The sequence below is a fragment of the Musca autumnalis genome, unplaced genomic scaffold (assembly GCF_047663935.1).
Source record: "Musca autumnalis isolate F117 unplaced genomic scaffold, ASM4766393v1 scaffold_1, whole genome shotgun sequence".
Classification (NCBI taxonomy): domain Eukaryota; kingdom Metazoa; phylum Arthropoda; class Insecta; order Diptera; family Muscidae; genus Musca; species Musca autumnalis.
In genome coordinates, this window is record NW_027411644.1 from 193128345 (window position 1) to 194116018 (window position 987674).

At 35.6% G+C, this 987674-nt stretch overlaps 12 protein-coding genes, 1 long non-coding RNA gene and 1 other non-coding gene across 20 annotated transcripts; 8 read left to right on the forward strand and 6 right to left on the reverse strand.

Moving 5' to 3' along the window:
- The first annotated feature begins 16919 nt into the window (after positions 1-16919).
- On the forward strand, positions 16920-504099 carry pnt (ETS transcription factor pointed). 4 transcript variants are annotated; one of them, XM_073959416.1, is made up of 10 exons: positions 16920-17764; positions 17826-18063; positions 86835-87198; positions 113416-113518; positions 335661-335777; positions 341313-341513; positions 351017-351541; positions 501267-502177; positions 502256-502413; positions 503240-504099. In XM_073959416.1, the coding sequence occupies exons 3-10, from the start codon at positions 86851-86853 to the stop codon at positions 503301-503303; spliced, it is 2427 nt and encodes an 808-aa protein (XP_073815517.1). In that variant the 5' UTR covers positions 16920-17764; positions 17826-18063; positions 86835-86850; the 3' UTR covers positions 503304-504099. The 4 variants fall into 4 exon arrangements, with proteins under 4 accessions (XP_073815517.1, XP_073815519.1, XP_073815520.1 ...); XM_073959418.1 differs by lacking the exons at positions 16920-17764; positions 17826-18063; positions 86835-87198; positions 113416-113518 and adding exons at positions 324986-325299; positions 335108-335548; XM_073959419.1 differs by lacking the exons at positions 16920-17764; positions 17826-18063; positions 86835-87198; positions 113416-113518 and adding exons at positions 324986-325299; positions 335210-335548.
- LOC141388870 (uncharacterized) lies at positions 325556-331494 on the reverse strand. The gene is made up of 3 exons (XR_012408954.1): positions 331442-331494; positions 325768-325846; positions 325556-325708 (listed from the first exon to the last, which is right to left on the reverse strand). It is a non-coding gene; the product is annotated as an uncharacterized lncRNA (long non-coding RNA).
- A 4395-nt stretch (positions 504100-508494) lies between the features above and the next one.
- TRNAL-CAG (transfer RNA leucine (anticodon CAG)) lies at positions 508495-508577 on the reverse strand. Its single transcript has one exon. It is a non-coding gene; the product is annotated as a tRNA-Leu (tRNA).
- A 16265-nt stretch (positions 508578-524842) lies between these two features.
- bb8 (big bubble 8) lies at positions 524843-526795 on the forward strand. Its single transcript, XM_073963934.1, has 5 exons — positions 524843-525304; positions 525365-525652; positions 525707-526011; positions 526069-526464; positions 526520-526795. Exons 1-5 carry the CDS (start codon positions 524920-524922, stop codon positions 526742-526744), a joined length of 1599 nt encoding a protein of 532 aa, XP_073820035.1. The 5' UTR covers positions 524843-524919; the 3' UTR covers positions 526745-526795.
- A 4556-nt stretch (positions 526796-531351) lies between these two features.
- Positions 531352-533212, forward strand: wam (wampa). Its single transcript, XM_073963935.1, has one exon. It carries the CDS (start codon positions 531439-531441, stop codon positions 533092-533094), a length of 1656 nt encoding a protein of 551 aa, XP_073820036.1. The 5' UTR covers positions 531352-531438; the 3' UTR covers positions 533095-533212.
- Positions 533213-542954: 9742 nt separating this feature from the next.
- LOC141391019 (zinc metalloproteinase nas-4-like) lies at positions 542955-543925 on the reverse strand. The gene is made up of 2 exons (XM_073963936.1): positions 543220-543925; positions 542955-543145 (listed from the first exon to the last, which is right to left on the reverse strand). The coding sequence occupies exons 1-2, from the start codon at positions 543820-543822 to the stop codon at positions 542984-542986; spliced, it is 765 nt and encodes a 254-aa protein (XP_073820037.1). The 5' UTR covers positions 543823-543925; the 3' UTR covers positions 542955-542983.
- Positions 543926-550904: 6979 nt separating this feature from the next.
- Positions 550905-552355, reverse strand: LOC141391020 (hatching enzyme 1.2-like). The gene is made up of 2 exons (XM_073963937.1): positions 551401-552355; positions 550905-551212 (listed from the first exon to the last, which is right to left on the reverse strand). Exons 1-2 carry the CDS (start codon positions 552250-552252, stop codon positions 551009-551011), a joined length of 1056 nt encoding a protein of 351 aa, XP_073820038.1. The 5' UTR covers positions 552253-552355; the 3' UTR covers positions 550905-551008.
- A 29223-nt stretch (positions 552356-581578) lies between these two features.
- Positions 581579-582800, forward strand: LOC141390112 (hatching enzyme 1.2-like). Its single transcript, XM_073962688.1, has 2 exons — positions 581579-582406; positions 582468-582800. Exons 1-2 carry the CDS (start codon positions 581579-581581, stop codon positions 582798-582800), a joined length of 1161 nt encoding a protein of 386 aa, XP_073818789.1.
- A 6678-nt stretch (positions 582801-589478) lies between these two features.
- On the forward strand, positions 589479-590612 carry LOC141390115 (high choriolytic enzyme 1-like). The gene is made up of 2 exons (XM_073962703.1): positions 589479-590316; positions 590379-590612. The coding sequence occupies exons 1-2, from the start codon at positions 589495-589497 to the stop codon at positions 590610-590612; spliced, it is 1056 nt and encodes a 351-aa protein (XP_073818804.1). The 5' UTR covers positions 589479-589494.
- A 138-nt stretch (positions 590613-590750) lies between these two features.
- On the reverse strand, positions 590751-598953 carry Cdc16 (cell division cycle protein 16). Of its 2 annotated transcripts, none has more exons than XM_073959420.1 (10): positions 598296-598953; positions 598066-598228; positions 596957-597072; positions 596722-596897; positions 596233-596493; positions 596067-596146; positions 595789-595994; positions 591617-591810; positions 591382-591550; positions 590751-591316 (listed from the first exon to the last, which is right to left on the reverse strand). In XM_073959420.1, exons 1-10 carry the CDS (start codon positions 598752-598754, stop codon positions 590921-590923), a joined length of 2220 nt encoding a protein of 739 aa, XP_073815521.1. In that variant the 5' UTR covers positions 598755-598953; the 3' UTR covers positions 590751-590920. The 2 variants fall into 2 exon arrangements, with proteins under 2 accessions (XP_073815521.1, XP_073815522.1); XM_073959421.1 differs by having other exon boundaries at positions 596728-596897; positions 598296-598937.
- A 30648-nt stretch (positions 598954-629601) lies between these two features.
- Positions 629602-910378, forward strand: orb (polyadenylation element binding protein orb). 3 transcript variants are annotated; one of them, XM_073959425.1, is made up of 12 exons: positions 629602-630765; positions 693843-695399; positions 825825-826158; positions 861075-861463; positions 874821-874975; positions 875220-875382; positions 881160-881601; positions 881656-881854; positions 881911-882097; positions 882160-882325; positions 882394-882613; positions 908827-910378. In XM_073959425.1, the coding sequence occupies exons 2-12, from the start codon at positions 695382-695384 to the stop codon at positions 909215-909217; spliced, it is 2664 nt and encodes an 887-aa protein (XP_073815526.1). In that variant the 5' UTR covers positions 629602-630765; positions 693843-695381; the 3' UTR covers positions 909218-910378. The 3 variants fall into 3 exon arrangements, with proteins under 3 accessions (XP_073815526.1, XP_073815523.1, XP_073815524.1); XM_073959422.1 differs by having other exon boundaries at positions 629602-629626; positions 629887-630765; positions 881160-881854; XM_073959423.1 differs by having other exon boundaries at positions 881160-881854.
- Positions 726391-727953, forward strand: LOC141391021 (hexokinase type 2-like). The gene has a single exon (XM_073963938.1). The coding sequence runs from the start codon at positions 726489-726491 to the stop codon at positions 727926-727928; it is 1440 nt and encodes a 479-aa protein (XP_073820039.1). The 5' UTR covers positions 726391-726488; the 3' UTR covers positions 727929-727953.
- Positions 910379-958199: 47821 nt separating the features above from the next.
- Positions 958200-969878, reverse strand: Pex11c (peroxisomal biogenesis factor 11c). The gene is made up of 5 exons (XM_073959426.1): positions 969659-969878; positions 959144-959326; positions 958905-959086; positions 958778-958837; positions 958200-958711 (listed from the first exon to the last, which is right to left on the reverse strand). The coding sequence occupies exons 1-5, from the start codon at positions 969722-969724 to the stop codon at positions 958495-958497; spliced, it is 708 nt and encodes a 235-aa protein (XP_073815527.1). The 5' UTR covers positions 969725-969878; the 3' UTR covers positions 958200-958494.
- Positions 969879-977702: 7824 nt separating this feature from the next.
- Positions 977703-981011, forward strand: wda (will decrease acetylation). The gene is made up of 7 exons (XM_073959427.1): positions 977703-978007; positions 978075-978241; positions 978310-979149; positions 979598-979876; positions 979942-980242; positions 980308-980654; positions 980721-981011. The coding sequence occupies exons 1-7, from the start codon at positions 977882-977884 to the stop codon at positions 980848-980850; spliced, it is 2190 nt and encodes a 729-aa protein (XP_073815528.1). The 5' UTR covers positions 977703-977881; the 3' UTR covers positions 980851-981011.
- The last annotated feature ends 6663 nt before the right edge of the window (positions 981012-987674 follow it).

Consider the following 987674-nt stretch of genomic DNA (forward strand, 5'->3'; position numbering starts at 1 on the left):
TACTGTTTATATAACATGTCACCTTTTAGTAGATCTGGCAACCCCCTGATCTAATTATTCTGTAGGTAATATTTATTGTAATTGATGACAGTCCATCCTGGTGAACTAAAAAAACTCATAAAACGCCTTCGTTTTCAGATATTCCCGGTATAAGACCTATAGACCCTGTTTACATGTAATATGACCTGGTACTCCCTTGGTCCATATGGTAACCCTCCTAGTAGGGATATTCTATGCCTAATATTGTTGATACTTGCTAGTAGTTAACCCTTTTTAAGAATAACATTCATAAAATATCCTGATTTTCAAGAATTTACCAAAAATATGGATTATTTTGGAACCTGCATTAAATTTCGAAAACATTTGACAGCTTGAATTATATGCAGTTATGGGTTTTCGTTATTTTTTGTTGGACTACGTTGGTAAATTTTTTATTTATGTATATGTACATCCTGTCTTGTCTTTAATAAGTCTACCAACTATTTTTTTTGCAACAAACCCGACATTTTTATCCCAATTATCAGTCATTTTTCATAAATTAATACAGAAAATGTTAGTTTTCTTGGTTCGAAAACAATTACTTGACAAACTGTATACAGAAGCTGTCTCTGTAAAGAAAACTTAGTCTCCCATTCATTTTTCGCGTTTTTAGTTAATGATCCAAAATATCAAATAAACAGTACAACCTGTTGCATATTCAGTAATGGTAATTCTGACAGAATAAGCAAATATACCCAGGCCTTGTTTTTCACCTGACCTTTCCAAATTATTGTACCATGGGTATAACTGTATATACACTAGCGGTCATCTGAATAGGTTTGAATTTTTTTCTTTTTATATGTTAAGGTAACTTCTGATGTGTTCGTATTGCAGATCCCTACTATTTACTTTTTGAGAGTCTTATACTATGCCAGCCATGCACGCGTCTTTACGAAAAAGTTAACTACAACACTCTTTCCCATACAAAAACCCAAAATAGCATTCACTTCTTGTGCACCATTGTACTATGCCAACATTCCCAAGAAAAACCTTGACGCTGTTGCCATATTTTCGGAAAATATCCCAATTATAATAAAAAATGTACGAAAAAGTGTCCAATTTTTGCGATCATCAGAATAGGTTTGAAGCAAATAAAATTGAAAAATTGTACTACCCATGCAAATATTGCGCAGTTTTTATACCCTCCACCATAGGATGGGGGTATATTAAGTTTGTCACTACGTTTGTAACTACTCGAAATAATCATTGTAGACCCCAAAAAGTATATATATTCTTGATCAGCGTGCAATTCTATATCGATATAGCCATGTCCGTCCGTCTGTCCGTCTGTCTGTCTGTCCGTCTGTGGAAATCACTCTAGCGTCCGAACATATTGACGTAGGTTGATGAAATTTTGGGAAAATATATTATATGTACGTAGGACTTTTGGTATTGAAAGCGGGCTATGTAGGTCCACGCTTTCGTATAGCCCCCATACAAAATGACGCGTGACGCGTCGTTGTTTTAAGGAATTTTTAAGATATTTGTCCCATTTTACCACCGAATTGGTTGTAATTTGGTACTTTGTGTCTCCAGAAGCCAAAAAACATTCCTACCAAAGATGGGTTATGTAGGTCCACGTTTTGGTATAGCCCCCATACAAGGCCCCATATAAAGGACGCGTCATTTTAGTATATTTTGAATGTATTTGACCCATTTGACCACCGAATTGGTTGTAATTTGGTACTTTGTGTCTCCAGAGGCCAAAAAACATTCCTACCAAAGTTGGGTTATATAGGTCCACGTTTTGGTATAGCCCCCATATAAGGCACCATATAAAGTAAGCGTCATTTTAATATATTTTGAACGTATTAGACCCATTTGACCGCGGAATTGGTTGTAATTTGGTACTTTGTGTCTTCAGAGGCCAGAAAACATTCCTACCAAAGTTGGGTTATATAGGTCCACGTTTTGGTATAGCCCCCACATAAGGCCCCTTATAAAGTACGCGTCATTTTAATATATTTTGAATGTATCAGAATGTATTCCAGAGCCTAAGAAACATTTCTACCATAAAATTTTTATATAGGTCCACGTGTTGATATAACCCCCATAATACGATATCTCCCGATTTTCGATATTTTGAAGGTTTTAGCCTCATTATCACACCGAGATGGCTGAAATTTGGTATTTAGTCTTCTTTAGGCTTATAAAACTTTCCCTCAGAAATTGTTAGGTATAGGTCCACGCCATCATATAGACCCCATAGATCGGTACCTTCCGGATTTCGGTTTTTTGAAGGTTGTGCTCACATTAATCCACCGAAATGGCTGAAATTTGTGGTGGAGGGTATAAAAAGTTCGCCCCGGCCGAACTTAACGATTTTCTTACTTGTTTTGGTGTAGTTTAGTAAAATGGAACATTCTGATAAATCCTACAACAAATTTGACCCGCTTTATTTGGAACGTGGGTTCAATTCTCAACATCGAAAAGTTACCAAGAACTTTCAGATAAAATCAAGAAATATTCAAACAAAAACGTTTTATAAACTTGCTTTAAATGACTTTTTGATTTCGTTGGATTTCTTCTGAGCTTCGAAAATGATCTGAAAGCAAATACCAAGTGTAGTCATATTATTAGGATCCATAAATTAGAAAGGTCATTGAAAATATTTGGTATTTTAGTTCAAGTTTCTTTTTTTAACTATCCTTGCAATACAAATTTAAGTATTATCATGCTCCCAAATCCACCATAGTTCACCACATGTATCATAAATGTTCGAAAACTGGTCTGGAAGAATGTTAGTCCCAATTTACATTAGGCGAGTTTACTTGCGGCAATTGTCAGTTTGTAGGTGAGAGAGGGTGCTGAGAGGCAAAGGGTTACCATATGCCTCACCTCTCTCTCCTACAAAATGACAATTGCCGCAAATAAACTCGCCCAATGTAAATTGGGACTTTCTTCGACGACAATAAAGTAGAAAATTGTAATTCAAATTTACATATCTCAAAGGGGCATGATATCGCCGACTTTTATAGTGCTGTATAGCCTCAGCAGTTCATTCTTTTGTACTTATTCGTGTTGGTTTTATGACTTGTGAACAGAAAAAAAACTTTTTGACCTGACTATATAGATATTACAGCACTATAAAAGTCGGCGATATCATGCCCCTTTGAGATATGTAAATTTGAATTACAATTTTCTACTTTATTGTCGTCGAAGAAACATTCATTCTTCCAGACTAGTTTTCGAACATGTATGATACATGTGGTGAACTATGGTGGATTTGGGAGCATGATAATACTTAAATTTGTATTGCAAGGATAGTTAAAAAATGAAACTTGAACTAAAATACCAAATATTTTCAATGAACTTTCTAATTTATCGATCCTAATAATATGGCTACACTTGGTATTTGCTTTCAGATAATTTTCGAAGCTCAGAAGAAATCTAACGAAATCAAAAAGTCATTTAAAGCAAGTTTATAAAACGTTTCTGTTTGAATATTTCTTGATTTTATCTGAAAGTTCTTGGTAACTTTTCGATGTTGAGAATTGAATCCACGTTCCAAATAAAGCGGGTCAAATTTGTTGTAGGATTTATCAGAATATTCCATTTTACTAAACTAAACCAAAAAACTGCGCAATGTTTGCATGGGTAGTACAATTTTTCAATTTTATTTCATTCAAACCTATTCTGATGATCGCAAAAATTGGACACTTTTTCGTACATTTTTTATTATAATTGGGATATTTTCCAACACCGTCAAGTTTTTTCTTGGGAATGTTGGCATAGTATAGGACTCTCAAAAAGTAAATAGTATAGATCTGCAATACGAACACATCAGAAGTTACCTTAACATATAAAAAGAAAAAAATTCAAACCTATTCAGATGACCGCTAGTGTATGTCAAAAACATTTTTAAATCAATTTAATTTTTAATCAATTGTTTAATCACAAAAAAGGATGAATATCGAAAGATGTCTCGTCTGCGGCGCTGGAGTAGCTGGACGCTACTATGGTGTAAGATGTTGCCTGGCGTGCAAGGAATTTTTCGGGAGATGGTTGAAGCACCAATTCAATTACGAATGCTATAGCGGTTCAGGCAAGTGCAACATTACAAAGGACAGAAAGTATGTAGATTTTGCAGACTAAAAAAATGTTTCGAAAGCGGAATGCGAAAACCTCAAAAAGCTACATCGCGTCCAATGCTAAATCCACCAGAAGATTCAAATGATGTACTACTGCAATTTCAGATGGGCCAACCACATCAACATCTGTAAGTTATTTTTTTGTCTTCCTATCTTATATGTATATACAATATATGTATAAAATACGCGAACAAATACATATTTAATATTTTCATATTTCAGGGATCGCGTATATTATATTTGGTGGAATTTGCCAACAATAAATGGATGGTACAACAAAAACAACAACAAGGGCCACAATAGTATGCAATGGCATTTCAATGGAACCTTTTCACAAACCCAAAGAAATACATAGATACACTCGTGATCTTTGTTTTGAGGGAATATTTTTCTAAGATGCCCTTCAAAGGCATTAAACTTGCCAAAAGGTTATTCCAACAAAAAAAAAGATACGTTGTGTTTTTGTTATATTAACCCCCAGTTTTTGTAAAAAAATTTATTCTTCTCACGCGAATTGTCAAATTTTGTAGATCGATTTACTCGCTTTAGCGCAAATGTAGAGCGCTGATTTTTAAATGAGAAATTCTTAGCTGTATATGGAACGGGTATACGAAAAATTAGGTATGTATGTCTTCTGGGGGTTGAGCTATAGATGCCTAAATTATAACGAATATAGACGAACGAACAAAAATAAGTTACAAAAACAGGGGGTAATACTTATATTTTATTTAAAATTATAAATACATAATAACATTTATATGAAGTCAAAATATAATTCAAATGTTATTTCTAATATAAATATACAGTGAATCACAGTCAAGAGCATCCACTTCACTTTTTTTCATTAAAACTGCGATTTCTAAGAGTTAATTAATGATAGCGATTTCATTCTTTTTTATATTGTTACATTAGTGTCTTAACTTAAATATTATAAAATAAAAATTACAAAATTCAGCTAAGTTTAGATAAAAAAATAAAAATTGTTAAACAACATCGATTTCTACCTCACAGTGAAAAGTATCCACTCTAAAAGTTTCATGAAACAAAAAGGATTTTTTATGGTTTCAGCCCTTGGTATGACATCCTTTGTTATCCTTTACAGCTTTTAGCCTTTTTGGCAAAAATTTAACTAAATTTTCGGTGCACGATATCTGAATTTTTCCCCATCCTTCCTGCAAGGCATTTTCAGGGTTCCTATACTGATGTTACGATTTTTTATATTTGTCTCCAAAATACTCTATAAATTATCTATAGGATTCAAATCCGGGGATAGGGGAGGTTTTAGGTGTTTAGGGTCCAAGGCGGTATTTGCCATGACATACCTTAACAAAACATGTTTTGGTCATATGGACCAATTAAGGTATGTCACAGGGCAAATACCGCCTTGGACCCTAAACACACAATTTCAAAAGTAAAGCACAGAGGAGACTCTGTTGTGGTATGGCGTTGTATGAGTGCTTCCGGCGTAGGAAATCGTGTCTTTTTACCGAAGGAATTAAGGAAAAGATGTATTATTTAAACATTCTGAAAGGGTAATTTGAAATTTAGGCGCTGAAAAAATGGGATTTGGAACAACATTCCAATTTTATCAATATATGAGCCCGAGCACAAGTCACATATTTTTCCAAAATGGATGCTATGTAACTGTCCAAAAGTGATTCAAACACCTCCCCGATCCCCGGATTTGAATCCTATAGATAATTTATAGAGTATTTTGGAGAAAAATATAAAAATCGTAACATCTAAAGTATAGGATAGGACTCGGCGCGATCTATTTCAAGAAAATTAAGGGAGGTTTAGCCGTCATTTTTCAGGAGATTCCTCTATCTTCCCTCCTAGTCCTTGGTTTTGGCTGGCTTATGTGTTTCCCCAAATAGATTATTTCTATATTTTCGTGACTTTTGCACACTATTTCCACTATGAAATATGACCAGTTTTCTCTTTTCTGGGATAACGTTTTTCCTTAGCGCTAAATTTTAATAAATTGCTATAAGATATAACACTTTTGGACACAGGAACAAAGATTCTGTTCGCAATTGTTAAAATGTATACTAATATTGCAGAAAAAGTTCGATAAAGACCAGTTTTTTGGCAAAATATTTAACAAAAGTTACAAGAACCGAATATTTTTGACGCATAGAAAACAGGGTTAACAACGTTTTCTCTGTTATTCTCGCTTATAGGGTTGCCATGGATCCATGCTAAACACACTTTTTAATTGCCACAGGACCAACATTTTTTTAAGTACATATTTGGTTTTTTGGATATTGGGTATGGGCTTCTAAAATACTGAGGTGTTATTATTGGTGAAATTGAAAACCGAATATTCTTGACACTCACTGTATGTAACTGTCCAAAAGTGATTCAAACACCATGTTGTTTAACCATTTTTATTTTTTTATCTAAATTTACCTAAATTTCGTTAATTTTATGTTATTATATTTAAGTTAAGACACTAATGTAAAAATATAAAAAGGAATGAAATAGCGATTTCATTTCAACCAATTCTTAGCAATCGCAGTTTTAATGAAAGAAACTGAAGTGGATACTTTTGACTGTGATTCACTGTATATAAAAAAGAATAAAATCATTTTCTTTAATTTATTCTTAGCAATCGCAGTTTTAGTGAAGGAAACTGAAGTGGATATTTTTGACTGTGACTCACTGTATGTTCGAAGTAGAATGTACAAGTTTTGTACGTTTTCCCATTGTTTCCCATCTCTATCAAAAATAATAAGAGAGTATAATAAGTTGGGGACATAACATTCTCTTAACTGTGCTGCGATCTCATATGATACATATAAAGAGAACGCGAAATCAGCCGGTACATGTGGGGGAATTTAAAAAAAAAATAGCACAGATCAACAGATTTTCAACGACAAACATGAATAGTCAAAGGATTTGCCGATAATTAGAACGAACTTTATACGGTGAAGGAAAAGATACAGTTAAAGAAGAAAATATAAATTTTTAAAAAAGCTGTGCTAACCTTCCAATCCCACAATAGAGATACTGTTTAGTTTTGCAAATCACAAAAAAACACTCGCACTTTTCATTGTTGTTATCAGCAGCGCAACGATGAACAACAATAAAGAAGGGTTAACAACAACAAAACGAAGAAGCTAAGAACAACATTGGTAGTGTTCTGCCCCACCAAGGGGCACGCTCAGAGTGAAAATACCCACCCAGCAAACACAATGTCGGACGTCCGACACGTCTGCTCAAAGTCGGAAGTTTTTTCCGACACGTCTGACCGAATTCGGTCCGAACTCTGTCCGATTAGTCTGACGAACTTTTTCCCTCTCTCTCTCTCTCTGAAGGGATTTTTCTTATTTTTTCTCTTGTGCTGCTTTGGCTATATTCATTGTAAATAAGCAGAGAAAAAAGAATTGTACATGTTGCGCTCGCACATGTTGGGCAAATTGTGTGTATTTCTTGATGTGCCGATGAAGTGCGAACGAAAAAATGAGTGCTCGGGTTTTAATTTCTGTGACGGAGAACCAATTTGGTTTATTTTTGTTATGCGTGTTGATGCATGATAGTGTTTAAAGATCATTCATAGTAAACCGTTGTATACACATATGTTTATTTTTATAAAGTTAATGAAAGTAAATATTTTTTCGTCAAACTTCAACGCTATTTCGTGGAAAGTCATATGTTTTATAAATATTGCCAAAGTTAAGTTTCTTTATACTTTCATGTATATCAACTTTTGTATGTGAAGACATGTATTTTTTCATATATTAATAAAATGGTTTTACATATGTATTTCACAGATCCTGTTGATAAATTTGTTGTTCCCACTGCTGGTGGGGACGTACGGATTTAAGAAAACCACTGGGTTTCGAATATCAATTCCGTAAGGTCAAATAAGTCCTCATAGACAAGGTTAACCTTGCAAAAATCTATAATATAAACAGGCTATAAGATGATATTAAAACCCTTCATATGTTTATAGTAGGTGAACAAACATTTAAATTTAAGGATTTTAAGTTTTCATGAATTAACTGTGTACATTTTACACTTTTAAATAATAAAAACAAATTCTGTGCGAACGGCGGTAAATAAATCAGAAATTCATACAATAGTTCATCAGACTTCGGGCCGTATTCGGTCCGAAAGTCGTCCAAAACTTCCGAATTTCATAAGATTTTTCTTCCGAATTCGGACCGATATCTGTCCGAACGTCGGTTAATAAATCAGAAATTCATACGACAGTTCATCAGAATTCGGACCGAATTCGGTCCGAAAGTCTGCAAAAACTTCCGATTTTCATCCGAATTTCGGTCAGAGAACACGTCAACCACGCCATATGACTTTCGGTCAGAGTTCGGACCGAATTCGCATCCGAACTCGGATGTTTTTTCCGACTTTCGGATCGAATTCGGTCCGAATTCGGATGTTTATTCCGATTTTGGTTTGCTGGGCACGTACGTTTATGCAAATCACATTTATGTACGTATGTACATATGTATGTGTGCAATTATAAACCGAACCGAATAGTGCGAAATGTAAAACAAACAAAATAAAAATTAAAAGATATTCATAAAAAATATATAAAAATAAACTTTGGCTCGACAATTTTGGCGAGCGGGCTGAGCCAGTGTGCAAGTGTTTGTTTTCCTGCTTGGCATATGTTGTTATGGCGTTGCCAGATAAAATTCGGAACATATCTGGTAGTATTTTAAAATTGCCTAAAGGCCTCGTCACATAAGAGGATTTGTGGCTTGATTCATTAAGTTGCATGTTCCTTCGGCTTTAAGTCAAAAGTCAAAGCATACGAAAATCGTGTCTCAGCACACCTTGAGATGCGGCAACTCTACACGGCTGAATGCGTGCTGAAACACGATTTTCGTATGCTTTGACTAAAAGCCGGAAGAACATGCAACTTAATGAATTAAGCCAGAAATACTTTTATGTGACGAGGCCTTGTAGCCGGAAGGAAGCTTTAAAGGCCTCGGTGCATAAGCACCTTGGGATTGGTGCTTAAGCCCATCTCTGTTAACAGACTAAAAGAGAACGGCAAAGTAGTTTGAATTTGGCTCGGTTTTCTTTTATCACAAATGACTCAAGCAAGACTACTGTATGTATAATGATCTCGGGTACGGACCATGCAGAAATACAAGGTGTTGCTCAATGGACAACTGCAGGTGCATTTCATCAATCAACGCATCACAACCATTATATCAATATGCAATCCCACGACGGCAGGTTATATGCACCGGATTCACCATTGCAGATGCAATATATCCCGGAATGGTTGATCCGAGCTCTTTTGGTTAGTGCTGGGATAGAAAAGAACCCCGGGCCGTGAATCTGGTCCTTTTGCCAGATCCGCATACGCCAAATGTCAGCTTCGGTGATATGTAATGGATGTGGGGAATGGGTTCACTTCAGAGGCTGATCAGATCTTAGTTGGATTACTGCGATAGGAGTTATGTTGTTGCTTGCTGCGTCAGAACATCTACCAGCGTATCTTCAACTTCATCGTCGTCGCAGTCTCCCCAACAACAATAAACGCAGCATCTGTTGTTCAGCGTTCCGGAAATGCATAATTTCCGCAATTGAAAGCGAAATAGTAGACTTTATGAGTTGTAGAAACTTCATGGTCGCCGTGATCCAGGAAACAAAGCTTAACGTTACCAGTAGCTTGCAACGTTGTGATGGTTACAATGTTTTGCGGAAGCATCGTATAAGAAGCGGAGGAGGAGTACTTATACACCAGTTTGTCCAGTACAGTCCTATCTCACTTGACTCTAGTGCCGAATTAGAGGTGCTGAATGTATACGTACCGCCGATAAATAGCTGTGCCTTGCATTAGATCAGAGTTTGGCAGAGAAATTTTTTGGATCTCCTTTGTGCTCTCAATGAGCGTAAATTTGTTGTTGCTCGCAACGTGTTAGCATCTACACAGGCTGTGAGCGATAACCAATTTACGCTCACTTAGAGCACATGGGCTCTCTTGTGAGTCACAATGCCTTCCCCTGCATTATATCCTTGACATTACTTTGCTATTAAGATACTAAAGTAAAGATATTAAAAAGAATAAAATCATTTTCTTTAATTTACTCTTAACAATCGCAGTTTTAGTGAAAGAAACTGAAGTGGATATTTTTGACTGTGACTCACTGTATGTTCGAAGTACAATGTACAAGTTTTCCCATTGTGTTTGTACGTTTTGCATCGTTAATTTTCTATTGTGTTTGGGGACATCAGTGATCATCATGAGCTTTGGCCTTCCGTCCTATACAATGGCCAGTGGGATAGAGCGCTGGCCGAGCAAATTGATAGCTCCACATTTTGCACGGTGAATGAAGAAGTTCTTACGATGACATGAGGAGATTGCCACAACTTGCCAGACCACATCATTGTGGCATCCGGTCTGATAAATGACGCATCCTCGAAACCCATAATTTCCCTTGGTTTAGCGATCATCGTCTCCGTAAACAAATCACCCGACCTCAATGCCAATTAGATTTCCTCATGGTTCAGAAAAGTATGCCGGTTAGACCGCCGTACTTTTCTGAACCATGGGGAAGCTGATTAGCATGAGTTCAGAAAATTTACCAATCATCGCTTCAGAGAGCTGCTCATTCCCTCAGATCCAGATCCTGGGGTAGCTGAGAAAATTTTCCGTGACATTAATAGACCACCCGGAGAATGATAGGGCGAAGAGATGCGTACAAGAGCTCTCTCAGCCGAGGAGGCACCACCACAATTTACGATGAGCGATGTTGCAGATGCCATCTAAAACGCGCAATCATCCAATGCGTTGGGCCCACATGGGATCTCAATCGTAATGTTTAAGCAACTCCGGATGAGCCCGGAGTTGAGTATCTGACAAGTGTGCTCAATTTATTGTTACCTACCCATATTGCACCAGAAGTCTCGAAAGTTGGCATGTTGATGCCGCTACTGAAGCCAGACAAGTATGCCAGCAGAGGTGAATCGTACAAGGTGATCTCCCTCTTGTCGCCAGTAGCAAAAGTTCTAGAGGCACTATGCAACCTCAGCATGGACTCCGGAAAATGTACAGCACCAATATAGCGGGATGATATCTTCGGAACTGTTTATGCCAGTCGTTTGTGGAATTCAGAAACAAGAAGTCAAAAACCCGTGGATTGGAAGATTTTCCCATGGCAGGGTGATATCTCCGGAACTGTTTAAATTTCTAAAATTCCACACCTCCGGACGTCATAGAGATTGTAATTTATGCGGATAATTTTACGATCTTGGCGTCGAGTCCTGTAGTTGATGACAAATCTGAAAGGTTAAATGCCTACATAGCTGACTTAGTGCAGTTCTTCCATCTGAGTAATACAAAAATATTCCTACGGCGGAAATGAGACTCACCCTGAAATTAATAGTCGATGGTACTCTGATTCCGACCACTAACAACCGCAAAATATTGAGTATAACTTTCGACAGGTTGTCCATCAGGTCGTCCGCTCAAGTCACAGCTCTTTGCTACAAAATCAAAACTAAGCCCGATTTCAGGAATTTTCAAGCTTTTAGCTAACCGAAATAGCTAAAATTTGGAATTTCGGGGTCCAAATCGTCCCCCAACAGCAGCCGCACACGCAGCTCTTAACACTAGTTGCAATTTTATTGCAACGGACTCCGAGGAAATAGTGGATTTCAAGGTGGCGGCGGTTCAGAACAAGCTCAACAACATCTGCAGTTTACAGCGTTGTGATGGTTACAACGTTCTAAGAAAATTTCGCACCAAAAGTGGAGTTGGGGGAGCAACCTCTCCCGGTGCACCAGTCTCTTGAGTACAGACCTATGTTGTTTGAGCCTGGCTCTATTGACATGAACATGGAATGTATAGGGGTAGCAGTCAGGTGTGGAACTACCGAGGTAGAGTTGCTGAACTTATACATCCCGCCGATAAATAGCTGTACTCCTTATTATAGGCCCAACATTAGCCGGCTTTTGGAAGGTCATAACCGTCTGGTCTTGGGGGAATTTAATGCTCGCCATGAGTAGTGACATTCGATACTCGGAAACGCCCAATTTCATAACCACTGAACGCCGCACTTTCGTCAATCACGGGAAAGCTTATTACCCGAGATGCAGAGAATTGAGTAATTACCGCTTCAGAGATCTGTCCCACCCTTCTGATGTTCGGGTAGCAGAAAGGACGTTCACTGCTGCAGCCGTTCGACATATACCTGCTGGTCAAATACCCGAAGTGCCACCAAACTTCCCAGCAGAGGTGAGGGGATTAACAAATGAGCGTGATGAGCTTCGTCGTGTCAACACCAGAGTCTGGGAGCTGACACAGGTAGTTAAAGGGTTGGTCAGTGAGCATAAGCGGAACAAGTGGTTAATTCATCTGAAGAGATGCAACATTGGGATAAGTGAATTGTGGGTAATGGTTAAGTCACTCTCTAACGCCGGCAAGAAGAAAATACGACCTCAGTCACGCTTGGCGACGTTACGCTGACTGATCCGAAGAGGTGCCCAACAGACAGAGCGAAGAGAAGAAAACTACGTCGCATTAGATCTCTTCCTGCCGAGGATGAACCACAACAATTTTCAATAGATCAGGAACGCTAAGTCACCAAAAGCTTTGGGCCCTGATCGAATCTCCATGGTAAGGCTGAAACAGCTGGTTGTGCCGGGAGTCGATTATCTTACCAAAGTGATCAACCTGTCGCTAGCCACCCACATCCTTCCTATGTCCGGAAAGTGGGAAGGGTGGTCCCGTTACTGAAGCCAGGCAAGGATACCAGGAAATGTGAATTGTACAGACCGATTTCGCTTTTGTCGCCCGTAGCAAAGACCTTTGAGGTTTTGCTTCCCGATCATCAGCATCGGTTCCGCAAGCAGCAGAGCACGACAACAGCGCTACACGTAATTTCCACACATATTAGTCGAGGATTAAACCAGAGCAAGCAGTGTGATAGTAGCGCTTGATGGTTTGATGGTGGCGCTTGCCTTATCCTTTGATACTGTCAAACACTCCACGCTGTTTGAGGACATCGAGAAGACAACCCTCCGGCCAAATTTGAAACATTGAATAATCATTTATATGTGTGGACGCCAGGTTAAGTCAGGAAAAAGAAGTCCAAGGCCCGTAGAGTGAAACAAGGAGTACCCAGGGTGGGGTGATATCTCCGGAACTGTTTAATCTCTACCTCTGCTGTATTCCGCCACCTTTAGACAGCAATGAAATCGTAACGTTTGCGGATAGTTGTACGATCTTGGCGTCAGGTACCTTCTCTGATATCATGTGTGAAAGGCTGAACTCCTATTTGACTGATCTTACCACCTTTTTCCACGCGAGGAATATCTACGGCCACTCTATTCACCACATGGCGTCAGGTACCTTCTCTGACATCATGTGTGATAGGCTGAACTCCTATTTGACTGATCTTGCCACCATTTTCCACGCGAGGAATATGCAAATATCCGCCATTAAATCTACGGCCACTCTATTCACCACATGGATGGCAGAGGTTAGAATTGAGTTGAATGTCATGGTTGATGTTAGCAGAATTCCGACCACAAACTACCCCAAAAATTTAAGGGGCCACATTCGACAGCATGTTCATGTCATCCGCTCATTCTACAGCTATCTGCGACATGCTGAGATGTAGTATCAAGATCACTAGCCGGCAGCACTTAGGGTGCAGATAAGCTATGCAGCGCCAGTTTGGTTCCCGAATAAAAGTGCAACGCGGTGAAAACATATTCAAACCTGTCAGAATGCCGCCCCGCGAACTGCAGCAGGATACCTCATCATGTCTTCTGTGGACCATCTATATGAGGTGACAAATATTCTTCCAGTACAGCAACACAACGAGATGCTTTCGTCGCAGTACTTGAACGGGTGTTGCCGTGAGAGCCAACCCAATCACCATATGCTGTATAGGACCCCCCCCACTCCGGCATGCCAGGAGGGATCTTTATGATCTAGAAAAAGAGGTCCAACGTTACAAGAGAGATCTCCTAGATCAACAAGCCTATCAAGTGGGTTTAAATATCATTCACACGGATGCATTCGCAGATGCCAAAAACAACGATCGTGTGAATGCGGTTCTGGGAGAACATCCCCCATCTACCGCATCTGAGATGCGCCAGTTGCCACGATACACCAGAGTAGTTTTAGCTGAATTGTTTTTGAAACTCGGGATGGTTTCTGGAACACTGTCTGAACATGAATTGCTCCCTCCCAGACACGTGGAGCTTGCCGCAGTTGCGGGAGGATTTGGTTGCTTCTTTCATGTTTTGGTGACAAAATTCGTCAGGATTTGTTCTTTGCACAAGGAAGAGCTTAGAGAGCCTGGCACTCAACAACATCTAAGCGCGAGCGTAAAGCGGGGTACACAGGATCAGTTTTGACTGTTGATTTTTCGGAAATATCGATAAGTGTCAAACTGTCCAGCAACCACAAAATATTTTGTGGTTGCCTGATGACTGACAAAAATGAACGATCACACTGGCAAGCAACCGATTATTTAAGCAAAACTGATCGTGTGTACCCCGCTTAAACTTCTTGGAAGCCTGTGGGGGCCACCGTTGACCTATATGGGCTCAACCGCTGCCATCCGTACTGACTTGTCCGCCATAACAACGCAGCCAACTCGAAGTATTTGGGGAATAGGGTCTACAGATACCCTATTCCCCCAAGTACTTCGAGTTGGCTCTTACAGGTATTTTGGTAGTGCTGCAGGTATTTCTTCCATGCATCAAATTAGAGTTATCGGTCGTAAGACCTCATTTCCGCGAACGGAGGACACCAAGTCACTAGTAGACAGAGGGTGAGGTTGCCGCTCGAAGAGAATTGGCGCTATGCTCCTCAAGCAGTTAAGCGGAATAAAGAAGACGCTTGGAAGGATGCAGCCGTGTGAATTTCTATAGGGCAATCTATTTCTATAGCATCAAAACAGCCACATTCCTAGGACTGGCGATAGACCCAGAGCCACCCTGTAGGAAATGTCAATAGTGAATCTATACTGACTTACTACTGACATTGTCAACAGTACTACTGACAAACTGTAGACAACTAATGTAATTTCCTATAGACATTTTGTATGAACGTGTCATTCGAAAGTCAGTACTGACAATGGAACTAGTATGTCAATATGTAGTAAGTCAGTAGTTCCTGAGGAACCATGTGTTGACATTGGAGGTAGTGAGTCAGTATAGACATTGGAGGTAGTAAGTCAGTATAGACATTGGAGGTAGTGAGTCAGTATAGACAATGGAGGTAGTGCGTCAATAGTACCAGATTTTCAATACTAAATTTTTTAGCTTATTTGGAACTTTTCATAGACAAAACAGCTATATAGTACGTTTAATAAGAAGATGAAGCTCCACATTTGTTTAAATACTATATTTCATTAAAGAATAAAACAAATAATATTCAAAATGCTAAAAATGTACAAATTGCGTATTACAGTATTTTTATCTTTTTAAATGCCTAAGCCAAAGATTCCACATAAGTAAAAATTAGTAAATAAAGACAATGTTTTCAAGGCTGCCTAAACATTTTAACATATAAATAATAGCTCTGTTCCTTTACATGCCTGAGGTTACCATTTCTTACCATTTTTAACCTGCAAAGTGTTCCTTTACTTTAACAAGCATACAATTTATATGATAGCAGATAACCACTTTTACCATTTTTGCCACTGTTACCATTTTTTAAAGTAAAGGAACAGACCAAATAAAAAACGTTTTCATTTTATTTTCTTGGCCAAGTCTCACCAATGACTTGTCTGCTTAAAATAGTTCTTCTTCTGTTGCACTTAACGTTTTATCAGGCGATTTGCTGAATGTTGATGATCTAGGAATTGAAAGGAATAAACATATATAAATAAACATAAATAAACAATATGTCCTCAAATTTGCTTGCCTATTACAGCTGTATAACATTGGAAAAATCTCACAATCGATTTTTGCCAAATAATTCTCCAACATTGTAATTCATTATTATGTTTAGTTGCATTCAGCATTTCCAGCGAGGCGGGACAATATATACATCAGGCTCCACAATCTTCTCTAAGGGTTCCACATAATGTCTAATTGTCGAGATTTCACCACAAATGTTGTTAGTCGCCTCAGAATTCGTACTTTGCTATAGAATTGTTTATTTTTCACATGTCTTTTATATTTTCTTTTGCTCATACTTGTTATTGAAATTATATGCTTTAAGTTGTCACGATATTTTATTGATTTTTACAAAAACACTTTTTTCACCAACCGCAAAAATTATTTTACGCCAAACAATTAAGAAAATTAAAAAAAGATGCCTTCATCTGTCAATACACACAATGCTTCTTCTTATTAAGGTAAAGGTATCAATAGTTGACAACCTGGTGACAAAGTGTTGACTTTGTCACCATATTAGTAGACAAAGTGGCGACATGTCAACACATGACCCCACACTTCCTACAGGGCATATTATGCAGAAAAAGAACATACAAACATATAAAATACTGTTACAACAACAACTGCAATTTTCAGTACATCAACATACCCCATCTGTAAATTTCAATATTTAAAAATGTTAACGGATTTTTTGGATTTCCCAACATCAAATTTCGTCCACAAACGTACACTGCAGCAACATGTGGCATCTTTGTTTGTTTTATCAGAATGAAAATAAGAGTGCCACACGGATTGTGTGAGAGCGCGAACATGCGAGCAACGCAATGAAGAGCTGGCTTTTGTTGTTGTTGGGAATGTTTTGGTTCTCTTCGAGCAATTGTTGTTTTGTTTTTTACGAGGTTCACAACTAAACGCTGAGAGGGTAATAAAATCAGTTGATTATGAAACTCTCACAACGTTGAATGTGAGGATTGACGAAGGCGCTTCGATTGCTTTGCTTTTTTGTTTGTTGATAACAAAAGAAAATAACCAAAAATTAAAAAAAAAAACGGACGACAAGAGATTTTCGGGAGCAATTGTTTTGAAAAAATATATGTATAATGCCGATATTATGGTTTTGCCAAAATCAAAATAGAAAAAGATCGATATCAAAATCATATTGAAATAATTGCAACAAGTGCATTACAGAGTCGCAAGAAGAAGAAGCAGAGAAAAAAACATCAGTGGTGGGCATTTGTTTTAATTGTTGTGCGTGTGCGTTGTCTGTTTAGGCGGCCGGTCGTCGGGGGCTAAAATAAAACAGAAAGTGTTAAAGAAATTGCAAAAGATAAATAATTGTGGGAAAAAGAAACAACAACGACAACAACAATTTGTTCAGTGTTTTGTATAGAATATTTTGAAGAAAGAGAGAAAAAGAAGAATAAAGAAAATTATTCAAAATTTCTGAAAGAAAATAAGAATTTAAAATAAATAGTGCAATATTGTGATATTTAAGTGTGCCTTAATTTGGAAAATGCCATAATTTTCGTTTGCCAATAATTCATAAATTTAAATGGTAATTTTCTTTTCATTTTGAAAACAAAAAAATAACCGCCTGTGCTTATCGGCCCACAATTGAAAAAATATTAGCAAGAATAAAAATAAAGGGGCTTTTTCATTTTATTTTGAAAAATCACAAAAACAACAACGTCAAAATCGCATACAACCACGCAGTTTTTATTTTGTTTGGTTTCAATTTTATCTATGACGGTGACAGCAGCAGCAACAAAACAAACCGTAGAGAAGTGGCAATTGTAATGATTTTCCACCATTATTTGATTTAAAAAAATATTAAAAACTAATTTTTTTGAACAGATTAACTGGTGAGCAAAAGAAGTTAATCTGTTTTGAAAAATACCAACAATAACAAGTTTTGGATATCAAATTTTCAAAGTTCTTGTTTGAAATTTTAAACAACAACAACACAAGCTGCTGAAGATCTTGGCAAAGAAGTCCGTCAGCCAACCAACCAAGTCAATTGGTCAAACCCTGCAGCGTTATTGTCGTATCTGGTGTCTGCTCGACTAAGTCGACCAAACGGTTTTAAACGCAGGTAGGTAAAACAACAACCCACAAACCTTTTTATTTTTGGATAGAAAACACACAACCAAAAACAAAACATACTGGACAGACATGCCTATTATGAATTTTTAGTTTTGTATTAGCCACAAGTCTTCAGCACTTGCAACGCTGCCAAACTCCTCACACACATGAAACCTACACTCGTTCTTTCAAACACTTGTTCCTTCTTTGTCTTCTGCTCCAGTTTTTTGAAAATATTTTTGAAATAAGGGACCTTTGCTTTTATGATTTAATTACAGCTTTGTAAAATTTGTATTTTTGAAGCTGTCATTAAATCTTAATAAGTTGGATTAACATTTAGTAGGGTAAAAAATGTTTGAAAATTAGAAATAGAATTTTGAGAGTTGCATTTAAAAGGGCTAACTCCTCTTTTCAGCAATGCCTGTAGGTCAGCAACAGAGAAAACTATTGGACTCAAGAATGGGAAAATAAACTATCGATTAGACTCAGAACATGGGAAGTGATCGAACAAAGGAACTAATAAACAAACAAATTCCCCAGTAAAGCTTATAAAAAGCAACAAAATATGGAAACTGAAAAACAAGTCAAGAAATTGGCAAAGGAAGACAAAAATAATTACGTAAACGGGGCACAGTGGAAAAAAATACCGATCTAGCGCGCCAAAAGTCAAAAAAATCACATACGCCAATTTAAAAATGATTGTTGCAGTATTAATCTTAGGTGTCCACAGAATGCAACTGCATTTAAAATAATTTGTTTTGCATCAGCCTAAGCGGAATAACGGTCCGTTTTTGGTTGACATTTTTTAACTAGTTTTCATAATATAGTTTAGTAGTAAATTTGTGATCGTCGCATGCACTCTTCCTACAAAGTAATTTTAAAGGTTTATTGAATTTAACATTTCGTGAAGCAGGTGATTTAAAAAATGTTGAATATAAGATGTTATTTATTGCAACTCGGATTTTACACTTAAAACATGTGGCATCCGTTTTTTCCAAATTGAGCACTTTGTTAAAGCTATTACTAAGGAGTGTCGCGGGATGGCGCGTAGATTTTTTATTTTATTTTTAGTACACATAGTTCTTAACTAATTTGTAAAATTTTAGCTGCAACAAACTGCAACATTTTATTTTATTACTATTTTTATTAATATCATTTTTTATGTAAAAATGCTGAAATTAGAGCGGTACCTTTCTATGGGGGCCATATCAATGCGTGTTCCTGCGCCGAAAATTCTCCGTCGGAATATTTTATACTACCAACGAAGACTACATGTCAACTTTCAGCTAAATCGGTTGGATAATATGGCTAAAACCTCCAAAATTACCGAAATCGGTGGTACCGGTCTATGGGGGCTATATGAAAACATGGTCCTATACCGAAAATGTTTATAGGAGTGTATGCATAACCCCCACGGAGACTAAATACCAAATCCTAGCCGTTTCGGTTGGATAATGTGGTACAAATCTTTAAAATACCGAAAGTCGATAGGTACCATTCTACGTTAAAAATACAAATTTACCAAATATATTAATAAATGAAGTAAAATTGTCAATTTATAGCTGTTCATATCGAATTTATTGACAAACATACAATAAAACATAGACTTTTACTTTTACTTTGGTACTTTTTTCCACTGTGCGGGGTAGCAACAGATACTGAAACCTCGGCTCGACGTAACAATCTGAGGGGAGTTTATACTGCAATGAAACAAATCAAAATCTCCCCTAAACGGCAAAATTTCAAAAAATAAAAAAACAGGCTGAGCCCATTTTGGATTTGAACCCACGTCCTTGAAAACATACATATCAAAAAATGTTGTCACGGCGTGTTAGCGTTCAAAGCCAAAACTCATAACTTCAAAGGCAGCGGAAAGAAGCGTTTGTCGTGGTAAATGTATAAAACACATTTGCATTTGAAAAACGAAAAGTTCTAGGACAGAGAAGCCACTACATAGTCGATACGTCCGAAGATCTGTTTTACCACCAGTGAAACCAGGTAACGTAATTTGGTGACTATGTGGGTTCGAGTCCTTAGCTTTCCTTTTTCACTTGCAAATAATTTCCGATCATCAAGCTTAACTTTAAACGAGAAAATTAATAAAAAATCATTAAAAATGATCTTCGCCCTAAAAGGCAAAATTTCAAAAAAGCCATATATATACCACCCTTGACGACAAGATCGGATTCCCTCTTACATCAATTGAGCAAGAACTTATGCGCTGGACTGAATTTTATAAACAATTGAATTACAACAAAATATGGACTCAAGCTGAAATAAACACAAAGATGTAAAATTCTGCAGTCCAACAATAAACAAGTAAGAAAAGCGTTAAGTTCGGTCGGGCCGAACTTTTTATACCCTCCACCACAAATTTCAGCCATTTCGGTGGATTAATGTGGCCACAACCTTCAAAATACCGAAATTCGGAAGGTACCCTTATGGGGGCTATATGATGGCGTGGACCTATACCTACAAATTTCTGGGGGAAAGTTTTATACACCTAAAGAAGACTAAATACCAAATTTCAGCCATCTCGGTGTGATAATGGGGCTAAAACGTTCAAAATACCGAAAATCGGGAGATATCGTCCTATGGGGGCTATATCAAAACGTGGACCTATATAAACATTTTATGGTAGAAATGTTTCTTAGCCTCTGGAAACACAAAATACAATGTTACAACCGATTCTTTGGTCAAATGGGTCTAATACATTCAAAATATATTAAAATAACGCGTACTTTATAAGGGGTCTTATGTGGGGACTATACCAAAACGTGGACCTATATAACCCAACTTTGGTAGGAATGTTTTCTGGCCTCTGAGGACACAAAATACCAAATTACAACCAATTCTGTGGTCAAATGGGTCTAATACATTCAAAATATATTAAAATGACGCGTACTTTATATGGGGCCTTATATGGGGGCTATACCAAAACGTGGACCTATATAACCCAACTTTGGTAGGAATATTTTTTGGCCTCTGGAGACACAAAGTACCAAATTACAACCAATTCGGTAGTAAAATGGGCCAAATATCTTAAAAAATTCCTTAAAACGACGACGCGTCACGCGTCATTTTGTATGGGGGCTATACGAAAGCGTGGACCTACATAGCCCGCTTTCAATACCAAAAGTCCTACGTAAATATAACATATTTTCCCAAAATTTCATCAACCTACGTCAATCCGTTCGGACGCTAGAGTGATTTCCACAGACGGACAGATGGACGGACATGGCTATATCGATGTAGAATTGCACGCTGATCAAGAATATATATATACTTTGTGGGGTCTACAATGATTATTTCGAGTAGTTACAAACGTAGTGACAAACTTAATATACCCCCATCCTATGGTGGAGGGTATAAAAACGCCAACAACAATTATAGGCAATGCAAAAACAACTTTCTTGTTGTTTTTACCCCGCTTATTGAAGCAACATTTCTATGTTCGTATTCTTTGCGAAGCAAAGACGACATAAAAACAGTGGTGGATATGAAATTCTCTAGTTCGACTCAAATTGTAGGGTAAACAGCTTTAGGGCCATACAGCAAATTTCTCATTTTATTTAATTTGCTAGATGGCTTTATTGACCTGTTTATCGATACAGAGTCGGCGAAAAAGGGAACTGATGAAGTTGTTTGGTGACAACTGAAACTATAGTATTCCCTGCCCTTCGCCCGCAACTAATCAATTTCATATCCACTTTAAAATATTTTGTTGTTATTCAAACAATTGAATTACAACAAAATATGGACTCAAGCTGAAATAAACACAAAGATGAAGAAGATGTCAACGACCCCGACCAGTATCAGTCCACGGTAGAGTTGGGCAATCCAGTTCCGGGACCGGATCGATCTTTCCTTTTCCCAAAAGGAACTAGTTCCTTAAAGTAGTTTCATAGTTCCAAATAGTTCCGAGATCGATATAGTTCAACGAATCTTTCATCATTCTTTTCATTGCAAATATTTCCGAGACCGAATTAGTTCAACGAATCTATATCTTTCGTCGCTCTTTTCGTTCCGAGTTCCGAGACCAAATGTGTTCATTGTTTGGTGGATGAATTGACATAAGAATAAATTGCAGCGAACAAATAGCAACAACGAAAGATCGACGTAGGCGTTATATTGAAAGAATGAGAAAAACGAAAGGAACTATAGGAACTATATAAACGCAAGAGCTGAATATAGTTCCTATAGTTCCTTGTCCGGAATAGTTCCTTGGAACTAGTTCGTTCCGGAACGACACAAAACTAGTCCACAGAACACAACATAAATGTAGAACGACTAACGAGTGCGATTGGAAAATTCAAAAGTCATAAAGCTCCAGGACCTGGCAATTTAATCTTTTAAAATATGCCGCATATGTCAAAAGCCCAATACTATACCATCGAAATGGAAAGAAGGTGTCATTATCACAATCCCAAAAAAGGAGATCTAAGCTCACGTGGAAACTGGATGGGAATCACTCTTCAAAACAACATCCAATAGGTTCTCGCTTTTTTAATACCTGACCGCATCACCCCAGTATTAAACCCACAATTGAGGCGCGAACAAAACGTTCCCGACCACAGAGATCATGCACTGACCACATAAACACACTCCGAACCGTTGTGAAACAATCCGTATAATTCAGGTCCCCCTATATCTACTATTTGTGGACTTTGAATGGGCATTCGATAATCTCAATAGAGACACAATGTGGGATATTCTAAATGAATATGGGCTCCCCACTAAAATCATAGACATCATTTGTGAGCTCTACGCAAGGGCAGAATGTAGCGTGCGCTTTAAACAAAGGACATTCGACATTCGCAAAAGAAATACAGAAATCAAAGATGGAATACAATGGCGTCCACATGAAAAGCTAAGTGAACTGGGTTAACTAATGCTAAAGCGATTGGACTCAAAATCAACATGAGAAAACCAAACGCACGCGTCAAGAAACTCAAAACGCACAGCCTTTGACTGTAATGATGGATAGCACGCCAACTGTCGTGTATGACGTCGACAGCTTCTGTTATTTGGGGAGTATAATTACAAAGACGGGGGCGCCGATGCAAACGTGAAAAACCGTCTAAATAAAGCTAGAATCACTTTCCACAATATGACAAACATGGACATTTCCCAACATCAGTAGACGTACCAAGCTGCGACTATTCAACACAAGCATCACACCAATATTGATTTACAGTTCCTAAACTTGAAAGGTGTCTAAAACCATTAACCAAAGTCTGCAAGTATGTATTTATAAACAAATGATTACAATGAATATGCAACATCTTCTGACTAATCACAATATCCAACTCAGACCTTCTGCAACTTACGTTATCAGAACCTATAAAAAGGGAAATAAATATGGTACAAATGGGGATGGGTAGCTCATACGCTCAGAAAAGACGACACACACCAAACAAAATGACCTTCGAATGGAATCCCCAGGGTACAAGGAGCAGAGGGCGTCCCAAACTGACTTGGGAAATTCGGATAGAAAGAAAAAACTTTGCCACATGCTCAGAAATACGAAGTATCGCACAAAATAGACAACGTTGAAACGAACTAGTTTCAAGCTGCGTCCCGCTGCGGTGTACCCCAAAAAGAAACCTACTATGTACAAAGGCTGTTATAAGGGTTTATACGTTCGTTCGTGTATTATTTCAGTTATCAAGTTCTGGTTCCTCTGTATCCAGCTTCAAGAATTCTGCAACCTGGACTGGTTGCGTCCATAAAGAATCATGAAAGAGGAGGCGAGTGGGGTAAGCTGGGCAGCTGAAGAAAGGCAGTGTGCCTTGAGGTCCCAATCCACATACCGGGCACGTGTTGGGTATCGTGGCAACAATTCGGGCCCAATACGAATCGATGCGGCTGCATCGTCCGGATGTTAAATGGGCTAAAACCACTCGTGTTTGCCTTGGCAGCTGGCGTTCTTCTGCTGCAATGGATGGAGGGTGTTCTCCAAGTACGGCATACATTCTGTATCTATCTATGCCTGCGCAACCATGTCTGAGAATGCTATCCAAGCCTGCCTGAAAGGCTCGTTGATCTAGAGCAGAATGCGGCACCTCTTTACTCGCGAGCAAGCAGAGAGAGCTTCTCTCTCCACTCACTAATTGAAAAACCATGCACTGACAACAGTGTTTGCTCAAATTGTTGTTGTTGTGTGCCGAATGCTGATCTAGAGCAATGCCGTTCTTTGGTATTGTTGAAGTTACGAAGTTTTTCGGCAATTCACACACACACGACCCGATGGCAACGAAAGAGCACACAAAAGAGAGCAAATGTTTTGATTTGTTTTTGTTTTGCAGCATGCGTGCATACAACCTTACTAACACACTGTCAAAAGATGCCAATATTTAGAATTTTGTGTGCCCTCTTCTTGGTCGGCAGTGATCTAGAGCAATGCTGAGCAAAATAGGATAAGAGAAAATTTAAGGGAGAATTAATATTTAATTTTTCTTGTTGTTTCATTACATATTTAAACATTTTTAAGCACTAATGTTACCTAAAATCGTGCTACAAATGAATTCTTAAAGAATTATTACAAAAAATACTTAAACGCCCAAGTGTTGTTGAATTAATTAAATTTACAGAAACCACCAGTGGATGGCCGTGCACACCATTGATCTAGAGGTTCTCTTTTATGCCTTTGGACCTCTCTCTCTAGATAATGAAAATTTCTCCTGACGTGCCCGGTTGGGGGAAGCCTTTCTTTTATATCGTGACAGGGATGCTCACTGCGACAACACCCAAGCAGGTACTGTATCGACAACATCTTGTTGTGTTGTCGCACGGGTAAACCTTCGCCACTTTATGAAGATGGTCCACTGGTGTCATGAAGTGGTACTCTGTTGCAGTCCTCAGTGCGGCATTCTGGCAGGTTTGAATCTTCTTCTACCGCGTTGCCCTAGTATTTGCATACCACGCTGGCACCGCACAGCTTACAACAGACCGGCCTATTGCGTTATCAGATGTCAACAAGCTTTCATTGTCAGCACCCCAAGTGCTGCCGGCCAGCGACTTGAGGACCTTGTTCCTACTTCTGATATTATCGCAAATAGTTGTGGCTTGCGCGGACGACTTAAACATGCTATCGAACGTTACACCCGATATTTTGTGATAGTTAGTGGTCGGAATTAGTACATCATCGACCAATATGTTTAATTGGAGCCTCATTTCTGCCGTCTAAGTTGTGAGGTTAAACAGTTCCGGATAAATAACCCTTCCTTGAGGAACTCCCTGTTTCACTCTACGGGGTTTGGACTTATTGCCTCTGAATTCCACAAACGACTGGCGTCCGCGAACGTAGTTGATCACCCAATGTTTCAAACATGGCTGGAGAGTAGTCTTCTCTATATCCTCGAACAGCTTGGCATGGTTGACAATATCGAAGGCTTTCGATAGGTCAAGAGCCACCATAACTGTTCGGTCGCACGGCCTGTTCTGGTTCAGTCCTCTATTGATATTTGTGGATATGGCGTCTAATGCTGTTGTTGTACTATGCATTTTCCGAAATCCATGTTGATTTTGGGCAACTGGAAAACTGCTTCTCATCGTGGGGAGGAGTAGTGCCTCTAGGATCTTTGCTACTGGCGACAGGAGTGAAATCGGCCTGTATGATTCCCCTCTGCTGGCATCCTTGCCAGGCTTCAGTTGCCGGACCATCCTGCCAACTTTCCAGGCTTCTGGTAGAGTATGGGTGGCTAAAGATAGGTTGAGGACACTTATTAAATACTGAACTCCGGGTTCATCCAGTTGCTTCGATATTCGGTGTGGGCCCAACACTTTAGATGATTTCGCGTTCGTAAATTGTGCTGGTACCTTCTCGGCTGGGAGGGCTCTTCTTATACGGCGTAGCACACTCCCCTTTGCCCTATTACTCTCGGGGTGCTCTATGAACTGCCGGTTAAAATAACACGCGCACATCTTTGGGTCAGTTACTGTCACGCCGTTGAAAGTAACATCCGTTCTGTCATACTTTTCCGGATTCGAGAGTGATTTAACCGTTGCCAACAATTTACTTGATCCCGTACCAATGTTGCATTGCTTCAGGTGATCAATCCACTTTTCCGCTTAGGTTCGCCTACTAAACTGTTGACTTCAAGAGTAAGCTCTTTACGAGTAACTCTCGCATCTTCAGGGTTCGTACGACGAAGCTCATCACATTCATTTGCTAGTACCTTCGCCCCTGCTGGGAAATTTGGTCTTATTTTTGGGTATTCAAACAGCAGGGATGTAGCGAGCGGCTGCTGCAGTGATGTCCCGGAAAGTTTCATCAGCTACCCGAGGATCTGAAACGGTGATTGGTAAAATCACTGAACCCTTGCCAATCAGCTTTCCTATGGTTCAGGAAAGTACGGCGTTCCAGGTTATGAAATCGGGTGGTCTATTTACGGAGACGGGTTGCCTGGATACGTCATTTATCAGACCTGATGATATATGGCGACTTGTGGCAATCTCCTCTAATCCTCGTAGGAGCATCTTCATTCTCCGTGCAAAACGTGGAGCTATGAATTTGCTCGGCCAGCGCTGTGCCCCTCTGGTCATTACCTAGGACGGAATGTCAATGCTCATGATAGGCATTGAAGTCCCCTAGCACCAGACGGTTATTGCCCTCTAAAAGCGAACTAATATTGGGCATATAACGCCGGGCACAGCTATTCATCGGCGGTATGTACACATTTAGCTTCTCTATCTCGGCAGAACCACACTTTAATGCTACACCCATATATTCATGTATGGGGCAATAGGGTCAAGCTCAAGCGAGATAGGCCTGTACTGCACACACATTGTAACCATCACAACGTTGCAAGCTACAGGTGGCGGTGAGTTTTGTTTCGTGGATCGCGGCGACCATGATGTTTTTTCGACTTATAAAATCCACAATTTCGCTGACCTTATTGCGGAGACCGTTGCAATTGAATTGCAGGATTGATGCATTTCCGGACCGTTGAACAACAACGTATGGTGTTAGATTCTGCGTTTGTTGTTGTTGGGGAGACTGCGGGGGCGTCTCGTATTCCGACGACGACGATCTCGAAGACACGCTGGGCGATGTTCTGGCGCAGAAAGCAGCAACATACCTGTCGCTGTGATCCCGGGTGCGACTAAGGCCAGAGCACCCTCTTCGATAATGTAGTTTCTTGTAATGATGTTTTGCGAACTCTCAGGACTCAAAATGTTAAATTAACAAGTAAAAAAGTAAAAAATTATCAGTCGGCAGAGAGCCTGTATATATTGAAACAATTTTTCCCAAAAAACGTATGTATTTAGGGGTTTTTAAAAATTTGAACCGACAAAAATGTTCATTAGGATTATAGATCAAAAGTTTTGCGGAGGAGATACTAAAAGGAATGGATCTACATTGACCATTATTAAGGTGGATCTCCAGCACAAAAATATGGTGCCATAGGGGGTTTTTACACCCTTCGGGATGTTTGCTCAAGAAGTATGGACTTACCCCTGAAAAAACTTTTACCATCGTAATTGAGGCAGCGAATGCAAGTTGCTTCAAAAAAAATCAAAGTGATTCGATATCAGGTCTAAAGGTGAACTTATCCGAAATTTTGTGTGGGAGGTACCGGATGGAGTGGACAAATATAGTCCATATTTGAACCTGATCTATATCTTGTATATATATTAGGATGTGTACAGTATGGACCAATTCGGCCGCTCCTTCAAAAGTTACCGTATGAACAAATTTTCCGAACATTTTTGAACTTTTGTGGGGGAGGTACCTGAAGGAGTGGACCGATATGGCTTATCTTCAAACTTAAACTATGTTTGGACAAAATATTACTAAGGCCTAATTTTGGACCATATCGGCAGATCCGTTCTAGAGTTATCTTGCGCTCCAACCACCTCATACGGTGTCGTAGGGGTTTTTTGCAACTTTCAGGCTATTTACTCAGGAAGTATGGACTTACCCCTGATGAAACTTATACCGTCGTATGGAGGGCAGCGTATAAAATTTGCTAAAACAAAAATCAGAGCGATTCGAGAGATGGCCCTAAACTGAACTTTTCCGAAATTTTGTGTGGGAGGTACACGAAGGAGTGTGCCGATTGAGTCTATATTGATACATTATCCCAGTTTGGTACACATTTTACGATATGCAATGTATGGACCAAATCGGTTACTCCCTGCAAGAGTTATCGTGCGCACAAATTTTCCGAACACTTTCGAATTTTTGTGGGGGAGGTACCGGAAGGAGTGGACCAATATAGCCCATCTTCGAACTTAAACTAAGTTTGGGCAAAATATTACGAAAGCCAAAATTTAAACCAAATCGGTTCATCCGTTCGAGAGTTATCGTGCGCTCCAGCCAGCCAGACAGACAGACGGACGGACATTGCTCAATCGACTCCAAATTGTCTGAAACACATTTCGTCCAAACATACTTGGGGTCTAAAACCGTTATTTCGATGAGGCACATTTTGCCCGTGTGAAAGTGTATATACCCTCGTTAGCATAAATGCTGAGGGTATAAAAAGTATCAGTCGGATTTGACGACAGAGATATAACCTCAGCATATGTGAATTGAAACTTTCGTTTACGGACAAATCGAATGTATTTAGGGTCTTTTCAGAATTTTTAGGGCCTTTTTGAACTTACAGACAAAATGTGGATTAGGATTAAAAAGTGTTGCGGAGGAGGTACTTGAAGGAATTATGAAAGTCCATTATGAAAGTGAATATTATTTTGGGAGTCATATCTTTTCGATAGATATCTCACCCACCAGTCATTTCAGTGGGTCATCGCATAACATTTGTACCAGTATGCCAGGAAGCGTATACTTGTCCACGAATACATAATATCGCTGTTAACAGGACCACAACGAATAGCATTGGTTTACATTTTCAAAGGATCTTCGAACAGATCTTAAACTGCACTTAGAGGTACCCTAAGTAGAGGAACGACATGGGTAATTTTAGAAGTTAAACTAAATTTGGACAAAATATTAGGAGATCCAAAGTTTGGACCGAATTGGTTGCCCCGTTCAAGAGATATCGTGCATACCATTTAAGTGACATTTTTTAAATATTAGGGGGAAGTACCGGAATTTGTGGACCGGTATTTTGGACCAAATCAGTTGTGAGTGGTCAGTTCGAGAGTTATCGTGCTCTCCAGCCACTAAATATGGTGACATAGGATTTTGTTTGCAATTTTCAGGCTATTTTCTCAGGAAGTTTGGACTTGCCCCTTATGAAACTTGTACCGTTGTCCGAAACTTTGTGTGGGAGGTACCCGAAGTAGTGGACCGATTAAGTCCATACCTGAACCTCATCAAAGTCCGGTAGAAATTTAGCGATGCGCAAAGTATGGACCAAATAGGTTACTCCCTTCATGAGTTATAGTGCGCACAAATTTTTCGAACATTTTCAAGCTTATGGGGGGAGGGGGGGGGAGATACCGGTAGAAGTGGACCGATATAACCCATCTTCGAACTTGAACTAAGTTTGGACAAAATATTACGAAAGCCAAATTTTGGACCAAATTGGTTCATCCGTTCGAGAGACAGACAGACAGACGGACGGACATTGCTAAATCGACTCCAAATTGTCTGAAACGGATTTCGTCCTAACATACTTGGGGTCTAAAACCATTATTTCGTTAGCATAAATGTTCAGGGTATAATAACTTGTGGTTAATATGACTACTGTAAATTTGGTCCTTCTAGCATATTATCTGTAAAGATTTGGTCCTTCGACTAGCTTCATTGAGAAATACTCTCAATACTTAGTAACCATGTCATTTTACATTTTGGTGGAAAATTCTTAAATATTCCCCTACTCACAAATCTTCCCCTCGTTAATATCACGACATTGTCAACACCAATATCATGAAACAAATCATGAAAACAAAAGAATAATTTCTCTCCCTCTGAAGAGAAAAAACAACACTCAACAAGCAGCGATACAATGATCTTCATCACATTACACAACACTTCAGAAGAAATATCTGTAACATTGTCGCTACTACATACTACTTCTTGATCCCCTCTTTCACCCCGATGACAGACAAACAACTCTTGATAACAATAACAACTGACCGGCCGTAAGAAAATGATAAATAAAATTCAAATTTGTTTACCTTTCGGCTTACAACACCTAGATGTACCGAAAGAAATATTCAAACAAAAATCTACATACAACAAATGAGAAGTGGATTTCTATTTAATTCATAAAAAAATCCTGTTTTGAGATTTCATGAATGATGTCTGTCTGTCTGGCCATAGTCGTATCATTGATTCTCAGCATCATCATCATAATTATTATCATCATGGTCATTATTCTGGACATTATCTATACTTATAAAAGAGTTCAGTAATGATGACTCACTGACTCCCTGATTCACTGACTCACTGATTCACTGACTCACTGACTGACTGACTGATAATCAACGCCCAGTCTAAACGGCTGGAGCTAGAATCTTGAAATTTTGGGTGAGGGTCACTCATGGTCCGAATAGGTCAGATAAGGCTCGGTTTTTGGAAATTCGAACTAGAACAGTACGAAAAGTACTAAAAGGTACTAAATATGGTACCCTTAGTATTAGGCAAACGCGAAGAGCTAGAATTCTGAAATTTGGAATGAGGTTCACTGATGGAGAGTTAGAAAGGTGTACCAAAGGGTTTTTGGAAATTCGAACTATAAGTGTACGAAAAGTAATAAAAGTTACTAAATTTAGTACCATTTGGTATAACGTGAAGGGTCAGAGCTAAAATCTTGAAATTTGGAATGAAAATCAAGGTTTAGAAGATAAGTTGATATTAGGAGGTGGTTTTGAAAATGTGTACTCATTTGTACGAATAGTACTAAATAGTACTAAATTTGGTAAAATGTGAATTTGGGCGAACCGATAAAGTTGGAATTCTGAAATTTGGAATTACTATTACTGTTGGAGTGTAGGTTTGAGATATGGAGGTAGTTTTCGAAATTCGTACATATGGGTACGGAAGGTACTAAATAGTACCAAATAAGGTACAATTTGGATTTGGGGGAACGGATGGACCTGGAATCCTGAAATTTAGAATTAGGATTACTGTCGGAGTGTAGGATAGAGGTATTTTGGAAATTCATACTTTTGGGTACGAAAAGTACTAAATGGTACCAAATTTGGTACAATATGAATTTAAGTGATCGGATAGAGCTGGAATAGTGAAATTTGGAATTAAGATTACTATTGGAGTGTGGGATTGGTATACTTTTGGAAATTCGTACTTATGGCAACGAAAAGTACTAAATGGTACCAAATTTGGTACAATTTGGATTTGGGTGATCAGATACATTTGGAATCCTGAAATTCGAAATTAAGATTACTTTTGGAGTGTTGGATAGAGGTAGGTTTGGAAATTCGGACCTATGGGAACAAAAAGCACTAAATGGTACTAAACTTGGTACAATTTGGATTATGGTGATCTGATGCAGCTGTAATTCTGAAATTTGGAATTAAGATTACTGTTGGCGTGTAGGCGTGAGGTAGTTGTGGATATTCGTACTCTTGGGTACGAATAGTACTAAATAGTACCAAATTTGGTACAATTTGGGTTTGGGTGAACGGATATAGCTGAAATTCCGAGATTTGGAATAAGGAGTACTATTGGAGTGTAGGATTGATAAAGTTTTGGAAATTTTTAGTTATGGGTAGGAAAAGTACTAAATAGTACTAAATTTGTTACAATTTAGATTTCAATGTTGGGATACATTTGGAATCGTGAAATTCGGAATTAAAATTGCTGTTGGAGTGTTGATAGAGGTAGGTTTGGAAATTCGTACTTTGGATACGAATAGTACTAAATGGTACCAAATTTGGATTTGAGTTATCGGATGTATCTGGAATTCTGAAATTCGGAATTAAGCTTATTGTTTGAACATAGCACTGAGGTAGTTTTGAAAATTGGTACTTATGTGTACGAAAAGTACTAAATGGTACCAAATCTGGTACAATTTGGATTTGGGTGAACGGATATAGCTGGAATCCCGAGATTCGGAATAAGGATTACTGTTGGTAAGTAGGATTTATGAAGTTTTTGAAATTTTTGGTTATGGGTACGAAAAGTACTAAATGGTACCAAATTTTAATTTATGTGATCGGACACATTTGGAATCCTGAAATTCGGAATTATTGTTGGAGTGTTGAAAGAGGAAGGTTTGGAAATTCGTACTTTGGATACGAAAAGTACTAAATGGTATCAAATTTGGTACAATTTGGATTACGGTGATCGGATGCAGCTGTAATCCTGAAATTTGGAATTAAGATTACTGTTGGCGTGTAGGATTGAGGTAGTTGTAGAAATTCGTACTTATGGGTACAAAAGTACTAAATGGTACCAAATTTGATACAGTTTGCATTTGGGTGAACAGATATTTTATTTTAATTTATGTGATGTTGATGTTGGAGTGTTGATAGATGTAGGTTTAGAAATTCGTACTATGGATACGAATAGTACTAAATGGTACCAAATTTGGATTTGAGTTATCGGATATATCTAGAATCCTGAAATTCGGAATTAAGCTTATTGTTTGAACATAGCACTGAGGTAGTTTTGAAAATTTGTACTTATGGGTGCGAAAAGTACTAAATGGTACTAAATTTGGTACAATTTGGATTTCGGTGATCTGATGTAGCTGCCATACTCAAGTTTGGAATTAAAATACCTGTTGAATTGTAGGATTGATAAAATTTTGAAAATTTTTAGTTGTGGGTAGGAAATGTACTAAATAGTACTAAATTTGGTACAATTTGGATTTGAGCGAACGGATAGAGTTGAAATCAAGAAATTTGGAATTAAGATTACTGTTGGAGTGTAGGATTGAGATATGGAAGTAGTTTTTGAAATTCGTACTTATGAGTACGAAAAGAACTACATTTTGTACAATTTGGGTGAAATTATAGCGCTCGAATCCTAAAATGTGGAATTAGGTACACTTAGGGGTACGAAATGGTTCCATGTGTGGTACAATTTTGTATTGGTTGAACGGATAGATCTAGATTCGTGAGATTTGGAATTAAGATTACTGTTATCATTTGCATATAACGTCCGATTTACACAGGATTTGGTACAATTTGTTATTGTGTGAAGGGAATTTAGGAGGAGGTTTGTATTTATGCTGGATAGAGCTGGAAATGAGGATGGCCGTTAGTAGAGGGGTAATGCCGATTCCAGATCAGTAATTTGATACCTTTTTACCTCCTGTCTGTGTGTGTGTGTGTGTGTGAGAGAGTGTGTGTGTGTGTGTGTGTGAGAGAGAGAGAGAGAGAGAGAAGGAGAGAGAGAGAGTGTGTGTGTGTGTGAGAGAGAGAGAGTATTTGGAGAGCGAGGGTTAAATTTAACTGCACAGTGGGTCAAAACAACAAAAAATTACAAGAAATATGATAGGCTAAGCCACCTATATGAACGGATGAGGGGGAGAGAGCCCGAGAATTTGAGAGAGACCCACATTTTTTCGATAATATAATCAAGAATACATACATACATATGTAAGCGTTTAAATATAAGCGAGGCAAAATATGAAACAATGTTGCATATTTTACCTCCTGTATGTGTGAAGCAAAATATGAAACAATGTTGCATATTTTACCTCTTGTATGTGTGAAGCAAAATATGAAACAATGTTGCATATTTTACCTCTTGTATGTGTGAAGCAAAATATGAAACAATGTTGCATATTTTACCTCCTGTATGTGTGAAGCAAAATATGAAACAAAGTTGCAAATTTTACCTCCTGTATGTGTGAAGCAAAATATGAAACAAAGTTGCATATTTTACCTCTTGTATGTGTGAAGCAAAATATGAAACAATGTTGCATATTTTACCTCCTGTATATGTGCTACAGAGAGCGAGACCGAGATTTGAGGAGAGAACCACATTTAACCTGTATATGTGTGGGAGGGAGCCAGACCGAGAAGTTGAGAGAGAACCACATTTGATCGCTAATGTAAACAAAATACATTTCAATATATGTCTGTCCGTAAGCATGTCGAATCATGATCGTAATCAATGTGGATTTTTCCGTCCGTCCGCCAGTCTCTCTGTGAGCATGTTCATTCATGTTCATAACTTAACATATGTATACCCAATTAATTTCACAATATTGTGAAATTCATGTTTTAGCATACTACAGTTTTCGTATAAAAAGCAAATAATCTTAAATAAGATTCAATGTATACCCAATTAATTTCACAAGTTTGTGAAATTATTGATGATGGTCAGGTTCGTTCGTCTTTTGAATTTCATAATGCTATGAGTTGAGATGAATGTCAGAGTTTCTCATATTGCAACAAAAACCCAAGAGTAAACATTAAGTGGCCATGAAATGATTCGTACAAATTCTTTCCATTGTTTTACTCCATGTTAGCGTACTGGTGATCGATACATTGACCAAAAATTTGATTTTTGTCAACGAGCATTAGGTCATTTGTTTACATTTAACAAATGTAAACAAATCTGCAGTATTCTATGCTACAAGAATATTTCTTTGTTCGTAGGAATTCTTGCCCTTTGTGGGTATTACACAGTTTGAGTCTGCAATGCATGTGTTTATGTTGACCATCATGTGGAGGGGGATAGGGGGTCAAGTGTGATGTGGGGATTAGGTTGAAGGCGGATTTTGATTCTGGAATACAATCAATACTTTGATTCATTCAAATAATTATATATTGATGGGAATTGTTGAGAACATCATCAGTACTTAACAAGTCACGGATTATTCAACATCGCATTCCAAAATTCTAATTGCTTTTAAAAATGGCTAAATATACTTGCATTTATTGTGCTACTACTTTCAATGTTAAACGCGAGTTTTTAAAACACGTAAAAATGCATTGTAAAAATTGTGGTCAACTGTTTAGTAATTGTTATCAACTAAAATTTCACCAACTGACAAAACATGCCCAATCAAGTGAAACAAATATACAATTCATTAATCAACATCAAGTTTTAAGTGTTACCCAACAACAACAACCAACTGAATCATTTATTCAAAGCTCAGAACTTCAACAACATCAACAAGTTTATACTGGTATCCAACAACAACCAACTATTGCATCTAATCAAATCTCACAAATTCAACAACAACAAGCTTTAACTCTTTCTCAACAACAACCAACTGTAACATCTAATCAGAAACCAAAACAACAAGAACAACCAACTGTATCGCAGATGAATGCACCTAAAATAGACAAAATTAATCGGGCCGATAAGCTATGTGAAGAGTGCAACGTTACAGTGAAGAATATGATATCTCATATTCGAAGTGAGAATCATCGCGGTGTTGTTAGAAAAAATTTGGAAAAAAATATAAAAATTATAAAAAGTGCGTTTAATCAAAACATCACATGTTATGAAGTGGAAAATACTAAAGACATAATATTACCCCGTGATTTTCTAAGAGACGCTAAAGACTCAATAATAAAATGTTTAAACTTTGAGTTGATTGAAAAAAATTGTATCAAAGTCAATATGGAGCTGCAGGGACAATATGTGAAGCCCACCGCTGTAAAAGAGAATCAGTCAAAATCTACAGAGTCGATAGAAACAGAACAAGTGTTTAATCACATATCAAAGACTGTAATCCTTTCCCTAGGTGATGATCTAGATGAAATCTTTACCAACCAAGAGAATGAACTTGTCGACAAATCAGACGAGTTTCAAGAAAGAGGTTCTGGATGGGCCTTGGAAAAACTTATAAAAATTGACATCAATATTAACAAAGTCAATTTAACTCGTGGGTCACAATACATCCAAACGCCAGCATCATTGAGAACAAAAGGCGCATGCATAAACATAAAAAACAATGATGAATACTGCTTTAAGCTGTGTATGGTAGCGGCACTAAGTTTCCCGAGAACAATGAATGTCGATAGACCATCTACATATAAAGTCGATGTCAAGCAGGATGTCATCCGTCTCGATTCAGGAATAACATTAAACTTTATGGGTTTAAGTTTTCCATTGGCTCTAAAGGATGTAAAACAATTTGAAAAAGCCAACCCCGAAATCAGTGTAAATGTTTACGGATATGAGCGATATTCCATTGAAGGGCCATACTACCTTACAAAAGAGGAAAAGAGACATCATGTTAACCTGATTTTACTCAACGATGGGGAAAAATTCCATTACATATGGATTAAGAACATGTCACGGTAATATATCAACATTTAATAATGCTCAAATCATTAACTTATTAATTGTATATTTCCGTTAATTTCAGACTTCTATCAGCTCAAATATCAAAACATGGACACGCGGTATATATCTGTAACGGATGCGTTCAACATTTTCATAAGGAGAAGGACCTCGATGTTCACAAAAAGCAATGTGGAGGTGTAGTTTGCAGCATGCCCAAGACAAAGAAGGACGCGATACTCAAATTTGGAAACTACAAAAAGATGCTGAGGGTGGGTATTAGTATATATGCTGATGCTGAGAGCGTATTGAAACATAAGGAGCAGGAACCCAATAACAGCGGAAAAACAGAGCAAGTAAAAGAGCACGTACCATGTGCTTTTAGTTATAATATAAAATGTAGTTTTGACTCTAGTTTAGATAAGTTCTTTACTTATACTGGCCCTGACGCGCCTAAAGTTTTCTTAGAAAATTTAATTAATGATTGCAAGTTCTTTTATAATAACTATTTGTCAAAAGTTAAACCAATGATTACATTAACACCCGAAGAAGAATTACACTTTAAAACAAGTGTCAGATGCCACATATGCGATGAACCGTTAGGTGGTGATAGAGTTCGTGATCATTGCCACCTAACTGGTAAATATCGCGGGCCTGCACATAATCGTTGTAATCTGCAGTATCAAATACCTAAATTCATCCCAATTTTTTTCCATAACTTCTCATCTTATGACTGTCACCTTTTTATTAAAGAATTATCTAATTTTGGTGGAGATATAAAAGTAATTCCTCAAAATAAGGAACTTTATATATCCATGTCTTATTTCATTAATATGAAAGATGATGAGTCGAATAACACTACTAGCTCCAATAGTAGTGTTGTTGTAGGAGAAGAGGATGAAGAAGAATGGAGTGATGAGGGAGAGGATTCAGAGGAAGAAGATGTAGGGGAGGAAAGACAATGTGAAAAAGACAAGAAGAAAAAGAAGAGACAAAACAGACTTGAACTACGTTTCCTGGACAGTTTTAGATTCATGCCTACAAGTTTAGACAAATTGGCAAAGAATCTGCCTAAAGACGATTTTCATGCGGTGAAATCATATTTCCCTAAGGAGAAAGATTTTACGCTCTTGACAAGGAAAGGTGTTTTTCCTTATGATTATCTTTCATCATTTGAAAAACTAAAAGATACCCAACTACCACCCATAGAAGAATTTTACAATAAAATGACAGATTCTGAATGTTCAGTAGAGGACTACAACCATGCAAAACAAGTTTGGTCACATTTTCGTTGTCAGACTTTGCAAGATTATATGGAGTTGTACCTGAAAACAGATGTCCTCTTACTAACAGACGTCTTTGAAAATTTTCGAGATGTCTGTATGAATATTCACAAATTAGACCCCTGTCAATACTTTACGGCCCCATCTCTATCTTGGGATGCAATGCTACTATGCACAAAGGTTGAACTTGAGCTTTTTACAGATATAAATATGTACAATTTCTGTAAAAATGCTATTAGAGGTGGACTAACCCAGTGCTCAAATAGACATGCTGTAGCCAATAATGAAGATGTCCCCAATTATGACAAAAGCAAGCCAGAAGTAAACATATATTATTTGGACGTTAATAATTTATATGGAACAGCAATGACAAAACCTCTCCCAGAAAAAAATTTCAAGTGGGAAGAGGACTTGGAAATATTTAATGATCCTAATGTGATACAATTAATTCCAGATGATAATATAACTGGCTACATATTAGAGGTTGATCTCGATTACCCTCAGCATCTTCATGACAAACATAATGACTTACCCTTTTGTCCAGAAAACAAATGTGTTGGGGGGTCTAAAACTAAAAAGTTAATTGCGGACTTGACAGACAAAAAATCGTACACAATTCATTATTCTGCTTTAAAACAATGTTTGCAACATGGACTGATTCTTAAGAAAGTACATAGAGTTTTGTCATTTACACAACGTGCCTGGTTAGCTCCCTATATATTAAAGAATAATATGCATCGAGAAAATGCTAAAAATGCATTTGAAAAAGATTTTTTCAAATTGCTGAATAACTCGGTATACGGTAAGACTATGGAAAATATAGACAAGAGGAAAACTGTTAAAATTGTAACAGAGTGGGAGGACAAGAATAACAAGAAGAAAAGAAATGTAGCTAGCAAGCTAATTGCTAAACCCAATTTCCATAGTCTTTCTATATTTTCTGAAAATATGGTAGCTATCCAGATGCAAAACGTAAAAGTAAAATATGATAAACCATTATATTTAGGCTTTTGCGTGCTAGAAATATCAAAGCTGTTAATGTATGCTTTCCTTTATGACTTTCTGAAAGCAAAATTTGGCGACGCCTTTATTTTAAATTATATGGACACGGACTCTTTCATCATAACATTTAAAGGACTTAATCTATATAGGGTATTGACTTTGAAAGAAATAGAGGAAAGGTTTGACACATCAGACTTCTCACCCAACAATAAGTATGGTATTCCTCTCATTAATAAAAAGAAATTGGGTATGATGAAGGATGAAAATAACGGAAAAACCATGATTGAGTTTGTAGGTCTTCGTCCTAAAGTCTATGCTATCAAAGTAGTTGATAGCGACGATGTGAAGAAATCTAAGGGTGTTAAAAAATCCGTAATAAAAAAGTATACAATAGATACATATAGAGAATGTTTATATGATAAAAAGGTTTTGTATGATACAATGTATACATTTAGGTCAAGACAGCATACTATAACCACAGACAAAATTACAAAAATATCTCTAAGCCATCAAGACGATAAAAGATTTATTCGAGAAGATGGTATAAGTACATATGCTTGGGGCCACTATAAACTAAACAATATAAATGAGGATTTAAACACGGATAATTTAGATTCACCTGTCCCAATGGACATTGATTAAAATGTAAATATATTAAATTAAGGAATAAAATCTAATGTATAAATATTGGTTATTAATTGCCTTACTGCTAGTATTTCAACATATTATCATTAAAATTTCAGCATTATTTTCATGTTACTTTTTAGAAATTACACATGGTATTTGTATTAATCTTTTTTAACAATGTTTTACTAATTAACAATATATTATTAATAATACTAACTTTACACATAAAAACCATTATTTTTACTAATTATCTATGTACTATTACAAACTACATACATTTATAACGTTTTTTGAAAAAAATAAAACAATACTTTTTTATAATTGAAATTACAAAACAATGTGTTTTATTTCATTATTGAGTTTACATGATATAAAGGTAAGTATGCAAAGAACTTATACTATTTTTCGAACGATTCCAGTCAATGGAACATACTCCACCAGACGATCATGGATAATTAAGCAATATGCTGAGGTATTTTGAGGAATTGGTGTATTGGTTTCAAATTGAATTTTTAAATCGATGGGTCCATTCTTCACAGTTTCGTTTTGATTGCTGATGTCAATAACGGCAATGGGGTTGTCTTTAAAACTTGCATATGTGAGAAGTGGTTGTGGTTCCCTCATATAATACGATTGTTGAAACTTGGCATACATGTCATAGAGTACTGCATAACGATTTTCTCCAAACTTTAGATTCAAATCATCATATGGATAAGTTTCAGAGTTCAAGTGAACTTTAATGTTTTGAAGTTCACAGTGTTGTAGCTTGTTGTCTCTTTCAAATATCAAAGCAACGTATCGAGGTCTTTCATGATTGGCAGACAATTTAACACTCCAGCTGTGTTGTCTTCCACCAGCAAAAGTTGGATTAAAGTAGCAATCCCAGCTGCGGAAAGCTATCGGTAAAGTTTTTCCATCCTTGATTGTTTTCAAGAAACTGATTTTTCTATAGTCTGACAAATGAATGTGTTGTACTTTCCAAACAATGTTTGTAATGGTGAGTTGAATTTCTTCGTTTTCAGTAGTTGAATAACATACATTTTTATCGTTGGCGCTTCTCAAGAGAATCAGGTCATGTTTGCTGTTGCAAATTACTTTATTAAAGTCCTCTGCAAAGCCCAGTAGACGATTCAAGGGAACACAAAAATTGAATGAGCTTGTATTTACGTCACCATCTGGATTCCAGCCTGCATTACTCATAACCTTGCTTTCGGATTCACTTAGAGAAATCCAATTTTTAACTTTTGTTGTGGTACCCAGATAACGAGTACGATCAATTTCAATTCCATTTAGTTCATAGCGAATTTCATCAAACATGTAACACACACAGTTATTCCTTAGTTTAGCATTCTGCGAAACACCCCCCTTTGAGTTTTTCAAATTTCCTTCAATGTATAGATAGCTCTCCGATGGTAGTATGTAAAGATCTTGATTTTGTATACTTATACGAATTTCATCGTTATTTTTAAATGATTGAATATATGGAACATAGCTATGGTAGTCTCTCTTCACAATATTCTCGTCAGAGAGTGGGCGCTCATTAATGTCGAGTATTTCAGACATTTGGTTTGACTTTTAATTTTATAAGCTTTAAAAATTCTTTATTTTCCTTGCTGAGAGGAGGTCTTGACGGTTTGGCTCCTTGATGATGAATGTGTTTTGGTGTTTGTTTATGGGTGTATTTATTGTAAATAATCATGGCTGTCTGGGTCTTATATGAATTCGTAGCGTAATTTCTTCTCCTCTAAAGTTTATCAAGCGACCTTCTTGATCTAATATGAGTATCTCCAGATGACTTATTTCTTTGACGTTCACCGGCAAATAAATGAGATTCATCGGTCTCTCCGCCAATTTATAGCCTGGAGGGACGTCAAGAGCGAATTCGTGTAGAATATGAGCAGGCGACCCATTCATGAATGATCCGGTAACAATATTGCAATGTATTTGTATGGCATTGACCTTTAAAATGTTAACTGGAAGGTTTGAAGTATGCTTTTTGCCAGGTTCTAAAAATTTTTCGGTAAAACCAAAGAGTTTTGCAATGGATTTTTCTTTATCAAAGTATATGGGATCATGAGAGGATAAGATCTCTATCTGTAGCGTATTATTGTTGGCTTTAATCTCAATAGATCTGTTAATGTGGATTGCTCTATACTGTGTCTCCAAGTAGTGAGCAATGTCTTGTAGTTCATATGATCCTATGGGTATCTTTATAATTTTGTCTCCGATATGGAAGAGATTGTTATCATTGTCCACATTTGGAATGGAATTGTAGGATTGAAAATCTATTAAACAGCACTCATAACTACCCTCTCCCAATTCAATAGGAGGTGAATAGTTTGAGTGTAAAATTGATGATTTACCCGTCAAAGTAAACGTTGTTGACATTGTAAGATTCTTTCTAGTAATAAGTAAAACATCAAATATACATATGTTTATATAAGGTTTTTATTTATTTTATTAAAATTATTTAAATGTGTTAAGTTTACAATACATTTGTCTTATCTATCCAGGAATTATGCTTGTTTGAAAATCCCAGCCATTTAACAAAGACTTTATCACCCTTTGTTTTTAATATTTTTTCTACTAAGTATGTGTTGGGATATTTTGTGGGTAAAAGTTCTTCTTTATAGAAACATCCATGTATGGGATTTCCTTCGTAGTCTTCTAGTAAATAAGTAGCAGGGTTGGTTAATCGTATTCCTCTTATTTTAAATATTTCTGTAGTCCAATTTGGCGTATACCCCTTTTCAAATTGATGTTTATATTTGCTGATGCGAACATGATCACCAGCACGAAGATTTTGCCTCTTAAAGATTTTTATGTGGTTATATACAGTTTTTAACAACATCTGCTCATTCGATGAGTTTACTTGAATAGGTGCCATTTTTATTGTTCGATGACGAGTTTTGTTGTATTGATCAACCAGGTCTCTATAAATATCAATCCATTGATAATTTCCATTGTAGCTAAACTCCTTCCACATCATGCCTTTTAGAGTTCTATTGAAGCGTTCAACAATTGAGGCTTTCAAGACACTGTATGTAGAGTAGTGGTTTATTGAATGTTTCTGCATTAATTTTTTAAATTCCTTGTTGAAAAATTCTTTTCCATCATCGGTTTGCAAATTCTTTGGAATTCTTCCATCTTTCAAAATTTTTTCAAATGCTTTATATACTTCCGTTGCTGTTTTTGTTTTAAGTGCTTCACACCAGGCAAATTTCGAAAAGGTGTCGATAACAGTAAGCATAAATCTATATCCCCTGTTTGTTTTGGAATAGTTGCCCATTTCAACTAAATCAGCTTGCCAAAGATCATCGATCCCCTTTGTAATAACCCTTCGTCTTTTAAAATTTCTTCGTGCTTGAGAGTGGAGTTCGTTCACCAATCCTCGCTTTTCCATTATTCAAGTTTTGGGGGGTATATTAGAGCAATTGAGTTGAATGGGGGTTGAGATAAGACTTTAAAAATTTCCTTATGTGATTGTTTGAGATGGGATATTTCTTCTCTTAGTTGAGTACACTCCTGAATGATATTTTGGTTTAATACTTCTTGTATGTGCTTGATTTGTGAATGTATGTATGCTTGGTTGACCGCATCCGTTCCTTCTGTTGGGGGTGCAACGTTCCTAATTTTTTTATTTTGCACGTCAAGGTTGTTATCTTCGTCAATATTAATTCCCAGTATTCTCGAAACATTTTCTCTTACTTCTATTGAGTGGGTTTTTGGATTATAATGATGACCAAACTTGTCAACAGTCATAGGTTGTTTGTTTCCTTTAAAGTTTACTTAATAGATTATGTTGCCTTCTCGCAGTTCTTCGATAATCGAAACAATCTCATTAGTATGATTATTGTTTCCGGCTTGTTGTGATGCCATCAACAGCTTTAATCGTTCTACCAACTCGTTGGGATCGTCCCAGTATATATAGTTGGGTTTACTAGGATTTAGTGTCATTAAGCCTTTGCCACTGTGAGTATTCCCCATTAACTTTTTAATTATCCGCTTATATTTTTGTCCTTTGTTCCCCTTGATTCTACCATTAGGGTCATAGTTTATTTTAAATGCATTTGAGTCCAACAAGATTGTTTTATATATGTCGAGTTCTGTAGGATCATATTTTTTGGGGTTTTGATAAAATAAGAGTTCAAATAGTCCTGGTGTAAATGCCCAATTTTTATTTCCAATCGTAATCTTTTCATCGCTGATTTTTAGTTGTTTATCTCCAAACATCCATTCACCATTTTCATCTTTATGCGGTCCATATACTGTATCTAGTTTTTTATTTTTCTTCAAGAGTGTTAGACTAATTGGATCGTATACATCATCCTCATTTTCTGAATAAAATGTGTCATCTTTTGAGGTATTGTAAGTATCATCATTTTGTGAATAATCTCCATTATCCTCTTTCCCCTCCAATATACTTGGCTCAAGCTTAATCTCCGGTTTATATTTTTTAAAGGGTGTACTCGCAACAAAAGATTCTCTAAATGAATCCATATTCTCCTTCTTGGGTGCAATCATTTTGCTTGCATTCTCAGTTGAAAGCTTTAGTAGTTTGTTTATGGGTTCTGTTAATGGTTTAAAAGTATTTGTCAATTCAGTAGTTTTAGCATCTTCGCCCATTTTAATGCTTTGAAATTTTCTTTTCAAAACATTTTTGGACTTTACAAGTCGTTTCAACATTGCTTCCTCCATGGTTGCAGGTGTACTAATGTAAATATACTATATAACATCTTTTAAATAATATTATGGTTGAATAAATGTATGAAAGCCTTTTCGATATCTCCCAGAGTGAATTTCATCATCTTTAGAAATCGTTAGAAATCCATATTTTTCTTTCCAGCATTCATGACACATGTCTTTGAAGATATCAAAACTCATGTCACATCCAACATGATCGTTGTATATGTGTTTTAAATTCAGATCGTCTTGTTTAAACATGATTATCATATTGGCATTATCACGCAACAAATGCTTTGGGATACGGGTGTATGTTTGACATAAGTAAAATGAGTCAACATTCTTATGTCGACCCATACTAAAGTAGTTTTTAATATTGTTCTGTTTATCACACGCTACATCGTCAAAAATCATGATTGAGTTTGGTTTTATTTCATCTGGTTGTATAACATCATCATTATTGGTGAATGTAAACAACCCCATCCCTTTTACAGAGGAAATCAGTTTCTTTAGGTACTCATATGACGGTTGATATAGCGATTTTGAATAAATGTAAACATTTTCAAATTTTAATCCATTTGGGCTTTCAATCAAACTAAGCATAACATTCGTCTTTCCACAGTTTGATGGACCCACTATTAATGCTCGTATAGTATTGGGTAACAAAGTACTATGTCGAGGGGTTTTCTTTTGTATAAAGTCCCCATTTCGTACTGTAATTTTAGCTTGTTGCTCAACTAATCTCATGTTTACAACTAATGACTAGTATAAGAACACATGACTATTTATAATATATATAATCGATTTACATATATATTTTGTTTAGCACATGTGAAAAAGTATAAAATGATTGTTTACAACGCAAATCGATTTATTAGAAAGAAAGCCGTTAAAGGAGGAGGACTTGTAAATAAGTTGATCAACTCTCTTCCAGTCGAACTTCATCTACCAGGTTACCAATTTTGTGGACCAGGTACAAAGCTAAGAAAACGCATACAAAGAGGAGATCAAGGCGTTAATCCACTGGATGCTGCTTGTAGAAAACACGATATTGCTTATTCACAGAACAAAGATATAGAACAACGACATATTGCTGATCGTGAACTAACTGAACGAGCTTGGGAACGAGTAAAATCAAAGGATAGTAGCATTGGAGAAAAAATAAACGCATATCTTGTAACTAATATAATGAAGGCAAAGACAAAGCTTGGAATGGGGATGGGTAATAAGAAACCCAAACAAATACTTGGTCAACAAATATTTAAAAATGCTATAAAGAATGCAACAGATTCTCTTAAAAGCGTTAAACCAACTGATATTAATGCTGCCATCAAAATAGCAAGGAAAGAAATACAAAAGACATTCCGAGGAAAAAAGTCAAAGGTGGTCATACCAAGAGTAATAAGGGTACCCAAAAGGGGAGGATTTCTTCCTCTCATACCTATTCTAACTGGGTTGGGAGCATTGGGTGCATTAGCTTCGGGCAGTTCAGCGATAACCAATGCAGTTTTGAATGCTAAAAAAGCCAAAGAAGAGTTGCAAGAGCAAACCAGACACAACAAAACCATAGAAGCTATAGCTATGGGTAAAGGTCTCTATCTCAAACCATACAAAAAAGGCTATGGAATTTATGTTGATGAAAATGAAACGCCAAAAAACTAATAAAACAGCTGCCCAAAGGTCCACTTGCCGATACACATATAAATACCTTTGGAAAAAAATACATACCTCACTTTAGAGGTGTTTATATGCGAGATAAACTACCTAAAAAGCCTTATCGAATCGAATGTGGTGTCGTAAATTTGGATATTGACAGTGGGCCTGGCACACATTGGGTGGCATATTATAAGAATAATAACATCATCGACTATTACGATAGTTTTGGGAACCTTCAACCTCCAGCTGAAATTCTACGTTACTTGGGATCAGATACAACATATAATTATAAACGAGATCAACGTTTCAATACATACAACTGTGGTCATCTTTGCTTAAAATTTTTGTTGCAAATGAGCAAGATTTTATAAATAAAATACACCAACAACAAAATTACTCACTACAGTCTAATACAACTTATCCAAGATGTCGTACCTAATCCAAAGATCGGATGTCGCATTTGCCGACTTTCAATATTGTCATGGAAATGATAAAACCATTTTCATGAAGGAGCTATCATTTATGTGTGGAACTTCTGTTATTCCGAATCATTTTTTGTTTCGACCACCTTATAGTGCAAAGGAGCTTGATGGAGAAGCACTCAGAACAATCAACTACACCAAAGCACATGTGAATGGATTAGACTGGACCGATGGAGAAATCTGCTACAATGATATCGAGGATGTTCTCTCACCATTAAACAACTATCAATACGTTTTTGTAAATGGGAAAGAAAAGAAATGCTTTTTGGAAAACTATCTTCAAACTAATATTGTTAATTTAGAAAGTAATATGAATCTTAGAACTCGTCAAGATTATTTCACCAACTGTCCAATACATATAGATTCTAAGTATAAATGTGCTGTTAATAATGTATTTAAGATATTTGTTTTCATTGAACAGAAATGGTATTATATTCGTGATATAATACAAGATGGATTGTAAAAACCAAAACATAAAATAAAGATTATAAATAAAACAACAAAGATTTGAGTGTTTTAATTTTTCTCAAATTTTATTCATAGAAGTGCAAGCAATGAATGTGAACAATAATACTAATATTGTTTAAAACTCTCTGGTGCCGCAAACATCTAGACCAATTTCAGGGAGGATATCATCTAAAATATCTTGATTGATGGGAATATTGTTTGTATAAAGTCTTCTCATTAGCGGACAGCTGTATGACATTCGTAAATGCTCTGCAACAGGACAGTCAGCTTCTTCCCATTGATGAATAACTAATTCACAAAAATAACATCTGGTCAAATCTCCTATACCAATATAATAAAATCCAACTGCAGCCATCGTCTTTGTATCTGGATACGGTAATGGCCAACCATTGAAGGTTTTTAAACGCTCGTCTTCCCTATTAAGCGCAGACATCTTTATAACTAAAGTACTATTTTCATACTGAAACCTCTATCCCCCCAAATTTAAATAAGAAGCCACAGAAACTTTAAATTTTATAAAAATTCTTTATTTTTGTTTAATACGGTGGATAATAAAATGTTGGAATTTCCAATTGTTTTAACTTTAATTTATATACATCTGCTCCGCTGGAATCTTTCAGGGTAGATTTTGTGATAGCATATCCTCCACCAGCTAATTGTTTCACATGTTCGTCTCCTAGTGAAAGAAATCTTGTTGGCAAGTAAAGAATAGAGTCATTTATCCTCAATACAATTCTCTCCCCATATTTTGTTTTGCTCTTGAATGCTCCGGTGATGATGTAATCCTTGTTGTCCTCCATATCCTTCAAAGGAATTATTGATTTGATGTTGAAGGAATTGAAGAAAGTAATTAAATCTCCGCTCGCCATGTCTTCACTTGTACTTTAACTTTTATACTGTGAATCTTATTTAAGATTTTTTGCTTTTTATACCAAAACTGTAGTATGCTAAAACATGAATTTCACAATATTGTGAAATTAATTGGGCATACATATGTTAAGTTATGAACATGATTGAACATGCTCACAGAGAGACTGGCGGACGGACGGAAAAATCCACTTTGATTACGATCATGATTCGGCATGCTTACGGACAGACATATATTGAAATGTATTTTGTTTACATTAGCGATCAAATGTGGTTCTCTCTCAACTTCTCGGTCTGGCTCCTTCCCACACATATACAGGTTAAATGTGGTTCTCTCTCAACTTCTCGGTCTCGCTCTCTGTAGCACATATACAGGAGGTAAAATATGCAACATTGTTTCATATTTTGCTTCACACATACAGGAGGTAAAATATGCAACATTGTTTCATATTTTGCTTCACACATACAAGAGGTAAAATATGCAACTTTGTTTCATATTTTGCTTCACACATACAGGAGGTAAAAATATGCAACATTGTTTCATATTTTGCTTCACACATACAGGAGGTAAAAATATGCAACATTGTTTCATATTTTGCTTCACACATACAGGAGGTAAAATATGCAACATTGTTTCATATTTTGCTTCACACATACAAGAGGTAAAATATGCAACTTTGTTTCATATTTTGCTTCACACATACAAGAGGTAAAATTTGCAACTTTGTTTCATATTTTGCTTCACACATACAGGAGGTAAAATATGCAACATTGTTTCATATTTTGCCTCGCTTATATTTAAACGCTTACATATGTATGTATGTATTCTTGATTATATTATCGAAAAAATGTGGGTCTCTCTCAAATTCTCGGGCTCTCTCCCCCTCATCCGTTCATATAGGTGGCTTAGCCTATCATATTTCTTGTAATTTTTTGTTGTTTTGACCCACTGTGCAGTTAAATTTAACCCTCGCTCTCCAAATACTCTCTCTCTCACACACACACACACACACTTTATCTCTCCTTCTCTCTCTCTCTCTCTCACACACACACACACACACACACACACACTCTCTCTCTCACACACACACACACAGACAGGAGGTAAAAAGGTATCAAATTACTGATCTGGAATCGGCATTACCCCTCTACTGCCGTTGTTGTTAAAATATCTCAAACAATGTGGACTGCTCTTGATGTGTAGGCGTGACGAAAAATCGGACTAAAGTGGTACGTATTAGTACACAAAATGTTTCCACCATTCTATATTAGATATTGTTTATTTGTTTTGTATATTTAACGCATACGAAGTAGCGGGCACTTTGCTAGTGTATGATATAGTAATGAATTGGGTGATCTACGATATTTTATATGCCTTGATTTTAATTACAAACAAAATATTGAATGGCTTTTTGGATTTAACCTTTTTTTGGTTTTACATTTTATTTACCAACAAGCGGGCTACCGTGGCAGAACTAGTCCAAAACGATCATACACTTGACAAGCCTTTTTCATAAAAGAACCAACCAACAACCACTTGATCATCATCATCATCAAATGTGTTATTATTTGTTGTGGCCGATGCCACAGTTGTTGTAGCTTCTGTTCAGCAGCAATAAGTCTTGAGGATGGCAATAAGAAGATGATCATAAAGCAGATGATGAGCGCAGCAGACCTTCTTTTATTTCTTGTGTATTGCTTTAGTTGATGTTGCGTACCTTGTCCTCCCCTCCTCACTCGTTTCTTGTTCATCTTCTAATACATGTTTCAGATCAAGTTTTATGCCTCTTTTTGTTTTGTCCAAACTCCTTTCATTGCTAGATCAAGATAAAGTTTATTTTTAACTAATTTTAGGTTATAATTAATTATATTATCTTAATAACATCTGATATAGAGTTCTTTTTTCTTTCATCTCCTTCATATTACCCTCATTGAAATCTTTCCGATACCTGTAAGTTAGTTACATACACATTACGCTCTTGGGGAATTAAGTAATTTTATGGTTAGCATAAAAATTAAAAGTCGTAAAATTACTTTGAGGAAGTAGGAGGTAAGTTAATGTTATATATTAATGTGACGTAGATGATGGTAGATACCAATGAACGGTCCTGATCCGCTTTAACATGGCAAAGCCCAGGATTTATCTTGGTCCCTCTTTCATCTCAAGTGGACACTGACCTCCCCGTGGTGTCACCTGGGGAGCTGCCTTCAGCACCCGTTATAGGTAGTGAGCTAACATGTGCCGCGCGTTCACCCATAAGAACGGTAAAAACTTGGGGTTGGGCGTCGGGTTAGTAACCCTCCCCTAGAAAAAGCAGCCTACTATGAAAAAACGAAAGAAAATAAAAACAAACCCCTCTAAAGATGACGAACCCCGCAAACGTTTTAAGGACCATGGTCTGCGAATCTGCACATGGAATGTTCGCACTCTTTATACAGAAGGTGCTGCGTCACAACAACACCTAAAGGTTACGCACTGTATTGTAGCTGCCATGACACAAATCATGAGTTTGGTTGCGGATTTGTAGTTGGTTGGTCTCCAGCTTCACCCCAGTGAATGAAAGACTCGCTGCAATTCGATTAAAAGCAAAATTCTTCAATATCAGCTTTATTTGCTCTCATGCTCCCACTGAAGACAAGGACGAACATACCAAAGATATATTTTACGAGCGCTTAGAAGAAATGTATGACCGTTGCCCTGCTCATAACATTAAAATTATTCTAGGCGATTTTAATGCCAACATTTGAAAGGAGAATGCCTTGGGCCCAACAGTAGGAAAATTCCGTGTACACAGTGAAACATCTGACAATGGTATGAGACTGATAGACTTTGCAGCTGCAAAAAACATGGTAGTTAGCAGTACCAGATTTAAGCATATCGATATTCATAAGGGTACCTGGCTGTCTCCAGATCAAAGAACAAGTAATCAAATTGATCATGTTGTGATAGATGGAAGACATTCATCGAGCGTGTTGGATGTACGATCGTTCCGAAGAGCAAACATAGATTTGGGCCACTACCTTGTTGCAGCAATGGTACGTACCCGTCTAAACGTTGCAAACAAAGTGCGAACAGATACAACACGGAAGTGGGACATCGGTAAGCTGCAATCACAACAGATAGCCACAGCATATTCCACTCAACTGGCCCAACTGCTTAAGCAAAGGACTCCTCGTCCCGATAACATATCAGGACAATGGGAAAACATTGCCCACTCCATTCAAACAGCCGCAAAATCCATACTTGGATACCAGAGACCTCCACCAAGGAATGCATGGTATGACCAGGAGTGTCGTGCCATTTCATTCATTTCTGTTCTTTCCAAAACGTAGACCAATATTTACAATTTTCCGAATTGAGCGAAATACATAAAATTGGGCAATTAAATATCATCCGTGTCGATGGGGTATTGATGACACAACCTTCAAACTACCGAAAATCGGGAAGTACGCTTCTATGGGGGTTTTTGAAGAAAAGGGCTTTTACTGATAATTCTCTTCTGCAATATTTTATATACTCATGGCATGAATACTAAATTTCAGTCATATATTTTTACAAGGGCATGTCGCACTATATATAACTAGTTATTCTGTGGCCACTAGAAGTTGAAAAGTAAGTTGAAAAAAATTTTATTTTTAGAACACTTGATGTGGAGAATTTGTTTTTAATTTTAACACACTTCTTACTTTCATTTTACTTTATTTTATTTCGCTCGCTGTGCGAGTTGAACACACGAACCCTCTGATTTCTAGCCAAAGACACTACATACTATGCCACGCACACGAACATTAAGGATTGCTTATCGAAATAATGGTTTTAGACCCCAAGTATGTTTGGACGAAATGTGTTTCAGACTATTTGGAGTCGATTGAGCAATGTCCGTCCGTCTGTCTGTCTGGCTGGCTGGAGCGCACGATAACTCTCCAACGGATAAACCGATTCGGTTCAAATTTTGGCTTCCCTAATATTTTACCCAAACTTAGTTTAAGTTCGAAGATGGGCTATATCGGTCCACTCCTTCCGGTACCTCCCCCACAAAAGTTCGAAAATGTTCGGAAAATTTGTGCGCATGATAACTCTTGAAGGGAGTAACCGATTTGGTCCATACTTTGCCCATCGTGAAACGTGTACCAGACTTAAATAAGGTTTCAATATGTACTCAATCGGTCCACTCCTTCGGGTACCACCCACACAAAATTTCGGAAAAGTTCAGTTTAGGGCCATCTCTCGAATCGCTTTGATTTTTGTTTTAGCAACTTGTATTCACTGCCCTCCATATGACGGTACAATTTTCATCAGGGGCAAGTCCATACATCCTGAGACAATAGCCTGAAAGTTGCAAAAAACGCCTATGACGCCATGTGAGGTGGTTGGAGCGCAAGATAACTCTCGAACGGATCTGTCAATTCGGTCCAAAATTTGGCCTTAGTAATATTTTGTCCAAACATAGTTTAAGTATATCGGTCCACTCCTTCAGGTACCTCCCCCACAAAAGTTCAAAAATGTTCGGAAAAATTGTTCGTACGGTAACTCCTGAAGGGAGTGCCCGAATTGGTCTATACTTTACACATCCTAATATCTACCAGATATAGATCAGGTTTAAATGTGGACTATATTTGTCCAATCCATCCGGTACCACCCACACAAAATTTCGGATAAGTTCACTTTAAGACCTGATATCGAATCACTTTGATTTTTGTTGCAGCTACTTGCATTCGCTACCTCAATTACGATGGTAAAATTTTTGTAAGGGGCAAGTCCATACCTCTTGAGCAAACAGCCCGAAGAGTGTAAAAAACCCCTATGGCACCATATGTTGTGGCTGGAGATCCACTTCCATAACGGTCAATGTCGATCCATTCCTTTTAGTATCTCCTCCGCAAAAGTTTTGATCTTTAATCCTAATCAAACATTTTTGTCGGTTCAAACGCCCAAAATTTTTAAAACCCCCTAAATACATACATACGTATTTATGGAAAAAATTGTTTCAATATACACAGGCTGAGAGTATATCTCTGTCGGCAAAGACGACTGATACTTTTTTACTTGTTATCTCTTCATCCACTTGTTTGCGCCATCTATTCTTTGGCCTGCCAATACTGCGTACACCGCCATGTGGGTCGAATTTATACGCCTTTTTAGCGGGTTCATCATCGCTCATTCTTATTATATGGCCTTATCAGCGTGTCGCCTCCGGTTTTAAACAGCTCGGCTGGTAGGCCATCAGCTCCTGCTGCTTTATTATTCTTCAGCCGGTTTATTGCTGTCTTTACCTCATCTTGGCCTCCTCAATACCATCTTCTGGAATTGGATTTTTGGTATCTTCGTCGACTTCGCTACTATTGGATACCAACAGTTTGGAAAATGCTCTTTCCATCCTTATCTTTAGCACACTATCTGTATCAGTTACCAGATTACCTTTCTGGTATCTGCAGGAGGATGTGCCAGTTCCAAAGCCATCAGATTGATGTTTCACTCTTTGGCAGAATTTTCGGACTTCATTCTGTCTCCTGTACATCTCGATTTGTTCACACTCCCGCTTTTCCCTCTCTCTCTTTTTCCTGCGGAAAATACGTTTCTCCTTTTCTCCCGATACCTCTCTCGTGCGCTACGCGTTGCTACTGATTGTAAAGTAGCCCTATATGCCGCATTTTTCTCTTCGGTAGCAGCACGACACTCCTGGTCATACCATGGAATCCTTGGTGGAGGTTTCTAGTATCCAAGTGCTGATTTTGCGGCTGTTTGGATGGAGTGGACAATGTTTTGCCATTGTCCTGGTATGTTATAGGGACGAGGAGTGCTTTGATTAAGCAGTTGGGCCATTTGAGTGGAATATGCTGTGGCTATCTGTTGCGATTGCAGCTTACCGATGTCCAACTTCCGTGTTGTGTCTGTTCGCACTTTGTTTGCTACGTTTAATGTGGTACGTACCCTTGCTGCAACAAGGTAGTGGTCCGAGTCTATATTTGCACCTCGGAACGATCGTACATCCAACACGCTTGATGAATGTCTTCCCTCTATCACAACGTGATCAATTTGATTTCTTGTTCCTTGATTTGGCGACAGCCAGGTACCCTTATAAATATCGAGATGCTTAAATCTGGTACTACTAACCACCATGTTTCTTGCTGCTGCAAAGCCTATCAGCCTCATACCATTGTCAGATGTTTCACTGTGGAGACTGAATTTCCCGACTGTTGGGCCATAGATATTTCCTTTCCAATTTTGGCATTAAAATCGCCTAGTATAATTTTAATGTCATGGGCAGGGCAACGGTCATAAGTTTCTTCTAAGCGCTCGTAAAATATATCTTTAGTCTGTTCGTCCTTGTCTTCAGTGGGAGCATGAGCGCAAATAAAGCTGATGTTAAAGAATTTTGCTTTTAATTGAATTGCAGCGAGTCTTTCATTCACTGGGACGAAACTGGAGGCCAGATGTTTTAACCTCCGACCAACTACAAATCTGCAACCAAACTCATGCTTTGTGTCATGGCAGCTATAATACAGTGCGTCACCTTTAGGTGTTGTTGTGACGCCTTTCCCAATCCATCGTATTTCCTGTATGGCAGTAATGTGGGACTTGTACTTTTCAAGTACATCTGCCAATGGGTAAACTGCACCTTCCCTATAAAGATTGCGAACATTCCAGGTGCAGATTCGCTGATTAAGGTCCTTAAAACGTTTGCGGGGTTCGTCAACTTTAGAGGGATTTGTTTTTCTTTTCTTTCGTTTTTTCATAGTAGGCAGTTTTTTCTAGGGGAGGGTTACTAACCCGATGCCCAAACCCATGTTTTAAACGTTCTGATGGGTGAACGCGCGGCACATGTTAGCTCACTACCTTTAACGGGAGTTAAAGGCAGTTCCCCAGGTGACACCACGGGGAGGTCAGTGTCCACTTGAGATGAAAGAGGGAGCAAGTTAAATCCTGGGTTTTGCCATATTAAAGCCGGTCAGGACCGTTCCTTGGTATCTTCCATCCCCTACGTCACCCAATTTGTATGTACATACATATATGACCCAAAATGAAGGTTGGTCCTTCAAGCTTGTGTAATTTGTATGAACATATAAAATTCCATTAATATTTCAGACCTAATAAACTGTTAATGGTTACGTTGGTCCTGCGGTTAGATACAAGGAAGGTGAAATACGATCTTTTGATTGAATTTTAATCGTCTTAAATACTCAAAAGAGATATTTTGGTCCTTGCCTATATGAAATTAAAACTTTTATTTAATTCTCTATTTTCCGTATTTGAATTTTATTCTCCTAGGAAAAGATCTACTTGATCTGATTATGTGTCCTATTCGTTGTCGTTATGAAAACAAAATGATAAACTCATCATTTACCAAATTATTATACCTCCACCACAATATACTGAGCTCTTTTCACATTTGTTTCTTGCGAAGAGGGTGAGCCGTGCCCTGTTGTATTTTGTTCTTCTAGCGAACAAAATTCATTTACAATGAAAAGAGTTTTATTAAGGGCTAATGGTATGCAACAAATGCAGGCCAACACACAACTCAGGTTACGTGTTTAAACAGAAGATGTAACAGATTTTGTCTTTTTTAAAAGAAAATCTTTTTACATTTAGAAGAAATTTACAAAAAATGATATGTTTATGAAACGAGATTAGTGTCATCACCCAGAGATTATTAATTTGATAATAATGATGTTAACGATAGTAATTATGTTAATATTTCAGTGGAGCGAATTTATGTAAATGAAACAAACGAAAAGGAGGAGAGAGACAGCCATACAACAAAAGATCATAAATAAAATCCTTATAACAGAATCAAAAGATACGTTTAACATTTATTTTGCTGGTGGGTCCAATCGTCTGTATTGCATATTTATCTCACTTCTTTCATTTTATAGTTTTTCCAAAAAACAAAAAAAATGCTAAAAACTTGTATGAAGTCTCTCTGCTTCCCAGGAATATATCGCTCATGTACTCAAAGAGTGGCATAACTCAAAAAATGCGTTTTCTGAGTTAGCAATTTCTATTTTTTCTACGACTTCCATTTTATTTTGTGTCAAATTTTCATGTCGATATCTCTAAAACTCAACGAGTTGCAGCTCATTTACTACGAGATTGGCATAGTTCAACCAAAAGGTTCTTTGAGTTTATGAAGCACTAAAACACTTCAAATCATGCTTGATCTTGCACAGAAAATTAGTTGTTATATCTGACTAGCTGTTTACAAAATATGGTCCAAGTAGTTTTTTTAGTTTTTGTGTAATGATCTTCTTAACATGGGAAGTCAAATTTCAATCGCCAACTTAAAACGCGTTTTTCTCGAAACTAGATTTTTTGAGATGTGCCACTCTTTGAGTAAATGAGCGATATCATCGGCGTAAAGATTGTTTTTTTATGTTTCATTCATCCATTTATTGGACTGTGTCTTTTGCATTTTGTTGGTTGTCAGTTTCTTCTGAGTGATGGACAATGAGTTGCCCCCTCTTTTTGCCATGAAATCTTTGTGAAGGCCATTCAGTCACATACAATGTTTTAATTTTTTGCAAGTGTTTATGTTTGTCGTATTCCTTATCATGATGTTCTCTGGCAAATATACATATAAAGAGTGTTAACTGTTAATGTATGCGAAATATACACATATCGTTCACTCACTGAATGTCACATCTCAAAAAACGCAGGCGTTTTAACATGCCGATTGAAAATTGACTTTCAAACTTAAAAATATTTTTGCACAATAAATAACTACTTGGACCATCTTTTGTAAAGAGCGAGTTAGATATCAGTGCTAAATACCTGTGCAAGCATAATTTGAAGTTCTTTAGTGCTTCTAAAACTCACAAAATTGTTTTGTTGATTTAGAAAATAATCTGTAGCTCATTTGGTTTTAAAGATATCAACATGTAAACGCATTTTTTGAGTTGCATCACTCTTTGAGTAAATGTACGACACCCAGCAAAATGTTCGATGCCAAAGATGCCATTCAATCATGGGTGAAAGTGACCTGGCATGTTATCTTTTTAGCATCTTCATCGATGAATTTTATATGAGCGTGGACCCCAAAAGATGCTATTCCTTTTTGGATCCAAAGCATGTCATTTACACCCATATTTTGACATGTCATTTTCACCAATGCTTTGGCATGTCATTTCCACCAATGCTTTGGAATGTTATTTTCACCAACCCTTTGCAATGACATTATGAATACGACGAGAGTTTTGACAACGTTGTTTGTGATTTGGAGTCTCCGATAAATAAAAACACGAAATTCATATCTATTGAATCGATGGAATGGGTTCAAATGTTCATGAAAAGATCGGATTTTTCACGACTTCCTTTGCATGGGTTCAAATGCTGATGAAAAGATCGGATCTTTCACGACTTCCTTTGAATTAATGCAAAAGATGCCATGAAATCAAGTCATCACATAGAACCCCATTCTTAAAATTTTGCTGGGTATATACATATGTATGTATGTAACTACATACATACCAAGCAAACCAAACTGTCGCAGATCTGATTGATTTCGTGAAAGTTGGAATAAACTCCGAATTTCGAATGTGACCAATTGCCGATTTATTACAGAGTGTCAAATGGAATGGTTGACCGAAGGGTCAATGTGTGCCGTTGTTATGTATATGTTATGAATTTTGGAGGAGGTCGGGTACCTTCTCCACGCCTTTCTTTTAAACGCTATATGTATAAGCCAAACTTATGATTATATCGGTTTCACCATAAATTTTCGGAGGTAATGGGGTTGTGTGTACATATTTGGATCCAAAATACCGGACCACACCCACTTTTTATACCCTCCACCATAATATGGAGGGTATAATTAAATTTGTCATTCTGTTTGTAACACATGGAAATATTCATCACCCTATAAAGTCAATTTAACCATGTCCGTCTGTTGAAATCACGATACAGCGCCCAATTTTTAAGATACAGCTTTGTAATTTGGTATAGGAGTTTCTATTACTCCTAGGATGTTTGGTATTGCAAATGGGCTATATCGGTCCACGTTTAAAGGAGTTTTTAAACGTTTTTCAAAAAAGGGACCAAAAAGACCCCTTTAGTGACTCGCATGAGGGTTGGTTTTTTCATAAAAAGATACCCCGCATTGTTGTCAGTAATATTGCCAAAGACACTTTATACCTAAAATGCAAGGATTCCAAGGAATCTGATGTCGAATATTTCAAAACCAGTAGAAATGGGCGGAACTTGCCACGCCTATTTAGGTTACTTCCCGACGTAAACTTTCAAAACGCCGATACACGTGTCTTTTTGGTCCTATTTCATAATCTGTGCGGGGTTTCTTGTAATTTTTAAAAAAGTTCGATTTTGTTATTTGTTATGGTCCATATTATGAGATCGTGGCTAGAACACTACAATCAACAGAAATATGAGGCGCTCAGCGCCAAAACGGCCTAACCCACATTTTCAAAAAAATCAAACTGACTATGCTGATCGAACCGGAACCTTTTGTAATATATACTAAAAATTCCCCAATTTCATAGGTTAACCCTATGTTATTCTACATGCCGAAAACTGTTTTTCCTTTACTGAAAGTTTGAAAAAATGTGGACGCCAAAATGGCCTAAGCCAAATCGAATAAAATACGTGTGGGTTAGGCCAAAAACGCATGTTACGTTTTAGTCAGGTGTATATTTGAAAAATAATATAAAAATAATTTTTCGAGAAGAATTTGTAAGTAAAAACCAAAGGTTAAGTAATAAAGTTGACTTGCGCCCTGGCGTCAATGTAGAATGTAAGATGTTAATAATGTATAGCGATCAATATGTTGGCCAAACCGTAACATAAGAATGAACATTATTTGCACATAAATGGTCAATAATTCGACCTTCTCATTAGAACGGATAAACTGCAAATTTTTAGTGTCTTGCCATTCATGCCTACAATGCGATAAAGATTTTGGTTACATTGAAAAGGAAAAAAATATTATAGGGGCATTTCTACACCTGATGATTGGGATCTTGTAATCCTCACGGCAAAAAGGGAAGGGTAAAGATGACGACAGATGAAATAAAAAGCATATCCTCAATTGAGAAACTAGTATCAAACCGAAAAATCTCCGAAGACAAGACTTCAAAAGTTGAATCTTAAGCTTAAGATTCAGTGTCTTCGATTCCAAAATACGAAGCCATTTATAATTCAATACAAACATTCAAATGACATAAATGTTTTATTTCTAGAATTTGATATTTCAAAAATGAACTCCAGCAAGTACGTAAATTTTGAATTCGAGCCGCTTTATCCGGGTGGAAGGTTCGTTGAAGCTGCAAAGTTTAAGGATTTACAGAGTCTTTATCTATGTAAACTTATACCTAATGATTAACCTAAAACAAATATTACAACTAATATGTATTTATGATTATTAAATAAATTATAAAAATTTTTTAAAAACTTGTTTTCTTTCAACTTCGTTTTTCTCAGAATCATTTCTATGTGGGTTAGGCCGTTTTGGCGCTGAGCGCCTCATATATGCATATGGTATAAAATATATTTATAGTTCGCAATTTATTAAATGCTAAACCTCAACTTCAACGATTGTAAAATTTTTTGGAATATTACCATATACCTTCTGATAATATACCTTGGATTCCAGTATCATTTTATATTACCGTGAAAGGTAGAACTCTACTCGATTTTTGGAAATGTTATTATTTGTTGGACTTTTGTATGTTGTGTGTCTTGTATCTTATCAGATAATTATAGGCTTATAGACTAATACGAAACATAAATAAAATAAAAAATCGACATATACATACATTCAGAACGTGAATATTTATGGTGGAGTGCGAAATGAGTCATCATATAGTTCAATTGTTTTCGAAACTTGTATGGTTTCCCTATTCATCCATGATATGTGGATGATTTATAATCAGTTTGATATATTATATACATATGCACCAATTTGAAATGGGGAATATCTAAAAACTTCAAATTCTATATCAAAAATCAAACGACTTCCTTGTCAATGTAAACTTATCTGGGACTCTGAATCAACAGCGAGAAAGTATATGTATGTTCACTATATAGACATATCTGTTGTTACGTGAACATAAATTATGGTGTCACGAAATAAAATATATATGGTAGCAGCAATAATATATATTTTTACACAATTGATTTTGTTCCTAAAATATTATTCCTGTTACCCCTTGATTTCCCTCTTTGAAGTGGTTAGATTATCCTTGCCTTGATTTCAATATAAGCGACCATGAAAAACATTTCCCTTGGAATCGATGTTAATAACAAAATTGTCGTCCTTTTCTTAAACTGTTTATTATTAATTATGAAATTGAAAAAAAAAAAACGAAAGAAGTTGTCGAACAATTGTCAACATATTGTGATAGAAACATTTTTTCCGCTATATTGTTTACTTGTAAGATGTTGCAGCATGTTTTACTTATCTCTTAGGCGTCTGCTGCGATAAAGAACAAATAAACAAGTAATGTTTTGTTGGTCGGCAAGGAACGATGTGATATATATATATAATATACAGACATTTGTTATACATTATTAATGGAAACCAAAGAAAAAATGGTTTCAGTTCTTAAAATAATTTTATTTTCAAATGTACTTTTTAGGCAATAAAAAGGCAATAAATAAGAATGTTAGAAAATCAGAAAAAGAAGGGATTTTATGAATCCGTTAAACATAGGGAAATCAGTTTTCACACCATACGTTTATAAGTGATTTACGAAAACAAGGCTGAAAGACATTCATCATTGTCAAAGAAGTCAGATATATTTTTTTATTTTTAATAATTGCCAAAAGAACTTATAAAAATCCTTTTAAGATAGACCAACTTTGTTTTTATGTAGTACAAATAGTATCGACCTTACCCTCTGCCTGTGACAAAAACAAAACAAGCTAACCTCCAAATCTCTAAAATCAAATCATTTTCTCCTGACTATATTTATACACTTTCATACGGGCAAAATGTGCCTCATCGAAATAATGATTTTAGACCCCAAGTATATTTGAACGAAATCCGGAGTTGATTTACCCATGTCCGTCCGTCTGTCTCGAACGGCTTTCGTAATATTTGGTCCAAACTTTGTTTAAGTTCGAAGATGGGTTATATCGGTCTACTCCTTCCGGTACCTCCCCCACAAAAGTTCGAAAATGTTCGGAAAATTTGTGCGCACGTTAGCTCTTGAAGGGGGTAACCGATTTGGTCCATACTTTGCACATCGTGAAATTTATACCAGACTTAGATGAGGTTCCAATATGGACTCAATCGCTCCACTCCTTCGGTTACCTCTCACACAAAATTTCGGAATAGTTCAGTTTAGGACCTGCTCTCGAGTCGCTTAGATTTTTGTTGTAAGAACTTGTATTCACTGTCCCGCTTACGACGGTACATGTTTCATCAGGGGCAAGTCCATACTTCCTAAGAATATAGCCTGAAAGTTGCAAAAAATCTCTGACATCGTGTGTAATGGTTGGAGCGCAAGATAACTTTCGAACGGATCTGTCGATTCGGTTCAAAAATTGGCCAAACTTAGTTTAGGTTCAGGTACCTCCCCCACAAAAGTTCAAAAATGATCGGAAAACTTCTGCGCACGATAACTCTGGAGGAGAGTATCCGATTTGGTCCATACTTTGCACATCGTGAAATTTCTATTGGTCGAAACTATAGTCGTCCCGGACATACCTCTTGGCGATCAATGCCAAATTATCTTCACTAATATGTTAGTTGTTTTAAAATAATAAAACAGCAATGGGATTAAGGCTGACTATATTGAAAAACAAGTAAGAAAAGCGTTAAGTTCGGTCGGGCCGAACTTTTTATACCCTCCACCACAAATTTCAGCCATTTCGGTGGATTAATGTGGCCACAACCTTCAAAATACCGAAATTCGGAAGGTACCGTTCTATGGGGGCTATATGATGGCGTGGACCTATACCTACAAATTTCTGGGGGAAAGTTTTATATGCCTAAATAAGACTAAATACCAAATTTCAGCCATATCGGTGTGATAATGAGGCTAAAAAGTTCAAAATATCGAAAATTGGGAGATATTGTATTATGGGGGCTATATCAACACGTGGACCTATATAAACATTTTATGGTAGAAATGTTTCTTAGCATCTGGAAACACAAAATACAAAGTTACAACCGATTTTTTGGTCAAATGGGTCTAATACATTCAAAATATATTAAAATGACGCGTACTTTATAAGGGCTCTTATGTGGGGACTATACCAAAACGTGGTAGGAATGTTTTCTGGCCTCTGAAGACACAAAATACCAAATTACAACCAATTCTGTGGTCAAATGGGTCTAATACATTCAAAATATATTAAAATGACGCGTACTTTATATGGGGCCTTATGTGAGGGCTATACCAAAACGTGGGCCTATATAACCCAACTTTGGTAGGAATATTTTTTGGCCTCTGGAGACACAAAGTACCAAATTACAACCAATTCGGTGGTAAAATGGGCCAAATATCTTAAAAATTCCTTAAAACGACGACGCGTCACGCGTCATTTTCTATGGGGGCTATACGAAAGCGTAGACCTACATAGCCCGCTTTCAATACCAAAAGTCCTAAGTAAATATAACATATTTTCCCAAAATTTCATCAACCTACGTCAATCCGTTCGGACGCTAGAGTGATTTCCACAGACGGACAGACAGACAGACGGACGGACATGGCTATATCGATGTAGAATTGCACGCTGATCAAGAATATATATACTTTGTGGGGTCTACAATGATTATTTCGAGTAGTTACAAACGTAGTGACAAACTTAATATACCCCATCCTATGGTGGAGGGTATAAAAATGTTACAGCTATTACAATAAAAACGCCACCAATGTTTTATTTTCGAAATAAAACATTACAAAAACATATTACTCCCTTAGAGAAATTCATGCCAGATTCTTAACAGAAAGTGCAAAAATGGAATCTGCTAATACCCTTCGATTTGTGCTGTGGTAGATAATTTTGATGATGATGATGTAGCAAGTGTTTCATTGTATTTACTGTAACCCCTCGATTTATTTTCATTCTTTTATTCTCTTTACTCCTGTGGCATTTTGACACACACACACTAATAAAACAAGAAACACAAGAAAAGAGTAATAACAATATCAGGACAAAAAACAAGAAGACCACAGGGATACCTATTTTTTGTTTGTTTTAAAATAAAGGGGTCTTAGAGCCTAAAACAAAACGAAGACTAAACGAAAAAAGAATGAAGGGATCACTCTGACACTAAAAACAAAAAGACCACAACAAAAAAATGATAAAGATATAACAACGATGCAAAAGATATACAAAATATCCACTAGTTACTCATATGTGGTATCAAAAGGAACCCTTCTTCAGTATTGCTGCTGATGCCGCTGCTGCTTCTTTCTGACACTGACACTGTTCTGATCGTATATAACATAAAATATTATTATCGATTTTTTCGACAACATATCTACCGTTAACTTGTGTACAAAACAAGAAGAACCCCAAACCCTTAACTAAAATCCAAAACAACAAACAAGAACAACAATAAACACGTATTCAAAACATAATTGAGCATAAATTATCACATTTCAAACTCTGCTGTGTGCTGTTGTGCGCATGCGCAAAGGGGCGTTTTTTTATTTGTGAAAACAAAAGGGGAGAGGGAGATATAACTTTAATAGTATTAGTTACATATTTAGGTGGTTCGAAACAGAATTCATTCTCATAACGTATCTTTCATTCTCCTTAATATGAGTCTATTAAATGTCTAATTGATAAGAGGCTACGAAGGCTCTTTAATAGGAGCCTATAAAGGTTGACAGGAGCCTCTAAAGGCTTCTTGGTTCCTTTACAGGCTTTAGAGGATCCGTTATAAGAGCCAAAAAGGCACCTTGATAATCCATAAAAACTCCTTGACAGTAGCCTCCTCCTTGTTAGGAGCCCATAAGGGCTCCTTGATAGGAGCATATAAAGGTTCCTTTATAGGAACCCATAAAGGGTCCTTGATACGTTCCTTTATAGGAGCTTATAAAGGCTATTTTATAGGACAGTAGCCTCCAAAGACTCCTTCTTAGGAGACCATAAAGGCTCCTTGATAGGAGCATATTAAGGTTCCTTTATAGGAACCCATAATGGGTCCCTGAAAGGTTTCTTGAAAGGTAGCCTATAAAGGCCATTTTTAATAGGAGCCTATAAAGGCTCCTTATAGGAGCATATAAAAGCTCCTTTGTAGGAGCCTATAAGACCTCCTTTATAGGAGCCTAAAAGGGCTCCTTTATAGAAGCCTATAAAGGCTCCTTTATAGGAGCCTATAAAGGCGCCTTTATAGGAGCGTATAAAGGGGCTCCTTTACAGGAGCCTTTAAGGGCTCCTTAATAGGAGCCTATAAGGGCTCTTTTATAGGAGCCTATAAGGGCTCCTTTATAGGAGCCTATAAGGGCTCCTATATAGGAGCCCATAAGGTCTCCTTTATAGGAGCCTATAAGGTCTCCTTTATAGGAGCCTTAACGGCTTCTTTATAGGAGCCTACAAAGACTCTTTTATAGGAGCCCATAAAGGCTCCTTTATAGGAGCCTATAAAGGCTACTTTATAGGAACCTGTAAAGGCTCCTTTATAGGAACCTGTACATGCTCCTTTATAGGAGCCCATAAATGAAGGCTCCTTCATAGGAGCATATGAAGGTTCCTTTATAGGAGGCTATGAAGGCTCCTTTATGGGAGCCTATAAAGGCTCCTTTATAGCAGCCTGTAAAGGCTCCTTTATAGGAGTCTATAAAGGCTCCAATGAAAACTCCTTTATAGGAGCCTACAAAGGCTCTATAGGAGGACACACACAAACGTGGATTTTTTTTAAAAATTTAGGTGACCTTTCAAAGCTCCCCAAACATGATTTTTTTAAATAATTTTAGAGCACCTTTCAATGAATTTTTTAAATAATTTTAGGTGGGCTTTCAAAGCTGCACAGACGTGGATTTTTTAAATAATTTTAGAGCTCCCTTTCAAAGCTCCCCAAACATGGGGAGCAACTTGTAAAGCTTCACAAACGTGTGGATTTTTTAATACTCTTAGATGATCTTCCAAAGCTCCACAAACGCGGATTTTTTCAGTAATTTTAGGTGACCTTTCAAAGCTCCACAAACATGGATTTTTTTCAATAATTTTAGGTGACCTTTCAAAGCTCCACAAACGTGGATTTTTCAATAATTTAATGTGATTTTAATTTAAATAATTTTTGGATTTTTTAAATAATTTTTGGTAGCTTTAAAATAATTTTAAAAAATTTTTGGATTTTTTAAATAATTTTAGGTGACTTTAAATTATTTAAAAAATCCACGTTTGTAAAGCTTTGGAGGGCCCTTCAAAATTATTTAAAAAATCCACGTTTATAAAGCTTTGGAGGGCCCTTCAAAATAATTTAAAAAATCCACGTTTGTAAACCTTTGGAGGGCCCTTCAAAATTATTTAAAAAATCCACGTTTGTAAAGCTTTGGAGGGCCCTTCAAAATTATTAAAAAAAATCCACGTTTGTAATGCTTTGGAGGGCCCTTCAAAATTATTTAAAAAATCCACGTTTGTAAAGCTTTGGAAGGTCCTTCAAAATTATTTAAAAAATCCACGTTTGTAAAGCTTTGGAAGCTCCTTTAAAATTATTTAAAAAATCCACGTTTGTAAAGCTCTGGAAGGTCCTTCAAAATTATTTAAAAAATCCGCGTTTGTAAAGCTTTGGAAGGTCCTTTAAAATTGTTTAAAAAATCCACGTTTGTAAAGTTTTGGAAGGTCCTTTAATTGTTTAGAAAATCCACGTTTGCAAAGTTTTGGAAGGTCCTTCAAAATTATTTAAAAAATCCACGTTTGTAAAGCTTTGGAAGGTCCTTTCAAATTATTTAAAAAATCCACGTTTGTAAAGCTTTGGAAGGTCATTTGAAATTATTTAAAAAATCCACGTTTGTAGAGCTTTGAAAGGTCTTTTAAAATTGTTTAGAAAATCCAAGTTGGTAGAGCTTTGAAAGGTCTTTTAAAATTATTTAAAAAATCCACGTTTGAAGAGCTTTGGAAATCTGTTAAAATTATTTAAAAAATCCACGTTTGTAGAGCTTTGAAAATCTTTTAAAATTATTTAAAAAATCCACGTTTGTAGAGCTTTGAAAGGTCTTTTAAAATTGTTTAGAAAATCCACGTTTGTAGAGCTTTGAAAGGTCTTTTAAAATAATTTAAAAAAAAAAATCCACGATTGTAGAGCTTTGAAAGGTATTTTAAAATTATTTAAAAATCCACGTTTGTAAAGGTTTGGAAGTTCCTTTAAAATTATTTAAAAATCCACGTTTGTAAAGGTTTGGAAGTTCCTTTAAAATTATTTAAAAAATTCACGTTCGTAAAGCTTTGAAAGGTCCTACAAAATTATTTAAAAAATCCACGTTTGTGAAGCTTTGGAAGGTTATTTAAATTCATTTAAAAAATCCACGTTTGTAAAGCTTTGGAAGGTCCTTAACAATTATTAAAAAAATCCACGTATGTAAAGCTTTGAAAGGTCCTTTAAAATTATTTAAAAATACACGTTTCTAAATTTTTGGAAGGTCATTTAAAATTATTTAATAAATCAACGTTTGCAAAGATTTGGAAGTTCCTTTAAAATTATTTAAAAAATCCTCGTTTGTAAAACTTTGTTTGTAAAGTTTTGTTTGTAAAGCTTAACATTATTTTAAAAATTCATGTTTGTAAAGCTTTGGAAAGTCCTTTAAAATTATTTTAAAAAATCCAAGTTGTAGAGCTTGGAAGGCCCTTTAAAATTGTCATCAGCCCTAGATATCGTCATACGCACCTTATCTGCTCCTGATGATAACAAAACCATTCTAACCACACTTTCTGACTAAAATCATACCACGAAAATGAAACTTTTACTATAGATACAATTTTTTTTATTTAGTCATCCTCCGGAGCGGCATTTATTCATTCACTTATTCTTAACTAAATAGTCTGAAGTCTTTTATTATTAGTTTATGATTCTTTCGATTGAATTTATCACCAAAGTGCAAAGTATGAATAAATAGAGAGAAACAGCAACAACAACAAAGATTACTATGTAAAGCTACGACGACTACGACAACAATTATGATAATTCGAAAGAGATGCATTTTGTGTGTGATGTGGGTGGGTGTTTATCAAAAAAACTACTTGATATCGTTGTTGCATTCTGTCAGTCAGTCATTTTATGCCTGGTCATGGAATGGCATATGGGCACAGGCAACCGAAGACACATCTGAAAAGGCGCATGGTGCGCTGCTGTTGCATTTTATGATCAACTTTAGTTTGAAAGAATTTTAAGTGAGTGTATGTGTGTGTGCGTGTTTTTGATAATATTATTTGAGGAGGAGTAGAAGAACTGGAAAACAGCGTGGGCTCTACCACAGCACAATCTAAGTGCTGCTGCATTCAATTGCAGCATTTCAATACAAAAAAAAAACAAGAACAACGAAAACATAAAATAATAATAATAAGAACATTAGCCTCAGAATTGGCCTAAGTCCACAAACATAAAAACCAGCGTGATTTTGTTATTTTTTTATTTGACTATAGGAGTGTGTGTGTTGCGAGATTGTGACAGGTCCAGTCAGGCCAGTTAGCCCCCAAAGCAAGTGATCTTAGTTTTGAATAAGAAAGAATATGTGCATGTGTGTGTGTGTGTGCAAGCAAGATTGTCATAGATCATAAAAATTGTGTTTTTATGTGACAAATGTTGTTTTTTCTTCATTTGTTTGCTGATAAGTTCCATATGGTGGAGGTCGAATTTGTGTGTGAGTGTTTTTTGCTAACGATAAAATTATGAATGAAGAAGATTTTTGTATGTTTTTATGACCACTTTAAATGCCGTAAAGTATTGGTAATAATTTTCAATATTTTTTTGAAGTTTTATATGCTATGGGAGATTTAGTTTGGGAGATAAATTTCTTAATTATACCCTTCAGAGATAAGTTATCGGATTCCTTAATGGCAACACTTGAATTAATATAAAATATGTAAACAAAATTTAGGAAAACCGATATCTACGAAGAAATTAACACTTTATACGAGAAACAAAGTAAACGGAATTTCGGTGGGATATGTGGGGGACTTTACTAGATATAATTTTTCAAATACAACTCTAGATCATGACAGTTCAAGGAAGGCTGGTATAGGCTGGTATCAGGCCTTTATAGGATCCTATTATGGACTTTTTATGGGCTCCTATCAAGAAAGCTTTATGGGATCCTCCTTGATAGGAGCCTATAAGGACCCCAACAACGAGCCATTAATTGCTCCTCTTAAGGTTCTTAAGTTTCTCTTAAGGCTCCTATCAAGGAGCCTTTATAGGCTCCTATCAAGGAGCCTTTATAGGCTCCTATCAAGGAGCCTTTATAGGCTCCTATCAAGGAGCCTTTATAGGCTCCTATCAAGGAGCCTTTATAGGCTCTTATCAAGGAGCCTTTATAGGCTCTTATCAAGGAGCCTTTATAGGCTCCTATCAAGGAACCTTTATAGGCTCCTATCAAGGAACCTTTATAGGCTCCTATCAAGGAGCCTTTATAGGCTCCTATCAAGGAACCTTTATAGGCTCCTATCAAGGAACCTTTATAGGCTCCTATCAAGGAGCCTTTATAGGCTCCTATCAAGGAACCTTTATAGGCTCCTATCAAGGAGCCTTTATAGGCTCCTATCAGAGGGGCTTTATAGGCTCCTATCAAGGAGGATTTATAGGCTCCTATCAAGGAGGCTTTATAGGCTCCTATCAAGGAGGCTTTATAGGCTCCTATCAAGGAGCCTTTATAGGCTCCTATCAAGGAGCCTTTATAGGCTCCTATCAAGGAGCCTTTATAGGCTCCTATCAAGGAGCCTTTATAGGCTCCTATCAAGGAGCCTTTATAGACTCCTATCAAGGAGCCTTTATAGGCTCCTATCAAGGAGCCTTTATAGGCTATTATCAAGGGCCTTTATAAACTCGTGTAAAGCAGTCGTTATAAGCTCTCATAAACAAGTCTTTATAGACATCTAAGAAGGACCCATATGCTCCTTAATAGGAACATGTCGGAGATTTTGTAGGCTCCTATCTAGGACCCTTTATAGGCTCTTATGAAAGAATATTTATAGGCTCATACCATGGAGCCTTTATAGGTTCCTATCAAAAAGACTTTACAGGCTCCCATCCAGGAGCCTCAATGTACTCCTAAGAAGGAGCCTTTTTAAGTTTCCACGAAGAAGCTTCTTTAGGACTTAACATTGAGCCTTTAGACTTCTAGTAAGGAACCAAGATGCTTTATAGGCTCCTATAAATATGTCTTTATTAAAAGGAAACTTTGCAGGCTCACATAATAATTTTAGAAGAAATTTCAAAGCTCCTCAAATGTGAATTCTTTAAATAATTTGAGAGGATCTTCTAAAGCTCCATAAACGTGGATTTTTTAAATAATTTTAGAGCAACCTATAAAGCTCCACAAACGTGGATTTTTTAAATAATTTTAGAGCAACCTATAAAGCTCCACAAACGTGGATTTTTTAAATAATTTTAGAGCAACCTATAAAGCTCCACAAACGTGGATTTTTTAAATAATTTTAGAGCAACCTATAAATCTCCACAAACGTGGATTTTTTTAAATAATTTTAGAGCAGCCTTTAAAGCTCCAAAAGCGTGGATTTTTTAAATAATTTTAAAGCACCTTTCAAAGCTACACAAACGTGGATTTTTTAAATAATTTTAAAGCACCTTTCAAAGCTACACAAACGTGGATTTTTTAAATAATTTTAAAGCACCTTTCAAAGCTACACAAACGTGGATTTTTTAAATAATTTTAGAGCAACTTTTAAAGCTCCACAAACTTGGAATTTTTAAAGCTTCACAAACGTGGATTATTTAAACAATTTTAGAGGATATTTCAAAGCTCCATAAACGTCAATTTTTTAAATAATTTTAGAGCGACTGGTAAAGCTCGAAAAACGTGGATTTTTTAAATAATTTTAGAGCGACTTGTAAAGCTCCAAAAACGTGGATTGTTTAAATAATTTTAGAGCAGCCTTTAAAGCTCCACAAACGTGGATTTTTTAAATAATCTTATACCAAACTTTAAAGCCCCACAAACGTGTATTTTTTAAATAATTTTAGAGCAACCTATAAAGCTCCATAAACGTGGATATTTTAAATAATTTTAGAGCAACCTTTAAAGCTCCACAACCTTGGATTTTTAAAATAATTATAGAGCAACCTTTAAACTCCACAAACGTGGAATTTTTAAAGCTCCAGAAACCTGGAATTTTTTTAGCAATTTTAGAGGATCTTTCAAAGCTCCACAAACGTGGATTATTTAAATAATTTTCAGTGTCCCATAACTTCGTTCTCCACCTTTCTATGTCAATGATTATTTGGAACATTGCAAAACCCATTGTTTTTTTTTACTCAAAGAACGCTTAACTCTGCAGCATTCTTTGACTGATAAGATAACCAAATGAACAGCAGCAGCTGAAAGTCAAGCAAAAATTAATTTCACTTGTTTTTGTTTACCAACTTTATTTTGTTGTTGTTGTTAGCTGGCATATAAATATTCATAAACCTAAATTAGATCTTTAGAGTAAGTAGTTCCAATATAATCATCATTAGCCTCTGCACCATCATTCGCATGCCCATCATTATCGCGGTTTTATCTCTGTGGCGTTGTTACAATTTAAAAGAAAATTACAAATGTTGTGTGTTGTTTTGCACTACAAAACAAAAACAACAAAAACAAAATTGAAAACATTACGCCAAGAATTGATACGAAGGTCATTTTGATTGCATTTTTGTTGTTGCTGTCTGTGGCTGTGTTGTCTGTTCTTTTTTTGTGGCCCAAAGTAGTTAAATCGCTTAAATCTCGCTCTCTATGTGTGTCTGGAAAACTTATCTGCATTAACAAGTCAGTCAGTACGTTAGTCAGTCACTCAGTTAGCCAGTATAACGACGTTATGTAGCTCAAAATGTATAACAATTCGTCACTTTGCTGTTCGTTCAGAATACAATGCGGCAGCATGTAGAATGTGTGTTTCGATGGATGGACTGTGGTTGCGTCTGTCATGATTTGGCTTAAGTGGAAAATACCGCAAATCATACAGTTTTGTGATTTAAATTTATGAACTTTCAGCATTTTGTATGCAAAATAAAGCAGTGCAAAATAAATAACAACAAACGAGTCACAATCACTTTTTTGTTGGTTTTTTTTTGTTTATTTGATTCAATTCACTTTTCCAACAAATTTAACATATGCCACCAGCTTGTGAACAGTGTGAGTGAAAAGTAAAGAATCATCAGAATATAAATGTCAAATTGTTTAAAACGTCGGATTTTTAAATAATTATAGAACAAGCTTTAAAGCTCCACAAATGTAGATTTTTTAAATAATTTTAGAACACCCTGGGCCCAAAAACGTAGATTGTTTATCTAATTTTAGAGCAATCTTTAAGGTTCCACAAACGTGGATTTTTTAAAGAATTTTAGGGCACCCTTTAAAGCTCCACAAACGTGGATTTTTTAAAGAATTTTAGGGCACCCTTTAAAGCGCCACAAACCTGGATTTTTTAAATAACTTTAGAACACCCTTTAGGGCTCCACAAACGTGGATTTTTAAACTAATTTTAGAGCAACCTTTAAGGCTCCAACAAACGTGAATTTTTTAAAGAATTTTAGAGCACCCGTTAAGGCTCCACAAACGTGGATATTATAAATAATTTTAGGCTCCACAAACGTGGATTTTTTAAATAATTTTAGGCTCCACAAATGTGAATTTTTCAAATAATGTTAGGCTCCAAAAACGGGGATTTTTTAAATAATTTTAGAGCACCCTTTAATTCTCTACAAACGTTGATGTTTTAAATAATTTTAGAGTACCCTTAAAGGCTCCGCAAACGTGGCTTTTTTAAATAAGGCTCCACAAACGTGGATTTTTTAAATAATTTGAAGCACTCTTTAAGGCTCCACAAACGTGGATTTTTTAAAATAATTTTAGATCATCCTTTAAGTCTCTACAAACGTGGATATTTTAAATAATTTTAGGCCCAACAATTGTGAATTTTTTAAATAATTTTAGGATCTACAAATGTGGATTTTTTAAATAATTTTAGACCACCCATTAGCGCTCTACAAACGTGGATGGATTTTTTAAATAATTTTAGGGCACCCTTAAAGCCTTCACAAACGTGGATTTTTTAAATAATTTTAGGGCACCCTTAAAGCCTTCACAAACGTGGATTTTTTAAATAATTTTAGAGCCCCGTTTTAAGGCTCCACAAATGTGGATTTTTTTAATAATTTTAGAGCCCCCTTTTAGGCTCCACAAACGTGGGTTTTTTAAATAATTTTAGGCTCCACAAATGTGAATTTTTCAAATAATGTTAGGCTCCAAAAACGGGGATTTTTTAAATAATTTTAGAGCACCCTTTAATTCTCTACAAACGTTGATGTTTTAAATAATTTTAGAGTACCCTTAAAGGCTCCGCAAACGTGGCTTTTTTAAATAAGGCTCCACAAACGTGGATTTTTTAAATAATTTGAAGCACTCTTTAAGGCTCCACAAACGTGGATTTTTTAAAATAATTTTAGATCATCCTTTAAGTCTCTACAAACGTGGATATTTTAAATAATTTTAGGCCCAACAATTGTGAATTTTTTAAATAATTTTAGGATCTACAAATGTGGATTTTTTAAATAATTTTAGACCACCCATTAGCGCTCTACAAACGTGGATATTTTAAATAATTTTAAGCTCCACAAACGTGAATTTTGTAAATAATTTTAAAGTACCTTTAAGGCTCTTCAAACGTGGATTTTTTAAATAATTTTAGGGCACCCTTAAAGCCTTCACAAACGTGGATTTTTTAAATAATTTTAGGGCACCCTTAAAGCCTTCACAAACGTGGATTTTTTAAATAATTTTAGAGCACCCTTAAAGCCTTCACAAACGCGGATTTTTTAAATAATTTTAGAGCACCCTTAAAGCCTTCACAAACGCGGATTTTTTAAATAATTTTAGAGCACCCTTAAAGCCTTCACAAACGCGGATTTTTTAAATAATTTTAGAGCACCCTTAAAGCTTTCACAAACGTGGATTTTTTAAATAATTTTAGAGCACCCTTAAAGCCTTCACAAACGTGGATTTTTTAAATAATTTTAGAGCACCCTTAAAGCCTTCACAAACGTGGATTTTTTAAATAGTTTTAGAGCACCCTTAAAGCCTTCACAAACGTGGATTTTTTAAATAATTTTAGAGCACCCTTAAAGCCTTCATAAACGCGGATTTTTTAAATAATTTTAGAGCACCCTTAAAGCCTTCACAAACGCGGATTTTTTAAATAATTTTAGAGCACCCTTAAAGCCTTCACAAACGTGGATTTTTTAAATAATTTTAGAGCACCTTTTAAAACTCCACCTACGGAGTATCGTTCTGGGATATTATGTAGGATTTGATTCAGGATTTTAGAATAATAGTATAAATTTGTTACTACTTTGTGTGCACTTTTGCCCACTACTGTATCACCGCTTGCTGACTTTTTTTGCAATTGTATTTGTAGGCATTTTTTTCGGTATTTTATCACCGGAAGTTGTTTTGGTCTACATATTCAAACATATTTTTTTGTTTATCCGACAAACAAACACATCCGAATTTAAGAAAACAAAAACAAAGATGTCACATGTTTGTGGCTGTGAATGTGTGTTTATGCATAAAATGTTTTATTAAACATTTCGTTTTTTTTTGTTGTGAAATAATTGGCCGTTCAGATACGGCGTTCGCCTTTTTTGAAAGAGAGAAAAAAAGAAAAACTACAATAACAAAATCTCATGAAAGTGACATTTAAATTATTAAATCCCCCGACTGCTCGCTGCACATGTGACAATCCTCTGCAATCTCATCACTGATTTGCATGACATAATTTCACTTTTCATTCACTTTGCAAATTGTCGTTCCTTTTTTTCTGCGTTTTTTTTTTTTGAAAAGATTTATGAATGAAAGAGATTTTATGGTTCTCTGCAGTGTGGTTTTTGTTTTATGATGTAAATTTCTTTCAATTAAATGTTTGTTGTTTTTAGATTTTGCTTCAAATACAATAACAAAGTAGTGTCTTAATTATATGGTACTTAAGAACACGTCATATTCTAAAAATATTTCGTCCAATATCTAGAATATGTTATCAGCCTTTTTTCTTTGAGAATTTAGGTAAATAAATCTGTCTCTTTTTGTTGTGCGAACAATTTCGAAACCGAATTCGATAAGCTTTATGCAAAGCAATTAGTCATTTTTTAAGTTCTAGAGGTTTCGTTGTTTGTTTTATTGTTAACCAGACAGAAGGTCTTTATGCGGAATTCTATAGGTATAATACTTTTATGAGGTCTTCTAAGGACAGAATTATTAAAAAAATCAACTTTTGGGGCCTTTAAAGGGCCCTCTTAAATTATTTCAAAAATCAACGTTTGTGGAGCTTTAAAGGGCCCTCTAAAACTATTTGTGGAGCTTTAAAGGGCCCTCTAAAATTATTTCAAAACTTCACGTTTGTGGAGCTTTAAAGAGCCCTCTAAAATTATTTCAAAACTCCACGTTTGGGGAGCTTTAAAGGACCCTCTAAAATTATTTCGATAATCTACGTTTGTGGAACTTTAAAGGGTCCTCTAAAATTATTTCAAAACTCCACGCTTGTGGAGCTTTATAGGACCCTCTGAAATTATTTCAAAATTCCACATTTGGAGCTTTAAAGGACCATCTAAAATTATTTCGAAAATCCACGTTTGTGGAGCTTTAAAGGGCCCTCTAAAACTATTTAAAAATCCGCGTTTGTGGAGCTTTAAAGGGCCCTCTAAAATTATTTCAAAACTTCACGTTTGTGGAGCTTTAAAGAGCCCTCTAAAATTATTTCAAAACTCCACGTTTGGGGAGCTTTAAAGGACCCTCTAAAATTATTTCGATAATCTACGTTTGTGGAGCTTTATAGGACCCTCTGAAATTATTTCAAAATTCCACATTTGGAGCTTTAAAGGACCATCTAAAATTATTTCGAAAATCCACGTTTGTGGAGCTTTAAAGGACCCTCTAAAATTATATCAAAAATCCACGTTTGTGGAGCTTTATAGGGCCCTCTAAAACTATTTAAAAATCCGCGTTTGTGGAGCTTTAAAGGGCCCTCTAAAATTATTTCAAAACTTCACGTTTGTGGAGCTTTAAAGGGCCCTCTAAAATTATTTCAAAACTTCACGTTTGTGGAGCTTTAAAGGACCCTATAAAATTATTTCAAAAATCCATGTTTGTGGAGCTTTAAAGGGTCCTCTAAAACTATTTAAAAAATCCGCGTTTGTGAAGCTTAAAAGAGCCCTCTACAATTATTTCAAAAATCCAAGTTTGTGGAGCTTTAAAGCGTCTTTTAGGATAATTAAAAAATTCACGTTTGTGTAGCTTTTAAAGGGTGTTCTAAAATTATTTAAAAAATCCACGTTTGTGTAGCTTTTAAAGGGTGTTCTAAAATTATTTAAAAAATCCACGTTTGTGTAGCTTTTAAAGGGTGTTCTAAAATTATTTAAAAAATCCACGTTTGTGGAGCTTTATAGGTTGCTCTAAAATTATTTTAAAGGTACCACGTTTGTGGAGCTTTATAGGTTGCTCTAAAATTATTTAAAAAAATCCACGTTTGTGGAGCTTTATAGGTTGCTCTAAAATGATTTAAAAAACCCACATTTGTGGAGCTTTATAGGTTGCTCTAAAATTATTTAAAAAATCCACGTTTGTGGAGCTTTATAGGTTGCTCTAAAATTATTTAAAAGACCCACATTTGTGGAGCTTTATAGGTTGCTCTAAAATTATTTAAAAAATCCACGTTTGTGGAGCTTTATAGGTTGCTCTAAAATTATTTAAAAGACCCACATTTGTGGAGCTTTATAGGTTGCTCTAAAATTATTTAAAAAATCCACGTTTGTGGAACTTTATAGGTTGCTCTAAAATTATTTAAAAAATCCACGTTTGTGGAGCTTTATAGGTTGCTCTAAAATTATTTTAAAGGTACCACGTTTGTGGAGCTTTATAGGTTGCTCTAAAATTATTTAAAAAAAATCCACGTTTGTGGAGCTTTATAGGTTGCTCTAAAATTATTTAAAAAACCCACATTTGTGGAGCTTTATAGGTTGCTCTAAAATTATTTAAAAAATCCACGTTTGTGGAGCTTTATAGGTTGCTCTAAAATTATTTAAAAAACCCACATTTGTGGAGCTTTATAGGTTGCTCTAAAATTATTTAAAAAATCCACGTTTGTGGAGCTTTATAGGTTGCTCTAAAATTATTTAAAAGACCCACATTTGTGGAGCTTTATAGGTTGCTCTAAAATTATTTAAAAAATCCACGTTTGTGGAGCTTTATAGGTTGCTCTAAAATTATTTAAAAAATCCACGTTTGTGGAGCTTTATAGGTTGCTCTAAAATTATTTAAAAAATCCACGTTTGTGGAGCTTTATAGGTTGCTCTAAAATTATTTAAAAAATCCACGTTTGTGGAGCTTTATAGGTTGCTCTAAAATTATTTAAAAAATCCACGTTTGTGGAGCTTTATAGGTTGCTCTAAAATTATTTAAAAAATCCACGTTTGTGGAGCTTTATAGGTTGCTCTAAAATTATTTAAAAAATCCACGTTTGTGGAGCTTTATAGGTTGCTCTAAAATTATTTAAAAAATCCACGTTTGTGGAGCTTTATAGGTTGCTCTAAAATTATTTAAAAAATCCACGTTTGTGGAGCTTTATAGGTTGCTCTAAAATTATTTAAAAAACCCACATTTGTGGAGCTTTATAGGTTGCTCTAAAATTATTTAAAAAATCCACGTTTGTGGAGCTTTATAGGTTGCTCTAAAATTATTTAAAAGACCCACATTTGTGGAGCTTTATAGGTTGCTCTAAAATTATTTAAAAAATCCACGTTTGTGGAGCTTTATAGGTTGCTCTAAAATTATTTAAAAAATCCACGTTTGTGGAGCTTTATAGGTTGCTCTAAAATTATTTAAAAAATCCACGTTTGTGGAGCTTTATAGGTTGCTCTAAAATTATTTAAAAAACCCACATTTGTGGAGCTTTATAGGTTGCTCTAAAATTATTTAAAAAATCCACGTTTGTGGAGCTTTATAGGTTGCTCTAAAATTATTTAAAAGACCCACATTTGTGGAGCTTTATAGGTTGCTCTAAAATTATTTAAAAAATCCACGTTTGTGGAGCTTTATAGGTTGCTCTAAAATTATTTAAAAAATCCACGTTTGTGGAGCTTTATAGGTTGCTCTAAAATTATTTAAAAAATCCACGTTTGTGGAGCTTTATAGGTTGCTCTAAAATTATTTAAAAAATCCACGTTTGTGGAGCTTTATAGGTTGCTCTAAAATTATTTAAAAAATCCACGTTTGTGGAGCTTTATAGGTTGCTCTAAAATTATTTAAAAAATCCACGTTTGTGGAGCTTTATAGGTTGCTCTAAAATTATTTAAAAAACCCACATTTGTGGAGCTTTATAGGTTGCTCTAAAATTATTTAAAAAATCCACGTTTGTGGAGCTTTATAGGTTGCTCTAAAATTATTTAAAAGACCCACATTTGTGGAGCTTTATAGGTTGCTCTAAAATTATTTAAAAAATCCACGTTTGTGGAGCTTTATAGGTTGCTCTAAAATTATTTAAAAAATCCACGTTTGTGGAGCTTTATAGGTTGCTCTAAAATTATTTAAAAAACCCACATTTGTGGAGCTTTATAGGTTGCTCTAAAATTATTTAAAAAATCCACGTTTGTGGAGCTTTATAGGTTGCTCTAAAATTATTTAAAAAACCCACATTTGTGGAACTTTATAGGTTGCTCTAAAATTATTTAAAAAAATCCACGTTTGTGGAGCTTTATAGGTTGCTCTAAAATTATTTAAAAAATCCACATTTGTGGAGCTTTATAGGTTGCTCTAAAATTATTTTAAAAAATCCACGTTTGTGGAGCTTTATAGATTGCTCTAAAATTATTTAAAAAACCCACATTTGTGGAGCTTCATAGGTTGCTCTAAAATTATTTAAAACATCCACGTTTGTGGAGCTTTATAGGTTGCTCTAAAATTGTTTAAAAAACCCACATTTGTGGTGCTTTATAGGTTGCTCTAAAATTATTTAAAACATCCACGTTTGTGGAGCTTTATAGGTTGCTCTAAAATTATTTAAAAAACCCACATTTGTGGAGCTTTATAGGTTGCTCTAAAATTATTTAAAAAATCCACGTTTGTGGAGCTTTATAGGTTGCTCTAAAATTATTTAAAAAATCCACATTTGTGGAGCTTTATAGGTTGCTCTAAAATTATTTAAAAAAATCCACGTTTGTGGAGCTTTATAGGTTGCTCTAAAATTATTTAAAAAACCCACATTTGTGGAGCTTTATAGGTTGCTCTAAAATTATTTAAAAAATCCACGTTTGTGGAGCTTTATAGGTTGCTCTAAAATTATTTAAAAAATCCACATTTGTGGAGCTTTATAGGTTGCGCCTTTTAAAATTACTTAAAAATCTGCGCTTGTGTAGCTTTAAAGGGTTTTTTGAAATTATTTAAGAAATCCGCGTTTGTGTAGCTTTCAAAGGGCCCTCTAAAATTATTTCAAAAATCCACACTTGTAGAGCTTTAAAGGGCCCTCTAAAGTTTTTAAAAAAATCCAAGTGTGTGGAGCTTTATGGGACCCTCTAAAATTATTTCAAATATACACGCTTGTAAAGGGTATTTTAAAATTATTTAAAAAAAAAACACTTTTATGTAGCTTTAAGGGTCTTTTAAAATTGTTTAAAAAATCCACGTTTGTGTAGCTTTAAAGAGTATTTTAAAAAATTTTAAAAAAATATATATTTGTGTTACTTTAAAGGGTCTTTCAAAATTATTAAAAAAATCCGTGTTTGTGTAGCTTTCAAAGGACCCTCTAAAATTATTTCAAAAATCCACATTTGTAGAGCTTTAAAGGGCCCTCTAAAGTTTTTTAAAAAATCCAAGTGTGTGGAGATTTATAGGGCCCTCTAAAATTATTTCAAATATACACGCTTGTAAAGGGTCTTTTAAAATTATTTAAAAAATTCATTTTTTTGTAGCTTTAAAGAGTCTTTTAAAATTATTTAAAAAATCCACGTTTGTGTAGCTTTAAAGGGTGCTTTAAAATTATTTAAAAAATTCACGTTTGTGTAGCTTTTAAAACTATTTAAAAAATCCAAGTTTGTGTAGCTTAAAAGGATCTTTAAAAATTATTTTAAAACTCCACGTTTGTGCAGCTTTAAAGGGTCTTTTAAAATTATTTAAAAAAAACCAAGTTTGCGTAGCTTTAAAGGGTCTTTTAAAAGATTTTAAAAAATCCATGCTTGTGTAGCTATAAACGGTCTTTTAAAATTATTTAAAAAATACACGTTTGTGGAGCTTTAAAGGGTCTTTTAAAATTATTTAAAAAAAATCCAGGCTTGCGTAGCTTTAAAGGGGCTTTTAAAATTATTTAAAAATCCATGTTTGAAAGGTCGTCTAAAATTAGTGAAATATTCACGTTTGCGGAGCTTTGAATGATCTTCTAAGATTTAAAAAAAATCCACGTTTGATGGTCTCTTCTTTAGTTAGAAAAGATCTTCTAGACAAATGGTATTCCAGACATAAAGTCTATTGAGATTTCGTAGATAGAAAGCGAAGATATAATTTATGTTTAATTTGTACTTAAATTTCCCCGAATTTCAACTTTTAAAAAATCATAAAAATGTACACCTTTTTCCCATTCATAAATAATGAATGTATGAAGCAGTGAAACTATCATCAATATATGGGATGGGAAAACGGGAAGACACCAATATGTGCGGCATCTTCTAAATGCTATGGTATATTTTTGTGTTTCTTAAAGATAAAAAATGAAAACCAAAAAAATAATAAAACAAAAACAACAAACAGAAAAGAAAATCATGTACAGATAATGCTACATGTTCTTCCCCTTACCCCACCTTCTCAACACCTTTCAAAGAGCAGTGCTTACCTTTTGATGTTAAGCGTTCTATGTTTACCAAGATTCACAATTCAAATAAAACCACTCGATAATTCCCATTGATGAAGAAGATGGGGGTAAGGAAAAGAAGAAGAGTAAGAAAAAAAAACACAAAACTATTTACATGAGATCAATATTTACATGAAAACACGGTTACGAGGAAGTGTGCATTTACAGCCAAAATTTTTGGAGCATTTTATAGATTGCGTTTTTGGGCTTAACGGAAGATGTGCCCTTTTTCGAAAGGTAATTGTCGCTTTTTGATCATCATCTTCAATTTAATGATGATGCATATTTTGGAAATAAATAAAAAAAAAACATTCGAAAAATCATAAAAAATATTAACATTTTCATTCATGATTTTTATTCAGTTTCCCATACGTGCTGTTTTGGCGCGTTGGCCCAAAGTATCTCCACAATGTCTGCCATTAGGCTTTTGGTAGTGAATTTCTTGGGATGAGCTGAAACAATTTTCATAAACAAACACATTCATTTCATACACATGTTCGAAGAAATGTTCAATGAAAACCTATAAATTGAGGTACACTGGCGTTGATGGAGAAACAAATTCCCATATTTTGTTGTTTTTTTTTGTTTTCTGAAAAGTAAACAAAATTAATAGCTTATTTGCAAATAATAAACACAGTTGTAAACAACGAAAGCATGGGCCATGGCTCTCAAGCGCCAAATAAGAGAGTCGAAATTGCATTAATTGCAGGCAGGTACACTGAGAAAAAAACACAACAATATATAATTAAAAAAATCCACGTTTGTTGAGCTTTAAAGGGTCCCAAAATATTATTTAAAAAATCCACGTTTGTGGAGCTTTAAATTGCCCCCAAATATTATTTAAAAAATCCACGTTTGTGGAGCTTTAAATTGCCCCCAAATATTATTTAAAAAATCCACGTTTGTGGAGCTTTAAATTGCCCCCAAATATTATTTAAAAAATCCACGTTTGTGGAGCTTTAAATTGCCCCCAAATATTATTTAAAAAATCCACGTTTGTGGAGCTTTAAATTGCCCCCAAATATTATTTAAAAAATCCACGTTTGTGGAGCTTTAAATTGCCCCCAAATATTATTTAAAAAATCCACGTTTGTGGAGCTTTAAATTGCCCCCAAATATTATTTAAAAAATCCACGTTTGTGGAGCTTTAAATTGCCCCCAAATATTATTTAAAAAATCCACGTTTGTGGAGCTTTAAATTGCCCCCAAATATTATTTAAAAAATCCACGTTTGTGGAGCTTTAAATTGCCCCCAAATATTATTTAAAAAATCCACGTTTGTGGAGCTTTAAATTGCCCCCAAATATTATTTAAAAAATCCACGTTTGTGGAGCTTTAAATTGCCCCCAAATATTATTTAAAAAATCCACGTTTGTGGAGCTTTAAATTGCCCCCAAATATTATTTAAAAAATCCACGTTTGTGGAGCTTTAAATTGCCCCCAAATATTATTTAAAAAATCCACGTTTGTGGAGCTTTAAATTGCCCCCAAATATTATTTAAAAAATCCACGTTTGTGGAGCTTTAAATTGCCCCCAAATATTATTTAAAAAATCCACGTTTGTGGAGCTTTAAATTGCCCCCAAATATTATTTAAAAAATCCACGTTTGTGGAGCTTTAAATTGCCCCCAAATATTATTTAAAAAATCCACGTTTGTGGAGCTTTAAATTGCCCCCAAATATTATTTAAAAAATCCACGTTTGTGGAGCTTTAAATTGCCCCCAAATATTATTTAAAAAATCCACGTTTGTGGAGCTTTAAATTGCCCCCAAATATTATTTAAAAAATCCACGTTTGTGGAGCTTTAAATTGCCCCCAAATATTATTTAAAAAATCCACGTTTGTGGAGCTTTAAATTGCCCCCAAATATTATTTAAAAAATCCACGTTTGTGGAGCTTTAAATTGCCCCCAAATATTATTTAAAAAATCCACGTTTGTGGAGCTTTAAATTGCCCCCAAATATTATTTAAAAAATCCACGTTTGTGGAGCTTTAAATTGCCCCCAAATATTATTTAAAAAATCCACGTTTGTGGAGCTTTAAATTGCCCCCAAATATTATTTAAAAAATCCACGTTTGTGGAGCTTTAAATTGCCCCCAAATATTATTTAAAAAATCCACGTTTGTGGAGCTTTAAATTGCCCCCAAATATTATTTAAAAAATCCACGTTTGTGGAGCTTTAAATTGCCCCCAAATATTATTTAAAAAATCCACGTTTGTGGAGCTTTAAATTGCCCCCAAATATTATTTAAAAAATCCACGTTTGTGGAGCTTTAAATTGCCCCCAAATATTATTTAAAAAATCCACGTTTGTGGAGCTTTAAATTGCCCCCAAATATTATTTAAAAAATCCACGTTTGTGGAGCTTTAAATTGCCCCCAAATATTATTTAAAAAATCCACGTTTGTGGAGCTTTAAATTGCCCCCAAATATTATTTAAAAAATCCACGTTTGTGGAGCTTTAAATTGCCCCCAAATATTATTTAAAAAATCCACGTTTGTGGAGCTTTAAATTGCCCCCAAATATTATTTAAAAAATCCACGTTTGTGGAGCTTTAAATTGCCCCCAAATATTATTTAAAAAATCCACGTTTGTGGAGCTTTAAATTGCCCCCAAATATTATTTAAAAAATCCACGTTTGTGGAGCTTTAAATTGCCCCCAAATATTATTTAAAAAATCCACGTTTGTGGAGCTTTAAATTGCCCCCAAATATTATTTAAAAAATCCACGTTTGTGGAGCTTTAAATTGCCCCCAAATATTATTTAAAAAATCCACGTTTGTGGAGCTTTAAATTGCCCCCAAATATTATTTAAAAAATCCACGTTTGTGGAGCTTTAAATTGCCCCCAAATATTATTTAAAAAATCCACGTTTGTGGAGCTTTAAATTGCCCCCAAATATTATTTAAAAAATCCACGTTTGTGGAGCTTTAAATTGCCCCCAAATATTATTTAAAAAATCCACGTTTGTGGAGCTTTAAATTGCCCCCAAATATTATTTAAAAAATCCACGTTTGTGGAGCTTTAAATTGCCCCCAAATATTATTTAAAAAATCCACGTTTGTGGAGCTTTAAATTGCCCCCAAATATTATTTAAAAAATCCACGTTTGTGGAGCTTTAAATTGCCCCCAAATATTATTTAAAAAATCCACGTTTGTGGAGCTTTAAATTGCCCCCAAATATTATTTAAAAAATCCACGTTTGTGGAGCTTTAAATTGCCCCCAAATATTATTTAAAAAATCCACGTTTGTGGAGCTTTAAATTGCCCCCAAATATTATTTAAAAAATCCACGTTTGTGGAGCTTTAAATTGCCCCCAAATATTATTTAAAAAATCCACGTTTGTGGAGCTTTAAATTGCCCCCAAATATTATTTAAAAAATCCACGTTTGTGGAGCTTTAAATTGCCCCCAAATATTATTTAAAAAATCCACGTTTGTGGAGCTTTAAATTGCCCCCAAATATTATTTAAAAAATCCACGTTTGTGGAGCTTTAAATTGCCCCCAAATATTATTTAAAAAATCCACGTTTGTGGAGCTTTAAATTGCCCCCAAATATTATTTAAAAAATCCACGTTTGTGGAGCTTTAAATTGCCCCCAAATATTATTTAAAAAATCCACGTTTGTGGAGCTTTAAATTGCCCCCAAATATTATTTAAAAAATCCACGTTTGTGGAGCTTTAAATTGCCCCCAAATATTATTTAAAAAATCCACGTTTGTGGAGCTTTAAATTGCCCCCAAATATTATTTAAAAAATCCACGTTTGTGGAGCTTTAAATTGCCCCCAAATATTATTTAAAAAATCCACGTTTGTGGAGCTTTAAATTGCCCCCAAATATTATTTAAAAAATCCACGTTTGTGGAGCTTTAAATTGCCCCCAAATATTATTTAAAAAATCCACGTTTGTGGAGCTTTAAATTGCCCCCAAATATTATTTAAAAAATCCACGTTTGTGGAGCTTTAAATTGCCCCCAAATATTATTTAAAAAATCCACGTTTGTGGAGCTTTAAATTGCCCCCAAATATTATTTAAAAAATCCACGTTTGTGGAGCTTTAAATTGCCCCCAAATATTATTTAAAAAATCCACGTTTGTGGAGCTTTAAATTGCCCCCAAATATTATTTAAAAAATCCACGTTTGTGGAGCTTTAAATTGCCCCCAAATATTATTTAAAAAATCCACGTTTGTGGAGCTTTAAATTGCCCCCAAATATTATTTAAAAAATCCACGTTTGTGGAGCTTTAAATTGCCCCCAAATATTATTTAAAAAATCCACGTTTGTGGAGCTTTAAATTGCCCCCAAATATTATTTAAAAAATCCACGTTTGTGGAGCTTTAAATTGCCCCCAAATATTATTTAAAAAATCCACGTTTGTGGAGCTTTAAATTGCCCCCAAATATTATTTAAAAAATCCACGTTTGTGGAGCTTTAAATTGCCCCCAAATATTATTTAAAAAATCCACGTTTGTGGAGCTTTAAATTGCCCCCAAATATTATTTAAAAAATCCACGTTTGTGGAGCTTTAAATTGCCCCCAAATATTATTTAAAAAATCCACGTTTGTGGAGCTTTAAATTGCCCCCAAATATTATTTAAAAAATCCACGTTTGTGGAGCTTTAAATTGCCCCCAAATATTATTTAAAAAATCCACGTTTGTGGAGCTTTAAATTGCCCCCAAATATTATTTAAAAAATCCACGTTTGTGGAGCTTTAAATTGCCCCCAAATATTATTTAAAAAATCCACGTTTGTGGAGCTTTAAATTGCCCCCAAATATTATTTAAAAAAATCCACGTTTGTGGAGCTTTAAATTGCCCCCAAATATTATTTAAAAAATCCACGTTTGTGGAGCTTTAAATTGCCCCCAAATATTATTTAAAAAATCCACGTTTGTGGAGCTTTAAATTGCCCCCAAATATTATTTAAAAAATCCACGTTTGTGGAGCTTTAAATTGCCCCCAAATATTATTTAAAAAATCCACGTTTGTGGAGCTTTAAATTGCCCCCAAATATTATTTAAAAAATCCACGTTTGTGGAGCTTTAAATTGCCCCCAAATATTATTTAAAAAATCCACGTTTGTGGAGCTTTAAATTTCCCCCAAATATTATTTAAAAAATCCACGTTTGTGGAGCTTTAAATTGCCCCCAAATATTATTTAAAAAATCCACGTTTGTGGAGCTTTAAATTGCCCCCAAATATTATTTAAAAAATCCACGTTTGTTGAGCTTTAAATTGCCCCCAAATATTATTTAAAAAATCCACGTTTGTGGACCTTTAAATTGCCCCCAAATATTATTTAAAAAATCCACGTTTGTGGAGCTTTAAATTGCCCCCAAATATTATTTAAAAAATCCACGTTTGTGGAGCTTTAAATTGCCCCCAAATATTATTTAAAAAATCCACGTTTGTGGAGCTTTAAATTGCCCCCAAATATTATTTAAAAAATCCACGTTTGTGGAGCTTTAAATTGCCCCCAAATATTATTTAAAAAATCCACGTTTGTGGAGTTTTAAATTGCCCCCAAATATTATTTAAAAAATCCACGTTTGTGGAGCTTTAAAGAGTCCCCAAATATTATTTAAAATATCCACGTTTGTGGAGCTTTAAATTGCCCCCAAATATTATTTAAAAAATCCACGTTTGTGGAGCTTTAAATTGCCCCCAAATATTATTTAAAAAATCCACGTTTGTGGAGCTTTAAATTGCCCCCAAATATTATTTAAAAAATCCACGTTTGTGGAGCTTTAAATTGCCCCCAAATATTATTTAAAAAATCCACGTTTGTGGGGCTTTAAATTGCCCCCAAATATTATTTAAAAAATCCACGTTTGTGGAGCTTTAAATTGCCCCCAAATATTATTTAAAAAATCCACGTTTGTGGAGCTTTAAATTGCCCCCAAATATTATTTAAAAAATCCACGTTTGTGGAGCTTTAAATTGCCCCCAAATATTATTTAAAAAATCCACGTTTGTGGAGCTTTAAATTGCCCCCAAATATTATTTAAAAAATCCACGTTTGTGGAGCTTTAAATTGCCCCCAAATATTATTTAAAAAATCCACGTTTGTGGAGCTTTAAATTGCCCCCAAATATTATTTAAAAAATCCACGTTTGTGGAGCTTTAAATTGCCCCCAAATATTATTTAAAAAATCCACGTTTGTGGAGCTTTAAAGAGTCCCCAAATATTATTTAAAAAATCCACGTTTGTGGAGCTTTAAATTGCCCCCAAATATTATTTAAAAAATCCACGTTTGTGGAGCTTTAAATTGCCCCCAAATATTATTTAAAAAATCCACGTTTGTGGAGCTTTAAATTGCCCCCAAATATTATTTAAAAAATCCACGTTTGTGGAGCTTTAAATTGCCCCCAAATATTATTTAAAAAATCCACGTTTGTGGAGCTTTAAATTGCCCCCAAATATTATTTAAAAAATCCACGTTTGTGGAGCTTTAAAGAGTCCCCAAATATTATTTAAAAAATCCACGTTTGTGGAGCTTTAAATTGCCCCCAAATATTATTTAAAAAATCCACGTTTGTGGAGCTTTAAAAGGTCCCCAAATATTATTTAAAAAATCCACGTTTGTGGAGCTTTAAAGGGTCCCCAAATATTATTTAAAAAATCCACGTTTGTGGAGCTTTAAAGGGTCCCCAAATATTATTTAAAAAATCCACGTTTGTGGAGCTTTAAAGGGTCCCCAAATATTATTTAAAAAATCCACGTTTGTGGAGCTTTAAAGGGTCCCCAAATATTATTTAAAAAATCCACGTTTGTGGAGCTTTAAAGGGTCCCCAAATATTATTTAAAAAATCCACGTTTGTGGAGCATTAAAGGGTCCCCAAATATTATTTAAAAAATCCACGTTTGTGGAGCTTTAAAGGGTCCCCAAATATTATTTAAAAAATCCACGTTTGTGGAGCTTTAAAGGGTCCCCAAATATTATTTAAAAAATCCACGTTTGTGGAGCTTTAAAGGGTCCCCAAATATTATTTAAAAAATCCACGTTTGTGGAGCTTTAAAGGGTCCCCAAATATTATTTAAAAAATCCACGTTTGTGGAGCTTTAAAGGGTCCCCAAATATTATTTAAAAAATCCACGTTTGTGGAGCTTTAAAGGGTCCCCAAATATTATTTAAAAAATCCACGTTTGTGGAGCTTTAAAGGGTCCCCAAATATTATTTAAAAAATCCACGTTTGTGGAGCTTTAAAGGGTCCCCAAATATTATTTAAAAAATCCACGTTTGTGGAGCTTTAAAGGGTCCCCAAATATTATTTAAAAAATCCACGTTTGTGATGCTTTTAAGGGTCCCCAAATATTATATAAAAAACCACATGTGTGGAGCTTTAAAGGGTCCCCAAATATTATTTTAAAAAATTTCGTTTGTGGAGCTTTAATGGGTCTCAAATAGTTTTTTTAAGTCCACGTTTGTGGAGCTTTTTAAAAGGTGGTCTTTTTGCTATAGAAGACCTCATTAATTCCACCTGTTTGCCTTATCCTGAAAATCTTCCATCTATTTAAATCTCTCCTTAGTTTCAAAAAAGACTAAATGTTATTTTTTCTTCTTTTCCAGATGTCTTCCCATAAATATGGAATTGGGGATATGTAAAACGGAATTACCACCGACGACAAAATTTATGTTGCCCACAACATCACCGGCGGCTTCATTCTTTGAGAAATCTCATCATTCGTCTCACCACCACCATCATCATTTGGATACCAGCAACTTTAGTGATATTTTAAATTTTCCCAATAATTATTTATTTAATAAGGCCAACAACAATAGTAACAACAACATTACAACAAATTGTGATAATACAAATTCCACGTCACAATCACAACTGTCTTCCAATTCCAGCAGTACCACCAACTCCACCATCAGTACAATGCGTCTAAAAAAGAATCGCAAAGTAACATTTCTTCCCAATTTAATTGAGGTAAGTCGAGTTTTTTTATTTATTTTTTTATTTTTAGTTTTATATATTAGGAATTACTTTTTTATTTATAATTTATTTATGGTTTTAGATTTTTATCTAGAAATGTTTTACGGTTGTTATTGCCAGTTTGATGGCCATGTTTTGTTTTGTATCATTTGTTGTTGTTGTCGTAGTTTAAAATTGTAATTGTCATCACGTTTACAAGTTAAGGTGCAATTTCCATATACAAGCTGACAGTAGTGTTAAACGATGATCGAATTGATTGACATTGTCAATAAATGTCGGATTGAATGGTTTTTTGTACTTGTTTAATTTGTTTAATGGTTTTTCAAAACCTAAGGATAATTTTACAACATTTTTCTATTCTCTCCTCATATTCATACATTAGGTTTTTAGTAGAGAGGGAGAAGAAAATAATAGGGTGGTTAAATGACCGTACAGAAACGTGGGTATCAAACTACCGCCAAAAGCGGTCAAAAAATGTTTTCGATAACACTGTGTGTAATTTTTTGAGTCATGGAAAATTAACCATATTCTGACACCGCAGCGTGATAGAGGACGAAGAACCGTTCCTAGAATGTTCATATGCTTTACAAATTGTTTACTGAGATCTTCGGTAAATTGTTGTAGTTGTTAGTGTTCTTGAATTTTGAACGGTTCGGTATCTATTGACCAGAATTGGAGAAAACTCTATAAAAATCGAATATTTTCTAAAGTTTTTTGCTATTTTGACCTTTAAGAACCGTTCATCGAGATTTCAGATGTTCCTGAAAGTTTTTTACCGAAATCTTTGCATTATCTTAAATTATTCTGGTTGATTGTATTCTTGAATTTTGAATGGTTTAGTTTCTATGGAGCAGAAATCGAAAAAAGATGATAAAAATAGCATTTATTTTCCTATTTTGACCTTAAGAGCCATTTCTACACAGTTCGATTTTATAGTTGGTTTTTTGATTCAATTTTGATCGGTTTGATATCTGTAGAACAAAATCCGAGAAAAAATATGAGCCTGACGAAATTATCCCTTTTACCATCAAGGCCTGAGGTCTTTGGGGGCCCATAACCGCGAAAGTCGAAGTAACAGGAAAAAACGCCGGGACACGAGTCTTCTTATTTTTCATCTTCTATCACGCTGCAGTGTCAGAATATGGTTAATTTTTTTCATGTTGCACAGTGTAAATGTTGATCTTAAATTGTTCAATTTCAAAGGAATAAGAAGTATTGAAGAATTGCATGAAAAATCAATAACATGAGTGGTGGACCTGAATATCCTATGAACAGATCACAGATCGACAAAAGAAGTTTAAGAAGTTTCCATTTAGGTCGGCTTGGTATAGAAGGAAGTTAAAACCTGCGTCGGCGGGTGTATGATGGAGTGGTCGAGGTATATGAAGGAGTGGTTTACATAATCGTATATCTCAGGGACTATATCTATGTACGTATTGGCTTCCCCTGAAAAAATTATACTGACTAACCGCTATTAAAATTTTTTTTTTAGAGCTTTCAGGATATTAGGTCAGGTTGTTGTAACAGTGTTTCTATTATATGGTCTGTTCCTTTACTTTAAAAACTGGTAACAGTGGCAAAAAATGGTAAAAGTGGTGAACTAGTCTCATATAAATTGTATGCTTGTTAAAGTAAAGGAACGCTTTGCAGGTTAAAAATGGTAACCTCAGGCAGGTAAAGGAACAGAGCTATACTTTTGTTCGTTCGTTTCCTGCTTAATCTGACTCTGGGTCTATCTCCAGTTGTAGGAATGTGGATGTTTCTATGGGATGTAGCCACAGATCTACTGGAGTTAGTCGAGTATGTTTGGCAGGCAGTTGAGGTTTGGCAGGGCAGTGTGTCGTGCAGGACTGTGCTACATGCTGGGCAGATGTTTTGCACAGAGTCATCGATCATTGCCCTACGGGAATTGGTACGGCTGCATCATTGTTGTTGCGCCAAAGCAACTCTGGTTTGTCTTGGCAGTTGACGCTCCTCGGTTGCGATAGATGCGGGATGTTCTAGGCGGACCGCCTTCACACGATAGTTGTGTATGGCCTCTGCTACTGCACCCGTTTGAATGCTATTTAAAACTGCTTGATAGGCTTGTTGCACTAGGGGTTCTCTCTTGTAACGCTGGACATCTCTTTCTTGACCATGAAGATCCCTCCTGAGCGGTCCTATCCACCATGTGGGGATTAGGAGGGCTCTCACGGTAGCACCTGAGCAAGTACTGCAATGAAAGTATGACATTGTGTTGCTGTAGTAGAAGAATCATTGCCTCCTCATGTAGATGGTCCACTGAAGACATGAGGAGGCACCCTGTTGCAGTTCTCAGGGCGGCATTCAGACAGGTTTGAATATTTTCCCATCGCTTTGCACTTATATTCGCTGACCAAACAGACTCCACATAGCTTACCACAGACCAACCAATCGCGTTATATGCGGTGAACAAGGTTTCTTCAGCTGCACCCCAATGCTGCCGGCTAGGGACTTTAGGATCTTGTTCCTATCTCTCAGCTTGTCGCAGATAGCTGTGGCAAGCGTGGAAGACGTGAACATACTGTCGTATGTGACCCCTAGAAATTTGGGGTAGTTTGTGGTCGGAATTTCCCTCCCATCAAGCAAGGCATTTAACTCCTTTCTCACCTCTATCGGCCATGTGGTGAATAGAGTGGCCGTAGATTATGTGGCGGATATTTAGTTGCATATTCCTTTCGTGGGAAAAGGTGGTAAGATCAGTCAAATAAGAGTTCAGCCTTTCACAAATGACATCAGGGAAGGTACCTCACGCCAAAAGCGCACAATCAGGCGCATGCGTTACGATCTCAATGCCGTATGGGTGGGTGGAATACAGGAGAAATGGTGGTTAAACAGTACCGGAAATATTATTTCACCTTGGGGAACTTCCTGTTTTACTCTACGGGGCTTGGACTTCTCAAACAGCAGATAAGTCAAGAGCCACAACACTGTCCTATGGCACGGCTTGCTCTAGTTGAGTCCTCGACCAATACTTGTGGGAATGACGTGAAGCGCTGTTGTCATGCTGTGCTCCTTACGGAACCCATGCTGATGATAGGCAACTGGATAGCTGTTTCTTACGCTGGCGAGGACTAAAGCCTCAAATCTACGGGCGACCTGTACGATTCACCATTGCTGGCATGAATGCCTGGCTTCAACCTGCCCATTTTCCAGACTTCGGGGACGAGGTGGGTGGCTAGCGACAGGTTTGGAACTTAAGTGAGTATTATCATGGATATTCCATCAGGGCTTTGGACGATTTAGGGTTCCTGATGAAATTAGCAACATCAGCCATTGTAAATTGTAGTGGTTCATCCTTGGAAGGACCGACCATAGGCGGTATAATCCTAATCCGTTGCACGTAAGAAATATCTGCAACACTACCAAACTATCGGTAAGAGCCAACTCGAAGTACTTTTGGAATAGGGTCTACAGATATCTGCGTTGTTATGGCAGCGGATGAGCCCAAATAGGGCAGCGGTGGCGTCCACACGCTTCCAATCTTATAAGCTCTAAGCTTCTCTAAGCTCTTCCTTGTGCCCACAAGCAAAGAAGAAATCCTGTCAAATTTTGTCATCAAAAACATGGAAGAAATAACCAAAAGAAATATTAATCTCCCAGGAGCTCACAGGGATGTGTCAAATCCTCACGCAGCTGCGGCAAGCTCCATGTGTCTGGGAGGGAGGACTTCATGTTTAGACAGTATTTCAGAAACCTCTACAGAGGCCCTATGCTCCTCAAGGAGTTAAGCGGAAAAGAAAAAGATCCTCGGCAGGAAGATATCTTATGTGACGTCGTACTCTTCTCTTCGCCCTGTTACTCCGGGGATGTTAGAAAAACTGTCGTTTAAAATAACTTACGCACCTCTTCGAATCAGAAGTTGCCAAACGTGACTGATGTCATATCTGTCTTTTTTCCAGGGTTCGTAGTGACTTAACAGGTGCCCACAATTCATTTTTTCTGTTCCAACATTGCAACTTTTCAGATGATTAACCACTGACCAACTCACCGACCAACCTGTTAACTTCCAGTGTCACCTCATTGTCTCTGGGGTCAATGGGGTTGACAGGACGGAGCTCATCACGCTAGTCCCGTTCCCTCTGCTGGGAAGTTTGGTCTCAGTTCGGGTATTCGACCAGCAATTCCTTTCTGCTACTCGAACATGAGAAGGGTTGGGCAGATCTCTGAAGAGAGGATTAGTGAACTCTGAAACTTGGATATTTAGCTTTCCCATGACTGATGAAAGTGCGACGTTGATGGAGAAAACTATGGGGAGATGGTCTGATCCAAGAAAAACCACTGGTTACCAGGGAGTCATTTGTCAGACAAGGTGACACAATGGTTATGCCTGGCTAACTGTGACTCTCTCCTCTAATTCTGGTTGGGGTGTCCTCATTGACCGTGTAAAACGTAGAGGTATCAATCAGCTCAGTCAGTAATGGTAGTTTTCGAGAACCGAATGCCACAACTCGTGATGAGCATTGAGGTCCCCCAAGACCAGACGGTTATGGCCTCCCAAAGCGAGCAAATGTTGGGCCTATAACCTGGAGTACAGCTATGTATCGGCGGTATGTATACGTTCAGCAATTCTACCTTGGCATTTCCACACCTGACTGCTCCCCTCATGTACTGGCCATAAGAGCGAGTAGTGCGATTCTCTAACTCATTTTTTGAGTTACCGACAATTGTCGGTAAAATTAAATTGCTTATAATTTCGGTAATTACCGCTATTTTTCGTTAAGTTAGCTGCGAATAAAAAGCAATCGTAAAGTTCTACCGATAGTAAGAGTGTTGTCAACCTTTATTTGAACTTTTCATTCATAATTTTGCGTTTTAATTTTACCGATTTTTGTCGGTAACTCCAAAAATGTGTTAGAGAATCTCACTACAGGTCTGTGAGATAGGTCTGTATTGAACAGACTGGTGCAACAAAGCGCCCACCTTCACTCCTGGTGCGATCCTTCCTCAGTACGTTGTAACAACGCCGTAAGCTGCAGTTGTTGCTAAGCTTGGTTTCCTGCACTGTCCAGTGGTGCAGAAATCGATTTTCCCGGCCAAACCCCCCATTTTTTGTTGTCACCGATTGTTAATTTCTATATGGGATTCGATAGTAAACATATTGAAACTAAGGAAAGCCAAATATTACTTCAAAATATTGGCAGGTGTCGGCGTGGCGTACTCTTAAAAATGAAAATTTGGTCCCAATTTTGGAAAATATGTAATTTTTGCAAATGTCTGGGGGAAAAACAGCTATTTCTCAGACACAATAACAGATATTGTGTTCATTGTTTTTTTTTTGTTAGGTAGGTAGGATTGTTGCCTTTAAGATCAGTTTTAATAAATTACCGTAGCGTTTACAGCAAGTGAGCTACTTTTTTCCTTAGGTACTAAATTTTAATGAAATTTCAAGTTGAGTAGACTAGAACGTTTAGGGAACAGCCTGGAACAAAGTTCCGTTTTCACAGAATGATGCCCGAGAGTGTCCTCTTTCAGCCCCTACATACGTTTGTACACTTTGCTTCGACGTAGGTGATAATGATCACATTTTAAAGGCTTATCGCGGTTGTAAAAACTCACTGATAAATTATTCCAATTTATTGATAAATGACCCCAAGAAACACATTGACATTTCGACCAAACCGAAAGTTCATCATAACATCATTGTGGACAGCAGTTTGAAACACAAGATAAGGACATAAGGACAAAAGAGGAGATACACGAAATTCTACTGAACTCTTTAAAGGAAGTAATTTAACCGCAACAGACTCTTCGTTTTCTTGTTTTGACTTGTTTTAACCAAAGTATAAAATTAAAAATTTTCTTAACCTAGATTAAATTACCAATTAAGGCCTTTGCTACCACAGAAAACTCCAAACGTTGAACCTTCAAAAAAGCCATGAGGTACATAAACTCCAAATCAAAAAGAGAAAGGTAAAGGTTCACTAAACTCTAAAGGTTTGAACTCCCAATGGGGAATTTCTTCATGTTGTCAACGAGACACAATATGTTATCCTTTTCCAAAAGAAAAAAAAACTCCAACAACAACGAAATCCTAAAAAATGAGTAGCCAACTTTTTATCCTTGGATATCAATTTACCGGATGGTTATGGTCTACGGTGCTATAGATATTCAATTACAGTCTCCAAGCAAAACCAACATGAAACAAAAATCGTTGGCTGAACAAAAGAAGTTGACGTTCGTTAAAGCCAAATTGAGTAAATTTGCGTAAAGAAAAAGTCATCCTTATAACGAAACGAAAGATTTTTCAAACATTCTTTTTTTAGTTTTGTTGTCATCATCATGTCGTTGTGCCTTGGCGTTGCTGATGTTTTTTTCTCATATTTGGAAAGCCATATAAGGATCTTGCCACTATATTTATGCGTTCCATATGTTAATTATTATTTTTATAGAAGCTTGACTTTTTTCTCCCATTGCGAAGATTGATTCCTTCTTTCTCTTCTCCATGCTATGTGTCCGTCTGTTCCAGTGTGAAACATGATTCTAAAGTCATCATGTGTTGCTGTGTTGCCCCGATGGTTGCATGCGGCCTTTTAATGGACATATTTGTGAATTTTGAATTTTTTATGCAAAAAATAATGAAAAAAAAAAACACATATTGACTATTCTTCTATTCGTTGTGTGTAATGAATATTAATGTGAGAACTTGGCTGCACCATGCAAGGCAAGTTATGAAACATTTTTTTTTATTTTTACTGTGCGCAAATTATTGTATTGATGGGAAACAATAACGAAAAGTTGTGAGCCATAACAATACTTAAGACACACTTTTGAAGCCCAAGAATCCCTAAGAACCTTCTTTCTAAAACCCAAACTCTGAGCCAACTTCCAAAATAGGCTTAATAAATCATCATCGTCCCAACAAAAATACCAATCCTCAAGACACACTTCTAAGGCCCAAGATTATAACAAGAATCCCTAAGAACCTTCTTCTAAAACCCATACTCTGAGCCAACTTCCATAATAGACTTAATAGCTCTTCATCATCATTCCAACAAAAATCTAAGTCAACAGCTCGTAAAAATGTCATAATTTACTATTTATAACTGTCACAGATTATCATGATCATCATTAACGTAGTCGTCGTCACCATCATCATAGGCCATTATCATCTATGGACTGACTGGACAAGCTCAAAACGCTTCTCTGTCTCATTTCGTCAGAGTGTTGAAAAATTATTGAATTTGTTCATGCTTTTTCATTTTACGCTGGACTCGGTTTCATTATAAACCAAATGATTGGCCCGGTCGCATCTGCATACATGCTAATGAGATTCCGCTGCTATTGCGCTTCGTTCTTGTCACTTTGTCTACGACAAACAAGCAAAAGGCGGACTATTTATAAAAACAAAAACTCAATTCTATGATACACTTTTACCCAATTAAATAAATGGATTGCAACAACAACATACAGACAACAACAAAAAAACGACAAACACAGAAACACACATTTTATGAGTAAGGCTAGAAAATATGAGGCTTCAAGTCTAGTGGGAATCTATGAATCTATGACACAGTGGTTTTGATAAGCGCTAAAAGAACCATAGTTGGGGATTTGATTTATTTAAAGAATATTTGTATAGGCCATCAGACAAAGAAAAGAGGGTTTTTATGACCACCAGGCGTGGAATTTTTAAGAATATTTCAGACTATTAGGAGTCGATTTAGCAATGTCCGTCTGTCTGGCTGTCTAATGCGGACTATAATTCTCGAACGGATTGTTCCAAACTTTGCCACTCTTAGTAATATTTTGTCCAAACTTAGTTTAAGTTCGAATATGGTGCTTATCGGTCCACTCCTCCCAGTACCTCCCCTACAATAGCTAAAAATTCTTCGCTAAAATTGCACTGAATTTGGCACACCTTTGCATATTGTAATATTACTTGCAGGCATAGATTAAGTTTGAATATGGACTAAATCCGTATACTCCTACGGGTACCACCCACACAAAATTGGTGTTGATTTTTTTGCAACAAGTTCTGTTAGGACGGGCCATGTTACTGCGCCGTCGTAACAGTCTTTCCATACTTCCTGAGGTAATGGCCAAAAGCTCAAAAAAAGCATGCCCCCACCAACTTAACTGGGTAGTACGTAAGATAACCCTCGAAGGGTATTATTTCTTACAGACACGGATTATGTCCGAATGTTGAACACATCGATCCACTCCTTCGGCTTCTTTTCTCACCAAACAATAAACCAGTATAAACCCAAATTGCTTTAAAAATGTTCACAGTACGTTGCCACGAGGCCCCTAGTATTTTTTTTCGGTTAAAACCGATACTTCCTAAGATAATGAACCAAAAAACCTAAAAACCCCTCTTGGCACCAACTTAAATGACGGATGAACTCTATAACTTACGGATTGAATATCCGATTTGGCCGAAACTTTGCAGAACCAAGTGTATATCAAGTTCCAAGAAGATCTATATCGGATAAGATATTCGGATACTTCCCTCCCAAGAGATTAATATTATCGCTTAAGTGCAGTTTTTATGGATTTTTTTCCCGAAGGTACTCCTTGTGATCCTGTCTACGACTGAAATAACGAAAAGAAGGTCCATGGCAAGTCCATGCATGCTTTCTGATACAATGGTCCCGCTGAGACGTTGTTAAGCCAAGCGCCAGCAACACAGTTCTATTTACATATCGCTCATTTACTCAAAGAGTGACACAATTCAAACAAGTCAGAAAAGGCTATAGTCGGTACTGGGCCGACTATGTGATACCCTACACCACTACCTCTGTGCATAATCTTTTCACTCGAAAACATTTCTTTTAGGGAGATGCGAAAGTTTTCACTTATCTGGCTTTTATACCAAATGAATTAAGGCGAACTGAACCAAAATAATTAATATTTAATTTTATATCGGACTACTATCGACATCACCATCATCAATATGCTTCTATCTCTGTGAGACAATTTCGTGATGATCCGATCAAAATTCCGACCTGCAGTGTGATTGCAGAAAAAGTGGAAAAAAGGGATGTATTACCGACTATTGCGATATCTCTATTATTTGACCACCTAAGCCAACCTACTTTGCATAATTTTAAAGATGGGATTTTCTACTTTCTTAGTCGCGCTTTGCTTTTAGATGGTCTCCAACCAAAGGTGTGATATGCGTCATTATAACTAAAATCGCAAAAATTAAAAGTTGGGTTCTATTAGCGACTATTGCAATATATTCGTTGTGTGACCGCCTACGACAACCTACGTTACATCATTTCAAAGGCGATATTTTCTACTTTCATTGCCAAGTTTTGCTTTTTATATTCCCCTTATAGACGCTGAGATATTTGCTTTGGAATAAAATGTAGACTTTTTCTCCAAATAACTTTTTTGCTCATTCCGACCCCTAATTATTATCCGACCATCACCAAAATCAATAGGCTTCTTCCCCTCCGGGACCCCCATCAACACCAAAAATTTCGTAACGATCCGATCAAAATTGCGACCTGTAGCGTGATTTCCAAAAAAGTGGAAAAATGGGATGTATTACCGACTATTGCAATATCTCCGTTATTTGGTCACCTACGCCGACCTAGTTTGCATCATTGTAAAGATGGGGTCTTCTACTTTCATAGTCAGGCTTTGCTTTTGGAAAGTCCCTAAGCAAAGCTGTGATATTCGTCATTATAATTAAAATCGCAAGAATGAAAATTGGGGTTTTATTTGCCACTATTGTAATATCTCCGTTGTTTGATCACCTACGAAAACTTACTTTACATCATTAGAAAGGTGATATTTTCTACTTTTATTGTCAGGTCTTGCTTTTGGTATACCCCAAACGTTGTCTTTTTATCCACATAAGTTTTTTGCCCATTCCGACCCCTGAACATTATCCGACCATCACCAAAATCAATAGGCTTCTTCCCCTCCGGGACCCTCATCAACTCCCAAAATTTCGTGACGATCTGATCAAAATTGCGACCTGTAGCGTGATTACAAGGTTTAGATGGACAGACGGACTGACGGACGGACACACATAGCCAGATCGACTCAGCTCGTCGAGACATTCATTTGGGCAAAACCAACTTATAATACCCTCCCCACATAGTGGTGTAGGGTATAAAAATGAGTTTTCTGAGTTAGCAATTTCTATTTTTTCTACGACTTCTACTTTATCTTGTGTCAAATTTTCATACTGATATCTCTTAAACTCGACGAGTTTTTTGAGTTTATGAAGCATTAAAACACTTCAAATCATGCTTCATCATGCACAGAAACTTAGCACTGATATCTGGCTATCTGGTTGCAAAGTATGGTCCAAGTAGTTAGTTTAGTTTTAATGTAATAATCTTTTTAAGTTGGGAAGTCAAATTTCAATCGCCAACTTCAAACGCGTTTTTCTCCAAACTTGATTTTTCGAGATGTGTCACTCTTTGAGTAAATGAGCGATGTGTGAAGATGCCTTGCAGTGCTGTTTGTGTATTTTTCTGCCTTCGGGATTCAAGTTGATGATCGGCAATCGTGTTTGCCTTGATGTGCGTGAAGATAAAATCGGTTTTAACTAGCGGAGACAAAAACCGCTTTGGTGGTGGTATAACAGTATAACAGTTGTATAACAGATTCGTACGAAGGTAAAAACGATTTTGAAAAACGATTTTCAAGGACATATGTTTTAGGCTATTGCTCAGGATATAGAAAAGATATGTGCACACGGAAACAGATTCGATGATTGTATAAATTTTGAAATATTTGCTGTTTATGAAAAGACTCCATATATGTCGGTGGACCTATTGAGGGCCCCCCTAGGAAAAATTTAAGCGTTGTGCGGATATAGGTCTGGCACATTTAAATAGGGTATTGGGACCACTATAAGAGTATACTAATTTTGGTACATGATGATTGTATAGATTTTGAAATATTGGCCGTTTATGAAAATACTCTATATATAAGGGTGGACCTGCCGTTGTTCTGCTGCGATGGAGGGGTGGTCTCGAGTACGACATTTACACTCTACCTTGGTAATGCCTGTGCAGCTGCATCAGTGTGAATGCTATTCTTTCTCCCTCCAGATGCTGAAGATCTCTTCTCATGTGCCTGGGTTGGAAAGCCTGTCCATTAGATCGTGACAGTGATGCTCACTGCGATAACACCCAAACAGGTACTGCATCAACAACATCCTGCACCTTCGCTTACTCATGAAGATGATCAACTGGTGTCATAAGGAGGTACCCTGTTGCAGTCCTCAGGGCGGCATTCTGGCAGGTTTGAATATTTTTCCATGGCGTCTCACAGTTTACCACAGACCGGCATGTTGCTTTGAAAGAGGTCAATAAGGTTTCTGTATGAAACCTCAAGTAATACTGACCAGCGGCATGAGGACATTGTTCCTAATTCTGACCTTGTCCCAAATAGTTGTGCCTAGCTGGCGTCCACACATACAGTTGATTATCCAACTTTCCAAACACGGCTGAAGGAAAGTCTTCCCTATGTCCTCGAAAAGCTTGGCATGTTTGACGGTGTCGAAGGCCTTCCATAGTCTGTTTTGGTTCAGTACTCGATTGATAGGTATGGATATACATTTTCCGAAATCCATGCTGACGTTGGGCAACTGGGAAACTGCTTCTCATCTTGGGAAGGAATAGTGTCTCTAGAATTTTCCCTACTTGCGACAAGAGGAAAATCGGCCCTATGATTCGTTATTTTTGCCTGATTTCAGTAGCGAAACCATCCTGCCAACTTCCTAGGCTTCTGGTACCTTACGTGTGGTTAACGATGGATTGCGGACACTTGTGAAATACTCAAATCTGGGTTCAGCCTGTTGCTTAAAGATTACGATTTAGACTCCGTGTAGGCTAAACTTTTGGATGATTTCGCGTTTCGGATGACATCTGCAACATCGCACATTATAACTTGTGGTGCTCTCTCCTCGGCTGAGAGAGCTCTTATACGGCGCAGTACACTCCTCTTCGCCCTCAACAAATTGTCAGTTAAAATAATGCGCACACCTCTTCGGATGAATAACTGTCACGCCGTGGAAAGTAACAACCGTTATATCATCCTTCTTTCCCGGATTCGAGAGTGACTTAACAGTTGCCCAGAATTTCCGAGGTTATGAAGTCGTATGGTCTGCTAATAGAGTCAATGATAGGAATGTGGTCTGGGCCAAGGAGAATTACAGGTTGCCAGAACGTTTTATTTATCAGACCGGGTGCCACAGTGGTTATGTCTGGTGAGCTGTGGCTATCTCCGTAGGAGGGTCCTACGAGGATAGAAGGAGATAGTCACACGTTCATCGTGCAAAATGTGGAGTTATCAATTTGCGACTGCATCCGTGTGAATACTATGCTTGATATGCTTGTTGATCTAGAGGTTCTCTCTTGTAACGTTCGTTCTCACTTTCTAGATCCTATCCACGATATGGTGACTAATATGGCTCTCACTATAACCCCCGGGCAAGCACTGCAAAGAAAATCATGTCATTGTGTTGTCTCCTCATGTAGATGGTCCACTGAAGACATAAGGAGGCACTCTGTAACAGTTCTCAGGGCGGCATTCTGATTGTTTTTTTTTATCGCGTTGCTCTTATCGCGAACCAAAGTGGCACCGCACAGTTACCACAGATCGACCTATTGCATTATATATGGTCACCAAGGTTTCTTTATCTGCATAACAAGTGCTGCCGATTAGGGACTTCAGGACCTTGTTGCTGCATCTCAGCTTGTCACAGATACTTACTTATCCGGCCCATTACAGAACATTCAGAACATTTGGTCCGTAAGCTGAACTAAGACAAGATATCCAATTCTCTCTATTTGTTGCTTCGCTTTTTGGAATACCGCGCCTTGTCATCTCTTCTTCCACTTGTTTGCTCCATCGAAGCCTTGGCCTGGCAGTTCTGCATGCACCACCACGTGAAACGTGTTTATAGGCCTTTTTAGCGGGTTCATCAACGCTCATTCGTATGACATGGCTTAACCAACGTAATCGTTGCATTTCGATGCGTTTATCTGTACTGGTGTCGTTGTATAGCAGATACAGCTCGTGGTTCATACGACGTGGATATTCACCGTCAACGCAGCTTGGTCCGCAGATCTTTCAAAGAATTTTTCTCTCGAACACACCAAGCATTGTCTTGTCTGCTTCCGCAAGTACCCAGGCTTCGGAACCATACATCAGTACGGGTACTATTAGTGTTTTGTAAAGCGCTATTTTTGTTTAGTGGAGATGTGGCTTTGTTTTTAAACTGCTTACTTAAGCCAAAGTAGCATCTGTAGGCCAATACAATTCTTCTTTTTATTTTACAACTGATGTTGTTAGTTGTGTTTACGGCGGTGCCGAGGTGACGAAGTCTTTTACTACCTCAAAATTATAGGAGCCAACTTCAACAGTTGGTCCGAGTTCTATGGACTTGGTCTTCTCGCCGTTTACCGCCAGGCCCCCTTTAGCAGATTCCCCTTCGACCTTCATAAAGGTATCAGTTAACTTATTTTACTAATCAACCCATTATGTCTATATTATCAGCATAAGCAAGTAACATGTGGCTATTGATTTAGATTGTGCCACTTCTTTTCACCTTAGCGTTTCGTATGACCTTTTCCCGCAGAATGTTGAAGAGATCACACAAAAGGTTGTCTCCTTGCCTGAAACCTCTTTTGGTACACAACTTTTCGGAGAGGTTCTTTCCTATTTTAACTGAGGATCGGGTGTCAGTTAAAGTCATTTTACAAAGCCGAATGAGCTTTTCGGGGATACCAAATTCAGACATGGCCAGAAGGCTGCTTTATAATCGACAAAAAGGTGGTAGCTGTCGATCTGCATCTCTTGGGTCTTCTCCAGGATTTGCCGCAGGCTAAATATCTGGTCAATGGTGGACTTGCCAGGTCTAAAGTTGCATTGGTATGGTCCAACTTTTTCGTTTACCATAGGCTAGGTGTGTAAAAACTACCTTCTGGTCGCTAAGGAGGATTTCACTGTTCGTCTATAAATACTTCTTACTGATCTCTTTTAGTCGTCAATAAAGACTTGCTTCTGGTCGTTTATAAAAATTTTCTGTGGTTTTCTATAAAGAACTCATTGCGGTCTTCTGTAAAGTCTCCCTTCTGGTCGTGACTTACTTCTGGTCTTCTACAAAGAATTCCTCATAGTCGTCTAGAAAGACTCCATTCTGGTCGTCTATAAAGACTCGCTTCTGCTTAGAAGTATCACAGCTATAATCGATTTTTTTCGTAGGTCCATCTACCCTTTAACCTTAAAGTCGCTTTAGAATGTATGCTCTTCATGTAACCACTGTTTAACATCTCGTTTAAGAGAAAATTGACATTATTTACCCACGTTGATCAAACTTCAAACACATTGAAAGTTCAACTATGTTGTGAACTGATAGAATTGTTCCGATTCTCAGTCTGATAAACATAACAGCAGCCACCAACAAACTCAGCAATACCACATTCACAATTGTATGATCATATAGAAGCGGAGGAGGAGGAGGAGAAGGTGCGAATGAGGAGGAAAGGTACCCTCTTTATGCCTTCAGCAAACCATTTATAGAGGGCGGACAATCCGACAAACAAATTCAACGACTGATGACATTCATGACTTTTTATTATTTGGGGGGACTGTAAATCCAATTGTATCTTTGACTCGTTTAATATTATGGATGGATGAATGAGTGAGCGAATGGAGTGAATGGATGCCACCAACATATGGATGGAGGATGGGATGTTTGTTTACTTGTGTGTTTGTCTGGTGGTTTTTGAAAAATTACAGAAAAAGCAGAGTGGATTCAGTTTAATTTTTTCTATGGAACACGTCTCACAATAAGGGGTTGATGTGACAGTAAAACGTATGTACTTTGTTTTCATAGATGAAGGAATGCTATTCCACATGTTGATCGTAATTGTGCTGTTCTCTTCTCTTTATTTAGGGGGTAATATTTGAACACACTACTAACGATCTTGTCATTTATTATGATAATGGAGGTCAAAATAGTCAAATAAATGTTTCACAAATATCACAATTATCAATTCAATAAACAAATAAAGAATGGCTTGTTCTCTTTTTTAATTCTTTTTCTTTCTTCTAATTCTTTGTTTATTTCTTCACGTTCCATTTATATTCCCCCGCTTTTATTCAAGGTCTGGACACGATTTCGGGAGAAATATGTTGAGATTTGTGTACTGATTTATTATGTTTGTTATTGCTAAATATGTTTGTATTTGAATGGCTCATAAAATGGATTTGAAAATGTGCCTCCACAGTTGACGGAATGTTTGTAGTTTATGAATGAATTATTTTGACATTCAAAATGGGATTTAAATGGTTATAAAGTGTTACGGTTTTAGAAAAAATATGTGACTCAGGGGACGCAAAGGATGATATTTACGAAAGAACGACCCTAATCGCAGTCAAAAAATCCACGAGCCTTTTGAAGCTGCTAAAATTATTATTAAAAAATCCACGAGCCTTCTGAAGCTGCTAAAAAATGTTATTAGAAAATCACGAGCCTACTGAAACTGCTAAAAAATGTTATTAAAAAATCCACGAGCCTTCTAAAGCCGCTAAAAATATTATTAAAAAATCAACGAGCTTTCTGATGAAGCTTCTTAAAATATTTTTAAAAAAATCCAGGAGCCTTCTTCTGAAGAAGCTCCTAAAAATATTTTTAAAAAATCAACGAGCTTTCTGATGAAGCTTCTTAAAATATTTTTAAAAAAATCCAGGAGCCTTCTTCTGAAGAAGCTCCTAAAAATATTTTTAAAAAAATCCAGGAGCCTTCTTCTGAAGAAGCTCCTAAAAATATTTTTAAAAAATCCACGAGCTTTGTGATTAAGCTCCTACAAAATTTTTAAAAAAATCCAGGGTCGTTCTGATGATGCTCCTAAAAAAGTTTTAACAAATTCATGAGCTTTGTGATTAAGCTCCTGAAAAAGTTTTAACAAATTCATGAGCTTTGTGATTAAGCTCCTAAAAAAGTTTTAACAAATTCATGAGCTTTGTGATTAAGCTCCTAAAAATATTTTTAAAAAATCCACGAGCTTTGTGATTTATCTCCTAAAAATATTTTTAAAAAATCCACGAGCTTTGTGATTAGGCTCCTAAAAATATTTTTAAAAAATCCACGAGCTTTGTGATTAGGCTCCTAAAAATATTTTTAAAAAATCCACGAGCGTTGTGATTAGGCTCCTAAAAATATTTTTAAAAAATCCACGAGCTTTGTGATTAGGCTCCTAAAAATATTTTTAAAAAATCCACGAGCTTTGTGATTAAGCTCCTAAAAAAGTTTTAACAAATTCATGAGCTTTGTGATTAAGCTCCTAAAAAAGTTTTAACAAATTCATGAGCTTTGTGATTAAGTTCCTAAAAATATTTTTAAAAAATCCACGAGCTTTGTGATTTATCTCCTAAAAATATTTTTAAAAAATCCACGAGCTTTGTGATTAGGCTCCAAAAAATATTTTTAAAAAATCCACGAGCTTTGTGATTAGGCTCCTAAAAATATTTTTAAAAAATCCACGAGCTTTGTGATTAGGCTCCTAAAAATATTTTTAAAAAATCCACGAGCTTTGTGATTAAGTTCCTAAAAATATTTTTAAAAAATCCACGAGCTTTGTGATTAAGCTCCTAAAAATATTTTTAAAAAATCCACGAGCTTTGTGATTAAGTTCCTAAAAATATTTTTAAAAAATCCACGAGCTTTGTGATTAAGTTCCTAAAAATATTTTTAAAAAATCCACGAGCTTTGTGATTAAGCTCCTAAAAATATTTTTAAGAAATCCACGAGCTTTGTGATTAAGCTCCTAAAAATATTTTTAAGAAATCCACGAGCTTTGTGATTATGCTCCTAAAAATATTTTTAAGAAATCCACGAGCTTTGTGATTAAGCTCCTAAAAATATTTGTAAAAAATCCACGAGCTTTGTGATTAAGCTCCTAAAAATATTTTTAAAAAATCCACGAGCTTTGTGATTATGCTCCCAAAAATATTTTTAAGAAATCCACGAGCTTTGTGATTAAGCTCCTAAAAATATTTTTAAAAAATCCACGAGCTTTGTGATTATGCTCCTAAAAATATTTTTAAAAAATCCACGAGCTTTGTGATTATGCTCCTAAAAATATTTTTAAAAAATCCACGAGCTTTGTTATTAAGCTCCTAAAAATATTTTTAAAAAATCCACGAGCTTTGTTATTAAGCTCCTAAAAATATTTTTAAAAAATCCACGAGCTTTGCGATGAAGCTTCTAAAAATATTTTTAAAAAATCTACGAGCTTTGCGATGAAGCTTCTAAAAATATTTTTAAAAAATCCACGAGCTTTGCGATGAAGCTTCTAAAAATATTTTTAAAAAATCCACGAGCTTTGTGATTAAGCTCCTAAAAATATTTTTAAAAAATCCACGAGCTTTGTGATTATGCTCCTAAAAATATTTTTAAAAAATCCACGAGCTTTGTGATTATGCTCCTAAAAATATTTTTAAAAAATCCACGAGCTTTGTTATTAAGCTCCTAAAAATATTTTTAAAAAATCCACGAGCTTTGTGATTAAGCTCCTAAAAATATTTTAAAAAAATACACGAGCTTTGTGATTAAGCTCCTAAAAATATTTTAAAAAAATCCACGAGCTTTGTGATTAAGCTCCTAAAAATATTTTTAAAAAATCCACGAGCTTTGTGATTAAGCTCCTAAAAATATTTTTAAAAAATCCACGAGCTTTGTGATTAAGCTTTGTGAATAAGCTCCTAAAAATATGTTTAAAAAATCCACGAGCTTTGTGATTAAGCTCCTAAAAATATTTTTAAAAAATCCACGAGCTTTGTGATTAAGCTCCAAAAAATATGTTTAAAAAATTCAGGAGCTTTATGATTAAGCTCCTAAAAATATGTTTAAAAAATCCACGAGCTTTGTGATTAAGCTCCTAAAAATATTTGTAAAAAATCCACGAGCTTTGTGATTAAGCTCCTAAAAATATTTGTAAAAAATCCACGAGCTTTGTGATTAAGCTTCTAAAAATATTTGTAAAAAATCCACGATCATTGTGATTATGCTCCTAAAAATATTTTTAAAAAATCCACGAGCTTCGTAATTAAGCTCCTAAAAATATTTTTAAAAAATCCACGAGCTTTGTGATTAAGCTCCTAAAAATATTTTTAAAAAATCCACGGGCTTTGTGATTTAGCTCCTAAAAAAATTTTTAAAAAATCCACGAGCTTTGCGATGAAGCTTCTAAAAATATTTTTAAAAAATCCACGAGCTTTGTGATTAAGCTCCTAAAAATTTTTTTTAAAAAATCCACGAGCTTTGTGATTAAGCTCCTAAAAATATTTTTAAAAAATCCACGAGCTTTGTGATTAAGCTCCTAAAAATATTTTTAAAAAATCCACAAGCTTTGTGATTAAGCTCCTAAAAATATTTGTAAAAAATCCACGAGCTTTGTGATTAAGCTCCTAAAAATATTTTTAAAAAATCCACGAGCTTTGTGATTAAGCTCCTAAAAATATTTTTAAAAAATCCACGAGCTTTGTGATTTAGCTCCTAAAAATATTTTTAAAAAATCCACGAGCTTTGTGATTAAGCTCCTAAAAATATTTTTAAAAAATCCACGAGCTTTGTGATTAAGCTCCTAAAAATATTTTTAAAAAATCCACGAGCTTTGTGATTAAGCTCCTAAAAATATTTGTAAAAAATCCACGAGCTTTGTGATTAAGCTCCTAAAAATATTTTTAAAAAAATCCACGAGCTTTGTGATTAAGCTCCTAAAAATATTTGTAAAAAATCCACGAGCTTTGTGATTAAGCTCCTAAAAATATTTGTAAAAAAATCCACGAGCTTTGTGATTAAGCTCCTAAAAATGTTTTTAAAAAATCCACGAGCTTTGTGATTAGGCTCCTAAAATATTTTTAAAAAATCCACGAGCTTTGTGATTAGGCTCCTAACATATTTTTAAAAAATCCACGAGATTTGTGATTAAGCTGCTAAAAATATTTTTAAAAAATCCACGAGCTTTGTGATTAAGCTGCTAAAAATATTTTTAAAAAATCCACGAGCTTTGTGATTAAACTCCTAAAAATATTTTTAAAAAATCCACGAGCTTTGTGATTAAACTCCTAAAAATATTTTTAAAAAATCCACGAGCTTTGTAATTAAGCTCCTAAAAATATTTTTAAAAAATCCACGAGCTTTGTGATTAAGCTCCTTAACATATTTTTAAAAAATCAACGAGCTTTGTGATTAAGCTCCTAAAAATATTTTTAAAAAATCCACGAGCTTTGTAATTAAGCTCCTAAAAATATTTTTAAAAAATCCACGAGCTTTGTAATTAAGCTCCTAAAAATATTTTTAAAAAATCCACGAGCTTTGTGATTAAGCTCCTAAAAATATTTGTAAAAAATCCACGAGCTTTGTGATTAAGCTCCTAAAAATATTTGTAAAAAATCCACGAGCTTTGTGATTAAGCTCCTAAAAATATTTTTAAAAAATCCACGAGCTTTGTGATTTAGCTCCTAAAAATATTTTTAAAAAATCCACGAGCTTTGTGATTAAACTCCTAAAAATATTTTTAAAAAATCCACGAGCTTTGTGATTAAGCTCCTAAAAATATTTTTAAAAAATCCACGAGCTTTGTGATTAAGCTCCTAAAAATATTTTTAAAAAATCCACGAGCTTTGTAATTAAGCTCCTAAAAATATTTTTAAAAAATCCACAAGCTTTGTGATTAAGCTCCTAAAAATATTTTTAAAAAATCCACAAGCTTTGTGATTAAGCTCCTAAAAATTTTTGTAAAAAATCCACGAGCTTTGTGATTAAGCTCCTAAAAATATTTTTAAAAAATCCACGAGCTTTGTGATTAAGCTCCTAAAAATATTTTTAAAAAATCCACGAGCTTTGTGATTAAGCTCCTAAAAATATTTTTAAAAAATCCACGAGCTTTGTGATTAAGCTCCTAAAAATATTTTTAAAAAATCCACGAGCTTTGTGATTAAGCTCCTAAAAATATTTTTAAAAAATCCACGAGCTTTGTGATTAAGCTCCTAAAAATATTTTTAAAAAATCCACGAGCTTTGTGATTAAGCTCCTAAAAATATTTTTAAAAAATCCACGAGCTTTGTGATTAAGCTCCTAAAAATATTTTTAAAAAATCCACGAGCTTTGTGATTAAGCTCCTAAAAATATTTTTAAAAAATCCACGAGCTTTGTGATTAAGCTCCTAAAAATATTTTTAAAAAATCCACGAGCTTTGTGATTAAGCTCCTAAAAATATTTTTAAAAAAATCCACGAGCTTTGTGATTAAGCTTCTGAAAATATTTTTAAAAAATCCACGAGCTTTGTGATTAAGCTCCTAAAAATATTTTTAAAAAATCCACGAGCTTTGTGACTAAGCTCCTAAAAATATTTTTAAAAAATCCACGAGCTTTGTGATTAAGCTCCTAAAAATATTTTTAAAAAATCCACGAGCTTTGTGATTAAGCTCCTAAAAATATTTTTAAAAAATCCACGAGCTTTGTGATTAAGCTCCTAAAAATATTTTTAAAAAATCCACGAGCTTTGTGATTAAGCTCCTAAAAATATTTTTAAAAAAATCCACGAGCTTTGTGATTAAGCTCCTAAAAACATTTTTAAAAAATCCACGAGCTTTGTGATTAAGCTCCTAAAAATATTTTTAAAAATCCACGAGCCTATTGATGAAGCTCCTAAAAATATTTTTAAAAAATCCACGAGCTTTGTGATTAAGCTCCTAAAAATATTTTTAAAAAATCCATGAGCTTTGCGATTTAGCTCCTAAAATAGTTTTAACAAATCCATGAGCTTTGTGATTTAGCTCCTAAAATAGTTTTAACAAATCCACGAGCTTTGTGATTAAGCTCCTAAAAATATTTTTAAAAAATCCACGAGCTTTGTGATTAAGCTCCTAAAAATATTTTTAAAAAATCCACGAGCTCCTAAAAATATTTTTAAAAAATCCACGAGCTCCTAAAAATATTTTTAAAAAATCCACGAGCTCCTAAAAATATTTTTAAAAAATCCACGAGCTCCTAAAAATGTTTTTAAAAAATCCACGAGCTCCTAAAATGTTTTTAAAAAATCCACGAGCTCCTAAAAATATTTTTAAAAAATCCACGAGCTCCTAAAAATATTTTTAAAAAATCCACTAGCTCCTAAAAATATTTTTAAAAAATCCACGAGCTCCTAAAAATATTTTTAAAAAATCCACGAGCTCCTAAAAATATTTTTAAAAAATCCACGAGCTCCTAAAAATATTTTTAAAAAATCCACGAGCTCCTAAAAATGTTTTTAAAAAATCCACGAGCTCCTAAAAATATTTTCAAAAAATTCACGAGCTTCTAAAAATATTTTTAACAAATCCACGAGCTCCTAAAAATATTTTTAAAAAATCCACGAGCTCCTAAAAATATTTTTAAAAAATCCACGAGCTCCTAAAAATATTTTTAAAAAATCCACGAGCTCCTAAAAATGTTTTTAAAAAATCCACGAGCTCCTAAAAATATTTTTAAAAAATCCACGAGCTCCTAAAAATATTTTTAAAAAATCCACGAGCTCCTAAAAATATTTTTAAAAAATCCACGAGCTCCTAAAAATATTTTTAAAAAATCCACGAGCTTTGTGATTATGCTCCTAAAAATATTTTTAAAAAATCCACGAGCTTTGTGATTATGCTCCTAAAAATATTTTTAAAAAATCCACGAGCTTTGTGATTATGCTCCTAAAAATATTTTTAAAAAATCCACGAGCTTTGTGATTAAGCTCCTAAAAATATTTTAAAAAAATACACGAGCTTTGTGATTAAGCTCCTAAAAATATTTTAAAAAAATCCACGAGCTTTGTGATTAAGCTCCTAAAAATATTTTTAAAAAATCCACGAGCTTTGTGATTAAGCTCCTAAAAATATTTTTAAAAAATCCACGAGCTTTGTGATTAAGCTTTGTGAATAAGCTCCTAAAAATATGTTTAAAAAATCCACGAGCTTTGTGATTAAGCTCCTAAAAATATTTTTAAAAAATCCACGAGCTTTGTGATTAAGCTCCAAAAAATATGTTTAAAAAATTCAGGAGCTTTATGATTAAGCTCCTAAAAATATGTTTAAAAAATCCACGAGCTTTGTGATTAAGCTCCTAAAAATATTTGTAAAAAATCCACGAGCTTTGTGATTAAGCTCCTAAAAATATTTGTAAAAAATCCACGAGCTTTGTGATTAAGCTTCTAAAAATATTTGTAAAAAATCCACGATCATTGTGATTATGCTCCTAAAAATATTTTTAAAAAATCCACGAGCTTCGTAATTAAGCTCCTAAAAATATTTTTAAAAAATCCACGAGCTTTGTGATTAAGCTCCTAAAAATATTTTTAAAAAATCCACGGGCTTTGTGATTTAGCTCCTAAAAAAATTTTTAAAAAATCCACGAGCTTTGCGATGAAGCTTCTAAAAATATTTTTAAAAAATCCACGAGCTTTGTGATTAAGCTCCTAAAAATTTTTTTTAAAAAATCCACGAGCTTTGTGATTAAGCTCCTAAAAATATTTTTAAAAAATCCACGAGCTTTGTGATTAAGCTCCTAAAAATATTTTTAAAAAATCCACAAGCTTTGTGATTAAGCTCCTAAAAATATTTGTAAAAAATCCACGAGCTTTGTGATTAAGCTCCTAAAAATATTTTTAAAAAATCCACGAGCTTTGTGATTAAGCTCCTAAAAATATTTTTAAAAAATCCACGAGCTTTGTGATTTAGCTCCTAAAAATATTTTTAAAAAATCCACGAGCTTTGTGATTAAGCTCCTAAAAATATTTTTAAAAAATCCACGAGCTTTGTGATTAAGCTCCTAAAAATATTTTTAAAAAATCCACGAGCTTTGTGATTAAGCTCCTAAAAATATTTGTAAAAAATCCACGAGCTTTGTGATTAAGCTCCTAAAAATATTTTTAAAAAAATCCACGAGCTTTGTGATTAAGCTCCTAAAAATATTTGTAAAAAATCCACGAGCTTTGTGATTAAGCTCCTAAAAATATTTGTAAAAAAATCCACGAGCTTTGTGATTAAGCTCCTAAAAATGTTTTTAAAAAATCCACGAGCTTTGTGATTAGGCTCCTAAAATATTTTTAAAAAATCCACGAGCTTTGTGATTAGGCTCCTAACATATTTTTAAAAAATCCACGAGATTTGTGATTAAGCTGCTAAAAATATTTTTAAAAAATCCACGAGCTTTGTGATTAAGCTGCTAAAAATATTTTTAAAAAATCCACGAGCTTTGTGATTAAACTCCTAAAAATATTTTTAAAAAATCCACGAGCTTTGTGATTAAACTCCTAAAAATATTTTTAAAAAATCCACGAGCTTTGTAATTAAGCTCCTAAAAATATTTTTAAAAAATCCACGAGCTTTGTGATTAAGCTCCTTAACATATTTTTAAAAAATCAACGAGCTTTGTGATTAAGCTCCTAAAAATATTTTTAAAAAATCCACGAGCTTTGTAATTAAGCTCCTAAAAATATTTTTAAAAAATCCACGAGCTTTGTGATTAAGCTCCTAAAAATATTTGTAAAAAATCCACGAGCTTTGTGATTAAGCTCCTAAAAATATTTGTAAAAAATCCACGAGCTTTGTGATTAAGCTCCTAAAAATATTTTTAAAAAATCCACGAGCTTTGTGATTTAGCTCCTAAAAATATTTTTAAAAAATCCACGAGCTTTGTGATTAAACTCCTAAAAATATTTTTAAAAAATCCACGAGCTTTGTGATTAAGCTCCTAAAAATATTTTTAAAAAATCCACGAGCTTTGTGATTAAGCTCCTAAAAATATTTTTAAAAAATCCACGAGCTTTGTAATTAAGCTCCTAAAAATATTTTTAAAAAATCCACAAGCTTTGTGATTAAGCTCCTAAAAATATTTTTAAAAAATCCACAAGCTTTGTGATTAAGCTCCTAAAAATATTTTTAAAAAATCCACGAGCTTTGTGATTAAGCACCTAAAAATATTTTTAAAAAATCCACGAGCTTTGTGATTAAGCTCCTAAAAATATTTTTAAAAAATCCACGAGCTTTGTGATTAAGCTCCTAAAAATATTTTTAAAAAATCCACGAGCTTTGTGATTAAGCTCCTAAAAATATTTTTAAAAAATCCACGAGCTTTGTGATTAAGCTCCTAAAAATATTTTTAAAAAATCCACGAGCTTTGTGATTAAGCTCCTAAAAATATTTTTAAAAAATCCACGAGCTTTGTGATTAAGCTCCTAAAAATATTTTTAAAAAATCCACGAGCTTTGTGATTAAGCTCCTAAAAATATTTTTAAAAAATCCACGAGCTTTGTGATTAAGCTCCTAAAAATATTTTTAAAAAATCCACGAGCTTTGTGATTAAGCTCCTAAAAATATTTTTAAAAAATCCACGAGCTTTGTGATTAAGCTCCTAAAAATATTTTTAAAAAATCCACGAGCTTTGTGATTAAGCTCCTAAAAATATTTTTAAAAAATCCACGAGCTTTGTGATTAAGCTCCTAAAAATATTTTTAAAAAATCCACGAGCTTTGTGATTAAGCTCCTAAAAATATTTTTAAAAAATCCACGAGCTTTGTGATTAAGCTCCTAAAAATATTTTTAAAAAAATCCACGAGCTTTGTGATTAAGCTTCTGAAAATATTTTTAAAAAATCCACGAGCTTTGTGATTAAGCTCCTAAAAATATTTTTAAAAAATCCACGAGCTTTGTGACTAAGCTCCTAAAAATATTTTTAAAAAATCCACGAGCTTTGTGATTAAGCTCCTAAAAATATTTTTAAAAAATCCACGAGCTTTGTGATTAAGCTCCTAAAATAGTTTTAACAAATCCATGAGCTTTGTGATTTAGCTCCTAAAATAGTTTTAACAAATCCACGAGCTTTGTGATTAAGCTCCTAAAAATATTTTTAAAAAATCCACGAGCTTTGTGATTAAGCTCCTAAAAATATTTTTAAAAAATCCATGAGCTTTGTGATTTAGCTCCTAAAATAGTTTTAACAAATCCACGAGCTTTGTGATTAAGCTCCTAAAAATATTTTTAAAAAATCCACGAGCTTTGTGATTAAGCTCCTAAAAATATTTTTAAAAAATCCACGAGCTCCTAAAAATATTTTTAAAAAATCCACGAGCTCCTAAAAATATTTTTAAAAAATCCACTAGCTCCTAAAAATATTTTTAAAAAATCCACGAGCTCCTAAAAATATTTTTAAAAAATCCACGAGCTCCTAAAAATATTTTTAAAAAATCCACGAGCTCCTAAAAATATTTTTAAAAAATCCACGAGCTCCTAAAAATGTTTTTAAAAAATCCACGAGCTCCTAAAATGTTTTTAAAAAATCCACGAGCTCCTAAAAATATTTTTAAAAAGTACGCGAGCTCCTAAAAATATTTTTAAAAAATCCACGAGCTCCTAAAAATATTTTTAAAAAATCCACGAGCTCCTAAAAATATTTTTAAAAAATCCACGAGCTCCTAAAAATATTTTTAAAAAATCCACGAGCTCCTAAAAATGTTTTTAAAAAATCCACGAGCTCCTAAAAATATTTTCAAAAAATTCACGAGCTTCTAAAAATATTTTTAACAAATCCACGAGCTCCTAAAAATATTTTTAAAAAATCCACGAGCTCCTAAAAATATTTTTAAAAAATCCACGAGCTCCTAAAAATATTTTTAAAAAATCCACGAGCTCCTAAAAATGGTTTTAAAAAATCCACGAGCTCCTAAAAATATTTTTAAAAAATCCACGAGCTCCTAAAAATATTTTTAAAAAATCCACGAGCTCCTAAAAATATTTTTAAAAAATCCACGAGCTCCTAAAAATGTTTTTAAAAAATCCACGAGCTCCTAAAAATATTTTTAAAAAATCCACGAGCTCCTAAAAATATTTTTAAAAATCCACGAGCTCCTAAAAATATTTTTAAAAAATTCACGAGCTCCTAAAAATATTTTTAAAAAATCCACGAGCTCCTAAAAATATTTTTAAAAAATCCACGAGCTTTGTGATTACGCTCCTAAATAATAAAATAAAAATATTTTAAAAAAAAAATCCACGAGCCTTCTGATGAAGATCCTAAAAGTATTTTGTACAAAATCCGCGAGCCCACATGACGAAGCTCCTAAAAATATTTTTAAAATTCCATGAACTGTGTGTGCTCCTTTCAAGACCCCCTTTTGGTCGTCTATAAAATCTACTTTGAATTCTTATTAATGTCCCTTTTCATTTTTTCCTATTTTTTTCTTACAGAGTAAAAACATATTCATCAAAGAGGAGCCAATTGATGGCCTTAAAGATTTGCCACCACCCATATGCAGTATATCGGATATATCAGATCATGAAGCGTCATTAGGTAAGTGTCTATTGAACAGTTGTTGAATAAAACGTAGAGAGCTTTTAATGAACCGCCGTTTTTGTAAACACAAAATTTCTTTGTGAATATTTTTTTTATTATTTATTCGATGCGTTTTTTTATAGTCATTCGCCAGATTGCAAATTTTTTTTTTTTGCTTTTGTCGTGTTACCTTTCCGATAACACTCGAAGCAAAAATAGCATTAATTTTGAAAACAATTAAAAATACATCGAAAAAACATATAGAAATGAGTGATAACAGTGTGAATTTGCTGCTACATAGTGGTGGAGGGAAGTGGGTGGTACAGTGGTTGGGTGAAATGGTTAACAGAGGTCGTTCGTTAGCTGAGCAAGGGGAAGGTGGATATGTGTTTTATCAAAGTTCTTGGAATTCCATTTGCTATATTTTTTTTGCACGCGCAAAGTCTAATTAAGTCAAATATCGTCAAATAAATCATTGCTTGGTAATTTTTGTCTTGGTGGGAGGGTACGAGGTGTGGTTTATTGGTCTCATGTGAACCAAAAAAATTCCTATATAATGTGGGGAAAGTTGCTACATTTATGTAAGTAGCCTCTGTTAAAGAGGCCCTAAGGCATAGATGAACAATATGATTATCTATCGCCTTTACGTTTTCGTACAATTAACCATACAAATGTTCTCTTCGTGCTGACCATTGCCTTAAGATGATTCCTGCACTTTGCCAAGAAAATGAACAATCAGATCCGTTGCTTGGTATCTAGAATATACTGCATTGCCACCTATATATTGAAAGGCTATATAGACCACCAACGTTTAAAACGTATGGATAAACAAAATCAAGTTTTTATAGACGACTAAATTGGGTAATTGTACCGCTACATGTTAAATTTCCCAACCACCCTCGTCAAAATAAATAATGCAGTAAACAATTAACATTGAAGTTTTATGTTATTTTGTTGTGCCATTCTTTCTTTGCTTCAGTTTTTTTCTTTTTGGTTCAAAATAAAACACAACTATCTGTTGGAAAGTAAATACATTTTCAATCGAATATTTCATTACATTTGCCTCACTTTTTTGTTTTGTTTTGCGTTTCAACAAAACAAAATAACTCTGCGACAACACCAAACATCACCAGTGGAGAACAACGGACTGATAAGATAAGAAGACAGACATTTTAATACCCATTCGTTTTTGTTTCGTTTTGTCTTTTTTGCTAACAAAAAATACATTTTTCTTTTTGTTATGACAATTGTGGGAGCGTAATATTTTTTTGGTCGACTTGAGAATTTGTTAGAATACGTTAAAAAGTATACTGCCGACTCTATAGAAGACCTTGAAAGGACCCCTGCCTGCTATAGAAGACCATTAAAGGTCTTCTGTCTACTATAGAAGACCTTAAAAAGTCTGCTAAGGACCTTACTGAAGAAGACCTTTAAGGGCCTTCTGTCTACTAAGAAAGACCTTAAAAGGTCTTCTGTCTACTAGGGAAGGCCTTAAAAGGTATTTTGTCTACTAGAGAATACCCTAAAATATATTCCGTCTACCAGAAAATACCTTAAAAGGTCTTTTGTCTACTAGGGATTACCATAAAAGGTCTTCTGTCTACTAGAGAATACCTTAAAAGGGTTTCTGTCTAGTAGAGAATACCTTAAAAGGTTTTCTTTCGACTAGAAAAGACCTTAAAAGACCTTCGATCTACTATAGAAGTCCTTAAAAGGTCTTCTGTCTACTACAGAATACTACAAAAGGTCTACCGTCCACTAGAGATTACCTTAAAAAGTCTTCCGTCTACTAGGGAATGTCATAATAGGCTTTCTGTCTATCTAGAGAATAATTAATAAGGTCTTCTGTCTTCTAGGGAATACCATAAAAGGTCTTCTGTGTCATATAACGTCTTCTGTCTACTAGGGAATGTGATAAAAAGTCTTCTGTCTACTAGATAATGCCATTAAATGTATCCTGTCTTCTAGAAAATATCATAAAAGGTCTTCTGTCTACTAGAGAATTCCTTAAAATGCCTTCATTCGACTAGAGAAGACCTTAAAAGGTCTTCAGTCTACTATAGAATACCAAAAAACGTCTTCTGTCCCCTAGAGAATATCATAACAGGTGTTCTCTCTACTAGAGAAGACCTTAAATGTTTTTTGTCTATTAGAGAATTGCATAAAAGGTGTTCTGTCTACTAGATATCACTTTAAAAAGAAACTTTAAAAGATCTTCTACTAGAAAATACCATAAAAGGTATTCTATCTACTAGGGAAACCCTTAAAAAGTCTTCTGTCTACTAGCGAATACCATAAAATGTCTTCTGTCTTCTAGAGAATATCTTACTACGGAATACCTTTAACGGTCTTCTGTCTACTTGAGAACACCATAAAAGGTCTTCCGTCTACTAGGGAGTTCTAGAGAAGACCTCATGGGCCTTCTATATCTAGAGAATACCTTAAAATATCTGCTGTCTACTAGAGGCACAAAAAAATCTTCGGTCTATTATATAAGACCTTTAAAGGCCTTTCGTGTACTATAGAAGACCTTAAACGCTCTTCTGTCCACTAGAGATGATCTTAAAAGGTTTTTTGTCTACTAGGGAATGCCATAACAGGTTTTCTGTCTACTATAGAAGACTTTAAAAGGTATTTTGTCTAAAAGGCAAGATCTTAGAAGGTATTCTGTCTACTATAGAAGACCTTAAGAAGCCTTCAGTCTTCTAAAGAATACCTTAGAGAAGACCTAAAAGGTCTTCGGTCTACTATAGAGGGCCTTAGAAGGTCTATTGTCTGCTAGAGAAGACCTTAAAAGGTCTTTTTTCTACGTGAGGATTCCATAGAAGGTCTTCTGTCTACTAGAATACCTAAAAAGGTCTTCGGTCTGCTAGAGAATGCCTTAAAAAGTTTTCTGTCTACTATGGAATGCCATAAAAGGTCTTCTGTCTACTAGAGAATACCTTTAAATTTCCTCTCTCTGCTGTCTGCTAGAGAATATCACAAAATGTCTTCAACCTATAAGAGAAGACTTTAAAAGGTCTTCGGTCTACAAGTAAATACTTTAAGGGGTCTTGTGTCCACTTTGGAAACCCTAAAAGGCCTTCTGTCTACTAGACAATACAATACAAGGTATTCCAATCCCACGGCGGTCGGTTCTATGCACCGGATTGACTCGGACGAATCATCGACCAGGGGCCGTCACCTCAAGAATTATGTGTGTGTGTTCGTGTATTTTTTCACCATGGGAGCGGCAATTTATACCTGCTCCGTGCCGGGATAGAGATGAATACTGGGTCAGTATGTATCTGTTCCATTTGCCAAATCTACATTTACTACATGTTGAAAATGGTGAGATGTAATGGATATAGGGAATAGGTATACTTCCGAGAGAGCTCTGGCCTTAGTCGCACCCAGAATTAGTGTGATATGTATGTTCCTGCTTGCTACTCCAAAACAATGTGTATCCAACTTCGTCGTCGTCGTCGGAATACGAGACGTCCCAGCATCTCCCAAACAACAACAAACGCAGCACCTAACACGACAAGTTGCTGTTCAGCGTCCCGTAAATGCATCATTTCTGCAATTCAATTGCAGCGCAATTTTCGATTATGAGTCGGAAAAAACATCATCAGGAAACAAAGCTCATCTGTAGCTTGCAACGTTACAACGGTTAGAACGTATTGCGGAAGTAACGTACAAGAAGCGAAAGAGAAGGAGAGGATTTGCCTTCCCTATACAACAGTTTGTCCAGTACAGATCTATTTCGCTTGAGCTTAATTTTAGTGACCCATATACATATGATTGTAAAATGTGGAATAGCCGAGGTAGAGTTGCTCAATGTGTACAATCCGTCGACAAATAGCTATGACCTGCGTTATATGTCTGATATAAGTTTGCTTTTAAAGGGTAATAACCATCTGGTGCAAAGGGACTTCAATGGCCATCATGGGTTTGGGCATTCCGTCCTAGGAGAGGTATAACGAGGGCCGAGCAAATTGATAGCTCCACGTTTTGTACGGTGAATGAAGAATATCCTACGAGGATAAGAGGAGATTGCCCCAATTCACCAGATATCACCATTGTAGCACCAGGTCTGATAAGTAACGTATCCTGACAACCCTCAGGGAAGGTGATCCCGTAAATATACCACCCGACTTCATAACCTCTGATTGCAGCACTTTTCTGAACGATTTGCAAGCTGATTGGCAAGGGTTCAGAGAATTAACCAATCACCGCTTCAGAGAGCTGCCCATTCCCTCAAATCCTCGGATAGCTGAGAGAACTTTCCGGGATATCATCACATCAGCAGCCGCTACCTACATACCTGCTGGTCGAATACCCGAAATCAGAACAAATTTCGCAGCAGAGGCGATGTGTCTAGCAAATGAGCGTGATGAGCTTAGTCGTACAAATCCTGAAGACCCAAAGGTTTGAGAACTTAATCTTGAAGTCAACAAGCTAGTTGGCGAACATAAGCGGAAAAAGTAGCTAGACCACCTGAAACAATGCAACATGGGTACAGGATTCAGAAAATTGTGGCCAACGGTTAAATCAATCTCGAATCTGAGAAAGAAGGATGATAGAACGGTTGTTGCTTTCAGCGGTGTGTCAGTAACTGATCGGAAAAGGTGCGCCTGTTATTTTAACCGGTAGTTTATAGAGCATGCCGAGAGTGATAGGGCGTAGAGAAGGAAGTACCGCGACAGTTTACGATGGGCGATGTTGCAGACGTCATCAGAAACGCGAAATCATCAAAAGCAAGTGTCCTTAACCTATCATTTTACCAGAATCCTGGAAAGTTGGCAGGTTGGTCCAGCTACTGAAGTCTGTGTGCCTAACCTATCATTGTACCAGAAGCCTGGAAATTTGGCAGGGTGGTCCAGCTGCTGACAAGGATGACAGCAGGGGGTGAATCGTACAGAATCGATTTTACTCCTATCGCCAGTAGCAAAGATTCTAAAGGCTCTATTCCTACCAACGATGTGAAGCTGTTTTCCAGTTGCCCAACGTCAACATATCAGTAGAGGACTGATTCAGAGCATGCCGTGCTACCGAAAAGTCGTTTTGGCACTTGACCTTGAAGGCCTTCGATACCGTGAATCATGCCAAGCTGTTCGAGGATATAGTGGAAATAAGAAAAAATAAAACCAAACCCGTAGAGAGAAACAGGGAGTTCCCCAAGGCGGGAAGATATTTTCGTAACTGTTTAACGTACACCTTTCTAAAATTCCACACCCTCCAGACGGCATAGAGATGGTAATGTATGCAGATGATTGTACGATCTTGACGTGGTCGATGGTGCACGGATTCCGACCACTAACTGTCCCAAAAGCCACAGATATTTGGGATAATATGATGATGAGGAATATGAAAATATCCGCCGCTAAGTCCACTGCCACACTGTTTATCACTTGGACGGCTGAAATGAGGCTCCCACTGAACATAGTGGCCGATGGTGCACGGATTCCGACCACTAACTGTTCCAAAAGCCACAGATATTTGAGATAAGATCAGAAGTATTAACAAGGTCCTCAAGTCGCTGGCCGGGTCCTGACAAAGAAAGTTTGTTGACCTCTTTCAAAGCAATTGGCCGGTCTGTGGTCAGAAGTAGGAACAAGGTCCTCAAGTCGCTGGCCGGCAGCACTTGGGGTCCTGACAAAGAAAGTTTGTTGACCTCTTACAAAGCAATTGGCCGGTCTGTGGTAAGCTATGCGACGCCAGCGTGGTATGCAAATGTTAGAGCTACCCAGTGGAATAATACTCAAAACTTCCAGAATGCCGCCCTGAAGATTGTAACAGGGTTCCTCCATGACACCATCGTCATGAGGAGACGAAGGTTTTGCCGGTGCATCAGCACAACAGGATGTTGTCGATGCAGAACCTGCTTGGATGTTACCGCCGTGAGCATCCCTGTCACGATTTAAAGGTCAGGCTTCCCCCACCCAAGCACGTCAGGAAAGGTCCAAATGTAAAAACGAGAACCTCTAGACCAGCGATCCTATCAAGCAGGCTTGGATTGCAATCACACTGATGCAGTGGCGCAGGCAGTACATAGATACCGTGTGAATGCCGTAGGGCCACCCCATCTATCGCAGCAGAAGAACGTTAGCTTCGAAGGCAAACACGAGTGGTTTTTGCCCAATTAAGTTCCGGTCGATGCAGCCGCCTCAAGTAATATTGGGCTCGAATTGATGCCAAATGCCTAGCATGCGTATTGGGACCACACGAAACGCTGCATTTGTTTAGCTGCCCAGCTAACCCAACTAATATGTCTCCTGATTCTTTATGGACGTAATCAGTCTAGGTTGCAAAATTTTTGAGTCTACATTCTAGACTCTAGATACGGAGGAAACCGATCCTGATAACTGAAATAATATACAATACCCCCTGAAAGTTTTTTTGTCTACAAGGGTCTTCTGTTTACTTTAGAAGACCTGAAAATGCATTTTGTCTATCTGAGAACACCTAGGAAGGTATTGTAATATTTGTTCCTTAACTAAATTAACACACTGATTCGGAGGAGAGATTTTCGCTTATTAAAAATAATGTATAAGGTGCAGAGAATTACTTTTCCTTCTATTTAATTACCATCAACACCTGACGATCGATTTTAAGAATATATTGTTCTCTGTAAAAAAAAGTAATTACCGGCTGAGGAACGCGTGTGTGCAGATATTAATTTCTTTTATCATTCAAATATGACACACGTATTTATATGCATGTCCAAAAATGTCAAATCTGTCATTTGCTGTTTACTGAAAAATGAAGGTTACGAAGGTTTGTTTACTTATCAACGAACATTTTCAAGAAATCCATCCGACCCCCTACAAATGAAATCTAAAATCAAAACGAAAAGTTCAAAAATTTGTTATGCAAAATGCACAACATTAGCTGTGGATGGATGAATGGATGGATGAATGATTGTTCGGTTGGCTGGTTGGGCGGGTGGTCATCGAATTTTATGGGAACGTGGCGTGGCGGTCACCAACAATGTTTTTTTTTTTGTTGGGCCTGCACATGGAGAGCCAAAGGCAAAAATGATTAGCCATGTTTTCAATTTAATCAAAAATTCCCAGATTTTTTCATGGATATTTCTTGAGCGAGCATTCGGAGGCGATCGTATAACTTTTCATCAAATAAAAGTCACGTCGTTTATTTCCGGTCAAATAAGCAACAATCACACAACAATTACAAAAACAACAGTAGCAGCAATCCAAAGCAACAACGACCATATCAAACAAATAAAATGTGTGGAATAAAATAAAAAAAAATTATGAACAAATCACAAAAAGAGCAAATGAAGAAAAAAATATATGCCCGCGCCTAGAAGAACCTTATTTGCATGCCAGCCCATAATGAGCAGTAAGTAGCTGCCAGCAAAAAATTACAAACAAAAACTAAACACCACAAATGATTTGTTATTGTTTTTTTGTTGTTGCTGTTTGTTTGAGGATTCTCCTCTCAAAGAATCGTTTGGTGTGTGACTTCTAGTCTTAAGTACACTGCAGCAGTTGTTGTGTTCATATCCAAATAGTAGTGGGACGGACAGACAGCCCTGCAAGTTGCAACTCCTCCAAATGCATTGGCATTCGTATATTTGTATAGTTGCTGTATTTGTTTTCTTTGAGTTTCGCAGTTCTGCACGCCTTTATTGCCCACCACCCCCATCCAAGAGTTCTTTTCCTCACCTAGAAGGTTCGTTGGTATATTGCTGCTTTCTTCCTTATCGTATCGTAAGCAACCATTTGTAACCATATTGTAATTTATTTGGTATCTTTAAGTTTGTTTGTTTTTGTTGTTTTTTTCGGTCTTGTTGTAACTTCTTGCGCCTAGAAGATAGGCCAGGCAAAAAAACGACGCACTCAATCGTTTTGCGCTCACTCAGAAACAAAAATAGAAATTATGAATGGCATAAAAATGATTGAATTGTATTTCCCCACACACTGCACCACGCGCAGATGGTTAGGCCCATTACATTGCCGGGCTGACTAAGCGATAGCGATGCGTTTGTTATGCAGTGGTGGGCAAATAAATAGTAAAAAATCCTTTTTTGTCTTTGAAGACCAGAACGTCTTCTCATAGAAGACCAGAAGACCTTGTCATGGATAACGAGAAGGACTTCTCAAAGAAGACCAGAAGGTATTCTCATAGATAACCAGAAGGCTTTCTTATAGTCTGGTCTTCTTTGAAGACATTCTGGTCTTTTTCTATGCGAAGACCTTCTGATCTTCTATGAGAATACCTTCAGGTCTTCTATGAGAATACCTTCAGGTCTTCTACGAGACCTTCTTGTCTTCTATGAGAAGACCTTCTGGTCTTCTATGAGAAGACCTTCCGGTCTTCTATGAAAAGACCTTCTGGTCTTCTATGAGAAGACCTTCCGGTCTTCTATGAAAAGACCTTCTGGTCTTCTATGAGAAGACCTGCTGGTCTTCTATGAGAATACCTTCTGGTCTTTTATGAGAAGACCTTTTGGTCTTTTATGAGAAGACCTTCTGGTCTTCTATGAGAAGACCGTCTGGTCTTCTATAAGAAGACTCTGGTGTTCTATGAGAAGACCTCCTGGTCTTCTATGAGAATACCTTCTGGTCTTTTAAGAGAAGACGTTCTGGTCTTCTTCTATGAGAATACCTTCTGGTCTTCTTCTATGAGAATACCTTCTGGTATTCTATGAGAGACCTTCTGGTCTTCTATGAGAAGGCCTTCTTGTCTTCTATGAGAATACCTTCAGGTCTTCTATGAGAAGACCTTTTGATCTTCTATGAGAAGACCTTCTGGTGTTCTATGAGAAGACCTTCTGGTCTTCTATGAGAATACATTCGGGTCTTCTATGAGAAGACCTTTTGATCTTCTATGAGAAGACCTTCTGGTCTTCTATGAGAAGACCTTCTGGTCTTCTATGAGAAGACCTTCTGGTCTTCTATGAGCAGACCCTCTGGTCTTCTATGAGAAGACGTTCTGGTCTTCTTCTATGAGAATACTAGCTGGTCTTCTATGAGAGTCTTTGTGAGAAGACATTCTGGTCTTCTATGAGAGTCTTTGTGAGAAGACCTTCTGGTCTTCTATGAGAATACCTTCAGGTCTTCTATGGGAAGATCTTTTGGTCTTCTATGGGAAGACCTTCTGGTCTTCTATGAGAAAACCTTCTGGTCTTCTATGAGAATACCTTCAGGTCTTCTATGAGAAGACTTTCTGGTCTTTTCTGAGAAGACCTTTTGCTCTTCTATGGGAAGACCTTCTGGTCTTCTATGGGAAGACCTTCTGGTCTTCTATGAGAAGACCTTCTGGTCTTCTATGAGAAGACCTTCTGGTCTTCTGTGAGAAGACCTTCTGGTCTTCTATGAGAATACTTTCTGGTCTTTTCTGAGAATACCTTCTGGTCTTTTATGAGAAGACCTTTTGGTCTTCTATGGGAAGACCTTCTGGTCTTCTATGGGAAGACCTTCTGGTCTTCTATGAGAAGACTTTCTGGTCTTTTCTGAGAAGACCTTTTGCTCTTCTATGGGAAGACCTTCTGGTCTTCTATGGGAAGACCTTCTGGTCTTCTATGGGAAGACCTTCTGGTCTTCTATGAGAAGACCTTCTGGTCTTCTGTGAGAAGACCTTCTGGTCTTCTATGAGAATACTTTCTGGTCTTTTCTGAGAATACCTTCTGGTCTTTTATGAGAAGACCTTTTGGTCTTCTATGGGAAGACCTTCTGGTCTTCTATGGGAAGACCTTCTGGTCTTCTATGAGAAGACCTTCTGGTCTTCAATGAGAAAACCTTCTGGTCTTCTATGAGAAGACTTTTTGGTCTTCTATGAGAAGACCTTCTTTTCTTTTATGAGAAAACTTTCTTGTCTTCTATGAGAAGACCTTCTTTTCTTTTATGAGAAGACTTTCTTGTCTTCTATGGGAAGATTTTCTGGTCTTCTATAAAAAGAAATTTTGGTGTTCTATAATAAGACATTCCGGTCTATTATAAGAAGACCTTTTGGTCTTCTATGAGAAGACATACTGGTCTTCCTATGTGAAGACTTTCTATGAGAAGACCTTCTGCTCTTTAATAAGAAAACCTTCTGGTCTTCTATGAGACGACCGTCTGGTCTTCAATGAGAAAAACTTCTGGGCTTCTATGAGAAGAAGAATATTTATGGAAAGTCCATCTGGTCTTCAATGATAAGACCATCTGGTGATGTTTGAGAAGACCTTCTGGCCTCCTATGACAAGATCTTCTGGTCTTTTATGAGAGGACCTTCTGGTCTTATCTAAAGAAACTTTCAGGTCTTCTAGGACAAATCCTTCTGGTCTTGTATAAGAAGACTTTCTGGTCTTATTTGGTGTTCTCCAAGTACGGCATTCACACTTCACCTTTGTACCGCCCGAGTAACTGAATCAGTGTGAAAGCTATTCAAGCCTGTATGATAGGCTCCCTCCCCAGATCATGAAATTCTATCCTAATGTGCTTGGGTGGAGGAAGCCTGTCCAATAGATCTTGACAGCGAAACTCACGGCGGTACTACCGTATTACACCCAAAATCTAGCTGTGGCTTGCCCGGACGACTTAAACGTGCTGTCGAACGTTATGCTGGGAATGTTGGTGTTCGGAATCAGGATACCATATACCAATAGGTTCAGCGGGAGACCCACTTCAGCCATCTAGGTGTTGAATAGTATGGCAGTGGATTTGGCGGCGAATATTTTCATATTCCTCAGATGGAAGAACTGTACTAAGTTAGCTAAGTAGACATTTAATCTATCACATATGTACCGACGCCAATATCGTACAATCATCCGCATGCATTACAATCTCTATTTCGTCTGGAGGGTGTATAATTTCAGAAAGATAGAGGTTAGACAGTTCCGAAGAACTCCCTGTTTCACTCTTCGGGTCTTCGACTTGTTATTTCTAATTTCCACAAACGAATGAAGCCAACACATAAAGTTGACTATCTAACGCTTCATGCACGGCTGGAGCGAAGTTTTCTCTACATCAGCTTTCTCACATAGTTGAAGGCAACGAAGGCCTTTGATAGGTCAAGAGCCACCGGTCGTATGGTCTGTTCTGGTGCAGTCCACGACTGATATGTGTGGATATGGCGTGTGATGCTGATGTGGTGCTGTACATTTCCGGAATCAATGCTGATGCAGGGCAACTGGGAAACTGATTCTTTTCATCATTTGGAGAAGTAGTGCCTCTAGAATCTTTGCTACTGGCGGCAAGAGGGAAATCGGCGGCCAGTACGATTCACCTTTGCTGGCATCCATGCCTGGCTTCAGTAGCGGTCCAACCTGCCAACATTCCAGACTTCTGATACAATATGGGTGGGAGGACATTTGTTAAATACTCATTCCCGGGTTCACTCAGTTGCGTAAGCATTTCCATTAAAATTCCGTGTGGCCCACCGCTTTGGGTGATTTCGAGTTTCGGATGACGACTGCAACTTCGCACTCCTATTCGCCCTATCACTTTGGGGGTGCTCTGTAAATTGTCCGTTAAAATAACACTAACTGACACGCCGTGGAAAGGAACAGCCGTTCCATTCTCGAATCTGGGAATGAAAGATGATATTCTTTTTCGAATTCAAGAATGATTTAACTGTTGCCCTCAATTTACTTAATCCTGTACCCATTGCTTCAGGTGGTCTAGCAGCTTTTCCGATTATGTTCGCCTCCTAGCTTGTTGACTTCAGGAGTAAGATCTCTAACCCTCGAGTCATCAGGGTTCTTACGACGAAGACCATTACGCTCATTTGTTTGTACAGTCGCATCTGCTGGAAAATTTGGTCTGATTTCGTTTATTCTACCAGCAGGTATGTGGTGAGCGACTGCAGCTGTGATGATGTCCCGAAAAGATTCCTCCGCTGTCTAAGGATCTGAAGGAATGGACATCTCTCTGACCTACCACACCCATGACGCTCATTTGCTAGTCGCGTGGCCTCTGATGGAAATCTGGTCTGATTTCGGCGGCTATTCAACTTGCAGTTATGTGGCGAGCTGATGTCCCGGAAAATTCTCTCAGCTAGCTGAGGATCTAAAGCAGGGATTGGTAAATTCTCTAAACCCTTGCCAATCAACTTTTCCATGGTTCAGAAAAGTACGGTGGTCAGAGGTTGTGAAGTCGAGTGGTCTGTTAACGGAGACGATGATCGGAAGAAAGTCTGAGCCAAGGGGAACTACGGTTTTCCAAGACACGTCATTTATCAGACCCGGTGTCACAATGGTAATATCTGACGAGCATTTTATCATCGTAGTAGCGTCTTCGTTCACCTTGCATGTGGAGCTAGCTATCAATTTTCTTGGCCAGGTCGGTCCTATGGTCATAACATATGATGGAACGACAAACCTCATGGTGAACTTTGAAAGCCCCTAGCAGCAGACGGTTACTGCCTTCCAAAAGCGGATTTTTACCAAACATATAATGCAGGGCACAAATATTGGTACATATTGAGCTCTACCTCCACAGTCCTTCACTTTTCTGTGTGGGTCAATAGAGTCAAGCTCAAGCGTTATAGACTGGTGTATAAGGAAGACATGTCATCTTTTTCCTCCGCTATTTGTACAACCCTTCCGCAAAACTGTGTTGTTGAACTGGATCGTTTCCTGGATCGCGGCTACTCATAAAGGCTTCTATTTCGCTGACTCTGTTGCGGTGATCGATGTAATTGAGTTGCAGGAACGACACATTTTCAGGGCGCTGAACAACAGTTATAAGCTGGGTTTGTTGTTGTTGGGAGTGTTGTGGGGGTGTTTCGTTTTTCGACGACGACAATCAATCTGACAATGAAGTTGGAGGCAAACTGGGAGATGATCTGGGTGGTTACTCTGTATTGCGATGCGTTTGCGTTTTGGTATTTTGTTAGCGCAAGATATTTGCGTTAACACACGATTTTGACATATGCTTTTGTATTACAGATTGCGGCGGTGCCAGAAAGGAAAAAAGGAACAGAAATAATGGCGAAAGGAGATACTAAAACGTATTAGAAACGCATTTAATTTCCTTACGCATCGCATTTTCCAGCAGCAAGCAGCAACAACACTCCTATATTCGTACCTGTATTTCTGGAGGCGGCTAAGGTCAGACCAGCCTCGGAATTGCATCCATGTTGACATGTGATGGTTGCGGATCTGAAAAACGAAACAGATCCTTGGCCCAAGGTTTTGCTTTATCACGAGACGGACCAAACGAGCTCAGAGCAGGCAGTCTTGGAAAATGGCGAAAAAAATATTCAAACACATAATTGTTGAGGTGATTGGCCCCTGGTCGAAGATTCCTCCGAGCAATCCAGTGCATAGAAGCGGCCGCCGTGTATTTACTTTGCCCTGCCTTACGCATTGTTTCTTTTTTTGGAAATTTTGGACCAAGTTTCTATTATATGAATATAAATAAATATTTAAAAGAAATATTTAACTTTTTCGGAACATGTGCTACATAGCATAGCATGACTGTGCGCAGGATTATTTTGTTGTTGGCAATCAAATGGAGGCCTCTTTGTCTGACGACAACACCACCACGCACATGAAAATTGCACTTTAATAAAGTTTATTTTCTTTCTATCATTTCTTGATTTCATTGATACCACCTTGCCATCCACCATCTTTACCCCCCTCTCATTCGCAATTTCTCTTGCGAACTTCTTTACATAATTTTTTTTATTATTAAATATTGTTTTTGTGGCTTTGCTGATAATTTTTATTTTAAATGGTACTATGGTGGGTTGCCCCCACCATCCATGTGACACACAGTCATTCATTGGATTAATGAATGGTTGTGGATGGATGACTAGTCGGTTGGTTGGATGGTTGGATAGATAGATGGATGGATGGTTTCTATGGTGTGGTGTGCCGCCGAACCGCGTTGTAACTGAAAAGTAGGTGTGTTTTTGATTGAAATTAACCAAGTGTCAGAAAATTTTCTTTTAATAAATCTTTTTTTTTTCTTTTTCTTTCTTGGCAAAATTTTTACAGTTTGCTTGCATTTTCCAATAGTATTTGCATACACTGACATACACACACACACGCTCAAAGTTATTAATAGTCAAATGTTAATGAACTATGCAAATACAAATGTAAACTGAATGGCGGCGTAAAATAAAATTATTTATTCATTTTCTATAATGAATAATTTCATGGCATATGAATGGATGGATAGAACAAATTGAAAAGTCAAAACAATAAAATGCATTTAATTATAACATTTTATTTAAAAGAATAAAACAAAAGCCTGATTGGAATTTCTATTTGTCCATGATTGTGGACAATAATTTTCTCTATATAATCTATATGTAAATGCACTAAAACGACCCAAACTAATTTTGTTTACGAACACAAAGAAATAATTGTTGGGGTGCTGGCCCCTGGTCGAAGATTCCTCCAAGTCAATCTGGTGCATAGAACCGGCCGCGGTGGGATTGGAAAATTAGTTCGCTATTGGAGGGCAATAACCGTCTGATACTAGGAGATTTCAATGCTTATTATGAGCTTTGGCATACCGTCCTAGGCAGTGGTCAGAGAGGTACAGTGTTGACCGAGGAAATTTATAGCTCCTCATTTTGCATAGTAAACGAAGACTCTCTTACGAGGATAAGACTATATTGCCACAGCTCTTCAGACATCACCATTGTGGCACCTGGTCTGATAAATGACGTGGCATGGTAACCCGTTATTTCCCTTGGCTCAGACCCTCTTCCGATTTTCGCCTCCGTTAACAGATCACCCGTCTTCATAACCTCTGACCGCCGTATTTTTCTGAAGCATGGTAACGATGATTGGCAAAAGTTCGAAGAATACTTGGAGACAGTCGGGCCCTTAGTTGTTTAAGTAGTTTTGCACGTCAAGTGTTTGATATGAGAAGGACTAGACTTAGTGGAGGAGAGTTGGTGTTGGTGCGGCATCGTGTTCATTGTTGGTGGTCCTGTTTTGTCCGATCCGGGGCTGTTTGGATTCCAACTGGTAGTAGTCTTTGGCTACGAAGCTTGACCGGAGGCTATATTCTGGTTCCGCGAGTGCCAGGTACCCTAGGTCCTCGATGTGGCCTAGCAGTTGGTGTTGCCCCCTTGTGGTTAGAGCTTTGCTCGTATGTGGAGTTGCATTATCAACCGGGTGCCTGGCCTAAAGAAAGGCAGGAGATTAGATAGGATCTGCTTCGCAATCACGTGTGGGCGAATTGGTACTCGTGCATTTTTTGCGTGGTCGTTGGTTGTTGTTGTAACAGTGTTTATTATTATGTTTGTATCTTCGTTCTTCTGTTCAATCTGGATCTGGGTCTATCTCCAGTTCAAGGAAAGTGGCTGCTTCGATGGGATGTAACCACAGCTACACTGAAGTTAGATAAGTGTGTTTGGCGGGGCAGTTGAAAAGGTGTTTTGTGTCGTGCGGGCCCATGCCGCATACTGGACAGATGTCTTGCACGACGAGGTCGATTTCTGTCCAATAAGAATTTAGGCGACTGCAATATCCCGAGCGTAGTTGAGCCAAAACTACTCTAGTTTGTCGTGACAGCTGACGCTCCTCAGCTTCGATAGATGGAGGATGTACTCCTATGACTTTATTCACATTATATTTGCTTACGGCCTTAGCAACTGCATCCGTGTTCAGTGGTCGTGGTAGACTCAATGTATTCACGCGGTGTTAACAGTTCTGTGAGGCAGACCGCAAGGTAGGTACTCACATAAAACACACTTAGATCCTCGGGTAGCTGAGAGAATTTTTTAGAACATCATCACCGCTGCAGCCGCTCGCTATACCTGCTGGTCAAATACCCGAAATCAGACCAAATTTCCCAGCAGAGGCGACGGTACTAGCAAATGAGCATGATGAGCTTCTTCGTGCTAACCCTGAAGACCTAATAGAGACTTACTGTTGAAGTACTTAAAAAAGCGTGGCTAGATAACCGGGAACAATGCCAAATTTATACGGATGGTACCGTTGTGGGCCATTGTGGTCGAATCTTTCTCGAATCCGGGAGAGAAGGACAATACTGTTACTTTCAACGGTGTGACAGTAACTGATCGGAAAAGGTGCGAGTGTTATTTAACCAGCAGTTTATAGAGCACCCCGAGAGTGATGGGGCGAAGAGAAATGTGCTACGACATATAAAAAGAGCCCTCCCAGCAAATGAAGTACAATCACGATGTTGCAACCGTCATCCGAAATCATCCAAAGCGTTGGACCCGAGCGGAATCTCATTGGTAATGCTTAAGCAACGAACCCGGGGTTGAGTGTTTAACAAGTGTCCTCAATCTATCTTTAGCCACCATATTGTACCGGAATCCTGAAAAGTAGACTGGGTGGTACCGCTATTGAAGGCAGGTTAGGATGCCAGCAGAGGAGAATCGTACAGACTGTCGATCTCCTCTCCATGATAAAAGGAATCAGTTTCCCAGTAGCCCAATACCGGCGTTGATTTCGGAAAATGCAGAGCACCACAACTGCATTATACGCCACACATATGTATTAGTCAAGGATTGAACTAGAGCAGGCCATGCAAACGTCCAGTTGTGCTCTTGACCTATCGAAAGTGTTCGATACCGTCAACCATGCAAAGCTGTTCGAGGATATAGACATGTCTTCTCTCCAGCGGTGTTTGAAACGTTGGATAATCAATTACTGTGTTAGAGCGAAACAAGGCGGGATGATATCTTCGGAACTGTTTAACATCTACAATAATATTCTCTCATATCAATGAGTGCACCCCTATTTATAGTAGTTCAATGATTTGGGACCTACTGTTTATCGTCGAGTCCGAACGGCGTGTCTTACGACACCACTTGTAGAGAAGTTCTTACACTGAGACTTATTTTGCCACCGTTGACGTTGCTTGACCTGGAAATCGAACCACATACCATGGATATACCATTGACCACGGTGGCAGCCACTGTTTAACATCTACCTTTCTGAAATTCCACACCCTCCAGACGACATAGAGATCTTAATGTATGCGAATGCTTGTGATAGGTTAAATGTCTAAATAGCTGATTTAGTGTAGTTTTTCATCTGAGGAATACGAAGATATCTGCCGCTAAATCCACTGCAACACTATTCACCACCTGGACGGCTGAAATGAGGCTCCCCCTGAAGCGAGTGGCAGATGCTGTGCTTATACCCCAAAATGTTGGGTGTAAGTGCAGCGCGATTGAAAAATATTCAAATCTGCCAGAATGCAGCCCTGACAACTGCAGCAGGGTGCCTTCTCAGGTCTTCAATGGACCATCTACATGAGGAGACAAATATTCTTTCAGTACAGCAACACAATGGCATGCTTTCGTTGCAGTACTGGTTTTGGTGTTACCGCCGGAGCCACCTTAATCACCATATGGTTGGTAGACCCGCACCCATTCAGGGATGTCAGAATAGATATTCATGATCTAGAAAGAGAGGTACAATGTTACAAAAGACAAACTCTAGATGAACAAGCTTATCAAGCAAACCTAGCATTCACACGGCTACATGAAGTCGAGGGGGTTTTACATGATTCTCGCCTTGACGGCTCTACACAATTTCTTTAAGAAATTTATTCACTCACTTTACCGTCTTTTTCTTCAGTTCTCTAAATACAATCGTTAAGTAAGATTGTTTTTATAGAACTGAAAAAAATAACAACATAATTAATATCATTTTTTCTTTTCCTCTTCGCTTGCTGGTTAACAACAACAAAGCACGAAATACACGTGTTTGACCGCAAAGCTTCTGCGTCTCCTACTACACCATACACTATTGGTGCTCGCGCCCTTACGCTACCGTAATGCATGATTCGTTAATTTGTCAATCTAGCAACACTTAAACACTTTTAAAAAATCAAGAAAAACGACATTGCGGGTTTCTCTTAAATGCAATTGTGAGCACCCCTGCCATACACACAGCTCTTTATTGTAAAACAACATTCCGCAGCCGCGAGAGCCCTGTTGTTACTTTCTTTGACAAAAATCCTCTCTTCACTCATTGGTACCCAAAGAAATAAAATTGAGATATGTTACAAAATGTTGCAAACATATATTTGTTTGGACATAAACAAATTACGTTTGGATCCAAACATATATTTGTTTGGACATAAACAAATTACGTTTGGATCCAAACATATATTTGTTTGCAACCAGTCCCAAACAAATATTTGTTTGGATCCAAACATATTTCTAACATATATTTTACTGCGTGTGGACATCGACCCAGAGTACTCGAGCAGTCCTTAAACTACACTTAGACGAAAAATTTAAACTTTTGTGAGAGAGGTGCCCGAAGGTGCTGTCCGATATAGACCTTTTTGTAACACGATATTCAAGGTTTCCACCAAATTGGATATTCAATTCGTCAGTTAACGTACTCATTACTTTACTTGGTGCTTGCAGGTTTTTAGCGCTCTTATGCCATTATTTCAGAAAGGTTAATATGCACTCGAAAAAAATGTACCGTCATAATAGTGGCCGCTAGTACAACCCGTGGCAAAGAAACTAAAACGATATAGAACAGCCCTTAATCAGTCCTTTGCTAGAAATTTTGAACTTTTGTGGGAGAGGTACCCGAAGGAGTGTAGCGATATGGCTCATCTTCGAATTTGATTATAGTTTGAGCAAAATAAACTTTTGTGTAGTAGTTATTCAGAACTACATATAGTTCTTCAAAATCTTCAGCTCGGAACAATTGACTACTAAACTAATGACCCATTGCTAAGATATGAATAAACAGATTTTACGCAACCTGGGCTAGAATAGCACCAGAGTTCTAGTATGCATTGCCTTTTATGGCGAAGATTATTTAATATTAATTCCTCCTTGGAGTTGAGCTGAATGATCGAAAACTCTTTGCATATGAAAAAGGAAACTCGAAAATATTCATATACCAAAAAATCTTCGATCATTCAGCTCAACTCCAACCAGAAATGAATGGATTTCGAACTATCCATGAGTACTTATGTTTTTTTGGGTTGCTGGTTTCATTTTTCATATTTTTTTGTTGGTCCTTTTTTCCAAAAATCTTCGAAATCTCTCAATTGTTAACTCGAAAAATGCCTTCATTATGTTGTGATGAGCGATATGTATAACAATGCTTCACTTTTTATGTTAGTCTTTTCTGTTATTCCGCAAGCAATAAATTATAATTTGTATGACATTAAAAAATCTATCTTATCAGTTCCTAAAAATCTGCAATTCAATGTCACATTGTCTTTTGATTGTTTGCTTTTCTATCTACTCCTCCTACAACCTATTGTTTGTATTTATTTTTATAATTTAATGGTATTTTGTTGTTATGTATGAGGTCTCACATAATTGTCAACACGGTGACAGATTTTTTTTTATAAAATGACAAATGTCATTGCCGAGGTACTTCTAAATTTTCTAGTCAATGATAAATTATTTGATATAATGCAAGGCGAAATTAACCAGGTGGCAGGGGAGACGAATTCAGTCTTCTCTTGCTACACCTATCCCTAAATACGCTCGTACGCCTGAAGCGTTTTTCATCATAAAATGTATTCTTATGAATAGTACCGAAATGCGTAGAGCGTACAAACTCGAAAGTTGAACATTTTCAACGTTGACACAACATTTAAATAAGCTTTTTTCTGCAATTTTGATTTTTAAATGAGATTTCGATGAGTATTATGTATAGCAGTAATTCTTTTAAAATATGAATTGAAAGGTAATTTCATTATGAAAATTTTCATTTGAAAATTTTAAGCTTTCTATGAATTCATTTCACATTTTCACAGAACAAGAATTCAACCGCAGACTGTGCCATCTTATTTATTTCCCAATGATATAATGTTTATCGAATTAAAATTCAAATTGTAAACTATTTGACATTTTTCAACCTAATAAATTAGCCATTATTAAATCCTGTCATCCATTATTTTCAATTGATATCCCTCATAATTTGTATCAATCTAAGAGAAAAAGTCCACATATTTTCTCTTTAGTATTTTCAAAAATTCTCAATGCAAAACACAACAATATTGAATTATTCTCCTGAGAGAAAGATCCATCTCCTAGTCCCATTTGTGAAATATACATTTTTAGTTTTATTTTTGTTTTCTTTATCTGTTCTGTTGGATTCTGTAGAAAACAACATCCAACCAACCAACCATCCATTCATTCATTCTTTCGTTTTCAATCGTTCATTGAGTGGTGTTTCTTTCATAGAAAAAGTCAAATGGCGAAACAACCGATCGCCTTCTATACAATGGACGAAGTAAAAGAAAAGCGAAAAGATCAAATCATTGAGGAAAATAAAAATGCGAAAAAAGGAATCATCGTATTTTTTTTGCAAAAAATCCCGATTGCTCTTGCAGCCAACAACATTGTTTTTTTTTCTTTCATGGTGTCAGTGTATTCGTTTTGGGATTTCTTGAACATATTTGGTAGAACGTTTTTTAATTTCAAATTTGGTCGGTTCAAAGGACCATTTTTATTGTATAGGCTTTAGAAAGACAGAAAATTATGAAAGAAAGCCATGGTGTAAGAAAGAAGGTGATACAATAATAGCAACCTATGTCTTCATTTACTGTCAAAACATATATTTAATCAAAAATAAATAACAAATATTTCGCTTCTATAAAAAATATCTGTGTACAACATCTTTGTTAAAGCTTCGCGAATAATATTTTAACGTTTTCTTCTAATTTTTGTGGATATTTCGCGCAAAAAAAATTTGACAGCAAATGAAGACTACAACCTAACGTCAACTATTGGATCACCTTGTTAAATTCGCCTTGAAAGAAAGCCAAATTTATAACTACCGAAGGCTGCGAAAAAAAGCAATTGTCTTGGAAGCCATGCAGGGTGAATTTGAAAAAGCTCATCACTGCAAAATAATGCATTTGAAAAATATTGCAGTTCGGTATAAGTACACTCAGAAAAATATATGTTAGAAATATGTTTGGATCCAAACAAATATTTGTTTGGGACTGATTGCAAACAAATATATGTTTGGATCCAAACATAATTTGTTTATGGCCAAATAAATATATTTTTGCAACGTTTTGTAACATATCTCAATTTTATTTGTTTGGGTACCAACATATTTTTTATGTTAGAACATATTTTTTATGGGTGGAGAGGATTTTTGTCAAAGAGAGTAACAACAGGACTGCTGTTTTATAATGAAGAGCTGTGTGTATGGTGTAATAAAAGACACAATAACCAACGGAGCAAGCGAAGAGGAAAAGAAAAAAATTCCATTAATTATTTTTTTCTTTTTTCTTCAGTTATCTAAATACAATCGTTGAGTAAAGACAGTAAAGTGAGTGAATACACCAGAGTTTTGTCTTTTCTTAAAGGAATTGTGCTTTTTAGTAAATTAAATGCCCAATACATTTTATAATTGAATCGAAAATGTGAATGGAAATATTTTATTGGACAAGGAAGAAATCAAATTTAATATTGGTAATTACCTCATTTAATATTGGTAATTACCCGTCCGAGAGGGAGACGAGAAATAACATGGATCAAAAACATTCAGGAATGGACAGGACACCAAGATGAAACAAGCCTTTTAAGCGCCGCCAGAAATAGAGATCTAGCTATAATTGAATGAAATATTTTTTTTTATTTTATTATACATATACAATCAAACAACTCTGTAATAATCAACATTGTATGATCGCTAATATCCGAATACGGATTTGCAAATAAAGAAGAAGAATTACCTCAATACATTGTTCATATATGTACATACATATGTATATTTGAAATATGGATGTACCTATTTATTACATTATGTAATCATTTGATTCCACATGTCGATTTCCCGCTGATGATTTCAACTTTGAGGAAGATGTGGTTTATCTCACAACTAAGGCGAAGCGTTCAACGATGTTTCTATATAATTTTTTCTTTTTAAAAGTGCGACTTTTTATAAATTATTTCATTCAGTTTTTTTATTAAAGTCTGATATACATTTCTTTGGAATATTTTATGTACCTATGTCTCTTTTTGGGCTTTTGCTTTTTTTTCTACGCCTTTCAATAAACCACCACCATTTATAAATGTATGTATATGTTTGAGATAGCCAGTGAGCGCTTACTGAGAGCAAGTGTGCATACATTTCAATGTCATTCACATTGAAATTTACGCTCCCTTGCTCTCAGAAAGCGCCCACTGGTGCATGTGTTGTTTTTTTTGTGGCTTTTTGGTTTGTTTCCACCCAATCATATAATTTGTTTGCACCCAAATATATAATTTGTTTGCATCCAAACATATAATTTGTTTGCAGGGCCCAAACATATGTTATGTTTGGGACTGATTGAAAACAAATATATGTTTGCTGCAAAATATGTTTGGGACATACGAGTATGTTAGAGAGGCGTTTTTTTCCTCCGTGTATGAGCTTCGAAGCATTGCCAGAGAATCCCCTCCACGATATGTCTGATGAGCTGCGTAACTAACAGCGAAATCGGTTACATAATTTGGTGGTTGTGTGGGTTCGAATCATCGGCATTCCCTTTTCACTTGCAAAAAAATCTTCGATCATTCAGCTCAATTCCAACGAGAAATTTGTTGAAAAGAAAGACTTCGTCGTTTGCCATATTTGTCATTTTGATTATAAACACTCACGAAAAAATCACAAAATAGAAAGAATGGTTTAGGCAAGTAGCCTATCCAGTATCAGGATACTATTAGCCTCATCATAGAGTGATTAAAGCTGACATCCAATCTTCGAATAAAATTAGAGTTAATTATGTATATGTTTTACGTAGGTCCTATTCTCCAGAGAGATTTATTAAGTCTTGTGCAAATACATGAACAAATGTGTGCTATTAAGTGTCGGAGAATGATGAAATTGAAGATTGGGTTTCAAATACGGTAGGTGACCTTTGGTATAATTTGTGGACAACGCAAAGAATTTGATTATTCGAATGACACTCTACTTCTTCGTACTCACAGTGTTTCAGAAGCAATATTAGTCCGTAAACGGGGATTTTGAGTACTGCGGGACTCGAATTGAGGAAATGGACCTACAATTCTGCAAGTATTTCCAGGAAGTGTAACTATGGGTCATCTATTGAGCGATATTTTTAGTGTCTCGATGATATAAATACGGCCAAAACTATTGGAGCGCGCTCTGGATTTTGTAACAAAAACGATTATCAACCAGGTATCTTATACAAAGAGAGAGGTTTTATCAATAATTGCCAGACTCTTCCTAAAAGAGACAAGGGAAACTTCTCTGAAAGAAATCAGAGAAAGAACGAATTTTTGGCTAATATAATGGAAATGCACGTAATATTCGATGTGACAGAAAAGAAAACATTTAACGTTCACCGCAAACGTATAAACGAGTTGATCTTTTTTCTAGATGTTCTCCAATTTGGAATAACATGGCATGTGAAATCATCTTTAGCCTGATCTTTCCAAAAGAGGTATTTCCCTGTAGTGGTTGCTGTCCATGCTAGATAGGTGTTGCTCTATAGGTGGTGCTGTTTTCCAGTCATTTATACAATCTCTTTCTTTTCATAGCAGTATATGAATTCTAATCTATACTATACTGACCTAGAATCATTTGAAATTTATTCTGTGATATCTTTATTGCCGCTTATATAACGTACCAGAACCTAACGAAAGTTAACTTTACAGATCATCAGCACACGATTCAATTTTAAGCTATTTGATGTGACACTACTTTGGAACATATAGAACGATATCACTTAAACAGAAATCATTTTAACGGGTTCTTCTTTATAATTTTGTGCATTCTTCCAGATTTTAAGAGATATAAAATTTGACATACAAGAAAGGATTTAATTTGCCGCAGATGGTGTTCGAACCAGCAAAAATAAAAATCTTTTGTAAATAATGGGTTTTTATAGTACATGTTGGTAGTCGTAACTACTTACAAAACCCCCTGCTAAACCATTATTTTAACAAGGGCATGTCGTTCTGAATAACTAGTTATTCTATAACCACGAGAATAACTGGTTATTCCATGGCCACTAGAACTTGAAAAATAAGCTAAAAAACTTGTTCTATTTTTAAAACTTTTGAGGTGGAATTTGTTTTCAATTTCAGCACAGTTCATATATTTATTTTATTTCGCTCTCTGCTGGATTTGATCATGCGAACTTTTGATTTGTAGCCGAACACATTAAGGTTTGTTTAAACGCTTACATATCCGTCACCATCTGTTCGGGTGCCGACGGTGAGCATTGAACACACAACCCTAGGATTTGTAGTCGGGCACACTCGCTCTGTGCCACGGTACTCATTATTTAGTGGGTAGTGCAGTAAGTAGTTTTAATTTGTTAATCTTTTGTTTTCTTGTGTCTCAGAGCATGAATATGCTCTCTCCCTCATATGAATATGGACTCTCTTTTACGGAATTGCCATATTGAAATACCTAAATGCAATTTAAATTCAGTTTGATTTTGTGTATTAAGAATGTGGATAATGCACGAATAAATTTGAATTAAGGCAGTTGATGCAAATTAAAGCTTTCGTCCGTCTAGGGTTTTAGCCTAGATCATGTTTTATGCATCGCTAAGAAAGAAACAACTAATCTGTACTGAAATTGTTAAAATCCAACTAAAAGTAGGAACTTCTTAATATTTTTACGAACAACAAATTACGATAGCACAATGATTAGGAGGGGTTTTGGTATGAGAAACCCCAGAAAGATGAGATGTTTTTCTGCTTACAAAGGCGTGAATTTAGTCATTTTCCAGCGCTATGGAAAGCATTGGCAAATGTCACCGGCAGATGGCCAAGAATGTGATTGAAAGCCACCTATCGTTGGCATTTAAACAGTTTTTTGATTTTATTTTTAAGGCAGTTGATGCAAATTAATGCTTCCGTCTGTCTAGGGTATTAGCCTAGATCCTGTTTTAGGCAAGGCACTACTTAATGTCACATATAGATGGCATACCAATGTGGTTTAGTTTCATTTATCGCTGGCTAGTACCGTTGACATAATTTTTACATGTAGGTAGGGGTTCTCATTGCTCTAAAACCAGTAGATCTTTACTTATGTAAATTATCTTATTTTCCCAAGTAGTTGTGTTTTGTCATGGCTAAGAAAGAAACAACTAATCTGTACTGAAATTGTTAAAATCCAACTAAAAGTAGGAACTTCTTAATATTTTTACGAACAACAAATTAGGATAGCGCAATAATGAGGAGGCGTTTTGGTATGAGAGACCACAGAATGATGAGATGTTTTTCTGCTTACAATGGCGTGAATTTTAGTAATTTTCCCGTGCTACGGATAGCATTGGCAAATGTCACCGGCAGATGGCCAAGAATGTGATTGAAAGCCACCTATCGTTGGCATTTAAGCAGTACTGTGTTTTTATTTTGCAGAGCAGATCGGGTTGCTCATGTGTGTTAAACACCGCGGCGTTTGTATTAGAGCATTTTGCCGGGTTAGCCTTAGCTTTGTTCCTTTACGTTAAAGTTTATTAAAGTTTTTCCATTTTTAACGCGGAAAGAGTTCCTTAACCCAAAACGTAGCTAAACTTGAAGCAAAATTCAAGAGAGAGCATGCCAAAATGGCTTTTTCTTTTACTACTTTCTGCTCTACAAATTTCGTGGTGTAAAATCTGTCAAACTGCTCATTTACAATTAAGGGAAAAGAAACCAAGGCGCACTGTCAAAGCAGAATAAAAAGAAATAAAATAAATAATACAAAATTTAAACCAGTGAAATACAAAATAAAAATCAGTGAAATTTATTTTGTTTGTTTTTTTTTAAGCAGCCATATTTGTTTACTTTTGTGCTAAACTGTTACGTGAGAGCAATTTTTGACAGTTCTCTCTTGTGCTAAGTAAAGGAACAAAGCTCTTCTTTATGAGGAATTATTTGACGTTTGCGCTAAGGAATTGACATTTGAAATCCAGTGGTTTTATTAAATCCGGCTAAATGCAAACGGGGTACTAGTCTATCTGCGGCCTTCTGTAATACATTGCTCAGTGCCAGATATAGATGGCGCCCATTTAAATGTTAGTATGTAGTTTCTTTCAATTCCCTAATTTTTTAGGGTTTAGAGATGCATGAGTTTTAGAAGTTTCCGGTCATATTCAAGGTCTTATCAACTTCAGTTATTTGTGAAGAAAATCCATATCCAGATATAGAACAATTCCATGTGCAGAAGATGAAGAAGTCCTTCCACTTATAGCCAATAAACGGTCCTCTAAGCTAGAATACTTTGTCTAGGAAAACCTCTAGAACATAATACTTTGAATAGTGGAGATTATTTTAATACAAAAAAAAATGATTTTTGTATTGATTTACTTAGTTCGATTTTTAGGAAATTTCTGGTAGAAAACAATAGCAACTAGATGGCAGCACTGTTTATAATTTTTTCGCGGTATCGCCGTCTATGTGTCGTTGTTTATTAAAAGCCAGCGGCGATGAATGACTACTACGAACGTTCATTTTCATTCATACATTTGTTTGTATGAACGAGCATGGGGCGTGCACATATACACATACTTACATATATTTGGATCTTGATATATCCCCCGATAAGTGCACAAACAATGATATATACCGTGTATGTGTGTAGAAGCTAAACGAAGTCATCGTTTCGGGTTTTTTTTTGCGTGCCGTATTTCGTCGTTGTTTTTTTTTCTGTTGCTGTATTTTATTATTTGCAAAAGTTTCGTTTAATATTCTGATTTTCTGATGAGGGGGTATATTCTCTTTCTCTGGGTTTTGGTGGATACCTTTATGACTTGTTGTTGTTTTGATTACATTTGTTGTTGCTGCTGTGCTTTGGCAATTTAATTTCGTTGGACCCTCCTGTGTTGTGTGTGAATATTGTTATGCTGCTGATGCTGCCGTGGGGATCAATGGTTGTGGCGAATGTCATTTGATTCATTCATTCTTCGGTTGCGTTTGCTCGTTCGCAGATTCTTTATTCTTTTATTCATTCATGATTTTGTTATTTTTGTTTCTCTTGAAAAGTGGTTTTTTGTAGGAATGTTTTTTTCTGTTATTTCTTCTTTAAGTTTCCTTTGTGCTACATTTTTGCATCATTAATTCGATCCATATGGATATTTGTTCTGTGAAAGGAAGGAAGGAAGAACAATTCGCAAAAGATGACTTTTAGCTTTGTTTGTTGTTTCTTTTTCTCTTAGGTTCTTTTGGGCAAGATAATCGATCAGTGTTTTTTTATTGTGGGGGGTTTTATTTCTGTTTGTGCTTTTAAAAAAGGGTTGAATATGGGATGAAGAAGAGGGGGGAATGAATCGAGTGTTTTTATTGATGCTGCAAATATGGAAGGGGAAACTAGAAGACGTAGTTGTGTTTTTTCATGTGGAAAGGTCTTGTATAGAATTTGTTTCTAATGTAGATCTGTAAATAAACCCTATTTTTGTTCTATGCATGGCAAATCTTTAAAATATCATCAATCAATAGAAGACCTTTGTTAGGTTATTAATCGATAGATTATAGCTTTGCTCCCGTACTTTTTAATAGTAAAACTTGTAAAAGAGAAAAATTGTTCTCACACAAAAGTTTTTTCAAAAAGTTCGGGAGCGCGTAAATGGAAAAAACGTCAAAATGGCTGGAACAAATGTCAAAGTCGGCGTACCAGCCAATCAGACGCCGGCAACCATGTTACTATTTTTTACGCGCTCAAATTTGTCGAGTAAAAAGTTTTTAAAGAGAGTGTCATTATGCGCCATTTTTGTTTAAAGAGAAGTGAACATTTTACAACTGTTTTGTGTACGGGAACTGGTTTTCGGGTAAAATGTGTAAAAGTCGTAAACATTTTAAAAACTTTTTAGTTCTGGAACAAAGCTAATATTTTTAATGTCCTGTTTCCATAGAATACCTTTTGATAGTCTTTAATCCACACACGAGCCTCAAAAGTTATTCTTCCATAGAAAGAAATCTCCTAGATAGTCCTTCAAAGGACATTCAACCAAAGCAGGAAAAGATCGTCGCTTCGGTCGAAAATTCTTCCGCCTTACGAAGACTTTTAGAAAGTCGTCTGTCAATGGAATATCTTCTATACATGGAAGGCTTTAAGAGGATTTTTAATCCACAGAAGACCTTTAGAAGGCCTTCATTAAATAGAAGGTCTTTAGGCCTTCTATCCACATAATACTCTTAGAAAGAACTTTTAAATGTCTAGTGTCCATGAAAGACATATAAAGGATCTTCAATTCGTAGTAGACATTGGAAGATCTTTTACCTTAATATGACATTTAAAAGGTCTGGTACACATTGTGACCTTTTGAATTTCCTCTAAACGGCCTTCTATCCACAGAAAAAATAAAAAACCTTTTAGAATGCCCTCTATCCGTAGTAGACATTAAAAAGGCATTGTATACAAGTAAGACCATTAAAAAGTGTCCATTTAAAGCTTAATTTCATCCATAGAAGATCGTTGGAAGACCCTCTACCCATAGAAGGCCTTTAAAAGTTCTTCAATCATAGTTTTTCAAACCAGGGGCCTTCCTCTAAAATGTCTCCTATCCACAGGAACATTTTCTATCAATAAGAAACCATTTAAAGGTCTACTATCCATAAAATACCCTTCGAAGGTTCTTTATCCACAGAAGATATCTATAAGGTAATTTGTCAAACCCCCGGCGGCCGGTTCTATGCATCAGATTCACTCGGATGAATCTTCGACCGTCACCTCAACAATGATGTGTTTGTGTTCGTGTAGAAGATATCTATAAGGTAATTTGTCAAACCCCCGGCGGCCGGTTTTATGCATCAGATTCACTCGGATGAATCATCGACCGTCACCTCAACATTGATGTGTTTGTGTTCGTGTATAAGGTTATTTGTCTTTTAAAATTCTTTAGCAGGGTTGTATCCCTAAAACACCTTTAAAATTTCTTCAAACCATAGAAAAACGTTTCTTGTAAAAGGCCTTTAGATGGTGTTCCTCACAAGGAAAACGATTAGAGGGGTTTCCATTGATGAAAGACCCTTTAGAAAGGTTACTGACAAGAGATCTTATTTACGAAATATTCCTTTAGAGAACCTGCTATACATGAAAGGTCTCTATTTGTAGACCTTTTAAAGGATCTCTATTCATAGACCTCAAGAAAGTCTTCCATTTATATTCATAGAGTGCCTTAAAAAAGCGGGGACAATTTCACAAGGAAAATTTGCCATTCCATAACCATTATTGAACCCCTCTTCATGTTGATTGCTTCAGAATTTATGCAACCACAATAATATGGCCAAGTTTTCCATACTATAGCAATTGAAACTTCTTTTTTGGTCCCATATATGAATTTTTTCTCAAAACAGAGATTTCTTATACAGGCCCTGAAGGTTTACAACATTTTATGGAAAACCACGAAAGATCTTATCAAAGCTTGCATTTTCAGAATCAGCATTTTTCTCTGTAATATAAATTTTAATTTTCCAATCAGCAACGCCAACTTCTGGATAAAAAACTAAGCAAAGGCCGTAACCACTGTAAGTTAAAGGAGAAGTGTTGCAAAAATATAGAACTGTAAAGATTAGACATAGTGCATAATGCAGTTCAATTTTACTAATTAACCATAGATGGTGTTTGTGTATAACAGACAATTAACAGAACACGACGGCAACAAAAACAAGTATAACATAAACTCATGTCACCATATTGTAAATTAACATTACGTTAGACCTCCAGCGCCATCTGCCGATGTGTAGTACCAATGGAAATGTCCCATCTTGGTATATTTTATGTCTTTGAGTGTTGCTCTATAGAACGACAGATGTCACACCATCATCTTGCCTTTTTTTAGATTTCTTGTGAAATGGTTATTGCCAGACTTTCTTTCATGTCAAAATCTTCGGAAAGGGAATTTTTGTAAGCAGAGAATTGAAGCATTTCATTATGCATGCTATAGAAGGATTTGTATTTACATAAAAGAGTTTTCTGTTAAGGATCTCTTGACTACTGAAAAACGTACATTTCTTCTGAATAAAATGACAGCAAAACTGAAGGATATAGTTTCGTCTTTTTATAATAAAAAAAATTATGTCCAAACACATCTTTATTTAAAACTTCCCTTCACAGAAAATAAAATTTTTTCAACTTTTTGTTTGTGGTCTGAAATATATGTTGAATATTCTAATCAGAAACGGCATCTACTGGAGAAAAAAAGAAAAATTTTAGCAAAGACCCTAACCACTGTATGCTAACAGAGAAGTGTTGCTCTATAGAACGACAGATGTCATACCATCATCTTGTGTGGCAGAAACGGCAAGACGCTAGCCTTTTTTTAGATTTCTTGTGAGTTGGTTATTGCCAGACTTTCTTTCATGTCAAAATCTTCGGAAAGCAGAGAGTTGAAGCAGTCCACTATGCATACTATAGAAGGATGGGTAATTACATAAAAGAGTTTTCTCTTTAGGATCTCTTGATACTGAAAAACGTATATTTCTTCTGAGTAAAATGACATCAAAACTGAAGGATATAGTTTTGTCTTTTTATAATAAAAAATTATGTCCAAACACATCTTTATCTAAAACTTCCATTCACAGACAAAAAAATTTCAACTTTTTGTTTGTAGTCTGAAATATATGTTGAATATTCTAATCAGCAACGGCATCTACTGGAGAAAAAGAAAATTTTTAGCAAAGACCCTAACCACTGTAAGCTAACATATAAGTTTGGTTTTTATAGATTTACCGATGTCACACCACGATATTGTGGGACAAAAGCTACAGGACGAATGTCCCTAGTTAGATTTTTTGCAATTTGGATAACAAGTTCAAGTGACAAGTTCACTGACATAACTTGTCGCCCAGTGAGGCAACTTGATACTTCATATGTATATAACGAAGATTTTCACCATATGATGAAGTTTTGGCTTTTAAGATTTGTGAGACCTTATAACAGACCTTTATGTCTAAACAAATTTCTATTTAAATATTTAATTTCAGACAAAATATTTCTTAACTTCCACTTTGCTATCTAAAATGTAGAATATTATAATCAGCAACGACATCTATTGGAGAAAAGAATAAGTAGCAAAGATTCTAACCACTGTAAGCTAACATAGAAAATTTGTTTATGTAGAGCGATAGCCCTTTTCAGATTTCTTGTGATTTATTAACTGTCGCACTTTGAAGGCTATGATAAAACAATTATAATCTAACACACCCAGGGATTTTGTGCAACAAACTCGTTTCCCATACATACCCTAAATGCAATGTATTTATTATTTAATACTATGGGAAAATTTAATAAATCGTATTTGATCTTCATTTATTTCAGAATTATCGATTGCAATATTACGATTACAGATGGAATTGTATGTTAAATCAACAACTCCAACTACTGGGGAAACACTAAGTTAAAACTAAGAAACCTTAAGTTAATTAAAGACCCTAACCACTACACAGTTATAGTAGATACGCTTATTTATGGAATCGTAGATGTCACTCATCATTAAAAAAATGGCAGCAGTAGATATTGAATTTGTCTGATAAATAATTCTGTGATTTAGTAAAGACACTAACCACTTGTACAACTTATGAATAATGGTTGATTTTGGGGATTGATAGATGTCTCTTCATTAAGCAGCATGATTGTGGTTTTTAATGTTCTTCTCATAAGAAACGGATTCGTTTCACATTCCTCAGGTATGATAACTGTCCGACTCTTTAAAAAATTATATTTTCATATGGAATAGCTCCTTTCTATTCCAGCAGCAGTGAATATTGAATTTAGCACTTTCTGAAAAATACTTCAGTGATTTAGTGGAGACAATACAGCTTATGAATAATCGTTAATTCTAGCGAATGATAGATGCCTCTCCAATTTACAGCATGATTGTGGTTTTTAATGCTCCTCTCATAAGAAAGCAATTCATTTCATATTCACTCCACCATAAGTTGCCTTACATGATGGATGGACCACATCCCGTCAAAGTGTGGTTGCATATCGATGTTTGTCGTTTCGTAAGCCTATTACAATCTGACGCGAAGAGATAAGGAACCATACCGGGAAGGCGTAGAAGACAATTGTTCTGATCGCCTGTTTGTAGATCAGTAGCGCTATTCTACAACTCATTACTTTGGTTATCGACAAAAATCTGGGAAATTGAAATGCTTATAATTTTTTAAGGGCATAAATTTTCAAGGAAATTTTTCGGTAAGTTAGCCACCAAAATAAAGTTATCGCTGAAACCCAACCGATAGCAACAGTGGTGTCATTGTACTTTTCATTCATAAATGAGTTACAAAATTTCACTCCAGGAGCTTTATTCCATTAGAAAAACCACCAGTATGCCAAAGGACATCTTGGTAGGCAAAGTAAATTCGTTTGATTCTTTCAAAAATCCATGTGCCTATAAACTTAAAATGTTCGCTAAACAATACTCCCAAGTCCCTAATTTTATAGTGGCTTTACAATGCATGCAAAATAAAACATTAAAAACGATTTATAAGTTGCCTCTAAGATACCCAACAAGTTCACAGTTTAAGGATATAGCACCAAAAATATTGCCAGTGTATGGACAACATGTTTTTCAAACTCTTATATATGTTTTCAAAAATGTTAAACAAATTGGCCACCACACAATATCTATACCGCAAAACCAAAGTAGTATTCAAACAAGAAATGAAAGCAATCTTAGAATGGCAAGATGTCGACTAGAAAAGACGAAACAAAGAATTGATTATATGGGCAGTAAAAGATTTAATGAACTGCCTTCACATATAAAATCCTTGCAAACACTTTCAAATTTTAAATCAGCTTGCAAGAATTACTTGTGTTCTAGAAAAGAAACACTTCTAATATAAAGAACTACATAATAATTTGCTTATAATAATTTGTTTTTCATACTTTTTTTACACAAGTTTTATCCAATGATAATATTTTTTCTGCTGTTATTATAAGAATTTAAAATGTTGTCAACTGCCTCAATAATGCCTTTTTGGCGCTGAGGCGTCACTTAAAATGAATTAATAAAAAACATTTGAAAAAAAAATTACCACCTTATTTTAGGATCGTGTAGAAACACATAAAATTCGTTTTGGACAAGAACCGCGTCCACACAGTTGGGTAGAACAACCCAGGCTTGATTCCAGCTATCGATGCTATCAATTGCTGAACAGTTGGTTGTAAAGGAGCACGAGAATGTTTGAAAATACGACAGTCATCGATTCCACGGTTCTGTTTCCAGGGCCAGTTTATCAGCGGAACCAAAAGCGTTCTGCAAACAATCAGCTAAAGTTTCAGCCTTAGCAGTGTCTTCAGCAATATTTCTGTCCTCTGAGTCAGTCATTTCACTAACTAGTTACTTGGATACCACTCATGCTGCAGCCTTGACCTTAACAACCTTTCTATTATCTACTCGAATGCCTTCCAAGAAGTTCGGGAAACGCATTTGATTGAAAATGCGGATTGAATCACCTATAACGAAAATCTCGAAAATATATATTTTGCAAATACATTCACAAACATAATAATATCAAAATAATGAGTCAAAAAATTTTAGCTTTACAACTCAAGGTGGCCCACAATCGACGAACCATTTAAGAGAAACACAAGATTTCCTCCTCGTATGTAAGGTTTCTCAGCCCATATTTGGGGTTTAAACTTGGGAATTATTTAATACAATGACAATCGTGGTTTTTAATGCAGATGCATACGACCACAATTTTTTGTTGCAGTCCAAATGTAGTGTTTAAACAATGGCATGGAAGCAAATCTAGTATAGGTATGTCAGGAAGTTTTTTCATGATGCGCAGCGCCATCTTCCAGTCAAACGCTAACACCAGCAAAAACTCGAACCATTATGAACTACCATATCAGACAAACACTAATATCAGCAAAGACTCTAACCATTGCCAACTAATATAGATGTATTGCTTCTGGTCAATGATAGAGGTCACCTCACCACGCTGAGTAGTAGGAATACATTCATACATCGCATCTTTTCGACTTTTAATATCTACTTTTGAAGATTTTTTTGGATTGGCATCATCTGTTGAAAAAAATATTCATGGAAAAAGTCTCAGCCCATATTTGGGGTTTAAACTTGGGAATTATTTAATACAATGACAATCGTGGTTTCTAATGCAGATGCATACGACCACAATTTTTTGTTGCAGTCCAAATGTAGTGTTTAAACAATGGCATGGAAGCAAATCTAGTATAGGTATGTCAGGAAGTTTTTTCATGATGCGCAGCGCCATCTTCCAGTCAAACGCTAACACCAGCAAAAACTCGAACCATTATGAACTACCATATCAGACAAACACTAATATTAGCAAAGACTCTAACCATTGCCAACTAAGTTAGATGTATTGCTTCTGGTCAATGATAGAGGTCACCTCACCACGCTGAGTAGTAGGAATACATTACATACATATATCGCATCTTTTCGATTTTTAATATCTACTTTTGAAGATTTTTTTGGATTAGCATCATCTGTTGAAAAAATATTCATGGAAAACCTCGTAGAGAGACCAAGCAGTTGATTTTCGTCGAAAAAATAGTCTGGCTTAATCCCATTGTTGTTGTTTTAATATTTTAAAACAACTAATTTATTAGTGGAGAAAGTTTGGCATTGTTCGCCAAGGGGTAAGGCAGGGAAGACTAGTTTCGATCCTCGCCACATGATCTCAGCAGTTTCCTTGTTTCTTGTTTGTGGATATTCTCCACCGTCGTTATTTTTCAATAATTTCTTCAACAAAAAACTTTTTATGCCCAAAACACCAATCGTCAGCTCGAAGTACAAAGGTGAACAAAGAAAAAACTTCAATGAGAAGTTTGTGTTTGGCAACCTCACACAACCCCGACGAAAGTGTTTGCAAAACAAACCAAACCTCCTCCACTGTTATGCGTCGTTGATTTACAACGAAGTCAACATAACAAAATGTTGTTGGTAGCTTATTACAGCCATAACCAACCATACAAACCGTGCCAGTGTTTCTCAAATAGAACATTGGTGGCGTTTTTGATTAAAATATTTGATTAAAATATGAATGTATAAGAAAATACGACCTGAGGTATTAGTGGAGTTGGTGTTTAAGAGCCGATGAATGGACATATCATATAGCGAACTTGAAAACGAAGGAAAAATTCCAAATCCAATGTTTTTTTTTTTAATTTTTTATTATAATTGTTTTTGAAAAACGTTCAGTTCTACCTCACACAATTCCTAGCCTCGCTTGAGGTGTACTAAATGCAATTCGAAGTTCCTTAATAAATATTTCCTAACCAAAGACCTTTATATAAAAAGGCAACATCTTCAGTGAAACGATAGGTAGATTCTCACAAGGACAACATTACTGACCAATGGCAATTTAGTTAGTTCGTAGTACCCCAATTCAGCTCAACCTGATGTTTAACTTTGCAATTTGTTTTAGTGTTGTTTTAATTTGATGTAAAAATAACTTCTGTTCTTCTTGTTGTTGTTTTTTTTTTTTTGTTCTTTGGCCCCAAGAAGTAGAAGAGGCCAAACCTTTGCTTCAAATGCGTGGCGCGGAGTTGGATGTGTTCTGTATGCAATGCGTAACTCCTGGCTGGCATGGCTGGCAAGTGCCTTTGCTTTACTTCACATTTTTTAAGTTTCATTTTCAACGGCCGTGTTTTTTCTTCAAATTGAAAGAAACCGGCTTTTTGAAGTGTTGGGGAGGCTATGACTGCTGCTACGGCTGTTGTTGTTAATGTCTTTAGCAACTTCTTAACCTAGGGCTAAACATTTAAACTCAACTTGTCTGGCAAGCTAGGCAACATCATGCCTCTTTGTATGAATGAGCAAACGTATGAATGAATGACTAGAGTCTTATAGATAGATTATAGTAAGAAGAATTTGTGTTGGCTGGCTGGATGGATGGCTGCAGCATACCACGTACCACGTTTGTGAGGCATTCAAAAACTGAAAAATCATGGATGAGGTTGAAAACAAAATGCATGGGCCTAAGTATGTTGTTTTTGTTCTTGGTTTGATAATTGCCGTTGCAAGCAGCTCTCTCCCAATGACTCCCCTGCCCTAAAAGCTCCGGGGCAGCGTTTAAGTTGTGCATCTGGTTGTTATTGACCGTGGGCGCGTTGAAAATCTGAATAACTGAAATCTCTGAATAGACTGAACGGCACAGCACCATACCTCCACCACCAGCAAGCTCTACCATCAACTTGTTTGTTATCGTCGTCTATTCTGGATTTATGAATGCTCGCCGTCCGTTGAGCGACATGTAAATATCCAACAGAAGTAAATGTACACTAAAGCGAGAAAGTAGGTGTCCTAAACACAAGAGGTGGATATATTATCCACTTTTGTGGATAAATTATCCAAGTTGGTGAATAATTATAATTCACGTTGGTGGATAAATTATCCAGTTTGGGGGATAAGTCATCCACGTTGGTATATAAATTATTATTTACATTGGCGGATAAAATATCCACATTGATGAATAAAGTGTCCGTGTCGGTGGAAAAGTTTTTCCACGTTGCGTTGGTAGATATATTATCCACATTGGTGTATAGTTTTTAGACACGTTGGTGGATAAATTTTCTATGTTGGTGAATAATTATTATCCACGTTGGTGAATAAATTATCACCGGTGGTGGATAAATTATCCACGTTGGTGAATAATTATTATCCACGTTGGTGGATAAATTATCTTGGTGGATAAATTATCCACGTTGGTGAATAATTATTATCCAAATTAGTGGATAAATTATCCACATGGGTGGATAAATTATGAATAATTATAATCCACGTTGGTGAAAAATTATTATTATCCACGTTGCTGAATAATTATTATCCACGTTGCTTGACAAATATTCCACGTTGGTGAAGAATTGTTATCCATGTCGATGGATCAATTATCCACGTTGGTGGATAAATTATCACAGATGGTGGATAAGTTTTTCACGTTGATGAATAATTATTATCTACGTTAGTGAATAAACATTTTCCACGTTGGTGAATAATTTTTATCCATGTTGGTGGATAAATTATCCATGTTGGGGAATAATTATTATCCAAGTTGGTGGATAACTATTTCCATGTTGGTGGATAAATTATTCACGTTGGTGTAGAATTATTATCCATATTTGTGCATATATTATCCAAGTTGGTGAATAATTAGTATTCATGTGCATAGTTATTATCCACGTTGGTGGAGAAATTATCCACGTTGATGGATAATTATCCTGGTTGATGGATAAATTATTCAATTTGGTGGTTATATTATCCACGTTGGTGAATAATTGTAATCGACGTTGGTGAGTAATTACTATCCATGTTGGTGAATAATCATTATCCACGTTGGTGGATAAATTATCCACGTTAGTGGATAAATAATCCACGTTGGTGAATTATTATCCACGTTGGTGAATAAATTGTCCACGTTGGTGAATAAAATATCCACGTTGGTGAATAAATTGTCCGCGTTGGTGGATAAACTATCCACATTGATGGATAATTATCTTTGTTGTTGGATAAATAATCAACGTTGGTGAATTTTTATCCACGTTGGTGGAGAAATTATCCACGTTTATGGATAATTATCCTGGTTGATGGATAAATTATTCAATTTGGTGGTTATATTATCCACGTTGGTGAATAAATGTAATCGACGTTGGTGAGTAATTACTATCCATGTTGGTGAATAATCATTATCCACGTTGGTGGATAAATTATCCACGTTAGTGGATAAATAATCCACGTTGGTGAATTATTATCCACGTTGGTGGATAAATTATCCACATTGATGGATAATTATCCTCGTTGTTGGATAAATATTCCACGTTGGTGAATTTTTATCCACGTTGGTGGATAAATTATCCACGTTGATGTATAATTATCCTGGTTGATGGATAAATTATTCAATTTGGTGGTTATATTATCCGCGTTGGTGGATAAATTATCCACGTTAGTGGATAATAATCCACGTTGGTGAATTATTATCCACGTTGGTGAATAAATTGTCCACGTTGGTGGATAAAATATCCACATTGATGGATAATTATCCTAGTTGATGGATAAATTATTCAATTTGGTGATTATATTATCCACCTTGGTGAATAATTGTTATCGACGTTGGTGAATAATTATTATCCATGTTGGTGAATAATCATCCACGTTGGTGGATAAATTATCCCCGTTAGTGGATAAATAATCCACGTTGGTGAATTATTATCCACGTTGGTGAATAAATTGTCCACATTGGTGAATAAATTATCCACGTTGGTGAATAAATTATCCAAGTTGGTGAATAAATTGTCCACTTTGGTGAATAAATTATACACATTGATAGATAATTATCCTCGTTGTTGGATAAACAATCCACGTTGGTGAATTTTTATCCACGTTGGTGGATAATTATTATCCATGTTGGTGAATAATCATTATCCACATTGGTGGATAAATTATCCACGTTAGTGGATAAATAATCGACGTTGGTGAATTATTATCCACGTTGGTGAATAAATTGTCCACGTTGTTGAATAAATTGTCCATGTTGGTGGATAAACTATCCACGTTGATGGATAATTATCCTGGTTGATGGATAAATTATTCCATTTGGTGGTTATATTATCCACGTTGGTGAATAATTGTTATCGACGTTGGTGAATAATTATTATCCATGTTGGTGAATAATCATTATCCACATTGGTGGATAAATTATCCACGTTAGTGGATAAATAATCGACGTTGGTGAATTATTATCCACGTTGGTGAATAAATTGTCCACGTTGTTGAATAAATTGTCCATGTTGGTGGATAAACTATCCACGTTGATGGATAATTATCCTGGTTGATGGATAAATTATTCCATTTGGTGGTTATATTATCCACGTTGGTGAATAATTGTTATCGACGTTGGTGAATAATTATTGTCCATGTTGGTGAATAATCATTATCCACATTGGTGGATAAATTATCCACGTTAGTGGATAAATTATCCACGTTAGTGGATAAATAATCGACGTTGGTTAATTATTATCCACATTGGTGAATTATTATCCACGTTGGTGGATAAATAATCCACGTTGGTGAATTATTATCCACGTTGGTGGATAAATAATCCACGCTGGTGAATTATTATCCACGTTGGTGGATAAATTATCCACGTTAGTGGATAAATAATCGACGTTGGTTAATTATTATCCACGTTGGTGAATTATTATCCACGTTGGTGGATAAATAATCCACGTTGGTGAATTATTATCCACGTTGGTGGATAAATAATCCACGCTGGTGAATTATTATCCACGTTGGTGGATAAACTGTCCACGTTGGTGAATAAATTATCCACGTTGGTGAATAAGTTGTCCACGTTGATGGATAATTATCCTGGTTGTTGGGTAAATAATCCACGTTGGTGAATTTTTATCCACGTTGGTGGATAAATTATCCACGTTGATGGATAATTATCCTGGTTGATGGATAAATTATTCAATTTGGTGGTTATATTATCCAATTTGGTGAATAATAATTATCCACGTTGGTGGATAAATAATCCATGTTGGTAAATTATTATCCACCTTGGTGGATAAATTATCCACGTTGGTGGATACGTTATCCATGTTAGTGAATAATTATTATCCACGTTAATGAATAATTATTGTTATAAATTATCCACGTTGAAGGATAATTATTATCGACATTGCCGGATAAATTATCCATATTAGATAAATTATCCATATCATCCGCGTTTGTGGATACATTTTACACATTGGATAAATATAAATATAAAACATAAATTGCCCACATTACTGGATAAGTTATAAACTTTGCTGGATAAATTATCCAATTTCTACGTTGTTGGTGGATACTTCTTTTAACTAGTGTAACTTTATTCTCTGCTGTGGTAGTAGATCATTTTTTTTTTTCATTCCTTACCTCTCTCACTTTCTGGTCCGTTGTTGCCCAAAGTCTCTTCCTACAACCCTAAATTGTCTTACCAAAGTTGCGGCGGCTGCGTTATCGTTCGATCACATCATTCATTTATTCATTCATTCATGTTCGATAGGCCCCCATTCAATCGAAGAGGCACACACACACCACGCACACACCCAGAGTCCAAAAACTGGTTATGCTCTGTTACCATTCATTCACTAGCAAGCACGATTCAACAAACCGGCAACAAAATCGTGGTAGGCGAGCCCCACTTATGCATGGCGGAGACATGCAGCATCCAAGTGTTTAGGTGGTTCTGAAATGATGTGCAACACTTGCACATATCTATCCCCCTCCTTGACGTCACCTCTATTACATCCAAAATACTCTTACTTTATCCACAACATAATCTTCACTCTCTTTCGTATTATCCTCCCTGTCAATTGCAGGCAAACAAGGCTTTGTTTAGCAAAAGAATCGATAATTTGTTTAACTGTTGCATTGTTTTCTTCCCCCAATTATTCGCAGGGTTCACTTGGCGAGTGAGAAGTGCAAAGTGAAACATAAGTCACGGCAGAGATGGAAAGTTCATAACTATAAAAACTAGAAAAGTATTTAAAAAATACCCACTGAAGAATTATTGAAACAAAGGTGTTAATATGAGTTGTTCTTCCACAGGGGTACCTGTTTTCAGAGATGGGAATATTAATTTTAAATTTCCCATCTCTGCTTACAACTCTTGTTCTTCATTAGAACTGACCGTTACCATTATCATTGTTGTGGTTATTGTAATTCACATTGGCGTGGGGGTTATGTGGGGTGTGTGTAATAATTGTAATAAGTTCGATTGACTGAAGCGAGTATGGGCTTGCTGCTCATGTGTAGTTAATGTTAGCTGCTGTTGGTTTTGTTTTTCTATAACAACAACAACATGTGAGTGAGCTCTCATGTGTTTTCTGTTGTGGTTTTAAAATTCGTATGTTGATTGGTTTTGCTTTTTTGCCATTACTGACTGACTGACTGTTGCCTTAAATTGCTGTGTTAACATTTTTATGTTTTTTTTTCTCTGTTTTCATTCAGTCAGCCAGCTTGCCAGTCAGTCAGTTCATTCATAAAAATGCTCGCTTGTTAAAGTTTTATTTTATAATCGTATTGTTGTTGTTTCACCGTTCATTTCCATTCATTCATTTATTCTGTCCACACATCGAATCTCTGAGTTGTTGTACTGTTGTGGTTTTTGCTGTTGTTGTCTCGTTGCCCATTCATAAAATTCAATTCATTCATAATTTCCACTTTTTAACTTGATAGGTATTTACGTTACCTGTATTCTGGTGCTGCCGCTGCTGTAGTTGTTGCACTTGTATTTGTTGTAATTGTGGGTTCGTTCGTTAGTAGTTTGCTTAGAAGGAGCAAACAAATTGTTTTTGTATTTTTTCTGTTATTTTGGCAAATTTGTTTAATTGGCAATTACGTAGTCCATAAAATTGGAACAATTTAAACTTTTTTTAGACGGCCTAGTAACAAAAAACTGTAGTTGATATGCAAATGCATTCATTGTGTGATATACAAAAAAAAAAAAAAAAAAAAAACACCACAATTGTAATGTAATGAATAATATTGAATGATTGGGGAAGCAAGAAATACCCTCAGAATCTGTAAAGAAAAAATACTTGGCACCCAAGGCCAAATTGCTTCAACTCTTCACGATAAGGAGTGACTGTGGAACAAGTTGAGTTAACACTAAACATTAACTTCGATTCGGAATTTTGCCATACCAAAACGCTATACTATGTTGTAAAGAAGGATTTCTGCGGACTGGGAACCCAAGAAATTGATATTACCTTTCTGTTTCACAATGAGATACATACCTACGGTCTGTATGACAGTTTTTCAGTAATTAGAAGTTTTTTATACCTTCCACCATAAGATGTAGGGTATATTAACCCACATAAAACCACTGGTCATTTTTGTGGGTTTTTATACCCTACACAACTATGTGGGGAGAGTATTATAAGTTGGTTTTGGCCAAAAAGTTTGTAACGCATCGAAATAATGGTCGTAGACCCATACTTATATATATCAAAATGAATGTCTCGACGAGCTGAGTCGATCTGGCTATGTGTGTCCGTCCGTCCGTCCGTCTGTCCATCTAAACCTTGTAATCACGCTACAGGTCGCAATTTTGATTGGATCGTCACGAAATTTTTGTTGATGGGGGTCCCGGAGGGAAAGAAGGCTATTGATTTTGGTGATGGTCGGATAATATTTAGGGGTCGGAATGGGCAAAAAACGTATGTGGATAAAAAGACAACGTTTTCTTCCAAAGCGAATATCTCAGCTTCTATATAAAGTATACCAAAAGAAAAACCTGACAATGAAAGTAGAAAATATCACCTTTCTAATGATGTAAAGTAGGTTCTTGTAGGTGATCAAACAACGAAGATAACACAATAGTCGCAAATACACCCCAAATTTTCATGTTTGCGATTTTAGTTATAATGACGAATATCACAGCTTTGGCTAGGGACTTTCCAAAAGCAACGCCTGACTATGAAAGTAGAAGATTCCACCTTTACAATGCTGTAAACTAGGTCGGCGTAGGTGACCAAATAGCGGAGATATCACAATAGTCGGTAATTCATCCCATTTTTCCATTTTTTTGGAAATCACGCTACAGGCCGCAATTTTGATCGGATCGTCACGAAATTTTGAGAGTTAATGGGGATCTCAAAGAGGAAGAAGCCTATTGATTTTGGTGAGGGTCGAATAATATTTAGGGGTCGGAATGGGCAAAAAACTTATTAGGATAAAAAGACAACGTTTTTTTCCAAAGCTAATACCTCAGCTTCTATAAGGGGTATACCAAAAGCCGCAATTTTGATCGGATCGTCACGAAATTTTGAGAGTTAATGGGGATCTCAAAGAGGAAGAAGCCTATTGATTTTGGTGAGGGTCGAATAATATTTAGAGGTCGGAATGGGCAAAAAACTTATTTGGATAAAAATACAACGTTTTTTTCCAAAGCTAATATCTCAGCTTCTATAAGGGGTATACCAAAAGCAAAACCTGACAATGAAAGTAGAAAATATCACCTTTCTAACGATGTAAAGTAGGTTCTCGTGGGTGATCAAACAACGAAGATATCACAATAGTCGCAAATAAACCCTAAATTTGCATGTTTGCGATTTTAGTTATAATGACGAATATCACAGCTTTGGCTGGGGACTTTCCAAAATCAAAGCCTTACTATGAAAGTAGAAGATCCCATATTTACAATGATGCAAACTAGGTCGGCGTAGGTGACCAAATAACGGAGATATCGCAATATTCGATAATACATCCCATTTTTTTGAAAATCACGCTACTGGGCGCAATTTTGATCGGATCGTCACGAAATTTCGAGGGTTAATGAGGGTCTCACAGAGGAAGACGCATATTGGTTTTGATGATGGTCGGATAATATTTAGGGGTCGGAATGAGCAAAAACTTTATTTGGAGAAAAAGACAACACTTTATTCCAAAGCAAATATCTCAGCGTCTATAAGGGGTCTACAAAACGCAAAACCTGGCAATGAAAGCATAAAATATCATCTTTACAACAATGTAACGTAGGTTGTAGTAAGTGGTCTAACAACGAAGATATCGCAATAGTCGCTAATAAAGCCCAACTTCTCATTTTTGCGATTTTAATAATAATGACGGATATCACTCCTTTGGTTCTGGGACCTTCTACAATCAAAAACCAAGGGATTGGAATATGAGAATACACCTATATTACCCTCCAAAGTTTTTGGTACTTTTAAAAGAAGGCCAGACAAAACTCTGCGTTTTATAGAAAGAAGTTATTTTATAAAAATGCTCAAAAATATCATTTTCATAAACAAATTTAAGTTTTCCCACAAAAAACTTCTCTGCGCTAAGTAGTTACATTTGTCATCGAAGTATTCGCCGGAGACCCTACAAAATATCTTGATAAGGGATACGTAATCACAGTCAAAAGTCGACTTTTCGATTTTACGATTTTTTAAGTTAGAAGCTCTCTATTGGTATTTTCACTACATATCACCAGGGGCCTTTGTTCGCAAAGTTCGGATCGCAGAGGGGCCTCCCTTCCTTAGGTATTCTTTACAAACCCTCCAAGAAACTATGTTCGCTTACGGCGGGTAGGCGGGTGATATTTCCAATTATTACCCTACAAATCTTCTTGGTGTCTATGTTAGTGTTGGGCAATCTCGTTCATTGAGCGGATCGATCTTTTTCATTCCGTTCACCAAAAAGATCCGGGTCGTTTAGTTCGTTCGTTGGCTCTTTTTCGTTCAACAATACATTTGACTGTGTTATTTTCTTTTGAAGTCGTTCGTTCTCCGCTGCATATGACTCCGTCGTACTTTTCACCGAATCGTTCTTTTGAAAATGTTCGTTCACGAATGACACAACTCTTATGTTACGTGCTTGTTTGTATGCTAATGGGGGTGGTTTTGTTTCTGAACGTAGTGGTGGTGGTTTTGATATGAAAGAACCAGATGAACGAATGATGCAAAAGAAAGATATGACCGAGATGTGCTACTGAATGAGGTGAGTTACTGAGCGAGAGTAGCTCTCTGAATCATTGTTTGTTTTGTGTGGAAATTTGTGCTGTTTGTGCTAACGCAACGTTTGTTTAGCGTTTGACTGCAAAACCAATGATGCTAATTTTGTAAGCAGCAATGACTCGTCCATCGGGGATCTAAATGAACGATATAAAAGAATGAGCTGGATACGGATCCGTTCGTTCTTTTCACGGAATCGTTCCTTTGAGCCGGTTCGTTCATGAACGACACAACTCTAGTCTATGTTCGCTCAGTGCGGATCGTAGAGAGTACTCTCTTGGTAGTGGAATTTCTCTGTATTTTCTCCTTGGAACTATGTTTGCTCAGTTCAGATCGTATTGAGAGCTTTCCAATAAGCAGTTATTGTCTCAGTCTTGCTTCACTTTCTGTATATACCCTCAGCCTTTAGGCCAACGAGGGTATGTACACTTTGATATGACCAAAAATTTGTCTAACCGAAATTATGGTTTTAGAACCCAAGTATGTTTGGATGAAACTCGTTTCAGACAATTTGGAGTGGATTTTCTCTCTTGCTGGTGCGCACGATAACTTTCGAACGGATCGACCTATATGAACCACACAAAATTCGGAAAAAGTTACGCTTAAGTACTCGTCTTGGATCCGACATAAGTCCATCCTTCCTGATATAATGGTCCAAAAGCTCCAAAAAACCTTGTCGGTACGTACTAAAATGGCAAATCCGCAAGATAACTCTCGCAGGGAGTTTTTGATTGGTCCAAGCATTCTTCATCGTATTATGTCATCTAGCCATGTACACTCCGGTTCATCTGAATAGAACCAACCAATATTTGCCTACAAATATTGTTCTATCTGACGATAGGAGATAAATTGTAAATTATATTTTTGTGTACATGTACACGCAGAGAAAAAAATATGTTTGATCCAACAATATTCCAAGAGCAAAATATGTATTGTTAACATATTGTTGGATTCCTTATGTAGTATTGTGCATCCAACAGTCGTTTTTGTTAAATCCAAAAATAGTTTGTGTCAATTGAACAATATTTCTCTCTTTTCTTCGAAAATTTTTTTCTCTTCTCTCGCTATTCGATGCCGTGTTGAAAAAACAATTTTGGTGAGTTGTGTTTTGTTTGACATGCTGCCTTTATCTTTGTTTTTGTGTGTATGTATACCAACATTGAGACTCTTGTTTAATTTGTTTCTGTTTTGTTTCATTCTTCTTTCCTTTTCATGTTTGTTATGGTGTTTAACTATTCCTTATGTTGTGGTGGCTGCTTGCGGCTTTTTGTTTGTATTTTTTGTCAGCTATAGTAGCAAACCATGTATTGCGTTCATCAATGCTCGTAATATTATACGCGATATTTATATCAAAGTTGTGTGGAAAGTGGATATGAGAAGTATATACACTCAAATCAAAAAAAATTGTATCTGGTTTTCCGGGCTGACAATATGTTTTGTAACAAATTTAGATTATGATTGTTCCTACAATCGGTATTGTCAACGATTTTTACAATATTGCGGAAATTCGAAAGTTGTTTTTGTTTTCTATGTTCGGAACAAAAGATGGTATTTTTGGATTTGGATTACAATGTTTGTACAAAACAAACACATTTTTGGAAACAAAATAGATATTTTTGTTCCAACAAAACCGAAAAATATTTTTTCTCTGCGTGTAAAGTATTTAGTAGCATATATTTTTAATACCTAACATGTTTCACATATGCGTTATAACAGTAGGTTTTACTTATGAAAAATGTCAAAAAAAATTAGCATGTTTTAATGGTTCACCAGGATAGAACCACCCTAGGAACTTACACAAGTCCTTTATCAGATGTGTTAAACTTTAACAAACAAGTTAAAAAGTATCAGTCGGCTTTGCCGACAGAGATATACCCTCAGCCTGCGTGGATTGAAATACTTTTTTCCCCCAAAAAACTTTTGTATTTAGGGGGGTTGTAAATAATGTCATTGTAAACATGGCTATTAGAAAAACCTTCGGTAAAAATGTCCAAAGGATCCTCGAACCACACAACAATTTTGAACATTTGTGTGGGTGGTACCACAAAGATTGGACAGATAGAGCCCAAATTTGAAAATAAACCAAGTTTCGACAATATTTAGAAATCCAAATATTGGACCAAATCAGTTGCTACGTCTATGGAAAATCGCGCGTACCATTTTTGCAAATATCTTCGAACTTTTGTTAGGAAGGTACCGGAAGGAGTGGACCTATAAACACCCCCTTCGAATTTCATCTAATATTCGAAGAAATATTACAATATCCAAAGTGTGCACGAACGCAGTATTCGGTTCAAGCCCAGCCACTACTTATGGTGCCATAGGGGTTTTTTACAACTTTCGGGTTGTTTTCTCAAGAAGTATGGACTTCCCCTGAAAACAATTTTACTGCCGTAATTGAGGCAGCGATTGCAAGTTGCTTTAACAAAAACCAAAGTGATTCGAAAGCAGGTTTTAAAGTGAATTTATCCAAAATTGTGTGTGAGAGGAGTGGACAAAGATAGACCATATTCGAATCTGATGTATGTCTGGTAGATATATTAGGATGTGTAAAGTATGGACCAAATCGGTCACTCCCATCAAGAGTTATCGTGCGCACAATTTTTCCGAACAGTTTTGAAGGAACCTGAAGGAGTGGACCGATATGGCTTATCTTCTAACTTAAACTAAGTTTGGACAAAATATTACGAATGCCAAATACTGGACCGAATCGGCAGATCCGTTCGGGAGTTATCTTGCGATCCAACCACTACACATAGGGGGCTTTTGCTCCTTTCAGGCTATTTTGTCAGGAAGTATGGACTTGCTCCAAATAAAACTACCGTCGTATGGGGACCGATTGAGTTTATATTAGAACCTCATCTATCTGGTAGAAATTTCACGATGTGCAATGTATGGACTAAATTGGTTACTCCCTTCAAGAGTTATCGCGCACAAAAATTTTCCGAACATTTTCGAACTTTTGTGGGGGAGGTACCCGAAGAAGTGGAGTCATATGGCCCATCTTCGAACTTAAACTAAGTTTAGGCAAAATATTACGATACCCAAAATTTGGTTCGAATCGGTTGATCCGTTCGAGAGTGATCGTGCGCCCCAGCCAGCCAGACATACAGATCGATGGACATTTGCTAAATCGACACCGAATTGCCTGAAACGGATTTCGTCCAAACATACTTGGGGTCTAAAACCATTATTTCGATGAGGCACATTTTGCCCGTATGAAAGTGTATATACCCTCGTTAGCATAAATGCTGATGGTATAAAAAGTGTACATACAGCCCAAAGAAAATATGGATACTACCGTAACATTTATGGAATAAGCAGTAAAAGTTGTCTTTAGGCAAAGTAAAAACATATTTGTGGGTTAATTCCCGGCATTTAAAGTCAAAATTTGCTCATAACTCGTTAAAGCTGGCCCTTGCAGATTTTTTTGAGTTTTTCAGTCTGCTACGTTATAAAACCCCATAAAATACGATGGGACTGAAGATTCTGAGATCCTAGAGCGCGTTAAAATTGTCTTCGTGGCTAATATATCCTCCTGAGCGTCACTCAGCATTCCAAAGCGCAAATTATATGCAGAGGCCTTAGAATTGCCTTGTAATATGGTCTGGTACAATCCTCGAGTATCCATTGAATCAGAAATGTACAATTATCCGACATCTATAGCCATTTTAGTGACCCTAACGATCATAATGCGTAAACGTAGTAGTTCACAGTAAAAATTTCATACAAATTGCATACATTCTTTGATGGTGTCTTTATTTTGATTATTTTGCAGCTTTATGAGCAGGTTTGTATAATAATATTTTACATTTCTGATTGAGTAAAGGTCCAAACATTATATCAGACCTTATTTTGAGGCAATTCCAAGTTTTCTGCATATAAACATCTCCAAAATACCTTGTTGGCACATACTTAAATGGCAAATCCGCAACATAACACTCGCAGGGAGTTTCTGATTGGTCTAAACTTTGTACATCGTACTATATCATCTAGTCATGTATCTGGTTGGAATATGGACTATATCGGTCCACTCTTTCGGGTACCTTCCAACAGTGGTAAATATTCTCTAAAATGTATGGGAATGACTTATGCGTAAAATATACGACTCTAGGAGACAGTACGCTTCCAAAAATAAACTTGTTGACAGAAATATGCAAGATTTGTTAGGCATTACACCTGATTATTTAAAGAATCCTTGCCAAATCAGGATATACGGATGTATCCTTAATCAGGAGGGATATCCTTTTACTAAATAGTACTGAAAGTACTTCGTTTTCAATATAGAGTGAATATGCATCGCTATTCTAACACAATCTGCATTCCCAAGTTTTAAAAGGGGGTTCTATTCAAATGAGCCAAATTTTTTACTCCAATTTTTGACTTAATTTAGTATTTCTTGTATAATTCTTATATAAATTGGATTTTAATGCAAATGAATGACTAAGTTTACTCCAAACACATGACGCAAAATATAATAAAAGTTAAAAACTTCCTATCTTGTATAATTCGGAAAAAATGGAGGTTGAATAAAATTTTGCAGGGGGGTTCTATTCAAGTGGGCGGAAGTGTATAAGACTGACGCTGAAATAATTTTGCAGAAAATTATTGCTAATCTTTAATTTACTAGGTGAATGTTGGCAAAGTGTCTTCTTCTCCGTCGAACTATAACTCCACAGTCATAGGTGTTATAGTCAGTTTAGGAGTTATAGTACCTCACAATATCTGAAAGGCCATTAAATATATTGACATTTTATTTGTCAAGTAAATCCGCCTGTTTGACTTGCATCTTCTCTGTAAAGAGACCAGAAGTTCTTGGTGCAGCTTATGAACCTTCAAACAATTGCAGGAGTAATCAAATTTGGGACGTTCATTCACCTTTTTCTTTATTAGTTTTCTTGGTAGGTTGTGTATTTTGTGTATTATTTTTACCACTGGCGTTTTACTTCCATTTAGTTATTTTTAAACGATTACATAAGTTCGTGTATATCTCACATATGCTAAATTGTGTTTAATTCGTTTATCTAAAAAAAACTAAGCGATAGAAATAGAAACGGATATCTCTAAATTAACAGCATCCGTACCCAATATGAAAAACGTTTTGTTGATCGGTCGGTCAGTGGCTCGCTCGTTTACTCGTTCCACATAAATAAATGATATCAAATGTATAGTTGTTGCACAAAAAATCATAATCTGTTGCATTGTAAAAAAAGAAAGTGCAGCTTGTGAAAATTTGCAACTAGAGGTTGCGGCATTAATAACAAAACGACATAATGACTAAGTAAAATTAAAGTGAGCAATTAATTAATGTTATTGTATACATAATTTTGTTATGATTTCATTTATGTTAATGATTTTGTTATGTTATGATGTCAAATGTTAAATAACATTTGAAAACCATAACATAGCACATGTTCACAACATACGGTTGTTAACAGTTTTTAGCTGGTGTGTGACTTTGCTAAGTGCTGAATTGTAATAGATTTCTGCTAGAATGGTTGGTGGTTACACTACAAACAAGTTGATTTTTATTGATTTGAAATGTATTGCCTACTTTAGGGAGTTGTTAATGTATGTTAAGTTAACAGATTTTTTAATGCTCAGAGAAGATATTAAAATGAAATGTTAAACTGTAGCTGCATTTAGTCTTGTTTAGGATACTTGTAACAGTACAAGTTTAAATAAAAAATGGAGAAAATACCTTGTTAATTTTCATTTAGTTTGTTATTGGTTCCGTAAATGTACTTTCTAATGAACAATGAAAAATATTCTTTAACAAAATTAAAAAGTACACAAATTTTTCCCTTATGGTGATCGATGAAAAAATATTCTTTAAAAACTTCACGTTTCGTCCATTAATTTTTTTTTAAAAAACTCAAAGCTTCTTGCCCTAATGATCGATTAACAAAATTCTTTAAAAAGTGCACGTTTCTTTTTATGATCTATGAAAAAATATTCTTTAAAAATCCACGTTTCTTTTTCAGATAGTCGATAAAAATATATTCTTCAAACAATTTCTTGTTATGATGACCCATGAAAAATATTCTCTAAAACGTTTCTTGTTCTGATGGTCGATGAAAAATATTCTTTAGAAATCCACGATTTTTTATCTGATGGTCGATGAAAACATATTCATGTTCTTATGACCCATGAAAAATATTCTTTAAAAAATTCACGTTTCTTATTCTGATGGTCGATGAAAAATGTTCTTCAAAAAATCCGCGCTTTTTGTACTGAGGGCCCAGTAAACACTTTCTTTAAAAAATTCACGTTTCTTATTCTGATGGTCGATGAAAAATGTTCTTCAAAAAATTCGGGTTTTTTGTTCTGATGACCCATGAAAAATATTCTTCAAAAAATTCGGGTTTTTTGTTCTGATGACCCATGAAAAATATTCTTCAAAAAATCCATGTTTCTTGTTCTGATGACCCATGAAAAATATTCTTTAAAAAATCAACGTTTCTTTGTCTGATGTCAATAAAAGCATATTCTTTAAAAATCCACGTTTCTTGTTCTGATGACCCGTGAAAAATATTCTTTAAAAAATCCACGTTTCTTTGTCAGATGTCAATAAAAGCATATTCTTTAAAAAAATCCACGTTTCTTTGTCTGATGTCAATAAAAGCATATTCTTTAAAAAAAAATCCACGTTTCTTTGTCGGATGTTAATGAAAGCATATTCTTTAAAACATCTACGTTTCTTTGTCTGATGTCAATGAAATCATATTCTTTAAAAAATCCACTTTTTTTGTTCTAGTAACCCATGAAAAATATTCTTTAAAAATCCACTTTTTTTGTTCTGGTAACCCATGAAAAATATTCTTTAAAAAATCCACTTTTTTGTTCTGGTAACCCATGAAAAATATTCTTTAAAAAATCCACTTTTTTTGTTCTGGTAAACCATGAAAAATATTCTTTAAAAAATCCACGTTTTTTGTTCTGGTGACCCATGAAAAATATTCTTTAAAAAATCCACGTTTCTTGTTCTGATGACCCATGAAAAATATTCTTTAAAAAATCCACGTTTCTTTGTCTGATGTCAATAAAAGCATATCATTTAAAAATCCACATTTCTTGTTCTGATGTCAATAAAAGCATATCATTTAAAAATCCACATTTCTTGTTCTGATGACCCGTGAAAAATATTCTTTAAAAAATCCACGTTTCTTTGTCTGATGTCAATAAAAGCATATTCTTTAAAAAATCCACGTTTCTTTTTCTGATGACCCATGAAAAATATTCTTTAAAAAATCCACGTTTCTTTGTCTGATGTCAATAAAAGCATATCATTTAAAAATCCACATTTCTTGTTCTGATGTCAATAAAAGCATATCATTTAAAAATCCACATTTCTTGTTCTGATGACCCGTGAAAAATATTCTTTAAAAAATCCACGTTTCTTTGTCTGATGTCAATAAAAGCATATTCTTTAAAAAATCCACGTTTCTTTTTCTGATGACCCATGAAAAATATTCTTTAAAAATCCACGTTTCGTTTTCTGATGACCCAAGAAAAATATTCTTTAAAAAAATCCTCGTTTCATGTTCTGATGACCCATGAAAAAATATTCTTTAAAAAATCCTCGGTTCTTGTTCCGATGACCCATAAAAAATATTCTTTAAAAAATCCATGTTTCTTGATCTTATGACCCATGAAAAAATATTCTTTGAAAATCCACGTTTCTTGCTCTGATGTCCCATGGAAAATATTCTTTAAAGAATCCACGTTTCTTGTTGTGATGACCCATGACAAAATATTCTTTAAAAAATCCACGTTTTTTGTTCTGATGACCCAGAAAAATGTTCTTCAAAAAATCCACGTTTCTTGCTCTGATGACCTATGAAAAATATTCTTTAAAAAATCCACTTTTCATGTTCTGATGACCCATGAAAAAATATTCTTTGAAAAATCAACGTTTCTTGTTCTGATGACCCATGAAAAATATTCTTTTCTGGTTTCTCGGTATCCAGACTAAAAATTCTGCAACTTGAACTGGTTTCGTCGATAAAGAATCAAAAGACAGGAGGGTGGGGTTCACTGGGCAGCTAAACAAATGAGGCGTATCGTGTGGTCCTAATCCTTTTGCATGGCATCAAATCGGGTCCAATATGATTTAAGGTGACTGTATCGTCCGGATCTTAACTGGGCTAAAACCCCTCGTTGTTGCCTTGGCAGCAGACGTCTTTCCGATCCCATGGATGAGGGTGGTCTCCAAACACGACATTGACACTGTATCTCCGTACTGCCTGCATGACTGCATCAGTGTGAATGCTATCCAAGCCTTGCCTGATAGGCTCGTTGGTCTAGAGGTTCTCGTTTGTACCATTGGATCTCTCGCTCAGATCATGAAGATCTCCCTGACATGCCTGGATGGGGAAAGCCTGACCACTAGATCGTGAAAGGGATACTGACTGCTATAACACCCAAGCAGGTACTGCATCGACAACATACTGTTGTGCTGATGTAGCTGTAAAACCTTCGTCTCCTCGTGAAAATGGTCCTCTGGTGTAATGAGGAGGTAACCTGTTGCAGTTCTCAGGTTGACATTCTGTCTGATTTGAATAAAATTCCACTGCGTTGCGCTAACATTTACAAACCACGCTGGTGCCACATCGCTTATCTCAGACCGGTCCTTTGCTTTGTAAGAGGCGCTGCCGGCTTGAGGACCTTGTTCCTACCTCTGATCATATCGCAAATAGCTGTGGCTTGCGTGGACGACTTAAACATGCTATCGAACGTTACACCCAATATTTTGGGGTAGTTAGTTGTCGGAATCAGGACACCATCGAGCAAAAGGTTCAGTGGGAGCCTGATTTTAGTCATCTAAGTAGTGAAAAGTGTGGCAGTGGATTTAGCGGCGGATATTTTCATATTGAAAGACCTTAGTAAGCTATGTAGACATTTACAGCCTGTTTCACTATGTCGAACGAAAATGAAAACGGAATTAAAACTACTAAACTCGTGTATGATTTTCAAATTTTGTAGTTGTTGCGAAGCAAAAACAAAGTCAATATTACCATGAAAAGCTAAGTTTAGTTGTTTTTCGTTCGCATTCATTTTCTTTCGACATAGTGAAACAGGCCCTTAATCTATTACATATGTCATTGACAATAGGACACAACGCCAAGATCGTACAATCATCCGCATACTTTACGATATCTTTGCCATCTGGGGTGTGTGGAATTTAAGTAAGGTAGAGGTTAAAGAGTTCCGGAGACAGTTCCTAGGGAGATATCTCTGTTTTATTCATTCCAACGCTCCAAATACGGCTTGAGGGTAGTCTTCTCTATATCTTCAAACAGCTTTGCATGGTTGACGGTATCGAAGACCTTCCATAGGTCCGTAGCTCTATAAACTACCAATTAAGATAACACGCGCTCCTATTCGCGTCAGTTACTGTCACGCCGTTGAAAGTAACAGCCGTTCTATTATCCTTCTTCCGGATTTGAGAGTGATTTAACCGTTGCCCATAATTTACTTAATCCTGTACCACTATTGCATTGCTTCCTGTGGTCTAGCCACTTATTCCGTTTATGTTCGCCTACTAGCCTGTTGACTTCCAAAGTAAGTTGTCTAACTTTTAGCGATGATAGGAAGATCGTCAGAGCCAAGTTCTTTGAGACTCGGATTATGTCGGACCACACTTTCGCGTACCTTCCATATAATGTTAGAAAAGAGTACAGTTTAAGGACTCGTCCGGTTGTATATGCCTTTTCGAGCGCAAGTCCATACTTCCTGAGAAATTGGGCCAAAAGCTCAACAAAAAACTATAGACGTCAGAAATATTGTTTTTTACTTCTTTTCTTTATATCCGAGGCTGAGGGTTTATCTCCGTCACAGCTGACTGATGCTTTTTTACTTGTTTTCTGTTTACTTCTTTAACTAACCCGGCGCCCAACCCAAATTTGTTATCGTTCTTATTGTCGAACGAAGCACTTTCAGCGGGTCTTTAAGGCTGTTCTCCAGCAAGTGACACCATGGGCAGGTCAGTGACTACTTGAGATGATGATATGGATATATGCCAAGATAAGTCCTGAGGCAGTTCAATTTTATGGTATTATGCATACCTCTTTCATTTCATTAAAATAAAACGCTTCTGGTTCAGTGTGAAATTTTCGTCGATAACTTCTTAAAAAATCCAACGCTAGTATAACATGTGTGTACAGTTAACAACAGATTTTAATGTTCCACTACTTGACACACAATCTGATTTGATTTGTTTACCTATTGTTTTGAAGATAAGCCACCTGTAAAGCAGCTTTTAATTACAGCTTACCCATTGTCATCTCTACCGTAAAAATGGTTCCATTTTTCCTCTTCATCTCCTCTTAATCTTTCAAAAGAAAGTTGTTAACAAATTGGCTATTAAATTGTTAAGGAAAATAACAAATAACGCCATTTGCTGGAGACTCTGGCATTTTCCCGTCAGATCTTATCTCAGGTTACAAATTTATTTTGATTGATCCAAATTTTATACGTCATGCATCCGTTGGTGAAACACTTTCAACAAAAGTAACCAAATCAGGGCATGTCTATTTAGGCGCCCTAAACTTAGCAGGTAGCCAGCGAGACAGCCTGCCGTGGGTCGTCAAGTCACTCAACCAGATTGATGAAATCATTTGTAATATGAAATCAATTCAACGACCACTTGCCGAGCGATAAGAATAACCCACAAATTTTATCCACAACCCACCAGCATCCGTTAACGGCACCACAATCAAAAATGGGGTGCTGCTGCTCTATTGTCATTATTTTTGTCTATAACATTTAACACTCTTGGAAGATATTCGATTCGTTTTGTGATTGGCTACCGCATGGGCTTTTTTCAAAAGACAAATTGATACTTGTCACACAGGTGAATATTTAATGAATATATCTCTCGGTCTAATAGCTGTATCAATATCACCACAACAGCAAAACAATAGCTTTTAAATTAATAGGCAGAATTTAAAAATTAATTTTCAAATCTAGTTCCACAAACACATGTGACACCAACTATGTATGTTATTGGGATGATGAGGATGACGGTTGTTGTTTGTCCATCCAGCTGTTTGGCTACTGCTGTGCGACGCAGTGCAGTGTTAAATGAAGGCGGTGACAACAAATATTAATTAACTTAATGGGAAAACTCATTTAGATTGTTTGGAGATAAAATTGTAAAGTTACGATTTTCTTAATTTATGTGAGATCAGCCGACATAAAAATTATATTAAATGGATTTTTTAAACAATATTTTTTTATCGACCATCAGACCAACCAACGTGGATTTTTTATAGAATAATTTTTCATCGACCATCAGACCAACAAAAGTTGCTTTTTTAAACTATATTTTTCCTAAACTATCACAGCAATAAACGTGGATTTTTTAAAGAACATTTTTTCATGGGTCATCACAGCAAAAACGTGGATTTTTTAAGGAACAGATTTTTAAAAGAATATTTTTCCTAGACTATCACATCAATAAACGTGAATTTTTTTCGTTGGCCTACATAACAAGAAGCGTGGATTTTTTAAAGAATATTTTTTCATGGACCATCACAACAAGAAACATGAATTTTTTAAAAAATATTTTCCATGGGCCTTCATAACAAGATTTTTTAAAGAATATTTTTTCATGGGCCATCACAACAAGAAACATGAATTTTTTAAAGAATATTTTCCATGGGCCTTCTTAACAAGAAACGCGGATTTTTTAAAGGATATTTTTTACATGTGCTTTCATAACAAGAAAAGTGGATTTTTAAATAGTATTTTTTCATGGGCCATCACAGCAAGAAATGTGGATTTTTTAAAGAATCACATCACAACAAAAAAACGTGGATTTTTAAAGAATATTTTTCCTAGACCATCACAGCAAGAAACGTGGATTTTTAAAGAATATTTTTCCTAGAACATCACAGCAAGAAACGTGGATTTTTAAAGAATATTTTTCCTAGACCATCACAACAAGAACGTAGATTTTTAAAAAATATTTTTCCTAGACATGAAACGTGGACACAGCATGAAACGTGGATTTTTAAAGAATATTTTTCCTAGACATGAAACGTGGACACAGCATGAAACGTGGATTTTTAACGAATATTTTTCCTAGACCATCACAGCAAAAAACGTGGACACAGCATGAAACGTGGATTTTTAAAGAATATTTTTCCTAGACCATCACAGCAAGAAACGTGGATTTTTAAAGAATATTTTTCCTAGACCATCACAGCAAGAAACGTGGATTTTTAAAGAATATTTTTCCTAGACCATCACAGCAAGAAACGTGGATTTTTAAAGAATATTTTTCCTAGACCATCACAGCAAGAAACGTGGATTTTTAAAGAATATTTTTCCTAGACCATCACAGCAAGAAACGTGGATTTTTAAAGAATATTTTTCCTAGACCATCACAGCAAGAAACGTGGATTTTTAAAGAATATTTTTCCTAGACCATCACAGCAAGAAACGTGGATTTTTAAAGAATATTTTTCCTAGACCATCACAGCAAGAAACGTGGATTTTTAAAGAATATTTTTCCTAGACCATCACAGCAAGAAACGTGGATTTTTAAAGAATATTTTTCCTAGACCATCACAGCAAGAAACGTGGATTTTTAAAGAATATTTTTCCTAGACCATCACAGCAAGAAACGTGGATTTTTAAAGAATATTTTTCCTAGACCATCACAGCAAGAAACGTGGATTTTTAAAGAATATTTTTCCTAGACCATCACAGCAAGAAACGTGGATTTTTAAAGAATATTTTTCCTAGACCATCACAGCAAGAAACGTGGATTTTTAAAGAATATTTTTCCTAGACCATCACAGCAAGAAACGTGGATTTTTAAAGAATATTTTTCCTAGACCATCACAGCAAGAAACGTGGATTTTTAAAGAATATTTTTCCTAGACCATCACAGCAAGAAACGTGGATTTTTAAAGAATATTTTTCCTAGACCATCACAGCAAGAAACGTGGATTTTTAAAGAATATTTTTCCTAGACCATCACAGCAAGAAACGTGGATTTTTAAAGAATATTTTTCCTAGACCATCACAGCAAGAAACGTGGATTTTTAAAGAATATTTTTCCTAGACCATCACAGCAAGAAACGTGGATTTTTAAAGAATATTTTTCCTAGACCATCACAGCAAGAAACGTGGATTTTTAAAGAATATTTTTCCTAGACCATCACAGCAAGAAACGTGGATTTTTAAAGAATATTTTTCCTAGACCATCACAGCAAGAAACGTGGATTTTTAAAGAATATTTTTCCTAGACCATCACAGCAAGAAACGTGGATTTTTAAAGAATATTTTTTCATGGGTCATCACAACAAGAAACGTGGAATTTTTAAAGAATATTTTTTCATGGGTCATCGCAACAAGAAACGTGGAATTTTTAAAGAATATCTGAGTCCACTGGATGACTTGCCAAATTTTGCTTACCCAATTCGACTGAATCCTATTTTTTATCTTTTCATCCAATGTACATATGTCTGCTCATCTTTTTAACCTCCTCCATACATACATTTTCAAATCAATAATTTATCTATATCAACAATTTGATAATATTAAACACTCCATTAAACTTCCCAGTTTAAATTGAATATCATTAATCACCCATGAGGAGATAAAGGAAAAGTAAGAAAATAATCTCCCTCTCTCCCCTGCTCCCATTGGCAGTTCGAGAGAGATCCTGAAAATAATCACCGCGTAACAAGTTTTTATTTTTCAAATCTTTTTTCAATCTTTCGCTCTAAATCAAAGTTCGTGCAGATGACTGTTAAAAAAGTAGTTGAAGTTGTTGTTATTATTACAGTTGTTGTAGCTTTTGGTTTGACTATTATAATTATTATTAGTTTATATCTGCACAAAAACACATGCATTCGAAAAAAAACTGCTACACTTTTAATGACTATTGGCCAAGTTGGCTGGCTGTTTGCATAAGCAGATGATAGTGTAAAGACGACGGTAGCACTGCCAGCAGTAGTAAGTAACAGCATCTTTCGCCACTACTGTGATTACAACCATTTCATTAAGTAATGAAAGAAATGCAATGCAATTTGGCCATGTTCATGAGTTGGTTGTTGTTTGCTGGTTGCATTCATAATAAAAACAGGAGCAAAAATAAAAATTCATTGTAAAACAGCGGCAATAATGGTAGCTAGCCAGCCGCCTGCTTGGTTGGCTGCTCAGAGCCTGTAAAGTACTACTTACCATTTTATAAATTGCTAATACTTTCAATGCAGACGTACATACGTAGATATGCAGAGGACAATGTGTAAAATACACTCGAAAAAAATTCAGGTTTCTTGTTATGAAGGCTTATGAAAAAATATTCTTTAAAAAATCCACGTTTCTTGTCATGAAGGCCCATGAAAAAATATTCCTTAAAAAATCCACGTTTCTTGTTATGAAGGCTTATGAAAAAATATTCTTTAAAAAATCCACGTTTATTGTAATGAAGGCTTATGAAAAAATATTCTTTAAAAAATCTACGTTTATTGTAATGAATGCTTATGAAAAAATATTCTTTAAAAAATCCACGTTTATTGTAATGAATGCTTATGAAAAAATATTCTTTAAAAAATCCACGTTTATTGTAATGAAGGCTTATGAAAAAATATTCTTTAAAAAATCCACGTTTATTGTAATGAAGGCTTATGAAAAAATATTCTTTAAAAAATCCACGTTTATTGTAATGAAGGCTTATGAAAAAATATTCTTTAAAAAATCCACGTTTATTGTAATGAAGGCTTATGAAAAAATATTCTTTAAAAAATCCACGTTTATTGTAATGAAGGCTTATGAAAAAATATTCTTTAAAAAATCCACGTTTATTGTAATGAAGGCTTATGAAAAAATATTCTTTAAAAAATCCACGTTTATTGTAATGAAGGCTTATGAAAAAATATTCTTTAAAAAATCCACGTTTATTGTAATGAAGGCTTATGAAAAAATATTCTTTAAAAAATCCACGTTTATTGTAATGAAGGCTTATGAAAAAATATTCTTTAAAAAATCCACGTTTATTGTAATGAAGGCTTATGAAAAAATATTCTTTAAAAAATCCACGTTTATTGTAATGAAGGCTTATGAAAAAATATTCTTTAAAAAATCCACGTTTATTGTAATGAAGGCTTATGAAAAAATATTCTTTAAAAAATCCACGTTTATTGTAATGAAGGCTTATGAAAAAATATTCTTTAAAAAATCCACGTTTATTGTAATGAAGGCTTATGAAAAAATATTCTTTAAAAAATCCACGTTTATTGTAATGAAGGCTTATGAAAAAATATTCTTTAAAAAATCCACATTTATTGTAATGAAGGCTTATGAAAAAATATTCTTTAAAAAATCCACGTTTATTGTAATGAAGGCTTATGAAAAAATATTCTTTAAAAAATCCACGTTTATTGTAATGAAGGCTTATGAAAAAATATTCTTTAAAAAATCCACGTTTATTGTAATGAAGGCTTATGAAAAAATATTCTTTAAAAAATCCACGTTTATTGTAATGAAGGCTTATGAAAAAATATTCTTTAAAAAATCCACGTTTATTGTAATGAAGGCTTATGAAAAAATATTCTTTAAAAAATCCACGTTTATTGTAATGAAGGCTTATGAAAAAATATTCTTTAAAAAATCCACGTTTATTGTAATGAAGGCTTATGAAAAAATATTCTTTAAAAAATCCACGTTTATTGTAATGAAGGCTTATGAAAAAATATTCTTTAAAAAATCCACGTTTATTGTAATGAAGGCTTATGAAAAAATATTCTTTAAAAAATCCACGTTTATTGTAATGAAGGCTTATGAAAAAATATTCTTTAAAAAATCCACGTTTATTGTAATGAAGGCTTATGAAAAAATATTCTTTAAAAAATCCACGTTTATTGTAATGAAGGCTTATGAAAAAATATTCTTTAAAAAATCCACGTTTATTGTAATGAAGGCTTATGAAAAAATATTCTTTAAAAAATCCACGTTTATTGTAATGAAGGCTTATGAAAAAATATTCTTTAAAAAATCCACGTTTATTGTAATGAAGGCTTATGAAAAAATATTCTTTAAAAAATCCACGTTTATTGTAATGAAGGCTTATGAAAAAATATTCTTTAAAAAATCCACGTTTATTGTAATGAAGGCTTATGAAAAAATATTCTTTAAAAAATCCACGTTTATTGTAATGAAGGCTTATGAAAAAATATTCTTTAAAAAATCCACGTTTATTGTAATGAAGGCTTATGAAAAAATATTCTTTAAAAAATCCACGTTTATTGTAATGAAGGCTTATGAAAAAATATTCTTTAAAAAATCCACGTTTATTGTAATGAAGGCTTATGAAAAAATATTCTTTAAAAAATCCACGTTTATTGTAATGAAGGCTTATGAAAAAATATTCTTTAAAAAATCCACGTTTATTGTAATGAAGGCTTATGAAAAAATATTCTTTAAAAAATCCACGTTTATTGTAATGAAGGCTTATGAAAAAATATTCTTTAAAAAATCCACGTTTATTGTAATGAAGGCTTATGAAAAAATATTCTTTAAAAAATCCACGTTTATTGTAATGAAGGCTTATGAAAAAATATTCTTTAAAAAATCCACGTTTATTGTAATGAAGGCTTATGAAAAAATATTCTTTAAAAAATCCACGTTTATTGTAATGAAGGCTTATGAAAAAATATTCTTTAAAAAATCCACGTTTATTGTAATGAAGGCTTATGAAAAAATATTCTTTAAAAAATCCACGTTTATTGTAATGAAGGCTTATGAAAAAATATTCTTTAAAAAATCCACGTTTATTGTAATGAAGGCTTATGAAAAAAATTCTTTAAAAAATCCACGTTTATTGTAATGAAGGCTTATGAAAAAATATTCTTTAAAAAATCCACGTTTATTGTAATGAAGGCTTATGAAAAAATATTCTTTAAAAAATCCACGTTTATTGTAATGAACGCTTATGAAAAAATATTCTTTAAAAAATCCACGTTTATTGTAATGAAGGCTTATGAAAAAATATTCTTTAAAAAATCCACGTTTATTGTAATGAAGGCTTATGAAAAAATATTCTTTAAAAAATCCACGTTTATTGTAATGAAGGCTTATGAAAAAATATTCTTTAAAAAATCCACGTTTATTGTAATGAAGGCTTATGAAAAAATATTCTTTAAAAAATCCACGTTTATTGTAATGAAGGCTTATGAAAAAATATTCTTTAAAAAATCCACGTTTATTGTAAGGAAGGATTATGAAAAAATATTCTTTAAAAAATCCACGTTTATTGTAATGAAGGCTTATGAAAAAATATTCTTTAAAAAATCCACGTTTATTGTAATGAAGGCTTATGAAAAAATATTCTTTAAAAAATCCACGTTTATTGTAATGAAGGCTTATGAAAAAATATTCTTTAAAAAATCCACGTTTATTGTAATGAAGGCTTATGAAAAAATATTCTTTAAAAAATCCACGTTTATTGTAATGAAGGCTTATGAAAAAATATTCTTTAAAAAATCCACGTTTATTGTAATGAAGGCTTATGAAAAAATATTCTTTAAAAAATCCACGTTTATTGTAATGAAGGCTTATGAAAAAATATTCTTTAAAAAATCCACGTTTATTGTAATGAAGGCTTATGAAAAAATATTCTTTAAAAAAACCACGTTTATTGTAATGAAGGCTTATGAAAAAATATTCTTTAAAAAATCCACGTTTATTGTAATGAAGGCTTATGAAAAAATATTCTTTAAAAAATCCACGTTTATTGTAATGAAGGCTTATGAAAAAATATTCTTTAAAAAATCCACGTTTATTGTAATGAAGGCTTATGAAAAAATATTCTTTAAAAAATCCACGTTTATTGTAATGAAGGCTTATGAAAAAATATTCTTTAAAAAATCCACGTTTATTGTAATGAAGGCTTATGAAAAAATATTCTTTAAAAAATCCACGTTTATTGTAATGAAGGCTTATGAAAAAATATTCTTTAAAAAATCCACGTTTATTGTAATGAAGGCTTATGAAAAAATATTCTTTAAAAAATCCACGTTTATTGTAATGAAGGCTTATGAAAAAATATTCTTTAAAAAATCCACGTTTATTGTAATGAAGGCTTATGAAAAAATATTCTTTAAAAAATCCACGTTTATTGTAATGAAGGCTTATGAAAAAATATTCTTTAAAAAATCCACGTTTATTGTAATGAAGGCTTATGAAAAAATATTCTTTAAAAAATCCACGTTTATTGTAATGAAGGCTTATGAAAAAATATTCTTTAAAAAATCCACGTTTATTGTAATGAAGGCTTATGAAAAAATATTCTTTAAAAAATCCACGTTTATTGTAATGAAGGCTTATGAAAAAATATTCTTTAAAAAAACCACGTTTGTTGTTATGAAGGGCCATGACAAAATATTCTTTAAAAATCCACGTTTCTTGTTATGAAGGCCCATGAAAAAATATTCTTTACAAAATCCACGTTTCTTGTTATGAATGCTTATGAAAAAATATTCTTTAAAAAATCCACGTTTCTTGTTATGAAGGCTTATGAAAAAATATTCTTTAAAAAATCCACGTTTCTTGTTATGAAGGCTTATGAAAAAATATTCTTTAAAAAATCCATGTTTCTTGTGAAGAAGTCTCCTGAAAAAATATTTTTAAAAACAATCCACGTTTCTTGTTTTGATGGACCATGAAAAATATTCTTAAATAATCCACGATTCTTGGAGTGAATAGAATTTTTATTTCGGGTGTATAATACCTACTTGACTTCTGATTTGCCTAGGGATAAATAGATCAGGCAGCATTGACCATTGTATATTACTTACCGCTTATTTTAGTTTTACTTCATTTTGCCTTTAAGCAATCTTTGCTGCTGTTTTAGTTACTATTATTCTCAAGTGCAAAAATTGCCTCTGCAGTCCAGAGTCTATTTTACAGCCTATCATAGAATATGCTTAACTGGCCTGACCTGACGACTGCTGCCTCTACTGCCAATATGTGCAATAATAATAGAATCACAATACGAATTGTGGTGGTGGAGTGTGTCTATACATCTGGCCTACGATCTCTTTTTTTTTGTAGCATTTTAGCCTACCAGAAAATCATGGCTATGAAGAAGAAAAAAACGAAACACTAAAAATTAAAAAAATGAGCAGGTGAAACTTTTTACAACTATCAACGTTGGTTGGTGGTTCATTCGTTTGGTCATAACAGTTACCAAGTTTGCAAAGAACTGCATTTTGCACTGTAAGTGCTATTATATGTTCGATGAGGAGTATGTGTTAGACAAGAAGTTTTTGTTTTTTTATTTTGTTTGACTAAGCAGCTGACTGTTGCTGTTACATATTGCACTAACCAGACCACTTTTATTTTGGCCCCCACTCAACATGACTCCTCTATTTTGCCTGATGATGACTATTATCATTCGAGAAGCATATCATTTTTGAATTCGTGGCTCTTGTGGTCTGATTTCAATTTTTGTTTGATTTGTTTGTATGCAGTCATTGCTATGATTGAGGGGTTCAAAGTATTTCAATGTATCAGATAATTTTTTGTACTAACACCAGAGGTACAACAGAGGTTATCCAGTCGCTTAGATTTCGTTAATATGACATATTTTGCAATAATGTTTTTATGTATTCCAAAATCTCGCATTATTCCGTATCTTCATAATATTTTATTCGCTAGTTATGATTATTGAAATATTCCGCCTAAAAGTATGCAATTTTAATAACATTTGTCAAACAACATTCCTAGTAACACTGGTAAATTTGAAATGTAGGTGGCGGTATTAGTTGTGAAGAATAATTTTGCAATTTTCTTACCTTTCTAGAAGGATGTTTCAACATTTCAGCCTTAATCTTTACTTCGATAGTGACACCCTTATGAAATAGCAAAATTATATGTCACCTAAGAAATAAACATTTTTACAGTTTGAAAAACAAAATTAATTCTATTTTTTTCTCTTTTTTCAGGTATGTTAAATTAAAATTAATTACGCGATCTAAGGTAAAACACATTATAACATAATTTTAAAATATAACCTGATACAAGTGTAGTACCTTGTGTAAAATATGAATATCAAACAGAGGTGAGGTATGCGGGTCGATTAAAACCTACAACAAATTCCGATTTGTAACTTTTGTTATGCGAATGACTCTTTATTTTAAACCTGAAAACAAAATCCAGGGATCAGAGATAACGAGATAGCCTACTCTTTAGTACTTACTACGGTAAACCTAAACAATTCTATATCCCTTAAATGCCGCGTGTCTAGAGTTACATATGGGCAAAAATTATAATCGAAAGTGATATTGTGAAGAGATAGGGAAAAACACAGCCAAAAAGAATAGAATTATTCTTTGGTTTTTGTTTGTTTTTTTTTCATTTGTTGTCTTTGGGTTTTATTACCCCTTTTGTTTTCTTTTCTGCCTTCTTATGATTTTTAATTATTCCTTATGTTGTTGGTGTTTAGTTATACTGCTCTCTCATTCACTTTGTTGTCTTTCTAGTTAAACTCCGCAAAACCTGTGCATGCGTTGTGTTTGTCAATTCTCATAATATAATGAGTGACATTTCAAAGTTCTGTCGAAAGTGTATATGAGAATTATATACAACCAAATCAAAAATGTCAGTGACAATCATCTGTTGCTCTCCCAGAAGAGTATTCTATTATTCTCTAGGGCGATCAATTGAAAAATCTAAGAAAAAATGTAAACGATCGTCCAGTGACCGCCGTTGGGAATCACAGAAGGTTAATATGAGCGAACAATCTTCCACAATTTGGAGAAATGTTTGCAGGGAGTAAAGAGTGAAACTCTTTTCCAATTCGAGCAAGTTGAGGGGGGCATGTTGCCCCTGCCCACAACCAAACTAAAACTTACCCCACCCGCAAATAAACGCCCACCAAAAAAAATTTACCACATTCCCCCAAATTTTCACTTGCGAGTAAATTGGAGCTCTGGCAATAACCGCCTGGTGCTAGGTAAATTCAATGTTCATCATAAGCTTTGGCATTCCGCCCTTGGCAATGACAAGAGATGTACAGCGCTGGTCGAGCTCCACATTTTGCACCGTGAACGAAGACGCTCCTACGAGGATAAGATGTAATCGCCAGACATCACCGGTGTGGCAACCGGTCGGGTAAATGACATGTCCTGCCAACAAATTATTTCCCTTAGCTCAGGCCATATTCCGATCATTGCCTCCGTTAAAACACCACCCGACTTTGAAACGTCTGAACCCCATATTTTTTCTGAACCATGAAAAAGCTGGTTGGCAATGACATAGAGCTGCCCATTGCCTCACATCCTCGGGTAGATGAGAGAATTCTCGGGGACATCATCAAAACTGCAGCCGTTCGCTTCATACCTGCTGGGCACATACCCGAAATCAGACTAAATTTCCCAGCAGAGGCGAAATGAGCGTTATGACCTTTGTCACGCGAACCCTGAAGACCCAAGAGTTAGAGAACTTACTTTTGAAGTCGACAGACTAGTATGCGAGAATAAGCGGAAAAAGAGACTAGACCACAGGATTGTGGAAATTGTGGGAAAGGGTTAAATAACTCTCGAATCCGGGAACGAAGGATGAAGGAACGGCTGTTACTTTTAACGGCGTGGCAGTAGCTGATCCGAAGAGGTGCACGTGTTATTTTAACGGGCGATTTATAGTGATAGGGCGAAGGCGAGTGTACTACGCCGTATAAGAGCCCTCTCAGTCGAGGAGGTATCAGCACAATTTATGATGTTGTTTTGGTAGTGTTTTTTATTGTATGTTTGTTCTTATGCACAATCTGGCTCTGGGTCTATCTCCAGTTCCAGGAAAGTGGCTGCTTCGATGGGATGTAACCACAGATCTACTGGAGTTAGATGAGTAGGTTTGGCAGGGCAGTTGAAAGGATGCTGTGTGTTGTCAGGGCCCATGCCGCATACTGGGCAGATGTTTTGCACGGTGCTATCGATACGTGCCCAATAGGAATTTAAGCGACTGCAATATCCTGAGCGTAGTTGAGCCAAAAATACTCCGGTTTGTCGGGGCAGCTGATGATCCTCATCTGCGATATATGGGGGATGTACTCCGAGGACTTTATTCGCACTATATTTGCTTATGGCTTTAGCAACTGCGTCTGAGTGAATGTTATTTAAGCCTGCTTGATATGCCTGTTGATCTAGGGGTTCTCTCCTGTATCGTTGGACCTCTTCCTCCCGATCGTGGATATTCTCTTTGATTTGCCTGTACACGTGTTTGTATTTGTACAATTTATGAGGAGCGATGTTGCAGACGTCAACCGTGAAACGTGAAATCACCCAAAACGTTGAACCCCCACAGAATTTCAATGGTAATGCTTAAGCACTGTATGAACCCGGGGTAGAGTATTTAACAAGTGTCCTCAATCTATCGTTAGTCAACCATATTGTACCTGAAGCTGCAAAATTCACTGCCACACTGATCACCAACTGGACGGCTGAAATGAGGCTCCACCAGAACATATTGGTTGAAGGTTTTCTGATTCCAACCACTAACCAACCCAAAATGTTGGATGTAACCTTTGATAGCATGTTTAAGTCGTCCGCGCAAGCCACAGCTATTTGCTATTAGAAGTAGGAACCACGTCATCAAGTCGCTGGCCAGTTACATTTGGGGTGCTGACAAAGACCACTTACAAAGCAATAGGCCGGTCTGTGGTAAGCTATGCGGCGTGGTATGCAAATGCTAGCTCTACGCAGTGGAAGAATATTCAAACCTGCCAGAATACCGACCTGAGGACTGCGACAGTGTGCCTCCTCAAGACACCCGTGGACCATCTGCATGAGGGTCGAACGTTTTGCCGGTGAATCAACACCACATGACGTGGTTGATGCAGTAGGGTGTTATCGCAGTGAGCATCCTTGTCAAGAGTTAATGAACAGTCTGGAGAAATCTTCATGACCTAGAGAGAAATAGAGAAGTCCAAAGGTATAAACGGGAACCTCTAGACCAACGAGCCCAGGCTTGGATATTATTAACACTGATGCAGTCGCGCAGCCAGTACAGTGTGAATGTTGTATTTGAGACCACCCCATTCATCGCAGCAAAAGAACGGAGCTGCCATGGCAAACACTAGTGGTTTTTATCCATGTTAAGATCCGGACGATATATATTTCCTTTATGGATAAAAAGTTACAGGTTTAAAATAAACTTGTAAATTATATAAAAGTTCACGAGGAACATAGGGCGTCTACAAATTCTCTCCATCTTTGTCGATTGTTAACCAGAATATTTGCTTGGTTCCAGGTTAAAATACAAGAGAGACATTCCTTCTTCACAACGCGGATCCATGTATTTCGAGGTCTACCAGGGTTCCAATCTAGAACTTGCCTTGAGAGGAGGAGGAGGATGTTTCTTCAAAATGTGGCCAATCTATGTGCATTTGCGTAGGCGGATTTCATGTTATATTGGATTGCGGTTCACCATCATTTAAGTTGTTTATTAGTTCGTAGGATTTGCTTCAGGCATCTATTGTAAAAGGCTGGAATCTTCCTAAGGGAGACCTGTGTTGTACTCCAGGTACTGCAACCATACAAAAAGACGGATTTTACACAGCTATTGAAAGCTTTGCTTTTGTGGATATGTTGTTTGCTCTCCAGATTTTGTGTAGAGAGTGGAAAGCTGTCCGTTGATTTGCATTGTTGATTCTGTCGGCAATATCGGCATTTGAACCTCCGTCTTTGCAGATTGTGCTTCCTAGGTAAGAGAAGCAGTCAACATCCTCGATGAGCTGTACATGCAGCGATAACTGAGCTGTATTATTAGAATCGATCCGCATTAGTTTGGGTTTCTTGGCATTTATCTTCTGGCCAAATTAATTCGCAATAGCTGACAGTCCCTCTAATTTTTGTGCGATATCGTCGAAGCGATGTGCAAAAAAGCAGATATCGTCAGCGTAGTCGACGTCATGAAGAAAGTCGTTTACGGACCAACGTATTCTCAGTGGAGCCTCGGTGTTAGTTTGTTGGAGTTCAAAGGTCAGGCTTTCTTCGCCTTTAAAACGTACTCTGGACTTCGCATCTGTATATAACTCGCGAATGGGGCTTATAATTTTATCTGGGATTCCCTTAGAGCTCAGTGCATCCCACAGTGCTGGTCTGTATACTGTGTCGAAAGCTCGCTCAAAGTCTACAAAAAGAAGGTATAATCTGCTGTTAAATTCGATAGACCGCTCGATGATAATGCGTACTGTGTGTATGTGGTCTGTACAAGATCTCCCTTGTCTGAAGCCTGCTTGATCTTTCTTTAGTATGTTATCCAAGGCAGGGGAAATGCGTTGTAAAATCATCGAAGCAATAATTTTATTGACTGCATTTAATAAGGTGATGCCTCTTCAATTACTGCATAGTCTCAGATCTCCCTTTTTTGGCATTGTTGCGACTACTCCCTCCTTCCAGCAACCCGGAATAGTCTCATGTTCCCAGATACTTTTAATAATTGGCGTGAGAGCGTTTGCGATGGGTTCGCCACCATATTTCAATAATTATGCAGGTATGCCATCTAGGCCCGGCGCTTTAGAGTTCTTCAGTTTAGATAGTGTTTGAAGTACTTCTGCAAAATTAGCTGTGGCACTAGAGATTTCTCTTCTAGGCATGTGCCTATTTTCATTCTAGACGTAACCCTGCACATCGGTGGAGACTGCGACAGAGCTCGGTTCGGAGAAGAAATCACGCCAGCGTAGCTGTTGCTCCTTTGTGTTGGTCATTTCCATCTTTGAGTATGTCTGTGGTACGTGATTGTTTGCCACTCAGCTGTTTAATAGCAGCATGTACTTACTTATTTAGCTGGCCCATTACAGAACATTTGTTCCATAGACCGAACTAAGAAAAGATCTCTAATTCTCTCTGTTTAGTGCTTCGCTTTTTGGAATACCGCGCCTTGTCATATCTTCATCCACTTGTTTGCGCCATCTATTCTTTGGGCCGCCAATTCTCCGTGCACCGCCATGTGGCTCGAATTTATACACCTTTTTAGCGGGTTCATCATCGCTCATTCTTATGATATGGCCTAGCCAACGCAATCGCTGCATCTCGATACGTTTAACTATATTGATGTCGTTGTATAGCAGATACAGCTCGTGGTACATACGACGTCGATATTCACCGTCAACGCAGATAGGTCGGTAGATCTTTCGAAGAATTTTTCTCTCAAACACACCAAGCACTGCCATGTCTGCTTGCGCAAGCCTCCAGGCTTCGGAGCCATACATCAGCACGGGTAGTATCAGTGTTTTGTAGAGCGTTATTTTTGTTTGACGAGATGTGGCTTTGTTTTTAAACCGCTAACTTAAACCAAAGTAGCATCTGTTGGCCAATACAATTCTTCTTTTTATTTCACAACTGATGTCGTTTGTTGTGTTTACGGAGGTGTCGAGGTAGACGAAGTCTTTTACTACCTCAAAATTATAGTTGGTCCGAGCTCAATGGACGCATTGCGCATCGACACCATCAACTTGGTCTTCTCACCGTTTACAGCCAGACCCACTTTAGCAGATTCTCCTTCGACCTTCATAGAGGTATTAGTTACTTCTTTTACTGATCGTCCCGTGATGTCTATATTATCAGCATAAGCAAGTAACATGTGGCTATTGGTGTAGATTGTGCCACTTCTTTGACGTTTGCCTGTCGTATAACCTTTTCTAGCAGGATTTTGAAAAGATCGCACGAAAGGCTGTATCCTTGCCTGAAACCTCTTTTGGTATCAAACTCTTCGTAGAGGTTCTTTCCTATTTTAACTGAAGATCTTGTGTCAGAGTCATTTTACAAAGCCGAATGAGCTTTGCGGGGATACGAAATTCAGACATGGCTTGGAATACCCTTGAACGTAGCGGGCTGTCGAAGGCTGTTTTATAACCGACAAAAAGGTGGTAGGAGTCGATCTGCATCTTTTGGGTCTTCTCCAGGATTTGCCGCAGGGTAAATATCGATAGGGAGAAGTTGGAGCATAAAGTCTTATCTCCTTTCTTATGGACGGGACACAGGATGCTCAGGTTCCAATCGTCGGGTACGCGTTCTTCCTGCCAGATGGAGCTAACTAGCTGATGCATACACCTTATCAGCGTGTCGCCTCCGGTTTTAAACAGCTCGGCTGGTAGGCCATCAGTTCCTGTTGCCTTATTATTCTTCAGCCGGTGTATTGCTATCTTTACCTCATCTTGGCTGGGTGGTATACATTCAATACCATCTTCTGGAATTGGATTTTTGGTATCTTCGTCGACTTCGCTACTATTGGATACCAACAGTTTGGAAAATGCTCTTTCCATCCTTATCCTTAGCACACTATCTGTATCAGTTACCTTATTACCTTGCTGGTCTCTACAGGAGGATGAGCCAGTTCCAAAGCCATCATTTTGATATTTCACTCTTTGGTAGAATTTTCGGACTTCATTCTGTCTCCTGTACATCTCGATTTGTTCACACTCCCGCTTTTCCATCCCTGTCCTTTTCCGTTTGCGGAAAATACGTTTCTCCTCTCTCCCTTTTTTCCGATACCACTCCTGTGCGCTACGCGTTGCTACTGATTGTAAAGTAGCCCTATATGCCGCATTTTTCTCTTCGGTAGCAGTACGACACTCCTGGTCACACCATGGATTCCTTGGTGGAGGTCTCTGGTATCCAAGTACTGATTTTGCGGCTATTTGCATGGAGTGGACAATGTTTTGCCATTGTCCTGATATGTTATCGGGACGAGTAGTACTTTGATTAAGCAGTTGGGCCAGTTGAGTGGAATATGCTGTGGCTATCTGTTGTGATTGCAGCTTACCGATGTCCAACTTCCGTGTTGTGTCTGTTCGCACTTTGTTTGCTACGTTTGATCTCTTACGTACCTTTGCTGCAACAAGGTAGTGGTCCGAGTCTATGTTTGCTCCTCGGAACGATCGTACATCCAACACGCTCGATGAATGTCTTCCATCTATCACAACGTGATCAATTTGATTACTTGTTCTTTGATCTGGAGACAGCCAGGTGCCCTTATGAATATCAAGATGCTTAAATCTGGTACTGCTAACTACCATGTTTTTTGCAGCTGCAAAGTCTATCAGCCTCATACCATTGTCAGATGTTTCATTGTGTAGACGGAATTGCCCGACTGTTGGGCCATAGATATTCTCCTTTCAAATTTTGGCATTAAAATCGCCTATAACAATTTTAATGTCATGGGCAGGACAACGGTCATATGTTTCTTCTAAGCGCTCGTAAAATATATCTTTGGTCTGTTCGTCCTTGTCTTCATTGGGAGCATGAGCGCAAATAAAGCTGATGTTGAAAAATTTTGCTTTTAGTCGAATTGCAGCGAGCTGGAGACCAGATGTTTTAACCTCCGACCAACTACAAATCCGCCACCAAACTCTTGCTTTGTGTCATGGCAGCTATAATACAGTGCGTCACCTTTAGGTGTTGTTGTGACGTATTTCCCAATCCATCTTATTTCCTATATGGCTGTTATGTGGGCCTTGTACTTTTCAAGTACGTCTGCCAATGCGTATACTGCACCTTCTCTATAAAGTGTGCGAACATTCCAGGTCCAGATTCGCAGATCATGGTCCTTAAAACGTTTGCGTAGTTCGTCAACTTTAGAGGGGTGTGTTTTTCTTTTCTTTCGTTTTTGAATAGTAGGCTGTTTTTTTTTTTCTAGGGGAGGGATACTAACCCGACGCCCAAACCCAAGTCTTTAACGTTCTTATGGGTGAACGCCCGGCACATGTTAGCTCACTACCTTTAACGGGTGTTAAAGGCAGTTCCCCAGGTCACACCACGGGGAGGTCAGTGTCCACTTGGGATGGAAGAGGGACCAAGATAAATCCTGGGCCTTGCCATGTTAAAGCCGGTCAGGACCGTTCTTTGGTATCTTCCATCCCCTACGTCACCCAATAGCAGCATGTAAATCTCTTATGTTACCAATTGATGATGCAATTTCTGCTGATTCTGCGATGGTACTATAATAAACTTTTCTATCTCTCCTTGCCATATATGTAACTTTGGCGGCCAATCCGAACGATGCAGCCGCCTTAATTCGTACCGGGCCCGCACGACGCGCTTCATTTGTTTAGCTGCCAAGCTAACGCCACTTACCCGTCTCCTGATTCTTTATGTCCAAGTTGCAGAATTTTATAGTCCGGTATCAGAGGAACTGGAACCGGAAATAATACACGATCGAATATATTTGCGTTGCTACAACATAAACTTATTCACCCTATACCACCACGTGGCGCCAAAAATTTTAAGATTGAAAATACTTATGCGTCAAAAATGAGAAGAACATTTTGTACTTAAGTTCAGAAAATGTTCTTTGGTCCAGATGTGGATTTTGAGATGAGGTTAGCTTTATATACTTACATCAAGTTTTGATTTAGCTTAAAAATCTCGGAGATTTGACTACACGAAGACAGATCTTAAAAAAAAAAACAATTTTTTGGACAACCATTTTCTAGTGAACATAACTTTTGCAGTGGCCATACATTTTAGTAAAATAACGTGATTTTAATTATGACAAGTCTGTATGGTGATGGTACCTGAAATTATATATCTTCCTATAGCCCTATGGACTTCAAGCAAAAGCACTAAAACTTCGAATAAAGCAGGACCTATTGTGGCAGTTAGTTTCTCAGTTATATTCTCAAAAAATATCCCTATTTTCACATAAAGTCGATACTCTACAAAAAAAAATATACCAACTGAAACTAAATTCATTTCGAAGATTCTTTTCGATGCCGCACTTGCATTTATTTGAAATTTATTGCCCCATTTCCGTAATGCAGAAGACAGTTTTATAATCTGCTAAAATGTTTACATCTCAATGATAAACGGGATGACGAGAACGTTGGTGCATTGTTTGGTTTTAGTATCCGATATTTGTTTTGGTAGCTTAACAATTTGTATTGAAATTTATTAGATTTTTTTCTAAACATGGATGAAAATGTAATATTAGATTATTTACAAAACAACAACAACAACGACAACAAAGAGAAATTAAAGTTTATTTTTTTGTAATGTTTGTTGTTCTTTTTAAGTGGCATAAGGCCAAGTAACCGACAAAAACACACACATTAAACATTCACTTACCACACCAATCAACCAACCAATTTGGCTTAAGGTGAATTGTCTAGTGTTGAGTGGGTGGATGGGGAGGCAGGGAGGTGGTGTAGGTGGTGGTAGCGGTGCACTGAAAAGTTTATGTTTGTTTTGTTGCTACTCTTTTTGTGTGCCATACTGGCTGCCGTGTAAATATCGTGTGGCGCTTTTGTGTCTGTTGCTGCCGACAAAGGTATATTCAGTTCTTTTTTTTTGTTGGTTCGGTTTATTCTTGTTATTGTTGCGGTTTCCAATGTGGCCTACAAAGTAGCAACAATTAGAAAAAAATAAAACGCTTACAAAACTGGCATGCAAGAACCACAAAACACATAGACAATATGCACAAGTTGGTAAAAATTTTTGTTTGATGCGCAAATACCTACTTTTAATTTTTCTCTAAAATATTAAAATTCTTAACTCCCCAACCTTAGTTCCAGAAACAGTTTTCCCCCGAAGAAAAATTAATCGGACCTTATGTAAGGGCCTATTTTAAAGCAAAAATCATTCCAATTTCCAAATTTATGCATTTTTTTATAACACCTGTCGTTCCCCAAAACATGGGACAAGTGGCTTCTGCTGTTGCGGGAAAATATCCCCCAATTTATAGATTTTCAATATCAGCTTTTACATACAAATTCACCAGTTGCCTTCCACATACCACTTGCCGCATGCCATACTGGTTAACAAAACAAAAAGTGTGTGTGTCTCTACTATTCTCTCTGAACCCCACCCACCTCCTACTGTTCCTTCTTTCCATGCTAAGCGCCACTTACTCCATGGGATACCCATGGACATAAGTAGATTTTCAATAAATTTTCTATGCGTTCGGGATTCCTTCTTTGGTTTTGTTTTGGGTGGCTGCTCTGCATGTAAAACAATTTTTTATCAGTTTTTATTATGGGCGCTATCTTTGAAGCGCACTCAACAACAAAAATAACCAAACAAACAAAAAAAAGCACACACACGATCTCTACACGAGAGTCATATCGCTAGATATCACACAAGATGTGGAAGTTGGGGGAGGGAGAATTCGGAGGATCACATGGTCTTAGGTGAATTATTGCCTTTTATTTTGTTTATACATTTCTACAAATCTGTGTAATAGCCTCATGTTCTTTTCATATCATGAACACCACACCACAATGCTGTTTACAACTTGTTATTGATACCAAAAAAAACTAGCCAATGAATTACAACAACAATAACACCAACCACACAATATCGAACTTTATTGATTTTGACCATAACACCATTTCAATATCGTTTGTCTTTCCATTAATGGGCGCATTCTATTTCCCATGAGCGTTAAGATGTGTGCTTTGCAGTTTTAGTCTAGATATTAATCTGTTATCCACACCACTAATCTTATCTCCTCATTGGTGTTAGTTAGATGGTGGAGCGATATATGTGTTCATGGAGAAGATGTAAAATTAGGTTTTGAGATTAAAATCGTAAATTTTATATTTTAATGGAAAGAAATTAATTATTTTCAAATTCATAAATTATTTTAATCTCTTCAATGGTGGTGTATAATTAAAAAAATATAATCTCACAAATTTGTTTAAATATTGTATATATGTACATATGTATGTCCAAATATCATTAATGGTGGGATGGGAGAGGATGTGACTACTTGCAGATCAAATTGTCAGCTGTATATTTTAACCGGTGAATGATGATAATGTCACCAGAATTAGTGGAAGGTACCACAGTTAGCAAATCATTGTCATCGTTTGGCATAGGCAAAGCCAGCTACCCTACTTTAATAAACATTTTCAATTTTTTTAATGAGCGGAAAGTAGGTAGAAATTTCCTGCACATCATCCTTGTTTTATCCGTTCGCTTTTTAATTGTTGATCGCACACCAGACACAAAAACTATTATCCACCGACATTTCCCGAAGACACAAACGGAGAATTCTGTCATATGGACCCATTCCTTCGGGTACCTCCTTCAAAAAAGTTCAAAAATGTTTCGCTCAAATAGGTGGGAGTATCAGATTTGGTCCATACTTTACATATTGTAATATTTTAGGTTCGAATATGGACCATATAAGTCAATTCCTTACGGTTGCTCCCACATGGAATTTAAAAAATTTTACCCAGAAGTGAAGTTTAAGACTAGCTTTCGGATTGTTCAGAATTTGTTGCCAATATGTTGTCCTCGGGGTCCCTATTACTACGCCACAATTTTTTTCGGGTGCATGTCATTATTTATTAAGATCATGGCCTGAAAGCTCCACAACAACCCTGCCGAGACCAACTAAAATAACATATGGATTCAGTATTCGATTTTGGTCGCAAAATTTCTTTCAAACGTATGTCAAGTTCCAAGAAGGTCTATATCGGGTACCTCACCCACTGATTAAACGCCGTACTTTTTGAAACCATGGGAAAGCTGATTGGAAAGGGTTCAGAGAATTAAGCAGTCACCGTTTAAGAGAGCTGCCCACTCCCTCAGCTGAGAGAACTCGCTACATACCTGGTCGTCGAATACCCGAAATCAGATCAAATTTCCCAGCAGAGGCGTCGTCGTACGAACCCTGAAGAGCCAAGAGTTAGAGAATTTACTCTTGAAGTCAACAGGTTAGTAGGAGAACATAAGCGGAAAAAGTGGCTAGACCACCTGAAGCAATGCAACATTGGTACAGGGTTAAGTAAATTGTGGGCATCGGTTAAATCACTCTCGAATCTCGGAAATAAGGATGATAGAACGGATGTTACTTTCAACGGCGTGACAATAACTGATGTAAAGAGGTGCTCGAGTTATTTAAACTGGCTGTTTATAAAGCACCCCGAGAGTACTAGGGTGAAGAGGAGTGTGTTATGCTGTATAAGAAGAACCCTCACAGCCGAGGAGGTAGCACCACAATTTACGATGGGCGATGTTGCAGACGTCATCTGAAACGCGAAATCAACGGTTATGCTTAAGCAACTTGATGAACCCGCTGTTGAGTTTTTAACAAGTGTCCTCAACCTATCGTTAGCCACTCTTATTATACCAAATGCCTAGAATGTTGACATGGTGGTCCCGCTACTACAGGTAAATCGTACAGATTCCATCCGGCAGCAGTTATGTAGCTGACCAGGTAAGCCAACTCACCTGTCTCCTGATTCTTTATGGACGCAACTGAAATAGTTATTGCACAGGATAACTCTTGAAGAGAGTATCCGCTTTTGGTTAAAACTTATATCTAATTCGAAGAGGTGCTGCTTCCGGCATCTCTCCCTACAAAAGTTACAACATTTTGGTTGCAGTACAGGTTGAGACCTGTTCGTGGATAAATCTTAAAGTTTATTTCATGGTGACGTAGGGGATGGAAGATACCAAGGAACGGTCCTGACCGGCTTTAACATGGCAAAGCCCAGGATTTATCTTGGTCCCTCTTTCATCTCAAGTGGACACTGACCTCCCCGTGGTGTCACCTGGGGAGCTGCCTTTAACACCCGTTAATGGTAGTGAGCTAACATGTGCCGCGCGTTCACCCATAAGAACGTTAAAAACTTGGGTTTGGGCGTCGGGTTAGTAACCTTCCCCCAGAAAAAGCAGCCTACTATGAAAAAACGAAAGGAAAGAAAAACAAACCCTTCAAAAGTTGACGAATCCGCAAACGTTTTAAGGACCATGATCTGCGAATCTGCACCTGGAATATTCGCACTCTTTATAGAGAAGGTGCAGTTTACGCATTGGCAGATGTACTTGAAAAGTACAAGACCGACATTACTGCCATAAATAAATATGGATTGGGAAATAAGATGGATTGGGAAATGCGTCACAACAACACCTAAAGGTGACGCACTGTATTATAGCTGCCATGACACAAAGCAAGAGTTTGGTTTCGGATTTGTAGTTGGTCGGAGATTAAAACATCTGGTCTCCAGCTTCACCCCAGTGAATGAAAGAATTGCTGCAATTCGATTAAAAGCAACATTCTTTAACATCAGCTTTATTTGCGCTCATGCTTCCACTGTGGACAAGGACGAACAGACCAAATATATATTTTACGAGCGCTTTACCGTTGCCCTGCCCATGACATTAAAATTATTCTAGGCGATTTTAATGCCAAAATTGGAAAGAAGAATATCTTTTGCCCAACAGTGGGGAAATGCAGTCTCCACAGTGAAACATCTGACAATGTTATGAGGCTGATAGACTTTGCAGCTGCAAAAAACATGGTAGTTAGCAGTACCCGATTAAATCATCTCGATATTCATAAGGGCAACTGCCTGTCTCCAGATCAAAGAATTTTGCATGTTGTGATAGATGGAAGACATTCATCGAGCGTGATGGATGTACGATCGTTCCGAGGAGCAAACATAGATTCGGACCATTACCTTTTTGCAGCAAAGGTACGTACCCGTCTTAACGTTGCAAATAAAGAACGAACAGATACAGCGCCGAAGTTGGATATCGGTAAGCTGCAAACACAACAGATAGCCACAGCATATTCCACTCAACTAGCCCAATTACTTAATGAAAGCACTCCTCGTCCTGATAAAATATAAGCACAATGGCAAAATATTGTCCACTCCATACAAACAGCCGCAAAATCCATACTTGGATACCAGAGACATCCACCAAGGAATCCATGGTATGACCAGGAGTGTCGTGCTGCTACCGAGGAGAAAAATGCGGGCTACTCTACAATCAGTAGCAACGCGTAGCGCACAAGGTAGGTATCGGGAGAAAAGGAGAGAGGAGAAACGTATTTTCCGCAGGAAAAAGAGAGAAATGGAAAGACGGAAGTGTGAAAAAATCGAGATGTACTTCAGCCAGAATGAAGTCCGAAAGTTCTACCAAAGAGTGAAACATCAAACTGGTACAGGCACATCCTCCTGTAGAGACCAGCAAGTTAATTTGGTAACTGATACAGATAGTGTGCTTAGGATATGGAAAGAACATTTCTCCAAACTGTTGGTATCCGATAGTAGCGATGACGGCGAATATACCACAGATCCCATCACAGAAGATGATATTGAATGTATACCGCCCAGCCAGGATGAGGTACAGACAGCAATAAACCGGCTGAAGAATAATAAGGCAGCAGGAGCCGATGCCTTGCCAGCCGAGCTGTTCAAAACCGAAGGCGACACGCTGATAAGGTGTATACATCAGCTAGTTGGTACCATCTGGCAGGAAGAACGCGTACCCGACGATTGGAGATAAGACTGTATGCTCTAACTATAGGGGCACAAGTCTTCTCCCTATTGCCTACAAGATAGTGTCAGGGTAATGTGCGAACGACAAAAGCCATGATCAATGAAATATTTGGGCCATACCAATGCGGCTTTAGACCTGGCAAATCCACCATTGACAAGATATTTACCCTGGGGCAAATCCTGGAGAAGACCCAGGAGATGCCTATTGACCTTCGACAGCCCCCTACGTTCAAAGGTATTCCAAGCCATGTCAGAATTTGGTATCCCTGCAAAGCTCATCCGGCTTTGTAGAATGACATTAACTGATACTCGATCGTCAGTTAAAATAAGAAAGAACCTCTCCGAAGAGTTTGGTACTAAAAGAGGTTTCAGGCAAGGTGATGGCCTCTCGTGTGATCTTTTCAACTGCTGGAAAAGTTTGTACGAGATGCGAAGGTGAAAAGAAGTGGCTCGCTATATACAAACAGCCATACGTTACTTGCTTATGCCGATGACATTGACATCATAGGTCGATCGGTAAAGGAAGAAACTGATACCTTTGAAAAAGTCGAAAAGGGAATCTGCTAAAGTGGGTCTGACGGTAAACGGCGAGAAGACAAAGTTAATGGTGTCTTCGCGCAATGCGTCCATAGAGGTCGGGCCAACTGCTGACGTTGGTTCCTATAATTTTGAGGTAGTAAGGGAGTTCGGCACCGCCGTAAACACAACCAACAACATCAGTTGTGAAATACGAAGAAGAATAGTGTTGGCCAACAGATGCTACTTCGGGCTGAGTAAGCAGTTTAGGAATAAAGCCACATCTGGTCAAACAAAAACAACGCTTTACAAAACACTGGTACTACCCGTGCTGATGTATGGTTCAGAAGCCTAGGTACGCGCAAAGAGACAAGGCAGTGCTTGGTGTGTTTGAGAGAGAAATTCTTCGAAAGATCTATGGACCAATCTGCGTTGACGGTGAATATCGACGTCGTATGAACCACGAGCTGCGATTCCGTTGGCTAGGCCATATCATAAGAATGAGCGATGATGAACCTGGTAAAAAGGCGTATAAATACATGCCACATGGCGGTGCATGCAGAATTGGAAGGCCTAAGCTTAGCTGGAGCAAACAAGTAGATGAAGAGATGAAAAGGCGCGGTATTCCAGAAAGCGAAGCAGTAAACAGAGAGAGTTGGAGATCTTTTCTTAGTTCGGCGTATGGAATAAATGTTCTGTAATGGGTCAGCTAAGTATGTAAGTAAAAGTATGCACCGGTTTTCTGCATTCCATACTTTTCAGCAGTGTAAGGTAGATACCGGCATCATAATTTCTGTTGCATAATTTAGGGAGCTGTTATTGTGTGTACATAGTTTTTGCAATGAGTTTGATTGTGTGTAGATCAGCGTCAGACGCTGATTTAACGTTGCTCTCTCCACACACACAATTCAACCCATTGAAAAAGCATGCACTCACACAATGACACGCCGTAAAGTATGCAATAGAAAAGTGTGGTGCCTGACGCTGGTGTAGATCAGGGGAAGGCATTGTGACTCACAAGAGAGCCCATGTGCTCTAAGTGAGCGTAAATTTGTTATCGCTCACAGCCTGTGTAGATGCTATCACGTTGTGAACAACAACAAATTTACGCTCATTGAGAACACAAGAGAGACTCAAAAATGTTCTCTGCCTCATTCTGGTGTAGATGGAAAAGCTCTCTCTCTCTCTCTCTGAATGCACACATGCCCTTGTTGCCGGTGTAAGGCAAAGTCTCTTACGCTTGCTGTCAGTACTCTTTATTCCAGGTATCGGCACTAATACAAATGCATTGTTTGCGCTCTCTCCACAAACAACGTGTGCGTTAATAAATTGCTAAAATTAATAACCATTGAAACAAGCGACAGCAGAACCTTCTTCATTGACTTCTGAAAGAAAACTGAGTGGTGGTTGTTCTGTTGTTATTCTCATCAAGGGCACGTGTGCCCCTTTTTAACATTACTAATTAAAAACATGCAGTTATACCAAGCGAGCTCCTAAATATATGCTTATTTTGCTTCTCCCTTCTTTACACTTACTTTAACGATATCTCTGTACCAACATGTCCATTTCCCAGCAAAATGTTCGATACCAAAGATGTCATTCAATCATGGGTGAAAGTGATCTGGCATGTCATCTTTTTAGCATCTTCATGGATGAATTTTATATGAGCGTGTACCCCAAAAGATGCTATTCATTTTTGGATCCAAAGCATGTCATTTACACCAATGCATTGACATGCCATTTTCACCAATGCTTTGGCATGTCATTTTCACCACCGACAAAATCAAGCCTATTGTAAATAATTAATCTTATATATTTAGAAAAATGTGTATAAATAAAAACACAAAATATCTATCGGATTGATGGAATGGTTTCAAATGCTAATGAAAAGATCGGATCTTTCACGACTTCCTTTACATTTGTTCAAATGCTAATGAAAAGATCGGATTTTTAGGACTTCGTTTGAACCAATGCAAAAGATGCCATGAAATCACGTCCTCGCATGGAACCCCTTCCCTCAAATTTTGCTGGGTTGGTATTCACATTTCTCTGATCTGATTAGTTATTCGGTAACTGAAGTCCGGTTAAAAATTTGTGAATTTGTGATATTTGATCTGGTCGTAAACAAAACAGAAGCCATAGGGTATGATTAAAAACGCGAACCATATGTTAACGTATATGTCAACATTTGTAATGTACCGAAGACCCAAAAAGAAAAGAAGAACAAAATCAAATGATATACTTGGCACCAGAGCACCAGGTGAGATGTGTTTTTTTCATGCACAATTGTAACGATCTACAAAATACAGGCTAATAACAGATTTGATTCTCTAGTTTCACCATTGGTAATGGTCATCATAGCTCTCTAAAGTGGCTATTGAACGAAAAGAAAAATCAATACCTGACCGCAGATATCAAAATAGTGGATAAAAGCATAGCAAGAAGCGTTTATCACAGCATTCAGTGTTGCATTCATGCGTAATGCATTTAAATCAAAACGCTAAAACCAATTGTAAAGTGTGCTTCGTTGTGGTGTTCATTCTGCAGTAGAAGCAGATGATGATGCCATTGAAGAAGACAAGGTTGAAATTAAATTAAATGAAAACTTGATCAATAAAATGCTAACAACTGCCACAATGCAGTAATAACAACAACAAAAGCTAGCAATGCTGTAGCTTCATCTGCGTGCTTTGGTAACATTCTAGTCAAACACCCATATCGATTCTCCTCTTCGTTATATTCTTCTTTTCTACATTCTCATTTCTTGGCCCCAATTGATCCAAAGATGTTCGTAGGCTTTTCTTGTGATCTGCTCTGCAATGAATATGAAATTGATATTATGAAAAGCGCGTTGTTTGGCGCAAAGACCCAAAGACTAACGCATTGTGGAAAATGCACCTGCGTTGTGTAAATAATGCCAAGTTCAAACACAATTTTCCCGTTTCCAGTTTCACTCATCATAACAAAGTTATTCATACGTTTGTTGCCACAGAGGTTCTAACAATTCATTGAGGCTTTTCATCTCATGCAAGCTGGCGATTGATCCCCCTCTACTATTTGCCAGCTTTTCATTGACAAGATGATGGCAATGTGGCTGGCACCCCAGTCTAACACACAATCAATGGTAATTTAAAGTATGGCAAAGGCTCATGCGCCGCATATCATCAACGATCAACGCCGTATTTGAATGACTCTGACCGATCGTCGAGAATGATGTTTTTCTAGTCTTTCGTTTCAATGTGAAATGAGAGCCAATGCCAATGAGTTGGAAAATGGTTTGTAAAGCGAAACTGGAAAGCAAAGTAAAGAATTGAAAGGAGTCAATAAAACAAATGAAGCGTAGTGGTTACTGACTGCCACAATTCGTTGCTTTGCTGCATTTTTTTTTGTATTTGAGCCGGAAAAAAAGTTGTTAAAACAAATATTAAATGAAGCCATGCATCACTCAAAAGAAACTACCATCGACACCACCACCTTTTCATTGCATATCAATGGACGGACAATATGATACTTTTAGAGTTTTAAGCGCTTGATATTGTTAGGCATTCAAAATTTCCTGCAAAAATTATTGGTAGATGAATTATTAAATATTTTATGGCTGATTTGTAGGGGGTTAATATGTAATACAAAGTTTACTTTTCACAGCTGTTCACTGCGTGCCTAAAGGTATGCAACACACGTAGATTTATAAAATCGTCTAGGAAATATTTGCGGTAATTGTCAGTTCAGAGGGTGTTTAGAGGCAAATGGTTACCATATACCTCACCTCTCTCTTCATCAAACTGACAATTGCCGCAAGGAAAATTGCCTAATGTAAATATGGACATATCAATGGACTATTTGATAGCGCTTGTGTCAAACTTTGCTTATGGCCTAAAACTGATGCATACTTTTAGGCAAACCAATAATGAATACCCTTCAGCTTTCAATTTTTTTCCAATTTAAAAAATTGTTTGGTGTAATTTGAATTTTTGTGTTCGCAGAAAATGACAAATAGCTCTTGGTAACTCCCACACAGGTATTCCAACAATATATATATTATTATGGTGACCATCTCAATTGATGGTCCACTGATGGCGATTTGAACATTAAATCGAATGTGATCCCGAGGAAGTGATTGATTCTACAGTGGACGTTCAGTTTCCTGTCTACTGTCCAAATGTGGACGTAGGCGTTAAATTCTTTATTAGTAGACAGCGGAATTTTATGCAACCCCTATTTTTTGTCCGATTCATGTCAAATTTTGGGACTGGGCATATTTTTGGCTTCTGATTACATTGCAATCGAAACATATGACATATGCAAAGTTATGCAAAATGCATAAATTTTTGCATATGCAAAATTTATGCATTTTACATATTTTCTTATGCAACAAATATTTCAATAATAGGTACAGAAATGTCTATGTGTACAATTTTTCTGTTTAAAATTCTCTTCAGACAAGTCAATAAAATAGAGAAATGTATAACCACAGCCACAACCTTCAAAATACCGAAAATCGGGAGGTATCGTTCTATGGGGGCTATATGAAGGCCTGAACCTAAGCCGACAAATTTTAGGTGGAAAGTTTTATACCCCCAACGAAGACTTAATATCGAATTTCAGCCATTTTGGAGGGATTTTGAGGGCACATCCTTCAAGATACCAGAAATCGGGAGGTACCATTCTATGGGGGCTATATGAAGACGTGGACCTATGCCGACAAATTTCAGGTGGAATGTTTTATACCCCCAACGAAGACTAAATACAAATTTTCAGTCATTTCGGTGGGATATTGAGGCCACAACCTTCAAAATGCCGAAAATCGGGAGGTACCGTTCTATGGGGGCTATATAAAGACGTGGACCTATGCCGACAAATTTAACGTGGAATGTTTTATACCCCCAACGAAGACTAAATACCAATTTTCAGTCATTTTGGTGGGATATTAAGGCTACAATTTTCAAAATACCGAATATCTGTAGGTACCGTTCTATGGGGGCTATATGAAGACGTGGACCTATACCGAGAAATTTCTTGTGGGAAGTTGTATACCCCCAACGAAACCCAAATACCAAATTTTAGTCATTTCGGTGGGATATTGAGGCCACAACCTTCAAAATACTGAAAATCGGGAGGTCCCATTCTATGGGGGCTATATGAAGACGTGGACATATGCCGACAAATTTCAGGTGGAGTGTTTTATACCCCCAACGAAGACTAAGTACCAATTTTCAGTCATTTCGGTGGCATATTGAGGCTACAACTTTCAAAATACCGAATATCGGTAGGTGCCGTTCCATGGGGCCTATATAAAGACGTGGACCTATGCGGACAGATTTCAGTTGTAAAGTTGCATACCCCTAACAAAGACTTAATACCAAATTTCAGCCATTTTGGTGGGATATTTAGACCACAAATCCTTGAATATATTTTTGCATATGGTTTTGCATATGCTCTTTTTATGCAGATATGTACAAATATGTCAAAATATGCACGATATGCAGAATATGCAAAATATGCAAAAATTTCTGGGCCTAATTCGTTTTATTTTCTAATAAAACGAGTTTCTGTCTAATCAGATTTTCTCTACGACCATCCTAACCATATATGCATTTGCATAGGATTCCGCAGTCTATTTATTAGTGACATCAACAATAGGAGCCTACAAAACGATGGTGTAATACGTAGAATTTAAACTGTTCCGAACATACCACACATACCGTTTTACTTCACACAGTTTTGAAATCTTGATACCATCTTAATTTAGAATTTAAATTTTCACGCAAGCAATGACTCGACGTCCTCAAATAGTGTAAAGTGACTGCTGTTTGTAGAAATCATTCTGATGGTTGCCAACTGTGTAACTACTTCTGAAATGGGAAGGGGTAAAGCCTCAGACTGGTGCTAAAAGCAGAGCTCCGATTTGCTCGTTTTTACTCGCGAGTGGGAGTACTCGAGGAGTACTAGTTTTAAAATAAGTTTACTTTTCACTATTTTGTTTTATTTGAGTGGAGTGGAGGCAAGTTGTGGGGGGTATGTTGAGCGGGGCAAGTTGAGGGGGACTAGTCGAGGGCGGGGAAGTTGAGACGGATAAGTTGAGGGGGGGGGGGGGGGTGCAATTGTTTGTCCCAACTCAACATGACCCCCCAATATGCCCCCCTCAACTTCGCCCCTTAACATGACCCTTTCAACTTCTCCGACCTCTACTTGACCCCCCAACTTACCCCCCAACTACCTCAAACAATACAAAAAAAAAAAATCAAAAATATACCAATTCTTTTTTAATCGATTTTACTCTTCGAGTAAACTCGTACCCTGTTTCGAGCACTTTCACCCCCACTCGTTTTTTCTTGCAAAATTCGTACTCTTCAAGTACTCGTAGTCGCAAACACTTTTCACTCGCGAGGAATATCGAGCAAGTCTGAAATATGCTTCGCGAGTGAAAATAGAAGTATACTCGAATTATTTGTTCTACTCGCTGAGTACTCCCTCACGAACTCGAGCGAGTATTTCGGGGCTCTGGTTAAAAGTGTCCTCGGTATATACGATCCTTTTCCGGTTTCAGCGCCTATTGGAAGGATAATATTTGTCTATGCCAGTACCACATGTACACCATGGTCCGCTGCTGCAGCTGCGGCAGTGTTCGTTATGAGGTTGTTGTTGTAAGTATGTTCAATTGTCTGCTTAATTCGGTGCCGGTTGTATTTTCAGGTCTAGGAATGGGACTGCTTCTCTTAGATGTATCCAAAAAGCTACTGGAGTTAGTTCAGTAGATTTGGGGCAGGGTAGTTGAAAAGGTGTAGGGCCTACACCGCATGCTGGTTAGATGTATTGCACGCAGTCGTCAATCCTTGCGCTATAGGAATTTGGACGGCTGAACAATCCTGAACGTAATTGAGCCAAAGCTACTCTGGTTCAGCTGCGATAGATGGGGGATGGACTCCGAGGACCACATTCAAACGGTATTTGTTTATGGCATCTGCGACTGCATCTGGGTGAAAGCTATTTAAACCTACTTGGGTGAATGCTATCTAAACCTGCTTGATATGCTTGCTGATGTAGGTGTTCCATCTTGTAACGTTGAATTTGGTTCTCCAGACAATGAAGATCCCTCCTGACATACCTGGTCTCATCCACCATTCGGCTATTTGTATGACACTCACGGTAACACCCGATAAAGTACTGCAGCGAGAGCATGTCTTTGTGATGCCGTACTGAATCTTCGACTACTCCACTGATGACATAAGGAGGTACCCTGTTGCAGTTCTCAGGGAAACGTCTTGAATGGTTTGAATACTATTCCATCGTGATGCATTCATGTTCGCGGACCACATTGGTCTCGCAAAGCTTACCCCATACCCACCTAACGCGTTGTATGTGGACAAAAAGGTTTCCAAGTGCTGTCGTCTAGTGTTTCAAGGACATTCTTCCTACAACACAACTTGTTGCAGATAGCTGGGGCATGTTGTTGACGACAAACAAATCTGTCGAACGTTATACCTATGAATGCCTCTATATTGAAGTCTGTGCTTATCTCAGCAATAAATGTGGTGAACAAAGTGGCCGCGGACTTAGTGGCCGATATTTTCATATTCCTCGCGCGCAAACTACATCAGGGAAGGTAACCGACACCAAGATCGTACAATCATCCTTATGCGTAATGATCTCAAAGCAGGAAATACAAGAAATTTAGAAGTGAAACAGTTTGGGAGATATCACCCCACCTTGTGGAATTCCCAATTCCACTCTACAGAGTTTCGACTTCTTGTTTCTCAATTCCACACACATCAATTATTTTCCAACGTTTGATACATGGTCAGCGGGTAGTCTGCTCAAAGTCCTCAAACTACAAGCAGTGCTTGGCACTATCAAAGGCTTTTTTATAAGTCAAGCGCCACCAACACTGTCCTATCGCACGTTTTTATAATGCTATTCTCCTTATGCAGCTCGTGTTGATGATCATCAACTACATAGCTATTTGTAATACTGGGGGAAGAGTAAAACCTCAAAAGCGTAGCTTGCGAGTGAAGCTCTTTTCGAATTCGAGCAAGTTGAGGAGGGCAACTTGCCTCCTCCCCCAACAAACAAAAACTTACCCCACCATCAAATAAACTTGCCCCACCCACACCAAAAAAATACACCCCAAAAAAAAACTTACCACCTCCCCCCAATTTTAACTCGCGAGTAAATCGGAGCTCTGCTCAAGAGTCTTTGTTTGCTGACATCCACGCCTGGTTTCAGTAGCTGGGCCGCTCTATCCACGCTTTGGACACGATGTGAGTGGCTATAGATACTCTACTTCCGACGCTGGATGCGTCTTAGTATTCTCATAGTATTCTCATAGCGATTCCCTCAGGTCCTAATGGCTTCGATGATTTAGCATTCCTAAAGGCATTTGCAACATCATCCATTGTAAATTGTCGTGGTTGCTCCTCGGCAGGAAGAGATCTAATGGGACACAGTATCCTTCTCTTCGCCCTGTCACTCCCATGGCGATCTACAAATTGTCGATTAAAATATTTTGCGCACCTCTTTGGACCAGTCAGCGGAACGCGGTCTGAGGTCATATCTACCTTCTTTCCTGGGTTCGAGAGTGACTTAATCGTTGCCCAAAATTCACTAATTAGGACTGCAATGTTGCAACGTTTCTGATGATCTACCCACTCGTTCCGTTTGTGCTCACCGACGAACCTATTTACTTCCAGTGTCAGCTTCCTCTCTCTGGGGACACTTGGCTCGATGAAGATTATCACTCTTATTTGCTTGTCCCTCCGCATCTGCTGGATATTCGGGTATTCGACCAGCAGGTATATAGCGATCGGCTTCATATGTAATGATGTCCCGAAACATCATTTTTGCTAATCGAACATCTGAAGGTTGGGACAGTTTGCTGAAGCGGTGATCTCTCTACGCCAATTAGCTGTCCCATGATTTGTAAAAGAGTGACGTTAAAAGGTAATGAAATCGGGCGATCTGCTTATGGAGACGACTATAGGAAAATGGTCTGACCCAAGGGAAACAATTGGTTGCCAGATAATGTCATATATCAGAACAGGTGACTCGATGGTTATGTCCAGCTATTGCACTTTTAGCTAATTGTGGTAAGAACTTTCTCATTGACCACGTAAAACTAACAATCTGCTCAGCCAGCACTGTATCCCTCTGGTCATTGCGAACTATGACACTCTCCGATAATTTTTGACCACCTAACGTATAGCTAACAATCTGCTTAGTCCGCATTACACGCTTCTGCATCGGCTTCACGCTTCTACCTCGGCAGTTTCACACCTGACTGCTACCATCCCATGTACGGGTCATTAGATAATGGCTCAAGCCAGATAGGTCTGTATTGAACAGTACGTTGACCATGACATTCTTCCGATTATAAAATTCACTATTTCCTCGAACTTACCTAGGAGTTCATTACAAATAAATTGCATGGATTTTTAAAACATCAACGACTGGTGTTAAGTTCTGCGTGTGTGGTTGCTGTTTGGGGACTGGCCAGATGACGACGATGAATCACTAGGAGCTGTTTTCTCGCGACCTGCATCAACATGCTAATCCTTGTAGTCGTTCACTTATACGAATCTAAAGCAACCCTTAAGAACCATCCACTCCCGACATCTATTGATCCCAACGAAGTTTTAGTATGGTGTATGCGGACCAACGGAATTGGTCCAAAATTGGGAAATTCGATGCGGTACACATCACATCTAAATTCCAAATCGATTCAAAATTCATCATATACCTGACTGATCGAGGTTCGAATACGTACTATATCGGTCCACTCCTTAGCTTGCCTCCCACACAAGTCTAATAGCTTTCGTTGGATCGTTTCTTTCAGCAGGTTGTCCTTGCGGCATCTATTACGACGGTAAAATTTTTTTTCCATTAAACCCTGACGGCACCAACTAAAATGGCAAATCCGCTAGATAATTGTCGCAGGGAGTTTCTGATTGGTTCAAACTTTGCACACCTTATTATTTAATCCAGTCATGTATCAGGTTGGATTATGGACTATATCGGGCCCGTCCTTCGGGTACCTCCCACACAAAATTTGGGAAAAGTGCAGTCGGAGGACTCGTCTCGGATTAGTTTGACATTTTTTGCAGAAGCTAATTTTCAAGGTCCTTGCTACAAAAATGTATTGAAAATTTGTTGCGAAGGCATTTCCCACCTTTTTAGGCAACCGGCATTTATGCTAACGAGGGTATATACACTTTCATACGGACAAAATGTGCCTCATCAAAATAATGGTTTTAGACCCAAGTATGTTTGGACGAAATCCTTTTCAGACAATTTGGAATCGATTTAGCAATGTCCGTCCGTCTGCCTGTCTGGCTGGTGCGCACGATAACTCTCGAATGGATGAACCGATTTGGTCTTCGTAATATTTTGTCCTAACTTAGTTTAAGTTCGAAGATGGGCCATATTGGTCCACTCCTTCAGGTACCTCCCCCACAAAAGTACGAAAATGTTCGAAAAAATTGTGCGAACGATAACTCTTAAAAGTAGTAACCGATGTAGTACATACCTTACACATCGTGTAATTTATATCAGACATAGATGAGGTTCCAATATGGACTCAATCGGTCCACTCTTTCGGGTACCTCCCACACAAAATTTCGGAAAAGTTCAGTTTTGGACCTGCTCTCGAATCACATTGAGTTTTGTTTTAACAACTTGTATTTGCTGACCGCATCACAACGGTACATGTTTTTCAGGGGCAAGTCCATACTTCCTGGGGAAATGGCCCTAAAGCTGAAAACCCCGGTAAGGCACTTTGTGTAGTGGATGCAGCGCACGATAACTCTCCAACGGATAAACCAAGTCGATCCAAAATTTGGCAATCGTAATATTTTGTGCGGACTTAAATCATGTTCTATAAGAGACCATGTGGATACACTTCTTGGGTACGTCCCCCACAACAGTTCAGGATTTTCGCTAAAGTGATATGCACGATAACTCTCGAAGGCAGTAACCGGCAGATTCTTGCACACCGTGATATTTCTATAAGACATAGATCAGGTTGTAATATGGACTATATATGTCAACTCGTTCGGGTACCTCCCGCACAAAATTTCGGAAAAGTGCAGTTTAGGACCTCCTCTCGAATCGTCCGGATTTTTCTTGCAACAGGTTGCATTCAAGATCTCTATTACGATGGTGTAAGTTTTATAAGTGGCAAGTCGACACTTCTTGAGAAAATGACCCGAAAGCTGTAAAAACCCCAGCAAGTGTAGTGTCTGGTCCAATCTTTGTGTCCAAACATAGCACGGTGCTCGTGTAGTAACTTTAAATGAAAGGTGCTTACACCTGGGATGTTTTTTCGGATTCTGAAACTACAACGTTCATAGATGAGAAAAATAAAGAAATCGCCGTCAAAGTTCACATTTTTAGGGTTTTTTTAGGTTTTCATGATTTTGCTTGGAAACCGCAAGTCTTATCGAAATGATGTCAGAGAAAATATTGTTGCTTTGAATTTTTTTTAACAAGATTGACCTTTATAATATTTTCGTAGGTTTTACCATTTTTGAGATATAGAAGCTCAAATTGGGACAATGCACTGACTGTATCACCTCCTTATACAAACCATGTCATGTACTGTGCGCCTTAACTAAGTTTACATGAAAACAGCATACACCTGCGAAGTTTTTGCGGATTCTGAAACAGCAGTGTTCATAGATGAGAAAAATCCAAAAACAGGAAAAAATATTTGCAATTTTTTTTTCTTTGTGGACAGCTGATTAGATTTTCCTAAAAGTATGCATCACATTTAACTCTTTTTACACATATGCATCATGCAGTCGATTTAATTCTTGTTACTTTTCTTTGATGCATTTCAAATTTAATGGATTTAAAGTTAATATCATGAAAGCCGATATAAAAAACGATACCAACAAAAGTATTCAGTCAGTCAGTGATGGTGGTAGGGGGGTTTATTTGAATGGTTGTTGGAAAATATCAAGAAGAATTTTAAAACTAAAATTGTTTAGCAATTTCACGCATCATTTGTTTCTTAAAACTATACGTTTGCAGCTCACATTTAAATGTTGTTGTCGGTTGAGTTCAGTTGTCGTGGCTGGTGGTGGGTTGCATTTTCCATTTGTTGTTGCTGCAATAAGTGCAATAGCAGTCAACAAAGATAAACAAATTAAAAGGTGCGCATGCGCAACTTTTATCATTAGTTATGGAATCGATTTGAAAATGTGTGTACTGAAAATGTTTATCTGTCCACTACGTCAGTTAGCCAGTGAACCATACATATTCCTATGTAAGAATTCATTGAAGCGTTGCACTTTTTTAATTTTATGACCACTCTGCTCTGTTCAGTCGTTGTCTTTTATTGTTTATTACATAAATTGCAAGTCATTTTGCTTTGGCGTCTTTTTCGTTATTATTTTTGGAATTTTCTGTCTCTTGTTGATGGGTGGTGGTCATAAAATGAGACAATTTGAATGCATTTTTAATGTAATTTTTCACACTCACTCAAATGCGATTTGTTATGCTTTTGTGATAAAAATTAAATTAAAATGAATGAACTGTTTTAGATTAGCGATATATGAAAGCGTTTTGTTTGAAGTTAATAGACGCTGTTTTTTTTTAATTTTTGTTATGTCACCGAAATTAAAAGCCTAGTTTTAATTCAATGGGATACCCTGACCAATGTAACGGAAATAAAATATTTGTAATATCGAAACTAATATCGTCAAGGCTTTGACCATTCTGAACCTATTAATTAATATTTATGAATTTAATGCTTGCAATCCTGCAGTACCAAACAAGGATGGCGCTTCGGATATTATTGGAGTCCCATAATTTTTAGCTTATGCAGGGTATATTACATCTCAGACAATGCATTCAGATATAAACTTAAAATTCCTATTTTAAAACCCAATATTAATGTTCTGATAATTCTTAAACAATCCTCTAAAACTCCACGATAGTAGCACTGATTCCTCCAAGGCCACTTTTTCACCTCACATGAAAACTGAATCAATTTCTTTCTAACATTGTTTTGCTAATCGAAGGAAAATCCTACTTTGAAATCTCTCCGCACACACCTGCTATTATAATTCTTCTAGCGAGCTGTCAAAATGTTAACTTAAACTTGGTTATCTGCATTTTAATTCAATGTCATTTAAACATTTGCATACATTTTAAATGAATTAATTACCGCAATCAGTTGTGGCATTTCTATGTTGCCAACATCATTGTTGTTGCTGTACAACACAACAAAACCACAAACTATGCAGATTCACATGTTCAATCGCTGAATATGACATTTTAAGTGGAAAATGAAGATATCATCTTGGATAGAGACAACGTGGAAACTGGTATTAGAAGGAACCACAACGAACACTTACCCTGTCAACTGATAGAAAAAGTCTGATGCTGAGCATTAAACAGATCAACAGATGTTAAGGATAATTCTCATGGCAATAAAGATGTACGATGATCTTCTTTGGATGGTGATAATACAAATAAAACTATTGCATCTGACCAGCCAACCAGGTTTGCTGATCTGGATAAAGATATGATTTGATGGTTTAAAAAATAATTGTAACGATAAACGGGGGCCTATCACAATTTTTATAATTGTGGCTTTAACTTCTTTCACCCACCCTCTCTTCTCCGTGTTAAAGATTAAAATATTCTTTGAGAGTATCCATTTGTTATTTAAAATATACCCCCCTGTTCAGAATTGAGATCAATGGACATAAACATGAAATGAACTAAGAAAAATAACAACAACAGAAAATGCTACATCGCAGCACAACAATACCAAGAGGAAGAAGACAAGTAACAAATTAAAGCTTAATACTAGTAGCCAAACAACCGAATCATAATCACAACAACAACAGCATTAGCAGTAGCAGTAGCAACCATAACTGGAGTACTTCTTGGCCAACCGACCAAAGGTAGACCAACAAAATAAAGTCGAGTAGCTAAAAAAGAATCATCATCATTATAATAATTATAATGATCACTGTTGTTGTTGTTGTTACTGGAATGGCAAACAACAACAAAACAATCTCAACATGGATCATCAGCAGTAGAAAACCCCAACAAGCCAACATTGAAGGTATCACCTTCATTGGCAAAGAACAGCAAACATCTGAATCCTCAACCTCATTTTGATGCCTTAGATCAGCAGCTCAGCATCATAAAAAATAAACAGCTGGAATCGAGGGTAACGTTGCTGGCTGCCGATAATAGATTTTCACTGTTGTACTTGTAGTAGTAATGGTAATTGTAAATGAATGAATAAAAGAAACAACAACAACAGCGGCAGCGGCAGCAATAGTAGTAAAACTAATCACTGGAAAGGCAATGACCAAGCTTTGGGGAACTACATACATACATACGCACAGGGTACTATGCTATGAATGGTCATCGTGGATAAACCTACAGTGCGTTTGAGGAGATTTCGCGATAACAACTTTTTTATATAGAAATAGTGCAGTAACTTAATTTTCTATGGGAAACCATTTCGATAGAAAATTGTCTACAGAAAAAGTAGTCGATAACAAACCTTCGAGACAAAAAATGTTCAACAGCTACATTTTTCGATAACAATATTTTCTCGAGAAACATTTATCGATAAGGGCCCGTTCTATTAGAGTTGGCAAACTATCGATATTCCCAATTTATTAGATATTTTCGATATCTAATTATTCAATAAATATTTCGATATCTATTTATTAGTAGCTATCGATATTATCGCTAATTTGTCATCACCATTAATTTAGGAATAAAAATGGCGCAAATCTCTATGCTTTTGATGCCATTTTGCACAAGTACTTTAAGTGGGGTACGCACGATCAGTTTTGACTGTCAGCTTTGCTTAAATAATCGGTTGCTTGCCAGTGTGGCCGCTAATTTTTGTCAGTCATCAGGCAACCTCAAAATATTTTGTGGTTGCTGGACAGTTTAACATTTATCGATATTTCCGAAAAATCGACAGTCAAAACTGATCGTGTATACCCCGTTTTACAGAAATATAATGGAGAATAAAGCAATTGCTTTATTTAATAAAAATACACAAAAATACAATTTACTTTTCCGAAAAAAATTTGTGCTACGGACTTACTTTCTCTCATCCACAACATCGAAAATCCTTAAAATTTCCATTCATTTTAATACATTTTAGATTAGGGGTTTTAATCCGATAATATCGATACACAAAACTATCTATCGATATTGAATTTTAAGAAAATAATCGATACTATCAATAGTGCCATCGATTTTTTGCCACCTCTATTTTCTATAGGAATCTAGAACGTTATCATCATTTTCTAAAGAAAATTGATAATTTTTGGATAATTTGTTCGAAAACAGGGTTTTCGCTCTTTCTAGTTCCTTTTTCCAAAAGGAACTAGATCCTTAAAATAGTTCCAAATAGTTCCGAAACCGACATAGTTGAAGAATTTTTTTCCTTCAACGTTCTTTTCGTTCCAAATAGTTCCGTGACCGAAATAGTTCACCGAAGTTTTTTCTTTCATCGCTCTTTTTGGTTCCTTCGTTCCAATTAGTTCCGAAAACGAAATGATTTCATGGTTTGGGGGATGAATTGACATACAAATAAATAAATTGTAGAGAATAAACAGCAACGACGAAAGATCGACGTAGCCTTAAATTGAAGAGTGGAGAAGAACGAAAGGAACTAAAGGAACTATATAAACGCAAGAGCTGGATATAGTTCCAATGGTTTCTTGTCCGGAATAACTCTAGTTTTCTGTAGAACAGATCGATAGCAAACTTTTCTACAGAAATTTTCTGTAGAAAATCGATGTTAATCGATAACAACTTTTTCTATATAAAATTTTTCATAACAAAATGTTCTGTAGAAATTTGATAGCAAAATTTTCCGAAGAAAAGTTGTTAGACGACAAAAAACGATAAAATAAATTTCTACAGAAATTTTCTGCAATAACACTCATCGATAACAACTATAGAAAACATTTTTCGATAACAAAATTTTTTGTAGAAATTTGAAAGCGATAGCAAAGTTTTCCGAAAAAAAGTTTTTAGGCAACAAGAAAATTTGCACAACTTGCTAGGTAACTTAGTTGTTACATAACAACATTTTCCAAATAATAATTGTTCGATAACAAGTTTTTCTATAGAAAAGGTTTCTTTAGAAGATGGTTTAGGTAACAACAGTTTCTGTAGAAAGTTTGTTATGGAAAAACTGTTACTATAGATACTTGTTCGATAACAACTATTGTTGTTGCTCCATAATGACTTTTTCTATACAAAAATTGTTCGATAACAGGTATTTCTATAGAAAAGTTGTTCGATAACAACTCTTTCTACAGAAATGACGTTCAATAACAATTTTTTCTATAGACAAAAATTGTTTGATAATAACTTTTTCTATAGCAAAGTTGTTCAACAACAAAATTTTTTATAGGAAAGTTGTTCGATAACAACTTTTAACAGAATATTGAATTGTTTCTTTAGAAAAAGTTGATATCGAAAACCTTGCTGTAGAAAAAGTTGTTATTCAACATTTTTTAAAAAAGATTCGTATGGAACTCCTTGTCTTATGAAATAGACAAAGTTGTTTTCGAATAATTTTTTTAGGAAAAGTGGTTATCGATATTTTTTCCTAGAATAAGTTGTTATCGAACAACTTTCCTAAAAAAACTTTGAAAGATTCTTATCGAACGATTTCACTTTAGAAATAGCGTCATCGAATAATTTGTTTCTAGATAAAGTTGTTATCGAAAATTTTTTTCTAGAAAATGTTCTTATCGAACAACTTTTTTTTAGAGAAAAAGTAGTTATGGGAATAAATTTCTCTGATAGTTGCTATCGAATAATTTTTTTCTAGAACAAGTTTTTATCAAATAATTTATTTCTAGAATAAGTTATTATCGAACAATTTTTCTAACAAAATTTTTATCGAACTACTTTTCTGTAATAAAAGTTGCTATAGAACACCTTTTGTCCCTAAAAAAATGGTTATCGAACAACATTTCTCGAGAAAAAAAAAACATATTGAATATTTTTTTTAGAAAAAGTTGTTATCGAATATTTCTCTGGAAAATTAATATTTCCTACAAAAGTTTGTGATCAAAAAACTTTTCCTTAGAAAAAGTTGTTATCGAACCACTTTTCTTTAGAAAAAACAGTTATTGAATTATTTTTCTCTAGAAAAAGAAGTTATCGACTACATTTTTTGCTAGAACAAGCTGTTATCGAACAAGAAAGAAATTTATTTCTGGATCAAATAATTTATTTCTGGAATAAGTTATTATCGAACAATTTTTCTAAAGATTTTTTAAATTTTTTGCCAATAAAATTTGTTATCGAACTACTTTTCTCTAGAAAATGTTGTTATCGAATTTTCTGTCGAAAACCAATTTTTCCTACACAAGTTTGTGATCAAACAACTTTTCCTTAGAGAACTTTGTTATCGAACATTTTTCTTTAGGAAAAGTTGTTATCGAATAATTTTTTCTAGAAAAAGTAGTTATCCAACTACTACTAAATTTGTTATCGAACAACATCATTCTAGAAAAAGTTGTTATCGAACATCATTTCTCTGGAGAACTAATTTTTCCTAAAAAAGTTTGTGATCAAACAACTTTCCTTAGAGAACATTGTTCTTTAGAAAAATTTGTTATCGAACCACATTTCTTTAGAAAAAAGTAGGTATTGTATAATTTTTTTCTAGAAAATGTAGTAATCGAACTACTTTTCTCTGGAAAATTTTGTTATCGAACAACATCGTTCTAGAAAAAGTTGTTATCGAACATCATTTCTCTTGTAAACTAATTTTCTTTCAAAAGTTTGTGATCAAACAACTTTTCTTTAGGGAAGGTTGTTATCGAACAATTATTTTGTAGAAAAAGTTTTTATCGAACAACTTTTCGCTATAAAAAGTATTTATAGATTTTTTTTTTTAGCCGATAGCCTTAGATGCTAGTGCTATTTTTTATATAATTTTATTGTAATTTTTTATTATAATAAATATTTGAAATAAATAAATAAATAAAGATTTTTTTTATAAAAGAGTTATTGAATAATTTGTCTTTCGAAAAAGATTTTAACGAACGATTTCATTCTAGAAAAAGTTGTACGAACGTTGTATTATCAAAAAATTTTTCTCTAGAAAAAGTTGTCATCGAACAATTTTTCTCTACAAAACGCAGTTATCGAATATTTTTTCTCTAGAAGAAGTAGTTATGAAATAATTTTTTTTTATAGAAAAACTAGTTATCGAACTACTCTCCTCTAGAAAATGTAGTTATCGAAGAACATTTCTCTAGAAAAAGTTGTTACTGTTACTTGTAAATGTTGTTATAAAACACATTTGGTCTGTTCCAGAACTGCAAGAATCTACTAATTTTTACTATTTTTTCCGATAACATAAAGGAAAAAATGCTATCGTAGTAAAAAGTAGTAGCTTCTTGCAGGTTCTGGAACAAAGCAATTTTCTTTAGAAAAAAGTTTGTTATCGTAAAACTTTTTGATAAGAAATTTTGTTACCGAACAACTTTTCTCTGGAAAGAGTTGTTATCAAACAAAGTAGCTTTAGAAGTAGCTGTTATCGATTAACTTTTCAGTTGTTCCATAAAACATTTTTTTACAGAATGGTTGTTATTGAACAATTTTCTATATAAAAAATGTTATAGAACAAGTTGTCTATTGAAAAATTTATCATCGAAAAACTTTTATATAGATAAAGCTGTTATCGAAAAATTTGCAATAGAAAAACTTGTTTTAGAAAAGATTCTTATCGAAAGAATTGTCTTTAGAAATAGCGTTATCGTTTTTTTCCTAGAAGAAATTGTTATCGAATATTTTTTTCTAGAATAATTTGTTATCGAACAACCTCCCTAAAGAAAAACTTGTTATCGAACTACTTTTTTCTAATAAAATTTTCTATCGAACATCCTTTCTCTAGAAAAAGTAGTTACCAAATAAATTTTTGCTACAAAATGCACTTATCGAACTACTTTTTTCTAGAGAAAGTTGTTATAGAACAACATTGTGTTGAAACTGTTGTTCTTGAAAAAATTTTTCTTAAGTGGGGTACACATGATCAGTTTTGCTCAAATAATCGGTTGGTTGTCAGTGTGGCCGCTCAATTCTGTCAGTCATCAGGCAACCACAAAATATTTTGTGGTTGCTGGACTGTTTGACAGTAATCGATAATTCCGAAAAATCGGCAGCCAAAACTGATCGTGTGTACCCCGCTTTAGAAACTGTTGCTATCCAACATCTTTTCCATAGCAAAAGTTGTTATCGAACAACTTTTCTCTGGAAAAAGTTGTTATCGAAAAACCCTCCTTTGGACAAAGTTGTTGTTGTGTATAAAAGTATTATAACATTTGGTTCCACTCTAATATACAATGGTCACCACCAATTGTACTACATACATGTAGTACGTGCACGACCACCACCACTATTCTCATCATTGTCATTAACGCTCATTGAAGATCAGTTCAGATGCTGCTGATGCTGCTGCATTCATCTCCCTCTCCATCGATCTGGACCCTCAGTAGGTTTGCTTTTGACAAACGTATGCCGTCATAGTTGGATAAAATGACATGCCATGGATGGCATAGATGTGATATTCTGTCATTCATGTTGCATGAGCTCAGCCTCTTAATGCTACGCCGTGTATGCGTGCGTGAATGAGTGTGTGTGTGGTGATGTTCGGTGGGGAGAACTTCTTCATCGACTGACCACTGGTGTGGTGTATCCATTCTTGTTGCTTCTTACTCGTTTTTTTTTTAGATTCTGAAACGTTGTTATTTGAGTTTTATTTTGATTTTCATCGAAGTTAAATGCGCGCATACACTTACAGTTCAATGTGTTGTCGTGGTCGTTGTTGTTGGTGTTTTTTCGGTTAGTAAACCGGATGTTCCTAATCATGGCTAGTTTGCCTCAAATTAAATACACTACTGTTCACTATTCAGCTTCCATAAGTTATGCCGCTAAAATTTGCTTCTTACCGCCATAAAAACAAACCTCTCCCTTTTGATCATCACTTTCTTACAGAAGTTACTTCGCGATGGCGAGCGATTCATTCATACAGCCGTTCGTTTGGTCGTTCATTCATTCAACCATCCCAACTATAGAAGTCTATGGATTTTTATGTAAAAAAACAACGAATTAACTTCTGTACTATAAAACGATTTAAAGGAGGGAGGGGAAGGAGGGGGATACTGTGATGGGGGTATTCTTACTTATTCGAGATTTAATTTTATACATTTGACTACTGTTTGTTGTTGTTGATTATTTGAATTTTCCATTTGTATTTTCTCTGTATAATTTTAAAATTTTATTTAAATTTATCCAAACAAACGTTTTGAAGAGAGTCGTATACAACGCTTATTGCGTTCTTTTATCTATCGTAATGAAATACATTTAGCTTGAAAAGGTTTTCAAACATGACGATAACATGAATTGAATTTTAGCTTTGTTTGAAATGTTGTTATTTGAGATCGTTTCGTCATCAGCGGAGGATTTTTAAAAATAAGTTTGCAACAAAATCGCTGGCCTTTCGGTGTTTGTTATCACCAATTTTGTATTTTCCAGTGTGGCAGGGATTTTCGGCATTAAGATTTGAAAAGTTTTTCCTATCGTTTGCTATGTTTGGAGAACATTACCCGAGCATAGCCTTTATTAACTATAAAAGGATTATATTGTAATTTTTAAGAATTATTTGGTCATGAGAAAAACAAAATAGGGTTTCTCTACAGAAGAGTCGCAAATAGTATCAGCGGAACTTCTCCTCAAAATACCATCTCAACATTGTATTTATAATAGCCATCCATATGGATAATTTTCTTGATGGTTGATATTATGATGGTGTTGTTGCTTTGGAGGGTGAGGGCGAGGGCTATTGTGATGGACATGTTAAACAATATCCCAACAATTTTACATTATTTATCAATAAAGCACAATGGATCAATGCTGATGTATGGTCGGACAGACTTCATGTGGATAATCATAATAGCCGCGAATGAGCCAATACCTAAATGCTACTCTTCAATCAGCTTGGATCATATATCAGTCAACCAACCATAACGTTCATAAATATTGAAAATAAATTGCAAGTTCAGACATGTAAATACAAAACGGACAAGCTTGAGGGTCTATTCGTTGGTCTTCCATTGTCGTCGCGTCTACATTGTCTGAGAACTGTGAATTGTTTAATTGTTTGTCATGCGAATAAATTTACAATTAAAACAACAGCAACAACAACAATAACTGAAAACAAATATAATTTATTGATGTAAATTAATGTGTAATTAGTAATTGATGATGGATAGATGTATCGACAATGCATGAGCCATGCCAATGATCATTGGCAGTTATCCTAGACGTGACTGACCATTGATGTAGAGTTGTTAGGTTGATTGCCGAGATGTTCTTTTAAGAAGAAAATGAGAGAATTAGGGTATGATAAACTAAATTGGAAACTATTATTTAAACCTCCACTGTTTGTTTTTCTAGGCCTTCCAATAGAAAATCTGTAATGGATTTTCCTATAAAAGACCAGATGCTTGTTTTCAAGAAAAGCAGTATTAGGTTATCCTACGAAAGTATTATGTAGATATACATACTACAAATAGGCCTTCCTATATAAAAGCCCATTAGGTACCATATAAGTCCTAATGGGCTATAAGGTATAGAAGGCAATTATGTATTCTTATAGAGAACCAATAGGGCTTCTTAAAGAAAACCAATAGGTCTAAGAAAAGAAACAGGTATTTTTATAGAGGACAGTTAGGTCTTCTTAAAGAAGACTAATTGGTGTTCTTATACAAGATTTTGTTATAGAAGACAATATAATATAATTAGGTCTTCTTATAGAAGACCATTCGGTATACTTATAGATTTTTTTAGAAGAGCATTAGGTCTTCTTATAGAAGATTTTTTATGGTCTTCTTATATAAGTTTTTATTATAGAAACTTTATAGAAGACCATTAGGTCCTGTTATAGAAGCTTCCCTTACAAAAGACCATTTGGTTTTCTTCTAGAAGAGTTTCTTATAAAATATCGTTGGGTGTTCTTCGGGAACATTTCCATTACATCTTTGTACAGAACATTTTCATATAGATGGTCATTCGGTCTTATAATGGAAGGTTTTCTTATAGAAGACCATTATGTGTTCTTACAGAAGTTTTTCTTACAGAAGATCGTTAGGCATTCTTATAGAGATTTTCCTATAATAGATCTTCCTATAGAAGATTACCAGAACTCCTTTTAGAAGAACACAAGACTACAAGGTCTTCGTAGAGGAGATAACAAGGTATTCCTATAGAAGACCACCAATTCTTCATATAGAAGACCACGAAGTCTCCCTATAGAAGACCACGAGGTCTTCATATAGAAGGCCACCAAGTCTTCCTATAGAAGACAACCAGGTATTCCTATAGAAGAGCATCAGGTCTTTCTATAAAATACCACCAATTGGTCCCCCAAAATGTTTCTATCGTATACAACCAGGTCTTCTTATAGAAGACCATCAGGTTTTCCTATAGAAGACCATCAGGTCTTCATATAGAAGAACACAAAACTGCAACGCCTTCTTAAAGGAGACAAGGACTTCCCAAAGAAGAGATCAAAGTCTATCCAAATATGACCACAAGGCCTTCCTATAGAAGACCACCAGATCTGCCTATAGAAGACCACAAGAAATCATATAGAGATCTACATGGTCCTCCTTATAGACCACAAACTCTTTGTATAGAACCACAAGGTTTTCTTTTAGAAGTCCATTAGGTATTCTTATATCAAACTATAACGTGGATATGGGTTCTGCGTAATTTGGATAACGTGAATAAAGATTCTATGTTATTTGGATATTGCGGGAAAGTTTTCTATGTTATTTGGATAACGTGCATAAGGCTACGATGTTATTTGGACAACGTGGATAATGTTTCTATATTATTTAAACAATATGGATAAGGCTTTTATGTTATTTGGATAAAGTGGATAAGTTTTCTATGCTATTTGGAATACGTGGATAAGGACTCTATGCTATTTGGATAATTTGTATAAGGTTTCTATGTCATTTAGACTATATGTATAAGGTTTATATGTTATTTGGATAAAGTGGATAAGTTTTCTACGCTATTTGGAATACGTGGATAAGTTTTCTATGTTATTTGAATAACATTTATAAGGATATTTGTCAGTTGGATAACTAGGATACGGTTTCTATGTTATTTGGATAACGAGGATACATTTTCTATGTTATTTGGATAACGTGGATAAGCATACCATGTCATCTGGATAACGTCGATAAGGTTTATATGTTTTTTTGATAACTTCATAAGTTTTCTATGTTATTTTGATAACATACATAAGGATATTATGTTATTTGTATAACGCGGATAACATTTCTATGTTATTTATACAACATGGATTAGGTTTCTATGCTATTTGGATAACATGCATAAGGATACTTTGTTATTTGAATAACGTGGATAACATTTCTATGTTATTTATACAACATGGATAACGATTCTATGATCTTTGGATAACATGGATAAGTTTATTATGCTATTTGGATAACGTGGATAAGGTTTCTATGTTAATTGGACAATACAGATAAGGTTTCTATGTTATTTTGATAACGTGGATAAGTTTTCTATGCTATTTTGACAACGTGGATAAGAATTCTATGCTATTTGGATAACGTGAATGAGTTTTCTATGGTATTTGGAAAACGTGGATAAGTTTTCTATGTTATTTGGATAACGTGGATAAAGATATTATGTCATTTGGATAACGTGGATAAAGTTTCTATGTTATTTGGATAACGTGGATAAAGTTTCTGTGTTATTTGGATAACGTGGATAAAGTTTCTATGTTAATTAGACAACATGGACAAGGTTTCTATGTTAATTAGACAACAGGGATAAGCCTTCTAGTTATTTGGATAACGTGGATAAGGATACCATGTCATCTGGATAAATTTTATAAGGTTTCTATGTTATTTAGGTAACGAGGATAAATTTTCTATGTTATTTGGATAACGTGGATAAGGATACTATGTTATTTGGATATCACGTAAAAGTTTTCAATGTTATTTGGATAACGTGGGTAAGGTTTCTATGTTAATTAGACAACATGGATAAGGCTTCTTTGTTATTTGGATAGTGTGGATAAGTTATCTATGTTATTTGGATAACGTGGATAAGAATTCTATGCTATTTGGATAGCGTGGATGAGTTCTCTATGGTATTTGGATAACGTGGATAAGTTTTCTATGTTACTTGGATAACGTGGATAAGAATATTATGTCATTTGAATAACATGGATAAGGTTTCTATATTATTTGGATAACGAGGATAAAGTTTCTGTGTTATTTGGATAACGTGGGTAAGGTTTCTATGTTAATTAGACAACATGGATAAGGCTTCTATGTTATTTGGATAGTGTGGATAAGTTATCTATGTTGTTTGGATAACGTGGATAAGTTTTCTATGTTATTTGGATAACCTGGATAAGGATACCATGTCATCTGGATAACTTTTATTAGGTTTCTATGTTATTTAGATAACGAGGATACATTTTCTATGTTATTTGGATAACGTGGATATGGATACCACGTTATCTGGATAACGTGGATAAGTTTTCTATGCTATTTGGACAACGTGGATAAGTTTCCTATGTTATTTGGATAACGTGGATAAGGTTTCTATGTCATTTTGATAACGTGGATAAGGTTTCTATGTAATTTGGATAACGTGGACAAGGTATCTATGTTATTTGGATAACGTGGATAAGATTTCTATGTCATTTTTATAACGTGGATAAGGTTTCTATGTCATTTTGATAACGTGGATAAGGTTTCTATGTAATTTGGATAACGTGGATAAGGTTTCTATGTTGTTTGGATAACGTGGATAAGGATACAATATTATTTGGATAGCGTCTTCCTGTATAAGATCTCAAGTTCTTCCTTTAAACGACAAAAGCTCATCATAGAACCACAAGGTTTTCCTCTAGAAGACCACAAGGCCTTCGTATAGAAGGCGAAGGGTTACTTTTATAGAAAACCTGTAGGTAGTCCAATGGAAGACCACAGCGAGTTTCTATAAAGAATCACGAGGTCTTCCACAGATGATCATAAAGACAGCAATGTCTTCGTGTCGATGACCACAAAGTTTCCGTTTAGAAGACCACAAGGTCTTCTTATAGAAGACCATAAAATCTTTATATAGAAGACCACAAGATTTTCGTTTAGAAGACCAAAAGGTTTACAAGGTCTTCCTACTGAAGACCACAAGACCATCACATTCCACTAGTTGTACTTTTTACACTGCGTTGTAATAACATTTGGAAACCACGTTCCCACCGCATATTGCCTTGTTTACCTCATGTAAAATCTGTCGACTTCCAGGACCTTGGCTTGAGTACACAATAACTTTTTCCTTTTCTGTACATAGAGGGCGTTAGTTTTTCCTCCTCTATTTTCATAGACAGACTTTTTCATGGGTGCTTACATTGCCATGTCGGTTTCAAATGGAAACGAAAGAGAGACCAAGCTATGTCCTGACTTTCCCATGTCAAAAACAATCAAAATCAGTGTTTTGTAGTTGTCAACATCTATATCGCCCTTTAATTTTGTATACGAATGGATTTGATATTTTCTTTGAAAGTGCGCTTTAATTTTCACCCAAATTCCCAGCCACTTCTTAATCATTTACACATCCCTACTTTCTTACATTACCTTCACTTCCTCTCCATTGCAAGCCGTAATGTGTTTTAAATAACCTTTTAATGGAAAATACAATGATTTTCTTTGGCCATTTTCCCACTAATTAAAACCACAGCTTGATACTACTTGGTTATCGTGACTTTAATAACCAACCAACTGGGTAGCAGGCTGGCTGTTAGGCTAACTAACTGGTTACCACTGGAGATGATAGTAAAATAAGGTAACAGCAACAACAAAAAACTTGTTCTTGCGGAAATGTATCCTGATTTGTATAACCCCCTTTTTTTCTTAAAGTGGCAAAAGGCTTAACATGCTTGTGGTGAAAAAAAACCGACACACGCATCGACTACTATTTGCCTAGCATATTAACTGTTTCTTGGGAACTTCCGCAGCATCGTTACACTTCTTTTTGTCGCCTTTACCCTTTCCTCTGCAACATCAAGCTGGGGCGAAAAAGGAAACGAAATAAAGTCATTGTTAGATTATGAACGTTATTGGTTTAAGACAACAACCGAGTTTAATGGGGGAAGACGTGTGTGTAAATCTCTAAAGCAAACATTGTCAGCAGCAAGAAGAAGACATCAGGTCGTCTCGGTCGTTTGGTCAGTCAGTTTAGTTTAACACATTCACGCCACATTTGAAGCGCCACAAGATTTGAACATCCTCGATTTCCTTGGCTTCTATTTTTTTTTGTATTTTTCTTCTTATTTTTCTAACAGTTTTTGTTGTTGTTGTTGATGTTTCAAGTGCTGGACCATGTTTCAGGTTGTCATTTGGTTGTTTTTAGCCAGACAGATGTGTTGGCTAAAACGGATGCAGATTTTTTTCTATTACCCATCCAAGAAGTAGAAGAGGAAGCAACAAAACGCAAAAAAACTTCTAACTGGGTTGATGTATTTATCTCTTGGCTTGCTGAGACTTTGACTTTTGTTTTACACACCAACTTATCGGTCGATCGATCTTCTTTGACCGCCTGGACACATAGCATCATACCTCTGTAGACATGACCATGTACAACTATGATGCTAGATTATGGTTTGAAGATAGTAATAATAAAAAAAATAAGAGGGTTTTGTTGGAAATGTTTGTAAAGGAATAACGTTGATAAGGTTTCTATGTTATTTGGATAACGTGGCTAAGGATTATATGTTATTTGAATAGCGTTGAGAAGGATACTATGTTTTTTGGATAACATGGATAAGGTTTCTATATTATTTGGATGACGTGGATACATTTTCTATGTTATTTGGATAACGTGGATAAGGACACTATGTTATTTGGATAACAGGGATAATGTTTCTATGTAATTTGGATAACGTGGATAAAGTTTATATGTTATTTGGATAACGTGGATAAGGATTCTATGTTATTTGGATAGCATGCATAAGGTTCTATGTTATTTGGATAACGTGGATAAGGATAGTATGTTAATTAGATAACGTGGATAAGTTTTCTATGATATTCGGATAACTTGGATAAGCTTTCCATGTTATTTGGATAACGTGGATAAGGATAGTATGTTAATTAGATAACATGGATAAGTTTTCTATGATATTTGGACAACGTGGATAAGTTTTCTCTGTTATTTGGATAACGTGGATAAGGTTTCTATATTATTTGGATAACATGGATACATTTTTCTATGTTATTTGGGTAAAGTGGATAAGGATAGTATGTTAATTAGATAACATGGATGAGTTTTGTATGATATTTGGATAACGTGGGTAAGTTTTCCATGTTATTTGGATAACGTGGATAAGGATTCTATGTTATTTGGATAACGTCGATAATTTTTCTATGTTATTTGGGTAACGTGGATAATGTTTCTATGTAATTTGGATAACGTGGATAAAGTTTATATGTTATTTGGATAACGTGGATACGGATTCTTTGTTATTTGGATAACATAGATAAGGATTCTATGTTATATGGATAACGTGGATAAGGATTCTATATTATGTGGATAACGTGAATAAAGATTCTATGTTATTTGGATAACGTGGATAAGAATAGTATGTTAATTACATAACGTGGGTAAGTTTTCCATGTTATTTGGGTAACGTGAATAAAGATTCTATGTTATTTGGATAACGTGGATAAGGATAGTATGTTAATTAGATAACGTGGATAAGTTTTCTATGCTATTTGGACAAAGTGGATAAGGTTTCTATGTTATTTGGATAAGGTGGATAAGGATACTATGTTATTTGGATAACGTGAATAAGGTTTCTATATTATTTGGATAACGTCGATAAGTTTTCTATGTTATTTGGGTAACGTGGATAATGTTTCTATGTAATTTGGATAACGGGGATAAGGTTTATATGTTATTTGGATAACGTGGATAAGGATTCTATGTTATATGGATAACGTGGATAAGGATTCTATGTTATTTGGATAACATAGATAAGGATTCTATGTTATATGGATAACGTGGATAAGGATTCTATGTTATTTGGATAACGTGGATAAGAATAGTATGTTAATTACATAACGTGGATAAGTTTTCCATGTTATTTGGATAACGTGGATAAGGATTCTATGTTATTTGGATAACGTGGATAAGGATTCTATGTTATTTGGATAACGTGGATAATTAGTATGTTAATTACATAACGTGGATAAGTTTTCCATGTTATTTGGATAACGTGGATATGGTTTCTATGTTATATGGACAACGTGGATAAGGTTTCTATATTATTTGGATAACGTGGATAAGGATACCATGTTATTTGGATAACGTGGATAAGGTTTCTATATTATGTGAATAACTTAGATAAGTTTTCTATGTTATTTGGATAACGTGGTTAAGTTTTCTATATTATTTGGATAACGTGGATAAGGATACTATGTTATTTGGATAACGTGGATAAGGATACTATGTTATTTGGACATCCATGTTGTCCTATAGAGGACTCTGGAGGTCCTCCATAGGCGACAAAATACCTCTTGAGGTCTCCTATAGGCGACAGAAGACATTTTGAGCTCTTCCATAGGCAACAGCAGGCATCTTTAGGTCATCTAGGTAACAGAAGACCTGTTGAGGTACTCTATAGGCGTCAGCAGACCCCTTGAGGTTCTTTATAAGCGAGAGAAAATCTCCTGAGGCCCTCTATGGGCGACAGAAGACCTCTTGAAGTCTGCTATAGGCAACATAAAACACCTCGAGGTCTTCCAGAGGCAATATAATACCTTTTGAAGTATTCTGTGGGCAACAGAAGACCTACTGATGTCTCCTATGGGAAACAGGTAAAATCTCTATGTCATCTATAGGCAACAGAAGCCACTTTCGGTCTTCTATAGCCGACAGAACACCTGTTAAGGTCCTCTATATGTGTCAGAAGACTATGTGAGATCATTTTTGGGCAACAGAAGACATTTTGAGGTCTTCTATTGGCAACAGAATACCTTTTGGGGCCTTCTTTAGGCAACAGAAGACCTCTTGTGGTCCTCTATAGGTGATAGAAGATCTTGTGAGGTCGTCTATAGGCACACAAGACTTCTTGAGGTTGTCTGTAGGCTACAAAAGACCTCTGGAGGTCCTTATTTGTTTTATGCATAACGTTTATAATGTGAATTATGTTCTTAGCTGGTTTGGATAACGTTTTGGTCTCATTTGGATAACCATATAATTACCTATTCTACCCTCCCTCGTTCAACAAAATCTCTTAGAACACACAAAACTACACCCCATTGCTGCTGATTGCCGTTGAAACAAGAAGCAGCACCAGTCGACCAGCACCTTTCGGGCAACGAAGAAGTTTGTGCAGTAAACCTGTTGGTGAAATTACAACGCCATAGACTTTGATGTATGCTCCGCTTCACATCAGCTTAACAAATGGATTTTCAATAATCAAACAACAAACTGATGTTACCAATCCGGCTTAAGACGGACGACCCCCAAACAAAAGTTAGTTTGGTAACTAAAGTGTTGATCACATTAGAGCCCGTTGCAATCTCGTCTTCTCCTTTATCTTAAGGAGCTAAAAGACAACTTTGAAATTTGCTATTTTTTCCGCATAGATTCTTAACGCATAACTAATTTTTACTTGTTCTCTCAGCCTATCGACGTTTGTTTCTACATTTTTTGTTTACAGTTTCTATGAGGGTCCATTGCCTTTAACTGGTCTTCGTAGTTAGTTTCGGCTTGTTTGTTAAAGCAATTGCTTGTCTATTTTTACTTAGATCATTTATTCCCACTGATGGACCGACCGGTAACCGGATGGGCAGCTGTTTTGTTGGCCTGCTGCTGCTGCTGCATAGATTTTCGAGGATGAAAAAGCAGCAACAACAAAAACAGCAACAGACAAAACTAATACAACAATCTGCACTTTGAGAAACTTATATTTTACTACATTCAATGCCTTAACTAATCACTAAGCCATACCATACTATACCATATCATGTCAGGAGTGGGCAAACTTTCGTACAAAAAAAATCGGAAAGTGTGCTTCTGAAGATTTTTTCTGAAAGAAAGGGTGCTTCTGAAGATCTTTCTGAAAGAAAGGGTGCTTCTGAAGATCCTTTCTGAAAGGAAGGGTGCTTCTGAAGATCCTTTCTGAAAGAAAGGGTGCAATATGGACTCTTTCTTAAAGAAAATGTGCTTCGACAGGCCCTTTCTGAAAGAAAAGGGTGCTTCCGTAGACCCTTTCTGAAAGAAAGGATGCATCGATGGCACGTTTTTGATAGACCTTTTCTGAAAGAAAAGGGTGCTTCCATAGACCCTTTCTGAAAGAAACGTTGCCTCGATAGACTCTTAGTTGTTTTAGTTTGGACATCCTGGTTGCTCATCTTGGCCAAATAGATAAGCCATCTAGTTTTGCGTATAACCGAAACACATTAAAACCAGTTTCATTGAGAAAAATATAACCAACAAAATTGTGAATTAAATATAATACTCGCACAGGCTTCTCTCTTACACATATAGGTGAAGCCAAGCCCCCTCCCCTTTTTCTTTCCATCCACGAAATAAAGAAAAAACTGAAATGATTGTTTAAAAACTGCACTGCAAACTAAGAGCTAAAAACAATGTGGTATATAACCGTTTTGGGGGCCAATATGATCACGCTTAGATGTGCCTCCTCTTCACCCAAAGGAGGCAGTTCATTCTTACGCTCAGCTTAGTAGTGGTTTAAATATACCACCATTCATTCCATGCCATTCACTCCTAAGATTTAATACCCCCTGGTTTTTTATGAATGAAATTTGTTGTTGGTTGTCTCGTTGCTGGCGGTTGCGGTTGTCGATCACAAAACGACGATAGACAGGCCAAAGTATTTCTTTATATTTGTTTTACGTTTTCTGCCTCATTTGGCATTTTTACGTTAGATGAATTGCTAAAAAGTTTAAACGTAGTGTGGCGGTAAAGGTGGCCTCATTGAATGAACGAACGAGCGAGAGCGCATGAATGAATGACTAGCAGCAGCAGCAGCACCTCAGCTTTGTGGTTGTTGCTATTTGATTTTCATTCATTCAATAATCTTGGCGGACGTTGTTTTTTGCACTTTTAGGGGGGATTTTGGGGGCCTTCGACCAAAAGAAAGAGGAGGAGGGGGATTTCTAACAATTGATCTATTATCTATTTGTTGAAATTCAAATGTATGAATGAAATGGCTTTTTACAACAGTTTGCGTGCTTTTTGTTTCAGGAAAGATTGCTTAGAGACAGCGGATTTGTTACGTTTCATTAAAAAAGTGCCAAGGAAACATATATTTTTTTTTTCAATTAATATTTGATTTAGAGATAAAATTTTAATGTACATATGTGTAGATTATTTATGTACATATATGTAAGTAGGTTGAAAAATCTGAGGGAGATTTGGCGTTCCGCCAGCTAGGTTATGTGGAATAAAAAGAATCCATAGGAAGTCCTTGTAAAGATGCCAACATACTTGTACATACCCTAAGGCAATAGTTGTAATTTTGAATGACATTGGAAACCAAACTAGCGACTTTACATCACAAAATGTAAGTGTCATTGGTACCAATAGCTGAATAGCTAAAATATATTAAAGACACATATGCCTCTACGCTACTCCTACAATTTGTGAAATTTCGAAATTTGATTCCCATTTTTATTTTTCCATGAGAGGAGCGTCTTCATCTATGTCCATTACATATGTAATTGTTGTAAAATTGTAATTCCTACAAACATGGGCTGGGTATTGGTCTCTAAGAAAATACAATCAAAAAAAAAAAAAAAAACGAACCCATCTGTGAATCTGCACCTTGAATGTTCACATTCTTTATAGAGAAGGTTCAGTTTTCACATTGGCGAAAATTAAAAACAAATTTTTTTTGGAACAAAATTTTTAATTTTTTTTTTCATATAACTCTTATAAAAACTCATATATTAAAAAATATAAATTTTTGTAAAATATCTATAATTTATATGGGAAACGGTATGAAAAAAACAACAATTTTTACCAATGTAATTTCAAAAAATTTTAAAAACTGTTTAACGGACGGACCGGGACGGATGCAAAAGTATCTATGGGCTAGAAGAAGACACTCTCGGACATCTTTTTGTAAAAATGAAACATTGTTCAAGGTGTTCAAGTTCTAGTCCACTAAATTTGAAATTGCACTAAAATTTAGTAACTGAGGAAAAATAAAAAAGCTCGCTTCGTGCAAACGCTACGGTAATTTATTGAGACAAAAATCCTACCTACCTGACAAAACAAAAATGGAAACAATATCTGTTATAGTTTCCGAGAACTAGCTATTTTTTCTCCAGAAATTTGAAAAAATGTCGTATTTTTCAAAATTGCGAACAGCACTACACGCCCTTACCTTCCAATATGTTGACTTAATTGCGCATTGGAACATATGTGAGTGCTCCCGAGAACATAGACGAACACTGGAGTCGGGGAAGTGATGATTGGAGCAAAGTTCCCGAGAAACATATCACACAATGTCGCGAGTTCATATTAACTGTGGCCAAAAATAGGAGTTATCGCAGGTGCATCAATTTTGATACACGTACTTATTGTTGCCTTACAATCTCGAGGACAAACAAGTGAGCAAAGGCGGGACAGGGCCGACCATGTGATACCCTACACCACTACCCCTGTGCATAAGCTTTTCACTGGTAAACATTTCTTTCAGGGAACACAATCCGACTACCACCAAACCTAATATGCCTCTTTCTCTCCCCCCCATAAGCAACCAAAATTTCGAGACCATCCGATCACAATTACCACCTGTAGCGTGATTGCAAAAAAATTGAAGAATTGGATGCATTACCGACTATTGTGGTATCTCCCTTGTTTGACCACCTTCGCCAATCTACTTTACACCAATGTAAAGGTAATATTTTCTTCTTCCATTGACAGGCTTTGCCGTTGGAATATTCACAAAGACTAAAACTTTGAATTTGTCTCCACATGAGTTTTTCCCCATTCCGACCCCTAATATTATCCGACTATCACCAAAATCAGTAGGCTTCTTCCTCTGTGGCCCCATCTACCCCCAAAACTTCGTGACTATCCGATCAAAATTCCAACCTGTAGCGTGATTACAAAAAATTGACAAATTGGATATATTACTGACTTTTGCAGTATCTCGGTTGTTTGCCCGCTTACGCCAACATATTTTGCATCAATATAAAGAAGATATTTTCTTCTTCCATTGACGGGCTTTCCTTTTGGAATACTCCCACCAGAAGCGGAGATATTCGCATAAGAAACAAACGTTGACTTTTCTCCACATAAGCTTTTTGCTTATTCCGACTCCTGAATATTATCCGACTATCACCAAACTTAATAGGCTTCTTCATCTGAGGGACCCGCATCAACTCCCAAAAAATTCTTGACGATCCGATCAAAATTGCGACCTGTAGCGTGATTACAAAAAAATCGGAAAATGGGACGCATTACCGACTATTGCGATATCTCTGTTGTTTGACCACCTACGACAACCTACTTTACATCGTTGTAAAGGTGATATTTTTAAATGGTTTTATTTAGCTCACCCCGTTTGTTTTATTATTTATTCTTGGGTCAAATTTAGTAATTCAAATTTCACCCTCTTCCTGTCAACCGATTAATCTGAAATTTTGTATACACTTTGGATTTTGGTGACAATACAATTATGTTTATTCATTATCATTATAAATTCAAGATGGCCGCCGCTACAAAATGGCGGATAACGTAGGTTTTATCAATCCCATCAATATGGGTATCAAATGAAAGGGCTCAACAAACAGAATACAATGTACTATAAAAAATTGAAATCCAAGATGGCGGCCGCTACAAAATGGCGGATAACGTAGGTTTTATCAATCTCATCAATATGGGTATCAAATGAAAGTGCTCAACCAGTAGAATACAATGTACTATATAAAATTAAAATCCAAGATGGCGGCCTCTACAAAATGGCGGATAACTTAGGTTTTATCAATCCCATCAACATGGGTATCAAATGAAAGGTCTCAACAAGTAGAATACAATTACTATGCAAAATTGAAATCTAAGATGGCCGCCGCTACCAAATGGCTGATAAAAATTTTTTATCAATCCCACCAATATGGGTATCAAATAAAAGGGCTTGACAAGAAGAATACAGTGCACTATACAACCTCAATATTTAAGATGGGCGCAGCCACTAAATGGCGTATAATTAAGATTTAAATTTAGAAATTGAATCTGTAATTTAGGTATCTGATTAATCCAGCCTGAATCCACCACCCAAGTCAAGATTTTTTTTATCGTCGTTAGCGGTACACCACCCAATTTAAGGTGAAAGGTTAAAACGCGCCGAGAACTGTATGGCATTAGGATGGAGAAAAATGATATGTCGTTAGCGTTTTCCCCTCAAGACTCAGGCGCATCTTGTTGTACATAGCCTTGCCCCTTTATTGGACCTCTGGGGGGTCGACCGTTTAAATGTCCATTACTCGTGGGAATAAAATGGTAAAAATATATATAAAAATACAAACACAAATAAAACAGAAACTGCAACACAACGTAAACGAAGGCTTCAAAAAGCGAACGAAAAGTATAAAGCAAAACGAGCTAAAGAAAGTGAAGGTGATAGAAATAGTCGATTACAGAAACGACGGGAACAGTTAGCGTCAAAAATACCTGAGCAATATGAGGCCAGGTTAAAAAAGCAACGTCAGCGATATACACAAATGGCGGCATCATAAACGCCTGAAGAATATGAAGCCAGGTTAACAAAGCAACGTGAGCGATACACACAGATGATAGCGTCAGAAACGCCTGAAGAATATGAAGCCAGGTTAACAAAACAACGGGAGCGATACACACAGATGTGTGTTGCCTTTAATACTATCATGGGCTTCTACAATACATAAAATGCAGGCCATCACTGTGGATCACGCAGTCGTATACTTAGGTGCGAAACTGTTTGAAGAAGGTCAAGCCTACGTGGCTCTTAGTAGAGTAAGATCTTTGCAGGGACTACGTATAGAGGAGTTGGACTGCAATAAACTAACGGGCAAGAAACCTTGCAATAATGAAGCACTAAAAGAATTAAACAGAATGCGAAATAAAAACTAAAAACTAGAAAATAAAAATAGGTAAAAAAACTTTTTAAGTTAAACGGTTTTATGTTAAACATACATTGCAATGTTTAAGATAAATGTACTAAAAACCAAAAAATAATAAAATAGATATAGTCGTGGGAATTATAAACATATGCATAGACTAGACTTAAATAAAACAGTGGGGCACGTCGATTGTCTACAATCGTTGATTAAAATGTTTGTTTTGTAATGTTACACTATAATTAGGCAGTTGTTCAACTGACAACAATGGACGTGTGATAAGTAGGGCTAGAATGTGGAAACAAGCTAGCAAGCTCGATTATAAGCGAGTTTTAGGGTTTCATAGTGGTGAGCGAGTAGTACTTTGTCGATTAAAGACAAACTACGAGCAGTGAAACGATTCCTCGCCAGCTAGCAGTGTGAATGTCCAACGATAAACTAGTTGAAACATCTCTTTTATTTACATGGAGTGTATAACTATTGGAATTTCCATGAGCAAGAAAATAGTAAGTAATTTCCTCACCGTCTACGGGCCAACTGCCTAACGACGAATTAAACGATTCTTCTATCGCACATTAAGTCGATAATTTGTAGGCAATTGACGTGCCCCACGGTTTTATTTAAGTCTAGTCTATGCATATGTTTATAATTCCCACGACTGTATCTATTTTATTATTTTTTGGTTTTTAGTACATTTATCTTAAACATTGCAATGTATGTTTAACATAAAACCGTTTAACTTAAAAATTTTTTTTACCTATTTTTATTTACTTTCATTAGCAGGTTTTGCTTTTGATATACCGCTTATAGATGCGGAGATATGCGCTTTGAAATAAAACGTTGACTTTTTCCGCAAATAAGTTTTTTGCCCATTCCGACCCCTGAATATTATCCGACCATCACCAAAATCAATAGGTTTCTTCCCCTCCGGGATCCTCATCAACACCCAAAATTTGGTGACGATCCGATCAAAATTGCGATCTGTAGCGTTATTACAAGGTTTAGATGGACAGGCGGACAGACGGACGGACGCTCAGCTTGTCGAGACATTCATTTTGGTATATAAATAAATAAATAAATAAATATAAATAAATAATTAAAAACTGAGATGTTCGGTCCACGTTTTGATATAGTCCCTATAGTACCGTACCTCCCGATTATCGGTATTTTGAAAATTTTAGTCAAAATAACCAACCGAAATGATTGAAATTTGGTGTTTAGTCTTCGGCAGAGGTATGAAACATTCCAACAGAGAATTGTGGGTGTAAGTCTACGTTGTGATATAGCCCCCATATAACGGCACCTCCCAATTTTCGGTATTTTGAAGATTTTAGCCTCATTATCACACCGAAATTGCTGAAATTTTGTATTTATTCTTTGTTGGGGGTATATAACTCTCCACTTGGAATCTGTCATATAGCCCCCATGGAACCGTACCTATCCACCCGAAATGTCTAAAATTTGGTGTCTTCAAAAATGAGATTTTTTTAAAGACTTTTTTGACCGATTAGTGCTCAAAAACGGCCATTTTTCTTTTGTTAAAATCCAATGTTTACTTCGGCTGTTCAACATTTTTTTTTAAAGAAATTATATTTTTAAAAGCCTCTCGTCCAAAAGCAAGATTTTTAGGTACTTAATAAGCCCACAAAAATATATGAGGATAGGTCCATTCGTTGTTGTTGTTGTTGTTGTTGTAGCAGCATGTAACCTACGTAGAAGCAAAGGTTTGATGCTGGGTTGGCAGCCGCTGGCCGAAACACTATGGTTTCGTGTCAATCCGGTACGAAAGAACCCGCTGCCATTCGTTTTCTAGCTTTAGTGGACACCGCAAAACATTTATATAAAAAGGGGGTAACTCTCTAATGAGGTGGTCACCGAAAAAAGAGAAATAACATGTTCGTCTGCAAACCTCTGCAGCTGGCACCTTTATACATTTGAAGTACTCACTTTTCACAACTCAAACAGCAAATAATATCGATATACGCTTTTATACAATTTTTTCCTACTCCACTAATTTTCAAATTTGCTATACAAAATTACTTTAAATATGAAAATATTGGAGCATAATAAAAGTTATTAATTTTAGTAAAATAAGGACAAAAATGTGTGTCACACTGTGACAGTCACAGCCAGTGTTCCTAGCTGTTTTGCGCCTAAAAGTATGCCCGTTAATATAACATTTTCCAAAAATAGTCATTCGTCGTGTAGCGGTGTAATATAAAACAATATCAACAGTCTTTTTTAACTTTAAGGACCCTTCCAGAACATAAAGCTCGCGAAAATCTTAAAAATCATAGTTTTTGTCATTTGATTCTTGGGGTTGAGAACCATATACATGTAAGACATTTTAGATTTCCCACCACCATAGACTATTTTCTTCAGTATCTAAAGAATAGTTAACAACACAAGACGCTTGTGCTAGACCACAAAAACAAAAAAAACTGAAACCCTAATAACGATTTATTTCATTTTCCCACACTATTGTTTTAATCAAAATGTATTACCATGGCTGTTTTTGTAGTGTTTTAATTAATCTCTATCTATCGACAAAGTTGTTTTTTTTCTTTGTTTCAAATGGCCATTGTAGAAACAAACTCTATCGGAAACGATAATTAATTATAATCTTTATCGCCAACTTTGATTATAATAAAATCAAATCTAATACCTGAAACATTGGAAAAACGAAAAGCTTTAAACACACAAATTCACACACTCACATCACAATAGATACGAATGGATGGATGAATGAATGACCGTTCCGACAGACAGACAACAATATCTATGTTGGCCAATGGCTGAGAGGCAACATTTGAGAAATAAATCTATATAATTTGCAAAACAAGTTTATTACTCCTCAATGAAATACGAAAAAAAAAAAACTCGAAACACGAAACACGAAAGAAGAAAATCATTCATTCACACGAATCGAGGTAGATGGACGGACTTCTCTCATAGATTCATATGTATGTATGTTTAGAGTTTTGTGAATGTTTCGAAAGAAAACAACTTTCATTCATGATTTCAACAATATTGAAAGATGAAGAAACAAATCAAATCATAGCCAAGTAAAAAAATAGTTTTGATGGATTTTATTTGCATGAATCGTGTAATTGAATCGAGTGCGATTTATTGCAGGTAAACAAAATGAAGATCATAACGGTCAATTCCGTTGCTGATTGATCCGAGACAACGATGATGTTTCCTTCAATGGCTGTCGTTTCAGTATGATATGATACATTTTTCTAAATTGGTTGCCTTTGGAGAGGCATATTCCGGAGCAAGAGTTGCGTACCATCGATAGTAGTTTCAATAGTTGACATGGGCCACAAAAAAATAACAAAAATAAATATAAAAATAATAAAAAAAATAAAAAAATATTCTTTAAAATATCCACGTTTAATGCCGTGATGGTCTAGGAAAAAATATTGCTTAAAAAATCCACGTTTATTGTAGTGATGGTCTAGGAAAAAATATTGCTTAAAAAATCCATATTTATTGTTGTGATGGTCTAGGAAAAATATTGTTTATAAAATCGGCGTTTATTCCTGTGATGATGGATGAAAAAATATTCTTAAAAAATCCACGTAATTGTGTGATGGTCTGGGGAAAATGTTCTTTAAAAAATCCACGTAATTGAGTGATGGTCTGGGGAAAATGTTCTTTAAAAAATCCACGTATTTGTGTGATATTCTGGGAAAAATGTTCTTTAAACAAGTAAAAAAGTATCAATCGGCTTTGCCAACAGAGATATACCCTCAGCCTGTGTATATTGAAACAATTTTTTTCCCCAAAATACGTATGTATTTAGGGGGCTTTAAAGTTTTTGGGCGTTTGAACCGACAAAAATGTTGATTAGGATTAAGGATCAAAAGTTTTGCGGATGAGATACTAAAAGGAATGGATCGACATTGACCGTTATGGAAGTGGATCTCCAGCCACAACATATGGCGCCATAGGGGGTTTTTACACTATATATAGTCCATATTTGAACCTGATCTATATCTGGTAGATATATTAGAATGTGTATAGTATAGACCAACTCGGCCACTCCGTTCAAGAGTTACCGTACGAACAATTTTTTCGAACATTTTTGAACTTTTGTGGGGGAGGTACCTGAAGGAGTGGACCGATATGGCTTATCTTCAACTTAAACTATGTTTGGACTAAATATAACTCAGGCCATATTTTGGACCGAATCTGCAGATCCGTTCGAGAGTTATCTTGCGCTCCAACCACCTCACACGGTGTCGTAGGGTTTTTTTTTTCAACTTTCATGCTATTTTCTCAGGAAGTATGGACTTGCCCCTGATGAAACTTTTACCGTCGTATGGAGGGCAGTGAATACAAGTTGCTAAAACAAAAATCAACGCGATTCGAGAGATAGTCCTAAACTGAACTTTTCCGAAATTTTGTGTGGGAGGTACCCGAAGGAGTGGACCTATTGAGACCATATTGGAACCTCATATTACTCTGGTAGAAAGTTTACGCTATACAAGGTATGGACCAAATCGGTTACTCCCTTCAAGAGTTATCGTGCGCACAAACTTTCCGAACATTTTCGAACTTTTGTGGGGGAGATACCGGAAGGAGTGGACCGACGTAGCTCATCTTCGAACTTAAACTAAGTTTGGGCAAAACATTACGTAAGCCAAAATTTGAACCGAATCGGTTCATCCGTTCGAGAGTTATCGCGCGCTCCAGCCAGCAGGACAGACAGACAAACAGACAGTCGGGCGGACATGGCTAGATCGACTCAAAATTGCCTGAAACAAATTTCGTTCAAACATAATTGTGGTCTAAAACCATTATTTCGATGAGGCACATTTTCATCGTATCAAAGTGTATATACCCTCCTTAGCCTAAAGGCTGAGGGTATAAAAATCGGCGTTTATTCCTGTGCTGATAGAGAAAAAATATTCTTCAAAAAATCGGCGTTTATTCCTGTGATGATGGATGAAAAAATATTCTTTAAAAATCCACGTTTATTGCCGTGATGGTCTAGGAAAAAATATTGTTTAAAAAATACACGTTTATTGCCGAGATGGTCTAGGAAAAAATATTGTTTAAAAAACCCACGTTTATTGCTGTGATGGCTTAGAAAAAATATTGTTTAAAAAGTCTACGTTTATTGCTGTGATGGCCTAGAAAAAATATTGTTTAACAAGTCTACGTTTATTGCTGTGATGCTGTAGGAAAAATATTCTTTAAAAAATCCACGTTTATTGCTGTGATGGTCTGGGAAAAAATATTCTTTAAAAAATCCACGTTCATTGCTGTGATGGTCTAGGAAAAAATATTCTTTAAAAATCCACGTTTATTGTTGGGATGGTCTAGGAAAAAATATTGTTTAAAAAATCCACGTTTATTGCTGTGATGGTCTGGGAAAAAATATTGTTTAAAAAATCCACGTTTATTGCTGTGATGGTCTGGGAAAAAATATTGTTTAAAAAATCCACGTTTATTGCTGTGATGGTCTGGGAAAAAATATTGTTTAAAAAATCCACGTTTATTGCTGTGATGGTCTGGGAAAAAATATTGTTTAAAAAATCCACGTTTATTGCTTTGATGGTCTGGGAAAAAATATTGTTTAAAAAATCCACGTTTATTGCTGTGATGGTCTGGGAAAAAGAATTGTTTAAAAAATCCACGTTTATTGCTGTGATGGTCTGGGAAAAAATATTGTTTAAAAAATCCACGTTTATTGCTGTGATGGTCTGGGAAAAAATATTGTTTAAAAAATCCACGTTTATTGCAGTGATGGTCTGGGAAAAAATATTGTTTAAAAAATCCACGTTTATTGCTGTGATGGTCTGGGAAAAAATATTGTTTAAAAAATCCACGTTTATTGCTGTGATGGTCTGGGAAAAAATATTGTTTAAAAAATCCACGTTTATTGCTGTGATGGTCTGGGAAAAAATATTGTTTAAAAAATCGACGTTTGTTGCTGTGATGTTGTAGGAAAAAAATTTTCTTTAAAAAATTCACGATTGTTGCCGTGATGTTGTAGGAGAAATATTCTTTAAAAAATCCACGATTGTTGCCGTGATGTTGTAGGAGAAATATTCTTTAAAAAATCCACGTTTGCTGCTGTGATGTAGTAGGAAAAATATTCTTTAAAAAATCCACGTTTGTTGCTGTGATGTTGTAGGAAAAAATATTCTTTAAAAAATCCACGTTTGTTGCTGTGATGTTGTAGGAAAAAATATTCTTTAAAAAATCCACGTTTGTTGCTGTGATGTTGTAGGAAAAAATATTCTTTAAAAAATCCACGTTTGTTGCTGTGATGTTGTAGGAAAAAATATTCTTTAAAAAATCCACGTTTGTTGCTGTGATGTTGTAGGAAAAAATATTCTTTAAAAAATCCACGTTTGTTGCTGTGATGTTGTAGGAAAAAATATTCTTTAAAAAATCCACGTTTGTTGCTGTGATGTTGTAGGAAAAAATATTCTTTAAAAAATCCACGTTTGTTGCTGTGATGTTGTAGGAAAAAATATTCTTTAAAAAATCCACGTTTGTTGCTGTGATGTTGTAGGAAAAAATATTCTTTAAAAAATCCACGTTTGTTGCTGTGATGTTGTAGGAAAAAATATTCTTTAAAAAATCCACGTTTGTTGCTGTGATGTTGTAGGAAAAAATATTCTTTAAAAAATCCACGTTTGTTGATGTGATGTTGTAGGAACAAATATTCTTTAAAAAATCCATGTTTGTTGCTGTGATGTTGTAGGAAAAAATATTCTTTAAAAAATCCACGTTTGTTGCTGTGATGTTGTAGGAAAAGATATTCGTTAAAAAATTCACGTTTGTTGCTGTGAAGTTGTAGGAAAAAATATTCTTTAAAAAATCCACGTTTGTTGCTGTGATGGTCTATGTGAAAATATTCTTTAAAAAATCCACGTTTGTTGCTGTGATGGTCTATGTGAAAATATTCTTTAAAAAATCCACGTTTGTTGCTGTGATGGTCTATGTGAAAATATTCTTTAAAAAATCCACGTTTGTTGCTGTGATGTTGTAGGAAAAAATATTCTCTAAAAAATCCACGTTTATTGCTGTGATGGCCTAGGAAAAAATATTCTTTAAAAAATCCACGTTTGTTGGTGTGATGTTGTAGGAAATAATATTCTTTAAAAAATCCACGTTTGTTGGTGTGATGTTGTAGGAAAAAATATTCTTTAAAAAATCCACGTTTGTTGCTGTTATGTTGTAGAAAAAATATTCTTTAAAAAATCCACGTTTGTTGGTGTGATGTTGTAGGAAAAAATATTCTTTAAAAAATCCACGTTTGTTGCTGTTATGTTGTAGAAAAAATATTCTTTAAAAAATCCACGTTTATTGCTGTGATGGTCTAGGAAAAAATATTCCTTAAAAAATCCACGTTTATTGCTGTGATGGCCTAGGAAAAAATATTCTTTAAAAAATCCACGTTTGTTGGTGTGATGTTGTAGGAAAAAATATTCTTTAAAAAATCCACGTTTGTTGCTGTGATGTTGTAGGAAAAAATATTCTCTAAATAATCCACGTTTATTGCTGTGATGGCCTAGGAAAAAATATTCTTTAAAAAATCCACGTTCATTGCTGTGATGGTCTTGGAAAAAATATTGCTTAAAAAATCCACGTTTATTGCTTTGATGGTCTATTAACAACTATTGTTTAAAAAATCCACTTTTATCGCTGTGATGGTCTAGGAAAAATATTCTTTAAAAAAATCCACGTTTGTTGCTGTGATATTCTAGGAAAAATGTTGTTTAAAAAATCCACTTTTATTGCTGTGATGGTCTAGGAAAAATATTCTTTAAAAAATCCACGTTTGTTGCTGTGATGGTCTAGGAATAAATGTTGTTTAACAAATCCATGATTATTTCTATGATTGTCTAGGAAAAAAATATGGTTTAAAAATCCACGTTTATTGCTGTGACGGTCTAGGAAAAATATTGTTTAAAAAAGCCACGTTTATTGCTGTGATGGGTTAGGAAAAAATATTGTTTAAAAAATCAGCGTTTATATATTAACATTTCTAATATTGTATTTTCTTTTATTTTTAGGTAAGTCCACCTCCCAACTACCATAAAATCTCTTTTGGGGTAGTCAAAGGTATTTATTTCGAATTTTTATTATTTTAAAATTTAACATTTGATTCCTCCATTCCATTTGAATAAGATAATTTTTTGCAATTATAGCCTTCAATCAATACAAATCGATTTTAGTACGACTCATAATGATGCCAAAATGTCTTCCACAATATTTACTACTTGCCCCATTGTGGCAAATAAAGAAACATCATTTTCTTTGATATTGAAAACAAAAAAGAACAATTCGAAAAATCAGAAAAATAGAAAATCAAATTAAATGGAAAATTATGGTTTTATAAACAAAATGCCAAAGAAAACAAGAGTGCTAACAACTCGTTATAAATAACAACGAAGAAAACTGAAGCATTCACAAATCGGCTCGTTAAGTTTGCCAGTTGAACGCTCAATAGATAGCAGCATAAGATGAGTATAAGTTGATGGGAAAATGTTGTGAATTGATAGAATTTTCTAATAGAATTTCAAATGAATTTTAATTTGAATGCTGTTTTGTTTTTGTGGCTTTTCTCATTGACCCCCATACAGCCAGCAACATTTGTTGGTTGGCGGTTAAAGGTAATCGTCATAATCATGATGATCTTCATTATCACTATTTTGATGTTAAGCTTATCATTTCAAAGTTGATGTTTCTTATTTCTTTCGTTTTTTTTCCATCATTCGATTGATATTTTCTTCGACTCGTTTTATTTTTGAAGATCCGTTCTTCGTTCATTGATGATGTCTTATTTATGATCGTGTAAATTTCTGTTTGATCATCAATTTTTATTGGTTTTCCTACATTCAACGGATGAGACCATGCTGATGATAATGATATTGTTGTTGTTGTTGATGAGCTGAAATGATTTTAATGTTGTTGCTGCCGTTTTGGTTGATGATGGCGCTGCTGCTAGTTCTGATGTGTTCTTGATGAAGATGAGTCTTTCGTACAGCGCTACTTGCTCAATTTGTTTATCATGTGTGATGTGTGTAGTGTACGTTACACCACCAACAACAAGAACAATATATTGGGGTATTGGATACTTTTTAGGGATTCAATGGTTTGCCTAAAACAATTTTTAGGAGTTTGAATAGAAATGAATTTCTATCCGACACAATAATCTAGGAAAAAATATTCTTTAAAAAAATCCATGTTTATTGCTGTGATGGTCTAGGAAAAAATATTCTTTAAAAAATCCATGTTTATTGCAGTGATGGTCTAGGAAAAAATATTCTTTAAAAAATCCACGTTTATTGCTGTGATGGCCTAGCAATAAAATATTCTTTAAAGAATCCACGTTTATTGCTGTGATGGCCTGGAAAAAATATTCTTTAAAAAATCCACGTTTATTGCTGTGATGGCCTAGGAAAAAATATTCTTTAAAAAATCCACATTTATTGCTGTGATGGCCCAGGAAAAAATATTCTTTAAAAAATCCACGTTTATTGCTGTGATGGCCTAGCAATAAAATATTCTTAAAAAATCCACGTTTATTGCTGTGAGAGCCTAGGAAAAAATATTCTTTAAAAAATCCACGTTTATTGCTGTGATGGTCTAGGAAAAAATATTCTTTAAATAATCCACGTTTATTGCTGTGATGGCCTAGGAAAGTATATTCTTTAAAAATATCCACGTTTATTGCTGTGATGGCCTAGGAAAGTATATTCTTTAAAAAAATCACGTTTATTGCTGTGAGGGTCTAGGAAAAATATTCTTTAAAAAATCCACGTTTATTGCTGTGATGGCCTAGGAAAAAATATTCTTTAAAAAAATCCACGTTTATTGCTGTGTGTGGCCTAGGAAAAAATATTCTTTAAAAAATCCACGTTTATTGCTGTGATGGCCCAGGAAAAAATATTCTTTAAAAAATCCACGTTTATTGCTGTGTTGGTCTAGGAGAAAATATTCTTTAAAAAAATCCACGTTTATTGCTGTAATGGCCTAGGAAAAAATAATCTTTAAAAAATCCACATTTATTGCTGTGATGGCCTAGGAAAAAATATTCTTTAAAAAATCCACGTTTATTGCTGTGATAGCCTAGGAAAAAATATTCTTTAAAAAATCCACGTTTATTGCTGCGATGGCCTAGGAAAAATATTCTTTAAAAAATCCACGTTTATTGCTGTGATGGTCTAGGAAAAAATATTCTTTAAAAAATCTACGTTTATTGCTGTGATGGCCTAGTAAAAAAATATTCTTTAAAAAAATCCACGTTTATTGCTGCGATGGCCTAGGAAAAAATATTCTTTAAAAAATCCACGTTTATTGCTGCGATGGCCTAGGACAAATTTTCTTAAAAAATCCACGTTTATTGCTGTGATGTTGTAGGAAAAATATTGTTTTTATTGTTTATTGCTGTGATGGCCTAGTAAAAAATATTCTTTAAAAAACCCACGTTTACGTGATGGCCTAAGAAAAAATATTCTTTAAAAAATCCACGTTTATTGCTGTGTAGGAAAAATATTGGTTAAAAATCCAAGTTTATTCCTGTGATGGTGCAGGAAAAACATATTCTTTAAAAAATTAACGTTTATTGCTGTGATGGCCTTGAAAAAAATATTCTTAAAAAATCCACTAGGCCTTCTTCTATCTTCATTTTCATGTAGTAATCTCTTTTTATTCCCTTCTTTATTCGTATATTTCTTATTTAATTTTCTGGCTGTGGTAAAAAGTTTATTTAAATTTGTTTGTTGCTTTTTGTTTTTTATGTTGTTGTATTAAATTCCCAACTGAAGAAAACTAATAAAGTTTTATGATGAGAATTTTATTTGATACCCGAAAGACTACCAGTTAGTTATCAGGTAGTTTGTTATATGTACTGAAGAAACTTTTGATCAATGTAGGCCAATTTTATTAGCCTGGGAATAGAAAGAAAAACAACTTAATTTCAATAAGAAAAAAGTTTATTGTTAATTTATTAACCATAAAATGATTTATTTGTTTGTTGAGATGTGCTGTGATTAGTTGGTGATGACGCTAGGGGTTATTGCTGTCTTCAAATATAGAAATAAATCATATACAAAATAGAACTTGTTGTGGAAATAAAACAGAAATAAATTTTAAGAATGTAATTTCGACTTTGTAAATTCATTCACAATGTTTAGAACAATTATACGAACTTGAATAGCATACATACATACATTTTCGAGTTAGGGCTCTCTTTGATTACATGAACAAATTCCTATTTTTGTTTTTATATTATAACATGTGCCACATGCATGTGGTTTACAAGAAGAAGTCCCCTAATGGAGATGTTAATTAAAATTTAAATTAATTTAGCAACTTCAATTCTAAAAAAATACAGATTCCAATAATTTAAATTTATTCAAAAGAAGATTCTCCTTATCTTTTTATGTACATATCTCCCTCCAACGACATCCCACACAAAAAAAAACATAATTTATGCTTGACAAAACTAAAATTAACTACACAATTAGTGAGAAGCAGCAGGAGAATCTTACCAGGGATGGGGGCAATTAAGCATAAGAACGTGCCATCATTTAATTGATATAGAGAAAAAACTTGCAATCCAAAAGAAGATGATTATTAAATCTAATTAAAGTCAAGACCACATTCAGTCATTCATTCAACAAAAACCGCAGCAGTAGCAGCAGCCAATCAGTTAAGTTAGTCAGCCGACAAATCATTGGACAACGTTGACTTTAACAAATCCTTAATTATTTAAAAACATTAAAAAAAGAACTTATGATTGCTGTTTTTGCAGCTGGCTAGATGACTGTTGTCACAGCAACAACAACAATATGTTAAAAAGCAACAGATTTCTCTATGTCTGTATATCTTCTTCAATTGCATCTGTATAAATGCTTAACCCTTTCGCGCTTCCCGCACCACTTCAATGTATTAAATTCAATAGAAAATTAAATGCAATTACAACGCTTAATATGGCCGAACAATTTACCGACGACCCACTACAATCAAAGGAAATAAAAACGATGCAACTGAATTGAACAGGGACAGTGTCGCCGGCCTACCCAACAACCAACAAACGCCCACTTAAGTGGACAACAATTAAGCTATGCGAAAAATATGAAACAGCTTATGACAAAATCATGAATGAATCAGACAATGAAAAATCGGCAACTTGTGAATGAATCGTTAGAGTCCAAGAAAGTTTTTCAAAAAAAAATAGAAGACCTGAGGTCCTCTATATGGATACCTAAGGTCTTCTATATTAAGACGTGAGGACTTCTATAAGAAGACCTGGGTCTTCTATATGAAGACCTGGGTCTTCTATATGAAGACCTGGGTCTTCTATATGAAGACCTGGGTCTTCTATATGAAGACCTATATAAACTCCTGAGGTCTTCTATATGAAGACCAGAGGTCATCTATATGAAGACCTGAGATCTTCTAAACGAAGACCTGAGGTCTTCTATATTGAGACCTGAGGTCCTCTATATGGAGACCTGAGGTCTTCGATATGAAGACCTGAGGTCTTCTATATGGAGACCTGAGGTCTTCTATATAAAGACCTGAGGTCTTGTATATAAAGACCTGAGGTCTTCTATATGGAGACCTGAGGTCTTCTATATAAAGACCTGAGGTCTTCTAAACGAAGACCTGAGGTCTTCTAAACGAAGACCTGAGGTCTTCTATATGGAGACCTGAGGTCTTCTATATGAAGACCTGAGGTCTTCTATATGAATTACAGAGGTCTTCTATATGAAGACCTGAGGTTTTCTATTCGACGTGATGTCTTCTATATGAAGACCAGAGGTGTTCTATACGAAGACCTGAGATCTTCTAAACGAAGACCTGAGGTCTTTTATATGGAGACCTGAGGTCTTCTATATGAAGACCTGAGGTCTTTTATATGGAGACCTGAGGTCTTCTATATGAAGACCTGAGGTCTTCTATATGGAGACCTCAGGTCTTCTATATAAAGACCTGAGGTCTTCTATATAAAGACCTGAGGTCTTCTATATAAAGACCTGAGGTCTTCTATATGGAGACCTGAGGTCTTCTATATAAAGACCTGAGGTCGTCTATAGGAAAACCTGAGGTCTCCTATATGAAGACCAGAGGTCTTCTATATGAAGGACAGAGGTCTTCTATATGAAGGCCAGAGGACTTTCATATGAAGATCTCTATATGAAGGACAGAGGTCTTCTATATGAAGACCTGGGGTCTTCTATATGAAGACCTGGGGTCTTCTATATGAAGACCTGGGGTCTTCTATATGAAGACCTGGGGTGTTCTATATGAAGACCTGAGGTCTTCTATATGAAGACATCAGGTCTTCTATATGACGACCTGAGGTCTTCTATATGACGACCTGAGGTCTTCTATATGACGACCTGAGGTCTTCTATATGAGGACCTGAGGTCTTCTATATGAGGACCTGAGGTCTTCTATATGAGGACCTGGGGTCTTCTATATGAAGACCAGAGGTCTTCTATATGAAGCCCAGAGGTCTTCTATATGAAGCCCAGAGGTCTTCTATATGAAGCCCAGAGGTCTTCTATATGAAGACCAGAGGTTTTCTATGTGAAGACCAGAGGTCTTCTATGTGAAGACCAGAGGTCTTCTATATGAAGAGGTCTTCTATATGAAGACCTGAGGTCTTCTATATGAAGACCAGAGGCCTTCTATATGAAGACCAGAGGCCTTCTATATGAAGACCAGAGGTCTTCTATATGAAGACCAGAGGTCTTCTATATGAAGACCAGAGGTCTTCTATATGAATACCTGAGGTCTTCTATATGAAGACCAGAGGCCTTCTATATGAAGACCAGAGGTCTTCTATATGAATACCTGAGGTCTTCTATATGAATACCTGAGGTCTTCTATACGAAGACCTGAGGTCTTCTATATGAAGGCCTGAGGTCTTCTATATGAAGAGCTGAGGTTTTCTATATGAAGACCTGATGTCTTCTGTACGAAAACCTGATGTCTTTTGTTTTTCTATATGAAGACTTGATGTATTTTACATGAAGACTTGAGGTCTTCTATATGATGATTTGAGGTCTTCTATATAAAGACCTGAGGTCTTCTATATGAAGACCTGAGGTCTTCTATATGAAGACCTGAGGTCTTCTATATGAAGACTTGATGTCTTCTATATGAAGACCTGAGGTCTTTTATATGAAGACCTGAGGTATTCTATATGAAGACCTATGGTCTTCTATATGAAGACCTGAGGTCTTCTATATGAAGGCCAGAGCTCTTCTATATGAAGACCTGAGACATTTGTTCCTTTTGATGAAGACTTGTTGTCTTCTATATGAGGACCTGTGATCTTCTAAGAAAGACATGTTCTGCTTTATTTGCACATCATCGGATTCCTCATTTCATTAATCATTTTAAAACCTATCCCATTAACGCCATCAAATATTGCAAAATAAATCCATCAAAAACATATCTTATGACTTTACTTTGTTAAAACAATAAATTAAAGCCCTTGAGCCTTACCACAACCTTATTAGCATTTTGCCTCTGGGACACTATCGATTCCTTTTTCTTGAATTCCTTCAATAACCTGCCGTACATTCTGTTATTATCAATTTGTTGCATTGTCAAGTCTAGACTTTTAAGTGATATTGACAAAAATACATAGCGTTGTTTCTTTTTTTCTACAAAAACAAAACAGAAGAAAAAATTGACAAGGGAAATAAAGACAACAAACGCTAATTGACTGTTTACAACAAATGAACCAAGACGGCCAGCATAGGCCACGCAGTTTGTATGCCCATCTATGGATTGCCGCCACCACCGCGCATTTTTCTGCTAAATAATGGCAGAATGTCACGGCGCGTGTTTTTAGTTAGCTATGCTGCACTTTTACCACACCACTATGATGACTTCTAATGGCATTTTGATGGACAAGAAGAAGAAGATGAAGTATAGAAACAAAATTGAGCTAAAGTAACAACAAATCAAATAAAAAGAAAAGAAACAAATGACCATATAGCGAGACCATGCAACAATATCGGCTATTTGTACAGCTTCCTTATGGAGAGAGTAAAGTAGAAAAAATTATGGAGAGTTTTGGATGGGAGGATAAGGGAAGAACATAACGATTCGTACAAAGTACCAACTTGTTGTCATACGATTCATTGTGTTGTTATGTTAATAAAAAATTCTTAATAATACAAAATATGTCCCACCAAAACTATAGGAGGACTTATCTTATGTGAAGGTGTACAGTCCCATTTTATTTAAGGTAAATTATTTAGGTCCAAATTTTGTTATGTCCTGACTGAAACGAACTCACCTTGCAGGGATGTTCTACATAACTGAAATACTTACGAACTTCGAGATATAATTATAAGTAGGATTTTAATTTTCACTGACGTTGTGTTGCCAGAACAAATATTAAAAAAATCCGGTCTAACGGTCTATAGTCCTTGGAATAATATTTAAAAAAATCCACGCATGTTTATATTCTTCGGAAAAATATTTAAAAAATCCACGCCTGTTATATATTCCTTGGAAAAATATTTAAAAAAATCCACGCCTGTTATATATTCCTTGGAAAAATATTTAAAAAAATCCACGCCTGTTTATAGTCCTTGGAAAAATATTTAAAAAAAATCCACGCCTGTTTATAGTCCTTGGAAAAATATTTAAAAAAAATCCACGCCTGTTATATATTCCTTGGAAAAATATTTAAAAAAATCCACGCCTGTTTATAGTCCTTGGAAAAATATTTAAAAAAATTCAACGCCTGTTTATAGTCCTTGGAAAAATATTTAAAAAATTCAACGCCTGTTTATAGTCCTTGGAAAAATATTTAAAAAAAATCCACGCCTGTTTATAGTCCTTGGAAAAATATTTAAAAAAATCCACGCCTGTTTATAGTCTTTGGAAAAATATTTAAAAAAATCCACGCCTGTTTATAGTCCTTGGAAAAATATTTAAAAAAATCCACGCCTGTTTATAGTCTTTGGAAAAATATTAAAAAAAATCCACGCCTGTTTATAGTCCTTGGAAAAATATTTTAAAAAAATCCACGCCTGTTTATAGTCCTTGGAAAAATATTTAAAAAAATCCACGCCTGTTTATAGTCCTTGGAAAAATATTTAAAAAAATCCACGCCTGTTTATAGTCCTTGGAAAAATATTTAAAAAAATCCACGCCTGTTTATAGTCCTTGGAGAAATATTTAAAAAAATCCACGCCTGTTTATAGTCCTTGGAAAAATATTTAAAAAAATCCACGCCTGTTTATAGTCCTTGGAAAAATATTTAAAAAAATCCACGCCTGTTTATAGTCCTTGGAAAATATTTAAAAAAATCCACGCCTGTTTATAGTCCTTGGAAAAATATTTAAAAAAATCCACGCCTGTTTATAGTCCTTGGAAAAATATTTAAAAAAATCCACGCCTGTTTATAGTCCTTGGAAAAATATTTAAAAAAATCCACGCCTGTTTATAGTCCTTGGAAAAATATTTAAAAAAATCCACGCCTGTTTATAGTCCTTGGAAAAATATTTAAAAAAATCCACGCCTGTTTATAGTCCTTGGAAAAATATTTAAAAAAATCCACGCCTGTTTATAGTCCTTGGAAAAATATTTAAAAAAATCCACGCCTGTTTATAGTCCTTGGAAAAATATTTAAAAAAATCCACGCCTGTTTATAGTCCTTGGAAAAATATTTAAAAAAATCCACGCCTGTTTATAGTCCTTGGAAAAATATTTAAAAAAATCCACGCCTGTTTATAGTCCTTGGAAAAATATTTAAAAAAATCCACGCCTGTTTATAGTCCTTGGAAAAATATTTAAAAAAATCCACGCCTGTTTATAGTCCTTGGAAAAATATTTAAAAAAATCCACGCCTGTTTATAGTCCTTGGAAAAATATTTAAAAAAATCCACGCCTGTTTATAGTCCTTGGAAAAATATTTAAATGTTTATAGTCCTTGGAAAAATATTTAAAAAAATCCACGCCTGTTTATAGTCCTTGGAAAAATATTTAAAAAAATCCACGCCTGTTTATAGTCCTTGGAAAAATATTTAAAAAAATCCACGCCTGTTTATAGTCCTTGGAAAAATATTTAAAAAAATCCACGCCTGTTTATAGTCCTTGGAAAAATATTTAAAAAAATCCACGCCTGTTTATAGTCCTTGGAAAAATATTTAAAAAAATCCACGCCTGTTTATAGTCCTTGGAAAAATATTTAAAAAAATCCACGCCTGTTTATAGTCCTTGAAAAAATATTTAAAAAAATCCACGCCTGTTTATAGTCCTTGGAAAAATATTTAAAAAGGACCAAGGAATATAAATCCACGACTATAAAGTCCTTGGAAAAATACTAAGAAGATTCCACGCCTGTTTATAGTCCTTGGAAAAATATTTTTAAAAAATTCCACTCTTGTTTATAGTCCTTGGAAAAGTATTTAAAAAAATCCACCCCTGTTTAAAGTCCTTGGAAAAATATTAAGAAAAATCCACGCCTGTTTATAGTCCTTGGAAAAATATTAAGAAAAATCCACGCCTGTTTATAGTCCTTGGAAAAATATTAAGAAAATCCACGCCTGTTTATAGTCCTTGGAAAAATATTAAGAAAAATCCACGCCTGTTCATAGTCCTTGAAAAAATATTAAGAAAAATCCACGCCTGTTCATAGTCCTTGAAAAAATATTTAAAAAAATCCACGCCTGTTTAAAGTCCTTGGAAAAATATTTAAAAAAATCCACGCCTGTTTATAGTCCTTGGAGAAATATTTTTAAAAAAATCCCCGCCTGTTTATAGTCGTTGGAAAAATATTTAAAAAAATCCCCGCCTGCTTATAGTCCTTAACAAAATATTTAAAAAAAAAAATCCACGCCTGTCTATATTTTATAGTCCATGTGTAAATATTTTTAAAAAAATTCCACGCCAGTCAATAGTCTTGGAAAAATATTTTTAAAAAAATTCCACAGCTGTTTATAGTCCTTAGGAAAATATTTTTGAAAAATACACGCCTGTTTATAGTCCTTGGAAAAATATTTAAAAAAATCCACGCCTGTTTATAGTCCTTGGAAAAATATTTAAAAAGGACCAAGGACTATAAATACACGACTATAAAGTCCTTGGAAAAATACTAAGAAAATTACACGCCTGTTTATAGTCCTTGGAAAAATATTTTTAAAAAATTCCACTCCTGTTTATAGTCCTTGGAAAAGTATTTAAAAAATCCACCCCTGTTTAAAGTCCTTGGAAAAATATTAAGAAAAATCCACGCCTGTTTATAGTCCTTGGAAAAATATTAAGAAAAATCCACGCCTGTTTATAGTCCTTGGAAAAATATTAAGAAAAATCCACGCCTGTTTATAGTCCTTGGAAAAATATTAAGAAAAATCCACGCCTGTTCATAGTCCTTGAAAAAATATTTAAAAAAATCCACGCCTGTTTAAAGTCCTTGGAAAAATATTTAAAAAAATCCACGCCTGTTTATAGTCCTTGGAAAAATATTTAAAAAAATCCACGCCTGTTTATAGTCCTTGGAGAAATATTTTTAAAAAAATCCCCGCCTGTTTATAGTCGTTGGAAAAATATTTAAAAAAATCCCCGCCTGCTTATAGTCCTTAACAAAATATTTTAAAAAAAATCCACGCCTGTCTATATTTTATAGTCCATGTGTAAATATTTTTAAAAAAATTCCACGCCAGTCAATAGTCTTGGAAAAATATTTTTAAAAAAATTCCACAGCTGTTTATAGTCCTTAGGAAAATATTTTTGAAAAATACACGCCTTTTTATAGTCCTTGGAAAACTATTTTGAAAAAATCCACGCATGTTTGTAATCCTTGGAAAAATATTTAAAATAAATCCACGCTTGTTTATAGTCCTTGGAAAAATATTACAAAAATCCACGCCTGTTTATAGTCCTTGGAAAAATATTACAAAAATCCACGCCTGTTTATAGTCCTTGGAAAAATATTACAAAAATCCACGCCTGTTTATAGTCCTTGGAAAAATATTACAAAAATCCACGCCTGTTTATAGTCCTTGGAAAAATATTTCAAAAATCCACGCCTGTTTATAGTCCTTGGAAAAATATTACAAAAATCCACGCCTGTTTATAGTCCTTGGAAAAATATTACAAAAATCCACGCCTGTTTATAGTCCTTGGAAAAATATTACAAAAATCCACGCCTGTTTATAGTCCTTGGAAAAATATTACAAAAATCCACGCCTGTTTATAGTCCTTGGAAAAATATTACAAATATCCACGCCTGTTTATAGTCCTTGGAAAAATATTACAAAAATCCACGCCTGTTTATAATCCTTGGAAAAATATTACAAAAATCCACGCCTGTTTATAGTCCTTAGAAAAATATTACAAAAATCCACACCTGTTTATAGTCCTTGGAAAAATATTTAAAAAAATCCACGCCTGTTTATAGTCCTTGGAAAAATATTTTTAAAAAAATCCACGGCTGTTTATAGTCCTTGGAAAATATTTTAAGAAAATCCACGCCTGTTTATAGTCCTTGGAAAAATATTTTTAAAAAATCCACGCCTGTTTATAGTCCTTCGAAAATATTTCAAATTAATCCACGCCTTTTGATAGTCCCTGAAAAAATATTTAAAAAAATACGACTGTTTATAGTCATTGGAAAAATATTTAAAAAAATCCACGCCTATTTATAGTCCTTGGAAAAATATGTAAAAAAATCCACGCCTGTTTATAGTCCTTGGAAAAATATTTAAAAAAATCCACGCCTGTTTATAGTCCTTGGAAAAATATGTAAAAAAATCCACGCCTGTTTATAGTCCTTGGAAAAATATGTAAAAAAATCCACGCCTGTTTATAGTCCTTGGAAAAATATTTAAAAAAATCCACGCCTGTTTATAGTCCTTGGAAAAATATTTAAAAAAATCCACGCCTGTTTATAGTCCTTGGAAAAATATTTAAAAAAAAACCCACGCCTGTTTATAGTGCTTGGAAAAATATTTAAAAAAAATCCACGCCTGTTTACAGTCCTTGGAAAAATATTTAAAAAAATCCACGCCTGTTTATAGTCCTTGGAAAATATTTAAAAAAATCCACGCCTGTTTATAGTCCTTGGAAAAATATTTAAAAAAATTCACGCCTGTTTATAGTCCTTGGAAAAATATTTAAAAAAATCCACGCCTGTTTATAGTCCTTGGAAAAATATTTAAAAAATCCACGCCTGTTTATAGTCCTTGGAAAAATATTTAAAAAAATCCACGCCTGTTTATAGTCCTTGGAAAAATATTTAAAAAAAATCCACGCCTGTATATAGTCCTTGGAAAAATATTTAAAAAAAAAATTCCACGCCTGTTTATAGTCCTTGGAAAAATATTTAAAAAAAAAAATTCCACGCCTGTTTATAGTCCTTGAAAAAATATTTAAAAAAATCCACGCCTGTTTATAGTCCTTGGAAAAATATTTAAAAAAATCCACGCCTGTTTATAGTCCTTGGAAAAATATTTAAAAAAATCCACGCCTGTTTATAGTCCTTGGAAAAATATTTAAAAAAATCCACGCCTGTTTATAGTCCTTGGAAAAATATTTAAAAAAAAAATTCCACGTCTGTTTATAGTCCTTGGAAAAATATTTAAAAAAAAAAATCCACGCCTGTTTATAGTCCTTGGAAAAATATTAAAAAAAAAAACCCACGCCTGTTTATAGTCCTTGGAAAAATATTTAAAAAAATTCACGCCTGTTTATAGTCCTTGGAAAAATATTTAAAAAAATCCACGCCTGTTTATAGTCCTTGGAAAAATATTTAAAAAATCCACGCCTGTTTATAGTCCTTGGAAAAATATTTAAAAAAATCCACGCCTGTTTATAGTCCTTGGAAAAATATTTAAAAAAAATCCACGCCTGTATATAGTCCTTGGAAAAATATTTAAAAAAAAAATTCCACGCCTGTTTATAGTCCTTGGAAAAATATTTAAAAAAAAAAATTCCACGCCTGTTTATAGTCCTTGAAAAAATATTTAAAAAATTCCACTCCTGTTTATAGTCCTTGGAAAAGTATTTAAAAAATCCACCCCTGTTTAAAGTCCTTGGAAAAATATTAAGAAAAATCCACGCCTGTTTATAGTCCTTGGAAAAATATTAAGAAAAATCCACGCCTGTTTATAGTCCTTGGAAAAATATTAAGAAAAATCCACGCCTGTTTATAGTCCTTGGAAAAATATTAAGAAAAATCCACGCCTGTTCATAGTCCTTGAAAAAATATTTAAAAAAATCCACGCCTGTTTAAAGTCCTTGGAAAAATATTTAAAAAAATCCACGCCTGTTTATAGTCCTTGGAAAAATATTTAAAAAAATCCACGCCTGTTTATAGTCCTTGGAGAAATATTTTTAAAAAAATCCCCGCCTGTTTATAGTCGTTGGAAAAATATTTAAAAAAATCCCCGCCTGCTTATAGTCCTTAACAAAATATTTTAAAAAAAATCCACGCCTGTCTATATTTTATAGTCCATGTGTAAATATTTTTAAAAAAATTCCACGCCAGTCAATAGTCTTGGAAAAATATTTTTAAAAAAATTCCACAGCTGTTTATAGTCCTTAGGAAAATATTTTTGAAAAATACACGCCTTTTTATAGTCCTTGGAAAACTATTTTGAAAAAATCCACGCATGTTTGTAATCCTTGGAAAAATATTTAAAATAAATCCACGCTTGTTTATAGTCCTTGGAAAAATATTACAAAAATCCACGCCTGTTTATAGTCCTTGGAAAAATATTACAAAAATCCACGCCTGTTTATAGTCCTTGGAAAAATATTACAAAAATCCACGCCTGTTTATAGTCCTTGGAAAAATATTACAAAAATCCACGCCTGTTTATAGTCCTTGGAAAAATATTTCAAAAATCCACGCCTGTTTATAGTCCTTGGAAAAATATTACAAAAATCCACGCCTGTTTATAGTCCTTGGAAAAATATTACAAAAATCCACGCCTGTTTATAGTCCTTGGAAAAATATTACAAAAATCCACGCCTGTTTATAGTCCTTGGAAAAATATTACAAAAATCCACGCCTGTTTATAGTCCTTGGAAAAATATTACAAATATCCACGCCTGTTTATAGTCCTTGGAAAAATATTACAAAAATCCACGCCTGTTTATAATCCTTGGAAAAATATTACAAAAATCCACGCCTGTTTATAGTCCTTGGAAAAATATTACAAAAATCCACACCTGTTTATAGTCCTTGGAAAAATATTTAAAAAAATCCACGCCTGTTTATAGTCCTTGGAAAAATATTTTTAAAAAAATCCACGGCTGTTTATAGTCCTTGGAAAATATTTTAAGAAAATCCACGCCTGTTTATAGTCCTTGGAAAAATATTTTTAAAAAATCCACGCCTGTTTATAGTCCTTCGAAAATATTTCAAATTAATCCACGCCTTTTGATAGTCCCTGAAAAAATATTTAAAAAAATACGACTGTTTATAGTCATTGGAAAAATATTTAAAAAAATCCACGCCTATTTATAGTCCTTGGAAAAATATGTAAAAAAATCCACGCCTGTTTATAGTCCTTGGAAAAATATTTAAAAAAATCCACGCCTGTTTATAGTCCTTGGAAAAATATGTAAAAAAATCCACGCCTGTTTATAGTCCTTGGAAAAATATGTAAAAAAATCCACGCCTGTTTATAGTCCTTGGAAAAATATTTAAAAAAATCCACGCCTGTTTATAGTCCTTGGAAAAATATTTAAAAAAATCCACGCCTGTTTATAGTCCTTGGAAAAATATTTAAAAAAAAACCCACGCCTGTTTATAGTGCTTGGAAAAATATTTAAAAAAAATCCACGCCTGTTTACAGTCCTTGGAAAAATATTTAAAAAAATCCACGCCTGTTTATAGTCCTTGGAAAATATTTAAAAAAATCCACGCCTGTTTATAGTCCTTGGAAAAATATTTAAAAAAATTCACGCCTGTTTATAGTCCTTGGAAAAATATTTAAAAAAATCCACGCCTGTTTATAGTCCTTGGAAAAATATTTAAAAAATCCACGCCTGTTTATAGTCCTTGGAAAAATATTTAAAAAAATCCACGCCTGTTTATAGTCCTTGGAAAAATATTTAAAAAAAATCCACGCCTGTATATAGTCCTTGGAAAAATATTTAAAAAAAAAATTCCACGCCTGTTTATAGTCCTTGGAAAAATATTTAAAAAAAAAAATTCCACGCCTGTTTATAGTCCTTGAAAAAATATTTAAAAAAATCCACGCCTGTTTATAGTCCTTGGAAAAATATTTAAAAAAATCCACGCCTGTTTATAGTCCTTGGAAAAATATTTAAAAAAATCCACGCCTGTTTATAGTCCTTGGAAAAATATTTAAAAAAATCCACGCCTGTTTATAGTCCTTGGAAAAATATTTAAAAAAAAAATTCCACGTCTGTTTATAGTCCTTGGAAAAATATTTAAAAAAAAAAATCCACGCCTGTTTATAGTCCTTGGAAAAATATTAAAAAAAAAAACCCACGCCTGTTTATAGTCCTTGGAAAAATATTTAAAAAAATCCACGCCTGTTTATAGTCCTTGGAAAAATATTTAAAAAAATCCACGCCTGTTTATAGTCCTTGGAAAAATATTTAAAAAAATCCACGCCTGTTTATAGTCCTTGGAAAAATATTTAAAAAAATCCACGCCTGTTTATAGTCCTTGGAAAAATATTTAAAAAAATCCACGCCTGTTTATAGTCCTTGGAAAAATATTTAAAAAAATCCACGCCTGTTTATAGTCCTTGGAAAAATATTTAAAAAAATCCACGCCTGTTTATAGTCCTTGGAAAAATATTTAAAAAAATCCACGCCTGTTTATAGTCCTTGGAAAAATATTTAAAAAAATCCACGCCTGTTTATAGTCCTTGGAAAAATATTTAAAAAAATCCACGCCTGTTTATAGTCCTTGGAAAAATATTTAAAAAAATCCACGCCTGTTTATAGTCCTTGGAAAAATATTTAAAAAAATCCACGCCTGTTTATAGTCCTTGGAAAAATATTTAAAAAAATCCACGCCTGTTTATAGTCCTTGGAAAAATATTTAAAAAAATCCACGCCTGTTTATAGTCCTTGGAAAAATATTTAAAAAAATCCACGCCTGTTTATAGTCCTTGGAAAAATATTTAAAAAAATCCACGCCTGTTTATAGTCCTTGGAAAAATATTTAAAAAAATCCACGCCTGTTTATAGTCCTTGGAAAAATATTTAAAAAAATCCACGCCTGTTTATAGTCCTTGGAAAAATATTTAAAAAAATCCACGCCTGTTTATAGTCCTTGGAAAAATATTTAAAAAAATCCACGCCTGTTTATAGTCCTTGGAAAAATATTTAAAAAAATCCACGCCTGTTTATAGTCCTTGGAAAAATATTTAAAAAAATCCACGCCTGTTTATAGTCCTTGGAAAAATATTTAAAAAAATCCACGCCTGTTTATAGTCCTTGGAAAAATATTTAAAAAAATCCACGCCTGTTTATAGTCCTTGGAAAAATATTTAAAAAAATCCACGCCTGTTTATAGTCCTTGGAAAAAATATTTAAAAAAATCCACGCCTGTTTATAGTCCTTGGAAAAATATTTAAAAAAATCCACGCCTGTTTATAGTCCTTGGAAAAATATTTAAAAAAATCCACGCCTGTTTATAGTCCTTGGAAAAATATTTAAAAAAATCCACGCCTGTTTATAGTCCTTGGAAAAATATTATGAAAAATCCACTCCTGCTTACAGTCCTTGAAAAAGATTTAAAAAAATCCACTGCTGTTTATAGTCATTGGAAAAATATTAAGAAATATCTACGCCTGTTTATAGTCCTTGGAAAAATATTTAAAAAAATCCACGCCTGTTTTTTGTCCTTGGAAAAATATTAAAGAAAAACCCAGGACTGTTTATAGTCCTTGGAAAAATATTTGAAAAAAAATCCACACCTGTTTATAGTCCTTGGACAAATATTTCCAAAATCCACGCCCGTTTATAGTCCTTTGAAAAATGTTTAAAAAATGCACGAGGGTTTATAGTTATTGTAGTCCTTGGAAAAATATTAAAAAAAAATCCACGCCTGTTTATAGTCCTTGGAAAAATATTTTAAAAAATCCACGCCTGTTTATAGTCCTTGGAAAAATATTTTAAAAAATCCACGCCTGTTTATAGTCCTTGGAAAAATATTTAAAAAAATCCACGCCTGTAAACTAAGCATATTATTCCATTTTACAATGATCTCACTTGAATACGTCACCTCATTTTTTTTAGATGTTTCAAAAATTCCTCAAGTAGTCAGTCCCCTGTAAATAATTCAGATCTTCAACTACTGAAAATCAACAATACAACCAAAATCACTTACCACAAATGTTCAAATATGGAATTTAATAAAATTGATAATTTATTGCAACACTTAAGCAAATCCTTCACTTTAGCTTTCCTTCACACATTTTTTTCTTTTTTTTTTGCTTATAAAGAAGTGCAGTGCCGAAGAGGAAAGTTTATTTTGAAAATCAAACATCACAACACTTTGTTGTTTAAACACTTCATAATCACTTCTAAAATGCATCCAATGATACACCACCAGCACCACCTCCACCATTTAGTTGCAGCAAATGCAACAGATGATGTTGCTACAGCGGCGGCAATTGATTTGATTAGAAGTTGCTCTCAACTCAAAATACAATTCCTTTGATCTATGATAAAAAGAAGAAGAAGCACAATAAAAAATTGCATTAGCCTCCATCCATAAGTTGTTTATGATGATGAGGCGGTATAGGATCGATGAACATGCATACAAACATATCCACAAACTGGGAGGATGAGACCATGTACATTTTCTAAGTGAGTGCGAGGATTATGAGTTGTAATTGTTAAGAAAATGCTTTTAAATCTTCTTTTAAGCAAATCAACAATATCCCGTTGCTGTTGTTGTTATTGCCGTTGCTGCATGTTAACCAGCACCATGCACTTGATTCATAAATAAATTATCCATGTTTATGACCATCATTAGTTATTTCGAATTGAATCTCAATTCAATTGGTATCAACAAATGAAGATGACGATGATGTGATGCACTTTTCCTTCTATTTGGAGATTTTATTTTCTTTTTTTTTAATTTTTGAGGGGAAATAAATATTTATTTTTCCAAAAACAGAAATCATCATCATAATTCAATCACATAATCACAAAATATTTTTGTTGTTGTTTCTGAATTTTTTCAATATACAAAAATTCAATTGATTTGCCGATAACATCCACAATTTTCCAATCCGAATTGTTTATTGGTATCAATCAAACGTTTTAATGGCACTTTTGATGCTTTTTTCTTTTTTTTTTTTTTTTGGAAATTTGTTAAAAATTAAGATCGAGAAGGAAATGGACATCGCTAAGAGAATCGTCAACTTAAGCGAATGATAAACGATGAAATAACCAAAATTTAAACCATCTTAGATGGGCTAATAAGTAGGTAATAAGGAAAACGTTAATATGCAAACAAGGTAAAGAAGAATTATTTCTTTTGGGGAGAGAAGTTATTGTAACACATAATTTGGCGATATTTTATTTGAATGGTTATTGGGATATGAAAATAAAAATTGGAAAACCAAACAAATTGTCTAATAAGTCTTCTATAAGCAGAAGACTTTTAATGTGTGAACTCTAAATGATATTTAGAAGTGAATAAAATGTATGGGGAATTCTGAGTGATTTTTGATTTCCTTTATTGTTTGCTGTGTTTATGCTGCTCCCCAGCAAAACAATTGACTATATTTTCAGATTTTTTACTAATGGTTCCAGAGATATCGCGTTTAGAAAAAGTCGAATTCTGTAAAAAACTACATATGTATATGCAAAGAAGTACTCATAACTTCTGTAATATTGGTACAAATAGAAAAAAATCTTCCTTTGTATTTTTTATCAGTTATCTAATAAAAAATAGAAAAAATATTTAAAATCAATTTTTATCAATGATTTTACTCTTCGAATTTCTTGTATAAAATTTTTATTGATCATAAAAATGTTAAGTCCCATTTGGTAGTGGGATTCAAATAAACACTAATTTTTCTTAGATTCAGAGATTCTTGATTTCAGAGATTCTTGCTGTAAGGATGACAGTAGAAGTGGTTAAACGACTTGAAACCAGTCTCACTAGACCTGTGACCATATATGTCGATAGTCGGTCTAGACCATAAACTCTGATAATGACATATCGTTAAATTTTGCTGGGCTCCAGGAATAGATACTTTTTCATATCTACCTTCAAAAACAACGTTATGCAACCTGAATGCAAGTCATCCAAATTAATCTGGCCTGCCATCTCTCAACATGAAACGATTTCCCTACTTTCATTCCATATGCTACTTATGTTCCGAGGTCTTAACACTCATGCTCTCTCTGTCTTTTCCAGTACAAACCACCGATCAACTGCACAGAAATATCCCAAAAACTTCTTCATCTTGATTCAACAAGCAATCATTATCATCTTCAAAACAATCCCGGATGAACACAATGGACCCAAGGTCTCCGAGTAAAGCGATCACTATATTATTTGAAGGCTGCGCATCCTTAAACCCAACCTAAACCATCAATGTAAGGCTTTCTTTATGTCTTCTATAGATAAAGAACTTCTACTATAGAGACAGATCCACCAAACCTCATTTTCAAGGTCAAAATCGCCAAGGTCAAACCCCTAGAAAAAGTTACAGAAGATGTGGTTTGGTGGATTTCATGTGTCCAGAATTTATATTCTTTATGACAAGAGCTACAACTTTGCCTCCATGAACAAATTAAAATTCTTCGCGGTTTAGAAGATATGCGCATGCCAAATTGCTCACTTTTGACTTAATTTTTCAAGGAAATTTTTGATGTCCTTTTTAACCTGGAATGCAATAATTTATAATTATTATATAAAGCCTATACTCTCCTCTTTAATATGACACCAATACCAGCATCGTACGACGAGTACAAGTATTTAAAATATTTTTTTGAAAAATGTTGACCTTTGAAATTTGTTTGACCTCTAAAAGGTCAAAACGATGAGAAAACGAAAAATTACAAATGCCATTTTACTCTACTTTGCCTATATTTTCAAACGTATTTAGTCCGGTTCAAGTGTAATTTTGGCTGTCGGACAGTGTTATATGGCCTAGCCAACGCAATCGCTGCATCTCGATACGTTTAACTTATTGATGTCGTTGTATAGCAGATACAGCTCGTGGTTCATGCGACGTCGATATTCACCGTCAACGCAGATTGGTCCGTAGATCTTTCGAAGAATTTTTCTCTCAAACACACCAAGCACTGCCTTATCTGCTTGCGCAAGTACCCAGGCTTCGGAACCATACATCAGCACGGGTTTGACAAGTTGTGGCTTTGTTTTTAAAGTGCTTACTTAAGCCAAAGTAGCATCTGTTGGCCAATACAATTCTTCTTTTTATTTGACAACTGATGTCGTTTGTTGTGTTTAAGGCGTTGCCGAGGTATACGAAGTCTTTTACAACCTCAAAATTATAGGAACCAACTTCAACAGTTGGTCCGATCTCAATTGACGCATTGCGCGTCGACACCATCAGCTTGATATTCTTGCCGTTTACCGCCAGACCCACTTTAGCAGATTCTCCTTCAACCTTCATAAATGTATCGGTTACTTCTTTTACTGATCGTCCCATGATGTCTATATCATCAGCAAAAGAAAGTAACATGTGGCTATTGGTGTAGATTGTGCCACTACTTTTGACGTTTGCCTCTCGTATAACCTCACGCAGAGAAAAAATATTTTTCGCTTTTGTTGGAACAAAAATATATGTTTTGGTTCCAAAAATGTATTTGTTTTGTTCAAACATTGTAATCCAAATCCAAAAATACCATCTTTTGTTCCAAACATAGAAAACAAAAACAACTTTCGAATTTCCGCAATATTGTTAAAATCGTTAACAATACCGATTGTAGGAACTATCATAATCTAATTTTGTTTACAAAAAGTATTGTCAATACAGAAAACCAGCCCAGAAATTTTTGATTTGAGTGCATATACTTCTCATATACACTTTTCGCATAACTTGGATATAAATGTCGCGTATAATATTGCAATCATTGATGAACACAATACATGGTTTGCTGCATTGGATGACAACAAAGACAAACAAAAAGCCACAAGAACCCACCACAACATAAGGAATAATTAAACACCATAACAAACATGAAAAGGAAAGAAGAATGAAACAAAACAGAAACAAATAAAAACAAGAGTCTCACAAGTACATACACACAAAAACAAAGGTAAAGGCAGCATGTCATACAAACACATCACAACTCACCAAAATTGTTTTTTCAACACGGCATCGAATAGCGAGAGAAGAGAAACAAATTTTCGAAGAAAAGAGAGAAATATTGTTCAGTTGACACAAACTATTTTTGGATTTACAATACTACATGAGGAATCCAACAATATGTTAACAATACATATTTTGCTCTTGGAATATTGTTGGATCAAACATATTTTTTTCTCTGCGTGCTTTTCTAGCAGGATGTTGAAAAGATCACACGATAGGCTATCCCCTTGCCTGAAACCTCTTTTGATACAAAACTCTTCGGAGAGGCTCTTTCTTATTTTAACTGAAGATCTTGTGTCAGTTAGAGTCATTTTACGAAGCCGAATGAGCTTTGCGGGGATACCAAATTCAGACATGGCTTGGAATACCTTTGAACGTAGCGGGCTGTCGAAGGCTGCTTTATAATCGACAAAAAGGTGGTAGATGTCGATCTGCATCTCTTGGGTCTTCTCCAGGATTTGCCGCAGGGTATATATCTGGTCAATGGTGGACTTGCCAGGTCTAAAGCCGCATTGGTATGGCCCAAATATCTCGTTGACCATAGGCTTTAGTCGTTCGTACAATATCCCTGACACGATTTTGTAGGCAATCGGGAGTAGACTTATGCCCCTATAGTTAGAGCATACATTCTTATCTCCTCTCTTGTCGACAGGACACAGGATATTCAGGTTCCAATCGTCGGGTACTCGTTCTTACTCCTGCCAGATGGTGATAACTTTTTGATGAATACACCTTAACAGCGCGTCGCCTCCGGTTTTGAACAGCTCGGCTGGTAAGCCATCGGCTCCTGCTGCCTTATTATTTTTCAGCCGGTTTATTGCTGTCTTTACCTCATCTTGGCTAGGCGGTATACATTCAATACCATCTTCTGGGATTGAATCTGTGGTATCTTCGTCGTTTTCGCTGGATACCAACAGGTTTGAGAAATGCTCTTTCCATATCCTGAGCACACTATCTGTATCAGTTATCAAATTACCTTGCTGGTCTCTACAGGAGGAGGTGCCTGTACCAAAGCCATCAGTTTGATGCTTCACTCTTTGGTAGAATTTTCGAACTTCATTCTGTCTCCTGTACATCTCGATTTGTTCACACTACCGCTTTTCCATCTCTCTCTTTTTCCTGCGGAAAAGACGTTTCTCCTTTCTCCCTTTCTCCCGATGCCTCTCTCGTGCGCTACGCGTTGCTACTGATTGTAAAGTAGCCCTATATGCCGCATTTTTATCTTCGGTAGCAGCACGACACTCCTGGTCATACGATGGATTCCTTGGTTGAGGTCTCTGGTATCCAAGTACTGATTTTGCGGCTGTTTGCATGGAGTGGGCAATGTTTTGCCATTGTCCTGATATGTTATCGGGACGAGGAGTGCTTTGATTAAGCAGTTTGGCCAGTTGAGTGGAATATGCTGTGGCTATCTGTTGTGATTGCAGCTTACCGATGTCCAACATCCGTGTTGTGTCTGTTGGCACTTTGTTTACTACGTTTAATCTGGTACGTACCTTTGCTGCAACAAGGTAGTGGTCCGAGTCTATGTTTGCAACTCGGAACTATCGTAGATCCAACACGCTTGATGCATGTCTTCCATCTATCACAACATGATTGATCAATTTGAGTTCTTTTTCTTTTATCTGGCGACAGCAAGGTGTCTTTATAAATATCGAGATGCTTAAATCTTGTACTGCTAACTACCATGTTTCTTGCAGCTGCAAAGTCTATCAGCCTCATACCATTGTCAGATGTTTGACTGTGGAGACTGAATTTCCCGACTGTTGGGCCAAAGATATTCTCCTTTCCAATTTTGGCATTAAAATCGCCTAGTATCATTTTAATGTCATGGGCAGGGCAACTGTCATAAGTTTCTTTTAAGCGCTCGTAAAATATATCATTGGTCTGTTCGTCCTTGTCTTCAGTGGGAGCATGAGCGCAAATAAAGCTGATGTTGAAGAATATTGCTTTTTATCGAATTGCAGCGAGTCTTTCATTCACTGGGGTGAAGCTGGAGACCAGATGTTTTAACCTCCGACCAACTACAAATCCACAACCAAACTCATGCTTTGTGTCATGGCAGCTATAATACAGTGCGTCACCTTTAGGTGTTGTTGTGACTCCTTTCCCGTCCCATCGCATTTCCTATGTGACAGTAATGTCGGCCTTGTACTTTTCAAGTACATCTGCCAATGCGTAAACTGCACCTTATCTATAAAGAGTGCGAACATTCCAGGTGCAGTTTCCAGATCATGGTCCTTAAAACGTTTGCGGTGGTCGTCAACTTTTGAGGGATTTGTTTTTCTTTTTTATCGTTTTTATACCCTACACCACTATGTGGGGAGGGTATTATAAGTTGGTTTTGGCCAAAAAGTTTGTAACGCATCGAAATAATGGTCGTAGACCCATACTTATATATATCAAAATGAATGTCTCGACGAGCTGAGTCGATCTGGCTATGTGTGTCCGTCCGTCAGTCCGTCCGTCCGTCCGTCTGTCCGTCTGTCCATCTAAACCTTGTAATCACGCTACAGGTCGCAATTTTGATCGGATCGTCACGAAATTTTGGATGTTGATGGGGGTCCCGGAGGGGAAGAAGCCTATTGATTTTGGTGATGGTCGGATAATATTTGGGGGTCGGAAAGGGCATAAAACTTAGGTGGGTAAAAAGACAACGTTTTTTTCCAAAGCCAATATCTCAGTTTCTGTATGGGGTATACCAAAAGCAAAACCTGACAATGAAAGCAGAAAATATCACCTTACTAATGATGTAAAGTAGGTGCTCGTAGGTGATCAAACAACGAAGATATCGCAATAGTCGCAAATAAAACCCCAATTTTCATTTTTTCGATTTTAATTATATTGACAAATATCACAGCTTTGGTTGAAAAATTTCCAAAAGCAAAGCCTGACTATGAAAGTAGAAGATCCCGTCTTTACAATGATGCAAACTAGGTCGGCGTAGGTAACCAAATAACGGAGATATCGCAATAGGCGGTAATACATCCCATTTTTCTATTTTTTTGGAAATCACGCTACAGGTCGCAATATTGATCGGATCATCACGAAAATTTCAGGGTTAATGGGGGTCTCACAGATGAAAAGCATATTGATTTTGGTGATGGTCGGATAATATTTAGGGGTCGGAATGGGCAAACACTTATTTGGAGAAAAGTCAACATTTTATTTCAAAGCCAATATCTCTGTTTCTTTAAGAGGTATATCAAAAGCAAAACCTGGAAAGGAAAGTAGAAAATATCATATTTACAACGATGTAAATTAGGTTGTCATAGGTGGTCAAATAGCAGAGATATGGCAATAGTCGATAATGCATCCCATTTCCGATTTTTTTGTAATCACGCCACAGGTCGCAATTTTGATCGGATCGTCACGAAGATTTAGGGGTTAATGGGGGTCCCACAGAGGAAGAAGCCTACTGATTTTAATGATGGTCGGGTAATATTTAGGGGTCGGAATGGGCAAACACTTATTTGGAGAAAAGTCAACATTTTATTTCAAAGCCAATATCTCTGTTTCTTTAAGAGGTATATCAAAAGCAAAACATGGAAAGGAAAGTAGAAAATATCACCTTTACAACGATGTAAATTAGGTTGTCGTAGGTGGTCAAATAGCAGAGATATGGCAATAGTCGATAATGCATCCCATTTCCGATTTTTTTGTAATCACGCTACAGGTCGCAATTTTAATCGGATCGTCACGAATTTTTTGGGAGTTGATGCGGGTCCCACATAGGAAGAAGCCTAAAAGAAATGTTTACCAGTGAAAAGCTTATGCACAGGGGTAGTGGTGTAGGGTATCACATGGTCGGCCCCGTCCCGACTATAGCCTTTGCTCACTTGTTTTCATAGTAGGCTGTTTTTTCTAGGGGAAGGTTACTAACCCGACACCCAAAACCAAGTTATTAACGGGTGTTGCCCAGTTGCCCAGGTGACACCAAGGGGAGGTCAGTGTCCACTTGAGATGAAAGAGGGACCAAATTAAATCCTGGACTTTGCCATGTTAAAGCCGGTCAGGACCGTTCCTTGGTATCCCCTACGTCATCCGGGGGGTATTTTGCCACCGTTGAAAATTTGATATTCCCTAGCCGGGGAATCGAACCCACGATCTTCTGTAGAGAAGTTTCACATGAATGCCTTCTTTAGGTTTTTTGTAGAATAAGAGATAAACCATAATCTATAGATCCCCTATAGATAGAATGTCTTCTGTAGGTATTTTATTGAAGGTCTTTTTTGGTATTCTATAGATAAAATACCCTCCTTAGCACTTCTATAGTTGCAATAACTCTTTATAATTTAATATATAACTTCTTAGGTATACTATAGATAGAAGACCTTATGTATGTCTTTCGCGATACAAGACCTTCTTTAGGTCTAGATATAACTACTATGTACTTTCTTCAAGTATTTGATAAATAAAACATAATTAAAAACAAGTAAGCAAAGGCTATAGTCGGACGGGCCGACCATGTGATACCCTACACCACAACTTCTAGGAATTAGGTATGTGCAACCACTTTGCACGCTTTTCAGCGATGGCATAATACCCCTTTGTAATGCTGCCGATATTTCCTGAGTATTTCAGCCATGAAAAACTTATCTACAAGTGGCAACTTAGGACATGCCTTTCGTATTCGGTGATAAAAAATATGTAACATATCAATGACATAACATGAATCCATTGGTATAATATAAGCCTCCCTTGTCCCTACTGAGATATTTGTGGAACAATTATATAAATTATACATTTCTAAACAATATGCCAAAATTGGAAAATTCACATTGATTGTGGGTTTATTGAAGATCTATCGTCCTCACATGTGCTTGGTAATGCACGCAGTTTTGTGATTTTCAGGCCATTTCGAAAATAGTTCATTGTGGTTATAGACACATTTTATTCCGATAGAAATAACTAATTATGAATAGAAATCAAATAATTTGCATGCAAACAAATTTATAAATCCCAAAATTATTCATATTCAAGTAAGATAGTATAAGTCAGCTCCGCTAACGGTGATATACCCTCAGCATTTGACCAAAAAGGAAACAAACACAATAATTATGCCGTAAAAAAAATATATATTTTGTATTTTGTAGGTATCGGAATGTAAGGCTATACCAAAACAATTGTAGTAAGCTAACTTCTGATTTTTGAAAAAGTTTGAGAATTATTTTTTGGAAATTTTGGACCATTATCTCAGAAAGTATGGACTTACTCCGGAAAAATAGGTACCGTGAAAAGAACCTTCTTCAAAAAATTCAAATAGATCAGGGACTGGAACTCAAATACGGGACCGATATAGTCCATATTCCAACCTGATACATTACTGGATGAAATTATAGGATGTGCACAGTTTGGACCAATCAGAAAATCCCCTTGAGAGTTATTTTGCGGATTTGCCATTTTAGTTAGTTTCCTTGTTTGTTTTTCAGGGTTTCTTCGACCTTTTCGGCCATAATCTCTGGAGGTATGGACTTGCTATTGCAATTGTACCATCGTAAAGGGGGCCGCAAGGACAATCTGCTGAAAAATCAAATCGATTCGATAGTACTCTTAAATTTCACTTTTCTAAACTTTGTGTGGGAGGTACTCGAAGGTGTGGACCGATATAGCCTTACCCGATCTATATCTGGAAGGAATAATAATATATATGAAAAGTTTGGACTAAATCGATTTCGTGCTTCGAGAGTTATCGTTCACACAATTTTTCAGAAAAATGTTGAGCTTTTATGGGGTATGTGCCCGAAGGAGTGAACCAATATAGCCCATATTCGAAATTAAACTAAGTTTGGGCAAAAACTTACGAAGTGCAAAATTTGGTTCGAATCGGTAGACCCGTTCGGGAGTTTTCATGCGGACCAACCAGCTAGACAGTAAGAGAGACAGATGAACGGACAGGGCTAAATCGACTCCAAACTGTTTGAAACGAATTTCGTCCAAACACACTTGGGGTCTAAAACCATTTTTTCGATGGGCACATCTTTGGTCGTATTTTGTATATTTTGTATTAACCTAAAGGCTGAGGGTATAAAATAGGTGGCGAAGCGACCCCATGCTGCAATATTTGTATAAAACTTCAATTGGACAACTGAACTGAAAATTTCTCTATCATGATTGAAACAATTTGTAGTATGAGAAGAAATTGTGGTTCTCTACACAAAACCCATTATATATTAGGCAGTAGGCCCGTTATCTTGCAGACACATTATTGCAATTTGCATCAGGGGAAATATCAGTATTTATTTTTCCATATGTAGGCTACTTTGCCGGTATATGCCATCCAGGAATAAAAATATGGACCAAAAATAAAATTTGTATATTTTTCATACAAAAGTAATGGTCCATTTCACCCATCATCATCCAAAATTGTAGGCATCTTTTTCGACCTAAACCTTTACCTCGTGCAAATTTTCGTGACTATTGAGATATAATTGCGACCTCTAGTGTGCTTATGATTACACTTCAAGCAAAAAACTGGATATATTAGGCTGTAGCTCTGTTATCTGACCGCGTAAATCAATATAATTGGCATCAATGGAAAGGGCAAGTGTTGGTCATTCAAATATTATTTACGTGGGCGGAATGTTTCTTCCAGGAATAAAGATATAACCGGTATATAAAAAAATGTCACAATTTTCACACAAAAGTTATGGTCTATTTAACCCTCTAAACATCACCCGATCACCATCTCAAATTGCAAGCATATTCTTTGTCATATACTGTTACCTTGTTCGAATTTTCGAGGCCATCGGGCTATTATTGCGACCTACAGAGCAGCTACAAAATCGGATAAAAATTATGTTTTTGTTCCATTTCACCCGCTAAATATTTCACGATCATCACCAATTGAAATAGCGATCTATTCTGATGTGAAGCCGACCTCCATACCAAATTTCGTGACCATAGGTTCATAATTGCGGCCTGGAGTTTGATTACAATTTATAATGGACAGACGGACACACGGACGGACGGACGGACACACATCTCAAAATCGCTTTATCTCGCAGAGATATGAAGATTGGTATACCACATTGGGGGTCTCCGACGAATATTTCGCGGTGTTACATGATTTTTTTCCAAAACAAACTTATAATACCCTTTCCACATAGTGGTGTAGGGTATAAAAATCAAAAGTCAATTTGTAGTGTAAATTTATTTATCTTTGCCTACAATTTATTTCAACTTTCCAAAAAATATAATACTCAAAATATTTATCCCAACAAATTTCACTTTATTTAAATATTTATAATCTGAAAAATATTCCACAATTTATCACATCTTATATATTATCTTGGTAATGACCTTTGATGCATTAATTTCTGACCTTCAAAGCAAATGCAAAAACAGACAAAAATGTACTCCCTCCGACATCAAATTAACAAACCAACAATTAATTATAAATATAAAGAATACAACAATTGTTCAGATGAAAAAAAATTATATAAATTCCATAGAAATGGAAAAAATTCTCACGCCTTTTTTAACAACAACAATAATAAATGCAACAACACTAAATTCATTGTGGGACTACTTATTCGCCACGGTGTCGTCAACAACTTCACATGATCTTGACGACGACGATGATGATTATGGCGATGATCATAATGAAGACGACGACGACAGCAATGATGTGCTGACGTTTTCTTTTCTTGTCATGGTTTGTTTTGTTGTAGGTAGCCGAAGCAAGGATTTCAATAGATCTCAATCGCGCAAAACAACAACAAAAACTCTATATACAAAACCATATGTGTTGCCCAGTCTTCACATGCTTCTGCTACACATGTCCTTTTGCAGTTGCTGTTGTTGTTTTGTGTGCCCCCGCTTTCATACATAGTTTGTTTATTAAACAACAAACTAAATCTTTTAAAACAGTCCCAGCAGAAGAAGAAGCAAAAAAACTACTCAAATTACCGCCTCGCCAAACAAAAATAAAACAACAAATATTGTGTACAAATAATATCAGCCAACCCAGTCAAATCAATCGCATACAAAAGACGTATGAAGAGGTAGCATAAGTCGTTCCTCTGGTGTCTGGAAAAAAGTAAATCAAGAAGAAGAATGAAAAGCAAGTACGTCACAAAAGTACCTGAAACTCAATTGAGATCTGAATTAAATTGCCAACTCTCTTCCCACATACATATGTATGTACATATCAGCAAACAGGTCAGGAGGACATTGACAATGAATTTTGCAGGGCATAATTTTTAGGAGAGGTTGTAAACGAGAAGGCCTCAAATGATCGCAATATGATTCGGGAATTTTCATCCTTGGCAACATTTTGAGGCTGCATTTCCTATGGCCATACACGTGACGCAGTGCAGGCCTGGATATATTTTTTAATGCAGAAAGTGACTTTGTATAACAAAAAACTATTTCCCATGACCATCACTGAAGATATAGGGTATAGCGATAGGGTATATCGAAGCACCCTTTCTTTCAGATAGGGTCTATCGAAGCACACTTTCTTTCAGAATGAGTCTACCGAAGCACCCTTTCTTTCAGATAGGGTCTATCGAAGCATGCTTTCGTTCAGAAATCGTTTATCGAAGCACTCTTTCTTTCATAAAGGGTCTATTGAAGCACTCTTCCTTTCAGAAAGGGTCTATCGAAGCACAATTTCTTTCAAAAAGGGCCTAAAAGGGTCTATTGAAGCACTCTTCCTTTCAGAAAGGGTCTATCGAAGCACCATTTCTTTCAAAAAGGGCCTATCGGAGCACCCTTTCTTTCAAAAAGGGTCGATCGAAGAAAGAAAGGGTCGATCGCAGCATTCTTTCTTTCAGAAAGAGTCTATCGAAGCACCCTCTCTTTAAAAAAGGATCTATCGAAGCACACTTTCGTTCAGAAATCGTTTATCGAAACACTCTTTCTTTCAGATAGGGTCTATCGAAGCACTCTTCCATTCAGAAAGGGTCTATCGAAGCACCCTTTCTTTCAAAAAGGGTCCATCGAAGCACCCTTTTTTTCAAAAAGGGTCGATCGAAGAAAAGAAAAGGTCGATCGCAGCATTCTTTCTTTCAGAAACAGAATATCGAAGCACCTTTTTGTCAGAAAGGGCCTATCGAAGCACCCTTTCTATAAAAAAGAGTCTATCGAATCACCCTTCTATCAGAAAGGGTCTATCGAAGGACCCTTTCTTTCAGATAGGGTCTATCGAAACACCCTTTCTTTCAAAAAGGGTCTATCGAAGGACCCTTTCTTTCAGATAGGGTCTATCGAAGCATCCTTTCTTTCAGATAGGGTCTATCGAAGTACCTTTTCTTTCAAAAAGGGCCTATCGAAGCACCCTTTCTTTCAGAAAGAGTCTATCGGAGCACCCTTCTATTCAGAAAGGGTCTATCGAAGCCGCTCTCTTTCATAAAATGTCTATCGATGCATCCTTTCTTTCATAAAGGGTCTATCGATGCATCCTTTCTTTCAAAAAGGCTCTATCGAAGCACACTTTCTTTCAGAAAAAGTCTATCGAAGCACCCTTTCTTTCAGATAGGGTCTATCGAAGCACCCTTTCTTTCAGATAGGGTCTATCGAAGCACCCTTTCTTTCAGATAGGGTCTATCGAAGCACCCTTTTTCAGAAATGGTCTATCGAAGCACACTTTCTTTCAGATAGGGTTTATCGAAGCACACTTTCTTTCAGATAGGGTTTATCGAAGCACACTTTCTTTCAGATAGGGTTTATCGAAGCATTCTTTCTTGCAGAAAGAGCCTATCGATGCACCCTTTCTTTCAGATAGGGTATATCGAAGCACCCTTTCTTTCAGAAAAGTCTATCGAAGCACTCTTCCTTTCAGAAAGGGTCTATCGAAGTACCCTTTCTTTCAAAAAGCCACTTCCTTTCAAAAAGGGCCTACATTCTTTCAGAAAGAATCTATCGGAGCACCTTCCTTTCAGAAAGGGTCTACCGAAGCACCCTCTCTTTCAGAAGGAGCCTATCGGAGCTCACTTTCTTTGAAAAAGGATCTATCATAGCACCCTTTCTTTCGGAAAGGGTCTATCGAAGAACACTTTCTTTTGGAAAGCGTCTATCAAAGCACCATTCCTTCCGGAAAGGGTCTATCGAAGCACCCTTTATTGCGAAAGGGTCTATCGCTTTTTCTTTTAGATAGGATATATCGGAGCACTCATTCTTTCAGAAAGGGTCTATCGAAGCACCCTTTATTGCAGAAAGGATCTATCGAAGCACTCTTTCATTCAGAAAGGGTCTATCGAAAGGGTCTTTCAGAAAGGGTCTATCGCTTTTTCTTTTAGATAGGATATATCGGAGCAACCATTCTTTCAGAAAGGGTCTATCGAAGCACCCTTTATTGCAGAAAGGGTCTATCGAAGCACTCTTTATTTAAGAAATGGTCTATCGAAGCACTCTTTCATTCAAAAAGGGTCTATCGAAGCACCATTTCTTTTAGAAAGGTTCCATCGAAGCACCCTTTCGTTTAGAAAGGTTCCATCGTAGCACCCTTTCTTTTAGAAGGGCCTATCAAAGCACCCTTTCTTTCCAGAAGCGCCTATTGAAGCCCGCTTTCTTTCAGATAGGGTTCATCGAAGCAACTTTTCTTTCAAAAGGTGTCTATAGAAGCACACTTTCTTTGATAAAGGGTGTACAGAATAACCTTTTCTTTCAGAAATGGTCCATAGAAGCCGCCAAGGGATTGTATCAGGACGTTCTCTATAGGTCTTGTTTCGGCCTTCTAGTGTTAGAAACCCTTCTTTCGGACATTCATCCGCAACCTGTGGAAGCTTTTAGTACCGATTTTTGGCTTCTTAAATTCAAGGCCCCTTAAATACACATTCTTTTTATTTCCAATCTACACCCTTCCTCTTAAAATCAAATCATTCATCCTTTTTTTTTGTGTTTTGTGATATGAATCAATGTAAGCCAACCGGGCCAAAAAACGATCTGTGTGAACTTTTTTCTTAAAGAAAATTTCTTTAAAAAAATATTTAAGAAGTAAAACTTTGCTGGTGGAAACAAAATCCAGACAAGTGCTTCAATACACTGCACAATTGATGGATGTATGAATTAAAACTTGGACTAAACAAAGAAAGGTGGAGGGAAATCCCACGTCTGCTGGATTTTTATGCAAACCCACTGCAGTATTTTCTTGGTTTATTTGAAAGCAAAAACAAAAACCCTACAAAGAATAAAACTAAACCCGTTTTAATTTGTTTTAAATGCAGCAGCAGCAATAAAGAAGATATCTCTTTTCTTCTTTTTCGTTTTTGAAACAACTTCAAGATCATCTTTTGGCCTGTGTGTAGGTATGTTGTTGTTTGTGAATGGCGACAACAGAATCAACGGCAAACATTGTTCGTTCGTCGTCCCTTGTCTGACCATTTAGTGTCCAGCCTGCTGTTTGGGGTCTTTAACTACTGCTACGGCTGCGTAGCCGTGGGAATTTTCTGCTGTTATGTGATTTTTGTTTTAGATGCGCCAAAATCTCTCCACCATGGAGCTTTTTTTTGTTAAAGTGGTCTGATTTTCTTTATTCTCAATCACCTTCGTTTTTTAAATACTTTTTTGTGTTGCAGACTGACCTAACAAATGGGGGAACAATTGTTGATCTGTAAATGCTGAATACGGTCTCCTGTAAATGCGTTTTCGTTTTTTTTGCTTTGGTGTACCACCATCACCATTCATTTATTGTCCTACTAACCGATGTGTGTACTCCCAGCATGACGATTTTGGACTACACAGGGTAACAGTTTTGTTTCAAGATGAGGATGGGCAAACCTTAAATACCGATAATCGAGAGGTACCATTATGTGGACACTATATGACAATTTTTATAATAATCTATTTTGACAATTTTTAGTGGTGCAGTTTTTTTGTGACCCCTGGGAACCTCAAATGTAAAATAGTAGGTATAATCCTCAAAATATCGACATTCGGAAGGTACTGTTATATCGAGACTATAGCAAAGCATGGATCTATATGGACAATTTGTGGTGCAAAAGTTTTGTGATAATTCTCAGCTTATATGTCAAATGACAGGTAGTTTCACAAAAAAACTGTAGCTAAAACATTCAAAGTACCGAAATCATTTTTTACTAAAGAAGTTTTTTGACCTCTGGGAACCTCAAATGTCAAATTACAGCTAAGTTGGTAAAAAAAAAAATGAACCTAAAACCATCCTAATACCTAAAATCGGGAGTTATTGTTATGAGGGGCTATATAAAAGTGTGGGCCTATGTCAAGTTTCCGAGATATCGCGTGATTAATGGTTTAATTTTGGCCCCCTTATTTGTGAAAAATCTCGTCTTGTTGTACTTTTACTACGGTTCAAACAATAAAGGACGAAGAGGACAAAGGACATTGAGTTAGAGGGATGAAATATTCTACAAAAAGATTCACCATTCGATTTGACTAAAGACATGTGATCTCAAAATGACGCTTAACAGAGATATAAAGCTATTTTCTCATAGATTAAGGGGCCAAAATTAAACCATTAATCACGCGATATCTCGGTAACTTGACCTATGGTGAAAATTTCCTTTTGGGTTCTTAGTACACTCACTAAGAGCTTTCATCACCACAAGGAATTTTCCACCCACTGACTTTGAGCCCCATTTTGTACGAGTAGCACAATGTCATTTATCGATATTTTACGAAAAATGTGCACCTTCTCGAGGCCATAACTACCTGAAGGAGCTTTCCAATGCTTTTGCGATGTACTAGAGAGTTCTTAGTTATTGTCTGGGCTACAATTGTTGTCTATGTGTTGGATCGAAAATCTCAGTGGTTTGGTTGTTATATGCCAAAATATCCAAAAATCCTTGAAAAAACTTCAAGTCAAAATCCGGGGGCTCGATTTTCACCGTAGACATATGGTCTAGTTGAAGAATCAAAAACTCCAGGCGCCCGCTAACACTTTTTTCCTTCCATACAAATCGCCCCGGCCTAATATACATATATTCTTGATCAGGGTAAAATTCTAAGTCGATATAACCATGTCAGTCTGATAGACCTCGCAGTTTTTGAGATAGAGCTTTGTAATTTGGTATAGACGTTTCTATTACTCCTAGGATGTTTGGTATTGCAAATGGGTTATATCGGTCCACGTTTTGATATAGCCCGCATAGAACGGTACCTCCCGATTTTCGGTTTTTTAAGGTTTTAGCTTCTTTATCACACCGAAATGGCTGAAATTTGGTACTTAGTCTTGGTTGGGGGTATACAACTTTCCCCCAGATTTTTGTCGGTATAGGACCATGCCCCAATAGAACGGTACCTCCCGATTTTCGTTATTTTGAAGGTTATGGCCACAAGAATCCATTGAAATGGCTGAAATTTTTTATTTAGTCTTCGTTGGGGGTATTCGATTTTCCCCTTTTAATTTGTGAGTATAGGTCTACGCCTTCATACAATTTCCCACCAGAATTTTGTTGGTATGGCCTTCATATAGCCCCCAAAGAACTGTACCTCCCGATTTTCGGTATTTTGAAGGTTGTGTATTTAGTCCTCATTTGAGATATAAAACATTCCATATGAAACTTGTCGGTATGGGTCCACGCCTTAAAATAGCCCCCATAGAACGGTACCTCAGGAGATACCGTTATAATGGTGGCTATACCAAAACGTGGACCAAAGTAGCCCATCTACGAATGAAAGAAGATTTAGAATCACAAGAGAGTTCCAGCATACATTGCAGATGTTTGGCATTTCCTTAAACCTTATAAGTGGCATCTCACTTCCCTCAGTGAAGTGACGGAAGAGAAACTTGATGTCGTCTCTGCACCCTCCGGTTTCCTTAATCTTAGATTTACCATTGCTTAAGCTGCACTTCAATTAAGCATAATCAAATACACATATCAAATTCTGAGTATATCTCCAGTTCTAGGAATGTGGCGGCTTCGATGAGATGTAACTGGAGTTAGTTGAGTAGATGTTTCAAGGCTGTTGAGAAGGTGCAGTGTATCGTGCGGACCTGTGCCGTATGCTTGGCAGATCTTTTGTACGGTGTCATAAAAATTTAGGTGGCTGCATCATTCCGAGCGAAGTTGAGCCAAAACTCCTCTGGTTTGTCGTGGAAACTGACGCTTCTCAGCTGCGATAGATATCCGAGGGCCGCATTTTTACGATAGTTGCTTATGGAATCAGCTATTGCATTCGTGTGAATACAATTTAAACCTGCTTTACCGTTGGACCTCTCTTCCTAGATCATGAAGATCCCTCCTGACATGCCTGGGTGGGGGACCTTTCCACCATAAGGTGATTAAGATGCAAGCAGATACAGCAACAAAAACATGCCATTGTGTTGCTGTACTGAGATAATCTTTGTCTCCTCATGTATATGGTCTGTCCACTGAAGACATGAGGAGGCAAGATGTCGCAGTTCTCGGGGCGGCATTCTGACAGGTTTGAATACTTTTCCATCGCCGACTTATCGCGTTTGCAACAAAGTTTATCCGCACTCAATGCACTGCCGGCTAGGGACTTGAGGACCTTGTTCCTACATCTCACCTTGTTGCAGATATATAGCTGTCACATGCGCGGACGACGTGAACATAGTGTCGAGTGTTACCCCTAGAATTGTGGGGAAGTTACTGGTCGGTATTCTGTTACCATCGACCATAACATTCAACTCTGTTCTCACCTCTGCCGTCCATGTGGTGACGTAGATTTAGTGGCAGGTCTTTGTGTATTCTTCCCGTGGAAAAGGATGGTAATATCGATCAAAAAGGGGTGCAGCCTTTCTCAAATGACAACAGGGAAAGTGTCTGACACCAAGGTCGTACAATCATCAATCATTTGGGGAACTTCCTATTTCACTCTACGGGGCTTGGACTTATTATTCTTGAATTCCGCGTACGACTGTCGTCCACACTTATAATTGATTATCCAAAGTTTCAAACTTGCCGAAGGGTTGCCTGCTCGATGTCCTTAAACAGCGTGCAATTCTTGACAGTATCAAAGAATTTTGATAAATCAGGCACCACCATCACTGTTCTATCACACGGCTCGCTCTGGTTGAGTACTCGACTAATATGTGTTGAGATGACGTGCAGCGCTTTTGTCGTGTTGTGCTGTTTACGGAACCCATGCTGACGATCGGCAACTGGATAGCTATTTCTAACGTTGGGGAGCACTTAGACCTCCAGGGTCTTTGCTACGGGCGACAAAAGCGAAATCGGTCTGCAGGATTTCCACGGCGGCGGGTTCTTCGTTATCGGATTGACCTGGAAACAAACAATCGACCAGCGGCTGCCACCTCAGTGTACAGATGTCAGTACACGATGGTTGGTGCCTTACACAGAAAAAATAATTACTGCATTTCAGGTGTGCTCATAAAGTCTTGCCAAGGTTCAAATGTCTGAATTTCATGAACGCCTTTCATAAAGCAAAAAATACTGTTTTTTTCTGAGAGATTAAAAAAAACAATTTTGGCGAGTTGTTGTTTATTATTGACTAACAACCACCACACACCACCAAACAAACTACAGACAAATTTTGCTGCTTTTTAATAATTGATGCTTTTATTTTGTATTCTTGTAATTTACTGTTTCTTCTAATGGATTTTCACTTTAGTTGTTATCGTCTTGTGAACATAGCAGAACAATACGAAGCGTATGTACATACTCGTACATGTCCAGTCTGTCAGCACTAGGTTGATGTATTAGATGTTGCCTTTCTATTAAAGAAATTAAAAATTTGTAGTTGGGAACTACACTTTGTTTTTTGACACCAAACGCACTGTAGTTGTTTGGTTTGTCAGTTAACTAACAACAAAATTGTTGCGACGTACAGTGGTAGTTTAGGTATGTTGTTGTGGTGTGGTTTGTTGGTACATTGTCAATACGATGGTGAGACGACGAGACCATTCAAAAGAAAGCGAGAACAAAGTTGAGAGCATTTACCAAACAAGAGAGGAAATATGAGAGCAAATAGTGGAATATAGGGAAAAATAGGAAAGTGATTTTGCATATCACGAATGAAAATAAGAAACTTCACATGTATCTTATGTGTGGTACCTGCACAGTTATCGAACTACATAACGAACGAAAATATGTAAAAATTCTTGAAATATTTTTTTCTGTGTAGTCGACCCATGGAGCTCGCCGTCTTCGACAACACGAATAACGGTATCCAGCAAATGGTGCTGACCTTTCTCTTCCAATATTTGCTGCAGTCGAACTACAATGCCTGTCATTTAGCTGGTATTCACGCTTGTTGTATCAGCAACACACATTCTGGTACCCTTCAGCGATTGTTTGTGCTTTTCCATCTTTCAATATGAGCGTTCGCGGCCAACTTAATTCTTATCGATTCATTCTTAAGGACCATGGTCTGATATGCTTCCGTTTGCTCGTCGATGCTGTTGTTAAGGCAATTTCCAATAGATAGGTTGGTTGTTAAGAACATTTCCAAAGAAAATCCTGCTTTTTAAGATCCTTTCCGTTAAATAGAGCTTTAAATATTGGCCGCTCATAGGTGTGGTTTCTTTTAAAAAGTCTTCCATGTTTGAGATAAAGGCCAGGAAGAGGTAAATTGTGGGGAAGTTAGTGGTCGGAATTCAGCCATGACATTCAACTCTGTTCTCACCTCTGCCGTCCAAGTCGTGAACAGAATGGACGTAGATTTAGTGGCGGGAAACTTCCTGTTTCACTCTACAGGGCTTGGATTTCTTATTCTTGAATTCCGCGTACGACTGGCGTTCACACGTATAATTGATTATCCAAAGTTTCAAACTTGCCGGAGAGTTGTCTGCTCGATCTCCTTAAACAGCGTGCAATTCTTGACAGTATCAAAGAATTTTGATAAGTCAGGCGCCACCATCACAGTTCTACTACACGGCACGTTCTGGTTGAGTCCTCGACTAATATGTGTGGAAATGACGTGCAGCGCTGTTGTCGTGTTGTTCTGTTTACGGAACCCATGCTGACGATCGGCAACTGGATAGCTATTTCTAACGTTGGGGAGGACTAAAACCTCCAGGGTCTTTGGTGCTGACCTTTCTCTTCCAATATTTGCTCCAGTCGAACTACAATACCTGTCATTTAGCTGGTATTCACGCTTGCTGTATCAGCAACACACATTCTGGTATCCTTCAGCGATTGTTTGTGCTTTGCCATCTTTGAATACGAGCGTGCGCGGCCAACTTAATTCTTATCGATTCATTCTTAAGGACCATGGTCTGATATGCTTCCGTTTGCTCGTAGATGCTGTTGTTAAGGCAATTTCCAATGGATAGGTTGGTTGTTAAGAACATTTCCAAAGAAAATCCTGCTTTTTAAGATCCTTTCCGTTAAATAGAGCTTTAAATATTGGCCGCTCATAGGTGTGGTTTCTTTTAAAAAGTCTTCCATGTTTGAGATAAAGGCCAGGAAGAGGTAAATACAGCAAAAAACCGGCCGAAAAAATAGGGCCGCCAAAGCCGATTACGCTCCCGCCGAACTGTTGAAGACTGTAGGTGACACGCTTGGAAGGTGTATACAACATTGACCAGATACTTATCTTGCGGTAAATCCTGAAAAGGACCCAAAATATGCCGATCGAAACTTTCAATCGGTTTGTCCATTATAAAGCAGCCTTCGACAGCCATATACCTCCATAGATATTTCAATCCATGTATTTGGTATTCCTGCAAAGCTCATTCGGCTTTGTATGATGTTATTACCTTCAGTCTTTAGTTAAAATAGGAAAGAATCTCTCCAAACAATTAAGCACCTGAAGAGGTTTCAGAGACAGAGTCAGACTTTCATGTGATCTCTTCAACATTCTGCTGGAAAGGCTGCATGTTACTTGCTTATCTTAGAAGTGTCTGAAACCACTAAAAATGTCTAAAGATAATCTGATAAAGTGGGTCTGACCGTAAACGGCGTCCACAGCATATGGACCAACTGTGGATGCTGGTACCTACAATTTTGACGTTGATAAAGACTTCGGCACCCCCATAAACAGAACAAACAAAATCAATTGTGAAATAATAAGTATAAAACTGAAAATACATCCAACGTTTGAGTAAAGTTTTGTGTTGGGCGTTGAGAAAAAACAACAACAGGGCGACGCCGACACCAAAGTCTAGCGTTGATATGTTTGCCGGCATATATTTTAAATGAATTTGAATTTTTCGGCATCATGCCGAACAGTGTAAAAACGGCCAAAACGACACAAAACTTTACCCAAACGTTGGATGTGTTTTCAGCTTAATTCCATTGTTGGTCAACAGATGCTACTTTGACTTATGTCCAAAAACAAAACTAAAATGAGAGAAAAATCCTTCAAGAGATCTACGGACCATTCTGCGTCCAAAATTGGCCAACAAATAGAGTTTGTCTAATTGGACAATTTTTGTTCCGTGGACCAAGTAAGGCTATGGAAGTAAGTATATTGTTATATAACACATTATGCGTATACAAAAAGTGTTATACAACATGCTTCCTATATGAAAATAGGTTATGAAACTCGTTTTGCGTATACAAAAAGTGTTATACAACATGCTTATGAAACTCGTTTTGTATATGAATTGTGCTAAAAATGTTATCTGTGGAAATATATTATTTATTTTATACATTTTTTATATAAAATCCATTATATACAATATATTTGTATTCGAACATTTACAGTATAAAATATGTTATAAGACATGTTTCTGTAGAAAAATGTGTTATACATAATTTCCTATAAGAAAATCTGTTATGTAACATACAAACAGCTGTACTGATTTGTTCCTCCCTGTAGTGTTATTCTGAGTTGCCTAAAAGCATGCAGCAGATTTCGTTTTTGCTAAATTCAATATTTTTGGTACCCTGTGTTAGCCTTGTGGTTTTCTGTTTTATTTTGTGGTTTTTCAATTTGATATACTTTACGTTGTCATTAATTGATGGCATGACATGAACGATTTTTTGTGATATTTTCACAAAAAAAAAGAAAAAAACAGGAATGCATTTGATAGCCTATTTATAGCCTTTTTACAACTTTTAGTAGAAACAACTACAATTTAAACAAATAAGATAAATATAGTTATGTGGTTTTTATAATAAAGAATCCCGTGCCTTTTTCCTTAACTTTTACGAATCATTTATTGTTGCTGGTTTACGTGATTTTCAAATGTATTTTCAAAATAGCAAATTGTATAAACAAAAATACATTTTCTATTGCATTTCAACATTTTTTGGGGTTTTTTGCTTAAAAATACGTTGAGGTCTATAAAAATTTCCAAAATAAATTAGCACGTCTTGTAACGGATGTTCTTCAGTGTAAATTTGTCATCACTACGTGTATCATTATGCAATAATGTTGAGTTTTTTTCGAATCGAATTTTATTCAACTTGCTATTATTCCAGATGTGTAATTTTTATTGAAATATTCTACCAAAACAATGTGGGTGGTCTTAATGTTTATGTCATTTTTGCCATTGCAACAAATTATTTTAATTTCTAGGAATTTTGAAATTCGTAACAGTGGGACAGAGGAAATTGTAAGCGAAAAGGTTTTATGTAAGCAGATTTCAGGGGAATATTTTTTAGAAAAAAAATGCAAATGAAATATGAAATCTTCTCTACGAAAACTTTTCAATACGAAAAGTCATCGCCGATGAACTTTTCTATAGGAAAAGTCATCGCCGATGAACTTTTCTATAGGAAAAGTCATCGCCGATGAACTTTTCTATAGGAAAAGTCATCGCCGATGAACTTTTCTATAGGAAAAGTCATCGCCGATGAACTTTTCTATAGGAAAAGTCATCGCCGATGAACTTTTCTATAGGAAAAGTCATCGCCGAAGAACTTTTCTATAGGAAAAGTCATCGCCGATGAACATTTCTACAAGAAAACTTTTCTATATCAAAAGTCATCGCCGATGAACTTTTCTATTGGAAATGTCATCGCCGATGAACTTTTCTATAGGAAAAGGCATCGCCGATGAACTTTTCTATAGGAAAAGTCATCGCCCATGAACTTTTCTGTAGGAAAAGGCATCGCCGATGAACTTTTCTAGACGAAAAGTCATCGCCGATGAACTTTTCTAGACGAAAAGTCATCGCCGATGAACTTTTCTATAGGAAAAGGCATCGCCGATGAACTTTTCTATAGGAAAAGGCATCGCCGATGAACTTTTCTATAGGAAAAGTCATCGCCGATGAACTTTTCTATAGGAAAAGTCATCGCCGATGAACTTTTCTATAGGAAAAGTCATCGCCGATGAACTTTTCTATAGGAAAAGTCATCGCCGATGAACTTTTCTATAGGAAAAGTCATCGCCGATGAACTTTTCTAGACGAAAAGTCATCACCGATGAACTTTTCTACAAGAAAACTTTTCTATATCAAAAGTCATCGCCGATGAACTTTTCTATAGGAAAAGGCATCGCCGATGAACTTTTCTATAGGAAAAGTCATCGCCGATGAACTTTTCTATAGGAAAAGTCATCGCCGATGAACTTTTCTATAGGAAAAGTCATCGCCGATGAACTTTTCTATAGGAAAAGTCATCTATTGGAAAAGGCATCGCCGATGAACTTTTCTATAGGAAAAGTCATCGCCCATGAACTTTTCTGTAGGAAAAGGCATCGCCGATGAACTTTTCTAGACGAAAAGTCATCGCCGATGAACTTTTCTATAGGAAAAGGCATCGCCGATGAACTTTTCTATAGGAATAGGCATCGCCGATGAACTTTTCTATAGGAAAAGTCATCGCCCATGAACTTTTCTATTGGAAAAGTCATCGCCCATGAACTTTTCTATTGGAAAAGTCATCGCCGATGAACTTTTCTATAGGAAAAGGCATCGCCGATGAACTTTTCTATAGGAAAAGTCATCGCCGATGAACTTTTCTATAGGAAAAGTCATCGCCGATGAACTTTTCTATAGGAAAAGTCATCGCCGATGAACTTTTCTATAGGAAAAGTCATCGCCGATGAACTTTTCTATAGGAAAAGTCATCGCCCATGAACTTTTCTATTGGAAAAGTCATCGCCGATGAACTTTTCTAGACGAAAAGTCATCACCGATGAACTTTTCTATACGAAAAATCATCGCCGATGAACTTTTCTATACGAAAAGTCATCGCCGATGAACTTTTCTATTGGAAAAGTCATCGCCCATGAACTTTTCTATACGAAAAGTCATCGCCCATGAACTTTTCTATACGAAAAGTCATCGCCGATGAACTTTTCTATACGAAAAGAACTTTATTATAGAAGAGTTCATCAAGTTCAAATATGACTTTTCCTATAGAAAAGTTCAGCGGCGATTACTCTTCTTATAGAAAAGTTCATCGGCGATGACTCTTCGTATAGAAAAGTTCATCGGCAATGACTTTTCGTATAGAAAAGGTTATCGGCGATGACTTTTCGTATAAAAAAGTTCATCGGCAATGACTTTTCGTATAGAAAAGTTCATCCGCGATGACTTTTCATATACAAAAGTTCATCGGCGATGACTTTTCATATATAGAAGTTCATCGACGATGACTTCGTATAGAAAAGTTCATCGGCGATGACTTTTCGTATAGAATAGTTCATAGGCGATGAATTTTCGTATAGAATAGTTCATCGGCGATGACTTTTCATATAGAAAAGTTCATCGGCGTAGACTTTTCGTATTGAAAAGTTTATCGGCGATGATTTTTCGTATAGAAAATTTTATCGGCGGTGACTTTTTGTATAAAAAGTTCATCGGAGGTGACTTTTCGTATAGAAAAAATCATCGGAGATGACTTTTCGTATTGAAAAAATCATCGGAGATGATTTTTCTTATAGCAAAGTTCATTTAAAATGACGTTTCATATTAAAAAAAATCTGTAAATTGATATGTGGACCCCGGTGCCTCAATGGCGCCAGATAGCTGAAAATATTTTGTTTTAAGACTGTGCTCCACATTATTAATGACGTATGTGGCTCTACACGTATTAAGTACTTATGTAAATTTTCCAATAAACTCTGATAACCTTGCTGCGGAGAATATAAGCCCAGATTTTCTCAACCAGCTACAACCAAAATCTTTCGAAAAATTTTCTCTGCGTTTTTAGCAGGTGTTTTACGTCAAATCCTTTTGATATATTCACACACAGTTTAGCTGTTTTTACAACATGTGTGTGAACCTAAACTGCCACAGCTTCATATTCACTAAGGAAAACACCTCTATTTTTTCGTTTCTTTCCATCTTCGTTCACTTAACAAGTATTCAATTAAATTTCAATTAATATTTCAAAATGTCATAAATACTTTAATAATGTCACACATGGATTTTTACACGTTGTTTATTTTTGTTGTTCTCCACAACGTTCACACACACACACATTTAACATGTTATGAAAATTATGATATTTAGCTACTACAGCATATGATGCGTTTCTGGTGATGCGTTTCTTTTTCCAAATTGCAGCAAAAACTAAAAACAACGAACACCGCATCTAAAAAGGCAGCAAACAGAATATGGGAGAGAAAATACCCATAAATACATTAAACATCTCTCTGTAATATTGTTGTCATACTTGTCATTTAGAGTAGGTTAAATTATGGTCCATTGTAATGCACAGTGGGATCCGAAAATAACTCCATATTCTTGTTATGATGGTCCATGAAAAAATATTCTTTCAAAATTCCACGTTTGGTGGTCTGATGGTCTATGAAAAAATATTCTTTCAAAAATCCATGGTTGGTAGTCTGATGGTCCATGAAAAAATATTCTTTAAAAAATCCATGGTTGGTGGTCTGCTGGTCCATGAAAAAATATTCTTTAAAAAATCTACGTTTGGTGGTCTGATGGTCCATGGAGAATATTCATCAAAAACCCACGTTTGGTGGTCTGATGGTCCATGGAGAATATTCATCAAAAACCCACGTGTGGTGGTCTGATGGTCCATTAGAAAATATTATTTGAAAAATCCACGCTAAGTGGCCTGATGGCCCATGAAAAAATATTCTTTAAAAATCCACGTTTCGTGGTCTGATGGTCCATTAAAATATATTCTTAAAAAAATCCACGTTTGGTGGTCTGATGGTCCATGAAAAAATATTCTTTAAAAAATCCACGTTTGGTGGTCTGATGGTCCATGAAAAAATATTCTTTAAAAAATCCAAGTTTGGTGGTCTGATGACCCATGAAAAAATATTCTTAAAAAAATCCACGTTTAGTGGTCTGATGAAAAATATTCTTTAAAAAATCCACGCTTGGTGGTCTGATGAAAAATATTCTTTAAAAAATCCACGTTTGGTGGTCTGATGGTCGATGACAAAAATTTCTTTAAAAATCCACGTTTGGTGGCCTGATGGTCTATGAAAAAATATTCTTTATAAAATCCACGTTTGGTGGTCCATGAAAAAAATATTCTTTAAAAAATCCACGTTTCGTGGTCTGATGGCCCATGAAAAAATATTCTTTAAAAAATCCACGTTTCGTGGTCTGATGGTCCATGAAAAAATATTCTTTAAAAAATCCACGTTTCGTGGTCTGATGGTCCATGAAAAAATATTCTTTAAAAAATCCACGTTTCGTGGTCTGATGGTCCATGAAAAAATATTCTTTAAAAAATCCACGTTTCGTGGTCTGATGGTCCATGAAAAAATATTCTTTAAAAAATCCACGTTTCGTGGTCTGATGGTCCATGAAAAAATATTCTTTAAAAAATCCACGTTTCGTGGTCTTGGTCCATGAAAAAATATTTTTTAAAAAATCCACGTTTGGTGGTCTGATGGTCCATGAAAAAATATTCTTTAAAAAATCCAAGTTTCGTGGTCTGATGGTCCATGAAAAAATATTCTTTAAAAAATCCACGTTTGGTGGTCTGATGGTCCATGAAAAATATTCTGCAAAACATCCACGTTTGGTGGTCTGATGGTCCATGAAAAAATATTCTTTAAAAAATCCACGTTTGGTGGTCTGATGGTCTATGAAAAAATATTATTTGAAAAATCCATGGTTGGTGGTCTGATGGTCCATGAAAAAATATTCTTTAAGAAATCCACGTTTGGTGGTCCGATGGTCCATGAAAAATTTTTCTTTAAAAAATTCACGTTTTTTGGTCTGATGGTCCATGAAAAATATTCTGCAAAACATCCACGTTTGGTGGTCCGAAGGTCTATGAAAAAAATTTTCTTTAAAAAAATCCACGTTTGTTGGTCTGCTGGTCCATGAAAAAATATTCTTTAAAAAATCCAGGTTTGTTGGTCTGCTGGTCCATGAAAAAATATTCTTTAAAAAATCCAGGTTTGTTGGTCTGCTGGTCCATGAAAAAATATTCTTTAAAAAATCCACGTTTGGTGGTCTGCTGTTCCATGAAAAAATATTCTTTCAAAAATCCACGTTGGCATTTTTTCTAAATCACCTCTTCCTCTCACTGTGCAACATCGACAAAAACCCAAAAACAACAACAATGATGACATCAATAAACAAGGGACCAACTAAATAAGCAACCAGCCAACAAGTGCAACCATCATTCAATAATAAACAGACAACAACAAACAAAGAAAACAAACAAAACTTCAATAAGTGAATGCTGCTGCAAGTGCTGCATGCAACATATTCAACATCCATTATTAAAGGGAACACCTAATGCAATAACCAAGCCGTCATATCTTCCACATTTGACACAACCACAATTTAATAAACACACACACACATACATATCTATGTCCCCCAATGCATCATCTTTGTCATGACCACATCTTTCATGTGTGAATTGCATGTGCTGCATGCAGCATCACACATCACAAGTAGCAACTACAGCATCAGGCTGCATGCAACACCATTATAATGTTCAATCAATCGTTCCATTCATCGTTAATTTTGAAAAAAAAAACATGCTAAATTTATATGTGAATGTATGAACGAAGAAACTCAATATAATTGCAATATGTTTTTCTCTGTAGAGAAATTTTGCGGTGTAATGTAGGAAAATTTGCCAAAGTGTGATGGACGGCGGCAGCAGCAGAGTTGTGGTGGATGATTAAAGATTCATTCATTCATTGGCTTCTAAACCTGGAAAAAAGTAAGCTTGAAATTTACAGCTGATGTTGTTAAGATATGAATGTATTTTGTTGGTTAGAGCTCGGAATAAACACAAATGAATAAATACGTCAAACACACACACTTGTTCTCTTGCACACACATTTCAAGTGTTGAGTATGTAATTTTATATTTCCGGTGTAAAAAATTCTCGCATATCCACCAACTAAATGACTGAGAATAACATTGCAACAACAATAAGAACAACACTTGGCTGCAGTAGCAAATAGCCAGGCAGAAACAGCCAGCTATCATTTATTTTGGACTTTAACTAAATATTTATAGCTTAAACAGTTGTGAACATTTAGATAGCAGCTGTGATATTGTCACCCAATAAATTATGTTTGAGAAGACCTGTTGGTCTTCTATAAAAAGAACTATTTTTCTACTATAAGAAGACCTTGTAGGTTTTCTATAAGAAGCCCTACTGGTCTTCTATGAATTGACATTTTATGAATTGCCATTTTGGCCTTCTATGAAATGGTCTTATGGACTGCTATGAGACGGCTAATTGGTCTAATATGAGAAGCTCGGTTGGATTTCTATTGGAAATTTGATGTCGCTTGGCCTGGAAATCGAACCGCAGACCTTCTGAGGGCAAGGCGGGTGTGCATACCAGTGCACCACGGTGGCACCCACAATTTTTGTATTAAGGGTGCTAATTGACATTTTCATTGCTATATTTTTACACCCACCTGTTTATAAAATTGTACCCACAATTTCTTTCGTTTGGTATATTTTGGTACCATTTTTCCATTGGTTTGCACAACTTTCTAAGTGGCTGGCAAATGTCAGTTTTGTTTACCATGGTGTAGCCTGTTGCTGCTGTTTCAGCTGTAATTTTGAAGTTTCGGCATATCTTTGTCCTTGTTCATGTCCACACAAAAAAAAAGAGCAAATAACCACTATAACGCCGCCGATGAAATATCAAAAAAATCATCAACGACATCAGCGTTACCACCCCCTCTCAATTGAACCGCAACACCTGTCGCTTTGTGTATTTTGATATGTTTGTAGGAACATGTGTGTTGTTGTTTGCAGTTAATGCAGTGGCAGTTCAATTTTTCTGTCCTTGTTTCAATAATTATGTACATTTCAATGTCATAGTAAATGGAAATAAGTACATATGGTTTCAGTAATAACCCAAAATAAAAAAAATCGGTATAGGTTAAGTTTCGGAAATGAGGATTTTTAATGAAATGGCGGTTTATCTCTCTGTGCAGCACATTTTTTAGATAACATTTCTTCGACCAAATCATTCTCGCAACAGATAATCATTTTTTGAGAAAAAAGGTCAAGAAGTCGTCATAACCCTAGTATATTCACATTCACACGGGAAAAATGTGCCTCATCGAAATAATTGTTGGACGAAATTACTTTCAGACAATTTGGTCTCGACTTAGCTATGTTCGAATTAATTCTCTTTCGAGTTGAGCTGTTATGACCTAGAGGTACACTTAAAAATTAGGAATCAACCGAAGTCCCACACATTTAACCATTTCACAGTGGTTGTAACGTGGTTTTCTCGTCGGCTGGGGTAAGTCCAGTTGCGTCCAGGGTCTCCATAAGGACCCACTAAACCTTACGAAATAAAAGACTAGGTTTATCCCTTCTAGGGGTTCAATCGGATGTTTATTGATCTAAATATGTACTAGTATGTTCTAATTCAATGAAATGCGATATTGATAGGCTTGAGAAGGCTTGTAGTAAGACCGGTGATAAGGGTGACTAACTGCTAGGTTGATTGATGTTTTAGTATCGACGATGTTCGTTAATGACGAACTGCGTTGATGATCGGGAACGACGAGCCTGATTGATAAACGGTTTCTGCGCTTGTTGTGGAGACGAAGCTGGTTGGAGTTCGGGTTCTACGATTTAACGGTGATCGGGAACATGTTGATTGCTGATCATTCGGCTGAAGACGATATGATGCAATTCGGAAACTCGGCTGACGATGATCGTGAACTCGGCGATGATCGATGACTGCTGTCGATGAACGGGGACGAAGTTGGTTCTATGGTGTGAGACAGGAATCCGAAGTCTCTGTGTGGGACGGAAACCCGAAGCTTCCGTGTGGAACAGAAAGCCGAAGACTCTGTGTGGGACAGGAAACCGAAGTCTCTGTGAGGGACAATAAACAAGGATTCACTGTGTGCAATGTATTAGTGGGACAGCCACAATGGGTAGCCCCTTCCAAAATTTGCAAACGCAACAAGCCACCCAGGAATTGCCTTGGTGGATAGCAAGTAGCAAGCTACCTTCAACGGAGAAAACTGGAATACTAAAGGCCCAACAAGAATGAGGTGAATGCGAATTATTGTGCATTGATTACGTCAAGCAAATGACTTCAATGCATGACTGGCGTAGATGGAGGTGCTATTGATGGTAGGGGAAGACCGTAGGTGTTGTTGTATGTATGTATGTGACTCTTGTCACGTTACATGGTTCCGCCCGTGGACAAATATCGAAAAATGTATGGCAACAAATTTGATTGCGATTGATATAAATATTTTTTAAACATATCAAATTGTTAATATCCAGTACAATTTTTGACAATATGTCAAGTTAAGTGGAAAATGATTCAATTTGTATGTGGTGCCTTAAAATCGTAAAATATATCCGCAAAGTATTCGCAGCACATGGATGAAATTATAAAAAATGAGGTAAATCTACAATTTCTAGATTGATACTTATAGTTGATGGCATTGACAATGTTTTTACGGAAAAACATATTCATAAACAGTTTAACTTCCTTAAAAATAAATTCTTTTTAAATGATTTTTCTTGTATTTTTAATATCTTACTTGCTTACTTAGCTGGCCCATTACAGAACATTTGTTCCATAGACCGAACTAAGAAAAGATCTCCAATTTTCTCTGTTTTCCGCTTCGCTTTCTGGAATAGCGCGCCTTTTCAATTCTTCATCCACTTGTATGCTCCATTACGCCTTTTTAGCGGGTTCATCATCGCTCATTCCTATGATATGGCCTAGCCAACGCAATCGTTGCATCACGATACGTTTAACTATATTCATGTCCTTATATAGCTGATATAGCTCGTGGTTCATACGACGTCTATATTCACCGTTAACGCAAATCTGCCCGTAGAATTTTCCTCTCAAACACACCAAGCACTGCCTTATCTGCTTGCGAAAGTACCCATGCTTCGGAGCCATACTTTAGCACGGGTAGTATCAGCGTTTTGTGTAGTGTTATTTTTGTTTGACGAGATGTGGCTTTGTTTTTAAATTGCCTACTTAAACCATAGTAGCATCTGTTGGCCAATACAATTATTCTTATTTCACAACTGATGTTGTTTGTTGTGTTTATGGCAGTACCGAGGTAGACGAAGTCTTTAACTACCTCAAAATTATAGGTACCAACTTTCACAGTTGGTCCGAACTCTATGGACGCTTTGCGCGTCGACACCATCAATTTGATCTTATCGCCGTTTACCGCCAGACCCACTTTCGCAGATTCTGCTTCGACCTTCATAAAGGTATCAGTTACTTCCTTTACTGATCGTCCCATGATGTCTATGTCATCAGCATAGGCAAGTAACATGTGGCTATTGGTGTAAATTGTGTCATTTCTTTTGACATTTGCATCTCGTATTACCTTTTCCAGCAAAATGTTGAATAGTTCACACGAAAGGCTGTCTCCTTGTCTGAAACCTCTTTTGGAGGAGAGAAGAGATTCTTTCTAATTTTAACTGAGGACCTAGTATCAGTTAAAGTCATCTTACAAAGCCTGATGAGCTTCGCGGGGATACCAAATTCAGACATTGCATGGAATACCTTTGAACGTCCCCTCCGTCGAATACTGCTTTATAATCGACAAAAAGGTTATATGTGTCTATCTGCATCTCTTGGGTCTTCTCCAGGATTTGCCGCAGGGTAAATATCTGGTCAATGGTGGACTTGCCAGGTCTAAAGCCACATTGGTATGGTCCAATTATTTCGTTGACCTTTGGCTTTAGTCGTTCGCACAATATTCCTGACACTATCCTATAGGCAATAGGGAGAAGACTTATGCCCCTATAGTTTGAGCATACAGTCTTATCTCCTTTCTTGTGGACGGGTCACAGTTATATTTTGTTATGTGTTGTTATGTTATCGGGACAAGGAGTGCTCTCATTAAGCAATTGGGCTAGTTGAGTGGAATATGCTGTGGCTATCTGTTGTGTTTGCAGCCTGTCGATGTCCAACTTCCGCGTTGTGTCTGTTCGTGCTTTATTTGCAACGTTTAGACGGGTACGTACCTTTGCTGCAACAAGGTAGTGGTCCGAATCAATGTTTCGCCTCGGAACGATCGTACATCCAACACGCTCGATGATGTCTTCCATCTATCACAACATGATCAATTTGATTACTTGTTCTTTGATCTGGAGACAGCCAGGTGCTTGATGATTAAATCTGGTACTACTGCTAACTACCGTGTTTTTTGCAGCTGCAAAGTCTATCGGCCTCATACCATTGTCAGATGTTTCACTGTGGAGACTGAAATTCCCGACTGTTGGGGCAAAGATATTCTCCTTTCCAATTTTGGCATTAAAATCACCTAGAATAATTTTAATGTCATGGGCAGGGCAACGGTCATATGTTTTTCTAAGCGCTCGTAAATATATATTTGGTCTGTTTGTCCTTTTCTTCAGTGGGATCATGAGCGCAAATAAAGCTGATGTTGAAGAATTTAGCTTTTATTCGAATTGCAGCAAGTCTTTCATTCACTGGGGTGAAGCTGGATACCAGATGTGTTAGTCTCCGACTAACTACAAATCCGCAACCAAACTCATGCTTTACGTCACGGCAGCTATAATACAGTGTGTCACCTTTGGGTATTGTTGTGACGCCTTTCCCAATCCATCGTATTTCCTGTATGTCAGTAATATCGGCCTTGTACTTTTCAAGTACGTCTGTCAATGCGAAGACTGCACCTTCTCTATAAAGAGTGCGAACATTCCAGGTGCAGATTCGCAGATGATGGTCCTTAAAACGTTTGCGGGGTTCGTCAACTTTAGAGGGGTTCGTTTTTCGTTTCTTTCGTTTTTTAATAGTAGGCTGTTTTTTCTAGGGGAGGGTTACTAACCCAACGCCCAACCCAAGTTTTTAACGTTCTTATGGGTGAACGCGCGGCACATGTTAGCTCACTACCTTTAACGGGTGTTAAAGGCAGTTTCCCAGGTGACACAACGGGGAGGTCAGTGTCCACTTGAGACGAAAGAGGGACCAAGATAAATCCTGGGCTTTGCCATGTTAAAAACGTTCCTTGGTATCTTCCATCCCTACGTCACCCATTTTTAATATCAGTACTATAAATTTATGTTGAGTTTTACTAATATGGGAGGATTTGGGAGACTCCATATTTTTTTTAATACAGGGGAAAGATTCCAGTTTCTGATTTAAAAAATCCAGCTGCCCCCGGTAAGTTTTTCACCTTATTAAGTTAAAAATTCCGAAAATCGAGCGGTACCTTAATATGGGGGCTATACCTAAGTTAGACCTTTATTAAATATATAGTCCCGACAAATCCCGCAGTCCCGAAATTGCCCCAAAAATCCCGAAAATCCGCAATAAGGAATTTTGAAATCCCCAATCCAGGGATTTTTGGAAACCTGTCCCATTCGACATCCCTACTCCAGACATAGATTAGCTTCGAATATGAGAAAATGACCCGAAAACTGCAAATGACCCCTTCGTTCATCATTTGTAGTGGCTGGTGTGCTCCACAATTTTCGAATCGGATACTGTGTTGGTCCAAACTTGAATATCGTAATTTTTCTGTGAATCTTAGATACAGCTCGAAGATTGTGCTTATCGGTCCACACCTCCCTCACAAAAGTTAAATTTTTTTATTAATTTGGTACGGGCGATATCTCATTAACGGAGCAACCGATTTCCACATTTTTATACTCTACACCACTATGTGGGGAGGGTATTATAAGTTGGTTTTGGCCAAAAAGTTTGTAACGCATCGAAATAATGGTCGTAGACCCATACTTATATTTACCAAAATGAATGTCTCGACGAGCTGAGTCGATCTGGCTATGTGTGTCCTTCCGTCAGTCCGTCCGTCCGTCTGTCCATCTAAACCTTGTAATCACGCTACAGGTCGCAATTTTGATCGGATCGTCACGAAATTTCGGATGTTGATGGGGGTCCCGGAGGGGAAGAAGCCTATTGATTTTGGTGATGGTCGGATAATATTTAGGGGTCGGAATGGGCAAAAAACTTATGTGGATAAAAAGACAACGTTTTTTTCCAAAGCGAATATCTCAGCTTTTATAAGGGGTACACCAAAAGCAGAACCTGACAATGAAACTAGAAAATATCAACTTTCTAATGACGTTAAGCAGGTACTCTTAGCTGATCAAACAAACAAGATATCAAAATAGTCGCAAATAAAACCCAATTTTTTTTAATAATGACGGATGTCACACCTTTGGTTGGGGACCATCTAAAAGCAAAGCCTGACTGAGAAAGTAGAAAATCCCATCTTTAAAATTATGCAAAGTAGGTTGGCGTAGGTGGTCAAATAATAGAGATATCGCAATAGTCGGTAATACATCCCTTTTTTTCACTTTTTGTGCAATCACACTACAGGTCGGAATTTTGATCGGATCATCACGAAATTTTCTCACAGAGATAGAAGCATATTGATGTTGGTGATGTCGATAGTAGTCAAATATAAAATTAAATATTAATTATTTTGGTTCAGTTCGCCTTATGTCATTTTGTATAAAAGCCAGATAGGTGAAAACTTTAATATCTCCCTAAAAGAAATGTTTTCGAGTGAAAAGATAATGCACAGAGGTAGTGGTGTAGGGTATCACATAGTCGGCCCCGTACAGATTATAGCCTTTTCTCACTTGTTGTTTATGGGCAGTATAAGGTCTGTTTGAGTATCCTTTGAAAATGTTCACCGAAGGTACTCCTTGTGATTCTGTTTGCACCAATATTATGTTTTTCATGGTCAAATCCATGCTTCCTGACATAATGGTCTAATTTATACGATCACCAACGGGTGGGGTATTGATAGATAGAAAGGTATAAGATCCACTTCCAAAATGTACTATGCCGGTATCTTCCTTCGGGTACCTCCTCTGTAATACTTTGTAGCTTTTACGAAACAATAAATTGTTATAGGGAAGCTGTGATATGTTTCAATATTATATTATAACAAAATAAATAATAAAAAAAAAACATTCCCAATTTCCCATTACCATTTGACTCACCTTGTACCTAATCGGAAAAAGAGAGACATATTGTCTGCCACGAAAAAAGTCTTCCTTTAAGTATTTCTTTCATTTCATTGCTGCAATTTCCCTCCATGCTTAGATGAAATGTTCAATTTTTCAACACTCCACGCTTATTATTGCTAAACATTTTCAAGGGGTCATTTTGTTGTTGTTATTTACATACAATTTGTTAAACATGATTTATTTCTTTTTGAACATGTCTTTTCGTTATAGATCACGCTCTCCTCACCTGTTCTGCTGTCATCGTATTGTTTTTCCATAGAATTTTGGTTGTTTTCTTAGCATAGCTTTTGATTAGCTAGCGCTGCTGCCACTAAACTGCTGAATTGCCCATCTTTGAGTTTCAAGTGAATTTTCATTTCGTGGAACTTTTTAAAATTTCCACAAAAATAAAATTTAAATTTTATTGCGTGTTTGTGTGTCTGTGAACGATGACATTGATTTTCACTTCTCTGTTTCGGTTTTGGCCATGATTAATTTATTTGTTTAAGATTTATTTCATTTGCTTAATTCTTGGTGCTTTTGTTTCGTTAAAAAAATTTAGAAGAGATGAAGAAGAAGACGCGTCTTTGATTGATTTTTAAACAATCACAATTTGTTTAAATAAAGTTTCCGAATGTTTTAATTGCTGCTCATAAAAATGTCAGCAACAATGATTAATGACCAAAGCAACCAATCCACCGCTACCATCACCACCACCACCGTGCAATGGTGGACTTGATGTGTTTAACCACCAAATGATGAAGTACCATGGCCATGATTTTTTATGATTTCGGAAAAGTTTTCCTCACGTCTGCAATTTGTAGAGGAAGTATTCTTAATGCCTATTGTGTGTGTGGCTGTGCGTGTGGGGAAACTTATTTGATGTTCACCTGTTGATAAAGATTTTTCGGAAGTTACAATGAAAAATACTTCCATGGGTAATAAAAAGTTTTCAAATTTTTATTAAGTGTTAAAGGAGGATTCATTAGATGGCGGTTTTCTTTTTTGACAAAAAAAAGTTTTGAGTGGGGTAATTGATAGTTTAGGGTTAGTTGTCAAGCACCAAGAGACCTATAAATGGGTATTTTTTAAAGAATATGTTCCTGGTACCACTTAAACTGTAGACGACGGTGGTGCAATGGTTAGCACGTCCGCATTGCAGGCGGAATTATGGGTTCGAATCCCAGGTTAGACAACATCAGAACAATTTATCTGTGCTCGCAAAATCCTCTCAGCCTGGCTTCAAATTAATGAGTATTTTGTAGCCATGTAACATTTCTCAGCAAATGTTGTCGTAACACTCGCCGTTCAGACTCGGCTATAATAAGGAGGTCCCATTTAAATGATTTAAATATCGAATCGGTCTGCACTCAGTGATGTGAAAGGAGACTTCTTTCATCCTTGTCCTTCAGAGATGTTCGTGGAAAAAGAATTGTTTTTGTCATCACTAGAATTACAAATATGAAGCTTATGAAATTGGCTTTCTGGACAAATTTTAAATTTCAAACAGACATTAGTCTTGCAAGGTCGGGGAGGTTGTTGATTTTCCAATGTTTAAACTAATCTATACCCCTCAGCAATGTTGGCGACATTTCCTGAGTATTTCAGCCTTGTAAAAACTTCTCTACAAGTGATGTCTTAGACACGCCGTTCGGACTCATGGAGCTAATATGAATCGGGGTGCACTCATTGATATGAGAGAAGTCTCCCTTGTCCCTTCTGGGATGTTTGTGGAACAATTATTATTATATATATAGATGATAGAAATAATATTTACAATTCTAAAAATTCAATTCTCAATATGATTTCACAAAGTTCCAATGCAATTCACTTCATAACCTGCAACCACTCTAAATAAACTATTTAGGTGTCGCCTACAGAGGGACAGTGTAAAGAAGAAAACTGCAAATCACCGTCATCCAGCCATTATTTCCACAATAATAATTTTATTTGTTGTGAACATTAACAATGTAATAAAATTCTTTGTTTTAATGGGTAAATTTTTCTAACTTTTAACAATTTACTAACGAGAACAACAGCAGCAGCAGTAGCATAACTGCAATAAAACAATAGGGTAACCAAGACCTAAGGTATGCACAGGGAAGGAAGGCCAATCGATGTAAATGAATAACTTCCGTTTAATAAATAATTTTCTCTATAAAAAATTATAAACAAACAACCATTAAATTATTATGTGTGTGGAGGACACACGCATTGCTTTTGGTGGCGGTCGGTAGTTAGGTCCATTGCTCTCTTTTCTAACACCAACACCGCAAGGCTATCTTTGATGACCGCCACCGGTAACTGCATTATTAGTTTCCCATATGAAATTCCAAAAAAAAAGTTTTCTCCTATGAGAGTTAACCACTGGCACTGGAGTAGTTGGGTATCATCAGCGGCTATTTTATGATAGAAGTGTCATTACTGCCAGGAATAGCTACTGCTACTGTTTGTTGTATCCTCTCTTTCCCTCTTAGATGGCGGCAGCATCACTTGATTCTAACAAATAATTAGCGTGAAGAAACTATGTAATTAGTATCTGTCTCGGGAGAGGGTTTAAGGAATTATTATTGTAGCATGTACATAATTCTCTCGTGTCACAATTGTTTGTCGAACATAATTATTTGTTAGTTTTATCAATGAAACTGTTGACTGACTGATGGGTGCTTTAACTGTTCGGCAACCTTTGTAACCCAGTCAAACACTGAAGGACAGTTGTGAAAAGGACGCAATACAACTAACTATCATTACCCGCTCTGTAATTTTCTCAATGGATTTTACTGGCGCTACTTTTGTAGGGAAGAAATGGTATTTAAGGATTAATAGTTAACGATCAATAAAACAGAATTATTCTCCTGGAAGCTATTGAACAGACGTTGGCCGTTATAACATATCTTCGAAATTGACCTTCTTGCAAACAGTACAAAATTTTAGAGTCCTATCTTGCGATTGCTTAAGTCTGGAGTATTCCCCCATTAGCTTATCTTTATATTACTCTCTATTATAAAAGTAACGTTTTTCTTATCTTAATTTGTATGGATCCTCGGACGGCGAACATACATAGATCGACTCACAGTTCACTACAATATGACTACTTTAAAGCGTTACAAACGGAAAAAATATGTTCACTCCATACTAATTAGCGACTATTATCCCATCTCTGTTCTTTGACCACGTACTTTGCAGCGTTGTAATAGGGAGATTTTCTTCTTTCATTGTCAGCGTGTTTTGTTTTACAATACCTTCAATAGAAGCGGCGATATTCGCATAAGAATAAAAAGTTCACTACTTCCCTACAGATTTTTCCCTGAATACAGATAGCCGGGCGGACACACATAGGATGATCGTTTCAGCTTGCCTAGACATTCATTTTGGTATTTATAAGGTAGGTCTACGACCATTATTTATATATGTTACAAACTGTTGAGCCAAAACATACTTATAACAAACTACCTGTCGATGATGGGAAAATTTTCTCTTGTCCGTTCGAGGAACATATATAGAAATGATCACCAGAACTACTCGGTAGAAAAAATTCTACGCGATGGTAAATGTGCTCCATTATTAAAATTTGAAAAAAGTGTTGAATTTTTATACATGACGCAATGGGCCGAAATAGTCCCAGTTTACACTTTACTTAAGTTTGTATTATCGCCTTTAGTGCTTTCGGGGTATTACTTAAGGAAACAACCTTATATGTTTGTAATCAGGACAAGAAGATCTACCTTCGGCAAAAATTCCAAAACTATCTTCGAACTGCCTTCAAACTGCACTTATGCGGACATTTTTGAAGTTTGTTCGCTATAATGGGAGTTGTTCGACCTAATTCATTTTCAAATTTTAAGTTTGAGATAAATATAATGATGTGCCAAGTCAATCACTCTATTCCATAGTTATCGAGCCACTTACGAGGGTTACTACATAAATTTCTAGCCTAATAATGAAAACGCGATTATTTGTTTTATTGTTTTTCAACGATTTTCCAGCATGATTTATGCACTTTTCATGTGTGGAAATAAAAACAAGTCATTGAGGCCAAGTCAGGGCCGTGCAGCGGATGAATGAATTCCACATCAAAAAGTCGCTTGTTTCAGCCGGTGCGTTAGATCTCCCTTTGTCATTGTGCAAAATGTTTCGACTTCCCTTTCTCATTTTTCGAATTTCTCCAAACACTTCAGTTAAAAAAAATGTTGTGGTGTACCACTCAGATTTGACCGTCTTAAATTGGACGCCAATTGACCGACGAAACAGGCGATAATTTGCTTCTTCCATGAACAACTTTCGTTGGATTTGGTTCGTATTCGAAGACCTACAGGGTCTATTGCTGTTTTGTTTTGGGTTCATAGATCTATGATTCGTCACAGTGGATTTTTTTTTTCAACAATAAAACTTGGATTTTTAAACTATTTTTTCAACAAATTTTTTCCAACAAAAAATTTTTTTGTTTCATCCATCCATATTAAAACTTGTATTATTTAAACGAACCTAAAACTTGGATTTTTTAAACTATTTTTTCAACCACACACAGACTTTAAAATTTGGATTTTTAACCAATTTTTTCAATCACCCACAGATCATAAAATTTGATTTTTTTACACAATCAACGACCATAAAAAGTAGATTTTTTAAACAAATGGTTATTTTATACATATTTTTTTTAATAATCAACCGTGTTTTCTAAAACAGTTTTTTCTACCACAAACAGACCCTTAATCGTGGTCATTTTTAAAATTTTTTTAACCACCAACAGACCCTCAGATGTAGATTTTTAAACATTTTTTTCAACCACCAACGTGGATTTTTTAAACAATTTTTTGAACCACTAATAGACCTTTAAGCGTGGATTTTAAATAATTTTTTCAATCACCAACAGACCCTTAATAGTGGATTTTTTAAACAATTTTTGAATCACTAATAGACCCTTAATCGTGGATTTTTAAACAATTCTTTGGACCACTAACAGACCTTTAGGCGTGAATTTTTTAAACAATTTTTTCAATCACCAACAGACCCTTAATAGTGGATTTTTTAAACAATTTTTGAATCACTAATAGACCCTTAATCGTGGATTTTTAAACAATTTTTTGAACCATTAACAGACCTTTAAGCGTGGATTTTTTAAACAATTTTTAAATCACTAACATTTTTTAAACAATTTTTTGAACCACTAACAGACCTTTAAGCGTGGATTTTTTAAACAATTTTTGAACCACTAACAGATCCTTAAGCGTGGATTTTTTAAACAATTTTTTGAACCACTAACAGACCTTTAAGCGTGGATTTTTTAAACAATTTTTTGAACCACTAACAGACCTTTAAGCGTGGATTTTTTAAACAATTTTTTGAACCACTAACAGACCTTTAAGCGTGGATTTTTTAAACAATTTTTTGAACCACTAACAGACCTTTAAGCGTGGATTTTTTAAACAATTTTTTGAACCACTAACAGACCTTTAAGCGTTGATTTTTTAAACAATTTTTTGAACCACTAACAGACCTTTAAGCGTGGATTTTTTAAACAATTTTTTGAACCACTAACAGACCTTTAAGCGTGGATTTTTTAAACAATTTTTTGAACCACTAACAGACCTTTAAGCGTGGATTTTTTAAACAATTTTTTGAACCACTAACAGACCTTTAAGCGTGGATTTTTTAAACAATTTTTTGAACCACTAACAGACCTTTAAGCGTGGATTTTTTAAACAATTTTTTGAACCACTAACAGACCTTTAAGCGTGGATTTTTTAAACAATTTTTTGAACCACTAACAGACCTTTAAGCGTGGATTTTTTAAACAATTTTTTGAACCACTAACAGACCTTTAAGCGTGGATTTTTTAAACAATTTTTTGAACCACTAACAGACCTTTAAGCGTGGATTTTTTAAACAATTTTTTGAACCACTAACAGACCTTTAAGCGTGGATTTTTTAAACAATTTTTTGAACCACTAACAGACCTTTAAGCGTGGATTTTTTAAACAATTTTTTGAACCACTAACAGACCTTTAAGCGTGGATTTTTTAAACAATTTTTTGAACCACTAACAGACCTTTAAGCGTGGATTTTTTAAACAATTTTTTGAACCACTAACAGACCTTTAAGCGTGGATTTTTTAAACAATTTTTTGAACCACTAACAGACCTTTAAGCGTGGATTTTTTAAACAATTTTTTGAACCACTAACAGACCTTTAAGCGTGGATTTTTTAAACAATTTTTTGAACCACTAACAGACCTTTAAGCGTGGATTTTTTAAACAATTTTTTGAACCACTAACAGACCTTTAAGCGTGGATTTTTTAAACAATTTTTTGAACCACTAACAGACCTTTAAGCGTGGATTTTTTAAACAATTTTTTGAACCACTAACAGACCTTTAAGCGTGGATTTTTTAAACAATTTTTTGAACCACTAACAGACCTTTAAGCGTGGATTTTTTAAACAATTTTTTGAACCACTAACAGACCTTTAAGCGTGGATTTTTTAAACAATTTTTTGAACCACTAACAGACCTTTAAGCGTGGATTTTTTAAACAATTTTTTGAACCACTAACAGACCTTTAAGCGTGGATTTTTTAAACAATTTTTTGAACCACTAACAGACCTTTAAGCGTGGATTTTTTAAACAATTTTTTGAACCACTAACAGACCTTTAAGCGTGGATTTTTTAAACAATTTTTTGAACCACTAACAGACCTTTAAGCGTGGATTTTTTAAACAATTTTTTGAACCACTAACAGACCTTTAAGCGTGGATTTTTTAAACAATTTTTTGAACCACTAACAGACCTTTAAGCGTGGATTTTTTAAACAATTTTTTGAACCACTAACAGACCTTTAAGCGTGGATTTTTTAAACAATTTTTTGAACCACTAACAGACCTTTAAGCGTGGATTTTTTAAACAATTTTTTGAACCACTAACAGACCTTTAAGCGTGGATTTTTTAAACAATTTTTTGAACCACTAACAGACCTTTAAGCGTGGATTTTTTAAACAATTTTTTGAACCACTAACAGACCTTTAAGCGTGGATTTTTTAAACAATTTTTTGAACCACTAACAGACCTTTAAGCGTGGATTTTTTAAACAATTTTTTGAACCACTAACAGACCTTTAAGCGTGGATTTTTTAAACAATTTTTTGAACCACTAACAGACCTTTAAGCGTGGATTTTTTAAACAATTTTTTGAACCACTAACAGACCTTTAAGCGTGGATTTTTTAAACAATTTTTTGAACCACTAACAGACCTTTAAGCGTGGATTTTTTAAACAATTTTTTGAACCACTAACAGACCTTTAAGCGTGGATTTTATAAACAATTTTTTGAACCACTAACAGACCTTTAAGCGTGGATTTTTTAAACAATTTTTTGAACCACTAACAGACCTTTAAGCGTGGATTTTTTAAACAATTTTTTGAACCACTAACAGACCTTTAAGCGTGGATTTTTTAAACAATTTTTTGAACCACTAACAGACCTTTAAGCGTGGATTTTTTAAACAATTTTTTGAACCACTAACAGACCTTTAAGCGTGGATTTTTTAAACAATTTTTTGAACCACTAACAGACCTTTAAGCGTGGATTTTTTAAACAATTTTTGAACCACTAACAGACCTTTAAGCGTGGATTTTTTAAACAATTTTTTGAACCACTAACAGACCTTTAAGCGTGGATTTTTTAAACAATTTTTTGAACCACTAACAGACCTTTAAGCGTGGATTTTTTAAACAATTTTTTGAACCACTAACAGACCTTTAAGCGTGGATTTTATAAACAATTTTTTGAACCACTAACAGACCTTTAAGCGTGGATTTTATAAACAATTTTTTGAACCACTAACAGACCTTTAAGCGTGGATTTTTTAAACAATTTTTTGAACCACTAACAGACCTTTAAGCGTGGATTTTTTAAACAATTTTTTGAACCACTAACAGACCTTTAAGCGTGGATTTTTTAAACAATTTTTTGAACCACTAACAGACCTTTAAGCGTGGATTTTTTAAACAATTTTTTGAACCACTAACAGACCTTTAAGCGTGGATTTTTTAAACAATTTTTTGAACCACTAACAGACCTTTAAGCGTGGATTTTTTAAACAATTTTTTGAACCACTAACAGACCTTTAAGCGTGGATTTTTTAAACAATTTTTTGAACCACTAACAGACCTTTAAGCGTGGATTTTTTAAACAATTTTTTGAACCACTAACAGACCTTTAAGCGTGGATTTTTTAAACAATTTTTTGAACCACTAACAGACCTTTAAGCGTGGATTTTTTAAACAATTTTTTGAACCACTAACAGACCTTTAAGCGTGGATTTTTTAAACAATTTTTTGAACCACTAACAGACCTTTAAGCGTGGATTTTTTAAACAATTTTTTGAACCACTAACAGACCTTTAAGCGTGGATTTTTTAAACAATTTTTTGAACCACTAACAGACCTTTAAGCGTGGATTTTTTAAACAATTTTTTGAACCACTAACAGACCTTTAAGCGTGGATTTTTTAAACAATTTTTTGAACCACTAACAGACCTTTAAGCGTGGATTTTTTAAACAATTTTTTGAACCACTAACAGACCTTTAAGCGTGGATTTTTTAAACAATTTTTTGAACCACTAACAGACCTTTAAGCGTGGATTTTTTAAACAATTTTTTGAACCACTAACAGACCTTTAAGCGTGGATTTTTTAAACAATTTTTTGAACCACTAACAGACCTTTAAGCGTGGATTTTTTAAACAATTTTTTGAACCACTAACAGACCTTTAAGCGTGGATTTTTTAAACAATTTTTTGAACCACTAACAGACCTTTAAGCGTGGATTTTTTAAACAATTTTTTGAACCACTAACAGACCTTTAAGCGTGGATTTTTTAAACAATTTTTTGAACCACTAACAGACCTTTAAGCGTGGATTTTTTAAACAATTTTTTGAACCACTAACAGACCTTTAAGCGTGGATTTTTTAAACAATTTTTTGAACCACTAACAGACCTTTAAGCGTGGATTTTTTAAACAATTTTTTGAACCACTAACAGACCTTTAAGCGTGGATTTTTTAAACAATTTTTTGAACCACTAACAGACCTTTAAGCGTGGATTTTTTAAACAATTTTTTGAACCACTAACAGACCTTTAAGCGTGGATTTTTTAAACAATTTTTTGAACCACTAACAGACCTTTAAGCGTGGATTTTTTAAACAATTTTTTGAACCACTAACAGACCTTTAAGCGTGGATTTTTTAAACAATTTTTTGAACCACTAACAGACCTTTAAGCGTGGATTTTTTAAACAATTTTTTGAACCACTAACAGACCTTTAAGCGTGGATTTTTTAAACAATTTTTTGAACCACTAACAGACCTTTAAGCGTGGATTTTTTAAACAATTTTTTGAACCACTAACAGACCTTTAAGCGTGGATTTTTTAAACAATTTTTTGAACCACTAACAGACCTTTAAGCGTGGATTTTTTAAACAATTTTTTGAACCACTAACAGACCTTTAAGCGTGGATTTTTTAAACAATTTTTTGAACCACTAACAGACCTTTAAGCGTGGATTTTTTAAACAATTTTTTGAACCACTAACAGACCTTTAAGCGTGGATTTTTTAAACAATTTTTTGAACCACTAACAGACCTTTAAGCGTGGATTTTTTAAACAATTTTTTGAACCACTAACAGACCTTTAAGCGTGGATTTTTTAAACAATTTTTTGAACCACTAACAGACCTTTAAGCGTGGATTTTTTAAACAATTTTTTGAACCACTAACAGACCTTTAAGCGTGGATTTTTTAAACAATTTTTTGAACCACTAACAGACCTTTAAGCGTGGATTTTTTAAACAATTTTTTGAACCACTAACAGACCTTTAAGCGTGGATTTTTTAAACAATTTTTTGAACCACTAACAGACCTTTAAGCGTGGATTTTTTAAACAATTTTTTGAACCACTAACAGACCTTTAAGCGTGGATTTTTTAAACAATTTTTTGAACCACTAACAGACCTTTAAGCGTGGATTTTTTAAACAATTTTTTGAACCACTAACAGACCTTTAAGCGTGGATTTTTTAAACAATTTTTTGAACCACTAACAGACCTTTAAGCGTGGATTTTTTAAACAATTTTTTGAACCACTAACAGACCTTTAAGCGTGGATTTTTTAAACAATTTTTTGAACCACTAACAGACCTTTAAGCGTGGATTTTTTAAACAATTTTTTGAACCACTAACAGACCTTTAAGCGTGGATTTTTTAAACAATTTTTTGAACCACTAACAGACCTTTAAGCGTGGATTTTTTAAACAATTTTTTGAACCACTAACAGACCTTTAAGCGTGGATTTTTTAAACAATTTTTTGAACCACTAACAGACCTTTAAGCGTGGATTTTTTAAACAATTTTTTGAACCACTAACAGACCTTTAAGCGTGGATTTTTTAAACAATTTTTTGAACCACTAACAGACCTTTAAGCGTGGATTTTTTAAACAATTTTTTGAACCACTAACAGACCTTTAAGCGTGGATTTTTTAAACAATTTTTTGAACCACTAACAGACCTTTAAGCGTGGATTTTTTAAACAATTTTTTGAACCACTAACAGACCTTTAAGCGTGGATTTTTTAAACAATTTTTTGAACCACTAACAGACCTTTAAGCGTGGATTTTTTAAACAATTTTTTGAACCACTAACAGACCTTTAAGCGTGGATTTTTTAAACAATTTTTTGAACCACTAACAGACCTTTAAGCGTGGATTTTTTAAACAATTTTTTGAACCACTAACAGACCTTTAAGCGTGGATTTTTTAAACAATTTTTTGAACCACTAACAGACCTTTAAGCGTGGATTTTTTAAACAATTTTTTGAACCACTAACAGACCTTTAAGCGTGGATTTTTTAAACAATTTTTTGAACCACTAACAGACCTTTAAGCGTGGATTTTTTAAACAATTTTTTGAACCACTAACAGACCTTTAAGCGTGGATTTTTTAAACAATTTTTTGAACCACTAACAGACCTTTAAGCGTGGATTTTTTAAACAATTTTTTGAACCACTAACAGACCTTTAAGCGTGGATTTTTTAAACAATTTTTTGAACCACTAACAGACCTTTAAGCGTGGATTTTTTAAACAATTTTTTGAACCACTAACAGACCTTTAAGCGTGGATTTTTTAAACAATTTTTTGAACCACTAACAGACCTTTAAGCGTGGATTTTTTAAACAATTTTTTGAACCACTAACAGACCTTTAAGCGTGGATTTTTTAAACAATTTTTTGAACCACTAACAGACCTTTAAGCGTGGATTTTTTAAACAATTTTTTGAACCACTAACAGACCTTTAAGCGTGGATTTTTTAAACAATTTTTTGAACCACTAACAGACCTTTAAGCGTGGATTTTTTAAACAATTTTTTGAACCACTAACAGACCTTTAAGCGTGGATTTTTTAAACAATTTTTTGAACCACTAACAGACCTTTAAGCGTGGATTTTTTAAACAATTTTTTGAACCACTAACAGACCTTTAAGCGTGGATTTTTTAAACAATTTTTTGAACCACTAACAGACCTTTAAGCGTGGATTTTTTAAACAATTTTTTGAACCACTAACAGACCTTTAAGCGTGGATTTTTTAAACAATTTTTTGAACCACTAACAGACCTTTAAGCGTGGATTTTTTAAACAATTTTTTGAACCACTAACAGACCTTTAAGCGTGGATTTTTTAAACAATTTTTTGAACCACTAACAGACCTTTAAGCGTGGATTTTTTAAACAATTTTTTGAACCACTAACAGACCTTTAAGCGTGGATTTTTTAAACAATTTTTTGAACCACTAACAGACCTTTAAGCGTGGATTTTTTAAACAATTTTTTGAACCACTAACAGACCTTTAAGCGTGGATTTTTTAAACAATTTTTTGAACCACTAACAGACCTTTAAGCGTGGATTTTTTAAACAATTTTTTGAACCACTAACAGACCTTTAAGCGTGGATTTTTTAAACAATTTTTTGAACCACTAACAGACCTTTAAGCGTGGATTTTTTAAACAATTTTTTGAACCACTAACAGACCTTTAAGCGTGGATTTTTTAAACAATTTTTTGAACCACTAACAGACCTTTAAGCGTGGATTTTTTAAACAATTTTTTGAACCACTAACAGACCTTTAAGCGTGGATTTTTTAAACAATTTTTTGAACCACTAACAGACCTTTAAGCGTGGATTTTTTAAACAATTTTTTGAACCACTAACAGACCTTTAAGCGTGGATTTTTTAAACAATTTTTTGAACCACTAACAGACCTTTAAGCGTGGATTTTTTAAACAATTTTTTGAACCACTAACAGACCTTTAAGCGTGGATTTTTTAAACAATTTTTTGAACCACTAACAGACCTTTAAGCGTGGATTTTTTAAACAATTTTTTGAACCACTAACAGACCTTTAAGCGTGGATTTTTTAAACAATTTTTTGAACCACTAACAGACTTTTAAGCGTGGATTTTTTAAACAATTTTTTGAACCACTAACAGACCTTTAAGCGTGGATTTTTTAAACAATTTTTTGAACCACTAACCGACCTTTAAGCGTGGATTTTTTAAACAATTTTTTGAACCACTAACAGACCTTTAAGCGTGGATTTTTAAACAATTTTTGAACCACTAACAAACCCATAAGCGTGGATTTTTTAAACAATTTTTTGAATCACTAACATACCCTTAAGCGTGGATTTTTTAAACAATTATTTGAACCACTAACAGACCCTTAAGCGTGGATTTTTTAAACTATTTTTTCAATCACCAACAGACCCTTAAGCGTGGATTTTTTAAACAATTATTTGAACCACTAACAGACCCTTAAGCGTGGATTTTTTAAACTATTTTTTCAATCACCAACAGACCCTTAAGCGTGAATTTTTTAAACAATTATTTGAACCACTAACAGACCCTTAAGCGTGGATTTTTTTAAACAATTATTTGAACCACTAACAGACCCTTAAGCGTGGATTTTTTAAACAATTATTTGAACCACTAACAGACCCTTAAGCGTGGATTTTTAAACTATTTTTTTCAATCACAAACAGACCCTTAAGCGTGGATTTTTAAACTATTTTTTTCAATCACAAACAGATCCTTAAGCTTGGATTTTTAAACTATTTTTTTCAATCACAAACAGAAACTTAAGCGAGGATTTTTAAACAATTTTTTGAACCACTAACAGACCCTTAAGCGTGGATTTTTTAAACAATTATTTGAACCACTAACAGACCCTTAAGCGTGGATTTTTTAAACAATTTTTTGCACCACTAACAGACCCTTAAGCGTGGATTTTTAAACAATTTTTTGCACCACTAACAGACCCTTAAGCGTGTTTTTTTAAACATTTTTTTGAATCTTTACAGACCCTTAAGCGTGGATATTTTAAACAATTTTTTCAATCACCAACAGACCCTTAAGCGTGGATATTTAAAACAATTTTTCAATCACCAACTGACCCGTAAGCGTGGATTTTTAAAGAATTTTCGTTACGAATTTTCTCGTTAATAATTGTTGTAATTGTTGTAATAATTGTGCACCACGGTAACACATAGTTGCAATAGTAAACAGAATAGTCCTTACATAAAAAATAAAGTTAATATTAAGACATATTGCCTTGATCTAATGAGGTCATAACCTTGCATATGCCTTGGCTTGGTTATATAGATTCCAAAGTGAAACGTATTTGTTCATGAACTATATTTGTATGTATATTAGTTCAGACAGACATACATACATATGGGGAACGTAAGCCCCAAAAAGATCATGACCACACATACTTTTATTTGGAAAATTAACAAAAAGCATTACACGCCATCCCATCCCTTTAATTCATTCAAGAAATTGTATTTCTTTTGTATTGTGTCGTCTGAGTTTTCGGAATATCAAAAAACAAAAACAGAAAAATCAGATAACCTCTAATAGCCTAACACTTCTACGAAACTTTAACGGTTTACGTTGTGTGTAACGCTCAGGTAAGTGTGTATCTAAAAATAAGTAAGCGTTTAAATGGGGGGATAATAGTAGAGAGACTGGCTAGATTATCCAGGTAGCATACAGCAGCCCGCTACAATAATAAACACTACAAAACAAAATTCCATCCAAATGGTGATTTTATGAATGAAGAAGCTAAGAATGAATGAAAGAAGACTGTTGGATAGTTATGAATGAATGAACGTTAAGAAGAAATCTGGTTTCTCTAATGTATGAATGACTCGACTGGACTAGTGGTTAAACGAACTAACGAAACGAATAGCCAAAGGAATGAATGAAATGATGTTACGTGTCTTAAACTATGGTCAGAAGGAAATGACCAATAATAATTACCACACAACGTGTTGTTGTTGCTGTCTGTTGAATCATCATCTTTGGAGAACCAGTAGCACTTGGTTAAAGTTGCTTTGCCGGCCTGTTTGCTTCCAAAGGAGTTAATGAAAAGACCTGGTAGAAGAAGTAATAACCAGAAAATCGTCCAAACTCTTTTACACACAAGAAACAGTAACATCAGCAGTATCAGCAAATACAACCACAACATCATCATTATCGTTTTAAACTACATAATTGTAGTCATGCAACAGTAACACCAACAACAAAAGAAGGAATAAGAAACTCTGCGCAGTCTGAAATCTGAAGCCTGAAATATAGATGAACTTTGAAAGTGGAGGAGGTAAATTGGTCTTCTATAATAATTAATAAGTTTTCTATGAGAAGACATCTTTGCCTTCCCTGAGAAAACCATTTGATGAGATGACAATACGAGAAGACTTCTTGGTCTTCTATGAGAATACCTCTTGGGCTTCTATGAGAAGACATCTTTGGCTTCTATGAGAAGATTTATTGGTCTTCTTTAAGGAGTCCCATTGATCTTCTATGGGATTACACCTTGTTTTTTTTTTTTCTTTGGAAAGGGTCTTAAGAAGCACCATTTCCTTTGGAAAGGGTCCTAAGAAGCACCGTTTCCTTTGGAAATGGTCTTAAGAAGCACCCTTTTCTTTGGAAAGCGTCTTAAGAAGCACCATTTCCTTTGGATATGGTCTTTATAAGAACCCTTTCGTTTGGAAAGGGTCTTAAGAAGCACCCTTTCCTCTAGAAAGGGTCTTTCCTTAGGAAAGGATCTTAAGAAGCACCCTTTCCTTGGGAAAGGGTCTTAAGAAGCACCCTTTCCTTTGGAAAGGGTCTTAAGAAGCACCCTTTCCTCTAGAAAGGGTCTTTCCTTAGGAAAGGATCTTAAGAAGCACCCTTTCCTTGGGAAAGGGTCTTAAGAAGCACCCTTTCCTTGGGAAAGGGTCTTAAGAAGCACCCTTTCCTTGGGAAAGGGTCTTAAGAAGCACCCTTTCCTTGGGAAAGGGTCTTAAGAAGCACCCTTTCCTTTGGAAAGGGTCTTAAGAAGCACCCTTTCCTTTGGAAAGGGTCTTAAGAAGCACCCTTTCCTTTGGAAAGGGTCTTAAGAAGCACCCTTTCCTTTGGAAGCACCCTTTCCTTTGGAAAGGGTCTTAAGAAGCACCCTTTCCTTTGGAAAGGGTCTTAAGAAGCACCCTTTCCTTTGGAAAGGGTCTTAAGAAGCACCCTTTCCTTTGGAAAGGGTCTTAAGAAGCACCCTTTCCTTTGGAAAGGGTCTTAAGAAGCACCCTTTCCTTTGGAAAGGGTCTTAAGAAGCACCCTTTCCTTTGGAAAGGGTCTTAAGAAGCACCCTTTCCTTTGGAAGCACCCTTTCCTTTGGAAGCACCCTTTCCTTGGGAAAGGGTCTTAAGAAGCACCCTTTCCTTTGGAAAGGGTCTTAAGAAGCACCCTTTCCTTTGGAAAGGGTCTTAAGAAACACCCTTTCCTTTGGAAAGGGTCTTAAGAAGCACCCTTTCCTTTGGAAAGGGTCTTAAGAAGCACCCTTTCCTTTGGAAAGGGTCTTAAGAAGCACCCTTTCCTTTGGAAAGGGTCTTAAGAAGCACCCTTTCCTTTGGAAAGGGTCTTAATAAGCACGCTTTCCTTTGGAAAGGGTCTTAAGAAGCACCCTTTCCTTTGGAAAGGGTCTTAAGAAGCACCCTTTCCTTTGGAAAGGGTCTTAAGAAGCACCCTTTCCTTTGGAAAGGGTCTTAAGAAGCGCCCTTTCCTTTGGAAAGGGTCTTAAGCACAATTTCCTTTGGAAAGGGTCTTTCCTCTAGAAAGGGTCTTAAGAACAACCTTTCCTCTCGAAAGGATCTTAAGAACAACCTTTCCTCTAGAAAGGGTCTTTCCTTAGGAAAGGGTCTTAAGAAGCACCCTTTCCTTTGGAAAGGGTCTTTCCTCTAGAAAGGGTCTTAAGAACAACCTTTGCTCTCGAAAGGATCTTAAGAACAACCTTTCCTCTAGAAAGGGTCTTTCCTTTGGAAAGGGTCTTAAGAAGCACAATTTCCTTTGGAAAGGGTCTTAAGAAGCACCCTTTCCTTTGGAAAGGGTTTTAAGCACAATTTCCTTTGGAAAGGGTCTTAAGCACAATTTCCTTTGGAAAGGGTCTTTCCTCTAGAAAGGGTCTTAAGAACAACCTTTCCTCTAGAAAGTATCTTAAGAACAACCTTTCCTCTAGAAAGTATCTTAAGAACAACCTTTCCTCTAGAAAGGGTCTTTCCTTTGGAAAGGGTCTTAAGAAGCACCCTTTCCTTTGGAAAGGGTCTTAAGAAGCACCCTTTCCTTTGGAAAGGGTCTTAAGAAGCACCCTTTCCTTTGGAAAGGGTCTTAAGAAGCACCCTTTCCTTTGGAAAGGGTCTTAAGAAGCACCCTTTCCTTTGGAAAGGGTCTTAAGAACAACCTTTCCTCTAGAAAGGGTCTTAAGAACAACCTTTCCTCTAGAAAGGGTCTTAAGAAGCACCCTGTCCTATGGAAATGGTCTTAAGAAGCACCCTTTCCTTTGGAAATGGTCTTAAGAAGCACCCTTTCCTTTGGAAATGGTCTTTATAAGCACCCTTTCGTTTAGGAAAGGGTCTTAAGAAGCACCCTTTCCTTTGGAAAGAGTCTTAAGCACAATTTCCTTTGGAAAGGGTCTTAAGAACAACCTTTCCTCTAGAAAGGGTCTTAAGAAGCACCATTTCATTTGAAAAGGGTCTTAAGAAGCACCCTTTCCTTTGGAAAGGGTCTTAAGAAGCACCCTTTCCTTTGGAAATGGTCTTAAGAAGCACCCTTTTCTTTGAAAGCGTCTTAAGAAGCACCCTTTCCTTTGGAAATGGTCTTTACAAGCACCCTTTCGTTTAGGAAAGGGTCTTAAGAAGCACCCTTTCCTTTGGAAAGGGTCTTAAGCACAATTTCCTTTGGAAAGGGTCTTAAGAACAACCTTTCCTCTAGAAAGGGTCTTAAGAAGAACCTTTCCTCTAGAAAGGGTCTTAAAACAACCTTTCCTCTAGAAAGGGTCTTAAGAACAACCTTTCCTCTAGAAAGGGTCTTAAGAACAACCTTTCCTCTAGAAAGGGTCTTAAGAACAACATTTCCTCTAGAAAGGGTCTTAAGAACAACCTTGCCTCTAGAAAGGGTCTTAAGAACAACCTTTCCTCTAGAAAGGGTCTTAAGAACAACCTTTCCTCTAGAAATGGTCTTAGGAACAACCTTTCCTCTAGAAAGGGTCTTAAGAACAACCTTTCCTTTGGAAAGCGTCTTAAGAAGCACCATTTCCTTTGGAAAGGGTCTTAAGAAGCACCATTTCCTTTGGAAAGGGTCTTAAGAAGCACCATTTCCTTTGGAAAGGGTCTTAAGAAGCACCCTTTCCTTTGGAAAGGGTCTTAAGAAGCACCCTTTCCTTTGGAAAGGGTCTTAAGAAGCACCCTTTCCTTTGGAAACGGTCTTAAGAAGCACCCTTTCCTTTGGAAAGGGTCTTAAGAAGCACCCTTTCCTTTGGAAACGGTCTTAAGAAGCACCCTTTCCTTTGGAAAGGGTCTTAAGAAGCACCCTTTCCTTTGAAAATGGTCTTAAGAAGCACCCTTTTCTTTGGAAAGCGTCTTAAGAAGCACCCTTTCCTTTGGAAATGGTCTTTATAAGCACCCTTTCGTTTAGGAAAGGGTCTTAAGAAGCACCCTTTCCTTTGGAAAGGGTCTTAAGAACAACCTTTCCTCTAGAAAGGGTCTTAAGAAGCACCCTTTCCTTTGGAAAGGGTCTTAAGAAGTACCCTTTCCTTTGGAAAGGGTCTTAAGAACAACCTTTCCTCTAGAAAGGGTCTTAAGAGAAGACTTCTTAAACCTCTGTGAAAAAAACATTTTGGCTTTCAATGAGAAGAAATTTCTATGAGAAGACCACTTAGCTTTTTATGAGAAGCCTTCTTGGTCTTCCATGAGAAGATCTATTTGTCTTCTATGAGAGACCTTTTGTGTTCTAAAATCTTTTGCTTCGAATATCAACCTGCAATCCGTGTATAGTACCACTAGAATACCCTAATCCCTAACATGTGATCCGTTCAAATTGACCCACCACAACTTCTTTGCTCTTTATATTGGCCTTGTTAACGAAATTTGATGGTAATGTGAATGCATTTTGCCAATGAATTACAATTTATGAATGAATGAAGGAATGAATTGTGGTGACATTGTTACTTCATGAGGGTTGGTGGGAAAGATACTCGCATTACATGTCCTCCCGAAAAAACACAAAAAACGCTCACACAAGAAGCTATAGAGTAAAACACGAGCAAACAACAACTTGTAAAACATACCGGGGATACTCAGATTACCGCAACTGAATGATGGTTGCTTCTCAAAACCAACGAAAAAAAAGTGATACCGTGTCTCATAACTCTGAGAATTCAGAAGCCATGTCTGTCCATATGTTGATCCATTTGCCAAGTGTTGAATGAGTAACAACAAAACAAAAACTGCCAGTTGTTGTAGTTGTTACTGTTAAATTATAGAGCAAAGGCAGCAGCAACATCATTGTAAAACTATCTGCAAGAAAATGTTGCTGGTTTTGTTGTTGTTGTGTTGGGGACGTAAATTGATCGTTGTATTATGAATGAGTATCTCAGGGGCTAGAGGAGGGGGGACATTCCAAACAAGCAAAAAAAACACAACTCAGTTTTATGAATGAATTTCTCATGTTGCCTTTATACGATTTTTCGTTTCATACATCAAACACAATCCAAATTCGTATATATGTACGTATGGAAGGTCCACTAACACAAACAAACTTGTTTTCCTGAAACTCACGCCAGTGTGGAACACGAAAAAAATCATACAATCATGTCTAGTACACATGTTCCAAGTTCCGAGTACCTACTCTCACATGGTCACATGGATTACAACCTCATAATGAGCTTGACTGCAGCATTTAATGATGATGACGACACGAGTAGCAGTAGTAGTAGTAGTGGTGGTGGTAGAGCTGGATGCCTTTGGCCATGATCTCCATCCACTATGGTGTTGTTATACATACTTTGTCTGCCACCGTTAATAATGCTGAGGATGATCACATCATCCACAAGATACTTGATGCCCAATATTGTGGTTATTATTATGTTCTCCAATCTCACCCCTCCATGCCTCCTCCTATCGTACTCCCTTCCATCACCACCAACACCAGACAATATCTTTCCCTCACGCAACGACCTGCTAAACCACTATGATTGCGGTCGTTGTCAATGATGATGATGCTGATGACGATATTGTGGTAGTTGTTGTTGTCACAGCTTCCGCTGCTTCCGTTTACTATGCTATTATCAAACCATCAATGAATGAGTGAAGGAATGAATGAATGGATGGAGGCTTTTAAAAAAATGTGAGGGAATTTGGTTTGTCGCTTCTATTTCTATTTACTTGGCCTTTTTTGCTGGCCAGCCGCTAATTTCTTCTATTGATTTTATGTTTGTTGGCTGTTGTTTTTATTATACATATGTCCCCACCTATATACATATGTATGTACACATGTTTTTATTGAATGTCCAACATTCTTGGGCGTAAGTTAGGTTGGTTAGTTTCAAGAAATTCAAAAAGGTAGCATTCCAACCAGATGTTTGAAAGAAGAAAAAACGAACATGACCGCGACACATCATCAGCTTCATTGTCATGTGAAGAACATCTTACCGCTTGCTTAACTAATGACATGGCTATAATTGTCATTACTGAATTGTTGTAGAACTAAACTAGAACGAGTAAAATAATCTCTCCATGTGTTGAAGGGTAAGGGGTTGGACTATAAATTTGTCAAATTTATCCTGGCACACACACGACGAACAGGCCGTGGCAAGAGCACACCGATCGCCTTAGTCCAATATAAAAACTTAATATTCTCCCGGTGGGTGTAATTTGATTTTAGTTTTGAAGATTGTTCCACTCAAACAAACGGCATTGTCGGATATCAAACTCTATTGAACCTTTTTAAAAAAATTTTCGGCGTCTTTTCCAAAGAGATAATTAAAAGGCGCTTAATATTCAAACCTAGTTATTAATTCACCCTCTTTTCAACATAACCTAACTTAAAATTGAAACGATTATTGTGTTTGAGAGGTTACATCCGAAATAAAAGGCGGTATCACTGATATGCTTAAGAAATCATTTTGTTGTAACCTTGAAATATATCCTCGCCAGACATTAATTATAGTGTACCTGCAGACTAACCGAGACAACTACAAACAGTAGCATTTTTGTTTAGTTTTTTATTTCAACTCCAGAAGTTAACAGTTATGTGCTGGAAATCGATTCAATACGATTTTATGAATCTAATTCACAGAGTTGTAAATACCCAGCAAAAAAATCATTACCAAATAATGGGTTTTTATAGTACTTTTTGGTAGCAGTAACTATTTACAAAACACCCTACTAACGCCTTATTTTAACAAGGGCACGTCGCAATGAATAACTAGTTATTCTATGGCCACTAGAAGTTTAAAAAAGCTTAACACATGTTCTATTTTTAGAACGGTTGAGGTGAAATTCGTTTTCAATTTCATATTTTTGTTTTATTTTATTTCGCTCTCTGCTGAATTTGCACATGCGGACTTCTGATTTGTAGCCTAACTCACTGTGCCACGCTTACGAACATTAAGGGTTGGTTAAACGCTCACATGTGCACCACCAACTGTTCCTTTTTTCCCTAAAAAAATATTTATTTAAGGGGGTTTTAGGAATTTTTCCGAAAAAAAAAAATTAAGAAAAAAATAGTAATCATTCGAATCCCACTACCAAATAGGACTTAAACTTTTTGTAATTGATCGTCACGGTGCTCTTAAATCAAATTTAAATGGAAGGTGCTTACACCTGGGAAGTTTTTGCGGATTCTGAAACTACAATGTTCATAGATGAGAAAAATCAAAAAACAAAAAAAAAAAAAAAGTCGCCGGAGAGCTTTTTAAAAAAATCGCGATTCACGTTGACATTTTTAGGGGTTGTTTAGGTTTCACAATTTTGCTTAGAAACCGCAAATCCTATTAAAATGAGACTGAAGAAAATGTTGTAGCTATGAAAATTACAAGATTGACCTTTACTGTATTTTCGTAGGTTTTACCATTTTTGAGATATTGAAGTTCAAATTGGGACAATGCACTGACTGTATCACCCCTTGTAAAACAATGTCATGAAGGGTGCGCCTTAAGTAACTGTTAATGAAAACCGCTTACACAAGGGAAGTTTTTGTGAATTCTAAAACAGCAATATTCATAGATGAGAAAAATCCAAAAAACAAGAAAAAATCGCTGTAGGGATTTTTAAATAAATCGCGGTCAAAATTCACATTTTAGGTGTTCTTTAGGTTTTCACGAAATGGAGCTAAAGAAAATGTTGTAGCTGTGAAAATTCTCTACAGGATTGATGTTTATGATTCGTTCTCAGGCTGTACCATTTTTGAGATAAAGAAGCTCAGTTTACATTTTTAAGTTTTTTTGTTAGGGTTTCGAGATTTTGCTTGAATACGGCAAGTCTTATCGGCATGGGGCCTTAGAAAATTGTATAGCTGTGAAAATTCTCTACAAGACTGGCTTATGTAATTTTTCCTAAGTTGTACCATTTCTTTAGATATATAAGTTTAAGTTGGGAAATTGTAGTCATGACATTATTTTATAAGGAAACGATACAGAATTGAATTGAATTTGAATTGTCCCAATTTCAACTTCTATACCTCAAAAGTTGTTAAACCTACGAAAATATCATTAAGGTCAATCTTGTAGATAATTTTGATAGCTATAACAATTCTTGATTCCCATTTTGATAGGACTCGCGGTTTTCAAGCAAAATCGCAAAAACCTAAACAACCCCTAAAAATGTCAACTTGAATCGCGATTTATTTAAAAAGCGCTCCGGCGATATTTTTTGTTTTTTGATTTTTCTCATCTATGAACATTGTAGTTTCAGAATCCGCAAAAACTTCCCAGGTGTAAGCACCTTCCATTTAAATTTGATTCAAGAGCACCGTGTCGTAGTTAAATACAAAAAAAATCAAGAAAATCGAAAATTGATTTTAAATATTTAATCGCGAAAATTGCATCCAAGCCCACTGCACAATTTCTTTTCTGATAAAATAACAAAACATACAAAAGAGTTTTTCAAATTGGACCAATATTAAAGAAGTTATGAGGCAAGGCGCGATATCTCTGGAACCGTTAGTCAAAAAACTTTCTATACCCTCCACCATAAAATACTCTGAGCTAATATGGAATTGTTAGTTATCTTTCTGTTGCGAAAGTGCCTAGGCTTACAATTTTAGGAGGAAAAGTTACTTGAGCACTAGAAACCCTAAACCAAATTATTGCTAATTCGGCCAGAAAATGTAGCTAAAATCGTCAAAAGACCTGAAATCGGGCGGTGCCGTCATATGGGGGCTATAAGAAAAGGTGGACGTATGTCCATAATTTCTGGTGAAGAAGTTTAATGTCAAATTATAGTTAATTCGGTCAGAAAATTTAGCTAAAAACATCAAAATAGCTGAAATCGGGTGGTACGCCTATATGGGAGTTGTATCAAGCCGTAGACCTATGACCATAATTTTTTGTGGAGAAGTTTCTTGATCACTAAGAACCCTAAATGTCAAATTGTAACCAATTCGGCCAGAACGTGTAGCTAAAAACGTCAAAATACTGGAAATCGGGCGGTACCGCTATATGGGGGCTATAAGAAAACGTGGACCTATGTCCATAATTTTTGCTGGAGAAGTTTCTTGGTCACTGGGAACCCTAAACATCAAATTATAGCTAATTTGGTCTGAAAATATGGAAAAAAACGTCAAAATATCTGAAATCGGGCGGTACCGTTATATGGGGGCTATACCAAACCGTGGACCGATATAGCCCATCTTCGAACTTAATCTAAGTTCAGACCAAAACACATGTGTACGAAATTTCAGCCCTGTAGCTCAACTCATTCGGAAGATAGCGTGATTAAAACAGATGGATGGATGGATGAAACAGATGGATAGCGTTAGATCGACTTAGAATTTTATGCTGATCAAGAATATATACATATGTATATACTTTATCGGGTCGCAAATGATTATTTCGATGGGTTACAAACGGAATGACAAACTTAATATACCCTCCATATTATGGTGGAGGGTAAAAAAACATTTTAAGAACAAATAAAAAAGTATCGGTTAAGCCTGTGTGATTTGAAATTTTTTCCGAAAATTGAAATACAGATCTAGCGTGCAGAAAATAAAAGACAATGTTTTATTGTATGTTTATCAATAATTTGGATAATAATAGATTTATATTGACAATTTTACTTTATTTATTGATATGTTGGGTAAATTTTTATTAAATATTTATTTTTGGAAATGTTCCCATATAACGGTACCTCCCGATTTTCGATATTTTGATGATTTGCAAATCGATTAGCAAATCGAAGCTCTGGCTGATATTCACGCCTAAATAAAAAAATTTCCCACATAAATTTGTTAAAAAATAAGGGAACGGAAGATGGCTTTTTTCTACCCATCCAGGATTTGATCATGCGAACTTCTGATTTCTAGCCTAACACACTACACACTGTGCCACTCGTACGAACATTAATGGTTGGTAAAACGCTCTCATGTGCACCACCAACTGTTCTATATTTTGTGAGCAAAAAAACTCGCGTGTCGAAGGTGAGCGTTGAACACAAAACCCTCGGATTTGTAGTCGGACACACACACTGTGCCGTACTCATTACTTAGTAAGTAGTAAAGCAAGTAGTTTTTATACCCTCAGCATTTATGCTAACGAGGGTATATACACTTTCATACGGGCAAAATGTGCCTCATCGAAGTAATGGTTTTAGACCCCAAGTATGTTTGGACGAAATGTGTTTCAGACAATTTGGAGTTGATTTAGCCATGTCCATCCGTCGGTCTGGCTGGTGCGCACGATAACCCTCGAATGGATCAACCGATTCGGTCCAAAATTTGGCTTTCGTAATATTTTGTCCAAACTTAGTACGAAGATGGATTATATCGTTCCACTCCTTCCGGTATCTCCCCCACAAATGTTCGATAATGTTCGAAAAATTAGTGTTCACGATAACTCTTGAAGGGAGTAACCGATTTTGTCCATACTTTAACATGGTTGAGGCTTAGATGAGGTTTCAATATGGACTCAATCGGTCCACTCCTTCGGATACCTCCCACACACATTTTCGGATAAGTTCACTTTAAGACCTGCTCTCGAATACCTTTTTGTTGTAACTACTTGTGCTCACTGCCCCCCATACGACGGTACAAGTTTCATCAGGGGTAAGTCCATACTTCCTGAGAAAATAGCATGAAAGTTGCACAAAAACCCTACGACACCGTATGTAGTGGTTGAAGCGCAAGATAACTCTCGAACGGATATGTCGATTCGATCCAAAATTTGGCCTTCATAATATTTTGTCCAAACTTAGTTTAAGTTCGAAGATAAGCCATATCGGTTCACTCCTTCAAGTAAAAGTTCAAAAATGTTCGAAAAAATTTTGCACACGATAACTCTTGAAGGGACGGACCGATTTGTTCCATACTTTACACATCCTAATATATCTACCAGATATAGATCAGGTTTGAATATGGACTATATTTGCCCATTCCTTCGGGTACAAGTCCATGCTTCCTGGCATACTGGTCCAACATGTGTACGATAACCCACTGAAATGACTAGTGGACGCGAGATCTATCGAAAAGATATTACTCTCAAAATAAGATCCACTTCCGTAATGCATTATGTCGGTCCATTCCCGCCTCCGCAAAACTTTTGAACTTTAATCCCAATCCACATTGTTATCGGCAAGTTCAAATGTCCAAAAAGTGCCACTAAATTCTGAAAAGGCCCTAAATACATTCGATCTGTCCGTAGATGAAAGTTCCAATTCACATAGGCTGAGGGTATATCTCTATCGGCAAATCCGACTTATACTTTTTTACTTGTTTTTTTTTTTTTAATTTCAAATTTTGTTTATTAAAATCTGAATTCCTTATTTTTGTTTTCCAATAATAAATATATAAATAGATAAATTTATAACTTTGTTTTCTTAAAAAAATGATCAACTAAAGGGGGTGCTTTAGTTTTGGCCGGCACTGTATTAGTTATCTATTAAAAGAGCAATTCATCTGGCATCAGAAGATCTGTTGATATTATATAAAAGGCACGACATATGCGGCAGAGTGATATAGGGCTGATTGACATTCTAAATGATCTCCTAGTCATTTATGTGGAAAAATATTTCTATTCATAAAGAAACCCTATTTTAAAAGACCTACTGATACTCTATAAGAAAATCTGCTGGAGAAATTCAATAGGCTTGGTTTTCCGCCAGACGACTAGCTGTTTTATTTATTAGAAGACCTACTTCTCTTATATCAACTACCCTTCCATAAGAATACACAATGGCGTTCTCTCATAGAGTTCAAATAGTCTTGGAAAATCAAATTTGTTATCCACTTATGTTATTTTCAGTTCGTGGCAGAGTAATAAGGTTCTTATTAAAAAACCAAATTATATAATATTAAATTGTTTTAATTTAAATTGTTTTTCAACAAAATAATGTTAACATTGAAAATATTTCAATTTCCAATCACGTTCTGACTTTGCAGACGACAGATACAACAACAGAATTTTATGGCGAAAAATAATAGGATTTCCAAAAAAGGACATTAAACAAAAAGCCACTACCAAACATGAGAGCTAAGCCGGCTCTATTGGCATAACTGGCTGGCACTGGAGGAGTAGTTAACAATTCTAATATCGTTCGCTTGGGCGACTAATACAGCGCTCCTAAAAGCCGGCTTAATGAATATTAATAACAATAATTAGACAATTGAAATCATGTATGGCGGCTAGTCGGGACTTGGGCGAGGAGATCTATAAAAAAGGCGCCAAAATCTAATAAAAAAAATTGGTCGGCATAACAAAGGTCATGGCAAGAGTTTAAGATGAGACGAAAACGAAATTATATAACCCACAAAACAACAAAAGGGTGATAGGCAATAAGAAACAAACAAAAAATGCGGCAACAGTAGCTTTATCCGTGTAATTGGTCATTGGCAGGTATTATTATTCCGTGGTACTGACAACATAATTATCTCAAGACAATTTTTTGGCTTTCTCATGGTTTTTGTTTGGAGAAAGATTTGAAAAAGGCAGGTTTTGAAAGGCAGTGGATTAATGTAATATGGATGATGGTGCAAGCCTTAGAGCCAGTCGTAACTTGGCCAACTGCATCGCCCGAGCAATGGCTTGCGGTATAATGATGATCATATTGAGTATTGGTATATAAAATGAGATGTGATGTTAATGTTAATGGCTGTTGGCTTGGCTGCTTAGCTGGCTAAGTGACTGACACACAGAATGCTGTCTGTTGATGTCTTGGCTGAGATGTTTGTCTACCAACAACAAAAACGATAATAATAATATTTTTTCTTCACGCTTATAATGCATTTTACTCACGCATCAGCGTTTTGTTACTTGTTGTTATTTGTTATTATTTCTGCTATTGTTGTTGTTGTTCTTGTCGATTCATTCATAAGTAATTTGCTGCTGTTGCTATTGATGATGATGTTGTTAGTTTAAAAATGGCCTACAAGAACTTTTAACTGAATGAAAGAGTAACATCGCCATCGACAACAACAAGTCACACATGATCAAAGGCCTCTAAGACTGTTAAAACAATTCATATCGACAAAAGATCTTTCACAATTTTACACTTTCAGCAACAATAAGAAGAAGAAAAAATATGATGCTGACAAATGGACTAATGGCTACAGCGAAGCCATGACATGACACATCAATTTCAATGAAAACCCATACTCAGGTTAACAGGAAATTTCCTGAAAACAAGAAAAAAGAAAGGGGAAACAAGAAAAATTATAGAAAGATTTATGAATCGAAGTTAAACGAACGCCAGCTATTGTCCTGTCCTGTCAAAATTCCAATTCACGGTTTTCCAAATAAGGTGACTAAAGTGCTAAAGAATGGTTAGAAGATTTTTGGAGGCACGAAAATTTACAGCACATATTCTCTTCTCCTACAGGTTGTCCATATGATGAACCGGTCTTCTAGGTGATCTATAAGAAGACTTACTGGTCTACTTCTTATATGAAGAAATCTAGGTCTTCTATAAGAAGACCTCCTCCAGATGTTCTATAAGAAGAACTCCAGGTGCTCTATAGGAAGACCTACTGGTCTTGTATTGGACACCTAGAGTTCTGTAATAAGATAAACTTCTGATCTTCTATAAAAAGACCTCCTGGTCTTCTATCAGAAGTCTTTCAGGTCTTCCATCAGAAGACGTCCAGGTCTTCTATAAGGAAACCTCCATGTCTACTATAGGAAGACCTCCAGGTCTTCTATAGGAAGACCTCCAGGTCTACTATAGGAAGACATCCAGGTCTACTATAGGAAGACTTCCAGGTCTTCTATAGGAAGACCTCCAGGTCTTCTATAAGAATACATCCAGGTCTTCTATAGGAAGACCACCAGGTCTTCTATAGGAAGACCTCCAGGTCTTTCATCAGAAGAAGACCTCCATGTCTACTATAGGAAGACCTCCATGTCTTCTATAGGAAGACCTCCATGTCTTCTATAGGAAGACCTCCAGGTCTACTATAGGAAGACATCCAGATCTACTATAGGAAGACCTCCAGGTCTTCTATAGGAAGACCTCCATGTCTTCTATAGGAAGACCTCCATGTCTTCTATAGGAAGACCTCCATGTCTTCTATAGGAAGACCTCCATGTCTTCTATAGGAAGACTTCCAGGTCTTCTATAGGAAGACCTCCAGGTCTTCTATAAGAAGACCTCTAAGTCTTCTATAAGAAGACCTCCAGGTCTTCTATAAGAAGAGCTCCAGGTCTTCTATAAGAAGATCTCCAGGTCTTCTTTAAGAAGACTTCCAGGTCTTCTAAAAGAAGACCACCTGATCTTCTAAAAGAAGACCTCAAGGTCTCCTAAAAGAAGACCTCCAGGTCTTCTATAAGAAGACCTCCATGTCTTCTATAAGAAGACCTCCAGGTCTTCTATAAGAAGACTTACAGGTAATCTATAAGAAGACCTCCAGGTCTTCTATAAGAAGACCTTGAGGTCTTCTCTAAGAAGATCTCCAGGTCTTCTAGAAGAAGATCTCCAGGTCTTCTAGAAGAAGATCTCCAGGTCTTCTATAAGAAGACTTCCAAGTCTTCTCAGGTTTTCTAAAATAAGACCTACAGGTCTTCTATAAGAAGAAAAATCTTCTTTATGAAGACCTCTAGATCTTCTACAAGAAGTCCTACAGGTGTTCTATAAGCAGACCTACAGGTCTTCCATGAGCAGACCTACAGGTCTTCTATAAGAAGACCTACAGGTCTCCTATAAGAAGACCTACAGGTCTTCCATAACAAAACCTACAGGTCTCCTATAAGAAGACCTACAGGACTTCCATAAGAAGACCTACAGGTCTTCCATAAGAAGACCTACAGGTCATCCATAAGAAGACCTACAGGTCTTCCATAAGAAGACCTACAGGTCTTCCATAAGAAGACCTACAGGTTCGGGTCTTTTATAAGAAGTCCTCCCAGTCTTCTATAAGAAGACCTCCCAGCCTTCCATAAGAAGACCTCCCTGTCTTCTATAAAAATACCTCCCAGTCTTCTATAAGAAGACCGTCAGGTCTTCTATAAGAAGACTTCCAGGTCTTCTATAAGAAGACTTACAGGTAATCTATAAGAAGACCTCCAGGTCTACTATAAGAAGACCTTGAGGTCTTCTCTAAGAAGATCTCCAGGTCTTCTAGAAGAAAATCTCCAGGTCTTCTATAAGAAGACTTCCAAGTCTTCTCAGGTTTTCTAAAATAAGACCTACAGGTCTTCTATAAGAAGAAAAATCTTCTTTATGAAGACCTCCAGATCTTCTACAAGAAGTCCTACAGGTGTTCTATAAGCAGACCTACAGGTCTTCCATGAACAGACCTACAGGTCTTCCATAAGAAGACCTACAGGTCTCCTATAAGAAGACCTACAGGTCTCCTATAAGAAGACCTACAGGTCTTCCATAACAAAACCTACAGGTCTCCTATAAGAAGACCTACAGGTCTTCCATAAGAAGACCTACAGGTCTTCCATAAGAAGACCTACAGGTCTTCCATAAGAAGACCTACAGGTCTTCCATAAGGAGACCTACAGGTCTTCCATAAGAAGACCTTCGGGTCTTCCATAAGAAGACCTACAGGTCTTCCATAAGAAGACCTACAGGTCTTTCATAAGCAGATCTCCAGGTCTTCTATAAGAAGACATTCAGGTCTTCTATAAGAAGACCTCCAGGTATTATAGAAGAAGACCTCCAGGTCTTATATAAGAAGACCTCCAGGTCTTCTATAAGAAGATCTCCATGTCTTCTATAAGAAGATCTCCATGTCTTCTATAAGAAGACCTCCAAGTGTTCGATAAGCAGACCTCCAGGTCTTCTATAAGAAGACCATATCTTCTATAAGAAGACCATATCTTCTATTAGACCACTGGTGTTCTATAAAAAGACCTACTGATCTTCTATAAAAAATCATAGTGGTCTTCGATAATAGAACCTACTTGTCTCCTATAAGAATACCTACTGCTTGAAAAAACCAGTAGGTGGTAGTTTTTGTTTATTTATAAAAATCCGCATAATTTCTTCCAAAGTGTAGCGTTGCTATTTACTTCGACACACCCCAATATATTTCACAAATAAAAAACAAAACTTTAAGATTAATTGATTTAAAATACGTGGGGATATGTGTGCGGAATACTAATCGCATTTTTCCCACTTGTGAGTTGCATTATAATTGGAAATCGAATTTACGTTTTTTCTGCCACTGATGATTGCTGCAAATCTGTGAGTGATGATCATCATCTGTGTGTGTGTGTGAAGCGTGTGATACTCATTTTCGTATCGAATCAATGAATGAAAAAAAATCTGAATGAATGTTAGCCTGCCATGCCAGCCTGTCGTCGTTGACGTTATGAATGAATTCTCTGCGACGTCCACTAGTTCCGTTCATAGTTTTTTTTCTGCGCCTTTGTTATGGGGTACTTAAAACGATTTGCATATACAATATTTGCCTTTCAACATGATTGCTCTTTACACACAACACCGATCCGATCGTCGGACCGACACACACCCTGTTTTGCAATCAGATTTTTTTCTGTGTTATTTTTTGTTGTGTAAAAAAGAATTATTGTGTTTTTTCGTTTGATTTACTTTTTTATTTTCATGTTTTTTTAGTTGTGTGGACGAAAAAAATAAAAAAATGCTATGAAAAAAAACAAAATAAAATAAATAACAACAACATATTGTTTGTTGTATGGTGCTACGTTCGTTGTATAGAGTATGTCGACAACGACGACGATGATGATGGCCGTTTCCGTTTTCAGATGGATGGCTGCATGGAAGTTTTTCGTTCATTCATTCATGCGTTTGGTTGTTTAGTGACGATTAGCCACTTTGTAAGATAACTAACCAAGAAATCTCTTAAAACATGATCACCATAACTCTCTTTGCTCACATATGAGGAAAATGTTGCCAACAGTTTGTCATGGAAAGTCGTCATAATTAAAGGGATTTGCAAATTTACATAAAACAGCGCACGCTGCCGATCACTGACCTAAAAACATTAATAAAAGTCTACTTAACAGGTTTGCAGACGCAAATTCAGAGAGGTGTAAAAAAGGGGCTCACAGTTATTTTGCTTCAGCTTACTATAATATAAACGTCCGCGAACCTGTTAAAACAAGTGAAAAGGCGTTTAGTCCTACTGATCCGATCATTTCCGATATAGCCAAAAATATAATAATACCTGAAATCAAGATGTAATACATAGTATGGGGCAAAAAGTGAATTTTCACGAACATTTTCTAACAGTTCAATCGAAGAAAAAACTTTACCAGTTTATTGTTGTAGCTAAAAAAACGAATCCTACAAAAATTTGATAAAGTCGGATGGGATTTTGATATAATTATATAGGGCTCAATATGCATATTGGAGCTTTATCAAAATCCAATCCGATTATAACAATAATCTACAGTGTGATTCTCAAACACATATTTTGAGTTACCGACAAAAATCGGTAAAATTAAAACGCTTATAAATTCGGTAATTAACTATATTTTTCGGTACGTTAGCGACCAAAAGAAAGTAGTCGTAAAGTTCTAGCGATAGCAACAGTCTTGTCAACCTTTATTTGAACTTTCTACTCATAATTTTGCGTTTTAATTTTGCCGACATTTGTCGCTAACTCAAAAAATGAGTTAGAGAATCGCACTACTTGTACAGGTTTTACATCAATTGGATAATTGAAAATGGTCGAAATCCAATATTTGTACCATATATGATAATTATATATTCGTACGGTATTAAACGCTTAATCGAAAATGATGCGTAGAACCAATGGGCAGATCAGCCGTCTATGGTACCAAAATATGTTTTTAATTAAATGGACAGTGTACTTTTTGAATATCAAAATGTATATGAGTGTAATCAGGATCTTTTGACCTACGTGCGATAAAAAATTCAAATTCAATTCAAGCAATCAAAGATCAGGGCCCTTTTCCACGAAACAACTTATCAACTTTTCATTTTGCACTTTTTTGACAATTCGCAAATTTTTGCGTTCCACAGAACCCTTATTTTTGATAAGTGATAAGTTGCTAATGATAAGTTGAGTTTGCTAAGTTTTCAAACAATTATTGCTCTCTTTTTTATTTCTGTTCCACAAACGTCCTCTTCTTCTAAGTGAAAAGTTGTAACTGCAAAGTGTATCTTGCTAAGATTTTGCAGAATGTGTGTTCTTTCGTTCCACATAAAACTTTGAATTTTGTTGTTGCTGACCAAATTTTGATAAGTTTGCTTAAAATTTGATGGGTAAACGTTCTCTTTGCAAATGTAAATTGTTCAAATAGGTAAAGTTTTTAAAGCGTTACAAAGAGAGATTTTGTTCGCTAATATTGAAAACACGGTAATGACCTTCCCTCTGCCAACTTCCACCCTCAGAACCATCTAAACTTCCACCCTGCGAACAACCCCATTCCGAACCACCGAAATTCCAACCTCCGAAAAACACCCTCCTAACCACCCCACAAATCACTTAGACTAAACTCTATTTCAGAGTTTTTTATTTTATCTTACTTTTGTTGTATGATTATTTTATTTTTATTTTATTTTGTTTTATATTTATTTTATCTTCTTATTTTTATTTTACTTTTATTTTATTTTTACTTAATTTTTATTTTACTTTTATTTTATTTTTATTTTAATTTTATTTTATTTTGTTTTATTTTTATTTTATCTTCTTAGTTTTATTTTACTTTTATTTTATTTTTACTTAATTTTTATTTTATTTTTATTTAATTTTTTATTTTTATTTTGTTTTTATTTTAATATAATGTATTTTTTTTTATTTTGTTTTATTTTGTTTTATTTTATTTTTATTCTCATTTCCTTTTTTATTTTTATTTTTTTGTGTGATTGCTCGAGTGGAGTATTTATTTTTTTTTTGTTAAGTTTTTTATTTAATTTATATTTTTATACTTAATTTTATTTCATTTTATATTTGTTTTATCGTTTATTTGTTTTTATTTTTATTTTATTTTATTTTATTTTTATTTTCTTTTTATTTTCATTTTATTTTTATTTTATTTTAATTTTATGTTTAAAGTATTTTTATTTTTATTATTATTTTATTTTAGTCTTATTTATTTTTATTTAATTTTTTTATTTATTATGTTTTATCACAGTTGTCCTAATACTAAAATCACAGAAGTTAAAACTAATTTTTATTTTATTTTTAATATTATTTTATTTTTATTTTATTTTTATTTTATTTTATTTTTATTTTATTTTATTTTATTTTATTTTATTTTATTTTATTTTATTTTATTTTATTTTATTTTATTTTATTTTATTTTATTTTAATTTGTTTTTGTTGGTTTTTATTTTATTAATAAAAATTTTTATTTTAATTTTATGTTTATTTTATTTTTCTTATATTTTTATTTTATTATATTTTTTTAATTTTTATTTTAATTTATTTTATTTTTTTCATCAGTCTCTTTTAATAACACCAGTTTCTTTTAATTTTTTGTTCCCGCGTCCCATTTTTACATGTCTTATTTATCATTGCCAAGTAGAAAATAATAGCTTTGGGATATTGACGTCAAAACCTTCAGCGTTACGAAGGTACCGTTCTATGGGGCTATATCGAAACGTGGACCTATACCGACGAATTTCAGTCAGAAAGGCTTTTACCTCCAATAAAGACTAAATACCACATGTCAGCCATTTCGGAGGATTACTGTGGCCACTACCTTCCAAATACCAAAAATAGGGAGGAACCGTTCTATGGGGGCAATATGAAGGCATGGAGCTATACGGACAAATTTCTGAGAGAAAGTTTAATACCCACAAAGAAGCCTAAGTACCAAATGTCAGCCTTTTCGGTGTGATAATGAGGCTATAACCTTCAGAATACCGAAAATCGGGAGGTACCGTTCTATGGGGGCCGTATGAAGGCGTGGACATATACCGACAAGTTTTGGAGGGAAAGTTGCCCAACAAAAACTAAATACAAAATTTCAGCCATTTCTGAATAAAATTGAGACCACAAACTTTAAAACACCGAAAATCGGGAGGTACGTTCTATGGGGCTATATCAAAACGTGGACCAATATAGCCCATTTGCAATACCAAACATCCTAGGAGTAATAGAAACTTCTATACAAAGTTACAAAGCTCTATCTTAAAAATTTCCAGCTGTATCATGATTTGAACAGACGGACGGACAGAAAGACGTGCTTATATCGACTTAGAATTTTACCCTGGTCAAAAATATATATACTTTATAGGGTCTCCGGTGAATATTTCGATGTGTTACAAACGGAATGACAAATTTAATTATACCCTCCATATTATGGTGGAGGGTATAAAAATATTCCTCATTGAAATGGGTTTAGAAATCTGTTTCAGACTATTTGGATTCGATTTAGACATGTCCGTTTTTCTGGCTTGCTGGTGCGCACGATAAATCTTGAACGGATCAACCGATTTTGTTCCAGAATTGGCATTCGTAATATTTTGTACAAACTTTGTTTAATTTCGAAAATGGGTCATATTGGTCCACTCTTTCCGGTACCTCATCCACAAAAGTTCACAAATTTTCACTAAAATGAGGCACACGATAACTCTCGAAGGGAGTAACCGAATTGGTCAGAACTTTGCACATGGCAATATTACTTTCAGGCATAGATCGGTTTCGAATATCGACTATATCGTTCCAATCCTTCGGGTACATCCCACACAAAATTTAGGAAAAGTGAAGTTCAACAGCTCGTCTCGGATCGTTTTGAATTTTTTTCCAAAAAGTTCTTCTGGCGGCCCTGTTACGACGGGACAGATTTTTTTACATACATACTTCCTGACATAATGGCCCAAAATATCCAAAAAGCCTGCCCAAGGCACCAACCAAACTGGGTAGTACGTAATATAATCCTCGAAGGGAGAAAACGACATGGTCCAAACTTTGACCATCGTATTATTTTTTACAGCCTCGAATTATGTTCCACACAAAGTTTGGAAAGTGTGCAGTTTAAGGACTCGTCTGGAACGTTTTTAATTTTTTGGTTGACATGTTTAGTATGCGGCAAATCCATACTACCTGAGAAATTGGCCCAAAAACTCAAAAAACTTCTGATACCTCCCACTTAAAATTTTAATTTTTCGCAAAAGTGCAGTTTAGGGATACGTTTCGGATACGTGCCGTTTTTTCGGGAAAAAGTCCCTACTTATTGAGAATGGCCCAGTGGGTTTATCAAATCCGGTGCAAACGGGGCATATAGAAGATATTTCAAAACCACAATTTTGTAAAAAAAAATCGCCGAATTGGCAACACTTTTGGCCAGCCATTGCAATCCCTCTCTGTCATGTTGTGGTCAGTAGGTTTGAAATTTGTGAATGAATTTTGTACAATCTGTATAAAATTTAAAGCAAAATTCAACGAACGAAGAGCACAACCGGCCGGAGAGATGTAGTCAGCTGTTCAATCAATCACTGAGAAGAGAAAAACAAATGCGAACATTTGTTACACATACAGCACAGATATGCTGCGGCTGCGTTAGTGTGCACTTCAGATACGATAACACAATTCACATAGATACTTTTTTCGATACAATTTTAACAAAGTATTTGTGAGAAACTATTACCGAAAGAGTATCGGTTTTATTTTCAAAAGATTTTCATGTATTTGTGATGCAGGCACTCACACACAGACATCTCTTGCCAGTGAATATGTGTGTGTTTTAGGATATGATGATGATCGCTGTCGCTGTTCGTTATGAACATTTATTCCACTCACATTCAGTTCAGTTTCATACGAATCCAATAGATACACAATAATTATTTTGTGTGTCCAAACACTGAATAAAATAATAATAAATGAATAAAAGAAATAAAGCTACAAAAAATACAAATAAACAAAATTCTGTGATTTAAATAAAATTGAAATAATGAAAGTGTTAAAAATAATTAAAAATTGAACACAAATAAAAATATTGAAATTGTTTTGTGAAGTGCTAATTGAAAGTGTGTGGTGTCAAGTGTTTTCTTATTGTGGCGGCATTGTTTTGTGTGGCGGCCACAGCATCGCCTAGAAAAATACTTATCTGTGAGATAAATTTTAGATAAATAAACAAAACACTGTCGTGTTTACAAATAGTGAAATAGTGAAACACCTGTATTGAAAATCTGAAAAAAATATTTGATTTAATTCAAATAAATATAAAAATTTAAATAAATGAAAAAAATTGAATTACAAAAAATCTAGTTTTGATGATAAGACCCTCATTTGGGCTGAATGCAAAAACAAAGTGGGATTTTCTGTGGCTTATCACAATTTTTTACTTGGATCTAAAACACTGGGTTGGATTTCCACTATGCTCTCTGTTTTGATTTTTGTTTTTATCTTATTCTCTTTTACGCTCTTTCCTTCTCTGCTGCTTATTTATCTCCAATCGTCTCTGCTGCACAATTGCCATATTAGACTCTACCAGAGATTTCCAATTTGCCATATTTTTCTGAAATTATTTTAAAAAATATTTTTATTAATCAAACATTTGCTTTGTCCAGAACCTACCATAGACAGAACACGGTGCTCTTGAAGCAACTTTAAATGGAAGGTGCTTACACCTGGGAAGTTTTTGCGGATTCTGAAACTACAATGTTCATAGATGAGAAAAATCAAAAAACAAAAAAAAAAATCGCCGGAGCGCTTTTATATAAATCGCGACTCAAGTTGACATTTTTAGGGGCTTTTTAGGTTTTCACGATATTGCTTGGAAATCGCAAGTCCTATCGAAATGGGGCTAAAGAAAATGTTGTAGCAATGAATATTCTCTACAAGATTGACCTTTATGACAATTTCGTTGGTTCTACCGTTATTGAGATATAGAAGTTCAAATTGGGATAATGCATTGGGTCTATCGCTACCTTGTAAAACAATGTCATACATGGTGCATGGATAAGTGAAAACCGCTTACTCCTCGGAAGTTTTTGCGGATTTTGAAACAGCAATGTTCATAGGTGAAAAAACTCCAAAAACAAGAAAAAGTCGCTGGAGGGATTTTTAAATAAATCGCGGTTGAAGTTCACATTTTTAGTTTTTTAGGTTTTCACGATTTTGCTTGGAAACCGCAAGACCTATCGAAATGGGACTAAAGAAAATGTTGTAGCAGTGAAAATTCTGTACTGCATAATATTTTCGTACGTTTTACCGTTTTTGAGATATAGAAGTTCAGATCAATCATTCAGATTTTTTTCTCAGGTCTTCAGGATTTTGCTTGAAAACCGCAAGTCCTATCGGAATGGTACTAAAGAAAATGTTGTAGATCTGAAAATTCTCTACTTGTAACAAAACTCTTCGGAGAGGTTCTTTCCTATTTTAACTGAGGACCCCGTGTCAGTTAAAGTCATTTTACAAAGCCGGATGAGTTTTGCGGGGATACCAAATTCAGACATGGCTTGGAATACCTTTGAACGTAGAGGGCTGTCGAAGGCTACTTTATAATCGACAAAAAGGTGGTAGGTGTCGATCTGCATCTCTTGGGTCATCTCCAGGATTTGCCGCAGGGTAAATATCTGGTCTATGGTGGACTTGCCAGGTCTAAAGCCACATTGTCATGGTCCAATTATCTCTTTGGCCATAAGCTTTAGTAACGATCTTGTAGGCAATGGGGAGTAGACTTATGCCCCTATAGTTAGAGCATAAAGTCTTATCTCCTTTCTTATGGACGGGACACAGGATGCTCAAATTCCAATCGTCGGGTACGCGTTCTTCCCGCCAGATGGAGCTAACTAGCTGATGCATAACCCTTATCAACGCGTCGCCTCCGGTTTTAAACAGCTCGGCTGGTAAGCCATCGGCTCCTGCTGCTTTATTATTCTTCAGCCGTTTGATTGCTGTTTTTACCTCATCTTGGCCGGGTGGTATACATTCAATACCATCTTCTGGGATTGGATCTGTGGTATCTTCGTCGTGTTTGCTGCTATTAGATACCAACAGTTTGGAAAAATGCTCTTTCCATATCCTCAGCACACTATCTGTATCAGTTACCATATTACCTTGCCTGGTCTCTACAGGAGGATGTGCCAGTGCAAAAGCCATAAGGTTGATGTTTAACTCTTTGGTAGAATTTTCGGACTTCATTCTGTCTCTTGAACATCTCGATTTGTACACACTCCCGCTTTTCCACCTCTCTCTGTTTGCTGCGGAAAAGACGTTTCTGCTCTCTCCTTTTCTCCCGATACCTCTATTGTGCGCTATGCGTTGCTACGGATTGTAAAGTAGCCCTATATGCCGCATTTTTCTCTTCGGTAGCAGCACCACACTCCTGATCATACCATGGACAAGTACATACGTATATGTTTTGTGGTATATATTTGCATACTCCTCGCGTTAAAAAAAAGTGGTAAGATCAGTGAAATACAGAAAAGGTACAGGTTAACTTTTCCGGGGAAGTTGGGGAACTCCCTGTTTCACTCTACGGGGAATGGATTTCTTGTTCCTGAATTCCACATACGACTGCCGTCCTCACATACATATAATTGACTGTCCAACTTGGCTGGAAGGTAGTCGGTGCGATGTCCTCAAACATTGTGGGGTTGCTTGACAGTATCATAGGCTTTTGATAACCCAGCAAACCAATCGCATCGACATCGTAAAGAAATCGGAACAAAATTCGGACAATACGTCCGCCGTCTGATCCGAAATCGTAACCATATCTTAACGAAAGTTATATGAAGTGGTTGACATTATTTCGGAACGAAATGTCGGAGCGAAAACGGATCGATTTCGTTCAGAATTCGGAACGAAATAGCAAGAAAATCCTTGGGCAATTCGGATTGCGATTTTTTCCTCCGAATTTTTCGTACAGATTTCTGAACGATTTCGGAATAATGTCGTATGAAAATTCGCATATTCGAAGGGAAATTTACATCCGACTTTCTCTCCGAAATCGGAACGAAATCTGAACGAATTTTCCTACGAGTAATCGTATAGAAATCAGAATGAATTTGCTTCCGAAATTGTTCCGATGTGTGTGTTGGACATCCAACATTTGGTTTGCTGGGAAGCCACCGTTATTGTTATATCACATGGCTTACGCTGGTTGAGTCATCGACTAGTATGTGTGGAGATGACGTGCAGCGCTGTTGTCGTCCTGAGCTGCTTACGAAACCCATGCTTATGATCGGCAGCTGGATAGCTGTTTGTGATGCCGGGGAGGAGTTAAGCCTCAAGAGACTTTGCTACGGGCGACAAAAGTGAAATCAGTCTGTACGTTTCACCTTTCCTGGCATCTTTGCCTGGCTTCAGTAGTGGGACCACGCTGCCCATTTCCAGACTTCAGGAACGATGTGAGTGGTTGGCGACAGGTTGAGAACTATGGTGAGATACTCTGTTTCCGGCATTAGCATGGAGAATCCTTCAGGGTCCAACGCTAATAAATTGTGATGGTTCATTTTCGGCAAGAAGAAATCTTATGCGACATAGTACTCTTCTCTTCACCCTTTCAATCCCGGGGCGCAAGAAAAACTGTCGATTAAAATAACTTACGCACCTTTTCGGATCAGTTAGCGGTAATCGCCAAACGCGACTAAAGAACGCGAGAGTGACTTAACCGTTGCCCACAATTCACTTATTCCGGCTCCAATGTTGCAACTCTTCAGATGATTTAGCCACTTGTTCCGTTTATTCTTAGCGATCAACGTGTTAACTTCCAGTGTCAGCTCCCTGACCTGGGGTCACTGTGGTTGACACGACGAAACTCATCACGTTCATTTGCGGGTATTCGACCAGCAGATATGTGGCTAGTGACTTCACCATTGATGATGTCTCGGAATGTCATTTCTGCTACCTGAGCATCAGAAGGGTTGGGCACATATCTGAAGCTGTAATTAGTGAACTCGCTGAAATTATTTCAATTATTTTTCCCATGATTAATGAAAGTAGGGCGATCAGAGGTGATGAAATCGGGAGGTCTGCTGATGGAGACAATTATGGGGTGATGGGCTGACCCATGAGAAATAACGGGTTACCAGGTGTCGTCATATGTCAGATCAAGTGACACGATAGTTATGTCTGGCGAACTGTGACACTCTCCGCTTATTATGGTAGGGCAAGCCTATATTGGAAGCTAGTGCTATTTTTTATATAATTTTATTGTAATTTTTTATTATAATAAATATTTGAAATAAATAAAATAAATAAATTTTGGTAGGGGAGTCCTCATTGACCCTGCAAAACGTCTGTTCAGGTAGTACTATACCCCTCTGTTGGTTTCCGTGAAACGAATGCCACAACTTATGATGAGCATTAAAGTTTCCCAAAATCACACAATCTGCGCATTACTTTTAGCTTGTTGAGTGTCTGGCATTCAGTTCCCAGTAAAATAATTTTGCCGAGATCTTTCCGAATTTGGGAAGAATGAAGGCCTCAAATTTGTGAGTACCAGATCCACGAATACCTAAACTTTTGTCGGTGGAAATTCGGAATTATAATTTTTCCTTGTCAAATTTGTGGAAATCTTAAGACATATCTGTGTTGCAAGTTCAAACCAAACTCTGTCGGAACATATGGGTAATGGACAGAAAATGGATAGATTTTCTGATATTTTTAAAATACTTCTTTGGTATGTTGCAACCGAAATTTCGAAGATTTCGGGATGTGTGATACGACCTTAATAATGTCCGATTTTTTACGAAAATTTAATATTTCTTCCTTTGGTACTATTACTCAAGAATATATTGTGGAAGATCTTATGACCGAATCAGAAAACAAATTCGATTTTTATATCCTGAGCATTTATGCTAACGAGGGTATATACTCTTCCATGCGGCCAAAATGTGCCTCATCGAAATAATAGTTTGGACGGAATCAGTTTCAGACAATAACTTGCATTCACTGTCCCCCATACGACGGCACAATGTTCATCAGGGGCAAGTCCATACTTCCTGTGAAAATAGCCTCAAAGGTGCAAAAAACCCCTATGACAACGTGTGTAGTGGTCGGAGCGCAAGATAACTCTCGAACAGATCTGCCGTTTCGGTCCAAAATTTGGCCTTCGTAATATTTTGTCCAAACTTAGTTTAAGTTCCAAGGTAAGCCATATCGGTCCACTAAAAGTTCAAAAATGTTCGGAAAAATTGTGCGCACGATAACTCTTGAGGGGAGTCACCGATTTCGGATAAGTTCACTTTAAGTCCTGTTCCCGAATCACTTTGATTTTTGTTGAAGCAACTTGCATTCGCTTCCTCAATTACGACGGTAGAAAGTAGGGGAAAGTCCATATTTCTTGAGAAAACAGCCCGAAAGGGCTGTAGTTGCTGGAGAGCACGATAACTCTCGAACTGATAAACCGATTTGGTTCAAACTTTGGCCATCGTCATATTTTGTCCAAATTTAGTTTCACTTCGAAAATGGGCAATAGCGGTCCACAACTTTCGGTTCTTCCCCCAATATTTAAAAATGTCACTAAACTGCTATGGACGATATCTCTTGAACGGTGCAACCAATTTGGTCCAAACATCTAATATTTTGTCCAAATTTACTTTAATTTCTAAAATGGTCCTCTCCTTAAGGTACCTCCCCCACTAAAGTTCAACTTTAATGTCTATGTGCAGTTTAGGATCTCTTCGAAGTTACTTTGGAAATGTATACCCATGATGTTCATTGTGGTTCTGTTTATAGCGATATTATGTTATTCGTGAACAAGTCCATGATTTCTGGCATATTGGTCCAAAAGTTATACGATGATCCACTGAATTGACTAGTGGGCGGGCTATCTATCGAAAAGATATGATTCTTAAAATAAGATCTACTTCCATAATGGTCTATGTCGATCCATTCCTTTAAGTACCTCCTCCGCAACATTTTTGAACTTTAATTCTAATCCACATTTTTGTCGGCAAGTTCAAATGTCCAAAAAGGGCCAACAATTCTGAAAATACCCTTATACATTGGATCTATCCGTAGATCAAAGCTTCAATTCCCACACCTATTCACCTTTAACATTTTTGAAATGCACTGTCGAATGAAAAAGTGTAATTTTTATTACTTCCAAATTACAGGTCTTTTCGTGTGTTTACTGCAACTAATTCATTTTTGCACAAAAATCCCTCCAATTCGTATTGGATTCCCCGATTCTTAATTCTATTTTTATTTTTTTTTTAAGTATCAAATCAAACAATGATTTCTCAAGAAATTGATATGAACCCTTTATTCAACGCTTTAATAGATTTATGATTTGTTTTACCACTATCGCGCAATTGATAAGAAATCCACAACTAAACAACGGGTATACACGACAATTACGATACGATATTTGAGGGTGGTGGCGTTGGTGATGGCGACATGCAACCAGTTGCTTGTTTTCTAGCACAACAATTGAACTTGCCCCCTTTCTTTTATTTCTATGTTTGCAATACAATGAAAATTCAATGGAAATTAAACGGTTTGTGTGCCAGCCTGCCTGCCCTAATCTAGCTAAGGGTTAATTGGTTAGAGTTCGGCGGGTGATAAAATGACATGCATAATAGGCAACAATCATAACATGAAATTATGATACAAAAACAGCAGCAACAGAAGGCGATAAATTAAATCATATTGTAACTGATAATGTGGGCAATGAACACCAATGAGAGGGCTATGGTATGTCTTTGGGTGTCTGGTAGGGTGAATGTGTAACAAATCAATTCAATTCTTTATTTAAACTTATTGACCTTTTCCAAGAACAACAGAAGGCAGTAGACTTCTTGTAATCGTCAGCTACATTGATTGAGAGGGAATCAAATATTCTTTGCCTTTGTTTGGTAGAGGGTGGTGTATGGATGGTGGGGGGTATGTCATGACCCTTTCTCTGGACCATTCATGAATTCACAGAGAAAAGTTTATGATTTGATTAGCAGACACAATGACAGTTGTGCCATGGCTATATGACAGCCAAACAAACCATTGAGCTAGACAGCCACTTCATGCCTCTGCACCCAAGCTGGCTATTTTTATAAACAGCTTGTGTCCAGCTTGAGTTTTCTTCTTCTATTCATTTGTTGTTGTTAATTTCATTTTCTTTTCTTCAAGCACAAATCCCATCCAAGATACAAGTGTTGATTTATAGCACGCGTTGTTGCATTCTTGAGATTGAATTTGTAGAAATGAATAAAAAAGGCACCCCACCCCACTTTTACCCAACCCATCCATAGAATAGGCAGAGAATTAAATAAAAGGGGGAAATTGTAAAGAAAGTGTGGAAGCTTATGTCTTTATTCTAAAGAGTGTGTGCTCTTTCTTCAACAACAATTGACATATGTGGGTGTTTCAGCTCGAGTCAATTTATTTGTAATTGAGGGTGAAGTAACTCCATTCAAATCTTGTAATGAGTTTTGAATGCAAGCAACAAGTTGTCAGACATTAAATACGTGATTTAATAAGTCACTTAATTGCCGCATCACTTTGAAGTGGAATTAAAAGGGAATAATTGAATAAAAAGAAAAGTGGAAAAATATTCCTTGAAAAATCCACGTTGATTGTTATGAAGGCCATTGTAGAAATATTCCTTGAAAAATCCACGTTGATTGTTATGAAGGCCATTGTAGAAATATTCCTTGAAAAATCCACGTTAAGTCGTCTGATGGCCAAAGAAAAAATATTCCTTGAACACTAAACGTTTAGTGAGTGGTCTGATGGCCCATGAAAAAATATTCTTAAAAAATCCACATTTAGTGGTCCGATGGCCCATGAAAAATATTCTTTGAAAAATCCACGTTTATTGTTATGAAGGCCCATGAAAAAATATTCTTTGAAAAATCCACGTTTATTGTTATGAAGGCCCATGAAAAAATATTCTTTGAAAACTCCACGTTTATTGTTATCAAGGCCCATGAAAAAATATTCTTTAAAAATCCACATTTAGTGGTCTGACGGCCTATGAAAAAATATTCTTTGAGAAATCCGCGTTTAGTGGTCGGATGGCCCAAAAAAATATTCCTTGAAAAATCCACGTTTAGTGGTCTGATGGCCCACGAAAAAATATTCCTTCCAAGAAAAAATATTCCTTGAAAAATCCACGTTAAGTGATCTGATGATCCATAAAAAATATTCTTTAAACATCAAAGTTTATTGTTATGAAGGCCCATGAAGAAATATTTTTTAAAAAATCCACGTTTATTTTTAGGAAGGCCCATGAAAAAATATTCTTTAAAAAATCCACGTTTATTTTTAGGAAGGCCCATGAAAAAATATTCTTTAAAAAATCCACGTTTATTGTTATGAAAGCCCATGAAAAAATATTCTTTAAAAAATCCACGTTTATTGTTATGAAGGCCCATGAAAAAATATTCTTTAAAAACTCCACGTTTATAGCTATGAAGGCCCAAGTACAAATAATCCTTGAAAAATCCACGTTTATGGTTATGAAGGCCCATGAAAAAATATTCTTTATAAAATCCACGTTTATTGTTATGAAGGCCCATGAAAAAATATTCTTTATAAAATCCACGTTTATTGTTATGAAGGCCCATGAAAAAATATTCTTTAAAAAATCCACGTTTATTGTTATGAAAGCCCATGAAAAAATATTCTTTAAAAAATCCACGTTTATTGTAATGAAGGCCCATGAAAAAATATTCTTTAAAAAAGCCACGTTTGTTGTTATGAAGGCCCATGAAAAAAATATTCTTTGAAAAATCCACGTTTATTGTTATGAAGGCCCATGAAAAAATATTCTTTAAAAAATCCACGTTTATAGCTATAAAGGCCCAAGTAAAAATATTCCTTGAAAAATCCACGTCTGATGGCCTTAAAGAAAATATTCCTTAAAAAAATCCACGTCTCATGGCCCATGAAAAAATATTCTTTAAAAAAATCCACGTCTCATGGCCCATGAAAAAATATTCTTTAAAAAATCCACGTTTATTGTTATGAAGGCCCATGAAAAAATATTCTTTAAAAAAGCCACGTTTGTTGTTATAAAGGCCTATGAAAAAATACTCTTTAAAAAAGCCACGATTGTTGTTGTAAAGGCCTATGAAAAAATACTCTTTAAAAAATCCACGTTTGTTGTTATAAAGACCCATGAAAAAATATTCTTTAAAAAATCCACGTTTGTTGTTATAAAGGCCCCTGAAAAAAATATTCTCTAAAAAATCCACGTTTGTTGTTATGAAGGCCCATGAAAAAATATTCTTTAAAAAATCCACGTTTGTTGTCATAAAGGCCCAAGAAAAATATTCTTTAAAAAATCCACGTTTGTTGTTTTAAAGGCCCCTGAAAAAATATTCTTTAAAAAATCCACGTTTGTTGTTATAAAGGCCCCTGAAAAAATATTCTTTAAAAAATCCACGTTTGTTGTTATAAAGGCCCCTGAAAAATTATTCTTTAAAAAATCCACGTTTGTTGTTATAAAGGCCCATGAAAAAATATTCTTTAAAAAATCCACGTTTATTGTTATAAAAGTCCTTTAAAAATAAACTTTAAAAAATCCACGTTTTTTGTTACAAAGCCCATTAAAAATATTGTTTAAAAAATCTGCGTTTCTTTTAAGAATGGATGATGAAAAAATTTCTTTCTGGCTTATAGAACAGTATTCTTAAAAAAATACACGTTTCTTGTAAAAAGTATTATTTAAACAAATCCACTTTTGTTGTTATAAAGGCCCATGTTATTTTTTTATTTAGTTATTTATTTATTTTTATTCCATCATATTTCTTATTTGTTGCTCAATTAGAAGGCACATGTGCCTCTATAATGGGCCATTGAACTCCCTAATACAGCATTCATTCATAACCACCTGTTCTAATTCAAATATAATGCCTAATTTCAAACAAAATAAAGTCAACAAACTTTTGTGTATTTAATTGGTATGATTTGTAGTTAAAACAAAAATGAAAAGAATTAAATAAAAAAAAACTCAATTCCCTTGCAGGTGTTTTAATATTTATTTTAAACAAAACGTGTACAAATAAATCCAATACAATATTTATAACATTGACAATGAATATACAAAAATAAATATGCAAAATTAAAGAACATTCCCAAAAAACAGAATATCAAGAAAGCTTTAACATAATCTACAAATTCAAATTAAATCGAGAAAAAAAAATGACAAATGAATGGATCGATTGGTCAGATAGCCGTTTACGTGTCCCATTACGTGTCAACGGTTATCCCTATCCGCAGCCATATTATTTGGCCAGCAGTAATCACTTCTCCTCGCGTGATTCGTCGGGTTTTATTAGCAACACCAGCTGTGCTGCAGCCATAAATAGCAATAGCGCCAGTAATTTATCATGTTTTACGTCGCACAAATTACACCGTAAAGCCAAAAAATTGCAACAATTGAAATCGATAAATGGTCGTTTGAAAGGTAATTTTAAAAGTTTTACCAATATTTATTTAATAACATATTTTTATATAAAATCCTCGTCCATATATGTTCTATCGATTTATTGTTTTCTATTCATTTGTTTCATTTTCAGATGTTCCCAATCAAATACCTCCACTAACGCCTGGTACAAATCGCAAGGTCACCGAGGTGCTAAAAGCCTCCTTCGCATCATGGGAGAAGGAGGCACAAAAAGGCAATATTACCAAAGGTAAGTATTTTTTTTTTTTTTTTTTTTGCTTATAAAAAGGCTCCCTTCATCATTCCTAATTAAGAACCAAAAAATTCGATTCCTAATTACATTTCGTTGAGCCGGGTCATACTTTGGTAGGTCTTAATAAGTATATCGGCTCGTAATTTGTTCCCTGATTAAAATCTTAAAATATATAATTGTTCCCACAAACATCCCAGATGGCTCAAGGAAGACTTCTTTCTCCCTTAGCAATGAGTACACGCGATTGTTGTCGGATTTGGCAATCGAAAGTGGACATTCAACGTGCAAGGCGATTGTGCATACCTTTGTCGCACCCCGAATAAGATTATATACATGTAAACAAGATTTGGTTGAATTTACCAATGAACGGAAAGAAACAAAACGATTCCCGTACCAATCACACAAAGCCACAAACTTTTCAGCTTCTCTGAATCGTTTCATTCTCACAACCAAAACAAAAACACAAACTTTTTAACGTAAAAAGATGGAAACCGTACGATTGGTGAAATGTAACTTCGGCTATGCTTTGCCGAGTTGTTTCATTCACCACCGAAACGACAAGTATTTTTGAGAAACGTTTGCCGTGCGTTATGGTCAATGACACACTCAGACACACACACACACACACATGTGATTGCTTAACAACCCTATAAGTTAGCATCAGCATACTACAGTGAATTTTATCAACCACCAAACGTTTTTGATTTATTCACATGTGTTAAGTACTATTTAGTTTTCTATCTGTTGTTGTGGAGTTGAGTACTTTTCGCTTTTCGTTTTGTTCGTACTCACGAATGTAAACAAAACGAAACTAAACAGCGAGCTCGGCCAACGAGGGTTATGTTTCGTTTTGTATTGTTCCTATGGAAAATACGAAACGAAACGATTGGAAATTTTATTTAAAGTATTTTTACGTACTCTGGAATTTACATACATTTGTGTCGGATTAATTTTCTAGCCAGAGCAATGAACTGGTAAACATTTCTCATCGATTGGACAATAAATGTGACCTTTAGGGCAACTTCGTGAAAATTCAACTATGACCCCATACAAATTACTATGGGAACTTTGAGGCCCCAGTGGGACGTCGTTACATATTCTGCTTGTGCTCAAACTTGGTGCCGCATAAAAAAATCCGACATCGTTTTTTAAAACCACCCTAATGGACATATGTACATATGTATATCAGGAAACATGGTATTATCTTTGTTGTAATCAGAACCCAAGGGGCTACCTGCAATAAAAATTTCACGTGTACTGTAAGTGAGATAAGCAAATGTAAAAAAGAATTCTGTGGGTACCCGCAGAATACTGTCTTTACACAGAAGAGGACCCCTACTTTAAAAGGAGGACTCGACGCACAGTGAAAGGAGTCTTCTTGGCATGAAGACTCTATGTGGCCTTGCTAGAAGGTGATTGTACATACGAAAAATATAAAGCAACAAATTTCTGCGCTATTGACATTATTGGGCGTGAGCCTCCGGGTTCTGTGGTGTCAACACTGACAAGCACCGACAGAATCTCTATTTTCCCAATTTTCTAGGGCTTTAAAGATGTATTTATCATAATATTTTTATATCTTTGAGACGAACTTTTCAATCCGCAATCTTCAATCACAAAAAAGTGATTTATCGCTATTAATGGGTTACCGCCAAACTGCAATATTTTTCTACAATTTTCCTTCCACCGTTCAATCAATTTGAGACTTCCCTATGCATACATTTTCTCATGTCTCCTTAAATTACGGGCCATTACAGACCGTTCCTTAATACGCTCTGTCCACCTATATATGTGGAAACCGTCGATCGTGATGCCTTTTTGGCGCCCATGTCTCCATAAGTTTCCATAATCGATCCAGCGATGACCGGTTCTATGTACCGGAGTGACCCGAGCAACATAATCTCGACCGTGCCCGTCATCCCAGTAACTACATGTTCGTGTTCGTCTTTATTTTGTATGTATGACGTGAATTGGTAACCCGTAATTTTTCCATATCCCTAAACCAGCGTCGCCCAAGAATTTGAAACTTGAAACGAGCGTGGAGAGTTTCGCCGTACGAATTCTAGCGACCACAGAGTCAGAAAGTTGGCATTGAATGTCAGTAGGTTTAGTTGATGAGCACAAACGGGAAAAAAGTTACTAGAACGTCTGAAGTACTACAACATTGGAAGCGGCAGTACTGAACTGAAAACAACGGGCAAGGCGTTATCGAATCCTGGGAATAAGGATGAACGGACATTTGTCATGTTTAACGGCGTGGTTGAAACAAATCCGAAGAAGTGCGACCGGGCGAAGATACGTGTTTTACGATCATTTCCGGTCAAGGAAGAACCACCACAGTTAACGATGTTGCAGATGTTAACAGAGGAGCAAAATCATCTAAGGCACTTGAACCTGATGGAATTTCAATGGTGATACAAGTAGAGTACCCGAAAAAATCCCTAAAGTTATCGTTAACCACCCTAATAGTCCTGGAAGCCTGGAAAATGGACTGGGTGTTCCGCTTAACTGGAGCAAGGCAACGGCGACAAGTAAGGTGTATCATATCGTCCGATCTCACTTTTGTCAATAGTATTAAAGATACCTCAGGCGTTACTCCTTCTTAATCATAACACGGATTTCGGAAACAGCATAAAACCACAACAACACTGCACGCCATTTCCACACACATAGACGAAAACAAGCCACAGAACACTGATGGTAGTATAGGACCTGGGTATTTCATACGGTCAGTCGTGCTAAGCTGTTCGAGGATGCCTTAAATACTACCCTACGGCCATGTTTGGCTGGAGTCAGTATCTAAGCAATCTCGGCAATTTATCTTTAGCCACCCTAATAGTTCCCGAAGGCTGGGAAATGGTCAAGGAGGTCCCGCTACTGTAGCCTGACAACGATGCCTGCAAAGGTGAATGAAACAGTCAAATCTCTCATCAGCTCGACTTCCGGAAGCAACGTAGTACCATAACAGCACTACACGGCTTTTCCACACACATATTAGACGAGAATACAACCAGAGCAGGCCTTGCCACAGAAAAGTGATAGTACAATGCTATATACGACTAAAGCATTTGATACGATCAGCCATGCTAAGCTGTTCGAGGATGTCGATCAGCCTTGTTTGAAACGTTGGATCACTATCTTTATGTGTGTTCACAATAATTCCGAATTCTAATTATCCCACGCACACCTACCTTGCACACTGAATATCCGGGATAGACTCCTAGGCCAGGCAACATCGAATTTTCAACGGTGGCAAAATAACGCTCATCGTAATGTTGGCGACATTTCTTGAGTATCTTGGCCATGTACAACTTCTCTACAAGTAGTGTCCTATGACACTCCATTCGGATTCGGCGATAAACAGTAGGTCCCATATCATTGACTTCTCTCATATCAATGAATGCACCCCGATTCACATTATCACAGTCATATGGGACCTACTGTTTATCGCCGAGTCCGAACGGCGTGTCTAAGACACCACTTGTAGAGAAGTTTTACATGGCTGAAATACTCAGGAAATGTCGCCAACATTACTGAGGGGTATTTTGCCACCGTTGAAAAATGTTTGATGTTGCCTGGCCGCGGAATTGAACCCACGACCTTCAGCGTGCAAGGCGGGTGTCCATCCCATTGCACAACGGGGTCACCCATTAGCAATTATTAATTATTATAATTATCCCAAAGTCGTATTATATAGCTTATACAAGTCGTCTGTGCATGCCACAACTATCTGCGATAAGATGAGAAGTAGGAACAAGGTTCCAAAGTCCCTATCCGGTAGCACTTGGGGGAGCAGATAAAGAAACTTCGTTAACCACATACAACGCAATAAGTCGGTCTGTTGTAAACTATGCGCGCCAGAATTCAGCCCTTAGAACTTCAACAGGGTGTGTCCTCATGTCTTCGTTGAACCACTTATATGAGGATGCAAAGATTTTGGGGTATTCAACTTTCCCCCGAAATCTGTCTGTACAGGTCCACGCCTTAATATAGCCCCATAGAACGATATCACCCAATTTTCGGTATTTTCAAGGTAGTGGCCTCAATATTTAACAGAAATGAAATTTGGTATTTAATCATGGTTGGTGCTATAAAACTTTCCCCCAGAAATTTGTTGGTACATGTCCACGCCTACATATAGCTCCTATAGAATAGTTATCAGTATAGGTCCACCTCTTCCTATATCCCCCTAGAAGCGTACCTCTTGATGTTTGGTATTTTGAATGAAGATAATGTGGCTATATCTTACCGAAATATCTTCTTCATAAGGAAAGAAACTAATTGTTCCATTTTACTTCAATACAACTCGTGGTGGTGGGTATAACGTTATTCTTACTTGTTTAACTTGAAGATGGAAGGAGAGTCTATTCAATAAAATAAACCCGTATACATGTGTTGTAGCTGTTACAGCAACAACGTTTATATTTTACGACGTTTGTATTGTATGGTATATACATCGCACTTTTAGGGTTTTAGAGCTTTTGGGCCATTATCTCAGGTAAAATTAACGTGTCCTGAAAAAAATTGTACCGTCGTAATAGGTGCAGGCGAGAACAACCATTTTAGAGAAAAGTTGTGAACTTTTGTAGAAGACGTAACCGACCGAAGGAGTGGAACGATATGACCCATCTTTGAATTTAATTTAAGTGCAAAGTTTGGACCAAGTTAGTTGATCCGTCCGAGAGTTATGATGCTTATCAGCCAGGACTGGGCTAAAGCGACTTCAAATTGTTCGAAACGGATTTCGTCCAAACAGCCATTATTTCGATTAGGCACCTTTTGATCACCCAAAGGCTGAGGGTATAAATGATAATGTTCTCAGATGAAGTAACTATTTTCTTATTGAATTTTTCTCAGTCTTCTGTGGTGCTTGGAACAAAACCTTAATCTTCCTCCCTTACTTAAATTAAGTGTTAATAGAGAATATAAAAAATAATTATTCAAAATCCATAATCGGCTTGTTTTCTTAGAACTCACAAACATTACTTGGGGCATTATTACAAGAAAACATACATAAAAATTTACATACATATGTATGTATGTTTTGAAGTAATTCTAATGCCATAATAAACTGTGAACAATTAAACAATTATGCTTGTAAAGAAGACAGACAATTAAAAATACATAGAATTTTTATATTGAGGAATATTTCCCACAATTTCAATGCAATGGAATTATGCATTGGAACGAACAAACACCAACAACAACGCCAAGACATTGCCATAAAAAAATGTGAACATTACAACCAACCCCCGCCTGTCTAATGTCTTGTAATACTTGGCTTAAATGGCAATTAATATTCCTTTGACAATTGTGTGCCTGTGATATTATTTTCGGAAGAAACAAAACTAAAAAACATGAAAATATAAAAATTAGTATTATTTAATTAACAATAAACATTTTGACTTGTTAATACCCGCCTCCCTCTGACGCCTGTCTCTACTTATGTTTATCACTTATTTGTTTAATTGTTATGTTTAATTATTTGTATTTTCTAACGATTTTATTACATGTTTGTTTCCTTTTTTGTAGATCCCCGCGAATGGACTGAGGACCACGTTCTCTATTGGCTTAGTTGGGCTGTTAAAGAATTCTCCCTATCAATGGATTTGGAGCCATTTAGAAATTTAAAAGGACGTGATATGATTGAATTAGGCAAAGAGCGGTTCTTGGCAATAACGCCACCCTATACGGGGGATATTCTTTGGGAACATGTGGATATATTACAAAAAGGTAAGTATAGGGACATCATTATGTGTTCAATACGTGTGCAAGTCATTTTTCTGATAATTTCTTGTTATCCCACCCCCTCTCCCCCCCACTTTTCTTTTCAAATGCCACCTAGCATTTCAGGGGAAAAAATCAAATATTGTGTTAGGTTATGCATTCCAACACTTGAGGAAAGTTGTGGCGGGAAGAGATGGTGACAATCATATGTAGTGCTTGCCATAGATCGATACGATTCAAATTAAAACGAATTGAATTGAGGCAAATTGAATTGAGTCGAGCAATGTAAGTGAGGAAACGTTTTTGGCATATTAAGAAGCCCAAGGCGCCACACGCTCATTTGATGGACTGTTGTGGACAAGCAATAAATGACAATATTACTGACAAAGAACAAGTGTAAATGAGGATGACAATGCCACACGAACGAACACCAGACCGGACCAGCCATCAACGGCAATGATGGACAGACGGACAGACAGCCAAATGGATAATAACTTCTAAACCGCACAGCCAGCCAGACACGAAACAATCAAGTGTTTCATTTACCTTGTAATGAGCAACAATAACAATGGCAATAAAAACATGTTTTCTTCTTTTTTAATATTAAAAAAATATTTTTTCTATATTTTATAAATACACACACGCACCACGTTCACTCACTTAAGCCAGGATAGTTGTAATTGTTTTGTTTTGCTTTTTTCCCAAGAAATTCACAAGAATCTTCAATATGCCATAATGAAGAACATATTTTAATATAGATATTCTCTTCCTAACTTTGTTGTTGTTGCATTTTTATGGATATTTCCTAGTTCTTTTTTTTTGCTGGTGGTTGTTTGTTCATTTAAAATTCTTATTGTGTTTCCTAATTGCTTGTTTTTACCAATCATAATTTGATTTGTAATCCTTATTTTTATGTGGAATATCCAACATTCCTTTAGAGACCACCTTCTATACTCTCAGTTTTTGTTGGCTGTAAATTTTCCCAAGAAAATCTTATTATTTCTAAATAAAATATAAAATATAATTATTTTCCGTATACGTTAATAAATTGTATTAACCTTTTTCAGGTTCGTATGTAAAGTTCAGATTTTTGTTGTATGTGTAAGGGATTTTATTCTTGACATCCTTATCGTGTGAATGAGTTTTATTTATTAGATTTCGTGAAGAGAAGCAATAATGCAGAGATGTCCTCTCATTGGAAAGGACTTTATGGTAGTCGTAGAAAAAAGATATTCGTCTAAAATTCACTTTTATTGATCTGATAGCCAATGCAAGAAATATTCATTGAAAAAAGGCTTTAGATACTCGTAGCCTGAAAGGAACATTTGTCCTCTAACCCGAACTAAAAATATATTTCAACTCTTCTCTATTTGCGGCCATTCCTTTCCAATTTTGAATATTATGATTTTTTGATCTCGTCTTCCACTTATTTACTTCATGGAAGACCAATTCTGCCCGTACCTTTTTAGTGGGCTCATCATACTCCCTTATCTCCTTGCGTAAGTACACAGGCTTCGGAACCATACATTAGCACGCTGTAAAGCGTTTTGTTTAACGAGATGTGGATTTGTTCTTAAACTGCTGACCTTAGCCAAAGTAGCATTCGTTGGTCAATACTATTCTTATCGTCTTCTTATTGTAGAACATTTGGATGTTGAAAAATCTCATCTTCAATACGGTTCAAGAAATAAAGGACGAAATGAACTTGAAAAGCATTGAGTTAGAAGAATAAAATGTTCTACAGAAATATTCGACAATCGATTTGACTGAAGACATGTCATCTCAAAACGAAGCTACAACAACGCCAAACAGAGATATAGAGCTATTTTCCCAAGTATTGTAGGGAAAAAATAAAAAAAAATCATCGCGGGATATCTCAGAAACTTGGCATATGGCGACAATTTTCTGTTGGGTTCTTAGTATACTCACCAAGGGCTTTCATCTCAGTGTACGTGTGTTTGTATTTGTTTCGTTTTTCTGTGCTGGGAGCAGCATATCCCGGAATGTCTGCTCCGGATTCTTTTGGTCCGTGCCCAGGACCAATATATTTGTGCTCGGTTTGTCACATCCGTATCTTCACCCATATCCAATCTTCGGTGAGATGCAATAGATGTCAGGAGTGGGTGCATTGAAGGGGTTGCTCTGGACTTGTCCACGCGAGGGACTACGATAGGGACTATTTGCTGCCTGTTGCGCGAACACAGCCCCCAGTGAGTCGTCGTCAGATTACGAAACTCCCCCGAAGTCCCCACAACAGCAGCCGCACGCGCAGCATTGATCACCAGCCGTTGTTTTTCCAATCCCGGAAAAAGCATCCTTTTTGATATTTAATTGCAATGGACTCCGTGGTAAGATCGATGAGATAGTGGAATTTATGAATCGGAAGAAGATCAAGGTCGTGACGGTGCAGGAAATCATGCTGAACGACCACAGCTCAGTACGTTGTGATGGTTGCAACGTAATAAGGAAGGATCGCACTAGATGTGGAGGTGGGGGATTAACTTTCCTTTTGCACCAGTCTGTCCAATACAGACCTATCTCGTTTGAGCCTGCCTCTAACGACCCGTACATGGATTGTATGGGGTTGGCAGTCAGGTGTGGAACTGCCGAGATAGAGTTGCTGAACGTATACATCCCGCCGAGTAATAGCTGTATCTCAGATTATAAGCCTGACATTAGCCCGCTTTTGGAAGGTCATAATCTTCTGGTCCTGGGGGAATTTAATGCGCATCATGAGATGTGGCATTCGACCCTCGGAAACGACCAGAGTGGTATAGCGCTGGCTGAGTAAATTGATAGCTCTACGTTTTGCTCGGTCAATGAGGAAGCCCTTACCAGAATTAGAGGAGCGTGTTACAGTTCGCCAGACATAACCATCTTGTCACCTGGTCTGACAAATGACCTCACATGGCAACCCGCCACTTCCCTTGGATCAGACCATCTCCCCATAATTGTCTCCATCAGCAGACCACCCGGTCTCCTCACGTCTGAACGCCGCACGTTCGTCAATCATGGGAAAGCTGATTGACTGAGTTTCAGAGAGTTCACCAATCATCGCTTCAGAGATTTGCCCAATCCTTCCGATGTTCGGGTAGCGGAAAGGACGTTCCGAGACGTCACATGGCAACCCGCCACTTCCCTTGGATCAGACCATCTCCCCATAATTGTCTCCATCAGCAGACCACCCGGTCTCCTCACCTCTGAACGCCGCACGTTCGTCAATCATGGGAAAGCTGATTGGCTGAGTTTCAGAGAGTTAACCAATCATCGCTTCAGAGATTTGCCCAATCCTTCTGATGTTCGGGTAGCGGAAAGGACGTTCCGAGACGTCATCAATGCTGCAGCCGCTCGCCATATACCTGCTTGTCGAATACCCGAAGTAAGGCCATATTTCCCAGCAGAGGCGACGGGATTAGCAAATGAGCGTGATGAGCGTCGTCGAACCAACCCCGACGACCCCAGAGTCAGGGAGCTTACACTGGAAGTTAACAGGCTGGTCGGCGAACATAAGCGGATCATGGTCGCCGACCAGCTGTTAACTTGGTTGGTGGTTAAATCATCTGAAGAGTTGCAACATTGGAGCCGGTATAAGTAAATTGTGGGCAACGGTTAAGTCACTCTCGAACCCCGGACGGAGGGATGACATGACCTCAGTCACGTTTGGCGACGTTACGTTGACTGACCCGAAGAGGTGTGCAAGTTACATCAATCGACAGTTTGTCGAGCACCCCGAGAGTGACAGGGCGAAGAGAAGAGTGTTACGTCGCATTAGATCTCTACCTGCCAAGGTTTACAATGGATGATGTTGCGTATGCCATCAGGAACGCTAAATCATCCAAAGCGTTGGGCCCTGACGGAATTTCCATGGTAATTTTGAAACAGGTGGATGAGCCGGGAGTGGAGTATCTCACTAAAGTTCTCAACCTGTCGCTAGCCACCCTTATTGTTCCCGAAGTCTGGAAAATTGGTAGGGTGGTCCCGCTACTGAAGCCAGGCAAGGATGGCAGCAAAGGTGAATCGTACAGGCTGATTACGCTTTTGTCACCTGTAGCGAAAACCCTTGAGGCCTTAGTCCTCCTCAGCATTAGAAAACGCTATCAAGTTGCCGATCGTCTGCATGGATTCCGTAAGCAGCACAGCACGACAACAGCGCTGCAGGCCATTACCACATATATCTGTCAAGGACTCAACCAGAGACGACCGTGCGATCACTGTTCTGATGGTGGCGCTTGTCTTATCATAAGCCTTATATACTGTCAAGCACTCCACGCTATTCGAGGACATCGAGCAGACAACCCTTCGGCCAAGTCTGAAACTTTGGATAATCAACTATATGTGTGGTAGCCAGCCGTATGCGGAATTCAGGAACAAGAAATCCAAGCCCCGTAGGGTGACTGAACTCCTATTTAACCGATCTTACAACCTTTTTCCACGCGAGAAATATGCAGATATCCGCCACTAAATCGACGGCCACTCTGTTCACAACATGGACGACGCAGTATAGAAGAGAGTTGAATATCAGGGTAGATGGTAGCAGAATTCCGACCACAAACTGCTCCAAAATTCTAGGGGTCACATTCGACACCACTGTCACGTCGTCCTCTCATGCCACAGCTGTCTGCGATAAACTGAAATTCCTACATTTCAGTTCAGGTCCTCAAGTTCCTAGCCGGCAGCTAATGAGAGTATATACACATTGATACCACCAAAAATGTACCCCGAAATAATGGTTTTAGACCCTAAGTATATTTGGACGAAATCTGCTTTGGACAATTTGGAGAAGATTTAGCTATTTCCGTCCGTACGTCCGTCTATCCGTCTGTCTGGTTGGTGCCCACGATAACTCTCGAACGTATCAACTGATTTGTTCCAAAAATTGGCATTCATAATATTTTGTCCAAACTTAGTCTAATTTAGAAGATGGGCCATATCGGCTCCGCCCATCTTCTCCCCCACTAAAGCTCAAAAATTTTATGTAAAATGGTGTTAACGATAACTCTCGAAGGGAGCAATCGGTTTGGTCCAAAGATTGTGTATCGTATTATTCCTTCCAGATATATATCAGGTTCGAATATGGACTATATCTGTCTACTCCTTCCGGTACCTCCCTCCTCGGCTCCTGTCGCATGGTTTTGCAATTTTTTCAGCAGGTTGTCCTTACGGTCCCTTTTACGACGGTAAATTTTGTTTGGGAGCAAGTCCATACATTTTTAGATAATAGCCTAAAAGCTCCAAGAAACCCTGACGGCACCAACGGCACATCTGCAAGATAACTCTCAGAGGAATGTGAAGTGTATCGGTTCCGTCCTTCTGGTACCTCCCACACAAAATATGGGAAAGTGAAGTTTAAAAGCTCCACTCGGATCATTTTGAATTCTTTTCAGCAGGTTGTCCTTGCGGTTCCGTTTACGCCGGTACAATTTTCTAAGATAATGGCCCAAAAGCTCGTGATACAAAATCAATATCTTTTATATACCGCATAATTATTGTGTCAGAGGCTGAGGGTATATCTCTGTCAGCACAGCTGACTGATACTTTCTTACTTGTTTCGTTAAGCAATTGGGTCAGCATTCTGGCAAGTTTGTAAGTCCTTCTATTGAGTATCACTTACGTTCAGAAACCAGCGTCAGTGTGCCATATCTTACCCAAACAGGCCTATCGCGTTGTATGTGGTTAATAGGGGATGTTTATCTGCTTCCCAAGTGCTGTCTTCTAGTGACTTAAGGGTCTTTTTCCTACATCTCTTTTTATAGCAGAAAACTGTGGCATGAGTGGATGTCTTTGGTGTGATTATTAGTCGGAATTTTTGACCAATCGACCTGCATATTCAATGGGGGAAGTGCCTGTTAAATCAGTTGCGGATATTTTTACATTCCTCGCATGGAAGAAATACACAAGATCAATGAGATAGGTACTGCACAAATGTTTTAAAGGGTGAGATTTGACGCCATTGGCCTACAACCATCCGCGTTCGTAATTATATCAATGTCGTCCAAAGGACGTGGAGTTACAAAAATATGTAGAATAAATAGTTCCGAATATATCACCCGTCCTTGCAGAACTCCCTGCTTTACTATACGGGTTTGGACTTCTTGTGTCTGAATTCCACGCATGACTGCAAGAATTTCAACATTCTCGAACAGCTTTGCATGCTTTAATCGATCCAATGCCACAACTTCTAATATGTCTGGGGAAATGACATGCAGTGTTGTTATGGTACTATGCAGCTTTCGGAATACGTTTTAGTGACCCTAAGCGGATATCATGCTCATGTATCTTTCCTACTGGTGACAAAAGTGATATCGGACTATATGATCCACCTGTATTGGCATCCTTTTCAGGCTTCAGCAGCGGGACTACCCTCCTCATTTTTCACGCTTCGGGAAATATTAGAGTGGCTAACGATAATTTGAGGACTTTACTGAGATACTCGATTCCTGGTTTATTTTACCAAACAAGGGTAGTATTAGCGACATGCCAAACAGCTTAGCATTACGTCAAATACTTTAGTTAGGCCCAATGCTGCAATGACTGTTCTATAGCACGGCATGTTATGGTTGCGACCACGGCTAATATGTTTAGAAATTAAAATGTGCTGTTGTTGTACTATGCTGCTTCGGGAGCCCGTCTTCATCCTTGTTGCTGTTTCAGTAGCGGACTCCCTGTCCATTTTCAAGGCATCGAACTAGTAGGATGGCTAACTGTAAGTTGAGGCTCAGATGTAGAATATCTTCTGGTTCATCCAGCTGTTTGAAATTCCGCCAGGTCCAAGCGTTTTGTAGGATGCGTCTCGGATTACATCTGCAGCATTACCCATCGTAAATTGTGGTGGTACTTTCTCGACTGAAAGAGATCGCAAACGACGGAAAACACTTCTCTTTGCCCGATCGCTATTGGGGTGCTTAATAAATTGTTGGCTAAAATAACCCGATCATCTCTTCGTATCTGTCACAACACGACTTTAAACATACCAGAGGTCCGATCATCCCTATGCCCAGAGTTCAATAAGGTCTTAACCGTTGTCCACAATTTACTACTAAGGGTTTTATTGTAGCAGGACTTCATATCCTCTAGTGGCTAATTATAAGTTGAGTTCTTTGTTCAGATACTCGAAATTGAAATTCCGTCAGGTCTAAGCGTTTTGTAGGATGCGCCTCGGATAACATCTGCAACATTACCCATCGAAAATTTTGGTTCTACATTCTTGGCTGAAAGAGATCGCAAACGACAGAAGGCATTTCTCTTCGCCCTATCGTTATCGGGGTGTTCAATAAATTGTCGGCTAAAATAACCCGGGAACCTCTTCGTATCTGTCACAACTACGACTTTAAACATGACAGAGGTCCCATTATTCCTATTTCCAGAGTTCAATAAGGTTTTAATGGTTTCAATGCTCCAGCACTTTAGATCCTCTAGCCACATTTTCCGTTTCTGTTCATCGACAAATCTGTTGACTTCCAATGTCAGCTCTCTTACACTGGGGTCGCTTCAGATGCTCTAACCAAATTGTTGCGTTTGTGTTTGCTTCCAATATCAGCTCTTTGACTTTCTCTAACCCTCATTCGCTAATCCCGTCGTCTCTACGGGGTCTTATATCTTATTTCAGGTATTTGATCAGAGTGATCGGCTGCAACGGTCAAATTCCTCTCTTTTATCCGAACATCTGAATGATTTGGAATTTCTCTAACGCGTTGTTGGTTAATTCTATGAATCCTTGTCACTTGGCTTTCCTGGGGTTAATAAAAGTACGGCGTTCAGAGTTAATGTAGTCGGAAGGTCTATTGATTGAGATGAGGACAGGGGATGGCCCGACCCATGGGAAATTACTGTTTTCTAAGTCACGTCATTCGTCAGATCTGGTGACATGATGGATATGTCCAGCATATCCTTCTCTAATCCTGGTTGTGACTTCCTCGTTCGTGGTGCAAAATGTGAATCTATCCATTTGGTTAGCTAGCGCTATGCCTTAATTGGCAATTCCCAGCCCGTTATCGCCCCCAAACAGTGGAATGACCTCAGACGAAATAATGCAGAATACCGCAGTTAACCGGCGGGATATACACATTCAGCAGTTCTATCTCTGCTACCTCCATGCAATCCAAATATGGGTCACTAGAGCTAAGCGTAATGGATCTGTACTGGACACTCTGGTGTAATCTGAGCGCAGTACGTTGTATCCATCACCAATTCGTATCCATAAAAATCCACGTTTATTGGTCCGAAGGTCTAGGAAAACATATATTTTTAAAAATCCACGTTTATTGGTATGATAGCTAATGAAAAAATATTGTTTAAAAAGTCCTGGTTTATTGGCTTTGCCATGTTAAAGCGTATGAGAAGCATTACTGGTCATCCCCTGATGTTGTTTCTTTCGAATAAATCAACAATAAGCTGTTTTCTGCATTGCATTGGAAATCTAATTTCCACTAAACAAATTTTCACTTGCTTAAGAGCCCCAGCATGTTGCAAACAACAGAAAAAGGTTGTACTACGCCGTTGCAAATGTTATTACCTTTGATTGGGGTTTTTGCTACTACCTTTTTGACCATTATTGACTTGTGTATTGACCAGGTAATAAGCTGTTGCAAAAAAGCATGTAATACAGCAACAAAAAAAAATCTCACAGAGTAAGGTGGCAAGTTAGCTGACTGACTGGCAGCAGACAGGCAGGTTAGTTGGCAACTGTAACTGATAAATAGAACGGAAAATCAGCTTAAAAACGGATGTCTTCGAGGTAACAAAATCACCAACATATAAAATGTCTACTCAAGTTGATGCTGGCCGGTTGGTAATGGCAACAGATGCTGTGAGGCCAAAAAGCTGATATGTTTGCCCCATGCGTTTCGGGGGCCAAATGGCTTACCATTCGTTCGTCGTTGTCTTGTATGTTGTTGTTTGTATGGCGTTCAAGCAATTGAATTGAGTTAGAATTACCAAACAACCTTTTACTTTTGACCATAGACTGTTGTGGGTTCTAACCAATAACAAACAGGCACCCAATACCCTTGCTCTCTCAGTTTCCCATTGTGTTTGCTATCTGTTAAAGCAGGAGATGTTGTTTCAGTTATGATTTTTTTGTTTTGCAAAATCCAATACTTGTTCTTTGCTAACCAGCTCAATTGGAATTATGCACAAGAAGTCAATAAACGCCGAAGCGCGTGTCGATGGTGGACTACTGGAATGGTTGTCTACTTTCAAAAATTATATTTCCATTCCTGGGGGTCAAAATCGTTAAGCTTGCTTAGAAACCATTGCCACATAATAATGCGAACGCACACCTCAGCTTTATGATTTATTGTGGCCCAGGGTTGCTGGGATAACTATAATGGAAACGTACTGGCCCCCTGGAAAATGTGAATGTGAATATGGAAAATATTGCACACACATACATACATATGTATTTGACAATACAGGAAGTTTATTTAACATTTTCAATAATTTTATTTTTTCGTTCACAATTCTATTGATTTTAATCAATTTCCTCTCCCTCTCACCACCATTTCTTTCAGATTGCGAAAAATCTATGGACGATTGTGTAAATACAAATAATTCATATCAAAATTCAACAACAACATCAGTAACATCAGTCTGTGGATCAGACCAATTAGGCTATAATAGTAATAATAACAACAACAATAATGATGCAAATAATACGGATATAATAATGGCAACAGCTGAAGCTGCAACAACAATTAACTGTACAAATACATCAACAACACTAAGCAGTAACAGCAACAACAATAACAACAGTAGCAATAATCAGCAGCGCCTTACACCACAGGATTTTAATGCGTTATCATCGTTATCCTTGTCATCATCAGTAGCTGTAACATCATCAATGTCTTCCTCCTCTTCTTCGTCGTCTTCGTCATCATCTTCTTCGTCTTCGTCGTCGTCTTCCACATCATCAACGTCTTCCTCGTCATTAGCGATAGCAATTGCTGCCGCTTCAAATGCTTCTTCAACAGCAGCCAGTGATAAATTAACAGCAGCGCTTAGACAACAACAACAGCAGCAGCAGCAACATCACAGTGGTAAGTACACTGAAAGAAAAATTATACTATATTGCATTTACAAATGATATAAATGAAAAAATATTCTTTAAAAAACCCATGAAAAAAAATTTTTTTTAAAAAAAATCCACGTCTCTCGGGGTACCTTCCCATGAAAAAATATATTTAAAAAAATCCACGTGTTGGGGAACTTTCCCATGAAACATTATTCTTTTAAATCTCGTGTCTTTCCCATGAAAAAATATTTGTTGAAGCTCTACATTTCTTGGGGTACATTCCCATGAAAAAAAGTCTTTTGAAACCCCACGTCTCTTGGCGTACTTTCCCATGACAAAATATTCTTTAAAAAACATTCTTAAAAAAATCCACGTCTCTGGAAAATCTTCTCCAAAAGATCCACGTCTCTTGGGGTGCTTTCCCATGAAAAAATTATTTATAAAAATTCCACGTCTCTGTGGGTACTTTCCCATGAAAAAATATGAAAATATAAAAAAGTCCACGTCTATTTGGGTACTTTCCCATGAAAAAATCTTCTTTAACCCTTTCGGTGATTCTATGCCATATGGCATAACCAGTTTTTGAAGCCCGTTTTAAGGCAAAATACTTATGGGCACTCTTTTTTTAATAATTTTGTATTTTTCCTGAAGTGTTATCTAAAAATAATTCGAAAAAAATTTTTGATTGGTGGACCCTATACACTGTTATGTCTCAAAGAGCAAGCGCTCCTCGTTCGATTTAAAATTTGCATAAAAATACCATCTTATAATTTTATATATTTTATTAAAAAAAATATTTTTTTGTTAACTTTTTGTATTTAATTTAGTAGATAATCATTGCCTTAATAATTAAAACGAAAAAAAGATCCGAAATATAGTTCAATGGAGCTGCCAGATTTTTTATATTTCATACTATGCCATATGGCATAGATTTTTCCCAACGGAAATGTTTCACTTTGTTTGACTCCCAGATCTTCTATTGTAAAACCCCTAGATCTTCTATAAGAAGACCTCCAGATCTTGTATAAATAGACCTCCAGGTCTTCTATAAGAATACCTCCAGGTCTTCTATAAGAATACCTCCAGGTCTTCTATAAGAAGACCTCCAGATCTTGTATAAGTAGACCTCCAGGTCTTCTATACGAAGACTTCCAGGTCTTCTAAAAGGAAACCTCCAGATCCACCATAGGAAAACCTCCAGATGATGTATAACAATTCTTGCAGATTTTCTAAAATAACTCCTCCATACATTATATATGATGGCCCACACGTCTTCTACAAGCTGACCTCCAGCCCTTCTATAGGATGACATTCAGGTGTTCTATAAGAAGTCCTTCAGATCTGCTATATGAAGACATTCAAGTCTTCTATAAGGAGTCCCCCAGTTTTTTCTATAAGAAGACCCTAGGTTTTCTATAAGAAGACCCTAGGTCTTCTATAAGAGGCTTTAAATGTTCTAAAAGAAGACCTCCAGATATTCTAGAAGAAGACCTTCTATGTGAAGACCCCCAAATCTTCTAATAGTAGACCTCCAGATATTCTATGAAAAACCTTCATGTCTTCTATAAGTAGACCTCCTGGTCTTCAATGAGAAGATCTTATGCTTTTCTATAAGAAGGGCCCCTGCTCTTCTATGAGAAGACCATCTGGTTTTTTATAAGAAGGTCTCCTGCTCTTCTATGAGAAGACCATCTGGTTTTTTATAAGAAGGTCTCCTGCTCTTCTATGAGAAGACGTCCTGCTCTTCTATAAGAATACCTCCTGCCCTCCTATATGCAAACGTCCTTCTCTTCTACGAGAAGACGTCCTGCTCTTCTATGAGCAGACCTCCTGCTCTTGTATAAGAAGACCTAATTCTCTTCTATAAGAATACCTCCCGCCTTCTATATGCAAACGTCCTGCTCTTCTATGAAAAGACGTCCTGCTCTTCTATGAGCAGACCTCCTGCTCTTACATAAGAAGACTTCCTTCTCTTCTATAAGAATACCTCCTGCCCTTCTATATGCAAACATCCTTCTCTTCTACGAGAAGACGCCCTGCTCTTCTATGAGCAGACCTCCTGCTCTTGTATAAGAAGACCTAATTCTCTTCTATAAGAATACCTCCCGCCTTCTATATGCAAACGTCCTGCTCTTCTATGAAAAGACGTCCTGCTCTTCTATGAGCAGACCTCCTGCTCTTATATAAGAAGACTTCCTTCTCTTCTATAAGAAGACCTCCTGCACTTCTATATGCAAAAGTCCTGCTCTTATATGAAAAGACCTCCTGCTCTTCTATCAGAAGACGTCCTGGCCTTCTATATGCAAACGTCCTGCTCTTCTATGAAAAGACGTCCTGCTCTTCAAGAAGAGGACCTCCTGCTCTTCAAGGACCTCTTGCTCTACTATAAGAAGACCTCCTGCTCTTCTATAAGAAGACCTCCTGCCCTTCTATATGCAAACGTCCTGCACTTCTATGTGAAAACATCCTGCCCTTCTATGAGACGACCTTTTGCTCTTCCAGGAGAAGACATCCTGGCCTTCTATGAGAGGACCTTCTGCTCTTTTATGAGAAGACGTCCTGCTCTTCTATAAGAAGACCTCTTCCTCTTCTATAAGGCCTCCTGGTCTTCTATAAGATGAAATTTAATTAAAAACTTGAATATTTTAGTTTTGTTTTTTTTTTTCCTTTAAATACATTCTATGCCATATGGCATAGTGTCCAAAAACCACTTTTCCAAACAAAATGTTAAAAAATTAGTTTTGATTATTCATATAGTGGCCTTAAGTATATATAAAATTGGAAAAATATATTTTTCAGATCAAAAACATAAAAGAATCACCGAAAGGGTTAAAAACTCCACGAGGGTACTTTCCCATGAAAAAAAATACTCTTTAAAAAATCCACGTCTCTTGGCGTATTTTCCCATTAAAAATCTTCTTTAAAAACTCCACGAGGGGACTTTCCCATGAAAAAAGTATTCTTTAAAAAATCCACGTCTCTTGGCGTATTTTCCCATGAAAAAATCTTCTTTAAAACTCCACGAGGGTACTTTCCCATGAAAAAATATTCTTTAAAAAATCCACGTCTCTTGGCGTATTTTCCCATGAAAAAATCTTCTTTAAAAACTCTACGAGGGTACTTTCCCATGAAAAAAATTTTCTTTAAAAAATCCATGCATCTTGAGGTATTTTCCCATGAAAAAAATCTTCTTCTGTAAAAACTCCACGGTGGTACTTTCCCATGAACAATTACATTCCCATGAAAAATATTCTTTAAAAATCCACGTCTCTTGGGTTATTTTCCCATGAAAAATATTCTTTAAAAACCCATGTCTCTTGGGATACTTTCCCATGAAAAAAACAATATTTAAAAAACCCATGAAAAAATATTCTTTAAAAATCCTACGTCTCTTAGGGTACTTTCCCAAAAAAAAATATGAAAAAACCACATATTCTTTAAAAAACACACGTCTCTTGGGGTACTTTCCCATGAAAAATATTCTTTTAAAAACACACGAGTCTTGGGGTACTTTCCCATGAAAAAATATTCTTTAAAAAACACAAGTGTCTTGGAGTACTTTCCTATGAAAAATATTCTTTTAAAAACCCAAGAGTCTTGGGGTACCTTCCCGTGAAAAAATATTCTTTAAGAAATCCACGTCTCTTGGGGTATTTTCCCATGAAAAAATATTCTTTTAAAATACACGTCTCTTAGGGTACTTTCACATGAAAAAATATTCTTTACAAATAAACGTCTATTGGGGTGCTTTCCCATGAAAACATATTCTTAAAAAAACTCACGTCTCTTGAGGTACTTTCCCATGAAAAAATATGAAAAAAACCACGTCATATGAAAATATGAAATATGAAAAAAACACGTCTATTAGGGTACTGTCCCATGAAAAATATGAAAAAATCCACGTCTATTAGGGTACTGTCCCATGAAAAATATGAAAAAAATCCACGTCTATTAAGGTACTGTCCCATGAAAAATATGAAAAAAATCCACGTCTCTTGGGGTACTTTTCCATGAAAAAATATTCTTTGAAAAATCCACGTCTTTTGGGGTACTTTCCCATGAAAAATATTCTTTAAAAAATCCACGTCTCTTGGGGTACTTTTCCATGAAAAAATATTCTTTGAAAAATCCACGTCTTTTGGGGTACTTTCCCATGAAAAATATTCTTTAAAAAATCCACGTCTCTTGGGGTTCTTTTCCATGAAAAAATATTCTTTGAAAAATCCACGTCTTTTGGGGTACTTTCCCATGAAAAATATTCTTTAAAAAATCCACGTCTCTTGGGGTACTTTCCCATGAAAAAATATTCCTTGAAAAATCCAAGTCTTTTGGGGTACTTTCACATGAAAAATATTCTTTAAAAAAACCCACGTCTCTTGGGGTACTTTCCCCATGAAAAAATATTCTTTAAACGTCCACGTCTCTTGGGGTACTTTCCCATGAAAAATATTCTTTAAAAAACCCACGTCTCTTAGGGTACTTTCCCATGAAAAAATACTCTTTGAGAATCCACGTTTTTCGGGTTATTTCCCATGAAAAAATATTCTTTAAAAAAACCCATGTCTCTTAGGGTACTTTCCCATGAAAAAATACTCTTTGAGAATTCACCTCTCTTAGGGTACTTTCCCCTGAAAAAATACTCTTTGATAATCCACGTCTCTTCGGGTTATTTCCCATGAAAAAATATTCTTTAGAAAACCCACGTCTTTTGGGGTACTTTCTATTGACAAAATGTTCTTTAAAAAATCCACGTCTCTTGGTGTACGTTCCCATGAAAAATTATTGTTAAAAACCCGAGTTGGGTACTTTCCCGTGAAAAAAATACTCTTTGAGAATCCACGTCTCATGGGATACTTTCCCATGAAAAAATATTCTTTAAAAAATCCATGCCTCTCGGGGTACTTTCCCATGAAAAAAGATTCTTTAAAAATCCAATTCTCTTGGGGTACTATCCCATGAAAAAATATTCATTAAAAATCCATGTCTCTTGGGGAACTTTCTGATGAAAAAATATTCTATAGACCCTTTCTGAAACAAAGGGTGCTTCTATAGACCCTTTCTGAAACAAAGGTTCTTCTATAGACCCTTTCTGAAACAAAGGGTGCTTCTATAGACCCTTTCTGAAACAAAGGGTGCTTCTATAGACCCTTTCTGAAACAAAGGGTGCTTCTATAGACCCTTTCTGAAACAAAGGGTGCTTCTATAGACCCTTTCTGAAACAATGGGTGCTTCTATAGATCCTTTCTGAAACAAAGGGTGCTTCTATAGACCCTTTCTGAAACAAAGGGTGCTTCTATAGACCCTTTCTGAAACAAAGGGTGCTTCTATAGACCCTTTCTGAAACAAAGGGTGCTTGTATAGACCCTTTCTGAAATAAAGGGTGCTTCTATAGACCATTTCTGAAACAAAGGGTGCTTCTATAGACCCTTTCTGAAACAAAGGGTGCTTCTATAGACCCTTTCTGAAACAAAGGGTGCTTGTATAGACCCTTTCTGAAACAAAGGGTGCTTCTATAGACCCTTTCTGAAACAAAGGGTGCTTCTATAGACCCTTTCTGAAACAAAGGGTGCTTCTATAGACCCTTTCTGAAACAAAGGGTGCATCTATAGACCCTTTCTGTAACAAAGGGTGCTTCTATAGATCCTTTCTGAAACAAAGGGTGCTTCTATAGGGTGCTTTTTCTGACAACATATTTTTCCGCTGGGCAAAATATTTTTCTGTGCATTAATGGAACTTGGTGTAATTCTTGCCCATCACCAACCCTTTTTTGATCACGTCCATAATTTATCTCTGCAAATCGCTACTTTCTTTCATTTATAACACCTTTCTCACCCAACTCCCTTTCTCCCTTGGCCCTTTTCATTGGCTCTGTGCTAAATTTGAAATGTGAAGTGAAGAAAAGAGCAGGCAGGCCAGAGTTTATATGAATTTTCTTCCATCAATACAACCGGATATTGAGACACACCGAAAAAGGAAGTCCCAGAAAATAGTGAAAGAAGAAGAACAAGCAAGTACTTGTTGCAGGCAGGTCGTTTTCTTAGCTTTTATTGCGTGTGGTGTTAAAAGGGCCCAATGTTGAATGAATGAATGGTGGCTATGAGTCAATTTGTTTATTTGTTTTATATTTTTTGTGGCTAAACGGTATTTGGCTTTAAATGCATTTTAAAGTTTTCGATTTGTTTGTTATTGTTGTACTTCTGCGTCTTCTTGTTCTTTCTTGGGTCATTGTATTAAAAACAACAACATAATTATAAATTTTGTTGCAATGAATATGGAATACACGAAAAAAAAGCAACAACGTTTTTTCTTTTTGTTTTTCAATATTTTTTGGTCATATCCGGTGTATGTGTCAAAATGTTTAGTTTTAGGTTTTTTGTTGTTGTTTTGCTTTGTATTCATATATTTTATACAAATAAGTATTAATGTTTCTTATAATCAGGGTTTTTTGTTTTTTTGTTTCTTTAATTTTTTTGAAAATATTTACATTGTTGTTGACGATCGCCCAACCGTCCAACCATTTGTTATTGGCTGTTGCGGTTAATGATAAAACAATTCCGAAATGCCACGAGTCACAATTTGTTGAAGTGTGGACTTACATCGACTGCGGTGATAGCTGCAATTTTAGGTGTTACTTTTATATTTCGAAAAATGGGAGCTTTCGCGACTAAAATTGCCTTCTGAGTCATTGTGCCTCGTTTTTTTCTATTCCAATTGCCGTTTCGAAAATATTATTTTCGTTATTTAAAATCACCTCTAAAGTTCAAATATATTCCTGCTTGTAGGGCTACTCTATCTTTCCTGTCCTTTTCAGATATATTAATATAAATGTGTCCGCATAGCGTCGTGGGTATTAACCACAACAATCCACCGCAAAACCAGCAGCAACCAAACCAAACAGCCATCCAATATCATCGCCCATAACAAAAACGAATTGACTTTGTTTGGATAAACAATTAAATTAATTTGATTTTTATTTTATTTATGTTATTGATATTGAAACGGAAATTAATTTCGAACAAGATAAATATAAGATGGGCAAAACAACAACAACAACAACTAAAATAAAAAACCAGCAGCAGTTTGGGGCTTTTTAATACAGCGTGTTAACATTTTAAGATTTATCATTGGATATGCTAAAATGCAGCAGCAACAGCCACAGCAGATGTACATACAACTGATGCTAATGATGATCACCTAGACAAAAAAGAAGAAGTAGCTTGGGAGGAGAACACCGAGAAATGTGGGGAAGAAACAAGTGGCGCCAATAAAGATTAGTGAAGAATGTCCCCCTCCCCCCACCAATTCCACAGATGTTTACAATTCCTTATTTGTAATACATAACACAACATACACATGACATATCCACAGGTTCTTCTTCCTCTGCCTCCACACAAAAATTAGTTTTGGTTTATAAAAATTATTTTGGAATGTCTAATCTAAATTAATTAAAAATTAGTTTCACTTATGGCCTTAACATTTTAATATCATTTCCAACACCACCACCAACTAGCTAAACAAACAAAAACAAGAATAATAAACTTTCAAACATTGTCATGTTCCATTAAAATGCTACACAGCGAGCGGCGCAGCAGCATTTTTTGTTTGCTTGGAATATTTTTGTATAAAAATCATTAGTTTTTTTGACTTAATTAAGGTGGTCGTTGGTACATTTGACCGCCATGGTGATGAGGATGGTGGTCATCATCACTGGTGTCTGTTTTTGGGTGGTTTGTAACAAATTTAAATTAATCTCATAATTTAAATGATAACTTTTGGTTCGGAGCTTTTACTTAGTACTAGATCCCCACTACTCCTCTACCAAATTTGAAAGCCTAAAATGTTACAAAAATGTTGACAGCAAATGTTGTAAGCAGCTTCCCTGAGAGCATGCTATTAATTATGCTGTTGTTTTTGATATGATCCCCAGCATCCATACTGAAGATGTTCCGACAGTGGGCCACAAAGAACATTTATTATAAAATCAAATGATATTTTCATTCGAGTAAGGGCTTAGTTCTGGAAGAATATTTGTATGAATGTTAATAGTTTTTCAATATTTCATCCCTCTTCCATTTCGATTTATTTAATGTTAGCGTTGGATCGTATGGGGTAGCAGTCAGGTGTGGAACTGTCGAGGTAGAGTTGCTTAACGTATACATCACTCCGATTAATAGCTGCCAAGCAAAAATTTTTATTACAAAACCCCTTATCTGGCCCATTACAGAACATTTGTTCCATAGACCGAACTAAGAGAAGATCTCCAATTCTCTCTGTTTTCGCTTCGCTTTCTGGAATACCGCGCCTTTTCATTTCTTCATCCACTTGTATGCTCCATCGAAGCTTAGGCCTGCCGATTCTGCGCGCACCCGCCTTTTTAGCGGGTTCATCATCGCTCTTCTTATGATGTGGCCTAGCCAACGCAATCGTTGCATCTCGATACGTTTAACTATATTCATGTCTTTGTATAGCTGATATAGCTCGTGGTTCATACGACGTCGATATTCACCGTAAACGCAAATCGGCCCGTAGATCTTTCGAAGAATTTTCCTCTCAAACACACCAAGCACTGCCTTATCTGCTTGCGCAAGTACCCATGCTTCGGAGCCATACATTAGCACGGGTAGTATCAGCGTTTTGTATAGTGTTATTTTTGTTTAATGAGATGTGGCTTTGTTTTTAAATTGCTTACTTAAACCATAGTAGCATCTGTTGGCCAATACAATTCTTCTTCTTATTTCACAACTGATGTTGTTTGTTGTGTTTATGGCAGTGCTAAGGTGGACGAAGTCTTTAACTACCTCAAAATTATTATTAATAAGATTGTGCGACTTCTTTTGACGTTTGCCTCTCGAATAACCTTTTCCAGCAGGATGTTGAAGATATCACACTAGAGGCTGTCTCCTTGCCTGAAACCTCTTTTGGTACAAAATTCTCGTTTCAGTTAAAGTCATTTTGAAAAGCCGAATGAGCTTTGCGGGGGTACCAAATTCAGACATGGTCTGGAATACCTTTAAACGTAGTGGGCTGTCGAAGGCAGCATTATAATCTGCATCTCTTGGGTCTTCTCCAGGATTTACCACAGGGTAAATATCTGGTCAATGGTGGATTTGCCAGGTCTAAAGCCGCATTGGTATGGTCCGATTATCTCGTTGACCATAGGCTTTAGTCGTTCGCACAATATCCCTGACACGATCTTGTAGGCAATCGGGAGTAGACTTATGCCCCTATATTTAGAGCATACAGTCTTATCTCCTTTCTTATGGACGGGGCACAGAATACTCAGGTTCCAATCGTCGGGTACTCGTTCTTCCTGCCAGATGGTGCTAACTAGCTGATGAATACACCTTATCAGCGTGTCGCCTCCGGTTTTGTACAGCTCGGCTGGTAAGCCATCGGCTCCTGCTGCCTTATTATTCTTCAGCCGGTTTATTTCTGTCTTTACCTCATCTTGGCTGGGCGGTATACATTCAGTACCATCTACTGGGATTGGATCTGTGGTATCTTCGTCGTCTTCGCTGCATACCAACCGGTTTGAAAAATGCTCTTTCCATATCCTGAGCACACTATCTGTATCAGTTACCAAATTACCTTGCTGGTCTCTACAGGAGGAGGTGCCTGTACCAAAGCCATCAGTTTGATGCTTGATTCTTTGGTAAAATTTTCGAACTTCATTCTGGCTCCTGTACATCTCGATTTTTTCACACTCCCGCTTTTCCATCTCTCTTTTCCTGCGGAAAAGACGTTTCTCCTCTCTCCTTTTCTCCCGATAACTCTCTTGTGCGCTACTCGTTGCTACGGATTGTAAAGTAGCCCTATATGCCGCATTTTTCTCTTCGGTAGCAGCACGATACTCCTGATCATACCATTAATTCCTTTGTGGAGGTCTCTGGTATCCAAGTATGGATTTTGCGGCTGTTTGCATGGAGTGGGCAATGCTTTGCCATTGCGCTGATATGTTATCAGGATGAGGAGTGCTTTGATTAAGCAATTGGGCTAGTTGAGTGAAATACGCTGTGGCTGTGATCAATGTGGAGACTGAATTTTCCGACTGTTGGGCCAAAGATATTTTCCTTTCCAATTTTGGCATTAAAATCGCCTAGAATAATTTTAATGTCATGGGCAGGACAATGGTCATATGTTTCTTCTAATCTTTCTCATAAAATATATCTTTGGTCTGTTCGTCCTTTTCTTCAGAGGGAACATGAGCGCAAATAAAGCTGATGTTGAAGAATTTAGCTTTTATTCGAATTGCAGCAAGTCTTTCATTCACTGGGGTGAAGCTGGATACCAGATGTTTTAGTCTCCGACTAACTACAAATCCGCAACCAAACTCATGCTTTACGTCATGGCAGCTATAATACAGTGTGTCACCTTTAGGTGTTGTTGTGACGCCTTTCCCAATCCATCGTATTTCGTGTATGGCAGTAATATCGGCCTTGTACTTTTCAAGTACGTCTGCCAATGCGAAGACTGCACCTTCTCTATAAAGAGTGCGAACATTCCAGGTGCAGGTTCGCAGATCATGGCCTTAAAACGTTTGCGGGATTCGTCAACTTTAGAGGGGTTTGTTTTTCTTTTCTTTCGTTTTTTCATAGTAGGCTGTTTTTTCTAGGGGAGGGTTACTAACCCGACGCCCAAACCCAAATTTTTAACGTTCTTATGGTGAACGCGCGGCACCTGTTAGCTCACTACCTTTAACGGGTGTTAAAGGCAGTTTCCCAGGTGACACCACGGGGAGGTCAGTGTCCACTTGAGATGAAAGAGGGACCAAGATAAATCCTGGGCTTTGCCATGTTAAAACCGGTCAGGACCGTTCCTTGGTATCTTCCATCCCCTACGTCACCCCATCCCCTACAAAACCCCTTACTAACCCATTATTTTAACAAGATGTACTCCAGGTTAGCCAGCTTTTGGAAGGTCATAACCGAATGTGTTTTAGGACTTTACTGCTCATCATAAGTTGTATGTGCGGTATTTACCAGAGGGGTATTGCACTGCCTGAGCAGCTTAATATCTCATCGTTTTGCAGGTACACCCCTGGTTATAGGTCCCACATTAGCCCGGTTTTGCACTTTAATGCCCATTATACGTTGTGGCATTCCGTCCTAGGTAACGACCAGAACGTTTTGCACGGTTAATGAGGATGTCCCTAAGGGAATTTGCGGAGAGTGCCATAGTTCGTCAGACATAACCGTCCTGTCAAATTGGTCTGACAAATGACGTCACCTAGAAACCTAGGTCAGACCATCTCTCCCAAATTGTTTCAATCAGCAGACCGCAGTCTTCATCACCTCTGTACGCCGCACTTTCATCAATCACGGGAAAGCTAATTGGCCTAATTTTAGAGAGTTCACCAATCATTTTGATGTTCGGATTGTAGAAAAGATGTTCACATAGCTGCAGAAGGTGCTTACACCTGGGAAGTTTTTGCGGATTCTGAAACTACTATGTTCATAGATGAAAGAACAAAAAAATCGTCGGAGCACTTTTTAAATAAATCGCGATTCAAGTTGACAGTTTTAGGGGTTTTTAGGTTTTTACGATTTTTCTTAGAAACAGCAAGTCTTAACGAAATGGGACTAAAGAAAATGTTGTAGCTACGAATTCTCTACAAGATTGACCTTTATGATAATTTCGTAGTTTTTACCGTTATTGAGATATAGAAGTTCAAATTGGGACAATGCATTGACTGTATGGTAAATTGATGATTTTGCAGATTCCATTAGGAACGCTAAATCATCCAAAGCATTAGGACCTGGCGCTATCTCTATGATAACGGTGAAACTACTGGATGAGCCTGGAGTTGAGTATCCCACGGAATTTCTCAACATGTCGTCTAGAAAATGGGCAGGGTGGTCCCCTACTGAAGCTAGGCAAGAATCCCAAGAAAGGAGAATCGTAGAGACTGATTTCGCTTTTGTCAGTATAGCTAGAAACACAGCACTACAACAGGGCTTCCCATAATCTCCACACATATTAGTGGAAGACTGAACCAGAAAAGACCGTGCGATAGAACAGTGTTGATGGAGCTCGATTTAGCAAATGCTTTTGAAATTGTCACGTATTCCACGCTATTTGACCGGCAGATAGTGTGCTCGAAACCGAAAGTCAAGGATGCCAGTAAAGGTGAATCGTACAGACTTTGACTTCGCCTTTGCCGTCCGTAGCAACAACTATTGAGGTTTTACATCTCGCCGCCATCAGAAGTAGCTATCGAGTTGCTGATCATCAGCATGGGTTCAGTAAGCAGCACTTAAGTACAACAGCGCTGCGCACCATCTCCACACATATTAGTCGAGAACTCAACCAGAACAACCCAGCAAACCAAATGTCGTATGTCCGACACGACTGAACAATTTCGGAAATAGTTCAGATTTTGTACCGATTTCGGAACGAATGTCGGAAAAAAATATTCTTTCCGAATTTCCTAAGGATTTTCTTCACGTTTCGTTACGAAATCGGATCGAAATCAATACGATGTCGCTCCGACATTTCGTTCCGAAATTATGTCAACCATATTCTGACACTGCAGCGTGATAGAAGACGAAAAATAAGAAGACACGAGTCCCGGCGTTTTTCCCTGTTACTTCGACTTTCGCGGTTATGGGCCCCAAAAGACCTGCGGCCTTGATGTCAAAAGGCATCATTTTGTCAGGCTCATATCTTCTCAACCGCTTAGAATTTTGGTTTACTCGCGAAAGCAAAGTTGTAGCTTTCGTCTTAAAGAATAATAATTTTGAACATATAAAATCCATTCAACCTCCTCTTCAAGCTCAAAATCGTTAAGGTCAAATGTCCGTTATAATTTTTTCTCGGATTTTGGTCTACAGATATCAAACCAATTAAAATTGAATCAAGGTGGGATGATATCTATGGAACTGTTTAACCTCTACCTATTCCACCCCTCGGCATTTAGGTCGTTACTTATGCGGATGATTGAACGATCTTGGCGTCAATTACCTTTTCTAATGTCATTTGTAAAAGACTGAACCTCTATTCGTTCGATTTTACCACCGGCGAATGTCGAATGTCCTGGTCGACGGCAACCTAATTCCAACCACAAACTACCCCAAGATTCTAGGGGTTATATTCGACAGTATTTTTATGTCGTCCGAGCATGCCACAGCTATCTTCAACAAGCTGAGCTGTAGAAACAAGATCCTCAAGTCCATAGCCAGCAGCACTTAAAGTGCAGAAAAAGAGCTTGGGCTGTGGTAAACTACGCGGTGCCAGTGTGGTCGAGGAACATATGTGCAATGCGATGGAATAATATTCAGATCGCCGACCAGAGAACAGCAACAAGTTGTGTTCATAGTCATCCATGCCCTACTGCTGTCGTTGCAGTACATGCCCGAGTTTTACCGTGAGTGTCTTTCTAATCAAAGTATGGTGGACAGGACTCCGCCACCCAGGCATACCCGGGAACTTCATGACCTAGAGAGAATGGTCCAATAATATAAGAGGGATAACCAAGTCTATCAAACTATTTTAGATAGAATTCCCACAGATGCAGTCTCAAATGCCATAAACAAGTATCGGAGTTCATCTCCCATATATCGCAGCTGAAGAACGTCCACTGCCACAAGCAACCAATGTTGTTTTGGCCCAACTACGTTCCGGATGGTGCAGCCGTCTAAATTCCTCTATGGAATTTATTTATCATCTATGATTGATGACATTATGCAAAACACCTGCCCAACATTTGGTACAGGTCCGCAAAACTCACTGCTTCTTTTCAACTGCCCTGAAAACATGGTATAACTACAGTAGCTTTGTTGTTACATCCCATCGAATCAGCGACATTTCTAGACCTGGAAGTATTATATGCTGTTACAACAACAACGATCGTGATGAACTCTTATGAATTCACTCGTTAACCACTGTTCTTTGCCCCCCATGGAACATCTTTCCCCAGCTGTTGATTCCTCATATCATGCTGCGCATCTTCGTGTTTTGTTTTGATGTTCTCTTTATATTTTCTACATATTTTAAATTTCTTATCAATTTTCGTCTTGTTGTTGTTTTTGTTGACATTTGTAATAAATTAATTATGTCGATGGTTTTCATGACATATTATTATGATGTGTAAAACACCATTAATATCCAAATCAATTTGGTTAGCTTTCAAGTCAATTAATTGTCTCTCTCTAAAAAATGATAACAAAGTGAAATTAATGAAGTGGTAAAAACTGGATTTAAGATGTTGGTAGACAGATATCCGTTTCTCAAATATGCCGCTGTCATTTTGAATGAGAAATGGAAGCCTAAAAACAAATTAACTTAAACGTCTTGTGATAAGATATGACTCTATATATTTTGGAGAAAAACTTGACACACACACATTAAAAATCTTTACTGCAAGAAAATGAATTCTAAATTTAGAAATCTTTCTCACTAAATTTTATTGTTTACAACAAAATATTTTGGTCAAGGATTTTTACTAAAAATCCCTGTGGGACTTCTTAACATGCCCGCAGAAATAAAACTGTTCCAGGGTTTTAATAAATACGATTATAAATACTGACATACTTCTTCAAACCTCGCCGTCCCATTAACGAGTTTGCAGCGTATATAGCAGTAGTTGCATTAATCAAAAAATCTGTTATACTTCTTACTCAAAACTACTCCAAATTAGATTTATTACCCGTTTCTCTAAGACGAAACCAATTTCCAATTTCTAAACATCTCTTTTTCGGAAAAATAATGGATACTTTTTTGTTTCCAAATGAACAACATTTTCTACAAAATAACCGAGTTTAGTAGTAATTTGATGGAATTTCGTTTTGAATTTTATTCGAGAAACAGTGTATTAGAGACATTACTGCCTGTTTCTGTATGTCGAAAGAAGTATGTGTGCGAATGAAACACGTCCAAACTCTTGTGTGTTTTTCAAATTTGTTTCTTGTTTTGAAGCAAAAGCTAAGGTAAAATTATTTCGAAAGCTAAAGTTCGGGCGTTTTAAATTATTCTCTTTCGAGTTGAGCTGTTTAGACGTAAGAGGTACATTGAAAAATTAGGAATCCACCGAACTCCCACACCTTATGCTACGTTTCACGGGTGGTTAAATCCGATCATCAGGCATATTAGAATGTCATTTTTAGTGGGTGGACGAAGGCTAATTTTGGTAACTAGTATTTATACCACAAATCATTCGAAAACTGTATATTCGAATTATTTATTTTATTTTAACGCCAGTTAATTAATTCCAAACTGTTCCTATAGTCTGACTTATGGCAACCCTATTTTCAATGCTTTATTACAAATATCTGTCCTTCTGTATCAGAATATTTTTTTGATCATCAATATTTGTCAACGGAAGCTTTGACAAGTTGATGGTGGTTTAGAACGCTAAGACGCCGTCACTTGGTTGTCGGAGAGACAGGTTCGAATCCCAGCCTGGCTCATGCTGTGTTTCATTTGCACACATTATTCTTTCGAAATACAGAAACTGGCTGTTAGTCTTTCCAATAGATACTAAATGTACAATTTTCAAATTAATATTAATTTCATAATTAAAACACAAAAATGAGTTTTTCTTAATTCACTTTTATTTAGTCTTCTTAATTGCATACAAATGTAGGGCAATATGTAGTCGTTAAAAATAAGCCAAGTAATAGGTAGTAGGTGAAGCATAGGTCGAAATAAATTTATAAATATGTACATTAGGGTTATGACTTTTTGACATTTTTCCTCAAAAATGATTTCCTGTAGCAGGGATGAATGAACTTTTGCCTATTAATCACTATGTTATCGTTTATTCCATTGAAATATAAAAAAAGTTCACGCACAAATCGATTTTAAAAAAATAATTTTTTGAAAAAATATATGAAATGAAAAAAATTTTTTTTTTTCAAAAAATTATTTTTTGTTGCACTAATGAATAAATATAAGCCAACTAATAACTATAATAAGGTTTATTTCTTTCAAATATTAAAAAAGTCGCGAAAACAGTCACTTTGAAAAAATTATAAATTTTTTGTTTTTTGTTAAAAAATTATATTTTTGAATAAAAGCGTTTACGACATTTTTACGATTCTCAGAATTGAAGAAAAATAGTGAGAAATAAATCTTATGTCATTTTAATTATCTCATGTGGCTCTAAAGTTTATTTTCAATTATATATCTGTTTTCAGTGACTTCAAAAAATTGTCCATAATTTTGATAAATTCAAATTTTAAAATCATTTTGTGCGTGAGGTTTTTTCGCCGAATCACCTTATAATTATGATTTTATGTAATCTTATGGCAAAAATCATCACGCTATGATACAGGGATATGAGGTTGTAAAAAAGTCATAACCCTAATGTACATATTTTTCAAAATTGACACATTGAAGTGTGTAGTGGGGGTGGAAGGAGGCAGCGAAAATTTCATTTAATTTTAACGCCAACCAAGCATGAAAAGTCGAAAAGTTGTATTTCATCATTTTTTACACTGTTTTCTGTTTCAGTGACTTTTCAGCGTTGTTTCTTATCTTCAAGAGCTGAAACAACATTAACGCTCTTAGCACATGGGAAGAATTGAAGTAAGAACGGCAGGAGTAGGAGAATATAAAAATAAAAATGTTGTATACATTTTTTGGTCAAAAAAGAACACAATCAAAAATTATTTTTAGCTTTAATCGAGAAGCTATAGCATAACCTTCTCTAGTAGAAGGTGGAAAGATAATACGATCGACTGTTACATAGCTTGCAAACTCATTTGCCGAACAGTTACCTCATAGAGAAATTAAACTGTATCACTGGTCGGATTGTCTTTTCACGGTGCTCTTGAATCAAATTTAAATGGAAGGTGCTTACACCTGGGAAGTTTTTGCGGATTCTGAAACTACAATGTTCATAGATGAGCCCTTTTTAAATAAATCGCCGGAGCCCTTTTTAAATAAATCGCGATTCAAGTTGACATTTTTAGGGTAGGGGTTGTTTAGGTTTTTGCGACTTTGCTTGGAAACCGCAAGTCCTAACAAAATGGGAATAAAGAAAATGTTGTAGCTATCAAAATTTTCTACAAGATTGGTATTAATGATATTTTCGTAGGTTTTACAACTTTTGAGATATAGAAGTTGAAATTGGGACAATTCAAATTCAATTCAATTCTGTATCGTCTCCTTAAAAAACAATGTTATGACTGCAATTTCCCAACTTAAACGTATATATCTAAAAAATGATACAACCTAGCAAAAATTACATAAGCCAGTTTTGTAGAGAATTTTCACAGCTGTAAGATTTTCTCAGGTCCCATGCCGATAAGACTTGCCGTATTCAAGCAAAATCGCGCAACTCTAACAAAAAAAAACCTAAAAATGTAAACTGAGCTCCTTTATCCCAAAAATGGTACAGCCTGAGAACAAATCACAAAATTCAATCCTGTAGAGAATTTTCACAGCTACAACATTTGCTTTAGCTCCATTTCGATAGGACTTGCGGTTTCCAAGCAAAATCGTGAAAACCTAAAAAACACCTAAAAATGTGAATTTTGACCGCGATTTATATAAAAATCCCTATAGCGATTTTTTCTTGTTTTTAGATTTTTCTCATCTATGAACATTGCTGTTTCAGAATTCACAAAAACTTCCCCTGTGTAAGCGGTTTTCATTAAAAGTTAGTTAAGGCGCACCCTTCATGACATTGTTTTATAAGGGGGCGATACAGTCAGTGCATTGTCCCAATTTGAACTTCAATGTCTCAAAAATGGTAAAACCTACGAAAATACCGTAAAGGTCAATCTTGTAGAGAATTTTCATAGCTACAATATTTTCTTCTGTTTCATTTTGATAGGACGAGCGGTTTCTAAGCAAAATCGTGAAAATCGTAAAAAACTTGACTGGCGATTTATTTAAAAAGCGCTCCGGCGTTTTGTAATTTGGTTTAGAGGTATCTATTACTCCTAGGATGTTTGTACGTACCTCCCAATTTTCGGTGTTTTGAAGGATATGGTCTTAATATTCATCAAAAATGGCTGAATTTTGTTATTTAGTCTTCCATGGATTTATAAAATGTTCCAGAAGAGAATTATCAGTATTGCCCCCACCCCCCATAGGTGCGTACATCTTGATTTTCGGTTTTCCACGGTTTCACCGAAATGTCGGAAATTTGGTATTTAGTCTACTTTGAGTCAGAAATATGTAGGTATAGATCGATGTTTTGATGTGGCCCCCATGGTACGGTTCCTCCCGAATTTCGGTATTTTTATACCCTCCACCATAAGAAGGGTGGTATATTAAGTTTGTCATTCCGTTTGTAACTACTCGAAATAATCATTGTAGACCCCACAAACTATATACATTCTTGATCAGCGTGCAATTCTACATCGATGTAGCCATGTCCTCCGTCTGTCCTACTGTGGAAATCACTCTAGCGTCCGAACGGATTGAAGTAGGTGGACGAAATTTTGGTAAAATCTATTATATGTACGTAGGACTTTTGGTATTGAAAGCGGGCTATGTAGGTCCACGTTTTCGTATAGCCCCCATATAACGCCCCATATATAGTACGCGTCACTTTAAGATATTTTGAATGTCTTAGTCCCATTTTGCCACAGAATCGGTTGTAACTTTGTATTTTGTGTTTCCAGGGGATAAGAAACATTTCTTCCATGAAATGTTTATATAGGTCCACGTTTTGATATAGCCCCCATAGGACGATATCTCCCGATTTTCGGTATTTTAAAGGTTTTAGCCTCATTATCACACCGAAATGGCTTAAAATTTGTCAGCCTTCGTTTGGGGCATACAAATTTCCCCCAGAAATTTGTGCGTATAGGTTGACGACTTCATATAGCCCCCATAGAACGGATCCTCGCGATTTACGGTTATTTGAAGGTTGTGGCCCTACAAATCCACCGAAATGGTATTTGGTCTTCATTTGGGGTATTAAGCGTTCCATATGAAATTTGTTGGTAAAGATCCACGCCCCTATATATATATATAGCCCCCAAAGAACTTACCTCCCGATATTCGGTGTTTTGGAGGTTGTGGCCTCAATATTCCTCAGAAATGGCTGATATTTGGTATTTAGTCTTCGTTGGCGTTATAAAACCACCAGAATCTTGTCGGTACAGGTCCACGCCTAAGTATAGCCCCATAGAACGATATCTCCCAATTTTTGGTATTCACTTCAAGTCAGTTCATGATGGAGGGTATAAGAAGTTCAGCCCGGTCGAACTTAACGCTTTTATTACTTGTTAATGTTAGCCACATTGTTTTACCGAACTTGCTAAAATTTGGTATTTAGTCTTCTTCATAAACAATAGGAAACTAATTGTTCCATTTTACTTCAATACGAAGGGCACTAGAAAACCTTCTGGCATAGGCAACACGCAGTGTCAGTGTCGCCAGGCGTTATTTCACATTTTTTTATAGTTTGACAGTTTTCAGCCTAGTCGTTCTCAGGACAGTTTGACATGCGACCATGTGTTGAGCTGTTTTCAGTGGCTTAATTGAGACACCTCCAAAACATGGTTTTTGAACGCTTTTACAGCATCTTCTGGCGACGAAAATCGTTGACCACTCCTTCTTTCTCTATGTGCTGCAATCAAATGAAGTCATTGGATCCCCAGTCAGGTCCCAGAGAGAAAGAGGCATATTATTTTTGGTGGTAGTCGGATTATATTCCCTAAAGGAAATGTTTACCAGTGAACAGCTTATGCACAGGGGTAGTGGTGTAGGGTATCACATGGTCGGCCCCATCCCGACTATAGCCTTTGCTCACTTGTTATTTCTGTTTCGTTTTTTTTTTTTTTTTGGAAACGGTTTTTTATGATCTGTGATTTGTATATTTTTATGTATTTTATACTGCTGTTGTAGTTTTATTGTTGTTGTTTTTTACGGCATTCGAGTCCATTCATATGAATGAATGAATGTTACTCATCACCTTTTGTGAATACCCTTAAAAACGGTCAGGCGCATCAATACCATCCATCCGTGGCGCATAAAATATATTAACACACATAGGTACATACATATGTAGATATCTACATAAGTATATACCGGCAACCCTCCCCCACAGGTATACATATGTATATATACATACATATGTATAAGTATATAATCATGTATAGATATAAATCATTTGTAAATTATTCGCAAAAAAGGCAAATTAAAAACATACAACAATACATTAACAATGAATTGTTGTATTAAAAACAGAATTAAAGCCAGCAACAACAGCAACAAATAACGAAACACAATAAAAATGATCAAAAAACCAAACCAGGGTCTTTGGCTGTTTCGGTTGAGAGCATATCTGGGCTAGTACGTCGTCTATATCTTAGATATTTGCACGCAAAAAATACCTCCAAAACAACAATGCAACAGAACATCTGCAATATATAGACAGACAGACAGACAGCCGGCCATACACGTTTAACCTCGATGCAACAAATAAATAATTGCAATATTCAAAAGTTAATATCAATGGAGCGATATTTTTAGGCAATACACAGATTTAAGGGAAAGATATTCTCTGAAAAAAAAAAATCCTCAAATAAGCCAGTTTGTCACCGTAGGTTTTTAGAGCTTTTGGAATACTGTGTTAGGAATCATGGAGTTGCTTACGAAAAAAATTTTATCTCGCTGCAAAAGGAGGACTTCTGTAAGATATTCAAATGAATCTTCGAATAGCCCTTAAACTGCACTTTACGAAAATTTTGAACTTTTGTGAGGAAGATATCCGTAGGTGTTGTCTTCTTGGAATTTGATGTATGTTTGCGGGAAATATTGGGATGTGTAAAGTTTCAGTCAAATCGGATACTCGATTCTCAAGTACTTGTGCTCATCAGTCGGGCGGGGGTTTTTGTGGCGTAATTTCAGAAGATATGGACTTGTCCGCGAAAAAAATGGTAACGTTGTAATATAGGCCGAGATGGCAAACTGCTGCAAAAAAATTCAAAACGATCCGAGACATGTCCTTAAACAGCATTAGTGCGACAAATATTAAAATTTTATGTGGTGGGTTACCGAAGGATATTATTGATGTATTCCATATTCGAACCAGATCTATAGAAGTACCCATTTCTTTCAGAAAGGGTCTATAGAAGCACCGTTTCTTTCAGAATGGGTCTGTAGAATCACCGTTTCTTTCAGAAAACGTCTATAGAAGCAACCATTCTTTCAGAAAAGGTCTATACACCCTTTCTTTGAGACAGTGTCTGTAGGAGCACCCTTTCTTTGAGACAGTGTCTGTAGGAGCACCCTTTCTTTGAGACAGTGTCTGTAGGAGCACCCTTTCTTTGAGACAGTGTCTGTAGGAGCACCCTTTCTTTGAGACAGTGTCTGTAGGAGCACCCTTTCTTTGAGACAGTGTCTGTAGGAGCACCCTTTCTTTGAGACAGTGTCTGTAGGAGCACCCTTTCTTTGAGACAGTGTCTGTAGGAGCACCCTTTCTTTGAGACAGTGTCTGTAGGAGCACCCTTTCTTTGAGACAGTGTCTGTAGGAGCACCCTTTCTTTGAGACAGTGTCTGTAGGAGCACCCTTTCTTTGAGACAGTGTCTGTAGGAGCACCCTTTCTTTGAGACAGTGTCTGTAGGAGCACCCTTTCTTTGAGACAGTGTCTGTAGGAGCACCCTTTCTTTGAGACACTGTCTGTAGGAGCACCCTTTCTTTGAGACAGTGTCTGTAGGAGCACCGTTTCTTTCAGGCAGTGTCTATAGAAGCACCGTTTCTTTCAGAAAGGGTCTATAGAAGCACCGTTTCTTTCAGAAAGGGTCTATAGAAGCACAGTTTCTTTCAGAAAGGGTCTATAGAAGCACAGTTTCTTTCAGAAAGGGTCTATAGAAGTAACTCATTCTTTCAGAAAAGGTCTATAGAAGCACCCTTTCTTTGAGACAGTGTGTGTAGGAGCACCCTTTCTTTGAGACAGTGTTTGTAGGAAAGGGTCAGAAAGGGTCTATAGAAGCACCCTTTCTTTCAAAAGGGTCTATAGAAGCACCCTTTCTTTCAAAAGGGTCTATAGAAGCACCCTTTCTTTCAAAAGGGTCTATAGAAGCACCCTTTCTTTCAAAAGGGTCTATAGAAGCACCCTTTCTTTCAAAAGGGTCTATAGAAGCACCCTTTCTTTCAAAAGGGTCTATAGAAGCACCGTTTCTTTCAAAAAGGGTCTCTAGAAGTACCTCTTTCTTTTAGAAAGGGTCTCTAGAAGTACCTCTTTCTTTTAGAAAGGGTCTAATGAAGCACCGCTTCTTTCAGAAAGGGTCTATAGAAGCAATCTTTCTTTCAGAAAGGGTCTATAGAAGCAATCTTTCTTTCAGAAAAGGTCTATAGAAGCAATCTTTCTTTCAGAAAAGGTCTATAGAAACACCCTTTCTTTCAGAATGGGTCTATAAAAGCACCCTTTCTTTCAAACAGCGTCTATAGAAGCACCCTTTCTTTCAGGAAGGGTCTATAGAAGCACCGTTTCTTTCAGAAAGGATCTATAGAAGTACCCCTTTCTTTCAGGAAGGGTCTATAGAAGCACCGTTTCTTTCAGAATGGGTCTGTAGAATCACCGTTTCTTTTAGAAAGGGTCGATAGAACTACCCTTTACTTTCAGAAAGGGTCTATAGAACTACCCTTTACTTTCAGAAAGGGTCTATAGAAGTACCCCTTTCTTTTAGAAAGGGTCCCTAGAACTATCCTTTCTTTCAGAAAGGGTCTATAGAAGCACCCGTTCTTTCAGACAGTGTCTATAGAAGCACCCATTCTTTCAGACAGTGTCTATAGAAGCACCCTGTCTTTCAGAAAGGGTCTATAGAAGCACCCGTTCTTTCAGACAGTGTCTATAGAAGCACCCTTTCTTTCAGTTAGTGTCTATAGAAGCACCCTTTCTTTCAGAAAGGGTCTATAGAAGCACCGTTTCTTTCAAAAGGGTCTATAGAACTACCCTTTACTTTCAGAAAGGGTCTATAGAAGTACCCCTTTCTTTCAGAAAGGGTCTATAGAAGCACCGTTTCTTTCAGAATGGGTCTGTAGAATCACCGTTTCTTTCAGAAAGGGTCTATAGAACTACCCTTTACTTTCAGAAAGGGTCTATAGAAGTACCCCTTTCTTTCAGAAAGGGTCTGTAGAAGCACCGTTTTTTTCAGAATGGGTCTGTAGAATCACCGTTTCTTTCAGAAAGGGTCTATAGAACTACCCTTTACTTTCAGAAAGGGACTATAGAAGTACCCGTTCTTTCAGACAGTGTCTATAGAAGCACCCATTCTTTCAGACAGTGTCTATAGAAGCACCCTGTCTTTCAGAAAGGGTCTATAGAAGCACCGTTTCTTTCAGAAAGGATCTATAGAAGTACCCCTTTCTTTCAGGAAGGGTCTGTAGAAGCACCGTTTCTTTCAGAATGGGTCTGTAGAATCACCGTTTCTATCAGAAAGGGTCTATAGAACTACCCTTTACTTTCAGAAAGGGACTATAGAAGTACCCCTTTCTTTCAGAAAGGGTCCCTAGAACTATCCTTTCTTTCAGAAAGGGTCTATAGAAGCACCCGTTCTTTCAGACAGTGTCTATAGAAGCACCCATTCTTTCAGACAGTGTCTATAGAAGCACCCTGTCTTTCAGAAAGGGTCTATAGAAGCACCGTTTCTTTCAGAAAGGATCTATAGAAGTACCCCTTTCTTTCAGGAAGGGTCTGTAGAAGCACCGTTTCTTTCAGAATGGGTCTGTAGAATCACCGTTTCTTTCAGAAAGGGTCTATAGAACTACCCTTTACTTTCAGAAAGGGACTATAGAAGTACCCCTTTCTTTCAGAAAGGGTCCCTAGAACTATCCTTTCTTTCAGAAAGGGTCTATAGAAGCACCCGTTATTTCAGACAGTGTCTATAGAAGCACCCATTCTTTCAGACAGTGTCTATAGAAGCACCCTGTCTTTCCGAAAGGGTCTATAGAAGCACCGTTTCTTTCAGAAAGGATCTATAGAAGTACCCCTTTCTTTCAGGAAGGGTCTATAGAAGCACCGTTTCTTTCAGAATGGGTCTGTAGAATCACCGTTTCTTTCAGAAAGGGTCTATAGAACTACCCTTTACTTTCAGAAAGGGTCTATAGAAGTACCCCTTTCTTTCAGAAAGGGTCCCTAGAACTATCCTTTCTTTCAGAAAGGGTCTATAGAAGCACCCGTTCTTTCAGACGTGTCTATAGAAGCACCCATTCTTTCAGACAGTGTCTATAGAAGCACCCTGTCTTTCAGAAAGGGTCTATAGAAGCACCCATTCTTTCAGACAGTGTCTATAGAAGCACCCTTTCTTTCAGTTAGTGTCTATAGAAGCACTCTTTCTTTCAGAAAGGGTCTATAGAAGCACCGTTTCTTTCAAAAGGGTCTATAGAAGCACCGTTTCTTTCAAAAAGGGTCTCTAGAAGTACCTCTTTCTTTTAGAAAGGGTCTAATGAAGCACCGTTTCTTTCAGAAAGGGTCTATAGAAGCAATCTTTCCTTCAGAAAAGGTCTATAGAAGCAATCTTTCTTTCAGAAAAGGTCTATAGAAGCACCCTTTCTTTCAGAAAGGGTAATTAGAAGCACCGTTTCTTTCAAAAGGGTCTATAGAAGCACCGTTTCTTTCAAAAAGGGTCTCTAGAAGTTCCCCTGTCTTTCAGAAAGGGTCTATAGAAGTACCCTTTTCTTTCAGAAAGGGTCAATAGAAGCATTCATGCTTTCAGACAGTGTCTACAGTAGCACTATTTCTTTCTGAAAGGGTCTATAGAAGTGCCCTTTTCTTTCAGAAAGGGTCCATAGAAGCATCCATTTTTCAGAAAGGTTGTATAAAGGGCTCGCGACATTTCAAATTTTTCAACATCATCAGATACCATAACTTTTATAAAACTTCTGCAATTAGCATAATTTCTGCATCTCTTCCAAAAATCGCAAAATTTCCTCTAGAATTCATTCAGATTTCGCAAAATGATGTATTATTTATGTCATTATTCTTCGAATTAACCAAAAACTAAATTCATTTTTGCTCCCTTTTTATATTGTATTCCTAGGAATTCCCCTAAATTCGCTTAACGAATTTCCAGCCATTTCAACTGATTTAAATAAATTATATAACATTGTGTATATTAATTTGCGCATGGGTCACTCATTCAATATCGGAATCATTCTAATATAAGGCTTCGACTAAATTTAACAAACCATCATAATTTTGTTTGAATTGTCATAGTTGTTGTTGTTATTTTGAGAAATAAACAAAAACTTATCATCAGACGACAGATCATTATCAAAATTGTTGCTGGTGCTGATCGTGGTGGTTAGTTACACAAGAAAGTTAACCAGAGGAGAGCAGGAGATTATCGCTGACGATAATTGTTAACATGTGACAGCCCCTATGATTTGATTAGTTGATCTCAATTTAAAGACACGACAACTACAACAACAAGCAAATATTAACAGCGGGATATATCGGCCGATATAAATATGATTATCCATCCACAACATAACCACCAACCGTAATACAACAATTACAAAAAAAAAAAACAACAAACACATACCCAAGAAAGATGACAGGCCAATGGACAGATAAAAATGCAAAATACGCATGCGCATGTTTAGGGGACAAACACACACTAACAAACAAAGCATGGTGACCTCTGTCACTCGTGTCTATCACTCTCACTGTATGTGACTTGTGTGTTCGTAGAGTGAGTGCCCATTTAATATGATTGTGCGCAGTATATTTAATTGGTAACGATTCTTATTTCGACAGTTTGAATCATTAATGTTCTCGTTTGAGTGGCCAACCAACCAACCACCACCCGCCCGATTTACAAGAAACCCAACAAAAGGCCAGCAGCAAGACATGGCTTTCTATGGTGATCTTGTTTTCTCATTGTGAACCCTGGTGCCACTAGTTTTTCGCTTTTCTGAAATTAACATATTATTGATGTTAAATAAAATCTCCCCCTTCCCAAAAAATACAAGCAAAGAACATTTGCATAACTTGGGAATATACAATAGGCTGACTGACTGGCCACCATCAACTGGTGGTTTTTCTGTACGCCAAAACAAAAAAGAAGTGTATTTTTCATTATTCTAACTTCTCTATTACAGGAATGTACAGTGGGGAACAAAAAGGTTTATAACATGTAAAAAATTCTACAACTAACAAGCTTCAGTAGACCTCCAATAGAACTTCTATAAGTATTCTGTAGACCTTCTAGAAGACATCTGAGAACAAAATATGTTCTACAAGGCTTCCGTAATTAGAATACCTTACAAAGCCCTACTTTATGTGGTAGATATTCTATAGGTCTTCTGGAGATAGACGAACCTCCAAAGGTAGATAAACTTCTATAGGTACGGAGGAAAAAAATCGCATCTCTAAAATATGTCCCAACCATATTTTGCAACAAACATATATTTGTTTGCAATCAGTCCCAAACATAACATATGTTTTGGTCCTGCAAACAGGACTACGAAAATATTCCTCAAAACGATCCTAGACATGTCCCTCAACTGTACATTTCTGAAAATTTTTGAAATTTTTTTGTGGTAGGTACTTTTGTGGTGAAGATACCCGAAGATGTTTTCCACTATAGGCCATCCTGGAACTTGATGTTGTGTTTGGAAGAATTTTTACAATGTGCAAAGTTTCGTCCAAATCAATAAGCAATTTGTAGGCTTTCGTACTGACCAGCCATTAAGGTTATTGTTGACTGGGTTTTAACCCCTTTGGGACATTATCCAAAAATCGTCAAATCGTCAATAAAATTTGGAAAATCGTCAAAAAATCGTCAAAATTTTCCAAACTACGTTTGGTTACCTTTTAGTACGATTTTTTTCGCTGATAGTTATTTCAATGAGACTGGCTACATAATATATACAACCCACTGCAATAAAACTAACCCAATCTCACTTAAATATCGGTATAAAAACTGTTTTCAAAAGATGAGCATTTTTCCTATCGTTATCGAGTTTGCTATAATGCGGTAAGGTAATGCTGAGTACACATTGTCAGTTTTGAATGACAGCTTTGCTCAAATATTTTTTGCTTGACAGTGTGACAATCATACAAATCCGACTGACTGGACGCTTAAATAGGGCATTACTAGAGAGTTAAGGGGTTATGACCTCTTGCAAACTTAACAAAATCGAACATTTTTTCTTCGCTCATTTTAAAGTACAGGTAGAGTCGATCGGACAAAAATTAACTGAGGCAAAATTAGCGTTAGAAAGTAAAAATTCATTGTGATTTGTATGTGAGATCGAAGTTTTGAAACCGGTTTCTCGAAATAGCATTTTTGAAAGCGGTGTTCACTGTAGCTCGTAAACGGATGATACATAAAAAAGCTCGTCCTTAAGCGAGAGACATTTAACAAAATATTGACGGATTTATGATAAAAAAACTGCCCATTTTTTAGTTAAAATTCGAAATATTGAACTTGACAGTTCACCATTTTTTTAAATATATTTATGTATATATATATTTTTTAATTCCGGATGCAGCCATTTGTCAGAACATTGTTCAATATTTTACAAAAAAAAAATACAAAAATAGCTCGAGGTTTTACCTTTCAGATGAAAACAAAATCTTTAAAAAAGGCAGATTTCTTGTAAAAAAATTCATGAACAAGGTTTTTTTCTTGCTATAAAATACGAGATAGGTACAATTCCTAGTTTACTCGAAAACATTTCAAGGAAGACTTTCATCCATTAACAATCTTAACAGAAAAATGTTATCTGATATAATTCGAAGGTGAGACAAAAACCATCAAAATACGTGTATATCGGAATGTACCTTAATATAGCCAATTTGGCTGGAAATTGCTTAGAACATTAAAAAAGCTCATAAAATCGAGTTTGCAACATTGTTTTTCTTAAAGCCTTTCGTGGAATTTTGGTCAAAATTATCGAAATTATCGTATTTTATTTCATGTAATTTTGGCTGACGTGAAAAATCGTCATTTTAGACCACAAAATCGTCAAATCGTCATTTTTCAATTTTGGACCTAAAAATCGTCAAAATGACGATAAATCGTCAAATTCGGCAACACTGTTTGCAGCCCAAAAAAATTGTGCGGTCTTGAAAGGACCGCCGGCACAACCTAACACAAAAATTTCTTATCAGACAAAGAAAGAGGCATTATTCCAAGCTGATTTGTGTGAGGGAAATATTTGACGTGCAAAGTTTAGACCCAATCGGTTACTCACTTCGTGAGTTATCGTGCGCATATGTTTGGACAAAATATTACGAGCACAAAATTTTTGACCAAATCGGACAGACAGACCTGGCTAAATTGTCTGAAACTGATTTCTACCAACCCTACTTACAGTCTAAAACTATGATTTCGAGAAGGCACATTTTCATCGTATCAGGAGGTATATATACCCTCTTTAGCCTAAATGCTAAGGGTATAAAAATAAAATATAAATACCATATACAGACCGAAGATCCTCCGTTAATTTTGTATAGGTAGAATACATATATATAAGTACTGCGTCGATATAATCTTGTTGTGCTGATGTAGCGGTAAAATCTTCGCCTCCTCATGAAGATGTTGCAATGGTGTCATGTTGCAGTACTTAGGGCCGCATTCTAACAGGTTTGAACAAAGTTTCTCACTCAGCGACTTGAGGGCCTTGTTTCTACTTCTCATCCTGCCGCAAATAGCAGCTGGTTGCGCGGACAACTTAAACATGTGACCGAATGATAGTGATCGGAATCGGGATACCATCAACCAATATGTTCCGAAGGAGCCTCATATCAGCCGTCCATGTGGTGAACTGTGTGGTAGTAGATTTAACGGTGGATATTTTTATATTCCTCGGATGCAAGAACTGTACTAAGACCGCTATATAGGATGGACCCGATGCCAAGATCGTACAATTATCCGCATACGTTACTATATCTATGCCCTCTGGATGGAATATCAAAATGTAAGGTTGAACGGTTCCGTAGATATCACCCCGCATTGGTGAACTCCCTGTTTCACTTTACGGGTCTTTGACTTCTTATTTATGAATTCCAGAAACGACTAGCTTCGACATATACAGTTTATGTTTCGCGGCTGAAAGAAAATCTTCCCTGTGACATCGAATGGTTAGGCATGGTTGAGGGTGTCGAAGGCATTCGATAGGTCAAGACCTATTATGACTTTTCGGTTGTACGACCTGTTCTACCGCAGTCCTCGACTGATATGTGTTGATATGCCGTGTAATGCTGTTGTTGAATTGTGCATTTCCGAAATTCATACTGAAGTTCTGCTATTGAGAAACATCTTCTCATTGAGGGGAGAAGTAGTGTCTTTAGAATCCTCGCTACTGGAGAGAGAAGATTTGCCTCTTTTCCTTGTCCAGGCTTCTGGTACAATATGAGTGGCCAACGATAAATTGAGGACACTTGTCAAATACTTAACTCCAGTTTAAACCTCTCAACTCCAGCTTAAACCCAACGCTTTGGATTATTTCGCGTTTCGGATGAGATCTACAATATCGCTCATGGTAAATTGTGTTGTTGCCTCTTCGGTTGAGAGGGCTTCTGTACAGTACAGTGTAGCACACTACTCTTAGCCCTATAACTATCGTGGTGCTCCATAACCTATAGGTTAAAATAACACGAGCACCTCTTCGAATCTGTCAATGCCACGCCGTTGAAAATAATAGCCGCTTTATTATCCATTGCCTGCGATTTACTTAATCCTGTAGCAATGTTGCATTTCCGCTGACTTCAAAAGCAAGTTCCCTAACACTTGGGTCTTCAGGATTCGCCTGTTGACATCAAGAGTATGCTCAATAATTCGTAGGTCTTCAGGATTCCTACGACGGCGCTCATCCCGCTCATTTGCTAGTTTCGTTTCCTTTACTGGCACATTTGGACTGATTTTATGTATTCGTCCAACAGGTATGTGTTAGGAGGTTGCAGGCTCTCAGTTATCTGACAATCGGAAAGACTGGAAATTTCTCCGAAGTGGTGTTTAGTAAATTATCTGAACTCTTGCCATGATTTAGAAAAGTACGGCGGTCAGAGTCTATGAAGTCGGTTGGTTTGTGTTAACGGAGACGAAGATAGAAAGTTGATCTGTACCAAACGGAATGAATGGTTGCCAGGACATTTGTATTCTTACATTTGCGTTTATGCTTTTATTGGTAGGGCATCTGGTACCCAAGAACTGATTTTATGGCATTTAATATGCCAATATAGCTTTCTGCCAATATTCCAATATAGCTTTCCAGAGAGCTTTCATGTACTTGTGAGTGATTGTAGCTTTCCGATGTCCACATTTCGTTTTGTGTCAATCCGTACATTTTTCGCTACTTTCAATCGGGCGCAAACCTTTACTTTAACAAGGTAGAGATGCATTTCAATATTTGCTCTCTGAATCAATCGTATGTCCAACACACTCGATTAGTGGCTTCTAGCTATCTGAACATGATCTTGTAATTTCAGCAGGTGACTTTCACGTGACTTTTTGTGTGTCGGGTATTTGCATCCTTTGCAATTTCCGTCGCCTCTGCTGAAAAATTTGGTCTAATTTTTGGGATTCGAGCAGTAGGAATGTAGAGAGTAAAGCAGCTGTGATGATGTCCCGGAAAATTCTCTTAGATATCCGAGGATCTGAGGGCCTGAAGTGTCACATGATGATTTCTGGTAATCTCCCCCTGGCTTTCTGTGTGTCGTTTGCTCTTTCTACGCCGCTGTGCATTTCAGCATCAATTCGTTGTCGAATGTTCCACTGTGAGAGTAAATTTCTCGGCAGTTGCCCAAAAGATTTTCTAATTTTCTTTCTAATAGGGTATCCGTCATTTAGTTCTTATCAAGGGCTCATAAAATACATCTTTGGTCAACCGGTCATGATTTTGACGAATTTAGCCTTGTGGTGTTAATCCCCTGGGTGAAACTGGAGACAAAATGTTTTAGCTTCCGTCTAACTTCAAATTTTTTTTAAGGCAGCTGTAGTATAGTATGTCACCTTTTGGTTTTCTCGTGACGCCTTTCTCATTACATCGCTCTTCCTGTACGGCTGTAGTAGTGGCGCCTTGTGCTTTTCAGGTACACCCCTAGTACGTAATCTGCACCTTCTCTATAGAGATTCCGTACATTCAAGATGCAGACTCTCAGGACATGGTTCTTAAAACCTTCTATGTATCTATATTCTATAGGTATCATATAAACCTCTAGTGTGAGTTTATTTGAATCCTAACATATTTCTTCCTCATGGTATACCTTCTTTTAACGTTCTCTGTATAACCTTACACACACTAATACCAATACCCATACGTATAAATTAGCATAAATGAGAAAAAACATTATTTATGCAGTGAAATTGAAATAGAATGTTTTCTGTTTTTCGAAATGGGTACTTTGTTGGTTTGTATGATTCGCTTGGTGGGAATTCGAATTAGATTTGAAAAAATGAAAATTAGTTGTAGGGTATAGAGTTGGAATTAAAACAAAAAAGTGTGATTTCAACGCAAGCATTTTCCACAGACACACACCACGAACACAAGAGGAGAGCAGAACACAAGCTTAGAACTAAACACCGGTGACAATGGCCTTTTATTAGGTGGTGGCCAAGAGTTTCAGAATTTGTGTTTTTTTCGAAAGAGGCAAATGTGAAATACATAGAGTGTGGGGGGAGGGGGTACCATGACATTTGCAATTCAATTGTAATTAAGAAAAGGTAACAACAAAACAAGAGTGGCTGACTGTTGTAGCGCAACATTAAATGTCCAGGTGTTCGCTGGTTTGTTGTTCGTTATTCGTTCATTGGTTTGACATGAAGCGATGAAAAAGGGTTTCAGGGCTTTTTTTTCCATTTTTTATAAATTATTGGAATTTTGTGTGAAGTTCGGTGGAAGTAGGGAAATGGTGTTTAATGGATTTCGATGGAGATAAATATGTATTGAAATGTTGTGATATTCCTAATAGGAAGATTATTCTAATCGAGAATAGAACAAAAATTTACAATTTGTGGTTGTAATGATGTTAATATTAAAAGTTACTTATACTCAAGGCGAATTTAATAAGGTGATCCAAAAGGCAAATTCGGGCGAATTCTGGCCATAGCCTTCATTTACTGTCAATTTTTTTTTTGCACGGAATATCCCCAAACGGTAAAATACCCTTCGCGAAGCCTAAATAAAGATGTTGTACACAGATATTCTTTACAGAAGCAAAATATTTGTTATTTTTGTTTGATTAAAAATATGTTTTGACAGCAAATGAAGACATCGGTTGGTATTATTGTATCACCTTCTTATACTCGTCTAGATCTCTTATAAATTATTCTGCAATTTTTCCTTGATTATTTTTAGGATGCCAAAGTTTCATAGTAAAATTGGAAATTCTTGCTTATGTTGATATTACCAACCTCCTCTATTATAACGTCATATTTGTTTTAAGCTTTCGATTTCCTAATGTAAATATTGAGTTCAAATTTTACGCATGGATAGTACATATTTACAATTGCATTAACTGTTTGCAAAATAACGTTTACATGGCCTAGACAGTTACCAATTATTTTTGAAACTACTTCTTCGCAAGCAGGCAGACAGGCAACCTATGTTTATGCTTGACATACAATTTTCATTTTCAAAATCATCAAAGTGTAACAAAAAGTAAACAGTAAGAATTCGGTTTACACAAAATGTGACATAATTATTGTTCTTGTTATTTAATCTTTTGCTTCTTCTTCTTTCTCTATGAAGTAAACACGCAATATTCAATAGATATGAAAATCTCGATTGGCCTTATTAAGCCACACAGAGGTGGGCGGTTGTTATGTTTAATGGACGAGTATATCTTTTAAGAGAATGTTCCAAAAGGGAAAAATATAGCTGACGAGGGTATCCGTCAGAAGCTCATTTTAACGCTCGTAAAATAAATTTTCAGTCCACTGGTCGTTGTCTTTGGTCGGTCATGGGCCCAGATAAGACTGATTTTGAAGAATTTAGCCTTTGTTCAAATTGTACACGCAGAAAAATATATGATAGAAATATGTTTGGATCCAAACAAATATTTGTTTGGGACTGATTGCAAACAAATTTATGTTTGGATCCAAACATAATTTGTTTGTGCCCAAACAATTATATGTTTGCAACATTTTGTAACACATTTCAATATTATTTCTTTGGGTACCAACATATTTTTTTATGCTACAACATATTTTTCATGGATGGAGAGAGGATTTTTGTCAAAGAGAGTAACAGCAGGGCTCTCGCGTCTACGGTATGTTTTTTTATAATAAAGAGCTTTGTGTATGGTGTAATAGGAGACCGGTGGTGCTCAAAATATTTTGTGCATTAGTCTCTATTAGCGAGTCTTTCCTTTGCTAAACCACGACAGGTTGATAGGAGACGCAGAAGCTTTGGTGGTGTGTATGCTGCAAAACACGTGTGTTTCGTACTTTGTTGTTAGCCAACGTAGCAAGCGAAAAGGAAAAGAATGAAATTGTATTAGTTATGTTGGTCTTTTTTCTTCAGTTTTCTAAATGCAATCGTTGAGTAAAGACGCTGAAGTGAGAGTATAAATCAGTGTTTTGTCGTTTTTTAAAGAAAATAATTTAATAAATGCCCAATACATTTTATAATTGAATCGACAATATGAATGAAAATATTTTATTGGACAAGGAAAATAGGCGTTTTTCCTCCGTGTAGAATTATCTGAACACAAAATGGTTTAGCCTCCGCAATGAGTCGTCACCTTTGGTGTTGCTGGGACGCCGCACAGTGGTTCAGAATTGTTTTTTCCTGGTCAAAATTCTGTAGCTTGTGAACGGATAGGGACATTTTCATAATTCTTTTTTTGTTAGACAGATAACACAATCAGCTTTCAGACGACGGTCCGGTAGCTGCAGGGAAATTCAAGGTCAAAGTTAAACTTTTGGGTTTTTTAACCATTTTTCATCAAAATATGAGTTTTTGTGTGGTTTTTATATCTTCCTATGTATTTAAGATGGTCAAACACCAACAAATAAACAATAAAATTACAAAAAAAAACTAAAAAAAAAAATCGAAAAAATGTCGAAAAAATTTTTTTCAAGCATTTATAAAAAAATTTTTAATTTTTTCAAAAATTAAAAAAATACTTATATAACTCGTATAAAAACTCATATACTCAAATAAATGTGTCAAAAAGCTGTAATTCATATGGAAAGAGTATAGAAAAACACACATTTTTACCCACGTAATTTTAAAAAGTGTTTAACGGACGTAACGAGGTGGGTGCAAAAGTATATATGGGCTGAAAAAGAAGACTCTTGGACATCTTTCTGTGTTCCATGTTGTTTCACAAAAGTTCTAGTCCACTAAATTTGGAATTTCATAAAATTTAGTACCTGAGGAAAAATAAAATAGTTCATGTTGTGTAAACGCTACGGTAATTTACTGAAACAATTTTTAAAGGCCACAATCCTACCTGCCTTACAAAAAACAACGAAATCAATATCTGTTTTAGTTTTCGAGAAATAGCTACGTCTTTTTCCAGAAACTTGCAAAAATTACGTATTTCCCAAAAATGGGGATAATGCTCCTATTTAGAGACACCCCACACCCACACCTTCCAATATTTTTACCTAATTTTGTGGTTTTCTTAGTTTCAGTATGTTTAGTATCGAATCCTATATAGAAATTAAATATCTTTGACAAAACAAAATTTTGATTTTTGGCCAGGAAAATCGATTCCTGAACCATTGTGCGCCGTTCTATCAACAAGGCTCTCATAGTGGCCTTGTACTTTCCGAGTACATTCACCAGTACGTAATATACCCCTTCTCTATAAAGAGTCCAAGCATTCCAGGTGCAAACCCAATGTTCAAAACCCTCGGATTTAACTTTTTCAAAGGTACATTTTCTGTAGATTATCTATGGTTATTAGGGTGGGGCGATTTGAACACCACCACGGGCGCTTGGATTTTCTGATTATTGGGATTGTACTGAGCACAAAAGTCCACTAGGCCATATGTCTACGGTGAAAATCGAGCCCCCGGATTTTGACTTGAAGTTTCTTTTCAAGGTTTTTTGGATATTTTGTCATGTATGTAACAGCCAAACCACTGAGATCCAACACAAAGACAAGAATTGTAGCCAAGACAATAATTAAGAACTCTCTAGTACATCGCAAAAGCATTGGAACGCTCCTTCAGGCAGTTATGGCCCCGAGAAAGTGCAGATTTTTCGGAAAATATCGATAAATTACACTGTGCTACAAAATTTGACTCAAAGTCAGTGGGTGGAAATTTCCTTTTGGAGATGAAAGCACTTGGTGAGTGTACTAAGAACGCAAAAGGAAATTTTCAGGATAGGTCAAGTTTCTGAGATATGGTTTGGCCAAAATATGCTTGAAAAAAATTTCAAGTCAAAATCCGGGGGCTCGATTTTCACCGTAGACATATGGTCTAGTGGACTTTTTTGCTCAGTACAATCCCAATAGTCAGAAACTCCAGGTGCCCACTATCACTTTTTTCCTTCCATACAAATCGCCCCGGCCTAATGGTTATACATAGTTCGAATGCAAATTTCGAAATTATAAAAATTTTCTTCTCTTCGGTAGCCGCACGACACTTCTTGCTGTTACAAGGGTTCCATGGTGGAGGCATCTGTTTTCGCTGTTCACATCAGTGAGCAATATTTTACCATTGGATTTGGATGGCAATTGGACTCCATGAATATTCTCTAGAATATTCTGCGTCTGATTGCTATCACTGAAAACGGTGCTCTTGAAACAACTTTAAATGGAAGGTACTTACACTTGGAAGTTTTTGCGGATTCTGAAACCACAATGTCAAAAATCAAAAAAAAAACAAAAAAATTGCCGGAGCATTTTTTAAATAAATTGCGATTCAAGTTGACATTTTTAGGGGTTTTTTAGGTTTTCACGATTTTGCTTGGAAACCACAAGTCCTATCGAAATGGGACTAAAGAAAATGTTGAAGCTATGAAAATTCTCTACAAGATAGGCCTTTATGATATTTTCGTAGGTTTTACTGTTATTGAGAAATAGAAGTTCAAAATAGGACAATGCATTGACTGTATCGTCTCCTTATAAAACAATATCATGACTGCAATTTCCCAACTAAAAATTTAATTATCTCAAAAATCGTACAAACTAGGAAAAATTACAAAAGCCAATCTTGTAGAGAATTTTCATAGCAAATCGTGAAATCCTGAATTTTCACAGCAAATCGTGAAACCCTAACAAAAAAGGTAAACATGTGACCTGAACATCTATATTTCTCAAAAATGGTAAAACCTAGTAACAAATCATAAGCGTCAATCCTCAAGAGAATCTTCACAGCTACAAATTTTTTTAGCCCCATTTAAATAGGACTTGCGGTTTCCAAGCACCTAAAATAAACCTAAAATGTGAATTTTGACCGCGATATATTTAAAAATCCCTCCAGCAATTTTTTCTTGTTTTTGGACTATTTTTTTCATCTATGAACATTACTGTTTCAAAGTTCGCAAAACCTTCCCAGGTGTAAGCGGGTTTCACTTAAAGTTAGTTAAGGCGCACCATGTATGGCATTGTTTTATAAGTCAATGCATTGTCCCAATTTGAACTTCTATATCTCAAAAATGGTAAAACCTACGAAAATACTTTTTTTTCTTTAGTCCCATTTCGATAGGACTTGTTGTTTCCAAGCAAAATCGTGAAAACCTAAAAAACTCCTAAAATGTCAACTTAACTCAGATTTAGTTAAAAAGCGCTCCGGCAATTTTTTTTTTGTTTTGTTTTTTCTCATCTATGAACATTGCAGTTTCAGAATCCGCAAAAACTTCCCAGGTGTAAGCACCTTCTATTTAAAATTGGCTCAAGAGCACAGTGTGATTTACAGCTTTAAGTAGCATTTACATAAAAAAATATATAAAGTGTGTCGTTTAAGCTGTTAATTCAATTGAATATATGTCAAATAAATGGGATATTGGTCCAAAACACTTGTTTTAGGTGCCATTGTAACTTAGGTTTTAGTACACATACTATTTCTAACATTAAAACACACATAGGTCAAATTATTAAAAAATATGGAAACCCCCAACAAAAGTCCCATATTCAGATAACATGAAGTCATTCGTACACAAATCTTAAGCCTTAGTTCATATAATTTACACTGCAATCAATCAAAATAAAAATACGTTTTGTTTTTCGAAATGATTTGCTTTAAGCCTCTGACTCAATGGTTAAGCCGCCTATCATGCCTGCTTCCCTCCCACCCCCACAAACAATGTAAGCTTGTGTATTTGGCGCAGTTCTTTTTTTTTGTATTTTCATTTAATTTTTTTATGTTGTTTTATTTAGTTATTTATTGTTATACATGTGATACAGTAAATAAAAAACATACAAATATACATACATACATGTTCTCAGATATATACATAATACATACACTACGAACGATCATACGAACGTTAAAAAAATTCTTTTGTTTTCAAAATGAATTCGTCCGTAACGTTTTTTCTATGGCGTAATATTATTTTGTGAGTTTTGTTTATTTATCTGTGTTTTATTTTTTTTTTTCTCGACGCTGTTGTTCACTTTTCATATGAAAAATAAAAAAAACGTAACAGAAAAACTACAAATCCAAACCAGATATACTCTCTCAACTTTGCCACAGAGGTATTAAACTGAACTGAAACCGAGCAAATCAACACTGGTTGATGAGGCATAGGCAGGCGGCAGGCTGCTTTGCCAGCCGTATTTGTTCCCATTCTGTGTTCATTGCTACGTTCTCATTGTCACTGGCTTAGTTCGGATAGAAGCTAAGTTGAAACCGTTGAACTGTAGTGGAAATTTGAATTTTACGAAAATGTATATGATGTGGAAGAGTACATTAAAACCTTAGCTTTGGTTGCTGTTGTTGTTGTACAACAGAACAGAAACACCGATCATGGCGATATGGTATACAATCAGCAATTAATTTAGAACTTTGTGGGGGTTATTTTTAGAATGGAGTCAACATTTTCGCAAAGAAATACATACAAATATATATAAAAAATAGTACTATAATGATCCGCCTGAGACTACAAATGGCCGCTTAATGGCGTCTTAATTTTGTAATTTTCACAAAAAACTCGATACGTGGAAATGTTCAACTTTTCAGAAGAACAAAAAGAAAAATACGTTTTAGGCTAAAGAGGGTTATACTTTCTGATACAATCAATAATGTAGCTTATCGAATTCTCGGATCCCAATTACCGTTAAGACCAAATTTGTTTCAGACAATTTGTAGTCGATTTAGCCCTAATTTATTAGTGTAGAAAATTTGGCATTGTTCGCTAAGGGTTAAGACAGGGAAGACCATAATTTAGAACTTCGCCACTGATCCTCATCATCAAAAAACTTTTTGCATCCAAACATTAATCGTTCGCTCGAGATATACGATTCACCAATGATTGAGTTCACAAACAACATAAACATAAACCTCCACTGTTATTGCTTTTGTTGTTATAAATTGACCATGGACACTCGGAATTTGATCTCGAGAAGATGGACATCCCGATAAAAAGTATATTTTTGTATTCATCGCCTAATTTTTAAACGATGCCAAACTACATCTGCATTTGAAACATAAAATGTTTAAATTTTATGAGGTTCTCAGCAAAAATGCTCATTACAAAACCCCCTACTAACCCATTATTTTAACAAGGCCATGTCGCACAAAATAGAAAGTTAAATATGTAGCCACGCTTTTTCATAACTACTTTTTTAAGTGGCTACAAAATAACTATTTACTGCAAATGACATGCCCTTGTTAAAATAGTGGGTTAGTAGTGGGTTTTATAATGAGTATTTTTGCTGGGTAGCTGCACACAGGGTTGACCTCAATATTCCTATAACAGTTCTCATCAAATTTTAGCTATCGAGAGGTCTTTCCATCGAGCCATAGGAGGGGGTCGACAAGACTCATCACAGTTTTACATATTGCGTAGGCAGACAGGTCTACGGCCCTAAGATATTTATTTAGCGTAGAGCTTAATTTGATTTAGCCAAGGAGCAAATGTCATATCACAGTTTTAGCTATGGCGAGTCCAGAGGTCTGCCATACAACAGTTTCACTAAGTTAGCTGAGGGCCATCAGGTCTCATCACAGTATTAGCTATCCAAGATAATAAAATATGGTTCGGAAGGTCATAGATAAGATTGACCTAAATAATTCTATAACAGGTATCATCACAATTTTAGCTGCTGTCGAGGTACTTTATAGAGCCATGGCCTCGTCACAGTCATGGGCCACAGTGTTAGCCATCGAGAGGGTTGAGTTGTCAGCCGTCTTAGAGTTTATTTTGATTTAGTCAAGGGAAAAGGGTCTTATCACAAAGGTCAAAGGTCACTTTTTTAGGGATTTTTTTAGTTTTTCATTATTTGCTTGGGAACATAAAGCCCTATCGAAATAAGACTAAAAAGCATGAATAGAATTTTTACTGCAAAACATTTTCATATCAATAGGACTTGCGGTTTCCAAGCAAAATCCTGAAAAACTAAAATGCCATAAAAATGTGACCTTTGACCGCGATTTATTTAAAAATCCCTCCGGCGACTTTTTTGTGTTTTTTTTTATTTTTCTCATCTATGAACATTGTAGTTTCAGAATCCGCAAAAATTTTCCAGGTGTAAGCTCCTTTCATTTAAAGTTAGTTCAGACGCACCGTGAATGACTTCATGATATATGATTAGTGGAAAAACACTTTTGAAAAATCCACGATTTTTGAAAAAAATATATATTTTCTAAATACACAATTTGTCTAAAAAAATTTTAAATTTTTTTAGGAGCATAAAATTAAAAAAATCTCCAATTCTTGGAAAGATATTCTTTTAAAAAATCTAAAATTTGTGGGAAGATATTTTTTTTTTAAATCCATGATTTGTGAAAATATATATTTTTTTAAATCCACAATTTGTCCCACGATTTGTTGGAAGATTTAAAAATATCTACGATTTGTGGAGAAATATTTTTTTTAAAAATCTACCATTCATGAAATATATTTTTTAAAAAATTCGCGATTTATGAAAAAATATTTTCTAACAAATCTACAATGAATGAAAAAATATTTTTAAAAAAATCCACGATTTATGAAAAAATATTTTTTTAAAAAATCCACGATTTATGAAAAAATATTTTTTTAAAAAATCTACAATTTATGAAAGAATATTTTTTAAAAAATCTAAGATTTATGAAAAAATATATTTTAAAAAATCTACGATTTATGACAAAAAATATTTTTTTTTAAAAATGCTACGAATTATGTTTTCTAAAGTTTTCTAATTTTTTTTTACGATTTATGAAAAAATATTTTTTAAAAAAATTCACGACTTATGAAAAAATATTTTTTTTAAATCTACGATTTTTAAAAATAATTTAAAATTTATAAAAAATTAAAAAATCAACGATTTGTGAAAACAAATCTTAAAAATTTCACGATATTTTGAAATATCCATGATTCTTTGAAAAATCCATGATTTGTGGAAAAATATTTTTTAAAAAATTCACGTTTTGTTGAAAAATATTTTTTAAAAAATCCACGATTTGTAGAAAAATATTTTATAAAAACCCCATTTTGATTTTGAAACTAGTCTGGCTTAACCGCATTGTTGCTGTTTTAATATTATAAAAACAACTAATTTATTAGTGCAGAAAGTTTCTTCGCCAAAGGGTAGTGTAGGGAAGACTAGTTTCGATCCTCGCCACAGGATCTGATCAGTTCCCTTGTTTTCTTGTTTGTGGATTTTCTCCAACGAAGTTATTTTTCAACAATTCATCAACAAAATACTTTTTACACCCAAACATCAATCGTCGGCTCCAAATATAAGAGTGACAAAAGAATGAGAATCTCAATGAGAATTTTTCCTTGGCATCCTCATATAACCCCAACGAATATCTTTGCAAAACAAGACAAGCCCGCTCCATAAATAAAATCCATGATATATGGATAAATATTGTTTCTAAATCCCGGATTTAGGGAAAATATTTTTTTTTAATTCCGGATTTAGGGAAAATATTATTTTTAAATCCTGGATTTAGGGAAGAATATATGTTTTAATGCCGGATTTAGGGAACAATATTTTTTTAATCCCCGATTTAGGGAATTTCTTTAAATAACCACGTTTTTTGAAAAATATTTTTTTAAAGAATCACGATTTATGTTAAATTATTTTTTTTAAAAAATCTACAATTTATGTTAAAATATTTTTTAAAAAATTCACGATTTATGTTAAAATACTTTTCAAAAAAATCCACGATTTATGTTAAAATATTTTTTAAAAAATCAGTGAAAGAAAAACATAAATCTGTTAAAATATTTTTTAAAAAAAATCCACGATTTATGTTAAAATATATTTTAACAAAGGCACGATTTATGTCAAAATATTTTTTAAAAAATCCACGATTTATGTTAAAATGTTTTTTAAAGAAATATGTTAAAATATTTGTTTAATTTGAAATGAAAAAATATATTTTAAAAAATCTACGATTTATGACAAAAAATATTTTTTTTAAAAATGCTACGAATTATGTTTTCTAAAGTTTTCTAATTTTTTTTTTCGATTTATGAAAAAATATTTTTTAAAAAAATTCACGATTTATGAAAAAATATTTTTTTTAAATCTACGATTATTAAAAAAATTTAAAATGTTGGCGTTTTTTATTGTTGGACTGCAGAATTTTACATCTTTGTGTTTATTTCAGCTTTAGTCCATATTTTGTTGTATTCAAGTATTTGAATAACAACAAAATGTTTTACAGTGGATATGAAATTGATTAGTTGCGGGCGGAGGGTCGGGAATACTATAGTTTCAGTTGTCACCAAACAACTTCATCAGTTCCCTTTTCCGCCGACTCTGTATCGATAAACAGGTCAATAAGCCCATCCAGCAAATTAAACAAAATGAGAAATTTGCTATATGGCCCTAAAACTGATTACCCTACAATTTGAGTCGAACTAAAGAATTTTATATCCACCACTGTTTTTATGTCGTCTTTGCATTGCAAAGAATACGAACATAGTGTGTTGCTTCAATAAGCGGGGGTAAAACAACGAGAAAGTTGTTGTTTTTGCATTACGCATTGATCAACAAGGCCGTGCTGATGCCTATTATTGTTGTTAGCTTTTTTTTTTTTTTTTTTTTTTTTTTTTTTTTTTTTTTTGTTGGACTGCAGAATTTTACATCTTTGTGTTTATTTCAGCTTTAGTCCATATTTTGTTGTATTCAAGTATTTGAATAAGAACAAAATGTTTTACAGTGGATATGAAATTGATTAGTTGCGGGCGGAGGGTCGGGAATACTATAGTTTCAGTTGTCACCAAACAACTTCATCAGTTCCCTTTTCCGCCGACTCTGTATCGATAAACAGGTCAATAAGCCCATCCAGCAAATTAAACAAAATGAGAAATTTGCTATATGGCCCTAAAACTGATTACCCTACAATTTGAGTCGAACTAAAGAATTTTATATCCACCACTGTTTTATGTCGTCTTTGCATTGCAAAGAATACGAACATAGTGTGTTGCTTCAATAAGCGGGGGTAAAACAACGAGAAAGTTGTTGTTTTTGCATTACGCATTGATCAACAAGGCCGTGCTGATGCCTATTATTGTTGTTGGCGTTTTTTATTGTTGGACTGCAGAATTTTACATCTTTGTGTTTATTTCAGCTTTAGTCCATATTTTGTTGTATTCAAGTATTTGAATAACAACAAAATGTTTTACAGTGGATATGAAATTGATTAGTTGCCAACAACAATAATAGGATCAGCACGGCCTTGTTGATCAATGCGTAATGCAAAAACAACAACTTTCTCGTTGTTTTACCCCCGCTTATTGAAGCAACACACTATGTTCGTATTCTTTGCAATGCAAAGACGACATAAAAACAGTGGTGGATATAAAATTCTTTAGTTCGACTCAAATTGTAGGGTAATCAGTTTTAGGGCCATATAGCAAATTTCTCATTTTGTTTAATTTGCTGGATGGGCTTGGCTTATTGACCTGTTTATCGATACAGAGTCGGCGGAAAAGGGAACTGATGAAGTTGTTTGGTGACAACTGAAACTATAGTATTCCCGACCCTCCGCCCGCAACTAATCAATTTCATATCCACTGTAAAACATTTTGTTGTTATTCAAATACTTGAATACAACAAAATATGGACTAAAGCTGAAATAAACACAAAGATGTAAAATTCTGCAGTCCAACAATAAAAAACGCCAACAACAATAATAGGCATCAGCACGGCCTTGTTGATCAATGCGTAATGCAAAAACAACAACTTTCTCGTTGTTTTACCCCCGCTTATTGAAGCAACACACTATGTTCGTATTCTTTGCAATGCAAAGACGACATAAAAACAGTGGTGGATATAAAATTCTTTAGTTCGACTCAAATTGTAGGGTAATCAGTTTTAGGGCCATATAGCAAATTTCTCATTTTGTTTAATTCGCTGGATGGGCTTATTGACCTGTTTATCGATACAGAGTCGGCGGAAAAGGGAACTGATGAAGTTGTTTGGTGACAACTGAAACTATAGTATTCCCGACCCTCCGCCCGCAACTAATCAATTTCATATCCACTGTAAAACATTTTGTTGTTATTCAAATACTTGAATACAACAAAATATGGACTAAAGCTGAAATAAACACAAAGATGTAAATTTAAAATTTAAAAAAAATTAAAAAATCGACGATTTGTGAAAACAAATCTTAAAAATTTCACGATATTTTGAAATATCCATGATTCTTTGAAAAATCCATGATTTGTGGAAAAATATTTTTTTTTAAAAATCCACGTTTTGTGGAAAAATATTTTTTAAAAAATCCACGATTTGTAGAAAAATATTTTATAAAAACCCCATTTTGATTTTCAAACTAGTCTGGCTTAGCCGCATTGTTGCTGTTTTAATATTTTAAAAACAACTAATTTATTAGTGGAGAAAGTTTGGCATTCTTCGCCAAAGGGTTGTATAGGGAAGACTAGTTTCGATCCTCGCCACAGGATTTCATCAGTTCCCTTGTTTCTTGTTTGTGGATTTTCTCCACCGAAGTTATTTTTCAACACTCCATCAACAAAAAACTTTTTACACCCAAACATCAATCGTCGGCTCCAAATATAAGAGTGACCAAAGAATGAGAATCTCAATGAAAATGAGAATCTCAATGAAAATTTTTTCCTTGGCATTCTCATATAACCCCAACGAATATCTTTGCAAAACAAGACAAGCCCGCTCCATAAATAAAATCCATGATATATGGAAAATATATTTTTTTAATATCCACGATTTGTAAATTTTTTTTAAATCCACAATTTGTAGAACAATATTCTTTAAAAAAATCCACGATTTGTGGAAAAATATTTTTTTAAATCCACGATTTGTGGAAAAATATTTTTTAGATATCCACGATTTTTGGAAAAATAATTTTTTAAATATCCACGATTTTTGAAAAATATTTTTTTTTTAAATTCACGATTTGTGGAAAAATATTTTTTTTTAAATATCCACGATTTTTGGAAAATTATTTTTTTTAAATATCCACGATTTTTGGAAAAAATATTTTTTAAAAAATCCATGATTTGTGGAAAAATTTTCCTTAAAAAACCACGATTTATGGAAAAACATTTTTTTTAAATCCACGAATTGCGAAAACATATTTTTTAAAAACCACGATTTATGGAAAAAAAACATTTTTTTAAATCCACGATTTGTGAAAAAACCCGATTCGTGATAAAAATATTTTTTTTAATCCACTATTTAAGGAAAAATTATGTTTAATTTTGATGAAATTTGGAAAATGTCACCGAATAAGTTTGCTAAATTACATTAAAATCGGTTTAGATTTGTCATATATTGAATGGATATTTTAATACAATTTGGGAAATGTGAAGCAATTTGGTCTAGAAAAATATCAAAAAATCGATGTAGGGCTCCTCCCGACTTTGACCCTTTCCTTTTTTCTTTTCAATAGTCTAGTAAGCTCCATTCTATAAGCTGTTAATGTCGGCTTTGCCCTTTTCAAGTACATCCACCTAAAAATAGAATCGTCAGCCCATTAAGTCTCACACTACCTTCTGAGTTATACGTGCGAAATCTTCTTCATCGAATCATGTTTTTATGGTTTTATTTGTGTGTTAGTTAGTGTTAAAGATAATATCTGATCTGATATATCCCCGGTTAAAGCCAACCAGGAACCTTAATTTGTATCGATGATTCTCTGTTATTTCACAAGAAATTTCGACTTTCATAATCAATCCCACGGCAGCGGGTTCTTTCGTGCCGGATTGACCCGATACCATAGTGTTTTTCAGCACCAAACCTCTACGTAGGTTCTATGCTGCTACAACAACAACAACTTTCGTAATGATTGTTTTTAATTCAACAGCAAACTTTCTCCCAAAATAAGTGAAGCACATCAAATGGAGTTTTTCCAAGTCATTCACTTGCGAAGTAGACTTTTGACCCAACGCCTGCGTTAAACAAAAAACACTTGCTGCTAATAATCTGTCATCAGCGGTGCCCTCACATTTAATGTAACTCAGTTCTAAACTATTTTATTATTAACACATTTTCACACTAGGAAGCAGAATAAAATGAATCGTAAAGGTATTTGACCCATAAGCCACCACGGTGGCTATTAAAATTGTTGCTATTCTACACCTCAACTCTGACCACTACAACGAACTCTCTATAGAATTTGTATGCTAATTAGTTGAAAACTTTGTGAAATATAAAAACCAAAACTCCGAAACTCTTGTGCAAAGTATGAGCGGGTGGACAAAAGCTTTATCCACACACCACTACATGCGAAACAACACACAATAACAACTGCTACATGATCACTGTGATCATCATTATGCATAAATAACTGAAAATGTGGCCAAAACTTAAAATTTAGCTTTTCGAGGGTTTACAACATTTTATTACCATGGCTTATGCTGATGAGTTAGGGCTTCGCTTCGACTGATGTTGTTGTCTATCCCACCATGATATGTAAATCATTTAATGGAGTTCTTTCTGTTAGTTTTATTCGCTTGGCTTATTCATTTTGCCCGGCACAATGGTAGTATGGGTGTTTTGCGAAGGTGTAGTGTAAATGATTAATTTTTTTCTTTTTGTGGTTTTCCACTTGTCTTGATGTGTCTTGTCATCCACAAATCCAAATGTCCAACCAAGCAAACGACGACCATCATCATTTCAAAACCGCTAAATGCCATAATAATACATTTACTTGATTTTAAATACGTTTTTTTGTGGTGCTGCGGAAAATCATAAGAAAAGCCCACATTTTCAGTTTCGTTTCATGGATGGAAAAGTTGAATATTAGTTAGACGCACTTATTAAATGAGGGCTACTCCCCGATCACCAGCACCATTACCACCGCTGTTTATTATCATCAGTAACATTTTCTTAGCCAACTAACAAATTCGTCCGACATTTACATATTTTGTATAAACCATCATTCTTTTGTCTTGGCCATCATCATTTTCTTATTCTTTTTATGAGCGATCTCCAGCCAACCAACCATCTTAGCCACCTTTGTTATGAAATTTTTCATTCTTCAGTTGTAATCTTAATGATCTAAGCAAATTAGCAACTCTAAGAATGGTGGTAGGAGCAGCAGTAGAAGGCGCATAGACTAAAGTAATAATTTATTATAACGATAAGAAAAAGTAAATTAACGCCATAATTTGAACGATCATTTGCCGTAGATAATGAAATGTAGTAGCTGTAGAAGAGTTGAAATCTTCAAGAAATTAAAACTTGGTTTAGTGACCGTAGAGTTTGGGGAATTAAATACAGACAACTAATTTAAACTGTAATGACATTTAATTTTGAAAAGAAAATGAATTGTGAGATTTTCTCTTTTAAATTAGAATATGATTATGATAAGGTTTCGTGAGTTATAGATAGTTCCGTAAAACCTAAATAATTGACTAAAGCCTTGCCGTATTTTCTAAGTGCACAAGCTCTGTTCAATATTGACATCAGCCAAAATCAAACTGACGTAATGTCAATATCATTAACCCAAAATGCACTGCTAATAAAACCGTACCGCAATATGTAGACCACACAATTCATTATTGGCTACAGCTGAGAATTAAATTAAAATTAAAAGATATGAAGAAGACTATATACCAAATTTCGTCGATCTATACCGACAAAATTCCGGTGGAAAGTTTTATACCCCACACGGTGCGCCTTAACTAATTTTAAATAGAAGGTGCTTACACCTGGAAAGTTTTTTGCAGATTCTGAAACTACAATGCTCATAGATGAGAAATATCAAGAAATAAAAAAATTGCCGGAGGGATTTTCAAATAAATCGCGATGTAAGTTCACATTTTTAGGGGTTATTTAGGTTTTCACGATTTTGCTTGGAAACGGCGAGTCCTATGTAAATGGAAAAAAGAAAATGTTGTAGCTGTGAAAATTCTCCACAAGATTGACCTTTATGATATTTTCGTAGGTTTTACTTTTTTTAAGATATAGGAGTTCAAATTCAGGCAATGCACTGACTGTATCGCCTCCTTATAAAACAATTTCATTACTGAAATTTCTGAAATTAAACTTATATGTCATGAAAATGGTAAAACATAGGAAAAAATAAATCATCCAATCTTGTAGAGAATTTTCACAGCTTCAACATTTTCTTTAGTCCCATTTTGATATGACTTGCGGTTTCCAAGCAAAATCTTGAAGACTTAAGATAAAAACCTAAAAATTTGAACTGAACCTCTATATCTCAAAAATGGTAAAACCTACGAAAAAACCTAAAGATCAGTCTTGTAGAGAATTTTCACAGCTACAACATTTCCTTTAGGCTCATTTCGGTACGACTTGCGGTTTCCAAGCAAAATCGTGAAAACCTAAAAAACCCTATAATTGTGAATTTTGGTCGCGATTTATTTAAAAATCACTCCGGCGATTTTTTCAGTTTTTTTTTTATTTTTCTTATCTATGAACATTGCTGTTTCAGAATCCGCGAAATCTTCCCATGTGTAAGCGGTTTTCATCAAAAGTTAGTTAAGGCGCACTGAGCATGATATTGTTTTATAAGGAGGCGATACAGTCTCAATTTGAACTTCTATATCTCAAAAATAGTAAAACCTACAAAAATATCATAAAGGAAAATCTTGTGGAGAATTTTCACAGCTACAACATTTTCTTTAGGCCCATTTACATAGGACTCGCGGTTTCCAAGCAAAATCGTGAAAACCTAAAGAATTCCTAAAAATGTGAACTTAAATCGCGATTTATTTGAAAATCCCTCCGGCGATTTTGTTTTTGTTTCTTGATATTTCTCATCTATGAGCATTGTAGTTTCAAAATCTGCAAAAACTTCCCAGGTGTAAGCACCTTCCATTTAAATTTGGTTAAGGCACACCGTGCCCAGCGAAGACTAAAACCAAATTTTAGCCACTTCGGAGGAATACCTAAAATCTGGTGATATCGTTCAATGGGGGGCCATATGAAGGCGTCGACCTATACCGACAAATTTCCGGGAGAAAGTTTTATACATACCCCCAGCGAAGACTAAATACCACATTTTTGCCATTTCAGAGGAATATTGAGTCCACAATCTGCAAAATGCTGAAAATTGGGAGCTACCGTTTTATGGGGGCTATATAAAGGCGTGGACCTATACCAACAAAATTCTTGGGGAAAGTTTTATACTCCAATTGAAGACTAAATACAAAATTTCAGCCATTTCGGTGTAATATTGAGGCCACAACCTCCAATATACCAAAAATCGGGAGGTACCGTTCTCTGGGGGCTATATGAAGGCGTGGACCCATACCGAAAAAAAAAATCCGGGAAAAAATTTTGTACCCCCAACGAAGACTAAATACCAGTCTTTAGCCATTTCGGAGGAATAATGAGGCCACAACCTCCAAAATACCGAAAATCGGGAGATACCGTTCAATGAGGGGCTATATGAAGGCGTGGGCCTATACCGACAAAATTCTGGGAGAACGTTTCATACCCCCTGCGACTAAATAAAAAAATTTAACCATTTCGGAGGAATATTGAGGCCACAACCTTCAAAATACCGAAAATCGGAAGGTGCCGTTCTGTGGGGGTTATATGAAGGCGTTGACCTATATCTACAAAAATCTGTACCAAATTATAAAGCTCTATCTTAAAAATTGCGAGCTGTATATTGATTTCAACAGACGGACGGACGGACGGACGGCGGACAGACGGACATGGTTATATCGACTTAGAATTTTGCCTCGATCAAGAATATATCGCTCAATTACTCAAAGAATGACACATCTCAAAAAATACGTTTTCTGACTTAGTAATTTATATTTTTTTCCACGATTTCTACTTTACCTTGTGTAAAATTTTCCTGCTCAACGAGTTACAGCACATTAACTACAGGTTTAGCATAATTCAACAAAAAAGTTTTTTGCGTTTATGAAGCACTAATACTCTTCAAATCATGCTTGATCTTAGACGGAAATTTAGTACTGATATCCGGCTAGGTGTTTGCAATATATGGCCCAGGTAGTTGTTTTATTTGTTGTGTAATAATCGTGACGCAGGGGATGGAAGATACCAAGGAACGGTCCTGACCGGTTTTAACATGGCAAAGCCCAGGATTTATCTTGGTCCCTCTTTCATCTCAAGTGGACACTGACCTCCCCGTGGTGTCACCTGGGGAACTGCCTTTAACACCCGTTAATGGTAGTGAGCTAACATTTGCCGCGCGTTCACCCATAAAAACGTTAAAAACATGGGTTAGTAACCCTCCCCTAGAAAAAACAGCCTACTATGAAAAAACGAAAGAAAAGAAAAACAAACCCCTCTAAAGTTGACGAACCCCGCAAACGTTTTAATGACCATGATCTACGAATCTGCACCTGGAATGTTCGCACTCTTTATAGAGAATGTGCAGTCTTCGCATTGGCAGACGTACTTGAAAAGTACAAGGCCGATATTACTGCCATACTGGAAATACGATGGATTGGGAAAGGCGTCACAACAACACCTAAAGGTGACGCATTGTATTATAGCTGCCATGATATAAAGCATGAGTTTGTTGCGGATTCGTAGTTAGTCGGAGACTACAACATCTGGTATTCAACGTTACCCCAGTGAATGAAAGACTTGCTGCAATTCGAATAAAAGCCAAATTCTTCAACATCAGCTTTATTTGCGCTCATGCTCCCACTGAAGAAAAGGACGAACAGACCAAAGATATATTTTACAAGCTCTTTGAAGAAACAAATGACCGTTGCCCTGCCCATGACATTAAAATCATTCTAGGCGATTTTAATGCCAAAATTGGAAAGGAGAATATCTTTGGGCCAACAATCGGGAAATTCAATCTCCACAGTGAAACATCTGACAATGGTATGAGGCTGATAGACTTTGAAGCTGCAAAGAGCATTGTAGTTACCAGTACCAGATTTAATCATCTCGATATTCATAAGGGCACCTGGCTGTCTCCAGATCAAAGAACAAGTAATCAAATTGATCATGTTGTGATAGATGGAAGACATTCATCGAGCGTGTTGGATGTACGATCGTTCCGAGGCGCAAACATTGATTCGGACCACTACCTTGTTGCAACAAAAGTACGTACCCGTCTAAACGTTGCAAATAAAACACGAACAGACACAACGCGGAAGTTGGACATCGATAGGCTGCAATCACAACAGATAGCCACAGCATATTCCACTCAACTAGCCCAATTGCTTAATGAGAGCACTCCTTGTCCCGATAACATAACAACACAATGGCAAAATATTGCCCACTTCATGCAAATAGCCGCAAAATCCATACTTGGATTCCAGAGACCTCCACAAAGGAATGACCAGGAGTGTCGTGCTGCTACCAAAGAGAAAAATGCGGCATATGGAGCTACTTTACAATCAGTAGCAACGCGTAGCGCACGAGAGAGATATCGGGAGAAAGGGAGAGAAGAGAAACGTATTTTCCGCAAGAAAAAGAGAGAAATGGAAAAGCGGGAGTGTGAAAAAATTGAGATGTACAGGAGTCAGAATGAAGTCCGAAAATTCTACCAAAGAGTGAAACATCAAACAGATGGCTTTGGTACAGGCACATCCTTCTGTAGAGACCAGCAAACTAATCTGGTAACAGATACAGATAGCGTATTTAGGATATGGAAGGAGCATTTTTCCAATCTGCTGGTATCCAATAGTAACGAAGACGATGATACCACAGATCCAATCCCAGAAGATGGTATAGAATGTATACCACCCGGCCAAGATCAGGTAAAAACAGCAATCAACCGGCTGAAGAATAATAAAGCAGCAGGGGCCGATGGCTTACCAGCCGAGCTGTTTAAAACCGAAGGCGACGCGCTGATAAGGTGTATGCATCAGCTAGTTAACACCATCTGGCAGGAAGAACGCGTACCCGACGATTGGAACCTGAGCATCCTGTGTCCCGTCCACAAGAAAGGAGATAAGACCGTATGGATATTGTGCGAACGACTAAAGCCAATGGTCAACGAAATAATTGGACCATACCAATGTGGCTTTAGACCAGGCAAGCCCACCATTGACCAGATATTTACCCTGCGGCAAATCCTTGAGAAGACCCAAGAGATGCAGATCGACACATATCACCTTTTTGTCGATTATAAAGCAGCTTTCGACAGTCCCCTCCGATCAAAGGTATTCCATGCAATGTCTGAATTTGGTATCCCCGCAAAGCTCATCCGGCTTTGTAAGATGACTTTAACTGACACCTCTCCGAACAGTTTAGTACCAAAAGAGGTTTTAGGAAGGAGACAGCCTTTCGTGTGACCTATTCAACATTTTGCTGGAAAAGGTAATAAGTGATGCAAATGTCAAAAGAAATGGCACGATCTACACCATAGTCACATGTTACTTGCTTATGCTGATGACATAGACATCATAGGACGATCTGTAAAGGAAGTAACTAATACCTTTAGGAAGGTCGAAGGAGAAAGAAAGTAAACGGCGAAAAGACAAAATTGATGGCGTCGACGCGCAAAGCGTCCATAGAGCTCGGACCAACTGTGGAAGTTGGTACCTATAATTTTGTGGTAGTTAAAGACTTCGTCTACCTAGGCACTGCCATAAACACAGCAAACAACATCAGTTGTGAAATAAGGAGAAGAAGAATTGTATTGACCAACAGATTCTACTATGGTTTAAATAAGCAATTTAAAAACAAAGCCACATCTCGTCAAACAAAAATAACACTTTACAAAACGCTGATACTACCCGTGCTAATGTATGGCTCCGAAGCATGGGTACTTGCGCAAGCAGATAAGGCAGTGCTTGGGGTGTTTGAGACGAAAATTCTTCGAAAGATCTACGCGCCGATTTGCGTTGACGGTGAATATCGACGTCGTATGAACCACGAGCAATATCAGCTATACAAAGACATGAATATAGTTAAACGTATCGAGATGCAACGATTGCGTTGGCTAGGCCATATCATAAGAATGAACGATTATGAAACCGCTAAAAAGGCGTATAAATACGGACCGCTTGGCGGTGCACGCAGAATTGGCAGGCCTAAGCTTCGATGAAGCATACAAGTGGATGAAGAAATGAAAAGGCGTGGTATTCCAAAAAGCGAAGCGAAAAACAGAGAGGATTGGAGATCTTTTCTTAGTTCGGTCTATGGAACAAATGTTCTGTAATAGGCCAGCTAAGTAAGTAGTAAGTAATAATCGTTTTAAATTAGGAAGTCACATTTCAATTGCGAACTTAAAACCCGTTTTTCTCAAAACTGCAACAAGCATACCGAAAACATTTTGTTATATTGCCTTCGTTGAAATTCAACGACACATAAATAACACCGTACAACAAAATTGAACTTTTTTAAAATTACAAGAAACCCCGCACAGATTATGAAAGTGGGCCGAAAAAAAGAAGACACGTGTATCGGCGTTTTGAAAGTTTACGTCGGGAAGTAACTGAAATAGGCGGGGTATCTTTCTTTGAAAAAAGTAACTTTCATGTGATTCACTAAACGGGTTTTTTGGTCCCTTTTCTTAAAAACTATTAAAAACTCCTTTAACATGTGATCGTATCAGATCAAAATATTCTACAAAATTATTTGTCATAAAATTTAACTATAGGTCCACAAATACACCAAAACTCTAAATCGTACCTAAACGCCAGGAATCTGCTAAAAGTAAAATCACGTTTTAGGGTTAATGTTGTACTTTATCTGAGTTTATTAAGTTTTGTCCCACAAAACTTCATTCCAGATAGAAAACATCAAAGACAAAAATATTTTCCATCAAATTTCAATATATGTCGCCGAATAAATGAAATATGTATTTACAACAAAACACCCAAATATTATTGAATAAATTTGTTTTGTTCTTTTTTCGAGTTGATGCATGAAAGTAACATGAAATTTAGTTTTAGACGAAAGTTCTTAAAAGAAGAAATATTCTACACAAAATTTCACTGTAAGTCCCAGAACAATCTAGATATCTAAGTTAAATACTTTTTTAAGAAACTGACGTTAAAAAAATATTATAGGTAGAAATTATTTGTTAAACTTTTAGACTCTTAATTAAAATTTATTCCATACTGAGTCAAAATCTCCTAAAATATTTCACTTTTTGGGGATTTTGTTAAAAGAAGAAATGTTTCAAATCAGATTTCATTATGAGTCTCTGGACAAAAGAAATTTGTAGCTATAAAATTTAACATCTCCAAAAGCTTTCGCATTTTATACATGATTTACGACCATATTATACCGATTTTATTCACATTTTCATTATCTGCGGCCACAAAATATATTTTATTGACGTTTTTCATAATAAATTGTTTCTGAAGATTATGTTTGCTCGATCCACACTGTTTTTGAAATATCTATGTGAAAATATTGTTAACTCAGATCGGACTTTGAAAAATTACGTATTTTAGTACTATAAACTAAAATAACGTCATCAGGATAAATCATAGGTTCCTGATATTGTATGTGAAAATGCGGGGATATAGCCTCCAGTGAATATATCTAACATACGAGTCCTAACATCCATGATTTTGGCATGGTCCTAAATACTATAATGATGACAGCTAATCCTTGAACCTTGACTGAATTAACCCTTGAAATCGAAGTAACTAGCAATATCCTAACTAAGTTTGTTATGATCATTCATGATACACACATGTATGTCAGTTTCTAGGGTTAATTCAGTCAATTTTGTCAGAGCAGGATTAGCTGCCTTCATTATAGTATTTAGGACCATGCCAAAATCATGGATGTTAGGACTCGTATGTTAGATATATTCACTGGAGAATAGCCGTAGACTATCCCCCATTTTCACATACAATATCAGGAACCTATGATTTATCCTGATGACGTTATTTTAGTTTATAGTACTAAAATACGTAATTTGTCAAAGTCCGATCTGGGTTAACAATATTTTCCCTAAATATATTCATTTACTATTATTTTTCTTCATTCTAATAATATATATTCTTTTCTTCTATTTCAGGTAAGTCACATGTCCCCCCCTTAAAAAATCTTTACAAATGAAAGGTATTTATTTTAGAAACTAAGTTACGCAATTATAATTTCTGTATTTTGATTAGTGATGAAAATCATTAACTTTTTCATTTATCATTATTAATATTTTTTGCATCTTCTAATGAGATGTTGGCTTCTGAGCAAGTGTTGTGGATTCATTTCTATTTATTTTGCCCTGGTTTATATATTACAAAATATATATATTTTTGTGATCTTGTTATGAACAACTTTAAATGCCTTTTCATGCATAATTAGATATGTAAATTTAATAATTACATTCGTTTAACTAAGTAACAATTACACTATAATATATCATTCTATTTTTAAAATTCTTATAAATTATAATATTGTATTAATTGTTTTTGCTTTAAATTTACATAAATTTTCATAAAAACCATTAATTATAGAATACTGTCTCTTTAACTTATTTCTTATTTCAATTTTCTTGTTTACAAAAAACTTTAACAAGCTGCCTAAAGGACTTTGGAGGCAAACAAGAGAAGGTAATATTTGTATATCTTGTTGTGTATTATTCTGCTATAATCCATACCTTTATATGGAGACAGCATTTACTTGTTACGTCAATTGACTGAATCTATGAATCTGTCTATGAGACTCAATACCTGCAGCCGCTTATTTTATTAAATTATGATGCTGTCGCTACTTTGTCGACTTCGAATCTTTCATCTGTTGCATTAGGGCAGAAAATAGAAAAAACAAGTAAAAAAGTATCAGTCGGCTTTGCCGACAGAGGTATACCCTCAGCATGTGTATATTGAAACAATTTTTTCCCAAAATACGTATGTATTTAGGGGGTTTTAAAAAATTTGGGCGTTTGAACCGACAAAAATGTTGATTAGGATTAAAGATCAAAAGTTTTGCGGAGGAGATACTAAAAGGAATGGATCGATATTGACCGTTATGGAAGTGGATCTCCAGCCACAACATATGGTGTCATAGGGGGTTTTACACTCTTCGGGCTGTTTGCTCAAGAAGTATATACTTGCCCCTAAAAAAACTTTTAATATCGTAATTGAGGCAGCGAATGCAAGTTGCTTCAACAAAAATCAAAGTGATTCGATATCAGGTCTTAAAGTGAACTTATCCGAAAATTTTGTGTGGGAGGTACCGGATGGAGTGGACAAATATAGTCCATATTTGAACCTGATCTATATCTGGTAGATATATTAGGATGTGTAAAGTATAGACCAATTCGACCACTCCCTTCAAGAGTTACCGTACGAACAATTTTTCCGAACATTTTTGAACTTTTGTAGGGAAGGTACCTGAAGGAGTGGACCGATATGGCTTATCTTCAAACTTAAACTATGTTTGGACAAAATATTACTAAGGCCATATTTTGGACAGAATCGGCAGATCCGTTCGAGAGTTATCTTGCGCTCCAACCACCTCACAACTTTCATGATATTTTCTCAGGAAGTATGGACTTGCCCCTGATGAAACTTGTACCGTCGTATGTAGGGCAGTGAATACAAGTTGCTAAAACAAAAATCAAAGCGATTCTAAAGATGGCCCTAAACTGAACTTTTCCGAAATTTTGTGTGGGAGGTACCCGAAGGAGTGGACCTATGGTCTCAATAGGTCCACTCCTTCGGAACCTCATAATTACTCTGGTAGGAAATTTACGCTATACAAAGTATGGACCAAATCGGTCACTCCCTTCAAGAGTTATCGTGCGCACAAACTTTCCGAACTTTTGTGGGGGAGGTATCAGAAGGAGTGGACCGATGTAGCTCATCTTCGAACTTAAACTAAGTTTGGGCAAAATATTACGAAAGCCAAAATTTGAACCAAATCGGTTCATCCGTTCGAGAGTTATCGTGCGCTCCAGCCAGCAGGACAGACAGACAGACGGACAGACAGACGGACGGACATGGCTAGATCGACTCCAAATTGTCTGAAACACATTTTGTCCAAACATACTTGGGGTCTAAAACCATTATTTCGATGAGGCACATTTTCATCGTATCAAAGTGTATATACCCTCCTTAGCCAAAAGGCTGAGGGTATAAAAACGCAAACATTTTTCAAACTCCATTGCTCTAACCTTATTTGAAAAGTTATCCTTGTTTGGTTTACAGTATTTTTAATTTCCTTTTATATTTCCGATTTGTTTATGAGGTTTTTATTTGCTTTTTAGAGAAATCTTATTTTTTCCTCATTTTTTATGTAAAGCTTCTCCATCTATGGCCATAGATATTTGTTGGCAATATTGTTAGTTAATTGAACTTTTATGGTGGTCTTAATTTAATTTAGTCTGGGGTTAACCAAACAATTTTGGGGACGATTTGTTTGTTTGTTTTGTGTGACAGAATTTCTAACTGGGGTTGTTGGAAATTTTTGCTAGACATTGTCACAAAATTCAATTTTTTAATTTCGAAAGGTGTTACACCAAGATGGATGGAAATCAGGCAAATTTGTTTAATTTTCTTAAATTGGATTTTAATTAAACTAATAGATGGAAGAAAGCTTGTGGCTTTTTGATCCATGGAAAATATTTGATTTTCTACAAGAATACCTTTTAAGAAGACCTGTAGGTCGTCTATAAATATACCTGTAGGAATTCTATAAATATACCTGTAGGTCTTCTATAAGTAGACCTGTAGGTTTTTTTATAAGAAGTCCTGTAGGTCTTCTATAAGAAGACCTGTAGGTCTTGTTTCAGAAAGGGTATATAGAACCAACTTTTCATTCAGAAAGGGTCTACAGATGCAACCTTCCCTTCAGAAAGGGTCTATAGAGGCAACCTTCCCTTCGGAAAGGATCTCTCCATCCTTTAGGAAGGGTCTACAGAAGCAACATTTCATTCAGAAAGGGACTATAGAAGCACCCTTTTGTTCAGAGAGGGTCTATAGAAGCACCCTTTCTTTCTGAAAGGGTCTATAGAAGCACCCTTTCTTTCGGAAAGGGTCTATAGAAGCACCCTTTCTTTTAGAAAGGGTCTATAGAAGCACCCTTTCTTTTAGAAAGGGTCTATAGAAGCACCCTTTCTTTTAGAAAGGGTCTATAGAAGCACCCTTTCTTTTAGAAAGGGTCTATAGAAGCACCCTTTCTTTTAGAAAGGGTCTATAGAAGCACCCTTTCTTTTAGAAAGGGTCTATAGAAGCACCCTTTCTTTTAGAAAGGGTCTATAGAAGCACCCTTTCTTTTAGAAAGGGTCTATAGAAGCACCCTTTCTTTTAGAAAGGGTCTATAGAAGCACACTTTCTTTTAGAAAGCACCCTTTCTTTTAGAAAACGTCTATAGAAGCACCCTTTCTTTTAGAAAACGTCTATAGAAGCACCCTTTCTTTTAGAAAGGGTCTATAGAAGCACCCTTTCTTTTAGAAAACGTCTATAGAAGCACCCTTTCTTTTAGAAAGGGTCTATAGAAGCACCCTTTCTTTTAGAAAGGGTCTATAGAAGCACCCTTTCTTTTAGAAAGGGTCTATAGAAGCACCCTTTCTTTTAGAAAGGGTCTATAGAAGCACCCTTTCTTTTAGAAAGGGTCTATAGAAGCACCCTTTCTTTTAGAAAGGGTCTATAGAAGCACCCTTTCTTTTAGAAAGGGTCTATAGAAGCACCCTTTCTTTTAGAAAGGGTCTATAGAAGCACCCTTTCTTTTAGAAAGGGTCTATAGAAGCACCCTTTCTTTTAGAAAGGGTCTATAGAAGCACCCTTTCTTTTAGAAAGGGTCTATAGAGCACCCTTTCTTTTAGAAAGGGTCTATAGAAGCACCCTTTCTTTTAGAAAGGGTCTATAGAAGCACCCTTTCTTTTAGAAAGGGTCTATAGAAGCACCCTTTCTTTTAGAAAGGGTCTATAGAAGCACCCTTTCTTTTAGAAAGGGTCTATAGAAGCACCCTTTCTTTTAGAAAGGGTCTATAGAAGCACCCTTTCTTTTAGAAAGGGTCTATAGAAGCACCCTTTCTTTTAGAAAGGGTCTATAGAAGCACCCTTTCTTTTAGAAAGGGTCTATAGAAGCACCCTTTCTTTTAGAAAGGGTCTATAGAAGCACCCTTTCTTTTAGAAAGGGTCTATAGAAGCACCCTTTCTTTTAGAAAGGGTCTATAGAAGCACCCTTTCTTTTAGAAAGGGTCTATAGAAGCACCCTTTCTTTTAGAAAGGGTCTATAGAAGCACCCTTTCTTTTAGAAAGGGTCTATAGAAGCACCCTTTCTTTTAGAAAGGGTCTATAGAAGCACCCTTTCTTTTAGAAAGGGTCCATAGAAGCACCCTTTCTTTTAGAAAGGGTCCGTAGAAGCACCCTTTCTTTTAGAAAGGGTCCATAGAAGCACCCTTTCTTTTAGAAAGGGTCTATAGAAGCACCCTTTCTTTTAGAAAGGGTCTATAGAAGCACCCTTTCTTTTAGAAAGGGTCTATAGAAGCACCCTTTCTTTTAGAAAGGGTCTATAGAAGCACCCTTTCTTTTAGAAAGGGTCTATAGAAGCACCCTTTCTTTAAGAAAGGGTCTATAGAAGCACCCTTTCTTTAAGAAAGGGTCTATAGAAGCACCCTTTCTTTTAGAAAGGGTCTATAGAAGCACCCTTTCTTTTAGAAAGGGTCTATAGAAGCACCCTTTCTTTTAGAAAGGGTCTATAGAAGCACCCTTTCTTTTAGAAAGGGTCTATAGAAGCACCCTTTCTTTTAGAAAGGGTCTATAGAAGCACCCTTTCTTTTAGAAAGGGTCTATAGAAGCACCCTTTCTTTTAGAAAGGGTCTATAGAAGCACCCTTTCTTTTAGAAAGGGTCTATAGAAGCACCCTTTCTTTTAGAAAGGGTCTATAGAAGCACCCTTTCTTTTAGAAAGGGTCTATAGAAGCACCCTTTCTTTTAGAAAGGGTCTATAGAAGCACCCTTTCTTTTAGAAAGGGTCTATAGAAGCACCCTTTCTTTTAGAAAGGGTCTATAGAAGCACCCTTTTTTTAGAAAGGGTCTATAGAAGCACCCTTTCTTTTAGAAAGGGTCTATAGAAGCACCCTTTCTTTTAGAAAGGGTCTATAGAAGCACCCTTTCTTTTAGAAAGGGTCTATAGAAGCACCCTTTCTTTTAGAAAGGGTCTATAGAAGCACCCTTTCTTTTAGAAAGGGTCTATAGAAGCACCCTTTCTTTTAGAAAGGGTCTATAGAAGCACCCTTTCTTTTAGAAAGGGTCTATAGAAGCACCCTTTCTTTTAGAAAGGGTCTATAGAAGCACCCTTTCTTTTAGAAAGGGTCTTTAGAAGCACCCTCTCTTTTAGAAAGGGTCTATAGAAGCACCCTTTCTTTTAGAAAGGGTCTATAGAAGCACCCTTTCTTTTAGAAAGGGTCTATAGAAGCACCCTTTCTTTTAGAAAGGGTCTAAAGAAGCACCCTTTCTTTTAGAAAGGGTCTATAGAAGCACCCTTTCTTTTAGAAAGGGTCTATAGAAGCACCCTTTCTTTTAGAAAGGGTCTATAGAAGCACCCTTTCTTTTAGAAAGGGTCTATAGAAGCACCCTTTCTTTTAGAAAGGGTCTATAGGAGCACCCTTTCTTTTAGAAAGGGTCTATAGAAGCACCCTTTCTTTTAGAAAGGGCCTATAAAAGCACCCTTTCTTTTAGAAAGGGCCTATAAAAGCACCCTTTCTTTTAGAAAGTGTCTATAAAAACACCCTTTCTTTTAGAAAGGGTCTATAGAAGCAACATTCTTTTAGAAAGGGTCTATAAAAACACACTTTCTTTTAGAAAGGGTCTATAGAAGCACCCTTTCTTTTAGAAAAGGTCTATAGAAGCACCCTTTCTTTTAGAAAGGGTCTATAGAAGCACCCTTTCTTTTAGAAAGGGCCTATAGAAGCACCCTTTCTTTTAGAAAGGGCCTATAGAAGCACCCTTTCTTTAAGAAAGGGTCTATAGAAGCAACCTTTTTTTAGAAAGGGTCTATAGAACCACCCTTTCTTTTAGAAAGGGTCTATAGAAGCACCCTTTCTTTTAGAAAGGGTCTATAGAAGCACCCTTTCTTTTAGAAAGGGTCTATAGAAGCACCCCTTCTTTTAGAAAGGGTCTATAGAAGCACCCTTTCTTTTAGAAAAGGTGTATAGAAGCACCCCTTCTTTTAGAAAGGGTCTATAGAAGCACCCTTCCTTTTAAAAAAGCCTATAGAAGCACCCTTTCTTTTAGAAAGGGTCTATAGAAGCACCCTTTCTTTTATAAAGAGTCAATAGAAGCACCCTTTCTTTGAGAAAGGGTTTATAGAAGCACTCTTTCTTTGAGAAAGGTTCTATAGAAGCAACCTTTCTTTGAGAAAGGGTCTACAACAGCGCCCATTCTATGAGAAAGGGTCTACAACAGCGCCCATTCTATGAGAAAGGGTCTATAGAAGCTCACTTTCTATGAGAAAAGGGTCTATAGAAGCACCCTTTGTATGAGAACGGGTCTATAGAAGCACCCCTTCTTTAAGAAAGGGTCTATAGAAGCAACCCTTCTTTGAGAAAGGGTTTATAGAAGCACCCTTTGTTTCGGAAAGGGTCTATAGAAGCACCCTTTGTTTCAAAAAAGGTCTGTAGAAGCATCCTTTCATTCAGAAAGGGTCTATAGAACCAACCTCTCATTCGGAAAGGGTCTATAGAACCAACCTCTCATTCGGAAAGGATCTACAGAAGCATCCTTTCTTTTAGAAAGGTTCTATAGAAGCAACATTTCTTTCAGAGAAGACCTATAGAAGCGCCCCTTCTTTCAGAAACGGTCTATAGAAGCTCCCTTTCTTTCAGAAAGGGTTTATAGAAGCAACCTTTCTTTAAAAAAAGGGCCTATAAGAGCACCCTTTCTTTCAACAGAAGCACCCTTTCTTTCAAAAAGGGTCTACAGAAGCACCCTTTCTTTCAAAAAGGGTCTACAGAAGCACCCTTTCTTTCAAAAAGGGTCTACAGAAGCACCCTTTCTTTCAAAAAGGGTCTACAGAAGCACCCTTTCTTTCAAAAAGGGTCTACAGAAGCACCCTTTCTTTCAAAAAGGGTCTACAGAAGCACCCTTTCTTTTTGAAAGTGTCTATAGAAGCACCCTTTCTTTTTGAAAGTGTCTATAGAAGCACCCTTTCTTTTTGAAAGTGTCTATAGAAGCACCCTTTCTTTTTGAAAGTGTCTATAGAAGCACCCTTTCTTTTTGAAAGTGTCTATAGAAGCACCCTTTCTTTTGGAAAGTATCTAAAGAAGTACCCTTTCTTTTAGAAAGAGTCTATAGAACCAACCTTTCATTCAGTAGAGGTCTATAGAAGCTACATTTCGTTCAGAAAGGGTCTATAGAGGAAAATTTTCAGACCTTACAATACCAGACCTGTAGGTCTTCTATAAGAAGACCTTTTGGCCTTCTGCTCTATAAGGAGACCTTTGGGTATTCTATTGTATGAGATGACCTTTAGACCTTTTATTAGAAGGACCTTTTATAAGAATGAATTTTTGATATTCTGTGTAAAGACCAATAGCTCTAATTTAAGAAAAACTTTAGACCTTCTATAAGGATATTCAGTCGTTATATAAGAAGGATCGTTATCCTTTCTATTAGAAAGACCTTCAGCCCTTCTATAGGGACCTTCAGCCTTTCTATAAGAAGTGCCTTTAGTCTTTCTAAAAGAAGGATCTTCAACCCTTCTATAAGAAGTACCTTCAGCCCTTCTGTAGGAAAAACCTGACATCTTCTATAAGAAGACTTTTATGTCTTCTTTTATAAGAAAACCTTTAGGCATTTTATAAGTCTTCTTCATAAGAATGACCTTAAGTCTTCTACAAGAAGACCATTTCGCCTTCTTGGAAACGGACATTTAGTTCTTCCATACGAATACCTATAAGTCTTCTATAAGAAGGGCGTTGTACAAGAAGACTTGGTGATGTTTCCTTAGATGACCGGTTGGTCTTTTACGAGAAGATATTGTGATCTTCTCCCAAAACTTCTCGTTAACTTTTATTAAAAGGAAACCTCTCGATCTTCTATAAGAAGAAGAAGACCTTTTAGTCTCTTAGGAGAAGGAGACACAAATCTCATTCCCTCTCCCCTCCCCCTGCCGCTAACAAATCAAGTGACAGTTATTAAAACATTGACGCTTAATGTTTAACAAATTTTCAACATATTTAAGATAATGAGTTGAGACTAGCAGCGGGTTTGGCGGCGTCGTTGTTGTCATCTCAAACAGCCAAAGAGTTTTCCCACGTTCATGAAAATGTGAAAAAACGAAGAAAACTGCTGGCAATTTGCTAAACAGCAGTTAGCAGTCACTCGGTAAACGCAACTCAACACAACAAAGGTAAACTGGACGAAAGACAGACATCAATGTCGGGACACATTGAGGAGGGCTGGGCTGTGGAGGGAGAAACACATTAGCTCTCAGGTGCAAAGCAGCTTTAAATTACAAGTATTTCTGTTATTATAATAAATTGTCATTGCGTTAGTCTTGTTGTTGGTGGTGTTGTTGCAGTTGTTTGTTAATTTTTCTGCCAGCATGTTCATCTGTCCGTCCGTCTGTCCATTGGTTTGTTCACTTGTCTGTCACTATCTCAAGTATCAAATAATGTTGTGTTGTTTTCATAATGTCTGCATAGATGGTGGTGGTGATAAACTATGAAAAGTAGTTTGAAACTAGATAACCGAGGTACAATGCGCCGCCGCTGCTGCCGCCACTCTCTCAGTCAGTCAGTTAAACTAACCAGCCAATTGCCCAACAAAAATGCCCATGAACATACCCATAGTCAGTGAATACTTCAAACATTGGTCAAGTGTAAACATATTCATCCATTGACTGGGCAATCTGTTAGATATCCCTTTTTTGGCGAACGAACATTGAGGAGACGACTGACGACTGGGTTTTTATTGTAGGCGTTTTGTTATGCACGAAAGGACACCAAATAACACAACACACTTGTGTCTGTGTGTTCTCGCTAGACGACTGACTAACCAAGGATATTAATAAAATGTTGACAAATTTTCAACAAGAAAGAAACGTACACAACCCCGCCAACCACGCAGTCCTTCGGCTAGTCAGCCATCCATGCAACGACACTTGTTGTTGGGTTTTGTTGTTAATGCTGGTCGTGTCTCGACATTGAAAAACAAAATAGGGGCTCCTTTTTGACACAAACACCCCGTTAGTCCTTTGCGTGAATATGCGTAAAGGAGACAGCACTAGAGAGCGAAGCAAGCAAGGCTCTGGGGTTTTATTTAATTTTCGAATTGATTTAAAATTCTCACGTTTTCACTCTTCAAGATCAACTGACAAGGGAAAAACTGTACATTGATGCTTTCCATGATCATAATCTAAGATCATATGACGAGATAAATAATGCATGGACAGACAAGAAAAAAATAAGCCACCAACAAAAAATGGCTAGTAGCTAGCTAGCAGGTTGTTTTGTGGAAAACAAAAACAGAGTTTTGTGGTTGGCTATGTGTGTAACTTTGTAATATGAACGTGACCGGTATTGACAAGTAGTTGTCGAAGGAGGTGTTCATTTCGGATGCAAAACTGTCACAGACATCTTAAATTTCATTTTGACATTTTGGTCAATGATCATCTGTCATTTGGAGATATTATAAATTGTCCCGCTAGTTAGGAGGAGATTTAAAGGGAGTTCCCTTTTGTGAATTTGTAATGAAAAGGAATCAGATTGCTGTGGATACTAGTGCTAATTTTGTTAAGGTTGTATTGCCAGTGCGGTAGCTATTTCAACATAATTGAGTTTTAGCCTAAAAACCTTTTTGGAAAAAATTGAACAGCGGGCAAAATTTCCAATAAAAAACCAGCTTAAGCCAAGCCGGGATTTTAACACACGCCCTCGAAAACATATAAAAATGGTTTCACGACGTTTTAGCGTTCAAAGCCAAACTCATAACTTCCAAAGACTGTGCTAAAAAGCGTTTGTCATGGAAGCCATGCAGATTGAAACGGAAAAATATCCGTCGCTGTAAAAAACACATTGCATTTGAAAAATCAAAGTTCGATGGCAAGCTTAGTCTCTTAACTACAATATTTGCAGTCACAGCATTGCAATAACTTCGGTATAAGTATACGTTTCAAAGATGAGCTGCGTAACTAACAGCGAAACAGGTCACATAATTTGGTGGTTGTGTGGATTAGAATCTACGCTTTCTTTTTTCACTTGCAAAAATCTTCGATCATTCAGCTCAAAGTTTCCTCCGAAAATCGGTTCAGTAGTATTAAAGGTATAACATTTAAAAAACAGGCGTGGTCTGGTCTTTAGGCCCCAAAGAAGTACTACATTGTAGATTAATTCGTAAATTTTTAAATCGATACATGCGTAATTTTTGCAAATATAGCGTTTTTAGAAATATCGGATAGGGGAGGTACCCCGCCCCCTCTGAAATTCAATAAAATATGTAGCATGTTTTCGGGGGCCATCACTGAACATTCTCTGACAATTTTGGGAAAATCGGTTCAGTAGTTTTTGCAAAAAAACTTTAAATTGAAAATTTAAATTGAAATCAAAGTTGAAAAAAGTGGGCGCGGTAAAATTTTGTTTCCATAAAAATCTAAGTTGGGTTATGACGCCATTTGATTTTTATCCACAAAAGATTTGGCGTTTTTTAAATATGGCAAAGGGAAGTACCTCACCCCCTTGGAAATTCAAGAAAATTTGCATGCTATTTCAGGAAAATCGGTTCAGTAGTTTTGTATATGTAACATATTTTAAAAAGTGGGTGTGGTCAAGTCTTTTGGTCCTAAAAAAGTAGGTAAGGTCGGAGACACAACCACAATTGTCTCGAAATTAATTTCCAAACGGATACATGCGTAATTATTTTAAATATAGTATTTTTTAAAAAATAGGGTATAGGGGAAGTCGGGGAAGAGCTTGACAAAATTATTCATTTTCCTCAAGAAATCGCCGGGATACGTGTTTTCTTTTTCTTTTTTTGTCTTCTTTCACACTGCGGTGTCAGAATATAGTTCACTTTTTCGTGTCACACAGTGATAGGAAAGAGCCTTTAAGTATTTTTTATTGCCAAGTGAGATCACAGACAGCTCAGGAAGTATTATTCGAATATCAGACCAGATTTGGGCCCGGTGTCGGATATTTCTGATAAATAAATAAAAATAAAAAGCATGTGAAAAAGTATCGGCCGATAAGATATACCCTCAGCGTGTGTGAGCTGAAACTTTCATCTATTGACAATATCGAATCGAATACCGGCTACGCAACCAAAATTCTCAATGATATGGGACCTACAGTATATCGCCGAGTCCGAACGGCGTGTTCTAAGACACCAGTTGTAGAGTAGTTTTACATGGCTGAAATACTCCGGAAATGTCGCCAACATTACTGAGGGGTATTTTGCCACCGTCAAAAATTTGATGTTGCCTAGCCGAACCCACGACCTTCTGCCTGCAAGGCGGGTGTGCATACCATTGCACCACGGTTGCACCCATTTCAGTTAATCGCCGTATAACTTAGATTTATCTCTTGTCCACGAAAAACCTAATATCGCTGTAAACAGGACCACAAGGAGTGGCATTGGTATAATTACCCAAAGGATCTTCGAACAGATCCTAAAGTGCTCTAAACAAAAATATTGAACTTTAGTGGGGGAGGTACCCCAAAAAGAAGATCGATATGGAAAATAGTTCAAGTTAAACTACATTTGGACAAAGTATTGGAAGATCCAAAGTTTGGACCAAATCAGTTGCTCTGTTCAACAGATATAGCGCGTACCATTTTAGTGACCTTTTTTAACTTTTTGGGGATATACCGGAAGGTGTATCAGATTTTTGAATTTAAACTAAGTTTGGACAAAATATTACGGAGTTCAAATTTTTAATCGAAATCAGTCCAAATTTTGAACTGATCCACTCTAGTCCCTATACATGGTGCCATAGGGGTTTTTTTAAAGCGTTTGGAACATTTTGTCAGGAAGTATGGACTTGCCCCTGCAAACAAAGTGTACCTTCGCGAATACAAGTTATTGCAAAAAGAAGCAGGCCTCAAACTGGATGGACATATATAGTCCATATTCGAGCCTGATCTATGTCTCGTAGACATATTACGATGCGCAAAGTATGGACCAAATCGGTTACTGCCTTCAAGAGTTATAGTGCGCATCATTTTAGTGAAAAAAATTTGACCTTTTATGGGAGTGGTACCTGCAGGAGTGGACCGATATGACTCATCTTCAAACTTAAAATAAGTTAGGACAAAAGGCCAAATTTTCAAACAATCAGCCAATTCGTTTGAGAGTTATGGTGCAGTTCATCCACTACACATTGTGCTATAGTTCTATTTTCGATCTATTTTCTCAGGAATATGGACTTGCACTTGAAAACACTTGTACCGTCGTACAGCAGCGAATAAAAATTGTTAAAATAAAAATCAAAGCAATTCTGTAACAGGTATTAAACTGAACTTTTCCGAAATGTTGTGTGGGATGTACCAGAAGGATTGGACCGATATTAGAACGTAATCTATGTCTGGTAGAAATTTCACGATATGCAAAGCATGGACCAAATCGGTTACTCTCTTCAGTATTATCGTACGCACAATTTTTCCGAAAAATTTTGAACTTTTGTGGGGGAGTTGCCTAAAGTAGTGGATTGAACCTAAAATAAGTTCGGACAAAATATTATGAAGGCCAAATTTTGGACAAAATAAATGCCGGTTAATATAACGCCCTCATTTCTTCGGATCTGCCACTGTCACGCTGTTTAAGGAAAGGCCTTTCTATTATCTTTCCCGGATTCGAGAGAGATTTAACCATTATCCACAAATTATCTTATAGTGGTTCAATATTGCATTGCTTCAGGTGGTTCAGCCGCTTTTTTCGCTTATACTAGCCTACTAGCATGTTGACTTCAGTTAATAGTCCCCACACCTCTGCCAGGAAGTTTGGTCTGATTTCGGGTATTTGAATAAATGTGGCGAGTGGCTGCAGCTGTGAGAAAAGTTCTATCAACTACCCGAGGATCTGAGGGCAACTTTCTAAAGCGGTAATTGTTAAATTTTCTGAACCCTTTCCATGTTTCAGAAAATTATGGTGGTCAGAAGTTATGAAATTAAGTGGTCTGTTGACGTAGACGATGATCGGAAGATGATCTGAGCCAATTGAAATGTCGGGTTGCCAAGATACGTCATATCCGACTGGGTGCCACAATGGTGATATCTGGCGAGCTGTGGCAATCTCCTCTTATCCCGTAGAAGCATGGAACTATCAAATTATTCAGCCTGCGGTCAGCGGTTCTAGTCATTACCAAGGGCTGAATGACAAAGCTTTTGATTAGCATTGAAATCCCCTAGCATCAGGACATATAACGCAGGTGGTATGTACACAGTAAGCCACCATTGCAACGTTGTCGGTGTTGTTTCTACGACTGATAATGTCCACAATTTGCTCATTTCCTTCCAGAGACCGTTGCAATTGAATTACAGGAACGATGGGATTGAAATGTCATCTGACGAGTGAACAACACGTTCTCAGTTTAGGACTGAGCGGCGAACTGTTTTATAAGTAATGAGTTAGATCTCCGTGTCCTTACCATGTGGTACCCAAGACTTCTATGAATACCTTATTTATTTTCTGGACTTTGGATTTTTACAGCGACTGAATGTTGGTAAGGAGGTTGTCGAAGATCACGTCAAGTATTTTCGAGTTTTGGATTGTTTTTATTTTCCTATATTCAACTTAGATATCCAATAACCTCCCTGCCCCCTTGTCCATGACATGAAGATGGTTGCTGTAAATGTTGGCGCTGATAGCTGCAAGTTTCTTTCAACAGGGTGGTGAATTAGGCATTGATTTTGTCCTCCAGTTCCGCTGACCATGATGGTAGTGTCATCTGCGGAAGCCACCACTTTTACTCCGTTTGGAGCGGCAGGAAAATTAGGCACGTCAAAATTAAATGAGAACGAGAGTTTACACCTCCTTGTAATCTATTTTTACGTTCCGACTCTTAGACTTTCCTCTGAGTTCCAGATGTGCCTGCCTTTAATGTAGTTACCTGGAAGATCGACTGTCAAATGCGTTCTCCATTAGTGTCGTCTTTTCTGCAGGTCTTTTTTTGGTTTAAGCCATTCTCAATGAAAACCTCTGTAAGGGCGTTTTCCATGTCATTCGTATTCGTGAAGCCATGCCAGTTGATTTTATTGTAACTAATAAATTACCGCTTCTCTGGCTCCACAAAGTCGCTGTACTTCTTTCTCAACCGTAATGAGATGTGTTTCGATGCTAGGGATACACGCGTTTGTCAGGTGGTAATTGACAGAAACGACGCGCTGACTATGCTCACGAGAGCAAGAACAATGGTTGATGATCCTGGTTGGGAAGTCCAAGCCCACCAAAATCATCGTAAGCCAAGCCCACCAAAAATCATCGCAACTTCTTTATAAGTATAAGTCTCGAAGGCTTGCCAGAGAAGCCACTTACATCCACAGTCGATATGCCTGATGAGCTGAGTAACTAGGTCGCTTAATTTGGGATTTCCTGGGATTTCCTTTTCCATATGCAAAAAAAATCTTTGATCATTCAGCTCAACTCCAAAGATAAATTAAAAAAAATATTTTTTTATTAATTTTCTCGTTGGAGTTGAGCTTTTTGACCGAAGATTTTTTGCAAGTGAAAAAGGAAAGCCGATGATTCGAGGACTTGGATTCAAATCATGGAAGCCATACAGATTGAACGGACAAATATTAGTATCTTTAAAAACACGTTGCATTTGAAAAAAGAAAGTTAAATGACAGATATGCCACGCCACAACCGATATGTCTGATGAGCTGCTGCCAACAGCGAAACCAGGTAACATAGTGATGGTTTTGTGGGTATTATTGACCCGATTAAAATTCTCTCACAAAAGGGTATAAAAAACAAAGCCAATGAAAAATAAAATAAAAAAATTAACAACTTATAAGTGGACCACCTCAACAAGGTGGCAAATGAGCCGCAAAGAAAACACGATCTAAATCGACAACAATGGTCAAACAAACAATTAACAAATGTCAACAAAGCCACACCACGAAAATAAAAAAAAACGGAACTAAAGCCGACAAAAGCCCACCGTTGCCTATGATGATGGTGATGGCCTCTCCAACATGCAACCATCCAAAATAAACAAGAAAAAATCGGAACACTTTTTTCTAAATGGAAAGTGTAAAAATTCATATGGATATGCTGATGATGATGTGTGAGCGGGTGAGCGAGCCAACAAAAGCAACAACAACATAAAACCAACAAAAATTTAAAAAATAACGACAAGTAACAATCAAATAAAATAACCCACAACAATCATCCCAAATCCAATAACCATTCAAAAAAGGAAAACAAAAGACCAATCTCATCATCTTTAGTTAAATAGCCAATAACAACAACAACAATAAGAAGAGCTTAGTCCTAACCTCTTCTCATACACTCTCATAGAATTTACATAAAAATTAACAACCAAATTGCGGCTCCTTTGAAACATTTCGTCAATGGTTGGGTTTTTTTGTTGATCACTTCAACAACAACGGTTGTCCAAACAAAAGGACCGATCTCTTCTTATTCTTCCGTAGTTTGTACTCTTTTCTCTTCTCATACTTTAGCCAATAACACACCACACACAACCCAAAAGGGGAAGTGTAAGGAGAGAAAAGTAAACACGGAAAACCAAAGAAAAAAAATCGAAAAGAAGTGTGTTTGAAGTCGGTAAAACTTCAAAAAGATTGTCGGAGAACAAAATCAAAAGACAAATGCGCGATATTCGTATTTTGAATACTCCGCAGGCGGACATGACATGTATGAGCTAACGAATGCCGCTGCTTAATATGAAAATATTAAATACCAATTTGAAATATTAAATTCAATTACGTCAGTGTTAAACCGAGAAGGTGTAGTTGAGTGAAACATTTCAATAAGCTGTGATTTGTGTGCTGCGCTTTATAGCGAGGACACTTGTGTCTATTGGTCATTATCTTGAAGGTTGACAGTTTTTCCCAGGGAAAACATATGAAAATGTTTTCATTTCTCTCCCTTTGCATATGAATGAAATTGCTGAACAATGGGGAAATCCCTTTCAGAATTTAAGTACATCATAAAGGCGGCGGCTCTATTATTTGAAGTACCAACCAGATGGTCAAATGTCATGGAAAATGAAGAAAATTTTAAATACTAATAAAACGTATTGTGGGAGAAATTATGCAATATGTTAAATAATTGTCTAATTTGAGTCTTGACAAGAATTTTATTTTTAAACACACCAATGCACCTTTCTTAATGTTTATAAGAACAGATTTGCAGCCAACATTACAATAAAAAAGTTCACCAATATGTCACTAACATATGGAGTAAAAGATACCAAGAAATTGTGCTGACCGTATTAAACGTGGTAAAACCCATGACTTATATTGGTCCCTCTTTCATCTCAAGTGGACACTGATCCCTCTTGGTGTCTGCTGAGGAACTGCCTTTAACACCCTTTAAAGGTATTGAGATGCTATGGGCGCCGCTTTTACCCGAACGCGTTAAAAATGATAAAATCTTGGATTGGGTGTCGGAAGAGTAAACAACCCCTACAAAAAACTCTCTACTAAGAAAAATACAAAGAGAAAGAAAAACAAACCTCCTCTAAAGTTGACTCCTGCAAATGTTTTAAAGACCATAATTTGCGAATCTGCACCTGGAATGTTCGGACTCTTTATAGAGAAGGTTCAGTTTATACACCGGCAGGTATACTTGCAAAGTACACAACCGATATTGCCGTCATTCAGGAAATATGACGGACGCGCTCAACTGAAGCTGTCGTGATATAAAGCACTTGTTAAAATTCAAATAAAAGCTAAATTCTTAAACAGCAGACTTCTCTGAGCCCTTTCCCCTACAGAAGGCAAGGACGAGCAGATCAATGATACACACTACGTAAAAACATATGACAGGTGTCATTGGTAATCCTTGGAAAAAACCCCGTTTATGTCTCTCAAGGTCCTTATTTTTTTTAAGAAATGCACGTTTATGTTTCGAATATTTTAAAAAAATCCATGCTTATGTCGTTTAAGGACCTTAAAAAATCAACTTTAAAAAAATCTATTTTAGAAATCCATCTTTATGTGGCTTAAGGTCCTTAAAATTTATTTAAAAATATACGTTTATGTTGCTCAAGGTCCTAACAAATTATTTTAATAATCCATGTTTGCGTGGATCAGGCTTCACATTTTTTTTTAGATGCACGTTAATGTCGTGCCAGGTCCTTAGAAATTATTTAAAAACTCCAGGTTGATTTCAAAATCCCAAAAAAATTAGTTTAAAAACCCTTTAATACTGTTTTAAAAATACTCATTTTTTTAAATCCTTAAAAATTATTTTAAAAATCCATAAAAATCCACATTTATGTTCTTCCAGGTCCATACAATTTTTCTTAAAAATCATTAAAAATTGTTTTAAAAACGCTTAAAAATTATTTTAAAAATCATTAAAAAATATGTTCAAAACCTTTAAAAATTATTTTAAATTATTTTATTTATACAGAAATTATTTAAAAAAAAAAATTAAAAAATATTTTTAAAAACCCTTCAAAATTATTTTAAAATTCCTTAGAAATTATTTAAAAAATCCTTCAAAATTATTTTAAGAACCCTTAAACATTATTTTTAATCATCATCTTAAAAATTCTTAAAAATTATTTTTAAAATCCTTAAACATTATTCCACGTTCATGTTGCTCAAGTTCATTAAAAATTATCTTAAAATTGTTTTAAAAACCCTAAAAATTATTTTACAAATCCTTGGAAATTATTTTAGAAATCTTTAAAAAATATTTTTAAATTTGAAAACAACAAATATGAGATTAAGCTTGACTAACATACAAATAGTAAGTAAAACACTCATTTTTTTTAAATCCTTAAAAATTATTTTAAAAGTCCTTCAACATCATTTAAAAATCCTTAAGAGTTGTATTAAAAATCCACATTAATGTTGCTCAGTGTCCTTAAAAATTTCTTAAAAATCCTTAAAAATTATTTTAAAAAACCCTTAAAAATTATTTTAAGAATCCGCAAAAGATATTTAAAAAATCTATAAAAAATATTTTAAATTTAAAATGTTTAATTTATACAAAAATTATTTTAAAAATCATTAAAAAGTATTTTTAAAACCCCTTCAAAATTATTTTAAAATTCCTTAGAAATTGTTTTAAAAATTCTTCAAAATTATTTTAAATATCCTTAAACATTATTTTTAAATCCACTTTTATATTGCTCAAGGCCCTTAAAAATCATCTCATAAATTCTTAAAAATTATTTTAAAAATCCTTAAAAAATATTTTTAAAAAAACAAAATACTTTAAAAATCCTTAAAATTATTTTAAAAACACAAGTTCAATTTGCTCAAGGCCCTTAAAAAATTATTTTAAAAATCACTAAAAGTTATTTTTGAAATCCTTAAAAATTATCTTAAAAATCGTTCCACCTTATGTTGCTCAAGGTCATTAAAAATAATCTTAAAAATTGTTTTAAAAACCATAAAAATTATTTTACAAATCCTTAAAAATTATTTTAGAAATCTTTTAAAATTATTTTAAAATTCCTAAAAAAATATTTTAAAAAACCAGGTTTATGTTGCTTAGAGACCATTAAAACCATCTTGAAAATCCTTAAATATTATTTTAGAAATCCACGTTTATGTTGCGTAAGGTCCTTAAAATGTATCTTAAAAATCCTTAAAAATTAATTTTATAATCCTTAAAAATTATATTAAAATTCTTAAGAATTTTTTAAGAAATCCAAGGAATATGGAAGAATTATGTGGCTCAAGATCCTCAAAAGTTATTAAAACAAACTATTTTAAAAATCTACGTTTTTGTCTCCCAAGGTCCTTAAAAATTATTTAAATTATTTAAAAAATAACTTTGTCGCTCAAGATCCTTTAAAAAATATTTTAAAAATGGATTTTAATATGGCTCAAGGATCTTTAAAAATGTGGCTCAATGATCTGAAACAAATGTTTTAAAAATCCACATTTATGTGGCTGAAGATCCTTAAAAAATTATGGATTATTAAAAAAATCCATGTTTATATGGCAAAAGTTCCTCAAAAAGTTATTAAAAAAACACAGGTTTATGTGGCTCAAGGTCCATAAAAAATATTTTAAAAATCCCATTTATGGGGCTTAGGGTCCTTAAAAATTATTTAAATAATCCAAGTTTATGTGACCGCAGGTCCTTAAAAATTATTTTAAAAATCCCATTTATGGGGCTTAAGGTCCTTAAAAATTATTTAAATAATCCAAGTTTATGTGACCGCAGGTCCTTAACAAATTTTTTAAAAATCCATATCCTTAAAAATTATTTAAAAAATCCACTTTTATGTGGCTGCATATCCTTAAAAATTATTTAAAAAATCCACTTTTATGTGGCTGCATATCCTTAAAAATTATTTACAAAATCCACGTTTATGTGGCTGCAGGTCCTTAAAAATTATTTAAAAAATCCACGTTTATGTGGCTGCAGGTCCTTAAAAATTATTTAAAAAATTCACTTTTATGTGGCTGCATATCCTTAAAAATTATTTAAAAAATCCACGTTTATGTGGCTGCAGGTCCTTAAAAATTATAAAAAAAATCCTGCAGCCACACGCAGGTCCTTAAAAATTATTTAAAAAATCCTCGTTTATGTGGCTGCAGGTCCTTAAAAATTATTTAAAAAATCCACGTTTATGTGGCTGCAGGTCCTTAAAAATGATTTAAAAAATCCACGTTTATGTGGCTGCAGGTTCTTAAAAATTTTTAAAAAATCCAAGTTTATGTTGCTGCAGGTCCTTAAAATTATTTTAAAATTCCACTTTTATGTGGCTGCGCTTCCTTAAAAATTATTTAAATAATCCAAGTTTATGTGGCTGCAGGTTCTTAAAAATTATTTAAATAATCCAAGCTTATGTGGCTGCAGGTCCTTAAAAATTATTTAAAAAATCCAAGTTTATGTGGCTGCAGGCCCTTAAAAATTATTTAAAAATCCACGTTTATATGACTGTAGATCCTTAAAAATTATTTAAAAACCCATTTTTTGTGACTACAAGTCATTAAAAATTATTTTAAAAATTCACGTGTATCCGGCTCAAGGGCCTTAAAAATTTATTTTAAAAATCCAAGTTTATGTGGAACAAGGCCCTTTAAAAATGGTTAAAAAATCCACGTTTATGTGGCAAAAGGTCTTCAAAAAATTATTAAAAAATACACGTTTATGCGGCTCAAGATCCATAAAAAATAATTAAAAAAATACAAGTTTATGTTGCTCAAGTTCCTTAAAAAATTATTTTTAAAATCCAAGTTTATTTATTTTTAGCAGGTCCTTAAAAATTATTTACAAAATCCACGTTTATGTGGCTGCAGGTTCTTAATTTTTTTAAATCCACGTTTATATGGCTGCAGGTCCTTAATTTTTTTTAATCCACGTTTACATGGCTGCAGATCCTAAAAAATTATTTTCGTTTATGTGACTCAAGGTCCTCAAAAATTATATTAAAAATCCGCGTTTATGTGGCTGCAGGTCCTTAAAAATTATTTAAAGAACAAAAATTACTTTAAAAATTCACGTTTAAAATTTATTTTCAAAATCCTAAACAAATTATTTTAAATAACTGTAAAAATTATTTTAAGATCCTTAAAAATTGTTTTAAAACCCCTTCAAAATTATTTTAAATATGCTTAATAAATATTTGAAAATCCTTAAAAATTCTTAAAAATGATTTAAAAAATCCTAAAAAATTATTTTAATACCCTTAAAATTATTTTAAAAGTCCGCAAAAAAGGTATTTAAAACACTTTTATGTTGCTCAATGTCCTTTAAAATTATTCTAAAAATCCTTAAAAATTATTATAAAAATCCTTAAAAATTATTTTAAAAATCCTTAAAAATTATTTTCAAAATTCACGTTTATTGTCTCAAGGTCCATAAAAACTATCTTAAAAATCCTTTAAAATTATTTTCGTTTATGTGACTCAAGGTCCTCAAAAATTATTTTAAAACTCGAATTTAATGTGGGTCTAGGGACTTATAAAATGTGGCTAACGTTCCTTAAAAAATTATTTAAAATACAAATATGTCGTTCAAAGTCCTTAAAATTTTTTTTTAAAATCCACGTTTATATCGCTGCGGATCCTATTTTTTAAATTCACCATAGCTATTCTGATTCTCTCTAATGGTTTATTACTTCCCGATCTGCTCTCTTCATGTGATCTTTCGACATAGTATTATACTCTTTGATCAAGCAAGGTCAGACCACACAATGAGGTGATCCCTTTCGTCTTGGTTTTTGGAACACCTTTCATTTCGCATTCGGCTTTGGCTAATAAACCATATAATTGTATAATAAAACATCAGTGGAATCCATCCATGTGTTTTCATTCAAGGATTACAATTAAATATTTCAAGGATTACACATTCATCAATGAAACAAAGCCGAACAAAAAGACGATCGCAATACAAACATTTCCGTTTCTGCTTCAGGCTGGATGGATGGCTGGCTGGTTGGCCAAGCAGGCGGCCTTTTGAAGAATTTCATTCATAAAAATTGAAATTCATTCATAACTAGAATTCATTCAGAAAATAAAACAAAAACACAAATACAACAATTTGTCAATAGGCCAGGCCAGACAGATTGGCCATTAGTCTTAAAGACTAATGGATGGACGACGAGCATTCAAAGAAGATGAGCGAGAGAGGCACTTTGTCATCAATGAAACGCATAAAGTAAAACACAAAACAACGAAAGAAAGCATCAATGAATAAAGAAAAAATTGCACAAATCACTTTTCTTCCTCAATTGGTCCCTAAGGGTATACTCTGTGATGTTGTTGTATTTATTGCTTTTAATCTTAGTTGTTGTCCTTAAAGAAAGCCAGGCAGGCAAACTATCATAAAAAAGGACTTCACTCTCTCCAATTCGCTCTCTTTAGGTCTTCTTTTTGTGTGTTTTAGAAGACAATAAAAATCAAAAGAACAACAAGCAAATGAGAAAATCACATCCGGTAATTTACTTCCCCCGTGGGTTATGATTTCGTGTCATGTTGTTGTTATTGTTAGAAATGCACCACCACCACCACTTGGCCATGCTGCACTTCATTCTTCATTCATTGATATATTTTTTGTATTGCTTTTGTATTCCTTGTAGATTCCTTAGAGACAGACCTGGCTGCACCTTGTATGCACATCTAAGGCAGGTTTCTATTTAGAAACGCTTGTCCCAAGGGTGTTCATTGTTGTTGTTGTTTGTTGTTAATGCTGTATTGTTAAACAAGATAAATTGATCTTAAGATCAGCCATCCATTCATTCATTAGTTCACAGGGATTTTTTCTCAATGAAATTTAACTCCCGCACAAGAAAATTAGGCAAACTTGTAAAAATGTGAAAAAAGAGAGCAAATCCCAGATCAAGATCATGAACATAAAATGAGCACAAAAGATCATGAAACCAAATCCCTGTTACAGCAGGTACATGGCTTCTTATACTCATTTGCTCTCACTTGCCTATCAATAACAAAGTATCTAGATAAAATCATGGCTTAAGTAGCCTCAAGGATACAACACCAAACAAATGAGTGTCTTTTTTTCCTGCTCTCAACAATCTCTTGGCAATCTCTTTGTGAGCAGAGATAACAACCTAAGATAGATACCTTATGTCATGTTTGAGTACTTTTCTTCTTCCCCTTCTAATACACCTTGCATTAACAAACATCGAGCATGTAGAAAAATTCTCACAGGATATTTGAGAACGGAACCTAATGTTGTTCCTTCGAGGGAAAACTCTACTACATCCTTATAATGAGAAAATAATATCGCAATGACTTTTGTGTTTGGCATATCGAATGTTGAAATGAACATCTGTTCTAACAACTTACACTTGGCTAATTACGTGCCAGTGTCCTTGATCCTGTATGCTTGTCTGGCTGCAAGTGTGTGTAAATGAAGTTTTAGCTGTGAAATCTATTTGCTATTGGTTTTTGTTGTTGTTTTGCTTTTTCGGAAATAAAAAGTCAATGACTTGCTGTTGGAAGATTGGAAACAGGGTTCCAAGAAAATTAGTCATATGTTTGAAATCAAGGAAAAATATGAAAAATTAATTTTATAAAATTAGGGAAATATTGAATATTGGCTGAAGGTCCTTAAAAAAATATTTTAAAAATCCACTTTTATGTAGCTGAACATCCTTATTTTTTTAATTCCACATTTATGTGGCTGAAGGTCCTTAAAATATTATTTTAAAAATCCACGTTTATGTGGTTGAAGGTCCTTAAAAATTATTAAAAAATCCAGGTTTATTTGACTCAAGGTTCTTAAAAAATTATTTTAAAAATCCACGTTTATGTGGTTGAAGGTCCTTAAAAATTATTAAAAAATCCAGGTTTATTTGACTCAAGGTTCTTAAAAAATTATTTTAAAAATCCAGGTTTATTTGACTCAAGGTTCTTAAAAAATTATTTTAAAAATCCACGTTTATGTGGCTGAAGGTCCTTAAAATATTATATTAAAAATCCACGTTTATGTGGCTGCAGGTCCTTAAAATATTATTTTAAAAATCCGCGTTTATGTGGCTGAAGGTCCTTAAAAATTATTTTAAAAATCCACGTTTATGTGGCTGCAGGTCCTTAAAAATTATTTAAAAAATCCACGTTTATGTGGCTGAAGGTCCTTAAAAATTATTTTAAAAATCCACGTTTATGTGGCTGAAGGTCCTTAAAATATTATTTTAAAAATCCACGTTTATGTGGCTGAAGATCCATAAAAAATTATTATAAAAATCCACGTTTATGTGATTGAAGGTCCTTAAAATATTATTTTAAAAATCCACGTTTATGTGGCTGAAGTCCTTAAAATATTATTTTAAAAATCCACGTTTATGTGGCTGAAGGTCCTTAAAATATTATTTTAAAAATCCACGTTTATGTGGCTGAAGATCCATAAAAAATTATTATAAAAATCCACGTTTATGTGGCTGAAGTCCTTAAAATATTATTTTAAAAATCCACGTTTATGTGGCTGAAGGTCCTTAAAATATTATTTTAAAAATCCACGTTTATGTGGCTGAAGATCCATAAAAAATTATTATAAAAATCCACGTTTATGTGACTGAAGGTCCTTAAAATATTATTTTAAAAATCCACGTTTATGTGGCTGAAGGTCCTTAAAATATTATTTTAAAAATTCACGTTTATGTGGCTGAAGGTCCTTAAAATATTATTTTAAAAATCCACGTTTATGTGGCTGAAGGTCCTTAAAATATTATTTTAAAAATCCACGTTTATGTGGCTGAAGGTCCTTAAAATATTATTTTAAAAATCCACGTTTATGTGGCTGAAGGTCCTTAAAATATTATTTTAAAAATCCACGTTTATGTGGCTGAAGGTCCTTAAAATATTATTTTAAAAATCCACGTTTATGTGGCTGAAGGTCCTTAAAATATTATTTTAAAAATCCACGTTTATGTGGCTGAAGGTCCTTAAAATATTATTTTAAAAATCCACGTTTATGTGGCTGAAGGTCCTTAAAATATTATTTTAAAAATCCACGTTTATGTGGCTGAAGGTCCTTAAAATATTATTTTAAAAATCCACGTTTATGTGGCTGAAGGTCCTTAAAATATTATTTTAAAAATCCACGTTTATGTGGCTGAAGGTCCTTAAAATATTATTTTAAAAATCCACGTTTATGTGGCTGAAGGTCCTTAAAATATTATTTTAAAAATCCACGTTTATGTGGCTGAAGGTCCTTAAAATATTATTTTAAAAATCCACGTTTATGTGGCTGAAGGTCCTTAAAATATTATTTTAAAAATCCACGTTTATGTGGCTGAAGGTCCTTAAAATATTATTTTAAAAATCCACGTTTATGTGGCTGAAGGTCCTTAAAATATTATTTTAAAAATCCACGTTTATGTGGCTGAAGGTCCTTAAAATATTATTTTAAAAATCCACGTTTATGTGGCTGAAGGGCCTTAAAATATTATTTTAAAAATCCACGTTTATGTGGCTGAAGGTCCTTAAAATATTATTTTAAAAATCCACGTTTATGTGGCTGAAGGTCCTTAAAATATTATTTTAAAAATCCACGTTTATGTGGCTGAAGGTCCTTAAAATATTATTTTAAAAATCCACGTTTATGTGGCTGAAGGTCCTTAAAATATTATTTTAAAAACCCACGTTTATGTGGCTGAAGGTCCTTAAAATATTATTTTAAAAATCCACGTTTATGTGGCTGAAGGTCCTTAAAATATTATTTTAAAAATCCACGTTTATGTGGCTGAAGGTCCTTAAAATATTATTTTAAAAATCCACGTTTATGTGGCTGAAGGTCCTTAAAATATTATTTTAAAAATCCACGTTTATGTGGCTGAAGGTCCTTAAAATATTATTTTAAAAATCCACGTTTATGTGGCTGAAGGTCCTTAAAATATTATTTTAAAAATCCACGTTTATGTGGCTGAAGGTCCTTAAAATATTATTTTAAAAATCCACGTTTATGTGGCTGAAGGTCCTTAAAATATTATTTTAAAAATCCACGTTTATGTGGCTGAAGGTCCTTAAAATATTATTTTAAAAATCCACGTTTATGTGGCTGAAGGTCCTTAAAATATTATTTTAAAAATCCACGTTTATGTGGCTGAAGGTCCTTAAAATATTATTTTAAAAATCCACGTTTATGTGGCTGAAGGTCCTTAAAATATTATTTTAAAAATCCACGTTTATGTGGCTGAAGGTCCTTAAAATATTATTTTAAAAATCCACGTTTATGTGGCTGAAGGTCCTTAAAATATTATTTTAAAAATCCACGTTTATGTGGCTGAAGGTCCTTAAAATATTATTTTAAAAATCCACGTTTATGTGGCTGAAGGTCCTTAAAATATTATTTTAAAAATCCACGTTTATGTGGCTGAAGGTCCTTAAAATATTATTTTAAAAATCCACGTTTATGTGGCTGAAGGTCCTTAAAATATTATTTTAAAAATCCACGTTTATGTGGCTGAAGGTCCTTAAAATATTATTTTAAAAATCCACGTTTATGTGGCTGAAGGTCCTTAAAATATTATTTTAAAAATCCACGTTTATGTGGCTGAAGGTCCTTAAAATATTATTTTAAAAATCCACGTTTATGTGGCTGAAGGTCCTTAAAATATTATTTTAAAAATCCACGTTTATGTGGCTGAAGGTCCTTAAAATATTATTTTAAAAATCCACGTTTATGTGGCTGAAGGTCCTTAAAATATTATTTTAAAAATCCACGTTTATGTGGCTGAAGGTCCTTAAAATATTATTTTAAAAATCCACGTTTATGTGGCTGAAGGTCCTTAAAATATTATTTTAAAAATCCACGTTTATGTGGCTGAAGGTCCTTAAAATATTATTTTAAAAATCCACGTTTATGTGGCTGAAGGTCCTTAAAATATTATTTTAAAAATCCACGTTTATGTGGCTGAAGGTCCTTAAAATATTATTTTAAAAATCCACGTTTATGTGGCTGAAGGTCCTTAAAATATTATTTTAAAAATCCACGTTTATGTGGCTGAAGGTCCTTAAAATATTATTTTAAAAATCCACGTTTATGTGGCTGAAGGTCCTTAAAATATTATTTTAAAAATCCACGTTTATGTGGCTGAAGGTCCTTAAAATATTATTTTAAAAATCCACGTTTATGTGGCTGAAGGTCCTTAAAATATTATTTTAAAAATCCACGTTTATGTGGCTGAAGGTCCTTAAAATATTATTTTAAAAATCCACGTTTATGTGGCTGAAGGTCCTTAAAATATTATTTTAAAAATCCACGTTTATGTGGCTGAAGGTCCTTAAAATATTATTTTAAAAATCCACGTTTATGTGGCTGAAGGTCCTTAAAATATTATTTTAAAAATCCACGTTTATGTGGCTGAAGGTCCTTAAAATATTATTTTAAAAATCCACGTTTATGTGGCTGAAGGTCCTTAAAATATTATTTTAAAAATCCACGTTTATGTGGCTGAAGGTCCTTAAAATATTATTTTAAAAATCCACGTTTATGTGGCTGAAGGTCCTTAAAATATTATTTTAAAAATCCACGTTTATGTGGCTGAAGGTCCTTAAAATATTATTTTAAAAATCCACGTTTATGTGGCTGAAGGTCCTTAAAATATTATTTTAAAAATCCACGTTTATGTGGCTGAAGGTCCTTAAAATATTATTTTAAAAATCCACGTTTATGTGGCTGAAGGTCCTTAAAATATTATTTTAAAAATCCACGTTTATGTGGCTGAAGGTCCTTAAAATATTATTTTAAAAATCCACGTTTATGTGGCTGAAGGTCCTTAAAATATTATTTTAAAAATCCACGTTTATGTGGCTGAAGGTCCTTAAAATATTATTTTAAAAATCCACGTTTATGTGGCTGAAGGTCCTTAAAATATTATTTTAAAAATCCACGTTTATGTGGCTGAAGGTCCTTAAAATATTATTTTAAAAATCCACGTTTATGTGGCTGAAGGTCCTTAAAATATTATTTTAAAAATCCACGTTTATGTGGCTGAAGGTCCTTAAAATATTATTTTAAAAATCCACGTTTATGTGGCTGAAGGTCCTTAAAATATTATTTTAAAAATCCACGTTTATGTGGCTGAAGGTCCTTAAAATATTATTTTAAAAATCCACGTTTATGTGGCTGAAGGTCCTTAAAATATTATTTTAAAAATCCACGTTTATGTGGCTGAAGGTCCTTAAAATATTATTTTAAAAATCCACGTTTATGTGGCTGAAGGTCCTTAAAATATTATTTTAAAAATCCACGTTTATGTGGCTGAAGGTCCTTAAAATATTATTTTAAAAATCCACGTTTATGTGGCTGAAGGTCCTTAAAATATTATTTTAAAAATCCACGTTTATGTGGCTGATGGTCCTTAAAATATTATTTTAAAAATCCACGTTTATGTGGCTGAAGGTCCTTAAAATATTATTTTAAAAATCCACGTTTATGTGGCTGAAGGTCCTTAAAATATTATTTTAAAAATCCACGTTTATGTGGCTGAAGGTCCTTAAAATATTATTTGAAAAATCCACGTTTATGTGGCTGAAGGTCCTTAAAATATTATTTTAAAAATCCACGTTTATGTGGCTGAAGGTCCTTAAAATATTATTTTAAAAATCCACGTTTATGTGGCTGAAGGTCCTTAAAATATTATTTTAAAAATCCACGTTTATGTGGCTGAAGGTCCTTAAAAAATATTATTTTCAAAATCCACGTTTGGTTGGCTTGAGGTCCTTAAAAAATATTATTTTAAAAATCCACGCTTGGTTGGCTTGAGGTCCTTAAAAAATATTATTTTAAAAATCCACGTTTGGTTGGCTTGAGGTCCTTAAAAAATATTATTTTAAAAATCCACGTTTGGTTGGCTTGAGGTCCTTAAAAAATATTATTTTCAAAATCCACGTTTGGTTGGCTTGAGGTCCTTAAAAAATATTATTTTAAAAATCCACGTTTATGTGACTGAAGGTCCTTAAAAATTATTAAAAAAAATCACGTTTATCTGGCTTTAGGTCCTTAAAAAATTATTATAAAAATCCAAGTTTATGTGGCTGAAGGTCCTTAAAAATATTTTAAAAATTCAAGTTTATGCCGAGCAGCATAAATAATATTTTTTTAAAAAATCCGAGTCTATGTGTAGTATTGGGCTTTACTCATTGATATGAAAAAAGTCTCCCTATTTCTCTTTGAAGGTAATCGATGGAACATATATAAGGTTTTTGTGTTTTTGAGGGACTCTTTAAATCAAATTCTTCAGTCGTTTCATCTTCCCTTCTTTCTTTCCTTGGATTGCAAAATCCTTGTAAAATCTTTGAAATGCCCAATATTTTTTGAAAACACAAGTGTTCAACCACCGCTGATAAGGGACAATGTAACATCAAACACTTGGTGTATTTGAGACTAATTCGACAAAGGGAGAGTATCCAGGGAATTCTTATATCATTGAATGCTGACACAGTGGAATGAATAAATTATTTTTTTTATTTACCAAGAAACGTTTTCCATATGGAAGACCCTTTAAAGGCCCTTTAGATCAGAACATTCAGTGGCCCCTATAAACAGATAGATTGACTCTAGCGACAAATTGAGGTCAATAGAGGTCTTATGCAAATGGAGGACTCCTCAAGGACCCAGAAAACACTTGTCAGATGATTTCCCTGTGTTCTGGATCGTTTTAAGATAAAACACATTTCACATGTGCCACCTTGGTGCAATGGTAAGCATGCCCGCCTTGCACTATGCATGTCCGGTTTAATTCCCAGTTTGGGAAAAAATCATACTTTGCAACGGTGGCAAAATACCCCATACCCTAATGTAGGCGACATTTCAGTTTTCTTTAAGTAAAAGGCTTTTAAGATATCTTCTATAGACAGAAGGATCTACCTAATTCCATAGATCGTAGACCCTTCTATAGATCGCAGACCTTTCAGAGATCTTCAAGGATATAAAAAAAACATTAAAGAAGGTTTCTTCTGATGCAAACCTTCTAACCAAAGACCTACTACTCATATCCTCCCAAAGAAATTTATCAGTATGTGCAGGTTTTTATATGACTTCTTGCTACTGATGGAGAAATGGCTTCATTCCACTGTGTATCAAGGCAACCTGATCAAAGGAACAGAAAAAATACAACAACAACAACAACAACAACAAGTACCATACCACCATACAGTTGGACAAAAAATGAACAACTGTTGTCAGTCGGCCGAGGCGCACCACACATATGGTCGGATCATTTGCTATAGACATTTTTTTCAGCCTCAACCATACTCCACGGCTTAAGCTCAGTTTCGATCTATGTTGTGCGTACGAAAAAAAGGGGATGTGGATGAACGGCTGGCTGGCTGGTTAGCTGGTTGACTGGGTGACTGACACTCTCAGTTGACTAGGTGGATATTTAAATGTATGAATGTAGTATGTAGGTGTGTGTACATTAGTGTGTATCAGAGCTCGCTCGCTGGCCTGTCTTATGTAGCCATGGTGATTGTTGGACAGGTGCACTTTTTGAACACAGCAGCAGTTCAAAGCAAGAAAAAAATCAACAGCAACAGTCGCCTTCATTGCCGGCGTTGTCGTTAGTCATTTGTTGCTGTTCTTGTTGTTGTTTTATTTCACTCTTCTTGTTCGATTTCTACCAATCTTGTTGTTATTTTTAAACGCAAATGTTGTTGTTTTTTGTTATGCACTCAACTGCACCATGAGGAGTAGTGGTGGTACTGACTATGAGAGTTCATTTGAAAGCCGAAACAAAAAAATCCTGACTGGCAGGCTGACTGCATCATCATTTAGTTATAGCTCACCATGGGTAACCCCCTTCTGGCTCATTTAATTTTTATTTAGTTTGACTTTAGTAGGGCTCCCTTCGGTGTTATTGTTTATTAGGCCATCAATGACTGGCAACATTCGCATCCATTCAACAAATTTCATTCATGCATTCGTCGTTCATTTGCGATTGTCTTTTTTTCCATGGTGTATTGTGGACACTCTGCTTTTGTGTGTTTGTCCAGCCGGCCATCGGACCCAGCAGCATAGCTTTGTTATAGTCTGCTGGCTCACTTCATTTAAAAGTAATTGTGGCTATTTTTGGAGTTTTCAGAGTTTTTTTCTTCTTTTCGGTTTAACAATGAAAATGTTGTGATTTTCCCTCATTCTTAAGAAAAGTAATTCATTGAATGTTATGTTTTCGTTTTTGTAAGGATTTCTTTTTGTTTCTCTCTGTGGTCAGAATTTTTGTTTTATGGCCTAAATGGTTTAATTAGATCAGCAAATGTTGTGAAACATATTTTGTATTGGAATTTGCAGAATATATGCAGTAAATTAGGTCTGAAAGATTTTCTACTCATTGAGTACCTAGCTACTATTCTTCTGTATAAAAGAAGACTTTAAAGGTGTTCTTTATAGAAATGCTTGGTCGTTCAAGAGGTAATTTTTTTATCAAGGGGACAAGCGCTATTGCTTTTCGTGAGAATTATGGACTTCAGATATGGATATAGCTGTCATACATATTTTCATCCGATTTGAGGTATTTGGTGCACCAAACACAATACGTTGGTCTAATTTTACTGAAATTTAGCAAAACCTAAAATATAAAATACGAAATATAAAATTTAGAATATAAAATATAAAACATTAAATATAAGATATAAAATATTAAATATAAAATATTAAATTTTAAATACTAAAATATAAAATATAAAATATAAAATATAAAATATAAAATATAAAATATAAAATATAAAATATAAAATATAAAATATAAAATATAAAATATAAAATATAAAATATAAAATATAAAATATAAAATATAAAATATAAAATATAAAATATAAAATATAAAATATAAAATATAAAATATAAAATATAAAATATAAAATATAAAATATAAAATATAAAATATAAAATATAAAATATAAAATATAAAATATAAAATATAAAATATAAAATATAAAATATAAAATATAAAATATAAAATATAAAATATAAAATATAAAATATAAAATATAAAATATAAAATATAAAATATAAAATATAAAATATAAAATATAAAATATAAAATATAAAATATAAAATATAAAATATAAAATATAAAATATAAAATATAAAATATAAAATATAAAATATAAAATATAAAATATAAAATATAAAATATAAAATATAAAATATAAAATATAAAATATAAAATATAAAATATAAAATATAAAATATAAAATATAAAATATAAAATATAAAATATAAAATATAAAATATAAAATATAAAATATAAAATATAAAATATAAAATATAAAATATAAAATATAAAATATAAAATATAAAATATAAAATATAAAATATAAAATATAAAATATAAAATATAAAATATAAAATATAAAATATAAAATATAAAATATAAAATATAAAATATAAAATATAAAATATAAAATATAAAATATAAAATATAAAATATAAAATATAAAATATAAAATATAAAATATAAAATATAAAATATAAAATATAAAATATAAAATATAAAATATAAAATATAAAATATAAAATATAAAATATAAAATATAAAATATAAAATATAAAATATAAAATATAAAATATAAAATATAAAATATAAAATATAAAATATAAAATATAAAATATAAAATATAAAATATAAAATATAAAATATAAAATATAAAATATAAAATATAAAATATAAAATATAAAATATAAAATATAAAATATAAAATATAAAATATAAAATATAAAATATAAAATATAAAATATAAAATATAAAATATAAAATATAAAATATAAAATATAAAATATAAAATATAAAATATAAAATATAAAATATAAAATATAAAATATAAAATATAAAATATAAAATATAAAATATAAAATATAAAATATAAAATATAAAATATAAAATATAAAATATAAAATATAAAATATAAAATATAAAATATAAAATATAAAATATAAAATATAAAATATAAAATATAAAATATAAAATATAAAATATAAAATATAAAATATAAAATATAAAATATAAAATATAAAATATAAAATATAAAATATAAAATATAAAATATAAAATATAAAATATAAAATATAAAATATAAAATATAAAATATAAAATATAAAATATAAAATATAAAATATAAAATATAAAATATAAAATATAAAATATAAAATATAAAATATAAAATATAAAATATAAAATATAAAATATAAAATATAAAATATAAAATATAAAATATAAAATATAAAATATAAAATATAAAATATAAAATATAAAATATAAAATATAAAATATAAAATATAAAATATAAAATATAAAATATAAAATATAAAATATAAAATATAAAATATAAAATATAAAATATAAAATATAAAATATAAAATATAAAATATAAAATATAAAATATAAAATATAAAATATAAAATATAAAATATAAAATATAAAATATAAAATATAAAATATAAAATATAAAATATAAAATATAAAATATAAAATATAAAATATAAAATATAAAATATAAAATATAAAATATAAAATATAAAATATAAAATATAAAATATAAAATATAAAATATAAAATATAAAATATAAAATATAAAATATAAAATATAAAATATAAAATATAAAATATAAAATATAAAATATAAAATATAAAATATAAAATATAAAATATAAAATATAAAATATAAAATATAAAATATAAAATATAAAATATAAAATATAAAATATAAAATATAAAATATAAAATATAAAATATAAAATATAAAATATAAAATATAAAATATAAAATATAAAATATAAAATATAAAATATAAAATATAAAATATAAAATATAAAATATAAAATATAAAATATAAAATATAAAATATAAAATATAAAATATAAAATATAAAATATAAAATATAAAATATAAAATATAAAATATAAAATATAAAATATAAAATATAAAATATAAAATATAAAATATAAAATATAAAATATAAAATATAAAATATAAAATATAAAATATAAAATATAAAATATAAAATATAAAATATAAAATATAAAATATAAAATATAAAATATAAAATATAAAATATAAAATATAAAATATAAAATATAAAATATAAAATATAAAATATAAAATATAAAATATAAAATATAAAATATAAAATATAAAATATAAAATATAAAATATAAAATATAAAATATAAAATATAAAATATAAAATATAAAATATAAAATATAAAATATAAAATATAAAATATAAAATATAAAATATAAAATATAAAATATAAAATATAAAATATAAAATATAAAATATAAAATATAAAATATAAAATATAAAATATAAAATATAAAATATAAAATATAAAATATAAAATATAAAATATAAAATATAAAATATAAAATATAAAATATAAAATATAAAATATAAAATATAAAATATAAAATATAAAATATAAAATATAAAATATAAAATATAAAATATAAAATATAAAATATAAAATATAAAATATAAAATATAAAATATAAAATATAAAATATAAAATATAAAATATAAAATATAAAATATAAAATATAAAATATAAAATATAAAATATAAAATATAAAATATAAAATATAAAATATAAAATATAAAATATAAAATATAAAATATAAAATATAAAATATAAAATATAAAATATAAAATATAAAATATAAAATATAAAATATAAAATATAAAATATAAAATATAAAATATAAAATATAAAATATAAAATATAAAATATAAAATATAAAATATAAAATATAAAATATAAAATATAAAATATAAAATATAAAATATAAAATATAAAATATAAAATATAAAATATAAAATATAAAATATAAAATATAAAATATAAAATATAAAATATAAAATATAAAATATAAAATATAAAATAAAAAATATAAAATATAATATAATTATATAATTGTTCCACAAACATCCCAGTTGGGACAAGGGAGACTTCTCTCATATCAATGAGTGCACGCCGATTCATATTGGCTCAATGATATGGGACCTACTTTTTATTGCCGAGTCCGAACGGCGTGTCTTACGACACCACTTGTAGAGAAGTTTTTCATGGCTTAAATACTCAGGAAATGTCGCCAAGCATTACTGAGGGGGAATTTTGCCACCGTTGAAAATTTGATGTTGCTTGGCCTGGGATTCAAACCGCAGACCTTCTGAGTGCAAGGCGGACGTGCTAACCATTGCACCACGGTGGCCCCAAAATAAAATATAAAATATAAAATATAAAATATAAAATATAAAATATAAAATATAAAATATAAAATATAAAATATAAAATATAAAATATAAAATATAAAATATAAAATATAAAATATAAAATATAAAATATAAAATATAAAATATAAAATATAAAATATAAAATATAAAATATAAAATATAAAATATAAAATATAAAATATAAAATATAAAATATAAAATATAAAATATAAAATATAAAATATAAAATATAAAATATAAAATATAAAATATAAAATATAAAATATAAAATATAAAATATAAAATATAAAATATAAAATATAAAATATAAAATATAAAATATAAAATATAAAATATAAAATATAAAATATAAAATATAAAATATAAAATATAAAATATAAAATATAAAATATAAAATATAAAATATAAAATATAAAATATAAAATATAAAATATAAAATATAAAATATAAAATATAAAATATAAAATATAAAATATAAAATATAAAATATAAAATATAAAATATAAAATATAAAATATAAAATATAAAATATAAAATATAAAATATAAAATATAAAATATAAAATATAAAATATAAAATATAAAATATAAAATATAAAATATAAAATATAAAATATAAAATATAAAAAATAAAATATAAAATATAAAATATAAAATATAAAATATAAAATATAAAATATAAAATATAAAATATAAAATATAAAATATAAAATATAAAATATAAAATATAAAATATAAAAATATAAAATATAAAATATAAAATATAAAATATAAAATATAAAATATAAAATATAAAATATAAAATATAAAATATAAAATATAAAAAATAAAATATAAAATATAAAATATAAAATATAAAATATAAAATATAAAATATAAAATATAAAATATAAAATATAAAATATAAAATATAAAATATAAAATATAAAATATAAAATATAAAATATAAAATATAAAATATAAAATATAAAATATAAAATATAAAATATAAAATATAAAATATAAAATATAAAATATAAAATATAAAATATAAAATATAAAATATAAAATATAAAATATAAAATATAAAATATAAAATATAAAATATAAAATATATAAAACATAAAATTTTATATTCAACATATAAAATATACAATATCAAACATAAAATATAAAATACAAAATATTAAATGTAAAATGTAAAATATGAAATATAAAATATAAAACATATAACATAAAATATTAAATGTAAAATATAAAACATAAAAAAATATAAAATATAACATGTAAAAATAAAATATAAAAAATAAAATATTATATATAATATATAAAATAAAAAATATAGAAAAAGCAAAATATAGAATATAAAATATAAGAATTAAAAGTTTAATAAAAAATTTAATCTTAAAATATGAAGTAAAATGTCACGGAAATAAATTCGGATTTGGATATTTTACGCCCGATGTAATGTCTTAAACGCACCAACAACAAAACAAAATTGGGCGAAGAAATTTGGAAAATTTTACGGAATTTGGTCTAGTAAAAAATCGCCAATTGTATTGGGTTAGGTTATCTATAGTCTAAAACAAAATAGGTCGATGGTCTAGAAAAAAGTTCGCCAAATTATATTGAAATCGTGGTGGTGTAGTCGGCCTTGCCCAAATTTGATCCTTTCTTACTGGTTTCCTTATGTAAAAATCCTTATGTAAAAATCTACCATAAACATTAAATAAAAGTTTATGGTATTATAGTCTGTATAAAAATTCCAATTAATTTTATTACTCCTGTCAATTTAAACTTCAAATTATATTCCCATGCTTGCCTCCCTTGATCAGACAGAGATCAATCAATACTTTACAGAAAATATAAAATAAATAACACAAATTTTCCCAATTTCATACATCATTAAACTTCAATTTAATTTTGACGTTATGTTATATGGACAAAGCTGTTTAATAAAACATATTTAATGTAGTATTGTTTATAGCCAAGTTAACTGCAGTTCCCTGCCAATTTTATTTTTAGTTTTTAGCCACCTAATAAAGGCGACACCCTTCAATTACTTTTTCTCTCGTTGTTCATAATTTTTTGTTTTTCTCACAATGTTCCCACGCAAAACTCCCCCGAAAAAAACAAACATTTATTATCTATCTCTCTTGTAATTAACAAGGACTTAATGCAGTTGCTGCTAAAGGACACTTGCATTTGTCTGTTTCATGCACTTGCATGTTGTTGTTTTCACTGGTGTTGCTGCTGCTGCTGTTCATGTTATGGGTCATTGAATGCTAATGTGGCTGTGGGGTTACATTTCTATATTACTCTAGAATGTCCTTTTTGTGTACGTGTATGTATGAATGTATTATGGGAATTTATGCATCTAAAATTGTGAATTGTTGTTATTTTTCTTCTGTTTAACCGGTGAAAACCATTCGTGATTGCTGCTACTACTTTAAATCGTGGGAGACAGAATCCCTTTCTTTGCTGTTGTTATTTTTTAGTCTCATGAGAGCATTTTAAAGCTAATTTTGTATTGTTATTTAGTATCAGTGTGTATATGATTTAAAAGGAAAGGGGTTTCTGTATCTCCTTTGTCACAAAATTTCATATTTATTTCCCATAAACAAATTCTGTCCGGAACACTTGTGTCCAGAGATAATAATTACTCAAATAACAGGAGTTTTAAGTTAATGGCATATTAAATTTATGATTTCATTTGTAGTTTGTGTGGGAAATGATTTTTTTCGTGAATATTTAAAAAGGGCAATTATGAAGGATACATAAAGGTGGGTTATACTTGAGAATTGTTATCGACCACACAATACCACAAAGAGTTTGTAGAGCAGTGTATTTTTTATACTTACAAGTGATTTTTAGAAGAGTTTCTATATTATTATGTCCACATCTATAGGATATGGGCATTTCATAAAACATCTAATAAATGCCTTATCCAAATACGAGAAATATAAGCAGTATTTTTGTAGACAACAAATGTATTTTTAAACAATTTTCAGCTTAAATTTTAAGGCGTTTGTGGGATAGTCCAAGTCTATTGAAGAACAATCGAAGGTTCTTGTACATAGCAGAACAATATAAATTCTTCCATCCATAGAAGACAAAGCGAAAATCCTTTAGAAACATCTTTAGGAGGACTTCTATCTACGAACACCTATCGAAACGCCGTTAACAATCCACCCAGAGGATACCTGTATAAGTTCCTCTACCCATAGAAGATCTCCCATTTATAGAATTATTAATCCCTAAAAGACCAAGCGAAAAACTTATTTCCGTTGAAGGTCAAGAGAAGATCTTTCATCACAACAGTCCTATTGAAGGTATTCTATTCATAGAAGGCATATAAAAGGTATTGCCTCCATAGACTTTTTGAAAGTCGTTCATTCTGAGAAGACCAGGAGACGATCTTCTATCCAACAAAGATTTACAGATAGTCGTTCATCTCCAAGAGAAATGCAAAAATTACATTCTCTACACAGCAGTTCAAGAAAATATCTATAGGCCTTCGATAGATAGAAAACCTTCTATACGTCTTCTATGCATGAAAGACCATCTAGACAAATTTGGACAATGTATTAGGACATTGAACAAATTGGTTGCCCCGTTCAAGAGACATCGTGCATTCCATTTTGTATTTTTCGTGAATTTTTTTAAATATTGAGGGGAAGTACCGGAAGTTGTTGCCCATCTTCGAACTGAGACTAAATTTGGACAAAATATGACGAAAGGCAAATTTTGGACCAAGTCGGTTGATCAGTTCGAGAGTTATAGGGCTCTCTAGCGACTACATATGGTGCTATGGGGTTTTTACACCTTTCGGGCAGTTTTATAAAGAAGAATGGACTTGCCCCTGAAAAAACTTTTACCGTCGTAATTGTGGCAGCGAATGCTTCAACAGAAATAAAAGTGATTCGAGAGCAGGTCTTAAAGTGAACTTATCCGAAAGTGGACAAATATAATCCGTATTCAAAACTAATAGACATATGGTGGATATAATAGGGTGTGTAATGTATGGAGCACATCGGTCATTCCCTTCAAGACTTATCGTGCGCACAATTTTTCCAAACATTTTTGAACTTTTGTGGGGGAGGTACCTGAAGGAGTGTATCGATATGGCTTATCTTCGAACTTAAGCAAAGTTTGGACAAAATATGACGAAGGTCAAATTGTTGGAGAGTTATCTTGCGCTCCAACCACTACACACGGTGTTATAGGTTTTTTTTGTACCTTTGATGATATTTTCTCAGGAAGTATGGACTTGCCCAGATAAAACTTGTACCGTCGTATGGGGGGCGGTGAATACAAGATGCTACAACAAAAATCGAAGCGATTCGAGAGCTGGTCCTAAACTGAACTTTTCCGAAACTTTGTGAGGGGGAGTGGACCGATATAACCCATCTTCGAACTTAAACTAAGTTTGGACAAAATATTACGAAGGCCAAATTTTGGACCCAATCGGCTCATCCGTTCGAGAGTTATCGTGCGCACCAGCCAGCCAGACAGACAAAAAAGTTTTTCAATCGTTGAAGTTGAGGTTCACCATTTAATAAGTCGCGAACTGTTAATATATTTTATAAAATATGAATATATTTATATTAATTGAAGTGTTTTAGCCACGATCTCTTAATATGGACCATAACAAATAATTTTCGTGGAAGCTGCGTTGGTGGTAATATAAAAAAATGGAAAAAATGTGTTGAAGTAAACATGTTTTTTTGTGTTCTTTTTTGATTTCTGGCCAAACCACGCAAAATTCGAAGCTGTGCTCAAAGAAAGAACTAAACAATACCCCTTGGGCAACATGGTTCTAGTGTGTGACTTTTGGATATATACACTGCATCCCCCTAAAATCGATGCTGACATTTTGAAGTTTTGATTTCAGTGTTTTTCGAATTTTTCTTATAATTAGAGGGTGCAACTAGATAATAATCCAAACTAGTTTATAGGATTGTAGAACTCGCGATTCCACGTCGTTCAATGTATATCTCATGAGTGTGCTCCGTACAGCTTCCTAGTAATAGGAGTCCAAAGGCGAAAATTTGGTGCGTAAATTTTTTGAAAAAACCTATTTTTTGGCTTTAAAATTTACAACTGTCGTACAGGTACCCCTGAACCCCGCGTGATTTTAGTTTTTTTTTACGTGCCGGATCTAATGAGCTCTTCCGCGGTCGAATCCATCCACTAAAATGCCGGATATAGATACCTTGAAAGTAGGAATATCTGCAAAAATATATTTTGACAATTCCGCGAATTGAACCGCGATTTTCTTTGATTATTTTTGAATAAATGTAATCCTTTATACGCAATTATAATATTTGCCAAAAAGGTGTGTCACAAATTACAAAGATTCAGGAGTAATATCCCTATTTATCCCAAAATAGAATGTGGTGGCACATCCGCAGTTCTTGGCGAATCTGTCTAAAATAATTTACATTGACGTATTTTTAATAGGCGGCCATTGAAATCGGACGCACCTTATAATCATATGCACATCGCGTAATTTTTGCCCACTTGAAGGTTATTTATTTATTTTGCTTATTATTTTTATTTCTATTGCTTATCTATTGCTTATCACAGAAAGCAAATATACTTTCACGATGACTAATTACTTTTCTCGTAGAAGTTTAAGCAAAATATTTCAGGATTTGGATCGAAATTTAGCGAAATAATAGAATAACTCCCAACATTTTTTTTCAATTCTTTCGTATTTAACCAAAAATATATTTTTGAAATAATTTCCAACAATAAGTTTCCGTTCTTTGTTGTTGCTGTAATATGCAAGTTATAAACGCGATCTTTATAATTTTGGTCTCACATTTTTCTACGCGTTGTCTAGTTCTGTACGTATTTTTAAATTATTTTTTTTTGAAGATTTTTTGGACTCTGATTTAGAATAAATAAAATTTATTCCAAGATTTCTTCAATATTTTTTCATAACCGCATATAACTTTTGAGTGCAGCATCCAATTTTGTGAACGCGAAAAGATTTGAAACCACGATTTTTTCGTAACCCATGTACCAAAAATGGCGGATGTGCTCACCAAAAAAGTTTTTAATTTTTTTTCTATGTAATTGTAAAGGAAATTTGAAATTTACCATATACCCTTTATCATAAACCACAAAGAGTACCAATCCTCTGTAAACCACAAAGAGTACCAATCCTCAAATAGGCCTTAAACTGCAGTTAAGCGAAAATTTTGAACTGTTGTGAAGAGTTATCCGAAGATATTGTCCATTATATAACTTCTTGAAACTGGATGTACTTTTGGTTCATTATAACAATTTAATAATATAAATACTAGGGCGTCCCAAAAAACAACCTTTTTTTTTGAAACGCCTACCCCCTAATTTTTTATACCCTACACCACCTTGTGGTAAGGTGAATTATGTCTTTGTGCATTAGTTTGTAACATATATACCTTCGCACGAGTTAAGACATTTGGTGCACGAAACACGCTATATATGTCCAATTTCAATGAAAGGCAGTTAAGGCATTTGGTGCACGAAACACGCTATATATGTCCGATTTCAATGATTTGGAATGTGCGACGTAATTAAGCCTAGAAATAAGTGTGCCAAATTATATAGAAACGGTTCAGATTTGTATATAGCCCCCATATATATTTTCGCCCGATTTAAGGAATTTGGTGCACGAAACACGCTATATATGTCCGATTTCAATGAAAATTGGAATGTGCGACGGAATTTGGTCTAGAAATAAGTGTGCAAAATTATATAGAAATCGGTTCAAATTTGGATATAGCTCCCATATATATATTAGGCAGATTTGAGGTATTTGATGTACGAAACACGTTATATTTTTCCGATTTCAATGAAATTTGGAATGTGTGATGGTGGTTAGTCTAGAAATAACTGTGCCAAATCATATCGAAATCGGTTCATATTTGGATATAGCTCCCATAGATATTTTCGACCGACTTGAGGTATTTGATGCACGAAACACACTATATATGTCCAATTTTGATGAAATTTGAACTACGTAACGCAATTTGATCTGCAAACAAATGTGAACAATTATATCGAAATCTGTTCTGATTTGGATTTAGCCCCAATATATATTTTACATATTCCCAGTGGTGTAGGGTATTATATAGTCGGCTCCGCCTGATTTTTATCCTTTCCTTACTAGTTTTCAATTTGACCCAAAAACCTTATATATATGAAATTTCTTCCTTTACACAATTTCTTCCTTCACAATTTTTGTGAGATTCGTTTTTTAGCCACAACAATAAAAAATTTTCATCGATTGGACCATAAATACGAATTTTAGAGAATTTACATACAAATTACTAAGGACTACTTTTGGTACTTTTCATTCATAATTCTGGGTTTTAAAATTACCGCTTTTTGTCGGTAAACAAAAAAAGCGTTGGAGAATCCCACTACTGAGGGTATATGATACAAATTGAATCTTTAATACAAAATTACAAAGAACAACTTTTTTTTTATAAAAAGAATGGTTATATTGTTCCTATTATATAATAATTCCAATGAATTTTCATTTTTATATAAATCAAGTTTTTAATGTTTTTAAAAAAAATGTATTATTTTCCTTCTTGTATTTTCAGGTAAGTCAGATGCTCCCCTTTATAAATGTTTATCATTAAAAGGTATTTATTTTAGATTTTAAGGAAGATGATCGTAACTATAAAACCTACTAGTGTACTTCTTATAATAGCAATATATAATATTATATTTTATATATATGTATACATTCTCTAAGTTCCTACATGCTAATCCCAAATATTAAACTGTCGTGTAATGCACTTAAGTAAATTCACCATGTCCTTTATTGTTAAATTAACAGAAGACCGTCGCCCAGTGTATTACTGACCCAAATCCTTTAATATATATTTAAACGAATATAAATATTCTACTAATTAACAAGTAACACCTTGAGCTTATCTTCCATAAAAATTATGTAAATTTGCTTGATAAGAAATTTAGGAACATACTTAAGGAATTTTTCCAAACTTGCATCAAGTTCGGCGTTTTCTGATTACAACGATATTTTTTCGTGGACTGGTCCATGCTTTCTGCCATAAAGGCATGAAACACATACTTCACACATTTTACAACATATTGTATTTCCTTTTTGTCTACATGAAATGTTATATCAACATTTATCCAAAGAATTGAACCAAATAAAAATAGTAGTTTATCATTTAATTGCCAAATTATCAATAAAGCTGTTGGGATAATCCATTAATATTTAATTCACAATTGTTTGTAAACACATTTTATTCATTTATACAGAAAAATTAAATAAAATATCAAATTTTGCAAATATCAAACTCTCACCCTAAAGGAAGACAACAATTTTCATATCATACTATTATAATTCAGTTTCATGTGATTTCTTCTTTTCACCCCTCCTCACGGTAATAAACAAAACAAGGAAATAAAACTATCAAAATACACAACAACTATTTCTGCTATAAAATATTTAGAAGAAGATTACTAAACCACTTTATTTCCATTATTAAAATGATCACACAATATTCATTGGGTTGAACGATCACACTCCCGTCTACCTTTCACTTCAATGCGCCTTGATTACTCCATATATACACACCACACTCTAAGTTGTTGTTTTGCTTCCCAAACTCTGTAAGGATATCTGGTTTCATTTCCGGCCTTTATAAAAGCAAAAAAGAAGATCAATAATGTTATAGATCATAATGTTGATGATGATGATGACGAGGATAAATTTAAACCAGAAGAAGACATTCAAGAGCCAGAGAGCTTAACTAATGAATGAATTGAAGGCGAAGAAGAAGAAAAGGTTTTTATTTACTTACAATAGCAGCAGTAGTAGCAATAGTAGTCAACGTAATTGTCTGTCTAAACAAAGCATAAAAATGGAGAAGAACTGATCTAAATAAATAAGGTATGGTGTAGTAAGTAAACACCATGATCATCATCACTATCATCATTATAGTGTTATTCAGTTTTTCTGAACTAAGCCACAGATTCATTCATAAGTTCTGGTACTATTTCATTCATGAATTCATCAAGGGGCCGGTATCCCCAAACCAAAGGTATTGCTGTTTGAGGTGGTGGATTGTTTTTCTGCTGCACCATATCTTTCTTGGCTATATTTCACAAAACATAAAATCTGCAAGATTAAGTCAAACAGAAGTAGTTCAAGAATTCTTTTGTTTATTGCTTCTCGATCTTGAGAGAGTTTATTTTGCAATTCTATATCCTTGTAATGTGCAAACACACGTAGACACCACCATCATACCTGCCTGCTCACAGGCACATGTGTTCTATTCACTAATATTACCAAGTGTTGTATAACCTTAAATAAATTCCCTTTTTTCTCATATGATTTGTTTGTTGTTTTAGAAAATATAACAACAAAAATCTTCGATTTTCTATTTGAATTGTTTAAAGAGAAAAGAAAAACAAACACACAAATCTATTGAGAAATTTATGAATGAAATTCATATTCATTCATGTTTGTCTCGTCTTAGGGAAAAATACAAAATTCCCATTTATGAATGGAAAAACAATTTTCCAATAGTCATCATGATAACAATTAGCTAATGATGGGGAATTTCTTTTTTTTTTTTTTGAGAAATTATAACTCAATTAGTTAAAAATTGTTTAAAAACAATGAATTATTTTTGGGTAAAGTCTATGGTACCACATGGTTTGAGAAGTCCAGAGTTTGAGAAAAAAGTCAATGATGTTCTTCATAAATGGAAGTCTATTTAGTAATGTCGAGTAATTATAGAATGGTTTTCTGGTGGAAATACCATTGGGTAAACAAAATAAAATTTACCTCAAAATAGCCATCACTTCTGGCACAAATATAGGTCAGGAGATGTAATAGCATGAATGACTAGCTGAACCCGGTGCGCTTTGCTACCCCGAATAAGGTAAAATATATTATGACACATTCATTGGTAGGCCAATTTTCGTCACACATTGCAACTTTCATTAAAATCGGGTATATATAGCGTGTTTGGTGCGTTAAATACATGAAATTGGACGAAAATATATATGGGAGCTATTTATAAATCTGAACCGATTTAAATATATAATTTGGTAAATTTATTTCTAGACCCAACTTCGTCACACATTCCACATTTCATTGTAATCAGACATACATATGGTGTTTGATACATAAAATACATGAGGAGCTGTATCCCAATCTGAACCGATTTCAATATAATTTCGCAAATTTATTTCTAGACCTAATTCCGTCACACATTCCAAATTGCATAGTAATCAGACATACATATCGTCTTTAATGCATAACATAAATGAAATCGGCCCAAAATATATATGGAAGCTATATCCAAATCTGAACCGATGAACAATGACCGGTTATAAGTCAATATTGATAAGTTATCTTTTGAGAACCCAACTTAAAATCATCTGAACAACATTTTTATACCCTCAGTCTTTAGGCTAACGATGGTATATACACTTTCATACGACCAAAATGTGCCTCATCAAAATAATGGTTTTAGACCCCAAGTATATTTGACGAAATTAGTTTCAGTTGAATGTTCGTCCATCTGTCTGGCTGGTTCGAGCGCACGATAGATCTCGAACGATAGATCAACCGATACGGTCCGGAATTTGACCTTCGTAATATTTTGCCCAAACTTAGTTTAAGTTCGAAGGTGGACTATATCGGTCCACTCCCTCGGGTACCTCCCCCACAAGAGTTCAAAACTATTCCCTAAAATGATAAATGTGTCCATGATAACCCTCGAATGCAGTAACCGATTTGATCAATAACGTGCATATCATAATATTTCTACGAGATACAGATCAGGTTCGAATGTGGACTATATCGGAAACCTCCCACACAAAAATTTGGAAAAGTGCAGATTAAGACCTGATCTCGAATCAATTGTTTTAACAAATTGTATTCACTGTCCCTATTACTGTGGTACACGTTTTTTAAGGACAAGTGCGTATTTCTTCAAAAGAAGACCCGAAAGATGAAAACCCCTTCGACGACCATGTTGTTGTAGTTGGTTGGGCCGATTGGGTTCAAATTGCGTACATCCTAATATTTTCACCAAACATAGCTTAAGTTCGAAGATGGGCCACTCCTTCGGATAGCTCCACCACAAAAGTTCACTTAAATGGTCCGATTTGGTCCAAACTTTGCACTCTGCAATATTTGTTAAAAATATTGAATATGGTCTACTTCAGGTAACTCCCACACAAAATTTCCTATTACGACGCACAGTGTGTCCAAAATATTTTTTTTTGTGTCAAAAATCTATATTTTCTAAGCAGATGAAGATAGAGGTATGAAAATTTGTGGAGATGTTTATCGAATGGAGATCTTTTATTTTGCAGAGTTAAAAACAACCTACATTAAGACTACTGCTCCTTACTCACTAAGATCCAAAAATGTAAATTTTCAGCCAATTCGGTTAAAAATGTGACTAGAAACCTTAAAAAACCTTTGAATGGGAGGTACCACTATATGGGGACTATATCAAAATGTGGACCTACATATATTGAAAATTTTTGGTATGGAAATGCTTTGCTCGTAGAAAACGTTATATATAAATTTTTAGCTAAATCGGTTGATTATTGTAGATAAAATACTGAAAATGCGTAAAATCTGGCTGTTCCAAAAGAAATCTGGTTGTTCTAAAGAACTGTAACCCAAAATCAATTGCTTCTAAGCACGTTTTAAGTTCAGGTTTTGTACTATCGATCAAAATAATATGGTGCACACAAAATCGACAAATTTCCCTGCCGTTTTTGAGTATTTTTTAACGAAGAAAAGTTCATGTTATAGGCACCGTTACTTCAAATAGAATATAATTCAAATTCATGTAAAATTGTTGGGAATTTTTTGAAAGAAATATTTTAGCATTTTTGGCACAAAATATTGGATTTGACCACACTTTGCGACGGCATAGTTTTTTCGGTGCAAGTCCATGCTGCTGATATAATTGATCAAAAGCTGTAAAAAACCGGCCAAAAAAATTAAATAAATTATGAGAACGATAAGTTACGAAACGAGTATTCGATTTGACCGAAACTTTGCACATCGTAAAATTTCTTCCAAATGTATGTCAACCTTCCAGCGGTCTATATCGGACAACTTTCGCTTTAATGCGGTCTAAGGGTTGTCTAAACATCGTTTTGAAATTTGTACCGAAGGTACTCCTTGTGATCCTGTTTTCAGCGATATTATGTTTTTCGTGGGCATCTCCATGCTTCGTGACATAGCTCTAAATCCTACGTTGACCAACAAAAATGGCTGGTGGGCGCGATAAATAAGAAGGAAATATTTTCCAAAACAAGATCCACTTTTAAAATGGACTTTGTTTGCCTATTCCTATAGGTAATCCGCAAAAGTTCAACACTTTCTACACTTTGAACCAATTCAAATGTATTAGCAAAAGGTAAACATTTATTCGGAATGTCCACAATCGTTAAGATAAATACAAATGAAGCCTATGGCATCTATGAGGCACAAAATCGTATATCGGTTATGTAGCCGTTAATCGATTTGTCCATAGACTGATACTTTTTTACTTGTTGTAGAGTATTAGGATGTTAGAAAATTTCATCATGATTTTCAAAAAAATAAGGACGAAATGTACAGGGAATGAATTGTGTCAGAAGAACGAAATGTAATCTCAAAACGTAGGTACAATAACTCCACACTCGGACATAAACCTGTTTTCTCAATCAAAAAATGTATCACGCCATAACTTCACCTGCAGCGAAAATAACGCCTAAAAAGAATAATTAATCGATTTGATCTAAAATTTCTTCATCATAATATTTCTTCCAACATTAGATCAAGTTTGGAGATGGACTCTATTGGTCCACTTCTTTAAGTACCTCCCCCAAAAAAGTTCATTTTTAAGGCTGTTCGAGAATCGTGTTGGAATGTTTACCGATTTAAGGAAGAAAGGAAGTCCTTTTGGTCCTGCCAGCACTTTGCAAATTGAATAATTGTTCCGAGAGTAGACCAAGTTCAGAGAAGGTCTATATCGGACAACTCCTTGGGGAACATACCGCGTAAAAGATCAAAACGTTCCCTTAAGTGTAGATAAGATTCTGTTTTCTTTTTTCAAAATTTTACCGAAGTTTATTCTTGTTATTTTTTTGCTAGTCCTAGCAGTCTAACGGCGAACACGATCAAGTAATATTGAAAAGGCCCAACTTTTGGTCTCTATTGGTCCACTTCTTTAAGTACCTCCCCCAAAAAAGTTCATTTTTAAGGCTGTTCGAGAATCTTGCTGGAATGTTTACAGATGTAAGTAAGAAAGGATGTCCTTCTGGCCCTGCCGGCACCAATTAATATAACTTTACGAATTCAATATCCAATTTAGCGGCACGTTGCAAATTGTAATAATTGAAGGTCTATATCGGACAACTCCTTACCGAATTTTTACCGAAGGTTGTTCTTGTTATTTTGTTTTCTATGTCTAGTCCTTGCTGTCTAACGACGAACACGATCAAGTAATATTGAAAAGGCCCAATCTTTGCACCTCGTAATTTGATCCAAACTTCGAGTTCGGAGATGGACTCTATTGGTCAACTTCTTCAAGTACCTCACCCAAAAAGTTCATTTTTAAGGCTGTTTGAGAATCATTCCAACACGATTCTCAAACAGCCTTAAAAATGAAACCGATAAAAGGAAGAAAGTAAGTCCTTTTTGTCCTGTCGGCACCAATTAAAATAACTTTACGAATTCAATATCCAATTTAGCGGCACGTTGCAAATTGTAATAATTGAAGGTCTATATCGGAAAACTGCTTGGGGTACATATTGCCTAACTTTGATTTCTGTTGAAGCATCTTGCAATCGCTGTCTCAATTAAAACGGTAAAAGTTTTTCAGTGGCAAGTCCATTCTTTTTTTGGGAAACAGCCCTAAGGTTTAAAAAAAAACCCTATGGCACCATACGTAGTATCTGGAGAGCACAATAACTCTCGAACTGTTAAACCGATTTGTTCCCAAATTTTCCTTCGTCATATTTTGTCCAAACTTAGTTTAACTTCTAAAATGAACCATATAGGTCCTCTGCTTAGGATACATCGCCCCCCATGAACGATCATTCTTTTTCAGCACCGAAACGAGACGAGTATAGTTATGTGGACATGATTTGGGGGTCGAATCGGACCGTCTCGGTGCTCAGCTGATTGACGATGTTCAGCTGGTTGACGATAGGCTGATACAAGTTGCTCAAGTTGTGAATTGGGAGAGTCGCCGGTGGTCTGCTTCTGAACTATCTGCTGTTGCCAACTGAAGAAATTGTCCCACTTCACTTGGGTTTAACCAGAATAAATCAATAGAAATTAGATTCTTGGGTGCGGCGGCCAGTCGGATAGTATATGTTGGGTGGCGTAAGGGCTTTGATGGCAGGATGGGCATCTGTTAAGAGTACCGGGAACAATGCGATCTCTGTAAGAATTGAGAATGCTACTGACCTAAGTTGTGTCAATGTTGAACGTGTTTGCCTTGTAAGAAGCCGCTAACTACCAAAATTGCTTGAGGATGTTGATTTAAGACCCTGTTGCATCTGTAGCCATGTATAGCTTCAGAGACCGCCGCCTGTTGATGCCAGCAGAAACTGTCTAGTCAGCAACACATTATTTTGCCTGAATGACAGCATCCTGGTCTTCTCATGAAGATGATTCACACTTGCCATCCGGGCGCAACCCGTAGCAATTCGGAGAGCATTGTTTTGTAACGTTTGGCGGGTTCTCCATTGGGTGTCACTCAGGAAGGAAGTCCAGACAGGGGCAGCATACATGAATACAAAGGGATCAATGGTCTTGTAAGTCGTCATTAATGTCTCCTTACCTTTACTTGGTACCTTTGCCTAGGTGGCAGCTGATGCCCTTAGGACTTTGTTCCTGGATTACGCGTTCTCAATGATGAGGGTGGCGTGCGAAGAGAAGTCACCGGCGAAAATATCTAGCTGTGTATGGACTTCACTCATCCACAAAGTAGATAGGGACACTGTAGAATTTGCGAGAGATAATATTAGATTGCACTCCCGGAAGAAATTTGCGATGGTGGCTTACTTAGTTGAACATTTTAGCACTTATTTAGCACTTATTTTCACCACCGACATATCTGCTTGTGGAGGTGGGAGTTTTGCAAGATAGATGTTAAATAGAATGGTGGACAGTACTCCACGTTGACGTGCTTTCTGCATAATTTTGTGGAACTTGGATTTTTGGCCTTTGAATTCAACATAGGCTTGCCAGCAATCCTATATCGGAAACCAACACGGAATGGTCGATCATGTTGAACTCCTTAGACAGATTGAGTGCTGCCACAACTGTTCGTTCAGGTGGTCGTCGATAATTTAGGCCATTCGCCATCTTCGTGGTTATCTTTTGCAAAGTCGTGATTGTGCTATGTATGAGGTTCCCTCAAATCATATTGATGTGAAGCAAATGCTGCAAATGCTGTTTCGGGAATGTAAGCAATAGCGATTTTAAAAACTTTGCTACTGGTGAAAGAGGGGAGACCGGGGATACGATTCTCCATTGGTAGCGGATTTATCATTCTTTAGAAGGGAATTATCAATTGGGAAATTTACCTTTTGTCAACTAGCTCAAACCTACTGATGCCAACATCGATATGCCGTCTGGATGAAGGACTTTTTTTGCGAACTTAAAGTGGTGTTGGCCAGTCTTTTGACTACATCGCCACAACAGGGATGAAGGACTTTGGGTGGTTTAGACTTGGATATAATTCTCTAAACTTCACTGGGTGTGAAGTATATGGGCTTCAAATCACGCTTAAGTTACTTGCATTTCCGAAATACAGCTCGCAAGAGTCGATGCTCAATAAATTGGCGACAGAACTGTGTTGTACACTTTTTGGCATCTGAAAAGGGAATGTCATTCAAGGCTATAGCCGGGAGATTTTTATTCTCATTAGGAGCAGATAGACTGTTAAATATGTACAAAAGATGCTTAGGATTAATTGGGTAGTGGTCGTAGTGTTGTTGCCACTTGAAATACCTGTGCTTGACTTCTTTCGTCAGCTGGGTTGGTGGTACGCATTTGGTAGTGCTGTTGTGCCAAACATGAACTTTTGAATAGATAATATGGAAGATACCATTTTATGTGTGACACCTCTCTTGCCCATAAAACTGGCATTATAAAACAATTTTAACAGTGGTTCTCTCATCTACCTACTAAATCTCAACTCAGTACTCATTTTATTATTCACATATCCTGTAACAGTTTCTTTTTGAAGACACATAGCGAATTTCAGTTTCAGATTCATATTCTTTTGAGTTATGTAACATTTAACAGTTTTATAACTGTGTGGTACGTGATTTTTTCAAAACGTTTGGTTACATTCAAATCGATTATTTATATTCTATATTTCGAATCAATCCTGATACCGTTCATTTCTTCTCCTTCAATAATTCTATTTTAATTTATCGACTTCGTAACTGTATTCTACGTGATTTCTATAAAATATTTCTTTGTTGAATATTTTATGAATATGAATAAGATATTTTTGAAACACTTGTCCTATAACAGTTCACTTAGTTTTCTTCTTATCCTTACTGTAAGAGTGAGAGGAAAGTAATCAATAATATTTTTATTAATAATTTATTCATATATAAATGTCCCATAAACTGTTCACACCTAACGGCAATTATGGCACACACAAATATGAATAATGTATATATTAGAAAAGGATACCCGTTAGTCCTGAACACCGACGACGAACCTGCATATTATTCACCCACCAACTCTGATTGATTTGTTTATGAGGGAAACGGATTTCCTTCAATAATAATATTATGGACATTACGATTATGATTATTAACTGTTGACAAATTTTTGAGGTTATAAATAATCCATGGATAATTTGCTTTTGGCACCTGCCACCATTGGTCATCATGCAACGGGGTTGTGGGGATTGGCTTGGCTGGTTTAGTTGGATTGGTCATTCGTTTGTCTCCTTCGATTATCTTCTTTAGTCAAATCAATCAAAACGTTTAATGACCTCTATGGGGTTTTCAGGCGTGTGCATTGGCTTGCTGTTCAGGAGACCATAAAAGGTAAATCCTTTAAAATGTAAAATTTATAACATAATCGAAGACAGTTAACAACAGGCCATAAGTAAAAGAGAGATACAACAAATGTATGAATGGTGTGGCCTGGCCAGCCGAATCAATTGACAAATGGCCTGATGGATAAACATGAAATTAAAATTCTTTAAACATCAGATTTAAATATTAAATCATAAATTTCATGATAAACATAACGATATGAGACAATGTTGTTGTTTGCTATTGTTTTTGTTGAGCGATGGCTAAGTAAATATAACAACAGGCTTGGTGTTTTTTTGGACAAGAAGTGTCATCATATTTCAAAAACGGAAATCAAACAAAACCTCAAGCCAAGAATTGTTCACTCAATGGCCAAAATAAAAACTGTATTGAAGACATACGCACATACAAATGGATAGACGGACAAGCAAAAAATAAAAAAAAAACTTTGAAACCAACTGTCACATGAAACATAAGAACCACTGTCATCACCAGCAACTTGAGTTAGTTGTAGGAACTACTTTATGACAAAAAACATTATTTGACAATATTTTTGACAAATTAAAACAAAAAAACTGAAAAAAAACTCTCTACAACAGCCAACCAACCAAGCAAATACCATTACATGCAGGGAGATGGTGTAGGGAACGCAAAGAGACCAGAAAAACAAAAACATCAGTAGAAAAGGTAAGCATAGCATATATGGCATTTCCGGTTAAAGCACGTGCGAGGTTTTCAACGAAATCCACGAAAAAATATGATTTGGTTGAATTGTTAGGGATTGAATTAATGAAATGTATGAGCAGTAACAACAGCGACAGGGCAAGAACAACTATGCCAGCCAGCCATTCAGCACCAAGAGACATCAATAATAATAACAATAACAACAAATAGTAATAATGCCAGAAGGAGATATGTAGATTTAGACCCTTTCATTATCACTCGTACCATCATCACTAGGCAATTGAATAACCAACAACCAGAGAAGGGTGAAGAACCGAACCACCACCTATTTCCAAAAGAATCAAAGGCATGTCAGCCATGTATTGGAACGTACCATTCTATGTACCTACCTACACCGCATTGAATTGCATTATTTCCATGTTCTAACCCCTTCATCAAAAAACCATAACACCAATTACAATTGAGGGTCTATATCCTCTCAACACCATTCATTGTCTGAAACTTTAAAATATTGAGATTCAATCAATGTAATAACGATTGCCAAAAAGTTTCACGTTCACAATACCCATACAGTGATTGTTGCAGAGGAGTAGTTGTAGAAGGAGGTGGAGCAGCAGTGGCAGTAGGACGAGAACAGGAAAATATTATTAACATATCATAATTATCCACTAAATCAAAAGTAAGCAACATTCAAATCCAAAATGGACAGACAGATGGAAATTAAAAATGAAGTGTATGATGAATAACATGCAATAAAATACAAATTGTCAAAATGTTTGGTCAGGGAGGGATTCAAAAAAGGGGCCTCAATACGTGAGCACAAATTCACCACAATATTTAATACATAATATTTTAATATTTTATTCTTTTAATATTTTGAAATTTTAATGTTTTATTACACTGTGTGTAAATTTTTGAGTCATGTTTTATTAACCATATTCTGACACTGTCGGAGAAAAAAATATAAAAATTGGATATTTTCAAAAGATTTTTGCTATTTTTACCATTAAGAACCGTTCATAGACATTTCCCATGTTCCAGAAATTTGTTTATTTAGGCCTTTGCTAGTTGGTTGTTTTCTTGAATATTGAACGGTTTAGTATCTGTGGATCAGAACCAGAGAAAACAGGATAAAAATCCCATTTGCTTTGCTATTTTGACCTAGAAGAATCGTCTATGCATAGTTCGTATGTTCAAATTTGATCGGTTTGATAGCTGTTAAAAAAAAAAAAAAACGAGAAAAAAATTTAAAAGAAATTTGACCATGGCGATTTTGACCTTGCAGATGAAGTTTGATGGATTATATGTCTTCACAACCTTTGTTCTTTAAGACAAGAGCTACAACTTTGCCTCTTTGGAAGATATAGTCCTGACTAAATGACCCTTTTTGCATCAAAGCCTCAAAGCTTTGGAGGCATATAACCGCGAAAGTTGATGAGATTGGAAAAAACGACGAGACACGTGCCCTCTCTTTTTTGGTCTTCAATCACGCTGCAGTGTCAGAATATGGTTAATAAATTTCAAGTTGCACAGTGTTATTTTAATATTTTATTATTTTTAAAATTTTAATATATTATTATTATTTTAGTATTTTAATGTTTTATTATTTTAAAATTTTTATATTTTTAAATTTTTTATTTTTTATTTTAATATTTTAAAATTTTAATATATTATTGTTTTAATATTTCAATATTTTAATATTTATTTTTTTTAATATTTCAATATTTTAAAATTTTATATTTTAGAATTTTTAAATTTTAATATTTTAAAACTTAATATTTTAATTTTCAAAATTTTAGTATTTTAATATTTTAATATTTCAATATTTTAATATTTTAACATTTTATTATTTTAATATTTTAATGTTTCAATATTTTAATATTTTAATGTTTTAATAATTTATTATTTTTATATTTTAAAATTTTAATATATTATTATTATTTTAATTTTTTATATTTTATTATTTTAAAATTTTAATATTTTAATATACTATTATTTTAACATTTCAATATTTAATTTTGTTTTAATATTTTAAATTTTTATATTTTAGAATTTTTAAATTTTAGTATTTTAAAATTTAATATTTCAATATTTAAATTTTCAAAATTTTAGTATTTTAATATTTCAATATTTCAATATTTTAATATTTTAACATTTTAATATTTTAATGTTTTAATATTTTATTATTTTAACATTTTAATATTTTAATATTTTAAAATTAAAAATTTTAATATGTTATATATATATATATATATATATATATATATATATATATATATATATATATATATGTTAATATATATATATGTTAATATTTAAATATTTTAATATTTTGATATTTAAATATTTCAATATTTTAGTATTTTAATACTTTAATATTTACATATTTTAATATTTCAATATTTAATATTTTAATTTTTAATATTTTAAAATTGTAATAGTTTAGTATTTTAATATTTAAATATTTTAATATTTCAATATTTTAATATTTCAAAAAGTTAGCATTTTATATTTTAATATTTCAATATTTTAGTATTTTAATATTCTAATATTTCAATATTTTAACATTTTAATATTTAAATATTTTAGTTTTAAAATTTCAATATTTTAGTTTTAATATTTTAAAATTTCAATATTTTAACATTTTGATATTTAAATATTTTAATATTTCAATATTTTAATAGTTTAATATTTTAATAATTCAATATTTTAGTATTTTAAAATTTCAAAATTTTAGCATTTTATATTTTAGTATTTAATATTTTAACATTTTAATATTTAATGTTTTAACATTTTAATTTTTTAATATTTTAAAATTTTAATATTTCAATATTTTAATATATTAATATTTCAATATTTTAATATCTAAGTATTTTAATATTTAAGTATTTTAATATTTAAATATTTTAGTATTTAAATATTTTAATATTTCAATATTTTAATATCTAAATATGTTAATTTTTCAATATTTTATTATTTAAATATTATAATATTTTAAAATATTAATATTTCAATATATTTTAATATATTAATATTTTATTATTTTAATATTTAATATTTTAACATTTTACTTTTTTAATAATTTAAAATTTTAATATTTTAACACATTAATTTTTTTTAATAATTTAAAATTTTAATATTTCAAAGGTTTAATATTTAAGTATTTTAATATTTAAATATTTAAGTATTTTAATATTTAAATATTTTAATATTTCAATATTTTAGTATTTTAATATTTAAATATTATAATATTTTAATATATTAATATTTCAATATTTTAATATTTAAATATTATAATATTTTAATATATTAATATTTCAATATTTTAACATTCAAAAATTTTAATATTTTAAGATTTTGGTATTTTAATATTTAATATTTTATTATTTTAATATATTAATATTTCAATATTTTAGTATTTTAATATTTAAATATTTCAATATTTTAGTATTTTAATATTTTAGTAGTTTAATATTTCAATATTTTAATATTTTAAAATTTTAGTATTTTAATATTTTAGTATTTTAATATTTTAACATTTTAATATATTAATATTTTAATATGTATTTTGACATATTAATTTTTTAATATTTTAAAATCTAAAATTTTAATATTTCAGTATTTTAATATTTTAATATTTCAATGTTTTAATATTTTAATATTATAATATTTTAGTATTTTAATATTTAAATATTTTAATATTTCAATATTTTAATATTTAAAAATTTTAACATTTCAATATTTTAAGATTTTAGTATTTTAATATTTTATTATTCTAATATTTAATATTTTAACATTTTAATATATTAATATTTTATTATTTTAATATTTAGTATTTTAACATTTTAATTTTTTTATTAATGTAAAATTTTAATATTTCAATGTTTTAATATTTAAGTATTTGTATATTTAAATATTTTAATAATTAAATATTTCAATATTTTAATATTAAAATTAAAATTTCAATACTTGAAATATTTTAATATTTAAATATTTTAATATTTAAATATTTTATTATTTAAATATTTTAATATTTCAATATTTTAGTATCTTAATATTTTAATATTTAAATGTTATAATATTTTAATATTTCAATATTTTAACATTTCAATATTTTAGTATTTTAATATTTAATATTTTATTATTTTAATATATTAATATTTTAATATTTCAATATTTTTATATTCTAATATTTTTATATTCTAATATTTAAGTGTTTCGATTCCCCGGCCAGGTTACATCAAAAAAACCCTCAGTAATGTTGGCGACATTGCCTGAGTATTTCAGTTAAGTAAAACTTCTCTACAAGTGGTGTCTTAATACACGCTATTCGAACTCGGCGGTAAACAGTAGGTCTCATATCATTGAGCTAATATGAATCGTGGTGTACCCATTGATATTGGAGAAGTCTCTCTTGACCCTTCTGGGATGTTTGTGAAACAATTATTTATAATATTTAAACTCCAAACTTTTAGACCTGATTGTCTTAAAACTAATAATTTTTTTAGGCCCCATTAAATCCTCTGCCTTACTCCTTAACCTACACACCCTTTTACATAAAAATCGGTATATAAAGGCAGGAAAAAACATTTATTTTCATCAACAACGGTGTAGATGATGAATTTATGTGGTGTGTGCCATAGTTTGTCAAGGCACCAAGTTTTCCCGCCAGGCATACAAAGTAGTTTCATTCACTAAAGCGAACCCCCTTTTTTGTGGCACAAATCACAAATCATATAAAAGGATTACAATAAACATTCAAAACGGCGTCGCCAACAACAATGACGACAATCATAATTTGTTAATGCGCTCTAACACTTATTCGGGTAAAAAATAACAAAACCACTTTTGTATAAAATACGCACCTCTACCCTCTTTGCCAGCCGAATAATAACAGTTGGCATACAAGATGCTGCCGCTAACAGGGGTTGGGAGACATTTAAAGAGCTGGCCATTGTTGTAAAGGTAACACGAGACAAAAAGTAGGAGGTCCTAGATTTTTTTGCTTATTCTTCTGATGTTACCCCAATTCTAGTAAAAAAAACCAAACTTGTATTTGTTAAGTATGACCAAGAAGACAAACAGGAAGCGCCTATAGGCTGTAAACCTGTTGTTGTTGTTCTTGCTATTACCTTTTTTTAGTTCATTTTTTATTCATTCCATATTAAGAAAAGGATTCAAACAGCTGTTGCTTTGTTTTATAACAAAAAAAAAAATAAAAGTAAAGATGAAGCCACCACTTACTTCATTCAGGGTTGGTTTATCATTTCATCAACATTATCATTGATGGCATTTGATTACCATTTAAGTTAAGCTTACATGTTTTAAATGCATCTTTTTCTTCCTCCTCGTTTCCCCCGCTATTTACAATTCTGTAAATAAAAAAAAACAACAAAATACAAATCTTCCGGCAACACGTGTCCTCTTGGATAATATTGTCCCGATGACAACAACAACTGCATTCGGAAAAAATCTAAAACAAAAGAATTCAATAAAAGATATCAAATCCTATAAACCTCTCTTCCTCCACTCTACACTCAACACCGACTAGAATCCCTGATTTGACATCAATGGAACTGTTCTTCAAAATAATTTCAATAGAAAATTTATTGATTTCTTTTCAAATCTCGATTTGTGTTCCCTTTGTAAAACCGTGTTTAAGCATTGCTTAAAATATTCCATGAATGAACCAAACAAAAAACTAAACTATTGGGGCGCTTGCGTAAAAAGATTTTAGTTTATTAAATGACAACACCAGCAACGAGAACAACAACAACAATGAGAACAACTAGCCAGCCAGCCATGCGATATGTTGCGTCGTTATACATTGAGCGTATATTGTATATTGAACTTCCGGTTAATCATCAAGCCATCTTTGTTGTGGCGCACCGGTGCACTGAGTGCGCATACTCACAAACTCCAAATACACAAACCGTTCTGGCATGTTAGGTACCAGCACTTCATAACTTCAATGAGCTAAAAAAATCTTGAACGATTCTTAAAAACAAAATATTAATATATTTGGAGCACTTGCAATACACAATTTTAGAAGTTTAGAATCCTCCTCTTTTTGTCACTACTTACAATTTCCGAGACTTTCTACAGAATAGAAGACCTCAGGAAGAGAGTCCTATATAGAATGCTTCTTTAATAGAAGCCTTCTAGGGATGTCCTCTTTTCTATAGAATCCTCCTACGGACGTCTTATATTCCAAAGAAGCCTCCTATGGACGTCTTCTATTCTATAGAAGCCTCCTACGGACGTCTTCTATTCTATAGAAACCTCCTATGGACGTCTTCTATTCTATAGAAGCCTCCTACGGACGTCTTCTATTTTATATAAGCCTCCTACGGACGTCTTCTACTCTATAGAAGCCTCCTATGGACGTCTTCTATTCTATAGAAGCCTCCTACGGACGTTTTCTGTTCTATAGAAGCCTCCTACGGACGTCTTCTATTCTATAGAAGCATCCTCGGGACGTCCTCTATTCTATAGAAGGCTTATACGGACGTCTTTTTATTCTGTAGAAGCCTCCTATGGACGACTTCTATACTATAGAAGCCTCCTACGGACGTCTTCTATTTTATATAAGCCTCCTACGGACGTCTTCTATTCTATAGAAGCCTCCTATGGACGTCTTCTATTCTATAGAAGCCTCCTACGGACGTCTTCTATTCTATAGAAGCCTCCTACGGACGTCTTCTATTCTATAGAAGCATCCTCGGGACGTCCTCTATTCTATAGAAGCCTCCTACGGACGTCTTCTATTCTATAGAAGCCTCCTACGGACGTCTTCTATTCTATAGAAGCCTCCTACGGACGTCTTCTATTCTATAGAAGCCTCCTACGGACGTCTTCTATTCTATAGAAGCCTCCTACGGACGTCTTCTATTCTATAGAAGCATCCTCGGGACGTCCTCTATTCTATAGATGGCTTATACGGACGTCTTTTTATTCTGTAGAAGCCTCCTATGGACGACTTCTATACTATAGAAGCCACCTACGGACGTCTTCTATTCTATAGAGGGCTCCTATATAGCTCCGTAGGAGGCTTCTATAAAATAGAGGAGCTACGTAGGAGGCTTCTGTAGAACGGAAGAGCTCCGTAGGAGGCTTGTATAGAATAGAAGAACTCCGTATTAGGCTTCTATAGAATAGAAGAGCTCCATAGGAGGCTTCTATAGAATAGAAGAGCTCCTTGGGAGGCTTCTATAGAATAGAAGAGCTCCATAGGAGGCTTCTATAGAATAGAAGAGCGCCTTGGGAGGCTTCTATAGAATAGAAGAGCTGCTTGGGAGGCTTCTATAGAATAGAATACCTACCTAGAAAAGTATATTATTCTGTAGAAGCCTCCTATGGACGTCTTCTATACTATAGAAACCACACACGGACGTCTTCTATTCTATAGAAGGCTCCTATATGGGCTTCTATAGAATAGAAGACCTCCGTATGAGGCTTCTATAAAATAGAGGAGCTACGTAGGAGGCTTCTGTAGAACGAAAGAGCTCCGTAGGAGGCTTCTATAGAATAGAAAAGCGCCTTGGGAGGCTTCTATAGAATAGAAGAGCTCCTTGGGAGGCTTCTATAGAATAAAAGACCTCCCTAGGAGGGTACTATAGAATTGAAGAACCCCTAGGAGGCTTCTATAGAATAGAGGACCTCCCTAGGAGGCTTCTATAGAATAGAAGACCTCCCTAGGAGGCTTCTATAGAATAGAAGACCTCCCTAGGAGGCTTCTATAGAATAGAAGACCTCCCTAGGAGGCTTCTATAGAATGGAAGACCAACCTAGGAGGCTTCTATAGAATAGAAGACCTCCTTGGAAACTTCTATAGAACAGCAGACTTCTCTTGGAGGCTTCCATAGAATAGAAGACCTCCCTAGGAGGCTTCCATAGAATAGAAGACCTCCCTAGGAGGCTTCTATAGAATAGAAGACCTCCCTAGGAGGCTTCTATAGAATAGAAGACCTCCCTAGGAGGCTTCTATAGAATAGAAGACCTCCCTAGGAGGCTTCTATAGAATAGAAGACCTCCCTAGGAGGCTTCTATAGAATAAAAGACTTCCCTAGGAGGCTTCTATAGAATGGAAGACCTCCCTTGGAGGCTTCTATCGAATAGAATACCTCCCAATAAGGCTTCTATAGAATAGAATACCTCCTTAGGAGGCTTCTATCGAATAGAAGACCTCCCTAGGAGGCTTCTATCGAATAGAAGACCTCCCTAGAGGGTTCATTAGGATAGAAGACCTCCCTAGGATCCTTCTTTAGAATAGAAGACCTCCCTAGGAGGCTTCTATAAAATAGAAGACCTCTCTAGGAGGCCTCTATAGAATAGAAGACCTCCCTAGGAGGCCTCTATAGAATAGAAGACCTCCCTAGGAGGCTTCTATAGAATAGAAAACCTCTTTAGGAGGCTTCTATGGAATAGAAGACCTCCCAAGGAGGCTTCTATAGAGTAGAAGACCTCCCTAGGACGCTTCTATAGAATAGAATACCTCCCTAGGTGGATTCTATAGAATAGAGGACCTCCCTAGGAGGCTTCTATAGAATAGAAGACCTCCCTAGGAGGCTTCTATAGAATAGAAGACCTCCCTAGGAGGCTTCTATAGAATAGAAGACCTCCCTAGGAGGCTTCTATAGAATAGAAGACCTTCCTAGGAGGCTTCTATAGAATAGAAGACCTCCCTAGGAGGCTTCTATAGAATAGAAGACCTCCCTAGGAGGCTTCTATAGAATAGAAGACCTCCCTAGGAGGCTTCTATAGAATAGAAGACCTCCGTAGGAGGCTTCTATAGAATAGAAGACCTCCGTAGGAGGCTTCTATAGAATAGAAGACCTCCCTAGGAGGCTTTTATAGAATAGAAGAGCTCCTTGGGAGGTTTCTATAGAATAGAATGCCTCCCTAGGAGGCTTCTATAGAATAGAATACCTACCTAGGAGGCTTCTATAGAATAGAAGGCTTCCCTAGGAGGCTTCTATAGAATAGAAGACCTCCGTAGGAGGCTTCTATAGAATAGAAGACCTCCGTAGGAGGCTTCTATAGAATAGAAGACCTCCGTAGGAGGCTTCTATAGAATAGAAGACCTCCGTAGGAGGCTTCTATAGAATAGAAGACCTCCGTAGGAGGCTTCTATAGAATAGAAGACCTCCGTAGGAGGCTTCTATAGAATAGAAGACCTCCCTAGGAGGCTTCTATAGAATAGAAGACCTCCGTAGGAGGCTTCTATAGAATAGAAGACCTCCCTAGAAGGCTTCTATAGAATAGAAGACCTCCCTAAGAAGCTTCTATCGAATAGAAGACCTCCCTAGGTGGCTTCTATAGAATAGAAGACCTCGCTAGGAGGCTTCTATAGAATAGAAGACCTCCCTAGGAGGCTTCTATAGAATAAAAGACCTCACAAGGTGGCTTCTATAGAATAGAGACCCTCCCTAGGAGGTTTCTATAGAATAGAAGACCTCCCTAGGAGGCTCCTATAGAATAGAAGACCTCCCTAGGAGGCTTCTATAGAATAAAAGACCTCCCTAGAAGGCTTTTATAGAATAGAAGACTTCCCTAGGAGGCTTCTATAAAATAGAAGACCTCCCTAGGAGGCTTCTATAGAATAAAAGACCTCCCTAGGAGGCTTCTCTAGGATAGAAGACCTCCATAGTAGGCCTCTATAGAATAGAAGACCTCCCTAGGAGGCTTCTATAGAATAGAAGACCTCCCTAGGAGGCTTCTATAGAATAGAAGGCCTCCCTAGGAGGCTTCTATAGAATAGAAAAGCTCCCTAGGAGGCTTCTATACAATAGAAGGACTCCATAGGAGTATTTTATACAAAAGAAGGGCTCCGCAGGTGACTTCGGTAGTATAGGAGGTCTTCGTTGGAGTCTTATGTAGTGTAGAAGGTCTACACAGGGGTCTTCTATGGTAAAGAAGGGCTCAACAGGGGTCTTACATGGCTTAGAAGGTGTCCGCAGTAGTCTTCTAATGTATAGATGGGTTCCATAGGAGTCTCCTATGGTATAGAAGGGCTCCATTGGAGTCTTCTATACCATAGGAGGGCTCCATTGTAGTCTTCGATGGTATAGAAGGGCTCCGTTGAAGTCTTATATAGTACAGAAGGGCTTCGCAGAAATCTTGTATGGGATAGACTCCGTAGGAGTTTTCTACAGAATATAAGGACTCCGTATGAACGACTCTGTAAAAATATTCGAACTTATTATTGAAAATGGTTTTATAAAAAACAATCAAAATATCCCCTTGTCTTTCCTCACTTGTTAGATCCTCACCAACCGATTGACTGATCGTATGTGTTAATGTAAATCGGATGTCAAATGTTTGTACCAACCTAAACATACATATAAACAAAACGAAAGACCAACACAACACACTAAGCTAAGCTTATTTAGTCATGGTTGAGTGAGGCGGTATTGCAACTAGCACCTCTCCTCCTGGCCCCTGTCTTGTCATAATAACAATTGAAACTGTGGTGCTGGTGTTCACAATTGCATCTTATCTCACTCTTTACCTTTCAACTTCTCTCTGATGGTTGGCTAGTTACGCATGATGCATATAAATTATTACTACAAGTTGTAACAACAACAAATAACTTATAGTCTTCTTGTTGTTGTTGTCTTTCTATAAACAAAAAAGGAAGATCAATACTTGTGAAACCAGTACAAATAAATAATAAAGCAACAACAACAAAAACTAAATTGTGATACCTGTCGTCCCCAAAAAGAACACAACGAATGGTGAAAGAGAGGGGAGGGAACCTGTTACTTGGTCAAGAAATATTGTGTATTAATTGTTCTTGGGGTTAATTTGTTAAAGCCGCCTATGATGGCTGGCATGCAATTGTTCGAAAAAAAAAAAACAAAAACTGACACACAGAAGAGGAAAAGCTACAGTTACACGTAAACTTTATCCGTTTGTCCGTCCCTGGTTATGACCAAAAACGGAAGGAAATCATAAAAAACGTGCAATCTCTACAAGTTTTTGTTTCGTATTTGAAATGCACCAATCGAAGAACTCCTCGAACAAAACTCAACAAAAAAACTTTAATAATAATTATTATAACATTAAACATGAATACTGATTGCATTTCTTTGTCATTGTTGTTGTTGTTGCTAGTGTTTGTTTGGTAATAATAGCGACAGACAGTAATCTAACCAAATCGGAAATTACCCTGTACCTGTCTGTACACAACTCACCTGTTAAGCTAAACTGCCTATCCATTTAGTGTGGGGGGGCTATATAGATGTTTTTTGTAAACTTAAAGTTAGTGTTGTTGTTGTTGGGGAACTAAGAAGAAAAATATAATCACAAATATTAACAGTTATCCGGATTTGTTAGTTGTTGTTTTTGTTTTATAGTACAACAAATATGTTGCAGGCAAATCACTTGAAGAGTCTCAGAAAAACCTGTTGAGAATTATTAAAAGTATTTCATTTAAAAGCGGAAGGAGAGTAGACACCAACCACACACCTGCTGCTGTTGCTGCTGCCAGCGTAGGGGAAGTGAGGGATATTATTTTTTTCGTGGGGGGATATGGGTGGCAATTACTTGGCGTTGTTGTTGTCTTCTTAGATCACGACAGGTGATCAATAAAATAGGCTGGGAAATGCAGTGTGAGACGTCGTCATCATCGTCGCCGCAGTCATTGACGCTTGTTGTCCATTCATTAAACCTCCTCAAAAAAGGAAATGTCTTTCATTGCAGATTTAGGCCATACATGGGTGCAGAAGAAGAAATTAACCGTTTGATTTTTTTTTCAAGTCTTTCTTAAAATAGAAAAATTATGCATTCCAAAGCTTATCTGAGGAGTGGGGAAATATTAAATTAAATATTATTTAAATTTTCTTTTTCTTGGAATATTTATGATTATTATTTCCCCAAAAAAGGAAGTGTTATTTAGTACCAGTTAGCAGTTGGACATGAGAGCAATTTTTAAATGGTTGAAGAAAGTCAATAAGCAAGTTGGGCTTGAATTGGCTTTTTGTGCGGGATCTAACAATAACAGAATGTTTCACCAATTAATTATCCAACAAAGTTCCTCTTACCATAACTTCGACAACTGCATACAAAATTTAAGGGTATATGAAGGTCAGATTGTACCCAGGATCTTTAACAGATGTTCTGTAGAAAGATAGCAATTTTGTCAATTTGCTATAGAGAGTAAATGTTGTATAGGTCCTCTACATCCTCTTTGAAAGTTTTAAATTATAAAATAATAATAAAGTGTACCAAAGTCCTTTTCATCGTAACCTTTAACAGGTTTCCGGACATAACTTCCAAAATGATTTTGGGATTTATGTCCATCAGTACACTCGGCCATAACCCCAAAACATTTCGAAGAAATCTTGCGCGCCTTGTCGGTGTTTGGATCTGTCAAAGGGTGGAAGTCTCAAATCGCCACCAACCGCGTAGACAGATTTTGGGTCTCTTCAAGGGTTAGAGTCTTAAATGCCGACCAAAGGCCGGCTACCTACTTCAGCTTTTAGTTTTAAAACAAAGTTAAATGTTAACATCGGACATAAGTCGCAAAAATTTTGGGCGTTAAAAAAAAAATTTGGGAATTATATCCGTTGGAAGTTATGTGAAGCACCTCTTTTACAGATCACACACAACTAAACAAGTCTTCTCAAGACAGCAGACCTTCTACAGGTCTTCTATAAACAGATGCCCTTTGACAACTGTAGATAGAAGACCTTGCACATGTCTTCTTTGGCAGAAGATCATATTCGTCATATTCGACTCACCTTGGCCAATTGCTTAATTAAAACACTCCTCGTGCGCCATGGCAAATATTGCCCGCTCCATGCAAACAGTTGCAGAATCCATACTTGGATACCAGAGGCATCCGCGATGGAACCCATGATATGACCAAGAGTGTGGCGATGCTACCTCAGGGAAAAATACGGCATATTGGACAACTCTGCAATCAGCAGCATCTCGTAACGCACAAGAAAAGGAGAGAGAAAGGGAAGGGTCCGCCATAAGATGAAAGGAGAAATGGAAAATTGGGAGCGAGAAAGCATCGAGATGAAACCAGAATGAAGTCCGAAAATTCAACCAAAGTGTGAAACATCAAACTGACGGCGTTGGTACAGACACATCCTCGTTTGGAGAAGAGCAAGATAATCTGATAACAGATCATGCTCAGGTTATGGAATGATTACTTTTGGTATACAATAGTAGCGAAGACATCGATAAAACTGATAAAATCTCGGATGATGGTAATGAGTTATACTCCCCGGGCAGGATGAGGTAAAGACAGTCGTTGAGTTCGGCCGGGCCGAACTTTTTATAACCTCCACTATAAAATAGTTTAAATTAAAATGGAATAATTAGTGTTCTTACACAATTTTAGGTGGAAAAATGTTTCGATCAAGGATAGATACTCCAATTGCCTAAATTATCTAATCTAAAAAATGTCTTCAGCCAGGTGAAAGGCACCACCTACGGAGCTATATCAAAGTGACGACCTATCCTTATAATTGACAATTTTTGGTTGAGAAGTTTCGTGGCTACTGAGAACCTCAAATGTCAAATAACAGATCGTTCGATTAAAAGTTTTAGCTAAAATCCTCAAGATTCCGAAATTCGGGTGTTACCGTTATATGGGGGCTATACCAAAACATGGACCGATGCCCATATCTTTTGGAATATAAGTTTGTTGATCACTAGGCACCCTAAATGTCAAATTATAGCTAATTCGGTTTAAAAATGCGACTAAAAACGGCAAAATAGCTGTAATCGGGCGGTACCGTTATATGGGGGCTATACCAAAACATAAACCTAAATTGAAATTTTTGGTGAAGAAGTTTCGTGGCTACTGAGAACTTTAAATGTCAAATTACTGCTAGTTCGGTTAAAAATTGTAGGTAAAATTCTCAAAATACCGAAAATCGGGAGGTATGGTTATATGGGGGCTATACCAAAACATGGACATATGTTGACAATTTTTGGTGGAGAAGTTTCGTGGCTACTGAGAACCTCAAATGTCAAATAACAGATAGTTCGGTTAAAAATTGTACCTAAAATTCTCAAAATACCGTACTTGGTATGGTGGTACCATTATATGGGGGCTATACCAAAACATGGGCCTATGCCCATATCTTTTGGAATATAAGTTTGTTGATCACTAGGAACCCTAATTCGATTTGAAAATGTGACTAAAAACGGTAAACTACCTGAAACCGGGCGGTACGGTTATATGGGGGCTATACCAAAACGTGGACCGATATAGCCCATCATCGAACTAGACCTGCCTGCAAACAAAAGACGCATCTTCCCATAATTTCAGCATCCTATCTCCATTTTTGTGGATGCTAGAGTGATTATCACAGACGGACATGCATAGATCGACTGAGAATTTTACGCTGATCAACAATATATGTATATGCTTTATAGGGTCACCAATGATTATTTCAATGCCGAAAAACAAACTTAATATACACTCCATACTATGCTGGAGGGTATAATAAGGCATCATGAACCGATGGTTCACCAGCCGATCTCTTTTAGACTGGAGGCGGACACGCTGATAAGGTGTATATATCAGTTAGTTAGCACCATCTGGCTACAAAGAACTCGTACCCGATGATTGGAGCGTGATCATTCTATACCTCGTCCACTAGAAAATAGATAATAAATACTCCCTGCCAAAATTATAGGTTCTTAAGTCTGTTCCCAATTGCTTATAACGAAGTGTAAGGGTTATTGTGCGAACGACTAAAGCCCAAGGTCAACGAATAATTGAGTTCAAATGCATGCTCACTTGCCCTCAATAAGCGCTTACTGGCTATCTCTAACATATACACACATTTATAAATGATGATGGTTTATTGAAAGGCATAGAAATACCAAACACAAAAACAACAAAAGACACATATGCACATAAAGAATTCCAATGAAATACATAACAGACTTTAATAAAAGAAAAACTGAATGAAAGTATTTATAAAAAGTCACACTTTTAAAAAGAAAACAAATATAGAAACACCGTTGAACGCTTCTACTTAGTTGTGAAATAAAACACATTTTCCTCAAAGTTGAAATCATCAGCGGGAAATTGGCATCTGGAATCAAATGATTATATAATGTAATAAATAGGTACATCCATATTTCAAATATACATATGTATGTATATGAAAAATGTAATGATGTAATTACCAATATTAAATGCGATTTCTTCCTTGTCCAATAAAATATTTTAATTCACCCTTTTGATTCAATTATAAAATTTCCAATTATAAAATATATTAGAAATTTAATTGACTAAAAAGCATAATTTCTTAAATAAAACACAAAACACTGATTTATTCACTAGTTTTACCCTCATTACTCAACGATTGTACTTAGAAAACTGAAGAAAAAAAAAAACAATATTTTTCCCCCTTCGCTTGCTACGTTGATTAACAACAACAAAGCACGAAACACACGTGTTTAGCAGCCGCTAGACCCCTGCTGTTACTCTCTTTGACATAAATCCTCTCTCCACCCATAACAAATAAAATTGAGATATGTTACAAAATGTTGCAAACATATATTTGTTCGGACACAAACAAATATTTGTTTGGATCCAAACATATTTGAACATATTTCTAACATATATTATTCTGCGTGTTGTAACCTACCACCTTAATTTTTATATAGCTCAAAATGTAATAGTCCTGCATTCTTGTTACTTCTTAGTCGCCATATATCAGATATCGTAGTCGCTATAAGATGTCGTAGAGTCAACGTATAGCTACCATTTTTTTCAAATAAACATTCATCCTCTCTACTTTTCCCTTATGACTTTTTCTAGTTTTGTTTTTTTTAGCTTGTGTTTTTTTTTTTTTTTTTTTGAATATCATGGATCCAAAACTATGTTTCATGTGCTAAGTTTAAACATATCATTCATTAAATAAATACTACAAACCACAATTTAAATTCAAATGTTCAATTAAAAAATCTATTTTTATTGGTTGAGTAGGGGGCAAAGCCATATCATAATAACAACAAACAATAACCACCAAATAAAGTCATACAAATCGTTAGTAAAATTAAATAATCATTAATACAACAACGAACAGTACACATAACCTTATCAAAAATTCAATAAATCTAAAATGGCAAAAAATAACATGCCATTTATGTGATACGATATGTATTCAAGAAACGTGTCTATATTCCCAAACTCTCGGGTAAATCTCATTCATAGAAACGATAAAAACATTTAAAATTATTTAAATACCAAATAAAGTGATATAAAGCTAGTCAGATTCTTAATCAAATCTCATTTATTAAAATACTGTTGGTTATACATGTTTTTATTTATAAAGTTCTCGTATCTTTGCCAGAAATTAATTGTGGAATTCATTTTGAAATAATTAAAATCTTTTTACTTTTGCAAGACGTACATCTGTCAAGTTATCTTGAAGTTTTATAAAGACATTCATTCATACATGTGTGTATGTGTGAAGATCTGTATTCACTTTGAAGTAAACACAAACCCACCACATCAAAGCTAACAATCAGCCTCCAAAATTTTATGTGTGGGTTGATTGACCATCATTGACCAACAAGAAAAACCCAACCACGCAAACCTCCAACGCTATCAACATTTGTGAAGCCATAAGCAAACAATGATATATCGCCATTGCTACTGCTGCTAGCAGCATTCAACGTTTGAACAAGCCTCCAAAATTAAAAAAAAATAATAAACATTAACGATCTTGAAATGAAATGGCGAATTTGCACTAAACATCGGGTACTCTATTTGCTAAGTAAAATATTAGAAGAATATTATTTTAATAGGGACTCTGAATCCATCTACTCAGTGGTAGATGGTCGCTGAGCCCATCTACTGTATGGTAGATGGTCTCTGATCCCATCTACTCTATGGTAGTTGGCATCTGAGCCAATCTAATCTATGGTAGATGGGCTTTGAGCCCATCTACTCTATGGTAGATGACCTCTACTCTATGGTAGATGGCCTCTGAGTCCATCTAATCTATGGAAGCCTCTGAGCCCATCTACGCGATGGTAGATGGCCTCTCAGCCCATCTACTCTATGGTAGATGGAATCTGAGCCCATCCACTCTATGGTAGGTGGCCTCTGAGCCCAACTAATCTATGATAGGTGGCCTCTGAGCCCATCTACTCTATGGTAGATGTCCTCTGAGCCCATCTACTCTATGGTAGATGTCCTCTTAGCCCATCTACTCTATGGTAGATGGCTTCTTAGCCCATCTACTCTATGGTAGATGGCCTCTGAGCCCATCTACTCTATGGTAGATGGCCTCTAAACCTATCTACTATATGGTAGATGGCCTCTGAGCTCATCTACTCTATGGTAGATGACCGCTCATCTACTCTCTGTTAGATGGCCTCTGAGCCAATCTACTCTATGGTAGATGGCCTCTGAGCTTATCTACTCTATGGTAGATGGCCTCTGAGCCCATCTACTCTATGGTAGATGGCCTCTGAGCCCATCTACTCTATGGTAGATGGCCTCTGAGCCCACCTACTCTATGGTGGATGGCATCTGAGCCCATCTACTCTATGGTAGATGGCCTCTGAGTCCATCTACTTTATGGTAGATGGCTCCTGCTATTCTTTAAAAAATCCACGTTTCTTCTGGGTATGGGTCATGAAAAAATATTATTTAAAAATCCACGTTTCTTGTGGTATTGGTAATGAAAAAATATTCTTTAAAAAATCCACATTTCTTGTGAGGATGGGTCATGAAAAAATATTCTTTAAAAAATCCACATTTCTTGTGAGGATGGGTCATGAAAAAATATTCTTTAAAAAATCCACATTTCTTGTGGGTATGGGTCATGAAAAAATATTCTTTAAAAAATCCACGTTTATTTTTGTGATGTCCCTCAAAATATGTTCCTTAGAAAATCCACATTTCTTGGACCTTCTATACCAATACCTTCTTCCCTAGGAATTGGATGATACATGTGTAGGGTACGTCATATTCAACCCCTGCCTAGTATAGCCTCATTATACCCACTCTTCGTGTTGCTTGTCATATTCGAATATCAAACACGTTTTATAGATACAATATTGTATGGATAATTTTGTTTATGGAATATTTACTTGATATGTACATAAGTTTGTATATTCACACATATGTATGTATAGACATATGTATTTACATACATATATGGTAAATTCATATGTTGTACACTTAATCGATGTTGTTTTTGTTGTTTTTATATATTACGGTCGCATGGGATTGGTTAATGGCATTTGAAAACAAAAAACGTGAATGTCTCTTAAAAGCTTTTCATGTCTTTCGTTTCTGTAAGAAATGCTCACACCCATCACCATTGAGTTAAATTCAACAAAGACAGAAAAAACTCTCCGAAAATGACCATACCATACTTCTATAGCCGACTGACTGGCTATAAGAGGTCGTTTAAATTGCTTACTTCTCTAACATATGGCTGGATGGATGGTTGAATGGATGGTGGAACTGAGTAGCCACCAAACTAACAAGCAAACATTGGAATAAGTTTTGTGGTGGCATTGTCGCTGCCTGACGTCTTTTCATTTCATACATACTATAAACTGAAAATCAACAAGCAACAATGATCGGTAATCATTTGCTCAGTTCATTTACACACTCTCTGTATGAACAAAAAAAATACTTATATGGGTTGGACGTTGAATATAGTTATTGTTGTTTTTTTTATGAATATTAAAAGATTTGTTAATGATTTTTTTATTTTTCAAAAAAATATATATATTAACTTGATGAATGTAGATATGTTGGTTGGTTTGTCTATGTGTCTGTTGGTAGCGTTGTGTAGATTTTGTTTATTGGCTTTTTCAAGAGAGCAGTGGGTTTGTCTTTCATCATTGATGTTTCTGTTGAAATTATTTTTCATTTTGAAAATGGCGTTTGTCGAAAGATATTAACAAACACTTTTTTATTCTTCTATATGACAAGTATATTAACAACATTTGTTGTTTTTATTATTTTTGCATAATTATTATTATTGCCGCCATCAATTTTTTGCTAAACGTCACCAGCCAGACTGGCAACATTAAGAGTTTTTCTAGCAGAATTTTAATTTCAAACATTTTGGCAATATTTTTTAATTCTTTTTTTGAGTTGCAAATTAAAATGTTGTTGTTTTACATTTTAATGTTTATATGAAATAATTGAATGATTGATTGTTGGCAATTGCCAAATTTGTATTTTTACATTATATTATATGTATGTATATGGGAAATAATTTCGGTGCTGAATATTCAACGTCATAGAAGAATATTTTAGGCATCGTTATTTTACGTCACTGAAGAGTTTTAAAAATAAAACAAATTTACATTTACCTTTGGTTATATGAGGCTTCTACCTATGGTCTATGATAAAAGGCATCCAATTTAAGATCTTTAAAAACATTGTGAAAAAAATATCAAGGGTTTTTGTACACTGCACAGTGGTCGGTTTTCCGAAAATATTGTTCAAAACCCTAAACATGAATTGATTTTGACCAAATCTGGGTCAAAATACATCAAAACTCTATATGTTATCAAAACTTCAGAAATATGAAACAAATAAAAACACATTTTAGGGTTATCATTTATCTGAGTTTATGCAAAATTGTCCCACAAAGGCAAAAATGTTCTCCACAAAATTTCACTGTAAAGCCATGAAATCGCTATTTGCATTACATACCAAGTAAAAATCGGTATCAATTTTGCAAAAAAAAAACAGTAAGGAAAGGATCAAAGTCGGGCGGGGCCGACTATATGATACCCTACACCACTGTGAATAAGTGAAATATATATGGGAGCTAAATCCAAATGTGAACAGATCACGATATAATTTGGCACATATATTTCTAGACCAAACGCCGTCACACATTCCAAATTTCATCAAAATTAGACATACATAGCGTCTTTGGTGCATCAAATACCTTAAATCGGGCGAAAGTATATATGGGAGCTATATCCAAATCCGAAGCGATTTCGATAAAATTTGGCACTCTTATTTCTAGACCAAATTCCGTCACACATTCCATATTTCATTGAGATTGGACATATATAACGTGTTTCGTGCACCAAATATAAAAAATCGGCCAAAAATATATATGGGAGCTATATCCAAATCTGAACCGATTTTGATATAATTTGGCACACTTATTTCTAGATCTAATTCCGTCATACATTCCAAATTTCATTGAGATCGGACATATATAACGTCTTTCGTGCACCAAATACCAAAAATCGCACGAAAATTTATAAAGGAGCTATATCCAAATCTGAACCAATTTTGATATAATTTGGCACATTTATCTATAGACCTACTTCTGTAACACATTCCAAATTTCATCAAAATTGGACAGATACAGCGTGTTTGGTGCATCAAATACTTCAAATCGGCCGAAATTATATATGGGAGCTATATCCAAATCTGAACCGATTTCGATATAATTTGGCACATATATCTATAGACCTAATTCCATCACACATTCCTAATTTCATCAAAAATGTACCAGATACAGCGTGTTTGGTGCATCAAATACCTCAAATCGGCCGAAAATATATATGGGAGCTATATTCAAATCTTAACCGATTTTCACCAAAAGCAATAGCGTTCTTCATTACGATTAAAAAAATGATCTTCCCCAATTGTCAGCCAAATCGAACAATAAATGCGACCTGTACGTGCCGAACGGACATGCATAAATCGATTCAGAAAGTGATTCTATGCATATCCCTAGAAGGAACTATGGGTCTATCTCTTTTCCTTAGGCATGTTACTAACACATGATACCCCTACCACTGGGTGGTGTAGGGTATAACAAGAAACTGCGATAGGGGGGAATGTTTTCACAATTTTTATTTTTTTAAATATTTGAGCTAAGATTCTTTGGAATCCTTGCAGTTTAGGAATATAATGTCTTCGACAACGTTACTGACTAGAACAGGAATATTTTTGTTGAAAAATGAACCCTCGTTCGGACTCATACTCGGGCTCTTCTTGAAACTTTTTTCCAAAAATTCCAAACAAAAAAATCCGTCTTTTTTTAAACCTCTTTCTTTACAATTAAAAAATATTTAAAAACTGTTTTGGATATATTATTTTTTTTTCTAAATGATTAAATTGAGATAACGAAACATTGCGAGTAAATTTGCAAACGTCGCTTTGACCGTCTATTAAACTAAAATACGGACAACAAATATATTTGTTTCTTTCATAACCACAGGCAGCGGACTCGCCTGAACAAAATTTAAAAGTATTTAGGGTTAATTTATAAATTTTTTTCGATAGTTTTTTTTTTTTTTTGGAAAATTGGCCACTGTGCACTGTATAGATTGTATTCACCTAAAACAGTCGATTTGATTTGGTTCTGGAGTATCCTTGTTATAGCCAGTATATCATACCAAAATCCTTATAAAATGTTTCTTCAAAATCCTCAGCACGAAAAATAATTTTCCTTTGAATAATAAAACAACTGCCACAAAACCGTCAGTTTGGTCTGGTCATCATTTTGGCTTCTGTACATTTCGATTTGCTTCTGCCTATATTTCTCATGCCCTTAATTTTGTTCTTCTAAAAATGAGAAAAACTCTCTTGTGCAACGTGTTTCTATTAACTAAACATGACAACAGCAATGAGATTATAAGGTATTTGCATTATTTATTTATATTTATGGATTGTTTTTTCGTTTTTAATATTTATTTTCAAATTAAAATATTTTAATTAAGTGTTTCAAATTCTTATAATTTATAAGCCAATTTGTTATTGAAATTATATTGTTTATTGTTAGATTTAACAACTTTACGCTTGGCTGCATTCATTTCAAATTAAGAAAATGATTTATTTATATGCAAAAATAAGCACTCAACATTTTAATTAATTAAAAACAAAACCTCATTAAAAAAACGTGTTTCAAAATATAATTTTCAAAGATACATAACCAATAACGATTATACAGAAAAACAAAACATAGTTTAATTCTGAACCAAGTCCGAATAGATGAATGACAATGATTTATACATATGTCGAAGAGAACCGTAACTAAAATCTTCTGAGCAACATTTTTGTAGAATATTTGGTTGCTGAAAATCTCATCTTGTGGTACTTTCACTACGATTCAAGAAATAAAGGACGAAAAGGAAATGAAAGGCACTGAGTTAGAAGAATGAAATGTTCTACAAAAGGATTCGCCAATTGGAGCTTCAACAACGCCTAACAGAGATATGGAGCTATTTCCCCAAGTATTATAGAAAAAAATCATAAAACTTCATCACGCAATATCTCAGAAACTTGACCTATGGCGAAACTTTAATTTGGGGTTCTTAGTATACCCATCAAGGGCTTTCATCTCCAATAGAAATTTTCCACCCCAAAAATGCTGCTGCACAGTGTAATAAGTTCCACAGTGATTCTTATCCCTATATTATCTGAGTCTAGGGATTTAAAGGCCGTCTCGCAGCTTAAAACTGGATCGTCGTCATATCCAGGTGTTGAAAATAATCTTCTTTCAATAACAACGCACAGTGTCCGATTTTCCGAAAAACCTGGCCAAAACTCTAAAAATGAAAGGATTTTGACCTAACCTTTGGTTCTTATGTTTTTCGGGCCGCTGAATAAATTTTTAATATTATTTAACCCTCAGGCGGTCATTTAAGGGGTCTTTTTGGTCCCCCCTCCTATAAAATGTGATCTTATCGGATCAAAATATTCTACAAATTTCTTCGCCATCAATTTTTACTATAGGTCCTAGAATACACCAAATTCTATATCTTACCTTAACTCCAGAAATATGCAAATTAGAAAAACATTTTAGGGTTAATGTCGTACTTCATCAAAATTTTGGCAAAATTGTCATACAAAGCATCATTTTGGAAGAATGGCGTCAAAGACAAAAATGTTCTCAGCTAAATTTCACTATAAGTCACCAAAGAAATGAAATCTCTATTTGCATTGCATACCAAGGAAATATCGGTATCAATTTTGCCAAAAAACCAAGAAACTAAAATAGGGGTGCAAGCTTCCACAGTTTTGGAAATATTTGAGTTGCACTTTAGGTGTCTTTGGCAACTTTACTGACAAGAATGCAAGGAATAATTGTCTTAAAAAAATTATCCCGGGTCATAAAAGGGGTCCTTTTGGTCCCTTTTTTCACAAATCTTTAAAATCTCCTATAAAATGTGGTCGGATCAGACCAAAATATTCTAGAAATTTGTTCGCCATAAAATTTTACTATAGGTCTTAAAATTTATCAAAACTCTAAATTATGCCCAAACGCCAGAAAGTGACCCTATACTATATTCTGACATTCTGAATGAAAGAAAATCTGTATATACCTGCAAGACAAAATATCACATAAAAACGAAGAGTGCAAATGTGTGCAGGATGTTTGGATGGAAATTGGTAAAAAAACCCTTTCTTTTTATGAAATGATAAATTACACGGCCCAACTCGATCTTACTCACAACTATTTTCATAATTTATTGTGAAAATTGATCTTGAAAAAAATTAACAAGTACGGACATCAATTATTAAATAACGCACAATTCATTGGCGACACTGAACATCTTAAACACGTTTCACATACCTTTCATTACAATTACAAAAAGAAAATATTTAATAACCGTTGTTTATTTTGCATATTATCATAGATTTATAAACAACCTAAATATTTAAAAAAAAAAATAAAATTCCAAATAGGGTCACTTCGACCTGCTTTTATACCGACTTATTAAACAAGAAATGTATATATTTTTCATAACTACACGCACTGGGATCCTATAAACAATATCGGACCCTTTACACTAAAATTGATAATTTTTTTTTCGATTTTTGGCCAGGTTTTTGGAAAATCGGACACTGTGCAACGACTTAAAAATAGTTTTTCTTAAAATCCGCTCCTACATCCACAAAATGTTTTAACACGAACATTTTTTTCCCGAAAATTGTTTAACAAGACCACTGCTGGTTACTCAAAAAAATATGTATCTCAATTATTCCCCACAATCTTTCATCATCCACGTTTGGTACTCAAGAAATCTTTTTAAAGATCAATAAGCACTTGAACATTTAAACATTTTTCTTAGAAAATTTCGACTATGTCCCCAATATATAACACTGTGCAACACTGAAAATGCAAACAACTTCTAGTGGGCATTTTCTGAAAGTATATATTAAGACTACAATACCCCTAGTTGGGTTTCGTGTTTTTAGATCGGGCTTGGATTTTATGGCATCACATATAGCGGGCTAAGACGACTCTTTTTTTAATTGATTCGTGCATTATCTCAGAAACTAATAAGAATTTTGCTTTGCGGTCTTAGTAATATTGTAGTCCTAAATTAGTAGAACTTATATGTCTGACATACGAAGTACGAAAAACCGCATACAGCGCATCAAAATTGATAAAATATAGGAATGATTACATAATTTCTGGAATTATGGTCAGTAACTGCCAACTATTGAGAGTTGAACCAAGTAGCATTTCGCAAAAACTTTCCAAATAATGTCCTTAGCAATTCTTCAGAACATTCTGAAACTGTAAAACACTTATTTCATGTTGTTTAGGCGGTGTTTCACATCATACTTTCTACAAAACATATTGCAAACAACGTTCACACAGTCTGTTTATTCTCATATTTGAAATTTCAATGTATTGTTGATTTATTTATCAAATTGTCGTTGAATTATATTCTAGAAACAACGCGATAGAGGCATTTTACAACAATGATATGTTCTGAAGAGTTGTGTACTACATTCCAGTAAATATTTTTCCCAAAGATAACATTAAGAAAATTTGACTGTTTTGGAGATTCGCTGCGAAATATATACAAATCACGGAAATTTTAGATATATTATAAAATTTGAGGCAATAAATGAGGTTATTTGTGTTCATTATGTTTCCAAATACATTCTTCTTGTTCTTATCTACAAGTTTGCTGCGGATGTCATGGAAAGATTCGTATTGGTTTCAAAGATATAGCCCCGATTTTCTTTAAAAAGTCAATATTTAGCCATGTTTAGATAGGGCCATAAAATCCGAACCCGATCTAACAAAACAAAATCCAAAGAGGGTTTTTGTCTATTGCGTCTGTACTTTCATAAAAACCGCATATGAAATTGTTTGCACAAAATTACCTTGAAAATGTTGCACAGTGTAATTTTAATATTTAAAATAATTTAATATATATTTAAAAAATCAAACATAATTTGCCTGAAGAATGTTCTCTCCTAAAATCGACAAATGTGTCTCCAAAAATAAGTTATTTAATAATTTACGCTAGTGTCCCCCAAAAATCCATGATTATGTCTTCAAAAAATTCATTCAAAACATCTATGATTGTGTCCCGGAAAATCTATTTAAAATTTTCCATTAAAAATCCATATTTTGTCTCCGATATTAGCTACGTAAAAATTTGCGAATGTGTCCTTCTTCTTTCTCAGGATTGCCACCAAAGAATCTAAAATTCTATTCATCAAAAACATGCATGATTGTGACCCTAAAATCCACACGGTTGTATCGTCGTTACAATTGCACGAAATGTCCAAATATTTTCTCAAAACATCCTTCATTCCGTCCCAGAAAAATTATTCTTTAAAAATGCACGATTGTTGCACTGACAGTCCCATAAAATCTGCTTAACAAATCCATGATTGGTTCTCCAAAAAATAACCTAAAATACATAATTAACGTCGCAAAATGTTCGTTCCAAATCCATGATCATGTTGTCGTGATAACCTTGGTCTAAATATCCAATTGCGTATCCAAAATATTTTTTTAAGATTTCCCGATTATGGCCCCAGAAGAATCTCTTTATACATCTCATTTTTTAATTCAGCATATAATTCCAGACATAACCTGCTTCAAAAGTCCATGATTATGTGTCCGCAAAAATATTGTATAAAAGCACATGTCCCTGAAAAATTATCTCTAATTGGGTCCTTTAAAAATTATAAATATATATATAAATATAATAAATTATCATATCGAAATCTACGATTGTGATACAGACTGTTCCTCGAATAAAATTAACCTAAAGTTATTAATTATATCAACAAAAATTCTCTTAAAACTTTGACACTGATTGTTCCCAAACAATCTTTCAGAGAAATCCACAAATGTATCCCAAAAAAATTTTTATTAAAAATCTCCGATTGTGCCCCAAAATCTTATATCAAAATCCACGATTGTGGTACAGCCAGTTCCCATAAAAATTGCTTAAAAATCCTTGACTGTTTCTCGAACAAAACTAACCTTAAATTAAATAAAAAATGATAAAAAAATTAAGATACAGGGTTTTATTTATAAATGTACTTAAAACTAGAAAATAATTGTTCATGATAGAATCTCTCAAATAAAACGCATGCCGTTTAATTTTGCCACAATTTTTAATTCAAATGCAAGCATTTTATTTGAGAGATTCCATCATGAACTATTATTTTCTAGTTTTAAGTGCATTTATAAATAAAAAACTGGAACTTAATTTTTTAATTATTTTTTATTTTTAACTTTTCAGTTATTAAATTTTTTGACCACTGAGAACATCATAACAAAATTATAGCCAATTTAGGCCGAAAATGTAGATAAAAACTTTAAAATGCCTGAAATCGTATGGTACCGTTATATGGAGACTATACCAAAACCTTGACGTATGTCCAACATTTTTGGTGAGGAAGTTTCTGTACCATTGGGAACCCCAAATGCCAAATTACAGCCAATTCGAATCTGAAAAGTGTGCAAAGTTTAAGTTCGATTGGTCAACTGCTGCTGTATAGAAAATGAGTTACTAGATATGAACTAAACAGACACCAAAGCAAGTTAAATGAAACACTGTAAAAAATACATATTTCGAAAAATATTCCTTCTAAATCCATGATCATTTCAACGAAAACTTTTGGTTCTAAATGCGCGATGTATATTCCCAAAACATTCTTCTTTCCAAATCTTCAATTCTATCAAAGAAAAATCTTGCAAAATTGTAACATTGACTGTCCCCAAAAAATATTTCTAAGGAATCCACGTTTGTGTCCCATCCCCCATATTTATTATATATAAATCCACGTTTGTGTCCCACCCCCCATATTCATTTTATATACATAAATCCACGTTTGTTTCCCAAAACTATTTATTATTTATATATGTAAATCCATGTTTGTGTCTCCAAAAATATTTATTATAAAAATCCGCGTTTTTGTCCCAAAAAATCTTAATAAATCCACAATAATAAAAATTCTTACAAATCCATGATTGTGCCTTCAAATAAATCTTTATAGAAAGGTCACACTTATGTCCCCATATATCCACAAGCTTTCCTAATACATGATTCAGTCCCCGAAAATCATAGTTTTTAATCCACACTTAAGTTCCCAAAATTCGTAGTTTCTATTCCACGATTGCGTCCTCAAACATTATTTTTCTAAAATCCACGATTGTGTCCCCAAAATATCTTCTTTAACTCACTCTAAATTGTGTCCCCGAAAATCTCTCTATATATACATAGATCCTCGATTGAGTCCCCAAAACGTCTTCGTAAACAACAATTGTGTCCCCGAAAAAATGTCGATATACATAAGTCCTCGATTGTGTCCCCGAAATAATCTATTCTCCCACGATTCTGTCCCCAAAATGTTAATTTTTCAAAATCCACGAAAATGTGTTCATAAAAAAAATCAGACTTCAAAATCAACTATTGAGTCCCCAAAATTCTTAGTTTAAAATCCACTATTGCGTCCTCAAACATTTTGTTCCAAAATCCACAATTGTGTCCCCGAAAATATATATATAAAAAGATCCTCAATTGAATACCAAAAATTCTTACTACAGCACAATTGTGTCCCCGACAAAATGTCGATACACATAAGTCCTCGATTGTGTCCCCAAAATAATCTATTCTCACACAATTTTGTCCCCAAAATTTTCATTTTTCAAAAACAGTCCCCTGGAAAAAAATACCCTGTTGTAGGAACCCAAATAAAAAATAAAACATGCTATTCACACCATGTTAAACATTCTCCGAATTCCAAATAATCGCGTTTTCGGCCCACATCTTTAAAATACTCTAAATTGTGTCCCCATAAATGTTTTATAAAAATGATCGATTGTGTCCCCAAAAGTTCTTGTTAGACCGCAATTGTGTCCCTGAAAAAAAATTATATGCATACATAAGCCCATTGGATTTTATTTCAAAATCCAAAATCCGCGAGAAAAATGTCAGTCCCCAGGAAAAAATCTTCTTAAAAAATCTCCGATTGTAGGTAATAATTCATGCTATTTACACCTATTCATGTTAATCATTCTCCGATTATCCAAATTATAGAGTTTTCAACCAAAAACCTCATTCAGTGTTCCAAGGGGTAAAGGGGTGTAAACTTTTTGTTTAAGTTTTATTCTATTCCCAATGGCTATCTCACTAAACAATTTTCTTCATATTCACATCATATATTCATTCAATACATTTATGTATCTATATACGCAAGTATGTATGCATTTATGTACACATCTTTGAATGAATATATAAAAGTCTTAACCAGATGTGCAAGGCGACCGACCGCCCGGCCGAACCGCGATTCTTGCCTTATACAACAAACGCAAATCAAATGATGTGAAATAACGACGATATACTACTCCTCACACCCATATAACCGATTGTACAATATGACAAACCTCTCACACAAACATACTCGTACTATTGCTCTGAGTAAGAAATTTGGGGACCATATATTGTTCACTCACTCTTCTCAGTATTAACTCATATGGTATATGGAATTAGCCGAACTCTACTCATTCCTTTGGGAGAAGAGTCTGAAAGATAGAGAGTGATTTCTCCCAGTAAAGGAATTTATCTAAGCAACACCAACCAAAGTTAGTAGTGGTATTTTGTTAGTAGGCAATTGTCACACAGATACTTTTTGTGTGCCAATGTATTGGTATGAATGAATGAATTTCAAGAGCCTCTGTTGTGTGGGGTGCAACAACAAGACAAATGATCGTTGTGTGATGGTTGAGGGTATGTGTGAGTGAGTACGGCTGAATGGAACAAAGCCCTCGAACACACACACTCATACGTCCAGTGGAACATTAGAGCAGAGCACGTTAACGCAGTGGCTGGCAGCATTCATACAAGAAGAATGAAATATGGATGGAAGGGAAAAAATAAAGAAAAACAACTTCAAACATTGGTTAGTTGTGAGTTCAGTTCATTAACGGATGTCAAAGGTGCAAGAGGTACGGACGGATATATACGCGTGACTCTCGCATTTAACTTAACTAAATATTACAACCAAAATAGTAGTTGGTTTATTAAAAAAACTACGCACAATAATAACAACAACCCAGCAAACAATTTCTTAATGGATAATTAATGAGATTTTGATGATCAAACTATCAAATAAAAAAATAAATGAAAATATTTAATAAAATAGAGAAATATATAAACGGAAATCGTAAACAAGTGAATAACAAGTGTTTGGAATATATTGTGCTAAAATCTTAAAAAATAACAAATTATTAAATAAACATAACGTTATAAAAAGAAAAACAAAACCCGCATTTAAAAAATTGTGGAAAATTTTCGATTTTTTCAAGTGTGCAAAAAATAAAATTGTGAACGCAATATGACAATAAAAGTGAAAGAATAAGAGGCATAATACAAAAACATCAATTTAAAATTAAAACGCTTAAAAATAAACAATTGCAAGTACTACCAGCATATTTAGTGTTACTCATGTGACATCGCCAACTAAACCTCAGTGACGACAACCAACATAAATGTCAAGTGGCCCACATTGCCGACACACAAAATATTAATTAAAAATACTCCACTTGGAATAAATCTGAATGACCAACAAGAACATTACGCCCCCATAATTTTTTTTTGGAACCAAAGAGAAAATTTTGTATAAAGTGAAAATTTTAATAAATCACAAATTCCATTGTTGTTTCCCCTCTAACTAATGCCGGGCCTGTAAAAGTCAATGAAGTTTTTGTGCAACATTAACGTCCAAGCCAATGAGAATTGTTCTCCTTTTGTAAAAAATTTTGTTAAAAATTGTGACGTTGTTGACTTCATTCTAAATTCGAAGCAATGCCGCCCTCTGCGTTTTTAGTTGGTTCTACCATTATAACAACACCAACAACACCAGTACTGGGCAATAGTAACAAGGAGCTATCATCACTGTTGACCAATAGCAACAGCATCAACACCTCACCCCTTAAGGCCGTAAATCGTTTAAGTCCAACACACATTAAAACGGAATATAATTTGAACAACAATTGCCAATCATTGCAAAATTTCAATTATTTAAATAACAACAATAGCAATTCGGAGTTGAGTGATAAAATAACGGCGGCAAATATGGTTTTACAATCGTATAACAGTTATGAGCAATATCATTTGCAGCAGCAGCATCATGCTCAAACGGCTGCAGTGGCATTGGGTCAACAACATTCGCCGCAATATACAGCCACCGCCACATTACAACATGGCCAACAAATGCAGCATAGCCAGCAGCATCAGCAGCAGCATCATCAACATCACCAGCCCCAGCAACAAAATCCCAATTTATCACCCTATCATCATCAAATGTATCATAGCCCGCCAACATCACAACACCAGCAGCAGCAGCAACAACAAGCTCAACATTATCACCACTCCCAGCAACAACATCATCATCACTCCCAACACCAGCAGCAGCAACAACAACATCACCATCATTTACAACATCACCCACCTGCCCATCATCGTTTATCCGGCGGCAGTACAGGAGGTAGCAGTACAGCTTCCTCAATGTCTTCGCACTCACCCTCAATATCCTCAAATAACTCTGCCGCAAGCGTCGCCGCCGCCTCAGCCTGTACACCAAATAATTCTGCCGTTGCCATTGCCGCCTCCTCCACATCATTATCCAACACCACCTCCTCCACCACCTGCGCATCACATTCAATATCCTCCACAACATCATCATCAGCATCATCAACGTGCTCAATCTCCTCCTCCCCCGCAACATTGGTTAATTCATCATCCGCCTCGTTATCAAGCAGCAGCAACAGCACATCCACGTCCTGTACAACAACGGCTGGTCCGTTTTTAACGGGTATTGGTAGTGCAGCAACAGCCGCTTCCTTGGGTATTAATTATTTCAATGACACCCTACCCTATGTGGGTGATTATAGTTCCACCACCGGCCAGCTGTATACCGATATTGATGCGAATTTTTTCAGTCAAGGTAAAGTTTTGAAATTTTTAACTTTTTAGTAGTTTTTTTTTATAAGTTAAAAAGGAAGTACAGTGGGGTCGTGATAAGTGCAAAACTTAATTTATTGACAAAAGTTATAAATTACATTTTTTTAGATTTAGGCATCACAATTTTATTAGATAATTATTCAAAGGTTTGCATGGATTCTAATTGGTTTCCAAATTTAGGGGTTTTAGGGGGACTTGGCCCTGTGGTATCCAATTTTGCAAGTAGTTAATGGAGCCGTTTTTGACGTATTAGATGACATTCTTTCACTTTTGTATCTTTAACATTTATTTTCTCCTAGTCCTTAGCTATAATTTGACCACAGATAGGCAAACAATATTCGAATTGGTTTACGAGATATGGCCTTTACAAAACACCACTTTCCATTTAGGCAAAATTTAACAATGCCAAATCCAGAAATACTAATTTTACAGTTTTTGGACGTATTATATGTGATTTTTTCAACTTGGTATCTTTTACAATTATTTTCTCCTAGTCCTTAGCTAAAAATTTGCCGAAGATAGAAAGACAATATTCAAATTTGTTTCTGAGATATGGCCTGCCTTTACAAAACACCCCTCTTCCTTGGGGCAAAAATTTAACAAGAAATTTTTCTCTCAAAAACTGTATTCGCAAAGTTATAGCTAAGGCTATGGAGAAAATAAATGTAACAGTAACCGTTGCAAAAAAACGGAAACTTAGTACCAAATAAATATAAAAGTAACCATAACAAAAAAAAAACGGAAACTTAGTACACCAAAAATCATAATTAGCTAAAATTCCCCCTTATTTATGGTGAATATCTCGAAAACCAAATTGAGTTTTTTGGGCAAATTTGAAGTTATAGACCTAGAAAAAAAAATTTAAAAACAAAGAGAGCAACGTAACCTTAAAATATCTACGATATATTCCAAAAATTGGATATATGGCCCAAAATAATTCTTCTAAATTATTTATTTTATTTATAATTTTCTGAATTATTTATGTTTTTGTTGGGCTTTTTTGGTCAACTTATTTTCATAAAAATTATACGAATTTTATTTAATTTATATATTTCAAATTTCGACACATTCATGATCAAAAATTATCAAAAATAAAAATTTCTCTAAAAATATCCCAAAGGGAAATTTTTATTTTTTGACTCTAAAATAAAAGAATTTTTCAAATTTTTTTATAATTTTCATGCAAAAAAAAAATAAAGAAAAATTAAAAAAAAAAAAACCTACAAAAATTATTTTTTGAATCTAATATAAAAGAATATTTCAGCTTTTTTATAATTTTTCATGCAAAAAAAAATTAAGAAAAATTTAAAGATTTTTTTTTTGAATATCAATTGGACCAAATTGAAAATTTCTTGCAATATGCCATGCACATTGACGTAAAATAGCAACATTCATTAAAAGCAAAAATTTCCCTAAAAATATCCCAAAGGGAAATTTTCAGTTTTTGACTCTAAAATAAAAACATTTTTAAAATTATTTTTATAATTTTTCTTGCAAAAAAATAAAGAAAAATTTAAAGATTTTTTTTGAATATTAATTGGTCCAAATTAAAAATTTCTTTCAATATTTCATGCATATTGACGTAAACTAACAAAATTCATTAAAAACAACAATTCCCTTAAAAATATCCCAAAGGGAAATTTTCAGTTTTTGACTATAATCGATAAAGTTTTTCTAATAGAAACTAAAAATTAAAGCATTTTTCGAAAATCTATGAAAACAAAAAATTCCCTTTGAGGGAAATTATTATTTACGGCCTAAATTACAAATTTCTTGAATTTTGAAATTTCATGAATATTGACGTAAAATAACAAAATTCATTAAAAACAAAAATTTCCTACAAAAATTATATTGTTTACTTTGTTCGGTTCAGAATTTATAATAGATTCCAAAAATAAAATAATTTTTCAAAAATTAATGAAAACAAAAAATTCCCGTTGAGGGAAATTTTCATTTATGGACCAAATTACAAATTTCTCTCAATATTTCATGCATATTGACGTAAACTAACAAAATTCATTAAAAACAACAATTTCCCTAAAAATATCCCAAAGGGAAATTTTCAGTTTTTGACTCTAATCGATAATGTTTTTTCTAATAAAAACTAAAAATTAAAGCATTTTTCGAAAATCTATGAAAACGAAAAATTCCCTTTGAGGGATATTATTATTTACGGCCTAAATTACAAATTTCTTGAATTTTGAAATTTCATGTATATTGACGTAAAGTAACAAAATTCATTAAAAACAAAAATTTCCCTAAAAATATCCCAAAGGGAAATTTTCAGTTCTTGACTATAATCGATAAAGTTTTTCTAATAGAATCTAAAAACTAAAGAATTTTTCGAAAATCTGTGAAAGCAAAAAATTCCCTTTGAGGGAATTTCTTTCAATATTTTATGAATATTGACGTAAAGTAGCAAAATTCATTAAAAACAAAAATTTTATTTTTTACTTTGTTCGATTCAGTACTTTAATAGAATCCAAAAATGAAAAAAAAATTCAAAAATAAAAAATTCCCCTTGAGGGTCATTTTTATTTATGGACCAAATTAATTTTTTTTTTCAATATTTCATGCATAGTGACGTAAAATAACAAAATACATTAAAAACAAAAATTTCCCCAAAAAAGGAAATTTTCATTTTTTAATTTAATTTGGTTTTTCTTAAAGATACCAAAAATAAAAGAATTTTTTTCGAAAATCAATGCAAACAAAAATATCCCTTCGACGGGAAATTTTTATTTATGGAACAATTAAAAATTTCTTCCACATTTTTTATGCATATTGATCAATATTATCAAAATCCATTAAAAACAAAAATTTCCCTTATCTTTTAACTCTATACGAATCAGTTTTTCTAATAATTCTAATAAAATTAAAAAATGAAATATTTTTTTCAAAAATTAATAAAAACAAAAATGTCCTTTTGTGGGAAATTTTTATTTATGGATCAAATTACAAATTTCTTTAAATATTTCACGAATATTAACGTTAAATAACAAAATTCATCAAAAACAAAAATTTCCCCAAAAATGTCCCAAAAGGGAAATTTTCAATTTTGACTCCATTCGATTTGGTTTTCCTTAAATAATGAAAATTAAAGGATTTTTAAAGATCTATGAATAAAAAAATATCCCTTAAAGAGAAATTTTCATTTGTGGTCGAAATTTCAAATTTCTTCCCAATAAAAACCCATTAAATCCCTTAAAACCAAACCCAAAGGAAAAACCACATTTTTGACTATTCGTTTAAGTTTGTCCAAAAAATTGAAAATATGTTTCCAAAACGCAGGTCTTACTGTATAATATTTTTTTAGGGTTAGTTTTTTTGTTTATATTTGTTTAAAAATTACATTCCTACACTTGTCTCATTTTCTTCTGCTTCCCCCCAAATGACACCATATGTCTGATGTGGTCATGACTTTTTTCCCTTTATTGTTGTTGGTTTTTTTTTCGCTGGAATGCAGGGGTGTTTTGTGCACATTGTTACGTTTATGTGGTTTAACATTTGTTTACATTGCTGTTTGACTTTTCAATGCACATTTTTGTTGTTTCTTTGTGTTTAGTTTAAATATTTTTTTTGACAAGGGTTTAAAATATGTTCCCCAAAGAAAGCAACATGTTGTCAATGATTTGTTTAAAATATTTAGAATTTTTTGTTTTGTTTTCTAATTTTATTTATGAAAAAGGACATGTTTTGGAATGCTGTAAATCCAAAGGAATATTTTTTGAAATAAATATTCTGAGGTTTACCACAATGTTATAGGTGATAAAACTAAAAATAGGCAGGCTTTATTTTAAAATTCCTTAAAATAACTAAAAATAAATTTTAAATATAAAATAGTGTTATTTGTGTTCATTAATAATGATTTGCTAAATTTTGAAACCCATTTTTTAAAATTACAATTTCTTAAACTGGAAATTGTTGTATTAAATTTCCATTATATTTTTCTTTTCTCCATTACAATTTTTAAAATTCCTCCAACAATTTCTCCCTCCATAAGGTCCCATGTCCTTCTCGTTGTCATTTAATTAACAAAATCTCTTGTTTTGTTTGCCAACCAAAAGTATCCAAATCTATTTCGTTTCAAAGGATTTAATTAAAACCTCTCATTCATCCAATTGAAAATATTTACTTGGCAAATTTTCCACAAAACTGTAAATATTTACGTAACACCAACAAATTAAATCTCAACTCCACCCACTATCTACCACCTAAAACAATACTGCCCACTTTAAATGGAGTAGAAAAAAGAACAGCTCATGGGGTCATATTCAGCAAGACTCTGCTTTGCTTTTGTAAAGAACAAATACAAGTTGTCATTGTTGTTGCTGCTGCTGTGGGAGGTGGGGTTGTTGGTTGTCTGTTAGCTTGCTCGACTTATTTCTCATAGAGCAGAACTTATTTTAATTACATTCACACGATATTAAATTAAAATACCAAGACAATATACAACACACCGCCAACAAAGCAACCAACCAGCCATCATAAGTAAATATATAAATTATCACATCATCATCATTATCACCATCAAAGTAATGAGAAGAAAAGGCATAGATTTAAATGCCAAGAACTGGCGTGAAAAAAGGGTTTATTGAATCGCTATGTAAATTTGCTTTAGCAAGGGAATTAAAATTAATTTTAAGGTTGGCAAAAAATAAAGTGAGAAACTTAGATTTGATGTAAGAACATACGGTAAAATGTTTTATATAAACATTTTGTCAATTTTCCTTCAGTTGTGAAAGAGATATAACCCTTAGTAACATGAAGTTTACCAAAACCAAGAACTGAAGTTCAATCCTTTTTTTATGAAATTGTGAAAATATAAAATTAAAATAAACACAATTCAAAGTTTTATAGAACAAGATCCAAGACTTTGTTTTAGGGAGATTTGTTTTTTATTATTAAATACATTTCTAAAACTGCCTAAAATGTTCAAATAATAAGCATAAACTTTCAAAACACAACACAAGATTTAAAAATAAAAGTCGATAGATTGCTTCATTGATAACAAAGTGTTCATTCGAAGCGAAATATTTACTAAAAATTTTCAAAATGATTGTTTGATAATTGTTGATCTGATCTAGAACCTGCAAGAATCTACTATCTTGGAAATTTTTAAATTTTTTTCCTTTACAAATTTCGAAAACGTCTACAAGTTTCGTTGTACAGAAACATGTACAGAGTTTATTTAATATATGTATGTATGTATATATTGAAAAAAATTCCAAATGAAATATTTTTTAATTAACTCATTTTGAAACAATCATTAGAAACTAAATTTTCATTAGAAACAAAATTTTTAATAAAAAATTACCTAAATATCTAAAAAATTCTACATGAAACAATTGATCGAATTTTGAAACATATTATTACAAATAATAATAATAATTTAATATATGTATGTATGTATATATTGAAAAAAATTCCAAATGAAATTTTTTTTAATTAATTCATTTTGAAACAATCATTAGAAAGAAACTAAATTTTCATTAGAAACAAAATTTTTAATAAAAAATTACCTAAATATCTAAAAAATTCTACATGAAACAATTTATCAAATTTTGAAACATATTATTACAAATAAAAAAATTATATTTTTTTAGAAATTTACATTTTTTCTCTATAATGTTGCACCCTTAAACAGACCTTATGAAGCTACAACTTTTTTTACTTCATCATGAAGGAAAAAATTCATTGATCAAGAAAATTCCTTCATTTCCAAGAAAACCAAACATTTAATTTTTTATTTTTTTCCGTAATTAAATAAAAAATAAAATGTTAATAATTTTTCGATTTCTTTCATTCTTAAATGTTTGAATGCGGTTTTCCTTTTATTTCTTACATGAACCTGAATATTATTTTTGTTTAATTTTTTTATTTATTTGCAATAAAAACAACTTCGTTTTTTCATTTATATTTCAATTATTTAAAAAAAAATTGTTTTAATACTGTTTTTAACATTTTGCATGATTCTGAATATTTTTCTACTTCTGTTTTATTTTATTTTTTTATTTTATTTCTCATTTATTAAAAAACAAAAAATATATTTTCCAATTATTGGAATACTTCCATTTCATTTCTGTATCACGAACTGATTAAAATCCAGCGTTTAGAGTAACCTTCGAAGAAAAACAAACATTCAAAATTTCTTATTTTTAACCGTAATTAAAAAAATAAAATTTCAATAATTTTTCGATTTCTTTCATTTATTTGCAATAAGAACAAATATTTTGAATTTTTTATTTTATTTTTCATTTATAAAATAACCAAAAAAATCAATAATGTCTTTCTAATTTATTTGCAATGTAGAAAAAATTTGGTTTTTTCATTTATATTTCATTTATTAAAAAACATTCTTAAAATGTTTGAATGCAGTTTTCCTTTTATTTCTTACATGAATCTGAATATTATTTCGGTTTCATTTTTTTATTTATTTGCAATAAAAACAATTTCGTTTTTCATTTATATTTCGATTATTAAAAAAAAACATTAAATTGTTTTAATACTGTTTTTAACATTTTACATGATTCTGAATATTTTTTCTACTTCTCTTTTATTTTATTTTTATATTTTTATTTTTATATTTTATTTCTCATTTATTAAAAGACAAAAAACATTTTTTTTAAATTATTGGAATATTTCCATGTCATCTGTATCACGAACTGATCTTAAATCCAGCGTTTAGAGTTACCTTTCTCATTTTTCTCTCATTTATTAAAAACAAAAAATATTTTTTTCAAATTATTGCAACATTTCCATTTCATCTGTATTAAGAACTGATCTTAAATCCAGCGTTTTTTTCCTTTTTTTTTTTTTGCTATAAAAAATTTAAACTTTTTATTTTATTATTCATTTATTTATTTAAATTAATTTGAATATTCCTATGTCATCTGTACCCCGAACTGAGCTTAAAACAATTTTTTAAATTTCTTAATTTTAATCTTTGTTGGCTTAGTTTGGCTTTTAGGTCAGAAAATTAAAAAAAACAAAGTTTTCCAGTTTTATTTTATTTTTTTTTCCAATATTTCGAATTAATTTGAATATTCCTATGTCATCTGTAGCCCGAACTGAGCTTAAAACAATTTTTTAAATTTCTTAATTTTAATCTTTGTTGGCTTAGTTTGGCTTTTAGGTCAGAAAATTAAAAAAACCGAGTTTGCTGTTTTTTTATTTTATTTTTTTTTTTTCCAATATTTCGAACATCATCGATTTTCATCATCAGGGATTATCTTTTGAAAAAATTCCATTTTATCATTATCATTTCAATTTTATTTTTTTTTTAATTTTTAATTACAAACAAAATTTCAAAATTTCCCATACCACCTGTTTTTTGTACATATATCTTTACCTAATCTTCTTTTTATTTTTGTACTACAATTCCTAGTTTAAAATAAATCTAAAAATTCCTTAATATTTTAGTTTTTAAACTAATCTGAATATTCATATTTCATATACCCCGAACAGACCTTGAATCCAACTTTTCGAGTTACCTTTCTTCTATTTATTTTATTTTAATTTGTATTATTTTCTTTATTTTTATTTTTAATTTTTTTATACTTAATTTTTAACCTGAACAATCATTCCTCAAATCTCTTCCACAAAATTACCTTTATTTACTAAACGTCTTATTTAGTTGTTCATTTCAAATGCAAACTAAATAAAACGGGGTGTTAAATGTTTTTTAATTAAATTGTAATTGAAAAATCCTTTGCAATAAAGCGCAACAACCCTCTCAACCTCTTTGATGTGATTTTGTTGTGTGAAATAACCCCAAACAAGGCAAATAATACCAAGAAACATTGTTTTCTATTGACATTTAACACACAAAAGTGTGTGTGGCGCGCACACACACAGGGGTAAATAACTGCAGGGGCCCATTAACCAAACACCCAACAAACCAACTCTCCCTCCCTGTGTTACATTGCACTCAACAAGTTGCCAACAAGGGTGAGATATTGGCAAGTACAAAAAAAAATACCTTAACACCACTAACTTTTTCCACATCAAACGTAAAAACTTTTTCCAATGGGTAGGGAGAGAGAGAGAGGGGTGATTAACAAAGGAGGCAAATGATTGGGTGGTTTAATACAAAAATCATTTGAAATACCAATCAAGCAATCAACAATACATCTATCTATCCACTTAACTAAATCTCAGTAGAGCATCAATTTTATCTCTCATAAGAAAACCCCCACTAACAAAATGGGAGGAGTAATACAACAATCTCCACCAAAGAAACAAGAAAAAATCCAAATACAAACCTCCCAAAATACGTATGCTGCGCAGTTTTAAATCATAAAATGTTTATGTTTTTCTTAGGAAATTGACAACAACAAAATTTGCAAATTTCCACAAAATTCACAAGCAACAGGTTTGTTGTGTGTTACCCCCCTTCGAAAAGTCTCTCATGTTTATATACAAGTCGTTCTTCTCGGCCATATCAATAATAATGGCATTAGTATTGGGTCTTCTAATACTTAAATACGGCCCCAACATTGTATAGTATGTTCTCATTGTGAGTACTAATGCATTGAGTCTCCCCAACGGCACACATGCACTGAGAGATAAATCGGGTGTTTTGCTTACTCGGCAATTTAATCGTTGCACATTGCTGGCATTGGCTCATCTCATACTTGGAGAGGCCCCAACAGATTGTATCTCCCCCTATTGTTTGTTGAGAGATATAGAGAATAATGTGCATTATTCGTTTAACATCGTTTTGGTGTTGGCTCTTCTAATACCAATAAAAGGCCCCAATGATTTGGGGGGATGTATTGCTCTCACCATATTACTCTCCATGTGGGGAGTAAAATAAACCCGTTTCTCTCTCATTGAATTTATGTTATCTATGCTCTTACAATAAAGTTTTGTTGTTTTGTAATCCAACGAAACAACAACAAACAGTGTAAGTACATAATACCTATCTCTTGATGGGGAGACTGGATATATTGGTGTTGGTAATTCAATGGATTTTGATTGGTTTTCGAATGCCATCAAATCATCAACGCTTTATGCGCATGATGAGGTTGCTGCCACCACAACCACCACCATATAAAAACCGTATAATTTGAAAGGGGTTATTCTCCGTTTGAAATCTTTTGTGTTGTTTTCATTGACCCGCCTCCTTTGTGTTTATGTTAAAGATGTGATGTGAAGAAATGGGTGGGAAAATCTTAAGATTTGATGGACAGGAAAATGAATTAAGGCATAATGGTTGGAATGAAAATGAATGCAATTTTATGGATTTTTTGGCAAATTTATTTTGATGCTAATAAAAAAAAAAAACAAATTAAAATGAGATGCCAAAAAAATTAAATTAAAATAAAAATAAATCAATTAAAATTGGTTGCAAAAATTAAAAAAAAGCAAACATAAAAATGTTAACAAATTAATAGAAAAAAATGAAAAATAATACAAATATTTAGAAAAAAATATAATTATAATTGGTTACAAAAAAAATCAAAATTAAAAATAAATTCAAATCAAAATCAGAAAATTTTAAAAATCTTTAAAAAGTTGTTGTCTATTAAAAGAATATGGAAATTTAAAACATTTAGGGCCATTATTACATGTGTTGTTTTACTATCTGATGGATTTAAAAATGCAAAATAAACTAATTTGGAGGTATTAAAAATATAATTTTCACATTGAAAGTTAATGGCTTGAAGCTCCTCCTTGAAATTCAATCATCACTTTTACCTTTAAGTTAACCGGAACGCTATAAATCTGTTCGGTAAATCCAAACTATAACAAAAGAAGACTTATAATAATGGGGGTTAATATTAAATGAAAACAAAAGTACATAACAAAATTTAGGAATATTAGCCCAGAATTATTTATTTTTCCAAAATTGGTTCCAAAAATAGGAAAATAACGAAAAATATTTCAAAGCAAATAATAAATAAAAAACAATTTATATTTTTTGTTAAGAAAATTGGTAGTAATTTTCAAAATATTAATAAATATAGAAAATTTTAATATTTTAATTGAATTCCAAATTTAAAAACCATTTTCCAAAAATTAGAAAAATAAAATAAAAACAGATCTTAATAAATCAAAAAATATATATTTATTTTTGTAGTAAAAACAAAAATTGAATAGATATTTTAAAATTTTGAAACAAAAATTATTTTTTTTTAAATAATTCACTTTTTTGATAAAAAAAAATTCAATAAATTAAAAAAAAAAATCAATTTTTTTGCAAAAATTTTCAAAAACAGAAAAACTAAAAAATATTCTCTGAAACAATTATTTTTAAATTAAAAGAATATAGCAATATAAAATATTTAACTTAATAACCAAAATGTATAAAGAATCCTAAAATTTGGATTAATTGTTTTCTTTAAATGCTCCTTTTTAATAAAAATAATACAAATCTTTAAATAAATAAAAGGATGAATGAATAGAAATTTTAAAAATTAATAAAAAAAACATAAAATTCTGAAAATGATAATAATAAACATTTTTACAAAAAAAAATCATAAACAAAAGTGGGTTGCAAAAAATTAAAAAATAATAAAAATCTTCAAAACTGATTTTTACTTTTTTGATAGAAAAAAATCTTAAAAAAATCAATTTTTTGCAAACATTTTCAAAAACAAAAAAATTAAAAAATCCTTCGAGACAATTCTTTTTAAAAGAATAGAAAATATTTAACTTAAAAACCAAAATGTATAAATAATCCTAAAATTTGGAGAATGTTACCAAAAATTACTTTTTTCCTTTAAATGCTTCTTTTTAATAAAGATAGTAAAAATCTTTAAAGAAATAAAAAGGATGAATAGAAATTTGAAAAATTAAAAAAAAAAACTTAAAATTCTGAAAATGATAATAATAAAAATTTTTACAAGAAAAATTCATAAACAAAAGTCGGTTGCAAAAAATTAGAAAAATAATAAAAATCTTCAAAACTGATTTTTATAAATAAAAAAGCAAATTATCGAAATTTAAAATATCGATTAGAAAAAATATTGAAATTGTATGAATATTAGGCAGAGACATATGATATTTAAATCAATTTTGTAAAATTATTTTAATATCTATTTATTTATTTTATTTTTGCATACTCTTTTAGCTTTGATATTAAAATAATTGTTTGAGTGGAGTAATCCCCCATTGGCTCAACTTCATTTATTACCCTCTATTACAGAGAGTAATGTTTTTCAAAACGAACTGTTTTATGTATATACTGCATTACTAAGAACGAAAAGTCTCAATAAATCTAAATCTAATCTAGCTGAAATAATTTTTTTTAATTAGTTTTTATTTATTTATTTATTTATTTATTTATTTATTTTTTATTATTTTTATTTATTTATTTATTTATTATTTCTTTATTTAATTTATAAATTAATTAATTTATTTATTTGTTTTGTTTATTTAATTAATTATTTAATTATTTATTTTTAAATATTAATAAGTGTTTTAAGTATATTAAAATCGTACATACCTCGAAAATTTGGCTTTAGTTAGTTAGTTTTTATTTTATTATTAGTTTTTAATTATTTATTATTATTATTATTATTATTATTATTATTATTATTATTATTATTATTATTATTATTATTATTATTTTATTCATTTTAATATTAATTTATTCATTTTATATATTTATTCACTATTTTTTTAATATTAATAAGTGTTTTCGGTACATAAAAATCTTGAAAATTTGGCTTAATTAAAAAATCCCAAAAAAAAATATAAAAATACTAATTTTTTTATTTCCCATTTTTGTCATTTTAGGTTATGGCACATCTACACATGATCGCAATAACAGCCCGCCACCACAACAACAACAGCAGCAGCAACAACAACAACAAAATGCTGCAAATAATCAAAACTCAATGCTGCCACCCGCTCATGCAAACCAACAACAAAATGCCACAACGGCTGTACAATCCAGCAGCCTTTCGCCCAACAGTAGTGCTAATAGTAATAATGCCAACAATAACAACAACAACAATGGTGCCAATCTCAATTATATGCAAATGTCCATGCGTAATTCTGCCACAGCCGCTTTTTATACACAACATCAAATGAAAGAAGAGCCCGGTACCCAAACAACTGCCTATGGTAATCTCGCTGGCTCGAATTCTGCCAATGATCCCACAGATCTCAGCACATTTGGGTTATCACCTGCCCACATGGTAAATGCCAGTGCCGCTGTTGCTGCAGCAGCAGCCGCCGCTGCTGGTGGTTATGATGATAGTGATTATCACAGTACCATGTCATCACAGGAACATCAAGCCCAAGCAGCAGCCAATAATTATTTGGATAGCAGTCCAGCTGATTTTTATGGTCTAAATGTTGAACAAAAATATAATCCCTATAGTCGTTCAAGATTTCATGATGCTTATTCACCGGAATTTTCACCTTATGACACTCCACAATTTGCCAGTATGAGCGCCGGGCAGGCTGATCAATGGGCCACGCATCATGGTGCCCAGCATCCAGCTGCCTATTTGTCGTCCATGTGTTTGGATAAAGCTCTGTTGGGTGGTTATTCTACACAGGGTGGTGTACCCTGCTTCCAAGGTTCTGGACCCATTCAGCTGTGGCAATTTTTATTGGAACTGCTAATGGACAAGACATGTCAAGGATTTATATCATGGACCGGTGATGGTTGGGAATTTAAATTAACCGATCCCGATGAGGTAAGTTTGAAAAGAAGAATTTGTTGGAATTTTGCAAGGTATTAATTGGAATTTCTTTTTTTCTTTTTCTTTTTATAGGTTGCTCGCCGTTGGGGTATACGCAAGAATAAACCAAAAATGAATTATGAAAAGCTTAGCCGAGGCCTACGTTATTATTATGATAAAAATATTATCCATAAAACAGCTGGTAAACGTTATGTTTATCGTTTTGTATGTGATCTACAAGGTTTAATTGGGTAAGTTTCAAGAAATGTATTACTTAGCCTTATGCTTGGTTTACATTTACGAAATCCACTCGATTTCAATTGTCAATTCCTTTGCGTATACGTCACATAAAAACTCATCCGAAATCCATTGGATTTCATTTGACGTTTAATCAATGGAATTGACAGTTGAAATCGAGTGGATTTCGTAAATGTAAACCAAGCATTATTATGAACAAAAATTCCCCGAGAGTTTTGTATTTCCGCAGTTTCAACTTAAGGGAGAAAGTGAGAAAACTCACAGGGAATTTACTTTCACAATAACCCCCATAATCATCTAAAATGGCAAAAGTCCCTGCGGCATTTTATAGTTTCTGTGTGAGAGAGACATTTAGTCTGAAGAATGAGAAACAGTGAAGTGGGTCCGACCCGGACCTTAAATGAACCTAGTCTTGGACCTCTTTCTCTGGTATACAAATCAAATGAAACAAAAAAAAATACAGAAATAAGTCCTAAATCGGCTCCTAACATTTTCGACTTCATTTCATAGAAAATGTCAATTTAGTTTGTTTATGTTTTCATTCGATTTTGACAGCTTCTAAGGAGATCACTTGGTGTTTCTGCATAACCTTATTTAAACACCATGAAGTTGAAGATGTTTGGAACACCCTGTGTTCGATTAGCAAATACTTTAAATTACGCCTAAAAGTATGCAGCATTTTTTATCATTGTTGTAATATAATGAAACAATGTTGTTGAAAAGGGGACTGAATGCCAAGCTAATAATTTAAAAAAATTAAACTATTTTTTAAATAATTTTATACTAATTTTTTTGTTCATTTTCTCTTTTTCTTTTTAGTTGTTCTCCCGAAGAATTGTGTGCTAAATATGACCTCAAAACCGAAAAGAAGGATGATGATTAAATTCTCCAAATAATTTATCAAAGTCGTTCTGTTCTCAACGGAAACAAAGGGTGTGGTCCCTTGGAAAACAAATAATACAAATACAATGAAAATAATGGTGGATTCTTCCAAATGTGCTTAAAAACTACAACAACAAAAATTGTTTGTAATACAAAATACAATGTAAATTTTTTAAATGCACAACTTACTCCTCTATCCTACTCAGCCATCAAAGTAGACGCACAATAAAAATGCAACAACAAAATTTGTTTAATTTTCTCACATAAAAAAATATATATTTTTGTTTTTATTTTTTGTATTTGTTTCTAAAAACAAAACAAAAAAATAATATTAAAAATATATAATAGATTTTTTAATTAGTAATAATACTTCATTGGAAACGTGATGTAATTTAAGGTAATTTTTTTTACATTAAAGGAGGAATAAAAAGAAATCAAATATTTTTTTATTTAATTTAAAAATAAAAACATAGCGGCTTGTTAGAAAATTTAAAAAAACATATCTTTTTTAAGTTTATTTTTTAACATTAAGAAAAATAATTAATTTGAAATTAATTAAAATCCACAAAATATCCCCAGAGTTTTAAAAAATATTTAATTTTAAATAGAAATATAATTTTTTAACAAGCAATGTTCTCGTTAATTTATTAAGTTTTTATTTTTTAAATTTGTATACAAACAACATAAAATTTAAATTTAACAAAAAAAGGCTCAAACATTCATTTAATTGTGCAATTTGCAAAAAAGAAGTTAAAAAAATTGCCTAAAAAATTAAAATGCCATACAGAAAAAAGAAATTAAATTACAAAACAAACAGACCGTTCGTTACACACAAGTAATTGAATATCCAAAGTTAAGTGATATTAAAAAATTAAAAATAAACAAACATCTCCTTATTTTTAAAAACTACTTTTGTATATACATTTCTCAAAAACAAAAATGATAATCTTAACCACAAACCCCTTATTTCCCTTCCCCCTTCCCTCATCTCCCCTTTCCTTTAAGTGTCTTAGACTTCAAGTTTTCTCTTTTTTATTAATTTTAGTTATTATATTTTTTAAATAATTCTCTTTGAAAAACAAAATATAAGATAATTTTTTCTCAGTGCATGAGTGCTTCCGTGAGACTCGAGAGTTTTAACACAAACAATTAAATATAATTTTAAAAAATACAAACAAAAACAAAAAAAAATCCCCCAAAACTTTGTAAAAGCAACCAGCGTGGAAACAAAAAAAAATCATTAAAAATTACCATTATTGTTTAAAATAGTTTATTAGATGATAAAAAAAGTAAAAAATAAATAGAAATTTAACTTTAAGTAGGTGTAAAAATTAAAAATTATTAATTTTAAAAAAATCTCTATACATACTTATACAATAAATTATATTTAAAATCAAATTTTAATTAATTTCTTTTTTTTTTTTTTAATTATAAGTCAGTAAAACAAAAACAACAACAAACATGAAAAATGCTCAACAACATTTGCATAAATTAAATAAATCAATAAAAATAATTGTTAAAGATAATTTAAAGAAAATAAAAAAACGAATGAATTTATTAAAATTTGGAATATGGGTTAAGTGTCGCATCTAGATATGATCTGCAGACTCAAGTTTGTATGTTTGGATTTTTCTCCGGAACATTTAGACATGCCAAAATTATTATGGTTTCAACTTAAGAGAGAAAGTAAAAAAATCACGGGGAATTTTCGTTCAGAATAACACCATATACCCTTTAGCACAGAGTGGTGTAGGGTAATTAGATCCAGTTCCATGAAAATTTTAATAGCGTATAACCATTGCTATCGCTTATATAATATTCTTTGTTACTGCATGTTTTCATATTCAGACAAAGAATACTCGAAATAAGTTGCTAATGTCAGCCAATTTTATCAGAGCAGGAGTAGCTGCCATTATTAGAGTATTTAGGACCACGCCAAAACCATGGATGTTAGGACTCGCATGTGACATATATATTCACTGGACAATAGCCGTAGACTATCCCCCCATGTTCACATACAATATCAGGAACCTATGATTTATCCTGATGACGTTATTTTAGTTTATAGTACTAAAATACGTAATTTTTCATAGTCCGATCTGGGTTATCAATATTTTCCCTATATATATGCACACCATAATTATTTCAAAAATAGTTTGGATCGAACACACATAATCTTCTGAAAGAATTTATTATCAAAAAACTTCAATCAAATATATTTTGTGACTGCAGATAACGAAATTGTGAATAAAAGCGGTAGAATATGGTCATAAATCATATATAACAAGTAAAAAAGTATCAGTCGGCTTTGCCGACAGAGATATACCCTTAGCCTGTGTATATTGAAACAATTCTTTCCCAAAATACGTATGTTTTTAAAAATTTTGTTGATTAGGATTAAAGATCAAAAGTTTTGCTGAGGAGATACTAAGAGGAATGGATCGACATTTACCGTTATGGAAGTGGATCTCCTGCCACAACATGTGGTGCAATGGGGGGGGGGGGGTGGTTTGCACTCTTCGGGCTGCTTGTTCAAGAAGTATGGACTTGCCCCTAAAAAAGCTTTCACCATCGTAATTTAGGCAGCGAATGCAAGTTGCCTTAACAAAAATCAAAGTGATTCGATATCAGGTCTTTAAGTGACATTGTTCCACAACATCCCATACGGGACAAGGGAGACTTCTCTCATATCAATGAGTGCACCCCGATTCATATTTAGCTCAATGACATGGGACCTACTGTTTATCGCCGAGTCCGAACGGCGTGTCATAAGACACCACTTGTGGAGAAGTTTTTCAAGGCTGAAATACTCAGGAAATGTCGCCAACATTACTGAGGGGTATTTTGCCACCGTTGAAAAAATGTTTGATGTTGCCTGGCCGGGGAATCGAACCACCGACCTTCTGCGTGCAAGGCGGGCGTGCATACCATTGCACCACGGTGAACATATCCGAAATTTTGTGTGGGAGTTACCGGATGGAGTGTACAAATATCGTACATATTTGAACCTGATCTATATCTGGTAGATATATTAGGATGTATAAAGTATAGACCAATTTAGCCACTCCCTTCAAAAGTTACGGTACGAACAATTTTTCCGAACATTTTTGAACTTTTGTTGGGGAGGTACCTAAAGGAGTGGACCGATATGCCTTATCTTCAAACTTAAACAACGTTTGGAAAAAATATTACTAAGGCCAAATTTTGGACCGAATCGGCAGATCCGTTCGAGAGTTATCTTGCGCTCCAACCACTCACACGGTGTAATAGGGGTTTTTGGCACTTTTCAGGCTATTTTCTCAGGAAGTATGGACTTGCCCCTGATAAAACTTGTATCGTCGTATGGAGGGCAGTGAATACAAGTTGCTAAAACAAAAATCAAAGCGTTTCGAGAGATGGCCCTAAACTGAACTTTTCCGAAATTGTGTGTGGGACGTATCCGAAGGAGTGGACCGATTGATTCCATATTGAAACCTTATCTAAGTCTGGTACACATTTCACGATTGGCAACCAATTGGACCAAATCGGTTACTCCCTTCAAGAGTTATCGTTCGCAGAAATTTTCCGAACTTTTGTGGGGGAGGTACCGGAAGGAGTGGACCTATATGGCCCATCTTCGAACTTAAATCAAATCTGCACAAAATATTTTGATACCCAAAATTTGAACGGAATCGATTGATCCGTTCGAGAGTTATCGTGCGCACCAACCAGCCAGACAGACAGACGGACGGACATTGCTAGATCTACTCAAAATTGTCTGAAACGGATATCGTACAAACATACTTGGGGTCTAAAACCATTATTTCGACGAGGCACATTTTTGGTCGCATCAAAGTGTAAATACCCTCTTTAGCCTAAAGGCTGAGGGTATAAAAAGCGAAAGCTCCTGGAGATGTTAAATGTTATAGCTACAAATTTATTTTGTTCAGAGACTAATAATGCAATTTGATTAGGAACATTTCGTCTTTTGACGTAATCTCCAAAAGGTGAAGAATTTTAGGAGATTTTGACTCAGTATGGAATAAATTTTAATTAAGAGTCTAAAAGTTTAACAAATAATTTCTACCTATAATATTTAATTTTGTAACGTCATTTTCTTAACGAAGTATTTTACTTAAATATATAGTTTGTTCTGGGACTTACAGTGAAATTTTGTGTAGAATATTTCTTCTTTTAACACCTTTCGTCTAAAACTAAATTTCATGTTACTTTCATGCATCAACTCGAAAAAAGAACAAAACAAATTTATTCAAAAAATATTTGGGTGTTTTCTTGGCAAACTTCATGTATATATTTTCTTAATATATAATGTAAATACATATTTCATTTATTCGGCGACTTATATTAAAATTTAATGGAGAACATTTTTGTCTTTGACGTTTTCTATCTAGAATGAAGTTTTGTGGGACAAAACTTAATAAATTCAGATAAAGTACAACATTAACCCTAAAACGTGATTTTACTTTTGGCAGATTCCTGGCGTTTAGGTACGATTTAGAGTTTTGGTGTATTCGGGGACCTATAGTAAAATTTTGTGGCAAATAATTTTGTAGAATATTTTGAAGGAGTTTTTAAACGTTTTTGAAAAAAGGGACTAAAAAGTCCCCTTTAGTGTCTCGCATGAGGGTTAAATTCTTTTCATAAAAAGATACCCCGCATTGTTGTCAGTAATATTGCCAAAGACACTTTATACCTAAAATGCAAGGATTCCAAGAAATCTGATGTCGAATATTTCAAAACCAGTAGAAATGGGCGGAACTAACCATGCCTATTTAGGTTACTTCCCGACGTAAACTTTCAAACTGCCGATACACGTGTCTTCTTTTTTTCGGTCCACTTTCATAATCTGGCCGAATTATCTTGTAATTATTTTTTGTGTTGTACAGTGTAATCTAGGCTATACATAAATCGGCAAAAAGTACATATAATTGTTTTCGTTAATTAATTTTTGTCCAATTTATAATAAGAATGAAGCAAAAAAGGCAACAGCAAAAGAAAACAATTTTAATGAGTTATTGTTTGTTTAATTCAAAGCTTGATCGTATTTTCTATTCTATTCTATTTTAAATAAATTTATTTTTATTTATTTGACATTTTTATTGTAATAAAAAATTGCAATAAAATTATATAAAAAATACACTAGCATCTTCTAAGGCAATCGGATAATATTTTAAATAAATAAAAATAAGGTTTGTCAGAAGTGGGATTTGAACCCACGCCTACAGAGTAGACTGCGACCTGAACGCAGCGCCTTAGACCACTCGGCCATCCTGACTACTTGGTGTTGGTAAATTAATATGTCACTGATGAATCTCAATTTTATAATTCCAATTTAATGACAGCTTAAAAGATAAAGGAAAATGGAACAATAAAAGTTATCACCAAGTAATGACTATATTCAGTAAATTTTGGCAGTAGTAATACAGGCATTATTTTGACAAAATCTACAGTTGACGTAAAAGGCATATACTTATTGTCAGTATTCATAGAACGTTATATTAGCCGCTTAGGTTTTTTTCTTTGACCTCTCAGCAATAAAAAATTATGTAAAAATTCTACCTTCGTTGCAGTTTAGATAAGCGGATGTTTAAATAGGGAGGTAAAATCGAAAACGGCATAAGTATTTTGACACGTAATATTTATATTGCTTGTAGTACTTGTTTGTTTTATCTAAATTATTGACATTTAAATAAAAACACCCTCAATAGTCATAGATTTTAAATTAGTATAGGGAATGTTGGGTTTAAACTTTGTAACGAAATATAAAATTACAGTATAGGTAATAAAAATTACTAAAGATCTGATATTACTGCAGTTATCCTATTATTTGTTAACGAATAAAGATCAAAATACTGAAAACGCTGTAAAAATGCATAGTAGGCAAAAAATGTGGATTAGCAGACGTTGATATCCAATAAATAGAACATAATTACAAATCTAACACTACTTTTGCATAAAAATTCCCAATTTCGGAGCAAGTTAGATTAGATTTCAAAAAATTCTCTCTATTAATGCTAGAACCTCTAGACATCTATATATATATAAAAATGGTGTAAAAAATGTATAGTAATTCATAAAATGAGAACGGCTAGGCCGATTTCTGTAAAATTTTTTGTCAGTTATTCGTATTTTCGAGGAGAAGGTCTTTACGGAAGAAAATTTTGGAAAATCTCTCTGGAAAAGTCGGAAAATTGGAAAAATCGAAAATTGAGTTTTTGTATGAAATTTTATTCCTTAATAGCGAGACGAAGTTCGCCGGGTCCGCTAGTTAAAAAAAAAAATTGAAGGCATATTTTGCTTTTCCACTCGGTCCATAACGCATATCCACAACAAAATGCCCATGAGATTTTTAATTAAAATAATTTACCCTCACCAATCATTTATTATGACAGGGCATATTGTGGACAGATAAGTGTATGTATATTTGGACATAATTCATCTCAAAGTGCTTGAGCCAAAATATCGACAAAATCTTGCTTATCTTTGTGAAATAAATGTCCTTCTGATATTATTTCCATGCATAAATGCTCCCAGATATAAGAATTATCAGAAAATATTAAGAAATAATAATAGAAAACTATCGAAAATGGAATTTTGTGATAAATCTCTGGAATTCCCCTATAACCTTGAAATATCGATTCGTAAATGTTTTTACCGTAAATGATAATGATCAAAATATAAATAAGACATTTTTAATTGTTGAGATCTTAAAACCCAATATAATCAGGTATGTGATGAAAACCGAATCGACTCGATTTGCAGAATCGAAATAGTATATAATCGCGGTGCCTTTGATGATATATACAGTTTTTCTTCTCAATAATATTTTTAAAATCCATTTTCAATTTCATTAAAATATTCCCCAACATTAGAAATATATGATTTCGATTTGTGGCAAAACGAGTCGAATCGTTTTCCATCACATACCTAAATATTTTTTCAAAATATTTATGCCACACAGTGAAATTTTATTTCCGTTACAAAAGTTCATGAGTACATTTGAATTGCAAAAATGTATAATTAAATTAAAGTGCTCCAGTAAAGGATTAAACAGAATACATATTTTTCAAAAAACATAAACATCACTTTTTCAAACTTGTCAAAATAATTATGCCAATGACTGTACTTACAAATTGACCGAAAAAGTTATTATTTTTAATTAATTGTTTTGTTTTAAGTACATGTTTAACCACATATCTGCTATCGAAAAAGTTAAAAAAAAACATACGTTATATATTTTTAGAACAATTGAGGTGAATTGATATTCCAAATTCAACACTCCAAATTTTTCTTGTTTTTCTTTTTTTATTTTGCTCTCTGCAGATTTTGAACACACGATCTTCTGATTTGTAGCCAAATACACTACACACTAGTCCACTCGAACCTAACTGTTTGGGTTGTTTAAACATTCATGTACATGAACATTTCTTTATCATTTTGTTAACAAAAAAACCCTCATGCCGACGCACAGTGGTCGAAATCACTGATCTAGCTGCGCGAAATTAATAGCTTGCAAATGAATGGAGATATGTTTCTAAAAGTCAGTATGTGTCCGTAAGTAATAATGTACAGCATCGGCTAATATAATGGTATAGCCCCCATATAACGGTACCTCGTGATATTCGGTATTTTGAGGATTTAAGCAACACTTTACTTCCAAATTAGTTGCAATATGGTACTTAGTGTTTCTAATGGTCACTAAACTTGTCAATCAAAAATTGTGAGCATAGGTCCACGTTTGGGTATAGGCTCCTTTTTAGGTACCTCCCGATTTGCAGTATTTTGGGGGATTGAAACTACATTTTCCGACCAAATTAGATGTAATTTGGTATTTTGAGTTCCCAGTGGACACAAATAATGGTACCTCCCAATATTTGGTATTTTGAGCTGGGATGCCAACTGTTTTGAGGCAAAAATCGCTACATAAAAGTTGTGTTAAAAACCAACACAAAAACTGCACTGACTAATACCCCGTTTACACTTAACCGGTTTAACCCAGTGGGTTTGGGTTTCAAATGTCAATTCCATAGCGTAAACGTCAAATAAATCCACATAAAGAAGGTTAACCCGGTAAAAAGCTCTAGTGCAAACGCCGTTTAAGTCCAAAAACCACTACGAAAATGTATAATAAAAACAGCATAAATTATCAACTGTTACACAGAAATAGGGAAATTTAAAAAAAATGCACATACATGTTTTTATCCATTTCTTCAATAAAATATCTCAATTCCCATGCTTTTCTGTATTTTTGAACACTATCTGGCCTCTAAATTTTCATACAGATGAATGTGTCTGCGTCGTCTATTCGTTGCTGCTTGTGATCGTACATGTGTGCAAATAAACACCACATTGGTCGGGATGGGAAAATGTTGTTTTGATCAATGTCGTTGCTTGATCGAAGGAGTTGACGTTCTTGTTTACGCCAATCCACAAATTTGCTGCGTAATCCGGATGATTGTCGATGGATGTTGTTCAAAACTGATACACAACAGAGACATCTCTATGTTTCTGGCCTAGTACAAAACGCATGGGATTGCCTTCATAACGCATTGCCAGGATAAGTTTTGTAAACTTTGCCAACTGATCTTCACCAGATACGTCCGCTTCGCATTCAATGTTGTTGTTGTCCTCGGCTGTTGATTATAGTGGTCGTGGTACATGGCCACGAGTTTGGCGTCAATAAAGAAGAACAAAACAACAAAATTAATTTAAAATGATACTTGACGCTCCATTTAGCTATTATTTCCAGCAAAACATCTGAGTCCATCAACTTGGGCAAGCGTGGTATTGATGTTAAGCCTTCAACTCTAGCTACAGAATGAGACCGATTTTATTGAAATTTCGATTGACTTAAGTGCTTAGGATGAGACGCGAATAGTATTATGGGTACTTTACACGATATGTTTTTTACATATGAGTTGTCACTTTGCATATACAGTTTGTATGGGAGAAGTGACAACTCATATGCAAAAAACATATCGTGTAAAGTACCCATTAGTTGTACAAAATGGTACTAAGATCAAAGATGTAATTATTAGTACTATTTACAAAATATGTACATGGTTGCATTTTTAGCTGTTAAATTCAAATATTTAAACATATGTTGCGTAATATTAATTGAATTAGTGAAAACGTATACGTAAAGTATTAAAATAAAATATATACATAAGGGAAATTATAATAATAACAGTTGATCCGCTTCAATTTTTATTAATACAAACTGAATTATGTTGAAACCGGTAAGTTAGAATAAATAGAATTAAATACTTTAAAATTAATTGTAGTTATTTATTGAAAAGGTGCATTTAGGTTGAAGAACATTGAAAATTTCAGCGACTGTAAAATACAACGCCTGTGGTATATGGAAAGATTTTAGAATATTTAGGGGATATTCACAATATTCATTTAAAATCATTTCTTTTTGCAGAAGTAAGAAGTGTAAGGCGTGGTAAAGCTAAAAGAAAATGTTGGATTGCAGAACATACGGGAGCTAAATATTATTAATTGTTTAACTAATTTATTTTGTAAAAATTATATATTTTATAATTAAATAAAAATACAAATTTGACACACGACAACATAAACGAAACTGTCTTTAGTTGCGTCATCGATGACTAGTAGCAAGACAGGGTCGGTGAGACAGTCGTCGACGAAATACGGGGATTTTGGTCATCTAGATTGTCGTCGACGGCAACTTCGCTTACCCTGTCGCCCAAGTTGTCGTGGATGAATACTGGGACACTTGTGTGAAAATGTCGTCAACGATCTGCAAAGAGTCGTGAACGAATTGGAAATGTCGTGCACGATTCACCAATGTTGTCTTAAAGACACTTTCTACTGGGTGTCTTTGGTAGGGTCGTTAATAACAAATAGCAAGACAATGTCTGCAAAGTCAACGAAATAACGGATTATTTGTCTTCCAAGTCGTCATCGACGACAGCTTCGCTTACCTTGTCGCCCATGCATGAATACTGGGACACTTGTGTGAAAAAGTCGTCAACGATTCCAAAGGGCTGACTGCAAAGAGTCGTGAACGAATTGAAAATGTCGTGCACGATTCATCAATGCTGTCTTAAAGACACTTTCTATTCCTAATAGAAAGTTACCTGTTATTGTTCTACCATGAACCTAGCCATTCTAAAATTGCTTTTTTTCTTCTTTGAACATTTGTTGAACATAATATGAAAATGTACATTGGTGTCTTGGTATAAAATACAATTTTTTTTGCAAAGTGTTGACACTTTTTATAATTTTTTTTTTCTTTTCAACACCAAAACAAAATTGGTGTTAAAAACGGGTTAAGGTTGGCCATTCACAATATACTCATTTTATGTGAATGGTCGACTAAACTAATGGTTCGTGTCAACGTTTAAATATTTCACTAACACATCGTAGACAGAAACCAAATCAATGAGTTAAGACAATTCACAATAAGAGTTTTTGTCCAGCAACTACTTAGGAAAATTTGAAAATCAAGCAATGGGGGTGGGGTGGTGATTTTACTATTTTGATGATGTACAAAACGAAGTCGTTAGAAATTTAAATATTGCTCTGTTCCAGAACCTGCAAGAAGCTACTAATTTTTACTACGATAACATTTTTCCTTTATGTTATCGGAAAAATAGTAAAAATTTGTAGATTCTTGCAGTTCTGGAACAGACCCTATATATAATAACATTTAACTCCCAGTTTTCGTAACAAATTTTTGTTCGTTCGTCTCTATTCGTAATAATTTAGGCACCCATAGCTCTGCCCCCAGATGACATACAGGCCTAATTTTTCTTAGACGCGTTCCACATTTAGTAATAAATTCTTCAATTAAGAATCAGCGCTCTACTTTTGCGCTAAGGGAGCAAATCGATCTACAATATTTGACAATTCGTGTGAGAAGCAAGAAGCTACTATTTTTACTACGATAGCATTTTTTCCTTTATGTTATCGGAAAAAATAGTAAAAATTAGTAGATTCTTGCAGTTCTGGAACAGACTGAATATATAAATATTTTTTTCACAAAATAGGCATATTCCATTCCAAAGCATGTATTTTAATTCAGTTCAGTGCACTCAATCAAAATATTGCTCATTTACTCAAAGAGTGACACATTTCAAAAAACCCAGTTTCGAGAAAAATGCGTTTTAAGTTTGCGATTAAAATTTGACTTCCCAACTTAAAAAGATAATTACACAAAAACTTAAATAACTACTTGGGCCATATTTTGCAAACATCTAGCCAGATATCAGTACTAAATTTCTGTGCAAGACCAAGCATGATTTGAATTGTTTTAGTGCTTCATAAACTCAAAAAACTGTTGTGTTGAATTATGCGAAGCTCGTAGTAAATGATCTGTAACTCGTTGAGTTTTAGAGATATCAGCATGAAAATTTGACACAAGATAAAGTAGAAGTTGTAGAAAAAATAGAAACTGCTAACTCAGAAAACGCATTTTTTGAGTTATGCCACTCTTTGAGTAAATGAGCGATATGTACATAGATGCAGTACAACGGCACTTGCACTGGTGAACTGCATTTTTGGATGCAAACTGCAGTGTATGGTTCTTCTTCTGCTACTTTATTTCCGACGATTGGCCTGATCTGTTAAGAGGTTTTGTATATACAGATTTAGAGGTTTTGTATATACTCGATCACCATGGAGAGTAATTATATCCCGGGAAATGAATTCACAAAAATTGTCCATTAGTACTTCACCGGCGCACAGTGGTTCAGTAATCGATTTTCCTGGCCAAACCCCAAATTTTTTGTCGCCACCGATTGTCAATTTCCATATGGAATACAATAGTAAACATATTGAAACAAAGGACACCAAAAACTTAGATCAAAATATTGGCGGGTGTGGGCGTGGTGTGCTCCTAAAGACGATATTTTTTCGCTATTTTGGAAAATACCTAATTCTTGCACATTTCTGGAGAAAGAAATAGCTATTTCTCGGGAACTATAACAGATATTGCTTTCATTCATTTTGTTAAGTAGGTAGCATTGTTGTCTTTAATTAAATTACCAAGCCATGTCTGAAGTTGGTATCCCCGCAAAGCTCATCCGGCTTTGTAAAATGACTTTAACTGACACGAGATCCTCAGTTAAGGAAAGAACCTCTCCGAAGAGTTTTGTACCAAAAGAGGTTTCAGACAAGGAGACAGCATTTCGTGTGATCTCTTCAACATCCTGCTGGAAAGGGTTATACGAGAGGCAAACGTCAAAAGAAGTGGCACAATCTACACCATTAGCCACATGTTACTTGGTTATGCTGATGATATAGACATCATGGGACGATCAGTAAAAGAAGTAACTGATACCTTTATGAAGGTCGAAGGAGAATCTGCTAAAGTGGGTCTGGCGGTAAACAGTGAGAAGTTGATGGTGTCGACTCGAAATGCGTCTATTAAGTTCGGACCAACTGTGGTAGTTGGTTCCTATGATTTTGAGTAGTAAAAGACTTCGTCTACCTCGGCACCTCCGTAAACACAACAAACGACATCAGTTGTGTAATAAAGTAAGCAGTTTAAAAACAAAGTCACATCTCGTCAAACAAAAATAACGCTCTATAAAACACTGATACTACCCGTGCTGATGTATGGCTCCGAAGCCTGAGTACTTGCGCAAGCAGACATGGCAGTGCTTGGTGTGTTTGTGAGAAAAATTCTTTGAAAGATCTACGAACCATTCTGCGTTGACGGTGAATATCGACGTCGCATGAACCACGAGCTGTATCTGCTATACAACGACATCAATATAGTTAAACGTATCGAGATGCAGAGATTGTGTTGGCTAGGCCATATCATAAGAATGGGCGAAGATGAACCCGCTAAAAAGGCGTATAAATACGGATCGCTGGGCGGTGCACGCAGAATTGGCAGGCCAAGGAATAGATGGCCCAAACAAGTGGATGAAGAGATAAAAAGGCGCGGTATTCCAGAGTGCGAAGAAACAAATAGAGAGAATTGGAGATATTTTCTTAGTTCGGCCTATGGAACAAATGTTCTGTAATTGGCCAGCCTGCTTAGCATTAAAAAACTTATAAAATATCGCTAATTTGCGCAAAATGCATACAATTTTTGTCCGCATCCGATTTCAATGTCAACCATGAAAATCTACATCGATATATCTATTTGAAGGCGATCAATCAAGAACCGTGGATGTAGCATCACACACAATTTTTTGGGATAAAATGAATGTAGCTTCCTTATCAGTAAAATTTTCAAATCTCTGTTTCCGCTAAAACGAAGATGCTGCACTAGTTTTTTCATTGCAGTGGAAACGATCCGCAGAAAACGCGATAAAATACGCGATATTTTCAAAAACAATTTTAGGTGATTTTTCTACTTTGGAATTTCTAGTAACTCGCGTTTTAGTAGATAGATTTTCACGAGGAATGATTTATTGGATCCGGAACGTAAAAAAACAAAATGTGCAATGGATTACGAAGTATTCTAGAGACAATTGCAAATAGTAGACCCGAAAAATATGATTTTTAGAAAAATGTTCGCACAAAATTTCCGCATTTGAATGCAGATTTTTATGAAGCTGTGCAGACTACATTGACAATATACGTATCAAATAACTCAGAATCGCAAGTATTACAATCGTATATATGATTTTTTGAAAAACCTGTTTGCGGAATGAAATTAGAAGAAAATTTCAAAAAACACTGTAAATCTGGCTTCAAAATGTCAGCATCATTTAATGGTAGAAGTAGTTCATGTGTTGAAAAGTAATACATTAATGAGATGATCCTTATTTAGTTTGCTTCTACTTTTAATTTGACAGGAAAATCGAGAGAAGAGTGGTTTACTCACAAATCGAGAGAAAACAAAAAAAGACATGTTGGCATTTTTACCCATTTTTTAACATAAATATAGCCACAGCTTCCACGCATATTATCTTTTAAGGCCAATATTTTTTGCCACGTCCAAAAACATTTCTTTTTATCCAAAAATATTTAATTTGTATAATATACAATCACAAGTCGCGTGTTCTAAAAGGGTAAACCTTGGCTTCAGCTATGTTAAATTTTCAAAAATATTGGTGATATACATATTGGTTTGTTCCAGTACTGCAAGAATCTACTAAGTTTTACTATTTTTTCGATAACATAAGGGAAAAAATCTTGTCGTAGTAAAAATTAGTAGCTTCCTGCAGTTTCTGGAACAGACATTATGAGATTTTATATTAAATTTTTGAAAAACCCAAAAAGTATTTTTTTAATTTTTAAAAAAATCCATTTTTTTATTTTTTTTTAATGTTTACAATTTTTTAATTTTTTTATTTTATGGCTTGTTTATTGGTGTTTGACCATTTTTAACAGATTGGAACATTTGAATAACTCAAAAGCACTCATATTTTGATGCAAAATATGAAGCATAGGAAAGCTGAAAGTGTTATCCGTCGAACAAAAAAATTGTGAAACAAGTAAAAAAGGATCAGTCGGCTTTGTCGACAGAGATATACCCTCAGCCTGTGTGAATTGAAACACTTTTTTCCCAAAAAATATATTTAAAAATATGGATTTGGATAGAAGCTCAAAAGTTTTGCGAGGAAGGTATCTAAAGGTATGGGCCGACACAATCCATTTTGGAAGTGGGTCTTATTTTGGGTGTCATTCCCCTCGATACATGTCGCGACCACCTGTCGTTTCAGTTAGTCACCATATAGTTCAGAGATTTTGGACCATTATATCCCCAGCAAAATTTGACGGAAGGGGTTCTTTGCGATGACGTGATTTCATGTCATCTTTTGCATTGGTTCAAAGGAAGTCGTGAAAGATCCGATCTTTTCATTAGGATTTGAACCAATGCCAAGGAAGTCGTGAAAGATCCGATCTTTTCATCAGCATTTGTACCCATTCCATCGATCCAATAGAGATGATGTTTGTGTTTTTATTTACACACCTGTTTATTTTCATTTTGGTATGTTCCAGTACTGCAAAAATCTACTAATTTTTACTATTTTTTCCGATAACATAAAGGAAAAATTGTTATCGTAGTAAAAATAAGTAGATTCTTGCAGTTTCTGGAACAGACCAAAGTTGTTAGAACTGTCGTCGTGATGTTGTCTTACATTTCCTGCATATCAAACAACTAAAACTTCTAAACAATTGGTATTATATGAAGTCCCAACCATCGAGATAAAAATAGAATCGGACTGCACACATTGCTATTTTAAAAGTTCCCTTGTCTGTTCTAAATCTGACATAGAATGAAATCAATCAAATCTCGCTTCTTGGAATTTGAAAAAAAAAGTCCGAAACGAAAAGGAACAAGAATCTGAAAATAAAGAAGAAACTACTTTTGGAAAGAAACAATTAAAAATAAATTAATTAAGCATAAATGGTATTTTCCATAAAAAGTCTCTCCTCCCCGTTCGTTACATTTTGTTCTTAGAGATCCCTAAAGCAAGCCGGGTTGTAGATCCCTACATATTTCCGTCAATAAACAAAAGAGTATAAATTACCAAAATCTATATATATAAAAGAGTAGTGAGGTGAGTGACTGACTGCCTGACTGACTGATTGACTGACTGATTCATCAGCGCCCAGACGAAACCGCTGAAGCTAGAAAGTTGAAATTTTGGGTGTAGGTTGCTGTTGGGGTGTAGGGGTGAGATAAGGCTGGGTTTTTGGAAATTCGACCTAGAAGTGTACGAAAAGTACTAAAAGGTACTAAATATGTTACCCTTTGTATTAGGCAAACGGTAAGAGCTAAAATTCTGAAATTTGGAATGAGGGTAACTGATAGAGAGCTAGAAAGATGTACCAAAGGGTTTTTGGGAATTCGAACTATAGGTGTACGAAAAGTACAAAAGGGTACTAAATTTAGTACAATTGAGATTTGGGTGAACAGATAGAGCAGGAATCCTGAAATTTGGAATGAGGGTTACTGATGAAGAGTAATGATGAAAGGTTTTTGGAAATTCGAACTATAAGGGTACGAAAAGTACTAAATGGTACTAAATTTAGTACAATTTGGATTTCGGTAAACGGATAGAGATGGAATCCTGAAATTTGATATGAGAGTCGCTGATGAAGAATAACGATGAAAGGTTTTTGAAAATTCGAACAATAAGGGTACGAAAAGTACTAAATGGTACTAAATTTAGTACAATTTGGACTCGGGTGAACGGATAGAGCTGGAATCCTGAAATTTGAAATGGAGTTACTAATGGAAAGTAACAAAGAAAGGTTTTTGGAAATTCTACCTATTAGTGTACGAAAAGTACTAAATGGTACTCAATTTAGTACTATTTGGATTTAGGTGAACGGATAGAGCTAGAATCTTGAAATTTGGAATGAGGGTCACTGATGGAGAGAAGCGATGAAAGGTTTTTGGAAATTCGAACTATAAGGGTACGAAAAGTACTAAATGGTACTAAATTTAGTACAATTTGGATTTCGGTGAACGGGTTGAGCTGGAATCCTGAAATTTTGAATGAGGGCCACTGATGCAGATTAACAAAAGTACTAAATGGTACAAAATTTAGTACAATTTGGATTCGGGTGAACGGATAGAGCTGGAATCCTGAAATTTTGAATGAGGGTCACTGGTGGAAAGCAACAGAGAAAAGTATTTGGAAATTCGAACTGTATGTGCACGAAAAGTACTAAATTTAGTACAATTTGGATTTGGGTGAATGGATAGAGGTGGAATCCTGAAATTTGAAATGAGAGTCGCTGATGAAGAATAACGATGAAAGGTTTTTGGAAATTCGAACTATAAGGATACGAAAAGTACTAAATAGTACTAAATTTAGTACAATTTGGATTTCGGTAAACGGATAGAGATGAAATCCTGAAATTTGAAGTGAGAGTCGATGATGAAGAATAACGTTGAAAGGTTTTTGGAAATTCGAACTATAAGAGTACGAAAAGTACTAAATGGTACTAAATTTAGTACAATTTGGATTTGGGTGAACGGATAGAGCTGGAATACTGAAATTTGGAATGAAGGTCACTGATGAAAGGTAACAATGAAAGGTTTTTGGAAAGTCGACCTATTAGTGTACGAAAAGTACTAAATGGTACTAAATTTAGTACAATTTGGATTTGGGTGAACGGATAGGACAGGAATCTTGGAAGTTTGAATAAGGGTGACTGATGGAGAGTAACAAAGACAGGTTTTTGGAAATTCGAACTAAAAGTGTACGAAAAGTACTAAATATAGTACAATTTGGATTTGAGTTAACGAATAGTGCTGAAATTTGGAATAAGGGTCACTGATAAAGAGTAAGAAAGGTGTACTAAAGGTCGAAAAGTCCTAAATGGTAGTGAGTGAAACTTGGAATTAAGATTACTGTTAGAATTAGAATTGAGATATGGAGGTAACTTTAGAAAATCATACTAATGTACGTGAACAGATTACTGTTGGAGTGTAGGATTGCGGTTACTTTGGAAATTCGTACTTATGAAAAAGTGCTAAATGAAAGTACATTGGCTATAATTTGGATTTAGGTGAACGAAAGAAGTGAGTTATGCAAGTAGTTTTTGGAAAGCCGTGTACGATAAGTGGCAAATGGTACAAAATTTGGTACCTTTTGGTATTTGCTATATGGTACAGAATTTTTTACAATTTGTGATTTTGTAAAGGGGTGGAATTTTTAAATTTGAAATTCGGTTTTAGATTAGCAATTGTTGTTTACAGTGGAGGTAGGGATGAAGTTTTGAAAATTCGCACTTATTTATACAAAAAGTACTAAATAGTAATATAATTGCTTTCAGCGGAACATATAAAGCTGGAAAAGTGAATTGCGGTCGGGATATATGTTGAGTATAAGGAAGTAAGCTTTGAAACCTTTAATTATGTGTACGAAAAGTTTGGTAACATGTTGGTACCAAAACCATTTTGGTTTTGTGTAAACGGTTAAAGTGAGAAATACCTACTATAGGTGAACGAAAAGTACTAAATGGTACTAAATTTGGTGTTGGGTGTAGGAACAAAGCTTGGATTATATAATTTGGGAAAAAATACGAAATGGAAAAATATTTGTTATGAAGATCACTCTGAACTTGGAGATAAAGTTCGGAGTTCGGTTGGAAAATGCGCATAAAATCTTCAAAATGCTCTAAGTCTTAAAAATACCTCTTCTAATAAAAGTGGATTGAAGTAGACATTTTTTAAATAAAGCTTTTATATCCTCTGAGTATTCAAGGTCCAAATGTAAAGAAAATTGGACAGTATAGATTTGTTCTATTTTTAAAAAACACTAAGTCGTGGGGTACCGTTATATGGGGATATATTTCGAAAATTTTACGAACCTATTCGGGTTCTTGGCGAAACCGCTGAAGCTAGAACCTTGAATTGTGAATGTGCGTTGTTGTTGTTGTGAAGGGGTGAGAGAAAGTTTAGTGTTTGGAAATTCGTATTGGGAGGGAATGCTGTGTAAGTGAAGTAAAACCAGAAAAAAATATGGTAGCTGTGTAGAGGTGCGATACGGCAGATATGTTTTTTTGGAATTAAATCGATTAAATGTTGGTATTTAAAATAGGTTTTAATACAACAGAACAGAGTTCATATATATTTTATGCCCTTTCCGCATACGAAGTAGCGGGTATTTGCTAGTGTTGTTATAAAATAACAAAATTATAAAATAAAAGTAATTTACGAAAGAAAAATACTTAAAGGAGTGCATTTGGAGTCCATGTCGAAATCTGAAGTGGTGATGGGAAGATAATTGAAAAACCTTTTTAAGATGAAAGAATATCAGTTGCGGAGAACGGAGGAAGTAATCTTTTGCGTTGCAGCGGTGGTGATTACATTGCAATTTTAGACGTAAACTTTTGAAAAACTAAACTGATAAATTAATTGTAGTTATTTCATGAATTCGTTTGAATTAATAAAGAGTTTTGTTTTTCATGAAAACCATATTTCAATACAGCATTTCCATTTTCCAAACAATATGAAAATTTCATGCCAAGGGGTTGGTGAAAATGACATGCCAAAGCATTGGTTAAAATGACATGTCAAAGCATGGGTGAAAATGACGTGTCAAAGCATTGGTGAAAATGACATGTCAAATCATTGGTGGAAATGACATGCCAAAGCATTGGTGGAAATGACATGTCAACGCATTGGTTAAAATGACATGCTTAGGATCCAGAAAAGAACGTCATCTTTTGGGGTCCACGCTCATATAAAATTCATCGATGAAGATGCTAAAAAGATGACATGCTAGATCACTTGCACCCATGATTGAATGTCATCTTTGGCATCGAACATTTTGCTGGGATCAGGAAGCATGTACTTGCCTACGAAAAACATAATATCGCTGTAAACAGGACCACTAGGTACAATTTTTCAAGGGATCCTCGAACAGACCCTCAACCGGATTGCTCTCTTTATGATATATCACGCGATTTTTTTTTTTTTCGAATTTTGTGTACAAGCACTACCTTCATAGAGGGTTTTTACACCTTTCGAGCTGTTTTCTCAAGAAGTATGAACTTGCCCCTGAAAAAACTTTTACCATCGTAATTGAGACAGAGAATGGAAGTTGCTTCAACAAATCAAAGTAATTCCAGAGCAGGTTTTAAAGTGACTTTATCCAAAATTTTGTGTGGGAGGTACCCGAAGGAGTAGACAAATATAATCCATATTCGAGCCTGATATGTATTTGGTAGATATATTAGGATGTGTAAAGTATCGACCAAAACGGTCACTACCATCAAGGGATATCATGGGTACATTTTTTCCGAAAATGTATGAACTCATGTGAGGGAGGTACTTGAAGGAGTGGAATGATATGGCTTACCTTCGAATTTTAAATAAGTTTGGACAAAATATTACGATGCCAAAATTTTGAACCAAATCGGCAGATCCGTTCGAGAGTTATCTTGCGCTCCAACCACTACACACGATGTCATGGGGTTTTTATACCTTTCAGGCTATTTTCTCAGAAGGTATGGACTTGCCCCTGATGAAACTTGTACCGTCGTATAGGGGACAGTGAATAGTAGTTGCTACAACAAAAATCAAACTGGTCCTAAACTGAACTTTTCCGAAATTTTGTGTGTGAGGTACCTGATGGAGTGGACCAATTGGGTCCATATTGGAACTTCATCTAAGTCTAGTAGAAATTTCACGATGTGCAAAGTGGGGACCAAATCGGTTAAGGCCTGGGTACATAAGCTGCTTTGCCTGGTTGCCTTGCTTTCCTGCTTCATTTTTGACAATTACTCTGTTCCACAACCTGCAAGAAGCTACTATTTTTTACTTCAATAACATTTTTTTCCTTTATGTTATCGAAAAAATAGTAAACATTAGTAGATTCTTGCAATATTGGAACAGACCAATAATAAAAATAATAGAATAAAGGAGGCCGAGCAAATTTCGAACTGGGTTGCCCTTTTCTTTTTTATTCTTTTATCAGAAGCAAGCAAGGCAACCAGGCGAGGGAGCTTAAGGCCTGCGTACATAAGCTGCCTTGCCTGCTTAACTTGCTTACTTCTGATAAAAGAATAAAAAAGAAAAGGGCAACCCAGTTCGAAATTTGCTCAGCCTCCTTTATTCTATTATTTTTATTATGTCAAAAAATGAAGCAGGAAAGCAAGGCAATCAGGCAGAGCAGCTTATGTACGCAGGCCTTAAGGGTCTAAAACCATTATTTCGATGAGGCACATTTTGCCCCTATGAAAGTGTATATACCCTCGTTACCATGGTAGAACAAATACAAGGTAAAGTTAATACTACAACAAATACAACTCGAACAACAACCACAAAGGAATTTGTTTTTGTTTGTAACGTTACTGCCAGTTGTATTTGTAAACAAAACAAGGAAATGTCTATAAATTATTGGAATTAAAAAAACTAATAATTTTTCACATTTGGTTGAATATTTTGGAATACATGAATGAAAATTCGTTACATTTTCAATTTTTATGGTTCCACATCATTCCACTAAATGCATAAATTCTCGCAGAAAGTAGAATTCTTGCAGAAAAGTTTGGGGTCGCTGGAAATTCATAGAAAAAGGAGAAGCTGTTTCAATGTTTTGTTTTAGAAATCAAAGAAGCACATGTTTATTAGGGCTTTATTTTTTTAAATTTTAACAAAATACCTCACATATTAACAAACGCTGTATCGCCTCTACAAGCGGTGATTTACTGAGCGGCTTATCGTTCGAACTTGGAGGAGGTTACATATCATTGATATGAAGAAGTCTTTCTGGGATATGGTTTTTTCCGAATGATATATTTTTTTTCTCAAAAAATATATGTCCCTAATGTACATCGAAATAGAAATGAATGTATAAAATGTCATATGAAATTTGACACTAACACTACAACCCAGTTCAGTCAGCTGGGTATTGCTGCTACCTTTTCTTGTTCTACCATGCCTCGTTACCATAAATGCTGAGGGTATAAATATCTCTATCCGTTCAAAGGCAACAGAGTTTAGACGATTCTGGACCACTGTGCGGCGGGAAATTTTCTATAGAGAAAATATATCAGAGGCTGTAAATTTTTAAGGTATTTTTTTAAGAAGCAATCGGGACCTCAGTGTTTAAAAATATACGATCCACCCTAATACTAATATAAAGTTATATGACATCGATAATCAAGAGAAACAAGTCAAAAGACAAAATAAATAGTTGGAATTAAAAAAGGAATCGAAAATGTTTGCCTCTATGGTCCGCAATGTTTTGCCAAAGAACGCAATTCAATGGAGAACCTTTCCCACACGCTGGAAACATGAGATACCAAAACATTTACAAAAAATACCCACAGATAAAGATCCAAATTTTGCACATATGGTTGAATATTATTATCATAGTGCGGCTAAACTTATGGAACCTTCACTGATCATGGAATTGACGAAGAAATATCCCAAATTGGAGGCTAAAGGGATTGAGGCACGAGTTAGTGGCCTATTGCGATTTATGGGCTGTGTATCGACATGTATTGAAGTGAATTTTCCATTGTTGAGAAATAATTCGGAAATTGAAATTATAACCGGATATAGGGCACATCACATGAAACAACGGTTGCCGGTTAAGGGTGGTGAGTGAGGGGAGGGAAGGTAAGGAGGGTTTTATTAAAACAACTGTTGGTTTTTTAAAGGCATACGTTTCGGCATGGATGTTGAGGAGGATGAAGTTAAAGGTCTGGCCTATTTAATGACCTTTAAGTGTGCCTGTGTCAATTTGCCCTTTGGTGGGGCAAAGGGTGGTATACGCATAGATCCCAGCAAATATACTGGCAAAGAATTACAAATAATCACCAGACGTTATACCATGGAATTGTTGCGTCGCAATATGATTGGGCCGGGTATCGATGTTCCTGCACCAGATGTCAATACGGGGGAGAGGGAAATGAATTGGATTTGTGATCAATATTTGAAGACATTCGGTAATTTTAACTCCCATGCAGAATGATGAACTAATTTCCTCATTTTGTTTTTAGGCCATAATGACATCAATGCCTTGGCCATAGTTACGGGAAAACCTGTCCATATTGGTGGCATTAATGGTCGCACCTCTGCAACTGGCCGTGGTGTGTGGAAGGCGGGTGATGTCTTCCTTCAAGATAAAGATTGGATGGATTTTCTTAAAATGAAAACAGGCTGGGAGGGTAAAACAGTTATTGTCCAGGGTTTTGGTAATGTAGGTTCATATGCTGCCAAATTTGTGGTGGAGGCTGGAGCTAAGTTAATAGGTGTCGAGGAAAAGGATGTATCACTGGTAAATCCAGAGGGTATAAATCCGGAAGTAGGTAATTGTTGTAAAAAAACAATTTCAATTTTTAATGCTTGCATTTTTTGTCAGGACCTCATATCATATATGAACGAAAAGAAGACCCTTAAAGGATTCCCCAAGGCCACTGAAAAGCAAGGTTCCCTATTGACAGAGAAATGTGACATTTTAATGCCTTGTGCCATCCAAAAAGTGCTCAATGCAGAGAATGCCAATAAAGTCCAGGCAAAAATTATACTGGAAGGTGCCAATGGCCCTGTTACTCCGGCTGCCGATGAAATCTTACGCAAAAAGGGTATACTCATGATACCCGATATGTATTGTAACGCCGGTGGAGCAACAGTATCCTATTTTGAATTTTTGAAAAATATCAATCATGTTTCTTATGGTAAAATGACGACAAAGCGGGATAATCATATTATACGTGAGATTTTCAACTCAATCAATGAGTCTATGGGTGGAGACGGGGTAAGTTCGTTTTGAATATTAAAAATGTCTAATAGAACACTTTCGAAATATTTAGCCTCAAATCTGTCCCAATAAAAATTTGGAAAAAATACGCAACTGCACATCGGAAGCTGATATTGTGGATTATGGTCTCCAAACGGTTATGGAAATGGCGGGCCAGGGTATTAAGGAAATTGCCAATGAATATGCCTTGTGTAACGACCTGCGTACAGCTGCCTATATATTTTCCATACAGAAGATATTCCGTGCCTTAGAGAGCTCGGGAATAACTCAACAGTAGAATTGTAGACAGCGATGATGAATAAAGAAATGTCTTGTTTTAAGTTTTTAATCTACGAGCTTTCCCATAACGACTTTTCAAAACATGGTTCTACAGGACATTTCTAAGTTCCAATGCAGCGCAACAGACGGTTCGAAAAATTGTCACTGACGAATTTTTTTCTTTAGAAAAATTATCACACATGGTATTTTACTATAGAAAAATTATCACAGATGATATTTTTCTATAGAAAAATTATCACTGATGATATTTTTCTATAATAAAATTTTTTACTGGTGATATTTTTCTATAGAAAAATTATCACTAATGATATTTTTCTATAGAAAAAATATCACTGATGATATATTCCTATAGAAAAAGTATCACTGTTGATATTTCTCTATAGAAAAATTATCACTGATGATATTTTTCTATAGAAAAATTATCACTGATGATATTTTTCTATAGAAAAATTATCACTGATGGTATTTTTCTATTGAAAAATTATCACTGATGATATTTTTCTATAGAAAAATTAACAGTGATGATATTTTTCTATTGAAAAAAAATCACTGATGATATTTTTCTATAGAAAAACTATCACTGATGATATTTTTCTATTGAAAAAAAAAATAACTGATGATATTTTTCTATAGAAAAATTACGGATGATAATTTTATATAAAAAAATGATCACTAATGATATCTATATATATATAAAATTCTCCTGTCACGGTGTTCGGCTTTGAACTCCTCCGAAACGGCTGGACCGAATTTGATGAAATTTTGTATGTGGAGTTTGTAGGTCTGAGAATAGGTTTTTAACTCTTTTTATAGTGGTCAGTGGAGTGACCAGGGTATCTCCCCCACAAAATTTTTTTAGAAATCGTGAAATGAAAGTTATTTTTGAACGTTTTGTTTAAAAAACGTTTGCAATAATATGATTTTGACTGTCTTGATTTTGAATGGTCATCTCGGAAATGGAATATCGCGGTCAACCCAATTTTTGAAAAATGTATAATTATAGATATCCCTAATTTTAGTAAGCGTGACTACAAAAACGATTTTAACCCGGGCTCCAATAGGTGGGAAAGCTCGATCAATCCCACATTTTAGAATACAGTACAACACCGATAATGTGCATTAGTCACTAAAACGACGGGCCAACAATGCGTTTCGAAAATCTAGAGGGATCAATATTTAACTGATAAATTGTAAACAGATTACAAATGCTACACGGAAATCCAAAACGACGGGCCAGCAACGCGGAACCGGGTCAGCTAGTTTTTCAATAAAAAAATTTGTACTGGCGATATTTTTTTTTAGAAAAATTATCACTGATGATATTTTTCACTGATCACTGATGATATATTATAATTGTTCCACAAACATCCCACACGGGACAAGGGAGACTTCTCTGATGATATATTTCTATTGAAAAATGATCACTGATGATATTTTTCTATAGAATCTGTAGAAAAATTATAAGTGATGAAAATTTTCTATAGAAAAATTACCACAGATGATATTTTTCTATAGAAAAATTATCACTGATGATATTTTTCTATAGAAAATTATCACGGATTAAATTTGCTATGGAAAAACTATCACTGATGATATTTTTCTATTGAAAAATTATCGCTAATGATATTCTTCTATAGAAAAATTATTACTGATGATATTTTTCTATAGAAAAATTATCACTGATGAAATTTTTACAAAAAAAATTATCACTGATGAAATTTTTCTGTAGAAAATCATCACGGATGAAATATGCTATAGAAAAACTATCACTGATGATATTTTTCTATTGAAGAATTATCACTGATGATATTTTTCAATTAAAAAATTATCACTAATGATATTTTTCTATAGAAAAAATATTGCTGATGATATTTTCTATAGAAAAAGGATCACTTATAAAAAACGATCACTGATGAAATTTTTATGTAGAAAAACTATCACTGATGATATTTTTCTATTGAAAAATTATCACTAATGATATTTTCTATAGAAAAATTATCACTGATGATATTTTTCTATAGAAAAAGATGATATTTTTCTAAAGAAAAAAGGATTACTGATGATATCTCTTTATTGAAAAATATCACTAATGATATTTTTCTATGAAAAAACATCACTGATGATATTTTTCTATAAACAATTTTTACTGATGAAATTTTTCGATAAAAAAAGTATCACTGATGAATTTTTTGATACACAAATTATCACTGATGAAACTTTTCTATAGAAAAATTATCACTGATGATATTTTCAGTAGAAAACAGATCAAAGACGATATTTTCTATAGAACGTTCATAACTGATGATATATTTCTATTGAAAAATGATGACTGATGATATTTTTCTATTGAAAAATGATCACTGATGATATTTTTCTTTTGAAAAAATATCACATATGACATTTTTCTATAGAAAAATGATCACTAATAATATTTTTCTAAGCAAAATGATCGCTGATGATATTTTTCTATTGAAAAGTTATCACTGATGATATTTTTCTATAGAAGAATTATCACTGATGATATTTTTCTATTAAAAATTATTACAGATGAAATTTTTCAATTGGAAAATTATCACTAACTATATTTTTCTACAGAAAAAATATAACTGGTGACATTTTTCTATAGAAAAATTATCACCGATGATATTTACCTATAGAAAATTTATCAAAGATGATATTTTTCTATAGAAAAATTATCACTGATGGTATTTTTCTATTGAAAAATTATCACTAATGTCATTTTTCTATAGAAAAATTAGTGCTGATGATATTTTCTATAGAAAAATGTTCACTGATGTTATTTTTTTTTTTGTATAGAAAAATAGTCACTGAAGATTTTTTTCTATAGCAAAATGAAGGCTGATGATATTTTTCTATAGAAAAATTATCTCTCATGATGTTTTTCACCTATCACTGATTATATGTTTCTATTGACAAATTATCACTGACGATATGTTTCTTTAGAAAAATTATCACTGATGATATTTTTCTATAGACAAATTATTACTGATGATATTTTGCTATAGCAAAATGATCACTGATGATATTTTTCTGTAGAAAAATTATCACTGAAGATATTTTTCTATAGAAAAATTATCACTGAAGATATTTTTCTATAGAAAAATTATCACTGAAGATATTTTTCTATAGAAAAATTATCACTGATGATATTTTTCTATAGAAAAATTACCACTAATGATATTTTTCTATAAAAAAATGTTTACAGATTATATTTTTCTGTAGAAAAATTACACTGATGATATTTTCCTATAGAAAAATTATCACTAATGATATATTTCTATAGAAAAAGTATAACTGATGATATTTTTCGACAGAAAAATTATCACTGATGATATTTTTCTATAAAAAATTATCACTGATGAAATTTTCCTATAGAAAAATTATCACTAATGATATGTTTCTATAGAAAAATTATCACTGATGATATTTTTCTATAGATAAATTATCACTGATGATATTTTTCTATAGAAAAATTATCACTGATGACATTATTCTATAGAACATGCTTCTACTATATAATAATGTCATCAATGTCATGATATTTTTCTTCAGAAAAATGATCGCTGATGATATTTTTCTAAAGAAAAAGTATCACTGATAACATTTTTCTATAGAAAAAATATCACTGATGATGTTCGTCTATAAAAAATGTCACTAAGGCCTGTGTCAACAAAGCCTGTGCGTTCATGGTTTAATAAGAAAGGTTAGCCAAAACTTTATGTCAATTTAAATTTTTTCATTCGAGTATGCCTAAAACTTCAAAACAATATAAACAAACTGTGTATATGTGTGTGGTGTTTGAATAATATGCCAAGCATGGTTTAATAAGAAAGGTTAGCCAAAGCTTTATGTCAATTTAAATTTTTTCATTCGAGTATGCCTAAAACTTCAAAACAATATAAACAAACTGTGTATGTGTGTGTGGTGTTTGAATAATATGCCAAACAATTTTAAAAACATTCGAATTCAATGATTTTTAAAATTGTTTTTAGACCATTTGTATGGAAGAAATTGGTGAGATTTGCATTGAAACAATCAGTTTATCATATTCACAACTCGATTATGTGGAGAAAACTTAACTCTTCATTCATTTTTTTTATAAAATGCTCAAAAAATGGATTGTAAACAAACCCACTTGTTGCTTTTATTTTGAAGTTTTAGGAACTCAAGAAAAACAAGGGTTCTATAGATTTTTTTCATTTAAATCTACCTCTATACTTATACCATGATGCCAAGCAATTTTAAAAACAATCGAATTCTATGATTTTTAAAATTGTTTTTAGACCATTTGTATGGAAGAAATTGGTAAGATTTGCATTGAAACAATCAGTTTATCGTATTCACAACTCGATTATGTGGAGAAAACTTAACTCTTCAATCATTTTTCGCGTTTTTTATAAAATGCTCAAAAAATACGTTGTAAACAAACCCACTTGTTGCTTTTATTTTGAAGTTTTAAGAATTCAAGAAAAACAAGGGTTCTATAGATTTTTTCATTTAAATCTACCTCTTTACTTATACCATGGGTTCTATAGATTTTTTCATTTAAATCTACCTCTTTACTTATACCATGTGTGCGTTGATTTAAATCAATAATTTTGAAAGAAAATAATATTTTTGAATTTATAGACATATCAATAATTTTGCTATCGATCGACACTGCAATTCGCCATGGAAAATTTGGCAAAGAAAAATTTCCTCGAAGCGTATTTGGCAAAGCAAAAAGAATTGGGAAAACGTCAGCGGGAATATAAAAAGATACTTTCGACAAAATTGAAAAGTCGCAAGGAGACCATTATCGAGGCGAGCTATCAGAATGCCATTGATCAGCTGAAAATTGAAAAGGACGATTTGAGAGCACAAATTTGGGTAGCCAACGGTTTAACGCATGTACGAGAAAATAAGCGCTGTCTGAACAACATCAAATGTCATATCGAGTGTCAAGAAAGACTAGCGAATGATAATCGCAAATTAAAGGTGGATATCACTAACCTAGAGCGGGAAATAAGTAGGGTGAATAAACAAATTTACGATTTAAATCGTAAAACGGTGCCGGAAACTCAACATCAGGCTCATGTTGCCAAGACCCGTAAGAAACTAATGATTTTGGAAAATCAACTGGAAGTTGGAGTGCGCAGAGAATGCAGTTTTACTGCCGTCAATGGCGAGCTGAGAGAAGAATTAATCAAAATTCTCAATCATCGCACTCTTTTCAATGAATCCTATTCTAAATTGGTGCAGAAGTTGAACAGTGATAAAAAATATTTAATTGAATTGATTGAATACGCCCTGGGAACCTTTGATAATTGCATTGATATCTATGAAAAAATCGACAATTTGGTAAAGCGGGATAGAAAAGAAAAGGATGCACGCAAAGTTGAAATGCAAGGATTAATGAGGAAAATCGCTGCCGAGACGGATACCAATGAATTCATGGATACCAAAGGCAAGGCACGAGAATTGGCTGACCTTCAACCAAAGGAATATGCAAGACGTGAAAAGTTTCGCCAATATCACAAGAAGAAAATCAATTTGTACAATAAAATATTGGAGAAAATTCAAGACTATACCCAAACACAAAATGTTGAAAAAGTTATTGAAAAATTCCAACAACAAGAAAGTCTCTACTATTCCTATTTCAATTATGCCAATGAACTCAGCTATCACATGACCCTGCTCACGAATTCCGTTAATCGTCTTTATTCTGATATTGATTCGCTGAAGAGAAGCAATGTGAATTCTCTCCAGGATCAATATGAGACCATCGAACGTTTAGAGTTAACTTTGGCTGAGAAACAAAAGCGTAACTCGGAGTTGCAAAAGGTACGTGCGACTAATGATCAACGTTTGGACAGCCTACTTAAGGGCATCGAAACGCTGTTCAAAATGTCACAATGTGATGCCACACCGCTTATGGTGTTGCTGGGTAATCATAACCATGTGGATTTGGTCAATGTTCGACGTTTTTTGAAAATTCTAGAACGTCGCATTTTCGATATTACGGCAAGTGTTTATGTGATGGAGAGAAGAGATGAAAGCAAGGCATTCGGACATTATGTTGTTAAGCAAATTGAAAAGATTTGTGAATGGCCAACGGAATTAAATGATATTGTCCTCACGCAGCAGTGTCCTGAGTGTGCTGAAGGTGAGGCATTCAATATGGATGAGGCCGGTGATGGCGGCGGTGTTGCAATCAACACAATCGATGAAGCCAAACAGAAGTTATACGAAAAAGTCGCCCAACCGGAAATGCAATATCGTCTCCACAACATTAGCCAATGTCGTTTGCCAAGATCGCGCATTTTGGCCGCCAAAAGAAATGCTTAGTGAAATTCTAATACTATTCAGATTAAAATATGTATAAACGAAATCTTTTAATAGAAAAAAAAATTACATTGTGTTGTTCTCTTGAAAGACAAAATCAGTGAAATCCTAATATATAAAAGATTGTTTGATTCACCGATAACATAAAGGAATAAATGTTATCGTAGTAAAAATAGTAGCTTCTTGCAGGTTCTGGAACAGATTTTGGAACTTTATACTTTTGTGTTCGAAAAGTACTTAGTGGTACTAAATTTGGATTTGGGTGATTGTAGGAGACCAGGACTTATCTTGGTCCCTCTCTCGCAAATGTTTTAAGGACCATGATATGCGAATCTGCTTCTGTAATGTCGTACTGTTTATAGAGAAGGTAGTATTATAGCTGTCATGACATAAAGCATGAGTTTGGTGGCGGATGAATAGTTGGTCGGAGGTTAAAACATCTGGTCTCCAGCTTCACCCCAGTGCACACTGGTCCCAACCTGCGACAAAAATCGATATCAGCAAATCTCAGTGACAATTCAGCAAATTGTCTCAAAACATATCATATTGTAATATTCCAGCACTGTTTTTGTAATTTATAACGGTATTCAACAAAACAAAACAGAAGAAGTTGGCATTTACGTATAATCTCTTCAAAACTTTAAAAACATCAGTAAGGTTGTGACTTCTTACAAAGCAAGTAACTCAAAATTGAAAGGATAACATTATTTTTTTCGAAATGGAAGTTTTAGTACAAGGTTTTCTAATAATTTTTACATAAAAATTTGTTCACATTATTCCCATAAAATGTCCTGGAAATCACATTTTTTATAATACTTTTTTGTGGATTTTTTTCCAAGTCCTAAAAATTGAAGTTGAGTTTTACTAACTTCGCCATCTTTCGCCACTCTTCAAATTTTTTGAAAAATGTTCGAATTAGTGTCACGTTTACAAACAATTTGGTTCCAGCTGCATATATTTGCATTTCCGTGTGTGACATTAAAAATACTGACGATGCCTCTGGTCGTTTCAGTAAATATGCCGTATTACTGTATTCTCAGTTTCTTCTTAGTTTTGTGTTTTGTTTGTTTTGGTTTTTTTTTTTTGAAGATTTAGACAAAAACAATAAAACAACAATATCTCCTACCATGAAATATTCAGACCTCAAGTGGAATAATTTGTTTCCTTTCCTGTCCACGATACCATTCGACCACTAAGAACTCCAAATAGCAAATTACTACCAATTCGAACCGAAAATGTAGATAAAAACCTCAAAATAACTTAAATAGGGAGGTACCGTAATATGAGGGCTATACCGAAACCTGGACCTAAGACTACAATTTTTGGCGCAGAAGGTTTTTGATCATTGAGAACTCCAAATGGCAAATTAAAACCAATTCGGGCCGAAAATGTTGATAAAATCTTCAAAATAACTGAAATCGGGAGGTACCTCTACATGGGGACTATAGGAAAAACTGGACCCATACTGATGATTATTTGACTACATTATTTATACCCTCAGCCTTTAGGCTAAGGAGGGTATATACACTTTGATACGATGAAAATGTGCCTCATCGAAATAATGGTTTTAGACCCCAAGTATGTTTGGACCAAATGTGTTTCAGACAATTTGGAGTCGATCTAGCCATGTCCGTCCGTCTGTCTGTCTGTCTGTCCTGCTGGCTGGAGCGCACGATAACTCTCGAACGGATGAACCGATTCGGTTCAAATGTTGGCTTTCGTAATATTTTGCCTAAACTTAGTTTAAGTTCGAAGATGGGCTATATCGGTCCAGACCTTCCGGTTCCTCCCCCACAAAAGTTCGAAAATGTTCGGAAAATTTGTGCGCACGATAACTCTTGAAGGGGGTAACCGATTTGATTCATACTTTGCCCATCGTGAAATATATACCAGACTTAGAAGTGGTTCCAATATGGACTCAATCGGTCTACTCCTTCTGTTACCTCCCACACAAAATTTTAGATAAGTTCAGTTTAGGACTGCTCTCGAATCGCATTGATTTTTGTTTTAGCAGCTTCTATTCACCGCCCCCTACACGACGGTAAAAGTTTCATCAGGGGCAAGTCCATACTTCCTGAGAAAATAGCCTGAAAGTTGCAATAAAACCTCTATGACACCGTGGGAGGTGGTTGGAGCGCAAGATAACTCTCGAACGAATCTGACGATTCGGTCCAAAATTTGGCCTTAGTAATATTTTGTCCAAACATAGTTTAAGTTCGAAGATAAGCCATATCGGTCCACTCCTTCAGGTACCTACCACACAAAATTTCAAAAATGTTCGGAAAAATTGTTCGTACAGTAACTTTTGAAGGGAGTGGCCTAATTCGTCCATACTTTACACATCTTAATATATCTACCAGATATAGATCAAGTTCAAATATGGACTATATTTGTCCACTTCATCCAGTTCCACCCAAAAAAATTTCGGATAAGTTCACTTTAAGACCTGCTATCGAATCACTTTGATTTTTGATGAAGCAACTTGCATTCGCTGCCTAAATTATGATGGCAAAAGTTTTATCAGGGGCAAATCAACACCTCTTAAGCAGACAGCCCGAAGGGAGTAAACCCCTTCTAGTGGCACCATATGTAGTGGCTGGAGATCGACTTCCATAATGGTCAATGTCGATCCATTCCTTTAAGTATTTCCTCCGCAAAACTTCTGCTCTTTAATCTAATCAACATTTTTGTCGGTTCATACGTCCAAATATTTTAAAACCCTATATATACATACGTTTTTTGGGAAAAATTGTTTCAATATACACAGGCTGAGGGTATATCTCTGTCGGTCAAGCCGACTGATACTTTTTTTACTTGTTTTTACTTATTTTTAGCATATACTGAAAAAATCAGATTGACCCGACGATTATAAATATTTTTGTCGCACCTTCCCATACAAGTGGGACCACTGTGCAGTGTATGAATCTCCTTGCTACAATTCGGATAGAAGCTAAATCTTTAAACATCAGCTATATTTGTCCCTTCAGGGATGTTGTGGGAATATATGTATGTATATTTGCGCTCATGCTCATGCCACTAAAGACAAATAAGAACAGGCCAAAGACATCAATTTACGAGCGTTTAGAAGAAACATATCACCGTTGCCTTGCCCATGACATTAGAATTATTCAAGGTTTTTTTATTGTCAAATTGGAAAGAAGAATATCTTTGGCCCAACAGTCGGGAAATTCAGTCCTCACAGTGAAACATCTGGTAATGGTATAAGGCTGATAGACTTCGCAGCGGCAAAAAATGTGGTAGTTAGCAGCACCCGATTTAAGCATATCGATATTCATAAAGACACCTGGCTATCTGCAGATCAGAAAACAAGAACAAGATGGAAGACATTCATCGAACGTGTTGGATGTACGATCGTTCCGAGGAGCAAATATAGACTCGGACCACTACCTTGTTGCAGCAAATGTACGTACCCGTCGAAACGTTGCAAATAAAGCACCAACAGACACAACACGAAAGTTTGACATCGGTATGAGGCAAACACAATAGATAGCCACAGCATATTCCGCTCGACTGGCGCAATTGCTTAATGAAATCACTCCTCCCTATAACATAACAGCAGAATGGCAACGTATTGCCCACTCCATGCAAACAGCCGCAAAAATCCATACTTGGATACCAGAGATCTACAGCAAGGAATCCATGGTATGACCAGGAGTGTCGCGCTGCTAGCGAAGAGAAAAATGTGGCATATAGGGCTACTTTAATATCTGTAGCAACACACGGGAGAGGTATCGGGTGTAAAGGGCGGAGGATAAACGTCCTTTCTGCAGGAAATAGAGTGACATGGAAAAACGGGAATGTGATAAAATCGAGATGTACAGCCTTTAGCACCGCGTCTTTCCATCTCCTTTTTCCACTTGTTTGCTCCATCGAAGCCTTGGCCTGTATTTATAAGTAAATACTCGTATATGGGGATTTCTGAGTAAAATCGGACAATTTTTCAAAAAATGGTTTGTTGCTTGCTTTGTTGATTAGGGTTATGACTTTTTTACAACCTCATATCCCTGTATCATATCGTGATGAGTTTCTACATAAGATTACATAAAATCTTAATTATAAAGTGATTCGATAAAAAGACTTCCGCACAAAAAACTTTTAAAGTTTTTATTTTTCAGATCTTTTGACCATTTTTCGAAGTCACTTTAAAGCATGGCATAGACTATCAAATTTGATTGCCAAGCCGATGAACCCCTTACGTACGTGTGTGCTTGATAAGTGTGTAGCAAAGCATTCAATCAGCCTTCAATCTGCAATCGAAATCTTCATATTTTCCTCTAAAAATTAATGAACTTAAATTTTTTTTATTTCTTCACAAACACAATGTTCTTTTTTACTATAATTGCTTTTTGACAATTTGAAAATAAACCACATTCATCGGATTGACTGGGTTTCATTTTGAAAATCAAAACTATTTTTATTTTCCTCAATCCATAAAATTCACACACACATTCTCATATTTTGAAAAATGCACACATACTACTACAAATGTTGACATCAAAATTTGATAGTGTATGGGGCGCTTAAAGGCCCCCACTCATTTATCAGTTGTGCCGTCAGTCCGATGAACCCTTTCTGTATGTGTGACTGACAAGTGTGTAGCACCATCCATCAGTCAAGTCTAAAAATCTTGAACTTCTCCTCCACAAATTAATGATTTCTTCGTTTTTTTGTGTTCCTACACGAACATTATTTTCTGTTTTTCAAAATTGTTTATTGACAATTTGAAAATAAACACAATTCACCCAGACTGATGGGGGTTCATTTTGAAAGTCCATATTTACATTAGGCAATTTTCCTTGCGGCAATTGTCAGTTTCATAGAGAGAGGGATGAGGCATATGGTAACCCTTTGCCTCTCAACACCCTCTTTCACCTACAAACTGACAATTGCCGCAAGGAAAATTGCCTAATGTAAATATGGACAAATCAAAACTATTTTGATTTTCATCAGTCTTGAAAAAGTCACACATACATTCTCAAAATTTAAAAAATTTACACACTACCATAAATGCTGGCAGTCAGACTGACTAATGAGTGGGGGCCTTAAGAAAATATTAAACTGAAAACAAGGTATAGGGGTTCATGACATAACCGTTGGTGTCTCACTATTTTATCGTCGTATTATTACATATATCATGGCACAATTACCCAGGTAGTGGCATCGTAAAATTTTGAATGTGTTATGTTAAAACTTTCTTTATGTTGTTGGGGAAATTACAACAAAAATAATTTTTTTATAAAGGGATTTGACTTTTCATATTCGATCAGCTGGTGTGATACCACTACCTGGTAGTTCTGCCATGACATATATATAATTTTATATTATATATAACATTATTTCATATATCATAAAAATTAAAAGTGGTTTGTGCGGGACCTTTTTCAATATTTATATAAAATAAAAGTTATTTTACTCATTAATAGGCAAATGATCATTGATTCATGCAACAGCAAATAATTTTTTGAGAAAAATTTTTTTCCATTTCATAGTATTTCTTCAAAAAATTTTTTTCAAAGTGGTTTGTGCGGAAACTTTTTTTTATAATAAAACGGAATGGATGTTATTTTAGGCATTAGTAGGCAAAAGTTCATTCATTCTCACTACAGGAAATCGTTTTTGAGAAAAAATGTCAAAAAGTCATAACCTAGTGTTGATGCTGCTTCTCAACAGAACATTTTGATATATTTTTTTTGACTAACGGTTCCAGAGATATCGCACCTTGAAAAAGACGAATTCTCTAAAAACTATGTGCAAAGAAGTGCTCTTTTTTGTATTTTTTGTTTCTTTATCAGCTATCTAATAAAATATAGAAAAAAATTCTTGCTGGTGGGCTTGGATGCATTTTTTGCGATTTAATATTTAAACTAATTTTTTATCAATCATTGTACCCTTTATTGACAAATCTTAAAAAAAAAATTAGAAAAAATAGTAATTATTCGAATCCTACATTGGGTGCCACCGAGGTGCAATGGTATGCACACCCGCTTTGCACGCTGATGGTAGGGGGTTCGATTCCACGGCCATGCAACATCAAACAATTTTCAACGGTGGCAAAATCAGTAATGTTGGCGACAGTACCAAACAGTACCTCCTGATTTTCGGTATTTTGAGGGTTTTGCCTACATTTTTTTACCAAAAATTGTCAACATAGGTCCATGTTTTAGTAAAGACCCTCCCGGCACCTCCTGATTTTCGGTATTTTGAGGGTTTTGCCTACATTTTTTGACTTAACTTCCCGTAATTTGACAATTGAGGTTCCCTGCAGTCACGAAACTTCTCCACCAAAAATTATCAACATAGGTCCATGTATTAGTAAAGTATGAGGGTTTTGCCTACATTTTTGACTGAACTTCCCGCAATTTGACAATTGAGGTTACCAGTAGTCACGAAACTTCTCCACGAAAAATTATCAATATAGTTCTATGTTTTGGTATAGACCCTCCCGGTACCTCCTGATTTTCGGTATTTTGAGGGTTTTGCCTACAGTTTTGACTGAACTTCCCGTTGTTTGACAATTGAGGTTCCCTGCAGTCACGAAACTTCTCCACCAAAAATTGTCAACAAAGGTTCGTGTTTATGTAGCCTCTACATAACGGTACCTGTGGATTTTCGGCGTTTTGAGAGTTTAGCTACATTTACTGACTGGATTTGACGTTTGAAGTTCCATGTAGTGACGAAACTTCTTCATCAAAAATTTTCGACATAGGTCCATGTTACTTAATATCACCCATATAATGATACATATCTCCCGATTTTAGGCAATTTCAGTATTTTAGCAACATTTGTTCACCGAACTACATGCAATTTGACAAAACTTATAAAATAATTGTCATCATAGGTCCTATAAAACGGTAGTACTGATTTCAGTGTTAGAATTCTGTAACTCATTTTTCGAGTTACCGACAAAAATCGGTAAAATTCAAATGCTTATGATTTCGGTAATTAACGAAACAAAATAAAGCTGTCGCTAAGCCCTACAGTGTTGTAAACTTTTTTGATACTTTTCATTCATTATTTTGCGTTTTAATTTTACCGATTTTTGTCGGTAACTCAAAAACTTGGGTTCAGAATTCCACCACAGGTTATTTAGTTTTTATCTACATTTACGTTCAAGATTGCATGTCCTTTGGCATATATGGATCCCAGCGGTTAAAAACTTCTCTATCAAAAATTGTGAACATTGACCCACGTTTTGGTATAACCCCCATATAACGTTACCGCCCGATTATACCTGACCGAATTCGTTAAAATTAGGTATTGGGGGTTCCCAGTGCTCAAAAAAATATCCACATAAATTTATGAAATAATTATAAAAGTTCAGAATATTTCATGGTGGAGGGTAAAAAAGTTCGGACCGGCCGAACTTAATGCTTTTTTACTTGTTTTTAATTCAAAAAGAAAAGAAATCGGATATTCCCCCATATAACGGTACCAGCCGATTTTCGGAATTTTTAAAGTTTTAGCTCCATTATCACACCGAAATTACTACAATTTGGTACATAGTATTCGTTGGGGGTATACAACTTTCCCCCAGAATTTTGTCGGTATAGGTCCACGCCTTCATATAGGCCCCATAGAACGGTACCTCGCGATTTTCGGTATTTTGAAGGTTTTGGCCTCAATATTCATCCGAAATGGCTATAATTTGGTATTTAGTCTTCGCTGGGGGTACCAAACTTTCCCCACAGAATTTTGTCAGCATAGGTCCACGCCTTGATATAGCCACATAGGACGGTATCTCCCGATTATTGGTATTTTGAAGGTTGTGGCCTTAATATTCCACCGAAATGGCTGAAATTTGGTATTTAATCTTCGTTTGGGGTATACAACGTTCCTCCAGAAACTTTTCGGTACAGGTTCACGCCTTAGCATAGCTCCCATAGAACGGTATCTCCCTATTTCCCGTATTTTGAAGGTTTTGGCCTCAATATTCCTCCGAAATGGCTAAAATTTGGTATTTAGTCTTCGCTGGAGGTATAAAACATTCCCCCAGAATTTTTAGGTCTACGCCTTCATATAGCCCCATCGAACGGTTCCACCCGATTTTCGGTATTTTGAAGGTTGTTGCCTCAATATTCCTCCGAATTGGTTAAAATTTGGTCTTTAGTCATCATTTGTGGTATAAAACTTCCCATATAAAATTTGTCGGTATAAGTCTACGCCTTTATATAGCCCTCATAGACAGGTACCTCCCGATTTTCGGTTTTTTGAAGGTTGTGGCCTCAATATCCCTCCGAAATGGCTGAAATTTTGTACTTAGTCTTTGTTGTTGGTATAAAACTTTCCCCCTTTGTCGGTACAGGTCTACGACTTAATATAGCCCCATAGAACTGTAATTTCGGTACTCAACTTTCCCCTCTAATTTTGTCGGTATAGGTCCACGCCTTCATATAGGTCCACGCCTTCATATAGGTCCACGCCTTCCTATAGGTCCACGCCTTCATATAGGTCCACGCCTTGAACGGTACCTCCCGATTTTCGGTATTTTGAAATTTGCTGAAATATGGTAATTAGCCTTCTTCAGTACTTCAATACAACTCGTGGTTGAGGGTATAACAAGTTCTGCCCAATACTTGTTCTATCTTAATTTCTGCAAAATATGCAAAGTCTTCAATACGTCTTCAAAAGGTCTTCTCCTGATCAAATTCTTCTAACATTCATATATCTATATAAAAAATAAATAAATAAAAATAATCTAAAATAATAAACTTAGAACAAATTGTTGCAAGCTTTTTTGACGACCACATTCTTGTCTGTAAAGTTACCAAAGGCACTATATACCTAAAATGCAGGGATTCCATTAAATCTTAACTCGAATATTAAAAAAAACTTGAAATAAGTGAGACTTGCCCCGCCTACTTAGGATGCTTCCCAACGTTAACTTTAACCAGTAAGGAAAGGATCAAAGTCGGGCGGGGCCGACTATATGATACCCTACACCACTGTGAATATGTAAAATATAAATCGGAGCTATATATCCAGATCTTAACCGATTTTGATATAATTTGGCACATTTATTTCCAGACCGAATTCAGTCACACATTCCAAATATCATTGAAATCGGACTTGTATAGCGTGTTTGGAGCAGCAAATACGCGAAATCAGCCGAAAATATATATGGGTGCTATATCCAAATCTGAACCGATTTCGATATAATTCGGCACATTTATTTCTAGACGGAATTCAGTCACACATTCAAAATTTCATCAAAAATTTCAGCTGAATCGGACAAAAAATGCGACCTGTACGTTGCAAACAAAAATACATGGACAGACAGACAGACATAAATCGACTCAGAAAGTGATTATATGTATATCCCCAAAAGGAACTATGGGTCTATTTCGTTTCCTTTTGTATGTTACATACAAATGCACAAAGCCATAATACCCCTTACCACATAGTGGTGTAGGGTATAAAAACGTCGACACACGTGTTTTATATTGTTTTGCTTTACTATCATAATCAACTCGGGTTTTCCCATAATTTTATGCCTGTTCCAGATCCTGTAAGAATCTACAAATTTTTGCTACTATAAAAATTTTTCCTTTATGTTATCGAAGAAAATAGTAAAAACTAGTATATTTTAGCAGTTCTAGAACAGACCCTTTGAAAAAAATTGAATTTTGTTGTACAGTGTAATATGAACAATCTATGAAGAAATGATGATGTCTCTGTAGATATCAATGCCGGTATTTTCTAAAGCAGTCAATTTGATATCGAAATATACATATGTACCTGCAAACATTTATCTAAACACGAAGAAATTTCTTAGAAATGGGTTTATTTCTTAAAAACTTAAACTTTATTTAAAAAATGCGGTTTTGATTTGTGACTAGTATAGATGTGCGATTTTCTAGGAATTCCCACCTATTTACAAAGGTTTTGATGTAGGTGCAGAGGTACTGCCAATTGGTTTAACTTCTTTGTCATCTGATCTAAGATCTCCATAGCAGTTGTACATGCGATTTATTTTCAGTATATCCAACGACGAAAGGGCGTAACGTTGCCCCATAATATAATTAAATTCTGGTTGCTATGGGGAATGAGAAAATGATTGATTTAATTGAAATATGATTCAGAATAAATATTTAAGTATCTAAATCTTACCTTTGCCACAATGGTTGGCTGGCCATTGTGTGAAAAAGCAGTCGAAGAATAATGCATAATGCTGCTATAATCGTAGGGTACATTGAATGCTGCAGTGCGAGATCTTCTCTTGAAATTATTTTCTAATCCCTCCCGAATATTTTCATATTGAATCTCAACAAAATCGTCACGTTCCTGGCGATTTTGTTCATGGAAAAATCCCAAAACATGCATCAGTTCATGTAGTGCCGTTCCAGGATTAATTAAACAGATGGGTGATTCCAGATTTATATTCTGTTTACCACCTTGGCGACCGACATAAGACCAACAGCCGGATTTTTCATTATTTATTGATATGTAATCCGTTTCATTGGAACGGCGTGGCACAAAACGTACACACGTTTTCATGTGAAAGTTGAGAAAGGCATAAAGGATTATTTCTAAATCGTGGTGATTAAAACTACCGTTAATTTCATAGGGTACCACGCCATAAGGCCAACGATAATTTTTGGAAATTACACCATTTTTTGTAAACATTTTTGGCGTTTCTATTATATCTCCTTCAGTGTAGGCACCAACTTCTTCGGGATTAATTGACAATTTTACGGTTTCCATATTCTCCATGGGAGAAATTACATTTGATGGACTTTCGACTATCGTTTCCACAATTTTGTCTTGAAGTCCTGGACTTATTACAGAAGCACTTTGCGTTAATGTAAAATATAGAATAATCTGGATAATTGCGTGAAATGTATGCATCTTTGTTGTCTGAATAATTTAACTATAAACCAAAAAGCGGTAGCTGCAAACTTTATATACGTATCCCGACTTCTCACTTAACTTCGGCACTTTGTTCTAGACTGAAGAGACGGCAAAGCCAGATTCGTCATTTTGTTTGTTCGTTTCCCGATTTGTGTGTATTTAAATGTTTATTTATCTTTGCCATTAAAAACTGATTAAATTCTTTTCCAAACTTCGACTATTCGCGATGATGTTTAATGCCTAGTCAGAGGATGGTTCCCTTAACTTGAACCAATTGACTGACTGATAAGTTCATGTTTTATCTATTTTAGCAAGTTCGAATGTTTCGTCATCACTGAGATGAATTTGCATATAAACAAACATTAACAAATCAAGATACCACGTAAAAGGTATAAGGGAAAATGAAAAATATAGAATGTACGTTTTCTTTTGGCGAGGTATTATCCTCAGTGAGAGCCCTAAAAAACTACTACACCCCATCACAATGCGGCACTAGGCGTTGGCTGACATTTAATGTCGAGCTCCAAAGGCCGAAAGTTCAGCATTTCATTCAGAGTGCCATCAGACAAGAGTTCCATAGGATATGATCGCCCTTACCACAGTGCTAAACCTGCAGTATATAATAGACGGGTTCAGTGTCCAACTCTCCCCAATCGAATTCTTACACGAAAAGAGTTCGATTAATCCTTTCTCTGTCCGTTCCTTTTCCATCGCAGTTGGTACTGGTGTCACCGAACTTACGTTTTCTAGTGAACGGCACCAGTTCTGTCTTTGTTGGATTTATTCCCATACCGATCGCGTTGGCCCTTAGGGACAGCTTTAATAAGGCTCTATGTATAACTTCCGAAATTGTAGATAGGAACTTGCCAGTAACAAGTAGTAATAGAATATTCGCGTTACTGTTTTCGTAATGGTCGTCTCCGCAATACTTAAATTTATAATTCTGCTTTCTAATAGTTTATTAATCCAGCATGTCAGAATTTCCGGCGTATTTACATTTCTAAGTGAGTGGTGGTAAGAGAACCCTAAATAATAACCTGGTGGTAAATCTGTCAGAATAGCCACATTTCATTTCGCGTATGAAAAACTTCTTGACAGTGTGATATGTGATATGCTTGACATGCCGTTTGGACTCTCAAAAATAAGGAGGGAGGTACCATAGCAATGAGTTAAAAATCGAAAAGAAACAGTGCACTAAAATAACGTACCGCACCAGTTACGATATCACTAAAAAATATTTTAGAGTACCATGCAGGAGCACAACCATTACCGGTACACTAAAAAATCGTAACGTACCGCAGCCGGTACACAAAAAAAATCGTAGTGTACCACTGGTCGGTTTGTGATTTATGCACGAAGAAAAATATATGTTAGAAATAGGTTTGGATCCAAACAAATATTTGTTTGGGACTGATTACAAACAAATATATGTTTGGATCCAAATATAATTTGTTTGTGTCCAAACAAATATATGTTTGCAACATTATGTAACATATCTCAACTTAATGTGTTTGGGTACCAACATATTTATACCCTACACCACCTTGTGGTAAGGGGTATTATGTCTTTGTGCATTAGTTTGTAACATGCAAAAGGAAACGAGATAGACCCATAGTTCCTTTTAGGGATATACATAGAATCACTTTCTGAGTCGATTTACGCATGTCCGTCTGTCTGTCCGTCTGTCTGTCCGTCTGTCTGTCCATGTATTATTGTAAACAACATACAGGTTGCATTTATTGTCCGATTCGCATGAACGCTATTTATTTTGGTAAAAATCGGTTCAGATTTGGATATAGCCTCGATTTAAGGCATTTGGTGCACTAAACCCGCTATATATGTCCAATTTCAATTAAATTTGGAATGTGCGACGGTATTTAGTCTAGAAATAAGTGTGCCAAATTATATAGAAATCGGTTCAAATTTGGCTATAACTCCTATATATATTCTCGGCCGATTTTAGGTATTTGATGCACGAAACGCGCTACATATGTACGATTTCAATAAAATTTAGAATGTTTGCCGGGATTAGGCCTAGAAATAAGTGTGCCAAATTATATCGAAATCGGTTCAGATTTGGATATAGCTCTCATATATATTTTAGGCAGATTTGAGGTATTTGATGCACGAAACACGCTATATTTTTTCCGATTTTAATGAAATTTGGAATGTGTGACGGTGGTTAGTCTAGAAATAACTGTGGCAAATCATATCGAAATCGGTTCAGATTTGGATATAGCTCCCATATATATTTTCGACCGATTTGAGGTATTTGATGCACGAAACAACATTGATAAATTACACTGTGCTACAAAATGGGACTCAAAATCAGTGGGTGGAAAATTCCTTGTGGAGATGAAAGTCCTTAGTGAGTGTACTAAGAACCCAAAAGGAAATGTTCACCACAGGTCAAGTTTCCGAGATATCGCGTAATTAATGGTTTAATTTTGGCCCCTTAATTTGTGAGAAAATAGCTTCACAAATTAAGTCGCTTCATTTTGAGATGGCATGTCTTCAGTCAAATCGAATGAGGATTATTTTCATAGAGCATTTCAACCTTCTAATTCACATCCTTCAATGTCCTTTTCGTTCCTTATTTTAAGAACCTCTATAAAAGTACCTAAAGATGACGTTTTTCAGCTTCGAAATGTTCTGCAAAAATGTCGCTCAGAAAATTGTAGGTACGGTTCTCATTGATGGATGACCAATCGACATTTCCCCGTTTTCATGGTCCTTTTTGATATTTACCCGGTTTTTGTTTAGAAAACAATGTTTTGTTTGTATGTATATTTGTTATTGGTCTGTGATGCTTCTGAAATACTAACCATAATTAGCTCTTGTAATGACGAACACATTCATAATAAATTTTATTGGAGGATAGATCCGGTTATCTAAATGTTTGAACCGGATATTCTGATATTAAAACCGATTTTGAACCCCGGTTTTACGTAACCGATTAACCGTATATGTATATCATTGGAAAGCTAATAAAATGGGCAATCAAATGACAGCAAGTAGCTGATTACAACTTTGTTGGTTCCGATGCTATAACAAAAAACCGCTTTCTTAAACCGTGAAAAATTCTTTTTGGCGATGAAAGTCGATTAAGGTAATATTATAAATCTGGAAAGACAGTTATGCCATAGGTCAAACTTCTGAGTTATGGCGAAATGAATTTGAGTTATGTTGTTTTTTTTACCATGCAATTAAAGTTCATCAAGAATGAATTAATTTCGCCATAACTCAGAAGTTTGAACGACGTCAATAATTCTCCTTACCATTTTCCACTCGATTTCAACTGTGTAAATGAAAACTCATCCGAAATCCATTGGATTTCATTTGGCGTTTAAGCAATGAAATTGACAGTTGAAATCGAGTAGATTTCGTAAATGTAAACCACGCATAAGTTTGGACAAAATATTACGAAGACCAAATTTTGAACCAAATCGGCAGATCCGTTCGAGAGTTATCTTGCACTCCAGCCACTAGACAGGGTAACATGGGGTTTTTATACCCTTCAGGCTATTGTCTCAGGAAGTATGGACTGGCCCCTGATAAAACTTGTATCGTCGTATGGGGGACAGTATAGGAATTGCTACAACAAAAATCAAAAATCAAATCCATAGAACGTCCTTAGCTGAACTTTTCCGAAATTTTGAGTGGGAGGTACCCAAATGAGTGGACAGATTGGTTCCATATTGGAATCACATCTAAGTCTAGTAGAAATTTCACGATGTGCAAAGTGTGGACCAAATCGGTTACTTCCTTCTAGAGTTATCGTGCGCACAAATATTCCGAACATTTTCGAACTTTTGTGTGGGAGGTACCGGAAGGGTACGGCACATACGGGCAAAATGTGCCTCATCGAAATAATGGTTTTAGACCCCAAGTATTGCTCTGTTCCAGAACCTGCAAGAAGCTACTACTTTTTACTACGATAACATTTTTTCCTTTATGTTATCGGACAAAATAGTAAACATGAGTAGATTGCAGATTTGCAGTACTGGAACAGACCAAAACTGATGATTTTGAACTCATAGTATACCATCCACCACAAAATATGTGCAATAAAACCAGATTTCAGCCGTTTCGGTTCACTGATGTGGCTTTAACAAGTAAAAAAGGATCAGTCGGCTTTGCCGACAGAGATATACCCTCAGCCTGTGTGAATTGAAACACTTTTTTTTCCAAAAACGTATGTATTTAAGGGGGTTTCAACATTTTGGGCGTATGAACCGACAAAATATGGATTTGGATAGAAGCTAAAAAGTTTTGCGGGAAAGGTATCTAAAGAAATGGACCGACATAGTCCATTTTGGAAGTGGTTCTTATTTTGGGTGTCATTCTCCTCGATAGATGTCGCGACCACCTGTCGTTTCAGTTGGTCACCATATAATTCTAAGGTTTTGGACCATTATATCAGGAAGCATGTACTTGCCTACGAAAAACATAATACCGCTGTAATCAAGACCACTTAGTAACAATTTTCAAAGAATCCTCGAACAAACCCTCAACCGGATTGCTCTCTTTATGAGATATCGCGCGCACCATTTTAGCGATTTTTTTATCAAATTTTTTGTACAAGCACTACCTTAGAATAGAGGTAGTGCCACAGAGGGTTTTTACACCTTTAGGGTTGTTTTCTCAAGAAGTATGGACTTGTCCCTGAAAAAACTTTTACCATCGTAATTGAGGCAGAGGATGAATGTTGTTTCAACAAAAACAAAGTGATTCCAGAGCAGGTCTTAAAGTGAACTTATCCGAAATGTTGTGTGGGAGGTATCCGAAAGAGGTAGATACATTAGGATGTGTAAAGTATATCTTTCAGGCTATTTTCTCTTATGAAATTATGAAACTTGTATCGTCGTATAGGGGACAGTGAATAGGAGTTGCTACAACAAAAATCAAAGCGATTATAGAGCAGGTCCTAAACTGAACTCTTCCGAAATTTTGTTTGGGAGGTACCTGAAGCAGGGGACCGATTATGTCCATATTGGAACCACATCTAAGTCTAAAAGAAATTTCACAATGTGCAAAGTGTGGACCAAATCGGTTACTCCCTTCAAGAGTTATAGTGCGCTCAAATTTTCCGAACATTTCCGAAGTTTTGCGGGGGAGGTACCGGAAGGAGTGGACCGATATAACCCATCTTGGAACTTAAACTAAGTTTGGAAAAAATATTACTAATGCCAAATTTTATATCGTTCTATGGGGGCTATATCAAAACGTAGGTCTATACCGATAATTCTCAGTCGGAATGTTTTATACTCTCAACAAAGACTAAATCACAAATCTCGGCTTTTTAGATGTGATCTAATGTTGGATAATATGGCCAAAACCTTCAAAATTATCAAAATCGGGTGGTACCTTGCTATGGGGGCTACGTCAAAACGTGCACCAGTGCCGGCAATTCTCTGTCAGAATAATTTGTTCCCCCAACTAAGACTACATACCAAATTTTAGCCATTTCGGTTGGGTAAAATGGCAGAAATCTTCAAAATACCGAAAATCGGGTAGTACTGTTCTATCAGAACAGAAGTGTATAAAAAGTATATAAAAATACAATCTAAATTATGAATAAACATACAATAAGGCAACGACTTTTATTTTCTGCACGCTAGATCTGTATTTTTCCCACTGTTGACCATCTCTGTACATTCCCTGACAATTTCAGGAAAATAGGCTCTGTTGTTTTTTTGGTAAAAAAATTTAAATTGAAAAAAGTGGGCGTGGTAAAATTGTGATTTTAATTCATAAAGATATGGCGTCGTTTTAAATATGGCAAAGGGAAGTACCCCGTCCCCTTCGAAATTCAAGAAAATATGCATCCTATTTTCACCCGGGGCCATTCCCAAAGACATAAATACATCAAGATAAGACATTTTTTTTGCTATCATTCTTCAGTGAATGGCGTTTGAATTTAACATAATGTTATATTACGATATGGTGATATAACATTTTTTTCTTTTATACATTTTTACGTATTTAACCGAATTTACCGATCCAATTGACATAGAATTATTCTTGAATAGATCCTTGAATTCATAAATTTAATTTCTGATACCATTACATGAAATGTTCCTCCTTGGTTGCGATTTTGAAATAACTGCAACCTGTTAAGGGTAATGTTTCTATACAAAGTTTCGTAAACATTTTTTTGTTGCATGCATTTTGTCTAGTCTTAGTTGTATTTATGTCTTTGCCATTCCTGTACATTTCCTGAAAATGTCAAGAAAATCGGTTCAGTAGTTTTGTAGATGCAACCAATTTTAAAAAGTGGGCGTGGCCAAGTCTTTGGTTCCTACATTCGTAATTATTGTAAATATAGCATTTTTTAAAAAAAAAAGTAATAGGGGAAGTACCCCGCCCCTTCCGAAATTTAACAAAATATGTAGCCTATTTTCACCAGGGGTCATCGCTGTACATTCATTTGTAGATCATTGTAGATCATTTTTAACGGGGGCCATCCCTGTACATTCCCTGACAATTTCAGAAAAATCGGTTCAGTAGTTTTTGTAGAAAATATAGAAATTGAAAGAAGTGGACGTGGTAAAATTTTCTTTACATAAAAACCTAAGTCGGGTTATGGCGAACATTTCACAAAAAGAATTATCCAAATTGGTCCAGCAGTTGTCAACTGATGCCATTACCAACGAACGACATTTGATTTTTATTTATAAAGATTTATTCTTCAAATATTGTCAGATTCGTTAAATACCAATTGTCCAAACTCCCTTCGCATTGAGGAAATTCAGACTCAATAATCCCCTCATTACAACTCTACATTTACTTACGCGTATAAATTAAAAAAAAATAAATAAGGGACTTTTTTCCACCATCTAATTACCTTCACGTTGCGTACTTCAAAATCATTCTAATTTCAATTATTTATTACTTATTATTATTTAATTTATTTATTTTAAAGAACTAACTAACAATATATGCGGGAAGATATGTAAATTTTTTTTAACAAATGATATTCGATGCGAATTCAGTCTATAAAAATACTTAACTAATGTAAAGAACACTAATGAGGTACTTTTTTCATTTACGCGTGTGGACTTAGGCGCGACATGAGATTATTAAAGAAATTCCCCATCATTCCAGGACGTCGAACAGATGGTGTTCGGGTTGTAGATAGATCTTCGTCATTGTAATTTTTGTTATAACAATCATACATTCGATTTATTTTCTCAATATCCAAATGTGAGAAGCCATTACGTTGGCCCATAATGCGATTGCCATCGGGGTTCTGCAAGAAAAAAAAGAGGTACAAGAATTTAATAAAAGAAACACATCGTTCGATAAAGTGATTATTTTTGACAAAAGAAATTCTAATCTCCCTTGCTCTCTCTCTCTCTGAATTGAACTTTTCCTATGCGAAATACTTATGGATGAATTGAAGTTTTCCCAATAACTTGTTGTCTTTATCCAACTTACCTTAGCCACAATCGTTGGTTGACCATTTTGTGAAAAAGCCCTCGGTGAATAATGCATAACACTGCCATAGTCATAGGGAACTCCAAACGCCGCGGTGGGTGAAACTTTTTTGAAATTTTCATAGGCAGCTTCTTTGACATTCTCATATTTAATGTCCACAAATTCATCACGTTCTTGACGATTTTGTTCATGAAGAAAACCCAAAACATGCATCAGCTCATGCATAGCCGTACCAGGTTTACTCAGGCAACCAGGAGATTGTAAATTCACTTCTTGTTTACCACCCACACGGCCTATCGATGACCAACATCCTGATTTACCATTTACAATGGAAATATAATCCTTTTCCGTGGTACGAGGGACAAAAAGTATGCAGGTTCGGCGATGATATTCCCTTATGGCATTGCGTATCATTTGTAGGTCACGACGCTGGAAATGGGCACCTATTTCATAGGGAACAATGCCATTGGGCCAGCGTGTTGCTGTAGAGACAAGGCCGTTCTTTAGTATAACTGATGTTTGAGGCATCAGGATATCACCTTCCAAGTATGGCCCCAATTCTTCAGGATTAACAACTGCACTTTCGGCTTCGTATTCTTCAAGGAGTCGTGCAGTTTTATTATAATCTGGTATACGATACAGTGAACTACCATAAACACTTAAATCGAAGACATTGGGATCCCTGGTTTCTGGATCTGTATTAATCGCAGCTTCTACAACCTCACTATCTTCCATAGGTGGAAATCCTTCAGAAATGCCACTTATAAGGTGATTACTTGACAATAGGTCTTCTGGGTAGTCTTCAATATTAGCAATTTCAAATCCTACAGTTTCTTCCGAATTGATTCTCATTTAATGGTATACTCCACGTCATTGCAACACTCAAACAAAGTAGTATTGAAAATTTTATAAATTCCATGCTTTCTATTGCCAATGGTTTAAATGTTCTTCGGAAAATTCTAAATTCACAACTATTCAATTTGTATCGTCTACATTTAAATATATATGCCGAGAGCCGCATGAAACATTCAAAATACCAAGTAGCAACAACAACACAAAACCAATCACCACCATGTTGTGTCAACAACCAACGTAGAATCGAATAGAACTATGACAAGTCGTAAAATATTTCCAGTTAACGCCACAGTTGGCCAACACAAGTGAATACCCCATGTTATGATACAATCTCAATATCATAACAATCGGTGCACCGTGGTTTCAGGCATTCTTGAAGTTTATTCAGCCAGGCTGAATTGAAGTTTTCCAATGGAAAACCCCATTCAGCCCGGCTGAATTGAAGTTTTTCTATAGGAAACCCCTATTCAGCCAGGCTGAATTGAAGTTTTCCTATGGAAAACCTTATTCAGCCATGCTGAATTGAAGTTTTCCTATGGAAAACCTTATTCAGCCATGCTGAATTGAAGTTTTCCTATGGAACACTCTATTCAGTAAGGCTGAATTGAAGTTTTCCCATAGCAAAACTTCAATTCAGCATGGCTGAATAAGGTTTTCCATAGGAAAACTTCAATTCAGCATGGCTGAATAAGGTTTTCCATAGGAAAACTTCAATTCAGCATGGCTGAATAAGGTTTTCCATAGGAAAACTTCAATTCCTATGGAAAACTCTATTCAGCCAGGCTGAATTGAAGTTTTCCTATGGAAAACTCTATTCAGCCAGGCTGAATTGAAGTTTTCCTATGGAAAACTCTATTCAGCCAGGCTGAATTGAAGTTTTCCTATGGAAAACTCTATTCAGCCAGGCTGAATTGAAGTTTTCCTATGGAAAACTCTATTCAGCCAGGCTGAATTGAAGTTTTCCTATGGAAAACTCTATTCAGCCAGGCTGAATTGAAGTTTTCCTATGGAAAACTCTATTCAGCCAGGCTGAATTGAAGTTTTCGTATGGAAAACTCTATTTAGCCAGGCTGAATTGAAGTTTTCGTATGGAAAACTCTATTCAGCCAGGCTGAATTGAAGTTTTCGTATGGAAAACTCTATTCAGCCAGGCTGAATTGAAGTTTTCCTATGGAAAACTCTATTCAGCCAGGCTGAATTGAAGTTTTCCTATGGAAAACTCTATTCAGCCAGGCTGAATTGAAGTTTTCCTATGGAAAACTCTATTCAGCCAGGCTGAATTGAAGTTTTCCTATGGAAAACTCTATTCAGCCAGGCTGAATTGAAGTTTTCCTATGGAAAACTCTATTCAGCCAGGCTGAATTGAAGTTTTCCTATGGAAAACTCTATTCAGCCAGGCTGAATTGAAGTTTTCCTATGGAAAACTCTATTCAGCCAGGCTGAATTGAAGTTTTCCTATGGAAAACTCTATTCAGCCAGGCTGAATTGAAGTTTTCCTATGGAAAACTCTATTCAGCCAGGCTGAATTGAAGTTTTCCTATGGAAAACTCTATTCAGCCAGGCTGAATTGAAGTTTTCGTATGGAAAACTCTATTTAGCCAGGCTGAATTGAAGTTTTCGTATGGAAAACTCTATTCAGCCAGGCTGAATTGAAGTTTTCGTATGGAAAACTCTATTCAGCCAGGCTGAATTGAAGTTTTCGTATGGAAAACTCTATTCAGCCAGGCTGAATTGAAGTTTTCGTATGGAAAACTCTATTCAGCCAGGCTGAATTGAAGTTTTCGTATGGAAAACTCTATTCAGCCAGGCTGAATTGAAGTTTTCGTATGGAAAACTCTATTCAGCCAGGCTGAATTGAAGTTTTCGTATGGAAAACTCTATTCAGCCAGGCTGAATTGAAGTTTTCGTATGGAAAACTCTATTCAGCCAGGCTGAATTGAAGTTTTCGTATGGAAAACTCTATTCAGCCAGGCTAAATTGAAGTTTTCCTATGGAAAACTCCATTCAGCCAGGCTGAATTGAAGTTTTCCTATGGGAAACCCCTATTCAGACAGGCTGAATTGAAGTTTTCCTATGGGAAACCCCCATTCAGCCAGGCTGAATTGAAGTTTTCCTATGGGAAACCCCCATTCAGCCAGGCTGAATTGAAGTTTTCCTATGGGAAACCCCCATTCAGCCAGGCTGAATTGAAGTTTTCCTATGGGAAACCCCCATTCAGCCAGGCTGAATTGAAGTTTTCCTATGGGAAACCCCCATTCAGCCAGGCTGAATTGAAGTTTTCCTATGGGAAACCCCCATTCAGCCAGGCTGAATTGAAGTTTTCCTATGGAAAACTCTATTCAGCCAGGCTGAATTGAAGTTTTCCTATGGGAAACCCCCATTCAGCCAGGCTGAATTGAAGTTTTCCTATGGAAAACTCTATTCAGCCAGGCTGAATTGAAGTTTTCCTATGGGAAACCCCCATTCAGCCAGGCTGAATTGAAGTTTTCCTATGGGAAACCCCCATTCAGCCAGGCTGAATTGAAGTTTTCCTATGGGAAACCCCCATTCAGCCAGGCTGAATTGAAGTTTTCCTATGGGAAACCCCCATTCAGCCAGGCTGAATTGAAGTTTTCCTATGGGAAACCCCCATTCAGCCAGGCTGAATTGAAGTTTTCCTATGGGAAACCCCCATTCAGCCAGGCTGAATTGAAGTTTTCCTATGGGAAACCCCCATTCAGCCAGGCTGAATTGAAGTTTTCCTATGGGAAACCCCCATTCAGCCAGGCTGAATTGAAGTTTTCCTATGGGAAACCCCCATTCAGCCAGGCTGAATTGAAGTTTTCCTATGGGAAACCCCCATTCAGCCAGGCTGAATTGAAGTTTTCCTATGGGAAACCCCCATTCAGCCAGGCTGAATTGAAGTTTTCCTATGGGAAACCCCCATTCAGCCAGGCTGAATTGAAGTTTTCCTATGGGAAACCCCCATTCAGCCAGGCTGAATTGAAGTTTTCCTATGGGAAACCCCCATTCAGCCAGGCTGAATTGAAGTTTTCCTATGGGAAACCCCCATTCAGCCAGGCTGAATTGAAGTTTTCCTATGGGAAACCCCCATTCAGCCAGGCTGAATTGAAGTTTTCCTATGGGAAACCCCCATTCAGCCAGGCTGAATTGAAGTTTTCCTATGGGAAACCCCCATTCAGCCAGGCTGAATTGAAGTTTTCCTATGGGAAACCCCCATTCAGCCAGGCTGAATTGAAGTTTTCCTATGGGAAACCCCCATTCAGCCAGGCTGAATTGAAGTTTTCCTATGGGAAACCCCCATTCAGCCAGGCTGAATTGAAGTTTTCCTATGGGAAACCCCCATTCAGCCAGGCTGAATTGAAGTTTTCCTATGGGAAACCCCCATTCAGCCAGGCTGAATTGAAGTTTTCCTATGGGAAACCCCCATTCAGCCAGGCTGAATTGAAGTTTTCCTATGGGAAACCCCCATTCAGCCAGGCTGAATTGAAGTTTTCCTATGGGAAACCCCCATTCAGCCAGGCTGAATTGAAGTTTTCCTATGGGAAACCCCCATTCAGCCAGGCTGAATTGAAGTTTTCCTATGGGAAACCCCCATTCAGCCAGGCTGAATTGAAGTTTTCCTATGGGAAACCCCCATTCAGCCAGGCTGAATTGAAGTTTTCCTATGGGAAACCCCCATTCAGCCAGGCTGAATTGAAGTTTTCCTATGGGAAACCCCCATTCAGCCAGGCTGAATTGAAGTTTTCCTATGGGAAACCCCCATTCAGCCAGGCTGAATTGAAGTTTGCCTATGGGAAACCCCCATTCAGCCAGGCTGAATTGAAGTTTTCCTATGGGAAACCCCCATTCAGCCAGGCTGAATTGAAGTTTTCCTATGGGAAACCCCCATTCAGCCAGGCTGAATTGAAGTTTTCCTATGGGAAACCCCCATTCAGCCAGGCTGAATTGAAGTTTTCCTATGGGAAACCCCCATTCAGCCAGGCTGAATTGAAGTTTTCCTATGGGAAACCCCATACAGCCAAGCTGAATTGAAGTTTTCCTATGGAAAACTCTATTCAGCCAGGCTGAATTGAAGTTTTCCTATGGGAAACCCCCATTCAGCCAGGCTGAATTGAATTTTTCCTACGGGAAACTCTATTCAGCCAGGCTGAATTGAAGTTTTCCTATGGAAAACTCTATTCAGCCAGGCTGAATTGAAGTTTTCCTATGGGAAACCCCCATTCAGCCAGGCTGAATTGAAGTTTTCCTATGGGAAACCCCAATTCAGCCAGGCTGAATTGAAGTTTTCCTATGGGAAACGCCCATTCAGCCAGGCTGAATTGAAGTTTTCCTATGGGAAACCCCCATTCAGCCAGGCTGAATTGAAGTTTTCCTATGGGAAACCCCAATTCAGCCAGGCTGAATTGAAGTTTTCCTATGGGAAACCCCCATTCAGCCAGGCTGAATTGAAGTTTTCCTATGGGAAACCCCCATTCAGCCAGGCTGAATTGAAGTTTTCCTATGGGAAACCCCCATTCAGCCAGGCTGAATTGAAGTTTGCCTATGGGAAACCCCCATTCAGCCAGGCTGAATTGAAGTTTTCCTATGGGAAACCCCCATTCAGCCAGGCTGAATTGAAGTTTTCCTATGGGAAACCCCCATTCAGCCAGGCTGAATTGAAGTTTTCCTATGGGAAACCCCATTCAGCCAGGCTGAATTGAAGTTTTCCTATGGGAAACCCCCATTCAGCCAGGCTGAATTGAAGTTTTCCTATGGGAAACCCCCATTCAGCCAGGCTGAATTGAAGTTTTCCTATGGGAAACCCCCATTCAGCCAGGCTGAATTGAAGTTTTCCTATGGGAAACCCCCATTCAGCCAGGCTGAATTGAAGTTTTCCTATGGGAAACCCCCATTCAGCCAGGCTGAATTGAAGTTTTCCTATGGGAAACCCCCATTCAGCCAGGCTGAATTGAAGTTTTCCTATGGGAAACCCCCATTCAGCCAGGCTGAATTGAAGTTTTCCTATGGGAAACCCCCATTCAGCCAGGCTGAATTGAATTTTTCCTACGGGAAACTCTATTCAGCCAGGCTGAATTGAATTTTTCCTACGGGAAACTCTATTCAGGCTATGGAAAACTCTATTCAGCCAGGCTGAATTGACGTTTTCCTATGGGAAACCCCCATTCAGCCAGGCTGAATTGAAGTTTTCCTATGGGAAACCCCCATTCAGCCAGGCTGAATTGAAGTTTGCCTATGGGAAACCCCCATTCAGCCAGGCTGAATTGAAGTTTTCCTATGGGAAACCCCCATTTAGCCAGGCTGAATTGAAGTTTTCCTATGGGAAACCCCCATTCAGCCAGGCTGAATTGAAGTTTTCCTATGGGAAACCCCATTCAGCCAGGCTGAATTGAAGTTTTCCTATGGGAAACCCCCATTCAGCCAGGCTGAATTGAAGTTTTCCTATGGAAAACTCTATTCAGCCAGGCTGAATTGAAGTTTTCCTATGGGAAACCCCCATTCAGCCAGGCTGAATTGAATTTTTCCTACGGGAAACCCCCATTCAGCCAGGCTGAATTGAAGTTTTCCTATGGGAAACCCCCATTCAGCCAGGCTGAATTGAAGTTTTCCTATGGGAAACCCCCATTCAGCCAGGCTGAATTGAAGTTTTCCTATGGGAAACCCCCATTCAGCCAGGCTGAATTGAAGTTTTCCTATGGGAAACCCCCATTCAGCCAGGCTGAATTGAAGTTTTCCTATGGGAAACCCCCATTCAGCCAGGCTGAATTGAAGTTTTCCTATGGGAAACCCCCATTCAGCCAGGCTGAATTGAAGTTTTCCTATGGGAAACCCCCATTCAGCCAGGCTGAATTGAAGTTTTCCTATGGGAAACCCCCATTCAGCCAGGCTGAATTGAAGTTTGCCTATGGGAAACCCCCATTCAGCCAGGCTGAATTGAAGTTTTCCTATGGGAAACCCCCATTCAGCCAGGCTGAATTGAAGTTTTCCTATGGGAAACCCCCATTCAGCCAGGCTGAATTGAAGTTTTCCTATGGGAAACCCCCATTCAGCCAGGCTGAATTGAAGTTTTCCTATGGGAAACCCCATACAGCCAAGCTGAATTGAAGTTTTCCTATGGAAAACTCTATTCAGCCAGGCTGAATTGAAGTTTTCCTATGGGAAACCCCCATTCAGCCAGGCTGAATTGAATTTTTCCTACGGGAAACTCTATTCAGCCAGGCTGAATTGAAGTTTTCCTATGGAAAACTCTATTCAGCCAGGCTGAATTGAAGTTTTCCTATGGGAAACCCCCATTCAGCCAGGCTGAATTGAAGTTTTCCTATGGGAAACCCCAATTCAGCCAGGCTGAATTGAAGTTTTCCTATGGGAAACGCCCATTCAGCCAGGCTGAATTGAAGTTTTCCTATGGGAAACCCCCATTCAGCCAGGCTGAATTGAAGTTTTCCTATGGGAAACCCCCATTCAGCCAGGCTGAATTGAAGTTTTCCTATGGGAAACCCCCATTCAGCCAGGCTGAATTGAAGTTTTCCTATGGGAAACCCCCATTCAGCCAGGCTGAATTGAATTTTTCCTACGGGAAACTCTATTCAGCCAAGCTGAATTGAAGTTTTCCTATGGAAAACTCTATTCAGCCAGGCTGAATTGAAGTTTTCCTATGGGAAACCCCCATTCAGCCAGGCTGAATTGAAGTTTTCCTATGGGAAACCCCCATTCAGCCAGGCTGAATTGAAGTTTTCCTATGGGAAACCCCCATTCAGCCAGGCTGAATTGAAGTTTTCCTATGGGAAACCCCCATTCAGCCAGGCTGAATTGAAGTTTTCCTATGGGAAACCCCCATTCAGCCAGGCTGAATTGAAGTTTTCCTATGGGAAACCCCCATTCAGCCAGGCTGAATTGAAGTTTTCCTATGGGAAACCCCCATTCAGCCAGGCTGAATTGAAGTTTTCCTATGGGAAACCCCCATTCAGCCAGGCTGAATTGAAGTTTTCCTATGGGAAACACCCATTCAGCCAGGCTGAATTGAAGTTTTCCTATGGGAAACCCCCATTCAGCCAGGCTGAATTGAAGTTTTCCTATGGGAAACCCCCATTCAGCCAGGCTGAATTGAAGTTTTCCTATGGGAAACCCCCATTCAGCCAGGCTGAATTGAAGTTTGCCTATGGGAAACCCCCATTCAGCCAGGCTGAATTGAAGTTTTCCTATGGGAAACCCCCATTCAGCCAGGCTGAATTGAAGTTTTCCTATGGGAAACCCCCATTCAGCCAGGCTGAATTGAAGTTTTCCTATGGGAAACCCCCATTCAGCCAGGCTGAATTGAAGTTTTCCTATGGGAAACCCCCATTCAGCCAGGCTGAATTGAAGTTTTCCTATGGGAAACCCCATACAGCCAAGCTGAATTGAAGTTTTCCTATGGAAAACTCTATTCAGCCAGGCTGAATTGAAGTTTTCCTATGGGAAACCCCCATTCAGCCAGGCTGAATTGAATTTTTCCTACGGGAAACTCTATTCAGCCAGGCTGAATTGAAGTTTTCCTATGGAAAACTCTATTCAGCCAGGCTGAATTGAAGTTTTCCTATGGGAAACCCCCATTCAGCCAGGCTGAATTGAAGTTTTCCTATGGGAAACCCCCATTCAGCCAGGCTGAATTGAAGTTTTCCTATGGGAAACCCCAATTCAGCCAGGCTGAATTGAAGTTTTCCTATGGGAAACGCCCATTCAGCCAGGCTGAATTGAAGTTTTCCTATGGAAAAACCCCCATTCAGCCAGGCTGAATTGAAGTTTTCCTATGGGAAACCCCCATTCAGCCAGGCTGAATTGAAGTTTTCCTATGGGAAACCCCCATTCAGCCAGGCTGAATTGAAGTTTTCCTATGGGAAACCCCCATTCAGCCAGGCTGAATTGAATTTTTCCTACGGGAAACTCTATTCAGCCAAGCTGAATTGAAGTTTTCCTATGGAAAACTCTATTCAGCCAGGCTGAATTGAAGTTTTCCTATGGGAAACCCCCATTCAGCCAGGCTGAATTGAAGTTTTCCTATGGGAAACCCCCATTCAGCCAGGCTGAATTGAAGTTTTCCTATGGGAAACCCCCATTCAGCCAGGCTGAATTGAAGTTTTCCTATGGGAAACCCCCATTCAGCCAGGCTGAATTGAAGTTTTCCTATGGGAAACCCCCATTCAGCCAGGCTGAATTGAAGTTTTCCTATGGGAAACCCCCATTCAGCCAGGCTGAATTGAATTTTTCCTACGGGAAACTCTATTCAGCCAGGCTGAATTGAAGTTTTCCTATGGAAAACTCTATTCAGCCAGGCTGAATTGAAGTTTTCCTATGGGAAACCCCCATTCAGCCAGGCTGAATTGAAGTTTTCCTATGGGAAACCCCCATTCAGCCAGGCTGAATTGAAGTTTTCCTATGGGAAACCCCCATTCAGCCAGGCTGAATTGAAGTTTTCCTATGGGAAACCCCCATTCAGCCAGGCTGAATTGAAGTTTGCCTATGGGAAACCCCCATTCAGCCAGGGTGAATTGAAGTTTTCCTATGGGAAACCCCCATTTAGCCAGGCTGAATTGAAGTTTTCCTATGGGAAACCCCCATTCAGCCAGGCTGAATTGAAGTTTTCCTATGGGAAACCCCATTCAGCCAGGCTGAATTGAAGTTTTCCTATGGGAAACCCCCATTCAGCCAGGCTGAATTGAAGTTTTCCTATGGAAAACTCTATTCAGCCAGGCTGAATTGAAGTTTTCCTATGGGAAACCCCCATTCAGCCAGGCTGAATTGAATTTTTCCTATGGGAAACCCCCATTCAGCCAGGCTGAATTGAATTTTTCCTACGGGAAACCCCCATTCAGCCAGGCTGAATTGAAGTTTTCCTATGGGAAACCCCCATTCAGCCAGGCTGAATTGAAGTTTTCCTATGGGAAACCCCCATTCAGCCAGGCGGAATTGAAGTTTTCCTATGGGAAACCCCCATTTAGCCAGGCTGAATTGAAGTTTTCCTATGGGAAACCCCCATTCAGCCAGGCTGAATTGAAGTTTTCCTATGGAAAACTCTATTCAGCCAGGCTGAATTGAAGTTTTCCTATGGAAAACTCTATTCAGCCAGGCTGAATTGAAGTTTTCCTATGGAAAACTCTATTCAGCCAGGCTGAATTGAAGTTTTCCTATGGAAAACTCTATTCAGCCAGGCTGAATTGAAGTTTTCCTATGGAAAACTCTATTCAGCCAGGCTGAATTGAAGTTTTCCTATGGAAAACTCTATTCAGCCAGGCTGAATTGAAGTTTTCCTATGGAAAACTCTATTCAGCCAGGCTGAATTGAAGTTTTCCTATGGAAAACTCTATTCAGCCAGGCTGAATTGAAGTTTTCCTATGGAAAACTCTATTCAGCCAGGCTGAATTGAAGTTTTCCTATGGAAAACTCTATTCAGCCAGGCTGAATTGAAGTTTTCCTATGGAAAACTCTATTCCTACGGAAAACTCTATTCAGCCTGAAGAAGTTTTCCTATGGAAAACTCTATTCAGCCAGGCTGAATTGAAGTTTTCCTATGGAAGAATTGAAGTTTTCCTATGGAAAACTCTATTCAGCCAGGCTGAATTGAAGTTTTCCTATGGAAAACTCTTTTCAGCCAGGCTGAATTGAAGTTTTCCTATGGAAAACTCTGTTCAGCCTGGCTGAATAGAAAACTCCTATGGGAAACCCCCATTCAGCCAGGCTGAATTGAATTTTTCCTACGGGAAACTCTATTCAGCCAAGCTGAATTGAAGTTTTCCTACGGGAAACTCTATTCAGCCAAGCTGAATTGAAGTTTTCCTATGGAAAACTCTATTCAGCCAAGCTGAATTGAAGTTTTCCTATGGAAAACTCTATTCAGCCAGGCTGAATGAAGTTTTCCTATGGAAAACTCTATTCAGCCAGGCTGAATGAAGTTTTCCTATGGAAAACTCTATTCAGCCAGGCTGAATGAAGTTTTCCTATGGAAAACTCTATTCAGCCAGGCTGAATGAAGTTTTCCTATGGGAAACTCCCATTCAGCCAGGCTGAATTGAAGTTTTCCTATGGGAAACCCCCATTCAGCCAGGCTGAATTGAAGTTTTCCTATGGGAAACCCCCATTCAGCCAGGCTGAATTGTAGTTTTCCTATGGGAAACCCCCATTCAGCCAGGCTGAATTGAAGTTTTCCTATGGAAAACTCCATTCAGCCAGGCTGAATTGAAGTTTTCCTATGGAAAACTCCATTCAGCCAGGCTGAATTGAAGTTTTCCTATGGAAAACTCTATTCAACCAGGCTGAATTGAAGTTTTCATATGGAAAACTCTATTCAGCCAGGCTGAATTGAAGTTTTCCTATGGAAAACTCTTCAGCCAGGCTGAATTGAAGTTTTCCTATGGAAAACTCTATTCAGCCAGGCTGAATTGAAGTTTTCCTATGGAAAACTCTATTCAGCCAGGCTGAATTGAAGTTTTCCTATGGAAAACTCTATTCAGCCAGGCTGAATTGAAGTTTTCCTATGGAAAACTCTATTCAGCCAGGCTGAATTGAAGTTTTCCTATGGAAAACTCTATTCAGCCAGGCTGAATTGAAGTTTTCCTATGGAAAACTCTATTCAGCCAGGCTGAATTGAAGTTTTCCTATGGAAAACTCTATTCAGCCAGGCTGAATTGAAGTTTTCCTATGGAAAACTCTATTCAGCCAGGCTGAATTGAAGTTTTCCTATGGAAAACTCTATTCAGCCAGGCTGAAACCCCCATTCAGCCAGGCTGAATTGAAGTTTTCCTATGGAAAACTCCATTCAGCCAGGCTGAATTGAAGTTTTCCTATGGAAAACTCTATTCAACCAGGCTGAATTGAAGTTTTCCTATGGAAAACTCTATTCAGCCAGGCTGAATTGAAGTTTTCCTATGGAAAACTCTATTCAGCCAGGCTGAATTGAAGTTTTCCTATGGAAAACTCTATTCAGCCAGGCTGAATTGAAGTTTTCCTATGGAAAACTCTATTCAGCCAGGCTGAATTGAAGTTTTCCTATGGAAAACTCTATTCAGCCAGGCTGAATTGAAGTTTTCCTATGGAAAACTCTATTCAGCCAGGCTGAATTGAAGTTTTCCTATGGAAAACTCTATTCAGCCAGGCTGAATTGAAGTTTTCCTATGGAAAACTCTATTCAGCCAGGCTGAATTGAAGTTTTCCTATGGAAAACTCTATTCAGCCAGGCTGAATTGAAGTTTTCCTATGGAAAACTCTATTCAGCCAGGCTGAATTGAAGTTTTCCTATGGAAAACTCTATTCAGCCAGGCTGAATTGAAGTTTTCCTATGGAAAACTCTATTCAGCCAGGCTGAATTGAAGTTTTCCTATGGAAAACTCTATTCAGCCAGGCTGAATTGAAGTTTTCCTATGGAAAACTCTATTCAGCCAGGCTGAATTGAAGTTTTCCTATGGAAAACTCTATTCAGCCAGGCTGAATTGAAGTTTTCCTATGGAAAACTCTATTCAGCCAGGCTGAATTGAAGTTTTCCTATGGAAAACTCTATTCAGCCAGGCTGAATTGAAGTTTTCCTATGGAAAACTCTATTCAGCCAGGCTGAATTGAAGTTTTCCTATGGAAAACTCTATTCAGCCAGGCTGAATTGAAGTTTTCCTATGGAAAACTCTATTCAGCCAGGCTGAATTGAAGTTTTCCTATGGAAAACTCTATTCAGCCAGGCTGAATTGAAGTTTTCCTATGGAAAACTCTATTCAGCCAGGCTGAATTGAAGTTTTCCTATGGAAAACTCTATTCAGCCAGGCTGAATTGAAGTTTTCCTATGGAAAACTCTATTCAGCCAGGCTGAATTGAAGTTTTCCTATGGAAAACTCTATTCAGCCAGGCTGAATTGAAGTTTTCCTATGGAAAACTCTATTCAGCCAGGCTGAATTGAAGTTTTCCTATGGAAAACTCTATTCAGCCAGGCTGAATTGAAGTTTTCCTATGGAAAACTCTATTCAGCCAGGCTGAATTGAAGTTTTCCTATGGAAAACTCTATTCAGCCAGGCTGAATTGAAGTTTTCCTATGGAAAACTCTATTCAGCCAGGCTGAATTGAAGTTTTCCTATGGAAAACTCTATTCAGCCAGGCTGAATTGAAGTTTTCCTATGGAAAACTCTATTCAGCCAGGCTGAATTGAAGTTTTCCTATGGAAAACTCTATTCAGCCAGGCTGAATTGAAGTTTTCCTATGGAAAACTCTATTCAGCCAGGCTGAATTGAAGTTTTCCTATGGAAAACTCTATTCAGCCAGGCTGAATTGAAGTTTTCCTATGGAAAACTCTATTCAGCCAGGCTGAATTGAAGTTTTCCTATGGAAAACTCTATTCAGCCAGGCTGAATTGAAGTTTTCCTATGGAAAACTCTATTCAGCCAGGCTGAATTGAAGTTTTCCTATGGAAAACTCTATTCAGCCAGGCTGAATTGAAGTTTTCCTATGGAAAACTCTATTCAGCCAGGCTGAATTGAAGTTTTCCTATGGAAAACTCTATTCAGCCAGGCTGAATTGAAGTTTTCCTATGGAAAACTCTATTCAGCCAGGCTGAATTGAAGTTTTCCTATGGAAAACTCTATTCAGCCAGGCTGAATTGAAGTTTTCCTATGGAAAACTCTATTCAGCCAGGCTGAATTGAAGTTTTCCTATGGAAAACTCTATTCAGCCAGGCTGAATTGAAGTTTTCCTATGGAAAACTCTATTCAGCCAGGCTGAATTGAAGTTTTCCTATGGAAAACTCTATTCAGCCAGGCTGAATTGAAGTTTTCCTATGGAAAACTCTATTCAGCCAGGCTGAATTGAAGTTTTCTCATATATCAACTCTGGTTGGATAGGAAATTTTCGATTATGCTTGTCTGAATAAGTGTTCATAGTATTTGTTTATCTTAAAAAAATGTTTCAATTTTGAACCACAGTGCCTTGTACTCGACAACTAAATACCTTAAACATTAAAGTTGTTGCTGTTGTTTATTGAAACAGCCGTTTAAACAACAATTAATTAAATAAATATTTAGGCTTGTCAAGCTTTCCTTTTGTTTTTCACGCCTTTAACTGTTTGGCTATAAATGCAAACAACAACAAAAGTCAAAGAATTTCTTAAAATCAGTTGTAGACAATGAATGACGCGCATTTGTCAAGCCTCATGAACTTGACTCGCTTCAAGTGACTGATAAGCGAGCGAACAGCAAACGGCAAAGAATGAATGAAAGCTCAATGAATTTTTAAATTGATTTTTATGCGTTTTGCAAATACTACCTGCATTTTAACGCCAGACAGACCAGATACATGTACAGTTGCGTTCAAAATAATAGGAGCGCCCATACCAAAAAAGAAAATTGTCAAAAAATATGGTTAATCTTACCCATTTTGGTTTATTTTGAATTTGTTTAACATTGTTGACATCCCAACAAGTAATTCATCAACAGAAATGTGGCAATCTGTTTTAAATTATTTACTGTTTACACCAACAATATAAATCGTGTTTAAAGTTTTTGTTCAAAAAAATAGGAGTGTGGAAAAGAAGGACGATAAAAATAGTTTTATTTGAGTTTAGGATCAAAATTTTCAATATTTTAGTTAACATTAGTAAATCCAATACATTTTATGAGATTTGATTGCTGTTTGAAAACAAAAGTCCTTTGGAGGTAGCCAAAAAACAGGCGATTGTCCTTGCAGAAATTTTGTCCATAAATTGAGCACTTATTGGGCAACCCAATGGATTTTATAGACAAAAGCTTTAACGATTAGATTTGTTTGATGCTATGGATGTTATCTCTAACAATATATAATGATTGGTATCCCATAAATTTGTGTATTTTGATCCTTGAGCCAAGTTTAAGACAGTTTACATTAGCCCTTTAGGTAAGGATCGGTCAAAAAAAGCGTATCTGTAAGGAATTTGTTCCCCAACCAAATAATATTTGGAAGTCCTTAGCATGCCAACCTTGTGTATGCAATCAATTTCCCTTCTATTCAAAAAATGTTTAAAAAGTGAACGGTTGAAATGTACTTTGAACCATTTAGTGATAGGTAGGCTGGGATTGCACTATGGTTGGTATACGCCGTAATATATTTTTCAATATAAACTTACGATTTTCACTCAAAAATACTTCATTTAGGTTAGTTTCATTAGAAAACTGTTTATTATACGATGCAAAACCTAATAAAAATAATCTTAGGCCAACTTCAAAAGTTTGTCTTTAAAGTTTCCTTCTCAACAAAGCGTTTTGAAAAATGTCTCATATGTGCCAATCAACCAATTATTCAAAAATTAACAATAAAATGAATTCTGCGTGCAGTTAAGATACTAAGGACCTCAAAACATCACTTATTCGAGAAATTAATGCCTTATAGATACGCTTTTTTTTTAACCGATCCTTACGTAAAGAGGTAATGGAAACCGGCTTTAACTTGGCTCCAGGATCAAAATACACGAATTTCCGGGATACCGATCATTATATATTGTTCGAGATAACAGCCAGAGCATCAAAAAACTCTAATCACTAAAGTTCAGCCTACAAAATCTATTGAGTTACCCAATAAGCGCTCAATTTATGGAAAAAATCGCTGCAAGGACAATCAACTGTTTTTAGGTTACCTCCAAAGGACTTTTGTTTTCAAATAGCCATCAAATCTCAAAAAACCTATTGGATTCACTACTGTCAACTAAAATATAGACAGTTTTGATCTTAAACTCAACTAAAAATATTTTTATTGTCCCTTTTCTTCCGCACTCCTATTTTTTTGAACAACAAATTTGAAGGCGATTTATAATGTTGGTGTAAACAGAAAATAATTTAAAACAGATTGCCACATTTCTGCTGATCAATTAACTGTTGGGATGTCAACAATGTTAAACAAATTCAATATAAACCAAAATGGGTAAGTTTAACCATGTTTATTCGACCATTCCTTGGTGTGAATGAGCACTCCTATTATTTTGAACACAGCTGTACATACATATGCACATTAGGGCTACAAAAATACCACGCCATTACCATGTTTCGAATATTGTCCTGATAACGAAAACCCGTGTTTTCGTTTGATTCGCTGAAAAAAGTTTCCGCACCGACTGAGATTTCTTAAAGGCCTTTTGAACATTTTTGTAAAGAAAATTTTGGATTTGGATACATATGCTTTAGTTATGTTATAATAAACGCTTAAAAAATCGCAATTTGACGAAACTTATGTATTGGATGTATCACGAATTTTCCGATATTGAAGATTATATTCAATTTCAATAACAAAAAGGCTTATTTAATAACGATATTCTATTATAATGGAAAACATATAAGAAAAAACAGCAATGAAAAACTTGTATGCAATCGGTGCGAAAACTTTTTTAAAGGTAGGGAAAAAGAAATAATGCATTTCTTAATATTTTCCATGCTCTATACGGCTATGTGGTGGTATTTTTGATATTTTCAAAAAATGCCGAAAAGTTATAACCCTAATGTACATCAATAAATAATAATAATTTATTGATGAAATTCAATGTCTCTGTCATTCTGATACAAATACTCAGATAGAAACACCAACTTTATTTCCACCACCTGTACTTAGTTGGTAGAAACAGCTGTCGAGCTGAGACCTTAGGAAATCCCCCATTTGACGTTGTAATGAAGCAAAATATGTTTATGTTCTAAAAAAATAATTAAAACACCTTAAACTTGAAATATTTACATGGCAAATAGATTTTGTAAATTTAATAGAAGTTCACTTTGAAGGTAGTTTAGTAACACAATTTTTGGGTGTAAAGTTCATTTAACTTTAGTATTGAATAGACCAACTGTAAAGTTCATTCATTGACTTTTGGTTAAAATAAGTTTGGGCTTAGAAGATTGTGTTGCTAACACAGAATTCGAAATTTCAATGGATGTTATAGGACAAGTTATCACTAGACCGCGGAATTTTATAGGTAATAATTTGTCCACAAACATCCCAGGATGGGACAAGGGAGACTTCTCTCATATCAATGAGTGCACCCAGATTCATATTAGCTCAATGATATGGGACCTAGAGTTTACGAATATGGCCGAGTCCGAACGGCGTGTCTTAAGACACCACTTGGAGAGATGTTTTACGTGGCTGAAATATTCAGGAAATGTCGCCAACATTACTGAGGGGTATTTTGCCACCGTTGAAAATTGTTTTGATGTTGCTTAGCCGGGGAATCGAACCCACGACCTTCAGCGTGCAAGGCAGGTGTGCGTACCATTGCACCACGGTGGCACCCAAAATTTATGCATTTTACCTATTTTCTTATGTAACAAATATTTCAATAATAGGTACAAAAGTTTTTGGTGTTAAATTTTTCTGTTTAAAATTCTCTTCAGACAAGTCAATAAAATAGAAAAATGTATAACGACAGCCACAAAATTCAAAATACATGAAGACGTGGACCTATACCGAGAAATTTCAGGTGGAAAGTTTTATACCCTCAACGAAGACAAAATACCGAATTTCAGTCACTTCGTTGGGATGTTAAGGCCACAACCTTCAAAATACGGAGGTACCTTTCTTCAAAATACGGAGGTACCGTTCTATGGGGACTATATGAAGACGTAAACCTATACAAACAAATTTTAGGTGGAAAGTTTTATACCCTCAACGAAGACTTAGTACCAAATTTCAGCCATTTCGGTGGGATATTCGGGACACAAATCCTTGCATATATATTTTCGCATATGTTTGCATATGCTCATTTTATTCAAATATGTAAAAATATGTCAAAATATGCACGATATGCAAAATATGTAAAAAATTTCTGGGCCTATGTAAAAAATTGCTGAGCCTAATTCTTTTTATTTATTTTATTTTATTTGAATATATTTATTATAATTATAAATTATAATAAAGAAAAATTACAAAAAGCACTAGCAATAAAAGCTATCGGCTAACATGTAAAATTACTTTAATATATGAGTAGACATCGGATTTTTGCATGTTTTTTATTTCTCATCCGATTGGACTCAAATTTTGGATCTAGGCATTTTGAGGGTCAATTTTTCGATATTTGGGGTCATATCAAAAATATGCAAAAAATATGCAAAAAATATGCAAAATATATGCAAAAAATATGCAAAAAATATGCCAAAAAATATGCAAAATATGCAAAAAAATATGCAAAATATGCAAAAAATATGCAAAATATGCAAAAAATATGCAAAATATGCAAAAAATATGCAGAATATGCAAAAAATATGCAAAATATGCAAACAGTTTTTGGCCGAAAATCGTCATAAAAGTCGTAAAATTTATAATTAAAGTTGGAAAAAATCATCAAAAAAACTTTAAAGTCTCCTAAATTAAGACTGTTGGCCATTTAACGTCGATTTTTTAGCAGATTATTTTGTTATTGATACCTCTTAGGACGGTGTGATGTAGGGTATATGGTATTGTAATACTATTTTTTATTGTTAAACTACACAAAAATATAAAATTTGATAAAATAATAATAATTTTATGTAAATTCAATATTTTCTTTGTCTTAATTTGTAGCTTTAGGCTGGTTTTAACTCAAAGGGAAGAAATCGATGTCGGATTTGTTTAGGCGGGGGTGCCTCCTAATCTGTTTTCTTAGATTAGATTTTAGATAGATTTAAGATTAAAATTGTCAATTGAGCACCATTGGAATAAGTAAACACGTGCTACTGGAGCCTCGAAGTTATGAACATTTTGTCTCTCTCGGCGACCCATATCTGTGGAACGGTTAAAGCTATTTGCCCGTATTATGCATTAAATTAAAGGCCATTCTGTTTATTTTATATTCAAAAACAAAATGCGTAAGTATAACTGAATTCGAGATAGAAAGCCAGTGTCCCGATTAACGTGACTGGCGTACGTAGGGCGAAAATGGAGCCTATCTGGGCATAGCCGACTACTTGGAGAACGCATTGTTTTAGTTGTTCGTCCTTTGTATATAATTGGTTGTAATCTGTGGTGAGCTCGACTCGGAGTAAATGTGACTTTTTTATGAATTTCAAACAGTTGTTCTTTTGTAAGTTTGGGTCGAATATTTCCGGAGAAGTTTCCATCTTCGCTTTGTTAAGATTTTTGTCGCCATTTAACTCTTTACGGTGTTTTGCACTGTCGGATCAAACAATGCCAAGCCAACAAGTTCAGGACTAAGATACCACAGGTGATTTATCATTTGTTTATTTCCTTTTTCTGTCTATGTTTTCGTATTTCAATAGATTTTCAATGAGATCTAGGTCTTCTTTTGATGCTGCTGGATCCCTGTAAAGTGTCCTATAGGAACGTTAGTCGAACGTTATCTACAGTAGACGCTCTCGGAGATGTCCCCAACAAATATATGATCTTTAGAAGCTTTATCTGTTTATTCCGGAGAATAAACAGGGAAAAATACTAGCAACAACTTCAAGGAAGATACCCCAAAACAAGGCTATTTGCGTGCACTGGCATGGAAAACTATTACCAGGTATTCCAACTATTACCAGAATGTTTTAAAAATACTTCCCAGCTGACTTCCCAAGAACAAAAGGTCGTAGAAGCACTTTGTGTTTTCATCTTTCGAGCCTGGTTTAACGCGCCCAGAACGTTTTTTTTATTTTGTTTATTTATTTTGTATTAAACGACAACAACTGAGTGTTATAATGAGAGTGTGGGTTATTGATTTTACAAAACGTATAATGAACAAGATAATGGTTATGCAGATATAATATTGGATGGATTGGGTAAACATAATCAATAGGCTGAAAAGGATTAGAGACAATAGATTGAGTTTAATACAACAAATAGTGAAAACGAAATTCAGAAATATTTTTTAGGTCCAAAAAAAGACCTAAACCGCATTGACGATTTATTGAAATACGAAACAAATATCAGATAAAGGAAATAACAAAATGATATATCATATGTGGTATCTTAGTCCTGAACTTGTTGGCCTGATCTGATAGTTCAAACCACCGTAAAGAGCCAAAAGCGACAAAAATCTTAACAAAGCAATCAAAAGAACATGGAAAAAACCAAACTAATAGTACGGCTACACTATAGTTTTTTTGCCGGATTAACCCACTTCGATAGGATTTATTTGACGTGTGCGCTATAGAATTAACATTTGAAATCCACACCCACTGGGTTAATCTGGCTAAGTGTAACCGGGATATAACAAAAGAAAAACTGCCGAAATTTCCAGAAAAAGTCTACCAGGCGTAATTACAGGGTATACTTACTTCTTGTTCAAGAGATTAAGCATTATCTCCGAATTTCTTGAAAAAGATCCTGTAACTTGACCGCAGAACATCGATTACCAGGAAGAGTAAAGGATGTTAAACAATTTGAAAGTTGTGAACGACATAGCAGAGCAAGGAGTCGAGTTCATCACCAAGTAGTCATATTTACCCAGATGTCTCCAAAATCACATTATGTCAGTCCCTTAAATAAATTTAAACATGAACAAAATGTAAAAGACATTTGTTTTCATTCCCAAAAATTGATAATATGGGAAGAAATAAAAAATAATTTAAAAAATTAAGTTACAATGTTTTATTTATAAAAGCACTTTAAACTAGAACATAATTTCTAATGATGGATTCTCTCAAATAAAACGCTGGTGGCCGTTTAATATTGCCACAATTTTTCAAATGCAAGCGTTTTATTTGAGAGATTTAATTATTAAAAATTATTTTTTAGTTTTAAGTGCATTTGTAAATAAAACATTGTAACTTATTTTTTAACTATTTTTTATTTTTAACTTTTCAGCATTTATTATTTTTTTTTGATCACTGGGAACCTCGTAACAAAATTATAGCCAATTTTGGCCGAACAAACTTTAAAATACCTGAAATCGTGTTGTACCATTATATAGAGGCTATACCAAAACCTTGACCTAAGTCCAACATTTTTAGTGAGGAAGTTTCTGTACCATTGGGAACCCCAAATGCCAAGTTATAGCCAATTCGGCCTAAATATTTAAACAGATTCCTTAAAATACTTTAAATCGGGTGGTACCGCTATATGGGGGCTCTAAGAAAAAAATGGACAATAGACTCCATTTTCACCCTAAGGCGTTTTCAGGACATTAACTTTATTATCTTGAATTCAGTACTACTTAGGTATCTTGTTGCTCGGCAAGAAATATCAAGAAAAGTATCGCATTTAATTTAATGCACAACACGTTTCATAGATATGGGTCGTTGAAGTCGTCAAATAGCCAAAAAATCAAGATTTTCATAATTACGAGGCCCCAGTGGCATGTGTTAACATATTCCAATGGTGTTCAAACTTTAACAATCTTAAAATGTAACTAAACTAACAACTTTAGGGGAGTGCCGCATAAAAAATTGGACATCGATGTTTTCCCTTTGAGTTAAAACCAGACGAATGCAACAAATTAAGACAAAGAAAATATTGAATTTTACATAGAATATTTGACAATTTAACAAATTTTACATTTTTTAATAAGTTAATAATAAAAAAATGGTATTACAATAGACATATAACCATATTTTTATATCCACACTGTGGTAAGGGGTCTCAATAGCACAATAATCTGCTAAAAAAGCGACGTTAAAGGGCCAACAATCCTAATTTAGGACACTTTGAAGTTGTTTTGATAATTTTTTCCAACTTTAATTGTCAATTTTACGACTTTTATGACGATTTTCGGCCAAAAACTGTTTGCATATTTTTTGCATATTCTGCATATTTTTTGCATATTTTGCATATTTTTTGCATATTTTGCATATTTTGCATATTTTTTGCATATTTTGCATTTTTTTTGCATATTTTGCATATTTTTTGCATATTTTGCATATTTTTTGCATATTTTGTGCATATGCAAAATATGCAAATATGCAAAATAAATACAAAATATGACCCTGCCATTGAATTTAGATTTCTTTGAAACGAATTTTGGTCCAATCAGAATCTTCGTATCTTTATTATTAAAAAATATGCAAATATGCAAAATCCGATGTCTATATATGAGTATGAAATAAGGTGATATATTTACATATTTATATACAAAAATACAATTTATATTTTATGATGTAGATTTAGGGACTTCAGAAAATTGTAAACGCTGGAGACATTGTTGTGAGTAGGGATTTTTAGTGCATCCAGAGGGTTGGTTTGTGAGAAACATGTTTCCCTTGTGCGCTGAAGTGACGGACAGTCAATAATGAGATGGTAGGTACTTAAAGTTGTTCTATTGCAGAATTCGCATATTGGCGGGGGTTCTTTTTTAAATAAATATGTATGGGTAAGAAAGCTGTGAGTAAGCCTTAGACGAGTGTAGCATTTATTTTGATGCATAGATGTAGTTGAAGGTAGTAGCAACGGTTTATTGTGATATGTGATTGTATTCACCCCAAAGGTTTTCGGCTTTTTCATTGCAACACTGAACTGCAACATTTATTGCGTAATTCTTCGTAGAAGGTATAAATGTAAAAGTTGGTTTTGAGGTAGAAACCTCTTTGGCAGCCGAGTCTGCAAGTTCATTACCGTAGATGCCTACATGGCTGGGAATCCACACCAGTTTTGTTTTGGATTTCATAGTTATCAATTCTTGTTGGATCGATGTTATAATTTCGTTCTTATTCCAGCAATTTGAACAAGAAGTGTACACTGAACGACTGTCTGTACAAATTAGGGTTTTATTGCGTTGTTTTCTACATAACCCTACAGCTTTTAATACAGCAATCGCTTCTGCATCAAAAATTGTTCCATTTTGGGGAAGAATTCCAGAAGATTGTAAAGAACCATCTTCAGCTATTACTGCAAATGATGTGCTTTGATCAAACAAGTAAAAAAGTATCAGTCGGCTTTGCCGACAGACATATACCCTCAGCCTTTATAAATTTAAACACTTTTTTCCCAAAAAAACTTATGTATTAGGGGGTTTCAAAATTTTGGGCGTATGAATCGACAAAAATGTTGATTAGGATAAAACTTCAAACGTTTTGCGGAGGAGGTACTTAAAGGAATGGACCGACATAGACCATGGGGGTGCCATAGGGGGTTTTGCACCCTTCGGCCTGTTTTCTCAACAAGTATGGACTTGCCCCTAACTTTTACCATCGTAATTAAGGCAACGAATGTAAGTTGCTTTACAAAAATCAAAGTGATTCGATAGCAGGTCTTAAAGTGAACTTATTCGATATTTTGTGTGGGAGGTACCGGTACCATTGCCACCGAGGTGCAATGGTATGCACACCCGCCTTGCACACATAGGGTCGTGGGTTCGATTCCCCGGCCAGGCAACATCAAAACACTTTTCAACGGTGGCAAAATACCCCTCAGTAATGTTGGCGACATTTCCTGAGTATTTCAGCCATGTAAAACTTCTCTACAAAAGTGGTGTCTTAGACAAGCCGTTCGGACTCGGCGATAAACTGTAGGTCCCTTATCATTGAGCTAATATGAATCGGGGTGCACTCATTGATATGAGAGAAGTCTCCCTTGTCCCTTATGGGATGTTTGTGGAACAATTGTTGTTGTTGTACCGGATGGAGTGGACAAATATAGTCCATATTCGAACCTAACCTATATCTGGTACATATATTAGGATGTGTAAAGTATGGACCAAATCGACCACTCCCTTCAATTTTTCCGAACATTTTTGAACTTTTGAGGGGGAGGTACCTGAAGGAGTGGGCCGATATGGCTTATCTTCGAACTTAAACTAAGTTTGGACACAATATTACGAAGGCCAAATTTTGGACGGAATCGGCATATCCGTTCGAGAATTATCTTGCGCTCCAAACACTATACATAGTGTCATAGGGTTTTTTTAACTTTTAGGCTATTTTCTCAGGAAGTATGGACTTTCCCCTGATGAAAGTTGAACCTTCGTATGGGGGTCTGTAAATACAAGCTGCTACAGCAAAAACCAAGGCAATTCGAGAGCAGGTCTTAAAATGAACTTTTTCGAAATTTTGTGTGGGAGGTCCATATTGGAACCTCATCTAAGTCTGGTAGAAATTTCACGATGTGCAAAGTATGGACCAAATCGGTTACTCCCTTCAAGAGTTTTTTTTCGAACTTTTGTGGGGGAGGTACCGGAAGGAGTGGACCGATATAATCCATCTTCGAACTTAAACTAAGTTTGGACAAAATATTAAATATTATATTAAAATATTTTGGACCGAATCGGCAGATCTGTTCGAAAGTGATCTTGCGCTCCAACCACTACACACCGTGTCATAGGGATTTCTTGTAACTTTCAGGCTATTTTCTCAGGAAGTATGGACTTGTCCCTGATGAAACTTATAGCGTCGTATTGGGGCAGTGAATACAATTCGATACAACAAAAATCAAAGCGATTGGGGAGCTGGTCCTAAACTGAACTTTTCCCAAATTTTGTGTGGGAGGTACCCGAAGGAGTGGACCGATTGAGTCCATATTGAAACCTTATTTAAGTCTGGTACACATTTCACGATGGGCAAAGTATGGACCAAATCAGTTACTCCCTTCAAGAGTTATCGTGCGCACAAACTTTCCGAACATTTTCGAACTTTTGTGGGGGAGGTACCGGAAGGAGTGGACCGATATAGCCCATCTTCGAACTTAAACTAAGTTTGGGTAAAATATTACGAAAGCCAACATTTGAACCGAATCGGTTTATCCGTTCGAGAGTTATCGTGCGCTCCAGCCAGACAGACGGACATTGCTCAATCGACTCCAAATTGTCTGAAACACATTTCGTCAAAACATACTTGGGGTCTAAAACCATTATTTCGATGAGGCACATTTTGCCCGTATGAAAGTGTAAATACCTTCGTTAGCATAAATGCTGAGGGTATAAAGATATTGCGGACAGAGGGAAGATATAACAGAATTTTTAGTAGAATGTAGGTGTTATGAAGAGAGGGAGTTTGCCATATTTTATGGTGCGGTTGTTGTTGTAGCAACGCAAATTTGTTCGTTCGTATATTTATTTATTCAGTTATCTGGTTCTGGTTTCTCTGTATCCGAACTCAAAAATTCTGCAACCTGGACTGGCTGCGTCCATAAAGAATCAGGAAACATGTGATGTGAGGTAGCTGAGCAGCTAAACAAATGCAGCGAGCCGTGTGTCCCAATCCACATGTCGTTCATGTGTTGGATATCGTGGCATCAATTCGGGCCCAATACGAATTGAGGCAGCTGCATAATCCTGATCTTAACTGAGCTAAAATCACTCGTGTTTGCTTTTGCAGCTGACGTTCTTCTGCTGCGATGGTCCCCCAGTACGGCATTCACACTGTATCTCTGCACTGCCAACGCGACTACATCAGTATGAATGCTATCCAAGCTTGCCTGATAGGCCCGGATAGTGGAGGATATTTTCATATACCTCAGATGAAAGAATTTCAATAGGTCAGCTACGTAGACATTTAACCTTTCACATATTATGACATCGACGATAGGACCAGACGCCAAGATCGTAGCGGATGATTATCCGCATACATTACGATCTGTATGCGGTATGGAGGTTGTGGAATTTCAGAAAGATAGAGGTTAAACAGTTCCGGAAATGTCACCCCGCTTTGGGGAACTTCCTGTTTCACTCTATGGATTTTGCACTTCTTGTTTCTAAATTCTACAAACGACTGGACTCCACACATATAGTTGATTATTCAAAATTTCAAACACGGCTGGAGGGTAGTCTTCTCTATATCCTCGAAAAACTTGGCATGATAGACGGTATTGAAGGCCTTCGATAAGTCACGAGCCACCATGTCTGTTCGGTTGCACGGTCTGTTCTAATTCAGTCCTCTACTGACATATGTTCATCGTAGACCCTATAAGGTATATATAATCTTGATCAGGGTAAAATTCTAAGTCGATATAACCATGTCCGTCACAATTTTTAAGATAGAGCTTTGTAATTTGGTATAGAACTTTCTATGTTTGGTATTGCATATGGGCTATATCGGTCCACGTTTTGATATAGCCCCCATAGAACGGAACCTCCCGATTTTCGGTATTTTGAAGGTTCTGACCACAATAATCCACCGAAGTGGCTGAAATTTGGTATTTGGTCTTCATTTGAGGCATTAAACGTTCCATATGAAATTTGTCGGAATAGGTCCACGCCTTCATATAGCCCCCATAGAACGCAACCCCCGATTTTTGGTGTTTTGAGGGACGTGGCCTCAATATTCCTCAGAAATGGCTGGAATTTGGGGTCTTAAACGTTCCATATGAAATTTGTCGGTATAGATCCACTCCTTTCTATAGCCCCTATATTACTATACCTCCCTATTTCCCGCATTTTGAAGGTTGTGGCCTCAATATTCTACGGAAATGGCTGGAATTTGGTACTTAGTCTTCGTTGGGGCTATAAAACTTTCATTCAGAAATTTCTCGGTATAGGTCCACGCCTTCATATAGCCCCCATAGAACGGTACCTCCCGATTTTCGGTATTTTGAAGGTTTAAGCCCTATTATCACACCGAAATAGCTGAAATTTGGTACTTAGTCTTCGTTGGTGGTATAAAACATTCTTCTGGCCACAGCAACCTACCGAAATGGCTGAAATGTGGGGTTTAGTCTTTGTTGGTGGTAAAAGCCTTTCTGACAGAAATTCGTCGATATAGGTCCACGTTTCGATTTAGACCCCATAGAACGGTACCTCCCAATTTTCGTAGTTCTGAAGGTTGTGAAGTCATTATCCTACCGAAAGAACTAAATTTGTTATTTAGTCTTCCATTAGGTTATAAAATATTCCCCGCGAGAATTATCAATAGGTCCGCGGGTTCCTACAATAAATCCCCCATAGAAGTGTACCTCTTGATTTTCCGTATTTTGAAGGTTTTACCGAAATATCGGAAATTTGGTATTTAGTCTTCTTTGAGTCTTAAAACTTTCCGCCAGACATTTGTTGGAATAGATCGACCTTTTGATATAGGTCCCATGGAACGGTACCTCCCGAATTTCGGTGTTTTGAAGATTAGCCACATTGTTTTACCGAACTTGCTGACATTTAGTATTAAATCTTCTTCATGAACGAAAGGAAACTAATTGTTCTATTTTGCTTCAATACAACTCGTGGTGGACGGAATAACATCTTCGGCCTGGCCGAACTTAACGCCGTTCTTACTTGTTCCGCATATGTTTGCCTACTATGTAACATCTGATGACAAAGCTCATCACGCTCATTTCCTAGTCGCGAACCCCCTGTTAGGAAATTTGTTGTGATTTCGGTCAGCGAGTGGCTGCTGCAGATACTCTTGGATCTGAGGGAATGGACAGCCCTCTAAAGCGGTGACTAGAAAATTCTCTGAACCCTCAGCTTTGCCATGGTTTAGGAAAGTACTGCGTTCAGAGATTATAAAATCGGGCGGTATATTTACGGAGATGATTCGTGTATTTTGGTACGGTAGTTCTTCTTGGTGTAGCCACTTCAGACTTTTGGCAAAGAAAAGCAGACTTATTGGTTCGATTTGGCAGAAGGTTGTTAGAGATTGGATCGTGTGTACGCCATGATTCGTAGTCTACAGTGACATAAAAAGTGCTCGATTGTCTCTATTTCTTATTTATCTTCGCATAACCTGCAGTAATCAGCAGTGGCACGTAATTATTTCCACCATTAGTTTCACGGCGGATTTATTCGTGGAAAGCAGAGATATACATAGTTCTTCGCTTGGAAAGGATTGAGAAGATTGTCTTGAATATCTTAAAGCTAAGTGCATTATGTCAGATCTGGCTAGCCCTATTCCGATATATTTTTTCTAGCTGTCGCATGAAATGGCACAAGGGTGGCTTGATTGAGTCGTCGACTTTAATATTGTTTAACCCCGATCCTCAAAGGCCCAGTTCAAGCTCTATTTCTTTATGTTAATAGTGCCAGCTCCGTTTTTTGTGGGTTCACCCCAAAATCATTGTTATGTGCCCATCTTGATAATTTGACCAGAGCTTCTCGCGTGAGTTCCGGTAGAGTTTGTGGGAACTTCCCGCTACCCATCATTACCACGTCATCAGCATAAGCTAGGTTTTTATTCGTAGTTTATTAAATTCCTCATGTATTTCGTTTATCACCAGAAGACACAGCAGGTGCGATATAACGCCAACAGACAGACCGATATTTGAGTTGATTGTCCTGCCACCGTAGTGCAATGGTATGCACGGCCGCCTTGCACGCAGAAGGTCGGGGGTTCGATTCCCCGGCCAGGCAACATCAAACATTTGCGACATTGGCGACATTTCCTGAGTATTTCAGCCTTGAAAAACTTCTCCATAAGTGGTGTCTTAAGACACGCCGTTCGGACTCGGCGATAAACAGTAGGTCCCATATCATTGAGCTAAAATATGATATGAGAGAAGTCTCCCTTGTCTCGTATGGGATGTTGTGGAACAATGTTTTTGTTATGTATCCTGCTGCTGAGCATTCCCGCAATCCAATTGAACAGTTTAGACGAAACAGCAAGTTAGAGAGTCAATTATGAATGGATTCAATCTTAACGTTATTTAAGGCACCTTCTATGTCAAGAAAGCCTGCAAAGGTACGTGCGCCGGTATTTGCGCCGATTTGCATGTTGACCATGAACATCATCACGGCCGCCTGGAGTTTCTGATTCTCGGGATTGTAGTGAGCAAAAAAGTCCAATAGACCATGTGTCTAAAGTGAAAATCGAGCCCCCGAATTTTGACTTGAAGTTTTGTATTCACGTTTTTTTCATATTTTCGCATATAACAGCCAAACCATTGAGATTTTCGATCCGAGACACAGACAAAAATGTTAGCCAAGACAATAATTAAGAACTCTCTAAATCATCTCAAAAGCATTGGAATGCTCCTTCAGGCAGTCTTGGCCTTGAGAAAGTGGAATTTTTTCGGAAAATATCTATAAATAACACTTTGCTACAAAATGGAACTCAGTGCGTGGAAAATTCCATTTGAAGATGAAAGCCCTTGGTGCGTGTACTAAAAACCCAAAGGGAAATTTTCACCATAGGTCAAGTTTCTTAGATATCGCGTGATTAATGGTTTAATTTTGGCCCCTTAATTTGTGAGACAATATCTTTTTATCTCTGTTTAGCGTTATTGTAGCTTCATTTTGAGATTACATCTCTTCAGTCAAATTGAATGCCAAAATATCCAAAAACCCAGGATACAAAACTTCAAGTCAAAATCCGAGGCTTGATTTGATTTATGGACTTTAGGCATATGATTTGACTTTATACATATGGTCTAGCAGACTTTTTTGCTCAGTACAATCCCAAGAATCAGAAACTCCAGGCGCCCGTTAACATTTTTTTCCTTTCATACAAATCGCCCCGGACTACTGTCCATGTATCCTTTTTTATACAGCCGATGGATTTGGGGTCCTTCGGAAGTACCCTACGGAATCTGGCTGCATTCTATACTCCCTCTATCGACTTGCTAAAGCAGATCCAAGACTTAGTTTAGCCTTCTTTATTTCGATGTTGTACAAATTGAAAGACACCTTGTAGTTCTCCCAATCTGTGGAAAACTTCGTTTTGTTGGCTTTTTTGGTATAGCCTTCTGCTGATCTTCCTAAGATTTGATAATTTTCCAGCTTGGAGTTTTCTAGTTCAGTGAATTTGTTTCAATCGGTTTTGCGTGGATTCCTATGTGGTGGTTGCAGAATGCAGTCAATAGATATTTGGAAGGGGCGACCTGACTTAAGGCCCACCATTAATTTTCGTAATAATGAATGTCCGGGGTTTGGGCGAAAAAGAAATAAGGCGTTATGTCCGCCCACAATGCTGACAGTTAGTTATGTCAGTTTTCCGATTTTACCAGTTCATATTGAGTTCTCTATGGACAGGAAATATCCCTATTAGCTATGAAACTTCCACATTTGTCTAGATAAAGGGCTTAAAAGGTCCAAAACAAACAGCTCTGATTACAGTTTTAAATGAATACGACCGAACAATAAAATTTCGAAATCACGTTTAAGGGGTACCATCAAAGAAAGTGGTTATTTTATCTATGCAAAATTAAGTAGACCTTTTTCGGTAAACGAAGTTTATTTACAAACCCATTTAGAACACTTTGCGAACATTAAAATGAAGGTCAGTAAGAAATATGTTGACAATTTGGGAACTACCAAAAAACAACACAAAAACACCTGAACGATAAGAAACAGTGACTGCTCGAAAAAGCGCATGGGAAATAGCGTTAAAAATGGGGTGAACAAAATTTACCTAATGACAGTAATAAAAAAACTTAAAGATAAGTCTATTGAACATATTCTGGAAATATTCATTTATCCGATTGGCAGGAGGGGGACATGGCACCATGCTGGGTTGGTATAAATAGCCATACAAAATCGAAGGAATTCAGCAGAGTTCTAAGCAATTAGAAATATTTAACAGTCTTAGGAAAGCAAAGTAAAATGTTTAAAGTCGCTGCAGTTCTTTTGTGGGTGACAACAGTAGTCACCTTAGTAGCAGGAAGTCCCATTATTCCCAATATAGGCGATGAAGAGGAAATGATTGAAGTGCACACCTATACCCTAGATAGACCCATACAACCCTCAACCTCAAAGGATGTCATCGATTTAAGTTTCTATGGCATGGCAATGTTTGGTGAACCGGATGATAAAAACACTGCCCAATTGGTGGCTAATTATAGTGCCGATACAGCTTTAGTCAATCCCGAAGAATTGGGTACATATTTGGAAGGTGATATTTTGGTGCCGAAAAATCAAATTATCCTCAAAAATGGTATCACCACCCAGAGTTCTCGTTGGCCACGCGGTATTGTACCCTATGAAATTCGTGGTAATTTTAATAGTCAAGATAGGGCAATTATTGAACATGCCATTGCTGAATATCATCGTCGTACTTGTATACGTTTTGTACCGCGGACGAATCAACAGGATTACATATCAATTGTGAGCGGCAATTCCGGATGTTGGTCTTCGGTAGGTCGTGTTGGTGGTAGACAAGAAGTTAATTTACAATCTCCTGGGTGCTTGACTAAACCCGGTACTGCCATCCACGAACTTATGCATGCCTTGGGTTTCCTACATGAACAGAATCGTGAAGAACGCGACTCCTATGTTGCCATACAATATCAAAATATTCAACCCAGTGCTGCCTCGAATTTCGATAAGGCTTCAAGGACAATTGCTTTTGGTGTTCCATACGATTATGGCAGTGTTATGCATTATTCGGCCAATGCTTTCTCTACAAATGGTCGGCCAACTATTGTTCCAGTGGTGGGTATACAAAAATTGTTTGAATTTATCTTTGCAGCCTTTTAATTAAATATTTTTCTAGCGTTCAATGGGCAATACCAAAATGGGCCAACGTGACGGCTTCTCTCAAATGGACATTGAAAAACTAAATCAAATGTATGATTGTGGTTATGGTTCTGCTGTTCCGGCACCCCTTCCTGCTCCAGTGCCAGCACCCGTTCCAGCTCCAATACCAGCTCCACTTCCCGTCCCTGCACCCATACCAGCTCCGCTTCCTGCACCCGCACCTATTGGAGGAGGGTTCGGCGGTTATGGCACTACATCCGGTACCACAGCCGTTGATAATAATATCATTAATAGCTTCATTAGTGGTATTATGACAGGTTTGGGTTTTGGAGATGATCCAACGGCTTAAACATAAAAATAACTAACGGAATAATAATGAATGGACTTGACTTCATTGATCTGCATCAGAATTAGAACCAAAGATACATTTTAAGCTAATAAATATACTCTATACAAATAAAATAAAATTGACCACGCCTACTTTTTTAAAATTTTTCACAAAACTGCCCAACCGATTTCTTAAAAATGTTCATGGAATGTACAGCGATGCCCCCCGGTGAAAATAGGCCACATATTTTGTTAAATTTTTGAGGAGCGGCGTACCTCCCCTATGCCCTATTTGTTAGCCCTATATTTGCAAAAAGTACAAATGTGTCGGTTTGAAAATTAATTTGCGAGACAGTGGTGGTTGTGTCTCGGACCTTACGTACTTATTTGGGGCCTAAAGAACCCGACCAGTCCCACTTTTTAAATATTTTTGCAGCAGAGCTCCGAATGCTCGCTCGAATTCCACTCGCGAGTAAAACTCTTCTCGAATTCGAGTAATTTGAGGAGGACAACTTGCCCCACCCACAAAAAATTGCACCCAAAAATCTTACCACCTCCCCACTTTTCACTATACCTGTCCATTTCTTCAGAGATCTCCCAAACAAAATTTCATATTACGATGGTAAATTTTTTCCGGGGTCCATACTTCTTAAGATAATGGACCAAAAGCTGTAAAAAAACCGGTCAGCACAAATTAAAATGACTGATGAGGGCTATAAATTACGAAATGAATATCCGATTTTAGCGAAACTTTGCACATCGTAAATTTCTTCCAAATGTGTGTCAACCTCCCAGAACTTACTTACTTAGTTGGCCCATTACAGAACATTTGTTCCATAGACCGAACTAAGAAAAGATCTCCATTCCTCTCTATTTTTCGCTTGACTTTTTGGAATACCGCTCCTTTTCATTTCTTCATCCACTTGTATGCTCCATCGAAGCTTAGGCCTGCCGATTCTGAGTGCACCGGCATGTATTCATACGCCTTTTTAGCGGGTTCATCATCGCCCATTCTCATGATATGGCCTAGCCAACGCAATCGTTGCATCTCGATACGTTTAACTATATTCATGTCTTTGTATAGCTTATATACCTCGTGATTCATACGACGTCGATATTCACCGTCAACGCATATCGGCCCGTAGATATTTCGAAGAATTTTCCTCTCAAACACACCAAGCACTGCCTTATCTGCTTGCGCAAGTACCCATGCTTCGGAGCCATACATTAGCACGGGTAGTATCAGCGTTTTGTATAGTGTTATTTTTGTTTGACGAGATGTGGCTTTGTTTTTAAAATACTTACTTAAACCATAGTAGCATCTGTTGGCCAATACAATTCTTCTTCTTATTTCACAACTGATGTTAGGTAGACGAAGTCTTTAACTACCTCAAAATTGTAGGTACCAACTTCCACAGTTGGTCCGAGCTCTATGGACGCTTTGCGCGTCGACACCATCAATCTGGTCTTTTCGCCGTTTACCGCCAGACCCACTTTCGCAGATTCTGCTTCGACCTTCATAAAGGTATCAGTTACTTCCTTTACTGATCGTCCCATGATGTCTAAGTCATCAGCATAAGCAAGTAACATGTGGCTATTGGTGTAAATAGTGCCATTTCTTTTGACATTTGCATCTCGTATTACCTTTTCCAGCAAAATGTTGAATAGGTCACACGAAAGGCTGTCTCCTTGCCTGAAACCTCTTTTGGTACAAAATTCTTCGGAGAGGTTCCTTCCAATTTTAACTGAGGACCTAGTATCAGTTAAAGTCATCTTACAAAGCCGGATGAGCTTTGCGGGGATACCAAATTCAGACATTGCATGGAATACCTTTGATCGGAGGGGACTGTCGAATGCTGCTTTATAATCGACAAAAAGGTGATATGTATCGATCTGCATCTCTTGGGTCTTCTCTAGGATTTGCCGCAGGGTAAATATCTGGTCAATGGTGGACTTGCCTGGTCTAAAGCCACATTGGTATGGTCCAATTATTTCGTTGACCATTGGCTTTAGTCGTTCGCACAATATCCCTGACACTATCTTATAGGCAATAGGGAGAAGACTTATGCCCCTATAGTTGGAGCATACAGTCTTATATCCTTTCTTGTGGACGGGACATAGGATGCTCAGGTTCCAATCGTCGGGTACGCGTTCTTCCTGCCAGATGGTGCTAACTAGCTGATGCATACACCTTATCAGCGCGTCGCCTCCGATTTTAAACAGCTCGGCTGGTAAGCCATCGGCCAAATTACCAAATTACCTTGCTGGTCTCTACAGGAGGATGTGCCTGTACCAAAGCCATCTGTTTGATGTTTCACTCTTTGGTAGAATTTTCGGACTTCATTCTGGCTCCTGTACATCTCGATTTTTTCACACTCCCGCTTTTCCATATTTCTCTTTTTCTTGCGGAAAAGACGTTTCCCTTCTCTCCTTTTCTCCCGATATCTCTCTCGTGCGCTACGCGTTGCTACTGATTGTAAAGTAGCTCTATATGCCGCATTTTTCTCTTCGGTTGCAGCACGACACTCCTGGTCATACCATGAATTCCTTTGTGGAGGTCTCTGGAATCCAAGTATGGATTTTGCGGCTGTTTGCATGGAGTGGGCAATATTTTGCACTTGTGTTATGTTATCGGGACAAGGAGTGCTCTCATTAAGCAATTGGGCTAGTTGAGTGGAATATGCTGTGGCTATCTGTTGTGTTTGCAGCCTATCGATGTTGTTAATGATAAAGGTTCACTGTGTAAACGAATTTGTCGTCGAATTAAATTAATATTGTTGTCATCTTCTTCGTCTGAAGACGATAATAAGAAAAAAACAGACGTTTCCATTTTGTTATGGGCCGATTCCGTACAGCGAGGCGAGTCATGTCGCGTCGTCTATCGTCTCTGTGACAAAATTTAAAAAATGCACTACGTACAGCGATAGAAAATAATCGTCGATAACAAGTTATTTTTATTTTTTTTATTCGTTAGTAAAAATGTACGGCGACAGCTAATTTGTTGTCGCCGGAAAATGAACATTTCGGCGACAAAATTTTACGACGTCAGGCGATATTGCCATACGGAATCGAAAAATTGCATTTCGCAACGCGACACGACTCGCCTCGCTGTACGGAATCGGCCCATTATTCTTTTTGTTTATTTCTTACAAAATTGCGCCCAACAATTTGATAATTTTTTGTGAAAACAATTGTACATTTACTAAGGTAGACGCCTTAGCAATCTATAAAAACAATGTCTAAATGATTTATTAAAAATAATAAATTCACAAATTTTCTTAGTAAAACTTCTTTCTGAAATTATTGTTTAATATATTGTTCCACGAATTCAACAAATATTCACATTTTTTCATTCATAATTTTGATTTTCAATTTCTTTTTTAAAACAAACACACATTTTTCCCATCTACCTTAATAACTTTCCTTCAAAAATTCCTAGGCTTTCATAGTTCGATTACCGGTTATTTTGGAAATAATCGATAACATTGATTTCCAGTTTTCGATCGAGTTCCGTAATTTTTTTCCGTTTTTTTTAACGTCCACAACTTACAGCCAGTTTCTGTATGTCGAAAGAAGAATGTGTGCGAATGAAACACTCCCGAACTTTAGTTTTCGAAATAATTTTACCTTTGCTTTTGCTTTAAAACAAAAAACGAATTTAAAAAACATACAAGAGTTTGGAAGTGTTTCTTTCGCACACATTCTTCTTTCGAAATACAGAAACAGGCTATTATTCACGAGCAAATTCTCGATCGATATCGAAAATCATAATTAGGCCCCAGTTCGATAGTTATCGTACTCTCCAGCCACTACATACGGGCTGTTTTCTCAGGAAGTATGGACTTGGCCAGCGAATGCAAGTTGCTTCAACAAAAATCAAAGTGATTCGCGAGCAGGTCTTAAGTGAATATATCTGAAATTTTGTGTGGGAGCTACCCAAAGGAGTGGGCCGATTGAGTCCATATTGGAACCTCATCTAAGTCTGGTAGAAATTTCACGAAGTGCATAGAATGGTTCAAATAGTATACTCTCTTCATGATTTATCGTGAGCACAAAATTTCCGAACATTTTTGAACTTTTATGAGGGAGGTACCTGAAGGAGTGGACCGACATGGTTTATCTTCGAACTTAAACTATGTTTGGACAAAATATTACGAAGGTCAAATTTTGGACCGAATTGGCAGATCCGTTCGAGATTTATCTTGCGCTCCAACCACTACACACGGTGTCATAGGGGTTTTTGCACCTTTCAGGCTATTTTCTCAGAAAGTATGGACTTGCCCCTTATGAAACTTGTACCGTCGTATGGGGGACAGCAAATACAAGTTGCTACAACAAAAATCAAAGCGAAGGAGTGGACCGATTGAGTCCATATTTAAACTTCATCTAAGTCCGGTAGACACTTCACGATGTGCAACTTATGGACCAAATCGGTTTGTTCATTTAAGGGTTATCGTGCGCACAAATTTTCCGAACATTTCCGAACTTTTGTGGGGGAGGTACTCGAAAGAGTGGACCGATATAACCCATCTTCGAACTTAAACTAAGTTTGGACAAAATATTACGAAAGACAAATTTTGGACCGAATCGGTTGATCCGTTCGAGAGTTATCGTGCGCACCAGCCATTCAGACAGACAGACAGACGGACGGACATTGCTAAATCAACTCCAAATTGTCTGAAACACATTTCGTCCAAACATACATGGGGTCTAAAACCATTATTAGGTTAAGAAAAAAATTCCCAGTACGAATCTGGTCGCGAGCCAATTTTTGGTTGTTGCGGACAAAAGTTATGGCGGTTTTATTTCGCTTTTTATACCCTCAGCCTTAGGCTAAATACTCGTAGGGTATATAGACTTTGATACGACCAAAAATGTACCTCATCGAAATATTGGTTTTAGGCCCCAAGTATGTTTGTACGATATCCGTTTCAGACAATTTTGAGTAAACTAGCAATGTCCGTTCGTCCGTCTGTCTGTCTGGCGGGCTGGTGCGCACAATAACTCTCGAACGGATCAATCGATTCGGTTCAAATTTTTTGTATCGAAATATTTTGTCCACATTTGATTTAAGTTCGAAAATGGGCCATATAGGTCCACTCCTTAAGGTACCTCCCCCACAAATGTTCAAAAATTGTCGCAAAATTTGTGCGCACGATAACTCTCGAAGGGAGTAACCGAATTGAACCAAACTTTGCATATGGTAATACTACCTCTAGGCATACATCAGGTTCGAATATGGATTATATCGGTCCACTCCTTCAGGTACCTCCCACACAAAATAGTTTACGCGATTAAACGGTATTTTATTTTCCTCTCGAATAAACTGAATTTAGTGTATGGAATAATATATAATATGGTCAATTAAATAAATATATATTTGAGAATGTTTATTTTTGTTTTTTGTTTTGCCTTTTGTAATTATAAGTATTTGTTGCTGTAGTTTTTAATTATTATTTTTCTCTTATTTATTGGTGCAATGCAATTTCGTTCAATACATTTTAGGTATGTAGGCAATTTTAATGAAGTAAAATTATTTGAAATTTTTTAGGTTTTGACTTAGTGGTAAGTAAGTTTCAATTTAGTAGATTTTAGGCTTTAATTAGATTAGAAGTGCGATTCTCTAACTCAATTTTTGATTTACCTACACAAATTATCAATGAAAAGTTCAAATAAAAGATGACAAATCTATTGCTATCGGTAGGACTCTACGACTGCCTTTTCAGTTACCGAAATTATAAGTATTTTAATTTTACCGATTTTTATCGGTAACTCAAAAAATGAGTTAGAGAATCACACTACAGCTAAGTTTTAATGAAGGTAAGTATATCTAGCAAATTTCACTTTATTTTGTGAAGTATTAATAGATTTTAACATACGTTTAATTAATTTTGTTCAATGCCAACAAACAATTAATCTCCATTTTACGAATTTGTTAGCTGACCACGCAGTATGACACGAAAAACGTGAAAACAACAAAGGCGACAATCCGTATAAATTGAAATTCTTCAACACCAGTTGCATAGGATATCATATGACCTTTGATCTACCCAGCACAAAAAGTCATTAAGTCATGGGTAGTATTTCTCTTTATTATTTAGAAGCTGCCTCTTCCACTAGATCATAAGAAACTCCCCTTGCATATGTACTTTTAGATGACTTCGAATCCTTCATACGCTGAGTTGCTTGAAAACGGAGTGATAGTAGGTAGATTTGATTACGAATATCTTTATATTAATTTCGACAAGTTTACCGATATCATCGTTGAGTTTGGAACAAATCTCTTCTGGAATGCCGACAAACCCACTTAAATGATATTCAGATTTCTAAATGTTCCCTGACATTATTTCCGAGGTATACTTAATTCCCTACTATATTCCCCCTTAGAACATTGAGACTTCCAAAAATTCTGATAAGTGTTTTTCGGCAATTTTGTAGTTAAATATTCAGTTTCAGAAAAATAAACATAAAAGAAAGACACCGACTTAAAGCAAAGATAAGCCCTTAAAATATTCGGCTTATCACCTGTTGAAGCATGGAAATGGTGTAACCAAGAATATTTGAATAATTTTCGTTTTCCTTCTAAGAAATGGACGCTACCACATGCGGAGCTACTATAAATAGTCAAAACTGTGTTTTGAATGTCATCAGTTACCCACTGCAATCATAAGCAATAGCATTACAATTCCCCTCCCTAAAAGATTCAAGAAACAAAAATGTTTAAGCTAACACCTGTTCTACTGGCTCTGGTTTTGGTAGTGAGCTATATAAAGGCAAGCCCCTTACCCCAGTTGGATGAAGATGAGGATACAGTGGAAATCACTGTCAATACCATAGATGCCCCTCCTGCACAATACTCAAAAGATGTGATTGACTTGAGTTTCTATGGCACCGCACTCTTTGGAAAACCTGATCACAAGGATACAGCTGAATTGGTGGCAAATTATAGACATGATAATGCCACGGTCAATCCTGAAGAATTGGGTTCTTATTTGGAAGGTGATATTTTGATACCCACTGATGGTGTTACAACTAAAAATGGTTTAACCACCCAAAGTTCCCGCTGGCCAAACGCAATTGTACCCTATGAAATACGTGGTAATTTTAATGGCCAAGATATGGCAATTATTGAACATGCCATCGAGCAATATCATCGTCATACATGTATACGATTTGTAAGACGTACCTCGGAAGAGGATTATATTTCAATTGTTAGCGGCAATTCAGGTTGTTGGTCTTCAGTGGGACGTGTTGGTGGTAAACAAGAAGTTAATCTGCAATCACCTGGATGTTTAACAAAACCCGGAACGGCCATGCATGAGTTGATGCATGCTTTGGGTTTCTTGCATGAACAAAATCGCGAGGAGCGTGATGCATATGTTGCCATACAATATGAAAATATACAACCAAGTGCTAAATCGAACTTTGACAGAGCTAGCCATACAATGGCCTTTGGTGTTCCCTATGATTATGGCAGTGTTATGCATTATTCGGCCAATGCTTTCTCAACAAATGGTCAACCTACCATAATTGCAATGGTGAGAGGAGATTTGTAGTCATTGAAAAAAAATTAGTTTGTTAATTTTATGTTTATTTTCAGCAATCCATGGGTGATGCTAAAATGGGTCAACGTGATGGTTTCTCTCAAAAGGATATTGAAAAACTTAATCGCATGTATGATTGTCCAACTATTGCTGCCCCCGTTTCTAACGGAAATGGAGGTGGTGGACAAGCTGCCACTGCTGGTAATACCGCTGTGGATAATGCCCTAATCAATAGCTTTGTAAGTGGTATTATGACCGGTTTGGGTTTCGGCGACAATTCAGTGGCTTAAAACACAAAACCATATTACAAAGTACATAGGAAAAGGAAATTGGAAAACGACAACTTTACAGTATTAGCTTTTAAACCAAAGAATATTTTAACTTTATAATCTTTAAACTCATTTAGCACTTGCTTTTTTAAATAAATATTTTATTTGTTTCTTTTATATATTTTTTGTTTTTATTTTTTTCTCCTTGAAATCATACAAAACATTTGAAATTCTACTTTGTAGATAACTTATAATAAAACTTAATATTCTTACCCTTTATCTTGTTTTCTCAGTCTATGGACCAACAACCTCTTGAGAGAGATTCTTTCTTAAATATCCATACTCATATCCATAATGACATTGGGATCAATATTATCCGAATTTGTTGAGATATCTTCATCATCAAATTTCAGTTTCATGCCAGTAAATTTGACTGTAGGTGAATCTTCTTCCTCAATTGTGGGAAATTGATTGGGTATTTTTGAGATTTTGTAGACTGAACAGCTATCCCAAGCCCGCTTGCCATAGATATCATCTATAATCGAATCTTCATCCATAAAATCTTCAATACATGTCTTTAGAATGGTGGAAGTAACAATGCAGTCACGATTCAAGGCCAAACTTTTGTGGAAATATGTAACGGCCTCCTCCAAATTGCCCATAAGAGCATAAACAAAACCAATGGCTGTCAAGGTTTGTGCAGTTTGGGGTTTTAAAAGTAAGGCCTAGGACATAAATGAACAAAACTTTAACCAACTAAAAACTTAAGCTTTAAAAACACTTTTCTTACATATTGATGATATTCCAAAGCCTCCTTGTACTTCTTATTCTTTCGACAGCAATGACCCAAATTGTTAAACAATGGTTCCCATCTGGCTGACACCTCTTCTTTGTTTTGTTTGGCTCTATTCATTACAATATCGGCTGTGGTGCGAAAAACTTCTTCGGCACTTTCATAGCTGAAGTAAATAAACATTATTTTAGTTGAAAAATGAACACATCATGCCTGCCTCTTCAATACTTACAATTCATATTCGTATTTAATAACGCCCAATTCATGTAAGACAAACACATCAAGTGGTGCAATCGACATGGCTTGATAGAAAAATTTCTCGGCCAATTCTAAATTCTTAACCAAACCACATTCTACTCCAATGTATAGAAGTGGTAAGTGACAACCACGCATAAGTTGAGTAGCTTTGAAATAAGCAGCCATGGCCTGCAAAAGAAGAAACAATAATACATTTTTTAAGGAAACCTTGTGAACTAAAATGTACCGCAATGGAAGGATGGGGACTTAGCAAAACCTGTTTAAGCTCAGTTGCTATGTCAGGAGGCAATGACTTGCCCACGAAAAAAATTATATCGTTGTAATCCGAATCACATAAACTACCTTCGATGAAAATTTCAAAAAGACCTTAAACTGAACTTAAGCTATGTTCCCAATAAACTACCTTCGATGAAAATTTCAAAAAGACCTTAAACTGAACTTAAGCTATGTTCCCAATTTTTGAGAGGGAAGTACCCAAACTGTTGTCCGATGAAAATTTCAAAGCAATCCTCGAACAGACCTTAAACTGCACTTAAACAGAGTTTCCAATTTTTGTGAGGTAGGTACCCGAAGGTATTGATGTGCACAGTTTCAGCCAAATCAACTCCGCCGAAGCCGGTCCCAAGCCCGGTTAAAAATAAGGCGGGATTGTCTCGAGCCAATGAGGTGAATCGACTATTCCACAGTTCACCTCTGGAACGAGCGACATATTTATATATTAGGTAATGATCTTCTTGCAAGCAAGCACGTAGGCTAACCACCAACTGTATTTGAACGGAGCCTTGTTGATACCTGGACGTCTCAACAAGTATTAGACTTAGTTGTCAAGTCCTTGCCGTTGTATGTAAGGAGCGGTTGACCTCAGTCCCTTCACCGTTCAATATTTCATTGATATACGAACTTTCACTAAAAACCCAAAAAACGAAATAAACTTTCGACTGATGTAGGTTTGAATGTTTTGGCACCCACAGTTTTCACTTCCCTGACCATAACAAATATGGACGCTGACAGCGAACCAGTCAATACTGTTCTTTGTACCATATTGACCCGAAAGCAAAAGCTTTTCGGTCAGCAGCTCTGGTGTAACAGAGAAACGCAGAAACGCCAAGGGCGGGAAAGACATTTGGGAACTTCACCACATAAACGACATTTTAAATAGACAGAGCAGGGCACTCCTCAATCTTACATAGGAAACTGATCCCTAATCCCTGGGGAAAGAAAGCATACCGGACGACATTTGGAAGTGTAGCCAAGGGCGGGAAAGACATTGCGGAACTTGACCACATAAACGACAATTTAAATAGACAGAGCAGGGCACTTCTCAATCTTAAGGGCTGTTTACACCATCTATCAATGCCATATGAGCTGTCATTTCTTTCACCCATTCGACATTCTCTATGTTTGTCAAAATTGACGTCATCCATACAACTTTCAATTTGTGCGTTCATACCTACAAGTGTTATTTTCGTATGACATAACCTATAAATATAAAAACAGCTGTTTTTGTCATTGTTTACATTTATTGTTGAGTTACAAATTTGCGCAAATTTTAATTTTGGTTAAAGGAAAATGAATATCTAGCATGTTTGTTGTGGTAGAATAGGTTTTTGGGGTTATAGAGGCATTTATGTTTTTGCCACAAAGCAATCATTTCCAAGACTGCTTCTTTCGACCAATCGATCTGAAAATTACATTATAAACACTCTTTGTTTACTTTTCTAAATATTTAAATATACATAACTTTCCATTTTCTTTTTTAAAAGATTTTGTTTTTCTTTTTTTTTGAGAATGCCAGAAAACAGCTGATAAATTTATGTTTACATACAAGAATGCCGTATCAAATAGAGCGCTCCCTAAATGAAAAATTTACATATGAGTTGCCAAATCATTTTGATAGATGAAAATTTTCATAGTGGTCACACTATGTGTACAACATTCGCAGGTAGAAAATTTGACATCTCACACGACATTGATAGATGGTGTAAACAACCCTTTACATAGGAAACTGGTCCGTAATCCTCGGGGTAGAAAAGCATAGCATGCGTAACTGACAGAACAGAATGATGACATGGACACGACAATGATCCATGTCTCACCTCCAGCCATGATACTGCACCCAAATCCATTGAAAAGGTTGCTGAACCGACCTGTTCCACTGGCTCGAACGTTGTAGCTGACATCTCAGACAAATGTTTGTTTGCTTCTCAGGTAATAATCACTGGAGAAGGAAAGTGGTGAGGGAAAATCTCCGATCAATAACACGGAAAATTCACTGATAAGGCAGACCTCCAAAAAAGCCAAATCCAAAGAAGCAACAGACAATAAATCGTACCGAAGATCATAAAAAAGGATCTAACCTCAAGTTTGTGAGGAAGTTCGAGAGGAACTATCCTCATGCAACTAAGAGGAAACTTCATGTCAGCGAAATTCCCACCTCCTTAACAGAAGTTACCCCTCTCGAGGTGACTACCGAGGAGACCTCTTCTTCCAATGAGGATTCTCCTTACAAAGGCACAGCATTCAAAAAAGACTGAAAAAAAGACCACAAAAGGCACAGAGGGCATCAAAATCATCCGGGACGGTTTTACCTGGCTCCTCATCTGGTTCAGTTCCAAAAATCCGCGAAAGGGTAATGGAAGTGAGTTAGCTGATGAGCAAAGAGAACTGCTTTAAAAGTCGCCCTACGTAGGTTTAATGCTGAGTTGGCAGCCGCTGGCCTCAACACAATGTTTTTGGGTCAATCCGGTACGAAAGAGCCCGCTGTCGTGGGATTGAATGTATTGTAAGCCTCGGTGACGAGGAAGGTTAGTGAGATCACTACTGAAGACACCAAAATCTCGCATCTTCTTCGAAACCCTGTACATCTGCGAAGGCAAGCAAGGATATCGCGAAGCTTAGCTTTTTGACAATACTGTACGGAGAAAGGTTCCACATGATCTACGGGTAGCAATAAGGCTGATTCCAATTTGCACATCAGCGATTGACATTGATTGCTGATGGACATTCTCATAAGACATTCTCATCTCGGAAGTGATTTACCAGAGTCTTTCCTCCTTTCTTGAAAAGGTTACTGGATGTGGGAATTAGGGCACAATTAAGTCCCAAACAGATCAGTAGATCCCAGCACGCCTACATAAAGAGCAATTCAGTGGAAACCGCCCTACATGAGGTGGTTGGATATGTTGTGAAGAATATGGAGAATTCTAACTTCATCCTGGCGGCTTTTCTCCATACTGCAATACAGGAATTTCCTCTATCCTTATGGAATGGATTGATGAGATGCTGAAAAGTAGAATCATCAACTTGTGTATAGGGGAGCGTTCCGTGAAGAAAACTATTAATAGAGGCGTATCATAGGCGGGTCCTTTTACCGCTACTCTAGTTTCTGGTGATAATTAAAATTCTTGTGAGCTTCGGCAAACGTTTTTGTTTTTGTCGTAGCAAAGCTAATAGGTTGTGGTTCCTCTGTATCCCGACTCAAAAAGTCTGCAACCTGCAGTGGTTGCGTCCATAACGGATCAGGAGACAAGTGCGTGGGGTTAGCTGGACAGGTATCGTGGCATCAATTCAGCCCCAATACCAATTGAGGCAGCAACATCGTCTGGATCTTAACTGGACTAAAACCACTCGTGTTTGGCGTTCATCTGCTGCAATGAATAAGGGTCCTCCCATTCACACTGTATCCCTGTACTGCCTGCTCGACTGTATCAGTGTGAATGCTATCCAAATCTGCCTGAAGGCTCGTTGGTCCAGAGGTTCTCGTTTATAGCTTTGGACCTTTCTCTCTAGATCTTAAAGATCTATCCCAACGTGCCTGAATCGAGGAAGCCTGTCGATTAAATCGTTATGTGTTTGTGTTCGTATAACTGTGGTGATTGGATCTGACAGTGAATTAATCACTCAACAATAATATATATACCCTTAAAAGATGAACGGTGGAAACTATCCAAATTGCCTTTTACATTAATAATCTGTTATTGTTTTCTGCACAGTCAATTGGTGAGTTTTTTAAGTGGCGCCAAAGAAGACAATACTACTTAGAGTACAAAAAAGTAGAAAATTGGTGTCTACAACGAAATGTCCCTTAATAACTATCTCAGAAACATGCAGAGGTAAATTAAAAAAAAGGATTTATATTATACTCACCTGATCATGTTCATTTTCTTTGGCAAATGAGTGACCATAGGCCAACCAGGCAGGACCATACAATCTATCCAATGAAGTTGCTTTGGATAGATAACGTCTAGCTGGATCACTTTTACCAATCAAATCATAATAGCAGCCAACAGCATACCATGAAATGGCTTTATCAGGATAACGATCCACCAATTTGTGGGCCACATAAAATAGTTCTAAATTAAGAAAATCGTGATAATGTTACATGTAAAAATCTTGTGCTTCATAAAAATCATTGCCTAACTTACTGTTGTAATCTCCAAATTCCACCAAGCAACCAATTTGCACTGTTAAAGCACCATTATGATAGGGATCAATTTTGAGCAATCTTTTAAATTAAAAAAAATTGAATAAAGAGTTGCAAGAGGTTTTTGTTAGACGAAGTGAAACCATTGTATTAACTTTTCCACTTACTCATTTAAAATCTTAAAACACTTTTTATATTCACAATCATAGAAAAGTTTTTCAGCCTCAGCAGCCATGACATCGGTACTTTTTTGTATGCGCTGCATACTAGTGGAAAGTAACATTGATGATGGACTATCAGCAGTATCTTTGGAGCGATTGCGGTTTGGCGTCTCCAAATGGGAACGCTGTGAATCATTTATGAGAGAAGATGCTCGTGTTAAACTGATTTGCAATGAGAATGGTGGTATCTTCAAATTTTCCAGAACTCTAAAATAACAAAATAAACAGTGTTTAATATTTTTTTAAGAAATTTCTTTGAAAGAACAAATAACTGGACAGAAAGGAGAGGGATTAGCAAATTGTATATTGTAGAACTCTAAAATAACAAAATAAACAGTGTTTAATATTTTTTTAAGAAATTTCTTTGAAAGAACAAATAACTGGACAGAAAAGAGAGGGATTAGCAAATTGTATATTGTATAGAGATTCTTGTACTTGTACTTGCTTGCCGGAGACATTATTTGATTTTGTGTTGGCGTCATAAACTTGGGCAACACATTCTTATGTATACTGGCAGCTGAGTTGCGAGTCATATTTATTTTATCATTTAACTCTTTGATCGATTTCAAAGTGCTTATATTCCCAATAGGTGTTTCTTCGGCATTCGTATTCTGTAATTAGCGATTTGTTAGAGGGATATTGAATAGTAATTAATATTCTGTCTTCTTACCGGTCCAACCGATTCATAATATTTTTTCAGTTTTGTCTCATATAATTTAGTTATAAACTTAGCATCAGGTTCAGAGGACTGATGTTCCAATGGCAAGTGTTGCATAAGTTCTTTTTCTGAAAATACACAGAAACAAATATGCCTAAAGTAAAATAAATAGGTCAAAATTATTAAAAAAATCAATTCTGGACATCTCATCAGAACATTTTTAGAAAAGACCATGTATGAATTTATTTCAAATTTTGAGAGGCGTTGCAGAAACATTGGGAGTGATATGCTTGCTATTTTGAAACTGTTAAGAAGTCTAACTGGTAAATCTTTTTAGAAGGAAATTTATCGAAACTGAGCTCCACTTTCTTCTTCTTGACTTTAGTTATCCGGGGCACATCTTTCCTTTACCGACAGTATGCCGATTATTATAATGATTTTAACACAGATAGTGAATTTCGTCCTGATTCCAACGACGTATAATACATTCTGGGGAAATGTTTACTTCCCGAGATATGGGCCTCTGAAGTTCCGAAAATTGCATTGGTTAAAATGACGGCTACTTAGAGAAAAATTATAAATTAAAAGAAAATTGTGTTCGCGTTCCCGATATTTGCACCTGTCCATAGGAGAAAGTCTTAAATCCCGGCCTGGCCAGCTATTAAAAGAAACTCACGATTTAAAAAGAATCGAACTGTCGGTAAAGGAAATTTGTTCCCAATCCACTCCAACAAAAGTTCAATATTTTTTAATGATGTGGGGGCTATCGTGATCCAAGAAGTTCGTATTGAAAAAGTGATATCTAGGAAAGTCCCACACATCCAACCATCATTGTTGTTTAAGTAAAATTTAATATCTGTTCGACAAGTTTATACTTCCAATCCTCATGTATCTCCTGCGCAACACTTTGGAGCTTTAATCCAATTCTATATTTTTCGACAAGTTTATAGGTCCAAAAGGGCCAAGCAATTCTGAAAACTCCATAAATACATAATTTTTAGGAAATGAGCTTTAGTTGTGTAGCCTTTATTCGATCTGTCCTTAGTAGAAAGTTTCAATTAGCAGAGACTGAGCTTATATCTCCGACGGCTTTTTATTGTATTAACTGCAGTACTACTTACCTTCCCAAGCCATTAACATTTCATGTTGCACGAGAGCCTCCAATGCTTCATAACAATACACAGATTTATGCAAAGCTTGAACATAATAATCCATGGCCAGACCACGATTATCCATTGCCTCATAAATTTTACCCTTCAGGAAGCTAATTGACGCCAATATTTCCTAAAACATAACAACAAAAGGACATTGTCATTTACCATAGAAAAATTGTGTTCCTTTTTCCACTTACATTCTTACAACCTTCTTCACCGAACAACAAACTGGGACCATCCATTCCAACGCCACCATCCAGTGGTTGATTTATTAACGACGATGCCAAATACTCGATATCCACTGTATTTATAACCAAAATAGCCTCATTATATTCTTTGGCCTCATATAGACTTTCCAGCAGTAGATTATAGCACGGTATATGAGTCTTTTCCAGATTATGCAAACGTATGGTATGAGCAGCACGATGATATTCCTTTAGCAGGAACATACACTGTGCCTGACAGTAAACATCTTTGGGATCATTTTCACTTAAGCAGCACACTTTTTCGGCCCAAAATAGAGCTGTTTGATAGCGCCTCATATCACAGAATTGTTTCACCAATTTCCTGTAGTGTTCCACATCGATTGCACCACAATTTCCATTTGTGGCATCACTATCACTTGCGGCACTGCTAGTATTGTTATCACCGGTCATTGTGGTCTTGTTGGGACACAGTTCAAGTTGTAGTGCTTCTGAACTTTTTCTTTAATTTTTAGGTGCTTTCTTGATGTTCTCTAACTCCGGCATTTCAACGTAAATCTTCACAAACAAATGCGAATGAGCGCTCAAAGCGAAACAAAGAAAGTTGACAACATGGATCTATAAATCGAAAATGACGGTGTCAGATGGATCTACAGGTCGAAAAATGTCAATATTATTTTGTGAAGTTTGTCATAGAGCGACATCTGTTTGTCAAATGTGATTAGGTGTTTGACCATAGACTAATTAGACGACGGAAGGCTTCTTCTTTATTATTCGAAAAAATTGTCAAATAAGGACGGCGCTAGTGTGCAAATGAATTTCACCTTAGCTGAGTTCCTTTACTTACCTGAGGTTACCATTTTTACCATTTGTTACAATTTTTAACCTGAAAGCGTTCCTTAACCCCGAAAAGTGGCAAAACTGGAAGTAATTTTTAAGAGAGTGAGAGTGGAGAGAGAACGAAAATAGCTTTCTCTTCTACCACAGGCTACCAGCAAAATTTCTGCAGGTAACAAATTGCAGAACTGATTTTTCGACTTTAGTTTGACGATTATTTCACAATGAAAAAGAAAATGGACGAAAAACAGAAGAAAAAGTCGAACGCTAACAAAACTAAATTAAAAACTGTGAAATAAAAGACGAAAATTGATTTTTTATGTTTCTTTTTGACATTGCTGCCAGATCTACCATTTTTCCGTTCCTTTACTTTTTTGGTAAAAATGTTCATGAGAGAGCAATTTTGACATTTTTCTCTTTTACCACCCTTACCATTAAAAAAGTAAAGGAACAAAGCTCTTATGAATGAGCGAAAACATTAATGTTCGAAAAAAATCAATTTACACATTAATAACTGCCTGTTTCTGTATGTCGAAAGAACGAGAGAATTACTCTGTTCCTTTGCGTGCCTGAGGTTACCATTTCTTACCATTTTTAACCTGTAAAGTGTTCCCTTACTTTTAATAGCATACAATTTATATGATAGCAGTTTACCACTTTTACCATTTTCTGCCACTGTTACCATTTTTAAAAGTAAAGGAACAGACCAAATGCTACCAATCTCTGGGTATTTTCCAAATTTGTTTTTTTTTTTTTTGTTTTGAAGCAAAGCAAAGGTAAAATTATTACGAAAACTAAAGTTTGGACGTGTTTCATTCGCACACTTTTTCGTTTCGACATACAGAAACAGGCTGTAAAAATATATTTGCTCATAAGCCACAAAATCCAAAACGTTTCCCAGCAAAAAAGTTTGGAAGTAGTGCAATGTAGAGTTATGATTTCAATACATCTTTCGATGCCATCCACACGGAGTTATGAAAATGCACTCCGCTCGATACATTTTGGAAGCACTCGCTTAAAGATCCCTAGCCAAGCAAGCCAATTTTTTGATCACTAAAGTCGCAGTCTTTTTTTTCGAACACGAGAAAGAGTGTCTAAAATTATAAGAATTTGCTTTAAAAACATAAAGAAATACAAACTAAAGTTACGAACATTGCTGTAATTCACGAAACGCAAATTATTTTTGAAGTGGAGTTGGAGTTTTGTTTTGGAAATCTGAACTGGAGTAGGAGGAAAAATGAAAAACCATTTGGATGATGAAGCAATATCAATTTCGGTGTCATATAAAGCAGAGCAGAGGAAGTAAATATAATATATGTAAATATATATTTAATGGAGAGTTTTTATAATTTGTGTTAATGTAATAAAGTTAATATTCTTTTTTTACGCCAATAAGCAATGTATTTTATTTTTTTTTTTTGGATATTTGCAATGGCTTGCATTCTATAGCATCTTTAGACTGCATTTAAATTCAATCGAAAACACTACATCAAAGGCTGTGATCTGGATCGAAAATGGAGTGCATCCTAGCCATGGTAGAACAAATACAAGGTAAAGTTAATACTACAACAAATACAACTCGAAGAACAACCACAAAGGAATTTGTTTTTGTATGTAAACCTTAGTGTCAACGTAAATGTAAACAAAACAAGGAAATGTCTATAAATTATTGGAATTTAAAAAACTAATAAGTTTTCACATTTGATTGAAAATTTTGGAAAACATGAATGAAAACTCGTTAGATTTTCAATTTGAATGTTTCCATATCATTCCACTAAATGCATAATTTCTCGCAGAAAGCAGAATACTTGCAAAAATGTTTCGGGTCGCTGGTAATTCATTGACAAAAGAGAAGATGTTTCAATCATTTGCTTTTAAAAACAAAAAAGCACATGTTTATTAGGGCTTTATTCTTTTCAAGTTTAACAAAATACCACACATATTAACAAATATTGTACCGCCTCTATAAGCGGTGTTTTAGTGTGCGGCATGTCGTTCGGACCTGAAGGAGGTTACATGTCAATGATATGAAGCCGTCTTTATGGGAAATAGTTTTTTTTTCTGATGAATAAATTTGTTCTTCAAAAATATATATCCATAATATACATCGAACATAGAAATAAATACATAAAATGTCGAATGGAATTTGACACTAACACTACAACCCAGTTCAGTCAGCTGGGTATTGCTGCTACCTTTTCTTGTTCTACCATGCATCCTGGCTGTGTTCGTGGAAGCAAAATGGAGTGCATCCTAGCTGCGCGCTCTCTTGTAAAATTCATAAGAAAAGATGTACTCCAGCGGCAATTGTTCTAGTGATTTAACTGCATCCGCGGATGCAAACTTTTTGCTGGGTTCCTACAGCGAGTTATTAAGTCTGTCGGGTTACTTTCCCAGCAAAAGTTGTCCAGCAAGAACTTTCTCGGAGAGTAAGGGGTTTTTATTCTCTTTTGCTAGAAAATTGTAAAAAGTAAACAGACACCTTCCCAGCAAAAACCAGCAAGCAATCAGCTGGCTTGCCAAAACAGAACAATTTGTCCGCCAAATAAAGGAGGCAAACACGTTGTATTTTATTAAAAATAAAAAAGAAAATGAAACAAAAAAGTATTTTTCCACTTTACAAATTTGTTCTCCATAAAACAATACAATTAGACAATGTTACTTCCACAATAAAATTGTTTTTATTGTTTGCTGTATATTTATACTGGGCTGAATCGGTCAGGGTTTCAATCATGATACAATGATACAAGGTAACCTCACGCTCAGAGCTCACAGAGTTGTGTTCGCTTTGCCGTCCCTTCATTATCAAAATGATTTTGACAAACTTTGTATGTACATGTTAAAATATATGTACATATGACAGTTATATTTACAATTTCAAATTTTAAACAAATTTTATTCTTTCAATTTTTTAATTTAAAATATGAACGGAAAATAAATTGCCATTTGAAATGTTTGAAGACGATGGCACAGCCCATATCGGGAGATTTGCGGGCCGTGGCAGTGCTGGTTTCTTTGATGCTGATTAGACCTGTTCCACACAAACGTTCAATATATGTATTTCTTAAGGCTCAAGATGTAAGCACACCCAAAATGAAACCAGAACCTCAACGAATTTTTGGTGCCGCCAGTTCCAAATGAGGAGGAGGCGAAGTCTCCCAATACTCCGGCTACAACTGCTGTAGCTGAGGCTATTAATGATGAAAGCTCACCAGCCCATGCTACTTAATCGTAAACAATTGTCAACAATTTTGGAAACATCAGAGCATGGAACCACAGGTGCAACTACAAAATCAACGATTAGTTCCCCGGAATTAGATCAGGAATCACATGCACAAGGTGCGACGGCCAACGCTCAACATCATTAACAGACACTTGACACTGTCGAAGAACGTACAATAGAGGTTTCAATAACACCAACTCCTCCACCACCTAAGGAATCCAGATCTTCGTATACAGTAAAACAATTGAAACCCAATAAATCTGAAGTCGCTGGCGGTGGTGGATTGGAATCCTTTATTTTTTAAGCCTCCGCCACAGAACAAAGAACGCAAACTGGCCAACAAAAAATATCAGCGGCTAAAACTGGTCGCGGTATGTGTCCAATAAACTTTTCCATTTTCGAAGATAGCATGAATAGAAATAGTAAAAAGCAGAATGTTGGAGATTTTTCACGTTTGGAGGAACGGTAAGACACTGAAGCATTTTATATCGGCTGGCTTCAGAGCATCCAGTCAAATTCCAATGCTGATGGCACCAACGACACCAATTAAGTTTCAAGAAGATAAAACTGAAACAATTTCGAAAATATTGATGACTCCTCCACATCCCATTAGATTTGAGGAAGATAAAACTGAAACAATAATAATATTGATGCTTGCTCCATCCAAACCAACGAATACGACAGAAGATAAATTGTTGTCCAAATTGTCTATGAAAGACAACAGCATGGCAGATGCGATGCGGCATTCAAAAGCCAGGATAATTTCTTTGAATTTTTCACCCAGACACCCCCCAAGGCCTCAATGGGTTCACTTGCTAGGAAACTAGACAAGCCTGTGACAGGTGAACTACGAATGGCCGCAGAAAGCAATACACTCATAACTCAAAATCCTAAAATCCTTCAAGAAATCTATTACAAATTCAAGAAGATTCCATTCATATAAAGGCCAGGAAATATCAGCAGAGACCTCAAACGACGGCAAAATCCAGTGGCAAATTTGCCAAATTTAGATAATTAATTTTCGAATAATGTAATGTAATGTATAATAATGTTTTTCGAATATAGCATCGATGTCAGCCAATTGGAATGGATTGCTATACAGGAAAAATTAGGGATCTGTTCTTAGCTACTTATCCTTTTATTGTTTGTTGTACTTACAGAAAAGCTGCTAATAAAAAACGCAAAGGACTATATTACAAAGTTATTTGGTTTCTTTTTAATCATTAGGATAATAACGGTCTAGAAAGATACAAATCAGTAATGTCAGCATTTTAATTTTTTTTTAACTTCTTGGCCTTAACTACAACCTTGGCAATGGTACGCTTTTCTGGAGCGGCGGAGAACCTCGGCATAAGGATTTAACTTGAGTTGACGAACATTGGACAATGGATTGAGACGACGGCAACGATGGAAGGCTTTCTTGCGGAGTCACGGAGTGCCGTACGGATTTCTTCAGATTTAAGAAGGCGAGATAAACCGGTGCTGCTCATCTTGGGTTGAGGAAGGTTGCATCCTTCTTCAGAGTAGAAACAGATTTCCAACTATGCAAATAAAAAGCGAATACAGATATTATTTGTCTTTTCTCATATTGTATTCAGTTGAACGTGGTAAAAGATTGCAGAACTAAGATTGACTTACCAGGTCGTTCGTTCGTATATTATTTCAGTTATCATGTTCCGTATGCGGACTCAAAAATTCTGCAGCCTGGACTGGTGGCATCCATAGATAATCAGGAGAAAGGTGAGTGGACTCAGCTGGGAAGCTGAACAAATGCAGCATGTCGTGTGATCCCAATTGACATTGATATCGTGGCATCAATTCGGTCGGGTCTAATACGAATTAAGGCGTCAGCATCTTACGGATCTTAACAGGGCTAAAACCACTCGTATTTGCCTTGGTATCTGGCTTTCTTCTGCTGCGATGGATGGGGGTTTGGTCTCCAAGTACGGTGGTGGACAGTGTGGCAGTGGATGTATGGTGATATTTACACATTCTTCAGACGGAAGAACTGCAAACGACAATTAATTACGATTATTTTAATGCATTTCCACAGAATTTCAATATATCCACATGGCCGCGATGTCTCTTTCTTTTTTTGCACACTGCTTACAATTTTTTATTAGCAATTTTTCTCAAAATTAGTAAAAAAATATGTAATATACACAAAATTTCAAAAGAATAAAGAATGTAAACAAACAATATTTTGTTATTGTTGTCATTGATATACAATAACAACAACTTTCATATTGTTTCTAATGCATGGTTGTATTTGGCAGCTCAAGGACGGTTTTTTCAAATGAGATTACCTTCTTATTCTGCCATGGGTTTCAATGAAAATAAAACTAATTTATTTCATTTTTTCTCAACGTTTCGTTGGTTGTATTCCAACTTCATCAGGAGATTTATTTATTGAAAATCCTATAACAAAAAACCATCATGTATATTCCATCAGATCACAGTGTGGGATATTCGCTTTAGTTTTCTTACTTACAATTAGTTATTTTCTCATATTCTTGTAGATTATTCTTATTATACTAAAAAAACGGGACATCACAACACGAATTTTTGTATAAATAAAAATATAATCAAAAAAATTTAAAAAAATATTGCAGCAAAAAAAACTTAATACTAAAATCACAGCACCGTACTTTTCAAAATATTGCAATCGAATATTGCAGTTTTGTGTTATCTTTATCTTCCTTCGTATTCATGGATGTGTGTATTCTCTCCTGTATTCTGAGGCTCTCCAGAGTGTATCTTTTATTTTCTTTTTTCTCTTTATCTAAAATTTTTACATTTTCAAAATCAGCATAGTGTCCACACTGTTTCATATGTTGGGACAAGGCTGTGTTCTCTTTTCCTTTCCTTATATCTGCTTCGTGCTCGTTTAGCCTCACACTCAACATTCTTTTTGTTGTCCCCACATAAACTCTATTACATGTCTCCCGTTCATTCCCCTTGCACTTTACTTCATACACCACATCGTTTTGCCTTAGTTTGTCTGTTTTCTTTCTTCCCGAGAACATTTGTTGTAATGTGTAGTTAGACTTGTAGGCCAATGCTATGTTGTTGTTGTTTATTATTGATGATAAAGAGTTGTTGTCTGTCAATTTGGGTATGTAAGGAACACTGAGAAACTTTTTTGTGTCCAGTTCAGTTTTATCTGTTGCTGTGTTTTCAAACTTTTTGGATTTCTTTTTTATTAGGTCTTTGATGATATTAAGTGGAAAATTGTTCTTCAATAGAATTTCTGTTATCTTTTTTAAGTTTTTGGGGATGTATTTGTGATCACATATATGGAATATTTTATCTATTAGATTATTGGCAGTGTTGATTATCATGTTTTTCGGTTGTGTTGAGAAATAATTTATCATGCGTCCAGAAGATGTCGGCTTCGTGTACCAATCCGTTTCTATTATATTATTTTCCCTGATGATTTGCATGTCTAAATATGGTATTTGTTTATTATTTTCCATTTCCACTGTAAATTTCAATTTGTTATGATATGTATTCAAAAGATGAAGTGTTATGTCTACATGTTGTTTGTCTAATATTGCAAAGATATCATCTACGTATTTTGAAATTAGTTTGATCTTTATCCCTTTTTGCTCAAGTTCAGATATTACGTTGTCTAATAGCGTGTCTAGAACAATATCAGCAATGGTTGGCGAAAGAGGATTACCCATTGGCATACCATACGTCTGGTGGTAGATTTGTTCGTCATATTTAAAGTAATTATTGTCTATAAGACAGAATTGCATCAGTCCCAGGAATCTTCGCTTTGGAATTGGCAAACTCTCGGTGAAAGAATTGTCAAAATGTCTCTCTCGAATCTGACTTTTTGCGTTAACAGACGACTTCCAGCAAAAATTGGTACAAGTTGGTACAAATTTTGAGGTAACCAGACAGACTTATTAGGTCTGTCTGGTTACTCTAAAATTTGTAACAATTTGTACCAACTGTTGCTGGAAGTCGTCTGTTAACACAAAAAACCAGCAAAAGAGAGCAATTCGAGAGAGACATTTTGACAGTTCATTCACTGAGAGTTTGCCAATTCTTGCTGGACAAATTTCTTCTAGCAAACATTTCTTCCTGAAAACAATCAATCAGCTGTTTTTAATTCGTTGTTGATTTATGTTTGTGAAAATTAAAAACAAATTTATTGTGGAAATAACATAGTCTAATTGTATTGTTTTATGGAGAACAAATTTGTAAAGCGGAAAAATACTTTTTTGTTTCATTTTCTTTTTTATTTTTAATAAAATACTACGTGTTTGCTTCCTTTATTTGGCGGACAAATTGTTCTGTTTTGGCAAGCCAGCTGATTGCTTGCTGGTTTTTGCTGGGAAGGTGTCTGTTTACTTTTTACAATTTTCTAGCAAAAGAGAATAAAAACCCCTTACTCTCCGAGAAAGTTCTTGCTGGGAAAGTAACCAGACAGACTTATTATTTATCATCGTAAGTGCTTCACACATATCGAGCCCTTCCCGCGAAAAAGGTGTAAGCGACAAAAAGCAAATGTTACAGGAGACGGTTTATATTGAATAACTGTTGATCTAACCAAAATTTTTAATTAAGTTTTGGTATAGTTCCGTTACTAAATGCTATTTACTAAAAATATAAGTAATTTGTGGAATATCTTCAATATAACGGTAATTAGTGTCGCTTACATCTTTTTCGCTGTCACGCAATCAGAGGGTCTGTTCCTTTACTCTTGAAAATGGTAAAACCGGCAAAAATAGTAAAAGTTGTAAACAGCTCCCATATGAATTGTATGGTGTCTTAAGTCAAGGAACGCTTTTCGAGTAGAAAGTGGTAAAACTTGAAGATTCTTGCACGTAAGTCGATGGTCAGACTAGCAAGGTTTCATGAAACCAATTTCGTTAAAGTTTCTTTTCAAATTTCGTTAATGTCCACACACGTTAACGTGAAATTTAAGATCTTTGCGTGTCCTCTTTATTTTATCATTTGCGTTTGTTGTGTTTCTCATACCAATAAAAACAAAAAAGACATAAATAAACCAAAAAACAACACAAAATAATTAACATTAATAATTAAATTAATATTAATAGTTAAATTTTCACTATTTCATTTATTAAATGTTTTTATTAAATATATTTATGTCTGTTTTGTTGTTAACGTTTGCTTGAGAAAATAAAAATGAAAGAAAATTGAAGAAAAAATCTTGCAACGAAGAACAAGAAGAGGCAACACAACAAACACAGAAAACCATGTACATGGGTTTCACTACTTCATACCCCTCGCCTATAAACTTGACGTCGCCATGTTGAAATCGTGCTAGTCTGACCATCGACTATAGGAACAGAGCTAGATTCCCAGCAAACACAATGTCGGACGTCCGACGCGTCTGCTCAAAGTCGGAAGTTTTTTCCGACGCGTCTGACCGACTTCGGTCCGAACTCTGTCCGACTAGTCTGACGAACTTTTCCCGTCCTCTCTCTCCCTCTCTGAAGGGAATTTTTCTATTTTCTCTTGTGCTGCTTTGGCAAAATTAAGTGTAAATAAGCAGAGAGAAAAGAAAGTGTAATTGTTGATGCAGTACGAACGAAAAATTGAGTGCTCGGGTTTTAATTTCTGTATCGGAGAACAAATTTAGTAAATAAATCAGAAGTTCATACGATAGTTCATCTGACTTCGGACAAAATTCGGTCCGAAAGTCGACAAACACTTTCGAATTTCATAAGATTTTACTTCCGAATTCGGACCGAATTCGGTCCGAAAGTCGGCTAAAACATCCGATTTTCATCCGAATTTCGGTCAGAGAACACGTCAACCACGCCATATGACTTTCGGACAGAGTTCGGACCGAATTCGGATCCGAACTCGGACGTTTTATCCGACTTTCGGACGGAATTCGGTTGGGATGTTACATTAAGAAGTGGCGGTTAAATTAAAAAATTTTATTTGAAACAAACCATTTTTAGAGTAATTCACATCTATAATTTAAAAACAAAGCAACTTACTTTAATAGCAAGTATTTATTTGAAAAATTATAAGATTAAAGCGTATTTTTTTAATTTATAGTCGAATAGCTACATGATATGTTAATGTATAATTTTGATGTAAGCGACAATTCGCTGTCACCTAAAAATGTAAACAAAATATAAAGGGCGCTTACATCAAAATTGTTTTTGCTCTTATTTCGTAACGGTACGTGGCAGAGTTCTAAAATTTTGGGAGATGGTGTGTTGGAATATTCTTTATCGATTTCCGTTAAAAAAGGAAAATCGAAAAAATTTCGTTTACATCTTTTTCGCGGGAAGGGCTCGATATGATGTTGAGCATAGACTAATGAAAAGATAGACGACGGAATGCTCTCACCGAGTATGTTCGAATTGAGTGTGCTGAAAAGCAACTCAAAATAAAATGCCAAAAAATACAAGTTAATAAAAATTTTGTTCTGGCAAAAGGCAACTTGGGGTTAGTTTTTGATGGGAACAATATCCTCAGACAAAAATATCCATGAAAATATTGCCATTTTCCGCAAAAATCGTCTTCGAACTTTTTTGAGTTTTCGTGTTTGAGTAGCTTGACGGCGCAAAATTGAGTATTACTTCGTCTATCTTTTCATTAGTCTATGCTTAAACCACTATAACTTATCCATTTGTTAACCGATTTTTTCTGCCCTTTCAAGGAAAATTTGCAGAAATCCGTTGTGGAAAAATAAGAAATGCCCGTTTAAAGTTGAAAATCTAAGAAACCCCGTTTTTTTACTACATTTTCCGTTATAAAATCTAAAAACGAATTGACCCAAAGAAACCAAAGGTATTTTCGTCTTCCATGGACTCCCACAAAACCGAATTTATGTATCAGAATCCCTGCAACAATTTTTGTCAACTTTTGTAGCACAGTGTTATTATTTAGATTGACGAATGGCCTGTTCCATAAGTGCAACAATCTACAAATTTTTACTTTTTTTCGATAACATAAGGCCATGTTTATATTATAGCCTTCTTTATGAGTATTTATTTGAAATATAAGCAATGGAATTGAAAATTGAAACCCAGTGGGTTTGTTAAATCCGGTTATATAATAGTACGTTTAGTCGAAGGTCACACTAGAGTGGTTTCATTGAAACTTTTAGGTATTTATAGATCGAGTTGCCCACTACAGCAACTTCATGATATCACTCTACTGTGGAACTCGACCTAGGAACCCTTGTTTTCATGAAATTGTTTCAATGAAACACTCTAGTGTGACCAATATATATAACAAACCCATTGGGTTTCAAATAAATCCTCATTAAGAAGGTCAATCCTGCAAAAGGCTATAACATAAACATGGTCTAAACGTAGTGTAAGGGAAAAATATATGATTTTTGTTGCAACAACTTGTATTCACTGCCCCCATACGACGGTGCAGATTCGGTCCAAAATTTGGCCTTCGTAATATTTTGTCCAAACATAGTTTAAATTCGAAGATAAGCAATATCGGTCCACTCCTTCAGGTACCTCCCCCACAAAAGTTCAAAAATGTTTGGAAAAATTGTGCGCACGATAACTCTTGAAGGGAGTGACCGATGTAATCCATACTTTGCACATCCTAATATATCTACCAGATATATATCAGGTTCGAATATGGATTAAAACCTGCTCTCGAATAACTTTAATTTTTGTTGAAGCGATTTGCGTCCGTTACCTCCATTACGACTGTAAAAGTTTTTTCAGGGGCAAGTCATATTTCTTGGGAAAACAGCCCGAAAGAAGTAAAAAACCCCTGTGGCGGTCACCATATGCGGCGGTCGGAGAGCACGATAACTCTCGAACTGTTCAACCGATTTGGTCCAATATTTGATGTTCGTCATATTATATCCAAACTTAGTTTCATGGGGCAATACCGATCCACAACTTCTCCAAAATATTTAAAAAATGTCACTAAAACTCTAGGACGATATCATTTAAATGGGGCAACCAATTTGGTCCAAACTTTGGATCTCCTAATATTTTGTCAAAATTTAGTTTAACTTCTAAAATGGCCCATATCGGTCCTCCGTAAGGGTACATCCCCCGCAAAAGTTCGAGATTTGTGTATTAGTGCAGTTAATTCCACATTTTTGTCGGCAAGTTCAAATGTCCAAAAAGAGCCACAAAATTCTGAAGAGACCTTAAATACATTCGATCTGTCCGGAGGTGAAAGTTTCACATTGGCTGAGGGTATATATCTGTCGGCAAAGCCGACTGGCACTTTTTTACTTGTTTAAAAAGAAAATTGAAAAAAGTACACATTTCAAATAAAAAATGAAATCAGCTTTCAACCCACGTCCTTGAAAAACACATAAAAAAGTGTTGTCACGGCGTGTTAGTGTTCAGAGCCAAACACATAACTTTCAAAGGCTACGCTAAGCGTTTGTCTTGAAAGCCATGATTGAAATTATTGCACACATTGCATTTGAAAGGGGAAAAGTTAGATGATAGCGAAGCCGCTCCACATCCAATATGTCTGAGGCGAAACATGTCACATAATGGTGGTTGTGTGGGTTCGAGTCTTCGGCTTTCCTTTTTCACTTGCATCATTGGTCATTAAGCTCGACTCTAACGAGAAATTAATTAAAATTAATATTAAAAATGATAGCCAAAATGTTCAAATAAAAAACTTACTTTAATTAGATGTTTTTATATAAAACAGAACGTCTTGTTTCATAAGCAGAAATAAGAATAGATTTCCAAAGGCACCGATCTTTCGCTTTACTTCTCCACTTTTGCATCACATGTTTTGTGATATCCTCTTAAACTTGGTATTTCCATCGGAGTTTTGGTCTTCCCTTGGGGCGTGTACCGTCGAGTGACTGGTATTCACATGGCTTTGTAGCGGGGGTATCATTATCCATCCTGCTGACGTGACCTAGCCAACGCAATCGTTATAGTTCGATACGTTTTACTATATCGATATTGGTCGGCTGGTATAGCTAGTGGTTCATACCACGTCGGTATATTGGTCAATATATCTTTCGAAGAATTTTTTCTCTCAAACACACCAAGTTCTGACTCATCTGATTTCAGATCCATACATAAGTGCGGGTAGTATGTATCAGTGTCTGGTAGAGTGTAATTTTTGTTTGATGAGAGGTTGTTTTGCTTTTAAACTGTTTACTTAGACCAAAGTAGCATTTGTTGGGCAATATTATTCTTCTTTTGATTTCAAAACTGATGTTGTTAGTTTTATTTATGGCGGTGCCGATGTAAATAAATTCATTTACTACCTCATTGTAGTTCTGAACATCAACAGTTGGTCCGAGTCTACTGGACATCTTGCGTGTTGATACCATAAACTTTGTCTTATCGCCGTTGACTGCACAGACACACTTTGGTAGACTCTTTTTCCAATTTTTTAAATGTGGCTGTTACGGCTCGTTTTGATCGACCTATTATGTCTATGTCATCTGCGTAGGCCAGTAATATTATATCTTTATTATAAATTTTGTTGTTTTTATCTCTGGCAGTATATATTCGTATCTCGTATGACTTTTTCCAGTAAGATATTAAATAGGCTACATGATAGACTACCACCTTGTCCGAAACCTCATTTTGTATTAAAGGCTCGGACATGTTTTTTCCTATTTGAATTGCTGATATTTTGTCAACTAATGCCATTCTGAATAATCAAATTAGTTTTTCAGGGATGCCAAACTCAGACATGGCTTGGTACAACTTTGCTCTAATTGGACTATCGAAGGCGGCCTTATAGTCGACGAACAGGTGGTACATATGTGTCGATCTGTCTTTCGTGGGTCTTCTCCAGTATTTGGCGCAGTGTGAAGATTTGGTCAATTGTGGATTTACCAGGTCTACAACAGCATTGGTATGTTCCGATTATTTTATTGGCCATAAGTTTTAGACGTTCACGCAGTATGCTCGACAGTAGGAGACTTATGCCTCTGTAAGTTGCACAAACTATCTTGTCGCCTTTCATGTGTACGGGACATTGTAAGCTGAGGTTCCAATCGTTGGGTATGCTTTCTTCATATCAAATTACGCTAATTAACTGATGCATACTCCTTATCAGCATTTCGCCACCGGTCTTGAACAGCTCGGCGGGCAGCCCGTCAGCTGCTTTATTAGTTTTTAGCCAAAGGATCCCTTTTGTGTGCTTCAACATGGGGTCGTATAATCATGAGTAATTTCCGCTATGATACATTTGGAAAAATTGTTTTTGGTTGCAAAATTCATGTAATACTGTAATCATAAACATAAAATTGGGAAGTGCAAAATTCAATGTTTGTACAACTTACAGTTGGCCTGTGGTATATCCGAAAAGTATCAGTAACGCGAAATTTTGTTTTCTGTCGAAAATGTAGGCAAAAATAGTTTTACTGGGAAGAATTTTGATACCCTCAGCATTTATGCTAACAAAATTTCGGAAAAGTTCAGTTTAGGACCTGTTCTCGAATCGCTTTGATTTTTTTTTTGTAGGAACTTGTACTCACTGCCCCCTATACAACAATGCAAGTTTGATCAGGGGCAAGTCCATACTTCCTGAGAAAATAGCCTGAAAGTTGCAAAAAACCCCTATGACACCGTGTGTTATGGTTGGAGCAAATGATAACTCTCGAACGTATCTGCCGATTGGGTCTAAAATTTGGTCTCCCCTACAAAAGTTAAAAAATGTTCGGAAACATTAGGCGCCCAATATCTCTTGATGGGAGTGACCGATGTAATCCATACTTTGCACATCCTAATATATCTACCAGATATATATCAGGTTAGAATATGGATTATATTTGCATTTTCCTTCTGGTACCTCCCACACAAAAGTTCGGATAAGTTCACTTTAAGACCTCCTCTCGAATTACTTTGATTTTTGTTGAAGCTACTTGCATTCGCTGCCTCAATTACGACTGTTAAAGGTTTTTTTGGGGCAAGTCCATAGTTCTTGAGAAAACAGCCCGAAAGGTGTAAAAAATCCTATGGCTGGAGAGCACGATAACTCTCGAACTGATCAACCGATTTGGTCCAAAATTTGGCCTTCGTCAAATTGTTCAAACTTATTTGAGTTCGAAGATGGGCAATACCGGTCCACAACATCCGGTACTTCCCCCAATTTTTAGAAAAGGTCACTAAAATGGTATGCACGATGTCTCTTGAACGGAGCAACCAATATGGATATCCTACAATTTTTTCTACAATGGCCCATATCGGCCCTCTCCTTAGAGTACCTCCCCCACAAAATGTCAACATTTGTGTCTAAGTGCAGTTTAGGGTCTGTTCGAAGATCCTTTGGAAATGTACATATACCGATGCTGGGGAACTGTCTTTAACGCCCGCTGAAGGTAGTGAGCTAACATGTGCCGCACCCATAAGAACTATAAAAACTTGGGTTTGGGAGTCGGTTTAGTAGCCCTACGCTAGAAAAAATCAGAAAAAAAGAAAAACGAATCTCTTTAAAGTTGACGACCCCCACACTCGTTTTAAGGACCATGATCTGCTTCAGGAATATTGGCACACTTTATAGTGAAGGTGCAGTTTACGGACTGGCGGATGTACTTGCAAAGTACAAGACCGATATTACTGCCAAACAGAAAATACGATGGATTGGGAAAGGCTGCCATGATATTAAGCAGGAATTTGGTTGCGGATTTATAGATAGTCGGAGGTTAAAACATCTGGTTTCCAGTTTGACCCCTGTGGATGAAAGACTTTCGGCAATTCGCATAAAAGCTAAAAATTTCAATATCAGTTTTATTTGCGCCCATGTCCCCACCGAAGACAAGGATGAGCAGAACAACGATGTAGTTAACGAGCGCTTAGAAAAAAACATATGACCCTTGTCCTGCCCATGACATTAAAATTATTTTAGACGATTTTTATGCCAAAATTGGAAATGTAACATCTAACAATGGAATGAGGCTGATACAATTCGCAGCTGCAAAAAACATGGTACACAAAGACCTCGCTTTGCGTCGTTTCACTTTGCGTTGTTTTCGAAGTTGCGTCGTTGCTTAGTTAATACCTATTTTCAATATGTGTCGTTCGATTTTCGATGTTGCGTTGTTTTAAATTTGAGTGTCTAATTTTTTTATACCCTCTACCATATACATAGTTAGCAATACCAGATTTAAACTTCTCGCTATTCACCAGATCAAAATATACGAAACCAAATAGATCACGTTGTGATAGATGGTACACATTCATTACGCGTGTTGGATCATTCCGAGAAGCAAACATAGACTCGGACCACCACCGTGTTGCAGGAAAGGTAAAGGTACGTACCCAAATAAACGTATTAACTAAAGTACAAACAGACACAACGCGGAAGTTGGATATCGGTAAGCTGCAAACACAACAGATAGTCACGGCATATTCCACTCAACTGGCCCAATTGCTTAATCGAAGCACTCCCCGTCCCTATAACATATCCACATAGTGACAGAGTATTGCCCACTCAATGCAAATCCATACTTGGATATCAGAGACCACCGCCAATGAACCCATAGTATGACCAGAAACGTCGTGCTGCTACCGAAGACAAAAATGCGGCTTATAGGACTTCTATATAATCAGGCACACAGTGGTTCAGAATCGTTTTTTCTTGCTCCTAACATCTTGAACGCATAGAGATACTTTCATATTTTTTGTTCGACAGCAAAAAACCGTCCGACAACTCAAAAAATTTCGTTACAGATGAACCAAACTATAGGCAAAATGGATTAAAGTTTTATTTAAGATTTTTCGTTTTCTCATCCTGTCGACCTTTAAAAAGGACATCGAAATTTCAAAGTACAATATTTTTCTAAAAAATATGTTAAATACTTGTACTCATCGCACGATGCTGGCGTTGGTGTCATATTAAAGGGGAGAATATATGGTAATATTCAAAAAAGTTTTTCAATCGTTGAAGTTGAGGTTTACCATTTAATAAGTCGCGAACTGTTAATATATTTTATAAAATATTAATATAATTATATTAATTGAAGTGTTTTAGTCACGATCTCATAATATGGACCATAACAAATAACACTGTGCGACAGCAAAAAAATGACGAGGAAAATCGAGTAGATTATGAAAGTAGAGCTAAAAATATGAGACACGTGTATCGGCGTTTTAAAAGTTTACGTCGGAAAGTAACCAAAATAGGCGGGGCAAGTTCCGCCCAGTTTTAATTTTTTCGAAATATTCGAGTTAAGATATCTTTGAATCCTTGCATTTTAGGTATATAGTGTCTTTAGCAACTTTACAGAGGAGTATGTGGGCAATATTTTTGTTAAAAATTTTAACCCTCACGCGGTTCATCAAAGGGGTCTTTTTTGTCCTTTTTTCAAAAATCTTTCAAAAAGTCCTTAAAAATTTGATTGTATCAAATCCAAATATTCTACAAAATTGTTCGCCATAAAATTTTACTATAGGTCTCAGAATACACCAAATCTGTAACTCTTGTCTAATCGCCAAAAATCTCTAAAAATGAAAAACACGTTTTAGGGTTCAAGTCGGACTTCATCTGAATTTATTCAAAATTGTCCCACAAAACATAATTTTAGAGAGATGGTGTCAGAGACAAAAATATTCTTCGTCAAATTTCACTATGGGTTACCAAAGAAATGAAATGTCTATTTATATTTTATATCATGAAAATATCAGTATCAATTTTGCTGAAAAAAACATGAAAATATTTCCCAATTTTTTTGATGAAAAATTTTTCCTTCTTATTTTCGAGTTGGTACATGGAAGTAATATGAAACTTGGTTACAGGTGAAAAGTGTCAAAAGATGAAAAATTCTACACAAAATTTCACTATGAGTTTCAAAATAAACTGTATATCTATGTATACTATTTCCTTAAAAAATTAGATTACAAATTTATATATATTTGGATGAAATTATATGTTTTAATTTTGGACTGTTAATTTTACATAATTCCATACTGGATCAAAATCTAGCAAAATCCTTTACTTTTTGGGAATATTGTTAAAGAAAGAAATGTTCCAAATGAAATTTCATTATGGGTCTCTGAATAAAAGAAATCTGTAACCATAGCATATAACATTCTTAGCAGCACTTGTTTTTGATATATATGTTTTAGGGCCATATTTCCCAATTTTCATACAGATTTGGTGGCATTTACGGAATAAACCTTAGTGAAATTTTGTGTAGAATTTTTCATCTTTTGACACTTTCACCTGTAACCAAGTTTCATATTACTTCCATGTACCAACTCGAAAAAAGAAGGAAAAATTTTTCATCAAAAAAATTGGGAAATATTTTCATGTTTTTTCAGCAAAATTGATACTGATATTTTCATGATATAAAATATAAATAGACATTTCATTTCTTTGGTGACCCATAGTGAAATTTGACGAAGAATATTTTTGTCTCTGACACCATCTCTCTAAAATTATGTTTTGTGGGACAATTTTGAATAAATTCAGATGAAGTCCGACTTTAACCCTAAAACGTGTTTTTCATTTTTAGAGATTTCTGGCGATTAGACAAGAGTTACAGATTTGGTGTATTCTGAGACCTATAGTAAAATTTTATGGCGAACAATTTTGTAGAATATTTGGATTTGATACAATCACATTTTTAAGGACTTTTTGAAAGATTTTTGAAAAAAGGACAAAAAAGACCCCTTTGATGAACCGCATGAGGGTTAAAATTTTTAACAAAAGTATTGCCCACATACTCCTCTGTAAAGTTGCCAAAGACACTATATACCTAAAATGCAAGGATTCAAAGATATCTTAACTCGAATATTTCGAAAAAATTAAAACTGGGCGGAACTTGCCCCGCCTATTTTGGTTACTTTCCGACGTAAACTTTTAAAACGCCGATACACGTGTCTCATATTTTTAGCTCTACTTTCATAATCTGCTCGATTTTTCCCATCATTTTGAAAAAAATTGAATTTTGTTGCACAGTGTAATTTTCGTGGAAGCTGCGTTGGTGGTAATATAAAAAATGGGAAAAATGTGTTGAAGTAAACATGTTTTTTTGTGTTCTTTTTTGATTTCTGGCCAAACCACGCAAAATTCGAACCTGTGCTCAAAGAAAGAACTAAACAATACCCCTTTGGCAACATGGTTCTAGTGTATGACTTTTGGATATATACACTGCATCCCCCTAAAATCGATGCTGACATTTGGAAGTTTTGATTTCAGTGTTTTTCGAATTTTTCTTATAATTAGATGGTGCAACTAGATAATAATCGAAACTAGAATATAGGATTGTAGAACTCGCGATTCCACGCCGTTCGATGTATATCTCATGAGTGTGCTCCGTACAGCTTCCTAGTAATAGGAGTCCAAAGGCGAAAATTTGGTGCGTAAATTTTCTGAAAAAACCTATTTTTTGGCTTCAAAATTTACAACTGTCGTACAGGTACCCCTGAACCCCGCGTGATTTTAGTTTTTTTACGTGCCGGATCTAATGAGCTCTTCCGCGGTCGAATCCATCTACTATATCTATAGATACCTTGAAAGTAGGAAAATCTGCAAAAATATATTTTGACAATTCCGCGAATTGAACCGCGATTTTCTTTGATTATTTTTGCATAAATGTAATCCTTTATACGCGATTTTAATATTTGCCAAAAAGGTGTGTCACAAATTACAAAGATTCTGGAGTAATATCCCTATTTATCCCAAAATAGAATGCGGTGGCACATCCGCAGTTCTTGACGAATTTGTCTAAAATAATTTATATTGACGTATTTTTAATAGGCGGCCATTGAAATCGGATGCACCTTATAATCATATGCACATCGCGTAATTTTTGCTCACATGAAGGTTTTTTGAATAGTAAGATGCAAATGGTGGCACACTTTGGCCGCTGAATGAAACATCGGAAAATCCATGCGTATTGATAGACATGGACTCCCTGTATCCGAAAAGCACATGCACCTCAACCGATTTAAACCAATTCGCGAATTATACGGTTTTTAACTTCTATGTTTTTTCTTTGATTGTAATTTCAATATTACTCTCTACTTCTTATTTCTATTGCTTATCACAGAAAGCAAATATACTTTCACGATGACTAATTACTTTTCTCGTAAAAGTTTAAGCAAAATACTTCAGGATTTGGATGGAAATTTAGCGAAATAATAGAATAACACCCAACATTTATTTTTCAAATGTTTCGTATTTAACCAAAAATATATTTTTGAAATAATTTCCAACAATAAGTTTCCGTTCTTTGTTGTTGCTGCAATATGCGAGTTATAAACGCGATCTTTATAATTTTGGTCTCACATTTTTCTACGCGTTGTCTAGATTCTGTACGTATTTTTAAATTATTTTTTTTTTAAATTAGAATAAATTAGAATAAATAAAATTTACTCCAAGATTTCTTCAATATTTTTTGATTTTCCGCGAAAATAAAAATAAATTTAGGAACTATGTTAGCATCTACGGATAGATATCAAATGCTGCTAACGATTCATATATACATGTTCTAATTACAACACAATAGGAAAAAATTGAAAATTGAAATTTACCATATAATAATATGCATTTATTGCATTCAAGGATAACAAGGACATCAAAAATGTGCTTGAAAAATTAAGTACTAAAAATCCGAATTCTGTTGGTCCGTGCCCGGACGGAGGAAATACCCAGGAAAAATTATTTGTGCTCAGTTTGTCACATTCGCATCTTCACGATATTCAACCTTCGGTGAGATGCAATAGATGTCAGGAGTGGGTGCATCTAAGGGGTTGCTCTGGACTTGTCCACGTGAGGGACTACGACAGGGACTATGTCGCTGCATGCTGCGTGAATACAGCCCCCAGTGAATCGTCATCGGATTACGAAACTCCCTCGTCGTCAGAATATGAAACTCCCGTTGTTGTCCCAATCCCAGAAAATGCATCCTGTTTGAAATTTAATTGCAATGGGCTCCGAGGTAAGATCAAGGAAATAGTAGATTTCATGAGTCGGAAGAACATCACGGCCGTGCAAGAAACCAAGCTCAACAACTGTAGCTAACAACGTTGTGATGGTTACAACGTGTGAAGGAAGGATCACACCAGAAGTGGGGGATTAGCTTTCCTATTGCACCAGTCTGTCCAATACAGACCTACCTCGCTGGAGCCTGTCTCTAATAACCCGTACATGGAATGTATGGCGGTAGCAGTCAGGTGTGGAACTGCCGAGATAGAGTTGCTGAAAGTATACATCCAGCCGAGAAATAGCTGTATCTCAGATTACGAGCCTGACATTAGCCCGCTTTTGGAATGTCATAATCGTCTGGTGCTGGAGGACTTTAATGCGCAGTATGAGTATGAGCACGGTCAATGAGGACGCTCCTACCAGAATTAGAGGAGAGTGTCACAGTTCGCCAGACATAACCATCGTGTCACCTGGTCTGACAAATGACGTCCCCTGGCAACCCGTCATTTCCCTTGGATCAGACAATCTCCCCATAATTGTCTCCATCAGCAGACCACCCGATTTCATCACCTCTGAAAGCCGCACGTTCGTCAATCATAGGAAAGCTGATTGGTAGAGTTTCAGAAAGTTCACCAATCACCGCTTCAGAGAACTGTCCAATCCTTCTGATGTTCGGGTAGCGGAAAGGACGTTCCGTTCTGTTTAGTAGAGTTGTGTAGTTCCGGAACGAACTAGTTCCAAGGAACTATTCCGGACAAGGAACTATTGGAACTATATCCGTCTCTTTCATTTATATAGTTCCTTTAGTTCATACAGTTCCAGCCGTGCATATATATAATTCCTTTCATTTATATAATTCGTTTTCTTTCTTCGATCTTTCTCGTTTCATTCCTTCATCATTTAGATGCGACCACATTGTTAAATAAACTTAAATCACATCCTCGTTACATTGCTGCAATTTATTTATTTGTATGTCAATTAATTCACCAAAAGATGAAAATAAAAAGAAAGATTCGTTAAACTAATTCACTCTCGGAACTATTTAGGATGAAGGAAAAAACGAACGAGGAACGATAAAGATGCATTGAACTATCTCGGTCTCGGAACTATTTGGAACGAAGGGAATCAAAAGAACGATGAAAGAGAAAGATTCATAGAACTATATCGCTCTCGGAACTATTTGGAACTATATTAAGGAACTAGTTGCTTTTGGCAAAAGGAACTAGAAAGATCGATCCGCTCCAGGAACTATATTGCCCAACTCTACTGTTTAGGACCTGCTCTCGAATCGCTTTGATTTTTGTTGTAGCATCTTGTATTCACAGCCCCCCATACAACGGTACAAGTTTCATCAGGGGCAAGTCCATACTTCCAGAGAAAATAGCCTGAAAGGTGCAAAATACCTCTATGACACCGTGTGTAGTGGTTGGAGCGCAAGATAACTCTCGAACTGATCTGCCGATTCGGTCCAAAATGTGGCCTTCGTAATATTTTGTGCAAACTTAGTTTATGTTCGAAGATAAGCCGTATCGGTCCACATTTTCAGGTACCTCCCCCACAAAAGTTCAAAAATGTTCGGAAAAATTTTTTCGCACGATAACTCTTGATGGGAGTGACATGGGTCCATACTTTACATATCCTAATATGTCTACCAGATATAGATCAGGCTCGAATATGGACTATATTTTTCCACTCCTTGGGGTACCTCCCACACAAAATTTGGGATAAATCCACTTTAAGACCTGCTCTCGATTTTGATTGAAGCAACTTGCATTCGTTGCCTCAATTAGTCCCAATTTACATTAGGCGAGTTTACTTGCGGCAATTGTCAGTTTGTTGGTGAGAGAGGGTGCTGAGAGGCAAAGGGTTACCATATGCCTCACCTCTCTCTCCTACAAAATGACAATTGCCGCAAGTAAACTCGCCCAATGTAAATTGGGACTTACGACAGTAAAAGTTTTTTCAGGGGGAAGTCCATAATTCTTGAGAAAACAACCCGTAAGTTGTAAAAAACCCATATGTCTCCATATGTAGTGGCTGGAGAGCTCGAAGCAAATACTGCGTTCGTCCACACTTTGGATATTGTAATATTTCTTCGAATATAAGATGAAATTCTCTCCCCACAAAAGATGGAAAATATTCGCTAAAATGGTACTCGATTTCTCATATACGCAGCAACCGATTCGGTCCAAACTTTGGGTCTTTAAATATTGTCCAATCCTTGTGGTGCTACCCACACAAATGTTCAACATTTTTGTATGGTTAAGGGTCTGTTCGAGGATCCTTTGGACGTTTTTACCGAAGGTTTTCCTAGTGGCCCTGTTTACAGCGATATTATGTTTTTCGTAGGCTAGTGTGATTAAAAGCCCTATCTAACGATATCGCCGCAAATTTTTGAGCTTTAATCCTATCCATATTTTTATCGGTTCATACGCCCAAAATTTTGAAACCCCATACGTTTTTTTGGGAAAAAAGTATTTCAATCCAGTCGGCTTTGCCGTCGATTTTTGAACCATTGAACCATTGTGCGCCGTTGATTAAACGCCGCACGCGCCTTGCTTGATTAAAAAGTAATTAAAAAAAAAACTAAAAAATTACCTTTGATCCGAATATTTTTTGCACACATGGACTTTTAGGACATTAGCTCTCCATCAAAATTCAGCTTTGTGGGAATTTCATCTATACTTATAAAAGAGTTCAGTAATGATGACTCACTGACTCACTGATTCACTGACTCACTGATTCACTGACTCACTGACTGACTGACTGACTGATAATCAACGCCCAGACTAAACGGCTGAAGCTAGAATCTTGAAATTTTGGGTGAGGGTCACTCTTGGTCCGAAGGTGTCGGATAAGACTGGATTTTTGGAAATTCGAACTAGAACTGTACTAAAAGTACTAAAAGGTACTAAATATGGTACCCTTTGTATTAGGCAAACGCGTAGAGCTAGAATTCTGAAATTTGGAATGAGGTTCACTGAAGGAGAGTTAGAAAGGTGTACCAAATGGGTTTTGGAAATTCGAACTATAAGTGTACGAAAAGTACTAAAAGTTACTAAATTTAGTACTATTTGGTATTACGTGAACGGATAGATCTAAAATCTTGAAATTTGGAATGAAAATCAAGGTTTAGAAGATGAGTTGATATAAGGAGGTGGTTTTGAAAATGTGTACTCATGTGTACGAATAGTACTAAATGGTACTAAATTTGGTACAATTTGAATTTGGGCGAACCGATAAAGTTGGAATTCTGAAATTTGGAATTACTATTACTGTTGGAGCGTAGGTTTGAGATATGGAGGTAGTTTTCGAAATTCCTACATATGGGTACGAAAGGTACTAAATAGTACCAAATAAGGTACAATTTGGATTTGGGGGAACGGATGGAGCTGGAATCCTGAAATTTGGAATTAGGATTACAGTCGGGGTGTAGGATAGAGGTATTTTGGAAATTCGTACTTTTGGGTACGAAAAGTACTAAATGGTACCAAATTTGGTACAATATGAATTTAAGTGATCGGATAGAGCTGGAATAGTGAAATTTGGAATTAAGATTACTATTGGAGTGTGGGATTGGGATACTTTTGGAAATTCGTACTTATGGCAACGAAAAGTACTAAATGGTACCAAATTTGGTACAATTTGGATTACGGTAATCTGATGCAGCTGTAATTCTGAAATTTGGAATTAAGATTGTTGGCGTGTAGGATTGAGGTAGTTGTGGATATTCGTACTCTTGGGTACGAATAGTACTAAATAGTACCAAATTTGGTACAATTTGAATTTGGGTGAACGTATATAGCTGAAATTCCGAGATTTGGAATAAGGAGTACTATTGGAGTGTAGGATTGATAAAGTTTTGGAAATTTGTAGTTATGGGTAGGAAAAGTACTAAATAGTACTAAATTTGGTACAATTTGGACTTCAGTGATAGGATACATTTGGAATCGTGAAATTCGGAATTAAAATTGATATTGGAGTGTTGATAGAGGTAGGTTTAGAAATTCGTACTATGGATACGAATAGTACTAAATGGTACCAAATTTGGATTTGAGTTATCGGATGTATCTGGAATTCTGAAATTCGGAATTAAGCTTATTGTTTGAACATAAAACTGAGGTAGCTTTGAAAATTTGTACTTATGTATGTGTACGAAAACGTACTAAATGGTGCCAAATCTGGTACAATTTGGATTTGGGTGAACAGATATAGCTGGAATCCCGAGATTCGGAATAAGGATTACTGTTGGTAAGTAGGATTGATGAAGTTTTTGAAATTTTTAGTTATGGGTACGATAAGTACTAAATGGTACCAAATTGTAATTTATGTGATCGGATACATTTGGAATCCTGAAATTCGGTACTATATTTGGTACTGTTGGGGTGTTGAAAGAGGAAGGTTTGGAAATTCGTACTTTGGATACGAAAAGTACTAAATGGTATCGGTACAATTTGGATTACGGTGATTGGATGCAGCTGTAATCCTTAATTTTGGAATTAAGATTACTGTTGGCTTGTAGGATTGAGGTATTTCTAGAAATTCGTACTCATGGGTACGAAAGTACTAAATGGTACCAAATTTGGTACAAATTTGGAACGGATATAGCTGAAACCCGAGATTTGGAATAAGGAGTACTGTTGGAGTGTAGGATTGATAAAGTTTTGGAAATTTGTAGTTATGGGTAGGAAAAGTACTAAATAGTACTATATTTGGTACAACTTGGATTTGAGCGAACGATTAGGGCTAGAATCTTGAATTTTGGACTTAATATTACTGTTGGGGTTAGTTTTGGAAATGCGTACTTAGTTTTGGAAATGCGTACTTAGTTTTGGAAATGCGTACTTATGCTTACAAAAAGTACTACATTTTGTACAATTAGGATTTGGGTGAAATTATAGCGCTCGAATCCTAATATGTGGAATTAGGTACACTTAGGGGTACGAAATGGTTCCATGTATGGTACAATTTTGTATTGGATGAACGGATAGATCTGGATTCATGAGATTTGGAATTAAGATTACTGTTACCATTTGCTTATAACGTCCGATTTAAGAAATATGTGCCATAAATATACGAAAAGTTGTAAATAAGGATTTGGTACAATTTGTTATTGTGTAAAGGGAATTTTGAAATAATAGGAGGAGGTTCGTATTTATCTATTTACATGTAAAGTACTAAATAGTTCTATAATTGGTTTTTGGGGGAACAGATAGAGCTGGAAATGAGGATGGCGGTTGTTGGGTTAGGCCGTATTTGCGCTGAGAACCTCAATTAAAATATCCCAAAAAATGTGGATTGCTCTTGATGTGTAGGCGTGACGAAAATCGAACAAAAGTGGTACGTATTAGTACACAAAATGTTTCCACCATTCTATATTATATATTGTTTATTTGTTTTGTATATTTAACGCATACGAAGTAGCGGGCACTTTGCTAGTATCCTTATAAATAATATGTTTGTTCGTGTACTCGATAATTTGTAATAATTATTGCAAATGTTTCTAATTTTGACAGTTGTATACATATATATCACGAATATTGTCAAAGGAAAGGATAAATTTTTTTCGCGCTACATCAACGATTTTTGATATGTAGGTTAAGAAAAAAATTCCCGGTACGAATCTGGTCACGAGCCAATTTTTGGTTGTTGCGGACAAAAGATATGGCGCTTTTATTTCGCTTTCTAAGAAAGAAAATATTATAAAAACGCTAATTATTTTAATGAGCACAATTGTTACAAAAAAGTTCTCTCGAAGTGACTTCAGCAAGTAGATTGCATAATGCCTGCAAAATGTTACACAGAATTCGCGGAATGTACATAAAATTGATAAATTATTGAATATACATAAGTCAACTTTTTCCAACATTAAGGCCCATTTTGTGTTCATAAAATTACATACAAATTTTTTGTGGATCAAAACTTCACGGCGAATCAACTGAGACTACAATAATACAGATTGGTGTTATACTTTCGATGTTACAGCTAAAAAAGCACATATTTTGGTCAATAAAATAATTTTTTGTTTGAAAAAATATTTTTTCACATGCATTATGTAGTAGAAAATATTGTAAAAATCTATAGGAATACTTCCTTCATTTTGCTTAAATCTCCCAATAAAAAAGAAGAATTTTGCTTTATTGACATTCGTATTAAAGCTTTGCCATTAGGGAAGGAAGGGTTGATGAGGATATATCTCAAAGCTTCTGAAATGCAAATAGAGGTCAAATAACCCATTTTAATTTATATGCATTTTAAAATACGTGTAAATCGCGTAATTATCAAAATCATTTTGTCCGCATGTGATTTTCATGTATTTTTCGAAATTAATTTGGACTCTAAGATGTAGCATCGGCTGGATCTCAGCATTAAAAAACCTATAAAATATCGCTAATTTGCGCGAAGTACATACAATTTTTGTCCGCATTCTACATCGATATATATCTATTTGAAGGCGATCAACCAAGAACCAAGTGGATGTAGCATCACACACTATTTTTTGGGATAAAATGAATGTAGCTCCCTTATCAGTGAAGTTTTCCAATCTCTGTTTCCGCTAAAACGAAGATGCTGCACCAGTTTTTCATTGCAGTGGAAACGATCCGCAGAAAACGGGATAAAATACGCGATATTTTCAAAAACAATTTTAGGTGAATTTTCTACTTTGGAATTTCTCGTAACTCGCGTTTTAGTAGATGGATTTTCACGATGAATGATTTATTTGATCCGAAACGTAAAAAAATAAAATGTGCAATGGAGTACGAGGTATTCTAGAGACAATAGCAAATATAAGACCCGAAAAATATGATTTTTACAAAAATGTTCGCACAAAATTTCCGCATTTGGATGCAGATTTCTATGAAGCTGTGCAGACTACATTCACAATACCCGTATCAAATAACTCAGAATCGCAAGTACTACAATCCTATATATGAATTTTTGAAAAACCAGTTCGCGGAATGAAATAAGAAGAAAATTTCAAAAAACACTGTAAATCTGGCTTCAAAATGTCAGCATCATTTAATGGTAGAAGCAGTTCAAATTTTGAAAAGTAATACATTAGTGAGATGATCCTTATTAAGTTTGCTTCTACTTTTACTTTAATAGGAAAACCGAGAGAAGTGTGATTTACTCACAATTCTGGGCTACAAAACTTTCCCTCTGAAATTTATCGGTACACACTGAAAAATGGCCTCTCTAACATATATCCCAAAAATATATTTGTTTGCAAGCAGTCCTGCAAACAAATATATGTTTGGGTGCAAACAAATTATATGTTTGGGTGCAAACAAATACAAACCCATGCACCACATTGAAATGTATGCTCACTTGCTCTCAGCACATTTATAAATGGTGGTATTTTATTGAAAGGCATAGAAAAAAAGCAAAAGCACAACAGACACATAGGTACATACAAATTCCAAAGAAAGACAAAACAGACTTTAATAAAAGAAAAAACTGAATGAAATAACTTATAAAAAGTCGCACTTTTAAAAAGAAAAAATATATAGAAACATCGTTGAATGCTTCTCCTTAGTTGTGAAATAAAACATATTTTCTTCAAAGTTCAAATTATCAGCGGGAAATCGGCATCTGGAATCAAATGATTATATGTAAATGTAATAAATAGTTACATCCATATTTCAAATATACATCACGGTGCTCTTGAACCAAATTTAAATGAAAGGTGCTTACATCTGGGAAATTTTTGAGGATTCTGAAACTATAATGTTCATAGATGAGAAAAATCAAAAAACAAAAAAAAAAATTGCCGGAGCGCTTTTGTAGTAACCGCAAGTGCTATCAAAATGATACTGAAGAAAATGTTGTAGCTATGAAAATTCTCTACAAGATTGACCCTTATGGTATTTTCGTAGGTTTTACCATTTTTGAGATATTGAAGTTCAAATTGGGACAATGCACTGACTGTATCTCCCCAATATAAAACAATATCATGAAGGTGCACCCTTAACTAACTTTTAATGAAAACAGCTTACACAGGGGAAGTTTTTGTGAATTCTGAAACAGCAATGTTCATAGATGAGAAAAATCAAAAAATAAGAAATAATCGCTGTCATCGCGGTCAAAATTCACATATTTAGGTTTTCACGATTTTGCTTGGAAACCGCAAGTCCAATCGAAATGGAGTTAAAGAAAATGTTGTAGCTGTGAAAATTCTCTACAGGATTGACGTTTATGATTTGTTCTCAGGCTGTACCATTTTTTAAATAAAGAAGCACAGCTTACATTTTTAGGTTTTTTTTTTGTTAGAGTTTCGCGATTTTGCTTGAATACCGCAAGTCTTATCGGCATGGGACCTGAGAAAATCTTATAGCTGTGAAAATTCTCTACAAGACTGGCTTATGTAATTTTTCCTAGGTTGTACCATTTTTTTAGATATATAAGTTTAAGTTGGGAAATTGCAGTCACGACATAGTTTTATAAGGAGACGATACAGAATTGAATTGAAAATACAAAAGCGCTCCTACAGTTTACACTGTTAACTACTATGCTCTCGTATTATGATCGTTAGGGTCACTTAAAGCGCTATAAATGTCGCATAATTTTACATTGCTAATTCAATGGATGCTCGAGGATTGTACCAGACCTTATTACAACGTAATTCCAAGGCTTCTGCATGTTATTTGCCCCTTGGAATGCTGTGAAACCTATAAACTTTATGAGAAAAGTCAGGAATTCGTACATTTTGCGATGTTCAGGAGCATTTAATCCCAGCAAAATTTGAAGGAAGGGGTTCCATGCGATGACGTGATTTCATGGCATCTTTTGCATTGGTTCAAACGAAGTTGTGAAAGATCCGATCTTTTCATTAGCATTTGAACCAATGCAATGGAGGTCGTGAAATATCCGATCTTTTCATCAGCATTTGAACCCATGCAAAGGAAGTCGTGAAAGATCCGATCTTTTCATCAGCATTTGAACCCATTCCATCGATCCAATAAAGATGAATTTTGTGTTTTTATTTATACACATTTTTCTAGATATATAAGATTAATTATTTACAATAGCCTTGATGTTGTCGGAGACTCGAAATCACATCGTAATGATAACGTCCTGCAAATTTTCTTGCAGAAATTTCTGCAAATTTCTCTTGATGTTGTCGAGACTCGAAATGACAACCAACGTTGTTAAAACTCTTGTCGTAATGATAATGTCATTGCAAAGGGTTGGTGAAAATTACATTCCAAAGCATTGATGGAAATGACATGCCAAAGCAGTGGTGAAAATTACATGTCAAAGCATTGATGCAAATTACATGCTTTGTATCCATGCATAGTTTCTTTTGGGGTCCACGCTCATATAAAATTCATCGATGAAGATGCTAAAAAGATGACATGCCAGCTCACTTGCACCCATGATTGAATGGCATCTTTGGCATCGAACATTTTGCTGGGATGTTTACAAGGACAACTTCAAAGCACTCTAGGATTTCAAAATTATCAGTCCCCCCGTATTTTCTAGGGTTTTATAAAGTAACAAACTCAAACACTCCAAGAAATCTGCAAGGGTCCGCTTTAACAAGTTATACGCGAAGTCTGACCTTTACTAACGGCAATTAATTCACAAATATGTTCCTATTTTGTCTAAAAGGTAACATGGACAACCAAAGACATTCGATAAAGCAATAAAATGTAAAATTTTTATTGCTTAATCCATAAATTTTACGGTAATCTCTTTATTTAATTTTTCCCTATTATTTTTTTAATTTTTATAGAATTTAGCGTTATTCGTATTATGGAATATATTTTTGTTGTATTAAATTTTGTTCATTAGCGATATGAAATAGAACTATGTATTTGGATTTTCATAAAAATGTTTCCTTACCATTAAAACTCGAGATTTATAGGGTGTATGTAGACTTTTTTGGTTGACTGTATGTATGATTGGAACACCGAAAACACAATAAATTGCTCTGTTCCAGAACCTGCATGAATCTACTATGTTTACTACGATAAAATTGTTTCCTTTATGTTATCGGGAAAAATAGTAAAAACTAGTTCTGGAACAGACCAAATGTTTCAGTAAAGTTTTATATCATTTCTGGTAAAAATATAAAATACAAAGGGCGACCAAATTCAAATTTGACTGGAAAATTCTTTTCCTTACCAGAAATGACACAAAACTTTACTCAAACGCTTATTGTGTTTTCGACATGGATTATAAATTTCGGCACATTTTGAACAAAAATATGTCAACAGCTAAGCGACGTTAAAGTGTAAATATGGCAACCAAGAACTCATTTCAAACTTGTTCACCTTCGAACATGTTTGATGTTACAACACTCCTTTAACATAAGACCAAACGAACAGCTAACGAACATGACTTAACATCCAGCAAAGCAAATCCTCAAAATCCTGCAAACATCAGCGACACAGTATCACAGTCTCTTGGTTTTATTCGAAAGGTGAGGTTTATTTTCCAAAAGCGCTCTATCACCACTAACAGAGTTTTGGACGGATGGATGATAGAAGCTATTAGGAAAGAAACAAAAAGGAAGAAAAGTTATCACTTATTGTGTTTTTTTATTGGTCACATGAAGAGGAGAATTAAAACAAAAATTCTCAAAAGACTTTTAGAGAAAAGTGGAAAAAATTGTGAATTTTTTTAACTTTTAATTGTGCCGGACCAAAAAAACTGAAAAAACGTGTGTTTTCTTCTTTGCAGTTTTTAAACGAAACGAAAAGCCTCAAAGACTTTCATGTACGATATTTTATGTATTATTTCTTGTGATAAAAAAAAAATTCTGTAAATCTGTTGTAAAAAAGTGAACTAAGGCCCAACGAGAGTCCCAACAGAAAAAAAAACGGGGAATATAAACGAGGAACGAAAATTAAATCTCAAGCAGAAGAATAGCAGCAGAGTGTGGTTGTAAAATTTTGTTGTACTATTTGTATAATTTGTAATTGCCTTTTTTTGCTTGTGTCCAAACGACCGACCGACCGACCTACCGACAAACCAACCCAGAAAAAAGAACTCGAAAAAACCCTACGAACAAGTGTCACAGAAAAAGAAGAGCTCGCAGGGCAGGCAGGCAAGGCAGACAGTCGGGAAGAGTTGTCGAGTCGTCATCATCACCACCATAAGCATTATTATAGAATTCCGACACAGAGCGTAACATTTTTACAACTAACGGTGAATGAAATTTTTTTATGCGTTTCATCTGTTCATTCGGTGATTTTTATTGTAAAACTTTGGAGCAGAAAAAAATAGAACAGAACAAACAACAAATGTGTTATAGTTTTTCATTAGTGTGAGTGAATGTTAGTGAGTGAATTTTACAATAACAAAAAACACAATAATCTACTGAGAATTATTAAAAATAACAACAAGAACAACAACAACATCGAGCCATCTCCATTGATTGGAAATTGAAAAAATGTGCTTCAACATCAGCCCACTCTCGACAATGCTGATGATGATGCTATGAACTGAAGAAGAAGTGCAGTTTGCTAAAGAGCAGAACAGAGGGATATCACAAAAATTGTTGCATTACTCCCTCTCCTAAAACTCAAATTTTGGTTTCTTGGCACGTTGTCTCAAAAGGTAAGTAAATGTTTCGACAAGTATTGCAATTTCTTTGTTTTGTTGTTGTTATTGTTGCTGTAGTTTTTCCAATAAAATTGTTCCCAAAATCATTTATAACTTTTAATTAAAAATAAGACTCTTCACAATATTGTTGGGGTGGAGAGGAAGTGAAGGCCAACACGAGAGAGGCACAACAGTAATGTAAAACACAACTCCAAATTCATTGAAATTCAAGTTCGGCATTAGTTGTACTTCTTCATTCGAAGACAGTAATTGTTAGTCAAGCTGCTGTAGGCAGGCGATAATGTTCCCACTTTTTTTAAATTCCAATATTGAACAACAACAAAAACCCGGTCGGGTCGCAAAATGTCTTACATTCAAGTGTTAACTTCATTATGATCTTGGTAATATTCACTTTATTCCTTTATTAGTATATTAATAATTTTGAAAGGGGGGTAAAAGAAAGAAGAATAAACGTGGAGAAAAGTAAATCTTGAAAATGTTCTCCATTTGTCACACTAAAAATGTACCTATATGTCACAAAAATTTTTTGAAGAAACTGCATAGGTATTTCTCGTTGTCCTGAACACATCTCTGGGAAGTCCAAAATTCCCTAGATATAGACCTTTAAAGTTCTAAATTTTCTTTTAAATTATAATTTTCTTCTGCAATAGCCGGCCTTCGGCCGGGGATTTAAGACTTTCTCGTATGGACAGGGGCAAATCTAGGGAACGGGAACAAACATTTATTTTAAATGATAAATTTTTCTCTAATTGTCTGGCCTTCGGCTACATATTTTTGGAACTTTAAAGGTCTATATCTCTGGAAGTATGGACTTCCCAGAGATGGTATTATATTATTGTGTTCATAACAACAAGATCTACCTGTGGTAAAAATCGGTTGTGAGCGTGTGTTCCCTTTTTATGCCTAAAAGATTTTTTAGTTTAAGAGTACGTTTATACTGGATGCAATTAGGTACCCCAAGGGGTCCTGAGAACATTCATATATTTTTTTCCTGCGGAATACCTTACTTTTCGAGTTATGGGCTTTCAAAGTTCCGTGAATATCCAATGGGTATCATTGTAGAGTTCAATTAAATTTTTATACCGTTATCCTTTAGGCTTACGAGGGTACATACGTTTCAGATAATTTGGAGTCGATGTAGCCATGTCCGTATATCCCGCCCGCCCGTTTGTTTGGCTAGAGTGCCCTATAACTAACGAATCAACCTATTCTGTACAAAATTTGGTCTTCGTAATATTTTGTCCAAACTTAGTTTAATTTCGAAGATGGACCATATCGATCCACTCCTTCCGGTACCTCCCTCACAAAAGTTCTAAAATTTTCGCTAAAATTGTGAGCACGATAACTCTCGAAGGCAGTAACAGATTTTGTGCATACTTTGTATATCGTGAAATTTCTACCAGACTTCGATGAGGGTACCTCTCACACAAAATTTCGGAAAAGTTCAGTTAAGGACCTGCACTCGAATCGTTTTGATTTTTGTTGAAGCAACTTGTATTTACTATCCCCTATACGACGGTGCAAGTTTCATTAGGGGCAAGTCCATACATACTTCCTGAAAAACTAGCCTGAAAGGTGCAAAAAATAAACCGCTATGACACCGTGTGTAGTGGTTGGGGGGCAAGATAACTCTCGAACGGATCTGCCGATGCGATCCAAAATTTGGATCTAGTAATATTTTGTCCAAACTTAGTTTATGTTCGAAGATAAGCCATATAAAATTCAAAAATTTTCGGAAAGTTTGTGGCACGATAATTCTTGAAGGGAGTCACCGATTTGGTCCACACTTTACACATTCTAATATATCTACCAGATGTAGATTAGGTTCGAATATGGATTATATTTGTCCACTCCATCGGGTACCTACCACACACTTGAAGACCTGCGCTCAAATCACTTTGATTTTTGTTGAAGCAACTTGCATTCGCTGCCTCAATTACAAGGGTACAGGGGCAAGTCCATACTTCTTGGTGAGCACGATAACCCTAGAACTGATCAACCGATTTAGTCCAAAATTTGGCCTTCGTCATATTTTGTCCAAACTTAGTTTCAGTTCGAAGATGGGCAATACCGGTCCACAAATTCCAGTATTTAAAAACCGCCACTAAAATGGTATGTACGTATAGAGAATTTTCACAGCTATAAGATTTTCTCAAGTCCCATTTCGTGAAAACCTAACAAAACAAAAAAAAATCTGAAAATGTGACCTATATCTCAAACACGGTAAATCCTACGAAAACATCATAGAGGAAAATCTTGTAGAGAATTTTCACAGCTTAAAAATTTTCTTTAGCCCCATTTCGATTGGACTTGCAATTTCCAAGCAAAATCGTGAAAACCTAAAAAACCCCTAAAAATCGAAAAAATGAATCGCGATTTATTTAAAAAGCGCTCTAGCGATATTTTCTTGTTTCTGGATTTTTCTCACCTATGAACATTGCTTGTTGCAAAATCCGCAAAAACTTCTCAGATGTAAGCGGTTTTCACTTAAAGTTAGTTAAGGTAAAGTGTAAGGTAGCGATACAGTCAATGCATTGTCTCAATTTGAACTTTGATATCTCAATAACGGTAAAACCTACGAAATTATCATCATGATCAATCGTGTAGAGAATTTTCATAGCTACAACATTTTCTTTATTCCAATTTCAATAGGACTTGCGGTTTCCAAGCAAAATCGTGAAACATTGTAGTTTCAGAATCCGCAAAAACTTCGCATCTGTAAGCACCTTCCATATAAAGTTGCTTCAAGTTGCCACAAAAGTTCAACATTTGTGTCTAAGTCCAGTTTAGGGTCTGTTCGAAGATCCTTTGGAAATGTATACCGATGCCACCGCCACGAAGGTCCTGTTTAAAAAGAGATATTATGTTTTCCGTGGACATGTCCATGTTTCCTGGCATACTGGTAAAAAAGTTCTACGTTGACCAACTGAAATGACTAGTGGGCGCCATATCTATCGAAAAGATATGACTCCTAAAATAAGATCCACTTCCATAATGGACCAGTCCTAATCCACATTTTTGTCGGCCAGCGCATATGTCTACAGAGAGCCACAAAATTCTGAAAATAACCTAAATACATTCGATCTGTCCGTATATGAAAGTTTAAATTCACACAGGCTGAGGGTATATCTTTGTCGGCAAAGCCGACTGATAATTTTTTACTTGTTAATTTATTACATTTACCGAGGTAGCATTTGGAAGATTGTTTTTTTTTTTTCAAAAATCATATTGCGGAGTCTTTATAGAGAAAGGGACTCGAAAGTGACTGCCTCTAATGATTAAAAAGAGTTCAATTTAAAAACAACAACAAAATGTTTAGCAATCGAAAATAAATCACTGAGGTGTTTAAAATGTGAATATTTTTTGTTATTTCTTGTCACATTTTGATCATCTGAAGATTGAGATGAAACGAAGAAAGTGAATGAAGAAAGAGTACACTAACCACCGTAACATAAAGGGATAATTAAAAGTCATAACAAAGCAGAAAAAAACACATGAACGAGACAAAAAACAAAGAAGAATAAAAATAAAATTCCTTTAATTTTTTGTCTGATAAAAAGATTCATAAATGACTCACTAAAAACTCATAAACGATTATAAACATGACTTAAAAAAGACTCGAAAAAGAGTCTCAAATTAATCAAAAATCACCAACAAATTATTAAAATACGGCTCGAAAAAGAGTTTATATACCATCAGAAAATGGTCGAAAATGACTCTAAACTAATGCAGAGGAAGACTTATTTGTGATTTCTTTAGAAGAATCGCCTGAGGTTACGTTTTTCTCCCGACAAAGGAGTCTTTTATGATCAGAAAATGTGCTCATATTCCAGCTTTTTAATCGTGCACTTGGATAAAAAAAGTCTCGAATTTGATTAAAAATGTCAAAAAAATACTGGCTGGGTCGGACTTCGGTCGAAAATTTAAGACTTTCACATATGGAAAGAGTCCGACACCGGTCACGTGATTAAATTTTCCCTTTAAAAAGGACTCTAATGTAAACATGGTAAACATGACATGACCCGCTTCTGGGTCTAAATCTTAACTTAAGTCATTATATCTGAGACGATCAAACATATTCAAATATAGAGTACTTTATTGGCTTTGGTACATAAGAAGCCTCGCCGCCTGGCTTTCTTGCCTTGTTTCATTTCTGACATAATAATAAAAAAGAATACAGAAGAAGAGAACTGAAGACAACCTAGTTCGAAACTGGCTCGGTCTACTTTATTCGTTTATTTTTATTATGTCAGAAATGAAGCAGACAAGCAAGACAATCAGGTGAGGTTTCTTATGTACCGAGGCCTTAAGGCCTAGGTACGAAAAAACGCAAAACTTCCTAGATGTAAGCACCTATCATTTAAAGTTAGTTAAGGCGCACTGTGATGTATTTATGGTCTTTTCAGAATTTTGTGACCCTTTTTGGACATTTGAACTTAACGATAAAAATGTTGATTATGATTAAAGTTAAAAAGTGTTGCGGAGATGGTACTTAAAGAAATGACGCGACATAGTCCATTATGGAAATGGATCTTATTTTGGCAGTTATATCCTTTTGATAGATATCGCGACACAATTGTTGAGCTTTTGTGGGGGAGGTACCCAAAAGAGATGACCGATATGGGTCATTTAGAAGTTAAACTAAATTTGGATAAACTATTAGGAGACCCAAAGTGGTGACTTAATTGGTTGCCCCGTTTAAGCGATATCATGCATATCATTTTAGTGACATTTTTTAAATATTTTGGGGGGGGAAGTACTGGAAGTTGAGGGCCGGTATTGCCCATCTTCGAACTGAAACTAAGTTTGGACAAAATATGACAAAGGCCAAATTTTGCACAATATCGGTTGATCAGTTTGAGAGTTATCGTTATCGTTATCATCCACTACATATGGTGCCATAGGGGTTTTTAACATCTTTCGGGCTTATTTCTCAAGAAGTATGGACTTGCCCCGGAAACAACTTTTACCGTCGTAATTGAGGCAGCGAATGCAATGATTTCAACAAAAATCAAAGTGATTTGAGACAGGTCTTAAAGTTAACTTATCCGAAATTTTGTGTGGGAGATACCCGAAGGATTGGACAAATATAATCCATATTCGAACCTATATCTGGTAGATATATTAGGATGTGTAAAGTATGGACCAAATCGGTCACTTCCTTCAAGAGTTATCGTGCGCACAATTTTTTCGAACATTTTTGAACTTTGTGGGGGAAGACCGATATGGCTTATCTTCGAACTTAAACTAAGCTTGGACAAAATATTACGAAGGCCAAATTTTAGACCGAATCGGCAGATCCGTTCGAGAGTTATCTTGCGCTCCAACCACTACCCACGGTGTCATAGGGATTTTTTTGCACTTTCAGGCTATTTTCTGAGGAAGTATAGACTTGCCCCTCATAAAACTTGTATCGTCGTATGGAAGGCAGTGAAAACAATTTGCAACAACAAAAATCAAAGCGATTCAAGAGCAGGTCCTAAACTGAACCTTTTCGCCTGTTTGTATGGGAGGAACCCGATGGAGTGGACCGATTGAGTTCATATAGGAACCTCATTTTAGTCTGGCAGAAATTTCACGATGTGCACAGTATGGACCAAATCGGTTACTCCCTTCAAGAGTTATTGTGCGCACAAATTTTCCGACAGACAGACGGACATGGCTAAATCAACTACAAACTGTCTGAAACGGATTTCATCCAAACATACTTGGTAGACCCCATTATTGCGATAAGGCTCATTTTGCCCGTATAAAAGTGTATATACCCTCGTTAGCATAAAATCTGAGGGTCGTTATCTCAGGAAAATAGAGTTGCACTAAAAAAAATGTACATTAGTAAAAAGGGGCCGCGAGCACAATCTGGTGCAATAATATCATGACAATCCGAGAAGTGTTGTGCCAACAAATTTTAATTTTTTGTTTGTAAGGTACTTGAAGGTAAGGACCAATATAGTTCATATCCGAAGCTGATCTATGTTTGAAAGAAATATTACAAGGTGCAAAGGAAATATTACAATGTGCACCATTGTAACGTAAAATTTTGTGTTTTTGTGGGGTAGGTATCCGACGATCCGGATTTATGTGATTAAACAAAAAGAAAACAATATTGTCTGACAATAATATAATTTCAAAATGCTTTGTCTGTTACCACGGTGTGCCTTAACTAATTTTAATTGGAAGGTGCTTACACCTGGGAAGTTTTTTGCAGATTCTGAAACTAGAATGCTCATAGATGAGAAATATCAAGAAACCAAAAAAATCGCCGGAGGGATTTTCAAATAAATCGCGATTTAAGTTCACATTTTTTAAGTTCTTTAGGTTTTCACGATTTTGCTTGGAAACCGCGAGTCCTATGTAAATGGGCCTAAAGAAAATGTTGTGGCTGTGAAAATTCTCCACAAGATTGACCTTTATGCTATTTTCGTAGGTTTTACCGTTTTTGAGATATAGAAGTTCAAATTGAGACAATACACTGACTGTATCGCCTCCTTATAAAACAATTTCGTTACTGCAATTTCCCATATTAAACTTATGTATCATCCATTCTTGTAGAGAATTTTCAGAGCTTCAACATTTTCTTTAGTTCCATTTTGACATGACTTGCGGTTTCCAAGCAAAATCTTGAAGACTTAAGATAAAAACCTAAAAATTCGAACTGAACCTCTATATCTCAAAAATGGTAAAACCTACGAAAAAACCTAAAGGTCAGTCTTGTAGAGAATTTTCACAGCCACAACATTTCCTTTAGACTCATTTCGATACGACTTGCGGTCTTCAAGCAAAATCGTGAAAACCTAAAAAACCCCTAAAATTGGGAATTTTGATTGCGATTTATTTAAAAATCCCTCCGGTGAATTTTTTATGAATTTTTTAATTTTCTTATCTATGAACATTGCTGTTTCAGAATCAGCGAAATCTTCCCATGTGTAAGCGGTTTTCATCAAAAGTTAGTTAAGGCGCACTGAGCATGATATTGTTTTATAAGGAGGGGATACAGTCAGTGCATTGTCTCAGTTTGAACTTCTATATCTCAAAAACGGTAAATTCTACGAAAATATCATAGAGGTCAATCTTGTGGAGAATTTTCACAGCTACAACATTTTTCATAGGCCCATTTACATAGAACTCGCAGTTTCCAAGCAAAATCTTGAAAACCTAAAAAACCCCTAAAAATGTGAACTTAAATCGCAAATTATTTGAAAATCACCAACGGCGATTTTTTTGTTTTTTGAGATTTCTGATCTATGAGCATTGTAGTTTCAGAATCTGCAAAAACTTCCCAGGTGATCTCTCTCGCATTGTAAGTGTTACTTCTGATTGCATATAGCCCCATAACCGCATTCACTTCTTCACCAGCAGAACGATCATTGAGTTCCTGACGGAATCCTCTGGTACTCAGTTATGGATTCTGTGGCAGATGTATGGCGTGAGCAATTCTTTGCTACTGACCCCACATGTTTTTTGTGCGAGGAGCGCTTTCATAATGCAATTAGGTTATTTGAATGTCAGTCTGTTACCGATATACAGTGGTTCCACTTTATGGAAGGTGTGGATTTTTTATGGATTTAGATGTATTTTCCCACCAAAAATCTGTAGTTTTAAGCTAAGAAATCAAATACTTTCACATAGCTGTACTATTCTGTTAAATTTTCCAAGAGTTGGACCAAATATATTGTCGTTTTAAACTTTGGCTTTCAACATTTCCTAGAACAACATTGATGCTAAGCGTTTGTAAAATTACATTAAATGCCTCGATGCATAAACAGCTGGTAACCTTGCTTAAGTTTTTTTTCTGGTAAAAGATTGAAAGGCAAGGGCAACCTATTTAAAATTGGGTCGGATTTTCTTTATTCGTTTACCAGAAATGACTTAAGAAGGAATATCAAGCTGCTAATGTACCAAGACCCCATTTAGTTTGTTCGTACTTGTCTCTAATCGGAGTATTGGTGATCGTGAAGAATTAGATTTTTGTCAAAACTTTCGCTAGACTTTCATCCTCTGGCAGGAATATGGAGACAGGATTGTACTGTTTTAGCCACAGCCTAAAGCATGATTCGTTTCATGACAGTTAAAATACTTTGCTTCACATTTGCGATTGCGACGATTTCGCCGTTTCTGAACATGTTTGCTTGATGATTTTACTCCTTCTTTGTCATTTCCGACTTGCTCATCTTCGTCGACCTTTGCATATCCACCTTTACATTTCAGCACGCCCCTTTAACTCACAAGACATAATATCAATTGGATCACCTCGACCTTATTTAACTATGCCTTTATTGGTTATTTATCAAATTATTTCATATGTTGCTCTCTAAAAAATTGTTTTATTTTTTATTCTTGCCGCGTTTTGGTTTAAAAGAATTTTTATTTATGTATTTATTGTTCCATAACATTTTCGCAGTTATTTTCCTATTTCACAATAACCAACAAATAAATAAAAACAACAAGTTCTTTGCTTGGCACACAATAAATTCGTACATATTTATGTAGTATATACGTATATATGTCATTAGTGACCGACCTTCTTAAGAGGGACATTACAGTCATCATTAACATCATCACCAACAAATGGAATCCACGGAACATATGAAACAAGTTCGTCGCAGATGACTGATAGCCATAGAAGCAATGGAGTTGCCACGAAATGCTGAAGCAATTTTCTCGCATATAGTCCCGAATCATTTACAACAATTTTTGCCGGTATTAGTTTTTATTGCCTTTTACAGCCTCCCAACCATCCACCAAACAAAGAATCGGTGGGAGAACATTAAAACACCCACGAACATATTGTCCTTCATATACTATTTGGCTTATTGTTATTAATCACATATTCCTTGAGAGTCTGCAAGTGTGTGGGAGCATGGGCGCGTGGGCGCAGGAGAGAGTGCTATATTTGGCCATCATTTTCGTCGTTCATTTGGTCCGGAAATGTAATGAAAGAAATTTGATGTTTACATTCATTTTTCATAAATTCTCAAATAAAGAAGCCTCCCTCTCATTCACTGTAAGAAATTGGGACAGAGTGATGCGTACGTTGAAAAATGTTTGGAAGAAATCATTTAAAATTGAAGCTATGCCTAAGAATGTTTTGCCAAAAATCGTGCTTAAATGTTTTAAAAGTATTGGAGGAAAACATTTTTGGTTGATGATGAAAACAATTTGCAGGGGATGAATGTTAGTTTCTTAAAGGCATTTAAATTGAAATATTCCCGCAGTGACATTTAAGGATATTTTGAGTGTTTAAAAATGTAATAGAAACGTTTAATGATAAAATATTTTTTTTTTTAAATCCACATTTGTTGGTATGATGAAGAAGAGTTTTTTAAAAAAATCCACGTTTGTTGGTTTTATGACAAAATATTTTTATAAAATCCACGTTAGCTGGTCTGATGGATAACTATTTTTTAAAAATTCCACGTTTGTTGGTCTGATGGAAATATATTTTTTAAAAAATTGACGTCTGTTGGTCTGATTTAAAAATATTCTTTAAAACATCTACGTTAGTTGGTCTGATGAAAAAATATTTTTTTAAAAAAATCCACGTTTGTTGGTCTAATGAAAAAAATATTTTTTAAATACCCACGTTTGTTAGTCTAATAAAAAAATATTTTTTAAAAACCCACGTATGTTGGTCTGATGAAAACATATTTTTTTAAAAATCCACAATTGTTGGTCTAATGAAAAAAATTATTTTAAAAAATCCACGTTTGTTGGTCTGGTGAAAAATATTTTTTAAAAAATCCACGACTGTTGGTCCAATGGAAAAATATTCTTTAAAAAATCCACGTTTGTTGGTCCGATGGAAAAATATGTTTTAAAATATCCACGTTTGTTGGTCTGATGAAAAAAATATACTTTAAACAAATCCACGTTTGTTGCTCTAATTAAAAAATATTCTTTAAAAATCTAATATTGTTTAAAAGATCCACGTTTTTTGTCTAATAAAAAATCCACTACTGTTGGCCTTATAAAAAATATTTTTTTGTCTGATGGAAAACTATTTTTAAAAAAATCCACGTTTGTTGGTCTGATGGAAAAATAGTTTTTAAAAAATTCACGTCCGTTGGTCTAATTGAAAAATATTTTTGGTCTTATAAAAATATTTTTTAAAAAAATCCACGTTTGTTGGTCTTATAAATATACTTTTTATTTTTTTTTAGGTGGTCTAATGAAGATTTTTTTTAAATCTACGTTTGTTGGTTTGTTTAAAGAAATATTTTTTTTTTAAATCCACGTTTGTTGGTTTACTGAAAAAATATTATTTTAAACATCCACGTTATGGGTACTTTACACGATATGTTTTTAACATATGAGTTGTCACTTTGCATATACATTTTGTATGGGAGAAGTGACAACTCATATGAAAAAACATATCGTGTAAAGTACCCATTAATTGGTCTGATGAAAAAATATGTTTTAAAAAAATCCAGGTCTGTTGGTCTGATGAAAAAATATATTTTAAAAAATCCAGGTCTGTTGGTCTGATGAAAAAATATATTTTAAAAAATCCAGGTCTGTTGGTCTGATGAAAAAATATTTAAAAAAATCCACGTTTGTTGGTCTGATGAAAAACTATTTTTTAAAAAATCCACGTTAGTTGGTCTGATAAAAAAATATTTTTTAAAAAATCCACGTTAGTTGGTCTGATGAAAAAATATTTTTTAAAAAATCCACGTTACTTGGTCTGATGAAAAGATATTTTTTAAAAAATCTACGTTCGTTGGTCTGATGAAAAAATATTTTTTTAAAAAATCCGCGTTTGTTGGTCTGATGAGAAAATATTTTTTAAAAAATCCACGCTTGTTGGTCTGATGAAAAAATATTTTTTAAAAAATCCACGTTTGTTGGTCTGATGAAAAAATATTTTTTAAAAAATCCACGTTTGTTGGTCTGATGAAAAAATATTTTTTAAAAAAATCCACGTTTGTTGGTCTGATGAAAAAATATTTTTTAAAAAATCCACGTTTGTTGGTCTGATGAAAAAATATTTTTTTAGAAAATCCACGTTTGTTGGTCTGATGGAAAATATTTTTTAAAAAATCCACGTTTGTTGTTCTGATGAAAAAATATTTTTTAAAAAATCCACGTTTGTTGTTCTGATGAAAAAATATTTTTTTTAAAAAAATTCACGTTTGTTGGTCTGATGAAAAAATATTTTTTAAAAAAATCCGCGTTTGTTGGTCTGATGAAAAAATATTTTTTAAAAAAATCCACGTTTGTTGGTCTAATGAAAAAATATTTTTTAAAAAATCCACGTTTGTTGGTCTGATGAAAAAATATTTTTTAAAAATTCCACGTTTGTTGGTCTGATGAAAAATTATTTTTTAAAAAATCCACGTTTGTTGGCCTGACGAAAAAATATAGCTTTGTTCCAGAACTAAACACTTTTTACCACTTTTACACATTTTACCCGAAAAAGCGTTTCCGTACAGAAAAAAAGTTGTAAGATGTTCACGTCTCTTTAAACAAAAATGGCGCTGAATGACGCTCTCTTTAAAAACTTTTTACTCGTAGAATTTGTACGGGAAGGAAGCTTATTTTTTTAAATCAACGTTTGTTGTTCTGATGAAAAAATATTTTTTAAAAAATCCACGTCTGTTGGTCTGATGAAAAAATATTTTTAAACATCCACATTAGGTGGTCTAATGAACGATTTTTTTTTAAATCCACGTTTGTTGGTTAATTAAAAAAAAATATTTTTTTAAATCCACGTTTATTGGATAATTGAAAAAAATATTTTTTTTTAAAATCCACGTCAGTTGGTCTGATGGAAAAATATTTTTAAAAAATCCACGTTCGTTGGTCTGATGGAAAAATATTTTTTAAAAAATCCACGTTCGTTGGTCTGATGGAAAAATATTTTTTAAAAAATCCACGATCGTTGGTCTGATGAAAAATAAATTAAAAAACCACGTCTGTTGGTCCGATGAAAATATATTTTTTAAAAAATCCAGGTTTGTTGGTCTGATGAAAAAATATTTTTTTTTCAAAATCCACGTTTTTTGGGTTGATGAAAAATATTTTTTAAAAAATCCACGTTTGTTGGTATGATGAAAAAATATTTTTTAAAAAATCCACGTTTGTTGGTCTGATGAAGAAATATTTTTTAAAAAATCCACGTTTGTTGGTATGATGAAAAAATATTTTTTAAAAAATCCACGTTTGTTGGTCTGATGAAGAAATATTTTTTAAAAAATCGACGTTTGTTAATCTGATGAAAAAATATTTTTTAAAAAATCCACGTTTGTTGGTCTGATGAAAAAATATTTTTTAAAATATCCACGTTTGATGGTCTGATGAAAAAATATTTTTTAAAAAATCCACGTTTGTTGGTCTGATGAAAAAATATTTTTTAAAAAATCCACGTTTGTTGGTCTGATGAAAAAATATTTTTTAAAAAATCCACGTTTGTTGGTTTGATGAAAAAATATTTTTTAAAAAATCCACGTTTGTTGGTCTGATGAAAAAATATTTTTTAAAAAATCCACGTTTGTTGGTCTGATGAAAAAATATTTTTTTAAAAATCCACGTTTGTTGGTCTGATGAAAAAATATTTTTGTTGGTTTAAAAAATCCACGATTGTTGGTCTGATGAAAAAATATTTTTTAAAAAATCCACGTTTGTTGGTCCGATGAAAAAATATTTTTTAAAAAATCCACGTTTGTTGGTCTGATGAAAAAATATTTTTTAAAAAATCCACGTTCGCTGGTCTGATGAAAAAATATTTTTTAAAAAATCCACGCTTGTTAGTCTGATGAAAAAATATTTTTTAAAAAATCCACGTTTGTTGGTCTGATGAAAAAATATTTTTTAAAAAATCCACGTTTGTTGGTTTGATGAAAAAATATTTTTTAAAAAATCCACGTTTGTTGGTCTGATGAAAAAATATTTTTTAAAAAAATCCACATTTGTTGGTCTGATAAAAAAATATTTTTTAAAAAATCCACGTTTGCGGGTCTGACGAAAAATATTTTTTTAAAAAATCCACGTTTAAAATATATTTTTTAAAAAATCCACGTTTGTTGTTCTGATGAAAAAGAATTTTTTAAAAAATCCACGTTTGTTGTTCTGATGAAAAAGAATTTTTTAAAAAATCCACGTTTGTTGGTCTGATGAAAAAATATTTTTTAAAAAATCCACGTTTGTTGGTTTGATGAAAAAATATTTTTTAAAAAATCCACGTTTGTTGGTTTGATGAAAAAATATTTTTTGAAAAATCTACGTTTGTTGGTCTGACGAAAAAATATTTTTTAAAAAATCCACGTTTTTTTTAAAAAATCCACGTTTGTTGGTCTGATGAAAAATATTTTTTGAAAAATCCACGTTTGTTGGTCTGATGAAAAATATTTTTTGAAAAATCCACGTTTGTTGGTCTGATGAAAAAATATTTTTTGAAAAATCCACGTTTGTTGGTCTGATGAAAAAATATTTTTTGAAAAATCCACGTTTGTTGGTCTGATGAAAAAATATTTTTTGAAAAATCCACGTTTGTTGGTCTGATGAAAAAATATTTTTTGAAAAATCCACGTTTGTTGGTCTGATGAAAAAATATTTTTTGAAAAATCCACGTTTGTTGGTCTGATGAAAAAATATTTTTTGAAAAATCCACGTTTGTTGGTCTGATGAAAAAATATTTTTTGAAAAATCCACGTTTGTTGGTCTGATGAAAAAATATTTTTTAAAAAAATCCACGTTTGTTGGTCTGATGAAAAAATATTTTTTAAAAAAATCCACGTTTGTTGGTCAGATGATATAAAATATTTTTTTTTAAATCAACGTTGGTTGGTCCGATGAAAAAATATTCTTTCAAAATCCACGTTTGTTGGTCTGATGAAAAATATTTTTTAAAAAATCCACGTTTGTTGGTCTGATGGTCTATTATAGTTTTTTTATATGCCGGACAGCCATTCCAACTAAATGGACAGACCATCACCAATAGTAACATTTTTTCCATGTTAACCTCATTTTAAAATGTAAATCGTATTTTAATAAAATTTTTTTCAACCATTTTCCACAATTTTCCCCATTGGTTGTTATTTTCCTTTCGTCTGCTGGGCCGCAATGATGCACAAATTGACAAAGAGGAATGGATGGCAGTCTAAGTGGGTGGCAAAGAAAAAACGCAAGTGATGGACATACTTAGATATATGTAGTATGTATGTATGAGTGTAAGAAAAATGAATAGACTACAACAGGAACGATGAGGACGACGCAGAAGAAGAAGAAATAATACAACAAATAGTGTTAGTTTTATTGGTAACTAATGGACTATTCATCAGTTTATTTGTAATAAAAATCCAAACATTCATATTAAAATTCCTATTGTTGGCTGCCACGTTCAAACACATTCACACATACTTTTATAACGACACTTCCCCCATAAACACTCACTTGTTTAGTTATTCATACGAACTAACTAACACCAACATGGCAATATACTTAACTGCAGTGGTGGTTCATGTGTATTGGCTAGGAAATGTGTGCCTTTAAGGATGTTTACAGAAGTGAGTGAATGTGAATGTGTGTGCGGATGTGCTTTTTAAGGCAGTTTTTCCATTATTTAACTAACTCTATTTTTCATTACCATTTTACTACAATCTCTAGTCTCTCTTCGTTGATTCTAAGACGGACGACTTTAAGTACAAATTATTTATATAAATAACAACTAAATAAATAAAAATGGCATGGAGTCTGGAAAATCCTTTTGAGGTATCCATCATAAGGAAAATTAACATTTTTGGAAATTTTGTTTTTGAAAATAGTCAGGCTTAATCCCATAGTCGTTGTTTTAATATTTTATTAAAATAACTTTAATTTATTAGTAAGAAAAAATTGGCGATGTTTACCAAGGGGTAAGGCAGGGAATACTATAGCTTCAGATCTCGTCACAGATCTTCATCAGTTCCCTTGTTTCTTGTTTTTCAACAAGAAACTTTTTATACCCAAGTGTCAATTGCTAGCTCAAATAGTATGCAATACCAACAAATTAGTTATGTGTTTTTTCGTCGAGAATCGACGAACGCATAGCAGTGGGAAAGATTTGGTTTTGTTTGCAAGTGAAGTTGCTAGAGTTTAGGTAGTGCCAATGAAATTCTCGATCAGAGTGTTTCTTTGCGCACGTATCTATTTGAGCTAGCAATTGACACTTGGGTATAAAAAGTTTCTTGTTGAAAAACAAGAAACAAGGGAACTGGTGAAGATCTGTGGCGAGATCTGAAACTATAGTATTCCCTGCCTTACCCCTTTGTAAACTTCGCCAATTTTTTCCCACTAATAAATTAAAGTTGTTTTAATAAAATATTAAAACAACGACTATGGGATAAGCCTGACTAGTTTGAAAAACAAAATTGAAGTCGTCATCCCAAACAAAAAACGCCAACCCTCCTAATTTTTGGAAATATTTCAAGTCCGTCATAATAATCCACGTTTGCTGGTTTGAAGTTGGTTAAAAATCCCCGGTTTGTTGGTTTGAAGTTGCTCTGAAAATAATGTTTTAAAAATCCACGTTTATTGGTTTGAAGTTGCTCCGAAAATATTGGTTAAAAAATCCACGTTTGTTGGTTTGAAGTTGCTTTGGAAATATTGTTTAAAAAATCCACGTTTGTTGGTTTGAGGTTGCTCTGAAAATATTGTTTAAAATCCACGTTTGTTGGTTAGATGTTGCTCTGAAAATAATGTTTTAAAAATCCACGTTTGTTGGTGTGAAGTTGCTCTGAAAATATTGTTTAAAAAATCCACGTTTGTTGGTGTGAAGTTGCTCTGAATATATTGTTTAAAAAATCCACGTTTGTTGGTGTGAAGTTGCTCTGAAAATATTGTTTAAAAAATCCACGTTTGTTGGTGTGAAGTTGCTCTGAAAATATTGTTTAAAAAATCCACGTTTGTTGGTGTGAAGTTGCTCTGAAAATATTGTTTAAAAAATCCACGTTTGTTGGTTTGAAGTTGCTCTGAAAATATTGTTTAAAAAATCCACGTTTGTTGGTTTGAAGTTGCTCTGAAAATATTGTTTAAAAAATCCACGTTTTTTGGTTTGAAGTTGCTCTGAAAATATTGTTTAAAAAATCCACGTTTGTTGGTTTGAAGTTGCTCTGAAAATATTGTTTAAAAAATCCACGTTTTTTGGTTTGAAGTTGCTCTGAAAATATTGTTTAAAAAATCCACGTTTGTTGGTTTGAAGTTGCTCTGAAAATATTGTTTAAAAAATCCACGTTTGGTGGTTTGAAGTTGTTCTGAAAATATTGTATAAAAATCCACCTTCGTTGGTTTGAAATTGTTCTGAAAATATTGTTTAAAAAATCCACATTTGTTGGCTTGATGTTGCTCTGAAAATGTTGTTTAAAAAGCCACGTTTGTTGATTTGATGTTGCTCTGAAAATATTGTTTAAAAAATCCACGTTTGTTGGTTAGATGTTGCTCTGAAAATATTGTTTAAAAAATCCGCGTTTGTTGGTTAGATGTTGCTCTGAAAATATTGTTTAAAAAATCCACGTTTGTTGGTTAGATGTTGCTCTGAAAATATTGTTTAAAAATCCACGTTTGTTGGTTAGATGTTGCTCTGAAAATATTGTTTAAAAAATCCACGTTTGTTGGTTAGATGTTGCTCTGAAAATATTGTTTAAAAAATCCACGTTTGTTTATTTGATGTTGCTCTGAAAATATTGTTTAAAAAATCCACGTTTGTTGGTTTGAAGTTGATCTGAAAATATTGTTTAAAAAATCCCCTTTTGTTGGTTTGAAGTTGATCTGAAAATATTGTTTAAAAAATCCCCATTTGTTGGTTTAAAGTTGCTCAGGAAATATTGTTTAAAATATCCACGTTTTTTGGTTTGAAGTTGCTCTGAAAATATTGTTTAAAAAATCGAAGTTTGTTGGTCTGAAGTTGCTCTGAAAATATTGTTTAAAAAATCCACGTTTGTTGGTTTGAAGTTGCTCTGAAAATATTGTTTAAAAAATCCACGTTTGTTGGTTTGAAGTTGCTCCGAAAATATTGGTTAAAAAATCTACGTTTGTTGATATAAAATTTTCTACCACTTTATCCTCTGTCGTCAACATTTGAATTAACGTACATACGTCACTAAAATGACACAAAAATTGAATACTTCCTAGATCCTTGATCAATCCATTTGCCCAAGAAGTAAAACTTCCATGTCATTCAATTACAGAAAGTCATCCTGATTTGAACTTTACAGACACACAATTATCTGCTGGAACGTATGCAAAGATACACATTGGAGGGCACACATGTGATGGTGATGGCCATATTTAAATATAAACATAAAACAAGAAGACAATAAATGTTGATGTAGCTGAGCAGTGGTTTAGTTGAACATTTCAGCACCACATCATCAACCATTTGTCCTTCACCATCTTTGTTGGTCTATTTCTATAAACGCCACACATTTCTTTATGGGGGCATACACACGCATATTCTGTTGGAAAATTGTGGTGGTAGTAGTGATGGCTGCTGGGACTGTTCCACTGTTCAGTCGTTTTGGTTTAGAGCTTCTTAGACGAGTCAAATATTAGAAGTAATCGAAATGCGAGTTACAAAGAAATAAAAAAGAGAAGAGAAGAACACAAAAGCTAAGATGGATATATAGGAACAGCCATAACTAAACACATGCACACACACACACATATCCTTACATTGAAAACTATTTGAAAATGTACGACACATTTCATCACTTCAAAGGAAATGAAACGACTAAAGAAAACGTAAGAAGCGTAAACATAAAACAAAACCAAGCGACAACAGTCTGACAAATGTCGCTTTACTTTTAGCATAAGCTACTACTGCCAGCCAGGCACTAACAATCTATCTATACCTCCTTTCCTCATTCTCCCTCTCAAAGCAAAATACTTATTATTACTAGTTGAAAAACTCCAAGGACTCCTCCAAACTCCAACATGTCTTCCATTCCCCCCTAACCAGCGACCCAGCAGTGTGTTGGTACACTTGAAAACCATGTGTTTCCACTTTGTTTTAAATTGTAAGTAAGTGAGTGGTGAATACTGAATGTCGTTGCTAACATTATCACACACACAGAGGCACAAACACAATCCTCCTATCGAGCATACATTGAGGTTTCCAACTCGTTCCACCAGTTCGACGCCTTGTTGCCTACCGCTGCTGCTTCTTCCTTAGCCACCATGGTGGCATCAAAAGAACTTTGAAGTTGTTAAATTACCAACCAGCAGAAGTCTTCAGTTTTGCCGGGTTTGACCTGTCTCATTGTCATCATTTGCCATAGCTTCATACACCAGCTCTCCTCATATACAGGAAGATTGTCCTCGCCATTTCCATTATCTCCATCTCATCTCCAACAAAATTGGGCTTTCTTCGATAGAAGCAACAAGAGAAGTTATTTCATGGCTATGAGAATTATTTCCACGTCGACTCGGTTACTCCACTCAGTCATACCATTTGACATTTGAAGTTGAAAACTAAGGATTATCACTGGGGATTAAGCAGTGATTAAATATCTTTGGTTCTTAGAATATTAAAAAAACCGAGAGGAGAATTGTAAAGCTGTTTATTTCCATAACATATGGCAGAGGGGGAGGAAGAGATTTATTTTTATAGTAGGATACCAAGGCAAATAAGCAACAAGTTTTAATATCAAAATAATGTTTAAAAAATTCACGCTTCTTGTCCTAATGATGCTCAGGAAATATTGTTTAAAAAATCCACGCTTGTTGTCCTAATGATGCTCAGGAAATATTGTTTAAAAAATCCACGCTTGTTGTCCTAATGATGCTCAGGAAATATTGTTTAAAAAATCCACGCTTGTTGTCCTAATGATGCTCAGGAAATATTGTTTAAAAAAGCCACGCTTGTTGTCCTAATGATGCTCAGAAAATATTGTTTAAAAAATCCACGCTTGTTGTCCTAATGATGCTCAGGAAATATTGTTTAAAAAATCCACGCTTGTTTTCCTAATGATGCTCAGGAAATATTGTTTAAAAAATTCACGCTTTTTGTCCTAATGATGCTCAGGAAATATTGTTTAAAAAATCCACGCTTGTTGTCCTAATGATGCTCAGGAAATATTGTTTAAAAAATCCACGCTTGTTGTCCTAATGATGCTCAGGAAATATTGTTTAAAAAATCCACGCTTGTTTTCCTAATGATGCTCAGGAAATATTGTTTAAAAAATCCACGCTTGTTGTCCTAATGATGCTCAGGAAATATTGTTTAAAAAATCCACGCTTGTTGTCCTAATGATGCTCAGGAAATATTGTTTAAAAAATCCACGCTTGTTGTCCTAATGATGCTCAGGAAATATTGTTTAAAAAATCCACGCTTGTTTTCCTAATGATGCTCAGGAAATATTGTTTAAAAAATCCACGCTTGTTGTCCTAATGATGCTCAGGAAATATTGTTTAAAAAATCCACGATTGTTGTCCTAATGATGCTCAGGAAATATTGTTTAAAAATCCACGCTTGTTGTCCTAATGATGCTCAGGAAATATTGTTTAAAAAATCCACGATTGTTGTCCTAATGATGCTCAGGAAATATTGTTTAAAAAATCTACGCTTGTTGTCCTAATGATGCTCAGGAAATATTGTTTAAAAAATCCACGCTTGTTGTCCTAATGATGCTCAGGAAATATTGTTTAAAAAATCCACGCTTGTTGTCCTAATGATACTCAGGAAATATTGTTTAAAAAATTCACGCTTGTTGTCCTAATGATGCTCAGGAAATATTGTTTAAAAAATCCACGCTTGTTGTCCTAATGATGCTCAGGAAAGATTGTTTAAAGAATCCACGCTTGTTGTCCTAATGATACTCAGGAAATATTGTTTAAAAAATCCACGCTTGTTATTGCAAAGTTTCACTCAGGAAATATTGTTTAAAAAATCAACGCTTGTTGTTCCAAAGTTTTACTCAGGAAATATATTTCAACAAATTCCATTTTCTTCGGTCTAATGTTGCTGTGGAAATATTGTTTAAAATTGCGGGACCTTTTTTGTGAAAATGTTCGTTAAGGAATTAGCGATTATTGCTGAGATAAAGTTTCACCATGTCTTTCTCGGAAGCATACACCGTACCACCACTGCCGCCATCAAATGCTCATACCCGAAGCAACAGCTTGCCATTAACGGAGTCAGCGGTGAATAGCGATTCACAATGTACTCACTGATGCCTGTGTCTTTTGTTCACCCATTTCAGGCTGATTTATGGTTCTAATAATGGAGGGGTTTTTGCATGTATGTATGTATGTGTGAGTGTGTCTCTTAATGCTGTGCCCATGTTGGGACTGTTAAGATATTTCACATCTGACCATTTGTGTTGTTAGAAGTAGAAATAGTAGTCACTCGGCTTTTAGTTTTTAGCCTACTATTTCCTCGAACACACACGCACACACGGGCACACATCTCGAGACAGTATTCCCATAAAATTTGTATTCCTCATCGTTTTTGCATTATATCGAAGTAGTGTAGACCCAAAACCCAAAAGCAAACTTCTTTGCCATTCCCATATCGAGTTTTTGTCGTCTTCGCTGTCTACGCTGATGTCTTAGATGCGGAGGACATAGTCGTAAAAGCAAAAGGATTACACTTACATAAAAAACCCATTTATAGACGTAACGGCTCGCAAGGCATAGTTTATTTTTTATTGTTGTTGTATGTACCCTGAACATCGTTTATAACGCTGATTTCTTTCTATTTGTTGTTGCTGCTATTGCGTTCCTCTAGCGGTGCCGGCATCTTAGACAAGTTTGCTGCGTATCTTCTTCTTTCTTATGAATGTTGTCTATGGCAAATGCCTATTTCCTTTTGTTTTTCGTTTGAATGAGTGACGACTGGATACCAGAGTATGTATGTGTGTGTGTGTGTTGGAGCATTTCTTTTGGTCAATGTGCGCCTTTCAGAAACAACAAAGAACTCTTTCCAATCCCCCAGCAGCAATATGTTGATTCATAGCAATTGATTAAAAATAAATAAAATTTCAAAATTTATTTCCAATTTTCTTTGTTTTATTTCTTGGAAATTTAAACAATAAATTCGAGTCCTTTTAAAAAATAGATGGACTTTCTGTTTTGGTATAGACACACCCTTTGAGAGAATTTGATTTAATATATCGTATAACCAGTATTAAAAAGTATAAAAAATTAAAACTATACTGGAGATAAGAAGCTGTTCCAAAAGTGCGAATTAATTGGGGATGTTCCTCAAGCTTAAATCTTTTTAGTCCTTACACCACATTGTGAAAAGGTATTGCAAGTTGGTATTGGCATATCAATTTTTGCGATAATGGTCGGATAATATTCAGGGCTTGCAATCGGCAGAAACTTATTTGTTCTTATTGGGATAGGACTCTAAAATGTTGGGTTTTTTGTTAGCAGGCAGAGCAAATTTGAATATGGGCTAATCTAGCCAATGTTTTCGTGTAGCCTAGACCCATAATTCAATTGGGACTTTAGGTTAGTTTACGTTGTAAAGATGACAAATTTCTGTAAGAAAGTTTTGTAACTTCAGCGAAGACTAAATACCAAATGTCAGTCATTTCGGTTAGATATTGAGGTCCAAACCTTCAAAATATCCAATATCCTTCTATTATGTTATGTTATATTATCCCCTTCTAGTTATGGTATCCCCTCTTCGAAGACTGTTTGAAATACCGAAAATCGAGAGAGACCGTTCTTTGGGGGCTATATGTAGACCTAGACCTATACCGAAAACTTTTATACCCTCTGTCTTTAGGCTAAAGAGAGTATATACACTTTGATACGACCAAAAATGTGCCTAATCGAAATAATGGAATTAGACCCCAAGTAGGTTTCGACGCAATCTGTTTTAGACTATTGGGAGTCGATTGAGCAATGTCCGTCCGTTCGTCTGTCTGGCGGGCTGATACGCACGATAGCTCTTTAACAAAGCAACAACCGATCAAGCCCCAAATTTGGCATTCGCAGTATTTTGTCCAAACTTAGTTTAATTTCGAAGATGGGCCATATCGGTCCACTGCTTCCGATACCGGTAACGAAGACTAAATACCACATTTCAGCCATTTCGATGGGATATTGATGCTACAACCTTTCAAATAGCAAAAATCGGGATGTACCGTTCTATGGGTGCTATACCGGCAGACTTATCGTAGAAAGTTTTATGTCCAGAACGAGTACAACCTTCAAAATACCAATAATCGGAAGATGACCTTCTATGAGGCTATACTCTTAGTTCTCTTCTGGAATATGTTATACCCCCGTCGAAGACTAAATACCAAATTTCATCCATTTTGGTTTGATAATGACGCTAAAATTTTCAAAATAACGAAAATTGGAGAGACCGTTCTATTGGGGCTATATGAATCATCCATTTCGGTTTGATAATGACGCTGGAACCTTTTAAACACCAAAAATAAGGCGTTACCGTTCTATTAGTTCTATATGTCAAATTCCTAAAGGAAATTTTTATTCCCCAAATGGAAGACTAAATACTAAATAACAAAATTTAGCCTCGGTCCTTACGGCCTAACACTATGTATACTACCGTTATTGATTTTCTCCATCACAACTATAGTTGGCGTTTCATTCTGATGGACGTTTGTTTAGGACGTCCAGTAAACGGTCTTCGTAGAAGTCGCTGATTTTTCGGTGCCCTCTTCTGTGCCGCCAGGTTGTTCTGTTTGGCATCATGCTTCTCACCAATTCTTGACCACCAGTTTCGAAGGGGACATCATTAGGGATGTAGTGCGTGGTGGCTATAACTTTGATAGTTTCAATTAGTATGTTTAATATACCGCTTTGAAAACCACACATAATCTATTGACAATTACATCCGGCCTGATGAATTGAGAAGACTCAGAAGGTCTCCCAGATCAAGTTTGGTTGTCTCAGCGAGATCGTGGAGGAACGATCGTACTAGAGCTTTAAATCAGGGCAGGGACAGAGGAGATGCTCAACCGTTTTCTTTCTCTTTGTTTTTGCAGCGCCGACAGATGTTGGCGTAGTATGCCAGTAGCCTGTTAACACCGCTATAAGTCTTACCAGTTTCCATCTATTTTGGCTAATCAGGAACTTTGTACGTTTGACATTGCAATGTGGCCATGTAGATATTGATATCTTACATGTTTCAGTATTGTCCCATCTGATCTTGAATGAACTACTCCCATTGGAGTTACGACTGTTGAAAGTTTGTTAGAGAAGGATCCTGCTGTTTTTTTCGTAACCATCAAGTCCTCTATATTCATGTAAGAACTACTCTAGTCAGGCAGACGCCCTAACTAAGCAAGTTCTTCTTCTTTACATTCCTTCACTAGCTTTGATGTGATAGTGTTTGATTTTAATACTAGGAGCCCCGCTTGACTGTCGACAACAATTCCTATTAACTTTAGCGTGTGATGCTGTAGAAGTATATTACAAGCTTCATTATGATCATTATTTCTTCTCTTCTGGGTCTTCAGGTAGCTGTGTGGATATACAGATGCTTGCATTTTCTGAGAAGACACACGATCCGACTCCACAATTAGATCCGTCGGCGTATATCTTCATGTCCGTATGTTCTAACACTCCACATTCCTAGAGAACGAAGCGTTGCACTGTGGTCCGAGCCCGCGACAAAAATACAAAATCGATGTCTACAAATTATGATTGTAACTATTCAAATCTATCGTAGACACGTCAAATTTTAGTATTCTGACTTTCTTTTTACAATTTCTAACGGTACTTGCTAAAGCAGAGCTACAGAAGTGAGCATTTCCATTTGAAGATATTGAGACGTTGACATTTCCATTAACGTAGTGACATGTTAAAAGTGATATCACAAAAAAGTAATGTGTAAAATTACTATAGTAAGGAATGGAAGTTAAAGTTAATGGTATTGTTATTGTTTTAAATTGATAACATCATAAAGTTGTATCTTTATTTTGTAGTAAAATTGATCTCTTTTGAAATGCATTTTTGTGAGTTTTTTATTTAATACTAGCAAAGTGCCCGCTACTTCGTATGCGTTAAATATATAAAACAAATGAACAATATATAATATAGAATGGTGGAAACATTTTGTGTACTAATACGTACCACTTTAGTTCGATTTTTGTCACGCCTACACATCAAGAGTAATCCACATTTTTTGAGATATTTTAATTGAGGTTCTCAGCGCAAATACGGCCTAACCCAACAACCGCCATCCTCATTTCTAGCTCTATCTGTTCCCCCAATTATAGAACTATTTAGTACTTTACATGTAAATATATACATACGAACCTCCTCCTATTATTTCAAAATTCCCATTACACAATAACAAATTGTACCAAATCCTGTGCCATTTACAACTTTTTACGTATATTTATGGCACATATTTCTTAAATCGGACGTTATAAGCAAATGATAACAATAATCTTAATTCCAAATCTCACGAATCCAGATCTATCCGTTCATCCAATACAAAATTGTACCATACATGGAACCATTTCGTACCCCTAAGTGTACCTAATTCCACATTTTAGGATTCGAGCGCTATAATTTCACCTAAATCCTAATTGTACAAAATGTAGTACTTTTTGTAAGCATAAGTACGCATTTCTAAAACTAAGTACGCATTTCCAAAACTAACCCCAACAGTAATATTAACTCCAAAATTCAAGATTCCAGCTCTAACCGTTCGCTCAAATCCAAGTTGTAGCATATCTCAATCCTACACTCCAACAGTAATATTAATTCCAAATTTCTTGATTCCAGCTCTACACGTTCGCTCAAATCCAAGTTGTACCAAATTTAGGACAGTTTAGTACTTTTCGTACATATAAGTACGAATTTCCAAAACTTCATCAATCCTACACCCCAACAATAATCTTAATTCCAAACTTCAAGATTCCAGCTCTAGCCGTTTGCTCAAATCCAAATTGTACCAAATTTAGTACTTTTCGCACTCATAAGTACGAATTTCAAAAACTACTTCTATATCTCAATCCTACACTCCAACAATAATCTTAATTCCAAATTTCTTGATTCCAACTCTATCCGTTCGCTCAAATCCAAATTGTACCAAATTTAGTACTATTTAGTACTTTTCCTACCCATAACTAAAAATTTCCAAAATTTTATCAATCCTACAATTCAACAGGTATTTTAAATTCAAAATTGGGGATGGCAGCTACATCAGATCACCAAAATCCAAATTGTACCAAATTTAGTATCATTTAGTACTTTTCGTACCCATAAGTACAAATTTTCAAAACTACCTCAGTCCTATGTTCAAACGATAACTCAAATCCAAATTTGGTTCCATTTAGGTCTATTCGTATCCATAGTACGAATTTCTAAACCTACCTCTATCAACACTTCAACATCAATTTTAATTCCGAATTTCAGGATTCCAAATGTATCCGATCACATAAATTAAAATTTGGTACCATTTAGTACTTTTCGTACCCATAAAACTAAAAATTTCAAAAACTTCATCAATCCTACACACCAACAGTAATCCTTATTCCGAATCTCTGGATTCCAGTTCACCGTTCACCCAAATCCAAATTGTACCAGATTTGGTACCATTTAGTACTTTTCGTACACATAAGTACAAACTTTCAAAACTACCTCAGTGCTATGTTCAAACAATAAGCTTAATTCGGAATTTCAGAATTCCAAATACATCCGATAACTCAAATCCAAATTTGGTACCATTTAGTACTATTCGTATCCAAAGTACGAATTTCCAAACCTACCTCTATCAACACTCCAACAACAATTTTAATTCCGAATTTCACGATTCCAAATGTATCCCATCATTGAAATCTAAATTGTACCAAATTTAGTACTATTTAGTACTTTTCCTACCCATAACTAAAAATTTCCAAAACTTTATCTATCCACACTCCAATAGTACTCCTTATTCCAAATCTTGGAATTTCAGCTATATCCGTTCACCCAAATCCAAATTGTACCAAATTTGGTACTATTTAGTGCTATTCGTACCCAAGAGTACCAATATCATAACTACCTCAATCCTACACGCGAACAGTAATCTTAATTCCAAATTTCAGAATTACAGCTGCATCAGATCACCGTATTCCAAATTGTACCAAATTTAGTACCATTTAGTACTTTTTGTTCCCATAGGTCCGAATTTCCAAACCTACTTCTATCCAACACTCCAAAAGTAATCTTACTTTCGAATTTCAGGATTCCAAATGTATCTGATCACCCAAATCCAAACTGTACAAAATTTGGTACCATTTAGTATTTTTCGTTGCCATAAGTACGAATTTCCAAAAGTATCCCAATCCCACACTCCAATAGTAATCTTAATTCCAAATTTCACTATTCCAGCTCTATCCGATCACTTAAATTCATATTGTACCAAATTTGGTACCATTTAGTACTTTTCGTACCCAAAAGTACGAATTTCCAAAATACTTCTATCCTACACCCCGACAGTAATCCTAATTCTAAATTTCAGGATTCCAGCTCCATCCGTTCCCCCAAATCCAAATTGCACCTTATTTGGTACTATTTAGTACCTTTCGTACCCATATGTACGAACTTCGAAAACTACCTCCATATCTCTAACCTACACTCCAACAGTAATAGTAATTCACAAATTTCAGAATTCCAACTTTATCGGTTCGCCCTAATTCAAATTGTACCAAATTTAGTACCATTTAGTACTACTCGTACACATGAGTGCACATTTTCAAAACCACCTCCTTGTATCAACTCATCTTTCTAACCTTGATTTGCATTCCTAATTTCAAGATTTTAGCTCTATCCGTGCACGTAATACCAAATAGTACTAAATTTAGTAACTTTTAGTACTTTTCGTACACTTATAGTTCGAATTTCCAAAAACCATTTGGTACACCTTTCTAACTCACCATCAGTGAACCTCATTCCAAATTTCAGAATTCTAGCTCTTCGCGTTTGCCTAATACAAAGGGTACCATATTTAGTACCTTTTAGTACTTTTAGTACAGTTCTAGTTCGAATTTCCAAAAATCCAGCCTTATCTGACACCTTCGGACCAAGAGTGACCCTCACCCAAAATTTCAAGATTCTAGCTTTAGCCGTTTAGTCTGGGCGTTGATTATCAGTCAGTCAGTCAGTCAGTGAGTCAGTGAGTCAGTGAATCAGTGAGTCATCATTACTGAACTCTTTTATAAGCATAGATAATGGTGGAAACATTTTGTGTACTAATACGTACCACTTTAGTTCGATTTTTGTCACGCCTACACATCAAGAGTAATCCACATTTTTTGAGATATTTTAATTGAGGTTCTCAGCGCAAATACGGCCTAACCCAACAACCGCCATCCTCATTTCTAGCTCTATCTGTTCCCCAATTATAGAACTATTTAGTACTTTACATGTAAATATATACATACGAACCTCCTCCTATTATTTCAAAATTCCCATTACACAATAACAAATTGTACCAAATCCTGTGCCATTTACAACTTTTTACGTATATTTATGGCACATATTTCTTAAACCGGACGTTAATCTTAATTCCAAATCTCACGAATCCAGATCTATCCGTTCATCCAATACAAAATTGTACCATACATGGAACCATTTCGTACCCCTAAGTGTACCTAATTCCACATTTTAGGATTCGAGCGCTATAATTTCACCTAAATCCTAATTGTACAAAATGTAGTACTTTTTGTAAGCATAAGTACGCATTTCTAAAACTAAGTACGCATTTCCAAAACTAACCCCAACATTAATATTAACTCCAAAATTCAAGATTCCAGCTCTAACCGTTCGCTCAAATCCAAGTTGTAGCATATCTCAATCCTACACTCCAACAGTAATATTAATTCCAAATTTCTTGATTCCAGCTCTACCCGTTCGCTCAAATCCAAGTTGTACCAAATTTAGTACCGTTTAGTACTTTTCGTACATATAAGTACGAATTTCCAAAACTTCATCAATCCTACACCCCAACAGTAATCTTAATTCCAAACTTCAAGATTACAGCTCTAGCCGTTTGCTCAAATCCAAATTGTACCAAATTTAGTACTTTTCGCACTCATAAGTACGAATTTCAAAAACTACTTCTATATCTCAATCCTACACTCCAACAATAATCTTAATTCCAAATTTCTTGATTCCAACTCTATCCGTTCGCTCAAATCCAAATTGTACCAAATTTAGTACTATTTAGTACTTTTCCTACCCATAACTAAAAATTTCCAAAATTTTATCAATCCTACAATTCAACAGGTATTTTAAATTCAAAATTGGGGATGGCAGCTACATCAGATCACCAAAATCCAAATTGTACCAAATTTAGTATCATTTAGTACTTTTCGTACCCATAAGTACAAATTTTCAAAACTACCTCAGTCCTATGTTCAAACGATAACTCAAATCCAAATTTGGTTCCATTTAGGTCTATTCGTATCCATAGTACGAATTTCTAAACCTACCTCTATCAACACTTCAACATCAATTTTAATTCCGAATTTCACGATTCCAAATGTATCCTATCACTGAAATCCAAACTGTACCAAATTTAGTACTATTTAGTACTTTTCCTACCCATAACTACAAATTTCCAAAACTTTATCAATCCTACACTCAAACAGTACTCGTTATTCCAAATCTCGGGTTTCCAGCTATATCCGTTCACCCAAATGCAAACTGTACCAAATTTGGTACCATTTAGTATTTTCGTACCCATGAGTACGAATTTCTACAACTACCTCAATCCTACACGCCAACAGTAATCTTAATTCCAAATTTCAGGATTACAGCTGCATCCGATCACAGTAATCCAAATTGTACCAAATTTGATACCATTTAGTACTTTTCGTATCCAAAGAAAGTACTTCCAAACCTTCCTCTTTCAACACTCCATCAGTAATCGTAATTCCGAATTTCAGGATTCCAAATGTATCCAATCACATAAATTAAAATTTGGTACCATTTAGTACTTTTCGTACCCATAAAACTAAAAATTTCAAAAACTTCATCCATCATACACACCAACAGTAATCCTTATTCCGAATCTCTGGATTCCAGTTCACCGTTCACCCAAATCCAAATTGTACCAGATTTGGTACCATTTAGTACTTTTCGTACACATAAGTACAAATTTTCAAAACTACCTCAGTGCTATGTTCAAACAATAAGATTAATTCCGAATTTCAGAATTCCAGATACATCCGATAACTCAAATCCAAATTTGGTACCATTTAGTACTATTCGTATCCAAAGTACGAATTTCCAAACCTACCTCTATCAACACTCCAACAACAATTTTAATTCCGAATTTCACGATTCCAAATGTATCCCATCCTTGAAATCTAAATTGTACCAAATTTAGTACTATTTAGTACTTTTCCTACCCATAACTAAAAATTTCCAAAACTTTATCTATCCACACTCCAATAGTACTCCTTATTCCAAATCTCGGAATTTCAGCTATATCCGTTCACCCAAATCCAAATTGTACCAAATTTGGTACTATTTAGTGCTATTCGTACCCAAGAGTACCAATATCCACAACTTCATCAATCCTACACGCGAACAGTAATCTTAATTCCAAATTTCAGAATTACAGCTGCATCAGATCACCGTATTCCAAATTGTACCAAATTTAGTACCATTTAGTACTTTTTGTTCCCATAGGTCCGAATTTCCAAACCTACTTCTATCCAACACTCCAAAAGTAATCTTACTTTCGAATTTCAGGATTCCAAATGTATCTGATCACCCAAATCCAAACTGTACAAAATTTGGTACCATTTAGTATTTTTCGTTGCCATAAGTACGAATTTCCAAAAGTATCCCAATCCCACACTCCAATAGTAATCTTAATTCCAAATTTCACTATTCCAGCTCTATCCGATCACTTAAATTCATATTGTACCAAATTTGGTACCATTTAGTACTTTTCGTACCCAAAAGTACGAATTTCCAAAATACTTCTATCCTACACCCCGACAGTAATCCTAATTCTAAATTTCAGGATTCCAGCTCCATCCGTTCCCCCAAATCCAAATTGCACCTTATTTGGTACTATTTAGTACCTTTCGTACCCATATGTACGAACTTCGAAAACTACCTCCATATCTCTAACCTACACTCCAACAGTAATAGTAATTCACAAATTTCAGAATACCAACTTTATCGGTTCGCCCTAATTCAAATTGTACCAAATTTAGTACCATTTAGTACTATTCGTACACATGAGTGCACATTTTCAAAACCACCTCCTTGTATCAACTCATCTTTCTAACCTTGATTTGCATTCCAAATTTCAAGATTTTAGCTCTATCCGTTCACGTAATACCAAATAGTACTAAATTTAGTAACTTTTAGTACTTTTCGTACACTTATAGTTCGAATTTTCAAAAACCATTTGGTACACCTTTCTAACTCACCATCAGTGAACCTCATTCCAAATTTCAGAATTCTAGCTCTTCGCGTTTGCCTAATACAAAGGGTACCATATTTAGTACCTTTTAGTACTTTTAGTACAGTTCTAGTTCGAATTTCCAAAAATCCAGCCTTATCTGACACCTTCGGACCAAGAGTGACCCTCACCCAAAATTTCAAGATTCTAGCTTTAGCCGTTTAGTCTGGGCGTTGATTATCAGTCAGTCAGTGAGTCAGTGAATCAGTGAGTCAGTGAATCAGTGAGTCAGTGAGTCATCATTACTGAACTCTTTTATAAGTATAGATTGTGAAAAGAAAAAGACTTTTAGTACCTTGGATCTTCGCGGTTCCTCACGTTATTTTTATTTAAATGTTCGTGGAAGTGTCCAGAGTTAGAAAACAATTATCTCGTCTGCCGAAAGTTGCCGAGCGGTATTCAGTTTTCATTATACTGAGTACACTCGTAGTTTTGTGAGTGTTTGGTATAGTTTTGTGAGTGTTTGATAAATTTTTTGTCGATCTGGTAACTCTCCTAATCGAGATATCCTGTAGCTAGTATTTATTGAACTAAATGTCTCGTAAAACATCTTAGTTTCCAGATATTCCCTGTTTGAGACCTATAGGACATTGTTTACATCTAATATAATCTGATATGCCCTTGGTTCATATGTTAACCCTTATAGTAAGAATATTCTATGCCTGATATTGTTGACACTTGCCACCAGTTAATCCTTGTCAAGAATAAAATTCATAAAATGTCATGACTTTTACAAACGGTGTGGACATGTATTGATAAATTTTGGCAAGAATCTTTGATACAGATTATAAACTCGAAATGTCAAATTGCAGCACATTCAGTTGGAAAATATAGTCAAAATCGTGAAATTATAAAAAAACGGGAGGTACGTATATATGGGAGATATACCAAAACATGGACCTCTATCGACCATGGACCTACGCAAGATGTTTAATACCACCAAAGAACACGAAATCACTTTGAAAATATAGACAAAATCTTGAAATTAAAAAAAAACCGGGAGTACCCTGATGGGGGGTCTATACCTAAAAGTGGATCAATCCTGGCGACGTTTGGGAAAAATTATTTCCTAGTCACTACGAGTTTACGGTAAAATTTTCAGATCGATATCTTGATTAGAAATATTTTTGTCGCTCTCTCCCATACAAGCTAAACCACAGTGCGTTGCAGCAGTCCAAGCTTAACTTTCGTCGATGTTTATATCTATTGGCATAATATTCATCAGTATGTTGATGGCTTCAGCTGAACAATTCCGCATTGCGATGCATGCACGACGTTTAATTAATTTTTCGTTGGAGTCGAGCTTAGGGGTCGATTATGTATTGCCACTGAATTTGAGTTGCGTTGTCTATTACCAGCGCGACTGAGATGCAATTTTGTATTTCACTATGAAACACTGAAAATGCTAACAACTTCTAGTATACATTTTTTGAAAGTACATATTGAGAATAGAAAAATCCTAGTAGGGTTTTGTCCTTTCAGATCCAATTCGGATTTTATGGCTCCATATAAACCGGGCTAAAACTACAGTTTTTTTTTTTGCATTTATCAGGCCTTTATCTCACAAACGATTGGCTTTACTGTCTTAGGTAATATTGTAGCCCTAAAATAGTAAAACATATCTTTTGAACAGACCACAAAAGAAAAACTCCATCTAGGGCATCAAAATCGATCAAATATAGCAAATTACACTGTGAACCGAAATTTTGGGGGGTGGAAAATTCCTTTTGGGGATGAAAGCTCTTGGTGAGTATATACAAAACCCAGAAGGACAGATCCGCCGTGAGTCGAACTTTTGAGATATGGCGTGATGAATATTTTGCTTGAGACCCTATAAGCCCTCAGATATTAACGTTATATCTTTGTCCGCTGTTGTTTTAGCTTATTTTTGAGATCACATTTCTTCAGCCAAATCAAATGAGGATTGTTTTCGTAGAGCATTTTGACCTTCTATCTCGCTTCCTTCAATGTCCTTTTCGTCCTTTATTTTAAGAGCCGCCATAAAAGTACCACAAGATGACGTTTTTCAGCTTCGAAATGTTCTGCAAAAATGTCGCTCAGAAAATTTTAGGTACGGCTCTCATTGACAACTAATCGATTTTGTCGCGTTTTCATAGTAATTTTTTACATTTACCCCTGTTTGCTCAGAAAAAAACTGTGTTTTGTGTTTTTGTATGTTCTGTAACGAATATACAAAAAACAAAATATAGTCTTTTTCTTAACAAAAACAGGGTAAATGCACAAAACGACCACGAAAACGCGACAGTATCGATTTGTTGTCAATGAGAGCCGTACCTAAAATTTTCTGGCCGACATTTTTGCAGAACATTTCGAAGCTGAAAAACGTCATCTTGTGGTACTTTTATAGCAGCTCTTAAAATAAAGGACGAAAAAGACATTGAAGGAAGCGAGATAGAAGGTCAAAATGATCCACGAAAATAATCCTCATTTGATTTGGCTGAAGAAATGTGATCTCAAAAATATGCTAAAACAACAGCGGACAAAGATATAACGCTAATATCTGAGGGCTTATAGGGTCTCCAGCAAAATATTCATCACGCCATATCTCAAAAGTTCGACTCACGGCGGAACTGTCCTTCTGGGTTCTGTATATACTCACCAAGAGCTTTCATCCCCAGAAGGAATTTTCCACCCCCCAGACTTTGAGCTCCATTTTGTTGCACAGTGTTATAAATAATTGCTGAAATTCTGGTCAGTATCAAATATTTTATTTTTGCCCTTATCTACAAATCTGCTTCAGAGGTCAGATAAGGATTCAAGAGTTTTCAGAGGTATAGCCCAAAATTTCTTTAAAAAAATCAATATTTAACCATGTTTAGATGGGGCCATAAAATCCAAGCTGTATCTGGCACAACAAAAGCCAATTAGGGTTTTTGTCGTTTAGGACTGTACTTTCATAAAATTCTAAGCTCAAATTGTTTGTTTAAGATTACCTTGAAATGTTGCACAGTGTTATTGATGTCAACCCAACTGGGTGGTCGATAAACGTGTTATCGATCAGTGTTTTTCAATCTTGTGAACTCTATATTCAATCCAAAGCACACAATTCCCCAAAAAAATTATTTTAAAATGGTAAGTTTAGCGGAATTAATTTTTGCAAATATACAGGACATTGCATCTATTAGAAGAAATTTGAGGGACTATTCGAATCCATCGGAATTGTCATCTTCACTGTAAGTTGATGCTCATGTTGGAAAGATCTGTATAATCAGTAAATTATTTTAGGTTTAAGGCATATTTTCGATTGCTAAAGGATGCCGTAGTTTACATTGTGGAAACGTTAAAGGATGACTTTTAAAAGTGTGCACTGCGTGGAGATTTTTTGCGGACGAAGTTTCCTAAAGTCACATGGCAATGATTACAACAATTGCATGGCTCAATCTACATTGTCGAACGTATTGATAGAGGACAAATTGTGCCGAAATTGGATCGTTTCGAAGTTAACGGAGGAGAAAAAAGACCAAATAAAAATCATTTTTATTAAAAAAAAAAACAAAATTCCCTGGTGTAATCGGATGTTTCGATGGAACACGTGCATTTGCACTCAATTAATCAATTAATATTTCAAACTGTTTTGTCGTTATTTTCACCATATTTTTGATACACAAAATTAATTAATGATACAAAGAAACAATAATTATTAAGAAAATGTTTATTTTCCTTTCTATTTTACTTGTTGTTACTTCGAAAATGTTCACTGCAACTGAGATTCGCAACTTCAGTTGAATATTGCCATACATAATGTAATCTTGGTTTGTTTTTCAAAACAGTCAGGCTTAATCCCATAGTCGTTGTTTTAATATTTTATTTAATTTATTAGTGGGAAAAATTGGCGATGTTTACCAAGGGGTAAGGCAGGGAAGACTATAGTTTCAGATCTAGTCACAGATCTTCATCACCCTCCTAAAGTAATTTTGGTAACTGGTAACGCCACTCAACGATAATTGCTATCGATCAAATATTGTTTGCAAAGAAAGTCGAGGATTCGAACCCACACAACCACCATTACGTGTTCAGTAGTGCGATCCTCTAACTCGTTTTTAGAGTTACAGACAAATATCGGTGGAATGCTTATAATTTAGGAAAATAGCGATATTATTCGGTAAGTTAGCTACCAATAAAAAGTCGTCGTAAAATTTCTATCGATAGCAACATTGTTTTCAACTTTTATTTGAACTTTTCATTTATAATTTTACTTTTCAAAGTTACCGATTTTTGTCGGTAAGTCAGAAAAAGTGTTAGAGAATCGAACTACTGGTTTCGTTGTTGGTAGCAGCTCATCAGACATATTGGATGTGGAGTCGTTTCACTGTCATCGAACATTTAATTTTTCACATGAACAAGAGCATAGTTTTATGTAGAGGGGATATTTGCCATATTTTCTTCTCGTTGGAGCCACCCCAGTAGTGCGATTCTCTAACTCATTTTTTGAGTTACACACAAAAACCGGTAACATTAAAATGTTTATAATTTCTGTAATTAACGATGTTTTTCGGTGACGAATGAAAAGCAGTCGTAAAAATCTACCCATAGCAAGAGTGTTGCCAACTTTTATTTGAACTTTTTATTCATAATTTTGCCTTTTAACTTTACCGACAAGGTAACTCAAAAAATGAGTTAGAGAATCGCACTCCAGGTCCCTGACAAGGAAGAGAAAACTTGCCGCTTCGATTTGACAGACGGCTGTTAGAGATTGGATCGTGTATTCACCCGTTGTATGCAATCTTCTAGACATAAGTATTGGACAGCGACATAATAGGTGCTCGATTGTCTCTATATCTTTCTTTTTCATCTCCGCGAATTGCCCTGGATGCATTACAGCTGGGCAAATTTTGCCAAATTTGGCAGGCAAAAATGTGACTTGTGGATTTATCGATTGTAACAGCCTGTTCATGTATGTCGACCGAAAGGTTTTTTGCGCTTCGAAAGTGGAAAAAAATCATTTTCTGTTCATGTAAACGCCTTCGAAACGAAAATCTATGCGACCGACAAGCCATACGAAATAACACGTAAACGTACACTTTTCCATTAAATTTGAGTTTATGTATTTCGAAAGGGCTGTCTTTTATAGAAAGAGAATGTCAAAATCACTCACTTGCTTTGTAGCTGCCGTGTAGAACGTAAACTCGCGAATAACACCGAAAATCTAAAAACAATTTATACAACACATTCTTGAAACAAAATAAAAATTTTATAGACACGTATTAATGACAGTTTCATTCATTATTTTGAAGAAATCAATAAAATAAAATAATTCAAAATACCGACACGTTTTATTTTTCAAACAAAACAACCACCCATACCATTGCTATCGCAAACGATCCGTTTTCGAATGTTTTTCGATAGTTTTGCGGATATTTTGTTCGAAAATGACACTCGAGAACGAATTAAAAACGATTCATTCGTCGCTCAGGAAAACCTTCGAATTCGAATGTCGTTAATAATATTATTAGCGAATGAAAGATGATAGTTTTTACGATAGTGCCGAAAAAGCTTTTTTGGCGGAGTTTCGATTTTATGACATGTTTAACTTTATCTGACGTCTCTTGATTTGTCTGTTATGTACCTTTTCTTCTTTGTAATGTTTGCGATTCAATGCGTGTAACAGTTTATAAACATTGTTGTCTTGTATTTGTAACCAAGCTATATGTTGTGTTTATCATCACTTCTTGTTAATATTATAAGTAGCATTTATATCGAAAATATTTGAAAAATGGGAATTTTTTAAAACAACGTAAAATTATTTTTTGAAATTTCAAAGTAAAAAATGTTTCTCGAAACAATTTTTCTTGTGAAGAAAAAACATTCGCAAAATGTTCGAAAATTAAATAGTTTTTAAACTTTTGACGAACTAAAGAACAACGTGCTTGTGTACACCCGAAAAACATTTGCCAATCCTTTGACAGTGATATCGTTTTCGAAAGTTGTGCCGGACATTTGAATAATATCCGCACTTGGTATGGGGGGAACTCACACATATTCCAATGTTTGTATGTATATCAGGAAAAATGTCTAAAATTGTCTTTTCCATTTCAAAAAAAAATCAAAAAAAAAAATTGATACTACATCAATGATTTTTGGTACATAGATTAAGAAAAAATCAGCATTCCAAATCTGTTTTCGTTACTGACTTTAATCGTTGCGCGCAAAAGATATGACCGTTTTAATTATGATAATTAGAAAAAATTCTAAAAAAATTACGCTTAATATAGTTAGCGGTTATAGTTATAGTTAGCGGTTATATCCTATTATCGTTAACTGAATTCGTAACCTTTTCGATGATGCAAAAAATAATCGCAAAGTCTCAATGGATTCGCGAAAAATCAAATTTGTTAAATAATTTCACGTATTTACAAACGATGTAGCATCTGCTGCATATTAGGGTGCAAAATACAGTAAAATTGTCATAATTTCCGCGAAGTTCATTTACATTTTTAGATCTTAAAATTTACTTATCCGAAATTCTGTGTGGGAGGTACATGAAGAAGTGAACAAATATAGACCATATTTTAACCTGGTCTTTACCTGGTAGATATATTCGGATGTGTAAAGTATGGACCAAATCGGTTACTCTCTTCAAGAGTTATCGTGCACACAGGAAGTATGGACCTGGCCCTGAAAAAACTTTTACCGTCGTATGGGGGGCAGTAAATACAAGTTATTACAACAAAAATCAAAGCGATTCCGAGCAGGTTCTAAACTGAACTTATCCGAAATTTTGTGTGGGATGTACACGAAGGAGTGGACCGATTGAGTCCATATTGGAAGCTCATCTAAGTCTGGTGGACATTTCAACATGTGCAAAGTATGGACCAAATCCGTTACTCCCTTCAAGAGTTATCGTGCGCACAATTTTTCCGAAAATTTCCGAACTTTTGTGGGGGAGGTACCTGAAGGAGTAGACCGATATGGCCCATCTTCGAACTTAAACTAAGTTTGGACAAAATATTACGAAATCCATTGGGCTCATCCGTTCTAGCGTTATCGTGCGCACCAGCCAGCCAGACAGACAGACGGATGGACATTGCTAAATCGACACCAAATTGTCTGAAACACATTTCATCCAAACATACTTGGGGTCTAAAACTATTATTTCGATGAATGCATATACCCTCGTTAGCATAAATGCTGGGGGTATAAAAATATAACAAAGAAAAAAAAATTCGCACTGCATTATTCCAAATTCGTTCAGCAATCTTTGCTAAGATTCGGGAGGTAACTCCGATTTTTATACTACATTATTCCGAAATCGTTCAGAAATCTGTACGAAAATTCGAAAAAAATCGCCTTCAGAATTACCAGGGATTTTCTTCAGATTTTGTTCCGAATTCTGACCGAAATCGACATCCGGACGTAGCGTCCGAATTTTGTTCCGATTTCGTTACGAGATCCAGTGTATGGAGATCAAGTAGCATGTTTAGGACCGCCTGTGGTCCAATGTGAACTCTATTGTCCACTCCTTCTTGTACCTTCCATACAAAATTTCGGAAAAGTGCAGTATAAGGTAAGCTCTCGAATAGCTTTGATTTTTGCAACAACTTGTATTTGCTGCCTCCATTACGAAGGTACAAGTTTTTTCAGGTGCTATTCCATATTTCCTGAGAAAATGGCCCGAAAATTGTAAAAACCCCTACGGCACCATATGTGGTGGCTGGAGCGCACAATAATTCTCGAATGGATCCCCCACAAAAGTTGAAAATGAGGCACACGATAACTCACGAAGGGAGCAACGGATGTGATCCATACTTTGCACATCGTAATATTTCTACCAAACAAAGATCAAGTTCGAATATGGACTATATCGGTTCGCGTACCTCCCACACAAAATTTCGGAAAAATGCAATTTAAAATAGAGTTGTATAGTTCATGAACGAACTAGTTCAATTGAACGATTCATTGAAAAGAGCTTATGAACTAGATCAGTGGATATAGTTCATTATAGTTCAATAGTTCACTGAACTATAATCAGTCGGTGACCGTACGATCAACGAACGATTCACAATCTAGTTCAACATGTCGTTCACAAATACATAAAGTGACGGCGTCGTCTATCTTAAGGGATGCCTTCGTAATGTGATCAGTTTGTTTATGTTTTGAATAAAGGTACATGGAATAGCTGCCCGAAAATGAAGATTTCTACAAAAACAGAGACATAACATTTTACAATATGTCGAATCGATTACCTAATGAATCTGCCTTTTTGGATAGAAAAAAGGGAAGACATAAAAAAAACACACACGCACAAAGCTTTTACGCAATGACAATTTCTACACACACAACATAAGATTTTTTGCCAGCCACCTAAATGAAAGTTGTTTTTTTCTAAAATTAATTAATCTTTCTTATGGAGTAGTTAAATTATATTAGTCTTTTGTTTGTTTGTATTTGGTGTATGTATGCGTTTTCATCAAACGACCGATTTCTTAATCGGTGAACGATTTTTATCTGAATGATTGAACTGGACAGTGAACTATGAACTAGATTACTGACCTAGTTCAGTTTAAAGAGCTGAGCTATTGAACTAGATCTTTCAAATGAACTAGATTGTACAACTCTAATTTAAAACCTCCCCTTGAATCGTTCCGATTTTTCTGGCATCGGGTTGTACTTGAGGCCCCTATTACGATGGTAAATTTTTTTGAGAGGCAAGTCAATACTTCCTGAGAAAATGACCCGAATGCTGTAATAACCCCTTCGGCCACCATGTTTAAGGGTTTGTGTCAACTCTCGAGTCGGATACTGTGTTGATCCAAACTTTGCATATCGTAATAAAATATTAGACGAAATTTGAAGGATGGTGCTTATCGGCCAAGAAATTATTTGCTTAAATGGTAAGCGCTATAACACTTAAACGGAGCAACCGATTTGGAATAAACTAATATTTTGTCCAAACTTAGCAGAAGTTCCAAAGTGGGCCATATCGGTCGACTCCTTAGGGTACCTCCCTCACAAAATTCAACATTTTTGTTTAAGAGCGATGATAATTGTGTAAATGTTTACCGAAAATACGTCATGTGGTTCTGTTTAGAGCGATATTATGCTTTTCGTGGGCAAGTCCATGCTTCATGATATAATGGTCAAAAGCTGTATATTACGTATATTATATGGTGACCAACTGAACTGATTGGTGGGCCCGATATATGTTTAAAGGATTAACTCCCAATGATTTAAACACTTTTTCGTGTGCTCAAACCTATTGGCGAAGCACTTTTTCCACTCCGATTGAGACACCTCCAAAACATGGCTTTTTGAACGCTTTCACAGCATCTTCAGACAACAAAAATCGTTGACCACGCCTTTTTTCTTAATGTGCTGGAATCAAATGCAGTCACTGGATCCCCAGTCAGGGCTGTACGACGGATGACCCATCAATTCCACGTTTTGTTCGGTCAAACAGGCGCTGGTTTGAATCGATGTGTGAGAGCTCGCATTGCCATGATGCAGAATGATTTGTCTTCTCTTGTTCGTTTTTCGAACTTCTCAGAAGACTTCAGGCAAACAAATTATACTGTATCACCCAGAATTAACCGTCGTATATATCTCCAGCCCTATAGTCGCCACATGGCCAGTTTTTCTGAAGAAACAGGCAACTTTTGCTTCGAAGTGCTTCTTACATGAAGAACTTTCGTTTGATTTGGCACGCTTTCGAAGACCCAAACGGCCGATTCCTGCTTTGTTTCAGGCTTCTAAGCACAGATCCTAGATTCGTCATCTGTGACGATCTTATAAACGTCGTTTGAAGCACCGCGATCGATTTTATGTTCAATTTCTTTGAACCAATTCACAGGAGCCTTTTTAAGCGATTGTCCAATTTTGCTGGATCTATTGAGAAAAATCCATTTTTGCGGTCAGGTGTTTATGCAATATCAAATGCAAGTTGGTGGAAGAAATGCCCAATGATGCCTCTATCTCATGGTATTTAACATGGTGATTTCGCATTATCCCTTCATGCACGACATATTTTTTTTCTGGCACAACGACTGATTTTGGGCGACACCCACGACCTTCGTTTTTTGTGCCGACCACGGTTGAATTCATTAAACCAGTTTTTCATAGTCCTATAGGATGGTCCTTTATCGACATACAAAGATTTAATTTGATCGATACACTCTTGCGGTGATTATCTACGTCAAAAGTTGTGAAAATTTCTTGGACGAAAATGTTAGCAAGTAAAAATTCCATTGTTTTGCAAAGTTATTTTTTTAAGTCACTGTAAACAACACAACATGGACGTACGACAAACTGTCCTGATTAAGTTTTGGCTAAAAACTGTCCAACTACCAAAAAAATTTCATACGCGCTGGCCATGTAGTTTTCGTACAGCCCTCGTACATAATTTTATCGGAAAATGATTTTGGTTGTATAGCCTGTTTTCGAACTGTTCAAAGATGAACGTTTAAATTCACATAGGCTGAGGGAATATTTATCATTGATACTTGTTTACGCAATCTGTTGATTGGGTCTGTCAGTGGAATAATTAGGCCCACTGTGCAAATGCCTAAAATTCAGCCTGGAAACTTCAAAAACGTATTTTGCTGTCACCTAGGAAAATGCTATATACTTTTTAACACAGGAATCGGTTCATAGTATATTTAGGGCCACCACTCCAGCAGTCTTAGACTGTGGGATATTTAGCTGCCGACAAAGCTCCGACTGTTCTCTTTTACTGGGTTATTATACCCTCCACCGTAATATGGAGGGTATAATTAAATTTGTCATTCCGTTTGTAACACATCGAAATATTCATCGGAGACCCTATAAAGTATATAGATTCTTGATCAGGGTAAAATTCTAAGTCGACATAACCATGTCCGTCTGTCCGCCCGTCCGTCTGTTGAAATCAAGATAGAGCTCGCAATTTTTAAGATAGAGCTTTGTAATTTGCTACAGAAGTTTACATTACTCCTAGGATGTTAGGTATTGCAAATGGGCTAAATCGGTCTGATATAGCCCCCATACAACGGTACCAACCGACTTTCGGTATTTTGAAGGTTTTAGCTTCATTATCACACCGAAGTGGCTGAAATTTTGTATTTAGTCTTCTTTGAGGGAACAAAACTTTAATCCAGAAATTTTGTCGGCATAGGTCCACGCCTTCATATAGCCCCCATAGAGCGGTACCTCCAGATTTTCGGTATTTTGAAGGTTGTGGCCTCAATATTCCACCGAAATGGCTAAAATTTCGTATTTTGTCTTCATTTGGGGTATAAAACTTCCCCTAGAAATCTGTTGGTACAGGTCCATCCCTTCATATAGTCCCCATAGAACGGTACCTTCCGATTTTCGATATTTTTAAGGTTGTGGCCACAATATTCCCCCGAAATGGCTAAAATTTGGTTTTTAGTCTTCGCTGGGGGTATTCAACTTTCCCCTCTAAATTTGTCGGTATAGATCACCCCCTTTATATAGCCCCCGTAGAACGTTCATCCCGATGTTCGGTATTTTGAAGGTTGTGGTCTCAATATTCCACCGAAATGGCTGAAATTTTATATTTAGTCTTAATTTGGGATATAAAACTTTCCCCCAGAAAATTGATCGGTACTGATCCACGCCTTAATATAGCCCCTATAGGACGGTACCTCCCGATTCCCGATAATTCAAAGGATGTGGCCTTAATATTCCACCGAAATGGCTGAAAATTGGTATTTAGTCTTTATTCGTGGTATAAAACTTCCCCTAGAAATCTGTTGGTACAGGTCCACGTTTTCATATGGCCCCCATAGAACGGTACCTTCTGATTTTCGGTATTTTGAAGGTTGGGGCCACAATATTCCCCCGAAATGGCTAAAATTTGGTATTTAGTCTTCGTTGGGGATATTGAACTTTTGCCTCTAAATTTGTCGGTATAGGTATACCCTTTATATAGACCCAATAGAACGTACCTCCCGATATTCAGTATTTTGAAGGTTGTGGTTTCAATATTCCACCAAAATGGCTGAAATTTTATATTTAGTCTTCATTTGGGGTATTAAACTTTCCTCCAGAAATCTGTTGGTAAAGGTCCACGCCTTAATATAGCTCCCATAGAACGATACATCCCGATTTTCGGTATATTGAAGGTTGTGGACACAATAACGAAATGGATGAAATTTGGTATTTAGTCTACTTTGGAGGCAAAAACCTTTCAGACTGAAATTCGTCGGTATAGTTCAACGTTTCGATATAGCCCCCATAAACGGCACCTCCCGATTTTGTGACGTCAATATCCCTCTGAAAGTCTGAAATTTGTTATTTAGTCTTCCATGGGGTAATAAAATATTCAAGAAGAGAATTATCAGTATAGGTTCACGTCTTCCTATATCTCCCATAGAAGCTTAGCTATTGATTTTCTGTATTTTTAAGGTTTCAGCCACATTATCTAACCGAAATATCGGAAATTTGATAGTTAGTCTTCTTTGAGTATAAAAACTTTCCGCTAGAAATTCGTAGGTATAGATCGACGTTTTGATGTAGCCCCATAGAACTGTACATTGTTTTACCGAAATTGCTGAAATTTGATATTCAGTCTTCTTTAGAAACGAAATTAAACTTTATTGTTTTATTTGACTTCACTACAATTCGTAGTGGAGGGTATAACAAGTTCGGCCTGGCCGAACTTAACGCCGTTCTTACTTGTTTTTATTTTGCTATGATAGGGATTTTTTTCTATTCTAAAATTATGGCCTCTTTGAACTGAATTTTGTTTGTGGTATTGTATTTGATTACTTCCTAATAACCTGATAATGTTTGACTAATTAACTAATTTCGATACGCCGCTCATCAGCATCAACATCTTGAGAAGAATGTATCGTAGACCGACGACGCACACATGTTAAAAATAAGTTTTATAATGCCATTCTAATTTAACAAGAAACAAATTAACCTGTAAACCATGTCCGAAGAAGACAGCGTTGATGACAGCTCGGTGGGTAGGTCGGTAGGAAAAATAGAATATGAAAATTACTTATTATTACTTTTTCCTCTAAATATGTCATCATCACAAAGATACAAGACAAATGAGATGTTCTTCAAGAAGACACAGTGGGTTTAAAATTAAATAATGGAAAATTTTTTGAAATTTCATAATAAGTCTTTATACATTCCATTACAGTTCCCCCTCCCTTTGCAACACTTCATTTGCTATGTTGTTAAGGTATGTGCTAGAAATAGACCGGGGATATTCTCGAAAAAAATTACATTAGTGAAAGAAAATAAGTCCGCAGCTGATGAGGAAGAAAATAAAACAATACAACACATACAGACACGCACAAAAACTAGGCAGACAGTAATAAAAAATGAGTTGCTATTAAAGTCCAAAATACACGGTGGTGGTGCTGGTATGATAAAGTTTAACAATTTTCCATTTCTAGACATAGTCGGCCAGTGACATGAGGAACACGACAGACACACGCTCGGAATTAATTGTAACGAAAAAAACCTATCTATACTTATAAAAGAGTTCAGTAATGATGACTCACTGACTCACTGATTCACTGACTCACTGATTCACTGACTCACTGACTGACTGATAATCAACGCCCAGACTAAACGGCTAAAGCTAGAATCTTGAAATTTTGGGTGAGGGTCACTCTTGGTCCGAAGGTGTCAGATAAGGCTGGATTTTTGGAAATTCGAACTAGAACTGTACTAAAAGTACTAAAAGGTACTAAATATGGTACCCTTTGTATTAGGCAAACGCGAAGAGCTAGAATTCTGAAATTTGGAATGAGGTTCACTGATGGTGAGTTAGAAAGGTGTACCAAATGGTTTTTGAAAATTCGAACTATAAGTGTACGAAAAGTACTAAAAGTTACTAAATTTAGTACTATTTGGTATTACGTGAACGGATAGAGCTAAAATCTTGAAATTTGGAATGCAAATCAAGGTTAGAAAGATGAGTTGATACAAGGAGGTGGTTTTGAAAATGTGCACTCATGTGTACGAATAGTACTAAATGGTACTAAATTTGGTACAATTTGAATTAGGGCGAACCGATAAAGTTGGTATTCTGAAATTTGTGAATTACTATTACTGTTGGAGTGTAGGTTAGAGATATGGAGGTAGTTTTCGAAGTTCGTACATATGGGTACGAAAGGTACTAAATAGTACCAAATAAGGTGCAATTTGGATTTGGGGGAACGGATGGAGCTGGAATCCTGAAATTTAGAATTAGGATTACTGTCGGGGTGTAGGATAGAAGTATTTTGGAAATTCGTACTTTTGGGTACGAAAAGTACTAAATGGTACCAAATTTGGTACAATATGAATTTAAGTGATCGGATAGAGCTGGAATAGTGAAATTTGGAATTAAGATTACTATTGGAGTGTGGGATTGGGATACTTTTGGAAATTCGTACTTATGGCAACGAAAAATACTAAATGGTACCAAATTTTGTACAGTTTGGATTTGGGTGATCAGATACATTTGGAATCCTGAAATTCGAAAGTAAGATTACTTTTGGAGTGTTGGATAGAAGTAGGTTTGGAAATTCGGACCTATGGGAACAAAAAGTACTAAATGGTACTAAATTTGGTACAATTTGGAATACGGTGATCTGATGCAGCTGTAATTCTGAAATTTGGAATTAAGATTACTGTTCGCGTGTAGGATTGATGAAGTTGTGGATATTGGTACTCTTGGGTACGAATAGCACTAAATAGTACCAAATTTGGTACAATTTGGATTTGGGTGAACGGATATAGCTGAAATTCCGAGATTTGGAATAAGGAGTACTATTGGAGTGTGGATAGATAAAGTTTTGGAAATTTTTAGTTATGGGTAGGAAAAGTACTAAATAGTACTAAATTTGGTACAATTTAGATTTCAAGGATGGGATACATTTGGAATCGTGAAATTCGGAATTAAAATTGTTGTTGGAGTGTTGATAGAGGTAGGTTTGGAAATTCGTACTTTGGATACGAATAGTACTAAATGGTACCAAATTTGGATTTGAGTTATCGGATGTATCTGGAATTCTGAAATTCGGAATTAATCTTATTGTTTGAACATAGCACTGAGGTAGTTTTGAAAATTTGTACTTATGTGTACGAAAAGTACTAAATGGTACCAAATCTGGTACAATTTGGATTTGGGTGAACGGTGAACTGGAATCCAGAGATTCGGAATAAGGATTACTGTTGGTGTGTATGATGGATGAAGTTTTTGAAATTTTTAGTTTTATGGGTACGAAAAGTACTAAATGGTACCAAATTTTAATTTATGTGATTGGATACATTTGGAATCCTGAAATTCGGAATTACGATTACTGATGGAGTGTTGAAAGAGGAAGGTTTGGAAGTACTTTCTTTGGATACGAAAAGTACTAAATGGTATCAAATTTGGTACAATTTGGATTACTGTGATCGGATGCAGCTGTAATCCTGAAATTTGGAATTAAGATTACTGTTGGCGTGTAGGATTGAGGTAGTTGTAGAAATTCGTACTCATGGGTACGAAAATACTAAATGGTACCAAATTTGGTACAGTTTGCATTTGGGTGAACGGATATAGCTGGAAACCCGAGATTTGGAATAACGAGTACTGTTTGAGTGTAGGATTGATAAAGTTTTGGAAATTTGTAGTTATGGGTAGGAAAAGTACTAAATAGTACTAAATTTGGTACAGTTTGGATTTCAGTGATAGGATACATTTGGAATCGTGAAATTCGGAATTAAAATTGATGTTGAAGTGTTGATAGAGGTAGGTTTAGAAATTCGTACTATGGATACGAATAGACCAAAATGGAACCAAATTTGGATTTGAGTTATCGTTTGAACATAGGACTGAGGTAGTTTTGAAAATTTGTACTTATGGGTACGAAAAGTACTAAATGATACTAAATTTGGTACAATTTGGATTTTGGTGATCTGATGTAGCTGCCATCCCCAATTTTGAATTTAAAATACCTGTTGAATTGTAGGATTGATAAAATTTTGGAAATTTTTAGTTATGGGTAGGAAAAGTACTAAATAGTACTAAATTTGGTACAATTTGGATTTGAGCGAACGGATAGAGTTGGAATCAAGAAATTTGGAATTAAGATTATTGTTGGAGTGTAGGATTGAGATATAGAAGTAGTTTTTGAAATTCGTACTTATGAGTGCGAAAAGTACTAAATTTGGTACAATTTGGATTTGAGCAAACGGCTAGAGCTGTAATCTTGAAGTTTGGAATTAAGATTACTGTTGGGGTGTAGGATTGATGAAGTTTTGGAAATTCGTACTTATATGTACGAAAAGTACTAAACGGTACTAAATTTGGTACAACTTGGATTTGAGCGAACGGGTAGAGCTGGAATCAAGAAATTTGGAATTAATATTACTGTTGGAGTGTAGGATTGAGATATGCTACAACTTGGATTTGAGCGAACGGTTAGAGCTGGAATCTTGAATTTTGGAGTTAATATTAATGTTGGGGTTAGTTTTGGAAATGCGTACTTAGTTTTAGAAATGCGTACTTATGCTTACAAAAAGTACTACATTTTGTACAATTAGGATTTAGGTGAAATTATAGCGCTCGAATCCTAAAATGTGGAATTAGGTACACTTAGGGGTACGAAATGGTTCCATGTATGGTACAATTTTGTATTGGATGAACGGATAGATCTGGATTCGTGAGATTTGGAATTAAGATTAACGTCCGGTTTAAGAAATATGTGCCATAAATATACGTAAAAAGTTGTAAATGGCACAGGATTTGGTACAATTTGTTATTGTGTAATGGGAATTTTGAAATAATAGGAGGAGGTTCGTATGTATATATTTACATGTAAAGTACTAAATAGTTCTATAATTGGGGAACAGATAGAGCTAGAAATGAGGATGGCGGTTGTTGGGTTAGGCCGTATTTGCGCTGAGAACCTCAATTAAAATATCTCAAAAAATGTGGATTACTCTTGATGTGTAGGCGTGACAAAAATCGAACTAAAGTGGTACGTATTAGTACACAAAATGTTTCCACCATTATCTATGCTTATAAAAGAGTTCAGTAATGATGACTCACTGATTCACTGACTCACTGACTCACTGACTGACTGACTGACTGATAATTAACGCCCAGACTAAACGGCTAAAGCTAGAATCTTGAAATTTTGGGTGAGGGTCACTCTTGGTCCGAAGGTGTCAGATAAGGCTGGATTTTTGGAAATTCGAACTAGAACTGTACTAAAAGTACTAAAAGGTACTAAATATGGTACCCTTTGTATTAGGCAAACGCGAAGAGCTAGAATTCTGAAATTTGGAATGAGGTTCACTGATGGTGAGTTAGAAAGGTGTACCAAATGGTTTTTGGAAATTCGAACTATAAGTGTACGAAAAGTACTAAAAGTTACTAAATTTAGTACTATTTGGTATTACGTGCACGGATAGAGCTAAAATCTTGAAATTAGGAATGCAAATCAAGGTTAGAAAGATGAGTTGATACAAGGAGGTGGTTTTGAAAATGTGCACTCATGTGTACGAGTAGTACTAAATGGTACTAAATTTGGTACAATTTGAATTAGGGCGAACCGATAAAGTTGGAATTCTGAAATTTGTGAATTACTATTACTGTTGGAGTGTAGGTTAGAGATATGGAGGTAGTTTTCGAAGTTCGTACATATGGGTACGAAAGGTACTAAATAGTACCAAATAAGGTGCAATTTGGATTTGGGGGAACGGATGGAGCTGGAATCCTGAAATTTAGAATTAGGATTACTGTCGGGGTGTAGGATAGAAGTATTTTGGAAATTCGTACTTTTGGGTACGAAAAGTACTAAATGGTACCAAATTTGGTACAATATGAATTTAAGTGATCGGATAGAGCTGGAATAGTGAAATTTGGAATTAAGATTACTATTGGAGTGTGGGATTGGGATACTTTTGGAAATTCGTACTTATGGCAACGAAAAATACTAAATGGTACCAAATTTTGTACAGTTTGGATTTGGGTGATCAGATACATTTGGAATCCTGAAATTCGAAAGTAAGATTACTTTTGGAGTGTTGGATAGAAGTAGGTTTGGAAATTCGGACCTATGGGAACAAAAAGTACTAAATGGTACTAAATTTGGTACAATTTGGAATACGGTGATCTGATGCAGCTGTAATTCTGAAATTTGGAATTAAGATTACTGTTCGCGTGTAGGATTGAGGTAGTTATGATATTGGTACTCTTGGGTACGAATAGCACTAAATAGTACCAAATTTGGTACAATTTGGATTTGGGTGAACGGATATAGCTGAAATTCCAAGATTTGGAATAAGGAGTACTATTGGAGTGTGGATAGATAAAGTTTTGGAAATTTTTAGTTATGGGTAGGAAAAGTACTAAATAGTACTAAATTTGGTACAATTTAGATTTCAATGATGGGATACATTTGGAATCGTGAAATTCGGAATTAAAATTGTTGTTGGAGTGTTGATAGAGGTAGGTTTGGAAATTCGTACTTTGGATACGAATAGTACTAAATGGTACCAAATTTGGATTTGAGTTATCGGATGTATTTGGAATTCTGAAATTCCGAATTAAGCTTATTGTTTGAACATAGCACTGAGGTAGTTTTGAAAGTTTGTACTTATGTGTACGAAAAGTACTAAATGGTACCAAATCTGGTACAATTTGGATTTGGGTGAACGGTGAACTGGAATCCAGAGATTCGGAATAAGGATTACTGTTGGTGTGTAGGATTGATGAAGTTTTTGAAATTTTTAGTTTTATGGGTACGAAAAGTACTAAATGGTACCAAATTTTAATTTATGTGATCGGATACATTTGGAATCCTGAAATTCGGAATTAAAATTGATGTTGAAGTGTTGATAGAGGTAGGTTTAGAAATTCGTACTATGGATACGAATAGACCTAAATGGAACCAAATTTGGATTTGAGTTATCGTTTGAACATAGGACTGAGGTAGTTTTGAAAATTTGTACTTATGGGTACGAAAAGTACTAAATGATACTAAATTTGGTACAATTTGGATTTTGGTGATCTGATGTAGCTGCCATCCCCAATTTTGAATTTAAAATACCTGTTGAATTGTAGGATTGATAAAATTTTGGAAATTTTTAGTTATGGGTAGGAAAAGTACTAAATAGTACTAAATTTGGTACAATTTGGATTTGAGCGAACGGATAGAGTTGGAATCAAGAAATTTGGAATTAAGATTATTGTTGGAGTGTAGGATTGAGATATAGAAGTAGTTTTTGAAATTCGTACTTATGAGTGCGAAAAGTACTAAATTTGGTACAATTTGGATTTGAGCAAACGGCTAGAGCTGGAATCTTGAAGTTTGGAATTAAGATTATTGTTGGGGTGTAGGATTGATGAAGTTTTGGAAATTCGTACTTATATGTACGAAAAGTACTAAACTGTCCTAAATTTGGTACAACTTGGATTTGAGCGAACGTGTAGAGCTGGAATCAAGAAATTTGGAATTAATATTACTGTTGGAGTGTAGGATTGAGATATGCTACAACTTGGATTTGAGCGAACGGTTAGAGCTGGAATCTTGAATTTTGGAGTTAATATTACTGTTGGGGTTAGTTTTGGAAATGCGTACTTAGTTTTAGAAATGCGTACTTATGCTTACAAAAAGTACTACATTTTGTACAATTAGGATTTAGGTGAAATTATAGCGCTCGAATCCTAAAATGTGGAATTAGGTACACTTAGGGGTACGAAATGGTTCCATGTATGGTACAATTTTGTATTGGATGAACGGATAGATCTGGATTCGTGAGATTTGGAATTAAGATTATTGTTATCATTTGCTTATAACGTCCGATTTAAGAAATATGTGCCATAAATATACGTAAAAAGTTGTAAATGGCACAGGATTTGGTACAATTTGTTATTGTGTAATGGGAATTTTGAAATAATAGGAGGAGGTTCGTATGTATATATTTACATGTAAAGTACTAAATAGTTCTATAATTGGGGGAACAGATAGAGCTAGAAATGAGGATGGCGGTTGTTGGGTTAGGCCGTATTTGCGCTGAGAACCTCAATTAAAATATCTCAAAAAATGTGGATTACTCTTGATGTGTAGGCGTGACAAAAATCGAACTAAAGTGGTACGTATTAGTACACAAAATGTTTCCACCATTCTATATTATATATTGTTCATTTGTTTTATATATTTAACGCATACGAAGTAGCGGGCACTTTGCTAGTTACTTCATATAGGCCAAATGCTAGTTTATTACATTTCCTTAATATGGCTTGAGAATGCCCGTAGTTTTGGCATGAATAACATGGTGGTGCATTACTGAATTCGAAAGTAGACTGAGAGTAAATTGGCGCGTAAGATATTAATAAATTTTCAAGTCTGGTTTGCGGCCAACTTGTTTAATTTGAGAATGAGATTTGTAAATAGTAAATACTCGTAGTGGTGGTCAATACTTTGGTCGACTTTGGGGTTTGCAACATAGGGCAAATGACATTGCCTAACATTGGCCTGAATGTAAATTTCAAAATTTATGGGGCATTTCAAGTAAGCTTTTTATTAAGGGTCTTTGATAATGGACAAATTTCCACAGAATTTTATAACAAAGTTTCAAGAAGAAGAAATCAACGTTCATGTTTCAGATCCTGAAATCTTGATTTATGCTCATTAAATGTGGTAGTTTTTTATGTTACATTTTGAATGGTTTATCAATTTGTATTATCCTTAAAAAAACTCGAAAAAGCAGGTTACTTACCTAACAAACTACTTGTTTATACCCTCCACCATATGGAGGGTATAATTAAATTTGTCATTCCGTTTGTAACACATCGAAATATTCGTCGGAGACCCTATAAAGTATATATATTATTGATCAGCATAAAATTCTATGTCGATTTGACCATGTCCGTCTGTCCGTCCGTCCGTCCGTCCGTCCGTCTGTCTGTTGAAATCAAGATTCAGCTCGCAATTTTAAAGATAGAGAGTCAAAATTTGGTACAGAAGTTTTTATTACTTGCAGGATGGTTGGTATTGAAAATGGGATATATCGGTCCACGTTTTGATATAGCCCCCATAGAACGGTACCTCCCGATTTTCGGTATTTTTAAGGTTTTAGCTTCATTATCCTACCAAAATGGCTGAAATTTGGTACGTAGTCTTCTTTAGGGGTATAAAACTTTTCCCCAAAATTTTGTCGGTATCGGTCCACACCTTCATATAGCCCCCATAGAACGGTACCTCCCGATTTTCGATATTTTTAAGGTTTTAGCTTCATTATCCTACCAAAATGGCTGAAATTTGGTACGTGATCTTCTTTAGGGGTACAAAACTTTCCCCCAGAATTTTGTCTGTATCGGTCCACACCTTCATATAGCCCCCATAGAACGGTACCTCCCGATTTTCGGTATTTTTAAGGTTTTAGCTTCATTATCGTACCAAAATGGCTGAAATTTGGTACGTAGTCTTCTTTAGGAGTTCAAAACTTTCCCCCAGAATTTTGTCGTTATCGGTCCACACCTTCATATAGCGCCCATATAACGGTACCTCCCGATTTTCGGTATTTTTAAGGTTTTAGCTTCATTATCCTACCAAAATGGCTGAAATTTGGTATGTAGTCTTCTTTAGGGGTATAAAAATGTCCCCCAGAATTTTGTCGGCATCCGTCCACACCTTCATATAGCCCCCATAGAACGGTACCTCCCGATTTTCGGTATTTTGAAGATTTTTGCTTCATTATCACACCGAAATGGCTGAAATTTGGTACTTAGTCTACGTTGGTGGTATAAAACTTTCCCCTAGAACTTTGTCGGTGTCAGTCCACACCTTCATATAGCCCCCATAGAACGGTACCTCCCGATTTTCGGTATTTTGAACGTTGTGGCCTCAATATTCCACCGAAATGGCTGAAATTTGGTATTTAGACTTCGTTGGGGGTACTCAAACTTCCACTTTAAATTTGTCAGTATAGGTCCACGCCTTCATATAGCCCCCATGGAAAAGTACCTCGCGATGTTTCGTATTTTGAAGGTTGTGTCTTCAATATTCCACCAAAATGGCTGACATTTGGTATTTAGTCTTCAATGTGATATAAAACTGTTCGCCAGAAATATGTCTGTACAGGTCCACGCTTTCATATTGCCCCATTTCTGACTAAATTTCGTCGGTATAGTTCCACGTTTCGATATATCCCCCATAGAACGGTACCTCCGGATTTTCGTAATATTGAAGATTGTGACGTCAATATCCAACAGAAATGGCTGAAATTCGTTATTTCGTCATCCAAGAGTTATAAAATATTCCAAAAGAGTATTATCAGTATAGGTCCACGTCTTCCTATATCCCCATAGAAGCTTACTTCTTGATTTTCGGTATTTTTTAGTTTTAGCCACATTCTCTTACCGAAATATAGGAAATTTGGTATTTAGTCTTCTTTGAGCCTAAAAACTTTCCGTCAGAAATTTGTCGGTATAGATCGACGTTTTGAAATAGCCCCCATAAAATGGTGCCTCACATTGTTTTACCGAAATTGCTGAAAATTAGTATTAAATCTTCTAATTATTCCATTCTAGTTATTCTACTTATTCCATTTTACTTTAATACAACTGGTGGTGGAGGGTATAACAAGTTCGGCCCGGCCGAACTTAATGCCGTTCTTACTTGTTTTTAATTAACATATTCATGGCTGCTGCATCTATTGTTAGAAATTTCATCATTTTCATTGAAATGTATACAAAAATAGATTGCAAACGCAAAAGAAAAACTATGGAACAACACACACACCCGCACAGTTAGCTTGAGAAAGGAGAAGGACCTAAGGATCAAAAAATAACTTATTGATATTTATTAACCTTTAAAAGATAGAAATATAAAATGATACAAACAATGAAAAAATATTCATGATTTTGAATAGGGTTTTTTGCAAGGAAGTGTTGGCACCCTACTGCCCACTCTACCTACCAACCATTGTACAAGAAAGAATATGATACAATAGTTTAACGTTTTTTCTACCTTTTGACAGCAAATGAAGACTACGGTCTGAATTCGGCTTTTGGATCACCTTCTTAAATTCGCCTTGCTACCACTTGTGACACACACATGTGTACATGTGGTTATGACTTTTTAACATTTTTTCTCAAAAATGATTTCCTGTAGCAAGAATTAATGAGCTTTTGCCTATTAATGACTAAAATAACGGTTACCCTATTTAAGTATTGGAAAAGGTGGAAAATACTATGAAATTTGAAAAAAAAAAATTCTCAATTTTTTTTCCTGTTGCACGAATGAATGAATGTCCTTTCTATAATAATTTCTACCTATAATATCTAATTTTTCAACGTCATTTTCTTAACAAAGTATTTTACTTAGATATACTATGAGATTTGAAAAATACTATGAAATTTGAAAAAAAAAAATCTCAATTTTTTTCCTGTTGCACGAATGAATGAATGACCTTTTGCCTATTACACTGTGCTACACGAAAAATTTGCAGGGGTTTTGATGCATAAATTCGGTTTTGTGAGAGTCCATGGAAGACGAAAATACATTTGGTTACTTTGGGTCACTTCGTTTTTTGATTTTATAACGGTAAATGTAGTGAAAAAGGGGTTTCGTGGATTTTTAACTTTAAACGGACATTACTTATTTTTCCACAATGGATTTCTACAGCCTATTTTTCTTAAAAGTGAGAGTATCTTCTATGCAGTCTAGGGCACGAGGAAAGTCATTTTCCTGTTTTTTAATGCGTTTTTCTCACATTTAAACCACTATAACGTAGGCATTTGTTAACCGATTTTAAACTGCTATAGCTTGTTCGAAAGGCATTATTTTCCCCCTTTTAAGAAAAAAAAGCTGTAGAAATCCGTTGTGGAAAAATAAGTTATGCCCGTTTAAAGTTGAAAATCCACGGAACCCCGTTTTCCCTACATTTAACGTCAATAAACGAAGTGACCCAAAGAAACCAAATGTATTTTCGTCTTCCGTGGTCTCCCACAAAACCGAATTTATGCATCAGAAACCCTGCAAAAAATTTTGTCGACTTTTGTATCACAGTGTTATTGACTATATCCCATTTAAATATTGAAAAAGCTCCCGCACAAACCACTTTTAATTGATACAATATGTGATATAAAATTATATGATATATGTATATGTACGGTGACCAATATTTTGGATGAATATAGAGTACATATCGCTCATTTACTCAAAGAGTGGCATAACTCAGAAAATGCATGTTCTAATTTTTATTTTTTCTACGACTTCTATTAGCAGTTATATCTGGCTAGCTTTTTGCAAAATATGGTCCAAGTACTTCTTTTAGTATTTGTGTAATAATCTTTTTAAGTTGGGAAGTCAAATTTCAATCGCCAACTTAAGATGTGTTTTTCTCGAAATGGATTTTTTGAAATGTGTCACTCTTTGAGTAACTGAGCGATATGGGAAAAAGCAAAAATGTTTTACAAATCGATGAATCCGAGTTTCATCCATTCAGAATTCGCGAACTGTTAATATATATGACTGAAATTCTTTAAAATTAAGTGTTTTAGGAGGAATCCCATAATGTCGAACATTAAAGTTTTTTATGTTCCCTTCCGATTTCTGGCTTAACCATAAATTTTATAGACCTATGCCCAGAGAAAGAATCGCCGAATACTCTATGGACAACATGATACTAGTTTATGATTTTTCGATATATCCACTGCATCCACCAAAAATTGATGCTGAAATTTAGAAGCCGGAATTTCGGGATTTTTTGATTTTTTTTAATAATCCGGAGGCACAACAAGATAACTTTTTTAAAATTACAAGAAACCCCGCACAGATTATGAAAGTGGACCGAAAAAAGAATACACGTGTATCGGCATTTTGAAAGTTTACGTCGGGAAGTAACCTAAATAGGCGTGACAAATTCCGCCCATTTCTACAGGTTTTGAAATATTCGACATCAGATTCCTTGGAATCCTTTCATTTTAGGTATAAAGTGTCTTTGGTAATATTACTGACAACAATGCGGGGTATCATGCGAGTCACTAAAGGGGACTTTTTGGTCCCTTTTTTAAAAACGTTTAAAAACTCCTTTAAAATGTGATCGTATCAGATCAAAATATTCTACAAAATTATTTGCCATAAAATTTTATTATAGGCTTCCGAATACACCAAAACTCTAAATCGTACTTAAAGGCCAGGTATCTGCCAAAAGTAAAATCAAGTTTTAGGGTAATGTTTTAGGGTTAATGTAAAATCAAGTTTTAGGGTTAATGTAGGTTTGTAGGTGCATCAATTTTGGTACACGTACCTACTATTGACTTACAATCTTCAGGACAAAAAATTGGGTTGGTCGGTCCACGTTTTGATATAGCCCCCATAGAACCGTACCTCCCGATTTTCGGTATTTTGAATGTTTTAGACACAATGACCAACCGAAAGTATTCAAATTTTGTGTTTGTTTTGTGTTTTTTAGTGTTCGGCAGAGGTATCAAACATTCCAACAGTGAATTGTGGGCTTAGGTCCACGTTTTGATATAGCCCCAATATAACGGTACCTCCTGATTATCGGTATTTTGAAGATTTTAGCCTCATTATTACACCGAAATTGCTGAAATTTGGTATTTAGTCTTCGTAGGGGGCATTATACCTTCACCTTGAAATTTGTCTGCATAGGTCCACGCCTTCATATAGCCCCCATAGGACGGTACCTCCCGATTTTCGGTATTTTGGAGGTTTTAGCCTGATTATCACACCGAAATTGCAGAAAATTGGTATTAAGTCTCCGTTGTGGAGCTTATAACCTTCCACCAGAAATATGTCGGTATAGGTCCTCGTCTTCCTATAGCCCCCATAGAACCGTGCCTCCTCATTTTCGGTATTTTGAGTGTTGTGGCCTCAATATCCACCCGATATGACTGAAATTTGGTGTTTAGTCTTCATATTGTTTGTGAGCATATTGAATATATCAAACTCTTGTCTTTATATATATGAGAAATTGCATTTAAAATTTTTTTTGACCGATTAGTGGTCAAAAAACGGCAAATTTTTTGTAGAAAATCTAATTTTGATTTTCGCTGTTCACAATTTTTTTAAAAATTTATATTTTTAAAATTCTCTCGTTTTAAAGCAAGATTATTAGGTACTTTATAAGCTTACAAAAATATATGATGATCGGTTCGTTCGTTTTCGCGCTATAGCCAACACCGCAAAACGATTTGTTAAAAAAGGGGGTATCCTCTCAGTGAGGTGGTCGCTGAAAAAGAGAAATGACACATTCGTCTGCAAACCTCTGCAGCTGGGACCTTTATAAATTTGAAGTTCTCACTTTTTACTACTCATACATCAAAAAATATCGATATACACTTTTATACCATTTTTTCTCACTCCACTCAATTTAAAATTTCCTTCAGAAAATTAATAAACTTAGTAATACATGTTTGGGTAAATGTAAACACCATATGATTAATATTTACATGCAAACAAAAGTGTAGCTAAATTTATTACATCCCAAGAGAACTTAGGAACCATTTTTGCAGCGACCGTTACTTTTAAAATTTAAATATTACGGCTTAATTTATTTTATTAATTTTAGAAAAAAAATAACACAAAAATACGTATAAACTAAAATTGTCGGATTTAAATCCTCATATAGCAAAAACTACTCCACGTATCAGTACCAGATTCTTCTTAATTAATATGTTTTCTATCACTCCCCATCAATAAATTTGTTCAACGAAGTATTTAGTTTTGACCATTTTTGGCCACGGTCGTGACACTGTGCGGCATACACTGACCGCTGAGTGAAACATCGAAACATGGATAGATATTGAAAGAGATTGATTCGCTATATCCAAAATCGAATGCACATCATCCGACTATATTCATATTTTTTGAATGATTGTAATTTCAATATTACTCTTAATTTCCTATCATTATAAGTTATTACAGGAATCAGTTAAGCTCTCGCGATGATAAACCACATTTCTTGATGAAGTTTTAGCAGTATACATTATTTTTTCTAATTTGTCTAATCGAACCAAAAGATATATTTGGAATACTATATTAACAATAAGTTTTTTCTCTTTCTGGTGGAACGTTTTTTACCCCCAACGAAGGCTATATACCAAATTTCAATTATTTTGGTGTGATATTAGAGCAACGAATTTTTGATAACCGAATTTTTAAACCCTCCACCATGAAATATCCTGAACTAATATGGACACAATTTTAGGTTGAGAACACTTTTGACCATTGAGCTAATTCGGTCAGCAAAAAACTGTGAAATATCTGAAATCAGGCGCTACCGTTGTATGGGGCTACACAAAACTTGCAAAATTTTTAGTGGAGACGTCTTCTAACTAGTAGGAAATCAGGTCGAAACCTTAGATGGGGGCTATTCCAAAACATGGACCAATATTTGTTAGTTAAGTTTTTTTTTTACCACTACGAACCCTAAATGCCAAATTATAGCTAATTCGGTCTGAAAATTCAATTAAAAACGTCAAATACCTGAAATCGGGCGGTAGCGTTATGTGAAGGATATACAAAAACATGGGCCTGTGTCCATAATTTTTGGTATGGACCAGAGCAGTATCCGGTTAGAAACTTGTCATGATCACCAGTCGCTATACAAGATGGCCGTTGTTTTTTTTATAAATTTTCGGGTCAGTTACATAGGAAATATGGACTTGAAACTGAAAAAAAACTTTTCCCATCGTAAAAAAAAATCAAAGCGAATCGAGAGCAGGTAAAAAATTGAAATTTTGCGAAATTTTGTGTTGTAGGTACCCGAAGGAGTGGACCGATATAGTCCATATTATAGTATGATATAGTATGATATTATATGTATGGACCAATCTGTTACTCCCTTCGGGACTTATCGGAAGTACAATTTTTGAGAAAATTTGTTAAACTTTTATGGAGGAAGTACCCATAGGAGTGGGACGATATGGCCCATCTTCGAATTTAAACTATGTTTGGACAAAATATTACGAAGGTCAAATTTTGGACCAACTCGTTTCATCCGTTCTAGAGTTATGGCGCTTTCCAGCAACTCCACATGGTGCCATAGGGAGTTTTTACGGCTTTCGAGCTATTTTCTCAGGAAGTACCGACTTGCCGAAAGACTGGGGGTATAAAAACGCTATAATTAGAAAAGAAAAGCAATAAATAGAGATGAGTGGAAATCGATTCATAGTTCGGCTTATAGGACAAATGTTATGTAGAGGGCCTCCTAAGTAAGTAAGTCTTAGTGATGTCAAAAATGCATACACATGAATTGAGATAGGACGTTAAGATTGTACCTCAATACCTCTTGGGACCTCAATACCTCTTATGACTGCGAACAGGTTAAGTTAAGAAATGGGATATATGGACTATAGCACCCACATAGCGCTCCCTTTTTAATTTAGGTAGTTTGAGTTTGTTATTTCAGTTGGTCACCGTATAATTTACAGTTTTCGGACTATTATGTCAGGAAGAATGTAATACCGCACGAAAAACATAATATCGCTGTGAACAGGACCGCAAGTAGTACCTTCGATTAGCATTTTCAAAGGATCCTTGAACAGGTCCTAATGTCAACTTAAATAAAAATGTTGTAAGCGAAAATTTTTGAACTTTTGTGGGGCAGGTGCCGGAAGCAGTAGATTGATAAGCCCCAACTTCGACTGATACCCCAACCGGTTCGAAATTTTGTGGCCCTAAGGTTTGTATAGTTTTCGGGCCATTTACTCAGGAAGTTCATACTGGAAAAATAGAGAGAGAGAGAGAAGAGTGGACCGATGCAAAGATTGGACCAACTCAGTACTCTTTTCAAAATTTCTTTTGCTCATCAGCCGTAGGGGTTTTTTACAGTTTTTTGGGTCATTTATTCAGGAAGTATGGACTTGCCACCGAAAATACTTGTACCGTCGTAATATGGGTCCCGAAAACAAAATATGTACAATCAAAACGATTTGAGAGTAGGTCTTAAAATGACGAATTTCGTGTTCAAGGTACCCGAAGGATATATATAGACCATATTCGAACCTAATCTATGTCTGGTAGATATATTACGACATGCTGTGTATGGACCAAATCCTATTCTCTTCGAGAGTTACGTACAATTAAATTTGGCCAAAAATTTCGAACTTTTGTGGGGAAAGTACCCGAGGGAGTGGGTCGATATGGCCCATCCTCGGTTGATCCGCTCGAGAGTTATTGTACTCTCCAGTCAGACAGAGTGAAAGACGGACGGACTGTAATGATTACATCGACTCCAAACAGTGTAAACATACTTGGGGTCTGAAACCATTATTTCGATGAGGCAACTTTAGCTTAAAGGCTAAACATATAACAACACGATGTGCAAAGTTTCGCCAAATTGGATATTCAATAAGTTATTGAGATCATTAGCAATTTTAGTTGATGGTCGCAGGACTTTTATATTTTTGTGTCATTATTTCAGGATGTAAGGACTTGTCCATGAACACGTTATATCATTAGGACCAAAAGAACTGCGCACGGTAAACATTTCAAAACTATTCTGGAACAGCAAGTCCTTGAAATCGGCATATTCAAAAATGTTTGAACTTTTGTGGGAAGTTATGAAAAGCAGTACCGAACATGATCTACATTTATCACGACTAAGTTTGGGTAAAATTGTTTAGTTGCTTCGATGTTATGGTGCGCACCAGCCAGTCAGACAAAGCTCGGTCGACCTTAAATTTTCTGAAACTTAACCACGGTGCTCCTGATGCAACTTTAAATGAAAGGAGCTTACACCTGCGAATATTTTGCGGATTCTGAAACTACAATGTTCATAGATGAGAAAAACCAAAAAACAAAAAAAAAAAACGCCGAAGCGCTTTTTAAATAAATCGCGATCAAAGCTCAATTTTTTTTAGGTTTGCACAATTTTGCTTGGAAACCGCAAGTCCTATCGAAATGGGGCTAAAGAAAATGTTGTAGCTGTGAAAATTCTCTAGAGGATTGACCGTAATGAATTGTTTCTAGGTTTTACCATTTTTAAGATATAGAAATTCAGGTCGCATTTTTATACCCTCCACCATAGTATGGAGGGTATATTAAGTTTGTTTTTCCGTTTGTAACGCATTGAAATAATCATTTGCGACCCTATAAAGTACCCAGCAAAATTTTCGATGCCAAAGATGCCATTCAATCATGGGTGCAAGTGAGCTGGCATGTCATCTTTTTAGCATCTTCATCGATGAATTTTATATGAGCGTGGACCCCAAAAGATGCTATTCATTTTTGGATCCAAAGCATGTCATTTACAGCAATGCTTTAGCATGTCATTTTCACCAACCCTTTGCAATGACATTATCATTACGACGAGAGTTTTAACAACGTTGGTTGTGATTTCGAGTCTCCGACAACATCAACCCTATTGTAAATAATTAATTTATATATTTAGAAAAAATTGTATAAATAAATCCACAAAATTCATATCTATTGGATCGATGGAATGGGCTAATTTGCTGATGAAAAGATCGGATCTTTCACGACTTCCTTTGCATTGGTTCAAATGACAATGAAAAGATAGGATCTTTCACGACTACGTTTGAACCAATTCAAAAGATGCCATGAAATCACGTCATCGCATGGAACCCCTTCCTTCAAATTTTGCTGGGTATATACATTCTTGATCAGCGTAAGATTCTGAGTCGAACTGTGTCCGTCCGTCCGTCTGTGGTAATCACTCTAGCATCCACAAAAACAGAGATAGGACGCTGAAATGTTGGGAAGATGCGTCTTTTGTTTGCAGGCAGGTCACTGTACCGCCCGATTTCAGGTATTTTGCTTTTTTTAGTCACATTTTCAAACCGCTATATATTGACATTTAGGGTTCCTAATGACCAACAAACGTATATTCCAAAAGATATGGGGTACATGTACATGTTTGGGTATAGCCCCCATACAACGGTACCTCCCGATTTTCGGTATTTTGAGAATTTTAGCTACATTATTTGACCGAACTGCCTGCAATTTTACATTTGAGGTTCCCAGTGGTCACAAAAAATCTCCACCAAAACCCGTCAACACTGGTCGATGTTTTAGCATAGGCCCCATATAACGGTACCTCCCGATTTTCGGTATTTTGGGGATTTTAGCTACATTATTTGACCGAACTACCTGCAATTTTACATTTAAGGTTCCCAGTGGTCACAAAATATCTCCGTCAACATAGGTCCATGTTTTAGTACAGGCCCCATATAACGGTACTTTTCGATTTTGGGTAATTTGGGGATCTTAGCTACATTATTTGACAGAACTTCCTGCAATTTTACATTTGAGGTTCCCAGTGGCCACAAAACATCTCCACCAAAATCGTCAACTTAGGTCCATGTTTAAGTATAGCCCCCATATAACGGTACCTCCCGATTTTCGGTATTTTGAGAATTTTTGGATGTTAGCTACAATTTTTGACCGAACTACCTGTAATTTGACAGTTGAGTTTCCTAGAGATCACGAAACATATCCACCAAAAACTGTCGACATAGACCCATGTTTTGGAATAGCCCCCATATAATGTTACCTCTCGATTTTCTGTATTTTGATATAGACATTTTTAATGCATTTTAGGTATCCATGAGCACAAAATATTTCCAACTAAAATTGTGGACAAGAAAGAAAATAATATTCCATATTTAGTATCAGAATATTTTATATTTTATTTTAGGGTATAAAAAGTTCGGCCCGGCCGAACTTAACTTTTTTACTTGTTAGGTTTGTTTTGTTTTCACGATTTGCTTGAAAACGGTAAATCTTATCGAAATGGGACTTGAGATTGGCTTGATTTTTTTTGTTCCGTTTTTGAGATATATACGTTTAAGTTGGGAAATTGCAGTCATGACATTGTTTTAATAATAATAATTGTTCAACAAACATCCCATAACGGACAAGGGAGACTTCTCTCATATCAGTGCACCCCGATTCATATTAGCTCAATGATGTGGGACCTACAGTTTATCGCCACAGTTTATCTACCACTTTTGTAGAGAAGTTTTACATGGCTGGAATACTCAGGAAACGTCGCCAACATTACTGAGGGGTATTTTGCCACCGTTGACAAGTGTTTGATGTTGCCTGGCCGGGGAATCGAACCCACGACCCTATGACATTGTTTTATAAGGTGATAATCAGTGAATTGTCCCAATTTGAACTTCTATATCTCAAAAATGGTAAAACCTACGAATGTATCGTGAAGGACAATCTTGTAGAGAATTTTCATTGCTACTAAATGTACTAAATTAGTTCCATTTTGATAGGGCTTGATGTTTACCAGCAAAATCGTGAAAACTAAAAAACCCTAAAAATGTTAACTTTGATCGCGATTTATTTAAAATGCGCTCCGGCATTTTTTTTTTTCATTTTTCTCATCTAGGAACATTGTAGTTTGAGAATCCACAAAAACTTCCCAGCTGTAAGCTCCTTTCATTGAAAGTTGGTTCAAGAGTACCGTGTAACATGTTTGGAGTATAAAATCATTATGTCAATGAGGCACAATTTTCTGATTTCAAAGTGTAGATATCCTCTTTAGCCATAAGGTCAAGGGTACTGAAAAACCATAAAAAATTAAGCTGAACTTGGGCAGTATTTTCAATTCAATCCCTTATATAAATGTTATGTACCTCTGCATGTAGGGTACAAAAATATATTCATTTTTATTGTTTAGTGTTGTAATAGTTTATTCATTTTTTTTTCATTTTTGTGTTCTTCTTATTTCCACTTCACTCACTCCATAAAATGATGTTGTTTTTTCTGTTTTGCTTTTTGGCTTTTATTTACAGCAACACCAGCAGCAGGCACGAAGGAACATTTCAACAGGATTTCGTATTATGTGCGAAAAATCAAAATTATTGTGTGTGGCAAGATATCAAAACAAGGCATAAAATTTGCATCATTCAACAGTGCACCAGAAAAGGCACCACAAGAGCAACAGAAGTACCCTCAGCTACCAGTCAGAGTCAGTGGTGACGGTGTGCGGTGGCAACAAGAGTAAGCCAAGAAGAACACAAAGTCAAGACCTACACACTGTTCTACAAACACACATTGAAGGAAAAACCAGAACGGAGCAGCAACATCATCATCTGGTGGCATAGGAAACAACCACAGAGGTGAGAGGTGAGGCTAGGGCTTACACACAGAGAGTCGACCAAAGACGACGACGTGTGTACATAAATAAATAATAAATGTTCCTCAATGATGAAACCACTAAAGCACAACTAAACGAAATATTTGCTGCTACAAAAACTACTACAGCAACAACAACAACTATTTTTACAATACAACTATCAACAGAACCGTAACTCTACTTCCCAAAAGCAAACTAAAAAAAGAAGTTGTCAAACAAAAACCGGCATTGCTTGTTGTTTATTATACTACAGCCGAGCCGAGAAACGACGACGACGAGGACGTGTGCAACTGCGACATGTTGTAAACGTTTTACAGCGCTTTTGTTGGTTGTAGAACAGATTTTTGTGGCGCCTTCTCGGACAACATTTTATATTTGCGGAAGCGGAAGTTTTCTTTTATAACACAAAACACAAACACACGTACATTTGCCACGGTAAGGGAGAGATCCAGCCACTCACTGCTGTGCTGTTGATGGAAATCTGCAAAGGACACGTGCACACATACGCTCCCATGTCCACACATTTGTCATTATTGTTGGTGCTCTGAGTGTCTGAGGAAAAACAGTTGATTTTCCCGAATACAACGTGGTGTATTTTGGGTGCGTGCTTTTAGGCTCTCCGTGCTCTCTCTCAAACATTGGTCTATTAATCTCTGAGACACAAGAAAACAAAACAAATTTCTGTCTCTCTCCCAACATTGTGTGCATGTTTCCGGTTGTTTGTATACGAAAGAGCTCTCTTCCTTGTGTTTGTTTGTTTGTTTTTGGCTTCGTGTTAACGACTAAAAGCCGGTTCGTGTTTTCCTTTTGCCAATACTCGTATTGTTTTGTGCCTGTGTGTGTGTGTCTGTGTGCCATAGTTTTGGTTTGTATTGTGGCCGTGTACAACTCCTCCATTGACACCTTGACTAAGATAGCAGTCAGTAACAGCAACAACAAAAACAAGGACAATATTTTGCAAACAAACAAATCGAGAGTTAAGCTTGGCATACCGGCCGCCAACCCACCGACTGAGTGAGTGAACGTTACGAACAAATTGACTTTGGCTTTTGAATCTCAAACAGAGAACCAGAACGACAACCACGAAGTAACAACAACATCCATCACCACCAACAACAACAACCACAACTAAGGAATACTGGGAACAGGAAAAAATAATCTCTGTGTGTGGAAATTGTATTTTCTATTCAAAACAATGCCTTCACTGCAACAGGTATGTAAATAAAATAAAGTAAAAATAGGGGAAGAAACAAATGAATGAATGTAAAGGGGGGCGGGATGTGAAAATGGCATTGCAAAAGCAACAAAAAAAACTCCCACATTGTAATTTAGGGCCACAGGAAAAACCAAACACACTCACTCTTGGATACTATTACACGTGTTGTGTGTTCAACTCTTGAACGTTTTTTTTGCATTCTTCATAATGACCATTCATAGATGGTTGGATGGATGGATGGTTGGTTGACGGTTGAAGCTGTTGAGTCAGTCAGTCAGTGATGAGTAAAGATTGTCATCTCTCATTTCTTGCCATGCAATTTGAATGTGTCAATGTAAATGAGTGTGTCATTTTTATTCTGTGTGTGTCTGTACTTGTATGTTCGTGTGTGTATATGAGTTTTTGTTTGTTGATATTTTGTTGCTGCTTTTTTTCCCTCATGATGACATGTGGTTTTCCCCCTTTGACTCAAGGTTTCAGGATAACTTTTTCCATGTATTAGTGCAAAAGCTGTTACAATGTAAATAAAATAATCAACAAGAAAATTGTTGACATTTTAATGCACTTTGACATTTTACAATTGTAATGGAAAGGTTTTATGTTGACCATGGTACAATAATACAGGTAGCATTATCATGCCAGCTGATGGTAACATAATGTGTCAACTGCATTGAATTGATGTCATATTCTGACACCTTATGTTACCAACAATTGCCGATGCGGCTACCTGTGTATTTGTACCATGATGTTGACAAAATTTAAGAAATAAAAAATATATAGTCCATATTTACATAAGTCAATTTTCCTTGCGGCAATTTTCAGTTTGTCGATGAGGGAGGGTGTTGAGAGGCAAAGGGTTACCATATGCCTCACCTCTCTCTCCATCAAACTGACCATTGCCGCAAGGAAAATTGCCTAATATAAATATGGACATATTTTGTTTATATAGAGTTATAGTACGTATATATATACAGTTTGTCAAGTAATTGTTTTCGAACCAAGAAAACTAACATTTTTCTGTATTAATTTATGAAAAATTACTGATAGTTGTGATAAAAATGTCGGGTTTTTTCCAAAAAATAGTTGGTCGACTTATTCAAGACAAGCTAGGACGAATAATTAAAAAATTAACCCATGTAGTCCAACAAAAAGTAACGAAAACCAATAACTACATATAATGCAAGTTGTCAAATAAATGTTTTCGAAATGTAGTGAAGTTCCGAAATATCCCATATTTTTGGTAAATTCTTGAAAATCATGACATTTTATGAATGTTATTCTTAAAAAATGTTAACTACTAACAAGTATCAACAGTATTAGGCATAGAATATCTCTACTAGGAGGGTTACCATATGGACCAAGGGAGTACCAGGTCATATTACATGTAAACAGGGTCGTATAGGTCTTAAACCGGGAATATCTGAAAACTAAGGCGTTTTATGAGTTTTTTAGTTCACGAGAATGGACTGCCATCAAATACAATAAATATTACATACAGCATAATTTGATCAGAAGGGTTGCCAGATCGACTAAAAAGGTACCATGTTATATAAACAGTGAACGAGGCCACATGGGAAACGAAACAGGGCACCGAAGTTTGTTTTTTTAATTAAAATTAATTAAGAGATAATGGCATTTCACTAAACAATCGGAAATATTGCAGTAGGAGACCAATATTGCTTAGAAATATATGGGGTAAAGGTTTTGACAATTTTCAGAAATGCATACTTCGACCTATTGGACACATTTCGCGTACTCCGCAGTACTACTGTAGTAAATTTTTAAGGGGAAAATTATATTGATGGGTAAATAATGCTTCAGTGTTAGCATGGAAGCAAAAAACTTAGAGAATTCCTCTGAACTCGCTATAAACAATTGAAATCGGAGGTCTATTAAAAATCAGCATAGACTGACTATATCTTATATATGCATTTCTAAGCGATTTTTGTACTTTTATGTCGTATTTTGGTTTATGTTGGAGAATTCCCTTATCCCTTAATTCAATTTGAGTTAAATAAACAAATTTTAAGCCCTGGTTATGGATCCAGGTGGCCTCGTTTACTGTTTATATAACCTGTCACCTTTTAGTAGATCTGGCAACCCCCCTGATCTAATTATTCTGTAGGTAATATTTATTGTAATTGGTGGCAGTCCATCCTTTTGAACTAAAAAACTCATAAAACGCATTAGTTTTCAGATATTCCCGGTTTAAGACCTTTAGAACCCTGTTTACATGTAATATGACCTGGTACTCCCTTGGTCCATATGGTAACCCTCCTAGTAGGGATATTCTATGCCTAATATTGTTGATACTTGTTAGTAGTTAACCCTTCTTAAGAATAACATTCATAAAATTTCATGATTTTCAAGAATTTACCAAAAATGTGGGTTATTTTGGAACCTCCATTAAATTTCGAAAACATTTATTTGACAGCTTGAACTATATGTAGTTATGGACTTTCGTTATTTTTGGTTGGACTACGTGGGTCAACTTTTTATTTATACATCCTATCTTGTCTTTAATAAGTCTACCAACTATTTTTTGCAAAAATCCCGACATTTGTATCCCAATTATCAGTCATTTTTCATATATTAATACAGAAAAATTTTAGTTTTCTTGGTTTGAAAACAATTACTTGACAAACTGTATATCCCAATTTAACAAACCCATTGGGTTTCAAATGTCAATTCCCTTGCGTATATGTCAAATAAATCCTCATTAAGAAGGTTAATCCTGCAAAAGGCTATAATATAAACATGACTTTAGACGTATTAATTGTTTTTTTATGGCAACAAATTACACTGTGACACAAAATGGAACTCAAAGTCTGCGGGATGGAAAATTCCTTTTGGAGATGAAAGCCCTTGGTGTGTATATTAAGAACCTAAAGGAACATTTTTCCCATAGGTCAAGTTTCTGAGATATCGCATCATGAATTTTTTGACATTTCCCCTATAATACTTGGGAAAATAGTTTCATATCTCTGTTTGGCACTATCGTAGCTTCATTTTGAGATTACATGTCTTCAGTCAAACGATTGGCGAATCTTTTTGTAGAACATTTCGTTCCTTTAACTCATTTCCCTTCATGTCCCTTACGCCCTTTATAACTTGAACTGTAGTAAAAGTACCAAAAGATGCAATATTTCAAAATTCAAATATCACTGTGCAACATTTTTAAGGTGATATTGTACAAACAATTCGAACTGAGGATTTTTTGAAGGTACAGACCCAAACGACAAGAAACCCTAGTTGGGTTTTGTTGTGTCAGATCCAGCTCGGATTTTATGGCCCCATCTAAACATGGTCAAATATTGAGTTTTTAAAGAAATTCGGGGCTATAACTCTAAAACCAATGCGAATCTTCTTCTGACCTCTGAAGCAAATTTCTAGATAAGGACAAGAATAAAATATTTGGAGAATTAATGAACTCGAAAAACTACAAATTTCAAAATATATGCTAAAATTCCAAAATTTTTATAAATTTCGCACCGTATCTACAAAACCGTTAGTTTTTTTCTGAATATTTTCGTTTGGAAAAATATTCCCTGGAATGTAATACACAACTCTTCAGAACATGTCATTGTTGTAAAATGCATCTATGCCCTTGTTTTCAGTACATTTTTCAACGACGATTTAATAAAAATGTCAATAGTGTAGTGAAATTCGAAATGCGAGAATGTGAGTGTGTGGTGTGAACCGTGGTTGAAATACGTGTTGTAAAAGATGTGATGCAAAATACCGCTGAAACAACATGATGTAAGCATTTTAGAGTTTCAGAATGTTCTAAAGAATTGTTGAGAACTTTATTTGGAAGATTTTTGCAACAGGTTACTTGGTTCAACTCCCAATAGTTTAGCCGATACTGACCAGAATTTCAGCAATTATGTAAAATTTTCTATATTTTGATGCCCTAGATTGAGGTTTTCTTATGTGGTCTGTTCAAAAGATAAGTTCTAGTAGTTTAGGGCTACAATACTGCCAAAGACAGCATGGTCAATTTCCTAATCGTTTCTGAGATAAAGGTCAGATAAATGCAAAAAACTGTAGTTATAGCTCGGTTTAGATGAGGCCATCAAATCCGAACTGGACCTGAGAGGACAAAACCCTAGTAGGGTTTTTGAAGTCTAAATATGTACTTTCAAAAAATGCATACTAGAAGTTGTTTGCATTTTCAGTGTTGCATAGTGTATTCTACAAAAATTTTGCTCAGATGATTTTAGGTACGGATTTCGGTCATGGTCATTTTTGACATTTACATGGACTTGGTTCAGAATAAAACTATGTTTTGTTATACCCTGCACCATAGTATGGAGGGTATATTAGATTTGTTTTTCAGTTTAAAAAGGATTGAAATATACATTTGCGACCCTGTAAGTATATATGTGTGTACATTCTTGATCAGGATAAAATTCTGAGTCGTTCGTCCGTCTGTCCGTTTCCGTTGTATCCTCTATAATTGAGCTAGAGTGCTATATTTTTGCACCCGATTGTCTTTTTTCCATAGGCAGGTTAAGTTGGAAAATGGGCTATATCGGTCCACGTTTTGATATAGCCCCCACATAACGGTACCTCCCGATTTTCGGTATTTTGGGGATTTTAGCTAAATTGCGAACTAGCCGCAATTTGACTTTTGTAGTTCACAAAATATCTCCAACAAAAACCGTCAACATAGGTCCATGTTTTGGTATAGCCCCCATATAATCACATCTCCACCAAAAACCGTCAACGGATTTTAGCTACATTTTTAACAGAACTACAGTCGAAATCGTTTATAACGTCGTCGTTTATAACGTCATATCGGTTATAACGACCATATCCAAAAGTCCCAAATCTCTGGGGCCCTTTATAGCCCTATCGCTTACAACGACATATCGGTTATAGCGACGAATTCCGTCGGTCCCTTGACCGACGTTATAAGCGATTTCGACTGTACCTGTAATTTGACATTTGAGGTTCTCAGTGGGCACGAAACTTTTTCACTAAAAATCCTCAACATAGGTCCATGTTTTTGTATAGCCTCCATATAACGAAAACTCCCGATTTTCGGTATTTTGAGGATTTTAGCTACAATTTTCGATCGAACTATCTGTAATTCGACATTTGGTCACAGTGGTCACAAAAATTCTCCACCAAAAATTATCAACATAGGTCCACAATTTAGTACAGCCTCATATAAAGGTGGAGACCGATTGAAGGCATTTTTATATGTATTTTTATACCCTCAGAATTTATGCTAACGGTGGTATACGAGTATACACTTTCATACGGGCAAAATGTGTCTCATCGAAATAATGGTTTTAGACCCCAAGTATGATTGGACGAAATGTGTTTCAGACAATTTTGAGTTGATTTAGCCATGTCCGTCCGTCTGTCTGTCTGGCTGAATGGAGCGCACGATAACTCTCGAACGGATCAACAGATTTGGTCCAAATTTTGTCCAAACTTAGTTTAAGTTCAAAGATGGGTTATATGGGTCCACTCCTTCCTCCCCCACAAAAGTTCAGAAATGTACGGACAATTTGTGCGCACGATAACTCTTAAAGGAAGTAACCGATTTGGTCCATACTGTACACATCGTGAAATTTCTACCAGACTTAGATGAGGTTTCAATATGGACTCCATCGGCCCACTCCTTCGGTTACCTCCCACACAATATTTCGGAAAAGTTCAGTTTAGAACTTGCGCTCGAACCGCTTTGATTTTTGTTGTAGCAACTTGTATTCACTGCTTCCCATACGACGCTATAAGGTTCATCAGGGGCAAGTCCATACTTCCTGAGAAAATAGCCTGAAAGGTACAAAAAGCCCCTATGACACCGTGTGTAGTGGTTGTAGCGCAAGATAACTGTCGAACGGATCTACCGATTCGGTCTAAAATGTGGTCTTCGTAATATTTTGTGCAAACTTAGTTTAAGTTCGAAGATAAGCCACAACGGTCCAAGTCCTTCAGGCTCAAAAATGTTCGGAAACATTGCGCGCGATATCTCTTGATGGGACTGACCGATTTGGTCCATACTTTATACATCCAAATATATCTACCAGATATAGATCTGGTTCGAATATGGACTATATTTGTACACTCCTTCGGGTACCTCCCACAAAAAATTTTAGATAAATTCACTTTAATATCACTTTGATTTTTGTTGAAGCAACTTGCATTCGCTGCCTCAATTACGACAGTAAAAGTTTGTTCAGGGGCAAGTCCATACTTCTTGAGAAAACAGCCCGAAAGTTGTAAAAAAACTCCTATGGCACCATATGTGGTGGCTGGAGAGCTCGAACCGAATACTGTGTTCGTCCACACTTTGGATATGGTAATATTTCTTCGAAGATTAGATTAAATTTGAAGGTGGTGCTTATAGGTCCACTCCTTCCGGTACCTCCCCCACAAAAGTTCGAAAATGTTCGCTAAAATTGTACGCGCGATTTCTCATTGACGTAGCAACCGATTTGGTCCAAACTCTGGATCACTAAATATTGTCGGAACTTAGTTTGTGTTCAAATTTGGGCCCTGTCTGTCCAATCCTTGTGGTACCACCCACACAAACGTTTAACATATTTGTGTGGTTAAGGGTCTGTTCGAGGATCTTTTGGGCATTTTTACCGAAGGTTTTCCTAGTGGCCCTGTTTACAGGGATATTATGTTTTTCGTAGGCTAGTGTGATAAAAAGCCCTATCTATCGTTATCCCCGCAAATGTTTGAGCTTTAGTCCTATCCATACTTTTGTCGGTTCATACGCCCAAAATTTTGAAAACCCCCTATATACATAAGGTTTTTTTTGGGGAAAAAAGTATTTCGATCCCCACAGGCTGAGGGTTTATCTATGTCGGCAAAGCCGACTGATATTTTTTACTTGTTTTACATTATTTAGGTATCAGTGGTCATAATTATTCCGTTTTAGTTCAGAATATTTTATGGTGGGCGGTATAAAAAGTTCTGCCCTTCCGAACTTAACGCTTTTTTACTTGTTTTTCTGTATATTCGTTATTACTTATGTATTGGTATGCAGACATACCTATTGGTTATTGCTTATACATACATCCGGGGTGCATCTGCAATGTTTACCATAAATAGCTCTCGTTACGCCGAACACATTATTGACAAATTTTCTTGTAGGAAATATCCGGTTTTCTTAATTTTTGAGCCGGATATTCCAGTATAAACTGGTTTTAACTAACCGATTAAGCTTATATGTATACCATTAGAAACTTATAAATTTGTCATTCACATGGAATCAATTCGCTAGAACAAAAACCCGTTTTCCTAAAACGTTTTAAGGGAAAATATCACTGCGTGTAAATATGAAGATCAAAGTTTGGGGTGCGAAAAAAATCTTTTTGGTGATGAAAGTCGATGAAGATAATATGATGACACTATTTCTTATATTTGGTATTTTTTGTACCTATGCGTCTTTTGTTGCTTTTGTGTTTGGTATTTCTAATAAAAGAAAAACCACCACCATTTACAAACGTGAGTATGTGTTTTTAGGTTTTTATTTATATTCCATCTAAAAAATATTTGTTTGCACCCAAACATATATTTGTTTGCAGGACCCAAACACATGTTATGTTTTGGGACTGTTGCAAACATACATATATGTTTGCTGCAAAATATGTTAAGACATACATATGTTACAGAGGCCGTGTATCAACTTTGGACTTTCATTGAGCTTAGTTAATCCAAAGTGAAGGATCGACATGTTACCTCTAATCGGCATGTACAGGAAGGAAGGAAGGAGGAAAAAACGTCCTCTCTACATATATGTCCCAAACATATTTTGCAGGAAACATAGATATGTTTGCAACAGTCCCAAACATGACATATATTTGAATCCTGCACATAAATATATGCTTGGGTGCAAACAAATGTTTGTTTGGATGAAATAAAAATACAAACCCAAAAGCCACAAAAAGATACACATACACACATTTATAAATGGTGGTTTTTCTTTAATTAGAAATATCAAACACAACTGCAACAACAGACGCATATGTACATACAACATTTCAAATACAAGAAATAGTGTCACACTTTTAGAAAGAAAAACAATAAAATCTATTAATTATAAAATATAGAAACATTGTTGAACGCTTCTCGTTAGTTGTGAAATAAAACACATTCTCCTCAAAATTGAAATCATTAAAGGGAAATCTGCATCTGGAATCAAATGATTATACACCAAGACCTCGCTTTGCGCAGTTTCACTTGGCGCTGTTTTCGAAGTTGCGTCGTTGCTTACTTAATACAAATTTTCACTATGCGTCGTTCGATTTTCGAAGTTGCGTTGTTTTAAGTTTGAGTGTCTACATTTTTATACCCTCCACCGTAGTATGAAATATGTAATCATTTGCGACCCTTTAAAGTATATATGTATATTCTTGATCAGCGTAAAATTATAAGTTGATTTATCCGTGTCTGTCCGTTTGTTGTAATCACGATATATGTATTCCAAAATATTTGAGGTAGATTTTGTACACATGTTTATTTGGTCTGAACTTAGATCAATTTCAAAGATGGTCTGCATCGGTCCATGTTTTAGTAAAACCCCCATATTATGGTTCCACCGGATTTCAGATATTTTTACGTTTATAGCTAAATTTTCAGACAGAATTAGCTATAATTTGACATTTAGTGTTCCCAGTGATGTAGAAACTTTTCCACCAAAAATGATGAACATGGGTCTTCGTTTTGTTATTGCCCTCAATTTCAGGTATTGTGACTGTTTTAGCTAAATTTTCTGGCCGAATTATATCAAAATAACTAAATTTGGCATTTAGGGTTCGTAGTGTTTAAGTATTTTCTCCATCAGTAGTAGGACCACTTCCCAAATTTCGGGAACGATGTTGGTGACAACCGACAGTTTGAGAACTGTGCTGAGATACTCGACTCCCACCTCATCGAGCTGTTTAAGCAATAACATGGGCATTCCATCAGGGCCCAACGAATTTGATGATTTAGCGTTCCTGATGGCATATGCAACATCGTCCATTGTAAATTGTGGTGGTTCCTCTTTGGCGGGAAGAGATCTAATACAACGTAGCACTGTTCTCTTCGACCTGTCATTCCCGGGGTGTTCAACAAACTGTCAATTAATACAGTTTGCGCACCTTTTTCAATCAGTCAGCGTAATGTAACAGAGTTCCTATTTTCCTTCTTTCCAGGGTTCGAGATTTAAGTAACTGCAGCCCACAATTCACTTACTCTGGCTCCATTGTTGCAACTCTTCAGATGATTTAGTCAGTTCCCTCACTCTAATGCCACTGGGATTGGCATGACGAACCTCACCATGCTTATTTCCTAATTTCGTGGACTCTGCTGGAAAATTTGGTTTTCTTTGACGATGTAAAACGTAGAGCTATCCTGCTGCTCAGCTAGCACTATACACCTCTGATCGTTTCCGAGGACCGAACGCCATAACTCACGATGAACATTAACGTTCCCAAGACCAAATGGTTGTGACCTTCCAAAAACGGGCTAATGTCGGACCAATACTTTGCATAGCATAATAGTTCGGTGATGGTCATAAGGTTCACTCCTTCCGATACCTCTTTCACGGAGTTAAAAAATTTCGCTAATGTGGTACGAGCTATATCTCTTGAAAGGGGCAACCGGTTTTGGTTCGAATTTTGAATCTTTTAATATTTTGTGCAAACTTAGCTTAAATTAGAAATTGGGCAATATTGGTCAGCTTCTTAAGGTACCTACTCACAAAAATTCAACATTATTGTTAAGGAGCAGTTTAAGGTCTGATCGTTTATCCTTTTCTTATATAAGACCATTAGGTCTTCTCATAGAAGACCAGTTAGTCTTCTCATATAAGCCCGGGCTCTTCCCATAAAACACCAGTAGTTTTTCTCAAAGAATACCGGTAGACCATTAGGTCTTCTCGTAAAAGTCCATGGGTCTTCTTATAGAGGACTAGTAGGACTTTTCATAGAAGACCAGTAGATTTTCTCATAGAAGACAAGTAGAGCATTTCATAGAAAACCAGTAGGTATTCTCATAGAAGACCACTAGGTCTTCTCACAGAAGAGTAGTAGGTCTTCTAATAGAAGGTCAGTAGGTCTTCTCATAGAAGACCAGACTGTTTTTTCAAAGAAACCTACATATAATTTTCAGTGGAACATTTTTGTAGAACATTTAATTTTGTTTTACTTTTTGAGTTCAAGAACTAAAAGGACATGGACGAACTGAGCTAGGAGGACAGCATATTTGACAGAAATGTTCCTCATTCCATTTAACTGAAAACATGTCATCTAAAAATGATGAAACAATATCTCCAAACAGAGATATTAAAATATTTTCTCAATGATTGATGGGGGTCAATCAAAAAAATCATTATGTCATGACTCAGAAATTTAAGCTATGGGATCCTTTAGGGTTCTCAATTGGGGCTTTCATTCCCGAAAGGAATTTTCCTTCCCCAGATCTTAACTAGCATTTTGTGTCACAGGGTAATTCAGTAAGATTTCCCATAGAGACCACAATGTCTTTAATAGAAGACAAGGATGAATTCTCATAAAAAACAAGATGAGAATACCAATAGAACTTTGTGAGAAGACCAGCTAGACTTCTGACGAAAGAGGTTAAAGGTCCAATCTTAATTCGATTGTCATAGAACTTTACTTTTGTTTGCAAAAATGTAACGAATCAATTGGATCAACAAAATAGGGATGAATTGACTACACTTCAAAGGATAGTAAATATCCTGTGAATTGTCATTTAACTTCGTCTAATACATAATTAGCATATATATTTTATTATACCTTTCTTTTAAAATAAATAATGATTTTTAAAAAACAAGTTCTTGTTCCAAATTTAATATTACATTTCTATATCGTGGAAAAAATTTTGCCCGGAGTCGGAGTCGAGTTATTTTTTTCGACTCAGACTCCGACTCCGACTCCAGCAAAATTGCTCGACTCCGACTCGTAGACTCCGACTCCGACTCCGAAACCCTGGTTCTCCTGAAAGCCAATGAGTATTCTCACAGAAGACCCGTAGGTTTTCTCATGGAAGTACATGGGTATATTCTTAAAGGTCAAGCCGGTCTTCTCATAGAAGACCAGTGGACCTTCTTAAAGAAGACCCGTAGGTCTTCTTAAAGAAGACCAGTAAGTGTTCTTATAGAAGATCGGCGGTTCTTCTCAAAGGATACCAAATTGATGTCTTATAGAAGATCAGTATATTTTCTCATAAAAATTCATGGGTCTTCTCATAGAAGATCAGCGGTTCTTTTCAAGGGATACCCATTGGTCTTCTCATAGAAGACAAGTAGGATATCTCAGAAGTTCTTCTCAATAAAGACCAATAGATCTTTACATAGAAGACCGTGGGACTTTTTATAGGAGGTCTTTTCAAAAAAGACTATTAGGCGCACTCCATATAACCCAGTGTAAAGTTTGGACCAAATCGATTAATCAATTTTAAAATTTCCAAGCTTATCAGTCATTTTGTTTAGCACCCCCTGAAATATTCATAAGGCTGTATCTAACGATTCTTCTTCTATCTATCTGTCCTTAAATATTCCTCCATTAAATCCATAAAAACAGCGTTTATAAAATATTAAATATGTAGCTCGGCATTACTTTTTGTCTTAATCAACAATATCGACCTAAAACTGCAATTGTAGACCGCATTCAATAAAAGTTCAACTCGTTGTTTATGCCTAAGATGGTGTATAAAGTTCTTGCAAAACCTAGAAAAAAAACGAAAAAAAACTTCTTCACCATTCAACATTTGAAGTGACAAACATCAGAGTTCTATCATTGCCTCAACACTAAAAAATGCTTGCAACAAAGTTTTGCCATAAATTATTCAATACAATGGCACTCTTCATGCTGGAATGGGAGGTAGGGAAAAGTGAGTGTGTGAGAAGAGGAAGAGATAAAGATAGCGAGGAGATGAATTGACACCATAGTAGGTGTTTAAGTGGTTTCTTATGAAGTCGATGAAACATATGGCTGCCAGTATGGATGGATGGCTAGACAGCGGGCTGAGTAGCTGCTGCTGACTAGCTGCAACAGCTTCCCATTGTCAGCCTCCGTAGTTTCTTAAATATTTGTCTATGTGCTAACGAATTTGATGAAATTAATCACAGCTGAAGTATGAAGGAACAGAGACAAAGTACGATTTAATTAGTAAAATTAAATCTCACAACAACTTTTTGCCTGGCTTCACCGCTGCTCTTCTCTTCTTATCGCAACTCTTGTGTGAAGGCTCTAAGAAGGAGGCTGCCTACTTTTCTATTCAGCCATTTATCAGTTTATTGTTAGAAAAGCGTCTCTAAAGCACTGATGGGCAAATTGCGAGAGACTCATGTATTTTTTACACTTTTGTGTGTGAGGCAGAGCATTTCTGCCCATCAGTGCTCTAAAGGCGTCCGGGCAGAAAAAAGGCAACACCACGCACTCAATTTCCACAAAAAGAAAAAACAACAACCAGCAGCAACAGAAAACGAATAGGAGGCAAATAAGAAGAAGAACAAACAAAAAAAAAAATTTAGCGGAAACCAAGTACAATACACTCAACATATGAACTGAACTAAAATACTATTAAATTATACAGATGATGACAACGATGATGACGGCAAACACGACGACGACATACAGAAAAGAACGGTGAACATAACCGTGGTGGTGTTGTTCGTTGTATTTCAGTTACTGTTAAAAATGTCGTTGACTACGGCCTGAGATGGTGAGTTGATATCTACAATGAAGTGGAGGTAGAAAGATTGACGCATAAAATGGGTACGGCGGAGCTTCTGTGCCTTGTGTGTGCGGCCTATCGGCCTTTTATAAGAAGACCTACCGGCCTTATATGAGAAGAACTAGCGGCCTTATAGAAGAAGACTTATCGGCCTTTTATAAGAAGACCTACCGGCCTTCTATGAGAAGAACTACCGGCCCTCTATAAGAAGACCAACCGGCCTTCTATAAGAAGACCTACCGGCCCTCTGTAAGAAGAACTACCGACATTCTATAAGAAGACCAACCGGCCTTCTATAAGAAGACATACCGGCCTTCTATAAGAAGACCTACCGGCCTTCTATAAGAAGACCTACCGGCCTTCTATAAGAAGACCTACCGGCCTTCTATAAGAAGACCTACCAACATTCTATAAGAAGACATACTGGCCTTCCGTAAGAAGACCTACCGACCTTCTATAAGAAGACCTACCGGCCTTCTATAAGAAGACCTACCGGCCTTCTATAGGAAGACGTACCGGCTTTCTATGAGAAGACATAGCGGCCTTCTATAAGAAGACATACCGGCCTTCTTTAAGAAGACCTAACTGCCTTCTATAAGAAGACATACCGGCCTTCTTTAAGAAGACCTAACGACATTCTAAAAGAAGACCTAGCGGTCTTCTATAAGAAGACCTAGCGGTCTTCTATAAGAAGACCAACCGGCCTTCTATAAGAAGACCTACCGGCCCTCTGTAAGAAGAACTACCGACATTCTATAAGAAGACCAACCGGCCTTCTATAAGAAGACCCACCGGCCTTCTATAAGAAGACATACCGGCCTTCTATAAGAAGACCTACCGGCCTTCTATAAGAAGACCTACCGACATTCTATAAGAAGACATACTGGCCTTCCGTAAGAAGACCTACCGACCTTCTATAAGAAGACCTACCGGCCTTCTATAAGAAGACCTACCGGCCTTCTATAAGAAGACGTACCGGCCTTCTATAGGAAGACCTACCGGCTTTCTATGAGAAGACATAGCGGCCTTCTATAAGAAGACATACCGGCCTTCTTTAAGAAGACCTAACTGCCTTCTATAAGAAGACATACCGGCCTTCTTTAAGAAGACCTAACGACATTCTAAAAGAAGACCTAGCGGTCTTCTATAAGAAGACCTACCGGCCTTCTATAAGAAGACCTACCGGCCCTCTGTAAGAAGAACTACCGACATTCTATAAGAAGACCAACCGGCCTTCTATAAGAAGACCAACCGGCCTTCTATAAGAAGACCAACCGGCCTTCTATAAGAAGACCTACCGGCCTTCTATAAGAAAACCTACCGGCCTTCTATAAAAAGACCTACCTATCGGCCTTCTATAAGAAGACCAACCGGCGTTCTATAAGAAGACCAACCGGCCTTCTATAAGAAGACCTACCTACCGGCGTTCTATAAGAAGACCTACCTATCGGCCTTCTATAAGAAGACCTACCTATCGGCCTTCTATAAGAATACCTACCGGTCTTCTATAAGAAGACCTTGCGGCCTTCTATAAGAAGACCTTGCGGCCTTCTATAAGAAGACCTTGCGGCCTTCTATAAGAAGACCTTGCGGCCTTCTATAAGAAGACCTTGCGGCCTTCTATAAGAAGACCTTGCGGCCTTCTATAAGAAGAACTTGCGGCCTTCTATAAGAACACTGCGGCCTTCTATAAGAAGACAAAGCGACCTTCTATAAGAAGACCTAGCGGACTTCTATAAGAAGACCTAGCGGCCTTCTATATGAAGAACTACCGACCTTCTATAAAAAGACCTACAGGTCTTTTATTTATAAGAAGACCTAGCAGTCTTCCATAAGAAGACCTCAGGGCCTTCCATAACAAGACCTACCGGCCTTCTATAAGAAGACCCAACGGTCATCTATAAGAAGACCTAGCGGCCTTTTATAAGAAGACCTAGCGGCCTTCTATAAGGAGACCTAGCGGCCTTCTATAAGAAGACCTAGCGGCCTTCTATAAGAAGACCTACCGGCCTTCTATAAGGAGACCTAGCGGCCTTCTATAAGAAGACCTAGCGGCCTTCTATAAGAAGACCTACCGGCCTTCTATAAGAAGACCTACCGGCCTTCTATAAGAAGACCTACCGGCCTTCTATAAGAAGACCTACCGGCCTTCTATAAGAAGACCTACCGGCCTTCTATAAGAAGACCTACCGGCCTTCTATAAGAAGAGCTACCGGCCTTTTATAAGAAGACCTAGCGGCCTTCTATAAGAAGACCTAGCGGCCTACTACAAGAAGACCTAGCGGCCTTCTATAAGAAGACCTACCGGCCCTCTATAAGAAGACCAACCTGCCTTCTATAAGAAGACCTACCGGCCCTCTATAAGAAGACCAACCTGCCTTCTATAAGAAGACCTACTGGCCTTCTATAAGGAGACCTACTGGCCTTCTATAAGAAGACCTACTGGCCTTCTATAAGAAGACCTACCGGCCTTCTATAAAAAGACCTACCGGCCTTCTATAAGAAGACCTACCGGCCTTCTATAAGAAGACCTAGCGGCCTTCTATAAGAAGACCTAGCGGCCTTCTATAAGAAGACCTAGCGGCCTTCTATAAGAAGAGCTACCGGCCTTTTATAAGAAGACCTAGCGGCCTACTACAAGAAGACCTACCGGCATTCTATAAGAAGACCTACCGGCATTCTATAAGAAGACCTACCGGCCTTCTATAAGAAGACCTAGCGGCCTTCTATAAGAAGACCTAGCGGCCTTCTATAAGAAGACCTAGCGGCCTTCTATAAGAAGACCTAGCGGCCTTCTATAAGAAGACCTAGCGGCCTTCTATAAGAAGACCTAGCGGCCTTCTGTAAGAAGACCTAGCGGCCTTCTATAAGAAGACCTAGCGGCCTTCCATAAGAAGACCTAGACCTAGCGGGCTTCTATAAGTAGACCTAGTGGCCTTTTATAAGAAGACCTAGCGGCCTTCTATAAGAAGACCTACTGGCCTTCTATAAGAAGACCTACCGGCCTCCATAAAAAAAGACCTACCGGCCTTCTATAAGAAGACCTACCGGCCTTCTATAAGAAAACCTACCGGCCTTCTATAAGAAGACCTACCGGCATTCTATAAGAAGACCTACCGGCCTTCTATAAGAAGGCCTTTTATGAGAAGTCTTACTGGACTTCCATGAGCAGACTTATTGGCCTTCTATGAGATTGCTAACTGGGTTTCTATAAGAAGACCTATCCGCTTTGTATATTAAGACCTGCCAGCTTTCTATAATAAGACCGACGCCTTTCTATGAAAAGACCTTTCGCGCTTCCATGATAAACTCTACGGCTTTCTTTAAGAAGACCTGTTTATCTTCTTTAGAAGGCCTTTCCACCTCTCGCTTGAGAAAAATCTTAGATTCTCCCGAGGATTCTTTTGTTAAACAGCATCCTTAACAAACGCCGGAATCACTTTTATTGTGGCACAAACACGATAGAGTATTGCCACAAGTTTAATCGAATTTACTTCCCACTCTAACACACACACATGCATTTAAACGCACTCACACACCCACATCTACCTCCATAGATAATGTCTTGCAGCAGACATCCGTAGACACGAAGCGCATAAAGTTAAGTAATCTGATTATGATCGAGTCTCTTCTAGTTATGTGGGTGAGAAGGAAAAAGGCATGCGGTTGTGTGTGTGTTTGGGTCCCTGCAGTTTTTTTCTGTCTCCCATGGTCTGCTACAACTAGTTGCTTTACTTGTAGTGTCGGATGTATCTACCAGTGTTATCCTCTTGTGTCCTTCTGTTATTTCTTCATTCTTTTCTTCCCCTCCGGTTGTATCTGTCTGTGTGTGTGTGACATTATTAAATGAAGCAGGTGGATGGTTGGTGATGATTGGTGGTATGAATCGACCATATGGTTTGTTAGAAATAACAGATGACTACATGCTTGGAGCTTTGTCTGTCTATCTGTTGGCTGCCTGTAGCAGATGCAACAGCTTCTCACGTTAAGTGGAAGACAACGGGAGATGTTAAACACAATCCTGATGACTAGTTGGTTTTCTGGCTACCAACACTGCCGAAGAGAAGAGTTTGTAAAAAACATTTTCATCCACAGTATACCAGTCAGGTATGGATTAAAAGATTCAAAGTTATGGCAATGCCAATGACAAAAGCCTCATAATCAAATGCCAGTTAATCGGACATAACTCGAGGGAATAAAAAACTAGTCAGGAGTTACGTAAGTAAGTGGAGGAATGCTTGCCTGTGTCCATTGGATTATTGTTGTCATGGTTAGCATGAAAGGTTAAATAAAGCATTAACAAATCCCACCAACCTGTTGATTAAACAGTCACAGACTACACAAAATAGTAAAAGCACTACATCGAAACGAGAGAAACGAGAAAGGATTCCAGTTAATTTCTGAATTTATGCATAGCTGCATGGTAAATGATTTTAAAAATCATAAATCTGTTTAAGGTCACAGGTTAATTGTATGGGTCAGGGTCACAGAATATAGTAAAAGCACTCTCGAAACGAGAGAAACGAAAAAGGATTTCAGTTAATTTCTGAATTTATGCATAACTGCATGGTAAATGATTTAAAAAATCATAAATCTGTTTAAGGTCACAGGTTATTTGTATGGGTTAATGGGACAAGTGAGAAGGTGAAAACATAACAAAAGGAAAACACTGGGAACTTCAAATGCGAAATAGTTCCGCAAAAAAATGTAGCAATAATCCTCAAAATATTTAAAATCGGGAGATACCGTTATATGGGCGCTATACAAAAACATGCACCCACGTTGACAATTTTTGGGAGAGGTTTTGTAGAACCTCAAATGTAAAATTACATGTAGTTCGGTCAAAACATATAGCTAATATCTTTAAAATACGTAAAAACGGGAAGTTACATTATATGGGGGCTATACCAAAACATTAACCTATTTTTGACAAAAATTATCAAAATACCTATAAGCGGGAGGTAGAGTCGTACGGGGGTTATACTAAAACATGGACCCACGTTGGCAATTTTTGATAAAATAGCTTACAGTTCGGACAACAAGTAAGAACGTATCGGTCAGCTCTTCTGACTCTCAGCCTCGGACCTTAAGAAAATAAGTTAACACAATACTTTTGACGTTTATAGGGTTTTGGGGAAATATCATAGGAAATATGAACTTGTCCCCGAAAAAAAGGATGACACAAATCTAGGTAAATATAGCCCTAAACTGTAATCCAAAATAGAAGATTTAGCAGATCTTGTAAAACAGCTTCTGGCTTTGAAATTCTATATTAATAAAAGAGTAAAGTGATTGACTCAACGCCCAGACGAAACGGCTTAAGCTAGAATCTTGAAATTTGGGTCTGGGTCAGCCTTGGTCCGAGGGTGTCAGATAATTCTGGGTTTTTCGAAATTCATACGGGAACGGTACGAAAAGTACTAAAAGGTACTAAATATGGTACATTTGTATTTGACGAACCGCTAGAACTTTGAAATTTGGAATGCGGGCCACTGATGGAGTTTATGATAGATGTACCAACGGGTTTTTAGAAATTCGAACTAAATGTGAGCCAAAAGTACTAAATTTGTTTCCATTTTGTATTATGTGAACGGATAGAGCCAAAAACTTGAAATTTGGAATGAGAATAAAGACTGAGATTTAGGTTTAACATAAAGTGGTGGTTTTGGAAATGTATACACATGTATACGAAAAGTACTAAATTTGGTACGACTTGAATTTGGATGAACGGATAGAGCTGGAATCCTGAAATTTTGAATTAAGATTACTGTTGAAGTGTGGGATTGAGGCATAGAGGTAGTTTTGGGAATTTATACCCATGTGTAAGAAACGTACTAAGTGGTACTAAATTTGGTACAATTTGGATTTGGGCGAACAGATAGAGCAGGAATTCGGAAATTTTGAATTGAGATTACAGTTGAGGTAGTTTTGGAAATTCGTACTTATGGAAAGTACAAAATGGTACTAAATTTGGTACAATTTGGATTTGGGTGAACGGATAGAGCTTGAATCCTGAAATTTGAAATTAAGATTACTATTGTGTAGTAGGTTTTTGGTTGGGGGTTTTGGAAATTCGTACTTATGGGTCGAAAAGTTCTGAATTTTGTTTTTAGGCGCAGTGTTGGTGCGTACGGTTGAGATGTGGAGGTGGTTTTGGAAATGCGATATAATACTATAAGAATACGAAAGGTACTAAATTTAGAATTGGAAAAACGTTTAGTTTTATATGAAGGAATATAATTGGAATTTGGGTTAGGGTTGAGATATAGAGGCGGGTTTGGAAAATAAGTTAAAAGCTTACCGTAAGTAATTAAATTTAGTATTGGTTGATGGAATAGATCTGGAAAATGCTTACTATACAAAAAAGTAATAAATAGTACTAAATTATTTAATGAAGGCCAGTGACTCTAAGCGTAATATGTTGAAATTCAAACTACTCGAATGGCCTGTTTCACTAAAGGCCTCGACACATAAGAATCATGACATTCTTGATTAAGTCACATCTGATAAAAGACTAAAGACCAAGTTCGACATAATAAAAAGATTTCAGAATCACATTTGAATTAAGTCGAACTTGGTCTCTAGTCATTTACAAGATATGACTTAAGCAAGAATGCCATGCTTCTTATGTGTCAAGGCCTTAACACGCTTTCAATTCAAATTTGTTCGAACTTCCACCAAACTTCTATTTTTTTGAAAAAATTTTAAACTAATTTTTGTTTTTAAACAAACAAAAAATTCTAATTAGAACGAATTTGAATTCGAATCGTCTTACAGAAACCGGCGAAAGGGGTGTGGAAAATAGTAATGTTGTACCGTTGGTATTGGGAAGGTTAGGAATCGAATTTTGTAATGTGAATAAATGTTTCATATTTGATTTTATTAATTCTGGAAAAAATAAAACGTCGTTCTGTTTGCATCCTCTTTTCTATAAATGACACCTTCTCGCTTACGAAGTAGCGGACACGTGCTAGTAACGGATTAAACAGTTAACTTTTTCATTTTGTTGACCAATATTATCTTACAAAAAATGTATGTCGTTGTAACCAGGACTACAAGGAGCACTTAATTTACTTCGGTGGCCCACTACAGAACATTTTTCCTATAAGTCGAACTAAGAATAGATTTCCACTTTTCTCTATTAGTTGCTTTTCATTCCCAATTTAGAATAACGTGCTTTCGTCATCTTGTTCTGGTGATACGTCTGACCTTGCCAACACAATCGTTGTATTTCGATACCTTTAACTGTACTGATATTGGCCTATAGATCTTTCGAAGATATTTTTTTCTCAAACACATCAAGATATGGCTTATCTGCTTGCGCAAGTACCCAAACTTATCGCCGTTTACTGACAGGAGTTAGTTATTTTTTTTTATACTCCACCATAATATGGAGGTCATATTAAAATTTGTCATTCCGTTTATAACACATCGAAATATTCGTTGGAGACTCCATAAAGCATGTACTATATGAGCATATACAATATTCTAAGTCGAAATAGCCATGTCCGTCTGTTCAAATCAAGATACAGCTCGCAATTTTTAAGATAGAGCTTTATAATATGATAAAGAAGTTTCTATTACTCTTAGCATGCTTGGTATTGGAAATGAGCTATATCGGTCCACGTTTTAATATAGCCCCCCATAGAAAGGCACCTCCTGCTTTTCGGTATTTAAAAGGTTTTAGCCTCAATATCCTTCCCAAAATGAATGAAATTTTGTGTTTAGTATTTGCTGAGGGTATAAAATTTTTCACCTTAAATTTGTCGTCCACGTCTTCACATGGCCCCCATAGAACGGTACCTCCCGAATTTTTGGTATTTTGAAGGATTTAGTCTCAATATCCCACTGAAATGGAATTTAGTTTTCGTTGGGGGTATACGACTTTCCACCTGAAATATATAATTTAGTCCCCATAGAACGGTACCTCCGTTTACCGGTATTTTCAAGTTTTACCCCCTGTTTTTGTAAATAAATGTTATGTTCTCACACGAATTGTCAAATTTTGTAGATCGATTTACTCGCCTTAGCGCAAATGTGCAACGTTGATTTTTGAATGAGGAATTCTTAACTATATATAGAACGTATATACTAAGAATTAGATCTGTATGTCATCTAGGGACTGAGCTATGGATGCCCAAATTATTACGAATATAGACGAACGAACAAAAAATAGTTACAAAAACAGGGGGTTAAACCTCAATATACCACTTGAAATGGTATTGAGTCTTCATTGGAAGTAAAACAAAACGTTCCACGTCTTCATATAGTCCCCATAGAACGGTACCTTTCGATTTTCGGTATACGAGGGTCACTAAAAAACCTTCTGGCCTAGGTAGCATGCAGAAATTTGAAATTTTTTGGAAAGTTTAACAGTTTTTAGCCTAAGTGTACTCAGGACAGTTTGACATACGACCATGTTTTGGGTAGTTTACAGTGGCTTTATTGAGACACCTCCAAAACATGTTTTTTAACGCTTTTACTGCAACTACTGGCGATTGGTGCGATTTTTCGGGCTCATATGCATAGTTTCATGATTCGTCATCTGGATCCACCTTAAAAAACCTCTCACCGCGTATTTTTTTTCGAAATTTTTTGCACCGACCAACACGGGATGCGACGAGAAAATCGCCTTTTTTGGCGCCAAGCGTTCATGCAATATCAAATGTTAGTTGGTGAAATAAATGCTTTATCTCACGGTACAAAACATGGCGATCTTGCATTATCCGTTCACGCACGGCTTAATTTTGTCTGGCACAACGACCACTTTCGGACATCCCTCACGAACTTATTATTTTTTGGCGATTGTCGGCCACGATTAAATTCATTAAATCAGTTTTTCATAGTGCTGTAGTATGGTGCTGTAGGATGGGCCTCGACATACAAAGATTTAATTTGATCGATCCACTCTTGCCGTGATTATCCACGTCGAAAGTTGTGAAAAATTATCGAACGAAAATGTTCACGAGTTAATTCACTTTTTTATGCAGTGATTTTTTGAAGTCACTGTAAACAACACAACACATGAAACTGTTCTGAGTACGCATAGGCTCAAAACTGTCAAAGTTAAAAAAAAAAATGTCAAAGACGCCTGGCGACACAGCGTGTTGCCTAGGCCAGAAGGTTTTTTAGTAACACTCGTATTGAAGCTTGTGGCCTCAACATTCCTACGAAATGGCTGGAAGTTGTCGGTATAGGTCGTTATGTAGACCTCATATAACGACACACAGATTTTCGATATGTTGGAAGTTTTAGCCAGGGGTACAAAACATTATAACAGGTACAAAAAATTCCTTCCAAAAAATTAGACAGCATACGACGGCGTTTTGCCACGTTTAAATTGAGGACTTGGTATCAGTTAAAGTCGTCTTATAAAGCCGAATGAACATAAAGATGGTAAGTGTCAATCTGCATCTCTAGGGTATTATGCTTAGTTTACATTTGGCGTCGTTTCATGATTTCGAAGACGTTCCGTGATTTCGCGCGGAATCAAGCAAAATGTATCATGATTTCGCATACAAAAATGAAATCATCTCATTTCGTGATTTCAGCGAAATCAACATCGAAATCACAGTACACATGATATACAACCCTGTTTTTGCCTAAAAAAGTACCAAAAGTTGCAACACTTTTCACGTATCACAATAAACAAGGTAGATGGTCAATTGCTGCAACAAAAAATTTTAGTATCAACATTTGTAAATAATGTGAAAAAAATATTAAATTACTTTGTTACAATGCTATTTTTCATTGTGTTCCCGTACTTTTTTAATGGAAATGTTAGAATATAGAGCGAATTGTCAAAAGTTGCTTCCCCATACAAATTTCTTAAAAAATACGAGAACGGAAAAATGACGGAAATTGCAAAAACTGCAGCAGAATTGTCAAAATCAACGTATCAGCTATAACATTAGATACCAATGAACATGCTTGCTGCTAGTTTCAACTAGGCCAAAATGGTATTGCAGAAAACAGGAGAAGAGGGTGTTATTCTGCGCTATTTTTGTTTAAAGAGAAGTGCAAGTCTTGCTAGATTTCGGGGTACGGGAACGTATTTTTAGCACTAAACGGGAAAACTACTGCAAGTACTAATATTGCGCAGGTTCTGAGCACAACTTTTATCTATCAAAATTTATTATAACGAATTCTCAACGATAAAATCTTTTTTTTTTTTAATTTTTCATTTGTTAGTACTATACACAATTAATACGATATATAGATAATTTTACGATAGTTTTCCAAATAAAGTTGTAAAGTTCTATATTGTCGTATATTTTTGATGATTAATTCAATCTACAACAACTTGTCTTGAAAATTCATGTTCGATCAGCTGCGCATATGCATCTACCTTGATCATTGTGATATGTTTGAAATCAACAAAAAATAAGTGTAAACACCGGGGTGTATTTCAGGATTTCGTGAAATCCAGTGGATTTTGGAGCGCAAGTGTAAACTTGGCATTATCCAGGATTTGGCTCAGAGTAAAAATCTGGTCAATGGTGGATTTGCAATGTATAAAGCCGCATGGGTATGTCCCTATTATTTTGTTGACCATAGGGCTATAGTCGTTCGCACAATATTCCTGGCACTATCTTGTAAGCAAAACGGAGCGGACTTATGACCCTATAGTTAGAGCACACAGTATTAAGGCCTGAAGGCCTAGGTACATAAACTGCCTCGCATAACAAAAATAAAATAATAAAGAAGGCCGATACGATTTCGAACTGGGTTGCCCTTTTCTTTTTTATTCTTTTATCAGAAGCAAGCAAGGCAGCTTATGTACCCAGGCCTTGAAGGCACGCGTACTTAAGCTGCCTTGCCTGATTGCCTTGCTTTCCTGCTTCATTTCTGACATAATAAAATTAAAAGAATAAAGAAGGCCGAGCAAATTTCGAACTGGGTTGCCCTTTTCTTTTTTATTCTTTTATCAGAAGCAAGCAAGGCAAGCAGGCAAGGCAGATTATGTACTCACCCCTTGAGTACATAAGCTACCTCGCCTGGTTGCCTTGCTTTCCTGCTTCATTTCTGACATAAGTCCCAATTTACATTAGGCGAGTTTACTTGCGGCAATTGTCAGTTTGTAGGTGAGAGAGGGGGCTGAGAGGCAAAGGGTTACCATATGCCTCAGCTCTCTCTCCATCAAACTGACAATTGCCGCAAGGAAAATTGCCTAATGTAAATATGGACTTACAAAAATAAAAGAATAAAGAAGAAAAGGGCAACCAAGTTCGAAATTGGCTCTGCCTTCTTTATTCTTTTATTTTATGTTATATCAGACATGAAGCAGGAAAGCAAGGCAAGCAGACGAGGCTGCTTATGTACCCAGGCCTTTATCCCCTTTTTTGTGGACGGGACACAGGATGCCCAGATGGTGCTAACTAGATGATGAATACACTTTATTAGCGTGTCGCCTCTGGGTTTGAATAGCTCGGCTGACAAGCCATCGGCTCGTGCTGCCTTAATATTCTTCTGCCGGTTTATTGCTGCCTTTACCTTTTATTGGCAGGGAAATACACATTCAATACCATCTTCGAAATACGTTCATAAGCTGAGCATGCTGTCGGAATATGTTAACAGATTAACTTGTACGTCCTTACAGCAGGTCATAACCCTCAACAAAGCCATAAGTTTGATGTTTCACTCGTTGGTAGAACTTTCGGATTTTATTCTGGCTGCTGTACATATAGTTTTTTCACACTCTCGATTTTCCATTTCTTTTTTTCCTGCGGAAAAGACGTTTCTCCACTATCTTTTTCTCCCGATACCTTTCTCGTGCGCTATGCGTTGCTACTGATAGTAGATTAGCCCTTATGCCGCAATTTTCTCTTCGGTAGCAGCACGACACTCTTGGTTATACCATGGATTCCTTGGTGGAGGTCTCTGGTATCCAAGTATGGATTTTACGACTGTTTGCATGGAGTGGGCAATACTTTGCCATTGCGCTGATATGTTATCGGGACGAGGATTGCCTTGATTAAGCCATTCCATTCCATTGTCAAATGTGGAGACTGAATTTCCCGTCTGTTGGTTGAATGACATTCTCCTTTCTAATTATGACATTAACTAGGTGTTTACACAAGACAGTCTGTCTGCAAATAAAACTCTAAGTTACTAACACATACATACATTTCTAGTCAGTCTCCCAGGTGTCTATTAATTTTTTACAGACAGTCGGGTTAACAAATTTTTGACATTTTTGTAAAAATAAGTGAGATTATAAGTGTGTCTGCGTACTCGATAATTTGTAATAATTATTACAAATTATTACTGAATGTTGTTTTTTACACAAATGTTCAGTAAAAGAGAATGAATTGAGAAACTTGTTTTGAAATTTTTTATTACTGAGAACTTATAATTTTTACTGAAGGAATTTTGTTCAGTAACATTTTGTAGCTTTAGGCAGTTGTCAAAAGTTTAAAGCCTTTACCTAATTAACTGCGTGTTGCGTGTGCGTTCAAAAAAAACAAAAACAAAATACATGTATTTGTTTTTGTTGTCAATTTGAAATACATGTATTTTGTTTTTGTATTTTTGAACGCACACGCAACACGCAGTTAATTAGGTAAAGGCTTAAAATATTCAAATATCATAATCGTAAATATTAACCCAGATATGCCCAACGTCCTATATATAGGACACACAAAATTCTTGCTAATTTGATATGTTATGTTCATCAAAGTACCGTTTATTTTGGTGATATACTCAGTACTAGGGTTATGACTTTTTTACAACCTCATATCCCTGTATCATAGCGTGATGAGTTTTGCCATAAGATTACATAAAATCTTAATTATAAGGTGATTCGGTGAAAAAACCTCACGCACAAAATGATTTTAAAATTTGAATTTATCAAAATTATGGACAATTTTTTGAAGTCACTGAAAACAGATATATAACTGAAAATAAACTTTAGAGCCACATGAGATAATTAAAATTACATAAAATTTATTTCTCACTATTTTTCTTCAATTCTGAGAATCGTAAAAATGTCGTAAACGCTTTTATTCAAAAATATAATTTTTTAACAAAAAACAAAAAAATTAAAATTTTTTCAAAGTGATATTTTTCGCGATTTTTTTAATATATGAATGAAATAAACGTTATTATAGTTATAAGTAGGCTTATAATTATTCATTCGTGCAATAAAAAATAATTTTTTGAAAAAAAAAAATTTTTTCATTTCATATATTTTTTCAAAAAATTATTTTTTTAAAATCGATTTGTGCGTGAACTTTTTTTATATTTCAATGGAATAAACGAAAGCATAGTGATTAATAGGCAAAAGTTCATTCATCCCTGCTACAGGAAATCATTTTTGAGGAAAAATGTCAAAAAGTCATAACCCTACTCAGTACACATCTGTAGCTCTTGGGATATTATGTGATTCCAATATCTTGAGCTACTATTTTTGAGTTTTGAGGTCTAGTTCGTCGAAGTTGCCACTTATCGCTTAGTTTTTACAATGATTTGCGTTATGACCGATTAATTATTGGGTAGTTTTATAACGAAAACATACACGATGTGGAGCCAACTACGAAAAAACGTTAACTAGATGCCGAAAAGGTGTCTTTGGACTATATGTCAAAGGTTTTGTGTCCCATAACTCCCAGTTATATGATAAAACCTTGTGTCCAAAAGTGGCCTCAAAAACCACTTTTTTCAAAAAAATTTTAAAAAACATATAAACGTACTGTTATTATTTCACATTTGCTTCTAAAATAATATAAAAATAATTTAAAAATGATCACGATCAAGCAATGGGCATATCTGGGTTAATCAAATTGAAAATTTTTACTGAATGTTGTCTTTTTACTTTTTTAATGTTTTCCTTTAAAAGAGTATAAAATGCTTTACTCTCTAAAAAGAAGTTACTGAGTAATATTTACTGCGAAAGTACAAGGACAAACCTATTAATTGAAATGTGTTGAAAACAAAAGAAAATGTACAAAAACAAAGTATGTGAACGGAAAAAAAGAAATCCATGATTTTCATTCATAATTTTACGACTGTACTGTTTTTGCAGTTGTCTGGACGCCTACGTCACACAGGCAAGTTGTGGGATTTTGACAATCATTACATGAAGTCAACTGTCTTGTCATTTGTAAACTCAGGGTTAATATGCTTTGACAACAACCACATAGACATTTGTTTTTGTTTGGAATGTCTGTATATGTATGTAAAGGGGAGTACACACTAACAGTCAAAACTGACAGTCAACGTACTTTTAGGACAATTTTCCGGCAAATAATAACTTTTATTTAGCTAAAAACGTTTGAAATACAATATTTACGGTATTATTTAGAGATTACAAAAGAAATTTTTCAGTTAGGCTTTGATATTCACGAAATAGACCTCGATGACTATCAGTTTTGCTTGTCAATGTGTACTATACTTAAACCAAGCCAAATGCACAAAACGACCACGAAAACGCGACAAAATCGATTAGTTGTCAATGAGAGCCGTACCTAAAATTTTCTGAGCGACATTTTTGCAGAACATATCGAAGCTGAAAAACGTCATCTTGTGGTACTTTTATAGCGGCTCTTAAAATAAAGGACGAAAAGGACATTGAAGGAAGCGAATTAGAAGGTCGAAGTACTCTACGAAAATAATCCTCATTCGATTTGACTGAAGACATATCATCTCAAAAATAAGCTAAAGCAATAGTGAACAAATGTATGACGCTAATTCCTGATGGCTTACAGGGTCTAAAGCAAAAATTTCATCACGCCATAACGCGGATGTTCGATTCACGGCGGATCTGTCCTTCGGGGTTCCTAATATACTCACCAAGGCCTTTCTTCACCAACAGGAATTTTCCGTTCCCCACACTTTCACCTCCATTTTGTTGCACAGTGTAATCAGGATGGATTACGTAAGCAGCACATCACGTCAACAGCGCTGCACGCCATCTCCACACATATTAGTCGTGGACTCAACCGGAGCAAGCCCTTGGTACTGTCAATCACCTCACGCTGTTTGACATTTGGACATTGAGGAGACTACTCTTCGGTCAAGTTTGAAACGTTTGCATAATCAATTATATGTGTGGACGCCAATCGTAGGAGGAATTCAGGAACAAGAAGCCCACGCCCTATAGAGTGAAACGGGGAGGTTGCCAAGGTGGGGTGATATCTCCGGAACTGCTTAACCTCTACCTCTCCTGCATTACATTCTCTCCAGACGGTTAAACTCCCCTTTGACTGATCTTATACATGGACGGCACAGGTCACAAGATGGTAGCAGAATTCCGACCACACGGAAGCACGTTCATGTCATCCGCGCATGCGACAAACTGAGATGAAGGAACAAGGTCATCAAATCCTTAGTCGGCAGCATTTGGGTACAGATAAAGAAACCTTGTTGACCATATATAACGCAATAGGTCAGTCAGTTGTAAAATATGCGGCACCAGTGTGGTCAGCGAATATACTAATCTGAACAGGGTAACTCTATTGGTCAACTTTTTTAAGTACAACCCACACACAATTTCACAAATTTTTCGCAAAAGTGCCTTTAGGGACATGTCTCCGATCGTTTTGGTATTTTCGTGGGCAAGTCGATACATCCGGACACAATAAATGGTCCAAAAGCTTAAAAAAGACATGCTGGCACCAATTTACGAATTGAGTATCCGATTTGGCCGAAATGTTCTTTAAAACTCTTATCGAGAAAGCCGATATGGACCTTTGGATACCTTACTCACAAAAGTTCAACATTTTCGTTTAAGTGCAGCATAAGGAGTGTTCGAAGATCGTTTTGAAATTTTTACAGAAGGTACTCCTTATAATCATGTTTACAGCGACATGATGTGCTTTGTGGATAGTGTCCATGCATAAAAATCCTGATGAGAGCAAGTGAGCATACATTTCAATGTGTTTCACATTGACATTTACGCTCCTTTGCTCACAGAAAGCGCCCACTGGTGCATGTGTTTGTTTTTTTTTTGTGGCTTTTGTGTTTGTATTTGTTTGCAGCCAAACATATATTTGTTTGCAGGACCCAAACATATGTTATGTTTGGGACTGCTTGCAAACAAATATATGTCCATATTTACATTAGGCAATTTTCCTTGCGGCAATTGCCAGTTTGTTGGTGAGAGAGGGTGTTGAGAAGAAAAGGGTTACCATATGCCTCACCTCCCTCGCCTTCAAACTGACAATTGCCGCAAGGAAAATTGCCTAATGTAAATATGGACTATGTTTGCTGCAAAATATTGGTCTGTTCCAGAACTGCAAGAATCTACTAATTTATACTATATTTTCCGATAACATAAACAAGTAAAAAAAATATCAGTCAGCTTTGCCGACAGAGATATACCCTCAGCCTGTTTATATATTGAAACAATTTTTTTCCCAAAATACGTATGTATTTAGGGGGTATTAAAAATAGGGCGTTTGAACCGAAAAAAATGTTGATTAGGATAAAAGATCAAAAGTTTTGCGGAGGAGATACTAAAAGGAATGGATGGACATTGACCGTTATGGAAGTGGATCTCCAGCCACAACATATGGTGCCATATGGGGTTTTTACACTCTTCGGGCTGTTTCCTCAAGAAGTATGAACTTGCCCCTAAAAAAACGTTTACGATCGTAATTGAGGCAGCGAAAGCAAGTTGCTTCAACAAAAATCAAAGTGATTCAATATCAGGTCTTAAAATGAACTTATCCGAAATCTTGTGTGGGAGGTACCGGATGGAGTGGACAAATATAGTTCATATTTGAACCTGATCTATATCTGGTAGATATATTAGGATGTGTAAAGTATAGACCAATTCGGCCAATCCCTTCAAGAGTTACCGTACGAACAGTTTTTCCGAACAATTTTGAACTTTTGTGGGGGAGGTACCTGTAGGAGTGGACCAATATGGCTTATCTTCAAACTTAAATTATGTTTGGGCAAAATATTACTAAGGCCAAATTTTGGACCGAATCGGCAGACCGTTCGAGAGTTATCTTGCGCTCCAACCACTACACACGGTGTCATAGGGTTTTTTTGTACCTTTCAGGCTATTTTCTCAGGAAGTATGGACTTGCCCCTGATGAAACTTGTACCGTCGTAAGAAGGGCAGTGAATACAAGTTGCTAAAACAAAAATCAAAGCGAGTCGAGAGATGGCCCTAACCTGAACTTTTCCGAAATTTTGTGTGGGAGGTACCCGAAGGAGTGGACCGATTGGGTCCATATTGAAACCTTATTTAAGTCTGGTACACATTTCACGATGGGCAAAGTATGGACCAAATCGGTTACTCCCTTCAAGAGTTATCGTGCGCACAAATTTTCGGAACATTTTCGAACTTTTGTGGGGGAGGTACCGGAAGTAGTGGACCGATATAGCCCATCTTCGAACTTAAACTAAGTTTGGGTAAAATATTACGAAAGTCAAAATTTGAACCGAGAGTGCGAGAGTTATCGTGCGCCAGACAGATAGACAGACAGACGGACGGACATTGCTCAATCGACTCCAAATTGTCTGAAAGACATTTCGTCCAAACATACTTGGGGTCTAAAACCATTATTTCGAGGAGGCACATTTTGCCCGTATGAAAGTTTATATACCCTCGTTAGCATAAATGCTGAGGGTATAATGAAAAAATGTTATCTTAGTAACAAATAGTAGCTTCTTGCAGGTTCTGGAACAAGGCATATGTTTGGGACATATGTTAGAGAGGCCATTTTTTTCTGTGTGTACTTACAAACTTACAAATACTATTACAAAATCTGTCCTGAATGCCCACGGTGTATAAAGATGTTTTAAATACTTTCTCACTAAGTATTTGTTTCTCTGACTTCGGAGTGCTGATTTTTTTTTAAAGTCCATATTTACATTAGGCAATTTTCCTTGCGGCAATTGTCAATTTGAGGGAAAGAGAAGTGAGGCATATGGTAACCCTTTGCCTTTCAGCACACTCTGTCCCAATTTACATCAGGCGAGTTTACTTGCGGCAATTGTCAGTTTGTAGGTGAGAGAGGGGGCTGAGAGGCAAAGGGTTACCATATGCCTTACCTCTCTCTCCATCAAACTGACAATTGCCGCAAGTAAACTCGCCTAATGTAAATTGGGACTCTCTCACCGAAAAACTGACAGTTGCCGCAAGGAAAATTGCCAAATGTAAATATGGACAAACGAACCATTTTAATTCCCACCCTAATATTTAAAAAATATTTAAAGGCTCTACCTAATTAATTGCGTGTTGCGTGTGCGTTCGAAAAAACAAAAACAAAATACATGTGTTTGTTTTTGTTTTCAATTTGAAATACATGTATTTTGTTTTTGTATTTTTGAACGCACACGCAACACGCAGAGTTATAGGTTTAGCCCTAATTTGTTACTATTAAAAATCAAAACAAAAAATCGTTCGTGTTCAAAGCCATCATGGAAGAAGATGCCGATTTCAAAAGAATTCAAGAAATATGTGCCCCATTTGAACTGCACATCGAACAACTGATGCAAATTAAGAATCAGATGTTAAATGAAATCAATTCAAGTGCCGAAACCGAAACAGATAAAACAATTCGAACAAGCCTCAAATGTCGTAACACATTTATACAATATTTTCCTCATGGTTGTGAACATGGGCGCTATTTAGTTGTAAACCTAGAAGACACCAACATTACAATTTATTTATATCAATTGCGTGGTCAAAATAAACCCTCGGTGCAATCGGAATTCTACGAAATCATCTCCGAAATATTGGAAACTGAGGATAATGAAATATTCGAATTTATTGCAAGTAAGTTGCAAATGTTTTTGAAAAATCGGCAACTAGAACGTGACCCCATGACATTGGTAATTGTATTTCCGTTTCCACTGGATTATGATAATGCGAAGGTTGTTCGCTTTACTGATTACACAAAACATTTCAATTTTAAACATTTGAAGGATGAGGATAATGTGATGAGAATTTTAGAGTCCATAATAAGACATATAAATCCAAGGGTAGAACTTGTGGCCATGGTGAATGAGGCCTCTGCTGTCTTAATGGCCGGCTCATGGAAATATTCAAATTGCGAAATTGGTTTATTTTTGGGATCGAGTAGCTCCAGTGTTGCCTTTAAAGAGAAAATTGAAAATGTACCCACCACTGCCAGTGATTTATGTCTTTCAAAACCCTGGATTATTAGCCACTTGGACTGGGGTGTATTTGGTGAAAATGCTTGTTTAGATCATATACGCCAGGAATTGGACATAGACGTGGATAAACTCTCCAACAATCCCAGAAAACGAATTTATGAAAAGTTGATCTGTGGTGAATTTGTTGCAGAGCTGGCGCGACAAATATTTCTGATTTGCACTAAGGAAAATATTCTCTTCAGTGGTGATATTGGCAAACAACTTATCAAACCCTTCTCCTTTAATAGCCGACACATTTGTGAAGTGTTATCCGAATCTGCTGGCAATTTTGATAACACACGTCTAATGTTTGATCGTTTGGGCATAATGAAACCTTCGGATAAGGAGTGCTCCAAGGCCCGTTTTATTTTGGAATGTCTAACAAAGCGTTCGGCTGCTTTATTGGCGGCAGGTTGTGCATGTCTGTTGGATAAAAGTCAGGAACCTCGACCCACAATTGCCATTGAAGGTACATTCTATGGAAATAATTCGGTTCATCTAAAATTTGTTAGCGAATATTTGGAACAACTGATTGGCCAGGGCAAAACATTTGATTTGCAATATGTTGACGATGCTGTTGGCATTGGTGCAGCTATGCTGGCTGCTGTAACGGAACAAGAAAAGTATCTCTATCAGGCAAGAGAGGAGAGCGAATCCGATGTTGGTCAATCTGTAGATCAATCGGTTACCAATCAATCTTAAATAAAATTTACTGTTTAATTAAATACGAGAAACTGGCAGAATTTTTGTATATCTTCTGAGAAATGTGGTTGACATGTTAGTCACGACCGACATAGAGAAATAGGGTTTACCTCGTAATCATAAAATTGTAACAACAACTATCAAAGTACACAGAATTAAACAGAAACACGGATTTCAGTGTTTTCTAGGCTTGTGGAATAGGGTGGGGCGATATGAGTAACTTATTGGACCCTTCGGGTTTCTGATTCCTGGGATTGTACTGGGCAAAAATTTCCACTAGACCATATGTCTACGGTGAAAATCGAGCCTCCCGATTTTGACTTATTTTTTTTAACCACAATTTTTGTCTTAGTTTTGGATCGAGAATCTCAATGGTTTGGCTGTTATATGCAAGAATATCCAAAAAATCCTTGACCAACTTGATGTACTTTTATAAGAAATTTTAACGATGTGCAAAGTTTTGCCAAATCGGATACTCAATTTTTTTAGTTATAGTGCTCAGCAGTTGTTGCTTTTGGGTTATTAGCTCAGGAAGTATGGACTTGCCCCTGAAAACATCAGAGCGATCGGACTATTGTTTTTAAAACACACTTTTGTGAAAAATTAGGGAAATGTAGGTGTTACCCAAGGAGTTGGCCATTTTGGACTTTTGCGAATGAGGTACTCAAGGGTGCTGTCCGATATGGACCTTAATGATATGCGTTTGGAGGAAATTTTACGATGTGCAAAGTTGCTGTCCAATCGGATCAACAATTCGTAAGTTGGTCCCGACATGGTATTTTTAAAGCTTTTTGGTTTTAATCTCAGGAAGTATGTGGACTTGACCCCGAACACTTCAAAACGATCGGAGACGTGTACTTAAACGGCACTTTTGCGAAAATTTTGTGAAATTTTGTTGCGCGGTACGCAAAGGAGCAGTTTCTCTGTTCAAATTCAAAAATGCAGCAATATGGCCAAGCTGCGTCCATATAGAGGGCATTTAAACTCTTTCTGTGTATTATCTGCGCAACTGTATCAGTATGAATGGTATGCAAGCCTGCCTGATAAGCTCGTTGATCTAGAGTTTCTCGTTTCGACCTTTGAACCTATCTCTTTGGACCTGTCAGCTAGATTCAGACAGGGATGCTCATGGTGATAGCAACCAAGCAGGTACTGCATCAATAACATATTATTGTGCTGATGCATCAGTAATATCTTCGTTTCCTCATAAAGGTGGACGGTCCACTGGTATCATGAGGAGGCACCCTGTTGCCTTCCTTAGGATGGCTCTCTAGCAGGTTTGAAAATTCTTCCACTGCTTAACGCTAACATATCCATACTACACTGGCGCCATATAGCTTACTACAGCCTACTGCATTATTAAATGTCAACAAGGTTTCTTTGTCAGCACTTGGTGTGCTTTCCGCCAGCAACTTGAGAACCTTGTTAATACATCTATTCTTTTCGCAAATACCTATGGCTTGCATGGACACCTTAAACCGTTCCATAGCATGATTAACGCGTCCGCGCAAGCCACAACTATTTGAGACAAGATCAGAAGTAGGTACAAGGTCCCGAAGTCGCTGGCCGGCAGCTCATTGGGTGCTGACAAAAGAACACCCAATATCTTCTGATAGTTAGTAATCTGAACCAAGACACCATCGATCAATATGTTCAGAGAGAGCTTCATTTCAGCAACAGATGATGAACAGACAGTGAATTTAGCCGGGCACAGTGATTCAGAATCGTTTTTTTCATATTTTTATACAGATAACACAATCTTTCCGATGCTTTATAAGCAATCAAATTCGGTTTTGTAGTTGCAAAAAATTTTTATGAAAATTTGAAATGAAACGTTTTGTAAAGAAAATAAATGTAAAAAAAAATACATTTTTAACTATGTAATGTCTGTTCCAGAACCTGTAACAATCTAAAATTTTTTATTACGATAACAATTTTTCCTTTTGTTATAGAAAAAATAGTAAAATTTAATATATTCTTACAGTACTGGAACAGACCAGTAATTTTAATAAATTTAAAACAAGTAAAAAAGTATCAGTCGGCTTGGCCGACAGAGATACACCCTCAGCATGTGTATATTGAAAAAAATTTTTCCCAAAAAATCATATGTATTTAGAGGGTTTTAAAAATTTCGGGCGTATGAAACGACAAAAATGTTGATTAGGATTAAAGAGCAAAAGTTTTGAGGAGGAAATACTTAAAGGAATGGATCGACATTGACCATTATGGAAGTGGATCTCCAGCCACTACATTTGGTACCATAGGGGGTTTTTACACCATTCGGGCTGTTTGCTCAAGAAGTGTGGATTTGCCCCTGAAAAAACTTTTACCTTCGTAATTGAGGCAGCGAATGCAAGTTGCTTCGACAAAAATCAAAGTGATTCGATAGCAGGTCTTAAAGTGAACTTATCCGAAATTTTGTTTGGGAGGTACTGTATGAAGTGGACAAATATAGTCCATATTTGAACCTGATCTATATCTGGTAGATATATTAGGATGTGTAAAGTATGGACCAATTCGGCCACTCCCTTCAAAAGTTACAGTGCGAACAATTTTTCCGAACATTTTTGAAATTTTGTGGGGGAGGCACCTGAAGGAGACGACCGATATGACTTATCTTCGAACTTAAACTATGTTTGGACAAAATATTACTAAGACCAAATTTTGGACCCAATCGGTAGATCCGTTCGAAACTTATCATGCGCTCCAACCACCTCACACGGTGTCATAGGGGTTTTGTGCAACTTTCGGGCTATTTTCTCAGGAAGTATGGACTTGCCCCTGATGAAACTTGGACCGTCGTATGGGGGCAGTGAATACAAGTTGCTAAAGCAAAAATCGAAGTGATTCGAGAGCAGGTCCTAAACTGAACTTATCCCAAATTTTGTGTGGGAGGTACCCGAAGGAGTGGACTTATTGAGTCCATATTGGAACCTCATCTAAGTCTGGTAGACATTTCACCAGTTGCATATTATGGACCAAATCGGTTGCTTCCTTCAAGAGTTATCGTACGTACAAATTTTCCGAACATTTTCGAACTTTTGTGGGGACGGTACCGGAAAGAGTGGACCGATATAACCCATCTTCGAACTTAAACTAAGTTTGGACAAAATATTACGAAAGCCAAAGTTTGGACCGAATCGGTTGATCCGTTCGAGAGTTATCGTGCGCTCCAGCCAGACAGACAGACGGACGGACATTGCTCAATCGACTCCAAATTGTCTAAAATACATTTCGTCCAAACATACCTGGGGTCTAAAACCATTATTTCGATGAGGCATAAATGCTGAGGGTATAAAAAATGTTAAACGGACGGAACGGGATTGGTACAAAAGTATATATGGACTGAAAGAAGACACACTCAGGCATCAGTGCTGGTCCCTAGTCCACTAAATTTAAAATTAGTACCTGAGGAAAATAAATGGTCTGTTCCAGAACTGCAAGAATCTACTAATTTTTACTATTTTCTTCGATAACATTAAGGAAAAATTGCTGTCGTAGTAAAAAATTGTAGATTGCAGGTTCTGGAACAGACATAACATATGTAGCTAACTTCGTGTAAACGCAACAGTGATTTATTAAAACGATTACTAAGATAACAACCATCCATTCCTAAAAAACAATGATAGTTTCCGAGAAATAGCTACTTCATTTGCAAAAATGACGTATTTTCCAAAATTTGGAAAAAATGTCGTCTTTACGAGCACACCACGCCTACACATTAAAATATTTTGTAGCAATTTTTTGGTTTCCTTAGTTTCAATTGCAAGAAACTACTACTTTTTACTACGATAAAATTTTTTCCTTTATGTTATCGAAAATAATAGTAAAAATTAGTAGATTCTTGCAGTTCTGGAACAAACCAAATATGTTGACTATCGAATCCCATGTAGAAATTAATAATCAGTGACAACAAAAAATGGGGTTTTGTCCAGGCAAATCGATTTTTGAACCATTGTGCGGCGGATATTTTCATATTCCGCAGATAGAAGAACTTCACTACGTCAGCTATGTATATACGATAGGATCCGACGCAAAGATCGAAAAATCATCAGCTTATATTAAGAGCTCTTTGCTGTCTGGAGGGTGTGAACCGGGTTTCGAAGTCGAGGTATTTTTGGCTAGACTCCGACTCCAGGCCAGTTTTTTCACGACACCGGCTCCGAATCCGAGGGTAAATTTCCATACCACTAAAAATGAATAAAATGTGGACAAATGTTTAACTTTTTCCTATATTTAGGCCCATATATGCTAATCTGTTTGTTTTTCCTAACAGAACATAAGTATGAAGTAACGTTCATATTTATATTATCAAAAAACTGCATGGATGTAAGCCAAAATGTTACAGTGTTTCTAGAGCCTTAATGATGACCCCCAGTTGAAAATCCATTTTTTTTCGTGAAACTTATGAAACTACGAACAATTTTTTGTAGATTTTTTATACCCTCCACCATAGGATGGGGGTATATTAAGTTTGTCACTACGTTTGTAACTACTCGAAATAATCAGTGTAGACCCCACAAAGTATATATATTCTTGATCAGCGTGCAATTCTACATCGATATAGCCATGTCCGTCTGTCCGTCTGTGGAAATCACTCTAGCGTCCGAACGGATTGACATAGGTTGATGAAATTTTGGGAAAATATGTTATATTTACGTAGGACTTTTGGTATTGAAAGCGGGCTATGTAGGTCCACGCTTTCGTATAGCCCCCATACAAAATGACGCGTGACGCGTCGTCGTTTTAAGGAATTTTTAAGATATTTGGCCCATTTTACCACAAAATTGGTTGTAATTTGGTACTTTGTGTCTCCAGAGGCCAAAAAATATTCCTACCAAAGTTGGGTTATATAGGTCCGCGTTTTGGTATAGCCCCCATATAAGGCCCCATATAAAGTACGCGTCATTTTAATATATTTTGAATGTATTAGACACATTTGACCACAGAATTGGTTGTAATTTGGTATTTTGTGTCTTCAGAGGTCAGAAAACATTCCTAATAAAGTTGGGTTATATAGGTCCACGTTTTGGTATAGTCCCCACATAAGACCCCTTATAAAGTACGAGTCATTTTAATATATTTTGAATGTATTAGACCCATTTGACCAAAGAACCGTTTGTCATATATTTTGTGGGCTTATCAAGGACATACAAATCGATCCATTTTGTAACAAGTTTAAGATTTTACTGAAATGGCGGACAGACAAGTAAAAAAGGCTTTGCCGACAGAGATATACCCTCAGGCTGTGTGGATTGAAATACTTGTTTTCCAAAAAAACTTATGTATTTAGGGGGGTTTTCAAAATTTTGGGCGTATGAACCAACAAAAGTATGGATAAGATTAAAGCTCAAAAATTTGGGGGGATATCGATAGATAGGGCTTTTTTATCACACTAGCCTACGAAGAACATAATATCGCTGTAAACAGGGCCACTAAGAAAACCTTCGGTAAACTTTTACTGCCGTAATTGAGGCAGCGTATGCAAGTTGCTTCAACAAAAATCAAAGCGATTCGAGAGCAGGTCTTAAAGTGAATTTATTCAAAATGTTGTGTGGGAGGTACCCGAAGAAGTGGATAAATATAGTCCATATTCGAACCTGTCCTATATCTGGTAGGTATATTAGGATGTGTAAAGTATGGACAAAATTGGTCACTCCCATCAAGAGTTGTCGTGCGCACAATTTTTCCGAACATTTTTGAACTTTTGTGGGGGAGGTAGCTGAAGGAGTGGACCGATAAACTAAGTTTGCACAAAATATTATGAAGGCCTCATTTTGGGCCGAATCGGCAGATCCGTTCGAGAGTTATCTTGGGCTCCAACCACTAAACACGGTGTCATAGAGGTTTTTTATGGACTTGCCCCTGATGAAACTTATACTGTCGTATGTGGGTCAGTGAATACATGTTGCTAAAACAAAAATCAAAGCGATTCGAGAGCAGGTCCAAAATGAACTTTTCCGAAATTTTGTGTGGGAGGTACCCGAATGAGTGAACCGATTTAGTCCAGATTGGAACCTCATCTAAGTCTGGCAGAAAATTCACGATGTGCAAAGTATGGACCAAATCGGTTACTCCCTCCAAGAGTCATAGTGCTCACAAATTTTCCGAACATTTTCGAACTTTTGTGGGGGAGGTACCGGAAGGAGAGGACCGATATAACCCATCCTCGAACTTAAACTAAGTTTGGACAAAATATTACGAAAGCCAAATTTTAGACCGAATCGGTTGATCCGTTCGAGAGTTATCGTGCGCTCCAGCCAGACAGACAGACGAACGGACATGGCTAAATCAACTCCAAATTGTCTGAAACACATTTTGTCCAAACATACTTGGGTTCTAAAACCATTATTTCGATCTATGGCGAAAATTTCCTTTTAGGTTTTTAATATACTCAGCAAGGGCTTTCATCCTCAAATGGAGTTTTCCTCCGACCAAAAACCGTGTTAAACAGTGATATCAGCCTTCATTTATCTTTTCATATGAACCAGCAGCCAATATGTTACCAATACGCACCAATGTCCCTTATGATTTTCTTTTAAATAAACCATACGCCCCTGCGGACTTTAAATATCGACATTTTATAGGCACAGCCACACATAAATAATAACAAATCCTCCGTCTCTTTGTGATTACCTTTAGTTTAGCCACAAAACTATTTAAACTGTTATATCAACATAGGAAAAGAATTCTACCCTATCTTTCGCATCAACATCGAGTATTTTGTAATTCTCCTAGCGAAAAAAACCTCCCGCCACCTCTCCGCAAAACAAACTCCAATCACACATGCCATTGAATCGGAAGGTTAATTGATAGTTGACCAGACATAGCAAATATCCGGATATTAAATTTTCAATTTAACAGCTGCATTGCTGCGACATTTTATCAGCCAACGAAACGAATCCAATCTAAAACCGAAATTGAATATCGCCACGGCATACCAATATCCAGCGATTATCGTTCAATATGGTTACGTTCAAATGTGTGTGTGTAAGTTTGTGTGGTTGATCCCGCACTGAAAGTGCAAACATTGGGCGACGCGTCTGGTTTGTTATAGTAACCTTTCTAATCTTAAGGGAGGTATGAGAGGTGTAGTGCAGCAGTCACAGCAAAATGTCCCTTGTAAATAGTTGTATTTTTTCTGCATTTTTTTAGGCATCGAAAAAGGGCTTATAAGCGTCACATTTGCCATGTCATTGTACTTACAATGCGATATGCGATACGATGCAATGATATGCTTTAAACTATTACACGATTCGGTAATACTACACAGGGTGCGGGGCTGTGCGAAGTGAAGCTCATAAGCCAAACTTTGATTTGGTAGTGTGTGGCAGTAACAATGATATTGTTACCGCACTAAAGCCGGTTAACCGAACCATGTCATGATGTTGCTAAATAAGGTAATGATCAAGAGTTCGAATGGGGCCGTAAGCATGAATAGGTGGATTGGTTCGAATGGAACTGTGTGTCGTCAGATTAAATGCCAGCAGACTGGCTTTTTTCTTTTCCCCCCATACTGCCCTGATGTTGTTGTCATTGTCCATATATTGTACTTTAGTTGGCTATATTTTTGTACATGTTGGGTGCTTGTTGGTGAGTGTGTGGTTGTGCCTGGAATTCACAGAGACAAATCGCTAAACAATACAATGTGCGCTCGTGTATGAAGTTGCCATGCCTTCATGCAGGCATTGGTGCATTGTAAGGATCTTCCATTTCTCCCTTCCCTGACCGTATATATTGTGTGTGATGCCTGCCTGCGTATGTATGTGTGCCTGTGTGTTGGTGTTTACAAAACGCATTTGGGTTACAATGTTTACACAAATATTTACGGATAATCTGTTGATTTCAAAGCTAAGGGATTATTATGCAATTTTTCTTCGTTTCTTGTTTGGCTCTTTGAATAAGGAGGTTGAGAGCATAAGCGTTTCTCTGTGTGCTACATGGATAGATGTGTGCGTGTCTTTGTGTGTGGGAATATCATTTTGTGTTCATTGTGTTACAACCACTTGTTTGTTGTTGCCATTTATTTTTTAAGGTTTTTTTTGTTCGTTTGGCTTTTTTCTGTTGCCTTTGGAATTTCGTAGATAATAATGATGCGGATGATAGTCGTTGTCGTCTCTCCATCATCATTGTAACAAGGACAAGAAGATACAGCCAACAATGCCATCGACAATAAACATCGAGAGCTTTATGCTTTGTTTGCTTCTTAAGGAAGCCAAAGCGGCAGACTTGAAGATGAAGATGCGATTCATAATTGTGGCTTATAAAATAGCAATATTTTTTGGCTTGTCTAAGTGGCAAGAATGATGATGAGCTAATTTGTTGGAAGGGCAGGGAGAGAGAATAATGAAATTTTAAAATTAAATGCAACCTCTGAGTCTGATGACTTATTCAGCAGGATAATAACACAGAAAAAACAAGTTTGCGGTGCAAATTTTGACATTAATAGAAACACAACAACGAAATGTTTTTCTTGAACATCCCAGTAGGGGTAAGGGGAGACTTTTCTCATATCAGAGAGTGTAACTTGTCTCCGAGTCCAAGGGTTTTCGAAAGTAATCGACACCTTAGAAAACTTTATGAGCAAATTTGAACCTCAGGAGCTCAGGAATTCAATTTGGGCATGAGTGGGCATTTTCATTTATAACTGGCTCACATGACGTTGGCAATTTCACGGCGGCCGTACCTATCCTGGTACCCGGCAATGGCTGCACGAACTCTTTTGGTCCGTGCTTATCCCGGTAGATCCTTGAGCCATGGATCTGTTCCGTTTGCCAGATCCCCATCCACCATATATCAACTTCGGTGAGACACAATGTATATAGGGAATGGGTGCACTTTAGAGGCTGCTCAGGTCTAAGTTGCCTCTAGGACTACTGGTAAAAGAGTTATGTTTCTCCACGCTGTGCCAAAGTATCTTCCAGCGTGTCTTTAACTTCGTCGTCGGAATACGGGACACCGGGACAATTTCACGGCGGTCGTGTCTATCCTGGTACCCGGAAATGCCTGTTCCGAACTCTTTTTGTCCTTGCCTATCCCGTATATCCTTGAGCCATGGATTTGTCCCGTTTGCCAGATCCGCATCCACCATGTGGAAACTTCGGTTAAATACAATGGATATAGGGAGTGGGTGCACTGTAGAGGCTGCTCAGGTCTAAGTTGCCTCTAAGATTACTGGGATAAGAGTTATGTTTCTCCACGCTGTGCCAAAGTATCTTCCAGCGTGTCTTTAACTTCGTCGTCGGAATACGGAACACCCCCGCAGTATCCCCAACGACAAAAAATGCAGAATCTACGTTAGGTTAAGTTAGGTTAGGTTAAAGGACGCGCAGCTATCTTAAAGACAGGCACTCCCCTCGGAGACCTTGTGGTCCATTGTGTTCATCCTGCTAAAGTATTGAAAAATCAAGTTGTAGAGAGGAAAATTGTTATCATAGGTGGAAGAAGAAGGTATATAAAGCATATATAAAATAGTAGAAATTGCGAGATATACAAAGATTATATATATGATTTAGGTTTAGAGAAGAGAGTGAGAGAGATTGCCATGTTATGGTGCAGTAGTTCCTTCTCGCTGAAGCCATCTCAGACCTTTGGCGAGTAGAAACAGGTTTGTTGGCTCGGTTTGGCCGAAGGTTGTCAGAGATTGGATCGTGTGTTCCCCCATTATTCTCATTCTATGGATCACGAGCATTTGGCATTGGCATAATAGGTGTTCGATCGTCTCCGTCTCCTCCTCATACTCGCACAACCTGCAGTAGTCAACAATCTCCTTCCCATCTGCAGGATGTTGCCCTTACTCTGCAGTGACCCGTGATTACTCCTACATTTAGTTTCAGATCGGATTTCCCCATGCAAAGTAGAGATGTGGTCCTTCGGTTGGAGAGGATGGGCCAGAATGCCTAGGACACCCTACAGCCGTATCTTTGTTCTAACTGCCTCATGAAGTGACAATAGGGTGGCTTGATTGAGTTGTCAATTTCAATGTCAGATCCGCAACGTGCCATTTTATCCGCTTTTTATTTCTCTCGATGTCGCAATGCCCCGGGACCCATCACAAGATAACGAGTGATTTTAGGGCCTCCAAAGCTTTTCTGCAGTGCATGACCGCAGCAGACTTGAATGAGTGGGATCTAAGTGATTTATGGACCACTTGACTATCCACATAGATAGTCACCGCTCCAGCTATGTCCCCTTCCATGTTTCTTATCAACTCTGCTGCTTTCATGAAGATTTCGGCTTGGAAGACACTACAATTTTCGTTTAACGTGAACGAGAGCCGTGGACACGGTGCTTTTGAAACAAATTTAAATTGAAGGTGCTTGCACCTGGGAAGTTTTTGCAGATTCTGAAACTACAATGTTCATAGATGAGAAAAATCAAAAAAAAAATCGCCCGAACGCTTTTAAATAAATCGCGATTCAAGTTGACATTTTTAGGGGTTGCTTAGGTTTTTGCGATTTTGCTTTGAAACCTCAAGTCCTATCAAAATGGTTCTAAAGAAAATATTGTAGCTGTGAAAATTCTCTAGAGAATTGACGTTTATGATTTGTTCCCAGGTTGTACCATTTTTGAGATAAAGAAGCTCAGGTCTAATCGATATGGGACCTGGGAAAATCTTAAAGCTGTGAAAATTCTCTACAAGACTGGCTTATGTAACTTTTCCTAGGTTGTACCATTTTTTAGATATATGGTAAATTTCAAATTTCTTTTGCAATTCCATTGGAAGAAATGTTAAAAAATGTTTTGCGAGCACATCCGCAATTTTTGGAACATAAATTAAGAAAAAAGTCGTGGTTTCAAATCTGTTCGCGTTCACAAAATTGGATGCTGCGCTCCAAAGTTATGGGGGGTTTTATTCCCTTATAAAGAAAAAATATTTAAAAATTCCATTTTTGCTGTAATAAGAAAATGTATATATAAAGCGTTAACCGCATTTAATATCCATCCGTAGATGCCTAAATATTTACTAAATGTATTTCTATTTTCGCGGAAAATCAAGAAATACTGAAAAAATCTTGGAGTAAATTTAATTTATACTAATTTAGAGCCCAAATAAAACTCGAAAAAATAAATTAAAAATACGTACAGATTCTAGACAACGCGTAGAAAAATATGAGACCAAAATTTTAACGATAGGATTTATAACTGTCATATTACAGCAACAACAAAAGACGAAAACTTATTGTTGCAATATTATTTCAAAAATATATTTTTTTGTTTAATACGAAAAATAGAAAAAAAAAACATTTTTGGGAGTTATTCTACTATTTCGCTAAATTTCGATGCAAGGACTGACGGACTTCGCTGAAACTTCTTCAGGGAAAATGCGATGAGAAACCCGAAAGTGTATTTGCTTACTTTGATAAACAATAGGATTATGAAATAGAAAGTAATATTGAAATTACAACCAAAGAAAAAACATAAAAATTAAAAAACGTATAATTCGCGAATTCTTTAAAATCAGTTAAGGCGCATGCGCTTTTTAGACACAGCGAGAGCATCTCTATCAATATGTAGCGATTTTTCCACTTTTCATTCAGCGACCAAAGTGTGCCGTCAGCTGCATCTTACTGTTCAAAAAACCTTTATGTGGGTAAAAATTGCGCGATGTACACAAGATTATAAGGCGCATCCGATTTAAGTGACCGCCTATAAAAAATACTACATTATAACAAATTTTAAACAAATTGGTCAAGAACCGCGGATGTGCTACCAAATTCTATTTTATACGAAATACGAATATTACTCCAGAATCTCGGTAATTTATGCCACACGGTTTTGGAAAATAATATAATCGCGTATAAAGGATTCCATTTATGTAAAAATAACCAAAGAAAATCGCGGTTCAATGCGCGGAATCATCAAAATATAATTTTGCAGAATTTCCTACTTTCAAGGTATCTATAACCGCCGTTTTAGTGGATGGATTTGAAAGCGGAAGGGTTCATTAAATTCGGCGCGTAAAAAAACTAAAATCACGCGGGGTTCAAGGGTTCCTGAGTCACAGTTGTAAATTTTGAAGCAAAAAAATAGGTTTTTAAAGAAAATTTACGCACCAAAATTTCGACTTTGGACTCCTATTACTAGGGAGCTGTATGAAGCACACTCATGAGATATACATCAAACGACGTGGAATCACGAGTTCTACAATGCAATAAATAGTTTGGGTAATTATCTGGTTGCGCCCTCCAATTATAAGACAAATTCAAAAAACCCAGATTTCAAAACTTCAAAATGTCAGCATAGATTTTAGGGGGATGCTGTGTATATATCGAAAAGTCATACATTAGAACCATGTTGCCCAAGGGGTATTCTTCAATTCTTCCTTTGAGCTCAGGTCTAAATTTTCCGTGGTTTGACCAGAAATCAAGAAAGAACACAAAAAAACTTGTAAACTTCAACACATTTTTACCCATTTTTTAATATTACCACCAACACAGCTTCCACATAAATTATTTGTTATTTTCCATTTTATGCGACCCCGGCTAAAACATTTCAATTAATATAAATATATTCATATTGTATAAAATATATTGGCAGTTCGCGACTTATTAAATGGTGAACCTCAACTTCAACGATTGTAAAACATTTTTGAATATTACCATATACATAAGTTTACGTTGGGAATTTTCAGTCATGACATTGTTTTATAAGGGGGCGATACAATTGAATTTGAATTGCCCAAATTTGAACTTCTATATCTCAAAAACGGTAAAACCTACGAAAATATCTTAAGGGTCACTCATGTAGAGAATTTTGATAGCTTCAATATTTTCTGTATTCCCATTTTGATAGGACTTGATAGGACAAAAACCTAAACATCCCCTAAAAATGTCAACTTGAATCGCGATTTATTTAAAAAGTGCTACGGCGATTTTTTTTGTTTTTTGATTTTTCTCATCTGCAAAAACTTCCCAGGTGCCAGCACCTTCCATTTACATTTGCTTTATCGTTGTAGACGCCTGCTCCTGTTCCCTTTCCAATCTTGGAGTCATCGATATATACCTCTATAGCGGGTAGAGGTTGGGGAGTTGTGGGTCCTGGCCTCTCTTTGGTATTTGAACATCAATTTCGTCGAAGTTTAATTTGAGCGATATATAATCACTGATTACCTCCGATCCCACTGATAGTCCGGATCGTCGTATAATAGCAGCGTGGCCACAATGCAGAATCTAACACCCCATGTTGTTGTTCAGCGCCCCGGAAATGCATCATTCCTGCAATTCAATTAAATTGCAACGGATCCCAAAAGAAAGTCTGTGAATTAGTACATTTTATGTGTCGGTGGAACAACATGGTCGCCGCGATCCCGGAAAGCGGAGGAGGAGGAATTGCCCTTCTTATACATCAGACTGTCCAGTACAGACTTATCTCGCTTGAGCTTGACTCTAGTCATCCATACATGAAATGTGTTGGCGTAGCAGTAAAGTATGCGACTGTCGAGGTAGAGCTGTTTAATGGTACATACCGCCAATTTATAGCCGTGCCTTGCATAATATGCCCAAAGTTAGTTCGCTATTGAAGGGCTATAAACGTCTGGTGCTAGAAGACTTCAGTGCTCACCATGAGCTTTGACATTCCGTCCAAGGCAATGAACAGAGGTGTACAGCACTGGCCGAGTGATCGGTGAACGAATTCTTAACATTTGACCGCTGTACTTTTTTTAACTATGGAAGAGCTGATTTGCAAGGGTTCAGAGAATTTACAATAACCACTTCAGATAGCTATCCATTTTCTCGGATCCATGAGTAGCTTAGGTAATGGTTTTCAAAAAATTTGCGGGGATATCGATAGATAGGGTTTTTTTTATCACACTAGCCTACAAAAAACATTATATCGCTGTAAGCTGGGCCACTAGGAAATGTTGAACATTTGTGTGGGTGGTACCACAAGGATAGGGCCCAAATTTGAACATAAACTAAGTTTCGACAATATTCAGAGATCCAAAGTTTGGACCAAATCGGTTCCTACGTATATGAGAAATCGCGTGTACCATTTTAGGGAATATTTTCGAACTTTCGTGGGGGAGGTACCGGAAGGAGTGGACCTATAAGCTCCACTTTCGAATTTCATCTAATATTTGAAGAAATATTAAATATCCAAAGTGTGGGCGAACACAGTATTCGGTTCGAGCTCTCCAACCACTACATATGGTGCCATAGGGGTTTTTTACAACTTTCGGGCTGTTTTCTCAAGAAGTATGGACTTGCCCCTGAAAAAACTTTTACTGCCGTAATTGAGGCAGCGAATGCAAGCTGCTTCAACAAAAATCAAAGTGATTCGAGAGAAGGTCTTAAAGTGTAATTTTTCCAAAATTGTGTGTACCAGAAGGAGTGGGCAGATATAGTCCATATTCGAACCTATGACTGGTAGATATATGTATTAGGATCTGTAAAGTATGGACCAAATCGGTCACTCCCATCAAGAGTTATCGTGCGCACAATTATTCCGAACATTTTTAAAGTTTTGTGGGGGAGGTACCTGAAGGAGTGGACCTATATGGCTTATCTTCGAACTTAAACTAAGTTTGCACAAAATATTACGAAGGCCCCGATTTGTGTTCCACCGTGGTGCAATGGTATGCACTCCCGCCTGGCACGCAGAAGGTCGTGGGTTCGATTCCCCGACTAGGCAACATCAAAAAAATTTCAACGGTGGCGACATTTCCTGAGTATTTCAGCCATGTAAAACTTCTCTACAAGTGGTGTCGTAGGACACGCCGTTCGGACTCGGCGATAAACAGTAGGTCCCATATCATTGAGCTAATATGAATCGGGGTGCACTCATTGATATGAGAGAAGTCTCCCTTGTCCCGTATGGGATGTTGTGGAACAATGTGTGTACAATTTCAAGAGTTGGCCTGGATTCAGCGGTGGACTGTATATAAAAACGAACTTATGGTTTCAGCGGTGGCAACTCGTTGAAACTGCAAAACGCTTGGCGGGTTGAATCAAAAGTCAGGTTTGTCTTCAGTTTTAAAGATGTACAGCAGCAGAGTTTATTAGCCTGCTAATCGTTTGGCTTCTATACAACAAGTAAAAATTAATATATTGGTGGACATTTTGGTTTGTATAAAAAACAAGCGAAACAAATGGAAAGAAATGTAGTTCTAAATTGGGCTCTTTTACCGAAATGAGTGAAAGCTCATATAGGTAAAATGGCTGCCACATTATAATGATCTTAACAGTCTAGTTAACGTCAGTTAAAGTGGATTTAATTTAAAAAATGTAAATTCATAATGTGAAATGCAATTACTTAAATCTATGTTGTTGAACACAGTTCAACAATGTGTTTTTTTTTATGTTCCATTTTGGATCGAATCGGCAGATCCGCTCGAGAGTTATCTTGAGCTCCAATCACTACATACGGTATCATAGGGGTTTTTTGTAACTTTCAGGCTATTTTCTCAGGAAGTATGGACTTGCCCCTGATGAAACTTATACCGTCGTATGGAGGGCAGTGAATAAAAGTTCCTAAAGCAAAAATCAAAGCGATTAGCGAGATGGTCCTAAACTGAACTTTTCCAAATGTTTGTGTGGGAGGTACCCGACGGAGTGGACCGATTGAGTCCATATTAAAACCTGATCTAAGTCTGGTACACGCTCCACGATGGGCAAAGTATGGACCAAATCGGTTACTCCCTTCAAGAGTTATCGCGCGCACAAATTTTCCGAACATTTTCGAACTTTTGTGGGGGAGGTACCGGAAGGAGTGGACCGATATAGCTCATCTTCGAACTTAAACTAAGTTTGGGCAAAATATTACGAAAGCCAAAATTTGAACCGAATCGGTTCATCCGTTCGAGAGTTATCGTGCGCTCCAGCCAGCCAGACAGACAGACGGACGGACATTGCTCAATCGACTCCAAATTGTCTAAAACACATTTCGTCCAAACATACTTGGGGTCTAAAACCATTATTTCGATGAGGCACATTTTCCCCGTATGAAAGTGTATATACCCTCGTTAGCATAAATGCTGAGGGTATAAAAATAAAAGTTCATATTTTTGGAGATTTTTATTTCTTTCACCATTTTGCTTAGAAACCGCAAGTGCTATTTTAATGGGACTAAAAAAATGTTGTAGCAGTGAAAATTCTCTACAAGATTGACTGTAATAGTAGAGGTGTAGGTTTTACCATTTTTGAGATATAAAAGTTCAAATCGGGACAATGCTTTGACTGTATTGCCTCCTTGTAAATCAATGTCATGCACTGGGCGCTTCAGCTAACTTTAAACTAAACCCTCTTACACCTGAGAAGAAAAAAATCACTGGATGGATTTTTAAATAAATCCCGGTCAAAGTTTGCAAGTTTTACATTATCCGTTCACACATGGCTTAATTTTTTCTAGCACAATGGCCGTTTTTGGACGACCCCAGTTTTTCATATTGCTATAGGATTGTCCTTTATCGACATACAAAGATTTAGTTTGATCGATGCACTCTTGCCGTGATTATTCACGTCGGGAGTTGGGAAAAATTATCGGCAAAAATGTTCACAATTAAATTCTAGTTTCTTGCAAAGTGATTTTTTCAAGTCTCTGTAAACAACTCAACAAATGGTCATATGTGAAACTGTCCTGAGTACGATTAGGTTAAAAACTGTCAAACTTTCCAAAAAAATGTCAAATGACTCCTAGCGAAACGGCGTGTTGCCTAGGCCAGAAGGTTTTCTAGTGACCCTCGCATAGAATTCCTTACGGGTTTCCCGAGGATGGAGGTTTCCATTAGGTGTTTTATAGAGACATTTGAAGTTTATCTCCCTAAATCTTTAGAAGATTGAGAATACCTTAAGAGGACCTTTCAGGGGTCATCTAATTCTAACATTTATAAATGACTCCTTCGGATCTTAATATGTATGATGTGTCCTTTATACATATACATATGATGTGTCCTATACATATTAGGTAGATTAACACAATTATGATTTTTTTTGATAGTAGGCTCCTTTTACACTTTCATACGGGCAAATTGTACCTCATCGAAATAATGGTTTTATATCCCAAGTATGTTTGGACGAAATCCGTTTCAGATAATTTGGAGTTGTTTTAGCCATGTCCGTCCGTCTGTATGTCTGTCTAGCTGGCTGGAGCGCACGATTACTCTCGAAGGGATTAACCGATTCGGTCCAAAATTTGGCTTTCGTAATATTTTGTTCAAACTTAGTTTACGTTCGAAGATGGGTTATATCGGTCCACTCCTTTCGGTACCTCCCCCACAAAAGTTAGGAAATGTTGGGAAAATTTGTGCGCACGATAACTCTTGAAGGGTGTAAGCGATTTCGTCTATACTTTGTACATCGCGAAAATTTATACCAGACATAGATGAGGTTCCAATATGGGATCAATCGGTCTACTCCTTCGGGTACCTCCCACACAAAAGTTCGGAAAAGTTCAGTTCAGGACCTGCTCTCGAATCGCTTTGATCTTTGTTGCAACAACTTGTATTGATTCTCCCTGTACCACGGTACAAGTTTCATCAGGAGCAAGTCCATACTTCCAGAGAACATAGCCTGAAAGTTGCAACAAAAAACCCTATGACACCGTGTGTAGTGGTTGGCGTAATATCTATCGAAAAGATATGACTCCCAAAATAAGATTCACTTCCATAATGGACTATGTCGGTGCATTCCTTTAAGTACCTCCTCCACAACAGTTTTGAACTTTAATCCTAATCCACATTTTTGTCGGCAAGTTCAAATGTTCAAAAAAGGCCCGAAAATACTGAAAAGACCCTAAATACATTCGACGATGAAAGTTTCAATTCACATAGGCTGAGGGTATATCTCTGTCGTCCAAGCCGACTGATACTTTTTTTAGTTGTTTCCTGTTACTTCTCATAGGGGCATAGGACTTCCGTTGTCGTTGTTGTTTTAGCATCTTCCCACGTTAGTCTGCTTAGGCATTTTTAATGCAAAAATTTTACTTTTTATAAGTCTTTTACGGGTGTTGAAACGATGAAACAATACTTAGGGATCCCTTACGATTTTTCTATATCCTATAGGTCCTCGTCTTCATATAGCCCCCACAGAATAGTACCTCTCGATTCTGAAGGTTTCAGCACCATTATCAAACCGAAATGGATGAATTTTGATATTTTGTCTTCGATGATATTCCAGAAGAGAATTTTCAGTATAGGTCTACGTTTTCTGGCCCCAACATTCAAGAGAAATGACTGTTTTAGATCCGTTTTAGACAATTTGGAGTTAATTTAGCAATGTCTGTCCGTCTGTCTGGCTGGCTGGAGCTCACGATAACTCTCGAATGGATCAACCGATCCGGTCCAAAATTTGGCTGAAGTTTGATGGAGTTTATGTGTTCACAATTTTGTTCTTTTAGGCAATTGTTACAACTTTGCCTCTGAGATAAATTCAAATTTCCTAACGATTTGGTCCTGACAAAATGACCCCTTTTGACATAAAAGTCTCAAACCTTTGTAGGCCTGTAACCGCGAAAGTTGATGAGATAGGAAACGGCGAGACACGTGTCTTCTCTTTAATAGCCTTCTATTTCGCTGCGGTGTCAGAATATGGTTAATAATTTTCGTGTTGCATAGTGATATTTTAGATTTTGTGGGGAGAGACCGGACGTAGCCAACCTATTCTATTTTGGAACTTGGTGTACGTCTGGAAGAGATAACGAGATACAAATTTTACATCAAATCGTTTACTTATTTCGAGAGGTATTATGCTAACTAAATCAACTCTTTATAGTCTGAAACAGATTTCGATGAGCCACATTTTTGATCGCACCAAATCTTATACAACCTCATTAGCCATAAGACTCTCTGCTATTTAAATGCCCCTACAGCCTGATTTCAAAAATAAACTTCAAAGGACAACAAATCCATCCTTATTTCTCAACAGATTGTTTTTGGCTTAAATATGACGAAGAAGATTCTTTTTTAGACATTTCTCTTTATTTGTAGCTGTGTGCAGGCGTCTATCTCTGTGTGTATTGGTTTAGTTGCCACAAATATGCGTTAGTGCGTGTGTTTGTGCGCGAGACAATTGTAAATAAATTTACAATTTGTTATACTTGTCTGTCCGTCGTTATTCGCCTTTTACAGTTTGTTTCAATTCTATTTTTGTGTGGAAGGATTTCCAAATAGATGACTATGGGTGTGTGTGAGTGATTGTAGCATACCCAAAGTGACTTGTTGTTGCTTTCTCTTGCTGCTGATGATGTTCTTTTTTTTCTTATATTGCTCTACTGCTGATGGTGTCCTTTGATGTTCATGATGTAATAGAAATGTTCCATGGATCTGTTCGGTTTTGGTTTTACCCAGCCATCATTGTCACAGAAGCGGTTCATTTTGTGTGTGTGTGTGTTGGTGTTGTTGTCTTTTTTTCGAAATACACTTTATTTGTTGCGTAAGCGTTTTCAATACATTTCTTTATTATATTTTATTATATCTGGTAGTTGACAACAATAAAAACTCCACTAGGCACACAGTGGTAGGGTGGTAGTGACAACAACACACTATCAAAGCCCAATGAATAACATTGAAGCGTTTCAAAAAGCTCCAGAGTAAAATAAACGAACAATTCTGTATTTTTAATAAAAGAGTATTATAACATGAAAGAACATGAATCAAATTAGCCTGCTTTATAGCCACTTAAGGTATTTAGCCATAGCTTCTGCTTAATATGAAGGTTATTAGATTTGCTATTGTCGCATAAGTCAAAAATCAAATAGCGTAAGAGGTAATGTGTGTATTTCTTGGAATTTGGGCATGACAAACTTAAAATTCTCTTTACTACTGAATGAAGCAGGAAGTTTGCTATGACCCTGCGAGAAACGGTCTGTATTTTGGTTAACAACCGAAGATGTTTTTGTTTGTTTGTTTTTATAATAATTTGCTACCCTATAAATTATGTATATATTCTTGATTAGGATACAATTTTGTGTCGATCTATCAGTTTCCCACTAATGTAATCATCCTAGCGTCCACAATAATTCAGCTAGAGCGCTATATTTTTGCATTCAAGTGTCTTTTTTCCGTAGGCATGACAAGTTCGAAGATGGGCTACGTTTTAACGACGACTCTCTATTTTCGGTACCTTGAGAATTTTAGAAACTTTTTTTACCGAACGACCTTTTATTTTTCTTTTTTTTATTTCATACCAGCAGAACCCGGTCTACGTTGCTGGCCCGTCGTAATGAGTTTTAATGGCAACAATTTTTGGACTTTATGCTTGACAATTTAAAAATAGGATTTTTCTTCCTAACTACTTCGGTCCATTGTCAAACCGAGGAGGATTTTAAATTTATCAAGATATTTTATTTCTAAACTTTCTTTACTCTAATGGACCTTGTCGGATTTTCTCGCCCATTGATGCTGTTTAGGATTTATTATCGTCCATGTTCCCTGTCATTATCCTAAAGCGATCAAATTATAAAAGTTAAAGATATGGTTAAGTCGATTTCTCCCGCTTATTGAGACTTATATGTTTTAGTATTTCTTGGCTGATGGACCATTGAACCTCATCATTTTAGGAAATTTGTAAATATATCGTTTTTACTAATAAGTTTAGCAAATATAGCGATTAAAAAACAATAGGCCACCGAAATTCCTCTGCAAATATATAGCATTCCTGAACATTTTCTGAAAGTTGCATGAAATTAGGTCCAGTGGTTTTGGAAGAAGTAAGAAAGTATCAGTCAGCTGTGCTGACGGAGATATAATAATTATGCCGTATATAAAATATATTGATTTTGTATCACGAGTTTGCTTTAAAATCTGTAAGTACCGTAATGTGGAACTATACCAAATCATTGACATATACCAAACATTTTTAGTAACCAAACTTCTTCAAAAAGGACTCGAAATATTAAATTACGTTAAACTAAGTTTGAAAAAAAAAATTGGAAAAGTTTTAGAGTTATCTGCACAATAGCCATTGTAGTACGGGCCGGGAGGGTTTTGGTGCTTGGACCATTATCTCAGGAAATATTGACTTACTCCGGAAAAAACTTGTACCGCTGAAAATGAAGCCGCTGGAACAACCTACTGAAAAAAGAATCAAAACGAATCGAAACGGAGCTCTTAACCTTCACTTTTTTCGAATTTTGTGTGGGAGGTACCCGAAGGAGTGGACCGATATAGCCCATATTCCAACCTGATACATGACTAGATAAAATAATAAAGGGTGTTTTTTAAGCCCGATAGAATTCGAAATTGTAAAAAATAACACAAAAAATTAAATTGTAATCAAAATTTTTTTTATTCGAAAGATCAATACGTGACATTAACATTTGAAAATGATTTCGGGCATATGGGCACCGCGGCTGTTCTTGACGAAGTGCATTCTGGACGTCCAATTTTTGGCCACTTTTTCGAGCACTGCTGGCCGTATGTCACGAATAACACGAACAATGCTGGCCTCCAAGGCATCAATTGTTGCTGGTTTATCAGCATAAACCAGTGACTTCACGTAGCCCCACTGGAAATAATCGAGAGGTGTCAAATCGCACGACCTTGGAGGCCAATTGACAGGTCCACTTCTCGAAATCAACTTATCGCCAAATTTTGATTTCAATAAGTCGATGGTTGCGTTCGCCGTATGGCACGTAGCGCCATCCTGTTGAAACCACATCTCCTCCGGATCAATGTCATCCATATTTTCAAGCAAAAAATCATTGATTATGGTGCGGTAACGATCTCCATTGACCGTAACGCGAGCTCCGGCCTCATTTTTGAAGAAATAAGGTCCGATGATGCCACCAGCGTGAAAACCGCACCATACGGTGCATTTTTCTGAATGTAATGGAGTCTGTAGGGTCTCTTGTGGATTGGTCTCACTCCATATGCGGCAATTTTGCTTATTAACAAACCCGTTAAGCCAAAAATGCGCTTGTTCAAATGGACGATTATGTACGCCATACAAATGACGAAGTCGTCTATAAGTTGCGCGAATCGACGACTGATTTTCAAAGTAAATTTGGATAATTTCGTAGCGTTGTTCAAGCGTGAGTCTATTCATGATGATTTGTCAGAGTATACTGAAACAAATAAAAAAAAGTTTCATCAAAATTTAATTTTTTGTGTTACTTTTTACAATTTAAAGTTCTATCTAGCTTAAAAAAACACCCTTTATGATGTGCAAAGTTAGCACCAATCAGAAACTCCTGCGAGAATTGTCTTGCGGATTTGCCATTTTGGTTGGTGCCGTCAGGGTTTCTTGGAACTTTTGAGCCAATATCTCAGGAAGTATGGACTTGCGCAAGAAAAAAATTGTACCGTCATAAAGGGAGTCCCAAGGACAACCTGCTGAAAAAGAAAATTCAAGACGATGCGAGAGGAGTTTTTAAACTTCACTTTATCCGAATTTTGTGTGGAAAGAGTGGACCGATATAGCCCATATCCCAACCTTATACATGACTGGGTGAAATAACACGATGTGTAAAGTCTGCACCAATCAGGAACTCCCTGTGAGAATTACTTGCGGATTTGTCATTTTGGTTGGTGCCGTCAAGGTTTCTTGGAACTTTTAGTAATATCTAAGGAAGTATGGACATGCGCAAGAGAAAAATTGTACCGTCGTAAAAGGAGGATTGTATCAAATTTAGTTCCATTTAGTGCTTTCCGTACCCATAAGTACGAATTTCCAAAACATCCTCAATCCTACACTCCTACAGTAATCTTAATTCCAAATTTTAGGATTCAAGCTCTATCCGTTCACCCATATCCAAATTGTACCAAATTTAGTATCATTTACTACTTTTCGTACCCACAAGTAAGAATTTCCAAAAATACCTCAATAGCAATCTTAATCCGAAATTTAAGGATTCCAGTCCTCTCCGTTCATCCAAATCCAAATTGTAAAAAATTTAGTACCATTTAGTACGCTTGTTACCCATAAGTAAGAATTTCCAAAGCATCCTCAATCGTCTCCCACAGTAATTTTAATTCCAAATTTCAGGATTCAAGCTCTATTTGATATCCCATATCCAAATTGTACCAAATTTAGTACCATTTAGTACTTTTCGTACCCATAAGTATAAATTTCCAAAACTACCTCAAGCATACACCCTAATCTTAATTCCAAAATTGTAACAAATTTAGTACCATTTAGTACTTTTCGTACACGTAAGTAGTCTCATATTTCATGATTCCAGTTCTATCAGTTCACCCAAATCCAAGTTGTTCTAAATTTAGTACCATTTAGTACTTTTTGTACACATAAGTAAGACCTTCCAAAACTACCTCCATATCTGAAGTCTACACTCTAACAGTAATTTTAATCCCACATTTTAGGTTTCCATCTCTACCCGCTCACCCAAATACAAATTGTACCATGTTTAGTACCATTCAGTACTTTTCGTACCCATAAGTACGAATTTCCAAAACTACCTCAATCTTAAAATCCAACAGTAATCTTCATTGAAAATTTCAGGTTTCAAGCTCTATTTATTCACACAAATCCAACTTGTACTAAATTCGTACACATAAGTACGAATTTATAAACCATTTCCTTATATCAATATCACTTCCCAATTTGGATGCCCCTACCAAATATCAAGATTCTAGATATATCCGTTAAAAATACACAATTGATACAAAGTTTAGTAACATTTAGTACTTTTCGCATACTTGTAGTTCGAATTTCCAAAAACCCTTTGGCACTATCATTCAAAACTGACAGTCAACGTACTTTTTGGACTATTTTCCGAAAAATAAAAACTTTTATTTAGCTAAAAACGTTTGAAATACAATATATACGGTATTATTTAGAGATTACAAAAGACATTTTTCAGTTAGGGTTTGATATTCACGAAATAGACCTCGATGACTGTCAGTTTTGCTTGTCAATGTGTACTATACTTTAGTGACCCTCATTCCATTCTAGCTCTTCCCGTTTGCCTAATACAAAGTGTACCATATTTAGTACCTTTTAGTACTTTTTGTACACTTCCGGTTCGAATTTCCGAAAACCCAGCCCCTATACGCCAAAAACAACCCACACTCAAAATTTCAAGCTCCTAGCTTCAGCTCTTTTCCATAATGCCTTGTTCATACTAAGTAGAGTTTCTGGTCGGGACTTCTGAAAGTTTCTTTTCTGGCTGAAAGTTTCTTTAAAATCAGTAAACAAAAACTATGAAAATATGAATTATGTTGCTATGAATTGTGTACCATGTCGTATGAACGGGTTAATTTGTGTACGTACGACTTGATTCAAATGCTGGTATGAACATGGCATAAAAACCTAAGTAGGGCTACGAGGGCAGTTCGGAAACTTCTTAGCCTAGCACAAAAAGCGCGGTATAAACAGAAAAAAGTTAAGTGTTTTGGAAACTTTCATCTCTGTTATGAACACATGTTAAATTTTGTTTCGATCTGGCAACTCCTTCATATAGAAACATGTGTTCAAAAAAGACGCATCCGCAATTTTTTTACAATGGAAAAATTAGAAATGCGTGCTGTCATTAAATATTTACATAAAAAAGGGTTATGGGGACAAGAAATTCATAAGGATATGGTGAATGTGTCAGGTGAAAGTGCTCCTTCATATGCAACAGTAAAAAATTGGGTTGCTGAATTTAAACGTGGTCGTACAAGCATTGAAGATGAACCACGTAATGGACGTCCAAAAACAGCAACAACAACAGAAATTGTAGCCAAAGTGCATGATATGGTATTGAATGATCGACGAATAAAAGTGCGTGAAATTGCTAATTCATGGGCATCTCAAATGATCGAGTCCATTTAATTTTGCATGAAGAACTACAGATGAAAAAGCTTTCTGCAGGATGGGTGCCGCATTTGTTAACAGTCGATCAAAAACGCATAAGAATGAACATTTCTCAAGCTTGTTTGGATCGTTTTAAGCGAAATAAAATGGATTTTAAGCGTCGTTTCATAACTGTTGATGAGACATGGATCCACCACTATACTCCAGAGACAAAAGAACAAGACTGAAGCTGGAGGAAGTGCTCCAAAGAAGGCAAAAATAATTCAATCGGCTGGTAAGGTTATGGCAACGGTTTTTGGGACTTCAAAGGTATTTTATTGATTGACTATCTGCAGAAGGGTAAAACAATAAATTCACAGTACTATTGCAACCTTTTGGATCAATTAAATGTACAAATTCGCGAAAAACGTCCTGGCTTACAACACAAAAAAATAATTTTTCATCAAGACAACGCACCTGCGCACAAGAGTGTTTTAACAATGGCTAAAATCAACGAATTAAAGTACGAGTTGCTTGACCACCCACCTTATTCTCCTGATTTAGCTCCCAATGAGTTTTACTTGTTACCAGATCTAAAAAAATTCCTTGCTGGCAAGCGTTTTACCTCAAATGAAGATGCAATTACAGTTGTAAACCACTATTTTGAAGACCTTGAGGAAAACTATTTTATCCAAGGGATAGAATTGCTAGAAAAGCGTTGGACTAAGTGTATTGAAGTTTCAGGAGATTATATTGAAAAATACGAAAAATTTTTGAAAACTAACTATTCTCTTTCATTGATAGGCTAAGAAGTTTCCGAACCGCCCTCGTACATGCGGATTTGCCATTTTGGTTGGTGCCGTCAAGGTTTCTTGGAACTTTTAAGCCAATATCTCAGGAAGTATGAACTTGCGCAAGAAAAAAATTGTACCGTCGTAAAGGGGGCCGCAAGAACAACTTACTGAAACAAATTTCAAAACTATCCGAGAGGTGGTCCTAAACTTCACTGTAACCAAATTTTCTGTGGGAGGTTTCCGAAGGAGTGGACCAATATACTCCATATTCCAAAGTTTGGACCAAATCGATTGCTCCTTTCGAGAGTTATCGTTCACACCATTTTACAGAAAATTTTTGAACTTTTGTGGGGAAGGTACCCGTAGGAGTGGACCGATATGGCCCATCTTCGAACTTAAACTAAATCGGTATCACATTGTCTGAAACGAATTTCGTCCAAACATACTTGGGGCACATTTTTGGTCGTATCAAAGTGTATATGGGCAATATTTTTGAAAATTTAACATATTTGAAGCCAAGGTTTAGCCTTTAATAACTCGCGAAATGTGGTTGAATATTATACAAATTAAATGCTTTCGGATAAAATGAAATGTTTTTAGACTTGGCAAAATATATTGGCATTAAAAGTTAATTTGCGTGGAAGCTGTGGCTACATTTATGTTAAATAATGGGTAAAAATGGGTTGAAGCCAACGTATCTTTTTTTGTTTTCTCTCGATTTGTGATTAAACCACACTTTTCACGATTTTTCCGTCAAAGTAAAAGTAGAAGGCAACTAAATAAGGATCATCTCACTAGTGTATAACTTCGCAAAATTTGATCTGCGCCTATCATTAAATGATCCTGACATTTTGAAGCCAGATTTTAAGTGTTTTTTTGAAAATTTCTTCTAATTTCGTTACGCAAAGGGGTTTTTCAAAAAATCGTATATAGGATTGTAGAACTCGCGATTCTGAGTTATTTGATATATTTGTCGTGAATGTAGCCAACACAGCTTCACAGAAATCTGCATCCAAATACGAAAAATTTGTGCGAACATTTTTCTAAAAATCATATTTTTCGGGCCTAATTTTTACAATTGTCATTCGATTTACTCGTACTTGAAATTTTAGATTTTTACGTTGCGGATCTAATAAATCTTTACTCGTGAAATTCCATTTACTAAAACGCGAGAGACGACAAATTCCATGGTAGGAAAATCGCCTAGAATTGTTTTCGAAAATATCGCGCATTCTGGGGGCCGTTTCCACTGCAATGAAAAAACCAGTGCAGCATCTTCGTTTTTGTGGAAACAGAGATTTAAAAATTTCGGTGATAAGGGAGCTACATTAATCTTATCCCAAAAAATAGTGTGTGATGCTACATCCACGGTTCCTGATTGATCGCCTTGAAATAGATGTGGACTTTCGTGGTGACACTGAAACCGGATGAGGAACAAAATTTATTGTATCTTGCGCAAATTAGAGATGTTTCATAGGGTTTTTAATGCTTAGATGCAGCCGATGCTACATCTAGGCGTCCAAGTTATATTTCGAAAAATATATACAAATTAAAAGATTTTGATAATTACGTGATTTACACATATTTTAATAGTGCATATAAGTTAAAGCGGTTTATTTGAACTCTATTTCCGTTTAAGAACTCTACTGATTTATTTCAACAACCCGATAACTTTCCTCAATGGGAAACCTTCTATGTGAATGTAGATAAAGCAAAATCCGCCCATTTTCTTGGGAGTTTCAAGAAAAACTCTAGAATGCATGTAAAAACTATTATTCCAAACCAAAATTTGCTTTTTGTAACACAAATATGTGCTTATTTTGGCTATTATATCCTAACTACTATCCCGAATACGAATTGAAGCGGCGGCGGCTAAAACCACTAAGGGTTCCTATGGCAGCTGGATGATGTCCGAGTACGGCATTCACACTGTATCTGTGTACTGCATCAGTGTGATTGCTATCCAAGCCTTGTTTATAGGACCGTTGATCTAGAGGTTCTCATTTTTTTATACCCTCCACCATAGTATGGAGGGTATATTAAGTTTGTCATTCCGTTTGTAACACATCGAACTAATCATTTACGACCCTATAAAGTATATATATTCTTGATCAGGATAAAATTCTAAGACGATCTAGCCATGTCCGTCTGTCCGTCTGTTGTAATCACTCTAGCGTCCGCAATAATTGAGATAGAGTGATGAAATTTTGCACCCGAGAGTCTTTTTGCCATAGGCAGGTCAAGTTCGAAGATGGGCTATATCGGTCCACTCTTTGGTATAGCCCCCATATAACGGTACCTCCGGATTTGAGGTATTTTGACGTTCTTCGCCACATTTGCATACCGAATTAGCTATAACTTGGCGCTTAGGCTTCCTAGTGATCAACAAACTTATATCCCAAAGGATATGGGCATAGGTCCATGTTTTGGTATAGTCCCCATATAACGGTACCTCCCGATTTTCGGTATTTTGAGCATTTTAGTTACAATTTTTAACCGAACTAGCTGTAATTTGCCATTTGAAGTTATCAGTGGTCATGAAACATCTCCACCAAATATCGTCAACATAGGTCCATGTTTTGGTATAGCCCCCATATAACGGTACCTCCCAATTTTCGGTATTTTGAGAATTTTAGCTATAGTTTTTAACCGAAATAGCTGTAATTTGACATTTGAAGTTCTCAGTGGTCATAAAACATCTACAACGAAACATCGTCAACACAGGTCCATGTTTTGGTATAGCCCCATACAACGGTATCTCCCTATTTTCGGTATTTTGAGAATTTTAATGATGTAATGATCGGTATTTTGAGAATTCTAGCTAAAATTTTGTCTATTCAAAAATAATCGTCAATATAGGTCCATGTTTTGGTATATCCCCCATATAACTGTGCCTCCCGATTTTCGGGAATTTTCAGTGGTCAGGAAATTTCTTCACTAAAATTCGTCAACATGGGTCCATTATTCAGGGTCTACATTGTTTTGATGAAACTACCCTCAATTTGACTTTTGAAGTTCCCTGCAGCTATAAAACTTTTCCGCCAAAAAATTTAAAGATAGGTTGACTCTTTGATATAGCCCGTAGTTGGTACCTTTCACCTAGCTGAACATATTTTTTTAGATTAGATTAGATAACACTGTGCAACAAAATGGAGGTGAAAGTCTGGGGCACGGAAAATTCCTCTTGGGGAAGAAAGGCCTTGGTGAGTATATTATGAACCCCGAAGGACAGATCCGCCGTGAGTCGAAGAGACCCTGTGGGTAATCAGGAATTAACGTTATATCTTTGTTCACTGTTGCTTAAGTGCTCTACAAAAACAACAAACAAAGATATAATGCTAATTTATGATGCCTTACAGGGTCTCTTGCAAAAACTTCATCACGCCATAACGCGGAAGTTCGACCCACGGCGGATCTGTCCTTCGGGGTTCATAATATACTCACCAATTCCTTTCTTCGGGGTTTTTAATATACACACACCAAGGGCTTTCATCTCCAAAAGGAATTATCTCTGCCCCAGCATTTGTGTTCACAGTGTAATTTAAGCAATAGTGGGAGGCAGTAGGAGTCTATCCATTGTCGAAAAGTTGTTCCACCTAAAATTGTGAAAGGACCCTAATTATTCAATTTTAATTAAGACTATTTTATGGTGGAGGGTATAAAAAGTTCAGCCCGGCCGAACTTAACGACTTTTTACTTGTTTAACTTTTGGACCACCTTCTCTCCGTAGATCATACAAATCACTCCTGACGTGTCACTAGATTATGGTTGCTGTTGTTGTAACAGTGTTTATTATTGTGTGTTTGCGTATTCGTTCTTCTGCTCAATCGGGCTCTGGATCTATCTCCAGTTCCAGGAAAGTGGCTGCTTCAATGGGATGTAACCACAGATTCACTGGTGTTAGATGAGTAGGTTTGGCAGGGCAGTTGAACATGTGCAGTGTGTCATGCGGGCCCATTCCGCACACTGGGCAGATGTTTTGCACGGTGCTATCGGTACTTATAATCCTGAGAGTAGTTGAGCCAAAACTTCACTGGTTTGTCGTAGCAGCTGACGCTCCTTAGCTGCGATAGATGGAGGATGTACTACGAGGACTTTATTCACACTGTATTTGATTATGGCCTTAGCAACTGCGTCCGTGTGAATGCTATTCAGACCTGCCTGATTTGCCTGTTGATCTAGTAGTTCTCTCCTATATTGTTGGACCATCCTCTATAGAGCATGAATATCCTTCCTGATAATCCTGGGTGTGTCAGGCCTAGCCAGCAGATGTTGATTGAGATGGCTCTCACGGTAACACCCGAGCAAGTACTGCAAAGAAAGCATCTCATTGGAAGAATCTTTGGCTTCTCATGTAGATGGTCCACAGAAGATTTGAAGAGGCACCCTGTTGCTGTTCTCAGGGCGGCATTCTGACAAGTTTGGATCTCTTCCCAATGCGTATCAACTAAATTCGGGGACCAAACTGGCGCCGCATAGCTTACCACAGTCCGACCTATCGCGTTATATGTGGTCAAGAACAATGTTTCTTTATCTGCACCCCCAAGTGCTGCCGGCTAGGGGGACCTTGAGGACCTTGTTTCTGCATTTCAGATTGTCGCAAATAGCTGGGGCATGCGTGGACGACTTGAACATAGTGTCCTCGCGTGGAAAAAGGTCTTAAGATCAGCTAAGTAGGAGTTCAGATGTCATCAGGGTAGGTACCTGACGCCAGGATCGTACAATCATCAGGTAATGCATCAAAAACATCTTATTGTGCTGCTGTATCGGTAAAATCTTCATCTCCTCATGAAGATGGTCCACTAGTATCACGAGTAGGCATCCTGTTCAAATCGTCAGGGCGGCATTTTGGCAGGTTTGGATATCCATAGCATAACTTACCGCATACTGGTCTATTGGGTTGTAAGATGTCAACAAGATTTCTTTGCGATCACTCCAAGTGATGCCGCCCAGTGATTTGAGGACTTTGTTCTGATTCTTCGCAAATAGCAGCGGCTTGCACGAACGACTTAAACATGCTGTCGAACAATACACCCAATATTTTGGGATAGTAGTGATCGGAATCAGGACACCATTGTCCAATATGTTCAGGGGTAGTCTCATTTCAGATGTTCAAATGGTGAACAGTGTGGCAGTTTATTTAGTGGCGGATATTTTCCTATTCCTCATAGATATTCAATCTATCACATATCTGCCGTAGAGGTTAAACAGTTACGGAGGTATCATCCCCGTCTGGGGGATTTCCTTTTTTACTCTACGGATCTTAGACTTCTTATTTCTGAATTTCACAAACAACTGTCGTCCTCACAGATAGTTGACATCCTTACCTGGCTTCAATATACAACTACCCTGCCAACTCTTCGCCCTATCATTCTCGAAGTGCTTTATAAAATGCCGGAAAAATAACACGCGCGCCTCTCCGGATCTGTCACTGCCAGCCACCCTTCCCCTCTTGGAGCTATCAATTTGCTTGGCCGGCGCTGTATTCCCCCTTGCCAAAGCTCATGATGAGTGTTGAAGTCCAGAAGGTGTTATCCTCGTAGAGGACCAAAATGTCTTCTCATAGAGAAGCAAAATGTCTTCGCATAGAAGACCAAAAGATCTTTGAAGAACAAAATGTCTTTCCATAGAAGACCATAATGTTATCCTATAGAAGATCTGAAGGTCTTTCAATAGAAGACCAAAGGGTATCCCATAGAAGAGCAAAAGGATCTTCCCATATAAGACAAGTATATATTATCATAGATGACCAGTAGTGGAATTCTGTAACTCATTTTTTGAATTACCGACAAAAAATCGGTAAAATTAAAACGCTAATTTATGAATGAAAAATGTCAATAAAAGTTGACAGCTCTATTTATATCGGTAGCACTTTACGACTACTACATTTTGGTTATTATCCGACCGACAAATTTCGTTAATTACCGAAATTATAAGTATTTTAACTTTACCGATTTTTGTCGGTAACTCGAAAAATGAGTTACAGAATTCCAGTACAGAAGTTCTTCCCATAGAAAACCAGAAGACCAAAAAGTTTTCTTAGAGAAGACCAAAATTTTTTCCAATAGAAGACCAGATCTTATACGAGGGCTGAACGATAACTACTTACCTAACAATGAAATGGAATCAAATGAATTCATTGGATCCCCAGTCAAGGCTGTACGGCGGATGAGCCATCGATTCCACATTTTTTTCGGTCAAACAGGCGTTAGTTTGAATCGATGTGTGAAAGCCCACATTGTCATGAAGCAGAATGATTTGTCTGTCTCCTCTTGTCCGCTTTTCGAATTTCTCAGGAGACTTCAGGCAAACAAATTATAGCGTACCACTCAGATTTAACCGTCCTATATTTCTCAAGCCGTATAGTCGCCACACGGTCAGTTTTTCTGAAGAAACTGGCAACCTTTTGCTTCGAAGTGCATCTTACATGAACAACTTCCGTTTAATTTGGCTCGCTTTTGAAGACCCAAACGGCCGATTCCTGCTGTTGTTTAAGGCTTCTAAGCATAGTTCCTAGATTAGTCATCTGTGACGATCCTATAAACGTCATTTGAAGCACCGCAATCGATTTTATGCACAATTTTTTTGAACCAATTCACAGGAGCCTTTTTTGAGCGATTGTTCAATTTTGTCGGATCTAACGAGAAAAATCCATTTTTGTGGCCAGGTGTTTATGCAGTATCAAATGTTTGTTGATCGAAGAAATGCCCAAGGATGTCTCTATCTAACGGTATTTAACATGGCGATCTCGAATTATCCGTTCATGCACGGCATACTTTTTTTCTGGCACAACGACCGATTTTGGGCGACCCTCACAACCTTTGGTTTTTGGCAAGTGCCGACCACGTTTAATTCAGTGAACCAATTTTTCATAGTCCTATAGGATGGTCCTTTATCGACATACAAAGATTTAATTTGATCGATACACTATTGCGGTGATTATTCACGTCGAAAGTTGTGAAAAATTCCTGGACGAAAATGTTCACAAGTAATTTCCATTTTTTTGCAAAGTGATTTTTTCAAGTCACTGAAAACAACACATAAAATGGTCGTGCGACAAACTGTCCTGAGTAACCCCCTGTTTTTTCTAAAAAAATTTCTTCTCACACGAATTGTCAAATTTTTTAGATCGATTTACTCGCCTAAGCGCAAATGTAGAGCGCTGATTTTTAAATGAGGAATTCTTTACTAAATATGGAACGCGTCTAAAAATTAGGTCTGTATGTCATCCTGGGGGCAGAGCTATGGATGCCTAGATTATTACGAATATAGACAAATGAACAAAAATTAGTAACAATAACTGGGGATAAGTCTAGGCTAAAAACTGTCAAACTTTCCAAGAAAAAATTCAAATGGCGCCTTTCCGTGCAGCCCTCGTAGAAGGTCAAAAAGTCTTTCCATAAAATACCAAAACGTCTTAACATAGAAGAATAAAGGTCTTCTCAAAGAAGACCTAAAGGTCTAGGACTTCTCATAGATGATAAAATATCTTCTGATGGGACACCAAAAGGTCTTCTCATGGAGGACTAAAATGTCTTCTCATAGAATTCCAGATGGTCTTCTCATAGCAGACTAAAAAGTCTTCTCAAAGTAAGATGCTGCATTTGATATTGTTGGGCAGACTGCGCTATTGCCTCGTAATCTAACGACGAATGTGGAGACTGGCTGGTAGATGTTCTGACGCAGCAAAAAGCAACATATGTAACTCCTATCGCAGTAGTCCTGATCAGACTCAAAAGGCGGCTAAGGTCAGACTCTACATATGTTACACCTCACCGATGTTGGCATGTGGTGGATGCGCAACTGGAAAAAAGGAACAGATCCATGGCCCGGGGTTCTTCTCTATTTCGGCACGGACTAACAACACCTTGGAACAGGCATTCCGAGATATGTATAGTGCAGTTCTCATGGTGAAAAAAATACACGAACACGAACACAAACACATAATTGTTGAGATTTCTTCGAGTTAATTCGATTCATAGGACCGGCCTTCTTGGGATTGCAGAAGTTATTGGTTAGCTTTGTCTTTTAGATCGTGACAAATTTCACTTTCTCTTCGGTGACCATAGCAAAAACGATGCACTATCCGGTTTGGGAAGAACAATATGCGGTATGAGTTGCTGAATCGGCACTTGAGGTTTTTGAGACTGCATATAGAAAAATATCAATTTACAAAAATATCCCATATTTGTTTTAAAAATCTATAAATTTCATTTACAGACAACTTTAAACATTTAATTTCAACTATCCGAATAAATTAGTGCGTGTTCCTTTGTATATTTGCTGGAACATTATTCTCTTTTTCTGTAATGCAAAAGGTCGCGAATAAGTTCTAGCAATTCAACACATTTACACAGATACGCATGCACACACACTCACACAATCACGCATAACGAATGACATTGCTTTTATGGCGAAAAAAGGATACAATTCAACAATTACAAAAACAATATTTACAATGGGGCTAAGAGCAACGAAAAGCTTCTGGTCTTCAACGTCGCCATCAGCACCAGAACCACTACCACAAAGAGCAACCAAAGCAGCAGCAATATAAACATCAGAACCAGCACTAGACTAAACAACAACAACAACAATCATCATCTTGCACTTCATTGTCACTAACAGCATTCGATTTGTTGCCATGCTACTCGGGTCAAATCATCTGCACTGGGAGAAAAGCAATTCTTCTGGGCAAAAAAAACAAAGTGACAACATTTTGAATAAATTGTAATATTTTATAGCAAAACTTTGGTTTTTGTTGGTGAATAGAGTGTTAATCACTAGAAATACTCTTTGTGAACATTTGTAGTTTTTATGGGGTCAACTAATCGATCGGAGAATTCAAGGTTTCCTTTACCTTGAGCAAATTATGTAGAATATGGAAAAGCAATTGATTAGTTTTTGTGGAAGTTTTATTTTAAAACAATTACGGTTACCTATGGCGCATACGTTATAACGCCACGTATACGCTGTGGTGAACTCATAGTTGTGTTATTAAAACCCCATTTTTTCTGAATGTTGTTTTTTAATCCACAAAACCTCTTTTCTTCCCCCCATCTCGCCCATTTATTTGCCACCATTTTGTGTGCATCTGATTATCTATATTTGCAAAGAGAGAAAGGGGAAACAGAAAAGCATCAATTGTTATTTCCAGTAGCAGCTGTTAGTAGCAACTTTTCCATTATTGTCGTATTTACTCATGTTGTTGTTGCTGTTTTTGTAGTCATCGTCGTTGTTGTCGTCGTCATTACACTGGTGATTATTCAGTGTAATTCTCATTTCTAATCGTCATTTACATCACATTAATCATAACAATCGCTGTAAATATTCTTATAAAGCTTATCATCCATTGTTGTAGTACCCACCCGATGGTTGGTTGTAGTTAGTGGTGAATGGCGAATGGTTGGTTGTTAGATTGAGATTCCATTGCCACAGTCAGCGAGAACTCTGTTGACTGGTTCAATTGTGAGATGTCTCCTTTTTGGCTTTGTGGCAATTGCATTTTGTAGAAATAAAAACAAAAGGACTTGTACGGATATACACGATATAATGCTGTCTGTAGTGCCAGTGAGGTTAATTACATCAGGATAATCAGGAAATTGAACATCACTTACCATTGGTGACTTGGTGAATTCTGAATAGATTGTTTAATGGTGGTCATCTAGCAATGGTTTGTTCATGGGGATTGAGGAAATATTCAGTGTAAAAATAATGAATAGAAAAGCTCAACAAATTCCCATGACTTATGGAGACTTTTCTCACATGAATGAGTAAAGCTTGATTTATACAGTCAAAAAACTCCCACGGACATAAGTCATAAAATGATTTTGAGACTTATGCCCATCAATGAACTTCACCATAATTCCTAAAACGTTTCAAAGAAATTTTTGCACGCGTTGCTTGAGTTCTGTGTCTGCCCAAGGGTTGAAGTCTCAACCGAAGGCTGGTCGTCTTCTTAATCTTGGAATGTTTGTATCTACGAACCAATATACACTCGATTTGTTTCGTGTTTTTTAATGTTTATTTTAATTTTCAGAGGGACTATTTGACCACCACAAGTTTTTAAGAGTACTTTCTAAGGATGCATTGGGTCACCTAAAGTGTCTTTTATTTAGAACAGTTACCGTAGTTTTTTTAGACCACCAAACAGGCAAATTTTAAAGAACAATCCTCGAAAAGTTTTCAAAAATATTTCTTAGGAGAAAGCAGTGGCGTATAAGTGTTGACAACACCTATTGGCCATTTATACTTATTTTTGAGAAATCCTGATAATTCTCAATGACAATCTGCGACTCAGTCTAACTTGTATATGACAAATTCGTGTACTAATACATTCGAATATTTTTTTTCACATTCGTTGACCAACTAAGGCACATTTTTAAACAATTCTTTCAAACAGACCTCAACACTGTGTGCCTTAACAAATTTAAATGGAAGGTGCTTACACCTCGGAAGTTTTTGTGATTCTGAAACTACAATGCTCATAGATGAGAAATATCAAGAAACAAAAAAATCGCCGGAGGGATTTTCAAATAAATCGCGATTTAAGTTCACATTTTTAGGGGTTCTTTAGGTTTTCACGATTTAGCTTGGAAACCGCGAGTTCTATGTAAATGGGTCCATAGAAAATGTTGTAGCAGAGAAAATTCTCCACAAGATTGGCCTTTATGATATTTTCGTAGGTTTTATCGATTTTGAGATATGGAAGTTCATTTGGGACAATGCACTGACTGTATCGTCCCCTTATAAAACAATATTATGCACAGTACCCCTTAACTAACTTTTAATGGAAACCGCTTACACATGGGAATTTTTTGCGGATTCTGAAACAGCAATGTTCATAGATAAGAAAAATAAAAAAAATTTAAAAAATCGCCGGAGGGATTTTTAAATAAATCACGATCAAAATTCACAATTTTAGGGATTTTTTAGGTTTTCACGATTTTGCTTAAAAACCGCAAGTCGTATCGAAATGAGTCTGAAGAAAATGTTGTAGCTGTGAAAATTCTCTATAAGACTGACCTTCAGGTTTTTTCGTAGGTTTTACCATTTTTGAGATATAGAGGTTCAGTTCAAATTTTTAGGTTTTTATCTTAAGTCTTCAAGATTTTGCTTGGAAACCGCAAGTCAAATCAAAATGTGATTAAAGAAAATAGCGAAGCTGTGAAAATTCTCTACAAGATTGGATGATTTATTTTTTTCTAGGTTATACTATTTTCAAGATATATAAGTTATTTTGGGAAATTGCAGTAATGACATTGTTTTATAAGGAGGCGATACAGTCAGTGCATTGTCTCAATTTGAAATTCTATATCTCAAAAACGGTAAAACCCACGAAAATATCATAAAGGCCAATCTTGTGGTGAATTTTCTCTGCTACAACATTTTTTTAAACCCACGTACATAGAACTCGCGGTTTCCAAGCTAAATCGTGAAAACCTAAAGAACCCCTAAAAATGTGAACTTATATGATATGATATTTCTCATCTATGATCATTGTAGTTTCAGAATCAGCAAAAACTGCCGAGGTGTAAGCACCTTCCATTTAAATTTGTTAAGGCACACCGTGTTAATTAAAAAATATCTAAGCCACTATATTCTCTGAGGGTCTATTAGGCCACTGAAAGACATACAGTATGCAAAGTTCATATTCGTACACCCCTAAAAAATGAATAAAATCGTTATTAATTCCATATTTTATTTGCAAATATGAAATAATTGATTTGAATTACCATAACGGAGAAAGATTTAATAATAACAAAACAATTTTTTAATTTATTCCGGCATTTAGGTATAGATGGCGCCTGTCTGGGTGGCAAAGTTCGTATTCGTACACCTATAAACACTATATATTTGGAGTTTTTAAGGATTTTCAAAGCAAAATACCGCACATTTTTGTTCGTTTCTTCTTTTGGAATGCCTCTGCTATAGAAATATGTAAAAATAACGGTAATTTTATTAAAAATTTTGCATGAATAAAAAGTCGGACGAATATTCGAAATAATTAAGAAAAATGTGCTAGATATGATTAACTATTGCAATTTATTCCCAAATTTTGGACGAAAATAGCTAATAGCAGCCCTTCTGTAACAATATTCGAGGTCTAATATGAAAATAAATGTTGTCAGCGTTTGGAAATGCAAAGAAACGTAATCCGGGTTTAGGTAAAGTAAACACATTTTTGGTTTTTACTTGGCGAAAATCGCAAGTTTCGTTTTATATTTGACATTAAATGTATTGAAGTTTTAGAATACAGTTTCGAAAATCATTTTATGTCAAAAACTGTGAGAAATTATGAAGGAAAATGAAACTGTACAAGTTTTCATACTGTCCGCGTACGACTGAAATTCTACGCTTACTATGAACGAGGTTTATGACTGCCAAAGTTGGGAAAATAATGGTTTTTACTTCTTGAAAATTATATTTCTTTACCGAAGGATCGAACATGAGTGCGAAAATGTCAAAAGAATGAAGTAAATTGCCCAGGAAAGAACGTGGGGTAACCTTTTGAAGAAATGCATTATTTTCGGGGAAATTTTCATCCTTAAAAAATTATTATTCCTCGTAATTTCCGATATTTCTTGACATAAAATGATGTTCGAAACCGTATTCTAAAACTTCAATACATTTAATGTCAAATATAAAACTAAACGTGCGATTTTCACCAAGTAAAAACCAAAAATGTGTTTACTTTACCTAAGCCCGGATTACGTTTCTTTGCATTTCCAAACGCTGACAACATTTATTTTCATATTAGACCTCGAATATTGGTACAGAAAGACTGCTATTAGCTATTTTCGTCCAAAATTCGGGAATAAATTGCAATAGTTAATCACATCTAGCACATTTTTCTTAATTATTTCAAATATTCGTCCGACTTTTTATTCATGCAAAATTTTTAATAAAATTACCGTTATTTGTACATATGTATATAGCAGAGGCACTCCAAAAGGTGAAAAGAACAAAAATCGGCGGTATTTTGCTTTGAAAATCCTTAAAAACTAGAAATATATAGTGCTTATAGGTGTACGAATACGAACTTTGCCACCCACACAGGCGCCATCTATACCTAAATGCCGGAATAAATTAAAAAATTGTTTTGTTATTATTAAATCTTTCTCCGTTATGGTAATTCCCATCAATTACTTCATATTTGCACATAAAATATGGAATTAATAACGATTTTATTAATTGTTTAGGGGTGTACGAATATGAACTTTGCATACTGTATTATTTAGTGAGATACTTTTAGACCACCGCGGGCATCTCTTTAATATTCTTGAAGGAATTTAATAATGTTATGAAATAATTAAAAATGTTAAGCAATCTTCTGAGAGGAAATTTTACAAGAAAAAATTCTGACAGACTATTAGACCAAAAAAGCTGATAAATTAAGTTTGTTCATATTTTCTGAGGAACTCTTGGACAAAAAAACGTTATCAATATATTCTGAGTGAACATATATTGAAGCATTGAAAGCAATTTAAAAAAGACTGACGTTCTAAAGGCTGCCTTTAAGACTACCAAACGAAGAGTTTCATCGAATATTCTCCGATGAAAGGGTGGCGAATAACTATTGACAAAACGTATACGCTTACAAAAATAGTCGAGAATTTGAAGTAAATATTCACACGAAATGGTAAAATTATTTTATGAAAATGAGTTAATAGCGTATGAGAAAGTATGAAAGAAAGGGTCTATAGAGGCACCCTTACTTTCAGAAAGGTCAATGGGAACACCTTTACTATCAAAAAGGCTCTATAGAAGCATCTTTACTTTCAGAAAGGGTCTAGAGAAACACCCTTACTTTCAGAAAGGGTCTATAGAAGCACTCTTTCTTTTCGAAAGCGACTATAGCAGCAACCGTTCTTTCAGAAAGGGTCCATAGAAGCCCCCTTACTTTCAGGAAGAGTCTGCAGAAGCACCATTACATTCAGAAAGGGTCCATAGAAGAACCTTTACTTTCAGAAAGGGACTATAGAAACAACCTTTCTTTCAGAAAGGGTCTATAGAAGGTCGCTTTTTATACTTTACTTTTTAAAACAATTAAATTTTTAGAACATATGCATATTCTTCCGTATAGACTAAAGAAGCAGAGAATATACAGGGATAGCCCCTGGTAAAAAGAGACTATATATGTATATTAAGGTTATGACTTTTTTACAACCTCGTATCCCTGTATCATATCTTGATGAGTTTTTACCTAAGATTAAATTAAATGTTTATTATAACGTGATTCGATAAAAAAAAAACCTCTCGCACAAAATAATTTGAAAAATTTTCTATATCAGTTTGTTTGGCAAACTTTTGAAGTCACTATAAGCAGATATATAACTGGAAATAAGCTTTGGAGCCGCACGACATAACCAAAATCATATCATTACATATATATCCATTTTATATATAAAATAATTTTATTCCATATATCATATCAATTAATATATGAAATAAAAGTTATTATAGTCAATAACACTGTGACACAAAATGGAACTCAAAGTCTGGGGGGTGGAAAATTTATTTTGAATGTGAAAGCCCTTGATGAGTATACTAAGAACCCAAAAGGAAATTTTCGCCATAGGTCAAGTTTCTGAGAAATCGCGCGATGAAGTTTTTGATTTTTTCCCTATAATACTTTGGAAAATAGCTCCATATCTCCGTTTGGCGTTGTTGTAGCTTCATTTTGAGGTGACATGTCTTCAGTCAAATCGATTGGCGATTCTTTTTGTAGAACATTTCATTCTTCTAACTCAATGCCTTTCATGTCCTTTTCGTCCTTTATTTCTTGAACCGTAGTGAAAGTACCACAAAATTAGATTTTTCAGCATCCAAATATTCTACAAAAATGTTGCTCAGAAAATTTTAGGTACGGTTCTCTTTGACAACTAATCGATTTTGTCCCGTTTTCATTGTCCTTTTTGAGATTTAATCGGTTTTGGTTCAGAAATAAACTATGTTTTGTTTTTCTGTATATTCGTCATTGGTTATTTATTGGTATGTAGACATAACCATTGGTTATTGCTTATGTAGACATCTGGGGTGCTTCTGAAATATTTACCACAAATAGCTACTGTAATGATGAACACGTTAATAACAAATTTTCTTGGAAGATAGATCCGGTTATCTCAATTTTGGAAACGGATATTCCGACATTAAATCCGATTTTTGAACCGGGTTTAAGTAACCGATTAAACGTATATGTATACCAATAAAATGCTTATAGAGTTGTCAATCAAATTAAATTAATTCGCTTTTGAAAACTTTGTTATTGCAGTTCTAGAATAAAAAAACCGTTTTCTTTAACCGTTTTTAAGGAAAAATATCAATACGCGCAAATATGGAGATCAAAGGCTGGGGGCGAACAATTCCTTTTGGCTATGAAAGTCGATGAAGATAATATTACGAACCCAGAAGGACAGTTATGCCGTAGGTAGTTACTCCCTGGTTACTTCAAGTCGTAACTACTTATTTAAGTACTTATTTATTTACTTTTAAGTGCCAAAAAATAAGTACTTACTCCCTATGTTAAAATAATGAGAAAGTAGGCCAATTTGTAATGAGTATTTTTGCTGGGTAGTCATTAATAAGCAAAATTTCGTTCATTTAAGCTACAATAAATCATTTTTGAGAAATAAGGTCAAAAAGTCATAACCCTAATATACATATTTTATTGAATTTCGAAAAAACATATTTTAATACCGGAATATGACCTATTTTTGAAAAGCGGAATATTTGCACAAATTACGAATTTATCATTTTGAAAAGTAATTGGCGAGACAATTGTGGTTGTGTCTCCAACCTTACGTATTTGTTTGGGGCCTAAAGACACGACCACGCCCAATTTTTAGTTAAATAAAATACTGAACCGATTTTCTTGAAATTTGCAGACAGTGTTCAAAGTTGTCACATGGTGAAAATATTTTTGAAATATTTTTCGATGAATTTCGGAGGGGTAGGTTACCTCCCCTGTCAAATGTCAAATGCTATATATGGAAAAAATATGGACGAGTTGGATTAAAAATTAATTTTCGAAAAATCTGTTACATCTTGAAAACTGGCGTGATCATCAGTTTTCAAGATATAACAGATTCTCTCTTTAATACATTATACTTCCGAAACTATTGACCTTAATTTCATGAAATATTCAGAGAATGCATTCCTAGACATTGCCGTGGAGAAAATATGAAATGTATTGGTTGGTGAATTTCGGAAGGTCCATTGTTTTAAAATCGCTATATTTGCAAAACTTGCAGATTAACTTGCGAGGCAATGGTGGTTGTGTCTCCGATCAAATGTTGTTTGTTGGGGTCCAAAGTCGAGACCACAACCACTTATTTAAATAAATTATATCTCGAAACCTGAAAACCGATATTCATGAAATTTTCTGGAATGTGCCGTGATACATATCGGTGGTGGCACTGTATACAAAAACGTGAACCTATACTATATGATTTTTGCAAGAGAAGACTAAACAAAAAAATTCAGTTATTCCGTTTGTATAATTTGGCTAAACCTTTTAAAATTGGAGGTTACCGTTCTATGGGGGCTATATGAAGACTTGGGCCTGTACCGACAAATTTCCGGTGGAAAATTTTATGCCGCAACGAAGACTAAATACCAAATTTAAAACATTCGGTGGGATATTGGAGCCAAAATCTTTAAAATACCGAAAATTTGGAGTTATACGGGGCTATAGGAAGACGTTGATCAATACCGAAAAATTTCATTTGGTAACTTTTATACCCCAAAGAAGACTTAGTACCTAATTTCAGCTGTTTCGGTGGGACATAGAGGCCACAATACATACCGAAAATCGAGAGATACTGTTCTATGGAGGCTGTATGAAGATGAGACCTCGGGTACCTCCCCTACAAAAGTTCAAATTTGTTCGCAAAAATTATGCGCACGATAACTTTCGAAGGGACTAACGATTCGGTCCATACTTTGCACATCGTAATATTTCTACAAGACATAGATAAAGTTCGAATATGGACAATATAGGTTCACTCCTTCGGGTACTTGTCACACAAAAATTTGGAAAAGTGCCGTTTAAGACCTCTCCTCGAATCCTTTGATTTTTGTTGTAACAACTTGTATTCCTTGTCCCCAATACGATGGTGCAAGTCTTTACAGAGGCAAGCCCATACTTCCTGAGAAAATGACTTGAAAGCTGTAAAAACCGGCCATGTATTGTGGATGGAGCGCTCGGTAACTCTCGAACGGATAAACAATCGTAATATTCTACCCAAAGTTAAATCATGTTCTAAGATGGGCCTTATTGGTCAACTCCTATGGGTACATCCCCCACAAAAGTTCAAAACTTTTCGATAAATTGGTGCGCACTATAACTCTTGAAGGCAGTAAACGATTTGGTTCATACTTTGGACATCATAATATTTCTACGAGACATAGATCAGGTTAAAATATAGACTTTATATGTCAATAGGTCTGGCAACCTTCTGGAGTATAGACTCATTTTTGTAAAACGCTCTGAAGTGCATTTTTAAAATAAGTATTTCTCAGTTTATATCTCCTGACGCCAAATTCTGTTTTGTGTGTGACATTCACCAAGTGAAAAACTATCTCGGCAATATCAAGTATGCCTAAAAACTCTCGCCGTAGTACAAATATAGAAAAAATAAATTGTGGCCGCTGTAAAAAAGAAATAAAAGGAGATGAAGATGACATTCAATGTGATAACTGTTCGAAAATATTCCATGTTCGCTGTACTACTCTCAAAGAAAAACAATATAAAGAGCTAATGGACGATGAGAGCATCGAATATAAGTGTCAAATTTGCAAACAGAATGAGGAGACAAACATACATAACGAACTTAGTACAATAACAGAAAAATTAAATAAGCTAGATCAGCTGGAAGAATTAACAAAAAGTGTACATTTTCTGTCAAAGCAATTTGATGAAATGTTAAAGGGTGTTAATGCAAACAAGAAAAGTATTGATGAAATAAAGAAAGAGAACAAAAATTTAAAGAAAGAAGTCACTGAATTAAAACAGACTGTCAAGATGTTAAATGACAATCGAGTAAAAAAGGATTGCCTTATTAATGGTATAGAAGTGGATGAAAATAAAGATGCATCGTTGGTGTTTAAAAATTTAATGAATGAGGCTGGTATGAAAATAACAGATGAAGAAATAGAGGATGCGTATTTCCTAAAAAATAGAAGAAATCCTAAAAAACAATCTATGGTGGTAAAATTCACTTCTGTTAGAGTTAAACAGCAAGTAATGGTTACAAAATCAAAATTGAAGGAGAACTCTAAAACTCAATCTGTTTTTGTAAATGATTATTTGGCTAAAGAAACACTGACACTTCTAAATCATGCAAAAGCACTAAAAAATGTTGGCTATCGTCGGGTATATGCTGCTGGTGGACGAGTATATGCAAAAATGTCAGAGTTATCTAAACCGAAGCCAATTTTGAACGCTGATATGGTTGATACGTTACTTTTAGAAGCAACCACTGTTCAAAATCGTGGAAGAAAATCTCAAGTGGGAGTTGACTTGCGAAGAGATGAATCTGGGGAAAGTGCCGATGAAACCGACGTTCGTTATTTATCACCAGGCAATTGAATGTATATGATGTATATAATTATCTATTATTATTCTTTATATTATGAATTCATATTATAAATCATTCCCAAATTTTGAAAATGAATTAATAAATCTGAAAAATAAATATTTTAATATGTTGTCAATTAATATGAGAAGCATTTCTTCCGTTACGAAATTTAATCGATTTAAAAATATGATCTCCCGATTTCCTATGCTACCTGATGTTATATGTGTCCAAGAAACATGGTTTAATGAGGCACTAGTTCAAATGTATGAAATATTTGGATATAATGCAGTTCACTGCTGTCGTGGAGATAATTATGGTGGAACATCTATCTACATAAGGGATAAATTGTCATACGTTGTCGAAGTATGCGAAAGTAAGAATTTTATTGAAACAATTGTTGTTACTCTGAGCGATAAGAAGATTTGTGGAAACGAATTAAAAATAATGTCATACTACAGATCTCCGAAGTGCAATTTGAATCTGTTTTTTTCATATCTGGAAAATATCTTATGTCGCTATGGTCAGTCTTCATGTGTTATTGTTGGGGATTCAAATTTTGATATTAAACACACAGTTCAACTCTCCCATTTAATGGATTTACTCAACTGCTTCAACTATCGAAATTGTCATGATTTCGTTACGCGGCCCTGTAGCGGCTCCTGTATTGATCATGTTTACAGCAATCTTGATCTATCGTTGCTGGTGAGTTCTGTAGAATGTGAGATTTCAGACCACAATTTAATAGTATGCAGTTTTGAAAGCGATTTACGTTCCTCACAGTATATATATGTTAAAAAAACGCACTGTAACTATCAACAGGTTCGAATGTATCTTTGCCAAAGTCTTAATTTTTCGGATTTAAGCTCTAATTCTTCAGATAATATGGACATTATTGTTTCTCGTTTTACTGATGCTGTTGGAAACTCGACTAAAGAATTTACGAAAAAGTTAAAAGTGACGAATAAAATATCACCTTGGATTAATGCAAACTTACAGCATCTAATTGACCATAAAAATAAGCTTCTTAAGCTAAGGAAAAAACATATGTTTTTCAATTTGGAGGAAAATATAAAAAGACTTAGCCGTGTCATAAAAGTTGCGTCAAAAAAATGTATGGATGATTATTATGAGATAAATTTGAATAAATATAAACATGATTCTAAAAAATGTTGGGAATTCATAAATCAGAGTCTAGGAAGGGAACATAAGCATACAACTGAACTTAGAAAAGATAATGGCGAAAAAATTGAATGTGATGAAGAAAAAGCTTTTAAATTAAATGATTATTTCATCAAGGCTGTTAGAGATTTGAGACAGAGATTGTCTGATGTACCGAATTGGAACACTTTAAGAACGCTTTCTCCACATAATAGCCGTTTTATGTTAATGGAAACAACAGAGGATCAAGTATACAACATAATAAGAAATCTAGACGACACTAAAAGTAAAGGCTGTGATAATATATCGACCACAGCTGTTAAAGAATGCTCCGAGATTTTAAGCCCGTACTTGGCAAAAGTTTATAATGATTCAATCAATTTCTCATTATATCCGAATGTTTTTAAACTACATAAAGTTGTTCCCATTGCTAAGCAAAAATATGCTAATTCTATTGACCACTATAGACCGATTTCTGTTCTCCCAGTTTTTGACAAAATTTTTGAGAAAATTATCTATTCTCAACTGACACAGTATCTGGAGGATAATAGGATACTGTTTGAAAATCAGTACGGATTTAGAAGTGGATGTGGAACGGAGGAAGCTGTTATTAACGTCGTAAACTATGTATGTGAATGTTTTGATCGTGGTTACACCGATGTTGCTGGGGTTTTTTATGACTTTTCTAAAGCCTTTGATCTTGTAGATCATATCATATTGTGTGAAAAGTTGAAAATGTATGGAATTTGCGATAAAGAACTTCAATTGTTTAGAAGTTACTTGCTTAACAGAAAACAATATGGTTGTGTAAACGGGGTAAACAGCAGTGTAAAAGATATTGAAAGTGGGGTACCCCAAGGCAGTGTCTTGGGACCCTTACTTTTTAAAGTGTACTTGAATGACATCAATAATTTGGAGTTAACAGGAAGGCTATTCATGTACGCTGATGATCTTTGTATACTTTATCCATACAAACATGGCATTATCTTGAAAGATAATATAGAAAGAGATGCAGCGTTTATTGTTGAATATGCTAAAATAAACAAACTTTCTGTCAATGCAAATAAAACAAAGCTGATTTCTTTTTCATCCAGCCGTAATCGTCGCAATATTAGTTGTCCAATAACTGTTGATGGTACCCCGATTATCCAGGAATCTAGTGTAAAATATCTCGGAATACATCTACAAGAAACTTTGAACTGGAAACTCCATATTGAATATTTAAAATCAAAAATATCACCGGTCATTGGAATGCTATATAAGATGAAAAACAAGCTTAACAGAAACAGCAAATTAATTATATACCAATCCTTAGTTCAAAGTAATTTGAATTACATGGTAATCATATATGCACATAAACAGAGTCAAGATTTAAAGTCGTTACAAATCCTACAAAATAGAGCGCTGAAAATAATACACAACTTACCAAATTTGTTTCCAACAGTAGCATTGTATAGAGATTTCGGTGAGAACATTTTACCAATACACGCACTTTACAAGATGCAGTTATTAAAATACATGTACAAAATAACACATAATATTGGTCATCATACCATTGAACTGCGACATTTGCAGCATAGTTACTATACCCGAAACCATTTAAATTTGCTAGTAGCTAGATGTCGATTGGAACTGACGAAGCAAAGAATAGAACATATTGGTTGTATCGAATACAATAATTTACCGCAATTCATTAAAGATTCTACTTCGCTGTCTGTCTTTAAAAACAGGCTAAAAGATTATTTGTTTCAAAACATAGAAATGCTTCTTATATAAATTATATAATATATATTTTCCATTAACGTTAACCTATGCTATGTATAATACTCTTAAACTATATTAAATTTAAATTTTAATCGAGATAATTTCTTTTTATACAAAATGTGTTTTTATATTATACATTTGTTTTAAATTTGTTGCCAGATAACCTCAATAATGCCCTTGAGGCGCTGAGGTATATATTTTCTAATGTATAAATTGATAATGTATATATAATAAACGAAAAAAATAAAAAAAAAAAAAAAAAAAAACTCCTTCGGATATCTCCCACATCAAATTTCGGAAAAGTGTAGGTTAGGATTCTTGCAACACGTTGCACTCAAGGCGACTATTACCATTATACAAGTTTTTTCAGTGGCAAGTTCATACTTCTTGAGAAAATTACTCGAAAACTGTAAAAAAAAACCTACGGCCAGCATGTGTAGTGGCTGGTGTGCAGGACAACTCTCAAACCGAATACTGCGTTGGTCCACACTTTGCACATCGTAATATTTCTGCGAATATTAGATGAAATTCGAAGATGGTGCTTATAGGTATACTCCCTCCGGTACCCTTTCCACAAAAGTTCGAAAATATGCTCTAAAATTGTAAGCGCAATATCTCATAAACGGAACAACCGTTTTGGTCCAAACTTTGGATCTCGAAATATTTTGTCCAAACTTAGTTTATATTCAAAAGTGAGCTCTATCGGTCCATTCTTTAGGGTACGACCCACACAAATGATCAAAATTTTTGTTTAAGTGCGGTTAGGGGTCTGTGCTAGAATCCTTTGGAAATTTGTACCGATGGTACTCCTAGTGGCCGTGCATACAGCGATATGTGTTTTTCGTAAACAAGTCCATGCTTCCTGTTATAATGGTCCTATCGAGAGGAATGACTTCCAAAATAAGACACACTTCCAAAATGGAATATGTCGGTCCATTCCTTTAGGCAACTCCCCAAGAAAACTTTTGAGATTTTATCCTAAATTCCAAAATTCTGAAGACCCCCTAAATACATAGTTTTTTTTTGTCAAAATGCGGTTTAATTCACACAGACTGTTGGCAAAGTCGACTGATACCATTTTACTTGTTACTTTGCAAATACATCTGCCAGTGCCTAGACTGCAAATTCTGGAGTAAGTGCGAACATTCCAGTAGCAGATTCGCAGAGCATGGTCCTTTAAAGGTTCTTGTGCAAATAAGTAGTGGTATAGGGCATTACATCGTAGGCTTCATCCCGAATATTGCCCCTGTTTATTGTATTTGTACTCGGTCGGTGAGCGAACATTTCGCTAAGGGGTTTAAGGGGCAGATCCGGACTTTATATTTACAGATTCACATATCTGATCCTAGGTGTATCTACTCAATTTAAAACATTTTTGATCATTGCGTTAATAATCGGCTAAAATATTTTCATGTACTCTTTATTCCATTCTCCATCAAACGACCACATGAGAAATATTAATTTCGCTTGGATCCATTCTCAAGCTAGTCTCCAAACTTGACGCGCTATGGAAGGAAATGCAAAACAAAATAAAACAAAAACTCACCATTTTTTCTGCTATTTGCGACGATATAGGAAATGTAGAAAACTCTCGCACAACCGTTAAACAAATATTCGAAAAAAAACAGACACAACACAGAAGTATATCCTGAGAATATTATTACTACTGCCTAGAATGATGCTGATAATAGTAATGATGATAACGATGGTGATAATGCCGTTAGGCATTCACAATCTTCCATCCTACAGTAAGTTCTCACATTACTTGTGTGCATTGTCCCAATAATAAAATGTGAATGCGTGGGGTGCTAAAGAGAAAAAAACACAATAAGAGAAAAAATTATTAAAACAAAAAATAAAATATAACCAAAGAAAACAAATGCTGAAAAACAAAACATAACCTAACTGAGAATGTCGAATGGAACATTTAAATGGAAATGGCAAATGTGAAAAGTTTGGCTTAGCCTGTCTCTAAATATAGCTGCAGTTTTGCAAACTGACTTGTGACTGCATTCATTTAACTATGGCTATGGCTGAATTATCGACAGCCTGGCTGATATAAGGTCTCTTGATTTTGCTTTTCTCGTGGGGAGTTGATGGGTAGTGCATTGGGAAGTAGGCTTCGTTACTTTGTCATAGATAATGGTGATGGAGGTGGCATAGTGGCATTGTGAATTATATGAATGTGAATAGCATAAAATGATCTATTGTTGTTATCGTTGTTGTATTTTGTTGTAATTCATTGTTTAGTTATGAATAGAGAATAGGCAGAAAAAATGGCTACGCATTTCATTCATATCCATTTGTTCATATTTCTTCTAAAGAGCACCGTGGTTTGTCAAGGGGAAGTAGGTATTATCCTTAACGTAAAACACCTTAAGTTCGGCCGGGCCCAAACTTATTGCCTATGTGGCTATATTAAAGTGTATTACTATCTTTACAATTTTTGGTAGAAAAGTTTTATAACTTCAGAGAACCTTAAAAGTGAAATTACGGGTAGTTCCGCCAAACAATGCAGCTAAGACTTTCAAAATATCGAAAATCAGGGAGCTTTACCAAAAAAAAAAGATGTTTTGTGACCAATTAAAAATTCAAATGTCACATTACAGCTAGTTCGATTTTTGGTGCTAAGATTCATGACCACAGAGAACGTCTATTGGCAAATTATAGCTAGCTCGGTTAAAAATTGCAGCTAAAATCCTCAAAATATCGAAAATCGGGAGGTACCGTTATATGGGATTTATACCAAAACATGAGCCTATATTGACGACTTTTTAGTGGAGAAGTTTCGTGGCCACTGAAAACTTAAAATGTCAAATTACTGCTAGTTCGGTTAAAAAGTATAGCTAAATTTCTCAAAATACCGAAACTCTGGAGGTAACGTTATATGGAGGCTATACCAAAACATGAACCTATGTTCACAATTTTTGGAGGAGATGTTTTGTCACCACTGGGAACCTCAACTGTCAAATTACAGGTAATTTGGTTAAACATTGTAGATCAAATCCTAAAAATACCTAAAATCGGGAGGTACCGTCATATGGGGTCTATACCAAAACATGCAACTATATATTTTTGCCGAAAATGTTTTAACCACTGTGAATCTTAAATGTTTAATTACAGGTAGTTTGGTCAAAAAATTTATCCAAAATTCTCAAAATACCGAAAATTGGGAGGTACCGTTATATGGGGGCTCTAACAAAACGTGGCCATATGTTGACTATTTTTGGTGGAGAAGTTTCGTGACCACTGAGAATCTCAGATGTCAAATTACAGGGAGTTCGGTTAAAAATTTTACCTAAAATCCGCAAAATACCGAAAATCGGGAGATACCGTTATATGGGGGCTACACCAAAACAAGAACAAATGTAGACGATTTTTGGTGGAGAAGCTTCGTGGCTACTGAGAACCTCAAATGTCAAATTACAGCTAGTTCGGTGAAAAATTGTAGCTAAAATTGTCAAAATACCGAAAATCGGGAGGTACCGTTGTATGGGGGCTATCCCCAAACATGGACCTATGTAGACGATTTTTGGTGGAGAAGTTTCGTGGTCACTGAGAACCTCAAATGTCAAATGAGAGCTAGTTCGGTTAAAAATGTATCTATAATTCTCAAAATACCGAAAATCGGAAAGTACCGTTATATGGGGGCTATACCAACACGTGGACCTATATTGACGTTTTTTGGAGACGTTTCGTGCCCACTGAGAACTTCAAGTGTCAAATTACAGTCCGGTTTTAAATTGTAGCTAAAATCCTCAAAATACTGAAAATCTAGATTTACCGTTATATGGGGGCTATCCCCAAACATGGACCTATGTCCATATTTTTTGTTGATCACTAGGAACCCTACCACCTTTTCTTTCAGAAAGGGTTTACAGAAGCACCCTTTCTTCCAGAAAGGGTCTACAGAAGCACTCTTCCTTTCAGCCGGAAAAACTTCGCCATCACAAATCTATGGGACATGGGTTTTTTAGCTTAGATAGCCTATTGAACAAATGCGAAGTATCGTGAGGGTTTTGAAGGCAGGAAGGGTCCCTCTTCTCTATAGGAATTGAGAACATTGCTACACCCGGACCGAAGTCCATCGATGACACCGATACTTGCCCTATTGGAATTTAGACGGCTGCACCATTCCGAGACTGGTTGAGCCAGAACTACTCTGGCTGATGTTCCTCAGCTGCGAAAGATGAGGATGTTCTCCGCATAACACCCGAGCAAGTACTGCAACAAAAGTATGCCATTGTGTTGCTGGAATCTTTGTCTCCTCATGTAGATGGCCTACTGATGACATGAGGAGGCACCTTGTTGCAGTTCTCAGGGTGGCATTCTGATAGGTTTTAATATTTTTAAATCGCGTTGCACTTATATTTCCCTAAATAACTGGCACCACATAGCTTACCACAAAACGACCTATCGCGTTAACAACAAGGTTTCTTTGTCTGCACCCAAGTGCTGCTACGTCTCAGCTTGTCGCAGATAGGTTTGGAATACGCGGGCGACGTGAACATGATTTCGAATGTGAGCCCTAGAATTTTGGGGTAGTTTGTGGTCGAAATGATGCTGCCATCAACCATGATATTCAACTCAGTACTCACGTCTGTCGCCTATGTGGTGAACAGAGCGACCGTACATTTAGTGGCTTTTATTCCTCGCGTGGGAAAGTCAAATAGGAGTTCAGGCTTTCACAAACGACATCAGGAAGATACCTGACGCCAACATCGTACAATCATCCGCATACGTTACGATCTTAATCCCGTTTGGAGGGGTGGAATATGAGAGAGGTAGAGGTTTAACAGTTCCGGAGATATCACCCCACCTTGGAGAACTCCCTATTTCACTCGACGGGGCTTGGATTTCTTGTTGCTGAATTTCACGTACGACTGGAGCCCACACACACGGTTTGCTCTGGTTAAGTCCTCGACTAACATATGCATGTGGAGATGACGTGCAGCGCTGTTATTGTGTTGCGTAACCCATACAGATCGGCACCTGGATATCTATATATTTCCGATGCTGGGAAAGAGAAAAGCCCGAAGAGTCTTTGCGAAATCGGCCTGTATGATTTACCTTTGCTGGTATCTTTGCCTAGCATCAGTAGCGGCACCGTCATACCCGTTTTCCAGACTTCGGGAACAATGTGGGTGGCTAGGGCCAGGTTGAGAACTTTGGGAGATCGTCGACTCCCGGCTCATCCGGCTGTTTCGGCATTACCATGGAGATGCCATTAGAGGCCAGTACTTTGAATGATTTAACGTTCCTAATGACATTTGTAAAATCATCCCTTGTGGTGTTTGTTGCTTCCCTAGAAGATATGTAATTCAACGTAGTACCCTTCTCTTCGCCCTGTCACTCCCGGGCACATCTTCGTATCATTCAGCGTAATTGTCCCCAAACGTGACTGAGATCCTATCTTACTTCTTCCAAGGATCGAAAGTGACTTCTTAACTTTGCCGACAATTCACTAATTCCGGCGAACTATGACACTTTCCACTAATTCTGATAGGGTCGCCCTCAGTGATCGTGCAAAAATTATAACTATTACTGTTCAGCCAGCACTATACCGCTATAACCTAATGGGACAACTAGTCCTCCACCTAAACTTCTGGTGAGATCCTTCCTCAATTGGCTTCCTACACCACAGCGATCATATTATGCTTCCGACTAATAAAGTCCACTATTTCCTCGATTTTACCCCGAAGTCCATTGCAATAAAATTGCAAAAATTATGCATTTTCAGGGTTTTGAACAGCAAAGACCGGTGTTAAATGCGCGGGACACTGCGGGGGAGTATTCTGATGACGACGATAACTCACTCGCAGCGTTTAGCAACATTGTCCCTGCCGTAGTCCCTTATATGGAATGAAAGAGTCCAGAGCAACGACTGATATGCACCTTGTCCAGATAACTCGTCGAAGTTTGAGTGTGGTGGATGTGGATGTGACAAACTAAAATAATCTGAAGCAGGTACCCTGAGGTGGCAATCGCTGGTGTCGAAAACCTAATACGTATTTCAAAAGATTTTAGTGGATTTTGAAGGAGGAGGCAATAGCTTAATTTTCTTAAGAAATAGTGGTTTATCGTGTTGTGGAATTCCAGTTAGCTGTGTGTTTTGTAGTGTATTTTGTAATGCCAATTCGAGCATATACTTAAATTTGACTTAGAATTGTATTAATGATGCCCACCTCGGGAATAATTTTCCAATGTAAGCCAGGGCTTTAAGATTATCCAGCATTAATATGAGCTGTCATCTAGTGCCAGACTTTAAATTGTGGCTCGTAGACTAAAGCTGTCCTAGGCTATGGTTTCTATGCATATGTGAGGGTATGACTCTGTTATCTGACTACGTACATTAACATAATTGATATCAGTGGAAAGGTCAAGAATTCTTCTTCCAAATATGACTTACGCGGTCGATACTACTCGTCCAGGAAGAACGCTATAACATCTATATTAAAACAAGTGAAAAAGGCTATAGTCGGTACGGGGCCGACTATGTGATACCCTACACCACTACCTCTGTGCATAATCTTTTCATTCGAAAACATTTCTTTTAGGGAGATACGAAAGTTTGATTGCAGAAAAAGGGATGCATTACCGACTATTGCGATATCTATATTATTTGACCACCTGCGCCAACCTACTTTGCATAATTTTAAAATGGGATTTTCTACTTTCTAAGTCAGGCTTTGCTTTTAGAAGGTCCCCAACCAAAGGTGTGATATCCGTCATTATTATTAAAAACGCAAAAATGAAAAGTTGGGTTCTATTTGCGACTATTGCGATATCTTCGTTGTTTGACCACCTACGACAACCTACGTTACATCGTTGTAAAGGTGATATTTTCTACTTTCATTGCCAGGTTTTGCCTTTTATATACCCCTTATAGGCGCTGAGATATTTGCTTTGGAAATGTTGACTTTTTCTCTAAATAAATTTTTTGCTCATTCCGACCCCTAAATATTATCCGACCATCACCAAAATCAATAGGCTTCTTCATCTTTGAGACCCCCATTAACCCTTAACCTTTCGTGACGATCCGATCAAAATTGCGACCTGTAGCGTGATTTCCAAAAAAATGGAAAAATGAGATGTATTACCGACTATTGCAATATCTCCGTTATTTGGTCACCTACGCCGACCTAGATTGCATCATTGTAAAGATGGGATCTTTTACTTTCATAGTCAGGAAAGTCCCCAACCAAAGCTGTGATATTCCTCATTATAATGCAAGAATGAAAATTTGGGTTTTATTTGCGACCTACGAGAACCCACTTAACATCATTAGAAAGGTGATATTTTCTACTTTCATTGTCATGTTTTGCTTTTGGTATACCCCTTATATAAGCTGAGATATTCGCTTTGGAAGAAAACGTTGTCTTTTTATCCACATAAGTTTTTGGCCCATTCCGACCCCTGAATATTATCCGACCATCACCAAAAGCAATAGGCTCCTTTCCCTCCGGCACCCTCATCAACACCCAAAATTTCGTGACGATCCGATCAAAATTGCCTGTAGCGTGATTACAAGGTTTAGATGGACAGACGGACAGACGGACGGACACACATAGCCAGATCGACTCAGCTCGTCGAGACATTCATTTTGGTATATATAAGTATGGGTCTACGACCATTATTTCGATGCGTTACAAACTTGTTGGGCAAAACCAACTTATAATACCCTCCCCACATAGTGGTGTAGGGTATAAAAATTCCCTATTTTCAGACCAAAATATTGATATTTTTGAACCGCTAAATTGGCTGGTTTATATGTTGTTTTGGAGATTGTTTTGTTTCCCCATGACTAGTTTTGCATCGTAAGATAATCGTTGTTTTTGTTATTGACCTTTTGTAATAGCAGCGTAGAACAATTCATGCCTTGTACCCCCTCAAGAGGGGAAAAAGGGGATTGCTACGCTCAGGGTTTCTTAACACAATCTTCGCAGCAGCACGAAGCTGTAACCAGCGCATTAGCTTGATATTTACACTGGAAATATTTTTGGCCACTTTCTCCATACACTCCATACACTGTAATGTTGGCCTAAATTTCCCGAATATTTCAGCTATGAAGAACTTCTCTGCAAGTGGTGTCGTAAGACAAGCCGTTCGGAGTCGGTGATAAAAAGTGGGTGCCATATCATTGAGTCAATATGAATCGGCGTGCGCTATTCGATATGCCCCTTCGGGTATGTTGTAAGAACATACATACGTACGTATATCAAACATCTATACATGCTTGAAAGTTTCTCGACAATATTATATTTTACCCAGAAGCCAACCTAGAAAAATCAGCAAAAAATTCAGATTTTACAACACAGTTATTACCGTTTCCCTAACTGGCAATTTTCGGAGAAACACAAATCTACAATAACTGTTATTTATTCTGCATCGTTTTACTGCGAAAACATGAAACCACTTGTTAGCTATACCATCTTATTTAAGGGGCGTGTCAAATACTTTTCAAAACTCCTTCATTCCGAACATCAAGCATTACTTTAACATTAGCATCAATTCGAATGTCGTTTAGCTGTTGTCTAACCAATGTCGGTATGTCTGTCTATCTGTCTCTCCGTCCAACATAACCCAACAGATGCATTCTCCGTCCAACCATATGTCTGTTAGTCGATCTGTCTGTCCATATGTCTATTCGTCCTGGCTCACTCATTTAGCGGAAATTCATGTTAACTGTTGGAACAGAAACCACACTTGAACACAAATACACGAGGAAACATACAAACATACATACATATTCGAGCACACATCCCACCAAACATACAGAAAAAAAACGTACTACCGTCGTATCATTTGAAAACAAACAAGAAACTCGGAAATGTTGCCGTTGAAACATAAACGTCTACTGCCTGTTGTTTCATATCCTCCAGTTGAGTGGGAGAATGGGGAGATTAAGGGAAAAATAGTTGTATTTTGCTTAATAGAGTTGCCATTTTGATGGGTTTGAAAATACGAAGGGATTTGGAATTTGGTCACAACCACATACAAATTCAGTGATGTGAAGCAGTTCTAAGTTCTGAGATTGTTGGCCAGATTGAATTCGATACCTTGCAACCAAGTACGTCTTGCCTAATCTTTACGGGTTTCCCTGCGCAGAGCACTGGTTTGTCCAGTGGCCAAATTCTTATAAATATATGGCTCCTATAATAAAGCAATGTCTACATCGGACTGCGCGAGCATCAAGTCCGGCAGCGGCTTTGTAGTTGTTGTTGTAACAACGCATATATGTTCGTTCTTATATTTTGTTCACTTATCTGGTTATGGCTGGGGTTAAATGAGCCGATAAACACCCAAGCAGGTACTCCATCGCCCACACTTTTAACTGATTATCTAATGTTATCTTCTCTATCTTTATCTTCTCCCTCAGCTGCATGGCATGGTTGACTGTATCGGAGGTCTTCGAAAGGTCAAGAGCCACCACTGTTCGATAACACAGCCTGATCTGGTTCACTCCTCTACTAATACGTATTGACATGGCGTGTAACGCTGTTATAGTACTGGCATCCTTGCCAGTCGCTACTGAAGCGGGGCGACCCTGCCAACTTTCCAGACTTCTGGCACAATATGAGTGGCTAACGATAGATTGAGGACACTTCTTAAATATTCAACTTCAGGTTCAGCCAGTTACTTAAACTTTACAATTGATATTCCGCGTGGGTCTTACATCGCTCATCGTAAATTATGATGGTACCTCCTCGGCGGGGAAGGCTGTTATTATACGGCGCAGCACACTCCTCTTCACCCTATCACTCTCGGGGTGCTCCACATTTTCCGCATACGTTCGCATTTTTGAGTCCAGTGAACATCTTGTGGATATCTATATGGCCACGGTACTAAAGCAATGTCTATTTCGGACTTCGCCACGTGTAAAAATAGTTCGGCGGCAGTGGATTTGTAATGGTGCAAATTTATCTGCACCATGCATAGCCGATTCCCTCCTCTTATTGAACCGTCTGAGGCGGATTCGTATTGGTGTAATGGTGCAAATTAATCTGCACCATGCGTAGCCGATTCCCTTCTCTTATTGAACCGTGTGGGACGGATTTGAAATGGTGCAAATTAATCTGAACCATGCATAGCTGATTCCCTACTCTTATTGAACCGTCTGAGGCGGATTCAGACAAAGCCGAAGTTCAATTTTCCCCACGCGTTCCTCAAATGATCTGACTTGCAGGGTCCACAGTGACCTTTGACCAAATTGACAGTCACCCTGATTTACCATTGCAGAAACTATGATGCTGCTAAGACCTGTTTCGACTAGCTGTCGCTGATTTTCCCGTCGTGTCAGTTTTGTCAATGATTCTCACTCGAAGTTCGTCCTCGAGTATCACTGGGACAGGTTTGACATACGGCCATTGGCAAGAATGCATGAATCAGTACTGGGCTTTTTTATATTTAGCTATCTGGTCAATAACGGCAGCGAACTGGGTCGATAGATTGACAACATGGGAAAGCATTGTTGGGCATTTGTTGGGCAAACGGCTGCGGGCCTTCGGAGCAGAGAACACGATTCACAGTTCCTCGATTTACTGTGGCAGAAACAATGATACTCATAAGGTCGGTTTCGGCCGGCAACCAACGAAGGTCGCTGATTATTCCATCGGTATCATCTTTGTCAATGATTGCCACTCGAAGTTCGTCATCGATCATCATTGACATTGCAAATGATTGCCACTCGAAGTTCGTCATCGAATATTATATTCCGGCCATGCTACGGCTTCTTGGATTCTTGCCCATGAGCTTTGAAGGTCGCTTTCCCTGAAAATGTACCTGCCTTTCCAGTACTGTACATTTTTCGTTGGGGTCGATTTGGTCAATTTTTGCCACTCGAAGTTCGTCATCTTCTTTGGAGTCGATCTTGAAACATTTGTTGCTTTCCTGAGGAGGTACCTGCCTTCTCAGTACTGGGATTTTTTCGGTGCCTTTCTGGTCAATGATGATTGCACAGGAGGCCGTGGATTGATTGTCTGCGAAACTAGCGTCATTCTGAGGAGCGAACACGCTCCAGATAGGATAATTGACACTTGAAGGAATCGGCAACTTGAATTGAGTATTGGTGGTTGAACGTCAACGATTCGTTGTTTGGTTCGGATGTAGGCGATTGACAGATGATTGGGAATTTGGGATTTGGTATTCAGATGCGTATATGCTTGGTTGTAGACGACTTGATCATTATCAGGAACCCGGTGATTCGCTAGTTGGTAGTATACTATTTGAAGATGATCGGGAACTCGATGAGTCGCTGTCGTTGGTGTTCTGGATGTGGCTGTTCGGACACACAATGTTCGTGCTGTGGGTTGTTCGGGCATTCGGCGCTTTGGTGTTCGTGTTGCGTTTGTTCAGGCACTCGGCCCACATGTTGCAAATATTCACTCACTCGGCGATCCGGGGTTCGTGTTGCGGTTATGCGTTAGTGCTAAAGCAACTAGCTTGCCTCTCTCTAAGACATACTGCAGGTACCAAGCTACATATGTGAACGACACCCTAAGTTGGAGTGTAAATTTATTAGCCACCACAACTACTCATTTAGCTTCCAAAAAGTAATTCCCAACACATAGAGTGTGTCTCCCGTTTCAGCTGGCAGACTACGAACATTGAAGTACTCAGAACCCTTAAGACTAACTCCCTGCATTAGCAAACCTACCTTTTGTACCTTAAGATAGAGATAGAGAATTAATTACTCCTTGCTAATTATTAAAGCTGTGTTCCTTTACTTACCTGAGGTTACCATTTTAACCATTTGTTACCATTTTTAACCTGCAAAGCGTTCCTTAACCCCGAAAAGTGGCAAAACTGGAAGCAATTTTTAAGAGAGTGAGAGGGGAGAGAGAGCGAAAATGGCTTTCTCTTCTACCACAGGCTACCAGCAAAATTTCTGCAGGTAGAAAATGGCAGAACTGATTTTTCGACTTTTGTTTGACGATTATTTCACAAAATGGACGAAAAACCGAAGAAAAAGTCGAACACTGACAACACTAAATTAAAAACTGTGAAATAAAAGACGAAATTTGATTTTTTATGTTTTTTTCTGACATTGCTGCCGGATCTACCATTTTTCCGTTCCTTTACTTTTCTGGTAAAAATGTTCATGAGAGAGCATTTTTGAACAATTTTGACACTTTTCTCTTTTACCACTCTTACCATTAAAAAAGTAAAGGAACAAAGCTTAAGTGTGTATTGTTTGTGTAGTTGTGTTTAGCTTGGAATCAGACACCTTCAATTGTTCAACCTTTACCAATTGTTCAACTTTACGGATTTTACTCGGTTTAGGAGTAGGCTATTTGGTCTTTGTTATTACCTTTGAGCAGAAAAAACGGGCCTCACAATTTTGCTTGGGGCAGCAGGCTTTGTTTCCTCTACTTTTCTGCTCGTTGTCGCAACATCTTTGGCTTGAGCAGCACCAGGTTCTGGGAGGAAGTTCTTATTTATCTGAAGCTCACGTCGAGGCACCTGAGGTTCAGTACTGTAAATTGTTCTTATGTACGAGACGTTGCATCTAGTGAAAAATACCTCCTTCCCAGCATAAAAATTCAGACCCCTTCTCAGGAATATGCACAGATACAACACAGCACTTTTGAAGTACTTTGTATCTCTAACTTCTTTGGCGTTTATGTTCTTAGAGACCAACAGTCAAAGCCTCTAAAAACAGAAAAAGAGTCTCCTTACAGTGCGTTTTGACAATGCTTGATTTAGCAAATCCAGTAGCTTTATGTGGTCGAGATTCAAGATCACCAGTTAATGTCTCGTGGCATCCTGCCTCAGAAGTTTTTTATTGACCTGTGCTATTGATTAATGCCAAAAATATAATTTTGAAACGGTAACACTACTTACAACACCAACACACACAAACAAAATTCAATGTGGGTAAGGGTCGTAGGTTCTCAAATACCACTTGCATCAATGGGTTATGACGCTTATGTTAGGTTATGGCTGTGTTACTGTTTTCGCTGAATCCTGCACAGATGTGTGTGCAGGCGTTTGTACGCCCGCCCTTCATCAGAAGACTGTTGCTGAAGTTGGCGCTAAATTCCTGCCTTCATGCGAGTGTTGTCGTTTTGCTTCTTTCTGATTGTTTTTTTTTTTTTTCACATCTGCCTTTCTACATTTGTTGGCGTTTCGAGATTCGAGACACATGCTATCCGCAGCTGCCGCGCTAACACACTGCTGCAACTCGTTTGTTTGTGTGGGGTTTTCGCCTAGGCTAACACATAAGTTCGTGAGCATAAATGTGCACTAGTAAACGAATATAAGAGGATGGTAAAAACAAATGAAGAAGAAGTAGAAGGGTTTTGGGGGAGTGTAGTAGGCCCACCAACTCTGTGGCAATTACAAAACGTTAACTGAACAAGAAAAAACGAAAACAAAGAGTTTAAAAAAACTGAGAACCAAAACAACAAAAATATGCTATTAAATGTGTAGCAGAAAACAACACTGAGAATATAACAGTGCATTTAATAGTTGCCAGTGGGCGGTTGATATGTAATATGTTGCTGTTTCTGTTCCTACTGCTGCTTCCAGTACTAGAGGTATTTCATTTTTAAATAGCTATGAAATTTTCAGACATAAATTCAAAGAAGATCCTACTGGCTTAAAAATAAAAATCAGAAATTTTTCAAAAAATCCACGTTTGTATGACTCTAAAAACGATTAAAAAAATCCTTGTTTGGATGGCTCTAAAAATCTTTAAAGAATCCACGTTTGGATGGCTCTAAAAATCTTTAAAGAATCCACGTTTGGATGGCTCTAAAAATCTTTAAAGAATCCACGTTTGAGTGGCTCTAAAAATCTTTAAAGAATCCACGTTGGTATGGCTCTAAAAATCTTAAAAAAATCCACGTATGGATGGCTGTAAAAACATTTAAAAAAATTCTCGTTTAGATGGCTCTGAAAATCTTTAAAAACTCTACGGTTGGATGGCTCTAAAAATATTTAAAAAATCCACGTTTGGATGGCTCTGAAAATGTTTAAAAAATGGATGGCTGTAAAAATCTTTTAAAAAATCCACGATGGCTGTAAAAATCTTTAACAAATCCACGTTTGGATGGATGTAAAAATCTTCAACAAATCCACGTTTGGATGGCTGTAAAAATCTTTAAAAAATTCACGTTTGGATGGCTCTAAAAATCTTTATAAAGTCCACGTTTGGATGGCTCTAAAAATCTTTAAAAAATCCACGTTGGTATGACTCTAAAAATCTTTAAAAAAATCCACGTATGGATGGCTGTAAAAATCTTTTAAAAATCCAATCTTAAAAAAACATTTGGATGACTCTAAAAATCTTAAAAAAAATCCACGTCTGGATGACTCTAAAAATCTTAAAAAAAATCCACGTTTGGATGGCTCTAAAAATCTTAAAAAAAATCCACGTTTGGATGGCTCTGAAAATCTTTAAAAAATCCACGTTTGGATGGCTCTAAAAATCTTTAGAAATCAACTTTTGGATGTCTCAAACAATCTTTAAAATTTAACGCTTAGATGTTTACATAAATCATTAAAAAATCCACGTTTGAGTGGCTGTAAAAATCTTTTAAAAAATCCACGTTTGAGTGGCTGTAAAAATCTTTTAAAAAATCCACGTTTGAGTGGCTGTAAAAATCTTTTAAAAAATCCACGTTTGAGTGGCTGTAAAAATCTTTTAAAAAATCCACGTTTGAGTGGCTGTAAAAATCTTTTAAAAAATCCACGTTTGAGTGGCTGTAAAAATCTTTTAAAAAATCCACGTTTGAGTGGCTGTAAAAATCTTTTAAAAAATCCACGTTTGAGTGGCTGTAAAAATCTTTTAAAAAATCCACGTTTGAGTGGCTGTAAAAATCTTTTAAAAAATCCACGTTTGAGTGGCTGTAAAAATCTTTTAAAAAATCCACGTTTGAGTGGCTGTAAAAATCTTTTAAAAAATCCACGTTTGAGTGGCTGTAAAAATCTTTTAAAAAATCCACGTTTGAGTGGCTGTAAAAATCTTTTAAAAAATCCACGTTTGAGTGGCTGTAAAAATCTTTTAAAAAATCCACGTTTGAGTGGCTGTAAAAATCTTTTAAAAAATCCACGTTTGAGTGGCTGTAAAAATCTTTTAAAAAATCCACGTTTGAGTGGCTGTAAAAATCTTTTAAAAAATCCACGTTTGAGTGGCTGTAAAAATCTTTTAAAAAATCCACGTTTGAGTGGCTGTAAAAATCTTTTAAAAAATCCACGTTTGAGTGGCTGTAAAAATCTTTTAAAAAATCCACGTTTGAGTGGCTGTAAAAATCTTTTAAAAAATCCACGTTTGAGTGGCTGTAAAAATCTTTTAAAAAATCCACGTTTGAGTGGCTGTAAAAATCTTTTAAAAAATCCACGTTTGAGTGGCTGTAAAAATCTTTTAAAAAATCCACGTTTGAGTGGCTGTAAAAATCTTTTAAAAAATCCACGTTTGAGTGGCTGTAAAAATCTTTTAAAAAATCCACGTTTGAGTGGCTGTAAAAATCTTTTAAAAAATCCACGTTTGAGTGGCTGTAAAAATCTTTTAAAAAATCCACGTTTGAGTGGCTGTAAAAATCTTTTAAAAAATCCACGTTTGAGTGGCTGTAAAAATCTTTTAAAAAATCCACGTTTGAGTGGCTGTAAAAATCTTTTAAAAAATCCACGTTTGAGTGGCTGTAAAAATCTTTTAAAAAATCCACGTTTGAGTGGCTGTAAAAATCTTTTAAAAAATCCACGTTTGAGTGGCTGTAAAAATCTTTTAAAAAATCCACGTTTGAGTGGCTGTAAAAATCTTTTAAAAAATCCACGTTTGAGTGGCTGTAAAAATCTTTTAAAAAATCCACGTTTGAGTGGCTGTAAAAATCTTTTAAAAAATCCACGTTTGAGTGGCTGTAAAAATCTTTTAAAAAATCCACGTTTGAGTGGCTGTAAAAATCTTTTAAAAAATCCACGTTTGAGTGGCTGTAAAAATCTTTTAAAAAATCCACGTTTGAGTGGCTGTAAAAATCTTTTAAAAAATCCACGTTTGAGTGGCTGTAAAAATCTTTTAAAAAATCCACGTTTGAATGGCTCTCAAAATCTTTAAAAAATCTACGTTTAGATGGTCCTAAAAATCTTTAAAAAATCCACGTTTGGATGGTTCTAAAAATCTTTAAAAAATCCACGTTTGGATGGTCCTAAAAATCTTAAAAAAAAATCCCACGTTTGGATGGCTTTAAAAACCTTTAAAAAATCCACGTTTGGATGGCTGTAAAAATCTTTAAAAAATCCACATGGCTGTAAAAATCTTTAAAAAATCCACATTTGGATGGCTGTGAAAATCTTTAAAAAGTCCACGTTTGGATGGCTCTAAAATTCTTTAAAAAACTCCACGTTTGGATGGCTCTAAAATTCTTTAAAAAACCCACATTTGGATGGCTTTAAAAATCTTTAAAAATTCCACGTTTGGATGGCTCTAAAATTCTTTAAAAAAATCCATGTTTGGATGGCTCTAAAATCTTTAAAAAATCCAAATCTGAAAATCTTTAAAAAATACACGTTTGGATGGCTTTAAATATATTTATAAAATCCTCGTTCAGATGGCTCCAAAAGTCTTTAAAAAATCTACGGCTTTAAAAATATTTAAACAAATCCACGTTTGGGTGGCTCTAAAAATCTTTAAAAAAATCCACGTTTGGATGGCTTTAAAAATGTTTACAAATCCACGTTTGGATGGCTCTAAAAATCTTTAAAAAAAATCAAAGTTTGGATGGCTCTAAATCTAAAAATCTTAAAAAATTTAAACAAATTCAAGCTTGGATGGCTCTAAAAATCTTTAAAAAAAATCCACGTTTGGATGGCCCTAAAATATTTAAACAAATCCATGTTTGGATGGCTTTAAAAATCTTTATAAATGGATGGCTCTAAAAATCTTAAAAAAAATCGTCTAGATGGCTCTAAAAAATGTTAAAAAAAATTCACGTCTAGATGGCTCTAAAAATCTTTAAAAAATCCCCGTTTGGATGGCTCAAAAAATTTTTCAAAAATCCACTTTTGGATGGCTCTAAAAATCTTTAAAAAATCCCCGTTTGGATGGCTCTAAAAATTTTTCAAAAATCCACTTTTGGATGGCTCTAAAAATCTTTAAGAAATCCACGTTTGATCTTTATCTTTAAAAAATCCTCGTTTGGATGAACCTAAAAAATCAACATTTGAATGGCACTAAAAATCTTTAAAAAATCCACGTTTGAATGGCTCTAAAAATCTTTAAAAAATCCTCGTTTGGATGAACCTAAAAAATCAACATTTGAATGGCACTAAAAATCTTTAAAAAATCCTCGTTTGGATGAACCTAAAAAATCAACATTTGAATGGCACTAAAAATCTTTAAAAAATCCTCGTTTGGATGAACCTAAAAAATCAACATTTGAATGGCACTAAAAATCTTTAAAAAATCCCCGTTTACATGACTCTAAACCTCTTTAAAAAATCCCCGTTTACATGACTCTAAACCTCTTTAAAAAATCCCCGTTTATATGACTCTAAACCTCTTTCAAAAAACCACGTTTATATGACTCTAAACCTCTTTAAAAAATCCCCGTTTATATGACTCTAAACCTCTTTAAAAAATCCCCGTTTATATGACTCTAAACCCCTTTAAAAAATCCCCGTTTATATGACTCTAAACCTCTTTAAAAAACCTCTTTAAAAAATCCCCGTTTATATGACTCTAAACCTCTTTAAAAAATCCACGTTTATATGACTCTAAACCTCTTTAAAAAATCCCCGTTTATATGACTCTAAACCTCTTTAAAAAATCCACGTTTATATGACTCTAAACCTCTTTAAAAAATCCCCGTTTATATGACTCTAAACCTCTTTAAAAAATCCACGTTTATATGACTCTAAACCTCTTTAAAAAATCCCCGTTTATATGACTCTAAACCCCCGTTTGGATGGCTCTAAAAATTTTTCAAAAATCCACTTTTGGATGGCTCTAAAAATCTTTAAGAAATCCACGTTTGATCTTTATCTTTAAAAAATCCTCGTTTGGATGAACCTAAAAAATCAACATTTGAATGGCACTAAAAATCTTTAAAAAATCCACGTTTGAATGGCTCTAAAAATCTTTAAAAAATCCTCGTTTGGATGAACCTAAAAAATCAACATTTGAATGGCACTAAAAATCTTTAAAAAATCCTCGTTTGGATGAACCTAAAAAATCAACATTTGAATGGCACTAAAAATCTTTAAAAAATCCTCGTTTGGATGAACCTAAAAAATCAACATTTGAATGGCACTAAAAATCTTTAAAAAATCCCCGTTTATATGACTCTAAACCTCTTTAAAAAATCCCCGTTTATATGACTCTAAACCTCTTTAAAAAATCCACGTTTATATGACTCTAAACCTCTTTAAAAAATCCCCGTTTATATGACTCTAAACCTCTTTAAAAAATCCCCGTTTATATGACTCTAAACCTCTTTAAAAAATCCCCGTTTATATGACTCTAAACCTCTTTAAAAAATCCACGTTTATATGACTCTAAACCTCTTTAAAAAATCCCCGTTTATATGACTCTAAACCTCTTTAAAAAATCCACGTTTATATGACTCTAAACCTCTTTAAAAAATCCCCGTTTATATGACTCTAAACCTCTTTAAAAATCCACGTTTATATGACTCTAAACCTCTTTAAAAAATCCCCGTTTATATGACTCTAAACCTCTTTAAAAAATCCACGTTTATATGACTCTAAACCTCTTTAAAAAATCCCCGTTTATATGACTCTAAACCTCTTTAAAAAATCCACCTATTTAATAAATCCACGTTAAAGAAGACAAAACAACCAAAATTAATTTAAGATGTTACTTGACTCTCCATTTAGCTATTATTTCCAGCAAAACATCTGGGTCCATCAACTTGGGCAAGCGTGGTATTGATGTTAAGCCTTCAACTCTAGCTAAAGAATGAGAGCGATTTTATTGAAATTTTGATTTACTTAAGTACTTAGGATGAGACGCGAATAGTATTAGTCGTACAAAAAGGTATTAAGATCAAAGATGTAATTAATAGTAGTATTTACAAAATATGTACATGGTTGCATTTTTAGCTGTTAAATTCAAATATTTAAACATATGTTGCGTAATATTAATTGAATTAGTGAAAACGTATACGTAAAGTATTAAAATAAAATATGTACATAAGATAAATTATAATAATAAAAGTTGATCCGCTTCAGTCTCCCCCTTCTGATGCTCCAATCGTCCCGATTAAGCATCAGAAACAATGAGTTGTTGAATCTGCTGCGGTAAACTGCATGATTTTTATGGGTTGTTGAATCGGGTATGTCCTCAATAGCACTGCAATAATGGTGTGTAGAGGAAGTCATTGTTGCATTTCCAAACTACATATGTAACGGACTGTCATCGAAATCTCCCCCTGGAGTAAAGCTGCGCAAGTCTTGTTGGTTCTCCAAACAAGCTGGTAAAACTCCTCATAATCTCCTTCTAGAGTTATTTTGCTCCACGAATTGTTGGTTCTCCAAACAACCTGGTAAAACTAGTTGGAAAAAGCTATGATATGTTAAGGTCATCGGTTGGCAGTCAACAGAATCTTGAATAACTGCGAATCTTCTGGCTGCTAAGGTTGTCCAAATACAGCGACAATCTCTTCAACAGTAAGTACACAGTTACAATTGTCACAAATTGCCTGGATAAACATCTTTCTGCTGGGATCTTCTAATATTCGCGTTATTGATGTTCTGCTTGTAAACACAATATGCACGACAAACACAGCAAGCGTTGATTTTCTCGGCTGAACGTTACGCACATTTTGAGCTGATGTGTGCGGACGTTGTTGTTCTTGCTTGATGTGCGTCGGTTCACCATTGTGCGTTTTCTTCTTGATGTTTTATGTGTGGTTGTTGTAGTACATCATCACAATGTTGTTGTTTTACATCCCTCATTTTCATACAGATGAATGTGTCTGCGTCGTCTTTCCTTTGCTGCTTGTGCTCGTACATGTGTGCAAATAAACACCACATTGGTACGGTATGGGAAAATGTTGTTTTGATCAATGTCGTTGCTTGATCGAAGGAGTTGACGTTCTTGTTTACGCCAATCCACAAATTTGCTGCGTAATCCGGATGATTGTCGATGGATGTTGTTCAAAACTGATACACAACAGAGACATCTCTATGTTTCTGGGATCGCCTAGTACAAAACGCATGGGATTGCCATCATAACGCATTGCCTGGATAAGTTTTGTAAACGTTGCCAACTGATCTTCACCAGATACGTACGCTTCGCATTCAATGTTGTTGTTGTCCTCGGCTGTTGATGATAGAGTGGTCGTGTTACATGGCCACGAGTTGGGCGTCAATAAAGAAGCTTGTTGTTGCGCTCCACGTTGGTGCGCCAATAAAGCAGGACAAAACAACAAAATTAATTTAAGATGGTACTTGACTCTCCATTTAGCTATTATTTCCAGCAAAACATCTAGGTCCATCAACTTGGGCAAGCGTGGTATTGATGTTAAGCCTTCAACTCTAGCTAAAGAATGAGAGCGATTTTATTGAAATTTTGATTTACTTAAGTACTTAGGATGAGACGCGAATAGTATTAGTCGTACAAAAAGGTATTAAGATCAAAGATGTAATTAATAGTAGTATTTACAAAATATGTACATGGTTGCATTTTTAGCTGTTAAATTCAAATATTTAAACATATGTTGCGTAATATTAATTGAATTAGTGAAAACGTATACGTAAAGTATTAAAATAAAATATGTACATAAGATAAATTATAATAATAAAAGTTGATCCGCTTCAACGTTTATATGACTCTAAACCTCTTTAAAAAATCCCCGTTTATATGACTCTAAACCTCTTTAAAAAATCCACGTTTATATGACTCTAAACCTCTTTAAAAAATCCCCGTTTATATGACTCTAAACCTCTTTAAAAAATCCACGTTTATATGACTCTAACCCTATTTAATAAATCCACGTTTGGCTGTAAAAATCATTTCAAAAATCCATTCATTATTGCTCAGGTATGGTCCCACCATGATTTGTTAAATGATGAATGGAATTGCCCTTCATACCAAACTGGTATCGTCATTGTTTTTGGGTTAAAAAAAATGAAAAACGCTGCTCGTTTTGTTGCCCGATATTTTTTGTCAGTTTCATTTCAGAGTTTGTGTTTTTTGTTTTAGTTCTGGTACTGGGTACTTTTTTAATAGCATAAAAATGGTTTAAAATATCCGCAAATATAATAATGAAAAACAACAGAATCCTTTTTTCCTGGGAGCTGTTGTTGTTCAGTTCAGTTCTGCTTTGGCTTTTGAGTGGTTTGTGTTGTTCGTTGTTCGCTGGATGTTGATTTTTTTTTTCTTTTCATCTCCATCATTGCTGTTGCCTTTGCTTCGGCTTCTGTTGAAGGATGTGATGTGGCTATTTTCTTCTCGACTCGACTCCTCAATTCGATTTAATTTATTTCGCAATTGTATAATTGCAAAATTATTAAAACTGACAATTGCTAGCTGTGAATAACAACAACAATAACAGTAACAAATAAATGTTTCAACGAACACAAAAATAGCAACAATGACATGAAAACAAACAATTAAACCAATCCAGCGGCAGCATCAGCCACCGCCAAATGAACATCAGATAAATGAAGCAACCAACCGCCAAAATAGCAACGGCAACAGCAACAACAACCGCCACGGCTACGAAACAAATTAAATGGCCAACAAAAGCGATTATTTATTTTATTAATTTACTCAGTTAACCATAACGATTCAATGATGTTGAAAAAACGTTCAATTGATATGACCGACCATCCATGCTGGATATTTATTTGCTAGAGTAGCAGTCGGCGGCTTAATGTGGCCTAAATCATCCTAAGGGGATTTAAAGAAATTAAAATGATCATAAAGTTAAAATGTAATGTTTACATATTTTATAGAAGTTATGATTCTTAGGTTAAGTGGCATTTTTAGGATCTTTACTTGGTTCAAAATGAAGCTTAGAAGATCTGCTGTAGGTCTTCCATAAATACCTTCTATGTATAGAATAACTTAAGAATAACCTTTTTGATCTTCTACGGAAGGCATTATTCTATAATCGAAGGTACCCATTATATCAACCAGTGAACGAGTTTGGTAACATTCAGCTATACATTCCATATCTCAGTTGCGAAGTCTACATCATTCCGTGATTGGATATTTGACCATGTAAGCTAAAATTTTCGCCATTGTCAGGAAAGCGTATTGAACAATTAAGGTACTATCGGGATTTTCATCAATCTTTACTCTTTCGTGGTTAATCTGGACTCAAAATCTTTAAACCGCTGTGAAATACAAATCCAACATGTTTCTCATAATGACTGCATAATACAGTGTGTAACTTTATGCGATGTTGTTGCTCTTTTCGTATTAAGGCATTTGCGACCAAACTATTTCCTATCTGTTCAGCATTGTTTCGCCCGATGTTGACAACTGGTTTTTCAGCTAAGTCTATTTTTATTAGTCATTGTTTTGATGAAGCACATTTTCATTAATTTAAAATAAAATTCGGGCTCACCTGTATAATGTTTTGCAATGACGATCGAACCACTCAAAGCTTTTTGATAATCTGTTCAGAGTCTTCTTGGGTTTACTCGCTTGGGTATTTCACCAGGTGTAACATGTCATGCGGTTCATTATTACATGAGGCGGAGATTTTCTTCGTTGTCCCTTAAATTCTGGTACAATAGGAATTGAAGCGACTGTTCCATGCGGATCTTATTTAAAACAAAACGATTATTTTTTATTAGAGCAGCTGCGATTCATACGTTGCCACGGGTGGCAACGCTACGGTATTTAACACAGGTCAAACTTATTGATCTAGAGGCTATCTCTCGTACATTCAGATATCTCTTTACTGATCGTGAACTTCAGGAAGTGCCTAGTGCATTGGTGACTTTTGCATTGAGAGCATTTTGTTGTATTGACACAGTAGACTACTCTTGTAGCTTTGTTAAGTAACTCTGACGAGTTACAAACGGCAAAACCGAATTTTTTATCTACTACCCGAGAACTGCAAGCTGGGAACTTGAGTTGTGACATGCGCGGGCTGCTTATACACGTTAGTGCACTTTACCTTTTAAACTTGGGTTATTGTTATTTCTGTCCCATCCAACTGAAGTAAGTTTTTCTCTGCAGCTTATGTGGCGCAGGATGAAATCAATAAGATTGGCATTCTTTTTTCTTCTTTATTTGCCAATTCGTTTTCCGAATGTTAGCGACCAATACAATTATAAATAGATTTGTTTTTATAAATACGTATATATACGATATTTGTTTAAAGATTGCTTAGTATGTCTGCAAAGGCATTTCTATCTTTAGCCTTTGATAATAGGGTTGTAGTATCTCTGATGCCCGTCCATTCTGTAATATTATCCATCTATGTTGTCTCCTTTCTTCCTCTAACAGGTCTTCCTTCTACCTTTATGTGGATTATATTTTGTAGCAATTTATATTTTTGATTTCGCATTATATGCCCCAGGTACGCAGTCTTTCGTCTTTTTATAACTGAAATAAGTTCTCTTTCGCAGTGCATCCTTCTCAGTACATCGGTATTTGTCATATGGGCTGTCCGGGGAATTTTGAGTACTCTCCTATAAATCCATATCTGAAAAGCTTCCAGTCTTCTTATATCAGCACTTTTAATTGTCCATACTTCCGTTGCATATAATAACACTGACCAGACCCCTACAGTGGTCTTCTATTCTATAGAAAACGCCTACAGCGGTATATTATTCTATAGAAGACCCCTAAATTGGTATTTTCTTCCATAGAAGACCCCAACATTTTATAGAAGACCCCTACATTGGTCTTTTCTTCCATAGAATACCCCAACAGTGGTATAGAAGACCCCTACAGTGGTCCTTTATTCTATAGAAGACCCCTACAGTGGTCTTCTATTCTATAGAAAACCCCTACAGTGGCCTTCTATTCTATATAAGACCTCTACAGTGGTCTTCAATTCTATACAAAACCCCTACAGTGGTCTTCTATTCTATAGGAGACCCCTACAGTGGTCTTTTATTCTATAGAAGGCCCCTACATTGGTATTTTCTTCCATAGTAGACTCCAACCGTGGTCTTCTATTCTATAGAAGACCCCTACAGTGGTCTTCTATTCTATAAAAGACCCCTGCACTGGTCTTTATTCTATAGAAGACCCTTGCACTGGTCTTTATTCTATAGAAGACCCCTACAGTGGTATTTTATTCCATAGAAGTCCACTACATTGGTTTTTTCTTCCGCGGAAGAACCGAACAGTTGGCTTCTATTCTATAGACGACCCCTACAGTGGTCTTTTATTCTATAGAAGACCCTACATTGGCATTTTCTTCCATAGAGTACCCCCTATAGAAGACCCCTAGAGTAGTGTTCTATTCTATAGAAGACCCCTACAGTGATCTTCTATTCTATAGAAGGCCCCTACAGTAGTCTTTTATTCTATACAAGACGCCTACATTTGTATTCTCTCCCATCGGTACATCGGTATTTTCTTCCATAGAAGACCCCATCAGTATTCTTCTATTACACTGTGCAACAAAATTCAATTTTTTTCAAAATGATGGGAAAAACCTATTACATTATGAAAGTAGAGCTAAAAATATGAGACACGTGTATCGGCGTTTTTAAAGTTTACGTCGGAAAGTAACCAAAATAGGCCGGGCAAGTTCCGCCCATTTTTAATTTCTTCGAAATATTCGAATTAAGATATCTTGGAATCCTTGCATTTCAGGTATATAGTGTCTTTGGCAACTTTTCTTAGGAGGGTGTGGGCAATATTTTTGATAAAAATTTTAACCCTCATGCGGTTCATCAAAGGGGTCTTTTTTGTCCTTTTTTTGAAAATCTTTCAAAAACTCCTTAAAAATGTGATCGTATCAAGTCCAAATATTCTACAAAATTGTTCGCCATAAAATTTTACTATAGGTCTCAGAATACACCAAATCTGTAGCAATTGACGTAAATAGCTGTATCATGAATGACCATAACGAACCCTATTAGGATATATTCATTTATGTCAATTGCTATAGTTAATTACGTAAATGCCACCAAGGTAGGAGTGAGTCCCATCATTGTAGTTTTTTTGCACCACACCAAATTGTACATGTGAGAGCCTATATGACCTATATTTTCACTGGACCATAGCCGTAGACCTCTAATGTATTTTCACATACATTATAAGCAACCAATGGCTTAACCTAAATATGTGATTTAAGTTAAAAGTATTAAAAATACGCAATTTTGGCAGGTCCGATCTGGGTTTTCTATATTTTTCAAAGATATATTCACCACAAATGTTTTTAAAGCTATTTAAATTGAACACACAACATCTTCTGTATGAATTTATAACGAAAAACCATCAATAAGATATTTATATTTTTTAATCACAACGACAATCTGGTTAAAAATTGTAAAATACGGCCCTAAGCCCTACACCAAAAACAAGGGCTGCTAAGAATGTTATACGTTATGGTTACATATTTCTTTTATTCAGAGACTCACAATGAAATTTCTTTTGAAACATTTCTTTCTTTAACAATATACCCAAACAGCAAAGGATTTTGCTAGATTTTGATCCAGTATGGAATTATGTAAAATTAACAGTCCAAAATTAAAACATATAATTTCATCCTAATATATAAAAATTTGTAATCTAATTTTTTAAGGAAATAGTATACATAGATATATGGTTTATTTTGAAACTCATAGTGAAATATTGTGTAGAATTTTTTATCCTTTGACACTTTTCACCTATAACCAAGTTTTATATTACTTCCATGTATCAACTCGAAAAAAGTAGGACAAATTTTTCATCAAAAAAATTGGGAAATATTTTCATGTTTTTTCAGCAAAATTGATACTGATATTTTCATGCTATAAAATGTAAAAAGACATTTCATTTCTTTGGTGACCCATAGTGAAATTTGATGGAGAATATTTTCGTCTCAGACATCATCTCTCTAAAATTATGTTTTGTGGGACAATTTTGAATAAACTCAGATGAAGTCCGACTTTAACCCTAAAACGTGTTTTTCATTTTTAGAGATTCCTGGCGATTAGACAAGAGCTACAGATTTGGTGTATTCTGAGACCTATAGTAAAATTTTATAGCGAACAATTTTGTAGAATATTTGGATTTGATACGATCACATTTTTAGGGAGTTTTTGAAAGATTTTCAAAAAAAGGACAAAAAAGACCCCTTTGATGAACCGCATGAGGGTTAAAATTTTTATCAAAAATGTTCCTCCCACCCTCCTGAGTAAAGTTGCCAAAGACACTATATACCTGAAATGCAAGGATTCCAAGATATCTTAATGCGAATATTTCGAAGAAATTAAAAATGGGCGGAACTTGACCCGCCTATTTTGGTTACTGTCCGACGTAAACTTTAAAAACGTCGATACACGTGTCTCATATTTTTAGCTGTTCTTTCATAATCTACTCGATTTTCCTTGTAATTTTTTTTGTTGTCGCACAGTGTTATATAGAAAACCTCTACAGTGATCTTCTATTCTATAGAAGACTCCTACAGTGGTCTTCTATTCTTTAGGAGATCCATACAGTAGTCCTCTATTCTATAGAAGACCCCTACAGTGGTCCTCTAATCTATGGAAGATCCCTACAGTAGTCTTCTATTCTTTAGAAGTCCGCTACAGTCGTATTCTCTTATATGAAAGACACCAACAGTGGTCTTCTGTTCTATAGAAGACCTTTTATTCTACAGAAGACCCCTATAGTGGTCTTCTATTATACAGAAGGCTCATACAGTTGTCTTCTATTCTACAGACAATCCCTACAGTCGTCTTCTGTTCTATAGAAGCCCCCTGCTGTAGCCTTTTACTCTATAGAAGACCTCTTCTGTGGACTTGTATTTGTTAAAAGACCCCTAAAGTGGCCTTCCAATCTTTAAAATACCACTAAGGGGGCCTTATATTCTGTAGAAGAACCCTACTGTGGACTTCTAATTTATAGAAGACCCCAAAGTGACCTTATATTCTACAGAACACCCATAACGTGATTTTCTATTCTATAGCAGACCCTCAAAGTGACCATTTATACAAGACCCTTAACGTGACCATCTATTCTTTAGAACACCCCTAAAGTGGTCTTGTATTCTATAGATGACCCTTACAGTGGTCTTTTATTCTAAAGAAGACCCCTACAGTCGTCTTCTCTCCCATAGAAGACCCCTACCGTCGTCTTCCACTCTATAGAACGCCAATACACTGGACATCTATTCTACAGAAGACCTTTACATTGATGTTCTATTCTATATAAGACCCCCGCGGTTGTCCTCTATTCTATAGAAGACCCCCGCGGTTGTCCTCTATTGTATAAAAGACCCCTGCGGTTGTCCTCTATTCCATACAAGTCCCCTGCGGTGGTTCTGAATTCTATAGAAGAGCCCAACGGGGTCGTTTGTTCTGTAGCAGATACCAACGGTGGTTTCTATTCTAAACAGGGCCCTTACGGTGATCTTCTGGTTGTTCTCTATTGTATAGAAGACCCCTACGATAGTTTTATATTCGGTAGAAGACCCCTACAGTTGTCTTCTAATCTCTAAAAGGCTTTCTTTTCTATAAAATACCCTCATAGTAGTCTTCTCTTCTATGGAACACCTAAACAGTGGCCTTCTGTAGAAGTCGCATACAGTGGTTTTCTATTCTATAGAAGAACCCTACAGTTGTCTTCTCTTCTATAAAGGACCCCTAAAGTGGCTTTCTATTTTATAGAAAGTTTCTATCTATTCTATAGAATGCTCTTAAAATGGCTTTCTATAGAAGAGCCTTACAGTGTTTATTTTATTTTATAAAGGACCATTGCAGTCATCTCTTTACTTTAGGAGATCCCTACAGTTGCCTTTCATTTTAGAAAAGAAGAGTCCTACGTTGATCTTCTATTCGACCGAAGATCCCTGCAGTGGTGGACTATTCTAAGAAAACCGCTACAGTGGCATTCAATTCTACGTTTGTTTAAGAAGTCACTCATGTAAAACTTCTGTACAAGTGTTTTCCTAAGGGACGCAATACCGACTCTGTTCTGGTGTGCACTCAATGATATGAGAGTAGTCTCCCTCGTCCCATCGGGAAAAATTATTATTAAAAAATGTACGTTAAGTTCTGCCGGACCGGACTTTTCAAAACCTCCCCATATAAAAGTACCTCAAATCTGTATGTATACACCAAAAGAAAAAAATATGATTGATCCAACAATATTCGAAGAGCAAAATATGTATTGTAAAGACATTGTTAGATTCCGCATGTAGTATTGTGAGTCCAACAATCGTTTTTGTTAATTACTTTTTGTTTTTTTCTTGTTTTTGTCATATCCAACAATAGTTGTTGTCTGCTGGACAATATTATTCTATTTCTTCGACAATTTTATTCTCTTTTCTCTTTATTCGATGCAAAACCTGGCCATGTGTAGTGTTTGTCAATGCTCATAATATTATACGTGACATATACCAAAGTTATGCGGAAAGTGTATATGCGAATTATATACGATCAAAAGCAAACATTTCAGCAACAGATTTTCTGGGCTGATAATAGTTTTTGTAAAAATTCTAGATTATGATAGTTCCTACCATAGGTATTGTCAATGATTTTTACAATATTGAGGAATTTCGCAAGTTGTTTTTGTTTTGTATGTTTGAAGAAAACAATGGTATTTTAGGGTTAGAAATGCAATGCTTGAACAAAACATATAAATTGTTGGAACAAAAACAGATATGGTTGTTCCATCAAAAGTGAAAAATATTTTTTTCTGCGTGTAGTTAGTTATATGAGGTCTATTTTTTCACTGATTACCTATAATATGAAATAGTACTTAATTCGATCACCTCAAAAATCCGAAGATATAACTTTTTTGCGGAAATAGCAAAACCAGAGACCTTCTTGCGATCTTTCTCGGTTTTCTTATTGTTCTTGTCACTGACCATTTGCGTACCGCTTGTTAGTTCCACAGGTGACTCCAATGGGAAATATGTGTCCATGTGAAAAGAACAGGAACTGGACCAAGCTGTGGATTTCCCTCATGTTACCTTTTGAAGTTATATGTTGCCAGGTACTTTCTCATATACGACACATTACCGTCTTATTTTTTTGGTCACTTTCAAACTTTCAACTCCTACAAAGAATTTTCATAGAAATTACAGCGAAGGCGTTACGACGTCAAATTTTAGCATTAACTTATTTTTTCCGAAAATGCGATTTTCAAACTTTTATTAAACTTGGAATTTAATATTTCAAATTCAAAAATTATTTCCTAGTTCATTGAATATTTAATTTCTGCTCATGCAGCTCTTAAGCCAACCAAAAAGGCAAGGTCCGTCCACAAAAGACAAGAATGATTTGCATTTAAAGAATTTTTGGACACATTTCTGAAATTGATTTTTTTGTCTTCATCTCGTCTCGACACGACACGACATGAAACAAGACATTTACAAAAGACTTTTGTGGATTACAATTCAATACAAATTTATTTGTGATCAAGACCAAAGTACAAGTTTATGGGGCGCTCGTGATTTGGAAGAGGAGAAAACTATAGAGAGGGTGGGATAAGCAGGCTGTGATGGTGGATGTTTGTAGTAGACATTTGATTTAATGATGTGCCTAGAGGCCTAACAGAGAATGAATGCATGTTAGTTGACAACGCCATTGCAACGAACTCCAGACTATTGTGATGGCGGCGATGTGGTGGGTTGCGGAGTGTAGCCTCATCAAAGGAAATCAACATTTGTCGCGTGACATTTTCTTAGTTCTTGGTCTAGGCATTTCTTATTATTTGCATCACAATCTCCTCCCTGCCTTTCTTGCCGGCTGTAATAAAGAAAGACCTTTTATTTGTTGCTGAAATTCCTCATTATTTTGAAGAAAAGAAATGGAGGCCCATACTCCTTCATACTTCCGGACTTAATTTGCATCATTACCTTTAACAATCGACCACCAAGAAGTTGAATTTTTTATGGCCATTTACAAATCCCCAATAGCCTGGACTTCACCTTGTTAGTGTTTTAGTGTGTGTGTGTGAATGGATAATGGAGTCAGATTCGAATTCGCTACAAAGTCCGCCGTTTACTTTTGCTCTTTTCCTTCAATAATGGCAATTTATTTGCTACTCTCTTTCAGACCAATAATAAAAATGATTTGATTGTTGGTTGGTCATTGTCATCATCATCGTCTTCATCATTGTTGGTAAAGGTAAATAACGCTGTTGTTGTTGTTGCTATTATCATCAGAAACAGCTACAACGTCAACATTGTCATCGTCATATTATTCATAGGTCCCCATCTCCACTACCTTCACCTTGAATTGTGAACGACAGGAGATGAACAAAAACACAACAACAACAACAACACATTTTAACAATGGTTTCGCACAAACAGTAGGATTTTTAGCTGGACGAAGTGCCTCCAGTCCATTGTGTATGATGGGCTACCAAAGAACATCCACAAATGAAAATTGTAAAAGATTCTATGTTATTAAGAAAGCTTCAAAAGAATACTCGTACTGCAAGCCCATGGTGAAGTAGGTAGTGGGTGCTGTTGTTACTTAGCCATTGCACCAGTCCCAGTGATTAATTAAAAAATATAACGCAGCTCAAAGTTCATCTGCGTAGGTAAGGAGGAAATCCATTGTTATACAAAATACTTAACGAAAGTAATCAGGAAATTTGGTTTTCAAATCCAACTACACCACTCCGTGGCACAAACATTGCTGGTATAACCGTAGGAAGGAATACCACTGTAGGGGTCTTCTATATAATAGATGACCACCGTAGGTGGCTTCTACAGATTAGATGATCAATATAAAACATAAGACCACCGAAGGGGTCTTCTATAGAACAGATGCCAAAGTAGGGGTCTTCTATAAACTAGAAGAACTCCACAGAAGACCACCTATTGGAAGAAAAGACCACCGTAGGGATCCTCTATAGAACAGAAGACACTGTAGGAAGCTGCTATAGAATAAGATACCTTCGTAAAGCTCCTCTATAGAGTAAAATACCACCGTAGGGATTCAACACCATAGAAAAGAATTCCACCGTATAGGCCTTCTATACAATAAAACACCACCGCAGACCTCCATAGGGGTCTTCTATAAAATAGAAGACCTCTTTAGGGGTCTTCTATAGAATAGAAGACCTCCGTAGGGGTCTTCTATAAAATAGAAGACCTCCGTAGGGGCCTTCTAAAGAATAGAAGACCTCTGTAGGGGTATTCTATTGAATAGAAGACCTCTGTAGGGGTTTTCTACAGAATAGAATACCTCTGTAGGGGTCTTCTATAGAATATAATACCTCTGTAGGGGTCTACTATAGAATAGAAGACTTCCATAGGGATGTTCTATAGAATAGAAGACTTCCGTAGGGAACTTCTATAGAATAGAAGACCTCTGTAGGGGTCTTATATAGAATAGAAGACATTTGTAGGGGTCTTCTATAGAATAGAAGACCTCTGTAGGGGTCTTATATAGAATATAAGACCTCTATAGGAGTCTTCTATAGAATAGAAGACCTCTGTAAGGGTCGTCCATAGAATAGAAGAACTCTATAGGGGTTTTCTATAGAATAGAAGACATCTGTAGGAGTCTTCTATAGAATAGAATACCTCTGTAGGGGTCTTCTATAGAATAGAAGACCTCTGTAGTGGTCTTATATAGAATAGAAGACCTCTGTAGGGGTCTTCTATAGAATAGAAGACCTCTGTAGGGGTCTTATATAGAATAGACCTCAGTAGGGGTCTTATATAGAATAGAAGACCTCTATAGGGGTCTTCTATAGAATAGAAGACCTCTGTAGGGGTCGTCCAAAGAATAGAAGAACTCTATAAGGATTTTCTATAGAATAGAAAACCTCTGTAGGAGTCTTCTATAGAATAGAATACCTCTGTAGGGGTATTCTATAGAATAGAAGACCTCTGTAGGGGTATTCTATAGAAGAGAAGACCTCTGTAGAGTCGTCTATAGAATAGAAGACTTCTTTAGGGACCATCTTTAGAACAGAAGACCTCTGTAGGGGTCTTCTATAGAACAGAAGACCTCCGTAGGGGTCTTCTATAGAACAGAAGACCTCCGTAGGGGTCTTCTATAGAATAGAAGACCTCTGTAGGGGTCTTCTATAGAATAGAAGACTACTGTAGGGGTCTTCTATAGAATAGAAGACCTCTGTAGGGGTCTTCTATAGAATAGAAGACCTCTGTAGGGGTCTTCTATAGAAGAGAAGGGGTCTTCTATAGAAGAGAAGGGATCTTCTCTAAAAAAGAAGACCTCTGTAGGGGACTTCTATAGAAAAGAAGACCTCTGTAGAGTCGTCTATAGAATAGAAGACTTCTTTAGGGACCATCTTTAGAACAGAAGACCTCTGTAGGGGTCTTCTATAGAACAGAAGACCTCCGTAGGGGTCTTCTATAGAACAGAAGACCTCTGTAGGGGTCTTCTATAGAATAGAAGACTTCTGTAGGGGTCTTCTATAGAAAAGAAGACCTCTGTAGAGTCGTCTATAGTATAGAAGACTTCTTTAGGGACCATCTATAGAACAGAAGACCTCTGTAGGGGTCTTCTATAGAATAGAAGAGAAGACCTATGTAGGGGTCTTCTCTAAAAAAGAAGACCTCTGTAGGGGTCTTCTATAGAAAAGAAGACCTCTGTAGAGTCGTCTATAGTATAGAAGACTTCTTTAGGGACCATCTATAGAACAGAAGACCTCTGTAGGGGTCTTCTATAAAATAGAAGAACTCTGTAGGGATCTTCTATAGAATAGAAGACCTCTGTAGGGTGTAGAATAGATTACCTCTGTAGGGGTCTTCTATAGAATAGATGACCTCTGTAGGGGTCTTCTATAGAATAGATGACCTCTGTAGGGGCCTTCTATAGAATAGAAGACCTCTGTAGGGGTCTTCTATAGAAGAGAAGACCTCTGTAGGGGTCTTCTATAGAATATAAGAACTCTGTAGGAGTCTTCTATAGAATAGAAGACCTCTGTAGGGGTCTTCTATAGAATAGAAGACCTCTGTAGGGGTCTTCTATAGAATAGAAGAACTCTGTGGGGGTCTTCTATAGAATAGAAGACCTCTGTAGGGGTCTTCTATAGAATAGATGACCTCTGTAGGGGTCTTCTATAGAATAGAAGACCTCTGTAGGGGTCTTCTATAGAATAGATGACCTCTGTAGGGGTCTTCTTTAGAATAGAAGACCTCTGTAGGGGTCTTCTATAGAATAGAAGACCTCTGTAGGGTTCTTCTATACAATAGATGACCTCTGTAGGGGTCTTCTATAGAATAGATGACCTCTGTAGGGGTCTTCTATAGAATAGAAGACCTCTGTAGGGTTCTTCTATAGAATAGAAAACCTCTGTAGGGTTCTTCTATAGAATAGAAGACCTCTGTAGGGTTCTTCTATAGAATAGATGACCTCTGTAGGGGTCTTCTAAAGAATAGATGACCTCTGTAGGGCTCTTCTACAGAATAGAAGACCTCTGTAGGGTTCTTCTATAGAATAGAAGACCTCTGTAGGGTTCTTCTATAGAATAGAAAATCTCTGTAGGGTTCTTCTATAGAATAGAAGACCTCTGTAGGGTTCTTCTATAGAATAGATGACCTCTGTAGGGGTCTTCTAAAGAATAGATGACCTCTTTAGGGCGCTTCTACAGAATAGAAGACCTCTGTAGGGGTCTTCTATAGAATAGAAGACTTCTGTAGGGGTCTTCTATAGAAAAGAAGACCTCTGTAGAGTCGTCTATAGTATAGAAGACTTCTTTAGGGACCATCTATAGAACAGAAGACCTCTGTAGGGGTCTTCTATAGAATAGAAGAGAAGACCTATGTAGGGGTCTTCTCTAAAAAAGAAGACCTCTGTAGGGTTCTTCTATAGAATAGATGACCTCTGTAGGGCTTTTCTATAGAATAGAAGGCTCTTCAGACATATCGGCTGTGGAGCGGCTTCTCTGTCATAGAACTTTTCTTCTTTCAAATGCAATTTTTGTTTGTGTTTTTTATTCCTTAGTGGCAGTTATTACGTCCACACTTGTTGATTGAGCTTTCTTACAAACGACCAAAGATGTGCATTTAAATATAGCTTAAAGTCTGGCCACAGGTCGTTTTGGAAATGGGTTTCCCTTGTAATTTATAGAGTTCCCAATTACCATATTTGGTTTATTTTCGGAAGATAAAAGCAGCGAAAGTACAGAAAACTCCTGTGGACGTAATTTTTACCAGAACCCTGTTAGATACGAAAATTCAATGGCTAATTAAGGTAAAAGACACAGATCTAGATACGTTCTGCTCTGGTATCAGTATCAAGTGCAAAATAATCTAATAAAGGTGCAAACAATTTTTTCAGAATCCATGAATTAATTTTCATTTTGAAGTTGATATTTATTGAATTCCATTTTTATCATTAAAAAAAAATACATAATAGCTAAAGTACATTATTCATATAGTAAATAATGAGAATCCATGAATTAAATTTTCTCCTTAGATATGGAATATCTCTCCTTTAGAACAATATATCCAATTCCACATTCTCACACCATGAAAAAAATATTGCATTTCGTATCTGAATATTTTTCTAGGGATTTAAGACAGTTTAAACTATTTGATGGTATCATAGATTGATTGAAAGTCAACTAAAAATGCCAATGTATCCCCTCCAAAGTTAAGTTAAATATTAACACTGTTCTTGTTATTGAAAAAAACATCATATTTCCATTTTGCGAAACTTTTCATGTAAAACAATTTCCAAATATTAGAAATTATAGTAGTTTTCCATCTACGGACATCAAAAGTGTCTTTAACTTGTTTGGGTAAACACGCTTGTCGGATTTGCTATTTAGTATTCAAAACTTTGTTGCCCTGTCCTGTTTTGTTTTTTTTTTTTTTTTCATCTAACATTCGTTCCATTAGGAAACGACATTACATTTCCAAACGGGGGGTCATAATGTCCCCTAGTTTTAGTTTCTGTTTGTAATTTCTTTGTATTTCAAAGTTTTTCTAGTCAAATTCATATGAATTTATACAACAGTTGGAGTGTGTGCGTGTGTGTCTTTGTGTATTAGTGAGTGAATGTCATGTAAAGATTTAGACATTTTTCCATGTATCTCCATAAAATAGAGTGTTAAAAATTGCAAACATTCTTGGCTATCAGCTTTTTTCTGTTTTGTTTTTATTTTGTTGAAACAAGAAACAGCTACAAACGGAACCCCTTTTTTATTGGTCGCCATCATCAGCTACTACGCCTTGGCATGTGTGCATATGAATATTTCCCCACTAAACTTCTAAATGTATTTATCTCCCACAGAGTGACTGAGGAGATAATAATAGTTGTACATTTTCAGAACTATGTGTCTGTCTGTCCATAGATTTCAAATTGTAAGGAAATTGATAATAATTCTCTTGCAAATGAAATTGTTCCACTTCCGAGGCAAACAGACACACATACGCACACCCATGATACATAAGTATATGTGCTGGCTTTTAGTACGGCAATACAAAGCATTTACCCATCCATTCATTCATTTCAATCCTCCTCCTCCTCCACACTAAACATTTTATTTGAATATTTCTTCGGCTTGTTATTGAGGATATTAAGTTTTGTTCGCATTTTTGGGCGATTTCAATTTGAATGGTGTTTTGAGGCTTTTCTTTTTAGTCTCACAGCAGCAGCGTGTTGGTGTTAGCTTTAGTTGTTTTCAAAGAATGAAAATATTTTCACAACATATCGAAAGAACCATTCAAATCGCAAGCAATTTGTGAGAGTATTTTTTTTTTCTTTCGTCATTTGGCCTATACTTTGTGGTGCTATTGGTTGGTACGTCGAAATATGCCAATAGAAATTGTTAGCTTTAGTACCAATATTACGATTTTTTATTGCATTTTCGTGATACTGGGTCATGGCATGATCTTTCTTGCCGGCATTTTGGTATTTCTTTAGATAAAATATGTCAATTTATAATGAAGACGTGAATTAGGGGATAATAGATACCCGGAAACGGTTCAGATCGGATTTAAGATGCTAACGTGCAGAATTTATCTTGGACTAGCAGACCTCCGTCCGCGTTGCTGGCCTGTTGTAATGAGTTTTAATGACAACCTTGTATGGACTTTATGCTTGACAATTCAGAAATTGGTAGTTTGTACCTCACTTCTTCGGCCCATTGTCAAACCGAGGAGGATTTTAAATGAATCTACAGATTTGTCTGTAACCTTTCATTCTCATATGGGCTTTGTCGAATTTTTTCCCCCATCACCGTTGTCTCGAAAATTAATTTGCAAGCCGATGCACTTCCCGGGCTTTATTCGTCTATAAATAAAGGGCATTTTGGACCACGGGACATTTCTGAACATTTTCTAAAAATTGCAAGAAATTACGTTCAGTAGTTTTCAAAAAATAATGTATTGAAAAGAGTGGGCGTGGTCATTAGTTTTCAATATATAACATATTTAAAAAGTGGGCATGGTCTGGTAATTTGGCTCCAAATAAATACCTAGTATACACACAACCCCATTGTCTCCCAAAATTTATGCTGAAACTGATATAAAAGGAAGGCGTGGGGAAGGTACCCCACCTCCTCCGAAATTCATAAAATATACATAACAACGGCAAACCTTGAGCTTTTGCTGCAAACTTCATGGAGATATAACATATTTAAAAAAGCAGGCGTGGTCGGGTCTTTAGGCCCCAAAGAAGTACCTGGATTGTAGATTAATTCGTAAATTGTTAAACCGTTTTTTTAAATATCGCATAGGGGAGGTACCGCGCCCCCTCTGGAATTTAACAAAATATGTAGCCTGTTTCGGGGGCCATCCCTGTACACTCCCTGACAATTTCAAGAAAATCGCTTCAGTAGTTTTGTAGATGTATGTACAAGTAAAAATAGTATCAGTCGGCTTAGGTGACAGAGATATACCCTCAGCCTATGAGAAATGAATCTTTCACCTATGGACAGATCGAATGTATTCAGGGTCTTTTTAGAATTTTGTGGCCTCTTTTGGCTGACAAAAATGTAGATTTGGATTAAAGTCCAAAAGTGTTGCGGAGGAGGTACTTAAAAAAATGGACTGACATAGTCCATTATGGAAGTGGATCTTATTTTGGGAGCCATATCTTTTCGATAGATATCGCGACCACTAGTAATTTCAGTCGGTCATCGTATAACTTTTGGACCAGTATGCCACGATGCATGAACTTGTCAATGGAAAACATTATATCGCTGTAAACAGGACCACAAGGAATAGCATCTGTATACATTTCCAAAGGATCTTCGAACAGACCCTAAACTGCACTTAGACACAAATGTTGAACTTTTGTGGGGGAGGTACTCAAAGGAGAGAACCGATATGAACCATTTTAAAAGTTAAACTAAATTTGGACAAAATATTAGGAGATCCAAAGTTTGGACCAAATTGGTTGCTCCGTTCAAGAGATATCGTGAATACCATCTGTTTTCTTCAATCCGTTCGAGAGTTAACTTTCGCTCCAACCACTACACACGTTGTCATGCTGTAAAAGAGAACCCATATTCATGTAAGAGAGAAAGCATATTCATGCTCTGAGGCACAATTTTCATTGAAAACAACAACAAAACAGTTGTTCAGAAGGTTAAAAGTTATATGACCATCTTAATGCAAATTAACGTTGCCGTCTGTCTAGGGTATTTCAGGCTATGGACTTGCCCTGATGAAATTTGTTGAAACAAAAATCAAGGTGATTCGAAAGCAAACCTTCGAAACTTAACTTTTCCGAAATTTTGTGTGGGAGGTACGCGAAGGAGTGGACCGATAGAGTCCATATTGAAACCTCATCTATCTGATAGAAATTTCACGATGTGTAAAGTATGGACCAAATCGGTTACTACCTTTATGATTTATCCTTCGCACAATTTTTCCGAACACTTTCGAACTTTTGTCGGGGAGGTACCGAAGGTAAGTTTCATCGGTTCATCCGGTCGAGAGTTATCGTGCGCACCAGACAGACAGACGGACGGACATTGCTAAATCGACTCGAAATCGACTCCAAATCGCATAAAACGGATTTCGAACAAACATACATGAGGTCTAAAACCATTATTTCGATTAGGCACATTTTGCCCGAACGAAAGTGTATATACCCTCGTTAGCATAAATGCTGAGGGTATAAACATATTTTAAAAAGTGGGCGTGGTCAAGTTTTTGGGTCCAAATAAGTAGGTAAGGTCGGAGACACAACCAAAATTGTCTCGCAAATTTATTTCTACACCGATACATTCGTAATTATTAGACATCGGATTTTTGCATATTTTGGAAATTTCAACCAATTGTAACTACGTTTATATATATATATATATATATATATATATATATATATATATATATATATATATATATATATCGTTCCAATGATAGAAATTCGATGTCATATTGAAAATAATCAATAATACGTACAAAGCTCCAGCTTTTATTGTTTAATAAACGAATTATTTGCATTATAATTATCAAAAATATGCAAAAATCCGATGTCTAGTAATTATTTTAAATATAGCATTTGTAAAGAAATAGGTTATAGGGGAAGTACTCCGCCCCTTCCGAAATTCAACAAATTATGTAGCCTATTTTCGAAGGGGGCCATCGCTGTACATTACCTGACAATTTCTGGAAATCAGTTCAGTAGTTTTTGTAGAAAAGATTAAAATTCAAAATTGCAAAAAGTGGCCGTGGTCAAATAACCAAACCTAAGTTGCATTATGACGAACATGTCAAAAAAAAATTATTCAAATCGGTCCAGCCGTTCTAAACTGATACCATTACAACGAAGGACATTTGATTTTTATTTATATAGATTTTACGAGTGACTAGAATAGATTCGAAGCAACCTTATTATTAAATTTATAAAGAAAAAAAATATCCTTGACCCAACTGTAGGAACATTTTGAATTTACATTGATAGGCTCCGCGGTGCTAAAACTAATTTCAGTCAGCAGCACTACTCACATATCTCTGTCAAACCGCATTGATCCTCTTGTAGCGGATGGAATGTTGCAATTGCAACCGATTGAATAATATTGGCACAACAATGGCCTACCCTGAAATCTACTGCAACGCGTAGCCATAAACGTTATGTTATAGCGGGGGAAAGGGATAAATGGGGAAATGGAAAATCGCAAGAGACAACGAACTAAGTTAAAAATGAAGCAAAAATCGGAAAAAGTGAAGTTTGAGAGCACCTCTCGGATCGTTTTGTAATTTTTGCAGTAGGTTGTGCTTTCGGCCGGCTTTACGACGGTAACCTTTTCTTTAAGGCACGTCCATACTTCCTGAGATAGTGGGCTAAGATCTCCACGAAACCCTGACAACACCAGCTAAAATGGCAAATCCTCAAGAATTTCTGATTTCTCGCAGGGAATTTCTGTTTGGTCCCAACATCGTATTATTTCATCCAGTCTTGAATCCGGTTAAAATATGGACCATGTCGTTCGGGTACCTCCCACAAAATATCTATTTGAAAATTTTTGCAGAAGGTTGGTATATTTTTTTCGGAATAAGTCCAAAGGCTCCAAAAACACTTTTTTCTCTCTTCGAACATTTGTTCGAGTCGAACTATATACATACAACGGCTGTTAATTAGCTGTTAATCACGCTTGATGCATCAGCAACAATCATCACAACTCATTCCCTCAGGTTGAACTCATCTAACACAGTCCTTCTCCGAATGTTTAAGCTTCCCCATCTTTAAATTTTAATGCAGCCAACTTTATTTCAATAGATTCATTCTTGAGGACCATTCTCTAATTTTAATGCTCTCAAGGTGTTTGTCGTCAAAGTGCATGCTCCACTTCTCCACATAAGTCCTTTTTATTAAGTACTCCTTTTTGCAATGCATGGTGCCTTTTCATCCTCCCAAAGACTATCTGCACAGATGTCAAATGAATTCGTGCTACCTTCGGGACAATCAAGTAGCGCTGAGTAGATACGCGTGGACACAATCGCTTTCATTGTACTCTTTCGCTTGGATAGGTATATGGTATAAACACCCATATTTTAGCCGCTAGAGTAACCAATATGGTCTTTGTTCTAAATTTGTCTATTCTTTCTATAAAAGCTTCCTTCAGCTCCACAGTGGGAAAATGGAAGCAATGGTAAACGAGAAGGTAATGCAGAAACAATATGGTTTATTGATTCCAGAATACATTATTGTTAACACGAAACATGTCCTAGGCAAATAATGCATTCTTTTCTTGGGTCCAGAAGAAATGAATATGTAATCTACGAATTGTATGTGTACTGATTCCGTTACCATTGGATTTAGGAATATAGTGGGTAATCAAATTGCATTTTTTTGATCATTCGCATTCCTTTCTCGATTCCAAAGTAATGCAATCCCCATTTTCCTACTGGGTCGTCTATAAGGATCTCCTTTAGCTCGTCTATAGAGACCTGTAACTCGTAAGGTTATCTATAAAGATTCTCCTCTGATTACCTATCAAGATTCTTTTCTGGTCGTTTAAAAAGACTGCCTTCACATCGTCTATAAAGACTTATTTTAGCTCGACTGTAATGACTCCCACCATTACGTCTATAAAGACTTCCTTCTACAAGTCTAATCCTCCCTTCCCGTTATCAATAAAGACTTCCGTCAGCTCGTCTTTAAAAATTCCATTGAGCTCCCTTCGGCTCATAGAAGATTTCCTTCAACTCAGCTGTTAAAACTCCCTTCAGCTCATCTATTGAGACTCCTTCTGCTTGATTATAAAGACTCCCTTCAACTAATCTATTAAAACTTCCTTCAGCTCCTTCATAAATACTCCGTTCATCTCGTCTATAAATACTATCCACATCTCGTCTATACAGACACCCTTCTGCCCGTCTGTAAAGACTTCATTCTGGTCGTCTATAAAGACTCCCTTCACCACGTCTATATAGACTCCCATTAGCTCGTCTGTAAAGGCTCCCTTCACCTCGTATGTAAAGACTCCCTTCAGCACGTCTATAAAAACTCTCATCACCTCGTCTATAAAGACTTCCTTCAGCTCGTCAATAAAGATTCCCTTCACAGAGTCTATAAAGGCTACCTCCACCTCGTCTTTAAAGACTCCCTTCAGATCCCTTTATCTCGTCTATAAAGACTCCCTTAAGCTCGTCTATAAAGACTCCCTTCAGCTCGTCTATAAAGACTTCCATAAGCTCGTCTATGAATAATTCCTTAAGCTCGTCTATAAAGACTTTTTAAGCTCGTCTATAAAGACTCACTTCAGCTCGTATATAAAGACTCACTTCGGCTCGTCTATAAAGACTCACTTCGGCTCGTCTATAAAGACTCACTTCAGCTCGTCTATAAAGACTATCTTAAGCTCGTCTTTGAAGACTTCCTTAAGCTCGTCTATAAAGACTCTTTTAAGCTCGTCTATAAAGACTCACTTCAGCTCGTCTATAAAGACTTCCTTAAGCTCGTCTTTGAAGACTTCCTTAAGCTCGTCTATAAATACTCCATTAAGCTCGACTATAAAGACTCCCTTAAGCTCGTCTATAAAGACTCCCTTCAGCTCGTCTATAAAGACTTCCATAAGCTCGTCTTTGAATATTTCCTTAAGCTCGTCTATAAAGAATTTTTTAAGCTCGTCTATAAAGACTCACTTCAGCTCGTCTATAAAGACTCACTTCAGCTCGTCTATAAAGACTCACTTCAGCTCGTCTATAAAGACTCACTTCAGCTCGTCTATAAAGACTCACTTCAGCTCGTCTATAAAGACTCACTTCAGCTCGTCTATAAAGACTCACTTCAGCTCGTCTATAAAGACTCACTTCAGCTCGTCTATAAAGACTCACTTCAGCTCGTCTATAAAGACTCACTTCAGCTCGTCTATAAAGACTCACTTCGGCTCGTCTATAAAGACTCACTTCAGCTCGTCTATAAAGACTTCCTTAAGCTCGTCTTTGAAGACTTCCTTAAGCTCGTCTATAAAGACTCTTTTAAGCTCGTCTATAAAGACTCACTTCAGCTCGTCTATAAAGACTCACTTCAGCTCGTCTATAAAGACTCACTTCAGCTCGTCTATAAAGACTCGCTTCAGTTTTTTTCATTAAGACCACATTCAGCTCGTCTCTAAAGACTCACTTCAGTTCGTATATAAAACCAAACTTCTGCTCGTTTGTAAAAACTACCTTCACTTCGTGTATAACAGATCCCTTCATCACGCCTATAAAGACTTCCTTCAGCTTCAGCTGTTCGTCAATAAAAACTACCTCTGGTTCGTCTATTAAGACTACTTCATGCTCGTCTATAAAGACTCCCTTCTGCTTATTTTTAAAGTCTCCCTTCAGTTCGTCTAAAAAGACTCCATTAAGCTCATCCATAAAGACTCTTTCAGCTCGTATCTAAAGTCTCCATTCTGGTCGTCTATAGATGCCCCTTATAGTCTTCATATAAGACTTTTTTCAGTTCGCCTTAAATATGTCCATTTAGTCTGAAGTCACCCTTCTGGTCATCTAGCACGTCCGTCTAGAGCGCCTCTCCTGTGAGAACTCCCTTAAACACCCCTCCCTATCTATAAAGACTGCTTTCATGTAGTCTATAATACCTCGATCATGTTTGTCTATATAGACTGCATTCAGGTTTTATCTGCTTAATTGAGCTCGACTATAAAATTTCCCTTCATCTCGTCTTTAAAGCCTCTCTTCTGGTTTTGCTATAAAGACTACATTCTCAGTTTCATAAGAATTCACTTCTGCTCTTCTACTTAGACTCCCATTTGCTCCTATTTTTCTTTTTGAAATCAACTATCATGATAAACTCAAACCTCTCCCTCTTACAAACCGACCCACCTGCAAGGTATTATTTTCATCCCTACTCACTGTCTCAACGGCTATCGAAGATAGGACATCTAACAAAATTGAAACACGTACGTGACAGCCAAATAAGTACCACTGACACTCTCTGATTTTATAGATAAATTGAATGCGAAAAAATAAGATTGGATGCTGAGGCGAAATCGTCACTTTTATGCAATGTTTATTTTGGTTTGACGCCTGTCAAAGGTTACACAATTCCATATCGTTTTATTTTTTTTTTTTTTTTTGTCGTTATATTTGAATGTATTTTCTCTCCGCACCATCAAAAAGGATTTGTAATTGTCAAACTATATTTAGTCATGGGTGGGAGGCGGAAGGTGGTTGACTAATTCAGGGTCCATTTGACTTCAGTTGCCTTCATTGGATAAAGGCCATAGCTACGAATGAATTCAAGAGAATTGTCAATGACGATGTGGTTGTTGAGGCGGTGGGCGCCCGGAGATTGGCATGAAAGGATAGCATAAGTATTGGGTTTTTCGTTAAGGTTATTCGTACACTTTGCGGCTCTTTACAAATGTTGATTCGTGTTTTTATGTCTCTCCGTTTTCCACTTGTTGCCGTCATCGCCGCCGTTATTTGCTTGTTGTTTAATTATTCTTTTATGGCAGTTTGCTCTGTATTTCGTTTGAGGCTGAGTGTTTTTTTTTTTATGTGCCGAATGTCCTGTAGCTGGATTTTCAGTTGTTGTTCTACAGCCATTTACTGTTCATCGTCGTTAATCTTCCATAATGAGTTGTGAAAAAAGCCAAAAACAAAAACAAAATCGTTGTCTCTGTCGTCACCAAAGCCCATCGTCATCGTGGTCGACGACGACGACGTCGCACAGTGTTGCCTCAGTGGACAAAAATCGAAAAATGTGTTCTTGACTTTTTTATAATTTTATGGTTTTATTTTATTGAGAACACTTCAAATAGGACAAACCTCAAAGATGTTGTCAATATTTGGTGTTACTATAAAGTTATAGCTCGTTAAACATAGAACATTTTTCGTATGTGACATTTACTAAAATGTATTTAAAAAAGAAACCCATGTTCATGGAAATTTTTTAAAGAAGTTATTGACATATTCCACAACTTTTGAATAGGGAATTAAAGAGTGGTCGATAGTCTTGCAATTTATAAAAAAAAGTTTACATATAATGTGTATACATAAAGTACCGCTATGTTGATTGAAACAGTAACGTGTTATACAAAACTCACGAATTTTGCTTCTTTCATGGAGTGTATCTAAAAATTGCAGCAAATTGCAGTTTCGACCATTTGGTACATGAAACAGACATCCCTTTCGAATTAAAAAATGCAAAGTTTACATCCTATAAACTCCGATTCTCGGAGCCACAACCATATCATCATAAACAATTTGTACGAAAGGAGCAAGAATCCTTGTTTTCCCTCAGTGGATAAATTCACTTTATTTGACTGCTTCGTTTTATATATCCAAATATGAACCGATTTTTAACAAAATCGGTAAAACTGATCAGAGGCCCAAGCAAATATCGCACATTAAATTTGAAGGCGGTTCAATTAAAATTGGCTGAGTTATAGCAAAATCGGGGAAATATATATATGTGGGGGCTATATCGAAATCTGATCCGATTTTTAACAAAATCGGTAAAACTGATTAGAGGCCTAAGCAAATATCGCATATTAAATTTGAAGACGGTTCAATTAAAATTGGCTGAGTTATAACAAAATCGGGGTAATATATATCTGTGGGGGCTATATCGAAATCTGATCCGATTTTTAACAAAATCGGTAAAACTGATCAGGGGCCCAAGCAAATATAGCATATTAAATTTGAAGGCGGTTGAATTAAAATTGGCTGAGTTATAGCAGAATCGGAGAAATATATATATTGGGGATATATCCAAATCTGAACCGATATGGACCAAAATGGGAATTTTTCATTCCTATGCCCGCATTAGTACTTGTATAAAAATTCATCGACCTATGTCAACTCCTTCTATTTTTGTCCACGTTTACAAGGAAGCGGCAACACTGTGCGTCGTTGTCCTCGAAGCTGTCCTCATCATCTTGGTTACGCCATTTGTGTTTAATTGTGTTTTGTATTTCAAAACAGCTTCAAGTGTTCCGTGTTCATTTGCTGACGAAAAAAAGTAGGAAAAGGATGGAAAAGGCAAGGAAATAAACAAACATCCATAAATAGAAATACAAAAAAACTGAAACGAAAACTAGTGAAGTAAGAACTCGTGTAAAGATGTGTGCCACAAGGTGGAGAGAAAAAGAGGTGGGTGGTGCTGTTGACATGCCACAAATGACGGAGACCCCAAAAAGCATTGCCGGAAAATTGCCATCCTGCCAGCAGTTGTGGGAGCTGATAACAATATTTGTACTAATTTGGCATTTTGTTAAGTGTACTTTACTGCCACTTTATCTGACACTTGATGCTCTTTTAATTGCGCGCCAAAACGTTTTTATTCAAGTGCTTCATTTCGTTCTTCAAGTTCTTTTCGCAGCCGCTACTACTCACTTCTGCCTCCATGCACTAGCTTTTGCGAAGCTGTTGCTGGCATTCTGTTGAGTTGAGGAAAACGCATACATACATACACATGTATGTACATGTGTCAAATTGTGTACACCGTAATTTTGTTCATTTTGAAACTTCTATGACGTCTGCGACGAAAGGCTCAAGAACAAGTAGAGCAATCTTTTGGGAAAGTTGTCGAAGTTGTTGATTTGTAGTTTTGCTTTTGTCGCACGGTGGTTTATTTAGCCGAAGGTTTGTTCATTAAAGACGTATATAATTTATGCAACACTCTCTTCAGCTCATCTATAAAGACTCCCTTTAGCACATCTATAAAGACTCCCTTCAGCTTGCCTATAAAGACTACATTCCGCTCGCTTATGAAGATTCCTTTAGCTTGTCTATATAGACTCGCCTATAAAGACTTCCTTAATATATATAAAGACTCCCTTCCACTCGTCTATAAAGACTCCCTTCCACTCGTCTATAAAGACTCCCTTCCACTCGTCTATAAAGACTCCCTTCCACTCGTCTATAAAGACTCCCTTCCATTCGCTTGGCTATAAAAGTTCCTCTAGCTTGCCTATAAAGACTCCCTTCATCTCGTCTATAAACACTCCCTTCAGCTCGCCTATAAAGACTCCCTTCAGCTCTTCTATAAACAGCAGCTACACACGCAGTATTTAAAAACAGACGTTGTTGTTTCAACCCCCTTCGCAATTTAATTACAATAGACTCCGAGGTAAGATCGAAGAAAGAGTGGATTTCATGCAGCTTATGGCGAAGAAGGATCGCACCAGAAGTGGGGGTGAGGGATTAGTTTCCCAAGCCTGTTCAATATAGACTTATCTGGCTTGAGCCTGGCTCTAATGACCCGTAGCAGTCAGGTGTGGAACTGCAGAGGTAGAGTTGTTGAACGTATACATCTTGTCGAAAAATAGCTGTACTACAGGTTATAAGCCAAACATTAGCCCTCTTTTGGAAAGTCATAGCCGTCTTGTCTTGGGGGACTTTATTGTTCATTATAAGTGGTGTCAATCGGTCCTCGGAAACGACCAGAGGGATATAGTTGTGGCTGACCAGATTGATAGCTTTACGCTTTGCACGGTCAATTAGGACTTCCCTGTCAGAATTAGTGAAGAATGTCACAGTTCGCCAGACATAAACATCGTGTCACCTGGTCTGAAAAATGACGTCACCCATCCTTTATCTTGGATTAGACAATCTTCCCATAATTTCCTTTGAATGCCGCATTTTCGTCAATCATGGGAAGACTAATTAGTTGAGTTTCAGAAAGTTCACTAATCACCGCTTCAGAGATCTTTACAATCTTTCTGATGTTCGGGTAGCAGAAAGGACCCTCCGAGACATCATCCGTTCGACAATGAGCGTGATGAGCTTCGTCGTACCAACCTCAGTGTCCCCAAAGTCAATGAGCTGACACTGGTCGGTGAGCATAAACGGAACAAGTGGATAAATCATCTGAAGAGTTGCAACATTGGAGCCGGAATACATGAATTGTGGACAACGGGTAAGTCACTCTCGAACCCTGGAAAGAAGGAAGAGCGAACCTCAGCCACGTTTGGCGACGTTATGCTGACTGATTCGAGGAGGTGCGCAAGTGAATCCAATCGACAGTTTGTCGAGCACCACGAGAGTGACAGGACGAAGAGTATTACGTCGTATCAGATTTCTTCCTGCCGAGGATGAACCACCGCAATTTACAATGGATGATGTTGCAACTGTCATCAGGAACGATAAATCATCCAAAGCGTTGGGCCCTGACGGAATCTCCATGGTAATGCTGAAACAGCTGGATGTGCCGGGAGTGAAGTATCTCACTAAAGTCCTCGACCTGTCGCTAGCCACTCTCATCTTTCTCGAAGTCTGGCAAATTGGCAGGGTGGTCCCGCTACAGAAGCCAAACAAGAATACCAATAAAGGTGAATCGTACAGGCGGATTTTGTTTTTGTCCCCCGTAGCAAAGATCCTTGAGGCCTTAGTACTCCCCAGCGTCAGAAATAGATATCCAGTTGCCACTCATCAGTATGGATTCCGTAAACAGCACAGCACGACAAAAGCGCTGCTCGCCATCTCCACGCATATTTGTCGAGGGCTCAACCAGGAGCGACCGTGTGATAGAACAGTGATGGTGGCGCTTGACTTATCAAAAGCCTTTGATACTGTCAAGCTCTCCACGCTGTTTGAGGACATTGAGTAGGCAACCCTTCGTCCAAGCTTGAAACGTTGGATAATCAATTAATGATGTGTGTGGACGCCAGTCGTACGTGAATTCACAAGAAAAAAGTCCAAGCCACGTAAAGTGAAACAGATAGTTCCCCAAAGTGGGGTGATATCTTTGGAACTGTTTAACCTCTACATCTCCTTACTCCGCCCCCTCCCGAGGGCATTGATATCGTAACACGTATGCGGACGATTGTACGATCTTAGCGTCAGGTAACTTCCCGAATGACATTTGCGAAAGGCTGATATTTGACCGATCTTACAACCTTTTCTACGCAAAAAAATGAAATTTATCGCCACAAAATCTACGCCCACTCTGTTCACCACATGGACTGGCAGAGTTGAATGTCATAGTCGATGGTAGCAGAATTCCGACGACAAACTACCCCAAAATTCTAGGAGTCACACTCGACAGCATGGTCTTTGTCGTCCGCGCAGGCGCAGCTATTTGCGACAAGCTGAAATGTAGGAACAAGTCCCTAGACGGCAATGGTGCAGATAAAGAAACCTTGTTGACCACATATAACGCGACAAGTCGGTCTGTGGTAAGCTATGCGGCGGCAGTTTGGTCCGCACATCTAAGTAAAACGCGATGGAAAAATATTCAAACATGTCAGAATGTCGTCCTGGGAACAGCAACATGGTGCCTCCTCATGACTCCAGTGAACCATCTACATGAGCAGGCGTACCTTCTTCCAGTACAGCAACACATTCGCATGAGCCATCCCAATCACCACATGGTGGATAGGCCCCGCTCATTCGGTCAAGGATAATCTTCATGATCTAAAAGAAAAGGTCCAGCGTTACAAGAGAGAACCCTCCTAGATCAACAATAGTATTCATACGGACGCAGTGGCAGATGCATTAGGCAACTATCTGTGGTTACATCCCATCGAAGCAGCCACATTCCTGGAACTACTGGAGATTGACCCAGAGCCAGATTAAGCAGAGGAACCAATATACAAACATATAATAAAACAAGTAACAAATTATCAGTCGGCTTTGCCGACAGAGATATACCTTCAGCCTATGTGAATTGAAACTTTCATCTACGGACAGATCGAATGTACATATTTAGGGTCTTTTCAGAATTTTGTGGCCCTTTTTGGACATTTAAAATTGTCGAAAAATGTGGATTAGGATTTAGGTTTAGAAGTGGTACGAAGAAGGTACTTAAAGGGATAGACCGACATTGTCCATTATGAAAGTGGATCTTATGTTGGGAGTCATATTTTTTCGATAGACTTGTCCACGGAAAGCATAATATCGCTGTAAACAGGACCACAATGAACAGCATCGGTATACATTTCCAAAGGCTCTTGGAACTTAGGGTCTGTGGGGGAGGCGCCCTAAGGAGAGGACCGATATGGGCCATTTTAGAAGTTAAACTAAGTTTGGATCAAATATTAGAAGATCGAAAGTTTGGACCAAATTGGTTGCTCCGTTCAAGAGATATCTATAAATATTGGGGGAAGCACCGGAAGTTGTGGACCGGTATTGCACATCTTCGAACTGAACTTGGGCAAAATATGACTAAGGCCACATCGGCTGATCAGTTCGAGAGTTATCGTGCTCTCCAGCCATTACATATGGTCCACATAGGGTTTTTTACAGCTTTCGGGCTGTTTTTCTCAAGGTGTATGAACCTGCCCCTGGAAAAACTTTTACCGTCGTAATTGATGCAGCGAATGCAAGTTGCTTCAACAAAAATCAAAGTGATTCGAGAGCAGGTCTTAAAATGAACTTATCCGAAAATATATGTAGGAGGTACCAATAGAAGAGGACAAATATAGTCCATATTCGAACCTGATCTATATGTGGTAGATATATTAGGATGTATAAAGTATGGACTCAATCGGTCACTCCCTTCAAGAGTTATCGTGCCCACAATTTTTCCGAACATTTTTGAACTTTTGTGGGGGAGGTACCTGAAGGAGTGGACCGATATGGCTTATCTTCGAACTTAAACTAAGTTTGGACAAAATATTACGAAGGCCAAATTTTGCACCCATTCGCCAGATCCGTTCGAGAGTTATCATGCGCACCAACCACTACACACTGTGTCATCCCACGGCAGCGGGTTCTTTCGTACCGGATTGACCCGGAACCATTTTTGTTTCGGCCAGCGGCTGCCAACCCAGCATTAAACCTATGCTTCTACGTAGGTTTAAATGCTGCTACAACAACACCGATGTCATAGGAGTTTTTTGCATCTTTCAGGCTATTTTCTCAGGAAGTATGGACTTGCTCCTGATGAAACATGTACCGTCGTACAGGGGAAAGTGAATACAAGTTGTTAAAACAAAAATCAAAGTGATTTGAGAGCATGCTCTAAACTGATCTTTACCAAAAATTTGTGTGGGATGTTCCCTAAGGAGTGGACCGATTGAATCCATATTGGAACCCTATCTAGGTCTAATAGAAATTTCACGATGTGCAAAGTATGGACCAAATCGGTTACTCCCTTCAAGAGTTATCGTGCGCACAAATTTTCCGAACATTTTCGAACTTTTGTGGGGGAGGTACCGGAAGGAGTGGACCGTTATAAACTATTTCGTCCAAACATACTAAAACTATATTTTGATCAGGCACATGGAAGTGTATATACCCTCGTTAGCATAAATGCTGTGGGTATAAAAACACTGTTACAACAACAACAACATACAGATTCCCTTCAGCTCATCTATAAAAACTACCATCAGTTTGTTTATAAAGACTCCCTTCACCTCTTCCATAGAGACTTCCTTCGGCTTGTCTCCCTTCGGCTTCACTCCCTTCTGTAAAGGCTTTCTGCAACTTGTCTACAAAAACTCTCTTTTTATTTCTTATCGAATGCTTTGCAAACCACTGTCTCTCCTTGACGTGTGTGAAGAAATAATCAAGAGTCATCATCTTGAAATATTTGTGTGTTTAGTGTGAATATACGAATACTAAGAAGAATGACTATCTGGTAAATTTGCCTCAAATTGTTGCAACTCCTTAACGTTTTGCTTAACAAGATACTTCAAAACTCTTCTCCACAGTTGACAATTGTTCTTCTTTGTTTTTGCTAATGTTTACCTGCTGAGAGCCTGAAAATGTGTGTGCTTTCACACAGAATTCCCATGGTGTAAATATTAACACAATTTCTAAAAGAAGACATTATTTCTTTCTTCCTTTGACATTCACCATATAAACAATAACAACAATCCGCATAGCAATTATAATTCACTTGACATTTATGTTTCTTCCTTTTCCAAGGGGTCTGAGTGTGTATGTGTGTGTGTGAGTGTTTTTCAAACAATTATCACTGCTTAATTGTCTTAATTATTTGAATAACTGTGAATCTCTTTAAAGAAAAGTTTTTATTTTTATTTTTCGTCTTTTTCAGTTCAATTCAAATGATTCCAACTGCCATCAAGCTTCATTGAATACAACAACTACATCAGCGGGCACCATGAGATCTCCTAACAACACAATTGCTGGCCTGTCAACAGACACAACAGCAACAACGCAACTGTCAGCTGCCGCAGCTGCTGCGGCCACAGTTGGCACTGAACTACTGCAACAGCATTCAATTAATTCCATAATTGAGCAGCGACGTCAGGACTTTCTAACACGACACGCCAATACAACAAGTGATTCGGTCTCAGCTGTTGCCGCCAACACAACTCTAACCAATTCAACAAACTCAACATCGGATACACTAACCTCAACATTAAATGGTAAGTGAGCACAATCAGATTTTCAAAAGCCCCCAGATACATAACCCCCTTCCCCGCTTTTCAACTGCCTTACGGCCTTCTTTTATAGCGATTACAATTTCAATCGTGATGCCAATTTCACTTAAATATTTGTTGTTGTTGTGGTTTTTGTTTTATATTTCTTGGTTAAAGGTAGGTTTGTTTGGACGGTGTTCATTGGTTGAAGGATGTCTGTTTTGTTTTAGGTTCCGTGGAAAAAGAAACAGTGGCTCTTAGGAACGATTAAATGTTTTTCTAATAGATCACGATATGTTATGATTTTTTCGGTAGTAACACTCTCAGTGTTAGCCTGTGACTGCTCCAAATATCATAATGGATAGCCTCCATAAAAACATAGTTTCCCTTTTCCATTAACCTCTGAGCCACCGTTCTGAACATAATCAAGTCAAGTATTTACCAACCGTCTGTCATCCGTCCTCTGCCCAACAACATTTACTGGCATTGAGGAATAAATATTTCTTCTTCTTTTGTTCAATACAACATCAGTGCTGTTGCTATTGTTGTTGTTATTGTTCTCTTTTCTGTTGCTGATATTATTGAGCTCCTTTGTTTTTGTTGTTTCTGTTGCCGTTTTCTTTACTTTATTGTACAAATGATGCCTTGAAAACCACTTAATTTCAATTTACTTTCAAATACAAATGTCAAGGTGTATCGCTGAATGGCTGGCCAGTCGATGGTATGGGAGGAATGGAAAGATGAATGAATGGATTGGTTAGCTAAAAGGTTGTCGGCAATTGTGTTGTGTGGGTTCCGAGAAATGTAATCACTGTTCTCAGCTTAGACTTTCTTCTTAAGTATTGTGCCACTGCGTTGTTGATAGCAGTTGATAATGTTCGTAGATTTCTATCAATTTAAATAAGGATGTTTTGTTTCAAGCACTTTGGAAGTTGATGGAAATTGACAAGTCTTTTTATTAACTATCTTTCTGTCTGGATAAAGGTGTTGTATACATTAAATGGAGGTGTTTAAGTTTGGTATAAAACGGACTACTTAAAGAATAGATAATCCTCTATTAAGTTCAAGGAATGTGACTGCTTCGAAAAATTGTAACCACAAAGGTACTGGAGTTAGTTGAGAGGTTTGACAGGGCATTTGAAAAGTGGCAGTGTGTCGTGCGTGTTTTACACGGTGTCATTGAGCCTTGCCGTACAGAAAATTAGACGGCTACACCATACCGAGCGTAGTTGAGCCAAAACTACTCTTGTTTGTCGTGGCAGCTGACACTCCTTGGCAGCGATAGCTATAGCAGGGAATATTTTCCGAGGACAACATTCACACGATAATTGTTTACGACTATATTTGTGTGAATGCTATTTAAACCTGCTTGTATATGCTTGTAAAACAAGGAGACTATAGGAGACTCCTTTTCTCATTCCGTCGCCATAAAATATATCTTATCTCATTCATTCGCCCATAGAAGTCTCCTTCACTCAATCAGTCGCTTATGGAACACTTCTTAATTTGTTCAGACTCCCATGGAAGACCTCTTTACGCATTCAGTCGCCAAAAGAAAACTCCTTCCTTCACCCGTTCAGTACCCTATAGGAGACTCCTTTACTCGCCCATAAAATACTCTTTCTCTCATTCATTCGCCTATAGAAAAGTCCTTTCCCTTACAATAGCCTATAAATTCTCCTGCACTCGTTCACTCGCCTATAGAAGGTACTTTACCCTTCGATCGCCTATTGTTGGCTTCTTCACTAGTTCAGTCGCCTATAGAATACTATTTCGTTTGTTCAGTCTCCCATAAAAGATCTCTTCACACATTCAGTAGCCTACAGGAGACTACTTCACTCTCCTATAGGAGACTCCTTTTCTCATCCAATTGCCAAAAGGAAACACCTCTCATTCATTCGCCTATAGAAGACTCCTTCTCTCATTCGATCGCCTCTAGAAGACTTCTTCAGTCGCCTATTGAGAGCTCTTTCACTAGTTTAGTCACCCATATAAGACTGCTGCACTTGGCAGTCGCCTATAGAAGACTCCCTCATTTCATCTTTACGCATTCAGTCGCCAAAACAAAACTCCTTCACGCGTTTAGTCCCCTATAGGAGACTCCTTTACTCGCCCATAAAAGACTCATTATCTCATTCATTCGCCTATAGAAAAATCGTTTCCCTTACGATAGCCTATAGATACTCCTGCACCTGTTCAGTCGCCTATAGAAGATACCTTGCCATTCAATCGCCTATTGATGGCTCTATCACTAGTTCAGTCGCCTATAGAAAACTGTTTCGTTTGTTCTGTCTCTCATAGAAGATCTCTTCACACATTCAGTAGCCTGCAGGAGACTACTTCACTCGCCTATAGGAGTCTCCTTTTCTCGTCCAATCGCCAATAGAAAACACCTTCACTCATTCATTCGCCTATAGAAGACCAATTCTCTCATTCGATCGCCTATAGAAGACTCCTTCAATCGCATATTGAAAGCTCTTTCACAAATTTAGTCACCCATATAAGACTGCTGAACTTGCCAGTCGCCAATAGAAGACTCCCTCATTTGTTCAGTCTCCCATAGAAGATGACTTCACATATTCCGTCGCCTAAAGGAGACTCCTTCACTCAATCAGTCAGCTATAGAAGGCTTCTTAATTTATTCAGTCTCCAATAGGAGACCTCTTTACGCATTCAGTCGCCAAAACAAAACTCCTTCACCCGTTCAGTCCCCTATAGGAGACTCCTTTATTCGCCCATAAAAGACTCTTTCTCTCATTCATTCTACTATAGAAAACTCCTTTCCCTTTCAATAGCCTTAGATACACCTACACTCGTTCAGTCACCTACAGAAGATACATTACCCTTCAGTCGCCTATTGATGGCTCCTCCACCAGTTCAGTCGCCTATAGAGCACTATTTCATTTGTTCGGTCTCCCATAGAAGACCTCTTCACACATTCAGTAGCCTACAGGAGACTACTTCACTCGCCTATAGGAGTCTCCTTTTCTCGTCCATTTGCCAATAGGAAACACCTTCTCTTATACATTCGCCTATAGAAGATCCCTTCTCTCATTCGATCGCCTATAGAAGACTCCTTCTTTCATTCGATCGTCTACAGAAGACTCCTTCAATCGCCTATTGAAAGCTCTTTAGTCACCCATAAAAGACTGCTGCATTTGCCAGTCGCCTATAGAAGACTCCCTCATTTGTTCAGCCTCCCATGGAAGACCTCTTCACACATTCAGTCGCCTAAAGGAGACTCCTTCACTCAATCAGTCGGTTATACTAGACTTCTTAATTTGTTCAATCTCCCATAGGAGACTAGTTCACTAGTTCAGTCGCCTATAGAACACTATGTACTTCGTTTGTTCAGTCTCTCGTAGAATATACCTTTACATATTCAGTAGCCTACAGGAGACTATTTCAGTCGCCTATAGGAGACTCCTTTTCTCGTCCAATCGTCCATAGAAAGCACCTTCTGTCATTCATTCGCCAATAGAAGTCTCCTTCACTCGTTCAGTCGCCTAGAGAAGACTCCTCACCCTTTCAGTAACCTATACTTTAGTAACCGATACTTATCTACGAAGCAATAAAAGGCTTTCCTCTGTCTGCTCTCAAAGTGATCCATGATCTGCAGAAGAATTGGCGCAATTCCTTTTCCAACATAGCAGTCGCCATTAGGAGACTTATTTACTCGTTCAATCTCCCATAGAAGATCTCTTCACACATTCAGTCACCTATGAGAGACTCCTTTATTCGTTCAGTTGCCCATAGAAGACTCCCTTTCAGTAGCCTATACAATACTCTGTACTCCTTAAGACGCCTATAGAAAACACCTTCATTTGTTCAGTTGCCCATATAAGGCTCCTTATCCTTTCAGTAGCCTCCACAACACCCTTTACTCCTTAGGTCGCCAGTAGAAGACTTCTGCGATGGTTCAGTCGGCTATAGAGAACTTCTTCGCTGATTCAGTCGCCTATAAAAAACTCCTCCGAAGGTGTAGGTCGCCTATTGAAGGCTTCTTTACTCAGTTCCCATAGACATCTTCAGTCACCTGTAAGAGACTCCTTCACTCGTTCAGTGGCATGTAGGAGACTCCTTTACTCGTTCGGCCGCATGTAGGAGCCTCTTTCTCTGGTCCAGTCGCCTGTATCTGCGACTGCATCTGTGTGAATGATATTCAAACCTGCTAGATAGTCTTGTTGATCTAGTAGTTCTCTCTTGTAACGTTGGAACTCCACCATATGGTGATGAAGATGGCCCTCATGCTGACTCCAGAGCAGGTACTGCAACGAGAGCATGTCATTGCGTTTCTGCACTGGAACAATCTTTGTCTCCTTATGTAGATGATGCACCGAAGACATGAGGAGTAGCGCAACAGGGTATCTATTGCGGTATTTGGTCAACGCGGCTTCTATATCCGTTCCCCAAGTGCTGACGACTAGGGACTTGAAGACCCTGTCCCTACATCTCAGCTTGTCGCAGATAGCTGTGGCATGCTCGAACTACGTGAACATGACCCCTAAAATCTAGGGATAGCTAGGGGCCGGAATTCTGCTAACATCGACCATTTGGTGACCAATGAGACCGTAGATTTAATGACATCTTCCTCGCGTGGAAGAAGGTGATAAGATCGATCAAATAGTAGTTGAGACTTGACAAATGACATTAGCTAATGTACCCGATGCCGAATTGGTACAATCATACGCATACGCTACGATCTCAGTGCCGCCAAGAGAGGGTGGAATGCATCAGAGGTAGAGATCAAACAGTTCCGGAGATATCACCCCATCTTGGAGAACAGCCTACATATCTATGGTCTGCAGCGATTTTTACCTCGGAACCGTTAGCATCCCTGAATATGGGGTATATAACCTGAAGTACAGATATTTATCGGCGGAATTTATACTTTGAGCAACCCTACCTCGGAAAGTACGGGGTCATTAGAGGCAGTCTTAATCGAGATAGGTCTGTATAGAACAGACTAGTGGAATAAGAAAGCTAATCGCCCACTTCCACTTTTGGTGCGATCCTTCCTCAATATGCTGCAACGATCACAACGCTGTAAGCTGCAGTTATTGTTAGGCCTGGTTTCCTGCACCGCCGCGATCATTATATTCTTCTGAGTCATAAAATCAACCATTGCAAAAAGGATTGAAACAGCAACGGCATGGAAGTCTGGTTTCTGATGACGACGACGACTTCCTATGGGACTGTGTTCACGCAGTATGCAGCAACATAGTCCCTGTCGATGAGTCCAGAGCAACCATTGAGATGCACCCATTCCCGGCATCTTTTGCATCTGACCGAATTTTGAGTGTGGAGGATGCCGATGTGACAAACTGAGCACATCCATATTGGTCCTTGGTTTTCCTCCAAAATAAATAATACGGAGCTGCAGGTAGCACAGCAGCTAATGCTGCCTTATTGTTATTTAGCCGATTAATTGCAGTAATGACCTCACTTCGTCTCAATACCATCGTTTGTCATTGGTGTGGGAGTATGTTCATCGCCGCCTATGTCTTGTTGTTGTAGTAGAGCAGATATGAGCGTTCATATATCTTTTCATTATTGTTCCTCTGTGACCAGATTTAAAGAATTCCTCAAGCTGGAACGGATACCTCCATAAAGAATCAGGATATATGTAGGTATGTGGGGTAAGTTGGACAGCTAAACAAGTGCAGCGCCCCTGTTCGTTCCCAATCAACATGCAGTACATGTGTTGGGTACGTTATATCAACTCGTGTCCAACACGAATTGAGGCGGCTACATCTGCGTTAACAGTTGGCGTTTTTCTGCTGCCATAGATGTCAGAGTACGACGTTCACATGGTACCTTTGTACTGCCTGCGCAACTGCATCAATGTAAATGCTATCCAATTCTGCCTGATAGGCTCTTTGATCTAGAGGTCCAAAGGTATGAATGAGTACCTTTGGACCTCTCTCCACAGATCACAGATTTGGACCTCTCACCTGACGTACCAGGGTAGATCGTGGCAGCGATGCTAACCGCGGTAACACCCAAGCAGGTAATGCTTGCATCTGATGCACCAACAAAATATTCTCCTCCTCATAAAGGTCCACTGGTACCAAGCTGTTGTAGTCCTTAGGGCGACATTCTGGCTAATTTCAATATTCTTCCACTGCGAAGCGCCAACGGTTGCTTACCACAGACCGGCCTATTTTGATCTAGGGCTCAACAACATGTCTTTGTCAGCACCCGGCCAGCGACTTGAGGCCGGTGCTGTTGTCGTAAATAACTGTGGTTTGCCCAGACTACTTAAACATGCTATGGAACGTTACACCCGATGTCTTGGAGTAGTTTTTGGTCAGAATCAGAAAACAATCGTCCAATATTTTCTGAGGTAGCCTCATTTCAGCTCTTTAGGTGGTAAGCAGTGTGACAGAAGATTTAGGGGCAGATATTTTAATATTCCTCAAAAGGCAAAACTGCACTAAGTCTGCTATGGACTTCTTCAAGTACCTCCTCCACAACACTTTTGAACTTTAATCCTAATCCACATTTTTGTCGGCAAGTTCAAATGTCCAGAAACGGCCACAAAAATCTGAGAAGACCCTAAACATTCGATCTGTCCGTATATAAAAGTTTCAATTCACACAGGCTGAGGGTATATCTCTGCCGACTGATACTGATACTTTTTTACTTGTTTTTGTCTACACCCGCTCTATTCTATACCTCAAACAGTAAAATACATTACCGTTCATTTATTATTTCAGAAATAGTAATGCAATCAAATGTGCCATCAGTGCGTATGAGCATTTTTCCCTTACACAATGCAATGCGTGATCATATCACTCATACGCCACCATCGTCATCATCATCACCACCAACCACTACACATCAATCAAAAGTCGGTCGTTCGAATGCAAGTGAATGCCATACCCTAACACTTGAACGAACGAATGAGCTACCGTAAAAACCCAACTAAAGTAATGTAAATGTTCATATTTCATTTCCACATAAAATTGTTTGCTTTTTGTCACTTCCACAAAGAAGTGATAAAAATTGAACGGAACTAAAAATTGTATTGAAAAACTCTGTGACAAAGAAAAGTATCTTTGAAATATACATTTCCTACTGCTGCTGCGGCTGTCATTGATGACGAACAATTGTCGCCTTGTGTGAAATTTCTCTATTTCCCGCAAAAGTTTTAAACATCAACAGGCAGCCTGACAGGCAGGCAGTAAGGCGGTAACGGTAGTTGTAGTAACGGTAGTTACATCAACGTTTTATGTGCCACTTCTACATTTTGAATGGCGGCATAAAGTAACAGTAATATTTCAAACTGAATGTAATATCCTCTCTATTCTTTTCATGGGGAAAAAAGTGAGTGGGAGTAGAGTTATAATGGCAATTGAATTGGTATTGCTTATGGGGGATACATTAAATCAAGAACATCACCCTTCAAATGCAGTTAGGTGATACTGCAACAATGCACTCACTGACTTGCAATTGTCATGCGAACATATCCATCATGTTCGAAGTGTGTTAAAATACAAGATAATTAAATAGGATTAATAACACAATTCAAATACTGCATGATAAACATACATATGTATGTTTATCGTTCGTAAGTCCACTTTTTTCTGGAAATCGCGTTTTTGTTACATAATGATAGTGTAAGTCAAAACACGTCGTATGATATATAAAATTGCATTATGTCACGTTTTTCTATATGTTTTACCACTGTCGGAAAAGGTCGTAAGTCCACAAAATATGGAAGTTTGAGTACGAAAATATCGTAAGTCCACGGGAAAACTTGTATTTTTAATGAATACTACAGTTAATGTAGTTGAGATATCAAGATAAACGTCATCCATGGTTGGAGTACATTGCAAAGGAGCAGCCTACAACGTTGGATGATAATCAAATGATATTTGGCGGAGCCAAAAAACCGAACTTTTGCATAAAAATCTGATAATTTCTATTTAATAACACTGTGCAACAAAATTCATTTTTTTTTTAAATGATGAAAAACCTGTTTGATTATAAAAGTAGAGCTAAAAGTATGAGACACGTGTATCGGCATTTTTAATGTTTACATCGAAAAGTAACCAAAGTAGGCGGGGAAAGTTCCGCCCATTTCTAGTTTTTTTTTTCGAAATATTCGAGTTAAGATATCTTGAAATCCTTGCAGGTACATAGTGTCTTTGGCAACTTTACAGAGGAGAATATGGGGAATAATCTTGTTAAAAATGTTAACCCTCATGCTGTTCACCTAAGGGGTCTTTTTGGTCCTTTTTTCCGATAATCTTTCAAAAACTCCATTAAAATGTGATCAAATCAAATGCAAATATTCTACAAAATTGTTCGCCATAATATTTTACTATAGGTCTCAGAATACACCAGATCCGTAAATCTTATCTAATCGCCAGGAATCTCTAAAAATGAAAAACACGTTTTAGGGTTAAAGTCGGACTTCATTTGAGTTTATTCAAAGTTGTCCCTCAAAACATAATTTTAGATAGATGACGTCTAAGGCAAAAATATTCTTCGTCAAATTTCACTATGGGTCACCAAATAAATGAAATGTCTATTTATATCACATATTATGAAAATATCAGTATCATGAAAATATTTACCAGTTTTTTTGATGAAATTTTTTCTTTCTTTTTTCGAATTGGTACATGAAAGTAATATAAAACTTGGCTTTAGGTGAAAAGTGTCAAAAGAAGAAAAATTCTACACTATTTTTCATTTTGATTGCTTAAGCTGGATTATTCCCCCAATGGCTTAACTTCATTTATTACCCTCTATTCCAGAGAGTAATGTTTTTCAAAACGAACTGACAGTGTTGCAAAATTTTATTGATACCAATATCATGATTTCATCCCGGCGAAGGGAATTATCAATTGGCTTTACAAAGTATAGATCGACAGACGGACAGACGGGCGGACACGTAGCCAGATCGAATCAGTTCGTCGAGACATTCAATTTGGTATATATAAGTATGGGTCTACGACCATTATTTCGATGCGTTTCACACTTTTTGGCCAAAATTAACTTATAATACCCTCCCCACATAGTGGTGTAGGGTATAAAAATCCGTAAATTAAAGGAAAAGGTCGTAAGTCGCAACAAAAATTCAAAACTATACGAGGAGAAGGTCGTAAGTCCAAAGATATCCAATTATCTCCCAAACGCGATTGAATTGGATCAAACAAAATACAGGTAATGAAGCGGAAAACGTAAACGAAGAACACTGTTTGTACCACCACAATAAAATATTTAATACAGGAAGCGATGGAATGTTTTTTCTTCCTCCTGAAAATTTTCTAAAAATGGACTTACGACCTTTTCGTGTGTAGCAGACGTTATGTTATTTAATATTACTTTTGTGTAAACCTTTGGAGAAAGAAATATTCATGTCTCGGAGATTAGTATCGTGTACCTACCGAAGAAAAGAATACGGAATATAGAGTAATTCTACAATCAGTAGCAACACTTGGGGCACGAGGTATCGAGAGAAAAGGAGAGAGGAGGAAACGGAATAATTATTTTCTTTCCTGTCCACAATTTTAGGAAGATATATTTTGTGACCCCTGTGACCCCTAAATAAGGTAAAAAATACAACAATACAAATGTTGAATTGCTGATAGTTCAGTCAAAAATTGCAGCTTAAATCCTCAAAATACCGAAAATCGGGAGGGACCGTTATATAGTTAACTAAAATCCCCCAATATAGGGGGGCTATACCAAACACTGGATCTATGTTGACAATTTTTGACGACTTTTGGAATTCTATACGAAGATTTACAGGTCTTCTATATAAAGACCTACAAGTCTTCTATGGGAACTCTTACTGGTCTGCCGTGGGAAGACCTGCTGGTCTTCTATAAGCCGACCTCTTTTATAAGACGACACCCGATTCTTCTATGAGCAGTCGTCCTGGTGTCCTATAAGAAGGCATCCTATGAGAAGACATCCAGGTTTTGTATGAGAAGGCATCCTGATCTTCTATGAGAAGATCTCCTGGTCTTCTATATGAAGACTTCTTGGTCTTCTGTGAGAATACCTCTTGGTCTTCTGTGAGAAGACCTCCTGGTCTTCTATGAGAAGACCTCTTGGTCTTCTGTGTGAATACCTCTTGGTCTTCTGTGAGAAGACCTCCTGGTCTTCTATGAGAAGACCTCTTGGTCTTCTATGAGAAGACCTCTTGCCTTCTATGAAAAGACCTCCTGTCTTATATGAGAAATCCTACTGCTATTCTATGAGAAGACCTACTGGTCTTCAATAAGAAGACCTACTGGTTTCCAATGGGAAGACCTGTCTTCTATGAGAAGACCTACTGGTTTTCTATGAAAATTCCTACTGGTTTTCTATGAGAAGACCTACTGAAATTCTATGAAAAGGCCCACTGGTCTTCTATGAGAAGATCTACTGGTCTTCTATAAGAAGACCTACTTGTTTCCAATGCTAAGCCCTCCTGTCTTATATGAGAAGACCTACGAATATTCTATGAGAAGACCTACTGGTTTCCTATGAAAAAGCCTACTGGTCTTCTATAAGACAACCTTCTGGTTTCCAATAAGAAGACTTATGAGTCTTCTATGAAAAGACCTACTGGCCTTCTATTAGAAGGCGTGCTGGTCTTCCATGAGAATACCTACTGGTCTTATCTTATATAAGAAAACCTACTGGTTTCCAATGGGAAGACCTCCTGTCTTCTATGAGAAGACCTACGGGTATTCTATGAGAAGACCTTCTGGTTTTCTATGAAAATGCCTACTGGTCTTCTATGAGAAGACCTTCTGGACTTCTATGAAAATGCCTACTGGTCTTCTATGAGAAGACCTACTGGTTTCCAATGGGAAGCCCTCCTGTCTTCTATGAGAAGACCTACGGATATTATATGAGAAGACCTACTGGTTTTCTATGAAAATGCATACTGGTCTTCTATAAGACGACCTACTGGTTTCTAATGCTCCTTTTAAAGAAGATCTGCTGGTCTTCTAAAAGATCTAGCACTCTTCTTAAAAAAACCCTGCAAGTCAAGCCCTCCTGTCTTCTATGAGAAGACCTACGGATATTATATGAGAAGACCTACTGGTTTTCTATGAAAATGCATACTGGTCTTCTATAAGACGACCTACTGGTTTCTAATGCTCCTTTTAAAGAAGATCTGCTGGTCTTCTAAAAGATCTAGCACTCTTCTTAAAAAAGCCCTGCAAGTCATCTGTGAGAACACCTATTGGTATTCTATGAGAAGAGCTTATGGAAAGACTTGATCTTCTTAGAGAATATCTGCCAGTCTTCTATAAAAAAAACTTACTGGTCCTATACGGAAATGTATACTTTCTTCTATATGAAGACCTACCTCTTATAAGAATTCATCGTGCTCTTATATTAGAAGACCTACAAGACGTGGTCTTCTTTGAGAAGACCCACCTACCCTTTTTATAGATCCTACTGATCTTCTATAATAAGTCCTACTGGTCCTCTACGAGAATATCCACTGGTCTTCTATGAGAAGACCTACTGATATTCTATGACAGAACCAACCGGACTTTTATGAGTCGACCTACTTTTCTTCTAAAGATGACCTTCTGGTCATCTACGAGAAGATTTACTGGTCTTCTATGAGAAAATCCGCTGGTCTTCCAAAAAAAGGACTTTCTTGTCGTTACCTACAAGAAGAACTACTGGATGTCTATGAAGAGACCTACTGGTCCTCTTCGATAAAACATGTTGATCTTCTATGCGACGAACTACTTTTTGAAAATCCTCTGGTCTCCTGTAAGAGGACCTACTGGACTTCCTTTATAATATCAATTTGTATCCCATAAATAGACTTATTGGCCTGTGAGAAATCCGGGTGATATTCTATAAAAAAAACTCCTTGTTCTATTATATAGCGACATTGTGCCTATTTCCTATACTTTTAAATATTTTACAGAGATTTTTTCAAGAATCATTAATCATAAATCCAATATTATTTAAATTTCCACAACAATTTAAAATATGAAAAAAAAACATTTTAAAATTGCTACAAAAATATTTCTAACATTTGGTTTGCACAGTGCTTAAGGGCAAAATAGTGGACACAGATATGAGTGGAGTGGGCATACCTACAATCTAACACCCTACCTGCCCACTTGCAATCAAATGCAAGCGCATTAACAACAAACACCAAATACAACAAACAAAACGAAAACATTCACAAAGAGAAGAGTCGATAACAGCAGAAAACTATCAACGAAACTTAAGAAGTTTTATGTTTGTGCTGTTGTGTTGGAATGGAGGGCTAAGATGTGTTGGTCGGACGGCCGAACGATCGACCGGACACACGATGTCGCTGAGCCTGTGCCGCCATTAAATTGTTCAAACGCATAAAAGAAATATGAAAAGAATTCTTTTTATGTTCAAATAACGAAGTGAGTGAATGAGTGGCCAGAAATGGCATTCGTTGCAGAAGCAAAAAAAAACAACTGAAAAACTCTACAGCGAAAAAAAATCATCCGGAAAAAAGGACAAGAGACATGGCACTCGTATTGCATATTACTTTAATTTATTAGATGTATTTACTCGAAAAGATACTTAAATAGACAGCAGTAGCCGCCGCCACAACAGCACCAAGAAAACTTATGGCAACTAAACTGCTGCCACTACGTAGAGTGTGGAGACAACCCCCTCAGTGTTTTGAGGACCATTTTCAAATATTCCATATGTTTCTTGAAGAAGAAAAAAAAAACACAAATAACAACTACTCCAGTACCCCCATAGTGATACACTGCTGATTGGATACTGCACTTTATTTAGTGGCCTTTTTTGGCTACACTCCTCCTCCCATACCATAATGTCACTTCTTACGTCTTCATCTTCTTCTATTGCTAACAGCAAATATCAACTCCTTAACAAACAAATAATGCCGCCAAACAAACAACAAACTAGGCTCCCTCTCTGTTTCTTCCATATTGCAACAAAATGATAACCAACAACAACAATGACAACAACATAAATAAACAAATAAAAATACCAACAAAAAATGGTTATTTATAATTTTGATTTATTCGAATTTTTGGGCATATTTTATGGAATTAAGTTCGAATGCATGTCGTCGTCGTATTCCAAATGTTTTCGCCGCATTTTTCTGTAACTTTATATGCTGCGGAACGCCTTTGTAGATTTGTCTCAATTTCTTGTGGTGTTGCTGCAATTGCTGTCTGTTGAAGTCTTTTTGTATGTATGTACATATGTCTGTATGCAAACAAATATCGATAGTGCTATCTACACATAACCAGGGTAATTGTCCCACACACTAAATTAAATGGAGTATTTGAACTGTTCAAGGCACAACAGCAGGCTTGGGTAGACATAATGTTAGAGACTGATTCACTGACACCTACGAGACCCCAAACATATGATCTTTCAGTCTTCTATAACACTGTGCAACATTCTTAAGCTAATCCTGTGCAAACAATTTCTGCTGAGAATTTTTTGAAAGTATAGAACCAGACGACAAAAGCCCTAGTTGGGGTTTGTTTTGTAAGATCCAGCTTAGATTTTATGGCCCCATCTAAACATGGTTAATATTGACTTTTTAAAGCAATTCTGGGCTATATCTCTGAAACCTATGTAAATCTTTATATCATATCTGAAGCAAATTTGTAGATAAAAGCAAGAATAAACTATTTGTAGAAATAATGAACTCGAAAAATTAAATTTATTGTCTCAAATTTCAAATTTCCATAAAAACTCCCAATAGTTTAGCTGATACTGACCAGAATTTCAGCAATTATGTAAAATATGGTCTGTTTAAAATAAAAAAATCAAAGAAATCCGGGTTTACTCTGCACTTTTCCGAAATGTTGTGTGGGAGGTACCCGAAAGAGTAAACCTATGTAGACCATATTTGAACTTGAGCTAAGTCTCGTAAAAATATTACGATGTGCAAAGTATAGACCAGGGCCCTATTCCACGAAACAACTTATCAACTTTTCATTTTGCACTTATCAATATTTTTGACAATGCTCAAAGTTAAGTGTTCCACAGAACCATTATTTTTTGATAAGTGATAAGTTGTTAATTATAAAGTGAGTTTGCTTACTTTTCAAAATAATGTAGCTCTTTTTTTGATTTCTGTTCCACAAACGTTATTTCTGCTAAGTGAAAAGTTGTAACGGCAAAGCGTATTTTGCTAAGATTTTGCAAAAAAATTTGCTCTTTCATTCCACAGAAAACTATGCATTTTGATTTTGCAGATCAAATTTTGCTAGGTAAACGTTCTCTTTGCCAATGTACATTGTTAAAGCGAGACTTTGTTCGGAAATACTGAAAACACGGTTGTGACAAGAAATTGTAAAGATTTTCCGAACTTCTACCCTCTGAATCAACCATTCTACTTGGAACTCTCACTATCCGAAATTCCACCCTACGAACAACCCCATTCCGAACTTTCACCCTGCGAAAAACCTCACAAATCGATGTTTCTCGATTTTACATTTAGACTAAACTCTATTTGAGAGACTATTTTTATTTATTACTATACCCTCCACCAAAATATTTCATTTGTAACTCATCGAAATAATCATTTGCGACCCTATAAGGTATATACATATATTTTTGATCAGCGTAAAATTCTAAGTTGATTTAACCACATCCGTCCGTCTGTTGTAATCACGCTATCTTCCGAACGAGTTGAGATAGGGGGATGAAATGCTGTTCACACGTGTCTTAAATCAAGTTGGAAGTTGAGCTTTGTTATAGCCCCCATATAGCAGTGCCGTCGATTTCAGCTATTTTAAGGCTTTTAGCTACATTTTCAGAACGAATCAATTTTAATATGCTTCCAAAACTTACCGACATAGGCCCATCTTTTATTATAGCCCCCATATACCGCCCTATTTCAGCTAATTTGTGGTTATTAGCTACATTTCCAGGCCGAATTAAGTATAATTCAGTCAATCACCAAGAAACGTCTCCACAAAAAATTATGGATATAGGTCTACGTTTTTTTATAGCCTCCATATAGCAGTACCGTCCGATTTCAGCTATTTTAAGGTTTTTAGATACATTTCTAGAACGAATTAGTTATAATTTGACAAGTAACTTCTCTACTTTGTGGAGAAAGAAAACTAATTACTCTATGCCGAACATAACGCTTTTTACTTGTTTGATTTCGCTTAATTTTATTGTATTTTATTTTATTTGTATTTCCTTTTATTTTATATTATTTTATTTCACTTAATTTTATATTGTTTTATTTTTTATTTTATTTCATTTTATTTTTTATTTTAATTTACTTCATTTGATTTATTTTGATCTTATTTTAATTTATTTCGTTTATTTATTATTTAATCTTTATTAAAATTATTTTATTTTATTTTTATTTCATATTAATTTATTTTGTTTTATTTTATTTTTTTTTAATTTTATTTTATTTCATTTTATTTTATTTTACTTTATTTCATTTTATTTTACTTTATTTCATTTCATTTTATTTTACTTTATTTCACTTTATTTTATTTTGTTTTATTTTAATTTATTTTATTCATTTTTGATCTTATTTTACTTTATTTTAATTTAATTTCATTTATTTCGTTTTATTTTATTTTATATTATTTTATTTCATTTTATTTTATTTTATATTATTTTATTTTAATTTTTTTATTTTATTTTATTTTATATTATTTTAGTTTGTTTCATTTTATTTCAGTTTAATTTAATTTATTTAATTTTATTTACTTTTAATAATATCAGTTTCATTTCATTTTTCGCTCGTCTTAATTTTACATGTCTTATTTATTATTGCCAAGTAAAAAATAATGCAAAGATGATAAAACGTTCTCTGGAACAAATATCATTCACACTTTGCAAGAGAACTGAGAGACTTACCAATATGGCGGAAAAATTGAGCAAGAGAGCACAACAACTGTGCTAAAAGAACAGTGATAGACAAATTTGCTAAGTGCAAGGGAAATTAAAAAGTAATTTTGTGGAACAAAAAAAGGTTATCACTTTTCAAAATAACTACTTTTTGATAAATGCAAAATGAAAAGCGATAAGTTGTTTCGAGGAATAGGGCCCTGCTCAGATTTATCGTGCTCACCATTTTGACGAAAAGTTTTGAACTTTTGTGGGGGAGGTAACCGAAGTACTGGACCGATATGGCCCATCCTTATACCCTCAGCATTTATGCTAACGAGGCAAAATGTGCTTCATACGGGCAAAATGTGTCTCATCGAAATAATGGTTTTAGACCCCAAGTATGTTTGGACGAAATGTGTTTCAGACAATTTTGAGTCGATTGAGCAATGTCCGTCCGTCCGTCTGTCTGGCTGGCTAGAGCGCACGATAACTCTCGAACGGATTAACCGATTCGGTCCAAAATTTGGCTTTCGTAATATTTTGTGCAAACTTAGTTTAAGTTCGAAGATGGGTTATATCGGTACGCCCATTCCGGTACAAGGGAGTAACAGATTTGGTCCATACCTTACAAATCGTGAAATGTCTGCCAGGCTTAGATGAGGTTCCAATATGGACTCAATCGGTCCACTCCTTCGGGTACCTCCCACACAAAACTTCGGATAAGGTCCGTTTAGGACCAGCTCTCCTTTCGCTTTGATTTTTGTTTAAGCAACTTGTAGTCACTGCCCCCCATACGACGGTGCCAGTTTCATCAGGGGCAAGTACACACTACTGAGTAAATAGCATGAATGTTGCAAAAAACCCTATGACAGTGTGAGGTGGTTGGAGCGCAAGATAACTCTCGAACGAATCTGATAATTCGGTCCAAATTTTGGCCTCAGTAATATTTTGTCCAAACATAGTTTAAGTTTGAAGATATGCCATATCGGTTCACTCCTTCAGGTACCTCCCCCACAAAAGTTCAAAAATGTTCGGAAAAATTGTTCGTGCGGTAACTCTCGAAGGGAGTGGCCGAATTGGTCTATACTTTACACATCCTAATATATCTACCAGATATAGATCAGGTTCAAATATCGACTATATTTGTCCACTCCATCCGGTACCTCGCCCACAAAATTTCGATAAGTTCACTTTAAGACCTGATATCGAATCACTTTGATTTTTGTTGAAGCAACTTGCATTCGCTGCCTCAATTACGATGGTAAAATTTTTTTCAGGGGCAAGTCCATACTTCTTTAGCAAACAGCCCGAAAAGTGTAAAAACCCCCTATGGCTGCATATGTTGTGGCTGGAGATCCACTTCCATAACGGTCAATGTCGATCCATTCCTTTTAGTATCTCCTCCGCTAAACTTTTGATCTTTATTCCTAATCAACATATTTGTCGGTTCAAACACCCAAAATTTTTAAAACCCCCTAAATACATACGTATTTTGGGAAAAAATTGTTTCAATATACACAGGCTGAGGGTATATCTCTGTCGGCAAAGCCGACTGATACTTTTTTACTTGTTCTATAAGTAAAAACTTCTGGTCATCTGAATGAAGGGAACAACCATCCATACGAACTGTGATCGGACTAAAGATTTCCAGACCAGTTCACACAACCACGCGGTGATTGCCTTGAAAAAAGCGGGCTATTGTTAAGCCTAAAACACGAAGTACAGATATTTATCATCCGGATGTATAGATTAAGCACTTTTACCTCCGTAATTCCACACTTGGCTGCTACTACCATACAGCTCATGTTCAAGCTGCATAGGTCTGTATTTTACAGGCTGCTGCATTAGGAATGCCAATCCTTTAGGTGCGATTTTTTTCAAAATAACGCTGTACCCTGCAGTTGTTGTTGTAGCAACGCAAATATATATCTTGGCGTATCGCATTTCTTTAGGGGATTGACGTCACAACCTTCAGAAAATTGGGAGGTACCGTTCTATGTGGGGTATATCGAAACGTGGACCTATACCAACGAATTTCAGTCAGAAAGGCTTTTACCTCCAACAAAGACTAAATACCAAATATCAGCCATTTCGGTGGAATATTGAGGCCACGACCTTCAAAATACCGGAAATAGGGAGGTACCGTTCTGTGGGGGCTATGTGAAGGCGTGTGATAATGAGGCTAAAACCTTCAAAATACTGAAAATCGAGTGGTACCGTTCTATGGGGACTATACTATGGCGTGGACCTATACCGACAAATTTCATAAGGAACGTTTAATACCCCAAATAAAGACCAAATACCAAATTTCAATAATTTCGGATATTGAGGCCACAACCTTCAAAATACCGCAAATAGGGAGGTACCGTTCTATGGGGGCTACATGAAGGCGATGACCTATACCGACAAAATTCTGGGGGAAAGTTTTATACCCCAACTAAGACTAAATACCAAGTTGCAGCCATTTCTGAGGAATATTGAGGGAACAACCTTCAAAACACAGAAAAAGGAAGGTTCGTTCTATGGGGGCTATATGAAGGCATGGACCTATACCGACAAATTTCTGGGGAAAGTTTTATACCCCTAACTAAGACTAAGTACCAAATTTAATTTATTAAACCTTAAAAATACTGAAAATCAGGTGGTACGTTTCTATGGGGGCTATATCAAAAAGTGGACCGATATAGCCCATTTGCAATACTAATCATCCTAGGAGTAATAGAAACTTCTACCAAAGTAAAAAGCTCTATCTTAAAAATTGCGAGCTATATCTTGATTTCAACTTTATAGGGTCTCCGATGAATATTTCGATGTGTTACAAACGGAATGACAAATTTAATTATACCCTCCATATTATGGTGGAGGGTGGTATACAAATTCTGAAACATGGACTGGCTGCGTCAATAACGAATCAGGAGGCAGATGAGTGGGTTTAGCTGGACAGTTAATCAGATGCAGCGTATAGTGAGGTCCTAGTCTACATGCAGGGTATCCTGCTCTCAATTCTGGCCCAATGCTGTGCCTGCCTAAAAGGACGGCTGATCTAGAGGTTTTCGTTTACACCTTTGGAGCTCTCTCTCTCTCTCCAGATTATGAAGATCTTTCCTGACGTTCCCGGGTGGGAGAAGCCGGTCCACTAGATCGTGGGATGCTCAGGTCGGTGACACCCACGCAGGTACTGCATCGACAACATCTTGTTATGTTGAAATAACGGTAAAAATCTTTGTCTCCTCATGAAGATGGTCCACTGGTGTCATCAGGAGGCACCCTGTTGCAGTCCTCAGGGCGGCATTCTGGCACATTTCAATATCCTTCCGCTAAAATTTGCATCCCACACTAGCGCCAATGTGTTTGTGTTCCGATTTGTTGTTGTTTTAACAGCTTTATTAATCCTCTTCTGGATCTATATACAGGTCTATAAATGGGGCTGCTACGATTGGTTGTATACCCAAAGCTTCTAGAGTTAGATGAGTAGGTTCGGCAGAGCCAGAACTACTCTGATTTGTTTTGGCCGCTGGCGTTCTTCAGTTGCGATAGATGAGAACTTGGTAGTCTGGCTGATCTAGGGGTTCTCTCTTATATCGTTGGACTTCTCCACCTAGATCAGGAAGATCCCTCTTGACATGCCTGGATGCGGGAGTCCATCCTCAATACGATGATTGGAAAGAGTCTTATGGTAACACTCGAGCAAGTACTACAACGAGAGCACTTCTTTGTGTTGCCGGGCTGGAAGAATCTTCTTCTGTTCCATCTTCAATTAGATGGGCTACTAAGTTTATATAAGAAGACCTATGAAACTTCTATAGGAAGACCTTCTATGAAAATACCTATTGATCTCCTATTTGTTTCCTTAGAAGATATTCTGTAGTTCTTCTGTACGTTGACCTACTGATCTTCAATTAAAATATCTTCTGGCTTAATTACAGACTTTACTAGTCTTTTATAAGAAAACCTAGGAGTGTGTCTGCTTCAATTGGTTGTATACACAAAGCTGCGGGAGTTAGTTGAGTAGTTTTGGCAGGGCAGTTAAAAAAGTCTGTTGTGCCGTGCGGGTTTGTACCGCATGCTGGCTAGATGATTTACACGGTAGCATAAATCATTGGCATATAGGAATTTAGACGGCTACATCATCCTGAAGTTAGTTAAGCCAAAACTACTTTGGTTTGTCATGGCAGCTGACGTTCTTCAGCTGCGACAGATAGTGGAAGTACTCCGAGCACTGCATGTACACGTTAGTTGTTTATGACATCTATGACTGCATCTGTGTGAATGCCACCTAAACCTGTTTGATAGGTTTGCTCTTTTATATTGTTGGACCTAGATTATGAAGAAGCCTCCTGACGTGCCTGAATGCGGGAGTGCTATCCACAATACGGCGATTGGTACTACAGCGTGAGCTGGTTTTAACTCAAAGGGAAAAAATCGATGTCGAATTTTTTTATGCAGCACCCTCCTAAAATGTTTAGTTTTATTAAAAACTAAGATTGCTAAAGTTTGAGCTCAATCGGAATATGTTAACACGTGCCACTGACCCCATTTTCAAAATTTTTTGTAGGATTACTTGTTTAGCCACTACAAAGAACTGGTAAACTGTTTTCATCGATTGGACAACAAAGATTTTACCATGTGAAAATTCTGTATAAGATTGGTATTCGTAATTTTTTCATCGGTTGTACCATTTTGAGATATATAAATTTAAGTTGGGGAATTGCAGTCATGACCTTGTTTTAGAAGGAGTCGATACAGTCAGTAAATTGTCAAAATTTGAACTTCTATATCTCAAAAATGGTAATACCTACGAAAACATCATAGAGGACAATCTTATAGAGAATTTTCACTGCTACAACCTTTTCTTTAATCACATTTTCATAGGGCTTGCGGTTTCCAAGCAAAATCGTGAAAACCTAAAAAAGGCTTAAAAATGTGAACTTTGACCGCGATTTATTTGAAAATCACTCCGGCAATTTTTTTGTTTTTTTTTTTCTATTTTTCTCATCTATGAACATTGTAGTTTCAGAAACCCCAAAAACTTCCCAGGTGTAAACACCTTTCATTTAAATTTAGTTAAGGCGCACCGTGTTACACTTATGTTTGTGGACAACACTGGCGTCGCATAGCTTACCATAGACCGGCAAACGTTATTTGACTGCACCCTAAGTGCTGCCGGATAGAGACTTGAGGATCTTGTTTCTATATGCAAGCTTGGCATGCGCGAAAGTTGTCGAAAGTTTACCCCTAAGATCTTGGGTAGTTTGTGTTCGGAATTCGTCTACAATCAACCTGGGAATTTAACTCTGTGCTCATCTCCACAGCCCATTTGGTGAACAGTATCAAGTCGGTGGTAAGTCGATTGCCATCAACACTGTCCTATCGCAAGGGTGGTTCTGGTTGAGTCCTTGACTATTATGTGTGGAGATGGCCTGCAGCGCTGTCGTAGTGCTGAGCTGCTTACCGAATCCATGCTGATGATCGGCAACTGGATAGCTATTTCTGACACTGGGGACTAAAGTCTCTGTAAGATTCACCTTTGCTGGCATCCTTGTCTTGCTGACATCAATTTGCAGACTTTGGGAACGATATGGGTGGCTACCTAGATCTTTAGTGAGATACTCGACTCCCGGCACATCCAGCTGTTTCAGCATTATCATGGGAATTCCATTATGGCCAAATGCTTTGGATGATTTAGCATTCCAGATGACATACGCAACATCATTCATTGTAAATTGTGGTGGTTCATCCTTGGAAGGAAGAGATCTAATGTGATGTGGTACTCTTCTCTTCGTCCTGTCACTCTAGGGTGCTAGATAAACTGTCGATTAAAATAATTTGCGCACTACTATCACACATATATAATGCAGAGCACAACTCTATTCACATTAATTACTTGTACCACGTCAGTCCCACACTTTACTGCTACCGCCATACATTCCATTAATGGGTCAAGATCAATCGAGATAAATCTGTACTGTAAAGACAGGTGTATAAGGGAGGCAAGTCCTCGTCCCGCTTCCAGGCAAAGACCAGAGCAGCCTCGGATGGGTGCACTCATTCTCTTACTTAGTTACTTAGCTGGTCCATTACATAACATTTGTTTCATAGGCTCTGTTTATTGCTTCGCTTTCTGGAATACCGCGCCTTTTCATCTCATCATCCACTTGTTTGCGCCATATATTCCTTGGCCTGCAAATTACCGACAAGTGACCCGTATTTATACGCATTTTTAGCGGGTTCATCATCGCTCAATCTTATGAAATGGCCTAGCCAACGTAATCGTTGCATCTCGATACGTTTAAACATAATGATGTCGTTGTATAGCAGATACAGCTCGTGGTCCATGCGACGTCGATATTCACCGTCAACGCAGATTGGTCCGTAGATCTCTCGAAGAATTTTTCTCTCAAACACACCAAGCACTGCCATGTCTTCTTGCGCAAATATCCAGGCTTCGGAACCATACATCAGTACGGGTAGTGTCAGTGTTTTGTAAAGCGTTATTTTTGTTTGACGAGATGTGGCTTTGTTTTTTTAAAATGCTTACTTAAGCCAAAGTAGCACCTGTTAGCCAATACAATTCTTCTTTTTATCTCACAACTGATGTCGTTTGTTGTGTTTATGGCGGTGCCGAGGTAGCCGAAGTATTTTACTACCTCAAAATTATAGGAACCAACTTCAACAGTCTGGACGAATTGCGCGCCGACACCATCAACTTGGTCTTCCCGCCGTTTACCGCCAGACCCACTTTAGCAGATTCTCCTTCGACTTTCATAAAGGTATCGGTTACTTCTTTTACTGATCGTCCCGTGATGTCTATATCATCAGCATAAGCAAGTAACATGTGGCTATTAGTGTAGATTGTGCCACTTCTTTTGACGTTTGCCTCTCGAATGACCTTTTCCAGCAGGATGTTGAAGAGATCACACGAGAGGCTGTCTCCTTGCCTGAAACCTCTTTTGGTACAAAACTCTTCGGAGAGGTTCTTTCCTATTTTAACTGAGGATCTCGTGTCGGTTAAAGTCATTTTACAAAGCCGAATGAGCTGTGCGGGGATACCACATACAGACATGACCTGGAATACCTTTGAACGTAGCGGGCTGTCGAAGGATGATTTATAATCGACAAAAAGGTGGTAGGTGTCGATCTGCATCTCTTGGGTCTTCTCCAGGTCCGAGTCTATGTTTGCTCCTCGGAACGAACGCACATCCAACACGCTCGATAAATGTCTTCCATCTACCACAACGTGATCAATTTGATTACTTGTTATTCAATCTGGAGACAGCCAGGTGCCCTGATGGATGTCGAGATGTTTAAATCTGGTGCTGCTAACTACCATCTTTTTTGCCGCTGCGAAGTCTATCAGCCTCATACCATTGTCAGATGTTTCATTGTGGAGACTGAATTTTCCAACTGTTGGGCCAAAGATATTTTCCTTTCCAGTTTTGGCATTAAAATCGCCTATAATAATTTTAATGTCATGGGCAGGACAACGGTCAAATGTTTCTTCTAAGCGCTCATAAAATATATATTTGGTCTGTTCGTCCTTGTCTTCAGTGGGAGCATGAGCGCAAATAAAGCTGATGTTGAAGATTTTTGCTTTTAATCGAATTGCAGCGAGTCTTTCATTCACTAAGGGTGAAGCTGGAGACCAGGTGTTTTAACCTCAAACAACTACAAATCCTCAACCAAACTCATGCTTTTTGTCATGACAGCTATAATACAGTGCGTCATATTCCAGGTGTAGATTCGCAGATCATGGTCCTTAAAACATTTGCGGGGGTCGTCAACTTAAGAGGGATTTGTTTTTCTTTTCTTTTGTTTTTTCATAGTAGGCTGCTTTTTTCTAGGGGAGGGTTACTAAACCGGCGCCCAAACCCAAGTTTATAACGTTCTTATGGGAGAACGCGCGGCACATTTTAGCTCACCACCTTTAACGGATGTTAAAGGCAGCTACCCGAGGGCACCACGGGGAGGTCAATGTCCACTTGAGATGAGAGACGGACCAAGATAAATCCTGGACTTTGTGATGTTAAAGCCGGTCAGGAGCGTTCCTTGGTATCTCTCATCCTCTACGTCACCCATCTCATCCATTAAAAATCACTGAAGCCGGACGCGTTCTGGCACACGGAACAGATCCATGGTCCGGAGCAACCATTCCGCCATATATTACCACTATCACGAACTAGTTCTTATATGGATGAATGTCTAGTTCTGAACTACTTTTAAATATGTTCAAACTAGGTTCCCAGGAGATTTTAAAGGGACCAAAATAAACTTTCTAATTTGCCAGATCAAAACTGTTCAATGGTTAACCCTATTACCAGAGCAAAAATCAAAATGTTAAGCAAATGTTTTCACACACACACATTTGTATGTATTGTGACGTATTCACATGTTTGTCATAACACATACATATATTAGGCCGGGGCGATTTGTATGGAAGGAAAAAAGTGATAGTGGGCGCCTGGAGTTTTTGATTCTTGGATTGTACTGAGCAAAAAAGTCCACTAGACCATATGTCTACTGTGAAAATCGAGCCCCCGGATTTTGACTTGAAATTTTTTTATAGGCCAAACCTTATCTCAGAAACTTGACCTATCCTGAAAATTTCCTTTTGCGTTCTTAGTACACTCACCAAGGGCTTTCATCTCCAAAAGGAAATGTCCACCCACTTACTTTGAGTCAAATTTTGTGGCACAGTGTAATTTATCGATATTTTCCGAAAAATGTGCACTTTCTCGGGGCCATAACTGCCTGAAGGAGCGTTCCAATACTTTTGCGATGTACAAGAGAGTTCTTAACTATTGTCTTGGCTTTGGCTTTGTGTTGGATCGAAAATCTCAGTGGTTTTGCTGTTACATAAATGCCAAAATATCCAAAAAACCTTGAAAAGGAACTTCAAGTCAAAATCCGGGTGCTCGATTTTCACCGTAGACATATGGTCTAGTGGATTTTTTTGCTTAGTACAATCCCAATAATCAAAAAATCCAGGCGCCCGTGGTGGTGTTGAAATCGCCCCACCCTAACATATATGTTCGATATTACACATTGTCCTGTTTGTGCTGCTGCGCCTGAATAAGTTGTTGCTCATTGTCGTCATTATCATCATTGTTGCTCGAAATATTTTTAGTTTTTAGCTGTGGGACTGGCAGAAGCATGGATGATGTTCGTTGCCTGCCACTACTGCTGCTGCTGTTGCTACTCCTGCGAAGCAACTGCAGTTGCTGACTGTTTTATTTGTTTGTTTAAATATTTATTGTGACAATTTAAATGTTCATTTTCATCGACCATGATATGATGCAGCAGAGTATATAAAATATATTTTTCATTCGGCAACAAAACAAAAAATATATATTTTTACAAAAACTCATGCACATACATCGAAATGTACATTTGTATGTGTGTAAACTCATTAAGGCGTATGTATTTGCATGTGGAAGATTGAGATGGGTTATTTATACAAAAGACTTGAATTTGCATTTTATACAAAAATATATTTTTACAAGACTTTTCTCTGTTTCCGTCGATTAGTCAGCCCTTGATTGACCTTCTAATTTTCATTTTATTGAGACCTGTTATTTTCAACATTAGTCTAACCTAACTTTTTCTCTAGGACCCACATTAACATTCATTCAGTGGTGCCCTTTAAAATCTTCGCATACCCACTCATTGCTACAAACAAACCCATCATACACTCACATACATCACATGCATGTTTGTGCATAACTGCATGTGTGTGTAGGCTCTCTGCAGGACCTCTGCTCTTCGTCAAATATGCATTACAACTGCATGATTGCTGCTGCCTAAAGAAACAATCTGCTGTTGTAAAGCGGAGAGGTGACGGGAGTCCAGAGAACATTTTTATTATTACGAAACAACAATCACAGCCACAGTTTTTACACAAATCAAAAACTAATTTCTTTGCAAAATGAAAATAAAGTAATTTTACGCAGTCAAATATTATTTATTAGCCATTTGGCTGCATTATGAATAAATGCCGACATGCCAAGCCATGCCAGGCTAAGCCATCAAATCAGATGGGGGTAAATTCGATGAGATAGAAATCACAATTACCCTGACCAGTTCAATTTTTTTCGTTTCGTTTGCAAGTGAATTATGCTATCCTAAAGCGAATATCTGTCTTCATTTGGTATTAATGTTTGAAGAAACATAACTAAAAATGTGAGCTATATATATGTATGTATATTTTCCAGCCTCCTTAGAGTTGACAGATTTCCAATAAATATGCAATTGTGTTGGAAGAAGTCTTGTGTTTGGGAATTACATTCGAATATTCTTTATTAGCAAAGTGCCCGCTACTTCGTATGCGGAAAGGATATAAAAAACAAATAAGCAATTTATAATCTGGAAATGGCGAACACACTACTACCAATTTCAATCAATATTTATTTTTATTTTAGTACTGTCGTAACCCTTTAGTTCGATTTTCAAAAAGATCAGCCGTATCTCACCCTTTAACATTAACAGCGAGACCAACGTTGCACACCAGTATTCACCCTAAATCCAAACAAGTAAGAACGGCGTTAAGTTCGGCCGGGCCGATCTAGTTATACCCTCCACCACATGTTATATTGAAGTAAAATGGAACAATTAGTTTCCTTTCGTTTATGAAGAGGACTAATTACCAAATTTCGTCGATCTATACCGACAAATTCATGCGGAAAGTTTCTCTCAAAGAAGACTAATTATAAATTTCCGATAGTTCGGTAAGATAATGTGGCTAAAACCTAAAAAATACCAAAAATTAAGAGGTATACTTCTATGGGGGATAAAGGAAGACGTGGACATATGCTAATAATTCTTTTCAGGAATACTTTATAGCCCCCTGGAAGACTAAATAACTAAATCCAGTCATTTCGGTGGAATATTGACGTCAAAACCTTTAGAATTACGAAAATCGGAGCTACCGTTCTATGGGGGATATACAAAGGCGTGGAACTATACCGACAAATCTCGTATGGAAAGTTTTATACCCCAAATAAAGACTAAATAACAAATTTCAGCCATTTCGGACGAATATTGAGGCCAAAACCTTCAAAATACCGAAAATCGGGAGGAACCGTTCTATGGGGGCTATATGAAGGCGTGGACATATACCGAAAAAATTCCGGGGGAATATTTTATACCCCCAGTGAAGACTAAATACCAAACTTTAGCCATTTCGGAGGAATATTGAGGCCACAACCTTCAAAATACCGAAAATCGGGAGATACCGTTCTATGGGTTCTATATGAGGGCGTGGACCTATACCGACAAAATTCTGGGAGAAAGTTTTATACTCCCATCGAAGACTAAATACCAAACATTAGCCATTTCGAAGGAATATTGAGGTCACAACCTTCAAAATACCGAAAATCGGGAGGTACCGTTCTATGGGGGCTATATGAAGGCTTGGGCCTATACCGACAAAATTCTTGGGGAAAGTTGTATACCCCCAGCGAAGACTAAATACCGAATTTCAGTTATTTTGGTGTGATAATGAAGCTAAAACCTTAAAAATATTAAAAATCGTGTGGTACCGTTATTTGGGAGCTATATCAAAACGTGGACCGATATAGCCCATTTGCAATACCAAACATCCTAGGAGTAATAGAAACTTCTATACCAAATTACAAAGCTCTATCTTAAAAATTGAGAGCTGTATCTTGATTTCAACAGACGGACGGACATGGTTATATCGACTTAGAATTTTAGGATCTCCGATGAATATTTCAATGTGTTACAAACGGAATGACAAATTTAATTATACCCTCCATATTATGGTGGAGGGTATAAAAATACAGATTCCAGCACTGGCCATTAAGTACTTTTCGTATATTTATGGTACGTGTTTCGGCGACATATCTCAACCCTATACTGACATTAGTACAAAATAATAACAGTAATCGTAATTCCAAAACTCAAGATTCCAGTTCCAGTTCCAATCATACATTCCAACAACAATTCCAAATTTCAGTATTCCAGCTCTATCCGCTCACCCAAATCCCTATTGTACCAAATTTAGTACCATTTAGTACTTTTCGTACACATAAGTACGAATTTCCAAAACTACCTATCTCAATCCTACGTTTTTACAGTGATCGATCCTATTTCCAAATTTCAAGATTACAACTCTATCCGTTTGCCCAAATCCATATTGTACCAAATTTAGTACCATTCAGTACTTTCCATACAAATGAGTACACATTTCCAAAACCATCTCCCACCCAACTTCTCAACCTGGATTCTCATTCCAAATTTCAAGCTTCTAGCTCTATCCGTTCAGATAATACCAAATTTAGTACATTTTAGTACCCGCCAGACATAACTATCGCCTGGTCTGACAAATGACGTTAGCTGGCAATCCGTCGTTTCTCTTGGGTCAGACTATGTCCCCACAATTGTCTCCATCAGCAGACCGGCCGATTTCATCACCTCTGAATGTCACATCATGGGAAAACTAATTGGCGCAGTTGCAGAGATTTCACAAATCGCCGCTTCAGAAATCTGCCCAACCCTTCTGATGTTCTGGTAGCAGAAAGGATTTTCTGAGACATCATCACTGCTGAACCCTCTCATCATATACCTACTGTCGAATACTTAAATACTTGATGAGCTTCGACGTGCCAACCACATTGACACCAGAGACAAGGAGCTGGTTGGTCAGTGAACATAAGCGGACCAGGTGGCTAAATCATCTGAAGAGTTTCAACATTAGAGCCGGAATAAGTGAATTGTGGGCATGGGTTAAGTCACTATCGAGTGACAGGGCGAAGATAAGAGTACTACGTCGCATCATCATCATCTTCCTGGCGAATAATAACCACCACAATTTACAATGTATTATGTTGCGAATGTTATCAGGAACGCTTAATTATCTAAAGCGTTTGGGCTCTGATGGAATCTCCATGGTAACAGATGGTTGAGCCTTAAGTCGAGTATCTCACTAAAGTTCTCCACCTGTCGCTAGTCACACACATCGTTCCCGAAATCTGGAAAATGGGCAGGGTAGTCCCGCTACTGACGCCAGGCAAGGATGCCAGCAAAGGTGAGTCGTACAAACCCACTTCGCTTTTGTCGCCCGTAGCAAAGACTCTTGAGGCTTTAGTCTTTCCCAGCGTTACCGGTAGCCGATCATCAGCAGGGGTTCCGTAAGCAGCCAGCACGACAATAGCGCTGCATGTCATCTTCACACATATTAGTCGAGGACTAACCAGAACAAGCCTTGAGATAGAGCAATGAAAGTGGCGCTCGACTTTTCAAAAGTATTTAAAACTCTGAAGCACTGCTCGATGTTTGAGGACATTTAGCAATCAACCCTCCGGCCATGTTTGACACGTTGGATAATCAATTATATGTGTGGTCGCCAGTCTTACGTGGAATTGAGGAAGAAGAAGTCCAAGCCCCGTAGAGTGAAACGGGATGTTCCCAAAGGTGGAGTGATATCCCCGGAACTGTTTAAAGTCTAACTCTTCTGTATTGCACCCCCTGCAGATGACGTATTGAGGTCGTAACGTATGACGATGATTGTACGATCTTGGCGTCAGGTACCTTTGTGACAGGCTGAAATCCCATTTGACTGATGTTACCACCTTTTTCCATGCGAGAAATATGTGAATATTCGCCACTCTGTTCACCACATGGACTCCAGAGGTAAGAACAGAGATGGTAGCAGAATTCCAACCAACAACTACCCCAAAATTCTAGGGGTCACATTTGACATCATGTTTATGTTGTTCACGCATGACACAGCTATCTGCAACAAGCTGAGATATAGGAACAAAGTCCCCAAGTCCCTAGTCGGCAGCACTTGGGGTGCAGATAAAGAAACCTTGTTGACCACATGTAACGCAATAGGTCGTTATGGAATAAGCTATGTGGCATAATTGTGGTCGGCGAATATAAATACAACGCGATGGGAAAATATTCAAACCTTTCAGAATCACCATATGGTGGATAGGACCCCAGGCATGTAAGGAGATGTGATCTAGAAAGAGAGGTCCAACGTTACAATAGAGAACCCCTAGGTCAACAATCCAATAAAGCAGGTTAAAATAGTTTTCACTCAGATGCCGTCGCAGATGCCAACTAAACAACTATAGTGTGAATGCGGTCCTCGGAGAATACCCCCATCTACTTCAGCTGAGGAGCGTCAGCTGCCGCGACAAACCAGATTAGTTATGGCTCAACTACGCTCGGGATGGTGCAGCCGTCCAAATTCCTATAGGGCAATGATCGACAACACCATGCAAACCATCTGCCCAGCATGCTAGACAGGTCCGCACGACACACTACACCTTTTCAACTACCCTGCCAAACCTATTCACATTCCTAGAACTGGAGATAGACCCAGAGCCAGATTAAGCAAAACACGAACCTACAAACATATCATATACGAGGGACACTAGAAAAGTTTACGGCCTAGGCAACACGCAGTGTCGCCAGGCGTCATTTGAAATTTTTTTGTTAAGCTTGACTGTTTTTAGCCTAAGCGCACTCAGTACAGTTTGACATACGACCATGTGTTGGGTTATTTACAGTGGCTTGATTGAGACACCTCCAAAACATGGTTTTTGAACGCTTTTTCAGCATTTTCTGGCGACGAAAATCGTTGACCACGCCTTTTTTCCTTGATGTGCTGGAATCAAAAAAAAATCACTGGATCCCCAGTCAGGGCTGCAAGGCGCATGTTGCGGCCAGGTGTTTACGCAATATCAAATGTAAGTTGGTGGAAGAAATGTCCACAATATACAACACACGGCAGATTTTTTTCTTGCACAACGTCCGATTTTGGGCGACCCTCACGACCTTCGTTTTTCGGCGAGTGCCGGCCACGATTGAATTCATTAAACCAGTTTTTCATAGAGCTATAGGTTAGGTTAGGTTTAACGATACTCAGCCATCTAGTAGAACAAGTGACTGCTCCACTCGGAGACCGTTGGTCCATTGTGTTCATCCTGCGAAGGTTATTGCTGAAGATTTAAAGATGATGGAGATGTGTTGTTGATAATTTAAAGATGATAGAGATGAGAGAGTGCTGATGTAGTTTTATGAGATGAGGATGATAGGGTAGAGGTGTTGAGATAATGGTGAGTGTAGGAGATGTTGAGTTGATGGTGCAGCAAAGATAGGATGGAGATGTAGAGATTGATGCCAAGGTTCTGGAAGAGTGAAAAGAGTCTGATTATTATTGGTTTTTAAGGACCTTTGCCAAGCCATGATAGATGTTTGGCAAAGTTGAGTAGGACGATGGGATCTATGTTAGAAAGGAAGGTCAGAGTGTCTATCTTATATCTACCTAGTGTTCGGTATCTCCTTGTTTGCAACAAGGGGCACCTACAAAGCAGATATTCGACCGTCTCTATCTCCTCCGCATCCCCACATAGTCTGCAGTAGTCAATGTCCCTGTTGTCCCATTTTGAAGTTAGAGATCTCACTCTGCAGTGACCTGTTATAAGTCCCACCGCGATTTTCATCCCTAACTTATCAAGTGAGAGGAGGGAAGCCATTCTTCGACGAGAAACCACAGGCCAGATTGTCTTGGATACCCTACAACCAGGTTCAAATAGCCATCTTTGATGTGCTCTCTCATTGAAGATCTCCCGAAGTTTGCCGATGTAGTGGCACATCGGTGGCCGAACGGTTTAATCAACTGATAAGTCGATAGACCTAGAGCCACCTCGCGCCAGTTCATCTGCTACCTCGTTTCCCATAATGTTGGTGTGACCCGGAACCCAACATAGCTTTACGATATGGTGTATATCCTGCAGAGCTCTCCTACAATCAAGAGTATCTCTTGAATTTATGGTCCATGACTTGAGAGTCTTGAGGGACGCTTGACTATCGACATATATAGTCACCGGTCCTGTAAGGCTGCCTTCAAGCCCTTTCACCAATTCAGCCACCATAGGTAAGTATGGGCAGGACCACGGTTACATATAGCCAGTGTATGATTTGTGGTCTCAATCCCCAGCTTATCCCAATGGAGTTCTTACAGGTGTAGAGTGCCATGAGTCCCTTCTTCGTTCGCTCCTCTACATTTCTTTTCCATGACAAGCGATGGTCCAGAATAGTGCCGAGGTATTTAGCTTCCGTAGAAAGTTCCAGGGCCACCCCGTCCAGGACGGAAGACTCGAAATTCGGAATTTTGCGTTTCTTCTGCTTTTTCCGGGTTTACTCCCAGACCGTTGTTCTGGGCCCAGTTTGCAAGTTGTACTAAGGCTCTTTGCATGAGCTGAGGCAGGGTTGGCAGGAATTTGCCACTTATCGGCACAACCACATCATCAGCATAGGCAACCACCTTGATCTTCAGCCGGTCGAAGCACACAAGTATTTCATTTATTACCAGAAGCCATATCAGGGGTGAGAGAACTCCTCCCTGCGGAGTGCCTCAGTTAACAGATTTCCTCACGGAACTCTCTCCTATGCATGAGTTGATGATTCTATTTTTCAGCATCTCATCAATCCGTTCCACAAGGATGGAGGAAGTACCTGTTTTGCTGAGAGAATTGTGGATTGATTCAAGCTTTACGTTATATTATTCTATATCGAGGAAGGCCGCCAGAGTGAAGCCTGAATTTTCCATATGCTTCTCAACATGCCCGACCACCTCATGCCGGGCAGTCTCCACTGATTTGCCTTTAGTGTAGGTATGTTGTGATTTGCTGATGTTATTGAAGTTTAATTATGTTCTAATTTCAAGATCCAGTAACCTTTCTAACCTGTGGATGGAGGTCACCTTTACCTCCTTCCACAGACCAGGTATGTACGATAACAATAAACAAGCCTTGAAAATTTCTACCAGGATTGATAGCGCCGGCTCAGCCACATTCTGTAGCATTCCCGGTATTATATCATACGGTCCCGGTGATTTATAAGGCTGGAAACTGTTGATCGCCCACCGAATTCTTGTGTGATTAGTTATTCTGTCAATCAGCAGTTCATCCTCGACAGTTCAGACTCGACTGTGACTTGCTGTTGGCAAGGATCCGTCGAAGTCAACACAACCGGGAAAATGAACCCCTGACAGCAGATCCAAAGTCTCTAGACCGGGGTTAGTCCAGGAACCATCGCTCCGTTCGATACTACCTATGGATTTTAGGTGCTTAGATAGTATCTTACAGAACCTGGCAGCTTCACTAACTCCTTCTATCGACTCACTGAAACTAACCCAATAATTTCGCTTAGCTTTCTTGATTTCACTCTTGTACTTATTGAAATTGACATTGTATGCATCCCAATCCGTCATGAGTTTCGTCTTACTGGCTTTATTGTAAGATTGCCTTGTTGCTTTACGCAACTTGGCTAATTGTTTGAACCACCACACCTGTTGGGATTTCTTCCCCGGATAGGTGATTGGACAAAAGTCCTCATAGCTCGTCAGAAGGGTTTTGGTTAGGGAATCCACAGCTCTCTCGCCCTCCTCGACAGTGTGGAGAGTGTTACTTCCACATCATTTTGAGGCCGTCAGAGCTTCGAATTTCTTTCTCCTGGGATTTCTATGAGGGTTCTGTGTTACCCCGAGTATAGAGATTTGAAATAGTATAATTTTGTGATCCGAAAAGGAGCACTTTTCCAATTCACTACATTTGAGTCGTCCATGTTGGTCAGGGTTATGTCAATGACTTCCCCCCTTTATCTATTTTGAAATGTGGGAGTGTTACCCCTATTACAAAATCTTAAATTATTTTTTAAAATAAAATTGAAAATGTACTCACCTCTGGCGTTTGTGTCACTGCTTCCCCAGTGATCCCATTGGCATCACATCCATCATATAGCTATAGGATGGCCCTTTATCGACATACAAAGATTTAATTTGATCGATGCACTCTTGCCGTGATAATCCACGTCGACAGTTGTGCAAAATTATTGTACGAAATGTTCACAAGTAAATTCTATTTTTTGCAAAGTGATTTTTCCAAGTCACTGTAATAACCCAACACATGGTCGTATGTCAAACTGTACTGAGTACGCTTAGGCTAAAAACAGTCAAGCTTTCCAAACAAATGTCGAATGACGCCTGGCGACACTGCGTGCTGCCTAGACCGCAAACTTTTCTAGTGTCCCTCGTACATAATGTTATAATAACAACAACAGTTGTCCTTATAATAGTGAAACCTACTTATATCACCAACTAAAAGACTGTTGTTAAGGAGAAAGTATTCCAAGATACTACTCCTGTACAGTTATTCTCTATCTATTTTTCTTGTGTTAACGAAAAAAATCGGTAAAATTAAAGCCCAAAATTATGAATAAAAAAATAAAAGTTGAGAGCACTCCTGCTGTCGGTAGAACTTTACGAATACCTTTTTTGGTGGCTAACTTACCAGAAAATACCGTTAATTACCAAAAAAAGCATAATAATAAGCATTTTAATTTTAACGATTTTTGTCGGTTTGTTAATGTTTTCTCTTTGCTGTCGGCTAAGCTGATTGATTCTCTTTTATACATTTAGAATTTATCCTAAGCCTTCCACATCACTGAAAACTCTTTGAACTGGAACCCAAACCATAAAATCAAACATCAAAACCACTGTTCTGTAAAAAATATTGATAACCTTTTTAAAAATCTTACCAAATCTTTCCTTAGCTAAACAGGAAGCAACCAAAAAATGTACAACAAAGAAGCATATTTTTTATAATTACCGGAAATATTGTTCATATCACAAAACTAATAAAAGAGACAGAGAGCAACAGAATTTCGGAGCTTTCGAACATCGTTTACCAAATCAGGATATACTTACTCGATAACATGGCATTGTAGTGTTACTTCCGATTCCAAACATATCCTCTGCTTGTTATCTTTTACATGATATTGCACACAACATTCAGCTTTATGTGCAATGTCCAATGACTTCTTGGGCTTCGACTGCCTTGTCTTCCCACTTTCGGGGTATGGAGAAACATTTTATGGTAGAATCATGTCCTCTGCATGCTTTATATCATAATGTTTGATATGGAGCTCCTCCTACCCAATTTTGAATTTGTTTATTTTTGAATATTTATACAACCAATTCCTACTTCCTCCAATCTACATATGCAGCATATACTACGTGTGGGTGTGTGTTTGTGTTTAACAAAAAAATGTTTCGTTTTTTTTCTCTTCCATCTTCATTGCAGATCCCATTGCATTGACGGCTGAATTTCTTGGCTTGGACAATCGTACGACAAATCCAACAACAATGACAAATAACATTTTAAATTTAGGCAACGTGGGTAGCAGCAGCACATCTTCGTCGTCATCGGCTGCTGTTGTTGGCAAAGTCTGTGCTACCGTGGGTGCTAATGGTATTGGCCGTATTGCTGTTGGTATCGGAGGTGGTGGAGGAGGAGTTAACAATTCCTCTTCCTCCAATGGCCCAAGTCTTCAAACCAATATCGATGTCTTAAACTGTAATGGCAATGCAAATGCCTTGGCTGCTGCTTATATGCCACTCACACCAAGTTCCACACAATCATCCATATCACCGGGTACAGCCACAACTGGCAATTCATATGATATGTTCCAGGTAAGTTTTTTTCTGTGTAAGAATGGTTTTACAACGGTCTTACTTTCACGACCATCGAATTTAATTGCATTGGGTATTTTTTCTCTTTCACCAGCACTTCCAAATGCACCTAACAGAAATTCTCATTCACTTAATTTGTTGTTTTTTTATTTGCATTCAATTTTGAGAGAAAATAAATCCAAGAAATTATTGACGAAATAATTATAAGCTGCAGGGATTTTTAATAAAAAAAAACTATTACAAAACAACTTACGAATTTTAATACACCTTGGCGTTAATTTTTTGCGGCACTAATTGAAGATGTAATCGAATGTAATTGGAATTATAAGAAAAAATTAACTCTTAGTAACAGTTCAGAAGAAGTGAGAAGCAACATTATATATTTCCCACAACCATGAATGCAATACTCAAACCAAAGAAGAGAGAGAGGCGGACATGTTTTCAATAATGTGATAACAATGCTAACCCTGCGTACTTGACTGTCGGGGTATTTAAGTCTTTAGCAAATGCATCGGTCGACCACATTCAAAGCAATTTCCCCACTTTATAGCTTGGGCATGAGTGGCTTATTGTATATACATATATGACCTCAATTTTTTACCTTTGGAGTCCCTTCAAAAGTCTATCGTCATAATAACTATATTCTTCTGCTGCTTGAAGTTCCTTTTCCAACATATGCGGTGGGAAATTGAAGACTTACTTACTTACTTAGCTGGCCCATTGCAGAACATTTGTTCTATAGGCCGAACTAAGAAAAGATCTCCAATTCTCTCTATTTGTTGCTTCGCTTTCTGGAATACCGCGCCTTTTCATCTCATCATCCACTTGTTTGCGCCATCTATTCCTTGGCCTGCCAATTCTGCGTGCACCACCAAGCGGACCGTGTTTATACACCTTTTTAGCGGGGTCATCATCGCTCATTCTTATGATATGGCCTAGCCAACGCAATCGCTGCATCTCGATACGTTTAACAATATTGATGTCGTTGTACAGCAGATACAGCTCGTGGTTCATGCGACGTCGATATTCACCGTCAACGCAGATTGGTCCGTAGATCTTTCGAAGAATTTTTCTCTCAAACACACCAAGCACTGCCATGTCTGCTTGCGCAAGTACCCAGGCTTCGGAGCCATATATTAGCACGGGTAGTATCAGTGTTTTGTAGAGCGTTATTTTTGTTTTACGAGATGTGGCTTTGTTTTTAAACTGCTTACTTAAACCAAAGTAGCATCTGTTGGCCAATACAACGAGCTCAATGGACGCATTGCTCGTCGACACCATCAATTTGGTCTTCTCACCGTTTACCGCCAGACCCACTTTAGCAGATTCTCCTTCGACCTTCATAAAGGTATCAGTTACTTCTTTTACTGATCGGCCTATGATGTCTATATCATCAGCATAAGCAAGTAACATGTGACTATTGGTGTAAATTGTGCCACTTCTTTTGACGTTTGCCTCTCGTACAACCTTTTCCAGCAGGATGTTAAAGAGATCACACGAAAGGCTGTCTCCTTGTCTGAAACCTCTTTTGGTACCAAACTCTTCGGAGAGATTCTTTCCTATTTTAACTGAGGACCTCGTGTCAGTTAAAGTAATTCTGCAAAGCCGGAGAGCTTTGCGGGGATACCAAATTCAGACATGGCTTGGAATACCTTTGAACGCAGCGAGTTGTCGAAGGCTGCTTTATAATCGACAAAAAGGTGGTAGGTGTCGATCTGCATCTCTTGGGTCTTCTCCAGGATTTGCCGCAGGGTAAATATCTGGTCAATGGTGGACTTGCCAGGTCTAAAGCCGCATTGGTATGGTCTAATTATCTCGTTGACCATAGGCTTTAGTCGTTCGCACAATATCCCTGACACGATCTTGTAGGCAATAGGGAGTAGACTTATGCCCCTATAGTTAGAGCATACAGTCTTATCTCCCTTCTTGTGGACGGGGCACAGGATACTCAGGTTCCAATCGTCGGGTACTCGTTCTTCCTGCCAGATGGTGCTAACTAGCTGATGAATACACCTTATCAGTGTGTCGCCTCCGGTTTTGAACAGCTCGGCTGGTAAGCCATCGGCTCCTGCTGCCTTATTATTCTTCAGCCGATTTATTGCTGTCTTTACCTCATCTTGGCTGGGCGGTATACATTCAGTACCATCTTCTGGGATTGGGACTGTGGTATCTTCGTCGTCTTCGCTGCTATTGGATACCAACAGTTTTGAAAAATGTTCTTTCCATATCCTAAGTACACTATCTGTATCAGTTACCAAATTACCTTGCTGGTCTCTACAGGAGGATGTGCCTGTACCAAAGCCATCAGTTTGATGCTTGACTCTTTGGTAGAATTTTCGGACTTCATTCTGGCTCCTGTACATCTCGATTTTTTCACACTCTCGCTTTTCCATCTCCCTCTTTTTCCTGCGGAAAAGACGTTTCTCCTATCTCCTTTTCTCCCTGTATCTCTCTCGTGCGCTACGCGTTGCTACGGATTGTAAAGTAGCCCTGGATTTTGCGGCTGTTTGCATGGAGTGGGCAATGCTTTGCCATTGCGCTGATATGTTATCGGGATGAGGAGTGCTTTGATTAAGCAATTGGGCTAGTTGAGTGGAATATGCTGTGGCTATCTGTTGTGATTGCAGCTTACCGATGTCTAACTTTCGTGTTGTGTCTGTTCGTACTTTGTTTGCCACGTTTAAGCGGGTACGTACCTTTGCTGCAACAAGGTAGTGGTCCGAATCAATGTTTGCGCCTCGGAACTATCGTACATCCAACACGCTCGATGAATGTCTTCCATCTATCACAACATGATCAATTTGATTTCTTGTTTTCTGATCTGGAGACAGCCAGGTGCCCTTATGAATATCGAGATGATTAAATCTGGTACTGCTAACTACCATGTTTTTTGCAGCTGCAAAGTCTATCAGCCTCATACCATTGTCAGATGTTTCACTGTGGAGGCTGAATTTCCCGACTGTTGGGCCAAAGATATTCTCCTTTCCAATTTTGGCATTAAAATCGCCTAGAATGATTTTAATGTCATGGGCAGGGCAACTGTCATATGTTTCTTCTAAGCGCTCGTAAAATATATCTTTGGTCTGTTCGTCCTTTTCTTCAGTGGGAGCATGAGCGCAAATAAAGCTGATGTTGAAGAATTTAGCTTTTATTCGAATTGCAGCAAGTCTTTCATTCACTGGAGTGAAGCTGGATACTAGATGTTTTAGTCTCCGACTAACTACAAATCCGCAACCAAACTCATGCTTTACGTCATGGCAGCTATAATACAGTGCGTCACCTTTAGGTGTTGTTGTGACGCCTTTCCCAATCCATCGTATTGCCTGTATGGCAGTAATATCGGCCTTGTACTTTTCAAGTACGTCTGCCAATGCGAAGACTGCACCTTCTCTATAAAGAGTGCGAACATTCCAGGTGCAGATTCGCAGATCATGTTCCTTAAAACGTTTGCGGGGTTCGTCAACTTTAGAGGGGGTTGTTTTTCTTTTCTTTCGAAATTGAAAGACTACACCATCAAAATTATCCTTTCGTGGTAACAGTTAAAGTGGCCCGATGCTCAATACACTTTATGACAGTCATAACTCCCAAAATTAAATTGGACAGAATTTTTCTAGTGGGGTGTTACATCATATCGTATACATTATCTTGGGCCCAGTCTAAGCAATACTTTCGTCATCAGTATGTTTGTTGTATGATTTCCTGGCTGCTTCACCAAAAATTTACTTAAACACAGCACTTCGATTCACCATAGCGCATTTATTCATTATATCCCAACCAATATCGCAGCTGTTCGCAGATTATTATAGTCTCCCAATTTGGTCTTCTGGTTTTCCTATGGAGTCTGTTTTGCCCAGAGAACAAATTAATTATTATAGAAGATTTACATACATACGTGAACAATTATTGGCAAATCTAAACTAATACTCAGATGTCTGTGCATGGTTAAAGAAATTTCATGTTTTTTAGCTTGGTCATGTCGGACATGCACCACGGTAACACCCATCATATTCAGAAACTGTGTTTTCAAATTAAGTTGAACATACATTTACCTCTAACAATATTTCCCCTATTTCAAACTGGGCTTGATAAAAATTCATATCACATCCTAGAGAAACAAAGGGTATGCTCCCAGCAGATCTTTAGCACATTTGAATGGTCGAGAACAGCACTAGGCATGTAGACGGAGGACAGGATTGGAGATTTAGGGGATTTTTTTCCCTAATTCAGTCGGCTAAAAAATACTCTTTTACTCTTGCAGTAGCATAAGGAAGACTCCTTAACTCGTGAAGTCACCTATAGCAGATTCGTTCACTCATTCAGTGTCCTTTAAAAACTCATTCACTCGTTCAGTTGCAAAAAGAAGACTCCTTCCCCATTTAGTAGCCTACAAAAGACTCATACACTCGTTCAGTCACCTATAAAATACTCCTTCACTCGTTCAGTAGTCTGTTCAGTTGCCCGTCTATATAAGGCTCCTCCGCTCGTTCAATCGTCTACAGAAGACTCCCTAACTCATTCAGTCGCCTATAGAAGACTCCTTTACTCGTTCAGTCGTCTGTAGAAGACACCCCCACTCGTTCATTAGCCTATAGAAGACTCCTTCTTCCTTCTGTAGCCTATAAAAGACTTAATAACTTATTCAGTCATCTGTAGAATACTTCTCCACTCATTCAGTTGCCTATAGAAGACTCCTTCAATCGTCTGTAGAAGACCACTCCACCTTTTCAGTCACCTGTAGCATAATCCTTCAGTCGTGCAAACGGCTACAGAAGACTTCAGTCGCCTTTAGAGATTCCTTCATTTGTTTATTAGCCTGCTGAAGACTCCTTTACTCAATGGTATTTAGAGGACTCCATCACCCGTTCAATCGCGCATTGGAGACTCCCAGGTTCATTCAGTCAACTAAAAAAGACTCCTCCGTTCATTCCTTAGCCTATAGAAGACTCATTCGTTCATACAATAGACTATAGAAGACTCCTTCTCTCGTCCGGTGGCCAATAGAAGACTCCTTCAGTCGCCTATAGAATCCCCTCTATCTTGCATTTATAAATGGGAGACTCCTCTCGTTCTGTTGCCCAAAGTAGACTTATTCACTCATTCGATAGTCTAACGTTCAGTCACCTATAGAAGGCTCCTCTTTTTCGTTTTGTGCCCCCCTTTCGTTCAGTTGCCTATAGAAGACTGCTTCACTCATTCAGTCGTATATAGAAGACTGCTTTACTCGATCCGTTGCTTATAAAAACTCCTTCATTCGTTCAGTTGCCTAAAAGACACCTTCACCGGTTCAGTCGCCTGTAGAATACTCCTTCTCTCGTTCAGTAGTCTATAAAAACTCCTTCACTCATTTTGTCATCTATAGAAGACTCCTTCATTCATTCAATCCCTTATAGAAGATTCCGTCACTCATTCAAACACCTATAGAAGGCTCCTTGATTCATTCAGTTACATATAGAAGACTTCTTCTCTCGTTCAGTTGTCTAAAGAAGACCCTTTAACACATTCGATAGCCTAACTAAGACTGTTGTACTCGTTCAGTCGCCTATAGAAGACCCCCTCTTCCGTTCAGTTGCCTATAGAAGACTGCTTCTTACATTCAATCCTCTATTGAAGACTTCTTCAATTGTTGTAAAAAAGTCCTTCACTCATTCAACCGCCTATAGAAGAATCATTGATTCATTCAGGTGAATATGGAAGGCTCCTTCTCTCGCTCAGTTGCCTAAAGAAGACCCCTATACTCATTCGGTAGCCTATTAAAGATTTCTCTATTCGTTCAGTCGCCTATAGAAGACTCCTCTCTTCATTCAACAGAAGACTATAAAAGACTCCTTCCTTCTTCCAGTCGCCCTTGACCAGTTCAGTTACCTATAGAACAGTCGCTCAATCGCTTATTTAAAACTTCGTCTCTCGTTCAGTTGTCTATAGGAGACTCCTATACTCATTCAGTCACTTATAAAAAACTCCTTCACTCGTTCAGTCGCCTATAGAATACTCATTCTTTCAGTCGCCTATATAATACTCCATCATTCTTTCAGTCGCTTATAGAAAACTTCTTCTCTAGTTCAGTTGCATATAAAAGTCTCCTGCACTCGTTTAATCGTCTATAGAAGACCTTTTTCATTTTTTAGTCCATCTTTGTGTTTATTTCAGCTTTAGTCCATATTTTGTTGTATTCAAGTATTTGAATAACAACAAAATGTTTTACAGTGGATATGAAATTGATTAGTTGCGGGCGGAGGGTAGGGAATACTATAGTTTCAGTTGTCACCAAACAACTTCATCAGTTCCCTTTTCCGCCGACTCTGTATCGATAAACAGGTCAATAAGCCCATCCAGCAAATTAAACAAAATGAAAAATTTGCCATATGGCCCTAAAACTGATTACCCTACAATTTGAGTCGAACTAAAGAATTTTATATCCACCACTGTTTTTATGTCGTCTTTGCTTTGCAAAGAATACGAACATAGGAGTGTTGCTTCAATAAGCGGGGGTAAAACAACGAGAAAGTTGTTGTTTTTGCATTACGCATTGATCAACAAGGCCGTGCTGATGCCTATTATTGTTGTTGGCGTTTTTTATTGTTGGACTGCAGAATTTTACATCTTTGTGTTTATTTCAGCTTTTGTCCATATTTTGTTGTATTCAAGTATTTGAATAACAACAAAATGTTTTACAGTGGATATGAAATTGATTAGTTGCGGGCGGAGGGTAGGGAATACTATAGTTTCAGTTGTCACCAAACAACTTCATCAGTTCCCTTTTCCGCCGACTCTGTATCGATAAACAGGTCAATAAGCCCATCCAGCAAATTAAACAAAATGAGAAATTTGCCATATGGCCCTAAAACTGATTACCCTACAATTTGAGTCGAACTAAAGAATTTTATATCCACCACTGTTTTTATGTCGTCTTTGCTTTGCAAAGAATACGAACATAGGAGTGTTGCTTCAATAAGCGGGGGTAAAACAACGAGAAAGTTGTTGTTTTTGCATTACGCATTGATCAACAAGGCCGTGCTGATGCCTATTATTGTTGTTGGCGTTTTTTATTGTTGGACTGCAGAATTTTACATCTTTGTGTTTATTTCAGCTTTAGTCCATATTTTGTTGTATTCAAGTATTTGAATAACAACAAAATGTTTTACAGTGGATATGAAATTGATTACCCTCCGCCCGCAACTAATCAATTTCATATCCACTGTAAAACATTTTGTTGTTATCCAAATACTTGAATACAACAAAATATGGACTAAAGCTGAAATAAACACAAAGATGTAAAATTCTGCAATTTTTTAGTCCCCTTAAAAAACTGGTTCACTGCTCATTCGCTTATGGGGAACTCAGTGTCTATAGAAGTTTTCTTCACTCGTCCATTCGTATATGTAAGACTTCTTCCATTGGTCATTCACCTACAGAAGACTTCTCACTAGTTCACAATAGGAGACTCCTTCAGTCGACTATAGGAGAAACCTTTATTCGTTCAGTCTCGATGTAAAAACTCCGTTACATGACCCTATTTCAGTGACCTAAAGAGACTTCTTCACTTGAAACGTCACTTAAATTGAGGTCTTTATTCATCCAATCAGCAATAGAAGACTCCTTCGCTTGTTCGGTCGCCTATGGAAGAGTTATATAGAACATTTTCCACTCCATCAGCCGAAAATAAACTACCCATTCACCCACTAAGTAGCATATAGAAGACTCATACATCCGCAAAAATTCCTGTAGAAACCCAATTCAATATTTTAGCCATTCACTCGTTGAGTCACCTAAGGGGCCGATTATGGATAGCAACCCAACTCCAGTTGCGTTGCCCACAGCAAATTTAGTAAGTTCTTATTTATATTCGGCAATTTTCCATGCGGCAATTGTAAGTTTGAAGGCCTATGGTAAACCTTTGCCTCTCAACACCCTCTCTCACCGACAAACTAACAATTGCCGCAAGGAAATTGCCTAATATAAATATGGACTAATAGAATTTTCTATTACTGCAATAAAATGTATACTTTTTATATCCTCGACCGTAATATTGAGGGTATAATTAAATTTGTCATTCCGTTTGTAACAAATCGAAATATTCATCGGACACCCTATAAAGTATATATATTATTGATCAGCATAAAATTCTATGTCGATTTAACCATGTCCGTCTGTCCAATATTTTTGAAAATTTAACATAGCTGAAGCCAAGGTTTACCCTTTTAGAATACGCGACTTGTGGTTCTATATTATACAAATTAAATATTTTTGGATAAAATGAAATGTTGTTGGACGTGGCAAAAAATATTGGCCTTAAAAGATAATTTGTGTGGAAGCTGTGGCTATATTTATGTTAAAAAATTGGTAAAAATGGGTTGAAGCCACCATGTCTTTTTTTGTTTTCTCTCGATTTGTGAGTAAGCCACACTTCTCTCGATTTTCCTGTCAAAGTAAAAGTAAAAGCAAACTAAATAAGGATCATCTCACTAATGTATTACTTTTCAAAACTTGAACTGCTTTTACCATTAAATGATGCTGACATTTTGAAGCCAGATTTACAGTGTTTTTTGAAATTTTCTTCTAATTTCATTCCGCAAACAGGTTTTTCAAAAAATCATATCTAGGATTGTAGTACTTGCGATTCTGAGTTGTTTGATACGACTAATGTGAATGTAGTCTGCACAGCTTCATAGAAATCTACGTCCAAATGCGGAAATTTTGTGCGAACATTTTTGTAAAAAACATATTTTTCGGGCCTAATTTTTACAATTGTCATTCGATTTCCTCGTACTTGATTGCACATTTTAGTTTTTTACGTTCCGGATCTAATAAATCATTCCCCGTGAAAATCCATCCACTAAAACGCGAGTTACAAGAAAATCCATAGTAGAAAAATCACCTAAAATTGTTTTTGGAAATATCGCGTATTTTATCGAGTTTTCTGCGGTTCGTTTCCACTGCAATGAAACAACTAATACAGCATCTTCGTTTTAGCGGAAACCGAGATTTGAAAACTTCACTGATAAGGGAGCTACATTCATTTTATCCAAAAAAATAGTGTGTGATGCTACATCCACGGTTCTTAATTGATCGACTTGAAATAGATATATATCGATGTAGATTTTCATGGTGGACATTGAAATCGGATGCGGACAAAAATTGTATGCACTTTGCGCAAATTAGCGATATTTTATAGGCATTTTAATGCTAAGATGCAGCTGATGCTACATCTTAGCCTTCAAATTAAATTTCGAAAAATATATACAAATTTTCAGATATGGTCTTGCTGTACATGAAAATCGCATGCGGACAAATGATTTTGATAATTACGCGATTTAGACGTATTTTAAAATGCATATAAATAAAAATGGGTTATTTGACCTCTATTTCCATTTCAGAAGCTTTGACATATATCCTCATCAACCCAATTACCTTCCCTAATGGGAAAGCTTTAATATGAATGCCAATAAAACAAAATCCGTCTATTTTGTTGGGAGATGTAAGCAAAATGAAGGAAGTATTCCTATAAATTTTTACAACATTTTCTACTACATAATGCATGTGAAAAAAATATTTTTTCAAACAAAAAAATATTTTTTGACCCAATATGTGCTTATTTTGGCTGTAACATCCAAACTATAGCACCAATCTGTGTGATTGCAGTCTCATTTGATTCGCGGTGAAGTTTGGATCCACAACAATTTTTTATGTAATATATGTAATATGTATGACCACTAAATGGGCCTTAATTTTGAAAAAAGTAGACTTATATTCAATAATTTATCAATTTTATGTACATTCCGCGAATTCTGTGTAACATTTTGCAGGTATTATGCAATCTACTCGCTGAAGTCACTTCGAGAGAACTTTTTTGTAACAATTGTGCTCATTAAAATAATTAGCGTTTTTATAATATATTTATATTTCTTATTATATATATTTATATTTCTTCTTATTTATATTTCTTAAAAAGCGAAATAAAAGCGCCATAACTTTTGTCCGCAACAACCAAAAATTGGCTCGCGACCAGATTCGTACTGGGAATCTTTTTCTTAACCTACATATCAAAAATCGTTGATGTAGCGCGAAAAAAATTTATCCTTTTTTTCTGAAATGGAATATGAAATAATTGACAATATTCCTGATATATATTCTTGATCAGGGTAAAATTCTAAGTCGATATAACCATATCCGTCTGTCCGTCCGTCCGCCCGTCTGTTGAAATCAAGATACAGCTCGCAATTTTTAAGATAGAGCTTTGTAATTTGGTATAGAAGTTTCTATTACTCCTAGGATGTTTGGTATTGCAAATGGGCTATATCGACCCACGTTTTGACATAGCTCCCATAGAATTGTACAACCTGATTTTCGGTATTTTGAAGGTTTTAGCCTCATTATCACACCGAAATGGCTGAAATTTGGTACTTAGTCTTCGTTGGGGGTACAAAACTTTCCCCCAGAAATTTGTCGGTATAGATCCTCGCCTTCATATAGCCCTCATAGAACGTACCTCCCGATTTTGTTGTTTAGAATGAACTACCAAAATGACTGAAATTTAGTATTTGGTCTTCATTTGGGGTACTAAACGTTCCATATAAAATTTGTCTGTAGAGGTCCACGCCTTAGTATAGCCCCCATAGAACGGTACCACCCGATTTTCGGTATTTTGAAGGTTTTTGCCTTATTCTCACACCGAAATGGCTGAAATTTGGTAAACATTTCTGGGAGAAAGTTTTGTACCCCCAAACTTAGTTGGTATTAGTATAGCCCCTATAGAGCAGTAACTCCCTATTTCCGATTTTCTGAAACTTGTGGGTATAGGATCACACCCTCATATTTAGAGGGTTTTGGCTCCAATATACACCGAAATGGCTGATATTTGGCATTTAGTCTTTGTTTCTGACTGTAATTCGTCGTATAGGTCCACGTTTCGATATAGCCCCCATAGAATAATACCTCAATATCCCACCGAAAGACTGAAAATTGTTATTTAGTCTTCCATGGGGTTATAAAACATTCCAGAAGAGACCCTGTAGGAAATGTTAATAGTGAATCTATACTGACTTACTACTGACATTGTCAACAGTACTACTGACAAACTGTAGACAACTAATGTAATTTCCTATAGACATTTTGTATGAACGTGTCATTCGAAAGTCAGTACTGACAATGGAACTAGTATGTCAATAGTAAGTCAGTAGTTCCTGAGGAACCATGTGTTGACATTGGAGGTAGTGAGTCAGTATAGACATTGGAGGTAGTAAGTCAGTATAGACATTGGAGTTAGTAATTCACTATAGACAAAAAAGTATAGACCAGATTTTCAATACTAAATTTTTTAGCTTATTTGGAACTTTTAATAGATAAAACAGCTATATAGTACGTTTAATAAGAAGATGAAGCTACACATTTGTTTAAATACTATATTTCATTAAAGAATAAAACAAATAATATTGAAAATGCTAAAAATGTACAAATTGCGTATTACAGTATTTTTATATTTTTAAATGGCTAAGCCAAAGATTCCACATAAGTAAAAATTAGTAAATAAAGACAATGTCTTCAAGGCTGCCTAAACATTTTAACATATAAATATTAAAAAACGTGTTCGTTTTATTTTCTTGGCCAAGTCGCACCAATGACTTGTCTGCTTAAAATAGTTCTTCTTCTGTTGCACTTAACGTTTTAACAGGCGATTCGCTGAATGTTGATATAACATCTAGGAATTGAAAAGAATAAACATGTATAAATAAACATAAATAAACAATATATCCTTAAATTTGCTTGCCTATTACAGCTGTATAACATTGAAAAAAATCTCACAATCGATTTTTGCCAAATAATTCTTCAACATTGTAATTCATTATTATGTTTAGTTGCATTCAGCATTTCCAGCGGGACGGGACAATATATAGATCAGGCTCCACAATCTTCTCTAAAGGTTCCACATAATGTCTAATTGTCGAAATTTCACCACAAATGTTGTTAGTCGCCTCAGAATTCGTACTTTGCTATAGAATTGTTTATTTTTCACATGTCTTTTATATTTTCTTTTGCTCATACTTGTTATTGAAATTATATGCTTTAAGTGTTCACGATATTTTATTGATATTTACAAAACCAACCGCAAAAATTATTTTACGCCAAACAATTAAGAAAATTAAAAAAAAAGATGCTTCGTTGGGCTATCATCTGTCAATACATATACACAATGCTTCTTCTTATTAAGGTAAAGGTATCAATAGTTGACAACCTGGTGACAAAGTGTTGACTTTGTCACCATATTAGTAGACAAAGTGGCGACATGTCAACACATGACCCCACACTTCCTACAGGGGAATTATCGGTATATTTCAGTGGGTTCCTATATCCCCCCTTGATTTTCGATATTTTGAAGGTTCTACCGAAATATCGGAAATTAAGAGTCTAAAAACCTTCCGACAGAAATTTGTTGGTTTAGATTGACGTTTTGAGCCCCATAGAACGGTACCTCCCGAATTTCGGTATTTTAAAGGTTATCAACATTGTTTTGCCGAAGTTGCTGAAATTCGGTATTTAACCTTCTTCATAAACGAAAGGAAACTAATTGTTCCATTTTACTTCAACACACTTCATATTTTTATTTGATAATACGAACTTCTAATTTGTAGCCGAACACACTACACACAGTCCATGGTGCGTCTGAACTAAATTTAAATTAAAGGTGCTTACAGCTGGGAAGATTTTGCGGATTCTGAAACTACAATGAAACTACAATGTAAATCATCGGAGGGCTTCTTAAATAAATCGCGGCCAATGGAAACATGTTTAAGGGTTTTTTTCGGTTTTCACAATTTTGCTTGGAAACCGCAGTCCTATGGAAATGGGACTAAAGAAAATGTTCTAGCAGTGGAAATTCTCTACAACATTAGCTTTTGTAAATTTGTTCCTAGGCTTTGGGTTAAAAATCCCTACGGAAGATTCTATAAAAAAATTTAAATTTTCACTTTATCGCGCTTTTAGGGCATGAAGTGGAACTCGAATGACCAAACATATATCTTCTAAACATGGCATTATCTACAATATGTGTAAATGCCAAATATCACTTAACTATGCTTTTCCAAAGGAGAATGGAAAATTGTTTTATCAATCCCCCCATATAGCTACAAAATACCAAAAAAAAACCAAGCTTATAATTATTTCGTCAATTATTATTAATAACAATTTAACTTACTTACTGTTTTCATATCTTTTTTCCATGTTTACTATCTTTTTTTACGAACCTCTACTACCCATCACCATCACCACTACTACTAAACTTATATGACACCTCTTTTCTACTACTACTACTACCGCTGCTTTTAATTCTTTCAACAACAACAAAAACCAAAAACAAATCTAGTTTGACAATATTGCACCATCACAACAACACCAACAACAAAATACACCACTTAAGGTGTTCCAAAGAAACATCAGCTTCGATAGTTCTGCACCTTTATCGCCCAGTACGCCTACATCTCTTTATAATAACTCTTTTCAAAGTTCACCTTTAGTCAGGTAATAATAAAACAAAAACAAAATAAAAATATTAAAAAAAACATTAATGTTAAAAAATGTGATTAGTTAATGTTATGCTGTGTAACTTTTATTTTTAATTTTTCCGTTATTTCAAATGTGTAGTTTAGTTAGATGTGTGTGTATTTGTGCGTGTGTGTTTGATCTTTGTTTCAATATGGCCAGGATTTTGATATTAATTTACTTTTTTTATTTTATTTTAATCTTTCAAATCGAAATATTTTAGCGACAGCAGTAACTCATCCTCAGCAAATGGTTTATCATTGGACTCCATACCAATGGTCTACCAGAATGGTTATAATACCAATGGACTAACTTCGACTCGCTCCACGTCGCCTGAGAGTCAAAATAGCAATCAATCAAATGAGAATAATTTAATTGATATGATGGTAAGTATTTGAGAGCAATTCCAAACTAAAATATGGGAGGGGAGATTTTCTTTCCAGAACAAATATCATGGGTGGCAATTTTCTTATCGAAAATTGCAGGTCACAATTTTCTGACAGAAAAATATCTCTGGTGATAATCGTCTTGGAGAAAAATGTCACTGGTGATAATTTTTCCATAAACATATAAACTATAGTTCACCCGATCAGTCATCTTTTAAAGATTAAATTATTATTTGGGTCTCCTACATAAGGCTTCTTTACCCGCTCAGTCGTTGAAAAGGCTCTTTCACCACTTTAGTCGCCTACAGAAAACTACTTCAGTCGCTTGTAGCACACTCGTTTAGTCGCCTTTAAATGACTCCTTTACTCGTTCAGTCGCCTATAGTAGACTCCTCACCCATGAAGTAGCCTTCAGAAGTCTCTCTACTCGTTCAATCACCTACAGAAAACTTTTTCGATGCTTCAATCGCTTTTAGAAGACTCCTTCACTCGCCTATAGAAGACTTCTTTACTCCTTCAGACGCCTATAGAACACTCCTTACGCCTACAATAGTCTACAGAAGACCCTCTACTCGTTCAATCGCCTATGGAAAACTTCTTCGCTGCTTCAGTCACATGTACTACCGGTTTAGTCGCTTGTAGAATCCTCCTTCAATCGTTCCATTGCCTATATAAGACTTCTGTACTCCTTCGGACGCCTATAGAAGACTCCTTACCCATGCAATAGCCTACAGAAGACTCTCTCAATCCCACGGCAGCGGGTTCTTTCGTACCGGCTTGACCCGGAACAACAAAAAATCATCGTTCCGGCCAGCGGCTGCCACCTCAGTGTACATATGTTTGTATTTGTTTCGTTTTTCTGGGTTGGGAGCAGCATATCCCGGAATGCCTGCTCCGAAGCCGAGACGGAGGAAAACCCAGGACGAATATATCTGTGCTCAGTTTGTCACATCCGCATCTTTACCCACATCCAACCTTCTGTGAGATGCAATAGATTTCAGGAGTGGGTGCATCTAAGGGGTTGCTCTGGACTTGTCCACGTGAGGGACTACGACAGGGACTATGTTGCTGCATGCTGCTTGAACACAGTCCCAAGTGAGTCGTCGTCGGATTACGAAACTACATGGTCGTCTGACTACGAAACTCCCCCGCAGTCCCCTTGACAACAAACGCACACGCAGCCTTTAACACCAGCCGCTGTTGTCCCAATCCCAGAGAATGGATCCTTTTTGCAATTTAATTGCAATGGACTCCCAGTTAAGATCGAGGAAGTAGTAGATTTCATGAGTCGGAAGAACATCAAGGTCACTGCGGTGCAAGAAACCAAGCTCAACAACAACTGTCGGACCAGAAGTGGAGGTTGGGGATTAGCTTTCCTATTGCACCAGACCTATCTCGCTTGAGCCTGTCTCTAATGACCCGTACATGGAATGTATGGGGGTAGCAGTCAGGTGTGGAACTGCCAAGATAAAGTTGCTGAACGTATACATCCCGCCGAGAAATAGGTGTATCTCAGATTACGTGCCTAACATTAGCCCGGTCATGGGGGACTTAAATGCGCATCATGAGATGTGGCATTCGGCCCTCGGAAACGACCAGAGAGGTTTTGCACGGTCAATGAGGACGCCCATACCAGAATTAGAGGAGAGTGTCACAGCTCACCAGACATAACCATCGTGTCACCTGGTCTGACAAATGACGTTACCTGGCAACCCGTAATTTCCCTTGGATTAGACCATCTCCCCATAATTATCTCCATTAGCAGACCACCCGATTTCATAACCTCTGAACGCCGCACATTCGTCAATCATAAGAAAGTTGATTGGCCGGGTTTCAGAGAGTTCATCAATCACCGCTTCAGAGAACTACCCAATCCTTCTGATGTTCGGGTAGCGGAAAGGACGTTCCGAGACATCATCAATGCTGCAGCCGGTCGCCATATCCCTGCTGGTCGAAAGTAAGACCAAATGAGAGTGATGACCCCAGAGTCAGGGAGCTGACACTGGAAGTTAACAGGCTGGTCGGTGAGCATAAGCGGAACAAGTGGTTAAATCATCTGAAGAGTTGCAATTGTGGGCAACGGTTAAGTTACTCTCAAACCCTGGAAGAAGGGATAATAGGACCTCAGCCACGTTTGGCGACGTTACAATGGATGATGTTGCCAATGCCATCGGAAACGCTAAATCATCTAAAGCGTTGGGCCCTGATGGAATCTCCATGGTAATGCTGAAGCAGCTGGATGAGCAGGGAGTGGAGTATATCACTAAAGTTCTCAACTTGTCGCTATCCACCCTCATTGTTCCCGAAGTCTGGAAAATGGGCAGGGTGGTCCCACTACGGTCCCAGCCCGGCAAGGATGCCTGCAAAAGTGAATCGTACAGGCCGATTTCGCTTTTGTCGCCCGTAGCAAAGACCCTTGAGGCCTTAATTCTCCCCAGTATCAGAAATAGCTATCAAGTTGTCGATCATCAGCATGGATTCCGTAAGCAGCACAGCACGACAACTGCGTTGCACGCCATTACCACACTTATTTGTCAAGGACTCAACCAGAGACGGTCGTGCGATACAGTCAGGCACTCCACGCTGTTTGAGGACATTGAGCAGCAACCCTCCGGCCAAGCTTGAAACGTTGAATAGTCAATTATATGTGTGGACGCCAGTCGTACGTGGAATTCAGGAACAAGAAGTCCAAACCCCATAGAGTGAAGCTGGGAGTTCCCCAAGGTGGGGTGATATCTACGGAACTGTTTAACCTCTGCCTCTCCTGTATTCCGCCCTTTCCAGACGGCACGATCCTGGCGTCGGGTACCTGTCCTAATGACATCTGTGAGAGACTGAACAACTATTTAACCGATCTTACCACCTTTTTCCATTCGAGGAATATGCAAATTTCCGCCACAAAATCAACAGCCACTCTGTTCACCACATGGACAGCGCAGTTTGGAAGAGAATTGAATGTCGTGGTCGACGGTAGCAGAATTCCGACCACAAACCGCCCCAAAATGTAAGTGGTCACATTCGACACTACTTTCAAGTCGCGCGTGGCACATCTCTCTGCGACAAACTGAAAAGTAGGAACAAGGTCCTCAAGTCCCTAGCCGGCAGCACTTGGGGTGCAGATAAAGAAACCTTGTTGACCATATATAACGGGATAGGTCGGTCAGTGGTAAGCTATGCGGCGCCAGTCTGGTCCCCGAGATTATGTGATACGAATTGCAAAAAGATTCAAACTTGCCAGAATGCCGCCCTTAGAACAGCAACAGGGTGCCTTCTCAAATCTTCAGTGGACCATCTACATGAGTAGGCAAAGATTCTTCCAGTAAAGCAACACAATGAGATGCTTTCGTTGCAGTACCTGCTTGGATGTTACCGTGTAAGCCATCCCAATCACCATCTTGTGGGTAGGCCCGACACATGCAGGCAGATCAGGAAGGATATCCATGCTCTAGAGGGAGAGGTCCAACGATACAGGAGAGAACCCCTAGATCAACAAGCGTATCAAGCAGGTTTAAATAGTATTCACACGGATGCAGTTGCCAAGGCCTTAAGCAATTACAGTGTGAATAAAGTCCTCGAAGTACATCCCCCATCTATTGCAGCTGCGGAGCGTCAGCTGCCACGACAAACTAGAGTAGTTGTGGCTCAACTACGCTCGGGATATTGCAGTCGCCTAAATTCTTATTGGGCGGAAATCGACCGCGCCGTGCAAGACATCTGCCCAGTATGTGGCATGGGACCGCACGACACAAAACACCTTTTCAACTGCCCAGCCAAACCTACTCATCTAACTCCAGTGGATCTGTGGTTACATCCTATCGAAGCAGCCACTTTCCTGGAACTGGAGATAGACCCAGAGGCAGATTAAACAGAAGAACGAATATACAAATATAATAACAAACACTGTTACAACAACAAAAGACTATCTACTCGTTCAATCTTTTTTAAAAGGCTCCTTCACTCGTTCAGTCGCCTATAGAAGACTTCTTGACTCCTGCAATGGCCTATAGATGACAATTTACCCCTTCAGTAGCGTACAGAAGCATCTTTACTCGTTCAATCGCCTATAGAAAACTTCTTCGTTGTTTCAGTAGCCTATAGCGCTCATCCTACTCGTCTGGTCACCTTTAGAAGACTCCTTCACTTGTTCAGTCGCCTATGGATGACTTCTTGACTTTTTCAGTAGCCTACAGAAGAGTCTCGACTCCTTCAATCTAGAAAACATATAGAAAACATATTCGCTGCTTCAGTCGCATATAGCACACATTCTACTCGTTTTGTCGCTTTTAGAAGACTCCTTCACTCATTCAGTCGCCTATAGAAGACTTCTTGACTCCTTCAGGAGCCTATAGACGACTTCTTACCTTTGTAGTAGCTTACGGAAGACTAAAAATTCGTTCAATCGCCTATAGAAAACTTCTTCGCTGCTTCACCCACCTATAGCACACATTCTAGCCGTTTAGTCGCTTTTAGAAGACTCATTCACTCGTTCAGTCGCCTGTAGAAGACTTCTTGATTTCTTCAGTAGCCTATAGTAGAGGCTTTGCATCGTCAGTAGCGTACAGAAGCCTCTTTACTCGTTCAGCTATAGAAAACCTTTTTGCTGGTTTTGTCGCCTATAGCACACATCCTACTCGTTCAGTCGCCTGACTAACTAACTCATTCACTCGTTCAGAGATTCTTCAGTCGCGTATAAAATAATCCTTTACTCGTTTAGTCGCCTATAGAAGACTTCATACTTGTCCAGTAGACTGTAAGACTCGTTCAGTAGCCTATATACGACTCCTTTAGTTGGGAGTCTTCTTCGCCAGTTCCGTTTCCAACAGAAGACTTAAACATTCACTCAACAGCAACTCCATTACTCGGTAAGTGGCCTATATTTGACATTTTACTCGTCGCCTACCATACAAAAAATCCTTCACTGGTTCACCCACGTAAACTTTTTCTTCTTTTCGCCTAAAAGAAATCCTCAGTCGTTTAGACGCTCATTGACGACGGCTTCATTCGTTTTACTGGATTTAGATGACTCCCTTATTGGACCTATTGAAGATTCCTTTACTCCTTTTTTCGTTTTCTGGAGTCTCCTTGGACAGTTTGTTAGCCAGTACAATATCAATTTTTAAGTTCGCCTTTAAAAACTCACTCATTCAGTCGCATCTTTAAGACTCATCGCTTATTTTGTTGTACAGTTCACGAACTAGTTCGTTGACTGAAAATAGCATATTAACTAGATCAGTCTATATAGTTCATTATAGTTCACTGAGCGCCGACCGAAAGACCAATGAAGAACGATTAAAGAATGAACGATTACCAATTTATCAAACGAGCTAGCTTTTCAACTAACGATTGAATTACTGAACTAAAAGAATGATCTAGTTCGCATAAATGGCTGTACTAAATGGACCAACCAAACGATCTAAACGACTAAACTCTATCACTTATGAAAGACTCTGTCACTTGTTCTGTCATCTATATAGGACTCTTGTTTCTAAAAACCACCTTTCCATTCGTTCAGTCACCAATATCAGACCTCCCATCGGTCACCTATAACTGAGAAAATTTGCACCAGTGATAACTTTTTATAGAAAAGTCTTTGTGAAAATATATCACTAGTGATAATTTCCTTGAACGAAAATATCCCTGAAAAAAATTGTCTGATAGAAAAACTGCTAGTTATGGGTATCTCGATAGTGGAAATTTCCCTATACGAAAATATCACTTTTTATAAAGAAAAACAGCCACAAAGATCCACCTTTATCTGAACTTTCTTCGCTTTTCAGAAATTCCTTAAAGTAGCTGCCAATAATCAGCAAAATCAAATGCCACAGCAACTACAGCATCAGCAGCAGCAACAAAATCTGCAGCAGGATACAAATCAACAGCAGCAACAACAACGTCAAAGGCAACAGCAACAAACGGAATTCCTCAATACCGATTTTGATAGCATCAACAATCCTACAAATCTCTTTGATGAACAAAATTTGGAAAATTTCGAAGCTTTATCTGCCTTTGATATGGAATTATCAAAATTGCAAGCTTTAAACGCTGTCACCCTGTGGCAGGCACAACAACAGCAAATGCCTTTATTACAAAATCTTTTGCAGACCTACAATACGATTAATCAATTTCAGAATTGGCAGTTGCAGCAGCAGCAACAACAGCAGCAACAGCAGCCGCCAACACCTCAACAATCGGTTCCCCAAGCGGCAGTACCACCGCAACGTATTAATAACGGTAATAATTTTATCAACGGTTTTAATTTTAATGGTCCCACAGATCCCCCGTTGGAACAAGCTGCTAAATTTTATCGAGGATCGGCAGCATTTTGTGAGCCCACCTGTACATGGAGCGGTCAGTTGCCACCACGTTCGCATCGTATCTATCAATTCTCGCCAAAGGTGTTTTTGGGCGGCATACCCTGGGACATTAGTGAACAATCGTTGATACAAATCTTTCGACCATTTGGTCAGATTAAGTAGGCAGTTCTCCCTAAAAATTTGAGAAGTCAAAATAAAGTTTAAACTTTTTCAGGGTTGAATGGCCCGGCAAAGAAGAAGAGGGAACCCAGCAACCACGTGGCTACGTATATATCATTTTTGAATCGGATAAACAAGTCAAGGCCTTGCTATCGGCCTGTGCTGTCCAGGCTGATGAACGTCAACATGGTGATGGTATTTTCTATTTTAAAATCTCCTCTAGGCGTATCAAGGCCAAAGATGTAAGTATAGGAGCCTGTTTATTTTTTCAATTGCGATGAAATAAGTCATCTCTGTGCCATAGGTTGAAGTTATACCCTGGTTAATTGGTGACTCAAACTTTGTAAAATCGACATCACAAAAGTTGGATCCTACCAAAACTGTATTTGTTGGCGCCTTGCATGGCAAGCTGACCGCCGAGGGTTTGGCTAAAATTATGGATGATTTGTTCGATGGTGTTTTATATGCCGGTAAGTTGCCAAAAAGGGGGTTTTCCGATCTTCTCTAAATTTTATTTTGGTTTTACGTCTCTTTTTAGGTATCGACACGGATAAATACAAATATCCCATCGGTTCGGGCCGTGTCACTTTCAACAACAATCGTTCATATTTGAAAGCCATCTCAGCTGCATTTGTGGAGATTCGTACACCGAAATTCACCAAGAAAGTGCAAATCGATCCATATCTCGAGGATTCACTATGCTCAATATGCGGAGTACAACACGGACCATATTATTGTCGAGAACTCAGTTGTTTCAGGTAAGAATAAACATATTTTGTAACAGTCCTGGATATTTTAAAATAGTTTTCAATAAGCGTGGATTTCAAAAATAAATATTTTATTGAAAATATCTTTCTAAAAAACTAAAAAATAAAAAAATATTTACAAAAAATAGAAAAAATTTTTCAAAAAAAATTAAATATTTTTCAATTAAATCGAAAATATTTAAAAAAAATAAATGTTTTCCCAAAAATTAAAAAAATGTCCAAAAAATTAAATTAGAAAATTATTAAAAAAAATAATAATAATCATAAATATTTAAAAACAAAATATTTCTTAAATGGCGTGGATTTATTTCATATTTTTCAAAAAATATTGTACAAAAGAATTTTTTTCCAAATATTAAAAAAATATTTTTCAAATTTTTGATTGAAATACCAAAAAGCCGGTGATTTATAAATATTTTAATTTTTGAATTTTATTAAACTATCAAAAGGCACGAATTTTTTTAAAAAACATTTTTATTTTTGATTTTCTTTTTCTTTTTTTGGGTTTTCTTAAACAATATTTTTCAAATTAAAAACTAGGATGGGTTTCTTAAAATATTTTTCAACGAGAACGGGCGTGGCTTTCTAAAAATATTTAGGAAATTTTTTACAGTCCTCCCCAAGATTGGAATAAAATATTTAAATTTAAAAAAATATTTAAAAAAAATGTTTTTCAAACCCTCCAAAAATATTTTTCAAACTCTTAACAAGCGTGGATTTTTTAAGAAATATTTATCAAACTCTCCACAATTCTGGAGTATTTTTAAATTTAAAAAATATTTTTCAATTTCTCAACAAACGTGGAGTTTTTTATAAAAAAATATTGTTCAAACTCTCTAAAAGCGTGGATTTTTATAAAATATTTTTTAAACTTTCCACAAGCGTAAATTTAACAAAATGTTTTCCAAACTCCCTACTACCGTGATTTTTTCAAACTCTCCACAAGCGGGGATTTTTAAAAATAAGGTTCAAACTCTAACAAGGATATAAATTATTTAATTTTTTTAAATTCTCCATAGGCGTTAATTTTCCAAAATATTTTTCTAACTCTCCACAAGCGTGGATTTAAAAAAAAAATAGTTTTGAAACCTCCACAATCGCGGTTTTAAAAAATATTTTTCTAATTCTCCGCAACAGTGGATTTAAAAAATGTTTTTTGTTTTCAAAATTTTCAAGCGTGGATTTAAAAAATGTTTTTTTTTTCAAGCGTGGATTTAAATTTTTTTCAAATTCTCGACAAGCGTGGATTTAAAAATATTTTTCAAAATCTTCTCGACAAACGTGGATATCACTGTGCAACACTGGAAATGCAAACAACTTCTAATGGGCATTTTCTGAAAGTACATATTGAGACTACAAAAACCTTAATTGGGTTTTGTGTTCTTAGATCGGGTTTAGATTTTATGGCCTTATCTAAACCGACCTAAAATGAGCCTTTTTTCCAGTGATCGGACCTTTATCTCCGAAACTAATAAGAATTTTGCTTTGCAGTCTTCAGCAATATTGTAGCCCTAAAGTAGTAGAACTTACGTATCAAACAGATGAACTAGGAAAAGCTGTATCTAGCGCATCAAACTCGTTAAAATATAGAAAATTTTACATAATTTCTGAAATTCTGGTCAGTAACAACTAAACTGTAGGGAGTTGAAACAAGTAACCATTCCAAAAATGTTCCAAATAATGTGACCATCAATTCTTCAGAACATTCTGAAACTCTAAAATGGTTATTTCACGTTGTTTGAGGGGTATTTCATAACATACCTTTTACAAAACTTATTGTAAACAATGTTCACATAGGCTGTTTATTCTCATGTTGGGGATTTCAATGAATTATTGAAATATTTACCAAATTGTTGTTGAAAAATTTGCTATAAACAAGGCGATAGAGGCATTTTACAACAATATAATGTTCTGAAGAGTTGTGTATTACATTCCAGAGAATATTTTCCCAAAAGGTAACATTAAGAAGAATTTAACATTTTGGCAGATACGCTGCGAAATATACATAAATTATAGAATTTTTAGATATATTATAAAATTTGAGGCAATAAATGCGGTTTTTCGAGTTCACTATTCCTCCAAATATTTTCTTCTTGCTCTTATCTACAAGTTTGCTGTAGATGTAAAAAGAGATACAGCCCCGATTTGTTTTAAAAATTCGATCTTTAACCATGTTTAGATGAGGCCATAAAAACCGAACCCGATCTAAGAAAACAAAACCCAAATATGGGTTTTGCCTATTGGTCCTCTACTTTCATAAAATTCTGGACAGAAGTTGTTTGCACGCGATTGGCTCAAAAATGTTGCACAGTGTATTTTAAAAATATTTTTAAAATTCTCGACAAGCGTGGTTATTTTAAAAATATTTTAAAATTCTCGACAAGTGTGGACATTTTAAGGAACAAATCTAGTTTAGTAAAAACTCTCCGATTTTTTTGAAATTTTTTCCAGAGGTAGGTATTTTTACGCTGATTACGGGAATATAAAATTTTCTTGGGGGACGGACCCGGTTACCCGGTTATTCGACCCGAAAGTCCGGGTACCCGGTACCCGATAGACCCGGTTCTACTGAACCGATTCTTACTAAATGGGTATCGTTGGAAAGCTTATGAAACTACCTATCCAACAAGTGGTCATATGATGGGGTTATCTCCAGGGGTTCAGAAGTTATAACCAAAATACCTCTTTTTGGACCCGGGTTTTTCCATAAAACCCTCAAAAAGTCGAAAAAGGGCCCATTATGGGTGCTCAATTAATTCACGTAATTTTATAGCTCATACTTCAACCTTTCCAAAATGGTGCCATTTGTTATAATACCTTCACTGGGTCCAGAGTTTTTCTAAATTCATCACTTTTTTTAAGTAAATTTTTTTCTAAGTAGCCGGCCTTTGGCCGGGGGTTTAAGACTTTCTCCTATGGACAGGTTCAAATCTAGGGAATGGGAACAACATTTTCTTTTAAATTATAAATTTTCTCTAAGTAGACGGCCTTCGGCCGGGGATTTAAGACTTTCTCCTATGGACAGGTTCAAATCTAGGGAATGGGAACAACATTTTCTTTTAAATTATAAATTTTCCCTAAGTAGCCGGCCTTCGGCCGGGGATTTAAGACTTTCTCCTATGGACAGGTTCAAATCTAGGGAATGGGAACAACATTTTCTTTTAAAGTATAAATTTTCTCTAAGTAGCCGGCCTTCGGCCGGGGATTTAAGACTTTCTCCTATGGACAGGTTCAAATCTAGGGAATGGGAACAACATTTTCTTCTAAATTTTAAATTTTTCTCTCATTCTAAGGTCAATATCTCTGGACCCAGTGAAGGTATTATAACAAATGGCACCATTTTGGAAAGGTTGAAGTATGAGCTATAAAATTACGTGAATTAATTGAGCACCCATAATGGGCCCTTTTTCGACTTTTTGAGGGGTTTATGGAAAAACCCGGGTCCAAAAAGAGGTATTTTGGTTATAACTTCTGAACCCCTGGAGATAACCCCATCATATGACCACTTGTTGGATAGGTATTTTCATAAGCTTTCCAACGATACCCATTTTGTAAGAATCGGTTCAGTAGAACCGGGTCTATCGGGTACCGGGTACCCGGACTTTCGGGTCGAATAACCGGGTAACCGGGTCCGTCCCCCAAGAAAATTTTACATTCCCGTAATCAGCGTAAAAATATCTACCTATGGAAAAAATTTCGAAAAAATCGGAGAGTTTTTACTAAACTAGATTTAAGCCCATTTTAAAAATATTTTTCAAATTCCCGACAAGCATGGATATTTTAAAAATATTTTTCAAATTCCCGGCAAGCTTGGATGTTTTAAAATAATTTTTCAAATTCTCGACAAGCGTGGATATTTTAAAAATATTTTTCAAACTCTCCACAAGCGTGGATTTTTTAAAAATATTTTTCAAACTCTCCACAAGCGTGGATCTTTTAAGAATATTTTTCAAATTCTCGACAAGCGTGGATATTTTAAACATATTTTTCAAACTCTCCACAAACGTGGATTTTTTAAAAATATTTTTCAAACTCTCCATTAGCGTGGATTTTTGAATAATATTTTTCAAACTCTACACAAGCGCGGATTTTTAAAAAAAAAAAATTTAAACTCTCCACAAGCGTGCATTTTTTAAAAATATTTTTCAAATTCTCGGCAAGCGTGGATATTTTAAAAGTATTTTTCAAATTCTCGACAAGCGTGGGCATTTAAAAAATATTTTTCAAATTCTCGACAAAAGTGGATATTTTAAAAATATTTTTCAAATTCTCGACAAAAGTGGATATTTTAAAACTATTTATCAAATTCTCGACAAAAGTGGATATTTTAAAACTATTTATCAAATTCTCGACAAGCGTGGATATTTTAAAAATATTTTTCAAATTCTCGACAAAAGTGGATATTTTAAAAATATTTTTAAAATTCTCGACAATTGTGGAAATTTTAAAAATATTTTTCAAATTCTCGACAAGCGTGGATATTTTAAAAATATTTTTCAAATTCTCGACAAGCGTGGATATTTTAAAAAATATTTTTCAAATTCTCGACAAGCGTGGATATTTTAAAAATATTTTTCAAATTCTCGACAAGCGTGGATATTTTAAAACTATTTATCAAATTCTCGACAAGCGTGGATATTTTAAAAATATTTTTCAAATTCCCGACAAGCATGGATATTTTAAAAATATTTTTCAAATTCCCGGCAAGCTTGGATGTTTTAAAATAATTTTTCAAATTCTCGACAAGCGTGGATATTTTAAAAATATTTTTCAAACTCTCCACAAGCGTGGATTTTTTAAAAATATTTTTCAAACTCTCCACAAGCGTGGATCTTTTAAGAATATTTTTCAAATTCTCGACAAGCGTGGATATTTTAAACATATTTTTCAAACTCTCCACAAACGTGGATTTTTTAAAAATATTTTTCAAACTCTCCATTAGCGTGGATTTTTGAATAATATTTTTCAAACTCTACACAAGCTCGGATTTTAAAAAAAAAAATTTAAACTCTCCACAAGCGTGCATTTTTTAAAAATATTTTTCAAATTCTCGGCAAGCGTGGATATTTTAAAAGTATTTTTCAAATTCTCGACAAGCGTGGGCATTTAAAAAATATTTTTCAAATTCTCGACAAAAGTGGATATTTTAAAAATATTTTTCAAATTCTCGACAAAAGTGGATATTTTAAAACTATTTATCAAATTCTCGACAAAAGTGGATATTTTAAAACTATTTATCAAATTCTCGACAAGCGTGGATATTTTAAAAATATTTTTTAAATTCTCGACAAGCGTGGATATTTTAAAAATATTTTTCATATTCTCGACAAGCGTGGATATTTTAAAAATATTTTTCAATTTCTCGACAAGCGTGGACATTTTAAAAAATATTTTTCAAATTCTCGACAAGCGTGGATATTTTAAAAATATTTCTCAAATTGTCGACAAGCGTGGATATTTTAAAAATATTTTTCAAATTCTCGACAAGCGTGGATATTTTAAAAATATTTTTCAAATTCTCGACAAGCGTGGATATTTCAAAAAATATTTTTCAAATTCTCGACAAGCGTGTATATTTTAAAAATATTTTTTAAACTCTCGACAAGCGTGGATATTTTAAAAATATTTCTCAAATTGTCGACAAGCGTGGATATTTTAAAAATATTTTTCAAATTCTCGACAAAAGTGGATATTTTAAAACTATTTATCAAATTCTCGACAAATGTGGATATTTTAAAACTATTTATCAAATTCTCGACAAGCGTGGATATTTTAAAAATATTTTTCAAATTCTCGACAAGCGTGGATATTTTAAAAAATATTTTTAAAATTCTTGACAATTGTGGAAATTTTAAAAATATTTTTCAAATTCTCGACAAGCGTGGATATTTTAAAAATATTTTTCAAATTCTCGACAAGCGTGGATATTTTAAAAAATATTTTTCAAATTCTCGACAAGCGTGGAGAATTTGAAAAATATTTTTAAAATATCCACGCTTGTCGAGAATTTGAAAAATATTTTTCAAATTTCCACAATTGTCAAGAATTTTAAAAATATTTTTAAAATATCCACGCTTGTCGAGAATTTGATAAATAGTTTTAAAATATCCACTTTTGTCGAGAATTTGAAAAATATTTTTAAAATATCCACGCTTGTCGAGAATTTGAAAAATATTTTTAAAATATCCACGCTTGTCGAGAATTTGAAAAATATTTTTAAAATATCCACGCTTGTCGACAATTTGAGAAATATTTTTAAAATATCCACGCTTGTCGAGAATTTGAAAAATATTTTTTAAAATATCCACGCTTGTCGAGAATTTGAAAAATATTTTTAAAATATCCACGCTTGTCGAGAATTTGAAAAATATTTTTAAAATTTCCACAATTGTCAAGAATTTTAAAAATATTTTTAAAATATCCACGCTTGTCGAGAATTTGATAAATAGTTTTAAAATATCCACTTTTGTCGAGAATTTGAAAAATATTTTTAAAATATCCACGCTTGTCGAGAATTTGAAAAATATTTTTAAAATATCCACGCTTGTCGAGAATTTGAAAAACATTTTTAAAATATCCACGCTTGTCGACAATTTGAGAAATATTTTTAAAATATCCACGCTTGTCGAGAATTTGAAAAATATTTTTTAAAATATCCACGCTTGTCGAGAATTTGAAAAATATTTTTAAAATATCCACGCTTGTCGAGAATTTGAAAAATATTTTTAAAATTTCCACAATTGTCAAGAATTTTAAAAATATTTTTTAAAATATCCACGCTTGTCGAGAATTTGAAAAATATTTTTAAAATATCCACGCTTGTCGAGAATTTGATAAATAGTTTTAAAATATCCACATTTGTCGAGAATTTGATAAATAGTTATAAAATATCCACTTTTGTCTAGAATTTGAAAAATATTTTTAAAATATCCACGCTTGTCGACAATTTGAGAAATATTTTTAAAATATCCACGCTTGTCGAGAGTTTAAAAAATATTTTTAAAATATACACGCTTGTCGAGAATTTGAAAAATATTTTTTGAAATATCCACGCTTGTCGAGAATTTGAAAAATATTTTTAAAATATCCACGCTTGTCGAGAATTTGAAAAATATTTTTTAAAATATCCACGCTTGTCGAGAATTTGAAAAATATTTTTAAAATATCCACGCTTGTCGAGAATTTGAAAAATATTTTTAAAATTTCCACAATTGTCAAGAATTTTAAAAATATTTTTTAAAATATCCACGCTTGTCGAGAATTTGAAAAATATTTTTAAAATATCCACGCTTGTCGAGAATTTGATAAATAGTTTTAAAATATCCACTTTTGGCGAGAATTTGATAAATAGTTTTAAAATATCCACTTTTGTCGAGAATTTGAAAAATATTTTTAAAATATCCACGCTTGTCGAGAATTTGATAAATAGTTTTAAAATATCCACTTTTGTCGAGAATTTGATAAATAGTTTTAAAATATCCACTTTTGTCGAGAATTTGAAAAATATTTTTAAAATATCCACGCTTGTCGACAATTTGAGAAATATTTTTAAAATATCCACGCTTGTCGAGAGTTTAAAAAATATTTTTAAAATATCCACGCTTGTCGAGAATTTGAAAAATATTTTTAAAATATCCACGCTTGTCGAGAATTTGAAAAATATTTTTAAAATATCCACGCTTGTCGAGAATTTGAAAAATATTTTTAAAATATCCACGCTTGTCGACAATTTGAGAAATATTTTTAAAATATCCACGCTTGTCGAGAATTTGAAAAATATTTTTTAAAATATCCACGCTTGTCGAGAATTTGAAAAATATTTTTAAAATATCCACGCTTGTCGAGAATTTGAGAAATATTTTTAAAATATCCACGCTTGTCGACAATTTGAAAAATATTTTTTTAAAATATCCACGCTTGTCGAGAATTTGAAAAATATTTTTAAAATATCCACGCTTGTCGAGAATTTGAAAAATATTTTTAAAATTTCCACAATTGTCAAGAATTTTAAAAATATTTTTAAAATATCCACGCTTGTCGAGAATTTGATAAATAGTTTTAAAATATCCACTTTTGTCGAGAATTTGATAAATAGTTTTAAAATATCCACTTTTGTCGAGAATTTGAAAAATATTTTTAAAATATCCACGCTTGTCGAGAATTTGAAAAATATTTTTAAAATATCCACGCTTGTCGAGAATTTGAAAAATATTTTTAAAATATCCACGCTTGTCGACAATTTGAGAAATATTTTTAAAATATCCACGCTTGTCGAGAATTTGAAAAATATTTTTTAAAATATCCACGCTTGTCGAGAATTTGAAAAATATTTTTAAAATATCCACGCTTGTCGAGAATTTGAAAAATATTTTTAAAATTTCCACAATTGTCAAGAATTTTAAAAATATTTTTCAAATTCTCGACAAGCGTGGATATTTTAAAAAATATTTTTAAAATTCTTGACAATTGTGGAAATTTTAAAAATATTTTTCAAATTCTCGACAAGCGTGGATATTTTAAAAATATTTTTCAAATTCTCGACAAGCGTGGATATTTTAAAAAATATTTTTCAAATTCTCGACAAGCGTGGATATTTTAAAAATATTTCTCAAATTGTCGACAAGCGTGGATATTTTAAAAATATTTTTCAAATTCTCGACAAGCGTGGATATTTTAAAAATATTTTTCAAATTCTCGACAAGCGTGGATATTTTAAAAATATTTTTCAAATTCTCGACAAAAGTGGATATTTTAAAACTATTTATCAAATTCTCGACAAAAGTGGATATTTTAAAACTATTTATCAAATTCTCGACAAGCGTGGATATTTTAAAAATATTTTTAAAATTCTTGACAATTGTGGAAATTTTAAAAATATTTTTCAAATTCTCGACAAGCGTGGATATTTTAAAAATATTTTTCAAATTCTCGACAAGCGTGGATATTTTAAAAAAATATTTTTCAAATTGTCGACAAGCGTGGATATTTTAAAAATATTTCTCAAATTCTCGACAAGCGTGGATATTTTAAAAATATTTTTCAAATTCTCGACAAGCGTGGATATTTTAAAAAATATTTTTCAAATTCTCGACAAGCGTGGATATTTTAAAAATATTTCTCAAATTGTCGACAAGCGTGGATATTTTAAAAATATTTTTCAAATTCTCGACAAGCGTGGATATTTTAAAAATATTTTTCAAATTCTCGACAAGCGTGGATATTTTAAAAATATTTTTCAAATTCTCGACAAGCGTGGATATTTTAAAAATATTTTTTAAACTCTCGACAAGCGTGGATATTTTAAAAATATTTCTCAAATTGTCGACAAGCGTGGATATTTTAAAAATATTTTTCAAATTCTCGACAAAAGTGGATATTTTAAAACTATTTATCAAATTCTCGACAAAAGTGGATATTTTAAAACTATTTATCAAATTCTCGACAAGCGTGGATATTTTAAAAATATTTTTCAAATTCTCGACAAAAGTGGATATTTTAAAACTATTTATCAAATTCTCGCCAAAAGTGGATATTTTAAAACTATTTATCAAATTCTCGACAAGCGTGGATATTTTAAAAATATTTTTCAAATTCTCGACAAGCGTGGATATTTTAAAAAATATTTTTAAAATTCTTGACAATTGTGGAAATTTTAAAAATATTTTTCAAATTCTCGACAAGCGTGGATATTTTAAAAATATTTTTCAAATTCTCGACAAGCGTGGATATTTTAAAAAATATTTTTCAAATTCTCGACAAGCGTGGATATTTTAAAAATATTTTTCAAATTCTCGACAAGCGTGGATATTTCAAAAAATATTTTTCAAATTCTCGACAAGCGTGTATATTTTAAAAATATTTTTTAAACTCTCGACAAGCGTGGATATTTTAAAAATATTTCTCAAATTGTCGACAAGCGTGGATATTTTAAAAATATTTTTCAAATTCTAGACAAAAGTGGATATTTTATAACTATTTATCAAATTCTCGACAAATGTGGATATTTTAAAACTATTTATCAAATTCTCGACAAGCGTGGATATTTTAAAAATATTTTTCAAATTCTCGACAAGCGTGGATATTTTAAAAAATATTTTTAAAATTCTTGACAATTGTGGAAATTTTAAAAATATTTTTCAAATTCTCGACAAGCGTGGATATTTTAAAAATATTTTTCAAATTCTCGACAAGCGTGGATATTTTAAAAAATATTTTTCAAATTCTCGACAAGCGTGGATATTTTAAAAATATTTCTCAAATTGTCGACAAGCGTGGATATTTTAAAAATGTTTTTCAAATTCTCGACAAGCGTGGATATTTTAAAAATATTTTTCAAATTCTCGACAAGCGTGGATATTTTAAAAATATTTTTCAAATTCTCGACAAAAGTGGATATTTTAAAACTATTTATCAAATTCTCGACAAGCGTGGATATTTTAAAAATATTTTTAAAATTCTTGACAATTGTGGAAATTTTAAAAATATTTTTCAAATTCTCGACAAGCGTGGATATTTTAAAAATATTTTTCAAATTCTCGACAAGCGTGGATATTTTAAAAAATATTTTTCAAATTCTCGACAAGCGTGGATATTTTAAAAATATTTCTCAAATTGTCGACAAGCGTGGATATTTTAAAAATATTTTTCAAATTCTCGACAAGCGTGGATATTTTAAAAATATTTTTCAAATTCTCGACAAGCGTGGATATTTTAAAAATATTTTTCAAATTCTCGACAAAAGTGGATATTTTAAAACTATTTATCAAATTCTCGACAAGCGTGGATATTTTAAAAATATTTTTAAAATTCTTGACAATTGTGGAAATTTGAAAAATATTTTTCAAATTCTCGACAAGCGTGGATATTTTAAAAATATTTTTCAAATTCTCGACAAGCGTGGATATTTTAAAAAATATTTTTCAAATTCTCGACAAGCGTGGATATTTTAAAAATATTTCTCAAATTGTCGACAAGCGTGGATATTTTAAAAATATTTTTCAAATTCTCGACAAGCGTGGATATTTTAAAAATATTTTTCAAATTCTCGACAAGCGTGGATATTTTAAAAATATTTTTCAAATTCTCGACAAAAGTGGATATTTTAAAACTATTTATCAAATTCTCGACAAGCGTGGATATTTTAAAAATATTTTTAAAATTCTTGACAATTGTGGAAATTTTAAAAATATTTTTCAAATTCTCGACAAGCGTGGATATTTTAAAAATATTTTTCAAATTCTCGACAAGCGTGGATATTTTAAAAAATATTTTTCAAATTCTCGACAAGCGTGGATATTTTAAAAATATTTTTCAAATTCTCGACAAGCGTGGATATTTTAAAAATATTTTTCAAATTCTCGACAAAAGTGGATATTTTAAAACTATTTATCAAATTCTCGACAAGCGTGGATATTTTAAAAATATTTTTAAAATTCTTGACAATTGTGGAAATTTTAAAAATATTTTTCAAATTCTCGACAAGCGTGGATATTTTAAAAATATTTTTCAAATTCTCGACAAGCGTGGATATTTTAAAAAATATTTTTCAAATTCTCGACAAGCGTGGATATTTTAAAAATATTTCTCAAATTGTCGACAAGCGTGGATATTTTAAAAATATTTTTCAAATTCTCGACAAGCGTGGATATTTTAAAAATATTTTTCAAATTCTCGACAAGCGTGGATATTTCAAAAAACATTTTTCAAATTCTCGACAAGCGTGGATATTTTAAAAATATTTTTTAAACTCTCGACAAGCGTGGATATTTCAAAAAATATTTTTCAAATTCTTGACAAGCGTGGATATTTTAAAAATATTTTTCAAATTCTCGACAAGCGTGGATATTTTAAAAATATTTTTTAAACTCTCGACAAGCGTGGATATTTTAAAAATATTTCTCAAATTGTCGACAAGCGTGGATATTTTAAAAATATTTTTCAAATTCTCGACAAATATGGATATTTTAAAACTATTTATCAAATTCTCGACAAGCGTGGATATTTTAAAAATATTTTTCAAATTCTCGACAAGCGTGGATATTTTAAAAAATATTTTTCAAATTCTCGACAAGCGTGGATATTTTAAAAATATTTTTCAAATTCTCGACAAGCGTGGATATTTTAAAAATATTTTTCAAATTCTCGACAAGCGTGGATATTTTAAAAAATATTTTTCAAATTCTCGACAAGCGTGGATATTTTAAAAATATTTCTCAAATTGTCGACAAGCGTGGATATTTTAAAAATATTTTTCAAATTCTCGACAAGCGTGGATATTTTAAAAATATTTTTCAAATTCTCGACAAGCGTGGATATTTTAAAAATATTTTTCAAATTCTCGACAAGCGTGGATATTTTAAAAATATTTTTCAAATTCTCGACAAGCGTGGATATTTTAAAAATATTTTTCAAATTCTCGACAAAAGTGGATATTTTAAAACTATTTATCAAATTCTCGACAAGCGTGGATATTTTAAAAATATTTTTAAAATTCTTGACAATTGTGGAAATTTTAAAAATATTTTTCAAATTCTCGACAAGCGTGGATATTTTAAAAATATTTTTCAAATTCTCGACAAGCGTGGATATTTTAAAAAATATTTTTCAAATTCTCGACAAGCGTGGATATTTTAAAAATATTTCTCAAATTGTCGACAAGCGTGGATATTTTAAAAATATTTTTCAAATTCTCGACAAGCGTGGATATTTTAAAAATATTTTTCAAATTCTCGACAAGCGTGGATATTTCAAAAAACATTTTTCAAATTCTCGACAAGCGTGGATATTTTAAAAATATTTTTTAAACTCTCGACAAGCGTGGATATTTCAAAAAATATTTTTCAAATTCTTGACAAGCGTGGATATTTTAAAAATATTTTTCAAATTCTCGACAAGCGTGGATATTTTAAAAATATTTTTTAAATTCTCGACAAGCGTGGATATTTTAAAAATATTTTTCATATTCTCGACAAGCGTGGATATTTTAAAAATATTTTTCAATTTCTCGACAAGCGTGGACATTTTAAAAAATATTTTTCAAATTCTCGACAAGCGTGGATATTTTAAAAATATTTCTCAAATTGTCGACAAGCGTGGATATTTTAAAAATATTTTTCAAATTCTCGACAAGCGTGGATATTTTAAAAATATTTTTCAAATTCTCGACAAGCGTGGATATTTCAAAAAATATTTTTCAAATTCTCGACAAGCGTGTATATTTTAAAAATATTTTTTAAACTCTCGACAAGCGTGGATATTTGAAAAATATTTCTCAAATTGTCGACAAGCGTGGATATTTTAAAAATATTTTTCAAATTCTCGACAAAAGTGGATATTTTAAAACTATTTATCAAATTCTCGACAAATGTGGATATTTTAAAACTATTTATCAAATTCTCGACAAGCGTGGATATTTTAAAAATATTTTTCAAATTCTCGACAAGCGTGGATATTTTAAAAAATATTTTTAAAATTCTTGACAATTGTGGAAATTTTAAAAATATTTTTCAAATTCTCGACAAGCGTGGATATTTTAAAAATATTTTTCAAATTCTCGACAAGCGTGGATATTTTAAAAAATATTTTTCAAATTCTCGACAAGCGTGGATATTTTAAAAATATTTCTCAAATTGTCGACAAGCGTGGATATTTTAAAAATATTTTTCAAATTCTCGACAAGCGTGGATATTTTAAAAATATTTTTCAAATTCTCGACAAGCGTGGATATTTTAAAAATATTTTTCAAATTCTCGACAAAAGTGGATATTTTAAAACTATTTATCAAATTCTCGACAAAAGTGGATATTTTAAAACTATTTATCAAATTCTCGACAAGCGTGGATATTTTAAAAATATTTTTAAAATTCTTGACAATTGTGGAAATTTTAAAAATATTTTTCAAATTCTCGACAAGCGTGGATATTTTAAAAATATTTTTCAAATTCTCGACAAGCGTGGATATTTTAAAAAAATATTTTTCAAATTGTCGACAAGCGTGGATATTTTAAAAATATTTCTCAAATTCTCGACAAGCGTGGATATTTTAAAAAATATTTTTCAAATTCTCGACAAGCGTGGATATTTTAAAAATATTTCTCAAATTGTCGACAAGCGTGGATATTTTAAAAATATTTTTCAAATTCTCGACAAGCGTGGATATTTTAAAAATATTTTTCAAATTCTCGACAAGCGTGGATATTTTAAAAATATTTTTCAAATTCTCGACAAGCGTGGATATTTTAAAAATATTTTTTAAACTCTCGACAAGCGTGGATATTTTAAAAATATTTTTTAAACTCTCGACAAGCGTGGATATTTTAAAAATATTTCTCAAATTGTCGACAAGCGTGGATATTTTAAAAATATTTTTCAAATTCTCGACAAAAGTGGATATTTTAAAACTATTTATCAAATTCTCGACAAAAGTGGATATTTTAAAACTATTTATCAAATTCTCGACAAGCGTGGATATTTTAAAAATATTTTTCAAATTCTCGACAAAAGTGGATATTTTAAAACTATTTATCAAATTCTCGCCAAAAGTGGATATTTTAAAACTATTTATCAAATTCTCGACAAGCGTGGATATTTTAAAAATATTTTTCAAATTCTCGACAAGCGTGGATATTTTAAAAAATATTTTTAAAATTCTTGACAATTGTGGAAATTTTAAAAATATTTTTCAAATTCTCGACAAGCGTGGATATTTTAAAAATATTTTTCAAATTCTCGACAAGCGTGGATATTTTAAAAAATATTTTTCAAATTCTCGACAAGCGTGGATATTTTAAAAATATTTTTCAAATTCTCGACAAGCGTGGATATTTCAAAAAATATTTTTCAAATTCTCGACAAGCGTGTATATTTTAAAAATATTTTTTAAACTCTCGACAAGCGTGGATATTTTAAAAATATTTCTCAAATTGTCGACAAGCGTGGATATTTTAAAAATATTTTTCAAATTCTAGACAAAAGTGGATATTTTATAACTATTTATCAAATTCTCGACAAATGTGGATATTTTAAAACTATTTATCAAATTCTCGACAAGCGTGGATATTTTAAAAATATTTTTCAAATTCTCGACAAGCGTGGATATTTTATAAAATATTTTTAAAATTCTTGACAATTGTGGAAATTTTAAAAATATTTTTCAAATTCTCGACAAGCGTGGATATTTTAAAAATATTTTTCAAATTCTCGACAAGCGTGGATATTTTAAAAAATATTTTTCAAATTCTCGACAAGCGTGGATATTTTAAAAATATTTCTCAAATTGTCGACAAGCGTGGATATTTTAAAAATGTTTTTCAAATTCTCGACAAGCGTGGATATTTTAAAAATATTTTTCAAATTCTCGACAAGCGTGGATATTTTAAAAATATTTTTCAAATTCTCGACAAAAGTGGATATTTTAAAACTATTTATCAAATTCTCGACAAGCGTGGATATTTTAAAAATATTTTTAAAATTCTTGACAATTGTGGAAATTTTAAAAATATTTTTCAAATTCTCGACAAGCGTGGATATTTTAAAAATATTTTTCAAATTCTCGACAAGCGTGGATATTTTAAAAAATATTTTTCAAATTCTCGACAAGCGTGGATATTTTAAAAATATTTCTCAAATTGTCGACAAGCGTGGATATTTTAAAAATATTTTTCAAATTCTCGACAAGCGTGGATATTTTAAAAATATTTTTCAAATTCTCGACAAGCGTGGATATTTTAAAAATATTTTTCAAATTCTCGACAAAAGTGGATATTTTAAAACTATTTATCAAATTCTCGACAAGCGTGGATATTTTAAAAATATTTTTAAAATTCTTGACAATTGTGGAAATTTGAAAAATATTTTTCAAATTCTCGACAAGCGTGGATATTTTAAAAATATTTTTCAAATTCTCGACAAGCGTGGATATTTTAAAAAATATTTTTCAAATTCTCGACAAGCGTGGATATTTTAAAAATATTTCTCAAATTGTCGACAAGCGTGGATATTTTAAAAATATTTTTCAAATTCTCGACAAGCGTGGATATTTTAAAAATATTTTTCAAATTCTCGACAAGCGTGGATATTTTAAAAATATTTTTCAAATTCTCGACAAAAGTGGATATTTTAAAACTATTTATCAAATTCTCGACAAGCGTGGATATTTTAAAAATATTTTTAAAATTCTTGACAATTGTGGAAATTTTAAAAATATTTTTCAAATTCTCGACAAGCGTGGATATTTTAAAAATATTTTTCAAATTCTCGACAAGCGTGGATATTTTAAAAAATATTTTTCAAATTCTCGACAAGCGTGGATATTTTAAAAATATTTTTCAAATTCTCGACAAGCGTGGATATTTTAAAAATATTTTTCAAATTCTCGACAAAAGTGGATATTTTAAAACTATTTATCAAATTCTCGACAAGCGTGGATATTTTAAAAATATTTTTAAAATTCTTGACAATTGTGGAAATTTTAAAAATATTTTTCAAATTCTCGACAAGCGTGGATATTTTAAAAATATTTTTCAAATTCTCGACAAGCGTGGATATTTTAAAAAATATTTTTCAAATTCTCGACAAGCGTGGATATTTTAAAAATATTTCTCAAATTGTCGACAAGCGTGGATATTTTAAAAATATTTTTCAAATTCTCGACAAGCGTGGATATTTTAAAAATATTTTTCAAATTCTCGACAAGCGTGGATATTTCAAAAAACATTTTTCAAATTCTCGACAAGCGTGGATATTTTAAAAATATTTTTTAAACTCTCGACAAGCGTGGATATTTCAAAAAATATTTTTCAAATTCTTGACAAGCGTGGATATTTTAAAAATATTTTTCAAATTCTCGACAAGCGTGGATATTTTAAAAATATTTTTTAAACTCTCGACAAGCGTGGATATTTTAAAAATATTTCTCAAATTGTCGACAAGCGTGGATATTTTAAAAATATTTTTCAAATTCTCGACAAATATGGATATTTTAAAACTATTTATCAAATTCTCGACAAGCGTGGATATTTTAAAAATATTTTTCAAATTCTCGACAAGCGTGGATATTTTAAAAAATATTTTTCAAATTCTCGACAAGCGTGGATATTTTAAAAATATTTTTCAAATTCTCGACAAGCGTGGATATTTTAAAAATATTTTTCAAATTCTCGACAAGCGTGGATATTTTAAAAAATATTTTTCAAATTCTCGACAAGCGTGGATATTTTAAAAATATTTCTCAAATTGTCGACAAGCGTGGATATTTTAAAAATATTTTTCAAATTCTCGACAAGCGTGGATATTTTAAAAATATTTTTCAAATTCTCGACAAGCGTGGATATTTTAAAAATATTTTTCAAATTCTCGACAAGCGTGGATATTTTAAAAATATTTTTCAAATTCTCGACAAAAGTGGATATTTTAAAACTATTTATCAAATTCTCGACAAGCGTGGATATTTTAAAAATATTTTTAAAATTCTTGACAATTGTGGAAATTTTAAAAATATTTTTCAAATTCTCGACAAGCGTGGATATTTTAAAAATATTTTTCAAATTCTCGACAAGCGTGGATATTTTAAAAAATATTTTTCAAATTCTCGACAAGCGTGGATATTTTAAAAATATTTCTCAAATTGTCGACAAGCGTGGATATTTTAAAAATATTTTTCAAATTCTCGACAAGCGTGGATATTTTAAAAATATTTTTCAAATTCTCGACAAGCGTGGATATTTCAAAAAACATTTTTCAAATTCTCGACAAGCGTGGATATTTTAAAAATATTTTTTAAACTCTCGACAAGCGTGGATATTTCAAAAAATATTTTTCAAATTCTTGACAAGCGTGGATATTTTAAAAATATTTTTCAAATTCTCGACAAGCGTGGATATTTTAAAAATATTTTTTAAACTCTCGACAAGCGTGGATATTTTAAAAATATTTCTCAAATTGTCGACAAGCGTGGATATTTTAAAAATATTTTTCAAATTCTCGACAAATATGGATATTTTAAAACTATTTATCAAATTCTCGACAAGCGTGGATATTTTAAAAATATTTTTCAAATTCTCGACAAGCGTGGATATTTTAAAAAATATTTTTAAAATTCTTGACAATTGTGGAAATTTTAAAAATATTTTTCAAATTCTCGACAAGCGTGGATATTTTAAAAATATTTTTCAAATTCTCGACAAGCGTGGATATTTTAAAAAATATTTTTCAAATTCTCGACAAGCGTGGATATTTTAAAAATATTTTTCAAATTCTCGACAAGCGTGGATATTTCAAAAAATATTTTTCAAATTCTCGACAAGCGTGGATATTTTAAAAAATATTTTTCAAATTCTCGACAAGCGTGGATATTTTAAAAATATTTTTCAAATTCTCGACAAGCGTGGATATTTCAAAAAATATTTTTCAAATTCTCGACAAGCGTGTATATTTTAAAAATATTTTTTAAACTCTCGACAAGCGTGGATATTTTAAAAATATTTCTCAAATTGTCGACAAGCGTGGATATTTTAAAAATATTTTTCAAATTCTCGACAAAAGTGGATATTTTAAAAAATATTTTTCAAATTCTCGACAAGCGTGGATATTTTAAAAATATTTTTCAAATTCTCGACAAGCGTGGATATTTTAAAAATATTTTTCAAATTCTCGACAAGCGTGGATATTTTAAAAAATATTTTTCAAATTCTCGACAAGCGTGGATATTTTAAAAATATTTCTCAAATTGTCGACAAGCGTGGATATTTTAAAAAATATTTTTCAAATTCTCGACAAGCGTGGATATTTTAAAAATATTTTTCAAATTCTCGACAAGCGTGGATATTTTAAAAATATTTTTCAAATTCTCGACAAGCGTGGATATTTTAAAAAATATTTTTCAAATTCTCGACAAGCGTGGATATTTTAAAAATATTTCTCAAATTGTCGACAAGCGTGGATATTTTAAAAATATTTTTCAAATTCTCGACAAGCGTGGATATTTTAAAAATATTTTTCAAATTCTCGACAAGCGTGGATATTTTAAAAATATTTCTCAAATTGTCGACAAGCGTGGATATTTTAAAAATATTTTTCAAATTCTCGACAAGCGTGGATATTTTAAAAATATTTTTCAAATTCTCGACAAAAGTGGATATTTTAAAACTATTTATCAAATTCTCGACAAAAGTGGATATTTTAAAACTATTTATCAAATTCTCGACAAGCGTGGATATTTTAAAAATATTTTTCAAATTCTCGACAAAAGTGGATATTTTAAAACTATTTATCAAATTCTCGACAAAAGTGGATATTTTAAAACTATTTATCAAAATAATATTTTTCAAATTCTCGACAAGCGTGGATATTTTAAAAAATATTTTTAAAATTCTTGACAATTGTGGAAATTTTAAAAATATTTTTCAAATTCTCGACAAGCGTGGATATTTTAAAAATATTTTTCAAATTCTCGACAAGCGTGGATATTTTAAAAAATATTTTTCAAATTCTCGACAAGCGTGGATATTTTAAAAATATTTTTCAAATTCTCGACAAGCGTGTATATTTCAAAAAATATTTTTCAAATTCTCGACAAGCGTGTATATTTTAAAAATATTTTTTAAACTCTCGACAAGCGTGGATATTTTAAAAATATTTCTCAAATTGTCGACAAGCGTGGATATTTTAAAAATATTTTTCAAATTCTAGACAAAAGTGGATATTTTATAACTATTTATCAAGTTCTCGACAAATGTGGATATTTTAAAACTATTTATCAAATTCTCGACAAGCGTGGATATTTTAAAAATATTTTTCAAATTCTCGACAAGCGTGGATATTTTAAAAAATATTTTTCAAATTCTCGACAAGCGTGGATATTTTAAAAATATTTTTCAAATTCTCGACAAGCGTGGATATTTTAAAAATATTTTTCAAATTCTCGACAAGCGTGGATATTTTAAAAAATATTTTTCAAATTCTCGACAAGCGTGGATATTTTAAAAATATTTTTCAAATTGTCGACAAGCGTGGATATTTTAAAAATATTTTTCAAATTCTCGACAAGCGTGGATATTTTAAAAATATTTTTCAAATTCTCGACAAGCGTGGATATTTTAAAAATATTTCTCAAATTGTCGACAAGCGTGGATATTTTAAAAATATTTTTCAAATTCTCGACAAGCGTGGATATTTTAAAAATATTTTTCAAATTCTCGACAAAAGTGGATATTTTAAAACTATTTATCAAATTCTCGACAAAAGTGGATATTTTAAAACTATTTATCAAATTCTCGACAAGCGTGGATATTTTAAAAATATTTTTCAAATTCTCGACAAAAGTGGATATTTTAAAACTATTTATCAAATTCTCGACAAAAGTGGATATTTTAAAACTATTTATCAAATTCTCGACAAGCGTGGATATTTTAAAAATATTTTTCAAATTCTCGACAAGCGTGGATATTTTAAAAAATATTTTTAAAATTCTTGACAATTGTGGAAATTTTAAAAATATTTTTCAAATTCTCGACAAGCGTGGATATTTTAAAAATATTTCTCAAATTGTCGACAAGCGTGGATATTTTAAAAATATTTTTCAAATTCTAGACAAAAGTGGATATTTTATAACTATTTATCAAGTTCTCGACAAATGTGGATATTTTAAAACTATTTATCAAATTCTCGACAAGCGTGGATATTTTAAAAATATTTTTCAAATTCTCGACAAGCGTGGATATTTTAAAAAATATTTTTAAAATTCTTGACAATTGTGGAAATTTTAAAAATATTTTTCAAATTCTCGACAAGCGTGGATATTTTAAAAATATTTTTCAAATTCTCGACAAGCGTGGATATTTTAAAAAATATTTTTCAAATTCTCGACAAGCGTGGATATTTTAAAAATATTTCTCAAATTGTCGACAAGCGTGGATATTTTAAAAATATTTTTCAAATTCTCGACAAGCGTGGATATTTTAAAAATATTTTTCAAATTCTCGACAAGCGTGGATATTTTAAAAATATTTTTCAAATTCTCGACAAAAGTGGATATTTTAAAACTATTTATCAAATTCTCGACAAAAGTGGATATTTTAAAACTATTTATCAAATTCTCGACAAGCGTGGATATTTTAAAAATATTTTTAAAATTCTTGACAATTGTGGAAATTTTAAAAATATTTTTCAAATTCTCGACAAGCGTGGATATTTTAAAAATATTTTTCAAATTCTCGACAAGCGTGGATATTTTAAAAAATATTTTTCAAATTCTCGACAAGCGTGGATATTTTAAAAATATTTCTCAAATTGTCGACAAGCGTGGATATTTTAAAAATATTTTTCAAATTCTCGACAAGCGTGGATATTTTAAAAATATTTTTCAAATTCTCGACAAGCGTGGATATTTCAAAAAACATTTTTCAAATTCTCGACAAGCGTGGATATTTTAAAAATATTTTTTAAACTCTCGACAAGCGTGGATATTTCAAAAAATATTTTTCAAATTCTCGACAAGCGTGGATATTTTGAAAATATTTTTCAAATTCTCGACAAGCGTGGATATTTTAAAAATATTTTTTAAACTCTCGACAAGCGTGGATATTTTAAAAATATTTCTCAAATTGTCGACAAGCGTGGATATTTTAAAAATATTTTTCAAATTCTCGACAAAAGTGGATATTTTAAAACTATTTATCAAATTCTCGACAAAAGTGGATATTTTAAAACTATTTATCAAATTCTCGACAAGCGTGGATATTTTAAAAATATTTTTCAAATTCTCGACAAGCGTGGATATTTTAAAAAAATATTTTTAAAATTCTTGATAATTGTGGAAATTTTAAAAATATTTTTCAAATTCTCGACAAGCGTGGATATTTTAAAAATATTTTTCAAATTCTCGACAAGCGTGGATATTTAAAAAAATATTTTTCAAATTCTCGACAAGCGTGGATATTTTAAAAATATTTTTCAAATTCTCGACAAGCGTGGATATTTCAAAAAATATTTTTCAAATTCTCGACAAGCGTGTATATTTTAAAAATATTTTTTAAACTCTCGACAAGCGTGGATATTTTAAAAATATTTCTCAAATTGTCGACAAGCGTGGATATTTTAAAAATATTTTTCAAATTCTCGACAAAAGTGGATATTTTAAAACTATTTATCAAATTCTCGACAAATGTGGATATTTTAAAACTATTTATCAAATTCTCGACAAGCGTGGATATTTTAAAAATATTTTTCAAATTCTCGACAAGCGTGGATATTTTAAAAAATATTTTTCAAATTCTCGACAAGCGTGGATATTTTAAAAATATTTTTCAAATTCTCGACAAGCGTGGATATTTTAAAAATATTTTTCAAATTCTCGACAAGCGTGGATATTTTAAAAAATATTTTTCAAATTCTCGACAAGCGTGGATATTTTAAAAATATTTCTCAAATTGTCGACAAGCGTGGATATTTTAAAAATATTTCTCAAATTGTCGACAAGCGTGGATATTTTAAAAATATTTTTCAAATTCTCGACAAGCGTGGATATTTTAAAAATATTTTTCAAATTCTCGACAAAAGTGGATATTTTAAAACTATTTATCAAATTCTCGACAAGCGTGGATATTTTAAAAATATTTTTCAAATTCTCGACAAGCGTGGATATTTTAAAAATATTTTTCAAATTCTCGACAAAAGTGGATATTTTAAAACTATTTATCAAATTCTCGACAAGCGTGGATATTTTAAAAATATTTTTAAAATTCTTGACAATTGTGGAAATTTTAAAAATATTTTTCAAATTCTCGACAAGCGTGGATATTTTAAAAATATTTTTAAAATTCTCGACAAGCGTGGATATTTTAAAAAATATTTTTCAAATTCTCGACAAGCGTGGATATTTTAAAAATATTTTTCAAATTCTCGACAAGCGTGGATATTTTAAAAATATTTTTCAAATTCTCGACAAAAGTGGATATTTTAAAAATATTTTTAAAATTCTTGACAATTGTGGAAATTTTAAAAATATTTTTCAAATTCTCGACAAGCGTGGATATTTTAAAAATATTTTTCAAATTCTCGACAAGCGTGGATATTTTAAAAAATATTTTTCAAATTCTCGACAAGCGTGGATATTTTAAAAATATTTCTCAAATTGTCGACAAGCGTGGATATTTTAAAAATATTTTTCAAATTCTCGACAAGCGTGGATATTTTAAAAATATTTTTCAAATTCGCGACAAGCGTGGATATTTCAAAAAACATTTTTCAAATTCTCGACAAGCGTGGATATTTTAAAAATATTTTTTAAACTCTCGACAAGCGTGGATATTTCAAAAAATATTTTTCAAATTCTCGACAAGCGTGGATATTTTAAAAATATTTTTCAAATTCTCGACAAGCGTGGATATTTCAAAAAATATTTTTCAAATTCTCGATAAGCGTGGATATTTTAAAAATATTTTTCAAATTTTCGACAAGCGTGGATATTTTAAAAATATTTTTCAAATTCTCGACAAGCGTGGATATTTCAAAAAATATTTTTCAAATTCTCGACAACCGTGGATATTTTTATAATATTTTTCAAATTCTCGACATGCTTGGATATTTTAAAAATATTTTTCAAATTCTGGACAAGCGTGGATATTTTAAAAATATTTTTCAAATTCTCGATAAGCGTGGATATTTTTGAAAAATATTTTTCAAACTTTACACAAGCGTGGATTTTTTAAAAATATTTTTCAAACTCTCCACAAGCTTGGATATTTTAAAACTATTTTTCTAACTCACGACAAGAGTGGATATTTTAAAAAATATTTTAAAATTCTCTACAAACGTGGGTATTTTAAAAATATTATTCAAATTCTCGACAAGCGTGGATATTTTAAAAATATTTTTCAAATTCTCGACAATCGTGGATATTTTAAAAATATTTTTCAAATTCTCGACAAGCGTGGATATTTTAAAAGTAGTTTTCAAATTCTCGACAACCGTGGATATTTTAAAAATATTTTTCAAAGAGAATGGATTTTTTAAATAATTTTTTAAACTCACCAAAAGAGTGGAATTTAAACAAAAAATCAAAATATAGCCTGATTTTTTTTAATTATTTTATTTAAAGATATTAAAAAAAAAAAATAAAAAATAAAAAATATGTTTCAAAAAAATTAAAAAATATATTAAAAAAAGTTAAAAATGTTTAATTAATTAATAAATAAAAAATTATTTTTTAAAGCAACTCTCAAGTGTGGATTTTTTTAAAAAATAGTTTTCAAAATCTCCACAAGCCTGGAGTTTTTTAAATTTAAAAAATATTTTGAACTACATCCAAAAGTGTGGATTTTTTATTACTAAAAAATGTTTGTAACTCTCCACAAGCGTGGAGTTTTTTTAATACAAAAAATATTTTTCAAACTCTCCACAAGCGTGTATTTGTATAAAATATTTTTTAAACTTTCCACAAGCATACATTTAACAATATATTTAACAATATAATAACTCCCTACAACAGTGAATTTTTCAAACTCTCTCCGCAATGTTTTTCAAATTCGCGACAAGCGTGGATATTCTAAAAATATTTTTCAAATTCTCGACAAAATCTTCACAGGGCGGAATTTCTTAAAAATTACTTTTCAAACTCTCCACAACCTTCTATTTTTTTTAAAAAAAATGATTTGTTCAAATCTCCACAAGCTTAGATTTTTTAAAAATTACTTTTCAAACTCTCCACATGCGTGGATTGTGTTTTAAAAAATATTTTTCAAACTCTCCACAAGCAAGTTTTTTAAATTATTTTTCAAAGCCTGGATGTTTTTTAAAAATCACTATTCAATCTCTCCACAAGCGTGGATTGTTTTTAAAAATATTTTTAAATTTGGATTATTTTAAAAATTATTTTTCAAAGTGGATTTTTTAAATTTTTTCTCCAAAAGGGTGGATTTTTTTAATTATTTCTCAAAAAGTGCGGTTTTGATTTAAAAATATTTTTCAATTTTTTTGAAAAAATTAAAAAATATATTGAAAAAAAGTTAAAAATGTTTTTCAAAAAATTAAAAAACATATTTTAAAAAAATTAAAAATTTTAAAAAAATAAACAATATTATTAAAAAAAATAAAAAAATATTTTTCAAAAAAAAAAAACAAAATTAAAAAATATTTTTCCAAAAAATGTAAACTCTTAAAAGGCGAGAATTTATTTAAAAATATTTAATAACTCTCAACAGGCGTGGATTTTATTTGAAAATAAAAAGCATGAATTTTATTTTACTACAAAATTAACAAATTCTTAAAAAAATAAATAAAATAACTTTTTAAAAGAATTAAGAAATATTTTTCAAAAAACTATGTTTTAAATTTAAATATTTTCTTAAAAACATTTAGGGTCTGTTACACTAAGACGATTCGAATTCCAATTCGTTCGAACTACTACCAAACTTTTGTTTTTTTGAAAAATGCAATTCGAATTTAAATTCGAATCGTCTTAGAAAACTTATAGTCTGTTTCCTAAGACAATTTGAATTTAAATTCGTTTTCAAAAAAATTTATTAAAAATAAATTTCAAAAAATTAAAAAATATTTTCCATAAATATATTTTTAAAATAAATTTTAGCAAAATTAAAAATATATTTCCCAAGAAAATTAAAAATCTATTTTTCAAAAGATTAGTTTTAAAAATTAATTTAAAAAAATTAAAAAATTATAAAAATAATTTAAAAAAATATAAAATATTTTTCAAAAAATTATACAAATATTTTCCAAAAAAAATTCAAAATATTTTTAAAAAATTAAAAAAATGCTTTATTCATTTTTGTTTTCAAACAAACAAAAATTTTCCACAATGACAGTAGTTTGGTAGTAATTCGAACGAATTTAATACGGATCGTCTTAGAAAAACAGACCATAGAAAAGTTTTTAAAATAAATTTCAAAAAATTAAAAAATATTTTTAAAAAAAATTGAAAAATATTATCCATAAATAATATTTTTAAAAAAAGTTTTAGAAAAATTAAAAAAAGTATTTTCCAAGAATATTAAAAATATTTTTAAAATAAATTTCAAAAAATTAAAAAATATTTAAAATACTTTAAAAAAAAATAAAAAATATTTTTCAAAAATTATACAAATATTTTCCAAAAAATGCAAAATATTTTCAAAACAAAAAATATTTTTTAAAATCCTATCAACTCAACAAAATACAAAATATTTTAAACATATATTTCGTCCTCCTTTCAGATACTTTTGTCGTTCCTGTTGGGAATGGCAACATTCAACCGATCTCGTCAAATATCACAAGCCATTGAGCAGAAATTCAAAGTCGCAAACATTGGTTGGCATTGGACCGGCCACATCGACGGCATCAATTGCCTCTAATGCATCTACCCCGTCATTGTCATCGATAAATGCCCGCCCAGTATTGAATTGTCGTCAGACACCACAGCCAATTGTAGCTCCAACGCAGGCCCAAGAGTCTCTCAATGCAGTTCAGCAGCAGCAGCATAACCATCGTCGCCAGCAACAACAAACATCACCAGGTGGATTTCAATTGTCGCAACAACAACAATCAACTCATTCTCCACAGCAGCAGCAACAGCAAATTCCTGCTCTGAATGCTTTTCATTTTTAGAGAAATCACTCTCGTTTAATTTTAAAAGCTGCGAAACATCTCCAAACTTGAGATGATAATTATGAAGGAAAGTGTTGCTTATTTTAAAGTTGAAAATAATGGAGACGGTCGCTCATTTTATTATTATTGAGTAGCCTTATTTTTACTATTCTTTTTGTTGTATATACACACAAAGAGATTACCAAAGTCTTACAGAGAGAGACTTGTTTAGGTTTTCTACATTTTATCCTTACAAAGGAATCAAACATTTCACTCACCCAAAGAAAAAAACAACTCATTATCATTATTATATTTATAAAACATATCAGCATCATTTTGTTTAACCGAGAGATGGTGGAGAGATAAAGAGTTTTTTAATGGATCGCATTTGTTTTTCGTTCGAATTTTTAAATTTCAATATATGGAAATTTTAAGCTCTAGTCTTATAGAGTTGATAGAAGTTGAGCTTTAAGTTTAAGTGAATTGGGGTTAAAAGGCAAAGATTCAATGAGACTTTTGCCTTTTCTACCCTTACCTGTATTTTTCTTCTTCTTGTTTAAAATGTTTTGCTTGTCATAATTACTTGTATAATTAACAAAAATTCTTTGCTAGTTTTTGGAAATACCTGAGATTATTTCTAAATAATTTAGCTTAAAAATGTCTCATCATTTAGAATTGAAATTTCGTTTTGTTTAATTTATTTGGAAAATTGCATTTTTTTGTTTGAAATTTTATCTAAAAAAAATTGGCAAATTTTCCTCATTGTCCTTGAGTCTCACTCAAATGTCTCGAATGTGTTTATTTGTAAATTATTTACATGGAAATTATTAGTATTATTGTTGTTATTTATTTATTTTTTGTTTATACATTTACATATAGAGAATATTGTGTTTATTTTTTAATAATATTTTTTCTATTATTTTTTTCCTGCTGTTTATTATTTGTTCACATTATTCTTTTTTCTGGGTCATTTATTTATTTTTTTTTATAATTTTCTTCTTCTGTTTTGAGAGCTGAATATTTTTTTCTTTTATTTTTAAGTTTGCCATGTGTGTATGCAGAGTTGTATTTATTTTATATTGCTATATTATTATATCAATACATGTTTGAAAACTTTTTTGTTTAATTATTTTTTTCTTACATATATGCAAATATACCGAAATTATTTCGTATAATTTAAAATGTTGTTTATTTTATTTTTATTGTCTGGAGTCAGAAGATTTTTTTGATATTTTTTGTTTAAACTTTTGAGTTTAACATTTTGTTCTCCAAAGAAAATAATAAAATAATCAGAACTTAAAGATTCATCAGCTATATTGGAGGTGAAGGATGAACAAAGTCTTGCCATTTTATCATATCTACATCAGTAGTACGATTCTCTAACTCATTTTTTGAGTTACCGACAATTGTCGGTAAAATTCGCAACTTCATCCCATCTTGAAGATGGAGATAAATGACCCTACAATGACACGTAATATGTCCCATAGTGACCTTCATGCATAACTTAGCGAGTAAGAAAAGGGAAAGGTTCTGGATATTATACTACATACACTTTCCATAAAGTTTGCCGATGTAGTAGGTAATAAGTCCCACAGTGATCTTCATTCCTTACATATCGAGTGAGAGATGTCTTAGCACATCTGATTCATCACTTGGTAAATCGATCAACCTAGAGCCTCCCTGAGCTAGTTCATTTGCTAATTCGTTTCCATTATATTACTATGACCTGGAACCCAGAAAAATTTAATAATATTTCATATATCATACAGAGCCTTTCTTCCATCAAGAACGGCTCGCGAGTTTGTGGTCCCTGACTTGAGAGTCTTAAGTTCCGCCTGACTACTGACATATGTTGTCATGGATCCTGTGAGACTAGTCCCTTAACCAACTCTGCTACCTTCCTGATAGCAATAATCTATACTTGAAAGATGCCGCAGTTATTGTTAAGCTTATTTGAGTGTTCCATTAATGGATTTTCGCAATAGACACCGATGCCAGTACCTTCTTCCATCTTGGATCGATCTGTTTATATTGTCAGAGGAAAATTATCTTCAGTCCATATACATCTGCTTGGAATAACTACTGACGGTGATTCAAACCTGAAAGAGGTGGGTATATAATCGCTTGTCCGATTACTGTCGCCAGATTCAAGCAGACAATCAATTATGTGTGAACCTTCGCATGTCCAAAGACCTTCGTAATTTTCTTAACTCTCGTAGCCTAAAAGCTGTCTTCACAACTTGAAACTAGGCCGAGATATCGAGGGCTGGTGATGCAGAGCAGCCTGAGAGGTCCTTTATCAGTAGTACAAAAACATTAGAATTTTGCTTATTGCCAAAAGCCAGAGAAGGGGTGTGTGCCCTGCTCCTCGATGGCTCCCTACATGGTTGAATATTTTTCCATCGCTTTGCACTTATAATTGCGGAGCACACTGGCAACGCATATGTTACAACAGACCGATTTATTGTGTTACAAAAACACGTCAACAAGGTTGCTTTGTGTGATGTGGAATGCGCAGACGACTTGAGCATACTGTTGAATCTGACCGCAGAAGCTTAGGGTATATAGTAATCGAAATTCTATTACCACAGACCAGGGCATTCAGCTCATTGCTCATCTAGGCAGCCCAAAAGACGCATGGTGGAAAAAGGTGATAAGATCGACCAAATAGAATTTTAACCTTTCACAAATGAGATTGGGGTTGATATCCGGCCTCAAGATTATCGTACACCGCGTAACGATTCAATGCTCTGGAGGGGGAGGGATACAAAAACGTAAAAGTTAAAGAGTACCGGAGATATCTCTCCACCTCGCGGAACTACCTGTTTCACTCTACGGGGCTTCGGCTTTTTATTCCCGAATTCCTCGAATGGCACACATATAGTTGACGATTTAACGTTTTACACTTGGACGGAGTTTAGTCTACTCGATGACTTCAAACTGCGTAGAGTGCTTGTCCACATCAAAGGCTTTGAGTCCTACACTAATTTATGGGAAGATTGCGTGCAGCGCTATTGTAGTGCTGTGCTACTTACTGAACCCATGATGATGATCGGCAACTGAATAGTTATTTTTTGCGCTGGGGAAGAGTTAAGCCTCATGTGTGGTCGACAAAAGCGAACCAGGTCCATACAATTCACCAGTAGCTGGACCAATTGGACAGGTTAGAAACATTGGTGAGATTCTTAACTCTTGGCTCATTCAGATATTTCAGCATTGCAATGGAGATTCCGTCAGGGCCCAATACCATAAATAATTTGGCATTTCAAATCTAATGACATTTACAATATTATCACCCATTCCTCGATAGGAAGAAAAAGATGAAACGCAGTAATCATCTCTTCGTCCAGCCACGTAGTACCCTTCCCTTCACGCTGTCACGCTCGGGGTACTAAGCAAATTGTCGCTTAATAAAACTTGCTTACCTCTTCGTTCGTTCCTATGTTCCTTGTTCCCAGAGTTCGAGAGAGACATAACCATTGCAAATAATTCACTTATTCCGACTCCAATGTTGCAACTCTTCAACCTATTAACTCCCAGTGTGAGCCCCCTGACTAGTACTGCCTTTCTGCTGGACAATTTTCGGGTCGATTATGGATATCAATTATCGTTGAGTGGCGTTGCCAAAATTGCTTTATGTATGGCAACATTCAACTGAAGTTGCGAATATCAGTTGACGAAGCTGCTATTTTTCAGCAACCACCTATTTCAGTTGCAGTGAACATTTTCGAAGATACAAGAAGTAAAATGGAAAGACAAATAAACATTTTCTTAACAATTGTTCATTCTTTGCATCATTAATTAATTTTGTGTATCAAAAATATGGTGAAAATAACGACAAAACAACAGTTTGAAATATTAATTGATAGATTGAGTGCAAATCCAATGTGCAGGGAATTTCGTTTTTGAATAAAAATGATTTTTATTTTGTCATTTTTCCTCCTCCGTCAACTTCGAAACGATCCAATTTTGCCACAATTTGTCCTCTATCAAGTGGACAACTGCCTTCAATACGTTCGGCAATGTAGATTGATCCATGCAGTTGTTGCCATGGACATTTTGAAAACTTCCCTCCTAATTTAATTGTAAAAAAAGTATAAATTGTAATGCAGAAATAGACAATTATATTACTAAATTTGTTGTAGGCAACGCAACTGGAGTTGGGTTGCTATCCATAATCGACCCCTTGATTTCACTTCAAGTATTCGGCCAGCAGGTTAACAGCGTACGACTGCAGCAGTGATTTGGAAGATCTCTGAAGCGGTTATTAGTGAACTCTCTGAAACTATGCCAATTTGCTTTCCCATGATTGGTCATTATCTAGGACAGAATGACACAACTCATAATAAGCATTAAAGTTCCTTAAGACCACTCGGTTATGACCTTCCAAAAGCGTGCTAAAGTTGCGCCTATAACCTGGTGTACAGCTATTAATCGGTGGGATATACATAAGTATACGTTAAGCAAATCTACTTCGATGTCCTTCAGTTGCCTATAGAAGACTGCCTTACTCGTTCTGTCGCCTAGTTCACTGGCTTACATCCCCCATTCCGTCGTTGGTCCAGTAGTTTATAAAAAAAAACTCCTTTAGTCGTTCAGTCGCCTGTAGAAGACGCCTTATCCCTTTAGTACCCTACAGAAGACGCTTTTGTACTGAAGACTTTATCGATGGTGCAGTCGTCTACACAAAACGCCTTCACGCGTTCAGTCGCCTGTAAAATATTTATTCAGCAGCATATATAAGATACTATCAGGTTTTCAGTCACATAAAGAAGTTTCCTTCGCTAGTTCAGTCGCCGACAGAAGACTCACATAACAATTCACTCGCCTATAAAAAGCTGATTACTCGTTCAGCCTCACGTCCATCCAAGTACGTCCTTCACTCGATCCGCCGCATATAGAAGACTCCTTTACTCGTTCCGGCGAGTAAAGAAAATTCCTTCACTCGTTCAGTAGCCCATAAAAGATTCTTCAGTTGTTCAGTCCCTATAGAAGTTCTCTTTGCTAGTTCAGTCACATAACAACCCCTGTGATGAGTGTGATAGACAAACCGAGGACGTCCATATTGCTCCTGGATTATCCTCCGTCCCAGCACAGACCAAAAGAATCCGGAGCAAGCATTTTGCAATACCACTATCGGCAAAGTAAAATAAGTACGGCAGTCTTGCACTCAGAAGGTGTTCGATTCGATTCCTGACCACAACATCAAAATTTTGGGCTATGGCAACTCTCCTCAGCGTAATGTTGGCTTACATTTCCTAAGTATTTCAGCCCTCAAAAACTTCTATGCAAGTGGTGCCGTAAGACACGCTGTTCGGACTCTCCCATATCATTGAGCCAATATGAATCGACGTGCGCTCATTGAAATGAAAGAAGTCTTCCTTGTTCCTTCAGAGACGTTGTGGGAACATACGTATGTGGGAACATATGTACACTGTTCACCACTTGTGCGGTGGAAATGAGTCTTAAACGGAACCAAGATATCGGGTGTAACGTTCGCTTAAGTCGTCCGCGCTGGCCACTGCTGTTTGCGACAATACCAGAAGTAAAAACAAGGTCCTCAAGTCGCTAGCCGATAGCACCTGGTGTTATGACAAAGAAACCTTGTTGACCTCTTTTAAAGCAATAGGGTGGTAAGCGTTAGCGCTACGCAGTCGAAAAATACTCAAATCTGCCTCATGAGACAAGAGGATCCTTTTCATGAGCTGGCGAAGTTGTTCATGTAGTACATGTTGAAACGGTTTGAAACGGGAACCTCTAGATCAACGAGTCTATCGGGAAGGCTTTTATAGTATTCACACTGATAAGTACCATAGACAGTCTAAAGGTATAGTATGACGCCGTACTCGGAGACCATCCATCCATCCATCTATCGGAAAACGTTGCACACCTTTTCAAACTAATATTTTTTGTACAAAATTAAATGGTAGAACAATAAAAGTGTGTAGTAAGGAGCCGTCAGTCAGTAAGGGCACATCGTAGTAGACATTGAAGGAATTTCGGGAGATCATGCTGAGGCTCAGACATATGTATAAGAAAACTTGAGAAAATTTATCCATTCGATCAAATGATTCTTCTACAAACATCGATGGATTTGGAGGAAACGAAATATTGCGTAACACAATGGTTTAGGAATCGATTTTCCTGGCCAAAACACAAATTTTTTGTCGTCACCGATTGTCAATTTCTGTTCGGGATTCTATAGTAAACATATTGAAACTTAGGAAACTAACTCTTCCCGATTTTGGAAAATGCGCCACTTATGGACATTTTTGGAGAAAGAAATAACTATTTCTCTGAAACTATAACATATGTATATTGTGTACATTATTTTTATACCCTCCACCATAGTATGGAGGGTATAATCATTTGCGACCCTATAAAGTATATATACCTCTTCTTGATCAGGATAAAATTCTATGATGATCTAGCCATGTCCGTCTGTTGTAAACACTCTTGCGTCCGCAATAGTTGAGATAGAACTCTAAAATTTTGCACCCGAGTGAATTTTTTCCATAGGCAGGTCAAGTTCGAAGTTGGGCTATATAGGTCCACGTTTTAGTATAGCCCCATATAAAAATACCACCTGATTTAAGGTATTTTGAGGATTTTATCTACATTTTTGACCAAACTAGCTGAAATTTTACATTTGGGGTTCTTAATGGACTAGAAACTTCTCCACTAAAAATTACAAGATAGGTCCCATATAACGGTACCTCCCGATTTAAGGTATTTCGAGAATTTTAGCAACATTTTCCTTCCAAATTAGCTCCAATTTGGCACTTGGAGTTTCAAAAAGAGATCAAAAAACGTCTGCACCAAACATGGTGAAGACAGGTTCACGTTTTGGTATAGGTTCTATATAACGGCACCTCCCGATTTAAGGTACCTTGATGCTTTTAGCTTCATTTTTTTTTTTTTTTTTTTTTTTTTTTTTTTTGACCGAATTAGCTTAAATTTTACATTTGAGGTTCCCAATGACCAAAAAGCTTGTCTACTAAAAATTGCCAAGATAGGTTCACGTTTTGCTATAGCACCCATATAACGGTACCTCCCGATTCAAAGTATTTTGAGGCTTTTAGCTACATTTTCTGACCGAATTAGCTGAAATTTGACATTTGAGGTTCCCGAGGACCAAAAAGTTTCTCTACTAAAAATTGCCAAAATAGGTCCACGTTTTGGTATAGCGCCCATATAACGGTTCCGCCCGATTTCATGTATTTTGACACTTTTAGCTACATTTGCAGACCGAATTAGCTATAATTCAAAGATGTCAATATTACAAGATAGGAAAAGTCAATTGTTAAAAATAAACTGTAGAAGAAGTTAACCTCTGTTGCTACGATATCACAGCAACATTCTGTTAAATGAAAACTGTTACTCGTTGGAATATTGACAAGAAAAACATTAAAACTCAAGTTTGACGGCATTCGCTTTTGATTTTTTCATTGAATGAACAATAAAAAAAGAAAAGAAATAAATTTCAGCCACAAAACACGACGTTAATGTTTTCTGCAGCGAGAAATGGGAATCAAGAACGATTGGCATTGCTGTTATCAATTCCAGTGAGTTGTGTAGCCATCTGTAACCAAAATGTGGAACTATTAGCATATGTTTTTGGAAAATGCATTTGTTCGGGTCTTTATTGCTATACGTCTTTGTATAATTTCAAAGACGTATAGCAATAAAGACCCGAACAAATGCATTTTCCAAAAACATATGCTAATAGTTCCACATTTTGGTTGCAGATGGCTACACAACTCACTGGAATTGATAACAGCAATGCCAATAGTTTTTGATTCCCATTTCTCGCGGCAGAAAACATTAACGTCGTGTTTTGTGGCTGAAATTTATTTCTTCACTATTTCTTATTTTTTATTTAATAAAAAAACAAAAGTCAACGCCGTAAAATTTGAGTTTTAATGTTTTTCTTGTCAATATTCCAATGAGTAACAGTTTTCGTTTAACAGAATGTTGCTATGATATCGTAGCAACAGTGGTTAACTCCCTCTACAGTTAATTTTTCACAATTGACTTTTCCTATCTTATAATATTGACATCTTTGATAATTTGTCATTTAGGGTTCCCAGTGATCAAGAAACTTCTCCAACTAAATTATGGACATAGGTGCACGTTTTATTGTAGCCCCCAAATAACGGTACCGACCGATCAGAGTATTTCATGGTGGAGGGCATAAAAAATTCGGCCCGGCCGAACTTATCGCTTTTTTACTTGTTTTGTTTTTAGATATGTAGAATTGTGGCCTTTAAGAACCGTTTCAATAAATTACAGTAGCGTTTACACGAAGTGAGATATTTTATTTTTCCTCACGTACTAAATTTCAGTGAAATTCCAACCAAGGCATATTTTTATAAGGTAGATGCATGAATTACAACAAGTAACAAATTTACAAAAACAACATTGTTGTTATTGAAACTTAAATGTCAAAGAAAATAATGAATAATAGGGTCGTTCTAAAAAAAATTTTGAAAATCTTCTAAAATATAACAAATTTGAATCAAAATGTAATATAAAGCATTCAGAACTGTCGTAGGTCATTTTTATTACATGTTTATGATGAAAAGAAGTATTTTATTGTAGCAAATTTCGAAGTTCCAAATTTCATTACATTTATATATACCTTTGTACCCCACTTTGAAATTATATGCGTAAAAATTTGCGTTTTTCTTCATACCGATACCCAATTACAAAAAAATTGACATTTTTAATATATAAGTTTTTGTATCAGTTATTATGAATTTTATTAAAAGCAAGGAGTATTTGTTTTAATTATTGAAACAACGTCAAATTTTTGAAAAAAAAAAAATTCAAAAAAATTAATTTTTTTTTTAATTTGTTATAGTTTTTTGGTTTGTTTATTGGCGTTTGACCTTTTTTTGAATAGATTGGAACATATGAAAAACTCCAAAACACTCATATTTTTTGGTAAAACATGAAAAAATCAAATTTTTAACTTTGACCTTGAATTCCTCTGCAACTTCTAGACCAAATTTAAATGTTTTAATGCATCGGAAAGTTGTAGTGCGATTCTCTAACTCATTTTTTGAGTTACCGACAAAAATCGGTAAAAGTAATATGCTTATAAATTCGGTAATTACCAATATTTTTCGCTAAGTTTGCGACGAATAAAAAGTAGTCATAAAATTCTACCGATAGCAAAAGTGTTGTCAACTTTTGTTAAACGTTTCATTAATAATCTTGTTGTTAACGGTAACTCAAACAAGTAAGAACGGCGTTAAGTTCGGCCGGGCCGAACTTGTTATACCCTCCACCACAAGTTGTATTGAAGTGAAATGGAATAATTAGTTTCCTTTCGTGTATGAAGAAGAGTTAATACTAAATTTCAGCAATTTCGGTAAAACAATGTGAGGCACCATTCTATGGGGGCTATTTCAAAACGTCGATCTATACCGACAAATTTCTGACGGAAAGTTTTTAGGCTCAAAGAAGACTAAATACAAAATTTCCTATATTTCGGTAAGAGAACGTGGCTAAAACTTAAAAAAATACCGAAAATCAAGAAGTACGCTTCTATGGGGATTTAGAAAGACGTGGACCTATACAGATAATACTCTTCCGGGATATTTTATAACTCTTGGAAGACGAAATAACGAATTTCAGCCATTTCCGTTGGATATTGACGTCACAATTTTCAGTATTACGAAAATCGGGAAGTACCTTTCTATGGGGGCTATATCGAAACGTGGACCTATACCGATGAATTTTAGTCAGAAATGGGGCAATATGAAAGCGTGGACCTGTACAGACATATTTCTGGCGAGCAGTTTTATATCACATTGAAGACTAAATACCAAATTTCAGCCATTTTGGTGGAATATTGAAGACACAACCTTCAAAAAAATCAGGTACCTCCCGATGGGGGCTATATGAAGGCCTGGACCTATACCGACAAATTTAAAGTGGAAGTTTGAGTACCCCCAACGAAGTCTAAATACCAAATTTCAGCCATTTCGGTGGAATATGGAGGCCACAACGTTCAAAATACCGAAAATCGGGAGGTACCGTTCTATGGGGGCTATATGAAGGCATGGACCGATACCGACAAAGTTCTGGGGGAAAGTTTTATACCACCAACGTAGACTAAGTACCAAATTTCAGCCATTTTGGTAGGATAATGAAGCTAAAACCTTAAAAATACCTAAAATCGGGAGGTACCGTTCTATGGGGTCTATATGAAGGTGTGGACCGATACCGACAAAATTCTGGGGCAAAGTTTTATACCCCTAAAGAAGACTACGTACCAAATTTCAGCCATTTTGGTAGGATAATGAAGCTAAAACCTTCAAAATACCGAAAATCGGGAGGTACCGTTCTATGGGGGCTATATGAAGGTGTGGACCGATACCGACAAAATTCTGGGGGAAAGTTTTGTACCCCAAAACAAGACTACTAACCAAATTTCAGCCATTTTGGTAGGATAATGAAGCTAAAACCTTAAAAATAACTAAAATCGGGAGGTACCGTTCTATGGGGGCTATATGAAGGTGTGGACCGATACAGACAAAATTCTGGGGAAAAGTTTTATACCTCAAAAGAAAACTACGTACCAAATTTCAGCCATTTTGGTAGGATAATGAAGGTAAAACCCTAAAAATACCGAAAATCGGGAGGTACCGTTCTATGGGGGCTATATCAAAACGTGGACCGATATATCCCATTTTCAATACCAACCATCCTGCAAGTAATAAAAGCTTTTGTACCAAATTTGGACTCTCTATCTTTAAAATTGCGAGCTGTATCTTGATTTCAACAGACAGACAGACGGACGGACGGACAGACGGACATGGTCAAATCGACATAGAATTTTATGCTGATCAATAATATATATACTTTATAGGGTCTCCGACGAATATTTCGATGTGTTACAAACGGAATGACAAATTAATTTATACCCTCCATATGGTGGAGGGTATAAAAATGTGTCACTACTGATTTTGTTATCCGCCGAACAAAACAATTATGAAAATATCTCTATCCGTTTAAAAGTTACAGAGTTTTTTGTTTTTATTCCTTGTTTATTCCTCTTGGGAACATAGGACTTCTACAAATTTATTCCATCTTAATCCATCATGACATACTACTTTTATTTCATCAAATGATTTGTTTATCTTCTTCAGGTCTGTATACAAAGTTCTCCGTCAAGTATTCTTTGGTCGGCCAGTGCGCCTTGTTCCTTGGGGTTTCTATTCAAGAGCTGCTCTTTGAATAGATTCTGGGTGCTTTCGGAGGGTATGTCCAATCCATTTCCGCCTCATGATTTGCTTTCCAATATTCTCTTCATTTGTCAAAGTGTGCAGATCGGCATTGGAGATTGTTCTTGGCCAAAATAGTTCACATATTATCCGTAGGCATATGCCGTTGAGATTGCCCTTAGACATGAGCCATGTTTCGTATAAAAGAGTGCATTTGACACATGATTTTAAAAGTCTTACTTTTGTTTTAAGGGAGATTGGACTGGCACTCCAGGTCTTGTTCAGACTACCCAAACCAGATCTCGCTTTTTTGTGTCTGTTTGTGACATCTTTCGTGCTGTTGTTGGTTGCCATTATACTTCCCAAATAGCAGAAATTGTTGGTATAGTTAATTATGTGGTTTTCAATCACGAAGTGGTTGTCTATCATGTTGTTTAATCGCAGAGTTTTTTACCAGCAAAAAACGATTTTGAACCACGGTGCGTCGTTAGTCGTCAGAGCTGATAACTCAGAAGCCCGAAAAAGGCATTCTTTTGGAATCTGGTTGTATAATTCTGCCAGGATGATCACTCCACGCCCAACAATGGCGCAACAATTTCTTGGTTCACAATTTCCGTATGTACAAACCCTTCCCAGCTAGGTCACATAGATACTCTATACCAATGCCTTTATGGACACTTTGATGGGTTTTACCTTTTTGCCTTTCCTACTTCAGGCAATATCTTTAGATTATAACAATCTGCTTCCAAATTTCTTGATATATATTTATCTTGGTATCTAAAAAATTTCTTTCTTTGGTTCTAAATTCGTTTTGTTAATTTGTTTTTATTTGTACTTGTATTTTTGATTTGCTGTGGATCCTAAAGAAAACTTAAAAAATAAAATGATGCTAATCATTTTCATCACAATATGAACACATATTTTCATGGCATATTATTTAAATTCTCTAGATAATCAACAAAACATATTGCAAAACTAATTATAGATAAAAAAAATCCCCAAAGAAAAAACTGGAAACAAATAAAACAAGATTTTAAACACAAAACCAAAAAAGAAAAACAATTTTAAATCCACAACATACAGGGATTTTAAAGTAGTCGACAAACCAAAACCAATTGAAAGAAAACACTTTTAAAAGAAAAAAAGAAAATAAATAAATAAAAATAAAAAATATTTAAAACTGTAAGTTAAATATCCCCCATACCTAACAAAACAACAACCGCATAAATGCCTCTTAACTATGGTTTCTGTTGTAGATTAGGTTGCCCCTATAAATGTTCATGTTTTTTCTTAATTTTTACTCCCGAAATCAAATCAAACAAGTTGTTTATAAGAAAGGAAACCAAAAAAAAAAACAAAGGATACATATAAAATATAAGGAAACTAAAAAAAACTGTTGCCTTCGGGGCATTCAAGGAAAATCAAAATTGAAAGGAAAATTCAATATTGGATTTTGAGGGCAACAATTTGCTAAACAATAACAAACAAATATTAATAAATCATAAAAAATATAATAAAATCATACTTATATATAAAAAATAAAAAAAAAATATGTTTAAATATATATACACAAGCAAATATTTATACATAAAAAATAACAAATCTGTTTTTGAAAACACAAATAGGCATTAGGTCAGAGAGACAGGGTAATGACTTGAAGAAAAATATAGAGAATGACAACAATTTAAATTATTATTAATTAAAACGGTATGTTGAGAAATGAAGTAATGAAAAACACAATTTTGCTGATATATAAAAACCAAATCTCAAAACAATAATAGTAGTATTTGTTTCTTAAAAATAATTTTAAAATATATGTTTTATTTTATTTCCTTTTTTAATCCCAGTGCCTTTTTGTGTTTTCTATTTTAAATAAGAAATAAAAAAATAATATTGAAAATTATACATACATACATATATACAACATTTATGGAAAAAATAAAAAATAAATTAAACAAAATATGGTGCTTTAGCTGAATTATAAAAAAATTGAAAAAAAAAAACGAAATACAAAAAGAGTTTTTAAATGTGTCTTGACAACAAATCAAGATAAAACCATAAAACAAAACAAAAGCATATTAAGAATGACAGCATATTTGAAAGGAATCTTTATATAATCAAACTTCATAAGTAACAAATTGAAAAACATTCAAAAGTTTATTTTTTTATTTTAATAAACTTAATAAAATATAAAAAATAATATAATATATATTCTATAACCAACACAATTTCAAACAATTTAATATGTTCTTGTTACAAAACGACATATGCATTAACGCTTATTGTCAGGATAAACTGTTCTATTTAGAATTATTTAAAACCTCTATATCGACGTAAAATTTTTAAATAAATTGAAATAGATCAATTTGTATTACAACGAGCGCTAGTGTATTCAGTTTTATTCTGGTTAACATAACAAATATGTATTAATGATTTTTATTATTTGCAATGTAATTTAGCTTAATATCAGTTTTGTGATTTCAAATTTTCAAAGAACATGTTTTGTTTGTAAATTTGGAGGTAGTTAAAATTATTTGATTTCGGGAATGACAGAGAAGGCCATTGTTTCGGATTTCGCCACAAATCATCGAAAATATACAGCTTTCCAAGAGAAATAAAATGTATGTCCCAGCACTGCAGAATCTACAAATTTTTATTGCGATAACAATTTTCCTTTATGATATCGAAAAACATTTGTACATTCTTGCTCAACTCAATTTTATGCTATACTAATGGCCGTAATTTCTAGCCCTAGGTAAGCGTGTAAATTTTGAAAACATGTGGCAACATTGGTGATTTTCATTCATAAAGCCTTTACCTAATTAACTGCGTGTTGCGTGTGCGTTCAAAAATACAAAAACAAAATACATGTATTTCAAATTGAAAACAAAAACAAAAATAATGTATTTTGTTTTTGTATTTTTGAACGCACACGCAACACGCAGTTAATTAGGTAAAGGCTTGATTTCGTAATAACATTGCCACATATAAGTGTTTTACAATTTTTAACACATTGGCAACGATCAACCAGGCAATATCCTTGGTGTAAGTAACACGGCCGTTTTCGACCCGGTAACGTTACTTATGGATTGAAATTATGAAATTTTGCTTACACGGGGGATATCTATGAACTCATAGATAACTACGCGTAGAAATTACGGGCATAAGTTGTAAGATAGAATGTTTGTATTCTAGTTCATATTCTGCAAGGCCTACAGTATGCAAAATTCATATTCGTACACCCCTAAAAATTGAATAAAATTTAAATTTAATTAATTCGATATTTTTTATGCAAATATGAAACAATTGATGGGAATTGCTATAACGAAGAAAGATTTAAAAATATCGAAACAAATTTTGAATTTATTCCGTCTTTTAGGTATAGATGGCACCTGTATGGGTGGCAAATAGAGTTGGGCAATCTAGTTCCTGGAGCGGATCGATCTTTCTAGTTCCTTTTCCCAAAAGGAACTAGTTCCTCAATATAGTTCCATTATTCCTAATAGTTCCGAGAGAGATATAGTTCATTGAATCTTTCTCTTTCATCGTTCTTTCTGTTTCCTTCGTTTCAAGTAGTTCCGAGACCGATATAGTTCATTGAATCTTTCTCTTCCATCGTTATTTTTATTTTCTTCGTTCCAAATAGTTCCGAGAGCGAATCTTTCACTTTCTTGTTGTTTTCATTTTATGGTGGATGAATTGACATACAAATAAATAAATTGCAGCGATGTAACTAGGATGTGATTTACGTTTATTTTACAATGTGACCGACCGCATCTGAACAATGAACGAGAAAGATCGAAATGAGTGTGGAATTAAAGAAGAAAGTGAACTATACAAATGAAAGGAATTATATGCACGACTGGAACTATATGAACTAAAGGAACTATATTAATGCAAGAGCCGGATATAGTTCCAATAGTTCCTTGTCCGCAATAGTTCTTTGGAACTAGTTCGTTCCGGAACTACACAACTCTAGTGGCAATGTTCTTATTCGTACACCTAGAAGCATCATATATTTAAGGATTTTTTAAGCAAAAATACCACTAATTTTTGTTCTTTTCGTCTTTTTCAATGCCTGTGCTGTAGGAAAATGCAAAAATAACAGACAAACATTCGAAATATTTAAGAAAAATGTAATAGATATGATTAACTAAGACAATTTTTCCCGAATTTTGGACGAAAATACATAATAGCTATCCTTCTGCAACAATATTTGTGGTCTCATATAAAAATGTTGCCAGTGTTTTTGGTTTCTACGTCGTAAAAATCGCAAAATTCGTTTTATGTTTGGTCTAAAATTTATTGTAATTTTAGAATACAGTTCAAAAAATTATTTTATATCAACAAATATCGGCAATTGCGAGGAATAATAGATTATTATACCATGCAATCCAACCTACCTAAACTGCAGGAATATCACATTACTAGGAACTGGAACAGCAATGCTCAGTGTTAGAGACTGTACGGAGGAAAAAAAGGCCTCTCTAACATATTTCCTAAACATATTTTGGATTCAGGTCCAAACATAACATATGTTTGGGTCCTGCAAACAAATATATGTTTGGGTGCAAACAAATTATATGTTTGAGTGCAAACAAATACAAACCCAAAAGCCACAAAAAAAACAAACACATGCACCAATGGGCGCTTTCTGAGAGGAAGGGAGCGTAAATTTCAATGTGAAACGCATTGAAGTTTATGCTCACTTGCTCTCACTAAGCGCTCGCTGGCTATCTCAAACATATATACTCATTTATAAATGGTGGTGTTTATTGAAAGGCATAAGAAAGCGAAAGCAACAACAGGCACATAGGTACATAAAAATTCCAAAGATATATATAACAGACTTTAATAAAAGAAAAAACTGAATAAAATAATTTATAAAAATTCTCACTTTGAACGCTTCTCCTTAGTTGTGAAATAAAACACATTTTCCTCAAAGTTGAAACCATCAGCGGGAAATCGGCATCTGGAATCCAATGGTTATATAATGTAATAAATAGGTACATCCACATTTCAAATATACATATGTATGTATATGAAAAATGTATTGATATAATTACCAATATTAAATGCGATTTCTTCCTTGACCAATCAAATATTTCCATTCACCTTTTTTATTCAATTATAAGTTTGCAATTATAAAATGTGTTGGGCATTTAATTTAGTAAAAAGCACAATTTCTTTAAGAAAACACAAAACACTGATTTATTCACTCACTTCACTCAACGATTGTATTTAGAACATTGAAGAAAAAAGATAAACATAATAACATTTTTTCTTTTCCTTTTCGCTTGCTACGTTGGTTAACAACAAAGCACGAACACGCTTGTTTTAACGCATACACACCACCAAAGACCAAACTTTTTTACCCTCCTGTCTTCGCTTCTGCGTCTTCTACAGTAGTTTTGACTGAGCTGCCAAAACAAGTTTTGCACGCATTTTGTGGCAGCAAAGCGAATTTCGCACTTATCTTTAATATTTCTAGCTGCCAAAAAGTGGCAGTTATCCGATTCGTTCACCTGCCAAAGAATTGGCTCTTCATGTAATATTCACCTTCAGATTTCTTGATATCCGAAAACTGTTTGGAGAGGAATAGTGAAAAAAATAAAAATATATAATCAAAAAGATTATTTTGCATCAGCTGAAAGAACCAAAATGGAATTAAATAACAATTATTATCGTTATATTTGCCTCCACATCTGTCATTCAATTTCTGTTTCAAAGAAAGTGATGTTAAGTTTTTCTTTGTATTATTGCAACAACCTGCAAGTGACGCAATAAATATGCCTTGAACCTGCAGATGTGATATGAGAGAAGTCTTCCTTGTCCCTTCTGGGATGTTTGTGGAATAATTAATAATTATTATTAATTATTATTAGATCCACATTGACAGTTTTGTTGAGATGTGTATTATTTTATTGTTGTGAAATAATTTCAGCTTTTTCAGATTCGGGTATCGAATTATTTTGTCCAGATTCGATTTAAGTTCGAAGACGGGCCATATAGGTCCACTCCTTCAGGTACCTCCCCCACAAATGTTCAAAAATTGTCGCAAACTCTTGTAGAGAATAACCGATTTGGTCCATACTTTGCACATCGTGTAATTTCTACCATACTTAGATGAGGTTTCAATGTGGACTCAATCGGTCCACCTCTTCGGGTACGTCCCACACAAAATTTCGGAAAAGTTCAGTTTAGGACCTGGTCTCGAATCGCTTTGATTTTTGTTTACGCAAGTTGTATTCGCTGTCCTCTATACGACGCTGTAAGTTTCATTAAGGGCAAGTCCATACTTCCTGAGAAAATAGCCTGAAAGTTACAAAAAACCCTATGACACCGTGTGTAGTGGTTGGAGCGCAAGATAACTGTCGAACGGATCTGCCGATTCGGCCCAAAATTTGGCTTTCGTAATATTTTGTTCAAACTTAGTTCAAGTTCAAAGATGGATTATATCGGTCCACTCCTTCCGGTACCTCCCCCACAAAAGTTCGAAAATGTTCGGAAAATTTGTGCGTACGATAACTCTTGAAGGAAGTTACCGATTTGGTCATTACTTTGCACATTATGAAATTTACCTACCAGACCAGACTTAGATGAGGTTCCAATATGGACTCAATCGGTAAACTCCTTCGAGTACCTCCCACACAAAATTTCGGAAAAGTTCAGTTTAGGACCTGCTCACGAATCGCCTTGGTTTTTGTTGTAACATCTTGTATTCACTGTCCCGTATACGAAGGTACAAGTTTCCTCAGGGGCAAGTCCATACTTCCTGAAAAATAGCTTGAAAGTTAAAAAACAAGCCCTATGACACCATGTTTATGGGTGGAAGCGCAAGATTATGCCGATTCCGGCCAAAATTTGGCCTTCGTAATATTGTTTCCAAACTTAGTTTAAGTTCGTAGATAAGCCATATCGGTCCACTCCTTCAGGTACCTACCCCACAAAAGTTCACAAATATTCGGAAAAATTGTGCGCACGATAACTCTTGATGGGAGTGACCGATTTGGTCCACACTTTACACATTCTCATAATATCTACCAGATATAGATCAGGTTCAAATATGGACTATACTTGTCCACTCCATCCCGTACCTCCCACACAAAATTTTGGATAAGTTCACTTTAACTCCTGCTATTGAATCACTTTGATTTTTGTTGAAGCAACTTACATTCGCTGCCTCAATTACGATGGGAAAAGTTTTTTTCAGGGGCAAGTCCATTCTTGAGAAAACAGCCCGAAGGGTGTAAAACCCCCCTATGGCACCCCCATGGTCTATTTCGGTCCATTCCTTTAAGTACTTTTTCCGCAAAAATTTTGAACTTTAATCCTAATCAACATTTTTGTCGGTTCATACGACCAACATTTTGAAACCCCCTAACTACATAAGTTTTTTGTGAAAAAAGTGTTTCAATTTGCCCATGCTGAGGGCATATCTCTGTCCGCAAAGCCGACTAATACTTTTTTTACTTGTTTTCCATAATATCATAGGTTGGCTGCAAATGATCAACATAAAACATTTTTCTTCTGTACAAAAGACCCTGTGCATGAGTTAGCAAATGTCGCATGACGTGATTTTAGTTTTGGCTGGTAAATACAAATTTCTCTGTGGAAATGCGTTCATTTTTCCAAATATTATTGGTAGCTAAATAAAATTCGCACTTAGATGAATAGCAGTTAAAAGTGTAATTTGCATTGAAAATTTGACAAAAATGCCAATATTTTAGTTTTTTGGCAGGAAAATCAAATTCGCACTAAAACGATTGGCAGCAAAATCAAAACTACTGTATCACACCATCATCATCACACCAACATCATTCCGCAGTCACGAGAGCCCTGTTGTTGCCCTTTTTGACAAAAATCCTTTGTCCACCCATAAAAAATATGTTCTAACATAAAAAATATGTTGGTACCCAAACAAATAAAATGGAGATATGTTAAAAAATGTTGCAAACATATATTTGTTTGGACACAAACAAATTATGTTTGGATCCAACAAATATTTGTTTAACATATCTTAACATATCTTTTTCTGCGTGTGGTACTGTTGTTGAAGAGAATGACGCGGAGTTTAATAGTAGGTATAATGAGGACGACTAGCGGGGGATCAAGTTGGAGCAGCACGATGCAACTTAATCCACACCCTGTATATGATCAGGCCTGAACAATTGCTAAAATATAAACATTCAAGGCGTCCACAGACATCCAACTATGGTGAATGACACGGTGGCAAACGAAGCTAAACTGTGGTAGGGTTTCTCTTTATCTCAGCACGGACCAGAAGAATCCGGAGCAAGCATTTCGGGCGATACAGCTCCCAAAACGCCAACATGTAGGATATTTTATAGCTTTAAAACAATTCGAGGCAAGACATTGAACTGCACTTTTGGGAAAAGTTTGAAATCGTGTATAGACTCATGGATTTTACCTGCTATTGTATGATTCATGGCACAATTACGAAGGTAGTGGCATCACACTAGCTGTTCGAATATGAAATGTCAAATCCCTTTATAAAAAATGAATTTTGTTGTAATTTCCCCAACAACACAAAGAAAATTTTGACATAACACTTTCAAAATTTTTTGATTCCACTACCTGGGTAATTGTGCCATGTTATGATTATACCCTACAGCACGATGTGGGGAGAATATCATATGTTGGTTTTGGCTCAAAAGTTTTTAACACAACGAAATAATGTTATATACATCAAAATAATGTCTCGACGAACTGAGTCAATCCGATTATGTGTGTCCGGCAGTCTGTTCATCTAAACCTTATAATCACTCCACAGATAGCAATTTTGATCGAATCGTCACAAAATGTTGTTAGAGGAAGAAGTCCATCGGTATTAGTTATTTAGGGGAAAGTGTCAACGTTTTATTCTTATGCGAATATTTCCGTTTCTATTATATTTTGAATAGATTTTCCAAAAAAAAAAACAACGAAAGTGGAAAATCTTACCTTTGCAATGATGCAAAGTAGATGGGAATAGGTGGTAAAACAATGGAGATATCACATATTTGTTTGCACTCTTCTTGGTCGGCAAAACCCTAGACAGATGACAGTGTTAATTTGCATTAACAGCCTTATACCCTAGACAGACGGCAGCGTTAATTTGCATTAACTGCCTTAATTCAAATTAATTCTTGCATTATACCCATTGTTAATGCACAAAATCAAAGTGAATTTAAACTGAATTTAGGTATTTCAATATGGCAATACTGTAGAAGAGAGCCCATATTCATGTAAGAGAGAGAGAGAGCATATTCATGCTCTGAGACACAATTTACATAGCAAACAACAACAAAACATTTGTTTACCAGCAATCAGCTGTTTCGTAAATGCAGAAACTGTCGTCTGTCAGGGTAAAATTAAATGCAGATCTTAATGCAAATTAGCGTTAAGTCATATTGTAATACTTAATTGTTAACAATATTATTTACTTTTAATAAATCAGTGCATAGAAGAAGTAGAGAAACGTTGTTTCTCTTAGGAATACAGATCCCGGTTTACCGCGCAAATCCGCTCACCTGGGATTTGTATTAGGACTCTGTATCCGAGACGGAACATTTTTCAGTTACCCTCCAATTCGTTACATCAGAGTCGTCCATATTGGTTTCTTCCCCCTCCTCCCATCCGTTTTGAAAGGTTGGAGTCTTACCCCTGTTACATATTCTTAAATTATATTGTTAATTAAAGTTGACTCACTACTGACAGTTGTAACACTGCTTTCCCAGATGAAGTGGTGAGCATTTCCATCGCGTCCAATTTTTACCCTGCCACTGCTCTCCAGCTCGTCCAACAGCTCCTGTGTGACCTTATCCCCCGTTTTGTTAAGGTATGGAATGGAACGGTACCGCCAGATCATCGATATTTTGAAGAGCTTAGCTACGTTATTATCCAATAGAAGTGGATGAAATGTGATATTTGGTTTTCACTAAGGGAAGAAAACGTCACTGCAGAAAATTGGTGATATATGTATGTAAATTATTTTATATATCCCCATATGACGGTATCACCTGGTTTTTAGTATTTTTATGGTCTTGGCATACTGCATTCTCTCGTTGTCGATATGCATTGAACTTTTCAAATTTTCGAGGATTGATTGCTTAAGCTGGAGTATTCCCCCAATGGCTTAACTTCGTTTATTACCCTCTATTACAGAGAGTAATGTTTTTCAAAACGAACTGACAGAGGATTTCGATTTTTTCAATGTCGTTTTTACTTGTTTTTTTATTCTGTACGAATATAATTTTTAAATGAGTATAGTTTTAAACATATTTGTTTTGATAGCCACATAAATCTACAGTGTTAGTCCTATAACCAATTCTCTATACAAAAAAAATAATAAAAATTTACTAAAACTACACAAGCTTCAAAATATTGGCAATTACTCAAACGGTCTTTTAAAAAAACAAAATTCCTTAAAACTTAAAACATTTTTTATTCAATTTTTAATGTGAAGCAAAAAGAAAAACAAAACAATTTTAATATTTTACTTAAAATAAATCAAACAAAAACCAAAGCAAAAGCAAAACATAAAACTAAACACTCATTCAAACATATTTGAAAACAAAAAAATAATAATATTAGTTTTTATAAAATATAATTTTAAATGTGTTTTTGTCTTTGTTTTTAAAACTAAAGCAATTTATTATATAGCCGAAAATTTTTAACTAAATATTCTAAGACAATTTTTTATACACTCTCATTGGAATTTTTAAAACAACAAATATTTTTTAAAAGTGAATTAAACAAAAAACTTAATTAACTCTGAATAAAAATTTCTTACTTTAAAAAAGACATTTTTAAAATTTCTATAAAAAAAACTAATCAAGAAAAACTAAAACTACCGAACAATGAAAATTGAAAAAAATAAATAAATAACTGAATTTATAAATGGAACAATTGGAATTTAAGATAACTATGACACTAACAAAAATCTCTGAATTGTTCCCATTAAAAAAGAAAAACAAAACTCTTTAAGACCAATTTGCAACAACAACAAAAATCTCAAAAATTATATGAACATGAGTATGAAAAACAAAATTAAAAAAAAAAATACAAACCCCTTTTTAGCCATAAGTTAATAAAAAGAAACATAAATAATAATTAAAAAAAAAAAACAATATGGAACCAAAATCAAACGCTTCCCACTTATAAACGATAATATTAAACACAACAATATTTTAACCTGGCAATATTATATAAAATTTTAACAATTTTTTAGAAAGAAAAAAATTAAAAAAACAAATATCATAAATACCAAAAAAGGAAAATAACAACAACAAAAGGCATATGTATACACACAAAATATATATACATCATTCTATATATATTTAATAATAATATTAAACAACTCTACTATCGAACTATATACTAATCAAATATTCTTATCAAATATTTAACAACACACTCAAAATGCAAACTTCAAAATTGAACTAAAAACTACTCCCTTCGAACTACATACATACATACTTTTTAGATTTTTATACTATCAAACAACTAAATATGCAAATTGAACGAAACAAAAAGAAAATGCTTAACGGTAAAAAACTAACCAACAAAAAATTAATAATATAAATGAATATTGCGGCTTCTGGAAATAATAGCAACCCAAGCCAAAACAATGTTTTTGCAATTATTTACTTTATTTCTTCTCTTATTTATTTGAGAATAGCAAGGAGCCACCCACCACCAATTTGAATATCATGATTTTTAATATAAACTTCTACTTGTTTAATCCAACGGAACCTTGGCCGTTCCGTTTTGCGTTCTCATTCTCCTCTCATTCTCATCACGTGCCCTATAGTATAGGGCCTATACCAATCTTTGTAATTCGATACATTTAACATGCTGACGTCCTTGTATACCCGGTACAGCTATACAGCCAAGAAGAAAAAATCGATGGTTGTATTATATATGGAGTACCCACAGAATTTATGCTAAAGGGGGTATATACACTTTCATGCTGGCAAAATGTGCCTCATCGAAATATTGGGTTTAGACCCCTAGTATGTTTGGACGAAATCCGTTTCAGACAAATTGGGGTTGATTTAGCCATGTCCGTCTGCCTGTCTGGCTTGCTGGAGCGTACGATAACTCTCGAACGGAATAACCAATTCGATCCAAAATTTGGCTTTCGTAATATTTTGTCCAAACTTAGTTTAAGTTCGAAGATGCGTTATATCGGTCCACTCCTACAGTTACCTCTCCAACAATAACACGATAACTCTTGAAGGAAGTAACATATTTGGTCCATACTTTGCACATTATGCATTTTCTACCAGACTTAGATGAGGTTCCCATATGGACTCAATCAGACCACTCCTTCGCGTACCTCCTAAACAACATTTGGGAAAAATTCAGTTTGGGACATACTCTCGAATCGCTTTGATGTTTGTTGTTACAGCTGCATTCACTGTCTTCTATACGACGGTACTAGTTTCATCAAAGGCAAGTCCATACTTCCTGAGAAAATAGCCTGAAAGTTGCCAAAAAAACCCCTATGACAAAGTGTCATTACTCTTGAACGGATCTGTCGATTCGGTCCAAAATTTGGCCTTCTTAATATTTTGTCCAAACTTAGTTTAAGTTTGAAGATAAGCCATATCGGTCAACTTCTTCAGCACAAAAGTTCAAAAATATTCGGAAAAAATGTACGCACGATAACTCTTGAAGGGATTCGAAGGCATTCGATGCCTCAATTACGACGGTAAAAGTTTTTCAGGGGCAACTCCATATTTCTTTAGAAAACTGTCCAAACTTTGAATCTCCTAATATTTTGTCCAAATTTAGTTTAAGTCTAATATATGGACCATTTCGGTTGTCTCCTTAGGGTACCTCCCCCACAAAAGTTCAACATTTATGTCTAGGACCCTGCGGTCCTATGGGAACTACAACATCATCCGACTGGATAGACATAGGGACCATGGTGGACGTCTCACATTTATCATCCAGCGGGACGTCAGATATACACTGTAATCTCCAACCGTTCCTCCTCATCATGATCCTTTCCTACAGCTTATGAGCATTTCATGAAATTGTAATAGTCAATGTATACATTCCGGTCGTTAACAGTATTTTCCACATTGTGAAAAAGGATAACAAAATTGTTCTTGGCGACTTCAACGCTCGTCACGAGATTTGGTATTCCCAGCTATCAAACGGTCCACAATCCTTATTGCGAACTACATAGTTGAAGCAAATGTCGACTCCATAAATGAGGACTTCTTTACTAGAATTATTGTCAGATGTTAGAGCGTCCCGGATATTTCCATAGTCAGTCCATCGCTCATTCCATTTACATCCTAACAAACAAAAGTCGCATGAAATTCAGACCATATTCCAATCCTAGTCACTGCTGAAAACCCCAGCGATTTTGTTGAGCCCGACCAACGCAGCTTCATGAATTATAATAAAACTAACTGCCATAAATTCGAATCAGTTTTCAATAACATCCAGTGTCCCTATGCTAAAAAGTGTGCTGCACACTTCTGCCGTCAATTAAGTGAACATACATCATAACAGAACGGGGTCGAGCTTTTATCCAAAGATACAAGAATCTCAAAAGGGATCTGCAACCATTTTCCTTTACATCCACTGAAGTTGAGACAGCTATATCCAAGTCTAAGCCATTCAAAGCCCTTTGTTTGTTTCAACAGGCTTTTGTTACCTAACCAGGGTTCTAGAGTTATGTATTACACAGTTGTTGATTCCGGAGAATCTTTCCTTCCGATAGAGAATCATTTCTCCAGATTGCTCTTCTTTCACCTTTAGCAAAAAGTTTAGAATCCCGAAAAAAACACTTTCATTTAGCATGGTTTCAACATAACGTGTTGCTGACTATACAGTTCCTGCTGGCATCCTATCTGCAGTGTTTCCAGCCATCATACACATCCGTCAGCACTTCAGATGCTATCGTGTAGGCATCTAAGGCGTCACTCCATCGACATCATCCGCTTGTCTATAATGATCCCCTGAAAACTGTGCATGAAAAGGAGGTACCCAAAGTCATAATCGGCTATAGATGCAATAAATCCCCCTGTAATTTCAAACAGTGAGCGGCAAATTCCCATGCAAACATTTTCCATTATGACACATCATTGGTCCGAGGATAAGAATGTTTTAAAACCATATAGAGAACGTATATTGCATACCTTATACCTTCAACAGGTACCCGCCCGCCTTCAGAACCCTCAAGATAATTCGAAGTGGACTAGGAGAATGTCGATATCTAAGATCAAGTGAATTTGCAGGGTTTGGCCAGCAGTAGCTTTGCAATGATGCCGAGGGAGGATTTCAACCTCTCAAATGGTCATCTCCGGTCCCACCGTTGACAAATTTTATGACAAGCGTGCCATTTATTTCAAAAGAATTTGTAAATTCTCCAACTTCCCATCTGAAAACCGACGTTCTGCTTCTGTACTAATTTGTCCTGCCGAGCTCCATGGAAGGAGGAGGAGGTACCGATACTGAGGTTATCATTGCTAACGAAATCTCAGCAATTGGTAAAGCCGCTTGTTTACTGCCTTCTGTCTAAGGAAATCTACCGATTCATAATTCTCGCAACTAATGGTCTTGACTCCTTTGTATAGATAGGTCTAGGTAAACGTTGCTCTGATTCACAAAGAACAACCCATCGCAATGCATTCTCAACATGCTTTGGCGTAGACGAGCATGGTGTCTGCGAAGGACTAGGCTTCACACTGTACTTGTTAGCCTTTGCAGACGTGCAAGGTTTCTGTGAATTTGTACTGAATGAAGAAGTTGGGTCTCTCCAACCTTCCTCGTCACCGAAGCATACGACACAAACGAATGGACCGCATGTGACAGCGTCAACATCTTCGCGACAAGATGCTGTTCCTCAGCCGACTCTTTACAACCACTGATTGTGATTTCGGATGGCCGTCTGAAGACTATCGACCTTTGAAGTGGTTAATGCTGTCATAGGACCACCATTGCTCCGTCGGCTCGCGTTTAGACCTAAGCCCGATGGTTTCGCCCTAATCATCAATTCTCTCACCCAGGTGAGGGGTTTTGAACTTGAAGCAGTCTTCGCCTTTTGGTTTTTCTCAGTATTCTTATAAGACTCTGACTTAGCCAACACACATTGGTCAAGGTTCCCTCGGTCGTCACCTACTTACCTGTTCATGAAGTGAGAATTTCGCTCATAGGAATTTCCTTCTTAGCTATGTGAGAATAGTTACCCTCGAACTTCCTCACAAAGGTTGAGGTTCGATCTTATCAGCTGAAATTCCCATTCGCTGATGGTATTCAGATCTTTATTTAGTACCGACTGCAGTACATTTCCGTCTACATTGCTGCCTGCTTAAGCTTGGGAGTATGAATCTCCTTTACCACTTTCCTTCTCCAATGCTTTTTGCTAAGACGTCTATTCAGTCTCCTCCTGCAATATTCAATGTTGTTGTGCTGGCATTTTCGAAGGATAAGTCTCCTTTACCACATTAGTTCTCCAATGCTTCTTGCCAAATTATTCCGGTTTACTCTGCGTAGAGCTTACTGAGTTTGTTGAGCAAGAAGCAAAGCGGAGGCTTGACACACTCCTCCACCCGAAGGTCCAAGGACTGGGAGCCTCGTCTTGCCAGTTCATCAAATGTCTCATTTCCCTCAACATTGCGGTGCCCTGGTGCACAACAAAATTCAATATTACAAGTTTTTAAGATTGACCTATAACTGTGAACAAACAGTCTTAGATGTAATAGTGTATGATTCTTTAAAGGCTTTAGCAGTCTGACTATCAACGTAGACCGTGACTATCCCATCTGCAAGGTCGGTCATTCCTACTAGTAGTTCTCAGGCTTTACGTAGTACAAAGACTTTTGGCTGAAAACCACTACAATTGTCGTTAAGTTTGTGCGAGCGTCTGATGTTCAGTTCTTCACAAGGCACACCATACCCCTCGCCTTCTTCGACTCAGAAGTGATCTGTCCTGCTTCCACTCACTTATATCAGGGAATGTTACATTCGTTATGTCAATGTCGAAAATTGACCAAATGTAGTCAGTTTCACCTCCCCTGCCACTAAGCCCTAACTGCCTACCTATCCGCTGTAGAACGCTATATAGACGCTTCAATCCAGTTTAAAAGCACTTCGTGGATGGTGTTGACATTTTAATAGCGACTGATGATTGCGTTGTACTGATTTTTTCCGTCACCGTCATCCTTGAAAGGCGACTGATTCTTATTTTCTTTCCCGTAGTCAACTTTATTGGTAGTAGTAGAAACTTTGGATTGTTAAGTTCATTCCTTTCCTGATTTTTCTCCACATAGTATTGGATATCGACAGCTTCACTTCCTGTTAAATCCTTAAATTTTGGGAAGATCGTTACGTTTTCTTGATTGCGCCAATTATTTGACCCGTCAATCCCAGAATCGTTGGCATCGAAAATTGTGGGGTCAAGGCATAAGGCCTCATTTTGTGTAGTTTTGGCTGTACTCCAAAGCTCCAAAATATATTCTGAGTTTGTTGTGCGTCGGGAAGATGGATAAGTCTTAAAATCGAATTTTGCTTTAAATCACGTATTGCGGTCGATTTGGTTGGAGGTATTTCCTTTAGAAGATGTCCCGTACCGTTGTAAAAATTCTAAAGGAGCAAATCGTTTGGTATACGAATTATGTATATATTTATATATCCTTTACTTATGTTATGTTTCTTAGGCGACTTTTACAAAACTATTTCAAGATTTTTTCTAAACTATTTTTTTAAGTTTCGGGATGACTTTGCAATTCTCAAACAACTGCCTATAAAAAACATGGTATTTATTTTTGTAAAAAATAATTGCTTAAACATTCCAAAAAAAACCTAATATACATATTCTGAAATATATAAAACATATTTTACAGAATAACAACAATAACAGTTAAAAAAACAAAAAGAAAAAATTAAAAATATTGTTACAATTGTTATTGGAAGTGGGTGCTTTTTATCAAATGCATACGGAATAATAAAACAACAACAGAAAAAAAAAAAATAAATTATTTTACAAAACAAATATTTTCATACATTTAAAGACAATTTCCAATATTTTATATTTTACACCAACAACATAAAGAACCAATCCTACAGTACTTCATATAACAAATTTTATTTTTCTTTTTTGTGCTAACAAAATATTGAGTTCTTTCCAATGTAGCAGACCTACATACATACAGCTAATACCGTTTCAAACAAACGGAAACATAAGTGCCAAAATATTGAATTTATTCCATTTTTAAAACAAATTGTTTTAACTCCATTGAAAATCCAAATTTATACCATTTTAAATTTTATTATTTTTTCAAAAAAGAAAAATAAATAAAGAAATGTTAAACACTTTACAAAACAAAAGGTTTTTTGCAACAAAAACACATTGAATTTTATATATACCTTAAAATATATAGCGTAACAAATATATATACACTAACAACAAAAAATATAAAAAAAATATATATACATCAATATATATATATTCTAAAATTGTTTTCCCACCTTATTAAAGAAATAAAATATACTGCAGTGCCATTTAACAAGAAAAATATTTAAACAAAAATAAAAAACATAACACAAATATGTAGCTTCCAATAAATATTAAACAAAAAAACATATAGCAAAAACCAACAAAAAATATAAAATTATATATAAGCCTATTTAAAAATTAGTAGTAAGATTAAAATATAAAAATAAGACAAATTTTAATGTTATTTTACTTTAAAAAATAATTTTGTGTTCAATATCGATAATTGTCTTATTTGTATAGGACTTATTTTTTGATTTCAAGGCATATTTATAGAAGGTATATGCATGAATTACAACAACTAACAATTTAACAAAAACAACATTGTTGTTATGGAAAATGAAATGCCAAAAAATATTGATTAGTAGGGCCGATCAAGACATGTTCTAATGAAAAACATAAATACATTTTGAAAATCCTCTAAAATAGAACAAATTTGAATCAAAATGTTCAACTGTCGCAGGCCTTTTATAACATGTTTGCGATGAAACGAAGCATTTTATAGAAACAAATTTCGATTTGCTAAATTAAAACAAAAAATTAATTTACAAAAAATTAAAAAGTCACATAATTATCGCTTCTACCTTCTTCAATATGCCTTGTTTAATTCCATATCTATGGAATATTAATGCTCACAAGTATTAAATATAAATAGTTTTGTTTTTATAGACAAAATCTTGTTTTATTATTTTTTGTGGTATTTCGATTTTTTATATATTTTCATTACAACCAAACAATCCCCAAAATAATCTTAACAATCAATAGAAATGCATAGCAATTTTTAGGTTTTTACAAAAAAAAAATAAATAAAACATTACATTATTTATATTTAAAATGAAATAGTTATAGAAAATCTGTTTCAAAGAATTATATTTTTGAAACAAAATTAAAATATATTATTACATACATATATACATTATAATAAGTATGTATATGAATAACATACATACATATTTACAAGCTTCTAAATCAAAAAATCAAACAGAAAGAAAAACAATGGTATTCACACCACTACTTTAAGGCTGAACGAATGCAAAACAAAAAAAAAAACCAAACAAGTGAAGAATACAACAATTATTCGAGTGTAATTTCAAACATGAAAATTAAAATTGCTATTTGCAAAAGAAGCCTGAATATGGAATGAATTTGACGAATTTCCATTATTGGAAAACATGTCCTAATATTCTTTATTGAATTTTTCAGGATAATGTTTTGAACCACCCCAGGAAAAAATCATTACCAAATAACGAGTTTTATATTACTTTTTGGTAGTCGTAACTACTTATAAAACACCCTACTAACCCATTATTTTAATAAGGACATGTCGAATATTGGAAAAAAGCTAAAAAAACATATGTTGTATTTTTAGGAACAGTTGAGGTGAATTTGTTTTCAATTTCAACACACTCCATACTTTGTTTTATTTTAGTTTGCTCTCTACTGGATTTGATCATGCGAACTTCTGATTTGTAGTCAAACACACTAGAGCTGGCAAACTATCGATATTCCCAACATTAGATTCGATATTTCATTTCAAAAAATCGATTTCTGTCGATATTATCATTAATTTGACACCACCATTAATTTGGAAATAAAAATGGCGAAAATATCTATGCTTTTGTTGACATTTTGCACAAGTAGTTTACAGAAATATGATGGAGAAAAAAATTGATTTTATTTAATAAAAATACTCAATACTACGGTTTACTTTTCCGAAAAATTTGAACGTGTGAATACGGACTTACTTTATCACATCCACAAAACCGAAAAGCCACGAAATTTCTATTTATTTCAAAGAATTTTGTTTTTCAAAATAGATAGGCTTATTTCAAAGAACTTTAGGTTGGGGGTTTCTAATACGATAATATCGATAGACAAAGCTATTTATCTACATTGAGTTTTTAAAAAATAATCGATATTATCGATAGTGCCATCGATTTTTGCCAGCTATACTACACACTGTGCCAAGCGTTGGAACATTAGGGATTGTTTAAACCACCACCTACTGTGCACTTTACTCGCGTGAAGACGGTGAGCAATGAACACACCACCCCTAAACCGAACTAATGCCTGATTTAGACTATGCTGGATTTAGCAAATCCAGTGGATTTAAGTTGTCATTTTCATACAACATATGTCAAATAAAACCAGATAATTGCTAAATCCAGCGTAGTCTAAATGGACTTTAAGAATAGATTTCCACTACTCTCTATTCATTGCTTTCCTATCCTAATTTCGAATATTATGATTTTTAAACTCGTCTTTCACATGTTTCCTCTATCGCAGCCTTGGACCTCCCGTTCCAAGCCATTGGGTTTCCAGTGGGTGGTGAAACGTCTTGTTGTTAGTGTTGTTGTTTGTATAGTGTTCCTATTGATATAATGTTGCGTGCCATAAGATGGGATGTCAGGGTTGGGACTTACATCCGAGGGAAAGACGACTGCGTTAGCCGGAGTCTGATCGATACCGCTACCCATACCGAATAAAGGCCCACGTAACACATCATAGCTCATTTTCATGATATGACCTAGACAACCTAACTGTTGTTGTAACGTTAAATGATACGTTTATTGACTAATTTTTATACCCTCAGCATTTATGCTAACGAGGGTATAACCAGGGACGCGCTTCTTTGCGTAACCCCCCCCCCCCTATTTCGACGATCTTTATTCTACAGGAATGTAGGCAACAGCACCATCCGGAGGGTAGTTGAGTTAAAACTACTCTGGTTTGTCGTGGCAGCTGACACTCCTCAGCTGCAATAGATGGGTGATGTTCTCCGAAGACTGCGTTCACACAATAGTCCTTCATGACATCTGTGACTGCATCCGTCTGAATGTTTCTTAAACCTGCTTGATAGGTTTGTTGATCTGGGGTTTCCCTTTTGTAACGTTGAACCTCTCTTTCTAAGCCATGAGATCCCTCCTGACATGCCTGGGTGCCATCCACCATATGGTGATTAAGATGGCTCCCACTGTAACACCGGAGCAAGTACTGCAACGAAAGCATGTCATTGTGTTGCTGTACTGATAGAATGCTTTATCTCATCACGTAGAGGGTCCACTTATAACATGAGCAGGCACCCTGTTGCAGTTCTCAGGGCGCCATTCTGACAGATATGAATATTTTTCCGGCGCGCTGTACTTATATTCACGGACCATACTGACGCCGCATAGCTTACCGACATATCGCCTATATGTGGTCAACAAGGTTTCTTTATCTTCACCCCAATTGCTGCCGGCTAGAGACTTCATGACCTAGTTCCTACATCTCTGCTTGTCGCAAATAGTTGTGGCATGCGCGGACGACATGTGACTAATGTGACCCCTAGGATATTGGGGTAATTTGTTGTCGGAATCCTGCTGTCATCGACCATGATATTCAACTCTGTTCTCACCTCTGCCCTGCATGTAATGAAAAAAGCGACTGTGGAAAAAGATGATAATATTAGTCAAATAGGAGTTCAGCATTTCACAAATGACATCTGGGAAGGTACCTGACGCCAAGATAGTACAATCATCCGCATACGTATTAATCTCAAAGCTGTCTGGGAGGGCGGAATGCCGGAGAGGTAGAGGTTAAACAGTTCCGAGATATCACCCACATTGGGGAACTCTCTGTTTCACTCTACGGGGTTTGGACTTCTTGTTCCTGAATTCAACGTACGACTGGCGTCCACACATATAATTGATTATCCAAAATTTAAGCTTGGCCGGAGGGATTTTTTCAATATCCTCAAACAGCGTGGAGTGCTTGACAGTATTAAAGGCTTTTGATAAGTCGAGTACCACAATCACTGTTCTATCATACGGCTTGCTCTGGTTGAGTACTCGACTAATATGTGTGGAGATGGCGAGCAACGCTATTGTTCTGCTGCGCTGTTTGCGGAACCCATGCCTCTGATCGGCTGGATAGATATTTCCGACGCTAAGGAGAACTAAAGCCTCTAGGGTCTTTTCTATTGGTGGCTAGCTACAGATTGATAACTTTAGTGATATACTTGACTCCCGGCTCATTCAACTATTTCAACATTACCATAAAGATTTAATCAGAGCCCAACGCAATTAATGATTTAGCATTCGTGATGACATTCGCTACAGCATCCATTGTACATTGTAGTGGTTCATCATCAGCAGGAAGAGATATAATGGGGTGTTCGACAAACTGTCGATTGAAATAACCTTCGAACCTCTTCCGATTGGCGTAACGTCGGCAAACGTGACTGAGGTCCTCACCGATCAAACTATTAACTTCCAGTGTCAGCTGCCTGATTCTAGGGTCACTGAGGTTAGCACGAAGAAGCTCATAACGCTCCTTTGCTAATCCCGTCACCTCTGCTGGTATGTTATGGCGAGGTGGTGCAGCAGCGATGTTGTCTCCGAATGTCCTTTCTGCTACCCGAACATCAGAAGGGTCGGGCAGTTTTCTGAAGCGGTGATTGGTGATTCCCATGATTTATGAAAGTGCGGCGTTCAGAGTTTATGAAGTCGGGAGGTCTGCTGATGGAGACTATTATAGGTAGATGGTCTGACCCAACAGAAACGGCGGGTTGCCAGGTGACGTCATTTGTCAGACCAGTTGACACGATGGTTCTACCACGATTGTTCTATCGAACTGTGACACTCTCCGCTGATACTTGGCTATCACTATAGCCCTCTGGCCACAGCTCATAATGAGCATTAATGTCTTCCAAGACCAGACGGTAATGATCTTCCAAAAGTGAGCTAATGTTGGTCCTACAATCTGGAGTACCTTGCCAGTTCCACACTTGGCTGCTGCCCCAAACACTCCGTCTACGTGTCATTAGGGACAAGCTCAAGCGCCGCCTTAGAATTGTCTAAAGTGTTGTTGTGGCGTCTATCTAATTTCCTGTGTGGCAGTAACATCGACCTTGTTAATCCACAAGTGCGTAAAGTGCAAAATGTCTATAAAGGTTCCGCACAATTCAGGATCATATTTGCAGATTATCATCCTTAAAACTTGGACGAAGTCGGAAAGTCGCTGAAAGTTGGTATTTTTCTGACTTTCACTTGCAATTACAGGACATGGGTATAGCAAGATACTGTCAGCCAGCGGATCGTGTTGCTGGCTCGACTTCTTATATGTCACACAAGCGGGTGCTGTTAGATGTGGCTTCACTTGACCTGGAAGAGATACGTGCAATTGTAATATTTAGACGGTAATCAAGAGGGGACGAGAGCGATAATGGCATCATTCAGGTATATCCCGGATGTTACATTTGCCATGACGAACTCCGATTTATATTTTTGATTTCGCCAGTCGGCTGGAATTTTTCTTGACTGGACATGTATTTTTCTCTCAGTGCTTTCTTGCATAGGATACACATTTCTGGCACTTCAGCGTGCAGTTGTGGGACTCTAGTCGACGGCTTGCTGCATGTGATGTGTGAGTGTCTTCAGAAACCTGGGTTCCATGGGTACCACCAATATTGATTGAGAACGTTAGTTTAGTGTGGGGTTGTACAGGTATATCCGCGTATGTTGCCGTCGGTTATAACCAGACCCCTGGTCGCATGGGACGAGAATCTTACCAGTATGCCTATTGCGTAAATTCTAACTACCGATATTGGTTTAATTTTCCTTTTTTTTATTGTAACAAGAAAACAAACAAATCATGGTATAAGTAAAGAGGTAGATTTAAATGAAAACAATCTATAGACCCCTTGTTTTCCTGAATTCCTAAAACGTCAAAATTAGTAAACACTAAAGCAACAAGTGGGTTTGTTTACAATACCATTTTTGAGAATTTTATAAAAAACGCGATAAATAAATGAAGTGTCAAGATTTTTCCACATAATCAAGTTGTGGATATGATGAAATGTTTGTTTCAATGCAAAGCTGACGAATTTCTTCCATACAAATGTTCTAAAAACAGTTTCAAAAAACATTGAATTCATGGTTTAATAAGAAAGGTTAGTTATAGCTTCCTGTCAATTTAATTTTTTTCTTTCGACTGTTCCTAAAACTTCAAAACAATATACACAATCTGTGTATGTGTCTGTGCTGTTTGAATAATATGCCAAACAATTTTAAAAACAATCGAATTCAATGTTTTTTGAAACTGTTTTTAGAACATTTGTATGGAAGAAATTCGTCAGCTTTGCATTGAAACAAACATTTCATCATATCCACAACTTGATTATGTGAAAAAATCTTGACACTTCATTTATTTATCGCGTTTTTTATAAAATTCTCAAAAATGGTATTGTAAACAAACCCACTTGTTGCTTTAGTGTTTACTAATTTTGACGTTTTAGGAATTCAGGAAAACAAGGGGTCTATAGATTGTTTTCATTTAAATCTACCTCTTTACTTATACCATGATTGAATTCGATTGTTTTTAAAATTGTTTGGCATATTATTCAAACAGCACAGACACATACACAGATTGTGTATATTGTTTTGAAGTTTTAGGAACAGTCGAAAGAAAAAAATTAAATTGACAGGAAGCTATAGCTAACCTTTCTTATTAAACCATGAAACAAATGATTTTTTTTGAAAAAGAAAATGAATAAGAGAAATTTTTAAAAAGATGCTGAATAGTCCCTCAGAGGTCATTTTCCTGGTATGGAGAATTACGGAATTTCAATACCCCGTCATGCCATCACAGATCTTTTGATTCTTGTCGGAAGCTCTTGCACACTTAATATCTTGCCGTTCGCCAGCTTCAGAGCTTAAGAAGTGAAAGCGTCTCACTCTTCGCAGTGAGTAATCTAAATCCATATAAACGTGGTAACTAGACTGCTACATCAGTGTAATGCTTGTTTGGTCCCTTGTGTCGCGGGTGTCAAAAACGCTTAAATCTCTCTATCTAGGCTGACTACAAGGAAACTAAAAAAGTTTGCAGCCTAGGCAACACGTACTATTGCCAGACGTCATTTAAAAATGTTTGTGGAAAGTTTAACAGTTGTTAGCATAAACGTACTCAAGTGCATGGTTTAGGCTAAAAACTGCCAAACTTTCCAAACAAAAATATCAAAATTTTGGGTAGAGCTTTGTCTCGGTGTGGTGTTGCATTCTCAACCGGTTGTTGTGACCCATAAAGCAGCAGAGGTCAGGTAATCTACAACCCCCTTTCAAGTGGTATGGTCTTACAGTGGATCTTTGAATTGGCACCTGTTGAATAGACTAGAAGGCTCTCTGGAAACAATGTCACTTGCATGTGTAAACGCAGGGTTAAGATGGATTGGTCTACATCCAACAATCCGGTGTGGAATCATCCAAATTAAGACGACGGTGGAATCTACGGATGCCGAAGAAACTGGAACTGCAAGAATTTTTTGAACAAATGACTATGACTTCGGTAAGCAAAAATACTCGTATATGTCATGATTTGGTGGGAGTGTTTTCGAAGTCTATATGAAGTTTATATGGATATGTCATTTCTATTTTCCTTAGTTTGGATGACATTGGATTTAGATGAAGAGATGCAGAAAGCTAGTAAAATTGCAGTTGATCCTGCTTCATAACATGAATGAATCTTATAGCAAGAAATCGAGTGGATTTCAACTGTCAATTCCTTTGTGTCTACGTCAAATGAAATCTCATCTGAAATCCATTGGATTTAATTTGATGTTTATGCAATGGATTTGACAGTTGAAATCGTGTGGATTTCGTAAATGTAAACATATCATTACGTTACATCAATGAACATTGGCATTGATGTTGAACCAACGTAAAGTATTACTGAATAAATGAAAGGATGTTTCATTGGTTTCGTCGAAGTAAAATTAATGAAATTGTTCGTTAATGCAATGAAACATTTTTATTCATGCAATGAAATGTCCTCATTAACGTAATGTTAATGTTTCATTATTACTATGAACGCTTACATCAATACTATGAAACTGATTCACTAATACTATGAAGCCGTTTCATTACATTAATTACTGTATTTCAATGAATTAATGAAAGTGATTACTTAAGTTAATGAAGAAGTTTCCATGCATTAATGAAGTTGGTTCCTACTCAATGAGTATCATAAAATTGCAAATAACGAATATGTTCACAAATGCAAGGAAGCATCTTCATTAAGACATGGACACAAAATCAAAGGCAAATTTCATTGATGTAAGTAGATTTCATTCGTGTTATGAATAATACGTGAAACATTTCATTATATCGATGCAACTTTTCATAACTTCAAAGAAACAAATCAATAAAACTTCTTCATTGATGCAATGAAGACACTTTCGTTCATCTGGTGACCCTGGGAGCTTTTCAAGATGAAATTTGGTCTAAAAGGGTGAAAGAATTTTGAATCCACTTTGATGAATGGGTCGTTTTAAGTGCTATTTCGTGGTTGAGAGTAGCAGCGCTTCCAGGTTGCATAAAGAGAGATTGGTCTATAAAATGCTCCATTTTTTCTGGCTTAAATGGTTTAGAAAGATGGCCACCCGTTTTAGTTTCATATTTCTGGAATAATTTAAGTGTTTATGGGAGGGGGATGGCATTTCATATTTTCTGTCATTTCGCGAAAAATACACTAGTAATAGGTTGCATTTCGTTATTGTCTATATCTTTAAACTAAACCGATGTTTAAACAACACCAACGAATAAGCTGTATAATCTTCCAAATTAATATATCTTAAGATTGAAGTCTTTGTTTATACCTCAGCATTTATGCTAACGAGGGTATACACACTTCCATACGGGCAAAATGTGCCTCATCGAAATAATAGGTTTTAGACCCCAAGTATGTTTGGACGAAATGTGTTTCAGACAATTTGGAGTCGATTGAGCAATGTCCGTCCGTCTGTCTGTCTGTCTGGCTGGCTGGAGCGCACGATAACTCTCGAACGGATAAACCGATTCGGTTCAAATTTTGGCTTTCGCAATATTTTTCCCAAACTTAGTTTAAGTTCGAAGATGGGCTATATCGGTCCACTCCTTTCGGTACCTCCCCCACAAAAGTTCGAAAAATTTGTGCGGACGATAACTCTTGAAGGGAGTAACGGAATTAGTCCATACTTTGCTCATCGTGAAATGTGTACCAGGCTTAGATAAGGCTTCAATATGGACTCAATCGGTCCACTCCTTCGGGTACCTCCCACACAAAATTTCGGAAAAGTTCAGTTTAGGGCCATCTTTCGAATCGCTTTGATTTTTGTTTTAGCAACTTGTATTTACTGCCCTTCATACGACGCTACAAGTTTTATCAGGGGCAAGTCCATACTTCCTGAGAAAATAGCCTAAAAAATTCAAAAAACCCCTATGACACCGTGTGAGGTGGTTGGAGCGCAAGATAACTCTCGAACGGATCTGCCGATTCGGTCCAAAATTTGGCCTTAGTAATATTTTGTCCAAACATAGTTTAAGTTTGAAGATAAGCCATATCGGCCCACTCCTTCAGGTACCTCCTGTTCAGAAAAATTGTTCGTACGGTAACTCTTGAAGGGGGTGACCGAATTGGTTTATACTTTACACATCCTAATATATCTACCAGATATAGATCAGGTTCAAATATGGAATATATTTTTCCACTCCATCCGGTACCTCCCACACAAAATTTCGGATAAGTTCACTTTAAGACGTGATATCGAATCACTTTGATTTTTGTTGAAGCAACTTGCATTCGCTGCCTTAATTACGATGGTAAACGTTTTTTAGGGGCAAGTTCATACTTCTTGAGCAAACAGACCATATGTTGTTGCTGGAGATCCACTTCCATAACGGTCACTTTTGATCCATTCCTTTTAGTATCGCCTCCGCAAAACTTTTGATATTTAATCCTAATCAACATTTTTGTCGGTTCAAACGCCCAAATCGCCAACATACGTATTTTGGGGAAAATTTGTTTCAATATACACAGGCTGAGGGTATATCTGTGTCGGCAAAGCCGACTGATACTTTTTTACTTGTTTTGCTTTTCATTCACATTATACGGCTTATTATTATTCGTTTTTATTCTCGTATTCGAATTCAATTTTAAATAATGTGAAATTCGTCAAAGCAAACATTAACCCCCTGTTTTTGTAAAAAAAATTTATGTTCTCACACGAATTGTCAAATTTTGTAGATCGATTTACTCGCCTTAGCGCAAATGTGGAACGCTGATTTTTGAATGAGGAATTCTTAACTATAAATAGAACGTGTCTACGAAGAATTAGATTTGTATATCATCTAGGGGCTGAGCTATGGATGTCCAAATTATTACGAATATAGACGAAAGAAACAAAAAATAGTTACAAAAACAGGGGGTAAGGGCAACAAACAATAATTAAAATTAAATTATTACAAGTATAAAAAATTATTAACAATATTTAATAGCAAATAATATGCAAAACCCACAAAAAATGTAGTTAGGCAGTATACAAAACCAATTATTTAACAAATACATAAAAATATAATATAATTAAAAAAATATTAAATCATTAAAACACAATCAAGAGACCACTAAGAAGAAACAAAGGCGAGACAAGTTTTAAAAGAAACACAATAACTAAGCAAAAAAATCCCACAGATATGAAAATTAAAAACATTAATAGATAAATGAAAAAAAATTGTCATGAAAAAATTTTGGCAACAAATTAAAAACATACTAAATTTAAAAATATACATTCAAAACAACACATGCAATACAACAACAATCACAAGAAGAAAAAACCTAAAAACACACACACATACAGACCTATATATTTATATATGAGCTTTTATTTTTAAAAAAGAAAATAATAATAAATACAAACAAATAATAGGAAAAAGTTAATAAAAATTAAAAAAAAATCATAATATTTAAAACAAAAAAACACAACTATGAGCTATACTTAATTAATAAAACAAAACACTAAAACTCACTTATACATACAAACAAAAAAATCAAAATACTCATATTACTAATCAACATATTAGCTTTTAAACTAATATGAGATTTTTTATGAGTTTTGACAAACAAAATTAAAGAAAAAATTAAAACTAACTAAAAAATACTAAAAAAATTTAAAACCAAAACAAAAACTTGTGAAAATTTCAACACTAGGGAATTCAAATTGTTTTTAAATTATTGTTGTATTAAGTTTTAAAATAAAAACAAAAATATGTATTTTTTATGTTTTAGCAAACAATTTAAATATAAACTAACCGACAGACAGATAAAATGCCAACCAACAAACATTTAACAATAACAACCAAGAAAACCAAAACCAAATGATAATAGCGTCTAGAATTTTATTCTTTTTAATTTAATATTTCTAACAGAAAAAATAAAAACAAACAATAGCAACAAAGCAATAGCATCATTTTTGAACCATTAGCAAATTTCTAACAAAACCAAAAACAAAATCATTTTTAAAATGTAAAATGACAATATAAAAGCCTAAATAAAATCAAATATTTAAGTTTTTCAAAAACAACACAAAAATGTAAAAAATTATAACAATAATAAAAACCACAAAAAACAAATCATATAATCAAAATAAATAAAGCATTTCAAAACAAACAAAAACTAAAAATTGTGATTTTTTATTTCACACATGTTCGGAGGTTAGGAGGCAGATCTCCGATTTGCTCGTTGTTACTCGCGAGTGAAAAGTACTTGAATAGTGCGAGCAAAAAGTCCGATTTGCTCGTTTTTACTCGCGAGTGAAAACTACCTGCGAGTGGGAGTACTCGAAGAGTGCGAGTTTTAAAAGAAGTTTACTCCCCACTCTTTTGTTTAATTTGGGAGCACTCGCGAGTAATCGGGGTTTAAAAATAAAAGTGGGAGTGAAAATACTCGAAATAGAGTACGAGTTTACTCGAAGAGTAAAATCGAGTAGAAAAGAATTGATATATTTTTGGATTTTTTTTTTGTGTAGTGCTGGGGGAAAGTTGAGGGGGGAAGTTTATTTTTTCGCGCGCGAGTAGATTTCGAGCGAGTAAAAGAGAAAAAAAGTATTCAACAAGTAAAAAGTCGTTAAGATGACCGGGCCGGGCTATATCAAAGTGTCGACCTATCTCTACAATTTTTGGTGGAACAGTTTTATAACTGCGAGGAACTTCAAAAGTCAAATTACGGGTAGTTCCGTCAAACAATGTAACTAAAACCCTCAAAATACAGAATGTCGGGAGGTACCGTTATATGGGAGATATACCAAAACAGGAACCTACATATGTTGACGATTTTTAGTAACCACTAAGAACCGAAATGTTGAATTACAGGTAGTTCGGTTAAAAATTTTAGCTAAAACCCTCAAAATTATAGCTAAAACCCTTAAAATACAGAAAATCGGAAGATACCGTTATATTGGAGCTAGTTCGATTTTTGTTAGAGAAGTTTCCTGACCACAGAGAACCTCAAATGTCAAATTACAGCCAGTTCGGTTAAAAATGGTAGCTACAGCCATCAAAAGACCGAAAATCGGGAGCAACCGTTATATGTGAGCTATACCAAAAAATGGACCTATGTATGTTGACGGTTTTTAGTGAAGAGGTTTCGTGACCACTGAGAACCTCAAATGTCAAATTACAGCTAGTTCGGTTAAAAATTGTAGCAATAATTCTCAAAATAACGAAAATCGGGAGGTACCGTTATATGGGGGCTATACCAAAACATGAACCAATGTTGACAATTTTTTTGTGGAGAAGTTTCGTGATCACTGGGAACTTCAAATGTCAAGTTACCGCTAGTTACGTTAAAAATTGTAGCTAAAACGCACAAAATACCGAAAATAGGGAGGTGCCCGTTATATGGGGGCTATACCAAAACTTGAATCAATGTTGACACTTTTTGGTGGAGAAATTTTGTGACCACTGGGAACCTCAAATGTCAAATTACAGCTAGTTCGGTTAAAAATTGTAGCTGAGATCCTCAAAATACAGAAAATCGGGAGGTACCGTTATGTGGTGCTACACCAACACATGTCAAATTATAGGTACTTCGATCAAAAAAATTAGGCAATATATTCAAAATACCTAAAATCGGTAGGTATCGTTGTATGGGGGCTATACCAAAACGTAGGCATATCGTCGGTGTCATGCTTAAGTGTTCCATACGCCATTTTTGACATTTTGAGATAAAGGTACCTTACAAGGTTTTGAACCATGCTCTTTCGGATTTTTTGGTCGGTTTTTCTCTATCTCTTATAGTTTCTGAGATATTCAGATGCCAGTATGTTCCATATCCGCTTTGTGACCCAAAAAATCTTGTCGTTTTGTTCCATATCCATAAAGCCTGGCGTATGGAACAAAATAACTTTAAACTTTTTAGTTCCATATCCATGTCGTTTGGCGTATGGAACAAAAAGAGACAAAAACGAATTGTTCCGCACCAAAAATGATGGCGTTTGGAACAAAAAATTGTCAATTTTTGCCAAGTTACGGAAAAGTGTGGCGTATGGAACAAATTTTTATAAAGGACTTGGTTTAAAAACTGAAGAATAAAGGCCTGCGTACATAAGCCGCTCGGCTTTCTTACTTAATTCATTTCTGGTAAAGAAATAAAGAAATGTCAGAACCACATTTCAATTAGGTCGAACTTGGTCTGTGGTCTTTTACCAGAAATGAATTAAGCAAGAAAGCCGAGCGGCTTATGTAAATAAATTCAAATAAATTCAAATATTTTTAATTACACTGTGCAACACTGGAAATGCAAACAACTTCTAATGGGCATTTTCTGAAAGTACATATTGAGACTACAAAAACCATAATTGGGTTTTGTGTTCTTAGATCGGGTTTAGATTTTATGGCCTCATCTAAACCGACCTAAAATGAGCCTTTTTCCACTGATCGGACCTTTATCTCCGAAACTAATAAGAATTTCGCTTTGCAGTCTTCAGCAATATTGTAGCCCTAAAGTAGTAGCACTTATGTGTCAAACAGATGAACTAGGAAAAGCTGCATCTAGCGCATCAAACTCGTTAAAATATAGAAAAGTTTACATAATTTCTGAAATTCTGGTCAGTAACGACTAAACTGTTGGAAGTTGAAACAAGTAACCATTTTAATCATTTTCCAAATAATGTGACCTTCGATTCTTCAGAGCATTTTGAAACTTTAAAATTTTTATTTCACGTTGTTTAAGGGTAATTCAAAACATACCTCTTAAGTCCAATTTACATATGCGCATTAAATGATTTCGTTTTATGAAATCCTAGAAACAAATGAAGTGTATTTACATCTGTTTTTTGCGTCATTTGCTTACGCACACAATCGCACATACACACGGATACAAAAACACATACACACGCACACAATAATTTTAATTCCGAAAAATAAGAATTTCACAACACTAATGTTTACCAACTAACTCGACTTAATTTAAAATTAAAAAAATATAACTTTTGCAAGTTTTTTAACCATTTATTTACACTTTTGTCATCGTTTGAGTATTTTTGTTTTTCTACAACACACACAAACAAACAAAGGCATCATGAAATAGTTGCATTTTTTGGTAGTTTGTGACGAAAAAACAGGGTTGCGTATAATAGTATGGTGTTTTCGTGCGTTGTTTAGAATAAATGACGCAGCTATCGTCATTTATTTTTGTATGGTAAATGACGCAAAATGTTGCCTGTTTTAGCAAATAAATGACGAATCAGCTCTAAATGACGAAAAAGTTGCTAATGTAAATTGGACATTACTAAACTTATTTCAAACAATGTTCACACAGGCTATTTATTATCATGTTGGGGAATTCAATGAACTATTGAAATATTTACCAAATTGTTGTTGAAAAACTTGCTATAAACAAGGCGATAGAGGCATTTTACAACAATATAATGTTCTGAAGAGTTGTGTACTACATTCCAGAGAATATTTTCCAAAAAGGTAACATTAACAAGAATTTAACATTTTGGGAGATGCACTGCGAAATATACACAAATTATAGGATTTTTAGATATATTATAAAATTTGAGGCAATAAATGCAGCATTTCGAGTTCACTATTCTTCCAAATATTTTCTTCTTGCTCTTATCTACAAGTTTGCTGCAGATGTCAAAACAAGATTCGTATTGGTTTCAGAGATACAGCCCCGATTTGTTTTAAAAATTCGATCTTTAACCATGTTTAGATGAAGCCATAAAAACCGAACCCGATCTAAGAAAACAAAACCCAAATATGGGTTTTGCCTGTTGGTCCTCTACTTTCATAAAATTCTGGACAGAAGTTGTTTGCACGCGATTGGCTCAAAAATGTTGCACAGTGTTATTGTATTGTTATATGAAAACGAAAATTTATAAATCGTTTAAACAAAAAATCGCTTGTTTAAAGACAAAATTTTGATGTAAGTCCACAAAAATATACTCAAAAACGTTTGAACGCTTGAAGCTAACCGACTACAAAAATGGTATTATAAGAAAATCGCGTTTAAATGTTTTATGTTACCTTAGAAATGCAAAATATCAATCCGTTTTGTCCGATCGAAATTTTTACCACAAAAAAGTAGTGATAAGTGGAGGCAATCCCTTAAATAAGTCTTAAGGAAACCTTTAATTATGGTCCTTATTGTGTTTATATGAGAAAAATAAATGTTTCATTTAAAGTCCTGATTTTTAAACTCCACAGTAGCACTTCATATAAGGGAGGTGGAACACGATTGATAAAATGTGTTTTGGTTGAAATGTGACAAAACGTGTTCCATGTGACACAAACTGCCAAAAACATGAAAAAAAGATTCCATGGAACAATTCAGGAACTTTTTGCAATTATAAAAATTGACCATAACTTCTAGACTATCACAGATATCTGACTAAAATAAAATACTGATATATTCTATGAGTTTAGTTACGTAGAACTAAGCTCTTAATGTATTGGATTATTGCACCATTTTTATCCTATATGGCCTTAAACATTAACTTGAGTTTTTCTCGAATCAGGCAAATGGCGTATGGAACACTTAAGCATGACACCGACGATATATTGAACATTTTTCGTGGAGAAGAAATGATAATGGGATCTATGTATGTATGTCTAATAAAAAATTGAAAGTATTTGTCTTATATGTACATAGTAGTGTCTTCTTGTGTCCATCTTCACATAAGCTGTAGTAACCGTCATACCATCTTGACGTTAGAAATCTAAACCTACATGGAAGCAAATTCGTTTTACGATAAAAGATCACAGGCCAGACTTCATTGGATGTCCTGCATGTAGATTCCATATGCCATCTGCGGTATGTCTTCTCAAAGTATGGTAGAACTTTGCCGATATGGTAGAACTTTGGTGACCGAACAGATTCATCAATTGGAAAATCAATAAACAAAGAGAATAGTCTAGCTCGAGGTGGGCTAGTTCAGCTTCTAATTCGCACTGGCGCCGGACCTTCCTTCATCTTGAATTCATCTGTGCATATTGCCAGACAGACAGAGCAGTAATTTATCTTCAGCGTAAAAATCGCTATATGGAAAAATAGCGGAGCGTGAGTCAAACCTGAAGGAGGTAGGCATATAATTGCTTATTCGATTCCTGTCGTTTTTTTTAAGATGACTATCAATTAAGTTTAAAACCTTCGCATCCTGACTCTCGGAGCCTAAAAGCCAAAGTAATCAAATTAACTCAGTTCTTTACACCTCATTCCCAAAAGCATGTTACCAGGCAAGTACACCATAGGTTCTGCTGGGCAGAATCAGGGTTACATACAGCCAGTGTATGATTTGTGGTTTGAGTTCCCAGCCTTAACCAATGGAGTTCTTGCAACAGTAGAGTGATTCATTCGTCCGCTCCTCGTCAATCCTATTTAATGTCAATCGATGGTCCAGGTTTGTACAAAGGAATTTAACTTCCGGAGAAAGTTTCAATTCAACTCCGTCCAAAACTTATGACTAGAAAGATCAAGCAAGATCATTGTCATGATCCTAGCTTGACAGTTGTACCAGAGCATAAGAACAGGGTTGTTAACAATTTGCCGTTTATGACCACTGCCACCTTAGTTTTCAACCGGTCGAAGCACACAATAATTTCAGAGCGGACGTACCACCTCAAGTATCTCGGTTTCCACTTGGTAAAGGCGTGCTGATCTCAACTGATCTGGTTGAAATCTAATTATTCCCTTATTTCCAGATCCAGTAAACTTTAAATCGTCTTTAAAAGAAATGAAGGAAGACTAATTGGTCTATAGTCTATGGGTAATGTAAGACTCGTGAGGCCGCATTGGGGATGTAGTCACCTTAAACTATTTACATAAACCGGGTATATGCGAGAAACTCAGGCAGGCCTAAAAAAATCTTCGTCATGATCGCGAAAACTGACTCCGCCACATTCTGAAGCATTGTCGGTTTTATGCTATCCGGTCCCGGTGATTTGTAAGTCTAAACCCTGTTAATAGCCCATTGAAGTCTTGAGAGGCTAGTTAACCTGTATATTAGGCGTTCATCCTCTACAGTTCAAGTTTGATTATGCCTTGTTCTAGCCAGAACACCTCCAAAGTCCGTACAACCGGGAAAGTGAACCCCTCATAGCAGATTAAAATTATCTAGTCCAGAGTTAATAAAGAAACCGTCGCTCCGCTTTATTACGCCTATATATTTTGGGATTCATAGATAGTATCTTACGAAACCTAGGCGCTTCATTAACTCCCTCTATAGACTCACTAAAAATAACCCATGAGTACAACAAACCGGTTGGATTTCTTTCCAGGGTATGTGGTTGCACAGGAGTTATAATATGAAGTCAGGAAAGTACTTGTTAGGGATTCCACATCGCCCTTCACTTCTTCTATTGTCAGAATTCTTTGTAACGCAGTCTGACCAAAGGCTACTAAGGATGATGAGAGTAACATGAAAAAAGCAAGTATGGGCTCAGATGCTCAACTGGCAGCAATATCAGTTCCAGGTGGTCCTATATCGACCCATGGCGGTAATAAACTTCAAATGCAGAATGCCACAGAAACACTCAGTGACGAGAAAGAAGACTACAACATCAGTCAATGACTGCAAGGGCAGATATGACGGAGCAGCTAGAGATACAAAACAAGCACTACAAACGTGCTGTGATGTATCTTCGCCAATTCGCGGGACAAGATTCGAATTTGCATTCTAAGAAGAAGTGTTTTCTTCATCATATGTAAGCTCAGGTACATGACAAAATTCGATTGAACTTACCCTAATGTACCTCGACGCGAACTTTAGGTAGAAGGAAGATCTTCCCTCCAGGCCCTGTAGCTACTCTAAAGAAGCTGTGGCAACAAGCATAAAAGTAGAAAAGATAAAACCTACTGTCTCAAGCAAAACCTACTGTCTGTCTACTGTCTCAAGTCAATCTGTGGTCAGAGACCGACCCCAGAAAGGAATGAAGAAGGCTATAGAAGCTGAGTTATAACCCGACTTAAACCCTAAAAGCAAGGGGTAAAGCGAAAGGACACAAGATTCTAAGAACTTCCGCAGGTTGCAATGAAGTTAGGGAGGTTAAGCCGGTCTCCATATCTGAAATACCATCCAGGAAGGTATTACCAACATGGATTTCCCAGCATACAGTGGACCGAGAGTCCATACTAAAAATGCTGGAGCTTCAAAATCCAAATCTCCTTACATCTGGACTATTACTAGTGTAACCCCTTGTAAGGAGAATGGAGAGTGGACATTAAGGTTTCTGCGGAAGGAAGGAACCGCGGGGGAAAATTTAATTTGGGTTTTGGAAGGATTCGGTAAGGACTTGTGTAGTAGGTAGGAAGAGCTTAAATCTAATTTTTATATGTAATTACAGTAATGGTGATATGGGTACTAGGGTGGCTTTAAAAAATCGATGTCGTATTTTTTATACATTGATTTTTCCCTTTGAGTTAAAATCATTCTAACGGTAAGACTGGAACATGGCAGAAAGCCACACTCCTGTCTTTCGTCTACATGTCTTTTGAGGACCCGATTATTCTGGGTTGCGACGGTAATGCAAACCATTTTCATTGGTATCTGGCAAATGTTCCTTTGCGGATCACATGAAGATACTCTTGATGGAGTTTATAAAAATCCTTATACATGAAAACTCGATAATAACGAACTGGGATAGGTACATAGAACTAACTTGGTCTCAGCTAACGACTATGGGACATATAGAAACATCTGAAGAACTTAATAGGACTGTGGACAGCCTGACTGACGTTTTTCTTCGTTGACATATAGATTCCTCTCCAGGCTGTGGTGGAAAACGGATATTGGCGAATTGAGGAAAAGCACCAGGAAATTTTATCGTATAGCAAATACGACAAAACTGGACATTGATGGGGTCTCATACAAGGCGAGCTTCAAAAAATATTAAAGCGAAATCAAACACTCCAATAAAATGTCGTGGGTCAGTTTCTGCGAGTAAATTAAGAAATCGGATGGTACGTGGACAGACTCTTAGCCTCCTTTCGAGGCTGCAAGGAAGTTGGTGTCCTTCATAAGCAGAAACAGTCTGTGGAAAGAGGTGAAAGTCACTTACATCCCCAAAGCGGGGAAACCTAGTAACTCTGCATCGTAATACTAGTATATTCTTTTTTCTAATCAAGGCATGAAAGACAGAAAAACTTGGGTATTAGGAGCCATATGGACACCATCTATTTTCGCAACTCATAACATGCTCTCATTATAGTGCTGTAGAAACAGCTCTTAATGATGTGGTTGGTTCAAACTTTACGTTGGCCGCTTTCAATAATGTAAAACTTGAATCAATTCGCCTCTCACTTTGACATGATAACACGACGGAAAATAAAATACTGGAAAGCAGAATTATAAATTCAAGTATTGGGGAGACGAGTTGCTGTGGCTGCTTGTGATCAAACATATACAGATGGAATTAGATAATCAGGGCACTAAAGTTGTCACCTACTAGGATGCTGTAGGATTACTGATTACAGGCAAATCCCTCTCTACAATTTAGGATCTTATCAAAGTGCCTTATCAAAATTGTCTTAATGTTGACCCTCGAGGAAAATCTAGCGATTATTGAGATTTGAAGATGTTGAGGCCGTTATATCAAGTAGAGATGACTGAAACCGAAATAACCCTCCTCTGGATGGTCTGGTCTTGTATACAGACAGCTCTCCAAAATAGAAAAAGGACTGTGAAAAGCTACTTCTAGAACATTCATACAAGTTGGACAACGACTGTAGTGTATGCCAAGCTGAGATCTGCGCAATCAAGAAGGCAGCAGAATTGAAAGCCTTCTTAAAGAAGAACAGACACACTTATTATTTAAGGTGAGAAGTTCTTCTCACATGAGATTAGAAAGTCTTCTTAGTAAAGGTCATAAGATATTCTAATAAGTTTTACTACCCAACCTAAGAATGTCCCCCACGTCTATTGCAACTCACCGCAGTTAAAATTTAAAAACAAAATTCATTTCTATAAAAAATTATCTAAATTTTATTTTATACAAAGTACACAAAATACAATATCTTCACTATACATACATTGTCTTCTTCATTCAAGAACAAAATCAACTTAGGAACTAAACAAAATTCAAAGTATTATCCAAATATATGTGACAAAAAATTGCACTATACAAAACAAACACAAAACACGACCACAAAACAGTCTCAAAACAAAAAATAAATATTCAAGTAAACACTTGATATTAGCAAGACAAAAACAACTTATGTATATGTACATAAATTACAAAACAAATTCTGCAATTCTATTTATTAAGTCTCCGTTTGGCAAAGATTTGATAAATTCCTATCGCTGCCGAAGCAGTACCCACAGCACCAATTTGCAGTGTGGACAATTTGCCTCCCCACAGATATCCTTTGGGTAAATAACTGCCAGCATGAATGAAGTCGAGTGTTAATCTCAGCAATGTTAGCATTTCAATACGATGTTTCTTTAAGATTTTTTCCAAATCAGGATTGTCTCTGAAATTTAAAAATAGGAGCTATTAGTGGTAATTCCTTAAAACAAATAGAATGTTTAAGACTTACTTTGTTGTTTGTTTAATGTTATTTATTTTTTGTTGATTTAAACCAAAACTGCGTATATTTCTGAAATGCAAAACAAAAAAGAAATTTTTTATTAAATGATTTGGAAAAATTCTTTGAATCTCCATACCTCATTAAATTCAAATAGACACCCACAACCCAAAATATTGTATTGACATTATCCCAATAATCGGGATTCTTAATGTCAACAATTTTGTGTTCTGCTAACCAACAAATTTTCTCTACAGGATAATAGAGTAGATCAACAATATTGGCTGCTACTCCCAGAACAGCCATAATGCTATCTGATTCCTGGAAATAAGAATGTTACTGAATCACTTTGTTTTGGAATGTTTTTTTTTCACTTACATCTTTACCCAATCCATATTCTAGGGCATACTGTATCATCGGTATATCATCTATTAAACGTAATGTTGCTCTTGCTCCTGAGATACGTGAACTGGCAATTGCATAACGTTTAGCCAATTCGGGTTGACGATCACCATAATAGCCAGATATTAATTTGGCACCGTAACAAAGGGCTTTCATTACCTGGAATTAAAAATAATACTATTTTAATCAGTCGTCAGGACAAGAAACGTGGATTTTTTAAAGAATATTTTTCCTTCGACCATCCCAACAAAAAACGTGGATTTTTTTAAAGAATATTTTTTCAACGACCATCACTCCACGAAACGTGGAGTTTTTAAAGAATATATTTTCATGGGTCATCACAACAAGAAATGAGGATTTTTTAAAGACACAAGAAGAAACGTGGATTTTTTAAAGAATAAATATTCTTCATCCACCATCACAACAAGAAACGTGGATTTTTTAAAGAATATTTCTTCATCGACCATCACAACAAGAAACGTGGATTTTTTAAAGAATATTTTTCCTTCGACCATCACAACAATAAACGTGGATTTTTTAAAGAATATTTTTCCTTCGACCATCGCAACAAGAAACGTGGATTTTTTAAAGAATATTTTTCCTTCGACCATCACAACAATAAACGTGGATTTTTTAAAGAATATTTTTCCTTCGACCATCACAACAATAAACGTGGATTTTTTAAAGAATATTTTTCCTTCGACCATCACAACAATAAACGTGGATTTTTTAAAGAATATTTTTCCTTCGACCATCACAACAATAAACGTGGATTTTTTAAACAATATTTTTCCTTCGACCATCGCAACAAGAAACGTGGATTTTTTAAAGAATATTTTTCCTTCGACCATCGCAACAAGAAACGTGGATTTTTTAAAGAATATTTTTCCTTCGACCATCACAACAATAAACGTGGATTTTTTAAAGAATATTTTTCCTTCGACCATCACAACAATAAACGTGGATTTTTTAAAGAATATTTTTCCTTCGACCATCGCAACAAGAAACGTGGATTTTTTAAAGAATATTTTTCCTTCGACCATCACAACAATAAACGTGGATTTTTTAAAGAATATTTTTCCTTCGACCATCACAACAATAAACGTGGATTTTTTAAAGAATATTTTTCCTTCGACCATCACAACAATAAACGTGGATTTTTTAAAGAATATTTTTCCTTCGACCATCACAACAAAAAACGTGGATTTTTTTAAAGAATATTTTTTCAACGACCATCACTCCACGAAACGTGGAGTTTTTAAAGAATATATTTTCATGGGTCATCACAACAAGAAATGAGGATTTTTTAAAGACACAAGAAGAAACGTGGATTTTTTAAAGAATAAATATTCTTCATCCACCATCACAACAAGAAACGTGGATTTTTTAAAGAATATTTCTTCATCGACCATCACAACAAGAAACGTGGATTTTTTAAAGAATATTTTTCCTTCGACCATCACAACAATAAACGTGGATTTTTTAAAGAATATTTTTCCTTCGACCATCGCAACAAGAAACGTGGATTTTTTAAAGAATATTTTTCCTTCGACCATCACAACAATAAACGTGGATTTTTTAAAGAATATTTTTCCTTCGACCATCACAACAATAAACGTGGATTTTTTAAAGAATATTTTTCCTTCGACCATCACAACAATAAACGTGGATTTTTTAAAGAATATTTTTCCTTCGACCATCACAACAATAAACGTGGATTTTTTAAACAATATTTTTCCTTCGACCATCGCAACAAGAAACGTGGATTTTTTAAAGAATATTTTTCCTTCGACCATCACAACAATAAACGTGGATTTTTTAAAGAATATTTTTCCTTCGACCATCACAACAATAAACGTGGATTTTTTAAAGAATATTTTTCCTTCGACCATCACAACAATAAACGTGGATTTTTTAAAGAATATTTTTCCTTCGACCATCACAACAATAAACGTGGATTTTTTAAAGAATATTTTTCCTTCGACCATCGCAACAAGAAACGTGGATTTTTTAAAGAATATTTTTCCTTCGACCATCACAACAATAAACGTGGATTTTTTAAAGAATATTTTTCCTTCGACCATCACAACAATAAACGTGGATTTTTTAAAGAATATTTTTCCTTCGACCATCGCAACAAGAAACGTGGATTTTTTAAAGAATATTTTTCCTTCGACCATCACAACAATAAACGTGGATTTTTTAAAGAATATTTTTCCTTCGACCATCACAACAATAAACGTGGATTTTTTAAAGAATATTTTTCCTTCGACCATCACAACAAGAAACGTGGATTTTTTAAAGAATATTTTTTCATCGACCATCACAACAAGAAACGTGGATTTTTTAAAGAATATTTTTTCATCGACCATCACAACGAGAAACGTGGATTTTTTAAAGAATATTTTTTCATCGACCATCACAACAACAAACGTCAATTTTTTAAAGAATATTTTTTCATCGACCATCACAACAAGAAACGTGGATTTTTTAAAGAATATTTTTTCATCGACCATCACAACAAGAAACGTGGATTTTTTAAAGAATATTTTTTCATCGACCATCACAACAAGAAACGTGGATTTTTTAAAGAATATTTTTTCATCGACCATCACAACAAGAAACGTGGATTTTTTAAAGAATATTTTTTCATCGACCATCACAACAAGAAACGTGGATTTTTTAAAGAATATTTTTTCATCGACCATCACAACAAGAAACGTGGATTTTTTAAAGAATATTTTTTCATCGACCATCACAACAAGAAACGTGGATTTTTTAAAGAATATTTTTTCATCGACCATCACAACAAGAAACGTGGATTTTTTAAAGAATATTTTTTCATCGACCATCACAACAAGAAACGTGGATTTTTTAAAGAATATTTTTTCATCGACCATCACAACAAGAAACGTGGATTTTTTAAAGAATATTTTTTCATCGACCATCACAACAACAAACGTCAATTTTTTAAAGAATATTTTTTCATCGACCATCACAACAACAAACGTCAATTTTTTAAAGAATATTTTTTCATCGACCATCACAACAAGAAACGTGGATTTTTTAAAGAATATATTTTCATCGACCATCACAACAAGAAACGTGGATTTTTTAAAGAATATTTTTTCATCGACCATCACAACAAGAAACGTGGATTTTTTAAAGAATATTTTTTCATCGACCATCACAACAAGAAACGTGGATTTTTTAAAGAATATTTTTTCATCGACCATCACAACAACAAACGTCAATTTTTTAAAGAATATTTTTTCATCGACCATCACAACAAGAAACGTGGATTTTTTAAAGAATATTTTTTCATCGACCATCACAACAAGAAACGTGGATTTTTTAAAGAATATTTTTTCATCGACCATCACAACAAGAAACGTGGATTTTTTAAAGAATATTTTTTCATCGACCATCATAACAAGAAACGTGGATTTTTTAAAGAATATTTTTTCATCGACCATCACAACAACAAACGTCAATTTTTTAAAGAATATTTTTTCATCGACCATCACAACAAGAAACGTGGATTTTTTTAAAGAATATTTTTCCTTCGACCATCACAACAAGAAACGTGGATTTTTTAAAGAATATTTTTCCTTCGACCATCACCACAAGAAACGTGGATTTTTTAAAGAATATTTTTCCTTCGACCATCACAAAAGAAACGTGGATTTTTTAAAGAATATTTTTCATCGACCATCACAACAACAAACGTCGATTTTTTAAAGAATATTTTTTCATCGACCATCACAACAAGAAACGTGGACTTTTAATGAATATTTTTCATAGACCATCACAACAAGAAACGTGCATTTTTAAAAGAATATTTTTCTTTCGACCATCACAACAAGAAAGTGGATTTTTTAAAGAATATTTTTTCATCGACTATCACCACAAGAAACGTGGGGTTTTTAAAGAATATTTTTTTAAGGGGCAACGGAACAAGCCCATCGCAACAAGAAACGTGAATTTTTTAAAGAATATTTTTTCATGGGTCATCTGAACAAGTAACGTGGGTTTTTAAAAAATATTTTTCATGGCTCATAGAGGCAAATATGTAGGGGGTTAGGTTACAATTCAATTGCATTGATAATATGATGTAGCAAAATGATAACCAATTCGAAAGAGTGATAGAATAATTATAGAGCATTTCAAGGAATGTGTTATTGTCATTGGCCTGTCAGCCGTGTATGTTATTTTTATCTTTTGATTGTTAATTTTTTAACGTCAATAGACAGTCATAACAATTTACTATTGAATAACAATTGTTCTTTTTTACGATGAATAGATATTTAAGAAGGTGGTAGTATCATAGACGAAACGATGTTTCACACTTTACAATCTGATAATGATAATTTTAAACACAGCATGTTCGGGTTGAGCATTAATGGTGTTTGCTTTTTTTTTCTATTTGCATCAACGTTATCTCCGAGTTTGTTATAAACAAATTATTTACATTGTGCAAGTGAGTACACAACAGATAGAAATTTATATTTTAAGATGTCATAATTGCAAATGTATAGAATCGCAGAAAAGAATTTCATTCGCAACTCTCAAATAATTCATTTTCATCTCCTTTTTCTAACAATAATAACGTCTATAAAATTTATATTTCTAAATCAATTATAATATGTTTAAAATTCAATTTAGATATCCATTGTCACATTCATCGCCGCATCTTTACGTCTGAAATGTCTGTTTCGTCATTTTGTCAAAAACAAAACATTAGATAATCCATTGTTTAAGTACTTCAATTAGGACAACAACACTAAAAATAACAACAGTGTCAATTCATTAAATTATTGAATAAATAATTAAATCGCGTGACTTTCAGACTTTTGCTGCTCAGTGGTGACTTGAATGACGAGTTTATGTGTTTGATAATGTGGCAAGTGTTCGCTTCTGTCTAAGACAACAATCGGCATATTTTAGGGATTTATGGTGTAAATTAATATGTCCTAATTTAATTACTAATTAAATCTCTGATGTAAGAAGTAAGAAAGTATGAGTCGGTTTTGCTGACAGAAATATACCACTGCCTATTACTTTAAAGAGAAGACAGCAAATGTATTTCCTCTAATGATTTTTTGGACAATTTTAGATTGGAAGGAAATAAGAAATAGTAAGTATATATATATAACACTATACAAAACGCTGATACTACCCGTGCTAATGTATGGCTCCGAAGCATGGGTACTTGCGCAAGCAGATAAGGCAGTGCTTGGTGTGTTTGAGAGGAAAATTCTACGGGCCGATTTGCGTTGACGGTGAATATCGACGTCGTATGAACCACGAGCTATATAAGCTATACAAAGACATGAATATATGTAGTTAAACGTATCGAGATGCAACGATTGCGTTTGCTAGGCCATATCATGAGAATGAGCGATGATGAACCCGCTAAAAAGGCGTATGAATACATGCCACATGGCTGTGCACGCAGAATCGGCAGGCCTAAGCTTCGATGGAGCATACAAGTGGATGAAGAAATGAAAAGGCGCGGTATTCCAAAAAGTCAAGCGAAAAACAGATAGGAATGGAGATCTTTTCTTAGTTCGGTCTATGGAACAAATGTTCTGTAATGGGCCAACTAAGTAAGTAAGTATATAAGTGGTGACCACAACTCTCTGGATGAGACATTGAGAAAAATGAGAAAAATATTGTTTTTTACTTTTGCCGACATGAACGGACGGCAAAATCGATTCCAAATGGTTGTCTATATGAGATTTTAGCACATCATTTGTATTGCTTTTTATATCCCTAACTTCTTAAGTACTTCTGTCTTTAGATGATTAAAAATGGAGCTTTGCCAATCTAGTACAGTTGAACGATCGCAGCGTTTGTATGGAAAAATCGGCGTGTGTGTAATTTCATACGTATCTTTGTTTGACATCACACATACGTCTTGAAACTAGGGCAGTGAACTAGGAACTAGATTGCCCAACTCTGAAGTTTTTTTATTGGAGAGTGACGATATAGGAACAGTTGGAACTGGTGCTTCCGCCAGTTGTGCGATCACCTTCCGCATCACATTCCTTAGTAGATCGGCCAGGGTCACTGTGGTTGTTGTTGTAACAGTGTGTGTGTGTGTTTGTGGTTGTTGTTGTAACAGCATATGATGTGTTTGTAAGTTCGTTCTTCTGCTTAACCAAGCTCTGGGTCTATCTCAATTTCTAGGAATGTGGCTACTTCGATGTTGTAACTACAAAACTACCGGAGTTAGTTGAGTAGGTTTAGCAGAGCGGTTAAAAAGGTGCAGTCTATCGTGCGGACCTGTGCCGCATGCTGGGCAAATGTTTTCCACAGTGTTATCGAGACTTGCCCTATAGGAATTTAGAAGGCTGCACCATCCCGTGCGAAGTTGAGATAATACAACTCTGGTTTGTTGTTGTTGTAGCAGCATGTAACCCTCTTATAAGCATAATTTTGAAGCTGCGTTGGATTCCGCTGACCGAAACACTATGGTTTCGGATCAATCCGGTGCCGTGGGATGGACACTGGTTTGATAGGGGATGTAGGGGATGTTCTCCGAGGAAACCATTCACACTATAGTTGTTTATTGCATCTGCGACTGCATCACTGTGAATGCTATCACACCTGCTTGATAAGCTTGTTGATCTTAAGGTTCTCTCTTGTAACACTGGACCTCTCTTTCTAAATCAGGAAGATACCTCCGTGCATGCCTGGGTGGGCGGAGGTGGTCCTATTCACCATATGGTGGGGGTTTAGGATGGCTCTCACGGTAACACCCGATCAAGCACGAAACGAAAGCATACCATTGTGTCGCTATACTGGAAGACACTTTGTGTCCTCACCTAGATTGTCCACTGAAGACATAAGGAGGCAGTTCTCAGTCCGGCATTCGGACAGGTTTGTGGCCGAAACACTATGGTTTCGGGTCAATCCGGCACGAAAGAACCCGCTGCCGTGGGATTGACCTCAGCTTGTTGCAGATAGCTGTGGCCTTTGCGGACGTCATGATCATGCTGTCGAATGTGAGCCCTAGAATCTTGTGGTAGTTGGTGGTCGAAATTCTGCTACCATCGACCATGACATTCAACTTAGTGCTCACCTCTGCCATCCATGTGGTGAACAGAGTGGCCGTAGATTTAGTGGCGGATATTTAAGGTCAGATCAGTCAAATAGGAGAATTCCCTGTTTCACTCTACGGAGCTTGGACTTCTTGTTCCTGAATTCCGCATACGACGTTTCAAACTTTGTCGGAAGGGAGGACTAATGCCTCAAGGGCCTTTGCTACGGGCGACAAAAGTGTAATCACTTTACAGGCATACTTACCTGGCTTCAGTAGCGGGACCATCCCGCCAATTTTCAGGATTCCGGGAACGATGTGGGTGACTAGCGACAGGCTGAGAACTTTGATGAGATAGTCGACTCCTGGCTCATCCAGCTGTTTCACTATTACCATTAACGCTTTGGACGATTTACCGTTCCTATTGACATTTGCGGCATCATCTATTGTAAATTGTATTGTTTCCTCTTCGACAGTAAAAGATCTAATGCGACGCAGTACTCTTCTCTTCGCCCTGTCACTCCCGGAGTGCTCGAAAAACTGTCTAGTAAAATAACTTGTGCACTCTTCGGATCTGTCAGCGTAACGTCCCCAATCGTGACTGAGGTCCTATCATCTTTCTTTCAAGTGTTCGAGAGTGTAACTCTTCAGATGATTTAACAACTTGTTCAGTTTATGCGACGAAGCTCATCACGCTCATTTGCTAATCACCTCGGGTCTGCTGAGAAATTTGGTCTCTCTTCGGCCATTCGATTAAAATAATGTACTACTATGTTATTACGTTCATTTCTTTCCAGCGTTCGAGAGTAACTTAACCAATTTAATTATTCCGGCTTCAATGTTGAATTCCTCATATGACTTCTGGTAGCAGCAGTGATGATTTCTCGGAACGTCCTTTCTGCTAACCGAACATCAGAAGGTTAGGTAGATCTCTGAAGCGGTGATTACTCTGAAACTAGGCCAATTAGTTTTTCCATGATTGATAAAAGTGCGGCGTTCAGATGTGGTAAAATCTGTCGGTCTGCTGATGGAGACAAGTATGGGAAGATGGTCAGATCAAAAGAAAATACGGGTTGATAGGTAACATCATTTATCAGACCAGCCGACACGATGGTTATATGTAGCAGAATGCCACAACCCATGATGAGCATTAAAGTCCCCTAAGACCATACGGTTATGACCATCCAAAAGCTGGCAAATATAAGCATATAACTTGGATTACAGCTATTTATCGGCGGGATGTGTGCATTCAGCCACTCTACCTCGGCAATTCCACACCTGAGATAGGCCTGTATTGAACATAATGGTGCAATAGGAAAGCTAATCCCCCACTTCCACTTCTGGTGTGATCCGCCTCAGTATGTTGTACCCATCGCAACCCTGTAAGCTGCAATTGTTGTTGAGCTTGATAGTTGAGCTACCATGATATTCTTCCGACTCATAAAGTTCGCTGTTTCCTCGATCTTACCACGGAGTCCATTGCAATTAATTTGCACAAAGGATGTGTTTTCAGGTATTGGAACAGCACCGGCTGATGTTTGCGATTCTGTTGGAGACACTGCGGGGGAATCTCGTATTCCGTATATTCTGTGTTCGTTGGGGTAGACTAGTCGATGCTTATTTGCTAGTCCCTCGCCAACAATGTAACACTACATGGACAATCAGGGCACCGCAGATGGCTTATGGAATCTGGATCCAATCCAAACCAATCTGGCCTGTGATTTCTTATCTTAGAACGACTTCCCTTCCCTGTAGGTTTAAAATTCTAACTTCAAGATGGGTTGACAGTCGACTACTGTAGATAATGTGGAGATATAGAGGCGGTTAAACATATACTTTCTAGGTGTCTCTTGCTGCTCATAAGAAAGCGCCGAATGCTGGGTTGATACGACATACAGATGTGATGCGTCCGCTAACATAATAAACAACTCTTTGGCCACTTCCAAAGGACAAGTTGAGCTGACACGCTACGCGAACAAAATTTTCTTTAAAAAAATATTTTTTTCTTCAATAGCGGGGCTTCGATCAGGGATTAAAGAATTTCTTCTATGGACAGGTGCTAATTTCGGGCACGGGAACAAAATTTATTTTAATTTGCAACATTTTTCTCTATGTAGCCGGCTTTTAAGAAGAGAATTTTCGCAACTTCAGAGGCCAATATCTCCAGAAGTATGGACTTCCGCAACAAATTTCCTAGCTTAGCGCATCAGCACATCTTATGCTAGGGAAATTTCTTCATATTCACTCCCATTTCGTGAGCATGGAATCTTCTCATTGTCACCTCGAATCTATCGAGGATGAACGCAATGGACCAAAAGTCTCCGAGTAAGCGTAACCTATACCACGGTTACACTTAACCGGATTAACCTAGTGGGTTTGGGTTTCAAATTTCAATTCCATAGCGCAAACGTCAAATAAATTCGCATGAAGTGGGTTAACCCAGCAAAAAGTTCATGTAACCGTACTACTATATAGGTTTAGGTTTAGTAACATTTTCCAATAGTATTTTTTGTTAACGGCGGAACTAGAATTTATCTCGATTTGGATAGATTGATCAACAACCACAAAATTTACTATGAACGATTTGAATTGTGCTGTGTCAGGTTATAATGTAGAGCCAATTTAGAATTTGAAGGATAAACAATCAACAATCCTTTACTCCTTTCATTTGTTGCTTGTCCAAAGGGAATCCAAGGTCCAATATTCATTAGGCAAAACAAGTAAATGTGGTTTCGAGAGTTTGATAGTTGTTTCATTTGTAGCAAAAAACAACAATCGTACTCTCTCGTCTTTCGAACAATATCTTCACATTTTCAGACGATAATCAGTTGCAATACGATCGTTTTTTAGGAGCGTGTATAGCAACAACAATAGCCACACACAAGCTACCACACTCCATTCGAAAGAAAACATGTTGATGTTTTTAGATGTGACATTCAAATCAGTCAGTAAGTCAAGTTGAGGAATGTGAAAAAGTTCAACTAGTTAAACAACTTCTATTTATACAGAGGGTTTGGCTTGGCATGCAGGAAAGACCACGACCACAACTGCCAACAATGCAGTTTACTTTGATCTCCATAACAACAGCAAGCTAACTCAGTGTAACCACCTGTACACTGTTGTTGTTGCGTCGTAGTCTCTTCTGTTTGTCGATGTAAACGAAAGTAACAATTCAATTTCGATAAATGACCAGCTAGCTAGCTCTTCTCCAGCAAGCTTTTGCAATTATTTTGCGGAATCAATTAAATCTAATTGATTTTTATGTTTGTTGGCAATAGCAACGATTGAATTGAATGGCGGTAATCAATCGACAATCGAAAGTGAATTAACTATGTTTGATTGTGGGAGGGAGTGGTGGTGGAGGCACAAAAAGATCAACCTTTGTGTGTACTATACGACAATTAGATTAGTTAGGCAGCAGATAATCGTTTCGTTTCTTTTATTACCTTATCACGACCTCCATAGGTATCGATAATATCACAGAATTCGTTTAAATATTTATCGTATGGCATGATTGCGGTATAAATTTACAGGTAATTTAAATCACTTTCGTTTTTCACTCTTCCGAATTATAATTTTAAAGATGTTTCGTGACTGAAGTCCGTTTTCCCGTGGGCAACCGCTATGAAATTTATCAACAAACTGAAAAATGGTAACAACTTGAAACAGCTGTGTTGACGGGTTGTACAATTTAGTAGTAGATTCATTTTGCACACGGGGAGTTGCCAAATCCTACATTCGTATTAATGCACTGAAAGAAAATAATAAAATCATCTGAGAAAAACAAATGTTTTATTTCAAAACTGCAAGAGTAGGTACGGATCGTCAGATACTTTGTAGTTTTTAAACTTCTTTTTTTATTATTAACAAACTTCGTCAAAATATTTCAATTGCACACTATTGCATTATTCCTTGAAAATGCAACTAAATGCATCAGAAATAAAAATGATACATGTTTTATTTTTACCAGCGCTAAAAATGCGCAATTGTGTCGTTATGAAATACATAGCTTTGCATTTGTTAAGTATTACGGCGTTATGAAACACAATACTTCAGACATTTGCAGTCATTTGCCGAGCATCTGACGATAGAGGAGTCAGCTAGTGCACAATGGTCCCAAATCCAAATTTTCAGGCCAAAACAATTTCAACGTCCATTTTGTATTGAAATTAATTACTATTTATAATGAATGTGTACAAACAGCAATTCTTACGTTTTATCGACCAAAATAACCAAAAACTGCCACATTGACCTATGTTAATAATTTTTGGTACGAAGAATTCATATCTTCCAAGAGGCCAAAATACGAAATTTCAGCCGAATCGGTCATAAAGTGTCGCCAAAATCCACAAAATATCTAAAATCGGACGGTACTTTTATGTGGGTCAATAATACTATAGTATTCCCTGCCTTACCCCTTGGCGAACAATGCCAAATCTTTTCCACTAAAGTACAGTACACATTGTCAGTTTTGAATGACGATTTTTTGCAATTATCGATAACTGTCTAACCGTCCACCAACCACAAAATATTTTGTGTTTGCATGATGAATGACAAAAATGAACGGCCACACTAGCAAGCAACAACAAAGCTGTCATTCAAAACTGACAATGTGTACCCAGCTTAATAAACTAGTTGTTTTAAAATATTAAAACAACAACAATGGGATTAAGCCAGACTATTTTGAAAAAAACAAAATTGCAAACGCTATCCCAATTAAAAAAGCACCACAATGTTTATATTTGAAGACACTGGCACGACGTGTGTTGTTTTTGCTGTAAAGCAGACCAACCAAATTTTGGTGTGTGCATTCGTTGAAATTCGACGACACATACTAGTGGAAGAGGTTTGAATTGTTTTGGCAGACACTTTCGTCGGAGTTGTGTGAGGTTGCCAAGGAAAAACTTCTCATTGAACTTTTTTTTTTTTTGCTTACCTTTATACTTCGAGCTGACGATTGATGTTTGGGTATAAAGGCCCCCACTCATTAGTCAGTCTGACTGCCAGCATTTATGGTAGTATGTGTAAATTTTTGAAATTTTGAGAATGTATGTGTGAGTTTTCCAAGACTGATGAAAATCAAAATAGTTTTGATTTCAAAATGAACCCCCATCAGTCTGGGTGAATTGTGTTTATTTTCAAATTGTCAATAAATAATTTTGAAAAACAGAAAATAATGTTGGTGTTGGAACACAAAAAACGTAGAATTAATTCATTTTTGGAGGAGAAATTCAAGATTTTTAGACATGACTGATGGTTCGTGCTACACACTTGTCAGTCACACATACAGAAAGGGTTCATCGGACTGACGGCACAGACTGATAAATGAGAGGGGGGCTTAAAAAGCTTCTTATTGAAGAAGTTATTGAAAAATAACTTTGGTGGAGAATATACACAAACAAGAAACAAGGGAACTGATGAGATCCAGTGGCGTGGATCGAAACTATAGTATTCCCTGCCTTACCTCTTGGCGAACAATGCCAAATCTTTTCCACTAATAAACTAGTTGTTTTAAAATATTAAAACAACAACAATGGGATTAAGCCAGACTATTTTGAAAAAAAAAATTTAATATATATAAAAACATTGATTTTATTACGCTAATTTTACAATTTTCATCGTTCTTTTTGTAAATATTATGAAAGTACTCATTGACAGCTTCCCGATTCATAATAACTTTGGTCTCACTTCTGTATATTTATGCAGCGACGCAATACAACAAAAATTGTATATTTTACAGCACAAAGTCTGTTTTATGTTTTAAAAAAAAAATGTGTCAACTTTGGTACTGCGCCAATCAACGAATACTAACGTTATTTACAAAAACTAATTATTTTCAGATGTCTTGATGTGTTTTTTTATTATTCCGTGCAAAAAATTAAAATTTCGAAAGTTCAAAAATAGGGTTTTGGCCAAAAATTTCCTGAGTGAAACCTATGTGCAGTGTACTATTTTTCAACGTAAGACCAAAACTTAAAACTCGACGCCTGACGTGTGCGTACAAAAATACAAAAACAAAATACATGTATTTGTTTTTGTTTTCAATTTGAAATACATGTATCATGGTACAAATACACAGGTAGCCGCATCGGCAATTGTTGGCAACATAAGATGTCAAAATTTGACATCAATTCAATGCAATTGACACATTATGTTCCCATCAGCTGGCATGATAATGCTACCTGTATTATTGTACCATGACATGTATTTTGTTTTTGTATTTTTGTACGCACACGTCAGGCGTCGAGTTTTAAGTTTTGGTCTAATAGCCCGTTTAGACTATACCCTTATAGGATGATTAAGGGCGTTATCTCGATTTAAGTGCAGAATCCACCCAAATCCACCCTGATTTACCATACAAAATTAAATCAACTCAAAACTTGGATTTGTTTTAAATCAAATGTTAAATCGAAATATTTTGATATACAACACTGCTTTTTGCTCCTAAAAATGCAACTATTGCAGTCTGCACCAATATTGGCAAATATGTTCATATGTCGTTTATTTACTAGGGTTATGACTTTTTGACCTTTTTTTTCAAAAATGATTTCCTGTAGCGAGAGTGAATGAACTTTTGCCTATTAAAAATTTGCTCCAATTTTTTTTCTGTTGCACGAATAAGTGACATTTTGCCTATTAATGACTAAAATAATTTTTATTCCATTTAAATATTGAAAAAGGTCCCGCACAAAGCACTTTCAATTTATGTGATACATGGAATAAAGCTATATCAAGCTTTTTGTAGAAAATTAACTTATGTTGAAACTGAGGTATGGGGTATTGCAACTCGCGATCGGTTTCACTATACCATAACTTTTGAACGCATTTCGGTAAAATAAACTGTTTTAGCCCGATTCACCGAGGGGTTTCTTAAAATAATAATTTGAGCGGAAGCTGTGGTCGTTCAAACGAGTTTCATTATGTTATTTTCCAATTAGTGGTTTTACAACACAATGTAGAGCTTAATGCTCAATGAAGAAGTTAAAGAGTAAACTTCAGAGTTGAAGTTTCTAATGTATGATTTTTTAATATATCCACTGTATCTACCTCAAACGAAAAATTTTTCTCAAAAACCTATTTTTTTTGGTTTAAAATTTACAAACGTCATTCGATTTCCGTGGAAACCCGCGTAAATTTAGTTTTTTTACGTTCTGAATCTAACAAGCCACGACGCGTAAAAATCCACCCACTAGATCGGCGGATATGATACCCCTCAAATTTCGAAAATTTGCAAAAAATTATTTTGAAAATATCGCATATTAAAACGCGTTTTAAATAAATAGATCGATACGCGTGTTTAAACTGCGCGAAAACAGATTTTTAAAAACTCTCGCAAATCCAGAGATATAATAGATTTTTTCTAAAAATTGAGTGCGATGCTACATCCACGGTTCTTGATGGATCGCATTGAAACGGCATAGAATGATGTATTTTTTAATGGTGATTATTGAAATCGGATGCGCATAAAAATGTACGCGGTTTATATGCGTCTCAAATGTTGTAATATTCAATATAACATTATTTTAACGTTATGCCACAATTGGAATTCCTTGTGATTTAATATAAGGTTCTAATAATATTATCCAATAGGAAAACTATAAGTGAAAAATTTGTTACAACGGAATATCATCATTATTGCGTGAAATTTTGACGAAAATGCCGAAGAACTCAAACATTTTTTCTCCAACTTTTCCTATAAAACCACAAAAAAATAAAATTAGAATAATATGATTTTAATTTTTCCGTAATATTGTCTTCGTATTTTTGCAAATAACATGAATACTATAGCTCCAACCTTCACATCTTAGGTTTCATTTTTTCAAAAATACGTTTGTAAATACGTGAAATTATTTAACAAATTAGATTTTTCACGAATCTATTGAGACTTTGCGATTATTTTTTGCTTCATCGCAAAGGTTACGAATTCAGTTAACGATAATAGGATATAACAGCTAACTATATTAAGCTGCGATTTTTTTAGAATTTTTTCTAATTATCATAATTAAAACGGTCATATCTTTTGCGCGCAACGATCAAAGTTATTAACGAAAACAGATTTGGAATGCTGATTTTTTTCTTAATCTATGTACCAAAAATCATTGATGTAGTATCAAAATTTTTTTTTATTTTTTTGAAATGAAAAAAAAAAAACAATTTTAGACATTTTTCCTGATATATGATATAAAATGATATATGTAATAATATGACGATAAAATTGGTGGCTTTAACGATTGTTTTGAGTTATTTATGTGCTTAAAGTGGCTCCAAAAATTTTCCAAAAAGCTCATCTATGAAAACTTTAAAAGCTTTTTGTGCGTGAGCTTTTTTCTATCGAATTACCTTGTAATTAAGATTTTATATAATCTTATGCAAAACCTCATCAAAATATGACACAGGGATGTGAGGTTTCAAAAAAGTCATAACCCTATTATTTACATTTTTCAAATAACTGTAAACACAAACACACAAAAACAAACAGAAGCGGAAAAAAAGAAAAAATATAAAATAAAATGGATGTACCTTTAATTTAATATGAATTGTAAACATATTTAATAGCAATTTGTCATATAATTTTTTGCAGTATTCCATTCCATTTTTAATTTTCAAGCAATTCTTTTTGCAAATTCGCGTATGTATACGTAAACATAGATCAGCTGACTGGCATCTTATATCATTTTAGACTAGTCTAAACAACTAGGATTTGAAAGTTGGATTTAGAAATCGAGTCGATTTAAAATGACTAGTCTAAACGGGCTATAATACCCTAGACAGACGGCAGCGTTAATTTGCATTAACTGCCTTAATTCAAATTAATTCGTGCATTATCCACATTCTTAATGCACAAAATCAAAGGAAATTTAAACTGGATTTAGCAATTTCAATATGGCAATGCTGTTGAAAATCAATTGTCTTTTGTCAAATTTCCATGTTTAAGAAAATAAAAAGGGAAAGCAAATCAGCAATTTTCGCGTTTCTTCAAAATAAGTAGTGGTCTTTCGCGAGTAGAATAGCAGCTAATCGTTTTTCACGCCTTCTAACAAATCTCTTTTTCAATTTTTTATTTTCACAAAAAATGTCATTACCCACCATACCAATTCTATCGAAAATTATATCTTCCTCAAATATTTTTTAAAGTTTTGCAATATTTTTATAATATTAAAAAGACTCAAAAATATAGCGAATAAATTAAATTTATTTTTGCTTCATCGTGGTGAAAAGATCAAAGGTAGAAAGTGTATTTGTTTCGCATATTTTGGCGAACTTTTGTAAAGCTTTATGAAATGGTCTGCTGGGTACAAACAAACAACACAAACAGCTGTTTCATAAATGCAGAAACTATCGTCTGTCAGGGTGAAAAATTAATTCAAATTAGGACATTTTTAATGCAAATTAACTCTGCCGTCTGTCTAGGGTATAATAAACATAGAAGTACTGATTGTCCATATCTGGTGTCATGGTACAATTATTACAGGTAAAAGCAAGTGTTGTTGTACAACAATCGATACAACAACCACATAGAAATTTGTTGTTGTACGTAATACTAGTGTCAGAGCCATATGGTCAAAAAAATGTAAACAAATATAAAAATATAAACACACTTTGAAGGTTCATATTGTCTTAAAAAATTTCTTTTTAATTAAAAAAAGAGTTGAATGAAAAAAGTTAGATTTTCAAATTTTAACGTTTCAACTACACTTCTTCTTAACAAAGAGTTTTTAGCGGTATGTATTTCTCTTAATATAATATTTACAATCACTAATAATTGATTATTTTTCAGATGGAATCAATAATTATGAAGAAAGAGCGACGAAGGATGACAAAACAAAGGGGTTAGATATCGCAACGGCCAAGATTTTTTGTGCTTGAATTTTGTTTAAGGAATACTTTTAATGCTAAATACTACATGCAACTTGTAGCAAAAAGAAATAAATTGCGCCGCGCCGCATATAAACACTTCGTATGCTATTGTCCTGTGTTGTTGTTGGATCTTAGAATGAGGTCATCAAAACCTATTGCTTTGAAAGAGGACGGCGGTCTTTTCTGCACCTTGCTATCAATGTTTGCACCCAATATAGTTGGTGATGAGATCCAGGGCTTCATCAACCAATACACTCAGAGTGAGCTTAATTTTAGCTGTCCATGTGGCTATTATGTCTGTACATTTTGCGGTGGATGATTTCATATTCCTCAGAGGAAGAACTACACTAAATCAGCTATGTAGACGTTTATCCTATCTCTCCACGCCATGGTTGTACAATAATATGCACATATTAGGATCTATATGGAGGGTGTGAATATGTTTTGTAGAAATTTTTGTCAAAGTCCCTGTTTCACTCAACAGGTCTCCGACCTGTATACTGCAAACTTCCGTCGTCCGTCACGGAACGTCCTGGTGCAGTCCTCGACTTATTACATAACTGTGTAATTAGTTGTTTGTGTTCGTTTACGTATACTAGCCATGGAAGCCACCGTGGTGCAGTTGTAAGCACTCCCGCCATCAATTCCTAACCAGATTTTCATACATCTGCATTTTTGGCAGCTTTCATTTGCATAGTATTTCAGCCATGAAAAACTTCTATACAAGAGCGGCGATAGAAAATAGTTTCCATATCATTGAGCTAATATGAATCGGCTTGCATTCAGTGATATGAGAAAACTCTCCCTTGTCCTTTTGGGGATGTTCTGAGAACACATATATGTATATGTTGGACACGGGAGTCCCATGAAAATCATTCCATAACATAACACTTCATTATAAATAATTTTTTATTTGTTTATTCAGGGCTCAGGTAAATACATAATATGGATTTTTTATGTATGACTGACGTTTTCTCCTGGTGTATATCTATTTCCTTTTCCTCACAAAGTTCTTGAAAGGATGTGGAATGGAAGGTAATATTTACATCTGGGGAACTGAACAAAGTTGCTTTATTACATAAATTTTCAATTCTTAAATATGTATATGTACTTTATTACCATTCCATAGTCATAACGTTCGGCGAATGCACCACAAATGGTTCTGCATGGAAGCTCGTCCATTTTTCCTACTCTTCTCTATCCTCTGGTTAAAAGGGATCCCAACATGTACAGTTATTCTTCTTGAAAGGCGTGGATCTAATGGAAGGTTGAAATAAGCACCATTGTCCATCGTATCTATTAATTTTTTTATATTTTTAATTTCCATCTGTTTGTATGTGGTTGATTTATTTTTTTTATTTTGAAAACAACGTTTGACAAAAAGTATACACCGTGACAAAACGTCATATACATTTTGACACTAGTATTACGGGTGAATCTAATCAGCTGGGACCATGGTACAATAATACAGGTAGCATTATCATGCCAGCTGATGGTAACATAATGTGTCAACTGCATTGAATTAGTGTCAAATTTTGACACCTTATGTTACCAACAATTGCCGATGCGGCTACCTGTGTATTTGTACCATGGCTGGGACTTGCTTTTACCTGTATTATTGTACCATGATCTGGTGTCTAGATTCAATGCCTACAATTTTTAGCCCTATATCGGCGATGTGGCAACATTGTCAATACCTTCGACTTTACAACTGTGCTGTCAAACAAAATCAAAACAAACGGTGGGAAGAGGATAAATAATTTTCGGGACTTTTTGCAAGATACTTTAAAATATAAATAAATCCGCTTTAAATGAGTGTCCAAAGCAATCATCATGCTTCCAGTCCACTATGCAGTGGCAACAAATCAAAAAAATCCAAAACAGATGTACTGAGGGCAGCGGTGGGACGTCTATATCTAAAGCAAAAATCTTTCGTGGTAAGAGTATAGAAAAAAGCGGGTGTGTAATTTTGATTTTAATTATTTTTTAATCCTTCCTTTCCAGGGTTCAGATAAGTTCCGCAAGTCCGATTTTGCCTTGCTACAAAACAAGAAAAACTTTGTGCTGCAAAAAATGATTGATGCTGATTTACATGCAGGCAATTCCTTTGTTTACTCAAACGTTTTATGTTTGACCAACAACTACAACATGGTGGATCAACAATTTGCAAAGTAAGTTAAGTTTGAGCAGAATATTGGGACTATTGTTAACTTGAAACCAACATTTCCATGTTTTATAGATTTTCTCAATTTGTGGATGCGCAACCAGAAGAAATACGCACTGAGCTAAAAAGGTTCTATGGACCCTTGTTGTGCCATTTGTATTTGGAATTAATAAAAGGTCGTGAAACCAAGGCGGCAGTAGATTTTTTACGCAAATATTCACACTTAGTGGCTGCTGTAGATACCTACGAGGCTCCTTTTCCAACCAAAATAAATGGCTGTTCAGTACCCTCCACAGATATGAATATGACCGACTCTGGTTGGCAGCATTTAAATATACGCTATACCCGCGAATCTTTTGCTGAGGATGATCCGGAGTTGGAATTCTTTATGAAATTAATACAAAAGTTATCGGCATGTCAAAAACTAGAAACGCTCGAACAAGATCCCGAAGTTTCCCAATATAGATCTTCAAAATATGAAATACACACCAGCGAGGCAGTGGTGAATGCTCTGAAAACATTTTTAGAAAAACGTGGTCATGTTCTAATATTAAATCTCATCTACACATGGATACATATTCACATTATCGATTATGAAGTGAGACAATTATCTGAAGATACAATTTTTATGCCAGCCGATGAAATACAACTGGATGATGAAGAGGATACTGAGGTTCCAGTGGCGAAGACAAAATCTCACTCCTCATCATCAAGTGGAGATAGAAGTTCCAATAAAAGATCAGCTGAAGAGCCGGCTGATGTACATATCAAAACTGAAGTGGATGCTAATGAGAGCAAAGTTAGTGGCTACAATGTTGTAGATTGCATAAAGAATCTCAAAGAATGTCGTGAACAAATTTTTAAAAATCCCCTAGAATATCCACGAATTGTAAAGATTGCGGACAAGAATCAAGGGTAAGTAAGGTGTTACAAATCACATTTTCAACAAGAAACGTGGATTTTTTAAAGAATATTTTTTCATGGGCCATCAGAACAAGAAACGTGGATTTTTTAAAGAATATTTTTTTCATGGGTCATCAGAACAAGAAGCGTGGATTTTTTAAAGAATATTTTTTCATAGGCAATCAGAACAAGAAAAGTGGATTTTTTAAAGAATATTTTTTCATGGACTTTCAGAACAAGAAACGTGGATTTTTTAAAGAATATTTTTTCATGGGCTGTCAGAACAAGAAACGTGGATTTTTTAACGAATATTTTTTCATGTGTTTTCGGAACAAGAAACGTGGATTTTTTAACGAATATTTTTTCATGGGTCATCGTAGCGGGTTATGGTAGCGGGAGTGATGACACAATTCAATTTATTTTGTCCCTTTTGTTAAATCTTTGATTTTCTTTCTTTCAGTTTAACCTCGGCCAGCTTGGATCCTTCCGAATGCCATCTAGTAGCCGGTTTTGACAATTCACTCATACAATTGTGGCAAATGAATCAACATTCTACTAGGGGAAGAAATCTTTATGGTCGTAATTTATCAAAACACTGTCGCTGGGATTTGAACAATTTCTGTGAAGAAAATGAAGACGAAATGGAAGAGTGCATTAAAGAATTACATCGGAGTCCCGATTTACAAATGGAATATGTAAAGGAAAAATACTATGAAAAGAAATATGAAGACAACTCCTAGTAAGTGGGCGGTGGCATGCTATTGCTCAGTTTATATTTCAATATTTTTTATTTACAAATTTTAGTAACGCATATGGCGGTGTATACCTACGAGGTCATGGTGCCGGTGTTACAGATGTACGTTTCTCTCAGCGCTATTCGGTCATTTACAGTGTTTCCAAAGACACCACAATGCGATGTTGGCGTTCTGAAAACCTACAAACAGCAGCAATATATCGCGGCCATCGTTATCCCATTTGGTGTATGGAAGAAAGTCCAGTTGGAATGTATGTGGCAACGGGTTCAAAAGATCTAACCGCCCGCTTGTGGTCGCTGGAAAGAGAATTTCCCCTGATAACTTATGCTGGTCATACACAAGATGTGGAAGTATGTCTCTCAATAAAACATAGCTATTAGTAGTTATCTTTAATATATGTGTCTGTTTTTTACAGTGTTTGGCTTTTCATCCCAATGGCACTTACCTGGCCACAGGATCAGCTGATTTTTCGGTTCGCTTCTGGTGTGTTACCAGTGGTAAATTACTGCGTGTCTTTTCCGATTGTAAACAGCCGGTATCTAGTCTGGTCTTTAGTCCAGACGGTAGAATGTTGGCAGCCGGTGGTGAAGAATCAAAAATTCGAATTTTTGATATAGCTGCTGGTTCCCAACTAAATGAACTGAAAGATCACACAGCCACCGTAACAAATATTGTATGGAGTTCAAATGGTCGTTATATAGCATCGGGTAGTCGAGATGGTAGCTTAAGAGTATGGGATGTAAAGAAGTTGTCGCCAATGAGGTAAGATGAACAAGAAAACTATAGCATAATCAATGGTATATCATTTTTTATATTGAACTATTTCAGTGAAAGCAGTTCCTCTTCGTCATCTTCCTCAGCAACACTGAATCGTGTTGTGGCTTTACCCACAAGTTGCCAACATTTGGTAAAAATACTTTTCAACAATAATGAAAGTATTTCATGTTTAGGTTGTTAATAACGTTTGTGTTCTTTTTTTATTTACTTGGTATTCTTATAAGACTGTCGTCCTTAATTTGAGATGTAGAGAGATGTAAGATAATTTTATTTATGTATTTTAAGAAAACAAAAACAACCAATAAAGTTAAGAAATATTCACACAACTTTTATTTATGAAAACCCCCTTTTTGTATCTATGGGCGGTGATTTTATTGTAATGCCTAAAAGGAGGGATTATATCGTAGCGGTTGTTGTTGTAGCTTACCCACATGTTTTTTATATATATTTGCAGTTGTCTAATTGTGTTCTTATTTGTCCAAAATAAAAAAATCTGCAACCTGGAAACAGGTGAGTGGGCTTAGCAATTAAGTATACCGTGTGATCCCAGTACTCGCAGGACATATGTTGGGATACAAATGAGGCGGTTGCACCGCCTTGATGTTAAATGTGCTAAATAACTCACAAATGGTACTACATACATATGTTCCCACAACATCCTCGTAGGGACAAGGTAGACTTCTCTCATATAATATGGGATCTATTTTTAATCGCCGAGTTGAATTGATGTCATGAGGAGGTACCCTTTTGCAGTCGTCAGGGAGAGCATTCTGGGTGGTTTGAGCATTCTTCCACTGCATACCACACTGGCGCCGCATAGCATACCATATTATTTTATGAAAGGTAAACAAGGTGTCTGTGTCAGCATTCCACGCGCTGTCGGGTAGCGACTTGACCTTTTTTCTTCTTCTGATTGTCGTAAATAGCTGTTGCTTGCGCGGGCATCTTAAGCATGCTGTCGAACGTTACACCCAATATATTGAGGTAGTGTTTAGGCACCATCGACCAGGGAGATCCTCATTTCCGCCGTGCAGGGAGTGAAGCGTGTGGCAGTAGATTTAGCGGCTGACGTTTTAATATTCCTCAGATGGAAGAACTGCACTAAGTCAGCAAAGTAGATATTTAACCTATCACCATCGGCAGTAGGACCCGAACGTCAAGGCGGAGGAAGCGGGTTACCTGATTGACCCGAAACCGAAAGCGTTTAGGCTAACCAAACCAGCATCAAGTTGATGGTACTACAACAAGAACGATATCTATGCCGTCTGGAGGGTGTGGAATTGGCGTCACCGTTTCAAACACGGCTAGAGGAGCTTGCACGGATGGCAGTAACGAATTCCTTTGATATTTCAAGAGCCACCATGACTGTTATATAGCACGGACTGTTCTTGTTCAGTCCACCACTGATATGTGTGGATATCGCTACTGGTTGAAGAGAGAAATCGGCCTGTACGCCTATGCTGGCATCCGCGGGACCACCCTGTCAACTTTCCAGGCTTGTGATATGGTTCATCCAGCTGCTTAAGTATTAATATTGAGATTCCGTGTGGGCCATCGCTTTGGATGATTTCTCGTTTCGGATGACTTCTGCAACATCGCTCATCGTAAATTATGATGGTACCTCCTCGGCTGGGAGGGGTATTATACGGAAAAGCAAACTCCTCTTCGTCCAACAGTTTAAAATAACCCGCGGATCTCTTCGGATCTGCTACTGTCAAGCTGTTAAAATTAACAGCCAGTTTATGTATGTCGAATGAAGAATGTGTGCGAATGAAACCCCGAACTTTAGTTTTCGAAACAGTTTTTCCATTGCTTTTGCTTCAAAACATGGTATAAGTAAAGAGGTAGATTTAAATGAAAAAAATCTATAGAACCCTTGTTTTTCTTGAATTCCTAAAACTTCAAAATAAAAGCAACAAGTGGGTTTGTTTACAATGCCTTTTTGAGCATTTTATAAAAAACGCGAAAAATGAATGAAGAGTTAAGTCTTCTCCACATAATCGAGTTGTGAATATGATAATGGTGACAAGCCTATTGTGGAAGTTGTAAAGGCTGATGGATCTTCGGTGAACTTGGATGTTGTAGGTTGTGCTGAACTATTGGATAACGTCGACGCCAATACGTAGTAGTTATGCATATGTGCTATATTTACTGCTTATACATATGTATATGTTTTGATTCATAACTGAACTTCTTGTTTGTTCGTATTATTACACACAATGTGTGTTATTTTGAGTAGTTTTAAATATGTAAGCAGTAAGTATGGTTTGTGATAATTTAATCATAGATACATTGATATTTCTGTTTATTTTTTTTTTTATTTACAATTTTCCTTCGAATCTGTTATTAGCTTTTTATGGATATTGTTAACGATAACAGTTTTTTGTGCTCTCATTTGAGTAATAGGGGCAATAACTTTAACGTTGGGCATTTCAACTGTCAAAGTTTTGCAATTGGCAGTTCTACGGGTAAAATTAATGAGATTAGAAGTATTTTGGAGGGGAACTATTTGGATGTGGTTGGTGTAAGTGAGACCTGGCTTAAGCCACATATGGCTTACAACATTGCTGACATGCCGGGATACTCTTGCTATAGAAATGATCGTTCTGGTGGTAGAGGTGGTGGTGTGGCTTTGTATATAGCGAATCATATTAAGCACACACTAGTTTTCGCTAGTGAACATGAAGGTATTGTTGAAGCTATTGCTGTTGAGGTTAATTTCAATGGAAATAAGTTCCTAGTTGGTACTGTTTACCTCCCTCATGGTGATTTCAGTGCTTTAGAGGCAGATCTGTCAGACTTAATAGTTAGGTATGAGAATGTTATTTTGATGGGTGATTTCAATAACAATCTATATGATCTTCGTAAATCGTTTAGCGTTAGATCAATATGTAGTAATATGAATCTTTCTGTAGTTCATAATTCCGTACCAACTCACTATGACCTTTTCCATAAATCATCTTCTTTAATTGATTATTTTTTAATGTCGATGCCTAATTTGGTACGTTTTTCCAGCCAATTCCAGTGTCCAGGAGTATCGCATCATTCATTTATATTTGTCTCGTTGGACATTGTTTTCAATGCTGTTCCCCAGTATTATGAGTACACTGACTACTCTGCGGTGACGACTGAGACATTGGAAAGTGCTTTGCAAAACTGTGATTTTTCCGGTCTTTATAATACGAATGATGTGGACCAGCAATTAAGTGTTTTGTACATGAATTTATATGGGGTGCATAACTCTTTTCCTGTGCGCAGGAGGCTATGTATGAATGGTCGTAAAGATGATTGGTTCAAGTCGCCTGAAATCAAATATTTGCTTTCGCTTAGGGATTTGTCCTGGAGGGCATATCTACATAGTCCAAGTGAAGCGAACTGGCGTAGATATTGCAGAAGTCGCAATAAGGCGAAGCGGATTATAAGGCGGATCAAAGCCTCTTTTCATCATAAGATGTTCAATGGAAAAACTCCTAAAGAGATATGGTCCCTTTTAAATACATATGGTATTGGTAAAAATAAGGACGTTATCGATGTTGATGTTGATCAACTGAATTCATTATTTGCCTCTTTCCAGAGAGGTAGCAGCAGTGGTTCGCCTATTCGCAGCTCCTTTGGTGAATATTCGTTTCGAACTGTTGGACTTGGGGAGATGTTTGATTCGTTTTCTTTGATAAAATCTAATGCAGTTGGCTCAGATGGTCTAACACTAAAATTTCTTAAAATAATGTTGCCAGTAGTTGGTAACCATATTCTTCACATAATTAATACTATAATTATGACTTCTGTGTTCCCTTCATTATGGAAAGTAGCCAAAGTAATCCCTATTCGTAAGTCTGATGCTGTTAATGATTTTCGGCCCATATCAATAATGCCGATACTTTCCAAGATGGCGGAGCACATAATTAAAAAGCAAATTTTGGATTATATATCTTTTCCTTGTCTCCTCCATGACTCCCAATATGGTTTTAGGCGTGATAGAAACACCGCGTCCCTCCTGGTTGGTCTTACTGATTCAATTCGTCATGTCACGAGTAACCATGGTTTATGTGTTCTTCTCTCTGTTGACTTAGAGAAAGCTTTTGATAGGCTTGACCATAATTTGCTTGTATTTAAATTGAGCAGTCAATTTGGATTTTCCTTCGAATCGTGTTCTCTAATCGCATCGTATCTCGCTGGTAGATATCAATATGTTTGTGCTGGAGGTAATCATTCGGGCTTGTTGCCAGTCTTTAGCGGTGTGCCCCAAGGGTCTGTTCTTGGGCCCTTATTGTTCATTATGTTCCTGAATGATTTCTTTGCTTCTATTTCTTCCCACAATTGTGTTCCCTTTGCCTACGCCGATGACATTCAGTTGTTGTTCAAGTGTGATGCCGATTTCCCTGATGTCGTGCAAAGTGTTATTGATCATGCTAATTTAGTTATGGCTAGTTGGATGTCCCTAAATAGATTGACAATTAATGTTAATAAAATTAAAGCTATGGCGTTTGGTATAGCTGCTAGGTCTGATATTGTTGTTAGATATAACAACACACAAATTGAGTTCGTTGAGTCTATAAAGTGCCTTGGAGTTATTGTGGATACTGGATTGACTTTCGAGGCTCACATCAACTCATTAGTGTCAAAATTGAACTTCATGTTAAGGAAGCTGTATAGCACGGAGCTAAGTCTTTCGGTTGATACAAAAAAATATGTCGTTAAAGCCTTGATTATGCCGTTAGTTATGTACTGTATTGAAGTTTTTTCAGGAACTTTTGGTTACATTCTTAAAAAACTAAGAGTAGCTTTTAACAGAGTAATAAGGTACGTTTATTCAATCAGATGTTGGCAGCGCGTTACTTCATTCGTTGTTGATTTCTTAGGTTGCAAGTTTCATGATTTTATAAAGCTACGGATGTACCTCCTTTTTTATAAATGTTTTAAGAAGCAGACTCCACTTCACTTTCTCAAAATGTTTAATTTCATGAGGTCTTCGCGAAATCGTCAAATTCGTATCCCAATGCTATCATCTTCTCTAGAACGATCTTTTCATGTACGTGTTGCTCGGGTTTATAATTCATTGCCACAGCCCTTAAAAACTTTTATGGGTCTATCTTGTATTGCCACTAAACTTGAGTTGCGTTGTCAGTTGTCTGCGCGACTGAGACGAAATGTTGTACCATTAATGTCAACTCAACTGGGTGGTCGATAAACATGTTATCGATCAGTGTTTTTTCAAACTTGTGACCTCTATTCACCAAAAAAAAAAAAAAAGCATTTTAAAAATAATTGCGCTTTAGATAACTCTTTTGTGTATTCTGGACAATATTTTAATATTTTGGCTGAGTTTTCGAGCAAATTTGGAAAACAACCCAAGATTGGAATATAACCTGCCCATTGAATCTTCGGATCGTCAAGTTTTATTTTCTGTCCCAAAAAATGATAATTTCGGTGGAATTATTTTTTGATGATGAAGAAAATGTACAGGACATTGCATATATTAGAAGAAATTTGAGGGACAAGTCGAATCCATGGGAATTGCCATCTGCACTGTAAGCTGATGATCATGTGGAAAGATCTGTATAATCAGTAAATTATTTCAGGTTTAAGGCGTGTTTTCGATTGCCAAAGGATCCTGTAGTTTACGTTGTGGAAACGTTAAAGGATGACTTCAAAGTAAGTTACAGATCAACAGCAATACCCCCACTTTTAAAAGTGTGCGCAGCGTTGCGATTCTTTGAGGACGGAAGTTTCCAAAAGTCCCTTGGCAATGATTTCAACAATTGCATGGCTCAATCTACATTGTCGAGAGTATTGAAGGAAATTGTCCACTCGATAGAGGACAAATTTTGTGTTTCGAAGAGGAGGAAAAAAGGCAAAATAAAAACCATTTTTATTCAAAAACGAAATTCCCTGGTGTAGTTGGCTATATAGATGGAGCACATGTGCACATTATGGGTCCAAAGGAGGATGTTCGTCATTTGTACTTAAACTGAACCTACTGTATTTGTCACCAAATTCATTTGCAAAAGATTTGCTGCTGTCCGCTCCAAGGGCGATAGATTCACTTATTGTGATGGACCACCACCAGCGTCGTTGAAGTTTATTTTATTTTGAGGCATTTTCTTTTTCAACTTTGCTTTAAAGTGAATCCAGGCTCTGCCACTCTTCAGGTGTTCGTGTTGGAAGTTCATGGCTGTTTAAACTGTCCGAAATGGACCTCCACGCTTCATCCGCTGTGGCTTTGGTTTCACCAAAACTCCCGAACTCCTCGGGCTAAGTTTGGATTTTCACTCAGTTTATCAATTAATATTTCGAACTGTTGCTTTGTCGTTATTTTCACCCTATTGATACACAAAATTAATTAATGATGCAAAGAATCAATAATTGTTAACAAAATGTTTATTTTTCCTTCTATTTTACTTCTTGTTTCTTCAAAAATGTTCACTGCAACTGAAAATTGGTGGTTGCTGAAAACCAGCCGCTTCGTCAACTGAGATTTGCAACTTCAGTTGAGAGTTGCCATACGTGGATCAATTTTGACAACTGACAACGCCACTCAACGATAATTGTTATCGATGATCGACCCCTTAATCTTTCATCTATTTTATTTCGGGAAAAGATGCTAGAGTATTTTATTTCAAATTACTCTTAGTTTTGCCCAATTATATATATATTTTTTTTTTGCCCAATTATATATATTTTTATTGCCCTTTTATTGCTCATATTTGCATTGCAATGATAAACTTATACATTCATATATCAAAACGTATTTTTTTTTTATTGGAGTAGTTCAAATTCCATTAACTGTTTTCCTTTTTTTTATTTTGAATATTGTTCTGGAGTAGTCTCAACTCAATCAAAACTTTTTTTTTTAATAGGATTTTTTTATATAACTTATATTTTTTACTATTTTAATACAATCAATTCTTAAACCTTGTATGTTTTGTTTTGAGTAGTTGAACATCCCTCCCACTCCTTGCTGGAGTAGTTTCAATTCATGCATTTAAATCAAAAGTTTTCTGTAAG

Bases quoted from the DNA above. Each gene is read 5' to 3' on its own strand.
- wam (XM_073963935.1), top strand. From the start codon at position 531,439: ATGGAAAATTTGGCAAAGAAAAATTTCCTCGAAGCGTATTTGGCAAAG.
- LOC141390115 (XM_073962703.1), top strand. From the start codon at position 589,495: ATGTTTAAGCTAACACCTGTTCTACTGGCTCTGGTTTTGGTAGTGAGC. The intron at 590,317-590,378 runs GTGAGAGGAGAT...GTTTATTTTCAG, and splicing joins AACCTACCATAATTGCAATG to CAATCCATGGGTGATGCTAA.
- Cdc16 (XM_073959420.1), bottom strand. From the start codon at position 598,754: ATGACCGGTGATAACAATACTAGCAGTGCCGCAAGTGATAGTGATGCC. The intron at 596,147-596,232 runs GTAAGTGGAAAA...TTAATTTAAAAG, and splicing joins TGTTTTAAGATTTTAAATGA to ATTGCTCAAAATTGATCCCT. The intron at 591,811-595,788 runs GTGAGTATAATA...CTTCTTTTGCAG, and splicing joins AAGAAAATGAACATGATCAG to GCCATGGCTGCTTATTTCAA.
- LOC141390112 (XM_073962688.1), top strand. From the start codon at position 581,579: ATGTTTAAAGTCGCTGCAGTTCTTTTGTGGGTGACAACAGTAGTCACC. The intron at 582,407-582,467 runs GTGGGTATACAA...ATATTTTTCTAG, and splicing joins GGCCAACTATTGTTCCAGTG to CGTTCAATGGGCAATACCAA.
- LOC141391021 (XM_073963938.1), top strand. From the start codon at position 726,489: ATGGAAGAAGATGCCGATTTCAAAAGAATTCAAGAAATATGTGCCCCA.
- LOC141391019 (XM_073963936.1), bottom strand. From the start codon at position 543,822: ATGGAGAATATGGAAACCGTAAAATTGTCAATTAATCCCGAAGAAGTT. The intron at 543,146-543,219 runs GTAAGATTTAGA...CATTCCCCATAG, and splicing joins AGCCAACCATTGTGGCAAAG to CAACCAGAATTTAATTATAT.
- orb (XM_073959423.1), top strand. The intron at 874,976-875,219 runs GTAATAATAAAA...GAAATATTTTAG, and splicing joins CAAAGTTCACCTTTAGTCAG to CGACAGCAGTAACTCATCCT. The intron at 882,098-882,159 runs GTAAGTATAGGA...TCTGTGCCATAG, and splicing joins GGCGTATCAAGGCCAAAGAT to GTTGAAGTTATACCCTGGTT.
- wda (XM_073959427.1), top strand. From the start codon at position 977,882: ATGAGTGTCCAAAGCAATCATCATGCTTCCAGTCCACTATGCAGTGGC. The intron at 979,150-979,597 runs GTAAGTAAGGTG...TCTTTCTTTCAG, and splicing joins ATTGCGGACAAGAATCAAGG to TTTAACCTCGGCCAGCTTGG. The intron at 980,243-980,307 runs GTATGTCTCTCA...TGTTTTTTACAG, and splicing joins GTCATACACAAGATGTGGAA to TGTTTGGCTTTTCATCCCAA.
- Pex11c (XM_073959426.1), bottom strand. From the start codon at position 969,724: ATGCCATACGATAAATATTTAAACGAATTCTGTGATATTATCGATACC. The intron at 959,327-969,658 runs GTAATAAAAGAA...TTTTAATTCCAG, and splicing joins CCTATGGAGGTCGTGATAAG to GTAATGAAAGCCCTTTGTTA. The intron at 959,087-959,143 runs GTAAGTGAAAAA...TCTTATTTCCAG, and splicing joins AATATGGATTGGGTAAAGAT to GAATCAGATAGCATTATGGC.
- LOC141391020 (XM_073963937.1), bottom strand. From the start codon at position 552,252: ATGAGAATCAATTCGGAAGAAACTGTAGGATTTGAAATTGCTAATATT. The intron at 551,213-551,400 runs GTAAGTTGGATA...TTTTTCTTGCAG, and splicing joins AACCAACGATTGTGGCTAAG to AACCCCGATGGCAATCGCAT.
- pnt (XM_073959416.1), top strand. From the start codon at position 86,851: ATGGAATTGGGGATATGTAAAACGGAATTACCACCGACGACAAAATTT. The intron at 87,199-113,415 runs GTAAGTCGAGTT...TTTTTCTTACAG, and splicing joins TTCTTCCCAATTTAATTGAG to AGTAAAAACATATTCATCAA. The intron at 335,778-341,312 runs GTAAGTATTTTT...CCTTTTTTGTAG, and splicing joins AAAAGGCAATATTACCAAAG to ATCCCCGCGAATGGACTGAG.
- bb8 (XM_073963934.1), top strand. From the start codon at position 524,920: ATGTTTGCCTCTATGGTCCGCAATGTTTTGCCAAAGAACGCAATTCAA. The intron at 526,012-526,068 runs GTAGGTAATTGT...ATTTTTTGTCAG, and splicing joins CAGAGGGTATAAATCCGGAA to GACCTCATATCATATATGAA. The intron at 526,465-526,519 runs GTAAGTTCGTTT...CGAAATATTTAG, and splicing joins AGTCTATGGGTGGAGACGGG to CCTCAAATCTGTCCCAATAA.